Raw genomic sequence first — 1,153,433 nt, 5'->3', positions numbered from 1 at the left:
TATCTAGCCATATTGAAACAGGGTCCCACAAACCCAATCACTTACGTAGGTCAAAAATGAGCTTAATTGGTAATTTTTAATGTCCATAAAGTCTACTCCCCCCAATCTGTGAGGTAACTGCAGTTTGGCTAATTTAATGAGGGGCCGTTTACGGTGCCAGATAAAGGAGCTGAACCAACTGTTCAGTCTCCTGAGTGTTTGTTTATTGAAAATCAGGGGGAGCATCCGTATACGGTATAGCAAACGAGGGAGAATATTCATCTCAATAAGCGCTAGCCGACCCAACCATGAGACTGGAAGTGCCTCCCATCTTTGGAGATCTTGTTTAATTTTTTCAAATAATTGAGTAAAATTAGCTTTGAACAGCCAATCAAGAACTGGAGTAATGAATATGCCCAAATACACAAAACCCCCCTGTGACCACCTAAACGGGAATCTATAGTCACTCTCATGAGCCAACTCTTTCGTAAAACCACCCATAGGCATAGCCTCTGATTTAACAAAATTAATCTTATACCCTGAAAAAGCGCCAAACGTGCGAATGCATTGTATCAGGCAAGGCACTGAAACTGATGGATTTGTCAAGAAAATTAGAACATCATCTGCATACAGCGAGATTTTATGTAATTTTGACCCCACTTCTGGAACTGATATATTGAGATCCCCACGAATGGCCTCTGCCAATGGTTCAATCACCAACGTAAAAGGTAATGGTGAAAGGGGACAGCCCTGCCGGCTGCCCCTAGAAATATTAAAATTACTTGATCGTACCCCGTTGGTAATGACCACAGCGAGAGGTACACTGTAGAGAACCTTTACCCATCTTATGAAAACTTCGCCCAGACCAAACCGGTCTAGAGTATAGAAAAGGTACAACCACTCAACTCGGTCAAATGCCTTCTCTGCATCTAAAGAAATCACCAATCCCTGTATTGACTGCTGTTGGCGTGCTTGAATTACGTTAAGCAGTCTCCTAACGTTATTGGAGGATCTGCGACCCTTTATGAAGCCCGTCTGATCCTCTTTAATAATAGAAGGTAACACAGTCTCCAGCCTTAACGCAAGAGCCTTAGAAAGGATCTTAAAGTCCACATTTAAGAGCGAGATGGGCCTGTATGAAGCACATTCTTCCAGATCCTTCCCTTTTTTAAGGATAAGTGAAATATTGGCCTCTCTCAGAGATGGTGGGAGACAAACATGACTGTATGAATCATTAAACATATTCAGCGTCAGGCCTGACAGTATATTTATAAATTCCTTATAGAATTCACTGGGAAGTCCATCAGGACCGGGCGCCTTTCCATTCTGAAGCTGCCTCACAGCTTCCTGCGCTTCTTGCTCTGATAATGGGGTACTGAGAAAGGACTGTTGTTCGGGAGTCACACCCGGGAGCTTCAGATCTCTAAAAAAGGATTCCATTTTGGCCTGCCCCTCCTCACAATTCTCAGACTGATATAACTTAGAGTAGAATATCTGGAACGCCACATTAGTCTTTTTAGAATCACATGTTAGGTTCCCAGAACCTCCCCTAATCGCTGTAATGGTTTGTGGGGCACTTCTCTTTCTGGCAAGGTATGCTAAGTATTTGCCTGGCTTGTCACCATACTCGTATAACCTTTGCTTTGCAAAAGCCAGCTCCTTCTTTGCCATCTGCGTGAGCACGGAATTTAGTGCAGACCACAGTGCCGTAATCCTCTGTAGTTTGATCAACGAGGGTCTGTCAAAATAGGCCTTCTCGGCTGCCTTCAACCGTGCTTCAAGGAGACGTTGCTGCTCACCCTTCTGCCGCTTCCTACTTGTGGAATATGAAATAACTAACCCTCTGGCATAAGCTTTGGCGGTTTCCCAGGGAACAGATGAGCTATCAACCGAGCCTATGTTGATGTCTAGGAATGCCTGAAATTCCCTAGAGAAATACTCCACAAACTTGTTGTCCATGAGAATAAAGGGGTCCATTCGCCAGTACCTTGAATCCACTGTAACATCCTTAATTTTAACCATGAGGTACACTGGAGCATGATCAGAGATGGCAATATTACCAATTGCACAGGATGCCACCAGATCCAGGGTTACCACAGGGGTCAGAAAAAAATCAGTCCTCGTGTGACGTCTGTGCGGATTGGAGAAAAACGTGAAATCCCTACCTGTATGGTGGAGACATCTCCAGACGTCCACCAATCCTAATTCCCCACACAAACCCAACAACTGTTTAGTTTGTGCAGAGGGTATCGAGGGAGCTTTAGGCAACCTGTCTACTGTGGCATCCATGAGGCAGTTAAAATCTCCCCCTATAATGATGTGCCGAGACTTGAGACTTATCAGTTTAGAAAAAGCATCTACCAAGAATTTAAGAGGATGAGCTGGGGGACAATAAACATTCTTCCCCATTTATCAAGGCTTTAAGAATTACAAACCTCCCATATGTGTCTTTAACACATTCCAACAATTTAAATGAGAGATTTTTCCAAACCAATATAGCCACTCCCCTACTTCTGGTATTAAATGATGAAAAATAAACTTAGTCAAAGCCATTCTGCTATAATTTCAGATGCTCCTTGTGATCCAAATGTGTATCCTGTAACAAAGCAATATCCACCTTCTCCTTTCTAAGACTCAAGAGTACTTTCTTCCTCTTAATTGGTGAGTGACTTCCCTTGATATTCCAGGTACACCATTTATTCAAATCATTAGCCATAATCTTCTGCAATTATATTTAAATTCCTGAGAGGAGGAACCAGGACTACAAACTGCTGAGCCTTAGTGTTGCATGATCCACCAAATATAAAAACTACATAAATTAAAACCACTACATTTAACAAACATACAAAATTATTAAAAATAACAACAAAAACCAGAAAACAAATCAACATATAAAGCGCCAATACCGCTGAGTAGGGGAACTCACCCCCTGCCCAGAGGGGGCAAACTACCCGTCCCGAACGGCCCATAAATAGGCATCTAACCATCTCAACAACCTTCACTTCTCCCAGCTAGCATTGCAAGCACAAGCTAAAAAGAATAAACACCCCATAGAATATCAATATGAATTTTAAAAAATTCTTTTATTAAAAAAAAGGGAATAAATACCCCACCCATCCTTTGGTATGTCCTAACTTAGAAATTTAAAATGTACATCTTAACCACCGCCAGACATAGTTTGAACCAAATTATTATCAATAGAGGGAAAAAAAGGGGAAAAACAAAGCTCCAACCGGATTTCCTCCATTTCTTTTACAGAATGATAAACACATACCCAAGCAACGATATTTATACATACTACAATGGTTTAACTTAGGTTAGTTTGTTCAGAAAGTCTCTTGCCTTCTCCGATGTGTCAAAGAGATGCATGGATGCATGTAAGGTGATCCGAAGCACTGCCGGGTATCTCAGGGAATACTGAATCCCAAGCTCTTTCAATCTTCTCTTGATACCATCATATGATTTTCGTTTCTGGATCACCGCCGCTGAAAAGTCCTGAAAAAACATGATCTTAGACCCCTCGTAAATTAGGGCCTTTGGATCCTTCCCCTGGAGTCTGGAAGCCTCCATGACTCTCTCCTTATCCCGGTAATGATGGGAACCACACCAGGAAAGGACGAGGGTGTTGACCCAGACCCGACCTCCGCGCTGTGACCTGGTAAGCCCTCTCTATCTTCAATCCTCTCATGCCAGTCTCCAAGTCAAGGAATTTCGGAAGCCAATCTTCAACAAATTCCGCAGGCCGCTCACCTTCCTTACCCTCAGGCAGGCCGATGATCCAAATGTTTTTTCTCCTGCCCCTGTTTTCAAGATTATCCATTTGGTCACGCAAATTACGAACCTACGTCTTCAGGGCTTGGATCTCTTCCTTGAATGAACTGGCATCAGCTTCCACCGCTGTGACCCTGTGCTCCACCTCATCCGTCCTCTTCTCCAGGTCTCCCAGCTGCTGCTCATGCTTCTGCAGCATGAGAGAGACTGGAGCCAGCTTCCCTTCAATCTGTTTCCCCAACATCTCGCGAGATCTCGAGAGCTGGTTCACCAGGTCCTGGAGAGTAATCGGCTCTGAGGCTGCTGCAGGCTGAGCTGCAAACCCGGCCTCAGATGCTCCTCCTCCCTTTTTAGGCATTTTTTTAGACTTACAGTGTGGAAACAGGCCCTTCGGCCCAACAAGTCCACACCGACCCGCCGAAGCGCAACCCACCCATACCCTTACATTTTACCCCTTACCTAACACTACGGGCAATTTAGCTTGGCCAATTCACCTGACCCGCACATCTTTGGACTGTGGGAGGAAACCGGAGCACCCGGAGGAAACCCACGCAGACACGGGGAGAACGTGCAAACTCCACACAGTCAGTCGCCTGAGTCGGGAATTGAACCCGGGTCTACAGGCGCTGTGAGGCAGCAGTGCTAACCACTGTGCCACCGTGCCACCAGCTAGAAGCTGAAAATACAAGTAAGTTAATTTTTAAATGTTTCTTTATGGCTCCACAATCTTTCCAACGCCCCAAGAAATCCTGATGACCTGGGCTGGGTGGGTTAAAGGACCGTCCTGCTCCTGCTGCGATGCGAAGCTCTGCAGTGTGATCTTCTCAGATCGCCGCCATCTTAGATCGCCATGTTCACCTAGTTTGGACAACGTGCTTTTCCTTCCCCATCATCCAGACAACCCTCTGCCATACTATCTCCACTCCTCATTCCACAGCTCTAAACTCCCCCCCACTTCCCCAACACAATAAAGACAGAGTCCCCCTGGTCCTCACCTACCACCGCACCAGTCTCCACATCCAAAGTATCATTCTTAAACACTTCCGCCAACTCCAACTATACCCCACCATCAGAAACATCTTCCCCTCTCCACCCCTCTCTGCCTTCCACAAGGACTGTTCCCTTCCACAGCCCTTGGTTTGTTTCGCTCCCCCCCAGGGACTCCCAGGTACCTTCCCCTGCAACTGGAAAAGATGCAAAACCTGCCAGTACACCACTCTCCTCACTTCCATCCAGAGCCCCAAACAGTCCTTCCTGGTGAAACAGAGATTTCACCTGTTTCTTTCCCAATCTAGTTTTCTACATCAGGTGTTCCCGATGTGGCCTTCTCTACATCTGGGAGACCAAACGCAAACTTAGGGAACGGTTCACTGAGCATCACAGACAGGCCCAGCGGACTTCCCAGTCACTACCCATTTTTGTTCACCTTCCCACTCCCTTTCCAACATGACCATCCTTGGCCTCCTCCATTGCCACAACGAACCAAACCACAAACTGGAGGAACAACATCTCATTTTCCTCCTGGGGAACCTACAGCCTGGAGGACTCAACATTGAGTTGTCCATTTTCAAATAACTTCCCTTCCCATCCCCCACTTCCTTCCCAGCCCCTTCCCTTCCCCGTCCCTTCCACTGCTCCCTGCCACCATCTGGATTCATTCCTCTCATTGACCAACCAGGTTGTACCCTCCACCTGTCTGCACCTATCCCCAGTTCACCATCCACCACTCCCTTTATCTGCAGCTCCCCCTACACCCACCCCTCCAGTCCTGAAGAAGGGTTACACCCAAAATGTCAGCTTCTCCATCTCCTGATGCTGCCTGGCTTGCCATGTTCTTCCAGCCTCCTGCCTGAAAAGGCAGTGAGAACTGATTAAATAATAAATTTGCAAAGGGAAATGAGATAAAAATGAACAGGAGATGCTGAAGATACTCAGCAGGTCTGGTGGCATCTATGTTGACTGAAGAACAGGGTTAAGTTTTGAGGCCAATATGACTCTCATTTGGTTCTAGATGAATACTTGAAGGCAGAAACTGTAATAGAACTATGGAGAGAAAACAGATACATGGGAGTCATTGGATGGTTCTTTCAAAAAGCTGACAGTGTGATAGGCTGAATGGCGTTCTGTATCCTCCTGTGAACCTCTAATGTCCTTGGGCTTACTGTAATCTTCCTATTAATATCAGTTGCAAGGCTCTGGCTACAAGCCACTGATGGTTATGAAGAAGATAATGTGGACAAAGTGACAGATTTCACTTTAAATGTCACCTCCATTAAATATTGCTGACAGAATCTTTTGTTTCATCAGAACACGAAGCAGGGGGAAGCTCACTCTATACGATTGCTTACGCTGCAGTCCAGCTGATTGTTATTGCGGGGGGTGGGGAGGAGTGCTCAAATATGCCTACAAGATGTGTCAGCATCTTTTTAATCTAATCATGATTGTTTAAAATTTATTTACCAAGAAACTTAATTCATGAACAATTGATCAATGATGTCATTTGACCTATGGGTCAAAATAAGTTAAAAAGGCTCTAGTTAACCCTACATTTGCCAGGTCACAACCGGTTTCTCCATCTTTCTGATTCAGCCAATAAGACCTGCCATTATGCTTCTTGCAGAAAGGCAACATTTGACTGATATTATTTCATTAATCTTGATTAATTAGCAGTCCTTTATTTTATTTATTGTTTCCCCCTCTTTGCCACCTCTACGTTTGACAGAGCTTTTGACAAGAGGACTGGCATCCTGTCTGTCCATGGTCTTGACTTTCTCTATTATCTGTAATCTCTTTCAGGTCCATGACCCTCTGCTTATTCCAATAGTGGTCTTTTGTGTATCCCCAATATTTTCATCATTGCACCATTGGCAACTGTGCCTTACATTAGCTGCTGTCAAATATAAGGTACACCTGGGCCTGAACCTCTAGAATTCTCTCCCTAAACCATGGCGCCTCACTATCCTCTTTTAAAATCCTACTTAAAACATACATCTTTGACCACGTTCCTAATATCTCAGGGCCAAATTTTGAGTATGTTGCAGTGAGTATGTTAAAGGTAATACATCAGCAGGGAAGAAATGGCCATTTCTAGTTTGATTTATGCTTAGTCATCATTTTTAGAGCTTCTGATGAGGATTTTTAGATTAGACTTACAGTGTGGAAACAGGCCCTTCGGCCCAACAAGTCCACACCGACCCGCCGAAGCGCAACCCACCCATACCCGTACATTTACCCCTTACCTAACACTACGGACAATTTAGCTTCGCCAAATTGTATTCCACTGAGTTTAGAAGATTGAGCTGTAACCTGACTCAGGTGTTTAAGATGTTGAAATGATTGTATAAATTTGATGCAAAGAAATCACTTCCTTTGCTGTGGAAATCTAGAACAAAGGACATCAGTTGAGCTGCGACATCCAAAATCAAATATCAGACAGCACTTAGGTCATAAAATCTGGAGCTCTCTCGCCAAATTCCTGTGGATGCTGACACAATTAGAGCTTTCAAAACTGAGGCCAATTGTTCCCTCAATTCACTCTATTGCTGCTAGGGTGATAGATTAGGGATTATGTTAAGGATGCACTTACATTGCCCCATTTGAATTGATATACAGCCATTCTCAGGCATTACACAGAGGCCAAACTTGCTCCAGAGCCAGATCTAAGTCTACCCTCAAGAATTTGATGGTTTTGAACATTTCACTGGGGATCTGCAGGCACTGACTGGCACAGACACAGTAGGCTCTATAGCCTCTTTCTGTTTCGTAACTTTTCTTTTTCCACGAATAGAGACTGTGGAATAATTTGTCTCAACACAGGAAACCTTGCCTGACCTGCAGCAATTGCAGAGGTTTCAAGCTCGATACTTTCTTGGGCTTAGCGTAACCAGTCCCCCTAGAATTGGACTTGACATTCTCTACATTCTTTCCATTTGTCATGAAATCTAAATTTAAAGGCCATGAAGGCATTCCAATAGATCCCATAGGGACTTCAAGAGGAATGTCCTTATCTGTAGATGATGAGCGTATGAAACTCACTAGTACAGGAGGGAACTTCAGAATCAGAATTAGATTTATTGTCGCATGTACTCACGTGCAGAAGTGCAGGAGCACAGTGAAAACAACAAAATTACCATTCCTGGTGCCATCTTAGGTACAAAATAGAAAAACAAATAAGTTAAAAGTTCCACATTACAGTCCTTCTACAGGCGTGGGGCCACACTCACTTCACACTGGGGTTTCCCCACAAGAGTAAAAAATGAGGTCTGCAGATGCTGGAGATCACAGCTGCAAATGTGTTGCTGGTCAAAGCACAGCAGGCCAGGCAGCATCTCAGGAATAGAGAATTCGACGTTTCGAGCATAAGCCCTTCACAACTCCCCCCAACCCGCACTGGGCGGAGAGCCTCACTGCTCACTGCCATCCGGACTCACAGCCACTCCATTCCCAAACACCATCCGGACTCACAGCCACTCCATTCCCAAACACCATCCAGACTCACAGCCGCTCCATTCCCAAACACCACCCGGACTCACAGCCGCTCCATCCCCAAACACCATCCGGACTCACAGCCTCTCCATCCCCAAACACCATCCGGACTCACAGCCGCTCCATTCCCAAACACCACCCGGACTCACAGCCACTCCATTCCCAAACACCATCCGGACTCACAGCCGCTCCATTCCCAAACACCATGCGGACTCACAGCCGCTCCATCCCCAAACACCATCCGGACTCACAGCCGCTCCATCCCCAAACACCATCCGGACTCACAGCCGCTCCATCCCCAAACACCATCCGGACTCACAGCCGCTCCATCCCCAAACACCATCCGGACTCACAGCCGCTCCATCCCCAAACACCATCCGGACTCACAGCCGCTCCATCCCCAAACACCATCCGGATTCACAGCCGCTCCATCCCCAAACACCATCCGGACTCACAGCCGCTCCATCCCCAAACACCATCCGGACTCACAGCCGCTCCATTCCCAAACAACATCCGGACTCACAGCCGCTCCATTCCCAAACACCATCCGGACTCACAGCCGCTCCATTCCCAAACAACATCCGGACTCACAACCGCTCCATCCCCAAACACCGTCCGGACTCACAGCCGCTCCATCCCCAAACACCGTCCGGTCTCACAGCCGCTCCATTCCCAAACACCATCCGGACTCACAGCCGCTCCATCCCAAACACCATCCGGACTCACAGCCGCTCCATTCCCAAACACCATCCAGACTCAAAGCAACTCCATTCCCAAACACCATCCGGACTCACAGCCGCTCCATCCCAAACACCATCCGGACTCACAGCCGCTCCATTCCCAAACACCATCCAGACTCAAAGCAACTCCATTCCCAAACACCATCCGGACTCACAGCCGCTCCATTCCCAAACAACATCCGGACTCACAACCGCTCGATCCCCAAACACCATCCGGACTCACAGCCACTCCATCCCCAAACACCGTCCGGACTCACAGCCGCTCCATTCCCAAACACCATCCGGACTCACAGCCGCACCATCCCCAAACACCATCCAGACTCAAAGCAACTCCATCGCCAAACACCGTCAGGACTCACAGCCACTCCATTCCCAAACACCATCCGGACTCACAGCCGCCCCATCCCCAAACACCATCCGGACTCACAGCCACTCCATCCCCAAACAACATCCGGACTCACAGCCACTCCATCCCCAAACACCGTCCGGACTCACAGCCACTCCATTCCCAAACACCATCCGGACTCACAGCCGCCCCATCCCCAAACACCATCCGGACTCACAGCCACTCCATCCCCAAACAACATCCGGACTCACAGCCACTCCATCCCCAAACACCATCCGGACTCACAGCCGCTCCATCCCCAAACACCATCCGGACTCACAGCCGCTCCATTCCCAAACACCATCCGGACTCACAGCCGCTCCATTCCCAAACACCATCCGGACTCACAGCCGCTCCATCCCCAAACACCATCCGGACTCACAGCCGCTCCATTCCCAAACACCATCCGGACTCACAGCCACTCCATCCCCAAACACCGTCCGGACTCACAGCCGCTCAATCCCCAAACACCATCCGGACTCACAGCCGCTCCATCCCCAAACACCATCCGGACTCACAGCCGCTCCATCCCCAAACACCATCCGGACTCACAGCAACTCCATTCCCAAACACCATCCGGACGCACAGCCACTCCATCCCCAAACACCATCCGGACTCACAGCCGCTCCATCCCCAAACAACATCCGGACTCACAGCCGCTCCATCCCCAAACAACATCCGGACTCACAGCCACTCCATCCCCAAACACCATCCGGACTCACAGCCGCTCCATCCCCAAACAACATCCGGACTCACAGCCACTCCATCCCCAAACAACATCCAGACTCACAGCAACTCCATTCCCAAACACAATCCGGACTCACAGCTGCTCCATTCCCAAACACCATCCGGACTCACAGCCGCTCCATCCCCAAACACCATCCGGACTCACAGCCACTCCATCCCCAAACACCATCCAGACTCACAGCCGCTCCATTCCCAAACAACATCCGGACTCACAACCGCTCCATCCCCAAACACCGTCCGGACTCACAGCCGCTCCATCCCCAAACACCATCCGGTCTCACAGCCGCTCCATTCCCAAACACCATCCGGACTCACAGCCGCTCCATCCCAAACACCATCCGGACTCACAGCCGCTCCATTCCCAAACACCATCCAGACTCAAAGCAACTCCATTCCCAAACACCATCCGGACTCACAGCCGCTCCATCCCCAAACACCATCCGGACTCACAGCCGCTCCATCCCAAACACCATCCGGACTCACAGCCGCTCCATTCCCAAACACCATCCAGACTCAAAGCAACTCCATTCCCAAACACCATCCGGACTCACAGCCGCTCCATTCCCAAACAACATCCGGACTCACAACCGCTCGATCCCCAAACACCATCCGGACTCACAGCCACTCCATCCCCAAACACCGTCCGGACTCACAGCCGCTCCATTCCCAAACACCATCCGGACTCACAGCCGCTCCATCCCCAAACACCATCCAGACTCAAAGCAACTCCATCGCCAAACACCGTCAGGACTCACAGCAACTCCATTCCCAAACACCATCCGGACTCACAGCCGCCCCATCCCCAAACACCATCCGGACTCACAGCCACTCCATCCCCAAACAACATCCGGACTCACAGCCACTCCATCCCCAAACACCGTCCGGACTCACAGCCACTCCATTCCCAAACACCATCCGGACTCACAGCCGCCCCATCCCCAAACACCATCCGGACTCACAGCCACTCCATCCCCAAACAACATCCGGACTCACAGCCACTCCATCCCCAAACACCATCCGGACTCACAGCCGCTCCATTCCCAAACACCATCCGGACTCACAGCCGCTCCATTCCCAAACACCATCCGGACTCACAGCCGCTCAATCCCCAAACACCGTCCGGTCTCACAGCCGCTCCATTCCCAAACACCATCCGGACTCACAGCCGCTCCATCCCCAAACACCATCCGGACTCACAGCCGCTCCATCCCCAAACACCATCCGGACTCACAGCAACTCCATTCCCAAACACCATCCGGACTCACAGCCGCTCCATCCCCAAACACCATCCGGACTCACAGCCGCTCCATCCCCAAACACCATCCGGACTCACAGCCACTCCATCCCCAAACACCATCCGGACTCACAGCAACTCCATTCCCAAACACCATCCGGACGCACAGCCACTCCATCCCCAAACACCATCCGGACTCACAGCCGCTCCATCCCCAAACAACATCCGGACTCACAGCCGCTCCATCCCAAACACCACCCGGACTCACAGCCGCTCCATTCCCAAACAACATCCAGACTCACAGCAACTCCATTCCCAAACACAATCCGGACTCACAGCTGCTCCATTCCCAAACACCATCCGGACTCACAGCCGCTCCATCCCCAAACACCATCCGGACTCACAGCCGCTCCATTCCCAAACACCATCCGGACTCACAGCAACTCCATTCCCAAACACCATCCGGACTCACAGCAACTCCATTCCCAAACACATCCGGACTCACAGCCACTCCATTCCCAAACACCATCCGGACTCACAGCATCTCCATTCCCAAACACATCCGGACTCACAGCCGCTCCATTCCCAAATACCATCCGGACTCACAGCCACTCCATCCCCAAACACCATCCGGACTCACAGCCGCTCCATCCCCAAACACCATCTGGACTCACAGCAACTCCATTCCCAAACACATCCGCACTTAGAGCCGCTCCATTCCCAAATACCATCCGGACTCACAGCCACTCCATTCCCAAACACCATCCGGACTCACAGCAACTCCATTCCCAAACACATCCGGACTCACAGCCGCTCCATTCCCAAATACCATCCGGACTCACAGCCACTCCATCCCCAAACACCATCCGGACTCACAGCCGCTCCATCCCAAACACCATCCGGACTCACAGCAACTCCATCCCCAAACACCATCCGGACTCACAGCCGCTCCATCCCCAAACAACATCCGGACTCACAGCCGCTCCATCCCCAAACAACATCCGGACTCACAGCCGCTCCATCCCCAAACACCATCCGGACTCACAGCCGCTCCATCCCCAAACACCATCCGGACTCACAGCCGCTCCATCCCCAAACAACATCCGGACTCACAGCCGCTCCATCCCCAAACACCATCCGGACTCACAGCCATAAAATCTTAGAGTCATAGAGATGTACATCACGGAAGCAGACCCTTCGGTCCAACACGTCCATGCTGACCAGATATCCCAACCCAATCTAGTCCCACCTGCCAGCACCCAGCCCATATCCCTCCGAACCCTTTCTGTTCATATACCCGTCCAATGCCTTTTAAATGTTGCAATTGTACCAACCATTCATCACCGAATGCCATCGGGACTCATCTGCTGCTCCTCCACTGACTGTCAAAGTCCCATGGGCACCAGCTGTTGCCACACTCTGGACTCTGGACACCAATGCCATTGCTGCTGTTGTCTCCATGACTGATCAAATAATTGAGCCAATATTTGTTTAAATTCTATTGTAACCCACAAAGAATTGACACTGTGCAATTCCAATTGAACAACGTGATTTGGCTCAAAGTAATTCACTCTTTACTAAGGGCAAGGTAGAACAACCTATAGCTTCACACCAGTAACTGATCTACTTACATCCAATGCATAAATGAACTGGAGCCAGTTTTCACCTTGAGAATAACTTCTTCTTCTACACTCTGAGGGTTTGTTAAATGCACAATTATTCTCCTTTTTATTTCAATTACTTAAATTTAATTGATTCAGATTTTAAAATCCAGATATCCTCTTCCTGTAAGCTTGGCGTACCCTGACAGAGAGGAGAGACAGGCCTGTGTTAGCTACACTGGTCCATTACATTTTGAAGTACAAGGCTGTCAATCAAAATTGCCACCCTAAGGTGTGAGCCTGCCCTTTGATGTGCGACTGGGATATTTGCCAAGTTTCTGCCCAGCCAAGCCCCCTGCTGTGTAAATAGAGTAGAACAACTTCTACAGCATCAGCTGTCACAAAGAGTCATCTTCTCACAAAAGCACCAGATGTTTAAGATTATACATATCAACCCTTCTCAGAACAACTTATTAACATTTCAAATCGCTATAGTAACTGGCTGCCTTGCTGAGTACTGTGAAGTAATACTGCATGCAGACGTGACAGTTAACATTTTGCCACTGAATCTAATATTACAAGGGTAAAGTAAGTTAAAGTAATCCAATAATGATTCCAATTTATTGTATTTTTCATGTACAAGACTTCGAAGTGTTCCCTCATTCAGATTTTAATATCCAAATTAAGTCTTTAGCCACAGACCAGAGAGAGGAACCATCTTTGAGCTTTCTTGTCATCACATGTAGCACCAAAATTGGAGTCATCCATCATTGATAGACTTTCAATCGCCATTTGCTCATCTCTATTCACCAATGGATCCAGTTTACATGGTCTGAGCTTCTCCATCGCTACTTTCACCCTAATTAGAAATTTGCTCCCTGCTCTTGCACTCTGCGTTCTCAGTTTGTACAGCTGATTTTTATGTTCTTCCAAAACCCAGGACCTCAAACATGTTGCTTAGCTATGTAACAGCCGTCTATAAAGGCTCATTGGCTCAAATGTATCCAGTGACCTTATCTGGCTGATGAGCAAAGTCTTATTTGGAACGAATGTGGAAATGATTTTTTTGCCTGTGATGGGTCCTTTTGACTTACTATGCCCGTATTCCTAGATTTGGCAGAGAAAAGGTTAATTCTCGAAGCTGCACTCTGTATTGCTTCTCAATTGTAAGCCAGCAGCCTGGAACCAGTCCGGTTACTATAGTGATTTGAAGTGTTAATAAGTTATTCTGAGGGACGGCTTGATGAGTGGAGATGAAAAATAGTTGTAGAACTTTACAGTGCGAAGAAGGCCATTTACTAACATACAGTCATATTCATTAGGAGCAGGAGTAGATCACCCAGTCCCTTGAGCCTAATCCACCATTTAATAGGATCATGATTAATCTGATTACTCCACATTCCTGTCACCTCCCTCCTCCCTCATCTCCTCCCTCCCCCCCCCCCCCCCCACCCACTCCCCCCCGCCCTCCCCCGGCCAATAACCATTTACCCTCTTGCTTATCGGGAAGCTACCTACCTTACCTCTGCCTTGAATGGGAGACCCCCATGTTTAAACAGTGACCCCCAGTCCTAATTTCTGTCATAAAAGGAAATAGCTTTTCCATACATACCTTGTCCAAACCCCTCAGGCCCCCTAGCCTCTATCTTCTCTCTAAAAGAACTATCCATTTGTTTCCCATCCCCTGCCCAACACTGGGGTGCAGTGTGAAGGCTCTTTTGACATGCTAAATCAGGAAGGGAAATCACCTTCTCAGTTAGTGAAAATAAACACTTGGGGCTAGATATGTTTTGGCTGAGTTTCAGATTTCTCAAGTTTCATGAGGAGTTTCTCTCCACAAGCTTTCTCACTATATAACTGAGCTCATCTCATTAACTAACAACCCTGTTCCAATGGCACTCTTATCATCTGATTCTAGCCCCATTCTACCATTCACCATTCCTGGAGAATTTGCCATGGCCAGGAAATCATAAAACCGTCCAAGATTTGTATGCCAGCACCATCTTTAAATGACTGTTGTGTACCCACAGTACTGACCGTGTGGAGTTGCCCTGTATGGTTGTTGACATTTGGCCCCGGACATGGTAGGCAGGGGAAACTGGCATCCCACAATGCAGGCAGGATCTGGAGGTCCTGCTGGATGGAATGGTGAAGAGCCCGGATATCAGCTTATTCAAAGACTGGCAGAGGACTGCCAAAACACCAGACCATGCCAGCCTGCTGCGTGATTACTACCTTGGAGCAATGCCCAGTAATGTAGGAACAAGTTCAAATTACCTTCTCCACTTGCCCAGTGTTAGTGCCACCATCTTCTCTCTGACACCTCACAACTCTGTAACAACTCTATTCCCCTACTTTCGTCTGCTGGAATACCTGCTTGTCTCTCACTCTAAGAGGAAAGTAGCTCCCAAAAGGGCAGAAAGGGTCAAGGGAGATGATGAGTTGCTTGATGTTTAGTTCCTTACCCTTTACATGAAAATTGTTACTCCAACTGCCTCAAGCATGGACTAACCATGTCCAAGTCCCTGGACTCTTATCGGAGCCTGCACTTTACTTACTGTGCTGGGATCTCCTGACCAAAAGATATCTCTGTTGACTTAACTGAGGACTTCTGACAGCCTTCTTCCTGGTTTTGTGTCTGTGCTAAACAGAATGGCAATGCAACAGTACTGTAAGCATACTATCTTTGGCTGAGGGACAAGGTACTAAAAGCAAGGCATGGCAAGGTAAGGCCAAAGCAAGGCAGGGATGATGTGAGCATTCAAGTATTCTCAGAGTGAGTAGGCTTTACGAGAGCAAGCGAACAGGTCAGGGTACAGCATGGTCCAGGCTATGAACTGGTTGCTTGTCCATGAATGCATTGTGTACTTGCTGCAACATTCTGAAATAGGTGTGTGTTCCGATGTGCAGTGCAGAAGTGTGCTGTAAATGAGTCAGAGATGTGTCAGCAGAGTTTTTAGAGGCTGGCACGTGTTGGATGCCAATGTCTGTGGATGTGGGTTGCATGTGACTGGTGCCACCCCTGAGACATTGGTGCCTGGTGTCCAGCATTGAGTTCCCTGGGACCAAGTGGTGAGCTGAAGTCACCAGGTACCCGCTCTGACTTCTCTGTTGGGAATCCTTTGTGGCCAGTTCGCTTACCACAGGTGGTACACCAGACAGCTGCATACTAATGACATCCACATGATGAAGGAGCGGCGCTCCGAAAGCTAGTGTGCTTCCAATTAAACCTGTTGGACTATAACCTGGTGTTGTGTGATTTTTAACTTTGTACACTCCAGTCCAACACCACCATTTCCAAACCATGCATATTAATGAGGTTAGATCTGCAGTTAATAATCCCCCTTCAATGTCTAATTGCTGCTGCCTTGCATGAACCTTGCCTTTACACCCAGAACTTAGTTGGGAGATCGGCCTGACTGGACTCTCATATGATTTCCTGCACAGCCCACATTGTCCAAGCCCCTATAGATTCTACCCATATATTTTTTAAAAATTATTTTGTTTCCTGAAGATGTTCCAAAGGGCTTTAATGCCAATTAAGTATTTTTCAAGTATGGTCAATGTAATAATGAAGGAAATGCAGCAGTAAATTTGAACACAGCATAATAAAACAACTGTGAATGATGGAGAGCTGGAATGAAAACAGAAAATACTGAAGAAGCTCAGCAAGTCTGGCAGCATCTGGTGGAAAATAGAGTTAACGTTTAGAGTCTGGTGACTCTTCAGCTGAGGTTTTGCAGCAATTTCTGTTTTTTGTTTCAGAACACAGCAGAAATATCCACAAATAACAATGTGTTAATGACCAGTTCAGTTTTTCCATGCTGTTGGTTGATGGATAAATACTAATTAGGACAGCGGAAAGAGATCTCCTTTTCTGTGCTCTAGGATTATTTACATCCACGTGAGAGGACAGACAGAGTAAGGTCTTAATTTGCAGATTCAGCTGAAAAATGGTTCCACTAACCATGTAGCACTTCCTCAGTACTACACTGAATACCAGACTGGATTATATGCTCAAATCTCTGGAGAGGACTTTGAACACCCAATTGTCTGATCCAGATGTGGAAGTGCTACTGAATGGGCCACAAAATTACACAGGAAACTTTAAGCAATGGAAATGTGAAACATTTTCAGAAATGAGGTTGCAGATGAATTTGCAGATGACTCAGATCATTGCACAAATGAGGGTAATGTCATCCAGATCAATGACTAAAGTGGAATTCATCCTGATTTACAAATCACAGTTTAACAGACAGCTGTGCACTAACTTGTTAAACAGTCAATGATAACAGCAAATAATATTAATTAATAAACACAGGCTTTATCACTAACAAATACTGCTGTCAAACTTAAATTATGTAATCGGTTTGTGTAAACGTATGCTTTGAATAAAAGTTTTCTGTTGCAGTTTGTTTGGATGAAGTTGATAAATGAATGATTGCTTGGGTGGAGGAGAAAGAACAGCAACTTGGCTTTTTGTTTTTGGGAGCAAACAAGAAATTTTGATTTAATTCTAATTCTGAATAGTTAACAAATGACTAATTCTAATCCTGAATAGTTGACAAACAACTTGTAACATGATGGGAATTGGTTTGTTGTAGTAAAATAAAGTAAAAGAAAAAAGAGATTCAAGAAATTAAACCAGTTTAAACAAGGAAGCATGTATTTCTGACAAATGCCCATGGTTCAGTCTGGAGCTTGTTCATAACTGAGTCAGGCTGACATTGCAGTACAATACAGAGGGAGTGCTGCATTGTCAGAGATGTCTTTTAGATATGACTCTAAACCCCACACCCCCTCCTGCCATCGTCCAGATGTTCTGACCAATATTTATTCATGAGTGAACATCCCTAAAATAGTGGTGAGTGTGGCCGTATTCCAGAATATTCAGCAGTTCTCCTCTACAGCAACTTCTAAGTAATTAAAAACCCATTGCGTGGAGCCCAGTGCCAACCTAGATTCCCGATCCCTTCTTCCAAAGGCACAGCTAAGGGCCTCTGATGTTGGAGAGGCGAAAGAACATTGGCCACTAACTGCATGAGCTGAAGTAGTCAACAGTGAGACTACGCCCTTAATGATTCCCTTAAACCCTGCTCTGCATGGGATCCAGAGCAGAAACTACCTCTATGTTTCAAACTGCACCGTCACAATTATGAGGGTGAATAATGGAAAACATAATATCCAGTTACATCATAGGAGTAGGCCATTCAGCCCATCAGATCCATGCACATGTTTATGTCTCACTCAACCCTCCTCCTATCTAAGTTCAGTTCGTATAGTTGGCAAATTCTTCTACCTTTTACCCATATGTATTTATCCAACTTGGCCTTAATTGAGTTGAAGCCAGTCACCTCAAGTACTTCTGCAATATCAAGTAGCTTGTGATTTCAAATAAACCTGTTGGATTATAACCTGGAGTTGTGGGATTTTTAACTTTGTCCACCCCAGTCCAACATCAGCACCTCCACATCACAGCAGTACAGGAAGACAGCCCACCACCACCTCTGGTGACCCCTAATTTTAAAACTGGACCTCCAGTCTGGACTCCCCTCAAGAGGAAGCATTGTTTCCATGTCAACTTTGTGAAGAGCATTCAGAATTTTATACACTTCAATCCAGTCACCCCTTACTTTTCTAAAGCCCAGCCTGAGCAACTTTACCTCATAAGACAATCCACTCATCCCAAGCATCGATAAACCTCCTCTGAATTGCCTCTAATGCCTTTATACCCTCCTAAATAAATACAGCAAAGCTACACAGAATGTTTGAGCTGTGGTCTCACCGATGTCTGTTTAACTAAAACATAAAATCCTTACTTTGTTGTTTAATTCTTCTCACAATAAGGAATTGCATCCAATTAGTCTTCTTTATTCTGTGTTGTTCTACGTACTCTTTTTTTGTGCCTTTGAGCTTGGCATGTTTTAGACTTCTTTGGTTGTCTTCCATTTAGTTATACTCTGCTTTGTTGATTCGACCTGCCGAAGTTAACAACTTCACGGTTTCCTATATTACCACCATCTGCTGTGCATGTTACTCTTGGCTGTGGTCTAATCTGGTTTTATAAAGTGAAATAACTCCACACAGGCCTTGACACTGATCCAGATTCCTCAGAGCCAGCTCTCAGAGTAAACAGAACCTCTTCATATCTGTCAGCCTGGACTCCCTGTTTGAATGACATTATCAGCTCCAATCAGGGAATTCATATTCCATGAGATCCACCGAGATGACCTCATTACAATCACTATACAGGTCTCACAGGTTCATATTTTTCAGTTCTATCCATCTAGAAATGAACTGTGAAGTTTTGTTATTTTTATGACTTTTTTAACCTGCCTCCTTCCTTTTGATGATTTGTGTGTGTCTATTGCAGGAACACATGACTTCTCCGCTGTATTTACTTTCCCAGAGTATGTGGCCTCTTTGTTCTTACTACCAAAGTACACAACTGCTCTTATTTCTATATTGAAATTAATTTGTCAGCCATCCTGCAGTTTAGGAATATCTACTTGTGTTCCCCTCATCAATTTATGTATTGGAATTTAACTTGAATTTTGTTCATCACTCTGCTGATTACAGTGAAAATACTTATGAGCCACCTTGTGGTTCTCAGAGACACTGCAGGCAGACAGTGTTTGAAGGTTTCATCAGTGGACCCGAAAGGATCAAGCTCACATTCAGAGTGAGGTTTGAGAGTTCAGAGTTTGGACAGAAAAACCTGAAGTTATCGATTCCCAGATCATCCTACACGTCTTCATGAGAGCAGGTGTGTCAAATGTGTTTCTCCAGTTTTCCTGCTAATAGTTTGTTTGATTGACAACTGGGCTTGTCAACTGGGTGTAGCTGCAGGTCAAGGTCACAGGGAACAGGGGACTATGATTGCCTGGAGAGAAAGGAAAAGATTGCGGGGAGCAATCAATCGCAGCCAAGGGAGATGGTAGAGGCATATCAAGTAGGCAGGGATGAGTTTGTGGGGTGCTTTTAAGAGACACTCCCTCCTCCTGGTCACCAACAAATGCTGTCAAGGTATTTACCTCACAGTTCCAACTTCCTTTAACACAGCAGGTAAGAAGAAGTTCAGAAAACTCAACCAACTCGAAATAAATACTGGAAGATTGTTACGCAAGCTCTTTGAAAGGTTTAAATGACCAACCAAATGGCTCCTAGAGATGGGCTGTATATCTGTTCCCTCATCCCATATTCATTTGGACCGGAAGCAGTGGTTTCAGGTTTGTCCAATATTATGAAGCTTTTGACTTGCTTTTAATTTTCAAACCATTTCCGAGGTTAAAATGACTCCTAAATCAGCATCATCCAAACTCTTCAACACTAAGAAGGTGATAGATTACAGGGGAAAGATGGACAAAATTAACTGAATCTATAGAATCTATAGAAACATTGATAGAATTCATCTACCAGGCCCACTGTCAAGGAAAGGCCACCAGCAATCTCAAAGATCCATCCCACCCTGGCAATGTTTTTTTTACAACCTCTTACCATCAGGGAGAAGGTAAAGAAGCCTAAACACACACACCAGCCAGTTTCATAACAGTTTCTACCTTACTATTGTTAGAATACTGAATGGACTCACAAACTCTTAACATTCGCCTGTACCTGTGTTTTTGTTTTTGCTGCTGGTTACCTATTATTTACTTATCAATGCTACGTACCTATGTGATCTGCCTGTATTGCTCACATGACAAAGCTTTTCACTGTGCTCGGTACACGTGACAATAAATTCAATTCAATACAATTCAATTGAAGGTGTGACATTAGGAAGTATTCCCACTTCTCAGCCGCAAGATTATGCGTTCAAGTTCCACTCTAGAATATTAGAACACATAATATTGACTGACATTGCACTGCAGAACTGAGAAAGTGCTGCACTGTCAGTGGTGCTGTCCTTAGATGAGAGATTAAACCGAGACCTTATCTGCCCTCTGAGATGGGTGTAAAAGCACTATTTCAAAAAAAATAGCTGAAATACTCTCTATGGTGTCCTGCTGATAATTATCTTTTAACTGACATCATACATTAAAACTAATCACATATCTCATTACTGCTCATGGACTTGCCGTGTATAAATTTACTGCCACATTTCCTACATGATAACAGTGTCTACAATTCAAAATGACTTAACTATCTGCAAAGTATTTTGTGATGTCCAAAACGGTACTATATAAATGCAAATGATCTCTTCCATGTTCATTTCATTTCTTTTCCGCTGTCTGCACCAGTTATGGGCTTTTATTGTAACATAGCTGATTACTTGGAGGGCCAGAAGTGCCTTTCTCCTGTCCTGATGACATACTCCCTCTGCCTTTGACTCAGTTCCTAATTGATTGAGATTGCAGAGCCATGATGTGGGTAACTGATGCTACAAATCTTTTCCGCTCACTAGAATCCCACTGTACTGTCTTACTGTCCTGTTAAAATTGATGGACACCCCTTCCACCAAATTAAAAATTCATTTCTTTCACCACTGGTGGACTGTGGATATGAAATGCACCAACTAGAAGATGTTCTGTTGTAGCTTGCTAAGGCTTTACTGACTGCCCCTTCCAAACCTGCAGCCCCCTCTCCTTGGAAGAAAAAGGACAAAAAGGTGCTGCACCACCTCAGGTCACGATATTGATGTGGAAATAGACGTCTGTCTTTTAGTCATTGCTGGTCCCTAATTTTCAGCACCTGGACAACAGTAGTTCAGCTTTCTGAAGCACAGTTACATGGGAAATAAATGCTTGCCTTGACATCATTGAAAAGAAGTTTCAAATATGGGAAATTCCAAATCCAGGCCATGTATCTAAGAGAGTAACAAACGAATCCAATAAAAAAAAATCAGGAAGAAACTTTACTCAGAAATTCATTACCACAAAAAGTACTTGAGATGAATGGCATAGATTCATAGACAATACACAATAGACAATAGGTGCAGGAGTAGGCCATTCTGCCCTTCGAGTCTGCACCATCATTTATTATGATCATGGCTGATCATCCTCAATCAGTATCCTGTTCCTGCCTTATCTCCATAACCCTTGATTCCACTATCCTTGAGAGCTCTATCCAACTCTTTCCTAAACAAATCCAGAGACTGGGTCTCCACTGCTTTCTGGAGCAGAGCATGCCACACAGCCATCACTCTCTGGGTGAAGACATTTCTCCTCATCTCTGTTCTAAATGGCCTACCCCGTATTTTTAAGCTGTGTCCTCTGGTTTGGGACTCACCCATCAACGGAAACATGTTTCCTGCCTCCAATCCTTTAATAATCTTATACGTCTCAATCAGATCCCCTCTCAGTCTTCTAAACTCAAGGGTGTACAAGCCCAGTCTCTCCAATCTTTCAACATAAGATAGTCCTGCCATTCCGGGAATTGACCTCGTGAACCTATGCTGCACTCCCTCAATAGCCAGAATGTCTTTCCTCAAATTTGGAGACCAGAACTGCTAACAATATTCCAGGTGCGGTCTCACCAGGGCCCTGTACAGCTGCAGAAGAACCTCTTTGCTTCTATACTCAATCCCTCTTGTTATGAAGGCCACCATGCTATTAGCTTTCTTCACTACCTGCTGTACCTGCATGCTTGCCTTCATTGAGTGGTGAAAGTGAGGACTGCAGATGCTGGAGATCAGAGCTGAAAAATGTGTTGCTGGAAAAGCGCAGCAGGTCAGGCAGCATCCAAGGAGCAGGAGAATCGATGTTTCGGGTTTATGTCTAAAACGTTGATTCTTCATTGACTGGTGTGCAAGAACACCCAGATCTCTTTGTACTGCCCTCTTACCTAATTTGACTCCATTTAGGTAGTAATCTGCCTTTCTGTTCTTGCCACCAAAGTGGATAACCATACATTTATCCACATTAAACTGCATCTGCCATGCATCTGTCCACTCACCTAACCTGTCCAGGTCACCCTGTAATCTCCTAACATCCTCCTCACATTTCACCCTGCCACCCAGCTTTGTATCATCAGCAAATTTACTAATGTTACTATTAATACCATCTTCTATATCATTAATATATATTGTAAAAAGCTGCACTCCCAGCACTGATCCCTGCGGTACCCCCGCTGGTCATTGCCTGCCATTCCAAAAGGGAGCCGTTTATCACTACTCTTTGTTTCCTGTCAGCCAAACAATTTTCAATCCAAGTCAGTACTTTGCCCCCAATACCATGCACCCTAAACTAAATAAATACATGAGGAACAAAGGAATAGAAGGAATTATTGGTAGGGTTACATTAGTGAGTTGGAAGGAAATTCATGTAAATCATAAACCTCAAATGGTCTGTTTCTGGATAGTGAAATTCCATGATATGTTGTGCAGTGAAGGAATTTATTGTGTGTGCGTGCGCGAGAGAGCGAGTGTGCGCCCTGTATCTCTGTTTACTCTGTACTACGCTGTATCTAACCCCCGTGCTGTCACTGTCCTAGTGGCGTTTGATGGGTCATACTGAAACAGTGAAAACAATTAATTAAGTAACATCATTTCACCTTCCCAAACTGCATGTCATGCAGTTGTGTGTGGACCACCCTGAAAACAAGGAGAATATTGCGAAGAAAGAAAATTGCAGGAAAATAATAGTAGTTATTTTAAAAAACTAAACATCTGCCCAGAATGTGTGCTTTGTATAGAGGAGAATGTGTTACATGACATCACCTCAATCTCAACCCCAATAATGATTTGGAGATGCTGGTGTTGGACTGGGGTGTACAAGTTAAAAATCACACCAGGTTATAGTCCAACAGGTTTATTTGACAATAAACCTCCGAAAGCTAGTACTTCCAAATAAACCAGGTGTTGTGTGATTTTTCAGCTTGATACTGTTACTGAAATGCAAGGCAGCTTATGATTTATAAGCATTTTTACAGAGTGTTATTCTGTTTTTGGAGAAGCTGTTTTGTTACGCTGGAGAGCAAGACTAATGATAGATAACAACCATGAGCTTCTCTGCTCAAATCATTTACACTGAACCAAGTGCTGAGTAGTTTCTGTTTAGACTGCAGCAATTATAGATTTGTTTCATTGGCAGTTACAGTGCACACGAAACATTCTGACAGTTAAAATATAATTAAATCTACCTTTGCCATGAAACTCTTGTCTTATAAATGTACAGTAACATAATGACAAAGTCTTCGAGTAAAAAGTGAGGTCTGCAGATGCTGGAGATCAGAGCTGAAAATGTGTTGCTGGTTAAAGCACAGCAGGTCAGGCAGCATCCAAGGAGCAGGAAATTTGACGTTTCGGGCAAAAGCCCTTCATCAGGAGGGCTTTTGCCTGAAACGTTGAATTTCCTGTTCCTTGGATGCTGCCTGACCTGCTGCGCTTTAACCAGCAACACATTTTCAACATAATGACAAAGCCCTGTCAACCCTCTCAGGCCGGTGTAAAAGATTTTGAAAAATGGGATTGTTTTCTCTGGTGACCTGGATCAATATGGTACTCTTCAACTGATGTTACTCCAAATGGATTATTTGGTCATTATCTGATTGCTGGGAGCTTGCAGTGCACAAACTGTCTGTCACATTTTCCACAGTACGACAGTGACTAGGTTTCAAAACTATCTCAAGGACTGTCAAGGATTGTGCAACATCCTAAGGTTGTGAAAGGTGCTATATAAATGTAAGTATTTATTTTGCACAATGGTATTGATGAGCTGTACTATTCTTATTGAACTGCCCAGTGGTAGTAATTAAATGGGCTGAACTCAAAGGCTCTACCTGAAATATTAACACTTTCCTCTCTGTACAAATTCTGCTTCACTCGCCGAGTCTGAAACATTTTGTAAATTTCCATGACCATACAATCCTCCTTTACCAGAGATAAAAACATCAGAAGAAGACCTTGGGAGAATAGTTATTGTGACAATAATGCATTTTCTCTATTTGCAGAACAAACATTAACTAAGATGAAAAATATTTGCCAATAAACCTCTCACCATTAAGTTAAAAGCTAATTGCTGTATGATAAATACATTGCTTCAATGTACTTCAGAGTCCTTTACAGTGAATTGATTTTTACATTGAACTGACATCCTGGTAACACGTATTTTACAAGAGGCTCTAATTTGAGTGTTGCTAGTTGAGGGAGGAATCCTAGTTACAATTAATTGCTCTCGTTGAAATTTAGCCCTAGGATCACATCTACACAAACCACATTCTTGTTACCTCAAGAGTTGATGCTCTCTTAGCAGATCCCCCAGGTCTATCATCTGCAAACTTTACATGGAGCTCAGAAACAGATCCTTTGGTCCAACTCATCCCCGATCAGACATCACAATCTGATCGAGTTCCACTTGCCAGCATTTGACCCGTATCCTTCTAAATCCTTCCTATCTGCCAAAGCTCTGCTGCCCAAACTTGCACCAAAACACATTCATCCTTCACCCCATGCTAGCTGACCTACACTAGTTCCCAGTTCAGCAATGCCTCAGTTTTAAATTTTTATTTTCATCCTTCATTGCTTAGACCTGTGTCCAGTTCTGTTTGCCCTGCCATAGAAAGGATATTATTAAATTGGAGAGGTTTCAGAAAAGATTTACCAGGAATGAAGGATTTCAATTATATAAATAGGCTGGAACTTCTTTCACTGGATTTTTGGAGATTCAGAGGTGACCTTATAGAGGTTTATAAAATCATGAGGGGCATAGATAATGTCTTTTCCGCCAGGTGGGGGGTGTTCAAAACTAGAGGGCATACTTTTAATGTGAGAGGAGAAATTTTTAAAAGGGACGTGAGGGGCAACATTCTTACACAGAGAGTTATTTGTGTGTGGACTGAACTGCCAGAGGAAGTGGTGGATGTGGGTACAGTTACAACATTTAAAAGACATTTGGATAAGTTCATGAATAAGAAAGGTTTGGAAGGATATGAGCCAAATGCAGACAATTGGGACTAGTTTAGTTTGGGACCTAGATGGACCAAAGGGTCTGTTTCCATGCTGTATGACTCTGTGCAGATTCTTCTGTGGTCACACTCCTATCTTGGTGATTCCAACCTCCATGATTTCTGCACTCCTCTAAATTCTGGTTTCTTGAGCATCTTTAATCACTTCACCATCAAGAGACTGTGATCTGAGCTGCTTCTGCCCTAGACTCTGAACTCCCTTCCAGAAACATCTGTGTCTCTATACAGCCTTTTCCTCTTTTAAGATGCTCCTCAAAATCTACTATTTTATCCAAGCTTTTTGGCATCTGTCCTAATAGCTGTTTATGTGCCAAATTTGTTTGAGAATTGACCTCATGAAGTGCACTGGGGCATTTAACAATGCCAAAGGTGATAGATAAATGCAAGTTGGCATTGTGTTGGGAGATATTTGGTAGATAAATGTACTGAGTCATGGAAACCACATGTTGACATAATCTGAACTCACAGCAGCTGCATGAAGCACTCTGCCACTTTATTCTTTCTGCTCCTATGCACACATCTCCCACGGATTAAAGACTGAATCAAATACAAACTGATCAACAGATGGACAACCACAAACCTTTCAGCAGTTTAAACACCTTTGCTGGTTCTCACCCAGGAGCGCAGGATTTGAGAGCCTGCCTGGACTGATCATTTTGGACCTGCAGTTTCCTGGATATATTCCGAGATTTGTCTTAAACTTACATGCAGGGAATGTTGCAGACAATGGAATCATTGCTCAGGAACCAATCAAAGTGGGATTAATGCAGACACTAAAACTGGTTACAAAGGCCCAACAATGTCTCTTCTTCCTCAGGCAGCTGAGGAAATTTGGCATGATGGTGAACACCCTTACCAACTTTTATAGGTGCACCATCGAGAGCATTCTGCCTGGATGTACCACTACCTGGTATGGCAACTGTACCATTCAAGATCGGAGAAGGTTACAGAGAGAGTAGTGAACTCAGCCTGGACAATCACAAAGGCCACCCTCCCATCTATAGAATCCATCTACCAGGCCTGCTGTCAAGGAAAGGCTGCCAGCATTCTCAAAGATCCATCCCATCCTGGCAATGTTTTTCTACAACCTCTACCATCGGGGAGAAGGTACAGAAACCTGAACACACACGCACCAGCCGGTTTCAAAACAGTTTCTACCCTATTGTTGTTAGAAGACTGAATGGACTCACAAACTCTTAACATTCACCTGTACCTGTGTTTTTTGTTTTTGCTGCTGTTTACCTATTATTTACTTATCTATGCTACTTAATTCTGTGATCTGCCTGTATTGCTCACAAGATAAAGCTTTTCACTGTGCCTCGGTGCACGTGACAATAAATTCAATTCAATTCAATTACATGACCAATGCTTTTCCTTCCCTCCTCACCCCATCCAAAAAATGGAAGAGTCTCCATTGATAGAATTACATGGATAGTGTACAAACTTTCTCCCCTCTTCCAAGAGGCTGAATGAAGGGTGTCAGATTCTATGATCATGGAAGCCATCAGACAACACTGCTCACTTCTCTCACAATGTCCCAACAGGAATCGCCTGCTCCACAACCTAACATAGGGTTCGGGATCATACTGCTACGTAGTTTGAGAAAGAAAGAACTTGCATTTTTACATCACCCTCCATGACCTCAGAACATTTTAAATTTGCAGCCAAATTCAATACTGTACTTCTGAAATGTAATCTCTAATGTAATAACAGCCACCTTGCACAACAAGCTTCCATAGAAGTGATTATCATTAAGGGATGAGTATTGGCTGAGACATAAGAAAGGACCTCCCTGCTCTTTGAAAATTTCCATTGGATATTTTGTCTGCTCTCGAGAGCAAGGAGAGCCTCAGTTTTATGTCTCATCTGAAGCACTGCACCTTTGACAGTGCAGCACTGCCTCAGGACTGCATTGGATTGCCAACCTACAGTTTGTGCACAAATGTGGGTGTGGGATTTGGATCCATGACCTTTTAACTCAGGGGAAGCAGCATCACCCAATAAGACAATAAGACAGTAGCACATATGAATATCAGTTAGCTCATTCCAGAATAATTACTGGAAATTGGGAGCTTCTGGTCGTTTTGTCTCAGTATTGCAGTCGGTGGAGCTTCTAACTACGGACCTATTGGGAGGAGCAGGGATGTGAGGGCGCAGGTTGTTTTGTAGATTCTTCAGGATTAATCCCTTGGTAATTAAAATGATTTCCAAGCCAGAAGCACATGTCTTTGGGCACAAGAGATTCTGTAAAGCATCGGGGCCAGAGAATGGACACCGGGCAAAAGATGGAAAATTGAAAGCAGGTGATGATGTCGTCCTCTTGATCACTCAGACCTGGAACAAGAGAGAAAAAAAATTAACAAATAACTTACTTTTCCAACCCTGCACCATCTATCATCCAGAAGGACAACTCAGAGGAGAGCAAGCCCTTCTGGAGAAGCCCAGTCCAGCCTATCTGGAGACCCATGGTTAAAGGAGACTGTAATTCTTAATGTTTGTTCTACTTTATACTAAGAAGGGACCATGTTGTTTAACTTTCAACTTTTTTATTTTCTACTTTGCATCTCAGATTTTGTGTCCAGGTACCTTTGTAAATAAGGTGGTGCCAGGTATAGTGACTTGTTACACTTTTCACTGTACTCCTGTGTCCTTGTACTACTAAATTCTAAAACCTGAAACACATGGAAACACCACCACCTGCAAGTTGTCCTAACATCATAACCTGGACATACATTGCCTGTACAATCATTGTTGCTAGATCAAACTTGTACCAGAGTTATAATGGATTTTTCATTCTGTGAAAATGCCTTGCTTTTTTAAAGAAGGACAGAAAATTGTTTTCTGAACCGAGAGTTTAAAACAACCTTTTTGTGAAAGCCAATGGGTAGACAATTGCTGGGCGTTTTCCATGTGGACTTCTTACAACCTACACAAAAACAGATGGCCAGGGGCCACAAACAGGTCGAGTTCAGAAGAAAAAATCCATTCCAGCAGAAGGGCAGTTTTTAGTTTGTGTCTTCAGGCCATGAGAAAACATGGAAACAAGTTTAGTTTGAGCAATCTGAAAGTAGTCAGTCAGAGAAAAATCAGTGAATTTGCCTGTTTGGGTGTCTCCTGAAGAGACAGTGAGAGAGAAACTCACATCTGGTAATGTTCCATAAGTTGCCAAGAGGAAACACTTATGATCTTGTCAGTTGTGTGAAAAACTTGAGCTGGGGTCGAGTTTCTGTACAAGATATTACTGGAAAAAAGGGTCAACCCTTTTTATTGTTTATGACAAAATATTTTAAAATTGTAATATATATATATAGTTTTGGTTTTGATCGTTTGTGTAATGAATGTACATTATTTTGTTAAAGGTGCATTGACATTTTTTGTGTGATAATGTTCAGTGAGTATCCCCCACAATGCAAAAGTAAAACTTATGGTCTTCAAGCCATTTCACTCTGAAGGAGCTAATTGCTGCAGATGCTGGAAGCTGTACTGAAAACAACCGTGTAGGAAATCATAGTGTAGGTCAGGCAGCATTGTTGAAGAGAAAGCAAGCTAACGTTTCAAGTCTAGACTTCACATCAGTTCTGGTGAAGAGTCAGCTAGACTCAAAACATTGGCTTTCTCTCTCTTCATGGACGCTGCTTGACCTGCTGTGATTTCCAGCACCTTTTGTTTTCATTTCACTGTGAAATCTGACTTATGTGGTAACACCACCAGCTGGGATCATACCACCACTACCTTCTCAAGGGCATTGAGGTGGAGCAATAAATGTAGTCATAGCCAACAATGTCCAATTCAACCAGTGATTTATTTTCCTCATTCAGGACCTCAAATATTATTACCTTGTTTTTTAAAATGGGTCTTTAAATCTGTATTTTGGGTTTAAATCACACTATAGGTATTTAAAATCCCCACTGGCAATCTGCAGAGACTGAGCCAATGCACAATGATGACTTGGTTCATCAGGAGGTCCACAAAGTGAAACTTGCTCTCCTGCTTTCCCCACTCTGTATCATTATATCTCCCCTCAACTAACAATCATTGTTAATCAATCATTGACTTTACTTTTTATTCTCCCTAAATGGCTGGAAGTTTGTCTTCTGCAAAGGTATGATTAATCAGCTAAGTGCCAATAACGGAGCCCTTGGTGTGATTTGGCCACATTATTGCCTGTTATATGTATCTTAAATAAGCTTGGAACATCTTTACCTCATGCAAAAGAAAAAGTGGGAATTAGTCAGTGAGACGATTTCTTAGATCTTTCAGTCTTGGATAAGGATGCCTCCCACTTAATGAGGTGGACGTTTGTTTCAAATCTAATTGTGAATTCCTCTCCTGCTTTGATGGGACTGGGCTGGACCGACAGCAGCTTCTCAGTACTTGCACAAACACCTTGCGGAACTGTTTTGAGGTGATGTTGTAAAGAAGAGGGTTGATTGCAGAGCTGAGGTAATAGAAAGTGTTGGTAATGGGTTGCATGGTCTGATATGATCTGTAGTAATATTCTGTCCATTGGGTTTTGGATTTCATCACCGTCATTATGCGCCGGGCTTGGAATGGAAGCCAACAAATGGCCAAGGCTACAACGATACATCCTGCACAGAAAAGCGATATATTGTTACAGTAATTGCAGTCAAACCTAAATGACTCTTCTTCATTAAACCATCTTTTCTAACAGATTAGGTTTACACCCTGCAATCACTTCTTTTTAGTTTTGTACTTTTGCATTTTATTTCTGCTTTATTTTTGATTTAAAGAGCTTCTGTTTGAAACTTGCATTGAATTTTTAAAAGTTACTTTGTAGCCACTAATTCTGATTGTGCTCTGATTAAACCAACTCATGACTCAATTATATAAATGTGTTATAAATCAAAGAACAGTTATGCAGACTGTCAGTGTTCTGATGGGCTGTCTTATAGGGCCAGATAGTCAATATCTTTGGCACTTGAATCCTTACCCTTGTCTTAAGAATGTCCTATAGAAGTGCCCTAAAGGGGATCACAGATGTTTCTCTCAGCAGGCAAGGAAAGACCATTACCCAGTACCTCACTCGAGACTTCTCAGTGATCAGATCCAGACATGGCTGCCTGAGCTCCAAGCTTGGCTGACTTTGTGAAAACCCTGTTAGTGAGCTATGTCACTGGTTATGCAGCTCAAGCAGGAAGCTGCGTGTGCACTGAGCTAGAGTTGATGCCTTCATGCTTGGGTGCCAGATATGCCACCCACGCCATATGGTTTCTGGTGCCAGACAGAACTCATTATGAAACTGCACCTCACAATCAAAGCAGGATTATTTCTGCAGCAAAATGCAATGAGTGAAGGACAGTAACACAATAGAAATGTGGGTAAATGATCCCAGTCACAAATGCACATAACTGACATAGAAACTACTCAATCATACACTGTAAGACTATGAGACATAGGGACAGGGGCAGGCCATTCAGCCCCTTGAGCCTGTTCTGCCATTCAACAGGATCATGGCTGATCCAACATTCCTCCCATCCACTTTCCTGTAACTTTTGATTCCCCAACTGATCGAGAATCTATCTCCTCCTCCCCTCCTCCCTCCCCTTCCTAGACCATTCCATTTCTATCTCGGGCGACCGAATCAACACAGACATCTACTATAAACCGACTGACTCCCACAGCTACCTGGACTACACCTCCTCCCACCCTGCCCCCTGTAAAAACTCCATCCCATATTCCCAATTCCTTCGTCTCTGCCGCATCTGCTCCCAGGAGGACCAGTTCCAATACCGCACAGCCCAGATGGCCTCCTTCTTCAAGGACCGCAGATTCCCCCAGACGTGATCGACGATGTCCTCCACCGCATCTCCTCCACTTCCCGCTCCTCCGCCCTTGAGCCCCGCTCCTCCAACCGCCACCAGGACAGAACCCCACTGGTTCTCACCTCCCACCCCACCAACCTCCGTATACAGCGTATCATCCGCCGTCATTTCCGCCACCTCCAAACGGACCCCACCACCAGGGATATATTTCCCTCCCCTCCCCTATCAGCGTTCCGCAAAGACCACTCCCTTCGTGACTCCCTCGTCAGGTCCACACCCCCCACCAACCCAACCTCCACTCCTGGCACCTTCCCCTGCAACCGCAGGAAATGCTAAATTTGCACCCACACCTCCTCCCTTACCTCTCTCCAAGGCCCCAAGGGATCCTTCCTTATCTACCACAAATTCACCTGCACCTCCACACACATCATCTATTGCATCCGCTGCACCCGATGTGGCCTCCTCTATATTGGGGAGACGGGCCGCCTACTTGTGGAACGCTTCAGGGAACACCTCTGGGACGCACGGTCCAACCAACCCAACCACCCTGTGGCTCAACACTTTAACTCTCTCTCCCACTCCACCGAGGACATGCAGATCCTTAGACTCCTCCATCGCCAGAACATAACAACACAACGGTTGGAGGAAGAACGCCTCTTTTTCCGCCTGGGAACCCTCCAACCACAAGGGATGAACTTAGATTTCTCCAGTTTCCTCATTTCCCCTCCCCCCACCTTGTCTCAGTCGATTCCCCCGAACTCAGCACCACCCTCCTAACCTGCAATTTTCTTCCTGACCTCTCCGCCCCCACCCCACTCCGGCCTAACACCCTGACCTTGACCTCCTTCCACTTATCACATCTCCATCGCCCCTCCCCCAAATCCCTTCTCCCTACCTTTTATCTTAGCCTACCTGGCACACTCTCCTCATTCCTGAAGAAGGGCTTTTGCCCGAAACGTCGAATTTCCTGTTCCTTGGATGCTGCCTGACCTGCTGCGCTTTAACCAGCAACACATTTTCAGCTCCACCTTAAATATACACAAGGATTCTGCCCCACAGCTCTCTGTGGCAAGGAATTCCAAAGACTCACAAACCTCTGAGAGAAGAAATTCCTCCTCATCAGCCTTAAATTGGTGCCCCTTTATTCTGAGACTATGCCCTAAGGTCCTAGACTCTCCCATGAGGGAAACATCCTCTCAGCACTGACCCTGTCAAGCCCCTCAAGAATCCTGCATGTTTCAATAAGATCATCTCTCAGTTTTCTAGAGTCCAAACAGTCGAGTCCCAACCTGTTTAGCCTTTTGCTCAGAATCCCTCCATCCCATCATCTCCATCTGACTAAGATAGCGCTGTTGTTAATGTGCAGCCAGATTAAAACCGACTTAATCCTGCTATCAGACTTTCAGTACATTAAAGTCGATTGGCAGTATAGTACAGGCAGTGCCTGGGTTGTGAATGGGCTCCATTCTGGGTTGGCAAGGCGCTTTGTCAGCAAGATGGGAACACGTTTTAGATAATGTAAAGCAGCTGAAAACAACAAATGGTGGAGATCACAGTGGGCCAGACAGCATCCATGGAGATAGAGCAAGCTAGCATTTTGTGTCTGATGTCTCTTCATCAGAATGTAAAACAGCTGTTCGTAAGTACAGGAAACACTCATAGGTCGGTTCCATAAAATTATACCCTGTGTGGGATCGCTTTCGTAAATATGATTGTTTGTCAGTCGGATGTTGGTAAATCGGGGGTCCCTGTCACGGTAAATGCGCCAAATTAACATTTCTCCAGAAGATGGTGCTATTACCACAAAAGTAATCAGAATGCTTCTTATTCTCCAGATGTGGTACCTCAACCTCCCCTCATCTGTCACAACAAGTATTAATTATTCCATATAACTTAAACAACGACGTCGGAGGTGGCTAAACACTTAAAGTAAAACTTGTATTCCCATAGCGCTTTCGAAAGACTTTACAATCAGTGAATCAATTTTTAAATGTGATCGTTGCTGTGATATAAAAACTGTAGCAACCAATTTGTGCACAGCAAGATTCCACAAATAGCGATTGTATAAGCGATCAGATTTAGTGACATTTTAGTGATGTTGGTCCAGAGATATATACTGTTCAAGACATATATGCTCTTCCTTGTCCATCTCGTAGACCAGATGGCGCCTAGTTTGAAAAACAGTATCTCTGACAGTGCAGCATCTCTATCTCTTTCTCAGTCTTTAGAACACCCCTCAAAGTTTACTGTCCTTGGGTGGCTCAATATGAATTACTGTCTGATTACTCGCCAGCGAACAAGTATGGCACACTTTACCACAGTAAAGGCGCTTTGTAAATGCAAATTTCTGTTGTTAAATCGTTTGCCACAATTAATCTCGATATGCCAAATGTCCAAAGAATCAGTCAAAGTAGTTATTTACGTGACTACTTCCTGACTCCCCTCCGTTTTCTCAAGGCGTTCTGCTCCCTACCCTCCACAAGGATTTCCGAACATGAATTGCAAATTTCTCGACATAATACTCACCCACCAGCACCGCATTTTGCCTCCTGATCTCTTTAAACGTGGGCAGGAGTCTCCCTGTGGAGTTTATTCTGATAAGTGCAACAGGTACGGGTCGGTGTTTGAGGAGGGTTTTAATCATCTGTCTGCAGGTAAAGGCAACTAACAGGAGAACGAGGATGTAGAGAGAAAATGAGACATAAATCACCAGATCAAAGATGGCCTTTCGGCCAGAAATGTTGGTGCAGATGGACAAGGGCGGGAAGGGTTGGCTTCCAGATGTGAACGGCTTCCAAGCATCTTCAACACCAATTGCAAAAGCAGCAGGGAGCCCTGTGATAATAGCTATTCCCCAAACCATACCAATTAGCTTCTTGGTTCTTGATGTTGCCATGACCTTGGCTTGCACTGGGTGACAGATAGCCAGATAACGTTCCAAACTAAACGCCAAGACATTGAAGATGGTCGCGTAGCTGCATGTCTCCCAGAGGAAGTAGAAACCTTTGCAGCCAACGTTCCCAATGGGCCAGGGATACGGGCACCAGATGATGCTGTACAACTCAATGGGCAGGCCCAGGGTTAGGATGAGGAGGTCTGAGCAAGCCATGCTGACCATGTGGCACCTTAAACACCTCTGTATGCAGCCTTTACTCTTTAAGATCCCAATGACCCAGATCACCAGGAGGTTCCCGATCAGTCCCGAAAGTAAGATGGAGCCATATGTGGCCGAAGTCGCCACTTTAGCGGCGAAGCTCATCACAACGGGGCTCGGGCTCTCTGGACCCAGAGTGAGGTAGAGACCTCCTCCACCTCCTGTACTGTTCATGCCTCTCCCAGGCTGTAGACCAGCCTTGGCAGTGCCAATGGCAATCCTTTCAGTGCCAGTCTCGACTCGATGCCCCTTCGTGAAGTTCAGTTGCCCCTCACCGTCCGGGTTGCTCCGCCTCAGTTTGACTGAAATCTCGGGCTTTCTCTGATCTTTGCCCAGAGTGTGTTGCTGGAAAAGCGCAGCAGGTCGGGCAGCATCCGAGGAGCAGGAGAGTCGACGTTTCGGGCAAAGGCGGAGTTTCTCTGATCTTCCCCGATGCAGGCGGTTTCAGGCTCTCGGTGAAGTCGGGACACCAGATCCCTCTCTGCCGGGACACCAGATCCCTTCCTGCCGGGACACCAGATCCCTCTCTGTCGGGACACCAGATCCCTCTCTGCCGGGACACCAGATCCCTTCCTGCCGGGACACCAGATCCCTCTCTGTCGGGACACCAGATCCCTCTCTGCCGGGACACCAGATCCCTCTCTGCCGAGACACCAGATCCCTTCCTGCCGGGACACCAGATCCCTCTCTGCCGGGACACCAGATCCCTTCCTGCCGGGACACCAGATCCCTCTCTGTCGGGACACCAGATCCCTCTCTGCCGGGGGTTTCCCGCCCGTCCACACGGTCTCTGGGATCTTGGGGATCCCTCCCTCTGGGATTTTGGGGATCCCTCTCTCCCTCTTCGATCCCAACCGATCCCTCTGTCTTCAATCAGCGGATCCCCTGCCCCTCTGGATCTATCCTTGGGAATCTCTCCGCTATGTCCCAGTGGGTTCTGTGCGATCCCTCGATGTCACTGGGATCCACTGGGTCGGGAATTCTGAGGGAGGGGAGAGAGTTTGAGGGCGGAGCTGCCGGGACTGAATTTTCAGGAGGATTTTCAGTTCGCTTTCCTGCATAATCTCAAATGTTTGCAGGCTATAGTAACGACTCTTGATATTTTTGTTTTAATTGTGGGATTTATTGGCGCTTTCATTAATAAAAAAGAAACCATCGGAGTGAAAACCATCCTGAACATGTCCCCTGGGAGTTACGGTGTAACTCCACTCAATAATGGCAAAACAAGGGAAAGGGGGGGGGGGGGGGGGGGGGGGGGGGGGGGGGTCGAATTTCCCTTTTATCGGGGCCACTTTAATCAAGAGAATGCGACAAATATTTTGAAAGGAAGACCATTGCCGTAGCTCTGACAACAGGGGAGTGGGGTTGGTGCAGGTCTGACGGACTGAATGGCCTCCCTCCGTGCTGCATGTTTGGATGATGTTGTTCCATTCAGCCTCTTCCAATAGCGCCTATCTGAAACTCCTGTGAAGTTACTGTAACAGGTGGAACTCTCAGGCAGAGGACAGCAGCCCCTGAGCTGCCCGCTGGGAGTAAAAAAAAATCACCAATTTCTGGTCCCCTGGCCATTCTTTACTTCCCCCCCCCCCCCCCCCCCCAACACACACACACACATTAACATCACAAAAACATTTTATCTGGTCATCAGCAGATTGCTGTTTGTGGGAGCTTTCTGTTCACAGATTGGATCCTGCATTACTCCAGGGACGTGAGCAACTTTGAGGCATCTGCTCAAAACAAAGGCTCGGTTTAAATGCAAATATTTCCTTTTGTTTCCAAACTATAGGGTATGGGTCTACAGTGAGATGTTTATCTCTGAAGGTGAGATCCCCCTGTGCAGGATGACTGTGGGAGTCTCGGGGGGTGGGGGGCAGTCTGACATATCTCAGGCTGGAATTTCCATCTCTCATGCACCGTGTGATATAAATCCAGTGCAGTGTGAAGCCATCTAGATTACCTGGACGCTGAAAATGTGTTGCTGGAAAAGCGCAGCAGGTCAGGCAGCATCCAAAGAGCAGGAGAATCGACGTTTCGGGCATAAGCCCTTCTTCTACTGAAGATTCTCCTGCTCCTTGGATGCTGCCTGACCTGCTGCGCTTTTCTAGCAACACATTTTCAGCTCTGATCTCCAGCATCTGCAGTCCCTACTTTCTCCTTGAAGATTACCTGGACGCTTAATTTAAAACTAATGGACATCTCTCTAGTTCGCAAAGAGTCCGGGAGACTTGGCATCTCCTGAAATTGTCCTCCCCTCACACTCATGATTTTTGAGAAGTCTTTACTCTCAAAGTCTCACAGAGATATCCATCTGAGAACTCACCTACGTGAGTGGTGTGTTCTCAACTTGCCTCCTGTCAGAGAGAGTGGTCTGCAGTATAACTCCGGTTCATCTGGCTGTAAGTCAGTTGCATAGACAGCACTCTCTAGCCAGGATCAACATAAGCAGCGTCAGGAAATATTATCTCTCCACCCTGGAGGCTCCTAGCCTCATTCCTGATGAAGGGCTTTTGCCCGAAACGTCGATTTTCCTGCTCCTCGGATGCTGCCTGACCGGCTGTGCTTTTCCAGCACCACATTAATCTTGACTCAGGAAATATAAGCACTACTGCAGCTGGGCGGGGGTAATTAAAGTGTGGGGGGTAATAAACAAAATTCCCGCCTCAGGCGACTGACTGTGTGGAGTTTGCATGTTCTCCCCGTGTCTGTGTGGGTTTCCTCCGGGTGCTCCGGTTTCCTCCCACAGTCCAAACATGTGCAGCTTAGGTGAATTGGCCATGCTAAATTGCCCATAGTGTTAAGTAAGGGGTAAATGTAGGGGTATGGGTGGGTTGCACTTCGGTGGGTCGGTGTGAACTTGTTGGGCCGAATGGCCTGTTTCCACACTGTAAGTAATCTAAAAAAAAACAGGGGGCCAGCCATGCTGTTCATTCTGAGAGCAGGGTCTGAGGGAGTTGGGTCTGAGGGAGCTGGGTCTGAGGGAGCTGGGTCTGAAGGAGGTGGGTCTGAGGGAGCTGGGTCTGTGGGAGCTGGGTCTGAGGGAGGTGGGTCTGAGGGAGCTGGGCCTGAGGGAGGTGGGTCTGAGGGAGGTGGGTCTGAGGGAGCTGGGCCTGAGGGAGCTGGGTCTGAGGGAGTTGGGTCTGTGGGAGCTGAGTCTGAGGGAGGTGGGTCTGAGGGAGTTGGGTCTGTGGGAGCTGGGTCTGAGGGAGCTGGGTCTGTGGGAGCTGAGTCTGAGGGAGGTGGGTCTGAGGGAGTTGGGTCTGTGGGAGCTGGGTCTGAGGGAGGTGGGTCTGAGGGAGTTGGGTCTGTGGGAGCTGGGTCTGAGGGAGGTGGGTCTGAGGGATCTGGGCCTGAGGGAGCTGGGTCTGAGGGAGCTGGGTCTGTGGGAGCTGGGTCTGTGGGAGCTGGCTCTGAGGGAGCTGGGTCTGAGGGAGCTGGGTCTGTGGGAGCTGGGTCTGAGGGAGCTGGGTCTGAGGGAGCTGGGTCTGTGGGAGCTGGGTCTGTGGGAGCTGGCTCTGAGGGAGCTGGGTCTGTGGGAGCTGGGTCTGAGGGAGCTGGGTCTGTGGGAGCTGGGTCTGAGGGAGCTGGGTCTGTGGGAGCTGGCTCTGAGGGAGCTGGGTCTGAGGGAGTTGGGTCTGAGGGAGCTGGCTCTGAGGGAGCTGGGTCTGAGGGAGCTGGCTCTGAGGGAGCTGGGTCTGTGGGAGCTGGGTCAGTGGGAGCTGGGTCTGAGGGAGCTGGGTCTGTGGGAGCTGGGTCTGTGGGAGCTGGGTCTGAGGGAGGTGGGTCTGAGGGAGCTGGGCCTGAGGGAGGTGGATCTGAGGGAGCTGGGTCTGAGAGAGCAGGGTCTGTGGGAGCTGGCTCTGAGGGAGCTGGGTCTGTGGGAGCTGGGTCTGTGGGAGCTGGCTCTGAGGGAGCTGGGTCTGAGGGAGCTGGCTCTGAGGGAGCTGGGTCTGTGGGAGCTGGGTCTGTGGGAGCTGGGTCAGTGGGAGCTGGGTCTGAGGGAGTTGGGTCTGAGGGAGTTGGGTCTGTGGGAGCTGGGTCTGAGGGAGTTGGGTCTGAGGGAGTTGGGTCTGAGGGAGCTGGGTCTGAGGGAGCTGGGTCTGTGCGAGCTGGGTCTGAGGGAGCTGGGTCTGAGGGAGCTGGGTCTGTGGGAGCTGGGTCTGTGCGAGCTGGGTCTGAGGGAGCTGGGTCTGAGGGAGTTGGGTCTGTGGGAGCTGGGTCTGTGCGAGCTGGGTCTGAGGGAGCTGGCTCTGAGGGAGCTGGGTCTGAGGGAGCTGGATCTGAGGGAGCTGGGTCTGTGGGAGCTGGGTCTGTGGGAGCTGGGCCTGAGGGAGCTGGGCCTGAGGGAGCTGGGTCTGTGGGAGTTTGGTCAGTGTGAGTGAAGGACCCTGCTCTTTCAAAAACATAAGCTGCGTGGGGAGTAAACGAGGCATATGTGGCGCTAAAGGTTTTGTAACATCGCATATTGTCTGTTTTCAATCTATGACCTCGGAATAAACAAACAACTTCCAACATTTACAGATATTTTCCTGCATGTAGTCAGGCTAAAGCTAAAATCAAAACCCTAACTGTGGTGGACAGAAAGCAAGGCAGAATTGTACAACACATCAAAACACTGCTCTCTGTACAGAAGGTGGAGATAAAGATTTATATGCATTTATGCAGCGCCGGAGACATCTAGGATGACTGAAAAGGATTTTGTATCCAGTTAACTCCCTAAGAAGTATTGTCACTTTTTACGTACATCAATAATGCAGAGGAAGCAGTTACAAATGGAGGATGAGGTTAACATGCTATTTCAGCAGACACGGTGTGATTGATTGTAATGTCACCGGGAATGAATATTTCAGGCTGAGAGCTCAGTCTGTCGGTGATCATAGTCATAGAGATGTACAGCACGGAAACAGACCCTTCAGCCCAACTCATACATGCTGGCCAGATGTCTTAAATAAATCTGGTACTATTTGCCAGCATTTGGCCCATACCCCTCTAAACACTTCCTATTCATATATCCATCCAGATGGCTTTTAAATGTTGTAATTGAATTGAATTGAATTTATTGTCATGTGTACTGAGGCACAGTGAAAAGCTTTGTCTTGTGAGCAATACAGGCAGACCACAGAGTTAAGTAGCATAGATAAGTAAATAATAGGTAAACAGCAGCAAAAACAAAAACACAGGTACAGGTGAATGTTAGGAGTTTGTGAATCCATTCAGTATTCTAACATCAGTAGGGAAGAAACTGTTTCAAAATCAGCTGGTGTATGAGTTCAGGATTCTGTACCTTCTCCCCGATGGTAGAGGTTGTAGAAAAACATTGCCAGGGTGGGATGGATCCTTGAGAATGCTGGCGGCCTTTCCTTGGCAGCGGGCCTGGTAGATAGATTCTATAGTTGGGAGGTTGGTCTTTGTGATTGTCAGGCCAAGTACACCACTCTCTGTAACTGTCTCCGATCTTGAATGGTACAGTTGCCATCCCAGGGAACTATACATCCAGACAGAATGCTCTCGATGGTACACCTATAAAAGTTGGCAAGGGTATTCGCTGTCATGCCAAGGAGAGACGTTGTTGGGCCTTTGTAAACAGTGTGTCCACATGAAGCATATGTCTCTCCCTGACATATGCTTCCTTCTTTTTCATAACCAAAGCTGCAATTTCTCTTGTCATCCAGCATTCCCTACACCTACCTTTCACCCTAACAGGAATATGCTGTCTCTGGATCTCATCTCATTTCTGAAGGATTCCCATTTTCCAGCTATCCTTTTACCTGCAAACATCTGCCCCCAATCAGCTTTTGAAAGTTCTTGCCTAATACGTCAACATTGGCCTTTTTCCAAATTAGAACTTCAACTTTCAGATCTGGTCTATCCTTTTCCATCAATATTTTAAATCTAGTAGAATTATGGTCACTGGCCCCAAAGTGCTTCCCTACTGACACCTCAGTCACCTGCCCTACATTATTTCCCAAGAATAGATCATGTTTTACACCTTCTCTAGTAGGTACATCCACATACTGAATAAGAAAATTTTCATGTACACACTTAACAAATTTGCCTCTATCCAAACCCTTAACAATATGACTTGGAGCGGCGCTCCGAAAGCTAGTGCTTCCAAATAAACCTGTTGGACTATAACCTGGTGTTGTGTGATTTTCAACTTTAACAATATGGCTATCCCAGACTATTTTTGGAAAGTCAAAATCCCCTACCATAACCAGTCTATTATTCTTACAGATAATTGAGATCGCTTTACAATTGGCGGGGAGGGGGTGTGGCACAGGGGGCCTGCACACTTCAACTCCCTCTCTCACTCTGCCAAGGATTTGCAGATACTGAGCTTCCTCCATCGCCAAACCCTTCCCACCCAACATTTGGAGGAAGAATGCCTCATATTCCGCATTGGGACCCTCAACCATATGGGATCAATGTGGAGTTCAATAATTTCCTCATTTCCCATCCCCCCACATTATCCCAGTCCCAAGCCTCCAACTCAGCACTGTCTTCTTGGCCTGTCCATCAGCTTTCCCATCTATCCGCTCCACCCTCCTCTCCGACCTATGACCTTCTCCCCCACCTTCATCGACCTATCACATTCTCAGCTACTTTCCCCCTAACCCCACCCCTCTCCCATTTATCTCTCAGCCCCTGGCCCACAAGCTTCATTCCTGATGCAGGACTTATGCCTGAAACGTCGATTCTCCTGCTCATCGGATGCTGCCTGACCTGCTGTGCTTTACCAGGACCACACCCTCGACCCTCTATGAGATATCCTTGATCCTGGCATCAGTGAGGCAACATACCATTCTGATTTCTTGTTTACAGCCACAGAAACGTCCGTATGTGCCTCTGACTAGAGAGTTCCCTGTCACAGTCAATTGCTTGGAACCTGACAAACTCCTTGTTACATTACAGCCAGTCTTGATACCAGAAACCTGACTGTCAGTGCTTGATCTGATTGGGATGACCACTGTCACAATTTGAACTATTGTCCATCTTCCACTGACAGTAAAAGTGGCCACATTTTCTCTGGCACATCCCCAGTTGGTTGAGGATCTCCAGAATTCGCACATTAGGTTGAAACCTAGGATTTCACCATCAGTTTGTAAGTTGTGATGAGGCTGTGGGATTTCAGACAGTGGGGAGCATGGTTAATTTTTCAGGATTCTCTGTCTGTGGGAGTGCCTTGCCACCTGTCTGCTGGTAGTATTCTTTCAGGAGGATGTTTACCCTGTGCACGTTGTGCTGTTCGATTTGGGCCTGCACAGAATGCTAATTGACCAACGATTATCCCAACATTCAACATGAGATTCTTAAGACTTCCCAGAAGTGGTTATCTCCCATGTTTGAGTGTTGGCTCTTGGGCTAGGTGAATGGTCGTGCTCTGGTCACTGGCCCGTGTGGAAACATGACATCTGCTTGAAGCTCCACAAACAGTAATGAAATAAATTATCAGATGAACCTTTTTTTAAGTGATATTGGTTGAGGAAATAAAGGGCACTAAGGAGAATGCACCCATTCTTCAAGCAGAATCTGATGAAAATAAGTCCTCTCCTTTGATTCCCTAAACTCTGACTCCTGTTGAATAATCCTTGATCCTGTGAGGTCTCAGTGATTACTAACATTTCCAGCTTCAATTCATCAGTAATGTGTGCAAATCTCTCCCATTCAAATACACACAAGAAGTGTAAAACATTTAAATGGAATCTGAAATATGAATTAATTAGTTTTTCCATTTAGTCTGGTTATTTTCCCATGTGAAATAACTGTGTCAGTCAGTTCCACAAGATCTGGCTTGTGAATGTCTCAGTGAAGGTTAACAGGCTGCACATGTTGATACTAAAACATGAATCATTAAAAGCTCTGCCTTTCAGATTGGTTGGGAGCAGATACATCAGAGAGGAATGGTCTGACATTTTAACACAGTCAGTGACAAGAATACTCTTTAACAGTTCATGACACTGGGAGAATGATGGACTGTCTCACATGTTTTAGGTCTATATTAACCAACTTGACCTAGGATAAATAAAAAGCAGCACAAATACTAGTGTGGATTACTACATTCATGTATCAAAAATACCTTGAATGTGCTGCAAATTCTATAAATCAAATATGTAAAACTCTCATGTGGCTGTTTCTTCCACATCATATAATGCATTATTCATGTTGAATAGGAGGAGGCCCACCTACTCCCCTCTAATATTCTTTCAATTCCGTCTTGGCCAGTCACCCACCAGACTGAAATGGAAATGGCACAGCCCCTCTGTCAACAATTCCAAGGTAAAAGATGAGTTGGCTGGTTCATGGAGATTACAGCACAGATGGACGCCATTTGGCTGATTGTGAGCTAATGTTTTAGGAATGGATTCTTTATCACAATTCATCCAAAATGAGATCTGTTCCAGCAGATTTCTCTGGCGAGTGATTAGCAGCATAACTATAATTTCTGAGCCAATCAATACAAAAGCCAATTATTTATATAGAAGTTGCAATATTTTTCTAACTAGTCTGTGATTGTCTTCACCCTTCATTTGAGCAAATGGTGTTAATCACATTTATTGGCTCTGCTCCTATATTTCTTTATTCTCATTCCCTTCCTTCAACTATCCAAACTAACTATGAATGTTGACATGGTTTTTCCACTCAGTGGATTCAGTTGGAATCCCAATGTTGTGAGCTCAAGTCCCAATCTCAGCACAAAAATATAGGCTGACACTCCAGTGCAATACCGAGGGAGTGCTGCTCTTCTCATTTGCCCTCTCAGGTGAATGTGAAAGTTTCCAGGGCAGTATTTAAATAAGTTCTCCCCAATGTTCTGTCAAAATTTATCCTTCACTAAACATCACTAGATCAGATGATCCAGTCATTATCACATCGCTGTTTGTGGGAACTTGCTTTGCACAAAATTAGCCACCTCATTTCCACAAAACAAGAGGTCTATACTTCAAAAGTGTTTTGTTGGACTTAAAATGTTTTTATAGAAATCAAAGTCCTTTCTTCCTCATTTTCACTTTTGAGTTGAATATGACTTTCCTTTCAACCACTCGTCCTAACAAGAGTCATATTGGAGTTCATTAACTCTGTTTCTCTTGCCACAGACCTGCTGAGTTGATTTTTCCAGCATTTTCTGTATTTCTTATAGAATACAAATGAATTGACTTTTTACATTAACTCAATATTATTCCTGAAGCAACAACAAAAAGGATCACTTTCACTTTATATTTTAGTATGTTATGAGATAAAACTTAGAACCGCATCAATATCTTTCAATTATCTTATTAGCTCGTTGTTGTCCAGTGAATCAGTCCCCCAAGTCTATTCCCAGTCATATTGCTGTTTTTGTTTCAATATCGTACTGATGGACACTGAATGCCATCCATCATCTGTCAGCCCCATTCCTTCACCTTATTAATAACCCTTTGTTTCATCTGCTTCACCTCTAAGCCAGTGATCAGCAAACTTGTGAAATAGAAAGATCAAATCTCCATTCTCAATCTTCCTAATTTTTAGCTGGAGGAAGTTAAGACTCATTCAAACCTCTGTTAAAATGCCTCTGCCTTCCTCTCCTGGTTGTGTTGGCCCCTCACTAAGTCACACACTGGTCCAGGGAATCTGGTCATTGATTGGTGACCTAACCTGAGTGACCAAAATTGATCTGCCATTGTGGGGACTAACACAATCACCCCTCAACTGCAACATTCCACATTATATCATTCCAACTAAAGTTGAAGATAGGTACATGCAAGAAATTGCACAGTGTAGTTACCATTGAAACGTAAGCCTGTTGAAAATTTTTGGATAAGGTGATGAGTTTTCAAAGGACTAATGCTGGAGATTGCATTGAGCTTTACCTAATTTGATGATGTCATATAGTCCTAGGTGAAGAAACACAGAATCAAACTCTTACTTCTAGACGGGGTCAAGCATAGTCATCCCTGACTCCTGATGGTCATAGAATCATAGAGCTGTCCACCACGGAAATAGACCCTTCGGTCCAACTTATCCGTGCTGTTCAGATATCCTAAATGAATTCGGTTCCATTTGCCAGCATTTGGCCCACACCCTCTAAACCCTTACTAATCATATATCCATTAGGATGCCTTTTAAATATTGTAATCATACTAGCCTCCAGCACTTCCTCTGACAGCACATTCCATACACACACCACCCTCTGTGTGAAAAATATACCCCTTCAGTCCATTTTAAACCCTTCCCCTCTTCACCTTAAACCTATGCCCTCTAGTTTTGGATTCCCTGACCATGGGGAAAAGACCTTGACTATTCACCCTATCCATGCGCCTCATGATTTTATAAACTTGTATAGGGTCACCCCTCAGTCTTAGCAACTATATCTAACACTGTGTAATTTGTACATATTGTTCTCATGCAATAAACTACATCGTGTTATTAAGACAAATTCCTCTTCTTGCAAAGAACATTCAGTGACACATACTCTATCATTGCGAACCAAATAGGTCCTTTGACTTGACACAGAAAGAAGGATTAGTGACAGCAATATTCCCCAACCAAAACATGTCAGTTGTTGGTTCCACAACATACAACAAATATCTTCTGTTTTACAACCTCCAGACAAAGTCTCAGCATTCCATTTCTATTTTTACTGCCAACAATTGCCCCTGCTTCCAATCTAACATTCTTTTATCATACAGTCATAAAGCACAGAAACAGACTCTTCAGTCCAACTCGCTAGCAAATTTTTTCTATTTATTGCACTTGGCAGTTTGCAAATAGGAATTAAAAAAAAATTAAAACTTTCACACCTGATCATGGCTCATTTATGCCACAGATGATGTGTGTAAGAATCTTTCCCTATCAGGACACTAGGTCAACACCTTGTACTGATGTTGAGTTGAAGAAACTATGAGGTTTCAGTTTTAGTCTCAGGTTAGTTACCAGGCAGGAATCTCAGCTGGATCTGCTATAATAGACCTCTGTATCTCTTTCAGGAGTTAATTAGTAGCATTCACACCTCAAAGCAAAAGGCTGTGAATCTAGGTTCCAAACCAAAGACCTGAAAACGTAATCTAGGCCTACAGTCGCATTGCAATACCAGGTGAAGACTGTACTGTCATATGTGCCATCGTATAAATGAAATGTTAAACTAAGACTTAGTAAAGTAAATCTTAAAAGGACTTATACACTTAATGGTAAGGTCCTGGGGAGTGTTGCTGAACAAGGAGACGTTGGAATGCAGCTTCATAGTTCCTTGAAAGTGGAGTCGCAGGTAGATAGGATAGTGAAGAAGGCGTTTAGTATGCTTTCCTTTATTAGTCAGAGTATTGAGTACAGGAGTTGGAAGGTCATGTTGTGGCTGTACAGGACATTGGTTAGGCCACTGTTTGAATATTGCGTGTAATTCTGGTCTCCTTCCTATGGAAAGGATGTTGTGAAACTTGAAAGGGTTCAGAAAAGATTTACAAAGACGTTGCCAGGGTTGGAGGATTTGAGCTATAGGGAGAGGTTGAATAGGCTAGGGGTGTATTGCTTGGAGCATCGGAGGCTGAGGTGTGACCTTATAGAGGTTTATGAGGGGCATGGATAGGATAAATAGACAAGGCCTTTTCACTGGGATGGGGAAGTCCAGAACTAGAGGGCATAGGTTCAGGGTGAGAGGGGAAAGATATAAAAGAGACCTAAGGGGCAACTTTGTACACAGTGCGTGGTATGTGTGTGGAATGAGCTGCCAGGGGAAGTGGTGGAGGCTGGTAAAATTGCAACATTTAAAAGGCACCTGGATGGGTATATGAATAGGAAGGGTTTAGAGGGATATGGGCCAAGTTCTGGCAAATGGGACTAGATTAGGTTAGGACATCTGGTCAGCATGGGTGAGATGGACCAAAGGGTCTCTTTCCGTGCTGTACATCTCTATAACTCTATGACTAACTGTTTTCCAGTGAATGAGAAGATTTTCTGAAAGATTCCATTGCACTTTCTCAGAAGTAATTTCTCCTCAAAAACCTCTCAACCAACATAATTTAAAATCAGATTCCCTGGTTATTATCTTGTTAGTTTGCTGCTGTGTTAATCCTAACTTTAATTTTGTACATCAGAGGAAAAAGCTAAGCATCTCAGCCCATTTTTCTGATTTATCCAAGCCTCCACCCATCCCAACCCACCCCAACCCAATCTGGAATCTTGTCCAACACTAACCAGACAAGATATCTGTTTCTTCTTTAATTCTGGCCTATTAACCAACTCTGTTTTTCATATTTCCACCATTGCTAACCATGCCTTTAGCTTCCTGAGCTCTCATTTCTAAAATTTCCTCCTTAAACATCTTTTCAGTCTTTATGCTTCAAGATGCTACTTAAGACCTCCCATCATTTGACCTAATATTGGCAATGTGGTTTAGAATAAATTTTGTGTTACGCTTCTGTGAAACGCCTTCTGATGTTTTATGTTAAAAAAGCTGTAAGTTGCTGTTGTGCACAGCGATTAGCCCAGGTGTGGTCGGAAGGGTAAAAGCAATGGTCATTTTGAGAATCTTGAGGTGTCAGGTATATGGGTGTATCTCCAGCAGGTCCATTCCAGAACAGCGTATAAAATCATTTTATGTTTCCCTCTGTAAGCCGAGTATACACTTTGCATCATCACACTCTGCTGGATTGAATTAGCATTTTAAACATTGCTTTGGTTGCTCACACTCTGATTTTTGGTGTGACCTTGGTTATGTTGGCTGTTGAGTTTGGGTGACCTGAAAAATGAATGGAGAATTGAGGAGGGGAGGGGCAAGTTAGAACAAACAGCAAGAAACTATTCAGGTCTTCAGTACTGTTCCAAGATTCAAGGGTGAGATTTTGCAATCCCAATTCTTATTTTATCTTCATCACAAACAAGCCAAGGCAAACAAAACTCAGTTACCCCATTCACATTCCCATGGTGGTGATAAATTTGGTGTTCACCTTTGGAAAATAGTGAAAGGTTTTCCACCTTTATTCAGAGTAACCTCCAACACAACTAGTTTAAAGCTTGCCTAAAAAGGCTCTTTCTTACTTATTTTCATGTAGTGGGTTCCCACAACTATAGAAAAGATATTATTAAACTAGAAAGAGTGCAGAAAAGATTGACCTGGACTGAAAGTTTTGAGTTATTTGGAGATTAGATTACATTACTTACAGTGTGGAAACAGGCCCTTCAGCCCAACAAGTTCACACTGACCTGCCGAAGCACATACCACCCATACCCCTACATTTGCCCCTTACCTAAGGTAAGCATGGCCAATTCACCTGACCCACACATCTTTGGATTGTGGGAGGAAACCGGAGCACCCGGAGGAAACCCACGCAGACACGGGAAGAATGTGCAAACTCCACACAGTCAGTCGCCTGAGGCGGGAATTGAACCCGGGTCTCTGGCGCTGTGAGGCAGCAGTGCTAACCACTGTGCCACCGTGCCACCCACTAAAGTTTGCATAGAATGGGACTTTTATCACTGGAGTGTAGGTGACTGAGGGGGTGACATTATTAAGGTCTAGATAATCATGAGAAGCAAGATAAGGTAGATAGCCGACACATTTTCTCTATGTTAGGAGAGTCTAAAACTAAAGGGCATAGGTTGAAGGTGAGGAGGGGGTAAGGTACAAAAGAGTCCAGAGGGAATATTTTTCACAGAGGGTAATAAGTGTCTGGAATAGGCTGCCAGAAGTAGTGGTGAAAGCAAATCCAATTTTGTCATTTAAGAAACAATGAGACTGGTGCATGAATAGGATAGTTTTGGAGGAATATGGATCAAATGCAGGCAAATGGGAAAAGATTAAATTGTGAAAGCTTGGTGTCATGGGCATGTTGGGCTGTAGACTTGCATGACTCCATGATTCTAACTCATATGATGAATGAGATTGACTAACACCCACTGGATATATCTCAGAAATCAAAGACAACCCTTCACTCAACTGGATTAGAACAGGAACCAGCTTTGAATGAATATGGTTGTTAGTGTTGCTTTATGCTTCTATAGCTGTGTATGAATTGTGATACTTCCATAGACTTAAATCTGCGACATTGTCCCTTTATAGATTCAATCACCATGGATTTCCATCGGTATTGTGTGCCTATACTGTACAGATTGAGGCTGCTCTATATTGTTAGACTGCTCCTGCTCTGACTGCATCTGTGTCTTCCCTCTTTCATAGAGTAATCCTCCTTCACTCCTCAGTAAATCCTTTGAACTTTTAAGTTACATTATAATATACAGAACCCTAACTGCAACTCACTGTTTCAATTCTTCTTTTCTTCAAATCCTAACTGTCCATGTAAGCACAGCAACTCCATCATGAACATGATCTTCCCTTTTTCTACAGAACCTTCCAATATTGAGCCAAGGACTCATTAATGGTAATAAGATGATATTGATAAACTATTTAGTTTCTCTGTGGCCTGGCCTTTACTGAAAGAGCGTTACTGGTGAAGGTTTCAATTTATTTCACATATTGAAGTAAGAGGTGAGAAAAGAAAAAAAGGACATATACATTCCTTTAAATTTAGCAATGAAGAGACATAGAATTTTAGGACACTATTGAGCCACATTTCAAAGTCAGATTTGTAAGAAAAATTTGTACTTAGTCCCACTCTCTAGCCATTTCTTTCAACCAGCTACATTTGATTAAATTAATGAAAAATTTAGAACAAAGTTGGGTTTGTATTTGCCACTGTTTCTGTTCAGATCTTCTTTAAATTGTATGTGTAGTTTGGCCTCAAGTGATACTTCCTGTGGATGCTATTTTCACCTTAAGAATGAATGTATCGAATTTGTGAATTAGACTTCTGCCACTTGTCTATGCTTTAAGTCAAGCTGGAACTGATCCTGAGGTGAAAATCCATCTGGACTTCACAGAGACTCAAGAACAAGTTTAGTTCATTTTTTACTCATGCCATCTCTTTCAGACAGGACAGAGTCCAGTACTGGAATGTGGCAGGATTAACATCCTGGACTTTCTTTCCTCCAGCACTGTGTAAAGAGTATTCACACAAGAGTGGGTTAAGAAAGCGACTCCCCACCATTTCAACAGCAACTAGGGATAAGCAATGAGTGCTGACCTTACTGGTGAAATCCATCCAATTCAAGACAATTTAAATTAAAATATTAAGTTACATGGATCAGTGGCAATTAATGTTATATTACTTTATATATATTTGTTAAATTTTATATGTTAAACTTTATAACCCTGTCTGAATAATAACGTGAGGCAGAACGAGTAATCAGCAATGAGCTGGCAGAGGAAGTGGTGGAGGCTGATACAATTGCAACATTTAAAAGGCATCTGGATGGGAATATGAATAGGAAGGGTTTGGAGGGATATGGGCCAGGTGCTGGCAGGTGGGACTAGATTGGGTTGAGATATCTGGTTCGCATCGATGGGTTGGACCGAAGGATCTGTTTCCATGCTGTACATTTCTATGACTCTATAAATCCACATCTGTCTCTATTCAGCATTATTAGTGTTTTAGAAAAATGGACAAATAATTTTGTACTTGCAACTGTCCTGATGAAGGGCTTTTGCCTGAAACGTCGATTTTCCTGCTCTTCCAATGCTGCCTGACCTGCTGTGCTTTTCCAGCACCACTCTAATCTAGACTCTGATTTCCAGCATCTGCAGACCTCATTTTTGCCTAGTGTTTACAACTTGTCAAGGTAATTGCCTACTGGTATTATTGCTGGACTGTTAATCCAGAAAACCAGGCAACGTTTTGGGGATCTGGGTTCAAACCTGCTTTGGAAGATGGTGAAATGTGAACTCAATAAAGAATCCGGATTTAAGAGTCTATGATGACTATGAGTCCATTGTGAGTTGTTGGAAAAACCCATCTGGTTTGCTAATGTCCTTTAGAGAAGGAATCTGCCATCCTTACCTGGTCTGGCTTACATGTGACACCAAAACCACATCAACGTGATGACTCTTAACTGTCTCTGGGCAATTAGGGATGGGCAATAAATGTTGCCCAGCCAGTGATGCTCTTGTCCCATAAATGAGTAAAAAAGCACAGAATGTGGCTATTCAGTTGTATAGTCAAATCTACTCTCAGCCTACATCTCACCCCAGCAATATACCATTAGTAAGGGGATTGAGGAGGGGATTGAGGGAGAGGATGCGGTCGAGAAACTTATTAGCCATGATCAAATGGTGGAACAGACCCACTGGACCAAATGTTCTAATTCTGCTACTTATCCTATGACCTTATGGTCTTCACAATCTTTCTTCTTCATGTACTTATCTAGCTCCCACTTCAATGGATCTATTCCTCACCTCAATTTCTCCACATTCTCAACCCTCTCTGAATAAATAAGTTGCTCCAGAATTTCTGATTGGATTCAGCGATGCTTTTATAATTCTGCACTTTCTCTTCCCTTTCGTCTTGCAAATATATTTATAGGGAAGCTAAAAGTTTGGAAATCTGAAATAAAAAAGTCTACATTATCTGTGAGAAAAGACAGGATTGTTATAGATGTGAAATTTCTTCAACAGTTTTTTTTAGCAAAAATGTTAATAAGCCTGGTTCAGTGTCAGATTCTCAAGCTGCTGCCTCCCCCTGGTCCTCCACTTCAACAAGGAGCGGCAATGCTGCACTCCCAGCACAGAGGGCGCTCCAGCACCTGGTCCTCCTGATCCCATCAGGCTGTGGGAGTGCGAAGATGGCGGCGCCCATAGGAAGGCTGCTGCAGGCTGTGGAGCAGCCTCTGGGCAGGGGCCTGAGCGCCAACAGGCAGGTAGGGCGGCCTTGCAAACGCTCGGGTGGGCTAAAGGTGAAGCGAAGCCCCGCGGCCATCACCCTGGAGCTCGGTCAGCGGCAGCTATCAGTGATTACATTGTCCCTTTGCTCTCTCCTGGCTGGGGTTTACCCTCTGAATGACGGCCCGCTTTACAACTGCAAGGACCATCATCAGGCGAACCCGACCAGTAAGATGTAGGAGCAGAAGTAAGCCATTCGGTCCATTGACCCTGCTCCTCCATTCAATGATAATCTGATCTGATAATCATAGACATGTACAGCACAGAAACAGACCCTTCGGTCCAACTATTCCGTGCCAACCATATATCCTAACCTAATCTAGTCCTATTAGTCAGCACTTGGCCCATATTCCTCTAAACCCTTCCTATTCGTATACCCATCCAGATGCCTTTTACATGTTGTATTTGTACCAGCCTCTACCACACCTATCCCTATTGCATCCCCCCACCCCCTTATCTGCAGCTTCCTTTACACCCACCCCCAGCCCTGAAGAAGGGTTACACCAGAAACGTTGACTTCACCTCCTAATGCTGTCTGGCTTGCTGTGTTTAGATTAGATTAGACTTACAGTGTGGAAACAGGCCCTTTGGCCCAACAAGCCCACACCGACCCGCCGAAGCGCAACCCACCCATACTCCTACATTTACCCCTTACCTAACACTACGGGCAATTTAGCTTGACCAATTCACCTGACCCGCACATCTTTGTGACTGTGGGAGGAAACCGGAGCACCCGGAGGAAACCCACGTAGACACGGGGAGAACGTGCAAACTCCACACAGTCAGTCGCCTGAGTCGGGAATTGAACCCAGGTCTACAGGCGCTGTGAGGCAGCAGTGCTAACCACTGTGCCACCGTGCTGCCCACTTCTTCCAGCTCCTGCCTGTCTACCTTGGATTCCAGCATCTGCAGTTTTTTTTCGTCTCCACTACTTCCTCTGGCAGCTCATTCCTCTCGCACACCACTCTCCATGTGAAAAATGTGTCCCTTTTAAGTTTTTCCTCTCTCACCCTAAACCTATGTTTTCTAGTTCTGGACTCTCCCACCCCAGGGAAAAGACCTTGTCTATTAACTCCACTTTCCTAACTTTTCTCCATAAATCTTAATTCTCTTATTCATTAAAAATCCGTCTCAGCCTTGAATATATTTAATGATTATAGCCTCAACAGCACTTTTCTGTCAAGACTTCCACAGAATCCTTACCCTCAGAAAAATAAGTTCTTCCTCACAACTGTTTTAAATGGGAATCCCTTATTCTGAGATTATTGCCCATGTCCACATCTATTCTGTCAAATCTCCTAAGCATCTTGCACGTTTCAATAAGGTTGCCACTCGTTTTTCTAAACGTGAAATTTGTATCGTCCCAACATATTCAACCTCTCCTTTTAAAACAGTCCTTCCATACTTGGGATCAGCTTAACAGCCAAATGAACCTTCTCTGGATTACCTCCAGTATATATTTCCTGACATAAAGGTCCCACCCAAAACCGTTCACGTTATTCCAGCTATAGTCTAACTAGCACCTTGTATAGTTTTAGAACAGCTCCCTGTTTTTATATTCCATTGCCTTTGAAATAAAGGCCAACGTTCAATTTCACTTCACAATTACCCACTGAACTTATCTGCTAACATTTTTATGATTTATTTAATGAGGACTCCCACATTTACCTCTGCAATAGCTTTTATTACTCTTTCTAAATTTAAGTAATATTGAACTCCTCTATTTTTCCTGCCAAAGTACATAACCTCACATTTTTCTGCATTATATTTCATCTGCCAAATTTTGTACACTCAATTAACCTGTCTATATTCCTTCGCAGACTCTTTGTGTCATCTTCACCACTTGGCTTTTCAATTGTTTTTATGTCATCTATGAACTTGGCCATAATATATTTGCTTTCCTTATCCAAGTCATTAATATATATTGTAGGTAATTGTGTGGCTCCCAACATAATTCCTTTGTTGAACTTCACTCGTTACAGGCTGCTATCTTGAAAAATGCCCCACTTATCCCAATATTCTGTCTTCTGTTAGTTAATCCAATCCTCTACATGTTAAGCAGCAGCATATCGGTGGAAGAGGTTTAAGGAGTAGACTGCAGAGATTTGTAAACAGTGTTTCATTGAGTCAGTTAGTGAACTAATTGCAAATATAATGATAAGTCACAAAAGAATGTTTGTCTGCCTGACAGGTTTGCCAAGGCCTAGAAGCACTACTTAGTCCCGTAAAGCTGTGTGCCTCTGCTGCCATCATTACTGTGAGAACAAAGAAGAGACATTATGTTCCACCACGTAAACAGGACAGCTCCGTTGATCAGGAGAAAGCAGCTCGGGCTGCAGGACTGGTGATTCGGCAGCAATACATGGAACGACCCATCAACATTTCGTGTACAGGTAAAGGAGCTCTACGTTTAACAGCACAGAACATGCAATGCATGAAGTTTCAAAGGAAACCAAATAGTGTTGGAAGAGCGTAGTGAATGATTCCCATCCAAATCTGACAAAAGTATTTTTACTGTACACTTGGCCATTTTTTATTTTTGATGCAAAATCATCTTGTTTATCATGAGATTCTTTTTAAAAGGAAACATTTATATCATTTTACAGCGATTGATGCTGTCATGACAGTTTGGTTTTAGATTTTTTTTTAATTGGAGGAAGTGATGCAACTTTAACCTTTATTTCTTTCCTGCTCCTTGTCTCCCATCCAACAACATTAATCCTCACTATAGTAGAGTCCCACCAGTACTGGATACTCTTCAGTACCTTCCATGTAAGCGACCATTCTATGTACATGGCCTTATGCATTGTTTATTGAGAAATGACTGTCGAAGGGAACAGTCCTTGCGGAAAGCAGATAGACGTGGGTAGGGGAAGATATTCTTGGTGGTGGGGTCTAGTTGGTGTTTCCGCCAACTCCTTCCCCTACAACTGGAAAAGATGCAAAACCTGCTGGTACACCACCCACCTCACCTCCATCTAGAGCCCCAAGTAGTCTTTCCAGGTGAGACAGAGGTTCACCTGCCTCTCTTCCAACCTAGTTTACTGCAGCAGCTGCTCCCGGTGTGGTCTTCTCTACATTGGGGAGACCGAATGTAAACTAAGGGAAAGGTTCACCGAGCATCACAGCCGGGCCCACAGGGGCCGACCGGACCTCTCAGTCTCCACCCGTTTTTATTCCTTTCCCACTCCCTTTCTGACATGACCATCCTTGGCCTCCTCCATTGCAGCAATGAAGCACACTGCAAATTGAAGAAACAACACCTGATCTTCCACCTGGGCAGCCTACAGCCAGGATGACTCTGCATTGAGTTCTCCAATTTCAAATAACTTCCCTTCCCAGCCCCTTACTTCTCCCTACCACCAACTGGATTAATTCCTCCCATTGACCAACCAGGCCGTACCCTCCACCTGTCTTCACCTATCCCCACTTCACCACCCTACCCTCGCCACCTCCTTTATCTGCAGCTCCCCCTTAACCCACCCCCAGTCCTGAAGAAGGGTTACACTCAAAATGTCAACTTCTCCACCTACTGATTCTGTGTGGCTTACCGTGTTTTTCCAGCCTCCTGCCTGTCTATTTTGGATTCCAGCATTGTTTCTAACCAATTGTTCCTACTGGCAACGTGCATTTTTTTGATGCGAAAACATTGTGTTTGTCATGAGATCCGTTTTGAAAGGATAACGTTTATACAGTTTTAACACAAATTGCTGCCTGGTATGACAGATGCTGACTCTGCGTCCTGCCGTTAAGAAAGGACTAGTTTCTTACAGGGGCTGAGATCCTATCAAGCAAGATTCTTTACAGATAACATGTAATTAGTGTGCACTGGTTTTATCATCTGAGATGTATGATGAGACATTTTGCAGTGGATTTGTTTTTTGTCTTTCCCAGGAGATGACAAGACTGGTGTGAGACTAGAGGGAATTGGTACCCTGGCTGTTATAGTGTGGGCAGCTTGAATTGCCAACTGATGTCATCTTGCTATTTATCTTGGCTGTTAACCACATTGTTATGTCTTTTCTGTAGCTGGAATATTTGATCCATATATTCCACCTGAAGGGGATGCTCGCATGTCCTCCCTAACAAAGGCAGGATTTAAACAACGTTTAGAGCAGACCAAGCAAAGTGCAGCCTCACAGCTTGCGTAAGTTACCACTGTACAATCTGACTGAGTAACAAAGCACCGCTTCTCAAATGTTTTTGGGTTTTTTTAGTGCCTTTGAGAAAACAGATATCAATGAAATAGACATAGGCAAAAGTGAGCACTGCAGATGCTGGACACCAGAGTTTAGATCAGAATGTTGCTGGAAAAGCACAGCAGGTCAGGTAGCATCCGAGGAGCAGGAACATCGATGTTTCAGGCAAAAGCCCTTTATCAGGAATGATGATGGGCTTTTGCCTGAAATGTCGATTTCCCTGCTCCTCGGATGCTGTCTGACCTGCTGTGCTTTTCCAGCAACATTCTGATCAAATAAATGAAATATGTGCCTGCTTCTCACTGTCAAGTGTGTAGATCCTTTTGTGTGATGTTTCATCCATTCTGCAGCTGGCTCCAGGCCACTGCTTACTTTTAACCATGAATTCACCCTGACCACAGATCCATAGGCAATTGCTCACTTGTGTGTCCTGCCACATTTGCTAACCTTCTCATGCTGTTTTAGTCTTTAAGGCTCCTGGCAATGATTGAAGCCCGACATGAGAATTGAGTATTGTACCCTATAGCTAGAGGAGGGGAGACCCCAGTCAGAGGGTGACCTGCAGGATTTTTGTTTGCCACATGCTGCCTGCTGCTAGAAGTTGCGGATTTGAGGATTGGACCTGGCAGGAATGCGACCCATAGTTGGCACTCATTGCCTGTGTTTGTACATGAAGAGTGACTAATTGCAAGATATGAAGGGTGATTTATATCCAGGTAATTAATGAAATGTTGGTTAGTGAGGCTGCTGAAATTTGAATCGTGTACATTACAATATCTTCTAAAATTCCACAAATAAAAGAAAATGTGGAAACATTAGATGTTTCGGAGCATAGCATGTAGCTCCATCAATGGCACCCTGCTCTGAGTCAGAAGGTTGTGGAACATTTCCCAGTCCAGAGTCCTGAGCATTGAATCTGGTAATGAGGGAGTGTTGCACTTGCTGAGAGAGCCCCTCTTGGTCAATGTGATACCTCTTGGTTGTGAGTATAAGTCAAGCTCCCATCTGTGCTGTCAGCTGGGTGGGAAAGTTCCAGTGCACTAGTTCAAGCATGAGAAGTGCACTGTCGCTGATATCCTGGTAAACACTTCTCCCTCAATCCATGTTGGTGGCCAGTCATCCCACTCCTATGAGGGTGAATCTTGCCTTGTATAATTGTCTGTGAGGGGCTCTGCAACTATCTGAGTCCATAATTAATGCATGGTTTCCCACCTGAACAGTAGAGACCTGTAAAAGTTGAATTGTGCAGCATATAATAGTTTAGTTTTATCACTGAAAGTAGGGCATGAAAATGGGCCAAGTAGAACATGATAACGTCCCTTCCTTGGCTATTAATGTTCACCAGAAATAAGTTAAGGAAGATTGAATCCCCAGGGACCTGTCCCAGTTTCACAATTAATCAATGTTAATTTCAGAAACTCAATGTGAGGTAACTTGGTAAATTCCTGTAGTGAATAAGAATCTTGCGCTGATTCAGTGTCAGTGGTGAGAGGGAGCCTGCTTTCACCTGAACAATCATCAACCTGCTTGAATTGAATACAAAGTAAATGTCAGTTACACCCTCTGTGACTTAACTGGTTAAGTCTATGTTTACAAACATAAAAAGATGGAATTATTCATTGACTTATAGTGTCATAGACGTAGAATTGTACAGCATGGAGACAGACCCTTCAGTCCAACTTGTCCATGCTGATCAGATATCCTGAATTAATCCAGCCCCATTCGCCAACATTTGGCCCATATCCTGTAAACCCTTCCTATTCATGCACCCGTCCAGATGCCTTTTAAATGCTGTAATTGTACCAGCCTCTTTGAAGTTGCTGCATCAACACACATTGCCATGCCTTATTAAGCCAGAAAGAGAGACACTTTGTCTGTGTCTCCTCCCTTACCACCACTGTAACCAAAAGTTAGTACTGAGGAAACTGCTCTCGGTCATGGTGGTTGGATGATAGTGCTTCCAATTTTCCTCAATGTCCTTAGGTCAGGGAGAGGAGGCTCCTGCCAACATTCCTATTGACTGTGTGCGGCCTTCTCTTGGAGGTTGTGTGACTGCAGGAATGGCATTGAATGCGAGCTGCCCATGGACAGCACTGCATTGCACTGCACTGGACAAAGGGGCTGCACTCCGAAAGCTTTTGATTTCAAATGACCCTATTGGATTATAACCTGGTGTGGTGTGACTTCTGACTTTGTGCACCCCAGTCTAAAACTGCCACCTCAACATCATACTTGAAACAGATACTGGAGGATTATTGATCCCCATGAAATTCATGAGGTTGAAGCATCGTGGATAAAAGCAGGCAGGATAAGTCAATAGTGTGATGTGGTTGAGCTGTGGTTGAGGAGATTATTGGAATTTAACCTTTATTCCAGCTTAGTGTCTCTGTCCTCGGGCAACAAGGAAGTCAGTTCTCAGTAATGGTGACCAACAAACTCTCTTTTAACAGAATCCGAAAGGTGAAAGAACATGATCAAGAATTCCGCTCCAAGGACTTTGCGTCAAAGGCCCAAGATATTTATATAGAGGCACACAACTGCCTTGTGAAGTGAGTAACATTTCCAGTGAAGCTTCACACAAGTAACTGAGCATTTTCAAAACATTGATCTGTTTATTCTTGCTATGGTGGGTCAAGGGGTTCCATTAAGTAATTCAACGAGTCACTATCTCTGGCACATCCTCCATCTTGACTGTGCAGTCAGACCAGTACGTTATTCCAATCCTGGTCAGTCAAGCATCTCCTGATTTTTGCCATTGCATCTTGCTCTTCAGATATGTATGCCCTAAGTTAAGAAATTGCTTCTTCAAACTTGCTTGTCTCTCTTTGTTCTCCTTTTAAATTGGTCCTTAACATCTGCCAGTTTGGGTGATCTGCAGTAGCTTGGTGAATTGGTGTCAAATATTGGCTCTGTCAATTCCTGTGAATGGGAATGATGCTCCTGTGAAGGGTGTTGTAGCATTTGTCTACATTAAAGGCAACATACTTTGTTGTTGATGCCCCAGTCTTGATTGTGTAGCTGGGGAGGGTTTCTGCAGGGTAGTAGGAAGGGAGAAGAAATGTAAGAGCACTATTTTGTGTCTCTTAGTAACCAATTGCAAGGGCATTATGTTGGATAAAATGCTGAGTCATCCCAGCAGCTTTTCAACCGGGTGATCTGAGATGTGCTCCTTGGAACAGGAGACCTTAATTTGTGGGGGATTGTCATCTTAAGTTGCACTATTGTTGGCTTTCTCCTGAGTCTGAAAAGCAGGTTTTCTGGGCCACAGTACATTTGTTGTTGATGCTTCTAGGTTCTCAGTTATATGCCTCCAGAGGTGAAACTGCTTGTGATGTGTTCTTCCAAGTCTGTGCCAGACATGTGTTCAGTAAATTCAGTGGTCAATGTTTTGCAGTTTTCCTGCTCTGACTCCAAGCTCAGCAGATGTCTCTGTGCCACGCATAACACAAATGGGAACATCTGTGCGTCTGAGACAGAGACTGGAAGATTTAAGCCCAAACGTTGGACCGTTACTCTGTGTGTTACACATGGACCACTGCGTTGTGAGATCTATATTTCCAAGGCAGCAGTAAACTGAGGCCTCTCTCGGGCAAACAATTTCATGACCATGCTTCAAGTAAAAGCAGAGAGGTGCACCTCATTGTCTGGCCAATATTTATCCCGTCAGCAGTACCTCATCTGGTCTTTACATTACTGCAGTGTGTGGAAGCTTGCTGTGTGAAATTAGAGTGCACCATTTCCTACATTGCAATAGTGACTACACTTACAAGGCTTTAAGTTTGGTGTGAAGCATTTTGGGAAATTCCGAGATTGTATAAAAGCAAATTTTTAAAAATGATAAATGATGTATTTGACTCTGACTCTATGACTGGATACATGAAAACAAACATGCAATCTTTTATTGAATGTTACTTCTTCTACACAGACTAATTGATGATGATTCGAATGGCTGATGTTTCCAAACTTCTCTTCCTGTGGTTTCCTTTTGACCTCATCCTGCCTCAGAATTCGAAAAGTTTTGTAGTTTTATTTGAGTTCTGGTTTGTGGAATTTTTCCAGCTGGATCTCAAATACATTTTCTGATCTCCAAAGCTATTACTTGGAATATGTCAGAAGAGTATTTGCTGGGCTGGACGTGGGCTGGATGTATGCTGTGGCCAGTCCTTATGTGAGTGCTGACAATGAGCTCCAGCAGCTGATTCGAGTGCGTGAAGCAGAGACAGTTTGAACGCAATTGCAATAGGAAGTTACTGGATAGAGATTGGGGTAGACAACGGACCATTTGGCTAAAAGCCCCTCAGAATACCTCGCAGTTTATTACAGTGGCTTCCTGGGTTTTAGCGTGGGGTACTTTTTCAAGAGTTTGCTTTGCTAAAGCCTGGACACTCACCAAGTGTTGTAAAGATCTGTGTAGGTTCCACTTACTAAATTTCCACCAGGGAGTAAGGACCTCCGCTTTGTGAGACAATAGTGAAGCTAGGATTATTTCCCTTAGGGCAGAGGACATTTAGGGAAGATTTAATAGATGTGTTGAAATTGATGGAGACTTTTTAACAAAACAGTTAAGAAAATGATTCTTCAGACGGAGGGGGCAAAATAATGCAAACGGAGTTGAAAATTGTTTTAAGTAGAGACTATAAAAAGGTTGGTGGAAGCACATTCTAAATTAACTTTGAAAAGGAAGTTAGATAAATACCTGAAGAGGAACTGGATGAAGAATAGAGAAACGGACTCATTGGAAAGACCTTTCAAGAAACCAACAAAAGAGCAACGGGCTAAATAGCTGTGAGATTCATGATTCTAGCTTAATAATTCAATCAAAGGATGTGGACATCACAGACCAGGCCCGTGTTTATTGCCCATCCCTAATTAAGAGTCAAGCACATTGCTGTGGGTCTGCAGTCATATGTAGGCCAGACTGGGTAAGGATAGCAGTTTCATTCCCTAAAGGACTTTAGTGAGTCAGATGAATTTTTCCAATAATTGGCAGTGGTTTCATGGTCATCATTAGACTCAATAGACAATAGGTGTAGGAGTAGGTCATTCTGCCCTTCGAGCCATCAGTTTCAGACTTGAGTTTAAAGTCCACCATCTGCCATGGCAGGCGTTGAGCCCAGGTCCCCAGATCATTACCTGGGTCTTTGGATTAACCTCTAGGAGTGATAATACCACTAAGCCATCATCTCCCCTTAATTCTATTTCCTGCTGCATTGAACTGTAACTGATGGGAACTCAGTAATTTGTTTCCCCGAGAAATTAGAAACGTAAAATGATTTTTAAAAAAATTTATGTTTACAGTTTTGACAAAGTATCACTTCACAAGTTGGTAACCGAGCGCTGTTATCCGGTAAGTACATTTCTCATACTAATGATTTTATCCTTAAAGGTCTTTTTAAGATGTATTTATTTTAAAAAATAATAATTTTGCATTGGCTTGAGAAGATTGGTCCAAATTATTGGAAGGAGATCTTGGAGTAGCCTAGATTGACCTTCCCTCTTTCCATTGAGTAGCTAAAACAATTGTCACTGCTGTTCCCATCAGGATATGGTGCGTGGCAACAGGTACAAGACCATTCGTTGGAGGTTTCTGCAGTCGCTGGAAGCACCGAAGTTGGTGCATGTCCGATGTCCTGACATGGTCAGCAAAGGAAACCTCTACGGTCAGGTTACCGTAAGATTTCACACTCAGCAGGTATCATCACTCAGCTGTGTTCTGTATTGAATGTAGGAGAATCCAGTGAATGAGAAAATCCTAAAATAAAGATAAGGAGAAACTAGGGTTATTCTCCCTAGAAGCTGTGTTTAAAAATTGATTTGACAAGAGATGTTTAAAATCCCGAAGGGTTCAGTTGGTGTAAATCCACATAAACTGTTTCTGATAGCTGAGCTATTACAAGGGGGGATGGACCTCAAGACTGGGGCATACTTTTAAGGTGAGAGGAGAAAGATTTAAAAAAGAGATGAGGGAAAATTATTTTATACAGTGGTTTGGGTGTGGAAGTGGTGGATGTGGTACCGTTACAACGTTTGAAAGACATTTGGATAATCTCATGAAAAGAAATGTTTGGTAGGGCATAGACCAATCACAGGCAGGTGGGAGTAGTTTAGTTTGTGATTATATTCAGCATGGACTGGTTAGACTGGAGGGTCTATTTCTGTACTGGCTGATTCTGTGACTCCATAAGACACAGATTTTAGGGTGATAGACTAAAAACCAGAGATAATGAGAGCATTTAAAAAAATTTAAATTCATTGAATAGTTAGAATTTAGAACTCACTGATTGATACAGTGTTGGATGCAAATTCAGTGTTAGCTATCTAAAGAGTATGGGATGATTACTTGAAAGGGAAGAGCATTGCAGGGATATGGGGTAAGAGCTGAATGCTCTTTGAAAGAACCAGAAAAGACTCGATGGAGAGAATGGCCTTTTCCTGTGTTGTATTGTTCTATGATTTTATAGGATTAGCAGCTGAATGACTGTTGTGCAAAAAGAGAAATTTCCGTAACCTGTCCAGATGCGCTTATTAATGTTGATAGAACTTGCAGGACAGAAGCAGGCCATTCAGCCCAACTAGTCCATGTTGGTGTTTATGTTCTGCACAAGCCTTCTACCCTGCTTCATGTCTACCTATCACCATATCTTGTGTTCCTTTCTCTCTCATATATATATCTTGCTTTCCTTAGTTATAAATCACACAACACCAGGTTATAGTCCAACAGGTTTAATTGGAAGCACTAACTTTCAGAGTGCTGCTCCCTCCTCAGGTCACTGATGATACAACCACCTGATGAAGGAGCAGCGCTCCGAAAGCTCGTGCTTCCAAATAAGCCTGTTGGATTATAACCTGGTGTTGTGTGATTTTTAACTTTGTACACCCCAGTCCAACACCGGCATCTCCAAATCATTGCTTCCCTTAAATGCAGTGATACTAATCCCCTCAAACGCACCATGTATTAACAAGATCCACATTCTGGTTAAATACATTTTCTTGTGTTTATTATCAAAGTTATTGATGACTATGTTACATTAATGACTCTAAAGTTTTAGACTCATGATTCCATAAATCCAGCGCTCAAACATATCTTCACACACAAAAGTCTTGCATATGCTGGTTACTGCTTATTAAGATCACAGTCACATTCGAGACAAAGTTTCTGATATGATGCCATTGGTAGATTAGATCATTTGTTGATGCTCAGAGATGGAACCTTTGCTGTGACGAGTGGAATTTTCTAGCTAGTTTCTCCTCCTTTTCACTCCATTTCTAAATGATTTGAAGGCACCACCAAATGTCTGGGTCATTGGTCCGGACCGGAATTGAAGGAACCAAAGCATGTTAACATCCTACAAGTAAAAAGGGCTTCTGTTTTTGGTCAGCAGTAAATCCATTAAACTAAAGATGTTTTGAACTAACATGCAAAGAAATAGTGCCAGATGCCAATTGTGGTTTAAAGTTGTCACACCTAGAAACCATATATTTGCCTTCCACATCAAACAGTCCCTGCCTTTGTGTTTCCAGATGGTTAAATATTATTTTGCTGACTTGCAAACCTAATGCTTGCTAGGCAAAAATGTGAACAAACATTACAAATAATACATTTGATGTCTTACCATTTGCTCATCTTGCTGAAATGAACAGGACAGGACAGCACTGTCTCGAAGTCAGGATCTGTAAGAATCATGTTGCAACAAAGAATTAGGGACCTGAGCACATTGTGTCTGTGCTGGTTCTTTGAACGTTAGACCCTTTCCCTAAATACTTCTCTATCTGGTATTGTCCAGTTCTCTTCTGCAAATCATTTTTGAGTTTATTCCTTTAGGCAGTGTATTCCATATCATAACTAGCTGTGTGAAAAAACATCTCCTCACCTCCCTGCTTGGGTTCTAGTTTTTTGACCAATTACTTCAAATCTGTGCCCTTTGGTTCCTCACCCACCTGCCAATTTTTGCATTTCAGATCAAATGTGCATAAAAGAAAAAAATCATAAAGTTCCTATTTTTTTTCTTGGAGCAACTTAAGTGGGAGGGTGTTAAAATAGAAGATACTTTTGTTCTTGCTGAGGAACAGATTTTGTTTCCCTTCGGGAACTGCTTTGTCTCCAACTCCCCAAAGAAAGCTGAAATGGGTTCAGCCTGATTATTTGTTTCAATAACTGCTTATGAATCATTTCCAAAGTTCTAATGTTGTCCTGTTTATTACAACTGTAAACATTATTTGTCACAAACTATAATGTGGGTCTTCAGTTTTATACCTCTGTGTGTATAACAAATCCATTGGGTGCGGATCATGGCTGAATTTTAAATTAACATTATTTTCTCACTTTTCTCTGCCCTTGTTTTCAAATCCCTCCCAATCTCTCTAATGTCCTGTAGCTCCACAAATATCCAAATTATCTGAACTTGTACAATTCTAGTCTCTTCAATTTCACAATCTGAATCACTTCTCTACTGGTGGCCACGTCTTCAGTTGCCAAGGCCGTACATTCTGAAAGCAGCACTCCCCCCCCCCCCCCCCCCCCCCCACAACATCTTTCTTGCTTTTAAGCTGCTCTTTTAACTGAATGTTTGCCCGTCTGTCAATCTAGGTAGCTTGTTGTCAAGTTTGCTTCATAAATTGTACGCAGCTGTGAAGCATTGGGGATGGTTTGCAACATTAAAAGACTTTCTAAATACTAGTCATTGTTCTAGCCATCTGTATGTTCTATGTTTTGAAAATTTTTGAAAGGGTTATGTATCCCCTAAAGGAATGGAGTTGTGACAACCGTGATAGATTTCAGACATTATTTTCAGTTTCTCCTTATCCACTTGTTTCTGTTTTGTCATTAAATTGCCTTCACGTATCCATTCTTCAATAAGTTGAAAAGATCTGACATTGATAGGACATTAACCATCACAGTAGATAAACCATAAACTGCTATCTCTACCCTCAGACCTTGGCAATATATGATCGATTTGGTCGTCTGATGTATGGCAATGAAGATCTACCGAAAGATGTCCTGGAGTACGTGGTGTTTGAGAGACATTTAGTTAATCCCTATGGTTTGTGGAGAATGCATGGAAAGATAATACCTGCATGGGCTCCTCCCAAAGACCCAATCATTAAGGTAATTTGTGTGTTTTCATATGGCCTGATCTCTCTCCATTTGCTAATATAAAAGTTAGGATTGAGTGTCTAACCATAAACAGGCACCGAACTATATGCAGCTCTGTCTAATTATTCCTTGCCCTCTAGCACCACTTCACCTAATGGTTATTTATGCTTGACTCCTTCATGAGCTCTGTCCTAGGAAATCATTAGCTGATAATAGCCTCAGTGTTTAATTTCTGTGTTTGTGTTAGCCTCTGGAAAGCCTATATGTATTATGCTGAGCTCCGAATAACCTAATTTTTATTGCATCTGCTTCATTTGCTCCTGTATTTCTGGAAGGGAGGAGATTACTGTTTTTTTTTTATAACTTTAAATAAAGCTTTCAATTTATTGAGTTTCATGACAGGCAGAATGAAGTTTAATTCATCCTAATCATCATCATGAGAAGCAGTCATGAAGTTTCATCAATAATTCCGAATAGTGACAACAACTACAACATTGAACAGTACAGCACAGAGACAGACCCTTCAGCCCACAACGTTGTGCCGAACATGATGTTAAATTAAACTAATCCCTTTTACCTGCCCTTGATCCATATCCCTCCATTCCTGACGTATCCATGTGCTTATCTAAAAGTCTCTTAAACACCCTTATCGTATCTGTCTTCACTATCTCCCCAGCAGTGTGTTCCTACTCCTATCACTTCCTGTGTTAAAAAACTTACCCCTCACATCTCCTTTGAACTTGCCCCCTCTCACCTTAAATGCATGCCCCTTGGTATTGGACATTTCAACTCTAGGAAAAAGATTCTGATTGTCAACCCTATCTGTACATAGACTTCTCTCATCTCCCCTTAGCCTCTGCAACTCCAGAGAAAACAACCCAAGTTTTTCTAGCCTCTCCTTTTAGCTCATACCCTCTAACCTAGGCAGCATCCTGGTAAACCGCTTTTGCACTCTCTCCAAAGCCTCTAAACCTTCCATTAACATGGCAACCTGAGTTGAAATCAGTGCTCTAAATGTGGCCGAACCAAAGTCTTACAAAGCTGCAACACGACATCATGACTCTTGTACTCAATTCCCTGACCAATAAAGACATGCATGCCATATGCCTTCTTTACCACCCTATCTACTTGTGTGGCCATTTCAGGGAGAATGTGTTTGGAAAATGCACAATTTTGCCAACAGCAACAGAAAACTGTGGAATCTGAATAAAAAGGCTGCAAAATCATTCCCAAACTCGCAAGATTGGTGCATCCTTAGCACCCAGAAAGGAAAATGAGGTGCTGTCTGTTAAAACAGGAGAATGTTTTGTTAAAACTCTAAAAGAGAAATATCTGGCAATGTGACGAGGGTGAATTTCTTTTAAAAGCCTGGGCACGTTCATGTTAAATGTATCACTGAGTGTCCGTGTGTGTGGTGTTTGTGGCTGGACTTACTGATGAATCCTGTTTTTCAGTTGTACAGTATTCCAGCAAGAACGACTAACATTTTATTTAAAGAAATATTAAATGTGATTTATCTTTAAATTTCTAGACCATTATGATCCCTGCACCCAAACTCGAGCCATGGGAAGAGATTGAGGTGAAGAATATTGAAATCCCCAAACCTGAATCCGTACAATGGAGCAAGTGAGGAGCAGCGCAGTGTGTGAGAGGGACTGGAAATTGAGTTTGAGCTGTGCTGCTTTCCCTGGGGTTTCATGTTTCATTCAATACGGTGGACATGAGTTGAATTTTTACACACCACATTGTCCTTTGTTCATGAGCTTTAGTCTGCAAGGAAAACCTGGATAATGCAAATCCCCCTCCACTAAGAGTTAATGTATGTCAGAACACATCAGTTTTCCTTCAGCCCTAGGATCACTTAAACCTGGAATCAGTGCCAGAATTCCCTTTTCTCAGTCTAATTTCAGAGTGAGCTTCTTTCAGTTTTTATTATTCCAAGCATTTATTTCTGAGCAGTTGCTCCAACCTTGTACATTTCTGGCTACTGAAAGCTAGGTTTAACAGGAGACATACACACATTAGCTTTATTTTAAAATTGTAGTGAATACTGTTTTAACTTGTTTCTTATATAAAGACCTAGAGAAATCTTCTGGTTATTTATCACTGATACATTCAAACATCTATATAAGGAGAGAACAAAGAACATGGAATTTATCTTAAACAAAAACCAAAAGAACTGCAGATTGCAGTAAATCAGAAACAAAGGCAGAAATTGCTGGAAAAGCTCAGCAGGTCTGGCAGCATTTATGGAGAGAAATCTGAGTTAATGACCCGATCCGAAACGTTAACTCTGCTTTCTCTCCACAGATGCTGTCAGACCTGCTGAGCTTTGCCAGTAATTTCTGTTTTTGTTTGGAATCTATTCTCTAGTATTTAATTTTGATTTGGTTTTCACTTCTTCCAATGTAGAGTAATTAATACTCAGGATGAGTGCTGAAGTTGTAGCTTAATGGGCTAAGTTTAAAGGTGGGGAATTTCAAGGTTTTTATGGAGACCTTACGTGATCTAGGGAATAAGATAGACCTTCAGATCAGGTGTCAGTCTTGCAACTTATTCCCTAGGATTGACTTCCAGATTGCATGAAGGGTTCCAATTTGTAAATAATGGTAAAGAGCTCTGATTTGGAGTTCAAGATTTACTGTTTCTCTTTAATAATGAATAAAATCTTAAGTATATGTATTGTGTGTAAAAAGCACAAGATTTAATGCACGTGAGTGTCGACTGAAAGCTGTAAAGTGAAATGATGAGGCTTGGATTCAACCACTCATCTCTTGGTTCCTATGTGATGTTTCCAACCTGTCAATCAGAGACTTAGTGCTTCCTTATGGGGAAGGAAGGTGGGTGAGCCAGTAGTTGTTTGAGCAGATGCGTGGAGGACTTCATTACCATGTATTATGGGCACTAAACTGAAAGAAGAATGTGCACCTATCAAACGCCTTGGGCCAAAACAAACACATACTTTATTTCATTTGTTTACTGTTATAGAAATGCAGTTGCCAATTGTGTATCTGGCAGTGTTATAACAAATAGATAATTTGTTTTGTTGACTTCATTAAAGCTTCTCCTCAAAGTATAAATTAACAAAAATATAAGCCACATTACACAGAGAGCCTCCAGTTTCACACTGCCTTATTATCTCGTTATTCCCAGTCTCATTTGCTCTTTGTCAACAGTGCAGTAGCATATTTTACAGCTGAGAGGACAGATGCAACCTCATTTTAACATATCTTCTGAAAGATTGCACCTCCAAATGGTGTAGCAGTTCCTTGGTACTGACATGGCGCAGTCTGGCTGAAGGTGGGGAGAATTGCATTGTGATAGTAAATGTTTAATTATGTTGATAACTCCAAAATGTGAGGTTAGCATCGATATTTTGTGCGCAGCAATGTCAGTATTGCAAACTTTATTGCCCTGGGCTATATCAGTGCTGCTGTCATATTTGTATTGGGTATTTTGACCAATTTTGCATCTATTATTTGTAGATGCCTTTTCACAGACACTGAGATGGCCAGTACACATGTAACCAACTCCATAGTTGCAATATTTCTGCCCTTTACTATTAACAGGGAACTGACTTGTGACAACCCATCTTAATTGTTTCTTAGTGCTGAGTGAAGTTAGATTTGTCCTTCTGATGGAGTTTGAGATTGGAAACTCCATATTAATGCAGTTAATATTTTACTTTTTAGGAGAGATTTTTTACTCTTGAATGTTTGTGTACAAAGTGGAAATGTTTCATTTCCAGCATTTGTTTTCAACATGAATCATTCTCAGGTCGTATCACAAAAGCCAGATACTGAGTAAAGGGCTTCTAACGCAGTCATGTTAATTAATTCTCATCCCCAATAGTGAGGGTGAATTACATTCATTTTTTATATAAGGTATGAAACATTGCATTGTGAGCAGTTCAGAGCTGTTCACAAGGATATGGTTACTCTATAATTTTACAAACCCAAAATGAATACAAAAGGTTTGGAGTGATATGGGCCAGGAGGAGGTGGGTGAGACTAGTTTAGTTTTGGATTGTGTTTGGCATGGACTGATTGGACCAAAGGGTCTGTTTCCATGCTGTGTGACTCTGACAGAGGGAGATTCTGTGCATCACAGCATTCGGCTGGATTTCAGATCCAACATCTAGCAGAGCAAAGAGAGATACAGAGCTTTGTTCCTGTTCCCTCAGTTCTCTAGAGCGTTTTATAGGTGCCAGGTTATTTTGACGTGGTTACTGTTGTTTGTCATGAAGATCATAACCATAGCAAAGATTTATGCTAAACTAAATGTTATCCTTTACCTGTAAGATGATGCATCCTCCCTTAGCTCTGCACTAGATATTCTGTACTGATACAAGTTAGTTTGATGTATTTTGTGACACTCAGTCTCCAATATGTTTGAGATGGACTGCTATCAAACAAAAGAAAATACTGAGGCATATAACAGAAATGACCGAAAGCATGGTAACAGAGTTAGGTTTGTCGAGGAAAGAGTGGGTAGAAAGTTTAAGGAGGGAATTCAGATCTTGGGATATGGCAGCTGAAGGATTGGCTGCCAACAGAGGTGCAGTTAGAATTGGGCATGTGCAAAAGACTATGAACAAAGAGATCTCATAGCAGTTGGCTGAAGGAGACCACCAAGATAGGGAAGAACTAAACTGTGAAGGAATAGAGAACCATGATAAGAATTTTAAAATCAACGCATTAATGAGTCAGAAAACAATAGTGGTCAGAGGATATATAAGACTGTAAGACATAGGAGTGGAAGTAAGGCCATTTGGCCCATCGAGTCTACTCCGCCATTCCTGTGACATCAAGAATTTATCAATATCTGCCTTGAAGATATTTAGCGTCCCGGCCTCCACTGCACTCTGCGGCAATGAATTCCACAGGCCCACCACTCTCTGACTGAAGAAATGTCTCCGCATTTCTGTTCTGAATTGACCCCCTCTAATTCTAAGGCTGTGTTCACAGGTCCTAGTCTCCTCGCCTAACGGAAACAATTTCCTAGCGTCCACCCTTTCCAAGCCATGTATTATCTTGTAAGTTTCTATTAAATCTTCCCTTAATTTTCTAAACTCCAATGAATACAATCCCAGGATCCTCAGCCATTCCTCGTATGTTAGACCAATCATTCCAGGGATCATCTGTGTGAATCTCCACTGGACACGCTCCAGTACCAGTATGTCCTTCCTGAGGTGTGGGGACCAAAACTGGACACAGTACTCCAAATGGGGCCTAACCAGAGATTTATAAAGTCTCAGTAGCACAACGGTGCTTTTATATTCCAATCTTGCGATACATGACAACATTGCATTCGCTTTCTTAATCATGAACTCAACCTGCATGTTTACCTTTTAGAGAATCCTTGACTAGCGCTCCAAAATCCCTTTGTACTTTGGCTTTACGAATTTTCTCACCGTTTAGAAAGTAGTCTATGCTTTTATTCTTTTTTCCAAAATGCAAGACCTCGCATTTGCTCACGTTGAATTCCATGAGCCATTTTCTGGACCACTCTCCCAAACTGTCTAGATCCTTCTGCAGCCTCCCCACACTTCCTCAGTACTACCTGCCTGTCCACCTAACTTCATATCATCGGCAAACATCGCTAGAATGCCCCCAGTCCCTTCGTCCAGTTCATTAATATATAATGTGAACAGCTGTGGCCCCAACACTGAACCCTGCGGGACACTGCTTGTCACCGGCTGCCATTCCGATAAAGAACCTTTTATCCCAACTCTGCCTTCTGGGTGATGGTCAGTGAGACTTATTCTGAGTTTGGACGTGGAGAGCAGATGTTTTTGAATTTGTCGGGTGGAAAATTGGAGGCCAGTCAGGGACAAATTGGAATAATTAAATCCGGAAGTATGAAGAAAACCCTCTTGCTGAGTGTTTCAGCAGCATAAGACATGGGACCAGAAGAAGGCCATTCAACCCATTGACTCTGCTCCACCATTCAATGAGATCCTAGCTGTTCCAATTGTCCTTGACTCCATATTGAGCCTTTTCCCTGATTCTCTTACTCAGAGAATCTGTCTCAGTCTTGAATATACTTAATGACCCAGCCTCTATGGCCCTCTGGGAACAGAAATTCCACAGATTCACAACTCTCTGAAAAAAAATTCTCATCATTTATGCCTTAAAATTATAACCCCATATGTTGAGATTATCCTCTGGGGTTATCCTCGTCTTGCCCACAAGAGCAGACAGAGGTGGAGTCAGGTGATGTTATGGAATCCAAAGTGGGAAGTCTTGGCGATGTGGTCAGTATGTGGTCCAACACAGCATGTAATGTAAACCAATGGTTCAGCATCAGATAATTATCAGGATGTTATGACATAGTCTTCACCAAAGAAAATATTTTAAATAAATTGGCAAAGCCACTCAGGCTTGAGAAAGAGAGTGCAAATTAATAAGTGATCACCCTTGATATGGTTTGAATTAAGTTTTAAGTGTCACAGAGTACTGGCAACCAGTTAATCAAAGAAGCAACACTAAACATGGTGAATTATTCTCTTGAGTTGTTCTAGTAGCAAGATAAGTGAGATTTGCTAATGACAGGAGGTATATTGGAAAGAAACTGAAGCTAGCAAAGAAATATTTTTGATAATATTTTGTTTCCCTTTGGTCCAGTACCTATAGAATCTTGCAGAATCATGAGTTGTTTAATAACCATTTTAAACATTCAGTTCACTGGTTTAGAAGCATGAATTAGGATTTGCTCAGGCATGAAGAAATGTTTGTGATAAGATGGACAAGTCAACCAAAGGTTGTTGGTTCAAATCCTGCAATGGTAAGCTATGAAAATAAATTCCAACAAATTTGTTATGATTACATTTTTCTAGTTAGTTATCCAGATCGGAGAGCCAATAACAATAATAAAGGACACTATTTTCATATAAGCCACATGAGCTGATAGCATGCGTGGCTGATTCCTGTTACGTTAGCAAAGGAAATTTATCAAAACAATCTGTCTGAATGTGACTCCGTGTCCAAATTACATAACCACCTTTAAAGAAAACAATAGAGTTGACATGTTTAGTGCAACAAGAGCTAGGCAATCAATATAGTTTTGATAAATCCAAATACCGAGTCTTTTGAAGAAGTAATGAAGAGGATTGATGAGGGCTGAGTGGTGGATGTGATCTATATGGACTTCAATAAGGCATTCGACAAGGGTTCCCCCGGGAGACGGGTTAGCAAGGTTAGATCTCATTGGAATACAGGGAGAACTAGCCATTTGGATACACAACTGGCTCAAAGGTAGAAGACAGAGGGAAGTAGTGGAGGATTGTTTTTCAGACTGGAGGCCTGTGACCAGTGGAGTGCCACAAGTATCAGTGCTGGGTCCACTATTCATCATTTCTATAAATGATTTGGATGTGAGCATAAGAGGTATAGTTTGTAAGTTTGCAGATGACACCAAAACTGGAGGTGTAGTGGACAGCGAAGAAAGTTATCTTAGATTACAACAGGATCTTGCTCAGATGGACCAATGGGCTGAGAAGTGGCTGGTGGAGTTTAATTTAGGTAAATGCCGAGGTGCTGCATTTTGGGAAAGCAGTCTAAGCAGGACTTGCACACTTAATCGTAAAATCCTAGGGAGTGTTGGGAACAAAGAGACCTTGGAGTGCAGGTTCATAGCTCCTTGAAAGTGGAGCAGCAGGTAAGTAGGATAGTGAAGAAGGTGTTTGGTATGCTTTCCTTTATTGGTCAGAGTATTGAGTACAGGAGTTGGGAGATCATGTTGTGGCTGTACAAGACATTGGTTCAGCCACTGTTGGAATGTTGTGTGCAATTCTGATCTCCTTCCTACTGGAAGAACGTTGTGAAACTTGAAAGGGTTCAGAAAAGATTTTCAAGGATGTTGCCAGAGTTGGATGGTTTCAGCTATAGGGAGAGATTGAATAGGCTAGGGCTGTTTTCCCTGAAGTGTTGGAAGCTGAGGGGTGACCTTATAGAGGTTTATAAAATCATGAGAATAGGATAAGTAGACAAAGTCTTTTCCCTTGGGATGGGGAAGTCCAGGATTAGAGGGCATGGGTTTGGGGTGGGAGGGGTAAGATATAAAAGAGACCTAAGGGGCAATTTTTTCATGCAGAGGGTGGTCCGTGTATGGAATGAGCTGCCAGAGGAAGTGGTGGAGGCTAGTATGATTGCAACATTTAAAAGGCATCTGGATGGGAATATGAATAGGAAGGGTTTGGAGAGATATGGGGCTCGGTGCTGGCAGGTGGGACCAGATTGGGTTGGGATATCTGGTCGGCATGGACAGGTTGGACTGAAGGGTCCGTTTCCATGCTGTACATCTCTATGACCAAAATAAATACAAAATTAGCTGGGTCGCTGCCTGGAGTGCTATTATCAGCCTCTCTATACCTTGGCCAGAGATATATCAGCCAGGGATCTTCCACCAAATTACTGTCCTGGAGAAAGCATACATCCTTCTGTCAGATAAACTGAGATAAATTACCCTCATGTCAACAACTCAGTATGCTGGCTTTTATCTGTTCATGCAATGTGCTTTATATTTGGGAAGTGGGTTAGGTAAACAGATTAAACTGTATTACACGTGACCAATTGGAGCAGATACCCAGAGCATCTGTATTCATCAGGACAAAGAGCACGTTCTCCATCTAATCCCATGTGGAAGAAAATAAAAATAACCTGTCATCTCTAGTTTTCTCATTGAACATTGATTGAATTTGTGTGGGAATATCATAATAAAAGCATGATTAAAAATAGCAAAAACATGTATAGGAAGAAAAATGACCTTGTTTGTTTAAACAGAAGCATGTCTTCTATTGGTTTATCATCAATGAGATGTAATTTCACTTAAAAGTACCTTTTATATTAGTCCATATGTTCTCAAAGTTATCAGTAACACAATTTCTGGGAATTTTTGCATATTTTCTAGGGACGGGCAGTAAATGCTGGCCCAGCCAGCAATGCCTATGTTGCAGAAATGAGTATATATTATTTGAAATATATCTTTTCATGGCTGTGAGTATTTCTGATTAGACTAGCATTTCTTCCTCATCCCTAGTTGCCTTCAAATGGTCTCTCTTGAAATATTGTGGACCATTTGGTGTAGATAAACCCATAATGTCATTAAAGAGGGAGTTCCAGGATCTTAACCCAGCGCCACAAACCGTACTGTGATATATTTCCAGATCAGGATGATGAGTGATTTGAAGGGGAACTTGCAGGTGATGGTGTTCCTGTGTATCTGCTGCCCCTGCCCTTCCAACTGGAACTGATTGTGGATTTGGAAGGTATTGTCAAAGGAGCCTTGGTGAATTTCTGCAGTACATCTTGTAGATGGTGCACTACTGTCACTGAACATTGGTGAAATAACTGAATGTTTGTGGATGTAGTGCCAAGCAAATGGGATACTTCGACCTAGATGATGTCAAAACTTTTGAGTTTGTTGGAGCTGCACTCATCCAGATGTGGAGAGTATTCTATCATACTCTTGACTCCTGTTTAATCGATGGTGGTCAGGCAGTGGAGACTCAGGCTGTAAGTAACTTGCTGTCAGACTCCCAGCCTATGACCTGTTCTTGTAGCCACGGTATTAATATAGCGAGTGCAGTTCAGTTTCTGGTCAATGGTGTCAATATGAATTAAAGATTTATTGTCATGTGCATTTTACAGTGGAATACAATAAAATACCAATGAAAAGCCACAATCTGGTGCCATTTTGATAGGTTAAGAAGAAGAGAAAATGAAACGATATAGCTTAAGGAGAATTCTATCTGCATATGAGTTCTGAGCTGGCTTACACCCCCACTGCCTTGCCAGATCCAGTTGAAATTGCTGATCCTCAGGTGTCAGCTTTTGCCGCTGGGCCTTTTCACCTTTGCCACTGCTTGCACCGGGCTCACCAGTATTGGAGACAATTGCTGCAGTTGACATTGCCATTCAGTGATAGGAACACCAGTGAATGTCAAGCAGTGATGGTTAGATTCTGTTTTGTTTGGCATTGAGTGGCACACCTGTTGCTTGTTGGTTGCAAAGACTGTCTCTCTTTATTTTTGTGCTTTTTAAAAGCTGTGGACTAAAATGAGAAAGAACTGTTTTGAACCAAGGCATTACAAAGATGTCTATATGTGTTGAAAGTTAGGAATTTGATAGATTTTGTGAACCCTGTGTAGATAGTGGCTAGCAGCAATGTGCAGACGTATTAGAGTTGAGGGATAGGTTACAAATGAAGCTGATTAGTGTGGACGAGTGACCAGTTATGAATGACAAAGGTCCATTGCCTGACGACAAGGCTAGCTAAACAGCTTGGTCTGTGAGCAAGATAGAGAAGCTAAAAAAAACAAAAAACAGATGTTGCTAGAAAACCTCAGCAGGTCTGGCAGCACCCACAGAGAGAAAGCAGAACCAATGTTTCAGGTTCAGTGACCCTTCAGAACAGTTCTTAGAGAGATGCTAGTCAGATCAGACGAGAAACCAGCAGATATTTTACAGCCAAAAACACATTTTCAGTCCTCAGTCATAAGTCATTTTAGAATTATCTTTCTTTCAGCAGATACTGAAAGTTATGACTTTAAATTGGAGAAGTCAGAGACCTTTCAGCAGTGAATCCACTGCCCTATGCCTCTTGCAAACCAATGGAGGCTGCCGGAAAAAGGAAAGTCAAAGAGAAACCTGCAGAGGATGGAATAGTCGCACAGTGGTTACCACTGCTGCCTCATAGTGCCAGGGACCCGGGTTCAATTCCACTCTTGGGCAACTGTGCGGAGTTTGCACATTCTCCCTGTGTCTGCATGTGTTTCCGCTGGGGTGCTCCAGTTTCCTCCCATTGTCCAAACGTGCAGGTTAGGGTGGATTTGCAATGCTAAATTGCCCTTTTGTGTTCAGGGATGTGCAGGCTAGGTGGATTGGCCGTGGTAATGCAGGGCTGCAGGGATAAGCTATTGGGTCTGGGTAGGATGCTCTTCAGAGTGTTGGTGTGGACTTGATGGGTTGAATGGCCTGTTTTCACACTGTAGGGATTCAATGATTAATTTCTATGGCAATAAAACAATGTAATAGGTTATGTGAAGCAAGTCTAGAACTGTTTTCAGAATGTCGTTTTTGTTTTGTTGACTGATTATGTTTGTCTGTGTGTATAAGGGAGAGGTTTTAAGGGGGTTAAAGTTTTATTTTGTAGAGTTTACTTAATTTAGTTCAATTGTTGTCCATAAGTAGAATCCGATTGCCTGTAATAGATAGTGATTCTCGTTAAATACAGAAACTTGGTCTGTGCCTCTGTCAGCCTGGGTCTGAAATACGGGTAGTTTGGTGATTTGGGGATATTCATTTTAAAAACTTTGGTTTTTGTGATGACTCTGGATTGATTTCCAATCTGGTGGCCCAGTGCATCATGACACAAGCCCAAACCAGGTCTAACTGCATTTAGAGATGAACTGCTTCATGGACAGCAATTAGTATTGAACATTGTGCAATCATTGGCAAATATCCTCACTTCTGACATAATGATGGAGGGAAGGTCATTGATGAAGCAACTGAAGATGTTTGGACCTAGGACACTACCCTGAGGAACTCTTGCAGAGATGTCCTGAACCTGAAACAACTGACCTCCAACAACCGTAGCCATCTTCTTTTCTGCCATATGTAATTCCAACTGGCAGAAAATTTTCCCCATAATTTCCACAGACCCTCGGTTTGATAGGGTTCAAATGCAGTTTTTAAGTTAAGGACAGTTACTCTTACCTCACTTCATAATGCAGTATGAATAATCCTGCCTGAGATTACTCAATTATCGCAGTGGGTTGAATATTTAATTGAACACACGTTTCTTCAGCCACTTATTTTGGGAAGAAGGTGTTTATTACGTAGCACACTTTGTATTTACATCAGAAATCTGGCATCAATGAATTTTGTTTTATCCCATACATTGGAAAAGCTTTACATAAAAATATCACAGTCACTTCATCTTTAGCTTTGGCACCTCAAATGACTCATACTAAATGCACAGGACAGCTCACATTTGATTTGTTAACTTTTGCAGCATCTTTTGGTTTTTCAGCTTCTTTATTTTCATGTTGGTTTGTAGCTGTCATCTCAATGTCAGAAGGAGCAATTGAAGTAAAATTACTTTCAGGTTTTGTACCCATTTGGATTTCTCCTGTTGCTGATGGTTCTGTCTCCCAAAGACAAATATCTGGAACTTTAGATCTATCAATGGGCAGCGATAATCCCTCATTGCACCCAGAATCTTCAGTATCCCAGAGACAGTTACCTGAGACATTGGATTTATCAAAGGACAGTGATGGTTTCTTTTTCGCCCCATTATTTTCTGTATCTGAGGGATAGATAACTGTGATCTTCAACTTATCACCAGGCAATGTCTTTTGTTCACTGCCCACTACATTCTCTATATCCCAGGGATAGATATCTGTGACTTTTGATTTATCAGTGGATAGTGATGTTTCCTCTTTGTTCCCAGTGTCAGCTGTATCCCAGGGACAGATATCTGCGACCTTGGATTTATCAACGAATAGTGATGTTTCCTCTTTGTTCCCAATGTCAGCTGTATCCCAGGGACAGATATCTGCAACCTTGGATTTATCAATGGATAGTGATGTTTCCTCTTTGTTCCCAGTGTCAGCTGTATCCCAGGGACAGATATCTACGACCTTTGATTTATCATTGGATAGTGATGTTTCCTCTTTGTTCCCAGTGTCAGCTGTATCCCAGGGACAGATATCTGCAACCTTTGATTTATCAGTGGATAGTGATGTTTCCTCTTTGTTCCCTGTGTTTCCTGTATCCCAGGGACAGATATCTGCGACCTTGGATTTATCAATGGATAGTGATGTCTCCTCTTTGTTCCCAGTGTCAGCTGTATCCCAGGGACAGATATCTGCGACCTTTGATTTATCAATGGATAGTGATGTTTCCTCTTTGTTCCCAGTGTCAGCTGTATCCCAGGGACAGATATCTGCGACCTTTGATTTATCAGTGGATAGTGATGTTTCCTCTTTGTTCCCAGTGTCAGCTGTATCCCAGGGACAGATATCTGCGACCTTGGATTTATCAACAAATAGTGATGTTTCCTCTTTGTTCCCAATGTCAGCTGTATCCCAGGGACAGATATCTGCGACCTTGGATTTATCAATGGATAGTGATGTCTCCTCTTTGTTCCCAGTGTCAGCTGTATCCCAGGGACAGATATCTGCGACCTTTGATTTATCAATGGATAGTGATGTTTCCTCTTTGTTCCCAGTGTCAGCTGTATCCCAGGGACAGATATCTGCGACCTTTGATTTATCAGTGGATAGTGATGTTTCCTCTTTGTTCCCAGTGTCAGCTGTATCCCAGGGACAGATATCTGCAATCTTAGATTTATCAATGGACAGTGATTTTTCTTCACTTTTTTCTTTACCCCACATCTTTCCTGGTGCCATCATAAATTTGAGTGACAGTGCTAATTGTTGAGATTGCTGCAATGAATAATTTGCATCGTTGGTTTTCAAGGTGCCATGTACAATTGTTGCTGGAACATTAGCACCAAGCGATAAAGATCTTCCTTTCTTCTGATCTGCCTTATTGCCTGATGCCTCTTCTACGATGACATCCCATGGACAGACGATTGCAGCACTTGCTGATGCCTGTTTTAAGAGTGACACATATTTTTGCCGCTTATCTCCTGTGTCCACTTTGCACATTGGAGAGGCATCAGCCACTTCAGATTTAACAGTTGACTGTGATTTTTCTTCCTGGTTCTTGGACTCTTCTGTTTCCCAGGGACAAACAGCTGCAGCTGGAGATTTATCCAGAGAAGTCGCTGATTCTGTTTTCTTTTCTTTTTCCTTGTCTGTGCTGCTCTTGACTTTCTCACTTACTTTCCTCGACTTCTCTTTCTTGCTATCCTTCATTTTCCCTGGTGCCATTAGAAGTTTCAAAGAATGTCCAAAACCTTTGGGTTGTTTTGGTGGTTCATTGGTATCCTTTACTTTCAGGGAGCTGTGCATAAACTGTTCTGGAGAACCAACACAGACTGACAAAGACCTTCCCTTCTTTGGATCTATGGTAGAATCCATTGATGATGCATCATCTGCGATATTGTCCCAGGGACAAATGATTGAGCTATTGCTTGATGCTTGTTTCATGAGTGTCATATATTTTTCCCGCTTGTCTACTGTATCCACTTTGCGCAGTGGAGAGGCATCTACTGCTGATGATGTCTCAGTTGACTGTGATTTTTCTTCCTGGTTCTTGGTCTCTTCTGTTTCCCAGGGACAAACAGCTGCAGCTGTAGATTTATCCAGTGAAGTTGCTGACCCTGTTTTCTTTTCTTTTTCCTTGTCTGTACTGCTCTTGACTTTCTCACTTACTTTCCTTGACTTCTCTTTCTTGCTATCCTTCATTTTCCCTGGTGCCATTAGAAGTTTCAAAGAATGTCCAAAACCTTTATTATGCTTCACTTGATCACTTGCATCTTTTACTTTCAGGGAGCCATGCATAAGCTGCTCTGGGGAGCCAACACAGACTGACAAAGACCTTCCCTTCTTCGGATCGATACAAGAATCCATCGATGATGCATCATCTGCGATATTGTCCCAGGGACAAATGATTGAGCTGTTGCTCGATGCTTGTTTCATGAGTGTCATATATTTTTCCCGCTTGTTCTCACCTACAGGAGCATCTGTTTTCACTTGATCAATCTTTTCAGAAGATAATTGTATCTTGTCAGCCTTGGGTGACACAACACGGGGTGTTGGATTAATGCTGTCTTTTCTTGAATGTTCGACTGTTTTTCCAACTCTTGGCGATGAGTTGGCTCCAGGTTGCATGTCCGCAGTTTGGGATTGAGTGATTGATGTCTCCTTCCCATCCCAACTGATACTATCTTGATGCAAACTTCGATGCTTCCTGACCAAATCCATGAATATTCTTCTGTTCGCCTGCAGCTTTCCCAGTGAGCTATCAACACTGTTCCTCTTGTTTGGTGAGTAGGTGATTTGTTTGTTGACCTTGACCTCAGAAGGTGGAGGTTGCAGGTTCTGAAAGTCCCAGGGACAAACCAGAGGTTTATTGTGACCATCTTGTAACGCTGGCTTTGTTGTCCCTTGAGGGGCCTCACTGACTCCTTGTTGCGCTGAGTCAGATGGTTTATTTGTCTCGCCCTGTTGTGCTGGAGCTGTGGGAGGCTGTAACATAGTTGGTGTCTGCCTTGTTGATGGCTTCCTTTGAACTCGCTCTCCCAACTGATTTGAGTTCTCTTCTTTCTTTTTTGGGAGCATCAGTGACTTCCCTCTCGCACAGCTGACAACACTAAGAGATTTTTGCAGTGTTCCTCCCATGGTGGGATTTAATGGGCTCATATCCACGGTGAGGTTGTGTGCACTGGCGGACTTGCAGACTAAAGGAGCGTCATCTAACGAGTCGCCGTCTGATCTCTCGGAGACCTTCTTCGCCAACTTCTTCCTCATCAGTGAATCCAACAGGGAAGGGTCTCTGGAGGAATCGGCTCTGCTGACGTGGCCATCCCGGTGCTCTCTCACATGGTCGTAGGTGCTGTGAGATTTTCGAATTGAGAAGACACGATGTTTTATGGAGTCCTCTCTCACTTTCAAGCTAGAGCTGGCAGAATCGTGAAGCTTCTTCCTGTAGGAGCCCGCATAGCTGCTGCCAGCTATGGATCCATCACGGCTGCACTGCCTGCTCATTGACTCCGGAATTTCCGTTATCCGCTTAATGATGGAGCGACCTAGGGCTCTTCGGGAGCTCCTCTTTTTCTGCAGGTGTGGGTTGTTGGCTGTCATCTTCTTTGTCTTATGTACTTCCAGTTGAGCATAAAGCTTCTTCAGCTCGTCCTGCAGAAAGGAAACAACAATTAATGAAGCGTTAGTATTTTCCACAAGTTTCTTGAAGGAAGCACATGCTCTTTTGCAGCTTGATCCCTCACTTTTCTCCGAGTGTACCTTCTGTGGGAAAATGGGACTGAGTTCCTTTTGGAATTGCAATGGTGGGGTGGGGTGATAAAAAGCACCCCTTATGACCTCAATGCTCGTGTCACCAACCCTCTAGGCACCATTGAAATATTACCGTACAGAAAGAGACCATTCAGCCTGCCATGTCTGCTAACTAGGAAGGGGGAAGAAAACTTTAATGGCCCATTCTAGTTCCATTGTGCGGCACCTGATCCAAAGCCTTGTAGATTCTAACATTTCAGGTGCCAATCCAGGTACCTTTGAAGCGAGTGAAGGGTTTTCACATCAACCACCAAAGTGGGCAGTGAGTTCCAATGTTCATCACTCTCTGGATGGAAACAATTTTCATCATGTGATACAGGAGTGTCCAAGAAGTGAAGAATAATCCCGAGGACATCACTTAAATAAAGGAGAAAAAAATCACAATGCCCTTAAATTCAAAATTGTGAGGGTTTTTTTTCGCCTGCTCTTAGAACATTTCTATTTATTAAAAAACTATTGAAAATTCGAGGAAAAACAAAATTCATTTAACAGTCAAGTATCATAGAATTCCCTTAGTGCTGAAAGGGGCCATTTGGCCCATCATGTCTGCACTGACCCGCTGAACAGCATCTCACCCAGATCCAGATCCCACCCTATCCCTGTATAACCCCATATCTACCATGGCTAATCCAGCTAGCACTTGGATCCCTGCAAGCTATGGATAATTTAGCATGGCTAATCCACCTAATTTGCACATCTTTGGACTGTGGGAGGAAACTAAAGCATCCAGCAGAAACCCAAATGGACACAGGGAGAATGTGTAAACTCCACACAGTCACCCAAGGTTGGAATCGAACCTGGGTTCCTGGTACCATATGGAAGCAGTGTTAACCAATGAACCACCATGCTCCCTGTCCAAAGTATCTGACTGAGTAGCAAGGAGTTTTGTTTGTCTGTCAGTTGGCTGTGGGAAGATTGGACATTACGACTGTGAGTGAATTGGTAATCAATAGTTAGAGATCTGTAGTGAAGCATCCAGAAATACATTTAACCAAAGTTGATAACCAAGCACCTCCATCAGCATCTGATCCACAATTTTATTAGAGTTCAGGTTGGCTGCACCACTGCTAATGAAGAGTCATTAAAATCAAAATAAACTCTTCTTTCTTTCCACAGATGCTGAGTTTCTCCAGTGTATACTGGTTTCATTTTGATCTCCAGCATCTGCAAGTCTCACTAATGGTTGAAAGTTACTTGTTCCCAGGGGGCTAGAATGGCAAGTAAGTTTCTTTTTAAATCCTCCAGCCCTATTTGCAAAGGTGACCTACTTATCTTCTGCATTAAAGCAAACTAGTTTCAAAGCTTTTTCTCTTTGCTCACCCTGATATCATCTGGTTCCAGGCTGTGATCACTCCAGGCAGATGTTATACTGCTGTTGAGATAGGAGCCAGAGAAACGCATGTCAAGTTCATCCTCATATACCTCGGCTACGATGTCCTCCCTCAGGGGAGTTCCCACATGGAGAAACTGCAAGGAGAAAGGAGCTCAGAATCAACTAATTGGGAAAAAATTCTTAATAATTCCTTCGTCCAAAGTATTTTTCTGTTAAACAGCTCCAAAGGTTATATTTATCAGAAATATTGTACCTGTTTACTCAAAATGTCAAAAGACTGACCCTAACTTATACATTATATACTGCAGAGAAATGAGCCATTTTACCCAAATGTTCTACTCCTGGTGTTTATGCTCCATATGGACCTTCCTCATAACATCAGACCTTAGGTATTCAAACAGGATTTTCACTTCTATTTCTTCCTCATCTATTTATCTCGCCTGCAATTAAATACATTGTTCAACTCAAATACTCCACCGGGTAGCAATTGTGCAATTGAACTCCTTTCTGGGTCAGTATTCTATTGGAAATATTGTTGTTGCTGGACATATGTCCATTTTTATCAAAAGTTCATTTGAAGTTTTTTGTTTGGGTACAAACACTCATTATTTATCCCGGAACAAGGTCTTTGCAGTACCTTTCAACCCAGGGCTACCTTGGAATGTGGTGTGGCTACACACTCACACACACTAGCAGAACTGCTCCAAGTAAAAGTGGAAGCTGTGCTCACTAGGGCACAGCTCACACCCTGGAAATGTACAACTAGAAACTCATGCAACGTGACTCTATTTATTGGGGAACCTATTCTGCGTCTTGATGCAACTCAACAGAATTCAATCATCTATCCATGAAGTTAAAGTGCATTTTCATCTTCAGTACTTGAACAGATAAGCTTCTAGTGCTAAATCTTATCTCAATTCTCATTCCATTAAAACAGTCAGGTAGAATCATAGAACCCCCACAGCATGGAAGCAGATCATTTGGCCTATGTCAGCCCTCCAAAAATCCAAACTCCCAACCCACTCCTCCTGTATTTCCCATGGCTGATCCAACTAACCTACACATCCCTGGACATGTGGGCAATTTAGATTAGATTCCCTACAGTGTGGAAACAGGCTCTTTGGCCCAGCCAGCCCATACTGACCCTCTGAAGAGTAACACACCCAGACCCATTTCCCTCTGACTAGTGTACCTAGCACTATGGGCAATTTGGCATGGCCAATCTACCTAACCTGCACATCCTTGGACATGTGGGCAATGTAGCATGGCCAATCTACCTAACCTGCACATCTTTGGAGTAGGGGAGGAAGCCCACACAGACACAGGGAAAATGTGCAAGTTGCAGACAGTTGCCCAGGGGTGGAATTGAACCCAGGTCCCTCTTACTGTGAGGCAACAGTGCTAACTGCTTAGCCATTGTGCCCTCACCATTATGTGGTGAATTTAGCCTCATTATATATCTGTTTTCAAGAAAAGGTATTCATACCTTGGGGATGAAAAGCAGAATTAGTGTCATTGTGACCGTTAGGTGAGAGTGAGCAAAGAAGAGCAGTAACATCCAATCAGGGTGAAGAGTCGTTGCCATGGTGAACCTAGGGAAAGAAATGAACTTTATTTTAAAATCATCACAGATTAATGACAGAAACACTTTGGTAAATAGGAAAGATAGAACACCATCAAATGAAGGTTGGATTTTCATAAGATAACATTGGATTAAAAATAGATTGAATCCACTTGCAGAATACATGCAGGGGTGTGTGTGGACATTCAATGTAAGAGATGAAATAAAATGGGAGAGATTTACGGAAGTAATGAGGTTTGGAGAGGAAGGAGTGGAGATTCCTTCTCCTTTAAGATTTGGGCTGCACCGTTTTGATGATTGGGGGTTTGAGAGTGACACTGGGGATGTCAAGCCTTAAAGTGATAACAGAGTAGATCAGGATTTCTGCTGTTGGGGCAAGAGAGAGATGGGTAATGACCCTCTCCAGACCTTAAAAGGGAAGTTGTGAGTCAGAGCATTGGTTGCAGAGATTGGAGAGGGTTAGGATTGATTTCTTGAGACCTGATTGTGAAGGAGATGTGAACATTGCTGGATGAATGATAGGCTTGAGGTTGAAGGTGTGACATTAGACAGACAGAAACTAGGATAGGGTGGTAGATTGAGGTGTTAAACAATGACTATCATAAACATAATAACAGCCTAATGCTGGACGAAGGTAACATAGACACAAAGAGATACAATGTAGGAGCAGGAGTAGGCCCTTTAGCCTTTTGAGCCTGCTCTGCCAGTCAATATGATCATAGCTGAGCATCGAACTCAAATATCTTAAAGTCTTATATTCCCACTTGCTCCCCACATCTTCTGATTTCTTTAGTTCGAAGAGCTATATTTCCATCCTTCTTGAAAGTTTTCAATATTTTGGCATCAACAATTTCCTGTGGAAGTGGATTCCTCAAACTCAGCAGTCTCTGGGTGCAGACATTTCTCATCCTCGCTGTCCTACATGGCCTACCCTGTATCCTTAGACTGTGACCCTGGTTCGGGACTCCCTTGTCATCAGGAACATTCTTCCTGCATTTATCCTGTCTAATCCTGTTAGAAATGTATAGGTTTCTATAAGAGTCCCTCTCATTCTTCAATTAAGCTCCAATGAATACAGTCCTAACTGATCTCGTCTCCACCTGTTACTCAGCTCTGCCATCCCAGGAATCTGTGTCAAAAAGTGTGGTGCTGAAAAAGCACAGCCGGTCAGGCAGCATCCGAGGAGCAGGAGAGTCAATGTTTCAAGCATAAGCCCTTCATCAGGAAGGGGTGCGGAGGGGCCAAGAGGGCTTGTGCTCGAGCCTCTCCTTCTTTGCACTCCCTCCGTAGCCAGAACATCCTTCCTCAGATAAGGGGGCCGAGACTGCACACAATACTCCCAATACCCTGTACAGATGCAGCAAGCCATCCCTGCTCCTTTCTTCAATTCCTAGACAATGAGTTATAAAGAATTGGAAACCTGACCTGGAATTAGAAAAGGGAACACTGGGAATTTGAAGAATAGTGGCAGATAAAATTATCGCGCTGTTCATTTTAATCAGAAATACAATGAAATTCTGCTAGTTTGAGACAGAAGAGTGAATCGAATGTAGGGAGAGGAGCAGTTATCAATAGATGAGAGTGTTTGGAGTTGTTTCTGGTATATACTTGGAATTGAAATGCTTTTCACCAGGTAAAGATGGTGCTATTATAATCATTGAACTCAGCTGAATCATTATTAAAACCAGGTGACACAAATGTTAAGTATATTCATTGAGCATAAGACCATAAGATATAGGATCATTTGGCCTATTGGCTGTTCTCCATCCATTGATTTGCAATTACAGTAGTGATTGCTTTACCCGATAGAGAATTGCAAATGCTCTGAACGGGCAATGTGTGTCACAGGTCCAGGTGAGTGACAGAGAAAAACAACTGATATTTAGATCAGACTTTACAATCGATGCGTCAGTGACTGCTTTGAAAGGAGATGGGTTTTAACAGACTCTCTGTCAGAAAGCCTGAGGGCTTTGCTGTGAAACTTCCTCTTCACTGCACTTTCTGCTAAATCATTTGGAAATATTTCTCATGTAATTTTAAAAAAATCAATGAAGGCCAGGGGTCAAAAACAACAGAAGGAACTTCACTTTAACCTTTTAAGAACTGAAGGACCAAGTCAGCGTGAAGTACTCAGCACTCAAGAAGCTTGACACCATCCAGGATAAAGCAGCAAAAATGGAAGAAGCTGGAGAAACTCAGCAGGTCTGGCAGTATCTCCCTGGAGCGTCGGAGACTGAGGGGTGACCTTATAGAGATCTATAAAATCATGAGGAGCATGGATAGGGTAAATAGACAAAGTGTCTTCCCTGGGCTAGGGGAGTCCAGAACTAGAAGGCATAGGTTTAGGGTGAGAGGGGAAAGATATAAAAGAGACATATGGGGCAACTTTTTCATACAGAGGGTGGTATGTGTATGGAATGAGCTGCCAGAGGAGGTGGTGGAGCTAGTACGACTGCAACATTTAAAAGGCATCTGGATGGGTATATGAATAGGAAGGGTTTAGAGGGATATGGGCCGGGTGCTGGCAGATGGGAGTAGATTGGGTTGAGGTATCTGGTTAACATGGACAGGTTGGATCGAAGGGTCTGTTACCGTGCTGTACATCTCTATGACTCTATGAGTGTATCAGTATCTGGGGAGAGAGAAACAGAGGTGATGCTTCAAGACTGACAGGATTCTTCTTCAGAGAAGGAAAGAAGAACTCTTTCTTTAGAAGAGTCATATCATCCTCAAAACATGAACTCTGTTTTTCTCTCTCCACAGATGCTGAGTGTTTCCAGCATCTGCTGAATTTTGTTCTAGGATAAAGCAGCCGATTGACTGGCACCCCATTCACTCCCTTCACCACCTACGCACGTTAGCTGCAGTGTGTACCATCTACTATACAGTGCCTGGATCACCTTCTAAACCTTCCACCTCTATCACCTAGAAAAGACATGAGCAGAGACCCATGGAATCTTACAAAGCCCTTAATGAAGCGAGAAATCAGAAAGAATTGTGTAAAGTCCAATATGGCCTGTTTCATCACTGGGAGCAAGAGGTTGCATTTTCCAACAGAATTCCAGGTGTCAAGGTGAAATTCTTGCCAGATGTCTATTAACGGAGTTATTGCTTCTTATCACCTAATTAACCCCAAATCTCACCTCATGAATCCAAGGTTTCCTGCCATACTGCTCACAGACACTGAGAATTAGTGATGCAAAAGTCTGAGTGATACCTGGCAACCCCAACTCACTCACAATCAGCTCTGAAGAACGGTTACCAGATCTGAAACAATAACTCTGTTTCTCTCTCCTTAGATGCTGCCAGACCTGCTGAGTTTCTCCAGCAATTTCTACTTGCTTTAACGCCAGCTCCCTGCTTGCTCCATCAAAAGTGCCATCTTGGACACTGGGTACCAACACTTCCTGGGGCATTGGCATCATAGCACACTTCCAAACTATTTACAGGACTTCTCTCTGAATGCTCCTGCATCTTATGGTCTCTCACGTTGTAACCATAAATTTGAGGGCAACCTAATCGAGCTGCTAATATCTTACCTCACAGATAATCCCATTCCCCTATAAACCCTGTGTTCGCTGACCTGCTAATTTCACCTGTTCGAGTGGCACGTTGACTTTAAACTTTTCAACTGTCTTTTCAAATTCAAATTCCATGTGTACATATCCATGCAGCTGTGTAATCACGTCCAGCTTCACAACACTCCAACATATTGGTACTCATCGATGTTTGGATTCTTCTGCATCCCCAGTTTTAATCGCTCCATCATTGGTGTCTGTGTCTTCAGTTGCCAAGGCTCTATGTTTTGGAAATTCCTCCCCAAAGCCCTGTACCTCTCCACTTCCCTTACATCCTCTTTTCAAAACCCACAATTTTGAACAATTGTTTGGTCACCTGATTTCTTTTCTCATCACGTGGCTTGGCATTATACTTTGTTTCACATAATTCCTATGAAAGGCACTATAGAAATATAAAATGTTGTTGTTATGGTAGGTGAGAAAGTAGAGAAGTGGACGGGTTCAGAGATGGAAGTCTGGATGGACATGTCAGGTCCTCAGACTATGAGAGCCATCCCTTGCTTCATGTAAGATCCTCGGCAGCTAGCTATTCAACAGTGTGTTGAATAAAATCTGATTGAAGATTTGTAGCTCGGGTATCCGTTGTTGTGGTTCTGCTCGCCGAGCTGGAAGTTTTTGCTGCAAACGTTTCGTTCCCTGGCTAGGGAACATCATCAGTGCTGTTGGAGCCTTGTGTGAAGCGCTGCTTTGATGTTTCTTCCGGTATTTATATTGGTTTGTTCTTGCCGCTTCTGGGTGTCAGTTTCAGCTGCAGTGATTTGTATGTGGGGTCCAGGTCGATGTGTCTGTTGATGGAGTTTGGGGATGAATGCCATGCTTCTAGGAATTCTCTGGCTGTTCTCTGTCTGGCTTGTCCTATGATAGTGGTGTCAACAGACACATCGACCTGGACCCCACATACAAATCACTGCAGCTGAAACTGACACCCGGAAGCGGCAAGAACAAACCACTATAAATACCGGAAGAAACATCAAAGCAGCGCTTCACACGAGGCTCCAACAGCACTGATGATGGTCCCTAGCCAGGGAACGAAACGTTTGCAGCAAAAACTTCCAGCTCGGCGAGCAGAACCACAACAGTGTGTTGAATCACAGATGAGGCCTGTCATTGTTAGTGACAAGGAGCAGGAAGGAAGTAGCTGGTATTTTCTCTTTGATAACCCTCAATTAGTGAGTCAATTGTAGCAGAGCTGGCTAAGGTGAGCAAACGCCATGGAGATAGCTGGGACTTTTTGTTCAACACCTTCTGATGTTTAGGGCCTAATGCCAGAGACAGGGCTTCCTGCCTCAATTTCCTGGAGGCTTCACAAAGGCAGGTTTAGCAGAAAAGCTCCAGGGACAAAACGGTCAAGTTATTGCCCAAACCTGGTTTGTCATGTCTTGAGTTTAAAATAGAGGCATCGTGCCATTGAGGTCTACAGCACAGAAAGAAGCCATTTGGCCCATTAAATCTGTGCTGGTCAAAAATAATCTCCAGGTTATTCTAATCCCATTTTCCAGCATGTCGTTTGTAGCTTTTTATGTCTTGACATCACAACTGCATCAAATATTTCTTACAGGTTACAGGCAGTGGGATCTGGATTCCCTCCACACTCTTATTGGAAGGATGTTGTGAAACTTGAAAGGGTTCAGAAAAAATTTATGAGGATATTGTCAGGGTTGGAGGGTTTGAGCTATGGGGAGAGGCTGTATTGGCTGGGGCTGTTTTCCCTGGCGTGTCGGAGTTTATAGAGGTTTATAAAATCATAGGGGCATCGATAGGGTAAATAGACAAGGTCTTTTGTCTGGGGTGGGGGAGAACTAGAGGGCATAGGTTTAGGGTCAGAGGAGAAAAATTTAAAAGGGACCTAAGAGGCAACTTTTTCACACAGAGGGTGGTGCATATATGGAATGAGCTGCCAGAGGAAGTGGTGGAGGCTGGTACAATTACAACACAACCACCTGATGAAGGAGCACGGCTCCGAAAGCTGATGCTTCCAAATAAACCTGTTGGACTATAACCAGGGGTTGTGTGATTTTTAACATTTAAAAGGCATCTGGATGGGTATATGAATAGGAAGAGTTTAGAGGGATATGGATCAAGTGCTGGCAAATGGGACTAGATTAGGTTCGGATATCTGGTCTGCATGGATGAGTTTGACTCTATGACTCAGGGTGAAGAAATGTTTCCTCACACCCTCTCTAAACCTGCTGCCCCTTAGTTTAAATCCATTCCCCCTTTCATTGATCCTTCCACCAAGTTTCTTCTGTCTATGCCCCTCACACTTTATACATCTCAACCATATGTCCCTCAGCCTCCTCTGCTCCATGGAAAACAGCCTCAGTCTGTCCAGTCTTTCCTCATAACTAAACACTCCAGCCCAGGCAACATCCTGGTAAATCTCCCCTCCATCCTCTCCAACGCAATCACATCCCTCCTGGAACACGGATTTCACAACTGCACACAATACTCTAGGTTCATCAAAATTAGATGTTTAAGGAGGTTTCACTGGGTAAATTCATAGAAATTAGTTCCTCTGCTGATGGACCCAAACAGCAAAATACCAAGGTCTTTAAAATTAGAACGGGACCATTTAAGAAGCAGTTGGAAGTTGAAAGTTTTAAGGCAAAGATCAATTTTTCTGAGTAAGTGTATCGTGGAACAGAGCTGGATAAAATACACTTGAGATGAGCCATATCTGATTGAAAGAGGGAAATAGGAATGAGGGGCTGAATAGACATCGAAGGCTCCTCCCACCACTTCACTCTGCCATCCCCTTACTCACTACCCCTCACCCACTATCTCCCACGCCCTCACTCACTCACTACCCCCCACGCCCTCAATCACTCACTCACCCCACTCACTCACTACCTCAACGCCCTTACTCACGCCCCTCTACCCTCTCATACTGTCCCCCCACCTCTTCACTCACTACCCCCACCTCCTCACTCACTCACCCCCACCCCCTTACTCACTTCCTAACCTCCTCACTCACTACCCCCCTCCTCACTCACCTCACCCCTCCCCCACTCACCACACCCCTCCCCATCCAGGGTACCGCTTGCTGACTGCCATCCTTACAGAGTGTGGTACACAGAGCATTCAAGCAGGGCCTGGGGACTGAGCTTGACGGACGCACTGAGGGGTCTGGAGCGGGTGACCATGCGTTGGGAAGGGCTTAGTGAGCAAGGTCCAATCTCTGGATTAATTCTGAGAAAAGTGGAATCCTCCGTCATGGCAGAGAGAATATTTAAGACAAAGCCAGGTGGTCGTGCCGCTGCACCTTGTTCAAATTGCTTTGTTTTTCTGCTGTTCTTTGGTTCTGAAACTGCTGTTGTTGTAAAGACACAGGCACTGTCACTACATAAGCAGATAATGTGTTGGCTATAGCTTATAGTGACAGCAAAGGCAGCATTTATAGAGTGCCTATCACATCCTGAGGACTTTCCCACTTTATGTCTTTCCCAGTGTGGTTGTTCCTGTAATCCAGGAAATATGGCAGTCAAACCATTGCAGACAAGAGCTGGAAAGATATGATGATATTCTACACCATTAGTTAGGCTGGAGCACTGTGTGCATTCTGGTCCCCACACACTGTAGGGAGAGTGTGGATGCACTGGAGGAGGGGAAGAGGAGTTTCACCGGGATGTTACCTGGGATGGGGCCTTTTAGTGATGAAGAGAATCTGGATACACAGGAGGGTGGACCTGTTGGTGCAAAGCTCTGAGTGGCATAACTAGGGGAAATTGGGATAAGCCTTTCTCCTTAGTGAAGGGGACAGTTACCATAGGCATAGAATTAAAGAGCAGAAGATTTAGAGGAGATTGATGGAAAATTGTTTTCACCCAGAGGATGGTGGATATCTAGAATTCACTGCCTGAAAGGGCGATAGAGGTGGAACCTGGATATAGGTTTGCTCACTGAGCTGGAAGGTTCATTTCCAGATGTTTCATCACCCTACTAGGTAACACCTTCAGTGGGCCTCCGGGCAAAACACTGCTGATGATTCCTGTTTCTATTTATATAATTGGATTTCTTTGGGTTAGTGATGTCATTTCCTGTGGTGATGTCATTTCCTGTCCTTTTTCTCAAGGATGGTAGATGGGGTCTAACTTAATGTGTTTGTTGATAGAGCTCCGGTTCGAATACCATGCTTCTAGGAATTCTCATGCGTGTCTCACATGAGACATGAACAAGAATTCCTAGAAGCATGGCATTCCACCCGGAACTCTATCAACAAACACATCAAGTTAGACCCCATCTACCACCCTCTGAGAAAAAGAACAGGAAATGACATCATCACAGGAAATGACATCACCAAACCAAAGTAACCCAAACATATAAATAGAAAGCAGGAATCATCAGAAGTGCTTTGCCCGGAGGCCCACTGAAGATGTTACCTAGTATAGTGACGAAACGTCTAGAAATGAACCTTCCAGGTCAGCGAGAAAACCTACATCCAGATCCTCAACCTGAGCTACAAGTCTTCTCAAAACTTGCTAAGGTGGAACCTTTATAATGTGTTAGACGACTTTTGAGGAATCCTTGAAACATCATAGCATACCCAGGCTACAGGCCAAATGCTGGGAAATGGGATTAGAATAGATAGGTGCTCGATGACTGATGCAGACATAATGGGCCAAAGGGCCTCCTTCTGTGCTGTAACACTCTATAGCCCTATGACTGTGATTATCTCTGCACGGTTAGCTCATCCTAACAGTAATTAAGTAAACAACCTAGCCATCGACTGAGTAGTAAATATTATCCAGCATATGAGAAGAATTGTCCATCAGTGTTGTGGAGTATTTTATGTTCACATGAGAGAGCAGACAGGCCATTAGATTAATGCCTCATCTGGAGGACTTCACTTCGGAGAGTGGAGCCGGTCCTCAATGCAGCACTGGGATGGTCAGTGTGGGTGATGACTCCAGGCATCTGGATCTGGACTGCAGCATGAACTCTTCAGACTGCGTGCTACAAACTGGGTCACAACTGACTTCAGATAGCAATGGAATGGCTGACAAGAGGCAGTTAAGAGTGACAGCAGAACTGGGCATTACTGTACCTGACACCATAGAAGGCAGCAGACATCAGGATTTCGTTGTGAATGGCAAGACCCATGAAACGTGGCTCATGATAGGTGGATGGTACTGTTCGCACGGCATAGCAGAGATAGCTTCCCCAGCACAGCAAGAGGAACTCAGCTGCCAAGACAGAATAGAAAATACAGGAAGACATCAGTAGCCTATAGAAACTATAGGTTAAAGTTCAAAGAAAATGTTAGGGGAGATTTGAAGGAACAAAATAAAGGAGAAAGTAATAAGACGTATGAGCATAAGTTCACATGTTCGTAGGATATAGGAGCAGTATTAGGCCATTTGGCCCATCGGGTCTGCCCCACTATTCGATCATGGCGGATATGCTCCCCACTCCCTTTTTCCTGCCTTCTCTCCATAACCCTTTAACCCATTACCAATTAAGAATCTGTCTAACTCCTCCTTAAATTTACTCACTGTACCCGAATGCACCACACTTTGGGTAGCGAATTCCACAGATTCTCCTCAGCTTGGTTTTAAATTTGCCATCCCTTAGCCTATGATTATGACTCTTGTCCTAGAATGCCCCACAAAAGGAAGCATCCACTCCACGTCTATTTTATCCCTACCTTTTATCATCTTGAATACCTCAATTTGATCTCCTCTCATTCTTCTAAATTCCAGAGAGTATCAGCCTAAACTGTTCGTCCCATTGAGTTTGCTCCACTATTTGATCATGCCTGATACATTTCTCACCCCCATTCTCCTGCCTTCTCTCTATAATCCTGATCCCTTTACCAATCACGAACCTCTTAAAAAGCTTGCACAAGCACTTTGGGCAGATTGTCTTCCTTCCCAGTTGTAATATTGCAGAGGGGGTATTTGTTAGGAAACAAAGTCGAGGGGACTATGACTGCTAATTTAATAAATCTAAAAGGATCTATAGAAGGAGGCCATGACCAAATGTTACATCTTGTTCAGAATTGCATAGCCAGAGAATACAGCCTGCATTTATAGGGGGTAAATTACCTCATGGGAGAAGTGCTTTAATGTCTGAGTGGTCAAGCTGCAGAATAGAAGATGGCAGCAACATTTTGTACAGTAACATTCAAATGGAAATTGCAGGGCTCTTTCAGAAAATGATATTTTGGAATATAGAGGGCTGAATTTTCTATGGGTGGGGCAGATACTATTACAAGCTCTTGTCTGCATTACAAAAGCCAGTTCTGAATGGACCAACTTAAACAAGAAGATCCCCCAGCCCCACAGCAACAGTACGCTACGTTGGTTTGAACACTGTACCAGGCTATCAGAGTGCCCGGTGGTATTGCAAGCCCTTGAGACTAGGAAAAGTCGTGGACACATAAGATCGCATGGGATTGGGCACAAAGTTAGGTGGGGGGGGGGGGTTAAGGTGAGGGGGGTTTGGAAGGCAAACAGAGAAGCATAAAGTGGGGAGGAATATTCATCTTGGGAGTACACTCAATGTGCACGTCATCCCACCACCCCCTCCCGAAAGATATATGCAATTTTCTTCCCAGATTTTCACCCCAGACGATGAAATGTAGACTTGTTGATGAAGGCTGATTGAGGTGCTCAGTCAACAACTCCATGATTCTTCTATCAAAAGTCTCCAGGATGGCAGAAGGAACATTAGATAGACTTTGGTCTTTTCTCAGCTATCTACTCCTACCTCTGATCTAACAGGGTTAAGGATCTCTCAAGGTCCTGATGAAGGGCTTATGCCCGAAACGTCGACTTTCCTATTCCTTGGATGCTGCCTGACCTGCTGTGCTTTAACCAGCAATGCATTTTCAACTAAGGATCTCTCAATGCTACTAAACTTGAGTAAAAGGATCCACTAGGATTCTGGTATCTGAAATCGGTAATGAAATTACACTGTGCAAATATGGGACAGCCTTTCACACATTTGCAGGAAATTCCCATTTGCTATTTATTCTCATCCTCAGTCAACATCCCAGGTAATGCAGCACATAAAGGAACTTCATATAATTTCCTTCCACAACACAATCCAAACCTGTAATTTCTACCACCGAGAAGGACGTGCAGGGAAACATCAATGCTTTGTGCTTTGTGATTTTCTCTACGTTAGCAAATGTAACCTATATCAGAGAGAGCTGGATTCGTATTGAGTCATATATAAATTGCCAAAATATTGGTGGCTAGTTTTCGAAAGTGCTCTATTCTTGAGCAATGCCATCTGGTCAGTTAGCTCAGTTGGCTGGATGGCTGCTTTTCAATGCAAAGGGATGCCAGCAGTGTGGACTCAATTCCCAATCTGACTGAGGTTACCCTCCTTCTCAACCTCTCCCCTCATCTGAGTTGCAGTGACCCACATGTTAAGACACCACCATTCATCTCTCTCTAATAAGGGAGCAGTCTTATGGTCTGATAAGACAATGGTGACTTTACCTTTAACAATTATTGATGTACACGAATGTAACATCTCAGATGTTACATATGCAGTGTGAGTTACATATATACTCAGATTACTAGTCTGTCATGTACATAGTTGAGTAGCTAACTACCTGACTTGAAATCCTGGAACTCTCTTCCTGACAGCATTCCCCACATCCCCAGGACTACAGCGGTTCAAGAAGGCAGCTCACCACCACCTCTTCCAGAGTATTAAATACTGAAGTCACCAACAATATCCCACATAAAGTGAATGAATAAAAAACATGTTTTATATTGATAGGCAATATAATTTTAAGGCACTTAAAATCCAAGTTAAGAGACATATGGGGAAAAGAATAGGAGAGTGGTCCAACCATTCTGAAATATGATGGAATTAAAGCTTAATGGTACAGACACTCTGTATCTAACTGGGAAGGAACCTCGTGAAGATGCAGAAATACATCATTTTTACATTTTCTTTGAATTTGTTTTATTAGTTATGCACAACTGGAGTTCAGACATCATGTGACAGAGCCACCAGGAATATATCCGAATGGCAACCTCGGAATCAAATGTTACAAAATGTGGGAAGAGAAAAAGATGATGGAATTGGTGTTTGGATTTGTAAGGTCTTAAAAGCTACTCTTTAAAACTCATTCCCAGCCAATTCCTTGGGAACCAGGAGAGAGAGAGGAATGTTATTTTGGGAGGCTGTTGTTTGGGCAAATAAGGGGCAAAAGTGAAGTTGTAAATCAAAAATAAAATAGAATGAGAAAAGGGAGGGGCAGAACTTACCGAATTGCTTTAGTACAGCATCATGTTATTTCCCTAGAGTGTTGGAGGCTGAGGGGTGACCTTATAAAGGTTTATAAAATCATGACTGGCATAGATAGGGTGAATAGCCAAGGTATTTTCCCCAGGGTAGCAGAGTACAGAACTAGAGGGCATAGGTTGAAGGTGAGAGGGGAAAGATATAAAAGGGACCTAAGGGGCAACATTTTCACACAGAGGGTGGTGCGTTTATGGAATGAGCTGCCAAGGGAAGTGGTGGAGGCTGGTATAATTACAATATTTAAAAGACATCTGGATATGAATAGGATGGATTTAGAGGGATATGGGCCAAATGCTGGCAAATGGGACTAGAGTAATTTCAGATATCTGGTCAGCTTAGACGAGTTGGATGGAAGAGGTTGTTACCGGCCTGTACAGCTCTCCGACTCTATGACTCTACTCCAAAAGATCTCATTATGTTTCACAAGAAGTGAACTTTAATATTGTGACTTGTTTTGATAAATTGGACAATCTGTATGGAAAATTAGTTGTGCAGATTAATGTTCATAGTACTTAAATTGTAGCTATGACAGCGACTACACTCCAAATATAATGCATTACATGAATATTTTGATATGTTTCAACATTGTAAACTGCTGTATAAATGTTAGTGTTCCTTTCATCTGTTATGTTTGTGTCATGATAATTTGCAACAACATTAATATAAAATTAATGTAAGATTTAACCAAGTGGAATTTATCAGAGGGAAGGCCATGAAAATATATTCATTGTGACTCTGTGAGAGTGCATCCCAGGAAAATCTTCATGAAAACATTCTGGATGAGTCTATGCGATTCTAACGCAGGGTGTGAGGACATGATATGAAAAACTTTTTGAAGTTTGAGGGTGTTAAAGGCACTATATAAATGCAAGTCTTTCTTTGGGTGTGATCATATTGTTTACATTGACAACAAGGTTTAAAATGTTATGAATTTTGATTCACAATTAATTGAATAATCCCAGATTAATGAATGAGCAGATTCATCACATCAACCCTGTTTCATCAGTTCCTACTGACTCCACCCCAGAGCTTAATGCTGGTTGAAAATATTCATAGTGGAGACCCCTTATCCCAACCTTTCCGCCTATTTTATAATTAACAAACAAATTGTCAGAGCAAATGAAGGAATAAGAGGCATGTTTTTCTTAATCACACCAACAATTTTCCTCCAGAGTTGATCAGAACTTAAATCAAGCCAAAGGCAATCCTGCTGAAGGGTTGGTGACCTCCATTCCTTATAACTGGTCTGCTCTGCTTCGGATGCATGTTGAGAGCCTTTCTCACTGTAACATATGTCACATCATATTCCCTAATGGTCTTATTTCCCTTTCTGTTGCTGAGCAGGCCTTTCTCATTAAATTGAGTGGTTTAGACTTGGGGGCTATTACAAAGGAAGCACAGAACCGTCACAGAGCAAACTGCAGCTTTAATGAGAGTTGGTTAGATTGTTTATGCAGCAATACTTTGTTCCACATCAATGCTTCAAAAAGGGGCATCACTGAGCCTTTGACAGACAGCTGGAGATAGACAGGAGAGCTCCAAGCAATTTGCAGTGACTTCGGCTGCACCAGGATCAATTCATCATATCTTACAGCTTTTGTCATCAAACCTGGTCCCAGGTTATTTGTTACCAGCTGTCTGAAAAAAGGGAAGGCTAATGGAAAAACTATTTAAGGGATTTATAGGCAGTTTGTGCGAATCTTCTCTCTGGGGAGAGATGTGAATGTCACTGATGGGTTTACATCTGATTTCAATGCATGCATCATTAGATCAGATTGTGAGCTGGCTTTATTTTTATGAATTTATTTTTAACTCCTAAGGTCGGGGGACTTCACTGCAGGAGGTGGATTGTTGCAGTTACTCAGTGTCAGTGTCAGATCAGATATGACGTGGTTTGACACAGAGTAAAACCTCCTCTGCCTTGCTCAAATAACCTGTCCTAACCTCAAACTCTGAAGACGATCATTATGACATTTGACACTTGTTATTTGACACCTCTTTTTGGAATTTGGTGAATGCAATGAACAAATTAGAGATCTTTCCATCCTAGGAACCAGAGACTAACAATGAGAGATAGTGCACTGATTGGATATGAATGTACATGACAATGGTAAAAGTAACTTTACTACATTGAAATAGTGAGATCACATAACAACAGGCAATTTCCTTATTGCATGAAGGTCATAAATGAAAGTTAGAAGTAGAAAAGATTTTAAATAAATTACTGTCAATCATACTGCTGCACCCGACAGTAGTTAATAGAGTTGCAATATGAACAATTTTGTTTTAAATTGAAACTTGCACCTTTCTGAATTCAGGATCTCCCAAAATACTTTACAGCCAATTAAATACTATACTGTGTAAACTCTGTTGAAATGCAGGTGAAGGTTTAAAGAACAGAGCCTGGAACCTTAAGTGAACGGTGGGCCAATAGTCTCTCTTTCACCAATGAGATTTAAGGACAGAGAAAGAAACAGAGAAGTAGGATTATATTGGGACACATAATACAGAACCAGCTACTCAATCCAACCAATCCATGCCAGAGTTTATGTCCACTCAGTGAAGTGGATAAATTTGACTCAAATTAGATACAGAGAGAGAGAATAGAAATAAAGATTAGATTCGAGAAAAAAGAGAAAGGAAAAGTAGGCTTTACTATAATAAACATAACAATAAAAAGTCTTGAAATGCCTAGAAACAAGTTACTATCTATAGAATAAAAGCAAATTACTACGGATGCTGGAATCTGAAACCAAAAGAGAAAATGCTGGAAAATCTCTAGACCTGCTGAGATTTTCCAGCATTTTCTCTTTTATTATCTACAGAAATTGGATTCCATTGTTCCAATTGTTTCTTTTTGGAGTTGTAGAGTTTGTGTTATGGGAACATGAATCTTGTCATTAAAAAAGGTCCTTACATCGTTCAGTGCCAACCTTAACTTTATGGTGGTTCACTTTAACTGCATTCATGCAGAAGTCTTTTTTAAAATGTCGGCAACATTGAAAACCCACTGCTATTTTCATGATACTAACAATGCTGCAGTGTATATTATTGAATCAATTCTCAATTCATGCCATAACTCTTCCTTTCCATAAATTGCTGTACAATTTATAGTTTACTATTATCAAGCTTTCCACTATATTCCCAGTAAATTCTTGGTCACTGGACCCAAGATAAATCAATTGATATTTTCCAGATACATTTTTAACATGGCTATTGGATAGCACTTTGAAGTAAAATGTTTCTTTTGAACTACTGTGCCTAGAAATTGCCAAAAACACTCATAAACACAAGACAATAAAACAGTAAATGCTACCAATGGCCATCATGTAGTCCCACCGATCGAGTTGGCACATGTTAAAGAGCTGCCCATCTGGAGTTTGTGACTGAATGACCAGTGGGATCTTCCTGTCCATGTTCTCCCAGGCAGCCACCGTCCACGCAATGAGAAACCAACAGACCATTAGCACAATGACAGCCAACATTTTCAGTACCCTGCAGCATGTCATGTAGGGTACCCGCTGGGCAGTTCGGGATAGGAACACCTTCAATACTCTGGAATAAAACATCAGAGACAAAAAAAAGGAGGGTAAAGAGTGTAAAAGGGAGAGATTTAAAAAAATTAAAATAGAGTGATAGAAAGGGAGGAGGTAAAGATATAATTGGAGGGGACAGAAAAATAATCATTTATATAGAATCTTTAACATAGGAAACCAGCTCAAACTGTTTTCCAGCAATGGAAGTTAATTTATTCATAAGTTCAATATAAAGAAAGACTGTACTAAGTGAATTGGGGAAATGTTATTTAGCTCACAGTCATTAGTAGACCAGGTACGAGTAGCTCTATCAATATTCTCATCTTATTCTCATTCCTCATGGCAGACAGTTGTATTTTGTTCAATCAGGAATCCAAAATATTTTCTAGGTAACATTCCCCATTCTGAATAATGTGCCAGCTATTGCTGCTACAGCAAATTCTGTTGTCATATCCAAGTAGTTTTATTTATTTGGGTGGCACGGTGGCACAGTGGTTTAGCACTGCTGCCTCACAGCACCAGAGACCCGGGTTCAATTCCCGCCTCAGGTGACTGACTGTGTGGAGTTTGCACGTTCTCCCCGTGTCTGCGTGGGTTTCCTCCGGGTGCTCCGGTTTCCTCCCATAGTCCAAAGATGTGCGGGTCAGGTGAATTGGCCATGCTAAATTGCCTGTAGTGTTAGGTAAGGGGTAAATGTATGGGTGTGTTGCACTTTGGCGGGTCGGTGTGGACTTGTTGGGCCGAAGGGCCTGCTTCCACACTGTAAGTAATCTAATCTAAAAAAGTTTCAGTTGCATTCTGGAACTGATGGAGAACTCATTAACTCTCAGAATGTCGCATTGACGTTTGGCACTCCATTGAAATTGCAACACAGACACACACACACACACACACACAGACACACACACACACACACACACACAGACACACACAGACACACACAGACACACACACACACACACACACAGACACACACACACACACACAGACACACACAGACACACACACACACACACACACACAATCACACTTTTGGACTTCAAGTGAATCTTGATCCATATGGAGAATGATAGTTTAACACTAATCCTTCGAATTATTGATTTAATTGCAGAGAAACAGGCCATTTGGCTCAAATGGTTCATGCTGGTGTTCCAGCATGCTCCACACACATCTCCTCGTCCCACCTCTTTTCATCGAACCATATCAATGTATCTTTCTAGCCCTTTTTCTCTCCTATCTAGCTTCCCATGTGTGTAGCAATGCTACTCACCTCACCCACTCTCTGTGATGGTGAATTCCCTAGCCTGACTATTTCCTGGTTCAACATATTTCTCCCGTGTTCCTTATTCGATGTAACATTGATATTTATGTCCCTTAGTTTTGGACTTACGTGAAGTACCTCTATGACTATTGGAATGGGTCTGGCTGGGTTACAATTCAGAGGGTCATTGTGGACTTGTTGGGCCAAATGGCCTGCTACCACACACTGTAAGGATTCTATAAAAAAAAACCTTTTTCAACATCTATCAGCAACCCACCCTCTCCCACCTCCGTAACCTCCGCTTCCAGGGGAATGTTGACCTGATCCCAGACATTTTCTATGGTCGCCAGGAGATGGAAAGATAGACAACAAATATACAACAGATAGACAACAGACAGACAACAGACAAGACAACAGACAAGACAACAGATAAGACAACAGATAAGACAACAGATATACAGAGATAGACAACAGCTAGATGACAGATCGACAAGATAAAGAACAGATAACAGATAGATAACAGATAGACAACAGGTACACAACAGATCTGCAACAGACAGACAACAGACAGATGACATAGAGACACAGAAATACAACAGATTGGCAACAGATAGGCAACAGACAGACAACTTAAAGACACAGAAATACAATAGATATACAACAGATTTACAACAGATATACAACACATAGACAACAGATATACAACTGATAGACAACAGATAGACAACATAAAGACACAGAAATACAATAGGTATACAACTGATGGACAACTGACAGCAGATATGCAACAGATAGACAATGGATATACAATTGATAGACTACAGATAGACAACAGATATGCAACAGATAGACAACCGATGTACACCAGATACACAACAAGACAACCAATACACAACAGAGAGATTAACAGAAAATGTACAAGAACGTAAACTGATTGCACTTTGCGTAAATGATCATTGGTCATGTGAGCCTTGTTGATCGACTGTTTGGTTATGGTAGCCATTGCTGCATATTCATTCACTCACACCTGAGCTGGTGAGAAGAAACTTGCATGGTAGATAATGGGGGAGCCTGTTGGAAAAAGAAATCACACTAGGATTTCTAGAAGGCATTTAACAAGATGCCACATAAAATGTTATTGTGTAAAATAGGACCTCAAGATATAAAGGTAACGTACTAGCATGGGTTGAAAATTAACTGCTGGCAGTAAAGAGTAAGTTTGTGTAAATGGATCTTTTTTTGATTGACAATTATGAAAAGTGGGTTCTCACTAAGGTCTGTGCTGGAACCTCAACTTTTACCATTTATACCATGACTTCCATTGAGGGATGCAAATCCATGGTAGCTAAATTTTCAGATGACAAAAAGATACACAGGGATGTATGTTATGAAGAGGCCATAAGGAATTTGCAAACTGATATAGGTAGTAGAGTGAATAGGCAAAAACCTGGCAGATGGAGTAAAATGTGGTGAAACATGTACTTATTCCCTTTGGCAGGAAGAATTAATTAAATGGAGTGTGACTGCAGAATTTCAAGACTTACAAACAGTTTATACGGGTACAATGCATAATCAGAAATGTTAACGGGATGCTAACTTTTATTACAATTAGATTAGATTACTTACAGTGTGGAAACAGGCCCTTCAGCCCAACAAGTCCACACCGACCCGCCGAAGCGCAACCCACCCATACCCTTACATATCACTACGGGCAATTTAGCATGGCCAATTCACCTGACCTGCACATCTTTGGACCGTGGGAGGAAACCGGAGCACCCGGAGGAAACCCACGCAGACACGGGGAGAACATGCAAACTCCACACAGTCAGTCGCCTGAGGCAGGAATTGAACCCAGGTCCCTGGCGCTGTGAGGCAGCAGTGCTGACCACTGTGCCACCGTGCCGCCCACAAGAGCAACTGAATATTAAAGAAAGATGCTTCAATTAGACAGGGCATTGGTGAGACTGCAACTCAACAGCTAAAAGGAACACTGTACAAGTGTTGGGGGTGGTTCAGAGGAGGTTTACTAGGCTGATTCATGGATTGAGTGGGTCGTGTTAGGATAGATTAGACAGACTGGGCTTTAGGAAAGTAAAGGGTAACTCAACTGAAATTTATAAAGATCCAAATGATGTTATCAAGGTGAATATGGAAAGGATGTTTCCTCTTGTGGGTCTAGAGCTGAGTGGTTCAAGGAATGATGTCAGAAATTGGATCTTTACACAAGGCAGTATGAAATCTGGGCTCTCCTGCAAAAAATCTGTTAAGGTTCAGGGTCAATTGACAATTTCAAAACAGAAATTTCAAGAGTTTTGTTAAGAACTGTGTTTGGATTTGAGAAACCATTGTGAGCAGATGGAGTTAAGATACAAATCAGGCAAACTCTAATGGAATAACAGACTAGGATCGTGGGCTGAATGGCCTCCTTCTGTTCCTAATGGAAGGACAGAGAGACGATATGTGGCTTAAACTTGAAACTGGTCACGAGGAACCAGGTATTAAAATTTCTAAAAGTAGACAGCCTGCAAAACTCGGTTCTTCAAGTAAGCAAGCTGAGATTGGTTTCACAGAAATAGGCTAGAGATTATGTACATCACAGTTAGTTACAAATGTAACTCACAGGCTGATCGAAGCCCAGCACAGTTAAAAAGTAACATGATCTAACTGAAACTGTCCTCTTTTCAAAAGCCCTGGTAAAAGGCTCAGGTCTAAAGCAAATTGCTGTATAAATAATTAAACGGCACTAACTGAGGAATGACAACACTGCATTCTATTCCCAGATCTGAAACATACTTTCAGCCAATTGCAGTGAATTTGTTGCTTTTCTCCTGAATGGCCTTCAAGGACAAGTGCTGACAATCAGTTTCTCCTGATCCAAACAGAAATATAGATTTCAGAGAAATTACTTAAATGGTTTGGCTATAACCTAGGGCTAACCAGATCTCTGTTTAGGGAATACTAGCTACTTTTAGAGGTGGGAAAATAATTAGACCAGAAATAATAAACATAATACAACGTCTATTCTATAATGGGATCTTTAGCCCTTAATTTTATATTTCCATTATAAATTCCCATATCTATATTTATAATGGAAATTGCTTCTGTAAACTCATCATGTAAGTAAATTGTAATGAGACTCCAGCACTTTTGGCAGCAGTACATTACCTCTGCTGGTAGGAAGATGTGATTAAAGTGAATGTGGTTATTTATCATGGGAACAGTGATAGGAGCCTTGTGTAGCCAATGGTATTATCAGAGGAACCATTGTTTATTAATAGACTCAGCCTATGTTCTATTCTTCATATAACTTCTTCCAATGAAAGTACTCCCACACAGACTCATTTATAAATGGCAGATACTCAGATCCACTCCAAGGATGCAACATCTGTCCTACACGATGATCAGGTGATGAAACCTGACCAGTAAAGGAGAAGTGAACTTGGTGATTCCCAGTCACTCTGTGCCTAAGGTACCTGTAAATCTTCAATGTTACTGTTCCATAGATGATGGCAAATCCCAGTGTTCGCACCCATCGCAGGAGAACACATCGGAAAACACTGGGTTGAAAGTATAGGATAAATACCTGTTGGATGAACAAAGAGATAGGCAGACATTAACATTGATTCAATAATTGGGTAGATGCCCAGGTTTGTAGTGAGTCACTCACCTCCCAACTCCCTAAAGCCTGTCACTGGGTCAAAATCCTTCAAGTCCCTTCCTATTTGCATGTGGGTTTATCTACCCTCCCACCCTCACCCACTGAGCTGCTGACAGCAGCAGCAGCTCACCACCACCTTATCAAAGACAATTTAATTGGACAATAAATGCTGGTCTAGCCAATGACACCCAGATCCCTGAATGAATTAAACAAAAGGTTAACGAATTTCTGTTGAAGTGCTCATTAAATGCTAAGATCCTGTTCACTGCCCTTGGCATAAGAGGAAATGTACACTGACATTGAGATGGAACATTGCTTGTCTTCCAATCCTTCTTCTGTGCATTCTATAGCACCTCTTTTACAGTATTTTATACACAGCAAACGTCCACAATGTGTCATTAACAGTGCTATACTAGTGAAGGAGCAGCCAAGTCAATTCAATTAAATCCCAGGGAGTGTCCCTTCTCCCAATGTGGGAGATGTGCCTGTGAAGGGGCTGCACAGACAGGGAGCTTTTGTAGCTCTGTTCGGAGTCAGCAGCTTATACATAAGTTTTCATAGAATCCCTACAGTGTTGGGCCCTTTGGCCCAACAGGTGCACACTGACCCTCTGAAGAGTCACCCACCCAGACCCATTCCCTTACCCTTTAACTCTACATTTACCCCTGACTAATGCACCTAACTTACATATCCTGAACACTATAGGGCACATGGCCACAGCATCTAGGGAATTATTACTGCCCAACGGAGGAGTCTTCATGTTGATGAGGACAGAATCTACCTGTATGTGATCCTTCTCATCCCTGGTTGACTTATCCCATTTTTCACACATTTGTGTTTTCAATCACTGGTGTTTGGGGTTAGTGTTTCCACCAATTCTCCTCTCTAGTGTTTTTGACAAAACAGTCAATCAAATTAAACCAAATTAGAATTGACTAAAGAGCATCGCAACTAAAATGAAATAACAAATGAAACTTATCAAATGTATTTACAATATTATGTTTCTTGGGGGAGGGAAGGTGAAGCATCTCTAGCTCCTGTGGTGCCCCCAGTCATGGAAGGCCTGAAGTACACCAATGGGCAATGCATGCACCCTCACCAAGTGCAGGAGTAGCCACTGAAGAGATGCAAGCCATTGGCTGCACCAAGCCCCTCTACAGCCCACTGCCTGAGCTGTTAGTGACCACCTTGGCCAAATCCAGAGGCCAGAGCCATGACAGGGTCTCGGATCTTTCTACTCCTCCTCACACTGTGTTTCTCAGCATCAGAAACACAGAATCCTTCATAGAGATATTTTGAACCAATCTGTTCAGAAATGTTATGACACACCTCTGGAGCAGGTGGGCCATGAACTTGGGTCTCCTGGCTCAAAGGTAGGAACACTACCACGGTGCCACTATGCTGAATCTAAGGGCCTGACTAATTAGTGTTGGTAGAGGATAAACTACTATGGACCCTTAATGAGAAGATGCACTTGTCTTGCACAAGATATAGTTTATTTTAAAATTAGCCTTTTTCTAAGCAACCTACTCAGAAAGACTCAGGGGCAGGTTTGACTTGAACTCAGGTGTCTGACTCAGAGGTAAAAACACTATCGTACTGCCACTATCCTTCATATTATGCTGAATCTAAGGGCATGTCTAATTAGTATTGGTCCAGGAGAGTGAGTGTTCACAAGGAGAGGCACATGTAATACACAAGACATCGGTTCTTGCACAATAGCAATAAGTAGAAGTTAAATTGATTAATTAGGCAGAATTATAAAGACTATCAGGTGCCAGGTCTGTCTCCTCCTCCACCCAAAAAAATGTGATATCATTTGATTGAGATAGCACTAGATCCACCCAGTGTTCACTCTTTCAGAACAGTTGCATTTTATAACACCACCACTTTAGATTGGTCACTTGGATGCAGTAATGAAGGATGGCCTGAAGTGTACCCTTTAAAAATCAGCACCTTCCCAAGCTGAGGTGGGGTCTCAGGGTGTCCCTGGTGCTGTCTGTGCAGCAGGGACATTCAACAACAGCATGCACTTTCAAACAAAACTAGATCGAAAAGCTCACTTTTAATTATCCAACAAACAGTGGAAATATTTTCACTTTTGATTCATTTTAAATTCCTTCTATTTCCTTTGTTTAAGCTTCACATTAGAAACAGCTTCTGAATTTGTGCTGTATTGAGGAAATGGTCCTGACTGAAGTTGTAACTGGGGACGGGGGGAGGCAGAGGGTGGACATTGCAGTAGCACTTTCATTGCACAGCTCAGCAAGTTCCTGAGTTCAGTCCTACACCCCAGACTTAAGAACAGAATTGGAGCTGATGCCAGAGTGCTGCACAGTCACACAGGAGACTAAAGATTACTCTGAGGCTCCATCTGCTCTCACAGGTGGATGTACAAGTCCTCCAGTACTGTTGGGAAGAACAGATGAGTTTTTGCTTTCCTTGGTCAATAAAACCAATGTCAATAAAAACAAGTTATGATAGTAATTGTGTCGCTGTCTGTTGGACCTTGCTGCAGGTCAATTGGCTGCTCTGTTTCCTACATTATAACTGTGACAGCATTTCACTGGCCATAAAGTTACTTTCAGATATCCTGAGTTTGCAGAAGATGTTTAATGCATTTTTTTTCTTCTTTATTGGGATCCAAATTCTAGTCTGACAGATTAAACCCTCCTTTCCACTGTTGGACTTGCACAAATTTATAATTAGGGTGGCACGGTGACTCAGTGGTTAGCACTGCTGCCTCACAGCACCAGGAACCCGAGTTTGTTTCAGCCTCGGGTGACTGTGTGAAATTTGCACATTCTCCTCGTGTTTGCATGGATTCCTCTGGGCGCTCCGGTTTCCTCCCACAGTCCAAAGATGTGCAGGTTAGGTGGATTGGGCATGCTAAGTTGCCTTGTAATGTCGAGAGATGTGCAGATTGGGTGGATTAGCTGCAGGGAATGCAGGGTTATAGGGATAGGGTGGGACCTGAATCAGATTGTGATACTCTTTCGAGCATTGGCGCAGACTTGATAGGTCAAATGGCCTCTTTCTGCACTGTAGGGATTCTGTATAATGTTCTTGGTCTTGCTGTGCTGCTAATGCAATAATTACAAAGTCTGCTGAGGTAAGGAAACATGACGTCCATGTTTAAGAAACTTCTTAACCTGGCTTCATCTTGCTGTGAGGCTGTAAGAGAGAGCTGGTTCAATTGATGTCATTCCACTTCCTGTGATGATTGCTACACAGTGTCTCATTAACATACAACACAGTCAGATTTAAATTCTGAGCCACATGTCCCAAAGCTCTGACAATAGATTTTTTCTACAGAGCAAACTGAAGTGATGGGTCCACTCAAAAATGTACTCTCTGTTTCTTTTGAAGGAATTGGAAATTTGGGTCCTCCATGTGGAATTGTGGTTTCTGTTGGGTAGAATAACTGGAAGAAGACTTGAGTTCAATAATCAGAGCATCATCAAGATTTCTCAATGAACTCAGCATCTCCTTTCTGTTTGACTGTGTCAATATCTCCTTTGACTGTGTAAAAGGTTGTTTTGTGTGGAAGTTAATGACTATCTGTTGCATTGCCAAATTACCAATTTTAATTTGAGTGAGGCAGAACTGTAGAAATGGTGTGTGCTCAACTACTTAGGAACATGAAAGATCATGATGAAGCAGTGAAAGACTGTTTGAATGAACAATTTAAAGGTAAAATGAGGTGTATTGTCTATGATTGCTAAATTTACCAAGAGTCACAAGTATAACAGGAAAAAGCCTTGTGTTTACATTTGCTTAAAATAATCATATCATTATTGGGACAATATTGAGGCTGGTTTACTCTTCGTTGATGCAAATGTGTTGCTGGTCAAAGCACAGCAGGCCAGGCAGCATCTCAGGAATAGAGAATTCGACGTTTCGAGCATAAGCCCTTCATCAGGAAGGACTCAACTCTTCGTTGAGTCTATACTACACCTGACATGATAATGCTACATAATGGCATATGCCAATCATAACTTGAAGATCAAAATATTGTGCCCAGAAGAAGAACATAAATGAATTGGAAGAAAGGGAAAGAGATACAATTACCACTCAGCCCAACTTCCCATTATTTCAACATGAGGCAAATTCAACATGAACTGTTGGAATTACAGCTTTAATAGTTAAAAATAAAAATGACTAATCCTTGATCAGGAACGAGATGACAAAAGTGAGCAATTATCATTAGATGCGTCAAACATGTAAATTCACTTTCCAAATTTAGAATGAGCCATCTGTCATCCATCTACAAAGAAAAGCTCTCACAGAGGCACTGATTCACCAGCAGCATAATTGCTGGCTTCAATATTACACTGTCAATGCACTTTGATGAAATCTGCCTGTTTTTCAGGATCAAAAAATGGTCAATAACAGACTGGACCAGGGTCACTCAGAGTTCCTGCTGAAGAGACATCAGCCAGAGGTGGGAAAACAGGGCAACAGTTTGAATTTACAGGCTCATTTTCCTGCCTGTTTGCACTTTTGGTATGAGCGCGTGAAGATTGCAGGAATCTGATACATACTTGAACATTTGGAGGGCTACAGGGAAACTGTGGAGAGTGCATTAATTGGATGGTTCTTACGAAGTGCTTGCATACGTATGATGGGTTAAATGATCTCTTCTGCAGTACGATCCTATAATTAAAATTGGTGTTCTTGACCCCCTCAGAGTGCAGTGGAACACAAACACAGATGTATGGGATTTCCCCAGAATTTTAAGGTTGTGGGCAGAGGCAAGAGTAGAATTTGGGACAGGTGTTGCCCAGATGTGGGGGTATTTGAGATAATTGTTCAGTGTTTAGTATCTGTGACAGTTATTGTTAGTTCTGGGGTATCTAGGGCAGTGGTGAGGGGTATCTGGGATATTTGTTGTCAAGCATTGGGGTATCTGGGAGGGATGCTGGCCAGGGCTTGGGTATCTGGGACAGGTTTAGCCCAGTGGTTACGCCCCTTGGAAAGGTATTGCCCTGTGGTTAGGTACCTGGACAGGGTGCTGCTCAGTGTGGTGTACCTGGGACAGGGACTGTCCATACCTGAGTGGTGTGGATTCTTAAGTCTGTCTTCCCGACCAAGCAGCTAATTCAGTACTTACTGGAAAATACAGCAGAATGGATCCACCCAGAATGGTCTCCAACAGGAGCAATCCTGATGCTCTGATTCGCTGTGAAGGAAAAGTAAGGTTTACATTTTCTGACTAGATCAGGTCTCTTCAGCAGAGTGATATTGAGAAGTGGCTCTCACATTTCAAACAACAATTCTGCTCCTTTCCAATCCCTGCCCAACACATCCTCTAGACCAGTATCCACTGAGCTTAGAAAACCTACAAAACTACAACAAAAACTTAAAATGTACACGTCATTAGGGAAATAAAAGTGTGTAAATAAAACCATTGGAATATTTCACCACTTTCAATGGATTTACAAAGTAGATAACCAGTTTGTTGTGTAGTCAGTTTGCATTCTGTCTGTACAATACTATAAAATACTCAGAAAACTGATGGAAACTCATTTAGCCACATTCTGACTCTGTGCCCTATAGTCCTAATTTTGGAATGGTGCACTTTTTTCTCTAAATGTTTTATGGTAATGATCAGAACGAGATGTACAAACTGAACTGCGACTCTTCTAGGCTTATGAATGTGAAGAAACATTATCTTGTACTTAGATCTCACTTGGTGATCTCAGGTTGTCCCAAAGCACTTTCCAGCCAACGAAGTCCTCCTGAAGTGTACATGTTGTGGGCGCAGTTAATTTACACAAAGTAAGATCCCACAAACAAACAACCATGTGGTAATAGACAGATAACCTGTCTGCAGGAGTTGGATCTGGGATAAATATTGGGCAGGACTTGGGAAAGAACTTCTCTACTTTTCTTTGAAATAGTGCCTGGTTTGATAACTCATTCAAACCTCTGATGTTTCTGTTGAAGGTCCTGATGCCAATGTCTACACTTTGATGCTAAGCCTGTCACCATTGTTCAGTTCTCCTTCCCCTTCTAACACTGAGAATTCTCTGATGTTACTATCCTCAAAGGCATTCGTTACATACGAGTCTCATCAGTAAATGGCAGTAGGGTGACTTGATGACAGGGGAAGAGCAAGCACAGGAGGTGGAGAGTTAATCACAGACAAGATTAATTATCTTGTCACCCGGTGGATGCACACTTACCATCTCCAGTAGGAGTCATTGACTTGCAATCGTAAGCACAATCCTGACTGATTCTCTCCCACTGACACCAATTGTAGTCCAACTGAGGTTTAACTTCCCTCATGACTGAGATCACTTAATTTAACACAGAGCAGGATCAGTCTTGCATGAGAATCAGACACTTTCCTTTTTGAATGCTTTGATACATTTTCAAAGACTGACAACAATGGGTATAACCCTATTAGTAATAACTGCAGTATATGTTGCTGCTGGTGTCAGTCACACATTTGAGTCAATCATGGAGTCAGCTCTCACTCCAGAGATTTGGCAGGTTCTCCATCATCCAGGCAGCTGCTCGGTACAGGACTGCAGGAGTGCTGCACTCTAGGAAGTCCTGCCTTTCAAATTAGAATTTGAACCTGTCTGTTCCCTCAGGTACAAGATCCTAAAAACTATTCAGAGAAGTACAAGGGAATTCTTCCTGGTACTGAGGCCAACACCTATCATTTCCAACAGCTAGAAAACAGAGGATCTCATCAATATCACATTGCTGCTTGTGGGATCTTGCTGTGTGCAAGAGGTTTGGCTACAAGCCCCACCTGCTCCAGAGGTGTGCCATAACATTTCTGAACAGGTTTCCCTTTAAGTGGAGCTCGATTAACCAATAAGCTGCAGGGACTGGACTGTATTTCCTAACTGCTTATGTTGTTTGATTGTCAAAGCTAAACATTCAATGTCAGCCATCTGTGAGTTTGAGTATGGCTCCAGGATTTGATGGTGCAGTTCTATTTATACACAGCAGCTTATTGTGATCAGGTATGTGCTGCCTTGAAAAGCATTGAAAACAAATTCAAATGGTACATTTTGTTACACATTCTGCCCTCACTGCCCCATTGACAGCCTTGCCTTTAATTAATTATTTAGATCTTATGGTCAGAAATTCTTTCTCTAAGACTCTCTAGCTTCTACTCCTCAAAATGTATCCTTAAAGCTCATGACTTCAACCATTTAATATTTGCATTTTTTAAACAGCTTTTCGGGTATTTTCCACATTTTAAGTATGTATATTGGACTCATTTAATCCTGATGATGTTGTAGTACATATATATACCAGACACATAGACACACACAGACACACACAGATACACACACATGCACACAGACACACCCACACACCCACACACACACCCCTACACACACAGATATACACTCAAAAGTTTGCACACAGAGACATACACAGAGATATACACATATACTGAAGTGCACAGACAACTAGAGGTACACACACAGGCTTGCACAAATTCAAACACTTATAAATACATTCATGAACACACATGCATACCAACACACATACAAATGCTCTTAGCTGTGCAGACTCAAAAACATACACACTCATATAACACATGCATAAATCAGACTTACCTTGTTTTTTCTGAAGCGATAGACTATGACCATACTGATGAATACCAATAGCATGCAAAAAGCTTGGAAGATAAGAACAGCAAGTCTTAAATGACCATCCACCTGGGTGAGACATGGAGCATCACTAACACATGAGCCACAACCTTCCTTGCATGGCAGACACTGAAACAGTCTCTGGGGCTCCCCAGCAGCATAGCGACTGAAGTAGGATATGTGTTTATCATCTTGCCCTGAAATCATACCAAAAGGGGAAACTCTGAACCTTGCAGTACAGATTGGCCCTAATCCTTCTCCAGATACAAGGTATTTTAAAATAGACAGGATTAAATTAAATTGACACAATTCACAAATCATGAAAATATACAAACTCAGAAAGTTATTTTTAAATGCTCATCTTAATTTAAACGCACCTCACTCTCTCACAGTTTGCCAGACTGGGAGGGGGAATCACAGCTAACTATGGACCCATGTCCCAAACCCCATAATTAACTCAAGTCCATTGTTAATACCCAATTTTGATTACCTTACATTTATCTTTTGTAAATGGCTTAGTTTTAACAGATCCAAAAAGCCATTCAAGCTAGAGGTCAAAATGATTATGTTGACAAATCTTAACCAAGACGAGAGTTAGATTCCAATGTGAAAGAATGGGTGTGTCCGATAAACTCTCAGCAAAAGTAGTTAATATTGGATAGAACTTAAAACTGGACAATTCTTTCAGTAGGAATGTGATCAAGATTAGAAGAGTATTGTTTTCAATGGAATAATGTGAGCAAAAGGAAGCAGGCATCATTGAGATGTTGATTGAGATATTTGGTCAAAGATTTCATGTTCTTGAGTCTACCTGATTTATCTTTGGGGATTAAAAAGAAGCTTTGCAAAATATTCTCTCTGAACATTAAATGAGTTGGATCAAGGGCAGATTATACATGATCAATAAGTCATCTTGAGTCCTGGCTTTCTTATCTTCATAACTGTTTCTTGTGGAGGATTGGATACTTACTGCTGAAGCCGTTGGTTGAGATAAGGTTCGGGTTGTAATATCCTTCTTTACAGACACACTGATAGGCTCCCAGTTGAAACCCTTGTCCTTTGAGTGGAATGCACTGGAATTGAAAGAGATGTCAAGTGACTTTAATTTATCCTTTTATTCCAGTGGAGCTGGGGCTAGTTCCAGCAGCTCTGTGTGTCTGTATCGATTCACATCATTCCCTGTTTGTAAAAGGAAGCAACTCTAAAATTTAGGCAAACAACCACATTTTATTTCCCACAATTTTCAAACTCTTCTCCCCAGGTCCCTGTTGGTGTTTTGTGGTGGAGTTCTAAAGCTGTCTGGTTCTCTTGCGTGAATTCTGATGATCAACACTGATACACCCCTTGACCATCATGAGTCTGAAACTCTTAATCTCATGAGCCTCATATTGGGTGGTTTGTTTCTTAATGACATTCGTTGTTAAATTTATCATACAGACAGCACTGGCACTATTGGCCAAATGCCATCACACTCTGCCTTATCATTCGATGATTTTATGAAGATGATGGGTGGGGAATCTGACCTTCTCCAGCTTGACTGTGGCTCAGTTGGTAGTACAGATGTTTTGGAGTCAGAAGGGTGAGAGCCCCATGTCTTAAGCAGTCAAGTCTCGGCCAATAGCTTAGTTCAACACTGCACTCTCAATGATGTTGTCTTTCAAATGAAATATCAATCTAATGTCCTGTTTGCTCTCTCCAATGGACAATAATGATCTGATACCGTTCATTGGATCGGTAGGTGTCACTAAAACAGAAGACAATCATTTATTTCAATGTGGGATCTTGCTGAGTGAATTGTTTGATTGACTGTAAAGCAATTTGGGACATTCCAAAGATTTGAGGGACACATCAGAAATGCAGGACTTTACATTTTTGTTAATTAAGAACACATCAATTTCCAGTGGGGTCACGGGTTCTAGTCAAAAATGGAAAGATTGGCATATTACCCCCAAATTATCAGTACCCAACTCCCACTATACCACAGGGTGCTGAGGCTAGTTGCTATTGTCTTACTGGAGTGCTGTTAATTCATTGCAACCTGAGGATTGAACGTGGGTCTGTTTCTTCGGGCAGTATAATTCGCGGCTGCACAACCTGAACATAAGCAACAAGGAGATACAATAGTTTGCACCAGGATTTTGACAGATGTGTGAAAGCACATAGTTTTCAGCAGGATATGAGAAGCACTGCCCTCAGAAATATCAACTGAAATTTTCTCAGCAAGCCTGGAGGGATCAGAGCAGAAAGGTTAATGTATAAATATTAAATAGCTGAGAATGTCATCCCAGGGTTGATGCATCGAGTTCTTCAGAAATGTGCTATCCACAGCAGTGAGCTGATAGAGTCACGTTCAGTGACCTGCTTTATAGATAAACTCGCCATGATGTCGAAATTATTTGCAAGGTCACATTGTATTTAGACAAGAGAAAAGCTACTTTCTGTTAATCAACTCACGATTAATTAAAACCGGGATTGGGTGATGGTTTGTCACAATTATTTCTCTTTAATCTCTGTGCCAGATGTTGACAAGTCAGTTCCTCCCAGGCTGGAGGTTGTTGGAAATGCAGCTCATCGAGCTGTTCAAACCCTATCTCTAAAATAGCTTTATAAATGAGCTATTCTGTTTGTTAACCCTTTCCCTTTTGCTCTTGAAAGTTTGGATTGCTTGCTTTACAAGTATCTGTCACTGCCTCCACCCCATCCAGATATGGATTTGGTGTCTATTCATCTGTGGAGGGCATCGCAGTGGAGTTAAGCATATCTTCACTCTGTATTTATGATCTTTAAAAATTCTTTCTTGGAATGTGAGCATCATTGGCTAGGTCAGAATTTATTAATCATGTCTAACCATACTGGGGAAGGTGACGATGGGCTGTTTCCCTGAATTGCTGTTGTAGTCCTTGGGGATAGGGACACCCAGGGCAGTTATTGAGAGGCAGTTATTGAGAGGCAGCTCCAAGGTGATGACCCATCACAGTGAAGTAACAGCGATATATTTCAAAGTCAAGGGTCTTGTGTGACCTGGAGGGGATGTTGCAGACGGTGCTGTTCTGATATATCTGCTGTCTTTGTCCTTCTGGGTGGTGGGTTCGGAAGGTGCTGTTGAAGGGAGTCTTGGTGAATTACTATATCAGGTAGACAGTACACACTACTGTAATCAAAAGCAGCAACTACAACTAATTTTTCTTCCTCCTTTGCCCAGGGGTGTCAAAGCAAATTGTGATCTAGGTTGAGTTTGAGTTGACCTTGACCTTTGTCCAAAGGGTTTGAGTTCATGAATGTGATGGTGTGTAGAGGTCAGAGCCAATCATCAACTGAATCCCTGCAGAGAGATATGTTTTCTCTTTAATCACTCTGCTCTGAACTTGATGGAAGATTTTCTTTGTTAAAGTTGAACTTTGAAAGCTATTATCACTTAAAGAGATTATCGAAATCCCAGGATAAGTGACACAACCATTAGGAAATCAAAGTTAAACATGGGAAATCCTCCTTAAAACCTAAATGGACTGTAATGCTACCATTGTAAAATTTCCACTTCATTAAAATTGCCTCTGACTGGGATCAGTCTCAGTAATAGCTCTCCAAAGACTATTGCATTTACATGGCCATCTGCACAGCTCTCTCCCTCTCACTCACTCTGAGAGTCACCAATTCCCGGCACAACTTTCCAGCAACATGATCGTGCCTGCACTTGCTGTTGGTTCACCCCTCTCACTATCCCAAGGGTATCCACCACAACAGCAATCAGCTTCACTTGAGTAAAAGCTAGAAAGTGCAAGATTGGAAAATGTTACTTGATAGATTCAGCCTCAACATTAAAAGGCACAAGGTGGGTTCCAAATGCACTGTGAAGACATTTAGCTTCGGGGTCAAATGTAGACCTTCCTGAACCCCGTGACCTTGCCACCATTCTGAACAGGGCACACACGTACTTTATTTGAAATGTAGTAGTTAAATGAGGAGAAAGTATTTCCACTGACAGGAGGGTCAGTAAGCAGAGCACAAAACATAAGTGAAAGAACCAGAGCAGAGACAAAGTTGTTTTTATGCACAACTATTTATTATAATCCCAGAATGCACAGTCTGAAATGGTGGAGAATAAAGACTTTAAACTGGCAATTGGATAGAATTGTGAAAGTTAGAAATGTGCAGGAATGGAGGAAAAGAGCAGGGCACTGGGGCAAATTGAATAGTTCTCCCAAAGGGCTGGCACAGGCGAGCAATGGGCTGAATGGATTCTTTGGGTGGCAATAAGCTATTTCATGAGGTAAATTTTAAAAAAGCAAACTACATTTTAAATAAAACATTGCTTCAATTAACAGATTATGGTCCAACAGGTCTATTTGAAATCATAAGCTTTGGAACATAGCCTCTGAAGAAGGAGCAGCACTCTGAAAGCTTGTGATTTCAAGTAGACCTTTTGGACTAGAATGTGGTGTGTGAGTTCTGACTTTGTCCACCCCAGTCCAACACCGGCACCTCCACACCGTTTAACCGAGAACCAGATGGAAAGCTGATTTGGGAACAAGATCCTTATATTTGTGGATGGGAATAACTTCAGAATTGTAATGTCCGGAAAATCTTGAGATGAAAGGGTTAATTACTTTACTGCCAGCAGAAGTGAGGCTATTGTGACCGAGTGATTCAGCTGTTCGGGGACTGAACTGAGACATTACAAATGTTTCAGGGTGTGTTGGTTTACTGAATACTTGTCAATATGACACACTTAGAAATAAGCGAATGCAGAAACTATTTATAAGCTTCTGGAAAATCATGGCTGCACTGGCAACCGAAGCTGAAAGGGGTGTTGTCATGGTTACAAGGCAGTTAACTGTCTTTTATGTGGTGAAGGATTGAGTGATCCAGTTTGTGACGCTGGTCATGCCTGTTGCTAAACATTAATTATGTTTTAAAGTAGCTTTGAGCCGAAAACACAACACTGAAAACACGAGGAGTGATATTCAGTTCGGGCTTTACCTGTTAGTAAATTGCTTTTGCTGATGTTTTTGTGTTAAATGCTGGAAACACTCTCATTTCTACAGCACTAATGTTCCCATTCTCATAAGCGTTATAAATCAGATTCAGCAGCCAATTTGTGCTTCTGGGAGTGTCCTATGCAATTTTAATAAAACCAAACCACTCTCTTAGTAAAGGGATAATTCTCTCAGTTTGTCTTTGAGATAACACGGTGAGTTTGTTTTACATCCACCTGAGGGGATCTCAGATCATCATTTTGTTCTAAAGAAACATACAACAGTGTAGAACCTCCCATGTACATCGCTGGGTGGGATTTGAACTCATGACTTTCTGACTCAAAGCGCTATCAATTTACACATTCAAAGGCAAAATGGATCAGAACGAGTAAGAAAACATCCCAAAATCCTCCATAGCCTTCAAAACCTGATGCCAAATCACGGTGCTGTTAGAGTAAATGAGGGTTTTTAAATGATATATATATTCACGATGGAAAGTGAAGAAGCAGGGGGGAAGAGGGAGTGAATAAACTCAGCTGGAGGCACTCCCCCGAAATCAAGGATGTTCAAGAAACAAGAATAGAATACTGGTCTCTCAGAGAGCTTTGGGTTTCCAGACATTGACACAAACAGGGAGGGGCAAGGCTAAAGAGGCATTTGAAAACAAGGATGAGAAGTTTTAAATTGACATGTTGATTCATTGTTAGCCAGTAGAGCTCCGTGAGTATAGAGTTGATGGATGAAAGGGAATTGACCCAAGGTAGAATTACGATTGCAGCAGGGTTTTGGAAGATCCCAAATTTACTGAGGGTAGAATGTGGGAGCTTGGCTGGGAGAGTGTTGGAATTGTTCGGTTTGAAGGTCACAAAGGTGTGGATGAAGGAGTCGGCAGATGAATGAGACGACCATAGAGTTCAGTAACGCAATGGACGTGGAAGCAGACAGTATTAAATGATAATGTCAAAACTATGTCAGAAGGATCACAGCATCAGGTTATACTTATACTCCAAAAGGTTTATTTGAAATCCTGCTTGTGATTTCAAATAAACCTGTTGGACTATAACCTGATGTCATGTGACTTCTGCTCTTGTTAATCCCAGCCCAACACCAGCACCTCCACACAATGTCATATCTTGAACAAAATACAACCAGAATTTGTGGAACGATTCACTGACACGAGGTAGGAATAAAACAAAACAATAAATGTTAGTCCGTCTGGTAAATCTTCAGCAATAAGATTTTCTCAGATATAATTTAGTAAATGCCACATTCTATACTAATTCATTTTAATGGCCTTCATATTAACCTGCACTCAGGAAGAATTTAATTGAAAGGAAAGTCCCGATGCCATAATTCATAACTGGGAGAAATTAAATGAAATTAATGACTGCGATATTCTGCACCCAGCTATCTGTCTAACTCAGTGCCAGCAAACAGCAGCAACGAGAATGTAACAGAATGGTGGAGCACGGACACCAGCCTGAAACAGAAAATTAATCCCACTCCTCCGCTCTTCCGCAAATCCTGCAATTTTCCTCAAGCATCATCAATTGCCTCCATTGGAACTTCTCTCACTGGCCTTTCGGGCTGTACAATAGCAGATAGCTCCAGAGGAATAATCCCTAATTCACTCCTGTCCATTTCATTTTTCTGACCTCTTCCCAAGGACACTGCCTCTGGGTCCGAACAGCACTCAATGCCCTGTCTCAGTGTCAGCCTGGTGGGCGAGCTGATAAGACAATGAAGGGTACCAGATCTGAGCACCATTTTATTGGTTTAAAATAATCAATGTAACCATCACTAATAGAAATTGCTGGAAAAGCTCAGCAGGTCTGGCAGTATCTGGGGAGAGAAATCAGAGTTGATGTTTCGGCTCAAGCAATCCTTCCGCAGGATTTCACTCGATCTGAAACGTTAGATCTGATTTCTCTCTGCAGATGCTGCCAGACCTGCTGAGCTTTTCCAGCAATTTCTATGCTTTTCACTGATTTACAGTATCCGCATTTCTTTCAGTTTTATTCTTAAGCAGTCATCGCTGGTGACTATCGGGATAGTCAGTTTGACTGAAGCTTCTAGGAGAAAGTGAGGGCTGCAGATGCTGGAGATCAGAGCTGAAAATGTGTTGCTGGAAAAACGCAGCAGGTCAGGCAGCATCCAAGGAGCAGGAGAGTCGACGTTTCGGGCATAAGCCCTTCATCAGGGCTTCCTGATGAAGGGCTTATGCCCGAAACGTCGAATTTCCTATTCCTTGGATGCTGCCTGACCTACTGCGCTTTTCCAGCAACACATTTTCAGCTCGTGACTGAAGCTTCTCCCCTCCCATCTCAACAGCATCAAGAATAATTCTAGTTGGACTGAAACCTTGTGGACTGTGATGCAAAGGCAAAGATTCTCTTACACACAAAGTAGGACATTAATCTGCCAGGAAGTTTCTGTCCAATTTTCATCTGACTTCCTTATGGTTAACAAAGTGTTCGGAATCCATCTTATTTGTACTGTAATCCTGTACACCAACTTAAAACTTCATTTCTATGGAGCCTTTTAAAACTATAGGATGTCCTAAAGCATTTTGCAGCCAATGACAGACGGTCCTATCAAAGTGCAGTCCATTGCTGTAATATTGAATGCTTGCACACAGCAAGCTTCCACATGTGATGACTGGAGTCTCTTTATGATGAAAAATTGCCAGCAGACATTCCAGTCCTTTTAAAGTCATGTTCTGAGAGTTTTCACATACAACTAATTTGGGAAGATGCAGCCTCAGTTAATATCGCACCTAAATAACAGCACCTTCAAAAATCTAGCTTTATATCGATCCTGCATTAAAATATTAGCTTCATTCACATTTGGAGTGAAACTTGAACAAACCTGACCTAATTGGACCTGCTTCTGTGCTGTAAGTTCAACATAAATTACTTAGGAGTGAGATGAATCCAGTTTGATTAGATTAGATTAGATTACTTGCCGTGTGGAAACAGGCCCTTCGGCCCAACAAGTCCACACCGACCCGCCGAAGCGTAACCCACCCAGACCTATTACCCTACATTTACCCCTGCCCCTAACACTATGGGCAATTTATCATGGCCAATTCACCTGACCTGCACATTTTTAGACTGTGGGAGGAAACCGGAGCACCCGGAGGAAACCCACACAGACACGGGGAGAATGTGCAAACTCCACACATGAAGCAAGTTGTTTCTGAAACTGAATATAAAGAACTTCAACATGTACTTTATTTGACTCTTCAAACCCTGAATCAAACTGTCTCCAGCTTGGCGCTCCCTCATGGTTTAAAAATTGGTAAATAAGATGCTGGTTAGAATAAGGAACTATACAGAGAGGACAGTCTCATGTTCCTTGGTCATTTTGTGCTTTCTCCTCAAAGTGAAAGTAAATCTACTACAATTAGCTTCATCACCTTGAAGTGTAAATACGACTGAAGATCCTGATTACAAGTTGAGGGAGAGTTTTCTTGTTACTGAGGATTATGTCTGTGGTAAGTGTCTTTGGTTGCTAATCCTATCATATCGTATTGATCGGCTGGAGCGGCAGTTAGAGGCAATGAGGAATTTACAAGAGTTAGAGGCGGTGTGATGGATGCCACTTATGGGAAGGGAGAAAAGCCACAAATACAGTCAGGTGGATGGGTTAACTCCAGGAAAGGTAGGAGGGGTAGGCAGGTAGTCCAGGAGTCTTCTGTGGCTATCCCCACTTCAATCAAGTATGATATTTTGGAAAAAGTAGGGGGTGATGGATTCTCAGGGGAATGTAGCATGAACAGCCAAGTTTCTGGTATCGAGACAGGCTCTAATGTAATAAGGGGTACGTCACGTTCCAAACAATTGATCATGTGACAGGGGACTCTCTAGTCAGAGGCACAGACAGACATTTCTGTGGCCAGCAGTGAAAAATCAGAATGGTGCGTTGCCTTCCTGATGCCATGACCAAGGATATCTCAGAGAGGGTGCAGAATGTTCTCAAAGGGAGAGTGACCAGCAGGAGGTCATTGTACACATTGGAACTAATGACATAGGAAGGGAGAAGGTTGAGATTCTGAGGGGAGAATACAGAGAGTTAGGCAAGAATTTAAAAAGGAGGTCCTCGAGGACAGGAATATCTGGATTACTCCCGGTGCTATGAGACAGTGAAGATAGGAATAGGAGAATAGAGCAGATGAATGTGTGGCTGAGGAGCTGGTGTATGGAAGAAGGATTCACATTTTTGGATCATTGAAATCTCTTCTGGGGTAGAAGTGACCTGTACAAGAAGGACGGATTGGAAGGGGACTAATATACTGGCAGGGAGATTTGCTAGAGCTGCTCGAGAGGATTTAAACGAGTAAGGTGTGGAGAGATGGGATCCACGGAGATAGTGAGCAAAGAGACCAATCTAAGACTGGTACACTTGAGAAAAGGAGTGAGTCAAACAGTCAGGGAGGCAGGAACAAAGCAGACAACAAGGTAGGACTGATAAATTAAACTGCATTTACTTCATTGCAAGATGCCTAACAGGGAAGGCAGATGAGTTCAGGGCATAGAACATAGAACATAGAGCAATACAGCACAGAACAGGCCCTTCGGCCCACGATGTTGGGCCGAACATTTGTCCCTTAAGCACCTATCCATGTACCTATCCAATTGCCGCTTAAAGGTCACCAATGATTCTGACTCTGCCACTCCCACAGGCAGCACATTCCATGCCCCCACCACTCTCTGGGTAAAGAACCTACCTCTGACATCCCCCCTATACCTTCCACCCCTCACCTTGAATTTATGTCCCCTTGTAACACTCTGTTGTACCCAGGGAAAAAATCTCTGACTGTCTACTCTATCTATTCCCCTGATCATCTTATAAACCTCTATCAAGTCACCCCTCATTCTTCGCCGTTCCAATGAGAAAAGGCCTAGCACTCTCAACCTATCTTCGTATGGTTAGGCATGGTTAGGAACATGGGACTGGGATATCATAGCATTTACAGAAATGTGGCTCATGGATGGACAGAACTGGCAGCTTAATGTTCCAGGATACAAATGCTTCAGGAAGTACAGAAAGAGAGGCAAGAGAGAAGGGAGGGTAGCATTTTTGATAAGGGATAGCATTACATCTGCACTGAGGGAGGATATTCCTGGAAATATATCCAGGGAAGTTATTTGGGTGGAACTGAGAAATAAGAAAGGGAGGATCATCTTATTGGGATTGTACTATAGGCCCCTTAATTATCAGCAGGAAATTACGAAACAAATTTGAAAGGAAATTTCAGTTATCTGTAAGAATAGTATGGTGGTTATGGTGGGGGATTTTAACTTTCCAAACATAGATTGGTACTGCCATAATGTTCAAGGTCTGGATGGAGACGAATTTGCTAAATGCATGCAAGGAAATTTTCTGATTCAGTATGTGGATGTACCTCTTAGAGAAGGTGCAAAACTTGACCTACTCTCGGGAAATAAGGCAGGGCAGGTGACTGAGGTGTCAGTGGGGGAGCACTTTGGGGACAGTGACCATAATGCTATTAGTTCTAAAATAGTGATGGAAAAGGATAGACCAGATCTAAAAGTTAAAATTCTGAATTTCAAAAGGCAACTTGTGACGGTGTAAGGCAAGAACTTTCAAAAGCTAATTGGAGGCAGGTGTAAAGGGAAGTCTGGTAAATGGGAAGGCTTCAGAAATGAGATAACGAGAGTCCAGAGACAGTATGTTCCTGTTAGGGTGATAGGAAAGGCTGATAGGTGTAGGGAATGTGGATGGCCAGAGAAATTGAGGGTTTGGTTAAGAAAAAGAAGGAAGTATATGTTAGGGAGAGACAGCAGAGATCAAGCAATTCCTTAGAAGAGTATAAAGGCAGTAGGAGTATACGTAAGAGGGAAATCAGGAGGGCAAAAGTGGACATGAGATAATTTTGGCAAATTGGGTTAAGGAGAATGCAAAGGGTTTTTACAAATACATTCAGGACAAAAGGGTACTCAGGGAGAGAATAGGGCCCCTCAAAGATCAGCAAGGCAGCCTATGTGTGGAGTCACAGGAGATGATGGAGATACTAAACGAGTATTTTGCATCAGAGTTTACTGTGGAGAAGGACATGGAAGGTATAGGATGTAGGGAACTAGATGGTGACATCTTGAAAAATGTCCATTTTACAGAGGAGGAGGTGTTGGATGTCTTGAAGTGCATAAAAGTGGATAAATTCCCAGGACCTGATCAGGTGTACTCTAGAACTCTGTGGGAAGCTAGAGAAGTGATTGCTGGGCCTTTTGCTGAGATATTTGTATCATGGATAGTCACAGGTGAGGTGCTGGAAGACTGGAGGTTGGCTAACGTGGTGCCACTGTTTTAGAAGGGTGGTAAGGACAAGCCAGGGAACTATAGACCAGTGAACCTGACGTCGTTAGTGGGCAAGTTGTTGGTGTGAATCCTTAGGAAAGGATTTGTATGCATTTGGCAAGGCAAGGACTAATTAGGGATAGTCAACATGGCTTTGTGCGTGGGAAGTCATGTCTCACAAACTTGATTGAGGTTTTTGAAGAAGTAACAAAGAGGATTGACGTGGACATATTGCTGGATGTGACTATATGGATTTCAGTAAAGCATTTGACAAGGGTTCCCATGGGAGACTGGTGGGCAAAGTTAGATCTCATGGAATACAGGGAGAACTCACCATTGGGATACAGCACTGGCTCAAAAATAGAAGGCAGTGGATGGTGGTGGAGGGTTGTTTTTCAGACTGGAGGCCTGTGACCAATGAAGTGTCACAAGGATCAGTGCTAAGTCCACTTCTTTTCTTCATTCATATAAATGATTTGGATAAGAACATAAGAGGTGTAGTTAGTATGTTTGAAGGTGACACCAAAATTGGAGGTATAGTGGACAGCAAAAAAAGTTACCTCAGAATACAATGGCATCTTGATCAGATGGACCAAAGAGCTGAGAAGTGGCAGATGAATGTGAGGTGCTGCATTTTGGAAAGGCAAATCAGGGCAGGACCTATGCACTTAATAGAAAGGTCCCGTTGAGTGTTGCTGAACAAAGAGACCTTGGAGTGCAGGTTCACAGCTCCTTGAAAGTGGAGTCGTAGGTAGCTAGGATAATGAAGAAGGCGTTTCGTATGCTTTCCTTTATTGGTCAGAGTATTGAGTACAGGAGTTAGGAGATCATGTTGCGGCTGTACAGAACATTGGTTCGGCCACTTTTTGAATATTACATGCAATTCTGGTCTCCTTCCTATCGGAAATATATTGTGAGACTTGAAAGGATTCAGAAAAGATTTACAAGGATGTTGCCAGGGTTGGAGGATTTGAGCTATAGGGAGAGGCTAAATAGGCTGGGGCTGTTTTCGCTGGAGCATTGTAGGCTGAGGGGTGATCTTATGGAGGTTTATAAAATCATGAGGGGCACGGATAGGATAAATGGACAAGGTCTTTTCCCTGGGGTGGGTGAGTCCAAAGCTAGAGGACATACGTTTAAGGGTGAGAGGGGAAAGATATAAAAGGGACCCAAGGGGCAACATTTTCACATAGAGGATGGTGCAGTATGGAATGGGCTGCCAGAGGAACTGGTGGAGGCTGGTACAATTGCATCATTTAAAAGGCTTCTGGAGGGAATATGAATATGAAGGGTTTAGAGAAATATGGGTCAAGTGATGGCAAATGGGATTAGATTAGTTCGGATATCTGGTCGGCATGGAGGAGTTGGACCAAAGGGTCTGTTTCTGTGCTGTACATCTCTATGATTCTATGACAGCTCTGGGAAGTGTCAGCAATGGAGGTAATGAATAATCCTGCTCCTCACTGTCTATTCTCATGGATGAAGAAGAACCAAAAAATATTTTCTTGATGTGAAAGTGGAAAAAAATGCACTAGGAAAGGAGAAAAGGTGCAGAAACTGCCACCCAGGTAAATAGTGCTGTGAAGAAGGCATTTGGCGTACTGGGTATTTTTGGTCGAGGAATTGAGTTCCGGAGTCCTGAGGTCATGTTGCAGTTGTATAAGACTCTGGTGCGGCCACATCTGGAGTATTGTGTGCAGTTTTGGTCACCATACTATAGGGAGGATGTGGAGGCACTGGAACGGGTGCAGAGGAGGTTTACCAGGATGTTGCCTGGTATGGTGAAGGGCTCTGGCCCGAAACGTCGAATTTCCTGTTCCTTGGATGCTGCCTGACCTGCTGTGCTTTAACCAGCAACACATTTTCAGCTCTGATCTCCAGCATCTGCAGACCTCACTTTTTACTGGTATGGTAGGAAGATCGTATGAGGAAAGGCTGAGGCACTTGGGGCTGTTTTCATTGGAGAAAAGAAGGTTTAGGGGTGACTTGATGGAGGTGTACAAGATGATTAGGGGTTTAGATAGGGTTGACCATGAAAACCTTTTTCCACGTATGGAGTCAGCTATTACGAGGGGGCATAGCTTTAAATTAAGGGGTGGTAGGTATAGGACAGATGTTAGGGGTAGATTCTTTACTCAGTGAGTCGTGAGTTCATGGACTGCCCTGCCAGTAACAGTGGTGGATTCACCCTCTTTATGGGCATTTAAACGGGCATTGGATAGGTATATGGAGGATAGTGGGCTAGTGTAGGTTAGGTGGGCTTGGATCGGCGCAACATCGAGGGTTAAAGGGCCTGTACTGCGCTGTATTTTTCTATTCTATCTATAAAGCTATTTGAGATTTTACAGAAGAAAATCAGAATTTTTGAATGATTTCCTGAAAAACCAAAAACTAAATAATAAAAATTACAATCACCATAACCCAATGATTGTGGGAGGGAGTTGATAATATTCATGTAATTTCAGATTCACTCTCACTTGTAGCTAATTGAGAATTCAGTGTCCAAACCTACATTGTAAATGTAAGACAAGCCTTTGTAAGGACAGAGTCTGTCAAAGTGTTAGATAATCCCTGCCCTTTACCTCAGACAATAGTAACCAATGTGATTAAAAGAAACCCTATCCATTTCATTGTTACCCTCCTGTGCACTGCCAGTCTGGGAATCCCACTCTCAGTCAGTTGAAGAATGTGACAGACTATAACTCTGAGCATTTTGCATTCAATTGGATTCTTACCATCCCAAAATAGTGTTAAGGGTTAGGAGGTGCAGACAGGCAAGTGGAGCAGAGACCACACCCAGATCCCCCTGATCGTAATTGAATGACAAAACAGGTTCAAGGGCACAAACAGCCAATGCCTGGTCCTAAACCCTTTGTTCCTGGACTAAACAGCTTACTTCAAATGAAAACTCATTACAAAGTAGTTAGACTGCTAAAATAAAACAAAGAGCCATGCATGCAAGAAATCTGAAACAAAAACAGAAACTCAACAGATCTGGCAGCATCTGAGGAGAGAAAAACAGTTAATGCTTGGGGTCTAGTGTCCCTTTGTCAGCGGCAGTGAGTGCCTTTCTGAACTGCTGCATTATCAGGCTGCAGGGACACCTACAATGCTGAAGAAATGTGGAAATGTTTCCAAGTCAGGATGGTGAGTGGCTTGGAGGAGACGTTGCAGATGATGGTAATCTCCTGTATTTACTACATTTGTCCTTTTAATGGAAATGGTCATGGGTATGGAAGGCACTGTCTAATCATCTTTGGTGAATTTCTGCAGTGCATCTTGCAAATGGTACACACTATTACTACTGAGTATTGGTGGTGGAGGGAGTGGGTGTGGTGCTAACCAAGCAGGCTGCTTTGTTTTGCATGGCTTCAAGCTTCTTGAGTGTTATCGGAGCTGCATTCATCTAGGTGACAGAGGCATTACTCTCTCACACTCCTGATTTGTGTCTTGATGGTGAACAGGCTTTGGGGAGACAGGAAGTGAATTACTTGCTGCAGCATTCCAAGTCTCTGGCCTGCTCCTGTAACTATAGTATTTATTTCGCTAGTCCAGCACAGTTTCCAATCAATGGTAACCGTCAAGATGTTGATAGTGGGGGATTCAGTGACGGTGATACCATTGAATATCAAGGGATGATGGCTGGATTCCTTCCTGGGAGATGCCATTGTCGTTATTTATGTGGCATGAATGTCAATTGCTACCCCAAAACTGGCTATTGTCTAATCTTTCTGCATTTTGGCATGGACTGCATCAGCATTTGAAGGCACAACAGTCAGCACCGATCAATTCATATCCCTATTTCTGACCTGCTAGAGGGAAGGTCATTGATGAAGCAGCTGAAGATGGTTGGGCCTAGAACACTGTCCTGAGGAACTCCTGCAGCGATGTCCTGGAGCTGAGATGGCTGACCTCCAACAACCGTCTTCTGTTGTGCCAGAAATGACTCTAGCCATCGGCTGGAGTTTTCTCTGATTCCCATTGATTCCAGTTTTGCTCAGTGTGATGAAGCTGCTCCTTTAACAAGGTTATGTTGTCCTTGCCTTTTTTTTCCCCAGAGAGGTTGTAAAAGACACAGGTTCTGAAAAGTCTAAGTTTGAAGGGTTTGGGGCCAGTTTGATTATAGCTAACAGATACTGCCTCAACCAAAAGGCTTTTAGGTTTAAATAAAACAGTTGTATAATGAAAGGGGAGTGGTCAGTTCTCCCAGCTCAGTTTTTCTCTGGTTTGATTTGGTTAGCACAGTAGAATTGAAATAAAATCTGCTGGACCCCAGGAAGCAGATCCCTGCTGATCTCTTTCTGACTTCTCTCCTGGAAGACCCTGTGTTTGATTTTACCTTTTGTGCCAAGGGCTGTTTATGGGGATTGTTGTAAGTATTGGGAACAGCATCATTGAGTTGGGATAATCTGTTGGGTTTTCAGATAGGTTATGTTATTCTGTATTCTGTTCTCTGTTGTTGTGTTCTATTCGGTAATCTTGTAAATAAATCCTGTTTTGTTTGAAACTAAGTGTTGGACCAGCTGCATCGCACCTGGAATATCCACTCTACACCTGCTTAAAGCTACCAGCAAGGTTAGGGTCTGGGCTACTTTCTCGAAATGTGTGAGTGGTCAGGCCTGCTCCATAACAGGGATCCTAGATGTCACACATAGGCAAATCTAGCCTTAATGTAAAGGACAGCCAGATTCACCTCACTAATTGCAAAAACACTCACTGTATCCAGATGGACAATTGTCAACATTTCCTAACCAATCAAATGCCTTTCATTTTCCTACTAAATGGAATGCAAACTGACTATTACTTCGATTTAGTTTATGGTTTGCTGTACATTTGAATTGCAATGTTTCTCTGTGTCATAGTGCAAGTTGCTGTTGAAAAGAAACAATAGAATATTTCAAACAATACAGATAACAGCTTCCATTCACAAATATCTTTCAGAATCTGGAATGAAGTTGTCAATTATTTGATATATTACCATATAGTTATTGAAGGAACATCTGAAAATTCCATAGCGTTGCTATGACTTTCGTGCTGTATCCCATTGATGACATTCAAAGTATCAAATTAGGTCTGAACCTTAATTGAAATATTTACTCCCAAGCTCTCCAGTTCAAAAGACAATTAATGCACCTAAAATATTTCAGAGTGCTGTGGGACTGCCTTGAAATTGATTCCATCTTTTGAAAAACCATTCAATTTGCAGGATTCTTCTCTACTTGTAACTTGCTTGAAATGATTGGTTTTGTGGCACCAATTCTAGCAAAATAAAAGGTGTGAGAATGAGTTAGGAAATTGGTTTCATACTTTGTGCTATAAGTAGCTTTGTGGGCGGCACGGTGGCACAGTGGTTAGCACTGCTGCCTCACAGCGCCTGTAGACCCGGGTTCAATTCCCGACTCAGGCGACTGACTGTGTGGAGTTTGCACGTTCTCCCCGTGTCTGCGTGGGTTTCCTCCGGGTGCTCCGGTTTCCTCCCACAGTCACAAAGATGTGCGGGTCAGGTGAATTGGCCAAGCTAAATTGCCCATAGTGTTAGGTAAGGGGTAAATGTAGGGGTATGGGTGGGTTGCGCTTCGGCGGGTCGGTGTGGACTTGTTGGGCCGAAGGGCCTGTTTCCACACTGTAAGTCTAATCTAAAAAAAAAGTAATGAATAGAGTCAAACATAACTGGAAGAATTGGTTTTCACTGATGTACAATTCTACTGATCCTCATGAATGCAGTGCTCATATGCTCACTGAATGGGGAATTGGTTCTCTTGACAGCTGTGTTTGCATAGTCAGTGCATTAGACCTTGGAATTACTTATTGATGAAAATAATTCCTGAGTTTTGCTGTATTTGAGTTTCTTTGGGTCATATTTTCCTGAGGTAGGGAATGGTGAGAAATTTGGGAGAATTGTGTGAGAATTTGAATTCCAGATTTTGAGACAAGGTTCTTGTTCGAGAATCAAGAGTGTGGCGCTGAAAGAGCACAGCAGACCAGGCAGCATCCGAGGAGCAGGAGCTTGAGCCTCATTCCTGATGAAGGGCTTATGCCTGAAATGTCAATTCTCCTGCTCCTCGGATGCTGCCTGACCTGCTGAGCTTTTCCAGCATCACACTCATGACTCTGATCTCCAGCATCTGCAATCCTCACTTTCTCCTCTTGCTTGACAGTGGTGAGAGGCCTATTAACAGGGATCATCGTCCATTATTAATTAATCCTGCCTTGTTAATACGTAGTTTCCTATTCCATCACCTGCCAGGTAGCAACTAGATGGTGAAAATTCCTGACACTGCAGTCTGAGCGGGCGCCTGGTGCACCTTAGGTACTGAGCACCAAGATCTTAGGGCACAACCAACAAGCAATGACTGCACTGACATCTGCCTCTCTACACTATGATGGCACATCTCTGACCCACTCACAGCAGGTTTCTGCACTGTAATGCTGCACTGGAGGACACTGAAATCTTTCATTGCAATGCTGCTGCAAGGACATTGTGGCAGAGATAGACTCCCAGCTTATGGACTCAACCGGAGCATCTAAGGGCTGCTCCCTTACTTTCCTAGGGCTCACTCGCTTAGTGCCAACCCAGATATTCACAGCATCACTGCCTCGCTTTGCCTTTCAGTGTTTTCCCCCTCAGCCGCATTTTAAAGACGAAAAGTGCTCTGTCCTACCTCACTGTATGAAGCCAGGCAGTTTGTCATGGTGGGCAGTGATCAGTCAAGGGGTGGACGGGTAGCAGTAAGCCACAGTGTTGTGCCAATCTCATACTCACACCATGTGCTAACACCTTACACAGCAAACACACTGCATTGGGTTTCATCCAAATGGCCATGTTTCTCAGTGGAAGCAATGTAATCCTCCAGCATGTCAGGACCAGGGTGGGGGGATAATGTCCTATTGGGTTGGTCTGGGTCAGAGGATCCAGGAATGAGCCACCATCAGTCCTGCAGATCCAGCCAGTGGATTAGCAGATCATTAGGCAGGGAGATCCAAAGAGATTGTTCATGCATCTGGCCAGTCAGAGTTAATGGTGAGTGGTAGTGGGGGTGGCGTGGAACTCTGTAAGTCCTTGGGGATCACAGAGTCACTGAGACATAATAGCCCTCCATTCACAGCGACCAGACATCCCGATCTGACCTTGTCCCATTGGCCAGCATTTAGTCCATATCCCTCTAAACCCTTCCTATTCATATACCCACCCAGACACCTTTTAGATGTTGGAATTTTACAAGCCTCCAACACTTCCTCTGGCAGCTCATTCCATACACACATCATCCTCTGCGTGAAAAGATTACCCCTCAGGTCCTCAACAGAGTGAATGTCAAGGGCTTACAGTACAGATGTTTTTGATGTTTGTAAGTAAAGATTTGTTTTTATATGTGACTGAGGTCTTCCTGTGGGAGATGGTTCCACATTGAACAGTAATACAATACTGGGCTATTGTGGACACTGGGGGAAGAGAGACAGTGATTTCAAGAGGATTGCATGATGGGATGTGGCTAAGGACAGAGAAATGGTGTGGTCTGCTGCTGAAACAGTGATTGGTGTAGGAATATACATCTGTTTGTCTGAGGAAGTGGTAGCCGTGTGGACTTTTGGTTTGCAGCTGCTGTGCCAATAGGTTGGCAATGAGGTACCACTCCAGATTCCAATACTCAGTGGGCTGGGGTTTCAGGATGCCACCAGGAATGTTGGTAAGTCCCAGGGTATCCTGGCAGAGGTGGGAACTTCCAACTACAATGAGTCAGAGAAATGGGTTAGCATTGGACAAGGAGAATGCCACAGGGGTGGAGTAAGTAGTTAATGACGCAAGTGTGGGGACGATAGTGTGAGAAAACAGGTAGGCCTCAAGAAGACACCCCTTCTGTGAAACTCGCCAAAAAAACACTTGGTCAAAATTTGGTGTACCGTACCAGAGTTTCTCCCGGTTGAAGAGTTAGGGTTTGAGCCTCAGAGTTTGAAACAAGATTGTAATTAGAAGCTGTTTGGAAAACTTTTTAAAAATGCTACAAGATTCAAGGACACAGTCTGTCAGGCAACTAAAATACTGGCCCAGAATTCAGATTTCTTTCCTATTATCATATGTGTGCCTCCTGTTCACTCCATCTCTGCAGGTGATATCAGGCTGCCAGCTGTATTGTACCCAACCTGGGGAGGTTACACTATTAAAACTCTTCATGTAACTGCATGCTGCATTTTAATTTGTCTCCTGTTTCCCCGAGGACCTGGTGATGTGTCAAGCTGCCATGTTCGTCATCTTGTTATTAATGAGGTCCGCGACATCACTGAGACGTGTCCCAGCTCTCTCATTCCCTGCCCATTTACATTCTCCATCTTGAAACTAATGGCTGACAATTTGTGTTTCTGTAATTGCAACTATACCAGCTTCATACCGCAGTATTTAAACCACTGTTTTGGATCCCCACTAAGTTCCCATCCAGGTTTTACCGAAGGTGTTGACTCTTGCTGGGGCTGCATTGCCCTCAAGTAATGTATCATCATGTTTTACTCTCTGATAGTAAAAGTCAACCACTGAATGAAAGAGTTAGGACTATCAGATCCCTTTGAGGACGATGCAGTAGTTAGGGAACAGGAACAGGAAACCTGACTGATTTTATTTCCATCTTTTTCTGAGAGAAAGGATGGGGGCAACAAGTAATTTCTCAACCCTTTTCCCTACTCCCTGCAGTGGAGGAGTTGGTTCAATCCAGGGAGGGTTACAGAGCTTTGAGAATTGTCATTGTGTCTCTGGGTATGAAAGATTCCTCTTTCCAATTGACCACAGGTGGGTGATGTGTCCCTCACAAAAGGACCAATGGTAGGAGCTTCCAGGCAGAGCTGTTTGAAGCAATATGTCATATAATGAGACCTCCAGGATTGCACAGAAGCAGAGGTGGAAAACCCAGCCGAGAGAGTGTACATTGGGAATTTGCTGCTTTGGTATTTTTTGTCCATTAAATTTAGTTGGTTCAATATTGCCTGATCTTTTCCTAAACTGAAACTCTGAGCAAATTCCTGATTTCACACTCACTGTCGGAGGAGGCCCATATTCCCTGAATGAATAAAGATTCATTGTCATTTCACAGCTCAGAATGTATACGTATGAGACTGTGTCTTTGCAATGTTCCAGAATGTTCCCAATCTCAGGTTCTACCCGAAGCATTGCTGAATATAATGTTATAATGAGATGAGTAATGTTGAATAGACACAATTGCAATAGCAAATTATGCTAATTTTCTATGAGCTGGAGTGTGGACATGTTGAGTTTGTGAATAATTTCTGTTTATGAAAGGAATTTATTATGTTAGTCAAATGGAAAGACAGGGCAGGGGCGAAGGTGATGCTTTATTTCAAAACAGCTTCACCAGAGAAAATAATATTTCTATGAAAATTATCTTTGACAGTTAAAATAAAACTGCTTCAGAGTGAATTTTAAAACAGGGTTTTGTTTTATTCACAGGATTGAATTCCCTTTACTATCGCGGATTCTGACATTCAGTCAGAGAATATTAAACATCCCCTAGTATTGTTGCAGAATGATACAAGGGCACTCACACTGAACACCAAGAGATTGCATTTATATAGCACCTTTACATGTTGCAGAACATCTGACAGTGCCTCATTAGAAAGTTAGCATTTGACCAAGCCCAAATAAGGATATATTTGGTCAGGTGGCAAAAGTTAGATCAGACAGTTAGGCATGGATGAAGACAGAGCTGAAAATGTGTTGCTTGAAAAGTGCAGCAGGTCAGGCAACATCCAATGAGCATTAGAATCGACGTTTCGGGCATGAGCCCTTCTTCAGGAAGGAGGACAGTCTTAAGAAAGAGAGAGTCAGTGTGTTCCAAAGTTTAAGACTGAGAGAACGAAAGACATAGGCACCAATAGTTAGTCAAGGACAGCCAGGAATGCTTTCAACGTTCCACATGGAGGAACATCAAGTTCTCAGAGAGTTTGAGAATAGAGGAAGGCTATACAGGAATCTAAATGCAGAAGTGAGAATATTTAAGTTGAGACTGTCTGTAACCACATCAAATACAACAATCATTGAAGATATCTGTGCTCCACCCCATTGTGGCCTCTTGTACTTCAGGGGCTGTGGTAATGTTCTGTAGGCCTGGATTCAAACCCTGTCATGGCAGGTGATGGAATTTGAATTCAAGAAATATCTGGAGTTAGTGATCTAATGACAATGAAACCATTGTCAGGAAAAACTCATCTGGTTCACACATGTCCTTTAGGGGAGGAATCTGCCATCTTTACCTGGTCTGTCCTACATGTGACTCCAGTCCCACAGTAATGTAGTTGACACTTAACTGCCCTATGGGCAATAAATGCTGGCCCAGCTACATCCTGTGTATGAATTTTTAAAAAATCTTCCCTGATTTGAATCACTTCACAATCTTGAAAGTTTGGTCTTCATCCTTCTCCAGCTCTATATTACTCATATTTCCTTTTAAGATGTTCCTTAGAATCACTTTGACCAAAATTTAGTCAAACTAGACAAGTGAAACTAGACAACATGTGTTATCAATTAATCAGATCATACAGTGTTTCCCAGCGGCAATCGAGATACCATCTTCCCCCACAGAGGTGACCAGGAGCAAGAATCCCGTCTAATTCTTATTTTCTCCCTTTTTAGCACAGGAGACACAGAGGGTAATTGTATTTGGTCCATTGCTGTGTTGGCTGAAATCTGCTAATGCGACACAAATTGAAATTTGTACACAAGGTCAGAGGAAATTTGTTCCACAGAGAATGGTGCATTAACCAAATAAGCATTGAAACAAACTATTAATATACCACAACCTGTAAAATAATTTTAGTCTGTACAATGATGAACCTCATGTTTTAGAGTTTGCTTTTTTTTAAACCAATGGTCAGACTATCAACTGTTCTTCTGTATAGCCATAAAACCAGAAGGACTCCAAACTCAGCTGTCGACCAACCATCCCTACCTCCGTGCTGTTTACATCACACTGATGGGAATCTGCAAACCAACTGTCTTCAGTTGAGCACTGGTCAATATCCACACTCTGCAGGCTAACATCCATTCGGATCACTCCTCTGAAATAGAAAGCAACAAGTACAAATATAAAGGCAAACAGTTAAATTCCTGGTTAAAAACATTCACAGAATTGCTACATCACTGAAGGAGTCTACTCTGTTCACCTTTTCATTACCAGCTCTCTGACTGAATAGTTCAACTAAAATCATTCTCCTGCCTTTTCCTATGATTCGGTGCATTCTCCATTTTAAAGATAATAATCCAATTTCCACTGTCACTTGCATTGTCAAAGGAACGTGCCTCCATCTGACGCTCAGACAATGCATCTCAATCTTAATAATTTTCAGTTAATTTACCATTTGACGTTGTTTTGTCAGTTACCTTACAACTGTGCCTCCTTGTCCTGGATCCTTCCATCAATAAGATAGTTTCTCCATATTTAACAAAAAGACCAAAAACCTGCAGATGTTGGAAATCAGAAACAAAAACAGTCCTGAAGAAGGACCAGAAATATTAACTCTGCTTTCTCTCTACACTAGTCTGTTGAGTTTTCTCAGCAATTTCTGTTTTAATTTCTATGTATTTACTTTGACCAGAACACTCATGATTTCGACACTTCGATCAAATCTCCTCCAAATCTGCTAAGCCCCAATGAAAACAGTCATCCTGTTAATAGTACTGAAGCTGACTGAAGAGATAGAAACAGTGACCGTTGTTCTTTATATACAGTCAGTTCAGCTAAAACACTGTAGTTCCATTCTCGTGCAATCCTGTGTTATACAAAAATTGTGTAATAGCAGCACCATTTAAACTAATCTCTCATCTTTTAGAGTGGAGGTTGACTTGAGTGGGTTCGTGATCCCTATTCCTTTTGGGATTTTTCCAGCTTTCCTACATATGTGTAGAAACGTGATGTCTGTGTCGATAGGTGTGATCTTCTTGGAGATCCTCTCCACTTTGAGCCAGCAGTTAGTGGTGTAGATTGTAGTCATAATTTGGAGGGGCTGGTGTTGGACTGGGGTATACTTTTGATATAAGTTCTGTGTCCTGCGATCTAATAGCCCACTAACACCTGATGAAGGAGCGGCGCTCCGAAAGCTGGTGCTTCCAAATAAACCTGTTGGACTATCACCCGATGTTGTGTGATTTCTAACTTTGGACATCTCTGGAATCAATCTTGTGAGGATAGAAAAGGAATTAAAACATTTTCAGAGTTTTGAAAAAGTGGCACTGGACTCAAAACATGAATTCTTATTGCCTTCCCCACAAATGTTGCCAGACCTGCTGAGTTTCTCCAGTAATTTCTGTTTTTGCATCACTGAATGACAGATCATCTTGCTGCTGTTTGTGGCAGTTTGCTGTGCAAAACCAATTGCTCTTTCTCCTGACTGTGGCAGAGGATCGTTCATACACACTTGGAGGTCAGCTGTCTCATATAAAAGATTTTAATTTAAAAAAGTGTTAGTGCAGAATAACATGTGGCAACAGGAACATTCAGAGAAGATGCAAAATGATTGAAAACATTTAGAGACAAAAGGAACGAATAAAGGAGCAGAGAAATCAACACTTTATAAATTAAAAAAAGGATTTTCTACAGAGCCAATCATGGAAATGTGTTCCTGTTAAAAAGTAATTATTGATTTTCATAGGATTTTTAATGTGATGGACAATGTAAACAGATTAGAGATTGCAAAGGGATTTGAATTGCCTGGAGTTAATGTTGCAGAGAAGTAGGTAGATGTGATGAATAAGTACATGGATTGGAACAGAAAGACTGACAAGACATTGCGGCTGAAGCTAATGAAGAGTGAAATGGATTGTGATGAATATTTTACTCTGGCGAACATGGGCCAGTTGTAGCCAACAGGCATTTTTCTCTGGTATTTCTCTTTGATTCTCCACTGATGAGTTACTTCAATCTCTTGCAAATCCTATTTACAGCTTTGATCACTTATCTCAGACCTCTACCCTATTGATCCATTTTAGAAATTTGTACACAAGCTGTGGGTTTTGTTGGCTGGTCTAACATTTAAAACCCATCCCTAATTAGCTCTTCAGAAGGTGCTGGTGAGCTGCTGCAGTCACAGAATCGACAGCACAGAAAAGGCACTTTGGCCCATCCAGTCTGCAATGACAAAAAAATTACTCTCAGTCTACTCTAATCCCACTGTGCAGCACTTTGCCCAGAACGATAAATCTTTTGACATTTCAAGTTTTCATCCAACTACTTTTTAAAGGTTATGAGGTTTCCTGCCTCAACTATCCTTTAAGGCATTGCATTCCAGATTCTCACCACTCTCTGGGTAAAAAACTATTTCCTCAAATCACCCCCCCCCCCCCCAAACCTCCTGTCTTTCCCTTTAAAATGATGCCCCTTGTTACTGATTCTTCATCTAAAGGGTAACAGCTGCTCTCTATCCACCCTTTCCATGTCCCTCATAATTATACACATCTCAATCAGGCCCCTCTCTGCCTTTTATGTTCGAAAGAAAACAAACCAAACTTATCCAGCCTCCCTTCATAACTAAACAGCTCATCCCAGGCACCATCCTGGTGAATCTCCTCTACACCCTCTCCAATGCAATCACATCCTTCCTGTAATGAGGTGACCAGAACTGCACACAGTAGTCCAACTCTGGCCTCAGCGAAGTCCTGTATAGCTCCAGCATAACCGCCCTGCTCTTAGAATCTATGTCTCAACTGATAAAGGCAAGAGTCCCATACACCTTCTTAACCATCATATTTATCTGCCCTGAAGCCTTCAGGAACCTGTGGACAAAACTCCATGATCCCTCTGTTTCTGAGTTTCCTCGTGTTCTGCCATTCAGTGAGTATTCCTTTGTCTTGTTACTTCTTCCAAACAAGCAACACCTCACACTTATCAGGGTTAAATTCCACCCACCATTGATCTATCCATCCAACCAATCTGTTACTGAGACCTTGTTCCTCACTGTCAACCACCAGGCCAATCATCATGCCAGCCGAAGACTTACTTACCAACCCCCCCCCCCCCCACCGATGTGTGGCTTGGAGGGGAATCTTGCAGGTGGTGGTGTTCCTCTATATATGCTGTCCTTGCACTTCTAGAGGATAGAGGGCAGTGTTTGGAAGGTGTTGTCAAAGAGCTTCCACAATAACAACATTTTTGGCTCTGACCTGTCATCAAACCCACACATGTTGGGGCGGTTACTATGTTGATCATTGCCCTCCGGTAGGTCCTGGGGTGATGTTGGGTGTTTGGGAGAGAATGAGTCAAGAGTGAGGTACTGGAAAAGCATAGCAGGTCAGGCAGAATCCAAGGAGCAGGAAAGTCGACATTTCGGGCTGGGGCCTTCATCAGGAATAAGCCCTTCCTCATTCCTGAAGATTAGATTAAATTCCCTACAGTATTGAAACAGGCCCTTCGGCCCCATAAGTCCACACCAATCTCTGAAGAGAAACCCACCCACACCCATTCCCCTACTCTGTCTTTCCCTCTGACTAATGCACCTAACACTGTGGGCAATTTAGCATGGCCAATTCACCTGACCTGCACATCTTTGGATTGTGGGAGGAAACTGGAGAAAACCTGTGCAGACACGGGGAGAATGTGCAAACTCCACACAGACAGTCACCCTAGGCTGGAATTGAAGCCAGGTCCCTGGGCTGTGAGGCAGCAGTGCTAACCACTGAGCCACCACGCCACCCGACCTACTGTGCTTTTCCAGCACCACACTCTTGACTGATCTCCAGCATCTGCAGTCCTCACTTTCTCCGATTTGGGAGAGAATATCCTTTTCTCCTCCTTGTTCAAGTAACTAGCTGAGAAAATGAAATGTCTGTCATGTGTTTCCCCACCTGCATCACTCCTGCCAATCTGTGATCCCTTAATGACCTGTTAGAGTACAGTGGAATCTAAAGGATGGGTTGAGTCTGTGCAAATGCAGTCAGACCTCAGTCCTACAGGGACCAGTCTCTGGGCTCCTCACTGGGGATGGAGGACATCTTCACAGACTCATCAAATGGTGTCTTTCCTCCAAACAGCCTTTCCCATCCAGGAGATTCTCCCTCTCTGGAATCTCATTGTTTTTTTAAACATAAAATGTGTTCAACTAAAAAAAAGCCTTTTTTGAAGAATTTTATCTGACATTGACTTACAACAAAATGCAGGAACTTGTTCTTTAAATCCTGGAGGTTTCAGGATAATCTTGATGAGTACCTAATCACCATTAGCACACGTAAAGGAGGAGTGATGCCTGTTTTACTCAGTCCTCAGAGACCCCTAAATATCACTGGAACTAATAGGGGGGTCTTACATTTAGATTTACAAAAGGTGACACCATAAAATTCGAGAATTTGGAGTAATTCTAGCACAATTTCCAGCCCATTCACAAGAACGACTCATGCTGCCCTTTAGGAAACAACTGCAAGCCAGACGCTCCAACGGCTTTAATTAAAAATGGAATTTTAATTACACTATTAATTAGGAAACCAGTACAGGAATTTGTTTACAAATTTGACTGCATGTTATGAAAGTTGTCATCTAGAACGTGATTTATATAATTAATGTGAATCTAATAATGTACTAATTACATAGAAAACAAATGAACACTTTTGGCAGCGGACTCTGTGCTCTTTATAAATCTCCAGAAGCACATCTCTCTCACATCATTTACTGCTTCTCACCAAACTGTTTATTTATCTCTCCGTGTTGTCATTTTTGTTTCTGATTTTTGACAAATCAGTCCTGAAGGCTTTCATTTTTCTCAGTGTTTTGTTAATTGGGCACTGACAATACTCCCTGAATATATGTGTGACTTTGCAGTGAGTGACAGCAAGCTATTTAACATGAAGGGGCATCACGGCTGGGCCCTGCTGTGTTGTTACACATACAGTTTTCATTAGGTGTCACTGGAAAGAAGTGATCAGTACAAAACTGCTTGGAAACACCTCAAACCTTAGCCAGAGTCATTAAAAGAAAACAATATCATTTATATAGCCACGTTTATGAACACCAGACACTCCTTACAACATTATAATGTATGAGCTCACATACAGCTGTGTGTTAACGATGGAATAACCTCATATTTTTATAACTAAATAATCAATAAAAGGGGGAGACTCACTGTGTGTTAATGCCCCTATAATTATTGTCTTCAGTTTGCTCACTTGGCCCAGCAACGTCCTGGTGAGCAACCTTCAATTCCTGGAGACCTGAGGACAATCCCAGAGGAATTGCCAACTCCTACCTATCCAACCTGGGATGAATGCCCCATATTGACAGGGACCCTCTATCAAACAGTCTGCATAGACTTTCTATTTTGTTAATTCAACTCTTATCCATATTTTCACATCCTTTCAAGGCTATATTCTCCCTAACTCTGTAATCTTCTCCATCTGTAAAGACACCCTCTGAGATATGTGTGCTTCTCCAATTCTGTTGTTCTAGGAATTTATGATTTCTATTGGGCCACAATTGGTGTCCACGCCTTTACCTGTCTAAGTGTTAAACAACAGAATTCTGTCCCGAAAACTCTCCACTTGTCTCACCTCTCCTTGAGACATTGCTTTATAACCAAGCTTTTGGTCACCTGTCCTAATAACCCCCAAATCTTTGAGGAGGAAAATGGAAGACTTCAGTGGACATCGATGAGTTGGTGAAGTGGGAGATGGTTGGCTAATGAAGTTCAATGAGAAAGTGAGGTCTGCAGATGCTGGAGATCAGAGCTGAAAATGTGTTGCTGGAAAAGCGCATCAGGTCAGGCAGCATCCAAGGAACAGGAGAATCGACATTTCGAGCATAAGCCCTTCTTCAGGAATCTGAAGAAGGGCTTATGCCCGAAACGTCGAATCTCCTGTTCCTTGGATGCTGCCTGACCTAATGAAGTTCAATGCGGAGAAGAGTGCGGTGATACACTTTAGTGCAAACATCATGGAGAGACAGGGTAAAATAAAGGATGCTATTCTGTAAAGTAGTGCAGAGAGACCTGGGTGTCTCCATCTTGACTTGGAAATGTATTGGTATTCCTGCAGTGTCACTGGTTCAAATTCCTAATGGCTTTGTGGGTCTAGCCACAGCACATGGACTGCAGCTGTTCAAGAAGGCAGCTCACCCCCACCTTCTCAAGGCAACACGGGATGGGCAATAAATGCTCACCCCAGCCATTGAAGCCTATGTCCAATGAGTGAATTAAACAAAAATGTGCATGAGTCATTAAAGCTGGCAGGACAGACATAGCAAACTGTTAATAAAGTATTCAGTATTCTAGGCTTCATCATTAGCAACATAGAGTGCAAGAGAGGGAGGATATGCTGAACCTGTCTGAGTCACTAATTAGACCTCAGCTGGAGTAATTTGTACATTTTGGGTGCCACACTTTAGCACAAAATGTGAGAACACATTGGAGAGGGTTCAGAAAAGGATCCAGGGATGAAAAACTTGAGTAATGAGGAAATATTGAAGAAATGAAGGCTAAGAGAGATTTAATAGAACTTTTCAAGATCATGAATGGACTGGACAGAGTAGATCAGAAGAAACTGTTCTGGCTCATAAAAGGATCAAGAAAGAGGGCACGGATTTCAACTGTCTTACAGATTAGATTCTCTACAGAATGGAAATAGGCCCTTTGGCCCAACAAGTCACTAATTAGCTTTAGAACGAGTGCAGAGGAGGTTTACCAGGATGTTGCCTGGAATGGTAGGAAAATCTTATGAGGAAAGGCTGAGGCACTTGGGGCTGTTCTCATTGGAGAAGAGAAGGTTTAGGGGAGATCTGATAGAAGTGTATAAGATGATTAGGGGTTTAGATAGGGTAGATACTAAGAACCTTTTACCGCTAATGGAGTCAGGTGTTACTAGGGGACATAGCTTTAAATTAAGGGGTGGTAGGTATAGGACAGATGTTAGGGGTAGATTCTTCACACAGCGGGTTGTGAGTTCATGGAATGCCCTGCCCGTATCAGTGGTGAACTCTCCTTCTTTATGGTCATTTAAGCGGGCATTGGATAGGCATTTGGAAGTTATTGGGCTAGTATAGGTTAGGTAGGATTCGGTCGGCGCAACATCGAGGGCCGAAGGGCCTGTACTGCGCTGTATCCTTCTATGTTCTATGTTCTATGTATAAGTCCACACCGACCCTCCGAACAGTAACACACCCAGACCAATTCCCATACCCTATATTTACTCCTGACTCATGCACCTAACACTATGGGCAACTTAGCATGGCCAATTCACCTAACCTACAGGTCTTCGGATTGTGGAAGGAAGTCCACACAGGCACGGGCGAGTGTGCAAACTCGACACCAGGTTATAGTCCAACAGGTTTAATTGGAAGCACACTAGCTTTCGGAGCTAGTGTTGTGTGATTTTTAAATTTGTACACCTCAGTCCAACACCGGCATCTCTAAATCAAACTCCACACAGACAGTCACCCGAGGCAGGAATCAAACCTGGGTCCCTGGTGCTGTGAGGTAGCAGTGCTAACCACTGAGCCACCAAGCTGCCCCAAAAGAAACAAAGTGCAAAACACTTTATCAGAGTGTCTAGAATACACTGCCTAGGGATGTGGTGGAGGTAGGCTCAGTCGAGGCATTTAAGAGGGCATTGGCTGATTACTTAAATAGAAACAATGAGCAAGATTACGTCGAAAGAGCAGGAGATTGAGATTAAGTGAAAATATTCAGTGAGCTAGAGCTGAGTCAAATGGACACTTTCTGCATCGTAACATTTTTGTAGTTTTATGTTTTTGAGTCAAATTTTGTTTCAGAGCACTTCTGTGAAACACCTTGGTAAGTTTGTTCATGTTAGTGTTGCCAAATAAATACAAAATTGTTACTGTCAACAAGTTTAACTGCTGTGTCTTCTGCAGCTCATTTCCTAACCAACTGATCCTGGGCAAACTAATTGGAAGCCAGGCTGTCTTTCTTCATGTGAAAGTAAGATGCCACAGATGTTGGAAAACAGAAAATATTGGAAGCATTCAGCAGTTTTGGCACCATGTATGGAGAAAAACTGAATCAATATTTCAGGTCGATGTGATTCTGTTTCTCCCCACAGATGCTACCTGACCTACCGAGGTTAAAAAAAACTGCAGATGCTGGAATCCAAAGTAGACAAGCAGGAGGCTGGGGGAACACAGCAAGGCAGGCAGCATCAGGAGGGACAGGCAGGAGGCTGGGAGAACACAGCAAGGCAGGCAGCATCAGGAGGGACAGGCAGGAGGCTGGGGGAACACAGCAAGGCAGGCAGCATCAGGAGGTGGAGAAGTCAACATTTCGGGTATAATCCTTCTTCAGAACTGAAACATTGACTTCTCCACCTCCTGACGCTTACTGTGTTCCCTCAGCCTCCTGCTGGTCTACTTACACCTGACCCACATCTGTTTCTCCCTTTTTAAATACTTCTCTCACTGCACTATTGTGGCCTGTTAAATTGTGGTGAAATGATAATGCAAGGCTTATATATAGTTCAAATGTCAGGAGATCCACAAGATGATCAGCTATGACCATATTGAGGGTGGAGCAGGTTTTAAGGGCTGGATAAACTATTCCTGGTCCTATTTTCTACCGAGAGTGTTATGTGGAGTTTTGGTTTTCTTATCCAAGGAAGGATGTTCTGGTAATGGAGGGAATGCAGCAAAGGTTTACCGGACTGATTCCTAGGATGGCAGGACTGATTGATGAACATTGGTTAGAACTATATTCACTGGTGTTTAGAAAACTGAAGGGAATCTCATAGAAACCTGGAGTAGTCCACTGGAGTAGTGCCAGATGATTGGAGGGTGCCAAATGTTGTTCCCTTGTTCAAGAAAGGGAATAGGGATAATCCTGGGAATTACAGACCAGTTAGTCTTATGTCTATGGTTGGCAGATTATTGGAGAGGATTCTGAGGGACAGGATTTATGATTACTTGGATAACTAAAATTTGATTAGAGCTAGTCAGCATGACTTTGTGACAGGCAGGTCATGTCTCACAAGCCTTACTGAATTCTTTGAGGATGTGACAAAACATATTGATAAAGGTAGAGCAGTGAATGTGGTGTGTACGGATTTTAGCAAGTGGTTTGATAAGGTTCCCCATGGTAGGCTCATTCAGAACGTAAGGAGGCAGAGGATACAGGGAAATTTGGCCATCTGGATAAAGAATTGGCTGGCCCATAGAAAACAGAAGGTGTTAGTAGATGGAAAATATTAAGCCTGGATCTTGGTGACCAGTGGTATTCCGCAGGGATCTGTTCTTGGACCTCTTCTCTTTGTGATTTTTATAAATGACTTGGTTGAGGAAATGGAAGGGTGGATTAGTAATTTTGCCAATGACATGAAGGTTGGTGGAGTGGTGGATAGTGTGGAGGGCTGTTGTAGGTTGTAATGGGACATTGACAGAATGCAGAACTGGGCTGATAAGTGGCAGATGGAGTTCAACCTGGAAAAGTGTGAAGTGATCCTCTACGGAAGGTCAAATTTGAATACAGAATACAGGATTAGTACAGGATTCTTGGCAGTGTGGAGGAACAGAGGGATCTTGGGGCCTATGTCTATAGATCCCTCAAAGTTGCCACCCAAGTTGATAGGGTTGTTAAGAAGTCGTATGGCGTGTTAGCTTTCATTAGCAGGGGGATTGAGTTTAAGAACTGCGAGGTTATGCTGCAGTTCTATACAGCACTAGTTAGACCATACTTCGAATATGGTGTTCAGTTCTGGTCACCTCATTATAGGAAGGATGTGGAAGCTTTAGAGAGGGTGCAGAGGAGATTTACCAGGATGCTGCCTGGACTGGAGGGCATGTCTTATGAAGAAAGATTGAGGAGCTAGGGCTTTTCTCATTGGAACGAAGAAGGATGAGAGATGACATGATAGAGGTGTGCAAGATGATGAGAGGCATAGATAGAGTGGATAATCAGAGACTTTTTCCCAGGGTAGAAATGGTTGTCACAAGAGTGCATAATTTAAAGCTTAGGGGAGATGTCAGGGATAGTTTCTTTACACACAGAGTGGTGAGATCGTGGAATGCACTACCAGCAGTGGTAGTACAGTCAGATACAGTCAGGACATTTAAGTGACTCTTGGATAGGCACATGGATGATAGTAACATGAAGAGTAGGTAGGTTAGTTTGATTTTAGAGTAGGATAAAAGGTCGGCACAACATCGAGGGCTGAATGGCCTGTTTTGTGCTGTACTGGTCTACATTCTATACTTTATATTCTATAAGTGTAACAGATCTGAACAGGATCAATGCAAGAAGGATGGGGGTGACAGTCTCAGGATATGGGGCAAGCCATTTCAGACTGAGCTGAGGAGAAGTGTCTTCACCCAGAGAGTGGGGAGCCTGTGGGATTCTCTGCCACTGAAAGTGATTGAGGCTAAAATATTGAATGTTTTCAACAAGGAGTCAGGCATAGTTCTTCAGGGCAGAGGGATCCAAGGGTATGGGGAGAAAGCAGGAACAGGGCACTGAGTTGGATGATCAGCCGTGATCATCACGAATGGTAGTCTTGAAGGGCTGAATGTGGGAAGAGTGTGGCACTGGAAAAGCACAGCAGGTCCGGCAACATCCGAGGAGCAGGAGAGTTGACGTTTCTGGCAAAAGCCTCTCTCCTGCTCCTCAGATGCTGCCTGATCTTCTGTACTTTTGTAACACCACTATCGTCTCTGATCTCCAGCATCTGCAGTCATCACTTTCTCCTCGAAGGGCTGAAATGGCCTACTCCTGATTGGCTATTGTATGTTTCTATGTCAGTATCTCTCTTGCCACTGCACTATTGGTGTGATGATGTGCATCTGGAACCAGGGAGTTGGTGCCCATAGACACATTGATAGTCTATTCCTACTCCTCTCACTAGCTCCCTCAGCCAAGACCTCCAGCCTAACCACAGCAGCAAGTACAGTGCTGACTGGGACAGCGAGAAGATGCAAGTGTTTCTTTCTTCAATATTTGGAATGTAGAATTTTCATGACAAAACAGCGCAGCTTATACTCTGTGTTTACTTAATGAACAATCAGAGCGACTCACACTGTAAAAGCGTTGGCCATCCCTGAGTTAATGCAGCAAGCATTAATCTATGGGGTCACGAGCAGTAATTGTATGACTGATGGGTGGGAGCCGTGCACTTGTAGTCGCAACAAATGCAGCAGTTTTGAAAGATAGGCAACTGAGAGTAAGGCTGCATCATGTTGCAATTAAATTATGCAGACAGTTTCCTAATCAATCTGCTCAACAACATTACAACACGCGCCTGAAGCAGGTGCAATTGGAACACAGGCCTCCTAGCTGAGAGGCAGGGACACCATCACTGCACCACAAAAGCCCCTTGCAGTTGTAAGAGAGTGAAAATGAGAATCACTTCCTCAAAAGCAATGCAAATCTGCAAAAGCTGGCATTGCTAGCATCATTTAAATATTAAGATTGAGATCAATGGATGTTGTCAGGTAATGAGTTAAAGCAAAGATCAGATATGATCTGTAATCCACACAAAATACAGATGTAATACTCTCTGCATTTCAGTGATTTGAAATTATTCTTTGATCAATATTTCAAATAAAAGAATTAAACAAAAAATAATTTTGCTCCTCAAGTAATGCTGCATGTTAACACCTAACTTCATTAGAAGGGGTGAGCTGCGGATGTGTGGTGTGATGATTGAAAAACTATAATTACAAGTTAATACCTACCATCTTGTTACAATAACTGTGAAAGCAGTATGTAGAAAATCCATAATTAGATCCATAACAATACCACCGGGAAAGCATTGGGATGTCAATGATTATCACTCTCAGAGCCCTCTGACTTTCTCATTATAACATCCAGCAACAATTGAGGTGTGCAGTTAATGTTTTTCTTTCACTTTTGCAAAGATGTGCTCCCTTTTATCTTTATAAATTTATTGTTAATTCATTCAAAATAATCTCCATTTCTCTTCTCATCTTGGGACAATTTAAATGGTTCAGGATGATCCAACAATTGAGGTCACGAACTGGGCTATATAAATGAAAATCTTTTTTAACTCACAATCTAAGGCCTGCTGAGACAATGGTCTTTTAGCAACATTCACTCTAAGCTGTGTATGTCTGCCAAAACCTGGAATGTACTGCACATGTCTCCGTCCAAGTTGTCCATCACCCTGACGAAAGCAAGGAATTCCAAAAGCAGTTCACAACGAATCTGGAAAATCCCCACTCACCCAACTTAATTTCCGGAGAGTGGAATCAAATAAAGTCAGCTGGAATCGTCCCTTGCACCCAGAGCACTGGGTTTGAAGATGATCAACACCACAGCAAGGATTGATGGAAATGATCAACATGAGAGCTCCTGGAACAAAAGCCATCAGGCTCTCCCTTAGGTGACAACCCAAGATTACAAGCCATGGAGACAGAATTCCAACAATTCCAGGCCTCTGCCCAAAGACAGATCCGCAAGATAAAGGATAAGATAAAGATAAAGAGTAAGTGGTGGGAAGAGAAAGGTTAAGGGATCCAGCAGTATGATAATTAACACGGCATACAAGACTTTTATTGAAGCCACTGGGTCCATCTATAAACCAACTTCATCAAATAAACCAGATTTTCTTCACTCACAAAATGGTGCCTCTCTCCTTAATGATGTAATGCCCTCTGTCAATGCTGAAAAGTGCCTTTCCAACTATCATGATCACTCCCCAGGTAGCTCCTCAGTTTGATGTGGTTATAGACAGGATACACTAAATCAGTAAACTCCCAGCCGAGCTGAGAAGAACTGCTCCCCTTCTTTATTCACCTGTTTCTGTAGTTGATTGCAAAAAGGTTAATTTTTCCCCAAACCAATAAATTTATGTTTTAAAAAGAACTAATTTAACTAGACTTCATTGAGTTAATAAAAGACTGAAATTATTAGTTACTAAACATGAGAATAAATAATAAACAACACGTGCACATAGATGAATAATAAGTAGTGAGTCCAAAAACAAGATTAAGTTATAAAGATATATGTTTCAGTCTGTGAGTCATTCATGAAGGGTATAGCGTTCTATCTTGTGTCTGCTACAATGGGCCGTTGTGGTAGCATTGACATCAGTTACTGAACAATCAATCCTGGGATTCTTGGTTTTGCAGGTTGATTGAAATTCTTTTGTCCTCATTCTTCTTAACAGAGATTGGCTGATGGGACTTGGCGAAAGTGTTTTCCCTTCTCCACCTGTAGTGCCGGGGTAGTTAGTGGCTATTCTTGAAGCTATAATCTTAGACACCTGTTCACACTATTGGATAGCAGGCCACGGGCACACACAGACTAGGGCTGAATTTGTTTTAAACCACGTTTTTTTTTGCATTTGCCTGGAAAGGTACAACACAAACTTGTCTGAAAGTGTCCTGCTGCAGGTAAGAAATTGTCCTTCTCAATTGCAGCCTGACTGTGGCCCCTGACTGTGGCCCTTGACTGTAGTCCCTGCTTTGTCCTTTCTGTGTGTCATAAAATTTCAACTTGATCAATATTTCTTTCATTAACTCCTAAATAGTTTACCTTCTGACTTAACTGAAGTAACAGACTTTTTTGGAAATAATATTTGAACTCACTGTTCAAAATGACTGTTTGACCTTTGTTAAAAGAAATCAAGTCATCTGCACCGAAATGAAAACCATAATTTCCTTTTCCTTCACTTTTGAAGCCAAGTTCCCAAATAATTATAATGATAAGATGTTATAAACCTTTATCACAGTTGAAAGATAATTTGTTTTCTTGGTATATTTGGGCACTTCCTATCCCTCCCCAGCAGCCTCCATTCTGCATAGTAACAATGACTACACTCCAAAATGAATTAGTGTGAAAAGCCTTGATTCCTTTTTAAGTGACACAACAAGCACATATTTAAGTGCAAGTTATACTTGCTGTTTTCAAAGTAAGCGTTCTGAGAATGAATAATCTTTAAATCACAGGTATTAATGTGATCATTTTATGTCTATATCGAGCATATTTACACTGACTGATTTGATTAAATAGATAATTATTTCAGAAATACAATTACTCTAAAAGCCAGCTTTTCAATAATACAATTGCATATTGAAATTTCTGTGAAAAATCAATAACAATCAATGGCTTCAAAGAAAGATTTGCATTTCTATTGCATTTTTCATGACCTCAGTGCTTTACAGTTATTGAAGCATTTTTGCAATGTTGTAGTACATGGTATGTAATATGGACACAGCAAACTCCACACACTGCAACATAAATATGACCAGAAACTTTATTGCAGTGATGTTGGTTGAAGATCAGATATTGTCCAAGGTCACTGAAGGACTTCTGCTGTTCTTCTAACATTGTCATGAAAAACATTGCACCAACCTAACAGAGCAGATAGGACCCCAGTGAACACCTCAGGGATGTTGCGTTGAGGTTGTACAGGACATTGGTGAGGTGTCTTCCGGAGTACTGTGTATGGCTCTGGTTGCCCTATTATTGGAAGGATATTATTAAATTGGTGAAGGTTCAGACAAGAGTTACCAGGATGGTTCCATGAATGGAGGGTTTAAGATATAAAAATAGACAGGAAAAACTGGGACTTTTTCACTGGAGTGCAGGAGGCTGAGGAGTGACCTTATTGAGATTTATAAAATCATGAGGGGCATGGATAAATGGGAGAGTTCAAATCTAGGAGGCATACCTTTCAAGTGAGAGGAAAGGATTTAAAAAGGACATGAGAGACAACTTTTTTACACAGAGAGTGGTTCATATGTGGAATGAAATGCTAAAAAAAATGGTGGCTGCTAGTACAGTTACAATGTTTAAAAGATACTTGAATAAGTCCATGAATATGAAAGTTTTGGAGGGATATGGGCCAAGCACAAGCAGGTGGGACTAGTTTAGTTTGGGAACATGGTTGTTGTGGATTGGTTGAAAGGAAGGGTCTGGTCCCATGGTGTGTGGCTTTATGACTGTATCTTTAATATTGCAGCACTCCCTCAAGACTACACCAAGTGTGTCAGCCTTCATATTGTCCTCAAATCACTGGAGTGAGCCTTGAAACCAATGGTTTTGTACTCAGAAATACGTATGCTGCTGGCTGAGCTACAACTGATATGTCAAGCACCACAAACGGATGCTCCATTTGAATGAGTAAGACACAGTCAGACTCTATTACAATTGTGGTTTGAAATTCTCAATGGATGTGAGAAAAACATATGAGTTGGAGACATACTCTCTCAATATCCCCTGCCACTTCAGATCAGGAGACATAGATATTTGATTTGGGAGTGCAGAGTTGGTCAATGATACAGCGTGATTTTAAAAATTCATGAGTGGGACTTAGACATCACTAGCTGGGCCCGCATTTAGTGTCTCTCCCTAGTTGCTCTTGAGAAGGTGGTGGTGAGCTGCCTTAATGAACCACTACAGTCCATGTGCTGTGGGTAGACTCACAATGCTGTTTAAACCCACAATGATGTTCTGCTAACTTTGTTCATTGACTTGCGGAAACAGTGATAAGGAATATCACTGAAATGAATCTTTTCCCTAGGGCGGGGCAGTCCAGAACTAGAGGTTTAGGGTGAGAGGGGAAAAATTTAAAAGGGACCTAAGAGGTCATTTTTTCACGCAAAGGGTGGTGTGTATATGGAGTGAGCTGCCAGGGGAAGTGGTGGAGGCTGGTCAATTAGAACATTTAAAAGGCATCTGGATGGGTGTATGAATAGAAGGGTTTAGAGGGATAAGATCCAAGTGCTGGAAAATGGGACTAGATTAGGTTAGGATATCTGGTCAGCATCGACAAGTTGGACTGAAGGGTCTGTTTTCATGTTGTACATCTCTATGATTCTATAACTCTAAATAAAGTTCAAGTTGGATCTGTTGGCATTATCGAGGTCTGGAACTGGCTGCAGGGCAACTTTATTAGAGTGGTACAAGGATGAAGGACTCCAGTTATTGGAGAGAATGAAGAAATTGGGATTGTTCTCCTCAGACCAGAGATAGCTAAGGGGGGGTTTTAACAAAATTTATATAGAGCTTTGATGGAGTAAATCGGGAGAAACTGTTTTCCACTGAGAGTTGATAACCAGGGAAAAGAAATACGAGATTCTTAAGAAAACAACGCAAGGGGTGGTGAAGAGAATTATGTTTCCACATCAAGTTTGAGAATGTAATAAATTGCCTGGTGGCTCTGAGAGCAGATTTAATTATACCTTTTGAAAGGAATTTCAAATGTACTTCAGACGGATAAATTTGCCAAGCTATAGGAAAGTATTGAGGGATTAGGATTAATTGGAAAGCTATTTCAAAGAGCTGGCACAGGAGCAATGGGCTCCTTCTCTGCACTGTGATTGTATTCTACACTTGGGGCTGCTATAAAATAACTGCGAGTTCCAACTCCAATCAAGTGGACAGTTTCGCACCTCACAGATCGGTCAACTGAGAACTCAAGACCTCTTCTTTTCTCTGTGTATCAAACAGCATTTCAGCTGCTGTACTTGTGTTACAGCCCATTCCTGTTCATCAGCAACAAATTGATCCCATTTCAAGACAAATACATAAATCTCTAGGAACTAACAAAATATGAGAATAGATCTGCATACCATTTACAAGAGATCTCACTGTTGTGATTCACAAAGGTTCCTGAGGAACTACCTTCCAAGCCCATGACTACAATTATCTCGAAGGACACACAGAATGGAAACACATGCAACATCCCCTCCAAGTTACACACCACCCTGACAAGGAAATACAGGCCATTCTGCAAAACACTCCTTTTGTCAGCACAAATTGGCTATAACGCAATTGACAAATTGTGGATGTTGTTTGGATAATGCAAACTTTCTGCTGATCGAGTATAACGAATTTCTATTTGCGATCTTCTACAGTGCAATTTTCTACAGGGGTTTTCCATAGTGCGATTTTCTATACAACGAAGTTGCAGTGGAACACAACTGTCGCATTGTGGCAGAATGGCCTGTATATCACTGCCCCTCCACCGTCACTGGAACCCCCTCCCTAACTGCATTGTGGGTCTACCCACACTAAATGGACAGCAGTGGTTCCAGAAGGCAGCTCACCACCACCTACTCAACAACAATAGGCAATAAACAATGGTCCTGCCAGTAATTCACACTCACCATGAATCAATAAAACAAATGTGAAACAAAAATAGAAATTGCTGCAAAATCTCAACAGGTCTTGCAGCATTTGTGGATAGAAATCCGAGTTAATGTTTCGGGTCTGGTGACCTTTTCAAAAACAGTGAATATGGTATAACATGCATTGAATATAATGTAGTATTCTTCATTTGATACTTGTCACTTTTGTGTCAACCAAAGATATTTCAGGTTAATTTATTTCTTTTAAGGCTTTTATTGAGTTTGTCAGGGTGGAGAATAGACATGTTTCATTTCACCTGCCCAATGAGTACATCACTCAGTTCCAGGACCTGAATAACACTGTTCGATGCAGAGTGAAGCTCCCTCTACACTGTCAAAGCTATGCTTCAGCTACAGCTTTAATATGGTGTTTTCAAAAGTGTTCACTGCAACATTTTGCTTTTGCACCCCAGATTGCATTCATCAGTTGTGCCATTGTGGACAGTTATGCACTTCGAATGTTAGGAACTAAATTATGATATCAAAAAACACTTTAATCAGATCCTGACCAGCCACTGGCAAAGGGTAGAAACTCTCATCCCTAATTTGTATTATGTGCAGCGGTGAAAATTGCGAATAAATCTATTGATCCTGCCCCTTCTTTGAAATCAGCTGATTTCCTGGACGTAGATAAGACAACAATACACATTTATATAATTCCTTTAACATTGCAAAAAGTCCCAAGATTCATCACAGGAGTGTAATCAGAGAAAATATAAAACAGAAATTGCTGGAGAAACTCAGCAGGTCTGGCAGCATCTGGAGAGAGAAAAAAACAGAGGTAATGTTGTGATTCCCATGTCTCTCTTTCAAGACAGGAGCTCCAAAGGAGATTCATAACAGACTCGAAATGTATCTTTGTTTCTCTCTCCACTGCTGCTGCCAGACCTCTTGAGTTTCTCCAGCACTTTCTGTTTTTATTCCAGATCTTCAGCAACTGTTGTACTTGGTTAACATTTCAGTTCTGGTTCAAAGATGTGCAGGTTAGGTGAACTGGCCATGCTAAATTGTTCACAGTGGTCAGGGGTGTGTAGGTTAGGTGCATTAGTCAGGGGAAATGCAGAGTGATACGGTAGGAAATAGGTCTGGGTGGGTTACTCACTGTCAGGATTCTATAAAGTACAAAAAAAACAGACAAAAACTGATTGAACCAATGAGGAGACAATAGGACTCGTGAAGTAATGTCTAAAGAAAGTGTTAAAGAAAGAGAAATGGGGCTTTTCTGGAGAAGTGAAATGGATGTTGAAAATGTGTTGCTGGTTAAAGCACAGCAGGTTAGGCAGCATCCAAGGAACAGGAAATTCGACGTTTCGGGCATAAGCCCTTCATCAGGAATGAGGAGAGGGTGCCAGGCAGGTTAAGATAAAAGGTAGGGAGGAGGGACTTGGGGGAGGGGCGATGGAGATGTGATAGGTGGAAGGAGGTCAAGGTGAGGGTGATAGGCCGGAGTGGGGTGGGGGCGGAGAGGTCAGGAAGAAGATTGCAGGTTAGGAGGGCGGTGCTGAGTTGAGGGAACCGACTTTTTTTTAAGTGAAATGGATGGTCAGGTTCAGGTTCCATCTGCTACAGATGTGGGGGAATCTTAATCAGGTTGAAGAGAAAATATCTATAATACTCAGGTCTATGGTACACTTTTCATGCTGATAAATTGGAATTAACACTATTTCTTGAAAAACTATTTTATAAAAAGCAGACAGAGCTCTTTTGATGCAGCAGTACTGTCCCTTCCTCTGGGGCAGGAGGCCTGAGTTCAAGTCCCATGTGCACAAAAGGAGGGTAATAACATTTCTGAACGGGTGGATTAAAAAGTATCTAAAGAAGGAGAGGGCTTGGAGCAATTTACAGAGGGAATTCCAGAGGTTAAACTCGTGATGGCTGAAGTTATGGTCATAATGATGAGACAGAGTTCAATCAGAGAGGTAGCACCATGAGGTGACAGCCTAGTCATTATTGAGTCAGTCCTGTGAACCAGCCCACTTGATTTTAAACTCCACTTTGATCTTAATAGTTAACATTAATTTGTCAGATTGACAATGGTGGAAAGACATGGCAGTGAGCGCACATTTTGCCTGAATGCATCTGTTGACTCACTTCTCCCCGATATCTGTCTCTTTTGTTATCTTGTAGAATCAAATGATGATTACAACAATAGATATTTTCTACAGAGGAAGACAGCATTCCACCCATCATGCCAGGAGTATTTCCAAATGAGAAGGAAAGGGCTCAAATGTATTGAAGTCACTGAATTCTAATGCAATGAAGCATTTTATTGTAGAACCAGAAATTAGTAGGATGGGAGTTTGTATGAAATTCCATTTGCTATGTTCCTATTGCTGGTTGTACTATCAGGTGGTACAAGACCTCCCTCCCCACCACTCAGCCCTAACAAAATGATAGCCCCCTGCCTTGGCAGAAAGGATAATCAGAGGATGGGGCATTGATCTAGGCTATACCATGCTACAAAGAGCAGGAGAATCGACATTTCGGGCAAAAGCCCTTCTTCTCCTGAAGAAGGGCTTATGCCCGAAATGTCGATTCTCCTGCTCTTTGGATGCTGCCTGACCTGCTGTGCTTTTCCAGCAACACATTTTCAGCTCTGATCTCCAGCATCTGCAGTCCTCACTTTCTCCTCCTACACATTGGTAAAAACAGTGACACAGAATTCAGTGGAATTTTGCAAAACACCAACGAATTCAACTGGTCCATGCCAGTGTTAATGATGCACAGCACTATTCCCACACTTTACATTATCTCACCCAGTCAACATAACCCTTCCATTCCTTTCTCTCTCATGTACCTATCCAGCTTCATCTCAACTGGGGAACTCTGACTTTCCATGTCGTCTCTGTGTCATGTTGGTGAACATTTTGTGATTGGCATAAGAGTAAGTTGAGGCCCAGTATCCAGATGGGTAGAAGATGCAGAGGAGATTACTTTGGATCTATGCTTTACAAGAGATTTCTTCACATCTGGCTCTGTACTAGATCCATTGACAGAGATTGACTGCTGTGGTTAACCATACTGTAGAAAGCAAAACTAGAAGCATCTTGGGTGTTGCAGCATCTTACAATTCCTATGTTGCTTTCGCAGTGAAAACTGGGTAGTGGGCTATTACAACTGGAAGGAAAAATCAACCCAGACTGATTCTATTAATGGAGATCCAGTGATCTCTGCTAAATATTTGGATGTCAGCTGAGGGGGAATGGATTGGGCAGTGAGGCTTCCTTGACTGGGAGCTGGTTTGCCTGAAGGCTCTGTTAAAGGCTGAACCCTGCCTTGGGCTAGGTACCAGTCGATTACCTGTGACAGCCTGGGCTCTCAGGCTCGGGGAGAGTTTTGGTTTCGTTGTTGGATGAGAAGCCCAATGGTTGTGAGCATAAGCCCTGAACTTTCCCAGACCTTGTGCAACATGTTTGGAAATTGCGATTCAGGAATGATGGTGGGTGAAGGCTCAATGGGACAACTTTCTAACATTTTTTCATCGTCAGACATCAGCCGCGTGGAGGCAGGTAGCCGATTGTACACTCAATGCCTTTTGCCAGTGACAGAGCAGCCCATTGCCAGTTTAATGGAGTCATCCACTGAGCAACAGTCTGGAAACAGAGCCAGAATCCCATACCCTCAAAAATGGGGTTAGACACGTAGTCCACCCACGGTTTCTCTCCACTCTAATCGGACTGTCTGGTTGGCCCCATGAAGTTTTAGATTAAATCTATGCCTCCACATTGAGTCAGCCTGGCCATCTCTGACCTGTCTCAGCAATGCCCACCCCTCCCAGTGGGACTGCCCATGAGCTGGTAACCCCCTGATTGGCTTGGCAAAGGCAAGATTCTGCCCTCCTTCCTTAGTAGGTCAGCAAACACAGAATGGGCCAGTTAGGAAGAGGAAAGCTCTGCTGGTCTGGATCCCAGTAGCTGTGGCCCCCCCACAATTGTATTCTAGCATCAGGGTCTTGATGTCTGTGGGAAAAATCTTGCCCAAATGTCAACATAACCAATTGTCAAATTAAATTGGTTCACAAATGTCCTTCATGAAGGAACCTTATCATCCATTGCCAACATGTGCCTGTTGGTCTTTAATGCCCTCAGAGGTGAAATGCAAGTTCTTGGAACAAATATTGGAATAAAGATTAAGGAGGAGATGGGAGGAAGGAGTTCATAATTACACAGAATGACTGCCAGAGCTCCATCTGCCAGAGACCCCGAGGTATTGTCCATAAGATTTAAGCTGAAAGCAATGAAGAGGGACTTTTATTTTAGGAACAGACTCCCCTCCTCTCCCACGCCGAATAAAAAATCACAGGATTACCACCTTAAGGGACATGACGATGTATGCAAATATTACTCAACAAATATTAATCCCATCTCTGAAAATGAACTTGACAGCAATTAAAGCAAGTATGTTAATTCAATATAAAAATTATTTTGAAATGAGAGTGGATGATTCATCTGTTTATAGATAGGTTGATGCTTGGAGTGACAATTCAGCATCACACCCACATACAGATCTTAACATCTTGTCGATTACAGAACAGAAAAGGATCAGTGGTCACAACAGCTTTTCCAGGAGAAGAGAGCACACAAGACTGAATGTCATTAATGTGTAATTCTCATGGAGTTATAGAGTCATTATTGCACAGGAGGAGGCCATTCAGCCCAACAACTCCATGTCAGTTCTCAATAGAGCAATCCAGTCAGTCCAAGCATAAACTCTATACCCAGTAGCTGTACGAGTTTTTTTCCTTCAATCTTTCACCCCATTTCCAGTAGAAATCTTTGCTTGTAGAAAGTCTCCAAACCCTTGTGCCATCAGTTAATGAGAACAGTTATTTCTGTTAATTTATTTAAGCTTGTCTTGATTAACATCTCTATCAGATTACCCCCAGCCTCTTTTGCTACATGGGGACTAAGTGTAACTTCTCCCATTTAAACATCAGGGCATGTGGTGGTATAGCAGTGATGTCCCTGAGCTAATATCCCAGAATGCTCCAATCTAAGGGTCAGGGGTCACAGGTTCAAGTCTCATCATGGCAGTTGATCCAATTAGTGAAATCTGGAATTGAAAGCTATGATCAGGAATGGTCACAGTGAAGCTACCATTGATCCTTGTAAATCCCGTCTGGTTCACTGATGCTCATATACTCTGAGTGGCCAGCAAGCCACTCAGCACAAGGGAATGGGCAAGAAACTTTGACTTTTTCAGTATTGGCCCCTTACCACAAAATGAGACATTTATTTTTAAAAATTCAATTTCCTTGTATTATTTTTCAATGCTTCCATTTCTTTTTCTATCATAAGGCTCTTTTGTACAGGAAAGAGTTTAAACAGAAATTACTGGAATAACTCAGCAGATGCGAGGCAGCAGCTGTACAAAGAAGAAGATGGCGTTAATGTTTCAGCTGAGTGACCACGTATCCTTTGTGTTTCTGGGTTGTTACATTTATTTCTGATTTCCATCAGTGTCTGTGTTTCAGGGGACTTGAAATATTAAATATTGAAGACTAATTGAATAAACCTGGATTGTATTCTCTTGAATTTAACAGCTTGACGGGTGATCTTATTGAGCTGTTTAGGATATGAAAAAAATTAAAATGAGGAGCTATATCCTCCTGTGGGAGGAATCTGAAACAAGAAATGTTCTTAAAATCTCCTGAAACTCCCTACCTAAGGGTATTGTGGGTCTACCTACAGCACATGGACTGCAGCAGTTCAAGAAGGCAGCTCACCCCCACCTTCTCAAGGGGCAACTAGGGACGGGCAATAAATGCTGGCTCAGCTAGGGATGCCCATGTCCACAAGAGAATAGATAAAATGAAGCCTCGGCCTCGGGAATGAAGATTGAAGGCATTTTCATACCAAGAATGGGAGAAATTTGTTGTTTCTTTTACCAGTCATCTCTAACTCTCAACCCTTTTAACGACAAGAACAGTTTCTGCCTATATACACTGTCCAGGGTTCTCATGATTTTGAACACCTCTGTCAAATCCAGTGGCAGCAGCTCCTGCACATACAAACATGTTGATTAAAGTAATTATAAACACTCTGATGAATTTTTGCTAAACTCTCTCTACTAACTTTACATCCCTCCTAAAATTCAGTGCCTGGAACTGGAACTTGGATTGAAATCCAAGCCTTTTTACTGGATCCTTTACCTTGGAACACTCAGTGTTACTTCCACATGAATTTTGGAGGTCCACTGAAATGTTCAAAACTGTGATGACAGGTCTTTGTTGGGTAAGAGTGCTGAAGTATATGTCTCAAAAGCCGCCAATAGGTTAACCATGCTTTATTTCCTTGGGGGAGCAGACTCAATGTGATTGACCAGTCAATTCCTGTTCATATCTCCACACACACTATATTGCTCGCACGTTTTCTTTCATAAAGCAGCAACTCTTTCCAGGAGGACATAGCTGCAGAGAAAAAGTCTACATAATCTTTCACAGTGGTGTCATGATGTTGACCATGGTACACATCAAAACATATTGCCTTTTCTTTCACAGGCTTGTCAGAAGAGATTTTAGCAAATGAAAGCAAAATAATGTGGATGTTGAAAATCTCAAATCTAAACAGAAAATAATCAGGTCAGACAGCAGCTGTGGAGTGAAAACACAGATAGAATCCCGACAGGGTTGAAGTAGGCCATTCAGCCCATACTGAAATTCTGAACAGCATCCCTCTCAGACCCACCCCCTACTCTGTCCCTGTATTCCCCATGGCTGACCCATACATCCCTGGTCACCACGGACAATTTAGAACATAGAACATAGAAAAGTGCCTCCCAGAACAGGCCCTTTGGCCCACGATGTTGAGCCGAGGATTAATCCTAATGAAAAATAAAATTACTTAACCTACGCACCCCTCAATTCACTGCTATCCATGTTCACGTCCAGCAGTCGCTTAAATGTTCCCAACTCTGCTTCCACCACCACCGCTGGCAATGTGTTACATGCATTCATAACTCTCTGTGTAAAGAACCTACCTCTGACATCCCTCTATATCTTTCTCCTAATATTTTAAAACTATGATCCCTTCTGCCAGTCAACCCTGCCCTGGGGAAAAGTCTCTTGCTGTTGACTATATCTATTCCTCTCATTAATCCACCTAATCTGCACATGCTTACAGTGTGGGAGGAATCTACACAGACACAGTGAGAATGTGCAAACTCCAAACAGACAGTCACCCAAGGGTGAAATCAAACCCCAGTCCCTAGCATTGTGAGGCAGCAGTGCTAACCACTGAGCCACTGTGCCTGCACAGAACTGACAAGGTGAAACATTGACTCTGTTTCTCTCTCCAAAGAGGCTGCCAAACCTGCTGAATATTTCAAGCATTTCCTGTTTCGATCTCTTTACATATCCCAGGCAATGTGTTCAACATGGTTCCCTGTTTTAAGGAAGCAGAAACATATTCTGTTCTCTGTCTTAAGTCTGTTCTCTGAATGTCCAATAAATGTGCAGAATGAAGCAAGTTAAATAGGAAACCAGCTACACTCCTTTTTTTCAAAGATCATTTTACAGTAGAACATCAGCACCAGATGTGGTGATATAAATATACTATTCAGTAGACCTTTGTACTTTGTGAAGAGCTTAGATCTGAGGATGCAGCAACTTCCCCACACTTTATTTTAGCTCAGTATCTGCCTTTGGAGTACTGGAGTGAAAGTGGAAGATTCTCCATTTTGAGCGACAAGGTCAAATCGAATGGAAACAGTAGTTCACCACCTGGTTCATTCTTATAGATTTGAAGGAGTAACCAAAAAGTAGAAGGAAGGTGAGAGCTGGGGGGAAAAGCAATGCAGGAGGTGAAAGAAAAAAGAACAAGAGAGAGGTAGAGTTCAAACAAAAAAAAACACAAGTGAAAGGCAGAATTGGAATTAAAGCAGTCTGAACTCCAAATGGATTAGAATTTCTCGGAAACAAACATTAAATATTCCTAGTCAGACTTGAGTTTTTTTTTAACGATTCTTTTGCGATGAATAAAACACGCAGTTGTTTAGTTTGGAAGAAAGCAAATTAAAGAAATTTGTTAAACTTACTTAAACTCGGGACTGAGATCTGGCTTCAGTCCATAGAATGAAGAAGACAAACTCATCATCCACTTGGGGATGAATTTATAATCTTCGCAATCTAAGAACGGGCTGGACCACTGAATGTGGCCTCTGTCAGTCAGGTAGCTGTGCCCGAGCCCCCACTTCGGGCTGTCCAGTGTCCTCAGGTCATTGGTTAAGATCCTCTTGTTGAGATCCTCTGTCTTTTCATGTTTCATCGCGCTGAACCAACTGTTGTCCACAGTCTGGGTCTCCGGATCTCCTGGGATCGAGGAGAGTTCCCGCAGGTAGATCGCGTCCTGGCGCTTGGCAGCTTGGAGGACCAGCTGGGACTTGGAGGGGATGGTGGGCACATCCAGGATGAGCATTGCCTTGTCAATGTTGGCATCGGCTTCTACGATGCTCCTCACCAGGGCATGGTACCACTCCATCTCATCCTTTACGCTGGACTCCCGCAGGTCATTGGTCTGGAAGACCAGGTTGAGGAAGTTGGTGGCGTGCACCAAGGTGTCGATGGCCCCCTGGACCAGAGACTGGACCCTGGCACCTGGTAGCCCATTGCTGCCAGCCCGGATCTCCAGCCGCTGAGTGCAGTTCACCCGCAGCAGGGCGGCAGGGTCCCGGGAGAACAGGAAGGAGCTGGCCGCTTCTGTTGTCTCGGCAGGCGGCCTCCCACTGCCCCCGAGCCCCGGGCCGAGGCTGGCACACAGCCCGACCTGGGCGACCAGGAGCAGCAGCAGCGTAGCCCTGGTCAGCTCCATGTGACTCCTTCCCGCTGGCCAGCCCGAGTTGCAAGGGGCTTGCTCACGGACTTGGTGTGGGCTGGTCCCGCCTACTGGAGGGCTCGGCTTCCCGGGCCATTGTGACCCGGAGCGGAGGCTGGCCCGTTGCCCTGTCCCTCAGAGTAGGCGCCTCTCAAATGCAGCTGGCAGAGCTCGGAGTGGCGTGTCCCGTGCTGCTGCTGCTGCCTGGGTCAGGGGCTGGTGCCTCTGCCTTTTAATCCGGGCACGTTACAGCCGAATGACAAAAATAGCCCAGACATTAGAGAGAGAGAGAAAAAAAGTGGGAAAGACCATTTCAATAGGGGCCTGGGAGAAAAAAAACTCGACATTTTTCATTCTCAAATAGTGCATCCTCTCGGTGGTGAAAGCTGATCGCTCACCATGACAACGGGAGACAGGAGATGAGGGCGGAATGAACAGGGAGACTCTAGGAGAGTGTGAGAGTCTCAGTCAGACAGCACTGACTGGGGATGGGCTTGGCCCCACACTCCCCCAGTCTCCTGCTCGGCTCTAACACACCACTGCATGGTCAATCAGGGAGCACTCATCTCCTGTCACTTACTTGACTGTTTCAGGGCAACAACATTTCAGGATTCATCCTCTCTCTCTCTCTCTCCCCCCCACACACAAAGCCCCCAGCTCACACCTCCCCCTCCCAATGGAGATGGGACTCTGCATGTGCCAAAGCCTACTTTGCAGCTTTTTAAGCACCGTCTTCAGTCGAATAAGTGACCCATCCTTGTTTGTAAATCAAAGCAGACAATGCGCGCAGCGGAAAATGCACCAGCGCTGAGGCCAGGCACTTACCGATCGCCTCTGACGAGGTAAGAGGAGAAATGGTGTCAGGAGGAGCAGCCAGTGTGTGTGTTGTGAGGGCTTTAGGCTGAGGGTCGAGCCTCGGGCAGGGTCACAGCAGCGTATCCCGCCTTCATTCGGAGGAAAGGTCATTGGGGTGAAACCCGGAAACCTGGCTTTCTCGCCAGACCCTGCTCAGGTTCCCCAGGCTCTTTGTTAATCGTTCTTCTTTCGGATCTCCAACACCCCCACATTATTCCGTTGCTGTGGCCGATTGCTACAAAGTCCCGAGCACATGGACAGCACGGAGTTGTGCAGCAGGATTTGCTGGGGGTGGGTTCTGACTAGGAGCTCAGGTTTCCCCCCAGTCTGAGGCAAACCTTCCCGTTGTGTGAATATTTGTCTCTGGAAAGGAATGTGAGGATAAGAGGGTCCAGAATTCTTCCAGGGATGAGAGGTTTCAGATAACGAAGTCGGTTGGACAGTGTCCCTTGGAGAGGCTGTGGTGGGAACAGGAGGGGTGTGTGTGTGTGTTCCCCTGGGACTGTGAGCAGGGCCTATGCAGACTGTATGCCTGCAATGACACTGGATTCGATCTCATGGGGTAATCAGCGCTGCACAGCGGGTGGTTGGCTGGATTTTAGCATTTACAGTCCAGATGACAGGGAACATTTGGGGATCTGAAACAAAACCAGAAGTTGCTGGAGAAGCTCGGCAGCATCCGATGAGGGAGAAACTGAGATAACTTTTCATCAGGGTCACTGGACTCGAAGCATTATGGCATGGTGTCTCAGTGGGTTAGCACTCCTGCCTCAGGCACGGTCTGTGCGGAGTTGGCACATTGTGTATACGTGAGTTTCCCCCCACGATCCAACGAAATGCAGGTTCCATGGCCGTGGTGAACTTGTTCATAATGTCTCGGGATGTGAGGATTAGCCATGGGGAATGTAGGGCAAAGGGAATGGGTTTGGGTGAGATGCTCTTCGGAGGGTCGGTATGGACTCAATGGGCTGAATGGCCTGCCTCCACACTACAGGGATTCTATGATTTCCTCTGTGTGAGTCTCCCTCTGTCTCCACAGATGCTGCCAGACCTGTTGAGTTTCTGATCTCTAACATCAACATTTTTTTGTTTTATTAAGATATGGGGATGTTACTTTAAACTTATTTGTTTAAAGTGAGATTGTTCAATTAATATCAAGGAAATGCATTTTCAAACTATTAAAATTAAATTCAATCACAAAAAAGTTCAGAAGGAAGAATCTTTCTATTTGAATTTGGTCTCCCCTTGCTGTGTAAACTTAGAATCCCATCTGAAAGCTTCTTAGTTCAGGGACACAGTTTCTGTATCATTTAATGGAAGCTGTGATGGTTTTGGGTTGAGGAGAAGGGTGACTTGAGAATTCAAGAAGCTAAAAGCTGTTGTTTATACCTTTTCCTGTGCGCAGCCAATTGAAAAGGTGGGAATTTCCTGATGATGTGTTTTGACATATTTAAGGCATTAAAGAAAAATTACAAGATTTCAAAAGCAATTGAAGGCAAAGTCTGGATTTTTAGACAAAAGAATCCTTGTCCTCTGTAAGGTAACTGATGCAATCTCTGGATTGTCATATTTGTATATATTGTGAAACATGGTATGATCATAAGTCAGCTTTAATTTGTTTTCATATCACCACCGTTTGACAATTCCCCTTTCGAAGTAAGCCAGTTAATTTTGGGTGTATTGCTATTGATGGTTATAGCACTGAACTAATCATCCACAAACCCTAGAATAATAATCTAGCAAGAAGCAGAACTTTACCACTTTATGTGGGGGGAAATCAAATCAATGAATTAAATAAATCAGGAATTAAAAAGAAACAAAATCAGTATTGCTATCAGTATTGCAATACAAATCAATGACTATGAAGCTGGAAGATTATGATTAAAGAAAAAAGCTCCACCTGTTTCACTATTTGCTCTTATCGAAGGAAATGGACCATCTTTACTCAGTCCAGAATTCACAGCAAGGTGTTATGGTCCCAGCTGATAGAATTACTGGATCAGTCAGATCCCTGAGTGAATACTGGCTTGTTAGATCATAATTTTTTAATCTATTGTGTTTAACATGGTGGCTAGGCCCTGAAACATAGTCACATGAAACTGCAGAGTTTTTTCAACCAAAGAACAAAGTTTATTACACAAAGGTGAAAACAAACAAAAAGCTATTTGGATATAAAACACAGTTAGAAAGATTTTAAAACACACAGCAAAACAAACCTTTCAACATATGCCCCAATAATATCACTTTACAGAGATACAGATCCAGGGATATCACACTGTTTTAGCAAATCTTTAAATTCAACCTCATTCTCAATTTGGAGATGCTGGTGTTGGACTGGGGTGTACAAAGTTAAAAATCACACAACACCAGGTTATAGTCCAACAGGTTTAATTGGAAGTACACTAGCTTTCGGAGCGACGCTCCTACATCAGGTGGTGAAGGAATGGCACTCTGAAAGCCAGTGCTTCTAATTAAACCTGTTGGACTATAACCTGGTGTTGTGTGACCTTTAACCTCATTCTCCACTGTTTTGGTCCAGTGAACTGTAATACTTCTTACATAAGAACTCATAAAACAGAGTTTACTTTTTCTCAACGTTTAATAACCTGTTGGTCTGAAACCTGCACAAACTAAATACTTTTACTGTGGTAACTTATGCCTTGATTGACCTGAAAAAAAATCTTTCTAGGACAGGAACTAAACTTATTTTTCACCCTAGTCAGGTTTCCTCTGAACTAACCTAAAAATATTCAATCTCTAGCTTTTCTGAACGAAAATTAATACCTGATTATTCTGAAAAGAAACAAACTAATAGCCTTCATGTATTACTCTTCCTGTCATAAACACCACAGTATAATCACCTTACTCCATTAACACTCCAGGTTTTGAAGTTATCTGTTCTCTCTGGCACAAACTAGATTAGGTCAATGCTCTAGAAGAACTGTCTAGTTTGAGTTTTTCTTGTTAAACTAATGCCCATATGCCAGTATCCTGACAACTAAACTCTAAAAATTATGCCTATATATACAAATTGCTCACCTTTGATCAGATCTCACCCCAAAAAAGAGCAAAGCTTTGTCCTTAGATATTTTCATTTCCAATCAAAAGGTTCTTTTTAACATTATTTCTGTGTTACATTAATAGCAATACTGTATTGATATTTAACCTAGAGTCATAGAGATATACAGCACAGAAACAGACCCTTCAGTCCAAATCATCCAGGCAGACTAGATATCTTAATCTAATCTAATCCAATTTGCCAGTGCTTGGCCCATATCCCTCCAAACCCTTCCTACTCATATACCCCATCCAGGTGCCTTTTAAATGTTGTAATTATACCAATCTCCACCACTTCCTCTGGCAGCTCATTCCATACACATACCACACTCTGTGTGAAAAAGTTGACCCTTAGGTCCCTTTTAAATTTTTCCCCTCTCACCCGAAACCTTTTCCCTCTAGTTCTGGACTCCCCTACACCAGGGAAAAGACCTTGTCTATATACCCTATCCATGCTCCTCATGATTTTATAAACCTCTATAATGGTCACCCCTCAGCCTTTGAAGCTCCAACAAAAATAGACTCAGCCAATTCAGCCTCTCCCTATTGTTCAAATCCTCTAACCCTGGCAAGATCCTTGTAAATCTCTTCTGAATCCTTTGAAGTGTCACAACATCCTTCTGATGGGAAGGAGACCATAATTGCCTGCAATATTCCAAAAGTGGCCTAACCAATGTCCTGTACAGCTACAACATGACCTCCCAACTCCTACACTCAATGGTCTGACCAATAAAGGAAAGCATACCAAATGCCTTCTTCACTATCCTATCTACCAGTGACTCCACTTTCAAGGAGCCAAGAACCTGCACTCCAAGGTCTCTTCCTTCAGCAACACAGCCCAGGACCTTACCATTAAGTGTATAAGTCCTGCTCTGATTTGTCTTTCCAAAATGCAGCACCTCACACTTATCTAAATTAAACTCCATCTGCCACTTCTCAGTCCATTGGCCCATCTGATCAAGATCCCATTGTGCTCTGAGGTAACCTTCTTTGCTGTTCATTACAACTCCAATTTCGGTGTCATCTGCAAACTTACTAACTAAACCTTCTATATTCACACCCAAATCATTTATGTAAATGATGAAAAGCAGTGGACCCAACACCAATCGTTGTGGCACACCATTACCTCAGGCCTTCAGTCTGAGAAGCAACCCTCCACCATCATCCTTTGTCTTCTACCTTCAAGCCAGTTCTGTGTCCAAATGGCTAGTTGTCTCTGTATTTCATGAGATCTAACCTTGCTAACCAGTCTCCCATGGGGAACCTTGAAGAATGTCTCACTGAAATACATATAGATCATGTCCATCACTCTGCCCTCATCAATCTTCTTTGTTACTTCTTCAAAAAACTCTCAAGTTCGTAAGAGATGATTTCCCACACACAAAGCCACGCTGACTATCCCTAATCAGTTTTAGCCTTTCCAAAATCGTGTAAATCCTATCCCTCAGGATTACCTCCAACAAATGGCCCATCACTGATGACAGGCTCACCCGCCTATAATTCCCTGGCTTTTCCTTGCCACCTTTCTTAAATAATGGCACCACGTTAGCCAACGTCCAGTCTTCTGGTAGCTCACCTGTGATTATCAGTGATACAAATATCTCAGCAAGGAGCCCAGCAATCACTTCCCTAGCTTCCCACAGAGTTCTAGGGTTCACCTGATCAGGTCCTGAGAATTTACCCACTTTTATGCGTTTTAAGACGTCCAGCACCTCCTCCTCTGTAATATGGACATTTTTCAAGATGCCACCATCTATTTCCCACATTATCTTCCATGTCTTTTTCCACAGTAAACACTGATACAAAATACTCGTTTAGTATCTTCCCCATCTCTTGTAGTTCCACATGTAGGCTGCCTTGATGATCTTTGAGGGGTGGTATTCTCTCCTTAGTTACCCTCTTATCCTTAATATATTTATAAAATCCCTTTGGATTCTCCTTAACCCTTTTTACATATAATGCATTTTAATAACTTTGCTGTTTAATCACTGGAAAATTACTGGTGCATCTTTTATTCCAAATGGCATGATTTCACATCAATATAGTTCATCTAATGTTACAAAAGCTGATATTACTCTGGCTTTATCAGCAATTGTAATTTATGAATATTATTTTACCATTTCATAAAAGATAACAAAAATTGGACAGTATAGATGCAAAAAGGGGGCATAGGTTTCCTTGTCAATAAATCACTGCAGGCTAACGTGTAGGTACAGCAAGCTATGAGGAAGGCTAATGGAATGTTAGCCTTTATTGGAAGAGAATTTGTGTACAGGAGTAATAAGTCTAGCTTCAGTTGTATAAGAACTTGGTTAGACCACATCTGGAGTACTGTGTGAGATTTGTTTTTTTTTATCTCAGAATGATATTCTTGCCATAGAGTGAGTGCAATGTAAGTTCATCAGTCCTGTTCCCAGATGGAGGAACTGTCCTTTCAAGAGACATTGTGCTAAAATTATTCTCTAGAGTTTTGAAGAAAGAGGCGTGATCTCACTGAAACCTTCAAAATACTCAAAGGGAAAAACAGGGTAGATGCGGGTAAGATTTTTCCCCAGGCTCGGTCCAAATCTAGAGGAACAATTTAAAATTAAGGGGGATCCACTTAGGTCCAAGATGAGGAGATGTTATTTTACTCTATTACAGAGGGCTGAGGCAGCTCAGTCTTTGAAAATGTTTAAGGTAGCGGTTGGTAGATTTCTAGTTGCCAATGGCATGCATAGTTATGGGGAAGGGGGTGAGTAAAAGGCATTGAAGTGTTCAATCAACCATGATTGTATTGAATGTTGGGCAGGATCAATGGGCTGAATGGCCTATCCTGTTTCTATGTGCCTCAGTACATTTGGTGATGACATGTGCATGTTCAGTTTTTAAAATGTGATACTCCAATCTTGAAATTAGTAATGAGTCTGCTTTTGTTCTTGTGTTGACTTTGTGATAATCAATATAGAATCTTTGCAACCCATCCAGTTTCAGCAGCATCATAATAAGTGAGTTACATCCATTATGACTCTCTTCAATAATGTCATTGTCCATCATGAAATTAATCTGTTCCCTCACTTGAGATAATTTCTTTGGATTGAGTCTGTAAGGATTTTGTTTTATAGGTAACATATCACCACACCAACATAATGAACAACCAAAGATATTTTTGCTGGTTTATTCTCACAAATTGGTTTATGAGTCTGTAATAGTCATTGTAAGGCAGTTTTATTGTTTTCTGGAAGATATATTATCATGCTATCTAATATCTTAAGCCTCTCCACTTTGTCCAATCTGATTGCTGGAGGATCCCCTTTTGAATTTTCATTTCTTGATTCGCTGATTGCTTGATTTTAAAAATTCAATCCTTATTTCTTTCACTAATACAAGTATACTTCTTTCCTGACTATCCTTGCTGCATTAGATCTTTTTAAAGTAGTAACATGGTGGATTTGCTGATTTTTCCGATTGTTAAGAGCACTTTCAATTTCTTGTTGATTTGAAAAGGTCAGTGAACTTTATTTTGAATGATTTGTAGAAACAGGATAACAACATGAACAAATTATCCCCAACACAATAACTTTGAAGTCTGGCCTTCATATCTGATCTAGCTTTTGTTCCTTATTGAGCACTCTTTACTTGTTTTTGGTATAATCACATGCTTTGGTTAATTTTGGAAATTAAAAACGTTTCTGGAAGCATCGAGCTTAATTTTTGCCAAAGTCAGTCAAATGTCAATTTCTATGAAGTTCATGGAGGGCTACCGTCTGTGAGCTTTTGTGGTTTATCTCCGGCAATCCTCTACTGCTCAGTTCACCAAACATCTATGCTGCCACTCTTCTGTTATCGTGCATTCACAAGCGATGGAGGTACTTACTACTATCAGGACCTCCCAGAATTTCCACCATCAATGTCATAGTTAAAGTCTGACTGTGCACCAAGTCAATCAGTACCAGCGACGAACAGCCCATCACAGTGTACGTTGTAGGAGGGAAATAAAAAAGCACAGCTTTTGAGGACTTGTAGGTGGCATGGTTAACATTTCATAGAAGCTCATATTTATAAATGCATTGCTACTTTTCATCATTACCTGTCTGACTGTCATTGTAACTGCAAGATTACAACATTTAAGCAAAATAGGCTCTCATCCTTTGCAACATAATAAGTTGCTACCATGTCTGATGGCATGGTTCTCTTTCTCTCACACCCAGCATAGCATAACATCCTGTCATTGTTCAGTGTGAGAGTATCCCATGATAGAACACCTTCAAACTGTTGAAAATGTTAACTTCTCTTCATAGAATGACAGAATCCGTGGAAGCAGGCCATTTGTCTTATCAAATCCACACTGACCGTCTGAACAGCATTCCATCCAGACACACCTCCTGACCCTATCCCTGTAACTGTGCATTTCCCTTGGCTAATCCACACAGCCTGCACATCCCTGGACACTATGGGAAAATTTAGCATGGCCAATCCACCCTAACTTACATATCTTTGGACCGTAGGAGGAATCTGGAGCACACAGAAGAAACCCACACAGATGCAGTGAGAATATGAGACAGTTGCTAGAGGCTGGAATTGAACCCAGGTCCCTGGTGCTGTGAGGCAGCAGTGCTAACCACTGAGTCACTATGCTGCCCCTTCTATTGAACAACAGGAAAAGTGAACAAAGACAAACAAAAAAAAATTACATTTGTTTCAGCGAACAAACAAGGACTGCTGGCTGATAGAACAGCAGCAAATTTACAGTCAATGAATAATCATTTCACTGAAATCAGCTTCATTGGAATCGGGTGTCAATTATGTCCTATATCTGATCACTAGATTGCAGTGGTTCCAGTTCAAGGTTGCTTATTTCCAATTCTCTTTTCCTTTTCTTCACATTCTTTTCTGTGGCTCTATTCCTCTTTTTTTTTCATTATTTTCTCTTTCCCTTTCTTTTCTCTAACTGCCTTTTTAATTGGACTTAACCAATTCTTAAGCTTCTTTCCTATGAACTGTGTAGTCTTCTTAAATGCATTCGCACAAAGCTGAGAGCTTCGACTTTCTTAGCTTCAAGCTCCATATTTAAAAGCAAATGCTCTTGGTCTTGAATCTGTACAAATTAAGCTTTTCTACTGAGGTAACTAATTCACTTAACTGCCCTGAAAAACTCCCTTCTAGGAGAGAAACTGTACTTGCTTCTGACCCCAGTTATCCCCTCCAAACCGTTCTAAAACTGCTGACCCAGTTTTCTCAAGCAAAATGTTCACAACAGTAAATAACAACTATTTGCCACTATTTTGATATCCAAATTCAAAAGATTATGTTAATAAATACATAATTAACACATTGTTCATCACAGATGTTGGCTTCTGACTGCCTTCTGAAATGAATTTTTTTTCTGCACGTCCATATTAATAGCATCATTGACACTCTCTTATCGGCCTTTTAAATTACCTTGTCAAAAGATTCAATTAACTTAGATGTGATCTAACATTAACAGCAGCTTGTTGTGTACCTCTGATCAGTTCATAGTTGTTCATGTGCTCATTCAGTCTAATCATAATGATAGATGATGCTCATTTCTTCTTGATTCAGTTAATATAGGCCCGTGGTTACATAGTCTTATGATCTCATCCTTCTTTAGTAATGTACTGATTTACAAACTAAGAGTATAATTCCTATCAACAGGGCTTTGAAAGATTTCAAGATGTCTTTTGGTGTGCCATTATAACTTTTCATCACTCCACTATAGCTCTGAAGTCTCGACTGTGCTACAAAGGATTAATTTGGGAATTCTGTAATCAGCCATGTAAATAATAGATCTAGACCAATGCAAGTGAACCTTTCTGCCCAAGGTCACAATTTCACTTATATATTAGAACTCAAGGCTATCAGTGTTGGACTACCCTGTTTTGCTCTTTCGTTGGCTGTTTTAACTGAGGGAAGAATGGCGGTTAGGATACTTACAGTGCCTTGGGATAGGGTCATGTCCATTAGAATCACTAGCACACATATTTCATCTGAAGGATTGCACTTCTGACAATGTAACACTTCCTCAGTACAGTGATGAAATGTCAGCCTAGATTATGAGCTTAATTTCCTGGAGTGTTGTTTGAACTAGAAGTCCTATGACTCAGAAGCACTAGTGCCGCTAACTGAACAGAGCTGACAAGCCTCAAGGAAGCATTAGGGAAAACACAGCAATGCAAAAGAAAAAATGTGAACATTATCTGGGAGCGCTGGAATAGTATTTGCATACATTTTCACGTCTTTGTGACACCCAACAATTGTACTTGTCTACTCGGCAAACACAGAAAATCTCACAGGAAATGCAGTATCAAGGTGAAGATTTGGATTGTGTTCCTTTTTTTTAACACCTTAGGCAGTCGAGTGAGGAAATCTGCCAGGATTGTAAGCTCTGAGACTTATGTTAGTGACTGAAGAGAATACATTCTAAATGATTTGATGAATCCATTCTTTTTTACCAGACTTGTGAAATTTACTGTAAAATAATTTTGACAAAAATGAAACATCTTTGCTTATGCAAGCTTAACTTATTGCTGACCTCAGCACATACAAGACTAAGATTAACTATTCTGACAAATTGTAGAACACATTTATGTCCAAATCTTAGTTTCTATGGTTTTGTTCTTAAGTTTTTGACACCATCTGCTCAGGATCTGCACAATTTGGGAGAACAATTTCATTCAATGTAGTCAGTTTAACATTTCAACCACATACAACGTCAAGAATTTGCACTTACATAGACTTTAAGAGAGTGGTGGATGTGTGCATGACACACATTCCATTGTTCTAGATATTGGAGCTCAGCACCAAAGGCAAGGTGACAGGGGAATGAGGGTTCATGACCTCACTGTGATGCTCTTTTCACAAAAGAGTGGTGCCAATGGGGAAGAACCACCAGATGCCTCTTCCCAAGATACTCTGGAGATAGCTGGACCTTCCACTTCCACTCTGCCTACCACCTTTAGGCCTGTTGGAGGTCAAGCCCAGGAGTGCGCTCCTGCCTCTGGGCAGGACACTCTCAGTGTGTCTGGGTCCCCCTAGACATAAACACCGCCAGCTGTGGAACCCAGGACTGCACTGGGAACTAGTAGAAGGGATAGAAAGGAGACTTCCTGAGGCCACTGAGGTGTCATGGTGACACATCAATGGAAATCCGCTCTCATGTTTGTCAAGCGCCGTTCATCTTTCTCCATCAGCTATGTGAGTGAAGGTCTGTCCATTTGCAGCAGCAACATTGATGATACAGGGCTCAGCCACATTTAATGGCACATGGTGTTCGATGGGTCACAGAGTGAAGACAGCAGCTCCTGCACCATGTTCACACTCTGAGTAAATGGCAGATGCTGGTTACTTTGACAACTTGAGTCAATCTGCCCAAAGCATTACTATGTAGACAAGCAGGAGTTTGGAAGAACACAGCAAGCCCGGCAGCATCAGGAGGTGGAGAAGTGGATGTTTCAGGTATAACCGTTCTTAAGCATTACTATAGCAGCACAGCCATTAGTGGAATTGATTCATAATGGCACAAGATATAGTCACAGCTGGCTAATGCGAAGGTTCACATGCTGTGTGAGTTTTTCCTGTACTATATGGGCGTAAAGCCCTTGCTATTTACAGCACGATGAAGGAAACACCAGTCACTCCTCCAGCAATGAGTCTCAAGTTCAGCCTTTTGTTGAACCCTCAAATATAAATATTTCCTTATCAGTAACTCTCACTGTCAACAGCTTCAACTTTGAAGTTCCACAAGTCCTCATCCAACCATCTATTGGGATCTTCATCACCCACTTTACGTCCCTGAGTCCCAAGCATATTGTGTAAATACAGCAGTGCACCTCCCCCTCTAGCTGCTGCTGTCTGTAGATTGTTGCTCCTCCCTTATTACTCCATTCCCTTCCATGCTCTATCATCTCTCCAATACAGAGTTGCTATCTTAGTTATTGTAATTCCCTCTGCATCCCTGCATTCCAATCCCCACATTAATAAAACTGCATCCACATACCACTCATAAATACACCAAAGACTGCTTTGCAATTGAAAAACAACTTACAATATTTCCATTTGGGCTAATTATGGAAGATGTTATTGTGGTTGTTATTTTTATTGGAGCTCCTGTGGAATTTCCTAATTGCACCCAAACCAGCAGCATTCCCCATTGTTCATATCTCATTGCCTCAGTAATGTTGACTTAGTTCCATTCAGCATGTTGACTGGGTGACTATTCAATGTGTGAGAGCTGAGTGAATGGGGAGACAGTGCAGTCACTATAGCTACATTCAGCCTGAAGCCTGTCAATGACCAACAGATGAATCAGGTTAACGTTAAAATCAGGAACCATCAACAACATTTTCCTTCTTCACTGATCTGTGTTCAGTTCAGCATGGGGTTAAGACGACTTCATCCAAGAATCAAAGCCAGATGCACTGAATGAACTATGAGGAAGAAGCCTTCCATCTCTAAAATATCACCATCCCTTCCTGGCCTCAGTGTATTTACTGCTGAAAACCCCATTCACAGAAATACTGAGTTATTATGGTGCAGGAGGATGCAATTCAGCCCAATATTATTGCACTGGCTTGTTAAATGATCATCACAACCTCATGCCAATCTTTAGCTTCTTCCTCCATGCCTTTGCACATTGTTCCTTTCCAAATAATCATCCAATGTCCTCTTGAATTCTGCAATTGAACCTGCTTCCACCACATTCCCAAGCAGTGCATTCGATTCCCTACAGTATGGAAACAGGCCCTTCAGCCCAACACCCTATATTTACCCCTGACTAATGCACCTATCACTATGGGCAATGACCAGTTCACCTGGCCTGCACATCTTTGGATTGTGGGAGGAAACCAGAGCATACCCACGCAGACACGGGGAGAATGTGCAAACTCCACGCAGTCGCCCAAGGGGGGAATCGAACCTGGATCCCTGGCACTATGAAGCATTAGCATTAACCACTGAGCCACTGTGCCACCTCATTTGGTGAGTGCCGACTTTTAATGAGTGAAAGTGTTTTTTCCCACTTCACCCTCGTTTGTTTTGCAGATCACTTGGAATCTGCATCTTCATGTTCTTGTTCCTTTTATAATTGGAACAGTCTGTCTCATCTGTCTGTCCAGTCCACTCATGATTTTCTTTGGATCTCCTCTTAGCCTTCTTCTCTTCAAAGAGAACAGTCCTAACTTCTTCAATTTAGGCAAATAACTGAAGTTTCTCTTCCTTGGAACCATACATGTGCACTGCTTTCACAATCGCTCTTTTGTATTCACATCCTTCCTATAATGTAGTGCCCAGAACTGTACACAATACTCCAGTTGAGGTCCAATGAGTGCCTTGTACAAGTTCAATGTCACCTCATTCTGAAGAATTATCACTGGACTCGAAAGGTTAACTCTACTTTCTCTTCACAGATGCTGCCAGACCTACTGGGTTAGTCCAGTAATTTCTGATTTTGTTGCAGCATCACTCCCTCCTGTTGTATATGTCCCATTAATGAAGTATGCTTTATTTACTGGTCTCTCTACTGTCCTAACACTTTCAACCACCTGTGCACATATGCTTCTGGATGTCTCTGCTTCTGCACGCAACCCCCCCTTTAGAATTGTACCCCCTATTTTGTTTTGTTTTTCAATGTTATTATAGAGTCATGATAACAGATCCTTCAATCCAACCAGTCTATGCCAACCATAATCCTAATCTAAGATAGTCCCACCTGCCTACTTCTTCCTATTAAGGTCATCACCTCACACTTCTCTGCATCAGAACTTTATCTGCCACACATCTGCCAACTCTACCACCTTGTATCTACCTTTCAGTATCCATTCATACCTTTGTTATTCCTACAAACCCCCGGCTGATCTTATATCTTGCAGCCACAATAAACATGACTGCATCCAAAACTCTGCTGCTACTGTTTATGTTCTATATGTTCTTATATCATAACTTGCAAACATCAATCCTGTGACCTATTTTGGCTTTTGGTCCAGTAATTTTAAATTCTCATCCTTGTTTTTGAATTCTTTCATGGTCTTGTTCCTTCCTGAACTCCGTGTAACCTTCACTCACTTCACCAGTCTCTGCTTCTTCGATCCTAATCTTTTGCACATCTCAATTTTCATTGTTCCACCATTAGTTACTGTGGATTCAGCTGATGACATCCTAATCTCTGTAATCTTCTCACAATCTCTCTACTTCTTTAAAATCCAACACTTACAAATATAGAAGAACCTCGATTATCTGAATTTTGGATTATCTGGCAAGATTGCAAGGTCCTGATATTTGGCTAATTTGTGTTATCCGGATTTGATTATCCAAACAAAATACTCCCCGCACGTGTTATTCAGATAATCAAGGTTGTACTGTTCACCTGCTTCCTGCATGACATAGAATCAGATTGAATACTGTATTCAGTGAAGAGCCAAGGTTGGCAATGCTAAAGGTGTTGCAAAATTGCAGTTCTTTATAAACTTCGAGACAATGAATGTTTTTCTCCAAATTAATTGGAAGGGAAAGAATCCATTTTTAAAAGAAGTTGCATTTTAAAAGAAGGGCAGCACTGATGCCTCACCGCGCCAGGGTCCCAGGTTCAATTCCAGCCTCGGGCAACTGTCTGTGTGGAGATTGCACGTCCTCCCATGTCTGTGGGCGTTTCCTCCCGCAGTCCAAAGATGTGCGAGTCAGGTGAATTGGCCGTGCTAAATTGCCCATAGTGTTAGGTGCATTAGTCAGAGGGAAATGGGTCTGGGTGGGTTACTCTTCCGAGGGTCGGTGTAGACTGATTGGGCCGAAGGGCCTGTTTCCACACTACGGAATCTAATCTTTTCATATTTTGTTAAATGTAGATTGATCTTTGGTGAGTTGCATTTCCAGTTTGTGCCAGCAGAGGTGCCATAGAGGTACCATTTCCAGTGTGAGAAGGAGCTGGGATATATTGTCCTGCACAAACTGCTTTACATTTTCGAGGTGTGATCTGGTTAATTAATTAGCATTTGATGATTTTGAAAACAAACTCTACTATCCAAACTTGGTGAGTGTTGAATACCTCTGTTTAATTAGATGACTGAATCCTTCATTTTATTATTTTCTAGTTTTGTTCTGAGAAACAGCTAACAAATAAGATTATTTTTCTAGATCACCAAATTAAAAATTAGAACTAAATTTATTTGCAAATCTAAAACTAAACTGAGATTCACATTCAAGATAAAAGCTGAACTAAAATGAAAAATATTGCTCAAACTGAAAGTGTATTTCATAGCTTTCAGAGCCAATATTGCAAATTAAGTCAGGCAAAGGGGTAATTTTGAGAGCAATGAGCAGGAAATCATTGACAGTCATGCCTCAGATTTGTGATTTGGCATCAGGTGATGTTTCTGTCAGCCTGGACTGACAAAATTGCCTTCAAGTTTTCTCATTGCATTCTGAGCTGGTGTGCTTTATTTCTAACACTCCTAGGAGCCTGTTGGGATTCGTGGGATGGGAAATTTTGGAAACATAAAAAAGACTAGAATGAAACAATCTAGAAAAAATACATGCAACACAGATACCAAAAATGTTAAAACAATGTACGTTTTGCAACAGAATTTCTTTTAAACACTGTAAGTGAAGTTTTAGGTTGGTTTCCATTCTAAGTCACTTGTTAACTGCAAATAGGCACCTCTGAATAGTCTAGAGGACAGAACGGTCCAGGAGTGTTTGATGGGACAAGGTTGAAGGATCTTTCAGTTTAAATGAGTACAGGAAGCTTTACTCTGTACCTAACCCCCACTGTACCTGTCCTGGGAGTGACTGATGGGTATAGTGTCGAGAGTGCTTTACTTTTCATTTACTTATAGGTTATTAAACTAGAGGGCAGTACGGGTATGGAGTGTAGTTTAGGTTGCCATAGAGTCATAGAGCTGTACAGCACAGAAACAGGCACTTGAGTCCAACTCGTCCATGCTGACCAGATATCCTGATTTAATCTAATCTAATTTGCCAACATTTGGCTCATATCCCCAAAGCCCTTCCTATTCATATACCCATCCAGATGCTTTTTGAATTTTGTAATTGTACCAGACTCCACCACTTCCTGTGGCAGCTTATTCCATACATACACCACCTTCATGTGAAAAAGTTACCCTTTTGTCCCTTTAAAATCTTTCCTCTCTCATCTTAAACCTATGCCCTCTAGTTTTGGACTCCTCCCACCCTGGGAAAAAGACATTGGCTATTTACGCTATCCATACCCCTCATAATTTTGTAAACCTCTATAAGGTCACCCCTCATCTTCCGATGTCCCAGGGAAAACAGCCCCAGCCTATTCAACCTCTCCCTGTAGCTCAAATCCTCCAACCCTGACAACATCCTTGTAAATCCTTTCTGCACCCTTTCAAGTTTCACAACATCCTTCAGATAGGAGGGAGATCACAATTGAATGCAGTATTTCAAAAGTGGCCTAACTAATGTCCTGTACAGCTGCAACATGACCTCCCAACTCCTGTACTCAATGCTCTGACCAATAAAGGAAAGCATATCAAAATACCTTCTTCACTATCCTATCTACCTGCGACTCCATTTTCAAGGAGCTATGAACCTGCACTCCAAGGTCTCTTTGTTCAGCAACATTCCCCAGGACCTAATTATTAGGTTTGCCTGATTTGTCTTTCCAAAATGCAGCACATTTATCTGAATTAAACTCCATCTGATCAGGGTCCTGTTGTAATCTGAGATAACCTTCTTCATATCCACTACACCACCAATTTTGGTGTCATCTGCAAACTTACTAATTGTGTCTCCTAAGTTCACATACAAATCATTTACATAAATGATGAAAAGCAGTGGACCCAGCACCGATTCTTGTGGCAGACCGCAGGTCCATAAGACCATAAGATATAGGAGTGGAAGTAAGGCCATCCGGTCCATCGAGTCCACTCCGCCATTCAATCATGGCTGATGGGCATTTCAACTCCACTTACCAGCATTCTCCGCGTAGCCCTTAATTCCTTGTGACGTCAAGAATTTATCAATCTCTGCCTTGAAGACATTTAGCGTCCCGGCCTCCACTGCACTTCGTGGCAATGAATTCCACAGGCCTCCAGTCTGAAAAGCAACCCTCCACCATCACCCTCTGAGCCAGCTTTGTATCCAAATAGCTAGTTCTCCCTGTATTCCACATGAGCTAATCTTGCTAACCAGTCTCACATAAGGAACCTTGTCGAATGCCTTACTGAAGTCCATATATACAATGTCCACCGCTCTGCCCTCATCAACCCTATTTGTTACTTCATCAAAACACTTAAGTAAGTTAGTGAGACACAATTTCCTACACACAAGGCCATGGTGACTGTGCTTAATCAGTCCTTGCCTATCCTGCTTATGTTCCTGGATTTTCATTCTTTGACCCCTGCCTCCAAATGCTCCTCTTGGTAAAAGAGCCCGAAATGCCAATATTTCTGCAGTAAATAAATTAAAATGTTTGAAGCAATTGACAATAAGTTTTTAATGACTTTAAGCGTTTTCTCTTGAGTGTTGCTCACAGCAATTGTCTTCGTTAATTGTCAATCTCTGGATCCTGCATGTGAGCAAACAATGGTCAGGCAGCTGCAATAGCACATTGACATCTGAAGGAAGTGATGGAGTGAGCTGCAAACACCCATCAGGAATTATAACTGACATTTGCTGCAAATTTACTTTTTCAAGCTGAACTACAGATCTCAATTTTTTCTTTACTGTTGTGGTTCTGCTCGCCGAGCTGGAAGTTTTTGCTGCAAACGTTTCGTTCCCTGGCTAGGGAACATCATCAGTGCTGTTGGAGCCTCGTGTGAAGCGCTGCTTTGATGTTTCTTCCGGTATTTATATTGGTTTGTTCTTGCCGCTTCCGGGTGTCAGTTTCAGCTGCAGTGATTTGTATGTGGGGTCCAGGTCGATGTGTCTGTTGATGGATGTTCTTGCTGTTTCCGGGTGTCAGTTTCAGCTGTAGTGGTTTGTATATGGTGTCCAGGTCAATGTGTCTGTTGATGGAGTTTGGGGATGAATGCCATGCTTCTAGGAATTCTCTGGCTGTTCTCTGTCTGGCTTGTCCTATGATAGTGGTGTTTTCCCAGTCAAATTCATGTTGCTGGTCGTAACCACTCATTCAATTAGCTTAAATGAGTGTATGGCTACTAGAGATAGCTGGTCGTGTCGTTTTGTGGCTAGCTGATGTTCATGGACAGCCAGAGAATTCCTAGAAGCATGGCATTCATCCCCAAACTCCATCAACAGACACATTGACCTGGACACCATATACAAACCATTACAGCTGAAACTGACACCCGGAAACGGCAAGAACACCCATCAACAGACACATCGACCTGGACCCCACATACAAATCACTGCAGCTGAAACTGACACCCGGAAGCGGCAAGAACAAACCAATATAAATACCGGAAGAAACATCAAAGCGGCGCTTCACAGGAGGCTCCAACAGCACTGATGATGTTCCCTAGCCAGGGAACGAAACGTTTGCAGCAAAAACTTCCAGCTCGGCGAGCAGAACCACAACAACGGATACCCGAGCTACAAATCTTCAATCAGATTTTTTTTCTTTACTCCATTTGCATTATTTTCAATTGTGTCAGTAAAATGTTTCACAAAGTTATTGTAACACTTATCAAAACAGAATTACTAAACATAGAAATACTCAACAGAAAACTTTACAGTCTATAACAAAAATGACATATTTATATAGCACCTTTGAAATGGGAAGATGTCCCAAGGTGCTTCAAATTAATAGCAAGAAATCAATTAATGATTCTGAAGTAAAATGGGTTAAATTATGAAGATAGGTTGCATAGATTACAATTGTATTCCCTTGAGTATTGAGGATTAAGCAGTGAGATTTGGGTGCATTTAAGCTAATTGAATGAGTGGTTATGATCGAGTCATGAGGTCTTGAGATATAGTACGTTCCATCCCTGCCCCCAGAGCCAGAGGTTGCAAGTTCAAGTCCCCCCTCAGGACTTGATGGCAAGGATATAGCCAATCGGGTTAATAATCAAACTGTGTATCTTTTCAATCAGTGCCAATAGCAATTGGTAGGAGCAGGAAAGCTTCCTGAGCAGTCAAATGGATGGGAAGGAAATTGGTGCCGTGTCATTGCTGTTCATAGCCCAGTCTGCGGCAGCACGTAACGATGAATGTTTTGAGCAGTGTCAGGGAAAGCTGTTGGTTGGATGATTGGTGTGGATCAGATTGGTGGTAACAGCATGACGTTCAATCCCTGTCCTAGTTGGAGCACACCCAGGACCTGCCTCTTTCCCCGTGGCAGGACAGTGGATTGGATTTACTGAACAAGGAAAATCTTGGAGGTAACAGAAGCTGGTTCATGTGTAGAATGAGCTGCCGGAGGAAGTGGTAGATGCTGGTAAAGTTACAACATTTAAAAGACGTTTGAATGGATACGCCAATAAGAAATGCAGGAAGGTGGGATTAGTTTACTTTGGGAAACTTGGTCAGCACGGACACATTGGACTGAAAAAGGGTCTGTTTCTATGCTATGTGGCTCTATGACTCTATAAACTTTTAAACTTCCCTTTAGTGGGGAGCAGGGAACAAAAGGGTGTGTGGGCACAGGATGGTTTCAAGAAGCATATATTTTAAATAATTCATTCACAGGATGTGGGTGTCACTTATAATGTCAATGTTTATTGCCCATCCCTCATTGTTCAGAGGGCAGTTAAAAGACAACCACATTGCTGTAGGTCTAGAATTGCATGTTGGCCAGACCAGGTAGGGCTGGCGGATTTCCTTTCCTGAAGGACATTAAGGATCCAGATGGATCAATTGTCTCAATTAGACCAGCTTTTAACTCCAGGCATTATTGAGTTGAGATTTCACCATCTGCCGTCACCATCAAACCCATGTCCTACAGAATATTGACCTGGGGCTCTGGATTATTAGTTCAGTAACATAACTACTAAACCATTACCTTCCCTGAACCTCCTCAAAGGGTAGTGCAAATCTGGAACTCTTCCCTCCCCAAAAAACAATGGAGGCTGAGGGTTAATTTAACATTTCAAACCTGAAATGGATAGAATGTTAAGAGGCAAGGGAATGAATGATTTGGGAATAAAAACAATGAATTGAGGGTGTGGAAAATCTGAAATGAAAGGAGAAAGTACTTGGGAAGCTTGATGTCTGGCAGCATCGTTGGTGAATTAACATTTTGGATCCAGTGATCCTTTTAAACTCAAAACATTAACTCTATTTCTCTGTCTCCAGTCCCTGGAAGACTTGTTGAGTTTCTCCAGCTCTTTCCGCTTTTGGTAAAGGCTTTGAAACCAAGCTTGGTAAATACAGGCAAATTGCAGATCAACCATAATGTAATTTAATGGCCGAATAGGCACAGGGTGGGGCTGGCCTGAATAGGCTAATCCTCTGCTTAAATTAAAATAAAACAAAAAACTGCAGAGGCTGGAAATCTGAAATACAAAGAGAATTCGTTGGAGAACCTCAGCAGATCTGGCCGCATCTGTGGAGAGAAAACAGCGTTAATGTTTCAGGTTCAGTGATATTTCTTCAGAAGTCCCTGCTTTCTCTTCACAGATGCCTCATCCTAAGTTGCTACTTTTAGATACTGAAAATAAATATAGTCCTCAGATCAATTTGAAAGATAAAAGAGTGTTATAGAGGACAACAAGCATACGAAAATGTTGAGGAAACTAAAATGTAACAGAATGAAAGTCAAAGAAGAAGAACAGTTTTTACAGAAAGTGAGACAGAATACAGTGCCTTCGACCAGTAAATGGTTATTGTTTGTGTTAGGAAGAAGCTGACCAAGCAATTGGCTCTTTGCTAAAGTTAGAAATGGAATCAGTCTCTTGAGGAAAGCTCAGGCAAGTGAAAAGCTCTGTCACACTGAAGTACTGAATGGTGCAGAGTCAGCAGTGAGATTAAGGTGCTGCTGTCAAACCAGTCCCCAGTGCATTCAGGCAACTCTGCAACAAGCAGTGTATTTTAGCAGTATTTTATGGTACATGTTGGAACACAGGACACTGAAATCTGAACCAGAGTGAAATATATTTAGAACAGACATCAAGGATAAATGCTATAAACTCAAAGGTTGATAAATATTTGCAAAAATATCAGACAGGATGGTAGAAAAAAGTGTATGCCTATTTAAACATTGTTTAGAATTCTAAGATTTCCATAACACTTTATAACCAACGAAATACTTTTTGACATATGCCATGTGGAAATGACAGCAGTTAATTTGAACACTACAAGTTCCTAAAAACAATAAATGATAATAGACAATCACGGTAGAACCTTATAGGCTCCGATCTGCGTGGGGTATGGCAAGATTTGTAGGAGAATCAGACAAAAACACCAGCGCGGTCCAATAGACATTAGGAACACCTCGCTCCATCTTTTATGCTTTCCACAAGCAGCATGCTTCTCAATAGACAGCCATCAGCTGCCAATTAAAGGGGATTTTTGTTTGTTAAACATCTTGTTAACAGCCCAATTCACCTCATTAATATGAAGCTTCCTGTCTCACCAAAATTGCCAATCAAATTATACATCGAACATTTTTGCCATGGAAACCACAACAGGTACCTGGAAACTTCAGATTACCTCTTGCTCTGAAGGACCACCCTGTTGCTTGGGACCAAACAGTCTGATCCACAGGCACCACGCTAACGTAGCCCTCATCCATGGATGTTGGTATTGGGCATCTGCTAATCTAATGTAACCATCATGGCATCTCTCTGATCCACTTGCAGGTCATTCACAAAGCACAGACTTGTATTGTAGGGCACACCAATAGCTCAAATTGAAAGGCTTCTGCATGGTCACCGTGCGCACACGGACTGATGCCCAGCTCACGGATTGACCAGCCTGCATCTTGGGGCTTCTTACATGCTCTGTTAGTGCCCAGCGCATGCACAAAATATCCTTGCTTTGCCATGCTGTGCAGTGCCTGTTAGCAAATTTGGTGCTTCTGAGAGAATCAAAGGCTATCAGTTCAGTTGAATTGAAGTCCTTTTTAGTGCAGGCACATAGACAGGCTGCTTGTAAGTAGGGGATCTGTATGAAGTGGATGGACATCTTACTGCATGGCACACATTAGACATCAATCTAACACCTTCAGAATGTGCCAGCTGTCTGCTCGGTAAACACACTGAGCACTCATTCAGCCAAATGGCCATGTCGGAAACCAGTGTAGGCCAGGCCTCAGTCCCAAAAAGAGACGATCACTGTCAGTCTGGAGTTCCCAACAGCAACAGTCCAGTCTGCACACTGATTCAGAAGAAGGGTTACTGGACTTGAAACATTAACTCTGTTTTTCTCTCCAGTGATGCTGCCAGACCTGCTGAGGTTCACCAGCAATTTCTGTTTTTGCTTGTTTCAGATCTCCAGCATCTGCAATTCTTTGTTTTATGTCAGCCTCATGTGTCTCTTATGTGTTGCCTCCAGTGACAATATATTCTTTCTGAAATATGATGATGAAAACTGTGCACAGTACTCTAGGTTTGACCTCATCAACACACTGTACAGTTTTAACAAGACTCCCTTTTATAAACTCTGACCCTGAGCAATAAAAGCCAAAGTTTCATTGGTCTTCTTAATTCCTTGCTGCATGAGCACTCTAATGTTTTATGTTTGAAACACAAGCATTCCCAGATTCCCCTGAAATGCACCTTTTTGGAGTCTCTCTCCATTTAAACAGTTGCCTGACTTCTGATCAATGTGCATGACCTCACAATTCTCTTTATTAAACTCCTTCTAACAAAGCTGTGCCCAGTTACTCAAACCATTTATCTCCCATTGCAGATTCCTATGTCCTCTATGACTCATCACAACATCCCCATCCCTTATTTTTGTATGTTCTGGCCCCTCCTCCAAGTTATGAATATTGATGGTAAATAATTGATGCCCTAGGACTGATCCCTGTGGCTGATATCATTGAGATGTGGGTGACAGCAAAACCATCAATGTATGTTACAAAGTAAAACAAAAGAAGCATTTTAAGATGTTCAACCTGTCAAGATGGTAATAATATTACAATATATATTAAAATGTCAAGCAGTAACACTCCCCTGAAGTCTTTAGATACTTTATTTACAGTCATTACAGTCGAGGCAATCATTCCAAGTCAACATCAACTTAAGAACTTGTGTTAAGGACTTTAAATATGTTGTTCCTGTAGCTGTAAAAGATCACATGGTATAATTCGACAAAAAGAGGAGTTCTCTCAGGTGTTCTGGTCAATATTTATCGCTAAAAATTGCTTAAAACACATTATTTGGCCATTATGGCTTTTTTGCTTATGAACAATTTTTGCAGGCAAATCAGTTGCAACATTTTCTACATTATGGCTGTATTTAATTTGATTTGAAGAGCTTTGAGATGCTAATCCCCTTTTTTGTGATGTTGTGAAGAGAGGTTTCATTCCATTCCAACGTTTGGAAGGAACAGATGGATCTGTTTCAGCTCCCTAAAGGCAAAGTACTTCTGCCTGTCTAGATGTAGTTGCACTTATTGTTAATATGCTCTTCTTGCTAAATAAGAGCAATACTCCTTCTCTGTAGATACTCTACAATAGTGTATCCTCAACTACTAATCACTAGTTGGGTCCAAGACAGAGGAGGAGACAGCAGTGAACTACCTCAAACAACTCTTACTCGGCGCCACATGCTGGTGAAGGTGGGAAATACCACCCAAGTGCCAATGGTGGTCATCTGGGGAAATATGACAGTGATGTTCCCATGTGTCCGCTGCCTTTTACCTTCTTGGGGACAGAGTTTGCAGGTTTAGAAGGCGTTACCAAAAGAGAATTGCTGAGTTGCTGGCGAGTTAACAAAAGGTGGGCAGAGCCAGGGAGATGTAATTGAAAATTTTTCTCAGAACATTAAATGCCTTAGGTCATTCTAAACAATTAGAAATGCATTAACATTTTTGAAAAGGTCAGCAATATATTCCTGCGAATTATCTGCCCATATGATCGACATCAACAATACAACAAAAGTCTGAGAATCATTTAAAGAAAATTTGAAAACATAACAACAGTCGAAAAAATCATTCCAAGTCAACATCAACTTATGAACAGCAGGTTACTGTCTAACAAATTTAATGGAATACTTCTGAGGCTAGAATTGAATTGGAAGCATATAATGTTATTGTTATTTGATATCTGATCATCAGAATGCAATCAGATCAGAAAAGATCTGTCACAGGAAATTTATGACTAAAATGCAAGGAAGCTATCAATCTGGGTCCACATTGGGTAAATAACGAAAGAGAATTCAAAGCAATGGATAAGCTAATTGGTCGGGTTTTGACCATAAATTATGTAAGAAACTGCTCTAAGATCTCACTTGTTTACATTTTAATGAACGTAATTAAAAGTTCTGTGTTGAAACAAGAACGTTAGAAGATTTTCTGTTCTTCATTTTAATGAATGTAAAATAGTGGTGAGTGGCGCCTGTGATTTTTCTGCTATTTACTCTCAGTGAATGAGATTCCCCACAGGGATAATCATTTCTAAAATCCACACTCATCAATGAATCCATTCAAAATAATGATAAAAACATGGACCAAGTGCACTCCACAGTAAGAAAATGTTGGGAAATCAGTTTTATGATGTTACAACTTTTACCCCAAACCTGATTCCTCTTATGATCAATGTTTGCTGAGGACCGGTGGGTGTTGATTAGTGCCCAGACCCATTGATTTCCAATTCCAAACCTCAGAAATCTGTGTAGCAGCAGCAAAAATGAGAGGGAATGTGGGTTATCATCCCATCTGATGTTATTACTGGACAAGTAGATTTGGTGATATATTTCCAAGTCAGGATAGCCAATGACTTGGAGGGGAACTTGCAGGTGATGGTGTTCTCTTGTATTTGCTACCCTTGCCCTTCTTGATGTAGAGGTCAAGTGTTTGGAAGGCAGGCTGTACGGAGCCTTTGTGAATTTTTGTAGTCCATTTTGTAGATGGTACACACTGCTGCGACTGAGCATTGGTCGTAGAAGGAATGGATGTTTGTGGTGCTGATCAAATGGGTTGCTTTGTCCTGGATGGTGCCAAGCTTCTCGAGTGTTGCTGGAGTACACACAGCCAGACAAGTGAGGAATATTCCATCACACTCCCAACTAATGACTTGTAGATGGTGGACAGGCTTTGGGAGTTGGGAGGTGAGTTACGCGCTGTAGGATTCCTACCCCAGACCTGCTCTTGTAGCCACTGTATGTATATAGGCAGAAGTGAGGACTGTATGTGTGTGGCTAATTCAGCTCAGTTTCTGGTCAATAGTAATCCCAGGATGTTGATAGTGGGGATTCAGTGAAGGTAACGCTAATGAATATGAAGAGGTAATATTTAGATTCTCTCTTGTGGAGATAGCCATTGCCTAGTGTCCGTGTGGCATGAACGTTGCTTGCCACTTGTCAATCCAAGCCTGGATGTTGTCCACGTCTTGTTGGATTTGGATAGGGAACTACTTCAGTATCTGAGGACTCATGAATGATGCTGAAGACTTATAGTCATCAGCAAAAATCCCCAATTCTGACCCACTCCCTCCTGACTGTATATCAGTGTGCCTTCACCTTGACTGGTTCTGCCCTGATGGATGGTGATGGTGTAGTCTGGAACATTGGGTATAAGGTATGATTCTGTGAGTATGACTATGTCCTGCTGTTGGCATGACTAGTCTGTGATACTGCTCTCTTGGTTTTGGAGAAGGTGACTCTAACCAAACCCTAACTATCAGAGACCTGGAGGAAGGATGCCTCATCCTCCACCTTCCAACCCTCCCATCACACGAGATTAATGTGGATTTCACCTGTTTCCTCATTTCCCCTTCCCACTACCTTATCCCAGTTCCAACTTTCCAACTCAGCACCGTCCTCATGACCTGTCCATCTTTCTTCCCATCTATCCGCTCCACCCTCCTCTCTGACCTTTCACCATCACCCCCACCTTCATCTACCTATTGCACTCTCAGCTATCTTCCCCACAGCCTCACTCCGCCTCCCCCCACCCCCCATTTATCTCTTCACCCCCTCAGCTCAGAAGCCTCATTCCGATGCAGGGTTTATGCCTGAAACGTCGAATCTTCTGCTTCTCAGATGCTACCTGACCTGCTATGCTTTTTCAGCATCACACTCTCGACTCTCTCAGTTTTGGCATTAGTCCGTAGACGTTAGTAAGAAGGACTTTGGAGTGTTGACAGGGCTGTTTTTGTCATTGCTACTGCAAAGGTCAGTTCCAGGTGATTTTTCTGGTTTCATTCCTCTTTTGAGCTGCTTCAGTGGAGTGCATTTTGATGAAAGTATTATTTGTAAGTGTTCAGCAATTTTCAATGTGGAGTTGAGTGAACAATATGATTTTGCCTCTTATATCTGTGTTTGACTTTCAGTGTTTCTATTTGAACCCTTTGACTGGTGCCTGGAAAGCTCCAGTGTCTCTGGGATGATTGGATTTGTTTGTATTCAGCTCACATCATACAACAGAGAAATAAACAACATGATAATAAAAACCCATCTGACAAGGACCAGTGTTAGTTCTGTAATACTGGAGTATTGCTGCTGTTCTGAGAACACCTTGATTTTAAAATTAGAACTCAAGGTTTAAAATCCCTCTCTGGCATAACCTCTATAAAATCCTCCAGCCCCACTGCTACGAGAGTCCTGTTTGTTCCTCTAATTCTGAACTCTGCATGTCCCTAGTTTTAATCACTTCACCATAACAACCACACCTTCAGTTATCTGGCTCTAAGCTTCCTCCCTGAGTATGCTGTTTAAAACAAACTTTTTAATCAGGCCTTTGGTCACCAATCCTCCAATCTCCTTCTGTCGTCCCGGTGACTTATTTGGTTTGATAGAGTGAAATTTTCACAGCCTCTAAATGGCATGGTCAACGGCGAGAAAATACAGTGAGAATGAAAATAGAGAGAATCTCAACATCATGGGAGAAATTTTTGCTTAATTTTGAACAGGTAGATGAGATTCTAACTAGGGAATGGTGAAGGGCCAAGTTGCATGCACTAACATCTCAGTCTGACCTCATTTCTATTTTCCCAATCAGCAGGGAGAAACTAGACCGCACAAGTTTCTGATTTGAAAGTCTAAGTGGTTTCCTGGGATCCCCCTGTTGCCTTTCTCCGTTGTGACTAACATTCCCCAATATCTCAACATTGGCTCCCCAGTCTGTGACCACCTGGACCTTCTGTTCACGGAGGATGGCATGGGCCAAGTGCCAGCCTCATTATTATGGCACATCCTGTCTCAGTTATCATGCATGTCAGCAATTCAATACGGTGACTTGGGGTTCACCTATACCTTCTGTTGCAATGCTGCTGCCAGGTCCAGGGACAGACAATCACCTCATTCATTGGAACAGAACTTGCTCCATTTAATAACAATCTTAAACCAGGTTAAAGTATATGAAACAAATCTTGATGTGCATTGGGAACAGTAGATAAATCGTTATTGAGGCCATTTTAACGTGACCATGCAGGGCAGGTGATTAGAGTGGATGCTGGATCGATGGTAAACAAGGGAATATCAGAGGTCTTTTATCAGATTGTTCACAGATTAAGTTTGGACGTTGCAGACAGACTTTGGCATACATGGCAGAATTTAAATATGTTTAAACATTTAAACAAATCAGGATTTACAGCCAAAGAGCTGAAGAATCAATACACAAGAATCTGACGATGTACACAGTGAGACCAATAGTGGTGAACACATTTCATATTCAATCTTATGGGAAACTTTACTGTCATCACAGACACATACATTCCTGGAGAAACTCGGCAGATCTGGCAGCATCTACTGGGAGAAAGCAAAGTTAATATTTTGGGTTCCAGTTTTGTTAGGGCGTGGTGGGGGGGGTCGCAGAGAGGTTAAAGGAGTAAATGATAAGTGGAGATGGAACCCAGAGAAAGAACACAGCTGTTGGGTAGATGAACAAATGGATAAAGGTGACCCTGGGGAGAAAGAAAAGCTGCTAATAGGACCTTTAGTGGTGAAAATGGGTAGCCTGTGGTGAAAGGAGCCCATGTGATGACAGGGCCAGAGGTTTGAGGTTGGGTAAAGGATATGGAAGAAAGTGCTAAGGCCCGAAAATTATTGGACCTGATATTGAGTTCAAAAGACTGCAGGTCTTAGTAGGATGAGAGGGGATCTCACTGACACATAGAAAATTGTTATGGGATTAGACAAGATGGATAGTAATGAGATGTTTCCCCTACTGAGGAACCTGGAACAATGAGTCAAAGTCTTAGTTAAGGGGTATTATGGACCAGGCCAGACCCACTCATAGCATTTCGAGAAAGTAGCCCAGGCTCTAACTTTGCTCATTGTTTTAAGCAGATGTATCGCGGATATTCCAGGAGTGATGCAGCTGGTCAAACCATTCCGTTTTAAAGAAAACAGAATGTGTTTACAGGATTACTGAATGAAACACAAACAAAAGACAACAGAAACCTAACCTATCAGAAACCCAACAGATCATCCCAACTTGATGATGCTGTTCCACATACTCACAACAATCCCCATAAATACCTCTAGACACAAAAGGTAGAATCAAACCACGGTCTTACAGGAGAGGTGGCTGAGATCAGCCGGCTTCTTTTGGGGCCAGCGGCTTTTTTTTTCAACTGACTGGTGGCCAAACTAAACCAAATCAGGGAAAAGCTAAGCTGGGAGAACTGACCACTTCCCTTTCATTATACAAGTGTTTTTTTAATATAAAAACTTGAAAGCCTGTTGCCTGAGACAGTATCTGTTAGCTATTATCAAATTGGCCTTCAACCCCTTCAACTTAGACTTTTTGCAGTCTGTATCTTTTACGACCTTTCTGGAAAAGATACTAAGGACAACATAATCTTGTTAAAGGAGCAGCTTTGTCAGAGGTGTCAGCCACTGTGGGCTGAGATATGGACTCAGAGGGAAACTTTGCAAATCTTGACTGCAGGGGAGTATGGATGCTGTCATTGTTGATGTTCCAGACAGGGATTTCTGCAAACCAGGAGAATGGAAGTAGGGGTATGACAGTATGAAATAACATAACTGAATTGCTTAAGGGTCCACATAGCCTGCTCATGCTCCTTATTGTAATGAATGATCTTGACTGAGTGATGGAGCGGGCACTGCCTCCAGGGTAATAACGTCCCTGTATGACCTCACACCTTCAGGGAAGGAAGAAAGTGAGTAATTCTTCATTACAATATAAGTGAAACCAAATAACTCTGATTTTGAGGTTTATTTTTCCAGTTTGTTGTTGCTTTCCTGTGATATAAAATGCTTGGACTGAAATGTTGAGTTTTAGCCTCCAGGACTGGGTATTGATTGTGACATAATTTCCGTGCACAGTATGTTTTATTGTGTTATCTGCTTCTCTGGAGTTTGTTAGTTTGGGCATTTTTCCAACTTTTCACACTGCAATTTATGGTTTGCATTTTCACTAAAATTTCTCATTTCAGTTTATTATTTTATAACAAACAAAGAATATTGGAAATATCAAACCTCATAGATGTGAATTTCGTGAAAGTAGGACCATCTATTTATGAAACATACTCATCTTTACTTATTAAATGTGATAACCCTGAACACAAGCTTGATGTAATCTACAGATCCTGGTTAGATTTCTACGTCTCCTCTTACAGAATTTGATTTTGCTTAAACCTAACATATTTTTTCTTATAAAATTCCTCCTCCTCTCCCTATATTTCCCATCTTCCTCTCCCCTCACATTCTGTCTCCTCCCTATCCCTTCCTTCTCTTCCCATCCCATTCCCTATTTTTATCTTCCCCTTTCCACACCTTCCCCTATTCTCACTTCTTTGCTTTCACATTCTCCTAATTAAATGGTTGCTCATGGATTCACCATGATCTGATTGAGTGATGTAAAAGGCTCAAGGGGCTGAATGGCCTGCTGCTGCTATTCCTACGGCCCTCTCCCTCTCTCTTCTCTACCTTTCTCCTCATTTCTAACTCATGCTGGGTAAGGATTTGTTGGCAAATGCCACATTCACAATCTTCAACCCGTGTCTATTGTTCACAAGGGCAGTGAGGCAATAAAGATTAGATATTGCCCTTCATCACTGAGACTGAAGAACTCAAAAACCCTGGCTTTACACCCTGGATACAGGCTGCTTGCAATATTGTGGCCAATCAGTTTATCCTCACCTCAGTCAGGCTGCTAAATGTAAATAATCCATCTTTCATTGAACAATCTGAACGTTGTTCCTTTCATAATGTTGCTGTAATATTGGAACTATCAAGATGGCAGGGTTATGTTTCTGGGAAACAGGAATCTTTGATCCAGTTTTGAGCACTCTGTGACAGTGAGTTGGTGTGAATTAAGGGGCCTTTGTATGACAGGTAGAGAGACTGGTCACATAAAACATGAACTAATCCACACATATTACTGCCCGTATCTTAATTCACACCAACTCGCCTTTATCCCTCACTCCCTCTCCTGGTGAAACTATAAGGTCCCCAATGTAGCAACATCTCCATTTAAAAAAAATCTCTTTGTTATTTTCAATGTATTTCATAGTTTCACCTCCACAGCTCCATAACCTTCCATGGTCCTACAACCTAAGAGCTCTGAACTCCTCCATCCCGAGGCCCATGCAGATCCCCAATTTGCTTAACCCACCATCTACCAAAGTCCTTTAGCCACCTCAGACCTATAGTCTGGAATTCCTTCTTTAAACTTCCCACTTCTCTTTCTCTGCTTTTGAGAAGCTCCTTAAAACCTATGTCTTTGACCAAGTTTTAGAGTAAAAAATGAGGTCTGCAGATGCTGGAGATCACAGCTGCAAATGTGTTGCTGGTCAAAGCACAGCAGGTTAGGCAGCATCTCAGGAATAGAGAATTCGACGTTTCGAGCATAAGCCCTTCATCAGGAATAAGGGCTTATGCTCGAAACGTCGAATTCTCTATTCCTGAGATGCTGCCTAACCTGCTGTGCTTTGACCAGCTTTGACCAAGTTTTAGCCAACTGTTCTAATTGTTGTGTAAATGCTTTAGGACCCCTTACATGGAGCTGCTCCTCACTGAACATAAATATCACGTATGGGTAGAGTTAGGAGATAAGTATATGGAGACCAACACTGAAGCCAGGTTTCTCTGTTCCTGCACACCCTTTGTTTTATACTGTATCTCCAGGTTTTTTGTATAAAGGTGTATCACCTCACATTTCTTTGTATTTAACTTTATTTGTCACTTATTAGTGGGCAGCATGGTGGTACAGTGGTTAGCACTGCTGCCTCACAGCGCCAGAGACCCGGGTTCAATTCCTGACTCAGGTGACTGTCTGTGTGGAGTTTGCACATTCTCCCTGTGTCTGCATAGGTTTCCTCCAGGTGCTCCGGTTTCCTCCTACAGTTCAAAGATGTGCAGGCCAGGTGAATTGGCCATGCTAAATTGCCTGTAGTGTTAGGGTAAAAAGGGTAAATGTGGGGATATGGGTGGATTGCGCTTCGGCGGGTCGGTGTGGATTTGTTGGGCTGAAGGTCCTGCTTTCACACTGTAAGTAATCTAATCTAATTATCTGCCCACTCCACCAACTTGTTAATGTCCCTTAATAATTTGACACTGTTTTCCTCATGGTTTACAATGGTTCCAAGATTAGTCTCATCTACAAACTTGGAAATTGACCTCTCCATACTAAGGTCTAGATCATTAACATTTGTCAGTAAGAGTAAGCATCCCAAAACCAACCCTGGAGAATTCCATTACAGATCATCTTCTGGCTAGAAAAATATCCATTAACCACTACTTTATTACCTATCTCTCAGGCAATTTTGTATCCATGTTGTTACTGTCTCTTTTATTCTACGAGATGAAAGGTTTCTCACAAGTTTGTTGTGTGTTACAGTATCAAACACACCAGCAATGTTTAGACAGGGTATCTTACAGATCCAGGAAAAAAGGGAGCAATGCAGATGCTGGAGATCAGAGTCAAAAAGTGTGGTGCTGGAAAAGCACAGCTGATCAGGCAGCATCCGAGGAGCAGGAGAGTTGATGTTTCAGGCATAAGCCCTTCATCCGGAATATGGGCAGGGAAGAGGGCTGAAAAATGAATACGAGGGGAGTGGAGCTGGGGTGAGTGGAAGGTAGCTGGGAAGGCATTAAGTAGATGCAGGTATGGGGTGATGGTGATAGGTCAGAGGGTAGGATGGAGCTGAGGAAGATGAACGGGTAGGACAGTTCAAGAGGGTATTGCCGAGTTGGAGACTTGGATCTGGGGTGAGGTGTGGGGAGGAGAAATGAGAAAGCTGGTGAACTCCACATTGATACTGTGTGATTGGAGGGTTCCAAGACGGAAGATGAGGTGCTCTTCCTCCAGGCGTCGGGTGGGTTGAATTTGGTGATAGAGGAGGCTAGGACCTGCATGACCTTGGTGGAGTGGGACGGGAAGCTGAAGTGGTCGGCTACAGGGCGTTGGGGTTGTTTGGTGTGTGTGTCCCTGAGATGTTTCCTGAAACATTCCACAAGTTGGTGTCCTGTCTCCCCAGTGGAGAGGAGATCACAATGGGAGCAAAGGACCTAGTAGGTGAGGTGTTTGGATGTGCAGAAAAGTCTCTACCGGATGTGAAAAGATCCTGTGGGATCTTGGTCAGAGGTGAGGGGGGTGGTGTGGGCACAGGTTTTACACGTCTTGTGGATGCAAGGAAAGGTCTGAGAGTGGAGGGTGTGCTGGTGGGGGAGGGGAGAGGGGGGCTGTGGGGGTGGAAGGGAGGGCATGGACTTAATGAGGGAGGAAGGGGAGGGAATGGACTCTGCAGAATGCTGATAGGGGTGGGCAGGGAAATATATCTCTGCTGGTGGGATCTGACTGTAGGTGTCGGAACTGTCCTATAATTGTTTGTTCTGCATCCCATTTTAAATCTCTCCTGGATACTCCATTTGTCCCGTGTATCTCAGGGGAAACTGCTGGGATGCTCCTATTGCCTATGTCCCTTTTATATCTTCCCCTCTCTTCCTAAATCTATGCCCTCTAGTTCTGGACTCCCTCACACCAGGAAAAAGATCTTGTCTATTTATCCTGTCCATGTCCTCTATAAGGTCACCCCTCGGCCTCCAATGCCCCAGGGAAAACAGCCCCAGCCTGTTCAGCATCGCCATATAGCCCAAATCCTCCAACCCTGACAACATCCTTTGAAAGGAGTGAGGTGGGGAGGGGAGTGAGGAGTGGGGCGGGGGGGGAGGGGAGGGGAGTGAGGAGTGGGGCGGGGGGGGAGGGGAGGGGAGTGAGGAGTGGGGCGGGGGGGAGGGGAGGGGAGTGAGGAGTGGGGGGGAGGAGGGGAGGGGAGTGAGGAGTGGGGAGGGGAGGGGAGTGGGGAGTGGGGGGAGTGAGAGGGGAATGGGGAGTGGGGGGGAGAGTGGGGGAATGGGGAAGTGGGGAGTGGGGAGTGGGAGGAATGGGGTGGGGTGAAGGGGGACAGTGCCAGTGAGGGAGGGGAATGAGGAGGAGGGTGGGGAATGAAGAGTGAGGGGGGAGGAGAGTGAGTGAGCCAGTAAGGGGGGGGGGGGGGGAGTGAAGAGAGTGCCAGTGAGGGAGGAGTGAGTGAGTAAGGGAAGGGGAGGAGGTAAGAGAGTCAGTGTGGGATGGAAGAGAGGAAGGAAGGAAGGAAGGGGGAGTCAGCCAATGAGGGAGTGAGTGTGGAGGTGGAGCAGCAGGTACCGGGAGGAGGGTAAACAGTTAATGATCGCGCTGCCAGCCCCGGACACACACAGGGACAGGGACAGGGACAGGGAGAGAGACGGGGGGGAGAGGGAGAGCCGGAGCCCCGCTCCTGAAGGACATGAATCCTCCGGCTGCGGCTGATCTGGTTTTGCTGCATGTTCTCACCCCGACCCTGGAGGAAGGAGGCGGCCCCGGCCCCGGCGCCATCCCCATCCCCATCCCCGGCCCGGGCTCGGGCTCGGCCCCGGCCCCGCTCCTGAAGCCATTCCCCGGGAGAGGCGGCCCGCTGCTGCAGGATGCCGCCGCCGCCTGTCAGCTGCAGCCTTTCGGCTTCCCCGGAACAAAAGGGTCGCGGCCGCAGCTGATGGTTTTCCGGAACTTGGTCCGGCCGGAGGACGGGCTGCGGGGGCCCGGGAGCGGGACCGGGGGCGGCCGCGGGGACTGCTCCCGGGGTGAAGCCCGCTCTCCCCCGGGCTCCCCGGGAGCTGCGGGCCGGGGAGGCGGAGGTTGCTGCTGCCGCCGCCGCCGGGAGGAGCGGGTCTGCTTCGACCTGGCCCGGGACTTTGGCGGCTTCTCGGTGGCGGGCGCCGGGGGCGAGTGGCCCCCGCTGCCGGCCTGGGGGTGCTCGCAGGCGGCCGAGGGGGTGGCGGTGACCGGGGAGAGCTCCGGGACCCGTTCCCCGAGCGAGGAGGAGGAGGAGGAGCCGACCGAGACCAGCGACGCGCTGCTGGTGCTGGAGGGGATCGAGCTGGAAGCCGGAGGAGGAGGAGGGGGAGCGGACAGCGGCTCCCCCGGGGATGACCCTCCCTCTCCCGCCGCCCCTCCGCCTCCCTCCCCCGGTCTGACCGAGCCTGGGAGTCCGGGGGCTCTGCCCAAAGTCCGGCTGAGCCGCTGCTCCAGCTCCCCCAGCCCGTCGCTGCAGAGGGGCGCCGAGGATAAGCTGCTGGGTCGCCTGCCCGGCAAAAGCCGCAAGAGCTCCCTGAAAATCCGCCTCAGCAAACTCTTCCGCACCAAAAGCTGCAGCGACCCAGCAGCCAAGAGACATTCCGTGGAGCTGGACACATCGGCTGGCTGCCTGGTGGAGATCTCCCAGCTCCAGGAAGGTTACACCATCAGAAGGTACAAAGAAACCCTCGCTGCTGTTAACCCCACTCTCAGGGAGGGAGGGAGGGTGGGATTCTGTTCAACCAGAATCCAAAGGTGACATTATACCCCACAGGGAGAAAACTGAGGGACAGAGTCAGGGGCGAAATGTGTGTCTCTGGAGGGGGGAAACACACACATTATGCCCGAAACAGGACAACTGGAGATAGGGGAGGACACTTCAGGGTCAACCGTTGGCTATAATCTAGTGTGAGACCCGGGTCCAGTTCCCACCTCAGGCGACTGTCTGTGTGGAGTTTGCACATTCTCCCCGTGTCTGTGTGGGTTTCCTCCGGGTGCTCCGGTTTCCTCCCACAGTCCAAACATGTGCAGCTTAGGTGCAGGGGTAAATGTAGGGGAATGGATCGGTGTGGACTTGTTGGGCCGAAAGACCTGTTTCCACACTGTAAGTAATCTAATCTTAAAAAAAAACCTCGTCCACTCAACAGGACAACTGGGGATTGGGGTGAGGGGAGACTGAATCATTCCACATTTCAGTGTCATTGATGGAGGGAAATCCTTTCAGTTTTACTCTGTTGAATCTAGTTGCTGACCCACACTGTTCAGGGTAATTTGATGAGGAGGTGCCGGTGTTGGACAGGCGTGGACAAGGTCAGAAGTTGCACCATATCACATTATTGTCCAGCAGATTTATTTGAAATCACAAACTTTTGGAATGTAGCCTGTGATTTCAAATAAACCTGCTGGATTATAACCTGGTGTGGTGTGAGTTCTAATCTTGTCAACTCAACAGGACAACTGGAGAGGGGATTAGAGGAGGCTGAATCATTCCACCCTTCAGTGTTATTGATGGAGAGAAATCCTTTTAAGTTTTATTCTTGACTGAATTTTGTTGCAGACCTTAGGGTAATTTGAGGTCATGGATTATAAATCAGGTGTGGAGCTCCAGAATATTTCCCAATCATCCCCTCTTCCTGTAAGTGGAATTGTCCTCACCACTGTTTGACAGTCATGAAGGATTTTGGGAGAGAAATCAGCAATTCTATCAGCAAGAAGGTCATTTACCAGCAAAGTCAAGACTGAAGGTGGCTAAGGAGCAGCATCAGGAAAGCTGAGCTGAAATGCACTGCTTGAGAAAGTGGCGAAGGAAGTTCTCAGCAGTTGCATTCTAAAGGAAACTGCAAAATTAAAAGGGGGTGGAATATTAGGGCTGCAGGGTAAATGCAGGAGGGATTGAGTTATTGGAGAGATTGACCAAAAGTGTTAGTGCAGGCTGTGTGGGTCAGACGGCTGCCTCCTGTGTTGTATCAATTTTTGACGTATTTACTGCAGTGGTATGCTAACTGTTGGTGATTGTGTGCTGTTTCCTAGTTCACATGCAGGAATGTCAGAGACAGCACCTTGTCAAAATCTTGGATTGTACCCAACAGTTTTGACACACGAGGTCAGGAGAGTATTGCAACATCCCAGTTCTTAGAATTAAGCAGCAATTTTTTTTTCATGAAAGCTCAATGGATCTATTTTGAGTCTTCTCAACATCTTGCCCAATCTAATAGTAATATAGAAAAAATATAATTATAGGCCCCCTTCCCCACCAATTTTCTCCTAAAGGCAGTGTGTCACACTGAGATATTCTTCTTGTTCTCAGAGTCAAACCCCATGGTGTGGGTCTGGTGTCACATGGACCACAGCATCAGAGGTAGCCTGGTTTCCTTCCTGAAGGACGTTTGTTAATGCTGTTGGAATTTTTACTGCAGTCTTTCTGTGTTCATTTTCTGCAGTGCCAGCTCAAAGGCAGGTTTATGAAATTCAATTTCATACTTTGCCAGAGTAGGATGACTTTAATTTAAAAAGTATATCTGGAAGTTTTTAACACTTTTTCGCGAACCAGTGTCAGCAGTAAAAGCGACCCTCAGCCTGTCAATTTTTGCTGTATCTAAAAATCTTTTCAGAAATCAAATCTTTGCATCTTACCAAATCAGTCCTGCATGTGACTCCAGTCCCATAGCAATGTGGTTGACTCTTGACAAGCCACTCACTGATTGAAACTGAGACAAGCACTTCTCAACGGCAACTAAGAGTGGACAGTAATTTCAGCTGAGCTAACGATTTCAGCATCCTGCGAATCCAGACAGGAATTTGGATTCTCAGTCGATGATTGGTTGTCTGGTATCATAACTCAGCTACTGAGCTCTTTGGTATGATTTCACAGAGAATAACTATCCTCACTGAACTGGCCGTTCTATGCCAAAGTTGCGAATGCTGTACTGCAGTTTAATGATTGAGCAAATGAGACAAATTGCAGTTGAGCCCAGGAGCATCCTTACTTGCAGTATCCACACCTGCTTCTCTCAGCCGGGGTCACTGGCTGACTTTCCTGTTCGTTACTCTGGGGATGCTTAGCCCAATTGTATCAACCAGTTCCTTGGAGGAGTTAGCTTTACTTGTGGGTATCAAAGCCTTGACTCTCCTAACCTTGGAAGATGATTGTCACATTCATTCTTTAAGGAACAAAATGTACAGTATGCAACAGTGATAACAAAAATAACACAATGGACTATTCCAGATGTGATCTTTGGTCAGCTTGCAGGTATAGTTGCTCCAGCAGTGGTGACTGAGCCTGCAAGTGCCTAAGCCATTAGCTGTGGAATTTGTTCCATTACTGTTGGGCCTTGCTTCCTACTTTGGGACACACCTTACAAATTTCTTCATTGACCAAGCTGTTGGTGAACTGGCTTAATCTCCTTATGTGTCGAGATGTCATTCTTTATTTTGTAATTCTGTTATGAAGCTGTAAGTCACAAAACAACCATTTCACTATCCAGATTGAGTTGAGAGGCAGCTGCAGCTGAAATTGTTGAATTACTACGCAAGTGTTCATCATGAAGCAAGACAGAGGGTCACTGCTTTAGGGGCAGGATATTACACTTTAATATATTTACTAAATTATAGGTATGTTGCCTGAAAAGAGAAACAAGTCCCATTTACTCTGCACTTCTAAAATGGAAGATTTGTTTTACTTAAAGATCAAGTTGATTAAAATCTTGGTTTTGTGTGTGGAAAATTGATTTAAGGTATTGTAGATATTCTGGCTTCATTAGTAGAACATGGCACAGAAGTTTGCATTTGTAAATGTGTATGATGTCTTGATTGAGAATGTATTGCTGGAATGACTGCTCACTATGAGTGAGAGGCTGCTTTAAAATGATAAAACTATTACTTGATGGAAGGAGTGTTTCAGGAAATTTGTGTGACAATTATAGGAAGTACCTGTTTTATGCAAGATTCTTGATATGTTACAGGGAGGTGCTTTTTTTTTAAAAAAACTATTTGAATTTGCTGTGTTATTTTTCTGATGAACCTAGTGACAAAATCTTGTATTTTTGGGGGGCAGGTTGTAACATTGAGAACTGCAGTGATGAAGCAAAGTCCATGCAGTTTCAACATCAAAAGGTAAGAGAGACAGCGTTAACTGTGCCTCATAATGATGCCAAATTTGGATTTAAGAAAAAACTAGGTGGGTGATGAAGGCTGTGGAAAAATAAAGTTGATATTTGGAGATTCTGGAAAAGAATAATTGACAAGAAGGTGGTGATTACATTAATTTGAGTTTGTGGAGAACTGTGTGGGATGCAGTTAGGAGTTTGGGGTAATAGGATGAGGAAGTGTGGCAGAGCATTGACTATAGTGATACTGGTATCAATAAAGTTGAGAAAGCTAACAACAGGAAAAAAAAGCGTCATGATTTTGTCTGAACCTTGTAGTGGCACATTGTGTGGGGCTGTGTCAGTTCAGTGAAGATTGTACCTTATTCTTTGTCTTGTGGAATCCTGCCCACACTATTCTGCATTGCTGCATTCCTCATCAACTTCTTTGCATAATAAAATTTCATTGCAAATTATTTGTGGGAGGCAGGTTCTGAAGTGACAGCTGAGCTGGTATTTGGAAGTAAAACAGCATTCAGGTCTGGGTTTACGTCATCTACAGAAAACATTGAGTTAAGGAAGTCTTTGTGGAATAATGGGAATAGGTGAGTTGCTTGCTCTTGTATCTTGTGCCCAGAATCAATGGATCAAATTTCAGCCTCTGTGCTGTTTGCTTCTATGATTTTTTTAGTCATGGTTTGAAATGTGAAGTAATTTGGGATTCTTATTGTGTTAGGGCAATGATTTTTGTATTAGTGATGAAACAAAGTAGCAAAAGGGAAGATGAGTTGCAATTGTTAGATTTTAAATCAGAGGAGTGCATGAGCTATGCTAAATAATTTGCTGACAGGTTATGCTTGTGAAAGTTTAGGAAATTTTGGCAACATGATGTTTGGAAGAGTGAGCTGGATGGACTATTGGCGATTCACTGCACAAGACTTGCTGAATGCCTTTTATCTTATTTATCATTTCCACAACACCTTGAAATTTGGCAAAACATCCCATTTTACCTCATTACTTCTGTGACATGCCTGTCAATTTTAAGGTACTGATGGTAAGGGTTACTAAATGTTACTGGTAGTCAGTAACATAGCGGCAGGTGGATTGCAGGGTATAGAACGGCCCCAGGTTTGGGTTCTCGACACACATGAGAGAGGCAGTCAAAAATTGTGAAAGTCTACAAAATACGAGTCTAAAGAGAAGGGAAATGGCTCAAAGTACTGAGCTGCATGGAAGTTACCATTATGAAAATATGTATGCTGACCAAGAAGTCTGTGGTTCCACACATCACTAATTTGGCTACTGGCCAATTTAATTAGTGTGATGATCAAAAAAGCCCTGGACTCGGTGGGTCAGGAGATGGATAGAGTTTAATATAAAATCATGGGATTAGGTGAGGGGTGACAAAATGGATTAGATTTTAAATGAGGATGAGTTTCAGCCACTGAAACAGCAAAGAAAACTGGGTCTTTTGCTCGAAAGGTCATTTAAACTCATTGGTTCCATGTTTGTGGGTGACTGAAGAATGGTGATTTTGAATTTTAATCTGCTTGATGAAGCTTGATCTTGCAGTCTGTGTTCTGTCTAGTCCTTTATAACATAATAGTTATTGGAAGGAATCCAGAGGAGGTCTTATGGGGGCAATTTTGAAGAGTGATTGTTCACTTTAGAAATGGAGAGAGTCCCTGAAAGACTTTTTCAGGCATTTCACAGAATGGAACAAATAGATTCCATCCCCCATTTGTTTAAAATCAATCAAACTCTTTCACCTTCATTCACCAGTGTTTATTTTATCTGATGTGACAATAGTATGTAATCAGTTGTGATGTAAACTTTCTATGGATAATGTGTTATTGAAAGATTCAACAGATATTTATTACGACTCAATATATACAAACATTGCATTCTTCAGACACATCAGTATATTGGCTAAAGTTAAGATACTATTTACAACAGAAGAGCATGCATTCAACAGCATATCATGCTTCAGCTGATCTCCACTCAGGTGGCACCTGAGATGTATAAACCCTCCGATCACCCTGATATCAGCATATCTGCTCACAGTATACTGACCATGAGGCATACCACAATGCACCATAAATGCCTGTGCTTGGTGATCTATTTTATTTCCTTCAAGGTCCAGCAAGGCCTCACATTTAAAATATTGTAACAAGCATCCCCATCTCTTCAAGACCTCATTTTATTCTCCCTCTGTCACATTCTCCATTGCTCTGAATTCAGGGATTCTGGCCCGCTTTTGGATCCCATGCCCTTTTCCATCGCTCGTCTATTGAATGACTGCCCCACCAGCCATTTGGGTCCCAGTCTCTGGAAGATGCCTTCTAAGCATTTTCACTTTGCACTTGTTCTTTAAGGTAGCTGTGATGTGGAGGTGCCGGTGTTGGACTGGGGTGGACAAAGTTTAAAAATCGTACAGCACTAGGTTATTGTTCAACAGGTTTATTTGGAAGTACTCCAGTGTTGTATGATTTTAAACCTTGTCCTTTAAGTTTCTGCTAGAAACCTGTTTGTTTGATCAGGCATTTGGTTACACGCCCATTTCTCTCTCCTTTTTGATTTGATACTATTCTTTGATTGGTTACACAACAGCTGAAAATGTGTTGCTGGTTAAAGCACAGCAGGTCAGGCAGCATCCAAGGAACAGAAAATTCGACGTTTCGGGCCAGAGCCCTTCATCAGGAATGAACAGGAATTTCCTGTTCCTTGGATGCTGCCTGACCTGCTGTGCTTTAACCAGCAACACATTTTCAGCTCTGATCTCCAGCATCTGCAGACCTCACTTTTTACTTGGTTACACAACAGTGAATCTCCTTGATACATTTGACTACATTGAATGAGTTATATAAATGCAAGTTATTGCTGTTCTGTTGGTGACTGCAGGATTCAAGAATTTGCTGACAGGTTAAGCTTGTGAAAGTTTAGGAGATCTTGGCAACGTGATGTTTGGAAGAGTGAGCTGGATGGACTATTGGCGATTCACTGCTCAAGACTTGCTGAATGCCTTTTATCTTATTTATCATTTCCACAACACCTTGAAATTTGGCAAAACGTCCCATTTGATCATTACAGTATCTTTGTTGTGGAAACATTGGCTGCTGTGTTTCCTCCATTACAGCAGTGAGTATTTTAAAATGGCTGTGAAATGCTTTGGACAATCTTGAGTTGAAAAGGGTGTTAGGTTAAAGCCAGTTAGTCCTTTCAAAGTACCTGCTTGAGGAATAGGAGCAGAAGAAACTGTTCGCTTTCTAGTTAAGCGTAACTATGTCAAGTGCAGTGTCTCCTGCAGCAGAGTTATTGCAAAGGAAGGGAAATCTCAAGCCAGACGCAGTCAGGCAGAAATGAATTAGACCTGGAAGCTGCCAGTATTCGAAACAGAAAGGATAGGCTGACAATTTGGCAGGATCCTCAATTCTTTCTGAAGAAGAGACCCACCCAAATTCTTAATCATCATTTTCTTTCAAAGACTGACTGACCTGCAGTCAATCTCCAGACTTGTCAGATTTTTGCTTTTAAAACGAAACTAGTGGTTGTCGCAGCCAAGTGCCTTCTCAGCACGATCGAAGCAAATTCATTGTTGTTCTTACAGATGTGTCTCTGCAGGTTATGGAGTAGCTGTAATTTGGAACGAAAGGAGGGAGGGCCAGCAGGAAACCAGTTTCCTCAGAAGTCAATTGACAAAAGAACTGAGTGGGCGAGTTATAATCTGGAATGTGTTCCCTGGGAGGGTGATGCAAACAGAGTTAACAGGAACTTTCAAAGGGGAATTGGATAGATACTCAGAAGGAGTGTAAGTGGGCAAGTTTTTTTTTAAAAAAAAAGCAAGTACAGGCACAATGGGCTACTGGCTTTCCACAGAAACCGATTTGAAAAGGCAGGGAAAGTCCTGGTTCTGAGGTAGTAACAGTAATGTACTCTTGGGTATTTCGGTTTTTATTGTTGAAGACGAGAGAAGGAGGTTTCTTTTCACCTTCATGCAATTAAAGTGAGGTCCATAATTGAAGGATGCCAGCAAAAGCTTAATTAATCTAACTTTGGGGTGGCACAGTGGTTAGCGCCAGGGACCCAGATTCGATTCCAGCCTCTGGTGACTGTCTGTCTGTGTGGAGTTTGCACATTCTGCTAGTGTCTGTGGGTGCTCCAGTTTCCTCCCACAATCCAAAGATGTGCAGGTCAGGTGAATTGGCCACGCTAAATTGCCTGTAGTGTAAGGTGCATTAGTCAGGGGTAAATCTAGGGCAGGGGAATGAGTCTGAGTGGGTTACTCTTCAGTGGGTCGGTGTGGACTTGTTGGGCCAAATGGCCAGTTTCTATACTGTGGGGAATCTATTCTGTCTTTGTCCTCTCCATTAGGGGGTTTGTTAGGTCAGTTGGCGGGGCAGCCTGTGTGTGATGCAGAGTGACAGCAACAGTTTAGGTAAACCAAATCATCCGCCAACATTTCCACCACCTCCAAACAGACCCCTCCACCAGGGATATATTTCCCTCCCCACCCCTTTCCGCCTTCTGCAAAGACTATTCCCTCCGTGACTACCTGGTCAGGTCCATGCTGCCCTACAACCCACCTTCCCATCCTGGCACCTTCCTCTGCCACCGCAGGAATTGCAAAACCTGCGCCCACACCTCCTCCCTCACCTCCATCCAAGGCCCCAAAGTTTTACCTGCACATCCACTAATATCATTTATTGTATCCGTTGCTCCCGATGCAGTCTCCTCTACACTGGGGAGACTGGACACCTCCGAGCAGAGCACTTTAGGGAACATCTCCGAGACACCCGCACCAATCAACCCCACTGCCCTGTGGCCCAACATTTCAACTCCCCTTCCCACTCTGCCAAGGACATGGAGGTCCTAGGCCTCCTTCACCGCCGCTCCTTCACCACCAGACGCCTGGAGGAAGAACACCTCAACTTCTGCCTCGGAACATTTCAACCCAGGGCATCAATGTGGACTTCAACAGTTTCCTCATTTTCCACTTCTCCCACATCACCCTAGTTCCAAACATCCAGCTCAGCACTGCCCCTATGACTTGTCCTGCCCACCTATCCACTCCACTCTCCCCCGCCCCCCCCATCACCTTCATCCCCTCTCCCACTCACCTATTGTACTCTATGCTACTTTCTCCCCTCCCCCACCCTCCTCTCACTTATCTCTCCACCCTTCAGACTCTCTGCCTGTATTCCTGATGAAGGGCTTTTGCCTGAAACGTCGATTTTAACTGCTCCTCGGATGCTGCCTGAACTGCTGTGCTCTTCCAGCACCTCTAATCCAGAATCTGATTTCCAGCATCTGCAGTCATTGTTTTTACCTAGCAACAGTTTAGGTTCAGTTCCCATTTCAGCTGAGGTTACCAAGAACACCCCAAATTGTCAACCTCTCTCCTCACCTGAGGCATGGTGACTCTGAAATTAAAGCACCACCAGTCTCTGTCTGCCTCTGTCTTTCACATGGGACAACAGACCGATGGTCCTCTGGGACTTTAACTATCTCCTCCATTTGCTTGTTTAGCTTCCTCGTGTATGTATCAACTGTTATCTGGGAAGAATTATTACTGTTTTGGGTTTATCAGGAACTGATTGAGTGCCTTTCATTCACTATTTTGAGACATGTCAAAGTAACATTCTCACCACACAAGCTCCAGGCAGTGATTAACTATAATCACCTGTAGTGAGCCTAACCATCTCCTCATGATACACTATACGATCATTACTGGATTGTCCACCATCAACATCCTGGGGTTACCATTAACCAGGCATTGAACTCAATCAGCTGTGTAAATAATGTAGATACATAATTGCATTACAGATTGGGAATTCTGATGCGAGTAATTTTCCTGTTCACTCCCCAGTGCCTGTCCACCACCAGAATTGGTTACAAAAGTTTCAGGTAGTCTCTCCCAAAATGTGAGCCTGTCTTTAGAGACACTGACTGGGCCTGCTGTGTATTTTTAGGATTTACTGCTCTTTCTCTATCACTCATTTTCAAAAAAATACTTTGGAGGAAATGTAAAAGAGATGACCAAAGACCCCTCAGCGATGCAATTATTATCAGTGCAATGGAATCCACATCTGAGGAATAGTGGTGTAACGTTTTTTTGGTTATTGGGAAACTTGGACAAATTAAGTTAACCTCTTCTGGCAGGGCAGTGTCAAGTTTCTTTAAAATTGTGAGATGTAGGTATCATTGACAAGGAAATTGTGTACCTGACACTTTAGGCACGGACTGACCAATTGTGTACTTGAAACACATTGTGTTTTTATTCTGAAAGTTATATTTGATCATGTCAAGACATCCTAATTCTGGAGCCTGGGAATATTGTGGAATCTTGCAGCATAGAAAGCCACTTGATCCTTTCCGACATGCCAGCTCTTAGAGTGCCATCTAATTATTCCCAGTACTTGTTACTTCCCCGTAAGCTTGCAAAGTTTGCTTTTTGAATATATGTTGAGTTTGCTTCTACCACCATTTTGACCAGTGCATTCCAGATCATAAGAGCTCAGTGTACATTTCTTGCAATTATCTTAAATCTGTCACCTCTGGTTACTGAATGCCCCACCATGAGAAATTCTCTAATTTTGAAGATTTTTTTTTAAGAAATCTTAAGTGTCTCTGAGGAGAGCTACTGTAGTTACTCAGATGTTTCAAAATACCTGAACAATCTCATGGATTCTGGTCAATCTGCTTTGCATTTTCTGAGGCCTTTGACATCCTCTTTAAAACTTACAGCCGAAAATGTGAACACAGTATTCTGTGAGAACCTTAACAAGTGATTTATTATGGTTGACAGTAAGGTCCTTGTTTAATATACAGCGTAGCTCCTAATGTAACTGGACGTGGAAGATTTAAACTGATTGCTGAGAGTTCAACTTATTGTGCAGTGAAGTCTACTTACTCAGTGAACAGTTTCTATTTAAACCGCACCATGGTCTACAGAGTCTATTTCAAAAAGTGTCTTTATGGACCGCAGCAAACATAACTTCATGATAAGTTTTATTACTAGCAAAATGTGGTGAGTGGAGGATTGTACATACAAATGATGTCAAATAATGCCAGCCATTTACTGCAATGCAGTGTCCTGGTGGGATTGGCAGGGGAAATGACCCAATTATCTCTTGTCTGACCAGGAATACTGGTGTCACTCTCTGTCCATGTATTTTAGGCGACAGTGTGCCCGTGGGAAATGTGATGGACGACAAATGGCATCCTACACTAATGACCACTACTTGCTGCAGCAAAAGCTTGTCTGGAGATTTTAGAAGGAAGCATTGAGCTAATTGTAAATATTGCAGAGTATCTATCTGTGTTTGACATTTGAGTTGCTACTGGGATAAGTAAAATTTAATTGGGACAAGTGTATGCCTTGCAGTCTCTGTCTCTGGGGAACTTTATTGACACAATATTGTAGAGTTGGAGTTGAGGAAGGAACTGTGCAAACTCCTCTTGCATAGTAATTTTCTTATTTTCCAATATTAGCCTTTTTATTTGTCACGTTCCCAGTTTGCTCTGTGCTTTCAGGAGTATGCATGAATTCTAGTCCACCTGTGTTTCTTGACTGCAGTCAGGAGATTCATCACCGAGGAATTCCAGATAATCCTGATCTGTCACAATGTTCGTTCATGCAATGTGGAGTAGGACGGGGTGGGGGGTCCAACACTGGGGACCATAGAAATGAGAGAGCTGCTAATGCATCTAATGGGGAATTCCGGAAGCTGTGGATTGCCCGACTAATGGAGTGGTTGAGATGAAAAGGGAGATGCATTTAGGGAGAAATGAGATAAATGGGGGAAGGTGAAAAAGCTGGGCTCATGTGGAATATGAACATTATTGTAGGCTAGTGAGGCTGGATATCTCATCTTAGCATTTGAAAGTCCCTTGCCACTCCTTCTGAAATCCATCAGCTCAGTACTGACTAGAAGTTTGGGATCTGGTCTGTGTAGCTTTAGAAACTTGCATCCTTATCTCAAGGAAGCCAAATTTTTAATTTCTTAAAATGCATGCATTCTTATTCTAAATATTTTAAATATTCATTTATGGGATGTGGAGGTCGCTGGCAGGGCCAACATTTATTGTCCGTCCCTAGTTGCCCCTTGAGAAGGTTGGGGTGAGCTGCCTTGAACCACTGCCGTCCAACTGTTATGGGTTGACCCATAGCCTGCCTTAGGGAGGGAATTCCAGGACTTTGACCCAGCGGCAGTGAAAGAACAGCAATCTATTTCCAAGTCAGGGTGGTGAGTGGCTCAGAGGGAACGTGAAGGTGGTGGTGTTCCCATGTATCTGCTGTCCTTGACCTTCTAGATGGTAGTCATTGTGTGTTTGGAAGGTGTTGTCTGAGGATCTTTGTGTTTCTGTAACTCTTCATCCAGCTATTACAGGGTAATAGAGACTAGAGAATTGGGCCACTTTGCAGAGACACGTTTGTCCTTTTACTCCCTCCTTATGCCATTTATGGTGAATTCTGATTATAATTATTCACTGATTTTTAAAAAATAACTTCTATCACTGGAGGGTTTTTTTTGCCAATTATCTTAATCCCTGTTTTTTGTGACGGTTTCTGCTGCTATTAAAAACAGTTTCCCCGTATTGATTCGAGCAAAGCCCCCTCCTATAGCTCCGGGTCTATCTAGTCAATACTAAACCCAGACACTGGTCATACCATGTTTCTGTTGCCTTTTCCTGGGAACTGGGGTGTGTTGGGAAACCCAAGGACCTGGTTTTGAATGTGTCCCCTGTGACTCCCTGTGATGGGTTGGTCTCTGGCAAAGACTGATTGTTATAATGTAAACTTTTCATCACATGGTACACTGCTTGGCTTTAGAGACTGCAGGGGTTTCTGTGAATGAAGTGCTGTTCTCTGTTTGAGAGAATTAGGGTGGGGAAGTGCGTGCGCTGGCTGTGATCTAGAGGGAAAACCTCTCCCGTCAAAGCACTGCCAAAACTACTGTGTGATTGAGTGCATGCTTGTCTTTGTCACACTACAAGTCAGTGCAAGTCCATGGTGTGCTCCTGAATGGGGTGTGACTATCGAGGTATGGCACATGGTAGGTAATACGTTATTCCCTGATTCAGAAGGTTGTGTGGTCTAGTCTTAGTCTAGAGACTTCTGCCGACCCTTACCCTGACACTCCCAGTGAAGTACTGAGGAAAGGCTGCCTTCAAGTTAGTTACTAGACCCATGCCCCAACTGCCCTCAAATGGATGTCAAAGATCTCATACCACTATTGTGAAGAAAAGCAGGAGAATTGTGTGCAGACCAGCATTCATCCCTCAAGCAAGATCATAAGATGCAAACTGTAGGAGCAGAAGTAGGCCATTCAGCCCATTGAGTCAGCTCTGCCATTGAATGAAATCACAGCTGACCTTATAATCCTCATCTCCATTTTCCTGCCTTATCTCTATAACTCTTGATTCCCTTCCTGATTAAAAATTTGTGTCTCAGCATTGAATGCACTTAGCCTCCACAATTCTTTATGGTAAAGGATTCCACAGATTTACTAACCTAGGAAAGAAAAGTGCTCCTCAATTCTGTCTTAAATGGGTGACCCCTTATTCTGGAATGTGCCTCTGCTCTTGAATACTCGAACAGTGGGGAAGCAACCATTCCATCTCAACCCTGTCAAGGTTGCCTCTTATTCTTAAATCCCAATGAGTACAGGCCAAACCTACTTGACCTCTCCCCTGAGGACAGTCTCTCCACACCTGATATTAGCCTGATGAACCTTCTTTGGATTGCCTCCAATGGTGGTATATCTTTCTTTCGATAATGGACCCAAAATAGTTTGTGGTAAGCCAGCTATGGTCTGACTGGTGCCTTGCACAGTTTTAGCAAGACGTTCCTATTTTTATACTCTGTTCTCTTTGTAATACAGGCCAATGTTCCATTTGCTTTCCTTGTTACTCACCGAGTTTGGATGTTAGTGTTTTGTGATTCATGCACAAGGACTACCGAGTCCTCCTTTTCTTTAGCTTTTTGTAATTTTTCTCTATTCAAGTAACTTTCAGCTCCTCTATTCTGCCAACATGCATAACCTCACATTTTCCCACATTATATTCCATCTGCAAGTTTTTGCCCACTTTCTTCACCTGTCTATATTCCCTCTGCAGACTCTCTGCCTCATCCTCGCCTCTTGCCTTCCCATCAATTTTTAAGTCATCTGAAAACTTGGCTTTTGTACATTCACTTTCCTCAACCAAGTCATTAATGTTTATTGTGAATAATTGTGTAGCTCTAGCCCTGATTCCTGTGGCACTTCACTTGTTGAGTTGCCTTCTTGAAAATATACCCTTTATCCAAACTCTGTCTTATTAATTTACCAATTCTCTGTCTGTATTAATGTGCTACCTCCAACATCATGGCAATCTTATTCAATGCTCTGATGTGCGGTTAACCACCTCATGAAAGTCCAAATTAATTACATCCATTGCTTCCCCTTTATTTTCCTGCTTGTTACCATTTGTCAGGCATGATTTCTCTTTCATGAAGCTGTATTGACTCTACTTGGTGAACTGATATATTTCTAGCTGCCTTACATCCTTCAGCATTTCCCAATAATAGACCTTAAGATTACTGGCCTATAGTTGTCTTGCGTTTCTTTTGTCTCCTTCCCTCTTTAATTAGAGATGCTACATTGACACTTTGCCAGTCCTCTGGGACTTTCCAGAGTCTAAGGATACTTGGAAGAAGTATCCACTATCTCTGTAGCTATTTCCTCTGATATCCAAGGATGCATCCTATCAGATTTATTTGGTTGTTATCACATTGCTGTTTGGGGGAGTTGCTATGTTGTTTGAAATATATGTGCTGTCTTTCTTGTTCCCAATTCAGTCCAGACAAATGCAACTCCTGTGAGTTCTGTCTTCATTCAAAAGATTAGAGATGCAACACTCCTCCATCCTGTAGAAGCTGCTATTCTCTCCAAACTTGCTAAGAAATATTTGAGATCTTTCAGTAACACTGTGTCTCAGATTCATTAAAGGGAGACAAGTGTTCTTGTGGACAATTGGATATTCCTTTAAAAACACCACAAGCCTGTGGGATAACCAGTTGGGAAGTAACTAATAATGGAGGAGAAAGTGAGGTCTGCAGATGCTGGAGATCAGAGCTGAAAATGTGTTGCTGGAAAAGCGCAGCAGGTCAGGCAGCATCCAAGAAGCAGGAGAATCGACATTTGGGGCACGAGCCGATGAAGGGCTTGTGTCCGAAACGTCGATTCTCCTGTTCCTTGGATGCTGCCTGACCTGCTGCACTTTTCCAGCAACACATTTTCAGCAAGTAACTAATGATCCAAAGCTATATTGTTCCACTTCCTTCATTGACATGGTCTTGGTTATTTCGTTTCACAAGGTGACCACGAAAATATGTCAACACACATAATTTACACATTCTGCACTGTCAGCAAAATCTAAACAGCACTGTCAGCTAATTTGTGAGTTGACACATTAAACCTTAAAACATTGGGAATGAACAATTTTCAGCCATTTTTCTTGTCCCTGTTCAAGTCTACAAGCTATTCTGTAAGTTTAAAAAGCACAATCTTTAATCATCCATTTAAACCTTTGAACATAAGAATAGCCCTTCTTGCAGCCGTACAGTGCTTTGAGGTGTCCTGAGGGTGTGAGGAATGCTGTGTAATTGCAGGGGCAGGTCAAACCTTTGTCAGCCTTCTGCTTGGGTGAGTAATGTACCTTGGGGACTTGTGTCCAGCTTCTATTTCAAGTCCTTGAGAGCTGGACACATTAGAATAAAAGTGAAGTTCAGCAATGAAAGAGTTAAAAGGTTCTATTTCCATTTACCAGTAAGTTGCTAATGTCCCATTTTGCAGTCAGACCGAATCAGCAAGTAACATTGTAATAAGATTGCGTTTGCAGGCATTGTGTGCAAGATGAGCTGGGCCTTAGAGCTGTTACAAATTTAACTGCTTTAAAAATGGTTGTAACCTATATTCTCGTATTACTTTACATTGCCTATTTATTTCATTTACATCAGCAGTGAGATCTGAAAGCACTCTATGTTGCACAATGATCAAGTTTAAGCCTCTGACTACAATCTCTGAATATCTAACACACCCTAAGACCAGTGCAATCTGTATCGAAGTACTTAAATCTGAATTGAATATAACAAGGAAAAGAACAGTGCCAGAATTAGGTGTATTTTTGTGGGTGGTGTCGCAGACTGATTTTGAACGTTTTGAAGACATTTAAAAGATTGTATTTCCCCTGCTTTAATAAAATAGCATTCTCTGTCAGACCTGACTTGGGAAAATGGCTAAATTTTCAGAAGCTCTGCCACTATTACCTTCAGAACCAATTGAAATTAAATATTTGAGATTTTTTTCTCTTATTGTCTTGTTATTAGTGTGGTATCTTGGAATCATAATAACCCGAAAGATCATAGAAAAAAGCAAAGTAACTTCTGTGTATCATTGAACACGGAGTTGCCTCCAAGCCAATGTCACCTTTTGCAGCCTTATGGATATTTGTGGATCTATCTCTCATGCAATGCTGACACTCTCATCTCTTCAACAAGATTTGACCAGCTCCAGAGATTTGAATCCAAAATCTAGGCTGACATCTTACAGATGTTGGAGATCCAATGATGCAAGTTTTGAAAAACAACTTGGCGATTCTCCTCCGTGTTTAAATTCATGTTTCATGAACATTGTGATACGAGAAGTATTCTTTCATTCTAATGAAGACATTAATGATTTGTTAACAAAGCTCTGTAGCTGTACCCTAGTAAGGGGACACCTTAGCCAAAGTGGCCCATTTAGCTCTGGGAGCAATATATGTTACAGCTCATAAGAGATAACAAGTTTATATTTATCCCTCTAATTTTTTTTGAAAAAAATTGTATTGTCAGAATACAGGCCATGTAGTCGTCATCACCTTGCGGGAGCTTGCTGTTGCAAATTGGCTGCTGAATTTTCTACTTGGGGGAAAAAAAATTACTTTTCTAAAGTGGTTTGGGAAATCCAGAGATGGTGAAAGATGCGATATGGCAGTAACTCTTGCTGTCACTTATGAGATAAGAGCTAATAAGTGGGTCACCTTGGCTAAGGTGTTCCCTGTCTGGGGTCCAGATACAGAGCTTTGTTAACAAATCATTGATGTTTTTATTAATCTTGGAATACTTCTCATGTTACAGTGTTCATAAAACATCAATAAACAGTTGAGATAAGACTATATCACCATTTTTAAATGCTGGTGGTGGTTCAGCAGAGTTAAAATTGACCATCAAATGGCTCAAAGTGCCGATGATAGCTAGAAATTCGCATATAGGTGGTGGCATCTTGTACACTCTCCTTTCACCTTGCAGAAAATTGAACTCCTCCAACATTCACCATGCACTCCCAGTGCTCATTATCACTTCAGTTTTGAAACTCTCCTTGTTTTTGAATCCCTAATTGACCTTCAGAAGCTGGTGATAAGTCACTGTGTTGAACCACCGAAATGCAGCTGGTGTAGGGACGCACCAAGGTGACTCATTTCAGGATGGAGAGTGTGGTGCTGGGAATGCACAGGAGGTCAGTCTGCATCCGAGGAGCAGGAGAATCTTCATAGTAGAAGTGTCTTCCAAGGATGCCTACCTTTTGAGGAAGTTCCCCTCTCTCTACAAAGAGCTCATTGAGTGTGTTTCTCTCTCTCTCTCACTGCACCCCCCAGGTTATCTCTTCTGCCCTGAAGCTTTTCAGCCTCATTTCCCACCCCACCCCACCCATTATTCGAGTTCCAAGTCTCTAACTCGGCACCATCCTCATGACCCGCCCATCTTCCCTCCTACCTATCTGCTTCACCCTCCCCTCTGACCTATCACCTTCTCCTCCACCTCCATCTACCTATTGCATTCTCAGCCACCCTCTTCCCATTTATCTCTCAGGCCCCTGCCCACAAACCTCATTCCTGATGAAGGGCTTATGCCCGAAATGTTGATTCTCCTGCTCCTTGATATTGCCTGATCTGTGCTTTTTCAGCACCACACTCTCGACTCTGATCTCCAGCATCTGCAGTCCTCATTTTCTCCCCATTTCAGCATGGGGCAGCTGAGGTGACCCCTATATCATGCTATTTTCCTTTGAGCTGTTTTACTAAATAATATTAGATGGTTGTTATTGGCATCGGTTAGGAGTTGAATTCCTGGGGACTCCAGTGAGTAGCAGCAATATTCAGTGTTTTTGCTTGTGCCAGTCCAAGTCCCTTGAGCACAGCAGTGATGAGACTACATCACCAACATTTGTAACTGCACTCACTGCTGACATGAAGAGTTTCTGTTACTGACTGGGTGCATACTCAAATATTCTTAATAAACTTGCCTATGGCCTGAATTTTGCTTTGATTGGAGTTCTCTGACCTTAGTGGAAGTTTTTTTTAATGCAATTTAAAATTAATGAGAAATCTGTTCTCGGACAGTTAATTCAGATGTGTAATTATATGCAGCAATGAACAACTAGGTAATCTTATTGCAATTTATTCCTGGGATGTGGTTGTCACTGGCACAGCTGTGTATACTGCTGAGGTCTTGCTGATATTTGATCTTCTGCTTAAACCATTGCATCCTATCTGCTGATTGTTTCTGATTGCAAACTGCAGGAAAGCCTCAACATTCTGACCCAGTGGCCGTCACCTCAATTTCTGTGCTTGTTATTGTCTTGGGTAGAGAGTAGTTCTTTGTTAATAAGTTCCTGAATTATTCTTTCTCACACCTTTTCCCCATATCTCCAGATCGCTCTTCCTTCCATTGTAGAATCTTATGCAGAAAATCCTCGCTAAAAGTGGCCAATTGAATCCTAGGCAACGCACCTTGAAGCAAAATGACTTTGTACAGAATGTTTGGTCTGAGGCTGCTTGCTTCTCCAGCCTGCCTGCCTCACGCCCCCGTCAGGCCTGCCTGCCTCACACCCCTGTCAGGCCGGCCTACTCCAACCTTGCCTGAGATTTAAGACCCAGGCAAATCTCCGGCAAGGTTGGGAATTACACGGGAATGTCCAGGCATACAGGGGCATTAAGAAACAGCAACAACACAATGCAAATGCAGACGTTTAACTGGAGCACAATGTTGATGTGCAATGGTAGTGTACTTGATAATGTTAAATAAGAATTTCCAGTAAATGCCTTTCTTAAACATAAACTTGTTTAATGCTGTTCATGACCTTTGGTTGTAAGACGGTGAAGTTCTTTATGAAGTTGAAACTGCAAATGCTGGATGTATTTGACAGGTCAGATAGGGAGAGAAACAAGGTTCTGGGGCCCTTGCATCAGAACCCTTTTGAAGGATACAAACCACTGTGAAGTTGTGGGGAAAGACAGCAATTCCTGTGGGCACCACAAGGTCTCACAAACAACTGGGTTGGTGACTGAATTGTCTGCAGTGACGATCCAGTCTGATTGAGAATCTCTGTGTCTTCCTTTGGTGCCATGGTAATGTTTGTGTCCATCAGAGTTGGCATGTGGCAGGTGAAGATCAAGTTGGTTTCAAACAACCGGAATGTGCAGCACTTGCTCAGGATTGCATTGGCGTATCCACCTAAGGAATCTGTGGTGTAGAACTCAAATTCATAATTTGCGGAATAAGAGAGGCATTGCTATTTCTGGGGCTACAGCTTTCATCTCAGTGTTGAATAATGGAGGTGTTTTCTGAAATGACGTTGGCTTTTTTAAGGTTTATTTTATTCTAATGCAGTGCCTTCCTTTCACTAGGACAAATTCAACTGAGGATCACATGACCTTTCAGGATCCCATGGCATTGCTTGAGAAATAAGAGGAATACCTGGGTCACAGTTACCTTTCTCTCTCAAATAATATATGGAAAAAAACAGATTGAGCTGCCTCCTATTGGCTATTATGGAGTCTTGGTGTGTGTAAAATAGCTGCTATGTTTAAGGTTTGTGCGAAGATTTGTAGCTCGGGTGCTCGTTGTTGTGGTTCTGTTCGCCGAGCTGGAAGTTTTTGTTGCAAACGTTTTGTCCCCTGGCTAGGAGACATCATCAGTGCTCTGGAGCCTCCTTCGAAGCGCTTCTTTGATGTTTCTTCCAGTATTTATAGTGGTCTGTCCTTGCCGCTTCCGGGTGTCAGTTTCAGCTGTCCGCTGTAGTGGTTGGTATATTGGGTCCAGGTTGATGTGTTTGTTGATGGAGTTTGTGGATGAATACCATGCCTCTAGGAATTCCCTGGCTGTTCTCTGTCTGGCTTACCCTATGATAGTAGTGTTTTCCCAGTCGAATTCATGTTGCTTGTTGTCTGAGTGTGTGGCTACTAGGGATAGCTGGTCGTGTCGTTTCGTGGCTAGTTGATGTTCATGTATGCGGATTGTTAGCTGTCTTCCTGTTTGTCCTATATAGTGTTTTGTGCAGTCCTTGCATGGTATTTTATAAACTACATTAGTTTTGCTCATGTTGGGTATTGGCTCCTTTGTTCTAGTAAGTTGTTGTCTGAGCGTGGCTGTTGGTTTGTGTGCCGTTATGAGTCCTAAGGGTCGCAGTAGTCTGGCTGTCAGTTCTGAGACGCTCCTGACGTATGGTAGAGTGGCTAGTCCTTTTGGTTGTGGCATGTCCTCGTTCTGTGGTCTATCTCTTAAGCATCTGTTGATAAAGTTGCGCGGGTATCCGTTTTTGGCGAATACCTTGTATAGGTGCTCCTCTTCCTCTTTTCGCAGTTCTGGTGTACTGCAGTGTGTTGTAGCTCTTTTGAATAGTGTCCTGATGCAGCTTCGTGTGTGTGTGTGTTGGGGTGGTTACTTTCATAGTTTAGGACTTGGTCTGTGTATGTTGTTTTCCTGTGTACCCTTGTGGTGAATTCTCCGTTCGGTGTTCTCTGTACTATCACGTCTAGGAATGGGAGTTGGCTATCCTTTTCTTCTTCTCTCGTGAATCGGATGCCTGTGAGTGTGGCGTTGATGATCCGGTGTGTTTTTTTTCTATTTCCATGTTTTTGATGATTACAAACGTGTCATCGACATATCTGACCCAGAGTTTGGGTTGAATTTGTGGTAGGGCTGTTTGTTCTAACCTTTGCATAACTGCCTCTGCTATGAGTCCCGAGATTGGTGATCCCATGGGTGTTCCGTTGATTTGTTTGTATATCCGATTGTTGAATGTAAAGTGTAAAACACCATGCAAGGACTGCACAAAACACTATATAGGACAAACAGGAAGACAGCTAACAATCTGCATACATGAACATCAACTAGCCACGAAACGACACGACCAGCTATCCCTAGTAGCCACACACTCAGACAACAAGCAACATGAATTCGACTGGGAAAACACTACTATCATAGGACAAGCCAGACAGAGAACAGCCAGGGAATTCCTAGAGGCATGGCATTCATCCACAAACTCCATCAACAAACACATCGACCTGGACCCAATATACCAACCACTACAGCGGACAGATGAAACTGACACCCGGAAGCGGCAAGGACAGACCACTATAAATACTGGAAGAAACATCAAAGCAGCGCTTCGAAGGAGGCTCCAGAGCACTGATGATGTCTCCTAGCCAGGGGACGAAACGTTTGCAACAAAAACTTCCAGCTCGGCGAACAGAACCACAACAGCTGCTATGTTTGCCCAAGTGACCATTCTCCGTGTTGCAAAGTAACTCCATTGGAATCTATTTTCATTGAAACTGCCTGTCGTGTAATGGATGGGATCAGGCGCAATGTTACTTTTCCACTTAGTCCAATTTTACTTATTGTCTTTGAGCTCTTGGCTCTCCCACTCATGCTGCTGGGCTGAGGTTTCCCTGTGGAGAAAGTGAGGACTGCAGATGCTGGAGATTAGAGTCAAGAGTGTAGTGCTCTTGTGTTGCACATGAGGCAGTTTGGGTTGTTAGGTGATAATGACGCGCTTTAGAAACACCAGTTTCTTCTTCCTCTATGGTCTGACTGTTAGAGGCTTTGTCGTGTTCAAGAAGAGTGACAAACTTGTTGGTTATGAGAATGTTTGCCCGCCACATTGAACTAAGCTAATAATTGGTTTGATGGGGGAAGGATTAGGATTTGTGTCTAACTAATGGCCTGTCGTTGGGTAATATCTGATCAATATGAGATTGTGATTGTACAAGATATTTTTGTTTGGAGCTCCTCCAAGAAGGGGGCTCACTTCCGTCTTTTCTGGGTCAATTAGGCATCTGAAATAAATTCAGGCCTAGCCACTGATGCCCATACTTCCTAAATCATTTCTAAAATGTTGCTGAACCTTAGTGAAGGAGAAGGTACTCTGTGATTGCGATGGAACATATTTCAGAGGTAACCCTCCTAGTGCCTGTCCAGTCACTGGGCAGACAGGCCTGAATATGTGATCCCTCCACATGCTTCAACACTTAGTGGGACTGTTTGGTTTTGTCAATTATTTATAGACCTACTGAGTGTGCTGAGCTAATGCTTCCTGAAGTATCTGTACAATGAATCATCCGACCTGCACGTGATTCTTTCAGAGAAATTGCACATCACAGCACTTTTTACGCTGGATGAGGCAGAGTTATTTCAGGTAAGCTATTTATAAATTTGATTTTCTTTAGCTTTGAGTAGTGAGCCAGTTAATTCCTTCAGTGTAGGATCCCTGATAGTGATGGGTGTGCTACCCAGTCACGGGTAGTTGCAGCAGACTCCTTTCAGCTCAGATCATTAACCGTGTAGTGTAACACACATTCCGTTCTTCAAAGTGGCTCATTTTCCTTCTGCAGTTGTCAGGCATATCACTGGTATTTGCTCATTGTTCCTGACTTATCCCAGGATGTGCTCTGTGTCCCTGAGCCTGTTAGATGTTTTGAAACTAGAGGCAACACTGAGACCAACAGCACAGGAAACTGAGGTTGAAAAGAGTAAACAAAAAGTGGAGGTACATCAGGAGGTTGTAGTTTAAATTAAGTTTTGGCTTCCATGGTTTTTGTGGAATGTGGAGAATGGTAATGCATGAAATTGGGAGGTCCTGGGTTAGAGAAGATGGGAGAAGTCTCCTAATACTTCAGCGCAGTGAAGTTACAAGGAGAAAGTGGACTGAGGATTGGGCTGATCTGAGCTCCCACAGTCCCTGTAGCCCTTTGAATTAGACAGGGAAGGTGACCACCTGAGAATGTGGGAGTGGATGGGTGTAGGAAGGGTTGACATGACAAAGGAGAATCACTGAGGGAAAGACTGTAATATTCCCATTGTCCAATATGTATTGCATTAGATCTAATCCGGTGAGGAGGACATTAGTTTTCATAGAATATTGCAACACAGTGGGAGAGTGACCATTCAGCCCATTATGACAGTGCTGACCCCTTGGTAGAACTATCCAATTAATCCCTCTCTATTGTCTTTCTCCTAAACCCCTGTAAATCTTTTCATTTTAAAAACTTATTGGCTTCATTTACCATTTCCAGATATGAACAACTCATTGTGTGAAATCAATGAAAAGTTTGCATTTAAATAGGACCTTTTGCAACTTTGGGATATTCCAAACCAACTTAGTCATTGACGCACTTTAAAAGTTTTTCGCTGTTGTAATGCAGGAAATGTTGCAACCAATTTTCACACAGTAAATGTTCTCGTCCAACAACATGATAATGGTCAGATACCCAGCAAATAATTTCTCCCCATTGAGTGTGCTCTGCTGTTATTACATTGGGAGCAGTTTCCTCTCTACCAGTTTCTCCACATTTCCCCAGGTCTGAGGAATTGATTGTAAATGGAGATTGGACATCACACATGGTGAACAATTGACACTGGAACCTGCTGTTTGCTTCCAGACTGTTCCAAATTTCTAAATTTAAAATTTTTTCCTGTGGTTGACTGATGATCTAAATGAGAAATTCAGATTTGAAGGATTTGAATGAATTGATTAGTGCTTGGTGAAATGGATTGTAGCAGGTGCTATACAAATGCAATCTTAATTGTGTTATATGTAGATTTTTTTTTAAATAATGAGGGATTAGATTAGATTAGATTACTTACAGCGTGGAAACAGGCCCTTTGGCCCAACAAATCCACACCGACCCACCGAAGCGCAACCCACCCTACATTTACCCCTTACCTAACACTACGAGCAATTTAGCATGGCCAATTCACCTGACTCGCACATCTTTGGACTGTGGGAGGAAACCAGAGCACTCGGAGGAAACCCACACAGACACTGGGAGAACATGCAAACTCCACACAGTCAGTTGCCTGAGGCGGGAATTGAACCCAGGTCTCTGGCACTGTGAGGCAGCAGTGCTAACCACTGTGCCACCGTGCTGCCCATATGTAGAGCTTTACAGCCGGTTAAGTACTTGTTGTCATGTTGAAAATGGCAGCCAATGTACAAACAGCCATGTGATAATGACGACAAGGTCATTGAGCTGCTTCCTGGGATGTTGGCAGAGGGATAAATCTCAGCCAGGGCCCTGAGGGTGGGGTGATGAACAGCCACCTGCTCCTCTTTGACAGAGTGTCACTGGATCATTCATATCCACCTGAGGGAGAAGGTTGGGCAGCAGCTTAATGTCTTGTCCAAATATCAATGTGTCATGAAGTACCTCACTCTCTCTGAAAGCACGGCACTGGGAATGTGTGGCACTGTTGGATTCTGAACTCAGGACTTTGGAGTGGGACCAGGACCACACCTTCTGATTTGGAGATAGCATGACATTGGCTTAAATAATTATCATGATCGGGTAAAAGTATTTGTTAGGCCATTTTTGGAATATTGTGTGCAATTCTGGTCTCCCTCCTATAGGAAAGATGTTGTGAAACTTGAAAAGGTTTCGCAAAGATATTGCCAGGGTTGGAGGTTTTGTACTATAGGTAGAGGCTGAACAGGCTGGGGCTGTTTTTCTGGAGCGTCGGAGGCTGAGGGGTGACCTTGTGGAGTTTTATAAAATCATAAGGGGCATAGATAGAATAAATAACCAAGGTCTTTACCCAGCGATGGGGAGTCCAGAGCTAAAGAGCATGGGTTTAGGATGAGAGGGGAAAGACTTAAAAGGGACTTAACGGGCAATTTTCTCACACAGGGTGGTGCGTGTTTGGAATGAGCTGCCAGCGGAAGTGGTGGAGGCTGGTACAATTACACCATTTAAAAGGCATCTGGATGTATGTGAATAGGAAGAGCTTAGAGGGATGTGGTCAAGTGATGGCAAATGGGATTAGATTAGTTTAGGATGAATGATCGCATGGGTAGGTTGGACTGAAGGGTCGGTTTCTGTGCTATGACTCTGAGTCTAGATATGATAATTGAAGATCACCAGTAAATCCAGTCAGGAAATTCAGGTGGAACTGCTTTTCCCAGAGAATAGCGAGATTGTAGAACTCACTATCTCCAGGAGTAGGTGAGGCAAACAGCAGCGTGCCTTGAAGCAGGCACTAGATAAATACACAAGGAAGAGAGAAATAGAAGCATCAGCTGGGAGAGCAGGGAGCAGCCCTTAAAAAGCATATTTATTTTTAATCAGCCTGTTTTGAACATGAGATAACACAACTTTATGGGAGGTAGAAGTTGAACACAGGCACCTGTCTCAGAGGTAGTCGCTGCCAGTGCGCCTCAGAAGTTCTTCCTGCTATCTGTAGTGGGCCTGTTTCTGAGCTGCCAACTCTCGTAAAAAAAAAATTAAATTCTCATTTTGGGGTTGACCCTGTTGTGGGTTTCAAAGGTTTCAAGTGCATTCCAAATCTTCCAGTTAACATGAGGCACCTGTTTGTCTGGTAGTAGACATAACATCAGTACCCTTTAATATTCCAATAAAGCCAAGTGTGATTGCGCAGAAAGCCATCGGACCTGAAGAGCTGGTGGGAAGGTGGTTCAAGTTATAATTCTCAGGCACCACGATTTTCCCTGCTCTTATTTGAAATGCTTTTGTATAATCTTTCACACCCACTGGAAGAACATGGCAACTCCTGTTAAAAACATCTGATTTTTAAAAATTATCAGTATTTTACAAAAATACAGTACTCAGTATTTTTTTGTTACCTGTATTATTGTTTGGATATTGATTTGAATTTTTGCCAATCTTGCTTTCATTTCAAACTAGTGTGTGTGTTCAGGACGCATCAAATGATTGAAGGATTTGATAGGTGAGATTGAGAGGAACTGGTTTCTGAGAGCCTACAAGGGCAGAACCTTATGAGTCAGCATTTTCGAGGATGTTTTCAGCAAGGACTCTATCATCATACTGAATCCTGAAACTTTCAAAATCTGAGATTGGTATATAGTTGTTGGGCAGGGTGGGTGGGTGGAGATCAACCATGATCAAATGGAATGATTGTTAGAGAGGATTCAAGGGGCTAAATGACCTCCCTGACCTTTGCAATCAGAGGATCACATACAGGTAGGTGTTCGGAACATGTTGTGACCGTGAATTGAAAGGTGTACTCTCTGTGCTCTGTGGGTAGCAGTAACTATGCTGCTGAATCTAAGCATTGAAATCCTTTTTGGGAATAACTGGGCTCCAACTTCAACTTCCTGAGCAATGCTGGAGAAATATGAATGAGAAATGTCTTTATCTGGAACGTCTTTCCTTCCTGTCGAAGGCAACCAGGTCTAAAATCTGGTTGAAGATTTGTAGCTCGGGTATCCGTTGTTGTGGTTCTGTTCGCCGAGCTGGAAGTTTTTGCTGCAAACGTTTCGTTCCCTGGCTAGGGAACATCATCAGTGCTGTTGGAGCCTCGTGTGAAGCGCTGCTTTGATGTTTCTTCCGGTATTTATATTGGTTTGTTCTTGCCGCTTCTGGGTGTCAGTTTCAGCTGCAGTGATTTGTATGTGGGGTCCAGGTCGATGTGTCTGTTGATGGAGTTTGGGGATGAATGCCATGCTTCTAGGAATTCTCTGGCTGTTCTCTGTCTGGCTTGTCCTATGATGGTAGTGTTTTCCCAGTCAAATTCATGTTGCTGGTTGTCTGAGTGTATGGCTACTAGAGATAGTACAACGGAACACCCATGGGATCACCAGTCTCGGGACTCATAGCAGAGGCAGTTATGCAAAGGTTAGAACATACAGCCATACCACAAATCCAACCCAAACTCTGGATCGGATATGTGGATGACACCTTTGTAATCATCAAAAACACAGATATAGAAAAAACACACCGAATCATCAACGCCACACTCACAGGAATACGATTCACACGAGAAGAGGAAAAGGATAGCCAACTCCCATTCCTAGACGTGTTAGTAGAGAGAACACCCAACGGAGAATTCACCACAAGGGTACACAGGAAACCAACACACACAGACCAAGTCTTAAACTATGAAAGTAACCACCCCAACACACACACACACGAAGCTGCATCAGGACACTATTCAAAAGGGCCACAACACACTGCAGCACACCAGAACTGCAAAAAGAGGAAGAGGAACATCTATACAAGGTATTCGCCAAAAACGGATACCCACGCAACTTTATCACCAGATGCCTAAGAGATAGACCACGGAACGAGGACATGCCACAACCAAAAGGACTAGCCACTCTACCATACGTCAGGAGCGTCTCAGAACTGACAGCCAGACTACTGCGACCCTTAGGACTCATAACAGCACACAAGCCAACATCCACGCTCAGACAACAACTCACTAGAACAAAGGAGCCAATACCCAACACGAGCCAAACTAACGTAGTTTACAAAATACCATGCAAGGACTGCACAAAACACTATATAGGACAAACAGGAAGACAGCTAACAATCCGCATCCACGTACATCAGCTAGCCACAAAAAGACACGACCAGCTATCTCTAGTAGCCATACACTCAGACAACCAGCAACATGAATTTGACTGGGAAAACACCACTATCATAGGACAAGCCAGACAGAGAACAGCCAGAGAATTCCTAGAAGCATGGCATTCATCCCCAAACTCCATCAACAGACACATTGACCTGGACCCCAGATACAAATCACTGCAGCTGAAACTGACACCCGGAAGCGGCAAGAACAAACCAATATAAATACCGGAAGAAACATCAAAGCAGCGCTTCACACGAGGCTCCAACAGCACTGATGATGTTCCCTAGCCAGGGAACGAAACGTTTGCAGCAAACACTTCCAGCTCGGCGAGCAGAACCACAACAACCAGGTCTTATTTGACCAGACCGAGGACTGAAGTAAAAACAAAGTGCTGGGAAAAACCTGGCAGTTTGGGGTATAACTGTGGAGAGAGAAATAGTTAACTTTGAGTCTGACATGGGGCTGAGCTCCCCGTGGGGCAATTTGCTGGTGCTGTTGGAGAGAAGTTAGAGAATTAGGAGAGAAAGCTGCATAAAATGCTGAGAGAGGCAGATAGCATTACAATCGAGAATAGTAAGTTAACGTGTGTAGTCCGAGAAAGAAATGAAGTTTAGAGAAGCATTACACTGTGCTGTATGTGAAAGTGTGGAGTATGGTTGTATAATTAGTGAATTACAGGTGCAGATTGCCTTGTGAGATTATGGTATTGTGGCAATAATGAGACCTGGCTCCAGGAAGGGCAGATCTGCCCGTTCATTATTCCTCAGCACACGGTGTTCAGAAAAAGAGAGGAAAGAAACAAAAAGTGGCATTTTTTGGTTAAGGGGCACATTCCAGTACCAACATTCAAGGACAGAATCCGTTTGGTTTGAGCTAAGGAGAAACAAGGGTACGCTTCCATAACTCAGTGTAAAAGTGGGAAGGATGTAGAGGAATAAATCTGCAATGAAATTACAAACAAGTAAACATCATGAAGTAGTTATATTGGGAGGGCTTTAGTTACCCATGTATAGACTGGATAGTGACTTGTGGAAGGACAGGTGTTTCTGGATTGTTCAGGAGAATTTCAAACAGCATTGTGTCAAGTCCAACCTGAAAAGAGAAGCTGCTGGACCTGGTTTTTGGGAATGAGGTGAACAAAGTAGATCTCGTGATAGTGGGAACCATTTTGACAGTGTTGTTATATTATGAGGGTTAGGATGATGGTGGAATATGACAGTGAACAATGCAGAGTAAGAATAATTGACTCTCGGAGTCAATTTTAATCGGGGAAAGAACAGAGGGTGAAGGTTGCTGGGGAATAATGCTGGGCCACCTTGAAAGAGGAGATGGTTGGTCGCAGTGAAGGTATATTCTGTCAAAAGGGGAAAGGTCAGACAAACAAATTCACACCTCTCCGATGACAAAGTCATTAAGTTACAGAAGAAATGGTGAGCTTATGACTGATGCCAGGTAATGAATATAGTGGAGAACCAAGCAAAATACAGAAGGTTCAGAAGGGAGGTGTGAAAGCAAATACGAGAAGCAAACAGCTACTATGAAAAAAGACCGTCAGCTAACATAAAGTGAAATCCAAAATCTTTTATAAGCACGCTAAATGTAAAAGGGCAGTAATATGAGGAGTTGGACCAACTAGGGATCAAAAAGGGGTTTCACTCATGGAGACATGAGACATGTTAAATTAACACTTTTTTTCATCTCTCTAGTTCTGAAGCAGATGCTGCCCAGAACTCTGAACAAAGGAAGAATCTCAAAGTTAGGAGGGTTTAAAATAGATGTTTTGGATGAACTGTTGGTATTTAGTTGTTATGACACCAGAAATCATAGTGATACTGGCAATCATCTTTAACTCTTTCCTGGATTTGTGGGATGGTGACAGAGGACTGGAGAATTGTAAATATTATGTTCCTGTTCAAAAAAAAGGATTGTAAGAATCAGATCGGTACTTTAACTTTGGTGCTGAGGAAATCTCTGGAAAAAAATATTCAGATAGGATTCATAGTTACATGGAAAAACATGGGTTGATTAAAAAGAAAGTAATAGCTTTGTTAAGGGAAAATTGTGTGTTACGCACTTGCTGGGTTTGATTGTTTGAAGAGGTCACAGAAGGTTGATCAGGGCAATACTCCTCATGATGTACTTGGACTTCAAAAGGCATTGGATACAGTGTCACATAACAGACTTGAGAAAACTTTAAAGTTCATGGAATGAAAGGGGCACAACAAGTTTCCTTCTGCCGTCACGTCTTCAAGGAAAACAGTCCCAACTTCTCCAATCATTCCTCATAACGGGGCTTTCTCTGGATCCAATTTCATAAACTACTTCTGCGCACTCTCTCCAATGCATTCACCTCCTTCCTAAATGTGTGATACCCAGAACTATGCACTATACTTAAGCTAAGGTCTAACCAACATCAGTATAGATTCAATATAATGTCCCTGCTCTTGTATTCTAAGTCTCAATTTCAAAGCCTAGAATTCTGTGTATTTTGTTAACAGCTCTCTACCTTTACCTTTCCCGTCACATTGAACGACTGCATGCACATGTACAGCCAAGTTTGCTTGCTCCTGCACAGTCTTTAGAACAGCAGCCTTTGTTTCTCACATCCTCTCTGCGTTATTTATCCCAAAATATATCATCTCACACTTTCCACCACATTGAACTTCATCTGCCACAATCCACCCACTCCATCAACTTGGCATTGTATTTTTAAAGCACTAAATCATCCTCCTCACAATTTTAATTCTTCCAAGTTTTGTCTGCAAATTTTGGGGAATTGGTTGGAAACCAGGACGGTTGGTGGAAATTTTCAAACTGCTGCAAGGTTTCTAGTAAAGTTTGCCAGCGGTCAGAGTGGGTCTTTTCTTTTCCTGTTGTATATTACTGACCTAGCCCTTGAAGTGTATGGGGCAATTTTGAAATTTGCAGACACAAAACTTAGAAGAATTAAAGAATTATGAGGATGATGATTTAATGTTTTAAAAATACAATGACAAGTTGATGGAGTGGGCAGGTCGTGGCAGATGAAGCTCAGTGTGGTGGAAAGTGTGAGATGATATTATTTGGTATAAATAACATGAAGAGACCGTGTGAAACAAAGGCTGCTGTTCTAAAGACTGCAGGAGCAAGCAAACTTGGCTGTATATGTGCATGCAGTCATTCAATGTGACAGGAAAGGTAGAGAGCTGTTCACAAAATACACAGAATTCTAGGCTTAGATATTGAGGCATAGAATACAAGAGCAGGGACATAATGCTGAATCTATACTGATGTTGGTTAGACCTTAGCTGGAGTATTGTGTACAGTTCTGGGTACCATACACTTAGGAAGGAGATGAATTAATTGGAGAGGGTGCAGAAGTAGTTTATGAAAATGGATCCAGAGAAAGCTCCGTTATGAGGAATGATTGGAGAAGTTGGGACTGTTTTCCTTGAAGATGTGAACGCTGAGGGGACATTTGAAAGAAGTTACCAAAGTCACGGTGGGGGGAAGGGAGTGGTTGGACCGAGTAGCTGGGGGGAACCTCTCCAATTCATTCGTAAAAGGATTGAAAACTGTCTTTTGATCCTCAAGTGTTTTGCAAAAGCAGTACATGTGAGGTGAGAACAAACGTTTTCACATAACATGTGGTCTGGGAGTGGAGGCAATTTCAACTGAGGCATTGGATGGTTAATTAAATAGGAACAATGACCAGGGCCATATGGGAAAGGGAGGTTAGCATTACATCAAATACTGAGAGAGTGCAGACCTAACCTGAACCGAATTCTGTCATTCTCCTCTTGGGAAGTTCTGTCGTACCTACAAGTGAATGGGTGATGCTGTAAAGGAAAGTGCACAATAAGATCCCATAAACAGCAATGAAATAGACGATCAGTTAATCGGGAAATGGATGGGATCTGAGGGCTGTTTGCTGAGATTGGTGGGGGGGGGGGCGGGGGGGAGCTGTTTGCTGGAGGTGGGGTGGAGGGGCCTGTTCATTCGCAAAAGGAGGGGATGGGAAACTGCTGGTTGATGGATGCACCTGCTGCACTGTATTCACTTTGGACTGAGTTCCTTCTCGTGCTTTTGTAAGTGACCCCTATAAATGCCTCCAGCAGAGTTTTATACTTGTTAGTATTTGTGTCTGTTGAACTGGACAGATTGCTGTCAGTGTGTCCAATTAGTACAATTGCCAGCAGCATTTATGCTCTGATTCCATTGCTCCTAGATCACTGCTGTGGTCTCGGAATGAGCATTGAGGTGCCCAGCAGCCTACGCTGACCGAGTCACAGTGATAGGGTGAATCATGACAGCGCCATGTCAGTGGGACTCTGGGGGCACTGACAGGGCTGTGCCAGTTTACTCTATCGATTACATTGTTGGTTGTTTTTAAAATTTGCTGCACCAGATGTTCGTTATTTCCTCCCAAATTCAACGGCAAAAGATTCTCTAGAATCTGCTCGGACAAAAGGTACGGAGGCAGGAGGATTGTTCTTGGGCTGAGAGCCAGGGAGCCTTGTGCTCTTCCTGAAGGGTCACCGATCAGAAGTGGCAGCACTGGCTGTGTAACTGAACCTGCCAGGGAGGTTTGTGTTACTGCAGACTGCAAGGTGTTCGGGTTCATGCTTCCCTTTGAGGGAGAACAGTCAGGGGGAGGGGGTGGGGGGGGTGGTGGTGAGGAATGGGTCAGTTGCTGAATGTGGTATGAAATCAGATGGCCATCAGCGGCAGGTTTTAGGCCCCTGGGGATTTGGTCCTGTTGCAAACTGCTTATTTATTCTGAGACACTGAATCCACATACAAGCTTTGAAATGAGACAGTGTGAATATTTAAAAGCGTTGGTGACCAACAAGATGCTGGCCTCTGAATCTGGGGGAGTTTGACCGTTTTACTGAGGGTGGGGTGAATGTTTCTGCATTCACCAGTCTCGCTGTGTTTCTGTCAGGTTCTTGTCTGATGTTTCTGTTCTTTTTGTAGCAAGCCCAGGCTGACACGGACACAAAGTGCCTTCACTCCAGTGTCATTAGCATCACCTTTTACAGGTAAGAGATTTTTAATTTGCGTTGACTGACTCCTCTCTTGCACTTTCTTCACCTCTTTGTCCACTGTCTTTTCTTGCTCCACTACTTTCTCCTCCTCTTTATATCAGCCTCTCTCCTCCCTCCCTCCTCCTGTTCTTGTTAATATTCCAAGCTGAGAGAGGCAGTACTGCCCAGGCAGAGACCTGACATACCTTCTACTCCCGTAGAAACTTTGATTTGCTTCATCCTGAATAAATTTATTTAGATAACCATGCCAGAGACTGGGACCGTGACCGGTTCTGAGTGAATCATTTCCCCAGTTTGTGCAGTGAGAATATACTGATTCTGATGATTGTTCAGGGCTGTGCGCGTCATGGAGCAGGGAAGAGAGGGGAGATAAAGGTCTGGGCAGTAACACACTAAACATTTCAGAAGATCCAGTGGTGGGCAGCAATTCAAACTGTATGGAGAGAAGGAAAGCCTATATTGAGTAAGCATCTTTCACAGCATCCATAAGCACTCATCGATCAATGAGAACTCCTGTAATATAGGAAACGCAACCAGGTATTTGTGTGCAGCAATGTGATAATAACCATGGTTGAGGCATAAATGTTTTTCTAGGGTATTAGGTGGGCACACAAGTGCACATTCCTATCTTTATCCCTGAGGATATGGCAGACAAGCTTGCGAACTTCTTTTGAGGGAGGGAGGAACCCCTTTTCTTGATTTTTAAAAAAAACTTCTCATGTGCCAAGAAATCTCTGCCCTTTAAGCCCTCACTGCTTTTTGTGATCAGTTATTTGCTTTAATTATCCTCTTCCTTCAAACTCCTCAGTTTTAATTTGATGATTGCTGGTATGTTGTAACACCCTATAATTGCTCTTTGAAATAAGGAAACTGGGAACCTTGAATCTTATTTTATGTCTAGACTTAATTGTTCTAATACCCCTGGCACCTTGCAGCTTCTATGAACTTAATCTCTTCAAAATTTTGGTGTATGTTTCCTAACTTGAAGTAAATCTTGTCCACCCGTCTCCCCTGTGTTCACATCAGTTTCTGATCTGATGGACACTCCAATTTTTTAAAATCTTCTTCTTGTTCGAGTTCCTTCCCTAGCCTTGTCTCTCCCCACCTCTGTAATGTTTTCCTGCCTTAAAATGTTCTGTAATTGCTTTTATCATCTTGTCCTTCCATTTTTATTTTCACTCCGAGGTCATACCTACACTCCTCTACCTCTACGTCTGAATCCTCCTTTTGGATCTAATTATGTAGGACTGTGGTGAGACCACATTGAAACACTGCACCACTTCGGCCTCTTTACTTAAGGAAGGATGTAAATGTCTTGTTTCAGTGGGGGGCTTACTAGATTGATATCTGGGATGAGCAGATTGCCTTCGGAGATAACTGTTGGGCAGGCAGGGTTTGTTTCCAACAGAGTTTAGATAACTGAGGGGTGATTTGTTGAAATGTATACGATTGTGAATGCTGTTGATAATGTGGATGTAGAAAGGATGTTTCTGTTGTGGGTTGGTCTAGAAGTCAGGATGTCATTTTAGGGCAGTGATGAGAGAGACTTTTTTTTTCCCTGGAGAGTCGTGCAACTTTGGAACTCTGTCTCAGAAAGCACTGGAGGCTGGGCCAGTGAATATATTTAAGACTGAGGAAGATAAATTGTTAGCTGGGGGAATCTAAGGGAAAGTGACATTGCTGATCTCTAAGTTCCAAATGATCTGCTGGGGCATTGGACAAAGCACAAGGGTCTGAAGAGCCTGCTCCTGCTCTGAGTTTGTATGTTTTAACCTACTCTTTAAACAAAGAGTCTTAACAGCTCCTTACAATAGTCAGGTCCCAAATCTGCTTTCAGTTTTACTGTGAAGATCTTTCAGACTCATAAAAAAAATCTAGGTACACTTTTCTCTCTATAACAATATTGTTTGTTGTAAAGTGATCATTGAGAAATGTTCAAAAAAGTTTCTGTCACTGTCACTTCCCAATGTACCCACTCTCTGGCTATAAACTGATTGTAAAGGTCAGTGATACAGGTGCCCACGTGCTGGGAGTTAGTTTGGTGTGAGTTGAGACTACAGGGATTGGGAGGCGAGGTTGTGTGTGAGACTGTGAGGTTGTGTGCGAGATGGTGGTATTTCTCCCAGTTTAAAAAAAGGCCATTCCTGGAACTCGGCATGGAGCTGAATTTGGAAATGCCAGGTGAATGGGAATAATGGGCAGAGATCTTGGGTACACAACAACAGAAACCAAGGTGAGAAATAGAAGCTGGAATCTGAAAGCAATGTGTGGATGGCTAGTTGGATAGGAAAAAAATTTTTTCTGTTTTCATTGACTATCTTTTTCTGTCGTCTCTGATCAGGAGAAACTGTGTCACTGGTCGACCTGGACATCTCTCGTCGCGGGCCGCCCTCACCTCATCCACCGACTCCTCCACCCCCACCTCGCCGAAGCCTCAGCCTTCTCGGTACGGTGCTCAGTTACAGTTCCTGGTGATTGGTGCTTGGTTCCTGGGGCTCTGCTCAGTTCCCCGTACGGCTCTCCGTTATGGCACTCGGCTCCTGGTTATACTTTGCAGATTGCACCAAGTGTACACTCCGGGTCATGGCCTGGTATATTCAATAGCAGTCACTTGTTAATGACTTTTCCCTAACTACATCTTCCTTGTTTTCTGTGGGCTCCCTGACTAGTCCCCTCACTCTGTTTTGTTTTCACTTGAGGTTTGTGGGCCTTGCTGGCTGGGCCAGCATTTATCACCTGTCCCTAGTTGCCCTTTCAGGTGGTGGTGAGCTTCTTTCTTGAACCACTGCAGTTCATTGTATTTAGAAATCTCAGTGACCTTAGGGAGGAAATTCCAGGATTTTGATCCAGCGACAGTGATGGAACGGCGATACATTTCCAAGTCAGGATGGTGAATGACTTGGAGCAGAACTTGCGGGGGCTGGTGTTCGACAAAAATGTATCCTTCCACAACGAAGAGAGTTGCTTACCTGAGGACAATGAGACTTCATGATTGAGTTCCCGTTGTGTGTTTCTACATTACTTTCTCTATAGCGCAGCATTGCAAACTGCTGAGGGTGGTGTTCGGTGTCCCCATTCTACCAATTTCTCTTAAGTTCAGTGGTGAAGTCCCCTTCATAATCAGTGGGTCGTCTATACCCAGAGCAAGCACTTGGTGAGCTTATGATTGTATAAATGGCTGTAAATGCCAAGTCATAGACACACTGGATATTATCATGAAAAGGAAATATTGAGACATACCCTTTGAATCATAAGATATACAATGGTTTAATATCCCGCCCGCTCCTCCACTAGGTGGTCTAGCAAATGCATTCTTCAAAATCGACCATTTGTTCAGCTGTAGCACTTTATACAAAATAATCAATTTGTTTACACCAGCAAATTGTGAAACAGGAAGACCATTCAGCCGACCCCATCTGGGAAACTCCAACTTATCGCCAAACAGGTGTTTCTCAATCCAGTGGGATTTGCCTGATGAGTCTTCCAGGAACTCATGCAGTTGGTCACTCCTTGAATGACCAAGAATACCACAATATCCAAGCACTGTTTGTTCTTCCCCACTTGTTTCATACTGTGGGAATCCCTTTGACCTCAAATGAAATGCAGAATGGTTGATGTTGACTCAAACCCCAGCCTGTTTAAACCCCGCCCACCATTTCCACCACCAATGAAGTCCTGTTTACTGTCTTTCTATCCCACTGTCAAGGTCCATTTGGATGTTGTGAGTTTACGATCCTTACAGTTGTACAACTAATCCAGTGGAGAGAGACTTCTGATTTCTGAATAATTTATTTTGTAAGTTTGTAAAGGCTCCAGAAACTGCTGTAATAGGGTGCAGTTAATAACTGCATAAACACATTACATTTATATAATGCCATTAAAGCAGTCAAATATTAGATTCAATATCCAGAGATAAAACTTATCATTTGGATTATATAAAGTCAACAATCAAACAAGCCACATTGTGGAGTTGGTTGGTTTTGAGAGTTTGGGGATCTGTGCGCTCTATCTTGGGTGGGGATGGGAGAACAGTGATGTTGGAAATAGAGAGTTATTGCAATTTCTGCCATTAAATGTTGGGATGAGTATCTGCTGGAGAAGTGGCACCATGTCTCAGTTTTATTTCTGAAGGGGTTTGTGTTGTTTTTCAGATGATATTGTGGGGCAACAGACTCTGTCGTACCCAGTGAACCCGGCTGCTGCTTGCTTACAGTCACTGCCTCTACCACCACCTCCCCCACCTCACACTTCCATCCAGCTCAGTCTCAGCTTAAACGGTAAGATTCGGCTTCTATTCCTTAAGAGCAGACAGGAGAGGCCATTCAGCCTCTAGAACCTGGTCGATTGTTGATTATGATCTGAATGAATCATTTACTTCCGCTGTACTTCCCCCACATCATCCTCATTTCATTCGATTCCGTCAATTTCTTAATAAAAATTATCGACCTCTGTCACAAATAAACTCATCAGTTTCTGGATCAAAAATCCCAGGTTTCAAAACTCGTTGACTAAAGACGTTTCTCCGTCATCATAGGAGACAATTTATTAAAGTTATTAGAAATTGGGAAATGGAAGTCGTTTTAATTTTCTCCACACTTTTGACCCTAACTATAAGAGCCACTCAAGGAAATGTTGATCCACTGATTCCTCCAGGTTTCCTCGGTTTGTTCTGTCAATTTCATTTCAGCAGTCTCTGGCTGCCATTCAGTCCATCTACGTGGTAGCAGACATACTTGGCCCACAGGGAGCCATGAGAGTGTGTGTGTGTAGCTGCATAAACAAAGGCTGGTTAAACTTAGGAAGAAACTGGGAGAATGCCTTGTCCACAATAATCTTATCCTGCAAGCTGAGGAAATGAAAGGAAGGTTTAGTGGACTTGTGTGGAAACGTGAAGAAACATTTTGAAGGAATAGGAAGTGATCATTTTCTGTAGTTTGTCAAGAAATCAGGAGATTTGGGCAGTTCATCCAACAACTGGAGGAAAAGATTATGATGATCTGGAATCTGCTGCTTGGGAGGGTGGTTGTTGCTGATTTGGTAGTAATTTTTGAAAGGAAATTGGAGAAATAATTAAAGGAGAAGATTTACTGGGAAGTGGAACTAACTGGCTGGCCCTTTCAAAGGGCCAGTACAGCCTTGATGGATCACATAGCCTCCTTTTCAGCTCTCAGACTCGGATTCTAAGTGACCTAATAAACTGACCTGATTCTTGAGATTCGAACTTTCTGGTGTTGGTTTTGTTCTGATGCCAATGGGAGTATTTGATTATGGAAGAAAAGCTAAATACCCCGATCCTAAAAGGAGATATTTCACTTTTAGTTAAATCTCAGGATGTCTGACCATCACTGTATGACAGAGCTGGAGAAACAATCTGCAATATCTACAACAACTTTCATTTACGTAGCATCTCGAATGTGGTGGAATGTCCTGAGGCATTTTCGAGAGGCATTATCAGACAGAAGTTGAAAGTGAGCTAATGACGAGTAATTAAAATAGTCATCAAAAGTTTGGTCACTGCAGTAAGTCTTAGAGGAGAGCGAGAATTTCAGAACTTGGGGTCCAGGTAACTGAAGACTGGTGTGTCCTATGAGAATTTGACACAATTGATCTGACCTGGTAAACTGTAGATATCTCAGAGGATTGAGAGAGAGGAAGGACTGAGCTTAAACAACAATCTTCAAGCAAAGTGGGACGGAGCTTGGTTGTTCTTATGACATTGTTGGCTTCAGATCACTTGATTGTGCTCCTTGTCACCTCTCTCATGTGGAGATTTGTCTTTTTCAGACACTGGATTTCTTTTGCCTCTTGCAGACACCTTGCAGAGAAACTCGCCTCAAATTCGGCCGATGACCGTGCAACCTCCGAACTGCCTGCTCAACAGGAGGGACTCCAACACCTTTGCAGCCAGCTTACGGGAACTTGAAAAGGTACACACCTTCAGACATTGTGATGTTATTTTTAAAGCATTTGCAAGATGTTCACAGCCATCAATAATATGGAAGGGAGAAGCTGAGGGAATAAAGGAAATTGGTCTGGATAGCTGCATTGTGACGGAGTGGGTAACGCACTTGTCTCTGAGATAAAAGGTTGTGACAACCAGTTTCACCTGAGAGCAGCTAACCCAGACTGGCAATACCAGCTCAGCACTGAAGGAGCACTACACTGCCAGAGGTGCTGTCTTCCTGATGAATAGTTGAACTGAGACCCTGTTTGGTATCTTGGGTGAATGTAAAATATTTCCCATGGGACCGTTTCAGAAAAGAGCAAGGATGTTGTTCCCTGGGCAGTATTTATCTTTCAACAACCCTCACCGTACCAAACAAAACACAGATGATCTGGTTACTTATCACATTGCTGTTTGTGGGAGCCTGCTGACTCCACATTTCCTCCATTAGAACACTGACTATACCTTTAAAAGTAGCTGACTGTCATTGGTGAGTCTATTACAAAGGACGTAATAGCAGAGCGTTTAGAAATACATCATTATCATAGAGTTAAGGTGGCTTCATGAAGGGGAAATTTATTAGAATTGTTTGAGGACATAACAAGCAGGATAGATGAAGGGGAGCTGGTAGATGGAATACTTCGATTACCAAAAGGAGTTTTAAGGTACTGTGCCTGAGGCTACTTAAGATAAGAGCCCATGGTGACGGAGGTTGTACATTAACATGGACAGAATTAGCTGATTAGTAGAAGTTGGAGAGTTGGGATGGGGAGGAGGATTTTCATTTGGCGATTTCTGACTAATGGGGTACCATGGGATGGGTGGTGGGCCTGACAGGGTAGGTGCAGGGAGATTGCTTCCCATTGTGGAGACTTTAGGGTAGATAGCATGACCACAGAGTAATGGGTCTTTCAGTTAGAACAGAGGTGATGAATTTTTATTGAGGGTAGTGATTCTATGGAATTTCTTTACCGCACAGGGCTGTCAAGGTTGGGTTGTTAAGTATATTTGAGGCTGAAATGGACAGAGTTTTAATCGGGAATGGTATCAGAGAGAGTGGGGACAAGGTTTTCTAAGTCTGATGCCTGCTGTTCTATCTCCTGTAGTGTGGCTGGTATTGGGGCCCGATGAACTGGGATGATGCTGAAATGAAGTTGAAGGGTAAACCAGATGGTTCGTTCCTGGTAAGGGACAGTTCGGATCCACGTTACATCCTCAGCCTCAGCTTTCGCTCCCAAGGAATTACACACCACACCAGAATGGAACATTATCGAGGTGAGGATAACTACAATCTGAACTTACTTTTACTATCATACAGCCCCTTCATTGTTGCAAGAGGCCATTTGCCTCATTGAGTCCGTACCAGCCTCCAAAGGGCATCCTGCCCACACCCAGCCCCCTAACGTATTCCTTATCCTCGCATGGCCCACTGCCAGTCCGTATAACCTGCACATCTTTGGACTGTGTGGGGGAAACCAGAGCACCCGGGAGAATGTGCAAACTCCACACAGTCACTGGAGGCTGGAATTGCACTCAGGCCCCTGGTGCTGTGAGGCAGCAGTGCTAACTGCTGAGCCACTTGTCTGCTTTAGGTTCTGCTTTTAAACTTGTGAAACGTTTCAAATAGCTTCACTAGAGTGTAATCTGACACCAAGCCGCAAGGAAACCATGACATCAACAATGACTACACTTTAAGATCTAGTGAATCAGGTGGGTTGTCCTAAAGTTCTGAAAGGCATGACTTTTCAATAGAAGACCTGTTTAAACACAAAACGAAAGGGTGCATTAGTAAGTTTATAATTGTGAGTTTCAATGCTTAAAGACAGACCCATTCTCATTCCTAATGAATGTGCAGGTGGAGACTGCAATAAATGTTACTGTCAGGGAAATGGCGGGAGCTGACAGTGTTTGTTCTCTGGGCTTTTGATCAATTTTCTGCTGTTCTTTGTGGATCTTCTCTTTCACATTGGTTTTCCTTTTGGGGAAGTAGTGGAAGGAAGCAGTCTCTCCCCATGACAGGCTCAGAACTTCTAGCCCAGAGTTAGGGACACCACCAAGAGCTCACTGAGAGTGGAATGGTAATACTTTGATATAGGAGAAAGTGAGGTCTGCAGATGCTGGAGATCAGAGCTGAAAATGTATTTGCTGGAAAAACGCAGCAGGTCAGGCAGCATCCAAGGAACAGGAGATTCGACGTTTCGGGCATAAGCCCTTCTTCGAATCTCCTGTTCCTTGGATGCTGCCTGACCTGCTGCGCTTTTCCAGCAAAACATTTACAGCTAATGCTTTGATATAACTGAGTGGCCAATTCACAGTCAATGACACTGTTATGGAACTGTCATCTCACGTGTGCATGCACAACACACCTACCTAGACTGAGTAAGGATGTCTGGTCAACATGACACCAGTTGGATTATCTTGATTCTTTAGTACCTTCACAATTGCATCTACTGATTTTTTTTCTTCTTTAAACTAGGATTGTGAGATTTGGTCTCCCATCTGGATTATTAGTCAGATAACAAAACAATATTTCAGTATCTTGTACGTTTTATATTGAAAATGCTGTTGTCTTTCATAGACATTTTGTGATTCTCCTCATTAACCAGCTGGAAATTTGCCAATTCTATGCATAAAGAAACAATGGTGAAAAGTCAGGAGAATTTCACAGAAAATGACCTCTGCAGTCTAGGCTGAAGATTCATATAAGCAAGAGGAGGTTATTCAGCCCCTCGTCTGTCCTGCTATTCAGTTCATGATGCCTAATCTGCATCATGACTCCATCCACTTTTCATATCCTTACCTTGTAAAAAAAAATCTAGCAATCTTTGTTTTGATATTTTCAATCCATCCTTGGCTTTGGAGATTTCTGGGGAAGAGGAGCAGTTTTCCACTCCCCTCTATTTGAGGAAGTGCTTCTTGAAATCCCCTTGAAGGTCATGCTCCATGTTCTGGGCTATCCCCATGAGAGGAAATCATTTCTCCCTCCAACAACTCTTTTCTTTTTTACTTGTCTTGATATCAACCAGATACTGGAATTTTGTACCCGTGAAGGATCAGCACAAGATAGCCAGCAAGTTAATTAAATACCATGTCAAGCTGCCAACAAAACTTTCCATCAGCTGATGATTTGAAGATACTGTGATTGTTGTTTAAGGTTAATTCAAACTTACATGCTGTCTACTACAAACCTCACACTTGTACACTAGCTCATTGTTTAAGAACAGACTGTCATGTTGTTGCCTGCATGCTCTCACTTGTACACAGACACAGGAATCCTGGGTGTCTGACAGTGATTACAGGGTTCAAATCAAGTCGAAAACCACAAAAAGAATGATTCAGAGATTTAGTATGCTGAGCTTAGATTGCAATTTGCCTGCTAAATGTTGTTAATCTTGGCTCAAAGCTGAAATTTTTAGGAGGTGTACTACTTGTAAGTTACATAATCAATGGTGTGTGCTTGGTAATCAATACGTTGTGTATTTTATCAGTGCAATGTACATTGTATGTCTGAAGGTACAATATTTTATTTCCAACTTCTCAGTTTGATGTTTTGCCATTTTCACCGGGTGGTCGATATAACGAGAAATTTGTGTTCTTTAAGATGGCATCTGTTGTGATCTAAGATCAAGTAACAGTATGGCACCACATTGTCAGCATTCAGCTCGGATTCTTCATGATGAAACTGTGAGAATGTTGGCTTGTGGCTACCGAACTTATTGTTTGCACTTACTTTTTCTGAAACTCATTAATAAGATATAAGCTGTCGCAAGCACATTTTACTGCGTATTCCCAGAAACCAGGCTGATGCTACATTCTGCTCATGAGAAAACCCACAAGGGGATTGCTATTACTGAGCAGTGATCCACATTTGTACTTGTGCAGTTGAGGATAACCTTGTTTATTTTGATAATTAAGGGTGAGAACAGTAGTCCAGGACATCAATTTAAATTAAAGGGTAAATTTAAAACAGATATTTGAGGAGAGCTCCATTACTCTCAGAATGAAAGGATGGCGAGCGTTGTAAGATCAACTTGATCCTCTTAAATAACCAGGTCAATGGCAGAGACAAATTGTCAATAAATAGAAAGGTGATTATAAAACAGAATGAGCAGCTTGGGCACTGCCTCTGCCTAACAGTGAAACTGGGTTAGCAGATCTCCCAAAGCGTAATCCCAAATCCTAAATAACATCATAAGTGGTGTACAAGCTGTGGTCTCCACTCAGCTCCTGTTAGAGCTGAATCCATTGCTGTAGTACCATGAATATGCTGAGGCAGTAACTGACTTGAGATAAAAATCCTCGCTGACCATAGTTGCGTACCGAAAGATGTGGATATAAGAATACAGGCAGTCCCTGGGTTGGGAATGGGTTCCATTCTGGAGTCCATTCACAAGGTGATTTTCACGCAAGTCCAAACAAAATGCAGGACATTATAAAATAGCTGTAGATAAGTACAGTTAAAGTACATCGGTTGGGTTTTTAAAATTGCACCCCTGTATGGGATTGTGTTTGTAAACTGGGGAGCATCTGTACAAGGAATAGGGAGAAGTTGCTCAGCCCTTGAATAAAATCATGCCTGATCTGCTACCTCGACATCTCCTGTCTTATCACTTACTCCTTGATTTCTTTAGCTTTCAAAAACCTATTTGCAACTGTCTTTAAATATACTCGACAATCGAGCGTCCACTACCCTTGGGGTCTCAAATTCTAAATAAACCCAACAGTTGGAATAAAGAAATGTTTTTTGTCCTAAATGGTTGTGCCTTATTCTAAGACGACAGAATCTACTCCGAAATGCCCCAGCCACAGTGAGTTTTAGTTTGTCGTTTGTTCCTCTGGTTTCCATTCCTCCTCCTCCCCTCACTCAGACAGAAGTCATTCACTTCGTCAGCAATTTACAACGCACGTTTTTTTAAAAAAATGCATGAAATGAAATCCTTGTTATATTTAAGGCGGGAATGTTGCTGTAAATTGGTTTATCTCAAAATAAGCTTTTTATTCAGTGTCTAGGCTGTCACCTGTAAAAATGAACTTTTCTGATAAATAACTGAAAATGAAAAGGCTTTGGAATCTATAACCATTTATCCACCTTGAATTGTTCCAATCCAGTGGGTGTCAATACTATGTCGTTAGGATGAAGATTCCTGGATTTTGACCATAGTAAATGTGAAAAACTGTTTTTTCAGTGTCTACATTGGGACGATGTATGAGGGACCTGGAATGAGCAGACTTCCTAATGAGAAAAGGCTGGACAGGCAAGGCTTGTATCTGTTGGAGTATCCATTGTCACTTAATTGAAACATGTAAAATCCTGAGGGCACTTGACTGGGTGAATGTGAAAAGGATGTTTCATCTTGTGGGAGAACGTTCAACCAGGGGTCATAGTTTAAAAATAAAAGGTCGCCCATTTAAGACAGATGAGGAAAAATATTTCCTCCTGAAGATCTGTCTGAAATTCTCTACCTCAAAGCCAATAGATGCAGAATAGTTTAAGTAATTTTACACAGAAGTAGAGAGATTCTTGATGACCAAGGGGCTGAAAGATTATTGGGAATATGCAAGAATGTGGAATTGAGGTCAAATATTAGTGGACTCACGATCTTGTTGAATATTATTGATATCTTGTTTCTCAGTGTGTTTGCGTTGCAGGTAGTGCTGTTCCTATCAAGTTGTCCTGTCATTCTGGTGGGGGGATGGACAGGGGAGTGCCAATTTCTGGGGTATTCACTGAAGTTGATGTGAGTGAATTCAGCTGCAATTAAGAAGTGAGAGTTAGATTAGATTAGATTACTTAGTGTGGAAACAGGCCCTTCGGCCCAACAAATCCACACTGACCCGCCAAAGCACCACCCACCCATACCCCTACATTTACCCCTTACCTAACACTACGGGCAATTTAGCATGGCCGATTCACCTGACCCGCACATCTTTGGACTGTGGGAGGAAACCGGAGCACCTGGAGGAAACCCACGCAGACTCGGGGAGAACATGCAAACTCCACACAGTCAGTCGCCTGAGGTGGGAATTGAACCTGGGTCTCTGGCGCTGTGAGGCAGCAGTGCTAACCACTGTGCTGCCCACTGAAGTTCCGTGTTCTGATGTAATGTGCGCTCTGTTTCATGTGGGCTGAAGGTAGGTACACTCGACCATTGCATGGAAACCTGCATCAAAATATCCGTAGGTAAATGTTACTCAACTGAATCAGTGTTGGAGGCCCAATTATTCAATCCATTTCTCAGACAGTGCAGCACATACTCTGAGAGATTGGACATTTAAGGTGTACAGGCAGCCCCCACCTAAGGAGTATTACAGGTTAAGGAAACCTTCACCTGCTGTCCAGTGTCAGAGACTCCACACCCAGGAAGGATGTAAAATACTTCTGAATCATTCATAAATGACTGAAGAGTCAGTGAAATGAGTTCTTAATGGACGGTGTCCTAGATAAAGATTGTTTGGAGACACTGACCTATAAAGGAAAATAACAGTATGCAGAGTAAAGATTAATGCTACTGGAATCAGCAGTTGATATTTGGTGCTGATAAAATCCAGGACATTAGAAAATAATGTTTTTGTAGTGTTTGATCACATCTTAGTGAGAGAACGGTACAGTGCCTAAACACTCCTGGAGTAGAGAGGCTGCTGGTTAAAGCTGACAGTTTGATTTCATTGCTGTATCTTGCTGACTGACTGGGGGATGTGTTGGGAATGAACTGCCCTGTGTGCTTTTATTCTCACTTTTTTTTTCTTTTCCTTTCCTATCTCCCCATGTTGGTGTAACTGAGAGACGAGCAGCTTCTTTCTCACGAGCATTTCAGGTGCTATTCTGCCTTGCCCTGAATTGTGTTCACCCTCATCATGTCCTGTGCCTGCTGGCTTCTATTTATGCAAAATGACTTTTTTTTAAAAAACAGTTCTTATTCTTGTTTTGAAATCCCTCTATGGCTTTGCATCTCCATCTCTGTACCTTCTCCAGCTGTGTAACTCCGAGGTCTCTTTCTGAACTCTGTTGTCTTGTCTACCACCTGCTATATTTCTTGCTATGGCTGGCAGCTGTCCTGCCAATTTCCCAGGCTCTGAGCTCTGGAATTTCCTTCCTAAACCTCTCCACCTCTCCTTTAGAACTTCTCTTAAGGCCTACCTCCTTGATTAAGCCTTTGGTCTTCCATCTTGATGTCTCTTTGGTTCAGCGTGGAGAAACATTTTGGCACTTTAACACTGTTAAAGACACTGTTGAGTGCCATCAGTGAGATTTGCACAAATGCCAAACAATGCAACCTTCAACTTAGTTTCTAATAACATTATCAGCACTGAATCCTCCACTGTCAACGTCCTGGGAATTACCAGTGACCAGAAATGGAACTGAATTGGTTATGTAACTACTTTTGGTTACAAGAGCAGTTAGAGGTTAGAAATTTTACAGCAAGTAACTCCCCTGACTCCCCAAATCCTAGCCATTATCTATCTTCACATACCAACCTGACTTAGAGCTAGACTACTGTTCATTCACTGTCATTGGATCATCATTCTCACCACCATCTTGTTGAGGGTGACTAAGAAAAGGTTAAAAAAAAACAGCCAGGCCAGTGAATGAAGAGAACAATACATGCATGAAGTTGGTGGTGTTTCCCAGGAACTGAGTTAACCCATGCTTGGCTTCTGAGACTAGCTAACGGCTTGATGATTGCTGATCTATTTAAAAGCTGCCTGGAGATCCCTTTTCCCAAGTACAGGGTCGTTATTGGGATGTGCTTTCTTTCTCACCTCCCTTGTTGACAAATCAGAACCATCTTTAAGCTCAAATCCAGCACCAAGAAATGTTTTAATTGATTGCAACCTGGTGTAATTTGGTAATATCTGTCAGTGTGCTGATATTCTACCCTGCGAATAAATGACGAGGGTCAGATGCAGACCATACCAAGAACATATATCCAAACCTTATCCTGAAGTGAACTTAAACGGTGGGCTCTTTGGTAACTAATACTGTCGGCAAGCAGTAAATCTAGGCCTTGTCATTAAAGTTTAGTTTACTGATTTTTCTCACTGCCTGCTGCCTCAGGATGTCTGCTGGGGGTGTGCTGGATGTATTTGTTGCAGATTGAGTGTTTGTTCCTCCCTCGGCGTGTCCTGCAAGGGGAAACCCTGTGAACTTTGAGGGTTTGTGAACAATCAGTTTGGGGAAAAACAAAACGGTTGAGCATTCTGGAACGAGGTAATTCTTGCAAAATGTGCAAACCAAAATGAGCAAATTCAGTTGGTTGGTTTTCCTCAGCTAGCGTGGCCAGTATCACTTCTGCAAAAAAAAAGCCCTGACTCACACCTAATAGGTCAGAGGGTCATGAGATCAAAAAGATCATGAGACCCTGTTCCAGCAACTTGAGTCCATGAAGTAGGCTGATTCTGCCAGTGCTGCTGGGCAGTTATCATCCAGGTGAAAACAATGACTGCAGATGCTGGAAACCAGGTTCTGGATTAGCGGTGCTGGAAGAGCACAGCAGTTCAGGCAGCATCCAACGAGCAGCGAAATCAGCCAGCTTCCCACAGCGGGAGGTACCCAGAATGAATTCCCCAAAACTCACGACCCAACCCAAAGATCTGTTGTTGCTACTCATGAGACCAGCAGCTTAGGGTCTTATCCATGCTGAGAAATTAAAGAGATTTGTATTTAAATAGCATCTTTATAATCTGCACTTGTCCTGATACACTTTATGACCAATTAAGTACTTTTCAAAGTGTAGTCACTGCATTACAACTGAAGAAAGTTGAGCACAGGAAGCTGCAAATGCAGTTTGAGGAACAAATGATCTGTTTTATTTCTGTTTAGGTTGTGGGATAAATAGTGGGCAGTGTGCTATGGGGGAAGCCCACCTCATTTCTAAACAGTGCCATGGAAACTTGATGTCTATTTGAGAGATCAGTGTGACCTCAATTTAAATGTTTATTCCAAAAAGGGGACGCCTTTGACAGTGCAGAATTGCCTCCGTACTGACACGGAGAGAGTGGGCCTAAACTTCGGACTGCTCGAGTGCTATTTGAACTTCAGAAAAGTGTGTGAGCCACCACTGATACTGAGGGTGTTTCACTTACTCGATACAATCAACAAGAAAGAAAGAGTCATATCCGAGTCATATCCATGTCACTGTGATGTCAAACTATTCTTTTTAGTGAACACTGAGACTTGTAAAATTCTGCAATTAGCAACAAGTTATTATTCTTGGTCTGCTTGTCTTTGCTTCTGGCAGACTGACAGAAACAGGCCTACGCTTGAGGCTCAGAGAGCTTTGATTGGCTGACAGTGATCACTGGAGGTTACTTTAATCAGTTCAAATAAAGTGGTTAAACACCGAGGAGACCATTTTGACCATTGTTCCCGTGCTGGCTCTTTGGAGGTGCAGGCCAATGAGACCCACTTCAGGCAGTTTCCCATTGCACTGAAATTTTATTTGTCTTCAATTCTTTATCCAGTTTCCTTTTGAAACTTATTGTTGACTGGCAGTGTCAGGATGATGACAACTGAGAGATTGCCTCTCCTCCATCATCTCCGACTCTTTCATCATTTGCTTAATTCACTAACCTTTGGTTACCCTGTCCTGCTACAGGAAATATCTGATGTAATTTGTTGAAACAACGTATGATTCTGACCGAGTTCCAAATGTCCAGTACTCTTCCTCTGCTCTAAGAACAATTTTAGCTTCTCCATGAACCTGAACTGAAGTCTCCTTTCTTAAGAAGGAATAGAGTTATAAATGGAGTCTGACAAATGTTGATGTGACTAATCCTTTTGAGATTATTCAGTGAGGAGGGATTGAGTTGAGGGTCTATAATAGTGGTTAGGAAAGTTAGAGGTGACCTTATTGAACATTGAACTTTCTTGAGGAGTTTGACAGGATAAATGGTGAGAATATTAAGGAGCACAGACTCCAAATGAGGGCTGGTCTATTTATAGGAGCAAATTACTGCAGATGCTGGAATCTGAACTGAAAACAAAAAGCATGCTGGGACTTACAGTGGGGTCAGGCAGTATCCATGGAGAGAACACAAGCTAACGTTTCAAGTCTGAATGATTTTTCAACGCCTTATCTTCAGACTAGGCACTTTACAACCTTTAAGATGGAGTTCCACACCTTCAGATTGTGAACCCACACCCTTCCCTTTCCCTTTAGCTTTATTCCCTGTCACCATGTCTTCTCACTGCCCCCCCTCCCAAAAAAAGCAAAATGGGATCCTATTTCTTTTCTGTCTCAGTTAGACACCACATTGTTCTGTCATTCTTACACTCTGATCTCTTAATCTGAACTATTGATATCCTTTCTCCCCCAGCACCCCATAGCATAAATGCCGTCCCCTCCACACACACGTCAGCTCTGGTAAAGAGTCAACGTGACTCGAAAGGTTAGTTTGCTCTCTCTGAGTCAATCATAAGTATTTATTCTGTTGTCATCTTGAATGGATCTATAGATGGAGCTGGGGCAGGTCAGTGAGACACAGGTCCTGTTCATTGTTCGCTTTGTACCAATGGCTGACTGTGTTTGATTTTGTTTTACCAACAGGAACCTTCAGTCTCTGGTGTCATCCGAAATTTGAAGACCGTTGTCAGTCTGTTGTGGAGTTCATTGAAAGGGCCATCATGCATTCCAAAAATGGGAAATTTCTGTACTTTCTCCGCTCGCGTGTCCCTGGTAAGTTAGTCTCCTCACTGCCTTACTACTTTTGGATTGTATTAAGCTTGTGCTGACTTTCAAGGCCAGGTCATTTCTGCGTCTAGGACTGTACTGTTGACCAGAGCTAGACCAAGCCAGCCAGGAAATTCCCAGGATTCCTTCCCTACCTCCTCCATCTTTTGTTACTGGGATCTTGCTCTGTGGAAAGTGGTGATGTCTCAAAGTATAGTTTGATCTTTAACTGTGTGACACTGTGAAGCTGTAAGCGAGCATTAACTGTGAGATCAAGTCCTTGGCTCTGTAAGTGATTTTGAGTAAGGAAGTGAAAACTGTTTCTTCTTTGACCTGTTCTTATAAATTTAGATCAGGGCCAGAATCATAGAGCTCTGTCAGACTCTCTGCTTTATCATTTTAAAGGGCTTTGCCTTTCTCGGGACTGATACTGAGGGGCTGCATCCCCATTCCAGTGGATATTCTGCCTTTCGCAGTCGCTGATTTAGTGTTTGATACTCGTATCAAATTAGTAATTAGTATCAAATTCGACCCAAACTGATTGAATTTGGAGTCAGGAGTGAGGTACCCTCAAGAAAGCTGTTTGAACCTTCACTGGAGTTTTTAATTGAGCAGCTAAATGACCTGATGGTCAGTTACCATCATGATGAAGGAATACAGTCCACAGGTTAATGTCATTTGCCAATCAGGAGGTCACTCATCCCTGGAACCTGTTCTATTATTCAATTTGATCATGGTTGGATTTTTAATCTTGATTCATTAACAATTCATTCTCTATGCCATTTTGGATGTGAGATTGAGAAGTGTTTTTTTTAAACATTTTACTGAGAGTTGTGAACTTTGAAGTTCTCCATCCCAGAGGGCAGGGGAAGTTCAGACTTCTAATACTTTTCAGAATGTTTAAGATAGAGATTGATTTTCTGACTGGCAGTGGGATGAAACATTATGGAAATGGTGAGTTTTTTTATTCATTCGTGGATGAGAACAACACTGACTAGGTCAGCATTCATTCCCCATCCCGAATTGCCCAGAGGGCAGTTAAGAGTTAACTGCATTGCTGAGGGTCTGGAGTCACATATAGGCCAGACCAGGTAAGGATAGTGGCTTCCTTTCCTGAAGGACATTAGTGACCCAGATGGGCTTTTCTGAAAATCAACAATGGTTTCATGGTCATCATTAGACTTTTCATTCCAGACTTCTTCTATTGCGTTCAAATTCCACCATCTGCCGTGAATCGGGTCCCCAGAACACTATCTGGGGCTTTAGATTAATAGTCCATTATAATGCCACGAATCATTGCCTCTCCTCGAGTAAAATGTGTTCAAATGTCCAATCAACTATGAGTCTGTCCCACCATTGAGTGCTGAATGAGCTAAATGGCCCACTCTTCCTAAAGGTCCAGAAAATGTTAACCGTCAAATAAGTTAACCACCTCCTTTTGCTTGGATATCGTTCTGCTGATGCTGAGATGAATTACAGGCAGAAAGCAGCTACATCACTGGTCACTCACTACCTTATTTGTCCTGGGAGGGGACTGTAAGGTTTATGGAGGTTTTAAATGAGAGAAATAATAAACATATTGTTTGGAGCAGGTATTGTGAGATTATCAACTCCAGCGTGTTAAATTGACTTCAGTGTTAAGTATTTTTCTGATGCTCTCTTTCATCCAGGCTAGGTACTGTCTCTAAAACAGGGGCCACTTTCCCAGGCCTGTGAAAATACTATCCTCTACACAACTGAGCTTAGCCAAGAAATGGGTAGAAAAAAGAAAAGGTGAATTTTTGTAGCGCCTTTCAGAATCTTGGGGTGTGTAAAGTACTTCATAACCAGTGGGGAGTATCTTTGTGTAAGAAATGCAGCAACTGGTTTACACAGAGTAAGCTCAGAAACGTGATCATGAGCAGGTATTTACTGAGAGGTCAGTATTGCTCAGGACAGTGGGAGGGGCTTAATTGTGCTCCATGCCACTGGTCTCCATCCTTGGCCCAATCAGGAAGGCTTTCCATTCTTCACTGCGGCCCAGTGAGCGACACAATCATACGGCACGGAAACAGACCCTTTGGTCCGACTAGTCCATGCTGACTATGTTCCCAAACTAAACTAGCCCCACCTGCCTTCGTTTGACCCATATCCCTCCAAGCCTTTCTTATTCATGTACTTCTCCAAATATTATTTAAATACTGTAACTGTACCTGCATCCATCACTTCCACTGGAAGTTCATTCCACACAGTAATCGCTGTTTTAAAAAAAAAGTTGCCCCACGTCATTTTTAAGATCGTTCTCCTCTCATCTTAAAAAAAATATGTCCCCTACTTTTGAACTCTCTTCACTTTAAGGGAAATACTTTTTTCAGTTACCTTGTCTATCTCCGCCCCTGGAAAGTACACAGGCAGTTAGTGAGGTTTATATCCCTTTGTTCAGGGCCCTGCCATGTGCCACAGTGCATTGTCTGAGTTCAGGTGTAGAGGGATTGGAGCAGGTTTCTAACAGTTCCAGATGGGAATTGAAATCTTTCAGGGCATTTGGGAGAAATAAGGGAGAAAAAGGCCTCGTCTTTTTTTTAAAAAAAGATAAAAGACTACGCATGCTGGCTGCATATAGTGAAGTCTATAACCACAGAACTGCAGGAAGTTGCCACATTCTGTCGTCATTGAGTCAGAAATAACTGCACCTTCAAACTGAAATTTTAAACAGCTTTCATTGATCTTGTACTACTCAGTTTGATACCCAGTCTGATTCAATTCAGATTTTTCTTTTGAGTGCTCCTCTTGACACACTGCTCATTCAGGTACAATTTCCTCTGGCTCAATCTTGTTTCTGGGAACGATGTTAACTTTGAGAACTGAGATTCAATAAATTAGCTGGAGTCTTTCTAACCCTTACGTTGTTTGGTTTAGTTCTCACCTCCTACCTCTATATCCACCTCTCCGATATCTGCATTCTTAATCCTGGCCTCTTGAGCTTCTGTGGTTTTGTTTGCCCTACCATAGCAACTGTGTCTTCATCTGCCTGGGCCTAAAACTCCAAAATTCTCTCCCTACTCCTTTAAGAGAATCTGTAAAACTGATCTCTTGGATTGGGTCATGTTCTGACCTCTAGTGACATCCATCTCCCCAGTCATTCTGCTTCTGTAGATGGCAATATCTTCCAGGTGTGGAAGTGAATGTGTCGGCAGACAGTACGTCTCCGAGTGGAAAGGGGGAAATGATGTTTATTATGTGGCTTGAGGTGAAAGTTTATTTGATGTTCTCTGAAGTGAATTGGGCTGCAGTGTGTCCTATCCCAATCTTCACAGCCAAAAGGCGAACATGTAAATGCTGTTAATTGTTGTAAAACCACCTGTGGTGCGTTGCTTAGAGAAGGAGATCTGCCATTTTTACCTGTTCTGGCCTCTGGGTGACTGCAGACTAATGACACAGGGGCTGACTCATCTATACTCTGAAATGGGCCTCAGTTGCATAGAACCACTACAGAGTCTAAAGAAAGTCAATCCAGTTTTGTTCCTATCTGATATTGACCTAATCGTGGGAAATAAAGCCCTTTCTGAATCCCCCCTCCCCCCAGTTGGAGGATTGCAGCAGTTCAAGAAGTCATTTCGCCAGCATATTCTGAAGGACAATCAGGATGGGCAGTAAACACTGGCCTAGCCAGTCATACCCATATCTCATGAATGAACTGTTTTTTATTTAAAAGGACACTCTCTGCTTGCTTGGAGCATACTCGGGGAAGCGGAGGTGGAAGGGGACCTCACTGAGCAGTGAAGGAGGTGTTTTCATCTCCCACCCCCCCTGGACTTCACTAATTTTTCAGCCAGTGCTTTACAATTGTAGACCTGGCAGCTTCATTCCCCATCTTAGAAACCAGACTTAGTGACTATGTGGAGCCTTGAAATTACTCCTCCAATCAATTAGATTATGGCTGATCTGGAAGTAAAAACATTTGAACTGTCTAGTCACAGCATTTAATTATTTAGAGTTGAGGCCACAGTTGGTGTATAAATACTTGTAAGTAATTTCTCCCTTGTAATGAAGATTCCAACCTGGGGAATTCAGGGCAAATGTCTGAACATAAATTTCTACCTCTGGGTCTTTTTTGTTTTACAGATACTTGTGATTGATTGGAGAGATGCTAGTGAGGTGGTAATGTCACTGGATGAATACTCCAGAACCCCAGGCTAATATTCCTGGGACACCAGGTTCAAATCCCACCAAGAAATCCGAATTCGATAAAACCTGGAATAGTTAGTTCAATGGTGACCATGTAAACATGACTGACTTGTTTATAAAGGAGCTTATCAGGTTCATGAGTGTTGTTTTGAGAAGGAAATCTGCCATCCTTTCCTGGTTTGACCTACATGTGACTCCAGACCCACAGCAATGTGGTTAACTATTAATGAACCACTAAAATATCACACATGGTGGGAGAATGGCAATGCCAGTGGATGAGTAATCCAGAATCCCAGTGAGGCTCACACAACCAGTCGCAGCCTTGCCAATGATGCTACGTCCCACACAGGAACAAGTTTTGAAAAATTAAGTCTTAAACATTTGGTTGCAAAGTTTGACAGAGACCGTGGGTTGAATTTTGAATTGCTGCAACAGAGGGCTGACAGGTGTGAGAGACCTGTGTGTGTGAAATACAGAAGCTGTTACCAGGACACAGTTATAGTCATAGAGTCAGAAAGTCATAGAGATGTAAAGCACGGAAACAGATCCTTCGGTCCAACCTGTCCATGTCGAACAGATATTCCAACCTAATCTAGTCCCATTTGTCAGCACTTGGCCCATATCCCTCTAAACCCTTCCTATTCATCTACCTATCCAAATGCCTTTTAAATGCTGTAGTTGTACCAGCCTCCACCACTTCCTCTCCCAGCTTATTCCATATACTCACTACCCTCTGTGTGAAAAAGTTACCCCTTGTGTCCCTTTTATATCTTTTCCCCCCTCACCCTAAACCTATGCCCTCTAGTTCTGGACTCCCCCATGCCAGGGAAAATACCTTGTCTATTTATCCTATCCATGGCCCTCATAAATTTATAAACCTCTATAAGGTCACCCCTTAGCCTCTGCTCCAGGGAAAACAGCTCCAGCCTGTTCAACTTTTCCCTATAGCTCAAAACCATCCACCTTGGCAATATCCTTGTAAATCTTTTGTCAACCATTTCAACTTTATATTTAGTCTAACCACTCGCTGATGTTTATCCTTCTCTCATGTGCCAGTCCTTTCTCTAAATTAGTCACTGCAGTTAATAAATGTGCCTGCCTTTTGAAAGGAGTGCGCTGGTAATAAGAGCACTGAAATATTTAACTGGAGGAGGAGAAATCACAATCTCTGGAGATGGGCTGCCATGATTTGAATAAAAAATTGAACTCCGGATGGATTCCTAATTGTCCACATCTACATGGCCCTGGTTTTGGGCCCCGGGGTCAGTCAATGACTATATCGCCACCAGGTCAGTGGAACTTAAAAGCATCCTTTCTCACTGCACGTCCTGGGAGGGCGGCATAGCTGCTGTTCATTAAGAACTGACTGACCTTTACCTGCTTTCAGACAAGACCTATTTCTGTCAGATTACATCAGCTGGAGATGAGTTTGAGGATGTATCTTTCTGAGCGGAGAGTCTGTTATCTTGGAATAATGGGTCTGTGTGTGGGAGCTAAGCCAAAGCTGATTCCAGTGTTTAACTTTCGTTTGAGGTCAGGGTGAAGAAGAGGACTGAAATCTTTCAATACCTGAGTCAATCAGTTCACTCCCTTGGCTCAGACCCATTTCTCTGGAAACTGCAGCATCAGACCTGGGCAGTGTGGCACATTAATCTTACTCAGCATGCTTCCTTACACATGAGAATATTTGGTGACTGTGTTCCTCTCCCAATGTCAGGTCCTGTTTGAACAGGGTGAGAAGTGCACAGGGACAGGGTTAAGCTGCAGGATTGGAGTTTGGCTCATTCCTGAGGTCTGCAGGTGATTGGCCTGAGACACTAATTCTCTTCGAGTAAAAAATGAGGTCTGCAGATGCTGGAGATCACAGCTGCAAATGTGTTGCTGGTCAAAGCACAGCAGGTTAGGCAGCATCTCAGGAATAGAGAATTCGACGTTTCGAGCATAAGCCCTTCATCAGGAATAAGAGAGAGAGAGCCAAGCCGGCTGAGATAAAAGGTAGGGAGGAGGGACTAGGGGGAGGGGCGATGGAGGTGGGATAGGTGGAAGGAGGTCAAGGTGAGGGTGATAGGCCGGAGTGGGGTGGGGGCGGAGAGGTCAGGAAGAGGATTGCAGGTTAGGAGGGCGGTGCTGAGTTGAGGGAACCGACTGAGACAAGGTGGGGGGAGGGGAAATGAGGAAGCTGGAGAAATCTGAATTCATACCTTGTGGTTGGAGGGTTCCCAGGCGGAAGATGAGGCGCTCCTCCTCCAGCCGTCGTGTAGTTGTGTTCTGCCGGTGGAGGAGTCCAAGGACCTGCATGTCCTCGGTGGAGTGGGAGGGGGAGTTAAAGTGTTGAGCCACGGGGTGATTGGGTTGGCGCATACACCCACTGGTTCTCACCTACCACCCCACCAACCTGCGCATACAACGTATTATCCGCCGCCATTTCCGCCACCTCCAAACGGACCCCACCACCAAGGATATATTTCCCTCCCCTCCCCTATCAGCGTTCCGCAAGGACCACTCCCTTCGTGACTCCCTTGTCAGATCCACACCCCCCACCAACCCAACCTCCACCCCCGGCACCTTCCCCTGCAACCGCAGGAAATGTAAAACTTGCGCCCACACCTCCACACTCACTTCCCTCCAAGGCCCCAAGGGATCCTTCCATATCCGCCACAAGTTCACCTGTACCTCCACACACATCATCTATTGCATCCGCTGCACCCGATGTGGCCTCCTCTATATTGGTGAGACAGGCCGCTTACTTGCGGAACGCTTCAGAGAACACCTCTGGGCCGCCCGAACCAACCAACCCAATCACCCCGTGGCTCAACACTTTAACTCCCCCTCCCACTCCACCGAGGACATGCAGGTCCTTGGACTCCTCCACCGGCAGAACACAACTACACGACGGCTGGAGGAGGAGCGCCTCATCTTCCGCCTGGGAACCCTCCAACCACAAGGTATGAATTCAGATTTCTCCAGCTTCCTCATTTCCCCTCCCCCCACCTTGTCTCAGTCGGTTCCCTCAACTCAGCACCGCCCTCCTAACCTGCAATCCTCTTCCTGACCTCTCCGCCCCCACCCCACTCCGGCCTATCACCCTCACCTTGACCTCCTTCCACCTATCCCACCTCCATCGCCCCTCCCCCTAGTCCCTCCTCCCTACCTTTTATCTCAGCCGGCTTGGCTCTCTCTCTCTTATTCCTGATGAAGGGCTTATGCTCGAAACGTCGAATTCTCTATTCCTGAGATGCTGCCTAACCTGCTGTGCTTTGACCAGCAACACATTTGCAACACTAATTCTCTTGCCTTTTTCCTCCTCACTGCAACTTGAAGCGTACATTTTTATTAACCTGGCTTTTAGTTTTTTGACAAGCTTTTCCATCTATTCAGCTATCTTTAAGTGACTTGCTATTTAACAATACCTCCTGGGAAGCATTCTGGGCCATTTTATTTTCCTTTTTAAATAATTAATGCGATTGGCCATTGCTGACTAGATCAGCACTTATTGCCTCGAGGGAAGGCGTCGATGGGAGTGCGTGACTCGATCTGCTATTTCAGAGGCATTAAGAATCAGCCACATTGCTGTGGGTCTGGAGTCACCCACCAGTCAGACTGAGGGCAGCAAGTTTCTTTAAAGGACATCGATGAATCAAGCGGATTGTATGACAATCCAGTAATTTCATGCTCATCGTCACCAACACTTGCTTTTTATATCAGTTGAGGGTGGCACGGTGGCTCAGTGGTTAGCACTGCTGCCTCATAGCACCAAGGGCCCAGGTTTGACTCCAGTATCGGGCGACTGTCTGTCTGTGTGGGGTTTGCACATTCTCCCCGTGTCTGCATGGGTTTCCTCCCACAATCCAAAAATGTGCAGGTCAGGTGAATTGGCCATGCTAATTTGTCCCATAGTGTTAGATGTAGTAGTCAGGGGGAAATGGGTCTGGGTGGGTTATTTTTTGGAGGGTTGGTGTGGACTTGTTGGGCCGAAGGGTCTGTTTCCACACTGTAGGGAATTTAATCTTACCTGCAATCTAAATCTGAATCCTCAGCTACTGTGGTGGGATTTGAGCTCCTGTTCATTATTCATGTTTCTCAATGTAAGTTGTCGATCTTTGTGGCTCTCTGACCCTGCTTTCATGCAGTACACATTCTTGTTTTTTCAGGTTTACCGCCAACCCCAGTCCAGCTCCTGTACCCTGTCTCTCGCTTCAGCAACGTCAAGTCCCTGCAGCACCTCTGTCGCTTCCGAATCCGACAGCTTGTCAGGATAGATCACATTCCGGAACTCCCACTCCCAAAGTGAGTGAGCGGCGGTCAGCATTGGGAAGGGGGAATGGATACTTTGTTAGCTTGGACTATGTAGTGTTTACCTGGGGCTGGGGGTTTGTTGGGGTGGATGGATTGGTGATTTGCTGGTAGGGGTGTATTTAGAGCTGCACCCTCTTGGGGGGGGGGTGGGAGAAGACTGATGGGATGTGCGGAGTTTGGGGTGCATTGACTGAGAGATTAATTAAAAGATGTTGTGTGCGTAAATACACACCAAGACTGGCTTAACAAGAGCTGTTCGAGGTATTCCACTGCAGCCCAGATCTTGAATACTGTCTCAGGAAGTGGTAGAAAAAAATGGTAATCAGTTTTGAAAGGAACTTTGAGTACTTGATGGGGAAAAAGATATATAGGGGTTTGGTATAAAGAAGCGCATGTGGGACTAGGTCCTTCACACAGAGGGCAGGAATAATTGCATGTGAACAGTGAGATTTGTTGAACCGTCTTTGCTGACTGGCTTTGCATTCCTGATCTTTCTCAGACCTCTCATATCGTACCTACGGAAGTTTTACTATTATGATCCTGAGGAGGAGGCTTACCTTTCTCTCCAGGAAGCACGGCTCCGCATCACTCACGAACAGGACATGGACACCCAGACGTAGCTGTTGCAGAAATATCACTCGAACCATCTAAAACAAGTAAAGCTAGCCCCTCACTCTGTACCTGTTGCTGAGTTGTATTGTCTTGTTTTGTTTCCTTGGCTTTAACTGCTCCCACCCCTAGGTAATCTGGTGGGGGTTTTGAAACCTATTGGGCACAGACCTCTCCACCCAGTTCTAGTCCAGTAGATTAAGAATATCTTTGAAAATTGAAGCATTTGACCAATTTTCAGAAACAATTTATTTGCATTTGATGCTTTCATTTTGAAAATTTTCTGTGGTGTTATCTCAACAGACTCAGTTAGCAAATTTGGACACCGCAGTATGCAGAGTGCCTATTGGCTCCCTGTTGCCATGGAGTAAAAGACCATAAGTTTGTTGTTTTACTGTAAATCTTTCTGCTTGACTTGGGGGTAAATTCACATCCCCATTTTATGTGACATCTGTGTATGAACATAATTGAGTCCTTCCCTAGATTCTGTCCAAACAACAGGAATCTCTGGACCCCAGCTATGAATCTGAAACATGGTGAATGGAGGGGAGAGCAGAGAAATGAACAGAAGGTTATGCTGACATTGTTGAGATGAAGAGAGCTGGGAGGCTGCTCGTGTGGAGTATAAGCATTAGCATCGAGACAGGCCACTTAGCCCAACTATGTACAGACTTTCTGGGGAAATTAAACTAACTTCCTGTGGGACCACTGTATATTGACCTTGCATGCAGGAGCTGATTCTCAAATACTTTATCTTGAAAAAGTCATTTTAAATAAAGTTAGGACATTGTAGTCATATTATAGAAGTCATTAATCTCATTTTGAAATTGCTTACCATGCTAAATTACTCCAATTTAATTGAAAACTAGTTTTGTTTCTGCTGAGGTAGCTATAAAACTGCAGGACTGTGTTTGTGTGTGTGTTATTAGCTAATGAATGCTGTGCTTAATTGAATGTCACCAGGACTTCTCATTGCTGCTGTTGTGCTTTGTGGCAGATTGGAGGGTTACTGAGGACACTGGAAACGGTACAGTCTGACTGGATTGTTATGCCAGGAGCTGCTTATGACGGAGGGACGCTCGTCAATTTTCCTGAAATGCTCCTTATTCCCAAAGTTTATTTCGACCCGTTGCTCACGCTGGTGTAGTAGAGGGAGGGGAGGAGGACGTATTGGGAACGTGAGAGATTTCCTCCCGTAATACACCTGGATGGGACAGGACAATCGAACGATGGTTGATGGATTTGCACTTTCTACAGAGAAAGACTGGTGTTACTAACTTGCAGCTTTTTGCTGGGGAGGCAGATGTTCTCCTGAATCCAGAGACGTTCCAAGTGTTTCGTGCTGAGATGCCTAATGCTCAATGAATGCCTGGAAGGGGTTATATTGCACAAATTTTGTTTTTAGTTAATTTATGGATTAAACTACTGTTTATATTCACAGGCTGTTTAACATGTAGCTCTCAGAAACCACTTGCAGGTTACTATTAGATTAGTACGGCACAGAAAGAGACCATTCAGCCCTCTGTCTCTGCTGGCTCACTGCAGGTACACATCTGATGTTTTGGTTGTAGTCCTGCAATTTCTTTTCAGATAATTATACAATTTGCTTTTGAAAGCTGCAACTGAATCTCTGTGCCCAGACCCTCATGATTTTGAACATCTCTATCAAAATTCTTTTGGACTTTCTCCTCCAAGGAGAATGGTCACATATCTCCAGTCTCTCTACATCATTGACAGTCCTTGTCTTTGGAACCGTTCTTCGGAATCATTTCTGAACCCTGAATGCCTTTAAATCATTCCCAAAGTGTGATTCCCAGAACCGGACGCAGTGCTCCCACTGAGGCCAAACCAGCGTTTTCGTGCAGCTTTAGCTTGCTTGCTTCTGTACCTTCTCCCATTGATAAGGCCCTGAATGTCATATGCATTATTAACGACTTGACCTGCCCTGCCATCTACAATTATTTGTGCACACATGTCCAACAGATTTCTGTTTTTGCATCCCCTTTTGAATTGTGCTGTCTGTTTCATATTTTCTGTCCTTGCTTTTCCCTCCAAGAGTTGGCTCAGTGGTTAGCACTGTTGCCTCACAGCACCAGAGTCCCAGGTTCGATTCCAGCCTCGGGGGACTGTCTGTGTGGAGTTTGCGCATTCTCCCTGTGTCTGCATGGGTTTTCTCCCATAGTCCAAAGATGTGCCGGCCAGGTGAATTGGCCATGCTAAATTGTCCAAAGTGCATTAGTCAGAGGGAAATGGGTCTGGGTGGGTTACTCTTTGGAGGGTTGGTGTGGACTGGTTGGGCCAAAGGGCCTGTTTCCACACTGTAGGGAATCTAATCTAATCTTAACTGCTGGAAAAACCAGCATTGATTTAATGATTAATCCAGATTTATTCAAATAATTTATTGGCCAGTAGTTGTTTGAGTTAATCGTGCATTTTGTTTTTAGAATCGAGGTGCAACATTTACAGTTATTCAGCTCTTTGGCACCATCCCTATAACTGAGGAGAATTGGAAGATGATTGGAAATTACAGATATGCTGGCGTTGTTATTTTCCTCCATATCTTTGGATCACTTCATCCTGTCCTGGTTCTAATACCCCTTTCTCTTTTAATTATTCACCCTCTTCATGTCCCAACTTCTGCCTCTTTGACTGTGATATCATCTGCATTCTACAAGACTGTAATACTCTGCATGTCTCTGTTAACTAAATTGCTAACTTATTTCACAGAAATAAACTTAAGACTTAAATAAGAACTCAGCGCTCGTCACCAATCATCTGGTCCCTTGGACTGACATCTGTTTTATCGGGAGAGAAACGTGAATGCTTTTACTTAACACTTTATTGATTATACCTCCAATTTTAATTTACTGAAGAATTCAAAAATCTTTCCTGTTAATATCTTGTACTTCATTTGAAGTTTATCCCCTGATTGATTAATTGAATGCATTATAAATAAATGATCTAATTGACTTTTGTCTTATATTAATTGATCTAGTTTTAACTATCTGTTTATTAAATTAGAGATTTACAAGTAAGTTCATCCCACATGATTCCTTATTCCATGATGTTTCTTTGCACCTTCTCCCCGCTGTGTCCTTGGGTGTTTGATCTGGAAGGGTTTTATTTTAAACATTGATGGTTAGCATTCTCTTGTTTCTTTCTATATCACAGTCAGTCCCAAAGCTGCGGGTGTGTAATGAAACGCAGAGAAAAGGAGCAGAAGTTGTCTCTTTGATTTGGAGATGCTGAGCTCGCTTTGCCATTCATTAGGATCGTTGTCCGATCATCCAACTCACTGTTCTGTTCCTGCTTTTCCCCGATATCCTTTGATCTTTTTAGTCCTGAATGAATCACACCTCCAGACTTTATGCCGTTTCACCATGTCACTTTCATCTTTTGGGGAGATGATCAATCTCCCCTGTTGTACTTCTCAATGCAGTTAGTTCAGTACCAGTCTGGAAAGGGAATTCCAGAGTTTTGTGCTCTAACCAACTCTGGTTGACTGTGTTTCAGGTTTTATTTGGTTTAAACCAGCCCCCACATCTCCAGCAATGATCACACGTCACCCATTGCAATGCATGCTCTTCCCACAGCCAATCAGAAAGCAAAGCCATCTGTTCTATTGAGTGATTTTCAATTGGTCAGTCATAGCTGTTTATTTCTCATCACTAACATTTTCATAACTAACACACATTAAACATTTTTTCTTAACAAAAAACACTCTATTTGATATGCACTTTGAATTATCTTTTGGGCTGTGTGCAGGGCATCTTCAATTTTTGAGAGAACCTGATCCAGGAACATTGGTGGTGATGAACGGCTGGCAAAGTGGCTCAGTGGTTAGCACTGCTGCCTCACAGCACCAGGGTCCCAAGTTCGATTCCAGCCTCAGGCGACTGTCTGTGTGGAGTTTGCACAATCTCCCGTGTTTCTTCCGAGTGCTCTGGCTTCCTCCCACAGTCCAAAGATGTGCAGATCAGGTGAATTGGCCATGCTAAATTGCCCATAGTGTTAGTGCATTAGTCAGAGGGAAATGGATCTGGGTGGGTAACTCTTTGGAGGGTTGGTGTGGACTGGTTGGGCTGAAGGCCTGTTTCCACACTGTAGGGAATCTTAAAAAAACAAAAGAATTAAGTTCAATTCCTTCATTCCCCCACCACCTTGTCCCTCAACGAGTCTGTCAACTTTAGATCCAACCCATGCTAAAGAATCCCTGGGGAACATTGGAACAGGAAGCAGGTCTTTTAGTTCCTTTGCTGAATTTGGTAGGTTCTGTGGAACCAGTCTGCAGTTACCCACAACACCCATGTATTTCAAAAATGCTTTTTGATCTAGTTTCTAAATAATAGGATATAAAGTGTAAATGCAAAAAGAAGCCATATGCCCAACTCATCAGTTTTCCATAAGTCTTCTCCCACCCTATATCCTCTCAATCAAACAAAACATCCTTTAATTCTTTCCTTTTTCTAAACTCACGGTAGCTCAGAGGTTAGCCCTGTTGCCTCACTGCACCAGGATCCAGGTTTGATTCCTGTCTTGGGCGACTGTCTGTGTGGAGTTTGCACATTCTCCGTGTCTGTGTGTGTTTCCTCCCACCATCCAAAGATGTGCAGGTCAGATGAATTAGCCATGCTAAATTGCCCATAGTGTTAATGCATTAGTCAGAGGGAAATGGGTTTGGGTGGGTTACTCTTTGGAGGGTCAGTGTGGACTTGTTGGGCTGAATAGCCTGTTTCCACACTGTAGATAATATCTAATCTTATGTAGCTTTGCTATAAATGGATGCAGTATTGGTATCGAGCACATGTGTGCTGGTGAGTTCTGCGTTCTAACCTCTCCCTAAATGATGTTTCTCATGAATTTCCTGTTGCATTTATTGGTGATTATTTTGTGTTCGTGAAGCCTAATTTTGGACCCACTTGGACCCACCTGCACCCACACAAAAACAACATCTCTACCTCTACCTCATCAAACACCCTATAATCTTACAACCTCTGTCAGGTCACACCTTGACCTGTACTTGCTGAGAGTAAGGATTCCTTTTTGTATGCTTCCCATTCAGAGTCTCTTAAAGGTTCATATCTTATCACTCCCACTACTCCAGCCACTTAGAGACACAAGGGGTCAATTCTGTGTTCAGACATTTGCAATGTGTATTCATCCAGAGCAAGGGTCGAGGGTTGTCTGGGCCCAGTCTCCTGGCATTGTACAGCTCAGAATGGCCTGTGTCACAGGAGATAACCCACACTGGTAAAGAGCTAATGCTTTATACAGGATTGAACTGGGGAACCTGATGGCACTGCAAAATGTTGGATTCTTCCCCAGCTCCCTTGCCTTTCAAAACAAAAATCTGGGTTAACACACTTATTATTGTATCAAATCCAGGGAAGGGGGTTCTTCACCCGTCCAAGTTTTTGCTCTGGGTTCTCGACCTTCCAGGAAGTAAGGATTAATCTCTGGCCTTGGCATGCAACAGCCAGAAGAAAAATCATTGGCAAGGGTGGGATGGGGTGAGTACGCAAAGTGGAAGACAACTCTTCTTTTTTCCCCAATTTTTTGTTTGAACACCTTTTCCTATTAATATTGAAAATTACAGAAAAGGCTGTTTTCCTGAGCAAGATCGTCAGAGGGGATAGGTCAGTGATGAAATCTTATAGTAGCTGTCCAGCTAGAATCAACCGCCCCTCCCTTTCCAATTGGGTAAATCATGATGTGAAGTGAAAATGGAAAATCCTAATGATACTTATATTCCCTGTCTTGTGGAGTTGGAAAGAATGGGACACTGTTGACCAATAGCGATACAAGCTCTATCCTTGCAAAAGGCAAGTTTAATCTTTGCAGTCATCAAACTTTTGAGTTTACTAAATTTTGCAACTTGAATTTGTTTTGCAATAAAGCTCTCCATCTTTTATTAAATTACCTGCTGCATTGATTGGTTTCAACTTTGTAAACTTTATAAATAAGTAGTGCCATCTCTCTGAGCCTTTGACCGAGACGTTACCCCCTGGAGCAGCCCTATTGTCGAAGATCAGTGTTGAGAACATGCCCTTTTGTGATTTTGTTTGTTATAAGAGCATTGGGCAGGGTGGGATCACAAGCAAAAACAGAAGTTGCTGGAAAAGCTCAGCAGGTTTGGCAGTATCTGTGAAGAGACAGAGTTAACATTTCAGGTCCAGTAACCCTTCCTCAGAAGCGATGTGATGGATGGGATGATTGGATGAGGAAATGGGGGTCATGTGATTTAAAATCTCCAGGAATATGTCGAACTACAGCTCACAACCATAATCATACTGAGATACAATTTGGTTTTAAGTTCTATTGTGAAATATGTGAGGATGTTTTATTTAATTTTAAGTGTCAATTGTACATTTAAGTCTCTCGTGTGTAGTGACCATGTAATGTGGGAATGTGTGATACCCCATACTGGTCTCTTTCTCTCTCTCTGGGATTTGCATTCACAAAAGTGAAACTTTTGCTGGTAACATTATAATTTTGGGGGATAAGTTCACACACACTAAACTGAGATACAGCAGACGAGTTGTGAATTTCAAAAATGTTTTTTGTCTCAATGGATTCTAAACCATGATATCTTTGCGACTTGAGTATCAAACACTCCCGATTTGAGTATAGCGAGGGCTATCATACAGATTTGAAAGTGCAGTCCAGTTAGTTCATTTTCTCCATGTCCTATAAACGATCCCTGTTTACTAAAGTACTCTTATTCCACTGCCCTTTCAAATAGTACATTTCAGATTCCACCAACTCGCTGTGCAATTAAAAAAATACTTTTTTCCTCCACCTAATTATGTTTTACCTGTATTTTCTGGTTCGTTGCAGAGCAAAGCTTCCTCATAGAACTTCAAATTTAACCTTGAGACCTCTACCTGTGCCACATGTGGAGCCTTTTCCATTTTCCACATTAGTTCTTCAAGGCCATTTGGCCCTTTTCTCATCAGTGATGTCCCCATGCTGATCCTACTTTAGTGTGGGCTAGGTTTTTCTTGTTGTGTTTAGGCCCCCAGTAGCCTCTTTCAGACGTTGTGCAGGTTCATTTTAAAACAGACTTCTGTTATCCCTTTTTGGTTTGGGCAAAATAACACAAACCCCAGTTTCCATATCAAAAGACAAGTTCTTCCAAAATGTTTAAATTGGTTCAGTATCTGTGTGACCAGCTGAAGTTTTTCTTTTGTAAATATAGTCCTGGGCAAATCATAAAACAGAAAGCTATATCCTGTTACGAATGGCCTTGCCTGTTAAATCTAGATATATTTTGTGATTGATGCAAAATCAATGCAGACTGACTGTGACTCTCCAGTCTACTGATATTTTGTACATACTCTGTTAATAAGCATGAATGACCTCTCAATATATAGAGGACCTTGGAACAATCAGTGCTGATGTCAGAGGAGTTGAGTATAAATGTTTCAACCCTTGTTTTGTACATGTTGGAAAAAAAGGCAGTTGACTATGTATTGTGGATTTGTATTGAATTTCTATTCTTGAAGCTACTGACGTTTTAAAAAAAAGACTTGTACAGATTGGAGTTTGAGTAAAACTTATAAACTAATTGCTTAAAAATTGTACAATTGAGTGTTTGATTTTTTTTTGTGGGGAAGCCAAAATTAATCTTTGTTTGCAGGTTGTTGCACTTCACTGCCATTCTCTCTCGTATCAAGAAAAGAATTTATTACACATACAGCTCTTTGCTAGTGGTTATGGTCCACATGGGTCTTCTCCTGCCTGTTCCATTCTGCCTCCTGTTTCCTTTGAAAGACAATTATCACAAGGAATGGTTGAAATGAATATTATAACAATTCCCACTGGTTTCTTTGGATAAAGATGTTTCTCAGAATTCCCTGTTGGGTTTATTACTGTTTTTTTTCCACTGTCTTAGTTTGTAACTTCTAGCTTTTGGCCTATTCTGCAAGTGGAAACATCTACTCTACGTTCACCCAATCAAACCCCTTTTCATATTTATTCATGAGACAAGGACCTCATTGGCTAGACCAGCATTCATTGCTCATCCCTAATTGTTTTAGATTAGATTCCCTACAGTGTGGAAACAGGCCCCATCAGTCCCATAAGTCCACACCGACCCTCCAAAGAGCAACCCACTCAGATCCATTCCCCTACACTCACCCCTGACTGATGTATCTAACACTACGGCAATTTAGCATGGCCAATTCACCTAACCTGCACACCTTTGGACTGTGGGAGGAAACTGGAGCATCTGGAGGACCCACGCGGACACGAGAAAAATGTGCAAACTCCATGTAGTTGCCTGAGGCAGGAATCGAACCCAGGTCCCTGGCGCTGAGAGGCAGCAGTGCAAATTACTGTGCCACCGTGCTGCCCCTTTGTCCATATTCTTTTTTTTTAAAGATATTTTTATTAGAAATTTAATATTTTGACAGATTTACAAAAATAAACAGAACTTTCAAGCACAAACATTAATATAAAAATAGATCTTAAATATATAATCATCAAAATTCAAAGGAATGATACTAAAGAAGAAAGAAAAACAATGAAACTCAGTTAACTACTAATCTAATCCACAATTATCCAGAGTGTATAGTTGAGTCACTTACATCCTTCAAACAAGAGAAAATGTTCTCTAATACACTCATAACAGTATAATAAAAAGGAAACTATTTCCAAACAATAAGAACAAAAAAAACATGTTTGAATGGAGATCCTCCCCCTTGTCCCTTGTCCCTTGTTCTCAGGGGGCCTTACTTCCTTTCTAAAGGTCCACCATATCCTCTCCCAAACAGTGTCCCACCCTTGACCCGGGCGCTCCTTAATAGGATTTAGATATAATACCGAGCTAGAGTTAACAGTGAGCGCCCCACCCATACCTGAGTATATCTGATAGCATCAATGGCATGTACAAACACACATAACTATAAAATTACAACTCCAACAAATTACAGTTAAGTATAATAACATAAAATAGCAAGGGAAGACAACCCTGCTCCCAGAAGCAAAAGTAAAGTAGAGTAAAGTATCCATTTCTCCCCACGGAGTGTGGAAGAGGCAAGCCAACATAAATTGTCTCTTACGATTTATTTAAACGAGTCTAAAAGTTCCTTAGCCTCTTCTGGTGATCTAAAATTATACTCGGATCCTTCGTGGGTAAAGCATAACGTCGCTGGGTAGCGTAAGGTGTATTGAATATTTAAGTTCCTTAGACATTTCTTCACCTCATCAAACGCCTTCCTCCTTCGTGCCAAAGCCGGGGAGAAGTCCTGAAATAACATAATCTTGGATCCTTCATGAATCATAGCTTTAGGATCCTTTCCAAGCTTTCTGGAGGCGTCCAGGAGTATCTGCCTCTCCCTATAACTCTGCAGCCGGAACAGGACCGGGCGTGGGCGCTGGTTTGGGCCTGATCTGCGTACTGCGACCCGGTAGGCCCACTCCACCCTTACCCGGTCAGTTTCAGCCCCCAGGTTTAAAAGCTGGGGCAGCCATCGCTCCAGAAATACTGCTAACTGTCCCTTCTCTTCTTGTTCAGGGAGGCCCAGAAGACGGATATTCTTTCTCCGATTTCTATTATCCAGGTCATCCATGTAGATTTCAAAGGCCCGGACTCTCTGCTCAAGAGCTGGCACCTGTTCTGCAGCTATTTGTGCTGCAGCCTCGGAGGTCGTGGCCTTTAGCTCCGCCCCCTCCACTCGGCCCTGTAATTCCTCAATAGCCTGGCTGTGTTTCTGTAACTTTTCTTCGAATGAGTTCCATCTCTGTCTGGATTCTGCGATGAAATTGACGAGTGTCGTTTCCAGCCTGGCAATCATCTCTTCAAGGCCTGTTTTTACATCAGCTGCAGCCGGAGGAGGAGAGGAGGGTGGGGGAGGGGTCTTTGTTTTCTGAGAGCTGCGGGATCCCTTTGGTTTACTCGTTATCCACTTAATATTAAACTGCTTAAATATAATAGTAAGCAGCTAATTAAGGTTAGAAAATTTTTTTGGGTGGTTTGGTAAGTGTGGGGGGGGTGAGTAACTCACTTTACCCAGGTTTTGGGAAGAGCACTGTAAACTCAGACTTGCTGAGTCGCCACCATCTTGGATCTCCTTTGTCCATATTCAAGTGTGTCTGGAATCACTTAGGCCAGATCAGGTTCCTTCCCTGAAGGGCAGTAGTGAACCAGATGGGTTTTTCCAACAATTGGTAATTAATTCAGTCATCATTAGACCCTTAATTCCAGATTTTCTTCACTGAATTTAAATTCCACCACCTGCCATGGCAGAATTTGTACCAGATTCCCCAGATCATTACCCAGGACTCTGGATGAACAGTTCTCGTAATAATACCACTAGACCATTGCCTTTTTGATGGAGTCATATGTCGACCAGACCAGGTAAGGATGATAGTTTACTTCCCTAAAGCAGATTAGTGAATCAGATGGATTTTTCTAACAGTCGACAACATGTTCCTGGTCATTTTACTCTTAATTCCAGATTTTTATTTCAATCAAAATCAAATTCCACCCCCTGCCCACGGCAGGCTACAAACCCATTCATAGAGCCATGGAGATGTACAGCATGGAAACAGACCCTTTGGTCCAACTTGTCCATGCCGACCAGATATCCTAAACTGATCTAGTCCCATTTGCCAGCACTTGGTCTGTATCTCTCTGAACTGGTTCTGTTCATGTGTTCATCCAGATGCCTTTTAAATGTCATAATTGTACCCACCTCCATCACCATCTCTGGTAGATTGTTTTGTACATGCACCACCCTCTGTGTGGGGAAAAAGTTGCCCCTCCGGTCCCTTTTAAGTCTTTCCTCTCTCACCTTAAACCAATGTCCTCTCGTCTTGGACTCCTCTACCCTGGGAAAAAGACCTTAACTATTTACCCTATCTATGCCCCTCATGATTTTATAAACCCCTATTATGTCACCCCTCAGCCTCTGACTCTCTGAGGAAAACAGCTCCAGCCTGTTCAGCCCCTCCTTATAGCTCAAACCCTCCAACCCTGGCAACATTCTTGTACATCTTTTCTGAACCTTTTCAAGTTTCACAACATCTTTCCCATAGCAGGGAGGCCAGAATTGAATGCAATATTTTAAAAGTGGCCTAACCAATGTATTGTACAGTTGCAATATGATGTCCCACCTCCTGTACTCAACGTACTGACCGATAAAGGCAAGCATACCAAACGCCCTCTTCACCATCCTGTCTACCTATGACTACACCTTCAACAAACTATAAATCTGTTACCCAAGGTCCTTTTGTTCAGTAATACTCCCAGGGCCTGCCATTAAGTGTATATGAGCTGCCCTCATTTGCTTTACCAAAATGCTGCACCCCTCATTTATCTAAATTAAACTCCATCTGCCACTCCTTCGCCCATCTGAACAATATCTTGCTGTACTGAGATAATCTTTTTCACTATCAGCTAAACCAACAATTTTGGTGTCATCTGCAAACTTACTAATTTTGAACTTACTGGGAAATTCACCAGAGATCCTTCGACTGCACCGTCCAAACACACGACCATTTCCATCTTGAAGGACAAGGGCAGCAGATGCATGGATTGCCAACTGCAAGTTGACCTCCAAGTCATTCACCATCTTGACTTGGAAATATATCTGTAATCCTTTACTGTCACTAGGTCAAAATCCTGGAATTCCTTCCTGAACAGCATTGTGGGTTATCCCACAGCAGGTGGAATATGGTTCAAGCTCACCAACGTCTTGAGAACAACTAAAACAGGCAATAAATACGAGCCAGTCAGTGATGCTCACATCCCATGGGTGAATCAAATAAAACCATCAAGCTTGTGCTGGGTCTTTGAAGGATCCATTCCTCTACTTTCTACATAGTCCTGCAAATGTTTTCCTTTTCAGATAAAGATCAATTCCCTTTTAAAAAGCCTCAATTTCCATGACTTGTCCACAAGTTTAGAGGGTATATTCCAGATCTAAACATTTGCTACATGACTATGTTTTCCTCCCTATCATTATTTTTGCTTTTTCAAATGATCTTTGATCAGAGATTAGAGCGTAAGTGTGTGCAGAAGCAGGGCAAAGGGGAGAGGAGAGGATAGAAAAAATGTGAAGTTTGACATTTGTAGTATTTTGACTTTATTTAGTGCAGTGGATTACGGTTTGTGAGATTCATCATGTTTGCTTAATGGAAAACCTAAGTGTGAGATCTAGATGAGAGTGAGATCTAGGGTTTCAAAGGAAGAAATGGGAAATTCATGTCTGTCAGACCTGAACATCTATATGGTTTAGTAATTGCCCAAACTTCAGTGACTGCATAACTTGGAAAGATTGTAGGAGGGAAGCACAGCTGCAGACAAGCCATATCTCTTCACAGAATACCGGTACTGACAATGCTGTGGTTTGGGGCTAAAATTGCCACTTCCGCTTTCTAATTGCAGATACAATGGCAACAATAAAATATCATTCTGTTGATTTGCAGAACAAAGTGTTTGTTTAGTTAGTAAGCGAAGGTCACATTAATCACATTTGCAAATAACCCAGAAAGGACTAAAAGAGAGGGATTCCATTGGACATTATCAAACATTTAAATTTGTGTCAGGCTGTATGTTGCACATTGAGATTTTACAGTTGAATGTAAGTCTCGTCATCATATTGTTGGCTGTTACTCTTCTCTTAGATGTAAATGTACCAAGATTTGGTGAAAGAGTGACATGGATTATTTTCTGAAGATGAGACTATATACAGATTATGTTCCGTGAGAGTTCAGTATAGTACACCATAGCCCAATCATTGCTGCTACAGACTGCCTTCAGGTCAGAGGGTTAATATATCTCATACTGTGAAGGTAGATGATGATGGACAGCGATTCGAGATTAAAGGTGTATGTCGTCATCATAACACTAGCAAACTGTGGGCACAGGCAACTTGGCGGATCCATGAGGACAATAATGGGCCAATTACCTTCTTGGTAGCAGTAGCCAAGTAGACCCAGCTGGTGAAAGTTTGGATGGGATGTAAGCAGGAGAACAAAGTAGGTGTAATGAGTGGGCAATGTCCTTCAGGAATGCTGTGGTAATAAAAGAAAGAGCTTGCATTTATATAATGCCTTTCTCAACTTGATGGCATTCCAAAGTACTTTGCAGCAACAAAGTACCTAGGATGTGCAGTAACTTTTGTACTGGAGTCATTTTGCACACAGTAAGTTCCACAAAGAATGTGATAAAGACCAGATCACCATTTTTACAAATACCCGCACAATCACTAGCGCTTTGTATGAGATGTCAAAATTCAAATTGCACAAATAAAAATGAAATCAGACTGTCAGTGATCATTAACCAGTTCATTCGGGTCACATTGACTACTGTGTGGGCATCACACATGTAAACATAACCAGTTGGAGAAGAACCCACTTAGTTTTCCATGTTTGTGATGTAGTAAATAATGTATCAGCCTGGTGACTTCTGCCAGTTCTGTGAATTTAGGATGTACAAGTATTTGATTTTTGGATTTGCATGTTTAAGTAGCTTGGATTGGATGTTCTGTGTGGCTTATCCAGGAACTTTCTTTTACTGCTTAGTGTCTGGGGGGTGGTTAAGCATATTCAAGACAGAGATAGACAGTTTTTTTCAGTAAGGGAATGAAATGTTATGGGCAAAAGGCAGGAAAAAGAAGTTGAGGATAATCAGATCAGCCATGATCTCATTGCACGGTGGATAACACTCAATGGGCTGTATGGCATACTTCTGTTCCAGCTTATGTCTTATAGCACTATGAAATATCTGTCATGACATCAGATCTTTTCAGGAATAATCAGTGATAAGCAGGGAATACTGGTCTTGCTGATGGTGCCACATCTAATGAACAAATGAGTTATATTAATTCACAGAGTAGAGGGTTCAATACTGTTGTGAGGTGTTAATTGAGTTTGATCATGTTATATTATTTTGGGATGAATAATGAGATTCTGTATTCTATTGTAATGAATTGATAAATATTTCTTGAAAGCTTCACACTAATTTTTTTCCCTGTACATGTTTTTGCATATTAGAGAGATTATCACTTTAATCTCCACGGTTACAGCTGTTGCTGAAGGAAATTAGCTCAAAGCTCCTTTATGTCGTTGCCTTACAGCCAGTGGATTAAAGCAGAAGGCAGCAACACGTGGACAAATTTGACTTTATAATCTTTCTTCCTCAGAGATTTCACAGTAATTCATTTAGTGATGGGATTTTAGGCAACATGATAACATAAAGACTACATAACATTCAGACCATCAAGGCCATCATGTCATTTTGCTGATGAAGACTTTAGGATGATTCTCAGTTGTATATGAAATTAAAATTCCAGTTCTGATGAGGAAAGAATCAATGTTAAACTGATATTACTGAGGAGAAGCAGAAGCAACGACTCAAATAGAACATGGAGCATTTTGTTCACTCACACATTAGAGGGTAAATGGCAAAATAAATCAACGAATTTAATAAACATGTGAACAATCAAAGGCAATATCTGAATCTTTTGGTTGTAAATAAACAGAGAGAACAGAAGACGTATTTGTTATTTTAATGACCTACTCTAACTCCTTAATCTGCTCTGATGTTAGACATGATTTGAAGAGGCTGGTGTTGGATTGGGATGTACAAAGTTAAAAATCACACAGCACCAGATTATAGTCCAACAGGTTTATTTGGAAGCACTAGCTTTCGGAGCGCTGCTCCTTCATCAGGTGGTTGTGGAGAATAAGATTGTAAGACACAGAATTTATAGCAAATGTTTACAGCATGATGTACACCATACAACCCTGTCATGGTAGACACTGCAAGACATGTCAGAGTGTGGACATGGATACCACCATTACATGTGGGGACACCTCCCACCATGTACATGGCAGATACGCATGCGACTCAGCGAACATTGTCTATCTCATACATTGTAGGCAAGGATGCCCTGAGGCATGGTACATTGGCGAGACCGAACAGAGGCTATGGTAACGGATGAATGGGCACTGCACAACAATCAACAGACAGGAGTGTTCCGTCCCAGTTGGAGAACACTTCAGGGGCCCAGGACATTTGAACTTGGACCTTCGGGTGACCATCCACCAAGGTGGACTTTGGGACAGGCAACAACAAAAAGTGGCCAAGTAGAGGCTGATAGCCAAGTTCGGTACCCATGGAGATGGTCTTAACCAGGACTTTGGGTTCATGTCACACTACAGGTGATCCCATTGTACTATACACACACACATACACTCCCACACACACCCTTTCACAGACTTATATCTCTTTACACTCACACTCACACAAACACTCTCCCACACTCATAACCCCCCCTCCACACACATGCACACACGCACATACACATATAAGTTTGTGGGGTGAATTTGTACTTGCAGAATAACATTTTACTTTGCTCAAAAACCACATGAATCCATGTAAGATTCTGTAAATCTGTTTTTTAGATTGGAATCAGTCTGACCATTGTGACACAGACAGCCTCACACAGGGAAGCTCACACCTTCAATACATTATCTGGGCCAACATGACACCAATTGTTAAAGTTCACTTGAGAATGTAACTTTTAAAAAAAAGCTTTGCAATTTACATATGAAAGAACTGAAACCAACATGTTCATTCTAAAAGATGAAAGACTTAACAAACCATCCAGGTATTTTTCAATATATAATTTTAGTTACATCACACTTTAAACTGTTCCTATAAATGTGTCTTACAATCTTATTTTCCACAACCACCTGATGAAGGAGCAGAGCTCTGAAAGTTAATGCTTCCAAATAAACCTGTTGGACTATAACCTGGTGCTGTGTGATTTTTAACTGATGTTAGACATACCACAACATCAAACCACCATCATCCAACTGAATTCAGTATTGTTTCTTTAAAACAATGTTTGTAATTAATAGTTTATTAGAATAGTTATTTTCTGGCAAGTAATGAGCTCTTGAAGCAATTTCCAAGCCAGAGACTTTCAAAACCTAACTTTGAATTCCAACCTCTTTGTTTTAAGGCACTTGTGATCTGAAGGTTTCTTCCCGATGGTGAAGCTGACTCTGGATCAGAGGGCAGTGAGCTCAAGCTCCATGTTTGTAATTTAGGTCAAATTTCAGTGTAGTTTCCTAGGATTTCATGGATTATCCCTGTTAATACTTTCCTGGATTAAATTTTCTGGATTATCCCTGTTGCCATTCTTAAACAAAGAAACAACATTGGCTATTCTCGGGTCTTCTGGGACCTCTCCTCTGATTAAAAAAGATACAAAGATCTCTGTTGAGGCCCAACAATCTCCTTCCTGCCTTTCTTCAGTATCCTGGGACAGATCCCATCATGTCCGGAGGTCTTATCTACCTTAATGTTTTTCAAGACACCCAACACCTCCTCCTTCTTAATATTGACATGTCCAAGAATACCAACATACCTCTCCCTAATTTTACCATCATCCATGTTCTTCTGTTTGGTGAATACCAACCTGAAGTACTCGTTAAGGATCTCAGCCAATTTTCTGGCTCCAAGCATAAATTCCCTCCTTCGTCCTTGAGAAGAGTTACCATTTCCTTAGCTATCCACCCAACTTATCTCTTGACTAACATCACTAAATCAGATTATCCGGTCACTATTACATGGCTAATTTTGGGATCTTGCTGTGCACAGGTTGTCTTCCACTTTTGCATTACAATTATAATTACATTTTTAAAGGTACTCAATTGGCTAAAAAGGAGAACTGGTGCACCCTGAGGGCACGAAAGGCACTTTATATTTTTGGAGTTTGAAATCAAGAAGAAGAATGTTGAATTTCTCTGTGGGCCTTAAGAGGCCCTGGTGTGAGGAGAGGACAGGGTGATGCATTCTTAGGCTTGCGTATGAGTGAGGGATTGAGAGCTGGTAGGAATAAGGTAAACAGAGTGGCCATTTTGTGTGGATGAGGCTATTATTGAAATTTCTGAAGGACTGCATCGGTGAAGGCTATTAATTGGACAAGTGTGTTTCAACATAGTGAAGATGGTGACATCAGAGAGGGTGACGCAAACATGAGAGGCATACTCCAATGACAGGGCATTGATGTGGAGGAGAAAGCTGTGTGTGGTCTTGAGCAGGACACTGGGGTATTGTCCTGTTGGTCGATGATATCAAGGTCAAGTGTGGAGCCAAAAGGAATGGCCTTATTTTTGCTAACATTTAAGAGGAATGAATTATAGCCCTTTTACGTACTGATGTAGAAATAAAGAGGTAGAGAGGGCAAAAGACATTGATCAATGAATGATGTAAGGAGCTAGAATTAGTTTCTGACTCCAAACGTTCCTCCTAATGTTGGTAAGTGAGAACAAAGAACAGAAGACCAGAAATACACTCAAGAGCAAGTTATATGCAGCAAAAGCTGTTCACATTGCGGCACATAAATCCTGTACAAAGAGATGGAAAATAATTTGATTTGAGAATTGGAAACGACATACAGTGTTAATACTGCCATCTGTGGTGACATACTGTGGTGGCCAGTGATTTGGAGATGGGTTGAACCTGAGAATTTCCTATATCATTGCTTTGTTGTGGGTCTAACTCTGTTTAGAAAGAGACCATGGAACTTCTGCATGAGCACTTTTATTTAAAGCTTTACCTAATCATGCATTCTCTTCACAACCAGTTAGAGATTTTGCTCTTGTCCAGCTCATTCTACTTAATGATGTGTCTCTGATATCATTACTATATCACCATTATTACACTTGCTTCTTATCTAACTCTGTAAACACAACCCAATTGGTAATAAATAGTTTTTGAGGATTGTTTCTCTGTGCTCCAAACGTTAAAATCAGTTTCCAGTCAACTTTCTTTTCAAATAGTAACTCTTTGTTTTTGCTGTGTTTGCTGGTTAAAAAAATTAGAAGACCATCCTGTAACTTCATGGTCAAAACTAGAGCAAACAAAATCTCTTGACCAATGATGTAAATTTTCTCATCATCTCCATTCTGATCCTAACTTGTGACATCACTATGTGCTGCAACAAGGTGCCCAGAGTGTTACTTTTGCACAACACTGGATCTGTGACCTTGCTTTTGGCAGTTCCACTCACCACTGTCTTCCCATGTCCTGTTCCCCATATTTAGATTGCTTCCTCTCTTCTCACACAGCTGCTTTGCTTGTTCTGCATTTGGTTCACTTATTCAAGCTACAGTCATTTGTCAAAGTTCACTTTTTCCCATGTAGCTCATTAAAACATGACCACATTTCTTGGAGAATTTGAAACTGTCTCCAAGAGCAACCAAAACTCATTGACATGGTAGATATAAGTTGTGACAATTAAAGAAGGAAAGACTTGCACCTTTACAATCTCAACATGTCCCAAAGCATTTCATAGCCAATGAAGTTCTCTTTGAAATATACTCACTGTTATAGTGTAGGAATTGCAGCAGCCAGTTTTAACAAATGGATCTCTCACAAACACCAAAATAATAACCAGATTATCTGATCAGTTAAAATAAGTTGAGTGAAAAATATTTTCCCATTAGTTCCTGATTTTCTTCAAGATAATGGATCTTATACATACACCAGTGAGGTTGCACAGTACTTCAGTTTAACAACTCATTTAAAAGGCAGCATCTCTGATAGTCCACCACCCACCTGGTACTGCACTGGGAGTTTCAACTTTGGATATGAACTCAGGTCAGGAGAGTGAAAACTGAAGACACAACCTCCAGACTCAGAAGTGAGCATGTTATCAACTGAGGCATGGCTGATACCCAATAAAAAAGTGGATGTTTCTGTTGGAGGAATTGTCAACTTGAGTGACTGTAACTGATTGACACTTGTCTAAACTAGAGTCAAAAGAGTGTGGTGCTGGAAAAACACAGCAGGTCAGGCAGCATCCGAGAAGCAGGAAAATTGATGTTTCGGGCAAAAGCCCATCATCAGGAATCGGATTTTTGCCTGAAACATCCATTTTTCTGCTCCTCAGATACCGCCTGACTTGCTGTGCTTTTCAAGCATCACACTCTTGACTCTAAATCGCCAGCATCTGCAATACTCACTTTTGCCTACTTGTCTAAACTAGTTACAGGATGATAAGAAATGTCAGATTTCCCTATGGATATTTGATCCAATTGATGAATTTTTTTTATAGAGGCATTCGTGTACAATTATGGTCTCGTCACCTTCTAAGTCCAGGCTGTGATCAGTAGTCCACTGTGATCAATCCATCTAGCGATCCAATCTTGAGTTTGAACTTCTACCTTCCAATAGCTGCTCTCTGATTTAAAATAGATTTGGGTGGTGGGTTTTAAGCATTTTATATTGCAATTCTTTCCATGTAACCTGGGATCTAGGATTATAGTGGAGTCTTCAGGAAGTAAAGAAAAATTTCCAGGAAACACTGTAGTTGTGAGCAGCCATAGAGATAAATGTCACTGAGGCAATAAATAATTGTGTGTTGTTTTTAAAAGCCTTTGAACTTCTTTGGTGAATAATAATAAAGATATCTGGGGTTCAAAGCCATCAGGATGAACGAGTTGGATAATCAATGACAGAAATGTGAGGTGAAGTAGGACATCTCCAGAAATACTGAGCAATTTGTAGTAATGAAGTCTTAAGAAAGTTATTTTTGTGGCATTTTAATGAAATTACAGAGTAAAATCAATCATCTCAGCATGAAATGGATTGATTCTTTTTCAATCATGCCTAATGCTTGGTCATTATTGAAGTCAATGGGCAAAATCAAGTGCGATGGGAAAAACCGGCAGAGGCCTCACCTTCATTCCCCTACGCTCTTGGATTAACGAGTTCAACATGTGGCGAGACATCGAACAATTCTTCCGACGCCTTCACCTCTGTGTCTAGTTCTTCAACCAGGATTCTCGCCCACCCTCTGACGACCCCTTCTCCTGCCTCCAACACACCCCATCCACCTGGACACCCCGTGCTGGCCTCTTACCTGCCCTCGATCTCTTCATTGCCAACTGCCGCCGCGACATTAGCCGCCTCAACCTCTCCATCCCTCTCACCCACTCCAACCTCTCACCCTCGGAACGTGCAGCCCTCCAATCCCTCTGCTCCAACCCCAACCTCACTATCAAACCGGCAGACAAGGGAGGCGCGGTAGTAGTTTGGCGCACCGACCTTTACACCGCTGAGGTTAAATGCCAGCTCGCAGACACCTCCTCCTACCGCCTCCTTGACCATGACCCCACCTCACACCACCAAACCATCATCTCCCAGATCATCCATAACCCCATCACCTCAGGGGATCTCCCATCCACCGCTCCAACCTCATAGTCCCACAACCCCGCACCGCCCATTTCTACCTCCTGCCCAAAATCCACAAACCTGACTGCCCCGGCCGACCCATTGTCTCAGCCTTCTCCTGCCTCACCAAACTCATCTCTGCATAGCTCGACACGGTCCTGTCCCCCTTAGTCCAAGAACTCCCCACCTACGTTCGGGACACCATCCATGCCCTCCACCTCCTCCATGATTTTCGCTTCCCCGGCCCCCAACGCCTTATCTTCACCATGGACATCCAGTCCCTGTACACCTCCATCCCCCACCATGAAAGACTCAAAGCCCTCCGCTTCTTCCTTTCCCGACAATCCAACCAGTACTCTTCCACTGACACCCTTCTTCAACTGACTGAACTGGTCCTCACCCTGAACAACTTCTCTTTCCAATCCTCCCACTTCCTCCAAACCAAAGGAGTTGCCATGGGCACCTGCATGAGCCCCAGCTATGCCTGCCTCTTTGTAGGATATGTGGAACAGTCCATCTTCTGCAGCTACACTGGCATCAACCCCCACCTTTTCTTCCGCTACATCGATGACTGTATCGGTGCTGCTCGTGCTCCCATGAGGAGGTTGAACAGTTTATCCACTTTACCAACACCTTCCACCCCGACCTCAAATTTACTCCTCCCTCCCCTTCCTAGACCTCTCCATTTCTATCTCGGACGACCGAATCAACACGGACATTTACTATAAACCGACTGACTCCCACAGCTACCTGGACAACACCTCCTCCCACCCTGCCCCTTGTAAAAACTCCATCCCATATTTCCAATTCCTTCGTCTCCGCTGCATCTGCTCCCAGGAGGACCAGTTCCAACACCGCACAGCCCAGATGGCCTCCTTCTTCAAAGACCACAATTTCCCCCCAGACGTGATCGACGATGCTCTCCACCGCATCTCCTCCACTTCCCGCTCCTCTGCCCTTGAGCCCCGCCCCTCCAATCACCACCAGGACAGAACCCCACTGGTCCTCACCTACCACTCCACCAACCTCCATGTACATCGTATCATCCGTCGTCATTTCCGCCACCTCCAAACGGACCCCACCACCAGGGATATATTTCCCTCCCCTCCCCTATCAGCGTTCCGAAAAGACTACTCCCTCTGTGACTCCCTCGTCAGGTCCACACCCCCCACCAACCCAACCTCCACTCCCGGCACCTTCCCCTGCAACCGCAGGAAATGCAAAACTTGGGCCCACACCACCCCCCTTACTTCTCTCCAAGGCCCCAAGGGACCCTTCCATATCCGCCACAAATTCACCTGCACCTCCACACACATCATTCACTGCATCCGCTGCACCCAATGTGGCCTCCTCTATATTGGGGAGACAGGCCGTCTACTTGCGGAACGTTTCAGAGAACACCTCTTGGACACCCAGACCAACCAACCCAACCACCCCATGGCTCAACACTTCAACTCCCCCTCCCAATCCACCAAGGACAAGCAGGTCTTTGGACTCCTCCATTGCCAGACCATAGCAACACGACGGCTGGAGGAAAAGCACCTCATCTTTCACCTAGGAACCCTCCAACCACAAGGGATGAACTCAGATTTCTCGAGTTTCCTCATTTCCTCTCCCCCCACCTTGTCTCAGTCCCAACCCTCGAACTCAGCACCACCTTCCTAACCTGCAATCTTCTTCCTGACCTCTCTGTCCCCACCCCCACTCCAGCCTATCACCCTCACCTTAACCTCCTTCCACCTATCGCACTTCCAATGCCCCTCCCCCAAGTCCCTCCTCCCTACCTTTCATCTTAGTCTTCTTGGCACACCCTCCTCATTCCTGAAGAAGGGCTCATGCCCAAAATGTCGATTGTTCTGCTCCTTGAATGCTGCCTGACCTGCTGCGCTTTTCCAGCAACACATTTTCAGCAAAATCAAATGCAATACAAAGCAAGTTGCTAATTCATGACCAGCCTCTCTGAGTTAATTGAGTTTGCCCACGTTTCATTTCCAACAGTCTTAAACCTACCTCAAAACCAAGAAGAATGGATATGGGTAAAAGCTAGAATAGAAATAAAGAACTGCAGATGCTGGAAATCTGAAACAAAAACAGAAAATGCTGGAGAAACTCAGCAGGTCTGGTAGCATCTATTGAGAGAAAGACAGAGTTGAAATTTTGAGTCCAGTGATCATTAATCAGAATGTTCTGACCAAGAGTCACTGGACCTGAAACATTAACTATTTCTCTACCTATAGGTGCTGCCTGACTTGCTGAGTTTTCCCAGAACTTTCTGTTTTGGTTTCCAATTTCCAGCATCCCCAGCTCTTTGTGTTTTAGAATAGAATATCCTTTTTGTCATGTTCTTGTTTTTACCTGCATCCATTCTTTTAAAAGTAAACTAAGTCTGAGTAGATGGGCCAGGATTCAGTATAGGGTGGAAGGATAGACAGTTTGCCTGAATTGGAAACAAAGGGTTAAACAGTGTACAAAAAGGGAGAGTTGCTTTTCCAAACCATCTAACATGGCCACAGGGCATCCAAACCTGATTTATAGTCTTTCTGAAGCGCAATTACCATTGCAATGAATGAAGCCAGGCAGCCAATTTATACACAGCAGATTCCTATGATTAGAGCTGGTGTGACAACTGATAATATGGTGATATTGGGTCAGGTTAAACAATGACCAGGACAGTGAAGTTAGCTGTCCTGCAATTATTCCCAGCAATGTCAGCAGATCTTTTATCATTCCACCGAAGATGGGGCCTCTATTTAATCTCCCAGTGAAAGGATGTTAACTCCCTCAGTATCTGCACTAGGGAATGCCAGCCTGAATTATAAACGGATATAGGATTTGAACCCATTACCTTCTCGGATCAGAAACAGGAGTGTTGTTACTGAACTAATGAAGAGCAAATTTAGTGCAAAGCAGACTGTACATGAGCAAGTTAACTTCTATGCCGAACTCTCAACATTCAAAATTAAAACAGCTGAATAACATAAACGAAATACATGTGAATAATAATTAAATAAAACAAATGTAGTCACCATTTTTGATTATTTCAGCCTTAAAATGCGTCTTTTTTTATTCATTCATGCGACGAGGTCATCACTGGCTAGGCCAGCAATAATTGTTCATCCCAAGAGAAGGCAAACTAGAGCCTCAGGTAAATTTAACAGGAGGTGCCTGGTAATTTTGTTGGGTTTTATCACCTGTCCTTGCTGGCAGAGTTTCTATTGATATCAAAAGCAAACTGATTTTGAAGAACATCCCATTCAATAACTGGCAATAGCTGACCATTACAATGTTTTGTTAAAAATCAATTTTCAGTTTTGGTGATCAAACTCATTTTAACAGGTTCATAAGATGTGACAGTGAATCTTGTCTTTGATCTCCCTTTGGCTCAGTTGTCCTGTGAAACTGAACTATGCCTGCCACCTAGTGGAACATTTTAACCATTGCAACTGCAAAATCTAGTATAAGGAGTTAAAAATCACACAACACCAGATTATAGTCCAACAGGTTCAATTGGAAGCACACTAGCTTCTGGAGTGACTATCACCTGATGAAGGAGCATCGCTCCGAAAGCCAGTGTGCTTCCAATTAAACCTGTTGGACTATAACCTGGTGTTGTGTGATTTTTAACTTTGTACACCCCAGTCCAACATCGGCATCTCCAAATCATAGTACAAGGGATTCCTGAAGAAGGGCTTATGCCCAAAACATCGAATCTCCTGCTCCTTGGATGCTGCCTGACCCACTGCACTTTTCCAGCCACAAATTTTCGGTACAAGAAGGGATTACAAAACTTTACAAGAGCTTGTACCAACATCATGGCGAATCAGCATTGTGCCATGCTCATGTTTCGATTGGTGTAAAACTGATTGCCAATTATCTGTTAGCCATTACTCAATACCAAACCGACTCAGATGGAGCCCCAGTCATGCACTCAGATCCTGTGTGGACCAGCTGGCGGATGTATGCACAGGCATCTTTAACTGCTCCTTATTACAATCTGAAATCTCTATATCTGTTTCACAGATCCCACAGGGGTCAGTGCTGGGGCCACTGTTGGTTGTGATATACATAAATGATCCGAAAGAGGGCACTGTTAGTACGATCAGCAAGTTTGCACATGACACAAAGACTGCTGGAGTAGCAGGAAGTATAGGGAACTGTTAAAGAATACAGGAGGATATAAATAGACTGGAGAGTTGGGCAGAGAAGTGGCAGATGGAATTCAATCCATGCAAATGTGAGGTGATGCATTTTGGGAAGTCTAATTCTAGAGCGAACTATACTGTAAACGGAAGAGCCTTGGGAAAAGTTGATGAGCAGAGAGATCTGAGAGTACAGGTCCATTGTACCCTGAAGGCTGCTGCACAGGTGGATAGAGTGGTCAAGAAGGCATATGGTATGCTTACCTTCATCGGACGGAGTATTGAGTATAAGAGCTGGCAGGTCATCTTAAAATTTCACAAGACATTGGTTTGGCCGCATTTAGAATACTGTGTACAGTTGTGGTCGCCACATTACCAAAAGGATGTGGGCGCTTTGCAGAGGATGCAGAGAAGATTTACGAGGATGTTGCCTGTTACGGAAGGTGCTAGCTCTGAAGAGAGGTTGAGTAGGTTAGGATTGTTTTCATTAGCGAAAAGAAGATTGGAGGCGACCTGATTGTGGTCAACAAAATCATGAAGGGTATAGACAGAGTAGATAGAGAGAAGCTTTTTCCCAGGGTGAGGGATTCAATAATGAGAGGTCACACTTTCAAGGTGAGGTGTGAAAAGTTTAAGGGGGATACACACGACAAGTACTTTACACAGAGGGTGGTGGTTGCCTGGAATGTGTTGCCAATGAATGAGGTAGAGGCAGGCACAGTAGATTCATTTAAGATGCGACTGGACAGATGCATGAGTAGGTGGGGAGCAGAGGGATACAAATGCTTAGGAATAGGGCAACAGGTTTAGACAGTGGATTTGGATCGGCTCAGGCTTGGAGGGCTGAAGGGCTTGTTCCTGGGCTGTAAGTTTTCTTTGTTCTTTGTTTCAGGAAAACCACCATCGTCCCAGTGCCAAAGAAAGATCATGCAGCGTGCCTCAATGATTATCACCCGGTGGCTCTGACCCCCATAGTTATGCAGTGCTTCGAGAGGTTACTCATGGCTCATATCAACTCCAGCCTCCCAGATTGCCTTGATCCTTTGCAATTCGCCTATTGGCCTGTCCACGGCAGATATAATCTCTCTGATGATGTGGAGGGCATGTCCCATCTGCATCAATGGTGCTGAGGTGGAGATGGTCCAGAGCATCAAGTTCCTAGCAGTGATGATCACCAACGATTTGTACTGATCCACCCATATCGACACAATGGTCTAGAAAGCACAACAACTCTACTTCTTCAGGAGGCTAAGGAAATTCAGCATGTCCACAAGGACTCTCACCAATTTTATAGATGCACCATTGAAAGCATCCTATGCATCACAGCTTGGTGTGGAAACTGCTCTTCCCAAGACCGTGAGGACCTACAGAAATTGTGAACCCAGCCCAGTCCACCACACAAACTAGCCTACCATCCATTGACTCCACCTAAACTTTCCACTGCCTCAGGAAGGCATCCAACGCAATTAAAGACTCTCTTCCACCCTCTTACATTGGGAAGAAGATACAAAAGTTTGGAAACAAATAGATTCATGAACAGCTTCTTCTCCACTGTTATCAGTCTCTTGAATGGACCTCTCAAATATTAATCAACTAGGAGAAAGTGAGGACTGCAGATGCTGGAGATCAGAGTCGAGAGCATGTGGTGCTGGAAAAGCACAGCAGGACATGCAGCATCCGAGGAGCAGGAGAATTGACACTTCGGGCAGGAGCCCTTTATCAGGAATCGTGACCTGCTGTGCTTTTCCAGCACCACACACTCTCAACTCGCAAATGTTAATGTTGATTTCTCTGTCTGTCTCTCTCTCTCTGTACCTTCTCTGCTGCTGTAACACTGTATTCTACATTCTGTTCTGCTACTCTGATGTACTTTATATAGTACGATCTGCCTGTAGTGCCACAAAATGTTTCACTGTATTGCAGTATAGGACAACAATAAATCAATCAATTAATCAACACTCCTTTGTCAAAGTTCAAGCTGAATTCCAGGAACTTAACCAATAATCTCGGATGAATTTCTAGATAGTAATGACAACTACTACTCTGCATTGGTGGCGGAAGGACCATATGGTACCAATCAAGCAGGCTGCTTTATTCTGGATGGTGTGAAGCTACTTGAGTGTTATTGGAGCCACATCCAGCCAGGCAAAGGGACAGTATTCCATCACACTGTTGACTTAGAGACATAGAGATGTACAACACGGAAACAGACCCTTCGATCCAACCCATCCATGCTGACCAGATATCCCATCCCATCTCAATCTAGTCCCACCTGCCAGCACCCTGACCGAATCCCTCCAAACTCTTCCTATTCATATACCCATCCAGATACCTTTTAAATATTGCAGTTGTACCAGCCTCCACATTTCATCTGGCAGCTCATTCCATACACTCACCACCCTCTGTGTGAAAAAGTTGTACCTTAGGTCTCTTTTATATCTTTCCCCTCTCACCCTAAACCTATTCCCTCTGGTTCTGGTCTCCCCCACTCTAGGGAAAATACTTTCTCTATTCATCCTATTCATGCCCCTCATGATCTTATAAACCTCAAAAAGGTCACCCCTCAACCTCCGACGCTCCAGGGAAAACAGTCTCAGCCTATTCAGCCTCTCCCTATAGCTCAAATCCTCCAACCCTGGCAACATCCTTGTAAATCTTTTTTGAACCCTTTCAAGTTTCACAACATCTTTCCGATAGGAAGGAGACCAGAATTGCCCACAATATTCCAAAAGTGGCCTAACCAATGTCCTGTACAGCCGCAACATGACCTCCCATCTCCTGCACTTAATATGCTGACCAGTAAAGGAAAGCATACCAAACGCCTTCTTCACTATCCTATCTTCCTATGACTCTACTTTCAAAGAGCTAGAAACCTGCACTCAAACATCTATTTGTTCAGCAACACTCCCTAGGACCTTACCATTAAGTGTATAAGTCCTGCTAAGATTTGCTTTCCCAAATTGCAACACCTCACGTTTATCTAAATTAAACTCCATCTGCCACTCCTCAGCCCATTGGCCCACTTGATTAAGATTCCGTTGTAATCTGAGGTAACCTTCTTCATTGTCCACTACACCTCCAACTTTGGTGGCATCTGCAAACTTACTAACTATACCACTTATACTCACATCCAAATTATTTATGTAAATATGAAAAGTAGAGGACCCAGCACCGATCCTTGTGGCACTCCACTGGTCACAGGCCTCTAGTCTGAAAAACAACCCTCCACCACCACCCTATGTCTTCTGCCTTTGAGCCAGTTCTGTATCCAAATGGCTAGTTCTCCCTGTATTCCTTGAGATCTAATCTAGCTAACCAATCTTCCATGGGGAACCTTGTCGAACACCTTACTGAAGTCCATATAGATCACGTCCACCACTCTGCCCTCAACAATCCTCTATGTTACTTCTTCAGAAAACTCAATCAAGTTTGTGAGACATGATTTCCCACTCACAAAGCCATGTTGACTATCCCTAATAAGTCCTTGCATTTCCAAATACATGTACATCCTGTCCCTCAGGATTCTCTCCAACAACTTGCCCACCACCACCGAGGTCAGGCTCACTGGTCTATAGTTCCCTGGCTTGTCCATACCACCTTCCTTAAATAGTGGCACCACATTAGCCAAACTCCAGTATTTCAGCACCTCACCTGGGACTATCAATGATACAAATATCTCAGCAAGAGGCCCAGCAATCACTTCTCTAGCTTCCCACAGAGTTCTAGGGTACACCTGATCAGATCCTGGGGATTGCAGCACTTCCTCCTCTGTAATATGGACATTTTTCAAGCTGTCACCATCTATGTCCCCACATTCTATATTTTCCATGACCTTTTCCACAGTAAACACTGATGCAAAATACTCATTTAGTATCTCCCCCATCTCCTGTGACTCCACACAGAGGCTGCCTTGCTGATCTTTGAGAGGCCCTATTCTCTCCCTAGTCACGCTTTTGTCCAATGTATTTGTAAAAACCCTTGTGGTTGGTAGAAGGCAGAAAGGCTTTAGGGAGTGAAGAGGTGAGTAACTCACTGCACGATTCTTAGCCTCTGAGCTACTCTTGTAGCCAAAGCTGGTCCAGCTCTGTTTCTAGTCAATTGTAATCCCTAGGATGTTGATATTGTAGCATTCAGTGATATTAATGCCAAATGCCATTGAATATCACAGGGCAGTGGTTAGATTCTCTCTTAATGGAAATGGTCATTGCATAACATTTGTGTGGTGGGACTGCTACTTGCCGCTTGTCATCCCAAACCTATATATTGTCCAGGTCTTGCTGCATTTGGGCATTAACTGCTTCAGCATCTGAGGAGTTGCAAATGAACTGAGCTTTGTGCAATTATCAGCAAATATCCCTACTCCTGACTTTAGATGGATGGAAGGTCTTTAATGAAGGAACCGAAAATGGTTAGGCCAAGGCACTACTTGAGACATTCCTACAGAGATGTCCTGGAACTGACATGAATGATCTTCAACACTTATCTTCTTCTTTTGTGTTATGTAAGATTCCAACCAACAAAATTTTCTCCCCTTTGATTCTCAATGACTCCAGTTTTGTAAGGGCTCTGTAATGCGACAGTGGGCCAAATACAACTGTGATATCAAGAGCAGTCATTCTCATCTCAACATCTGGAATTCATGTTAGAACCAAGGTTGTAATGAAGTCAGGAGCTGAAAGGCCTTCAATGTTGAAAACCAATCGAGCATTAGTGAGCAGTTATCGCTAAGGGCTGCTTGATAGCACTGTTGAGAACATCTTCTATTATTTTACAGAAGAAAGTGATGGAGTGGTAATTGGCCAGGTTGGATTTGTCCCATTTTTTGCGCACAGAACATAAGTGAGAAACTTTCCACATTGTCGGCTAGATGCCAAGGTTGTAGCTGTACTTGAACAGCTCAGCTGGGGTCTGGCAAGTTTGAGAGCATATGTCTTCAGCACTATTGCTGGAATGTTGTCACGGCCCACTGCCTTTGCAGTATCCACTGTATCTAGCTATTTCTTGATATCACTTGGAGTGAATCAAATGAGCTGGGGAATGGCACCTGTGATTCTGGGAACCTGTGGAGGAGGCTGAGACGAATCTCCACTCTGGCTGAAAATTGTTGCAAATGCTTTAACCTTATTCTTTGCAGTGGGCTCCCCCATCATTGAGGATGGGGATAGTTGTGCAGTCTTGTCCTCCAATGACTTGGTTGCATCTCTCCCAATGCTGTCAAATATATTGAGCAGCTCTGATATTTTCTATTTATATTTCAGAAATGCAGCATTCATAATAGTTCTTTTCTCTTCTCCCATTTTTCTACCTGTCCTATATTTTTAATTTTCTGTGTAAAACAATCTGACTAATTTATATTTGGAAGTTAGTACTCAGTTTACAGAGCATGCAGGGCCAGAATGGAACCAGGCCAAGCCGACCTGGAGAGAAATGACTGGAACAGAAAGCAATTCTCGTTCTGGGCTCATGAAATTTGCAGAATACTTAGACTCTTTAAATGTCCCATGTAGATGTGGTTTGCAGAGATAACAGAATGTAGTGCTACGCTGTGCCTCTAGAGGCCATCATAATGCAAGTCTGCTAAATTTACTGAATATTGACATCTGGTGGCAGATCATGAACATTGCAGCATCTTTTATCTTTGATCCTGAATACAGCGTCAATCATTGGTCAGTTGATCACATTCTTTTCTTCTGAGTTAGGAAATTATGTGTTCAAAGATCTACTTCAAAGATTTGGAGTGCAAACATCAACACAGCTGCTCTGCAGATGCTCAGGACTTTCAGAGGTGTTGTTTTTCTCAGTTGAGTGTTGAGCTAAGGCCACCTTGTGTTCCCAGGTTGGTGTAAGAGATCACATGGCACTATTATGTTCTGTCACATTTCTGTTTGTGGGATCTTTCTGTTTACAGATTGGCTGACATGTTTCTTGCATTATAATTATGATTAGAGTTCAATAGTAGTGACTGTAAAATGCTTTAGAACACTCTGCTATTGTGAAAGGATCTCTAAATGCATATTTTTTTACAGGTGTCTAGGCAGAGCTTTGACTGTTCATAAATAGTTGGACATATATTATCTGACTGAACTCTGCGACAGTATCCAAGAACTTGATGCATTCTTGATAAAGTTTGCTAACTTTCTCATTTAAAAAAAAACTGCTTTGCCTTAGTCATGTCCAGCAAATAAGACTGTTTACAAATCATAAGTGTGCAAAGCTCCAGTGGTCAATACAGATGTTTTGAGTTCTATGACTGCCTCACAGGCCACAGGCATGACTTCAGATCTATGGAATTACAGCACAGAAACAGCCCATTATATTCAACTGGTCTATGCTGGTATTTAATATCAATATTGCTACTAAGAACAGGTAATAAATGATTTCTTTGCCAAAATGGCCACATCTTGTCAACAAAAACTAAAGAACATAATCCCCTCCCATCCTATGCCATCTAAGCCCATCAACATATCTGGCTGAAAACACAAAGAATTGTGGATGCTGGAAATTGCTGGAGAAACTCAGCAGGTCTGGCAGCATCTGTGAACGGAAAGCAAAGTCAACATTTTAGGTCCAGTGCACCTCCTTCAGAACTGACTGTAGATTATAGCTCTTTGTCAAGAGAAAGCAATGAGCCTTCTTCAGAACTGAATGTTAACTCTGCTTTATCTCCACAGATGCTGCTACACCTGCAAAGGTTTCCCCAGCAACTTTTGTTAGTGAACTCTTCACAGAGTTGTCCTCCTCCTCTTCTGGTCCATCCATCTGGAGATGATAGCATCCTGATGAGGTTTACATATTGATGTGCCCTATTTGTAGGAGCTGGCAGCTTAAGCTGTGTTAATTTCCCAGGGAAAATGACCCTGGGACAGCTACTAATGACACTGGGATGTCCATTTTCCTATTGTCCACCTCTCTTTATAGGTTAGTTGTCACTCCTTTCAAATCTAAAACATCCTATTCTCCCAAACAATGCACTGATGAAACGATAGTATAGGCGCAATAAAACTTTGAAGACCGTACAATGAAACATCATTACCTTGGTGATTCTTGTGACCTTTCCTTTGTTTATATGTGCCGGAGGTTTGTTTAATGCTTGTAGATGAATAATTACCACACAACCACAGTTAAATGAGGTCTCATGCTACACAGAAAATACTATATATGGAATAGTAAAAAAATTCAGATTGAAGGGAACCCAATTTCCTACAGTTGTGATATACCAATGGCTGGTGTGGGAATTGTGGGAAAGTTTCCTGGTCAGCCAAAATCATGTGATTGCTGCAGTCCAACAATCCCTCCATGTTAAAAGACTTCATGCAAGGGTCCTTGACACAAGAATTAGCCATCCTTGTTCGAAGGGACTACCAGTTACACATAGATCAGAAAGGTGATTCTCTTCATAGATGCTGCTTGATCTGCTGGGTATTTTCAATATTTGCTGTAGAGGAACAACACAGAAAAATAGGTAGGAGCATTTACTATATTAATCCAGAGGCCTTGGCCAATAATCCAGAGAACAGGAGTTCAGAACCAGATGCTGGAATTAAAATGCAAGCATCAGTAAACACTATCACACGTTAATTGGGTTGATCATTGCATTTTTAAGGATTTGCTGATGGCCTTTAGGAAAGGAAACCTACCATCCATAGCCCCTTCAGCAGATGTGTGACTTCAGTCCAGAGCAATGCAACTGACTGTCAACTTTTCTTTATTCATTCATGGGTTGAGGAAGTTGCTGTCTAGGCCAGCATTTATTGCCCAGAGGGCATTTAAGAGTCAACTAACTACATGGCTGTGGGTCTGGAGTCACACATAGGCCAGACCAGGGAAGGATGGCAGTTTCCTTCCCTGAAGGTCATTAGTGAACCAGATGGGCTTTTCCAACACTTGAAAATGGATTCATAGTCATAGTTAGATTCTTAATTCCAGATTTTTGTTGAATTCAAATTCCACCGTCTGCCGTGATGAGATTCAAACCCATGTCCCAAGAAGGTAACCTGGGTCTCTGGAGTAATAGTCCAGTGATAATACCATTAGGCCATTTCCTCACCTGAAAATACCAGAAAGAATATTGAAAGAGTAGATCCACATCAACATTTTCAGCCCAACTAGAGGATAGCCAATAAATGTCAGCTTTGCCAGTAATGTTCACATTCTGAAAAATTATTTGGGGATGAAGAAAGAAACAAAGAAAGATTAGAAATTAGAAGTAAAATGGGTGGCATAGTGGACAGTAAATAAGGTATTCTAAGAGCACAACGAGATCTTGATCAACTGGGTCAGTGGTCTGAGGAATGGTAGATAGAGTTTAATTTTGGTAAATGCAATGTGTTGCATTTTGGTAAGACAACCCAAGGCAGAACTTACACAGGTAATGGTAGGTTCTTGGGAAATGTTGTCAAACAGAGAGAGACATAGAGATGTAAATACATAGTTCCTTAAAAGTGTCGTTACGGGTAGACAGGGTAGTGAAGAAGGTGTTTGACACACTTAGCTTCATCAGTCAGACCGATGAGTACAGGAGTTGGGATACCGTGTTACAGCTGTTCAAGATATTGGTAAGGCCACATTTGGAGTACTCACACAATTCAGGTTGCCATACTACAGGAAAGATGTTATTAAACTGGGAAGTGTACAAAGAAGCTTTACAAGGATGTTACTAAGACCGGAGGTCTGAGTTATAAGGAGAGGTTGGATAGGCTAGGACTTTTTTCCCTGGAGCGTAGGAGACTGAGGAGCTTTATAAAAGATTATAAAATCATGACATGCATAGATGAGGTGAATAGCCAAGGTCTTTTCCCCAGGATGGGGAGTCCAAAAATAGAGGAAATAGGTTTAAGGTGAGAGGGGAAAGATTTAAATGGGGAAACTCTTTTTCACATAGAGAATGGTATGTATGTCGAATGAACCACCAGAGGAAGTGGTAGAGGCAGGTACAATTACAACGTTTAAAAGACATTTGAACAGATATGAAAGGGTGAAGGATATGGATCAAATGCAGGCAAATGGGACTAGTTAGTTTAGGAACCCTGATCGGAATGGATGAGTTGGGCCGATGGGTCTGTTTCTAAGCTGTATGACTCTGTCTCTAAGTGGAACAAAAGGAGACCCATCAGTTAGTATTTTTTCTTGTAGCCCAACCAGCCATGTGGACAGCGAAGGAAAGAGAAGTGTTTGGATGATTAAGAAATGGGAACTTCTTGGAAGGTCTTAGTGATGTCCAGGTTGAGAACAGGTACAATGAACAAAGAATATTGATAAATGAAGGAAGATTGAAGGTGGAAAAATCAACGATGGAGAAATCAAAGGGTAAAAGTGATACCTGTTGCTTAAAGTTTTCAGTGGCTAAGTTAAAAATACTGTGCTGCTATAAAATTGAAAGAAGTTTGCATTGTTCCATGAAGTGGATGCATGAATGATTCAGCTGCTGTAATGACTAACAATGGAAGCTGTAGGATTCACTCTGAAAGAACTTCATGAATGGATCATCAGAAGATGAGTAAATAGGATCAGATGGCACGCAAACAAAATCAATGGTATGATTTTGTCTGCTCACTGCACATACAGACTGATTTATATCTGCAGGAGCTGGTGATTTGATTTGATCTGCTTCAAACCATGAGGAATGAACTTAGTTTTCTAACCCGAGAAGGGTACATAAAGGTCAAAGATCATGATATCCAACAGTGACTTGCAAATGTGATATGGAATGTCCAAAGATAATGGTTGGAGAACACCAAGATTGGGGTTTGAAAGGTTATAGTTCATAAAAGGAAGATGGAAAACAAAAAGGTATGAATGTAAGAAACTAAGGCATGGGTAGATCATGTGCTCCATGAGCCTGGATCACAAGCAGGACACAGAAGGACTCAGAGACAATCATCAACATCTAAATGAGTGGGACAGAGGAGGACCCCAGCTTCTGAAGAGAGGGCGGGGACAGCAGCATCATCAAGAGTCAAAGAGAGAGTAGAGTAAGCGACTTCTTAAAAAACAGTGAAGAGCATGGAGAGAAGCTTCATAGAGAGAAAAAGCAGACCTGTCTGAGAAAGGCAGTGATTAAAAACTGGGGCAGAAATCCCCTTCAACCAGTTTCTAACTGTCAGAGCTGAAATGTGATATCACAAGAAAACTGGCAGGTATTTCTTCCATGTCTCCTTTGATTGGTCAAGTGGTTTAAATCAGGAGATGTTACTACAACTGAACAGCACAGTTAAGAAATTCACTTTTAAACTGTTTAACATCCAAATTAAGTAATTAGATAGAATAGAGCTGGCTGGGCAGGGGGTGTATTGCAGTTGTAGCATGTGGAGCTGATGGATGCAGTATATTCCATGGTGGCCACATGTGCAGCAAGTGTTGGCTGCTTGAGGAACCTGAATTCAGAGATGATGAGTTGGAATCTGAGCTGCAAACACAGCAATGCTTCAGGGAGAGGGAGAGGTATCTAGACCCTATGTTTCAGGAAACAGTCAATCTCTTGGATGACTAACATCAAACATGGTCCATGGTCAGAAAGAGGAGGAAATGATTGCAAGTGAGCCAGTCATGGGAATCAAAAATTTAGCTTTGGAGGAACCTTAGCCAGTGCCCTTTTCCAATAGATATGAGGTTCTTGCTCCCAGTGTCAATGAGGGCACAGACTGCAGGGAAAATGGGTGAACTGGTCCATAGTGCCACTTGAATAGGGGAGAAAAGAGAATGTAATAGGGAAACAATAGGGGACACCATAATCTGAGGAATAGATCACATTCTTTGCAGCAAAGCCAGACAGTGCTGATACCTGTGTTGCTTACCTAGTGCCAAGGTTTAGCTCTTCTGGGCTGGAGAGGAAGTTTGGAGTGGAAGGGGAAGGATCCAGTTGGCATGGTCCATGTAGGTCCCAATGACCTATACAGAACTAGGAAAGAAGTTCTGCTGGAGGATTACGAGCAGCTCAGGGTTAAATTAAAAAGCAAATCCACAATCTCTAATAACCTCTAGATTACTACCTGAGTTCAAATCAACTTAGGGCAAATAAGGTTAGAAAGTGAAATGTGTGGGAAAAATGGGCACTGGAGACTAATACGGGGAGTGGGGGAAGTGTTCAGTGGGTGGGGGGAGGGGGAGGTGGTGGTGAGGTCGGTGAAAGCTGTTCCATTGGATTGGATTCATTTGAACCATGATGGGGCCAGCAGTCTGGTGAATCATATAACTAGGTTTTACATCAAGATTTAAACTGATTATTTGGTGGAACAGTTTATTTGAAAGGCAATTTAATAAATCAAAAATAAATGAGAGATCAGAGAATGTGAAAAGGCAAACGGTAATCAAAGTCTGACAGGAAGAGGTAAAAATATATGCAGAAGCGTTCTGCAGAAATTAGAACCAGAGAAAGTACTAACTGTAAAAGGTAAAAGCTTAATCTGAATGCACACAGCATTTGTTACAAGATAGTTGAGTTGACAGTATCTCATTGATGGAAAAAGAAACAAATAGATACAACTTGATAGCTTTACAGAGATATGGTTGCAGGGTGACGAGGCCTGGGAACTCTTTGTAGGGTATTCTATATTCTGGAAGAATAGGGAAAAAGTAAAAGTAGATAGGGTAGATTTATTAATAAAAAAAAGTATCAGTATAGTTATGAGTACAGGTGCAGTTGGAACCCGTCTAGGGGGAAATAAGGTATAATAAAGGAAAGAAGTCACGGTGGAAATTGTCTATAGGCCTCCAAAGAATTGCTTCACTGTAGAACAAAATACAAATTGGGAAATATTGGAGGTGTGTAAGAAGAGTGCTGCATTGTCATATGTGGTTTTAAGCTTCATGGAAGTGCCACATGGAAGACAAATTTGTAGAATACATCAGGGATATTTTCTTGCAAGTGCATCATAGAACCCACCTGCAAGCAGGCTGTTTTAGATCTAGTAATGTGTAATGAGATAGGATTAATCATAGATTATGTAATTAAATATACTCTCAGGGTTAGAGATCACAACATGAAAGAGGTTCAAATTCAGTTTGAAGACAGCAACTTGTGCCTCAAACCAGTGTCCTCAAATAAAGGCAAATCATTGAATTATGAAGAAAGAGTTGGCTAAAGTGGTCTGGTAAAATAGACTAAGGGGGAAAGCACTGGATAATGAGTGGTAGACATTTAAGTGAAGATTTCATAATGCTCAGCAAAAATTGATTCTAATCAAAATGAAGGATTTGATGAGAAGAATGAATCACCAGTGGTTAACAAATGCAGTCAAGGCGAAAACAAAAACAAAGGCTTCCTAAGCAATGAAAGCTACTGGTAAGCCAGAGGACTGGGAACTTTTTAGGAAGCAGCAGTGGATGACTAAAAATTATTCAAGAGGGAGAAAATTGATTATGAAAGTAAATTGGCAAGAAATGTAAAAAATAAACAAAAAGAGTGGGTAACTGAAATTGCAGAAACTGGACCCGTGGGTACGGGGGTTGCTCTGATATAAAATGAGAGTGACTGAAGGAAGTGTAGGACCTTTGGGGGATGCAACTGAGGAATTATTAATGGGAAACAGTAAATAGCAGATATTTTAAAGTAATATTTTGTATTGTTCTTTATAGTGCAGCATACTATAAAGATCCTAAAGATAACAGATAAGAAAGATGATAATGGGAGGTAAAGTTTTGTAACAGTCTATCACAAGGGACAAAGTATTTGACAAACTAATGGGACTAAAGGCAGATAAGTCACCAGGAACTAATGGCCTATCTTCATGAACTCAAATAATGTGCCTGCAGGGATAAGGGATATTGGTTGAAATATTCTAGAACTCACTGGATTCTGGAGGTTTCCAGCAGATTGGAAAACTGTTAATGTGATCCCACCATTTAAGAAGGGAGGGGGACAGAAAAGAGTATTGGTCAGTTATTCTTATATCTGTTGCTGGGAAAGTGTAGGAGTTCATTATTAAGAAAAAAAAAGCAGGTCACTTAAGAAACTTAATGCAATTAAATAGAGTCATGTGGTTTTGTGAAAGGGAAATCATGCTTAACAATTTGCTAGAGATCTTTCAGGATACAACAAACAGAGTTGATAAAGAGAAACCAGTAGATGTGTATTTGGATTTCAGAAGGCATTTAATAGAGTATTACATAAAAGGTTATTGCAACGAAATAGGAGCTCATGGTATTTGGGACAATGTGTTTTGTGTGAATTGAAAAGACAGACAGTTGGGATTAATGGGTCTTTGTCATATTGGAAAAAACTAACTAATGAAACCACAATGCTCAGTCTGAGGGCCTTAATTATTTAATATGTCTTTATGGCTTGGAGGTGTGGGCAGTGTAATGTATCTACATTTGCTGACAATACAAAAATCAGTGAGAAGGCATGTTGTGATGAGGACATAAAGAATCTGCAATAGGTTAATGTAAAATCCTAACAGATGGAGTTTAATGTAGAGGTGTGAGATCATGCTCTTTGCGAGGAAGAATCAAAAGGTAGACTATGAATTAAATGGATAGAAATTCCAAAGAGTGCAGCACAGGAATCTGGGTGTTGTGCATGAAACAAAAAAAAATAGCATGTAGGTATAGCAAGTAGTTAAGAAAAAAATGCAATTTTAGCCTTTATTGCTCGGGGGCTGGAGTTTAAAAGTAGTAAGTATTGTTACAGCTGAACAGGGTATTGGCGAGGCTGTACCTGGAGTACTGTGTACAGTTTTAGTCCCTGTATTTACGGAAGGATGTTATGGCATTGGGTGCAGTTCAAAAGAAATTCACAAGACTGAATCCTGGGACGAAGGGGTCCACTTATCAAGAAAAGGTAAACAGGTTAGGTTCTTATTCATTAGTTTAGCAGAAAAAGGTTTGAACTTATTGAAACATACAACATAGATGTTGTTACTAGTGAGAGAATCTCCAACTAAGGGACATAAGAATCACTCATTTAAAACTGAGATTAGCAAAATAATTTCTTTTCCCAGAAGATACTGAATATCTTGAACTTGTGGAGAGTAGGCTATTGAATATATTTAAAGAGGAGGTAGACAGACTTTTGAAATATCAGGATTTGTGGTGTTATGACATGGGGTAAATCCTCCTGCTTAACTTAATCCAGAACACAGAAAAGATTTACCCCGTGCAGCAATCTGTGAAAATTCGATAGGCCAAGAACTAGTTAAAGTAAAAGTAACAACTTTATTTCTTAAAGTATAACAGAGAATAATTAACTAACAACTATTTACAACTCCTTTCTCTCACCTTTTACTTTCCCTTCTATAATACTAGTCTGATAACACCTCCCCCCACCCCCAATACCACTGATTAGGATTTACCAAAATTCAACTTCTCAAAAATCAGCCAGATGTCAAATCTTCTTTTCTTCTTCCCAGGAATTTCAGCTTCACAGGTTACTGATCGATAAAGGTATCTTTGAGAGAGCTATTTTTCAGACAGTCTTTTACATGCTGGTGGCTTGGCAGTTCTCCTCCTAATTGTTCAATTTTTCCCAGTGTTATATTCCCCAAAGCATTGGATTGTGTCAATAGCTTTTAAGATTGTCAACAGGACAAGTGTCTTTGAGGAGGTAATGAGCAAGTTAGACAAAGAAGAGCCAGTGGGTATGATTTATTTGCATTTCCAGAAGGCCTTTGACAAGGTAGCACAGAAGAGGCTGCTAAATAAGATGAGGTGCTGGGGCAAGATACAAGCATGGATAGAGGATTGGCTGACTGGTAGTTGGCAGAAACTGGGGATATAGGAAGGCTGCCAGTAACTCATGAAGTTCTGCAGGGGTTTGTGTTTGGACCACAACTCTTCATATTATGTATTTAAAATCTGCACAAAGGAACTGAATGCATTCTTGCAACTTTGCAGATAACTCAAAAATAGACGGCGAGACAGTATTGAGGAAGTGGGGATGCTGCAGGAGGACTTGAGTATAGGAGTTAGGAGGTCATGTTGTGGTTGCACAGGACTTTAGATTGGCCGCTTATGTAATATTGCATGCAATTCTGGTCTCCTTCCTATAGGAAGGATGTTGTGAAACTTGAAAGGGTTCAGAAATAATTTACAAGGATGTTGCCAGGATTGGAGGATTTGAAATACAGGGAGAGACTGAATAGGTTGGGGCTGTTTTCCCTGGAGTGTCGGAGGCTGAGGGGTGACCTTATTGAGGTTTATAAAATCATGAGGGGCACAGATAAGGTAAATAGACAAGGTCTTTTCTCTGGGGTGGGGGAAGTCCAGAATGAGAGGGCATAGGTTTAGAGTGAGAGGGGTAAAATTTAAAGGGGGCTAATTTTTCATGCAGAGGGTGGTGTTTGTATGGAATGAGCTGCCAGAGAAAGTTGTGGAGGCTGATACAATTACAACCTTTAAAAGGCATCTGGATGGGTATATAAATAGGAACAGTTCAGAGGGATATGGACCAAATGCTGGCAAATGGGACTATATTAGATCAGGATATCTGGTCGGTATGGGCGCATTGGACTGAAGGATCTGTTTCTGTGCTGTACATCTCTATGACTCTCTATGATTCGATATGCTAAATTCAAACTGGATTGAGTTTGGTATTTTTTGATTTAAACTGGTTGGCCTAATTTGAATCTGTTTTGTCATTTTCAGGCAACCAGTCACCCTAGCTATCCGAGTAGCTTGATCACATATTTACACTGTATCTTATTGAGAACACTTGGTGTTGTCACTGCTGGCTTTTAACTCTCTTAAAAGCACACTATACCCACATCTTCAGAACACCTCCCCCTTAAGAAAAAATGAACCATCATAATGAAAAAATGGCTTCATTTTATTCTCTACTTTTTAAACACATTACCCTAACATACAGATAACTTTAATATAAGTTCACCTTAACTTCTTTCCATATACCAATATAGATATAACATCAAATAAAGACAAATCTCATCTAAACTCTATCAGTTAAATCCATGATAATGCGTCTGCGATTAAAATCTTCCAACCTGCAGCGTGTATAATTTTTAAAAGTCCATAACATAATACTCCATGAGTCTCATATTCTTGTCTTTAAAGCATTCTAAGAATGTAAGTGGATTGTGTTTCGTGTACACTACTGTCTCCGACATGTTGTTCCTGACATACACATTAAAATGTTGAAAGGCCAGTACCAAACTCAATAGTTTTTTTTCAATTGTGGAGTATCTCCTCTGGTGGATGTTGATCTTCTTTGAAAAGTAACCAACTGGCAGTTCAATCCCATCTTCATCTTCTTGGAGCAGTACAGCTCCAACTCCTATGTCACTAGCATCGTTGGCGACTTTAAAAGGTTTGGTGTAGTTAAAACCGGCTTGGTGGTTAACATGGCTTTCAAATGGTCGAATGCCTCCTGACATTGTTTAACCACCGAAACTTTGTGTTCTTCTTCAGCAAACTGGTTAACGGTGCCACTACACTGCTGAAATTTGGAACAAATTTCCTATAGGATCCACTGAGTCCTAAGAATCGAAGCACTTCTTTCTTCAAGGTTGGTCATGGAAATTCCTCGATGGCCTTCATCTTTGCATTCCATTGGGTCAACCTTCCATGACCGATGTTATGTCCCAAGAATGTCACCTCTGCTTTTGCAAATTCAGTTTTATTCAAGTTTATCACTAGTTTTGTTTCCCGTAGTCATTCAAAGAGCTCTGCCAACTGTACCATGTGGTCCTTCCAGGACTTATGAAAGATCACTGCATCATCCAAATAGCCTGCACAGTTTGTTAGCTGAAAATGTGTTGCTGGAAAAGCGCAGCAGGTCAGGCAGCATCCAAAGAGCAGGAGAACCGACGTTTCGGGCATGAGCCCTTCTTCAGGAATGAGGCCTCATTCCTGAAGAAGGGCTCATGCCCGAAACGTCGATTCGCCTGCTCTTTGGATGCTGCCTGACCTGCTGCGCTTTTCCAGCAACACATTTTCAGCTCTGATCTCCAGCATCTGCAGTCCTCACTTTCTCCTGCACAGTTTGTTAACCCAGCCACAACTATGTTCATGAGTCTTTGGAATGTGGCGGATGCGTTCATTATTCCAAAGTGCATCACTTTAAACTGATATAGCCCATTTGGGGTTACAAATGCAAAAGTTTCTTTTGTCGTCTTTGATAAAGGTACCTGCCAGTAACTGCACATTCAGTCCAATTTGGTGATGTAACTGGCTTGTCTGACTCTCTCAATATAGTCCAATCTAGGAATTGCACATGAGTCCAATTTTGTAATGGTGTTGACCTTCCGATACTTCACACAGAATTGTTGAGTATGTCTGCTTTGGGAACTATGATGAATGGTGAACTCCACTCACTCTGGCTTGGTTCGATGATATCCTCGTTGAGCATGACCTCCACCCCCATCTGGACCTGTCTGGCTTTTAAAGGTTTAAGCCAATAGTGGTGTTGTTTTAACAGAGCAGTATTCCCTATGTCTGCTTCATGTACAATAGCATTAGTCCTCCCCATCTGATTCTTACATATGTCCTTATTCTGCAGTAACAAATCTTTCAACTGCATACTATGCTCCTAGGACAGATAGCTTACTAACCTATCCCATTCCTCAAGGACTTCTTCATTTTTTAACCTATTTTGAGGTACATCAAAATCCACATCATCTGGATTTGATTCCTCACCCTATGGGATAGTAGCTAACACCTGTTTCTCCAGTTCTTTCTCTCTCGTATAATACAGTTTCAACATGTCCACATGACATACTTGATTTTTTTAATATCTTGGATCTTTATTTGATAGTTCACCTGACTCAATTTTTTTTCTCAATTTGATAGAGACCACTAAACCGGGCTTTGAAGGGTTTTCCCATCACTGGTAATAGTATTAACATGTCATCCCCTCAGGAAAATGTATTGAGTCTCAGACTTTTTATCTGCCACCTGCTTCATTCTACACTGTGCCCTTTTTAGGTGTTGTTTAGCTAACTCACCTACTCGATTTAGTCTCCCCCCCATCTCCAACTTTGGTCCTGTCAATTTTTCTTGAATTAATTTCAAAGGGCTTCTCACTTCATGCCTGAATATTATCTCGTAGTCATTCAAAGAGTGCATATTCACTCATCTCTTACTCTCAGCGACTGGTTAGAGCCTGTGTCTCTCAAACCTATAACTTCTTGCCCTTCTTCCCCTGTTCTTTCTGAGTAAACTTTACCTACAGAGGCAAATTCTTTGTAGAAGTCAAGTACTAACTCCATACTGCACTCTTCTGCAGCTCCTCGGCTTTTTTTGCGGTCTCCTTTACTACTGTCACTATGTTACTGGCTTAGCTTCATTAACTACATCTTTTCCCACAGTACCTTTCTTTAACAACCAGCACTGTGACTTTACGTGTCCCACTTTCCCACAGTGGAAACATCTGAGGCCTTTCACCTCCTTTCCACCCTCTTGAGCTTCTTTTTTATCCTGTGGTAAATTCTTACCAGTGCTCTCTACTTTTGGTTTAGTAGTGTAGGGTCTCCCCTTCTCCCAACTTCTAACCCTCACAGGACGAAATTCTGGCCAGGAGCTTGTCTTATGCCCCAACATGTACTCACCTGCTAATTCTGCCTCCCTTCTCACTTCTTGAACTTTCTATTCCTTCATGTCAATTCTTACCATCTCTGGAAGTGAGTCGTTAAACTCCTCCAGCAGCAAAATCTCTCTTAGAGCCTCAAAAGTCTTATCTATATTCAAAGCATGCACCTATCGATCAAAATGACTATGTTTAATTCTTTCAAACTCAACATAAGTCTGACCTGGTTCCTTCTTTGTGTTTCTGAACCGCTGTCTATATGCTCCTGGTACTAATTCATAAGCACTTAAAATAGCCTGTTTAACCTCTCCATAATTTCCAGAGGGCTATGAGGTGGTGGCATTAAAGAGGAATTGAGGCCTGGGGCAGAAGTTGAAAAGCAGGGCAGAATGGCTTACTCCTGCTCTTTATGTTGTTATGTAATCATTGACCTCAAATCCACTTTCCTCTTTGATCCCTTTATTTGTTGATTCCCTTAGATTCCAAGAAACTATCAATCTTTACCTTGAATATATTTAATGGCTGAACATGCACCATTTTTTGAATTAGAGTATTACAAAGATTCAGAACTCTTTGAGTGAAGGCAAAGGAATGTCATCGTCTTGAATTCCTGAGAAAGAGTAACCAACTATAAATTTGATAGAAGGAAATTACAAGATTTTTTCCTCACTGGCTGTAATTAATAGGTAATATATAAGGCATTTTATAGCAGGGGATAGAAGGATGTTGTGCCTCTTGACAGCTGGTCTTTAGAACTGACTAATTGATAGTTAGCTTGCAGCAATTACTAATCTGTTTTAATTATTATACCAGCACCATTGTCAATAGAAGCTAGACAGCACAATATGAAAAGTAGCAACAAAAAAACTTCAATACAAAAACAGTCAAAATGTAATTATGCAGAGGTAATTATACCAAGAATTCCTCTTGCGCAGGAAATTAGTGATCTCCATTTTTAGCTTGAGATATTATTGATATAACCTCGAACAATGGGCTGTTTCCAAAAGGAATGATTTCTTCTGCTATTGTGAGTAGGTTGAGTTTGTATAGACAATGCAATGAAGCAAATGGTGACTCAAAACCCACACATTTTTAGTTTCCATCTTTTGTGCATGTGGAGACAAACCGAAAACTGAATTTTCTGATTATTCTTGAAAATGACAGGCAGGATATAGTTCTTAAATTGCCCCATTGGGAGAGGGGGAGGAAGGTTTGGCATTAATGACTCACAACTTATCATTAAGTGGAAGAAGATCAGTGCATTAGTGAAAGGATGTTTGCCTAGAAAAGCAAAAGCACGAGGGAATCATATCCCACACAGTAATCAATGTCATTGCTCACTTAAAACACTGCATGTGAACGATTACTTTGCACATATTTTTTAATGATATTAATTCAATGCTTCAGCTTTTCCAATTGGCAATGGCCATATTTAAACTATTGTGCAACAGTAGGTACCTGGTACATCTTTGTTAATTTATTTTTATTTCAATAAATTCATAGTCAGTATTTTCAATTAAAAAAAACTAAAACCGTATTCTTTTATTGAAAACAGTCAACAGCATGAGATGAGATTTATCAGTTTAAATCTCTGTTGAAGGGCCCATGTGGTAGAGTCTCTACCTTTGGACCAGAAGACACAGATTCAAGGACCATCTGCTCCACAGATGTATAATAACGTCTCTGAATGGGTTGACTAAATTTACATTTCAATTATTTTGTTGTACATTCTTGTAGTTATTTAAGGAACAAAATCAGAGCAATGTTTTGAAATAGATATTTTACTTGCTCTTCCTGATGTGGGTAAGTGTAGGCCACACATCTGTAACCAAACACAGGATGAGCAAAGATGTATAAAGTATAAAAACAGAGGGGAGTTACCCAATGTTATAATTTATGTTTCACGTCTTATAGCCATTGTTGGAACAGCTTTGATTTCACAGAATCACACAGAGTCTAGTGTACTGTAACCAGGCCACTTGTCCCAACTGAAGCATGCTGGGTGGATGCTCCACATGAGCTTCCTCCCACTGCTTCCATAAGGTCCTGTCAGCATATACCATTCTTACTCATTAACTTATTTAACTTACTGTAAATGCTTCTGTGTTATTCACCTAAACTATTCCTTGTTTTTCCTGTTCCACACTCTGGGATTCTCAAGAAGTTTCTCTTGAATTCCATATTGTATATATTAGTGACCACCTTAAGTTTATAATTCGTACTTCTGATTTTCTTCACAAGTGAAAACGTCAAAAGTTATTGTGGAAAATAAAAATGCATGGTGTGGGATGACATATTGATATGCATACAGGAATGGACAGCTAATAGAAACTAGAGTAGGAATAAATGAGTATTTTTCAGGCTGTTAGGATGTCACAACTGATGTGCCACAGGGTTCAGTGCTGGGGCCTCAAATATTTACAATTTATATAAATGATTTGGATGAAACAACTGAAAGGATGGTAGTTAAATTTGTGGATGATGCAAAGATAAGTGGGAAAGTGAGTTGTGAAGATGACATAAAGACACAATTTAAAGGTTTAGATACAAAATTGTATAGATAGACTAAGTGAGGGACAAAAATCTGGTAAACAGAGTATAATATGGGAAAGCGTGAAATTATCCATTACGCAGAAGAATAAACAAGAAGTATATTAATGAAATGATAAGAGGTTGCAGAGCTCTAATATTCAGAGAGATCCTAATGCATGTTTTGCAGAGCATTAGAATGCAGGTACAGTAGGTAATCAAGCAAGCTAAAATATTATGTTTTATTGCAGGGGGAATTGAACTGAGTAGGAAAGTTGTGCTTCAGTTTACAGGGCATTGGTGAGACTACATCTGCAATACTGTATACAGGATTGGTCACTGTATTTATGGAAGGATGTTAATGCATTGGAAGCAGTTCAGGGAAGGTTTACTCGACTAATTTCTGGAATGAGTGGATTACCTTAAAAGGAAAGGCTAGACAGGCTAGACTTGTATCCTCTGGAGTTTAGATGAGTCAGAGATAACTTAATTGAAACATATAAGATCCTGAGGAGACTTGACTGGGTGGATGTGGAAAGGATGTTCCCACATGTGCAAGAACTTAGAACTAGGGGGTAATAGTTTAAAAATAAGGTGTTGCCCATTTAAGATAGAGATGAGAAAAATGTTTACTCCAGAAAAGTCATGGCTGTTTGGAATTCCCTTCCTCAAAAGGCAGGGAATGGAGAACCTTTACATTTTTTTAAGACAGAGGTAGATAGATTAATGAGGTTAAGATCAGATCAGCTATGATCTTATTAAATGAAGGTAGTTGAGGGGCTGGGTGGCCTGTTCTTCTTCCTTGTTCAAATAATCTTGATATTATTCTTACAAATTTTACTTGCATCTTCTCAATTAGCTTCTTTCTACCTTTTATTCACCGTATGGAGCACATGAAGTGTGGTCTAACCAAGGTTCTACACCTGATTCAATGTAACATCTCTGCTTTCAATTCTACATCTCCAGAAATGTGTGGTCTTATTAACCTCCATTGCTATTTTGTGTTTATTTGTACCTCAAAATCCGTTTGCTCTTTTACCCCAATTGGATACAGAGGTCTCAAAAACAGATGACCATCCTTACATGTGATCTAGGCGAGGATGGATTTAAGTGTGTGAATATAGATTGAAGGAAGGAGCAAATTATTGAGTGTAACTGTTCATCTGGAACTAACAGACTTCAATTTCCTTGAGATTAGAACAAGATACACCAGACAGAGAAACACCGTGGATCTGTCAGTGGCACAATAACTATGTAATTAATTTATGTATCATTTCCAATGATTAATTTCATATCCTATTGTCCTTACTGGTTGAGTTTTAAAATTTTACCTCCTCCCTCCAGAAAAACATCCGTGGGAGAGTGAAGAAACATTCTTATGCAGGAAGTTCTTATGATTTGGAATGCACTAACTGAAATGTGGTGAAAGAAGATCCAATAGTCATTTTCAAAAACAAATTGGACAAATATTTGAAAAGTATGACTTTTGATTGTAGCACAAAGTTATAGAGCAGGGAGTGGAACTTATTGGACAGACCTTACAAAGAGCTGGGAAAGGCACAATGGGCCAAACGGTAGGACGGCATGGTGACTAGTGGTTAGCACTGCTACCTCAAGTGCTGGGGCCTGGGCTCATTACACCCTTGGGCGACTGTCTATGTGGAACTTGCACATTCTTCCTGTCTGCATAGGTTTGCTCCATGTCTCTAGTACTCTAGTTAGGAGGATTAGCCATGGTGAATTGTCCTATTATATGAGGTTATGGGGATAAGGTAGGGCAGCAGGTCTTGATGGGATTCTTTTCAGAGAGTTGGTGTGGACTTGATGGGCCTAGTAGACTGTTTCTGTACTGTAGGAATTCTATGAAATGGCCTCCATTTGTGTTGTGAGGTTGTGTGAATGTAAGAATTTTTTTTTAATTGCTAAAAAGACACGGGAAAGTGCTACAACCTAGAAATTAAGATAGTGAGAAAAATACATAATGCAATTCAAGCATGTTATTTAATTTGAACTTACAGTACAAAATTAGATGATGGAGTACCAAATTGAAATGCTCTTAATAGCATTTCAGATTAAAACGGGAACTTTAGCACTCCCCACCCCTCCACCCCAGCCATCGCCATCCAATTAAAAGCATATAGAATTGGATCCCAGCTGATTCTGTTCATGTGCATCAATTTAAAAAGTAGAGTAGGTGAATGCTTTATTAAGATAAGAACTAGACATGTAACTATGCATAACTTAATTTGCTTGAACTGCAATTGTAGTATGTCTCTAGGCAATCCTTGGGTTCCATTCTCTAGAAAACTGAATCTTCACATTAATGACATTGTATTTAAACACTTTTATACTTCCCAGCTTGAAGAAGAGCAATGGGAAAATACAAGATTTCCTGAGCAATATTGATTTGAATTTCTTGAGGAAGTGACTAAGTGTGTGAATGACAGTAGTGCAGTAGATGTAAATGGACTTCAATAATGCTGTTGACAAGATCTCGCATCGCAGATTGGTTATAAAGCTAAAGCCAATGGGATCCATGGTTTTCAGCTTCTCATATTTTATACCTGACAATAGAGTCATACAGTGCAGAAACAGATCCTTCTGTCCATATCATCTGCTCCAACCAGATATGCTAAACTGATCTAGTCCCAATTGCCAGCATTTGGCCCATATCCCTCAAAGCACCGCCTATGCCTTTTAAATGTTGTAATTGCACCAGCCTCCACCACTTCCTCTGGCAGCTCATTCCATACACACACCATCCTCTGTGTGGAAAAGTTGCCCCTTAGGTACTTTTCAAATTTTTCCCCTCTCACCTTAAACCATGCCTCTAGATTTGAATTCCCTCATCCTGGGAAAAGACCTTGGCTATACACCCTATCCATGTCTCTCTATTGTTTTAAACCTCAGCCTCCGACACTCCAGGGGAAATAGCCACAGATATTCAGCCTCTCCATACAGCTCAAACCCTCCAAACCCGGCAACATTCTTGTAAATATTTTTTGAACCCTTTCAAGTTTAACAACATCTTTTCTACAGTTGGGAGACCAGAATTAAACACAGTATTCCAAAATTGGCCTAACCAATGTCCTGTACAATTGCAACATGACTTTCCAACTCTTGTATTCAATGCGCTACCAATGAAAGCAATGTGCCAAATTCCTTCTTCACCACTCTTTCTACCTGCGATTCCACTTTCAAGGAACTATGCACCTTCATCCTTAGGTCTCTTTGTTTGGCAATACTCCTTAGGGCCATACTGTTAACTGTATATGTCCTGCCCCGATTTGCCTTACCAAAATGTAACACCTCACATTTATCTAAATTTAAATTTTCCTCTCTCACCTTGAACCTATGCTCTCTAGTTATGGACTCATCTGTCCCAGGAAAAAGACCTAGTCTATTTACCCTATCCATGACCCTCATGATTTTATAACCCTCTATAAGGTTATCCCTCAGCCTCCAACGTTCCAGGGAAAACAGCCCCAGACTATTCAGCCTCTCCCTATTGCTCAAACCCTCAATTCCTGGCAACATCCTTTTAAATCTTTTCTGAACCCTTTCACGTTTCACAACATTCTTCCGTTTGGAGAGAGACCAGAATTGCACACAATATTCCAAAAATGACCTTACCAATGTTCTGTACAGTCACAACATGATCTTCCAACTCCTACACTCGATGGTCTAACCTATAAAGGAAAGCATACCAAACACCTTCTTCACTACACTATGTACCTGCGACTCCACTTTCAAGGAACTATGAACCTGTACTCCAAGGTCTCTTTGTTCAGTAACATTCCCTAGGACCTTACCACTAAGTGTCTAAGTCTTGCCCTGATTTGCCTACCAAAATGCACCTCCTCACATTGATCTAAATTAAACACCGTCTGCCACTCCTCGGCCCATTGGCCCATCTGACCAAGATCCCGTTATACTCTGAGGTAACTTTCTTCATTGTCCATTACATCTCCTATCTTGGTGTCATCTGCAAACTTACTAACTGTACCTTGCATGTTCACATCCAAATAATTTATATAAATGATGAAAAGTAGAGGACCAAGCACCAATTCCTGTGGCACATCGCGAGTAACAGGATCCAGTCTGAAAGGCAATCCTCCACCTGCATCCTCTGTCTTCTACCTTAAAGCCTGTTCTGTATCACAATGGCTACTTTTTCCTATATTCCATGTGATGTAATCTTGCTAACTAGTCTACCAATGAGGAACCCTGTTGAATGCCTTACTGAAGTCCATATAGATCACATCCACCACTCTGCCCTCATCAATCCTCTTTGTAACTTCTTCAAAAAATTCAATTAAGTTAGTGAGACATGATTTCCCAAACACAAAGCCATGTTGACTATTCCTAATCAGTCCTTGCCTTTCCAAGTACACGTAAATCCTGTCCCTCAGAATTCACTCCAACAACTTGCCCACCACCAATGTCAGGATCACTGGTCTATAGTTTCCTGGCTTTTCCTTACCACCTTTCTTAAATAGTGGCACCACGTTAGCCAACCTCCAGTCTTCTGGTACTTCACCTGTGACTGCTGATGACACAAATATCTCAGCAAAGGACCCAGTAATAATTTCCCTAGCTCCCACAGAGTTCTAGAATACACCTGATCAGGTCCTGAGGATTTATCAACCTTGGTTCCACACATTAAACTCCATCTGCCACTCCTCACCCAGTGGCCCATCTGATCAAGGTCCTGTTGTACTCTAAGATAACCTTCTTCATTGTCCACTACACCATCAATTTTAGTGTCATCTGCAAAATTATTAATCATACCGCCTATATTTAAATTCAAATCATTTATATAAATGATAAAAAGCAGAATACCCAGCAGTGATCTTTGTGGCACAGCGCTGATCACGGGGCCCAGTTGGAAAACAAATCTTCCAACACCACCCTCTGTCTGCTATCTTCAAGCCAATTTTGTATCCAATTGGTTAGCTTCCCCTGGATTCCATGTGATCTAATTTCGGTAACCAGTCTACCACGTGAAAGCTTGTTGAATACTTTTGGTGAAGCCCATATAGACAACATCGATCGTTCCACCTTCTTCAAAAAGCTCAAGCAAGTTAGTGAGACATGATTTCCCACACACAAAGTCATATTGACTATTCCTAATCTACTTCTGAAACAATAAACAGCATGCTGCCAGTCTCAATTGTGAAGAATGGTCTTATGGTGTGATAGATGATAACTGACAATTGTTTTTCCACTAATTCTGAGTGTCTTGCTGAATGTTTCCAGCTTTTTAATTTTAGGATCAAGTAGGGCTATTAATACTAAACATCTAATTTTGACAGAGACTTCTGCTTTACATCTACTCTTATCAAATGTCAGATTCCTGTCACATTGCTTGTCTTGGAAAAGCTAATATACTTAAAAAATACATTATTAGCCAGAAAGGACATCTTCACATTATAGAAGATGCAACATAAATAATTTTAGCCAGTTAGGTTATAAAGGAGAAATATAAAAATATGGGAAAGGCCAAATAGATAAAAACAAATGCATATCTCTTTCAGGGAGCTAACACAAGGATAAGGCAAAATGTGTGGAATATCCTCTCTCAGTATTGCATAGCTCTACAATTTAACATCATGGCTGCTTATATCGCACTGGTTGACTGTTGCAACTTCTTTATTCTTCTGTTAAATAAAACACTTGTATTCATCTTCCCTACTTTGGTTGCTCTTGAAATATTGTTGGTATTGTTATTTGGGTAATCAGCCTCCGATTTGTATACCACAAAGCCCAATCAGTGCTGACCAGAACAATGGGAGAGTCCTCACTCTTATGGGTCAGACCAAACCCCACTAAAACATGACAAGGAGATAGCCTAGACCCTACCCTTTTCTTATTTTAAAGGCAAGTACCAGACATTGTGTTCCTGATGCAATTTAATTGGTCAAACTACAGGGCTTCAAGCAAAACACACTTTATTCTTTCATTATAGTTAAAACATAAACAAAACAAAGAAGGATTGGAATAACTTAACTCTACTGGAAAACTTAACAGAATGATAGATTATTTAACTACTAAACAGCAATTGTTCCAGGATAGTAACATTTCATAAACACTCCCTTGGCAAAGGAAAATTCAGTAAAATAGATTATCTCACATGCAATTCTCCAAATCAGGAGGAAAGAGTGTAAAGAGAAGGAACTCCAGCTTTCAGTTGCAGTAAAGAGAGAAAGATATAGCAGCTTTCACTACTCCAAAACTGAAAGCTAAACAAAGGTCCTGCTTCTGGGGAGCTTCATTCCATCCATTCAGGCTGCCTTTATTGTTTCAACTTCAAGAAAAAAACTCAAGGCCTCACGAGCTGATTACTTTACTGGCTTTGAGCAGACTGCTTGGTACCTCTGTCTCAACGTCTATTCATAATAAAAAGAAAAAAAACACCTTTTAAAGCTGTAGTAACATCACACCACCTCTTCTCCAACAGTTCTATTCAATCATCTATCTTCGTCTAAATAGCTTTGCTTTAATCATACATCTGAAGTCAGCACTCCTAGCACAGAACCATTCTAAACTGAAGTGTCAATTTATATTATATGGTCAGGTCATCCAGTGAGGCTTCATCCACAAAAAAAATTGTGGATGCTGGTAATGAGAAACAAAATCAGAAATTGCTGGAAAAACTCAATAGGTTTGGCAGCACCTGTGGGTAGAAAGCAGAGTTAACATAGCACTGATGAAGGGTCACTATATTCAAAACGATCCACACCCTGCTGACTCAGGGAATGCTACCATTGTGCCATGCTGTTACAACAATGTGCACTTACATATTGCTTCCAACATAGAAAATGCCTAAGGCACTCCACAGTAATATTATCAACAAAATGGAATTATTAATTGGCATGGTTAAACAACAGTTTGGTCCAAGTGATTTGGCTGTAACAATATCTTTAAAGGCCCAAGGAGATTGCTGGGGCTTGGTGGCATATAGTTGTATCACAGAAAGAGGCCACTTAGCCCATCGTGTTGCTGCCTGCTATCTTCAAGGACAAATCTGCTACGAACAGTCTTCTGTTCTCCTGTAGTCTTTTTTTTCTCTGCAGATAATTATCCAATTCTCTATTTAAAGCCATGATTAAATCTGTCTCCACCACAGTCTCAGGCAGGGCATTCCAGAGCCAAAGCAATTGCATTTGGGTGAGAGTTAAACGTTTTGCACAATAGATCTGTTGATTTGGGCATTCACATGGTCTAGAATTCCACATCGTCAAGAACGCACAGGTTCAGACAAGTACAGTCAGGGGGAAATTGATGAACTTATTTTCTTTGGAAGAGACATAGGAATACAGAAAATGTTGAAAGCTTTGCTTAATACATTAAATAATTTGGGTCAACTTCATAACTAAACATTCACCACATGCTCTCACTTACATTTAATACCCTTTTGTTGCTCTATGCTTTGTTTTGCGCCGAGAATTCAGCCCAACCCAATGAGCCAAGGCCTATTGGTCAAAATAAACGTCATTCAAATACCTTGTCACGCTAGAGCCCGCCTAAAACGGAACATTCCAATATGATTCGTTAATAAAAACGTCAATCAACCCTGAACGTCTTGTCGCTGGAACCCCTGTGGAGCAAGTTTCGAAAGGACAATTGTGCACCGTTTTATTTTAATAGCGCCTTTTATCATTCTTTCTTCAATTTATTTGAGGCGTCTGATTGATGATTGCATTTGATATCAGAACTCCTTACAAATCTTTTCCTTTTGCTGCAAGGTTTGGAGCAGCAAGCCGCCCAATCGCGGTGACGGATTGTTGAAGCCTCATGCACCGCCCCGTCGGTGCCCACTTTAAATTGCCATTGGCAAATCCCTCCGTCCATCATCCTTCTCCCGTTTGCATTGGTCGCTTCCTGGTGTCAAACAGCCGTGAGCTCGGGAGGCGCAATTTCAAGTGAGGGAGCTCGAGCGGCGGCGGTTGGGAGGGTGTCGGCGGCTGGTGAGAGATCGGGGGTCCATCCGGCACTTCTTCATATCTGGAATTTGGAGCTCTGTTTCTGACAGACGCTTGCACCCCGGCAGTAAATGTGAAGCAGCGAAGATTATCAGTAAATTGTGGGTTGGGCTGGGTGGAGAGTTTGTCCCAAGCCGTCGACCTTCCCTTTGACAGCTCGAGCGTTGCCTCTCGCACCCCCCCCCCTCCCCCACGCTACTCCTTTTGGGGAGAAAGGTAATTTGATCAATTGCATCTACAGCTTGAATATGTGCTTTCTTGTACAAATTTCCTTTTGCGAGGTGATTCGTGAGAAAAGTATTGCAGCCGGGGTTTGTGTGAATGACAGCTGCCAGGCGCCAAAACAAAAGCTGGAGGTGTCGGGGAGATGGTTCGGGGGGTGGGAGGAGAGGGCAAGTTGTCCGTCAGCCTGAGCCGCACATTCACTCTCCTGCAGCTAAACCCTGTCCAAATACTTTCACATTTTCAACTCGACATACTTTGTTCTGCATGCTGCGTCTGTTGTCGAATGTTCGTCGGATTCTGGTATTTCTTTTCCCTGGTATTTCATTCGTTTGGAGCTTTGGTCTTTTGGCTTGTGATTTCTATGCTCTTTCCGCAAGAAGTTACCAGAGACAATTCCTAACAAGAAGGGGCTTTTGTTGTATCCGCAAAACAACTGTTGACAGTTTTTAACATTTTGATAATTTGATGTTGTATGTTCGACCTCATTGTGATGGATAACTGAAACATCTTTTCTTATCCTCTAGAAATTATGGTTATATATGGAGAATGATGGTGCTGATTTCCAGTCTTCCATTCCATGCCATTCCACAGAAGATAGTGAAAATTGCAGATGAAGATTGATGCCCAGTAACGAATTGCTGTTTTTTTTGTCACAAACCATTGTTTCAAACAAAAATAATAACTTTTTAAAACTTGATTTCTCAAGATGAGCTTTGGTTGATGGTCCATTTTATGTGGATTCTTGTCATGCAAGTTGAGGATGATGGTGGGAAAAATTACACAAATTATGAGCTGATTTCAATTGAAAAATAATGGCTACTCAAACAGAACTATCATCAAAATTTTATCAAGCAGGAAGACAAAACCTGACTGGAACAGTTAACACGGTATGAGAAATCATCTGTGAATTGATGCTTTGCTTTCTATAAGGAGTTATAATTTCTTTGCTTTGTTGAAATCATGTTCGTGAGTTGAGGCTGGTCTGCTTCCTACATAACTTGATATAACTCTTGGGTGCTTTCACATAATGAAGAAAAATCTTTAATTTGCTTTATAGCCAATGATCACAGCTATTTTCCACATATTTAGTATTAATATTTGTTAATATCTGGAACTGTAAATATGGATTATTATGGATGTTTGCTTTGTACATGCCAGTGAAGAGCCTTGGGACTTTTAAAGTTATATAAATGCAAGTAGCTTGTCTTTTTTATGCTTTTTTTTTTAGAAGTTCTTCATTGAACATACAAACTTGATTTTAGAGTTCTAAGAAATTATTTCAGGAGTTGCTGTAATCGGTTGATCATAATTTTTTTTCACAGGCTACTTTTGTTAATACAGTGAACTTTTAATCTCTTAAAATGCTTCAGATTTAGTTAAGAGTGTAATAAACAAATACATTTAAAATCTGAACTAAAAATTATTAGATTCTATAAAATGAGTACACTGCATAAGACTACTGAGATCATTTTGCCAATTCATTATGGACTGTAAAAAAACACTTGTAAAGTTCATGTACAATTCAAAATGTCATGATGCAATTATATCAACAATAATAACCCTCATATATTGGAAATAACCTGAGACACTTCATAAGAACGTAAGTGGTTAGAAATTGACACTGAGGCAAAGATGAAAATATTAGGATAGGAGACTAAACTAAGAGGAGAGAGGCAGGGAGATTTATGGATCAGGAATTTATTTTAACTGACAGTTTATCTGATGTGAGAGTATAAACTAGTCCTCAAATGCTGTATGGCAGTTTTCTCTGCAAAGTAAATCTCTGGGTTATTCTGTGTTTGCTACTTGAAATAAGCCAGACTTCATTTTTCACATACTAAACATGTTTAGAGAATTTTCTGCTGACCTGAAGGCATTGACTTTGAAATCATATTCCCACAGAATGCTGGTTTCATTTCACTACCTGTCCAATGTGCAAGCTTAATTTTAATCTTAGTGGGAAGATATTTTAATTATTAAGTCATTGCACTAAAGCCAAATATGATGCTCAGCTGGTAGTCTGCAGCAGTTTCAGTAAGTTTACTGAACAATGTCATAGAGTTACACTGTACGGAAAAGTCCCTTTAGCTTATTGAGAATAAGCCAACCTATCTACACTAATCCTAGTTTCCAGCACTTGGCCCATAGCCTTGAATGTTATGACTTTGATCCATAGTTTTGAATCAGTGGCTGATTTTATTTTTAACATTGAGACAGTTAACCCATTCTAGTGTCCTTATCATTGAGATTGACTAACTTGGTTGGACTGGATGTAAAATCTTGAGTGTTCACACTTTGTATGCCTCATCAATTTACATGGGGCATTGGGATGCTGAGATAATATTTACTGGTACCTGAGATTCAGCAGTCTGTTTTATGCTGGGACATCATATTTATTAAATTCCTGATGAAGGGCTTATGCCCAAAATGTTGATTCTCCTGCTCCTCAGATGCTGTGCTTTTCCAGCACCACACTCTGGATTCTGGTCTCCAGCATCTGCAGTCTCCTCATTTATGAAATATCTGTATGACAAAGTTCTTCAACATTGACCGTTTGACTGTTAGCTTACAGTTTCACAGATTGCACTGGCAGAAGGTAGATTTTTCAGCTTGGACTTCTTGGTCTCCACTTGCTACACAGGTGGTAATGAGTGGAATTAAGTATCCTCCTGCAAGAACAAAGTGGAAGCTATTATAGAAACATAGAAAATAGGTGCAGGATTAGGCTATTCAGCCCTCCAAGTCTGCATCACCATTCAATATGATCAAGGCTGATCATGTAGTTCCAGTATCCCACTCCTGCTTTCTCTCCATACCCTTGATTCCTTTAGCTGGGAAGGCTACGTCCAGCTCCCTCACGAGTATATCTAATGAATTGGCCCCAACAGTTTTCTGTGGTAGAGAATTCCACAGGTTCGCAACTGAGTGAAGAAATTCTTTCTCGTCTCAGTCCAGAATGATTTATCCTTTATGCTTACGCTGTTACCCGTAGTTCTGGACTTCCCAACATCGGGAATATTCTTCCCACATCTTGCCTATTTAGTTCCATCAGGAATTTAAACGATTCTATGTGATCCTCCCTCATTCTTCTAACTTCAGTGAGTACAAGCCCAGTCAATCCAGTCTTTTTCTTCATATATCAGTCCTGCCATCCTGGGAATCAGTCTGGGAATCAATCACTGGATTCCCTCCATAGTAAGAATGTCCTTTCTCAGAGTAGGAGACCAAAACTGCACACAATATTCCAGGTATGGCCTCACCAAAGCCTTGTATAACTGCAGCAAGACATCCCTACTACTTTACTCAAATCTTCTCGCTATGAAGGCTAACGTCATTAGCTTTCTTCACTGCCTGCTGCATCTGCACGCCAACCTTCAATGACTGTTTCACCAACACCCAGGTCTCCTTGCACTTGACCTTTTCCTAAACTGCCACCATTCAGATAATAATCTGCCTTCCTGTTTTTGCCACCAAAGTGGGTAGCCTCACATTTATCTAGATTATATTGCATCTGTTAAGTATTTGCCCAGTCTGTCCAAGTCATGCTGCAGCCTCTTAGCATCCTCCTCACAGCACACACTGCCACCCAGTCTGAAAATTTGAATATGTTACATTCAATTCTTTCATCCAAATTGTGAATGTGTATTGTGAACAGCTGGGGCCCAGCACTGAACCCTCTGGCACAATACTTGTCCCTGCTTACCACTCTGAAAAAGACCCAATTATACCAAATTTCTGCTTCCTTGTCTGTCAACCAGTTCTCTATCCACATCAATCTATCTCTGATACCATGGGCTTCAATCTTACTTTCTAATCTCTTGTGTGAGACCTTGTCAAAAGCCTGTTGAAAGTCCAGATATATAACACCCACTGATACACCCTTGTCTACTCTACTGGTCACATCCTCAGTAAATTTCAGAAGATTTGTCAAGTATGATTTCCCTTGAGTGAACCCATGCTGACTTGGAGTGATCCTGTCACTGCTTACCAAATGCTCAGTTATTACCTTCTTAATAATTTACCCCAGCACTTTCCCCACCACCAATAGCAGACCAACCGGCCTGTTTTCCCTGTTTTCTTTCTCCTTTTTAAAAAAGTGGGGTCACATTAGCTACCTTCCAGTCCACTTGAATTCTTCCAGAGTCCATTGAATGCTGAAAATGATCACCAATGTATCCACTATTTCTGGGCCCACTTCCTTTAGTACTCTGGGATGCAAAGCATCAGACCCTGGGGGGGCTGATTGAATTTTAATCCTATCAATTTCCCCAATACCATTTCCTGATGAATAAGAATATCTTTCAGTTCCTCCTTCATGCTTGGCCCTCTGTCCCTAGCATTTCCAGGAGGGTATTTGTGTCCTCTGTAGTGTTCAAAATATTTGTTCAGCTGGTCTGCCATCTTTTTGCTGTCCATTATGAATTCACCTGAGTCTAACTATAAGGAACTTATATTTGTCTTCACATATCTATAGAAGCTTTTGCAGTCAGTTTTATTTTTCTGCAAGTTTACTCTTGGATTCTATTTTCCCTTTCCAAATTAAACCCTTTGTCCTCCTCTGTGGAATTTAAAATTTCTCCCAGTCCTCAGGTTTTTTGCTTTTAATGGCCTCCTGTTTGGCTTTCACACTATTCCTGATTTCCCTTGTTAGCCATAGTTAAGCCATCAATCATTTGACTGTTCTTGTGCAGTGTTTGTCAACTTGATGAATATTGCATCTGTTGTTCCTTTGAAAAAAAACCCTCTTCATTCCCTAAACCTGGTTTGCCAAAATCTCAACAAACCGAGACATTGACAAAACAATTTAAATTGGGATATGCACACTCACGCAATAATTATACTAAGATAATATTCCATATCAAGTTTTAAAAACTCTTGGCCTAAGTGGAGTTGAAATTGCAGTCAGTTTAGTTTGTAAATTTAGTAGTGAAGTTAAATACATCTAGCTTGGGACTAATTAGAAGATTGAAATAAGCCATGGAAAAACGGTTAAAATTTTACAGTGCTCGTCTAGATTGTTTAATTGTGGCTGCAAATGTAGTTTTAGCTTGGTAGCTGTTGTTTAATTTTCATTTTAAAAAGTCAATCCTGTGAAAGAATCATGGACTTTGTTTTTCAAAGCAGAATACTTACGATTTTGAAGTTGTCAGAAGATGCCAAGTTTTATTTCATACTGTAATTAATCCTATTCAGAAGGATATACCTTGTAAATACAACCCATACTCGCAGCATATTTAAGAAGGAAAAGGTGCTGGCTGTATACCATCACATAAAGCTAAATTATATCAAAATACGAGTGTGTGTGTGTGTGTGTGTGTGTGTGTGTAGGATATGTCTAGTTTTTTGATTGGGGAGGTTTACATTTTTGAATTGGATGCCAATCTCATTATTTGCATCCTGCAGTGATTAGATTAGATTACTTAGTGTGGAAACAGGCCCTTCGGCCCAACAAGTGCACACCGACCCGCCGAAGCGCAACCCACCCATACCCCTACATTTACCCCTTACCTAACACTACGGGCAATTTAGTATGGCCAATTCACCTGACCCGCACATCTTTGGACTGTGGGAGGAAACTGGAGCACCCGGAGGAAACCCACGCAGACATGGGGAGAACGTGCAAACTCCACACAGTCAGTCGCCTGAGTCGGGAAATGAACCCGGGTCACAGGCGCTGTGAGGCAGCAGTGCTAACCACTGTGCCACCGTGCTGCCCACATAATATTTTAGAATATTTAGCGTACTAATCTGTTCTTTATTTGAGCATTTAATATTTCACGTTTTGAATACTTAGATTCCTTTTATACTCTTATTTCCATTAATCTTCTACCAAAGTGTAGAAACAAAGGAAAAGAAAATTTATAATTGCAATGAAATGTTTAAGTTGTGCACTGCATTCTAAGTTGCTAAATCATAAGTCAAGACATATGTATCATGCTGTTTGCATCACTGTTAACATCAGGTACTTGGGATCCTTTGACCTCCTTGTGTAAACTTATGGCTTAAAAGAATTAACTTTAAAACCAACAATAGTGAGATTTCAGTATAAGCAACAATCTGTGTATGATTTGTCAGACCAATAGGATGTAAAGACTGAATTGCTGGAGACTAGGGAGAGGTTGATTTAGGTTCTCCCAGAAGAACTTCAATATGTTACATCTGTTTAATTGGATGACACAACAGAGAAAAGTTTTCTCACTTTGTTGCAATATTATTGTAAGTATTTTCAAAATGAAATACCTTTAAAACTGGATATTCTTTGTTTGCTTTTATTTTAAACTTGTGTTTGAATGTAAACCAAAAGTTTCAGTTTTGTTGTAAATCACCTGTCAATAACATTATTTAGCTCAATGAATTACTGCAGTGGATTGTTAAGGAACTATGACTATTTTTAAAATCAACCTGTTTGGACATGTTATAAAACACCTCCATTGCAGGTGGGACTTAAGCCTGGACATTCTGCAGTAGAGATCCAGACACTCTCATTGTTCCACAAGATCCCCATTCCTTAACTGAGAGAAAAATAGTTTGGTGATAATATTTGACTAAATATAGAGCAGTTTTCTGAGCTGAGGGAATTGCAGTCTTGAAGTATTTTAGGAAAATAGGTGTTGTGGTGTAGTGGAAAGTGTCCCAACCTCTAGACCAGTTTCAGTTCTGCACCAGGACTTATCCATGAAAGACACATTTGTAATATGGCCAAACAGATTGGTAACCAATCTGAAAATCCTTCCAAACAGGGCGTTCTGGTATAACGTAGTTTTCATCTTTGCAAACTGGCTATAACACAATTGATGAACTGTGGATGGTATTTCAATAATGTGAACTTACTACTAAACGGCAATAGTGATTTTTCTATAGCAGTTTTCCATGCCATGCTTTTCTATAGCGTGAAGGTGCAGACGAATGCAACTGTCATGTTACACAGATGGTCAGAAACAAGGCAGAAGGTAACGGCAAATGACTACATTACCGGCCCAGTCCAATAAAAGTCCAATTCCCAAACGATGGAAATGTGGACAGAAGAAAAGACAACAGTATTTGAGCTTGTTGCCTAAAATATATTTGTTGAATTTAATTAGTTGATTTGTTGTGTTGTGAAAATACAGATATGAGATGGGTCAAGGGAATATTTCCTCACTGTCTAGTCTCTTTTTAAAATAATAAAACCTTTTTTTGACAAGTGGAGAACAATATTCAAATTTAAATATTTGTCTTAAGTAAAGCATTTTTAATACAAACTGGACTTTTTCACTTTTGGAAACAGGTGACTAAATCTATCCTAAAGTTGGAACGAACTGTTAGGGTCTGTAATATATCTATAGTAAATGTACACAGTATTTTTGACTAAGATCCCATTTAATTTTACCAAGGTGTCTGAACCTTAGCTGAATGGAAGCTTCTGAGTGAAGAACATAAGAGAACAGACTGGAGTTTCTATCAAACTGTTGTGAAACATTAAAAGGGTGGGAATGTTTTGATTCTGGCTTAACCTCAGTACCAGCAAAAACACATATTGTTCAGAAATTGCTTTCAGCAACATTCCATTATAATGTTGACTCATATTCTATTGTTGATTACACCTATATGTAAACCTTTTTTTTAATAAAATGGACATGAAAAACAACAAACTGATCCACCGGATTAAGGTGCTTATCTGTAAGAAATCTGTCTTTCAGATCTGTATCTTTAGTAATTTTTTAGTGGCAGCAAAGTCTGGATAACTTGCATCTACCAAGAAAAAAGCTCAATAACTTGCACCTTTCATGCTTATAACACATCCTCAGCCTCACATGGACAAAAGTTATCAATGCAATAATTCAGGGCCAAATGTGCTGAGCATGCCTCGGCTAATATAGCACAGAAAGCTTTGCTGGCTTAGACAGATGCACTCAGTGGAAGATAGCTGCATTCCATGGATGTGCAGGAAGAGGAGTTAGCTTGTGACCTATTTTCAGAGCATGCAAAGCTGTGATTCAAGAATGCTATCAAAAGAGATGTGAAATTGTGACCAATGGGAAACTGCAGCTAATGATCACTAGGTGTGGACAGGAACTCACAACCCAAAGAACATTTAGTTTCAGAACTTCCAAAGAAGATCTATAAATAGATCTACCTATTGTCAGCAGGGCTTATCCTACAGTACTGGCAATAGACAACTTCATGTTGGCACTTGTGGCAGACTTTGTCTTTCTTGAATTGGATTGGCAGCAGGCAGGTGATCCAGTTTACCTCATCAAAGTTCAGCAATTGCATTTTCCTGTCTCGCAAATGGAAGAGTACCAATCAAAACACTTTTATTTTGTCATTTAGACCATTAAATGTTGTGGTGCAGAGGTGGGTTTGTGTGAATTGCAACAAATGTGCTGCTGTGAGCTCTAGAATACACTTCATAATCAGAATCTTCCCTTGTTGAAAATTATTGGCTGGTGGGGGAGATAATCAGGTGGCTCTACACTGAGGAGATGCTTTTGACCTAATTCTGCCACCAAAGGAATTAAGGTCTGGGCAGAAAGGCCCAAGCTTGACTTTTACGCCCCACTGTCCATTCGAAACCCATAAGTGGCCAATTAGCAATTGCTAAAGGGCTTCATCCTGCCTGGTGTACACTTACCCTGGCTTGAGATGGACAGGAATAAGTTAGCCTATGTGACTGGTAAACCAGTGCAGGTATACAGATTGGAGATTTCCCTCCTGGAAACACATTCCTAGTTTTTCGATTTAGTCTGAGAATTGGAACGTCCTGGCATCTGTGCTTTACTGATTGCATTTCTCTGGTCTGTTGAAGTCTAAATCGAGAAATTCATGCTTACTTGCAATGTCACTAAGGGATAAAAATGAAGTTAAGGACCATTACTCATTAAAATTATGAAGGTCAGTTCACCCCTGTTTATTTTTCACTCTTGGCAGATGTTAATAGCTTTAAAATGGAGTGAAAGCCTCTCCATTTTTCTAAACCAGTAACTCGCCAGGACTGATTTGAAACTGTCTACCTTAGGGAGCCTACACTTTCTGGATGTTTCAGTGCTTCTTTTTAAAATAGAAGTTGGGAGCCCACGATGTACTTAAGACATGATTGATTGTCATTTTAGGCCAGCTTTTGTTGTATATCAGCTGATTATGGTGATGTAGACTGAAGAATCATAGATTCCTTACAAATAGAGGGCAAGTAGAAGCTGTTTGGCCCACTGATGCATCCCACCCTATCCCTGTAACTCCACATTTACCATACTTAACCCACTTAGCCTGCACATCTCTGAACATATACCAAGCAAATTAACAGGTCCAATTTACCTAATCTGCACATCTTTGGATAGTGGGAAGGAAACCAAAGCACCTGGAGTAAATTGACACAGACGTGGAGAGAATGTGCAAACTCCAGACAGACAGTTGGCCAAGGCTGCAAACAAACGTGGGTCCCTGGCACTGTGAGGCAGCAGTGCTAACCACTGTTCCATCCAAGACGTCCCTTTCCTTCAAGGCTGATTATATCACCAGACTGATTTTAGGATGGCAGGACTGACATGTGAAGAGAGACTGGTTCAATTAGGACTATATTCACTGTATATGTATAGCGGAGGCCAAAACATTGACTGTTTTCAAGAATGTGTTAGATATAGTTCTTAGGGCTAAAGGGATCAAATGGTATGGGAAAAAAGTGGGACCAAGTTACTGAGTTGGATGATTAGCCATGATTACATTGAACGATGGAGCCGGCTCAAATATCTGAACAGCTTGTTCATACCTTCACTTTCTATGTTTCTCAGGACTTAGCTGATTTTCCTCTGGCAGCAGCTTTTACATAAACAAACCTATACACAATGGTACACTTCCAGAACCACTACAACACTCTGTTCCTGTTGTTTGTGTTAACATGGATCCACTAGAACTAAAGTTAACTTCGGACCTTATGGCTGATTTTAGACATTCAACCACTCAGTTTAAAAAAAATAGCAGTCACAAATCTATTCTTCAACCTCTGAAGACATTCCAGCTCTCTGATTCTGCTTGCTGACTGCCTCCACTCTAGCTCTTTTTCCATCTTTTGTCTTCCACATTGTCTCAACATTTTAACTTTTTTTTTGGTTCTAGGTCAAGGTTCACCAGGTTACAGGGACCTGTATGTATTACTGTCCGAGAAATATAATTGGTTCCTTTGCACATGAATCGAAGTTTTATAGATTCTTTTCAAATATTCTGAAAAAAGTGTAGGCTCCCAAACATTTTAAAGTAATCACAAATTTTCCTTACAGTTAATGCTTTCTAGGTCAAAGAGCTTTGCAGTTGTTACTGGTTCATTAAATAATGTCATGCTTGTAAGTGTGCACAGGAGAGAATTATACATTTGAGTAAAGTGTGATGCATTGACAGTGATGAGTGCAATACTTATATTATGATAGGTTTATATATAACATTACAATTTTTCACCATGAAAATTCAGACTTTAATCTGATGTTCCTTTTTTGTTCACATGACATTTTTATTCAGTAATTTTGTTAAATTTACAGCGTAATCATATCGAGTGTTGTGGTGGAGCATGAATTTAGGCAATAGTATATTCAGGTTGAATTTCTAATTGCTTTATGCTAATGTGGAAAGGAGTCAGAATTTAAGCACTTTCCTGCTGGAAGGTAGTAAGATTTGGACAGTGACTTCACTTGAAGCAGTTCATGATTTCTTGTGTTGGATATGAATTGGTATAAACAAAAAAAAAGTGAAGGTTGCCAGTTTGAACTGGATGTTTTATGATTTTGGAATAAAGGAACAAGTGATAAGAAAAATTCCCTTTTTAAATTCACCATAATTTGTTGTGTTTATTTTGCATCATATTTTGTTTAACCATTGAGGTACATTCACTGCTGTTCATCCTCTACTTGGAACAAGTGGTAATTTTGGCTTTTGTGGTTTGTGTGTGAAGAAGGCTTAAGATGGTAAAGAAGGCTTAAGATGGTACCCAGTTTTAGCTCCCACTCAAAGGAGAGCCGGGCCCACGGCTGTCCGTTACTCTTTTGAGTCAGATATATCAAAAACTTGTAGACTTCATTTTAGGCAATAGATAAATATTCTGTTTCATTCATCACATTGTAACAGCGATTTTCACTGATCGTTATGACCATAAGACTATATGATATATAGGAGCAGAAGTAGGCCATGCAGTTCATCATTTCTGCTCTACCATTCCATGAGAACATGGCTGATCTGATAATCCTCAACTCGACTTCTTTGCCTTTCCCCCCACAACTCACCATTCCCTTATTGATTAAAAATCTGTTTATTTTAGACTTGAATATACTTAATCACCTACCCTCTACCACCTTCAATGGTAAACAATTTCACAGATTCAGTATCCTCTGAGAGAAGAAATTCCTCCTAATCTTTGTTTTAAATGGACAACTTCTTAATTTGTGATTATGCTCTGGTCTTTGATCCTTCCACAAGGGGAAACAACCTCTGTGTCTCTACCCTGTCAAATCCCCCAAGAATCTTGTATTCTTCAATTAGGTTGCCTCTCGTTTTTCTAAAGCCCAATGGTCCAGACCTAACCTACTCAACCTCTCCTTCATAAGACTCAACTTCTCCATCTGTACCCAAGATCAGCCTAATTAACCTTTTCTGGAGTGCCTCCAATGCCAGTAATGCATCCTTAAATAAGGAGTCCAAAACTTTCATAGTGTTTGTAGTATTTCAGCTGTAGTTTGACCAGTGCCCTGTATAGTTTTAGTAAGAACTGCCTATTTTAATACTCCATTTCTTTTGAAATAAAGGCCAAAATTCCATTGCCTTCCCAATTACCTGTTGAACTTGTATGCGAGGTTTTTGGATTTATGCGTGAGGACTGCTAAATTGCTCTGTGTTGTAGCTTTCTGTAGTCTTTCTCCACTTAAATAAATGTGACTCCTCAGAATGCAGCAAGACTTGCACAATATCCAGGCTTCAGCTGACAAGTTCCACATGATAGGCTGTTCTGGACGGTTAGATCGTGTGGAATCCAGGGGCAGCTGGCAAATTGGATACACAATTAGCTTGATGGTAGGAAGCAGAGGGTAATATTAGAAGGATGCTTGTCGGACTGGAGGCCTGTGATTAGTGGAGTGCCTCAGAGGTTTGTGTTGGGCCCATTGCTGTTCGTTTTCTATTTCAGTAACTTGGATGAGAATGTACACGGCATGATTAGCATGTTTGCAGATGACGCTAAAATAGAAGGTTTCCTGGACAATGAGGAAGGTCCTCAGAACTTGCAGCAGGACCTTGATTAGCTGGGGAAATGGGCTGAGAAATGGCAAATAAGTTTAATAGATAAATTTGAGGTCTTTGCATTCTGGAATGTCAAATCAATGAAGGAGTTTCATGCTGAATGGTAGGGCCTTAAGGAGTGTATTGGAACAGAGGGATTTTGGAGTTCACGTGTACGGTTCTCTGAAAGTGGAGTCACAGGTAGACAGGCCAGTGAAGAAGACTTTTGGTACACTGGCCTTCATCGGTCAGGGTATTGAGTATAGAAGTTAGTAGGTTGTGTTGCAGTTGTGCAGGACATTGGTGAAGCTTTGTGTTCAGTTGTGGTCACTTTGCTATAGGAAGGATGTTATTAAACTGGAAAGAGTGGGCATGCACCTATTTGGGTCAAAGGGCCTGTTTCTGTGCTGGAGGACTCTTGACTCTAAATGACCACAAAGTTCCTGGCAATGAACATCTTGAACAAGAGCTGAATCTAATCATCACCCTTGATATTCAACAGCACGACCACTATTGACTTCCTCACTATGAACATCCTGGGAGTTACCATTGACTAGAAACTCAATTGGATTAGCCACATAAATACTGTGGCTGCAAGAGCAAGTCAGAGACTAGGAATTCTGCAGTGAGTAACTCATCTCTTTACTCCCCAAAGCCTGTCCTCCACCTACAGGACAACAATCAGTAGTGTTTTGGAGTACACCCCACTAGCCTGGTTGAATGCAGTTCCAACAATTTTCAAGAAGCTTATAGAAGATGAAGTGGCCCGCTTGATTGACACCACATCCACAAACATACCTTTCACTACCAATCCACTATATCAGCAATACACTGCAGAAATTTATTAGGTTTGTTCGTCAGCACCTTCTGAACTCTTGATTACTAACTTCTGGAAGTACAAGGGCAGCTGATAAATGGGAACCCCACCATCTAAAAATTTATTAGCATTTTCTATACAGGTATTTTATGTACACATAACAATGCAAACCTAAAAAAAGTTTATTTAGTGCTGGAAGCAATCATTTCAAAACAACAGAATCTGCAAATTACTACTATATTCAAAAGTAATTTTTGGTTATCAAAATCCTGGAAATCCCTCCCTAAAGATATTGTGGGTCAACTTAAAGTGCTGCACTTGGACTGCAGCACTTCAAGAATGCAGCTCAACACCTTGTTCTCAAGGACAATTAGGATGGGCAACAAATGCTGGCCAGCCAGTGACAAACACATCCCACGAGTGAATAAAAAAAGTAGAAAACAGGCAGTTCAGTTCTTCAGGAATCATTATTTCTTTCAAGACTGTTTTTTTTGCCACATGACGACAGAGCAGACATGCTATGGTCTCCTTGTGCTGTTTATGTACACATTACCTGCCCTAGGCAGAACGTATTTAGTTAGCTTTTCTGAAAGCAAAAACTGCTCCTATCACCACAGACACAATGATTTTTACCTGGTGACAGGTTATAGTTTTCCTATAATGTGTAAAACACATGCATATATGTGTAATTAAAATAGAAAAATTAGGAAAGCAGGTAACATTTAATTTTTTGTTAGGTTATAGATATGTAATTTGATTTGTGATTCAGGCAGCAGTGAGATTTCAGTGTCCTTATTTGTAATTTATGACTGTAGCAGTGAAAGTTATTTAGCATTGCTAATATTATATAGTTCTAAACAATCTGACAAAAATAATTTGCTTGTTTGCTTTCTTGGAACAATGAATCCAGAAACAACCTAGAGACTTTGGTGGCATTTTTACAATTCTCAAATAAGGAATAAGAGAAATGGAAGTGAGAGTGCCATGAAATAGCTTTCTAGAGTGAATATTCCTTCATAGCCTTGCAGTTAGCATAATTCTGGTTTCTAGTTGCTGATCAAAGTATAACATACATGATATTTTCTGAGTCACTCTGAAATGGAAGATTGAACTTGCTTTGCACCTAATTAGAAGTATTTCTGCTGAAAGATTTAAGAGCTGAATTTTACCAGAAATTGGCCAACTTTTAATTTTGGAGAGTTTAACTGGGGGGTTTCTCTTCTTAAGCCCTACGGATTTTTCTTGTGCTATTCTCTGCAGCTTGCCTCATTAGCTATGTACCACACTTCAATGACAATGCACTTATGCTATCTTCCATTCAGCAATGGCAGAAATGTTCATGAACAGCAGGATCTCCTGGGATTTCTTGGCACCAGTACCATTTTTAAAGTGCTGCTCTGCACTAAGTTAATTGGTGCCAGCCCTGAGTTAGGCTTCACGGTGCAGGTTGTGGGAGGAGAGCATTAAAAGAAAGGTCACATAGGTGACACAGATAACACTTAATTGCAGATACAAGTGCACATTGATAAATGTTTTGTTATTTGAGAACCAAGCTACACAGATCGTATCACTTAGCACATAGACCATGTTTTAGGATGGAATGATGTTAAATGAGTGTTACTCTTTTCCTAATATCCAGCGTTGTCTAACATCTTCTCATTGATCAATATGAGAGCATCATAAACTGGAGAATCTTCAAAAGGATGAGAACATTCACTTTTATTCAACAACAGCGAAAGGGAAGAAAAATATTTTTAAAAAAGCTGCATTAGCTTCTGGGACTAGAAGGGGTCCGCTTGTCTTTTGAGTGACAGGAGATAGAATCAGTGAATAATCATAGCCTTGTGACTGCAGTGATGACCCCAGCTAAGTCTTACTCATTGGAAAGTGACCAATGAATCACTTATGGGGAATATCAGAAACAGAATAGGTCCTTTAATAAAGTGGATCAGTGGTGCTGGAAGACCACAGCAGTTCAGGCAGCATCCAACGAGCATCGAAATCAACGTTTCGGGCAAAAGCCCTTCCTGATGAAGGGCTTTTGCCCGAAACGTCGATGATGCTGCCTGAACTGCTGTGTTCTTCCAGCACCACTGATCCAGAATCTGGTTTCCAGCATCTGCAGTCATTGTTTTTACCTTTAATAAAGTGAGCAGTCAGCATTCATATCGCAAACAAAATGATCGTTCAACATAGTCCTCCACAGAGGGGAATAGGGAAGACTTGACAAGGAGGGCCATAAAACGCCTCTGCATGGACCTTTGAAATAAGGCACTTTATTAGATTAGATGTTTTGGAAATACAGTTGGAGAATGAGGGTGATAGGATTACTGATAGATACCATGTCCCCCTGACCCCAACTCCCTACATCACACAAGACTGGCAGCTTTGCATATAAGAGCATGATTGCTGTGCCCTTGCATAGCTGTAAGATCTTGGATTTCTTCATGAATTCTGACTCTCTATAGAATCCCTACAGTGTGGAAACAAGCTCTTTGGCCCAACAAGTCCACACCGGTCCTCTTAAGAATCACCCACCCAGACCAATTCCCCAAAATATTATCCTATATTTATCCCTGACTAATGCACTTAACCTACACACCCTGAACACTATGGGCAATTTTGAATGGCCAGTTCACCTAAGCTGCACATCTTTGGATTGTGAGAAGAAACCAGAGCACCCAGAGGGAACCCACGCAGACACTGGGAGAATGTGCAAACTCCACACAGTCGCCCGAGGCTGGAATCGAACCTGGGTGCTTGGTGCTGTGAGGCAGCACTGCGAACCACTGAACCACCATACCACCATGTTTTCTTTTCATTCGTAGATGACTATGATCAATCCATAATGACCAGTAACACAGTCAATATTGCTTGTGACTAGGATTTGTATCACCCCAGACAGGGTATTATAATTGCAAATACCTCAGCCTTACTGTGTAAGAGTCTGATTAACGCATCTACCTTTGTAAGGGCTAGCATTGCTAACAAGTAGAGGTGCATTCTCTGACAAGAAAGAAAGTGACTACTGCTGTGTGGCAGCCATTTTCCACATCCATCATGCATTTAGAATTTGCATGAATATGGAAGACAGTGCAGGTTCTGCTTGGCACAGCAAATCAGTAGCTGCAAATGTGTTGCTGGTCAAAGCACAGCAGGTTAGGCAGCATCTCAGGAATAGAGAATTCGACGTTTCGAGCATAAGCCCTTCATCAGGAATAAGAGAGAGAGAGCCAAGCCGGCTGAGATAAAAGGTAGGGAGGAGGGACTAGGGGGAGGGGCGATGGAGGTGGGATAGGTGGAAGGAGGTCAAGGTGAGGGTGATAGGCCGGAGTGGGGTGGGGGCGGAGAGGTCAGGAAGAGGATTGCAGGTTAGGAGGGCGGTGCTGAGTTGAGGGAACCGACTGAGACAAGGTGGGGGGAGGGGAAATGAGGAAGCTGGAGAAATCTGAATTCATACCTTGTGGTTGGAGGGTTCCCAGGCGGAAGATGAGGCGCTCCTCCTCCAGCCGTCGTGTAGTTGTGTTCTGCCGGTGGAGGAGTCCAAGGACCTGCATGTCCTCGGTGGAGTGGGAGGGGGAGTTAAAGTGTTGAGCCACGGGGTGATTGGGTTGGTTGGTTCGGGCGGCCCAGAAGTGTTCTCTGAAGCGTTCCGCAAGTAAGCGGCCTGTCTCACCAATATAGAGGAGGCCACATCGGGTGCAGCGGATGCAATAGATGATGTGTGTGGAGGTACAGGTGAACTTGTGGCGGATATGGAAGGATCCCTTGGGGCCTTGGAGGGAAGTGAGTGTGGAGGTGTGGGCGCAAGTTTTACATTTCCTGCGGTTGCAGGGGAAGGTGCCGGGGGTGGAGGTTGGGTTGGTGGGGGGTGTGGATCTGACAAGGGAGTCACGAAGGGAGTGGTCCTTGCGGAACGCTGATAGGGGAGGGGAGGGAAATATATCCTTGGTGGTGGGGTCCGTTTGGAGGTGGCGGAAATGGCGGCGGATAATACGTTGTATGCGCAGGTTGGTGGGGTGGTAGGTGAGAACCAGTGGGGTTCTGTCTTGGTGGCGGTTGGAGGAGCGGGGCTCAAGGGCGGAGGAGCGGGAAGTGGAGGAGATGCGCCTCCACCGCATCTCCTCCACTTCCCGCTCCTCCGCCCTTGAGCCCCGCTCCTCCAACCGCCACCAAGACAGAACCCCACTGGTTCTCACCTACCACCCCACCAACCTGCGCATACAACGTATTATCCGCCGCCATTTCCGCCACCTCCAAACGGACCCCACCACCAAGGATATATTTCCCTCCCCTCCCCTATCAGCGTTCCGCAAGGACCACTCCCTTCGTGACTCCCTTGTCAGATCCACACCCCCCACCAACCCAACCTCCACCCCCGGCACCTTCCCCTGCAACCGCAGGAAATGTAAAACTTGCGCCCACACCTCCACACTCACTTCCCTCCAAGGCCCCAAGGGATCCTTCCATATCCGCCACAAGTTCACCTGTACCTCCACACACATCATCTATTGCATCCGCTGCACCCGATGTGGCCTCCTCTATATTGGTGAGACAGGCCGCTTACTTGCGGAACGCTTCAGAGAACACCTCTGGGCCGCCCGAACCAACCAACCCAATCACCCCGTGGCTCAACACTTTAACTCCCCCTCCCACTCCACCGAGGACATGCAGGTCCTTGGACTCCTCCACCGGCAGAACACAACTACACGACGGCTGGAGGAGGAGCGCCTCATCTTCCGCCTGGGAACCCTCCAACCACAAGGTATGAATTCAGATTTCTCCAGCTTCCTCATTTCCCCTCCCCCCACCTTGTCTCAGTCGGTTCCCTCAACTCAGCACCGCCCTCCTAACCTGCAATCCTCTTCCTGACCTCTCCGCCCCCACCCCACTCCCGCCTATCACCCTCACCTTGACCTCCTTCCACCTATCCCACCTCCATCGCCCCTCCCCCTAGTCCCTCCTCCCTACCTTTTATCTCAGCCGGCTTGGCTCTCTCTCTCTTATTCCTGATGAAGGGCTTATGCTCGAAACGTCGAATTCTCTATTCCTGAGATGCTGCCTAACCTGCTGTGCTTTGACCAGCAACACATTTGCAGCTGTGATCTCCAGCATCTGCAGACCTCATTTTTTACAGCAAATCAGTAGCTCAGCTGGAAATCAAGCCCTCCACCACCACCGCCACCAATTTAGTCAAGCTAAGCATCATCCTCATTGTTCCTCTTGTTGAAGCTAGTGTGGTTGTAACCATTGACCCTGACTGAATGCTGTCTCCCTAGACATGACCAAGTACTATTCCTCTCAAACTTTAAGATGGCCATTTGGTTGAAATGCATGTAGTGTGTTTGCTGTGTATAGATATAAAGATATTTTTATGATTCAATGTTTGTTTGTTTCTCCATATGTTATTGTACAGAACCAAACTGCTTTAGTGATTATATATGTATGTATATAAAAATATTTTTACAAATAAAATATATTTTAAAATTAAAAATGTTTGCTGTAAAAGCTGTTGGCACATGCTGTCAAGTGACATTGACGTAGCATGATGCTGCATAGCATCATGTCAACCTCCTTGACTGATTGTTACTGACAACCTTAACAAGCTGTCTGGCTTTGTATCTGCACTTAAAGACAGGCACCGTGAGACTTTCAGCTCTGGCTGAGTGGACAAAGCACAAAAAGCAAGGCAGAGATACTGCAAATATCTCAATAGGTACAAAATAAGTAAATGCTGTGAGAAAATGATCACTCTGGGATGCAGTATTGTAAACCAGAGAGACCTAGGGCTTCAGGTCAATAATTCTTTTGAAGTTTGCATCACATAAAGACAGGACGGGTAAAAAGTTGTTTAGCATTCTTTGCTCAGACCTTTGTGTATAGGAGTTGGGATGTAATGTTGAGGTTGTATAGAATATTGGTGAAGCCTCTTTTGGAGTACCGTGTCCAGTTTTGGCCTCCCTGTTATAGGAAGGATATTATTAAGATGCAAGAAGGATGTTGCTGGGAATGGAGGGTTTAAGTTATAACGAGATGCTGGATAGGCTGGGACTTTATTTTACTGCAGGGTAGGAGTTTGAGAGGTGGCCTTATAGAGGTTTATAAAATAATGAAGGATATAGATAAGGTGAATGACAGATATCTTTATCCTATGGTGGTGGATTTCAAGACAAGGGGGTATATTTTTTAAGGTGAGAGGAGAAAGCTTTAAATCGACAGAGGGGCTTTTTTTTTTATTTGCAGAGTTGTTCATGTGTGGAATGAATTTCCAGAGGGAGTGGTGATGTGGGTACAGTTACAACATATAAAAGGCATGAATAAGAAATATTTGGAGGAATATGGGCCAAATGTGGGTTTAGTTTTAATTTAGGATTATGGTAGGTATGGACTGGTTGGACTGGGGGGTCATTTTCCATGCTGTATGACTCTGACACTATTTAGTTTCTAACTAGATGAGAGAATGGAATATGCATGTCAATGACGTGAAATTAGGTACTAATGGCATCCAAATGATTGGAAATAGGTCTCTCACCACTCTCATCTCACTATTCAAAATCTGGTTGCAGAATTAGACTGGTTGTTTTCTCATTGCTAAGAATCTGATTGCTGCCAATCTCACCATATTTTCCCAACTGACTTTCATTGTTCAGGGTCTGGGAAGATTGAGCTCTTGTTGCCCAGAGGTGTTTTGGTTGTTCTCTAATCAAATGGTGTGCATCTTTCTTCATGTGTGTGCTTGTACCTCTTCCAGTTTTCATCCTGTTGGATGTGTCAAACTGTAAGTAAAAAGTGAGGTCTGCAGATGCTGGAGATCAGAGCGGAAAATGTGTTGCTGGTTAAAGCACAGCAGGTTAGGCAGCATCCAAGGAACAGGAAATTCGACGTTTCGGGCCAGAGCCCTTCATCAGGAATGAGGAGAATGTGCCAGGCAGGCTAAGATAAAAGGTAGGGAGGAGGGACTTGGGGGAGGGGCGATGGAGATGTGATAGGTGGAAGGAGGTCAAGGTGAGGGTGATAGGTTGGAGTGGGGTGGGGGCGGAGAGGTCAGGAAGAAGATTGCAGGTTAGGAGGGCGGTGCTGAGTTGAGGGAACCGACTGAGACAAGGTGGGGGGAGGGGAAATGAGGAAACTGGAGAAATCGGAGTTCATTCCTTGTGGTTGGAGGGTTCCCAGGCGGAAGATGAGGCGCTCCTCCTCCAGCCGTCGTGTTGTTATGTTCTACCGATGGAGGAGTCCAAGAACCTGCATGTCCTCGGTGGAGTGGGAGGGAGAGTTAAAGTGTTGAGCCACGGGGTGGTTGGGTTGGTTGGTCCAGGCGTCCCAGAGGTGTTCTCTGAAGCGTTCCGCAAGTAGGCGGCCCGTCTCCCCAATGTAGAGGAGGCCACATCGGGTGCAGCGGATGCAATAGATGATGTGTGTGGAGATGCAGGTGAACTTGTGGCGGATATGGAAGGATCCCTTGGGGCCTTGGAGGGAAGTGAGGGAGGAGGAGTGGGCGCAAGTTTTACATTTCCTGCGGTTGCAGGGGAAGGTGCCGGGAGTGGAGGTTGGGTTGGTGGGGGGTGTGGACCTGACGAGGGAGTCATGAAGGGAGTGGTCTTTGCGGAACGCTGATAGGGGAGGGGAGGGAAATATATCCCTGGTGGTGGGGTCCGTTTGGAGGTGGCGGAAATGACAGCAGATGATACGCTGTATGCGGAGGTTGGTGGGGTGGTAGGTGAAAACCAGTGGGGTTCTGTCTTGGTGGCGGTTGGAGGAGCGGGGCTCAAGGGCGGAGGAGCGGGAAGTGGAGGAGATGCGGTGGAGGGCATCGTCGATCACGTCTGGGGGGAATCTGCGGTCCTTGAAGAAGGAGGCCATCTGGGCTGTACGGTATTGGAACTGGTCCTCCTGGGAGCAGATGCGGCGGAGACGAAGGAATTGGGAATATGGGATGGAGTTTTTACAGGGGGCAGGGTGGGAGGAGGATGTGTCAAACTGTTTGTTGTACATAAAGGGATAATAATCCAGCCTTTTTTTTTGTATGTGTGCCCTGAAGCCTGGAGTATGTAAGATGCCATGAATCTCTAGTGAGCATACCAGTTGTAATCAAGTACTATTAGCTGGATACCCACATTGAAAACCAAATAAAACTAATTACTGTTGGTACTGGAGAACTGAAATATAAAGTCCTGTAAAAAATTAGCAAAACTAGCAGCATCTGAGGGTAGAAAAGCAAGAGTTAACATTTTTATCCCAATATGACTCTTCTTTGGAACCACTTTAAAGGAGCATCTTCAGTTTCATTGGCAGAATTCTGAAACATTTGTTGCCTAACTTCTGACCTTTGTGCATATCTCCTTCATTTGCAGACCTGAGAACCATTTTGGCACAATTTGCTGGTTTCCTTATCTAAAAGCCCCAAGGACAGTTTTTATTTACAAAATAAATTCTCAAACCTTCTCTTTTCAACCAAACTTTCGGTTTTCTAATTTTCTTTTCCCAGCAGTGTTTCTTTTGGAATGGGTGCTACTCTTTTTCTTCTGCATCTCTGGATAATGCTTACTTCACTGATCTCTCTGACTTTTAAATTCATTTGATACAGTGGAAGATAGAAAGCGATGTTTATCATTTTGGAGGGATTAAGAAGAGATTCCTGGCAGCGTATTTCAGCATGAGTGGTTGAGAGAATGTGCTTGTAGCTGGAAAGAAGCAACATATTTTTGGACTGTGTCTTGGAATGTTGTATGATCTGGAAGCATGCTCAGGGAAGATAGAATGTAGAACTACTTGATGGAATTAAAGTCTAGGACTTGGAAGGACCTTGTAGTTGGTTTGCTTTGTGCAGTAAATTTTGAATAAAGCCATCGAAAGGTGTAAAGACTTTAATAGTGAAGTCAGGGAAAATATGTAAGTGGGAAGATAACAGAAGGAAATTAGGTGCAAGTTAATTTAAGAAATGGATATTGAGAACAGACAGAGAACAGTGCTAAAACGAAGAAAGAGACTTGGGCTAATTACAGGATCTGTTTCTTGGAAATGAGATGGACCAAAAAAATCAAGTGTCAGTGGAGGAACATTAATGGGACAATGATTATAGGTTGGCTGTGAAAAGGAAAAAGAACTGATCCAAGTAAGAAGAATTAACTGGTTTGCCCCCCATCCCCTGCCCCCATGTTAAAGGGCAAGAATCAATTTGATAAGAGTAAACTGGCATAAAGGCTAATAGGCAAAACTGTCATCAAACAATTAATTGACTTTAAAAGTACAGTCAAGGTGTATTCCCTTAAAGGTTAAAGATAACAAACAAATCCAGAGCTCCTGGGGTAATAAGTGCATAGTGATTAAGATTAAGCAGAAACATTATGAGTGTGACAGATGTTGAATGGATAATACAGTTGAAAACCAGGTTGAATATAACACGTTTAGAGGGAAATTTAGAAAACAAATAAGGGAAATGTAGAGTATGAGAAGAGACAGGTATCTATCATAATTGAAAATCCAAAAGTCTTCTGTAAACATATAAATAGTTGAAAGGTAGAAAAAAGGAGTAGGACTGATTGGGGACTAAAATGGAGACATGCATATGGAGGAGGTACGGCTAAAACTTTGCATTTGTCTTTATCAAGAAATAAAACGCTGTCAGGTTAATCATGAAAGAGGGGCAAATCAGAAACTGAAAAATGTAAGCCCCTAAAAAGGTTTAAAATTGATGAGCGAGAGTTACTGATAGGCTGTCTATAGTTAAAGTGAACAAGGCACTGGATTGGTTTAAAGCCGTTGGAAGCTATTGAGTGAAGTAAGTAGACAAATTATTAAAGCACAGACCACAATTTTTCAATTTGCCTTAGTGTAGGGGATGGTAGTGGAAGATTGGAGCATTGCAAATTTTATATCTTTGTTCAGAAAAGGTGCAAAGATGAACTCAGCAGATATAGACCAGTCAATTTAATCCTGGTGGTAAGGAAGCTTTTAGAGATGATAATTTGTGACAAAATTGATGATCATTTGAGAAAATTGAGCTAAAATGAAAAAGGCCAAAAGGAATTTGTTAAGGCCAAATCGTGTTTCAACTTCCTTGAGTTCTTGATAAGGTAGCAGAGAGGGTTGATAATACACTGTTGTTGGTGTGTGTACATAGACTTTAAAAAGACAGTTGTGAGCAAAGTTATTCTCATGGAATAAAAGAGACAGGAGGAATATGCTTGTGAAATTTACTGAGTGAAAGGAAACAAGGTATAGTGGAGAACAGTTTTAGGACTGGAGAAAATTTATTGTGGCGTTCCCACAGATCAGTGTCATTATTGCCTGATATACATTATTGAGTTCTGTATGCAGTGTACAATTTCAGAATTTGGAATTGTTGTGGATCCCAGCTTGGGCTATTAGATTAGATTACTTAGTGTGGAAACAGGCCCTTCGGCCCAATAAGTCCACACCGATCCACCGAAGAGCAACCCACCCAGACCCATTCCCCTACATTTACCCCTTCACCTAACACTACGGGCAATTTAGCATGGCCAGTTCACCTATCCTGCACATTTTTGGACTGTGTGAGGAAACCGGAGCACCCGGAGGAAACCCGGGGAGAACGTGCAAACTCCACACAGACAGTTGCTTGAGGCTGGAATTGAACCCAGGTCTCTGGTGCTGCAAGGCAGCAGTGCTAACCACTGTACCACCATGCCACCCATAACTGGACAAGTCAGATCCCAGACTGGAATCTGGCTGAACACATTTCTTCTCTATTTAATAAAATGTTTTTTCCTGAAACAGAAGCATATAATGCAGCTGATTTGGTTTCAACAATTAAACTGAAGTTTACGATGCAAACAAAATGAAGATGGAGCATCGGATGCTGAAGGCTGACTTGATAGAGATTTGTAAAATCATGAGGGGCATGGAAAGTTAATAGACAAGGTCGTTTCCCAGGGCTAAGGGAGTCCAAAACTAGAGGGCATAGGTTTAGGGTGAGAGGGGAAAGATTTACAAGGGACCTAAGGGGTAACTTTTTCATTCAAAGAATGGTATGTGTGTGGAATCAGCTGCCAGAGGAAGTGCTGTGGATGGGTATATGAATAGAAAGAGTTTAGAGGGATATGGGCCAAGTACAAGCAAATGGGACGAGATTAATTGAGGATCTCTATTCAGCATGGTTAAGTTGGACCAAAGCTGTACATCTCTATGACTCTAAATAACCAAACCTTTTAACACAATTTGAAAGATTTCTAAACACATTGTAAATATACAATCCCATCTATCCCAATACCATGACTTCACAGTATTCAACAACAAATTTCTTTTATCACATCTATAGATTTGACCTAACTTTTTCTTTTAGTTTATAGCCTTAAGACTTTGAATGCTTCTTCTTTGAATATCCACACACCTGAACTTAGACGTTCTCAACTTTGAATAGCCCCATTAGGTTCTAAATAAACTCTTCCAATCTGGAACTTTCAAATTAAGACCCTTACACTGCAGTACTTACTTCCTAACTTTTAAGAATTAAACTCCTTTCTGTAAGAGAAACATTTTCATATGTGTAACTTCAACCAAGTTGATTTTGAACTGAAGCCAAAGGTGTTTCAGATTACTGTTTTTTCCTGTGAGCAAAAGAAAAATCCTGATTCTTCTAACTGAAAACAAGCTTAATGCTCTTCATTGTTCATTCACTTTATTTGTAAAACTCTCAGGCACATTCCCATTATTACTGCAGGAGTTCTGTCTCTCTCTCTCTTTCTCTCTGTGTGCTTTGAAAAAAAAATCATGGCTCCAGAAGTAATGACCAGTTAATCATACCCCTTCACAGACATGGACTAAAACCCACATGCCACTCATTCAAAATCCATACTCTGAGATGAATCATATTAAAATATGTATCAGTCACACACCTTATATTGTACCTTCCCCAAAAGAACAATGTATCTTTAGGAGGCATTTTTGTTGCCAGCAAGAACTGAATCAGTACCTACCCTTGGCTTCAGATAGCCTGCAATATGAACTTCAGTTACTGCTTGTTCAAACAGTTATTTACAGTGCTGCCACAGGTATTGTGTTACTTGCTTACAAAATGGCAGCTACTCTGCTTTTGAAATAGTATTTTTTTCTCATTTAAGACCACAGTGGTCCTCTTGCCTCCCATCCATATGAGATCAAAAAGACTAACTTGTGTAGACTCATTAAGAGTAGGAACAAAGGAATTTCTTTATCTGAATCATTAGGTCTTCTTGGAAATAAGCTCCTAATCATGATCTTCAAAGTTTGATGCCCTCTTTTCGACACAACTTGAGATTGTAGTTGATAAGAGGATGTAAAATGTTTTGTTCCTAAATTAACCATAATTTATTTTAAATATTTGGGACATGAACGATTATCAGCTATTGCAGAGAATCTGTGAGAATCATGTGAAGCTGGGCAAGGAGCTGGGGAAATGACATTTGGGAAAGGGAAACTATATATGTAGGAGGGGATATGGTAAAGCATGAATGGGAATGAGTTCATGCAAAGGGGCTTTTCAACCACGATAAGGATCAGTCTGTCTTCCAGGGGTGAGGGAACAATGTATTATCACATTTGATATGGTCAGCTCATACGCTAGGGGCTGGGAGTAACATGGGTTGGTGCAGTCTCATGTAGATGGGTTGAATTATGGACCCGAGGAGGCGTGAAGCTTATGGGATTGATGAGGAAGACTGCCTGAAGGGGATTTGGGTGTTCGGGGCCTCACTAACACATAAAGGTGTGTTGGTAAATTACTGTCTGATGAGTGCTTGCTGTTGCATTCCATGATCTTGGAAATTAAAGCTCCTCAGTCTGAAAGAAAATGGACATGACCACACCAGAGGTGCAGGGAAGGTACATACCTCAACCTGTGAGGGAAGGTCTGCAAAATCCTTCACGGGTGAGGCCCTTCAAGCAGCAACAAGACTACACATAGATCCATTTGCTGCAGAGGACACATACCTGTGAGCAGTCAATCTCACCTTTGACCACTGAGGCCTTGATGCAATAACATTATCAGTGAACCTGGAGCAATGATTCCTGTTTGCTGGAGCTCTTTTCAAATGCAGTATTCAGATTTAAAGTCTGGTTGAAGATTTGTAGCTCGGGTGTCCGTTGTTGTGGTTCTGTTCGCCGAGCTGGAAGTTTTTGCTGCAAACGTTTCGTTCCCTGGCTAGGGAACATCATCAGTGCTATTGGAGCCTCCTGTGAAGCGCTGCTTTGATGCTTCTTCCGGTATTTATAGTGGTTTGTTCTTGCCGCTTCCGGGTGTCCGTTTCAGCTGTAGTAGTTTGTATGTGGGGTCCAGGTCACTGTGTCTGTTGATGGATGTTCTTACCGCTTCTGGGTGTCAGTTTCAGCTGTAGTGGTTTGTATATGGGGTCCAGGTCCATGTGTCTGTTAATGGAGTTTGTGGATGAATGCCATGCCTCTAGGAATTCCCTGGCTGTTCTCTGTCTGGCTTGTCCTATAATGGTAGTGTTTTCCCAGTCAAATTCATGTTCCTGGTTGTTCTCATGTTCTGAGAACTGACAGCCGGACTACTGCGACCCTTAGGACTCATAACAGCACACAAGCCAACTTCCACACTCAGACAACAACTCACTAGAACATAGGACCCAATAGCCAGCACGAGCCAAACTAACGTAGTTTACAAAATACCATGCAAGGACTGCACAAAACACTATATAGGACAAACAGGAAGACAGCTAACAATCCGCATCCATGAACATCAGCTAGCCACAAAACGACATGACCAGCTATCCCTAGTAGCCATACACTCAGACAACCAGGAGCATGAATTTGACTGGGAAAACACTACCATCATAGGACAAGCCAGACAGAGAACAGCCAGGGAATTCCTAGAGGCATGGCATTCATCCACAAACTCCATTAACAGACACATGGACCTGGACCCCATATACAAACCACTACAGCTGAAACTGACACCCAGAAACGGTAAGAACATCCATCAACAGACACATCGACCTGGACCCCACATACAAACTACTACAGCTGAAACTGACACCCGGAAGCGGCAAGAACAAACCACTATAAATACCGGAAGAAACATCAAAGCAGCGCTTCGCAGGAGGCTCCAATAGCACTGATGATGTTCCCTAGCCAGGGAATGAAACGTTTGCAGCAAAAACCTCCAGCTCGGCGAACAGAACCACAACAGTATTCAGATTGCCGACATGTGGTGCAGCGTTCCTCAATTCAGGCATTGTCGCATGGAATATTATGTATACATATATTATGTAAACTAATGTTTAAACACACAGTATGACAGGTATATAGACTACATCAAGCCAATTTAGTAAAAAGAATCATAGAGGAGGAATCAGCAACAATCCCGTTGAGGTGAAATTTCTGGATTGTGTATGGGATGGCTTTCTGGATCAATATACTGAGGAACCAACTATTGAACAATCATCCTAACTGGATGTTGTATAATGAGGACTGAATGTTTGGCAGTCTAGTGGTGCAAGGCCCCTTGGTGAAGACCATAAGACCATAAGACATAGGAGTGGAAGTAAGGCCATTTGGCACATTGAGTCCGCTTGCCCTTTAATCATGGCTAATGGGCATTTCAACTCCACTTACCCGCACTCTCCCATAGCCCTTAATTCCTTGCCAGATCAAGAATTTATCAATCTCTGCCTTGAAGACATTTAATATCCTGGCCTCCACTGCGTTTCATAGCAATGAATTCCATTGGCTTACCGCTCTTTGGCTGAAGAAATGTCTCCTCATTTTCTGTTCTAAATTGACCCTCTCTAATCCTAAGGTTGTACACTCAGGTCCTAGTCTCCCCGCCTAACAGAAACAAATTCCCAGTGTCCACCCTTTCAAAGCCATGCATTATCTTGGAAGTTTCTGTTCGATCTCCCCTCAACCTTCTAAACTTTAATGAATACAATCCCAGGATTCTCAGTCGTTCAACGTATGTTAGGCCTAGCATTCCAGGGATCATCCGTGTGAATCTCCGCTGGGCACGTTCCAGTGCCAATATGTCCTTCCTGAGGTGTGGGCCAAAATTGGATACACAAAATGGGGCCTAACTAAAGCTTTATAAAGTCTCAGAAGCACATCACTGCTTTTATATTCCAACCCTCTTGAGATAAATGACAACATTAAGTTTGGTTTCTTAATCAGGGACTCAACCTGCAAGTCAACCTTTTGAGAATCCTGTATTAGCACTCCCAGATCACTTTGTACTTTGACTTTCTGAATTTTCTCACCATTTAGAAAATAATCCATGCCTGTATTCTTTTTTCCAACGTGTAAGACCTCGCATTTGCGTGAACAAATTATGATCAAATTCAACATTAAGTTAGAGAGTGATGTAGATTATTCTGAGACTAGGGTCCTGAGTCTAAATAAAAGAAGCTATGGTAGTATGAGATGTGAACTGGTTATGATAATTGGGGAATGTTAATTAAAGGGATGACAATGGAGAGGCAATGACGAACAATTAAAGAACGCATGGATGAACTGCAACAGTTGATAAATTGTGGTGCTGGAAAAAGCACAGCAGGTCAGGTAGTATCTGAGGAGCAAGAGAGTTGACATTTTGGGCATAATCCAATTGTTCAATCCTGTGTGACATAAAAATAAAATGGGAAAGGTTGCCTGACCATGGCTAACAAGGGAAATTAGGACAGTATTAGATCCAAGGAAGAGGCATACAAATTAGCTAAAAGAAGCAGTAAACATAAGGATTGAGAGCAGTTTAGAATGGAGCAAAGGAAGACAAAGGGATTGATTAGGAGGGGCGAAAATGGTATAGTCTGTTATAAAAGATGTAGTAGCAGAGCAATTGCAAAACAGTGACAGGATCAGACAGAGTTAGCACGGATTTACAAAAGGAAAATCACGCTGACAAATCATTAACATTTTTTGAGGATGCAACTAGTAGAGTTGAAAAGGGGAGCCAGTGGATGCCGTTTGCTTGGATTTTTAGATGGCTTTCGATCTGGTCCCATATTAGTAACTGACTTGTAAAATCAAATGGGTTTGGGATACTGGAATAAGTGTGCTGAAATGGGTGGAGAACTGATTGGCACACAGGAAGCAAAGTAGGAATAAATGGATCTTTCCCAACCTATTACCACCTATCTGCCTTCCTAATTTTGCGACCAGTCAATAATCTGAAAGGTAAGTATTGATTAGTGGGGTACAAAAGGATTCATGATTGGACCCCAGCTATTTACAACATATATTAGTGATAAGTGTAATAATCCCAAGTTTACAGATGCCACAAAGCTGGGTGGGAGAGTGAACTGTGGGGTGGATGTAGAGATGCTTCACTGTGACTTGGATAAGTTGAGTGAGTGAACAAGTGCATGGAAGATGAAGTATAGTGTGGATAAGTCCAAGGTTATTGACTTTTTGCAAAATCAGGAAGGCAGATAGGTGGTAATAGGTTGGGAAAGAGTGAGCTGCAATGAAACTGTGTTCTTGTCCACCAGTCACTGAAAGTAAGCGTGAATTTCAGCAGATAGTGAAGAAGGCAACTAGTATGTTGGCCTTCATAGCAAGAGGATTTGAGTCCAGGAGCAGAGATGTCTTGCTATAATTATTCAGGGCCTTGGTGAGACCACACTGTGCGCCGTTTTTGTCTCTTTACCTGAGGAAGGATGTTTTGTTATACAGGGAGTGCAACAAAATTTTAGCAACTAATTCTTAGAATGGTAGGAACTGATGTATGAAGAGAGACTGGATTGGTTATGACTATGTTTACAGGAGTTTAGAAGAATGAGAGGGGATCTTATAGAAACCTGTAAAATTCTAACAGGACCAGAAATGCAGGATGGATGACCTGGTGACCATAGAGTCTAGAACCAGGGTTGAAGAATACAAATTAGATCATTTAGGACTGAGATAAGGAGAATGTTACCACAAGAAGTCTACTGTTCAATGCTCTAAATGATTTTTTAAAATCTTTTTGTCTCTTAAAAAGAAATAACTATGAGTTTTTTCCGAGGAAGAAGAATCTGGACCAGTTTTTTGAGCACATGATTATTATGCTGTTTACACTAGTATATTCTCCAGAAAATTATGCTGCATTTTTGAAAGATAATAGTTTACAGGTGTACTGAAACAATTGTGCCTACCATCATGCAAGTATATAATCAGGCTAAGCAAACTACTTGATTGGAGTTCTGTTGACTTTCTGTTTTCCTATTGTTGTGTACTATATAAATTAAATTGCAGCTGGTACGTAACTTTCTCATTTCGAATGCAAACTCAAATAATGAATTTTTGACAATTTATTTATTTTTAACCTATGTTCCACTTGTTATTCATGTGCATCATGTGCATTTTGTAGTTAAAAAGATGTATAAGAGTCCTGTTCCTATGCATCCATTAATACCAGCTGATCATGAAAAGTTTGGAATGCTGACTGTGGAGGGAAAGCTTTCACTTTTTTTCTTTTTACTGTTCTTCAAATTTATTCCAAATTCCAATCTCCATGTTGGCTCTTCACTGAGGACAGCATGTGTGAGAAGTTGCTGCCACGGAATTACTGCTATTACTTTCATCCCCAGCAGGAGTATGACAAATAGGGTTGATTGTGCCAGCCAGTGGTTTGTAGGGATAGACTGCTAGGAACTGTTGTGGAAATGGCAAAATATTATTTGGCTTCACTTCATTTAAAAACAGTTTGAAAAGAGGAAACTGGTGTGGTGATGGATCAGGCTATCAAATATAGGGGGAGTTCTTTTTTGGAAAAGTCCAGAGATCTTGTTTCTTGAGTAAACCTTGGTAATTTGGCAGAAAATGGTGTATAATAATTTATGATGTACTGTGACACAATTTGCATTCGTATAGCACCTTTAACCAAATACATGCTTCACTGGAGTACTGCCTAATCACTGAGCTATCTAATGAGGTATTGGGCATCATGGTCAAGGGATTGGTCTTAGAATGTTTAAAAGGAGGAAATAATGACTGAAAAGTTTAGGCAGGTCATTTGGAGCTTGATGTCTTGTGGGGTGAAGACCTTACCATCAATGGTAAGATGTCCAAAATCAGATATATAAACAAGCTAAAATTGGTGGAGTACAGATAGGCAAGGTGTAGGGAAAGAAAGGTACATAGAAAAGGAGGATAAAGGCCTTAGAAGAATTTGAAATTAGGCATAAGAAGTTTAAAATTGAGCTATTGTTCACTGGGAGGCATCGTAGGTCAGTGAGTGCAGACATGTTGGATAAACCGGACTTGGTATGGGTTAGAATTTTGATTTGCTCAATTTATTATTGTCACATGTACCTAAGTACAGTGAAATGTTTTGTTTTGCGTGCAGTACAGGCAGATCATAACATACAAAGATCACAAAGGATTGAACAAATCAAGGAGTATAAAGTTACAGCTACAAAGAAAATATACAAAAAGCAAGTAGGAGAAAGTGAGGACTGCAGATGCTGGAGATCAGATGAAGGGCTTATGCCAATTCTGATGCTGCCTGACCTGCTGTGCTTTTCTAGCACTACACTCTCGGCAGAAAAAGCAAGATCAACATTAGGTTTGAAACTTAAGAGGTCCATTCAGAAGTCAGATAACAGCAGTGAAGAAGCTGTTCTTGAATCTGTTGATACATGTACTTAAGGTTTTGTATGGGCTGCCTGATGGAAGAGGTTTGAAGAGATTCTAACAGGGGTTGGGAGAGGTCTTTAATGATATTGGCTGCCTTTCTGAGACAGCGAGAAGTGTAGGTGGAATCAGTGGATGGAAGGTTGGCTTGTGTGATGTCTGAGCTGTGTTCACAACCTTCTGTAATTAATGGTTCTGGGCACAGCAGTTGCTGTACCAAGCTGTGATGCATCCAGATAGAATGCTTTTTGTAGTGCATCTATAAAAGTTGATGGGAATCCTTATGGATATGCTGAATTTTCTTAGCCTCCTGAGGAAAAAGAGGCGTTGTTGTGCCTTTTTGACCGTTGCATCAAGTTGAGTTGTTCAGGACAGATTGTTGGTGATCATTGCTCCTAGGAACTTGATGCTTTTAATGTATATTTTCAATGTAGTTTTGGACAGCATAAATTTATGGAGATTACTAATTGGAAGCTGGGCAGAAATGTATTGGCACATTCTACTCTGGAGATAACATAATCATGGATGAGGGTTTTAGTAAGCAGTTGAGCTGAGGCTGAGACATTATTGTGAAGGTGAAAGTAAGCAAGTATAGTGAGGCAAGTAAGGACAATTGGTAGCACATCTTAGAAATACTGTATTGAATACATGATGACTCAAGGATCAAAATTGAGAAAGGCAAAATAAATGCCAAAATGGAAACAAAATTCTAGAAATACTCAGCAAGGTACAGGCAGTATTTGTGGAGATTCAGGAGAATGACTGAACCCAAAATATTTACTTTATTTTTCTCCTTAGATTTCCTGAATCTGCAGGTATCTTTTTTTGTGAAAGAGAATTAACAGTTAGCTGGAGATCATGATGGATGAAAATAGTGAGTTTAAAACATTGAAGATCATTAGTTAAGGGAAGGCGGAGTTGAGACCTGAAACAACTCCACAGAAGCTGATTTCCTGTCACCACGTCATCCTTCATTTATATGTGGAGAGTCTTTGACACTGATGCAGCTCCCTCAGAGCCAGCTATTAGAATGAACAGAATTTCTGACATTCCTGCTTATTTTTTTCTAGAGGGAACAGAACCACTGGCACTTTTGTTGTTTTTTTCTTTTTTTTTCTTTGTCCCTAGCACAAATGTTACATGTGTGCAGGTGTCGGACACAGTGAAAAACAACAAGTGTACAAAACTTTATTCATTTCCCATCACCAAGAAGAAAGGAAACACCAGAGTGGCCAGTGATAAGCAGGGCCTTCTCATCAAAAGGCAATGCTATGTGATCAAAAAATGAAGGGGAGAGCAGGAATTAAATCAAAATAGAGTGACACTCCTGCTTATATCTGTCAGCCAAGAGTCTCTGGTTGGACCAGGTTAACACCCCAATCAGTGAACTCATTCTAAAAGGTCCTCCTGGATGACATAGTTACAATCACCACATCCCTCTCCCTCTGAGTCTGAGGACATAGGGCAGTTATTTACTTTTTGTAACTGTGCCTGGGACGTTTTAGCACTGGGTCAGGTTTCTCGAACTCTGCCTTTGATAATGGCAGTGTGTTACCCACAGTAGCTTGCCTCTTGTGCCCAGAGGTCTTGGAAGAAATTCATTCACTCCTTCAGGTGGCAAAGGCGTCCAGGTGGCGAAATCTGCTATGTCCATCACAGAGTTTGAAGTATCTTCAACACTTGATGGAAAAGAAGAACCTACAGGTTCTAGAACAGTTGGAAAGACAGTCAAGGTGCCGGATACGTTTTGCTCCCGCACCGTTTCCAAATTTGCAGCTTTTGTGTGGTCCACATGTTTGTTTAGGATTGTCTGAATTATAGAATTTTATAGGTAAAAACAAGGACTGCAGATGCTGGAAACCAGAGTCTAGATTAGAGTGGTGCTGGAAAAGCACAGCCGGTCAGGCAGCATCCGAGGAGCAGGAAAATCAATGTTTCGGGCAAAAGCCTTTCATCAGGAATAGGTTTTTGCCCACAACGTCGATTTTCCTGCTCCTCGGATGCTGCCTGACCTGCTGTGCTTTTCCAGCACCACTCTAATCCAGACTTATAGAATTTTATACATCACTGGACCTGACCTCACATTGACCATGCCCCTTACTCATGAAGGGCCATTCTCGTGGTTCCTACACTAAACTTTGTCCCCTGTAGTAAACTGTCTCTTTCGCTTAATGGAGTATTGCGTCTGGCTTAGTGTTCCTGATTCCGTTTCACCCTCATTGCCCAGGTCATAGAAAAGCCGATTCCTTCTCCCCATTCAGAACTCTGGTGGAGCTTCTCTGTAGTTGCATAAGGGATTATCCAATAATCATGTCGGAATCGGGACATTTTGGTATCTAGTGAACCTGTAGGCTGTTACTTTAAGCCTGCCTTCAAAGTTTGAACTGCATTTTCTGCCAAACTATTGGATGATGGATCATATGAGACTGTCCTTATATGATGAATACCATTCAACTTTAGGAAATACTCAAATTCACTGCTGGTAAACGATGGCCTGCTTTCTGTGACCAACACCTCCAAGAGTCTGTGTATTGCAAAAGATACTCATAGCTTTTCTATTGTCATCCGTATCTCAAATGAACGAACTCTGCCTACATCCAGCCATTGTGAATGGGCGTCCACAATGACTAATAAGATTGAGCTCATGAAGGGATCTGCATAGTTGATGTGTAACCTGAGTCCAGGGTTACCCAGCCATTTCTATGAATGTGGGGGAGTTGCCGGTAATAACTTTCATCCTTATTAGCATTCTGTGCACGGCCCAGCAACACAGCTAGGTCTGCATCCAACCCTGGACACCTGACATAATTTTTCGCCAACATTTTCATTTTGGAGACCTTAGATGACCCTTGTTGAATTCAGGAGAAGGTGAAGACTGCAGATGCTGGAGATCAGAGTCCTGATGAAAGGCTTATGCCTGAAATGTTGATTCTCCTGGTCCTCGGATGCTGCCTGACCTGCTGTGCTTTTCCAGCGCCACAATGCTTGTCGACCTTGTTGTGTTCAGTCAGTACCTTTGCTTGGGACAGTCACTCATCCTCCCCATATTAATATGTCATCCTACACTGTGATCTGATCTCTCCAAGTCCAGAAACAATTCAGTTCTGGTTGTGATGGTCCTTTGGTTTCCTCATCAGCACCAGCTGTTTCAGTTTTGCCAGGACCAGATCTTCCTGCATCCAAAGTCTGATATTGTCAGCTGTGACTGTAAGTGTGTCCAGAAAATTTAAAACCAGAACGGAATGTTCCAGGGGCGCACCACCAATTGTATATCTCCCAGTGGGAGGCGGCTCAATGCATCGGCATCTGCTACTTGGCCTCCTGGATGTGCTCCAACTTGTAATTATACATACTTAATATGAGAGCCCACTGCTGAATTCAGCTTGAAGCAATGGGTGGCAGTGCCTTGTCCTCTTTGAGTATGTCTAGCAGGAGTTGTGGTCTGTTACTATTACAAGTTTATGTCCAGAAAGGTATTGGAACTTCCTGACTCCAAATTGACCGCCAAACTTTCTTTCTCTATCTGTATTAACACTCTGCATTAGCCAGAGGCCTGTCTGCATATGCTATGGGGGTGTTCTCCTTGAGCTACCGATAAGATAATACGGGAAAACATCACATGTTGATATCAGATCCTGCTTGGGATCTTAATGTGCCAGCACCTTTGAGGATGAGAGCTGTTTCGTCACTTCCCTGAAAGTGGTGGTATGGTGGCTCAGCGGTTAGCACTGTTGCCTCACAGCGACAGGGACCTAGGTTCGATTCCAAGCTAAATTAGTTAGGGATAGATTAGTTCGGGGAAAAAAAATTGGTAGGGGAATGAGTCTGGGTGGGTTACTTTTCGGAGGGTTGGTGTGGACTTGTTGTGCCAAATGCCTGTTTCCACACTGTAAGGATTCTATGAAAGCTATGGCTTGGCTTTACGACCATTTCCAAGGCTGACCCTTTCAGACTTGATGAGAAGATGCCGGGCTGTGTATGAACTTCCGTAATAATTCACCAGCCCAAGAAAAGATTTCAGCTCTGGTATAGCCAAAGCACCTTCAATCACCCTTGCTTTATCTTCCAATGGCCTTGTTGACTCTCTAGCCAAAGAAGGTCACTTGGGGTGCTTGGAACACACATTTTTCCCTTCTACGTCGTATGCCTGCCTGGACGAAATATCTAAGGCTTATGTCCAAGTTTCCAAAGTGCTCCTTATTGGTCTTCCCAGTTATTAGAATGTTATTTAGATAAATGGCTTCCTGGGGTAGACCTTGTAAAATGTTCTCCATCGTCTGCCGAAAAATTGCACAGGCTGGCAGTACCCCAAATGACAGTCTTGTATATTGGTACAAACCCTTATTAATATTAACTGGAGCATACATCTGGAAACCACATCTAACTGCAATTGCAAATATGCATGGCTCATGTTCAGCTTCATGAAGGACAGTCCCCTGCCAAGCTTTGCATATAAACCCTCTATGTGGGGGATTTGATATTTATCCAGTTGCAAAAGGCGATTTACCGCTTGTTAAAAATCCCCGCAAAAGCAAACCGATCCATTGGGCTTCAGAATCAGTGCAACTGGTCTGCGCATTCTGCAAACTGGACTGGTATGATGATTCCTTCACTTTCCAGCCTTCTGATTTCTTCCTTTACTGTAAGGCAAAAGGCACTGGTGGGCCTTGCAGATTGTGGATTTGCTTCCTGGTTAACATGCAAGGTGGCCTAGGCTCCTTTGATAATATCTAGACCTTCCTGAAAAACCTCTGGGTATTTAATTAGGACTTCACTCAGGAAACCATTTTCTCATCAAGAAATGTTGAGCCAATCAAGCTGAATCTTTCCCGATCAATTTCGTCCTAACAAGCTTTTGCCCAAACCTTTTACTACAATCAGTGGTAACTGAACCAGCTGCTTCTCTTAAGAAAGTGGAATCAAAGTTGTATTCTTAATCCGTAAAGGCTCCCCAGTATCGGTTCTCAGTCTTGCCGAGGTCTTGCGCAAACTTAAAGGTTGGAGTCCAGATCGAATTTTGTGAAAGACTGATTCTACGATCACTGAAACGGCTGCACCGGTATCGACCTCCATTAGAATCCGGTGACCATTTAACCAGATGTTTATTTTGATTGGTTTGATTTGGATGTTGCTAAGCAATTTAACTGTTCCAAACTAGATGTAAGTTGAGTTTTGGGATGTGCACTCTCCTGTATACCAGCCTATGAGTTCTCTTAGTCAGTTTGGGTTGGGTGGGACTCTTTTGCTGTCTCGAGTCTGCATACTGGCAGCAACTACAATGGCTTGCCAGACCGGATCCTGAGGAAAATTTTAAACATTTGTCCAAGGCTTGGTTTTGCTGTAAGCTCACCTAGATTCCTCTGTTCAGGATATACCCGAGGTGAGACTATGCCATTACCTTCACTCAAGTGGTGTTGTTCAAGCTCAGTCAGACTGGCGAGGGTGTCCACTCCCATCGGAGTACCCTGCATTTTGTATGCTCCATTTGCCACATTTTACAATGATAAAGCTAGTTATAGTGCCTGTTTGAAGTCCATTTGGGCTTCGGTTCATAAACACTTCTGCATGGTTACATAGAACATAGAACGGTACTGCACAGTGAGGCCATTCGGCCCTCAGTGTTATGCCTGCCTTTATCCTACTCTAAGATAAGACTAACCTACATAACTTTTATTGTAATAACTTCCATGTGCATTTCCAATCGCTTATATGTCCCTAATGTATCTGTCTCTACTACAACACTAGCAGTGCATTCCACACACCCACTACTCTCTTGAGTAAAGAACCTACATCTGACATCTCACCAAAACCTTCCTTCAATTACTTTAAAATTATGCCACCTTGTGATACACATTTCCGTCATGGGAAAAATTCTCTGTCTATCCATTCTAACTATGCCTCACAATATCTTGTACCCTGCTATCAAGTCACCTCTCATTATTCTTCATTCCAATGAGAAAAACCCTGGTTCCCTCAACCTTTCTTCATAAGACATGCCCTCCAGTCCAGGTAAATCTCCTCTGTACCCTCTGTAAAGCTTCCATATAATAAGGTGACCAGAATTGAACACAATATTCCAAGGGCTGTAGACAGCTGCGGCATAACCTTGCGGCTCTTAAACTCAATCCTTTCTTCACAACCCTATCACCTTGGGTGGCACCTTTGAGGGATCTATGGGCATAGACCCCCAAGATCCCTCTGTTTCTCCACATGGCCAAAAATCCTGCTTTTAACCCTGTATTCTGCATTCAGATTTGACCTTCCAAAGTGAATGACTTCACACTTTTCCAGGTTGAATTCCATCTGCCACTTAGCAATCCATTTCTGCATCCTGTCAATGTCTCGTTGCAACCTACAACAGCCCTCCACACTATCCACAGTTCCACCAACCTTCAAATGATCGGCACCCTTCCATTTCCTCATCCAAGTCATTTATTAAATCACAAAGAACAGCGGTCCCAGAACTGATTGTTGTGGTATACCATTGGTCACTGAGCTCCAAGCTGAATACTTTCCATCTACCACCACCCTCTGTTTTCTATGGGCCAGCCAATTCTGTATCCAGACAGACAGGTTTCCCTGTATCCCATGCCTTCTTACTTTCTGAATGAGCCTACCATAGGGAACATTATCAAACGCTTTGCTAAAATCCAATTATACCACATCCAGTGCTCTACCTTCATCAACATGTTTTGTCATATTCTCAAAGAATTCAATAAGGTTTGTGAGGCATGACCTGTCCCTCACAAAGCTGTGCTGACTATCTCTAATCAGACTATGGTTTTTCCAAGTATCGTAAATTCTTTCTCTTAAAATCCTCTCCACTACTTTGCCCACCACTGATGTAAAAATGACTGGCCTGTAATTTCCAGGATTATCCCTATTCCCTATCTGGAACAAGGGAATAACATTTGCCACCCTCAAGTTATCTGATACCACTCCATTGGACAGAGAGGATGCAGAAATCATCGCCATAAGTGCAGCATTCTCTTCCTTCGCTTCCTGTAGTAACCTAGGGTATATATCCCATCCAGCCCAGGGGATTGATCTACCCTTATATTGTTCAAAATTTTCAGCACATCCTCCTTCCTGACATCAATCTGTCCTAGCATATCCCTGATCAGCCCTACCATCACTCTGGTCAACCTCTTGTTCCTCACCTAAGTGTGGAACACTTTAGGGTTTTCCTTAATCCTACCCGCTGAAGATTTTTCATGCCCCCTTGTAGTTTTCCTAAGTCCATTCTTCAGTTCTACAATGACACTGATCCAGCTCCCTCAGCTAGTGAACAGAACCTCTGACACTCTTGCTTTTTTTGTTTTGCATGTGTAGGACACAGTGAAGAACAACAAGTGTGTAAATCTTTATTGATATTCCACCACCAGGAAGAAAGGAAACATCCGAGTGGCCAATGACAAGCAGTGCCCATCTCATCAAAAGGCAATGCTCTGTGATCAAATAGTGAAGGGGATGGTAGGGATTAAATCAAAATAGAGTTGGAGGGAGGAATAATACATTCCACTCCCTGTCTGTCCCTGAAAACCTCGAGAGTGTTCGTGGACAGTGCGTGCTCCTTCTCCAGGGACACCCAGGCTCTGCCATAACTGCGGAAGGGGTCAGGCAATTGGCCCTGACAACCCCCTCCATGGTCCACTGCCTGGACCTGTTTATGGCCAGTTCGGCCAGGCCCAGGCGCAGACCCACAAGGAGGACACTACTTTTTTTTTATTACCCCCACACTACCGCCTAACTGCGGTAGTGCTTACTTTTCCCCATCACCTATGTTGTGTGTGTGCAGGTGTGAGACACAGTGAAAGACACAAGGTGCACAAATCTTTATTCAGTTTCCAACACCAGGTAGAAAGGAAACACCCAAGTGGCCAGTGACAAGCAGTGCCCTTTTCATCAAAGCTGTGTGATCAAACAGTGAAGGGGAGGGCAGGGGTTAAATCAAAAAAGAATTGGACAGGGAAATAATCCACTCCACTCCCTGTGGTGCCCACCTCTCCCTGAACAACTCCAGGGTGTTGCTGAAAACCGCATGCTCCTTCTCCAGAGACACTTTGTCTCTAACGTAAGAGAGGGGCAGGCAGTCGGCCCTAACGTCCCCCTCCACGGCCCGCTTCCTGGACAAGTTTATGGCCAGTTTGGCCAGGCCCAGGAGCAGACCCACAAGAAGGACACTCCTGCTGTTTTTTTTCTTTTTTTTATTTTACCCCCACACTACCGCCTAACTGTGGTAGTGCTTCTTTTTTTCCTCCAGCACCCATTTTGTGTGTGTGCAGGTGTGAGACACAATGAAAGACACAAGGTGCACAAATTTTTATTCAATTTCTACCACCAGTAAGAAAGGAAACACCCAAGGAGCCAATGACAAGCAGTGCCCTTCACATCAAAGGGCAATGCTGCGTGATCAAACAGTGAAGGGGAGGGCAGGGATTAAATCAAAATAGAATTGGACGGGGAAATAATGCACTCCACTCCCTGCGGTGTCCCACCTTTCCCTGAACAACTTCAGGGTGTTGGTGGACACTGCGTGCTCCTTCTCCAGAGACACCCGGGCTCTAACATAACTGCGGAAGAGGGGCAGGCAATCAGCCCTAATGACCCCCTCCACAGCCTGCTGACTGGACCAGATTATGGCCAGTTTGGCCAGGTTCAGGAGCAGGCCCACAAGAAGGACACTCCTGCTTATACATGTCGGCCAGGACTGCCTGATTGAAGCAGGTGAACAGTCTCAATTAGGAAACTTATATTCTATGAGGTCCACCTAGCTGATCTTGTTACAATCACTACAACACCTTTTTATGGAGGTAGAATATTTTCTGGTGGACAGTGGTATTAGCAATCATCAAAAGAACTGACGTCTTTAATGTACTTAAGAAACAACATTGCAGGATGTTTTTTCTGGAAATGTGGTGTCATTGCTGAAGTAGGTCAGTGAACTTGTTTGCTTTGAACACACTTCATTTTTGAACTTATTCTGTTATTTATGTTATTAATGCAGACATCAGAGTATGGCAACTTAAACACATTTGTATTTTCTGTAATTACTATTCTGTTTCCAATTATATTTTGATTCCTGCGCTTTTTTGTGGGTAGTGTATTATGCTTATGCAGTAGCTGAATTTAGTTCTGATGTATTGTCTGCTTACTTCTTCAGATTTGGACTAGCACAACCTATTCATTTGCTCATCCTAGGAGATACCAGTATATTAACACACGTTTGGATATGTCGTAGATGTCTCATTGTCACTTGTTTGGCAGTAATACCATTTGAGACCTAATTTTACTTTCCTCATAAAACTTATTGAACAATCTAAAAGTGTTACTGCAAGTGAATCAGTGCTGTTTCATGTCTAAAGAAGTCCCAGTTTTTTATGTGTAGTTCATTATTTGCATATTTTCAAATCTTAGTGTTGTGTGCAGTCTTGGCCCAGTACTCTTTACGTGTTTGTTTCTCTGCATTAATGATCAATAGATGAAGATAGAAAAAAGCACTAATTAACTGAATACAACTGAAATCAATTCATCCTTGAGGCGTAATGGTTGTGTCCCTGCTCCTGGATCAGTAGGCCTGGGTTGAAGTCCCACCTACTCCATTGGTATGTAATAATATCATGAAACGGATTGATTAGAAAAATTGGTCATGAAAAGGCTTTTGTGGTGCAATGCTAGTGTCCCTATTTCTGGACCAGGTGGTCTAGGTTAAAGTCTTACCTGCTCTAGGTAATAACATCTCTGAACAGGTTGATTAGGAAGTAATCAGGACATTTTTTGACTTTACATCTTCATGATAGGCAATTTGAATGTTGGACCCAATATGTCAGAGCAAGGTTAGAGGAAAGGGAAGTTATATGAAACCTAGAAATTTGTCTATTTCAGTAACAGGGGGAGCAGTGGTGGTGCAGTGGTAATATTACTGAGCTAGTAATCCAGATTATTAACTTGGGGACATTGGTTCGAAACTCATCATAGCAGATGGTGAAATTTGAATTCACTAAAATTCTGGAATGAAAAGCTAGTCTAATGGAGACCACAATCTATTGTTGTAAAAAAAAATCTGTTTCACTAATGTCCTTAGGCCAACCTACATGTAACTCCAGATCCACATGAATGTGGTTGACTCATAATGGTCCACTGGATAATTAGAGATGGGCAGTCTTAGCCAGCAATGCCCACATCCCATTAAAAAGCACAAATCTTGGAAGAAATTTGGACAGAGTAGGTAGAATCAGACTGATTGCATTATTCACGAGATAGAGAATAAAAAGACAAGTTTAAGATAAAGAGCAGGATGAATTTTTCTTTGTGTTACATGCTCCACAGCCCTCTGTCAAAGTTGGTCAGTGCAGCTATGTCAATATTGAAGTAAGATTAGTTATGTGATTGAACAAAAGGGGAATAAAGGCATTAAGTACAAGGTGGGCACTTGGGGTCAGTGCTGCTGTTCAGGTGAAGGTTCACAATCCACACAAGCTGGTTTTGGGGATGTGAATTTCAGTAGCTAGACTAACATTTATTTGCCAGCCCTAGTTATCCTTGAAAAGTGGTGAGCAGGCTTCTTGAACCTCTCCATTCCATTTGGTGTAGGTAGACCCACATGCCTTAAAGGTGAAAGTTGCAGGACTTTGACCCACAGACAAAGCTTTTCACTGTACTTAGATTCACATGACAATAAAGAAATTAAATCAAATGAAGTTGCAGATTATGATAGAGTACAATTCTGTTATTGCTATTGGCCCAAAGTGTCTCATGGATGTTTAAAAGAATCTGTTCAAAGTCTGTTCCATTTGATAGGCCAGACAACATGATTGAAGGCATATATTAGAGTGGTGCTGGAAAAGCACAGCAATTCAGGCAGCATCTGAGAAGTAGGAAAATTGATGTTTCGGGCAAAAGCCCTTCATCATGGTTGAAGGTATTCTCATTATGAAGATAGGACTTCATCTCTATAAGGATGTGTGTTGGTCAGTCCTACCAATACTGTCATGGATGGATGCATTTTTTGCAGACACATTGTAAGGATGATTAATATGACTTTCCCCCTTGTTGTTCCCTCACAATATGTGTTACAAAAGGAAGAGGAAAATTGTTTCTTCCTCCTGTTTGCTGATATGCGGTCAACATGACACAGAGGAGTTTAACCTCAACTCAAAGTGGAAGGTTTTCTTGCTCATGTTTAGTCTGATGCCATGAGAGTTCACAGGATTCTGGGTCAACATTGAAAACTCCCAGGGCAACTCCCTCCTGACTGAATACTTCTATGCCACCATCTCTGCTGGGTCGGTCCTGTTGGATGGTGATGATGCTGTTTGGGACATTGTAAGGTATGATGCTTTGAGTATGACTATATCTGGCTGTTGCTTGACTAGTCCATTAGACAGCTTCCTTAAATTTGATACAAACCTCCAAAGGAAGTCTTTGCAAAGTCAACAGGGCAGTATTTTCTGTTGCCCTTTAAGTGCTTTAGTCAGTGTGGTTAATCTGATTTTGTTCCTTTTTGAGACTTTCTATGGTCAGTACAACTAAGTGGCTTGCTGGGCTATTTGAAAGGGTTTTAAAGAGTAAACCACATTAGCTCTGGAGTCATACGTAGGCTAGACCAGGTAAAAACAGCAGTTTTCTTTAGTGAACCAGATGGGTTTTCACGACAATCAACAAAGGTTTCATGGGCATCATTAGACTTTAATTCCAGATTGTCATTGAATTCAAATTCCACCATCTGCTGTGGATTGGAATTCAGGTCCCTAGTACATTACCTGGGTGTCTGGATTACTAATCCAGTGACAATACCACTAGGCCATCACCTCCCTCATTAATTAATACGTATTAAAATTGATATATGATGCCTGAGCTTATGATCTGAGAAAATCTCTTTGGGTTGCCTCCTAATTAATCTTGTCTACAGTTATTTCTCCCTCTAACACCTACATAGCTGGAATCACCTCGTAGTTCTTCTGGAGGAAAATGCTGCTCTTTCCATTTCCAACTTTAACTTGCTGATAATCTAAAATCAGTAAACCTGGTTGTGGAGAAGGGTCACTGGACTCGAGATGTGAACAATGTTTTATTTCCACAGCTGCTACCATACCTGCTGAGTTTCTCCAGCAATTTCTATTTTTGTTATAAACCTTTTACAAAAATAGGTCACTTAGCATAATTAAAATCTAAAAATAGCTGCTGAAAGAAAAGCTGATAGTCTTAGCCTGGATTTTTGCAAGAGGTGGGTGGTTTTAGTGCCCTATTTTCCATGCTAGAGAAAACCACTATGCACTTGACATTGTTAATAATGCTTTAGTTTTGTTTGTGTAACAATGAAATTAAGAAGAAAGGAAGGACAAATTTGTGGCTTGCTTCTGCATGACCACCTGTGGTCAACATGCCAACCATGATTTTTAACATTGACTCAAAGTTGATTCAGAGACATGCATTTATGATTGATCACTAACTACTCATGTGAGTGATATTTCAAAATAATGGCATGTCATTAGTGTTCTATAATATCTTCACCAAAGAGGAAAGCACAAGTAGACAAGCTAAGTTGTACATGCTGTAGCCAGAGTTGTCCTCTCTGATGGTTCACTCTCATTTGTGAATGTCTTGCTTGTTATGGAGTTTCACTGAGTGTTTAATGTCCAATTCTACCGAGTTAGCTGATTTCTGCAAAGTTATTGCCAGAGGCACGTATAAGTGACTAAAATATCAGAGCAGAATACTTAGAGAAATGGTTAACGCTGCCCACACCAGATTCCGTAAATAAGCTTTACTCACTAACGCGCACACAAAACATCAAGCCAGAGACATTAGACAGTAACAAACACAGAAGACAAAAAAACTAGACCTGCAGAAAAAACGAGACAAACTCATACAAAATAACAACATAAACAACACAGAAGCATGGGTAAAAAACATATCTGACCGATCCTTAACAGATACTGAATAAGCTGTTTTAGTAAGAGGATTAAATTACATCTTCTGGGATGTGGACAAGCAAGATTTCTTGACAAATGTGATGCTGGATAAACACAGCAGGTCAGGCAGCATCCGAGGAACAGGAGAATCGACGTTTCGGGCATAAGCCCTTCTTCAGGAATGCCCGAAATGTCGATTCTCCTGCTCCTCGGATGCTGCCTGGCCTGCTGTGTTTTTTCCAGCACCACATTTGTCAACTCTGGTCTCCAGCATCTGCAGTCCTCACTTTCTCCAAGCAAGATTTCTTAGCAGCATTAGAAACAACACTGAAAGACAACGAACTCACAGAAGAAATTCTTGAAACCATCAGACAGACAGTCGCTTTAACATTAATCAGGGAAACGGAAGGAAACACATGCAAAACACAAGAAAGGAAAGCACTAGAAGGACTCAAAAAAGATAAAAGCATTGTTACCCTACCTACAGACAAAGGAAGCTTGACAATCATTTTAAACCGAATAGACTACATCGAGAAAGCAAATGCACTACTTGCAGATACCAACATGTATCAACAGGTGGCATTAGACCCAACCCCACAACTAGAGAACCGAATCACAGCCTTATTCAAAAAACTTCGGAAATCTGGAGAATTAAACAAGACAAAAAATGAAACCAGATGGAGCCAACACACCATGCTTCTATGGATTACCTAAAATTCACAAACCAGGAGCCATGGTCTCACTACCTGGAACACCAATGTACAGGTTAGCCAAGGAACTCACTAAAGACTAAAACGCTTAGTAGAAGACTCATACCACTCCATGCACTCCACCCAAGAATTCCTGAATACCATCAAAGACACCAAGATAAAAAAGGATGAAATAATGGTCTTCTTTGATGTAACTGCCCTGTTCACATCCATCAACATCAACCTTGCCATAGAAACACTGACTACATTTTTAGAAGAACCAAAGATGTATACACTAAACACTACCAACTTCATCAGCAAGGACAACATTGTCAAGCTAGTGGACCTATGCCTGACTATCCACTTCTCTTCCAATAACAAAACCTACAGACAAACCAACGGAACAACCGTGGGATCTCTGATATCAGAGTTCTTAGCAGAGGCAGTAATGCAGAGAGACTTGAACAAACAGCTCTGTCAACTATCCAACTCAAACTTTGGGTCCGCGACGTGGATGTTACCTTTGTCATCACTAAATGAAACAAATTAGAGGAGATGTTCAAGACCATCAATAAACCCCTAAGTGGCATAAACATCACAAAAGAGGAGGAAAGCCACAACAAACTGCCATTCCTAGGTGTCACAGTGGAGCTAACAACCAGTGGAGAACTTCAAACCAGCATCTACAGGAAAACAACACATACTGACCAAATACTGAAGTATGGAAGCAATCATCCCAACATCCACAAACGGAGCTGAATTAGAAAATTATTTCAATGAGCCACCACACACTGCAGCACTGAAGAACTGTAAACAGCAGAAGAAAATCACCTATACAACATATTCAAAAAGAATGGGTACCCAATGAACACAGTCCGTCGATTTCTCAGCAACAAACCCAAACAAACAGATATAAAGCACCCAGAAACCCTTGCCCTCTCCCCTCCATCAAAGACACCTCTGAAATGACTGCCGGACTATTCAGACCTCTTGGCATCATGGTAACCCACAAACCCACCAACACACTAAAACAGCAGCTAATGAACTTAAAAGACCCTATGCAGACAAGCAAAATGAACGTCATTTACAAAATACTTTGCAGGAACAGTAACTAACATCACATTGGACAACCAGGTAGAAGACTAGCCACCAGGATACATGAACCACAAAAAGGAAATGCCACCTATTGATAACCACAAAAAGGCATGACCCATTCTCACTAGTATCCTTACATATAGATGAGGAAGGACACCACTTTGACTGAGACAACACATCCATGCTAGGACAAGCCAAACAGACACGCACAAGAATTCCTAGAAGCATGTCATTTCAACCAGAACTCTTATCAACAAACACATCAATTTAGATCCCATCTAGCAACAGCTGAGAAAAAGAAGAGGAAATGACATCACCAACACAGGAAATAATATCACCACAGGAAATGACATCACCAACCCAAGGAAACCTAAACACATAAATAGAAAGCAGGCCATAACATCAGTGCTTCACTGGAGGCCAACTGATGATGTTACCTCGTATGGTGACAAAACATCTGAAAGTGAACCTTTCAGCTCAGTGAGCAAACTTACATGCACAATCTCAACCTGAGCTACAAATCTTCTCCAAATTCACTAATAACTTTCCTTTTGATTAGGATTACTGGTTCTGATCATTATTCACTAAATATGGATAGAAGCAAGATTCAACATGATTTAGATGACCTCATGATGTTTTCATGTGTTGATACATGTAGCCAGACCAACTTGCAGAAATGATTAGAGGGGCTATTGTTAACAGATTTATACTTCAGCCTAGCACCTTCAAATTTGAGAGAAAATCGAGGATGTGTTAGTCATTTAATTGAACTGAGATTTCAGGATTGATTAGTGAATTTGTGTTCAATCATTCCTTTAAAACATCAGGGTGTGATCAACATTTGAAAAAAAAAACAAAAGAATGACGATTTAGACGGAAAGGTCTGCTTCCATGCTATATAACTCAATGACTTGATAACTTCAGATGCTGGAAATCACTTTTGAAATGTGTTATGTCTGTAGAATGTAGTTCTAGGAATTAGACATAGGTGGTGATGTGATATTACTGTGCTGGATGTGTAATGCAACTTCCCCAGCAGTAGGACAAATAGTTGTTAATTTTTGTTATACATTAGTTCTGTAACCTTGAATTGTATTTCCGTAAGTTTAAAAGATTAAGATGTGATCTGATTAAGATATCTAAAATATTCAAAGGATTCATTGGGATAGATCGAGAAGTGGTTTGTTCTGTTGGAGGAACCAGGAAATAGAGTGCATAATCTTAAATTAGTGGTAGACGTGTAAAGACAGTGTCTTTTTATTGTTCTGTATTTTTGATTGAGGACTAAAATGTTCATGTAGGGGTGGGGACCGGGGGAGTTTTGTTTAAAAAAAAACAAGGATTTGTACACAGAGATATAAAATAACCTGACACTTAATTGTAAGTACTGTCGAGACAGGCTGATGACTCAGGCAGTGGCAAATTGTTTGCAAATGAATTGGAGTCATAAGCGGTGTAAAATGGCAAAAAGATCTAATAAAAACCAAAAGAACTGTGAATGTTGTAAATCAAAAGTTGCTGGAAAAGCTTAGCAAGTCTGGCAGTATCTGTGAAGAGAAATCAGAGTTGACGTCTTGGGTCTGGTGGCCCTTCTTCTGAGGAAGATATTTTGCAGTTAAGATATTTTGTCCACACCCCCCACATTGGGGAAGTCTGGAACTGGAGGTGCCATGTTAAAAATAAGGTGATGTCCAGAGAGGTTAGAGACAAGGGAAAATGATTTGATTAGGGTTGAGGGTGGGTGGACAGGATTGGGTAAATCTATGGGATCCTCCCCCCACGGTGGCTGTGCAGTTTTAGTTTCTGAGGATGCTGGTGGGAGAGATGGACATATTTTCGTTTCCTCATGGTGTACAGGAGTCATGGGGAACGAGCTGGATCAAAGGCTTCAAAGAGTTCAAACAGCCATCCAAGTGCTGACTGGTGAGCAGGGCTCAATGGACAGAATAGCCTCTTCCTATCCCTCCACTCCCCCCAGTTGTGAACAGATTCAGGAATGAGAACGGGACAGCTGCCCATTGAATGGCATTGGCCGTGACTTTGAAGCCAGTGCAAATTTGGTGAAGGGTCAGAAGGGTGAAGCTAGATTGGGTAAGGAATGGAACAAGAGAAATAAGTGTGACTTGATTCATCATTGTTACATGTACTGGGACACAGTGAAGATTGTTTTGCGTACTGACCAGACAAATTATACCTTACGTAAGTACATCAGGGTAATAGAACAGGATGCAGTGTGGCAGTGTGTGATTGTGTGCACGTGAGAGAGGGAGATGGGTTGAGTGTGAGCGAGAGAGAGGAATTCTCTGCCATGGAAAGGGGCTAAGACCAAAACATTGAATGTCATTCAGGAAGGAGTTGGGTAGAGTTCAAACAAATACAGTATGCACTGGAGAAGCTAAATAGGTCTTGCAGCATCTGTGTGGGGAGAGAGTAAGAGAGAGAGAGAGAAACATTTCAAGTCCAGTGACCCTTCTTCAGAACTGAGAGACAAAACTTGAATCATCAAATTGGCATTCGGCCCATCATGATCTTGGGGCTAAAAGATCAAAAGGACAGAAAGTTAGGGAAAGGAACTGAGTTGGATGATCAGCCATGATCCCATTGAATGCGGAGAAGCAGGCTGGAAGGGCCTAGTTGCGACATTTCTATAATTTGTTGTAAAGTCCCATCCACCACAGACTGATTAGCGCACCCCCCCAATGCTATCAAGTTAACTCGTAGTTTTGGATATGTTCGTTGAACTGAGAAGTTGATTTGCAGATGTTTTGTCCCCTGCCTAGGTGACATCTTCAGTGCTTTAGAGCCTCCAGTGAACCACTGCTGTACTGTGTCTTCTGAAATTTATTTGGTTCTGTTCCTGCTGTGTCCATTTGTTGGTTCCAGTTGTTTGTTGTAGTGGTCAGTATATTGGATCTAGGTCACTATGTTTATTGATGGAGTCCATGGACGAATATCATATCTAGAAATTCTCTGGCTGTCCTCTGTTTAGCTTGTCCTATTATTGTTGTGTTGTCCTGAATTTGTGGTCCTTGTCATCTGTGTGTATGGCGTTTAATGGCTAGTTGGTATTCATGGATGCAGATTGCTAGTTGTCTGATTCTTTGTTCTGAATTGGGATTCATAACAGCTGCACTCAGACAACAACTCACCAGAACAAAAGACCTAATACTCATCATGTGCAAGACAAATGTAGTTTACAAGATTCCATGCAAAGACTACATGAAACATGGTCAGACAAACAGGCAGACAACTAGCAATCCACATCCATGAACACCAAGTAGCCACTAAATGCCATGCCCAGCTGTCCTTGGTAGCCATACACACAGATGACAAGGACCACAAGTCCGACTGGGTCAACACAACGATAATAGGATATGCTAAACAGAGGACAGCTAGCCAATTTATCGAAGCATGGCACTCATCCACCATCTCCATCAATAAACACATTGACCTAGATCCAATATACTGACCACTGCAACAAACAACTGGAACCAGCAACGTGAAGCAGCAGGAACAGAACCAAATAAATTCCAGAAGACACTGTACAGCAGTGCTTCATAAGAGGCTCCGAAGCACTGAAGATGTCACCTAGACAGAGGACAAAACACCTGCAAATCAACTTCCCAGCTTGATGAACATACCCACAACTACGGCAACTGACACCCAAGCTACAAATCTTTACGCAAACCTTGAACACTATGGGTGATACAAGTTAAACCGTGGCTGGGGACCACGTTGATGATATTAACTACTATCATTTCCACACCGATCTGCCTCACATCACACGGTACCATTAGAGTTCAGCTTCGCCCAGCTGTCAGTCAAATATCTTGCAGCAGGTGGGTTACTGTTTGAGGGGAGCTCACCCAGTTGGATTGAAGCAGAGATCAATCAGTCAAAATTGTACTGTCACTCGAAACAGTTGGCACAGAGGTGATGGGCTGAACATCCTTTTCTGTGCTCTCCATCTCTATCGCTCCAAAGGCCACATCCTTAGAAATCCTGAGACTGTGGCTGCCAACTCAACTCAACTTCGTTCTTGGGAGGTGGGTGTCACTGACTGGACCAACATTTATCGCCCTCATTCCTAATGCCCCAGAGAGCAGTTAAGAGTCCATGGCAGGGAGTTGTAGAGATCTGCAGTGCAGAAAAAGGCCCATCGGCCCATTTAGTCTGTGCTGATCAAAAGCAACCACCTCACTATTCTCTCATCCCATTTCCCCAGCGCTTGGCCCGTATCCTTGGCATCGCAAGTGCACATCTAAATCCTTCTTCAATGTGATGAAGGGTTCCCCTCACCCTTTGGGTGAAAATGTTTTTCCACACATTCCCTCTAAATCTCATGCCCCTTTCCTTTAGTCACTTGCTCTTTCACACATACTCTCACACACAAGGTTGGTAGAATAGTGGACAGTGAAGAAGGTTATCTGGGAGTGCTGTGAGATGTTGATGAACTGGGCCAGTGGGCTGAGGAATGGCAGTTTTAGTTTAGTTTAGATAAATGCAAGATATTGCATTTTGGTAAGGTAAACCAGGGCATAACTTACACTATTAATGGTAGAGCCCTGGAGGAAGTTATAAAGAGATCTAGGGGCGCAGGTTCATAGCTCCTTGAAAATGGAGTCACAGGTAGACAGGGTGGTGAGTAAGGCTTTCGGATGCTTGATTTCATTTGTTAGAGCATTGACTACAGGAGCTGGGACGTCTTGTTGCAGTTGTACAAGACATTAGTGAGGCCACATGTGGAGTACTGCGTGTGGTTCTGGTCACTACCTGGACTGGAAGGAGAGATTGGAGAGGTTGGATAGGCTCCCTAGAGCACAGGAGACTGAGTGGTCACCTTATAGAGGTCTATAAAATCATGCAACACCAGGTTTTTAGTCCAACAGGTTTAATTTGAAGCACACTAGCTTTCGGAGTGACGTTCCTTCATCAGGTGGTAGACCTCTATGATTCTATAATAAATATTAATTCTTATTCAGAACAGAAACCTGTCTGTACTTCCTGTTAACATGGATTTAAAAGCTAGATAAATTGGGAAAGTATGCACTTTTCTTTCGAATCTTGAACTTTTGTGATGACTCTGGGAATCACAGGGTTTGAATTTCTGAGCACTACTCCAATAGATGTAGCAGTAGTTCCAAGCTAATGTTACTGTCAGACAAGTCAGATTCCAAATTGAAATTTGGTTTGGTAGATTATTAAAAATATATAATGTGTCAGCTTTTCATTGAAATGTAAGCTGCCAGGCAGCAGATTTAGAATAAAACAGAAATTTGTTGAGCAAAATAAAGCAAAACAAACATAAAATTCTATTTCAAAGATTTTGAACATCCAGCAAAACAAATTCTCACTTACTCTGCAACATGATTATTTTACAGTTAATGAAAATCCATATAAATTCTCCTTCACTGTTCAATCTGTATGTTTGACATATGTTTTTTTCCTCCATATCTGTTCTGTGGGATTCAATGTTTTTTTCCTTGCATTCTCAGACAGATGAGATATTTGAATTTTCCTGAATTTTTAATAATCTACAAATAATCTACAGAGTTCCAACCAAACAATTTCGATCTAAAAGTTTTCATAAACTGCAACCCTTACATTGAGGTAGCTTATTCACCTAACTGCTTTGCAAAATCTCCTTTTCTGTGAGAGACTGTTCTTGCACCTGATCCCCCGTCACATCTTTGAACAGATTTCAAAAGCTTTTAACTAATTCAAAAAAAACTTTCTTACTTTCTTAGATATCTGAAAGTTGCCACCCAGGTAAATAGTGCTGTGAAGAAGGCATATGGTGTACTGGGCTTTATTGGTAGAGGAATTGAGTTCCAGAGTCCTGAGGTCATGTTGCAGTTGTATAAGACTCTGGTGCGGCCTCATCTGGAGTATTGTGTGCAGTTTTGGTCGCCATACTATAGGAAGGATGTGGAGGCACTGGAACGAGTGCAGAAGAGGTTTACCAGGATGTTGCCTGGCATGGTAGGAAGATCATATGAGGAAAGGCTGAGGCACTTGGGGCTGTTCTCATTGGAGAAAAGAAGGTTTAGGGGAGATTTGATAGAGGTGTACAAGATGATTAGGGGTTTAGATAGGGTTGACAGTGAGAACCTTTTTCCGCTAATGGAGTCAGCTGTTACTAGGGGACACAGCTTTAAATTAAGGGGTGGTAGGTATAGGACAGATGTTAGGGGTAGATTCTTTACTCAGCGGGTTGTGAGTTCATGGAATGCCCTGCCAGTAGCAGTGGTGAACTCTCCCTCTTTATGGTCATTTAAGCGGGCATTGGATAAGCATATGGAGTTTATTGGGCTAGTGTAGGTTAGGTAGACTTTGGTCGGTGCAACATCGAGGGCCGAAGGGCCTGTACTGCGCTGTATTTTTCTATGTTCTATGTTCTATGTTTACTCTAGTTGCTGCTAAGCTAATCACTTTTTTGTCCCTGTCATAAAATTCCACTGTATAACCTACCATTAACACTCCAGGATGTCTTTGAATATTTGTTCTCTGATGCATACTGGTTTAAATTCATGGTTTCAAAGAGACTGATATAGTTAAGTACTAATTGCTTTCACACAAATAGATTAAACCGATGTTTAAAATCCAAGCTCTCAAAAAATCATATCACACACCTTTCTACATTTGGAAAAGAAATTGGAAAGCATTTTCCTAGCATGCTACAGTTGAAATCTTGATCTCTGTTCCCAAATTGTGTGGATGCTTGTCAGATGTCAAGACTGAGTTTAGTAGATTTTCGTTAGATCGTAGCAAGAGTCATGGAAATAAGGAGAGTAAATGAAGTTGAGATGAAGAGCATTCATGAGGTAATTGAATGGCAGATATGCTTGAGCTGAATAGCCTACTGTTGGTCTTATGTAAGACAATAGGACACAATTTCATCCCTTTTTAATTTTCTTCATGTGCCTATCTAATCATACATTATGTCATGGGTGTAGTAAGGTGTCAGGCAATAGAATGAATGATAATGTGAAAAGTTAAGCATTGGATTCGCTTGTTAGTTCAGACTGAGATTGAAGATTCAGGAACTGTTTGTCTTCCCACTAGAGGTGGTAAATAATTTGGACTGATCAGGGAAAAGGAAAGAGTAATTTTTTTGAGAGAGAGCTCTGTTGTAGAATTCAAACAAAATATGGATAAGAAGAAGTTACTTTCTTCAAATTTGGTGAAATTAATCAGAATTCAAACAAAATTATATATATGAAGTTATTTTCAAATTTGGTGAAATTAATCAGAAGTTTATGTTGTGTAATCAAAATAAAAATGAACATGAAATAAATTCTGTATTCTGGTTGTTGTTCCTGCTATGAGTGGCAATTGAATGATATAATGATGTTGTACAGCATGGTGTAAGATTCAAATTCCATTTTCTATTAAATATTAATCAATGTTGGTGTTCTCCTTGTGTTGGATGCGATATGTGATACCACTGATCCAGTCTAGCGCACTCTTTGAATAAAAACAAAATTCTTTGACAAGTTAAGTCTTGTTTTGGCTGAAGGTAGCTGCACATTATAAACTGACACACCTTTTATGATTTGTTTGACTTATTAAATATGACTTATTTACTTTTCATTTCTGTTCAACTTTGCGCTGAATTTTTTACAGGTAGGTGAGTGGAATAATGTCCCTATTTTTGCTCATGGGAAACAGTTCATATCACCAAGCAGCTGTAAGGATTGTTTAGTTTTGATGAGATTAATCACTGTAATCATAATTGTATAATTGGGCACAAAGGCTAACCTTTGCAGTGGAATGACTATCAATTGTTATATGTTCAGAACCTCTAGTATGAAACATTCCCATGTATTGACTCAGTCAAGATCTATTGAAACCTTCATCAGATATATGGCTGTTAAACTTTGGTATTTTGTAATTTTAGATTAGATTAGATTACTTACATTGTGGAAACAGGCCCTTCGGCCCAACAAGTCCACACCGACCCGCCAAAGCGCAACCCACCCATACCCCTACATTTGCCCCTTACCTAACACTGCAAATAAGGTGTTTTTGTAAGAAAAGTGGCAGTCAAGTTAGTTGGGGGATAAATAATGGCCAGGACACCAGAAAGAGAACTTCCTTCTTGTTTTAAGGAGCATATAAAATCTAATGCACCTAGGTGAGACAATAATAAAAAATTAATTTAACATTTCACCTGAGGTATGACACCTTTCTACAACATTGAAGTATCAGCCTAGATTTTGTGTTTCATGTTTCGACTAGGATTTGAACTCATTGCTGGATCAAAGGTGACAGTGCTGCCACTTGGTTATAAATGGTACATAAACATAAAGAACTTAATCATTTTATTTGGGTACCAGATTATAATATTGGACCTAAATGTAAACACTTCATGATTAGCCACCCTTGTATATGAATTTGCTTACTTTGGCAGTGGAGTTTAATTTAGCCTGAAATATCAACATTCGACTCCTGATTTATTCTTAATCTTCTGATTTTAGGTAATTGCAGTCTTTTACTTACCATTATATCTGTGCATCCCTTAATGTCAGTCAACTGCTTTGTTGATTTCTAGACTTCACCCCTTCATTGACTGAAGGAGAACATATGATTCCATGAAGAAAAGTTGCTGAAAATGAGAAAAATATATTTGTATGGTGGTTTCAACATTGGAATTTTCCATCATCAGCCAGTCAAGACTTTCACTGGCTGAGATGTAAAGTTTTTATGTTCAGCATCACTTCTCTGTGTTGGGAAGGGAAATGCTGCATTTTGGCTGCCATTAGTTGGTTCATTTCACTGCAATTGCTCACACAAAGGCCAGATTCCTTAATTTGCAGTGGGTATCCATCAAAGGATGACCAAGATCTATTTTTTTGAGCAGAAACATGATTCTAGGCTTGGGGTTGTGGGTATAATGAGGTCAGAAGTTAGGTCAGGGTGCGCTGAGTCCCAGTGACCATCCCATATCTAGCCCATGGTTGTACAAAACTTAGTATGGATTGAATGGATTCCCCCCCCCGCCTAACCACCTTCATGTTTTCACCTGTCAACCAGTCTGCAATGGTTTAATAATCAGCTGAGTGAATTTTATTGTCCATTCTTGAGCTGTGATAATTGCAGCCCAGGTGTGAACAACCCTTACTTTGTCCTGAGTGATCATTAATTGACAATTTAACAGATTTCATTTGGTGGTAGAGTGGGAAGTTTGAGTTCAATGATTCCTGGACAAAACTTATTTTAGGAATGTAATCAAGGTGGGATGGTAGAGAATATTTTAGGACAGTATCACTGTCTAATTAAGTTGCCTTCCAGCATTGAGAATTGCTGTTGCATGGAAGATTCTGTCTGAATATTTAGTTTTCCTCTGCTTAGCTGACATGTAGCGCTCTTCAAGTCGCGCTTGAATCTTACATTTTTGCATCTCCAACTGTGGAAAGGTGCATGAAAGTATGCTATTTTTATTTTCTGAATCGTCTGGAAGAATTGGAAGAAAACAAATGAAAATTGTTTTGGGAGAAATTAATTGTGTTTGCATGCTATATTTGGGACAGTAATCATCTCAGAGTGTTAATGGAGAGTGATACTATAAGCAAGATTGCCATTGGTGAAGTAATAAAATTCAGGGATATGGAAGAAGGCAGATTTGTTTCTACGAAGTAAAGTCTTGCTTAACTGCTTTGTTTACATCAGATTTTAGCCAGACCATTGAGCTCTTCGTTCCATTCTTAAGCTTTAATCTCTATTTTACTGAGTTGCACCTTTTTAAATACTTCTTTTAGAAAAGAAACAGATAATAGTTTAATTGTGACCTCTAGTTAAAAGAATTTGGGTGTTAAATGACACAGTTTAACCTTGATTGACGCTAGAGATGCTTTGTTGAAAATGGAAAACATATTTTTAACTGAAAATGCTTTCGTTATTGAAATTCAAGAATTATTAAAAATGCTGTACATTCTCACATATTGGCCATTACTTTTGAAAGTAGACTCTTGAGCTGACTTTTATAATAAAGCCAATATAGAATAGTCTGGTTTACTTATTGTACAATTAAATTCTTATTAGATTTGGATTTTCCAGCACTTTAACCTATTTTGTAGAAAATCTTCCAAGCTTCAGTTTCTGTATTTCCCTAATTATCATATGTTTTCTGTATGCTGCTATGTCACCTCAGGAAGCCAATCAACCTGATTGTCCAAACGTGTCCCTTTTTTTCCATGGGGACTTGCTTCTTTTGATACACTTAGAAATCCATTAAAATAGAAATGAGATTGTCCTAGTTCTTGTTTGACTTTTACTTGTAGTTCATTTATGTGTGTCTGTCTCTGTTTGTGTGACTTATATTCTTTGATATCTAACCTTTCAATTTCTATATGTCAAAGAAGCAGTTCCCAATTTGACCTTGATTATCTCATTTTAAAAAAAATGAAATCAGACAACTTCCAACGTTTGTCATCATAATTTCAGTATAGAAGGAGAATATTTGGCCCATCAAGTAACATCTGCTTTTCTGGGAAAGTACTTGCCTTGAGCTTGTGGTTGTCACACAATTCCAGTTTTGTAAAGGAAAATCTAGTTACATTGGAAATAATAGTTGCTAATATGTATACTATCAATCTTTTGGTGTCGTTATGTCATCAGTACATTGTACTGCTTACTGCAATGAGATGATTAACAAACTTGGTAGGAGAGTTCTAAGAAAGGAGTAAGGGAAAAGATGAGAAAGTATAGGCCGATTAGCTTGACCTTGGTTATTGGTAAGATTTTGGAGTCCATTGTGAAGGATGAGATTTCTCAATACTTGGAAGTGCGTGGTAAAATAGGGCAGAATCAGTATAGTTTCATAAAGAGGAGGTCATGCCTTACAAACCTGTTAGAATTCTTTGATGAGGTAACAAGCAGATTTAGATCAAGAGGGGCCAATGGGTGGTATCTATCTGGACTGCCAGATGGCCTTTGATAAAGTGCTGCACAGAAATCTGCTGAGTAAGATAAGGGCCCATGCTGTGAGAGGCAAGGTACCAACATGGATAGAAAATTGGTTGTCTGGCAGAAGGCAAAGAGTAGGGATAAAAGGGTCCTTCTCAGGATGGAAGGTAGTGACTAGTGGTGTTCTAAAGGGTCTGTGTTGGGATCACAACTTTTTTCACTTTATACATTAATGATCTGGATGAAGGAACTGACAGTATTCTGGCAACATTTGCAGATGGTGCAAAGATAGGTGGACGGGCAGGTAGTTTTGAGGAGGTGGGGAGGCTGCAAAAGATTTGGACAGGTTAGGAGAGTGGGCAAAGAAGTGGCAGATGGAATACAATGCGAGAACGTGTGAGGTCATGTATTTTGAAAGGAAGAATAGGAGCCTTAGTCCAGGTTTCTCTTCAGATAAACTTGCAAGTTGAGTTGGTAGTTAGGATGGCACATATAATGTTGTCATTCATCTTGAGAAAACTAGAATTAAAGAAAGCAGGGATGTACTTCTGAGGCTTTATAAAGCTGTTATCAGATCACATTTAGAGTATTTTGAGTAATTTTGGTTCCCACTCCTCAGGAAGGTTAAACTGACCCTGGAGCTGGTGCAGAGGTTCACGAGAATGATCGCAGGAATTAAAGGCCTAATATATGAGGAACATTTGAGGGCTCTGGGACTAAACTTGATGGAGTTTAGAAGGATGATTGTGTGTGTGGGGGTGGGGGGATGCGGGGATCTAATTGGAACTTACAGAATACTGAATGGCCTGGACAGAGTATATGCTGGGAAGATGTTTACATTTGCAGGAGAGACTGGTGTTATGAATCGGGCCAGATCCCCTCGAAACATTTCAAGAAGGGAGCCCAGACACTACCATTTCTAGTTGTTTTAGGCAAATGTTAAGGTGGATATCCCAGGAGTGATGCAGCTGGTGAAACCACTTGCCTTCAAGTAAACAGGACTTGTTTACATCCCACCAAATGAAACACAAACAGAAGAAAACAGAATTTAGACAAACAACGATTTGAGAACCTGACCGACACAATCTAACTTAACAAAGAGCTGTTCCAACTTCCTCAATATCCCATAAACACACTCCTTGACAAAAAAGTAAATTCATACACAGGTTCTTACAGGAGAGAGAGAGGGGGGGAGAGAGAGAGAGAGAGAGAGAGAGAGAGAATCAGCCAAAGAACATCTGAAACATGGAACTTTTTTTTTCCCCAACTAAAACTAAACCAAATTAGAAAAATCCCTGAACTGGAAGAACTGGTCACTCACCTTTCATTGTACAAGTGTTTTTTAAATAAAAAAACCCTAAAGGCCTCCTCTGATTGTTCACTTAGGCAGAATCTGTTAGCCATCATTAAAGTAGCCATTCAGATAAAACAGCACCTCTGCTTTTACAGACTCCTTCAGAAATAAAGGGCAAAATAACCTTGTTAAAGGGGCAGCATCATCACATTACGACCTGAGGGCACAAACCTGAGAGTGAAGGGAAGACCCTTTAGAATGGCGATTAGGAGAATCTTCAGCCAGGGAGTGGTGAATCTGTGGAAATTATAGCCACTGAAGGCTGTGGTGGCCAGGTCATTAAGTATATTTAAAACAGAGGTAGATAGGTTTTTCATTGTCAAGGGGACCAAATGTTATGGGGGAAAGCTGGAGAATGGGGTTGAGGAACTTATCAGCTATGATTGAATGGCAGACTCAATGGACTGAATGACTTAATTTCCGCTCCTATGTCTTATGGTCTTATTTTCTCCAGATGTGCTATGTTTTGTGGTGAATTAAAATTTCATTTGTACGGTGTATGTCCTTTTTTGATTATGTTAATTTGGGCTATTGACTTGTAGCTTCTGGATGAATTTAATACATCTGAGAACATTGGGTGGATGGTGCTTGATTAATGAAGTTGCCTTACTGCTGTATCTGTTCAGATGACAGCTTTTGCCACACCAGAATTGTATAGGTTTCCTTAATCATTTATCTGTTAGTTTTAGAGAATAGAACCTTTATCATAAAATCTCAACAGTGTGGAAACAGGCCATTTGGCCCAACACTGACTGACCCACCCCCCTACCCTATTAATGTACATTTTCCCCTGACCTACACATCCCTGAACACTATGGCAATTTAGCAAGGCCAAATAAACTAACCTGCACATCTTTGGATTACAAGATTACAGGAGGAAACCCACGCAGGCATGGAGACATAGTCAGTCACCTGAGGCTGGAATTGAACCTGGGTCCCTCGTGCTGCAAAGTAGCAGTGCTAACCACTGAGCCACTATGCTGTCCCAGTTTCAATCCACACTACCTGTTTTCTATGACCTTGACTTGGTTTTAAATTGACAGATTAGTTAATGTTACAAGAAAATTTAAAAAGCTTTTAAAATAGAAACTTGCGGTTAAAAAATGTTTCATGTAGCTGCTGAATGTTATAAGTTTTGTAGGACAGTCTGTGAGAAGCCTTGGCAAAAGGATTTTACAACTTTAAGATTGTATATGCTGTCTCAAATATTCAAACACTTCTGATGGTTCATAACAAAATTTTCAGAAAGCCTTTTTAATCTGCAACCATGGTGGTATACATGTGGATTAAGTTGTCTTGCTATTCAGTTTTTCTAATTTGAAATGGAATGTTAATTTCAATTACAAATTTCAATTCAATAAATTTAATGTTGCAAAATACTGTAAATATTGGAAATATGAAACAAACACAGTACTGGAGAAACACAGTCTGGCAGCATCTGTGAAGAGAGAAACCGAATTAATGTTTTGAATCCAGAATGACTCTTCACAAGCCTAATATTAATCTTGCTTGCAGTGTAGGAATAGGAGCAAATCATAATCTTGAGAAATAATTTATAATCTGGGCAAAACAGAAATGGGTATGGATAGAATATGGTTTTGATTGTATTATTTAAGAATATATATTACGTGCACAGCTGTTCAAGCTGTTTCTTTTTAGTAGTCGCCATACTCTGACAATTGTCTTTTCCCTTGTAAGTGTGATGTTGAACACCATGCATTCTAATGAACATCATCTAATGGTTGAAATTCTCTTCTTCCAGGTTGATTAGAAATTCTATATCATTAAATAAAGTGATAAACTGTAGCTTTGAGTTTGTGATAAAACCTATTTATTATGGGCTGCAACACAACAGTGAAGCAGGGCAGGCCTATGACATGTGATATAAAAGATTTCTTAGCAATAGGCTTTGATATAGTTGCCACTTTTTTTTTGTACTTACTCTATCATTCGCATTGTGCATTTTGTAGATCGATTTTTCTTGATCCTTTCCCTAAAGGATCGGTTTGGTGTTGTGTGCTGGTTTAATCTTGCTAGCTGACAAATTTAAGTATCGTTTTGATTTAATATAATCCTTATATCTATTGTTCATTTGAACATTTGTTTGGTGAAATTACCCATGACTGTGCTTCATATGCAGTACATTTTAAGAGTTTAGTGGATTATTACAAAAGTGCTTGAATGGTTTCATCACAAATGTGAAGAAGTCACATGATTAGATTCCCTACAGCGTGGAAACAGGCCCTTCGGCCCAACCAGTCCACACCGACCCTCCGAAGAGTTACACACCAGACCCATTTCCCTCTGACTAATACACAGAACATTATGGGTAATTTAGCCTGGCAAATCTACCTGACCTGCATATCTTTGGACTGTGGGAGGAAACCCACACAGACACAGAGAATGTGCAAACTCCACACAGTCACCTGAGGTTGGAATTGAACCTGGACACTGGTGCTGTGAGGCAGCAGTGCTAACCACTGAACCACCGTGCCACCTGTGACTTGAGAGTTTACTCAAATGTGTTATAAACCAAATCTTGTGATTGCTGTTTTTCCTGCAGAAATTAACGTTCTTTATTTCTGGGTAACAGTTGGTGTTGTTAACTTACTTGTGAAATTATTGCAACTGTTTCTATGTTTTGCTTTCTGAGCATTATTGCTTTTTCTGTGTTTGCTTCTACAGTTTTATAATTAACTTTATTCGAGTTTGTCATTGAACATCAGAATAGTAACATGAATTGGCCTGCTTTTATAGGTAAAGCTAACGTGGCTGCAGTTTCTTTTGGTGATGGAAAATCATTTTTACTATACTGCATCCCATGTCATGTCCCTGACCTTGTCAACAGGAACCTGGGAAGTCTACAGGGGTGTAGAAGCCTCATCCTTTGCAATTGTCCAGCGGGGTTTAAGTTCTTTCAGGTGGATAAGCTAACTGACCTAGTGATACAAGAAACCATTTGAGTGGGGGAAGCAAAAAGGAAGGTAGTGTGGTATGGGAGAGAGTAGCGAGATGTAATGACACTGTTCTCTGTAGCAAAGAATTAGAGTCTTGAAGGCTGTGTTGTCTACTCAGCGACAGGGTTCAGGACATCTGCACAAGGCTGGAAAAGTGGGTGAAAAGGGATCCAGTCATGTAGGTATCAATTACATAGGCAGGACAAGGAAAGAGGTTCTGCATAAGTCAGTGTGAGGAATTAGGCACCAAATTTAAAATTAAAACTTCAGAGGTGATCTTTAGTTTATCCTTCATCCATGATCAAATTGGCATGAGGTAAATAAAATTAGGAAAATGAATGAATGTGTGGATTAAAAGGCTGCATGGGGGGTTTTAGTTCCTGGGGCATTGGCTTTAGTACTGAGGAAAGTGAGATCTGTGCTGTAGGAACAGTATACACTTGAGACGTGCTGAGTTTGGTGTTTTGGTGAGCTACATAATTAAGAAAGTAGAATCTTGTAAACAATAAATGTTTTAGTCATCCTGTTTGGACATGTTATGACATATCTCCCGAACAGATGTGATTTGAACAGTAACCTTCTGGCTCAAATGTAGGGACACTAACACACCATTGCATCAAATGAGCTCTGCTTTTAAGCGAGGTACTGGGAGCAAGAGATCAAATTTGTAAATATGGTAAATCAAAGAGGAAAGGCAGGATACAATGGGAAATGATAAACAGACAATGACCAGAAGGGACAGAGAAACTAATCCAGCAATGAATCAAAAGGTAAGGCTAGAAGTTATAAACATAAATACAAAACTGAAGGTTTTTGAATGTGGATGCACATAGCATTCAAACCAAAACATTAACCGATAGCATAAATGGAAATAAATAGGTATGATGACAGATTGGTAGTACCTGAATATTGAGGCAACTGGAAGGTAAGAAAAAGTAGAGAACTTGCTCTGTTAACTAATGATGATTTTAACACCATAGAGAGAGATGACCTAAGTTCAGGAAACCACTATGCAGAAGCAGTTTTGGGTAGAAATCTGAAATGATTGAGACAAGAAGTCATTTCTGTGAGAAGTGAACAGGCCCTCTAACAGTACCGCACAGAGCTTGTCAGAAAGGGGTATTTTGATCTACATATAAACTGGAAAAAAAATCAGATGGGCAATGTTGTGCAAGAATCATTCAATGTTCTATAAAAATGACCAGGAGATGCAGAAAATCCTTCACAAAATTAAACTTCAATCTTGCAAAATCAAAGCGGTGGGAGCCAGCAAAATGCTTTCCCTGACTTCCCCCAAGCTCTTTGTGCCCCTCTAGTTTATACAGTTTGTTGGTCCTGCGCTTGTCGGATAACATTAGCATAGCCAATTGTGCTGGCTTGCTTTGTCTTTCTAATCATCATCTGTCACACTGGTTCCCTCCCTCACACTTACCTACTACATTACAACTCCATCATCTTCAGCATTAGCTCATCTCCCAGTGATTTAACTAACCTATCACAATGCACTACTATTTTCTGTTACTAGAGCACTGTAACATGATCCCAGGCATTCACTGTAACACCAAGTTAACTACATAACTGCCAGAATAACTTCCAAAGCAAAAGGTAACCTAGATCAGTCAAAGAATGTTTTTCAGAGAGTTTCTTAGAACAGTGCATTCTGGAGCTCACCAGAAAACAGGCCATACAAGACCTGGTAATAACATAGGATTAATTAATGACTTTGTGGCGAAGGTGACCCTAGGTATTAGTGACAATGATATGATTCAGTTTGAAGAAGGGAGCAGTGGATCCAGGAATATTAAACTAAATAAAGGCAATCAAAAGATCATGAAAACAGACTTGTCTAAAGTGAACTGACAAGTTTAAGGGATAGTTCAAAACAATTAGAATGGCAGACATTAAGGGGATATTTCATAAGACAGGAGTAGAAATTAGACCATTCAACCCATCATGTCTGCGCTACTGATAAGTTTCTCAACCCAATGTTCCCACTTTCTCCCAATAACTCTTGATCCCCTTGATACTCAAGAACCTGTCTATCTCAGTCTTAAATATACTCAGTGACCTGGCCTCCCCCATCTGTGGCAATGAAATCCATAGATTCACCACTCTCTGGCTGAAGAAGTGTTTCCTTTTCTCCATTCTAAAATATCTTCCCTTTACTCTAAGACTATGCACTCGACTATATTCCATACTTATTTGAGAATACCTTTCAACAAGGAAATAAAATTATAAGGGGAATACCCATCATCTGTTTTTAACTAAAAAAGTTAAAAATAGTATCAAACTTAAAACAAAACCTTTAATTGTACAAAGATGAATGGCAGGTCAAAAAATTGGGCAGAGTGCACAAAAACAGCAAACATGAACTACAATCAGAAAGCTAGCTAGAAATATAGCCATAAAAAGTTTTATAGACATTTTAAAAATGTTAACAAATTGAGCATTATTCAAAAAGAAAGTGAGTTTGGAAATGTAAACAAGGAATCAGCAATTGAATCAAACACATTAGAATGGGTCTTCACCTATGGTGGTTACTAATAACATCCTAGAAAGAGCTATAAATTAGCAAATGGAAGGAGTGGAAGAACTGGAGCAAATTACAACTCAATGCAGTGGGACTGAGCAAATTGCTGGAGCTGTGGACGGATAAGTCCCCAGCTCCTGAAGTACTCCACCCGGAGTCTTCAAAGAAGCTGCTAATGAGATAGTTGATACATTGGTTCTAATTTTCCAAAATTCCCTTGATTTGGGGAATGTTCTTTATAGGTGGGAAGGTACTCCTTTCATTCAAAAAGGGAGGAAGAAAACTGGAAACTATCATCCAATTAGCGTAGCATTTGTCACAAGGAAGATGTTAGAAGCTGTTATTGAATACAATATAACTATAACTAGGCTCATCAAGATAATCAGGCAGAGTCAACATGATTTAGTGAAAGGGAAATTGATTTATCAAGTTAACCAACTTGTAAGAAGTGGCATGTGCGCTGGGTAAAGAGGAACCAGTTGATGTGCTGTATTCTGACTTCCAGAACGTATTTGATAAGGTGCCACATTGAAGGTTTTGTAGAAAATAAGACTTCATGGTGCAGTTGTAACATATTGGCATAGATAGAAGATTGGCTAGTTAGCAGGAAACAGAGCAAGCAAAAACCAATCAGTTTTTGGTTGTCAAGGTGTAACAAGTTTGTCCCACAGGAATCAATGCTGGGGCCTCAACATATAAATAACTTGGATGAAGCGACCAAGTATGGTTGCTAAATTTGCTGACACAAATCTGGGTAGGAAATTGTGAGTGAGCAAAGATCACGGGCGGCACGGTGGCACAGTGGTTAGCACTGCTGCCTCACAGCGCCTGTAGACCCGGGTTCAATTCCCGACTCAGGCGACTGACTGTGTGGAGTTTGCACGTTCTCCCCGTGTCTGCGTGGGTTTCCTCCGGGTGCTCCGGTTTCCTCCCACAGTCACAAAGATGTGCGGGTCAGGTGAATTGGCCAAGCTAAATTGCCCGTAGTGTTAGGTAAGGGGTAAATGTAGGGGTATGGGTGGGTTGCGCTTCGGCGGGTCGGTGTGGACTTGTTGGGCCGAAGGGCCTGTTTCCACACTGTAAGTCTAATCTAATCTAATCTGACACTTGGAGTACAATGTAGAAGCTGTGAAATTGTCCATTTGGCAGGAAGAAGAAAAACAATTATTTTATCTAAAGAGTGAAGGATTGTAAAGCTCTGGGATGCAGAGAAATGTGTGTCCTAATGTATGAATCACAGAAGGTCAAAATGCAGGCATAGTAAATAATTAGGAATGCTGATAGAATGTCGTTATTTATTACAAGGGGAATTGAATACGAAAGTAGTGAGATTATGCTTCAACTATATAGGACATTGAAGATGCTACAACTGGAATTTTGTGTAATATAAGGAAGGATGTAAAATCATTGAAGGTAATTCTGAGAAGGTTTACTGGAATAATAGATGGGATGGTTAAGTTTTTATAACACTGGACAAACTAGGTTTGTATCAGCTAGAGTTTGGAGGTGTAAGAGGTGACTTGATTGAAATATACAGTATGTTGAGGGATCTTGACACGATGCATATGGAGAAAAGTTTCCTCATGGCAGATGTTAGAGATAGAGGTTAACATTTTAAAAAAAGCAGATCACCTTTTTAAGAAACATGTAAACAAAAATGTTTTCTCACAACAAGTCAGGAATCTTTTGAAATTTGCTTCCTCAAAAAGCAGTGGAGCAGAGTCTTTGATTCTCCTTTAAAGCCAGAGGTTGACAGATTCTTGATAAGCAAGGGGGTAAAAGTTCATCATTGATCGAAAGGAATGTGGAGTGATCCAAGTAATCATTCTTTTGTGGCATCGTGGAGCAAGCACGAGGTGCCAAGTGACCTGTTCCTTCTCCTAATTCGTATACAGTTTCTTGCATGTTATTGGTTAGTTGTTTGCCACCCCAATCATGTGAAGGATGTCATTGGATGTGGTAAAGTTCTTGGGAGATGGACCTCCTTGATGTTCAATTCCATTAAGAGTGGCAAGGAAATTACACAGACAGTGTCCTCACCTGGTGGATGGTCATTTTGGGGATATTGGTTGAGAGACCATGTCAGGGATGTATGTGCAGGGTTGTTTTGCTCAATTCCACTTCTCTGCAGGGACCAATTGCAGTTGCATGTGTAGGATAGAGAAGAGGCACATTGAGCTTATTTACTTTTAGATGGAGCTCTGAGGCAGCAGCTTGAAGGTGCCAAGGAGTCAGCAATGGTTTGATTATTTCATTGAGTTTCCAATTCACAGGGCTAGTTTTCATAGGTAAATGTTCCAATCAGACAACAAGGAGAGAAAAAGTATAAAGACCAGCACTTGTGCACAGCTGCAGCTAATACTTAAGCAATTGCTGTAATCTATCAGTACTTGTAACCAACATAGTAGTTGAATGTGGTGGGCATTTTATTGGTTCTGCTCTGATCCGCTTATTTGTGTGGTGGACCCATCCCTAGACCAAGGAATGTACTGATCAGGGTAAATATCTCCTCTTCTGACAGGTAATGAAGGTCTGTTCCTGATGCAGAATTAAACCCACTTCTGCCTCTTTAGAGAAAACTTGGTCCTTCATCTTTAAATGCTTCTGAGGCCCTTTGAAATCTCATCCAACATTCTGTTGCTCTCGACCTTCCAACTTTGGTCTTTGTATGTTCTCTATGCTGCAACATCGGTTGTCAGATTTTCAGCCCCTCAATCCTACTGAATAATTAAACTGTTCCCATGTCTCCTCACCCTGTGTTTTTCTGTAAAAACCCTCAAATCCATCTTTTAGTTGCACTTCTTAATTACTCTTCCTGTATCCCTATCTAGTTTTAAAAAAAACTTTGCCTTAAATGTAAAAACAGTTTCATTCATAGATGCTATGAGTGTACTTCATCAAAATTTGATAAAATAAAGCTGGTTCAAACTTTAAGTATAAAGCAGGGTTGTTTGAATGGCAGCTATATATTTTGAGCTTGGTATTCAGACTTTTGCCTGTTGTCTCATCAGCATCCACTTGCCAAATGCTAAGCTGACTTTTGTGATTCTGTTGATGCTTTCATATTGATATAGACTTTGTTAGGCAGGGTGCTGCCTAAATAGGTGAATCTGACTACAGCTTCAAGTGTATGATTGCTGATTATGAAGCTGGGCAAATGTATTCCTTGACTGTTTAGTTTTGAGAAATATACAGAAGTGGGTATTACAGATGCTGGAAATCAGTGAGTGACAGTAATTGTATGCAAACAATTGCAAGTTTTCTTTCTCTCTAGTATTTGGCTAAAAGAATGGCAACTATGAACTTGCATTTCTCCACTCCACAAGCTTATTTAAAACCTAATTGGTGACTTTGCTACTCATATTTGCATTATTAATGGAATGTTGCAAGTGAAAAGTTAAAGATTTTCCTTGCTTCAAAAAAAAGTGCAGAGGTGAAAAATACTAAGTAACAATCAATACTGTGCACTGCTTATAGATGCTGCATAAAATGATGCAAAAGTTACCCATGTCTATGTATCTTTCATTGTAAAGTTAAAACAATTTGTCAAGAGTTGAGACCTGAATTCAAACTTAGTTTTGTCCTTTGTGCCTCTTTATGTGGAGGCTTTCAGTGTTTGAAAGAATTACATTGCCATGACTTCACATGCACTTACTGGAAGCTAGATGGTGCAACTGAATGTACTTGGAACAGCTGAGTATGCACATTACATGTACACATGTGAAATCTACTCATGCAAAATCCTCTCCTTCAATGATTTGCACCATATCCATCCCCTCCGCCACCAATGCTCAGCAGCAGCATTTTGTACTAACTTCAAGCTGCACTGCAGAAATTCGAAGATCCTCAGACGCCTTCCAAACCCATGACCATTTTCATCTGGAAGGACAAGGGCAGTAGTATGTGGGAACAACACCACCTGCAAGTGTCTCCCCTCCGTCAGACACCCCCCCCCCCCCCTTCTGAATGCCATTGAGAGTTAACCCATAACAGGTGAACTGCATTGTTCAAGAAGGCAGTTCGCCACTCCCTTCTCAAGGGCAACTACGGATGGGCAAGAAATGCTGGCCAGCCAGCAATACCCACATCCCACAAATGAATAATAAAAACAATCCTTTCTGTACGCTAAGTTTAATAACATCCTTCCTATAAAAGGGAGACCAGAATCATATGAAGTTGTTTAAAAGTGACCTCAGTAATTTTCTGTACAGCCACAACATGATGTCCCAACTCCTATATTCAATGTACTAACCAATGAAGGCAAGCATGCCAAACATTGCCTTCACTACCCTGTCTCCCTGCGATTCCACTTTCAAGGAACTATGCACCTGCACCCCCAGGTATCTTTGTTTTGGCAACACTCCCCACGGACCTATCATTTAGTGTATAAGTCCTGCCCTGGTTTGCCTTACCAAAATGCAACACCTCATTTATGCAAATTAAATTCCATCTGCTACTCCTCAGCCTGTTGTACTTTGAAATAATCTTCACTGACCACTACACCACCTCTTTTGGTGTTGTCTGCAAACTTAGTAACCATATCTCTTTTATTCACATCCAAATAATTTCTATAAATGATGAAAAGCAGTTAATCCAGCACCGATTCTTGTGACGCACTGCTGGTCACAAGGCTCCAGTCAGAAAAGCAACTTTCTATAACTGCTCTATGCCTCCTACCTTCAAGCTAATTTTTTTAATCCAATTGGCTAGCTCCCCCTGGATCCAATGTGATCTAACCTTACTAACCAGTCTACCATGCAGAACCTTATTGAAGGCTGCTGAAATCCATGTAGACAATGTCTACCATTCTGCCTTTATCAATCTCCTTTGCCACCTCTTCAAAGGAACTCAATTAAATTATGCACCTCTAATCACACATGGTATACAGTCAGGAACAATTTTGCCCAAGAGTCCTCAGTATTGACTTTAAACCCCATGAAATGATCTAGCATCATGTCAAATACGGCAAGGAAACATTGTTTGATTTTCAACTACCAGGCCCACCCCCACTTTGACTGATGTATCGTACTCTTGCATGCTGAATGCTGCTTAGAGACAACACTCGAACGGCAAGTGCACGTACTGTTCTCTGGGCAGGAGACTTCAATGTCTAACACCAAGGTTGGCTTAGTGGTATTGTGGTTGAGTCCTGAAGGATGTAGCACCTAGGTTGGCTCTACAGTAAGTGGTGAGGAAAACACTTTCTTGATTTCTGCCTCGCCAGTCAACCTGTTGCTGATGCATCTGCCCATCATAGTATTGATAGAAATGACCAACTGTCAGTCCTTGTGCGGATGAAGTCTCTTCTTCACATTGAGCACTTTCAAATTGCATTCTTTTTACCACTCAAGCACAGTTGCAGCTTTGTGTACCTTTTTTACAAGAAGCATATACAGTAAGATACCAAGACTTTGGTGACAGTCCATCCTAGAAGTGGGCACATCATACTATTTCCCTCTAAAGGTGCACACCATCTCGACTTGGGATAAGATTGCTGTTCCTTCACTGTCACTCCAATCAAAACTCTTAAAAATCCTTTTAACTGTGCTGTGGGTGGACCCTCACCAATAGGCGAAAGTGAGGACTGCAGATGCTGGAGATGAGAGTCGAAAGTATGATGCTGGAAAAGCACAGCAGGTCAGGCAACATTCGAGGAGCAGGAAGATTGATGTTTCAGGCGAAAACCCTTCATCAGGCCCTCCACCAATTGACGGCAGCTCTCCATCACTTTCTCTAGGGCCAATAAGGATCAACAATAAATGCTGGTCCAGCTAATGATGCCCATTTCCTTTGAATGTATCTTAAAAATCATAATCAGCTTTTAGTTTGTTAAAATGTGTTAAGGTACTTCACAGGAGTATAATCGGTTACTGACTTGAAGCCAAAGAAAGAGATATTAAGTAGCTGGATCAAAGTTTGGTTAAAGAGAGACATTGAGGAAAGATTGCAGAATGGAATTTCGGAAGGAAAAGTTAGGGTCTAAATCACAGAAGCCAAGATGGCTGATTCGTGAATGCACAAGTTGATAAGGAATGCATATCTTTTGAGGGATTTGTAATGCTGAGAGAAGTTAGATATAGGAAGGAGTGACACTATTGAGGATTTTGAGCATCAGGGATGAGAATTCAAAAATCAAGGTGTTGGTTGATGTGGAGCCAATGCCGGTCAATGAGTATGCATGTAAAAGTGACATTGAGAGGCTGGGAAAGAGTGCAGGATGGAAAAGGCAAGATAGGAGATCATTAAGATAGTTGACTGTAGAAGTGACAGAATTGAGCTTGACTGATCTAACAATTGGGCATATATGGATGATGTTGTGGACATGGAGGTAGGTGACCTTTTTATGTTAGAGGAATTGTAGCTGGATTTTTTTTTTAATATCCAGAAGTGTTATTACACACAACTGAATGACTTTTTACCAGTAGCAGTTTCCTCATGATTCTTTTCATCTATTATCCACTACCATTATACCATGTGTTTGCAAATTAATCAAATTAAGTGCACTGCATGGCAAAGTCAGACAGTTTATGGTTAATTAGAGCTGTGACTATGAGCAATCTGGTTTAATCTGAAATGGTAATCAAGCTATTAAGGGGCATGCAGAGAAAGTGGGAATATGGCCTAGTGATAGAGAATCAGCCATGATCATATTGTATGGTGATGCAGCCTCAAAGGGGCCGAATGGACTACTGTTGCTCCTAGTTTCTAACATAATCATGAATGGGAGTAGAATTGGTAATTTGCAGAATGAAGCTGATGATAAAATGTTTTAAATATTTACTTGCAGAGGTTTTAGTCAGCCAGGATTGAATACTAGGCAAATGGTCAACAACAAAGAGTGATTGGGTTGAAGGATGCAGTGTTTAGGTATTGTCATCAGTCAACAGGTGAAATCTGACATGTCAATGCTAGTAAGTGGCAGCATGTAGATGAGAAAAAGTAGAAACAAGGATTGATCCTTAGGGCAGAGCAAAGAGAAGCCAATATTTGGGGGAAAGATATGATCTAGGTTGATGCAGACTGATATTAGAAATAGTTAAAAGAATAAACCTGTCTGTTTTATTCGAGAATGATTTTTCGCCTTGCCATGTCCTTCAAAGTTTATACTCCCCCAAATTCTGTATTGCTCAACACAAGGGTATAGTGTTGCTTTAAATATTTTCTGGCTGTACAGAAGTAGGCTGCTATGTGTGGCATGCAGTGCAGTTGGCAACAATGCTGAGCCCTGGTATATCATGAAGATAGACTTAGAGAAGCTGGTTCATCTAATGTACTTGATGATAAAGGACATGGAGTAGATAAAAGTAACTTAACACAAAGCAAAGTTGGAATTCTTGGTCATAGAATGAGCTAAAAATGACCTCAGAATACCAGTCACTTCAGGAGCGATGGGAATTTTATGATTACCAGTTTGAATGCTGGAATTCTTTTGTAAAAGCATATTCTGATAAAGCGAGCAATTATGTAGATGGTCATTCTAGATTGCTAAATAATATCAGGTGTAGCCAAATTGGAAACACTTTTTTGGACAGGCTGTTGGAGGCAAGTGTGACCTTACCTTTTTTTTTAGGCCATTTTCAATATTTACAGCTTGTGTTACACTTGTTGATATTGGTGCTATTATGGGTTTTAGTTTAGATTTATTGCTATAAGCTTCATTGAATTTAAAACAAAATACTTTGTATAAGCAAAAGTAATATTCTGCAAAAACTCTTCAAAATATGTCCCACAGGAAAGCGTTTGGATGTTTCTTGCATAATGAAGATTAAACTTCACCAAACGAGCTATGTGGTGTTCTCTGAAATGTCACTTGTAAGAGTCAGCCTCATAACTTTTTTTAATGATTTAAAAAAAGATTAAGCCAACAAGTAAAAGTTGGCAATTTTTAAATTAAAATAGCACATGGTATCCTAGTTTTGCCATTTGCTGTGTAGCCAGTCCCACCTTTTTAAATAAGTTCTTCTTTTATCACTTGTCATAAATATAAACTCATCTTAACTTTCAAACTGTGATGTGACTGAATCATTATTTAAAGAGATTTTTTTTCATCAAAATGAAAATATTTTAGCATGTATGAGGGTTTAGGTACTTCTAAGCTGTTTTTAGTGCATTAATACATCAAGAAAATTGCAGCTGTAATTTGATAAACATGGGTCATTTTCAACTGTTGAGTTTGCATGAAAAATGAGTGAGGTAACAGTTTAATTTCTGGGGAACCTTGTGCATCCACTTACATGTCTGATTCTTTTTCATGCAGGTTTTTTAATGAGCAGTTTTCTACCTGAAAGCTTTGTTGTGGAAATGAAAATTGGCAGACATATGAAGGGCCACAAATAAATGTTGCCTGTCCACACCGTTATCTGTGTGGTAAAGAATCTGCAGATAATTAATGTGAACATCTGACGACTTGATAATGTTACAGAAAAATGACCATTTATGCCAAAGTACTGTGTACCCACTTTCTCTTAGTATATTTTAGTTCATGCAGTTCAGCTGGCATTCTGTCTAGCATCAGTAGATATTAATAGATATATAGTTTTAGTTTTAAGCTTTTCAGTTTGTACTCGTACAACTTTTCTGTGCCTCCTCCTTAATTTAAATGCTGTCAAAGAAATGATATAAGTTTGGTTGTTGTGCATTGGTGAGGAGTATGATCTTTTGGAAGCAGATTTCTTTTTTAAAGTTCAACTTTTGTTGCAGTAAGTCAGCCTTCAGTTTAATTTTACTTGATAATATGATGCTTTTCCACTCTGTAACAAAAGGAACACTGTAAACTATGCAGTTAATAAATGCAGATTCTTGCTTTATAGTGAATACTTGTATTTAACTCAATTGCTCTGCCTCATGAAATGAAATCCCTCCTGTGAGGAAAACAAGCGTTCTACACAGTACTTGGAATTCCACACGGTACCCTTGTACTTGGCTCAAAATTCTTGTTTTTAAAGGAACACATTCATATGATCATAAGTTTTGGTCTGGAATGTCTTTACTGGCTTGTGGGAACCCTTTGTTGGAGTGGTCAAGGCAGCACAAAGCTGGGAGCCTGCTGAGTTCAAAAGTGAAAAATTGGACCACAGTAAAATGATTGTTCGGTATGAATCTGGATGAAAGTGTTGATTAGGTTGGAGGTAGCAATTTTTTTGCTCCCAGTAAGCTGTAACCACTACTCGGCATGATGATTATGAACTGAGCAGTTTCTAATATTCCTTATTATGAAGACCAGACAATATTTGTCCTTTCTGCTTAGTGAGGGTATGATTGGTGAAAGTTAGCCAAGAATGTTGTTGCATAATCTATTGGAAGCTAAATAGCTTTGTCAGTTTTTCAGGTTGGGAATAAGTGTTGGAAATATCCTCTACCAGGATAAATGCTTTATATTTGGGCTGAGCTGGTCTTTGATGAAATACTTCTCATTGAACTTTGCCAACTATTTGTGTCACTGTATTGACTTGATTAATCAAACCTTTGAGTTGTTACATTATGTGAAATGTTCATATAGTAGTTTGCATGTACTTGGTGACGTTTTCCCTGTGTTCCTTACTCAGTGAATTTACATATGTGGTTTTATGATCGTCTTACTAAGTAAGTTGGTCCCCACAGTATTCTTAATATTTGGAAAATAAATGGCCTTGGTTTATTTGTAATACTTCCTGACTTGTATTTTGCCTATAGCTTTATCTCCAGTCTTTTTGACTTGCTTTCTGTCTGACTCTTTGCCTTTTTTGGGGCTTGGTGTTTGTCTTCATCTGTGTGGTCTTCCACCTCCGCAAACCTCTGAATATTACTTCATTGATCTATTCAGTTAGTATATATTTACTTCCTTTGCCAAGGAAGAAGTGGATTAGATCTCTGCTTGAAAACGTGAATCTTTATATCATAATTTGTGAATGATCATGGAAAAACCCTTCAGTTTTATTTTCCCCTTTCCTTTCAACATGAACACTTGTAACCATTTTTCAAAAATGATTGACGATACAGCTAACGATGGATGGAATGTAGTCTGACTTTGTTTTTGACCTCTTATCCAATTTGGTTTGAGCATAAGATGAGAACCTTAGTTACAATTGGAAGACTTTTGTAATCAGGAGATGCCTTTTCTTGTATTAAGCCTTTTATCAGCAGGGAAGAGATTGTAAACCCAGAACTCTGCTCAGATTTGAGAGAGAGGCAGATCTGAGGAAGGAAAATTTTATTTGGGTTGGCTTACTTTTATCATGGATTATACATTTTGTGGATTTAATATCACTTTTTACTTCTAGCATGGTAAAATTAAGTCATCAGTTTAAAATATCTCAATTTGGGAATATTTTTATTGGTCACTGTTGGTTGTTGCTTCCAGATTCTTCAGTGGCTGTTTTCTACTTTTTTTTTTGACTGTAAGTATTAGCATAAAAGTCGAAAGCTGACCCTGACTTTTGACAAAACAAACCCCAACCTCAAATTCTACTCGCAGCCAGTGTGGAGAAATGCAGTTTGTCCCCTTCATGTACTGGCTGGCTTATCTTGGTCATGTGACCTGCATATCTGATGTAAGTTGCCTTTTGTGCACTCTAGGAATCGTTAAATCACATCACTTGTGACATTGTGAGAGCGGTATAGCTGAATATGTTGGTATTTGGTATTCTAAAAGAGTCAGCTACTGAAAGAATGGAATGAGTAAATGAAAATCTGCAATTTTGAATGACCGGGAAAGTCAAAATGGTTGTGAATTTTCCACTCCTTGCTGTTATGAAAATGAAGGGAGATCTGAGACAAATATGGGAATTTTTCTACCTTCTACAGCAAAATAATTGATAGAATACAGAATTGATTTTTAAAGAAACTGAGTGAATTGGGTTAAAAATCACATAACACCAGGTTATAGTCCAACAGGTTTAATTGGAAACACTAGCTTTTGGAGGGCAGCTCCATCTGATGAAGGAGTGGTGCTCTGAAAGCTAGAGCTTCCAATTAGACCTGTTGGACTATAACCTGGTGTTGTGAATTTTAACTTTGTACACCCCAGTCCAACACTGGCATTTCCAAATCATGAGTGAATTGGGGCTGAAAGTGTGTTGCTGGTTAAAGCGCAGCAGGTCAACAGGAAATTCGACGTTTCGGGCATAAGCCCTTCATCAGGAATGAAGCCTGATGAAGGGCTTATGCCCGAAATGTCGAATTTCCTGTTCCTTGGATGCTGCCTGACCTGCTGCGCTTTAACCAGCAACACATTTTCAACTCTGATCTCCAGCATCTGCAGACCTCACTTTTTACTCCATGAGTGAATTGGGTCAGTGATCTAGATATCAGTGCTGGGTAAAGGGTACTGAAACTTGAATTTTGTTTGGATTTTACTAAGGAGCACCAAAACCAGAAAGAAATTTTAAAAGTTTGGAGACATTCTTTTAAACTCCATATTTAACTTTATATACGAATGTTATGTGCTCAACATTAGGTCTTGGGTAAAGAAGGAAGCTATTTAAGTTTGGACTTTTGAATTTGAGCTTGAAAGATCAGCTCAGCAGAGAATTGTTTTAGGCATTCGTGATTCTGCTGTGAAAGGACCTCTATTGAGAGAGGAGGAACTTGCTTTCAAGAAAGCTATTGACATGTGCAGAAGCATGGAAGTTGTCAATCATCATCTGGGGTATATTGATCTGAGATCAGGTGAGGTATTACCATAAGATGTAGGAGAAGAAATAGGCCATTCAGCCCATCAGGTTCACTGTGCCGTTCACTCAGATCATGGCTGATCTGATAATCCTCAACTCCCACTTTCCTGCCTTTTCCCCATAACCCTTGATTTCCTTAATGATTGACAAATTTTTGTTCTCAGCTTTGAATATACGTAACCCAGTCTCTACAGCCTAGCAGAAAATGAAACTCATGATGAAACCAAATGAACTTTAATGGTCACAGAGTTTTAATCCTATGATGGGTCTGTTTAACTGTGCTGTACTTCAACTGTATATGGAACAGATTGATTGATTTATATTCACCTCGTAGTGAGGATTGATGTATGGTTAATGGAAGTGTAAACTTATAACTTGCTTTTAGGTTGGATGATGACAACACATTGAGATCACTAAATAGAGTTGTCATTCCACATTATATCAGTATTGATCTAGTCTCTAGTGAGATACCTTTTGCAGTAGAGTAAAACTTCTATGCAAAATAAAAGGAAAAAAACTTGACATTAAGCATGATAAGGCAATTAGTTATGGAAATTCAGTGAATCAGGATATGATTGATCTCCTTAACATGATATTTCTCTTCAGAATATTAGCTACATATTAATGGCATCAGATGCGCATCAGAGGGAATAAGCAAATTATCTTAAAGTAACTGAGACAATTTTACTCACCCTACTTGTCAGAGGTTAACACTTTCAGAAAGGATTCTGGTGCATTCTGAGAATGACACTGAGGATTAAACAGAAATATGAAATCTGTTTGTAAAAAATGTTATCAATGAATAGTGTTAGACTTTTTTCCATTAGCGCATGACTTTAATGAGATTGTTGAACTGAAAGATAGATGACAGAATTTTTTCTGTCTACATTTTCTAGTTTATTAACTGCATTTTAGTATTTCTACAATAATTAAGAACAAAAGGGTGATTTTAGGCAACATCATGGGGAAATAGATTGGACTTGAGGCACCAGTTATGTGGAAAATTCCCCTCATTCTGAAAATGTCAAGAAATGTTTTTTAGCCGAGTGTGGTGCTGGAAAAGTACAGCAGGTCGGGGAGAATCGGCAGGGGCTTTTCATCAGGAATGAGATTGGGAGCCTCTGGGGTGGAGAGATAAATGGGAGGTGGGCGGGGCTGGGGAGAAGGTAGCTGAGAGTTGTTTTTTGTCATGTGGCATCATATACCTAGCTTGCACTATGTAGATGCTCACTGTTTCAGGCTTCATTTTGTCAAAGCACACTCCAGAAAAGATACTAGCTTTAATATGATAACGTACATGTGCAGGTAGGCCAGAATGACCATTACATGACTGAAGGCTGTGTTCACTCTGCATTTAGCAACCTAGGCCCAGGATGTGCCTACTGATTACTCTATAATACATATGTGGGTGAGATCGACAGCAAAAGGGGTCACGACAAGGGTAGCGGTAGAGGCTTGAAGACTAAGGGCACCAGATATAACTAATCTAGAAGTTTGCAGTAAAGAAAACAGAAGAAAATAAGATTTATTCTTTAAACGGTGAGTATTTAACCTCATTCCACTTATTGTATTTCCAACGCCCATCCCCAAGTCCCTCCTCCCTACCTTTTTATCTTAGCCTCATTCCTGAAGAAGGGCTTATGCCCGAAATGTCGATTTCTCCTGTTCCTTTGATGCTGCCTGATGTGCTGTGCTTTTCCAGCAACACATTTTTAAGCTCTGATCTCAAGCATCTGCAGTCCTCACTTTCTCCTAGTATTTCCTATGAGCTAGTTAAGTCCCTGCAGCCAGCCAGTTGAGTCAGGGTTGCATTTTTTAAGATTTTTGAGGGTGTTGATGCCAATCCTACACAGATCAAAAAATTCAAACCAAAGAAAAACAGAATGGTTGCAATTGAGAACAGAGCACAATCCACAGAATAATGTCCAAACAGAAAATAGAAAAATCCTTCTTAACAGCAGTGCTGAAGGTGCACGCACAGCTGACAGAATGGAGAGCACAGAAAATACATTGCTGTAGGAACTCGCAGGAGTATAATGCTAATAGCAAAGCTACTACAAATCCCTCCATTTCCAAAGTGCTTAGAAAAGGCAAAAGCATTTCTGAAGGATAGATACCTATTCCTGCAGAATGAACTAGAAGACCAGGGAACTCCCTGTTTGAGTTAAACATTTTTAAAACAAAGAATGCATGTATGTTTCATAAACCAAGTAGTTGCAGAATCAAAGTTTGGGAGAAGATTTGTAGCTCGGGTGCTCGTTGTTGTGGTTCTGTTCGCCGAGCTGGGAATTTGTGTTGCAGACATTTCGTCCACTGTCTAGGTGACATCCTCAGTGCTTGGGAACCTCCTGTAAAGCACTTCTGTGATGTTTCCTCCGGCATTTGTAGCGGTTTGAATCTGCCGCTTCCGGTTGTCAGTTCCAGCTGTCCGTTGCAGTGGCCGGTATACTGGGTCCAGGTCGATGTGCTTTATTGACTGAATCTGTGAATGAGTGCCATGCCTCTAGGAATTCCCTGGCTGTTCTCTGTTTGGCTTGTCCTATAATAGTAGTGTTGTCCCAGTCGAATTCCTGTTGCTTGTCATCTGCGTGTATGGCTACTAAGGGTAGCTGGTCGTGTCGTCTCGTGGCTAGTTGGTGTTCATGGATGCAGATCATTAGCTGTCTTCCTGTTTGTCCTTTTTAGTGTTTTGTGCAGTCCTTGCATGGGACTTTGTACACTACATTGGTTTTGCTCCTGCTGGGTATCGGGTCCTTCGTCCTGGTGAGTTGTTATCCGAGAGTGGCTGTTGGTTTGTATGCTGTTATGAGTCCTCGTGGTCGCAATAGTCTGGCTGTCAGTTCGGAAATGCTCTTGATGTATGGTAGTGTGGCTAGTCCTTTGGGTTGTGGCATGTCCTCGTTCCATTGTCTTTCCCTTAGGCATCTGTTGATAAAATTGTGCGGGTATCCGTTTTTGGCAAATACATTGTATAGGTGTTTAGATTAGATTAGATTAGACTTACGGTGTGGAAACAGGCCCTTCGGCCCAACAAGTCCACACCGAACCGCCGAAGCGCAACCCACCCATACCCCTACATTTACCCCTTACCTAACACTACGGGCAATTTAGCTTGGCCAATTCACCTGACCCGCACATCTTTGGACTGTGGGAGGAAACCGTTCTTCTTCCTCTTTTTTATTTTTGCAGTTCTGGTATACTGCAGTGTGTTGTGGTCCTTTTGAACAGCGTCTTGATGCAACTTCTTTTGTGTGTGTTGGGATGGTTGCTTTCGTAGATCAGGACTTGGTCTGTGTGTGTGGCTTTCCTGTATATCTTTGTAGTGAACTCTCCATTAGGTGTGCTCTGTACCATCACATCTAGGAATGGGAGTTGGTTGTCCTTTTCTTCCTCTCTAGTGAATCGGATTCCTGTGAATGTGGCGTTTGATGATCTGGTGTGTGTTCTCTCTTTGTAATCATTAAAAACACAAAGGTATCATCTGCATATCTGACCCAGTGTTTGGGTTGATTTTGCGGTAAGACTGTTTGTTCTAATCTTTGCATTACCACTTCTGCTATGAGCCAGAGATGGGTGAGCCCATGGATGTGCCGTTGATTTGTTCATATATATTTGGTTGTTGAATGTGAAGTGTGTTGTGAGGCACAGGTCCAGTAGTTTAAGTATGCCGTCTTTGTTGATGGTTCAACGTCCTGTTGTCTACTTTATCTTCGTGGATATTGCCAGACCTGCTGACATTCTCCAGTAATTTCTTTCATTCTTTTTTGTTTCTGATTTCCAGCATGTGCAGTTCTTTGTTTTTTGGCAAGTTTATTTTAGTCACCAATTACTTCTCCACATTTCCAATGAATAAAGAACACTTCAAATTGCATCTGAACAGACAATGTCATATCGAGGCTTGTTTTTGTTTGATGCACCTGAAATCTTTTTTGACAATGATCTGCACTATACAGGCAGACTTTCAAATTAAACAGTCTCGCCAAGCGATTAGTTTGCATCATTGCCATTTCTCCTGAAGTAGAGAACAATGAAATGGGATTTACATGTTACCATATTAAACTTCAGGTACACATTATTGTCACCTACAATGATCATGTTCAAAAGCCAAGTGAGAATGATCTTCCTCAACTACCAAATTCTCCAACGTGCGTGTCACACTTCTCAGCATGCAAGGGAGGATGAAGATGATGCATGACTGATGTACACATGCAGAACTACTTCAACTATGCGTGGAACAAAATCGCTCACCTTACAATGAGAACCTGGTTACCTACAAATTTACCCAAAGTGTGCATTGAGTCTAGGTCTTGGAAAATCTTGACACCTGTGATTCCAACTGATGACAATACTAGACAAGTCAGATTCCAGAATGAAACCTTGCTTGATTAAACAAAAATATTTATTTTAATAATTTGCTTACGGTGGTGAACAGTCACTGAATGTATGCAGAAGAGGCTGCCAGTGTTCTTTTTGTTTAATGTTCATTAATGATTATTACACAAAACTATTTTCCACTTTTTAAGAACAAATATCAGAAACAATGATTTTCATCCTTTGTATAGATGCTCAAACCTCAGTGAAGTGTCATTATTTCTGCTGTAATGTTCAATTAGTATATTATACTTGGTTTCTTTCCACCAAACTTGACGTTTACATTTCTCTATTTCTATTTCTCTAGTCCGTGCCTCTTCCTGAGATGCTTAAGTGAATTGCTGCCACAGCTCACTTATTTCTTAATATAGATTCCTTAAACTCTACTTTCACAGCCTTCTGTTTTTGATTTTTTTTCAGCCACTCAGCACTGTTTTAGCCCACTGGTTTTGAAGGCTGCTAAGCTAACAGCACTTTTGCTGCATAGAACTGTTATCTCTGATAGAAACTTGCACACTGCCCATTCACTAAGTTTCTGGATGATTTTCTGTTTCTAAAAGAAAATTTGCTTCTCTGTCACTTTGTTAGGCATCAGCTATTTTTTCCCTCCCTCTCTTGTTTCCGGAAACACTGAATTGTTGGTCTTGGACATTTCTAAAAAGCCTAATACCATTCAGAATTCTATGAAACTAAATCAGTATCTTTCCCTTAACCCATGCAACATTGAAATACAAAATAAACTTAAGTGGATCGAATCATTAGGACTCAAGTTTCCAAATAATAGTAATATATCATGAACCTTCATAAAGCATCCAGTGTAGCAACATTGATGAGCAGAAGGCAGCTAACAAATGTGTGCAATAAGCTAATTGCACACAGTAACATGAAATAACTCCATTCATCAGTGATGGTCTGGCAGAAAGCTATAACGATCAAAGCACCAATTTGCAAATCAAGAACAGCAAAGAGTGAAATTCTTATTCTACATATTATGCCATAACAAGATCGGATACAGCTGTCAGCCATCAAAAAGATACATAGTCTCTTAAACTTCTGCAATTTTACAGACACACTGGTTGTAAAGCTTATGATTTTGTTCTGAATTAATTTTTACATAGTTTTACTTTAGTATAAAACATTTATTTTTGGAAGAATGGGAATGTTGTATTACCTGCTTTCTGAGCACAATCAGCAGATGGGCTAAGGGCCAGAATGTCATCACTTGACCAGAGGCCAATGTCACTCTGTATTGCAACACAGCAGGCCAAGCATATATTTACAGATTATTGTCTAATTTATCCTATAGTTTTAGATGTAAGTAAAATAACACCTTTTTTGTTTGTGTTAATATAGTAAAATAGTCAGGTAAACTGAATGTGTACCTCACCTTTGTTATAAGCACATTGGAATCACCACTTATCTATTGACTTTGTATTAGGATGGCTGGCTTTTGTGTTGTAATCTAGAGAAGTCACACATCTTGGGATGGTTAGGTTAAACTCCAGGTTCATTTTTATTAAAGTGGTCCTGGATGCCATTGAAAAACACTTTTTGGAGGAGGCAAGGGGCTGTATTTGAAGTTCTAAAAATTAAATATGATTTACCATCACTTGTTTTGCAGCCAGACAAAATTATTGGAAACCTAACTGTTAAATATTAAATAATTGTTAACTCTTAAATATTGGCATTTTTTTTCTTGATAGTTCTCAGAATGTAGACCTATAGTTAGCAACATCTATGCATTGTTGACTGACTTTGCTAATCAACAAAAATCAGCAAGCACAATACAGTTCTATTTCCCTTGAATATAATGTTAACAGAAACTCCTGAACTGAGGCTGAAAAGCTTTTCAGTACTACAGTTAATTTTGAGCATGATATTGGGTATTCTTTGCTTATGAAGCTATAGGTGGTTGACTTAGTTAGCAAACTCACTAATTACATATCAAAGAGTAAATATTCCATTTTCTGTGCTTCTTCAGCTTTGTAAAGATTCCTTCCATTGCTTTTTAAAACACTCAGACTTTTGTTTATTTTCCTGACTCAAATTACTTAAAGAAGGTCCTGGCTGACTGCAAAACAGTGGGGGCTGCCTGAGGCAGTTACCAAAGGTGTTGTGAGACTCCAGGAGGAACCAAAGAAAACTTCACAACGCAGTAAGATGTTATTTCTTTTCGGTGATGTGCCTCCTCTGTATTGTTGTGGTTCTGTTCGCCGAGCTGGGAGTTCTTCTTGCAAACGTTTCGTCCCCTTTCTAGGTGACCTCTTCAGTGCTTGGGAGCCTCCTGTGAAGTGCTTCTGTGCTGATTCCTCCGGCATTTATACTGGTTTGAATCTGCCGCTTCCGGTTGTCAGTTGCTGTCCGCTGCAGTAGCCGGTATATAGGGTCTAGGTCGATATGTCTGTTAGAATTTGTGGATGAGTGCCATGCCTCTAGGAATTCCCTGGCTGTTCTCTGTTTGGCCTGCCCTATAATAGTGGTGTTGTCCCAATCGAATTCGTGTTGTTTGTCATCTGAGTGTATGGCTACTAGGGATAGCTGGTCGTGTCGTTTCGTGGCTAGTTGGTGTTCATGGATGCGGGTTGTTAGCTGTCTTCCTGTTTGTCCTATGTAGTGTTTTGTGCAGTCCTTGCATGGTTTCTCTCCTCTATTATTAGACTTCTATGTGGAACTTTTCAGATTTTAAATTTGAATGTTGATCGCGCTTTTTGTGTACCTTTCTGCAGCCACAACGTTCTATTCCTTGCTATGTTCTATTACCTTTGTGTTTTGTATGGTACGATCTGTCTGTATTGCATGCAAATAAAACTTTTCACTGTGTACCCAAGTACATGTGACAGTAATCAACCCATTCAAATCTTCAGGTCTTAAATTTAAAAATGTTTGACTTTGACCAAGGCCACAGGAAGTCTGCTAGTAATGGAGAACTTGTTATTTTTGAGGCATGGCTGAGCTTTGCTTTCACTGATCGCTGATTTTAGGATGATGAAACCAACTGGAGATCACAGTGGGTCAGGCAGCATCCATGGCGAGAGAGCTGATGAAGAGTCATGTAGACTCTGTTAGCTTGCTCTCCATGGATGTTGCCTGACCTGCTGTGATCTCTTGCATTTGTTGTTTTTCAGTGAAGATTTCAGCATCTGCAGTAATTTTGGTCCTACTGACTTTAGATGTCTGCCTGTTTAGTATGAATTGAATGTCTGCTATTTGCTGTTCAAAACCTTCTCTCCTTTTTTACCATTTGTCTCTCTTCTGGTGTTACTAATTTTTTTTTAAACAAATCGGCGAAGTCTGTATCTCCGTGCTGACTTTTCAATAATGGTTTAAGCATTAAACTATTATGAAATTATAAACTTTGAACCTGCTCAGCCGGTATAAAACTGTTCTGTTCACTAATTTGCTTTAAAAGACCAATATTGAATTTGGATATTTGTTTTAAAAAAAACATGCTTTTTAAATCAGTTCTGTGGTTATCTGGTAATTATTTCAGGAGTTTTTAATGTTTTTTTTGAAGAATAGTTTTTTATTTTATTGTCATGTGTACTTTACAGTAAGGATACAATAAACTACAATGTAAAACTTTCATTTGTCACAATGATATGATGCCATTTAGAATAATTTAACAGTAAGAGAAAAAAAGTAGCTCTGAGGGTATATCAAAGGTGAATTAAAGGGGGTCTTAAATGTTGGATACATCTAATTTCTTTGCATGCAGCCCCACAAATACATGTGGGGCAGTTTACGCTTTATTTGTTTGTAGACATTAGGCAAAACCAACTGTTACCAACATGGAGATGAATGCACAGCCAAAAATAAATACAGTTTGTTCTGCGATAACGCAATAGATGAATCTAAAGTGCAAACTTTTAAAACTTGTTGACTGTAACTTGATTACATTCCAACACTTTAAGTGCTGTTTCTAAAGCACAATTTTTCTATAACATGGGGTTGCACAAAAATGCAACCATCGCATTATTGAAGATCTACCTGTAGTGCCATTCTCTTTGTAGCTGAAATGTAGTCCCAGCAAGGTTGAGGCTCTTTCTCGCTTGTGATTTGCTGTATCATTTCCTAGAAACATTAATGCACTGAACTTTAGTTAGGAGTTTTAATTTCTGACCAAATACTGACTGATTTTAAGTTTAACTTTTCCTCTTTGTCTTCTAATTCCAGACCAGTGGCCATGTTTGTAATACAGCATACAATTCTGGTCTCCTTGCTACAAGAAAGATGTTGTGAAACTAGAAAGGATTTACAAGGATATTGCGAGGGTTGGAGGATTTGAGCTACAGGGAGAGTCTGAACAGGCTGGAGCTATTTTCCCTGAAGCTTTAGAGGCTGAGGGATGACCTTTATAGAAGTTTATAAAATCATGAGGGGCATGGATAGGTGGAATAGCCAATGCCTTTTCCCCAGAGGGCATAAGTTTAAGATGAGAGGAGAAAGAGATTTAAAAGGGACCTAAGAGGCAACATTTTCATGAAGAGTGTGGTATGTGTATGGAATGAGCTGCCAGAGGAAGTGGTGGCGACTAGTACAATTACAACATTTTAAAAGGCATTTGGATGGGTATATGAATAAGAAGGGTTTAGAGGTATATGAGCTAAATGCTGGCAAATGGGACTAGATTCATTTAGGTTATCTGGTTGGCATGGACGAGTTGGACCGAAGGGTCTGTTTCCATGCTATTCAGTTCTATGCCTATGGCAAGTGATTTGTTGCTAAAGGTTTCTAACTGCTATTCTGAATTAGATCTGATGATGTGAAGATTGAACTTTCTTAAATTTCAGTGACCAAAGCAGTTTAAAAAGATTATTCACGTAAGGGATTTTTTGGATAAAATTTCTAGGGGTGCAGTTAGTATAGAGCGCTTGTGCTTACAAATTGACTTCCGTATACCTGGCCTGGATTTTGCAATTAATGGTTTGCCACTGACCATGAAATAAATCTAGTGATCTCTCCCCTCTCTCCCTCTGCAAATTTCACCTCTAGTGCCCTGCAACTAATTGCAGTGTTGATACTTAAATCAGCTTGTTCAGGCTTGTTATGCTACATGTCTGGGTAGACACAACCTGAACCCAGACCTTCTGGCCCAGATACAGGGACACTACCACTGCACTACAAGAACCCTTCTGCAGTGTTGTATACAGAGGAACCTTGATTATCTGAATATTGGATTATCCGAATAAGATTTCAAGGTCCCACAAAAACATTATATCATAGAGGTAAGTGTAATTGATTTATTGAAGAATATGTGAAAGTGCTGGCAAAAACAATCAGGTCAAGCCTCAGCAACTTGTAGGTAAGGATTGTTACACAGCATTTTGCAAAAGTAAGTGTTTTATAGCACAGGGTATTCTCATCACTTTAACAGGTCATTTATTTAAAAAAACACTGAGAACATAAATGCACGTGCGAGGCGGTGCTTCTGTCTTTCTGTTGCGAGACTGAATTCCTGAAAACTGACATGCTCTTGTGATTGTAGAAGCTGTTCAGGACTTCGTATATCAAATCCCAGCAATAAACAATATTTATGTGATAAATCCTTCTCATTTTAACCTGTAATTTGCAAACTTCAAGGATTAGTTTGTTTAAATGACAGACTCATTAACATTATAAATTTCAACAAATTCTCCACTAGAGCACAGTGTTAGATCAGTATGGCTTCACTTGTTTAAGGTAAAATCAGTTATCCGAATAATTGGTTTTCCAAAGAAATAGGGTCTGCCCATCTTGTTTGGATAATCGAGATTCCTCTGTACATAGCATCCGGAGTGGAGCAGCAGGGTTGTGATCAATCTATCCAAGGAGGCATACAAGTAGGGAAAAAAGAACCAAGAAAATAAACTGAGTTGAGCAAATTAAGGATTGCATGGTGGTGAATGTGGAAGCTAAAATATTCTGAAATCTTTTGAAGAGAAGTTACGAAAGATATAGCATATATATGCTAATTAATTTTAACTGAACTCCATGAATATGGATTTTTTTCAGGAAAATGGCTGCTGTTCCTCACACTTTATGAATAGTGGTCTCTTATTTGAAAGTCCAGTTGTATCTTATTAAGCTAGGTATAACCATATAGAGTGAAAACAATATATTTTGACAAGGCTATTCAGTGAGGGAAAGGAAGAGATAAGATGAAGAAATTTAAGATGGTAGTTCCTAAACTGGGAATAATACCTGTAAGTGTAGTTGAATGTTGAAGTATTAATGAAGAGCAAATTGTTTGGTGCCAAAAGCAGAGGGATCCATGACCAAGGAAGAGGTATATTTGGGTAAATCAAGGTTGTTAATGTGCAAAGCAAAGATTTTGAAACTGATGTGAGGATTACAAAAAGTCTTGCAAGATCTGGGGAGATGGAATTATGGGGCTTTGAATGGATAAGGATGCAGGCATTGAAGCAGATCCTGATGCTTTTGCAATTTATAGAGGGTACACTATCCCCACTCTCCCTCCTTTTCTCCTCCTTTTGTCTATTTATAACTTGGTTGCCCATCAAAAAAGTTAATCCTATACAGTACAATAACTCTTTTTAGGCATAGATGTAGGCAAAGATAAGAAACTAATATCCTAAAAACTGAGAATGTTTGTTGAAAATGTTTTCTTCCTACAAGTTATAGTAGGAGTTATGTTGCTATCTAGTCAGCTACCAAAACATATGAATAATGCTTGTCCAAGTGTTCTATTTCTGTCATTCTCTGTTCATGACGCAGATGCACTTGTGGCTGCTTATTTGAGCCTCCAAATGGCTACACTTTGGAATCTCTAGGAAGAGGAAATCAAGTCAGTGTTAGTACCTAATGTGCAGGACTGAATATTTGCACTTAAGTTGGTGATCAGTCCATAAAACCTTTGTATATTGATGGAGTTGTGTTTTGAAACCGATTTTAAGCAAGTAAATAGTTGAAGATGCTTCGCCATCTTTCTTTGTGAGCATCATCAATAAATTTCCTTTGCAACACTTAATTTCAAAGCATCTGTACAAATATTAGAGTTTATTTTTGTATAAAAGATTGCAGTAGTGGTGTATGTGAAATAGGAGAATATCTGAAGGGAATTAAAAGACATTTCAATCTCTGAATTTTGTTGAAGCAAATAAACTAGCTGATAGTTCTCTGGTTTATGGCTTGATTTCATTATTACATTGTAATCTTTTTATGTCCTGCGCTGTATTTATTAGCTGAAACAAAATCAATGTTTGCAGATTTGCCAAAGTCTCCATTCTCACTTACAGGAAGTGATATGGATTTTCAATTGTACTTGTTCAGTGCTTCAGCATCTCAAGAAATTCTTAGAGCTGAAATCATGATGCAATACGAACAAATTTCTGTTTTAAATTCCCTTGCTGTTTTAGTAAGATAGTGAAGTAAATGTGAAATGATATTTTCTGATTTGAGAATTCTAGTTAAGGTTAGCTTAAATCTCATGCGTACTGTATTAAAGTTATAATGCTTAGCTGTGTTTTTAAACTTTGAAACATACATTTACCTAAACTTTCACAAATTCATTGATACAAAAATGAATGAAAACCCTCACTTGAATTTCAGGAATGGAACTGAAACTTGTGACTTTAAGTTAAACAATTTTATGTGAATTATGTCTTTCCATTTAAGTCACAGTTAGATTTTGTACAATGTTGTTGATCAGAAAAAAAATCATAGCATCCCTACAGAGGCCACTTGGCCCATCGAGTTTGCAGTGACCCTTCAAACAGCATCCTACCCAGATGCGGCCCCATTTTACCATGACTAATCTACCCTATCTAATGTCCCTGGACACTCTGGGGCAATTTAGCATGGCCAATCCACATATACATTGACACATATTATACATTATATTTAAGCTGAAATATTTTGCACTGAATTCCTAAATTGGTAACGATTTTAAAAAAGGAGCTTAAGAGAGATGACAGTTTTCTACCTATGGTATTTTATTTTCACTGCAGTTCACTAAACATGCTCACTAAACATACAACGTTAAACAATTTCTTTCTCACTGAATTACTATCTTGTCAATCCAGAAACTTGACCTCTTAAGCCACCTTTTTGTTTGCTGCCCATCCTCTGGACTTATGGCCTTTCTCTCTCCCTAACCCTTCCGCTCACTACCAATTCTCTGTGCTTGCAGCCACTCTCATAACTAACCATACGTTTGCTCCTTTCTCTCCCTTTAGCCTTCCACTTTCTGACTCTCTCCCATACGATGCTTCCCTCTCCTGAATTCTCACTGAATATGCCATCTGGAGATTAATAACAAAAGGCAGCAAGAGCAGCATTAATATGCAAGAAACAAGTTATTTTTAAAGTGAATAGCTTCACTCCTTTGTGATCAAGTCTCTCTTTCTATCCCTGTGTGTGTTTTAAAGCCACCAAGAACAGGTTCAGCATCCATTAGTGTAGGTGGAAGCAGAGTAAGCAAGGCTAATAAGCTGGTTTTACAGTGGTGGAGAAGAATTGTGTTTTAAACCTAACCTGCTCAACTTATTGATGAGTAAATGGGATCTATTACAAGAAGAGAGCACTGATCACAAAAGGGTAAAGCTGATCTTAAGCTCATATAAAGAGAACTTGCCTCCTTCAAGTTGAGCGGATCCCTTATTGTATTTGTCATTAGATTTTATTAACTTTTCAGTACTGCAGTTGGTGGGGTTGCAAATTTTTTTTCTTGGGCCAAAATAAATTTAAAGTGTAATGGACGATTAGAATGTGCTTCTGATCAAATGTCTTGTCTTGTCTTGTCTGTCAAAACCAAAAAAAAACTGCAATTGGACTTTTTGTTGTTTTGAATAATGCTAAGATTGCCAATCTCTCAAATGGTAACTTAGCGAGGTCAACATTCTTTTATCTTCTTTATTTGACACAGTTAACAACTGGACAGTTGTAAGTCTTTGGAGAAGGCACAGAGTTTACAATTACAACACCAGGAGTGTAGAATTCTTTCAACAAATTGTTACTAATTTGTGACAATTTTTATCTCAACACACTCTTATCATGAAAATGATGTATGAGTATTTTTGTGTCATTGGATGTATCTAAATTGCATCACATAGTTTGGGGAGCAAAACTGAGTATACTTGGCACTGTTAAGAATGCATTTTTAAAGGTTTGCCTTTTGATTGACCTGTTGTTATTAATTTTATTAAGTCAAGACTTGGATGAAAAGTTTATTGAGCAGGTTGCTTAGGATTTATTTTGGGCAATTTGTAATTTTGTCAGAGACGTCAAAGCCCAGTAATTTAGGAGGAGCTGCAAAGATAATTTTCTGAACTTTTCCAATGGGTGCAATCTTACTAGGCTATAAATGGCATGGGCTGTGGTGAGATGTTGTTTCAACTTCTAGATCACTATGTCACAATTCTTCTACACAGCCTCACACTCCTTGCATCAAGCAGCGTGGTGAGATTCTTGCCTGAGAGCTGAGTTCCCAAAGTTTTTTTTTAAACTCACTCTGACTTGGGCATTGCTAGCTGGCCAGCATTTATTATCCTTCACTAGTTGCCCTTAAGATGGTGCTGAGCTGACTACTTTGAACAGCTGTAGTCCATATGCTGTGGGATGACCCACAACATTCTTAGGGAGGGAATTCCAGGATTTTGACCCAACAACACTGAAAGAATAGTGTTATTTCCAAATCAGGATAGTGAGTGGTTTGGAAGAGAAGATGCAGGTTGTGATATTTGCATGTATCTACTGTCCTTGTCCTTCTAGATTGAAATTGTCCTGGGTTTGGAAGGTGCTGTTTAAGGATCTTTGGTAAATTTCTGTAGTACACCTTTTTATAGATAGTACACACTGCCATTACTGAGCATCAGTAATGGAGGGTGTGGATGTGGTGCTAATCAAACGGGTTGCTTTGTCCTGGCTGGTGTCAAGCTTTGTTTTTGGAGTTTAACACATCCATGCAAGTGGGGAGTATTTCATCACGCTCCTGACTTGAATTGCAGATAATGATCTAGGTTTGTGGATCAGGAGGTGAGTTACTTGCCACAGCATTTCTGGCATAATTTATTCACTTGTGGGACCGGAGTTTCACTGGCTAGTCAACATTTGTTATTTGTCCAAGGTGCGTGTGTGTGTGTGTGTGTGGAACCTTGATTATCCGAAGGACACAGATGGGAAATACTCTGTTAATTGATGCCAGATAACATAGTAAGCCATGCATTGGGACCTGATAATTCGAAATTCGGTTCATTTGAATGCTGGATAATTGGTTCCTTATATGTAATACATATATACATATACATATACATATACATATACATATACATCTGGACCAGGTGAGGGTTGCAGATTTTCTCCCCTGAAGGACATTAGTGAGCCAGATTGGTTTTTTTTTCTCTGATAATTGGCAACAGTTTCCTGGTTATCAATAGATTCTTAATGTGAGATTTTGTTTCTTTTAAATATTGAATTCAAATTCTACTATCTGCTGTGGTGGGATTCCAGCCCATTTTCCAGAATGTTAACTGAGTTTCTGGATTAATATTAGAGTGTTGGCTATCACCTCCCCTTACGTGGTGAGTGCAGTTGAGTTTCTGGTCAGTGGTAACCCCAAGATATTGATGTGGTTGAATTCGGTGATGGTAACATTACTGAATTTCAGGGGCTGTATTGCAGGGTGTGTTTAGAGTGTCACTACCTGGTGTTACTGTGTCATGAATGCTACTTGTCAGTCCAAGAGTGGATATACTCGAGATCCTGTTTGATTTTGAGCATAGACTGTTTCAATATCTGAGGAATTGCACATGGTGCTGAATATTGTGTAATCATCAGCAAACATTCCCATTTCTGACTTGCATGATGGAGGGAAAGTCATTGATGAAGCAGCCAAAGATGTTTGGGCCTAGGACACTATCCTGAGGAACTCATGCAGAGATGTCCTTGATGCTCTTTATTATTACTTAACAGACCTATTCCATGTGGGTTTCATTCTTACCAAACTTGCCATGCAAACTAGCTGTTGGGAAAACTTGATGTGTGCACCCGAGTCAGTTCTTGACAGGATCACTGCTATGCTTACTGCAGGAGATCACTGGCAGAGTAGAAGGCATGACAATTTTGCCACCAACACCAGCTGCAAGCATTCTTCACAGTGGGCATTATCTTCCTGAAAACAGAGTGCCATCGTAACATCTGACATTCTGCCAATACACTAGTATTGTACCCGATAACTGGTCTTCGAAGGTATACTGGCAGGCAACAGCATATGTCTGCATTGGGTACCGGCATCATACAGGGAAAGGAACCCTTTATCCGGCTATCTACCAGGATTGCTCCTTTGCTTTCTCAACATTCATCCCCTCGTGCCTTTTGGCATGCCTTATCCTGCCATGTCTTGCCTTGCATTAACAATTTGCACAGTGAGTCAACTGACAGGTGGCCATGCTGTACAGTCCTCAGTAAAGGGCATTTATATCTTGATGTCTGTCATTGTCCATGTCACTCTAGCACCTGTACCCTGTGGCTTCTTTGCACCAAAGACACATCATCTGCAGCAAGCACTGCAACTTCAGTGGAAGTCTTAGGAGCAATAGTGTGCAACACGGTTCATGGGGATACCTGGCAGTCAGGGGTGCCCAGCATAACTAGTCAATGGCAGTCTCCTGTATCAGTCTGAGACTTTGGCTACAATCAGGCATCTGGTCAGGGTGGTATTTCACAGATGGACTGTTTCTCTGTGCTGCAGGCAGCAGTCATGGTCAGTTCTTATCTTTGTGTGTGTCCCTGTAAGATATCTGGGACACTTCACTTGTGTGTAATGACATATAGAGGCTAACTGAGCAAAAGGCCAGTGGGTGGCACATATGTTAGGGCTGGTGCATGTGGACACAAGATGTTTCAAACCAGTGCGGAGATCATGCAGGGTTAGTGGTGCGGGAAAATAGAGGGTATAGGGAGCGATTTTGAGGAAAGGTATTGCATGCAACAGACAGGGTGCCTGAGTATAAGTATTGGTAGCTGATGGGGGCAGTGGATGAATAAGTATGAAACAGCAGGGAGCAGAGGATTGCACTTAGTCTGACAGAATAGTGAGGATCATTTGACCTCCTTTGTGCACTTCTTTCTCACTTTTTGGAGATGGCACTGAGTTGGGTAGTGATCTCTGATCAGGCTGGCACGATATGATGACATGTTATCATTTGTTAGTCCTCTGGGAAGAGGATTTCTCTTGCCTCCACTCTCCCATCCATTGGAACCTGCAGGCACCATCTCTGAAAAGTGTGGTGCTGGCTTCCCTCTCTCTATCTCTCCTGACCCCTAACACAGCTGAGCCTCACAGCTTGCAGATAGCAGTACTCCTGCAGAGGGCTTTGAAAGATGGTTTGGCCTCCAAAGATGTTATGGAGGAACCCTGCTGAGTGGCAAGTTCCTTCGTGAACAACAGCTGTCGGAGAAATCGGACATGGTTCTTGCTGCGAAGGCTAAAACAGCAATTAAAATGCCAAGGTTTGTAAGTTATGGAGAGAACCTGGCTTGGCCTGATGATACAAATCAGTCCACTAAACTGGATGCAATTTGCTCTGAGCCAAAAAAAATTGAGGTTCCGTAACATCTATTAATCTTAAGGAAAAATTCAAAGCACTTTGTATTTTTTTTCTTCATTAACAACTGCAATCCTACCTTTGTAGGATAAATTTGGCCAATAAGGTCCTAATGATCATTTTCTGCACTATGAATAGGAATTTGGGGCAATCTAAGGATCCTCAAATTTGTTGAATCACGTAATAAATGAATCCTGCTTTCATAGAATGATCTATTGCCTTGTAGTGAGCATATCTTTTTGCACATTTCGCTTGATGAAAAGCATAAAAGGACTTCCTGCTAGAAGAACTGAGTTGTTAGTATCAAGCATGAATGTGGTAACCCAGAAATGAGTGCATAATCTGAGACTGCAACCTGTTACTTATGTGGAATGATTTGTAAATTAAAATGTAACTCTGCACTGGTAATTTTCAGGTAACAAGTTCTTAAACTTTAGTTTTCTCACTCCAGTTTGTCTTGACTAGATTAAGATGTTGAGTGCATTGCTAGAGGTTCTATGGGGGTTTGAATAAAATTAAAGTGGTTGTAGCATGCAGAAAAGCTGACACTAAGTTGACAGAGCAATGTTTGGTGAAGCCTGATACTGAGATGACACTTACAACAGAAAATACTGGAAGTATTCGTTATGTGTGGAATCATCTATTTTCTCATCGACACTCTCTTGTTGGATTCTGAAGATCATAAAACATAGAACAGTTACAGCATAGTACTCTGTGTGTACACACAGAACAGAAAAGGTTTATACCGACCTTTTATCCTACTTGAAGATCAGGCTAACCTACATACCCTTCATTGTACTAACTTCCACGTGCCTATCCAAGAGTCACTTAAATGTCTCAAGTGTCTGACTATATTACCACCACTAGCAATGAATTCCACACATCCATCACTCTCTGTAAAGAACCCATCTCTAACATTGCCCTTAAACCTTCCTCCAATTGCTTTAAAATTATGCCCCCTTGTGATAGTCATTTCTGTCCTGTGAAAAAGTCACTATATTTATGCCTCTCATCATTTTGTACAGCTCTATCAAGTCACCTCTCACCCTCCTTTTCTCCAATGAGAAAAGCCTTAGCTCCCTTAACATTTCTTCATGAGACATAGTCTCCAGCCCAGGCAGCATCCTGGTAATTCGACCATAAGACATAGGAGTGGAAGTAAGGCCATTCGGCCCATCGAATCCACTCCGCCATTCAATCATGGCTGATGGGCATTTCAACTCCATTTACCCGCATTCTCTCCGTAGCCCTTAATTCTTGATGTCACAAGGAATTATCAGTCTCTGCCTTGAAGACATTTAATGTCCCAGCTTCCACTGCACTCTGCGGCAATGAATTCCACAGGCCCACCCTCTGGCTGAAGAAATGTCTCCGCATTTCTGTTCTGAATTTACCCCCTCTATTTCTAAGGCTGTGTCCACGGGTTCTAATCTCCTCGCCTAACAGAAACCATTTCCTAGTGTCTACTCTTTCCAAGCCATGTATTATCTTGTAAGTTTCTATTAGATCTCCCCTTAATCTTCTAAACTCCAATGAATACAATCCCAGGATCCTCAGCCGTTCATTGTATGTTAGACCTACCATTCCAGGGATCATCTGTGTGAATCTCTGCTGGACACTCTCCAGTGCCAGTATGTCCTTGCTGAGGTGTGGGGACCAAAACTGGGTACAGTACTTCAAATGGGGCCTAACCAGAGCTTTATAAAGTCTCAGTAGCACATCACTGCTTTTATATTCCAACCCTCTTGAGATAAATGACAACATTGCATTCGCTTTCTTAATCACGGACTCAACCTGCATGGTTACCTTTTTAGAGAATCCTCGACTAGCACTCCCAGATCCCTTTGTACTTTGGCTTTACGAATTTTCTCACCGTTTAGAAAGTAGTCCATGCTTGTATTCTTTTTTCCAAAATGCAAGACCTGGCATTTGCTCACATTGAATTCCATCAACCATTTCCTGGACCACTCTCCCAAACTGTCTAGATCCTTCTGCAGCCTCCCCACTTCCTCAGTACTACCTGCCTGTCCACCTAACTTTGTATCATCGGCAAACTTTGCTAGAATGCCCCCAGTCCCTTCATCCAGATCATTAATATTATAATGTGAACAGCAGCGGCCCCAACACTGAACCCTGCGGGACACTGCTTGTCACCAGCTGCCATTCCGAAAAAGAACCTTTTTATCCCAACTCTCTGCCTTCTGTCAGACAGCCAATCCTCAGTCCATACCTGTAGCTCACCTCAAACACCATGGGCCCTCACCTTGCTCAGCAGCCTCCCGTGTGGCACCTTTATCAAAGGCCTTTTGGAAGTCTAGATAGACCACATCCACTGGGTTTCTCTGGTCTAACCTACTTGTCACCTCTTCAAAGAATTCCAACAGGTTTGTCAGGCACGACCACCCCTTACTAAATCCATGTTGACTTGTTCTAATCCGACTCTGCTCTTCCAAGAATTTAGAAACCTCATCCTTTATGATGGATTCTATAATTTTACCAACAACCGAGGTTAGGCTAATTGGCCTATAATTTTCCTGTAATTCTTCTCTGCAGACTCTATAAAGCTTCCACATCCTTCTACTAGTGAGGCACCTCCCCAGAACAGAATACGATATTCCAAGTGTGATATAACCTGGGCTTAATAGAGCTACAGCATAACCTTGCAGCCCGTAAACCCAATCCCCCTGTTAATTAAAGCCAACTCTCCATATGCCTCCTTATTAACAGTATCAACTTTGGCAACTTAGAGGGATATATGGATGTGGACCCCAAGATCCCTCTGCTCCATACTGTCAAGGATCCTACCTTAACCCTGTATTCTGCATTCAAATTCGACCTTCCAAAATGAATGACTTCACACTTTTACAAGTTGAACTCCATCTGCCACCTCTCAGCCCAGTTCTGCATCCTGTCAATGTCCCATTGCAACCTACAACAGCCCTCCACACTATCCACAATTCTTCCAACCTTTTGTGTCATCAGCAAACTTACAAATCCACCCTTCCATTTCCTCATCCAAGTAATTTATAAAAAATCGCAGAGCAGAGGTCCCAGAACTGATGGTATGAGAGGATTAGAAAACTGCTAATGTGATACCCCTATTCAGAAAGGGATGAAGGCAGAAAGTGGATAACTGAAGGCTCATTAGCCTAATATCTATTGTTGGAAAGTATTGGAATTACCTGTAAGGAAGTAAAGAGACAGGCATACCTGGGGCCCATATGGGTGCCCATGGCTACCCAACCTTAACAATTTCTCCTTCAAATCCTCCCACTTTCTCCAGATCAAAGGGGTAGCCATAGGCACCTGTATGGGCCCCAGGTATGCCAGTCTCTTTGGCTATGTAGAACAGTCCATCTTCCATAATTACACCGGCACCACTCCCCACCTATTCCTCCGCTACATTGACTGCATTGGCGCCACCTCGTGCTCCCGCAAGGAGGTTGAGCAATTCGTCAACTTCATCAACACATTCCACCCTGATCTTTAAATTTACCTGGACCATCTCTGACACCTCCCTCCCCTTCCTGGACTTCTCCATCTCCATTAATGACGACTGACTTGACACCGACATGTTTTACAGACCCTCTGACTCCCACAACTACCTGGATTACATGTCTTCCCACCCCACCTCCTGTAAAAATGTCATCCCGTATTCCCAGTTCCTCCGCCGTATTTGCTCCCAGGAGGACCAGTTCCACCACAGAACACACCAGACGGCCTCCTTCTTTTAGAGACTGCAATTTCCCTTCCCACGTGGTTAAAGATGCTTTCCAATGCATCTCGTCCACATCCCACACCTCTGCCCTCAGACCCCACCCCTCCAATCTTAACAAGGACAGAACCCCCCCCCCCCCGGTGCTCACCTTCCACCCTACCAACTTTTGCATAAACCAAATCATCCGTCGACGTTTTCGCCACCTCCAAACTGACCCCACCACCAGGGATATATTTCCCCTTCCGCAAAGACCGTTCCCTCCATGACTACCCAGTCCGGTCCACGCCCCGATACAACACACCCTCCCGTCCTGGCATCTTCCCCTGCCACTGCAGGAATTGCAAAACCTGCACCCACACCTCCTCCCTCACTTCCATCCAAGGCCCTAAAGGAGCCTTCCACATTCATCAAAAGTTTTACCTGCACATCCCCCAATATCACTTATTGTATCCGTTGCTCCCGATGCAGTCTCCTCTCCATTGGGGAGACAGGACACCTCCTAGCAGAGCACTTTAGAGAACATCTCTGGGACACCCACACCAATCAACCACACCGCCCTGTGGCCCAACATTTCAACTCCCCCTCCCACTCTGCTGAGGACATAGAGGTCCTGGGCCTCCTTCACCGCCACTCCCTCACCACCCAACTCTTGGAGGAAGAATGCCTCATCCTCCGCCTCAGTGACCCATGATCAGTGATATTTCACAGGAATAACTGCTGGAACTACAATTATTTACATTATGCATTATAATGACTTGATGTAAAAAAAAAGTGAAAGTACTGCAACCAAATTTGCAGATGACACAAAAATAGATGGAAAGATCGATGTGTTTGTTGATGGAGTTTGTGGATGAATGCCATGGAAGATTTGTAGCTCGGGTGCTCGTTGTGGTTCTGTTCGCCGAGCTGGAAGTTTTTGTTGCAAGCGTTTCGTCCCCTGGCTAGGCGACATCATCAGAAACTCCATCAACAAACACATCGACCTGGACCCAATATACCAACCACTACAGCGGACAGCTGAAACTGACACCCGGAAGCGGCAAGGACAGACCACTATAAATACTGGAAGAAACATCAAAGAAGCGCTTCGCAGGAGGCTCCAGAGCACTGATGATGTCGCCTAGCCATGAGACGAAACGTTTGCAACAAAAACTTCCAGCTCGGCGAACAGAACCACAACAACGAGCACCCAAGCTACAAATCTTCGCACAAACCTTGAACTAAGATGAATGATAGAGCAAAGTGTGCAGAATACACAGTCTGCAGAGGGATAGAGATTGAGTGAGCAAGGGTCTGGCAGATGGGGTTCCATGTTGGTAAATGTGAGGTCATCCACTTTGATAAGAATAACAGCAAAATGGACTATTATTTAAATGGTGAATTTATTGTAGCATGCTGTTGTGCAGAGGTACCTAGGTGCCTTTGTGCATGAATCACAAAATGTTAGTTTGCAAGTGCAGCAGGTAATTTAAGGCGGCAAATGGAATATTGTCCCTCATTGCTAGAGAGATGGAGTTTAAAACCTGAAACTTATGCTACAGCTGTATAGGGTGCTGGTGAGGCCACATCTGGAGTTCTGTGTACATTTTTGATCTCTTTACTTAGGAAAGTTTGTACTGGCACTGGAAGGGGTGCAGAGAAGGTTTGCTAGGTTAATTCGAGTTGAGGGGGGTTGGCTTATGAGGAGAGATTGAGTGGACTGGCACTATACTCATTGGAATTTAGAAGAATGAGGGGGATCTTATAGAAACATAAAATTATGAAAGGAATTGATAAGATAGAAGCAGGGAGGTTGTTTCCACTGGTGGGTGAAACTAGAACTATGGAACATAGCCTCAAAATAAGGGGGTGTAGATTTAAGACCGGGTTGAGGAGGAATTTCTTCACCTAAAAGGTTGTGAATCTGTGGAATTCCCTGCCTCGTGAAGCAAGTGAGGCCAACTTAGAGTCATAGAGATGTACAGCACGGAAACAGACCCTTCGGTTTGTTGAATATTTTTAAGACAATATTAATTTTTGAACAGTAAAGGAATTGAAGATTACAGAGAGTGGGCAGGTAAGTCTGAGTCCACTAAAAGATCAGCCATGATCTTACTGAATGCTGGAGCAGGCGCAAAGATCTAGATGGCCTACCCTGCACTATTTTTTTTTAATGTTCTTATAGCTCCTTGAAGATGGAGTTGTAGGTAGGCATGGAACTGAAGGCGGCAGTTGGTCTGCTTGCCTGTACTAGTCAGTGCATTGAGTATAAGAGTTGGGATGTCACATTGCAGCTGTACAGGACATTGATTAGGCCGCTTTTGGAATACTTTGTTCAGTTCTGGCTGCCCTGCTGTAGGCAAGATGTGGTTAAACCTGAAAGGATACAGACGAGATTTACAAAGATGTTGCAACAATTGGAAGGTTTGAGCTGTAGGGAGTGTCTGAATAGGCTGGGGCTATTTTGTCTGGAGCATTGGAGGCTGAGGGATGACCTTTCATAGAAGTTTATAAAATCATGAGGGTCATGGATAGGGCGAATAGCCAAGATCTTTTCCCCAGGGTAGGGGAGTCCAAACTTAGAGGGCATAGGTTCGAGAGGTGAAATATTTAAAAGGGACCAAAGGGGCAACATGCAAAAGGGTGTTGTGTTTGAAATGAGGTGGTCGAGGCTGGTACAGTTACAATATTTAAAAGCTATCTGAATAGGTATATGAATGGGAAGGGTTTAGAGGATATGGGCCAAATACTGGCAAATGGGATCAGATTTAGTTTAGGATATCTGGTCCGCATGGACGTGTTGGACCGAAGGGTCTGTTTCTAAGCTTACAACTCTGACTTTATGAATACCCTTCAAATACAGGTTCCTGAATATAACTTTTTTTTTTAATTGTCCATTCTATGTATTGTTCTGGAATTCTAAAAGTTTGTCACCGTTTTAATTGTAATAGATTAAACTGACCCGTCCACAAAGTTGTTCTATCAATAAATGAAGGCTTCCCAATTATGATGTGCTGAGCTTGGTTACCCTCCTTCCTCAGGTTGCTTCCAATGACATATTCTTAAATTTAAAGGCAAAATTTGTAACGCTGTGCATAAATCTTTATATCAAATTTCTTAACATTCTTTAAACTATAGCATTAAAAGAATATATGAAAACATGACTAAAAAAGGATTTAACTTTGAAAATTTTAAAATAATGCACATTTCTGCTTTGTGGGAAGGTGCACTTTAATTTTGTCTGCTCCGTTTAATTGAAAGGAATAAAGTTCTTGTTTGATTGCATGCCTTAAAGTACAAAAAAGAATTTGTGTTGGCATTAACATTGTATGTCTGATAATTTCTTGATTCTAAAACGTAAATGCAAAGTTAATTATCAATTTGCTCTTCCAATTGCCTGAATCAAACATATAAATCAGGTGTGATTATCTCTTGTATCTTCAGAATTTTTTAATCCTTCAGGCGGCACGGTGGCACAGTGGTTAGCACTGCTGCCTCACAGCGCCTGAGACCCGGGTTCATTTCCCGACTCAGGCGACTGACTGTGTGGAGTTTGCATGTTCTCCCCGTGTCTGCGTGGGTTTCCTCCGGGTGCTCCGGTTTCCTTCCACAGTCCAAAGATGTGCGGGTCAGGTGAATTGGCCATGCTAAATTGCCCATAGTGTTAGGTAAGGGGTAAATGTAGGGGTATGGGTGGGTTGCGCTTCGGCGGGTCGGTGTGGACTTGTTGGGCCGAAGGGCCTGTTTCCACACTGTAAGTAATCTAATCTAAAAAAAAACTTTATTTTAGGAAACAAATAACAGATAACAAAAGGTAAGCTTGTGGAGATTTGAAAAGCTGATGTATTTCTGTCGATAGATTTTGGCGAATACCTTAACTGCTGGTAAGAAAAGTTGTAAACCGATATGCTGTGTATCATTCCTATTTGTATCTTTTACTAGAGCCCTGGGGGCTACATATTAACCCTTTCTTTTCCTCTTTTGCTCCACAGACATCGTTATATTGCGTTCTTGGCGTTTTCCTTTGCCATGGCCACATGACTACTCAGTGAGGCCAATTTGTTTTAAGTTAATCAGTCATATAGTCTCTGAATAGAGTAGATAGCCTTAACTACTCTGTCAATGTTTGAAGTGTTCAAATGGATCTGCCAATTTCAGGCACATAAATGCTTTTAAGACAGCAATCTGGATTTTATGATGCAAAAGAATACTGAGTACTAATTTAGGTGAGCATTGCTTGTAACATACACTGTTTAGCTTTGAGAAGCTTCAGCAAAAGGAAGTCTCGAATTGTGATCTTCCTGCCCGTGAACATAATCTGCATATTTGCTGCACACCATTTGTGATCTTTTCCCACTCCTGCCAAGCCTATGTTTTGAATAGAAAATTGAGAAAGGTATCGGTCATCACTAGGTTCACAATTGTTGAATTTTGCAATATGCTCTTTCCTGTGTGATGGCTGTCATTTTTTGACCTTGAGAGAAGACTATCCTGCAAATGTTGGATTTTGTCCATTTAACCTCTCCCATTGATAGCCTAATGACTTCAAACAAGGTTCACATATCATCACGATCAACATATTGATTCTTTTGGACGTTCTCTTTTCATCACTCGCATCTTTTTGACTTCTGGGTTAAGTCTGAGCATAAGCCGTTGGAATGTTGCCTTCTTGGATTGTTCTGCTAGACAGTGAAGGCTTCTGACGTTTGTTCCTGGATGCCACATTTAATCATTATTTTGTTGAAGCAGTCCTGGTGATGGTGATGCTTGAATGCTATGTTCTGGACATAGATCTAGTACGTTAACTTTATTTGATCCCTATTTTTCCAGAATCAAGTTGAATGTATTTAAAGTTTTCCAGATTGGTTGTTATCTGTGTTAGAATTTGTTCGGGTTATTTTTAAAGATGATCTCTTTACTGTTGGACATTTGAGCCTTATGATGTCTTCGTGTTAGCTGAATGTTCTTTCCAGATTGGACAAGTTACTGATCTGTGCAGCAGACATCAATCCACTGAATGGATTGAGTGCAAGCATCATTTTTTTTTCTTTTTGAAAGCTCTTGATACTTTCTGTCCCTTCTTGATTTCTTCACTACCTCCACCCTGGATTTGTACCCTACATTTCTCAGTGGTTCCATTTAAGGACACAGGACAATTGGCCCATTAATTGTTCAGTCTTTCAGTCAATGGTTAGAGGCAGCTGTTTACAGCAAATGGCAGGAGAAAAAGGCCAGCTCTGTTTCAGTTATTGGTTACTTCACTGCAGAGGGAGAGGAAAAAAAAACAACAGTCTTTTGCTGTCAGGAGGCTTTCTGCCTCTGTACAGTTCACACATGCTGTCCACCCACCCAAGAGTCATTTAAGTGTCGGCCCTGGCATTAAATCCTCGAGCGGTATGATTTTGTTTTCTTCTGGGATGACTGTGAGGAGTTCACAAGCTGAGGAGAATTTTTTTTTAACACTTATCAGTGGAATCAAGGGGCTGGGATGGATATGAGCACTAGTGACCTTGACATTAGTTATGGCTGAACCTTGGATGAAATTTTAAACAATTGGAGAGATTGGCAATGCTTCTAAGAATCTCATATAGTGTTCACAACAGCAACTCCTGTAAAGATCACGATTTAAAAATGTTTGACGTCCAAAATGAGGAAATGGAATTGCTTTAGACCAGGAGTGGAAGGAAAATTTAAGAAACACATTTGAGCTCATTGTGAGTTATGCTTACATCTTCACTTTGCTCAAGCAGTGGGGGAGGTGATTGAGAATAAACAGCACTGTGGGTGTGTTCTCTGGGCACCCCCCCCAACCGAGACAGAATATGTTGATTGAAAAACCAATTAGGACCATTTCTGTAGGTCAGATGTCATCAGCATGACAACCCTCTGGCTCTTGGGTGGGTGGACAGTGTCTGTGTGAACTGTACAGAGGTGGAAAGCCTCCAGACAGCAAAAGACTTTCTTTTTTCCTCTCCCTCTGCAGTGAAGTAACCAATAACTGAAACAGAACTAGCTGTTTTCTCCTGCCATTTGCTGTAAACAGCTGCCTCTAACCATTAACTGAAAGACTGAACAATTAATGGGCCAATTGTCCTGTGTCATTAGTGGAGAAAGTGGGAATTGAACCCAGTGCCTTCTGGTCCAAGGATAAGGACACTACCACAAAACTAGAAGAGGGTCCAATACCTATTGACAATGGTGGGATTCGAATCCGCTCTGCCAAAGAGACTGGAGCCTTGATTCTGTGCTTAGACCACTTGGACACGCTACTATCGGCCACAAAAAGCAGGACAGATCCGACTTGGCCAGTTACCACCATTCTCAATTATCGGTAAAGTGATGGAATGGGCACTTGGCAGCCCTAGCAACAGTAGTTACTTAACACAACATCTCAATGATGACCAGTTTCAGTTCTGTCAGGGCCACTCAGGTCCTGACCTCATCACAGCCTTTTGTTTAAACTTGGTTTAAAGAGCTGAATTCCAGAGGTGAGGTAAGAATGACAGTCCTTTATGTTAAGGCTGCATTTGACCAGGTGTGGCATCAAGGAACCCGAGCAAAACTGGAATCAATGGAAATTGGTAGGGGAAGGAGTGTGGGGAGCTCTCTGTTGGTGAGTCGTACCTGGCAATAGGAAGATGGTTGCAGTTGTTGGAGATCAGTTATCTTGGCTCCAGGGCATATCTGCAGGAGTTCTTTAGGTTAGTGTCCTAAGTCCAATCAACATCTGCTGTTTTATCCATGATCTTCCATCTATCGTAATGTCAGAAGAGGGGGTGTTTGCTAATGATGATGTGATGCTTAGCACCATTCACGGCTCGTTAGATCCATGTTTAAATGCAACACACTCTGGACAATATCCAGTCTTGGGCAAGAAAGAAGATTTATGAGGATGTTGCTGGGACTAGTAGGCCAGAGTTATAGGGAGAGGTTGGCCAGCATAGGACTCTATTCTAGGAACGTAGGAGAATGAAAGGTGACCTTTATTGGAATGTATAAAATCATTTGGAGCAGAGATAGGATCAATGTATTTGGTCTTTTTTTCAGGGATGGGGAATTGAAAACTAGAGGGTGCAGATTTAAGGTGAGATGAGAAAGATTTAAGAAGGACTTGAGGGGCAACTTCATGTAGAGAGTGGTGTATATATTGAATGAGCTGCCAGAGAAAGTGTTGAGGCAGGTATAGCAGCAACATTTAAAAAGCATTTGGATAGGTACATAGATGGGAGGGGTTTATAGGGGATATGAACTAAATATGGACAATTGGAACTAGCTGAGTGGGCACCATAATCACATGAACCAGATTGGGCTGAGGAGCCTGTTTCTAAGCTGTATTACTGTGTGACTCTAGCAGCAAATAACAATTGTGCCACATAAATGCCAGGCAATTAACATTTCCATTAAGAGATAATGTAACCATCGCCCTTGACATTCAATGGTATTAACATCACTGAAACCCCACAATCAACATCCTGGAGGTTACCATTGGACTCATCAGGTAAATACTGTGGTTACAGGAACAGGTCAGAACTAGGAATACTGCAGTGCGTAACTTACCACCAGTTTGCCCAAAGCCTGTCCACTGTCTGCAAGGCACAAGTTAGGAGTGTGAGGGAATACTCCCTGTTTACCTGACTGGGTGCAGTTTCAATAACACTCAAGAAGCTTGATGCCATTGTGATACTGTGGCTTTAAGAGGTATATTTTTGTCCTTGTCTTTTGAAATGAGATTTTCAGACTGAGGTGGCAAGCGGTCTGTAAACAGCATGTGAGGCCTTGGGTTTTTTTAAAGTTAGAATAACAGAAATAAGGTGAGGTCAAGCTCCCGTAGAGGCAGGATTTTTCGTTTTAGTTTTTCAGTAGCAATTGCTGGGGTCTTGAATCTTAGTTTGGAAGCTGCAGTACATCTCTCCCTGCTAGTGAGGTTTCTCTTGATGTTTTTCCTCCTGGACTGGAGAATTGCCTGTGAGACAAGGTATTTTATCAAATTTTGCCTTTTTGCCATTGGTGCGATAATGGGATGTTCCGACAATGGAACAGTTAATTAGGAGTAATGAATTTTTTTTGTTAAATTTGCAGTTAAGCCAATTCTTTTCCTGTATTTTAGTTTTATTTTGCATTTTAACTATAGTGTAAAAAATAGTATGTTTTGCTTAACGCCAAGTAGTTTGACCAATTGAACTGCATCTGCAACGCAACATCTTCCACTTGCCTTTAAAACAAGGAAAAGTTTGGTTCTAGATTATCTTCTGAATATATTTTGAGGGGAATTCATCTGGTGTCCAACATCATCCAGGTCAAAAAAGCCCGCTTGATTGGCACCACAATCACAAGCATCCATTCTGTCCACCAGTGATGCTAGATTGCAGCAGTATGTGTGGTGTATAAGATGCACTGCAAAAATTTGCCAAAGATCCTTTGAATCCTTTCGCATCTTCCAAACCCATGACCATTTCCTCCTAGAAGGGCAGGGGCAGCAGATACTTGGGAACACTATTACCTGCAATTTTTGCTTCAGCTACACTCCATCCTGATGCGGAAGTTTGAGTTTGATTTATTGTTGTCACAGTCATGGAGATGTACAGCATGAAAACAGACCTTTCGATCCAACCCGTCCATGCTGAACAGATATCCCAACCCAAATTAGTCCCACCTGCCAGCACCCGGCCCATATCCTTCCAAACCCTTCCTATTCATATACCTATCCAGATGCTTCTTGAATGTTGCAATTGTACCAGCCTCCACCACTTCCTCTGGCAGCTCATTCCATACACGTACCACCCTCTGTGTGAAAAAGTTGCCCTGTAGGTCTCTTTTATGTCTTTCCCCTCTCACCCTAAATCTATGCCCTCTAGTTCTGGACTCCCCCACCCCAGGGAAAAAAACTTTGCCTATTTACCCAATCCATGCCTCTCATAATTTTGTAAACCTCTATCGGGTCACCCACTAGTCTCCGACTCTTCAGGGAAAACAGCCCCAGCCTGTTCAGCCTCTCCCTCCAATCCGCTCAAATCCTCCAAGCTTGTAAATCTTTTCTAAACCCTTTCAAGTTTCACAACATCTATCCGATAGGAAGGAGACCAGAATTGCACGCAATATTCCAACAGTGACTTAACCAGTGTCCTGTACAGCTGCAACATGACCTCCCAACTCCTGTACTCAATACTCTGACGAATAAAGGAAAGCATACCAGACGCCTTCTTCACTATCCTATCTACCTGCGACTCCACTTTCAAGGAGCTATGAACCTGAACTCCAAGGTCTCTTTGTTCAGCAACACTTTCTAGGACCTTACCATTAAGTGTATAAATCCTGCTAAGGTTTGCTTTCCCAAAATGCAGCACATTGTATTTATCTGAATTAAACTCCATTTGCCACTTCTCAGCCATTAGCTGATCTGGTCCAGATCCTGTTGTAATCTGAGGTAACCCTCTTTGCTGTCCACTACACCTTCAATTTTGGTGTCATCTGCAAACTTAGTAACTGTACCTCTTATGCTCGCATCTAAATAATTTATGTAAATGACAAAAAGAAGAGGACCCAGCACTGATCCTTGTGGCACTCCTCTGGTCACAGGCCTCCTGTCTGAAAAACAACCCTCCACCACCACCCTCTGTCTTCTACCTTTTGAGCCAGTTCTGTATCCAAATGATTAGTTCTCCCTGTATTCTGTGAAATCTTACCTTGCTAATTAGTCTCCCATGGGGAACCTTGTCTAACACCTGACTGAAGTCCGTATAGATTCTTGATATCTCGAGGAATTAAGGGCTACGGGGAGAATGCAGGTAAGTGGAGTTGAAATGCCCATCGGCCATGATTGAATGGCAGAGTGGACTCGATGGGCCGAATGGCCTTACTTCCATTCTTATGTCTTATGGTCTTATCTACTCCTCTGCCCTAATCAATCCTCTTTGTTACTTCAAAAAAACTCAATCAAGTTTGTGAGACATGATTTCCCACGCACAAAGCCAAGTAGACTATCCCTAATCAGTCCTTGCCTTTCCCGCAGGATTCCCTCCAACAACTTGCCCCCACCACCGACATCAGACTCACTGGTCTATAGTTCCCTGGCTTGTCCTTACCACTCTTCTTAAACAGTGGCACCACGTTTGCCAACCTCCAGTCTTCTGGCACCTCACCTGTGACTATCGATGATACAAATATCTCAGCAAGAGGCCCAGCAATCACTTCTCCAGCTTCCTACAGAGTTCACGGGTACACCTGATCAGGTCCTGAGGATGTATCCACCATTATGCGTTTCAAGACATCCAGCACTTTCTCCTCTGTAATCTGGACATTTTGCAAGATGTCACCATCTATTTCCCTACAGTCTACATCTTCCATATCCTTTTTCCCCAGTAAAAACTGATGCCAAATACTCATTTAGTATCTCTCCCATTTTCTGTGGCTCCACACAAAGGCTGCCTTGCTGATCTTTGAGGGGCCCTATTCTCGCCCTAGTTACCCTTTTTGTCCTTAATGTATTTGTAAAAACTCTTTTGGATTCTCCTTAATTCTATTTTCTAAAGCTATCTCATGTCCACTTTTTGCCCTCCTGATTTCCCACTTAAGTACACTCCTACTTCCTACTAAGGATTCACGCGATCTATCCTGTCTATACCTTACACATGCTTCCTTCTTTATTCTTAACCAAACCCTCAATTTCTTTAGTCTTCCAGCATTCCCTTTACCTACCAGCCTTCCCTTTCACCCTGACAGGAATATACTTTTTCTCTGGATTCTCATTATTTCATTTCTGAAGGCTTCCCATTTTCCAGCCGTCCCTTTACCTGCGAACATCTGCCTCCAATCAGCTTTCGAAAGTTCATGCCTAATACCATCAAAATTGTTTTTTCTCCAATTTAGAACTTCAACTTTTAGATCTGGTCTATCCTTTTCCATCATTATTTTAAATCCAATAGAATTATGGTCACTGGCCCCAAAGTGTTCCCCCACTGACACCTCAGTCACCTGCTCTGCCTTATTTCCAAAGAGTAAGTCAAGTTTTGCACCTTCTCTAGGTACATCCACATACTGAATCAGAAAATTGTCTTGTACATACTTAACAAATTCCTCTCCATCTAAACCCTTAACATTATGGCAGTCCCAGTCTGTTTGGAAAGTTAAAATCTCCTACCATAACCACCCTACTTTTCTTACAGGTAATTGAGATGTCCTTACAAATCTGTTTCTCAATTTCCCTCTGACTATTAGGAGGTCTACAATACAATCCCAATAAGGTGATCATCCCTTTCTTATTTCTCAGTTCCGCCCAAATAACTTCCCTGGATGTATTTCCAGGAGTATCCCCTCCGCACAGCTGTAATGCTATCCCTTATCAAAAATGCCACCCGCGCCCCCCATTCTCTTTCCCCCACTCTTCTCTTGCCTCCCTTTCTATCCTTCCTAAAGCATTTGTATCTTGGAACATTTATGCTGCCAGTCCTGCCCATCCCTGAGCCGTGTTTCTGTAACACAACACAAGGTGGTGAGCAAGTCCATAACCAGGGTAGTCGGGTTGTTGATTTCATCGGTTGTTTTCCTGAAGCAGCAGGAAGCATAGATGGAGTCAGTGGATGAAAGGATGATGTGTGTGATGGAATGGGCTGAGTTCCTGACTCTAGTTTCTTGTGGTCCCGGGAAGAGCAGTTGTCACACCACGCTGTGATGCGTTCACATTGAATGCTTTCAGTAAGAGTCTTTGCATACATGCCAAATGTCCTTATCCTCCCAAGAAAGTTAGAGGCATTGTTGTGCTTTCTTGACCATCACATCAATCTGCGTGGACGAGGACAGATTGTCACCATTCCTTGATTGTTGCTCTGCTAAAATCCTGGAATTCCCTCCCGAAATGCATATTGCTGTATCTACAGCACATGGACTCCAGGAGTTCAAGAAGGCAGTTCACCACTACATCTCAAAATTTAACTTGGAACAAGGTCAACAAGGAATGAGCACTAATTGTTGGCCTTGATGTTAGCCTGTGATGCCCATGTGCCAAATTGAATATAAAAAAAAGAGGAAAATTAATTTTATTTTTAATAGTAGAGGTTTGTGTAAAGTACAGAAACCTGGTTCTTGCATTTAGCTAATTTGAATCCATCAGACAAATCATTTGGGGAGTTTGAGGAATTTGAATTAAAGTTTTAAATTAGTAGTATCCGAGGATTACTGATGCTCGAATATCAACACACGTTCACAAGTGGGTTGTGACAAGAGATTGGAAATTGTGTGTAATTTTTCTGGCATAGCCATCGAGACTTGGGTAAGGAGTTACTAATGGATAAAAGTTTTCTTTTTAAAAGAACCAGGTTCTGTACTGGAATAAAAAAAGTGGCATTGGAAACTGCTAAAGACTTCCTGTGGGTATCAGTTGTTTTTTATGATTTTAAGAGATCATAAGAATAATATTAATTAAATTGGAAACTAATTTATAAGTAGAATTGCCTGTTGTTGTTGATCAGGTTTTGGGAAATTGACATTTTTTAAAAATAAAACTAGGTAGATGCATGTTAGTTCCTAGAGCATATAGACCAGAAGATACGGGAGCAGAATTATATCATTTGCCCCATCGAGTATGCTCTGACTTTCAATCATGGCTGATACATTTCTCAAGCCATTCTGCTGCCTTCTCCTGGAACCCCTTACTAATTTAGGAACCTATCTGTCTTAAATACATTCAATGTTTTGGCCTCCACAGCCTTCCTTCTGTGGCAATGAATTCCACAGACTCCCCATCCTCTGGCTGAAGAAATCCCTCCTCTTCTCAGTTCTAAAGGGTCAGTCTTTCACTGTGAGGCTGTGCTCTCTGGTCCTAGTCACTTGTTTTAGTAGAATCATTTTCTCCTTGTCAACTGTCAGTATTTTGAAAGATCAGTGAGGTCTTCCTCGAACCCTCAATCCTTCTAAACTCCTTGTATAGATCCAGAGTCCTCAATTGCTCCTCATATGGCAAGTCCTTCAATGTCAGGATGACTCTTGTGGATCCTTTGGACCCTGTCCAACTTCAGCAAATCGTTAGATACAAGGCCCAAAACTGCTCACAGTTTTTTAAATGTGCTTTGACCAGAGTCTCAGCAGTACATTCCTGTTCTTGTATTCTAGCCATTTCAAAAGGACTGCTTACGTTGCATTTGCCTTCCCGACTGCCAATTGAACCTTCATGTTAACAGTAAGAGTATCCTGAACTAGGACTCCTAAGTCCTTTCTATGCTTCAGATTTTTGAAGCCCTTCCCCCATTTAGAAAATAATCTATGCCCCCTGTTTTTCTTACCGAAGTGTATAACCTCCATACTTTCCCACATTGTATTCCATCTGCGAATTCTTTGTCCACTCTAACCTATCCAAGTCCATCTGTAGCCCCCTGCCTCCCCATCACTACCTGTCCCTCCACCTGTCTGTGTCATCTGCAAACATAGCAACAATGCTCTCAATTTCTTCATCCTCAGGTAGCTAATGTATGACATGAATAACTGTGGTCCTCCCACTAATCCCTGTGGTGCTCCACTAGTCACCAGCTGTCATTCTGAAAAAGACCCCTTTTTCCCCACACTCTGCCTTCTGCCAGTCCACCAATCCTCTATTTATGCCAGTACTTCACCCCTAAAACCATGGATTCTTATCTTATTTAACAGCATCCTGTGCAGCACCTTGTCAGAATCCCTCTGGAAATCCAAATCGATCAGGTCTACCGGCTTTCCTTTGTCTAACTTGTTTTTTTGCCTTCTCAAAGAATTCCAAAAGATTTGTTAAGCATGACCTCCTCTTGATGAATTCATGCTGACTCAGTCCTACTTGTCTGTGTTTCCAAGTACTCTGCAGTCTCATCCTTCATGGACTCTGGAATCCTTACCTGTGAGGTCAGGCTAACTTGCCTATAATTTCTGTTTTCTGCATCCCTCCCTTCTTAAACAGGGATGTTGCAATAGCCAGCTTTCAGTCCTCTGGGAGCCTCCCGGACTCCAGTGATTCCTGAAAGATCACCACTACCAATGCCTCCACAATCTTCTCTGCTACCTCCTTCAGAACTCTGCACTTTAGTCCACCTAGTCTAGGTGGTTTGTCCACCTTTAGACCTTTCAACTTCCCCAGCAGCTTCACCTTTCGTGGTGGCCACTACGCACGCTCCTGCCCCCGACACTCTCTCTTGAACTTCTGGTGCGCACACTGATGATGTACCTATTCAGTTCTTCTGCCATTTTTTTACTCATTGCTACTTCTCCAGCCTCACTTTCAAATGGCCGAATGACCACTCTTACCACACACACTTAACTGCAACAACTTTTTTTTAGTTAAAAAGTTTTTATTTTACTAGTTAGCTTACCCTCCTATTTGGTCTCACTCCCCTCATCCATGTTGGTTGTTAAAGGCTTCCCAATCTTCTGTCTTCCCGCTTCTCCACATTGTATGCTTTTCATTTTGCTTGTATGCTTGCCCTGACTTCCCTTGTCGGCCATGGTTGCCTCTTCCTCCCTGTAGTATGTTTCTTCTTCCTCTGCTGTGCCTCTGGAATTGCCAGAGGGCACTGAGACACAGTTCATTTACATTCTGGAAGTGGACTTCACAGTGTGGTAGTGAAAGACTTTGTGGAAGAATCTGGCGTTAAGGAACAGTCGGTCACAAACATTACTTCTGTTGTGTTTCTATCACTCCTCTCTCTACTAACCCAAAAGGAAAGGGGAGGGAAGCATCAGAGGAGAGGAGATAGAACATTGTGAAAGGAAGGTAGGCGGTGACAATTCCAGCAGGTAAAGGAGTGAGGACCTAAACAGTTTCTGGAAACTGTTGGTGAGCCACAGATAAGCTTTCAGAAATTATCTAAGCAGAGAGCACCAGCAGTTTCAATTTAGCATTAAAAGTATTTGACATTGTAAAGACTAGTTAAGGTAAAGGGGTAAGACATGGCAGGAAAGCTCTAAGTCGTATTCTACTGCTCTTGCTCGATGTGGGAAGCCAGGCACATTTCCAGTGCCTGGGACCTGCATGTATGCAAGCCGTGGCTGCAGATGCAGTTTCTGGAAGCCCGGGTTTGAGTTGGATCAACCTCTGGTTTCACTGTGGAGCATTTGCGAAGTGGAGAGTATGGTGGATAGCACATATAGAGAGGTGATCATACTGCAGACTCTGACTCCACGGGCAGGAACGGAACGCGTGACCACCAGCGAGAGCAGGAGAGCTAAGCAGGCAGTGCAGGAGTCTCCTGTGGTTATTCCCCTCAAAACACATACTATTTTGGATATTGTTGAGGAGAATGGCCTCTCTGGATAACATCTGCAGCCAAATTTGACCTACTACATTGTACTTACACCTGAATTAACCTATCACCACTTCACCATTCCACCCAAACCCATCTCCCTTTATTTGCAACTCTCCCTTCCACACCTCCATCCTTGAAGAAGTTATATCCAAAATTTCTCTGCTACCTGGCTTGCTGTGCTCTTCCAGCCGCCTGCTTGTCTCCTTTAGTTTCCAGCATCTGCAGCTTTGACAAAGGGTCGGTTAGGCTCGAATTGTCAGCTCTTTTCTCTCCTTACAAATGCTGCCAGACCTGCAGAGATTTTCCAGCATTTTCTCTTTTGGTTTCAGATTCCAGCATCCGCAGTTATTTGCTTTTATTTCTGCAGTTTGTTTTTGTCTCTAACACAGCAAATTCAGAGGAGCGAAAATTAGAATCTCCTTTAACAATAGTATTTCTATCATAAAGGAATAGATAGATGTTTCTGTGGTCGCAACCGAGAGTCCAGAATGGTGTGTTGCCTCCGGGTGTTAGAGTCCTGGAATTCTGAGTGTTTGCAGGACATTCTGGAGGGGGAGGATGAATCTGGCGTGGTACTCAGTGGGGGGTGGGGGGTACTTGGTAGAATGGTTGGGGAGGGTGTGAAATAGTGCAGTGCAGTGCAGTAGGGGATGAGAACTAGAGCAGGGCAGTAGATGCTGAAATTGAGGGAGAGGTGGAAACCAAGGCAAACATGACTAAGAACAATAACAGACAGGCAAATACTACTGAACAGCAGGGGAAGTGGTCTGAAATGCATACATTTCAATGTGAGATGTATAATGGGCAAGTTAGATGAACTTAGAGCTTTAGTTTGTACTTGGAATTATAACATCACTGCTGTTACAGTGACTTGGCTGAAAGAGACAGGACTGGCAGCTGAATGTCCTAAGAACTTAGATGATTCAAGTGTGATAGAAAGGGCTGTAAAAGTAGTGGGGGAGTTGCAACTCTGGTAGAGGAGTATCTCACAGCTGTTTTGAGGGAGCATACATCAGCGGACTCCTGCATCGAGGCAATATGGATAGAACTCAGGAGTAGGAACGGTGAAATCACTGTGCTGGGGTATAGTACAGGCCTCCCAACAGCCAGCAGGAGGTAGAGGAGAGAATATATGGACAGATTTTGGAAAGATATAAATACAGGACTGTTGTGATTTTACCTTCCCCTGTATTGACTGGGATTCTCTTGGTGCTAGGGGCTTGGATGGAACAGAATTTGTAAGGACCATTTAGGAGGATTTCTTGACACAGTATGCAAAACATTCCAACCAGGAAAGGGGTTACATTGGCCTTGGCTCTGGGAAATAAGCCTGACCAGGTGAGTGAAGTTTCAGTGGGGAGCATTTTGGGAGGAGTGACCATAATAATGTAAGCTTTAAGATGCTTGTGGATAGGGATAATAGCAGTTCTTGGATGAAAGTGTTAAACTGGGGCAAAGGCGAACTACAACGATGTTAGGCAGGAACAGGAGAATTTTGATTTGCATGTGGCTGTTTGAGGGTAAATCCACATAGAACATGTGAGAGTATTTCATTTGGCAGTTGATAAGACTTCAGGAGCAGGAAAGGTATGGCATGTTAAGGTCTAGGAGGGTGGGAACTGACTAAGCCTTCCAAGTATATAAGGAAAGTAGGAAGGAACTTAAACAATGAATTAGAAGGGCGATAAGGGGTCATGGAAAAGTCATCAGCAAACAGAATTAAGGCGAATCCCAAGGCTTTTTATACATATGTAAAAAGCAATAGGTTAGGCAGGGAAAGGATTGGCCCACTCAAGGACAATTAAGGGAAGCTATATGTGGAGCCAGAAGTGATAGGTGAGGTCCTAAATGAATACTTTGTGTCAATATTCACCAGAGAGAGAGAATTTGTGGAGGATGATCTCTGGTGAGTGTCAAATTTCTAAGTCAAAATACTACTAAAAAGGAAGAGGTGTTGAGTGTCTTGAAGTTCCTGGGTCCTGATAGGATATTGAGGGAGGCAAGGAAACCAATTGCTGGAACATTGACTGACATCTTTGTATCCTCTTTGGCCACAAGTGAGGTCCCATCGGACTGGAGAAGAGTCAATGTAGTAAAGCAAATTACAATACAACTACTGTTTACTAACGACTAACCTACCATATAAAACAAAACAAAACTAAACACTTATGCAAAACAACACCTATAAATGACTTAAATAAAAGAACACACAAGAACACAAAATAACAATGCTCAGTGCAGAGCTCTGAAACAAAAAAACTGGAGCATTGTATATGTTAACTTGGGAGACCCCCATCCAGGGCCCACAGCTCAGCAAACTTAACCATCCTGGTGAAACGAATGTCTAGTTAGGATAGCGGACAAATCTGTGTCCCAATAATTCAAAGAGCTGCCATGACTTATATCTAAAAAAAAGGTCTGTTGTGTGGTGCACCATATCTGTGAAAGGAAAATCCAAGGGAATGTGCTCCATAGTTTTTTGCTTTTAGAACAAGCCCGGTGGGTTCTCAGACATCCAGTTCATCAGAATGTTCTTCTGTGCACAGTAAGTAAGAATATTGAACAGTTTTGATAAGACTTCAGGAGCAGGAAAGGTATGGCATGTTAAGGTCTAGGAGGGTGGGAACTGACTAAGCCTTCCAAGTATATAAGGAAAGTAGGAAGGAACTTAAACAATGAATTAGAAGGGCGATAAGGGGTCATGGAAAAGTCATCAGCAAACAGAATTAAGGCGAATCTTAAAACTATATTGAATAGTGGGCGGCACGGTGGTATGTGGGCGGCACGGTGGTACAGTGGTTAGCACTGCTGCCTCACAGCGCCTGAGACCCGGGTTCAATTCCCGACTCAGGCGACTGACTGTGTGGAGTTTGCACGTTCTCCCCGTGTCTGCGTGGGTTTCCTCTGGGTGCTCCAGTTTCCTCCCACAGTCCAAAGATGTGCGGGTCAGGTGAATTGGCCATGCTAAATTGCCCGTAGTGTTAGGTAAAGGGGTAATGTAGGGGTATGGGTGGGTTGCGCTTCGGCGGGTCGGTGTGGACTTGTTGGGCCGAAGGGCCTGTTTCCACACTGTAAGTAATCTAACCTAATCTAATCTAAAAAAAAATTTCTTCTGATGCCTGTCTAAAGATAAATTTGTTATACCTAGAAGGGTTTTCTTTAACCGTCCTCCATACTCTCCCTAACTAGGCAAAAGTGAGGACTGCAGATGCTGGAAATCGGAGTCGAGATTAGAGTGGTGCTGGAAAAGCACAGCAGGTCAGGCAGCATCCGAGGAGCAGGAAAATTGACGTTTCGGGCAAAGCCCACTCTTCCTATCTCTCCTGCCACAGCGCTCCAGTAAACACTGAGCCTGTGGCATGTCTAGAAGCAATGGGTAAGAGTACCTAAACTTTATTTTACATTTGGGGCACGTCAGAGATGCCTTTTTTTAAACTTTGCCAGATAGTCCGGTGCCAAATGAACCCTGTGCAGAACCTTTAACTGCATAACATACGTCCTGTTCCAGATTGAGATCTTTTGCGTGTTCTCCCATACCTCCCCCCACGTTTCAGAAGAGATCTCCGCTCCTAGCTCTCACTCCCACACTTCATATAACCGGGTAATATCCAGGCCCGACCACTCACCAGGCAATAGAGGGCACTAACTGAATGCTTGTGGCACATAGCAACAACCTCTTGTGTCGGGCTTATAGAGCTTAGTATGAAGCAGAGTCATCTTGTGGATGAAATCCTTCATCTGAAAAAAAACCAGAAAAGATCTCTGGGGCAGCCCGTATTTGTGGCTCAATTGCTCGAAAGGCATCCTAACCTCCCCCTCAAGCACATCTGCACAAACTAGAACCTCCTCTTGCTGCCTATAGCTTGAATCCTGAGTACATCAGTCCTGGTTGGAACCCCAGCATACCAACTATGGGAGTGAGTGGCGCAATCTAGGATAAGCAACCTTCAATCTGATGCATTGCCTTCCGTGCCTTGACCGTATTAATAACAATAGGTTCCGGCAGTGGTTTATAACTGTTCTCATCCATGAACAACAGGTTAATGAGAGGGCACTTTGCCTGGGAAGACTCAATATCCAGCCATGTTACGTCTGGATCATTACTTTCCCAATCGTGCACAAAGGACTCTATTGATACCTCTTGATGTCTGAGAAATCAATTCATCCCTATCCTTGAGGCAACTGCAATTTCGTAAGTTTGATGAGGGGCCACCCAGGTCGCCAAATGAAAGATCTGAACCAACCCATAAGTTTCCCCATAGTTGACCTGGGAAACATTACAGGGAGCATAGGCATGGGATAAAGCAAACTAAGAAGGACATTCATCTTAAGGGCTATTTGGCCCAACCACTAAATTGCAAGAGCCTCCTAACTCCAGAGATCCTGCCTAATATTGTCGAGCAGGTGAACAAGGTTAGTCCGAAATAACCGATCAAACATGGGATTAATAAAAATACCAAGGTATCGGAAACCTGTCTGTGACCACTTAAAGGGGAACCTCGGGCCACTCTTAACCTCTGGCACGTCCTTAAGGTGCCCCAAAGGCATAGCCTCTGACTTTGCAAAGTTGATCATATATCCTGGAAATAGCCCCAAACGAATTGATACATTGTTATCAGGTGGTGTACGGAGGTCACTGTGTCCGATTTAAAAACAGAAGGACGTCATCCGCATATAGTGTAATCTTGTGTGTCCTCGATCCTACTGAACGGTTATGTGGACGTTTTGATGAATGGCCTCTGCCGGTGGCCAAATCACCAACAAAAACAACAACTGTGAGAGGGGACAGCTTTGGTGACTACCCCTACCAATTCTAAAGTTCCCAGACTTCTCTCCTTTGTTGTGGCCAGAGGGTGGTGATATAAAACCTCCACCCACCTAGCAAAGACCTAGCCCAAACTGCTCTAAGATATAAGCGATGGCCATTCCACCCAGTCAAATGCTTTCTCTGCATCTAAGGAAATCACCAACCGCTGGATTGATTGTTGCTGACATACTTGGCCATATTCAGCAACCTTCTAATATTATTAGAGGACCTATGGCTCCTTATAAAACCAGTCTGCTCTGCTTTGACAATATAGGGCAACACCTTCTCCAATCACAGCCCCAAAATCTTAAACAGAATCTTAAAATCTGTATTTAATACAGATGGGCCTGTATGAGGCACAATCCTCAGGAACCTTCCCCCTTAAGAATGAGGGAAATATTAGTTTCTGTCAAAGATTGTGGTAGGTGTTCATGCATATAGGAATGATTGTACAGAATCCCTATAAACTCCTTTATAAAACTCACCTGGGAGACCATCAGGGCCAGATGCTTTCCCACTTTGAATTTACCTAACTGCCTCCTGTATTTCCTGAACTGTCAAGGGGGCATTGAGGAGAGAGGCCTGTTCCAAGGTTACCCCCGGGAGGTTCAGGCTCTTAAAGGTTTCCATCTTGGCCCACCCATCCTTGCAACCTTCAGACCGATACAATTCAGAATAAAAACTCTGAAAAGCCTCATTTAATCCTTTTGGCATCATATGTAAGGACCCTGGCGCTCCCTCCAACTGCAGTAATGGATTAGGGAGCATGCTTTGTTCTAGTCAGATACATTAAGTACTTCCCTGGCCTATCCCCATATTTGAACAGCCTTATTCTAGCAAAAACAAGTTTTTTGCGGCTTGTGTAAGCACTAAATTCAGGGCAGCCCAGAGGGCCATGATCTGCTGTAGCTCGGTCACCGAAGGCTTCGCAAAATGTGCCGCTGCATCTCAAGTAGATGCTGCTGTCCCCCCTTCTATCGTTTCTGGTTAACCGAATAGGAAGTAGCTAATCCCCTAGCAAAAGGCCTTCATGGTCTCCCATAGCATAGATGGACTACTAGCTGTGCCTGAGTTGATAATCAAAAACTCCCGAAACTTCCTCAAAAAGTATTCCACAGATTTGGAACCCTTGAGGAGAAAAAGATCCAGCCGCCAATGCCATGAACCTAATCCCTCAAATTTAGCAGTATATTTGGAGGTAAAGGTCATGTGATCAGAAATAGCTATGTTCCCAATTTTGCAACCCATAATCGAATCCAGCAGGGGTGAGGGAACCAGAAAAAGATCAATCCTCGTGTGACATTTACACGGGTTTGTAAAAAAGGTGAAGTTCCTGCCGGTAAGATGAAGACATCTCCAAATGTCCACCAGCCCCAACTACTCACATGAGTCAGTCACCTGCTTGGCCTGCAAAGGTATAGTTGGGAGCCCTCTAGGCATCCTGTCCACTGTCTGATCCAAAAGGCAATTGAAATCCGCCGCCCCCCACTGCCACCACCACTCTGCTGAAATGATCCTTAAATCAACAAAAGAAGACCAAGTCAGGAGAAGTGCTCTGCCCATTCCTGGCTCCATGTCACCCCCAATTATGACTAAAAGAGGAAAACAACAATGGGCACCTATAAAATTTCCAATGATAAAATCCAGTTATAAAAATGTAATAGGAACAACATTATTCCAAGATCTCTAAAAAACTTATTAGAGGAAAAAAAAAGAAAAAACACAGGGAAAGAAGGAAAAGAGGACAAACATGAACCATATTCTTTCGATCAGTTGGACTGTTTTAAAACATCCCCAAAGTTCTCGGCTCTATCCGCTGTCAAACATATAAACTGAGTCCTCGTGGTTGATGCGAAGCACTGCCAGATACCTCATGGAGTACTGGATGCCCAGGTTCCTTAGCCTCTTAACTTCATCAAAGGACTTCCTCTTACGAATTACAGCTGCTGGGAAATCTTGAAAAAACATAATTTTTGACCCCTTGTTCAACAGTGCCTGTGGATCTTTCCCCAGTGATCTGGAGACTTCTATCACTTTTTGCTTGTCCCTGCATGTATGGAAGTGAACTAGGGCCGGGTGGGGCACTGTACTGTCCTGGACCTGCGTACTGCCACCTCATCGGCCCTTTCAATGTGTAACCGGCCAGACTCTATTTGAAGGCCCAAAAGTTTTGGCAGCCAGTGTTCAAAAAAGTTGCCCACCTTCTTCACCCACCGGAAGACCGACAATTCATAGTTTCATTCTCTGACCTCTCAACTTGAGGTTGTCAACCTGATCCCGTAAGGCCTATACTTGCTGTTCCAGGGTCTGGATCTGTCTGGACGAGGACTCAACCACTGCTTCACAGGCTATGGTTTAACCCTCCACCTCTATTCGTGCCCCGAGGCCCTGGAGCTCCCCTTCATGCTTTTGAATCATGGACACGATGGGTTGGAACTGGGCATGGATCTCCTCAATTGCAGCCTCAATGTTTGCTGTAAGTCTCACCATCGATGCTGCCAATTCCTGCGAGTCTGTTAAGTCCCATGAGGATTTGGGAGAGGCTGCTTCTGTAGCCTCTGGTGTGCCCAGTGCTGCAGGGGAATATCTCCCTGCTGCTGTTTGCTCACTCCCTTTCCCTTTGGCATCCTTCCCACTCCCAAATGTTAACAAATATGCATTCCCAAAACTTTAAATGAAGAATTCTCTCCATAGGTGTTAACCAAGGATGGCAAAAAACACCATTATGCCATGGCTATTAGGCAGAGCCGTCCATGGTAGTTCTACTAAATTGCTGCCATCTTGCTGAATCTAATCCTGTTGTTTAAGAAGATAGCAGGGATAATCCAGGAAATTACAGACCTGTGAGCCTCATGTCAGTGTTTGGGAAATTATCGGAAAAGATTCTCCGGGGCAAGATCTGTGTATTTCAAAGCAATAGCGATAGTCATGATGGGAGGTTGTGTGTCACTAATTTGATCACGTTTTTTGAGGTGGTGCCAGAGATGATTGAGGGAAAAGCAGTTGATGATGTCTACATGGACTTCAGTAAAGCCTTTGACGAGGTCTCTCATGTCAGATTGATACAAAAGGTGAAGTCACATGGTATCGGGGTGAGCTGGCCAGATGGATATGGAATGGGCTTAGTCATAGGAGACAGAGGGATGGATAGAAGGATGTTTTTTGGAATGAAGGGTTGTGACTAGTGTGTTTCACAGTGATCAGTGCTGGGACCTCTCCTGTTCATGGTCTATATAAATGAATTAGAATTTCTATAGTGTGGTAACTGGCCCTTCGGCCCAACAAATCCACACCAACCTTCCAAAGTGGAACCCACCCAGACCCATTCCCCTACCCTATACTTACTCCTGACTATTGTACCTAACCTACACATCCCTGGACGCTATTGGCAATTTAGCATGACCGATTCACCTAACCTGCATATCATTTGGACTGTGGGAGGAAACTGGAGCACCTTGGAGGAAACCCACACAGACACTGGGGGAATGTGCAAACTCCACACAGACAGTTGCCCAAGGCAGGAATCAAACCTTGGTCCCTGGTGCTCTGAGGCAGAAATCTTTCCAAAATCCGTTTGGAGGAAAACGTAGCTGGTCTAATTTGCAAGTTTATAGACAATACAAAGATTGGTGGAGTTGCAGAGAATTGTCAGTGGATACAGCAGGATATAGATCAGTTGGAGGCATGGGCAGAAAACTGGCAAATAGAGTTTAACCCAGGCAAATGTGAGGTGATGCCTGTTGGAAGGTCAAGTATAGGTAGAAATTATACAGTGAATGGCAGAACCCTTAAGAAAATTGATGTGCATAGGGATCTGGATGTGCAGGTCCACAGATCACCTGAAGGTGGCAATGCAGGTAGGTACGGTAGTTTTAAAAAAAGGCCTAAGGCATGCTTGCCTTCATTGGATGGGGCTTTACTTATAAGGATAGACCAGTTATACTGCAAGTTTATAGAACTTAAGTTAGGCCATACTTGGAATATTGTGTACAGTTCTGATCACCACACTACCAGAAGGATGTGATTGCATTGGTGAGGATACAGAAAGGGTTTACCAGGATGTTGCTGGCAAATACTGATAAATCTTTTGTGAACCCTCTCTAATTTAATAATAGCCTTCTTATTAGAAGGGTGACCAGAACTGTGTTTGGTACTCCAAAAGTGGCTTCACCAGCGTAGTGTACAACTACAACATGATGTCCTAACTCCTGTACTCAATTGTCTGAGTAATGAAGGAAAGCATGCTAAATGCCTTCTTAACCACACTGTCTACCTGTGATGCAATTTTCAAAGAACCATGTATCTGAACACCTAGGAGTGTGTTTGACAACACTACCCGGGGCCCTACCATTAACTGTATAAGTCCTGCCCTTGTTTGTTTTAACAAAATTCAATACCTCTCATTTATCCAAATTAAGTCATCTGCTGCTCTTCAACCCATTGGCCCAATTAATCAAGATTGCTTTCTTCTTCACTATCCACTAGACCCCCAATTTTGGTGTCCTCTGCAAACTTATTAACTATGCCTTCTTAATTCTAATCCAAACTGTTTTATATAAATTACAAACAACAGTGAACCTAGCATTGATCGCTGTGGAATACCGCTGGCCACAAGTCTGTAGTCAGAGAAACAACCCTCTACCATCACCTTCTGTTTCCTACTGTCAAGCCAATTTTATATTCAATTGGCAAGCTATCCCAGAGTCTCATGTGATCTAACTTTTTACTATTTGATTTATCATGCAGAATCTTGCCAAAGGCTCTACTAAAGTCCATGGAGACAATGTCATCCACTCTGCCCTCAACAATCCTTTTGGTTACATCCTCTGAAAACTCAAGCAAGCTTGTGAGACATGACTTCCCATACACAAAACCATGGCTTACTATCCCTTATCAGTCCTGCCTCTCCCAATGCATATAAAACCTATCACTTAAAATTCCCTCCAACAACTGTCCCACCGCTGACATCACATGCACAAGTCTATAGTTCCTAGGCTTCTCTTTAAAGTCTTTTTTAAATGCACAGCATTAGCAGTCTTCTGACCCCTCATTCTGGTTGTAGATGATACGGATATCTCTGCTAGGGCCGTCCAATTTTTTTTTTCCTAACTTTCCACAGTATCCTAGGATACACTTGTTTAGGTTCCAAAGATTTATCCACCTTCTGTTTTTTTAAGACCTCCAGTTCTTCCTCTTCTGAAACATGGACTGATTATAAGACATCAATATTTATTTCCTGGGTTTCCTAATCTCCATTTCTTTCTTCACTGACTTTTTTCCCCAATAATTTCAGTTATTGTTTCAGATTTAATTGCCACAGAAGGCTGTGGGGTCCAGGTCATTGAATATATTTATGACTGAGAGGGGTTCTTGAGGATCAAAGGTTATAGGGAGAAAATGGGAGAATGGGGATGAGAAATGTATCAGCCATGACTGAAAGGTAGAGCAGACTCAATGGGCTGACTGGCCTAATTTCTGCTCCTATGTCTTATGGTCGTATTTCCAGCATCGTTTGTTTTATTTATATTCTTCAATCTCTTTTGTCTGGGCTCTTTCACTTCACAGAAGGCATGGGGGAAATGATACACAAACTAAGTCTCATACTGATTAAAAGCAACAACTTACAACTGATGGGAGGAAATAACTGGCATTCTTCAGGCTTCAAGTATTTTTATTACTGAGAGAAATAAGGTTGAACTTCTGCATTTTGTACACCCACAAGTTGTTCAACTAACCAGGTACCAATTAGTCATCCGGCTGATTATCTTTGCATCCTTGATAAGTCGCAATTCCACAGACACGTCAGTTATTTACTGCTGATGGTCTGAAGAGGAGTCACTAGACCTGAAACTTTACATCTGCTTTCTTTTCACAGATGCTGCCAGATTTGCTGAGTTTTTCCAGTAATTTGTTTGTGCAAGTCACTTGTAAGCTTGTTGCTAGTCAAACCTCATTCAGCACACCTCCCATGTCATGTATAAACATCTGACCCACTGGTTGAATAAAGCAGTAATGTAAACAAGTTTCAGTAACTTGTATTTAAAGGTGCAACAATTTCTTCCACAGCTCTTGGTTATAAAATAGTCAATTTTTTAAGTCTGCAATCAGAAAGGAAAAATCAAAATTTAAAATTCACCTGTCTTTCCAGCATTCTCGTGAACAATGGTGAAATTCAAAATCTATCTTTAGAACATAGAACAACACAGTGCAGAACAGGCTCTTCGGCCCTCGATGTTGCGCCCACCTGTGAACTAATCTCAGCCCATCCCCTGACACTATCCCATCAACATCCACATGCTTATCCAAGGAATGTTTAAATGCTTCTAATATGGCTGTTAACTACATTGGCAGGGAGGGCATTCCCGTCCTTACCACACTGCGTAAGACATCCGTCTTAAATCTTTCTTTCTACAAAATTACTCTGTTTGTGTCCTTCAGTGTTCTGATTCCTTTTTGTCAGTTTCTTTCAACTGTATCTTCTGTGTTCTACTATCTAGAATGTAGAGTATTTACAGCTTGTTATTTCAAAAGGTTCTTTCAACTATTTTGTTTGAGCATGCACTTGTATATCTTAATTTAAAATGGTTTGATTGTATTTTATTTCATTATTATTCTTTTAAGTTCTGTGCTCAAAAGGCAGGTCTAATGCAGGAATAGGGTAAGGAGGCAGGCACGAATCTACCCCAGCCAGGACAGGATTAAGCCAAATGCTGTTGGCACCAATTTGATGCATCAGCCAACTAATTGAACTGGCTGTAGGCGTCATAGTTTCTCTGGCGACATGCATCATTTATGCACAGTCCATCTGGTTATATGGTTAAATATGATATAAAGAAATTGAAGTCTTTATCTCACAGTTGACCAGCAATCTATCCTTTCCATATAGCCTGTCATTGGCATGTGTTGAAAGGATGTAGAATTTAATGCTTACCTATTTATCAGCATCATGAGTGCACTTGGCCATTGAATTGTGGAATGAAACCTGAATTTGGAGTTTCTAGCTTAGAGGCAGGGACACTACCCTCTGCCACAAGAACTCATCATTTTCTTATGCTGTATAAATTCGAGCTACTTTGGTCACAGTTGAACTTTTTAAATACCAGTAGTTTGTGTTTAATGCTAAGATTTCCACACTGTAGGGAATCTAATCTAACCTAAAGTCCATGGTTGTTGCTCAGCTTCACCATAATTTTAGTTTATTTAATTTTGAACACTAAATGATTTAGTATCTTTTTTTTATAGTTGAGCTAAACTTGACATACATCAACTGGGACTGCCATAGTGTTAAAGGTTTAGATGGAGAGGAATTTCTTAAGTGTTTATAAGACAATTTTCTTATTCAGTATGTGGATGTACCTACTAGAGAAGGTGCAAAACTTGACCTACTCTTGGGAAATAAGGTAGGGAGTGAAGTGTCAGTGGGGGAGCACTTTGGGGCCAGTGGCCATAATTCTATTTGTTTTAAAATCGTGATGGAAAAGGGTAGGCCACATCTAAAAGTTGAAGTTCTAAATTGGAGAAAGGCCAATTTTGACGGTATTAGGCAAGAACTTTTGAAAGCTGATTGGGAACAGATGTTCACAAGTAAAGGGACGGCTGGAAAATGGGAAGCCTTCAGAAATGAGATAACGAGAATCCAGAGAAAGTATATTCCTGTCAGGGTGAAATGGAAGGCTGGTAGGTACAGGGAATGCTGGATGACTAATGAACTTGAGGATTTGGTTTAAAAAAAAGAAGGAAGCATGTGTAAGGTGTAGACAGGATAGATTGAGTGAATCCTGAGAAGAGTATAAAGGAAGTATGAGTATACTTAAGAGGGAAATCAGGAGGGCAAAAAGGGGACATGAGATAAAATCGAAAAATAGAATTAAGGATAATCCAAAGTGTTTTTACAAATACATTAAGGACAGAAGGATAACTAGGGAGAGAATAGGGCCCCTCAAAGATCAGCAAGGCAGCCTTTGTGTGGAGCCATAGAAAATGGGGAAGATACTAAATGAATGTTTTGCATCCGTATTTACTGTGGAAAAGGATATGGAAGATATAGACTGTAGGTAAATAAATGGTGACATCTTGCAAAATGTCCAGATTACAGAGGAGGAAGTGCTTGAGACGGTTAAAGGCGGATAAATCCCCAGGACCTGATCAGGTACCCGAGAACTCTGTGGGAAGCTGGGGAAGTGATTGCTGGGCCTCTTGCAGAGATATTTGTATCATCGATAGTCACTGGTGAGGTGCCAGAAGACTGGAGGTTGGCAAACGTGGTGCCACTGTTTAAGAAGGGCAGTAAAGACAAGCCAGGGAACTATAGACTGGAGAGCCTGACCTCAGTGGTGGGCAAGTTGTTAGAGGGAATCCTGAGATACAGGATGTACATGTATTTGGAAAGTCAAGGACTGATTAGGGATAGTCAACGTGGCTTTGTGCATGGGAAATCATGTCTCACAAACTTGATTGAGTTTTTTTTTGAAGAAGTAACAAAGAAGATTGATGAGGGCAGAGCGGTAGATGTGATCCATATGGACTTCAGTATGGTGTTTGACAAGGTTCCCCATGGGAGACTGATTAGCAAGGTTAGATCTCATGGAATAAAGGGAGAACTAGCCATTTGGATACAGAACTGGCTGAAAGGTAGAAGGGAGAGGGTGGTGGTGGAGGGTTGGTTTACAGACTGGAGGCCTATGACCAGTGGAGTGCCACAAGGATCGGTGCTGGGTACTCTACTTTTTGTCATTTACATAAATGATTTGGATGCGAGCATAAGAGGTACAGTTAGTGAGTTTGCAGATGACACCAAAATTGAAGGTGTAGTGGACAGTGAAGAAGGTTACCTCAGATTACAACAGGATCTGGACCAGATGGGCCAATGGGCTGAGAAGTGGCAGATGGAGTTTAATTCAGATAAATACGATGTGCTGCATTTTGGGAAAGCAAATCTTAGCAGGACTTACACACTTATTGATAAGGTCCTAGGGAGTGTTGCTGAACAAAGAGACCTTGGAGTTCAGGTTCATAGCTCCTTGAAAGTGGAGTCGCAGGTAGATAGGATAGTGAAGGTGGCGTTTGATATGCTTTCCTTTATTGGTCAGAGTATTGAGTATAGGAGTTGGGGGGTCATGTTGCAGATGTACAGGACATTGGTTAAGTCACTATTGGAATATTGCGTGCAATTCTGGTCTCCTTCCTATCAGAAAGATGTTGTGAAACATGAAAGGGTTCAGAAAAGATTTACGAGGATGTTGCCAGGGTTGGAGGATTTGAGCAGATTGAGGGAGAGGCTGAACAGGCTGGGGCTGTTTTCCCTGGAGCATCGGAGGCTGATGGGTGACCTTAGAGGTTTACAAAATTGAGGGGCATGGATAGGTGGGATGCGGGAGTCCAGAACTAGAGGGCATAGGTTTAGGGTGAGAGGGGAAAGATATAAAAGAGACCTACGGGGCAACTTTTTCACGCAGAGGGTGGTAGTGTATGGAATGAGCTGCCAGAGGAAGTGTTGGAGGCTGGTACAATTGCAATATTTAAGAGGCATTTGGATGGGTAAACGAATAGGATGGGATTGGAGGGATATGGGCCAGGTGCTGGCAGGTGGGACTAGGTTGGGTTGGGATATCTGGTCGGCATAGATGGGTTGGACTGAAGGGTCTGTTTCCCTGCTCTATGACTCTACGACTCTACCATTGGGTCCGTTGTAGAATTATTAATATACTAAGCTGAGGAAAATATTTGCATTTGTAATATCATCATTGTAAAGATTGGATGTATAAAAACGTTTTTGTTCACTTGTTGTGTTTGCTGCTGTACAGTGTTACATTTTTGATAACAATCACAAATGGCTAACCCTTTAAGGTCATATTACGAATATACTTTTCAAAACAGTAACAAAGAAACCATTTGTTTTTAGTGTGCACACTCATTTAGTTACAAGAAGTATTGCCATCTTCTGAACATCCTGTAATGTTTTGGGCAAACGCTTTTGGGTACATTGATAACCAGCATATGTGTTGAACCTGTGAATGTATTGTGAAACAAAAGAATTTCCTTGGGGTTATTGGTGTTTTATAGGGTTAAATTTGTACAACCTAAAACTGCCAGGGATTGGAGAGAAGAAATAGTTCATAAGAAAGGAATTTTAGATTTTCATGACTTTTATCGTATTTTATTCTGAAAGAACGTATTTTGGCAAAACATACACACACCAAATAAATCTCTGGAAGAACTTGCCACGCAGCAGTTAAAGGACCTTTTGCGTTCCTACAGAAACAGCTGTCATGGTTTAGAAATGATGGGCATTATCACATGACCTTTTTTTTTACACAACTGGGGGAAGGGCGGGGGTGGATGGAACAGCAAATGATTTCAAAAAGCTTCTGAGCCATGCATTTGTTGAAGTGCCCAAGAAAGGGAATCCCATAGAGTCTGTGATTGTATTTTTCAGACTGTTGCAAGTTAAAAGGTATTAATGATGGGACATTAGAGGTGGAACCTGAGTGAACAGGATGGCACATGTAAGTGATACTTATCATCTTTGTTTTTTTTTAGAATAGTGAAATGTATTAAGTTATTGCATTGCTATTGGATGTGGTCTTTGTAAGGCATGTTACACAAAACTGATTCTAAATGTGTATTCAAAGTGTATGTACATTTATATGGATTCAAAGTTTTTTTTTGTTAATGTGATTTTCTTTTTAAAAAAAAATAAACTTTGTTGATAATAATGTGACCATTTAAAAAGCACCAAGTTCTATTTCATTTAGAAGACATTCCCAAAAGAACAAAACTAGAGCATCCACTACCAGACTGGAAGAACCTCATTAAACTGGTCTGATTTTTTTTTCAGTGAAACTTTCTTCTTTAGATTAAATGTGCTTGCAAATGTATACTTTGAAGGAATAGTTTTCAGTGGCAGCCTTTAAAACTGGATACTGGCTTAAAGTAAATTCTTACGTTAACCTCCTCTAGAGTAAGCTGTATTAGGTCAACCTTTTTAAGTGCGGCATCTTTGTTTGACAGATGAGGTGTAATATTGATATTAAATAGTTGAATGCAATTGTGAACAATCATTTATGTTTCAGAAGTAGATTGCTACTTGTAACATGATGGCGGTTGACGCTATGAACTGTCAATAGATGTAATGAAATGTAACTCCATGAAAAGCATCTGAATTCAAATGAATTTAAGCACTAATTATTGGTGCTATACACAAATTACATAAATGATTTGATGTAAGTTTGTTCTGTTGTAGCAGTTCCTGTTTTTTGGTGCTCTGTTAGCTTTTGAGGGTTGAAGACAATGAAAAAACAAAATTAAAATGTTTTGTTGAATGTTCATATTCAAGATATCTTGGGATAAAAAGATTAACCTCATCCTTTTAATACATCTCCCACCGAGTATTTTAAAGATTTAAATTTATCTATAAATAATTTTTTTTTGTTTATCTGATCCTTTAAATTTCTTTATACTATTCACTGCTATCTAGCCAGAATTATGCACTGATGTCCTCCCAAAGTTAACATTTTTCCAAAATTGTGAATGGTCAAGATTTGTTAGCTATGGTCTGTTCCATTTTAATTGAACAGAGCAGCATTGTAAGTTCCTTTTTTATTTTCCCCCCCACTGAATTGCATGTTTTAGTGATTTTAGGTACATAGAAAGGTAACTCTTTGTTAGTAATATTACTCTGTGCATCAACAAATTAATTTGATTTTGCATATTTGTACATGAAATTTAGCTCCAATAAATTGTAGAGTTATGACCACCTTCAAATTTGCGCGACAAGGTAAGTATGCAGAAGCCAAGTTTGTATTGCTGCATCAAATGATCTTGTGTTATGTAATGGTGCAATGTCCATAGTTTTGGGCCATATTTTTGAATTTGGTGTATAACTTCACATTGAATTAATAAAACCTTGATTTGCTTAATTAAATTTAATTTTGCTATTTGGTAATTAAGTTGAAAAGCATTAGTAATTTTTTTTTAACATGGTAATATAGATGATTTAAGCATTATAGTTGAATTCTGACCTCCATCATAGAACGCCTACAGTGTGGAAAAAGGCCATTTGGCCCAAGAAGTCCACACCGATCCTCTGAAGATTAACCCACCCAGGCCCATTTGCCTACCCTATATAATTCTACACTTACCCTGACTAATGCATCTAATCTACATGACCCTGAACGCGTTGGGCAATTTAGCATGGTCAGTTCATCTAATCTCATCTGAGGCAAAAAGTTGTGGAGCAGGGCGGTTTCAAGTTCTACTGCAGGACATCAATGCGTAATTTAAACTGACAGTGCAGAGTGATATTTAAAGGATATTGCACTGTTTTGAAGTGTTGTCTTTTGCATTCAATGTTTAAAACAAAACCCAGTCTTCCCTATTGGCAAAATAAAATCCTAAGACACTGTCCAAAGGATATCAGCCAACCTCTTCCTGGCTAATATTTATCCATTATTATTACATGGTTATTTTTGAAATTTTGTGCAAATGTTGGCTGACATATCTCCCACATTAAAATGGACCACTGTAATGGGATGTACTTTTTAAAAATTTGTTTTGTCCTGCCCCCCCTTGAAGAGGGGTGCTACCAATTTCGTGATATGGTGTCTTCTCCATGGAAAGTAGGGTAAATAGCTTTATTTTTTTCTAAACGTAGACAAAGGAAGCATGAGTGGGTCGAGTCAGGCTCATATAGTCCCAAGATTTTAGTTTTGCTTTCAGTTGTTGAAGTTGAGGTTTTGGAGTTGAAACTGCTAGATACAGCTCTCTCTGCTACTACAAAGCCTGAAGTTCTCTCTGTGCTGCTAGGTTCATTCTTTTAGGGTTTCCTTCCTCCTGGACTGGAGGAGATAGCAAGTAAAGGAAATCTGTTTTGCTGAATTGGCCTTTGCCAAGGGTGTTTTTATGGGATGCTGCTGTACTATAACAGTTGAGTCATAGTTAAATAGTATATTAACTTTCATTATTTTAACAGTCAAAAGTTGGACCAGTTCTTTTTGTTTGTGTTTTAACTGTAGTGTAGGAACAAAATGACTGTGTGGAGTTTGCACGTTCTTCCCATGTCTGTGTGGGTTTCCTCCGGGTGCTCCGGTTTCCTCCCACAGTCCAAAGATGTGCGGGTCATGTGAATTGGCCATGCTAAATTGCCCATAGTGTTAGGTAAGGGGTAAATGTAGGGGTATTGGGTGGGTTGCGCTTCGGTGGGTCGGTGTGGACTTGTTGGGCCGAAGGGCCTATTTCCACACTGTAAGTAATCTAATCTAAAAAAAAGTGTGTTTCGTTTAGAGCAAAAAAGTGTGAATAATTGAATTACATCTGAAACACTGTGCCTTATACTTACGTTTAAATAAGGTAAAAGTTATGGTGTAGGATTTCTCCTTGATATAATTTTGAGGAGGTTGGATCTGGGATCACACCATGGACCAGATCAAAGCATTTAGGGGAGGTCTTGAGGTTATCAAACACACTAATTTAAAAAAAAAACTCCAGCTTTTTAAATGAAAATATTTTAGCAATTTATAGTAGCTCGAATCTCATGGGGAATGATGTGATAAATTATGAAATCAGAATTGGGGATATTTGCTGCTGATAGCGCAGTGTTCAGTACCTTTTTTAAGATGCCTCAGATGCTAAAGCAATCTGTGCCTGTATGCAGCAAAACCTGGATAGCATCTAGGTTAGCTTGATAAATGTAGATTAACATTGTGTGACACAAAGTGACAACCACAATACATGTGGCTGCCCAGAAATAGCAGAAACTTGCCCAGGGGTGCTTTATCCAGATTTGATGAATCCAGTCTGGCTAGTTACTATTCCATTAGTGTACTCTTAATTAGCAAGGTGCCATTAACAGTGCTGTCAAGCAGCCTTAAGCAGCTTTCTGCTCACTGCTCAATTTGGACCCTGCCTCAGCTACTTGCCTCCAGAACCTATTTCAGCCTCTGTCCAAGTGCGGTTAAAAGAGCTGAGTTCTAGAGGTGAGGTGCGAGTCCTTGACATCAAGACAACATTTGACCTTTTGCTGGAAATTCTGAATTTGAGGGCTGCTCAGCATCTGGAGGTTGGTACTGGTCCTGAGTTTGCAGATGCATATGCTTCTCACCAATTTCTCTGGATGCTCATAGTTTGTGTAGTTCTCTAACAGTTGCTGTGTTTGGAGCCATTAGAACCATGACAATGAGTTATAGGAAACAGTAATGTGTTCACTCAGCAGTCACTGCATGCACAAATAATAGTTTAACGTAGTAATCCATACGTTGGGACATGGAGGCTTCCACTGAGGGTGATGGAATGCCTCTGCATGGATCTTTTAACATGGTCGACCTTCTTCTAATGCATGTTGCACAAGCTTTTGCTGCATGCATAAAATAGGGGATTATAAGTGTGGTAGGCAGAATTAAACCTTCTCCATCACCTCCATCCCCATTTTACCAGAGAGAGGCATCATTGCATATAAGATCATCTTGTGAAATACTTACAGTTCACTTGTGAGCAAAACAGTTCCACATCTTTTGCTAGCCTGTGGGACTTTGGAATGTCTTTGAAATGTGGAAAGCAGGTCACACTCAGGTTACTTTTGATTCTTGTGCTTCATAGAATCTACAAGTATTAACTTTGTGATGATCAGAGCCATAGTCAAGATTGCTTGTGCCCAGGACTTTGAATCAAAAAGTTGGTCACTGCATGACCTATACGTGGCGAATGCTGTGACGACAGATGTCTCTAACCTGTACTGTGTAGGTGCTTGCCTAATGCAGTTGCCACTTGAAGAGCCTCACATTGCTCACAAGTGGAATCTGTTCCCTTGGACAAAAGAAACATTTACTCCATTCACTCCAGGTGCACTTACTGCTATTTTTCAGTTCCATTGTGTACAGGTGATTTGAGTGAACATGGAAAAAATACAGATAGCACTTCTGCTTGTCAATCTAGGTGACCAACATTTCATGTTTTCTCCTGCCTTGTGTTCCCTGCCAACCCCATCAGATTTGAGTATTCCTACATTTCCAGCCAAGGCTCTTTTGTTTCATTTAACTCCTCATCTCCCATCTGAGAAACAGGCCTCTACTGCTCAGTTATGCCAAACATGGTCAGGCACCACATGGCCTGGCAGCAACATCACAGTATAAAGTGTCAATAAGTTTTCAAATGCAGTATCAAAGTGCTGAGCAGTATTGTACATGAGACAGGGATATGTCCCAATGGTATGATGAAGCTGGTGCTTTTACCTTGTCACCTTCTCTGGATGGCAGGTGCAGGCATTTGCTGAGATGTTCGGGGAATGCTGGCCAAAATAATTTCCAGGAGAAGATGGCAGCAATTTGCAGCTGCCAGATAACTAGTCTGACTTTTGTTTCGGGGATTTGCATGTTCTTGTTTCTCTTTGCTGACTGGGAAAATAGCAATGATGAAACGTAAGATTAGGTAGTAATAAGATGTTACTTCATGCTCTGGGTTGCTCACTAAGATTCTCATTTAGCCGTGGAAACCTTATCAGAAACTGGACCTTTTTTTGTTTTTGCTTTCTTGCTGTTGAGAATTTAATTTTTCCATTTGAGCTGTGTATACTCAACTTTTTCCCATTTATTCAAGGGCAGAGAGCATTCCACCATTAATTTCCTTAGACATTGCAAGTGTTGGTTTCCACTTTTTGACTTCTCTCTTTGATTAGAGTCTGCCAGAAATAAATGCAAGCTATGAAGTTTCCATCAGAATAAATCTCTTCAGCATACCTGAGTAAGATGTCAGCAGCTCTTTTTATTAATCACATTTTTCCAGTCTGGAAGGAACAAATTGTCAGTGCTCCACTAAAAAATCTATTTTTTGACTCCAAGATCACAGCCACAGTTACCATTTTGAATATTAGCTTCGTGATTATTTTATCTTAGAATTATTTAGAGATAAGATAAATGTTTTTACTTCACTTTTTTCTGACTTCTTAGAATTATGTTTCTCACCTGTGTCCATAACTTTATTTTGATTAAACTATGTGCAGTTTATGTATCCATCTGACAAAATAATGAGACTGCCTACCTTCATTTGTATGACAGAGTCTTCTGAAACTATATTGCTTCATTGCAGCTAGTAATTTGTAGACCTACTTTGAGAAAATAGCTTTTATGACATGCAGTATTGTACTCGAAACAAAAACAGCAAGTTGCTAGAAAAGCTTAGCAGATATGGCAGCATCTGTGCAGAGAAATCAAAGTTAATGGCCTCAATTCTGTGGAAGGGTCACTGGACCTGAAATGTTTACTTTGATTTCTCTGCTCAGATGTTACCAGACCTGCTGAGCTTTTCCAGCAACTTCTGTTTTGTTTTTGATTTACAGCATCTGCAGTTCTTTTTTTATTTAGCATTTTATTTGAAGTTGTTTAGATTAAAATTATACTTTAGGATTAAAATGAAGGATTGTCGCATGATTAGCTGCACATTCTCAACTAAAAGATTTAAATACTTAAAAGTCTTTTTATTGGTAGGATTGTTTCTGTATTATTTCAAAAGAGCCCTTTTGAGTTGTTATTGATCTTGCTCATGGTGCATTTAATTAATGTTAATTTTAATATGAGGATTATATGCTTTTCTCATTTAAACAGTGTTTTCTTAAAAAAAAACAAATTTAAGTTTTTTAAAATTTCTTTTTAGCAATTTTCTCACTCTAAGCTTTCACGGGAGATGTGGCGGTGTAGTTGTAATTTCACTAATGTCAATAATTATGCTATGGGGAAAATAAGTTCAAAATTAAAATACAATTAATAAATTTAAAACTAAAAGCTAATTGCATGTTATTACAGATTTTAATTTGTTGTCAAGATGCATCTAGTTCTTTGATGTCCATTAAGAAAGGAAATCTGTCATTATCTGGTTTGGTGTGCATGTAACTCCAGACCTACAGTATGGTGGTTGACTTTTACTTGCGCTCTGAACTGGCTTAGCAGGCTACTCATTTCAAAGTTAATTAGGTACAGAGAACAAATACTTGCCTTATGAATTATGCTTACAGGCAATGAAAGAATAAATTCATTTGCATAGACTTTATATTCAATTGTCCTTATGATATTTCCAAGCTCATCTCATCTATGAGGTCTACCTCCAGCTCGCTTGATCCCTTTTGCAGTGAAATGCTGACAACTTAAATTTCTTTCCTGGTTCCATGCTAACTGAAATAGTAATGGTTGCGCTTTCTAATTGTTGCCTCTGTTATGATCCCAGCTGATCATATTATTGAATAAATCAGATCCCTGGCTGAAATGTGGTAGATCACATTTAAAAAGAAAATAAGCTGGTCTTGGAATGGATCGCAAATATACAATGCATATTTTCGTTTTAACAATGAAACACATGTTTATTATTTTAAAGGAATGGAGAAAATGGAATAAACAAAACTATTTTCATATAATACAAAGTGAAAGATTTTGAAACAAACAGTAAATAACAATCCCATTCATCGCAACAGCACCCTTTTTATATAAAAAAAACCCATCTTGGTGTAACCTAAGGAAATGTTCTGATTGTATAACTGCTATAATTTTGATACCTGTATCCTTTCCTGATGCTACCTTTCTTATGATTCCTTAGACGTTCCTGCTATTCCAATCTCACTCCCATTTAACTTTCTGCAATTGACTTTTTGTCTAGTCTAATTACAGTAGAGGCATGTTAATTTCTTTATCATACTTATTGGTTCTTGCCTTTCTGTATTCTGTAATTTCATAATATCTTTGGATGTTTTTAAAAATTCCATCTCTGTTTTTCCTTTGCCTCACTTTCTATTTCAAGTTTTCTTAGCTCTGTTCTTTTTTCATTGATCTGTGTTTCTCCATCCTTCAACTTGTTTTTTCATTTCACCTTCTCTTTCCATGTTCAGTTTTGTTTTTACATTTCTAGCATTATCTTGGCTAATTCCAACTGTGTGACAACTCACTTTCTTCCAATTGAAAATGTTGGATAATCACTTGAAGCATCTTATCCTATTAAGATTCTGCTTTTACTTCTTTCTTCAATGTTTCTGCAAGTTCTCTCGGTTTAGCTTTAGTCAAAGATTAAATCTTCCATTTCCACAGAATACTTAATAGTTTTCAAAATCCATGCAGTAACCTTCACTGCAACACAGCTGTTTTACATCCAGGATCATCACTTAGCTATTACCTTGAAAAGAAAGGCACAAATCATTCTCCAATCCAGTGAATTAAAATCCCACAAGAGCCCCCAGTGGCTGTTATCCCAGAAAATGTGATTATTGGACAAATCTGACTGAAATCTGGCTTGATATAGAACCATTCATTAGAACACAAGCACATAATGCAGCAGATTTGGTTTTAACAATAAAATTGCCCCCGCAGAAATCCACTAAAGATTTTTCATCAGTACCTTTCAAACACTTGAGTACTACTATTTTTAGAAAGACAGCAGATACATGGGAATGCCACATAATGTAAGTTCTCCAAGTTACACACAATCCTGACTCAGAAATGTATCACTGTTCCTTGAGTCTTATTGGGTCAAAGTCCTTGAATTCCGTCCAAGATTATTGTGGTTGTATCTACAGCAAATGGACTGCATGATCAAGAAAGCAGCTCAACCGTCACTTTCTCAGAAGTAACCAGGGACAGACAATAAACGCTGCATTGGTGAAAAAATTTGGGAAAATCCCTTGAGACTAGCAGTGAGGAGCTTCTTTGCATTGAGAGCAAAGAAATCTCCATTTTTGAATCAAGGGTTGAACGGCACAATGAAATCCTTGATACTGAGTGGCGTGGGGCCTAACTGCATGCATTTTCATGCATTAACATCTTATTATTCATTACACTGGCAGACAGGACCATAGGAACCTACACCTTGACCTTTTCCTTACATAAAAGTCAAAGCGGTTACCTGCAACTTCTGCTTGCTCCTCAGGACATCCTTCATGGGTGTCAGTTGCTAACATCTCCAGACACACGCTGCATGGGCAACAACCAGATTGACCCCTGTCCATGGACCTTGGCACCTGTCATGAGCCAGCCACACTGCAGCTTTGTGGCACTTATGATTCATTCAAGACATTTCTGTCTGGGACTTGAGTGTACAGTCTTTGATTATAAGTGTTATTGTCAGGATACTTTTGCACAGGGACAGGTCCACCTCATAATTGGACCAGGCTGCATCTCTATAGTCCTCATTTACTGGTTTGGTGCTTGCTTGTTTTTTGTTCCAGCTTGGATACATACTGCCATGCCTTTTTGTACTTTGCACTCTCAGCCATAGCTATTGTCTCTTAGTACTCCGTCTTGATGTATTTTTGAGCACAGATATAGCTTGTCATATTTGTTAGTATTTGTTAGTCAAGAATGTGGATATAGATTCACAGTTTCATACAGTGCAGAAATCGAGTCTGTACTGACAACTTACCGCTAAAGGTCCGCTGATCCCAATTTTCTGCACTTGTCCCGCATCCTTGATGTTGCCATATGGCACAGTGCTATGTTGATCTCTCACTTGCAAACACTACATGGGCATCAAATAGTTTGTCTAAAAGTCTGAGGAGTAGCCTTCAGTTGCCAAGGGAGATACCCATCAGTCAGGGGTCCTGACAAGGTAAATAAATGGCAACCTCTGATTTTAGCCCAAGGGCTTGGACATAGTTATTTAGCCACTTGGGGTGGTCAGGGCCAATGCTTACATATCTTTTACAGTCTGGGATGAACCACGGATAACTTTGGGGATCCAGTGAAACCAGTATGTGGAGTCATTCAAAGTCAGTTCTGCAGTTGCATGTGGATCAGTTCGATGTGGTCAGTCATCAGTCAGCTTTGTCTGTCCAAGTAGGTTGAATGGGTAGGCTGGGGTTAGTCCTTGGAGAAAGGTCCATTAAAAATCAAGGAGGTGTTTATCGGGAGCTAGTGCTGTGTGAATGAAGATAGTATGCTGTCTTCAAACCCTGAGATGCAGAGGAGATGATGATTGTGAAGGGGGCAACACAATATATAGCCAGGAGACAATAGTTTGGGAGTGAAATGCCAGATGGTGGGAGGTCATCTGCATTCAGCATCACCCCAGTTTTGAGGTGGAGAAAGACAGTACATTAATATATCTAGCATGATGACTTGATGTGCCTTGGAATTGGGGTTAAAGTCAAAACGTAAGCATTTAAATAAATGGGTTGGGTGGGAATGTGGAAAAGTTCAAATTTGATGGAGTTGATGGGCTTAATATGAAGGGAATGTTTAGGTTTGTGGTTTATCCATGGTAAGAGGTTGAAGTTTTGATTCACTGAAAAATACAACTTCTGTTTCCTTTCACAGTCTTAGTCAGGGAGTCATAGTTATGCAGCACGGAAACAGGTCCATGCCAACCAGGTATCCTAAATTGATTTAGTCCCATTTGCCAACACTTGATCCATAACATATTCAACCCTTCCTAATCACATATCCATCCAGATGCCTTTCAAATGTTGTAATTTGTACCCATCTCCCCCATCACCTCTAGCAGCTCACTCCATGCATGGACCACTCTCTGCATGAAAAGGTTCCCCTCCGATACATTTTAAAAATGCCCCTTTCACTTAAACCTGTGCCCTCTAGTTTTGGACTCTCCTACTCTGTGAAAAAAGACCTTGGTTAATCACCCTATGTGCCCCTCATGATTTTTATAAACCTCTATAATATTGTCCCTTAGCCTCCGATGCTCCATGGAAAAATGGCCCAGCCTATTCAGCCTCTCCTTAGAACTCAAACCCCCAATCCTGACAATGTTCTTGTAAAGCTTTTCTGGACTCTTTCACATTTTACAACATATTTCCTATAGCACAAAGACCAGAAGTGAACATTGTATTCAAAAAATGGCCTCAATGTCCTGTACAGCCACAGCATGATGTCCCAACTCCTCTACTCCATGCACTGACCAATGAAGGCAAGCGTGCCAAAAGGTTACTTAAATGCACACTGAAAATGTATCCCTAACCCCCATGTGTGTATCTCATCCTGATTTTAAAATGCCCATTTTTGCCTATCGTTTGGCCACTCCTTTTAATATTTCTTTCTTTTGTACCCCTGTATGACATGGGTCCATTTTCTACATTTTAAGCTCTTGTGTAACTTTTGTAGAATTTCTTGCTTTGGCAATTGAGAAAAATAATTAAAAATTAACTCCAATTTCCTCCTCTCTCTTCTTAAAAAGGAATTGATGCTTGCAAAAATGTTGGACAGAGGAGAATTATCATTCAATCGATATGTGAACTTGATAGCTTATGTTTGAAAAAAATTCAACAAATTGTTAGTATCATAACTGCAATTTCTAGTAATGTTCTTTACATTACTCTACTCTATTCAGTCTCTGTTTATTCTGGCAATTGAGGCCATTTATATTTCAGACAGATTTAATGCAAATTATGGTAGCTGATAAAGTCAGTTTTGTCACTGATCAATATAACTACCCACATAGGTTTTACAGCTAATGGAACAAACATAATAAAATCCAGCTTTCGTATGAATATGGATAATTTTATCTATTTTATAACCAAAACAAATGTTGCCATAAAGTGTGATTATGTGAAGATCCACCCAGTGAAGTACAACTAATCTAGTTTGAAAATAACTGTATCAGATACAATCCAGCATTGTTTGCTGTGTCTTAAGGTATTAGAATAGAATTTAATTGAAGAGCAGAGAAAATAAATTTACATACAGTACTGAAAAATGAACTTTGTAAAAATTCACCACATTGTATATTGCAAGCATTCCCTTGTAATTATTTCATTGCTTCTATCATGGACATTAGGAGGAGCCATTTCACATAATGGTAGAATCTGGATGGAAAGCAACCAATTCTGTTGTAGAGGTGGTTAGCTCAGTTGGCTGGTTTGCAACGTAGTGATGCCAACAAAGTGGGTTCAGTTATACACCGGCTGAAGTCAGTGGGCGTGTTCTGCCTTAACAACCTCATCATCACTTGAGGTGTGGTAACTCTCAGATTAAACTCATTACTGGTTGTGTCTTTCTAATGGCAGCAAAGTCAGTATGTTTAGTTTGAGTTCTGTGGGTTGGAGGGAATGGACTGAAATGTGCCAGAGATAAGAGCAGAGGTTAGTTTTTTAGCAGTGGGCCCCTTGCCCTAATCCCAGCTGTCAATTGGTTTCACATTGAGTAAAATTGAACACAACTACCAATTCAGCAGACAGGCTGCCTGGCCACTTTTCCCAGCCTACTGGGAAGGTAGGTGGTTAGGCTTGAGGTCAGTTGAAGCCCTTGTGGCCAATTATTTATCATTTAGGACCTTATTTGATGCCAAGGCAGGCATGTCTTCAATGGACGTTCCTGTCTAGCTGTTAAGATGCTTGGGTGGTGAGAAAGGGATGCGTATCTCTCCTGGGCCACTATACAAAATTATTTCCTCTTCTTGCCACCTTGCTCCTTACCTCCAAGAGGGGAACCTGGAATGTTTTTGCATAGATCACTGAAGGTGGCAGGACAGGCAGAAGGAGCAGTTAATGAAAGCATGCATTATCATGTCCTTTGTTAAATAAGTACATGGTATACAAGAGCAAGATTGTTATGCTGAACTTCCACAAGATTTTTATACACTTTAGCTTGAGGACTGTATATAGTTCTGGGTGCTAAATTATATGAAAGATGTGAACACTTTGGAGAGAGTAAGGAGATCTACCAAAATGGTTCCAGAGATGAGAACCTTCTGTTAAGAGGACAGATTGGAGTAGGGATCTGATTTTTTTAAAAATCGCAATTGAGGGGCCTTGCTAAAGTAGATAGGAAGAAATTGATCCCCCTCAAAAGGATCAAAAACCAGAGGGTACAGATTTAAATGGATTTGTAAATATAGCAAGTGTGATGAGAGAGAAATATTTTTGTGATTCTGGTCTGGAATGCACTGTCTAGAAGTGGGGAGACATAGAATATTAAAATATTAGAAAATTATGTACAGGAGGATGGCTCTGAATCATAATGCCCATTGTGCCTGCAGCTGCTCCCCAATGTGCTGAATAGTCCTTGCTTAATTACGTTTGGAACAATTCCATGATCTGTGATTCTGATTTCTTTTGTTACTAACCTTTCACAGTTCTGAGAATAGGTCATTTGACCTGAGATTTGAATTATCTTTTTCTCTGCACAGATATTGCCGTAAAGAGTATTTCCAGTGTTTCCTAATTGGAAAATGTACTTTGTGTTTGGTCTGAATCCATTGGGCTAGACTAATACAATTTAAAAGAATATTTGTTTGAAGCTTGGGTAGGTTCTACATTAGGTGCTCATTATAATGATGGAAACTAAGTTTATGTCCTGTCAGTCTTGCAATATATATCGTACGCTTATTACATGGCTATGCAAGCAAGATGGTTCATAGGATATTAAGCTTGGTAAAAACAAAAAAAAACTGAAGTGATCAAGGATAAGTGATTGGGATAGTTTTTTGTTTCAAACGTGTGACAGGAAAGGTTTTTCTAATTTATGCATAGGATGTGGGCATCTCTGGCTAGGCCAGCATTCATTTCTTATTCCTAATTGTCCTGAGGGCTGTTAAGAGTCAACTGCATTCCCTTCATGGGTCCGGAGTCGCATGTAGGGCAGACCAGGATGGCAGTTTCCTTCTCTTAAGGAACCAGATGGGTTTTTCTGACAATTGACACTAACACTGATTCCATGGACATCAATGGACCTTTAATTCCAGACTCTTTACTGAATTAAAGTTCCACTACAGTCCATTCTTCATCTAAATACCTTTAATTTACCTCTCTTAAATGGTCTAAATACAGCAGTTTGAACCTGCCTTTACATGATGTTAAGGTAAAATCATACCCAGAGGCTATCTGGATCATTGTATTTGTGACAGCTCTTTTAGTAGATCCACCTCAGTTCCCCACCTCTTGGCTCAAAAGAAATACTTTTTTTTGTTTTATGTAGACTCAATGGATAACACCGAATCCAAAGGGAACATTGGCCTTTATTTCAAAGGGAATGGAGTATAAATATTGGAAGGTCTTGCTAAAACTGTACAAGGCAGCCTACAGCATGAATAGTGTAAACAGTGTGGACCCTGTATGTAAGGAAAGATATTGGACACAGTCTAGAGAAGGTTGGTTAATTTGATGCCAAGTATGGAGGGATTTTCTTAAATGGAGAGGTTGAGTAGGTGTGCTTGTACTCATTGGAGTTTAAAAGAATAAGAGATACCCTTATTGACATGTAAAATATTCATTGGAGGTTTGACAGGTTTGATGCAGGGAGGTTGATTCTCTATTGTGGGAGAGCCTAGGACTAGGCAGCATAATCTCATAAGAGATCATTCAATTAAGACAGAAATGAGGAGGGATTTCCTCTGGGGGGTAGTGAATCTGTGGAATATTTTTAATCTTTCTGGTCATATTATACATCTGTTCCGGGGGGCAACTTGAATCTAGGCTTTCTGGTCCAGAGGTAGGGACACTATCACTCTGTCCCAGCAGCCCTAAAAATGAAAGCTTTAATGTAGAGTGTTATCTAGGCTATGTTATTAAGCATGTTCAAGCCTGAAATGGACGAATGTTTAATCAGCAAGGGCATTGAGGATTATAGGTAGAAGGCAGGAAAGTGGAGATTATCAGATCAGTTATGATCTCATTGAATGGGAGAGTACACAGTGGACTGAATGGCCTATTTCTGCTCCTGCTTATGTTCCTATGGTCTTGCCTTTGGTTTTTCTGCTATTTAACTCCAATCTCTATCCTTTGATTCTTGAGCCTTTCCTTGCCTGGAATTTTTTTTGCTTATTTATCAGTCTAGTAACTCTTTTTTTTTAAACGCTCTGTCTGTCCTCCCTTCTTTTAAGGTACACTGCCCAGAAAATAATCCAAGGAATATTCTACGTTGCATGTTTGGGTACATAGCATAGAATTGCTGGATAATGAACATAGAGGAAGAACCAGAGTATAGGATTTTGTAAGCAATGAGATTGGTTGTAAAAGACTTAGAACAAGAACCGATTGCTGACTAGACTGTTGCAATTGTAATTGGACATAGAACTGTGATGAGATGTGTTTCAGGATGTAATGCTTGTGGAAGGCTTGATGAACAGGGCATTACACTTAAATGTTAAGATACTAAAGAGTATAGAATAACAGACACCCTTTTTGTTTCAATTGCACATCCTCCTGAAAGTTCAAGTATAGCAATTAAAGCCATAGCACATTGGTGCACTTTATTATGCAGGGATTTTTTTCTTTTAAAATGACCAGTGGCTGAATCTGGTGGCTTTTCTGGCTGTTTGGGGAGTTGTGTTGGGATTTTTGGTAGATCTTTGATGCAAGGCCTTGAGTTTTCTTGCTGTATTACTGACCAGGCCCTTCTGCATCGCTTCTGTCTGATTGTAGCTCCATCTTGTCACATGCCATTCTTAGAATAGCTCAGCACATAGTGAGTTTCCTGGTGTTCACTAGCATTCCTTGAGTTCACTTTGTCTTTCAAAGCATGTTGTGCACCTGCAGAAGCACTCAGTCCAGAGCTGCTCTGTATGGTTCCAGACATTTGCCCTGGACTTGACAGACGGGGGAGATTGATGTCTCTCTTTTCCGACAGGATCCTGGATTTCCCACTAGAATTGTTCTTCTCTCTTCCCTCTTCCCCGACCAGCGATGAATGTCACGGCACTAGCAGCCTGGTCTGAAATGGACACACAGGCGAAAGTAGTCTCAGTCATCTAGAGGAATGCACAACATTGTAGGATAAAGGTCAATGATCTTCTCTACTCTGCTTGCACAAGTGCCACCATCTTCTCTCTGACATCTTGCAATCACTCTATCTCTGTTATTGGACCTATCACCCAACAAGGCTTATGCTCTATTGCTTTCACTATTGCGGACAATATGTTCCCTCCCTTGCTGTCACATGCCACAACACCACTAACCCTGCATGCCATCTACACTGCCTACTTCCTTGCTCAATACACCCCCCAACCTGCTCCAAAAGTAGCAGCTGTGCCACTTATTTTCATCTCCCTGCATACCTGCCCCTCTCTTATTCCAATTGGAAAACAGTCCATAATAGGACAAAGCCTGAAAATGGGAATTGGATTGCCCAACATTTGGCTCCTTGCCTCGTTATGGAGAGGATTCTGATTCTTAACAGCCCTGAGAAGACTGGATTGATATTGGATACTTCTCTCACTGGACAGGACCCCCTGAAAAAAGGCCATCCCTCTTGACTTGACTGAGGCCTGCAAACAACATGGCAAGCTTCTTTCCTTGTCTGTGCTAAGTGGCAAGGTAAGACAGAAGTAATATGAGCCTGATATCTCTTTGACTGAGGGGGCAAAGCACAAAAAGTCAGTATAAGGAAGGGATACTGTGAGCATCTAGATAATGCTCAGCTATTCTGAACTTGTGAATGATTATGATGTGGAAGGCTTCACACAGACATGGTTGTAGGGGGTTCAGGACTGGCAGTTAAACATCCAAGGATTTACAACTTATCGAAAAGACAGGGAGGTGGGCAGAGGGGCCGGGGTGGCCCTGTTAGTTAAGAACAAAAGTAAATCCAAATGGCCCTGAATGACACAGGGTCGGAGGGTGTGGAGTCTGTGTGGGTGGAATTGAGGAACCACAAAGGCAAAAAACCATAATGGGAGTTATGTACAGACCTCCTAACAGTGGTCAGGATCAGAGGCACAACATGTACTGGGAAATAGAAAAGGCATGTCAGAAAGGCAAGGTCACGGTGATCATGGGGGACTTCAATATGCAGGTGGACTGGGTAAATAATGTTGCCACAGGATCCAAAGAAAGGGAATTCATGGAATGCTTACAGGATGGCTTTTTGGAGCAGCTTATGATGGAGCCCACAAGGTAGCAGGCTATTTTGGACTTAGTGCTATGTAATGAACCAGACTTTGTAAAAGATCTTAAAGTAAGGGAACACTTAGGAAGCGGCAATCATAATATGGTAGAGTTCAGTCTGCAGTTTGAAAGATAGAAGGCAAAATCGGATGTAATGGTGTTACAGTTAAACAAAGGTAATTATGAGGGCGTGAGAGAGGAACTGACAAAAATAGACTGGAAGCAGAGCTTAGCAGGGAAGACAGTAGAGCAAAAATGGCAGGAGTTTGTGGGTATAATTGAGAACATTGTACAGAGGTTCATCCCCAAGAAAAGAAAGATTATCTGGGGAGGGATTAGACCGCCATGGCTAACAAAGGAAGTCAGGAAATGTATTAAAGATAAAGAGAGATCCTATAAAGTGGCCGAGAGCAGTGGGAAATCAGAAGATTGGGAAGGCTACAAAAACAAACAGAGGATAACAAAGAGAAATAAGGAAAGACAGGATCAAATATGAAGGTAGGCTAGCCAGTAATATTAGAAATGATAGTAAAAGTTTCTTTCAATACATAAACAAACGACAGGCAAAAGTAGACATTGGGCCACTTCAAACTGATGCTGGAAGGCTAGTGATGGGAGATAAGGAATTAGCTGGAGAACTTAATAAGTACTTTGCGTCAGTCTTCACAGTGGAAGACATGAGTAATATCCCAACAATTAAAGGGAGTCGGGGGCTGAGTTGAGTATGGTTGCCATTACAAAAGAGAGAGTGTTAGAAAAGCTAAAAGATCTTAAAATTGACAAATCTCCTGGCCCCGATGGGCTACATCCTAGAGTTCTGAGGGAGGTGGCTGAGAAAATAGCGGAGGCATTGGTTGAGATCTTTCAAAAATTATTGGAGTCAGGGAAAGATCCAGATGATTGGATGACTGCTGTTGTAACCCCATTGTTCAAGAAAGGATCAAGACAAAAGATGGAAAATAATAGGCCAATTAGCCTAACCTCGGTTGTTGGTAAAATTCTAGAATCCATCGTTAAGGATGAGGTTTCTAAATTCTTTGAAGAGCAGGGTCGGATTAAAACAAGTCAACATAGATTTAGTAAGGGGAGGTTGTACCTGACAAACCTGTTGGAATTCTTTGAAGAGGTGACAAGTAGGTTAGACCAGGGAAACCCAGTGGATGTGGTCTATCTAGACTTCCAAAAGGCCCTTGATAAGGTGCCACATAGGAGGCTGCTGAGTAAGGTGAGGGCCCATGGTGTTCGAGGTGAGCTACTGACATGGATTTGAGGATTGGCTGTCTGACAGAAGGCAGAGAGTTGGGATAAGAGATTCTTTTTCGGAATGGCAGCCAGTGACCAGCGGTGTCCCACAGGGTTCAGTGTTGGGGCCGCTGCTGTTCACATTATATATTAATGATCTGGATGAAGGGACTGGGGGCATTCTAGCGAAGTTTGCCGATGATACAAAGTTAGGTGGACAGGCAGGTAGTACTGAGGAAGTGGGGAGGCTGCAGAAGGATCTAGACCGTTTGGGAGAGTGGTCCAGGAAATGGCTGATGGAATTCAATGTGAGCAAATGCCAGGTCTTGCACTTTGGAAAAAAGAATACAAGCATGGACTACTTTCTAAACGGTGAGAAAATTCGTAAAGCCAAAGTACAAAGGGATCTGGGAGTGCTAGTCAAGGATTCTCTAAAGGTAACCATGCAGGTTGAGTCCGTGATTAAGAAAGCGAATGCAATGTTATCATTTATCTCAAGAGGGTTGGAATATAAAAGCAGTGATGTGCTACTGAGACTTTATAAAGCTCTGGTTAGGCCCCATTTGGAATACTGTACCCAGTTTTGGTCCCCACACCTCAGCAAGGACATACTGGCACTGGAACGTGTCCAGCGGAGATTCACACGGATGATCCCTGGAATGGTAGATCTAACATATGAGGAACGGCTGAGGATCCTGGGATTGTACTCATTGGAGTTTAGAAGGTTAAGGGGAGATCTAATAGAGACGTACAAGATAATACATGGCTTGGAAAGGGTGGGCACTAAGAAATTTTTTCCGTTAGGCGGGGAGACTATGACCCATGGGCACAGCCTTAATATTAGAGGGGGTCAATTCAGAACTGAAATGCGGAGACATTTCTTCAGCCAGAGGGTGGGTCTGTGGAATTCATTGCCACGGAGTGCAGTGGAGGCCGGGATGCTAAATGTCTTCAAGGCAGAGATTGATAAATTCTTGATGTCACAAGGAATTAAGGGCTACAGGGAGAATGCGGGTAAGTGGAGTTGAAATGCCCATCAGCCATGATTAAACGGCAGAGTGGACTCGATGGGCCAAATGGCCTTACTTCCACTCCTATGTCTTATGGTCTTGTGACAGTAAGTGACAATGATGCAACCTGGTCCAGTTCATGAGCAGGGTGCATATTCCTGAGTGCAGTGTGCTTGCAGCATTCTAATAATAATCATGAGTCCAGCCCAAAACGCAACATTGAAATCTGGAAGCATTCTGTAATGATCCAATGAGGATGGCTGTGACATGCATGTGACTAGTGACCATGGAGTGTGCCCTGTTTCCCACTCACCGACATGAAACTCCTTCAGAGCAAGTGGCAAATTAAATCTGCTGTGGACACACACTCTGGTTTCTATGCCACAATTTCTTGACATTTTGTTTAGTGAATTTAAGATTGATATTCAGCTCTGAGGCAAGTTGTACTATCAACAAGAAATTTAAAACCAACAATCTGTCTGACTTGGCAACTGCCACTACCAAGTGAGACACTTGCTATACTTAGGAAAAATATTTGAAGATGGTAGGAAGTGCTCATTTATTTTGAGATCAGCCTCATTGGACTTCTCATCTGATTCTGTCACGCATCTTGTATTGCCATGTTACTCTATCCACCTGGGACTCACCTGTTTTGGACCCCTGTAATAGAGTATCAGCTTGAGAGTATTGTATTCGTCATGGGGACGATGTGCCCAGCCCATTGCTGCTAATAAGGGTTCTGGGGAAGGTGGGACTATTTAAAAATTGGATGGTCTACACCTATTACTGTTGTTGGGGAGGTTTTAAACTAATGTAGCAGGGGGCTGAGAACCAGAAGAGAACACGAGTAGATAGTGAGTTGGAAATTAGAGACTGTAAGGATTATGAAGTTAACATTAGGCAGAGAGCAGATGATTGCAAAAGATCTGGCAGCCTGAAGTGCGTTTACTTTAATGCAATAAGTAAAGTGGGTAAAGCAGATGAACTTAGGGCTTGGATTGGTACATGGGAGAATGAAGTTATTGCAATCACAGAAACTTGGTTGAAGTAAGGGCATGATTGGCAACTAAATGTCCCAGGATGTAGATGATTCAGACAGGACAGGGAGGGAAGTAAAAGTGGGGAAGGAGTTGCATTGCTGGTCAAGGATATCACAGCTGTGCTAAAGGAGGACACTATATAGAGGGCTTGAGCAGTGAGGCATTACGGGTCGAGCTGAGAAATAAGGGTGCAGTTACGTTGTTGGGGCTGTACTACAGGCCTCCCAACAGTGAGTGTGAGATAGAAGAACAAATAGGTAAGCGGATTATAGAAAGATGTAGAGGCAATAAGGTGGTGGCAATGGGAGATTTTAATTTTCTCAATATTGACTGGGATACACTTAGTATCAGAGGTTTGATGGGGCAGATTTTGTAAGGAGCATCCAGGAACATTTTCTAGAGCAGTACATCAATAATCCGATGAGGGGAGGGGCAATATTGGACTTGGTGTTAGGGAATGATCCAGGCCAGGTGGTAGAAGTTGCAGTGGGAGATTTTTTTGTGGGAATAGTGACCACAATTCTAAGTGTCTACGAGTATTCTAAAAAAGACGAGAGTGGCCCTTAGGGAAGAGTAGTGAACTGGGCCAAGGTCAATTATATCAAAATTTGGCAGGAGCTGGGAAATGTGGATTGGGAACAGCTATTTGAAGGGAAGTCCACATTTGGTATGTGGGAGGCTTTCAAAGATAGTTGAAGGTAGTGCAGGGTAGGCATGTCCCTTTTAAAAAAAAACAAGGGGTAGTAAAGGCAAGATTCGTGAACAGTGGGTGTCAGAAGAAGTTGTGCATCTAGTCAAGAGGAAAAGTGTACATAAGATCCAGGCAGCTAAGAACAGAATGTGCCTTGGAGGAATAATGGGAGAGTAGGACCAATCTTACATGGGGAATCAAGCTGGCTAAGAGGGGTCGGGAAATAACTTTAGTGAGCAGAATTAAGAAGAATCCCAAGGCCTTTTATTCATATGTAAGAAGCAAGTGGGTATCTAGAGAAAGGGTTGGTCCACTAAAAGATAAGGAGGAAAGGTTGCGTGTCGAACCTGAGAAAATGGGCGAGATTATCGATGATTTCTTTGCATCAGTGTTCACTGTGGAGAGGGACATGATGAATGTTGAGATTAGAGAAAGAAGTTTGTTTACTGGGGACATCTCATTGGCACATAATTTAGACTGAAGGGTCTGTTTTTGTGCTGTATGACTCCATCATCGCCCCAAACTTTTTAATTCCTGCTCAGTAACTGTTTAGACACTCAAGTGTTTAGGATTTTTTATCTTAGAATTCCAAGTGATATTGGCATCTCTGATGGTAGGAATTGTTGCTCGTTCTTAATTACCTTTGAGAAGATGGTGGTTAGCTGACTTTATAAAACACTAAAATCTTTCTGATGCACATTTTAATGTGGCTGGGCGGCAACAGTGAAGGAATGGGGATTTTCTTTTGAGGTCAAGATGGTGTATGGCTTAGAGGTGGCAGTTTTATCATGTGTCACTGCCCTTCTGTGTTTCTGTTCTATTGGCTAAACTGAGCAAATTCATGTTTTGTCATTATAGTTTATCTGCCAAATATTAGCCCAATCACTTAACTCATCTATGTCACTTTGCAGATATCCGATGTCCTTTTTACAGTATACACTAACTTAACTTGCTGTATTTGGTAATGATACAAAGATTTGAGAAGATTTGTAACTCGAGGTTTTGGATGTAGGTTTGCTCGCTGAGCTGCAAAGTTCATTTCCAGACGTTTCGTTACCCTACTAGGTAACAGCTTCAGTGGGCCTTAGACGAATTAATGCTGATCACCAACCCAAAGAAACCCAAACATATAAATAGAAAGCAGGAATCTTCAGCATTGCTTCGCCTGAGGCCTACTGAAGACGTTACCTGGTAGGGTAATGAAACGTTTGGAAATGAACCTTGCAACTCTGCGAGCAAGCCTACATTGAAATACAATAATTGTATTTGGTCCCTTAATTCAAGTAATTGGCACAAATGGTAAATAATTGAGGCCTCCATCTCAATATATCTTTCCAGCCTAAATTATCCATTTATGCTCACTGTTGTTTCCTGTTAGTGAACCAATCCTTTATTCATGCTAACATGTAACCCCATATCAAAGTTAGTGCTGGAAAAGCACAGCAGGTCAGGCAGCATCCAAGGAGCAGGAGAGTCAATGTTTTGGGCATAAGCCCTTTATCAAGAATGTCTTGAAGGGCTTATGTCTGAAACGTCAATTCTCCTGCACCTCGGATGCTGCCTGACCTGCTGTGCTTTTTCAGCGCCACACTTTTCAACTCTGATCTCCGGCATCTGCAGTCCTCACTTTCTCCAAGTCTATGTAACCCCATGCACTCTGAATATATGTCTTATGTAGTAACTTTTGCTGTGACATCTTGCAAATGAAAATCCAAGTACACCACATCTACAGATTCCTCTTGATTCATGTTGCTTGTTACTCTAATACTTTATTCAAATATGATTTTTCCCTTTCAAAAAACCATATTGACTCTTCTTGTTCATCATTGAGATTTTCCAGCTGCCCTGCTATAACAGTCTTCATAATAAGTTCCAGCAATTTTCATACAAAAGATAGTCCATATATTACCAACTTGCAGTTGTAACACATTATCCACCCTGCTACCTTTACAGAATGGAATTAATTATTTTACTGATGACATTTTGATTTGTCATTATTCCTGCCAATGCTCAGATTCATGTGACTTTAATAAATATTCTACCTATCAAGATTAAAATTCCCTAATTAAGGTAAATAGGAAATAGTCACTGGCCAGTCATCTACCTGTTTTCCTATGATGTCACACCTTGTGTTTTTTGTGTTTTTTTTTGAATGGGGTCTTCCTTGGTCTGCCCATCCACACTGTTCATTGAAACATTGATACCCCAGCTTGATGATAACCCTGCAGTGAGGGGTATGCTAGACTGTGAAGTTGAGATCATGGTTGAATATAGTTCATCGGCTGTTGCTGATGGTCCATAACACCTCATGGTTGCCCATTTTGAATTCCTAGATTTGTTGTGAATTTAACCCATTCAGCATTGTTGTAGTGCCAGAGATTGGAAGGTGTTTTCAGTGTGAAGATGTTGTTATTGGCAATCACTCGCTTATGAGTATGATTGGACACCTAGGAAATTCCTTGTCACTGGTCATGGATTCTGTTGTTCCTTGGTGGGTGATGTGTCTGATTCTAAAGCTGCAACTCCGACCACACACTTGACAGATGGAACAACTTAGATCATTGTGATAACTTAGATCCAACAACTTAGTCTTAAGATCATTGGCATTCCTTTCTCTGGTTCCTTTTCCTGCTTCCTCTTGCTGACAGGTGTTCTTGAAGAATAGTGTTTGTTCATACAGCACTTTCCGCCAAGTTGGTTTCTTCTGCATGAGGGTCTCCCTTGCTTTGACATCTATGTTGCATTTCTTGAGGGAAACCTTTATGGAATCTTTAAAACGCTTCCTTTGTCCACTTCTCATTTTTAAATTTCTTTGTTGATCTAGGCAAAGAAGATTTGCTTTAACAGTCTGAACTCTGGCATCCTAAGGATGTGGCCAGCTCAGCAAAGTTGGTTTTGGATAATTGTGACCTTGACTTTCGTGCTTTAAGGACACCTGATGTTCCAATTCCTCTCCTCCCATTTGATGCAGAGAAACCATCTCAGAAGTCTTGAGGGACACATTTGGGAGTCGTGTAGAAGAGTTGGAAGGATGACTCCCTTAAAGTAAAGACTGCATAAGACACATTTAAATGTCATTAACTATAATAAATGTTTTTAGATGAATTTCACTTTTTTCAATTTGACAGTTTAGAAAACCCAAATGAGATATGTAATGGATTTGTTTTGCATCTAGAATTTGTTTATAGGGAGTTGCATGGCGTCAGTGCTATTTTGAATTTTCCGTAAATGTGACAGACAAGAAGGCTCAAGGACGCTTGCTCTTCCTCCGGCAGCTCATGAAATTTGGCATGTTCATAAGAATTTTCACCAACGTTTGCAGATGCATCATTGTCGAGCATACTGTCTGGGTGCATAATGACCTCATTTGGCAACTGCTCTGCACAGGACCGTAAGAAACTATAGAAGGTGGGGTGCATAGCCAAGACCATCATGGAAGCCAGCCTTCCTTCCATGGATTCCACTTACGTGGCTCACTGCTGTGGAAAGGCTGCCAACATCATCAAAGACTCTGACACTCTGGTTGTGATCTCCTACAACCTCTTCCGTCAGGCAAAAGATGCAGAAGCTTGGATATACACACCTGCAAGTTCAGGAACAGCTTTTGCCTGGCTGTTATTAGACAGAGTGCACTCTAGCTTTAAATAATGCTGATCTTGGTAATGCTGATCTTGGTAACACTAATCTTGCCTAGCTCACGCCCTGTGCAATTTAACCTGTGTGCCTCTGTCTAAGTCTTTTTGATCTGTACATTCCTTATTACTATGATTTGCTTATACTGCTTGTAAATAAAGCTTTTCGCTGTATTTTGGTACATGTGACAATCAATCAATCAAGAATCTGAGAATGGGTGCAGCCAAAAGGAAGTCTAAGTGTAGTGCAGGAAAAGCACAGCTGGTCAGGCAGCATCCGAGGAGCAGGGGAGTTGATGTTTCGAGCATAAGCTCTTCATCAAGAATGTGGGTGGGGTGGGGAATTGCAAGGGGACTTGTGCTCAAAACATTGACTCTCCTGCTCCTCGGATGCTGCCTGACTGGCTGTGCTTTTCCAGTGCCACACTTCTTGACTCTGATCTCCAGCATCTGCAGCTCTCACTTTCTCCCTGCAGCCAAAAGGGCGCTATTTGGTCTATTCATATCCATGCTAGCTGAAAGAGCAACTTACTTAACCGCCTCCAACCATTTTACTATATTCCCATGTGACTGTTGCTTCTTTTGTCAATCAGCTTAAATCTGTGACCTCTGAGTACTCGATACTGTTGTTAATGGAAATAATTTCTTCTTATTTACTCTGTCCAGACACCTTAACAATTTTACACGTCTCTAGTATGTATTCTGTTTAGGCCATAGGATATAGGAGCAGAAACGGGCCATTCGGCCCAGTGAATCTGCTTCACTATTCGATCATGGTTGATACGTTTCTTAACCCTGTTCTTTTGCCTTCTCTGCGAACCCTTGATATCCTTACTCATTAACAGCCTCTCTATCTCTGACATAAATACATTCAATCTTCTGTGGCCTTCTGCAGTCTGAGTAGTACATCTTTGTTCTTGTATTCTAGACCTCCTGAAATGAATGCTAACATTGCATTTGCATTCCTAACTCCTGAATGATCATGGATGTTAACCATAAGAGAATCTTAAACTAGGACTCCTAAAACCTTTTTGTGATTCAGATTTCTGAAGACTTTTTCCATTTAGGAAATAGTCTGCACCTCTAGTGTGTTATGGACAAGACTAAACCCCTTGAAATATACTAAGGAAATAGCCTAGACTCTTAACTTTTTATTTTTTAAAGGCATGTATAAGATGTTGTTTTCCAGATGTGATTTGGTCCACCATCTGTTTGAAGTAAAACACATTTTATTCTCACAACACAGTTAAAATACAAACAACAACAAATTGGCATGACTTTTAATTTGTTTGAAATGCTTAATGAAATAATATTATTTAACTACTAATCATCAACTGTTCTAATATAGCAGCATCCCATAGATACATCCTTGGCAAAGGCAAATACAGCAAAACAGATTTTCCTCAAGTGCTATCTTCCTTCCAGTCCAGGAGAAAGGAAGATTGAAAGAAATGTTCTTTCAGCAGAGAGGACTTGAGTTCCTTGCTGCAGCAGAGAGAAGCTGTGTGTATCTATCAGTTTCAACAGCCAACTCCAAACTCCTACTGAAAGCAAAACTGAAACTGAGTCTGGTGGGCCTGACTCTAGCCACTCATGCTGCTTTTGTCTAATTTCAGAAAACCACTCTGGGAGCTCAAAACTCTTTACCCAATGCTTCTGAAGCAGATATTCTGGGACCACTGTGGCAACACCTCTCCGCAAGAGAAACCGCTCAGAACATATCTCTGTTAAAGGCACAGAACCATCACAATTCTTCCATTCAAAGTACATAACCCTACACTTTCTCACACTGCATTCCATCTGCCATCCTTTGTCTACTTTCCTGGCCTATCTAATCCCTTCTGCACCATCCCCACTTCCTCAACGCTACCTATCCGTCCACCTATCTTTGTGTCATGTGCAAACGTAGCAACAATGCCCTTAGTTCCTTGACTTATCTCTATAGCTAAGAATAGCCTCAACTGGTCATTAGTTTCTGATAACCATTGTTAGTTGTTAAAGCATACTTATAAAGTTCTGAAAAGATTTCTACCTATACATATGTCTAACAGGTGAGTCAATGGATGGACTTTGACTTTTGAATGTCCTCAGGTTGACTACCCAGTCTGATGGAGAAGAGGTGCTGAGCATTTTGAAGCTCTGGCCTTACTTACATTCAGGCAAACAAGTTACATAATGCTGAAAGATGTCCTTGTGCAGCTCCCTGATTAAAGCCTGAAAATGTTATTTTCTGCAAAGCATGGTTAAAATTCTGAGTATTTTTGCATTTTCTTCATTTTCATCTCCTATAATTGGCATTTAAAACAAACAAGTTTGACGTCCAAAAGCAATGGTTAGATTGTTCTTGGATTGAGTTTTTGTTAAAAAGTGACTATTATTTTCATGATGAAATCTAGTCTATGGTGCTTTTAAATACTGAACAGCAATGACTGTTGACGGTTAGTTAGCATAATTGTACTTGGGAAGACTGGGCAAAGCAGTATTGTAATCCCAGGCAGCAGAACTGGTGAGAAGGGAAATACAGGAGTGATCACAAGGCTGCAACTGATATTAGTGAGCTTTTTCACTAAGGTTGTAAGGTTAATTCTTTAATAGTACAGGCAAGGTGGATTTTTCTGTAGCTTCACTGAAGCCTTGGTCATTTTAGAAGAACAAATCTGAAGTGCAGGTGATATAGTTCAGTGGAATCATTTGGAGAATTCTTTTTGCTCAGTTAAACATTTTAATAGCTCAGTAAAGTTTGGGAGGGTTAGCAGAAGAATAAAGTCAGGAAGTAAGAAACTCAGCAAAGCTATTTCCTTAACTTCTGCAGCCAGCAAACAGAGGAAGGCAGTGTAACCTGTTGCATATGGAAAAAAAGTTGCTTTATTACAGTAAAATGTGGTTGGAAATGACCAGTTTAGAGAGAAACTGTCAAAATGCAGAGCTATTTTAAGATGCTGCCATGCAGTTTTCAAAACAAGCAGATCTTGTATGGAAATGAATGCAGCAAATGGCTGTTAGTTGAAACCCCATTTTTTTTCCCTGAGGTTATTCTTGAATGTCTTTCCTTGCAGCACTGCAAGAGCTAAAATATTTAGTCATACAATAATACTTGAACCATTTTCAACATCCTGTTTTCTTTAGTCAACACCCCCACCCCTCCCAAACATGAATATTTCACTATTTATACAAAATAAACTACCTTGAACAGTTTTTACTAGCCTAAGGAGAAAAAAGTACTTAGGAAATTGTAGTGATTCCAAAGTTTTCCCAGATATGAATAAGCGTAATCATCTGGATAGGAATTCCTGTTTTCATTTTGTGTAGATGAATAAGTTAATGAATATTTCTTCGGCCTGGAATTTGTGCCAAACTGAAAGAGGGCTTTAAATAAATTTTGGGTAAAAATATTGAACAGAGAAAATCTTTTTAATCTTGTTTATGCTGATTTAGTTTAGAGCATCAAAGCAACACAATTATGCCTTTCCTCTATTGTCATAATAAACAAGTAGAGCTGTGTTTTGAAACCTTATGATCAACTTTCAGTTTTTGCCTTGATATGAGCATTGTTGAATGCAACAAATAAATATCGACCTGAAACAACAAGTTGAAAATTCAATAGCCCATATTGGGTTTTGGCTTAATATTTTAATTTTCTTGCTGTAGAGGAAAGAAGAGGGGGTGTTTGCTAATGATGGTGTGATGCTCAGCACCATTCACGGCTCGTTAGATCCATGTTCAAATGCAACAAACTCTGGACAATATCCAGTTTTGGGATAGAAAGAAGATTTATGAGGATATTGCTGGGACTAGTAGGTCTGAGTTATAGGGAGAGGTTGGCCAGCATAGGACTTTATTCCTTGGAACGTAGGAGAATGAAAGGTGACCTTTATTGAAATGTATAAAATCATGTGGAGCAGAGATAGGATCAATGTATTTGGTCTTCTTTTTCAGGGATGGGGATTTGAAAATTAGAGGGTGCAGGTTTAAGGTGAGACGAGAAAGATTTAAGAAGGACTTGAGGGGCAACTTCATGCAGAGAGTGGTGTGTATATATTGAATGAGCTGCCAGAGAAAGTGGTTGAGGCAGGTACAGCAACAACATTTAAAAAGCATTTGGATAGGTACATAGATGGGAGGGATTTAGAGGGGATATGAACTAAATATGGGCAGTTGAAACTAGCTAAGTGGGTAGCACGGACCAGTTTGGGCTAAAGGGCCTGTTTCCATGCTGTATTTCTCCATGTCTTGAAGAACAAGAAAGAGATGATACTTATGTGTGGGTGACAGGAATTGTTTGAGTAAGCTAAATGAAATTAACCTTGATCCAGCCTGCTTCCTTTAATATTTATTTCTGGTAGCATAGATTTTTTTTTCCCCATTTAAATCTAGCCTGTTAAAGGGTTTCTAGTCTCTATCAGTTAGAGAAAAGGGATGTGATGTTTTCAATTTCTAGTCTCCTTTTTAAGTAGAAATTCTGGAATGTTGGAATCATGCATGTGGCACATTGTGCAAATAGAAATAAAAATATTAAAAACATATCACATCACAATTCTATGAAAGTCGGTTTTAAGACTAAATACAAGGAATGCCAGGAATGGCATCATTTGGAGGCTATTAGCTTTTTTGCTCTGCCTAATTGTATTTGTGCATCTGCGATAGGGATTTTTACATGCATAGATACTAAAGAGCATGGAACTCTAGCATTTTGTTTATTCAACATAATTTGTAACAATGGGATTGCCGAGTTCATAACCAGTTGTTTCAAATTTATTTTTCTTTCAGTCTCTGGTGGCTGCATCAAGGACCAAATTTATTGGTCTGCAGTAAACACTTCTAATCTAGTTGCTTGATTGAAAGTAATTGTATATTTAGAAAACTTGAACATTAATTTTTGGCAACCGGTAAAGGGTCTTGGGAAAGGCTGTCATCTTATGAAAATATAAAATCGCTAATGCAAATACTTGACTTGCCCAGATGTAAAATAAATGAGTTGAGGAAAGATTTAAAATAGCAAGACTGGGTTTCTATAGAGAGAAAACATTGAGGTGGCATTCATTTTGATAATGTAAAATTATTCAATATTTAACATAGGAAAGTAATTTAATTTCTCACATTTTCGGGGTAATTTGCCATGCAAGGTAAAAGTGACAAAACATTTGAGGCTTTCTGAGCTGCAGTGGGTTGCTGGTTGGAAACACTTTGACCTTTATTGGGCCCAAGCCCTTCCATCATCCTATAGTTTCTTCATATTCTTGTGGTTTTGAATCATAGAATAGTTACACCGCAGAGGGAGACCATTCACTCCGTGTTATCTGTGCCAACTCTGTGCAAAGTTACTCAGCTAGTCCCAGCCTATATGTTTTTCTTGATAGCCTGACAATATCTTTTCTTTTCAGGTGCTCATCCAATTCCTTTTTTTTTGCTCATTTTGTGAAAGGCACGATTGAACCTATTTCACCTCATGCTCCAAGCATTTCCGATCCTACCTTATTGTTATGTAAGCAAACCTTTTACTCATGCCACCTCTACTATGTCAATAGAAGTGATTATTGAAGCTTTTGGTTTTTATAAATCTAGCTAGTTTACTGATGTCCCTTTTAAGGAAGGAAATCTCGATTCAAGTACACACCAATATGAATCTGAAGTGATCAAGCAAGCTGAATCAAACTACCACAAAAAACAAGGAACATTGTCACCATCTCCACCATGCTGATTTTAGTGTTTCAAGAAGGTTGATTTTAAAGCTACTAGGGAAGGGTGATTGTTATTTAACAAATTATTTCTTTTGTCAAGTCTGTAAATTATTTAGTGGTTCAGCTTCTGAAAATTAATTAAAAACTTTTTAATATGTATTTGTGGTATTGTTGCATAATATCTATACAACACTTGAATTTAAATCATGAACGTAACAGGGAATAATTAACCTGCAATATCTGGCATTTCTAAAGACAATGAAACAGTGAATAAAATTTTCCAGAAAATCTCTCAATGCCAATAGAGGAAAAAGTTTGTATACCAATTAGCGTAAAATGCCTGAAATATTTAATCAAGATTTCTGGAAATCTTATCTAAAACGCCTTTTGCAATTCAATTTTTTAAGTCAAAAATATTCAACAGTGCGGATTTGTTAAGCAGCACAGATAGGGCAGGGACAGGAATGGTTGTTTCTGGTTCTGGGGTTAAGATATTTCAGCACGAACATAAGATTTTAAGAGGGAGAGGTGTGGCTTTGTTAGTGATGGACAATATTACTGTAGCTGAAAGGACATTTGAGGACTTGTCTGTTGAGGTAGTATGGGCTGAGTTTAGAAACAAGAAATGAGAGGGCACTCTGTTGAGAGTTTTCTATAGGCCTCTGAATAGTTCCAGAGATGTAGAGGAAAGGATAGCAAACATTAATTCTGGGTAGAAGCAAGAGTAACAGGGTAGTTGTTATGGGATCTTTAACTTTCCAAATTTTAACTGGAAACACTATAGTTTGAGTACTTTAAATGGGTCAGTTTTTTGTCCAATGTGTGCAGAATGGTTTCCTGACACAGTATGTAGATAGGCCACCAAGGGGCGAGGCCACATTGAATTTGGTCTTGGTAATGAACTTGGCCAGGTGTTAAATTTGGAGGTGGTTAACACTTCAGTGATAGTGACCATAATTCGGTTACATTTACTTTAGCAATGGAGAGGGATAGGCATGTAATGCAGGGAAAGAGATATTGCTGGGGGAACAGCAATTATGATGCGATTAGGCAAGATTTAGGATCCATAGGATGGGGAAGGAAACTGCAGGGGATGGGCACAATTGAAATGTGAAACTTATTCAAGGAACAGCTACTGTGTGTCCTTGATAAGTATGTACCTGGCAGGGAGGATGTGATCGAGCAAGGGAGCTGTGGTTTACTAAAGAAGCTGAATTTCTTGTCAAGAGGAAGAAGGCTTACATTAGGATGAGCTGTGGAGACTCCATCAGGGCACTTGAGAGTTGCAAGGTGGCCAGGAAAGACCAAAAGAGAGAGACATGAGAAGACATTGGCTGATAGGATCAAGGAAAATCCTGAAGCTTTCTACAGGTATATCAGGAATAAAAGAATGACTAGAGAAAGATTATGCCAAACAAGGATAATAGTGGGGAGTTGTGCATGGAGGGGAAACGTTAAATGAGTTTTTTTTGTCAGTATTCACACTGGAAAAAGACAATATTGTTGAGGAAATACTGAGATACAGGGTACTAGACTAGACATGATTGAGGTTCACAAGGAGGAGGTGTTAGCATTTCTGGAAAGCATGAAAATAGATAAGTCCCTTGAGCCAGATGGGATTTATTCTAGGATTCTCTGGGAAGCCAGAGAGGAGACTGCAGAGCTTTCGGCTTTGACCTTTGTCATCATTGTCTGCAGGAATAGTGCCAGAAGACTGAAGGATAGCAAATATTGTCTGCTTCAAGAAGGGGAGTAGAGACAACCTTGGTAATTATAGACCAGTAAAGTGTTGGAAAAGGTTATAAGAGATAGGATTTATGATCATCTAGAGATGAATTAGTTGATTAGGGATAGTCAACACGGTTTTGTGAAGTTTGGGTCATGCCTCATAAACCTTTATTGGGTTCTTTTGAGATAGTGACCAAACAGGTGGATGAGGATAAAGTGGTTAATGTGGTGTATATGGTTTTCACTAAGGCATTTGATGAGGTTCCCCACATTTGGCTATTGTAGAAAATAGAGAGGCATGGGAGTGAGGATGATTTAGCGGTTTTGATCAGAAATTGGCTAGCTGAAAGAAGAGAGGGTGGTGGTTGATGGGAAATGTTCATCCTGGAGTTCCATTACTAATGGTGTCCCGCAAGGATCTGTTTTGGGGCCACTGCTGTTTGTCATTTTAATGACCTGGATGAGGGTGTAGAAAGATGGGTTAGTAAATTTGTGGATGACCCGAAGGTTGGTGGAGTTGTGGACAGGTGTGGAAGGGTGTTGCAGCTTACAGAGGTACGTTGATAAGCTGCAGAGCTGGGCTAAGAAGTGGAAAATGGAGTTTAATGAAAAAAAGTGAGGTGATTCACTTTGGAAGGAGCAATAAGAATAAAGGAACACCTGGGCTAATGGCAAGATTCTTGATAGTGCGGATGAGCAGAGAGATCTTTGTGTCCATTTACATAGATCCCTGAAAGTTGCCACCCAGGTTGATAGTTGTTAAGGTGTACGGTGAGTGTGATTTTATTGGTAGAAGAATTGAGATTCAGAGCCACAAGGTCATCCTGCAGGTGTACAAAACTCTGGAGCAGGCGCACTTGGAGTATTGTGTACAGTTCTGGTCACTGCATTATAGGAAAGATGTGGAAGCTTTGGAAAGGTTTCAGAGGAGATTCATTAGTGTGTTGCCTGGTATGGAGAGAAGGTCTTATGAGGAAAGGTTGAGGGATATGAAGCCGTTTTCGTAAGAGAGAAGAAGGTTGAGAGGTGATTTAGACTAGATGATCAGAAGGTTAGATCAGGTGGACAGTGAGAACCTTTTCCTTGGATGGGTATGACTGGCATGATGGGACATAGCTTTAAATTGAGGGATAAAAGATGTAGGACAGATGTCTGAGGTAGTTTCTTTACTCATCAGTAGGGGCATGGAACGCACTGCCTAAAACAGTAGTAGAGTCACCAACATTAAAGGCATTTAAATGGTCATTGAATAAACATATGGGTGAAAATGGAATAGTGTACGATAGATGGGCTTCAGGTTGGTGCAACATCAAGGGCTGAAGGGTCTGTACTGCGCAGTGTCTTTGTGTTCTATGTTGTATAACAAAAACTGGGTGTGCTTATGTGCTTGGATGTGAGAGCACTGGCCAAAGGATTTGGAGCAACACTTCTGCTTCCAAAGTGATACTTTATCTAGAATTTAAACTTGGAAATTGTGGCAGCCTCTGAAGAATCTTGGGCGAGTAGACCTGGCACCTGCTGAGCTCCGTAGAAGCCAATTACCACTAGGAGGCCAACATAGTCTCTCTTTTTACAATGTTTGTAGGTCAAAACTTCTGAGGCAGTCATAATTATTCACAGGAGAACGGAGCATCGGAGAGAAATGCAGTACTGAAGAGGAATAGTGTATTTTTGACATTAGCTGATCCTTTCAAATGGAAGTGGTGCATTTTGTTTAAAGACTGAGGAAAGGCTGAAATAAAACAAATTGGTCACATTTTATGATTTAGAGAAAGTATAGATGAAATAGTGGTAAATGCCAAATACATCTGTCTTTGGACTAACTATTTCTTGTATGTTATTATGGTTAGAGCACGGGATGAAACTTGACAGGTAATAGAACCGAACCAGACTCTGAACCGAACTAAAAAGTGAGCTACATTTTTAAATTTGGACAGGCTTCAAATAACCTTGTTTAAAAGAAACACTAACTTAAAACATGTGTACTGCAGCCTTGAAGTTCTGACAAGCATACACAGAAGACTTCAATGTATTCAGTCAGTCAGCTGGTTGGAATTAACTGCAATGGTCTGATTCGGTAATTTCAGGTAAACAATGGCTCTTAGCAAGATCAGCTTCAGTTGGCATGTATTTGCTCTGTAAATCCTTGTTGATGGGAATACTAGTTTTAATGAACAAGAAGTGATGTTCATTTTAGGTCCAAGCAGCTAATTACTGCATTTTTGTGTACAGTTACATAGAAAATAGGTGCAGGAATAGCCCATTCATCTGTTTTGAGTCTGCACCACCATGCAATCTCAGTATCCCATTCCCGCCCTCCCCATACCCCTTGATCCCTTTAGATGCAGGAGCCATGTCCAGCTCCCTCTTTGAATATATCTAATGAACTGGTTCCAACAGCTTTCAGTGGCAGTGATTTCCACAGGTTCAGAACTTTTGAAGAAAGTTTTCCTTTGTGCTTCCCTCCCTCTGATCATTTGTCAACCCCTTTGTCATATGACTGTCTTGTATAAATGAAAAGTTTCCATTTGTGGTCATTCCTAACAGCTGGCTACCTCTGGACCATTCCTACATGTGACTAACTCAAAGGCTTGGTTTCCCCATTTACCTTGCTCTAAATGGCTGAATATATCTGTTCAGGTCTGCTATACCAACTCCATCAGAAGCTCCACCAGGTACATTTCATACGCAAGGATTTCTTTGAGTTTGTTGCTCAAAGGCATTGGTCTGAAGCTTGTGGTCACTGGATAAGTGATGATGCTTAGTGCTGATCTCTAAGGAAACCCCAAAGCAATCAAATGATTTGTGGTGATTTTTAAATCTTTTCATGTGTAATTGATTTTCAGTAAGTAATTTTTAATGTGGATTCCTAGTGTCAAACTGCAGTGATGTTATCAAGTAGCCAGTTACACTAAAGAATTCTTGCAACCAACTAAAACCTTTGGAAAAAAAACATAATAATCCTATCTCTCAAAAATGTTGAGATTCAGTTCTACATATGGAGTTAAAAAATATGAAATATCATGAAAATGTGTAAATTTTAATGTCTAGTTTGGAGTGCTATCTTAATTGTTAATGAAAGAGACATTTTCAGGGACAGAACTTTATTCAGCAGCATTGCTGTTTATAAACAGTTACGCTTCAGTAAGCAAGCCTTATATTTTTGAGGGGTTTCTAACAGCAATATGGGAGTAGTAAAGGTCTATATTTTTTTTCCAAATCAGTCTTTTTGGACATGTTATGACACAGCTCTTTGGAAGGTGGAACTTGAACTCAGACTTTCTGACCTAGAGGTAGGGACACTACGACCGCACCACCAGCCTCTTTCAAGAAAGACTGAGAGTGGATCTGTTTGTGCAAAGTAAGCAGTCCATAGTCTTAACTAATTTTGCCAGATCATCTAATTTCAGCAAATACTGCCTATTGGTATTGGGAAAGGGCAAAGTGCAGCCTCTGGTGGAGCAATGAGTGACAGACTGGAAGTTCAGAAATTGTTAATCAATGCCTGTGATAACCTATGAAGTTAGTCAAATTTAGAGGGCTAAAAACAGTTTGCAGTCAAAATCGAACTAAATCCGAGCTATTCTGTTACTTCTTCCAAATTCAGCTCCTCTTGTGCAATTTTCAAACTCCCCTCTTTCTGAATTTTTAGTACAAAATTCCACTACTTGGCTGACTGCCAGACTTTGTTTCCTTCTTCTTTCCTACATTCTCTCACTGCAGCTCATAGGCCTTCTCTAATATACTGCCCACAATTAATTACTGCATACCTGTTCACTCTTTATGACCCCCAGGTTTATTGCCTAAATTTTTATTAACCACCCTCCATACTACTTGCTTATTCTCAACTTCCTTTCACTTCTTAATATCCATTCTCCTCTCAAATATGATTCACTTCCATTTTTATTTCTTCTTGATACTCCAAAAATCTATTTCCAAAACCTTCCAACCTTCTCTCAAGTTTCAGAAATCCTTTGCATCAAGCTGAGCTACTTAAATCTCAACAAACCCGAGAATATTTCTACCATACACCGTCAAGATACTGCCACACCTCAATATCCCTTTCCATCACTGTTCTTTCACTTTTTAGTATCCCTGTCCTCATTGCTGCTGTTACTCACTGCTCCTAATTTCTGAACCACCATTCCATCATTATCACCACCTCGCAATGAAATTCATGTGTTACCAGTCTAGTTGATCCAATACCCTGATGCACTGAACAAGCTTATTCCACAAAACTTTCAGACCCTGCCTCCTTCATCCTGTCACCCTATAGTATCCGTGTCTATTTCTGATTACTGCTCAGGCTTCTCCTGGAATCTCCTTTTCCTTGTCCTGACATTCAAGGTAGGATAAAAGCATTTATAACAGTACATGCACAGAATCTGGCATTTTGGTTTTAGTCTTCCACAAAATAAGGTGAATAGCCAAGGTCTTTTCCCCAGAGTAGAGGGCCAAAACTAGAAGGCAAATGAATAAGATGATAGGGGGAGGATTTAAAAGGGACTGAAGGGGCAACTTCTTTCACAGACATAGTGATGTGTGTATGGAATAAACTGCTGGAAGAAGTGGTAGAGGCAGGTACAAATGCAACATTTTAAAAGACATTTGGACACTTAGATGGATAAGAAAGGTTGGGAGAGATGTGGGCCAAAGGCAGGAAAATGGGACGAGTTCCATGTTGGAAATCCAGTCGGCATGGACTAGCTGGGCTGAAGGGCCTGTTTCCGTGCTATATGGCTCTATATAGAAACAATGGGTGTAGTATTTCTCGGCACTGAATTATGTGGCAAATAACAAAACAGTTAACAAAATATGGGAAGAATGGAAAAATGAGATTTGTAAGAATAGAGAACAAAAGTCCAATTTTATGCTTAAGTTATTAATGGTTAGATGAGAATCTCACTAGTGAGTGGAAAGGAGTCTATTTGCATATATTAACATCTCATTACAAAACTCAAAGAACTGTGAATGCTGGAAATCAGAAACAAAAATGGAAATTGCTGGAGAAACTCAGCAGATCTGGCAGCATCTTTGGAAAAGAAGCAGAATTAATGTTTGTATCCAGCTATTGTTTTTCAGGATGCCCCCTTTCTGCCCCCCCAGCCTATTCCTTTTTGAGACATCTAAAACTTGGAACATCCAACAATCATTTCTGACCCTGTGATTATCCAAGTCTCCACAATATCATAGTAATGGCCACAACATCATAGTTCCAAGTACTGATCCATTCTGTAAGTTCATCACTTTTAATCCTGATACTAATTACATTAAAGTAGGCAGATTGCAACCCATCATGCTGACTGCACCTTCACTCCACTTGCTCTCGGACTGTGTCTGCATGCTGTGTCTGGTTATTCACTACCTACTCCATCATTTGATCTGTTGCTCTGGTTACCCCGCCGAAAGAGCTTTTGAAAACCACGCGCCCAGGATATTGATGCCCCTCCAGTTCAAGGGGAAACCTGTGCCTCTTGTACAGGTTCCACCTTCCCCAGAAGTATCTCAACTATCCACATATTTGAAACACTCCCTCCTACACCTGCCCTGCAGCCATGTGTTAATCTGCACTCATTCTCTATTTCTAGCCTGACTAGCATGTGGCACTGTTAGCAATCCTGAGATTACTACTCTGCTCGTTCTGCCTTCTAGCTTCCAACCTATTGAAGTGATAAACTGCATAAAAAGCGAGCAGTGCCATAATGATACTCTAAGATTGCTGCTTGGCTGATGCCAATCTGCACAGACAGAGGGTGCAGACGATCAAGCATACCCTGAAATGTTAAGGAATGCTAGCAAAATAGATTTCCGGACAGGATGTTGGCAAGCTGCATCCACCAGTAACTCTACTGATTTTTTTAATGTCAGGAATGTTGCTATTTAGTTTCTCTCTGCTGCCTGGGAAAACCACAATCTGCATTGATTTGAGGTGGGATTAATTAATAATGAAACAAGAATAGAAATTGCTTTGGAAACTCAGCAGGTCTAACAACACTGCAGAGAGAAATCAGTTAACCTTTGAAGTCTGGTGATCTTTCCTCAGAACCCATCAATTATGGGGTTGAAAGGCAACATTCAGGGATGCGAAGCAGGCAATAATCTGGTAAATGGGGACCAACTCAGCATAAGAGTGGGACAAAATAGTGTGTCAATACTTAGTGACAGTCGGTGATTCTTTCTGGCTTCCAATGTGAGAGGGCAGGGCAGTGTACAATGATGTTTGGTAAAACTAATCTGTAATCCTGAGCTCGGGATAAAGCGAGAAGATGAAATGTTACAATTTAACTGGAAAGAGTGTGCTGATAATTGTTCTCCACTGTTTTACAAGCTGTCATTTATAAAATTTCAATTGGTCCACCAAGGTGATCAATTTACCTGACTGACTGCTAATTAAGACAAAAATAACACACACCAGGCATTGTTATTAACAGAAAATAACTATTTTATTGTACAAACGTACATTTAACAAATGGCAGAAATAGGAAAGGGTTTCTCACCACCTACTATGTAACTTAAACTGTACCCTGTAAAATAGCCAAGATCATTTTGATCATTACATTTGATGATATGAAAATTGGTGTGGTCGTAAGTAGTGAGGAGGATGGCCTTGGTTTACATGAGTGTATACGCAGACTCGTTGGATGGACTGATCAGTGGCAAATGGAATTAAATCTGGGTAAGTGTGAGGTAATGCATTTGGGCAGGCCAAGCAAAGCATGTATGGTAGGACCTGAGGAAGCATTGAGAATCAGAAGAACCTTTGTGTGCATGTCCCTTAAGACAGTAGGGCAGATAGTGGTTAAAAAAGCAAGCTATGCCTTTTATTAGCTGAGGCATAGAATTTAACAGCAGGGAAGCAATGCTGAAACTGTATAAAAATTGGTCAGGCAAAGCTATGGTATTATCTGCTGTTCAGGTATCCACACTATAGGAGGAATGTGATTGCACTGAAGAGGATGCAGAGGAAATTTGTCAGGATTTTGCCTGGGCTGGAGAGTTTTTAGTTATTAAGGAGATGAGATAGAGTGGAGTTTTCTTTTGGAGCGGAGGGCACTGAGGGGACATGACCAAGATGTGTAAAATTGAGGGTAGTAAGCAGAATAGACAGGAAGAAACTTTTTTCCCCCTTTTGGTGGAAGGATCGGTGATTGGGGGCATAGATTGAAGGTGGTTTAAAGGGGATGTGGGGAAATACTTTTCACCCAGATGGTGAGAATTTGGAACTCTCGGCCTGTAAGGGTGGTAAAGGCAGAACCCCTAATAACATTTCAGGAATGTTTAGGTGTCCATTTGCAATGCCAAGGCATTCCAGGCCATGTGCCAAGTGCTTTTTTTTAAAAAAAAGGATTAAAATAATTTGGTGGCTGTTCCTGTTCAGTACAGACGCTGGTCTTTTTTCTATGCTTTAAACCTCTGACTCAGTGACACTCAGTCATATTTAAGACAGATGGTGAGACACAGGATGGAGGGAAAAGAAAACAAGATTCTGAATATAAAGAAGTCCTAATCACAAGGTGGGTTAAATGATCTCTCTCAATTCGTTTTGATTTCACTAATGATGACACTCAGTCTATAAATTCAGGTCCAGAGGAGGTTTAAAAAATGATCCTGGAGATGAAGGGCTTGTCATATGAGGAATCTGGGGCTATATAAAAATGGTGTTTGGAAGGATGAAGGAGATCTCATTGAACCTTACACAATATTGAGAAGCCTGGATAAAGTGGACATGGAGAAGATGTTTCACTGCAGAGTGAATGAATTACCCTTTAACTGGTGAGGAGGAATTTCTTCAGCCAGAGGGTGGTGAATCCTATGCAATTCATTGGCACAGAAAGTTGTGGAGGCCAAGTCATTGAGTGTATTTACGGCCGAGATAGGATAAATGGTTATTGGGAAAAATCAGAACAATGGGGCTGTGAAACATATTAGACATGTTTGCGTGACATAGCAGAGTTGATGGTCTGGAAGACTTAATTCCGCTCCTATATCTTATGGTGACCAACTATGTTAACTGATACAATCTTGATCTTGTCATTGATCATCAAAATAAATCCTGGTAATGAGCAATGCGCAGAAGTAAGGTCTGTTGAGCTGTAAAGTTTAATCAATTTTCCACAATTAACAGTTACATTCTGTGGTGTCTTAGTCAAATGACATCCAGGAGCTACTTACCTCACACCTGGAACCATAAGCTGAATGCAGCATTATATTGTGCCTTTTTGAGGTAATGTGGAGACAGGATGAGAAGGTCCCATTCTTTATACTACACTTAAATATGTGCCACATGGCTTGTGCAGCATACCTCTGAAAGGATTACTATGCAAAAGATCCATGCAGAGGCACCTCATTGTCCTCTTTGCTGGAGGGTTCCATGCTCCAGTGCTTGGCTGATAATAGTTAAATGTCATTTGTTTGTGCTGTGACTGCTGACTGATCACATTACTGAGGAACTGCTTTGTTTCTGCTGTTCCTCACGTAGGCTCATTGGATCCAACAACAAGGAACCCAGATGCAGAGTCAGTGTTGCTCAATGTTTGCTATGTTACAAGCATTGTCCACACAAATTGATGAGGAACACTTGCATCAGGAATTCTAGGGCCAGCAGATGTGGAGTGGCTTCCTAATGCAGAGGTACTTTTTCAAGCAAAAGATGCTCTCATGGTGTAAAACGCAAAAGTCATTTACCTTCAATCGAATAGCCTCCAGATGAGCAAGCTGCCAAATGAGGATGTCCTGTGATGATTTGTCAAAACGCTGCAGCATTCCAGGTACAAGATGCTCTCGTTTTTATGGAAGAATGGTCATAACACCATGTAATGAGGCCCAGCATGTATGCAAAGCAACATCTGTTCCACCAGTGACGTCGAGGACCATGCAATGTTTCCTCAACATGAGAATCCCATTCTTGCTAAGGTCTGGGGACCATTGTCGTTCAGTACAGGCAGAATGTGTTGCATAATTTTTGCATCTATATTCTGGATGACTGGAGAATGCATCAAGTTCTGTGATGAATGATGAGGATAGCTCAGAATTGCAGCATTGTACTGATTAGGAAAATGAGGACATTCATCAGAAAAAAAATCCCCTTCATATCCTAAAGTGCAGCATCTTCAGTTGCAATAATTCATGCAGGACTTCTTTGGCAACTGTATTCCATGGAACTGTGTTAGGTGAAGCCATCATTCATTCACTGTTCATATGGAGGGAAGCAACCTGTTTTAATGCCAACTGCAACTACAGATTACTGGTTTGTTTGTTCTTTTTCTTGCTTTGTCTCCTGCTTAATAAAAGTTAATAATAAAAGTTGTTGGAGATCTTCACGTCATCTCCCTCATTCAATAATGACAACAGTTTATGCTCGTATGGGAACTCTGAAAAGAACCATCTAACATGGTTATAACATTGTGTGGCAATAAGGACAGCTGATCTCTCTATCTTCCTCCTCGCAGCTGCATCTACGGGGGTAGTTGATCACTCAGATGAAGTAAAGTGAACATATATTTGCAATGAAATTTCACTTGTGCCACCTGTATGCCCATGTGTGTTTTCTTCCTTCGTTTTGCTGTCCTGAGGTCTATAGATGGAGTGGAGGGAGTTCACCCCATCGTGTAGTCGGTTGGTCACTGAGTTTTGAATGGATGATCTTGAAACATTTGTGGCTACATGACTCAGAAATGATGTGTGTGTCCTGACCAGATGCTGCCTCCCCATCCTTGATCTGAATTTCTACAGAGTTTAGGATTACAGACAAGGTAGAAGTAGAGCACTCTGGCATCTCTGGAGTGACTTGAGGGGAAAAATTCATCTATGTGGAAAGAAACTTGCCATGTCCTATCTGGCTCAACCTTTTAGTCTTATTCCAAGGTGGTAATTAACAGGAAATTATGTATGTGGTTCCTCCTCTGGCTGGCACCATCCTGTCGCCTTGCAAGTGACCACCAATGGCTGAAGTAATAGAGTACTACCTGCATGTATATGCAGCAGCCAATGAAAATTCTGCTGGACCTGATTCTCCATGGCAGCTGCCACCCTGTCTGTAGAAACAGCCAGATGTATCTGTGCTGGAGCAGTATGGTACAGATGGTGTTAGTAGACATCCTGAAAATTTTAATCCAGTTTCCGGAATGTCTCCAGAAAATTTGTCTGCTGCTTTTGCTTTAGTGTGTGCATTTTGATGAAGTTATTATTGATGGAGGCCATGGGATTCTCTTCTGACTGGTGTTGACCATGTGCCTAATGTTTGTATTTCTCTAGTACAGGACAGCTGAGGCCTTTCTTTCTTGACCAGCTGAAGAGACGTGCCTGTATTGTGCTCAACAGATTGTGCTCCTGGGACTAACCTACATAACATATCCAGGGTGTCAGTATCTGAGCTGATGAAGCGTACTTGCTATAATCTTGCCAGTGCATCTTCTGAGAGGTCTGTGATTGCTTCCACGGGTAGAGGAGTAAATGAGGTCTGGAGAGGCTGGCCTCTTTGGGGCAGAGGCTGCAGAAGCCAAGAGAGGATAAATTACCAAGTAGGGGGTTATAGATTCATAGAGCTATACAGCATAGAAACAACTCCTTTGGTCCAACTTGTCCATGCTGACTAAGTTTCCCAAATTAAAGTAGTTCCGTTTTCCTATGTTGGGCCCATATCCCTCTGAACCTTTGCTATTCATGTTTGTGTCCAAATGCCTTTTAAGTGTTGTAACTGTACCAGCATCTAACACTTCCTCTGGCAGCTCATTCCACATACAAACCACCGTCCATGGGAAAATGTTACCCTTCTGGACCCTTTTAAATCTTTCTCCTCTCATGTTAAAAATATGCTCCTAGTTTTGAACTCCCCAACCGTAGGGAAAAGACCTTTGCTATTCACATTCTGAGCCCTTCATGATCTTAAGCCTCTACAAAGTCATCCGTGAACCCGTACATGCCAGTGAAAAAGATCCCAGCCTATCCTTAATAACTTAAACCATACAGTCTCTGGTAAATCTTTTCTGAACCCTCTTCAGTTTAGTAAATCCTTCCTATAGCATGACAACCACAACTGTGCACAGTTCTCTAAAAGAGGCCTCACCAATGTCGTGTACAACCTCCACATGTCTGAGCAATGAAGACAAGCATGCCAAACACCACGTTTAACAACCCTATCTACCTGTGATGCAACTTTCAAAGAACAATGCATTTGAATCCCTTGATCTCTGTTCAATAACACTACCATTAAATGTATAAGTCCTGCCCTTGTTTATTTTACCAAATGCAGTAACTCACATTTATCCAAATTAAACCCCATCTGCCACTTCTCAACTCATTGGCCCAATTAATCAAAATCCATTTAAAATCTTAGATAACCTTCACTGTCAACTATGCCTCCTAAATTCTCAAAGAACTTTGGAGGAAAAAGAAGTAAATACAACAGCACTTTTAAAAGGGAGAGGGCAGACAAAAGCAGCACATGGTGAGGTCAGTGCAGGAGAAAGAAAGAGATAAAGAAACCCATACTGCTAACTGACACAGTAGTGAACCTGCACAGTTACTGCCTTTGCTGTTTGAATTCATGTATTGCTGGACATTGGAGTGTGTCTGGGAAAATTAACAAAAAATGAAATTCAAAACTAATCTTGGAGGGACCTTTTGGGAGAGGGCACAGCACAGAAACCGATAAGTGGCCTTACAGAAAGTCTGCAGTAGTGAGTAGAGTGGGTTCGTTCTTGATTATGTTTTATTGAGATATGTCTCTTGATTAAACTTAAAAATATAAGCCACAAGTATTAAGTTAGTTTGGAGCAGTGTTTTGTAGAGGAATAAGACAGTGCTATTTTCTGGGTTTATAGATTGGAAGAAGCAAAAATGGCCTTCAGTCGATTGATATGCTCTTCTTGTCTGATATGGGAGTTCATGGAGAGTTTGTGTTACTGAGGATTATATCTGCAATAAATGCTGTTGGTTGCGAATCCTATCAGATCGAATGGATCAGTTGGAGAGACCGACAGAGGCATTGAGGAATTTACAAGAGCAAGGGGGTCTGATGGCTGTTATAGGAAGGGAGAAAAGTTGCAGATACCTTTTCTGGAGTTAACCTGTCTACATGACTGTAAGAGAGGTAGGCAGGTAGTGCAGGAGTCTTCCGTGGTTATCTCCATTTCAAACAAGTATGTGGTTTTGGAAAATGTAAAGGGTGATGGATTCTTGGGAATGTAGCAAGAACAGCCAAGTTTCTAGTATCGAGATTGGCTCTCATGCAATGAGGGGTACATCGGGTTCCAAGAGATCAGTTGTGTCAGGGGATCTCTAGTCAGAGGCATAGATGGACATTTGTGGCCAGCAGTGAAAAATCAGAATGGTTTGTTGCCTCCCTGGTGCCAGGATCAAGGATACCTCAGAGAGGGTGCAGAATGTTCTCAAGGGGGAGAGGGCCCAGCAGGAGGTCATTGTCCACATTGGAACCAATGACATAGGAAGGGAAAAGGATGAGATTCTGAAGGGAGAATATAGAGAGTCAGGCAGGAATTTAAAAAGGAGATCCTCGAGTAGTACTATCTAGATTGCCCCTGGTGCTGCAAGCTAGTGAAGGTAGGAATAGGAGGATAGAGCAGATGAAAGCATGGCTGAGGAGCAAGTGTATGGGAGAAGGATTCACAGTTTTGGATCATTGGAATCTTTTCTGGTGTAGAAGTGACCTGTACAAGGAGGATGGGTTGCACCTGATTTGGAAGGGGACTAATATTCTGACAAGGAGATTTGCTAGAGCTGCTTGGGAAGATTTAAACTAGTAAGGTGGGGTGGGACCCAGGGAGATGGTGGGGAAAGAGATCAATTGGAGACTGGTACAGTTGAGAAAAGAAGCGAGCCAAACCATCAGGGTAGGCACGGACAGAGCAGGCAACGCGGTAGGACTGATCAATTAAACTGTGTTTATTTCAATGCAAGAGGCCTAGCAGGGAATGCAGATGAACTCCAGGCATGGTTAGGAACATGGGACTGGATTTCATAGCAATTACAGAAACGTGACTCAGTGATGGACAGGACTGGCAGCTTAATGTTTCAGGATACAAATGCTTCAGGAAGTACAAAAAGAGGCCAGTGAGGAGGAAGAGTGGTGTTTTTGATAAGGGATAGTTTTACAGCTGTACTGAGGGAGGATATTCCTGGAAATACATCCAGAAAAGTTGTTTGGGTTGAACTGAGAAATAAGAAAGGGATGATCACCTTATTGGGATTGTATTATAGACCTCCTAATAGTCAGTAGGAAATTCAGAAACAGATTTGTAAGGACATTTCAGTTATCTGCAAGAGTAATATGGTGGTTATGGTCGTGGATTTTAACTTTCCGAACATCGACTAGGACTGCTATAGTGTTAAGGATTCAGATGGAGAAGAATTTAAGTGTGTACAAGAAAATTTTCGATTCAGTATGTGGATGTACCTACTAGAGAAGGTGCAAAACTTGACCTACATCTTGGGAAATAAGGCAGGGCAGGTGACTGAGGTGTCAGTGAGGGAGCACGTTGGGGCCAGCGACCATACTGCTATTAGTTTTAAAATAGTGATGAAAAGGATAGACCAGATCTAAAAGTTGAAGTTTTAAATGAAAGAAAAGCTACTTTTGATGGTATTAGGCAAGAACTTTCAAAAGCTAATTGGGGACAGATGGTCGCAGGTAAAGGGATGGCTAGAAAATGGGAAGCCTTCAGAAATTAGATAACCAGAGTCCAGAGACAGTATATTCCTGTTTGGGTGAAAGGAAAGGCTGGTAGGTAATAGGAAATGCTGGATGACTAAAGAAATTGAGGGTTTGTTTAAGGAGGAAACATATGTCCGGTATGGACAAGATAGATCAAATGAATCGTTAGAGTATAAAGGCAGTAGGAGTATGCTTAAGAGGGAAGTCAGAAGGGCAAAAAGGGCACATGAAATAGCTTTGACAAATAGATGTAAGGAGAATCCAGAGGGTTTTTAAAAATACATTAAGGACAAAAGGGTAACTAGGGAGAAAATAGGGCCTCTCAAAGATCAGCAAGGTGACCTTTGTGTGATGGGGAAGATACTAAAATAGTATTTTGCATCAGCGTTAACTATGGAAAAAGACAAGGAAGGTATCGAATGTCAGAAATAGATGGTGACAGCTTGAAAAATGTCCATATTACAGAGGAGGAAGTGCTGGATGTCTTGAAATACATAAAAGTAGATAAATCCCCAGGATCTGATCAGGTGTACCCTAGACCTCTGTGGGAAGCTAGAGAAGTGATTGCTGGGCCTCTTGCTGAGATATTTGTATCATCGATAGTCACAAGTGAGGTACCGGAAGACTGGAGGTTGGCAAATATGGTGCCACTGTTTAAGAAGGGTGGTATGGACAAGCCAGGGAGCAGTAGACCAGTGAACCTGATGTCAGTGGTGGACAAGTTATTGGAGGGAAGGAATCCTGAGGGACAGGATGTAAATGTATTTGGAAAGGCAAGGATTGATTAGGGATAGTCAACATGGCTTTGTGAGTGGGAAATCATGTCTCACAAATTTGATTGAGTTATTTGAAGAAGTAACAAAGAAGATTGATGAGGACAGAGTAGTGGATGTGACTTAAATGGGAGACTGGTTAGTGAGGTTCGATGCAGGGAGAGCTAGCCATTTGGATACAGATCGGGCTCGAAGGTAGAAAACATAGGGTGGTGGTAGAAGGTTGCTTTTCAGTCTGGAGGCCTGTGACCAGTGGAATGCCACAAGTTGGTCCACTACTCCTCTTCATTTATGTAAATGCTTTGGATGTGAGCATAAGAGGTATAGTTAGCAAGTTTGCAGATGACACCAAAATTGGTGGTGTAGTGGATAGCAAAGAAGGTTACCTCAGATTACACAGCATTTTGATCAGATGGGCCAATGGGGGGCTGAGAAGTGGTAGATGGAGTTTAATTCGGATAAAGTGAAGTGCTGCATTTAGGGAAAGCAAATCTGGGCAGGCTTTATACACTTATTGGTAAGGTCCCAGGGAGTGTTGCTGAACAAAGAGACCTTGGAGTGCAGGTTCATAATTCCTTGAAAGTGGAGTTACTGGTAGATAGGATAGTGAAGAAGGCGTTTGGTACGCTTTCATTCATTGGTCAGAGTATTGAGTACAGGAGTTGGGAGGTCATGTTGCGGCTGTACAGGACATTGATTAAGCCACTTTTGGAATATTGCAGGCAATTCTGGTCTGCTTCCTATTGGAAGGATGTTGTGAAACTTGAAAGGGTTCAGAAATGATTTACAAGGATGTTGCCAGGGTTGGCGGTTTTGAGCTATAGGGAGAGGTTGAATAGGCTAGGGCTGTTTTCCCTGGAGCGTCGGAGACTGAGAGGTGATGTTATAGATGTTTATAAAGTCATGAGGTGCATGGATAGGATAAATAGGCAAAGTCTCTTCCCTGGGGTCGGGGAGTCCAGAACTAGAGGCCTTGGGTTTAGAGTGAGAGGGGAAAGACATAAGAGACCTACGGGGCAACGTTTTCATGCAGAGGGTGGTTTGTGTATGGAATGAGCTGCTAGGGGAAGTGGTTGAGGCTAGTATGATTGCAATATTTAAAAGGAATCTGGATGGGTATATGAATAGGAAGAATTTGGAGGGATATGGGCTGGGTGGGTCTAGATTGGGTTGGGAGACCTAATTGGCATGGACGAGTTAGACCGAAGGGTCTGTTTCCGTGTTATACATCTCTGACCCTATGGCTCTAAATGTTAAACAACTGCTGGATCTAACACCGATCCCTGCAGAACACTACTGGCCACAGGCCTCCAGTCTGAAAAACAACCCTCCACCATCACCCTCTGCCACCTACCATCAAGCCAATTTTGTATCCAATTGGCAAGCTGTCCCAGAATGTGAGTTGGCTTTACTGATCAGTCTACCGTGTGGAACTTTGTCACATGTTTTACTGAAGTCCATATAAACAACGACTGCCCTCATCTATCTTTTTGGTTATGTCCCTGAAAAATTCAATTAAGTCTGTGAGATGCGCGCACACAAAGCTATGCTGACCATCTGTAATCAGCCCTTGCCTCTCCAAATGCATGTAAATCCTATCTTTGAGAATCCCTTTTAATAGCTTGCTTGGTGATAGGAGAGCAGTGCAGCATTTGTTAGTGAATCTTCCTCAATTGCCTGTGGAGGTCTTAGTATCACAAAATGGGCAGTCATGGTCTTCTCCCAGTGTGGCAATTATCCTCTTCCTACTGGGGTGAGCAGATAAATTTTGGTCACCCACCATCCATCCTGGACTTTCCTGCCATACTGTTGGCTGGAATGAGATGAAACTGGCTAGCAGAGCTGTTAGCATTGATGCATATGGGAGGATTGTGGGGTAAGGTGGCCCAGTGAGTGAACAGGAGAGTGCAGAGTGCAGGAAGATTCAGTAGTATGGGGAGATTGGAAGTAATTGGGGACAGATGCTGCATGTCATAGTGTGAGTGGTAGTTTAAAAGCCTTGAAAGGAGATAACAGCACTGGCAGTGTGTGAGGTAGCAGAGACAAGATGGTGGCAGTTACCCTTGCAGAGTTCAAAGGGAGATTAACCTTCATGCATTGTTGGACACTGCACTGTCCAGGTGGCAACATTAAACCATGCTGGCAGAATCTAGTGCTATGGTCTCCACTGTTGGTCCTGAGGAAAGAGGATTGTCCTCCAGGTGCTTATCGTCAGTATCCCCAGGTGCTTATCAGCAAAGAGGAGTAGAAACTTAACTCTGCTAGCATCTTTAGGGCAGTTCATCACATGCTGAACTGTTAAGGGCTTTTACTGGTTGGCTGCATTTGAAATGATGCAAAACTGGGCTTTAAATGTGACACTGGCAGCAGGAAATCTGGAGGCCGTGTTGAGTACTTATGTTGAGGGCAAGATGGTGAGAAAGTGTGCATAATTAATGAGGTGAGTAGTGCTGCAAGTAAACTCACTAGATCTCACCATGGACCCTCCATTAAATGCCCTGAAGTTGAAACATATTTTGTTTATACATATATTTTTAAAAAAACTTTTATGCTCATTTTCTCCTAATAATTACAACTTCTCTTTTCCAGTATCAACTTTATCCTTGTACATTTATCCTTGTGCAATATGGAAACCAGAACAGTGTGCAGTATTCAAAGTATGATCTAACAGAAGTTCTACATAAAATTGACTTGTATAAAATCAAGAGCATAAACTGGCAATCAGAATAAAGCTCAACTCGATTATTACTCTTTCCAGCCAGTTTCCCTCAAGTCACTAGAGTTTAGTATTATTTCAAGAAAATCAGAAAGCCATACTGACTAAAGTCACAGCTCTCTGAATTATATTAGATTTAAATTTATGAACACTGGGATTTCAACTTTAAGGAAATATTTAATTTGAATTGTGCTTTGCTGTACTTGTGTTTTGTTTATTTTGAAAGAGCTATTTTTGTAATGAAGGGTGTTTTTGTTTTGTTTCATTTTTAAAGAAAAAACTGCCTTAACTTTCTGTATAAGGTAGTTGTAACTTAATTGGATGTGTGAAAATTTATAAATCCTTATAGATATTATGGGGATATGGGGACTCCTACTTGGTTGCTTCAGCTGCAATCCAACATCAGTGATGCCAAAATAGGTTTTTGCCAGATAAATTGAGTGTCCCCAGATAATTTAGTCCATGGAAAATTCCCAAGTTTGAAGAACAGGAATTTCAATCTGATTTCCTTTCTCAACAATTGCTACTCCCATTTTAATTTAATTTTGTAAAACTGATCGTAGAAAAGCCAGGTCATTTTGTGATGAAGGCTGTAATTTTCCAAAGAATAAAAGGCAAGATAGTAAATATTTTCATGACTTAGATCTTGTGCCAGTTGTGATGTTTTAAATCTGAAGCTTTTAATTGGGTGTGCTAACATTTCAAACTTGCTGAGCAACTCCAAGGAAATGGCTGCTCTAGGGAGGAAGCTGGCAGTTTAGAGGAAAATTGGTGCAGAGAAGCACCTTGAAATGGGCTTAAAGTGGCAATTCGAACTGTGCTTTTAAGATTGACTGAAAGGACTAGTTTGGTCTGACAAGATCAGACTTGTTTTTATTTTGATAAGATGGTTATGATTGGAATTAACGTTTATCTGTTGCATCCACTTCTCCAAAATTTAAAAAAAAAATTGCATCTTTCCGTGTTGGTGTTTCCATTAATTTATAGTGGCGTCACCTCATGCCAACAAATTCTCTGCTATATTATCTATTCCTTCAAACTGCTGTAATTGAGCCTTGAATCCTGCTACTTTTCCCTGTTTTGTCTATCCTCCAACTTTTTGACTGCAAGGGAATATTCACATAGATGCAGACAGGATACCTGAAAATCAAACTGTCAAGGTTGCTCAGGGACTGACAAGGGGATGTCCTTTGTTCAGAGACATTCAGCACCTGATTGAGGGATTTGCCATTGGCTTGGGCATAAGCCATTGATGGCCAAATCCTTCCTCATCCATGATGGGCCCTGCGTGACTCTTGGGTGAATGCAATACCACCAGCAACCATCATCTGATCAAGTAAGATCTGCTGGTCTCTGATTGGCCAGCAGCTCTTGACATGTGAGTGAGGGTATGTGTGGAATTTCTGTGCTCTCAGGCTGTCTAAAAGGTGTCAGTAGAAAATACATGGTGAGAACTTTCTAAAATCTTTAGTTTCATTTTTAGAATGAATCATCAGTATTTAATTATTATATTTATGTCACTATTATGGATGCTCTGCAAATTCTTGTGTTTGTTTCATGAATTTTGACTTTAAGTAATTGTGATATGAAATTAGAAGATCAGCATCTTCGTATCCTTGCTATTTTGGTCCATTTTCTGTCTAACCTATTTGATGAATTAAGAGAATTTGAGTGTTAGGAACGGAAGGTGAGCAGAAATTCCAGTCTGCTGGCTTGATGAATCCTGTTGGACTGCAACAAAGAATAGTAAAATAGATACTTTAATTTTTCTTAATGAATAAAACTAAGGTGCGGTGAATTTACCTAAATTCTGTATACTTCTATAATATGTCTTACAATGGTACTTAATAGGAAATAATACTTCTAAGAATACTAAAGAGTACTATATATTCAAAATGTTAGTATTGGGTTTAAAGTTCTGTTTCTGTGAATTAGAATGACCGTTGCACACTATTCAAAACAAACCATTAGCTTGTGGGATTGGGTCTTTTGTCAATTGAGGCCTAGTTGAATTTTGTTATATTAATTCACAATATATGATTTCTGAAGCAGATAAGTTCTAACTAAAACAAACTGTTAATTCTTTTTGGAATGTTTGAATCCCAGTGGTGTCTTTTAGAACTTTTTCAAGGTTAATTTTGATCATTAATGCATATATACAAATACAGCATAAACATGATTTTTGTTTAACTCTTTGGCATAGACTAATCTGAAAATCAATTAAACCAACATAGTTTTTAATGATATTTTAGTCAGGGTGTAAGTAACATTATGGTTTGCAACATGATTCACTGATAGGTTGGTGTGTAAGGTTGCTGCAGGCCCAGCGGACCCTGACGCTACTTTTTCATTGGTGAGAGATGACTAGTGGTGGTTTAACCTGAAGGTCGTCATACCTTAGGTGAGGATATTTCCCAAGGTAGCGGGAAGTATACATGAAATCATTGGATGGTAGGCTGGTTTGAGTGATGGACTGGGCTGTGTTCGTGATCCTGTAGTTTCCTGCAGTCTTGGAAAGAACAGTTGCTCTACTATGCTGTGATGCATCCAGATAGGAGCTTTCTATGGTGCATCTCTAAAAATTGTTTAGAGTCCTTGTGGACATGCTGGATTTTCTGAACCACCTGAGGAAGTAGAGACGTTGTTGTGTTTTCTTGACCATTGTGTTGACATGGGTGACCAGGACAGATTGTTGGTGATCATCATTCCTGGGAACGTGATGCTGTGGACCATCTCTACCTCAGCACCATTGATGAAGGCAGGGGTGTGCCTTCCACTCTGGTGCCTGAAGTCACTGATCAGCTACTTTATTTTGCTGATGATGTTGGAAAGACTGCTGTCTTTACACCATGCTACTAAGCACTCAGTCTTTCTTCCCATACTCTGTCTTGTCATTGTTTGAAATCTGACCTACAACGGTGGTGTCATCAGCAAACTTTTAATGTTGTTTGGAGCTGGAGTGGAATTTGGCCTCAGTCATGAGTGCTTAAGGTGTACAGTAGGGGGTTGAGTACAAAGCCTTAGAGCACCAGTGTTGAGGAATAATTTTGGGCAGGATTTGTCATCTATTCTTACTGATTTCAGTCTATCGGTGAGGCAGTCATTGATTCAGTTAAAGGGGGTGAGGGAAGGCCCAAGTCTTGGAGGTTGGAGATGAGTTTGTTTGGAATTATGCTGAAGGCAGAGCTGTAGTCAATAAATAGGCACCTGATATAAATATCCTTGTTATCCAAATGTTCCAGGGCTGGGTGGAGGGCCAAGGAGATGACATCTGATGTGGACCTGTTTTGCTGGTAGGCAAATTGCAAGGTTTCAAGATAATCTGGGAGGCTGTAGTTGATGTGATCCATGAATAACCTCTCTAAGCCCTACATAACTATGGAAGTCAGAGCCACCGGGTGGTAATCATTGAGGCATGCTGCATGAGTTTTCTTTGGCACTGAGATAATGGTGGTCTTGAAATCAGATCGAAGTAAGAAGAGGTCAGAAATGTCAGCGAATACTCCTGCAGCTGGTCCACACAGGATCTGAGTGCACAGTTGGGCCAGTCATTTTCTTTGGGTTGGAGATGGTGAGGACCTCAGATGCCGGAAAGTCAGTCGATAAAATGTGGTGCTGGAAAAAGCACAACAGGTCAAGAGGAGCAGAAGAGTTGATGTTTTGGTAGGATCCTTCATCTGGAATAGGGAAGGGGGCTGAGAAATAAATAGAGGGAGGGGGATGGGGCTGGGGAAAGATAGGTAGGAGAGCAATAGGTGGATGCAGGTAGAAAGTCATTGTGATTTGACCAATGGGAAGGGTGGAGCTGATAAGTGGGAAGGAATTTCGACAGACCTCCTACCTGCATTCACCTATCACTATCCCACCTTCCTTCCCCCACCCTCACCCATCTATTAATTTCTTAGCTCCCTTCTTCCTCCCCAGTCCTGGTAAGGGTCCTGCCTGGAATGTTGAATCTCGTCGTCCTCATCGTTGTCTTGCTGTGCTGTTTTCAGCTCCACATTGTTTTGATTTTCTGTGGGTTTGCTCTCAAGAAGGCCAATCAAATGTCTATGGCAGTGACCATGGACACAGGTGCATCCAAGGCTGTTAGGACAGGTGACATCATTTCACTGATCTTCTATTTAATGCGGACAAGCAGGAAGCTGGAAGAACACAAGCAAGCCAGGCAGCATCAGGAGGTGGAGAAGTTGGTGATGTAACCTGAAATGTTGACTACTTCACTTCCTGATGCTGCCTGGCTTGCTTTGTTCTTCCAGCCTCCTCCTTCCCTATCTGGATCCCAGCATCTGCAATTTTTTTTCTCTTCTATTCAAAGCGAGCATAGAATGCATTGAGCTCATTGGGTAGGGATGTATTGTTGCCTGTAATTCTATTCAGTGTCACTTTGTAGCACTATGTGTAATCCTTGCCCCACATGGTCAGTGTCTGTGTGGTTAGTTTGGATCTCCAAGCTAAGTTTGGTTTTGCCTTTTGGCATCATTGATGGCTTTGTGAAGGTTGTACCTGGATTTTCTGTATATGTATGGTTGCCCGACTTGAACAACTCTGATCTGGACTTCAGTAAGGAATGGATCTCCAAGTTATTCAATGATTTTCTGTTGATGACCATTTTGGATTAATTTTTTTTGGCATGCACTTTTTTTATAGTTTTACTGATGTCTGTAATGGTAGAGTAATATAATTTTGTTATATTTTGTGACACAGTTCTAGAAATTAAATTGTGTGTTTGGGCCATGCATTTTGCAATGTCAGGGACATCGACTAATGCAGTATCGCTTGGTTTTGCCTTGGCCTGTCCAAAATTGTTGGGCAGAACTCATTTGGGGAGGAAAGGGAATTTGTAAGCTTGGCTCATATGGTTTGAATTCTTGAGGTTGAGGGCGAAAAAGATCGTTGAAAATTAGCAGCTTTGAAAAGGTGTGGATAGTATCTATCTAAAATCAAAGATTTACAGTTATATTATACTGATGTAGTTCATGTTAGCATCTTGTAAGAGGACTAGTGAAAGAATGTGGATGATTAGTAATCTCACAGATGCAATAAATGTAGTGGTAAGTTAAGACTGTTTCTCATTTGGTGCCAGGGACATATGAAGCCTGGGATAGGGCTTGACTCAGATTTCTGAAGGAGAAGAAGCAACAACTGAATGGATAGGTCAATGTTCGAGGCCAAGCTAAAAGTGTCATTTTTAGGGAGTGTAGGGGTAATTTACTGCAGATGCTGAAATTGAACTGGAAACAAAAAAAGTGCTGAAAATCACAGTGGGCCAGTGTTACGTAACTGAGCAAACCCTCCTGCTTAATTTAAAACCAGCAACACAAGATTTATCCCATGCAGTAATCTGTAAAAACTCGAATGGCTAGGAATTTAAAGTAAAAATGAACAACTTTATTTTTAAAAGTATAATAGAGAATAATTAACTAGCACCTATTTAAATTCATTCCTCTAACCTATCTTTTACTTTCCCTTCTATAATACTAGTCCGATAAAACTCCCAATTAAGATTTACAGGGCAGTTCAAATTTTTAAACCAGTCAGTGGTTGAATCATCTCTTTATTTCTGTTGGTAGATTGACTCTCCAGGTCAATGTTGAGATTTTTCTTTTGCAAACTTCTTCTCTAGATAGGTACCTCTGAGTTCTGACTAGCAATCTACAGCTGTTGGTTTGGTAGCAGTTCTCCTCCTAACTGTTCAATTTTCCCTAGTCTTATATCCCAAAACATTGGATTGTATCATTGTCTTTTAAGATTGTAATTATACTCAATTCAAACATGATTGGAATTTGATCTTTTTTTTGAGGTATAATTTAAACAATTGCCCGAATTCGAATCTGTTGTCATTTCCAGGCAGCCAGCTATACCAGTAGCTGAAGCACATGTTCCATTGTGTCTTACTGTAAACACTTGGCGCTGTCACTGCTAGCTTTTAATCTCTTGAAGGTATATTACAACCACATCTTCATAACAGTCAGGCAGCATCCATGGAGCGAGAGAGCAAACTAATGTTTCGAGTCTAGATGACTCTTCATCAGAGCTGATGTGAAGTATGGAGGGGGCAGCATATAAGCAGTGTTGGGGGAGAAAGTGCTGATAGTTCGGATTAAGTGATCAGAATATGAGATGACAGATTAATGGTGTGTCTAACTGCTAAACTAGAAAGCACAGAGTCCCACTGGGAGAGTGGTGGGGGGTGTGGGGAAAGGTGGAGGACATAGTGATAGAGTGACAATTAAAGCTAAAAGAAAGGGAAGGAGTGGGTGTGGGTTCTCAATCTGAAGTGTGGAACTCAGTATTAAATTCAGAAGGTTGTAAAGTCTGCAGTCTGAAGATGAGATGTTGTTTATTCAATTTGCTTTGTGATTCGCTGGAATTGATTGAGTACAGTAAGAGGTCAGAGGATGGGTCCAAGTGGAGTGTGAATACTGAAGGCGGGTGAAGGATTCAGTAGAATGTAGAGAATGGTGGAATAAAGACGACTGTGGGTGCTGTCAGAGCATCTGAAGAGAGGCCTAGACTTACCAAGGTTCCCAGGACAGATGTGATCAGTTTTTGCTGTCTTACATACTCTGCAATGCATAGCTGTGTATTAACAAAAATAATCTTGCATAGACTGCTTTAAATTCATGGTTTGTGACATTATGACTATCATGCAGCACAAAAGATTAATATCTCAGCTGTAGCTGAGGTGAGTTTTATTTTGAAAGGCCTATCCAATTAGTTTCATGCTGCTAATCATCTGCCATAGTTCTGCAAAATTTTTCCTTTCAGATATTAACCTATTTCTCTTTTGAAAATTACTATACATTGTGTAGGGTATTAGAAGTCTGGCTACTTTTATAAGCATACAGTGTTTACCTTAAATGACTTGGTTAGATTTTGGTTCACCTTGTCATGTGAAGGGCAGTTGGCAGCACGACTCTGCCACTGTCCCTGGTCCATTGCAGTTATTTTCACCCCAGCCCAAGTGGTGTGCCACTCTGAAGATCCTCCTAAAAGTGTATTGTGCCAGGTCATTTTTTAGCCTCTAGCCTCCTCTCCTTTCTCCATCTGGTTGTGTCCATTCTATTACGTCATTGCTTTAAATCACAATAAAACATTCTGCAAATTGTCAGGTAGCAGATTTGGCTTGATTCACTTGCAAGGTAAAGACTTTTGTTGCCGTAGACCAAAACAGGGAGGTGCTGTTATGCAGGTCTACTCCTTCAAAGAGTAGGTACCACATGGTTGATACTGCACTTTAAGCGGTAAAAACATTGACTGCATATGCTGGATAGTGGTGCTGGAAGAGCACAGCAGTTCAGGCAGCCTCCAAGGTGCAGCAAAATCGATGTTTCGGGCAAAAGCCCTTCATCATTTTAAGCATCTGTGATTCTAAATATCTGTATCCATTGGTAACCATCCTATCGAAAATAGAAATTTCCCATTATTGACCATCAAAATCAAGAAATTTTAAACTACTTTTATTTATTATCTCCTTATTCTATGAAGGAGATCTATCCCAGGTGCTCTTGCCTCTGCACGTGACTGAAGTTCCCTAACCCTGGTAGCATTTTTTTAACTCTCCTTTGCATCTTTTTCTAAGGCCTTGCTGTTATTAAGTTTGGTGCCCAAGCTAAGACACTACTGAAGCTTAGGCCTATTCAGTGATTTTTGAAGGGATACTGTCCATAACATCAGTACTTCTGTTTTATTTATGAAGCCACGATACTGATATGTTTTTATTTAAGAATTGTCAAATTTTCCTACTCCCTCCAATTTTTTCAAACAGATGGAAATATTATTTTTATTGAATCAATTCTATTTAAGTTGACAGAACAACATCTTCATATCTTACTGTAATTAAAATGTCCACATAGTATCTTGCGTCTTGTGTTTATTTGCTAATTGAGGATTCATTTACTGTAAGAACAGTTTGAAGTATGATTCAAAATCTGTCTGTGCTGCAACTTGGGAGGAACACCCAATGAGTAATGCAACAGAGCAAAACCAGGAATTTATATGTTTCAAGAAATAAAAAATGAATGGGGTGAATATAAAATTGTTTTATGTATGGAAGATATGCATTTTATGATTATTTACGATACTTGGTGCTTTGTATCTGGATTATCTATTTAAAAATAGGTTTATAGTTTGTAGAATGTGATTCTCAGGCAGATGGAACTGCACTGATATCATTGTGTGATTTAAGGAGGGTTTGACCTATTTTTATTCAGTATGCTGCTCACCAGAGTTCTATCTATTTTTGTCCCTTATTGCAAATACAGTTTGGTCTTAATGTAATGAAGCTTTTTGTTGCCATTTGAATTGTATTTATGTAAACTGACTAATGTTCACTGGTCTATGCAAGTGAAAACATTTAGTGGGGGCAAAATGTTAAATGCTAACAGCAGTTTACATAAATTACATAAAATATAAATGAAGGGTTTGTAGAGCTTTTATTTCAGATACTGATTTTTATTTCACTCGATTAACAAAATTTCTAAAATATAGAGAAAAATCTGTGAATCAGATTTGTAATGGTATAAATACCAATACTTAATTGGTATTTCTTAACCCAAAAATTGATAGATTGTATGGAAGCCAATGAAAGAACTAGGGAGCCTTATTTATAAAGTCCATGCCAACCGTATTCTCAAATAAAATTAGTCTCATCTGGAGAAGGCTTGACATATTTGTTGCTCGTTGGCACTAAGTGCCCAAGCTCAAGGGTCCTGGGGGTGGAATTCCTGTCCCAAGAACTGCCAGCCAATCAGAGGATCCATTGCAGATAATGCCACCTGGGGAACAGTAGTACTGCTGGATAACCAAGCCAGATTGCGGGCCAGATAAGACATTGGTAGGGATTTACCAGCAGTATTAAGGGGTAGGTCTCTGTGGGCCATTCCTCCCCTGTGCTGGGTCATTCAGGTACAGCTTCTTTAAACAAGAAACCTCACCCCGTCTCCTGGATCCCACATGCAAACTGAATAGATTTGCTTTTCAGGCTTCCCACATATTGACAGTCCCATGCTCCACTACCTGAATCCCACTAAAGCAGGGTAGGATCCTTGAGTCATCAGTAACTACCTGGGGGAAGACTGTCTGAGAGTCTTCCCATCCTGGATTAACTTGAGGCAGAGAATAAAAGTGGTAAGGTGCCAATATGGTGCCCTCCCAACTCTAAATTTTCCTCAGGAGAGCATTAAATTCAGCCCCTTGTAAGAAAATTACACTTAGGTTCTGAAGCAGACTACTTTAAGTTGAAATTGAATACCATTATAGTTACAACTGGAATATTGCACAAGCATTTTGGTTATTTATTTACTCCTAACCAATTTAAAAACATTGTAGTTTAATGATGTGCGTGTGTAACTTCAGTGAACGTTTGCTGCCGTTTGGCAATGGACTTATGCCAGGCATTGGGGAGGTAGGGCATTAGAATGTGCTGGTAATGTTTGGTTGTTACTTGTTGTCTGGCAATAAACATAACTGAGTCACTTGACTTTTTTGATTTAGCCTTCTTTAATGGTTCATCTAGAAACATTTTTGGGTGATCAGTCAAAGGCCTATCACTGCTTTGTGCAAGTGATGGATAACTTGTTACACATAGTGGAGCTCATCAGGTTCCCCATCAATCAGGCCAGTTAGATTCAGAGTGATGGCAGAATTCCCTCGAGGCAATGCTGCCTGCAAATGGATATCAAACTGCACAATCAAAGCAGTTTGTTAACAGGAAGACGACTCTGCAATGGATCCTACAGCCTGGAATAATCCCAGGTGCCTGAATTCTTCATTTCGACTTTTTGTTGTAGATCTTAGGTGTCAGGGAAGTATCCACCAAAGAGATGGCAGCTTAAATTTATGCAGAGTTCCAGTACAGAAGCAGAAGCAGACTTCATATAATTGCATCTAATATGTAGTTGGGCTTCTGAAAACCTGGTATTAGATATTGGAGAAATCTGCAATAGACCCAACAAAGATGCACCCATATCATGGTGGTCTGCTGTGCTGTATGGTGTCTACATTATATAGACCATCATGCCATCCATGAAACATGTTGGGAGTATTGGGGCTCAGTTACTCAGTATCTGAATGATAGTACATCTCCAGGTGCCAGTGATCACAGCAATTGGTATGTATACAAGAATGAATACCTCATCTGCACATAATTGGCCTGATGCAAAGACAATCACAAAATAAATTTCACTTAAGTGACAGCAACTAGATTTCTTCATGTTAAAGCTTCTAGATTATGCCTATGTTGTGTCCACCTGATACCTGTAACTAATGTGGCTGTAGGCTGTTGCCTTTGCTGGTGCTTGAAATGTGATCTGAATATGGTTGAGCATAGGCTGTGCCGTGTGCATTTCTGCAGGTGTAGCCTCTATCCTTGCGGTGTTTGTGTTACTCTCAAAGGGACTGAGGCCCTTGTCAATGCAAGTGGTACATGGGAAAGAGCCTTCATCCAGTATTTAACACTTTAAGTATGTGTCTACACTGTGTGGAGGCTGGCACATAGTTCTTGCATCTGTTTGCTGGACTACTCATTATGGATCTGCGTGAGGATCACCATTCTCATAATGTAGGAAGCAGTGCTTTCATATACCATTCGTGGAATTGATAGATGACTTCATGCACATGTGCTAGCAAACATACTTTGGAAATTTTGACAGATTTCCCCATATTTCACACTGTTGCTCCATTACCTCTTGCTTCCATAATAACTTCTGAGTCTTGGAAACTGCGAAGTTCTGCAATGTTGGATGAGTCTCCAATCCTCTAGAGGCGTCTGTCTGGCTGAAGCTGTCTCTGTCACCTGCTGATGCACATTTGTGTGCTTGCCAGCTAATTCCAGCCATTCGTAATGTCTTTAAGGTTCACCAAATGAGTGTCTGATGGCTATTGTGCTGGATTAACACAATCCTGTCTCCTTGGATGTTGGTTGCTCCTCTGAGGTTTGATGATATCAATGCCATTGGCCTCATATATCCACTACTGATTTTGCACGAATGTTGTTAATATCTTCTGCATCCATCCAAACCCTCCTTTCAGCCCTTGATCTTGAGATTCCTGTGGTCATCAAGCCTCAGAGACAGCAATGTAAATCCGCTTCAGTCATAGGTTTTGGGTACATATCACTGTTGTTCTGTCTCTGTCTCTCTTATGTCCCTTGCCTTTGCAACAAGCTGGCCTGCTACAGCCCATCCAGTCTCAATTGCACCCTCCTCATCTGTGTGACTACAGCAGTAAAATGGATGGCACCTCCTGAGTTTTGACACTACCTAAGGATGTAAATGGGCTTCTTTAGTGATAGAAATACAGAATGTCATATTTACCTTATGGTTAATGTTCATCAGACTGTTCTAATTTAAACACCAATCATCCTACCAATTTGAGGCTAGCTGTAAGTGACCATTCACCTTGTCATTTTTACTAACCATGGTTCTCTAAAGTAAGGCTACTTTGCAGCTTACTGTCTTGGTCTTTCCCTACACCTGTTTCAGCATTTTGTCTCATATCCCAGGTGACCAGCACAGTCATGTTTCTTCCTTTCTTTATAAAGCATTTCAGTTCATAAAAAGGTTTGGGGTTAACAATCAGATAATGCAAGTTAGAATTATATGGTGGTAAATATGGACCTTTATAACCCACTGAAACCATGTTGGTATGATAACCCTGCAGTTTGACTTTCTTGGCCACTTGTAACTGCCTCTTCCTTCAGCCTTGCTGGCCTTCTAGTAAAAGAATCCCTCTTCATTTGGTCACTTCTCTTGCCCTTCCTCTGCCTTCTATTGCAGCTCCTATGAAGACTAGTCTTTAAGTACTGTGCCAGCAAACTACCTGAGAATACTGTTTTGTCCTCCCACCCATTATTGGCTGATTGCCCTGGCAGCCATCACCTAATTGGCTACATATTTGAGGGTTCCTGCTAACTGACTGCATGCTATGTAATCTGTAATGACTCCACTGACCAAATAACAACTAGCTTAGTAAAATTCAGCTCAATATATCACAAATGTTTCTTAAAATTAACTCAGAGTTTTTCTTTATAACTTCTGTGCTTCTTCAGTATTAAAGGCAATTTTTGGCAACTTTTCTTCTCACTCCCAGCTTGAATTACTTCCAGTAGTAAACTTTCATCACAGACAAATTCAGCAGTTTTATACTCCAGGTCTGAATATGAACTTTTTGAAGTGACATGATTTTATATTTATTTTCTGTTGGGCTGTCTGCATCCTATTTAGTACTGTGCAGACAGGATTTGGGTGCAGTGTCTGTAGTCCATGTGCTGTTCCAGCGTTTCCGTCACATGTTTCCCCTGTCAGTAGGAATGTTTACTGGCAGGGAGCCTCCCCCCTTCCCATTTTAGACGGCTGTTTAAATCGTAGCTGTAATGTTATTAGTCTGATTTTGTAAGCAAAGAAGAGATCCAATGAACACTATATCTTTATGTAAAGAAAAAAAGCCTAATGGGGACAAGCGTGTAACATGAAACACTACACATTTGTTATATTTGTCTAATATATTAGATGTTTTTTCTGTGTCCACTGTACTGCTCTGACAGATTCCCTGGTGCAGAGTACTGGAAGTTGATTCTCCTTTTCCCCTTTGGCTGTGGACAGGATGATAATTAGAGGACCAATGCATGCTCTTCCGCAGAGCAGATAGGCGGTGTTAACCTGGGGAGGGGGCAGGCTGCTAACTGCAAATTAAAAGCTGGCTGGGATATAGATTAGTGAGGCTTTTTAGTACATTCTGAAAACTCCGAGGCACAACATCTCACAGATGAATGGCGTGGCTTTCTGTCTCGTTGGCATTCCACCCTATGTGGAGGCACATGTAAGTAATAAGTATAGAACACTGACCTCACAGAGCTGTCTGGATTGTCTGAACTGAGGCTGCAGTATTTCCTTTTTAATTATAATGCATTTGTGACTAAGAGGATTAATATACAGGAACACAAGGCCTTTTGATGTAGAATGTGAACAGGAGAACTCAGGACAAATTGATTTGAGACCATGACACAACATTACATGGGATATCAGCATGATGTCGGAAGTTTTGATGAGAAAGTCTTGTTTTACTTTCAAATTTTATCATTTAGTAATTGCATTCTCCTTTTAAAAATCTGCTGTTGTGTATTACTTTGTTCTGTTGCAATGGCTTGAATGAGTATTGGTATGATAGTGATATTTTCTGGTTGTGAGTGGGAGCAAACACAACCATGTGAAGTTGCTTGAAATCACCAGTGCCTTTCTTTTAGAACAATGATGCTTTGTAATTTGCACTAGATTGTAGTTGAAGCATTTTCTTGTTCCCTTTTCCATTTATATTCAGAGTTAAAAGAGCAGAAAACAAAACCACGTGTTTTGACAGGGATCAGCAATTGCCACATCTTAGGCACATTAATTCAGCAATAGATTTTATTTCAAATTGCTGAAATGAGTGACAATTAAAAATTCTTTCTCACATATATGGGTGTTATCACTGATTAAAGTGACCAGTCAAAAAAGAAATAAGCTAGCTGTAAGTGTTTTTTAATCTTCAAAATTGTTTAGCCAAATGCAACACTTTGGTAGTTCGCTGTTTTAGATAATCGCGGAATGTGTTTTGACCAGTGTATTTTGACACCATGTGATCATTTATCGTTTTCAGGTATGTTTTATTTTTCAAAAGCTTTTGATTTATCAAGGACAATTTTGTTTGACTTATGCAACTATATTGTCTTCTAACATAAATTATTTTGCCTCTTGAATCTAAGGGTACACTATTTGTATTTACAATAAATTTAACCATTTATTGTGGGATAAAGTACCATTTGCCTCAGTCAAATGGTACAAAGTAAACAAGAGCTATTGTCAAAAGTTGAATAATGGCAGATACATGAACTGCAAGTCATCTTTGTTAGTTTGGATAATTCTTTAAATTTATATGATTACTTAGGAGAGTTTTCTGATGTATTGCTCTTTTAACTTCTGTTAATATTTCTTAAATAGAGTGCATGGTGTTTTCCCCAGATAATTAACATTTGGATCCTTAAATTTCCTGTAATTGTGAATTTCTTTGTCTTTTGAGGACTCTTCACTTACTGCACTCAACATTTATGAACAAATGGCCAGATGTATTCACATACAGCAAATTTTGCTGATTTGAATTGGTTTCTGTGAGGTGTGCAAAAGTAGCTAGCATATCACATTTATCTTTTTTTTTCTCTCCTGATGGCAATTTGGTTTAGTGTCTTGCTTCCCCCTCATTCACTTCAGTACGCAGTCTAAGGTTAGGAAATTAACATTTTTTTAGGAACTATTCCATTTTTTACCGTAGTATGTTGGTTACGGCAATTTGCTACAGCACTTGCACCACTACAATGATGAATTGTTGTTTCATTGTGCTCGTAATCTGTGATACTGTATGCCAGCCTGTTTTCTTCTGTAGAGAAACATCCCATGTAAATGCTAAATGCAGAAGAGTAAAATGCCAAATGTTTAGATGAGAGCTGTCTGCAAAAGATGCATATATCCTGCAGACGTAATCAGTTCCATAATGAAACATCTCCATTTTAAATAGATGCTGGCATGTTATGTTGGTTTTGAAGCGATTTAAAATTATGTGCTTATGTACAGACATTATGGTTTGTTATAAACTGTGCATGGATGTAGATAATGTTTAAAGATGGTTTCATTTCTCAAGGCTTTGAAGTTCCAATGGTTTGTCTGGCCAATGTTCCCATATGGTAAAAATTATTCTTAAATGAACTCCATTAGAGAGGTGTCTGAGTTTGCTAACATCCAGTATTAATTGGGCACAGATGAAAGTTTCAACAGAATTTGTGTTAAATATTTTTATTTGTCAGAAAACATTTTGTATTTTGTACACATATTTTTGACATTCTGTGTCTTGGGGGCTCATTGAACATCTTGATCGCTAACATTTATTAAAGTCTACTTTAGGGCCCAACATTGTTAATATTCTGAGCCCAATTATTTTTTTTCTGGGCATCCTCTTGAGATTTCTCGAAGGAAATTTTTTGATTTTCAGAGGTGACTTTTTGATTTTCAGGAGCTTTTTACCCCCAGTCTCGCTAGCTTCTTCATTTGGTAATGCATTCACTTAGTGATAATACCTTCTGTATTTGTGCTTAAATGTGAGGAACTTGGACTCCTATAGAAGCAGAATTAGAAGAATTTGAAGATATGCTCAATCATCATGCTCCAATAAACTTAAAGCCACAATACTCAGTGCTCACTTCCTGTACGTGACAGAATTTAGAAAGACAATTTGCTGAAGTTAGCAAAAAATGCTCTATTTTTAAAAGAAAATCTGATGGGCCTTTTGTGTATAAAAGAACATCAACCTAAGCAGAGTTTTCACAGACTTGAAAAGGCAAAGATAAACAGATGTAAGTTTTAGCTCCAACAGAGTCACTGCACCCTGAATAGTTCATAATCCGTATAATGCTTTTAAATATGATAATACAAATGTAAATCCTAATGAAATAAAACTGTTCAATTTTAAATTATACAGTTGACGCAGCATTCACTATAATAATCCTTTCATCCCCTTAATTATCAATCATTTATTTATGTCTGTCTTGAAACGATTTAAAGATTCTTCATCCACTGTCTTTTGAGGAAAACACTAAACCCTCAGAAAAAATGTTTCCTTGTCTTTATCTTGAATGGGAAACCTCTCATTTTCAAAGTATGGTTCCCTTCTTCTAGATGCTCTCATGAGAGAAAATATCCTTTGACGTCCACCCGATCAAGTGCCTTCAGGAAGTTGTTTCAGTTGTCACCTCTGACTCTCTCCTAAACTCCACCGTGTCTACCCTCACCTCCATAAGGCAGTCTGCTCATTCCAGGTTTTTCCTATTCAACCTATCAGACTTTATTACACCATCTGGAGTATGTGGCACTTTAACCGAGCCTTTCTGGCTCTGAGGTACACTGTGCCACGTGAGCCCCGTAGGGGTATTAATCCTGCAAACCTTCTCTGAACTGCCTCCAATGCATTAGCATACTAATGTAAGGATGATGAGCAGTATTGTACCCATGACTCCAGATGAATCTCGCCAATACAGTACACAACAGAAGCATAACATCTCTACTCTTGCATTCAATTTCTCTTGCAATAACCTTACAATACTGTATAACCCCACCCCCCCCAGCCCCGCTAATTTAAACCTGCAACACAGAAATGATTTAACCCATTCAGTAATCTGTTAAAATTCGAGAGACCAAGAACTATCCCAAAGATCACTATTTAAAGTAAAACTTAATAACTTTTTAAACAACAAAGTCTAAAAGAGAATAATTAACGAACAACTATTTACAACACCTTTCTCTAACCTACCTTTTACTTTCTCTTCTATAAAACTGGTCTGATAAACCCAACCCCCTACCCCCCCCAACCCCACCCAATTAAGATTAACCAAAAAATTCAAATCTCAAATCCAGCCAGCTGTTGAATCTTCACTTTGTAGCTTCCTCTATAGTCTTTTCTTCTTAGATTTTCTGTTTTACAGATTGTTGATTAATAGATAAAGGTACCTTTTTAAGAGAGCTGTTCTACGGACAGTCTGTACGTGTTGGTGGCTTAGCAGTTCTCCCCCAACTGTTCAATTTTTCCTGGTCTCATACTCCAAGGTATCTGATCGTTTCATTGGTTTTAATAGTGTAAAAACACCAAATTCAAACATGATTAGAGTTTATCATCTTGGGGCATAATTTAAACTGTCTGAACTTGAATTTGTTTTGTCTCATAGCAACTCAGGTACTGCTAGCTGCTGGACCAAATGTTACATTGTAAATTCTACAGCACTCTGCTTGCTAAGTCCTTCCACTCTTTTAAAGGTTCAGTATCTCTCTACACCTTCATAACAATAAACATAACATTCTGTTAGCTTTCTTGATTACTTGCTTTACCAGCATGCTAATGTTCTGCAATTCCTGCACAAGGACTTATAGATCTCCCTGCATCTCCAAGCTCTGCAACCTTTCCCCATTTAGATTATATGCCTTTTTATTCATTCTGGCAAAAAAACAATTTTGTACTTTGTACTCAATTTCCAGGTCTTTGTCCACTCACTCAACCTATTCCTCACGTAGGCTCCTCATGTTATACTCGCAACTCACATTCCTACCTATCTTGGTCATCAGCAAATTTAGCTACCATACATTTGGTCCCTTCATACAAATTATTTGTGTAAATTGTAAAGAATTGGGATCCGAACACATCATTTGATCATGACCACTTACCAGCCTGAAAAAGATCCTCTGTTTCTATTCTCTGCTTTCTGTTAGCCAGTTAATCTTTTCTCCACGTCAACATGTTATCCCCTACATCATGAGCTTTTATTTTTTGCAGTAACTTTTGATGTAGCATCTTATACTTTCTGGAAACCTAAGTACAATACATCCACAGTTTACCCTTTACCCACAGCATAAGTTACTACTTTAAACAACTCCAATAAATTAGTTAAATATAATTTCCCTTTGACAAAATTGGGTTGGCTCTACCTGATTACCGCAGCACACTTAGACAAGTTTAAGATAATGTCTTTATTAACAGACTAATATTTTCCTTATGACAAATGTTAAGCTAATTGGCCTTTCATCTCCTGTTTTCTGCTTCACTTCCTTCCTTTTTGAATAAAGGAGTCACATTAGTTACTTTCCCAATCTAAGGAACCTTCCTTGAATCTATTGAAAATTAAAAGCAGTGCATCAGTTAACTCACTAGTTAGTTCTTTTAAGACCTTAGGATAAAATTTGTCAGGATCTAGTTACTTGTCAATTCACAGATTCAGCAATTTACTCGATTGATACTTCCCTGATTATAATTTTCTTGTTCCTCCTTCCCTTTCCTGATTCGCAGCTATTTCTGGGATGTTACTTGTATCGTCTTTAACAAAGACCGACATGATATTTCAATTTGTTTGTCCTTTTGTTTATGCTCTGTTAATAATTCTGCAGACTTCTGTTTTTTTAGGACCAACATCTACTTTTTAAACGCTTCTTAAATATTGAGGGTGGCACAGTGGTTAGCACTGCTGTCTCACAGCGCCAGAGACCCGGGTTCAATTCCTGCCTCAGGAGACTGAATGTGTCGAATTTGCACATTGTCCCCGTATCTGCGTGCGTTTCCTCCCACATTCCAAAAATGTGCAGGTTAGGTGAATTGGCAATGCTAAATTGCCTGTAGTGTTAGGTGTAGGGGAATGGGTCTGGGTGGGTTGCGCTTTGGGGGGTTGATGTGGACTTGTTGGGCTGTTTCCACACTAAGTAATCTAGTCTAAATATTTGAAGAAGTTTTTCCTATCTGTTTTTAGATTTTTGGCTAACTTTCTCTTGCATTCTAATATTCTGTTCCTAATTAATTTAGTATTTTGCTTTTCTAAAATATTCTGTGCAACTTTCTGACCTTCCACCTATCTTTGCTGAATTATATATTTTCTTTGATTATGGTATTATCTCTAACTCTTTTAGTTGGTTTCAACACTAGGAGAAAGTGAGGACTGCAGATGCTGAAGGTTAGAGTCAAAAAATCTGGTGCTAGAAAAGCAGATCCTGATAAAGGTTTTATGCCCAAAATGTCAATTCTTCTGATCCTTGGATGCTGCCTGACCACCTGTCCTTTTCCAGCACCACACTTTTCGACATTAATCACATCAATAATCCATTACTTACATTCAAAAACAAAAAGGAAAATTCTATCTGTTCTAAGCTTATATGGAATATCTCCTTTTTAAGTGTTTGCCCTGACATCTGTATTTGCTGAACCCTTAACATAAATTGCCAGTTCATTTTTGCTGGCTTTGGTTTCATGCTCTGACAATTGACCTTGTTTCAATTAAAAATTCATACTTCTTTCCCTTAAACTTTATGTAAAATTCAATCACTAAGATTAATTATTAATCCTATTTCATTCGTGAAAACCAATAGTTTGCCTGTTCTCTTTTGGTACCATGACGTGTTGGTCTAAGAAATTGTCCTGAAAGCATTAAATGAATTTCTCATTTGGTCCTTTTCCCCATCTGATTTTTTTAACGCCTGAATGTAAATTAACATCCCAAATGTCAAAAGGGTACAGCATACAGTCATACAGCATGGAAATAGATCCTTTGGTCCAACTCATTCATGTTGACCATGTTTCCTAAACTGAACTAGTCCCATTTACCTACATTTGGCCCATTTCCCTCTAAACATTTCCTATTCATATACTTGTCCAAATATCTTTAAAATGTTATAATTGCATCTACCACTTCCTCTTGCAGTTCATTTCACATATCAAACGTCCTAGGTGTAAAAAAAAAAGTTGCCCCTCTGCTCCCTTCTAAATCTTTCTTGTCCCACCTAAAATTAATGCCCTCTGGCTTTGAACACTCCTATCTTAGGGAAAAGGCCTTCTGGTATTCACCTTGCCTATCCTCCTCTTGATTTTATAAATCTCTATAAGATCACCCTTCAACTTCCTGCAGTTAACAAGTTCCCATTATTTTTTTTCTCTTGATACCTACCTTACCATATGGTTACTGTTAGGGGAATTGTCTACAACACCCACAAGTGACATCTTACCTTTATCTTAACGCAGCTTTACCCAGACTGCTTCTGTATCCTGCTTTCCTGAATTTAGGTTATCCTTCTCTGTTGTGCTAATATCTTCAATTAACAGCCACTCCTCCACTCTTTCTTTCCTACCTTCCTGTTCCCCCCTCAATGTCAAATACTCTTAAGTTTTCATATCCCAATCTAGGTCATCCTGCAGCCATGTCTCCATTATGACCACTTTCAGGTGATTTGGGAATTTCAGGGTGAATTTACCCATTGATTCCTATGTATTTTGAGTGTCACCAATATCGTTTGTGAATCAAATGCAGGGTTTTAACTGCATAGGTTTATGGATTTTGCTCATGAAATGCATTCATCTGTTTGTATAAATGTTGCCTCCACCTTACCCTCACTGCTGTCTTTCTATCTACCTACCTTTTATCTCTTGACATGTGGTTTCTGTTTTGTAACTTATTTATTTTTGTGTTTTCACTATTCATAAGTACCTCTTTCACAACATCTGTAAATTTACGTTCTGGTGCTTGCTATATTATAGCATCTTTGTTGACTTTTTAAAGGTATTTGTCAAAAATTTATGGTCCTTTTATACCTGCTTATTCTGATTTATTTTATCCAGTTTGTAAAAATTGTTCTGAACAGGAGTCTGCAGTTCTGAAGAAAAGTCCTATTGAATTTGAAACATTTCTGTCTCTACAGGTGCTGACAGACCTTCTGAGTTTCTCCATCTTACATTCATTTCAGTTTTTCAACATTTATAGATTTTGCTTTTATTTAAAGGATTCTTTCGTTCTAAGTTTTAGAAGGTAATGCAATTCAAAAGAAAACCGGACAAAATAATTTTGTTATCTTGCAAGGCCAAGAATCTCAATCAGTTACTCAACTATCAACATTCTATTTTGTTCTTGAAATTGACTGCTCAACTCTCAATGTTCCACTGTTTATTCGGCACAAAAGCAGGCTGATCTACATAACTTTTAATTTTTTTTTTCTGAACTCCTCTCTCATTTTGCTTCTGTGTGTACGTGTATTGGTTTTTTTTTTCACAACCAATAAGCTCACTCATTAACTCAAGAAACCTTGGTTAACTTGATTGTTTTTTAGCATCTAAATTTATGAAGATGGTATCAGCAATAACATTAGCAAATTTGCTGATGATACAAAGCTGGGTGGCAGGGTGAAATGTGATGAGGATGTTAGGTTACAGGGTGACCTGGACAAGTTAGGTGAGTGGGCAGATACATGGCAGATGCAGTTTAATGTGGATAAATGTATGGTTATCCACTTTGGTGGCAAGAACAGGAAGGCGGATTACTACCTCAATGGAATTAATTTAGGTAAAGGGGCAGTACAGAGAGATGTGGGTGTTCTTGTACACCAGTCAATGAAGGCAAGCATGCAGGTATAGCAGGTAATGAAGAAGGCTAATAGCATGCTGGCCTTCATAACAAGAGGAATTGAGTATAGAAGCAAAGAGGTGCTTCTGCAGCTGTACAGGGCCCTGGTGAGACCACACCTGGAGTACTGTGTGCAGTTCTGGTCTCCAAATTTGAGGAAAGACATTCTGGCTATTGAAGGAGTGCAGCGTAGGTTCAAGAGGTCAATTCCTGGAATGGAGGGATTACCTTACACTGAAAGACTGAAGCGACTGGGCTTGTATACCCTTGAGTTTAGAAGACTGAGAGGGGATCTGATTGAGACATATAAGATTATGAAAGGATTGGACACTCTGGCAGCAGGAAACATGTTTCCGCTGATGGGTGAGTCCCAAACCAGAGGACCCAGCTTAAAAATACGGGGTAGATCATTTAAGACCAAGATGAGGAGAAACTTCTTCACCCAGAGAGTGGTGGCTGTGTGGAATTGCTCTGCCCCAGAGGACAGTGGAGGCCCAGTCTCTGGGTTCATTTAAGAAAGAGTTGGATAGAGCTCTCAAAGATAGTGGAATCAAGGGTTATGGAGATAAGGCAGGAAGCGGATACTGATTAGGAATAATCAGCCATGATCACATTGAATGGCGGTGCAGGCTCGAAGGGCTGAATGGCCTATTCATGCACCTATTGTCTATTGTCTATTATTTCGGCCTGTGTGAAAAGGGACTAACAAAAGAAGGAAACCCTTTTTAAAATTAACCTTGTGACCAGTTCAAGGGGCAAGTGAATAAAAAAAAAGAGGAGCCAGTTCAGCCCTCCTTACCTCGAAACTTAATCATTTGAACTATCCCATAGAGTTATAGAGATGTACAGCATGGAATCAGACCCTTTGGTCCAACTTATCCATGTGGACCAGATATCCCAACTCAATGTAGTCCCGTTTGCCAGCACTTGGCCCATATCCTTCTAAACCCTTCCTATTCATATACCCATCCAGATGCCTTTTAAATAATGCAATGGTACCAGCCTCCACCACTTCCTCTGACAGCTCATACCTTACACGCACCACCCTCAGAGTGAAAACGTTGCCCCTTTCGTCCCTTTTATATCTTTCCCCTCTCACCCTCAACCTATGCTCTCTAGTTCTCGACTCCCCCCGAGAGAAAAGACTTTGTCTATCCAAGCCCCTCATGATTTTATAAACCTTCTGAGGTCACCCCTCAACCTCTGATGCTCCAGGGTAAACAGTTACAGCCTATTCAGCCTCTCCCTATAGCTCAAATCCTCCAACCCAGGCAACATCCTTGCAAATCTTCTCTGAACCCTTTCAAGTTTCACAACATCCTTCTGATAGAAAGGAGACCAGAATTGCATGCAATATTCCAACAGTGACCTGGACAGCCACAACATGACCTCCCAACTCCTGTACTCAATGCTCTGACCAGTAAAGGAAAGCATACCAAACGCTGCCGTCACTATCCTATCTACCTGCGACTCCACAATCAAGGAGTCTGGAGCAGTTTTGGAAAAAGAAAACTGGAGCACTGCATCAGGAAGTGGTCATAATGCTCTGAATTGGAAGGTTTAATCAATTTTGCTTCAATTTCCATTCTTCTCCCTCTTTCATATTGTTCATCTCTGATTCATCTCTTTTTTTTTTGACGACTTAACCTATCCATTCAATTGGAGGCAATTAATGAACACACTGGAAATACAAGAACTCCCATAGCCAACTCAACAATGCCCCCTCACATCTAGCACTTCTGATATGTCTCCCAATTTCCTCAACCTAAGTTTTAACCCGTCGCTATGCTTGACTGGGTCCTCCACTTTCTCTTTTTTTTTACGGCACCACTCTTCTCAATCTTTTTCTTCCCTCTGAGATCCATGGTACAGTTTTGCATCTCTCTTCAAACAGCCTGTGTATTTGAAGGAGTATTCTCTGGTATTTCTGCTATCTCTTGGTGGGATGCCACCAGCAAAAATTCTTTTCCTCTTCTCCCATTTCAGAATTTTGAAGATACCGTTCCCTCCATGACATGCTGTTCCACTTCTTGATTACAACTATCACTGCCTCCCCTTCACAACTCAGCTTTCCATACAAGCGTGGAAGAAGCTACAACTATCTTTTATCTCCTCACCTCAATCAAACATTCATTTCAGATGAAATAGCAATTTATGTGTACTACTTTCACTTTAGTATATTGTGTTCACTGTTAACAATGTAGTCTTCTGAAGCTTGGGAAGACCAAATTGGTGACACAATCACCAGTTGTAAAATATCTTACTTCAGTCTGCAAGCATAATTCTAAGCTTCTGGTTGCTAGTCATTTAAATGCGCCATCTTCCTCTCACTCTTACCTCTCTGTCCTTGGCCTTCTGCAGTTTTTCAATTAGGTTCACTTTATAAGCTCAAATAACAGCACCTCGCCTTTCAATTAGGCACTTTCGGCCTTGGCTCAGTAACATGTGTTGTTACTTCTGTTCCATTTTGTTTTCTTCTTCCCTTTCTTGATTTTTTTTTTACACTTTGTTTTTGCCAAAGATCATCGATCTTTCATTTATACCTCTAGATGCATCTTTTGTTTCATCCCATTATCAATACCTTTGACCCTGCACCATCAGTTTTTTTTGTTATTTAATCTCATCTGTTTTCGACCACATCAGAGGCCTTCCACATTATTGTTTTCACATTTTAATCCCCTCCACTTCCTTAATCTATTATTGTATACCTCTAATTTTTCTCAATTCTGATGAAAGGATATTGGCCTGGAATATTAATTCTGTTTTCCAGAGATGCTTTGAGACTGGCTAAGAACGAGTGGAATTGTCCATGTTTTATTTCTGTTTTCCAGCATCCACCATTCTTTGTTTTTGTAATACTCCAATCACACATTTAATGTTGATGCAGGCACATCCACTCAAGACTAGATCTACTAGATAACTGACATATTCATAACCCATTAGCCTTCCCCAGCATCGGTCCCACATCTGTTTATTTTGGGAACTTCTAAAGATATTTTGTGAATGTATAATATTGACCACTTCTTCACCAAGAAACAGAGCAGTGGAAAGGTAGAAAGATTAGGTGATAAAAGTTGCAAGTCAAACATGAAAGGCAGGAACTGAGATGACTGAACCAGTTCAAGCTAGAGTTGAACAGTTCGGTGAGATCAGAAAGGTGCTTTGATGTGCTAATACAAAATGTTACAAATGAAAAATGAAATTGGGAAATTTCTGGCATGGGACCTGCAGGTATAATCCTAGAACAGGTTTATGACCACAATTAAAAATGCTGTAGATAGACTAGCCTTAAACCTAAAGTATGATCCACAAATGGTTTTCTGACATCTGTATCTTAACCTATACATTGGAGTTCCAAGTTGCTAATTTAGATAATATGCCAAAACTAATCAATGAATCCTGATCCCTACAGGACTATCCCAGCTGAATTATTCAGAGTTCTGATTTCTGAACTGAGTGCCATATTTATATTTATATATTTTACTAAAAGAAAATCAGGATTCCATCTGACCATGCTATAGATCAGTAATTCTAGTTGATACTGATAATATTTGTGTCAGGCAAACAGGCGTTGTTATTTTGTGTTGTACTTTTCCAGTACCACAACAGGTCAGGCAGCATTTGAGGAGTAGGAGAATCGATGTTTTGGGTAAAAATCCTTCAATAGGAATGAAGCCCATTTCGGATGAAGGGTTTTTGCCCAAAACGTCAATTCTCTTGCTCCTCAGATACTGCCTGACGTGCTGTGCTTTTCCAGCACCACACTCTTGACTCTGATCTCCAGCATCTGCAGTCCTCACTTTCTCCTTTGTTATTTTGTAGGCAACACTAGGTAATTCTCATTGTGGTGTACTACTGGCATAACAGCATCTTGCTTCCTTTAAAACAGAAGGTATTTGATTATTATTAGACAATGACTTAGGAGCAGGAAGTTCAAGGAATAACTGGCCTGATCTTTGGTAATGTATTCAAGAAGTTAAATTCAGTTCTCCTGATCTGTCATGTGCAATAGTGACATCAGCTCCCTTGCATTTCTCCCTCAAAAGAGGGTCCCAATCAAATGCCTATTCAGCTGTCCTATTTACTATGGCCAAAGATCCTCTACCTGTAAGCATAGAGTGAATTCAGTGATTTTTGCTGAATAGAGGCATTAGGAGCCAAACACAATTTATCAAAATGTTGACCACATCCTACATTAATTACTAACTTTTAAATAAGCAAGACATGCTGCTTATTCCAAAGATGCAGGTCGAACTATTGCAAAACTAAGGTCATGTTTTACCCCAAGACAATGATGCCTCCTTTTTTGATGTGGTTCCAATTAGGGTATTGAACTGTAGCCCTAAACCTTTACGACTTTGATTCTTGCATTTATGATTAGGCATGAAACTGCAATTTTGCCCAGAAGCCCAAACGTGAAGACATACTCAGTTTTTCCATTCTTTTCGGTTTTTATTATTACTGGGTTCTCAATTCTGCAGAATTATGGTCTTAAATGTAGCTGCCAACCTTGCTGGATTTTAAAAAATGTCTACGTAACATGTATTTGTTTTGCCCCAGATAAAGGCCAACATATGACTAAAACCATTCTATTTTAGTAACAATGCTATTGACCTAGAAAGAAGTCTCTGTCTCAGTCATTAAGGACGTATCACTGGTGCCAAGGAGAATTTCTGTACACATTCATCATGATTGATTGAATTCAGCTGAGCTCAAAAAATACTTAATCAGGTTAACTCCATAATCAAAGGCTGAAGTTTTCTTTGCCAAAAAACCAGCATAACAAATCGTATCATCCTAAATATAATTATTCATAAAATTTGTGAACAAAAGCATTACAGAAATGAATTTTTCAAGACTTGCAAGAAATTTCAACTTGTATTGAATGGAACATGACATGGGACAGTTGTAACAGTCTCCATATTTATCAAACATTTTCCTAGTCAGGTATGCAGTAAATGGAAAAACGTTTCAATTAGAGTGTGATAAATTTTGACATGGCTATGGATTGTAATGCCAGATTACTTCAGGACATGTTGAGAGTTCAGTGGCAGCATGTATTTTTTGATAGTGTATACATAGCCAAAACATGATTACAGATGTAAGTTCAGTGATTGTATGGCAAAGCCTTGAGAGAAGCTGTTGATTTTCATACGTAAAGGTGTCAAAGAAACATTGAACGAAAACCTTTCAGAGGGAGATATGCAATTGAATAAAAGATGGACTGTGACCTCCTGTGGCTACCAAGAAACTGAGCAGCTGAAGCAGAAAGCCACCTCCTGATTATGTTCTAAATTGCAGATGCAATTGTGTTTTACCATTCCAGAAATATACAAAACAATGTTAAAACCAACTGCAATTCTTGGCCTGCAGAAATTGGTGGGCTAATGTGCTAGTGTTAATTTAGTGTGTTGTGAAGGCCACTGCTTGAGGATAATCATTAGGCACAGATAAAGAAAGACTGTTGAAGTGCTAGAAACCAGGCAAGACAGTGAAGTCACCGTAGAAAAGGGAACAGGACCTGAGCTTGTCAGCCAACTTGTCACGCCAAGAATCTCAATCAACCGCTTCACTATCAATATCAACATTACTAATATCATGCAAATTAATAGCTATGATGTACCATTATCTTCTCTTCTCAGAATCCAGAGACCTGATTCGTATATCTTTTTAACCATTAACTCTTCTCTTTAAAAGTTATATTTCCTTTATGGATCTGGCCGTACTTCAGAGAGCAAGCTCCATATGAAGTTGATCTCCAACCCATTACTTTTTCCCATTATTTGTATTTGCCTACAGTTTCAAAAGTCTGAATAAGTCTGGCTATTCAAGAACAGTGGAGGAATGGAAGCACTTGTACCTTGCCTACATATACAGTTTGCATTCATCTGCCCTCACTTGTAATTTATGACAAAGTTCAGATTTTTTCAGGTTATCGACCCATGACTAGAAAGTGAAGTATGTTTAAGCCAAACTGTTTTCATGCTAAAATACATTTGTACATGTTACTTTTTGGATAAAGTGGGAAATCCACTTCCTATGAAGCCAAAGGGGACAGGTTCAGGTCAGACAACCCAGACCTATATAGAAAATCCAGATATGACCTTCCCAAAGCCAAAGGAGTTACTAAGAGGCAGTACTGGACCAAGTTAGAGGCCCAAACCAACCAAATGGAATCCCGCCACCTGTGGCAAGGCCTAAACAAGAAAATGTGACACAAAATGAAGCAGAGCAAGATAGCAGTCAAAGACCCATCCCTCACTAGTGCGCCCAGTGCTTTCTATGCTTACTTTGGGCAGAATGGCAGTGGCGCAGTGTCACTTGCCCCAATAGCCCAGAGTGCACTTGTTCTCTCCGTCACTGCTGCAGACATCACATCAGTCTTCCTGGGTGTCAACACAAGGAAAGCGACGGGTCCAGATGGAGTCCGCAGCCATGCACTTAGATTCTGTGCTGACCAGCTGGTGGAGGTATTCAGTGACATCTTCAACTTCTTCCTACAAGCCGTAGTCCCCACATGCTTCAAGAAGACCATCATCATCCCAGTACCTAAGAAAGCACTTGCAACTTGCCTTAATGACAACTGCCCAGTGACTCTGACCTCCATAATCATGAAGTGCTTTGAGAGGCTGGTCATAGCCCAAATCAACTGTATTCTCCCAGCCTGCCTCAATCCCCTGCAATTTGCCTACTGACGTACCAGCTCTACAGCAGACACCATTTCCCTAGTCTTGCACTTATCTCTTGAACATTTCGAAAAGCTACATCAGACTCCTGCTCATCGACTACAGCTCCACCTTCCATATCATTATCTCTTCCAGACTGATCTCAAAACTCCAAGACCTGCAAAACTCAGCAACTGGATTCAAAGTTTGGGAGAAGATTTGTAGCTCGGGTGCTCGTTGTTGTGGTTCTGTTCGCCGGGCTGGGAATTTGTGTTGCAAACGTTTCGTCCCCTATATAGGTGACATCCTCAGTGCTTGGGAGCCTCCTGTGAAGCGCTTCTGTGATGTTTCCTCTGGCGTTTATAGTGGTTTGTCTCTGCCGCTTCTGGTTGTCAGTTGAAGCTGTCTGCTGCAGTGGCCAGTATATTGAGTCCAGGTCGATGTGTTTGTTGATAGAATCTGTGGATGAGTGCCAAGCCTCTAGGAATTCCCTGGCTGTTCTCTGTTTGACTTGCCCTATAATAGTAGTGTTGTCTCAGTTGAATTCATGTTGTTTGTCATCTGCGTGTGTGGCTACTAAGGATAGCTGGTCGTGTCGTTTCGTGGCTAGTTGGTGTTCATGGATGCGGATCATTAGCTGTCTTCCTGTGTTTTGTGCAGTCCTTGCATGGGATTTTGTACACTACATTGGTTTTGCTCATGCTGGGTATTGGGTCATTTGTTCTGGTGAGTTGTTGTCTGAGAGTGGTGTTGGTTTGTGTGCTGTTATGAGACCTAGTGGTCGCAGTAGTCTGGCTGTCAGTTCAGAAATGCTTTTGATGTATGGTAGTGTGGCTAGTCCTTTGGGTTGTGGCATGTCCTCGTTCCGTTGTTTTTCCCTTAGGCATCTGTTGATGAAATTGTGCGCGTATCCGTTTTTGGCGAATACATTGTATAGGTGTTCTTCTTCCTCTTTTTTTTGCAGTTCTGGTGTACTGCAGTGTGTTGTGGTCCTTTTGAATAGTGTCATGATGCCGCTTCTTTTGTGTGTGTTGGGGCGGTTGCTTTCATTGTTCAGGACTTGGTCTGTGTGTGTGGCTTTCGTGTATACCTTTGTAGTGAACTCTCCATTAGGTGTCCTCTGTACCATCACGTCTAGGAATGGGAGTTGGTTGTCCTTTTCTTCGTCTTTAGTGGATCGGATTCCTGTGAGTGTGGCGTTGATGATCTGGTGTGTGTTCTCTATTTTTGTGTTTTTAATGATTACAAAGGTGTCATCCACATATCTGACCCAGAGTTTGGGCTGAATTTGCGATAAGACTGTTTGTTCTAACCTTTGCATTACTGCTTCTGCTATGAGTCCAGAGATGGGTGAGCCCATGGGAGTTCCGTTGACTTGTTCGTATATCTGGTTGTTGAATACGAAGTCTGTTGCGAGGCACAGGTCCAGTCGTTTAAGTATGCCGACTTTGTTGATAGGTTGTCCTGTTATCTGTTATGTATGTCCAGCAGGTTGGCTATTGTCTTTCTGGCTAGGGTTTTGTCGATCGAGGTGAACAGTGCAGTTACATCAATGAGACCGTGGTTTCTTCCTTGTCTATATGTATATTTCTGATGATGTCCAAGAATTCCTGTGTTGATTGTATAGGGTATGGGACAACCAACTCCCATTCCTGGACGTGATGGTACAGAGAACACCGAACGGAGAATTCAGCACAAAGGTTTACATGAAAGCCACACACACAGACCAAGCCACGAAATGACATAACCAGCTATTATTCCCTTGGGATGGATGTTTCACTGGCTGAGCCAGCATTTATTGCCTGACCCTAATCGCCTTTGAGACGTAGTAGTGAGCTTCCTATTTAAACCACTGGAGTTTACTTAATGCAGGTATATCTATAATGCTTTCAGGGAGAAATTTCAGGATTTTGACTCAGCAATAGTGAAGAAATAGTAATATATTTCCATGGTCAGGTTGGCGATTGGCTTAGAGGGGAACTTATAGGTGGTGATGTTTCTATGTATCTTTCTAGATAACACCCTTCTGGATGTTAGTGGGTTTTGAGGGCACTGTCCAAGAGGCTTGATGAATTTCTGTACCAAGAAGGTTTGAACTTGAGAATGAACTTTTACTAGGAGAAAGTGAGGACTGCAGATGCTGGAGGTCAGAGCTGAAAGATGTGTTGCTGGAAAAGCGCAGCAGGTCAGGCAGCATCAAAGGAACAGGAAAATCGACGTTTGGGGCATAAGCCCTTCTTCAGGAATGAGGAGGGTGTGCTAAGCAGGCTAAGATAAAAGGTAGGGAGGAGGGACTTGGAAGGGACGTTGGGAATGCGATAGGTGGAAGGAGGTTAAGGTGAGGGTGATGGGGCGGAGAGGTCGGGAAGAAGATTGCAGGTCAAGAAGGCGGTGCTGAGTTTGAGGGTTGGGGCTGAGATAAGGTGGGGGGAGGGGAAATGAGGAAGCTGGAGAAATCTACATTCATCCCTTGTGGTTGGAGAGTTCCTAGGCGGAAGGTGAGGCGCTCTTCCTCCAGGCGTCGTGTTGCCATGGTCTGGCGATGGAGGAGGCCAAGGACCTGCATGTCCTTGGCGGAGTGGGAGGGGGAGTTAACCGCCCAGTAGCTGAACACTTTAACTCCCCCTCCCACTCTGCCAAGGACATGCAGGTCCTTGGCTGCCTCCATCGCCAGAGTATGGCAACACAACGCCTGGAGGAAGAGTGCCTCACCTTCCGCCTAGGAACTCTCCAACCACAAGGGATGAATGCAGATTTCTCCAGCTTCCTCATCACCGCCCCCCCCCCCCCCCCGCCCGCCACCTATCTCAGTCCCAACCCTCGGACTCAGCACCGCCTTCTTGACCTGTAATCATCTTCCCGACCTCTCCGGCCTATCCCCCTCACCTTAACCACCTCCCACCTATCGCATTCCCAACGCCCTTCCCCAAGTCCCTCCTCCCTACCTTTTATCTTAGCCTGCTTGGCACACCCTTCTCATTCCTGAAGAAGGACCTATGCCCAAAACGTCGATTCTCCTGCTCCTTGGATGCTGCCTGACCTGCTGCACTTTTCCAGCAACATATTTTTCAGCAATGAATTTTTACTACCTACCAAAGCTGTTCTCACTGTGTGAGACTGAATGTGGACCTCAAAATTTAAATAACCTTCAAATGCTTACTATTTAATATCTATGTGCACATTTCCAATGAGTTGTTCAACACTGTTAATTACAACCAGAAACCTTTATTCCAACTTCCATGCTGTAGATGTGTCCAAGTCAATAACTGTACCTTTACTACATCCTCAACTGATATTAGTTAATTTAGCAGAGACAGAAATCTAGGCCAATGTGAGGACTGACACGTTTTGATGTTTTTTTTTTGTTTAGAATACTAAAATGTGAAAAATAATAGAGAACTTAGAACACCCTGTCTGTAACTTAGTTTTGTTCATGTTGAATATATGCTTCACAGATTCTCAAAATTGTTACAACATAGAAGGCCATTGGCCCATCAAGTCTACACCTGCTTTCCAATGAGCATTATGGTAATAAGCCAGTAGGACATCCTTCAATCTATACGTGGATATCTTTCCCTATTCATTATGGAACTTCACATTTATTATATTTACATATTACTTTAAACCTGTGTGCACACATTGTCAATCCTTTGACTGGGATCAGTTTCTCCCTATCTAATCTGTCTGACCTCATGATTTTGAATACTTCTATCAAATGTCCTGATAGTCGTCTTCGCTCCAAGGAGAATGGTTGCACTATCTCTAGACTGACCTCATAACTAAAGCTTCTCCTTGGAACAAATTTGTAAATCTCTTCTGACTCTTTCCAATGCATTTGCATTTTTCCTATAGTGTCCAGAACTGGATATAATACTCTAGCTCTGATCTAACAAATATTGTGTATAAATTCAATGTAACCTCCTTGTACTTTATGCCCCCATTAACGAAGCTGAGGATACCATATATTTTATGAACTGTTCTCGCCACCTGTTCTGCCATCTTCAATGATGTATGCACATTTACAACCAGGTCCCTCTGCTTCTAACCCTTTGTCTGTGTCCTTTTGGGTTTTTACACTTTGCTCATCACAGTTTACAATGCTTTGAAATTGTCCCATGTACTCCAAGATCCATACATTTGGTATTTTTCTGTGTATATCAGGATCTAATTGTTGCTATCCACATTAATACCAATGACACTGAAAGGACTAGAAAGGAGGTTCTGCTGAAAGCTTCTAACTGTTCAAAATCTAAATTACAAAGCAGAATCTCTCTCTGAGAAAAAAATCTCTGGATTACTGCCTGAGCTGTGGGTAAACTGGCATATGGTAAATAAAGTCAAATCCATGGCTCAGAAATAGGTGTAAATGAATGTGTTTCAGTTTGTGCAGCACTGGCACCAGTACTAGGATCGAAGGAAACTATTCTACTTCTCTTGAGCTTTGCTGGGACCAGTGTCCTGGTGAGTTGAAGCACTAGAGTTGTTAAGCTGGCTTTTAACTAATTACAAAGAGGGGAAATGCAGGTTTACAAAGCAAGAGGGCATGGCAGCATTACAGGGTAGCTCTTTGGATAAAATTTAATGAAAGATGTCAGTGTAAAATATACCTGAGAAAATAGGGGCAATGACATGGTAGAATTTAGCATTCAATTTGAGAGTGAGTAACTTTGGTCAGAAACAAATATGCTCAGTTTAAAAAATAATTATAAAGGAATAGAGGCAGAGCTGACTGGAATAGTCTTGGAAAAGAGTTTAAGAGCAAAGATGGTTGAGGAACAATGGCAGATGTTTAAGAAAATGATTCATATTGCGTTACAAAAATTGGATACCAGTGAGAAAGAAGGATTCTAGGAAGGGAAAGGCCAACCACAGTTCATCAGGAAATTTAAGGATAACCTCAAAATAAAAGGAAAAAACATGCAATGTGGCAAAGATTATTGGGTAACACGGAGGATTGGGAAAGTTTTAAAAAACAGCAAACTGACAAAAAATATTAAAGGTGAAGATAAACTTTGAGGGAACTTGCAAGTAATATCAAGATGGACAGCAACAGCTTCTTTTAACCTATAAAATGAAAACCAATCAAAATTAGCAAAAGTCTCCTAGAGGATGAGGCTGAGGAAGTAATGATGGTAAAACAGGAAATAGAGAAGTTGAATAAATAGTTTTTTTTCCAAAACAACATTCAGCCATTCTTTCTTTATAATTGCTATTTACATGCTTTGAGTGTTAAATAACTGTGGAATTTTAAAAAGAATTTTTTCAAGTTTTTTTTCATGCTTTCCTTTTTCAGATGGATGTCAGAAGTGTAGGCACATAATTTCCTGATTATTTGTTTAAATGTTTGGAAAACTGTACGTGTGAAATTGCAAATGATCCTCTTTGTGGGCAATGTACATCACAGGAACTGTAAACTTGAAAATTTCCCCTTACAATGTCATTATATCTTGGCTGTATCAATCAATTAAACTGTAGTACAAATACAGATGGTAGTTGTACACAACTAAGTAAAAGCAAATTACTGCAAATGGTGGAAATCTGAAAGGAACAGGAAATGCTGGAGAAACTCAGCATGTCTGGCAACACCTGTGGAGAGAGAAACAGAGTTGACATTTCAAGACCAATATGAGTGTTCTTCAGAGTTCTGAGGAAGTCATATCTGACTTGAAACATTAACTCTGTTTCTCTGTCCAAAGATGCTGCCAAACCTGGTGATTTTCTCCAACATTTTCTGTGGTTTGTTTCAGCAACAAAGTAATATTGTTACAGGAAATATTTGTTTCAGCGGTCACCAAAATATCAGACTTGGCATCATCCAAAATTTTAAATGTGGAACATTTCCAATAGAATTTTTTCATCCATTTCTACCTATCCCTTCCTCCCGTTCTCCCCATGTCCCCAGGGAGTGATTGCAGCTGTTGACCTCGCATCATTTCCTGAGGAACTGATGACACACAGTAGAATGTATGAAATTTGACTTATTTTCAACCTTCAGTTTTCTTGCAGTATTCAATATCGTATTTCTGTCCAGTAAATGCATCTCACCATGTTATTGTGAACATATTTTGTCATCACTATGGTTTTGCCAGCTTTGTAGCAAAATTATCAACAAAATATAAACTGAAAATTCAGCAGTATTTCTTTGGTATTAATAATTATCAAAGACTTCTATTTCATTAAGTAATTACCCTGTTATATTTATTACACAATATTTTTTTTTAAATAGCAGTGGTAAAGATGCATGCAAACTTTATTTCACTTAGGACATTAGATCCTATTTGGTTCCATTATCAACACACCTTGCACTGCTGTCATGTCCATGAGTGGGATTTGAATCCTGAGCCTGTGGCTTGCAGTCAGGGATATTACCACAGAACAAGATCTGAGTAAACTACATGTTTTGAAATGTGGAACTGTAAAGTTAAATTAAATGGGATATTGAGAATGTTATGTTGAATGTGCAAAACTATTTGACTTGGAGTGTTAGCACAGTTGCCTACTCTGACAACTTTTTGATATGTAAGACTTAATGACGAAAGCCAGTGACGTACTGGAAGGTCACTGATAAATCATGGAATTGAATCTCATCGGGTTTTGGAGAGGATATCTAATTCTGAGGTTGGGGTGAGAACGTGCAACTCCTATGCACCCAAAGAAAGTCAAGGATGTCAGAATGCTAGCTTGTTGAAAATATCCAAATGGAAACCGAAAATTGGATGCAGGAATAGTTCAATCTTTTTTCAGTACAATCTCCAAATATGTTAAAAATAGAGATTTTAAAATCGCCATTAAAAAACCACAGGTTTTTGTTTAGTTAAATTATTGAAGTTTGCTGGTAAGGCTTTTAAAAATACAGCTATAATTGTAACCATTTTGAAGTTCCAGAGCCAAAATATAGAATTTCTTATAACAAATCTGAGTTAGAACAGTAATAGTACTAATTTGCCATCAAAAGTTTTGCTCAGTTATTTTGAAATTTTACTAAATAATTTTTGTTGATATGAGTAAGATCTTTTGTTGCTCTGAAAATAATTAATCTTTGTGTGAACCACCTGATTTGAGAAACTACTGGTGAAACATTGAAAGGTAGCTGTACACGATTGCTGTTTGGTTTTAGGAGTAATTCTAATCAAACCTGCCTGCCAGACAACTGGAAATCAAGATGTCCTGTTGTTTGACAGCCACCTGATTTTATGGAAATTCAAAAAAAGTAAACTTTAAATTCATCAAGGTGTGAAATGGTTGGAGTGTTGGATTCTATCAGTCCGCTGCCGGGTTGGACAGTTTAAGTTACGTTAACTGGCAAACTAAATGCTAGATTTTATTTCTATTGCAGATAAATGACTGAATCACTGTTTAATATTTATTCAGTGCTAGTTGTGGGAAAGAGTGTCCAAATGCTTTACAAGGTGAGGACAGGAGTTATCAGTGGGAAATGAAGAATTTAATAGGAGAATTATGAAAGCACACAGTGGTAGAGTTTAGGAAGCGTTGCAGTGCAAAATGTTTGTTAACAAGGCAGTGGTTTTAGGAAAGTGTTCCCGAGACACGAGTATGTTTTGTTTGGATCAGACAGCTTATGGACAGATAGGAAAACTGTGTCAAAAGAATAGTGTGCTGTTGAGAAGATTTTGCAGAAGAGAAGAGGAAGGACCATGGAAGAACATATAGCTATATAAGTATTGTGCTGTATTGGCAATTGGCTTTCAGTTGTTCTTTTCAACCTGTTCAGATGTTTATGACACATGTTTGGAGCAGGTGGAACTTGATCCTAGGCCTTCTGGCTTAGAGGTAGGGACACTACCAAATCGCTACAATTGTAACTCATTGAGGCAAAATCTAAAGCATAAGACATAGGAGTGGGAGTAAGGCCATTTGGCTAATTGAGTTCAAACAATTATGATTTATACTTTCATTCAGGCTGTGCTATACTTTGTGTTAGACTTTTTGGGTGATTTTTCGCTAGTCTGCCCCAACCCCGCTTTTCCCAGAGGCTCCATTATTTATATCAAGCAATTTTCTATTAAGCAAGGTTTTGCTAGAATACAACTACAGCGTTGTAGGAGAACTGCTTGTAAACTAAACTACATTGGACTGCTTAGTCACCTCAGAACCTGCAATTCTGTCTTAATGGACTGCATAAGATATTAGAGAAAAGAGTTTTCACTCCTCCCTTAATTTCCTAATGCAATAGAAGACCCAATGCTGCATTTATATTGCATTGTTCATAGTTACACAGTCTTAAGTTTGAAGTTCAACATCCCAACGTTATCTGAATCCCTTCTGCCAAGGGGAATGTTCTAGTGTCATTTTGAAATAAAATCCACTTCTCAATTATTTTAACGTTAATTGAGTGAACTCCCTTATGTAAAGTTTCCTCCTGTGGTGCTGTTGTTTCTAAATTTCATAATTTTTATTTCCTCAAATATGGGTTCAATCTCATCCGGCCATTCGTTTTTTTGATTAACCTCAAAACAGTCATCCTCCTCACCCTTCATTCTGATTTCCTCATAGTCTGCAGCAATGAGCCAAGCTGCCTCTTCCTTTCTGTAGAATTGTTAAAACAAGCACTTGATTTAGAATAAGTATTGACCTGGTCCTCTTCCTGTTCCAAGGGCAACCAAGTCACATGGGCTTTTCACTAGGCAGAATTCAGAACATCGTCCTGCATTCCAGTTTTTACAGTTTTACCTTTTTAAATTAAGGTGACAGTTTAAAATAAAGTCTAGAGGATCATAACTTGCTTTGGAGCATTAGTGAATAATGTGTTTTTTGTATGTTTACATTCAAAAATGTATAGATGCCAAATTACCTGGGTGAAAAAAAAACCTACCGTCTTTTTAAAAAATGAAAAGCTATGAAAATTTAAACTATATTAGTCCACTTAGGAATTATTAAATATAAAACAGCATTACATCATTAGCTGTTTTGGCAAGTTGGAAATTCAGAATTTTTTGTTTGAATCCTCTTCGATTAGAATCAGGATTTATTACGATTAATCTGAAATTTCATCAGGGACAGTTTTCCTAGTTTGGTAATTTTTGTAACTGTGTTTCTGAAGCTGATATAATTTGTTCAGTAGGAGTCATTTTGGAGATCCATGTATCTGTGCTGCTTCTATGATGACCACTAGATGGTAAGCCTTGCCCCAACAAATAAGTTCTCAGGTTCTTTTCTAAGGTGACTTAATTGTCTCAAGCACTGCTGGGAGGAAAATGTTTAGCCAGGGGCTGTTCCTCTGAATTCAAAGCATAGGGATTAGGTGAGATTTGAATGTGAGACTTAGATTCTGTTGTAACCTGTGAGCTCATTGTTTTTGCTCCCCTTTGTGGAGCAGGTTAGATTGAGATGGTATAATTTCAGACTAAAGGATGGCAGATTTAAACCAGAACAGGAGAAATTACTTCTGAGTCGTGAATCTTTGGAATTCACTACCCCTGAGTATCATGGGATACTGAATAAATTTGAGGAGAGAGGTTTCATTGAGCTAAGGGGTTGTGAGAAATGGGCAGCAAAGTTGCAGTTGAGGCTGAAATGAAACCAGGAATAATCATGTTAAATGTCACAGCAGGCTTGAGGGGCTGAGTTACCTACTTATTGTAGGTAATACCTTGTCCCTATGTTCTTTACAGTCTGACTCCCTGGCCTGTATCTACTTCATTTTCTTGAACTTCGCTTTACCAAACTTTATTCCCAGCCTCTCCTTGGCCTTTGTCCTTGCTATCTCCAGCCATAGAGCCATATCTTCCTCTTGCCCCACTAACTCGAGCCACAATAGTTTTGCTCCCTCATTGACAGGTTAACTTTGCACTTATGATTTTGATCAATTCCTCGATGCTTGGAATAAGTTACAGCCGTGGAGCTACATTTATCTTGTTATATTAGAAAACACGCATGAACTACCTTATTTCAAACATTCTTTGAGAAACATTGAAAGCCATTCAAGTCAAACATCTATTTTAAAAACATAGAAATTAGGAGTAAGCTATTTGGCCCTTCAAACCTCCTTAGACGGCCGATATGATAATAGGTGATTTCTCTATCTCGACAGTTAAATTCTTAAAAATTTGAATTTTTTTTGCAGTATGCTAATAAAATTACTATCTCCAACAATTTAAACTCTTACTTGCTCTCTTTTTTATATGATCTATAAGTTTCTTGGTGACCTAGCTAATTTTCCTTTGCAAACTGATTACTGGGTTAGCCCTGTTTTGTACCATTTTTGATTGGAGGTGCAAAGCAAATGTATAAATAGTGACTGCTGCCTGATTTTGCTGCCTCTTACCTGAGTATAGGAAAATAATAATGATATTTGGATTTATTAGGGCTATCTTTTGAAGGAATGCAATGCAGAACTACCTTTTCAAGATCCCTCACTACTTGTTTTGCTTTCAGAAATAAATCCTCAGTGTTAATTGTTACTAGATAGGGCTTCCATTTGGCTTCTGGCTAAATGGAGGAATTGTAGGAAAAGGACTGTGGTTATTACAATTAAGTAAACTCTGGGTTTTCTGAACTCATTCTTGATTGTCACCAAAAGTAACCACATTTATACAAGAATTGAAAAACCTATAAGAGGCTGAAAAAGTAGTGATTTATCATCTTGGATTATATGATTCTCATTTGCAATGTAAGACTTGCAGATGAACCACAAAGTTAGAAAAATAGTATTCCAGTGCTATTAACTGCTGCTTGTTAACTGTTCCACCACCTTGCCCCTAATTCCCAGCAAACAGCTGGACTCTCTGCAGACAAAACTGTGATTTTAATTCAGTGACTGGGAATTTAGGATTATATTTACAGGAGCCTCTAAAAGATGTAATTGGTAGCACTGAGTACTGAAAAAAATTATGTTGTCTAGGAAGTATGTCATCAGTGGAATGATTTTCTGCTGTTCTTGAATTCTTATCTTATATCATGGGCTTGTTCTTCCATGCAGGAGCAGCAACACGTATGGAAAGTTTTCTTCATGATGTACAACAGGAAAATATCATCTGGTTCAAGGTTATATTGTATTTATAACTGGTGTTTCCCAATCATAGTCACTTTTCCTGTAAACTATGCATTCTTTTCCTGTACCTTTTGTGATATCAGCATTTGGAATGATTAGGAGTGATCATTATGAATGTAAAGAATAACAAAAGATCGCATATCTGTTAAATGGGAGGGACAGTGTCATTAACGAATCCAAAAGTGATGCACTATAGAGTGCTTGTTTTATTTTAAAATGTGTCATAGTGGCACTTATTGTACAGTATATTCTTAGCTACCTAGACATAGTGCTCCTGTAGTGTTCAGTGAATAATTTCAACTCTAACAATGAATGAATTGGTTATATTTGTCCATGTCAAACACACATGAATTAGTGAATAGGTAGAAGCGATTACACTTTTGTGCTTTTGTTACTGTTTCAAGATAGCAGTCACAAAATTGAGAAATGCTGTTGAACTAAGGAGATATTTATTTCAAACACCATATTCTGGCAATTGAAAGAGTGGATGATTTATACTTTCAAAGATTGGTTGAGGTGGGTGGAGCTTATTGACATGGTTATTGTGAATGATTACCCAGGGCAAAATAACCTTTTTACAGTGACTGCATAGTCACATATTTCGTAGATTAGATTCCCTATAGTATGGAAATAGAGCGTTCGGTCCAGCAAGTCCACACTGACCCTCCGAAGAGTAACCCACCCAGACCCATTCCCCTACCCTATATTTACACCTGACTAACGCACCTAACACTATGGGCAATTTAGCATGGCCAATTCACCTAACCTGCACATCTTTAGATTGTGGGAGGAAACTGGAGCATCCGGAGGAAACCCATGTAGACACTGGGAGAATGTGCAACCTCCACACAGATGGATAGTTGCCCGAGGTGGGACTCGAACCTGGTTCCTGGATCCCTACAGTAGGAGAGTTGTCCCTGGTGTCTTGTACCATCATTAATGTCATTAAAAAATCATATTATTAGTGTCACTTTGCTGTTTGTGGGATTTTACTGTGCACTACTGGGTGATTGCACTTTTCGTCTGTAAAGTGTTTTGACCTAGTGGCGATTGTGTATATAAATGCAAGTCTTTCTTTTTATGCCAGGCAATTGTGAAAAAGAGTAGTGGTCCTAATAATGAGTTGATATCCTTGTTTTGTAAAAATAATATAGCATTTGGAACACTCCAGTCCCTCAACAGCACTGGTTAGAGTCTCTGCTATCTCCTAATTTACTATTTTGTCGCGACCTAGATTTCACCCCATCCAGGCCAGGTGATTTTCTTCGACCTCGAACAACCGTTTAAAGTATGCCCTCTTAATCTGAATTTATATCCGTTTTTTTATACTCCTGTCCTCACTTTATTGTGACGTTGCATTGATCTTCACTAGGCGAATGCTGACAAATGCAGTGCATAGGAGAGTATAAATGTAATTATATTATAGATAAAATACCTTGCATACCAAGTTAATATTGACTTGGTTAACCAAAATATGTTATTTGTTGAAATTGGTATGTTCTTGCATCAAAAGTATTAAAGTTGTTTGTAAAACAGACAAATTATTTTGCTTTATTGTCATAAACTTTGAATGATTAGTCAAACACATTTCAGTAATAATTGAACTATTGTTCCAACGATCAGATTTTGCATTTTACCCAGTTAACTGAACAAGTTTTCCTGCAGCTGAAGCATGAATTCCCATTCCTGTCCTGCACAAACCTCCAAGTTTAGAATCCTCTTCTAATTGGACAGATATTTTACTAACAAAGGGTGGAATTTTATTAAGGTGTTGAGTGTTACATGCCAGCTGGAGGGCTGGCGGGTCACTTGCATTGTCTTTTCTAGGAAAGGCCCTTCAAACCACACACCAGTCAGCAGTGGCAAGGTCACTGACCAGCCTTCCCTGGAATGTCAGTCCTGCTCAGTTAGATTGGCTAGCAGCTGTTGTGCTCAGCAGCATCATGGAGGCTACAGCTGTTACTGGAAGGGCACTTCTGGAGTCTCAAGGATGGCAGGTGATCCAAGACAAATGTCAATGACATGGGAGTTGGGTAGATTCTGGGACTGGGGAAAGTAGCAAGCTGGAATTTATCTTTGATCAAGTAGTGATTGACCATGATCAAGAAAACAAAAAACCTTTTCTGATTCCTCCAAAGGTGACAAATTGCCTGCTAGGTAACAGCTGCTGTGTTATCATGTGGTGAGAGGCCTGCTTGCAAGCCAGGCTGATTCTAGTGGAGGAGGGCTGAGATTTATCCTTAATTGCCCACTTGAAGGTCTCTGTTGGCAATGGAGGTACAAACGTCAGTAATTCTGCCCTGGAGTTAATTTAGGAGAGTTAGAATGGCAGTCCAGTTGGATTTGACATAATTATGTTCAAGCTTGCTACCTCCAGAAGCAAATACTTCTGCCCAAGGGGGTTGCTGAGAAAACCAGTATATTAAATGTGCACTATACGAATGTGTTTACATTGAAGAAATGGATGCAATGTGTTATCTTTTGCTGTAAATAAATTCTGAAGTCCAGTTGATAGCAACAGAGGGTATGATCTACCACTTTGATTTGCTGATATAAAGATGTAATTTTGCAGCAATCAGCTGGCTAGGGAGAACTAGTGTGACAGTGAAATTCAATTTTACAAATTGAACTCTTAGGTTTGCACCTTAATAAAGTTGCAGCAAATGATATGGTCCCAACATGCTGGGATTCAGCTATATCATTCAATTCTAAGAATTATTCAGTGCTCACTGAAGAATTACCATCTTTCGCATAAATCTGAAATATTTGAGAATGTTTTCTTTCATGCTAGCTTAAAATTTAGGAGATGTAGTTTTTAACCATGAAGTTCATGCACATGGTTTCATTGACAGCAGTAACTCAGATGGGATTTCCAAGGTATAAGTTATAGCTTAATAATCCAATGATTAGGAGCTTGTTTGCCTTTAATAAAGTAAAATAATTCTCAAATGAATTATTCTCTTCATTAACAGTCTTTTTCTTAACATACTTATTACTTTTTTCTGTTGAAATGTGAATCACATTGTAACTGTTCCTTCATTCTTTTGTCCCATTAATAAAGAGATGATTACATATGAAACTGCAGTGCAAGTTCACGTTCTGCTATTCCATGGTACTGCAAGTGCATTCAATATCAGTAAGCTGCTGCACCACAGTGAAAGTAAGGTCCATAATGGTTCACACCAGGGATGTTGACATATATCAAACCATAGTATGTACTGGCTTAAAATTACATATTATAGGTTGGTGTTTCACAAACCTTTTCTGACCATGATCCCATTTTGAGGCTTGAACGTTGTCATGACTATTTGGGGAGTGGTTGAGATGGGGAGTTTAAGAGAAGATCTCTATGATCAGGGTTGACCATTGCTGTTTTGGAGCTAGTGCCCTCCCTGCCCAATTTGGGATTCTGACTCAGACTTTGGGAAATCCTGTTGTAGAGAAATTACAGTTGAGAACACTTATATATCTTCTGTGTATTTGTGATTTGTTGTTTTGAAAATAATGATTGTGGTGCCAGTCCTGAACAAATAAAATATTGGTATTCTGGACTTTAAGGAGAAAGTGAGGTCTGCAGATGCTGGAGATCAGAGTTGAAAATGTGTTACTGGAAAAGCGCAGCAGGTCAGGCAGCATCCAAGGAACAGGAGATTCAACGTTTCGGACATAAGCCCTTCTTCAGGAATGAGAAGGGCTTATGCCCGAAACGTCGAATCTCCTGTTCCTTGAACGCTGCCTGACCTGCTGCGCTTTTCCAGCAACACATTTTCAATTCTGTACTTTAATGCTCATTCAGCACATAATGCTTAAACCGATCCTGTGAAGGACCTTTCCGTAAACCCATGCCATTTTTTATTTTTAATATTATTTTTCAAATATCTATGCACTACCTATAAAACAGTTTTGATTCTGCTTCTATCATCCTTTCTGATAAGGCATCAGTACCCTAATGATCCCCTCAGCATATTTGAGAAAAAAACTCCCAATCTTTCTTTCGATTCAAACTGAAGTCACTGACTCAGACTGGTGGAGGTGGCTTTGTAACCTTTTGTGCTCAAATGAAAAATGATCCAGTTTCATGAAACCTCATATCCATGTAATCACCTTGATAAAATTCTTTGTATCTTTAGTATTGGCTGGATAGTGTTCAGAAATGGATGCAGTCTTCTAACTGTAGCCTAACCAATAGTGTACTAATTCAATTTCCAAGTAAATGAATGAGGAGATTTCATAGTATAGCACTTCTACCCAGCTGTAATTTGTGACATTTAAAGTCCATGAGACACATGCTTTGTGTCCAATGATACTTCACTTGTAACAAGTTTGTTTTTCTCAGTGTACTGTACTTTTGGAGAAATTTCTTCAAAGTATGAAAATAACAATGTTGATTTTCTGTTTAGCTTTAGTGAATTGCAGTGTTGTGACACTTGTTATCAATACATGGTTCTATTGTATAGCAAGATTTAGGATAAATCTATGATTTAAACAGATCCATTTTTACAAATTGTGATACTTTGTTTTAATGTCTTTTGTAACAGGTCTAGGACAAGTATTTAAGTTTCTACTGGAACAACTTCAGGATGCGTAGGTAGTTTTAATCAGTCTGTTTGCAATATAAGAACAGAAGTAGGCCATTCAGCCTTTGAAGCCAGTTCTATTATTCAATAAGATCATGGCTGATCTGTTGCCTACTTCCATATGTCTTTGTCCCATATCTGTTAATGCATTTGCTTAACAAAAATAAATCCATCTCTGATTTAAAATTAATAATTGATCTGGCATCAACTGCCATTTGCAAAAGAGAGTTCCAATCATTGACCATCCTTAGTGTGTGGAGGTGCATCCTAACATCTCTCCTGAATGGTCCAGCCCTCATTCTCAGACTATGCCCCAGTTCTAGAATCCCCAACCAGTGGGAATAGTTTATTTTTATCTTCACTTTTCCTAAAGATTTTGATCAAAGATCAAAGAATGCTAAAGGTTTAATGTTCTAAATTCTAGAGAAAGCAAGCTTAAATTGTTAAATCTTGCCTCATAACTTAACCCTGCAATTCTAGGAATCATTCTTGTAAACCTGTGTTGTACTTCCTCCAAGGCCAATACTAAGGTGTGGTGCCCAGATCTACTCTCAACAATTCAAATGTGGTCTAACAGGAGTTTTCTATAACTGCAGAATAACTTCTGTACCTTGTACTTTAGTCCACTAGATACAAAGGCCAGCATTCCATTAGTTTTCTTGATTATTTTCTTGACCTGTTTGTGACATTTTAAAGATCCAGGCTCCTGATCCACGAAATCTCATCAGTCATCCACTGTATTTAACATCATACCATCTAGAAATATTCTGGGTCTAAAATGGATAGCCTCTAATTTAGTTATATTGAACTCCATATGCCACCGTTTTGTCCGTTTATTTAGTTTATCTATATCCTTTGTATTTTAATGCTATCATCAATATTGCCTACGATGCTGCCTAACTTTGTGTCGTCAGCAATTTTGGATATATACAACTGTGTTAATAAATCATTACTAAATATTGAGAATAATTTTGAGTATCTACCTATTATCCCTACTCAATCAATTTCCACATGTCCATTATTTAACCTCAATTCCATGGGCTTCTACCTTAGTTAACAGTCTGTTATGTGGGAATTTATCAATGCCTTTTGGGAGTCCGTATAAACAACATCCATAGACATTGTCCCGTACACTGTCTTAGTCATCTGTTCAAAAAATGTAGATGTTTGTCAGGCATAATCTACTGTCATGAACCCATGCTGGCTCTCCCTGAATAACTGAAAAAATTCAAGGTGTTCAGTTACCCCATCCTTGATTATGGACTCCAACAATTTCCCCACCACTGATATTAGGCTAACTGATCTGTAATTCTGATTTTCCTCTTTGCTGTTCTTAAAAAGCAGTGGGATGTGTACAGTTTTCCAATCCAGAAAGATGACTTCTGTATGTAGGGAACGCTTAAGGATAATTGTTAGGGTGTCTACAATGTGCTCCCTTACTTATTTTAATCCCCTTGGATGGAAACAGGTCCTGGGAATTTGTCACTCTTCAGTTCCATTACTTTCCTCATTATCAATGTTTTACCCGGGTTAATTTTATTCGGTCCTTCTCCCGATCCACCATTAATTTCCTTGGGACTTCTGGCAAGCTATCATCCTTTTCTGTACTGTAAATATTGTAATGATCCCCCTACCCAGCTTAATTTAAACCAGCAATACAAAAAATGTATTCCATGCAATAATCTGCGAAAATTTGCGAGGTCAAGAACTATCCCAAAATAATTATATAAAGTAAAAATTAAGTGCTTAAAGTCTAACAGCAAATAATTAACTAACAACTATTTACAGCTCCTTCCTTGAACCTTCTTTTACCTTCCCTTCTACAATACTAGTCTGATAAAATCTGCGATTAAGACTTAACAAAAAGTCAAATGTCAAAACCAGCCAGCTGTCGAATCTTCTCTTTGTATCTTCCTCTGCTCTTCTTAGAGATTATGTTTCACAGGTCACTGATTGATAAAGGTACCTTTTAAGAGAGCTATTCTATGGGCAGTCTGTGTGTGTTGGTGGCTTGGTAGTTTTCCCCCAATTGTTCAATTTTGTTTTGGTTTTATACCCTCAAAGCATTGGATTGTGTCATTGGCTTTTAAGATTGTCAATATACTAAGTTCAAACTTGATTGGAGTTTGGTATTTTGGGGTATAATGTAAACTGGCCAAATTTGAATTTGTTTTGTCATTTGCAGGCAACCTAGCTAATCTAGCCGTTGAACCAAATATTACATTGTTAGTTTATTCAGAACACTTGGTGCTGTGTCAGATAGTTCTGCTAGCATTTAACTCTCTTAAAGGTACTGTACACCCTTAGACCTTCATAACAATATCGAGGCAAAATAACTATTCAATATGTCTGCCATTTCCCCATAGTCATTGACAATATTGCCCTTTTCAGTCTTTGGATGGTTATTATTCTCGATCATCCTCTTTCCTTTTTTGTAACTGTAAAATTTCTAGTTATTGATTTTGATGTCCCTGGCAAGTTTCCTTTCCGAATCCTCATCTCTCAACCATCATCTTGTGAACTCTCATGCTTAGTTGCTGAGCTTTGATGGGTGCTAGTTCCATCAAGATTGCAACTTCCAGTACTTCCTTTAAGTTCATGTTTCATTCCATCTGTAACCTCTTCTGGCTTTCAATGTCGCTTTTGAAAGCGAAAAGCATGAATCAACTACTAGAGTTTTAGATTTAGGTAAGGCCAAGTTTGACAAGATGAGGCACAGATTGTCCACAGTTAACAAGGAAAATCTGCTAATGGGTAAACAACTGAAGAACAGTAGAGAATGTTTAAAGAAACATTTAATGCATTGTCAAACTAGTTTATACTCCTGAGAGAGAAAAGCTCCACTCACAAAAATAAAACTGCCAATTAAAAAGGTAAGGGACAGCATAAAATGAAAAGAAAAGACTTATAAAAATGTTTAAAAAAACAGCACAGGTCCGGCTGAATGGAAAAAGTTACGAAGACCTGTAAAGAGCCAAAAAATAAAAGTAACTTAAAAGAAACTGCATAATCAGGTTTTCCAATGAGAGAATAAGGCCAAATGATGCATTTTCCAAAAGCTCATGAAGTGTTGGTGAGGAATTACAACACTGGCGTGAAGTACAGAATCGATTGGTTTCCTGACGAGAGACAATGCTGTATGGAGGAAATCAACTCTGGGCAACTGGAATGAATGTACCAAAGACAATATTAATCCGAGATCTGCAAATAACTGTACCAAATAGAGACCTGGATATATCCAAGGACAGAACAATAACTATCACTTGAGAACAGAATAATAGCTGGATCAAAAAGTGTGGTGCTAGAAAAGCACAGCCGGTCAGGCAGCATCTGAGGAACAGGAGAGTCAATGTTTCGAGCATAAGCTCTTCGTCAGGAATGCCTGATGAAGTGCTTATGCTTGAAATGTCGACTCTCCTCCTCAGATGCTGCCTGACCGGCTGTGCTTTTCTAGCGCCACACTTTTTGACTCTGATCTGCAGTCCTCACTTTCTCGCATAATAACTGGATCACTTGAGTGAGACAGTACTTTAGTGGAGACGGTCACTACATTGTGTGAATCTCCAAATTTTCAGTTGTCTCAAGAAGAGACAATGCCAGCTATTATTCCTACTTCACCTAAACACTAGAGGTTAAAACCAGTGGGGGAAAAAAAAACAGATGCCTGAAGTGTGCTGACACAGATATTGGTATTCTCTGGAACATTTTGCTGACTGACTGTTGTATATGTGTTTGTAAATATTGTAAATATTTTCATTGCAGGAACACCTGATGTAAAGGGAGAGGGATGTTGTATATTTGTACAAGTATGGTGGTATGTAACTTTGAGTCAGATTTACGAGATGTAATGATGTGAGAAACCGCTTAGATTAATCTTGCTGTTTTTAGAGGTAAACATCTCCCTCAAGACTGTTTAATGTTTCAGCCTCCTGGTCCTTCTGGGAACTTAATAGTAATCGATTAGGAATAAAAATAATATGATTTTGTGAACTCTTTAGTGTCACTTATTTGAAACACTGACTGCAATCATCAGGGAATGATTGGCATATTTTCTTTGAGTTTGTAGTTATTCTTTCAAAGGATCCAACATCTAATATTTGACATAAATGAACCATTTTTGGTGTGTTCACATGACAAAATACGTTTTTAATTGTAAGAATTAAAAGTAAGAATACAGGTTTCTGAAACACTTTCATTTTTTTTCCTTTTGAGATCCTCATTCCTATACATCTTATGGCCAAACTTTTGGTCGTCTCAAAAAACATCTGTGCTTTTGGTTATGCTTCTGAAGTGTTTCTGAACATGTTATAGTATTAATGGTGTCATGTAAATGCAATTGATTGCTGTTAGTGGCAGTTTAAAATAATTTCTGTCACAGAACTGTTTCATTTAAATTTTGTATACCGAGCTGGTTAGTGGAGTATTGGAGCCCTCTATAGGCAACTTGACAGGTCACAAACTTTGAAGTGAGGAACCCAAATGAGATTGAGCTGAAATTTTAGGGTCATAGGTTCTGAGGCAACAATGGCTGTTGTGAAGAGCTGACTAAATTATAACAGATGTATAGCTGTCATCTTATTTTCAATTCCCACTGAGGGCTTGCAATAATATTCATTCTCAAAATGGGGTCACAAAGAGAAGAAATTTGGGAAGCACTGTATTAAAGGCAAGAAACAATTTGTTTCAGTCAGAAAAGAAGAGTACAGTTCATTTATTTGAAACACATAGGTCTTGAGAACAAGGTTAAGCCATACAACCCTTTGAATCTACTCTGCCATTCAAAAGATTGTGATTGATCTGATTGTGGTCTCAACTTCATTTTCCTGTCAGCTCTGAAACACCTAAAACACTTTTTCTATCTCCAGAAGTATTATCACACACAACCAAACATTGTTTCCCCACCACCCAATCACCCTAACTTTATAAACTTGTAGCTGCCATTGGTAAGTCGCCTGTGTAGCTAATTAGATATTTATGAGCAAAGCCTATTACGGGAATGCAAACTGTCAAAAGTGAGGGAGGGCGAGGGAGAGTGTGAAGGGGCTAAATCAAAATGGAGTTGGAGAGGGAGAAAATAGCATGGTATTCCTGTGGTTCCAACTGCTCTTTAAAAGCATTGAGAGCATTGGACACTATATGCTCCCCTCCAAAAACACCTAGGCAACTGTTAACTCTCTTATCTAGCAAACATTTATCTAATTAAGTGTTGAATAAAATTAATGGGTGAAATCTTCCCAGACCTGAAAGATGTGGGCATTGGTGAGTCAGTTTCAAAAGTAAGGCAACTTCAGCCAAAATGCTACCTTTTACATTTAAGGAGAAAACAAAATCTGATTCTCCAATCATCTTTTGGCCTAATTTTGTCCATTTGCATATATTAACATTCCATTATTACTTCATTTTGCCTCATTTAATATGCAATTTCCCATTCTCACCCCACTGGATTGAAATGAGAGCACAGTAATTTTTGATATGAAAGTCAGAGCCAATACCTGGCGAATCCATCTTGTCACTTGCTTCGCCGGGTCTCCATCTTGGACAGTACCTGGAATGTTGGTGACTACTATCTCCCCTTTCATGGATGTTGGCATCAGACAGGTATCAGCCTCATTGCATCCTCGTGGCCTATACCCCATCTACCTTGAACATGGTTCTGCACTTCAGTGTTGCATTTTGGAGTGCGCTGGTGTCTTCGTATTTTAATGCTGCTGCCAGGACACTTTGTACATAGGGACAGGTTACCCAACTCATGGATTCGACCAAACTGTATCTTGGGGCTCCTTGTTCGCTGTCATAGCACTCATTCACTTGTGTTTACTTCAATGCTTACAGAATCCCTGTGTTGCTTTGCCACACCTTTTTGCACTTTATCCTTGCAGGGTGAGCTTAAACACTCACAGTTTGCCTTACTGTTTAACACAGTCAGAAAGCCAAACAAGCTTGTCGTGATAGTCAGCAATTATCAGTCAGTGGAATTGACATTTTCCTGTACAGCACCATGCTATGCCGCTATCACATCTGCACCATGTACCTTGAGTACACGCATCAAACACATTGCATGTGCATCAACCAAATGGCCATATTTCAGATTCTAAGCGGAGTAGTTTTCAGTCAAGCCAAGGGAAACAGCATTCAGTCAATGGGTCCAAGCACAGTAAATCAAGGACATTGTCTGATCAATCCAGGGACTTGGGGTTGGCCAGTTAGCTGCTTGGGGTGATCAGGGAATCCATATCACTACAGTTTACTAATTGATTTATGGTCAGATCTGTAGGCCTAGAGCAGCAGCTTTGAGATTTGCAGTAAGTCAGTTGTGGAGCTACATAAATATCATGCAGGGGTCTGGGTCAACCATCGATCAGGTTATCATTCAAGTCGACCATGGGGCATTAGTCATGGTTAGTCCTGGGAGTCCGTTCAGTGAAAGTCAAGGGGTTAATCAGGGTCCACTGCTGTGGTAGGGAATTTGGGAAATTAGTTCTGTGGATTAGAGGCAGCAAGCTTGGAATCTCGAGGGGAAAATATTTGTTAAGGGAGGGAAGCTCAGCATATGAGATGGGAGAAGGGCTCCTGTGGTACAGTTGTAGTGTGCCTACTTCTGGATCAGAAGGTTTGGGTTCAAGTCCCACCTGCTCCAAGTCTGTGTCATAATCTGTCTGAACAGGTTGATCATTGAAAATTTATACAAACACTATTGCTTCCCACAGTTTATTAGAGGAAAACAAAACAAATTACTGGAGAAACTCAGCTAGTCTGGCAGCATTTGTGGAGAGAAAGCAGAGTTACCTTTAACTGATTTCTGAAGAAGGGTCTCATGGAGTCAAACCCTTTGCGCTGTTTTCTCTGCAGATGCTGCCAGACCTGCTGAGTTTCTCCATCAATTTTTGGGTCTTTTTTCAGATCTGTAGACTGACTGTGTGGAGTTTGCACGTTCTCCCTGTGTCTGCGTGGGTTTCCTCCGGGTGCTTCGGTTTCCTCCCACAGTCCAAAGATGTGCAGGTCAGGTGAACTGGCCATGCTAAATTGCCCGTAGTGTTGGGTATGGGTGGGTTGCGCTTCGGTGGGTCAGTGTGGACTTGTTGGGCCGAAGGGCCTGTTTCCACACTGTAAGTAATCTAATCTAATCTAATCTGCAGTTCTTTGTTTTAGTGCATTGGAGAACAAGTGGGGTGTTATCAATGGTTACAACTAACCTGGTATTGGTGTGGGGTGAGGCGAGGGTGTTAGTGTGGCACAGTGGTTGGTATGATTAAACTGTAGGGCTGGAATTCTGGTTGGAGTGGATTTTGGAAAACTGTCATAATCCAAAGTGATATATAAAGTTAGAGTTATAGCGATGTACAGCATGGAAATAGACCCTTTGGTCCGACTCATCATGCTGACCAGATATCCTGATGAGGTCAGGAGCTGAGAGGTCCTAGCAGAAGACATAAGAAGTAGGAATGGGAGTAGGCTATTCAGCTCCTTGAGCCTGCTCCACCATTCAGTAGCCAAACTAAGCATCAAAGTGTGTTATTCTCATGCAGATGCTGTTTGATAGCTTTCAATGACCCATTCCATTGTTTTTGCTCAGATTAAAGGTAGACTGAGTTTGATTATGAGCCAGATTAGATTTGTCCTGCTTTTTGTGTAAAGGATATACTCGAGCAATTTTACACCTTTTTGGCTAAGTGTCAGTGTTATCACTATACAGGAACAGAGCTGAAAATGTGTTGCTGGAAAGGCGCAGGTCAGGCAGCATCCAAGGAACAGGAGATTCGATGTTTTGGGCATAAGCCCTTCTTCAGGAAGGCTTCCTGAAGAAGGGCTTATGCCCGAAACGTCGAATCTCCTGTTCCTTGGATGCTGCCTGACCTGCTGCGCCTTTCCAGCAACACATTTTCAGCTCTGATCTCCAGCATCTGCAGACCTCACTTTCTCCACTATACAGGAACAACTTGGCTACGCCCATGATTAGTTCTGGAACACAAGTCTTCAGTACTATTGCTGCAATGTTATCAGGGCTCGTAGCCTTTGCAGTATCTATTGTCTTCAGCCATTTTTTGCTATCACGTGGAACTGATTGAGTTGGTTAAAGTCTAGGATCTGCGATGCCATGATCCAAGGAGGAGGCTGAGATGGATTTTTCCACTCATATCTGGCTGAAGTTAAATGCATATACTTCAGCCGTGTACCTTTGTACTTCTGTGATGGCCTCTTGCGAGGTAGATTGATGAGGATGAAGTCATGTATGTTTTCCCCTTTTTGTTTGGTTTCCTTGCTAGCTGCCACTGGCCTAGCCCATGCCACCTTTGTGAGTAATTATGCTATTGAGCCATTCTTTGGGCATTCACACTTCTCACACAGAATACGTTTTGTGCCTTTGTTACCCTTCCTGTATCCTCAGCCAAAGGTGAGAACGGTTGTGAAGTTTGGAGTAAATGCAGAAGACTCTTAAAGCAAATTCCTCTTCTTTATATCATTGTGTTGCTGCTTTTAGTGAGTCTCTTTTCTTGAGATTGGACATTAGATTAGTTTTTAATTTCAGATTTATTTTATTCAAATGTTACTTTCTGCCCATTTACCCATATCATTGGTATCACACACTGAAATACTATTTTTTTTTACAGATGGTGCCACACCTGCTGAGTTTCTCCAGCACTTTGTTTTTATCTCCAGATCGTCAGTTTAGTGATAGTATTGCTGTCTCCCCACAGACTATTGCATTTTATTATTTTTTACTTGCACTCCTGCCAGTGAGTTAAGGGTAAATATTTCTAAATTTATCTGCAATAATTTTAATAATAACTCTAAATTGACTGTTGACTTTCAGTGAATGGTCAAGAGACACAGTCCTCTGCCTCCTTTCATAATTGCTAGTGGATTCATATTTATTATATATACATTTCCTACTAAAATGTACACAAGGCTACATTAGTGTGTGTGTATATGAAAGCTCAACTGCAATTCTTAGCACATCTGTTTTCTTTACAACAATAACATTCTTTCGTGTTTCCCTTGATTGAGCTTTAACTTATTTGTTTATAAATTTAATGAATTGTGTGCACTTTAAAGATTGTGTAAAACACATTCATCTTTTATTTTTACACATTGTAGAGTCATCGAGTAATACAGCATGCAGACAGACCATTCAGTCCAACTTGTTTATGTCATGAACTACCCTCTGTGTGAAAAAGTAGTTCCACTAGTCACTTGTAAATCTTTCTCCTCTCACCTTAAAAATGTACCCCTAATTGAATTGAATTTATTGTCATATGTACTGAGGCATAGTGAAAAGCTTTGTCTTGTGAGCAATACAGGCAGATCACATTGTTTACCATCTATGCTTCTTAACTATGTCAAAAACAAAAACACAGGTATGGGTGAATGCTAAGAGTTTGAGTCCACTCAGTATTCTAACAACAGTAGGGTAGAAACTGTTGTGAAACCAGCTGGTGCATGTGTTCAGGCTTCCGTACCTTCTCCTCGATGGTAGAGGTTGTTGAAAAACATTGCCAAGGTGGGATGGATCTTTGAGAATGCTGGCAGCATTTCCTTGACAGCGGGCCTGGTAGATGGATTCTATAGATGGGTGTTGGCCTTTGTGATTGTCCAGGCTGAGTTCACCACTCTCTGTAACCGTCTCCAATCTTGATTGGTGCAGTTGCCATACCAGGAAGTGATACATCCAGGCAGAACGCTCTCGATGGCACACGTATAAAAGTTGGTAAGGGTATTCACCGTCATGCCAAATTTCCTCAGCTGCCTGAGGAAGAAGAGACATTGTTGGGCCTTTGTAACCAATATGTCCACATGAAGACTCCAAGAAAGCTTGTTGTGGATGACTATTCCCAGGAGCTTGACACTTTCCACTTGTTCTACCTCTGCTGTTAATGTGTAGGGTGGCAAGAGTAACATCCCGCTGAAAAGCAATAATGAGTTCCTTTGTTTTGCTGGCATTGAGAGCTAGGTTGTTCTCAGTGCACCATTCTTCCAGGTCTTCCACCTGTCTGTAGTCTGTTTCATCACCATGTGAGATTCGACTGACTATGGTGGTGTCCTCAGCGAACTTGTAAATGGGCTTAGTCTGGTATTTGGCAACGCAGTCATGGGTATACAGTGAGTACAGTAGGGCATTGAGTACGCACCGGGGGGGGGGGGGGTTGGCCCAGTGTTGAGTGTTAGTGAGGATGAAATATTGTCCGCGACCTTCACTGATTGCGGCCTGTGGGTCAGGAAACTTAGAGTTGCAGAGAACGGGGCTTAGTCAGAGATCACTGAGTTTAGTAATCAGTCTTGAGGGAACAAGACCTTTGTTGTTCTCCTTATCTATGTCCCTCAGGATTTTAGAAACCTCTAAGGTCATCCCTCAACCTCCTATTCTCCAGTGAAAGAAGTCCCAGCCTATCCTTATAACTCAAACCCTCCAGTCTTGGCAAAATGCTAATAGTTATTTTCCGAACACAGACTAATTTAATAATATTCTCCCTCTGGGGAGGGTGACCTGAACTATACACACTTTTTTCCAAAAGTGGCCTCATAACATCCTGTACAACCTCAACATGATGTCCCAACTCCTATACTCAGTGGTCTGAGTAATGAAGGCAAGTGTGCTAAATGCTGCCTTAATCACCCTGTCTCCCTATGATGCAACTTTCAAAGAACAATGTAATTTATCAGGACAAAAAGGAAATTCAAGGGACATGCACTGTTCGACAAAATAATTATCTTATGACACTTATCTTCATTTCATCATGCTCATTCACTTTACCCTTACTTGGAGGCTGCTAACCTATGTGAACTGAGTTGCTTTCTAGCACATGGAGGAGGCAGTAACTTATCATGGAATACTGAACAGATAAGGAAGTGGACATGTTGGTGTATTGCACTGTACTACATCGATGGCACATCCATAGAATATGCTAGTAATTTGCAAGAGGAACCTCAATTATCTGAGGGACATGGGTGGGAAGTATTTCGTTCGGGTAATTGAATGCTGGATAATGTTGTTTAGCCAAGCATCGGGACCTTGCAAGCTTTACGGATAATCTGAAATTCAGATAATCGAATTCTGGATAATCAAGGTTCCTCTGTACGTAGCAGATACATAGATATTTGTAAGGAGAGCTCAGTTATTTGTAAGAATAGTAGGGAGTTAATGTTAGGGGATTTTTAACTTTCCAAACAGACTGAGGCTGCCACAGTGTGAAGAGAGTGGATGGAGAAGAACTAGTTCAGCTACAAGAAAAACTTTCTTCTTCAGTATGTGGATGCACTTAGTAGAGAAGGAACAAAACTTGACCTTCTCTTGGGAAGTAAGACGGGGAAGTGATTGACTTGTCAATGGGGGAGCACTTTGGGGGAAGTGATCATAATTCTTTCAGTTTTAAAATAGTTGTGGAAAAGGATAGACCTGATCTAAAAGTGAAAGTCTGAAATTAAAGGAAGGCCAATTTTGATATATTCGGCAAGAACTCTCTAAAGTTGATTGGGGGTGGATATTCGCAGGTAAAAGAATGGCTGGAAAATGGGAAGCCTGGGAGTGTTGCCAAACAAAGAGACCTTGGAGTGCAGATTCATAGTTTCCTGAAAATGGAGTCACAGGTAGACAGGCTACTGAAGAAGGTATTTGGTACGCTTGTCTTTATTGATCAGTGCATTGAGTATCAGAGTTGGGAGGTAGTGTTTTGGCTATACAGGGCATGGGTGAGGCCATGTTTGGAATACTGCATTCAATTCTAGTCTCCCTGCAATAGGAAAGATATTGTAATTTTTTTCAAATTTACCAGGGATGTCGCCAGGATTGAAGGGTTTGAGCTATAGGGAGAGGCTGGAACATCGGAGGCGGAGGGATGACTTTCAGTTTATAAAGTCGTGAGCATGGACAGGGAGAATAGTCAAGGTTTTTTCCCCAGGGTAGTAGAGTTCAAAACTAGAGGGCGCAGATTTAAGGGGTGAGAGGAGTGATTTAAGAGAGACTGAAGGGACAAGTTTTTCATGCAGAGAGAATAAACTGCCATAGGAAGTGGTGGAGGCTAGTACAATTACGACATTTAAAAGGCATCTAGGTGGCTATATGAACAGGAAGGGTTTAGAAGGATCTAGGAGAAAGTGAGGACTGCAGATGCTGGAGAATCAGAGTAACAAAGGTGGTGCTGGCACAGATCAGTCAGCATCTGAGGAGCAGGAGAATTGACATTTCAGGCATTCAGGAATGTGGAGGTGAAAGGGGATGATGGGGTGGAACTGGGGGAAGGTAGATGGGAAGGCGATTGGTGGATGCAGGTTGGGGGAGTGGTTATTGTGATAGGTCAATGGGGAGGGTGGAATGAGTAGGAAAAACAGAGGGCAAGATGATGTAACAATTTGACAGATGAATCATTGAGTGAACATGATATACTTAATTGTAGTCCATGATTCTTGGTGAATTGACTGTGCACTGGCAGATTTAGAGTGAGTGGTGGCTGTGTGAATGTGATTAGCAGAGAGAAGAGCAGAGTGCAGAAGTAACCTTTAGGAATAAGAAGATCATTGACCTTCTGTGTTGTTGCATATTGAATTTCACTTGGAGAATTGCACTGATCTGGGCTGCTATCTTGGTCTGGTCTGGCTGAGGCTGGCAGTGTGGCCTCCTTTGCTGAATTGTAGAAAAGGACACTGCTTTCATGTCCACCATCTTATCCATCAGGACATCAAGGTCCTTGTCAAGGAACCAAGGAGCTAACTTGCCTTTCTGGCCATTTTCATTGGGATTCTCTGACAGAACCAGTGTGAAGGGACTTCTTGCCTGCAGTGTACAGCAATGTGCATCTGTGATTTAAATATGATGCCAGCAGAGCGAGTGTCATAAAGTCCAGGCAGCTGTGAGCACTTCCATGTGACCTGCCATATGGTTCCATGTGACAGACACTAAAAGTCTTGTGACATAATTAATTAGACAAAGTATTGAAGACTGAAATGGGGGAAAAAGGAATTGTTTTAAAAAGCCAAGTTTGCTGCCCTTCTATTTTCAAAGCTCCTCGTTCATGTGATGGCAGAAGGTTTGCATTTGATATAGAGCTGAAGTATCTGTACATATGGAGATTCAGCTGACAACAAGTAGCTGATTGGTCTGTGAATAAATGATTAGTTATTGATGACAGAGTTTCTGCCTGCCAACAGCAATGTGAGTAGTTTCCAGGTAGATGAACAGCTTGGGTCTGTGGATGAGAGAACCCATCAGGTCTCTGCAAGCTCAGGATCTGTCTCTGCTGTTCTCTGCAGCAAAACTACATGAAGCCTGTAGAAAAAGTTTACTTTTCGTTCAGTAGTTTCTTTAAGCTGTGACATCTTATGTAAAAATTCAGAGACCTTTTAAATATGAACCTGTCACTCTGTGCCTCCTACAAACAAGTCAAAGTACCGGGAGAGAAAAATGAGAAGCAGCAGTCTGATCAGAAAAGTCATCTCAGCAAATCCTGTGAACAAGAACCTCTGAAGTGCTTTCCCAATCTTTTCCTCCTCGTATAATATCCATCTATTTTTCTGTTCCTACTCTCTATGTATACACAGGAGGAAATTTAAAAAGGGATTAGAATTTTAACTGGTAAAGTTATATGCCAATAGTTCACAATTGTTTATGCATAATTACAGTCTATTTATTTGTAATAAATGGCAATTGTTTACAAATAGCTAGACTGCATTTCTGTCAACTTGGGTTTACAGTCAGGTAAGTTGGGAAATTCTGCTTGTTTTTTTGATCAACATGATGTCCATCACACTATCCCAGTGAAAATGGGAAAGTGTGGGGACTTATCCGGGATTGCGTTGCAACAGGGGCAACAAAAATTTGGCTGTAATGTTACTAAATAAAACTGTACTGCATTGAAGACTTTGCACTGGAAAGGCAAAGGATTTTATATAAGTGGCAAAGTTGTCCCTGACAAGTCTTAAGGTAGCTTTCAAAGACTAGGTTGATGGACTTAGAAATAACCTGGAGGTAACATTGCCTGATAAAGCTTGAACGACTGATTGATACTAGCATGGCATGTAGATTTAGAGGAGATATAACAGGGATTAGCTATTCCAGGTAATGAAATATTGGAATTAAATGGTATTCAGTTACAGTTGAAACCGTTTAAGCGTAAGTAAATTAAGCAACTGTAGATGGTGGAAAAATAAAAGTATTTGGATGGGTCTATAAATAAGGAAGATTTATAGGGATATGAGCCAGACTCTGGCAAATGGGGCTACTTTAGTTGGGAAACCTGCTTGTCGTGGATGAGTTGAACTCTGTTTCTGTGCTGTGTAATTCTATGACTATGTAAAGACAAAACCCTCATGTAGTTAAAACAGTGATAAGAAAATTTGGTAACCAATCACAGTGTACAAGGAAGCTGAAAATAAATTTGGAAAATGTTGTAAATACAGAGTGGCCCATCAGCATTAAAAAGTAAATAAGTAAATTGATATTTCACATGTAAACTGAGATTCTGCAGTGTTATAGCCTAACGTTTCACTCAAAATATTAATGCTGATGAACCTAAATATATATTTTAGGCCTTTTTCTGTTTTTCTTAGAAACTCCTTCAAATTTCCAGCATAGCATTTACATTTTTTCTTCTGATCTACTCAGAAGCTTACAAGTGAGATCAATTTTAGCTTCTTGATGCAATAAATCAGATTCAATTATTCCCTGAGTGCACTAAACCAATTTTTATTTCAAAAATATACTTTATTCATAAAATATCTTTACATTCATATAGTCACTAAAGCAGTTTGGTTTTGATACAGTAGCACATGAAGAAACAAACATTGGCGTTTGCAAACACACCAAAGACATTTCACACTTGTATAAGATTACATTTACGTGCATTTGATGCACGAGTGGGGGTGGGGGGGGCGGGGGTGGTGTCTGATAATTGAAAGGATGCCTGCTATGCTATGGCAGAAAGATCTTAGACAGTGGTCTATCCCCACTGTACCTTGGTGGCAGCTGCCCCAAGCTTTAGTGCGTCACTCAACACATCACCATGGACCTTGGAATGTGCTAGTCCGTAACCCTCTGTCGGGGTCAACTTCTTGCTCTGGAAATACAGAAAGTTGTTAAAACACGAAAGAATGTCTTTCACTAATTTGATGGTCTTAGTGTGTGTGGCAGGGAACAGATCGTTGAACAGAGTGTGCATCGTGGAGCTGCTTAGGGTGAATCTCGACAAAATCCATTGCATGTTGCTCCAGACTTTCTTTGCAAAGGCACATTTCAGAAAGAGATGTGTGACAGTCTCTACCCACATGCAGTGATGCAGACAGTTTGGGTGTACATGAAGGATTTCACAGGTAGTGCTCTTCTGACCGCCAGCCAAGCGATGTCTTGATGCTTGTTGGAAAGTTCTGGTGATGAGGCATTCTTCCAAATGCTTTTACAGTCTGCTCAGGGAACAACCAAACAGGAAATACCATCGCTTTTTCCTGCAAAGTCATGAGAATACTACATGCTGACCAGTTTCTGATGGACTTGTCATCAAAAGTGTTTTTCTTTGCAAATTTCTTCGCGAAGGACAGGTGATATGAAATGGTCCAACTACTCTGATCTGCAATGAGGCTAGACCCATCCTTCACGGCATCGGGGACAGGTATTACCTCAATACGTAATGAGTCTTTGTGTTTGTGTACTGAGGGTCTACACACAGCTTGCTGCAGCCACACAAAAATGGCCATTAGGTAGCACCTCCAGGTAAGTTGTGCTGACTGTGAAGGAAGTAAAGGATTGATTGGCCCATTTCCCAAAGAACGTGGTCTTACTCTTGCCTTGATTTACCTTCGCTCCTGAGGCCTGTTCAAATTGGTCACAGATGCTTATAAGTCTGTGCAATAATGATGGATCCATGCAGAAAACAGTGAGGTCATCCATGTGTCAAGAGGCTTTGACCTGCACACCTCTGCTGCCTGGAATAGTCACTCCTCTCAGGCTTGCATCCTTCCTGAGGGACACAGCACCAGGCCATACACAACATACATAAAGGCAGGAGAGAATGGGCAGCTCTGCCTGACTCTGGATCTGATTGGGAAGTTTTGATTCCAGCTCATTGATTAAGACTGCACTGCTGATGTTGGCGTAGAGCAGATGGATCCAATTGTGGATTAAACTGATAGTCTCGAAAAAATAAAAACTAAAAAAGAAAGGCCTTGTTTACTCACACCAGACAAATGATGTCTCAGAAACAATGTGTTTTTTCTTGTTTTGAACTTCAAAAGCTGATGCCTGCCATGGCATATCCTGAGTAAAATCTATTCCGTGATGTCACACCTGGAAACATTGGAATGTTACAGAAAGATTATCTTATGTAGTAACTTCCAAACAACATAATTTTGTTCCTTTTTTTCTTTTTTTGGCTCATTTCATTTTTAATCTAGAAGATTATAATTTTTAAGAAGGTGATTAATCTAACTATTGAGAAATTAAATTCCAGTTTGGGTATTGAAATTATTACAGGTAGAAGATCCTTTATCCGAAATGCTTGGGACCAGCTGTTTTTCGGAATTTGGAACTTTTGGTTTTCAGAATGTGACAAGGTTAATGGTGAAATTTTTAAAAATCTTACGGGAGAAGTAGACTTCTAATTAAGAACGTGCTTGGCTATGCCCGCCACATCGCACCTGAGTGACACACATCGAGTGGGTGTCGACTTGTGGGCGTTCACAGAGAAACCTCAGGCCTGTCGGTGCTTGGCCACGCCACCCCATGTCGCATCTGAGTGATACACATCGAGTGGGTGTCGACTTGGGTTAACTGTCTGCTCTCCAAGCAACCTTGTTAATGAGAAAAAAACTTTTAAAATCTTCGGATTTTGGAGATTTTCGGATTTTGAATGTTCAGATAAAGAATCTTGTACCTGTATTTCATTTATTTGTCTAGAAAGTTGGTTTTAAAATCTTCATGACTTACTGCTGCCATTGACATTCTTAGTGCACCAGCTAGACCTGCAGTGAATTTAGTATTAACGGTCTGTTGCTTTTAGTGAGCTAGTGTGGATTGTTTATTATCAGCATACATCAAATCTTTGCGGAAATAGTTGCATGCTAAATATCTGTGGTATTTCAATGTATGAACTGAAATGTACAGCGTGATTTCATGGGGAGTCCATTTTGGGAGAAAAACACTTTTTGATATAAAATATTACAAATTGGTATGGCACATTTGGTTCCAGCAATGACTAAATGAATCAACAAGGCCATTTTGCCTAAGGTGAGGGAGTGAGGTATTTGCCGCATTTGTGTGCGACCTGGGGTTGTGAGGAATACATTAACAGAAAAGAGCAATTATCTCAGTCACTGAGTTCTGTTGGAAATTTCCTGAAGAAGTCAGGATTGAATGCAGCCATGACATTCTTCGTGGTAAATGGGCTGCAAACACTTCACATGGAAATGGCTGCTTGGGCACAATACAATAATCTGTGCAACTGTACCAACCTTGGAGTTCATTCATGCAGTTAAATGAGAAAATGGGCAGAAATAAATACCTACACCTGTTTATAATCAGCATACAAATAAACAGGAGAGCTCTTGAGGCACAGTGGTGACATCCCTACCTTTAGAACTAGAAGACCTGGGTTCATGTTTCGTATGCTACCGAAATGTGTCATTAACACATCTGAACAGATTTATTAAAAACTTACAGATAAATAAGGAAGACTGTTGTGGCGCAGTGATAGTGTCCCTAGCTATGCATTAGAAGGCCCGGGACACTGTCATTGTACCACAAGAGCTCCTGCAATTGCAGTATTTTTAATCAGCCTGTTCAGGGATATAATTACGTATCTTTTGAAGTAGGTGGGGCTTGAACTCTTGCTTCCAGTCTCAGGTGGGGACACCGCCACTGTGGCACAAGAGCCCCCAAACTACAGTTATGCCATTATTGAGATGAGCTTTCAATTCCAGAGTCCTTAATTTAAATTCCTTTAATTTAAATTCCACCAGTGGCAATTACAGGATTTGAACTTCCGCCCAGGATTAATCTGCACCTCTGAATTACCAGTCTCGTGATGTTAACCACTGCACCACCCTCTCCCTCTGTCTTAAGCTAAGTTGCAGTTCTACATATCTGGAACTCAATTCCTGGTTGTTCTCAGGTCCTGACTCACCAGCTCTTTTGTAAAATATAAGTCATTCAAAATTCTGTAGATCACACTCACTCTCATCGCACAGAATTATGTGATCTCATTACTCTGGTTATTTCGAAGTTACATTACCGTTCCAGCAAATTCACTTGCAATTATGCAATTTTAAAAATATACTACTAGGTAATCTACCCTACTCCATAATTATTGAAGGTTCATTTAGATTGTATACCAAACCCTGAAGAATTCCTTTCTGAGATGGGTATTTCTCAATTTCCTCTTTTAAAACCATTTTAAACACCCAATACTTCACCTTTGTCCTCAACATCCTTTACATGAAGAATGCTTTATTAATTAATTTATTTTGTCCATGTACCTTTTGCTTTTATAGCACAGCATTGTAAGTAAGGTGCAATATAAGTACAACTGCATAGTTAAGAATAAGACTTTTTAATATGTCAGTCATTTCTATCACACACAAACCTTGCATATAAGCCTGTTCTTAACATTTAAATTTGTGCATTATCTGCGAAATTGTATGGAGCAGCTATTTTGAGAAATAATGCAAATGTTCCTTTAAGGCAATACTGGGGTTACTTCAATTACTAACTGTTAATGAAAAGTGTTTTGGAGGCACAATTTGGGTCTGCTTGTGCACCAATTAGCTCATCTTAGCTCTTGAAAAGGAACTTTATGTACAGGAGAGTGACATAATGTGTTTATCTAAAAGACAACAGCCGAACCCACAAGATTTTTATTAAGGTGGGAGGGGCAAGTGTAACAAATTTGTTTGACCGCTTGTTTATTCAGTATGCTCTGACATGTGACAGAATTTTCAGCAATGTGTAACTTCCAATAGTTTACTGTGAGCGTCAGCTAGCAAGTGGGGTCAGAGGTCAGTGGTTGGGGCCAACAACCCAGTACAGCTGCTTGTTCACAGTGTGCAGTGTACTGGGAAGTGTACAGGACTGTTGAGTGAGTTTTCAGTTTACATTTGAATGTCTGACATTCTAGCTAAACAGATTGAGCCTGGCAGTCAGCAGTATGCCCTGTAGCATAACTGTTAACCATCTTTGGAATATATTTAGGATCATTGTTGATGAATGATCGGAATGAGGAAGAATAAAGCATGCTGGATCCTGCATTGTTCTAATTACCAGATGAACATTTCATTGTGATATATGTTGTGTAGTTTGTTTCGTTGCAGATGGAAATCTGAAAAAAACAGCCAATCTCAAACTTGTGATAACCATTTCTGAAAAGATCGCTTGCCTATGAGTTGAAAGTTTTTTTTTCAGTTGGATTAAAGTGAACTAAGGAACAGATGCAGATTTATCTGTGAAACTATGTCCAATATTGGAAAATCTGCCTGCAACCCAGGCTTGATCTACCAGCACTGGAACTGGGAAAGGTCAGTGGGGATTGACTGCAGTTCTCCGGAGCCCTGCTGCATTTGGTTAGCTGCACTAAGGAATGCTACCTCTGAGGTAAATTCCAGGAAGAAGAGAGACAGTGATATCTCAACTGTCAAAAGAAAGCACAGCTTTCCTGTTTGGAAGGAGGAGGAGTTGCTGGTAAGGTTTTTTTGGTTTGAACGCTATGAAATATTTGTATCAAAGTGTACTATGTAGAGGAAAAGGAGGATGCAGCCACATTTAGTTTCCTAGATCCGTTTTGCCTCAGGAAATCTTAAATAGAATGCAAGTGCAGACAGTCTTTTGTCTGTGCAAACATGTACCACAAGTGTCTGCCTAACAAGACCCCTTTATGGCCTGTCACTATAATCGCTCTTTGTGCTACTGATAGCCCCATTAAACTGTGTTGAGATGATGCATTCATGGAAGATTTCTGTAAAATTCTTATGCTAATGATTAAAATTTATTTAACTAGCTTCAAATCAGCTACTTAGGCCTTGCTGGGCAAAAAAGCAGAAATCTTTTTTGTGACATGGACTGACCAAAGAAGCCCAGTTTTTTTGGAAAGAAATCTTTATAAATATTATTGTTAATCAGTGACCTATGCATACAACAGTAATAGCACGATCCTTTTAAATATGTGCCGGTGCCTCCGCATATTTGAAAGTTGAATCCCACTACACTTTGGAATCCTTTAGACTGCTTTATGTAACAGTTGTTAAAGATCTTTTACTCTAGAGTAAAGATAGTATTTGAAGCAGAACTCTAAGTCATCCAGAAAAAAATAACAGTTGCAGTGAAGACATTCATATTTTCACAATCAGAAACTGTTTCATACACAGGATACTTCTATATGTGCACTGCGGACCACCACTACTTCTGCTATCGTTGACAAAAATCCAGAGCTGTAGGATGGAGTTGGTGGTATGAGTATAACTCCTATTCCTGAACAATTAATAGGAGATTTGAAGCCTTCATAGTCTCTACTACTGAAAAACATGAGTTAATGGACATATTTCTATTCAACATATATATCTGAAATGTCTATTCTGTAGTTCTTTCTGGATAAATAGTGTAACAGGTTATGTTGGATTTATAATCTATTGAATAAGAGTTCAAAGCTTGCCATGGCAGAGTAGTAGTTCTGAAAAAAGACCAAATTATTTCTGCATTGGCATGAGGTGAAGATGAATCTGTCAGATTATACGAAGAAGCCCTGGTTCATTGCCTTTCTATATGGCAAGAAACATATTGTATTTCTACCTGCTGGCTGATTTAGGGCCCACACCACTGTTGTGCCCTTTTAATTAATAGCCATTTAATCATGGCAAATTAGTATGAAGACAGCTGCATTGGTTCCAAGAGAATTTTTCTCAACACAAAACAGTATATAGAACATAGAACAATACATCGCAGAACAGGCCCTTCGGCCCTCGATGATGCGCCGACCTGTGAACTATTCTCAGCTCGTCCCCCTACACTATCTCAAAATCATCTATGTGCTTATCTAAAGATTGTTTAAATCTCCCTAATGTGGTTGAGTTGACTACATTAGCAGGTAGGGCATTCCACGCCCTTACCACTCTCTGCGTAAATAACCTGCCTCTGACATCTGTCTTAAATCTATCACCCCTCAATTTGTAATTATGCCCTCTCGTACAAGCTGACGTCATCATCCTAGGAAAAGACTTCCACTGTCTACCTTATCTAATTTTCTGATCATCTTGTATGTCTCTATCAAATCCCCTCTTAGCCTCCTTCTTTCCAATGAGAACAGACCCAAGTGTCTCAGCCTTTCCTCATAAGACCTTCCCTCCAGACCAGGCAACATTTGGGTAAATCTCCTTTGCACCTTTTCCAATGCTTCCACATCCTTCCCGAAATATGGGGACCAGAACTCTACACAATATTCCAAGTGTGGCTGCACCAGCGTTTTGTATAGTTGCAGCATGATATTGCGGCTCTGGAACTCAATCCCTCTACGAATGAAACCTAACACACCGTATGCCTTCTTAACAGCACTATCCACCTGGGTGGCAACTTTCAGGGATCTATGTACATGGACTCCAAGATCCCTCTGCACATCCACACTACCAAGAATCTTTCCATTGACCCAGTATTCTGCCTTCCTGTTATTCTTCCCAAAGGTCATCACCTCCTATTTAGGTGCATTGAACTGCATTTGCCACCTCTCAGCCCAATTCTGCAGTTTATCCAAGTCCCCCTGCAACCTGTAACATTCTTCCACACTGTCCTCTACTCCACCGACTTTGTGGTCTGCAAATTTACTAATCCATCCACCTATACCTGCGTCTTAAGTCATTTATAAAAATGACAAACAGCAATGGTCCCAAAACAAATCCTTGTGGCACACCACTACTAACCGGACTCCAGGCTGAATATTTTCCATTAACCACCACTCGCTGCCTTCTTTCAGAAAGCCAGTTTCTAATCCAAACTGCTAAATCACCCTCAATTCCATGCCTCTACATTTTTTCCAATAGCCTACCATGTAGAACCTCATCAAAGGCTTTACTAAAGTCCATGTATACCACATCAACTGCCCTACCCTCATCTACATGCTTGGTCACCTTCTCAAAAAAACTCAATAAGGTTTGTGAGACACGACCTGCTCTTGACGAAACCATGTTGACTCTCTAAATCAAATTGTTGCTTGCTAGATGATTATAAATCTTATCTCTTATAATCCTTTCCAAAACCTTTCCTACAACAGCAATAAGGCTCACTGGTCTATAATTACCATCTCTACTACCCTTCTTGAACAAGGGCACAACATTTACAATCCTCCAGTCCTCTGGTTCTAAGCCTGTAGACAATGACAACTCGAATATCAAAGCCAAAGGCTGTGTCATCTGCTCCCTAGCTTCCCAGAGAATCCTCTGATAAACCTCATCTGGCCCAGGGGACTTGTCTACTTTCACTGCTCCTAGCATTGATAACACCTGCTCATAACTAACCTCGATCCTTTCTAGTCTAATATCTTGTACCTCATTCTTCTCCTCCACAATTTTCTCCTTTTCCTGAGTGAAAACCGATGAGAAATGTTCGTTTTGCATCTCTTCGATCTCCGCAGGGTCTACACTCAACTTTCCACTTCTGTCTTTGACTGGCCCTATTCCTACCCTAATCATCTATTTATTCCTCACATACCTATAGAAAGCTTTAGGATTCTCCTTTATTCTATTTGCTAAAGACTGCTCTTGTCTTCTCTTTGCTCTTCTTAACTAGAGTCATAGAGATGTACGCTGGTCAAAGCACAGCAGGCCAGGCAGCATCTCAGGAATAGAGAATTCGACGTTTCGAGCATAAGCCCTTCATCAGGAAGGGCTTATGCTCGAAACGTCGAATTCTCTATTCCTGAGATGCTGCCTGGCCTGCTGTGCTTTGACCAGCAACACATTTGCAGCTGTGATCTCCAGCATCTGCAGACCTCATTTTTTACTCATAGAGATGTACAGCATGGAAACAGACCCTTCGGTCCAACCCGTCCATGCTGACCAGATATCCCAACCCAATCTAGTCCCACCTGCCAGCACCTGGCCCATATCCCTCCAAACCCTTCCTATTCATACACCCATCCAAATGCCTCTTAAATGTTGCAATTGTACCAGCTTCCACCACTTCCTCTGGCAGCTCATTCCATACACTTACCGCCCTCTGAGTGAAAAAGTTGCCCCTTAGGTCTCTTTTATACCTTTCCCCTCTCACCCTAAACCTATGCCCTCAATTCTGGACTCCCTGACCCCAGGGAAAAGACTTTGCCTATTTACCCTTTCCTCCCTCTTTAAATCCTTCCTAGCTGATCTGTAACACTCCATCGCCTCATCTGAACCATCTTACCTCATCAACACATAAGTCTCCTTCTTCTTCTTAACGAGATGCAATTTCTGTAGTAAACTACTGTTCCCTTACCGTTACCACTTCCTTATGTGACCTGACCTCCATTCTGGCACCCTTCCATTTGCTGCTGAAAAAGGGTCAGTTTTGAAAATGGTCTTGTAGCCAAGATGCAGCCTATAGGGAAGTAAAGAAGCAGCTATCAACTTCTAAGATGTTGGCATACTACCATCCCAAGTGAGATGTGGTACTGACATGCAATGCCTCCTGTATTGTATTGGGTTGGTGTTAGCTCACCAGTGGCCCAGCAAAGAGGAATGCCAAATTGTATATGCTTCCCAGACTTCAGCTGATGCAAATGAAGATACGCCCAAATACAGAAGGAAGATTTGGTGGTCATCTTTGGTGTGGGAAAGTCCCACTGAGATATTTATGGATGTAAATTTGTAATAGTAATGGGCTATTTAAAGATTGTGCCTTCCATAGCTTCAGGTTGAATTCAGCAGGAGGCTCTTATTCCGAGAGTGTACAATTACAAGTTGGAACACCGTCTGGGAGGCCAAGTGGCAAATGTGAATGCCTTGAACTGCCTCCCATTAGCAGATACACCACCAGTGGTGCCGCCACTGGAAAAGATACTGTCCTGGCAAAACTAAAACAGCTGGTGATATTGGGGTAAACAAGTGTCGTCATAAGCAGAATTGAAATCCTTCTGGCCCCGGCAAAACCAGACCACCGTAGAGGGCAGCATGTTATCGGGAGCAAGAATGATTGACCCGAGCAAATGTCGCCTCCAGATACTGACTGAACTCTACCAGGCTTATCCAGGGGTTTTCAAAATGAAGATTCTTCATGTCTAGTGGCTAGGATTGGATGTCAACATGGCTGTGTAGGTGGGGCAGTGCCCAGAGTGCCAACAAGAACAAATTACCACCAACAGCTCCCCCACATTCATGAGAATGCCCGGTTAAACCCTGGATTCAGTGGTACATCAATTATGCTGGTCCTTTTTTCGGCTCTGCTTTTAGTGACTGTGGATATCCATTCAAAGTGGTTGGATATGCGTAGAGTTCATTCATCAAACACCAGAATGATGTTTAAATCATTGCGAGCATCTTTTGCAATTCATAACACGTGGAGGTGTTGGTCACAGTCAACAGGCCATCATTTACCAGCAGGGAATTTGAGTATTTCTGAAAGTCAAATGGCATTTGGCATGTAAGGTCAATTCAGTGCTATCTATTGTTCAATGGTCTGGTGGAAAAAGCAGTCCAAACTTTGAAGGCAGGCTGAAAGAAATGGCCTACAGATCCACTCTATACCAAACCGTCCTGGTTCGTGTTTGGTTATTGGACTACCCCTCATGCAACTACAGAGACTGCACCAGCAGAGTTGCTAATGGGTAGTAGACATTGTATCAGATTAAATCAGATCTTCCTGGCCCGGGGCTGGACGGTAAAATGAAATCGATGCTGGATGCAAGACATTTCTAAGTGAGAGAGACAGTTCACTTCAGGGATTAAGATTTGTGTAGTAACCACCAGGATATACAAAGTTCTGGTTGCTGTAAGAACCTGTGGGTTCTCACCCTCCACCTAGCATCAAAGAAATCTCTGAGGGTGAGATGGACAGAGCAGATGTTGCAGACTTGATGTCATTACCTCCTGAAGAAGCAGAGAAGTTTTGGCTGAAATACTCCAGTCGCAAGACACCGGCTACGATCCAGTGCGAGTATCCAAGGTTGAATTGGAGGAACTGGATCGGGTGCAAAAATGGCCTAGGAGCAGCTACAGGAAAATCATTGGGCCTACGTCCCAGGACAGGATGTAGTGTTTGGAGTGATGTCAACCAGGTGGATCTCCAAGAATGAGTTCTGTGATTGGGGCTGTTAATGTGGTGCAATCGGGGAGTCCTGACTGATAGATAAAAACAAGAGTGTGTCTGTGGCCATACTAGTCTGAAAATACACAATCTCATCCGATCTCAAGTTGAGCAGACTCAGGTCGAGTTAGTACTTGGATGAGAGTCTGCCTGGGAAAACCAGGTGCAGCAGGCCCAGACAGAGTTTCATGTTGGCCCAGCGATTCCGTACTTGTCCCTGTGTCCAACAACCTGAGCCACCTCAAGCATATGTAGTATGTCTTTAGGAAATGCAAAATGGTGGGCCCTTTACAGACTGATACTGCATGACATCCATCTCTTCTTTATCCACTGCCTGGACGTGACTTGGCATGCCTATTTACCACTGGGTGGTGGGGATCACTAGTGGAGGGCTTTTTATGTGGGAGTCCTCCTTCTTTCTCTCAGGTTTCTGAGGGTAGAGGGCATTGCATGCAGCAGTCCCTTGCAACTGTAGACTGTGGTGGTTTACAGACTCCCAACCCAACTGTTTGTTTTTATAGAGCGGTGGAGTCCATGGGCCATGTGTATATTGGTTTTGGGTGTTTGCACTCCCTTTTTAGTTATCTGAAGGACCTTCTTCTTAGCGTCATACTCATGATTTTGGGCACTCAGTGTGGAGGGATGTGGGCAGATTGGAGGATCTCCTAATGGGTCTGCTTTTATACCTGGCCAGGCTGGTTGTAAATAGGTCTAGGCAACAGGCTATGGAGGTTATCATTTCAGCCGATTGCCTGCCCCTCTTCCACGGTTATGTTCGGTCTGACGTGCCCTTGGAAAGGGAACGCATGGTGTCCACCAAAGCTCTCGCCTTTAGGGCACTATGGGGTGGAAGGGTGGAATGCTTTATTTTCCCTTCCAATTCTATTTTGCTTTGAATCCCTACCATTCCCCCTCCCCTCCCCCCACCTCTGTCACTCTCGCACTCGCTCTCGCTCTCTCATGCACACTTTCACACACACCACTACTGTTGTATAGCATTTGTGTGGGGGTTAATATATTTTCAAAAATCAAAGGGAAAAAAAACAAAAAATATATGCAACCAAACAGGAATTCTGTTCACTCGAGGAGCTGGCGCTGAGCTAGCTGGATCAGTGAAATGTACTGTGCATGTGTGAATAAAGGGTGACTTGGTGACTGGATACTGGCCTTTGTGGAGTTATTTCAGCTATCAGTTTCAACATTGGTCTTCATCCAATTTAATGGCCACATTATTCCACCATTTTAATTTTTACAGATCCCAGAGACTTAGAACATTTTTTTCATTATTATTTGTTTACCTGATTCATATTTCTAATTTGTCATTTTTTATCTATTCTCTCATTTAGTAGTTTAAGAAACTGAAGAAAGCCTGATTAATTTGGCTCCTTTTAAAGCATCAATACATTTGGATTGGTAAAGGATCCTTCTTAAATTAATCTTATGACCAAGTGAAAGAGGAGTCAGTTTAAGGAGGGAAGTTAGTTCCTTACTCTTCATTCAGGAGCATAACCATTTTGGAGTATCTTATTTGGAATCAATAGTTGGGGATCTCTGCTGAGTGTCTGGTCATTACTCATGGATAGCAAAATCTTTTTTGTTTGTCGGCAGTTTGTAGCCTCTTACCATTTAGAAAATTTTCGGATTTGACTGCTAAGGTTCAGATATGGTGCAGACTCTGAATTAACCATATAGACAGACAAAGTGAAGAACCACAGACCTGTAATGTGATGAAAATTTTGTGAAGATATTGCAATAACTCCCAATTGATCTGTTGGTCAATTAACTGCCTCCGAGTTACATTTATCATGAAGATTGCTGATACTGTTGGTTTTACATAAAACAAGAAAAGCCATTTATTACTTATGAAAAGTAGTTTACAACATTCTAGGAATGAGAATAATAGAAACTCTTAAAACCATTAATTAACTGCCCTGACAATTAGCCCAAAATCTCTCCCTTCTCCCCCCCACCCCAAAAGCCTGCTTTTAAACCTGACAGACAAGACAAAAGGCTAGTAGTGGAGGTCAGGTATTAGGTTAAAGATAGAAAGAGAGAATGTTGGTAAGCTATATGCTGCACTCAGAATATTTGAATCTCAGGCTAGCAGTTTCAACTTGCAAATATGCTAAACTCCTCTGAGCAGTTCTGCAAGTTTGTTGAGGAAAGAACTGAAACCTTTGAAAGAGTTACTCAGTTGAGTTGGTTCTTCTGAACAGTCCCCCACCTGGTACCCAACCACTTGGACATTTGTGATATGACTCCCTCGCTGAAAACAGTCTTTCACTCACCTTTTACTGCTCGAGTCAGTTATTTGTTCTTTGCTTCAAGCAGACACTCATGGTACTCCTGACCAGGAATCATTCTTTCTTAGATGTCGTTGCTCAAATTCTAGCTGTTGCCTAACTGCATAAAGCTGCAGTATTTTACTTTAGACTCTGGCTCCTCATTTTTCCCTCCAGATTGTAACAGTTTTTAATTGATCATTTTTGACCCTGTTACAAGGTCGTAAGGTTAACTTTGCTCTGACCTTTGGTTGGCTTTCTGCAGTTGTCTCCAGAGTTGATTTCCTAACCAGACAGGTTGCTGACTGAATCATGAACCTTACACAGAATTCCAGTCTTCCTGACAAAAATCTTTTTCTAAAAGTTTAATGTTAAAAGTTAATTGTAGGAGGAAAACGTTCGAATGAATGGATAGGGATATGACATATTACCCCATTAAAAGGAATGAAACACATTCCAGGGTACTTCATTACAGCTTAATTATGTGCAACAAACTCAACTTCATATCCCTTCTGAGAAAGCTTTACAATCTTGAACCCGTATCTTACTCTAACAACAACAGTATACATTCTTAATTATTATGTATTTACACAGATAATTCAGACTTGTTTACACTCTCATCAAGGCATCCTCTGTTCCATTATCCATACCCTTGATATATAGCCATATACCACAGAAACAAGCCCTTTTCAGCCCAGCTAGTCCATGCTGACTGGACTTCCAACATGGAACTCCTCCTGTTTTCCTGCCTTTGGCCCACATCTCTCCCAACCTTTCTTATCCATCTAAGTGTCCAAATGTCTTTTAAAATGTTTCATTTGTACCTGCCTCTACCACTTCCTCCAGCAGCTTATTCCATATACTCACCACTATTTCAGTGAAAGAAGTGGCCCCTTCAGTCCCTTTTAAATCCTTCCCCTATCATCTTAATCATTTGCCCTCTAGTTTTGGCTATCCCTACTCTGGGGAAAAAACCTTGGCTATTCACCTTATTTTGTGGAAGACTGTGGCATAACTTAGTATAAAAATGGTTAAGTAACAAGCCCCACTGGAACAATTGTGGTATTTTATGTTCAAATCTCTCAATAAAAATTCATGGGTCGTAGTCTGTAAGTACCATGATGTACATACACTTTGAATTCCTGAAGGCCCTCCAATACTGCCAGTCTCCCTTCTTAATGGTGGAGTGTTTTCTTTGATGAAAATTTAGCTTTGTTTCTTCGAAAAGTAGCCCACCAGCTTCTTGATTGTTTGTGAGTTATCGTATAACATCTTAGCCACTTTCCCGCATTTCCCCAATACTTTTAGTATCAAATAATTACTGTTTGATATGCTGCATTTATAAATTTCCTTATTAAAAACTTTGAGAACCAAATTGCAAAATGGCAATTCTTTACATGTGCACAATATTGGATTCTGTAGTTACACCAAGCATCATTAGCCAAAACAATTTCAAGTAGGGGAAAAAAATTGTATTTCTCAATTTGTAACTATGAAGCTAACTTTATTGTAAACTTGCTAATAAAATCAATTGGGACATAAATACATAGATCCTCATCTAAAATCTCCATTTACTTTATGCCTATTTCGTACTAAATAGGTAGCAAATTCAGTTGTGTGTCAGAATTAGGACCAGAATTGCATTTTGCTGCACTTCATTTGGTCTTTTGTTCTGTTTGCATGGATATAATATTTGTGTCTTAGAAGATAAAATGTGATCCTGCAGGGAGTCAATGGTCCGTACTGCCCAGTTTCAAAATCTGTCAATGGTAATCAGTAGGGAACAGGTTTTATATAGGAAAATAAAGACAGACTTTTAGCCCTTAACATTACTCCCTTAACAGATCCCATGCCCCTATATGCACCGCATGGCCTTTCATACACTTTCTACCAACCTATGCCCTTGTAGCCAGCATGATGGCTGCTCATACCATTTTGTGAAAATTACAAGCCCATTCACCCACTATGCATTCTATACAAAACCACCAAACATCATAGAACATTACAGCATAGTACATGCCCTTTGGTCCTTGATGTTACACCGACTAGTGAAATCAATCCGAAGCCCATCTAACATACACTATTCCATTACCATCCATATGCTGATCCAATGACCATTTAAATGCCCTTAAAATTGGCGAGTTTACTGCTGCTGCAGGCAGGGTGTTCCATGTCCTTAACTACTTTCTGAGCAAAGAACCTACCTCTGACATCTGTCCTATACCTATCACCCTTCAATTTAAAGCTATGTCCTCTTGCGCTAGCCATCACCAAAGGAATAAGGCTCTCACTGTCTACCCTATCTAATCAATCTTGTATGTCTCTTAAGTCACCTCTCAACCTTCTCTCTAACGAAAACTGCCTCCTGTCCCTCAGACCTCCCTCATAAGACCTTCCCTCCATACCAGGTAACATCCTGGTAAACCACCTCTGCATCCTTTCCAAAGCTTTCACATCCTTCTGATAATACTCTAATACTCAAAATGTGGCTGCATGAGAGATTAGTACAGCTGCAACATGATCTTATGGCTCGGAAGCTCAATCCCTCCACCAGTAAAACCTAACACACCATACACTGCCTTAACAACGCCATTAACCTGGGTGGTAACTTTCAGAGATCTATGCACATGGACACACAGATCTCTCTGCTCATTCACACTATCAGGCACCTTACCATTAGTGCAGTACTCTGTATTCCTGTTACTCCTTCCAAAGTGAATCACCTCACTTTTCAGCATTAAATTCCATTTGCCATCTCTCAGCACGTTTCTGCAGCTTATCTATGCCCCTCTGTAACCTGCAACACCCTTCCATACTGTCTTCAACTCCACCGACCTTAGTGTCATCAGGAAATTGACTAACCCATCCTTCTACGCCCTAATCCAGGTCATTTATAAAAATGACAAACAGCCCCAAAACAGATCTTTGTGGTACACCAACAGTAATTGAACTCCAGGACGAACAATTCCCATTAACCACCACTTTCTGTCTTCTTACACCTCGCTAGTTTATCATCCAAACGGCTAAATCAGCCTCAATCCCATGCCTCCGTACTTTGTGCACTAGCCTACTATGGAGAACCTTATCAAAAGCTTTACTGAAACCCATATACACCTCATCAACCACTTTACCTTCATCCACCCGTTTGGTCACCATCTCAAAGAATGCAATAAGTTTTGTGAGGCAGGTCCTACCCTTCACAAAACAGTGTTGACGATCCCCAATCAACTTATTCCTTTCTAGATGATCATAAATCCTATCTCTTATAATCATTCCAACACTTTACCCACAACTTAAGTAAGGCTCATTGGTCTGTAATTCTGAGGGTTGTCTCTACTCCCCTTCTTAAACAAGGGGACAAAATTTGCAGTCCTCCAGTCATTGGTACTTTCCCTGTAGACAATTACAACATGAAGATCAAGCCAAAGGCTCTGCAATCTCCTCCTTGGCTTCCCAGAGAATCCTAGGATAAATCCCATCTGGCCCAGGGGACTTAACTATTTTCATGCCTTCCAGAATTGGTAACACCACATCCTATGAATCTCAGTCCTATCTCATCTTATAGCCTGTGTCTCTGCATTCTCCTCGACAACATTGTTTTTTTCCTGTGTGAATACTAATGAAAAACATTCATTTAGTACCCCTCCTACCTCCTCGGACTTCATGCACAACTTCCCACTACTGTCCTTGACTGGCCGTAACCTTATTCTAGTCATTCTTTTATTCCTAATCTACCTATAGAAAGCTTTAGTGTTTTCCTTGGTCCTACCTGCCAAAGGCTTCTCATGTCCCCTCCTGGTTCTTTTTAGCTCTCTTTAGTTCCTTCCTGGCTAATTTCTAACTCTTAACTGCCGTAATGGAGTCTTCACGTCTCATCTTTACATAAGCCTCATTCTTTGTCTTGACAAAAGATTCAACTTCATTAGTAAACCACGGTTCCCTTGCTCGAATACTTCCTGCTTCCCTTTCAGGTACATACACGTCAAGGACACACAATAGCTGTTCATGGAATAAGCTTCACATCTCAATTGTGCCCATCCCCTGCAGTTTTCTTCCCCATCCTATGCATCCTAAATTTTGCCTAATCTCATTATAATTACCTTTCCCCCAGCTATAACACTTGTATGTACTATCCCTTTCCATCATGAAAGTAAACGTAACCAAATTGTGGTCACTATCACCCAAGTGCTCACCTACCTCTAAATCTAACATCTGGCCTAATTCATTACGCAGTATCAAATCCAAGGTGGCTTCGCCTCTTCGCCTCTACATACTGTGTCAGGAAACTCTCCTGTACACATTGGACAAAAACTGACCCATCTAAAGTACTCAAACTGTAGCATTACCAGTCAATATTTGAAAAGTTCAAGTCCCCAATAAGACTATCCATAATCATCTTTGCAATCCTTTCATCTACATCTATGGAACCTTTTGGAGGCCTGTAGAAAACTCCCAACAGGGTGACCTCTTCTTTCCTGTTTCTAACTTCAGCCCATACTACCTTAGTGGATGAATCCTCACCAAATGTCCTTTCTGCCACTGTAATACAGTCCTAGGTTAACAGTGCCACGCCTTCTCTTTTACCAGCTTCCCTGTTCTTAGTGAAACGTCTAAACTCTGGAACCTGCAACAACCATTTCTATCCCATCTCTATCCATGTCTCCTAAATGGCCACAACATCGAAGTCCCAGGTACCAACCCATGCTGCACATTCACCCACCCTATTCTGGATGCTGTTGGCGTTGAAGTAGACACACTTCAAACCACCTTCTTGCCTGCTGCTACACTCTTGTGAAACCTTATTCATGACTTCACTACTCAACTTCCTGTACACTGGAGCTACAATTCAGGTTCCCATCCCCTGGCTGAATTAGTTTAAACCCTCCCAAAGAGCATTAGTAAATTTCCCCTCTGGTTCAGGTGCAGACCATTCCATTTGTAGAGGTCCCACCTATCCTAGAATGAGCCCCAATTATCCAGGTATCTGAATCTCTCCCTCATACACCATCCCTGTAGCCGCATATTCAACTGCTCCCTCTCCCTATTCCTTGCCTTGCTTGCATGTGGCACAGGTAACAAACCAGAGATAACAATTGTTTGTTCTAGCTGTAAGCTTCCACCCTAGCTCCTTGAATTTTTGCCTTACATCCCCATCCCTTTTCCTACCTGTGCGGACCACAACTTGGGGCATGACTTAGTAACAATAATGTGCATGATAAAGCTTAAAAGAAGCAAGTTTCTGCTTTCTTAAAACAAACTTGCTTTATAAACTTCGCAAAGTGTCAAATTATTCAGATGTTTTAAAATGTCAATCGTGGAAACTACGATTGAAACCTTTTTATCTAGTGGTATGACCCTGGTTGGAGGTAATACTAAACAAGTCAATTGCCAGGGTGAAAAAAGACTTCATAGCCCTTGAATATTTATTTTTGTAATTCTTTGTGATGGAGGGCAGTCACCTACCTATTCACAAGAGTCTACCAATGTTTTATACCAAAATAATTTTGAAGTTTATCCCACAAGGAGCTGCGAAAGTTAAGGGGAGACTTGAAAGAAGAGTATAAGATTATGAGAGGCATGGTCAAGGTGAATAAAAATAGTTGTTTCCCTAGGCAGTTTGTCAATAACAATGGGGCATAATTTTAAAACCAGAGGCAGGAGATTTGAAGTAAAACATTTTCACTCGGGAGGGTGGGGATCTGGAATGCACTGCATAGGAGGATGGTTGAGGTGGGAAACCTTATGACCTTTAAATAAAACTTGTATGAGGACTTGAAGTGTCCTAACATTCAAGGCTATGGGACTAGTGTAGGTAGTTGTACATTTTTGGTAGTACGTAGTTGATAAACTGAAGGCTCTGTTCTGTACTGTATGATTCTGTGACAATAAAATAAAAAAGCATGAGTTATTTTACAAGCTACAAGAGTTAGTTGAAATAATCCTATTGTAAGATTAGTAAGCCATTCAGTTGATTCAATTTTCTGTAAAGTCTCAAAAAGCAATAAAACTAGACAGATCATGTGACATTGTCATTTTCAGTGCCTATTTCAATGTCGAGCTGAATCCTGTTAACCCGGCAAGGTCCTCCATGCCAATATCTTGTGTATGAGTGCTAGAATTGAAGCAATAATGTGGTATAGTCAAACCCATGAAATCAAACTTTAGACCCCATCCAAGATGGTATCCCAGTGGAGATGGTGGCAGTGGTATATAATCAGGAGAAGTTAACTTGGGAATCCTTAAAATTTTCTGTGGACCTAGTGGAGTCTGATGCCCTCAGATTATGCATGTGTATGGAAAGTCCTGTTTCTCTATCTCTCTCACTCTTCTGTCTATACACATAGACAAGGAAGAAACCATGGTCTCATTTGATGTAATGGCACTGTTCACTTCTATTGACAAAACCCTAGCCAGAGAAACAATATCCAACCTGCTGGACATACATAACAGACAACAGGACGCTGAACCTATTAACAAAGACGGCATACTTAAACTACTGGACCTGTGCCTCACAACACACTTCACATTCAACAACCAGATATATGAACAAGTCAACGGAACACCCTTGGGCTCACCGATCTCCGCACTCATAGCAGAAGCAGTAATGCAAAGGTGAGAAAAAACAGTTTTAATGCAATTACAACCCAAACTATGGGTCAGATACGTGGACGACACCTTTTGTAATCATTAAAAACACAGAAATAGAGAACACACACCGGATCATCAACGCCACACTCGCAGGAATCTGATTCACGAGAGAGGAAGAAAAGGACAACCAGCTCCCATTCCTGGACGTGACGGTACAAAGAACACCAAATGGAGAATTCACCACGAAGGTATACAGAAAAGCCACACACACAGACCAAGTCCTGAACTATGAAAGCAATCACCCCAACACACACAAACGAAGTTGCATCAGGACATTACTCAAAAGGGCCACAACACACTGCAGCACACCCGAACTACAAAAAGAGGAAGAAGAACACCTATACAAGGTATTCAACAAAAACGGATACACGCGCAATTTCATCAACAGATGCCGCAGGGAAAGACAACGAAATGAGGACATGCCACAACCCAAAGGACTGGCCACACTCCCATACATCAGGAGCATTTCTGAACTGACAGCCAGACTGCTGCGACCACTAGGACTCATAACAGCACACAAACCAACAGCCACTCTCAGACAACCACTCACCAGGACAAAGGACCCGATACCCAGCATGAGCAAAACCAACATAGTGTACAAAATCCCATGCAAGGACTGCACAAAACACTACATAGGACAAACAGGAAGAAAGCTAACAACCCGCATCCACGAACATCAACTAGCCACAAAACGACACGACCAGCTATTCCCTAGTAGCCACACTCTGATGACAAACAACGTGAATTCGATTGGGACAACACCACTATTATAGTGCAGGCCAAACAGAGAACAGCCAGGAAACTCCTAGAAGCATGGCGCTCATCCAAGAATTCTATTAACAGACACATCGACCTAGACCCTATATACCGGCCACTGCAATGGACAGCAACTGACAACCGGAAGCGGCAGATTCAAACCAGTATAAATGCCGGAGGAATCTGTACAGAAGCGCTCCACAGGAGGCTCCCAAGCACTGAAGATGTCACCTAGAAAGGGGACAAAACGTTTGCAAGAAAAACTCCCAGCTCGGCGAACAGAACCACAACAACGAGCACCCGAGCTACAAATCTTCTCACAAACTCTGTCTTTTGGTGTCTGTCCCTCCATCCCTCTCATTGTTCTCCCTTCAAGGTCTTAGCAGAACTACACAAAACAAAGTAGAACTGAAACAAACTACCCTCCCTTGAGATATGGATCTTTTCCTTAAGCTAAAGAAAACCTAATTCTAGAAATTACTAACAGACCTTTTAAGGCATAATGGTTTACTTTGCTCAGTTGTAAAATCTTAAATTAAACAAATACATTAAGCTGCCAAAGTAGTCCTCATAAATTATTTTTAAAGAAATCATTGTGGCTACAGAAGTGCTGTAAATGATTTATTAACTTGATATACATGGAAAATCTATTTTGTTTTTAAAATTCTGAACAAATATCAGTACCATCTTGAATTTGGAATGTGTTGACTTAGAGAATGATGTCTTGGGCAAATGTTAGGCAGGGACTGTGCAGGATAGCTGTGCACTAATGTTCCTTGTCAGGGTGTACGTTGACATTTAAATATAGCGCAGGTGCCAGAACAGCATGTGATGAGATGGCAATAGGACTGGACGTGAGAAACACCATAGAGCTGGGCATGTAATTAATGAGATGCATTTGGTAAGACATGGTGAGAAATCTCAAGTGGCTTGTGAGAAATCCTCAAAAAATAACTAGATGCAACTTGCATCAAAACACTTGAGATTCAACCATCTGAGTCGAAGAGAAGCTTTTGTTGGGATTGAGGTAGTCTGACTACAATTTGATAGTAGAGGTGTGTTTGTGATTTTTTGAAAAGGTTTGTCAATCAATTTGAGGTTCAGGTTGTTAGATTGCTCGCTGAGCTGGTAGATTTGTTGCAGCTGTTTTGTCACCATGCTAGGTAACATCATCGGGGAGCCTCCAGTGAAATGCTGGTATTCTGTCCTGCTTTCTATTGATATGTCTTGGTTTGTTAATGTGGATAATATCATTTCTGGATCTTTTTCTCAGAGGTTGGTAAATGGGGTACAAATTGATGTGTTTATTGATGGGGTTTTGGTTTGAATGCCAGGCCTCTAGGAATTCCTGTGCATGTCTCTGTTTAGCCTGTCCTAGGATGGATGTGTTGCCCCAGTCCAAGTGGGGTCTTTCTTTGTTTGTGTAATCTACTGATGATAGCTGGTCATGTCTTTTGGTGGCTAGTTGGTGCTCGTGTATCCCGGTGGCTGGTTTTCTGTCTGTCTGTCTGATGTAGTGTTTAAAACCATAAGACATAGGAGTGGAAGGCCATTTGGCCCATCGAGTCCACTCTGCCATTTAATCATGGCTGATGGGCATTTCAACTCCACTTACCCACATTCTCCCTGTAGCCCTTAATTAGCCCTTAATTCCTTGTGACATCACGAATTTATCAATCTCTGCCTTGAAGACATTTAGCGTCCCGGCCTCCACTGCACTCCGCGGCAATGAATTCCACAGGCCCACCACTCTCTGGCTGAAGAAATGTCTCTGCATTTCTGTTCTGAATTGACCCCCTCTAATTTTAAGGCTGTGCCCACGGGTCCTAGCCTAACGGAAACAATTTCTTAGCGCCCACCCTTTCCAAGCCAGTCCTTGCAGTGTGTTTTGTATATGACATCTAATTTGCTGATTGTTAGTATAGGGTCTTTTCGGTTTATCAATAGCTGTTTGTGTGTTGGTAGTTTTGTGGGCTACCATGATGCCAGTGATGTAAAGATGTGTAGTAAGACAGGCCAGACCATTAAAATTGACTATACTTGGATGAGGACAGCATAGCAATTCTTGATAACCATGACATGTTTCCAGGCTTTGTGTCTCCGTTAAAGGGTAAGACAAGACATAAGAACAGTCGGTTCTGCTATAATGCCATTTTCTTCAACACAAATTGGTGATTGGAGAATTTAGACCATTGTTTGTAGAATGCAATCTTTCCTTACCTGTATTGGCTATAATGCGATTCTGGCCCCATTAATTTAATGGCGATGCTATTGAGTGATTTTCTTATCACACGAGAATGGAAATATCAGAATCGACTGTAATAAAAACCTAGTAGATGGAGGGGGTGAAGTGCAAAAAGGCAATGTGATGCATGTTTGAGCATCCAGGTAGGATCAGAGTGAGTGAGTGCTCGGACAGCAAGTGAACTGGTCCAGTTCTTGATTTGGGTGTGCTCCTGAGTATAATAATTGCTTGCGCTAAGATCAAAATAATAGATGTCAGTGCAGCACTGAACTACAGGAGTATACAGTAAATGGATCAGAAATGTGCCATGAGAGTTCCTAGAGACTGGCATGTCAGATGCTAATGCCTGTTGACATGGGTTTGGTGTTCATGAAGCCTGCCCGGAGATATTGGTGCCTGGTGTCCAATATGGAGGTCCTTTGGAGCCACCACCAAGCTGAAGTCACCAGGTACCTGCTATAAACATCTATGTTAAGAATTCATCGCATCTGGCAGATATGGGAAGATAAGCTAAATATTAATAAGGCAAATCACACCATAAATGAGGTGTTTATAAAGTGATTGGCAACTTGCCACTGTCAAGCAAGAAACTCAACTTTACCACTGGGCAAATTAATAAGCTAGGAGAAAGTGAGGACTACAGATGCTGGAGATCAGAGTCGAAAGTGTAGTGCTGGAAAAGCACAGCAGGTCAGGCAGCATCTAGGAAGCAGGAGAATCGACGTTTTGGGCATAAACCCTTCATCAGGAATTCCAAAACGTCGATTCAAAAAGTTAATCCTGATGTCGCGAAAGACATCAGACACACAGAAAACCCATATTTAACTAACTCAAAGTTCAAAACCTAAACATAAAAGAAATTGTGTTAAAAATACATATAAATCAGACAGTTTATATTACATATTCTACTAATTTGTTCAAGGATTCATTTAGATTAAATTAGATTCTCTACAGTTTAGAAACAGGCCCTTGGCCCACCAGTCCACACCGACCCTCCGAAGAGTAACCCACACAGACTCATTTTCCTCTGACTAATGCACCTAACACTGTGGGCAATTTAGCATGGTCAAATCACCTAACCACATTTAAAATTAGTCCATGTTAGTTAATTGCCTCATTTGCTGCTTGATGAGCTTTAAAGGATTATTATTCAGGATGGTTTTGATCTGTGCCTTTTTTCATTGGCTTTTGTCACCTTTTCAGAAATTATTTTACAACTAATACTCTGAGTTATTATTGGTTAACTATTAATTTACATGAAAAAGTTGATCATTTAATGAGCAGGTTATCTGAGCCAAATGTTTTAGATTGTACAAATTGAAATAAGTGACCTATTGGTTAGGGAGCTTTAAGCAACTCTTGAAGATTTGTAGGGGCAGTTGAATGATTACAGCACTGAAGGAACTTAAAGAAAGGATAGTTTACTACAGCATGAACTTTGATCTTCATTTGACCTAGAAACATTGATTTTATTTTTCATATCCCATTTTAATAGCGGCGTAGCACCAGAGTTTTGGGGGTTTTCTGTCTCTGCAAATTATAGTTTGCTATCTTGAGGCTTATAGTTAAAGCATAGATAAACTGGATGGAGTTTTGTTTTCTGTTTCTCTTTGGAAACACCACTGTCATCTTTTGTGCTTTTTTTGAGGGGTAAATTAAGTCATATTAATCCTTACACAATCTGTGTGTTATGTGGAGGTTGGAGCTGGTGCAGGGAATGATGCAGAGACGTCTTCTCTCAATCAGTAAAAATGGATGCAGTTTATAGTCTTGGGAGCTGATCCGTAAGCCAGAAGTCAAGCTGTAGAAGTCAAGTGGAAATACTTAGGGTAAAGTTTAATGTCCCTCAACTCCACTTGGAGGCAAGGTCGGTATTGGGTCACTTAAGGGGTTCATCCTGCTGCCGCTGGTAGTCAACCTTAAGCCTACAGGGGGCTCGTTGTTTAACAGTGCTAACAGCAAGCACATATTTGCCAGCTGCGTTCTGAAGAGGGAAGGAGTTTCTCTCAATCATATACATTTTGTGCTTGGTCAAGGGACCCAGAATAGAAGACACTCTTTGCTCTTTGTTCTCAACCACTGCCTTTCCCCTTCAACAGTGAACTATTCCCACACTCTCGAACAAAAAAAGAATTTGCTAGTACAGCTCCTCCTAACCCACGCAACATGCCTTATTATCACATAGTCTGCTATTACACACTACCTATTGTTAGTCACTAACCGTCTCCATTAACGGCCATTCACCCTCCTATCCAGATCGTTACCCACTTCTGTCTGTCTGTTCTCCTCTCTCTTTGGGCTCTACCCTCACCTATCGTTTACTCCTTACCCCCTTCCCCCACCTTACCTTCTGCATATAAACATATTCCTAGCTACCATCAATTCTGAGGAAGGGTCACAAGACCTGAAACGTTAACTCTGATTTCTCTTCACAGATGCTGCCAGACCTGCTGTGCTTTTCCAGCACCTTCTGTTTTTGTTTCTGCTTTACAGCACCTACAGTTCTTTCAGTTTTTATTCCTACACTCAACTTGGTGATTTGAGAGACAATCAATGTGAAGGTAACGCTAAAATTTAAACAATGGCCACGATGCCTAGGACTTCTGGTACCAGAGAACTGTTGACCTCTGCTCACAAGTAGCCCTTAGCAGCATTTCCCCCATACTTGGGACTTAATCCAATGGCATGATTACCTCAGAAAAACATTGGAATTATCAACCTACACCCCCATCACACAACAGTCAAATCCTCTCGAGAAAGAATAGTGAAAAAAAATCTATTATTCCTGAAAGCTATTAAGCAAACTTTTGGGGACTAGTGACTGATATTATTGGTCTAAGTTTACCCACTTACCCTCAAATGATATCTTCCCCCAGCAGAAACTCATTCAACTTCCTTCTTGAAGGCCTTTAAAAATGTAACTTATTCTGGCGGTGAGCGAATTGTAAAATGTAGCTTTGAATGGCATCTACTTTAACTGTTCCGGTGAACTTTGCTAATTTCACTTTGTCTATCCCGTACCTTGTCCAGCTCAAATAGTGCAGCTACATGCACAGAAACAATTCTCCTGCGGCCTTCATAACCTCAAATACCAAAGCTTATTCTGATAATTATCTTTTCTAAGGGTTCAGTAATCTCTCACTATCAGAATGGATCAAAACAGACACCATATCCTTGAAGTGTGTGAACCATGGCCCTAATATTTCATTGTTCTAAATATATCTCTCAACTTATTCACTTCTGCCAGCCTTGCACACTGGTAGTTCACCTTTTTTGACATTTCGTTAACTCCCAAGGTCCTCCTTTTACTTCATCTCTGTTAGTGGTAACTAACCATGGAGAGTGTATACATGCTTAGAATTATTTTGATGAAAATGCATTATTTGCACTTGAAATACATGTGTCAATACAGTTTTACTTTCCTAGTGTCTGGATCTGCCTCCTTATCTGAGGCCCTAATTGCTGAACCCATCTTTTTGATCATCAGAAAATAGGTGGACTATTACCTAGGGCTTTAATCTAGGTCATTTAGCTTAGGATGGTGAAAAGCAAAGGATCAAACAAGAATCCCTAGTGACGTAAGTGACAGGCCCGACATACAGCCTCTAGTATTAAAATCACCCTCTGCTTACACAGACACAAACAAGTCTAGCTTGAAGCTAAAAGCTGCTGCAAAACTCACAATGCAATTTTTACTTAGTCTTTTGTGCAGCACTATTCCAAAACCACTTTGAAAATGGTCTGTTTGACTTCCTTTACCTTCTAATTTTGTAATTTCCTCAATAACTTCCATTAGTTGGTGAGACAAAGCTTGGTACTAACTACTGCTCTTTGTTGATTATCAGACAACATATAATGCATTCCAATGACCTTCCTGTCAAAGGAACGTACCTTAATGGATCTGTAGTTTTGAGAAGCCTTTCCCACATGCAGTGATGGAATGTACAAGCAGGCAGAGTGGCAGAGGTGAAAATCTTGGATTCATTTTTAAAACTCTGTTGCGTTTATGATCATCATGAATAGATAAATCATATAGACTTTATCTGTAAGTTTTATGGTCATTGAATCTTTACAGTTCATCCCCCAAAATGAACAAGACTGAAGGTTTTAGTTAAAAAAAATTTGCTAACAAGACCAGGACAGATTTGGAGTCGCCGGTCTTGAACTGGGGTGTACAAAGTTAAAAATCACACAACCCCAGGTTATATAGTCCAACAGGCTTATTTGGAAGCACTAGCTTTCAGGTGGTTGTGGCAAATAAGATTGTAAGGCACAGAATTTATAGCAAAAGTTTCCAGTGCGATGTAACTGAAGTTATATATTGAAAAAGACCGAGAATGTTTGTTAAGATTAGATTAGGTTAGATTAGATTAGATTACTTACAGTGTGGTAACAGGCCCTTCGGCCCAACAAGTCCACACCGACCCGACGAAGCGCAACTCCCCCAGATCCATTCCCCTACATTTACTTCTTCACCTAACACTACGAGCAATTTAGCGTGGCCAATTCACCTAATCTGCACATTTTTTGGATTGTGGGAGGAAACCGGAGCACCCAGAGGAAACCCAAGCAGACACAGGGAGAATGTGCAAACTCCACACAGAGAGTCGCCTGAGGCGAATTGAATCCGGGTCTCTGGCGCTGTGAGGCAGCAGTGCTAACCACTGTGCCACCCACCAAGTCTCTCATCTTTTAGAATGACCATGTTGGTTTCAGTTCTTTCATATGTAAATCATAAAACTTTTTAAAAAAAAGTTACACTCTCAAGTGCACTTTAACAATTGGTATCATGTCAGCCCAGATAAGCTATTGAAGGTGTTAACTCCCTGTGAGGCTGTCTGTGCCACAATGGTCATACTGATTCTAATGAAACAAACAGATTTACAGAATCTTATATAGATTCATGCAGTTTTTGAGCAATATAAAATGTAAATTCTGCAAGTACAAGCAGTCACAAATAGGAGAGATTAGTTTTACAAGTTGCTTTTTGTATAATGTATATTGAACAATTCTGAAAACAGCTCTCTCCACTTTAAAGCAAAGTTCTTTCTCATTTGGTTAGCAATCTAAGAGGCACTAAATCATAAGCTAGAAGGATTTGTAAAGCTTGTTTATGCTAGCAAGAAAGGAATAACAGTGAAAAGATATTATCTGGCAACAACAACCAGGTTATCCTTTTCTACTAAATTCAAAACAGCAGTTGTTGTGGAAAAAATATACAGAACCACCAGGAGACGCAGAGAATTCTTCATGAAGTAGGTCTTTTATTTGCAAGCAAAAAACCGTGACATTAAGAAAGCAGATTCTCGAATGCCCACGAACCTCAGGGTCTGTGGATTTGTATATTTTTTTTTATCATGTTTCTGTTAGCTTATCAGCATGTCCAACTATATTAATCAAAGTACTTCACTAGCTACACAATAAACCAGTGATGTTAGTTCCCATTATCTCTTTAGTTGTACGTTCTACTTAATGTTATTCTAATGTCACAGTTAGATATTTATTGCTAATTCTGCTACAATGGTCGTTCATTCCAGACCCTACTTGATATTTTCCTAATGTAATGATTAGATATTTATTATCATTTCAGTGATCTTCCATTGCAGACTAACCTATCATGATAGATATTTAGCTATTCTGTCTATTACAATAGTCTCCTGTCTCAAGCTGACTCTACTAACTATTAATTAGATATTTTAATGTCATGAGCCAAATATTTTATGGTCCCAATCCTGTCATATTAACACTTAACAGAGAAACTTGCTTTATTACTTGTGTTATCTCATCACGCCATAGTGACCTTTCAGCCTTAACATTACTCTGGTAATTGGTGTAAAAATGTTCCACTATGGTTATCCCATCCTGCCTTCCACAGAACACAGATTGCCAGTGGCCTTCATGCTTTAACCCTTCCCATGCTTTCATGTTCTTTATTTTTCATACAGTTAGGCTAGATATTTTTGAATTTCTACATTTTGTATTTGTATATTTCAAATGCTTTGAAATGTTTTCTTCTTTATTCTTTTGGCAGATAAATTAGCATGGTGCAACATTCATTAGTAGACATGCAACCTTTTCTATCAATAAGCATTAGTAGATGTGTAATCACAAAATTCTTCTATATTCCTACTTTTCATTGCAGGGAAACTCTTGCTGGGAGTTTACAGGTGTGAGATTCTTGTCGAATGAACATGAGTTTAGATAAAATTCAATAACCTTTCCTTATGAGTTTGTGGTAATGAAATGAAAACAAATACTGTGGATAATGGGAGTCAAAAGTGAAAGCAGTAAGAAAGAAAGTCAGCAGGTCTAGCAGTATCTGCGGAAAGAGTTAATTCTAGTGGCATGTGACTTTTGTTTGGAGTTTATAGCACTATGACTTGCAATTTGTAATAAATTTTAATTTGTATTTTAAATCTACTTTCAAATAATTTGAGGCAGTTGACTTGTGATGTCTGAATTTCACTTTTGAGGTGCAGGGATGTTAGCTAATACATAACAGTTGGAGTATAGTATACCTCAAACCTTTTAGACAAATGTTGAAATGACAAAGGTTGAACCGACTGCGAACTTTCTCTAGATCAGCAGTTTCCACATCTCTTAAAAGACCAATGAAGTCTTATGGTTGTTAGAATGAGAATACTGTAAGGTAGAGCCAGTGTCGACATTGTGATATCCAATGCTTCCTGCACAACCTACGTGTTTCTCTGAGATTCACTCTAATGCAGAAGGTTTGGCCTGCCCTTAATGGTACACACAGCAACCGATAATACCAATTCTGAAGAGTTGACAACTATATTGAAAAGATATGACTGACTTGACACCGACATTTTTTAACAAACCCACTGACTCCCACAGCTACCTGGATTACACCTCTTCCCACCCTACCTCCTGCAAAAATGCCATCCTGTATTCCCAATTCCTCCACTTCCGCCGTATCTGCTCCCAGGAGAACCAGATGTACCACAGAACACACAAGATGGCCTCCTCTTTTAGAGACCGCAATTTCCCTTCCCACGTGTTAAAGATGCCCTCCAATGCATCTTGTCCACATCCCGTACCTCTGCCCTCAGACCCCAACCCTCCAACTGTAACAAGGACAGAACGCCCTGGTGCTCACCTTCCACCCTACCAACCTTCACATAAACCGAGGACATGGAGGTCCTGGGCCTCCTTCACTGTCGCTCCCTCACCACCAGACGCCTGGAGGAAGAACGCCTCATCTTCCGCCTCAGAACACTTCAACCCCAGGGCATCAATGTGGACTTCAACAGTTTCTTCATTTTCCCCTTCTCCCACATCACCCTAGTTCTAAACTTTCAGCTCAGCACTGTCCCCATGACTTGTACTACCTGCCTATCTTCTTTTCCACCTATCCACTCCACCCCCCTCCGACCTATCACTTTCATCCCCTCCCCCACTCACCTATTTGTACTCTATGCTACTTTCTCCCCATCCCCATCCTCCTCTCACTTATCTCTCCATCCTTCAGGCTCTCTGCCTGTATTATGATGAAGGGCTTTTGCCCAAAACGTCAATTTTACCGCTCCTCGGATGCTGCCTGAACTGCTATGCTTTTCCAGCGCCACTCTTATCTAAACTATATTGAAAAGCAAATTATTGTGCCCTGTACATTGAGTTTACTGTGAACTTCAAAATGGGAATTTGGAACTTAATTACAGTTGGGCGTCTTTTTGCTGAAGTTTCCTTGGGAACTTCCTTTTCCCTGTATATTTACAAAAGTCATGAAGGGGATGGAACACCTTCAGAGTATAAATAGTGACGTTGGTTTAACATAACTTCCTGGCTTTTGTGTCCAGTGTAAAATCCTAGTTCAGCCTCAGCTGAAGCAATTCTGGGTTTACGTTTTAGGTAGGACATGAAGACTTTGGAAGCAGTACAGAAGAGATTTACTAAAACATTTCCAGAGTTGAGGAATTATTATTATATGGATAAATTGAGAGAAACTAGCATGTTCTAAGCAGAGAAGACTGCAAGGAGATTTGATAAGGATATTTAAAATCAAGAAGTTTAGATAAAGTAAACAAAGGTAAATTATTTTTATTTGAGGAAAATTAATACCTAAAGGCTCCAGGTCAGCTAAAGGCCAAAGGTGGCAGCAGGAAAAACCTTTTTACGCAACAAGTGGAGAAGATTTGGAATACTGTGCCAAATAGAGTTGTATAAATTTAAGAGTGATTTCAAAAGCATACTGGAGAGGTATTTGCAAAAGAAAAAAGTTGCAGTCCATGGGGCTAACTGGTTTTTTTCCCCCAGAGTTGGCACAGACTCCTTATATATAGAGTCAGAGTCAGAGTCAGACAGCGTGGAAACAGACCCTTCAAACCAAATCCCTGCCAACCACGTATCCCAATCTGACCCAGTCCCATTTAGACTCATACAGCACGGAAACAGAGCCTTTGGCCCAACGACTCTGCACTGACCACATATCCCATCTGCCAGCATTTGGCCCAAATCCCTCTAAACCCTTCCTAGTCATAAATCAACCCAGATACCTTTTTAAAGTTAAAATTGTACCAAGCTTCACCACTTCCATTGGCATCTCATTCCATACATGAACCACCCTGTGTGTGAAAAAGTTATCCTTGGTCCTTTTTTTAATCTTTCCCCTCTGCAAATGTGTTGCTGGTCAAAGCACAGCAGGTTAGGCAGCATCTCAGGAATAGAGAATTCGACGTTTCGAGCATAAGCCCTTCATCAGGAATAAGAGAGAGAGAGCCAAGCAGGCTGAGATAAAAGGTAGGGAGGAGGGACTAGGGGGAGGGGCGATGGAGGTGGGATAGGTGGAAGGAGGTCAAGGTGAGGGTGATAGGCCGGAGTGGGGTGGGGGCGGAGAGGTCAGGAAGAGGATTGCAGGTTAGGAGGGCGGTGCTGAGTTGAGGGAACCGACTGAGACAAGGTGGGGGGAGGGGAAATGAGGAAGCTGGAGAAATCTGAATTCATACCTTGTGGTTGGAGGGTTCCCAGGCGGAAGATGAGGCGCTCCTCCTCCAGCCGTCGTGTAGTTGTGTTCTGCCGGTGGAGGAGTCCAAGGACCTGCATGTCCTCGGTGGAGTGGGAGGGGGAGTTAAAGTGTTGAGCCACGGGGTGATTGGGTTGGTTGGTTCGGGCGGCCCAGAGGTGTTCTCTGAAGCGTTCCGCAAGTAAGCGGCCTGTCTCACCAATATAGAGGAGGCCACATCGGGTGCAGCGGATGCAATAGATGATGTGTGTGGAGGTACAGGTGAACTTGTGGCGGATATGGAAGGATCCCTTGGGGCCTTGGAGGGAAGTGAGTGTGGAGGTGTGGGTGCAAGGCCCCAAGGGATCCTTCCATATCCGCCACAAGTTCACCTGTACCTCCACACACATCATCTATTGCATCCGCTGCACCCGATGTGGCCTCCTCTATATTGGTGAGACAGGCCGCTTACTTGCGGAACACTTCAGAGAACACCTCTGGGCCGCCCGAACCAACCAACCCAATCACCCCGTGGCTCAACACTTTAACTCCCCCTCCCACTCCACCGAGGACATGCAGGTCCTTGGACTCCTCCACCGGCAGAACACAACTACACGACGGCTGGAGGAGGAGCGCCTCATCTTCCGCCTGGGAACCCTCCAACCACAAGGTATGAATTCAGATTTCTCCAGCTTCCTCATTTCCCCTCCCCCCACCTTGTCTCAGTCGGTTCCCTCAACTCAGCACCGCCCTCCTAACCTGCAATCCTCTTCCTGACCTCTCCGCCCCCACCCCACTCCGGCCTATCACCCTCACCTTGACCTCCTTCCACCTATCCCACCTCCATCGCCCCTCCCCCTAGTCCCTCCTCCCTACCTTTTATCTCAGCCTGCTTGGCTCTCTCTCTCTTATTCCTGATGAAGGGCTTATGCTCGAAACGTCGAATTCTCTATTCCTGAGATGCTGCCTAACCTGCTGTGCTTTGACCAGCAACACATTTGCAGCTGTGATCTCCAGCATCTGCAGACCTCATTTTTTACTACTACTTAATCTTTCCCCTCCCAACTTAAACCTAAGCTGTCGGGTTTTGGACTCCTGCACCCTAGGAAAGAGACCTTGCCTATTCACTCTATCCATGCCCTTTCTGATTTTATAAACTTCTATAACATCACACCTCAGCCTCTGACATTCCAGAGAATAAAGCCCTAGCCTTTTCAGCCTGTCCCAATAGCTCAAACTCTCCAAACCTGTCAACATCCTTGTAAGTCTATTCTGCATTCTCATGTTTAACAACATAGAGTCATAGAGATTTACAGCATGGAAATAGACCCTTTGGTCCAACTTGTCCATGCCAACCAGATATCCCAACCTGATCTAGTCCCACCTGCCAGACCGTATCCCTCCAAACCCTTCCTATTCATATACCCATCCAAATGCCTCTTAAATGTTGCAATTGTACCATCTCCTCTGTCAGCCCATTCCACACACGCACCACCCTCTGTGTGAAAACGTTGACCCATAGGTCTCTCTTATATCTTTTCCCTCTCACCCAAAACCTATGCTCTCTGGACTCCCCTGCCCCAGGGGAAAGACGCAGAGCATCTCTAAAAGACACGCGCATCAATCAACCCCACCGCCCTGTGGCCAAACACTTCAATTCCCCCTCCCACTCTGCCGAGGGCATGCAAGTCCTGGGCCTCCTCCATTGCCACTTACTTACCATCTGGAGGAAGAACGTCTCATCTTCTGCCTCGGGAGCCTCCAACCCCATGTTATCAATGTGGAATTCACCAGTTTTCTCATTTCCCCATCCCCCACCTTACCCCAGTTCCAACCTTTCAGCTCAGCACCATCTTGATGCCCTGTCCCATCTGTCAATCTTCCATCCCACCTATCTGCACCACCCTCCCCTCTGACCTACCACCTTTAGCTCAACTTCCATCCACCTATTGCACTCTCAGCTACCTTCCCCCAGCCCCAAACCCTCCCATTTATCTCTCCACCCCCGAGGCTTCCAGCCTCATTCCTGATCAAGGGATTTTGACTGAAACATTGATTTTCCTGCTCCTCGGATGCTGCCTGACCTGCTGTGCATTTCCAGCACCACACTTTTGACTCTAATCTCCAGCATCTGCAGTACTCACTTTCACCTTACTTATTTACACTATCCATGCCCCTCATGATCTTACAAACCTTTATAAGGTCACCCTTCAGCCTCCGACGCTCCAGGGAAAACAGCCCTTGCCTATTCAAACCTCTCCCTACAGCTCAAATCCTCCAACCTGGTAATATCCTTGTAAATCTTTTCTGAACCCTTTCATGTTTTATAACATCCTTCCAATAGGAAGGGGACCAAAATTGCCTGCAATATTCCAAATGTGGCCTAACCAATATCCTGTACAGTCACATTTGACCTTCCAACTCCTGTACTCAATATTCTGACAAAGTAAAGCATACCAAGTACCGCCTTCACTAGTCTATCCAACTGTGACTCAGCTTTCAAGAAGCTATGAATCTGGAATCCAAGGTCTCTTTGTTCAGCAACACTCCCTAGGACCTTACCATTAAGTGTATAAGTCCTGCTAAGATTTGCTTTGCCAAAATGCAGCACCTCACGTTTATCTAAATTAAACTCCATCTGCCACTCCTCAGCCCATTGACTCACTTGATCAAGATCCTGTTGTAATCAGAGGTAACCTTCTTCACTGTCTATTTCACCTCCAATTTTAGTGTCACCTGCAAACTTACTAACTATACCTGTTAAGCTCCCATCCAAATCATTTATATAAATGACGAAAAGCAGTGGACCCAGCACCGATCCTTGTGGCACTCCACTGCTCACAGGCCTCCAATCTGAAAAACAACAGTGGGCACCATGGTGGCACAGTGGTTAGCACTGCTGCTTAACAACGCTAGTGACCCGGGTTCAATTCTCGCCTCAGGCAACTCTCTATGTGGAGTTTGCACATTCTCCCCTTGTCTGTGTGGGTTTAGATTAGACTTACAGTGTGGAAACAGGCCCTTCGGCCCAACAAGTCCACACCGACCCGCCGAAGCGCAACCCACCCATACCCCTACATTTACCCCCTACCTAACACTACGGGCAATTTAGCTTGGCCAATTCACCTGACCCGCACATCTTTGGACTGTGGGAGGAAACCGGAGCACCCGGAGGAAACCCACGCAGACACGGGGAGAACGTGCAAACTCCACACAGTCAGTCGCCTGAGTCGGGAATTGAACCCGGGTCTACAGGCGCTGTGAGGCAGCAGTGCTAACCACTGTGCCACCGTTTCCTTTGAGAAATCCAAAAATGTGCAGGTTAGGTGAATTGGCCATGCTAAATTTCCCGTAGTGTTAGGGGAATGGGTTTGGGTGGGTTGCGCATCGGCGGTCGGTGTGGACTCGTTGTGTCGAAGGGCCTGTTTCCACACTGTAAGTAATCTAATCTAATCTAAAAACAGTCCAATACCATCCTGTGTCTTCTATCCTTGAGCCAGTTCTGTATCCAAATGGCTAGTTCTCCCTGAAGTCCATGAGATGTAACCTTGCTAACCAGTCTTCCATGGGGAACCTTGTTGAATGTCTTACTGAAGTCCATATAGATCATGTCCACCGCTCTGCCCTCATCAATCCTCTTTGTTACTTCAAAAAACTCAATAAAGTTTGTGAGATATGATTTCCCACGCATAAAGCCATGTTGAGTATCCCTAAACAGTCCTTGCCTTTCCAAATACATGTACATCCTGTCCCTCAGGATTTCCTCCAACTTGCCCACCACTGATGTCAGGCGCACTGAACTATAGTTCCCTGGTTTCTCCTTATCATCCTTCTTAAATAGTGGCACTACGTTAGCCAACCCCCAGTCTTCCAGCACCTCACCCGGAACTATTGATGGTACAACTATCTCAGCAAGAGACCCAGCAATCATTTCGATAGTTTCCCACAGAGTTCAAGGTTACACCTGATCAGATCCTGGGGATTTATCCACTTTTATGCATTTCAAGACATCCAGCACTTGCTCCTCTGTAATATGGACATTTTTCGAGATGTCACCATTTATTTCCTTCCATTCTATACCTTCCATGTCTTTTTCCACAGTAAACACTGATGCAAAATACTTGCTTAGTATGTCCCATCTCCTGCGGCTCCACACAAAGGCCACCTTGCTGATCTTTGAAGGGCCCTATTCTCTCCCTAATTTCCCTTTTGTTCTTAATGTATTTGTAAAATCCTTTAGATTCTGCTTAGCTTTGGCAAATGGAGTTATCTCATGTCTCCTTTTCGCCCTCCTGATTTCCCTCTTACATATACTCCTACAGCCTTTATGCTTTTCTAAGGAGTCACTCAATCTCTCCTTTCTATACCTGACATATGCTTCCTTCTTTTTCTTACCTAAACCCTCAATTTCTCTCGTCATCCAGCATTCTTTATACCTACCAGCCTTTCCTTTCACCCTAACATATACTGTCTCTGGACTCGAGTTAACTCATGTCTGAAGGCTTCTCATTTAACTTGTCCGTAGAAGGGCAACCAGAATTGAACACACAGTATTGTAAATGTTGCCTCACCAATGTCCTGTTCAGTCGTATCATGACATTCCTATGGTGTTCTGACCAATGAAGGCAAGCATGCCAAATGCTTCTTCACCATCCTGTCTCCCTGTGACTCCACTTTCAAAGATCTATGCACCCGCATCCCTAGGTCTTTGTTTGGCAACATTCCCCAGGGACCTACCATTTAACTATATAATTCCTGTCCTGGTCTGCCTTACCAAAATGCAGTGCCTCACATTTAACTAAATTAAACTCTGTCTGCCACTTGTCGGCCCATTTATTCACCTGATCAAGGTTCTGTTGTACCCATTTTGATGTCATCTGCAAATTTACTAATCATACCTCCTATATTCACATCTAAATCATTTCTATAAATGATGAAAAGAACATGATTTTACAACTCTTTTGTGACATAAGATTATAATTAATTGAAATGTGCACAGTTTTTTTTACTGTACATGAGACGTGGATGTCAAGCTCCATCCTAAATCTCCTGGTGAATTTGGGATAAACTGCCTTTTGAGCCTTTGCAGTCCATGGGGTGCACGGCACCGAAGGTGATGTTAACAAGGCAGCTCCAGGATTTTTACCCTGTGACAGTGAACAAATGGTGAAATCATGCCAAATCAGGACAGTGTGTGGTTTGGACGGAAATTTGCAGGTGATAGTATTCCCATGTATCTGCTGCCTTTGTCCTTCCAGGTGGTAGATGTTAAAGGTTTGGAAGGTGCTGCTGAAGGTGACTAGCCTATGGGGTCACTCCCTCAATTTTTGCACAAGCCCCAGAAATGGTAAGAAGGAACCGGCAAGCTTGGCAGTTCTAGTTTGCTGTCGTTATTTCCAATGTCTTAAGTTGTCCATCTGGTTTATTTCCTTTTTGTAGACTTAATAATGCTTTTTGATATAACTGAGTGGTGTACTAGACTATTTCAAAGAGTGGCTAAGAGCCAACCATATTGTTGTTTATCTATAGCGACATGTAGGCCAGACCAGTTAAGGTGACAGATTTTCCTCAAAAGGCATTTGTGAACAAGATGAATGTTTTATTAAATTCAGATGTCACCATATGCAATGTTGGTTTGAAACTCATGTTCCCAGAACATAAACTTGGCGCTGTAGATTATTAATGCGCTCATTTTACATAAGAATCTTTTGCACTTCAAAGAAAAATGTAATCCTAAATATTATTACGTTATTATTCACTTACTATTATGTCACTTTGGGTGCTATAGAAGTCTCTTGTCAAGTATGTTATTTGAACAACCTGCGTAATCTTATCAAGTGGTGCAGGAGGGAAAATAACACTTCAAGATTGCTTTATGCCAAAAAGTTTGCCATTTTATAATTGCAACTTGAGATGTAAAGTTTGTGATTTTTAAAACTAATTTCTATAGAAATATGTATAAATATTTCATTATTTTGTATATTTCAATATTATTTATTTTAGAGTTTGAAATTTGAATTAGTCATATATGAATTCTGGTCTGTATCTATGAAGGGTTTTAAAGATATACCTGTCGAGCTTTTGGGCGGCGTGGTTTCTTTGCAAAAGAGTTAGTTCCTGGTGTGCAAATGTGAATTTGTTTGCATTGAGAGAGTTTTTACAAACAGAGTAAACAATGAAATGCGTAAGGTTTCCAGTTCAAAGGATTTGGAATTTTGTTTTTGACTTTAAGTCGACATCCATAGGTTGGAAAGCCTTCTGGTTTCAGTTTGCAGATGTCCTGGAGGAAGCCAGATGCATAAAACAATCTCCCCTGAAGGAAGGAGACAATTTTCAATTGTTAGGAAATAGGTTATTTCAATGGAAGGAGTTTAGTTTGGAAGTTCCAGACCAGAAGTTGTTTGTTCCAATCCTAAAGGAGTTATTTGAAGCAGCAGATGTCTAAGTTCATTCGTGTGAATACTCAAAGATGCTATCAAACATTCAAGACCAGGAAATGAAAGCCACGGTTAAGCCAAATTCTATAGATGTGATGAAGAAGGGAATTTCCTGTGGTGTTTGAGTTCTGTGAAGGAGTGCAGTTGGGATACATGGAATATAGTTTTTTACCATGTTTTTGAAATCTTTCATATCATATTGGTTGTAAATAGCTTGGCCTATTCTATTTTATATACCCGTTTTACATAATGAACTAATGTTTATTGTTAAAATCAAGTCTGCAACTTTGCATGCTTATATTTCAATGAAATACCACCTCATTAAATAAACTAAACTAGTCGGATTTCAATCTGGGATTTGATTTGTGAAGAAATCACATCAGCTGGGATTACAATAAACTGTATACATTTTTAAACTTGATTTGAGATTTTAATCACTTTTCTTCATTTTTGGCTACAGACTAAAACTCAACGAGATGAAAAAAATCCCAACGAAAATGCTAACATGGTGCAGAATGAAATATTTTCATGGCCTGGCCCAAAGACTCTGCTGCTACAGAAGAACTCTCAAGGTTTTGGATTTACGCTGAGGCACTTCATTGTCTACCCTCCAGAGTCAACTTTGCATCCGAGCTTTAAGGTAGAAGTGGCATTTATTGTATGCAATACTAAATACTAAATTATGTTTCACACTTTGACAGAATATTTCCACAATAGGATTGTACTCATGGGTGGCTCAGTGGTTAGCACTGCTGTCTCACAGCGCCAAGGTCCCAGGTTCAAATCCAGACTTGGGCAACCGTCTGTGTGAAGTTTGCTCATTCTCCCCATATCTACATGGGTTTCCTCTGAGTGTTCTGGTTTCCTCCCATCCTCCACAGATGTGCAGGATGGTTGGATTGGCCATGCTAAATTGCCCAGTGTCCAGGGATGTGCATGCTAGGTGGATTAGCGGGGGGAAATGCAAGGTTACAGGGATGGGGTAGAGGGTGGGTCTGGGTGGGATGCTGTTTGGAAGATTGGTGTGGATTCAAAGGTTTGAATGGCCAGCTTCCATAGTCTAAAGATTCTAGGACTTGTGTAGACTATAGCAGTGAATTATAAACAGATCCAATGAGAGAGTCATTTCTTCAATTTAGAGGCCGAAAAGGTTTTCTGATTAAAACATGCAAACATCTGAGTTTGGAATAGGAGTATGCCGCCCTGCCCCTCAATCCAGCTCCTCCATTCAGTAAGATAAGAAATGATCTGGTTACTCCACATTCCTGCCTACCAATGATAAACTTTCATTCCTTTCTTAATCAAGAATTTATCTATTTCTGCCTTAAAAAAGATTAAAAGATTCTGCTTCCACTGTCTTGTGAAGAAAAAATTCTAAAGCCTGTTGTTGTAATGGGTGACTTTAACTTTCCCAATATTGATTGGAACCTCCTTCGAGCAGATGGTTTAGAAGGAGGGTGTGTTCAGGAAGGTTTCCCAACTCAGTACGTTGACAGGCTGACGAGGGGAGAGGCCATTTTGGAATTGGTGCTCGGCAATGAGCTGGGGCAGGTGTCGATCTTGCGATGGGAGAGCATTTTGGTGATAGTGACCACAACTGCCTCACATTCTACATAGCTATGGAAAAGGAGAGAAGCAGGCACATGGGAGGATATTTAATTGGGGAAAAGGAAACTATGATGCTATCAGACGTGAGTTGGGAAGCATGGACTGGGAGTAATTGTTCCATGGAAAGGGCACTATAGACATGTGGAGACTGTTTAAGGAACAGTTGTTGCGAGTGTGTTCCTCTGAAACGGGCAAGAAGGGGTAAGATAAAGGAACCTTGGATGACGAGAGCGGAGGAGCTTCTCGTCAAAAGAAAGAAGGCAGCTTATGTAAGATGGAGGAAGCTAGGGTCTTGCTCACCTCTAGAGGATTACAGGCAGGCGAGGAAGGAGCTCAAAAATGGTCTGAGGAGAGCCAGGAGGAGGCACGAAAAAGTCTTGGCAGGAAGGATTAGGGAGAATCCAAAGGCATTTTACACGTATGTGAGGAGTAAGAGAATGATCAAAGAAAGAGTAGGGCCGATCAGGGATAGCATAGGGAACTTGTGTATGGAGTCTGAGGAGGTAGGAAAAGTGCTAACTGAGTTTTTTGCTTCTATCTTTACTAAAGAAAAGGACCTTATAATGAATGAAACCATTGGGGAGCAGGTAAGCATGCTGGAATGGATAGAGATTGAGGAAGCTGATGTGCTGAAAATTTTGACAAACATTAAGATTGACAAGTCACCAGGGCCAGATTATATTTGTCCTCGGCTGCTTCAGGAAGCGAGAAATGAAATTGCTTTACCGTTTGCGAAGATCTTTGTATCCTTGCTCTCCACCGGAGTCGTACCTGAGGACTGGAGGGAGGCAAATGTAATTCCTCTCTCCAAGAAAGGAAACAGGGAAATCCCCGGCAATTACAGACCAGTCAGTCTCACATCTGTCGTCTGCAAGGTGTTAGAAAGGATTCTGAGGGATGGGATTTATGACCATCTGGAAGAGCATGGCTTGATTAAATGTAGTCAGCACAGCTTTGTGAGGGGCAGGTCATGCCTCACGAATCTTATTTCGTTCTTTGAGGATGTTACTAGACAAGTTGATGAGAGTCAAGTGGTGGATGTGATGTATATGGACTTCAGCAAGGCATTTGATAAGGTTCCCCATGGTAGGCTCGTTTAGAAGGTCAGGAGGAATGGGATACAGGGAAATTTAGCTGTCTGGATACAGAATTGGCTGGTCGTCAGAAGACAGCAAGTGGTAGTGGAAGGAAAATATTCTGCCTGGAAGTCAGTGGTGGGTGGTATTCCACAGGGCTCTGTTCTTGGGCCTCTACTCTATGTAATTTTTATTAATGACTTGGATGAGGAGATTGAAGGATGGGTTAGCAAGTTAGCAGACGACACAAAGGTTGGAGGTGTCGTTGACAGTATAGAGGGCTGTTGTAGGCTGCAGCATGACATTGACAGGATGCAGAGATGGGCTGAGAGGTGGCAGATGGAGTTCAACCTGGATAAATGTGAAGTGATGCATTTTGGAAGGTCAAACTTGAAAGTTGAGTACAGGATTAAAGACAGGATTCTTGACGTTGTGGAGGAACAGCAGGATCTTGGTGTGCAGGTACATAGATCCCTTAAAATTGCCACCCAAGTGGACAGGGTTGTTAAGAAAGCATATGGTGTTTTGGCTTTCATTAACAAGGGGATTGAGTTTAAGAGCCGTGAGGCCTTGTTGCAGCTCTATAAAACTTTGGTTAGACCGCACTTGGAATACTGTGTCCAGTTCTGGGGTTGCCCTATTATAGGAAAGATGTGGATGCTTTGGAGAGGGTTCAGAGGAGGCTTACCAGGATGCTGCCTGGAATAGAGGGCTTATTTTATGAAGAGAGGTTGACTGAGCTTGGACTTTTTTCATTGGAAAAAAGAAGGAAGAGAGGGGACTTAATTGAGATGTACAAGATAATGAGAGGCATAGATAGAGTTGATAGCCAGAGACTTTTTCCCAGGGCAGAAATTGTTAACACGAGGGGTCATAGTTTTAAGCCGTTTGGCGGAAAATGTAGAGGGGATGTCAGAGGTGGGTTCTTTATGCAGAGAGTTGTGGGAGCATGGAATGCGTTGCCAGCAGCAGTTGTGGAAACAAGGTCATTGGGGATATTTAAGAGACTACTGGACATGCATATGGTCTCAGAAATTTGAGGGTTCATACATTAGGTTTACCTTACAGGAGGATCAATGGTCAGCACAACATTTTGGGCTGAAGGGCCTGTTCTGTTCTGTGCTGTACTGTTCTATGTTCTAAAATGCTTCTCCTTATCTCTACCTTTAAATGGATGAACCTTTATTTTTAAACAGTGACCCGCAAGAGGAAACATTCTTTCTGTATGCATTCTGATAAATGTGTAATGTAGCCAACTGACAGCATATGATGTATAATCTAGACTAAAAGTCAAGAATTTCTACATAAAAATATTAACATGGTCCTGAATCTAGTGGATGTAACTGAATTTTGTTTTTTGATCTCTTAGCTGTTCAGTAGAACAGACTGTAGCTAAATATGTTCTATATTTTTGTTGCAAAGACTCCAATTTCTTTTGATCAAATAAGAAACAAAAATTATTTGCAAACATAAGGAAAAAAAAGCTTAAATCTTAGCAGAAATTAGCTGAGTGTCATTTCTCATTGGTTTCATGGAGGGCTTCTATCTGTGGGTCCTAGCGAATTTTCTCATGCTATCCACCAAAACTTTCCTCATTTACCGATACATACCTCATACATCTATGACCATGTTCGTCATATCCTCCCACTTGCTGCAAGTGAAAATGTTGACCCTAGTGTGACTTATCTGAAATCAGCTACTGCAGCCAGGTTTGAATCTGTGCACATGGTCAAACAATGGCAGTCTACAGCTGTCCTGTACAGTTCCTATCAATTGTCCCAGACATGTCAAGCAGAAATGAATTACCGCCATGCTTTGCTGGTGAGACCAGGAGGTCCTGATGGATTAGTGGTGTGCATGGGTTGCTGTCCATGGAGTTTGCTGTAATTTGTTGATGACTGATGGAGGGCTGAAGGAACAAGTAGTGCGCTGGAGTCATCAGATTAACCACTCTGACTTTCATGTCAGTAATTAGTACAGTCTGGTTTCTATCAAGTTGGTGGGAGATTGAGAAATTGCATGTTAATGAGGCAAGATGAAATCATTATGAGGATGTTAATGCTTGCTAATTTGTTCAGATTGGCTTCTCACTTTTTCACTAGTAGAAGTTTTGTCCCATTATCCAACTGTTGGCAGGAAAACAGGACATTTTTCTCTCATCACGTGACACTACCAACTTTCAAGGTTTGTGCGAAGATTTGTAGCTCGGGTGCTTGTTGTTGTGGTTCTGTTCGCCGAGCTGGAAGTTTTTGTTGCAAACGTGTCATCCCCTGGCTAGGCGACATCATCAGTGCTCTGGAGCCTCCTGCAAAGCCTCAGGCTTCACAGGAGGCTCCAGAGCACTGATGATGTCGCCTAGCCAGGGGATGAAACGTTTGCAACAAAAACTTCCAGCTCGGCGAACAGAACCACAACAACTACCAACTTTCTCATTTTACTTGTCATGAATGGCTACGCAAATTCCATCTGTCATGATGTTCCTCATTCAACTGTCTTAACTATAAATCTGAAATCTTTGTGTTGACCTAACATGAAGAAACGCAATAAACAAGACAACTGCTTTTAGCTCTGCGATTTGCTCCCTTACTTTCCTCAGCAATTTATGATGCATCCCAATCCTGCCTGATGACTCCTCTACCTGGAGTGCTACTAGCCTTTTTAGTACTACTTCTTCATCTGTCACGATATTGCTCAATTGCTCAACATCCACATTTTCAACTGGGCATCTTTTAATTTGGTAAAGACAGAAGCAAAGTATTCATTTATTACCTCTGCCATATCCTTCACTTCAGTGAGCAGTTTACCCTTTTACCCTGCTTCTTTTAGTGAAGTCTGCCATCCTTTCTTAATCGAGACTGTGGTGCTGGAAAAGCGCAGCAGATCAGGTAGCATCTGAGGAGCAGGAAATTTGACGATTCAGGCAAACGCCCTTCATCAGGAACCCTTCATCACCATTCCTGTTGAAGGACTTTTGCCCAAATGTCGACTCTTCTACTCCTCAGATGCTGCCCGACCAGCTGTGCTTTTCCAGCACCACACTCTCGACTCTGTTCTCCAGCATCTGCAGTTCTCACTTTCATCCTTTTCGAGTGTTTCGTCTTAGCCTTCCTAATTTGACCTTAAGCCCCTCTTCTGCATTAAGTACTCTTTCTCATTTATACTGCTATTATTATTCTTTGTCTTCCATATTTTCTCACCAATGCCCTTAGTCATCCATGATATCCTACCTTTTGGATGTCCTATATTTATTTCTCATGGTTGCTTCCTTTTCTCATTGCTTCCTCACTGTTGTTAGTATATAAACTATTCTGAAAGTATATTTCCAATACAGTAATCAAAATACTTTTAATTTCCCATGTCAACTTTCAATATGCAAACTTATTTATTGCTCTGCAGGTGCAAGCAGTTTACTTTTTGTCCTAAATATGGTAGTGGGAGTAAAAACAGGCAGCATGCCCCCTCCAATACCATGAACAGGAAAGCTCACTGGATAATGTGCTTCTCAGATACTTAGTTGATCACCTGATGGGCTTTCCATTGGAACGATATCTCAGCACAGTGATTTTCTACTCTGCCTGAAGCCACCAGCCAGTCAGAGTCTAGAAGCCACAATGAGCTGCAGTTCAGTATCAGAGGCCATGGCTACTGAAGGCATGGTGACCTAGAAGTTCAGGTTTGGAGGCACTGGGGTGTACAAAGTTAAAAATCACACAACACCAGGTTGTAACCAACAGGTTTATTTGGCAGCACGAGCTATCGGAGTGCTGCTCCTTCATCAGGTGATCAATCGCCTGATAAACGAGCAGTGCTCTGAAAGCTAGTGTGTCCAAATAAACATGTTGATTACAACCTGGTATTGTGACTTTTAACTTAGAAGTTCAGGAGCATTGGGCATTGTGAGGTACCTGTTTGGGTAATACCATGGGGTGGGATCGTGAGGAGGGTTGTGGGTTTTGGAAACCAGGATGGGTGGTGGCTATCAGCAGAAGCTAACTATCAATTATTGCATCTATTTGTGTGTATGTGTACATGGTGGTATGATAACATTTTTTTTTAGATTTGTATTTTTCTAATTCACTAGGTAATTGTAAAGTCGCCATTTCCCCACAAGACCATAGGGCTGCTCTCTCACGAGAGAGAAATAACTGGTGGTGAGTTTACCTTGAGGGTCACCATGGCTCAGGCGAGGTTGAGAAGGTGGGATCTTCATGGTAATGTCAGCGGTGTAGGAGTTGAATCTGTGTTGTTGGTCACTCTGCATCACAAACCAGCCGCCCAGCCAATTGAGCTAACTGGCTCCCAAAATGATTAACTATAATTTGCATGAATCGTGAAAAAAACTTTTTCCAGATTTTAAGGAATGAATCCACTCTGACACTTGGTAAATATTTGTCTGTTTCTGTCCAAACTGCCAGATACAATACTCCTTTGACTACAGAACAATGCTTCCTCTAACTTGCTGTGAAATGTATTCTAAGATCAATTGCTATGTAAAAGCACATTCCATAAAGTGATTTCTTGACACAACTGCATGTTTTCCAATTCACTGAGTACCAGGAGATGTGCTACTTCACTTAAAGGTATATTGAAAACAAACAGTTTTTGAACAGCTATAAGTAATCAAATACAGCTGACAATGCTTGGCAATCAAAACCTGATTAAGTGGAGAACAATGAGTAATTGAAACAATTGCCTTTTCCACTTTAAAGCCTTTGTACTGCCAAATGTTTGCATAGATATGCAATTGCAACAGGATCATTGTATCTTTTACTATTTTCAAACACAATGATGTGCACAAATTGGGCCAGTACTTGTTTCAAGCTGACAATTGAACTAAGAGTTAACAGTCCGATTTTTTTTCTACTCTTCCACTCTTACTTAACCTAAAGATATTATTGTTGATACGGTTGGAGACAATGAAATTGTTGATTAAGCACCATTTGCTCAGTACTGAATTTTATGTCCATGTAATGCATGTTTGACCATAATTTAATAGCTTTTCCTGGTGGGACCTTATTTATGGAATCTAATTTGGCTAATTAAATTCTGAGTTGGTATTGATGATTGTAAATCAGACTGATAATTGAAAGATTTGCTGCTTTGCTGCCTATTTTGAGTGTGTATTAGGTATCAGTCTTTTTGGTTTTGTTGTTCAGAGAAAGTGTTGCTGAAATTCTGGCTTGTAGTTGAGGATTCAAAATCTGTGGTGATATTGTAATGTTGCTAATATACTGTTTGAACCACTTAACTGACAGTTGGACTCTGGACTTGAAACAAAGCAGGAAATATTCAAGTCCAGCTATTTCAGGGTTCTTCCCCTTCTGCAATCGAGTGTGCATTTTCAACAGATAAATTAATAGTTTCTAGCTAAGTCATTTAACTAATGTTATACTGCAGTAGTAAGCACAGCAATCCTTTCTGACTCTTAAGTGTAAATGTCAGTTGAACACTTCTCAAATGTGTCAGCTAATCAGTCATAGAGTCGTAAAGAAGTTCAGCATGGAAACAAACCCTTTAGTCCAACTTGTCCATGCTGACTAGATGTCCCAACCTAATCTAGTCCCATTTGCCAGCAATTGGCTCATATCTGTCTTAACCCTTCTTATTCATATACCTATCCAGATGCCTTTTAAATATTGCAATTGAACCAGCCTCCACCACTACTTCTGGCAGCTCATTCCATACATGCATTCCCCTATGCTTGAAAATGTTGCCCCTTAGGTCTCTTTTATATCTTTCCCATCTCACCCTCAACCTATGGCCCTCTAGTTCTGGACTCCCCCACCCTAGGGAAAAGATTTTATCTATTTATCCTATCCATGTCCCTCATGATTTTATAAACCTCCATAAGGCCATCCCTCAGCCTCTGAGACTGCAGGAAAAACAGCCCCAGCCTAATCAACCTCTCCCTATAGCTTAAATCCTCCAACCCTGGCAACATCCTTGTAAATCTTTTCTGGACCCTTTCAAGTTTCACAACATCTTTCTGATAGGAAGGAGACCAGAATTGCACGCAATATTCCAACAGTGGCCTAACCATTGTCCTGAACAGCCGCAACATGACCTCACAACTCCTGTACTCAATACTCTGACCAATATAGGAAAGCATACCAAACGCTGCCTTCACTATCCTATCTACCTGCGACTCCACTTTCAAGGAGCTATGAACCTGCACTCCAAGGTCTCTTTGTTCAGCAACACTCGCGAGGACCTTACCATTAAGTGAATAAGTCCTGCTAAGGTTTGCTTTGCCAAAATGCAGCACCTTGCATTTATTTAAATTAAGCTCCATCTGCCACTCCACAACCCATTGACCCATCTGATCAAGATCCCGTTGTAATCGGAGGTAATCTTTGCTGTCCACTACACCTCCAATTTTGGTGTCATCTCCAAACATACTAACTATACATCCTATGTTCATATCCAGTCTTTACATAAATGATGAAAAGCAGTGGACCCACCGATCCTTGTGGCACTCCACTGGTCACAGGCCTCCAGTCTGGAAAACAATCTCCAGCACCGCCCTCTGTCTTCTACCCTTGAGCTAGTTCTGTATCCAAATGGCTAGTTCTCCCTAAATTCCATGAGATCTAACCTTGCTAACCAGTCTTCCATGGGGAACCTTGTCGAACACCTTATTGAAGTCCATATGGATCACGTCCAATGCTCTGCCCTCATCAATCCCCTTTGTTATTTCTTCAAAAAACTCAATCAAGTTTGTGAGACATGATTTCCCACACACAAAGCCATGTTGACTATCACTAATTAATCCTTGCCTTTCCAAATACATGTACATCCTCTCCCTCAGGATTCCCTCCAACAACTTGCCCACCACTGATGTCAGGCTCACTGGTCTATAGTTCCCTTGATTGTCCTTACCACTTTTCTGAAATGGTACCATGTTAGCCAACCTCCAGTCTTCTGGCACCTCACCTGTGTCTATTGATGATACAAATATCTCAGCAATCACTTCCCTAGCTTCTCACAGAGTTCTTTCAGGTACACCTGATCAGATCCCGGGAATTTATCCATTTTTGTGTTTCAAGACATCCAGCCCTACCTCCTCTGTATTATGGACATTTTTCAAGATGTCACCATCTATTTTCCTCCCTTCTATATCTTCCAAGTCCTCCACAGTAAACACTGATGCAAAATACTCGTTTAGTATCTCCCAAATCTCCTGCTCCACACAACCGTTGCCTTGCTGATCTTTGAGGGGCCCTATTCTCTTCCTAGTTACCTTTTTGTCCTTAATGTATTTGTAAAAACCCTTTGGATTTTTCTTAACCCTATTTGCTAAATCATGATCCCCTTTTGCCCTCCTGATTTCTCTCTTAAGTATACTCACTCCTACTGCATTTATGCTCTTTGAAGGATTCACTAGATCTCTGCTGCCTATACCTGACATATGCATCCTTCTTTTTCTTAACCAAAACCTCAATTTCTCTAGTTATCTAGCATTCCCTATACCGACCAGCCCTTCCTTTCACCCTAACAGGAGTATACTGTCTCTGGAGTCTCATTATCTCATTTCTGAAGGTTTCCCATTTTGCAGCCGTCCCTTTACCTGTGAACATCTGTCCCCAATCAGCTTTTGAAAGTTCTTGCCTAATACTGTCGAAGTTGGCCTTCCTCCAATTCAGAACTTCAACTTTTAGATCTGGTCTATCCTTTTCCATCACTATTTTAAAACAAATCCATTTTGTCATCCTGCAGTTGGTGGCATATTCCTAGCTGGTGTGCAGAGCAGTCCCCCAAAATATTTCGATTTAATCCATTTGCCTCCTTGTACAGATTGATAGTTGTCATGTCATGGAGGCATGTCTCATCCTCCCATCTCTTCATTTCTCAGCTTTCGAAGTGTATCAGTATGAGGAGGCAATGGCCTAGCAGTATTATTGCTGGATTGTTAATCCAGAGAGTTAGGTAACATTCTGGGGACCCGGGTTTGAATCCCACCACAGCAGATGGTGGAATTTAAATTCAATAAATATCTGGAATTAAGAGTCTAATGATGACTTTGAATCCATTGTCGATTGTCAGAAAAACCCATCTGGTTCACTAATGTCCTTTAGGGAAAGAAACTGCCATCCTTTCTTGGTCTAGACGACATATGACTGCAGACCCATGGCAATGTGGTTGACTCTTAACTGTCCTCTGGGAAATTATGGATGGGCAGTGAATGCTGAATGACCAGAGTAAAAGTATAATTTATTCTGGTCATCAAGTTCCCCGTATCGTGAAGGGAACTGTAATTTCTCGTACCTGCTTACTGTTGTCGTGTTGCCTTAGAGACTAATTGTACATAAAGAAGGATAGCATGTGAGGGAGAAGGGAATAGGAATATTGAAATATAAAATGCCAATTCATGCCATTGAGCCTACTCTGCCATTAAGTTGGATAATTGCTGATCATATGTCAATAGCAACGAGAGAAAAGCGTGCTTCTGAAGAAATTCACATGCAACAGTTGTTTAAAGTCTGGTTGAAGATTTGTAGCTCGGGTGTCCGTTGTTGTGGTTCTGTTTGTCGAGCTGGAAGTTTTTGCTGCAAACGTTTCGTTCCCTGGCTAGGGAACATCATCAGTGCTATTGGAGCCTCCTGTGAAGCGCTGCTTTGATGTTTCTTCCGATATTTATAGTGGTTTGTTCTTGCTGCTTCCGGGTGTCAGTTTCAGCTGTAGTAGTTTGTATGTGGGGTCCAGGTTGATGTGTCTGATGTAACTACTGACACCCGGAAGCGGCAAGAACAAACCACTATAAATACCGGAAGAAACATCAAAGCAGCGCTTCACAGGAGGCTCCAATAGCACTGATGATGTTCCCTAGCCAGGGAACGAAACGTTTGCAACAAAAACTTCCAGCTCGGCGAACAGAACTGCAACAGTTGTCTTTGAGTTGGGGTAAGCAGTTCTGGCATCATGCTGTTATTTGGTAAGCTTGACCCATCGATTTTGCTATCGAAGACTGGGCCCAGAATCTGGAAAGAATGTTATTTTTCCAGGCAAATTACATTGGAACAGATGAAAATCTATGCGCAATTCTCCTGACAGTTTGTGGACCTGGAGCTTTGTTGGATTATTAGGAGCCTTACTTTCCCTGAGGCACCAGATGCTTAAAACCTTTCAAGAGTGGACTGACTTAGTTAAGGAAAATTACAACCCCAAGCTACCTCTAATTCTGAGAAGCTATCGATTTTACTGAGCACTTTGAGAAGCAGGCAAATCTGTTTTGAGATTTTTGACTAAGCTAAGATGACTGGTAGAGGCATGTGACTTTGGTTTAACCCTTAATGAGATGATGAGAGACAATTTGTAGGATTAATGATGTAACCAAGCAAAAGTTCCTACTAGCTGAAGCCCAATTGCGCTTCAGACAGACATCACAGCTGGTCTTATGATTGGAAAATATGGCATGTGGAGCATACGAATAGCAGTGTATTCCAGTGGAAGTGGACACCTTCACCAGGTCTCCTGAGCTTTGGGTACACCACTTGAGTAAAGGCAATTGCACTGCCTCACTCAGAACAAAGGGACTCCAGGTCAGTCCAGAGCGAAGCCTGAAAACAAAACCAAGCTTTGGCCAAGTGGTTCAAATTTTCTTCAGGATTTGGGTTGGCAAGCCATTGCAGTTGCTACTGGAATGCAGACTTGAGACAGCAAAAAAGTTCCACGAGACTTAAAATGAGTAAGAGAACTCATAGGCCAGTATCCAAGAGAGTGGCTTGGAACAGTTCAATTGCTATGCAACATCCAAATCAAAACCAAACAAAATAAACATCTGGTTAAATAGTTACCCGGCTCTAATGGATGTTGATACCAATGTGACCGTTTCCGTGATCGCAGAACCAGTTTTCACAAAATTTCCTGTGGATTCCAACTTTTAAGTCTGCATTACTCCTCGGCTAGACTGAGAATGTATACCGGGGATCCTTTACAGATTAAAGAAGCAACTTCAGTTGTGGTCTCCTATGAGGTGGACCTGGTTCAGTTGCTACTGGTTATAGTAAAAGGCTCTGACCCAAGCTTGATGAGGCGAATTTGGTTGAGAAAGATTGGCTCAACATTTTTCAATTAGAAAATGGTTGCCTGAGTGAAGTTTTTCAGGGGAGTTTAGGAACTATCAAGGAGCCAAGGCCACCTTGCATGTTGAATGTTGACCAGGAAGCTTTCCATGATTCTACAGGCAAAAGCAGAGGCAGAAATCAGAAGGCTGAAAAGCGAAGGAATCATCAAACCAGTCCAGTTTGTGGAATTGTCAGCACCACTCATACTTATTGTAAAGCTTGACTGTTCTGTTCACCTTCATGAGGATTTTAAATGAATACTAAATTGCTTTTCGCAGCTGGATAAATACCCCTTGCATAGAAGATTTATATGCAAAGCTGGCAGGAGACTGTCCTTCACAAAGCTGAATATGAGCCATGTGTACTTGTAATTGCAATTTAATGAGGATTCCCAGAAGTATGCTACAACTAATACCAATATGAGACTGTCATTTGGGGTACCAACAGCCTGTACAATTTTTCAGTGGACAATGGAAAATATTTTACAAGGTCTACCCCAGGTAGCCACTTATCTAGATGACATGCTAATAATAAAGAAGGCAAATAAAAGTACTTGGAGAACTTGAACATAATCCTTATATGTTTCCCTCAGGCAGGTGTGTGCCTGAGAAGGAAAAAATGTGTGTTCCAAGCACCTCAAGTGACCTACTTGGGCTGCAGAGTTAACAACACTGGGTTACACACATTGGAAATTAAAGTGGAATGACTAAAGATGCCCCAGCTCCCATGTCAGTTTTGGAGCTTATGTCTTTCCTTGGGCTGGTGAACTATTATGGAAAGTTCATACGTAACTTAGCCTCCATCCTGGGACCTTTTGCATCAACTTTTTAAAAAAGGGTCAGCCTTGGAAATGGTTGTGTAGCCAAACCACATCCTTTAGGCGAGCGAAGAAATACAACTATCATTGTCTAAGGTTTTGGCACACTATGATTGCAAACGAGATCTGGTATTGGTATGCAATACCTCCCTATATGGCATCCAGATAGTACTAGAGGAACGCCCATTAGCGTATGTATCTGGGATTTTGGCTAATGCAGAGCACAAAATATGCTCAGATAGAGAAGGAATATTTGGCCATCGCATTTGGAGTCAGGAAGTTCCATCAATACTTTACGAAAGTATATTTGTAATAATGAACCATAAACTCCTCCTGGTCTACCCAAAGAGAACAAGGCAGTGGTGGGCTGTAATACGAAGGTGTATGATTACTGGTTGGAACACCCTCCAGGAAGCCAAGTAACAAATGCAGATGCATTGTGCTGTTTCCTGCTGGCAGATACACTACCATTGGTCCTGCCACTGAAAGAATCTATAATGAATTTAAATTTTATGGACTCACTTCCAGTCACAGCTGACAATATCAGACTTTGGATGCAGAAAGATTTGGCCCTGGCAAAACTGAAGCAGCTGATGCTGATGGGGGAACTACATAGGGCTGTCACAACTAGAATTGAAATCTTTTTGGAACCAGCGAGACCAGATCACCGTAGAGGATGACATTATTATGGGGAGCAAGTGTGGTTGTCCCAAGCAATGTTTGTCACCCGATACTAGCTGAACTCCACAGAGTCATCCAGGAATTTCTAAATTAAAGATATTGGTCAGAAGTTATGTCTGATGGCCAGGATTGGATGAAGTTGTAGCTGTGTTGGTGGGGCAGTGCCCAGAGTGCCAAAAAGGACAAAGATTACTGCCAACAGCTGCCCTACTTCATGGGAGTGGTCAGGTAAACCTTGGACTTGGTTACATGTCAACTGTCCAGGTCCATTTATTGGCTCAATGTGCTGATTCATTGTGGATGTCCGTTCACAATGGCTGGATGTGCATAGAGTTCATTTGTTAAAACACTGGATGATGATAGAAAAACAATGCACATCTTTGCAGTATGTGGACTTCCTGATGTGTTAATCACAAATAATGGGCCATCATTTTGAGTCTTTCCTCAAGTCGAATAGTTGCCTAGTCTGGAGGGAAAGTCTTATGAGGAAAGGCTGAGAGACTTGGGTTTGTTTTCATTGGTAAGAAGGAGGCTAAGAGGGGATTTGATAGAGATATACAAGAAGATCAGAGGATTAGATAGGGTAGACAGTGAAAGTCTTTTTCCTAGGATGATGACGTCAGCTTGTATGAGAGGGCATAATTACAAATTGAGGGGTGATAGATATAAGACAGATGTCAGAGGCAGGTTATTTACACAGAGAGTGGTAAGGGCGTGGAATGCCCTACTTGCTAATGTAGTCAACTCAACCACATTACGGAGATTTAAGCAATCCTTAGGTAAGCACATGGATGGTTTTGGGTTAGTGTAGGGGGACGAGCTGAGAATAGTTCACAGGTCGGCGCAACATCGAGGACCGAAGGGCCTGTTCTGTGCTGTATTGTTCTATGTTCTATTTCTCTCAGCGCAGGAAAAAAATAACCCATATTAGGGCAAAGGAAGCAAAGAAAAATAATGGAGTGCCCAAAAACCACATCCTACACAACTAGGGTACTGATCCTAACTGCCTTAAGTGGCTCCCTGAGCATTCCCATGCCCAAGCCTGTGAACTAATATTAGAAGCTTGACTTTTATGCTGGAACCCCCATATGTGACTCAGCTCCTTCCCAACTTTGAGTACATGCAGTATATTTCCCTTGTATGCTGCTATTACAAAGTACAAGGGTAGCATAGAAAACAAAAAAATGCTGGAAATCACAACGGGTCAGGTAGCATCTGTGGACCAAGCATACTAGTGTTTCTAGTCTAGTTGACTCTTCATTAAAGCTGTTATGAATTGGAGGGGGCAGTGTGAATGCAATAATGAGGGGGGGAATAAATGCTGTGGGAGAAAGGGTGCTGATAGTACAGTTAAGTGTTCCAAATGTGAGAATGGCAGAACAGTGCACTGTCTAACTGCCAAACTGGCAAGAACAGATGGTCCTACTGGTGTGGTGGGAGGGCAGAGAGGACATGGTGACTAAGAATACAATAAGTAAAGCTAAAAGAAAGTGAGAAGAAATGGGAATGAGTTCATAATCTGAAGGTGTTGAACTCAATATTAATCCAGAATGTGTGTAAAATGCCTTGTCTGAAGATGAGATGTTGTTCTTCCAGTTTGCTTTTTGAATTATTTGGAGCATTCTAGCATGCCAAGAACAGAAAAGTGGGCATGCTTTGTAAAAATGACTGGCTACGGGAAGGTCGATATAATGCGTGCGCATGGACAAGTGGTGTTCTGCAAAGTGGTCTGTGTCTCCAATGTAGATTAGGCCACATTAAGTACAGTGAATGCATTTAACCAAATTGTAGGAGGTGAAATACTGCTTCACCTGGAAAGACTATTTAGATCTTTCGATGGTGAGCAGGGACAAGGTGAAAGGGCAGGCTTTGTACCTTTTGCATTTACATGGCAAGGTGCTGTGGGAAGGGAAGGGTGGTGTTGGTAGCCGAAGAGTGGACCAGGGTTTCCTGGAGGGAACGGTCCCTGTGAAATGAAGACAGGGAGTGAGAAGACCATGTGTTTGGGTTGCCGTTCTCTGAAATGATGGAAAATGATTCTTTGCGAAGGCTGATGGTATGAAAAGTGAGGACAAGGGGGACCCGATCATGCTGTTGTGAATGATGGGAAGGGGCAAGGGTGGATGTACAGTTGATAGCCTGAATGCGATTGAGGGCCTTGTTAACTACAGTGGGCTGGAAATTACAAGGGTAGCACTGATGTAGTCACAATCTGGTCTGGTGATTAGTGACAGTCCTAGCGTGCTGCATGGCTTTGTGTCTGCACTAAAAGATAAATCATGACAGAGCAAGGCAGAGATGCTATGAGCATTGAAGGAGGCGCACAGTTGAGTGAGCAGTAGGAGAATGAATGATGAGGTGCATCCTTGTCCAATCACAGACAGTTCCTGCACACAGTGTCCTTGCAGCAGCATCGTGATGAGAGGTGCTGGTGCACTGCAAAGTGCAGCATTAACAGTATGGAAGGTTATTGTAAGTGGATCAGAGATGTGCCATGATGGCGCTCAGAGGGCGTTAAGTGTCAGATGCCAAGGTGCAGGAATATAGGATGTAGGATGTGTGTAACCAATGCCTGTAGACCATACACTGAGCCATTGGTGCTGAGTATCTAAGATGGAGGTCAGGGGGAGCTAGAATGACCAGATACCTGTTTTAATTTTCATGCCTGGAATTCTTGGCATCTGGTCTATCTGGTGCAATAGGAACCTACATAATAAGGGTGATAATGAGCGCAAATCCTGTCAATAAGCATCTCACTGCTCCAAAGTGAGAATCTTATCACAATGCCCAAGAGATTGCTGGAAATTGCTATTTGTTGCTTCCAATATTGGGAAAGGCCATGCTGGACACATTATGCAGTTCTCCCAGATTTCTAGCCGTAGTCCATGTCACTCAGGACTGTAAGGTTCTGCCATAGACGTTAAAAAGATATCAAAAAAACAAAATTAAAGGCTCTGTGTCATATATCCATGACAGTTCTGGTAAGAGTAACAACCACGCAGTCCTTGTGGAGACAAAGTTCTGCCTTCACATTGAGAATGCCATCTATTGTGTTGTGTGGCATTATCACAGTGCTAAATAGGATAAACTTTGAACAGACCTGGAAAGTCAAGACTGGGCATCATGAGGTTCTATGGGCCATCAACAGCAGCAGGATTATACTCTAGCATGACATGCAACTTCAGCCTGACGTATCTCCCACTCGACTATTGCCATTAACCCTGGTTCGATGGGAAGTGCAGGAAGGCATGCCAGGAGTAACACCCTGGTGAAATTATCAACCTACTTGCATGCCAAACAGCATAAGCAACAAGTGATAGGCAGAGTTAAGCAACCCCATGTCCAACGGATTAGATTTAAGCTGTGCAGTCCTGCCATATCCAGTTGTGAATTGTGATGGATAATTAACAACTTACTGATGGAGGAGGCTCCAGAAATATCCCCATCCTCAATGATGGAAGACATCAACACATTAATGCAAAAGATACGGCTGAAGCATTGGCAGCAATCCTCAGCCAGAAGTGCCAAGGGGATGATTCATCTTGACCTTCTCCAGTGGCTCCCAGCATCACAGATGCCAGTCTTCAACCGACTGGATTCACTCAATGTGATATGAAGAAGTGGTTGGAAGTGCAGGATACTGCAAAGGCTTTGGACCCTGACAACATTCTGGCAATAGTTCTGAAGACCTCTGCTCCAGTGGGCTGCACGGTGGCACAGCGGTTAGCACTGCTGCCTCACGGCGCCTGAGACCCGGGTTCAATTCCTGACTCAGGCGACTGACTGTGTGGAGTTTGCACATTCTCCCCGTGTCTGCGTGGGTTTCCTCCGGGTGCTCCGGTTTCCTCCCACAGTCCAAAGGATGTGCGGGTCAGGTGAATTGGCCATGCTAAAATTGTCCGTAGTGTTAGGTAAGGGGTAAATGTGGGGTATGGGTGGGTTGCGCTTCGGCGGGTCGGTGTGGACTTGTTGGGCCGAAGGGCCTGTTTCCACACTGTGTAAGTAATCTAAATCTAAATCTAAACTTACTCCTCTACTCAAGCTGTTCTAGTATACCCAAAAACTGGCCTCTGCCTGACAAAATGTGGAAGATTTCCCAGGTCAGTGATAGAGATCAGAGAGAAAATTTTAAACCTCTGAATAAGTCAGCTACTCGTTTTTATGAAAGGGAGAAAATGTGGTTGTTTTCAGTTGCAACTTAAATTGTAGAACAATTTCCATTCTGAAAATGTGTTGCTGGAAAAGCGCAGCAGGTCAGGCAGCGTCCAAGGAACAGGAAAGTCGATGTTTTGGGCATGACCCCTTCAGGAAGAAACGCCGACTCTCCTGCTCCTTGGGTGCTGCCTGACCTGCTGCGCTTTTCCAGCAACATACTTTCAGCTCTGATCTCCAGCATCTGCAGTCCTCACTTTCTCCTAGAACAATTTCTATTCCCAAACCTTGACATATCTTTATAGATATTGCATAATCTGAAGTGCATTTCCAGCATTTCATTTCTTCTGAAAAATTTGAAATAAGTTTAATTTGACTGTACTTTCTGTAATTTTCAATTTGAAATGATTTGCCCTCAAATTATATGGTTGATATTGAATGGATATGTAAATATTCAGAGCATCGCAATTGCATTCTGATGTCCAAGAATAGAACAAGCTGTGCAGAGACGAGTTGAATTTTATTATACTTGCTGCAAGTTTCAAGTTGAAATGTTTTGTAATGTTATGAACTGTACACAAAAACAGCACAAATCCAAACCAGCCAATTATCTTCCCATTCGTCTATGTTCAATCAGTAATGTGATGGAAACTGCTATTGTCAACAATGCTATCAAGCTGCATCTGCTCAACAATATCCTGCTCGCTGTTGCCCAGTTTGGGTTCCATCAGGACCATTCAGCTCCTTACCTCAATTCAGCCATGATTCAAGCATGGACAAAAGATATGAATTCCAAAGCAGTGAGATTGATGGCCTTTGACAACTAGGTTACGTTCGAGCGATTCAGTTGAAAGATTTATTTGAGTTATCAGATCAAAAGTCACAGCTTACACAACTACTCTCAGGGAAGGTAATTTGTTTGTTCAGGTTTAAACTTGAATTTTTAATTCAGAGCAGGCACTTTCTAGAATGGGAGAAGATGTTCATATTTGAAATTTGATACCTAGCCCTGGACATGATGCTTTATTCATGCTTCCTGCACTGAATTGTTTTCTCAAAATGAAAAATGAATGACCTATTTCCGTAAATGCTGTCATTTGTATGATTGAGCTAATTTAAGTCTGGAGTACTAGGATGACTGTATCCTCCTGGAAGTTATATAACATTCAAAGATTAGGATTATCTTCAGGTTTCAAGCTGAAAAAACATGCTAACCTTTCGCATTAAATTAAATTTAAGACTGTCTGAAACCAAAAGTGTCAATGCAGTGTAAGCCCTTTCAAGCTTGGATGGAATTAGATTTTGTTGTATCAAAGTGTTCTCATTTTACTGTTTATTTGTCCATAGTTGTTTGCGTTTCACTTGAAATAAGCAAGTTGAGAGTCACATCAAAAGTTGAGTCGAAGATTTGGACTTTGCCTGTTTTACATTTTAGTACAAAAGTGAATCTTCAATCCATTTTACACTTCACCATTTTGTTAAAAGAGGCTTTCGCTGTTATATTTAACGCACTAAGTCAAACCATCCTAACGACTTTCAAAAATAAACTTTTGACAGGCTTGAAATTTCATAGCTTCTACTTAATCTGCAAATAATAGTATACAGAGAAAACCTATTGGTTAAATGTGACTGGAAACACAAAAATGCTGGATGATTATCATTGGAACATTAGGGTTCCTGTCTTGTTCAAAATAGTTATTCGCTTTAAAGGGATGGTATTACTGAATCCAACCAGTTCAGCTTTTGGAAGCTAAAAATATACAAAGCCATTATTTCATGCTGCATGTCTCTGTTTCTACTTGTGTTAGTGCACTTGTATAATTGCAGCAGCAAGCCTTTGAATTAATTACTCTGTATAGCATAAAAACCCTTCAAGGGTTACCAGACCCAAAACATTAACTTTGATTTCTCTTCACAGATGCTGCCAGATCTCCTGAGTTTTTCAGCAATTTCTGTTTTTATTTCTGTTCACAGCATCTATAACTCTTTCGGTTTTGTTTTGTGTAAGAGATAGGGGTTGTCTTTCTTGTGCCAGTTATGGAGGCATGCAGTTCACATTATAACAGTAACTATATTGGACAACCTTTTTGACTGCAAAAATGTAATAAAGTAAAATAGCCACTCATCTTTTTCAGAAACAGATGCCATGTGTTTAATTGTTGAGCCTCACTTGTAGTTTGAGTCACATGGGTAGATGTAGAAATAGTTGACACTTGTGTATTGTGTGTGCATAGAAGTGTATGTGATTGGAAGTGAGTATGTAAGTTATTTATGTGTGGAAATGTATATGCAAACAAAAGTGAGACAATTAGGCTAAGTCAAAGTTAGAAGTTTTAGAAACATTTTTAAGAATGCTCACTGTTATGTATATTAGTTTCAGCCTCACATCTTGTAATAAAATTGATAGAAAATATTTGTCACTGAATGCTTTGATCACTGAAAGATCGTGACTAAGGTTGCGAATATTTGCTGATGAAATAGGGGTTTAGATTAAACTGGAGATCCCAAAGTGCTGGCCAAGCAGGACACAGGGTGAAACAGAGTGCTGAGCAGGCTGTTCACTCCCAGTGTTCACAATAGTCACAGCTTTGTGAATTCAGGAAAAATGAATTGGTTCTGTCAGTTGAGTTAAGAGCTTATTCATTTCAATTGAAACATTTTTCCTCAATTTTGGTATTGTTGCCTAGTTTTTGACCTTTCAGTCATTGCAATGTTTCTACAGCTGTCAAAAAGTATGGTGCTAGAAAAGCACAGCAGGTCAGACAGCATCTGAGAAGCAGGAGAGTCGATATTTCAGGCATAAACCCTTTAGGATGAAATGCCTGACTTGCTGTGTTTTTTTCTAGCACCGCACATTTTGACTCTGATCTCCCTCTGCAGTCCTCAGTTTCTCCTAATATTTTGACATTGTTAATCTGTTCAAGCATTGGCTATTCTTCATATTTTTGAAGCCTTGGTTCCCAATAAAACTCTCTCTCTCCCTTGCCCAAGCTGTACCCTTCAGCATGTCCCTAACTTCCTTAGATGTACTGGTAATGCTTAACCTCTAACAACCATAAATAGTTAAAAATCATACAACGCCAGGTTATAGTCCAACAAATTTAGTTGGAAGCACTAGCTTTCAGAGCGCCACTCCTTCATCAGGTAGACAACCACCTGATGAAGGAGCAGCGCTCCAAAAGCTAGTGCTTCCAATTAAACCTGTTTTACTACAACCTGGTGTTGTGTGATTTTTAACTTTTGTACACCCCAGTTCAACACCGGCATCTCCAAATCACAACCATACATAGTTCACCTTTATCACTGAGATAATTGTGTCATTATCCTGCCTGAAGAGTCCTGCCTCAACCGTGTTACGATCCAAGCTGATGGCATTACTAGACAAGTCGGAACCAAGAATGATAGCTGGCTTGCTCAACTTGTTTTCAGTTAGTGTGGCGACCAGTCCCTGAATGATAGTTATACAAGGCTGCAGAGTTCCTTTAACGATAGAACAAAAGTTTATTAGACAAAAGTAGAAGCTCATTTTAAAAAGCTATCTAAATATAGAACACCGTTAGAAAGATCTTAACACACTAAGGGCTGTGTCTTTTGTAAAAAAAAATTGTGGACTACAATGAGAAAGAATTGGTTTTTAAAAACAGGGATCCAACAAAATGACTGCACAGTTCCAAAGCAAAGAATTTTATGCTTATTATGTACTCTGTTTTTGTGACTGCCTGTACTTTTCAGGAATCCAATCAGGAAACTTGGAGTTTTTTTTAAAAAGTGAAGCTGATTGGTTCTTGGCTATCTTAGCACGTGTAACTGGAAACAAGTAACTAAGACACAGAGAGAGAGAGAGAGAGAGAGAAAGACCAGAGTGTGTACAGTTGTTCTTGTTTGCTTAAGCTGCCAGTTCTCTGCAAAAGGAAGGAACTAAGAGTAAACTTCAAGAAAAACGTTTTTTAAAATTCTCTTGAGCTGAGGGTTGGCTAGTTGGCATTTTTTTTTTACCTGCTCCTTAATGCTATTTAGAAGATAGCCATAGAGATGTACAACACGGAAACAGACCATTCGCTCCAACTTGTCCATGCCAACCAGATATCCTAAGGGGAGAAAGTGAGGACTGCAGGTTCTGGAGATCAGAGCTGAAAATGTATTGCTGGAAAAGCGCAACCGGTTAGGCAGCATCCAAGGAGCAGAAGAATCGACGTTTCGGGCCTGAGCCCTTCTTCAGGAATGAGGAAAGTGTGTCCAGCAGGCTAAGATAAAAGGTAGGGAGGAGGGACTTGGGGGAGGGGCTTTGGAAATGTGATAGATGGAAGGATGTTAAAGTGAGGGTGATAGGCCTGAGTGGGGGTGGGGGCGGAGAGGTCAGGAAGAAGATTGCAGGTTAGGAAGGCGGTGCTGAGTTCGAGGGATTTGACTGAGACAAGGTGGGGGGAGGGGAAATGAGGAAACTGGAGAGATCTGAGTTCATCCCTTGTGGTTGGAGGGTTCCCAGGCGGAAGATGAGGTGCTCTTCCTCTAGCTGTCATGTTGCTATGGTCTGGCGATGGAGGAGTCCAAGGATCTGCATATCCTTGGTGGAGTGGGAGGGGGAGTTGAAGTGTTGAGCCACAGGGTGGTTGGGTTGGTTGGTCCGGGCGTTCCAGAGGTGTTCTCTGAAACGTTCCGCAAGTAGGTGGCCTGTCTCCCCAATAAAGAGGAGGCCACATCGGGTGCAGCGGATGCAGTAAATGATGTATGTGGAGGTGCAGGTGAATTTGTGGCGGATATGGAAGGATCCCTTGGGGCCTTGGAGAGAAGTAAGGGAGGAGGTGTGGGCGCAAGTTTTCCATTTCTTGAGGTTTCAGGGGAAGGTGCCGGGAGTGGAGATTGGGTTGGTGGGGGGTGTGGACCTGACGAGGGAGTCTCTGAGGGAGTGGTCTTTTCAGAATGCTGATGGGGGAGGGGCGGGAAATATACCTCTGGTGGTGGGGTCCGTTTGGAGGTAGCGGAAATGACGACGGATGATACGATGCATATGGAGGTTGGTGGAGTGGTAGGTGAGGACCAGTGGGGTCTGTCCTGGTGGCGATTGGAAGGGCGGGGCTCCAGGGCGGAGGAGCAGGAAGTGGAGGATATCCTAACCCAATCTAGTCCCACCTGCCAGCACCCAGCCCAAATCCCTCCAAACCCTTCCTATTCGTATACCTGTGCAGATGCCTTTTAAATGTTGCAATCGTACTGGCCTCCACCACTTCCTCTAGTAGCTCATTCCATACACGTATCACGCTCTGCATGAAAAAGTTGTTCCTTAGGTCTCTTCTTTTTTTATATCTTTTCCCTCCCCCAAAACCTATTCCCTCTAGTTCTGGACTCCCCCACCCCAGGGAGGAGACTGTCTATTTATTTTTTAAACCTCTATAAGGTTACCCCTCAGCCTCCAATGCTCCAGGTAAAATGGCCCCAGCCTATTCAATCTCTCCCTATTGCTCAAATACTCCAACCCTGGCAACATCCTTATAAATCCTTTCTGAAATCTTTCAAGTTTCACAACATCCTTCCAATTCTGGTCTCCTTCCTATCAGAAGGATTCGATTCCCTATAGTATGGAAACAGGCCCTTCGGCCCAACATGTCCACACCAACACTCCGAAGAGTAACCCACCCAGAACCATTCCTCTACCCTATGTTTACCCCTAACTAATGCCCCTAACACTATGGGCAGTTTAGCATTACCAATTCACTTGACCTTCACTCTTTGGATTGTGGAAGGAAACCCACGCAGACACGGGGAGAATGTGCAAACTCCACACAGACAGTTGCCAAAGCTGTTGTGAAACTTCATAAGCTGCCTTCTTTAGCCACTGCCATAAGTGTGCTGGAGGTGAGTCTCAATACCATTTGAGAGCGAATTCTAGCATTTTGACTCGATGGCTCTGAAGGAAGGGCAACATTTTCATGCCAGGATGGTAATTGGCTAGGAAGGGAACTTGCGGATGGTGGTGATCCCATGTATCTGCTGCAGTTGTCCTTCCAGATGGAAGCCGTTGTGGGTTTGGAAGGTACTGTTTAAAGATCTTTGGTGAATTTCTGTAGTACAGCGTGTAGATGGTACTTACTTTTACTGAGCTTTGGTGGGGGAGAGAGTGGATATGGTGCCAGTCAAGTAGACTGCTTTGTCCTGGATGGTGTCAGGCTTCTTGAATGTTTTTAGAAGTGTACTCCACCTGACAAATGGGGAGTATTCCATCACAATCCTGACTTATGCCTTGTACATGGTGGACAGGCTTTGGGTATTCAGGTGGAGAGTTATTTGTTGTTAGTTTCCTAGCTTATAACCTCTTGTAGCCACAGTATTTATATGATGACTCTAGTATTGGTCAATGGTAGCCTGCTGGAATTTGACAGTGGGGGATGGTAATGCTATTGAATATGAAGGGGGGATGATAGTGAAATATTAGAGGAAATTAATGTAGAGAGAAGTTACTGGTGATTTTAACAGATTTACAAGTGTCTGAATTCATAGGCCCAGATGAGATATATCCCAGATTGTTGAAGGAAGCTATCAGGAGATATCAGGACACTGATGCTAATTTTCAAATGGGACTAGATTAATTTAGAATATCTATAAAACATAACAGTTGGACCAAAGGGTCTGTTTCTGTGTTGTACAAGTCTATGACCATTCCCATAGCAGGGTGACCAGAATTGTGCACGTACTCCAAAAGTGGCCTCACCAATGTCATGTTCAACCTCAACATGATGGCCCAACTCCATTAATCATTGGTCTGAACACTGAAGGCAAATGTGTTAAGCACCTTCTTAATCACTGTCTCCCTGTGATGCAACTTTCAAACAACGACGTGCCTTAACCCCTTAGTCCCTCTGTTCAACAATACTATCCAGGCCTACCATTAACTGTATAAGTCCTGCACTTGTTTGTTATACCCAAACGCAATGCCTCACATTTATCAAAATTAAACTCCATCTGCCAGTCCTCAGCCCATTGGCCCAATTGGTCAAAATCCCTTTGAAATCTTAAATAACCACCTTCGCTATCAATGACACCATCAATTTTGCAAACTTATTAACCCTGCTGCCTAAATCCTCACCCGAATCATATATAAATTACAAATAAAAGTGAACCCAGCCCCGATCCCTGCAGGACACCGCAGGCCACGGGCTGCAAATCTGACAAACAACCCTCCATGACCACTGTGTTTTCTATTGTCAAGTATCCAATTAGCAAACTCTCCCTGAATCCCATGTGATCTAACTTTACTAATTGGTCTACCATGCGGAGCCTACTTAAAGGCTTTATAAAGTCCATGTAGACGATGTCTATCACTCTGCCCTCATCAATCGTTTTGGTCATTTCTTCAAAAAATTCAATCATGTTTGTGAGACATGATTTCCTATACACCAAGCCATGCTGACTATCCCTAATCATGTACCTATCCCTACCTCCAAATGCAAGTAAATGCTATCTCTCAGGATCCCCTCCAGCAACTTCTCATCACTGGTGTCAGGCTCAGGTACACAGATAGTCACAGGGGATCATAGGGCTGACCTGTCATTAGAGAGATGACTTGTGGTGAGTATTAGCTGAGTCCTTCCAGGTGAGGGGTGAGGTTGAGAAGGTGAAACTATCATGGTAATCTCAGCTGGTGTGGGAATTGAACCGGCGCTATTGGTAGCGCTCGGCACTGCAAACCAACTATCCAGCCATCTGAGCTAACCAACCCTCAATAATGCTCTTGAGGGGGGCTAACAAGGCAAAGATCTACACTATGAATGGTAGCACCTTGGAAAGTAGTGATTTTTAGTGGTATCTTGTAGTCCATATCCACAGATCCCTGAAGGTAGCAGGTCAGGTAGATGTGGCAGGTTGAGAAGGCATTTTGAATACTTGTCTTTATTAGCCAAGACATAGAACACAAGAGCGGGGAGGTTGTGTTGGAACTGTACAGTATACTGGTTAAACTGCAAATGATGTGCTGTGTGCAGTTCTGGTCACCACATTAAAGAAAGGATGTGATTTCACTATAGTTGGTGCAGAAGAGATCAGAGTTGAGAGTGTGGTGCGAGAAAAGTACAGCAGGTCAGGCAGCATCCGAGGAGCAGGAGAGTTGAAGTTTCGGGCATAAGCCCTTCGTTAGGAATGAGCCTTATTCCTGAAGAAGGGCTTATGCCTGAAACGTTGTTTGTCCTGCTCCTCAGCTGCTACCTGATCTGCTGTGCTTTTCCAGCACCACTCTAAATAAACTCTGGTTTCCAGCATCTGCACTCCTCACTTTTGCCTGGCTAAGAGGATAATTAAAATTTCTTTTCACTGAGGTTGTTGGGACTCACTGTTTGAAAGAGTAGTTGAGACAAAATTCTCCAAAGTTTAAGCAGTATTTACATATTCACTTGCATTGCCATAGTTGCCAGGGCTGTGGCCAAGAACCGGGTATTGGAATTACTGTGGTCATATCTTTGTTGACTGGCATGGACATGATAGGCCAAGTGGCCTCCTTCTGCACTACAATCAACTATTTATATATGGAGAATTTTATGGAGGCATGAGTAATGTGGGATACAGCAAGATTTGTGACACATTCAGGCAAGACGTTCATTGACACCTATTTCTACTTCAGTGTATTTTGCTGCATCTTTAATGCATTTGTCATGTAATGAAGCCGGTTTCTTACTCGACGGTCGTAAGTTGCCAATTAAAGGGGATTACAGGACAGTCCCTGATTTACGAACATCTGACTTAACCAATGTTCATTCTTAACACAATTACATACAGGGGTGTAATTTTAAAGACTGGATGTAACAAACATTTCCTGTACTTAGCTGCTCACATTGTCCTGCATTGTGTTACTACTTGTGTACAAATCAACTCGCGAACAGGTGCCTGAACTGAACCTATTTGCAATGCAGGGACTGTCTGTAGTGCTTGATAAATGCCTTATTAATGACTTATATTGTTTCATTAATGGCTTCCTATCTTATTCAATGTACTGAGCAAGCTAGACAACAAAAAATTGAGTATCTGGCAACTTCAGCTTGCTATTAGCCCTAAAGGACCTCCATGTTGGACACTGGAAGCAAATATCTCAGGACACACTCCATGGGGACCAGCCCCACACACTCATGTCTAAAAGATATGGATTCTGCCTTGTGCCAGCTTCTAGAAACCCTCATGCCATACCTTTCATCCACTTGCAGTGCACTTCTGCACTTCAGTGTTGGACTTTGCACTGCACTACCAATTTTCATTGTAATGCTGCAACAAGGAAACAGGCAATACTGAAGTGCATGCACCCATCTCGTGGACTGAACCAGACAAGATTAGCATTGTTGGGATTGATGTTGGGGTGGGTGAGAGCAAGTGGGAAAGTTGTTGCAGGCAATATTAAGGGCATGAGCTTTTGTGAGAGATGGGTGCAGTACCAAAGTGAGTAAAAAGTATTTGTGGGAAGCCAGTGGCACGTTCGCTGTTTGAAATAGGGGGCATTCCTGCATAGACTAAAACTGCACTGACCTAGGTGGTAACCTCAGGCCAGCTGGCAAGGTCTGGTGTGCACTTCTTTGCTGATCCTGGTGGATGAGGATATCTTGCATCTGCATTACACCTACAACTTACCAATCATAAAGTTAGATGTCCATTTTCTCTTGTCTCTCATATCTGGAGCAAATGTCAGGAAACATGCAGGACAGTCCTGGACTAATAGTGCTTGTCCTGGTGCAGAATGGACTTTCAAAGATGTCTTGAGCACAAAGAATGCCATGGTTAGATGGGATGGAATTGGGCGAGAAGGATGCCACAAGAGATTGGTGGGAAGGCAGTGAGGTGAGTTTGGTCATTTACAGTGAGAAATCTCACTAAGCATCGTGGCGAGCATCCCTCTGAAAAACCAAATGTCACTTGCATCAGAAATAATAAGATTCAGCCTTGTAAGTCTGAGAAGCCATTGCTGGGAATAATGTAGTCAGACTACAATTTGATAATAAAGATCAGAAGTCCAAGAGGCTAGTCCCACGAAATGGATGACTACTGTTGTGTGTAAATCATCACAAATTATCTTTAATTTGGCTACTTAGTAAAAGGATTTTAGACAATTAAGTATTGAAGCAACGATTTAAACTTTATTGTATGTGGCAACCAAACTAAGATCCCTTGAGCAAGTTAAATCTCTTAACTCAACTTGGCTATTACCTGATTAATAGTGGACTTTAGCTACAATTCCAATCAGCACTGTCTCTGAAGAGCCAGGGTTTGATTTGTGTGCAGTGTTGTTCTTTGAAGTTCTGGTGTTGGATTCTTATACAGTTTTTTTTTGTCCTTAATGATGTTATTGATGATTCCTTAGATTCCTTCATCCAAAAGATTCACTTCGTCTCTGAAACCACATCTATAGTTTGCCATCTTATTCAGAAGTAGCTTCTCTGTTCCTTCCATTTAGCATCTACTATTTGTTTGAAGGCGGTTTTCCTGCAATTGACTTCTTAAATTCTTCTGCAGGGCAGTCAGTTATTCTTGTAGCATAAAGCAGTCAGTTATCAAACAGATATCAAAACCATTTTGTCCATGTAGCTTCAACTACTCCTCCCAGGCATGGCTAATTGCTTTCAATTCCTGTCTAAGTTTGCCTTTATCCCTTTGCTGGATTTGGAAGCCTAATGTGCAAGAAACACAATGTTTTAGGAAAGAGAGCCATTGTTTTCAAGGGACATATTTTTCCATGTTCTAAATTGCAACAACCTGATTTGTTACTCCTGTGCTTGCTGATTTCTTTGTGTTTAAATTCATTTCTTGGCTCTTCCATATTGTTAATTATTTCAACCATATATCCCAGGATTGACGTCTGTGTTCTTCTAGCTGGCTTCTTGCATTTGCTGACAGGCAGCTGTCCCTTCAATCATCTAGAATCTTTATCTTGGAGTTTTATATTTTAATTCCTCTGCCCTGCCATCTGTTTCCTTTGGCTTCCTCAAAACTCATCTATTTGACCAAGTTTTTGCTCACTCTTCCTAAATCTACTTCTTTGGATAGGAATCTGTTGATATCCATTGAAGTTCTTTGAATTGCTTTTTCTGTGATGCTGCTTTATCAATCCAAATTATTGTAGATTTGCTTTGTCAGATCAATCATTACAAAGAAATACTTCGTTCACAAGCATTGAGTAGTATTCTGTATCTCTGCTGACATGTTGGAATGGAACTGGAATCTTAACGTTTAGCAGGTCCCTCATAGTTTCAAGTACATTAAGTAGTGCCAATTGTATTCACTGTTTGCTGCCGTTGAAATAAAAAAAAGCAAATGTTGGAGAAACTCAGCAGGTCTGGTAGCTTCTATGGAGAGAGAAACAAAAACTACTGGAATTTTGTCTTTTTCACTAATAATTAAAGCATTCCAATATTTTAAATTTGATAAGTTCTGGGTATAAATTGTAAACGCTAAATTATTTGAATCTCACGGTGGGATTCTGATTTATCAACACTATAACATTTAACTAACATGGTTGGTGATTAGATGAAGAAACTGGGCTCATGGGGCCACCTAATGGCCAGAGTTGCAATTACATGATGTAGCAAAATTGGTCCTAAATGGTTCCTTTCAGTGAGGTGGAACATGGAAGATGTGTAAGGGAGGAGAAAGTACCAGTGGAGAAAGGGGACAGACTAAGACTTGACTGGGTAATAAGAGTCATGCCATCACTGTAAAGTCTAGTTCAGCCAAATTGTGGAAAGGAATAGTCTGGGTGATTTCATTCATCCCTTCAGCAAGGAACAGGGAATTTTAACAGCAAACCAGAACTTAAAATTGAAAGCAAGAGGAGGTAAAGTTTGTGAACTGCCAGTGTATACCTTAACCGATGGCTTTACTTTATAGTTACGCTTCTACTTGGAGGTAAAGCAAAATAATAATTTGGAAATTATTTAAATGCAATTCATTATTTTTGACTTGTTTATATTTAATATTCTCGTGAATGCACCATTTTCGTTGGACCTAAATTGAACATTACATTTTAGGGTTCACAACACTTTTCCCCTTTGATGTGTGTAACAGACTCCTCACAAGCGAAGCATTCCCCTCCAACTGTGTAGATTTGAGTTGCAATACTCAGAGTTAACAAATTGTCTGTCATAATGTTACAAATTGAAATTTACATAGAATTACTAAAATATCTTGATTCTATTTGAATGTGACAAAATTACACATATAGCAGACTGTTATAGACTGAAATGACTTTTACCATAACATAATGAACTTTAGCAGATACGCAGTATTGCAAGCACAAGTAAATAGTGTGATATGTATAAATGCAAGTAAGGCTATTTTAAAATCATTGAATGCTTACACCAGAGAAGGAAGCTGTTTGGCCCATCATGCTGGTTGTCTGGTTTTTCATTTTGGATAATTATCCAATTCTGTCTTGCAAGCCACATTTGAAGCAGACACCATACACAGTCAGGAAATGTGTGCAAGATCCTAACCAGTTTGGAAGAAACAACGCATTTTCTTTTTGGAATATAAACTGGGAAATAAAAAGTTAACATTGCTGTGTAGCTAAAGGGCTGCAAGAGGTGTATGAACGTAGGAAAAGGAATAGACAATTCAACATTTCAAGCTCACCCTGCAGTTTAATATGATCGTGGTTGATCGAACACTTTTAAGACATAGGAGTGGAGGTAAGGTCATTCGTCTCATTGAGTCCATTCCACCATTTAATCATGGCTGATGGGCATTTCAGCTCCCCTTACCCACACTCTCCCTGTAGCCCTTAATTCCTTACCAGATCAAGAATTTATCAGTCTCTGTCTTGAAGACATTTAACATCCCGGCCTCCACTGTGTTTCATAGCAATTAATTCCACAGGGTTACCACTCTCTGGCTGATGAAATGTCTCCTCATCTCCATTCTAAATTGACTCACTCTATTTCTAAGGATGTGCCTACGGGTCCTAGTCTCCCGGCCTAATGGAAACAACTTTTCAGTTTTCAACCTTTCTAAGCCAGGCATTATCTTGTAAGTTTTATTAGATGTCCCCTCAACCTTCTAAACTCCAATGAATACAATCCTAGGATCCTCAGCCATTCATCGTATGTTAGGTCTACCATTCCAGGGATCATCTGAATGAATCTCCATTGGACACGCTCCAGTGCCAGTATGTCCTTCCCTGAAGTGTGGGGCCTAAACTTGGATACAGTATTCTAAATGGGGCTTAACTAGAGCTTTATAAAGTGTCAGAAGCACATCGCTGCTTTTATATTCCAACCCTCTTGAGATAAACGACAACATTACATTTGCTTTCTTAATCACGGACTCAACCTTTAGAGAATCCTGGAATAGCTCACCCAGATCCTTTTGTACTTTGGCTTTATGAATTTTCTCACCATTTCAAAAATAGTCCATGCCTGTATTTTTTTCCAAAAGAATCTGCTCATGTTAAATTTCATGAGCCATTTCCTGGACCACTCTTCTAAACTTTCTGCTGCCTCCCCACCTCAATAGTACCTGCCTGTCCATCTAACTTTGTATCATTGGTGAACATCGCCAGAATGCCCCCAGTCCCTTCATCCAGATCATTAATTATTAAAGTGAACAGCTGCGGCCCCAACACCGAACCCTGCAGGACCCCACTTGTCACCAGCTGCCATTCCAAAAAAGAACCTTTTATCCCCACTCTCGGCCTTCTGTCAGACAGCCAATCCTCAAATCTATGCCAGTAGCTCACCTTGAACACCATCAGCCCTCACCTTACTCAGAAGCCTCCCGTGAGGCACCCTATCAAAGGTCTTTTGGAAGTCTAGATAGATAACATCCACTAGGTTTCCCTGGTCTAACCTACTTGTTACTACTTCAAAGAGTTCTAGCAGGTTTGTCAGGTATGTTCTCCCTTTACTAAATCCATGCTGACTTGCTCTAATCTGACCATGCACGTCCAAGAATTTAGAAATCTCATCCTTAACAATAGATTCTAGAATTTTACCATCAACTGAGGTTAGGCTATCAACCTAATACTTTCCATCTTTTGTCTTGATCTTTTATCTAACCTATTCTCATATCTCTTTATGTCATCAGTAATCAAAAATCTGTTAATCTATACTTTAAATGAAAACTCTGCTTCCATACTCCATTTGAGTAGAGAACTGCAAAGATTTACGACCCTCTGAGTAAAACAATTTATTTTCATTTCAATCACAAATAGCATCCCCATTATTTTTAAATTGAGCCCTGATTGTGGACTCCCCAATGGGTAAAACATCTTACCTACATTCACCTCATATATCTTTCTCAGTATTTTGTAAGTTTCAATGAGAGCATCTCTCATTCTTTGAAGCTCTAGAGAATACAGGCCATGTTTGCCCAACCTGTCTCCATAGCACAATGCTGCCAACTTGGGATCAAGTCTGGTGAATATTCATTGCAATTCCTTGAAGGAATAACCTCTTTCATGAGGTAAGAAGACCAAAGTGGCACACAGCACTCCATGTAAGGTCTGACTAAGCTTCTGTTGAATCTAACTGAGAGAAGACGTCACAATTTCTGCACTCAAATTCTCTTATGATAACAGCTAACATACCACTAATATTCCTAATGGATTGCTTCATCAGTGACTTTACATCTTGGTACCTCCCGAGAGTGACTGCCCTTGACGTCAAGGCAGCATTTGACCAGGCAACATTTATCAAGATGATCCTGGTTTTATGGAGGTTGATCATCTCAGCTCCAGGTTATCACTACAGCCGTAGATTTTTTAAATCAACTTGTCCAGATGTGTTATGACTCATGTCTGGGGCAGGTGGGACTTGAACCCAGAACATTACCACTGTGCCACAGAAGCTCCATCATTACAGGAGTAGTGTTCTAGGCCTGCCATTTTTAGCTACCTCATAAATGCTTTAGTTCCCCCACTGATTGGAAGGTCAGAGTGGGGATGTTCACTGATGATTACACAATTTTCAGCATCATTCGTGACTTCCTAGATGCTGAAGCAACGTGTATCCATATGTGGCAAAACCTAGACAATATTCAGGCTTGGGCTGATGTGGAAAATAGCATTTGAGCCACAAAAGTGCCAGGCAACAGTCATCTCCAATGAGAGGGAACCTTGCTCTGTTCAAGTGATGTTCAATGGCGTTATCATCATAGAACACAAAGGGTGGTAGTGGATGGAAAGTAATCAGCTTGGAGTTTGGGGACCAGTTTTGTTCTGCAGGGATCGGTTCTGGGACTTCTGTTAGTGATTTTTATAAATTACTTGGATGAGAAAGTAGAAGGGTGGGTTAGTAAGTTTGCCGATGATGCAAAGTTTGGTGGAGTTGTGGAAAATGTGGAGGGCTGTTGTAGGTTGCATCGGAACATTGACGGGATGTAGAGCTGAGCTGAGAAGTAGCAGATGGCGTTCAACCTGGAAAAGTGTGAAGTCATTCATTTAAGAAGGTTGAATTTGAATGCAGATTACAGGGTTAGAGGCAGGATTGTTGGCAGTGTGGAGGAACAGAGGAATCTTGGGATCCATGTCTGTAGATCTCTCAAAGTTGCGATCTAAGTTGATAGAGTTGTTTAGAAGGTGTATGGTGTGTTGGCTTTCATTAGCATGAGATTGAGTTTAAGAGCCATGAGATTATGCTGCAGCTATATAAAGCCCTAGTTATACCACACTTGGAATATTATGTTCTGTTTTGGTCACCTCTTTATAGGAAGGATGTGGAAAATTGTAGGCCAATTAGCCTAACCTTAATTGTTGGTAAAATTCTAGAATCCATTGTTAAGGATGAGATTTCTAAATTCTTGGAAGTGCAGGGTCAGATTAGAGCAAGTCAGCATAGATTTAGTAAGGGGAGATCGTGCCTGACAAACTTGTTAGAATTCTTTTGAAGAAGTAACAAGTCAATTAGATCAGAGAGACCCAGTGGATGTTATCTATCTAGACTTCCAAAAGACCTTTGATAAGGTGCCTCACGGGAGGCACCTGAGTAAGGTGAGAGCCCATGATGTTCAAGGTGAGCTGCTGGCATGGATTTGAGGATTGGCTGTCTGACAGAAGGCCGAGAGTGGGGATAAAAGGTTCTTTTTTGGAATGGCAGCTGGTGACAAGTAGGGTCTTGCAGGGTTCAGTGTTGGGACCGCATCTGCTCACGTTGTATATTCATGATCTGGATGAAAGGACTGAGGGCATTCTGGCGATGTTCGCTGATGATACGAAAATTCGGCTGACAGGCAGGTATTATTGAGGAGGTGGGGAAACTGCAGAAAGCTTTAGACAGTTTAGGAGAGTGCTCCAGAAATGGCTCATGAAATTCGACATGAGCAAGTGCGAAGTGTTGCACTTTGGAAAAAAGAATACAAGCATGGGCTATTTTTTAAACGGTGAGAAAATTCATAAAGTCAAAGTACAAAGGTAACTGGAAGTGCTAGTCCAGGATTCTGTGAGGGTTGATTTGCAAGGTGAGTCCATGATTAAGAAAACAAATGTAATGTTGTCATTTATACCAAGAGGGTTGGAATATAAAAGCAGTGACTTGTTTCTGAGACTTTATAAAGCTCTAGTTAGACCCCATTTAAAATACTGTGTCCAATTTTGGGCCCCCCACTTCAGGAAGGACATATGCACTGGAGTGTGTCCAGTGGACAGTCCATTCAGATGATCCCTGGAATGGTAGGCCTAAAATATGATGAATGGCTGAGGATCCTGGGATTGTATTCATTGGAGTTTAGAAGATTGAGGGGAGATCTAATAGCAACTTACAAGATAATGCATGGCTTAGAAAGGGTGGACACTGGGAGGTTATTTCTGTTAGGTGGGGACACTAGGATCTGTGGGCATAGCCTTAAAATTAAAGGTGGTTAATTTAGAACAGAAATGAGACATTTCTTCAGCCAGAGAGCGGGAGGCCTGTGGAATTTATTGCCACGGAGTCCTGTGGAGGCCGGAACGTTGGATGTCTTCAAGGTAGAGATTGATAAATTCTTGATCTGGCAAGGAATTAAGGGCTACAGCGAGAATGCGGCTGAGTGGAATTGAAACACCCATCAGGCATGCTTAAATGGTAGAGTGGACTCGGTGGGCCGAATGGCCTTGCTTCCACTCCTATGTCTTACGGTCTTATGTGAAACCCTTAGAGTGTGGAGAAGAGATTTGCCAAGATGCTGCCTGGACTGGGGGACATGACTTATGAAGAAAGGTTGAGGGAACTAGGGCTTTTCTCATTGGAGCAAAGAAGGATGAGAGGTGACTTGATAGAGATGTACAAGACGATGAGAGGCATAGATGGAGTGGATGGCTAAAGACTTTTTCCCAGAGCAAAAATGGCTATCACAAAGGAGCATAATTTCAAGGTGATTGGATCAAGGTTTAGAGGAGATGTCAGAGGTAGGTTCTTTATGCAGAGAGAGTGATAAGTGTGTGGGATGCACTGCCAGCAGTGGTAGTAGAGTCAGATACATTAGGGACATTTAAGCAACTTTTGGATAGGCACATGGACGATTATAACATGTAGGGTTACGTAGGTCAGTTTCATCTTAGGGTAGGATAAAAGGTAGGTACAACATTGAGGGCCGAAGAGCTTGTATTGTGCTGTACTGCTCTATGTTCCAAAGTCCTGGATCTTCCTTCCTGACTGTACTGTAGGTGTACTTTGCACCCAAAGAAATACAGGCATTCAAGAAGGCAGTTCACCATCAGCTTCTTGTGGCAAATTAGGAATGGAAAAAAATGCTAATTCAGTTAGTGATGTCCACATCCTTTGAACAAACTTTGTTTATAAAAATATAGGACAGCTTCAAGTTGGTTTCTCCTGATACAGTTTGTGCAGATTTAGGCAGATGAAGTCACCTCCACTTCGACCTTATTCATTGCTCTTTGAACACTTATGCTCAGAATGTATATTTTTCTTACTGCTGAAATTACTGTTAACATCAACGCTTGGAGCTATCCACTTCAATTATTTTTCATTGTTTTCATACTCTCATTGTATGCTAGCTAACTGTCGAAACCTGGAGTATCTTTTTAGTCCTTAGTGCCATTATTTTGAAATCATATGCAGAATTCCACCTATACTTATTTTTTTACAAAATAATTTATATTTACTGTTACATGTATCCTATTTGCTGGACATGCCTCAAGTTCCTTGAATTTTTTTCTGTTGCATCATTTATTGCACAAATTTTGTTCATTATGCTTTGTTAAAGCCAGCCCCATCCCAACATGTACATATTTCCTCATTTGATACATCAATAGTCATAGAGTGCTTTTGTATTAGATACAGGAAGTACATTAGCAGTATAATCGGACTACCTTTCCCTTGTTACAGACTGGCTAGTGGAATTGAAGATATATTATGATAAAAACTTTTTAACAATCTTAGTTTGCTATTAAAATCTGTCTGTGCTTTTCTGAGGCTTTGCTTGCGATGCCTTCGTTGCAGTTTATTTGCATTCTTGAAAGCAATAAATTGTCTAGAATGCTACCCAGTAGTGGAACTTGTATATTGGGAGTTACTTTTCTTTGAGGTTTGTTTTGATCACATCATTAAATGAAATAAGTTATATTAAATTCCGAATGAATTATTTTTCCATCAAGACTTTGAAAATACTTGGTTGTTCTTATTACACTTCTGAATATAAGTTTTCGCCATTGTTCTTAGTTCCACCCATAGAGGGTCATTACATTTATCTGGAAAATATAAACTGTACTTGGTGATTTTATAGACAGTCTCAGGTCTTATCGCTAATATACAGCACAGTAACTTCATGCCTCTGAAACCAAATTTAGAATAGCATAGAAATAAAAAAACTATAACACTTAGACAATTCGCTAAATTCATTGTTATATCTTAGAAATGAAACAAGTTGGTTAAAATTTATCAAAGATTTCAGTGCTGATTTATATGAATGTTTACTGCCTAAAATATTTTTTGAAATACTAGTTCTTTAGTGGTTTAATTTGTTTATTAACAATAGCGTATAGTATTCAATAGCTGTTACATATTTTAATTCCCATAGTCCACTATTGGTACATACCCAATAATTAACCAAATGTAGAAGTTAAAGGAGAATTTCTCAGAAATCCAGCATCATTTAGTAAAGAGGCAAAGTTTTAATGAACGGCTTTTTTTAAAAACATCGAGCTGCAAAAGTGTTATTGGAAATTTTGTTTTAAAATTCGTATTTCTGATGATACTGAATGTTGAAGGAATGAAAAAACACTCTAGATTATAGTATAATCTTTAACTGATTTACCATTAGTCATGAATACCTTCAGGGATGGTATTGCCTTTATTAGAATTCATAGTTTTTGCTTCACTTGCTTTCAATTAGTATTATGTGTTTTTTATCCTTTATCTGAATGAGAAACTAGGAGAAGCATGGAAGCCTACATGCCTATTTATATCTCTCTGTTGCTAAAGTGTCAGACGTAAATTATATCTAGTAAAGATTTATAAATTTCTACTTCATTTTCCAAGTAAACCCCTGGTCAACAAGCACCCCAATTAAAGTTTAGTCAACATGATACATGAATAACAAATACTAGCTGTCTGAGATAACATTATCAAGAGCGGTTAGGAGTTAGTGTTAGTGTTGCCGGCAGTGCCAAATTCCAGAAATAAGACATGTTATTCACTTCTGGAATTGTTTTTATAGATCATTAGTAAAGTCGAAACTGTTACACATCAAATGATTGATCTTTCATAAGCAGTGGAGCAAAATTGTGTTATCAAGTATCAACCTGTTTGCTTGTAAGTGTAATTTAGCTGAAGTGAGATATGAGTTCTTCTGAGATGTAACTTTCTGATTACTATGCCATTCTTGGAATTCATTACACACATGCTAAAAACATATCAGCAATGTGGTTAACTATAGCTACCAAAGGAATTCAACGGTTAATCCTTCCCTTGCCCCCGCAAGTCCTCCCAAGCAGTTGTTTTCAAAAAAATTTAAATCACGAAGCTTATAATTGCAGAGAAATAGCAAAATGAAGAATGGGCAAAATAAGATGAATATGAGGCATAATCTTTGACAGACAAAAATACATGCAAAAGAAAGGAGTGTCATAGAATTTTACAGGCAGGAGAAAGGAAGGTGCTAGAAACATATTATAAAAAGTTCTAGCTGAGGGACCAAATACACTGATTATTTAAAGGGACACTACTGTCACAAGATAGTTTTTTTTTCTGTGGAATATATACAGATTGTGTGGCATTGACAGTTTTACCTTTATCACCATCCTGTTGTTTGAATGTTTTTATGACACCATGTAGAATACATTCTGTCCAACCACTGAGGAAATACTCTGATCTGATTTACATTGAACCTTAAGCATTCTACATTTTATCATTCCAAATCTGATTCAAACTGATTTGGTGTTATTTAAAATTGAGCTCTGGTATCTGTTATGTTTATTCGGAGAAGAAAAAAACTGAGTGTTAAAGGAAAAATATGATTTGTGAAGTTCTTTTGTTTCCTGGTTTTAGTGTAAGGTCACCTTATGTGTAGCATTTTGATTTTCCTCCGGACACTTGAATTGTTGTCACTATCATCTAGGCAAAAACGATGATCAAGCTACTGAGAAAATCCAACAAAGAGCAATTAGGTAAACATAGAACCATAGAAAATAGGAGCAGAGGTAGGCCCATCGAGCCTGCTCTGCTGTTCAAAATGGTCATGGCTGGTTCATGCAACTCACTGCCCTGCTTCCACTTTGATCTCTTTAGTCCTAACATCTGTATCTAAATATTTCTTGAAAACATTTAATATTTGATTTCACTGCTTTCTGAGCCAGAAAATTCTATAGGCTCACCACTCTCTGGGTGAATAAATTTATCTTCTGTGCTGCTGTGGCTCTTGTACATCCAGTAGTGAGAACGTATCATTGTTCTTACCTGTTGATTGATATTTTCAGTAAAGTAAGCTGGTAGTTTGAATTTAAAATACTCCAATGTGAAGACCATATCTTTTTGTTTTTCTGAACTTTTGAATGTGGACTGAGAAGGGGGGAAAAGAATTGCTATAAAACCCAAGGATTGTTAGGGGATGGCTGTACTGTTTTGTAAAGCACGTAACCTGATATTCATTGTAAGTGATGTTTATACAGCTGCTGCTTCTTCAGGCAGTAGTGGAATGTTTGCAGACAAGCTGGAACCAAGGGCCGTCTATAAATGGAAATTCAGTCGGCAATGCTGGTTTCTCTGTAGACAGGTGATCGATGACTAAGGACGTCTGCCTGCCAATATTGTGTGATTGGTTCCTAGGTAGCTGAACAGCTTGGGGTTGTGAACAAGATATTGAGAAACATCAGGTCTTGCAAGTTCAGGAGTTGTCTCTGTTCTGTGCAGTTAAACCACTTTAAGCCTGAAGAAAACCAGATTATTTTTTTTTCAGCAGTTGTTCTAAGCTGTGATTTTTATTAATAAGTCCAAAGCATTTAACAAATGAAAACTGTTTATCATGTGCCTCCTGCAAACAACTGAAAGTATTAAGTGAGGGAGGTACACACAGCAGCATTCTGATCAGCTAAAGAATTATCTTAGCAAACCCTGTGGAGAAGGACCACTGAACTGCCTTCCCACTCTTTCCTTCCATGCATAATACCCATGTATATTTCCTGTCTGTGTCTGAATGTGTGTGTAGAGAGTGGATCTATAAATGGATTTGGGTTTTAACTAGTAGAGCAGTAATGTGATGGTTCATAAATGTTTACCTGTAGTTAGAGTCCATTTATTTATAGTAAATGTGAATTGTTAAGTACAGTAACTTTGTCCATGCTTGCTGTCGACCTGCATCTGAAAATCAGCTAAATAGGACAATTCTGTATACTTACTAAAATCTTTTAACTTCTGTGATGCCTCAACAATAGTAGGGCTTGACTGAAGCATAACACCAAATGTTACAATAATGTAACATTTTAGTGTGATTTTTTTGGGGACAAGTGAGGTCTTAATCTTAGTTTGCTTCTTGGCATTATAAAGCTCAAATTTACCATTGGCTGTGTTATTCTTTTGTATGTTTGACTATTTGTTTATGTATGAGTAGTCTGCATGTAAAAGCAGGCCAATAGAGTTGTTCAGTTAACTATTCCATATATGAAGGGGACCAGAACAAAATGTGTGAAACCAGTAATATTTCTGATAATGTAATTTATTTTTTGAAGAAGGCACCAATGGTAAGATCCATTTAGTTAATAAGCTGATTGAATTTTGAGGGATTTTTTTTCAACAGTTGATGAGCTAAATTGTAAAATTCACTTTGACAGTATTTACTCATTGTAAAAAAAATTCATGTTTGTAAATAATCTTGTTTGTGTAGTATTACCACACAGAGACAGACAGCCAATTCAAATCAGCCTCCGTATCTCTGTATTCGCAACATTGTAAAATTAAAACCTCCAAGGATCCTTAAAATTGACCCCAGTAGTTTCTAAATTGACTTTTTGAATAGCTAGTACCATACTTTGGAAATAACTAACACCAAACTCTTTGAATAACAAATACTAGACACCAAGTTTATACTGTAAAAAAATTAATAATGCAGTAGCTTTAACAGGGCAAAGTTAAACCACAAAGCAATCTAATTAATGTCTAAGGTTTAAACCTAGTCCTCTTTAATTCTAGCCCCCATTCTTTCTCTAAGACAACAAACAAGATAGATAAATCGAGAGGAAAAAATAAATGAGATGTAGCTGGCCAGTTCACTTTTGTCACCTCCACAATCTATGTAATCACTGGCATATGGGATTATATCTTATTAGGTTTGTGACAACTCCAATGCATGTAGATACTCTCCAGACTCTCAAGAACATTTATTCCATTTAATTCTTACAACAGATTCTGTTCCTGAATTTTCAATAAGTTGATCATGAGAGGACAACCGGGGAGCAATCAAACCTCTGCCTTGTAGCTTTTAAAAGCACAATCCTTTTGATCTAAAGACCGTCCAAAAACAAGTTCAAAATCTGACACCTCCCTGCCACACTGACTATTTCCCCATGAGGGCCTAGTTAATGTTCAACATCTGCCATCTGCTTGAGCATACAGTTGAAGCATCTATAGAGCATTTTTATAAGAGTCGAGCTGTAATTAACTTTGTGTTCTCCATTTTTAAAACAAGCTGCTGCTCATAGTGCAAAGATCATCTTCAGCTTTCAACTCTCAGTTCGTAGCTCCAAACGAAAAATGATTTTAAAAAAACTGAAAAATCAGCAAGGGCTCTAGCAGTAACACTATTTACATCTAATAAGGCACTTCTGTAATGTAGTCACTGGTAATGTAGGAAATGAGACTTCGAATTTGTACACAGAACATTCCTTCAAACAGCAAAATGACAATGACCCAGCAGTCTGTTCAAATGATATTTATTGCCGACAAGTTGTAAGTTAACAGCAGGTTACTTTGCTTTGTTACTTACTCATTTTTGAGAGCTTAGCATTTTGTGCTTCCATTATGCCCTTGCTCGAGATATTCATTGCTCTGAACTTGCATAGCTGAATGTTCAACCATATGGTGATTAGTTTATCAGAATAATTTGTTGTGATGTTAATATTGGTTGTGTTGTTCAGATAAGCCTTTTTAAAGGTTATCAAAGAAAATTAGAATATTTAATTATCCTATGTTCAAGCAGTGGAATTGATGGAATGCATGATAATAACTTCAAACAGACTAATACTAGTGGTTTGAATCCAATAAGTTAAGCCTTTAATTGTTCATTACTGTGTTGTATGTATAAATGAGTTGTCAAATATATTTGTCGTAATGATAAAACTATCAGCATCTTAATTGCAACTAACATTTGAAGATAATTGAAACCAAATCAATTGCCTGTTAAACAGATGGGATTGTTTACTTTGCTTTTGGTAAAGCATGAAAACATTAACAGCCTAATTACAGCTATAATGTCAAACACAAATCTAGAGAAGAAATAGTTTTTAATTGTCTTTGACAAATTCTGCTCAATCATGTGTTATGAACAATGCTTCAAGGTTCAGATGAGAGACTCTTTTCACAGGAACACTAATTCTTATCAGTCTGAACAGAGCTGCAATACAGAAGAAGGGTCAGTAGATCTGAAATATTAACTCTGATTTCTCTCCACAAACGCTGCCAGGCTTGCTGACCTTTTTCAGCAATTTCTGTTTCTGTTGCTTTTTAATTCTTGTGAACCTGAATATTTTTACATTCAGTTATGAAACAAAATATTTGCAGAAATGAATCATGAAGAAACAATGCCAGTTGACTTTATTTTCATCCAATGAATTGGCAAAAACGGCAGAATATGACAAGGAGACAGATTATGGAACTCAATTTTCTCCGTTCATGTTTAAGCAAAGCATTTTCATAGTGTAGTCTTATGGACTTTTCTTTGAGTCTCCTTAATATACATGATCCCTTAAGAGATAGAAAGTTATATTTTAAAATGAAATTAACATATCCAGTGATGTTTTTGTGTATCTTTGAGCTTTTTAAATTTGAGGTGCCAGTGTGATGTGGAAGAACACTTTTTTCCATTTTGGGATTCCAACAGAAAGTGTAGTTAAATAATGTCTTAGAAGAACAAAGTGAAATAACTCTTTAGAGGCCAGTATCCTGTCACCAAGTTACCCTTCATTCACATGTGGCAAGTTGTTAATGCTGATCCAGCTCCCTCAGAGCCAGCTGTCAAGAGTGAACCGAACCTCTGATACTCCTGTTCATATGTCAGCCAGGGCTCCCTAATTGTGGATGTTAGACTGGCCCAATCAGGGGACTCATTCTATGATGTCCATCTGGCTGTTCTCATTGTAATCACTACACAAAGCAATCTCAACTCTGACCCAACAATATACACCACTGCAAAAGAGCAATTCTGGTCTCCCTGCTATAGGAAATATATTAAACTTGAAATGGTTTAAAAAATGGTTCCAAGGATGTTGCCAGCATTGGAGTGTTTGTACTATAGGGAGAGGCTGACTAGGCTGGGGGTGTTTTCGCCGGAGTGGGGGTGGGGGGCTGAGGGGGCTCTCATAGAGATTTATAAAGTGAATAGTCAAAATCTTTAGCCCAGGGTAGGGGAGTCCAAGCCAGAGGGCAAGCTTTAAGGTGCCAGGGGAAAGATTTAAAAGGTATCTGAGGGTCAGCTTTTTCATGCAGAGGGTGGTACATGTATGGACTGAGCTGCCAGAGAAAGTGGTAGATGCAGATACAATCACAATATTTGAAAGCATCTGGATGGGTACATCCTATCCGAAATGGAACGATTTGGAGGGATATGGGCCAAATGCTGGCAAATGAGACTAGATTAATATAGAATATCTAGTTGGCATGGATGAGTTGATCCAAAGGGTCTGTTTCTGTGCTGTGCAACTGTATGTTGCATGGAATTAATCTTTCCACTTCTACCACTCATGATTCTGATTATTGTAGGAAAAACGTATTCTGAAATGTTTTGACGATTGCAGGTGCAAATTGTCAATGATGCAGCAAGGTCAGTCAGACATCTGGAACTTCAGTGAACAACTGGACCAACAATAAGTATCTTTAAACTATTAAATATAAAGATTAAGGCAGTAACAGCAGAACGACGGAGAAAAAAAGTCATGTGAATTTGAGTCAAATCCAACGGCTGGCCAAACCAAAAGAAACATTTTTTAAGCTAATTATTAAAATAACTGTAGGAAATATTTCCTTGTGCAATGAGGAAGATTTGGAGGCAGCTTCAATGATAGCTTTCAAAACGGAATTGGATGTATTGTATACACAAAAGAAAAAAACAGGGAAGTTGGTCTAACTGAGTTGCTCTTTGAAAGATGGTGCAAACATTATAGGCTAATTGCTCACCATCTATGATGCACTTTTTCCCTGAAAGGAATTGGATTAGGACAGAGGGAGTTGTGAATCTGTGGCATTCTTTATGACAGAGGCTATAGAGTCTGGGTTGTCAAGTATATTCAAGACAGAGGTAAATAGATTTTTAATCTGTAAGGGACTCAAGGGTTAGGGAGAAAAAGAGAACAATGTGAATATGAAAGTTATCAGATTAGCCATCATCTCATTGGTGGAATGATCCAGTAGATTGAATGGCCAACTTCTTTTGCAGCTTATAGTCTGATATAATTTTAAAAACAAGAAAACAATTAAAACAAAATTTGAATTTAAAAACATCAGAGCAATTTTATACTTGCAGAAATGATTTTCAGTCATTTCATTTTATGGCAAGAGGGATGTATGAGATTGCAAAATGTAATTCTAGTCATTAAAAAGAATCGTGCATCAAATACATCTCCTAACTTTCTGCCATGAGTCTCAGAAATGACTGCCAGCCTACTTAGACCCCTTGGCATCATGGTAGCCTATGAACCCACCAACACATTAAAACAGCAGCTAAACATGAAAGACCCTATACAGACAAGCAAAACTAAGGTTATTTAGAAAATACCTTGCAGGGACTGTAACAAACACTACATTGGACAAACAGGCTGAAAACTAGCCACCAGCATGCATGAACATCAACTAGCCACAAAACGACATGACCCTCTCTCAGTAGTATCATTACATACAGATGAGGAAGGGCACCACTTCGACTGGGACAACACATTCATTCTAGGATAAGCCAAACAGAGACATGCACGAGAATTCTAGAAGCATGGCATTCCAACCAGAACTCTATCAACAAACACATTGAGTTAGACACCATCTACCATCCCCTGAGAAATGGTAGAACAGGAAATGATGTCACCATAGGAAATGACATCACCAACCCAAAGAAACCCAAACACATAAAAAGAAAGCAGGAATTATCAGTAGTGCTTTGCCTGGAGGCCCACTGAAGATGTTACCTAGTAGGGTGACGAAGCATCTGGAAATGAACCTTCCAGCTTAGCAAGCAAACCTATATCCAGAACTCTGTATAATCTGCTAGAAGAGCCTGAACAAGAGGATCATTTATACAATTTGTTTCTCATAACACAGGAATGGGGGTTTTATCTAAGAGATATTTACAGTGGCAGTCCAGTACTTGTAATGAATATTTGCAGACAGCAAAATCAAAACTGTCTAATTATACTTGAATATCTGAAGGAACGTCGGCACATAATGCATGGATACCCTGGGTTAATGAACAGAGCTACACAGGCCAATCTTACTTTAAAATGAAGTCAGTCTGTTCACCCAAATGGATGGTGAGACTCCTGTTTATATATCTGTCAGTCAGGGCTCCATTACTGGCCCAGATGAACAAGCCCAATCAGGGAACTCATACTCAATGCAGTCCACCTGGCCAACCTTGTTCCTTTCGCTTAATTCCCTTCACTAAGTCCAGGATATAGGCCTATAATTTTTCTTATAGCTTTTCCTGGGATGTTTTCATCCAGTCGCAGTTCCTCCCCTTGACCTGGACATGGGCAGCGCATAATTAACTGCAGCCGTCTTTTGGGCCTGGAGGTTCTCAGGAGAAATTCCTCCTCCTCTCCAGGTGGTAATGGAATCAAGGCTGCAATATCAGCTGCGTTCATCTTGGAACCTGAGTTTCTTTGACACTAGACTGAAGAGTGCTGGTTTCTGACAGCCTTTTTGACTGTTCTGAGAGGCTAGGTATGTTTTTCTCCTGCCTTATGTGCAAGGTAGCAGTTTTCCTGTGATCCACATGTTTGTTCAGGAACGCCTCATCTAACAAACTTTTATATAGTCTGGGATTGGACCTTGCATCACCTTGTACCCATGCAGGGCCACTTCATTGGTTTCAACACCAAACCTTATCAGCGAAGTAAACTGTCTCTCTCGCTTAGAGGAAGCATGTGACATTGATGCTGTTTCCCCCCCCCTCCCCCAGGTCCGCGAATATCAAGTTGCATGTGGGATGGTCCTATAATCAAATAGGAATTGAGACAGTTTAGTATAAAGTGAAGCTGTAGGCTGTTTCTTTAAGCCTGTCTTTAACCTTTGGCTTGCTCTCTCAGCCAGATTGTTTGAAATGAATGATGTGGAGCTGTCTAAACGCTGAATGTCATTTAACTATAAGAAATACTTCAAATCCCTGCTGGTAAATGATGTCCCATTGTCCGTGACCAATACTTTGGGGAGTCTACATGAATGATGCTCGCAGTCTTTCAGTCGTCATCCCTGAGTTTGACAAATTAACTCTATGCATATCCAGCCACTTTGAATGGTGTCCTCGATGAGCCCATGAAAGGACTGACATGATAAAGTATAACCAAGTCCAGGTTTGCCCAGCCATTCGCATGAATATGGGGAAGATACTAGCGGTAATTTTTGTCCTTGTTGGCTCTCTGGACACTGCCCCACCAGTGCAGTTATGTTGGCATCCAGTCCTAGTCACCAGACATAACATCTTGCCAACATTTTCATTTTGGAATTTCCTAGATGATTCTGGTGGAGTTCAGCCATATCTGGTGGTAGGCTTTCCTCTGGACAATTACTCTCCCTTCCCATAATATACCATCCTGTATGGTAACCCTCTCACTGGGTCCAGAAAGGTTTAAGTTCTGGCTATGATGGCTGTTTTGTTTCCTTCATCAACACAGCTGTTTCAATTTTGCCAGGTCAGGATCTTTTTGAGCCCACAGTCAGATATTGTCAGCGGTGACCAGAAGGGTGTCCATAAAGTTTAAGATCAGAGTGGACACTTCCAGAGGAAGCACTACCAGTGGTGTATGAGACCAAAACATCGACATTTGCCACTTGGCCTCCTGGACAGTGTTCTAACTTTTAATTATATACACTGAGAATACGGGCCCACCGCTGAATTCGACCAGAAGCTATCGGCGATACAGCCTTGTCGTCTTTAAGTACCCCTAGCAGGGGTTTGCTGTCATTTACTATTACAAATTTACACCTGTAAAGCTAGTGGTGGAACTTCCTCGCATCAAAGATGACTTTATCTATTTGAGCATATTTGCATTCAGCATCAGCTAAAGTCCGGTGTTCCACTCAGTTGGGCCACCGGTAAGCCAACACTACTCTGATACCGCATGGGGAAGCATCTTGCTTAGGATCATAGTGGACCAACACCCGAGATGATGATAGCAGTTTTTTCATTTCCCTAAATGCTACCTCTTGGCTACATGACCATTTCCTGTACTGACCTTTTTTCAATAACAGGTAGAAAGGTGTTAAGACAGAAGCCAGATTATGTATGAATTTTCTGTAATATTCAACCCTAACCCAAGGAAAGACCTAAATTCTGGTACACACATGGGAGCCAGGGCATCTTTGATCACCATCATGTTATCTTCCAACAGGTGTAGAGCCAACAAGACAGGGCTGTCTCAAGTAAGTCACTCAGTGTCTGGAACACACACACTTCCCTTCTGAGGCGTACACGCAGCTGAGAGAAACAGTTAAGCAATATGTCTAGGTTTTCGAAGTGCTCTTTATTGGTCTCTTTTATATTTTAAGTTCATCAAAAAGTCCCGATATGAATTCCCCTGGTTCATGGACTGCCAAATAAAACTGATAGCATCTCAGATTTAGTGGAGGTTTGGGATTATAATATTCCTTAAGTACTTCCATCAACTCTTGAAAGGTTTTAGTATCTGACGACTCAGGGAAAATTAGGCTCCTAAGAACTGAAAATGCTGCGGGTCTGCAGGCAGTCAGAAGAATTACTTGTTGCTTTTCCTCTGCCACAGTGTTATTTGCTCGAAAAAATAATTGTCTTAGCCTTTAGCAGGATTAAATGAGTCAAGCTTTGCAAATAAAGGCATGAAGCCAGAAATATTTACCCCCAACTCAAAGATGACTTTTGCAAGCGGATTGTCTTCAGGTGTGTACTGTTTTTCTATTATTGCCATTGAAATAACTGCATAGGGGCAAGTATTCCATCACTAAGTCACCCTTTTTTACACCCTTTGTGATTTTTATAAATGACTTGGATGGAAAAGTGAAAGGGTGGGTTAATAAGTTTGCTGATGACGTGAAGCTTGGTGGAGTGATAGGTAGTGGGGAGGGCTGTTATGGGTTGTAATGGGGCATTGACAGGATGCAGCGTTGGGCTGAGAAGTGACAAATGAGTTCAACCTGGAAAAGTGTGATGTGATTCATTTTGGAAGGTCGAATTTGAATACAGAATAGAGGGTTAAAGGCTGGATTCTTGGCAGTGTGGAGGAACAGCGGGATCTTGGAATCCATGCCCGTATATCCCTCAGTGATAGAGTTGACAGGGTTGTTAACAAGGCATATGGTTAGTACGTAGGTTAGTTTTATCTTAGAGTAGGATAAAAGGTCAGCACAACATCAAGGGCCGAAGGGCCTGTTCTGTGTACACGAACACAGTAGATGGAGTCTGACTAGTTAGCTCAGAGCCAGGTCCCTGGAGTGAGAAGACTCCTGTTTATACCTATTAGCAAGGGCTCCCTAATTGGGCTATCAATCTGGGCCAATCATGAATCTCGTACTCTGAGATCCACCTGGCCAACCTTGTTCCAATCACTGCACACACTAACAATGCGATTTTGGAGAAGATTTGTACCTCAGATTGTGGATCAGTTTGTAAGTTTGCTCGCTGAGCTGGTAGATTTGTTCTCAGATGTTTTGTTACCTTGCTAGGTAACATCATCAGTGAGCCTTTGATGAAACGCTGGTGTTCTGTCCCACTAGTGCTATCACCCTTCTGGTTCTTTTTCTAAGCGGTTCGTGAATGGGTCCAAATCTATATGTTTGTTAATGGAGTTCTGATTTGAATACCAAGCCTCTAGGAATTCCCATGCGTGTCTTTGTTTAGCCTGTCCCAAGATAGATATATTGTCCTAGCTGAAATGATGTCCCTCTTCGCCTGCGTGTGTGGACACTTATGATAGTTGGTCATGTCTTTTGGTGGCTAGTTGGTGCTGATTTATCCTGGTGGTTGGTTTCCTGCCCGTCCATCCAATGTAATGTTTGTTGCAGTCCTTGCAGGATATTTTGTATATGACATTTCGTTCTGCTGGCTTTTGGTACTGGGTCCTTTAAATTCATCAGGAGCTGTTTCAGTATGTTGGTAGGTTTATGGGCTACCGTGATACATATGGGCCGGAGTAATCTGGTTGCCATCTCAAAGATATCTTTAGTGTGTGGCAGGTTGTGTTGTCTTATTTAGGTCTGTTGTGTAGGAATCGGCGGATTGCGCTTATTGGGTGCCCGTTGTTCCTGAATATGTTGTGTATGTTTTTTTTCCTCAGTTTCTCGTAGTTCCTGGATGCTGTAGTGTGTTGTGGCGTACATTAAATAATGCCCTGATGCAGCTCCACTTGTGACTGTTGTGATGATTGTTCCTCCAGTCGAGTATCTGGTCAGCGTGTGTGGCTTTCCTGTAAACGCTGGTTTGCAGCTCTCCATTGGATTTTGTTCTACTGTGACATGTAGGAAGGGGAGTCTGTTGTAGTTCTCTTCCTCCTTTTTGGTGAACTTTATACCAGTAATGATGATGTTTATGTGTTTGTGGGTTTCTTCTAATTTGTTGCGTTTCATGATGACAAAAGTGTCATCCTCATAGCGTACCCAAAGCTTGGGCTGGATCGTGGGGAGGGCTGTTCATTCTAACCTCTGCATCACTGCTTCTGCTAAGAGTCCTGATATTGGTGATCCCATAGGCATCCCGTTGACTTATTTATAGATCTTGGACTACTAGTTTGAGGATGCTGTCATTGCTGATGGAGTAGATGATGTCAGGTGTTTGGTGTTTGGGTCATTGGGTAAAAAATGAGGTCTGCAGATGCTGGAGATCACAGCTGAAAATGTGTTGCTGGTTAAAGCACAGCAGGTTAGGCAGCATCCAAGGAACAGGAAATTCGACGTTTCGGGCATAAGCCCTTCATCATTGGTTCATCCAGCAATGAGGCCAGTGATTCTTTGACTAGGGTGATGATTATTGATGTGAATAGGGCCTTCATGTCGAAGGAAACCATGACCTCGTCGTCCTCGACCTTGGTGCCTTTGATATTAAGGAATTCCTGGGTGGAGTGGATGGAGTGGCTTAAATGTTGGTAATCTGGAGAAACTGGGTGTGTTGGATCCTTCAGGTTTCATTCTCTAGAGGTCTGCCTTGCTAGTTTCACCTGTCTTGTGAAGTTTCCTGTGGGCTTCTGTAATACTGTTTTCTGGCAGTTTCGACATTTCTACGGATTACCAAAGATACATAAACAAGGGCCCCCCCCCCCCCCCCGCCCCCAAAAGACCCATAGTCTCAGATGTTAGAACGAACAGCCCTCCCCACGATCCAGCCCAAGCTTTGGGTCCGCTATGTGGTATAAAGTTCACCAAAGAGGAAGGGAGCACAACAGACTCCCCTTCCTACATGTTATAGTAGAATGAAAAGCCAATCGACCAGCTGCAGACCAGCATTTACAGGAATGTCATATGCACTGCCAGATAGTCAACCTCAGCATTGATCATCCCAATACCCACAAACGGAGCCACACAAGGACAATATTTAAACAATCCACAACACACTGCAGCACCCAGAAACTATGGGAAGCTGAGGAAAAACATATATACAATGTATTCAGGAACAACGGGTACCCAATAAGCGCAGTCTGCTGATTTCTACACAACAGACCTTTAGGAAGACACAACATGCCCAGAGACTTTAGCCACCCTGCCATACATTAAAGATATCCCTGAGATCATGACCAGACTACTCCAGCTCATAGGCATGATGGTAGCCTACAAACCGACCACTATCAAGAAATAGCTCCTGATGAATTTAAATGGACCCTGTACCAAACACCAGCAGAATGAACATCATATCCAAAATACCTTGCAAGGACTGCAACTAACATTACATTGGGCAGGTGGGTAGGAAATTACCCACCAGGATGCATCAGCACCAACTAGCCACCAAAAGACATGGCCAACTATCACTAGTATCCATACACACAGAGGTAGAGGACACCACTTTGATGAGGAAAATACATGCATCCGGGACAGGATAAGCAAAGACACACATGGAACTTCCTAGAGGCCTGGCCTTAAAACTGGAATGCCATTAACGAATATAGATCTGGACCCCATTTACCAACCTCTCAGAAAAGGAGCTGGAAGTGATACCACCAAGTCAGATAAATAGTAAGCTGGACAGAACACCAGCACTTCGGAGGCTCACTGATGATGTTACCTAGCATAGTGATGAAACATCTGAGAACAAATCTGCCAGCTCACTGAGCAAACTTACAACCTGATACAGTAATAATAACAAGCTGCATTTTGCTGTTATTTGTTTATTGACATCTGGCAAGATTATTTGCTAAGTATTTCATGAATGACATCAAACCTCAAAGATTGTAGTTATTTTTTAAAGTCAGGTATTGAAGAGGACATTGAACGGCTGATTGGTTCAAGTTCTTAAGCTGTATGGAAATTCTCCATTGTGAAAGAAGCACACCTTGAAGCTGAAATCATCTGTTTTGTTTTTAGAAAGAGATCTTGCAGTTTTCCATTTTTGTGTTAATTGTATTTTGAACAGTATTTCCCAACATCATTTGAATGATTTTTCCTCTTCTTTCCTCGTGACCTTTCGAATACTCATACAAGATGTAAAGATTTGTCAAGTGAACGGTTTTCTTAAGATCAGAGAATTGCTTGTCTATCAGTGAGGAAGTTTTGAGCTTGTGTAAAACGACATAAGTCTATTGTTTTCCGATGCGAGTTCTTACAGTAGGAAGGATGTCACAGTCAGATCCATTATGATTGGACAGTAATTCATCTATTCAATTGAAGTATTTCTGACAGTCTTCAACTATGCTAATGTCAACATAGAATAAATCTTTCATAAAAGTATTGAGATATCTTGACTACAGTTTTGTAAATAATTCTAAAGATTAGCAATTTAATCAATAGAAACTGTTCAGTAGATGAACTGGTTTGTGAAGTAGCATCTCTCCACCTCATTTGTGCTGTGAGATTTATGGGGATAAAACTCTTCCTGGTCTTTATTCTTGTTTTCTTGTTAAAATTGAGTGTTGGGGCAAGTGGGAGTCTTAAATAATGAATCACCAAACTCTGAATGTTTTGATTTTGTTTCAGTCATGCTGGTGTGAGATGCAGATTCTGTCCTTTTTAGGATTGGGATAACATTTATGAGTAGTCCACCAGACCACTGAATGTACAAATGGAGAAAATAGAGGCAGGCAGGCAATAGTGCACAATCGAAGTTAATGACCATCACATTCTTCTTAACCTCCTACTACCCCAAAAAGATGTTTGAACATCACTCCAGTGGACATTTGGAACGATTTGTGAGGCAAACATTTGAAAAAACTTTGGGCAGAATCCCTGGCTTGCTGGTGATAGGTTTAGAGGCCAAAAGGGCTTTTAATTACCTGGCATAATAGTGTCCTTAAATTTGACCACCTCTAACCCATCTCTACTTGAGTTAACAGGAAGGCCTGTGGTAGACCTTGTAAGACCATAAGACATACAAGTGGAAGTAAGGCCATTCGGCCCATCGAGTCCACTCTGCCATTCAATCGTGGCTGATGATCATTTTAACTCCACTTACCGTAGCCCTTAATTCTCTCCGTAGCCCTTAATTCCTCATGACATCAAGAATCTATCCATCTCTGCCTTGAAGACATTTAGCGTCCTGGCCTCCACTGCACTCTGCGGCAATGAATTCCACAGGCCCACCACTCTCTGGCTGAAGAAATGTCTCTGCATTTCTGTGGTTGGAGGCTCCCAAAGTAGAAGGTGAGGCATTCTACTTGTGGGGTGCTTCAGAGAGCATCTCCGGGACACGCATGAAACAACCCCACCAACCTGTGTCCGAACACTTTTTAACTCCCCTAAGGACATGCAGGTCCTGGGTTGCCTCCATCGTCAAACCCTTTCTTCCTCCAGGCGTCCGGTGGTAAGGGTTTGGTGATGGAGGAGACCCAGGACCTGCATGTCCATGGGGGAGAGGGAGGGGGGTGTTAAATTGTTCGGCCATGGGCTGGTGGGATTGTTTCATGCACGTCCTAGAGATGCTCTCTGAAGCAGTCCACAAGTAGAACGCCTCATCGTCCACCTTGGGATCCTCCAACCACATAAGGTCAATGTGGATTTCACCAGTTTCTTCATTACCTCTCTCCCCACCTTTTCCCAGATCCAACCTTCCAACCCAGTGCTGCCCGATTTGATCTGTCCTACCTGTTCATCTTCCTTCCCATCTATCCGCTCCACCCTCCTCTCAGACCTCTCATCTTCACCCCCACTTTCATCTACCTATCACATTTCCAGCTACCTTCTCTTACTATTCACCACCACCACCACCAAGCCACACCCTCCTTCCCATTTATTTCTCAGCCCCCTTGGCCCACAGCCCTCATTGCTGATGAAGAGCTTATGCTCAAAATATTGATTGTCCTGCTTGTCGGACGCTGCCTGACTGGTTGTGTTTCCAGCACCACACTCTCGACTCTGATCTCTAGCATCTGTTATCCTCGCTTTCTTTTAGTTGTTTTAGCCAAGACCCAAGTGACATTGATTTTGTTTTTGGAGGGTTTCTCACAATGACACAGTGAGTTTTCTCACTATATCCTACCAAATTCACCTCACTAATTACCATGACCTACACTTATAGTATTCTATTATGCCCATCTTCTGCACCATATTAACATTTACCATTCCTGGAAAATAAATGAATGAAAGATTTATTGTCACACATCTTGTTGATAGAGTGGAAAGTGTTTCGTTGCCATAATCTGGTGCCACTTTGCTTTATAGTAAGGATAAAAAGAAATTGCTTAAATAAGAATTTGTTTTCTATTCATATTGCCTTCTCAAGCACAGCTTAAGTCTTCAAGGCCTTTGCAGGGTGTCCCAGTCTTCAAGGAGTCCCAATCAGGAAATAGCAACAATGTTGCCTCAGAATCCAGACTCCAGGCTTACTACCTCGAGGAGTCCCCAGGAAGATATTTGGAATTCAGTGGCATTTCTTGTATCATTATCATGTGTAAAATATTTGTGCACCAGGACAAGCACGGTCATTCCAGATTAATCTTGAATGGCTGTTGACACTTTCCCTGGACATAGCAAATGGGGAAATCAGTACTCCAGTTTGTGGGCAGGATCCTGGAAGTTCTGTGGATGGCATGGTGCTAAGGCAGATCTTCCTCTTCTCTAGGCCCAGCAATGGAGGACACAACACCAGACTATGCTGGTCTGGACCAAGATTAGCCCAGAGAAGTTGTACCCATCTCAGTGCTCAGCACTGTAGGAAGAAAGTCAATGTCCTTCTCAACTCTGCCAGTGTAAGTGCCACACATTTTGTCTCCGATACCTCTCACTCATTTTTCTCTGCTTCTATGCCTATCTCCCACCAAGACTCACACTCCATGGCTTTCACTATTGACTGCAACATCTTCCCCAATCATGCTCACCCATCCCAACCCCAGACATTACAAACCCTGCATACACTATCTGCTCACTCATGTAGGATACCTCCACCCTGTAGAATCTCCCATATACCTGTTTCATATTCCATTAATTAAACAGTCCACAATAGCATAGAAAGAGTCAAAACGGATGATGTGCGCCTCACCCCTTATGAGCAGAGGATCCTGATTCTGACTGATCTGAGTTGAAAAATGTGGTGCTGGAAAAACACAGCAGGCCAGGCAGCATCCGAGGAGCAGGAGAATCGACGTTTCGGGCATAAGGCCTTCTTCAGGAATCCTGAAACGTTGATTCTCCTGCTCCTCGGATGCTGCCTGGCCTGCTGTGTTTTTCCAGCACCACATTTTTCAATTCTGGTACTCTAGCATCTGCAGTCCTCACTTTCTCCTTCTGACTGACCTGCGTAGGATATCAATGGCTGCCCTTGACTTACTGTTCTGGGAACCCCTAAATTAAAGTTATCCCCTTTGACTTGACTGAGACCTGCTGACAGCTGTGAAAAACTTCCTTAGAGACAGATGCTGGAATCCAAAGTAGACAGGGGGCTGGAAGAACACAGCAAGCCAGGAAGCATCAGGACGTGCAGAAGTCGATGTTTCGGGTGTAACACTTCTTCAAGACTGGGCAAACTTCCTGACTTTCTTGGAGCATTCTTTGTAAGAGATCCCGCCTGTAGTGAGGCACAGCCCAAATGAGTGTATTTCTGGGATTTTGGAGTGTGGGAATTGAGTTGGATAAATTGTTTCGCAGGATTAGGGCCTACTACAAAGCAAAGAGGGATATTGCAGGAAAGTCAATTGTTTGTTAGTTGGAAATAGCTGTTAATTTTACTGTCTGTTGTAAGTTGCCATCAGAATGAAGGTGAATAGAAATATTTTACAAACTAGAAACAAAAAAAAATAGGAAATTTACAAAAATCAACTTAAGTAAATGAATTAAGTAGAAGTACAGGAAATATGTTGCATGTATATCATCTGGGAGTTGATGGACCACATTGAGGTTCTTAGTGACCAGACCTGTAGCAAGTGTTCATTGTTTGAGGAACTCCAACTCAGAGTTGATGAGCTGGTCTGAGCCTTGAAAACTGTAACACATCAGGGCCTCAGAATTATTCTGGACACTGTGTTTCAGGAGGTTATCACACCCGTCAGATTAACTACCTCCAATTTGGTCCGTGGTCAGGGACAGGAGGGTGTGACTATGAGTTAGGCAAATAGAGAGATCCACAAGATAGTGCTGAAGAATCTCTAATGGGTTTGAGATTCTTGCTCCTGGTTTGGGTGAGAGTGAACTACAGGAAAGTTGAGTGAGCTACCATAGCACCATGGTACAGGGAGCTATTCAAGATGGGGGGAGAAAAGAACTGTAATTGTAATCAGTGATATTATACTCAAGACAGTTGACAGTGTTCTCTGTGGCTAGGATCAAGAATCCCAAAAGATGTTGTGTCTGCCTGGTGTCTGGTTTCAGGATACCTTATCTAGCCTGCAGAGAAACTTGGAGTGGGAGGGGAAAGATTGTTGTTGTGGTCCATGTAGGTCCCAACAATACAAGTAGCAGGAGGAAAAAGGTTCTACTGAGAGAATATGAGCAGCTTGGGGCTAAAATGAAAAAGCAGAACCAAAAGGAGAGGTTAAATATGTGGCTCAAAGATTGGTGTGGGAGAAATGGGCTCGAATTCATGGGACATTAGCACGAATATCATGGAAGAAGCGAGTTCTTGAAGGGGACAAGCTCCACTTGAATCAAGTGGGACCAGAATCCTGACAAATTGCGTAAATAGGGCTTTAGATATGGTTCTAAATTAAATAAGAGGAGGGACGGGTTTGTAGCGTAAAAAGTCAAAGTTAAAGGAAAAGTCAGAGTGCAGATTAGTGACAAGTCTGATTGTTACCTGAAAAGAGAAGGATGGGACAGAATGTGTGAACATCATATTCCACCAAGGAATTATCCAAGAACAGGGAAATTTGATAATAGAACATATTTAAAGGTTTTTGATTTGAATGCACAAAAATCAAAATGAACTTAATGAATTAACAGTGCAAATAGAGACAAATAGGAATGATTTGATGATGATTACTCTGGCATGGTTACAGAGAGAACAAGTTTGGGAATTAAATATCCAAAAGTACTTCCTTTTGGAAGGAGGGGAAAGGGTTAGGAGGAAAAGGAGGTGCTGTAGCTTTTGTTGATAAAGGAAAAGATCAGTGCAGTAATGATAAATATCAGAACTGGAGATAAGCTATAGAATCAGTCTGGTTTAAAAATGAGCAATAACAAGGGAAGAAGTCCCTGGTGGGAGAAATCCATAGGTTCCCAAATTGTAGTCCCATAGTGGTTTAAAGTATAAACCAGTGAATACTGGTAAGAAAGGTATATGCATGAAGGCTGGATAAATAAAATTGACAAGGTTATAAGTAGAATTCATTGAATGCATTAGAGGTTGTTTCTAATGCATTCAATATCTTGCAGAGTCAACTAGGAAGCTGGCTAATCGGGATTTAGTGTTGTATAATGAGGTGGAATTAATTATTAACTTCATAGTAAAGGATCCTCTAGGGAAGAGTGATCATAACATGCTGGAATTTCAAATTCAGTTGAAGGGAGTCCCACACTGGTGTTTTGATGTTAAACAAATGTAATTACATAGGCATGAGGAGAATACTGGCCCTGGTAGACTGGGCAGAAAGACTAAAAGGTACAAGTTCACGAGCAGTGACAGATGTTTAAGGAGTTATTCAATTGCTCCAAACTGAAATATATTCCAAAAAGGAAGAAAAATTGGAAGAAGAGAAAAATACATCCATGACTGAGTAAGGAAGATGAAGCTAATGTAAAGACAAAAACTAAGGCATACCAAATTGAAAAGGGGAGTGGCAGGCTGGAAGATCAGCAAAGGCCTATTAATATCATAAAAGAGCAAAGTTAAATTATGAAAGAAAACTAGTTTAAAATATAAAAATAGATAGCACGAGCTTTTGTAAGGACATAAAAAGGAATAGTAATTCAAGTTGCTGTTGGTCCCTTGGAGGATGAGACTTGGAAGTTAATAGGGAGAGGGAACACTGAAATGGAAGAATTATTAAAACAATATTTTGCTTCAGCTTTCAAGGTGGAGGATACAAGTACCATTACAGTAGCAACATGGAATGCCGAGGTTACAGAAAAAGGAGGAACTTCGAATAATCATCATCATTAGGGAAAAAGTACTGAGCAAACTATTGTGATTGAAGGTAGACAGGATCTTCAAGAAAGTGGTAGGAGAACTAGTGGATCCATTGGTTATTGTATGCCATGATTTCCTGGGTGTGGGAAAGGGATTGGAAAAATGCCAACATAACATCTTTATTCAAACAGGGAGGGAGACAGAAAGTAGGCAACCACAGACCAGTTAGTTTAACATATTGGGAAATTGTTAGAATCCATTTTAAAAGAAGTAATAACAGGACATTTTGAAAGTCAAACTACAGTCCGTCAGAATCAGCATGGTTTTGTGAGGGATAAATCCTATTTAACTAACTTGCTATAAATCTTTGAAAATATAACAATATGAATAATGAGGGTCCTGTAGATGATATAACTGGATTTCTAGAAGGCATTTGATAAACTACTGAAGATCTCAACCCCGGGATGGGTGTCTCTGTTCCACGATCGGGCAAAAACACTAGCAATCAGTCTGGTTCTTTAAGACTTCACACTTTCTTTCTTATGGCCGGGCACAGATCTCCCAGAAACAGAGGTTAAACTCTTCCATGTTCCTCAGAGGAACTGCGTAAGTGGCTTAAAACAAAGACATTTTTATACTTTTCTTAAGGAGAGGTACGGGCCATAATCTTACAGTGCATTCAAACAATTGCCAACCAATTTAACGAGATGGTGTTATTGACAGCAACTTAGCCCAATGATATTTCCTGGGAGCCAACTTTGTTTTCCAACATCCAAGCTACTCTTATCTCATGAGCCTAGTCTCTGCACCTGCAGTTGAAGGTCAGTTAGGATGGCTAGTAGTGTCTTATCTAATTTTGTTATTTGTATGTGGTAAAGGAAGTTTTGTCTGCTAATCTCTGTAGAGGCAGACTGTAATCAAGTCAATTATGTAGCTTTTGGTAGGGTTTTATGCAGCTTTAAGCAGAATTGTCAATTTGCAGGCTAGAAGCCATTTTGTCATGTTATTTGCATTAAGAAGCCATTTTATTGCCACCTAAGTTAGTAGGAGCATGTATTAAGTGGTTGTCTCTGACAATAACTAGTTACCTAAGCCTGTATTCAGGTTTCAGATCCTCACTACCACATAAACAGTTAATACACAACGTAACACAAGGGGCAGGGGTAGTTTATTAGCTTAAATAGAGGATTGGTAATCAAAAGAAAGCAGAGAATCCAGATCTTTTTCTGGTTGACAAAATGTAACTATTAGGGTGCCATAGGTTTGGGTCCTTGGATGCAGGGATAGAACGTATAGTAGCCAAATTTGCAGGTGATGCTGAAATAAAGAAATTAAAAATTTACAAATGGACATAAATATGCTGGGTGAATGGGTCAAAATTTGACATACAAAGTTTAACATAAATGACTGGGAGGTTATCTATTTTGGTCAAAAGAATAGAAAGACAACTTGTTACTTAAATGGAGAAAAGCTTTGGAAGGCAGAGGGATCTCAATGATCTCATACATGAATTGCAGAAAGCCAATGTGCAGATATAGCAAGTTATATGAAAGGCAAATAAAATTTAGACATTTATTGCTAAAGGAATAAAATATAAAAGTAGGGAAGTGTTTCTGCACCTGTATCAGGCATTAGTGAAAACAAAACTGAAGCATTGCATATAATTTCCATCTTCTTACTTAAGGAGGGGTGTAGAGTTTTACTGGAAGCAGTTCAGAGGAAGTCCTCTAGATAGATTCCAGAAATGTGGGGATTGTCTAATAAAGATAAATTGGGCAGTTTAGGCTATACTACTTGGTGTTTAGAAGAATAAGGAGATCTAATTGAGGTATGGAAGATGCTAAAGGGAATTGACAAGGTCAACATAGAAAGGATGCTTCCCTTTATGAGGCAATCTAGAATGTATGGTCACAGTCTTAGGATAGCACATTTAAAATAGATGAGGAGAAATTACTTTCCTAAAAAGGTTTTGTATATGTGGGATTCAGTACACCAGACTGCTAGGACATTGAGTAGCTTTTGAGGAGGAGATAGACATTTTAATGAGGAATGAGTTGAAGGATTACAGAGAGCAATCAGGAAAGTGGAGTTGAGGCTGAGATGGGATCAGCAATGATCATACCTAATGGTAGAACACCATTTGAGGGGCTGAATTTCCTTCTCCTGCTCTGAGTTCTTATGGTCTTTATTCCAGGCTCTGACTCTGCAAAATGGGATGTCAAGATGACAGTAATGTGAGCCTGGTATATCTTTAGCTTAAGGGACAATGTGCAAAATGGCAAGGCATTGCAAAACAGGGATGTTTTAAGCATCCAGGTAGGATTCGAGTGTGACATAGCTATGAAAGCAAAGGAGCACACAGATAATGCAACCTAGTCTAGTTTGTGAGGTGGGTTCGTGTCACTGAGCACGCAGTGTCCTTGCAGCAAAATTACAATGAAAGTTGCAAGTGTAGCTTTGAAGGGAGAAGCATCATGTAAATGGGTTGGAGATGTTCTTAGTAGATGGTATATGTCAGATGCTAGTCTCTTGAGATGTGAGGGCACATGTAGTCAGTGCTCATGGAGTGTACTCTATTTCCAACACAGATGTCATTCAGAGCAAGCGATGAGACGACTCCGCCAGGTTCTTGTCCTGGTTTCCTTGTCAATTTTCCCCAACATCTAGCTTTTTTGGCTAGTTTAGTAATATGAGTGTCAAAATATTAATAAGATAAGTTGTGCTGTTAACTTGATTTTTAGAAAGCATTAAACCCATCAATTAGGATTTCATCGCTGCATAGCGAGGATCTTGTAGTGACACGAATGAAAAATATGAAAGACTAGAAGCATATTGCTCCCGATCGCGAGATGAACATCGCCACACTTGTTTCCCAATTCTACTGTATATTCTTCCATAGCCTATGTTGTTCAGACACCTATAGTGTTCTGTCATGTAGATCTAATTGTTCTTAACAGTGCAATTTGGTTTGGAATAATGATGCCAAGTGCAGTAGTGTAGAACATGACCCTGAATGTGTTGCTTTTTCATGTCAGAACTAGTAGTTAAATATAAACCTACAATACAATCTGGCAATGTTTTCTTTGAGTAGTACACCATGGTGTAGTGCGATGTCAGTTCACACTTGTCTGCCCTGAAAGTTTGCAGGTCAGTCAGATATTGTGTGAAATGGCATGGTGCTTCAGTGGTTAGCACTGTGGTCTCACAGCGCAAAGGACCTGGGTTCAATTCCAGCCTCAGGTGACTGTGTGGAGTTTGCACGTTTTCTCCCTGTGTCTGCATGGGTTTCCTCCCGGGTGTTCCAGTTTCCCCCCTCATTCCAAAGATATGCAAGTTTGGTGGGTTGGCCATGCTAAATAGTCTCAAGGGGTGTGGTGATCAGAGTGTGAAATGCAGAGTTACACTGATAGGGTGGGGGGATGATTCTGGGTGGGATGCTGTTCGGAGAGTCGGTGTAGACCTGTTGGGTCAAATGGCCTGTTTCCCCACGATAGGTATGAAAGACACTGAACAAGAACTAACCATCCAACAGGGAGAAATTATCAGCGTTAAATCAACATTATGTAATTTACAAACATCTTGTGGGAAATCATACTTTAATAAGATTGTAAAATATTGTTCAAAGTTTTGATTGTTAAAAGTTTTACCTTGGAAATTTTATGGGAATGAGTTTCATGTGGCTCTTCAGTTTAAAAGTATTAAAGGGGCTTGCACTGTGTTTAATTCGGGGAATAATTAAGAATATTGTCAAAGTACACAGGGGAGATGCTGAAAAAGATCAAGGACTGACAGCAAATGTAACATTAAACCAGCCTTGCTGAAGCTGTACTGTGATATGAACAGGCTACAAATAGTGTAATCAGTTCTGGTCACATGACTAATTCCAAACCTGAAAATGTTCAGACAAATGCCATGACATTTGTCAAAGAAGATAGAGATTGAAGGTTGAGGATCCAATTTTAAATTCTGAATTGACTTTGGCGCAAATCAATAATTAGCAAAGTGAGATGGACCTTTTTTAATACCACTGCCCAGTACAACAGGCCCTGGTGACTCTCTGATAGTGAAGTATCTGGTCAAATTGAGCTATCTGCCTACCATGCATACTGTGGGGGGATTTCTCATAAGACATTAGGTATGTTGTGAGTGATGCATTTGCGATACAGTTGGGCCAGTAAGACCTATCAACCAACTTCGAAAACTTCAAGAATTTGCATGTATTGCCCTAACAATGGGTGTCTCTCCTTCAGTCTGTGTTGGTTTAAATTTTCCATTTTATTATGTGTGATGTCTATAGTGAATTCAGGAGCATTCAAGATCATCTGTTAAAGGTAGTTAAAATAAGGAATTATTAAAATCATTACAATCAAAGATTCATAAGTTATATTTAACTAAATTTATTTGGATTCTTTTGTAGGATGAAGAAAATGGAAATGGAAAAGGTGAGTTTTGCTTGAATTATTTTTCCAAATTATGCCTACATGAAATTAGCTGCTACTGTATAGATGAAGATGCTTAGTAACTTTTGCCAGGGGAAGTTGTCAATGGACTGTATGACAGGTGTGAATTTTAAGTTGTTTCCAACCCTGTAGAAGGCATTGATTAACATCATCTATTTGATCATAATGCATTCCAAAAACAAAAACTTTCAGTAAAATTAAACAGATTCCAAGCACTCTACGGGTTATGAATGGCTTTCGTTCTTGAGTATGTTCGTAATTCAATTTGTACACAAGTCAGAACGCAATACAAATAACTGTTCATAAGTAGAAGAGAATGAGTGTTGGATCTTTAAAATGAATAGTGTTATGCAGTCTCATTTGTAAGTGCAAGTGTTCATATGTTAGAGCTCCTTTGTAATGGTTACTTCCAGAATGTTGCTGTCCATTGGTGCCTCGCGTTTGTGATGACTAAACTTGGATTAAAATAATTTACTGTTTGGCATTAAACTGTTTAGAAGAAAACTGACCCCATTACAGTTTACTTCCTGGATGGAAATCTGTTGGAACCAATGAACCCCTGTGTTCTATGTTTTTGTAAAGGCCATTTGACATCATAATCATTTTTTTGTTCAAAACTTGCTAAGGCCTATCTCAAATTTTCCTTCTCTTTTCTTGCCCCATTCGTCAAACCTCTCCCATTGTTCTACATTTATAGTGTTAGTGGAATCAATCTTCAATACACCTCTTTTCATATCTAAAGCTTAGGTTAGACCACAATTACAGTATTACAGTAGTCACTTCACTTACTTCGGATGTGATGAAGGTCCTTGAGAAGGTACCCAAAAGATTTACTTGAATGGTTCCAGGAATGAGGAATTTCAGCCACAGGGTTAGGTTGGAGACACTGGCATTGTTCTTCTTGGAGCGAAGGAGATTGAGAGGACATTGGAAGCGTTTAATATGATATCGAATTTGAATGAAGCAAGCAAAGAAAATTTGTACCTTTTTTTATTCATGACACAAGAATTATGGGTCACAGGTTTAAGAATTTGGGTAAGTGATGCAGAAGAATATGAGACTTTTTTTTTAAAAATGCAGTGAGTTGTTGTAACGTGGAACACTCTACCTACGAGTGTTCCAGGTTAGCAGGAAATTGGGTGGACACTTGAGACAAAAAGAAGAAAATATGTATGGCTACAGGGATAGAATAGAGAAAAGCCTCTAGTGTACAAACCAGTTTCCCTGGTTTGGTGAATAAGGTGTGAATCTCGTGCCATGTCTGCATTTTAAAAACTTGTCAACGCTTTGGCCTGGATTTTGTGCTCAGTGGAGAAGTAGGGTTTTTTCAAATTCAATAATGGAGTTTCAGCTTCAGTGGTTAGGCCAGCATTTATTACCTATCAATCCCTAATTGCCGTTGAGAGATGGTGGTGTCTTTGTGAATAGCTGCATTGTATGGGGAGTTGGGTACTTTCAGGGTGCTGTTAGAAAGGGAGTTCTGGATTATAACTCAAAGTATTTGCCATTAATGAAAAGCACTAAAATTAATTTGAGTCATTTTTAAAGTTTTGGTGCTAAATAAGCATCAGGAGATATACACTTGGGATAAAGATAAAGCTAAAATATCAAGAAATAAATAACTGTTTTTGAAAGATAAAATCTAGTGATTAATTATATGGTGTGTGTTCCAAACATACAGCACTATTAAAGATGGCTGCTGGAAACAGCTTCTATGAAGGTATCCCATGACTGGAATTTCTGTTGTCAGTACTCCTCTGCACATATGCAAATGATGTAATGTGCAATCAGGAGTTTGCTGACATTCAACGTTAAAGTCCGCTTTCAAACAAGAGTCTGAACGCCAAATAAGTCAGCTTCAAATTTAAACTCAGGCCTCATAGCTACGAAAAACCTGCCTACTCCAGTATTTGCTTCATGGGAAGGCAGAGCATTTTCAATGTGATTTTCATGTTCATGATCAGATGAATTAACTTTGCCAGAGACCATTAAGATGAAGTCGCAGAATTAAGACATTTGGCCCATCAAGTCTGTGCCGTCATTTGAACTTGGCTGATGCATTTCTTGAGCCACACTGCTGCTTTCTCCCCAGAACCTTTGATCCCCTTACTAATCAAGACTCTACCTATCTCTGTCTTAAACGGCCAATGACTTGGCCCCCACAGCCTCTGTACCTATGAGTTTTGCACATCCACCATCGTCTGGCTGAAGAAATTCCTCCTCCATCTTAGTCTAAATGATCTTCCCTTCACTCTGAGACTCTGCCCTCAGGTTCTAGTTTGTCCTACCAGTGGAAACATCTTATCTATGTTCTATGTATTAAGACCTCTTAGAATTCTGTAAAGTTCAATGAAACCCCCACTCATCCTTCTAAATTCAAAGTACAAACCCAGAGTCCTTAACCCATACTCACATGACAGGCCTTCATTCCTAGGGAAGTTCTTCTAAACATCTTCTGTACCTCTTCCAAGGCCAGCACATCCATCCTTTGATACGGAGCCCAAAACTATTTGCAATATTTCAAATAGAGTCTGACCAGACCCTTATACGGCCTCAGCAATATATCCCTGCTCTTATATTCTAGCCCTATTTCTATTCTTGAAATGAATGCAAATGTTACATATGCCATCCTAACTACCACTGAACCTGCATGTTAATCTTACGAGAATCCTGAATTAGAATGCCTAAGTCCCTTTTGTGCTTCAAACGATTTCTAAAGCATTCCCCATTTAGAAAGTAGCTTTCACCTCTACACTCCCTGCTTCACGTTTTTTCACATTATAATCCATTTGCCGCTTCTCTGCCCACTTCGGGTTCTCAGTTTCCCCAGCTGCTCAAAACTACCTGCCCCTTCACCTATCTTTGTGTCACCTGCAAATTTAGCAACAATCCCCTCAGTTCCTTTGTCCATCATTAATGTGTAATATGATTAATTGTGGTCACGACACCAATCCCTGCAGAACTCCACTAGTTATTGGCTGCCATTCTGAAAAAGACCCCTTTATCCCCATTTTGCATTCTCCTGCTCAGCCAATCTTCTATCCATATCACTACCTCGTACCTAACACCATGGGTTCTTATCTAGCTTCCTCCAGCATGGTACCTTTCAAAGGCCTTCTGGAAATCCAAATAGATAACGTCCATCGGCACTCCCTTGTCTAATTTACTCATTACTTTTTCAAAGAATTCAATCAGATTTGTCGAGCAAGACTTCCCCTTGGCAAAGCTGTGTTTACACAGCCCTATTTTATCATGCATTTCTAAGTACTCCACAATACCATCCTTAATAATGGTCCCTCAAATTTTATCACAGACTGAAGTCAGGCTAACTGGCCTATAATTTCTCATCTTCTGTCTCCCTTATTTCTTACATAATATGTTTCATTAGCCATTTTCCAGTCCTCTGGCACCCTCTTTGATTCCATGTTTCTTGAAAGACCACCACCAGTGCCTCCACGATCTTCACCGCTATCTCCTTCAGAACACTGGAATGTAGCCTACCTGGTCTGAGTGATTTATCTCTTCCAGACTTTTCACCTTCCCCAGCAGAATCTCCTAAGTGATGGTCACTACACCACCTACCCCCCCCCCCCCCCCCCCCCCCCCCCCCGGCCCCTGACTGTCTTGAAGTTTTGGTATGCTTCTGGTGACTTCCGCTGTGAAGACTGATGCAAAAGATCTATTCGGTTCCTTTGCCATTTCACTGTTCCTCATTGCTATTTCTCCAGCCTCATTTTCAAATGATCCGATGTCCACTCTTTCCTGTCTCTCTTACTTTTTATACATCTTTAAAAACAACTTTTGCCATCTTCTTTATATTACTATCTAGCTTACCCTCATACTTCATCATTTTCCACTTGTTGCATTTCTGGTTGTCCTTTGCTGGTTTTTAAAAGCTTCCCAACCCTAATCTTCCCATTAATCTTCACCACATTGTATGTTTTCTCTTTTGCTTCAATGCTGTCCCTGACTTTCTTGTCAGCCATGGTTTTCTCATCCGAACTGAAAACACAAAATGCTGGAGATCATAGCAGGTCAGGCAGCATCCAGGAGAGAAAGCAAGCTAACGTTTCGAGTCTAGATTACATCATCAGATCTGAAGTGAAGTGTGGAGGGGCAGCATTTATGCAGCTGTGTGGGGGGTGGGTTGGGGTTGAAGTATTAAAGGAGAAAGGATGTTGATAATTCACATTAAATGATCGGGATGTGAGACTGACAGATCAGTGGTGTGTCTAACTGCCGGACTGAAAAGAACAGACAGTCCCACTGGAATAGGGGTGCGGGAGGGGAGGGGGAAAGAGAATGTAACAAGTAAGGCTAAAAGAAAGAAGAAATTAGCTCACAATTTGAAGGTGAACTTAATATTGAGCCAAGAAGGTTGTAAAGTGCCTAGTTTGAAGATGAGATGTTGCTCCTTGAGTTTTTGCTGTGATTCGCTGAAGCATTGCAGCATGCCAAGGTCAGACAAGTGGGCATGCGAACAGGATGCTTTGTTAAAAATACCGGCTGCAGGAAGGTCAGGGTATTGTTTGTGCACGGGCCAGAGGTATTCAGCAAAGTGGTCACCCAGTCTGTGATTTGGTTTCTCCAGTGTAGAGTAGGCCACACTGGATGCAGCGAATACAATACACAAGATTGGAGGTGGTACAGGTGAAATGTTGCTTCACCTGGAAAGGCTGTTTAAGCCCTTGGATGGTATGCAGGAAGGTGCTGAAGGGGCTTTATAATCATGCATACAACATTCAGTTGGTATAATGTTCTAGATGATATTGATTTCCTTTGTGGCTGTTGGTGAGCATTAATACATTTCTCCTTAGCTGTGGTGGAATATGACACTCACTCACTTCTCTGTTGGAGGCATCCTGCATGTATGGACAATTTATCTTCCATGTGATATGTGGTTTCAGTTCTGGGGCTGTTGCTGTGATCCTGCCAAAAAATGCCACATTCTTCACCTTTGATGGTTATAGATCATTTCCAGTGTGTTTCTTAACTTGTCCTGCCACTCCAGGAGTGTTCTGTACTTGTTTAAAATAGACAATTTCGACATAAGAACAGTTGTTGGTCGACTCATTTGACAAAAGTAATCAAGAGAACCCATCAGTATCCACATATAAGTTGATTGGCAATACTTAATTGTATAAATGTGAGTTGATCAGAGCAGCCCCTATGACTTGCTTGAAAAAGTATCCTTGTATACAGTCTAAATATTGTGGTTTGAGGTTTGCTGGTAGGGTAAACTACTGGCAGGTCAGGTAGCATCTGAGGAGCTGGAGAATCAATGTTTTGAACCTAAGCCCTTTATCAGGAAGGGCTGAGTAAGGACATGCCCGAAACGTCGATTCTTCTACTCCTCAGATGTTGCCTGACCTGCTGTGCTTTCCCAGTGCCACACTTCTGACTCTGATCTCCAGCATCTGCAGTCTCCACTTTCTCCTAACCTACTGGCAGCAAAGGTGGGGTGGAGTCATATGCCAATAATTGATCCTGAGAGCTGCTTTTACTCGCTGTGTATAGTTCATTACTCCTTTATCTAATGATTTTGAAGCAAAAGCTATTGGCTTCCCTTCACCATTGGGTAATATGTGAGAAATGATTGCCCCTACTCCGTACAGAGATGGATCACATGTTAGTTGCAATGTTAACTTTTGGGCCAGACTATTGACATTAATAAAGCCTCTTTGGCTTGTGCAAAGGCTCTGACACATTCATTTTCTCATTTCCAGTTATTTCCGCAAAATAAATTATGCAACAGCTTGAGAATGGTTGCAAGGTTTTGGACAAAACTGCATAATAATAGACTAAAATATCATTGAGTTAACATTGGACTTCTTGCAATCCATATTAAATCTATTCCATGGCACATTGGAATAATGCAGTTGTAAATGTGATTTCAAATATGAGTATCTTTGATATGAATATTCTTTTGTGTTACAATCATCAAGTATTTCTGTGACTCAGAATCCACATACATTGGAAAATAGGCTTGACTAAGGTCAATTTTACTGAAACATTGACCTCCAGCTAGTCCACTGATTGGACTAAAGAATGAGAAAAAAAAATCAATTGGAATCAGGTCTTGTTTTTCCTTGACACCTGAAAGCTTAGCTGAAGATATACTCCAGACAAAAAATTGGTTGCTGTTGTAAATGTAATGATATTATGAGTTCCCGGATTGGGACTGTTAACCTGGTCCAGTCAGGGAGTCCTGGCTGACCGATATAAACGAGAACGTAAGGGATTCTGTTCACTCAGAGTTGACTTGGTACCAGGTTATCGGCCTCTGCTGAGTTATTTCAATTGCTGTGTCATTTTTGCATGGAGTCCTTATGAACTGTTAGCTTAATAGTACAATTTTATGAACTCGTCTTGCTTTACTTCACAGGTCATCAGAAAAGTCGAACAGAACCTATGGATACCATCTTTGTTAAAAGCGTAAAGGAAGGGGGAGCAGCATATCATGCTGGTTTGTGTACAGGTAATATGAGCTCATAAGGAATAGCAAATTTTAATTTCACTCTGTAGGATTAAGCCAATGTCAACAAAAAGTATGCTTCTAATTTACAAGAATGGGTCTAATTCTGATTGGCAGGATGTGATGAGTGGAAGCATGTAGCTTCCAGTCTAATATGGCTTATCATCATCCTCTAAATGGCAAGGGGGGGGGGGGAATGGTGGTGAGAATGCTCCTTTTCTGTTTCTCATGAAAAATTGCTTAATTTGCTCCTCCTTAACTTAAGAGTGCAGAGATTAAGTTATTCAGCTTATTTTCATTAGTTATTTGGGTATTTCTGATATTTGGTGGCCCTAATGTCTCTGTAATCCCTATATTCCATTTGTATGAGTAACATCTCATGAACTAAATTATTTGTTTCACATCTTCACAGCAAAATGATATTAATTCATTGTTTGACACAACCCTCTCAACTGATAATCACTTGCATTTAAGATTGTTTAATATATCTGAATTAATGCAACCACACTGAAAACTAAAATAATGCATGTGGCAATTCTTTAATTATTTTAATACGAAATCCTTTAAATGCATTTAACTTGTGTCAAAAGTAGTCACCATAGTTTTACTAGACCTTAAAGCTGGTGTCTCATTGGAGAGAAATGACTGGTGGTGGTTTAACCTGAAGGCCACCAGGTCTCAAGTGATGAACGAGGTTGAGAAGGAGAATCCTTCATGATAACCTCAATCAACCGGGAATTGAATCCATGCTGTTGGCATCACACACTGCATCATAAACTAGCTGTGCAATCAACTTAGCTAAGCTGACCTCCTTTATTTATGAAAATGTGTGTTTACTAATAAAAATTTACACCACATACTAAGAACCTGCCTTTATTTTGAAAAGAAGATGTAGGAACAGGAGTAGGCTGTTGAGCTCCTTGAGCCAGTTCTACCATTTATTAAGATCATGGCTGATCTGTGGCTTTCTTATACTTGCTGTTGACCCATATCCCTTAATACTTTTACTGAACAAAAATCTCAGCTTTAAAGCTAACATGATTTAGCATCAACTGCCATTTATGAAAGAGAGTTCTAAAACTCTGCCAACCTTTGTGTGTAGAAGTGCTTTCTAACATCTCTCATGCGCGGTCTAGCCCTAATTCTCAGACTATACCCCCTATTGCCAGAATCTCCAACCAATGGGAAATGTTTATCACCATCTTTTCCTGTTAATATTTTGAAGACTTCGATCAGAAGAGGTGAGAGGGTTATAGGCCAAATGCTAGCCAATGGAACTAGATCAGTTTAGGATAACTGGTCGACATGGAAGAACTGGACCAAAGGCTCTGTTTCCATGGAGTGTAAACTTCTAAATTCAAGATAAAACAGGCCTACTTTGCATAATCTCTCCACATAATGTAGCCCCTGCAATCCAGGTATCTTTCTTACAAATCTATTATACTTCCTCCAAGGCCAATGTATCCTTCTGAAGATCCTAACATCTTAGCCCAAATTTACTCTCAGTATTCCAAGTGCGATCTAACCCAGGATTTGTGTGGCTCCTCAACAACTTCTGCATCTTCATACTTCTGTCCTCTTGATATAAAGACCAGCATTCCATTAGCCACATTGATTATTTTTTAGCACCTGTTTGTTGCGTTTTAAACATCTATACACCTGAACCCTCAAGTCTTTGGACATCCACTATATTTATAGAACATAGAACACAGAACAATACAGTGTAGAATAGGCCCTTCAGCCCTCAAAGTTGTGCCGACCTGTGAACTAATCGAAGCCTATCACCCGCCACTATCCCATCGTCATCCATTTAGAGTCATTGAGATGTACATCACAGAAACAGACCCTTTGGTCCAACTCGGTCCATGTTGACCATATATTCCAACCTAATCTTCTCCCACTTGCCAACACCTGGCCCATATCCTTCTAAACCCTTCCTATTCAAATACCCATCCAGATGATTTTTAAATGTTGCAATTGTACCAGCCTCAACCTCTTCAAGGAGCTGTGAACCTACACTCCAATGCCTCCTTTTTCAGCAACATTCCCCAGGACCTTACCATTTAGTGTATAAGTCCTGCTAAGATTTGCTTTCCCAAAATGCAGCACCTTTCATTTATCTAAATTAAACTCCATTTGCCCCTCCTCAGCTCATTGGCCCATCTGATCAATATCCTGTTGTAAACTGAGGTAACCTTCTTCGCTGTCCACCACACCTCCAATTTTGGTGTTGTCATCTGCAAATGTATTAACTATATCCCTTATGTTCACATCCAAATCATTTCTTTAAATAACTTCATGCAATCAAGAAAATATGTGGATCTGGCCTTTTTGGCCCAAAATTGATAATCTCATACTTGCTTACATTGAACTCCATCTGCCACAGTTTTGCCCGTTCATTTAGTCTGTCAATATTTCTTTGTAATTTTATGCTATCATCTACACTGTCTACAATGATGCTTACATTTGTCATCAGCAAGTTTGGACATATGGCTATTATGCCATTACAAATTACTGGTCACATCTTGCCAATCATCCCCCCCCCGATTAACCCTACCTTCTGTCACCGACCACTCAATCAATTTCCCAGTTACGTAAGTAATTTGGCCTCTATTCCATGGGTGTCTACCTAAGTTAATAATCTCTTATGTGGGACTTTATCAAGGACTTTATCAAATGCCTTTTGGATGTCCATATAAATATCATTCATGGACATTCCTCTGTCCACTACTTTAGTCACCTCTTCAAAAAAAATAAATGAGTTATGTCGGTATGATCTACCTGTCATGAACCCATGCTGGCTCTACTTGATTAATTGAAAATTTTCAAGTTTCTCCATCCTTGATTATAGACTCCAGCAATTTCTCTACCACAGATATTAGGCTATCTGGTCTGTAATTCCCTGATTTTTCTCTTTAGTCCTTCTTAAAAGGCACAGTGATCTATGCAATTTTCCCGACCAAAGGGTCGGGTCCTGTGTCTAGGGAGTTTTGAAAGATTATCGTTCGGACATCAACCACTTGCTCCCCTACTTCTTTTAACACCCTTGAATGGAACCTTTCAGATCCTAGGGATTTGTAATTCTTTCATGTTATTCATTTAGTGTTTTGTTTTAATTGGTTTTGTTCAGTCCCTTATCCCGATCCACTATTAATTTCGTTAGGATTTCCAATGGGCTGTCCTACTTTGCTCTAGTAAATACTGAGGCAAAATAATTATTCGAGATTTACAGGGATGTTGCCAGGATTGGAGAATTTAAGAGTAAAAAATGAGGTCTGCAGATGCTGGAGATCACAGCTGCAAATGTGTTGCTGGTCAAAGCACAGCAGGCCAGGCAGCATCTCAGGAATAGAGAATTCGACGTTTCGAGCATAAGCCCTTCATCAGGAATAAGAGAGAGAGCCAAGCAGGCTAAGATAAAAGGTAGGGAGGAGGGACTAGGGGGAGGGGCGATGGAGGTGGGATAGGTGGAAGGATGTCAAGGTGAGGGTGATAGGCCGGAGTGGGGTGGGGGCGGAGAGGTCAGGAAGAGGATTGCAGGTTAGGAGGGCGGTGCTGAGTTGAGGGAACCGACTGAGACAAGGTAGGGGGAGGGGAAATGAGGAAACTGGAGAAATCTGAATTCATACCTTGTGGTTGGAGGGTTCCCAGGCGGAAGATGAGGCGCTCCTCCTCCAGCCGTCGTGTTGTTGTGTTCTGCCGGTGGAGGAGTCCAAGGACCTGCATGTCCTCGGTGGAGTGGGAGGGAGAGTTAAAGTGTTGAGCCACGGGGTGATTGGGTTGGTTGGTTCGGGCGGCCCGGAGGTGTTCTCTGAAGCGTTCCGCAAGTAAGCGGCCTGTCTCACCAATATAGAGGAGGCCACATCGGGTGCAGCGGATGCAATAGATGATGTGTGTGGAGGTACAGGTGAACTTGTGGCGGATATGGAAGGATCCCTTGGGGCCTTGGAGGGAAGTGAGTGTGGAGGTGTGGGCACAAGTTTTACATTTCCTGCGGTTGCAGGGGAAGGTGCCGGGGGTGGAGGTTGGGTTGGTGGGGGGTGTGGATCTGACGAGGGAGTCACGAAGGGAGTGGTCCTTGCGGAACGTTGGAGAATTTAAGGTATAGGGAGAGATTGAATAGGCTAGGGCTGTTATCCCTGGCACCGGAGGCGGAGGGGTGACTTTATAGAGGTTTATAACATCATGAGGGGCATGGATAGGATAAATAGACAAAGTCTTTTCCCTGGGATGGGGGAGTGCAGAACTAGAGGGCATAGGTTTAGGGTGAGATGGGAAAGATATAAAAGAGACCTAGGTGGCAACTATTTCATGCAGATGGTAGTACATGTACGGAATGAGCTGCCAGAGGAAGTGATGGAGATGAATACGACTGCAACATTTAAAAGTCATCTGGATGAGTATATGAATAGAATGGGTTTGGAGGGATATAGGCTAGGGGCTGGCAGGTGGGACTAGATTGGGTTGGGATATCTGGTCAGCATGGAAGAGTTGAACCGAAGGGTCTGTGTACATTTCTATGACTCTGTCTGCCGTTTCCTCATAATCATTGCCAGTATCCCCACATTCATATTTAGGGGACCAGTATTGCTCCTGACTACACGCTTTCCTTTTATATAACTATAAAATTTCATATTATTGATTTTGATGTCTCTTGAAAGTTTCCTTTTATAATCCCTTTTAGTAGCTCTTCTAAGCTGCTTTGTGGCTCTTTGCTAGTCTTTATAATTTTCCCATTTGGCAGGATCTATGCTTCCCCCCCCCCCCATTTTTGTAAGCCCTTTCTTTTTGTTTTATGCTGTCCTGTTAGTTTGAGTTGTCCTATGCTGTTCTTTTCTGTGAAGTGGAGCTTTGGTATAAACAAGTCCTCTATGCTACAATATGATATTTAGAAATGAAAATGTACTACTACTACTACTTAGACATATGCATTGGTGCTTTAATCAACATATTTATACTAATGGTATAATTGGTGGAGTAGTGGGGTTTGAGTATTAGAACATTTTTCCTGTGAAAGTCACAACAACATAATACTGTAAAATACAGAGAAAGATGCTCTGGATTTGACCTTCATGCACATTATTTTGCTGATCTTAATTTTGATTAGGATTGACAAAGGCTACAAGTGGTTTCATATCCTCAGGATAATGGCAGTGGTGAGTGAGGGCAGGAAATAGAGAGCAGTTGGCTAAGGTCCAGTGATCCTTAGAAGTGGTGATTGGTAAACGATTGAACTGTTGTGATGTCTCTCTCATGATTATTTAGCTTGGTCACGTTTATTGAGCTTGTATATTAAAGAGTGGTCAGCTATGCCAAGACGTGAAAGGCTGGCTGCATCCAGTTAAGTTGAGGAGAACTGAGAAGAAGAAAACCAATACTCTTTTTGAAGAACTGCATGCTTGTACAGCTTTAGCATATTTATTGATTTTGCCCAGTGCTGGCAAAGAAAAATTCATCTATTTTCTTCAGGGCTATGTGACAGCAGGTCAGGCAGCTTCGGAGGAGCAGGAGAATCGCCATTTCAGGCATAAGCCCTTCATCAGGAATGAGGCTTGTAAACTAAGAGGGTAGAGACAAATAAGAGGGGGTTGGGGCTGGGATGAAGGTAGCTGAGAGTGCAATGGGTAGATGAAGGTGGGAGTAATGGTGATAGATTGGAGAGGAGAGTGGAGCGGATAGGTGGGAAGGAAAATGGACAGGTCAAGAGGGCAGTGCTGAGCTAGTAGGTTGGATCTGGGATAAGGTGGAAGGAGGGGAAATGAGGAAACTGGTGAAATCGACATTAATCAAGTGTGGTTGGAGGTTCCCCAAAACGGAAGATGAGGCATTCCAATCATCTATTAATCCTTGTGCATGTCATTAATGTCTGCTTTGTGCATGCTTATTCCTTCTCTTATTCTCCTGCGTAACTCTACCTAAATCTCTATAGCACATCTAGTGGAAGGTCGCAGATTCTTGGCAGCGCAGCCTTGGAAGACAGTCTCAAGCAGCTATGGACCTAAATTACCCTGCTATAGATGCTTTCTTTTTAGGGGCAAATATACTTGTATAGCGTATCATCTTGATAATTACCTGCTATTTATCATTTATGCATGTTTCAGTGACTCCAGTATTTCACGGTTGCTCTATTTATGTTTTGTTAAAATAACAAATGAGATTCCAGTGCATAAAGTTGATCAGTTTTATATACTGCACACATTGCCATTTCTCCTTGTTTACAAGTTGACAATAGATATGCAATGCCTGTTCTCTACTTTTCTGTGGCCCCAATCATTGTAATATGTACATGGGTGATGGAGGAAGGGAGAGATAAAGCAATTAATGAGCTTCAGAATAGTTTAATGTAATGTTTCTGTAGTGGTTGGAATGAGGGCCAGGTAGGTCTCATTAAGGATGAGATCCTTGATATGGATTGTCAATCTGGGCCAATCTGGTTGCCCGAACTGACAAATATAGACATGAAATTCAGAGTCTCCTCATTCTCGGAATTGACTCTGAGCTGGCTGGCCAGAGTCCATATGCTGTACACATGTTCTGAAAAGCAGTTTAGTGCTGAACAACATGGAGGCTCCTTGCAGTTAGCTACCAGTTGAAGTTGCCAGGAACCCATTCTCACTTCCACGTTGAGAATTTTCAACATCTATTTTGTTTGATGCATTTAGTAAGATATATAGCTGAATATTATTGAGATGTGATGCTAATATGCTTGTTAATACAGGGTTTAATAAGCTATAATCCCCCTTAATTGGCAACTCACCACAGTACAAGAAATGTACTTAACCACCTTGCAGATGTGTAAAATATACAGCAAACTGCTCCTAGTATTGAGACAGGCCTCACTGGCTTTCTTATGCACTTCCATAAGGAATCATCATTTAGACCCCTATAAGATTCCACCCATTGTATATTTGTACATTTTAATGAAGTAACTTCTTGGGATATTAGAAAATGCTGATGGATTCATTCAGTGTAGGAGTTTATAGGAGTTGGGATGTCATGTTGTGCTGGTCAGGACATTAAGGCCACTTCTGAATTACTATGTACAATTCTAGTCGTCTTCTACAGAAAGGATGTTGTTATACTTGAGAAGGTGTAGAAAAGATTTACAAAGATGCTGCAGGGACTGAAGGTTTGTGCTATAGGGAGAGGCTGAATAGGAGTGGCCTTTTTCCCTGAAGCGTCGAGTGGTGACCTTATGGAGGTCTATAAAATCATGAGGGGCATGGATAGTGTGAATAGGAACATCTTTTTCCTTGTGTAGGGGAGTCCAAAACTAGAGGGCATAGGTTTAAGGTGAGAGGGGAAAGATTTAGAAAAGAAACTGAGGGGCACCTTTTTCACAGAGGGTGGTGTGTGTTTGGAACAAGCTGCCAGAAAAAATGGTGGAGGTGGGTACAATTAGAACATTTAAAAGGCATCTGAATAGAAAGGATTTAGAGGGATATGGGCAAATGCTGGCAGATAGGGCCAGGTCAGATTGCAATGTCTTGGCATGGCCGAGTTGGACTGAAGCGTCCGATTTCGTGCTGTATAACTCCAAGACACACTCTATATAATGTGCTTTTTAGGGGGATATAACTGCACCTGTATGGTACAGTAAAGTTTTAGACATACAAATAAAAGAGTCTTTATAATAGTTAATGCAATTTTTTTGAAATTAATTTCGTACTGTTTCCCTTGAATTTATTTTGCAAATAATTTCCTTAAACAGAAAATTGTATCTTCAAGGCACGTTTTAAACTTCACTGTTTGAAATCAGGACTTTTATTTTGCAGGGGATCGTATTGTGAAGGTGAATGCAGAAAGTGTAATTGGCAAAACATATTCTCAAGTAATATCCCTAATTCAGAACAGGTATGTTAACATAGTGAAATATTAACATATTTGGTTTCCAATGCATTAGTGGTCACTGCCATGCAGCTACCTTTACCCAGAAAATATTGTGGGAATATATGCAAACTGCTTAATGTAATACAATTGGCCATCGACAAGAGATGTCATCATGCAGGCAATGTAGGGCCTTTCCTCTCTGCTTTTATTATTTGCATAATGGCTGCTGCAATTGCAGTTTGGTGAGAAATCCTAGTTTCAGTTTTCTTGGAATTCTTGATGTATCTAATATACAGTTTGCAGGTTCTCAGCAGCCTTCCTAACAGTGAGCCACTTTTGGTGTGCTTTGGGCGTGCTAGTCTCTCATTTGAGCATCTGATAACTCGGGATGTCATTGCATTAGCTGTGGAACATTTGATTCTCTCAGCTGCAGTTATCACAATATCTTGACAATTCCCTCAACCAATGTTAGGCTATTACGTTTGGGCAGTTAATTGGTATATTGTCAATTGCTTTTACTACACCTTTCTTCAAATGTCATTGTTGGTAGTAAAGAATTTATTTGGGTTATTGTTGTGTTTTCCTTTTTAGGCATCCTTTATCTCAGTGATTTAAGTTTTATGGCAGTTCTATAGGCTCAAATATAAAAGGTATGAAACTAAGCCATTGTTTAGATTTTATGAACCATATTTTTCTGTCCTCTATTTAGTGAGGATGTATTGGAACTTTCAGTTATGCCCAAAGATGAAGACATTTTGCAGGTGGTAAGTTATTCAGCTTTATTTTTTTCTTCTCTCCTTATATTCAGTCAGTTATTGTGAATAAGTTCTAACTCAAGTGCAACAAAGGATATCTTGATCTCCAGATTCAGGGTTATGGCAGAAATACTGTTGCATTTGTGATAGTAGATTCTTTATAAAAATTGAAATAAAATAGTTATCTGGATGAGGTGTAAAATTCCATTGAGATTATTGTAAAGATCATATAAGGAATTACTGCATCTTTTTGAAATTAATATTTTAGGTTATGTAACAATTTGATGATCTACTCTCTTTTCGTTGGCTTTGCATGCAGGTACTTCAAGCAATTAGGAAAGCAAATGCTCCTCCTCATGTGTTCTCTATTCTTATACTTTAATCCAATTGTAAAACATCTTGCTGCTATTGTAGAAGGCTTTGGTGAGGCCACGCTTAGAGCATTCTGTGCAATGTTGGTCTTGATTTTTAAGGAAGGATGTACTTGCATTGGAGGCAGATTGTTCCCCGGGGTGAGACTGGTGTCCTGTGATGAGAGACTGAACTTGTTGAAATTGTGTATGTTCTCTGCTGAGATGTGATCTCATTGAAACATTGAATATTAAGAAGGTGCTTCACAAAATCACAGGATTGTTATGGTGCACAATGAGGCCATTCAGCACATTTTGTCTGCATCAGCTTTGGGCAATTTCTGTTCTCACTTGCTTCAGTATCCTTGGATGCATCTTAACTATTTTTGGTATCCTATCATCTTTAAGTACCAATTGTTTATGCAATACTATCAATGAACATCTTATCAATTGTAAACCCATTTATGATTGAGTTTCCTCCTCCAAGTCCATGGCGGGAATCTGCCTCATAGGTAAAAACAGATGCATTTAACACCTTTCCTTGCTTCCTTGTAAAAATCCGCTTTCAGGTTCCTGAGTGGCCTTGCTCATTGTTTTACCATTTATTCCTTTTACAGTTTATTTATTTTTATTCATTCATGGAAAGAGAACGTCACTGGCTAGGCCAGCATTTATTGCTATTCCTAATTACCTAGAGGGCAGTTAAGAGTCAACATTGCTGTGAGTCTATCGTCAAATGTAGACCAGATCAGGTACGAATGGTTTCCCTCCAAAAGGGTATCAGTGAACCAGATCAACTTTTCCGACAATCGACAATGGATCCATGGTCATCGTTAGACTCTTAATTCCAAATATTTTATTGAATCCAAATTCCACCATCTGATGTGGTGGGACTTTAACGCGGGTCCCCAAAATGTTACCTGCATCTCTGCATTAACAGTCCAGCATTAATCCTAATAGGCCATTGCCTCCCCTAATTTGTGTGGCTATAGAAGACATTGAGATTTCCCATCTAGAATCACTCCAAGTTAATATGTATTAAAGTGCTATATTTTTGTGCAGTACTTCATTCTATGTAACACTTATTTTCATACACCCGAAGTGATTTAATTGTTCTTTAATCTTTTTTCTTTTGTTATGGCATCTTTGTGATCTATGGGCAGCACGGTGGCTCAGTGGTTAGCACTGTTGTCTCTCAGGTCCTGGGTTTGATTCCCGCCTGTCTGTGTGGAGTTTGCATATTCTCCCTGTGTCTGCGTGGGTTTCCTCCCACAATCCAAAGATGTGCATGCAGGTCAGATGAATTGGCCGTGCTAAATTGCCCAGAGTGTTAGGTGCGTTAGTCAGGGGTAAATACAGGGTAGGGGAATGGGTTTGGGTGGGTTTCTCTTCGGAGGGGCGGTGTGGACTTGTTGGGCTGAAAGGCCTGTTTCCACATTGTAGAGAATCTAATCTAATCTAATCTCCTGACACATGCAGCTGACCTTGAGCAAGTCTTTTGCTACTTTTCTGGCTTCCTTCAGTTGACTGAAAAATTCAATGGTCTAGAGGGCTCTGATGAAGGGCTTATGCCCGAAACGTCGAATTTCCTATTCCTTGGATGCTGCCTAACCTGCTGTGCTTTAACCAGCAACACATTTTCAGCTGTGATCTCCAGCCTCTGCAGACCTCATTTTTTACCTCCAGACTGCATGGGGCCAACCTTCTTAGCCTGACATGACTGAGGCAATGGGATAACTGACAAAGGGAAGTTGAGAGAGGCAGGATGCCTCTGGAGTGACCTGGTATGCCATTTCCTAGATGCCTGCTGTTACTTCTCCTCATTATTGATGTTCAATGAAATTTCCCTCATCACCTGAAGTTATTTGCGCCTGGAGAGAGAGGTCAAAGGCCTTTAACCCCTTTTCACCTGTGCATTGAATGAATGTATCCATGGCTCAAGTGTTGGAGTTAAGATCTCTGTGCATTTTTAGCTAGCGCTGATCGTTCTGCTGGGCCTGGCTCTTAATGGTAGCAGCCATCTGTTGCATGGAGGCAGCCATGTGTTGGAGTCCCAAAGAGAAAACATCAGTTGTGTGCTGGTACCTCAAAGAGGCATTATGCCAGGCTTCTCACCCTTCAAAATAGTCTACACATGATCTCCGGCAGCTCATCCAGGTGTTCCCCCTGCTTGCTAATTCCTCTTCAGCTTGTTTATGGTCGGGTCGAGAGTTTAAATAATATGTCTTTTTATTTTTAGGCTTTTTAAATATTACGATCTACAATGAAAAATAACTGTTTTGAAACCAGTATTATAAAGGATTGCTGCATGTTTTGAAAAGCAGGTAACCTGACACTTAAGGCAAGCATTATGTTAAGAGTTTAAGCAAGCAGTAAATGAACTGTTTGAAACAAATTGGAGCCTCGGAGTTCTGTGCTGCCTAGCTAGACCTGTACATCAAGAAGTTGGTTGGTCAATGGACTAGTGACTAGTTATTAGTAACAAAAGCCTTTTGCACCAACAACTGTGAGATTAGTTCACAGATAATTGACCAACTGGGAGCTGGGAACAAGACATGAAAGTGTTTTGGTCTCCTCCAGCCGAGAGCTGTCTCTGTGTACTTTGTAGTCAAAACCCAATTTAAACCTGAAGAAAACCAGTGTGTTGTTATAAGTGGTGACTTTTAAAAGGCTATCAGTTAAAATTAGGCACCTCGTGTCTCTTGTGAACCAGTGGAACCATGTGAAAAAAGACGACCAAAAAAGCAACACTCTGACCAGCATAATAAGAATCAAGGTCATCTCAGCAACCCATGTACAGAAACCATTGAACTCCCAGTTTTGTTCTATATATATAAAACATGCATTCCCCTTTCTCTTTTCTTGTGTCTGCGCGTGTACTTTTAAGGGGAAACTTAAAAGGGGATTAGAGTTTAATTTGCATTATTATATGCTGACAGTTCATTTACCTGTAGATAGTGTCTAATTACTTAGAATAAATAGTAACTTTTTTGTTCAGTACAGAAACCTAATGCTTCCTTTCTATCAACCTGCACCTGAAAATTGAGGAATTTTATGTTCTTACTTTAAAATCTGTACCTTTAGCACTGACTCCAGAAATAATGGGGCTTGATTTCCAGCATGCTACCCAGGTAATTCATGATAAGAGACTCATCATCTCTAGTGGGCTCAGCCTGTGGCCTGTTCTCCAGCAGTCCTGTAAGTATCAGAGACTTCAGCTCAGACTTCATTTGCCAGCAGTAGTCTCGCATCAGCGCTGAGCTCACAAATCCTGCACTTACTCTGGATAGGTTACTCACTCAGGAGCAAGTTGCTGTGCTGTGCAGGATGAAGGGGAATGCCTTGCTAGTGCATCTTCTGATCGTTCTGACTCTTCTTTCTCACTGGTAGTACTGAAGGTGCTGGTGGAGGTGGGCCTGGCAGAAGGCGCTTTTTTTCCCTTGAGTTGGAGAGTGAGATTATATAGAAGAACATAACCATTTCTTAGGCAAAAGTGAGGACTGCAGATGCTGGAGATCAGAGTCTAGCTTAGAATGGTGCTGGAAAAGCATAGCAGGTCAGGCAGCATCCGAGGAGCAGAAAAATAACCATTTCTAAGTCTGGCAAACTACCACCTTTACTCAGGACTTGCTGCTTCATGTGCAGTTAGGGGTTGCAGAGTAGAGACTTTCTTACTGGATAGCTGTACCAGTTCAGTCTCCTGTTCAGGACAGGTTCGGTCCATTGCTTTTCTGTCAGCTGTGCAAGCATACCTTCCTACCCTGGCTGGGCATGTTCACACTTCTTGAACCCATTCTTTTCCTGTGGACATAGAGAAGCATTGGGAGACGTGGGTTCATTCATGTGCTCTTACCCTGAAGTGCTAGCTGCAGATTCTGCTGGTAGTCCCCAGAGCTGTTCAGTGTGTACTTTGTTTAAAAGAAGAATGTGGTATTTGGCACCCGAACTTGTGAATAAATTAAGCTTAGCATTGTAATTTCTATGTTACTAAGATATCTTTGAGCTGTTAGGACTGAAGCTGCCTTTGTGGTTGTGCCCTTGTCCCATTCAGCCTTTTGCTGAAAACCTATCAGATGTCAAAGTTCTCCTCGTTGTGAAGGGTCAGCTGATGTATTACCTGCTGAGTGTTGTAGTTAATTATGTGTTTTTGCTGTGAGCCCTGGCACGTGTGGGAGCCGTTACCAGTTTTGTGCAGAAGTGCAACATTGTATGTCACTTAACTATAGATTCCAATCAGCGCACATGAAGCATGGTGGCTCAGTGGTTAGCACAGCTGCCTTGCAGCACCAGGGTCCCAGGTTCAATTTCAGCCTTGGGCGACTGTCTGTGAGGAGTTTGCACATTCTCCCCTGTCTGCATGGGCCTCCCTCTGGGTGCTCCGGTTTCCTCCCACAGTCACAAAGATGTGCAGGTTAGGTGAATTGGCCATGCTAAATTGCCCATAGTGTTAGGTGCATTAGTCAGAGGGAAATGGGAATGGGTGGGTTACTCTTCGGAGGGTCGGTGTGGACTTGTTGGGCTGAAGGGCCTGTTTCCACGCTGTAGGGAATCTTTTTTTTAAAAAAAAAGCATCTTATGGAGATGTCTGTCACCCAACTGCCTATGTTGCAGTCCTCTTCGATTCTAAACTTACAATGTTTCATGACCATTTAATTGTGTTTTCAATTGAGTGGCACACGGCGTGATTGAGGGCAGCAGCTGATTATTTGACACTTGAACCAGATAGTCACTGCAAATTGGCACTGATCTCCAGTGCTACCATCATATAGTCATTTGGGATGGCCTCCTGTTGCCATTTCAGGTGAAAAACATTGTTCTTTCCTGAACAGCCACTGAGGCATTGCTGAACTGTGAGGTCAATTTCAGTCTCATGTCAGACATTTCCAAGAATGGTTAGAGGCAACTGATGCAGATTGGTAATGCTCCTTGCTTGCAGAGAATAGAGTGCTATCTGGCATGCCTTTTAATTATGGTAGTCATGATATGGAGGTGTTGGTGTTGGACTGGAGTGGGCAAAGTTAAAAATCTCACAACACCAGGTTATAGTCCAACTGGTTTATTTGAAATCACTGACTTTAGGAGCGCTTCTTCTTCATCAGGTGGTTGTGGAGCAGAATCATAAGACGCAGACTTTATAGCAAAAGGATTGCAGTATATGGAACACAAAACACAAAGTTACTGCCCAGTGCAGGCCCTTCGGCCCTCGATGTTGCGCCGATCTGTAGAACCAACCTGAAGCCCATTTGTCATATACGATTCCATTTTCACCCATATGTTTATTCAATGACCATTTAAATGCCCTTAATGTTGGCGAGTCTACTACTGTTGCAGGCAGTGTGTTTCATGCCCCTACTGCTGAGTGAAGAAACTACCTCGAACATCTGTCCTATATCTTATCACCTCTCAATTTAAAGCTATGTCCTCTCATGACAGTCATCACCAGCCAAGGAAAAAGGCTCTCACTGTCCACCCAATCTAATCCTCTGATCATCTTGTCTGTCTTTATTAAGTCACCTCTCAACCTTCTTCTCTCTAACAAAAACTGCTTCGTGTCCCTCAGCCTTTCCACATAAGACCTTCCCTCCATACCAGGCAACATCTTAGTAAATCTCCTCTGAACCCTTTCCAAAGCTTCCACGTCCTTCCTATAATGCAGTGACCAGAACAGTATGCAATGCTCCCAAGTGCGGCCGCACCAGAGTTTTGTACAGCTGCAGCATGACATTGTGGCTTTAAAACTCAATCCCTTTGCCAATAAAACCGAACACACCGTACACCTTAACAACTCTATCAACCTGGGTGGCAACTTTCAGGGATCTATGTAAATGGACACAAAGATCTCTCTGCTCATCTGCACTATCAAGAATCTAGCCATTAGCCCAGGTTTTCCTTTATTCCTGTTGCTCCTTCCAAAGTGAATCACCTCACTTTTTCTCATTAAACTCCATTTTCCACTTCTCAGCAGCTCTGCAGCTTATCTATGTCCCTCTGTAAGCTGCAACACACTTCCGCACCTGTCCACAACTCTACCAACCTTAGGGTCATCCACAAATTTACTAACCCATCTTTCTACACCCTCATCCAGGTCACTTATAAAAATGACAAACAGCACTGGCCCCAAAACAGATCCTTGTAGTATACCACTAGTAACTGAACTCCGGGATGAACATTTCTCATCACTCACCACCCTCTCTTCTTTCAGCTAGCCAATTTCTGATCCAAACCACTAAATCGCCCTCAATCCCATGCCTCTATATTTTCTACAACAGCCAAACATGGGGAACCTTATCAAACGCCTTACTGAAATCCATATATACCACATCAACCGCTTTACCCTCATCCACCTGTTTGGTCACCTTCTCAAAGAACTCAATAAGGTTCTTGAGGCACGACCTACACTTCTCAAAACCGTGTTGACTATTCTCAATCAATTTATTCATCTCTAGATGATTATAAATCCTATCTCTTATAACCTTTTCCAACACTTTACCCACAACCGAAGTCAGGCTCACTGGTCTATAATTACCAGGGTTGTTTCTACTCCCCTTCTTGAACAAGCAGACAACATTTGCTGTCCTCCAGTATTCTGGCACTATTCCTGTAGACAACGACGACAAAGATCAAATCCGAAGGCTCTGCAATCTCCTCCCTAGCTTCCCCTATCACCTCGGACTCCATGCACAACTTCCCACTACTATCCTTATTGGCCCTAATCTTTCTCTAGTCATTCTTTTATTCCTGATATACCCATAGAAAACTTCAGGGTTTTCCTTGATCCTATCTGCCAACGTTTTCTCATGTCTCCTCTTGGCTCTTAATTCTGCCTTTAGGTCTTTCCTGGCCACGTTGTAACTTTCAAATGCTCTAATAGAGTCTTCACATCTCAACCTAACATAAGCCGCCTTCTTCCTCTTGACAAGTGATTCAGCTTCTTTAGTAAACCACAGCTCCCTTGCTCGATCCCTTCCTCCCTGCCAGGCACATACTTATCAAGGACACACTAGCTGTTCCTTGAATAAGTTTCACATTTCAATTGTGCCCATCCCCTGCAGTTTCCTTCCCCATCCTATGCATCCTAAATCTTGCCAAATCGCATCATAATTGCCGCTCCCCCAACAATATCTCTTTCCCTGCTTGGAATGTAATATTAAATAAATTTAGCTTAAGTCTTTCACCTTGTAGAATGATCATGTTAGTTTTGGTTCCTTCATATGTAAATCCCAGAACTTTTTTAAAGTTATATTCTCAAGATAGCTTTTAACAGTAGATGTCTTCGGAGCTTGGATAATGCATTGAAGGTGAGAAGTTAAAGTCTGTGTCCCAGTGTTAGGTCAGACTGATTCTATGATTCTATTTCTAAAGTGCAAGTTACAGTATCTTGCATGGATGTATGCAGTTTTTGAGCAAAATAAAATATAATTCTGCAAGTACAAATTCACCCCACAAGAGTGTGCATGTACGCGCGTTTGTGAGAGTGACTGTTTGTGAGTATAATGGGGTGCGTGTCTGTGAGAGGGTGCGTGTGGGGGTGGTTTTTTGTGTGTGTGTGTGTGTGTGTGTGTGTGAGAGAGAGGGTCTATGTGAGTGTGTATAGTGTAGTGGGGTCACCTGTTGTGTGACATGAACCCAAGGTCCCAGTTGAGGCCATCCTTAGTATTCATTCATTCTCTCTCTCTCTCTCTCTCTCTCTCTCTCTCTCTCGCTGTCTCTTTCTGTCCCTCTTTCTCTCTCTCTTTCTCTCTCTCTCTCACTCACCCTCTGCCCCCCCATCTCCCCCTCTCATTGTCCCCCGCATATCTTCCCCTCCCTCGAGTCCTACCTGCCTTCTCCCTCCTCCCCCTCTTCTCCCCTCCCCTAACATTGGGATGCAGACAGACTTTAACTTAACACTTCCAATGCATTACCTGAGCTCAGAAGACATCTATGGTTAAAAGCTATCTTGAGAATGTAACTTTTTTAAAAAGTTCTAGAATTACTTATGCAGGAACCAAAACTAACATGATCATTCTAAAAGATGAAATACTTAAGCTAAATTTGTTTAATATTAAATTCCATGACATTACAATCCTGTTGCTGTAAAGCCTGTGTCTTATGATTGTACTCCACAACCTCCTGATGAAAAAGCAGCGCTTTAAAAGCTAGTGATTCCAAATGAACTCGTTGGTTGATATCCTGGTGTGTGATTTTTAACTTTTAAATATGGTGCCTGAAAATTCGATCCTGTAATTCCTGGTAAGGATAAGAACTGAGCCATTGACCACCTGGACCAAAATGCCTATTTTACTGGTGCTGCCAGTCAAAGGGCAGCCAACCAGGTTCCCTGTCCAGTTGAAGCTTGGTAATACTTAAAATCTGATTGAAGATTTGTAGCTCGGGTATCCGTTGTTGTGGTTCTGCTCGCCGAGCTGGAAGTTTTTGCTGCAAACGTTTCGTTCCCTGGCTAGGGAACATCATCAGTGCGGTGGGAGCCTCGTGTGAAGCGCTGCTTTGATGTTTCTTCCGGTATTTATATTGGTTTGTTCTTGCCGCTTCCGGGTGTCAGTTTCAGCTGCAGTGATTTGTATCTGGGGTCCAGGTCGATGTGTCTGTTGATGGATGTTCTTGCCGTTTCCGGGTGTCAGTTTCAGCTGTAGTGGTTTGTATATGGTGTCCAGGTCAATGTGTCTATTCACACGAGAAGAAGAAAAGGATAGCCAACTCCCATTCCTAGACGTGTTAGTAGAGAGAACACCCAACGGAGAATTCACCACAAGGATACACAGGAAACCAACACACACAGACCAAGTCTTAAACTATGAAAGTAACCACCCCAACACACACAAACGAAGCTGCATCAGGACACTATTCAAAAGGGCCACAACACACTGCAGTACACCAGAACTGCGAAAAGAGGAAGAGGAACATCTATACAAGGTATTCGCCAAAAACGGATACCCACGCAACTTTATCACCAGATGCCTAAGAGATAGACCACGGAACGAGGACATGCCACAACCAAAAGGACTAGCCACTCTACCATACGTCAGGAGTGTCTCAGAACTGACAGCCAGACTACTGCGACCCTTAGGACTCATAACAGCACACAAGCCAACATCCACGCTCAGACAACAACTCACTAGAACAAAGGACCCAATACCCAGCATGAGCCAAACTAACGTAGTTTACAAAATACCATGCAAGGACTGCACAAAACACTATATAGGACAAACAGGAAGACAGCTAACAATCCGCATCCACGAACATCAGCTAGCCACAAAACGACACGACCAGCTATCTCTAGTAGCCATACACTCAGACAACCAGCAACATGAATTTGACTGGGAAAACACCACTATCATAGGACAAGCCAGACAGAGAACAGCCAGAGAATTCCTAGAAGCATGGCATTCATCCCCAAACTCCATCAATAGACACATTGACCTGGACACCATATACAAACCACTACAGCTGAAACTGACACCCGGAAACGGCAAGAACATCCATCAACAGACACATCGACCTGGACCCCAGATACAAATCACTGCAGCTGAAACTGACACCCGGAAGCGGCAAGAACAAACCAATATAAATACCGGAAGAAACATCAAAGCAGCGCTTCACACGAGGCTCCCACCGCACTGATGATCTTGGTAATACTGCTTATTTTTACTCAGATGGTGTCTGAACTGTTAGTTCTAGCATTTCCTATTTGAATAATTGAAAATACAAGAGTTATGAGTATCTCAATTTTTTTCGTCTTGATAGGCATAATTTTGCAGACAGTCCACAAATAAGGAGCAAAGAAAATATAAATGAGTACTGTAAAAACTGAATTGCTCAAAAAGGAAGAGAAAAGTGTGGAATAAAATGGCATTGTTTTTATTCAGGTTTGTTGGTCAGGATTGCGTTTAACAATTCTGTGGTTTTTGATGATCAAGGTAGGTAAGTGTAAACCAATGGATATGCTATATTAGCATTTTCAGAAATTATTCAGTAAGGTGTCAGTAAGGGCCTGTTACTCAAGGTTGGAGTGTATAACACTGAGTTAAAGTCTGGCTATTAGACTAAAATTAGAGCCATGCTGTAACTGATGGAGTGCCACAAGAAGCATTCTTTGTGCATCAACTATTTATAATATGTCATTAACTCTCACTCGGTCTCCTTATTTAAAATGCTTAGATTTACTTACATGAAGGGACTGCAAAGAGGCGGAGACTAGTTCATTGATTGGACAGGAAAGTGCCTGAGGATTATAATATCGGGAAGTTGGAAATTATAGTTTAGTGGGAAGATAGAAAAATAGATTTTTTAAAAGATCGAAGACTTGTAAGTACTTCTGAGTACTTTGGGTTTTGTATGTTAGTCACAAAGTTAATATGCAGGTGGCAGTTACGAAGACAGATGTTCCAATAGGCTTTATAGCAAAGGGGTTAGCGTATAAGAAACTCTTGTTACAATTGTACAGGACTTTTTGAGTCCACTACAGGAGTACAGTGCTATAATTGCTTTAGAGTGTTGCAGTAAATGTTTAGCAAATTGATGCCTGGCTGAGAGAGCTACCCCCAGGAGGCATGATGAAGCAGAATGAGTCTATATTCTCTGAGGTTTAGCAAGCTAAGAGATGATTGTAAAGTAGAAAATTCTTGGATAGCTTGACAGAATAACTTGTTTGTTTTTCCTTGACTGGAGAGTTTAGAACTAAAGGCTGATCATTTTCAACAGGGATGAGAATTCCTTTTGCTGAAAGGGTTGAGTTTTTGGAATTTCTCCCCTAGATGGTTATTGATGCTCAGTTAATGAGTCAATTGAAGACAGAAATCAGTAGATTTTTGACCACTCGTTCAATTGAAAGATGTGCATCAAGGTGGAAAAGTGTACAAGAACAATTTTGAAATTATTGAACTGTGGAGAATGTACAAGGGATGTGGCCCACTGATGCTTTTTTAAAATACACAATGATCCAGTAGTACAGTTACTAGAATGTTGCTGTGAAGACACTTTTTATATCTAATGCTCTTAAGGAATGAAAAAACCCTCCTCGACACATCAATGCCGTAAGATTAATACCCATTGATGTCATTTATAGTATGTCATCTTGTAACTTTATTTTAATCTCAATTCTGTCTATTAATAAAATTGCAAACTTTTAATGGTTCAGACTGTTGGAGGTTGTATAATATTTAAGCAGATATTCCACCTATAGGTAATAATTTGTGATTTGAAAAAAAGTTGGAGAAAAGTCACGTTCCACACTGTTTAGAAGCAATGGTATTCTTAAAGTAAAATCAAAATTTGGATGTTTTAATATGTTTAACATGGGAATATATTGACTTATTCAGCAATTGTATGCTTAGAAAATTAAAGGTCAGAAGGAGCGAATTATTGAACTGTGGAGAATGTACAAGGAAACTTGCCCCTGTACAGTATAAAACTTTCATATTGACTTTTGCGGTGCTACTACGTTTTTGAAGACTCCAGCCATTCTTTTCAAATTAATCTCTATGCTTCCTTTGCCAAGTCTGGGTGTAGCTACATTCCTGTGGTCTTAGGTGAATTGCCAACAAAGTGCGTATATGGATATAGGCAAAATTACCCAGCTCTGACATCACTGAGATGTCGCAGGAAGGCCCTGATAGGCGAATCATTAGGGAAACTGCTGCTGCTGTTCATAGTCCCAGACACTTAACAGAAAAACTGGTGATTGATTTATCTGCATGCTAAATTGTGAAACCAAAGTAGAAGTGGTTTTCTAAGAACTGGTTCAGTTAAGAAGAATTATTTTATTGGAAAATTCTACTTGCAATGAAGATAAGTTAAACAAGGTAATGAAAAGTTTAGTGGTATTATTTTGTTACCATTTTTGTGTTGGCGTTCAGTCGGTAGTCTCTTGGTTATGCAACATGTTTGCAAACCTGCCTGTGCTATTAGAAGATATGTTTGGCAGCCGAGGGGCTATCACAGAGGGAAGAAAATCAGAAAGCTTGTCTTTGCTTGCTGTTTTCGTGTGCTTATTAACTGCCGCTTTAGGAGAGCTGTCAACAAGAACCAGGGGTTATCAACAACCGGAGATTTTTTGGAGAAAATTCTGAAGAAATTATTTTATAAAATTATAGTTTGTATAGTTAGTTTATATTCTTTCACTATGAATATTATCTACCCATTTCAGATGATGTAGATGTATTACACGAACATTTGCTACTTTATATAGCATTTAAATTCTGCATGTCGTTTATAAAATAGTGTTTTTACAGTTAGTATAAGTTAGTGTGCTTCTGATTAATTGTGGGGAAAATATTGGTAATGTTTTATTTTATGAATATCACAGTTTGATTAATTTTGAAAAAAAGACCTAGAGTACTTGAAAGGAAAATGTGCTTCACAGTACACACAATTCATCAGATATAGAGGTTTATTTTAACCCATCACATTTGTATGAAGTCTTTGTTAACTGTGAAAAAAATTATGGAAACAGATTTTTTAAATCCTACCCTTAAGCAGCCATTAAGTGCCAAGGGAGAAGAGGTTGAGTTAATAAGACTCCTGATATCTTTGTGCGGCAAACTACCTAGCTCCTTGTGTTGGGAATGAAAGTGGATCACATATTTAGGATCAAGGATTTCAAATTTGCTTCAAACCTGCAGAACTTCCAATAAAAAAAACTCTGCAGTTACACCACAGTCATTTTGTAACACTGCAGAAGTTTTACTTGCGGTACAAACTGTTTTTCTTTATAGGTATGAAATCTGTTGGTACATCAACAAAGTGTTTAATTGAGAGATAAAGTGGCCATAGTAAATGGCAGGAAACTTGTGTTAATGACATAATGTGTTTTTACTTCCCATTGCCAGTGGAACTGAGTGAAGGGATATGTTATAAGCAAAAACTCAGCAGGTCTGGCAGCATCTGTGGAGAGAAAGTAGAGCTACTGTTTGAGTTCCAGTAACTTCTCTTCAGGTTACTGGACCCAAAATATTAACTATGCTTTTTCTCCACAGATGCTGCCAGACCTGCTGAGTTTTTCCAGCAAGTCCTGTTTTTGTTCCTGATTCCCAGCACTTACAATTCTTTTGTTTTGAAGGGATATGTTACACTTTTTACTGTTCTGATGATTTAACATGCTTCAGTCTATAAAGCTGAATGGTCATCTGTCCTTAAATTCAAACAAAATTTTAACTTTTCATTGTTTGACTGTAGGACATGTAAGTGTACAGCCCAGCACCTGTCGACCATTTCAGATTTTTATTTTTCAATGGTTGTGGGTGTCATTGGCAGAGCTACGATTCATTGCTCTATCCTAATTTCTCAAGAGGAATGAAGAGTTGGCCACACTAATGTAAATCTAGATTTATATATAACACCTCCATAAATAAACTTCAATTTTTCTTCAAAATCCTATGTGACCCTTTCTTGTTTTGATTGAGTCGTTCTGAAATCCCAACCTGTGTGTGTTGATATGGCATGAACTGGGCTTGCAGAATGCCAAGCAACATTTCAATGTTACTTTACTATTTTTGATTTGTTTTGAAACATGGATAATAAATAGAAAACACTGCAGAATACATATCTTCTCTTAGAAGGTTTTATTGAGTAAGAGCCACTTTCTATCAACGGGTGTTTTCTTATCCATTTTTTGTTGGTTTTGTTTGAACAAAACACACATAATCATTTAACAATAAGTCATTTTGACATTGAGGGAATTGTTTCAGACATTGAACCCTTAAAGTGCTATTATGTGGGCAAAAGGTTTGGAGGAATTACTGAAACTATATATATGGAAGCATAAGGAGTGGTATGGTGGCTCAGTGGTTCGCATTGCTGCCTCACAGCACGAGGAACCTGGGTTTGATTCCATCCTCAGGCAACTGTAGAGATTGCACATTCTCCCTGTCTCTGTGGGTTTCCTCCCACAGTACAAATATGTGCAGGTTAGGTGGACTGGCCATGCTAAAATTGTCTATAGATTCTCGGGATGTGTAGGCTAGCTGGATTACCCATGGTAAATGCAGGGTTACAGGGATAGGATGGGGGCATGGATTTGGGTTGAATGCTGTTCAGAGGGTCAGTGTGGACTTGATGGGCTGAATGGCCTGCATCCATACTGTAGGCATTCTATGATTCATAAGCACATAGAGATCATACATATTCCTGCAATGTTATTGAGCTGTTCTACTTATTTATTCTTGGTTTCAAATTCAGCCAGGTTCTCTACTGATGCCACCAGAGTTTCTAAAGAAAGAAGAATATTCTAACATATACCAATTATATATTCATGCTTTCTCTGATTTGTCGGAGATTGCTTCTCTTAAAATTATGATACATCTTTCAAAGAGCTTAACTTTAGTTTGTTTTCCTTTTGCTAATAATGCAATATCAACTCCTAGCTTTGTCTCACCATTTCATACAGCTCTAGGGAAATTTGTCTTTTCAGGGTACTCTTTAACTGTTTCCCATTGTTTTCTCCTAATTCTTACTTCTATGCAGCCTCCTTCAGTTGGGAGGGCAGGCGAGCAAGCTGAGTACTTCTGCCTGACTTCAGCATCAATGCCATCCCATGCTCATCTGACAGTAGATACCTGTGAGGTGAGATCACCTAAGATAGCCTTTAATCTGAGCCAAACCTTTCCCACCTTATCTCTTTGCTGTCATAGGTTTCTCTGCCATCCCCTTTCCAACCAAGTGGCTTGTCCTACAACTAAGGAACCTTATTACTCTGAGCTGTTGTTCATTACTAATTGTTACAGAGTCAATTAACAAAAAAAACCATGCCTTCAGTAAAATAACAGTGGCTGGTACTTTAACAGGTAATATTTATCATGGAGTGATTAGCACATTTATGGCAACATTTTCATCTTTTCCAATGCTTAAGGCACACACAACATTGATGATATGTGTTTTGTTTCTATTCTGCTATGGTTACTTAGCACAATGGTTAAGGTGGAGTGGAGTGGAAGTTTGAGAAAACAGAATAGGTGATATTAAATATTGATAGAAACTCAGTAAATAGCAAATGTTCTGATAAAATGGGTTCCAAGATTTTATGGTATTTATTTCTTTGTAACACAGTTTGCATGAAAATTAAGTATGAAAATTGTTTTGTTGTTGCAATCTAATAATCAGTGGTTTATTCAATGTTCCCAATGGGTTTGCTTGTATCTATAGTAAATGCAGTTTCTTACCTCTTTCATTGAAATTTTCAGTTCAAAGAAGTCAAAATCAAATAAAAGAAAAATGTTAGATGTTAGGCAGAAGATCAGTCAGCAATAGTGAAAAGATAAAATGAAATTCTTTGTGTATGTGTTTGCCCTTCCTAAAAACTGAAAGTAAAATTGTAGAATTGCAGTACAGTCTGAGCCTTTCTTAGTGTACTGTAACTGTTTTGGGAATTCGCTCTGCTGTGGTGATTGGTGATAGATTAGTTTTCTCTATCTCCGTCTACAATAATACTGCCTGGTAGATGTGTGAATGGCTAACACAATACAGAATCTCAAAAGTTCTTGTGCAATAGCTTAACTGCTAACATGATTAAAACAACCTGCTGAAGTGTTGAAAATTAACTTTACTTCGAGTTAGCTAACTAATGTAATTCAGTGATTTTTGTCTGCCAGATCTTCAATTTGCAGAGAACTTGGGATTATCTGTTGGCAGTTATGTAATCAGTAATTTCTTTAAGTATATTAATCTTTGCTTTCTTCAATTTTACAGGCCTACTCACAAGATGCTTATCTGAAAGGCAATGATCCATATTCTGGTAGCGCTCAGCACATACCAGAGCCACCACCTATATGTTATCCTCGACATTTGGCCATGACCCAAACTGCAGAGCCTTTATGGACAGAGTCTTCGCGAAGCCGACAGGTGGACAATGCAATTTACAACACTGGCTCAGGTTCTGATAGGGGCTTCTACTCCAACCCATCCTCACCTCCTGATAGTGTTACCACAACTAGTAGTATATGGTGTGAAAGACGGGCAAAAGCACGATCGTCAGATATTTTGGCTGAGATTGGAGTAGCTCATTCAAGTCATATGCACCATGTGGAGGAGTTACAGTATGGGATGAAACAGAGATCAGTAGGAGTGAGTGGTGTACCTATTTCCTCCTCTTCAAATGCTGCCCATGGTAGCTCTGTTACACAGGGCCCAATGAGCAGTAAATATGGTTCCAGTATGATTGCGGTGCAAGATAGATATGGGGGACATCTCAAAAATATTCCTCTTTCATCAGTTTCAAACCACAGCATTTATTCCATTCCAAAGAATAACATAGATCAGAGGAGTCGCATCAGTTCTGAGGGCAAAATGAAAAATGACTGTTTTCATTCTGACATTAGGAAGTCATGGGAACGACTTGGCAGCCCAAAAACAACCAATCAACAATACAACCTGCCCAGTTGGCGATCAGCACAATTACCACGTCGAAGCTCCTCCGAAGATCGCTGCTACTCTGCTATGCCTCCAAAATACAGAAGTTTCTCCCAGGATAGACTTGAGGAGACTTCATTGCACAAACATTGGCTTCACAGTGCTTCCCAGGACACTTTACTTTCCCCCATGAATGAATCATGGAGTTTGCGGTCTCGATCAGAAGATTATTTGGGAAAATGTGACAGATCTTTAGATAATTTGACTTGTGATGCCTTTACAGCAGCTGGGGATAGGTTGTTATGGACGCATTCAAGGACTGGAACAACAAATGATGGGATTTCTAGGTCTGGTAGACAAGAACAAATCTTTTCGCAACAATATAGACCAGCAGGGCATTCATCAGGAAATGCTGCAATGCATGGCCAGAAGATTTTATCCCAACAGACCTCTAGCAAAACGAATGCATATTACAATGATAGGAACTCTAGAGTGACTATTCCTCCTCAACAACAATGCAAGAACTCAAGTGGTAATGCTCAATCTGTAAAGAGGACAGACGTGCTTGTAGATTATCTGCCTGTCAGTATTTCTCAAAACAAAACATCTCAGCTTTTAAATAGGGCAGCATTTGGTTCAGCTGTGACTGCTCATGCAACTAAGACTGACCGTTGTGCACCCTGTCAAGTACAGAGAATTGATGTTCCTGTGTTTCATGACCAAAGATTGACCAATCATGATCGGCAGGATGGTCTGTATCCAAAATCATCAAACAAGCATTCAAACAAGGGTGCAGCGCTTCAACATGCGATCCAACCATTTACTGTTACAAAGCCAGGAACATCGCAAATCTCTGTATGTGTCAGTGATATTCCTCAGGGAATTGTACAGAAGGAACAGGAAACATCACAAACTAACGAAACTGTAATTTTAAGGCAAAAACCTCCAACGGGCCGTAGGATACCACATCCTGTCAGGCACCCAGCGTACATAGTAGCTGTGGATTTACCAGAACTGCCACCTGCAAATTTGATGCCAGCTGACAAATCTGAAAATGCATCTTTGGAGCAGACAAATGGAAAGCTGGTAAGAAGAGTTGCAAAGTCGTCAGAAGATTCCTTGGCCTCAATTCCATACATAGGTATGTATAAGAAATGATGAATGGAATGGTAGAATGAATAAGTTGTGTTAATTACATTTAGAAAATTTAAATGATCGTTTCTATTCAGAAATAAAACAGAATCCGTTGTAGAAATTCAGCATCTGTGGACAGAGAAACAGTTAACATTTCGAGTCTGAGATGACACTTTAGAACTGAAGAGAGAGGTGCAAAAATTAGGAGTTTTAAACTGTAGTAAAAGGTGGGGAGGCCCAAGGAACAAAAGGTCAAGGAATATTAAAGGAGATTAGATATCACAGATGATAAAGGGAGTGGTTGACAAGGGATTGGCTCAGAGTGGGTATTAGTAGCAGCATATAGGTCAGCTCTGCTAAAAGCAAAAGCATGAAAACCAGATATGGGCTATGGAGGAAGGAGGTTGAAGTTCATTGCCTGAAGATGCTCAACTAAATGTTGAATCCAAAAGGTACAATTCCTGCAGTTTGCCATTAGGAGTATTGGAACACTGTAGCAGACCTAGGGCACAAATGTGAGTACAAGAACAAGTTGGCTTATAGAAATACTGTGACCAGAAGGTCAAGGCCTTGCTTGTCAACTAAGCATAGGGCCTCTGCAAAGCCATCATCCAGTCTATGTTTGACCTTTTTTTTAGTGTAAAGGAGAGTGCATTGTGAGCAGTGAGTATAGTAGAATGGAGTGAAAGAAGTACAAGTAAATACTGATTCACCTGGAAGAAATGTTTGGAGCCTTGAACAGTGAAGATGGAGGATTAAAAAAAGGCAAGTGCCGTACCAGCTGCAATTGCATGGGGAAGTGTCAGAAAGGGGATAATGTGTATAGGATGATAGAGGAGTAGACCAAGGTGTCATGGAGAGAATGCACCCCTCAGAATGCTGATGGGAGGGGAAGGGAAAATGTGCTTTGAGGTATTCGAAATAGCAGATGATAACCTTTGAATATGGTTTCTGTTGAAGTGGAAAGCACTGAAATAGGAACTCTATTAAAGTCCTGGGAGGGAGGGAAGGGATGAAGGCAAAAATTTGTGACATGGATCAGACATGTTTGAGGGCATTGACCACTACAGTGTGGAGAATTCCTCAGTTGACAATAAAGAACAGTATAGCACAGAAATCAGCCCTTTGACCCACCAAGCTTACACCGATAAAAGAAGAAATATTGTAGACATCATCGTGAAAGATAGCATCGTGGGAACAGATGCAACAGAGATGGAGATACTGGGAGACGAGAGTACTTACAAGAAGTATTTGTGAGGAAGTGTAATTGAGGTAGCTGTAGGAATTGGTGAGTTTGTCAAGAATAGAGTCTGCAGTGACCCTCTGAAGACCATCCCACCCAGATTCATCCTCCCCAATCCTGCATTTACTATAGTAAATCCACCTAATCAGCACATCTTTGGATACTAACAGGGCCATTCAGCATGGCCAATCCACCTAACTTACACATTTTTAGACTGTGGGAGGAAACTGGATACAATGGTGGAAAACCACCCAGTCGTGGGGAGAATGTGAAAATTCCACACCGCCATCACCTGAAGGTAGGAGTGAACCCAGGTCCCTTGTGCTGTGTGGCAGCATTGCTAATCACTGTAGCACTGTGCTGCCTGTAAGTAAACTCCAAATATGTACAAACTGCACTTGCACAAAGATACACAATTTCCTCCAGAAGGTGTAAGTGACAACTATAATACAAAGACTGATTCATACTGTAAGTGAGATGAGCATTGAATTCTGGTAATTTCACTGGACTAGCAATCGAGAAACCTAGGCTAATACTCTGGGGCATGTATTCAAATCCCCCACACTTTATATTGATTCACTATAAAGTGAATCAATTTATAGTCACTTAATGAAAATTTGAAGTTGAAACTAGGGTAAAATTTAATCCTTTCCTCCAAGTGACAAGGAGGCATTTTGTTGGGATGGTGACCTGGTGGCGAACCTGCCTCTGAGGGAATGAAGTGATTAAGTCGATTAAAATTAAAAATAAAATACTATAGATGTTGGAGATCTAAAACAAAGACACAAAATGCTGGGGAAATTCAGTAATGCAAGCAATGTTTGTGAGAAGATATTAAGTCTAGTATGACTCTTTAGAACTGAAAGGAGTTGGAGCATGATGTTTTTAATGCTGTGATAGAGGAGGAGCAAGCGGAGTAGATGATGGAGACCCGATGCTAAATACAAAGAGATTGCTAATTGTGCTAAAATGGAAAAAGATGTATAATATATTTAAATTAAGGTGTGAAATGGGAAAAATGGGTCCTTGTAGCTGAGAGCAAAATAACCATGACAGAGTATATTGGGAAAGGGAATGTGAGGACAGATGTCACGTTGTCAGACTCTGAAGTTATAGAATTCAGTAATGAATTCTAAATGCTATAAAGTGCCTAAGCAAAAAAAGTGTGGTGTTTTTCCTTGACTTTATGATGTGCTTTGTTGGAACTTTGCAGTGGGCCCCGGAATGAAATATTGGCATGACAGCAAGGTTGTTTATTAAAATACCAAGCAACCAGAAGTTGGGGGTTATTCATATGGAGAGCGTGCATGTGTTATGCAAAGTGGTCACCCAGTTTGCCTTTGGTCTGAGAGACCACATTGTGAGCAGTGAATATTACAGACCAGACAGAAAAGTAAAATACTGCCTCACCTGGAAAATGAGTTTGGGCCATGGCCAGTGAGAAATGGTCCATGCAGGATGCTGATAGTAAAGGGGAAGAAGAGATATGCTTGTGGTTGTGGCATCCTGCTTGAGCTGGCAAAAATGGTGAATGACAATGTGACGACTAGTGGGATAGAAATTGAGAACAAATGGAAAGTTATCATTCTGGGAAGGACGGAAAAGGATGAAGGCAGAAATATGGGAGATAGTCAGGTGTGGCTAAGGTCCACAGTGGAGGAGACAGGGGATTCCTTGTTTTAGGGAAAAATAGAGGTTGTGTAGGAGGCACACCAGTGGAATTTGGCAACATAGGAACAGATGTGGTGGAGATGAAAGTGGGAGAACAGAATTGAATCTTTGCAGGAAGTAAGATGCAAGGAAGTGTAGTCGTGATAACTATGGGAATCAGTGGGCTAGTAATAGATATAGAACATAGAACATTACAGTGCAGTACAGGCCCTTCAGTCTTAGATGTTGCACTGCCCTGTGAAACCAATCTAACCTACACTCTTCCATTTTGTCCATATACCTATCCATTGACCATTTAAAAGCCCGTAAAGTTGGCGAGTCCACAGCTGTTGCAGACAGTGCGTTCCACGCCCCTACTACTCTCTAAATATAGGTGGACAACCTGTCCTCAGAAAGGAAAGCCAATCAGTCAAGGAAGGGAAGGGGAATTTCGATACGGACCAGGTGGAGCTGAGAGAAGGATGGAAATTGAAAGTAAAACTGATGAACTTTTCCAATTCCAGACAAGAGCAGAGAGCAGTACCAATGCCATCATGGATGTATCGAGAAAGAATTATTGATGAGGATCTGAGCAGGACTGGAGCAGGTGGCGTGCGAAGTACTGCAAATTTTCTCCAGCCTTTGTAGTGCTTCCAATCCATTTGTTAGACTTGTTTCAGCTGAAATGAGTGGATTTTGCTTCATAACCACTGTCTGGAATTCCAGATCTTCATTCTTCCCATTGCACTGGATTCTGTGCTTCATTTGACCTCATGGTATGAGTGTCATTCTAGGCTGAAGCTTAGTTTCAAGGTTTTGTTTTTGGGTCACTATTTTGAGTCCCTTCAAACATGTCTGTAAATTTCACAATGCTGTATAGTGTCAGTCTGATACTTGTTTATCTGATGTTCTCCCCTTGCAGTCATCATTATAACAGTCACAAACTATTTATCACATTTAGACCTGATAATATGAATCTGGTGTAGAATAATTTATCCGAATCTTGGCTATATCCCTCCAATGGCCAACACACTGACTGGCTTGGCAAATCAAGGCGTGGACGCTATAAGCGTGGTGACAGGTGCTAAGACCGCAAGTGAGCAGCTGAGAGATAGAAGAAAGCGAGGACTGCAAATGCTGGAGATCAGAGCTGAAAATGTGTTGCTGGAAAAGCGCAGCAGGTCAGGCAGCATCCAAGGGGGAGAAGAGAGCTTCTTCAAGGAAGGCATCCTTGTAAGAGGATTTGTAGTAGGTTTAAAATCTTCTAGGAGGAAGTGAGGATTGCAGACTGAAGAAGGGCTCATGCCCGAAACATTGATTCTCCTGCTCCTTGGATGCTGCCTGACCTGCTGTGTTTTCCAGCAACACATTTTCAGCTGAGAGATAGAGCCTAGTCCAATCTGTGAACTGAATGCCTGTCTTTGCAGCAACCTTTTAATGTTAGTTGCTAGTGTATCCTGCAATGCAAGTAGATGTTTCCTAATTAGACTGCAAATAAATTGGAAAGGTGTATGATGGCTCTGAGAGGGTAGAAAATGTCATATACCAATGTCCAATGAGGGTTGTATGCTGCTGGTGTTCATAGCTCATGGCCAGTGGCGAGCTGAAGTCATCAGGTACCCACTTTGACTTCCACGTCAGGAATTCTGAACTTCTAGCTTATTCAGAGTGCTTGGTAAATTAAGAAACTCAATGTTAATGAGGTGATTTGTAGCAATCTATAATTATCCCCCTTTAACTGGCAAGTCACAACCCCTCAGCAAACTTTTAAACAATGTAGCTGGAGTTGCTATGGATATTGAGATAGGCCTCAGTGCACTTTTCATACAATCCTGCCACAAAACTCACCATAGTCCAAGTCACTCTGGTTCCTATAAGATTCTGTCCATAAAATTTATGTTCCATAGAACAGACCATTCAATCTAACTGATCTGTGTTTGTCCTGCACACAGTCTTCCGCAGGCCCTTATTCATCTTGCTTTGTCAACATATCCTTCTTTTTTTTTCTCCCTTGTGTACTTTACAGCTTCTCTTTAAATGCATCAATACAACTCACCTCAATTGCTTTCCAAATTCATTCCCATTAACACTAGGTTATGGAAATAAGGTCATAAGATGTTGCTGCCAAAGTAGGTCATTCAGCCCATCAAGTCTGTACCTCCGTTCATTGAGATCATGATTGATCCATTATTCTCAACTGTACTTTCCTGCCTTTTCCCTATAACCCTTGTTTTACCTTACTGACTAAAACACTGTCTCAATCTTGAAGGTACATAATGGCCCAGCCTCTACAGCCCTTTGTGGTACAGAATTTTACATATGCACTACCCTCAGATTCACTACTGAGAGAAGACATTTCTGTTTTAAATGAGTGACCCCATATCATGAGATTATGTCCTCTGGTCCTAGACTCTCCCACAGCAGGAAACAATCTTTCCACATTTACCCTGTCAAGTCCCCTCAATACGCTGTTTGTTTCAATAACATTTCCTCTCATCCTTCTAAACTGCAAGGAATACAGGCCTACCACACCCAGTCTCACCTCATAAGATGATTGAATTTTCTCTGGACTGCTTCCAATGTCGGTATATTTTTCCTTAGTTAAGGGAGCCCAAAACAGATCATAGTGTTCCTGCTGTAGTCTGATCTGTGCCTTGTATAGTTTTAGTAAGACCTCCCTATTTTAATAGATTAGATTACCTACAGTGTGGAAACAGGCCCTTCGGCCCAACAAGTCCACACCGACCCGCCGAAGCGTAACCCACCCATACCCCTACATTTACCCCTTACCTAACACTACGGGCAATTTAGCATGGCCAATTCACCTGACCCGCACATCTTTGTGATTGTGGGAGGAAACCGGAGCACCCGGAGGAAACCCACGCAGACACGGGGAGAACGTGCAAACTCCACACAGTCAGTCGCCTGAGGCGGAAATGAACCCGGGTCTCAGGCGCTGTGAGGCAGCAGTGCTAACCACTGTGCCACCGTACCGCCCGTAAGAACCCAATCCCATAAACGGAAACGCAACAGGAAACATGCGCCGTAAAGCTCACAAGACCCCCGAGCCAGGTAGGACTCGAACCTATAGTCTTCTGATCCGAAGTCAGACGCGTTATCCATTACGCCACTGGCCCAAACCCCAAATACTCCATTCCCTTTGAAATAAAGGCCAATTTGCCACCCTTAAGACCTGTTGAATGTGGTTGCTGGCTTTTTGTGATGTATGCACAAGGACTTCCAAATCCCTTTTGTGCTAAAGCTTTGTGTAATCTTTCTCCATTTCAATAATATTCAACTCGTCTTCTACCAAATGCATAATTTCCTATTTTCCCACGTATTCCATCTGCCAAGTTTTTGTCCACTTGCCTGACCTGTCTATCCCTTGCAGACTTTTGAGGCATACTCCCCATTTGCTTTCCCGCCTATTTTTGTCTCATCCACAAATATGGCTATAGTGCATTATTTCCTCATCCAAGTTTTTAATATATATTGTAAATAATTGTGCCCACAACACTAATCCCTGTGGCATTTCTTGAGTTAAAGCTTGCCATCTTGAATACATGCCTCCCCCCATCCCAACTCAGTCTTCTATCAATTAGCCAGTTTTCCATCCATGTCTATTACTACCAACATTACAAATTCTTATTAAATAGTCTAACATGTGGTACCTTATCAAACTCGTTCCGAAAATCTAAATTACATCCACTGCTTCCTGTTTTTTGAATTTGCTTGCTGCCTCCTCAATGCATTATAATAAATTTGTCAGGCATGATTTCCTCTTTTGAAAGCCTTGTTAACTCTGCTTGATTGTATCATGTATTTCTGCTATTGTATCCTTTTGATGAAACTTTAACATTCTTTCAATAAGATATGTTCAGGTATTGGCCTATTGCTACCTGTTTTTCTGTCTCCTTCCTTATTCGAATAAAGGTGTTACATGGGCAGCTTTCCTGTCTGCATTCAGCTTTGTAGAATCTAATGATTCGTGAAAGACCACTAGCAGTGGCTAGTCTTTGTAGCTGTTTCTCTTGATGCCTAGGATGAATCCTATCAGGTTTAGGGCACTTATTGGTCTTTAGCTCCATTAATCTCCCTAGCATGTTTTCTCTCATAATAGTTATTGTATTTCTTTCCTTTTGTGCTTTTGCCCCTTGATTATTTAGTTTGCTTGAATTGCTATTAGTGTCTTCTGTTGTGAAGATTGAAGCAAAATATTTATTCAGCTCCTTTGCCATTTTCTTAATTTCTCCAGTCAATTTTTATTGGATTGGCCATTATTACTTACATCATAGAGAGTTACCCTCCTTCTAAAATATGTTAAAAGCACAATTAAGAATTTCAAGCGGGCATGTTGAACATCATATGAAGTATCTCAGTAGGTCTGGAAGCATCTGTGGAGAGAAACCAGAGTTAACATTTCAGGTTGAACTGTTCTGAGGAAGGGCCACTTGACTTGAAATGCTAACTCTGATCTCTCTCCGCAGATGCTGCTCGACCTGCTGAACTTTTCCAGCAATTTCTGTTTTTGTTTCTGATTTATAACATCCGCAGTTCTTTCGATTTTTACCATATGGGGTATGCACTTTGCCATAAGGATACAGAGAAGCAACATTATGGGAACCAACAACTTTAAGGTCCTTTCTGTTTCACATGCCATCCTTCAATGTTGCTGGAACTATGTTCTGATATTCAATAACTAATATCATTGTGAGGTAGCTTGGAATGCCCTAAAACCACGCTACGTATTTTGTTTTATTTTTCTTTTGGATGTGAATGTTGCTAGTAAGGCCAGTATTTGTCAAGTGCAAATTGCCTTTGAAAATGTGGTAGCATAACACCTTTGTGAACTGCTGCAGAGCACATTAAGTTTAGGTGCACCCAAAATATTGTTAAGAAGGAAATTTCAGGATTTTGACCTGTTAGTGAACAAACAGCAAAATAGATCCAGGTCAGGATAAAATGTGAATTGGAGAAGAACTTTAAAGTGGTGCTGTTCCAATGCTTATCTGTTATCTTTTTTTCTTCCCTATACAGGTCTAAGGTTTGGAAAGTTCTGTCAAAAAAAAGTTAGTAAATATTTCCTTTCAATTGAAATTTCAACATCACCACCAATAAACGTAGAATCATTGAAAGTTTACAATACAGAGCAAGGCCATGTGAACCATTGTCCCTGTGACAGCCAAAATACAGTTCATAGCTCTGTAGGATATGCATGTTGGAGATGCATGTTTAGGCACTTTTAAAATGTGTTCTGGGTTTCTGTCTCTCTTTTCAGACAGTTACCCTGAACACCATCTGGGTGAAAGTGTTTCCTAATTTCCCCTCTAATCTTTCTACCAATCACTTTAAATTTGTGCCCCCAGTCACTGACTTCTCGGCTAAGGTAAATAAGTCCTTCCCAGCCCCTCTCCACACTCTTATACATCTCAATCTAACTGCTGCTCTGTTCCAAAGAGAACGACCCCTGCCTATCCAATCTTTCCCATCTCTGCAATTTTCCAGTCCTGGCAACAATGTCCTCTGCACCCACACAACTGCAGTTTCCTACTTTCTGTAAAGTGGTGCCCAGAATTGCGCACACTAAAGATGTGGCCGAACTAATGATTTCTGTTGGTCCAGCCAAACCTCACTACTATTCTATCCCTAGCTAATAACCGTAAGTATTCCATATGCCGCCTTAACCATCCTCAACCACCTGACCGCTACCTTTAGGAATCTGTGTGCATCCACTCTAAGGTCCATCACTGTCTCTATACCTCAGTATTCTTCCATTTATTTTCCTCTTGTTTGCCTTTTTGACCTACTTAAATGCATCAACTCACACCTAGTTGAATTCCATTTGCAACTTGTCTGCCAGCATGACCAGTCCGTAGATTTTGTTTTTGCAATCTACAGCTATCCTTTTCATTGTCAACAGTTTTTGTGTCATCTGCAAACTTTTTAACCATGTCCAATACATTCATGTCTAAATAGTTAATATATTGTCACAAAAAGCAAAGGATTTCATGCCTTTCCCTGTAGAATCCCATTGAAAACCACCTTCAAATTGCAAAAGCACATCAGTAATTACCCTTTGTTTCCTGCACTGAGCCAGTTTTATATTCCGCTTTCTACACTCCACTGAATTCAAATTTTAAAAATCTAGAATTAAAAATCTGCTGATGGCCATGAAACCATTGTTGATTGTCAGAAAAAAGCCATCTGGTTCATTAATGTCCTTCCTTCAGGGAAGGAAATCTACCATCCTCGCCATGTCTGGCCTACATGTGACTCCAGAGCCACAGCTATTTGGTTTACTCTTGACTGCCTTTCAAAAAGCCCTCGCAAGCCACTCAGTTGTATTAATCACTATGAAGTCCCAACCAAAGAAATCAACTGTAGACAGACCACCAGGCATTGACCTAAGTGCCATAAAAGACAATGGCAGAATCAGATCTGTTGACCTTGCAGACTCCTTTTACTAACACCTGGGGGCTGGTGCCAAAAGTGGGAAAGCTGTCTCATACTAGTCAAACAACAGCCTGACACAGTCATACTTAAGTGAATCATACCTTGTAGACAATGCCCCAGAAATCACTATTCTTGGATATGTCCTATCCTAGTGACAGGACAACCTACAGAGCTGTCAATGCAGTTGCGTACACTTGGCAGAAAATTGCCCTGCGAGTTCTCAATATTGACTCTGGAACCCATGATGTCTCATGGCTTCAGGTTAAACATGGGCAAGGAAATCACTTTCTGATTACCAAGTACCATTCTCCCTTGACTGATAAATCAGTACTCCTCCTTGTTGAACAACACTTGAAGGAAGCGCTGAGGGTGGCAAATTCCCACCGAGGTACTCTAGGTAAGAATTTCAATGTCCACCACCAAGAGTGGCATGGCAGCAGCACTACCAATTGGGCTGGTCAGGTCCTAAAGGACATAACTGGGTCAATAGATGGTGAGGGAACCAACAAGAACAAAAAAAACAGACTTAATCTCATCCTTGTGAACCTGCAGATGTATATGTCCATGATAGCATCAGTAAGTGACCCATACAATTGGTGTTGAAATGAAGTACCCAAATAACCATGCTAAACGGAATAGACTTTGAACCGATCTAGTATCTCGTGACTGAGCGTCAATGAAGTGCTATGGGCATCAACAGCAGCAGAGCTGTACTTCAGTACAATCCGTGACCTGCATATCACCCACACTGTCATTACCAAGCCAGAAGTTTAATACTGGCTCAATAGGGAGGGAAGGAGGGCATATCAGGAGCAGCATCAGGCATACTAAAAATGAGGTGTCAACCTGGTGAAGCTACCCAACAGGACTACTTATATGACAAACAGCATAAGCAACAAGTTTAAAATCTGGTTGAAGATTTGTAGCTCGGGTATCCGTTGTTGTGGTTCTGCTCGCCGAGCTGGAAGTTTTTGCTGCAAACGTTTCGTTCCCTGGCTAGGGAACATCATCAGTGCGGTGGGAGCCTCGTGTGAAGCGCTGCTTTGATGTTTCTTCCGGTATTTATATTGGTTTGTTCTTGCCGCTTCCGGGTGTCAGTTTCAGCTGCAGTGATTTGTATCTGAAACGGAGAATTCACCACAAGGATACACAGGAAACCAACACACACAGACCAAGTCTTAAACTATGAAAGTAACCACCCCAACACACACAAACGAAGCTGCATCAGGACACTATTCAAAAGGGCCACAACACACTGCAGTACACCAGAACTGCGAAAAGAGGAAGAGGAACATCTATACAAGGTATTCGCCAAAAACGGATACCCACGCAACTTTATCACCAGATGCCTAAGAGATAGACCACGGAACGAGGACATGCCACAACCAAAAGGACTAGCCACTCTACCATACGTCAGGAGTGTCTCAGAACTGACAGCCAGACTACTGCGACCCTTAGGACTCATAACAGCACACAAGCCAACATCCACGCTCAGACAACAACTCACTAGAACAAAGGACCCAATACCCAGCATGAGCCAAACTAACGTAGTTTACAAAATACCATGCAAGGACTGCACAAAACACTATATAGGACAAACAGGAAGACAGCTAACAATCCGCATCCACGAACATCAGCTAGCCACAAAACGACACGACCAGCTATCTCTAGTAGCCATACACTCAGACAACCAGCAACATGAATTTGACTGGGAAAACACCACTATCATAGGACAAGCCAGACAGAGAACAGCCAGAGAATTCCTAGAAGCATGGCATTCATCCCCAAACTCCATCAATAGACACATTGACCTGGACACCATATACAAACCACTACAGCTGAAACTGACACCCGGAAACGGCAAGAACATCCATCAACAGACACATCGACCTGGACCCCAGATACAAATCACTGCAGCTGAAACTGACACCTGGAAGCGGCAAGAACAAACCAATATAAATACCGGAAGAAACATCAAAGCAGCGCTTCACATGAGGCTCCCACCGCACTGATGATGTTCCCTAGCCAGGGAACGAAACGTTTGCAGCAAAAACTTCCAGCTCGGCGAGCAGAACCACAACAATAAGCAACAAGTGATAAACAGCTAAGTGATCCCACAACCAACAGATCAATTTAAGCTGTGCAAACCTGCCACATTTAGTTAGGAGTGGTGGTAGATAATTAAACAACTCACTGGAGGATGGAAGAGCCCAACCAATCAGTGCAAAAGGTAAGGCTGAAGCATTGGCAGCAGTCTTCAGCCAAAAGTGCCAGTGGATGATCCATTTTGGCCTCCTCCAGCGGTCCCCAGAATCAGAGATGTCAGTCTGCAGACAATTTGATTCACTCCACATGATATCAAGAAACAGTTGGAGGCACTGGATACTGCAAAGGCTATGGGTCTTGACCACATTCTAGTAATAGAACTGAAAGCTTGTAATCCAGAACTTACTACTTCCCTAGCCAAGCTGTTCCAGTACAGTTACTACACTGGGATCTACCTGACAATGTGGAAAATTGTCCAAGTATGTTCTGTACAGAAAAACCAGAACAAATCCAACCCAGCCAATTACCGCCTCATCAGTCTACTCCCAATCATCATTAAAGTAGTGAAGGTGTCACCAGCAGTTTTATTAAGCAATACCTGCTAAGCAATAACCTCCTTATTTACCCTGGTTTGGGTTTTGCCAGGGCCACTCGGCTACTGACCTCATTATAGCCTCGGTTCAAAAATGGACAAAAATGCTGAATTCTAAAGGTGAGGTGAGAATGACAGCCCCTGACATCAAGGCTGCATTCAACCAAGTGTGGCATCAAGGAGCTGTAGCAAAACTGGAATCAGTGAGTATCGGGGTTACAGTCTCTGCTTGTTGGAGTTATACCTGGCATGTAGCAAGATAGTAGTGTTTGTTGGAGCTAAGTCATCTCAGCTGGAGGTCACCTCTGCAGGAGTCCCTTAGGATGTAGTGGCTTGGGTGCAACCATTTTCAGCTGCTTCATCAGTGACCTTCCGCCCATTATAAGATTAGAAGTAGGGTTGTTCACTGATAATTGCACAATATTCAAAAGCATTTGTGACTCTTCAGTGAAACAGACCATGGACACTATCCAGGCTTGGGCTGATAAGTGGCAAGTAACATTTGCATCACAAATATCAGGCGATGACTGGTGGCTGTAAGCGCAAGTCAGAGATTGGAAATACTGCAGCAAGCACCTCACCTCATGCCTCCCCAAAGCCTGTCCATCACCTACAAGGCACAAGTCAGGAGTGTGATGGAATGCTTCCCACCTGAGTGGGTGCAGCTCCAACTGCATTCAATAAGCTTGACTCCATCCAAAACAAAACAGCCCACTTGATTGGCACCACATCCACAAGCATCTACTCCCTCCACGACTGATGCTTGGGTAGCAGCAGTGTATACCATCTACAAGATGCACTGTAGATGTTCATCAAAGGTCCCTAGACGGCGCCTACCAAACACACGATCATCTTGAGGACAAGGCCAGCAGATAGATGGGAACACCACTCACAATTCTGACTTGAAAATATATTGTCGTTCCTTCAGTGCGCTGGGGCAAAATCCTGAGTTTCTTTCTTTAACAGCATTGTGGGTAACCAGATAGCATATAGACTGCAGCAGTTCAAGAAGGCAGCCAATCACCACCTTCTCGAAGGTAATTAGGGCTGGGCAATAAATGCTGGCCCAGCTAGCAACACCCACCTCCCACGAGTGAATAAAAGGTGGAGGTCACGGAGTTTGGAAGGTGCTGTTGAAGGAAAGTTGTCAAGATGTGGCAGTGCATCTTATTTATGATAACCCTTGCTGCCTTTTTGTGTTGTGTTGGAGGGAGTTAATGTTGAAGGTGGTGGATCAATTGCTGATCAAATGGGCTGCTTTATCCTGATGCTGTGTTACTGTTTTTGGAGCTATATTCATAACAGTTGGGAGGATATACAGTATACCCTGACTTGTGCTTTTTAGATGATGGATAGACTTTGGGCAGTAAAAGTGAATTATCATAAACTTTCCAGTCTGATCTACTTTGAGACAAAATATTTCCTGGCTACAGATTAAAGCTCGGAATATATTCCTGGATCAGTGCCGTAATGTCAGGGACAATAGGACAAGCAGTGAGAAAAATATTTACAGAAGCATTTTTGATTGAAGAGATCAGAGAAAGAGTATTATGTTGCTGTGACAGATTTCTTCTTATCAATGACTGGGTATGATAATTTTGAAGTTGGCTTCAAAAGTTGAGACAAAGAAATACAGAAGCTGACAGATGGACATTTTGTCTTATCCATACTTTTGCTATCTTTAGGCTTGGCTATTCCAATGCACTTTTGATCAGTCTCCCACTCTCTCCCCGTCACAAACTTGAGATTATTCAAACTTCTGCATATATCTTAATTTACAACAAGTCCTAACTCTTAACACTTGCATTGTCTTTTGGTTAAGCAACACCTTGATTTTAAAATATTCCTTGTATTTAAAATCCATCAAAGTTTTGACCATTCTTATGGCAGTTTTCTGGTAGGTGAGTATTTTTCTATTAATCTTACCCAGTTTGAAATTCCCTAGTTAAGTAAGAAATGTACTGAAATGATAAGAATGTAAGCACAGACAATGTAGTGATCATAACAAGATCAGACAGGTGGTCTTCAATAGAATATAAGTTCCCTGAAGAAAACTGAGCCCAGTATGTGGAAAAAATGTGTTATTATTTTCTAGGCAAATGACACTGGGACAGGTGAAAACCAATGTGTAATTCTCCTGTAAACTTGTGGACCCGCAGTTTTTTCAGTTATTAGGAGCTTAATGTTTCCTTCAGCACCAGATGCTAAAACCTTTCAAGAGTTGATAGATTTTGGAAGGAAAATTATAAGCCCAAGACACTTCTAATTCTGAGATGCTGTCAATTTTACTCAAAAGTTCAAGACCCTAGGGGCCACAAAGCAAATGCGGATACCTTAAGCCACCTCCCGCTGGCAGATACGTCACTGTTGGTGCCACCACTGAAAGAGCCTTAAAGTAAGAGAACATCTAGGAGACAGTGATCACAATATGGTAGAGTTCAGTCTGTAGTTTGAAAGAGAGAAAGCAAAATCGGATGTAATGGTGTTACAGTTAAATAAAGGTAATTACAGGGGCATGAGAGAGGAACTGATGAAAATCAACTGGAAGCAGAGCCTAGCGGAGAAGACAGTAGAGCAACAATGGCAGGAATTTCTGGGTATAATTCAGGACACAGTACAGAGGTTCATCCCAAAGAAAAGAAAGATTATCCGGGAAGGGGTTGGGGATTAGACAGCCATGGCTGACGAAGGAAGTCAGGAAATGTATCAAAGGAAAACCGAGAGCCTATAAAGTGGCCAAGAGCACTGGGAAATCAGAAGATTAGGAAGACTACAAAAACAAACAGAGGATAACAGAAAAATAAGGAAGGAGAGGATCAAATATGAAGGTAGGCTAGCCAATAATATTAGAAATGATAGTAAAAGTTTCTTTCAATACATAAGAAACAAATGAGAGGCAAAAGTAGACATTGGGCTGCTCCAAATTGATGCAAGAAAGCTATCGCTGGGAGATAAGGAAATAGCTGAACATCTTAATAAGAACTTTGTCTCAATCTTCACAGTGGTAGACATGAGTAATATCCCAAAAATTAAAGGGCAGTCAGGCGGCAGAGTTGAGTATATAGCCATTACAAAACAGAAAGTGCTAGAAAAGCTAAAAGGTCTAAAAATCGATAAATCTCCTGGCCCAGATGGGCTATATCCTAGAGTTCTGAGGGAGGTGGCTGAGGAAATAGCAGAGACATTGGTTGTGATCTTTCAAAAATCACTGGAGTCGGAAAGTCCCAGATGATTGGAAAATCACTGTTGTAACCCCCTTGTTTAGGAAAGGATCAAGACAAAAGATGGAAAATTATAGGCTGATTAGGCAAACCTCGGTTGTAGATAAAATTCTAGAATCCATTGTTAAGGATGAGATTTCTAAATTCTTGGAAGTGCAGGATCGGATTAGAACAAGTCAGCATGGATTTAGTAAGGGGAGCTTGACAAACCTGTTAGAATTCTTTGAAGAGGTAACAAGTAGGTTAGACCAGGGAAACCTAGTGGATGTTATCTATCTAGACTTCCAGAAGGCCTTTGATAAGATGTCTCACGGGAAGCTGCCGAGTGAGGTGAGGGCCCGTGGTGTTCGAGGTGAGCTACTGGCATGGATTGAGGATTGGCTGTCTGACAGAAGGCAGAGTCGCAATAAAAGGTTCTTTGTCGGAATGGCAGCTGGTGACAAGTGGTGTGCCACAGGGTTCAGTGATGGGGCCACAGCTGTTCACATTATATATTAATGATCTGGATGAAGGGATTGGGGGCATTCTGGCAAAGTTTTCCAGTGTTGGGTAGTTATGTGGACAACCAGGTAGTACTGAGGTGGTAGGGAGGCTGCAGAAAGATTTAGACAGTTTAGGAGAGTGGTCCAGGAAATGGCTGATGAAATTTGACATGAGCAAGTGCGAGGTCTTGCACTTTGGAAAAAAGAATACAGGCATGGACTATTTTCTCACAGGCATGGTGAGAAAATTCATAAAGCCACAGTACAAAAGGATTTGGGAGTGCTAGTCCAGGATTCTCTAAAGGTTAACTTGCAGGTTGAGTCCATGATTAAGAAAGCAAATATGTGTTGTCATTTATCTCAAGAGGATTGGAATATAAAAGCAACGATGTGCTTCTGACACTTTATAAAGCTCTAGTTAGGCCCTATTTAGAATACTGTATCCAAGTTTAGGCCCAAACCTCAGTAAGAACATACAGGCACTGGAGCGTGTCCAGTGGATATTCACACAGATGATCCCTGGAATGGTAGGCCTAACATACGATGAACCGCTGAGGATCCCGGGATTGTATTCATTGGAGTTTAGAAGGTTGAAGTGAGATCTAATAGAAACTTACAAGATAATGCATGGTTTAGAAAGGGTGGACACTGGGAAGTTGTTTCCATTACGTGAGGAAACTAGGACCCTTAGAATTAGAGGGGGTCCATTTAGAATGGAAGTGAGGAGATGCTTCTTCAGCCAGAGAGTGGTGGGCCTATGGAATTCATTGCCATGGAGCTCAGTGAGGCTGGGACATTAAATGCCTTCAAGGCAAGAGATTGATAAATTCTTGATCTGGCAAGGAATTAAGGGCTACGAAGAGAGTGCGGGTAAGTGGAATTCAAATGCCCATCATCCATGATTAACTGGCAGAGTTGATCCAATGGGTCGATTGGCCTTCCTTCCACTCCTTTGTCTTATGGTCTGTTCTAGACCCCATGAGACCCGTTCACTGTAGGGAATTGCATTTTGATGTGGAAAGCAAGAATGATTGTCCCGAGCAAAGGTCATAGCCAGATACTGGCTGAAGTCCACCAAGGTATCCAGGGGTGTCCAAAATGAAGATGTTGGTGAGAAGGTATTTCTTGTGGCCAGGGACTGTATGCAGACACAGCCACGTTGGTGGGGCAATGCCCAAACTGTCAAGAAGGACAAAATGTATAGTCAGCAGCTCCCTCACATTCGTGGGAATGGCTGGGTAAACTCTGGACTCGATTACATGTCGGTATGCCAGCACTTTAATGGGCTCAATGGTTTTAATCATCGTAGACACCCACTCAAAGTGGTTGGATATGCAAAGAGTTAATTCATGAAACATTAGGGCAACGATAGAAAAGCTGTAGTGTCATTTACAAAATACCTTGCAAGAACTGTAACAAACACTACATTGGACAAACAAGCAAAAAACTAGCCACCAAGATGCATGAACATCAACTAGCCACAAAAACACATACCTACTCTCACTAGTATCCTTACATACAGATGAGGAAGAACACCGCCTCGACTGGGACAACACATCCATCCTAAGACAAGCCAAACAGAGACATGCATGAGAATTCCTAGAAGCATAGCATTCCAACTGGAACTCTATCAACAAACACATTGACTGGAATCCCATTTATCACCCCCTGAGAAAAAGAGCAGCAAATGACATCACCAACCCAAAGAAACCTAAACACACAAATAGAAAGTGGGCCATGCCACCAGTGCTTCACCTGGAGGCTCACTGACGTTACCGCCTACAGTGATGAAATGTCTATAAACGAGCCTTCTAGCTCAGTGAGCAAACCTACATCCAGAACCTCAACCTGAGCTACAAATCTCAAAATTAGCTAAGAGCTTCTATTGGTATGCAAAAAAGATTTTCAAACAAATATGGACCCACTGGCGGGAAACACAAATGAATTCTTAATCATATCCTCATTGGCAGCTCCTCACACATGAGGATGACTCTCTTCCACTCTCAGGATGAGCCAGCAGGTGGTTGTACAGTCCGATGCAACTTCCGGAGGCTCTGCTACACTTTGGGCATAAAGTGGTTGCTGGAAGTGGTGGGTGGGGTGTTAGCGTAGTAGACCACTCCTTACGCTGTTTTCATCTGGCTTCGATTTTTTTTCCCAGATGACAAGTCTCAAAGTGCTTAATGCCTTCCCAAATACTCTTTCTCCATTTTGAATGATCTTGGGTCAGTGATTCCCAGGTATCTGTGGGAATGTTGCACTCTGTCAGTATTATTGAAGCGCTTATCTGTCCACCTGGGGCTCGCCTGCTAATTTGAAGCTGGGAGTAAGGGACCTGCTGGGGGAATCTTCAGTTGGTCATGTAGCCAATGTGTCCAGCCCACTGTAGCTGATCAAGGGTGGTCGGTGCCTCGATTGTGGGGATGTTGGCCTGGTTGAGGAGGTTGGTGTTGGTGCATCTTTCTTCCCAGCGTATTTGCAGGATCTTGCGCAGGCTGCAGGTGATACTCCTCCAGTGCCTTAAGGTGTCTGCTCCTCAGAGCTGCATAGGAGGGTGGGAACCACCAGAGCTCTAAATCATGATATTAGTATCAGATCTGATGTCCTCAAACATCCTTTTTAGGTGGACAAACTCTGTGCTGTCACTTTGGAGACCATGCTGGATCTCTTCATCAATAGCCGCTTTAACCATCAGGACATTCCTGAGGTGTTGGAAGTGATCAAAGTTTTCTAAGGCTTCCCTATGAACCTTGATAATCAAAGGTTTGTTGCATAATGCTGAACCAGGTTGGACCTTCAATTTGCAGATATTCAGGTTGAGACCCATGCTCTCACATGCCTCTGTCAAGGTGCTGACAATGGTCAGGATATATCCCTTGAGATTGCACAAAGGCAAGCATCATTTGTGTACTGCAGCTGATACACTGGTCGGAGTGGCTTTGGTTCTGGCTTGAAGGCGGCAGATGTTGAATAATTTCCTGCTGGTTCTGTAAGTTAGCTAACTCTAGTGGCAAGCTTGTTGGAAATAAGGTGAAGCATTGCAGTGAGGTAGATCGAGAACAATGTTAGGGCGATGATGCAGCCCTGCTTGACGTTGGTCTGAACAGGGAATGGGTCAGTGGTGGAGCCCTTTGTCATTACCACAACGTCCATGTTGTCGTGGAGCAGGTGAAGGATGGTGACAAACTTCATGGTGCATTCAAAGCAGAGAAGGATGCTCCGTAATGCTTCCTGGTTGATGGCATCAAAGGCCTTTGTAGGGCAGAAGGGAGTAAATAATAGGGAATAAACAAATGACAGAGAAACAAAAATACTTGTTTTTTTTTCATGAGAAAGATATAGAAATTAAAACTCTCGGGGGAAAAAAAAGAAAACCAAAGGAAAAGTGAGAATGAGGAACTGAAAGAAATTAGTGAAAAAAGTAGAGGTGGAAAAATTAATGAGACTGAAAGTTGATAAATCTCTTCGACCTGATGATCTACTTTCTGTGTGTTTAAAGATGTGGCTGTAGAGCTAATGGTTTGGTTCTTTAGCAGCCATCTTCCAAATCAGTTCCTGCAGATTGGAAAGTGAAAAATGTAACCCTACAATTTAAGAGTGGATGGAGTGGGATCTTGGGAAAGTATAGAGCTGTTCACCCGACATTGGCAGTTGTATAAATGCTATAATCTATGAAAAAGAATGTAATAATGGACATTTAGAAAATATTGGGTTGTTGGGCAGGGTCAGTGAATTCTATGAGAATGAAGTTATGTTTAACAGACCCATTAAGAATTCTTTGAGGATGTAGCTAACACAATAAATAAGGGGATTTAGTATATTTGGATTTTCAGGTGGCCTTGACAAGGTCCTTCAAGAGAAGGTTAGGAAACAAAATTAGAGCACTTACTGGCATGGATTGAAATTTGTTTAATGGACAGAAAACGGAGAATAGGCATAAATGGGTCATTCTCAGTTATGGCAGGCAATGACTAATTGAATACTGCAAGAATTAGTGCTGAGCCACAGCTGCTCATAATCTAGATCAGTAATTTGGATTTGTGGCTGATGAGACCAAATCAGGTGAGAATGTGAGGAGAATACAAAGCAGCAGAGAGAGAGACTTATTGAGTGGGAAAGAACGTGACAGATGGAATATAATGTGGAAAGATATAACATCCTCCACATTTGTTGGAGGAAGGGAGGTGCAGAGTATTTCTTAAATAGTGAGAGATTAGGAAGTGTTGCTGTCAATCTCTTACTCATAAGCCACTGATAACATGCAGGCGAAACAATAAGAAAGGTAAAGGTACATTTGCCTTTTGTGCAAAAAGATTTGAGTCCAGGAGTAAAAATGGCTTGCTGAAATTCTACCGAACCTTAGTAAGATTATATACCTGGAGTATAGTTTTGTCTCCTCCTCAAGAAATTACATACTTGCCATAAAGGAAATATAAAAAAGGTTCACCAAACTGATACCTGGGATGGTGAAATTTTTCTGTGAAGAGAGATTGAGGAGACTGGATCTATATTCTCTAGAATTTGAAAGAATGAACGGTGTTTTCATTGAAGCAATCAAAATTCTTGCAGGGATCAACAAGATAGATGCAGAAAGGATATTTCCCCTGGCTTGGGTACCTAGAACGTCAGGACACTGTCTCAGAATAAGCGATAGCTCATCACTTGTGATGTGGTGGCCCATCTTCACTTATGGAGGCTGAGTCACTGAACACCTTCAAGAGAAAGATTAATTGATTTCTAGATGTTAAAGGTATCATGAGATGGAAAGGCATTGAGGTGGAGGCCATGATTTTGTTGAGCAGCCAGTGACTTACTGCTATTCACTGTGTTTTCCTGTCTTTGCAGTCTCTTTCTGTCCTACAACTTTGAAATATCTGCAGCCCTTCAATTCTGGCCACATGTGCATCTACAATTTAAGCACAGGATCTACTGGAAGCTGCTGAGGACCTCAACTCTGAAATTTTCTCTCTAGTTCTCTCTTTCCCTTTCCTTTAAGATTCTTCTTATAATCTCTTTCCTTCCAGGTATATTTTCGGCTCATCACTTGGATACTACAGGAAAGTTTCTTTCAATTTTAAGCAAAATGACAATGAGTCAGCAAAAGAAAAAAAAGTGAATTTCTTGAAGTATATTTTGTGAAATAATAGGAAGAGGGTTGGTATTTGGGTTTGGGTAGAACATGGAATGAACAGCTCAGTCTCTGGAACCTAAAATAACAGTTATTAAAAAATGATCTCAGTGGAAAAATATAGTTTGAGTAATGTCCTTAACATTGAATAAGAGCCAAGCATGTGTTTTGCATTTGCTTAGTTAGTTTCTCAAGAAACTGATCCATGCAGTGTGATGTAAAATTAAAGTTGGCTGTTTGTAGCTAAAATAAGGGCAATTATGTGAATGGATGTTTAAAATTGCCTGGGAGATTTAGTCATAGATTGCCACTCCCTACCAAAGATCTTCAATCCAAACCAGCAGGGTCTTTCTTTAAATAAGCAGTTTAGGCTGTAATTATGTCATTGGGGCCTGAGTGCTATTTTAAATGGTGAGCTGATCTGGGAATCTATTACAGCTTTTCTGCCCCATAAAACTGGCAGGAACATGGATCAAAATAACAATAAGTATAGAATATATGGCTTTGAAATGAGGTTTGAATTATATCTATATGTTCAACCAATCTAGTCCCATTTAACTTTGAGTACATTTTGGCTCCCTACGTGCATTACAAGTGCTTGACTGGAGTTCCAAAATTTCCGTCTTTTCATATGATATTTTAGCTAGACCAAGTTATCATTAAATGTTTAAATAATTGCATCTGTGTTTGATAGGATTCCCTTTTTTTGTCTTAAGCAAATGTGAACACAGTTAATATGCAAGTCTGCAGAGTGCCAGACAAAAGCTCATTATAATTGCTATTGAGAGAGGCGCTGGGTCCAAGCCTTTTCAGCTGGTGAATAATTCACAAAGTTGTTTACTGAAGTCCATAACCTGTGAAAGAAAAGATGTTGATTGAAAAAGTCTTGAGCATTTCTTCAAACACATTTGCCAAGAGAAACAGTTTTGCTTTGTTATTGAGCTGCCAAATGTTACATATCAGACAGAGATTATAGAACATAGAACAGTACAGGTCTTTCGGCCCTCTATGTTGTGACGACCTTTTATCCTAAGATCAAACTAACCTACATTGTACTATCATCCATGTGCCTATCCAAGAGTGGCTTAATTGTCCCGAGAGTATCTGACTCTACTACCAGTGTTGGCAGTGCATTCCATACATCCACCACTCTCCGTGTAAAGAACCTACCTCTGACATCTCCACACACCTTCCTCAAATCATCTTAAAATTATGCCCTCTCATGATAGCTATTCCTGCCCTGGGAAACCGTCTCTGGCTATCCACTCTATCTATGCATCTCATCATTTTGTAAACATCTATCAAGTCACCTCTCATCCTTCTTTGCTCTAACGAGAAAAGCCCTTTCTTCATAAGACATGCTCTCCAGTCCAGGCAGCATCCTGGTAAACCTCCTCTGCATCCTCTCTAAAGCTTCCACAACCTTCCTATAATGAGGTGACCAGAACTGGACACAACATTCCAAGTGCGGTCTAACGCCGGCTTTATAGAGCTGCAGCATAACACGCAGCTCTTAAACTCAATTCCTCCTGCTAATGAAAGCCAACACGCTATACAACACCTTTACATATCAACTTGGGTGGCAACTTTGAGGGATCTATGGACGTGAACCCTAAGATCCCTCTTCTTCCACACTGCCAAGAATCCTGCCTTTAAGTCTGTAATCTGCATTCAAATTGGACCTTCCAAAATGAATCACTTCACATTTTTCCAGGTTGAACTTCATCTGCCACTTCTCAGCCAAGGTCTGCATCCTGTAAGTGTTCCGTTGCAACCTACAACAACCCCTCCAGACTATCCACAACTCCTCCAGCCTTCATGTCATCGGCAAGCTTACTAACCCATCTTCCATTTTCTCATATAAGTCATTTATAAAAATCACAAAGAGCAGAGGTCCCAGAACAAATCCATGTGGAACATCACTGGTCACCGAGCTCCAGGCTGAATGCTTTCTGTCAACTACCACCCTCGGTCTTCAGTGGGCCAGCCAATTCTGTATCCAGACAGCCAAATTTACTTGTATCCCATGCCTCCTTAATTTCTAAATGAGCCTACCATGGGAACCTTATCAAATGCCTTGCTAAAATCTATGGACCCCACATCGACTGCTCTACATTCATCAATGTGTTGTGTCACATCCTCAAAACTTCAATTGGGCTTGTAAGGCATAACCTGCCCCTCTCAAAGATATGCTGACTCTCTCTAATCAAGCTATGTTTTTTCCAAATAATTAAAAATCCTATCTCTCAGAATCGTCTCCAATAATTTGCCCACCACTAATGTAAGACTGACTGATTGGTCTGTAATTCCCACGGTTATCTCTATTCCCTTTCTTGAAATTCTTATTAGTTTTAAAATAGTGATGGAAAAGGATAGGCCAGATATAAAAGTTGAAGTTCTAAATAGGAGAAAGGCTAATTTTGACAGTATTAGGCCAGAACTTTCAAAAGCTGATTGATGCAGATGTTTGCTGGTAAAGGGACAGCTGGAAAATGGGAAGCCTTCAGAAATGAGATAATGAGAGTCTAGAGACAGTATATTCCTGTTAGGGTGAAAGGAAAGGCTGGTAGGTGTAGGGAATGCTGGATAACTAAAGAAATTGAGGGTTTTGTTAAGAAAAAGAAGGAAGCATACATCAGGTATAGACAGAATAGATCAAGTGAATCCTTAGAGTATAAAGGCATGAGGAGTATACTTAAGAGAGAAATTAGGAGGGCAAAAAAGGGACATGAGATAGCTTTGGCAAATAGAGTTTAGGAGAATTCAAAAGGTTTTTACAAATACATTATGGACAAAAGGATAACCAAGGAGAGAATAGGGCCCCCCAAAGATCAGGAAAATCGCTCTAGCCTAAAATGGTGATTTTCCTGCTCCTCAGATGCTGCCTGACTTACTGTGCTTTTCCAGCAGCATATTCTCAACTCTGATCTCCAGCATCTGCAGACTTCACTGTCTCCTCAAAGATCAGCAAGATTGGCCTTTGTGTGGAGGCACAGGAGTTGGGGGACATGCTAAATGAGTGTTTTGCATCGGTGTTTACTGTGGAAAAGGACATGGAAGATATAGCATGTAAGGAAATAGATAGTGACATCTTTAAATATTTTCATATTACACAGGAGGAAGTGCTGGATGTCTTGAAATGCATAAAAGTGGATAAATCCCCAGGACCTGATCAGGTGTAACCCAGAACACTCTGGGAAGCTATGAATTGCTGGGTCTCTTGCTGGGATATTTGTATCATCGATAGTCACAGGTGAGGTGCTGAAAGACTGGAGGTTGGTTAACGTGGTGCCACTATTTAGGAAAAGTGGTAAGGACGAGCCAGGGAACCATAGACTGGTGAGCCTGATGTCTGTGATGGGCAAGTTGAAGGCGGGAATCCTGAGGAACAGGATGTACATGTATTTGGAAAGGCATGGACTGATAGCCAACATGGCTTTGTGCATGGGAAATCATGTCTCACAAACTTTATTGAGTCTTTTGAGGAAGTAACAAAGAGAATTGATGAGGGCAGAGCAGTAGGTGTGATCTATACGGACTTCAGTCAAGCGTTAGACAAGGTTCCCCATGGGAGACTGATTAGCAAGGTAAGATTTCACAGAATACAGGGAGAACTAGCCATTTAGATGCAGAATTGGCTCAAAGGTTGAAGACAGAGGGAGGTGGTTGAGGGTTGTTTTTCAGACTGGAGGCCTGTGACCATTGGAGTGCCACAAGGATCGGTGCTAGGTCCACAACTTTTCATCATTTATGTCAGTGATTTGGATGTGAGCATAAGAGGTACAGTTAGTAAGTTTGCAGGTGACACCAAAATTGAACGTGTAGTAGACAGTGAAGAAGGTTACCTTAGATTACAACGGGATCTTGATCAGATGGACCAATGGGCTGAGGTGCAGCAGATGGAGTTTAATTTAGATAAATGCGAGATGCTGCATTTTGGGAAAGCAAATCTTAGCAGGACGTATGCACTTAATGGTAAGGTCCTGTGGAAGTGTTGCTGAACAAAGAGACCCTTAGAGTGCAGGTTCATAGCTGCTTGAAAGTAGAGTCCCAGGTAGATAGGATAGTGAAGAAGGCATTTGATATGCTTTCCTTTATTGGTCAGAGTATTGAGTACAAGAGTTGGGAGGTCATATTGCGGCTGTACAGGACATTGGTTAGGCCAATGTTGTGAGACTTGAAAGGGTTCAGATAAGATTTACAAGGATGTTTCCAGGATTTGAGCTATAAGGAGAGGTTGAATAGGCTAGGGCTGTTTTCCTGGAGAGTCAGAGGCTGAGAGGTGACCTTATAGAGGTTTATGAAATTATGAGGGACATGGATAAGGTAAATACACAAGGTCTTTCCCCTGGGGTGGGGATTCCAGAACTAGAGGGCATAGGTTTAGGGTGAGAGGGGAAAGATATAAACAAGACCTAAGGAGCAACTTTTTCACACAGAGGATAGTGAATGTGTGGAATGAGCTGCCAGAGGAAGTGATGGAGGCTGGTACAATTGCAACATTTAAGAGGTATCTGGCTGGGTATATGAATAGGAAGGGTTTGGAGGGATATGGGCTGGATGCTGGCAAGTGGGACTAGATAGGGATGGGATATCTGGTCAGCATGGACGAGTTGGACAGAAGGGTCTGTTTCCATGCTGTACATCTCTATGACTCTATTTGCCATCCTCCAGTCATTTGGTACTACTCCAGTGGACAGTGATGATTGCCAAAGTTGTAGCAATCTTTTCCGTCACTTCCTATAGTAACCTTGGATATATCCCCTCTGGCCCAGGGGACTTACCTATCCTCATATTTTTCCAAAATTCCAGCACATCCTCCTTCACACCTATTTCAAGCTATCCTCACAAACAAAATGTCTCTCAATAGTGAATACCTGAAGCAAAGTATTCATTAAGGACCTGCCCGAACTCAGACTGCAGACACATGAAAATAGAATGCCTTGGGGGTTTTCCCTAATCCTACCCATCAAGATACTATGGAGTTGGCCAAACCACTCAAAACATTCTTAAGCAGACCATAACTTTGCAATTTGTTTGGGTAATTTTCACTGCACATTTACCAAGAGTGAGGTAGCTAGGTTGACTACCAGGTTTTAAAACAAACATTTATTCACAAGATTACCCATGAATCACTAAGAACAGAATAAAGAACCCCTACAGAACTCAGTCTATCCAAACTAGAGTTAATTATGCTGTCCCAAATACATACAACAGTCCTAATAAGCAAACCCTCTTGAAGCACAGTTAAAAAATGGAACAGATGTTCAGAGGTTGATGTTAGAAGGGCAGAAAGAGAGAAAGTTCCACACACCTCATTGTTGAATTCCCAACCAGTTCTGGACCGAACTAAATTGCTCAGCTAGAGACCTGACCACTCCCCTTTTATTATACAGGTCACTTCTACAATATGACCACTTTCGCCTGAAGTCTCACCTGTTTACATATGAACAAAAAGGTCTTTGAATACCCTTAATCTCTATACCGAACCAGTCTAATTAGCATAGACAGCAGTTTATTTACCCCTCTGATAAAAACCAAGGACATAGTATCCTTGAGAAAAGAAACGGCTTTTAGAGAAAAGAAACCAGCTTTGTGACCAAGGCTTTTTCATGCACCCTTCTAGCTCTCATAAATCCATTCTTTAGTTGCTTCCTGACTATCTTGTAACCCTCTGGAGCCCTGTCTGATCCTTGCTTCCTCATCCACATGTAAGCTTCCTTCTTCCTTTTGACTAGATGTTCCACAAATCTTGTCATCCAAAGTTCCCTCACCCTACCATTCCATCCTTGCCTCAGTGGGACAAACCTATTGAGCACTCTCAGCAACTGCTCCCAAAACAATCTCCACATTTCTGTCAGGCATTTCCATGAGAATATCTGCTCCCAATTTATGCTTCACAGTTCCTGCCTAATTACATTATAATCCCCCCTCCCCCAATTAAATACTTTCCCATACCATCTGCTCTTATCCCACTCCATGGCTATCGTAAAGGTCAGGGAGATGTGATTAGTATCACCAAAATGCTCTCCCACCGAGAGATCTGACACCTGACCTGGTTTGTTGCCAAGCACCAAATCCAATATGGCCTCCCCTCTAGTCGGCCTATCTACATAATGAGTCAGGAATCCTTCCTGGACACACCTGACAAAATCTGCTCCATCCAAACTATTTGCACTAAGGAATTTCCAATCAGTATTAGGATAGGTGAAGTCTCCCATGAAAACAACCCTGTTACTTCAACGCCTTTCCAAAATCTATCTCCCAATCCACTCCGTGTCTCTGTTGCTACTGTGGGGTCTATGGAAAACACTCAAAGTAAATTAGAGTCCTAAAGGTGTACAGCACAGAAACAGACCCTTCGGTCCAACTCGTCCATGCTGACCAGATATCCCAACCCAATCTAGTCCCGCCTGCCAGCACCCAGCCCATATCCCTCCAAAAGCTTCCTATTCATATACCCATCCAAATGACTTTTAAATGTTGCAATTGTGCTAGCCTCCACCACTTTCTCTACCAGCTCACTCCAAACACACACCACCTTCTACGTGAAAAAACTGCCCCTTTGGTCTCTTTTATATCTTTTCCCTCTTACCCTAAACCTCTAGTTCTGGACTCCCCTACCCCAGGGAAAATACTTTGTCTCTTTATCCTATCCATGCCCCTCATGATTTTATAAACCTCTATATGGTCAACCCTCAGCCTCCGACGCTCCAGGTAAAAACAGCTCCAGTCTATTCAACTTCTCCCTATAGCTCAAATCCTCCAACCCTGGCAACATTCTTGTAAATCTTTTCTGCACCCTTTCAAGTTTCACAACATCCTAACTATACCTCTTTTGCTCACATCCAAATCATTTATATAAATAACAAAAAGTGGTGGACCCAGCAGCAATCCTTGTGGCACTCCACTGGTCACAGGCCTTCAGTCTGAAAAACAACTCTCTACTACTATTATCTGTCTTCTACCTTTGAGCCAGTTCTGTATCCAAATGGCTAGTTCTTCCTGTATTAAAGTGACTGCTCCTTTCTTGTTTCTGACTTCCACATGTACTGACTCCAGTCGACAAGCCCTCCTCGATGATCTCCCTTTCTGCAACTGTGATACTATCCCTGATTAGCAATTCCACTGCCCCACTTCTTTTACCTCCCTCTGTTCCTTTTGAAACATCTAAATGTCAGAGCATCCAACAACCATTCGTGCCACTGTGCTATCCAAGTCTCTGTAATGGCCACAACATGGTAATTCCAAGTACTGATCAATGCTCTTAAGTTCATCACCCCATATAAGTCATTATGATCATTGTACTTAGTAGAGCTGTATTTCCAGGTAACTACTCTGAAGAAGGCACATCTTATGAAAATTCTTCAACTGATTCAGTAAAAGAATTCTAAACATTTGGTGATGATTTCATCTGAATTAGCCTGATAGAAAACTGATGGAATTGGATTGGCTATTTGCTTTACATCCTTCTCATTTTACTTGTTAATGAAATCAGGTGAACTGTTTTAAAATGAATCCTTGCTCATTTGCTTTCATAAAATGACTTAGTTTGTCACAGAAATCCTGGATTGCTTTTCTTAAACCTGATGATTCTAGGAAAAAGACAGGTGTCCTGATGTCATGGATGGTTGGTGGTAGCAGTAGCAGTGGGAGGCAAAAATAACTCTAGAGAAACTGTGAGATAGTCTGCTAATGCATGTTAATGCTGTGGTAATTGTACCTGTTTTGAATGCAAAAGAAGCATCAGAATTTCTCCTTTAACTTCCCCTTGCTTCTCCATGTATTTCTTTTCTTAGTGCCTTTAACTTAAACAGAATGACCTGTGCAGTTTTCTCATCTGTCAAAGATCAAAAGTGAACATTGTGTGATATAATTTTATTTTCAGCATGAACCCAATGTTATATAAAACAAAAGTTGCTAATTCTGGTGTAATCTTAAGCCTGAAGTGGCAGAATAAGTAACAATTTGTCAGAAGCTTCTGTTTGTGTATGGAATTTGTTCTTGAATGTAATTATGAATAATGAGTGTTAGGAAAAGCACAAATAGGATCTAATAGTACAACTGGCACTAGACCTGTACAAAATGGACAGTTGAGATAGTTCATGAATCACATTCCTGGTGTGCCCTCCATAAAAGCACTATTGTTGTATACTACATGGTATACAGAAATCCCAGAAGGTCCCTCACAATGACTTGTAGGGCAATGGCGAATAAGCACTATCATTACCAGCTCCACCCACAACCCATGAATAATTTTTGATAATGCACATGCTATGGTACCTTTTATTATGCAGAAACATATTAGTCTGAATCCTGTTTCAGACCCCCAGATACCTGTATGAAACACGAGTCAAATTTACATTACAGGAGCTTTATTCTGCATCGAACAATGTTTTTTAACAGTGTTCTATAATTTTAACTTTAGGTGAGTATGCTCCTAATGCACCAAAGTAGCATTTTCACATTTCACATCCCAGCAATTCTACAGCATCTTAAAAGAAATTCATTAGTTATGAGTTTTATTGTGCAACAAGCTTAACCCGAAAGCAGTTGAAGATATTAAAACTTATTTCACACAGGATTCAAACAATAAATAGACAGTGAAAAAGTTGGTTATCTAAACTGGTCACTGCTCACTGATGGTGACTTTTAATTCTGCACTCACCACTCAACTCAGCTTGTATCAAATCATTAAACAAATGAGCTGAATTCCAGACGTTAGGCATTTGACCAAGTGTGGGATCAAGCTGCTCTGGCAAAAACTGAAGTTATTGGAAATGGTGGTGTAAAAAAAGTTGTTCAAATCTAGCAGCAAGGAAGATGTACGTTTTTATTGGAGCACAATCATCTGAGACTCAGAACATTTAAGCAATCATATGTAACATCCTAGGCCCAGCCTCCTTCATCTGTTTCATTCATGACATTCCATCTGTCATAATTAGAAATATTGGCTGATGATTCAGGACTATTCACAGCTCTTCTTGTACTGAAGCAATCTGTATGCATATGCAGCAAGAGTTAGCCGATGTTCAAATTTGGGCTTGCGTGAAGCAAAACGTTTCATGATACACATTGGCAGGCAAAGAACCACAACAGTGAATCTATGCCCCTTTGATACTCGGTGGCACTACAATAAGTCAATCTTTCACCATCCACATTATAAGAATTACCAAAGACCAGACTGTTAACTCAGCCAGCCACATAAATAGTGTAATTGCAAGATAAATCAGACACTAGATTTCTCCAGCGATTAGCAAATGTCTTGACTTCACAAATCCTGTGCATCATCTGCGAGATATAACCTAGGAGTGTGTTAGAATACTCTCCACCTGCTTAGATGAATGCATTTTCAACAAAGCTCAAGAAGCTAGACGAGATACAGGACAAAGCTGTTCACTAGAATTTGGCGACCAGTTTACCACTTCAAACAGTCACTCTCTCCACCATGGCAAATATTGGCATCTGCAAGGTGCACTGAAGCAACTTCATCAAAGCTCCTTCAACTGCAATTTCCAAACCCATGGCCTACACCTTTAGAAAAACAAGGACAACTGGCATATAGAAATCCCACCAGTTACAAGTTCAGTTCCAAGCCACACATTAGCCTAACTTGGAACTTTATCATCATTGCTTCACTGTCACTGTGACAAAACCTACAGATAGAATGCAATTATTTAAGAGGGCACCATTCTTCATTCTCAAGGGCGATTAAGGATTGACAATGAATGCTGTGTTTCCAGAACTCGCATATCCGACGAAAAATCAAAACTTTGTCATCTTTATCTGCAAGCAGCCTGGGAATGTCTAAATAAATCTCTCAGCTCAGGAAGTTTTGAAAGCAAAACTACTGTGATAAGATTCACTTTTATGTGCCTTTCAAAGTGATCCACTAGGATTATCACTTATGTTATGATTACTTGAGTTCACTAATAATATGCGTTTGCACAGTTTCTTTAATGTACAACATGCCCACCAGCACCACTTGGGGGAACACAGACAAGAAGTTTAAAAAAAAGTGTTGCCTATAAGTGTGATTTGAAGCCTTTGGAGATTTAGTGGCAGCTTTTTCAATGGCTTGGGGGAAAGCAACAAGGACATCAAGTCTTGGAAAGGAATGGAAAGAATTGAACTGAGAAAACTATAAACCATGCCAGAAATGGAGAGGTTCTGAGGTGGGGAATGGGATGCATGACCGCAGGAGCAGTGGTTTTTCCCCAGAAGGATCTATAGCACAGAACTAGAAAATTTGGTTCATTTGCTTCTCTCCTTCATTTGTTCATAGAATGTAGGTGTCACTGCCTAGGTCAATACTTATTGTTTTAACATTTGTTTCGGTTTTCTTAATTAATCTTTTTGAACATGTAATGACACAGCTCCAGGGCAGATAAGATTTGAAATGAACTTTCCAGCCCAAAGTTAGGGACACTACCACTGCACCACAAGACCCCTGGTCAACACTTAGGCCCTATCTCTAATTACCTTGCAGAAGATCATAGTAAACTGCTTTCTTGAATCTTTGCAGCTCTTAGGTTGTAGATATACCAACAGTGTTGTTAGGAAAGGTAATCAGGATTTTGACAGTGAAAGAATGATGATATAGTTGCAAATCAGGATAAATATGTAACTTGGGGCGATCTTACAGGTTAATCATGTGCATCTGCTGCCCTTATCCTTCCAGACAATAGCAGTTACAGATTTGAAAGATGCTGTTAGTGGAGCCTTGGCAAGTTACTACAGTGCATCTTGTTGATATGATATATTGCTGTCACTGTGTGTTAATAGTGAAGAAAGTGAATGTTGCAGGTGGAGAATGGGGTGCCAATTAAGGGGGCTACTTTGACCCAGATGGGTCAAGCTTCTTGAGTTTTGTAGGAGCTGCACTAATTCAGGCAAGTGGAGAGTACTCTATCTCACACTTGACTTATGGCTTGTAGATGCTGGATTGGCATAAGAAGTAGGAGCAGGGTTAGGCTATCTGATGGGGTGGCTGGTGGCGATGTGTCATGGGATGATGAATAGGGAAAGAATGAAAAATTGGTAAATCCAGAACAGGTATAAGTGGCCTAGACATTTGATAGAAGAAAAATGAATGGAACATTGAGGATGCAGATCATTCTACTGGAAATATGTTTCGTTGGAGGCTGTTGTAAGATGTCTTCAAAGTATTTGACATTACAATGGGTTCTGCTACAGCATGTGTTTCTTCAACGCGAATTGGCTTTAACACAATTGAAGAATATAGACCGTTATTTGTAGGACACGCACTTTCCTTACCCATATTAGGTATAACGCGATTCTGACCCTATTAGTTTGAATGGTGCAGCTGTCACATGATTTTCTTACAATGGGAGATTACACAAGAATGGAAGTTCTCAGTTCTATCAGACCAACTGTATAAGGGTTAGTTAGCTTAATTAACTTAAAGGGGTAGGACATGACAGGAGAGCTCCAAGTTGTAGTCTGATCCTTTTGCTCAATGTGGGAAGCCAGGCACATTTCCAATGCTTGGGACCTGCATGTATGCAAAAAGTGTCTCCAGCTGCAGCTCCTAGAAGCCCGATGGATACTGGTGTATTCACGAGGCAGAGTGTGTCATGAATAACACGTGTAGAGAGGTGATCTCACCGCAGACTCAGACTCCACAGGCAGGAAGGGAGTGTGTTTCCAGGTAGAGGAGGAGGGCTCAGCAGGCAGTTCAGGAATCTCCTGTGGCTATTCCCCTGTAAAATAGATATACCATTTTGGATATTGTTGAGTGGAATGGCCTCTTGGGGTAACAGCAGCTGCCAAATTTGCTGCAGAGGGAAGGAGAAATAGGCGTAGAAATGCTATAGTTATAGGGGATTCAATCATAGGGGGATTACATAGGCGTTTCTGTGGCACAAATGAGAGTCCAGGATGGTGTGTTACCTCCCTTGTGCTGGAGTCCTGGATGTCTTGAAGCGGTTGAAGGACATCCTGGAGGGGGAGGGCAAATAGCCGCTGGTTGTGGTACACATTGGTATGAATGACAGAGGTTTCAAAAAAAAGGATCAGGTCATAAAAGCAGAATACAGAGAACGAGGAAAATAGTTGAAATGTAGGACCTCGAAAGTAGCTAGTCAGAGTAGAAACAGCAAAATATATAGGATGAACACATAGCAAAAAAGATGGTATAAGGGGGAGTGTTTCCGATTCGTGGGGTATTAGGACTGGTTGTAGGAGATGTGAGACCTATACAAACTGGACAGGTTACACCTGGGCAGGACCGAGACTAATATCCTTGGGTGATACTTAGTAGAGTGGTTGAGGAGGTTTTAAACTAGTGTGGCTGAGGGATGGAAACCGGAGGAGTCAGGCAGTAGATGCAGAAAGTGAAGGAGAGGTCGAAACCATGGCAGACATGAACAGGCAAGGAAATGCTGCTAAACAGAGCAGGGGCGGTGGTCTGAAATGCAAGTATTTTAGTGCGAGAATTGTAATAGGTAAGATAGATGAACTTCTTTGGTTCAGTACTTTGAACAGTGACATTATTGCTATTATGGAGACTTGGTTGAAAGAGGAAAAGGACTGGCAGCTGGATGACCCAGGATTCCAGTGTTTCAGGTGTGATAGAAAGGTGTGTAAAAGGGTTGAGGGAATTGCCTCAGGAGTAAAGGAGAATCTCATAGCCATACTGAGGGAAGCTACATTAGAGGACTCATGCAGCGAGGTAGTACGGTCATTAGGGGTAGCATGATGGCTCAGTGGTTAGCACTGCTGCTTCACAGCGCCAAGGACCCAGGTTCGATTCCAGCCTCGGGCAACTTCTGTGTGGAGTTTGAACATTCTCTGTGTCTGCGTGGGTTTCCTCCAATTGCACGGGTTTCCTCTCACAGTTCAAGGATGTGCACGTTAGGTGAATTGGCTGTGCTAAATTGTCCATAGTGTTCAGGGATATGTAGGTTAGGTGCATTTATCAGGGGGTAAATGTAGAGTAATGGGGAATGGGTTTGGGTGGGTTCTCTTCAGAGGGTCGGTGTGAACTTGTTTGGTGGAAGGGCCTGTTTTCATACTGTAGGGATTCGATTAAAAAAAATCTAAAAAACTCAGGAATAGAAAAGGTGAAGTTACAATGCTGGGGGTAAAATACAGACGTCTCAACAGCCAATAGGAGTTAGAGGAGGGAATATATAGACAGATTTTGGAAAGGTGTAAAAACAGCAGGGTTGTTTCCCTTATATTGATTTGTGCTCACTTCGTGCTAGGGGCTTGGATGGAATAGAATTTAAGGATCATTCAGGAGGACTTCTTGACACAGTATGTAAAACATTCCAACCAGGGAAGGGGTGATACTGGACCTGGCTTTGGGAAATGAGCCCATCCAGATGAGTGAAGTTTTGGTGGAGGAGCATTTGGGAGTAGTGACCTTATACTGAGAGGTGTAAGATCCTCATAGGGATAACAGCAGTCCTTGGGTGAAGGTGTGGAACTGGGGAAGGCAAACTGCAACAGTGTTAGGCAGGAACTGGAGAAATTTGATTGGATGCCGCTGTTTGAAGGCAAATCCACATTGGACATATGGAAGTATTTCAGGCAGCAGTTGATAAGAGTTCCAGAGTGGCACGTTCATGTACGAATATAGGACAGATATGGGAAGTTACGTGAATCTTGGATGACCTGATATGTTATGACCTTGATCAAAAAAGAAGTGTATGTAAGGTCTAGGAGGATGGGAACTGACAAAGTATAAAAGGAAAGTAGGAAAGAACTTAAACAAGGAATTAGAAGGGTGATAAGTGGTCATGAAAAGTCATCTGCAAACAGGCTTAAGAAGAATCCAAAGACTTTTTATACATAGATAGAAAGCAAGAGGGTAGGCAAAGGTTTAGTCTACTCAAGGAGAGTTAAGGAAATCTATGTGTGGAGCCAGAAGAGGCAGGTGGGGTCCTAAATGACTACTTTGTGTCAGTATTCACCAAACAGAGAATTTGTGGAGGATGATCTCAGGGAAGGGAGTGCCAACTTTCTAACCCAAGTTGCCGTTGAAAAAGAAGAGGTGTGTGTCTTAAAACTTATTAAGGTAGATAAGTTCCTGTGTCCTGATGGGATCTATTCCAGAACATTGAAGGAATTGAGAATAAATTGCTGGAACAGTGATAGACATCTTTGTATCCTTTTTGGCCACAAGTGAGGTCCTAGAGAACTGGAGAATAGCCAATGTTGTCTCATTGTTTAAGAAGAGTTGCAGTGATAACCCAGGAAATTGCAGGCCTGTAAGCCTCACATCAGTGGGGGGAAATTATTGGAAAAGATTCTCTGGGACAAGATCTGTATACATTTAGAAGCAAATGGGCTTATTAGTAATACAGAGCATGGTTTCGTGTGACAGAGATCATGCCTCACTAACTTGATTTGAGTTTTTGATGAGTAACAAAGATGATTGATGAGGAAACAGTGTTTGTTGTCTACATGGACTTGAAGTAAAGCCTTTGGCAAGGTTCCTTATGGCAGACTGGCACAAAAGGTGAAGTCACCTGGTATCGGGGTAAACTGACAAGATGGATACATAACTGGCTTAGTCATAGGAGACCAAAAGTAGTGGTGGAAGGATGCTTTTCTGGATGGAGAGTTGTGACTAGTGATGTTCCACAGGGATCAGTGCTGAGACCTTTTCTGCTCATGGTCTACATAAAGATTTGGAGGAAAATGTAGCTGGTCTAATTAGTAAGTTTCTGGAGGTACAAAGGTTAATGGAGAATTGTCATTGGATACAGCAGTTGGAGACATGGGCAGAAAACTGGCAAATAGTTTAATCCAGACAGATATGAGGTGATGCATTTTGGAAGGTCAAGTACAGGTGAAAATTATACAGTGAATGACAGAACTCTTAGGACATTGATGTGCAGAGGGATCTGGATGTGCAGGACTACAGATCACTGAAGATGGCAGTGCAGATAGATAAGGTAGTAAAGTAGGACTATGGCATGCTTGCCTTCATAGGAAGGGGCATTGAATATAAAGATAAATTAGTTATGCTGCAGTTTTAAAGAACTTTTGTTAGGGCACGCTTGGAATATTGTGTACAGATCTGGTCACCCCACCTCCAGAAAGATGTGAATGCTTTGGTGACGATACAGAAAAGATTTATCAGGATGCTGCCAGGTATGGGAGATTTTAGCTATGAAGCAAGGTTGGATAGAATACGTCTGTATTTGTTCATTTACTGTCTGAACTATTGTGACCAATTACACCATTGTTTCAAGACTATGATATACAGTAGCTTCCATTGTGTCTGAAATAATGTTGAATTTCAGCACAAAAAGATCATGTGGTAAAGCACTTCACATTCTTCTTTGATTAATTACATTTATTACAGATAACATAAATACAATTTCTTCACTCCATCACTTGTTACAGACTCTTAAGACATACCAAAACAGTCCCACATTTTCTTGATAATCAATTATGCTTTGCTTTATCTTATGCTATTTTTAAAACGCATGTTTTCTTTGCCTTCCTAACTCTTCTGATAATTCCTGTCTGGGATCTTACCCATTCATAATATTAATATTCTTATGTTGCTATTAAGCATGACAAGTTAGCAAACAGTAGGGAAGTAATAGCGCCTGTATTTATTTTGTTACTCACATTTCACCATTCAAAGCAATGACTTAATGGGTGCAAAATTAGTGGATCTATCTGGAACTGTTCACAATATGACTGGATTATGTGGATTTCTGGTCCATTAAGTTCTATCATAAATCCCCCAAGATGGTTGGGAGGGATATGAGCCAGAAGCAGGCAGATGGGGTTCTGTTCGGTATGGACTAGTTGGACCAAAGGGTCAGTTTCTGAGCTGTATGAATCTACAACTGTAAGTAAGGATGAGAAGATGATTTAGCTTTCTAAACAAATGTACATTCTGCAAATACTTTCTTGCTTAGGACTAGAAGAGATCATGCAGAATGGTTGAATATCTCCCATACTAGGTTGTTTGGCAGCTCACCAATAAAAACTAGATGCTGTACTGGCCTTTTACAATCAAGGCACTAGTTTTCTTTGAGTAAAAGGTGAGGTCTGCAGATGCTGAAGATCAGAGCTGAAAATGTGTTGCTGGTTAAAGCGCAGCAGGTCAGGCAGCATCCAAGGAACAGGAAATTCTTTGGGCAAAACTTCTGAATCATCTGGGAGGAGGTCCAACCCTAGAGTCCCAGCCAGTTTGAATAATGGCCAGCTTTAGGATTACAGCCTGAACTTGGAAAAAGAGGACATAATAGATAAGAACAGGAGTAGGCCATTCCTCCCTTCGCGCCTACTGCACCGGTCAGTATGATCATTATGAATCTTCCAACTTAGTAACTGGTTCCTGTTTTCGCCCCATACCTATGATCCCTTTAAATCCTGAGAACAATATCTATCTATCTCCTTGAAAATATTCAATGTTTTAGCCTCAACCACTTTCTGTGGCAGAGAATTCCACAGCTCACCACTTTGGATGAAAATTTATTTTCCTTATTTCAATCCTAAATGGCCTATCCTGTATTCTTGTACTGTGATCCCTGATTCTGGATTGCCTGTTGATCAGGAACATCCTTTCTGTATTTATCATGTCTAGTCCTGTTAGAATTGTATGAGTTTCTACAAGATTCCCTATTATCTTTCTTAACTCCAGTGAATGTAGTCCTAACCCATCCAGTCTCTGTTTCTCCATCTGTCCTGCCATTCCAGGAGTCAGTCTGGTAAACCTTGGTTGCACTCTCACCATAGTTAGAACATCCTTCCTCCTTTTAAGGGGACCAAACTGTACACATTATTAGAGGTGTAGTCTTACAAAATTGCATTTTGCACAATTACAGTAAGACATCTGTGGCCCTGTACTGAAATCATCTTGCTGTGAAGGTCAACTTACTATTTGCCTTCTGCCCCACCTGCTACAGGTGTATGCTTACTTTCAACAACTGGTGCTCAAGGACACCCAGGACCCATTCTAGCTCTCTTTCCCAATCTATTGTCATTCAAATTTGGTTTTTGCTACCAAAGCAGATAACCTCACATTTATCCACATTGTACTTCATCCATTATGTATTTGCTGACTCACTCAACTTGTACAAATTGTACTAAAATATTTCTGCATCGTCCTCGCAGTTCGCCCTCCCTTCCAGATTTGTGTCATCTATTAATTTGGTGATATTACATGTAGTTCCCTTCTCTAAATCACATATATGCATGTGATTATCTGGGGTTCAAACACTCTTCCTTGCAGTAATCCACTAACCACTGGCTGCCACTCGGAAAATGACTTGCTCTTTGTTTGTTGTCTGCCAACCAGTTCTCTGCTGGATTATGTGGATTTCTGGCCCATTTAAGTTTTGCCATAACTTCTCCTAGAAGTGAGGGTGAGTGGATTATGTATCTTGCTTGACAGATGTATAACTATGCAAATGTTGCTTGGGACTAGAAGATATAATGGAAGCTGGACTAAAGGCAAGTCCAGTGTATCAAAACAGCGTTGAGGCTGCACTGACTCATCAAAAGATAAATCCCAATAGTCCCATTATCCTGTTGATTCTTCTAATCCCCTCAATTTTCCCTTCCAAGCATTTAGCCATTTCCCTTTTGAAGATTACCATTGAATCTGCAACCACTACCCCATATTGAATTATTTGATGCATAAAGAAGTTTTTCTTCATGCTATTTATTTTGTTTTTAATTACATTGAATATTTGTTCCCCAATGGTTGAACTGTTGGTGATCAGTATCTCTTTATTTGCTCTACGCAAACCTTTCATAATTTGAAACACCTCTGTCGTTTCCTCTTAATCGTCTCTGCTCCAAGGAAAATAGCCTGAAATTCTCCTATTTATCCATGTAAGCTATTATTCCTTATTCTCAAAAACATTCAAGCACATATCTTCTGTACCACACCAAAGCCTACTTTCAAATGTGCATTGTATAAGAAAAGATATGTTACACAAGCAACTAAATTAAGCGTATACAGTAGTACCTCATTAACACTGGGTTGCTGCCTTTCACTGTAAAACAGAATCTACTTATGGAATTTTTACTACAGCCTAGCTTCAAAAAAGTCTCTTGTGTTAATTTCAGAATTGTGAAATTATCCTGAAATAAACAGGATAGTTACAAAATTAACTTCCTGAAGAGATTCTCTGCTTGGAAGAGAAAACAAACAACAGAAGGCCACAAAAAGAACACCTGAAACACATTCTCTCTTTAATTTAGAAGTGTTTCATATTCTATGATATAAAATGTCACCCTTATGTCACTGAATTATATCCAACAGAAAACATGAAGCTGAACGGTTTTGGAGTTTATACCTAACAAAAGGGCTCAAAGTTTCTGGAACAGTTGTAATTCCTAGCAGATAGCACTGCTTCTCTGAGAAATCTGCTAGCTTCCTCCAGCAGGGGATTGGGAGAACTCCACAGGTATTCAGGGCTCTAGTCTCTGGATGAGAAGAAACAATGTCCTCAACCCTGGAGTTTTCTTTGTAATTGTTGTTCAGTAAAAGCAGGATTAGGACATTTGACTGTTAAGCCTGCCCTACCATATGATATGATCATGGCTGATCAAACACTTCAATGCCTTTTACTTACCTTATTCCCAAAATGCTGTACACCACTGGCAATCAGAAATCCATCAATATCTTAAATATATTTATAAGACTGAGCTTCAACAGCTTTCACTCTATTGATCACAACCCTCTGAGTTGAAAAAAAAGTTCCACTCCTCTTCAACCTAAATTGCAACTGTCTTTAAATTGTGCCTCTTGGTTCTATATTCCCCAACCAAGGGAAAAATCTTAACTGCATCCACTCTGAATCTATTGAAATACTTAGAGATAAACAATGAGATTACCTTAAATTCTTCAAAACTTAGAGAATTCCAATATTTTAAAATTAAATTGGACCTTTGTTTTATTAGAATGTTTATACTTTCTTTTGGCAGAACTATACCTATACCCAGAAAGGAATATGTAACTCCAGGTGCCATATGTATAATGTCTATTTCCAGTTGCCTTATTATTTTTTAAATCTGCAGCGTTATTAATCTTTAGTTAAGATTCTGCTACTATTTGAACTGGAACAGAGAAAGTTAAGCGAATATGTAAAAGAGCTTTTAAAGTAATAAGGTATGTTGATAGAATAATTAGTGAAAGGCTATTTGCTCTGATAGAGAATCAGTGAATGGGAAAAATCAGTTGAAAAATTGCAATGAAAATGAAGCAAGGTTAATATTATGCACGTGTTTGTTCTAATATGGAAGATTTTTGCACAAGAAATTATTTGAAACATAAGACTGTTGTTTTAATTCATTCGCGGGATGTGGGCATCACTGGCCAGGCCAGCATTTATTAGTCATCCCTAATTGTCCAGAAAGCAGTTGAGTGTCAACCTCATTGCTGTGTGTTTGCAGTCGCGTATAGGGCCAGACCAGGTAAGGATGGCAGTTTCCTCCCCGAAAGGACATCAATGAATTGCATTTCTTGACAGAATGTTGGATAAATATGTGATACCAATGAATGTACAAAGCTATGGGAAGTTTTATTTAAGATTGCTTCTTTCTGTACTGAGAAATTTGGTACTTTATTCTTTTGTGGGAGTAACTATGAACTTACTCTGTACATAATCTCTGCTCAATGAGGTGTTTATGATTACCAATTTCAATCAGTTTTTTGTTCTGTTAATTTTCTATGTAAATCTGATCAGGATGAGAAAAATTCTTTCTTGTGTGGGTACAACACACAGCATAAGAAAGCAATGCTTCAGCTACCTGTGTTGTAATGCTGTTTTATGTGAGGAAATGGCAAAAATGTTGATACACAAATTTAAGCAGATGGTTGCCAGGCATATTATTTTGGCTGATAAATGTTTCAAAGCGTCAGAAAAAATGAACAAATTGATTTGCAGTTTTATTCATGCAATAATGTATTAAATAATTGCATTGTTTCAAATTGGCAGAGGCCTTGATTAAAAACAGCCATTGGTTCCACAAATTATTTTGGAGTGTAAATTGACTTTGGCCAAAAACTCTTTAAATTCTACTGCTTTGTAGGTTACACAACTAAGTTTGGTAAACCCATTTATTCAGTTTACACCAGAAATATTTTAGTTTTATTGATCAGTTTCAAATTTTACCATAATATTGGAAGTGCATAGTAATGGATATTTGTATGGATAATAATTGCCTTGAGTGGGGTTTGATTTGATCAGAGTTGATTTTAAATGAGTTACACTGCATATAACTGTATGAACTTCACTGACTGTAAAGCACTTTCACTCATGATGTTCTGAAAATGATTATAGAAATGTAAGCCAATATTTAGTGTATAAAACCAGTCAATAATATTCTTATTCCTATCTTTTCAGAAATATTATGAAATATTTCATTATGCAATGCAGTTGATGGTTAATTGTTTTATGCCTCCATCTCTTTCTCTCCACAGATGAGCCAACAAGCCCAAGTATTGACCTGACAGCAGGTCATATCCCTGCTTCATCTGTTGTTTCAAGTGGTCAGGATTTTGCTCCAACAATCATCACTAGTCCTGCTTCTCCAACTTTCACCTTTCCTCCTGTTCACTCACGTCATTTCTCTCAGGATTGCAGTGAGTTTTTATATGTACTAATTTTGCTAATGTTTTACAGAAGACAATGAATCAGCATGATATAGTATTTTAACAAACTGTTTCTCAGTGGATAAAGAACTATCAGACAATAGGACATTTTAAGTATATAATAGTCTGAGTGTAAAATGCTTGCCTTCTCTCTTTCAAAAAAAGTTTGTATAAAAACTGTATTAAATAAAGTCCAAATGTGGGAGGGACCTGTGAAAATTTAAAAGATTTTTGGTACATGATGGTCTGACTCAATTTTGCATCAGAAGATTGATTTTTTTTCATTTAGTTTTTCCCTGACTCCCCTGTTGCGATGAATCTGATTTTTGAAAGCTTCAATCACATCTCCTCTTAGCCTTATTCTCCAAGGAAAACAGTCCTAATATCTCCATTCTATCGCCACACCTGAACTTTCTCATCCCTGGAAGCATTCTCATAAATCTCTTCTATTCTTTCTCCAAAGTATTTCACCTAGAACTGAACACATTGCTCAAGCTAAAGATCTGTCTTATGTAGGATCAGTATAAACCCCCTGTTCTTATATTCAATGACATTATTTTAAAAACCTATGCTTTAATAACCACACTCTCCACCTGTCCTGTCTCTCAGCTCTTGCACAGCTTTTAGTATAGTACCTTTATTTACACACTCTCCATACACGTTTTATCAAACTGTATCACCTCACATTTCTCCACATTGCACTTCATAATCTGTCACCTATCCACCAACTGTCCAAACACGTCAATGTATTTTGAGGTTTTACATTGTCCTCCTCGTAGTACACAAAGCTTTCAAATTTTCTGTTATCTGCAAATTTTGACATTGTTCCATACACCTCAAGGACTAGATCATTAATATATATATGGAAAAGAAAGAGATCCAATACTGATCCTGAGGGATCTCCACTGCAAGCCTTGCTCCAGTTTGAAAATACCTATCAATCATCACTGTTTCTGACCAATTTTGTATCCATGTTATGTCCCTTTTATTCCATGAGCTACAACTTCCCTCAAGACTGTGTGCGGCACTGTATCAAATGCCTTATGCGCATCAACAGTGTTGCCTTCACCAACTTTCTCTGCAACTTCAAGAAATATTCCAGCAATTTAGTTAACAAATCCATTAACAGATCCATGCTTTCTCTTCTGAATTAACTGGCATTTGTCTACATGACTATTAATTCTGTATCATGTTATTGCTTCTAGATGTTTCCCCACTACTGAGTTAAGCTGCCAGGTCCATATTTGCTGGGCTTAATCTTAGAACATTTTTTTGAGTAAGGGCATAACATAACACAACATAACTCTTATTTTCTTCAATATCCTTGGATGAGTCCCATCTGCTCCCAGTGCATTACCAGTCTTTAAATACCAATCGCTTATTCAATACAGGCACAGTGGTTAGTACTGCACCTCACAATGCCAGGGATCTGGGTTTAATTCCACCCTTCGGTGACTGTCTGTGGGAATTTGCATATCCCGGTGTCTGCATGGGCTTTTCTCCCACAGTCCAAAGATGTACAGTTTGGGTGGATTAGCCATTCTAAGAATTGCTCCATAGTGTCCAGGGGCGTGCGGTTTAGGTGGGTTAGCATGGTGAAAAAATAAATAAAACCCACGGGTCCAAGAATAGCCAAAAATTGGTTTTGACTGGTATAACTGTTTGACAATCAGTATTACACTTTTTGAAGTTTTCTATGACACTGCAACCCAATGTCTATCGCCAAGAATGAGCAGGTTCGTAGCAAATGCCTATGTGCATACAATACTAGTAATTGCGCTTCATCAATGGCATTCAAGTAATGACAGACAAGCTAGCATTTCATGCTGTAAACATTCTTCTGGGTTCATAATGTTTTTTTTTAGTTACCTAACATATTAGATGTACTATAAACCAAGTTTAAGATAACAAAAGTAAGTTGCAGTGAAGAAGTAAGAAATTTATAAATGGATAAGGCTAGTTATGTGAATGGACCAAAATTTAGCAGATGGAGCTTAACATAAATAAGAATGAGGTTATCCATTTTGGTCTGAAGAATGAAAGGAAACTTATTATCTAAATGGAGAGAAACTTCAAAATGCTTCAATGCTGAGGGATCTGGATGTCCTTGTGCATGAGTTACAGAAAGCTAGCAGTGCAGGTACAGCTGGTAATAAGGAGACCAAATGGAATTTTGGCATTTATTGCTGAAGGAATGGAGAGTAAAAATAGGGAAGTGTTGTTGCAATTGTGCAGGGCATTGGTAATACTGCATAGTTTTAGTTAGATGTAATTGCATTGAAGGCAGTTCAGAGAAGGTTCACAAGATTAATTTCAGAGATGAAATGTTTGGCTTATGAGAAGAGATTGAGCAGTTTAGGCCGATACTTGAGTTTAGAGTGATGAGAAGAGATCTAATTGTGGCGTATAAAAAGCTAAAAGGGATTGACAGAGTAGACATAAGAGTGGCTGTTCCCCCTTGTGGGGTAATTGAGAATGAGAAGTTATTGTTTTAGGCTAAAGAATGGCAGATATAAAACTGAGATAATGAAGAAAGACAGCAAACTTTGTTTTAGCTAGCACATTATGAACTGGCATTCTCTGTAAACTGCCAAAAATTACATGATGCAAATAATGCAAAGTTTGCTGCATTATTGTGACCAGCTATCAACAGTTGATTCAGTTTTGTGTCAGTTTCTCCTCAAGTGCTGCAATTTACTGAGATATCTGAGTAGTCAGTTGAGGGCGTGAGTGAGAATTTAAGACAAAGTTGCATTACTATTTCAGTGCTTTATGTTATAAATAAGGTATAATAGTAACGTGTATACTCCTATGCATTACGTTTCTGTTATTTAGTGACTGTTCTACATTGATTATATGGACCTCTTGGTTATCCAGAACGTTTGATCACTTGGCACATGTTTGCTGTAGAGTTGTGAATCTGTAGAATTTACTACCCCAGAGTGAGGTGGAAGCTAGGGCACTGAATAAGTTTAAGGGGGAGATGTACAGATTTTTAATTAATAATGAGTTACATGGTTATGTAGTGGGCAAGAAAATGGAGTTGAGGTCAAGGTGAGATCAGCTATGATTAAACTGCAGAGCAGGTTTGAGGGGCTTAATGGCCTATTCCCACTCATAGTTCCTATTTTCTAATGTTCATAATTACTGCTTCTAGGCAACATGAAAGCCAGTCGACGGTCGTCCTATCTTCTTGCCATAACAACAGAAAGGTCAAAGTCTTGCGATGAAGGACTGAATACGTATCGGGATGAAGGAAAAGTGTACTCGTAAGCTTTCTCTTTTGTGGCTAGGTTCTTGAATTTATGCATAAAATTATTTTTAAGGAATTCATTCTTAATATAATTAGATTCATAGCATCTTGAACCAATGCTGACAAAGTACATATTTTGTTGTATAAGGAGTGTCTGGGTCATTTAGAAAATAAAGTAACAAACATGATATAAAAATACATCAGACAAATTATTTCTTTCTTTTATAAATTTGCATGATGGTAGTGATTATTAATGAGGCCCTTTAAAGGGAAATTCTTATGTGGAGAAAGGGTGCCCCTGGAACAAGAGGAAAATCAGCAATTGTTTATATTCCAAGTAAGTGAATTTAGTAACTGCAAACTCTCATTAAAGAAACAAACCTGAACACTGAAACTTAATATTTAAAGTTTCTTATCTATTTTGTACAGGCTATCTGGCTCGATGATGTTTTAGTTGCTGGGTACAACTAAAGTACTCCTGAACTGCATGTACAGTGGTCGTTTTGCAATTCAATAGGATAATGGCTGATCCAACATTCTTTCAATCCATTTTCCTACCTTTTCCCCATAAACTTGATTTCACTACTGATCAAGAGTCTATCTCAGCCTTAAATATATGTAAGGACTCTGCCCCCACAGATTTCTATGGCAAGGAGTTCCAAAGACATTCAACCCTCAGAGAAGAAATTCCTCCTCATTGGTGGTTCAGTGGTTAACACTGCTGCCTCACAGCGCTAGAGACCCGGGTTCAATTCCCATCTCAGGCGATTGACTGTGTGGAGCTTTCACATTCTCCCCGTGTCTGTGTGGGTTTCGTCCAGGTGCTCCGGTTTCCTCCCACAATCCAAAGATGTGCAGGTCAGGTGAATTGGCCATGCTAAATTGCCCGTAGTATTTGGTGAAGGGGTAAATGTATGGGTGGGTTGCGCTTCGGCGTGTCGGTCTGGACTTGTTGGGCCGAAGGGCCTGTTTCCACATTGTAAGTAATCTAATCTAATATAATGGGCGGCATGGTGGCACAGTGGTTAGCACTGCTGCCTCACAGTGCCAGAGACCCGGGTTCAATTCCCACCTCAGTCTGTGTGGAGTTTGCGCATTCTCCCAGTGTCTGCGCGGGGTTACTCCGGGTGCTCTGGTTTCCTCCCACAATCCAAAAATGTGCAGTTTAGGTGACTTGACCATGTTAAACTGCCAGTAGTGTTAAGTGAAGGGGTAAATATAGGGGAATGGGTATGGGTGGGTTGCTCTTCGGAGGGTCAGTGTGGACTTGTTGGGCCGAAGGGCCTGTTTCCACACTGTAAGAATCTAATCTAATCATCTCAGTCTTAAATTGACACTCCTTTATGCAGAGTCTACGCCCTCTAGTCCTAGACTCTCCCATGAGGGAAACCACCTCCTAGCATTTACCCTGTCAAGGCCGTTAGGAATCCTATATACTTCAATGAGCTCACCACTCATTCTTCTAAACCAGCGTGAGTAGAGTTTCAACTTTTTACTCATAAGACAATCCCTCCAAACCAGGGATGATCCCCGAGCACCTTTTCTGAAGTGTCTCCAGTGAAAATATATCTTTCCCTAAATAAGAAACCCTAGGACAAAAACGTTAATGCTCACCTTTCACACTAGATCTCACCACTAAATCCTGTGTGTAAGCGTATCTTGAATATTTTTGTGAGCTCCAAAATATTTTATTTGATTACAATGTATACCTATTTTAAAACAGCAATCAAAAATAGACTTAATCATAGTTTTAAATCATAATCATATTCTATGATTATTGGATGCAGATCTGATATATTATGATCCGAGTCAAGATCTTGTTCATTTTTAATAGGAAATTGCCGAAAAGGGTTCCTAGTCTGAAGCTGCTGAGGAGCTTTTTCACGGATGGGGTAAGAGTCGACTTTAGAAATGAGAATGAAGAAAAATGAGTGACTCACTCTATTTACCAATAATATCAATATTAATAATATTCCATACTAATGAAGTACAAAAGGACCTGTTCAGGCTTGTCCAACAAGCAGTTTGCAAGCCACAACAGCTACTGAAGGGTCCTATTTGACCCATCAAACATTGTTCAAAATGCAATTAAATGTAACTATAAGATCTTGCTGGTCCTGTCCCACATTTGCTTCTGATCTTCTGATATCCATGACAATTGCACGAGAGAAGTAGTCCATGATTGGAGTCTAGCAAAAATCTCAACATGATACATTTGACTCAACTTAAGACCCGGAGCCTCGAGAATGTCATTGGGAGACTCTGGCTTGAGGGGAAGGTGTATGATAACAGGCCTGTTGAGCATGGAAGGGGAAAACCCCTTTTGGGGAAGGGAGAGAGTTGATTGGCAGAAATGATGTGAGTCAGATTTGGAGATGGGAGGAGAAAGTCTAGCTGGCTGTCAGGTGAGAGAAGAGAATTGGCAGACTGTCAGGATTAGGGAGTGCAGGGTAGATAGTGATTGAGAGATAAGTCAGAACGGCTTGGGTGGGTGAGGTGAGTGAGGGATTGACTGGCTGACAGGGAAGATGGTTAAGTAAGGGAGTGACTGATTATGGATGGGGGCTGGTGTTGGCTGGGTGAGTGAGTGAGGGACTGCCTAGGGAACTGGTTACCTGGTTGAATGAGGAATTAACTCATTCAGAGCTTGTGTATGTGAGTGAGGAATGGATTGTCTAGGAGGTTGTGTAAGTGACTGAAAGACTGACTACTGACCGTGCTGGCTGACCAACTGGGTGGCAAACTGGCTAGGTTAGTGATGGACTCACTGACTGCGGGACATGTTGGGTGGAAAAAGAACCAACTAACTAACTGATGAGCTGCCTGATTCAGCAGTGAACGTCAAAGCATGTGGCTGACTGACCCTTATGAAGTTCCAATTAAGCATCACCCTTGTGAGGTAATGGTGGGGCTTCAGCTCAAGGTAGCATTCTTCAATGTAAGCCTTGCATTTTGTAGCTGTTCTTTTATTTTGGAAGGAATTCAAAGTACGTTTCAGTTGTGATTAAACAATGTAAACATCATTTCTGAGGGGGTGCCACAATGTACCTATTAATCGTTGCCCCCTAGTCTGAGGCTAATAGGTGATGTCTCTTTAATGGATCCATATCATGATTATGGATTAGTGGTGCTGGAAGACCACAGCAGTTCAGGCAGCGCCCGAGGAGCAGTAAAATCGACATTTCAGGCAAAAGCCCTTCATCAGGGCTTTTGTCCGAAATGTCGATTTTACTGCTCCTGATGAAGGGCTTTTGCCGAAACGTCGATTTTACTGCTCCTCGGATGCTGCCTGAACTGCTGTGCTCTTCCAGCACCAATAATCCAGAATCTGGTTTCCAGCATCTGCAGTCATTGTTTTTACCCAATATCATGATTATGCCAACTATTTTCTCCTTCTACATCCTTTAAACTAGAGAAGGAAACCCACCACCCTTAAGTGGTTATGATTCCAAACCCAGAACAATATGATTGAGTTTAACTGCACTTTCAAATCACCAAGCAAGTCACTTGATTCAAGGGTAAAAAGTTCTGCAAGTGCTGCCATGTCCCATGAAAAAAAAATTCAAACAGTTTATGGTTCATTTTATTTCTGAGGTTAATTATTGACTTCTATCAAGAAGAAAAACAGATTTTGAAACTCGCCATCTGGTCGCTAAGCATCTGAAAGATGTTAATGGGTTAACTTTTCTGGTCAGGGTTTTTACCAGTCCAGTTGGTCGCCACCAGAATTTTGGCCTCTGTCCTCATTTTGATGCTGATTAGTTATAATACTAGCATTTGCTTATTTATTTCACATTATGAGCATTCAAGTAGTATATATTTAGAATACCACAATTAAAATTCTTGCAGATTGTGCTTTCAACAGTGAGATTTTAAGCATATTTCTGGCTAGGAACGTTGTTAAATCTATGGCAACAATGAATCAATTTTTAATGTGCAGTAAAGTGATTAAAAATAACCATTGTCTTATTTAGATAAAGTAAAGTTTAATTTCAACATTAATGAGTAAGAAAAAAACATAGCATGTCGTAATGCAAAGGTGACATAAATTTCCAATTTGTATGGATTGCGTGTTATTTTCCAGAGAGCTGTATGGTGCCATGTTAGCAAAATTGTCATTATCTTTCAAGCAATATTTTGGAATAGTTCTTTGATATTCTTGATGAAGGGCTTTTGCCCAAAACATTGATTTTCCTGCTCCTCGAATGCTGCCTGACCTGCTGTGCTTTTCCAGCACCACACTAATCTAGACTTTGATCTAGATACTCAATCGTAGAGATTTTAAGCTGTGAATCCTCAAGTCCTGTCATTTACATAGGTGCAGCAGGTCAGACAGCAGTAGCAGAATTAGGAAGATAATGGGCTAATTTCCCCATTTTGTAGCTATGTGATATTTTCCAGGATTTCATGGCAGACTACCCACAAAGGCATGTGGCGACTTTTCTCTCTCAAACTTCTACTGCTCGCATTGTTGATTGTGCTTTTGGGCTCTGCAGTGCCCTCGTTTAATAATGTGACACCAGATGCAGAAGTGTTCGTTGCTGCCAGAAATGTTGCACTGTTGACATTCTTGACTCCACATTTAAACTTTAGTTTTGTACCACTTCAAATGCTGCAAGCTAGGAACTGCTAAAGGAATAGTTTGCTGCACCATTATTTTTGTCAATGAGATGCTGCAGAAAAGGAAGTTAACACCATGTTTTGGAGAAAAGATCCTGCAGGTGCTGGTGAATGAGTTAGTGGAGAGGAGGTTTATTATTTTTTATTGTGGATCGTCAAAGGAGCCAATAGAATCCGACACAGTCAACCTGGACCAAGATAGTGACCAGTTTCAATGGGGTTTTGCACACCAAAAGAACTCTCCAGCATTGCTGGAAGACAGTTAATGATTTTCTGTGCTCTGCAAATGTAAGTACCATCATCATCTGACTGCTTCCTCACATTCATTCCAACTCTGCCACTGCTTAGTAACATCAGTTAGACTACAGCTGTCACCATTTCATACTGCACCTCCAATCAACAACTGTCACCCACCTCATTCTTCTTAATTAATAAATCACTGTTCTCTCCAGGCACCTTACTAGCTCTGCTGTTCCTGCACCACCGCTGGTAATTATTTCTTCCGTTTACGTCTCGCTCATTCCTACTTTTGTCTCATTGCAGGAAAAAACCTATCATGAGCAGAGATGGCCAAGATGGGAGCTGCAGTGGCTAACATTCTGCTCCTCTGCTCCTCCATCTCTGAGGATTCCTCAGAGTGTACTGGCAAAACTTTCTCCTGCACCCTTCAGCAGTTTAGAGTCTTTCATCTTGGTGGGTTCTCTATCTAGATTAGATTCAGGAACACATTCTGGTGAGCACATCACTGGCTCTGCAGATGGTTGAGGCAGAAATGCCCAAATTTGCTAGCATTCAGAGGACTGCTGAAGACCAAGCATCTGCTCAGCCCCAGGCAGAAGATGACATCATATTGTCAACTATTAATTACTTAGTCTGTGCATTTATACTATCATTGGAACAGCAGGCAGGTTTGGTAGAGACATTCAGTGAACAGAGTAGAACATTGGTGAATTTCTCCAATGTTGTTAATACCATGGCTACAGCAGACATACATATGAACATGTATATCTCCATGGACATGTTAGTGGCTACCAGAGAAAGCCAGGTCCTGCAGAATGCACAGTGGCTACCATAAATGCAGACATCACTTTGGTAATTACTTCCAGCATCAATGGAGAAATAAGAGAATGAGGAGAATGAGCCTGCATAGATGATAAGATATCAAAAAGATAAAATTAAAGGCTCTGTATAATATGTCCATGGTAAGAGTGACCACCACACTGTCCTTATGCAGAACACCCTCCATTATATTGTTTGGCACTATTATTGTGCTAAATGGGACAGACTTCAATCTATCGTAGCGTGGCTACAGGGATGGTGCAGGAGGGAGGGATTCCGGTTTCTGGACAACTGGGGTTCTTTCTGGGGAAGGTGGGACCTCTATAAAAAGGATGGTCTACACCTGAACCTGAGGGGCACCAGTATCCTTGGGGGGAGGTTTGCTAGTGCTCTTTGGGAGGGTTTAAACTAACTCCGCCGGGGCATGGGAACCTGGACTGTAGCTTTAGGGTACAGGACCTTGAGTGTAGGGAGGTTATGAATAATGCAGCGATCTCGAAGGAGGGTGCCTGTAAACAGAAGGGTGGATTGAAGTGTGTATACTTCAATGCCAGAAGTATAAGAAATAAGGTAGGTGAACTTGCAGCGTGGGTTGGTACCTGGGACTTCGATGTTGTGGCCATTACAGAGACGTGGGTAGAACAGGGACAAGAATGGCTGTTGCAGGTTCCAGGGTTTAAATGTTTTAGTAGGATCAGACATGGGGGTAAAAAAGGGGGAGGTGTGGCATTACTTGTCAAAGATAGTATTACAGCAGTGGAATGGACGATGGAAGAGGACTTGCCATCTGAGGTAGTTTGGGCTGAGGTTAGAAATAGGAAAGGTGAGGTCACCCTGTTAGGTGTTTTCTACAGGCCTCCTAATAGTCCTAGAGAAGTAGAGGATAATATTGCGAGGATGATTCAGGAAAAGAGTGAAGGTAGCAGGGTGGTTGTTATGGGGGACTTTAACTTCCCAGATATTGACTGGGAGAGCTATAGCTCGAGTTCATTAGATGGGTCGGTGTTTGTCCAATGTGTGCAGGAGGGTTTCCTGACACAATATGTAGACAGGCCAACAAGAGGTGAGGCTATACTGGATTTGGTTCTAGGTAATGAACCAGGCCAGGTGTTAGACTTGGAGGTAGGTGAGCACTTCGGGGACAGTGACCACAACTCGGTGACTTTTACTTTAGTGATGGAGAGGGATAAGTGTGCGCCGCAGGGGAAGAGTTATAGCTGGGGGCAGGGAAATTATGATGCAGTGAGGCATGACTTAGGATGTGTGGATTGGAAAAACAGGCTTCAAGAGAAGAACACTAATGAGATGTGGGGATTGTTCAAGGAGCAGCTACTACGTGTCCTTGATAAGTATGTACCAGTCAGGCATGGTGTAAAGGGCCTTGTGAGGCAGCCGTGGTTTAGTAAGGAATTGGAATCCCTTGTGAAAGGGAAGAAGGCGGCATATGTAAAGATGAGGCGTGAAGGTTCAGTTGGGGCGATAGAGAGTTATAAGGTAGCCAGGAAGGATCTAAAGAGAGAGCTAAGAGAAGCGAGAAGGGGACATGAAAAGTCTTTAGCTGGTAGGATTAGGGAAAACCCAAAGGCTTTCTATAGGTATGTCAGGAATAAAAGGATGACTAGGGTAGGTATCGGTCCAGTCAAGGATAGTAGTGGGAAGTTGTGTGTGGAGGCGGAGGAGATTGGAGAGACACTAAATCAATACTTTTCATCAGTATTCACTCAGGAACAGGACACTGTTGCTGATGTGAATATGGAGTCACAAATGATTAGAATGGATGCCCTGGAAATATGCAGGGAAGAGGTTCTGGGAATATTGGAAAGGATGAAAATAGATAAGTCTCCTGGGCCTGATGGCATTTACCCTAGGATCCTATGGGAAGCTAGGGAGGAGATAGCAGAGCCATTGGCCTGGATTTTTATGTCGTCATTGTCAACGGGAATAGTACCAGAGGACTGGAGGATAGCGAATGTGGTCCCCTTGTTCAAGAAAGGGAGTAGGGATAGCCCTAGTAACTATAGGCCAGTGAGTCTGACTTCAGTGGTGGGCAAAGTCTTAGAGAGAATGGTAAGGGATAAGATTTATGAACATCTGGATAGGAATAACGTGATCAAGGATAGCCAGCATGGTTTTGTGAAGGGCAGGTCGTGCCTCACAAACCTTATTGAGTTCTTTGAGAAGGTGACTAAGGAAGTGGACGAGGGTAAAGCAGTAGATGTTGTGTATATGGATTTTAGTAAGGCGTTCGATAAGGTTCCCCATGGTAGGCTAATGCTAAAACTACGGAGGTATGGCATTGAGGATACATTAGAGGTTTGGATTAGGAATTGGCTGGCTGGAAGGAGACAGAGGGTAGTAGTTGATGGACTATGTTCATCTTGGAGTGCAGTTACTAGCGGTGTACCACAAGGATCTGTTTTGGGACCATTGCTTTTTGTTATCTTTATAAATGATCTAGAGGAAGGGCTTGAAAACTGGGTAAGCAAGTTTGCGGATGACACAAAAGTCGGTGGAGTTGTGGATAGTGAGGAAGGAAGTGGTAGGTTACAGCGGGATATAGATAAGTTGCAGAGCTGGGCAGAAATGTGGCAAATGGAATTCAATGTAGCTAAGTGTGAAGTCATTCACTTTGGTAGGAGTAACAAGAAGATGGATTACTGGGCTAATGGTAGGCTACTTGGTAGTGTGGATGAGCAGAGGGATCTTGGTGTCCATGTATACAGATCTCTGAAAGTTGCCACGCAGGTAAATAGTGCTGTGAGGAAGGCATATGGTGTACTGGGCTTTATTGGTAGAGGAATTGAGTTCCGGAGTCCTGAGGTCATGTTGCAACTGTATAATGACTCTGGTGCGGCCTCATCTGGAGTATTGTGTGCAGTTTTGGTCGCCATACTATAGGAAGGATGTGGAGGCATTGGAACGAGTGCAGAGGAGGTTTACCAGGATGTTGCCTGGAATGGTAGGAAAATCTTATGAGGAAAGGCTGAGGCACTTGGGGCTGTTCTCATTGGAGAAGAGAAGGTTTAGGGGAGATTTGATAGAGGTGTATAAGATGATTAGGGGTTTAGATAGGGTCGACACTGAGAACCTTTTACCGCTAATGGAGTCAGGTGTTACTAGGGGACACAGCTTTAAATTAAGGGGTGGAAGGTATAGGACAGATGTTAGGGGTAGATTCTTTACACAGCGGGTTGTGAGTTCATGGAATGCCCTGCCAGTAGCAGTGGTGAACTCTCCTTCTTTATGGTCATTTAAGCGGGCATTGGATAGGCATTTGGAAGTTATTGGGCTAGTGTAGGTTAGGTAGGATTCGGTCGGCGCAACATCGAGGGCTGAAGGGCCTGTACTGCGCTGTATCTTTCTATGTTCTATGTTCTAAATCTAGCAATTCAAAACTGGGCACTCATTGGCCATCAACAGCAGCAGAATTGTACTCCAACACAATCAACAACCTCAAGGCACAGTATATCCCCCACTCTATTATTGCAAATGTAGCCAGAGGGTCAACCCTGGTTCAATGGAGAATGCAGGAGGACATGCTAGGAACAGCACCAAGCATACCTAAAAATGTGGTGGCAACCTGCTGAAGCTATCAAACAGGACTGTTTCTGTGTGAAATAACATAAGCGGCAAGTGATAGACTGAGCAAATCAATCTGACAAGTGGATCAAGCTCTGAACTCTGCAGTCCTCCCACAGCTGGTGGTGAATGATGGTAAGCAACTCATTGGAGGAGGCTCCATAAGTATCCCCATCCTTAGAGATGGGAGAGTCCAACACAACAATGCAAAAGGTAAGGCTGAAGAATTGGCAGCTATCTTCAGCCAGAAGTGTCAAATGGATGATCCATTGCAGCTTCTTTCAGTGGTCCCAAGCAGCACAGATACCAGTTTTCAGCCATTTCGGTTGACTTTATGTGATACCAAGAAACAGCTAGAAGATCTGCAAAGAATATGGGTCCTGATAATATTTCAGCAATAGTATCGATGGATCTATTGTTTCCCCCAAGATGTTTTAGTTGAACCAGGACAGGATATTTTGTGTCCACAGTCCGATATTATCATTGGTGACTGGAAGGATGTCCAGAAGCTTTAAAATCAGAACAGACTGAGAATAAGGACCCAGAAGCTATGGGTGGCATGGCCTTTTCTTTAAATAGCTCTTGGAGGAGTTTGTGGTCTGTTACTATGACAAATTTACATCTGTAAGAATATTGGTGGTACTTCGTTGCACCAAACATGGCCGGCAAAACTTTCTTCTCGATCTGGTCATATTTGCATTTGGCATCATCCAAAGTCTGAGAAGCATATGTTATCAGGCATTGCTCTCTGCTGGCCCACCAGTAAGCCAACACGACCCTGTTACCGTATGGGGAGACATCACATATCAGCACCACACTTCTCTTGGGATCATAGTGTGCCAACATCTTAGATGGTGGTAGCTGCATTTTCACTTCCCTGAAGGCTACATTTTGGCTACATGACCATTGCCAAGGCTGACCCTTTCTCAATAGCAGGTGGAAGGGTACCAAGGCAGAGACCAGGTTACATATGGGCTTTCCGTAATAATTCACCAATCCAACAAAAAACCTAAGCTCTGATACAGAGTGGGAACCAAGGCATCTTTGATCGCCCTCCTTTTATCTTCCAATGGCTGTAATGGGGGTCTTGTCAACTCTAGAACAAGTAGGTCACTTGAGGTGCCTGGAACATACTTTTTTTTCCCTTCTCAGGCACATGCCCACCTTGGAGAAATGTTTAAGCTGTATGCTCAAGGTCTTCAAATGCTCTTTATTGATCTTCCTGGTTAATAGCATGTCATCCAGATAAATGGTGCTCTGGAGTATATCTTGTAAAATGTTCTCCATTATGCACTGGAAAAGGGCACAGGCTGATACTCCAAATGGCAGCCTTGTATATTAATACAAATCTTATGGGTATTAATTGTAACATACTTCTGGAATGACTCCTCTAGTTGCAATTGCAGTTATGCATGGCTCACGTCCAGCTTCGTGAAGGATAGCCTCTCATCCAGTTTTGCATACAAGCCCCTTGTGCTTGGATTGGGTATTTAACCAACTGTGAGGAGTGGTTTACCATTTGCATAAAATCCCAAAAAAGTGAACTGCATCGTCAGGCTTCCTAGTCAGTATAATCGGTACTGCCGATTTTGCAAAATGTACTGGCTTAATGATTCATTCACTTTCCATCCACCTGATTTCTGCTGCTACTTTTGCACACACAATGACAAATTGCACTGGACGGACTTTGCAGAATCGAGAATTGATTAGATTCCCTACAGTGTGGAAACAGGCCCTTCGGCCCAGCCAGTCCACTCCAACCCTCCGGAGTGTAACCCAACCAGACCAATTTCCTTCTGACTAATGAACCTAACAATATCGGCAATTTAGCATGGCCAATTCATCTAACTGCACATCTTTGGACTGTGGGAGGAAACCCAGAAGAAACCCATGCAGACACAGGGAGAATGTGCAAACGCCACACAGATAGTTGCCCGAGGCTGGAATCAAAGCTAGGACACTGGTGCTGTGAGGCAACAGTGCTAACCACTGAGCCAACGTGCTGCCCATAATTGCTTCCTGGCCAACATAAAATAAGGTGGCCTTAGCTCCTTTAATAGTCAGAATGGTCATCTGAATATTTAATTATGACTTCACTCACGCAGCCAATTTGTAATTGAAAAATGTTCAGCCAATCAAGGTGAATCTTTCGCAACCATTTCCAAAACTTGGGCCCAAGCCTTATATTACTGTCAGTAGTAACTGCATAAACTGCTTCTCATACGAGACTGGAATTGAAGATGTATCTTTAATCTATAATGGTTCCCAGTACACGTTCTCAGTCTGGCTGAGGTCTTGCGCAGATTTGAAGTTTGGAGTCCAGAGTGAATCTTGTTGAAGACTGACTCTGCAACCACAGGAACAGCTGCATTGGTGTCTTCCTCCATGCACAGTGGTTAGCACTGCTGCCTCACAGCGCCTGTAGACCCGGGGTCAATTCCCGACTCAGGCGACTGACTGTGTGGAGTTTGCACGTTCTCCCCGTGTCTGCGTGGGTTTCCTCCGGGTGCTCCGGTTTCCTCCCACAGTCCAAAGATGTGCGGGTCAGGTGAATTGGCCAAGCTAAATTGCCCATAGTGTTAGGTAAGGGGTAAATGTAGGGGTATGGGTGGGTTGCGCTTCGGCGGGTCGGTGTGGACTTGTTGGGCCGAAGGGCCTGTTTCCACACTGTAAGTCTAATCTAATCAAAGTGGATGACTATTTAACCAGCTATTTATTCTAATTTGGATGTGGCTAAGCAATTTAACAATCCAAACCAAATGTGGGTAGACTTTCCATGGTGTGTACTCTCCTAGGTACCTGCCTCTGAGCTGGCTTATTGAAGTCAAGCCTTGTAGGACTCCTTTGCTGTCACAAGTCTGCATATTGGCAGCAACTACAATGGCTTACCAGCCCAAATCATGAAGAACATTTCAGCATTTGACCAAGGCTCCGCTTTGTTTTGAGGTTTTGCTATGGCTGACCTAGGGTCCATATGCTCAGGACATGTCCTGCATGAGGCTCTGCGATTACCTGTTCTCAAAAGGTATGCTCCAAGCTCAGTCAGACAGGTGAGGATGTCCACTTCTTTTGGGATGCCCTGTAGTTCCCATGCTGCACTTGCTGCATTTTCTAATGACAAGGCCAGCTCCAGTGCCTGTTTGAAATTCAGTTGGGATTCAGGTATTAGCTGCTTTTGCATTGTTACATCATTAATCCATGTACCGAATGGTGTCTCAGCATCTCATTCACGGTTAACCCAAAATCACATGCCTCTGCCAGTCATCTTAACCTCATCAAAAATTCTGGTACGGATTTCCTTGGTTCCTGGACTGCTGAATAAAACCGATAACATCTCAGAATTAGAGGAGGCTTGGGGTCGTAATGTTCCTTCACTAAATTCGTCAACTCTTAGATTAGATTAGATGAAAGGTTTTAGTATCTAGTACCTCAGGGAAAGTTAGGCTCCTAATAATCAAAAATGCTGCAAGTCTGCAAGCAGTCAAAAGAATTACTTGTTGCTTTTCCTCTGTCACAGTGTCATTTGCCCAAAAAAAAATGCATTCTTTTGACATACTGAGCCCAGTCTTCAACAGGATCATATGAGTCAAGCTTCCCGAATAAAGGCATGATGCCAGAAATGCTTACCCCTACTCAAAGACAACTATTATGAGTGAACTCCAAAAGCATACTGTTTTCTCTCACCACCATTGAAATAACTGTCCAGAGGCAGGTATCCTGTCACCAAGTCACTCTTTGTTTATCAGCTCGCTCAGAGCCAATCCCTTGAATGAGGAGACTTTCTGAGACTGCTGTTTGTTTTTTTTTCTTCCCATGGTGTGTGTGTGCAGGTGTGAGACACAGTGAGGGACACAAGGTGCACGAATCTTTATTCAATTTCCACCACCAGGAAGATAGGAAAACACCCGTGTGGCCAGTGACAAGCAGTGCTCTTCACAAAAGGCAATGCTGTGTGAGAGACTGCTGTTTGTATCTGTCAACCCCAGGGCTCCCTGATTGGGTCCAGTAACCTGGCCCATACTCAATGAGATCCACCTGACCAACCTCGTTCCGATCATTACAATGGACAAAAGAACTGAATTCCAGAGGTGAGATCAGAGTGACAGCCCTTGACATCAAGGCTGCATTTGACTGAGTGTGACTATAGGAACCCTTACAGAATTGGAATCCATACATATCAGTTGGTTGGAGTCATACCTGGAGTACAGGAACATGGTTGTGATTGATGGGGGTCAGTCATCTCAGCTCCAGAACATCTCTGCAGGGGTTTGTCAGGTAGCTTGCTTGGCCCAACCAGCTTCATTTTCACCAATGACCTTCCCTCCATCTTAAGGTCAGAAGTGGAGATGTTCACCAAGGATTGGACAGTGTTCAGCACCATTTGCAACTCCTTAGATACTGAAGCAGTCCATGTTCAAATGCAACAAGATCTGGATAATATCCAGGCTTGAGTTGACAAGTGGCAAGTAATATTTGTGCCACACAAATGCCAAGTTATGAGCATCTCCAATAAGAGGTCATTTAACACCTCTACTTCCTCAGAAGGTGAAGGAAATTTGGCATTGTCCACAAACACACTTAGCAATTCTTATAATGCACTGTAGAAAACACCCTATCCAAATGCATCATAGCTTGCTATGGCAACTATTCAGCTCAAGACCGCAAGAAATTATAGCGAGTTGTGAATGCAGCCCAGTCCATCACAAAAATCAGCCTTCCTTCCATTGACTCTTCTATATTTCTTGCTGCCTTGGGAAAGCAGCCAAAATAATCAAAGGCCCCTTCGACCCCAATTGTACTCTCTTCCATCCTCTTCCATCAGGCAGAAGATATAAAAGTTTGATAGTATGTATCAATAGATTCAAGAACTGCTTATTTCCTGCTGTTATCAGACTTATGAACAGGTCTCTTATATATTAGGGTTGATCTTTCTCTGTAGCAGTAACATTATGTTCTGCACTGATGTACTTATGTAAGGTATGATTTGACTGGATAACATGCAAAACAATATTTTTCACTTGGTACGTGACAATAATAAATCAAATCCAATCAAACCACCCCATAATATTAGATGGTGTTACCATCACTGAATCTCCCACTATCAATATCCTTGGAGGTGCCATTGACCAAAAACTCAACTGGGCATGCCACACAAACACAGTGGCTACAACATCAGGTTGGAGGCTAGGAATCATGCAACGAGTAGCTTACCTCCTGACTCCCCAAAGCCTGTCCACCATCTACAAGGCGCGAGTCAAGACTGAGATTGAGTATTTCCCACTTTCCTGGACAGGTGCAGCCCCAACTCCATGAAAAACCTTGACACTATCTAGAAAAAAGCAGCCCACTTGATTGGCACTACATCCACAGACATCCATTCTCTCCATTAATGAGGCTCAATAGCAGCAGGGCCATCAACAAGATACACTGCAGAAATTTGCCAAAGGTTCTTAGATTGCACCTTCAAACCCACATCCACTTCCATCTAGAAGGGCAAGGGCAGCCTATAGATGGAAGCATCACCATCTGCAAGTTCCCTTCTAAGCCACTCATCATCCTAAATTTGAAACTTATCGCTGTTCCTTTACTGTTGCTGAGTCAGAACCCTGGAATTCCCTCCCAAAAGCATTGTAGGTCTACCTATAGGGTATGGACTGCAACATTTCAAGAAAGAGCTCATCATCTTCTTAACGGGAACAAGGGATGGGCAATAAATGCTGGCCAGCCAGTGATGCCCATGTCCTACGAATTAATGAAAAATAAAATTGTAGTATTTTGTCCAATTCTGGGTACTGCACCTTTGGAAGAATATGAAAACTTCAGAGATGGTGCAGGAAAAGTGATTAGAAATTTTCTAAGGATGAAGAGCTGTAGGTGTGTGACAATTGGAGACATAGTTGTTTTCCTTTAAAGTCGAGATGTTAGGTATTCAAAATCCTTAAATATTTAAAAGAGTAGATAAATGCTTTTCCCAAGGTGGAGGATACCAATTTAAAATGATTAGTAAAAGAACCAAATACCTTTCTTATGCAGTAAAAACACCCCAAATAACCCTGGATGCTCGCATTCAGAAACAAAAGCAGAAGTTGATGGAAATACCAGCAGGACTGACAGCATCTGTGAAGAGAAAGCAGAGCTAACATTTCTGATCCAGCGACCTTTCTTCTGAACTTTCGTAGATAGCAAGTAGTTAGGATCTAAATGCACTGCCTGAGGTTGTAATGGAGGCTGATTCAATTCTACTTTTTGAAAGGGAATTGCATTAGCACTATAGTGATTGCACTTGAATTAAATACTAACAAATGTATGTAACATCAAAGATTAATTAATTATCAATTGAGCATCATGTAATCCATAGGATTTGAATCTTGTTTAAATACATTTTCTGACAGCAGTATGAAATGTCACATCCACCGTTTGCAAAGGAGAAATAATTTTTTAATGCATTTGTGAACAGGGTATCTTAATGTGCTGAAACATAAAAGTAAAACTTTCGTAAAAAGTATAAGATTTACTTGTGCACTAGTATTTTCCTGGGATATTACATGGGTGATTGGATGTTAAAAATACAATTTAATTGTAATTAAACCTTTTAATTTTAAGAAAATCTTTTATTGACTTTAATCTCTGCTTGTGAGTGATGAATTCACTGGTTATTGAATCACTATTTGAATTCAACTTGATCCCTGGACTGATCTGCAACATTAGCTAGTACAGCAGCAGGAGAAATAAGTTTGCTTCATTTCTTTTGGGTGGTTAAATCATCCATTATTTCCACTAGATCAATATTAGTGATCACTGCTGTAAGATGTGTATTTTCATTGACAATGGGATTCAACTTGGCTTTCTGCCTCATTTCAAAAAGTCTGATAGCCTTCTGATTGATACTGTCGAGTCCAGAGTAAATAGTAACCATTTGCCAAGCTATTGAAGGTTGATAATGGCCAGAAGTAATGTGCTTCTCTCATGAAAGTAGAAACTAAACACTCCGATAATTCATGCATTCGCATGAAATTTCACAGAATTCATTTTCAGATTACTGAGGCCTAAAACTAATGGGAGTGAACTAAATTTGATCAGCAGTGAGATACATTAGTGGGACACTCCTCATTGCTTACTGACCTCAAAACGTATAAATAATGTTCAAAGAAAATTGTAATAATACAATAAAACAAGAAAAGTTCTATTATTTATCAGAATGGACAATCTTAAGATCCAGTATCTCAGCTATGATTAATAAGGTCTCAGTAGGTTGGACGGCTAGTTTGTTAGGCAGCATCTCAGGAATAGAGAATTCGACGTTTCGAGCATAAGCCCTTCATCAGGAATAAGAGAGAGAGCCAAGCAGGCTGAGATAAAAGGTAGGGAGGAGGGACTAGGGGGAGGGGCGATGGAGGTGGGATAGGTGGAAGGAGGTCAAGGTGAGGGTGATAGGCCGGAGTGGGGTGGGGGCGGAGAGGTCAGGACGAGGATTGCAGGTTAGGAGGGCGGTGCTGAGTTGAGGGAACCGACTGAGACAAGGTGGGGGGAGGGGAAATGAGGAAGCTGGAGAAATCTGAATTCATACCTTGTGGTTGGAGGGTTCCCAGGCGGAAGATGAGGCGCTCCTCCTCCAGCCGTCGTGTAGTTGTGTTCTGCCGGTGGAGGAGTCCAAGGACCTGCATGTCTTCGGTGGAGTGGGAGGGGGAGTTAAAGTGTTGAGCCACGGGGTGATTGGGTTGGTTGGTTCGGGCGGCCCAGAGGTGTTCTCTGAAGCGTTCCGCAAGTAAGCGGCCTGTCTCACCAATATAGAGGAGGCCACATCGGGTGCAGCGGATGCAATAGATGATGTGTGTGGAGGTACAGGTGAACTTGTGGCGGATATGGAAGGATCCCTTGGGGCCTTGGAGGGAAGTGAGTGTGGAGGTGTGGGCGCAAGTTTTACATTTCCTGCGGTTGCAGGGGAAGGTGCCGGGGGTGGAGGTTGGGTTGGTGGGGGGTGTGGATCTGACAAGGGAGTCACGAAGGGAGTGGTCCTTGCGGAACGCTGATAGGGGAGGGGAGGGAAATATATCCTTGGTGGTGGGGTCCGTTTGGAGGTGGCGGAAATGGCGGCGGATAATACGTTGTATGCGCAGGTTGGTGGGGTGGTAGGTGAGAACCAGTGGGGTTCTGTCTTGGTGGCGGTTGGAGGAGCGGGGCTCAAGGGCGGAGGAGCGGGAAGTGGAGGAGATGCGGTGGAGGGCATCGTCGATCACGTCTGGGGGGAATCTGCGGTCCTTGAAGAAGGAGGCCATCTGGGCTGTGCGGTGTTGGAATTGGTTCTCCTGGGAGCAGATGCGGCGGAGACGAAGGAATTGGGAATATGGGATGGCGTTTTTACAGGGGGCAGGGTGGGAGGAGGTGTAGTCCAGGTAGCTGTGGGAGTCAGTCGGTTTATAATAGATGTCTGTGTTGAGTCGGTCGCCCGAGATAGAAATGGAAAGGTCTAGGAAGGGGAGGGAGGAGTCTGAGACAGTCCAGGTGAATTTCAGGTCGGGATGGAAGGTGTTAGTAAAGTTGATGAACTGTTCAACCTCCTCGTGGGAGCACGAGGCAGCGCCGATACAGTTCATCAACTTTACTAACACCTTCCATCCCGACCTGAAATTCACCTGGACTGTCTCAGACTCCTCCCTCCCCTTCCTAGACCTTTCCATTTCTATCTCGGGCGACCGACTCAACACAGACATCTATTATAAACCGACTGACTCCCACAGCTACCTGGACTACACCTCCTCCCACCCTGCCCCCTGTAAAAACGCCATCCCATATTCCCAATTCCTTCGTCTCCGCCGCATCTGCTCCCAGGAGAACCAATTCCAACACCGCACAGCCCAGATGGCCTCCTTCTTCAAGGACCGCAGATTCCCCCCAGACATGATCGACGATGCCCTCCACCGCATCTCCTCCACTTCCCGCTCCTCCGCCCTTGAGCCCCGCTCCTCCAACCGCCACCAAGACAGAACCCCACTGGTTCTCACCTACCACCCCACCAACCTGCGCATACAACGTATTATCCGCCGCCATTTCCGCCACCTCCAAACGGACCCCACCACCAAGGATATATTTCCCTCCCCTCCCCTATCAGCGTTCCGCAAGGACCACTCCCTTCGTGACTCCCTTGTCAGATCCACACCCCCCACCAACCCAACCTCCACCCCCGGCACCTTCCCCTGCAACCGCAGGAAATGTAAAACTTGCGCCCACACCTCCACACTCACTTCCCTCCAAGGCCCCAAGGGATCCTTCCATATCCGCCACAAGTTCACCTGTACCTCCACACACATCATCTATTGCATCCGCTGCACCCGATGTGGCCTCCTCTATATTGGTGAGACAGGCCGCTTACTTGCGGAACGCTTCAGAGAACACCTCTGGGCCGCCCGAACCAACCAACCCAATCACCCCGTGGCTCAACACTTTAACTCCCCCTCCCACTCCACCGAAGACATGCAGGTCCTTGGACTCCTCCACCGGCAGAACACAACTACACGACGGCTGGAGGAGGAGCGCCTCATCTTCCGCCTGGGAACCCTCCAACCACAAGGTATGAATTCAGATTTCTCCAGCTTCCTCATTTCCCCTCCCCCCACCTTGTCTCAGTCGGTTCCCTCAACTCAGCACCGCCCTCCTAACCTGCAATCCTCTTCCTGACCTCTCCGCCCCCACCCCACTCCGGCCTATCACCCTCACCTTGACCTCCTTCCACCTATCCCACCTCCATCGCCCCTCCCCCTAGTCCCTCCTCCCTACCTTTTATCTCAGCCTGCTTGGCTCTCTCTCTTATTCCTGATGAAGGGCTTATGCTCGAAACGTCGAATTCTCTATTCCTGAGATGCTGCCTAACCTGCTGTGCTTTGACCAGCAACACATTTGCAGCTGTGATCTCCAGCATCTGCAGACCTCATTTTTTACTGGACGGCTAGTTTGCAATGCAGAGTAATGCCTACAGCCTGAATTCAATTCCCACAACGGCTGAGGTACCACGAAGAGCTCTCCTTTTTAGCCTCTCCACTCTGCTGAGGTGAGGCTTAAAATTTTCAGTATCTAAATAATATGTATGAATTTTGTATTGTTAAACCAAAATGGTTCATACTTATTGGGTGGAAGGTTGATCTTCTGGACAAGAATGCAGCTGTCTATCTGGGAGCAATAAGAAGAAATGCAGATAAATTTATAATCTTGCCCTCATTAACATGCCAGTAGTTAGATTCGGAAGTGAAAAATCAGAAAGTCAGTGAAAGATAGCAAGAAGTCTGGGTTACTTGCTAGGCTCAAGGTAGGATAGTTGAGAGTTAGCATCTAAGCAAGAGAATCCTATAGTTCTCAAGGTACCAGAAAAGCACTCCTCCTCCTCCTCCTGGCCTCCACTTGCTTTACAATGCCTCTTCAGTGGTCTGACCAGATGCTCGCTGTTTGAATGCCTCCCTCACCGCCTTCCAGATTAGGATTCCATACTGATCTCATTGTTGTAGTAGGATTCTGATCTGCATGAATGACTTTCTAGGAGAAAGTGAGGACTGCAGATGCTGGAGATCAGAGCTTAAAAATGTGTTGCTGGAAAAGCGCAGCAGGTCAGGCAGCATCAAAGGAGCAGGAGAATTGACGTTTCGGGCATAAGCCCTTCTGTCTGACTCTGGCCAGTGTCTCTCACATCTGCAAGTGAACATTTTGAATATGAGAAATGAAGAAGGTACTAAAAATTCTGTTTTTCATTATTTTTAGGTATAATTATTTGCAATGTTATTATTTACTTTTTAGTCCTTAGATAACTTGGAAGATACTGAAAACAGGAGGTCTAAGCGACATTCCACATCAGAACTCTGTGACGTGACCTTCAGTGATGTTAGAAACGAAGGATGGTTGTATTTTCGACAGCTTGTCACAGAGAAGGGAAAGGCAAGTCTTAACTCTGCTTCAGCTTCAAAGGTTTTGTTAAGCAGGTCATTTACTCATTTAGACATAACTTACATTTATGCAATGTTGCTTTTATTCAACTATTAGAGCAGAAGTAGGCCATTTAGTCTGTTGGGTTCACTCTGCCATTCAGTGAGCGCATGGCTGATCTGATGATCCTCAACTCCCAACTTGCTGCCCTATCCCCGTAACTCTTGATTCACTTACTGATTACAAATCACTCGCAGCCTTGGATGTCCCCAACAAACTAGCCTCTATAAGAACTTAGGAAATAGGAGCAGGAGTAGGCTATCTGGCCATTTGAACCTGCTCCACCATTCAATAAGATCAGGGCTGATCTTTTCATGGGCTCAACTCCACTTACCTGCCCGCTCACCATAAATCTTAGATTTTTGAACAGTAAAAAAATTATCTATCCTTGCCTTGAAAACATTCAATGAGTTAGCCTCAACTGCTTCAGAAATTGGAATTTCACAGGTTCCACAACCATTTGAGTGAAGAAGTTCCTCCTCCACTCTGCCCTAAATCTGCTACCCTTATTTTGAGGCTATACCCCCTAGTTCTAGTTTTACCTGTCAGTGGAAACAACCCCCTCCCCCCCGCTTCTACTTTTTTCACTCTCTTCATAATTTTATATGTTTCTATAAGATCCCTTTCATTCTTCTAAATTCCAGTAAATATAGTCCCGATCTACTCAATCTCTCCTCATAACATAACTCTCTCAACTGCAGAAGGAACATTATGAACCTCCTCTGCATCCCCTGTAGTGCTAGTATATCCTTTCTCAAGTAAGGAAATCAAAACTGTACATCGTATTCAAGGTGTGGCTTCAGCAGCACCTATACAGCTGTATAATAACCTCCCTATTTTAAACTCCATCCCTCCAGCAATGAAGGACAATATTCCATTTGCCGCCTTAATTACCTGCTGCACCTACAAACCAACATTTTGTGAGTCGTGCACAAGGAATGCTGCAATGTTTCACCAATTAAATAATGATCTGTTTGTTGTTATTTTGACCAAAATGGATTACCTCACTTTTACAGACATTGTACTCCATCTGCCAGACCCTTTCCCACTCACTTAATTTATCTATATCCCTCTGTAGACTGTAACCTCTACACCAAAGAATGCAGTTTTGTGTCATCTGTGAACCTTGACACACTACATTTGGTTCCCAACTCTAAATCATCTGTGTAAATTATAAACCGTTGAGGTACCAACACTGATCCCTGAGGCACACCTCTAGATACTGATTGCCAACAAGAAAAGCACCCACTTATCCCTACTCATTGCTTTCTGTCAGTTAACCAATCTTCAATACTTGCTAATACATTACCCATGATGCTGTGCACTTTTGTTATGCAGCAGCCTTTTGTGTGGCATCTTTTTGAATGCCTACTGGAATGCCAAGTACACCATATCCACTGGCTCCCCATTGCCCACCATGCTCATAATTTCCTCAAAGAATTTGAGTAAGTTAGTTGAACATGACCTGCCTTTCAGGAGCCCGATGGGACAATTTCTATCCAGATGTCTTGCTATTTCTTTCTTAATTATAGATCCAAGCATTTTCCACACTACTGAAGTTAAGCTAACAGGCCTATGATTACCCGCCTTTTGTCCACCTTTTATAAACAGTAGTGTCATATTTGCTGTTTTCCAATGTGCTAGAACCACTCTAGAGTCCAGTGAATTTTGGTATATTAACACAGGCGCATTTGCTATTTCTCCTGCCAACTCTCTTAGTACCCTGGGATACATTCCATCAGGGCCAGGAGATGTCTACCGTTATGTTATTTGTGTCTTCCACTGTGAAGACAGACACAAAATATCTGTGCTTAAAAAATTCCACAATTTGTCAGCCTCTGAGAGAAAATTTTCCTCCATATCTCTTCCTAAATGACAACTTCTCGGTCTAAGATTATGCCCTCTGGCTCTAAGTTCTCCTTCAAGGGGAAACTATTCTCCATATCCACCCTGTGAAGCCCAATCAGAATCTTCCATTTTTCAACAAGGTCTCCTCATTTTTCTAAATGTCAATGAGTACAGGCCCAATCTAACAACATAAAGCATTTTATATATTTGAGGTTTAGCTACTGTTGTACTGTAAGGAAACTTTCATTTGCAGTTATGTATTGGTTAATCTCTTACAGAATTGCAGAAGGAAAGGCAGTGGCAGAGTGATAATGTCAGTGGGCTAGTAATCCAAGATTCCAGAATAATGTTTGAATCCTGTTGTGGCACCTGGTGAAGGTTGAATTCAATAAAAATCTGTAATTAAAATGCTGGTCTAATGATGATCATTAAAAAAAACCCATCTGGTTCACAAATGCCCTTACCTGGTCTGGCCTGCATGTAACTCAAGATCTTCAATAATGTGGTTTACTCTTACCTGCCGTCTGAGGGAGCCAGTTAGCTTAAAGGCAATGAGAGGGAAAAAAAATTGTTGGCCTTGTACCAATATTCACATTTCACATAAACTTCAAAAGAAGGAAGAAACAAGGCACAGGGACGATGTCTTCAAGTGAAGCTGTCCAAGATGCACACTCAATTTGGTCTCCATTTTAACACTAAATTCTGTCTTTATTTTAATGAAAAATAGATGATCTAATTATGAAAGTGGAGATGTAGAGTTGAGTTGATTTATTATGAGTCCTCTTTGTTGCAGACTGACATGTTTTAAAAGATTTTGCATGACCTGATTTTTTTTTTACAGCCAATTAAGTATTGTTGTTATTTAGTAAATATGACAGCCAGTTTGCAAACCGCAAGGTCCCACAGCAACACTGAAACACATGACCAAGTCATGTTGATTAAGAGATATATATTGGACAAGAAAAGTTCTGCATTCATCTTTTTAATATTGTTTACTCTCTCTTTGAGAAGGAAGACATGGAAACAGTCCAGGCTAACTGGAGAAGGTGAAACAGCCAGAATGTTTAGTTGTGGGTATCTACTCCAGGAGTCCAAGTGATGCTCCTGGCTTACAAGTAATGAATGCTTGTCCAGGTGGCCAGTAAATCTGGTGGCGAGATGATCGACTCCTTAAGATATCATCAGGGGCATCATCACCTTGCCTAGCTCTGCCATAAGGTTTGCCATGCTCGTCGTGCATGCATACGGAATAAGCTGCGAACCACATATTGCTCAAGCAACGCCAAATGGCCCCAAATGAAAATGATGTTCATTTCCATCCTCTCCACTGAACCTGGACTGCATAACAGAAGATTCTGTCCACAAATGTTTTTATTATGCCTATTTTTCACATAGGAAGTCAGTTTAATTTGTTCCATAAATGAGATGTAAGCAAGGGACAAGTCGCAACTCAAAGGCAATTGTAATTCATGTATACATTTTGCATCTAATAGAACCACATAATGTGTAAGAAACAGCAATTAATTGAAATTTTCTTAAGTTTTCCTTTCTGCAAAAAAAGCCTCCCTTACTCCAGAAGCCAGGATTAGTGAGTAAACTTTCCTGTCATTCCATTATTAACCAGCTCTATTTTTATGAAAAAAAAACAAATTCTGGACTGATGTCAGGAAGTTGTTCTTACAGGAAGTGAACAGCACATAGGATATTAAAACAGACACCCTGGAATTGTTTCACAAAATTACCTACACTACTCTTTCTGTTTCATTCAGTCTTACATTGCTTTTAAATACTAACTCAGCGCTACTGCTTTTCCCAAAGTATTATTAACTTATTCAACATACTGCTGTGATCATTCTGTTATTTCTCTTCATTTTATACCAGTTCTATTTTGTTGAAAAAAAAGGTTAACTGCTAACAATTTACCTTTTATGATGTGTTGTATGATCTTGAACCTAGGGTCAACACTGAATAATGAATAAATAATAATTAAACTCTGTTGATACATCATATGAAGTCGTTCAATATTGAGGAATCATAATAGGGTGGCACGGTGGCTCAGTGGTTAGCACTCTGCCTCACAGAGCCAGGGACCCGGGTTTGATTCCAGCCTCAGGCAACCATATGTGTGGAATTTGCACATTCTCTCCGTGTGTGTGTGTGTGTGGGTTTCCACCAGGTGCTCCAGTTTCTGTCCATAGTCCAAAGATGTGTAGGTTACGTGGATTGGCTGTGCTAAATTGACCGTAGTGTTCAGGCATACCTAGGTTAGGTGCATTATTCAGGGGTAAATATAGGATAGGGGAATGGGTCTGGGTGGGTTACTCTTCAGAGGGTTGGGGTGGACTTGTTGGCCCAAAGGGCCTGTTTTCTCACTGTAGGGATTCTATTTAAAAAATGATTCTGTAATATCCTGATCCAAGCATCTAAATATTTTATATAACCATAAAGTGGTTTAAGTATGAACACTTAGTGTGAGTCTGTGTAGGATGTGGTTTCGTTTGTCAGCATCCAGCAATTTTAAGCGCAACACACAATTATAACTCTATGCTTATAAATGTGTGACAAGGGAGTAAAGCAGGCAGATTTTGTTGTTGTTTATGAAATCACACATAAAAGGTTGCAATTTGTTAGCTTTAAAGTTCTGTGATTAAGTAAAAATGTCGTTAATGATATTTAAGTATATTCTTTGTTTGTGCAACATAATATTGATTTCACTCATGCTGCTCGTCATTTAAAAATCTGGAATGCAAATTACAAAACCAGTAACTGATCAGTAAATAATCATTAATGTGCATTTTAACAATAGAGAATTAATTTGGTTTAGAATACTTTGTCTTCCATTCGCATCTTAAGCACATAATCTAATTAGCAAATAAATCCAAAAATATTCATAAACTCAGCAAGTCAGTCAGAGCCTTAAAGAGAAAGGTAGATATACTTATGAGTTGACAGCCTTTATCAAGTATTCTGTAGAGTAGCTTCCAAAAACAGCACCCTGTTTTCTGCTATTTATCTTCAGCACTCATCTTTTTGACGTCTGGGGAATTTTTTATTTGTTTACAAGCCACCTTATAAATGGTTGGTAAACCCCATGCCTTCTATTGCAGCATGCATACAGAGCTCATGTTTCACCATCATAGTACTAACTGTAGGAACTTGTAATATAACTATCATGCGGAAGAAAGGAAAACTAAAGTTAGTGCAGTTATTTGTCTTGAGTACTGATGCCCATTTATGATGAAGTGTTGTGCATGTTATCCTTGAATACTACCATCGTATCCTCAGATCAATGTAGTATCAATAATGGGCTAGAAATCTAGGGGAAGGTTTTTTCAGTGGTGCAGAAGGATGGTAGTATTTTCAATATGAAAAATCCCACACAAATATAAGGTAGCTGTTGAATTATGGTGTTGATCTCTTATAAACATGAATGGTAATTGCAGTGCTGTATTGGTTAAGAAGAATACTGCTTTTCTGCACAATCAAAAATGAATGAATGACAGTTACTATTGGCTATGAGTAAATGAATTGGGGTAAAAGGATATTACAGTTTAATGTGATCTGCTGATTTATATTATTATGTTAAGCTGTCTGTTGTGAAATTTGGCTGTCTGGATACAGAATTGGCTGGCCCTTAGAAGACAAAAGATGGTAGTAGGTGGAAAGTATTCAGCCTGGAGCTCGGTGACCAGTGGTATTCCGCAGGAGTCGGTTCTGTGATTTTTATAAATGACTTGGATGAGGAAGTGGAAGGATGGGTTAGTAAGTTTGCCAATGACACAAAGTTGGTGGATAGTGTGGAGGGCTGTTGCAAGTTGCAACGGGACATTGACAGGATGAGGAGCTGGGCTAAGAAGTTGAAGATGCAGTTCAACCTGGAAAAATGTGAAGTCATTCATTTTGGAAGGCCAAATTAGAAAGCAGAATACGGGGTTAAAGGCATGATTCTTGGCATTGTGGAGGAACATCGGGATCTTGGAGTCCATGTCCGTAGGTGCCACTCAAGTTGGTAGGGTTATTAAGAAGGCGTATGGAGTGTTGGCTTCCATTAGCAGGGAGATTCAGTTTGAGCCGTGAGGTTATGCTGCAGCTCTATAGATCCCTAGTTAGACCACACTGGGAATATTCAGTGTTCAGTTCTCGTTTCCTCATTTTTGGAAGGACATGGGAGCTTTAGAAAGGGTGCAGAGGCAATTTACCAAGATGCTGCCTGGACTGGAAGATATGAGTTATGAAGAAAAGTTGAGGGAGCTAATGCTTTTCTCATTGGAATGAAGAAGGATGAGAGGCGACTTGATAGAGATATAAAAAATGATGAGAGGTGCGAATAGTCAGACTTTTTTCCAGGGCAGAAATGGCTATCACAAGGAGGCATAATTTTAAGGTGATTGGAGGAAGGTTTAGGGGAGATATCAGAGGTAGGTTCTTTACACAGTGGTGGGTGTGTGGAATTTACTGCCAGCAGTGGTGGTAGAGTCGGACACATTAGGGACATTTTAGTGACTCTTGGATAGGCGCATGGATGATAGTAAAATGAAAAGTATGTATATTAGTTTGATCTTAGAGTAGGATAAAAGATTGGCATAACAACAATGGCTGAAGAACCTGTACTGTGCTGTGCAGTACTATTCTATGCTTTACTTATTTACTCAGTTTATTTGATTTTCTAATGATTTATTCATCTGTTTCTTTACTTGTCCATTAGTTCTGCTCATTATTTGATGGCCCACTGATTTTTCAGTTATTCGATTATTCATGTGTCACTCCCAAAACCTTCGCTTTCCATAAATTAGGAAACTTATTTCTTTTAGTTATGCTACTTTTCATTTTATCCATACATGGTGACTAAACATACTTATTTGTAAAATATTAAAATAAATGTCATTCTGTTATTAACCAATTCGGTCATTTAAAACTAATCATTGTTCAATTTCTTTTAACAGAGAGTTGTGAGCAGCATTCGTTCTTGGAAAAAGATGTACGCAGTCCTGAGATCACATTCCCTATACCTGTACAAGGATAAAAGAGATGCAATGACTTATGATTGTGAGGATGAACAGCCCATTTGTATTAAGGCCTGTTTGATTGATATTTCATACAGTGAGACTAAAAGGAAGAACGTTTTCAGGTTGACTACATCTGATTTCTATGAATATCTATTCCAAGCTGAAGATCGAGACGATATGTTGAACTGGATTAAAATTATCCAAGAGAATAGTAAAACAGAGGGAGAAGTAAGTATGATACAAATTACTTATTTTTAATTCTAGGAGTTAAGGGTGTCACCTACAACACAAGCTCCACCTTCAGAAACCATCAGGTTTCACATCCCACTGAGTACAAAAGCAACTTGAATTTCCAATCTAATACTTCAAAGCTGAATACCTGATGTTTTAATATTTCTAGTAGAAGGACACACAAACCTACGATTATAATTCATAATGATGGCACAGCAAAGATTAAAAGTTAGTGGCCTTGACATTCATATAAACTAGGTCCTTTGAACCTGTTCTGCCATTCAGTATGACCATGGCTGATCCTATAACTTAGCCCCATATTACTGCTTTCTGTCAATACCCTTGATGTCTTTAACATCTTTTTAAAAATTGTCAATCTCGTTCTTAAATAAACTCAGTGACCCAGCCTCCACAGCCTTCTGTGGTAGCAAATTCCACAGGTTGACCACCTTCTGAATGAAAAAATGTTTCTTCATCTCAGTCCTAAATGGCCTACCATATATACTGAGACTGTGACCCTTGTTTTACACCCGCGACTAGAGCAAACATTCTTCCTGCATCTAGTCTGCCTAGCCCCATTAGAATTTTACTCTTTTTAATATATTCTCTTTCATTACAGGTAGTTCTTCTATGATATGGTGGTGCCATTCTTGTGCAAACCTGTATTATAGAAAAATCATGCTTTACAGATGTTGGCAATGTAATTAAGTTAGAGCCAACACGTGTTTTAAAAGTTTGCGCTTTGGAAACTGTCCCCAATTCGTCAGTCACGTTACAGTGAATTTGCGTTAATGAAATGCGCCTTGTAGCAGAATGATCTGTGTTCTAAACACCAGTTTTCAGGCACTGTTGAACCAATCTCTCATCACAAGACTCTCCTACCATCCCTGGTGTCAGCCTAGTGAACCTTTACTGTACTCCCTCAATGGCAAGTATGACCTTCATTTGATAGCAAGACCAAAACTGCACGTAATCCTTCAAGTGTGATCTTACCAATGGCCTATAAAACTCGCGTCTTCTGAAGAACTGTGGAATACTATTCCCATCCAGCTCATAATCTGCTGATTTTACTGTAGCATTATAGCAATACTTGCCATTGACCCATTTTCCAAAGGAAGGAAATTCCATTACGTATCCATTACTCTATTTAAATAAGACATTTTGTACAATTTGCAGTCTCATTGAAATTTAATAGTTGCTGATGATGCTCCCTCAGACTTAGGATACATTGGAGCGAAATGACAACAGTACTGCTGATTTCCGAAGTAAAGTGTTTTATATTGTCAGAAGTCGTGGGCGGCACGGTGGCACAGTGGTTAGCACTGCTGCCTCACAGCGCCTGAGACCCGGGTTCAATTCCCGACTCAGGCGACTGACTGTGTGGAGTTTGCACGTTCTCCCCGTGTCTGCGTGGGTTTCCTCCAGGTGTTCCGGTTTCCTCCCACAGTCCAAAGATGTGCGGGTCAGGTGAATTGGCCATGCTAAATTGCCCGTAGTTAGGTTAGGGGTATGGGTGGGTTTCACTTCGGCGGGTCGGTGTGGACTTGTTGGGCCGAAGGGCCTGTTTCCACACTGTAAGTCTAAGTCTAAGTCAGGTGACACCGGGTTATAGTCCAACAAGTTTATTTGAAATCACAAGCTTTTGGTGCATTGCCCTTCGTCAGGTAAAGTGAGAGAGAAGCACACAGACACAGAATTTACGGGCAGAGAGATCAAAAGATCATACTAATGGTGTGAGTAGAGTGTCAACAGGCTGATTAATAGGTCTCCGCAGATGATCAAAAATGTTAGATGGTGTGGGTAAAGTGTCAACAGCTGAAACACAACCAAAGGGATGACCTATAATCTGATTAACTGGGGCAGAGACATAATTTTAAAAAATAAAAATAAGGTGGTTTTGGAGGCAAACCAAATGACTGGAATAGCATAATAGGTATAAGAGTTGCATGCCAAGGGTCGAACCAAAGTAATAAGTAATCCAAAACTGAACAAACTAATTAAGGTAGAGAAATCATAACCATTTATCAAGGTGATGGTGTCACAACAGGATGGTAAGAAAGATTTTACAGATACAGAAGTGTGGTCGGGTTATGTAGCACAATATGAACCCAAGATCCTGGTTGAGGTCATCTTCATTGGTATGGAATAGTCGTCAGACAGGGATGTTCCCTCCCAGTCGGGGAACACTTAAGCAGTTCAGGACGTTCAGCCTCCAGTCTTTAGGTAAGCATTCTCCAAGGTGGCCATTGAGATACACAACAACGCAGAATCGCCGAGCAGAAACTGATTGCCAAATTCTATACATTTCCATGTCTCCCTGTGTATATCAGATCCATTATATGGAGAATTATGGAATAAGTGATGCTAACCAAAGATTTCAGAATGGTTGTTCATCCTTTCTTCTTGATTACATATTGGTGCTAAGAGATTACTTTTTTTATATTTGTTATTCATTATTAGGACATAAGTTCAAGACTGATCGAAGTTAAATTAAAGGAATACAGAAACCAGAGGTAATGAATCAGCTATATATTGAATTATTTGATATTGTCTTGCTCATGAAACAACTGATCAGAATTTTTCATCATTTGCTACTGAGTTAATGAATATCTTCCTCCCAGTCTGCTTGTGCACTGAAACCTTTACCCTTGTTAGCCAAGGACGTTTCAGAAATGGTAAATGCTCTGAAGGGAACGAATAGTACTCTAAATCAGTTTTCCTAACTGATATTTTTATTTTTGGGTCAGTGGTGAATATGATACTGTTTCAAGTGTCCTTTTAAATGTTGATTTCAATTGAACTGCTAATTGTCCTGCTGAAAAGAAATGAATTTCTTTATAGTGTTCAAATTCCATATATCTTTCTCTTGAAACTTGATTGCTATCAGTATTTATGTGTGCAAAATAACCACATATAAAGTGTTACTGGTGGTGCTATTGTGGTTCTGTGTGATGACTGTCATTTTGTTACTATTTTAAAAAGGAGAAATTCCAAAAGGAAATATTTTGAATATTTACCAGAATTTGGCAAAGTTCCTTTGGTATTCAAACATTATACAGTACTATATTTGGTCTAACAGTGCAAGTTGTATTAGAACTAATACTAGTGCCAAAATATTGGGAGGTAAAGAACTCTGTGCCCTCATTAAAAAAAAGTTAAAATTTCTAAAAAAGGCTTGTTTCTGTATATCATCAGTGGATGTTGAGATTGTACAGCATGTTGGTGAGGCCACGTTTAGAGTACTGTGGATAGTTTTGCTACAGGAAGGATATTATTAAATTGAAGTGGGTTCAAAAAAGATTTACCAGGATGTTGCCAGGACTGAAGGGTTTGAGTTAAAACGATAGGCTGGGACTTTTTTCACTGGAGCATAGGAGCTTGAGGAATAACCTAGTAGAGGTTTATAAAATCATAAGAGAAATAGATAAAGTGAATAGCAATAGTCTTGTCCCTAGGATGGGAGAGTTCAAAACTAAGGGACATCATTTTGAGGTGAGAAGCGAAAGATTAATAGGGACCTAAGGAGCAACTTTTTCTCACACACGCTAGTTCATATGTGGAATGAACTGCCAGAGGAAGTGATAGATGCAGGTATATTTATAACATTTAAAAGACATTTGGATAGATACGTGAATAGGAAAGGTTTAGAGGCTTATGGGCCAAATGCAGGCAAGTAAGACTAGTTTAATTTGGGAAGCATGGTTGGTAGGATAAGTAAGACCAAAGGGTTTGTTTCCATGCTATATGACTCTATACGTGAAGTTTTACAGAAGCACAGTGACCTTATTTTGTTCTTTTGACCTTCCTAGACTAAGGTGTTAATTACCTTAACCAGATAAGCTACCCAAGAGCCTGTCATATCCTAATTCTTTTAGAAACCTTAAGTAGTAACTTTGTTTACAAACTATTGTTTAATTTTACTTGATGGAACTTACAGTCACACTATTTTGATTAGGGATGTTTATTTGCTGCATAATGGGCAATATTTAAGTCTATTTTGGCATCCAGGCTCAGATTATTGTCTGCTTATTATTATATGCTGCAAATGTGACCTTGCTGAACCCAAATTCAGTGTTGTGTTTTCTACAATTTTCAACAATAGGTACTATTACAACCAAGACTAGAGGAATGTTGCATTGCTCTGGTCCCTCAATTCCATGGGTTGCATCATCAAAAAAATATATTTTTCCAATTACCGAGATGACCAATTAGATGCCACTATGTTGGTTTTTTAAAACAAAAAGGCCTTTCAACCAGTGTGGGTTGTTTTGGAGTCTGTTGCTTTGATGGGCTGGCACATATCAAGTCACTAATTATGCACATTTATCTTTGAAGTCTTCTAGACACAGTTTGCTCAGAAAACATCGTTTTGGAATTCTTTCAATCACGCTTTCAAATAGATTTTACCCTGAACTTGTGTGGAGAATTTTCTTCTCAGTAACAGAAGAGATCAGCTGGTTTAAAGCAGGCTTCCCTCCAATTCAGAAACAAAAACAGACATTGTTGGAAAAATTCAGCAGGTTTGGCAGCATCTGTAGAGAGAGCTGATTTAATGTTTTAGGTCTAGTGACTCTCCTTCAGAACAGACCCTTCTACCTTCCAATTCAGCATGTTCTCAGCAAGCCTCCCTCCAACTCGAACTTGTTTTTGGCAGGATTTCTTCTAATAGAGATAGATAAAGCAAGAACATCCGAGTTAGTCACTGTTCAGAAAATCCTACTGCGAACCAAGCAGTTATCACCAGTCTTATGATTTCTAGATAGTCTTATGATTTGTAAAGAAAAATCTCAATGTTTACATTGAAGTTTCAGAGGCCTCATTTAAAGCAAATACTCCACGTTTGTCTGCAAAATTTGAAATAAATTCCTTTTTTTCACAAAACTTAAAACTTCAAAATATAAATCCTCCAAACTAAATTAAGTGTTAAGTGTCTTTACAGCAGCATTTCTTAAATATGGACTGTAAGGATGTCGCAAGACTTTATTTAGTTTTTCTTTTTCCTTCTTTCCTTTTTTCCCCAATCTACATTCACTTCTCTGAGCTTTCTGCATTTGCACAGTGAAAGAGAACGTTTTATTACTTGTACGTGATGTGATCTGTTGAAGGATTTTTTTATTTGCCAATCCAGATAATTATCATTTTGTTCATTGTGGCGTTTGCTTTTTATGTCCTCACTCAAAACAGATACAAAATGCTCAATTGATACCTTAAATGTTTACCTGCGTTGCCCCTATTAATGTTTTATGTACACATACATCCAGGTCCCTCTGTCATGTACCCCTTTAGAGTTACACCATTTATTTAGATTCTTTCTCCATGTTTTTCCTACCAAAGTTCTGTGTATTGAACTCAATCTGGCACAAACCCACTCATTCCAACAACTTATTAATCATCTTCTCAAGTTCTGCTGTATTTTCCTCACTGTTTACAATGGTTCCACATTTCGTATCATCTCCAAATATTGAAATTAGGTCCTGTAACCCAAGGTCTAGATTGTTAATGCATAATTGGGAAAAGCAAGGGTCTTAACACTGATCCCTGGAGAACTCTATTGGAAAGCTATGTTAATGACTACTGTTGTTTTCACCTGGCAAATTTTGCAACCATGTTGCTGCTGTTTCTTTTATTCATGAGCTCTAGTTTTATTCAAATGTTTGTAGTGTGGCACTGTATTAAATGTGTTATGGAAGCCCAAAGTATTCTCTTGATCAACTGTTAGCTCTTGGGGGAAAAAATAACTCTAGCAAGTTAGTTAAAATTAATTTTCCATTAGGAAATTTATACTGGCTGTACTTAAATATTTGTCTCTGGTACTACTATGTTGTCCCAAATTATTGATTCTTGAAGTTTCAACCACCATAATTAAGCTGACTGGTCTGCAGTTGCTTGACCTATTCTTGTATCCTTTTTTGTAATAAGACCATAATGTTTGCAGTTTGTAGTGTTGGTGTGGAATTGATGGGCCAAGTGACTTGGTTCCACACTGGAGGAATACTGTGATTCTATGATCCCTCTGAACCTTCTTTATTTACTCTTGTTTTGATTAGATTACTTAGTGTGGAAACAGGCCCTTCGGCCCAACAAGTCCACACCGACCCGCCGAAGTGCAACCCACCCATACCCCTACATTTACCCCTTACCTAACACTACAGGCAATTTAGCATGGCCAGTTCACCTGACCTGCACATCGTTGGACTGTGGGAGGAAACCGGAGCACCCGGAGGAAACCCACGCTGACACGGGGAGAACGTGCAAACTCCACAGTCAGTTGCCTGAGGCGGGAATTGAACCCGGGTCTCTGGCGCTGTGAGGCAGCAGTGCTAACCACTGTGCCTCCGTGCTGCCCGTTTTGAGTTATATTTTCTACCTGATATCTGTCATAAGCGCATTTTTTTGCTTTTGAATCATACCTTTTACCTCTTTTGTCATCCAAATAACTCTGAATTTGTTTTCCTTACTTTCCCAATTAAGGAATCAACCTTAACTGTGTTTTATTTTGTTGACCAGTGATTAAGAATGCTTTTCTTGGTGGAATTTTTTTATAGCTCAAATTACAAGAATATGATCAGTCTTTGGCTAGGAGGGGCAAGTCAAAGGATATTTTACTGTAGAACTAGTTTCTGCTCATATTGACTTTCTCAATGGTAAAGAGAAGAGATAGCTGAAGTTACCATGAAGGTCTTACCTTCTCAATCTTATGTGAGGCATGGTGACCCTCAGTTAAAATTCACCACCTGCCTTTGGCTTTCTGAGACTATGGCAACATACTAAGGCAGCATATTAAGCACTCACTGGAGGTGGAATGACCACAGTATCCTCTTTTTCAACCATAGTGAAGCAGAGCACATCAGTGCAAAAACAAAGGCTTCACAACAATCTCTAGCAGAAGTGCCAAGTAGCTAATCTATCTTGGCCTCCTTTGAGGTTCTCAGCATCACAGATGCCAGTCATCAGCCAGTTCAGTTTTCTCTATGTGATATCAAGAAATGGCTGGAGACACTAGTTATTGCAAAGGCTATATTCCAACAACAATATTGAAGACTGGGGCTCTAGAAATTGCTGCAGCCCTAGCCAAGCTGTCCCAGCTGTATCCCCTGCAGGCCAAGTTCAAGCAGGCCAATTATGGCCCCATTAATCTTTTCTCAATTATCAATAAAATGATTGCCGGTGTGATCAATTGTGCTATCAAGAAGCACATGAGAACACCACCTGCAAGATGCCCACTTGCTGAAGCCAAGCACCACGTACACCTGGAAATGTATACCATTCCAACATTGTCATTGGATCAAGGTCCTGAAACTCCCCCATTAATAGAATTGGGTGCACTTCTCCCAAATGGACTGCAACAGTTCAGGACCGGAGTTCACACCATCATCTCAAGGCAATTCGGGATGGACAGAAAGTATTGGCCCAGCCAGCAGAGCCCACCCCCACTGCATGAACAAAAAAAGAATAAAAGATGGGTTACTATCAAATTGACTGAATGAAATTGTGTATTGTAGCTAAATCAGCAAAATAATTTAACCGGGGACAGTGAGGTCTGCAGATGCTGGAGATCAGAGTTGAGTGTGTGTTGCTGGAAAAGCACAGCAAGTCAGGCAGCATCCTGTCAGGAGCAGGAAATTCGAAGTTTCAGGCCAGAGCCCTTCATCAGGAATGAGGCTGGGAGCCTCGCAGTTGGAGAGATAAATGGGAGGGAGGTGGGGCTGGGAAGAAGGTAGCTGAGACTGCAGTAGGTGGATGGAGGTGAGGATGACGGTGATAGATCGGAAAGAAGGGTGGAGGGGAATGGTGGGAAGGAAGATTGACAGGACACGTCATGAGGATGGTGCTGAGCAGGAAGGTTGGAACTGGGGTAAGGTGGGGAGAGGGGAAATGAACCTGGTGAAGTCCACATTGATGCCCTGGGGTTGAAGTGTTCCAAGGGGAAGATGAGGCATTCTTCCTCCAGGCGTCAGGTGATGAGGGAGCGGTGGTGGAGGAGGCCCGGGACCTGCATGTCTTCTGCAGAGTGAGAGGGGAGTTGAAATGTTGAGCCACAGGGTGGTGGGATTGGTTGGTGCGGGTGTCTCTAAAGCGATCTGCAAAAAGGCATCCAGTCTCCCAGTGTAGAGGAGACCACATCTGGAGCAATAAACTTCACCAGTTTCCTCATTTCCCCTCCCCCCACTTTACCCCAGTTCCAATCTTCTTGCTCGGCACTGCCTTCATGACCTGTCAATCTTCCTTCCCACCTATCCGCTCCACCCTCCTCTCCGACCTTTCACCATCACCCCCACCTCCAACCACTTATTACACTCTTAGCTACCTTCTCCCCAGCCCCACTCGCCTCCCATTTATCTTTCCACCCTCAAGGCCCTCAGCCTCATTCCTGATGAAGGGCTCCTACCTGAAACGTCAAATTTCCTGCTCCTCGGATGCTGCCTGATCTGTGCTTTTCCAGCAACTCTCAAAAATAATTTACCTGCCTATATCGAAAGGTTTGCTAGTGAATTGGTCAGATAGCCTTAAATTCAATCCTGGAAATTTCTGAATTATTTGGACATAGCAATGTGTCAAAACACAGGTAAATAATTACTGCACTGCTACTTTAGTTCTAGCTTCTTCCTTAACTGATAGTGTATCTGTGTTGCCTTGCAGCCCCGCAAATAATAAATCTGATTCTTCGCCAAAGGGATCTCGTCATCATGTCAGTCGGCGTCCACGATCTCCCAGGCAAGATAATGTGAACAAAGGTAATGCAGCTCAACATCTTGTACTATCATTACCTACCACAGGCATAATACCCATTTAGTGCTACAACTCTCATAATTTTCCACTCATTTCAATGATTCACATTGCAACTAAATCTCCATTTATTATTAGTTAAAACAAAGTTTAAAGTTACTTTGCAATGATTGTGCTATCTTTACTTAAGAAATGAGATTAACTCAGATATGACAAACTGAAAGATTTTAATGTAAGGAAGATTATTTTCCCCAGTTTTGGAGTCAACCATGTGTAATTTAAAGTTCAAGTAAGATAATGAAAGGAAAGCTTGTCAAAAATTTCTCTTAGACAGTTGTTTTGCCACATTGCTGCCCTGGCAGGAACATTGCATGTTATTTTTGTTGGAAATTGTTGTTGTTGAGAAATTTAGTTGAAGAATTATGGTTCATGGAAGATATCACGGGTCAGGAGAGAAGACTATGTAAATATTACTTAGTTAATATAAAGAATAATATTTGAGAGTGTACAGATTATGGAAAGTGACCAAAGGAAGTGAGAGGTTTTGTGGAAATTGAGAGGTTCATGCAAAGGTTTGAGAAACAGACATATGCTTTTTAAATCCTATAGAGCTTCATTGTTCTAGTGTTATTCAGTAGGAATGTGGTACTGTTACATTTCCACAGCAGAACTACCAATGGGATGAATTGCCAATAGAACTGTTTCCCTCAGCAACCTAAAGATGTGTAAATAAAACACTTGCTTGACTGTATCTGCAAGAGTTAACTAATGCACCAGAGGGCACTCTTGTTCCAAGCACTGTAGTGTCTTCATGCTTCACAGACCTCCACAGAGAGGGAAGAAAAATGGAAGAGTATTGCTTCAGCTGAGGACATTGCTGCACAAAGACTTGTCAGCAGGTAACTTCCCGACCCAGCTGAAAAAGATTTGAGTTACCTTGGAAACAAAGAATATTTTTTTTAAAAAAAGCAGATGTAATTCAGCCTATGGCATACTCCTTTTCTTAATATCCATTAGATCCAAATATTCCTTTCAAATTCTGAGAAGGGATGACCTTGTTAGTAGTTGGGATGCCTCTCATTCACATCCAAACTGCATAGTCTAAATCTTACAGAAATCTGTAAAATGTCAAATAGATTGCAAAACTATGTTTGTGATGCTCTCTTCCTCAATTCTCATCAGTATGTACTAATGCAGAAGTATCAGTAGTTAAATTTTAGGTGAATTTTCATTATAACCAAACCATGGAATTAACCTCTTCGCCCAACTTTAAGAGTTACTATCTAATCAGTTGTTGTGCTTTCCAGCCAAGTATGCTACTGGGAATGCAGTTGAGCAATACTAGAGAAGCAGTGCCTATCATAGAATTCAATATGACCTTCTCTTTGTTACTTCTGAGAGTTTGCCTGTGGCAAAGATCACTAACTACATTTTGCTTGTATTACAAAACTGAGGATCTTTGTATGAATAGAAAATAAATAAAAGTTTTTAAGTTTTTTATTGAGAATAACAATTAAAGAAATATGCCCATTGTATATTTGATATTGCTAACATGCTACAATCAGAAGAAATCTCAAACATAAACAAAATTACTAGAGCAATCCAGCAGGTCTGGCAGCATCTGTGGAGAGTAAACAGAGTCAACATTTTGGGTCCGGTGACTCTACTTCAAAAGAAATCTCACCTCACTTCCCTTAGTAAATGATCACATATCACCATAATAGCAGACTGCAGAACACTGCTTTTGTTTTTAAAATGATGATATTCATTCTTTTTAGTATTTGAATTTAATTAGAAAATTACTTAGCTTACAAATATACAAATGTCCTTGAGGAAAGGAGACTGCCATCCTTAATCTACAGCAATGTGGTTGATTCTTTACTTTCCCTCTGAAATGGCCTAGCTGAAAATGTGTTGCTGGAAAAGCGCAGCAGGTCAGGCTGCATCCAAGGAGCAGGAGAATCGATGTTTCGGGCACGAGCCCTTCTTCAGGAAGGGCTCATGAAGAAGGCTCCTTCCTGAAGAAGGGCACATGCCCGAAACGTCGATTCTTCTGCTCCTTGAATGCTGCCTGACCTGCTGCGCTTTTCCAGCAACACATTTTCAGTTCTGATCTCCAGCATCTGCAGTCCTCACTTCCTCCTCTGAAATGGCCTAGTAAGCCATTCAGTTGTCTCAATTGCTAGAAAGGAAATAAAATGAAATCAGACTGACAACCTGACATTGACTAATGCATCAGAAACACAGTCCTGTCGATCAACAATGTCCTCCTTGCGAGTATCTAGGGGGTGAGCGCCCTGATTTGGGTGAGCTATCTCACAGATTACTTATGCCTGACAGTCATGTTCTTAGATTCACCCTTAATACACAACATCCCAGACAATACCCACCAGAAGGACAGACCCAACATGGATAGCAATACAGTGTGATACAGTGAGGAAGGTGTGTTCCAGTTTTCCTTACCGTGGACCGTAGACCCCACAAAGCCTTATAGCACCTGATTAGTCAGTACTCCCACATGTTAAATATCACCTGGAAGAAGCAACGACGCTACAATTACTGACTGAACCTTCCCCATAAAGTTATCTGGCTTAGGTTTCACATTTGGCTGCCTGTTTATTTTTCCAGATGAAAGTAGTCTTTCGAAGGACAAGAGTTCTTGGTTGAACATAATGAAGAAAGCCAAGAAAACAGTTTCAGGAGCAGCTTTTGGTGTTCGATTAGAAGAGTGTCAACCTGGTATAAATAACAAGGTAATTAGCTGTGTTTTACTAGGCTGTGAGTATTCACACTTTAACACCTTGACATAGATACCTGATTAGTATTTTAATTGGGGTTTTATTTCTGCTGTAGTTTTCTCTCCCTAAGTCGCTCCATCACTCAATCTAATTCTCCTGTAAGACACTCTGAAACTAAACTCTTTGAACAAGTTTTGGATCTCTAGTCCTACTACCTTGTTAGTAGTTTGCCTTGGTACCAAATTTTGTTTGATTGCTGTGAGTACCATAGCATGTTTTACTACGTCATGAGCATTAGTGACTAGGGGCTTATAGCATTGTTGCAATGTTACTGAACTAATTGTCTCGAGACATGGAATAAGCTCTGGAGGCATAAGTTCAAATCCTTCCTTGGAACTTAGAAAAATCTGAGATTGATTAACAAATCTGGAATGAAATGTTAGTTTAATTTATTAATGACCCTGAAATGATTACCATAAATATTCATGCGGTGCATTAATATCCTTTGGAATGGTATTCTACCTTTCTGGACATCCACAGCAATTAATTGACTCTTAACTGTCCTCTGAAACAGCTACCAAGCCACTCACTTGTTTCAGGCCTCTACAGGAAATATGTTTGTGGGTACATCAGCCATTGAAACAGATAACTTAGTACCATCTTCTTAAAGTTAGTCAGTGATGAGCAAGAAATTCTGGCCTTGCTAGTGATGCACAGATCCCAAGGTCAAGTGAAAAATATAAATGTAAGTCCCTTGTTTAAATTTGTTTTGGTGGTGATGGATATAATTTCATCTATTATTTGTTTCCATTTTAGACTTCGTGAAGCTATCACACTGCAATATTTAACCATGTTGTTCAAGTATTTGTGTGTTTGTGTTTGTTCTTTCAGTTTATACCACTGATAGTGGAGGTATGTTGCAAGTTGGTGGAGGAGAAAGGTTTGGAGTACACAGGGATCTATAGGGTACCAGGGAACAATGCCATGGTCTCCAGCCTACAAGAACAACTGAATAAGGGAATGACTGATCTAAATACCTCAGAAGAAGTAAGCTTCTGATTCTTCTACAAGCACATTACTACCCCTTTTTCTTGTTTTGTACATTTATCAGTAATTTAGAGGTATATTTGAAGGAAATTAGCTAAGAACCGTAAACAGTTTGCTCACATTTCTGATAGGACTGTACAAAGTGCTCTCTGTTGAATATCAGCCTCTAACCACAATCTGTAGCTGTGGTGACCACGAGTAAAAGCTAAACATCATTTAGTACTGTTCATTTAGATAGATAGAAGAAACTTCAAATTTGAATCATGCCTTCAATGAGGGGTCTGTGATGCGTAGTGGCAATTTTCTACTGTAGTTTCTATATTCCACAAAAGAATGGTTAACAGTGTGATTTATATTTGAGTAGTGTCTAATGGCACATAATGGCTGTCTGTATTGAGTAATTTTATCTTTGCAGAAATGGCAAGACTTGAACGTGATTAGTAGTTTGCTTAAACTGTTCTTCCGAAAGCTTCCTGAGCCTCTCTTCACAGATGGTGAGTAAATCATTAATACTGTATTGTTTTCAGTTAGGTAACAGTCATTATACTAAAGTTAGAGCAATAAATGTCTTTTTAAGGAAGTTGAAACCTGTAGTTGTAAAGTTGTTTAAAATGATCCATTAAGTTTCACATTTTAAAAAATGATTTTCAGTTATTTTGTGCATTTTCACATTTGACCAATGTGCCAAAATGTTTCTGAAATAACTCCAAGGAGCCAGGCATCTTGTGTCCAAGTCACCCTTTATTTACATGTATACAGTGCATAGACGCTGACCAGCCAGCTTAAAGTCAGTCTCTAGAAATGAAGAGATGCTCTGCCTCCCCTTCCCCCCCCCCCCCCAAACACCCCAGAAAGGTCCAGAGGTAGTTGCTCAGGAATCCGCACCTCCGTGCTCGCGAGTTCGAATGGCTGTCGGAGGGGAGGGCCGTGACGGCGAGGGTGACCAGGGTTGGGGACGTGCTGGGTGCCGAAGGCCTGGGCTGGACGCTGCCTCAGGACATAGCGAGCAGGGCAGCGGTAGACGTCCGGTACGTGGCCACGGCCATCCGACGCCTTAAAACGGAGGTGCTCGGACCCAACGTAGTGCACCAGTTGGAGGACGCTCACGTGTGCGGTGGGATCCCGTCCACGCTTACCCCAGCCTGGACGGAATTTCACATTGGCCCCAAGGTCCCGTACTTCCCGCGGGAGCCTGTGCCCCACAACCAGAGCCGCCTCCGGAATTTTAATTTTGTTCCCTTTCAGGGGGTAAAAAGGTGGGCCCTGTATAGACTGCTGCTGCACACCGTCCACCTCTTCTCCCTCATCCACCGTCCGGACACGCCTTGGCGTGCACATTTGCCACCAGGCGATAGTTACGCGGTAGTTTTTAAAAAAAAGGGAAAAAAAATAAACAGGAGATTCAGAGAGTCTGTTTGTTTCAAGGGCTGGTCAGAGCCTGTCCATTATGCACTTATAAATGAAGGATAACTTGGTGATGAGATACCTGCCTCTATAATAATTTCAGGAGCAACAAGAGAAGACAGTATGCTCCTAAAAACAATTAGCTCGCAACAGTTGTCTTTGAGTTGGGGTAAGCGTGTCTGGCGTTATGTCTTTATTCAGGAAGCTTGATCCATTCAATCCTGACAAACACTGGGCCCAATATATGGAAAAGAAATGGCTATTTATTCCAGGCAAATGCCATTGGGGCAGATGAAAAGCACAAGTAATTCTTACTGCTTGCGGACTGCAGCATTTTCAGTTATTAGCAACCTAACTTTCCTCCAGCACCAAGCGCTAAAACCTGCCAAGAGTTGATGGATTTAGAAAAGGAATATTAGAGCCCCTAATTCTGAGACACTATTGGTTTTATTTGGCAGTTTCAGAACCAGGGGAATTCATATTCAGATTTTTGATGAGATTAAGATGACTTGCAGAGGCATATGATTTTGGATTAACCCTGAATGAGATCCTGATACATTGTTCAGCTGAAGCCCAACTGAACTAAACAAAGCACTGCAACCGGCTTTGTCATTAGAAAATGTAGCAAGTGGAGCATGTGAGCTACAGTGCATCTCAAAGGACACTCTCACTTATCCGAATGAGCTTGGAGAATACCACTTGAATATAGGCAATCGTGGATACTCATGCAGGGCATACGTTGAGCAAAGGGACCGTAGGTCAGCCCAGAGCAAACTCCAAAACAAAACAAAACAAAACTGAGCCTCGACCAAATGTCTAAAATGTTTCTTGGATCCGGGCTGAAAAGCCATTGTAGTCGCTGCCAGTATGCAGACTCACGACAACAAAGGAGGCTTTAAGAGGCCTGACGTGAGTCAGAGCCAGTTGTAAGACCAAACGGTGTCTCAGCATCTCATTCAGGGTTAGTATATGTACAGGTTCTTTTAGTCTACAAAGAGCAAAGCCCAGTGTTATTAATAATATGTAGTTACCAGTACATGGAAGTGTGGCATAATTTTTCATATTCTCAGAACTACTTCCCAAATATTGCCTAATCATGACATCACATCTAATGTCAGACATCATGTTGTGAGATTTACAAGCGCAGACTGGCTTGTAAGGTTAGATGATCAGAATTTGTTTTGATAACATTTGCAAAATTATGAATGAGTTTAAATTTGTCACTGTTTGGTTCTGAGAAGTTCTCAATTACTACAGATTATTCCAAAAAGATAAGGTATCAGAAATTATTTAGCAACAAGTGAAACCAGCTGTTTCTCAGTGCTACTATGGATTAGCAACACAAGTTGCTACAAACTGCCACAAACAGGATGCTGTTATCAACTAAAAAGAGACTGTGCCAATTACACAAATAATTAATCTTCTACATATGCACCTGATGTGTGTGATACTAAGTATGTAGACCATATGCCCCAAAGACTGGCAGATCATACCGAATAACATTTCCCAATGGTTGTTTGCAATAACCAGCTTACTGACTGAGTTTTTATCAGCAATACTCAAATTTATAAGTTATTTGATAACACACATTATGGATACACCGTTAACTCTTTCTGTTGCAAACTCCCACCCCACATTCTTTTGTTTTCTCAAGTTTTTGAATGTCTTGTTGAGTCCCAGAATCTATCTTGTCCTTCCGTATTTGAACCTTTCTTATCAGGTTTCAACTGTATTAGAGGACTGGAATGTCCATAGTTAAGCCTGGTGGGAAGGGGTGGCATAGTGTTAAGTCATAGGGCTAGAAATGCAGGCTAATGCACCAGACATATGACTTTTAATACCACCATGACAAATGGTGAAATTTAGATTGAATAAAAGTCTGGAATACAAAAAAATGGTATCTTAATTGCAATTATTTTGTAATAGCCCATCTTGTTCACTCAGCGTCACTTTTAGCAAATAAATCCACCATCCGTACCTGTTCTGGCCTACATGTGACTCTGGATCCACAGCACTGTGACTGATTCTTAACTGCCCTATAAGCAATTAGGGATAGGCAATAAATGCTGGCCTATCCAGCAATACCTGCACCCCTTTAAAGAATTTTTAAAATATTAAATTATACCTTTGTGACTTGTTACCAAAAGTGCACCATTCCTCCTCAACCATCTTGATTTGTTTACAGTCTTTGACAAGATTAACCAATCCATTGTCCTCCAAATTTTCTTTAATCTCCAGTTGAATGAAATTGTCCTTGACTGGCTACCTACATTACAACTATGAAAAATGTAAACAAGTACAGTAGACCCCCGTACCCGCGGAGGATACGTTCCAGGACCTACCGTGGAAGCCCAAAACCACGGACCATCATTTAAATGGGAAGCGTACCTTCGCAGCAGCCTCCTGGTCCTTGGTTCCGGAACGTTCCCTATAATATGTTCCAGCCACGGGACCCGTGGATACAGGGTTTCCCTGTACTTCATTCGCTATAAATGCTTAGGATGTTCTGAGGTTATGAAAGGTGCTTTGTAAATGCAGGTAGTTTTGCACATTCTTGAGCATCCAGATAATAGCCTGCAATGGCTTCTCTTCCTCACCATGCACCCTTGTCTATGAAGTCCCCAAACGATCCAGCCTTGAACTCCTCCTGTATCTTATCTACAAACTAGCCCTTGATGATATCATCCAAAGATAAAGCTTTGTGTATGCTGAAGACATCACACTGTACCTAATAACCACGTCTTTTGACATATTCTATGTCTGTGTTGTCAGACAGCTTATTTGGCATTGAGGTCTCTAAGTATGCAATAGGAAAATTGAAACTATTACTTCAGCGTTAATCATAAATACCATTCCCCAGTTACCAATTCTATTCTTCCACCTAGACACCAGTCAGCCTGAACCAACATCAGAACTGAACCCAGTCACATCCCATTTGACCTTGAGAGAAACTTCAGTATTTCCATATTATCTCCATCAACAGGCCTAGTTTACTTCCTCTTGTGCATTGATTTAATCACAAAATCTTCGTGTTTTGCTTTCTGCAATGTTCTTCAGGCTGACCTCCCGTTTACACCCGTTGTAGTTTGAAATCAGCCAAAAGTGTGCTTCTGACCCAGATGTGATGGCAATACCAGCAGAACCAAGTTGCTAAATGGCTAACTATATATTGATGTCCCTGTACTTTACAGATAAATACAATGATTTCATTGAAACCAACAGACTGGAGGATGCGGCAGAAAGACTTCAAAGATTTAAGAAACTGGTAAATCCGATAGATTACATATCCTCACTATAGCTCCTCGAGTATATTCTAATTCTAGTTAACTATACGTGTACTTGTATTTGCAATTAACAGCGAAAATTAACACAGTTTCTATTGGAATCTCATCATTTAAATCCTTTCCTAAAATTAACTACAAACTCCTTTCTTCTAAGAAGATCAGTCCCAACTTCTGTAGTTTTTCCATATAACTGAGTTACTTCATTTCAGATACCTCTCCAAGACTGGTTAAAGTGCAGTGCTGAGAATTAAACAGTGTTCCCATTAATTACTCCACATTTTGTCATCGATTCCATCTAATTACTCCATGCTTTGACATATCTATGATAACTTCTTATGCCCTGATTATCAGGAATCTATCTATCTGTGCTTTAAAACTCGAAGATTCTATTTTGGCTGCCGACTGAAAGTTCCAAAGACTCATAACCATCTGTAAGAAACAATTCAACAGCATATTTCAAACAGTGAGTTCTTGATTCTCCTACAAGAGAAAACATATTTTCACACGATCCTGTCAAAACCTCAAAGAATTATACATTTCAATCAACTTGCCACTGACTCTTTCTAAACTTCAATGGATTCAAGCCTAGCCTAATCAACCTTTCCTTAAATGTTAACTTGCCCAAACCAAGTTTCTTCTAGAAAATCTTCTCTGAACTGTTTCCAATATTTAGAATTTCATTTCTTTTAAATTTGGAATTTTTAAAACAAAAAATGAACCTAAAGCAATGGTGTAACTGCCATTGATCATTACAAAACCCCATCTGGTTTACTCATGTCCTTGGGAGGAATAAATAAGCCATTCTTACCCGGTCTGGCCTAGATGTGACTCCAGACCAATAACAATGTGGTGGATTCTTAACTGTCTTCTAGGCAATTAGGCTTGGGAAATATTGATTGTTTAGCCAGTGACGACCACGTCCCATGAATGAATGAGAACAACAAATATGATCTCACCAATGCCATGTATAACTCGAGCATAATCTTAACTACTTTATATTCAATTCCCTTCCTAATAAATAATATCAATAGAGTAATAGAGCTCTGGAGCACAGGAAAAAAGGGCCATTAGCCCATCAAGTCTGCACCAGTCAAAAACTTGCTCCTAACTATTCTAATCACATGTTCCAGCACTTGGCCGGTAGCCATGTATGCCTTGGCATTGCAAATGTACATTTAAATACTTCTTAACCCCTTCCCCGGCGACTTTTTTTTGAGAAAACGTTTCATTTTCAAACAAATTTTTGTATTGCTTTATTTTATAGTATTTTTAATGCTTGCACTCTCATCTGATGTATCCAAGTTTCTAATAGAAGGTTCATACTCATTGTCATCTTCTGAGCTCGATATCTGGGCGTAATTTGTTTAAAAAAAACAGAAAAAAACCGAATGGCAGTGTGTGTCCAAAAGCGGTGCTTCGACGCTTCTTGCAATGCCTGAGGCGGAAGAGACACAGCTACCAAACGTATGAGTCACTGAGTATACTTGTTTCTAGCTGAGAAGGGCCCAGAAATGCCGAGAATTGACGTATAAACTCGTCTGTGGCTGTTTTTGAAGTTATATGTTTTGGCCGAGTTTACTCGTCTCACTCTGAAAAAGACACATTGGGTGAGAACAAGTTAACTCGTCTTTGCCGGGTAAGGGGTTAAACATTGAGGGTTTCTGTCTCTACCACCTTTACAGGCACTGAGCTCTAGATTCCCACCAGCCTTTGGATTAAAACATTTTTCCTCATATCCCCTCTAAACCCCCTGCCTTATTCCATGCGCCCTAGTCATTGATCCCTGCACCAAAGGGAAATGTTTCTTCGTGTCTACCTTGTCTATATCACTTATAATTTTATACATCTCAATCGTGTTCCCCACTCAGTTTCCTGTGCCCCAGTCTATCTCATCTCTCCATAAAACTCTCCAGCCCAGGCAATATCATGGTAAATCTCCTCTGCATCCTCTCTAGTACAGTTGTATGCCTCCTATATTGTGGGTTCCAGAACTGCACACAACACGGTAGCTGATGTTCCAGTATCACCTTCCTGCCCTTAAACTCTGTGCCTTGGCTAATAAAGGCAAGTATCCCATATGCCTTCTGATCCACTTTATCTACCTGTTCTGCTACCTTAAGGGGACCAGGTGTGCATACTCACTGAGGTTCCTTTGGTACTTGGTGCTCCCCATGGCCCTACTGTTCATCCTTGTTTTGTTTTGTCTTGCCAAAGTGCATCACCTCACAATACTCTGAATTTCATTTGCCACAGTCCATCCAACCAGCCTGTCTATATCCTCCTGTAATCTCAGACTTTCTCTTCACTATTTACCACCCCAACAGTTTTCATATTATTTGCAAACTTATTAATCAACTCTTGTATATTCCAATTTAAATGATTTATATATACCACAAGCAGCAAGAGCCCCAACAGTGATCCCTGTAGAACCCCAATTGATTCATCTTGACAAATGGAAAATGGCCCATTTATACCTACTCCTGGTTCCCTGCTAGCTGGCAAATCTCCTATCCACACCAGAAGATTATCCCCTACACCATGAGTTTTTAATGTCTACAATAACCATTGATCTGTCACCTTATCCAATGCCTGCTACTTCCTTCAACTTTTATATTTCTGCAGAGGCGAGAAACTTAAATGAAACACTTATGTTTTAGGTTTTAGACTCATTAGAATTTGTAGTAATGGAGTGTATTATTGAGTAATTATAAGACTTATGTTATTTCAGCTTCGAAATTTACCGGAAAATTATTTTGAAACCCTGAAGTTCCTCACAGGACACCTGAAGACCGTAGCAGATCACTCTGAAAAGAACAAGGTATCCTGAGCCCTGTGAATTATAATCTTCACAGTTTGACTGTTGTTTGAGTACCAACGTTAATATTGCCATTCCCACAGTATTTTGTGCATACATTGTGAATTATTGAATCCAATATCAGCTTACAGTGCCAAACAGTAATGTGGAACATATTTGGAGATTGCTAGACTTGTTGTAAATGAATAGTTAGGTGGATTATTTTGAAAGAGAAAAGAAAGATTGTAAGTTTTGGAAAGAATTTGTACATTAGTTTCCCATGCTGTTTGAATCTGTGTCCTCACACATAGTGCACATGTATGAATTAGTTTCCTGTGTTGTTATTCTTTTGCCCCATGCTCAGCATCAAGGGCAGAATTTTTCCATTTATGTTTTGGTAAATGAGATCATTGGCACCTGGATTGCCATGGCCCAGAGTGACTTTTCTCATGCAATCTTCCACCACTCACCCTACCACAATTATATAATTGAGTTCTTGGCCACCCCTCTTGGGAATTGTGTGGCTGGAGAAGCAAAAGTGCTCATCATCACCAGGATCTTCAGCTTTCACACCTCAAGTATCATTTTTAAAGCCTAGCTGCATGTATTTCAGACATCTTCACACTATAGTGCTCAAGTGTAAACATCTCAGAAGAAGTAACAAGTCAAGGGAGTACTCACTGAATGGCAGGTCGCTAAGAGCAACAGAGGGATTTTAAGTGATTTTTCACAGGTCCTTCAAGGTGGCAGAATAGATTTTTTGAATAGTTAAAAAGGCATGTGGAACACATGCCTTTATCAGCTGTGGCTTAGGTTATAAGACCAGAGAGGTTAAAGTGGAGCTGTACAAAGTCTTGGATAGGCCACAGCTGGAGTGCTATGTGCAGTTCTGGTCACTACACTACAGATTGAATGTGATTGCATTACAGGGGTCCAGTGGAGATTGACCAGGTTTTGCCTGGGTTGGAGCAGTTTAGCAATGAAGAGAGGCTGGATAAACTTGGACGTTTTTCTTTAGAGCAGAGAAGGTTGTGAGGGGACCTGATTGAAGTGCATGAGACAGTGAAGGACATAAACAAAGCAGCTGTTCATTTAATTGAAAGGTCAATGATGGGGGCATGATTTTACGGTGAAACACAGGAGGTTTTCAGAGGATTTGAGCAAAACATTTTTCACCCAGAGTGTGGTGGGAATCTGAAACACTTCCTGGGAGGGTAGTTGAGACAGGAAACCTCACAATGCTTAAAATGTATTTGGATGAGCACTTGAAAATGTCATGATGTTCAAGGCTATGGGTCAAGAGCTGGAAAGTAAGGTTAGTACAGATTTAGAGTAGCTTAGTTGGTGCACAGTGCCGAAGGGTCTATTCTGTACTGTATGATTCTGACAGGTTTAGGACAAAAGCTCAAGAAAATCCACTGAACTTTGCTGAGAGGAATCCTCCTTAAAATTCGACGAAAGTGATTTCTGATAAGATTTGGCCCCTAGTGTTTCTTTCTTGTCAATGTTGTCTCTAGGTTCTTTTGAGAGCCAGAAAGAAAAGAGCCTTTTTTAGTTCGTTACAGTTTTGCATATCTGTTGCACTTTTCAAAAATAAATTGAAATACCAGCTTTTTGTTTCTGTCAGTGCTACTTCATCCCTAACTTGTGAAAAAAATCCTGATCATAGGGTAAATGGGGTGGGTCCTTGACTACTTTCATGTTTTGTTGCCTCTGAATAATATAAATTGCAGCTCAGCTGTCTCTTATCTAATCCACATTGGTTTCCTGAAACTTGGTCAGTTGTGTGGTCACAAGTTTCCTGTTGGCGTATTAAGCTATACAGTAGAATTATTTCAGTCTATGAAAGTCCCAAGTATCAAATCAAATAATGGGATCAAAAAATCAATTGTTCATGTGTTATGTTGTGACACCATGTAATTATCTTTTAGTAAGAGTAACTGTATCAAATTGAGTCTTGTCACGAGTCACTCTGCTCATGCACTGGAAATCAAGCCCCACTTTTCCTAGAGTTGTCACAACTGTGAAAATTTAATCAAACTATCCAAAGGGTTTACCTGACTGCCATACCCAGGTAAAAGGAGACAAACACCAGGTTTCTGTCCTTAAAAATAATACAGCTATTGCAGATATATTGTTTTTAACCAAAGGCAGAAAGAATGAAATATTACTAAATTCTGTATAAACTCTACCCCTGTTGGAAAACAAAATCCCTTATGTAAACAAATAGACATACAAAGAGATAAGTTCACAAATGTTACAGATGGGGAATAAACAAAGATAGGTCAATCAAACACAGTTCTGCCACTTGCCAGGATTACAGGGGTTGATCAGGTGTTTTTGTTTAGTTCCCTTTTAGTTTTTTTTAACACTTTGAGGAGGACTGAATTTGTGGACAGACTAATTCTCAATCTTTCGTTAACTGTTTGAGGATTCACCCTTTTATTGTCTATGAATATGGTTTTTCCCTTTCTCCTTTCAAGAAGGGAATTTGCAGTGAGAGAGTGAGCGAGCATGGCTATCTGCATGCAATAATGTTTTACTTCTTCACTCATAGAAGGGAGAGAGGCAGTGATATTTCTGCCCTCAGAGGCTGGATGTTTCTGCTCAAAAATGCAAGAACTAAATACGACATTTTGCCACGTTGTGTTCTCCTGAAAACCTGCAACTGGTCGTGGTTGAAAAGCAAATCAAAAGTCTTGTCACTGGGCAAAAATGCCCATGGAGCCAAGATGTCTGGCATCACTGTCACTAGTTGAAGGAAGTAAGCTTGCAGACAAACATGTAATGAGTTATAGTAACTCACCGTTTTGAAAAACAGCATATGTGTTCTTCCACAGTCCCTTGGTTTTAAACAGTATCTTTTCCCATATTAATTTCTAATTTAAAAAAAAAGTAGTCACTGCATAGTTTCACATTTTTAATATGCCCATGATTATTCTTAACAGAAATTTGTACCCCAATCTGATATTGTATTTTCATTTTTTGCTTTCTCAGATGGAACCACGGAATTTAGCATTGGTATTTGGTCCTACGCTAGTCAGAACATCTGAAGACAAAATGATTGACATGGTGACGCACATGCAAGATCGGTACAAAATAATTGAAACCTTAATACAGCATGTAAGTTTTTAACCTTTCTGTTGATGGTTGAATTATTTTTGAGGGGAATTAAGAAAGAGTGCTTCAAATGACAGAATCTTACTGGAATAATGATATTATTACTCTGGATGACTGCATATATTGAGCCAAATGGTGTTTTCTCACGCCAGACCTCCTAAATGGTGATATGAAGATTATACCTGCGTTATTCTCAAGGCAGTCTGATGTTAGTAGCCTGAATTGCTAGGTCAGCATGTTATAAAGTAGATAGGCTAGTGCCTACACAGGAAAGACTGGATTGCTGATCATATTTATCAACTTTTCATAGAGCTGCAGTAACGTACTTAGAGATCATGTTTAACCCAGGCTTTAAGAATAAATTAAGGGGTGTGTGTGTGTATGTATGTATATATATATATATATATATATATATATAGATCACTTTTAATAAATGTTCATAATTGAGACTTTGAGATATCATGACTCCAGCAAATATAAAGGAAAATTTCAAATTCTGTTACAAACACTTACTTTCACATTTTTATTTCATTATTTCCATTTTGATTAGTCTGGTTATAACTAATCTTCTTTATTGTTTATCTTGAGTTTTAAAGCAGTTCAGTTTACTGATTTATCCACATTTTCTGAATTCTCCCAAGGCCATACTCTCATTGTTCATTTTCCAGTGTGAGAAAATGTTTTGAACTGAAGTAATTTCAACAATTCAGCTGTGTATATTCGTTGAATATAGTAGGAGGAAAGAAATTAACAAAAGCATAAGGCACTTAGTTTAGCATAAGTTTATGACTGACAAACTTTACGGAGATTAAATATATAATGTGTGAATGAAAGAGCTGTGATTTGGTATGTTCAATGCTATCAATATCTATTAAATCTTTAGAATTTGGTTTTTTTTGTAATAGTCATACTTCAGTTAAATTTGATAAAATAATTAATGAATTTATAAGCAGATTATTGATTGAACTAATTTAGATGTGTTGTTGTACCTGTCCTAGTTTCTCAATTGTTAATGTTGATAATACTGTAAACATTTCTCTGCTTATATATAGTAAATCATAAAATGGCTCAGTCAGTTTTGCGGCCTTCTGTTTTCTAGGTTACTACACCATTTGTAGATAGGCCAGCTGATATTAGAGCTTAATTTGATAATGGTCAACCTTCCCACCAGTGACAAGTTCCAAATTTTGTATGAAAATCTGATTAATGCTTTTAAACACACAAATTCTCAGATGATAGGACTGCACGTGTAACCTCTGTGTCACAGATGGCTTGATGCGCAGTTAACCAAATGCCCCTTTCCTTTAGAATAATTAATTCCCATCAATTTAGTTTGAGTATAAAGTGTGAAAAGAGCATCATTTTCTGATTTTGAACTTTCTTTGAAAACTTTTCCCTAAAAACAATCAACTGTACACGATACCTCAAACTTAGTTAGCCTTGTTTTTCTATATTCTTGATGTTGGGCTACAAATGTTTGTGCTTAAAGCAAAAAAAAATTGAAAGCAATAATTCAGTTGTGAGATTTTTGCTGAGAATATTTTCACAATCTAGCATACTGTTCTTTTATTTCTTAATGTAATCAGTTTGTTTGCATTTTTTCCAGTATGATTGGTTTTTTAACGAAGACAGGGATGTGGATGAAAAGGTAAGAGCTCTTCAATCTAATTTTCAAGCACTTAACAAGACAAATTAATACGATGCATGAACTATGGGCTAGAAGAGAATAATTAAGGATTTACTAGAATTTTAAAAATCCTCTAACTGAAACTAATTTAATGATTAATGTCTTGCTGCTTAATAAATAAAACATTCGAAAAATAAATGGAAGGATTTCCATATTACCAGAAGAAAAGTGTTGTCAGTAGAGACTGAACTCAGTTTGGATAATCTAAGCAACTTCTGCATACGAGCCTAAATAGCTTCAGAGAAATTAACCATAATCACGAAATGACTTTTTTAATTAAAAAAAACTAAAAATAAACTCTTCAAACTTTGGAGGTGTCACATACGCAGCATTTTAATGACAAAGGACCATAGAGGCTTATTGCACAGAAGGATGCCATCCAAACAATTATTTGTGCTGTAGCTTATTACAGCAATCTAAAACTAGGCCTTCTGCCCATAACCATGGATGGAATCTAATCCAGCCTGTCATGATGGGAAACATAATTGCAAGAAAGGTGCATCCATCGTCTTGCGGGAGGAGACTTCCCTGCCCCACCATCAAATTGGAGCTAGGAATGGGCAATGCAAGAAACATGTTCGCTCGCAGTAGAATGTCACTTAAGCTAATTTAAGACATATTAATATACTGTACTGTGCATGAAATAACTGCACAGAGGCCCATATCCCATCACTAAGTCACCCTTTATTTACTTGTGCACAATACATTCCTCCGGACTGGTCGCCCTGCGTACTGACTGAACCACCCCTGGGCAGCTTTCCTATGAACTAGTTGTCGGCCTTCTGGTCTCCGGCCACGCTGCTAATTGACTGACCCTCCCCAGTCCCATCTTTCTTCCAGGCCAGTCATCAACCTCCTGACTCCCAGCCTCCCTGACTGGTCCTCTCCTGAACTGAGGAGATTCTAAATCTCCTCATATTTTATCAAACTCTACAAAATACAAACAAGCAGTCAACGATGAACAATAAGCAGCAGTTTGCAATAAACAGCAATTAACAATGGAAAGGGGCGGCAAGGCCAAACCCCACTGTACATCAATTTGCAGAGGTATGCAGACAAACCCCAAATCCTAATCTTACCTCACCAAAAAGCAAACAATAGACACAAGCACATACAAAACAGTGGGATCAACCAACCAATAAAACTGTGCATATTACGTAGACACCCTTAGTAAACCAACAAATGACCCCCCCGCCCCACCACCAGACTTTCGAGCCATTTAAAGGCAGCCTGCCCCACGCTCCTTCTGGCTCTCGGGGCCACCTTGACACTTTTCTGGTCACATCAAGGACAGCCTGTCCCTATACCTCCCTGGGACGACGGCAATCGTGATGGCCCGTACGCCTTTTGGCCCTGCACTGCCCCATGGCACCTTCTGGCCGCCTCTAGGACAGGCTGTTCAGCTCCTTCCTCAGCACGATGGTACTCAGGACCACCTACACACCTTCCGGCTCCTCGGGACAACCTACTAACCTTCCAGTTCATAGGATGGCCTACCCACCCTCTGGGTCTCGTGACAGCTTTCAGGACGACCTATGAACCTTCTAACTCTCAGTAAGGCCTGCCAGATCCAGGGACACACAAGACATTGCAGGTGATAAAACCAACCAGCAAAAAAACAGAGTCCATTACCAAAAATGAAGTCCACACCCGAAGGCAGAGTCCACTCCTGAGGGCAGTAAATGCATGCCCCACAACACACACACAGGTGTTCAGCTTCCACAGAGGCCCAGGTCCACTCACAGGGATACAGTTAATTGTGAAGGTGCAGTTAACTCTCAGGGGCTCAGTCCAAGCACCAAAAAGTGAAAACACACACAAAAAAAGGAAAGACACTTCAAACCAGAGTGCAAGGGCTAAGCTCTGCCACAAAATCTGCATAGACCTTGCTCAAAAGAAAATTTTAAAAAGTAACACACAGGTTGCAACCAGCCAGTGAAATAACAGTTCCCCAGTGAGAACTGAAATACAGCAGTAACACAGACTGTGTAGATCAGCCAGCTCAGAAATCAGTCTTCAAAAGGAATGCCAGGAACAAACTGGCTGTTGCGATTAGCCAGTTCAGGAACCAAAACAAAACTAACAGCAACACACTGGCTGTGGCCAGCCAGCTTGGAGTCAGTCCCCTGAACTGAGGAGATTCTTAGATTAGATTAGATTAGATTACTTACAGTATGGAAACAGGCCCTTCGGCCCAACAAGTCCACACCGACCAGCCAAAGCGCAACCCACCCAGACCCATTCCCCTACATTTTACCCCTTCACCTAACACCATGGGCAACCTAACATGGCAATTCACCTGACCTGCACATCTTTGGACTGTGGGAGGAAACCGGAGCAGCCCTGCGTACTGACTGAACCACCCCGGGCAGCTTTCCTATGAACTAGTTGTCGGCCTTCTGGTCTCCGGCCACGCTGCTAATTGACTGACCCTCCCCAGTCCCATCTTTCTTCCAGGCCAGTCATCAACCTCCTGACTCCCAGCCTCCCTGACTGGTCCTCCCCTGGTGGGCCTTCCTACAGGCTGACATCTGCCGCTTGGCTCAGCCTTTCCGCATACTGACTGGCCTCCCCAATACATGCATGCTATCAGTTGCCTGGCACCCTCAGCCCGTGTACTGAGTGGCCCTCCCAGCCCGCTTTCCTCCAGGTCAGTCATTGACCCTCCAGCCCCCTTCCGGCCCGCATAATGGCTGACCCTCCCCTGGCCAGCTCTCCAATGAGCACACTGTCTGCTGTTTTATGGTAGAACCTGTGGCTTCTGACAGGCCTTCTGGCTATTCTGAGGGGCCAGGTATGCTTTGCTCCCACTCCATTTGCAAGGTGACGGTTTTCAGATGATCCATGCGTTTGTTCAGGACTGTATCACCTACCTGAACTATGTAAGTCACTGGACTTAACCTTACGCCAACTTCACCCATATAGGACCTTTCCTGTGGTTCCAGCACCAAACTTCATGCCCTGAATTAAATAGGCTCTTTCGCTTGCAGGAGGCATTGGTTGGCATTGACATTCCTTCCGCTGTTTCACTCCCACATCCACTTCCCCTCCACAGTCCAGGAGGATCAGATTTAACCTGGTGCAGAGTCATCTCCCCATCAGCAACTCTGCTGGAGCTAGCCCTGTTGTTACATGTAGGATGGACCTATAATTGAACAGGAACAGGGACAGTTTTAGTACCAAGTGATGCTGAAGGCTGCTGCTTTAAATCTGCCTTCAACATTTGGACTGCTCTTTCTGCTAGATTATTAGACGATGGATGGGATTCTGTGGAGATGTCTTTGTGTGCCAAATGCCATTTGACTTGAGAAATATTTGAATTCCCTGCTGGTAAATGACGTCCCATTGTCTGTGACCAATACTTTGGGAGTCGGTGCATTGCCAATGATGCTTGCAGCTTCTCAGTCGTCATCTCTTGAGTTTGCCGAATGAACTTTATACACATCCAACCACTTTAGGTGGGTATACACAATGACCAGGAACACTGAGTCCATGAAAGGACCAGCATCGTCAACGTGCACCCAAGTCCAAGGTTTACCTGGCTGTTTCATGAATGTGGGGGCACTGCTGGTGGCAATTTTTGTCCTTGTTGGCACTGCCGCACCAACACAGCTATGTTGGCATCCTACTCTGACCACCAGATATATCTTTTTACCAGCATATTCATCTTGGAAACCCCTAAATGACCCTGGTGGTGTTCAGCCAGTATTTGGCGGTGACCTTTACTTGGGACAATCACCCTTGCTCCCCGTGGGAGTATGCCATCCTCTGTGGTGATCTGGTCTTTTCAATCCTGGTTGCAATGGTCCTTCTGTTCCGCCCATCGCCACAAGCTGTTTTAATTTTGCTAGGACAGGATCTTTTTGTGTCCACTGTCAGATATTGTCAGCAGTGACCAGAAGGGTCAAAACCAAAATGGCCTCTTCCAGGGGAGGCAGCACCAATGAAATATCTGCCATGGGGAGGCAGCTCAAGGCATCCGAATTAGCAACTTGGCTTCCTGGATGGTGTTCTAACTTGTATACACTGAGAATAAGGGCCCAACGTTCAATTCTGCTGGAAGCTATGCGCGGCATCACCTTGTCTTCCTTTAGTAGCCCCTGTAGGGGTTTGTGATCTGTTACTATGACAAATTCCCATCCATAAAGGTACTGGTGGAACTTCCTCACACCAAAGGTGACCGTCAAGCCTTCCTTCTCTGTCTGGGGATCAGTCAAAATCTAGGGAAACATATGCTATCGAACATTCCTCTCTGGACCATCGGTGGGCCAACACTACCCCAATAACATATGGGGAGACACCACATGTCGGCACTACCTTTCACTTCAGATTGTAATGGGCTGACACCTTAAACGGCAATAGCTGCTATTTTTCCCCTAAAGGCTACTTCTTGGGTACGCAATCATTTCCAAGGCTGACTCTTTTTGAATAGCAGGTGTGAGTATGAATTTTCCACAATGATTCACCCAAGAAAAGGCGCACATTCCTGTGTGGACATGGGAGTCAGGGCTCCTTTGATTGCCCTCACTTCATCTTCCAACTGGTGTAACCCACTTTGTCGACTCTATAAGCCAAGTACGTCACTTGGAGCACCAGAAACACATTTTTCCCCTTCTAAGGTGTACGCCTGCCTGGAAGAAACATTTAAGCACTCTGTCCAAATTCTCCAAGTGCTCTTTATTGGTCTTCGCTGTTATTAGTACGTCATCCAGATAAATGGCAACCTGGCGTAGTCTTATAAAATGTTCTCCATGATCCATTGGTAAAGGACACAGGCTGATGACACTCCAAAAGGCAGTCTCATATATTGGCACAAACCCTGATGGGTATTAATTGTAGCATATCTCTGTGAATCATCATTTAATCGCAGTTGCAGGTATGCATGGCTCATGTTCAGCTTTAAAGTATAGCCCCCTGCCAACTTTGCGAGGAATTGGGTATTTTTCGATCTGTGAAAATCAGTGTACCATTTGCTTAAAATCCCCACAAAGGCCAACTGAACCATCAGGCTTCACAGTCGATAGAACTGGTGCTGCCCATACTGGAAACTGTACTGGTTTGATTCCTTCACTCTCCAGCCTCCTGATTTTCACCTGTACTTTTGCCCACAATGCAAATGGCACTGGGCAGGCCTTGCAAAATCTCTGAATTGCTTCCTGGTCAACGTGTAAAGTGGCTTTGGCTTCTTCCTGAAAAACTCCTGGGTATCTCACTAGGACTTCACTCAGGCAGCCATTTTCTAATCGAAAAATGTTGAGTCAACCTACCTCAACCCATTCTATCTCAACAGCCTTGGGCCCGGTCATTTTACTACCATCAGTGTTAACTGCACCAATTGCTCCTCATGGGAGACCGGAACCGAAGTTGTGTTCTTAATCTGCAATGTTCCCCAGTTCAAAGTTTGGGAGAGGATTTGTAGCTCGGGTGCTCGTTGTTGTGGTTCTGTTCGCTGAGCTGGGAATTTGAGTTGCAGACATTTCATCCCCTGTCTAGGTGACATCCTCAGTGCTTGGGAGTCTCCTGTGAAGCGCTTCTGTGATGTTTCCTCCGGCATTTATAGTGATTTGTATCTGCCACTTCCGGTTGTCAGTTCCAGCTGTCCACTGCAGTAGCCGGTATATTGGGTCCAGGTCGATGTGCTTATTGATTGAATCTGTGGATGAGTGCCATGCCTCTAGGAATTCCCTGGCTGTTCTCTGTTTAGCTTGTCCATAATAGTAATGTTGTCCCAGTCGAACTCATGTTGCTTGTCATCTGAGTGTGTGGCTACTAAGGCTAGCTGGTCATGTTGTTTCGTGGCTAGTTGGTGTTCATGGATGCGGATCGTTAGCTGTCTTCCTGTTTGTCCTATGTAGTGTTTTGTGCAGTTCTTGCATGGGATTTTGTACACTACATTGGTTTTGCTCCTGCTGGGCTGGGTATCGGGTCCTTCGTCCTGGAGAGTTGTTGTCTGAGAGTGGCTGTTGGTTTGTGTGCTGTTATGAATCCTAGTGGTCGCAGTAGTCTGGCTGTCAGTTCAGAAATGTTTTTGATGTATGATAGTGTGGCTAGTCCTTTGGGTTGTGGCTTGTCCTCATTCCATTGTCTTTCCCTTAGGCATCTGTTGATGAAATTGAGGGGGTATCTGTTTTTGGCGAATACCTTGTAAAAGTGTTCTTCTTCCTCTTTTTGCAGTTCTGGTGTACTGCAGTGTGTTGTGGCCCTTTTGAACAGCGTCTTGATGCAACTTCTTTTGTGTGTGTTGGGGTGGTTGCTTTCGTAGTTCAGGATTTGGTCTGTGTGTGTGGCTTTCCTGTATACCTTTGTGGTGAATTCCCCGTTAGGTGTTCTCTGTACCATCACGTCCAGGAATGGGCGTTGGTTGTCCTTTTCTTCCTCTCTCGTGAATCAGATTCCTGTGAGTGTGGCATTGATGATCTGGTGTGTATTCTCTATTTCTGTGTTTTTAATGATTACAAAGGTATCATCTACATATCTGACCCAGAGTTTGGGTTGAATTTGCGATAAGACTGTTTGTTCTAACCTTTGCATTACCGCTTCTGCTATGAGTCCCAAGATGGGTGAGCCCATGGATGTGCCGTTGATTTGTTCATATATTTGGTTGTTGAATGTGAAGTGTGTTGTGAGGCACGGGTCCAGTAGTTTGAGTATGCAGTCTTCGTTGATAGGTTCCCCGTCTTGATGTCTGTTCTGTATGTCCAGCAGGTTGGCTTTTGTTTTTCTGGCTAGGGTTTTGTCGATAGAGGTGAACAGTGCCGTTACATCGAATGAGACCATAGTTTCTTCCTTGTCTATGTGTATATTTCTGATGATGTCCAAGAATTCCTGTGTTGATTGTATAGAGTGTCTGGATCCGCTGATCAGGTGTTTCAGTTTCTGCTGTAGTTCTTTAGCCAGTTTGTGTGATGATGTCCCTGGGAGTGATACTATGGGTCTGAGTGGGATGTCTGGTTTGTGCACTTTAGGTAGTCCATGGAATCTGGGGGTGTCGTTGCTTTGAGGATTCATTCTCTGTAGGTCAAACCTGGTTATCTGTCCATTTTTTTGTAGGTTCCTCAGTGTGTTGTTTATCCTATTAGTGAGCTGTGGGGTGAGACTCCTAGACTCCTAAACAGAGAACAGCCAGGGAATTCCTAGAGGCATGGCACTCATCCATAGATTCAATCAATAAGCACATCGACCTGGAACCAATATACCGGCCACTGCAGTGGACAGCTGGAACTGACAACCGGAAGCGGCAGATACAAACCACTATAAATGCCGGAGGAAACATCACAGAAGCGCTTCACAGGAGGCTCCCAAGCACTGAGGATGTCACCTAGACAGGGGACGAAACATCTGCAACTCAAATTCCCAGCTCAGCGAACAGAACCACAACACGTTCCCAGTGAATGTACTCAGTCTGGCTGAGATCTTGTGCAAACTTAAGAGTTGGAGTCCTGAATAAATCTTGTTAAAGACAGATTCTGCATCTGCAGATACAGCTGCACCGATATCAATCTCCATAGAAACTGGGTGGCCATTTAATCAAACATTCATTTTAATCGGTTTCAATTTGGATGTCACTCAGCAATTTAATTGTTCCAACCCACGTTTAGGGGGACTTTCCAAGGTCTGCACTCTTCTGGGAACCAGCCCAGGAGTTTTCTTACTGAAATTGGGCATTTTAGGACTACTTTGCTGTCTTGAGTCCGCATACCAGCAGCAATTACAATGGCTTACTGGCCCAGATACTGAAGAACTTGTGTGCCACTTGGTCACAGCTCGGCCTTGTGGCATTCTGTGATGGGCTGGCTTAGGGTCCCTCTGCTGAAAATATGCCCTGCAATTGGCAACACACAGATGGTGTTCCCCAAACTCACTCAGGCTGGTCAGGATGTCCACTTCCATTGGAATGTCCTGTAGCTCCCATGCTCCACTTGTTGCATTTTCTAATGACAAAGCTAGTTGTAGTGTCTGTTTGAAGTCCAGTCAGGCGTCAGGAGGTAGGCACTTCTGCATGTTACAACATTAATCCCTCATACCAAACTAGTTTCTCAGCTTCTCGTTCAGGATTAACCCAAAATCACGCACCTCTGCCAGTTGTCTCAACCTCATCAAAAATCCTGGTACGGATTCCCCTGGTTCTCGAACAACCGAACAAAACCTATAGCATCTCAGGGGATTTTGGGTCAGAATTTTCCTTTACCGACTCCATCGACTCTTGGAAGGTTTTAGTGTCAGGTGTCTCTGGGAAAGCGAAGCCCTTTATAACCGAAAATGCAGCGAGTCCACAAGTGGTCAGAAGGATTGTTCTTTTTTCTACATCTGCCCCAATGTCATTTGCCCAGAAAAGTAATGCATTCTTTCCATATACCGGGCCCAATCTTTGACAACAGGATCAAATAGGTCAAGCTTCCCAAATAGAGGCATGATGCCAGAAATGCTTACCCAACTTCAAAATGACTGTTGCAAGCAAATGTTCTTCAGGCACGTACTGTTGTCTCCCATTGCTACTGAAATAACTGCACAGAGACCAGTATCCCGCCATGGAGTCATCCTTTTTTAACTTGTGCAGAATACAGTGGCTGTGACCAGCCAGCTCAGAGTCAATCACCTGGATTGAGGAGATTCCAAATCTCCTAGTTATATTATTTTTTTTCCACATTTTTAAGAACCAAGCTTATTAAAGATTCCTTCAAATGTATGGCATTTAAAACTATAAATGACAACTTAAGTAAATTAGCTTAACTAAATCTGGTTACTAAAACTTTGTAACTCTTTTCAACCATCCCCCACATTTTGCCCCAAACAGTGCCAACCCTCACATGAATAAATTTCAAAATCTATAACAGCACAGTGTATCACCTGGTTATATTGGTCAGCCAAGCCTTTCATCTTTGGCCCAGGTTAACAACCCCAATCAAGGACCTCCTAGTCAATGAAGTCCACCTGGTTCCAACCACTAAAGTACAGCAGCCTAGCAAGCCCAATTGGGTTTTCCAAAGTAGACAGGCTGGAAGAGCACAGCAAGCTAGGCAGCATCAGGAGTGGAGAAGTCGACGTTTTGGGTGTAACCCTTCGGGACTGGAGGTGAGTGTAGGGGATGCTGCAGATGAAGCGGGTGGCAGGGGCAGGGTGGAGAAGTGGGGATAGTTGAAGACAAGAAAGGGTTACAAACTGGTTGGTCAATGGGAGGATGAATCCGGTTGGTGGTTGGGAGCAGTGGAAGGAGGGGGTGGGGGTGAGTGTGTGGGTGGGGAAAGCTGGGAAGGGAATCCAGGAATGGGAAGGGAGGTTATTTGAAATTGGAGAACTCCATGTTGAGCCCGCCAGGCTGTAGGCTGTTCAGGCGGAAGATGAGGTATTGTTTCTTTAATTTGTGGTTTGGTTCGTTGTAGCAATGGAGGAGGCCAAAGATGGTCATGTCAGAAAGGGAGTGGGCAGGGAAATAAAAATGGGCGGTGACTGGGAGGTCCAGTCAGCCCCTGTGGGCCTGACTCTGATGCTCGCAACTGTTCCCTAAGATTAAGTTTGGTATCCCAGATGTAGAGAAGACCACACCAGGAGCACCTGACGCAGTAAACTGTAGAGGCAAGTGAACCTCTTTCTCACCAGGAAGGACTGTTTGGGGCCCTGGATGGAGGTGAGGAGGGTTGGTGTGCTGGCAGGTTTGCATCTTTTCTGGGGAAGGTATCTGGGATTTGGGGGTGGGTGGGGCGGGGGGCGGCTGAGCAGTGGAGCAAACCAAGGACTGTCAAAGGGAGCAGTCTTTGTGGAAGGCAGAGAGGGTGGGGAGGGGAAGATATTCCCGGTAGTGGAGTCTAGTTGGAGGTGGTGGAAGTGTTTAAGGGTGATGTGTTGGATGCTGACACTGGTGAGCTGTTAGGTGAGAACAAAGGGAAAGCTGTCTTTATTGCATGGGGAGAGGGATTTAGGGCACTGGAATGGGAAATGGTGGTGGTGCAAAAAGCATGTTGTTCAAAATAGGTGGACATCTGTGATGCTGGGAAGTGGAATGTCGTCTCATCCAAGCAGATGAGGCAAAGGAATTGGGAGAATGGGATGGAGTTCTTGCAGGATACTGGGTGGGAGGAGGTGTAGTCCTGGTAGTTATGGAAATCTGTGGGTTTGTAGTAAACATATGTCTGGAGACTGTCGCCAGAGATGGAAATGGGGAAGTCAAGACAGGAGAGGAAGGTGTCAGAGATAGACCAAGTGAACTTAAGGGTGGGGTGGAAGTTATGGGCAAAATCGATGAACTGCTCCAGTTCAGCACGGGTGCAGGACACTGCATGGATGCAGCCATCGATGTAATGGCAGAAGAGTTGAGGCACAGTTCATGTCTAAATGCTGAAGAGGGACTGTTCAACATAGCCAACAATGGACCTGTTTAAGGACTTCATGTCCATAGTAAGATAAAGCGCTGGGGGCCAGAGAACTGGAAGTTACTGAAGTGTTGGAGGGCGTTGTTGGTGTAGGTGGGAAGTGCCTGAACCAAGGGGTTGAGTTTGGACAAGGTGGGTTTGGTGGGGCAGGATCATGCTGAGACGATGGGTCGACCTGTGTAGTTGGGTTTGTGGACATTGCGGAGCAGGTAGAACCGGCAGTGCAGGGCTGGGGAACTGAGTTTGGAGGCAGTTAGAGATGGAGGGGGAGATAACTGGAGGCAATGAAGGCACGGAGAGTGCGGGTGATTTTGGCTTAATGGTTTGCGGCGGGGTCGTGGCCAAGGAGGAAGTATGACAGGATGTTGGAGAATTAGCATTCAGCCTCTGCGATGTCGAGATCCATTCTCCAACCTACCACTGCCCCACCATTATCAGCGGGTTTGATGGTGAACCAGGGGTTGTTACGGAGAGAGTGAAGCATTGCACGTTTGGAGGGGGTGAGAGGTGTGGAGAAATTGAGGTGGCCACTTTCACGTCGGCAGTCTGCAATAAAGAGGTCGAGGGCAGGTAAAAGGCTGGCAGGGTGTGACCAAGTGGAGCAAGAAAGTTGGAGGTGGGAGGTGTCCTCAGAGGGAGGTTGGGAGTTTTTGTCAAAGGTGGCAACACAGGTGGAGGTAGCAGAAGAGCACCACATCCTGGTGGGCCTGGGGACAGAGGAGTACGAACATGAGCCCTTTCCTGAGTGCAGACAGTTTGGTTTCAGAGTTCAAGATCGGGGGAGAATAGTGAATGTGTGGCAAGGCTTGAGGGTGGGGTTTTGGGGGAGTCTCATAGTGGCTGATGGAGGGGACGGCATAAGGGTGATTCCTCTTCCCACTCCATCCCCAGTATGACCATCCTTGGTCTCCTTCATTGCCACAACGAACCGAGCTACAAATTGGAGGAACAACATCTCATCTTCCACCTGGGCAGCCTACAGTCTTCCAATTTCAAATAACCTCCCTTCCCATCCCCCAATTCCTTTTCCAGCCCCTTCCCCTCCCTTCCACTCCTCCCTGCCATCAACTGGATTCATTCCTTCCATTGACTAACCAGGTCGTACCCTCTATCTGTCTTCATTTATCCCCACGTCACCACACTGCCCCTGCCACCCCCTTTATCTGCAGCTCCCCCTACACCCACCCCCAGTCCTGAAGAAGGGTTACACCCAAAACGTCGACTTCTGCACCTCCTGATGCTGCCTGGCTTGCTATGTTCTTCCAGCCTCTGCCTGTCTACTTTGGATCCCAGCATCTGCAATTTTTTTGCCTCTAACCCAGTTGGGTTTTCTAGTAGTCTTCCCGAGAAGTGGGGATTTCTGGATCTGTCATTGTCAGGAGTTCTAGTCATGCAACCCAGCATTAGTAAGGAGTCTGCTGAAAGCCATCCCCTGCCCTTGCCATCGACTTCATGCACCACATCCCAAACCTTTCTCCCTATCCCCCTCCCACAACTTCAATCCCATTCTGATTCACTTGTGTCCAGGGTCCAATGATGAAATCATTGAAGCATTACTGGCAGCAATGGAGAGTTGCCAACCTGTATTATTTGTGTAGGTAGTTTCATCAACAATTTAATAGCAGGTATATCTTAGAGGCTGATAAGTTTCAGTTCAAGTTAAATCAGAGCAGTATTCTCTCCTGAGGATCATCCATGATTTGTGAACTACTGTGTAGCCAATATTGCAGTGTAGGAAATGCATTTCTGAGACAAAATTAGTTTTAAACTTTATTTTGCCGTTCCAGGCTCCAGTTGACTATGTAGGTAATACAGAATTACAGCCAGTACCAAACATAGACCACCTGCTGTCAAACATTGGGAGAACTGGAGGAGCACCAGGGGATATCTCAGGTAGCAGAAAATTTTCACTACTGTCTAATCCTGATTGTTTTAAACTGATATGTCAAACTGTAACACGGAAGGGATCAGATATTAGATTTGTGTATATCCTGTAAATATTTCACAATAGTTTCAAGATATTTCTTTTTAAACTTTTATTTTCTTGATTGTATAAACATTAGCTCATTAAGAAGATTTGAAATGAATTGTTTAACATAATGAAAAATTGTTTGAGTTAGATATCAGTGTGCATTTTTGGAATGGCACCTCATTGTTTGAGCTGAAGTGTAGGAATTAAATTTCATTGTGTTTGAGCTGTGCTCTTAAAATCCAGTGTCAGGATCTGTTTCCATTCACGACTGATCTGATTTTGTATTCAAATAATCCAGTTAGGCTAACAAGATATTTAAAGTGAATCTAATAAGACAGGAGCACACATTTTTGCTTAACTATGTTTTTCATGTGATGTGTCGTAGCACCTTGTAACGCATCTTGCAAAATTCTACACAATCTGTCTCAAGTGACTTGCTGTCCCCATACAGGTTTTATATAAAACAATCTCTGACAGTGAAAATGCCAGTTCCTAAGCAAATCTGACATCAGTTACACTATTCATTAAGTGAATAGTTGTTCTGAAGAATAGTCACTGGATTTGAAAAGTTAACTCTGCTTTCTCTCTACAGATGCCACCAGAACTGCTGAGTTTCTCCAGCAATTTCTGTTTTTGTTTCAGATGCTGAAGATCTGAAGTTCTTTGTGTTATTTTAGTGTTTCTAACAAGCTGTTTCAATGAAGTAAGACTTTAATATACTGCACGCTATTAAAATGATCACATGCCATCTTAAATTATTTCCTGAAATCTTGAGAGTGAATTATGTAATCAATATTTAAGGTGACTTAGCAATATATGCCTGATATCTACAATTAGTTCCCAGGCTTTTGGGAGAGCTGCTCCACCGACTAATCAAACAGCAACCTGGCATAGTCTTACTCTTGAATTATTATATATATCTTATAGTTCTGCTTTGCCATCCTTGGATGTACGTCTTGCTCCACCAGCGGACTAACTCACGAGAGGCAGCATAGGTTTGGAATTCCCAAACATAGACTCTGGACGGCATGAGGCCTCAACACTGGTTCACTTACTGGCAAGGAAACCTCCTGCTGTTTATTGTCCATTGTCTTCCCTCAGTGGATGAATAGTGCTCTTTCATGTTGAATACCATTTGGAAGAAACACTGCAAGTTACAATAGTCCAGAATCACCATCACCTAGAGTGACTCAGTGGATTACCTGAGTAAATTAACTGAGCAGGGAAAGACATACCTTCCAGACTGAACTTGTGATTTTAGTGATTGTTCCCTCTTGTTGGATCTATTTACTTAATCTTGACCTCACAATCTACCTGTCAAAAATGCATTTATTCATGGTAGAAATGACCACAATGTTGCCCTGTCTGAATGGGATAGATTCAGAACAGATCTATCAAAATTCATATCCATAAGATGTCTGTGGGCTATTAGCAGTAGAAAATTGTATTTGACTACAGTCTGGAGTTAACATCAAGTCAGGAGCTAACCTTTGTACAATGGGGAGTGTAGAAGTGCCTGGCCAGGCAGGCTGAAAAATTCCATGTCAATTTAGTGAAGCTAAGCACAGAGGTTGCATGCAGGCAAAATAATCCACAACCAAAAGCTCTGCTGTCCTGCCATATACAGTGATGCATTGTAATGGGTACTTAAACAAACTGAAGGAGGAAGCTGCACAAGCATTGCCATCCTCACTGATGCGGAGCTAGCACTTGAATGCAGAAGGCAAGGCTGAAAAGATGGTCGTCATCTTCAGTCAACAGTCTTAAATGAACAATCCATCTTGGTCTGGTCTTGAGGTCCCCAGCACCATAGATATCAGTCTTCAGTTAATTCAATTCACTCGATGTTAAAAACAAAAGCTGAAAAATGAGCTCTGACCTGATCCTGACTATGGTACTGAAGGCTAGTTTTCCAGAACCAACTGCACCCCTAACCCAGTACACTACAACAGCAGCATCCACACGTCAATGAGGAAAATTGCCCAAGTTGTGTTCTATAATACAAAAACTAGGATAAATCTAATCCGGCCAATTATTGCTCCTGTCAATGTGGAAAGTGATAGAAGGTGACATTGTCAATGTTATGAAGTGCCACTTACCTCTAATCTGCTTAGCAGCACTCCATTTCGATCTTACTAGGGCCACTGGACTCCAAATCACATGACAGTAGAGTCAAACATGGACAGAAGGTGAGGTGAGAGTGGCTGCCTTTGACATCAGACAGACGTTTCCCAGTGTGCTACCTCGGAGTCTTTGAAAGCCTGTAGTCAATGGGAATAAGGGAAAAACTTTGCATTGCTTTGAGTCATATCAAACACAGAGATGTAGTTGTGATTGTTGTAGTCCGATCATCTTGGCCCAGGAGGATATCACTGCTGAGGTTCCTTGTGTAGTATCATTAGTTCAGCCATCTTCAGGTGCTTCATCAAGCACCTTCAAACCAACAAAGTTTAGACTGAGGATGTTCATTGATAATTCCAGATTTCAGTACCATTTGCACTTCCTCTGATGCGGAACCATGGTTCATATGCAGCAAAACCTGAATAACATTTAGTTAGGCTGACAATTGTGAGACAATGCCCTCCAACAAAAGAGAATGTAACCATTGCCCCTTGACTTTCAATAGCCATACCTTCACTTAATCCACATTATCAACATCCTGGAGGGACCACCATTGACTAGAAACCTAATTGGACCAGCTACATAAATATAGGGTGTCACTTAGCTCAGTGGCTGGGAGGCTGGTTTGTGGCAGTGATTCCAGTAGCCACATTCAATTTCCATACCAGATGTAGTCACCACGAATGTCCCATCTTCCAAACCTCACCACTTGTCTGAGGCATAGTAGCATTTAAGTTAAGCCACCACTAGTCACCTCTCCCGAATGAGAATGCTTCCCTATGGTCCTCTTGGACTGTAGTGACTTTACCTTTTATCTTTATAAATACTTGTGGCTACAAGAGCAAATCAGAAGCAGAGAATTCTGCAGCAAATATCCACCTCCTGTTTCTGAAAGCCTGTCTACCATGTGCAAAGTCGACTGGGATGAAATACTTTCCACAGGTCTGGATGAGTGTAACTTCAGCTGTGCTAAAGGAGCTCAACACCATTCAGGACAAAAGAAGCTTATATGATCTATACCCCTTCATTAGTTCAAACGCTTGCTTCCTTCATCACTGGTACAATACCTCCAAAATTCTTTCTGACAACAGACCAAGGCTCCTCTGACATGACGTGACAAAGCTGTGAGTTCTACCACCTAGAGGAAAGATACATCAAAAAAATACTGCCACCACCACTTGCAAGTTTCCCTCCAAGTCAGACGCCATCCTAACTTGAAACTAACTTTAACCTTTCACTGTTGCTGGGTCAAAATTCTGGAAATCCCTCCTTGAAAGCACTGTGAATGTATGTGTACCAAATAGAATGCAATATCCTCTCAAGGGCAATTATGGATGGGCAATTGTTGTCCTTTGCAGTGATCCTCAAGTCCCACAGATTAACTAAAACAAAAAAATTATGGTGTATCTGTTTTTATCTACATTATTAGCAAGGTCTCTGAGTCAAAAACCTTTTTTTGTTTACCTTTCAGTAATATAATTACTTGAGGAAACTGAGAAGCACAAACAATCTTTCATCATTTGCCTGGTATTGATATAAGCTGGTGCCAGGCAGTAACATCCATTTGATAAATCACTTTGCACACAGTAATCATCATTGCTGTTCTCAACTGATTGTTCCAACTTTCAGCTGAAAGTCATTTGTGATTTGACATTTTTTAACCATTGATGTACATGTAATAATTAAAACTTTATTATGTATATGTACTACAAACGTGCATAGCTGTCAAAACTACCTTGCTTGATTTTTAAAGAAATTAAACCCACTTCTCCCCATGTATCAGTGGACTGAAACAGCCAAGCTTAAACTCTAACTTTGCATGACTTTTGTAGTTGAGCCTCCGTCAAATAAACTGTTGTTTACAACCCGGAGAGATAAGTGAATTGCAAAGCAAATTGTCGTGAAATCACTTGAATGGTGCTTCAGCCACCAGCAGATTCACAGGTGTCCTCACTGACTGAGCCACTTATCAGCCAGAGTTCAAGGCATACTGCTACTGCTACTATAGACTGGTGAGCCTGATGTCGGTGGGCAGGTTGTTGGAGGGAATCCTGAGGGACAGGATTTACGTGTATTTGGAAAGGCAAGGACTGATTAGGGATAGTCAACATGGCTTTGTGTGTGAGAAATTATGTCTTACAAACTTGACTGTTATTTCTTCAAAAAACTCAGAGGATTGATGAAGACAGAGCGGCGGATGTAATCGAAAAATGTTCAGCCAATCAAGGTGAATCTTTCGCAATTATTTCCATCCCATCAAGCCTTTTATCACCATGTGAGACTGGTTAGCAAGGTTAGATCTCATGGAACACAGGGAGAACTAGCTATTTGGATACAGAACTGGCTCGAAGGTAGAAGACAGAAGGTGGTGGTAGAGAGTTGCTTTTCAGACTAGAAACCTGTGACCAGTGGAATACCGCAAGGATCGGTGCTGGGTCCACCACTTTTCATCATTTATATAAATGATTTGGGTGTGAGCATAAGAGGTATAGTTAGTAAGTTTGCAGATGACACCAAAATTGGAGATGTAGTGGACAGTGAAGAAGGTTACCTCCGATTACAACGCGATCTTGATCAGTTGAGCCAATGGACTGAGGAGTGGCAGATGGAGTTTAATTCAGATAAATGTGAGTGCTGCATTTTGGGAAAGCAATTCTTAGCAGGACTTGTACACTAAATGGTAAGGTCCTAGGGAGTGTTGCTGAACAAAGAGACCTTGAAGTGTAGGTTCATAGCCCCTTGAAAGTGGAGTCACAGGTAGATAGGATAGTGAAGAAGATATGATTTGAAATGCTTTCCTTTATTGGTCAGAATATTGAGTACAGGGGTTGGGAGGTTGTATTGCGGCTGTACAGGACTTTGGTTCGGCCAGTTTTGGAATATTGCATGCAATTCTGGTCTCCTTCCTATCAGGATGTTGTGAAACTTGAAAGTGTTCAGAAAAGATTTACAAGGATGTTGCCAGGTTTGGAGGATTTGAGATATAGGGATACATTGAATAGATTACGGCTGTATTCCCTGGAGTGTCGGAGGCTGAAGGATGACCTTATAGAATTTTATAAAATCATGAGGGGCATGAAAAGGATAAATAGACAAAGTCTTTTCCCTGGGCTGGGAGAGTCCAGAACTCAAGGGCGTAGGTTTAAGGTGTGAGGGGAAAGATATAAAAGCGACCTAAGGGACAACTTTTTCACGCAGAGGGTGATGTGTGTATGGAATGTGCTGCCAGAGTAGGTGGTGGAGGCTAGTACAATTGTAACATTTAAAAGGCATCTGGGTGGGTATATGATTAGGAAGGGTTTAGAGGGAAAAGGACCGGGGACTGGCGGTGCGACTAGATTGTGTTGGGATATTTGGTCAGCATGAACGAGTTGGATCAAAGTTTCTGTTTCCGTGTTGTACATCTCTGACTCTAAATCTTCTGAAGACCTGAAGAATATTGTTGTCAGGTGATTTTATAATTCATGAAGTAAAAGTTATGATTCATGGTCCTTGCTGTGTTTAGGATCCAGTCTGCCTATGATTTGAAAATAATTTTTGTCAGAGAAAACTTGAATTGTCTAGTAATTCAAAGTAAAGATTTTCAATAACACAGCACAGGGTTTTCAGAGTTTAAAGACAGAGTTTTAGTGGGCGGCACGGTGGCACAGTGGTTAGCACTGCTGCCTCACAGCGCCTGAGACCTGGGTTCAATTCCCAACTCAGGCGACTGACTGTGTGGAGTTTGCACGTTCTCCCCGTGTCTGCGTGGGTTTCCTCCGGGTGCTCCGGTTTCCTCCCATAGTCCAAAGATGTGCGGGTCAGGTGAATTGGCCATGCTAAATTGCCCGTACTGTCAGGTAAGGGGTAAATGTAGGGGTATGGGTGGGTTTCGCTTCGGTGGATCGGTGTGGACTTGTTGGGCCGAAGGGCCTGTTTCCACACTGTAAGTCTAATTTAATCTAAACCTCTAAACATTGGCTCAGCTAGTGATTTGAAATATTTTATTCAGTCATGGGATTTGGATGTTGCTGGCATTTGTTGTCCTTTCGCTGCACTTTAAAGGTGGTGATGAACTTTTATTCTTGAAAGGCTGCAGTCCATTTGGTATAGGTAGACCTACAATGCTGTTCGGGAGGGAGTTCCAGGATCTTGATCACAGCTATACTGAAGGAACAACAATATATTTCCAAGTTTGTGTGGTCTGGAGGGGAACATGCAGTTGGTGGTCTTCCCATGCATGCTCATTACCTGGCATCTGTGTGGCATGAATACTACTTTGGTGTATTTCTGCAGTACATTTTGTAAATGGTACACACTACTGCCACTGAGCTTTGGAGCTGGAGGGTGTGGATGTGGTGTCAATCAAGCAAGTTGCATTGTCTAGCATGGTGTCAAGCTGCTTGGCTGTTGTTGGAGCTGCACTCATCCAGGTGACTGGGGAGCATTTCTCACTTCAAGTTTCTGAGTCTCTGATACACCTTTGTACCTACAATATTTATATGGGTAGTCCAATTCAGTTTCAGGTTAATGGTAACTCCGAGGATGTTGATAATAGGAGATTCAAGAATGTCCAGGGACAACTACTAGATTCTTGTTAGAGATGGTCATTGCTTGTGATTTGTGCGCCATGAATGTTGCTTGTCAGTTCACAGTCCAAGCTTGGGTATTATCCAGGTCTTGCTCGATTGAACATGGACTGCTTCAGTATCTAAGAAATCACAAATGGCACTGAAAACTGTGCAATCATGAGCAAACATCCACCCTTCTGAATTGAATTCAATTTGTTGTCACGTGTACTGAGGTACACTGAAAAGCTTTGTCTTGTGAGCAGTACAGACAGATCACATCGTTAAATAGCTTAGATAAATAAAAGTTAAACAGCAAAAACTATAACGCAGGTTTAGGCGAATGCTAAGAGTTTAAGTCCATTCGGTACTCTAACAACAGTAGGGTAGAAACTGTTTCGAAACCGGCTGGTGCGTGTGTTCAGGCTTCTGTACCTTCTCCCCAGTGGTAGAGGTTGTAGAAAAGCATTATCAGGGTGGGATGGATCTTTGAGAATGCTGGCGGCCTTTCCTTGACAGCGGGCCTGGTAGATGGATTCAATAGATGGGCGGTTGGCCTTTGTGATTGTCCAGGCCAAGTTCACCATTCTCTAATCGTTCTGATGAAGGGAAAGTCATTGTTGAAGTAGCTGAAGAGGTTTGACCCTAGGCATTACTCCAGAGAATTTCTGTAGAAATCTCTTGGAGCTGAGATGATTGACCTCCAACAACAACCATCTTCCTTTTTGCCAAGAATGACTCCAACAGAGTGTTTTCCCATTTTTCCAATGACTAGTTCTCCTAGGGCTCCTTGAGGCCACACAGACTCATTGCCAGCTGTCTTGATGTTTAGGACAATCAGTCTTTCCTCACCTCTGGAATTCATCTTTTGTGTCCATGTTTCAGTCGAGGCTTGAAGAGATCAGAAGCTGAGTGACCTCAGCAAAATCCATACTGAGCGTCAGTGAGCAGATTATCCTTCATTCCATCACTTATGATTGAGAGTAGACTGATGGAGGTAAATGGTTGGGTTGAATTTGTCCTCATTTTTTGTGCATGTGACATATTAGGCATTTTCCACATTGTGAGGTGCTAGTATTGCAGCTGAACTAGAAAGGCTTGGCTAGGGGTGCGACAAGTTCTGGAGCACAGTTCTTCAGTACTATTGTCTGAATGTTGCGAGAACCCATAGCCTTTGCAGTACACCATGCCACCAGCCATTTTTTTGATATCACATGGAGTAAATTAACTTGTCTTAAGGCTGGCATCTGTGACACCCGAGACCTCTGGAGGAGACCGAGATGAATCATTCTCTTGGAGCTTCTGACTGAAAATCGCTGCAAATCCTTAAGCTTTATCATTTTGCACTTATGTGCTGGGCTCCCTCATTATTGAGGATGGGAATACTTCTCTTAGAGTTGGTAATTATCCTCCACCATTCATGACAAGACTGCAGAGCTTAGATCTGATCCATTGATTATGAAATTGTTTATTTATATCACTGCACATGCTCTTTGGCATGCATACAGTACTTACTTTTTAACCTCATGTTTACGAATGCTTCGCGCTCCTCCCGCACACCTCATTGACCTAGGGTTGATCTCCTGACTTGATGGTAATGATAGAGTGGAGGATACAGCAGGCCATGTGTCACAGTACAAATCTGCTGTTGTCCCACAGTGGGTCATGAATGCCCGTTCTTGAGCTGCAAGGTCTGTTCAAAATCTACCCCATTTGGCACGGTGATAGTGCCACACGACACACTGGAGGGTATTCTCAAAGTAAAGATGAGGTTCATCTCCACAAAGACTGTTCAGTAGTCATTCTTTTGCCAGTACTGTCACGGGTGAGTTCTGTTGAAAATGAAACGTTAACTCGACTATCTCCCCACGGATACTGACAGACCTACACAGTTGTGGCAGAAATTTCTGTTTTCTTTCATTTTTGGCTATTTCCCTTCCAATATTAAATAAATTCATATCTGAATGTTTCTATTGAATCTATTACTGTCATTTTCCAGTAGTGGATTTCAGGTAATCATTTACTACTTTACAACATCTCCTTACCCCCTCATTTAGTTCTGGAAAATATTCAATTTATTCTTATACTTTCATTTTACACCTGATATAAACTTATACAATCCCCTCTTAAAGTGCTGAAGGTGTAGTTTGTCGTTGCTATGATAGAAGCAGGAATCATGTGACAGCTTTCAGTGAATTTTCAAAAACAGTAATGAGACAATCTATATGCCTGTGGTGTTCTTCAAATAGTACCACAAGATCAGAAAAAAATATTTAAGACAACAAACAAACTCTCAGGTTAAATTTTCATTTGAAAACTGCTCCTCCACTGCACCTGGGCAACAGCTGCCCCAAACTTTAGTGTGTCACTCAACATGTAGTCCTGGACTTTGGAATGTGCCAGTTTGTCACACTCAGTTGAGGTCACCTCTTTACCCTGGAAAACCAACATATTTCGGCAGACCGAAGAGCAGCTTTCACTGAGTTGATGTTCTTCCAGGTATAATCAATATTTGTCTCTGTGTGCATCCTAGGAACAGACTTTTTTATTTCAAAAATGTACTTTATTCATACCAGGAACAGACTGTAGAGTACAGTGTCCTACGTAATGGAGCTGCTTGGGATGAAGTTGTATATAAAACCGCAGGTGCAGGCCTCTCAAAAACCCTTCACAGTTGTAACAAGACTTTCCTATTTTTAAATTCCAACATCTAGAAATAAAAATCAAAATTCCACTTGCCACTAAATTATATGCCTATTTTAATATATATGTATTTATATGCTAATGTTTTTATTTTATGCACAAGCATACCTAAATTACTATGTGCTGCACAATGTTTGGAGTCTCTCCCTATTTAAATACCTTTTAATTCATCCTACCACAGTGCATGTCCTCATAAAACAAAGAACTGCAGATGCTGCGGCTCTGAAACAAAAACAGAAATTACTGGTGAAATGCAGCAGGCCATGCAGCATCTGTGGAGAGAAAGCAGAGTTAATATTTCAGTCTGGTCATTGTTTATCAAAACTGATAGTGGATAGAAATAAGACGAGGTTTGGCATGGGGAGAGCTGAGTGGATCAGTGCAGACAAAGCTCAGAGAAAGAGAGATATAAAGGGTTACTCTGAACGTTTACTTTCTTCAGATCAAAGGTGTTGCCATGAGTACCCGCCTGGGCCCCAGCTTTGACTGATTATTTGTGCGGTCCGAAGAACATTTCTTGTTCCAGAACTACTGGGGGCCCTCTTTACAACTCTTTCTCCAGTATGCCGATGTCATCAGTGCTGCTTCCCTCTTGTTCAGAACTGGAAAGGTTTAACAATATTGCTTCCAACTTCCACCATTGTGTCACCTTCACCTGGTCCATCTCAAACTCTTTTCTTCCCTTCCTTGGCATCTGTTTCCATTTCTGGGTGGCCACCGATTTCCACTATAAACCCACCAACTTCCATAGTTACCTCGGCTACATATTCTCTCACCCTGCTTCCTGTAAGGACTCCATCCCATTTTCCCAGTTTCTCTGTCTCTGTTGCATCTGTTCTGATGATGCCACCTTTCGCAGAGGGCCTCAGAAATTTCATCTTCCTCGACCAAGGACTCCATGCCACCACGTTTGAGAGGGATCTGAGTCATGTCTGACCCATCTCCCACAACATTATCCTTTCGCTTCCCTCCCATAACAACAGTGGGTCTCCTGGTCCTCACTTACCATCCCACCAGCCTTCACATTCAAAGCATCATCATTTTCAGCGAGATGCCATGACCAGACACACATTCCCCTCCACTCCTTTGTCAGCATTCTGCAGGGACTATTCCCTTCGGACACTGATCCCCTCCGCCTCATTCCCAACACCTCACCCTCATAGTATCTTCCCATGCAATTATAGAAGGTATAACACTTGTCCATTTACTTTCTCCCTCTTCACTATCCAAGGCTCCAGAGACACCATCCAGGTGAAGCAGCGATTTACCTGCATTTCATTTTTGAGCTCTCTCTCTCTCTCTCTCTCTCTCTCTCTGTCTCTTTCTCTCACTCTCGGCTCCACCTCAAGCTATCTGTTTACCTCTCCCCTCACCCCCAACATCATCATCAGCATAAATACTATGTTTTCCTAACTACTATTTGTTCAGATGAAATGTCAACAGGCTCAAAAGGTTAATTCTGCTTTCTCCCCACAGATGCTGCTAGACCTGCAGAGTTTTGCCAGCGATTTCTGTTTTTATTCCACAACCTTATACTTTCCTACATTTAAATCCACTTGTCAATTTTTTTTCCACTCACTTAACCTATCTATGTCCCCTTTCTGTGCTCTCCCACCTATTTTTGTATCATAAGCAAATTTGGATACACTACTCTCTGCCTCTTCCAAATCATTTATATACTGGATGTAGGTTTGCTCGCTGAGCTGTGAAGGTTCATTTTCAGACGTTTCGTCACCATACTAAGTAACATCTTCAGTGAGCCTCCAAATGAAGCACTGGTGGTGTAGCCCACTTTCTGTTTATATGTTTGTTTCCTAAGGTCAGTGATGTCATTTCCCGTGGTGACATCATTCCCTATGGTGATGCCATTTCCTGGGGTGGTAAATGAGATCCAAGTCAATGTGTTTGTTGATAGAGTTCTGGTTGGAATGCCAGGCTTCTAGGAATTCTCGTGCGTATCTCTGTTTGGCTTGTCCCAGGATGGATGTGTTGTCCCAGTCGAAGTGGTGTCCTTCCTTATCTGTATGTAAGGATACTAGTGAGAGAGGGTCATGTTGGTTTGTGGCTAGTTGATGTTCATGTATCCTGGTATGTATCCACAAACCGACCCGACCCAACCCATTCTCACTAGTATCCTTACATACGGATGAGGAAGGACACCACTTCAACTGGGACAACACATCCATATACCCCCAGTTATTGATACCTCCATCCAGGAGAAAAGTTTTTCTTGTCTACTCTATCTAAATTCTTCATAATTTTATATTTTTCACCAATTATTGAAATGCTATATTTACCTTGACATTGTTTTATGTCTTGCATATTTTAAGTTGCTTTCAACTGATAGGCTCTCTAGACCATTTTGCAAAGTAGTTAAAAGTCAACCACATTGCTATGGGTCTGGTGTCTCACGCATGGATGGCAGATTTCCTTCCCTAAAGGGAAATAGTGAACCAGACAGGTTTTTCTATAATAATTGACTATGGTTGAACCCATTGGGCTCTTGAATTCCAGCTCAGTGACATTACCACCATTCCACCGCTTCACCCTCAAATCCATTAACCTGGGGTGAGTGCAGTACATAATAATTAGCAGCAGGTTTCCTTTTCCAGATTTAACCTGTTGCTATGAGACCTCAGAGTCTCATGTTGAGGACTGCCATGGTAATTCCCACTCAGCTGCATACACGTGCTGCCATTTCTGCTGTTGTGCCAGTGAGACAGAACATAACCAGGGATGGTGGTGATGTTGCTGGGACGTTGGGTGTAAGATATGATTCCATGATAATGACTATGTCCGGTTGTTGCTTGAAACATCTGAGAGAAAATTTGGCACTACCTCCCAGATGTTTATAAGGAGAACTGTCAGGTCCACAGGGCTATATTGACCATTTCCGGTGCCTTAGTTGACGCCAAGTGAACTATACAGTTTTGTTCCTTTTTTGAGATTTTCTAGTAGTAGGTATGACTGAATAACTTGCTGTACCTTTTTAGAAGGCAATTAAGAGTCAACTATTTTGCTATGGGTTGGAGTCACATGTAGAACACACCAGGTGGGACAGCAATTCTCCTTCCCTTATGGACATTAGTGAACCAGATGAGCTTTTACAATAGTTGATAATGGTTTCATACTCATCATTAGATTTCTAATTCTAATTTTTTTAATTGAATGCAAATTCTGCCATTTGTCGTGGAAGGATTCAAACCTTGGTCCCTAGTATGTTACCTGGGTCTCTAAATTACTGGTGATAACAGTGATAAACTGAATGGCTTGCTCAGCTGTATCGGGGTACAGTAAAGACCAGTATTAGATTAATATGGAGCTACATATAGGACAACTGGGAACAGACACCGGGTTTCCCTCCCTAAAGAACATTAGCTAAATAGCTGGGTTTTTATGACAATTAGACAGCTTCATGGCCACTTTCCAGTATTTTATTAAATTGAATGCAAATTTTAAAATTGTCATGGTAGAATTCAGCTTGCTGTTTTGGAATATAAATCCAGAGACTAGTAGTATAGTAATATGGCCACCACAGATAACGCACCATTTTTCTATCCATTTATTAAAAAGTATTTAATTTTTTTTTGGAATCACCAAATCTTTGTAATTTTTATCAAAGAATACATAGGATGACCAGATAAAAGAAGGAAACCATATTACCAAACAGTGTGTAGTTGCAAGCACAGTGCGGAAGCAGGTGTAATTGATGGGCATTTGGTATAGAAATAAGGAAAAGGCAGAGGTAAGTCAAACAGAAATCCTCCCCCGCACTCCTTCCCCTTTAAACATTGCAGGTATGTATTGGTTCAGGGCTCCCCTCCCCAGCTGTTATGTATCTTCCAGAACATAAGTGTGGATTATTCAGGCAACCTTCCAACAAACTATGAATAATTTGTGTAAAGGCATCTTGACAGGGCATTTAGCTCATTATATTCGAGAGTGCAGGAGCATTAACTTCAAATGGCACAAACTTGATAAGGAGTTACAGGTTAAAAAGCCCTGTTTTCAGAACAATTTTCCAATTTCCTCTCTGTGTTGGCTGTTTTGTTAAAATCTTTTCTGCTGTCTCTTATTCCTAAAGCAGACGTCATGGAGAAATAAACCGGGTATGATTTGGCTCCTCTGTTGCATTGTTGAGTTATAAAGAAACGCTTGTTTATGTTGGGAGTGTGCCTTAGACGTGAGTTTATGCGTGATAAGCAACATTTGTGTGCAATGCCAGTTAACACATTAATAAAGAGCATCCATTGACAGGTCCTTAACATTGTAATTTTCGTCTTACTTTAATTCATACAGATTTATTTTCACCAGAGTTTGCTACATAATGAGTGATTTTACCAAGTTTATGCCTCAGCAAGTATATTTCTCCATTATACATTCATCTAAAATTCAAAATGTTGACCTGATTAAGCTTTGACTCAAATAGAAACTTTGTCCTGAGTCTGTAGTGTATTAAGATAAACTTGTATGGTGGACATGAATACAAATGTGATTCAAGAAATGCACAAGTTTCTAAATTCACATTATCCAAAAACAAACTATAATCAATAGAAAAGTAAAACATGTCATTGACCACATAACTCGGGCCTTGATTCCAACCAACAAATGATATTGCTTTGAATTTCAATTTTCATTTGTGGTGGCAGGAAATGAAATGTCACAACTCTCTGGCTGCTTTGCTTGCACCATTTACTAAAGAACAAATTGCACCACATATGCTTTTTAAATGTTTCTGTGTTTCATGCATGCAGTTTCACAATTGTCCACTATAATATCTGACAGTATTATCCATTATCATTATCAAAATTCAGATAATTGGATCAATCTTACTAGTGTCTTTATAGTGCAAGTTATTGTTGACGCATCAGATTGTATTCCAGAACACGCGTCATTTCCCACTCTTCCGTATGACTAAAGCTACAGTTGCATTTCATGCAGGGTGTAAACTATACCAGTAGACTTGTAGGATTATTTATTATTGAATTGTCCATAAAATCAGAACAGGAGAATACATGCTATGTTAAGGTTATCAGAGTCCAGGTAGTTGCAGTGAAAGGTTTGTGTAGCTACACATGCCTTGTGATATACTTGCTGCTTTGGCTAATAAGATCCTCATAATTGATATCATGAATCATATTAAGATGGTGTTTGAAATCAATGAGGTGTAGACACAGTGAGATTCTACCCAAGTGGATACTTTTGGGAACACTTCTGAAAGGAGTCTCTACTCTTGATGCTTTGGTCGTGTTGAGAAGTGCATTTCCTTCCATGTCCAAGGTTGGGAAGTTCTATTGAATTGTAGAAGAACTAAAGACTTCTCCTTGTCCTTGATGTTTGCTTCATAATGAATTGTGCTCCTTAGATTTTCCTGAGGTACAAAATTAAATTGGACATTTTTCATTGGGAGAAACTTAAAAAAGGTTTTGAACCTCTGCTCCAACATCTCTGCAATAGTTTCCAAGAGTGATAATTGGGCAATTCACTCATGAATTTAGGGCTGGCAAATCTTGCTGCAGTGTGTTGCGGACTTCTGAGCACTCAGCCCAAAATCACTACATTAGTTGCTAACATGGAAATAGCTGGTAAAGCATATTTTGCCAGATTGATTTGAAAGGATAGATTTTAATTCATATCTCTTAAACAAATTTTTGTTAAGCAAAGATATTATCTCAGATTTTAAATTAACTCCTGACCCAGCATCCACTGTCACTTTGGAAGAGAGTACCAAACACACATTCCATCCTTAGTGTGTAGAAATGCTTTTGAACATGTCTCCTGAACATTATGGCCATAATTCTAGAATCCCCAACCAGTGGGAATGTTGTATATTTTCCTGTTAATATCTTGAAGATATTAATCAGATCACCTGTTAACCATCTAAACTCTAGAGAAATAATGCCTAATTTGTGTAATCTCTCCTCATAACTTTTTATGTGGCATTTTTGTAAACATACATTATACTCCATCCAAGGACAATACATTCTTGTTGAGGTGTGGTGCCCAGATCTGCTCAAGTGGGGTCTAACAAAAAGATATTGTATATCTGCAACATAACTTCTGCATCTTTGCACTCCAGTAGTCTAGAAATCAAGGCCTGCATTCCATTAGCTTTCTTGATTAGTATCTGCCCTGTACTTGACATTTTAAAGATCGATACAAGTGAACCCCCAAATCTCTTTGGAATCCACTGTATTTAACTTCATGTCATCCAGAAGGTACCCTTATCTATCTTTTTGTTTGGTCCAAAATGGATCACCTTGCACTGAACTCCATCTGCCATAGTTTTATCTATTCACGTAGTCTGTCAGTAGCCCTTTGTAATTTTATGCTATCATCTACACTGTCTACTTTGTGTAATCAGCAAATTTGGATATATGACCTTCCATGCCATTATTCAGGTTGTTGATAAATAATGTGAATAATTGAGGCCCTAACCCATTATCATGGGATGTCACCGGTCATATCCTGCCAATTTGAGTACCATGGAGAAAGTGAGGACCGCAGATGCTGGAGATCAGAGCTGAAATGTGTTACTGGAAAAGTGCAGCAGGTCAGGCAGCATCCAAGGAGCAGGAGAGTCGACGTTTCGGGCATGACCTCAATTTGAGTACCAACCCATTCTCCCTACCTTCTGTCACTTGCCATTCAACTAATTTCCCAGCCATGTCAGTAACGTGTCCTCATTTCCAAGGCTTTCTACCTGAGTTAACAGTCTCTTATGTGGGACATTATCAGCATCCGTAGACATTCCCCTGTCCATTAACCTAGTCATCACTTCAAAAGATTTAATGAGATTTTTCAGGCATGACCTACTTGTTTTGAATCCATGTTGGTTCTCCCTGATTAACTGAAAATTTTCAAGGTGTTCAATTACCTCAACCTTTATTTATCGACTCCAATAATTTCCCCAGCACAGATGTTAGGCCAACTAGCCGCTAATTTCCTGGTTCTCTTCTTTCACCTTCTTGAAAAGTGGAGTGGTATGTCCAGTTCTCCAATACTGTAGCTAGAGTACTTGAAAGATTATACTTAAGGTACCCACAATGTGCTCCCCTACTTTCTTTAACGCCCTCAGATGGAAACAATGAGGACCTGGGATTTGTCACTCTTCTTTCCATTAATTTCCTCATTAGTGATGTTTTACTTCAGTTGATTTTATTCAACTCTTGTTCCCAATCCTCAAATAATTTCTTCAGGGCTTCTGGCAAGCTATCCTCCTGTAGTAGGATTGTTTTGCATCGGAGTGTTCGGCCTCTTATATCTGTTCTTATTCAATATAACAAACAAGCAGTTAAGGAAAAGGAAAGATATTGAGAGCAGAATGTTTCACTCTGCTTTTGGTGTGTGATCAAGTGTAATTTGTTGTATTTGTATTAATTTGGTGTCCTAGACACTGCCATCATCATCCCTGGGAATATCCTGTCCCACCAGCAGGACAGACATACTGTCTTCCCGCAGATGATGATTCATTATTCCTCCATGTTGAGCAACCCTTGGAGGATGTCCTAAGAATGGCAGTAGGACAAAATATACTCCAGTTGGGGATTCCAATGTCCACTACCAGGAGTGGTTGGGTCCAAAAGGGCATAGCTGCTAGGCTGGGTCTGCGGCAGATGATGAGAGAACCAATGAGAGAGCAAAACATACTTGACCTCATCTTTTATCAGTCTGCGAGCTGCAGATGCATCTGCCCATGACAGTGTCAGTAAGAGTAACCGTTACACAGCCCTTGTGAAGATGAAGTCACACCTTCACATTGAGAATTAGCTTCATCATGTTGTGTGGCATTATCACTGTGCTAAATGGGACAAAGTTAAAAACCATACAACACCAGGTTATAGTCCAACAGGTTTAATTGGAAGCACACTAGCTTTAGGAGCAACGCTCCTTCATCAGGTGACTGTGGAGGGCTCAATCGTAACACAGTTAGAATACAGTATTCTAACAGATGAAAGGCTTAACAGACTATCAGTTTTTCAATGTATAATTTCAGTTACATCACACTGCAAATTTTTGCTGTAAATTCTGTGTTACAATCAAGCCCTCCACAATCACCTGATGAAGGAGCATCGCTCCGAAAGCTTGTGCTTCCAAGTAAACCTGTTCGACTGTAACCTGCTGTTGTGTGACTTTTTAACTTTGTACACCCCAGTCCAACACCAGCATCTCCAAATCATGACTAAATGGGACAGACTTCAAACAGATCTAGCAACTCAAAACTGGGCATCTATGAGGAGCTGTGGGCTATCAATAGCAGCAGAATTGTACTCCAGGGATCAATCCTGGTTCAAATGTCAGTGCAGAGCAGCTCAGGCATATCTGAAGATGAGTTGGCAACCTGGTGAAGCTCTTTGAGTAAAAAGTGAGGTCTGCAGATGCTGGAGATCAGAGCTGAAAATGTGTTGCTGGTTAAAGCACAGCAGCTTAGGCAGCATCCAAGGAACAGGAAATTCGACGTTTCGGGCCAGAGCCCTTCAGGAATGAGGAGAGGGTGCCAGGCAGACTAAGATAAAAGGTAGGGAGAAGGGACTTGCGGGAGGGGCGATGGAGATGTGATAGGTGGAAGGAGGTCAAGGTGAGGGTGATAGGCCGGAGTGGGGTGGGGGCGGAGAGGTTAGGAAGAAGATTGCAGGTTAGGAGGGCGGTGCTGAGTTGAGGGAACCGACTGAGACAAGGTGGGGGGAGGGGAAATGAGGAAACTGGAGAAATCGGAGTTCATTCCTTGTGGTTGGAAGGTTCCCAGGCGAAAGATGAGGCGCTCTTCCTCCAACCGTCATGTTGTTATGTTCTGCCGATGGAGGAGTCCAAGGACCTGCATGTCCTCGGTGGAGTGGGAGGGAGAGTTAAAGTGTTGAGCCACGGGGTGGTTGGGTTGGTTGGTCCGGGCGTCCCAGAGGTGTTCCCTGAAGCGTTCCGCAAGTAGGCGGCCCGTCTCCCCAATATAGAGGAGGCCACATCGGGTGCAGCGAATGCAATAGATGATGTGTGTGGAGGTGCAGGTGAATTTGTGGCGGATATGGAAGGATCCCTTGGGGCCTTGGAGAGAAGTAAGGGAGGAGGTGTGGGCGCAAGTTTTACATTTCCTGCGGTTGCAGGGGAAGGTGCCGGGAGTGGAGGTTGGGTTGGTGGGGGGTGTGGACTTGACGAGGGAGTCATGGAGGGAGTGGTCTTTGCGGAACGCTGATAGGGGAGGGAAATATATCCCTGGTGGTGGGGTCCGTTTGGAGGTGGCGGAAATGACGGTGGATGATACGCTGTATACGGAGGTTGGTGGGGTGGTAGGTGAGAACCAGTGGGGTTCTGTCTTGGTGGCGGTTGGAGGAGTGGGGCTCAAGGGCGGAGGAGCGGGAAGTGGAGGAGATGTGTTGGAGGGCATCGTCGATCACATCTGGGGGGAATCTGCGGTCCTTGAAGAAGGAGGCCAGCTGGGCTGTACGGTATTGGAACTGGTCCTTGAAGAAGGAGGCCATCGAATTTCCTGTTCCTTGGATGCTGCCTAACCTTCTGTGCTTTAACCAGCAACACATTTTCAAACCTGGTGAAGCTACCAAAAAGGACTACTTGCATGCCAAACAACATAAGCAGGAGCAAATGTTAGATATAGCTAAGCAATCCCACAACCAATGGATCAGATCAAAGCTCTGCAGTTCTGCCACATCCAGTCATGAATGGTGGTGGACGATTAAACAACTCACTGGAGGGGGAAGCTCAACAAAAATGATGGAAAAGACAAGGCTGAAACTTTTGCAGCAGTATTAAGCCAGAATTGCTGAATGGATGATCCACCTTGGCCTTCTCCTTTTCGTCTCCAGCATTACCGCTAATGGAGTCAGGTGTTACTAGGGGACATAGCTTTAAATTAAGGGGTGGTAGGTATAGGACAGATGTTAGGGGTAGATTCTTCACACAGCGGGTTGTGAGTTCATGGAATGCCCTGCCCGTATCAGTGGTGAACTCTCCTTCTTTATGGTCATTTAAGCGGGCATTGGATAGGCATTTGGAAGTTATTGGGCTAGTATAGGTTAGGTAGGATTCGGTCGGCGCAACATCGAGGGCCGAAGGGCCTGTACTGCGCTGTATCCTTCTATGTTCTATGTTCTATATTACGTAGACCAGTCTTCAGCCAATTCACTTTACTCCATGTGATATCAAGAAACGGTTGGAGACTTGCAAATGCAAACACTACGGGTCTTGACAACATTTTGGCTATAGTATTGAAGACTTGTGCTCCAGAACTTGCCGCTCCAAGCTGTTCTAGTTAGGTTACAATGCTAACATTTACCCAACAATGGAAAATTCTTCAAGTACGTCCTGTATGTAAAAAGCAGGACAGATTCAACCCAGCCAATTACTGTCCCATCAATCTACTCTCGGTCATCAGTAAAGTGATGGAAGGTGACATCAACAGCCCTATCAAGTGGCACCTGCTCAGCAACACTCTCTGCTGAGTGATGCCCAGTTTGAGTTCCGCCAAGACCATTCAGCTCCAGACCTCATTACAGCTTTGGTTCAAACATGGAGCTGAATTCCAGAGATGAGGTTGAGAGTAACAATCCTTGATATCAAGGTTACACTTGACTTGAGTGTGTTATCAAGGACCCCTAACAAAACCGGAATGAATTGAAATCCGAGGGCAAACTGTTTGGTGGTTAGGGTCATCCCTGACGTATATGAAGATGGTCGTGATTATTGGAGGTCAGTCATCTCAGGTCCAGGGCACCTCTGCAGGCGTTACTGGCCCAACCATCCTCTGCTGCTTCATCAGAGACCTTCCCTCCATCACGAGGTCAAAGGTGGGGATTGTGCAATCATCTGCAAACCTGTTCACAACCACTCACAACTCCTCGGATGCTGAAGCAGTCCGTGTCCAAATGCAACAAGATCTGGACAATATCAAGGCTTGGGCTGACAGATGGCAAGTTGTATTTACACCAAGCAAATGCCAGGCTATGACCATCACCAATTCAAGACAATCAAACCACTACTTCTAGACATTTAGAGGTGTTGCCAATATTGATTCCCACACTATCAACATCCTGGAGTTTATCATTGACCAGAAACACAACTGGACTCACCATATAAACACAACAGCAACAAGAGCAGATCAGAAACGAGGATTACTGCGGCAAGTAACTGACCATGTGACTCCCCATTATCTAGAAGGCAAAAGTCAGGAGTGTGATGGTACATTTCCCACTTACCTGGATGACTGCAGCCCCAACAACACTCAATAGCTTGGCACTACTTAGGATAAAGCAGCCCACTTGATTGGCACTACATACACAAATGTCCAGTCCCTCCACCACCAGCGGTGTACCATCTACAAAATGCATTGCTACAGAAATTCACGAAAGATCCTTAGCACCTTCCAAACCCACGACCATCTGGAAGGACAAGGGCAGCAGATATATTGGAATACCACCACCTTCAAGGTCTCCTCCAAGCCACTCACCATCCTTTCTTGGAAGTATATCACCATTCCTTCACTGTTACTGGGTCAAAATCCTGGAATTCCGTCCCTAAGGGTACTCTGGGTCAACCTATTGCAGGTGGACTGCAGCAATTCAAGAAGGCAGCTCACCTCTACTTTCTCAAGGGAAACTAAGGAAGGGCAATAAATTCTGGCCAGCCAGTGATGCCTGCATTCCACAAAAATGAATAAATTAAAAGGAAAAATTGACTACATGGAGCAATCTTTTGAAAGAGACAATCATAGATTTAAACTACTTGTAGAATTTTAGTTTTGGATTCTGAAGAAAAATAGTTTACACTCTGCCATAATTCTGTAATTTTCTCCACATTTCATACTTGCTGTGTGAAATCTTGATGTTAACACTTTTTCATTCTGTCAGCAGCTTTGCTTTCTATGCCCCAGCATTTCATTGCCTGACTTTGAATCCTCAAACGTTGAAACAAAATTTGGGTAAACTAATAAATCAATAAATACTTAAGAAAGCAAGTTGGATTCTTCAGTAAAAAAGAAACCTTAAACTGTGGTACAGTAAGAATTTCAATGGTTACAGTAGATACCTGATCTTGGTTAGTTTGTTCAGGGAAGTCTCCGGAAAGGACCATATGCTTTCCAAATTTCATCTAACAAACGAAGCTGGTTAGTTAAATTACCCTACTTTCTTTTACAGTATCCAGACTATAGCCCCAAAGTGACAAAAATAATTTGAAATACATTGTTATAACATTTCTATTAGTTTAACTTGTGCATAGAGAAACTAAAAGATGCATTTAAAAACAGAGGATATATACAGAATCTTGTGTCCAAAAAGAACATGTTTTATACCTGTAGGATCTGTGGAATATATTAAAATACTTCTAGCCATTTTCAGGACTGCTCATGTGCTCATTACCTACTGAGACTTCATACTTGCAGAAATACATCAATATTTCCAATAACTTCCAAAATACCAAAGAAACCTGAATACTATGGCTCTGAAAAAAATTCCTTTGAACAAATTTCTCTTCTATCCATGCAGTAGCATAACAAACTCAGTCAAATTTCTTACAACTTCATGCAATAATTAGAACGAATTTCTGTATTTATAAAGTATACACACTTTTAAGAAATTGCTAGGCTGGATTTTATTAGTTTATTGAAGGCTGAGAATTAGTAAGGTTTGTTCTGAGGTAAATATCTTCAAGTAGTGCTGTGAAGTTGTAATTTTAACTTTGATAGGAAATCGAATGTGCTAGTTAAATGTATGTTGATATTAAACCTGGGAACTGGGTGGTGGTTAATTAAGATATCAGTGTTTTTCCCAGAATCTGAGTTAGATTGTTGGAGCCTTACAATAAGAAAATAATTTAATTCTAATGTGAAAGGAGTTTTGAACAATTACAATCCAGTTCCTGATTGGAATGGACCCACTATGCAAAACTGCATAAATCTGGACTAAATTGATAGTCTCGTTTGAAGAGGCTACAAGATGTCTGATCTGGAAAATGGAAAGTGACATATTAGCTCATTATGTTCTCTTCCGGCTTATGTACAGCTAGAGCTAAGGATTATCTATTCTCTGTTGAACTCTTAAGATATAGCTTGTGTTTGAGGTTAACACTTGGTGTATGCAATTAGAAGGGATTTAGCTGTTCTGGTACATGAGTCATAAATGTTAGTTTGCAGGTACAGCTTATATATCAAGAAGGCTCATAGGATATTCTCCTTTACTGCAAGAGAAATTAAACATAAAAGTAAGGATGTTATGCTTCAGTTATATAGGGCATTGATGAGACCACTTCTGAAATACAATGTACAGTTCTGGTTTCCTTATTTAAGGAAGGATGTAAACACTTTGAAACCGTTCAGAGGAGGTTTAGTATGTTGATACCTAGAATGAGTGGGTTCTCCTATCTGGATAGTTTGCACAGGCTGGACTTGTTTCTACTGGAGTTCAGAACAGCGATGGCTGTTAGCATCTAAATTCCTGAATGGTCTTGACAAGGTGGACGTGGAAAGGATGTTTCCTCTTATGGGTCAATCAGAACTCAGAAGCACTGTTTTAAAATGAACTCTTAGGACAGAGTTGAGGAGAAATCGGAATGTCTGCCTCAGAAGTTCATGGAGATAAAGTCATTGAATATTTTTAACAGGTGGGTAGATTCTTGTTGGACAGTGGAATAAGGGATTATCAGAAGTAGATGGATACATGGAATTTGAAAGACAAACAGTTCATCGTGATCTTATTCAGTGGCAGAGTAGGCTCAATGGGCCAGTTGGTCTACTTCTATTTCTTATATTTGTAGAGGTGTTCCATTATCCAGTACAAAACTAAGTGTGTTCTTTATTTTCTGAATGAGCAGTTCACCCCCTTATTGATGCAGTCACTGGGTGTTTTAATGGGTAGTATATTCTGATTTTTAGTGAACCTACAGGATATGTGGCATTAAACAATGTACTACCAGATGGTTTGGGCTAGCACAATGCAGTGAATGGTACTAGCACTTGTTGCTGCCCTTCGTCTTTCATGATTCAATTGAGGCTTCAGAGAAAATAGGCCATTGATGTCAATAGAGAGATTTGGCTCCATGAAGACTGTAATTCAGCAACAGATCAACAGCATGAGTATTTATTTACCTTTAAAAAAAAATCTGAATGACATAATTATATTGCATGTTGTGATCTTAAATAAACTGCAGTTATTGTGGTATCTCAGGTGAATGGGAAACTAGCAGCTGGTGTCTGACTTAGTTTATCTAGTGAATAAAATTGTACCTTATTTTAAAATTGGAAGATCTTAGGCTCAAGAGAAAATTTACATAACTTTGCAGGAAGCTTTGGATTACAGGATTGGATATTGCATTGAAAGTCTAACTCATTTAATAACCAAATTGGAGGATGTAAATTTAATACTTTTTATGGAAAGCCTCAGATTTAATCCCACATGGTGATGTTTTGGGGCCATATGGAGAAGTGAAATTTCCCCACAGACAAAACAAAAGAACAAAGTTGAAAGTGAGTTCAACACAGCTATATCTCCTTTTAACCAACATGAGTAACATTGGTTGAACTTTGGACAAGATTGCTTGTTTACCTTAGTGTCCAGAGATTAATGAATATCAGAAGACACAAAGAAAAGAATATTTCTAACAATGGCTATTATAGATCACGAGGGATCACCACTACCCCTTAACTCATCCAAATAGTTCTGTGCTGCCTATAATTAGAAGTCGCATGCTCTACAGGTGTCCGTCACCTTCAACATATGGTATTCCAGCAAATTTCTCCTTGACAAAGTCACCAAATGAGAAATATCTAATAATTAACAATGGTTAATTCTCAGTGGGCTTGTTTGATGTTTGTTTGTGTTGGAGTTCATAATACAATGCTTGCTGAACAAAGTTACTTATGTATAATCAGAGATTTGCATTTTCATATTTTCTTGCTTTGGCTGAAGTGTCTTTTAGAAATAGCTATTGGGTATTGTGGAAGAAAATGGCTGTATTCATATTTCTTGCAGGAACTCTTTCTTTAAAACACAGGTGTAGCAACTGATTTCATCTTTTCCCCGGTGACTTAAATTGCATATTATTTTTGATTCTGATAATTAACTGATATCCTTAATGTTAACCAGTTATTTCTTGCACTTTGACCTCCAATTTTAAGGAGAAAACCCTCAATTGTATTGTCAAAGCAAAAAAAACTGAAAATGCAAATAATTACTCGTAATGTTTAATTTACTTCTGAAGTCCATTGCCATATGACAGCATTCCGCTTTATTTGTGGCCCATTGACACTATTGTTTTGTCTTGTGATCCTAACCTTTGCCATTAACCCATGTTAGTTGTACTGATAACTAGTATGCTGAGCAGCCCTTAATGTACATTTGTTTCTGTTAAACTTACAGATTCAACTACAAGTGATTCAGCAAAGTCTAAGGTAAGGACTAAAATATTTGGAGACTTTAGTTATTCATCTGTTCTGCCAGCAACTGCAGCTACTGTTGCTAAACATTCTTCTTTTGCTAAGATTTAAATGTGCCCACTGACTAACTTGCTATAGCCTCTCCATGCATCTTAACTGTATTTAAATCAAGACAAATCTTCCTGCCTCTAACATACTCTTCCAGAAAGGTCAAAACTGAAAAGTCTTCATCTTTCTATAATCTTCAGATGCTGAAAATCTTATGTATAACCTAGTTGGTGTAACTTAACCACCACTTTTTGAGCGATCTCCATAATTTTCATTAGCCTTGATAGTACTGTATCTTCTTTCTCTGAATTTCTTAAGAAGTAGGTACAACTAAATTACATAATTGTAATTAAAACACACATTATAGTTGCATTCAGTAAGACTCAATTGCTAGTCATAGAGTCATACAGCATGAAAACAGATCTTTCATGCCGCCCATAATCCCAAACTAACCTCGTCCCATCTGCCTGCACTTGGCCCATATCTCTCCAAATATTTCTTATTCATGTACTTATCTAAATGTCTTCTAAATGTTGTAATTTGAATCTGCATCCACCACTTCCTCTGGAAGTTCATTCCACACACGAACCATTAACCATCCTCTGTGTTTAAAATAAAAGTTGCCCCCTTGTGGCTTCTTTAAATCTTTCTCCTCTCAGCGTGACTAAGGGGAAGAGTAGGCAGGAAGTGGCAGATGAACGCAGAGGGACTGATGGTCTGAGGTGCGTTTGTTTTAATGCAAGAAGTATAATAGGTAAAGCAGATGATTAGTGCTTGGATTAGTACCTGGGAATATGATGTTATTGCTATTACTGATACTTGGTTGAGGGAAGGGCATGATTGGCAACTAAAAGTCCCAGGATATCAATGCCTAAGGTAGGATAGAGAGGGAGGTAAAAGGGATGGAGGAGTTGCATCACTGCTCAAAGAAGATATCACAGCTGTACTAAAGGAGGGCACTATGGAAGACTCAATCAGTGAGGCAATTTAGGCAGAGCTCAGAAATAGGAAGGCTGTGGTAACAATGTTGGGGCTATACTACAGGCCTCCCAACAGCAAATATGAGATAGAGGCACAAATATGAAGAGAGGTCATAGAAAGACGTAGGAGCAACAGGGTAGTGGTGATAGAAGATTTTAATTTTCCCAACATTGACTGGGATTCACTTAGTGTTAGAGGATTGGATGGAGCAGAATTTGTAAGGAGCATCCAGGAGGGTTTTCTACAGCAGTGTGTAAGTAGTCCAACTCATGAAGGGGCCATACTGAACCTAGTATTAGGAAATGAGCCCGGCCAGGTGGTTGAAGTTTCAGTGGGGGATTACTTTGGGAATAGTGATCACTATTACATATGCTTTGGGTTACTCATGGACAAAGACAAGAGTGGTCCTAAAGGAACTGTGCTAAATTGGGGGAAGGCCAACTATACCAAAATTCGGCAGGAGCTGGGGAATGTAGATTGGGAACAACTATTTGAAGGGAAATCCACATTTGATATGTGGGAGGCTTTTAAAGAGAGATTGATTAGAGTTCAGGAGCGATATGTTTCTGTGAAAATGAGGGATAGAAATGGCAAGATTAGGGCACCATGGATGACATTGTGAGACTAGCAAAGAAGAAAAAGGATGCATACATATAGTCTAAGTGACTGAAGTCAGATGAAGCTTTGGAAGAATATTGGGAATGTAGGATCAATGTGAAACGAGGAATTAAGAGGGCTAAGAGAGGTCATGAGATATCCTTAGTGAGCAGCGCTAAGGAAAACCTCAAAACCTTTTTCTCATATATAAGGAGTAAGAGGGTAATGAGGGAAAGGGTTGACTCACTCAAGGACAAAGGAGGAAAGATATGCATGGAGTCAGAGAAAATGGGTGAGATTCTTAATGAATACTTTGCATCAGTATTCACCGAGGAGAGGGACATGGTGGTTGCTGAGTTTAGAGATAGATCTTTGATTACTCTAGGTCAAGTCGGCATAAGGAGGAAGGACATGCTGTGTATCCTAAAAGGCATTAAAGTGGACAAATCCCCAGGACCAGATGGGGTCTATCCCAGGTTACTGAGGGGAGAGAGGAACTAGCCGGAGCTTTAACAGATATCTTTGCAACATCCTTAAACATGGGGGAGGTCCCAGAGGATTGGAGAATTGTTGTCCCCTTATTTTAAGAAGGGTAACAGGGATAATCCAGGTAATTAAAAACCTGTGAGCCTGACATCAGTGTTAGGGAAGCTACTGGAGAAGATACTGAGGGATAGGATATGTACCCATTTGGAAGAAAATGGGTAAATATCCTATGTGATAAACAGCATGGTTTTGTGCAGGGAAGGTCATGCCTTACAAACCAAATAGAATTCTTTGAAGAGGTGATAAAGTTGATTGATGAGGGAAAGGATGTAGATGTCATATACATGACTTTAGTAAAGCGTTTGATAAGGTTTCCCATAGTAGGCTGATAAAGAAGGTGTAGTTGCATGGGGTCCAGGGTGTTCTTGCTGGATGGATAGAGAACTGGTTGGGCAACAAGAGACAGAAGTAGTGGAAGAGAGCTTCTCTAATGGAGACCTGTGACCAGTGGTGTCCCACAGGGATCCGTGCTGGGACCACTGATGTTTGTGATGTATATAAATGATTTGGAGGAGGTTATAGGTTGCCTCAGCAAGTTTGCAGTTGACACCAAGATTGGTGGATTAGCAGATAGTCAAGGGGACTGTTGGAGAATACAGCAGGATATAGATAAATTGGAGACCTGGGCAGAGAAATGGTAGATGGAGTTCAATCCGGACAAATGCGAGAAGAGGAATTTTGGAAGATGTAGTTCCAGAGTGAAGTGTACAGTAAATTGAAAAGTCCTGTGGAAAATTGATGTACAGAGAGATCTGGGTGTTCAGGTCCATAGGTCCATTGTGCCATGAAGGTCAGTAGAGTGATCAAAAAGGCAAATGGCATGCTTTCCTTCATCATCGGATGGGGTATTGAGTACAAGAGTTGGCAGGTCATGTTACAATTGTATGAGACTTTGGTTTGGCCACATCTGGAATACTGCATACAGTTCTGGTCGCCACATTACCAAAAGGATGTGGATGCATTGGAGAGGGTGCAGAGGAGGTTCACCAGGATGTTGCCTGTAATGGAGGGGGCTAGCTACGAGGAGAGGTTGAGTAGATTAGGATTATTTTCATTGGAAAGAAGGCAGTTGAGGGGGTGTCATGATTGAGGGCTACAAAATTGTGAGAGGTGTAGGCAGGATGGATGGCAAGAAACTTTTTCCCTGAGTGGAGGACTTACTTACTAAGGGTCATGAGTTCAAAGTGAGAGGGGAAAAGTTTAGGAGAGATATGCATGGAAAGTTCTTCACGCAGATGCTGGTGGGTGCCTGGAAAGCGTTACCAGTGGAGGTGGTACAGGTAGCAACTTTAGAGTAATTTAAGATGTATCTGAGTATATACGTGAATGGGCAGGGAGCAAAGGGATGCAGATCCTTAGAAAATAGACAGCAGATTTAGATAGAGGATATGGATTGACGCAGGCTTGAGGGCTTTAAAAATATGCCTCCTATTCTTGAAATCCCTTGCAGTAGGGAAAAGACACCTGCCATTCACCTTATCTAAACCCCTCTTGATTTTATAAGCCTCTATAAGGTCACCCCTCAACCTCCTACATTCTAGTGGGAAAAGGTCCCAGCCTATCCAGCCTCTCCTTATAATTTAATTCCTCTGTTCATGGTAACATCTGGGTAAATCTCCTCTGAACTCTCTCCAGCTTAATAATATCCTTCCTAAAACAGGTAACCAGAACTGGACACTGCTCCAGAATGGGCCTCACCAATGTCTTGCACAGCAGCAACAAAATGTCCTATACTCAAATGTCTGAGCACTGAAGGCAAGTGAGCTAAATGCCTTCTTACCATCATATCAATATGCGAGGCAAACTTCAAGGGATTATGTACCTGAACCCCTAGGTCTCTTTGTTCTACAACACTACCCAAGGCCCTACTTTTAATTGTACAAGTCCTTGTTTGTTTTACCAAAATACAATATCTTGCATCTATCCAAATTAAACTCCAACTGCAAGTCTACAGCCCATTGATCCAATTAATCAAGATCTCTTTGTAATCTTAGATAACCTTCTTCACTGTCCACTGTGTCACCAATTTTGCTCAATCAAATTTATGAGACATGGTTTTTCTCGCACAAAACCATGTTGACCATCCCTAATCATTGTTTTACCTCTCCAAATGTGCACAAATCCTATCTTTCAGAATCCCTTCCAACAATTTACTCACCACTGAACTCGAACTCACTAGTCTATAGTTCCCAGGCTCTGCTTACAGCCTTTCTTAAACAAAGGCTCAACATTAGCCATGCTTTAATCATCCAGCACCCCTCCCACACAGTTATAGATGGTATAATTGTTTCTGCAAGAGGCCCCACAATTCGCGTTAATCAAATGTCATTTAATAAGATTAATACTACTGTCATTCTGTTTAGTGAAGTTGATTTTGATTGAAGAGATGCCCTGAGATGGCTTGATTTAGGTAGGATGACAAATTTTACATAGCTCCTGCCATAGCATCAGCAACTCAAGAGTTTCATATTAATAATCCAATATAGCAAATCAACATGCACTCAGAATAAATTAAACTTTTTTTAAATGCTTTTTTAATCCATGGAGAATTTTGAACCATGCCCTTCAAGGTCAAAAGATGACAATAAATTGTAAGGTAATTGCAAAGAAAGGAAGGTGTTCATCATTTAGTATATCCATCCATATATGAACTGAAGATGCTGTAAGTCAGAAACAAAAGCAGAATTTGCTGGCAAAGCTGAGCAGTTCTGCCAGCATCTGTGTATACAAATCAGAGTTAGCATTTCAGGTCCAGTGACCCATTCTCAGAACTGTTGGCAGCTAGGAAATGTCAGTTTAAATGCAGTAGATGGGGGGGGGGGGGGGGTGGGAAGAAGGGGAGCGGGTTTGGGTTAAGGAGTAAACGATAAATGGGGATAGAGCCCAAAGAGACAGAAGAACATTTGGACAGAGAAAGGAGTGGATAATGATCCAACTAGGAGGGTGAACAGCTATTACTGGGTCTATTGGTGCTAACAATGGGTTGTGTGGAATAGCAGACTGTGATAACAAGGCCCGGAGTGTGGGGGTTGGGGAAGGATATGAGAGAACTCAAGTCCTAAAGTGGTTGAATTCAACAGTGAATCCAGAAGATGGGCGGCACAGTGGTTAGCACTGCTGCCTCACAGCGCCCGTAGACCTGGGTTCAATTCCCGACTCAGGCGACTGACTGTGTGGAGTTTGCACGTTCTCCCTGTGTCTGCGTGGGTTTCCTCCGGGTGCTCCGGTTTCCTCCCACAGTCCAAAGATGTGCGGGTCAGGTGAATTGGCCAAGCTAAATTGCCCGTAGTGTTAGGTAAGGGGTAAATGTAGGGGTATGGGTGGGTTGCGCTTCGGCGGGTCGGTGTGGACTTGTTGGGCCGAAGGGCCTGTTTCCACACTGTAAGTCTAATCTAAAAATGTTGCATTCCCTAGCAGAAAATTAGGTGCTGTTCTTCCAGCTTATGCTGAATTTCACTGGAGCACTGCAGCAAGCCTGAGACAGAAATGTTGCCAGGGAATGGGGTGGTATGTTGAAGTTACAGGCAACTGGAAACTCTGGATCTTCTTTGCAGACAGAACATAGATGTTCTGCGAAGCAGTCACCCAGTCTATGTTTTGTTTCCCCAATGTAGAAAAGAGTGGACCAGGTGTCTTGGAGGAAATGGTCCTTGCAGAAGGCTGACAAGGGAGGGAAGGGGAATATGTGTCTCATAGTAATATCCCACTGGAACTGGCAGCTAATGATCCTCTAGATATGAATGTTAGTGGGATGGTAGGTAAGGACAAGGGGATTCATATTTCTATTGCAGGAGGGAAGAGAGGGGATGAGAGCCAAAGTGAGGAAAATGGGTCAGACCCAGCTGAGGGCGCTGTCAACAGTGGTGCTGAGGAAGAAGGTGGACATTTCAGAGGCTCCCTTGTCGAAGTTGGCATCATTGGAATTGATACGACAGAGACAAAGGAACTAGGAGAATGGAATAAAAGCAAATTACTGCGGATGCTGGAATCTGAAACCAAAAGAGAAAATACTGGAAAATCTCAGCAGGTCTGGCAGCATCTGTAAGGAGAGAAAAGAGCTGACGTTTCAAGTCTAACTGACCCTTTGACAAAGCTTTAAAAAAAGGGAGAAATAAGGAGGTACTTATACGAGGCTGAGAGAAGGTGAGTCACGGCTCCAGAAGCAAAGGTAGCAATAAAGAGGTGATAATGACAGTGCATAGAGAGGTTATAGGGAGATTAGGAGCTGTGAATGACCAAGGCTGAAGCCAGTGTTATGTGACAAAATAGGTGGGGGATGGGGGCGGGAGGGGGACATGGGTGAAGCAGAGGCAAAATGGAAAACAGGGGAGAAGGGTAGTAAAGGGCGAAGAGGAGGAGAAAAAGGTGATGATAGAGTGGGGAGCGAGAGAAAGAGACAGTCAAGAAATAGAAGGTGCAGAACAATGAAAAAAAAATTAAAATAATAAATACAATAAATGAAATAAAATTACGGAGCCGAATGAAAACAGAGGGGTGAAGATGGGATAATCATCTGAAGTTGTTGAATTCAGTGTTGAGACCGGCAGGCTTCAACATGCCTAATTAGAAGATGAGATGCTATTCCTCCAGTTTGTGTTGAGCTTCACTGGAACATTGCAGCAGGCCAAGGACAGACATGTGGACATGGGAGCAGGATTGTGTTGAAGTGACAAGCCCCAGGAAGGTCCGGGCCCTGATTGTGTCCTGTTTTCATTCTGCTCCGTAATTTTATTTCATTTATTTTGTTTTTTTAATTTTTTTTTTCACTGTTGTATACCTCCTATTTCTTGATTCTCTTGCTCCCCACTCTAACATCACCTTTTTCCTCTCCTCTTTCCTCCTTTGCTACCCTTCTCCCTGTTTTCCATTTTGCCTCTGCTTCACCAGTCCCCCATCCCCCACCTATTTTGTCACATAGCACTGGCTTCAGCCTTGGTCATTCACAGCTCCTAATCTCTCTATAACCTATCTATGCACTGTCATTATCACCTCTTTATTGCTATCTTTGCTTCTGGAGCCATGACTCACCTTCTCTTAGCCTAGTCTAAATACCTCCCTATTTCTCCCTTGTTTTTAGTTTTGACAAAGAGTCCGTTAAACGCGAAACGCCAGCTCTTTTCTCTCCTTACAGATGCTGCCCGACCTGCTGAGATTTTTCAGTATTTTCTCTTTTGGTAGGAGAATAGAATAGTGTCTTTACAGGAAGCACAGTGTGAGGATGTATAATCAAGATATCTGTGGGACTTGGAGGGTTTTCATCTAAATAATTTATATAAATGACATCAAAAATGGGCCCAGTACCAATCCCTATGGAACACAGCTTTCAGTCCAAAAAAACAACCTTGAACTGTCATTTTTTGTCTCGTGCCATGAAGCCAATTTTTTGTCCAATTGGCATGCTCACCCTGAAGTGAAGTGAAGGGCTCCATCCCCACCTGTCATTTACTCCTCACCCTCCCACGTGGTACCTGCTGTCCCTCTTGTTTTAAAGTACTGTTTTGATCTTTTTTTCCCGAAGTTCCAAAACAACATAACAGCTTAGAAAATAAAAATTACTGCCCCAAGAAACCAAGGAAATAAGACTCCAACACTGAAAAAGCTCCAAAAAAGGAACAGCTCTTTACAGCCACAATTTTCCATCTTATTTAAGAAAGGTGGTAAGGAAAATCCAGAGTACTATAGACTGGTGAGCCTGACCTGTGTTGTGGGCAAGTTGTCGGAGGGGATTCTGAGAGACAGGATTTACATGCATTTGAAAAGCCAAGGACTGAATAAGGATAGTCAACATGGCTTTCTACTTTATGCCTCATTAACTTGACTGGGTTTTGTTTGAAGAAATAATGAAGAGGATTGATGAAGGATGTTGTCTGTATGGGCTTCAATAAGGCGTTTGACAAGGTTCCACATGATAGACTGGTTAATAAGGTTAGATCACATAGAATACAGGGAGAACTAGCCATTTGGATACAAAATTTGCTCGAACATAGGAAACAGAGGGGGGTGGTGGAAGGTTGCTTTTCGGCTAGAGGCCTGTGACCGGTGGTATGCCACAATAATCAGTGCTGGGTCCATTGCTTTTTATCATATAAATGATTTGAATGTGAATATAGGAGAATGGTTAGTAAGTTTGCAAATAACACCAAAATTGGTGGTGTAGTGGACAGCAAAAAAGGTTACCTCAGAGTTAACTGGATCTTGATCAGATGGGCCAAGGAGTGGCAGATGGGGTTTAATTTAGGTAAATGTGAGGTGCTGCATTTTGGAAAGGCAAATCAGAGCAGGCCTTTCTACGTTTAATTATAAAAATGTAATACAATAATAATTCATGAAGCAGTTATTCTAAAATTTGGTGATTTACAATAGTAAATTTACAGTGGCATCATTTATTTGAAGAATGAAATTCCCTCTAAATCGATGTCCAAGACATATCAGTTAATTTGAACAAGCAAAGACTAGCTGCTAAGGGGAAAAGGGCTCAACCCTATAACTGATGTATCCCTGATGACTCTCAACATTGTTCTGGAAACAAAGTTGTGATCCAAATGAGATTAATACCTAAAATGGAACTCCTAGTGGGTCTTCTGTGTAACATTAAGCTGCCTTCCTCATTTCAGACACTGAAAGGTCTGCTGTGCATTTCCACAATATTCTGTTCTTCCTTTGAATTGTGTAAATGTCAACAATCCTTCTGGCCAAGAGGAAAAAGGCAGCATACATGAGGTCCAGACAGCTAAGAACAGAATGGGCCCTGGAGGAATATCAGAAGAGTAGGACCAGTCTTAAACGAGGAATCAAGCAGGCTAAAAGGGGTCATGAAATAGCTTTAGCGAATAGAATTAAGGAGAATCCCAAGCATTTTATTCTTATGTAAGAAGCAAGTGGGTAACTAAAGAAAGGATTGGTCCACTAAAGGATAATGAAGGAAGGCTGTGTGTCAAACCTGAGAGAATGGGTGAGATTCTGAATGATTACTTTGCATCAGTGTTCACTGAGGAGAGGAACATGAATGGTAAGATTAGAGATAGAAGTTTGATTAGTCTGGATCACTTTGACATAAGTAGGGAAGATGTGTTGGGTCAGCTAGAGGTTATTAAGGTGGACAAATCCCCAGGATCGGATGGGATCAATCCCAGGTTGCTGAGGGAGGTGAGAGAGAAAATAGCTGAGGCACTGGCAGATATCTTTGTGGCATCCGTAAACACCGGTGAGGTGCCGGATGACTGGAAGGTTGCTCATGTTGTCCCCCTGTACAAGAAGGGTAGTAGGAATATTCTGGGTAACTACAGACCAGTGAGCCTGACCTCCGTGATGGGAAAGTTGTTGGAGAAGGTACTGAGGGATAGAATCTATTTATATTTAGAAAAGAATGGGCTTTTCACTTACCTGCACTCTTCCCATAGCCCTTAATTCCTTGTGTGATCGATAATTTATCAGTAGCCTTGAAGACATTTAATGACCTGGCCTCCACTGCGCTCCATGGCAATGAATTCCACAAGCAGCATGGTGGCTCAGCAGTTAACACTGCTGCTTCACAGCACCAGGGTCCCAGGTTTGATTCCAGCCTTGGGCTGTGTGGAGTTTGCACATTCTCCCTGTGTCTGCATGGGTTTCCTCTGGGTGCTCCGGTTTCCTCCCATTGTCCAAAGATGTACAGGTTAGGTGAATTGGCCATGCTAAATTGCCCATAGTGCTCAGTGCATCACTCAGAGGGGAATAGGTCTGGGTGGGTTACTCTTCAGAGGATTGGGGTGGACTGGTTGGGCCGAAGGGCCTGTTTCCGCACTGTAGGGAATCTAATCTAATTTAAGCCCACCACTCTCCTGTGTGGGACCCAAAATTGGTCACAGTATTCTAAATGGGGCCTAACTAGAGCTTTATAAAGTCTCAGAAGCACATCACTGCTTTTATATTCCAACTATCTTGAGATAAATGAAAGTATTACGTTTGCTTTCTTAACCACTGACTCAGCCTTCAGGTTAACCTTTTGAGAATCCTGTACTAGCACTCCCAGATCCCCTTGTACTTTGGCTTTACGAATTTTCTCACTGTTTAGAAAATAGTCCATGCCTGTATTCTTTTTTTCTAAAGTGCAAGACCTCCCATTTGCTCACGTCGACTTTCATCAGCCATTTCCTGGACCACTCTCCTAAACTGTCTAAATTTTGCTGCAGCCTTCCCATCTCCTCAGTACGACCTGCCTGTCCACCTAACTTCCTATCATTGGAAAACTTTGCCAGAATGCTCCAGTCCCTTCATCAAGATCATTTATATATAAAGTGAATAGCTGCCCCTACACTGATCCTGCGGGACAACACGTCACCGGCTGCCATTCTGAGAAATAAATGTTTTATTCCAACACTCTGCCTTCTGTCAGAGAGCCAATCCCCAATCCATGCTGGTAGCTCATCTCGAACACCGTGGGCCCTCACTTTACTCAGCAGCCTCCTTATCAAACGCCTTTTGGAAGTCTAGATAGATAATATCCACTAGGTTTCCCTGGTCTAACCTACTTGTTACCTCTTCAAATAATTGTAACAGGTTTTTCAGGCATAACCTCCCCTTACTAAATCCATGATGACTTGTTCTAATCTGGGGCGGCACGGTGGCACAGTGGTTAGCACTGCTGCCTCACAGTGCCAGGGACCTGGGTTCAATTCCCGCCTCAGGCGACTGACTGTGTGGAGTTTGCACGTTCTCCCCGTGTCTGCGTGGGTTTCCACCGGGTTCTCCGGTTTCCTCCCACAGTCCAAAGATGTGCGGGTCAGGTGAATTGGCCATGCTAAATTCCCCGTAGTGTTAGGCAAGGGGTATATGTAGAGGTATGGGTGGGTTGCGCTTCGGCGGGTCGGTGTGGACTTGTTGGGCCGAAGGGCCTGTTTCCACACTGTAAGTAATCTAATCTAAAAGTAATCTAATCTAATAACGACCCTGCACTTCCAAGAATTTAGAAATCTCATCCTTAACAATGGATTCTAGAATTTTACCTACAATTGAAGTTCGTCTAATCGGTCTATAATTTTCCATCTTTTGTCTTGATCCTTTCTTTAACAAGGGGGTTGCAACAGCAATTTTCCAATCATCTGGGACTTTCCCTGACTCCAGTGACTTTTGAAAGATCTCAACCAACGCCTCTGCTATTTCCTCAGCCACCTCCCTTAGAACTCTAAGATATAGCCCATCGGGGCCAGGAGATTTATCGATTTTTAGACCTTTAGCTTTTCTAGCCCTTCCTCTTTTGTAATGGATACATACACAACTCTGCTCCCTGACTGCCCTTTAATTACTCATGTCTTCCACTGTGAAGACTGACACAAATTAGGTTCTTCAACTATTTCCTTATCTCCCAGCACGAGCCTTCCTGCATCAATTTGGAGTGGCCCAATTTCCATTTTTGCCTCTCATTTGTTTCTTATGTATTGAAAGAAACTTTTACTATCATTTCTAATATTATTGGCAAGCCTACCTTCATATTCGATCCTCTCCTTCCTTATTTGTCTCTTTGTTATCCTCTGTTTGTTTTTGTAGTCTTCCCAATCTTCTGATTTCCCAGTGCTATTGGCCACGTTATAGGCTCTCTATTTTCCTTTGATACATTTCCTGAGTTCCTTTGTCAGTCATAGCTGTCTAATCCCCACCCCCTCCTCTGATAATCTTTCTTTTCTTTGGGATGAACCTCTGTACTGTGTCCTGCATTATACCCAGAAACTCCTGCCATTGTTGCTCTACCGTCTTCCCCACTAGGCTCTGCTTCCAGTTGATTTTCATCAGTTCCTCTCTCATGATCTTTAATTAACTTATTTAACTTGATCACCATTATATCTGAATTTGCTTACTCTTTTTCAAACTGCAGACTGAACTCTACCATATTATGATCACTGACTCCTAAGTGTCCCCTTACTTTAAAGATCTTTTATAAAGTCTGGCTCATTACATAACACTAAGCCCAGAATAGCCTGGTCCCAAATGGGCTCCATCACAAGCTGTTCCAAAGAGCCATCCTGTAAGCATTCCATGAATTCCTTTTCTTTGGATCCACTGGCAACATTATTCACCCAGTCCACCTGCATATTGAAGTCCCCCATGATCACAGTGACCTTGCCTTTCTGACATGCCCTATCTGTTTCCTGGTACATCCTGCGCCCCTGGTCCTGACCACTGCTGGGAGGTCTGTACATAACTTCCATTAGGGTTGTTTTTGTCTTTGTGGTTCCTCAACTCCACCCACAGTCTCCACATCATCTGACCCTATGTCATTCAGTGCCATAGATTTAATTTCATTCTCAACCAACAAGGCAACCCCGACCTTTTTGCCCACCTTCCTGTCTTTTTGATAAGTTGTAAATCCTTGGATGTTTAATTACGAGTCCTGAAGCCCTTGCAACCACGTCTCTGTGATGCCTACCACATCATAATCATTCACGATGATTTGTGCCGTTAATTCATCTACCTTTTTACGAATACTACGAGCATTCAGGTAAAGCGCCTTAATGCTAATTTTCTTATCCTCATGACTTCCAACATCTCTGGTAATATATCCTAAGTTATCGACTTCCTTTTTGCTTCAATCCTAGTCTGCCTTGAACTTAAACCCTGCACACAAGCTAACTTGCTGCTTATCTTTCTACTTGACTCCATACTCGCTGTTGCTTTCCCTTTCCCTTTCCCCTGACTCACAAGCATTGGTTTCAGATCGGTTCTGGTGGAGACTGTCCCATTGGTACAGATCACCCCCCCCCGGGCAAGGTTCCAAAACATATGCCAATTCCCATGAAATGGAATCCCTCTTTCTCATACCAATCTCTTAGCCACATGTTTACTTCCCTAATTTTCTTATGCCTATGCCAATTAGCATGTGGCTCGGGCAGAAATCCAGAGATTATGACCCTTGTGGACCTGTTCTTCAATTTCCTTCTGAGTGCTTGATAATCCCCAAACAGGCCCTCCTTCCTAGCCTTGCCTATGTTGTTCATGCCAATGTGGACCACAACAACTGGATCCTCTCCCTCCGGCTCCAATATCTTTTCAAACCAGTCAGAAATGTCCTGCACCCTGGCATTGGGCAGGCAACACACCTTGCCAGAGTCCTGATCCGGCTCGCAAAGGATACTATCTGTCCCCCTAATTATAGAATCCCCAATAACAACTACTTGTCTTTTTGTTCCCCACTCTTGAATGGCCTTCTGCACCATGGTGCCGTGGTCAGCTGTCTCACCCTGTCCTTGGCCCTTTTCCTCATCCATACAGGGAGCAAACATTTAATATCTGTTGGACAAGGTCAAGGGCTGAGACTCCTCCACTCCTGAACTCAGAATTTCCCTACCTGTCTCACTTACAATCACACCCTGTTGTCCCTGATCACTAACTTAATTTGAATTACTTAACCTACCAGGTGTGACTACATCCTGAAACAAAGCATCCGGGTAACTCTCTCTCTCCCAGATGTGCTGCACTGTTTGAAGCTCAGATTCCAGATTTCTTCCAGCAACCAACACTTGCTGCAGATGTGGTCACTGCTGTTCACAATGGGATCAGCCAGTTCCTACATCATACAGCTACAGCACATCACCTGTCCAGCCAACAGGTTAATCCTTATATGTCCTCTGTGTTTCTGCTTCATTAGCAGGGGTTCAGTTAGCTTAGTTGGCTGGTCAGTTCGTTTGTGATGCAGAATGATGCCAGCAGCTTGTACTGGTTGAGGTTACCATAAAGGTCCTTCCTCTCAACCTGTCCCCTCGCCTGAGATGTAGCGACCCTCAGGTTAAACTCACCAGCAGTTGTCTCTCTAATGAGAGAGCAGCCCTATGGTTTTGTGGAATTATGGCGACTTTACTTGCTTACACAAAAGCAAACAGACTTTATAATTAAACACCAATAAGATAAAGTCAGAAATACGAAAAACATGCAGATAATAAATCAGGTGAAAGGCCAGTTAACATTTTGAGTACAAACCCTTCAGTAGAACTGAGTTAAGGTGAAGAATCTTTCCTCAAAATGTAACTTCTTTTACTATAATATATTCTTATTCAGTAACATTTAAATAATATTAAGGGAACTAATTTTTGTTCTGCATAATTACAGGGATCATGGGGATCCAGAAAGGATCTGTACAACAGGGAGTTGATGATGTCAATCTTTGCAGCGGCCAACCGTAAGAGAAAAAAACAAAAAGAGGCAAAGGTGCTTGAAAGTAGCACAGATGATGATTCAGAACATGAACCTACTAAGGCTATTAACAAGGAAGGATCAGTAGACAAAACAGGAGCCGATAGACAGAAAGATGCAACTGAACAAAAGGAGAAACAGTTGGCAAATACTAGGAACAGAAATGTACAAAAAATATATCAACCTATTGCTAATAAAGAACTTCAAAAAATGTCAGGAGAATCTGATAATTCCAAGCAGGACCACATTCAAAGATCCCAATGGGAGATTGTTGATGAACCCTCTCTGAACTCTTCATCTCCACAATGTACACCATCCTCTGTTGGCCTTCAATGTTCATTTAAGGAAGGAACTTCCCTCAAATTATTGGATTCAGAAAGAAGAAACAGTACAGATAATCAGACAACCATTACAAGTCCTCAGTCTCATTGTAATAGTGAAATGTTTTCCAGAAATTCCAAGCTGAAGATGTGGCAGGTGGAGCACAGAGAGACAGTTCCCACTGATGCTAGCTCTGTTGTTTCAGGATATTCGACGATTTCGTCCACAGTAACAACCCTAGATCACAACTTCAGTTCTGAGGTACAATCGATTGCTGAAAGCAGGGGTGATGAAGCTGATGATGAAAGGAGTGAGCTTATCAGTGAGTGCGGAGGTCCTATCGAAACAGACAATGAAAGTATCTATCTAATACGGACTCTACCAGGCAAGATCTCATGCTCACAGCAGGAAAGAAGCAGGTTTTGTCGCCGTGAGTCAGACAGCAACACAAGCTCTGACAAAGAAGGGATTCCAGTACACAAGCTCAACAGTAGACCGTCTTTTAATTCTCGCAAATTAATTCAGTGTGATACATTGGCTAGAAAGAAGTTGACTAAGCCAAAAACAGAACATGACTTTAATGCAAAAATCAGTGAAGACAATGAGCCCCCAATGGCTGACAATTTGTTGGATAATTTGAATTATCCCAATCCCACCAGCAAGCACAATGTCCTTAAGTGTGATCCTGACAAAAATGATGTAACCAAAACATCAAAACGAGCACTGACTGATCACACGAAACTGCGATTGAAAACTTCAGCAGATGATATGTTTGGGGTGGGGCTGAGAAAACAGAACTCTCCAGAGACCAGGAGAAAGAAGAACATTAGGAGGAGACATACAGTAGTGGTGCAGAATGACTTATCAGAATTTCACTTTAGAGAATGCAAGGATAAACCACTGGAAAGCAAAGACAGTGGCCACAGGTTGGGCAAACTATGCACCATGCATCAGTTTGAGCAAAATGTTGATTCAAAGGAAACTTCAGATACTGGAGGAAATATACAACCAGTAGATTTAGAATCAAAAAATTGTTTGTTTCACCAGACTGGTAGTTTAGAACCTCAACAACCAGGACCCAATAATAAGCATTCAAATAGCAATAACAATTCAGAATGTCAGCACCCTACATCACTGTCTTCCCCATCAACAGGCTTGACATCAGGCCAAGCTAGAGACAGTGACTCAAATTCTGCCAAGTCTGAAACCGGCACGAAGGCTCAGAAATATGCACCCTCCTCTCGATTCCATCAGTACCTCTGATTGAAATTAGTTTGGGCTAAAACATTCAGGAGCTAGGCCAATTTACAGGTTTGTTCTTTTCCCCAATTAACTAGTTTTAGAACAGAAGTGTTCTCCTTTAGAGATAAGCTACACAATAAAACCTAGTATTCCAAGTTAAGAATAACAGTAATTACTGCTCTTTTACTGTCTTCCCTCACTCAAACAGTCTCCACGTTGTGAAATATTGACTATGTTACTTTGAATTTTTCTAATTTTCACTCTTCTCTTCTGAGGAAGTATGCTAAAGATACATTCAAAATATTCCTCTTTTAAAAAGTGATAGCATTTTTTTTGCAAATAACAGGTAATTATTTTAAAATGACTTCAACAAAAAATTATTGTTCATTAAGAATACTTGCTGCAGAGCCTTGAATGATCTCTTGCTGTAACTGAAACAAACGCCATTAGAACTCCTGAAAATGGTCTTTTCAGCTCCCTACACAGTTTCTTTGCAGATTTTACTGGTCTCCTTCCAAAGGCATACAGAGCAAGAGTTTCTACTTGGCAGTTAAGAATCTTGGTACAGTTCTTTCTGCAGGCAATGACCCTTACAAACATCAAGGAAATACAAACTGAAAATATAGGCCGTTCTCCAACCAAGTCAGAAGCCACATGACACCAGGTTATAGTCTAACAGGTTTATTTGAAATCTCAAGCTTTTAGAGCACTGTTCCTTTGTCAGATGAAGTCAGATTCACTTGTTGGACTACAACTTGGTGTTGTGTGACTTCTGACTTTGTCCATCCCAGTGCAACACCAGCACCTCCACATCATGTACTCCAACTATATAGCAGATCTCAACAAATTAAATTAGAGAACCATAAATTAACTATTCTGTTGCAGGACCTTTACCCAAATATTAATCTATATTTGCTTTTCAGGTGTTAACACAACTATGGGCTAAGTAGCGGAGCAGTTTGGGGATTGTTTAGAAGCTAACATTTTGTTCATGCTTTTATAGTTAGTATGAAAGAAACTTTTTTTATTTGCTCCTCCTGCTATTATTAGTAGGTTTTAATTTTACAAGTCTCTATTTGGCTGCTCAATTTAACATGGTTGGCCTGGAATTCACTGCAGTTGTCTTATTTGAGTGTTTCCTGATCTATAGAAAATATGTTTTGCATCTTTCGTATGTAGAACTTGTCATCTCTCTGTTTCGGTTAGGAAAAGAAAAGAATTGAGAGTCATGGTTAAACTTCTATCTAGCAAAAAACATCTAATTAATGAAATAACATTACTTAACAATTATAGGCAAATATAACTGTTTCATTTTACTGAATTGTAGAAGCATATAGCTATCTCACAGTGAAATCTTTGTTATACTGTCCTGTAATTCCTATTCTTTTTGGATTTGACTTTAAAGTTAGCACTTATCAGATTTGCTGTAATTGAATTGTTGGGTGGGGCACAAGTCCAAGTGTTGTTTCACTGAATTTAAATATTGATAGAATTTGATATTTATTTGCCAAATATTTTACCATTTTTCCCACTTCACTTTCTTGCATTTTGCCCTTTTTGGACACCATCCTTGACTGAAAACTGATGAAGATAGCCACATTACAGCCTTGTACTGATCTGTAAATGTTTGTTGTGAGGACTGTAAGAACAACCAAGATGTGTTTAATAATCTTAGGCATAGGACGAGTCTGTTCAATGGCTCGATGACACCAATTGCTGGATTTCCATTGATGAAGATTATCTCTGAATTTGACAGCATGTAGATTGAAGAAGCAATCAGAATAAAACCATGTTTGACTGGCTTAAATGTCCCTCCTCCAATAACCAATTGTGTTAGAAAGTCATCCTTAATTAAATAGTTCAACCAGAAATCAATATAATGTGCAACCATCAGAGCTCTGCAAAAATATCAACAGTAGGTGATTTTAGTGCTTGAGGCTGAAAGTAAATGGTTACCGGGATGTTAAATGAAGTGAAGCACTAGGCCAGGAAATTCCTTGCAGCTGTATCCACTCTGCTGTCATAACTTCTCTAGAAATGTGGTGTAAACTCTATTCATTTCCAAAATGGGGGTTTTGCTGCACTTCCACAGGAATAACAGGGTCAAACAAGCACAGCCAAGGGGGCATTCCAAATCCATGTATAATTTTGAAGATAAGGTTCATGACAATTGAAGTTGTCCATTCCTCCTTTTTAATCTTTGACCATCAGAAAGTGAATGAATTGGTGGTGGTGGACAGATCGGATAGTTGACAGTGCTTGAATTTGTTTTAAATTTTGCTACAGAATTCAGTAATGGAACTCTCATCAGAGGGTAGTTAATTAGAGTTTTCTAACCTATAAAAGAATAAGTTCTGCTTATTTCAATTTAACTTTATACTATTCCAAAACAGATTTGATTTATATTTAGTTATTAAGAAATCAATTTGTAAAAAGGTTAAACCTATTCTCTTAAAACAAATAACTAAATTTTTTCTACAACTAATGCACTAATCACTGAATTATTTATAATTTGTATTTATTTATTAACTTAAAGATTTGATTCCCAATCTAACAAGAAAACATAACATTTTGTTACTTAATTAAAATATCACTTTTGCGGATGCTGTCTCTATGTTAAAATATCTGGTAAATTGTCTTTATTAGTGAGAGAAGTATTTCATGAATTGTGCATCTTTTTAATCATGATAATAGGATGGTCCCAGTGTGTGATATAGAATTTTGATGTAAATATAATTTGAAACAGAGTTTAAAACATTTGCCAAATAATCTTTCATAGAGTCAATGCTGATTTAATATAGATTTTTATTGGCATTTTACTATTTGATATGTAAAACGTATAGTATGAATTTGAACATAAATTTGATATTAATCACAATGCAATAGTACTTAATGTCCAGTACTCTCTGCACCTTTAAAGGGGCAGTGTAGTATCATGGAGTTCACATCTTTTTTACATGCTGTCTGTAGTCGCAATAGAGTTCAAAAGTATCCTCAGATATTCTCCAATTGGTTGGCCCCACGACTGGTTTTGGTAAGAAAGGTCTCGGGCTTGATCCTGGTCTTTATCCCTGGCTTTGCTGAGCTAATTGATCTCAACCAGGTACAGAAATGCCAGTTAACATTGGCTTTGCACACCAAAAATGACTACAAACCACATCTGCTGGTCCATTGGAAAATCTATACTTCAAAACTGGTCTGTCCTTTCTGGAACATTGGTCACACGATTGAAGTGCGGCTGGGCGGTTTTGGTGGACCAGATGGTGTAATAAAGAAATAAAAAATAATTTTGTTAAGGGACCTATGTGGAAAAAAAAGATTAATTTGGAAATTTATTTCCATAGAATTCTTTTACATTTTTCACCCATTTTGTTTTCCAGCATAAACATTCCACTTCTTTTCTCCTCTTCAAGTTCGAAATAACATTTAATTAACTTGTGCTTACGAATTTGTTATCTTGGTCACTTGTCATGCTAATAGCACCTTTACATTTCACAGGATCACATGAATATACTAATAATTGCACTAATTCACACATGAGATTGGGATGGGTTTATGCTTTGGAGACGTTTTCAGTTGAACATCATGCAAGTTCATAAACCAGTGGTAAACTGAACAGCTATCTCAAGTTGCTTATAGGAGCAGGTCTTGGCATTTTGAGATTTATTCACTAATGAGTAACTGATAAGATCAGATTCTTTTAAACTTGCATCACAGAAAATTCAAACAGGTCAAATAATTAGTCCAAAACAAAAGGGTAATTTTACCCCTGGTTTCATGGGATGGCCTGTCTGTTTCCTATCAATTATAGGTTGGATAGCCTGGTTGAACACAACACAATTAAGTTGTATATTCTGCACCATGCTAAATAAACTGTTATGGTATTAGAATGGCAATGTGGTTAATAACTCCGTTAAAAGAAGATAACTTAAACTAATTCCAAATTTCTGCCAAAATAGCATGTTTCCATGACTCAGGCAATTAGCAACTGCACAAAGTGAACGCTACCTTTTTCACAAGCTGCCCAGTACTTTTGAAACAAATGGCACAGGCTCTGTATTGTGTCCCTGACTTGAATGTTCTTATTGTATGAAAACAATCCCTTTAATTCTCTAAACCCATACACACCATCAGTCAGCGAAAAGTGACAAGGACACATGTTTAACTTGAAACTTCACCCAGTTGTGTTCATGCGCTTCACTCTCAAGATCGATGAAACATTCAGTCCATTTGAGTACATACTGTCAGGAGAATCTGCAGTTCCTCATGCTCTTTGATCCCCACCCACTGCAACGTAGAATAGGTCTGTTGTAAAATGCTAATTGCGAGATTATGGATTCAAGCTCCTTTACAGGACCTTTCAGTGCTGCATTGATTGTTATACCAATTTCCCAAGTCCATCACTTAGTTTGTAAAGGGAACACACCTCAACAAGATTAATATCCTTTGACTCTTCGCAAGTGCATGAGAGGTTTGTATCAAGGCCTCACCAGTTCGGATTAGCTGAGAGAGAGCCCAGACTTGTCCTGAACCTGACACAAAAACTAAAATTGGCGAAACTCAGTAAGTGTGGCAGCATCTGTGAAGAGAGAAACAGTGTTAATGTTTCAAGCCCAGTGACCCTTCTTTAGAACTACAGTTAACTCTGCTTTCTGTCCACAAATGCTTCCAGATCTGCTGAATTTCTCCAGCAAATTTTTTTTTAAAAATCTACAGTATTCACAGTTGTTATTTTGTTTTGTTATACTGAACCTAGTTTAGTTAGGCCAACAGTCTGCCATTTCAAATGTTGCACTTAATTGGTCAACTACTTGTTCTTTTGTTTGTAAACCACATTAACCATTTACTATTTGTAAATCTAGCAATTCTCCCCTTTCCTGATTTTACCTTTTGAAAGCTTTTCCATTCGGGGGGAAAGGGATGAATAGTTCATGTAGACCTGCATTTATTTTAGATTTCTGATGTCTTGAGTTTGGCTTGAAAAATTCCAGCCTTTTTTTCACGCCTTGACGACATCTACATTTAAATTGTTTTGCTGTTACAACTTAGCATGATGCAACTACACTAAATTTCTAAGAGTGTAAGAGATAGGAGTAGGCCATATGGCCCCTCAAGATAGCTCCATCTTTGCTTAAAATCATGGCTGATACTGTATATCATAAACATTAATGGCAGCATTGCAGTCATTGCTAAAGTTGGCAGTTAGTTGGGGAGAAATAACAAACTATTATGTAAACTGGCTCCTGATGCTTTTAGCTTATTACAATTGAGGCTAAATGAATTTGTATGGTTTTTATTGAATATTGATCATTTAACCTATATGTATATATATAAAACATATATAATATATTTTTGTTTGCATTGTTTACATTAGTGCTTTTGTGCACATTTTTGTTTCTACTGTTACTTGAATTTTTAATTTTCGATACTATTGCTCTACGGCTTGCTCAGGTCGAATTAAAAACTCAGTAACAATCCTTAAAATGCATTTTTAAAAAACATTTCTAACTAGAGCCAGAAGTGAACTCACTTTAATGTCATGTTTCTGCATTAAAAGTCACTAAATTACAAACAGATACTTTGCTCGAGGGCTATGAAATGTCATCACATAATAACTCAGGTGCTTAGCGTTGAAAGATATGCAACAATGGATAAGCAGGGGCTCTTATGTAGTATCCCTCTGAGCCTGGAGGCCCATGTTCAAGTCTCTCCTGCTTCAGAGGGTTTTAATAACTTTTGATTACATTGATTAGAAAATATAAAGGATGAGCAGATAGATAAATTGTGGTTTTGGAGATAGCGTAATGGGTATTTTTAATAAGAGTAATGGTAACCACATATTCTACTTCTCAGTGAGTTTCCAGAGTATTGATTAACAGTATTCAGTCACACCTCTTTGATTTGACAAAATGACAACTTTAACTGGATTCGAACTCAACTTTACGGAGTAAACCAGCCTAAATAGTATGATTCCCCTTGTCTCCTGTACCTCAGTAATGAAAAATACATGTTATTTCATTAGTTATGTGAAATAAGATTGAGTTCAATGCGATCTGAAATAGCTGTATTATGTAATTTGGTGCTTTTGCAAACATGGTGCATTAAGTTGACAAATATACTGTTTTGATACTGAACATTTTATGGGTACTGCATTCAGAAATTCCTCGGATAATAGATGGTATTTCTCCCTAAGTATTAAATCAGTGCTGTTTAGATTATGGCCCATTCCTGTAGAAACATGGCTTTAAATGAAGATCTCATCTTTAACCAACAGTGTCGGATTTAAAAACATTATGCTGAACTCTTGCTTCATAACAGTTTATTCTAAAATATTCATCAAGATCCACTTCCAAAATGATCAAGGTTTGCCAAAAACTATCTTAATAAATATTTCTCTCATGACATCATCTTAAAAATACCTTGTGTATATTTGAGGGTTTGTGAAAATATTTTCTGCATAATGTCTATGAAATTGAACATTACCCCATGATGTGCAAATGCACCTTAAACAGTCATTTCAATATGGTTTTAAGTTTGAGTTGTAATCTCTAATTGTAGGTAACTCTTTTTGTTTTATTTACTTTTCCCTGGAAAGTGCCTCATGTTTTCAAGTCATTTCTTAACAATGGTCTGTTTTCAGACTCCATGGGGTTTATGTTAATATAACTTGTTAATTTTTAAAAAAATATATAAATGTTTCCTAGCTGCAGTTTTTTTCTATGTAGTTCTAAATAAATTGCATTTTGCTTTCCATGAATAATGCTGGAATAACTCTGGACAGAACTGTGTGGTACACCTGTTACGCAGTTTGCTTGTTGTATACATTTGTGCCAATGACTGATTGCATTGTCCTAACATAGGCTCCAAATGGTCCAAAATCCAGTATCAAATTCAACCACCTTGATCCTGAGCAACTGGATTGAAACCACAGGAAGGAGAGGAGGAGGGGGCAATGGGAAAGGATAGGATTGAGTAAGAGTAGCTATGAGGCAGAGAATAAACTACTGATTACCCAACCCTTGGTTAAAGGAGCAACAGCTATATTGTCAAAAGAAACATTATACCACTCCAAGAAGGAAATTAATAAGACCTAATGCCTAAAGGGAAATGTTTTAGCTGAACTTTTCCAGCTTGTATTATTATTATTTGTTTTATGTTGCTGTTTACCTGCAGTATTGAGATTGTTTGACAGGCAAACATTTCAAAGCTTCCATTTTAAACAAAAAAATCAGGCATTCCAATGGAAGGTTGAACAAAGCTGTCAACATGACCTTTCTCCATATACAACGTGCAGTTTATTGAATTATGCAAACTTGCTGTAAAGTTAACTGCTTATTTTGTAAATATGTTCTAGAATGTCAACTCTGACAAAAGCCATGTAACATAGATATATAAATTGATATTCCTCTTTGCCAACTGGCCATAAAAGAACAATGTGATATTGTTAGATTCTGCATGAACTTCTGAGTTTACAACTGTAAATGTACATTGAAAAGAAGATGCTTTAAATAATGCATCATCCTGTTTTTAAAAAATGGAAATAAACTGACTTCCCCTCTAAAAGGTTTTGTGTGGATTTTTATTTTTATTATTTGCTAATTATATAATAAGTTGAATAAAAATACTGTTAATATTTGGTCACGACTATAATTCTGTGAAGATAGAACTGTGTCCCTGTGACACAAAGTCTCATTGATATGGCATAGGTCAGTTGTGATTTGTTAGATTGGGGAACTGTACAGATTTGAATGTTCTTGTTCACTTTTCTTTCTGAGTTGCCCAGAAAGTATTTTTCCACTTTACGAAGGCATATGAAAATACATTTTCCCAAGCATAGTTTCCAAACTCACTGTGCATGCTGACTATCTGCATGAGCATATGTCTCACCCAAACAGGCTTTGGATAGGGTGAAAAAACTTGGTTTGATCCAGTGTTATGGGGTAGGGTCCTGTGGTGTTAGTCAAAGAGTGTGATGCTGGAAAAGCACAGCTGGTCAAGCAGCATCCGAGGAGCAGAAGAATTGACGTTACAAACGTTGATTCTCCTGCTCCTCGGATGCTGCCTGACCAGATGTGCTTTTCCAGCACCACACTCTTAAACTCTGATATCCAGCATCTACTGTGCTCACTTTCTTCCTGTGGTGTTAGGCTTTTCAATACTAAAAGGTGGGTTGTTGTATTGTGAAAATAGTTTATATTGACAAAGACCCCCTAGCAGAGGTCAAACATCAACTTTTCTGATGGACAAATGAGCCACAAGTGTTTAATTTGGATTCAAGACACCGCCCCCCCCCCCCCCCCCCCCCCGTCACTTCTAAAGGTCAGCCCATGCCCCCTCAGAGTGGCCCTAAAGTAAGACAAACTCAGAGATGGGGCTCTTGTTTTTGCACCACAAGAGTTCCTTTTAACACTTTTTCTTAGTTATGAAATTATTAGAGATGGGGAAAAAGAGTGACAATGGTAAGGGGCCAGTTATATAATGAAACAGTCAATGAAACTACCAAGAATATATCTGACAAGAATTAGCAGTCTATGATTGAGAAAATAAGTCATAGTCAAAGCTCCTGTGTTATATCCCAGTTTGGAGATGCCGGTGTTAGACTGGGGTGTACGAAGTTAAAAATCACACAACGCCAGGTTATAGTCCAACAGGTTTAATTGGAAGCATACTAGTGTTATATCCCAAATGTCATAATGGTCATTGATGTTTTCCCATTGCCCATGATGGCAAAATATCATCTGTTCATGTGTTTTTACCCCTAAAAAAACTCAAAAAGGGTGCTCAGCACACAAGTAGAATATTCATAGCTGGCAAAACAGTACATGGGCAGGTTTTAAATGTGAACCTCTAGCCTTAATACCTCAAGTCCCATCCAAGAACATTTCCATTATATCAAGTGAGGGTGGAGAGTCCAGTTAAAAGTGCTGAAGTGGTGGTAGGAATAGTAGAGAAATTCTCAGTTCCAGAATTTTTGGTAATGAGATAGCTGGAGATCACAAGTGGGAGTGATACCTACTGTGATTGAAAACCTAGTGGAAAATCAGACAACTGAGGTGTTATTAAAAAGTATATCCTGGGATTTTTCCTGACTGTAGTAAAAGCCACAGAAATAGGAGGAGAAATCAAAGAATAAAACTATGGAAGTTGAAATTAAATTATCCAAGACTATGTTTTTTTTTCTCAACCATTTGATCACACAAAAACAGATGTTCAAAGAAATTGGCTGAATTGCAATGCAAAGATGAAAAACTAAAGCAATTTCTACAGGTATTTGGAAAGGAAAGGATTTAGTAAAGTGAGTTTTGGTCATCTGGAGAGTGATGAAGAATTACTAGTCAATGTAAGAAATAGGCAGATGAAATGGTCAAATATTTTACTTCTGTATTTTCCACAGAGGATACAAAAGACATTCCAATAACAAGTATATGAAGAGGAAGTACTTGGTGTAATTATAATCACTAGGGACGTAGTACTGAGCAAACTGATGGAGCTGACAAATGAAGGTCTCCTGCCCGAAATGTCGATTTTCCTGCTCCTCGGATGCTGCCTGACCTGCTGTGCTTTTCCAGCACCACTGTAATCTTGACTCTGATCTCCAGGATTTGCAGTCCTCACTTTTGCCCAGTCGGTTTTGAAGCCAACTCTCAGATGTGGTCCCAAAACTGCACAAGAACAAAAGAACTTTCACTACCATTCACCATACCATTCACTGACGAGGGTGAAATAAACTCACTGGACAAACACTACCCTGACTATACAGGGTAGTCTTGACTAGTGACAAAAGTGGGACATATGAGGAGCTTTGCAACATCACCAGAACAAAGGTACACTTGACAATAACACAACCTCAAAATACTCGTACAAAAATGCAATCCCTTTATTTCATCTCTTCACACAAACCACATTAATTACAGATTGTCATGGCATCAACTTTCAGTACACATCTCACTAACTCTACAAATGGAAGATCCCAGTTTACAAAACTCTGTAGATATGTTCAATACAATAACCAATTACAGCTCTTACTGACCAAACAGTAAAGCCCCATGCAGCGGAAAAAAAAATACACAGTCTAACAAAAAGTGTTCCTATTGTATCCAGATTTTCACAAATTCTTTATATTAAGATTCACATACAGACATTGATCTAGATGCATCGTGCAATTTCCTAGCATATACATGCATAATTGAAATCCTTTATTATTTAAAGCAGGAATAAGATGAAGTTCATGTTTTCTATGATTACTGACACATCCTTCAGGAGACTATGAAAAATGTCACATTTATGTTAAAAAAAGCTTAAAAAAGGCATTCGGTATGTTTTCACATACATTTTGTTTAAATAGAACTTTGTAAATGTTTTCTTCTAAACGCACACATTTGATACATCTCAAAACGATCACTGCCTTTTAACCAAATTGGAAAAGACCAAAATTTAGAACAGACATTCCCGCATATTCTGGTTGAAATCAAAAGTAATTCATTTTCAACAATAATTTTGAAAGCAATGTTTGGTGCTGTTACAGTTTGTTGGCTGTAATCTTCTCAGTCGATGAAACTCTTAAGATTTGCGTTTTTTTTTCCTATTTCCATGAGAGATGAGGTGAATCTTGTGAGAATACTCAATGATATAATTACTGACTGGTTTTTCATTGCATTTGAATGATTAACTGAATCATTTTAAGTAAAATATTAACAGTTCACAATTTTTGAAATAGGAAGTGTTCTCTTGGAGTGGGAGGGGAGGTGGATTGGGAAGGGGTGGGGAGGTGAATCTGTTGCATCACGTTGAAAGTGTTACTGCTGGAAAATGGTATACTTCATCTACATTTGCATCCAACCTCAATATAAAATCAAGTTTGTTCAGAGAGAGACACCTTGCTTCTGCCGCCCTTCACCTTCCTGAGCCACACAATCAACCATTAGCCAAAGGGAAGTTCTTGATACCCTGGATGGAATTAGCATAGCTCTGTGGGAGGGATATTAGCGGAATAAAGCGAAAGATAACTTCTGACGGGAAAGCATCACTTCTGGTGTTTCTAACTGATACGGGAGGAGGGAATGGAAAGTATCCCTTCACTTGACCAAACATTTCTTTTCTGTTGATCATAGAAAGGCCATTTCCCAGTGTAAACAGAGACATGCACGGAAATTCCTAGAAGCATAGCATTCCAACCGGAACTCTATCAACAACATATTGACTTGGACACCGTTTACTACCATCTGAGAAAAAAAACAGGAAATGACATCATCACAGGAGATGACACCAGCAACCCAAGGAAATCTCTAAACACATAAATAAAAAGTGGGGCATAACACCAGTGCTTCACCGGAGGCTCACAGATGATGTTAGGGTGTACAGTGACGAAACATCTAAAAAAAAGATCCTTCCAGCTCAGTGAGCAATCTTACATTCAGAACCTCAACCTGAGCTACAAATCTTCTCAAAACTCGCTAATACTGTGAACACTTTCAGTTCCTTCAGGAAAGAAAATGAAATTATTTAAACCTCTCCCCTCCATGTCACACCTCACCCTAGCCAATTCTTTTCTTAGTTGCAGAAACACTACTGGACCAATACCAAAATCTAGTCCTTACTGGCTAACCGCAGGTCTGTATGGATGTATCCGTTCAAAGCACACTTGGAACACTGATGCTTCAACCACCCCAGGTAGGCTGTCATTTTCTAGAGTGGAAATTTGGAATAATTTGCTGAAGAAAATAAATCCGTAAGAAATGAGGCCACTGTATTCCTCTCTCTCCCCAAACAAACAGGATTTATTATGAAATGATTTAAAATGGTGGATCATTATTCTTTGACGTCCTGTTGCACAGTAAATTCAGTTTGGTCTGTGCACCTCTCACAAACAAGACTTAACACATTTGGAAGGGAGTTAATGCACAGCAAGAAGAAATTTTTTTTGCATTAATTTCCATTAAGATAGTGAGCAGGACTTCATTATTACCGCTCACTGGGACAGTGGTGGGGGGGATTGATTGATTGACAGGCCTTCCACAAAATTAAACAAATAAACACATTTTTAAAAGCTTCTCCCCACTCATGCCTTCAGTGTAAGTCTGCACCTTGTGATCGAGTGCAGATTGACCATCAACAGCGAACAAAACACCAGGACTCCAAAACAAAACTCCACCCACCTGACTTTTTGAAACAATATAAGCAGTTTTACTAAACAGAAAAATCTTTCCCGTTTTTGCCGGCGGGGGGAGAAAGGTTTTAAATGGAATCAGGAGGAAGCCTTTGTAACAAGCAGAGCTGAACTCCCACATCAAGAAAACGCTGGAGATTATATTAAGGAAGTGTGATTGAGAGTGGGCTCAATTATAAAGTGGGAGTTTATCAGGTCCAAACCAAACTCGCCCTCTTGGATCACATTCAAACACTAATAATCATACATCAAAGGAGTCAATACTCACATAAACTTAATACAAAGTGTTAAAAGACTTCACTTAAAATGTAAAGAAACTTCCTGCAATTCCAATTAATTGCTTCATGAATACTATTCTTTGTACAAAAAACTGTTTAAGACAATATACAAAAAGAATAAGTGAACATTGATTCTGCCAATGATATCTGCAGCTCTAGATATCGATTTAACAGAAATAAATCATTCTTCATATTCTCTATTTTCAAATCCTGTGCTTTCATAAATATCATTTCTTCTCTTGGATTTAATTTTATCTATTTTAAAGTAAAGTTTTTCAATTCATGGTGTTTCACCCACTGAGCAAGCCTGGGCCATTCTGTAGGCTAGTAGTCAAATCAACATCAAGTACAAACTGTGTTTCAGAGCTGTACTGTGTTAAAGCAACTGAGTGAGTATTCAGGTCAGAGGAAGTGAGCAGAGAAAGTGAGTGGGGAGCAAAAGTAACTGAGAGACACAGCAAGAGAGGAATGGGTAGAAGGCTGGATGGTGTAAGAAAATGGCAGCTGAGTCTCATAATCACATTTGCACTCTACATAGCATGACTGTTTGTCAGAGTTGACCTTTATTTGATCATAATATTGTGCTCATACTTAATTTTGAAAATTGAACTTTTAAAAATCTTGAGAAGAATAGGGTGATCACCTTTAAAATGAAAACTTAGACCAAGGACTGGTGGAAGAAGTTAGCTCAGTCGCAGCTTATGGATGCAGTTGGTGAGTACGGTGCTGACCCCCTCACCTCCATGGGAATGGGAGGCCCTTGGGGCAGTAAAATAAGATCGTACCAAAACATTTGGAGAGCACAGGTGAAGGGACATTCTGCCCCTCCTTACAAGGGGATCGACATTCCGAGAATCAGTGCAAACTTCAAACTGCCAACATTCCACCCAGCTCAGAGCATTCGATGTAATAAATGAGGCAATTGGTTTGCAATGTACGAACCACTGATTGCATGGCATTACAGGAATGAAACAGTCGCTCAGTGCTGACCTGTGTAATTGAGATCGTGGGCCTGAATTCATGTGATAAAGTGTAAAAGAAGATATAGAGACTAAATTTAGAAAGAGAGGAACAGGATGAGAATTTTTTTTGGTTTTCATTTTTTACAAAATATTTCATAATTTTCACATCTATTCTACTGTGATATATCCATCAATCACTTGTGCTGTTTCCACTATTAATATACAAACTGACACACTACAGCTTGGACACCAGTTTGTATTCTGGATCAAAGCAGGTGACGGATTAGCAGATAGTGATTGAGAGCAGAAGCATTGGAGCTCCACGATGAACACTCTCCATGGTCCTCTTCTCAAATCCCCTCGACTGGACACAGAGTGAGGAAGGGAGGGAGAGGGGAGGAAGAAATGGGGGTGGGAGGATGGGGGGGGGGGGGGGGGGGGGGAAGACTAGGAAAGGGAGTGGTGACTGCAGAAGATCGCGTTGCTTAAAGCTGATGAAATGGAAGCTCTTTAAAGACTCTAAAGCCACAGGGAACCAGCACAAGTGGCAGCAGCAGCAGAAACAAAGCAAGACATTTTGGGATGACTGGGAAGGGGCTGGGGTGGAGAGTTTGTTGGGACTCATTAGCATCAACGAGTGTGCGTTGTACTGGCTTCAAGTACGAAAGCAAGCAATAGCAGGGAGGCTGGAGGCTGGGCAGGAATGGTTCTGGGATAAGGAACATATTTTTTAACAGAGGTGAGTTAAAGTAATGGGAAAACTGGCTGAAACAGGAAGGGGACCTAGATCAGAAACTGGAAGCAGGACAAGGTCCCTTAGCAGCAGTATCTCCAAAGAAGAACATTCGTTTAATAGCCCCACCAGCAGAGACCCTCCGTAGAGTCTCGGACACCGATTTCTAGAGGCATTCTGGTCAGAGTGGGGAAGGCCTGCCAAGCCTTTGGCCCTGACAACAGAAAAGTCCCGAAACTGTTACAGGACGGGAAAACTGAAGAGGTGAGCACTGGGCATTACTGGGCCAGGCAGAGAGAGTCCAAAACACAGAATGGAAAGACAGCAAAGCATAGCGGATATAGCAAGGATAAGGAGGGAAAGAGACAAGAAATTAGCATTAGCATCTTCATACATGGAATACTCAATAGATCAGAAGTGACAAAGATAGTTAACACATAATTGACTAAGGACAACAGCTGAACAGGTATCATAGGGACATGAACATACAAATACAAAGTGGGATAGACACCTCTACCATTTAATAGTCAGGACTGAGCCTGAGCTGGGGTTTTAAATCCACTTTCCCACCTGTTCCCATCGTCCCTGGATTCTCAGAAATCAAAAGTCTAACAATCTCAGCCCTGACCTGACCCAATGATGGAACGTCTGTAACCCGCTGGGGGATGTGGAATGTCTGTAACCCGCTGGGGGATGTGGAATATCTGTAAACCGCTGGGGGATGTGGAGTGTCTGTAACCCGCTGGGGGATGTGGAATATCTGTAAACCGCTGGGGGATGTGGAACGTCTGTAACCCGCTGGGGGATGTGGAACGTCTGTAACCCGCTGAGGGATGTGGAACGTCTGTAACCTGGTGGGGGAGAGATTTCCAAGGATTCACAAATCTCGGAGTCAAGATGTTTCTCCTCCTCTCAATCCTGAATGTCTGGTTCCTCACTCTGTGACGATGCATCCCCACCTCTCCGTGTTCCTGATTCTGCAGCTGAGGGGGTCTACCTCCCAGAATCTACCCCATCTTCTCAATCTTTGAAACTGTCAAGAGTAATAACCTGGTTCTTGATCTGGCTGATCTATACAGCCAGTTTGTTTAAAACATATATAAATGGGGAATATCTACACTGTTTTACTGTTTGGTTCATTGGACTGTCTGTATGTGATTGTGTTTACTATTTCCTTTTTGAGGAATTTGGGATTGGAGGTTTGTCCTGGTTTCCCTGTGACCTGGTTTGGGGAATGGGTGGACGGGGTCTAGCTTTTTTGCTCCTTTCTGGATCAGTGGTGCTGGAAGAGCACAACAGTTCAGGCAGCATCCAAAGTGCAGCGAAATCAACGTTTCGGGCAGAAGCCCTTCATCAGGAATAAAGGCAGTGAGCCTGAAGCGTGGAGAGATAAGCTAGAGGATGGGGGTGGGGGTGGGGGTGGGGGTGGGGAGGGGAGAAAGTAGCAAGAGTACAATGGGTGAGTGGCTCCTTTCCCCAGTACATTGCTGTTCATTGTTAACTGTTTGTAATTTGTGCTGGTTAATAAAATAAAAAAAAACAAGTGATTCAGAATCTCAATTCAGTCAACGGACTCTGAGCTGACTGGCCACACTGCTGCTGGGTTCTGGGTTTTTTGGGGGAAACCTGATTCCTGAACTGGCTGGTCTACGCAGTCAGTTTGTTAACTGGTATTCCTTTTTTTAATATTGAGGACTGATTTCTAAACTGACTGACATACATCAGTTAGAGTGTAACTATTGTATTTCAGTTCTCACTAGGGAATTGTTGTTTCTCTGGTTGGTTGGAGCCTATGGGTTACTCGTTTTCTCTTTGAGAAAAGGACCATGCTGATTTTGTGGCAGGGCTTGCACTCTGGCTTCTTTCTTTTTTGCATGTGTTTTCACTTTTGCTGGTGTTTGGAACTGGGCCCTTCGAGTCATCTGTTCCTGCGGGTAGGCCTGGTCCTTTGTGGGTGACTCAGCCTCTGTAAAGACTGAACACCTGTGTGTGCTTGGAGGTGAGCATTTGCTGTGTCCTGGAGTGGACTCTGCCTGCAGGAGTTAACTGCATCTTTTTATAATGAATTGATTCCTATGAGTGGGCCTGGTCCTCTGTGGATGGACCAGGCTTCTGGAGACTGAACACCTGTGTGCTGCGAGATATGTATTTGCTACCTTCTGGATTTGACTCTGTTCCCGGGAATGGACTCAGTGTGTACCAGAAGGGACTCTGTTTGTTGTGATAAACTCAACAAGACAGAGTCAATCACCTGCACTGCCTTGCTGTGAGCTTGGAGGTTCATAGGTCATCCCAAATGCTGGAGGGTGGGTGGGCCGTCCTGATGCTGGTCGCCCTGAGAGCCAGAAGATGGGTAGGCCATTCTGAGCGCTGTCGTCCCGAGAAGATGTAATTGCGATGGTTTGTCCTAGATGTGGTTGGAAGGTGTGTCAGAAGGAGTGTGGGTGAAGGCCAAATTCCGGAAGGCTTGTGGGCTAGCCTGCACACTGTCATCCCAGGGAAGGGGCTGGGCTGTCCCAGAGGTGGCTGGAAGATGTGTCAGGGCAGACCACAGGCCGGACGGCGCATCAGGGTGGGCGAGAGCACGTAGGGGCAGACTGAGAGTCGGATGGTGGGTAGGCCATCCTCAGCGCTGTCACCCCAGGCAGGTAGGGGGAGGGTGTTGGGGAATCAGGACGGGCTGTCCTAGAGTGGTCAGAAGGTGTATCAGGGTAGACCAAGAACTGGAAGGGGCATGGGGTGGACCGAGAGTTAGAAGGTGCATAGGGGTGGGCTGCCTTAGAGTTACCGGAAGGTGGTAGGGATGGGTGGTTTGCTGGGTCGCCAGGGTGTCTGTAATATATGCACTGTTTTACTGTTGGGTTTATCGGGCTCTCTGTGATTGTTTACTGTTTCATTTTTGCTAATAAGGTGGGATTCAAGGTTCAATCTCGTTTCCCTCACAACTGTTTGGGCGGTGGGGTTTGTGATCTGGCTCGCTGCCCCTTTCCCCAGTAAATTGCTGTTTCTTGTATACAGTTTGTTCTTTGTTAGCTGTTTGTTGGTAACTTGTACTGTTTAATAAAATTTATAAAAACAGGGAATTCAGAATCTCCTCAGTCCAGGTGATTGACTCTGAGCTGGCTGGCTACAGCCGCGCACTGTGCACAAGTAAAGAATGGGTGATTTGGTGACGGGATACCAGCCTCGGGACAGTGATTTCACAGCCTAACTTCCTGAGCTGCCTCCATCATGGCTGCTCCTGATGGTTGCAATTTCAGCACTGGCCACAGCTCCCACTGGTGCTAAGATTGTTGGCTCTCCAATCAGCTGTCACCTCTTGGCAAGGAGCAGACCCTGTCTTGGAAAAGGTAGGAACCGCGAGGGCAGGCAGTTTACATGCAACATCAGCTAGGGGGCGAGAGTGTGCTGTCTCTGACTCTCTGGCTGGTGGACACGGCTTCCCCATAACATTCCAGTCCAAATACACTCTTGACCAAGTCTCATACAATTGTAACAAGGCTGCCTTACTGCTGTGTTCCAGTCCCCTGGAATGGATGAAAACTGCAAACAACTTGCAATGTTCCTTATATGAATATACCCAGACTCTCTGAACATCTACCAGAGCCACACAGAATGGGACAGACAAGGTGTTGGGTTAATTACAGGAATCTGTGTCTGCAGGGTAGGATTCTGAGGGAGGTAGTGACAGAGTGGTCACATTTACTGGTTGGACATGTTCCTGGAGGCTTGATCGAGTGATATTGCCTCCGGTTAGTGAAGTATGTAATCTTAATCAATGTGGGTGTGTCCTTGTATTTCCTCCAGATGGGAGGGAGAGCCCAGTGAACTGGACCAGGAAAGGTCAATGTGACTTTGGGGAGGGAGTGAGAGGTGGGGAAGGAAAGGGGAGAGAATGCAATGGTATTGGTAAAGGAATGAGGGACATCAGAGTAGATTTCCTCAGTGTGTTTATTTAAGACCAATAGTTCTCTCCAGAACCTTCCTTTGGTGTAAAAGAAATTCTAGGGTTAAAGAGAATGTGATGTTAGTAAGAGAGAAACAAAACTATTTCTTTAGAAGATCTTTTAACACAAAATAAAGATGTCTTGGCCATGGGATGGTTGTCAAGTGCTGTGCTGCCATCTTGTGGCAAGAATGATCAATTACTGCAGGTCCCTGTGGGAGACCAATCAGCGCACTGTGTTGGTGGAGTTATCCCAGTAGTTCCTTCTACCCCACTGGTGTGCAACTCTTTTCATCTTAATAACTTTCTTTTTAACATGTTCCACTGAGTCTGCTTTCTCCAAGGCAGGGAACCTCTGATTAACACAGTGAGCTGTTACAAACACACACTGCCCCCTCCATTAATCAGCAGCTTTCCTGCTTTACCAACTGCCAATTAATTATCTTTTTACACACCGGGGGGGAGGGAGTGAGGGATGGAGAGAGGGGAACAAGTGTAAGGGAGAGAGTTGAGAGTGAAAGGGGAGGGAGGGGTGAGGGCAAAGGGTGCAGGGACAGGACGGGAAGAGTGAGGTGCAAGGCTGGGGAGAGGGTGAGGGGGAAGGGTGACGGAGAGGGGAGAGGGGGAGGGGAGATTGCAGATGCACTGGTGCAGGAGGTGCAGCAGGGTCACCATCAATGAGTGTGAAGCCAGCTTTGATCAAAATGCTCACTTTGTTGTCTAGAAGTAAACTACCTGCTGGCTGCCTTGTTGGCTCTGTAGTCTTAGATACTCTTCTCGCTGTTTGTTATGTTTCAGTTTCTCGCTGCTGTGCGGTTGCTTGAGTTTTGGAGAAGCTGGAATTGTAATGCGGCTTTGCAGTGAGGGATTGCTCCCAGTCTAGAGCCAAGAGAAAACAGAATAAACAGACAGTCAGCACAGGACCACCTTGACTCCAGCCAGCTTTATGGCTCCTTCATTCCTTCTTCAAGACCATCTCCCAAGCCCCTTTCCAAACTCTGCGCGTCTCCCCCCGCCCCCCCCCCACTCCCTGCAACCTGAGCTCTCCCTTGACATAAACAAAGTCGTAGAGTCTTACAGTACAGAAACAGACCCTTCAGCCCAACTCATCCATGCTGGCTATATTCCCAAACTAGAGTCCCATTGGCCAGCATCTGGCCCTTCCTGTCCAGATGCCTTTTAAACATTGTAATTGTACCAGCCTCCACCACTTCCTCTGGCAGCTTGTTTCATACACACACCACCCTCTGGGTGAAACAGTTGCAACACCAAGGATACAAGCAAGAGGTCTGGAGGAAGGGAGGGGGTCAGAGAGTCTCGATGATTCCAGGTCCTACCCCAACACTGCGAGAGTCTGGGTGTGGGGCAAGGAACACTTCAGCTACTGCCTTCTTACTAATACTCCCCATATCCCCAGCAGCTCACCAACCCCACCCCACCCCCACACAACTCTGGTCTCCCCTAAATTCCCTATTCCACCATCACCCACATCACCATCTCCCCAATTACCCACCAGCACCCATCCCACCATCTCTCCCCATCTCCCTGAAATCTTCCATTGTCCTCATTCCCCTGATATCCCCCTTTACCCCACCCTGATACCCACCAGAGGCCCCTCCTCCACCCTCACCTCCCTCTGTGTACACAGGGAGCTGTGTATTTCAAGCACTTGGAAGTTTTGTTTTAAATCTGTGCCGAATTATTCTTCGAGTTTGGGAAAATGGGAGCCCTGTGCCTGGAACTTTAGACCCCCCCCCCCAGTCTCAGTATCTGACAGAGGGAGGTGATGACAGACCAGCGTCTGCACTGACATTGAGGGGCTGCATTCCCATAAACTCCTCAGGGTGTTGCCCTCAGACAGTTCTGGGTTTTCAAAGTGCAGTCACTGCAGAGCAAGATCCCACAAACCCCTGTGGGGTGACTCGCTGACTGGGCCGCTTACAGTGACAAGGGGTGAGGGGAGGAGACGTTTAGCCAGTGTTGGACTGGGGGAATGGACAAAGTCATACTTCACACAGAACCAGGTTATAGTCCAACAGGTTCATTTGAAATCTTTACCCGATGAAGGTAAATAAACCTGTTGGACTATAACCTAGCGATTTGTGATTTCTGAAATAGTGGACTGGAGCAACTGGGGGATTCAGCTGAAAATGCTGTCGGGTGTTTTGATTACTGGGACCTGAAGGAGAATACTTGTGACAGTGTAGTGATCACTGGGATCAGCGATCAGCTGTGTAGCCCAGGGCTCAGTCATTCCCCTGAGACTCCAGGGAAATGCCTACAGGACCCTGTGCCTGTGGTACACTGCCCCTCTCAGTGGACAGAACAGGTCCTGGAGGAGAGGAAGTCTCCCAGGTCCCTGGCCTAATATTTTATTTCTCAAACAAAAAGAGCTCTTTCTTTCTGCATGAGTCTTTTCAGGAGAAGCATCAAAATAAGAGAGCATGGTGCATTTTTTAACTTGTTCAGGGAATATGGGCTAGGCCAACATTTATTACCCATCTCAAATTGCCCCTTGAACTGGTTGGATTGGCAAAACCATTTCAGGTGTGGTTGTGAGGGTCTGTAATCACATGTAGGCCAGACTAGGTAAGGAAGGCAGATTTTCTTTTGTTTTAACGGCAACACTATTAAGAATAGCTTTTCATTCCAGATTTTCATTGATTCTAGGAAAGATACTGTTAAACTTGAAAGAGTTCAGAAAAGATTTACAAGGATGTTGCCAGGGCTGGAGGCTTTGAGCTGTAGGGAGAGGCTGCACAGGCTGGGGCTGTTTTCCCTGGATCGTCAGAGGCTGAGGGATAACCTTTTGAAAGTTTATAAAATCATGAGGGACATGATAGGGTAAATAGACAAAGTCTTTTCCTCATGGTAGGGGGAGTCCAAAACTAGAGGGCATTGGTTTAGGGTGAGGGAGGAAAAGTCCGGAGGGGCAAATTTTTCACACAGGGTGGTGCATGTATGGAATGAGCTGGTAGAGGAAGTGCTAGAGGCTGGTACAATTACAACATTTAAAAGGCATCTGGGTGGGCATATGAATAGGAAGGGTTTAGAGGGATATGGGCCAAGTGTAGGCAAATGGGACTAGATTAGGTTAGGATATCTGGATGAGTGGAAGGGTCTTGTTTCCGTGCTGTATCACTGAGTGAAAATTTACCATCTGCCCTGGAGGGATTTGAACCCATATCCGTAGCACATTAATATGGACTTTGTATTGTTAATCCAGTGATACAACCACCCCCTAAGTTGAGGTCATTGAAATCCCCCTAAGGGGAAAGGAATCTATTCCTGACCCTTGTCACCCAAAGTCCAAAACCCAAACTGGTCGGGAACTGTGACACTTTATATTTGATCCAACATGAGGGAGTGTACATGGAGTTCCACAGCGGCCTGAAATAACAACAGTAGCAGTTTCAAAAATCCTTCAGCCATCACACATAAAAATATTACTAGCTCCGAATTGACAGACACACAGAGACACACAGAGACACACAGAGACACACAGAGACACACAGAGACACACAGAGACACACAGAGACACACAGAGACACACAGAGACACACAGAGGCAAATACTGGAATTAGAATCTGAATTGTCTAGAAAAAGACCCCAGACCCAGACCAAAGGAATGAGAGAATCTGGTTTCTCATTGGATACCGAGCACCAAGATGTCCCACTCCTCACCATCACCCAAGATTAAACATAGGGTTATCTAGTTATCGACAAGTTACTTTTCAAATGGCTGTTTAAGAGATTGATCTAACAAGTTCTAATCTCGCAAGTCAAAGCCTACACATGCCTTTGAAGAACAGACTGTAATTAATCTCTCAAAGACCAAAGGGTTGAGAAAAATCAGAAAATAATTGTACATCAAGACACATTTTCTTCCAATCAGAGGGAGTGGATGCAGAAATGACATAGGAATGACATGCAGCAATTCTTCCCTTTGAGATTTAATAAAGACCCAAAACAGCAGTCACAAACAGCACCTCCGTTAGCAGCTGGAACCTGGGAATGTTTAGTCATTTCTGCATTATTGTCTCTGTCCTGCTGCAGTTTTCAGTGTTAAAGGGGCATTGCCTCCATTGTTTCTGACATTGTTAGGATCTATAACCCAAACTTGCAACAACATCTCATTGTCTTATCCCAGATGTAAATGATGATGCTTATTTCAACACCCTCCCTCAAAAAGACGTAATCGATTCGATCCTTCCCCAGAAAGGCAAAGCCCCTTTCAACTGCAGCAAGAATAAACTGCCAGACCAGGAGAGCACTCAATTCAGAGACCCTGAGAAATGCAACTTTAAAAAGATTAGCAGCACCCAAGAAGACACTTTTAATCAGCCTTACAAAAGCATCAGTGACAGTGAACAGATTCAGACAGATCTAGGATTAAGCGAGGAATCAGTTTAATGATCATCATCACCCCATGACACATACAGGATTCTGAAGGAATCAGACAGAAAATAAATCTAAATTGAGAAAAAGAAAGTCATTTGAGTTTCGCAGGCAGAGCAGACAGTGTAAGAAATGTGAGCAGTGGATCACAGTAGGATTCACAGTGAAGTGAATGACCGTGTGCATGGGTCAAACAGCCAGGAGCCAACAGGAGGAGATCGAGCTAAGGGTGAGGCCTAGAGGAAGCAGTGGGCAAAGTCTGCAAGGTAAAGATACAAAAATGGAACCTTTGCTTCTGTTGGTGGGAGCTGGGGCTTTGGGAGTAGGGCTGGCTTGACTTTCAAACTCAGAGACGGGCTCCTTAGTGAGCTGGACGTTTGGTCCATCAGGATTGGCACATCATCTTCCTTTTCAACATCAGGCTGGCAAGCAGCAGGACACTGCTCTTCACCAGATTCATTCACCTGGTCTCCACCAGACTCATCCACCTGCTCTCCACCGGGCTCGTCCACCTGCTCTCCACCGGGCTCGTCCACCTGCTCTCCACCGGGCTCACTGACGTCGGGGACAGTGAAACATTCTTTGGAAAATGTGAACTCACTGCTTGGGTGTTGGCTGATTTGGGTGATGGTGGATTCCAATTCTCTGATGGTCTCCTCCAGACTGTCCATTGTTTTGTACGTGCTGTTCTTGATTTCCTCTGACCTGGAATAGCCTGTGCTGGTGTTTTGTGTTTTCGAAGTCCTGCCCTGGTTCTGCTCGATCTGGTTGAGTTTGTATTTTTTCACCTCCATTTGTCTTTCACCTGTTACTTTGTTTATCTTCTCCTCCTCTTCATAAACAACTACTTGCAAGGTTTTCCGTCCAGTTTTTGATCCTGACTCAATGGCTTTTGTCAATGCGTTCAGCCGTTGCTTGGGAAACCGAATCTTAACATTCTTTGAGTTGTCATTTCCAGTTTCTGGGGATGTAACATTTGGAATGGAATGCAAAGCTTTCTCATCTGAAGCTGTGTCATCACCCTGTTTCAGATCTCCTTCTGACTCACTCACTGATGTGCAGTCGATTGACTCTTCCTTGGAAGGCTCATTGACTCCCTCAGAAACAGCAGACAACATCAACGTTGCCATTTGCTCTTCAACTGGGATTGAAGATGTTTGTGCTTGTTGACTGGAGGCTTTTTCACCCAACATTGTTTGAAATTCTTCATCATACTCTTCGAATACGGTTGACAATCTCTTGTAAGCTGTTTTGATGTCCATGGGTTCTTCAAATATGACAACAACTGGTTTACTGTCCAAAGAGACAAGGGGGCCTTTTCCGTTGGATAGACCTTCTGAGGGATTGAGAGAGGGATTTCCGGAGATGTCTTCCTTCACTGAGGAAACACTCCAGGTGTGTATATCCTCACCTTTCTCACTAACAATTTCCTGGACTTCCCTTCGGGATAAGGCCTGGATTTGGTTTTCTGTTATCATAAAAGCCACATTTTCTGCAGCATCTCCAATGCAAGGTGCTTCCCCAGTGGAAATCTCGGCTGCAGGGTTTTTGGGAATCTCTTCCAGGATTTCTTTTGCCTTGGGGTTTTCCTGGTCGGGAGGAGGGGACTGGGATCGAGTCTGGTCAGACTGCCTTAGAGCAGCTTCAATCATCATGAACTCTTCCAACACGATCCCAGACGGCACAAACTGTGCCCAGGCCTCGGAGCTGGGCACAGTAAGTTGACCCTGCAGTGAGACAGAGCCCAGGCCCCTTCCAGCTGTCTCTCCATTCTCCATGTTGCTGTCGTGAGTGGCAGTTGGTGCAGTTCCCTCTTGCTCCATGACTTCAACAGTAGGAGGACAAGACCCAGATGTCAGCTCAGTAAACACAATCTGAGGGAGCTGTGATGGACTTGGGGAACATGGGACATCTATTTCCTACAGATGCAAATGTGGATAACACACAAAGAAATAAATGAATAGTGAATCATTAATTCCAAGTAATTATCCTCAGCTTCTGCACTCACAGCTGTGATGGTATACATTGCTAGCCCCATTAACAACCTATAGTGGAAGGATGATTAATTGAAATCTGCAGGTAATCAGATCTCAAATATCTCCAAATGAACGGCACAAAAATCTGATATACAACAAACAGAGAAAGAAATGCACAAACCATAAGAAAATCCAGTGAAATTAACTGGGTGAAAGTGTGGAATAATGTAGCAAAATCTCTTTAACAATTCCAAATTGGTAATTGGAAGGCAGATAAATCAGCTGACGTGGTAGTGAAAGGGATTTAGATTTCCTCCTTCTCTTGCTTTTTCCTTCCCTATAAAATGTCCTGATGGATAATGTTGAACTGATCGGAGCAGAGTCTGGTATCGAGGGAGAGGAGGATTGCTACATGGATTAAACATTGTTCCCAGAGGTCCAAGGAAGGGGGCTCCCTGACGTTGTGCAGGAGCTGAGTGGGATCCGCAGAAAGTTATTCTTCACAAGCTGGGCTCGATTTCTCCCTTGAAGGGTTTTCTCGAGGTTTGGGAACTACAGTCTGCAGGGATTAAACACCAAACTCGACCTAAAATGGAGGCTCAACTTCAAAGCCACCCTCCCCCTGGAGAGCTCCTGTTTTCTGGCTTACCTCTGTTTAAACTAGAGTGGGCAGCTTGGAGGTTGAGTTATTGATTCTGAACTCCAATCTCAATGTCTGGTTTTGTGGGGTACAGGTCATCACTGCTTTCCCCAGTTCTCTGCCCTCTATTCCATAACCTTTGTGCACCTCCCCAATTCTGGCCTCTCTTTCTGCAGTGGCTGTGCCTTCAGCTGCCGGATCTCGAATTCTGGGATTTTCTTTCTAAACCTCTCCGTCTCTTTACCCCTCTTTCTCTTTCTAAGATGTCCCTTTAAAACCTGGCCAATTGATCAAGTTTTCGGCCAATTAACCTTTAACTCCTTTTGGGAATTTGGTATTGCATTTTGCTCTCGGGAAGCACCTAAGGAATGCTCTGCCAAGGTGCTACATGAATGCAAATCATTGTTATTTTCTGAGAATTTCACGATAGATTTGAAATGCTTCCTAACTGCTTATCTGGAAATGTGTCAGAAGTTTACATAAGACACATGTAGCATCAGAGGATTTTAAGGAAATCTGCAAATGTTTCTCTTGTTACTGGCAATCCAGAGGATGCATTGGGTTATGGAAGTAGATGCCACCCATAAAGTGAGTTACAGGGAAGGGGAGTGTGACCCTTAAGGGAAATACACGTTTCACATAACACTATCATTATCATTGACAAATGCAAATAGAGAAAACCAGGTGAGATTAAACCAAGTCAGTGCAGACTTGATGGGCCGAAGGGCTGCATGATTCTAACAATGGATTGGACTGAAGATTGTGAAGGATTCTCAACGTTAATTTTAATTTTTCCAATTGGAATAATGAGCAAGTTAAATTGTTTCTGCGATGTGAATTGATTTTCAAAGTAGATGACAGGGTTAGAATTACAGACATAATGGCCTGAATGGCCACCTTCCAGGCTGGAACAATTCTCTACGCTTTGAAACAATTTATATTCATCACAACAGGTTGAAAATATTCTAATGGGGGATATCTCACAATCCAATGATTATTTGGTTGAACAGGAAGTGCTGGAGGGCAATTCTTTGAGTCAAAACATGAATCCAGTCGCTTTTGGACAGAGGTTCGGATCTGAAATGGTGATCTGCTGTATTCAGAAAGATACCTTGGCTCTTTCCTGAAACAGTGTGTGGAGTCATGTGCACTGGGCACATCGCACCAATGCATTCCCCAGACACATGGACCTGTCTGCTGCACATGACAAGATCTCAGTGTTTTGGTATAATGGCCTCTCTGTTGGGGAGGTGTGATTAAAGTTGCCAGCTGTTTGCAGTTGCAGCCTGTCTTGGTCTAGCTCAGTGGAGGTTGGTTTAGCTTGGTTGGATGGAGTGCTGTGATGCAGATACAACAGCGGAGTTTCAATTCGTGCACCAGCTGTGGTTACCATGATGGACACTTCCCCTGTCCCAAGGTGTAGTGACCCTCAGGTTAAACCACCCACCAATAATCTCTGTCTCTAATGAGAGAACAACCCTAGGGAAACTTTAGTCTGACTCAACACAATTCACAGCTGATCCATGGACTAACACCTAAATCTACTCAATATCCCAAACCATTAGTACATGCCACATCCACACCCATCCCCAGGTCCGAAACAGTTTGATTATTCTGAATGCAAGTTTTATTGGACACGTTGACCGAACTTTTTTTTGGAATTTAATGGCCTGTAATTACAGATTTCTATTCTCCAGTATTTTTAAATTTTCTCTTGTAGTTTGTGCCTAAAACTGCCCACAATCCAATTCTCCAACATTAATGTTGCTCAAACCTAACAATCGGCCATTTCACAGCTGGAGTGATTATTTCAAAACAAAGATAGCTGCCTCTCTCTTGCTTAACCAGTCCGACTGGGAAACACTCCCACCCATCGGCAACGCTTCCTCATTACTTACCCACTCTGTAGCCAGGTTACCAGGAAGGACATCCTCTGAGGCTTCAGTTTCTTCTGGATATGGGATGCCACCTGAATCCTGATGGGACATGTTTACAGGATTATTGCCTTCAGATTGAACACTGCCTGCTGACTGTGAGGAGAATCTGCTGGGAGTCCTGCACACTCCAGGAGCAGACTCCCAGATGGTTCAGCCCTGCCTCTAGCCCAGAGCAACTCCATCCTGGGGATCTTGTGGGGGTTAGACAGTGAACTTCAAAACAGGGGAGAGGAGGTGGCATTTCAGTTGGATTTTGCCTTAGGAGGGACGCAAAGATTTATCGCCAGGTTTGAGGAGCTGATAATTTCAGATTCTGCCATTTTCCCAGATCCCTCCTGCACTTACCAACACAAAGCAGCACTCAGGACAGCAATTTGACTCAATGTTTAAAATTATTGCTCTTGTTTTCAAATCATAGGAACATGGGAAATGGAAGCAGGAGTAGGCCATTCGGCCCCTTGAGCCTACGCTCCTGTTCATGGCTGACCTTCTACCTTGAACTATATTTTTGCACTGACTTATCCTATTCCTTGCCATCATAACTATTTACAAATCAATTCTAAACATCCGCAGTGGATAAGCCTTCACAACTGCTGGGGTTAGGCAACCCCAAAGATTCAAGTCCTTCTGAATGAAGAAACTTCTCCTCGTCTCGGTTTTAAATAGTTTACCCCTAATTCTGAAACTATGCACCTCCTCCCATCCAATCAACGGGAAACATTCTTCCTGCATCTCTACTGTTGAACTCCAGTGCAATGCTTCCATGTGGATCACCACTTATTCTCCTAACCTCTAGAGAATACAGGTGGAGTCTCCTCGATCACTTCTCATTAGAGAAATGCCCGCAACTCAAATTGTTGCTGCATTCCCAGTATGGTAGATATATTATAGAAACAGGCCCTTCGGTCCAACTCGTCCATGCCAACCAGATATCCCAACCCAAACTTGTCCCACCTGCCAGCACCCGGCCCATGTTCCTCCAAACCCTTCCTATTCATATACTCATCCAGATGCCTTTTAAATGTTGTAATTGTACCAGCCTCCACCACTTCCTCTGGCAGCTCATTCCATACACGTACCACCCTCTGTGTGAAAACGTTGCAACTCAAGTCCCTTTTAAAATTTTCCACTCTCACCCTAAACCTCTCGTACTGGACTCCCCCAACCCAGGGAAAAGACCTTGTCTATTGACAATATCCACGCCCCTCATGATGTTATAAACCTTTACTCACTCCTGGCGATGGGACCAAACTGTACACAGTATGCCAGGTGCTGTCTCGGAGTCTCTATACTTTTGCAGTGAGATACCTTTTCTCTTGTACTCCAATCCATCTGTAATAGAGGCCAACAGACCATCTGCCTTCCCCACTGTTATTGCAGCTAATTGTTAGCTTTTAGTGACTCAGAACAGAGACACCCAAGTCCTTTAGCATTAATAATTCCCAATCTCGCACCATTTAGGAAATACTCTTTCCGACAAAAGTCATGTTTTTCCGTCTTGCTGCCCACCAAAGGAGCCCATGTACATCTGTCATGTTCTTTTTCACTCACTCACTCGGTCTAAATCCTCTTGAATGTTCTCTGTGCATCTCCTCACAACTCACATTCCCATCTACTTTTGTGTCATCCACAAACTTGAAAGAACATTGTATTTAAAATGTTTCATCCAGATTGTCGGTGTAGAGGGAGAGCAGCTGGGTCCAGGCACTGACCCCTGAGGCAGCCCAGCAGTCACAGCCTGACCCCCAGTTATTCCTGCTCTTATTAATCTGTCTATTAATTAATCCTCACTGCAGGACCGTGTTGTGTTAGATCAAATCTTGCCAAGGCTTCACCCCCTCCTCATCCTTGTAAAATACTCAAGTTCTCCACATGAATCAATGCCAAATTGCTCTCCTGGAAGGCACTGTGGGGTGGTTTACTCCAGTAGGACAATGACAGCCGAAGTGCCATTATTTAGCTCACATCCCTCTGTGCCAGCAAACGTCACAACTCGACTGGACATTTGAAGGATTAGACTGATGCATGTAACTGTGCTAGAATGGGGTGTTCTTATGCTGTATATTCATGGAAATGAACATGAGAAAAAGCTATCCAGTTCTCAATGAATTAGTCACTAACAAAATCAACAACCCTTACAACTTTCAGAAAATAACGGTAAACGTTTCAAACTATTTTCTGAAGTTCTCGATTTTAAGTGCAGTGAATATTGACACTGTGTTGGACAATAATCTACAGCTGGAGATGTGAATTGCTTGTTGAATTCACAGTCTGAACTCCCAACTGAATCTGCAGCAGGGTCTCCTGATAACAGTGGCATTATTCCTTTAGCACTGGCTGGAGGGTGTGTAATATCAATCCCAGTCAGTCAGTTATAGCAGTGCAGTCTCTGGGTGTACAGTAATTGGTGAAAGAGGTTCCCTAACAGCTCCATACTAGTCAGCTGGGGGTCACTGGACTGAAGTTAATGCTAGCAGTGTACACTCCACAGGACAAACCTACCCAGGGCTGTTTATAGGGACCCCTAATCTGTTCTATGCTCACCAGGCTATTAGTGGCCAGGTGTTGGGACCCCAATTTCTAACAAGGCACCAATCCTGCATCCAACCTGACCAAGTGCAATTTGTTGGGGGTTGGGGGGGGGGGGTTGGAGTTGTCACCAGCTGCTGGAGATGCAGCCAGACAGAGGCACCATCGGGAGAACAGACCTCGGATTGAAAGTAGGGAGAAGTGGGGTGGGCGGGGGGGGGGGGGGGGGGGGGGGGGGGGGTGTTTCCATTCACTGGGACCCATCGGGCAGATAAGGTGTAGGGATTGGCGACAGTGAGGGGGTGCTCCCCCATCATTATTACACCCACAGTCTGCTTCCAAAGTTGCAAAGTTGGGTTCACAGTGGATTAGAAACATTGACCTGCCCCCAGCGAGTCCAGGAGTTAGACTGACAAGTGATCAAACCCAATTCCCTCCCCGGGAGAAACGCACGTTCACTCAACATGGTCAGGTATTAATCCCTCCCCCGTTACAGATTGGACATTCGAGTTGATTAAAAGCCCAACCAAGAGAAACCGAGAGGGAGACTCCATTGATCAAACTATTGTGATTGGCCGAAGTGACTGATGATGTTTGTGAAGCCAAGCTTCTCTTGGTAACGATTGTCACGGGAACCACTTCACATAAACTTCAGTTCCACTGAACCACCTCCAGTGGAGCTGCTCTTAATTCTAAGCCAAGCAAGTGTTACATAACCTCGACATCTATTAACAGCGATTAGTGTGTGGACAGAGCACACACATCAAATACAGACAGAACAGGTTTATACCAGAGCCTTGGGAATAAAGGAAAAGGCTAGTGAAAGATTGTTGGATGTAGTGAAAAGGTAGCAGAGGTACAGTCAGAGAGGGCAAGAAAACAAAACAAGGTGATGGGAAACATCTCCATTTAGAATCCGATGGTATGGGATTGTGGTGCCATATTGGCATGGCAACATGCTGTGCCATCAAGTGGGCAGGCTCATGCCCCTCCCAGTTTTACACGTTGCTGATTAGTTCCAGAGGACAGGATGGGGAGGAAGCCCAATCAGGCAGTTTCCAGCCTGACTGAAGGAGATGTTGAGCTGCTGCTGGGACTGTAGCAGAAATGTTAACTTAACAGGGAGCAGAGTGAAGGAAAGAAGTGATCAAAATAAATGACTTTAAAATAGCAAAGTATTCCTGGGGTTTGATGGTGAAAGAGTTGGCTTTTGTGAAGTTCTGAACTTAGAATGCAGAACTTTAGTTTGTAAATCTCTTCCTGCCCAAGACTAACTGGCACTGACCGTATTGGAGCCAGAGACATCAGTCTGGTTCATCCTGAGATAGCAGTGCTGTTGGCTGAGAGTGTAGCCAGCCCTAAAGGGAAGGAGTTAATGTTTTTAGGATCCAGTGAGATCAGAATCCAGACAGATTCGACCAAGGGCTCGCCTCCAGAGTGCAATGGAAGCTAAAGGACACTGACACCACGACAAGAGAGACTGGAAAATGCAGACAGGTTGAGGGGCTGAATCACTGACTATTCTCCAACTTTCTCCACAGAATGGATTGGAGATTTAACTTTGTAACATAGTGGAATCAGAGTCATTTGGCTGCAAGAGTACAGAGAGTGCAGCTGCTGAGCGACACATGACTAAGCGGCTCCACGAGGGAGCTGGGCATGTAGGTGACTGCTCCACAGACACAAGTGCAGCTGCTTCGGAAGATTTCAGGCTATAAGGCTGCTTCAGAAGCAAGGTGCTAATCTTCAGGCACACACAGGCATCTCTCAGCTGCTTGATAACATGCTGCAGCAATTAATAAACAGGCAGAGCCTCAGTCAACACAAATTCCATGCTGCCAGGGTGACTGACCAGCTGTTGGGTTGGTGCCAACTCTACATTCCAAGTGCTCGGTTGGCATCGAAGGTTTGGTGAGAAGGTTCATAGTGAAGAGGCAAAAGAGTAAAGTAAGTGAGCGGGAGGTGCGAGCAGCAGTGGTTAGTCAGGGAGGTGGAAGCAGGCTAGTTAGAGAAGTGCTCAGAAGAATTTTGAAGCCACAAGGCTTTACCTTTAGTCGTCTGCTTGGTAGGGAAACCCTGCAAGGTCTAGGATCTGGAGTGGGGAAAGCAGCCATCCCCTGGTCGTTTGAGCCTGTGAAAGGCACAGAGTTTCTCTGAAAAACCTAATGGGACCAGAAATTGGGAAGAAAGATAAAAGACATTGCGTAAAGTACAAGTTTTCTCTTCTCTGAAAGACCACCAACGAATAGATTATTTAAGGTCAAAATAAGGACAATCTGCAAATTGAAAACTGGGAGATTTGTAAATGTAATGGGTTACACTACAGAACCACACAGAGTGAATGTGTGTGGAATCCACGGGAACCCAGTGGATGTGTAAGTGGACTCATTGTGGACCCTGGAGGATTTGGGAGGAATGAGCTGTAGGTCCAACTGAACTAAAACATGAGGAGTATAACAAAACGTCACCCCGGGCCTGGTCTATCAGAACCGTTTTGCCAGTCATGTGTAATATTCACGTGAGCAACAAGTCGAGAAGTATCAGAGCCCTGGGAATTCCATCAGGGTCCATGTGCCCAGTCACATTGCCGAGCTGAGCTGAGCTGGGCCGAGCTGGGCTGAGCCGAGTTGAACTGGGCCGAGCTGGGCTGAGCTGGGCCGAGCTGGGCTGAGCTGAGCTGGGCTGGGCCGAGCTGGGCTGAGCTGATGTCACAGTGCGGCTGGAAACACACCGAGCTCAAACCAAGCGTTCGTCACAAGTGAATGACAAACAGTTGCAGATGTATTCAGTGAGGAACACTGCTTCTGAAGCCAGTTAAGTGATCAAACATCAATATCATTTAATAGTCAGTCACTTGCCTGTTCATTAATTTGGAGTAAGTGCCAACTTGTAATCAACAAACAATTGAAGCGATGACCTAACTTCCAGCACACATTGGACTTTGCTGCGTCACCCAACATTTGAGGAAATAAATTGCTCCCAAGACAAGCTTCAGTGATCGCACTCCCTCTGCCCTGAAGTAATAGCAGAATTAATCCAAAACACAAACCTCCAGTTCAGCCATGATCCTATTCTCTTCATCTTCATCATCACGAACAGCTGATGCTACAATCGGTGGTGGTGTTGACGGAGGCTTGGCCTCAGACATGGTCCTTCGCAGCTTGACATGTGGTCTTGGTGCATCAGTTTCATCAGAGTCAGCTTTCTGGGAAAGGCAGGAAAGGGAGCCTTTACTGACAGTATTTCCTCCATTATACACAAGCACAGTCCCTGGTGAAATGAGCTTCTCCAGGGGGCATTACATTTTTCTTCTGAGGAGCTTGCATTTATTTTTCAATTGAAAGAAACATCCCAAGGTGCATCACGGGAATGTAACCAAATAATAATTACAACATCGACCGTGCTTCAAAAGTATTATATTGGCTGCACAGCATTTTGGGACATACTGAAGTGATGAAAGGTGCTAGATAAATTCAAGTTTGTTCTTTATTGAGGGTCACATCAGATTTCACATGGATGATGATGCTAACAGTCTAAACTTGCTAATACTCAAGGAGGAGTTGTAGACGTTTATTCTTTAACATTAATTTGCAGAAGCTCCAGGGGCAAGCAGTCACCTCTCTGTTTGCTGAGTTTAAGATGATCAGTTGCTACTTCATCAGTAAAGAAGACAGTCATCAGCAACATGCAGCATTGTCTGTGTCCTTCCATAACTACACTAGGGGTTATGGAATCCCTCACTGTGTAGACTCCATGCCTTGTTCTGTTTAACAGAGAGCACTCTTGTCAAGGGAGATCAAATCCCACCAGTCAACAGACAGGGTTCGTCACAAAATATTTGTCAGTGATTCCTGTGTCTCCCATTCTTGGGTCTCCTGGTGAATTCTGCAGCTTTAGGGGACACTAAACTGGAAGGCAGGCAGGAAGTGGTTTGAACAGGCCAAAGAGTGAGCAGCAGTGTCTAGTGTTTCACTATTTAGGAGGCGTTAGTTATTTGGTGGGTTGGTAATCCACTGGAACTTGGCAATACAGTAAGCAATTCAGTGCTGTCTCTCTCAATCCCTAACTAGAAAAAGGGTAAAGTCATCACAGTCTTGGAATACCATTGGGCTGCTCTGTCATTACAAAGAGATAACCGGAGGGTCACTGTGCCTCAGGCGAGGGGAGAGGTTGAGAAAGAGGCTCCTTCATGGTGACCTCAGCTGGTGGGGGTGGGGGGAGGGGGAGGTGGGGGGTGGGGGTGGGGGGGGTGGAGTGGGATAGTTGAACCCAAATGCTGTTGGCACAACACTGCTGTCCAGCAGACTGAGCTAAACAACCTGCTGTTTTTACAGTCCACCTGAAGCCAGCCTCTGAAACAGGGCAGGGGATTCTGAGGATTATATAACCAGAAATACAGCTGGGTATTTGTATTAATGATCTCAAAGAAATAGGTTGAAATCCCACCACAGCAACTGGGGAGTTTAAATACAGCTGTGAATAACAATGGATTTTAAAAAAGAACTTTCTAACATTCATAATGGAAACCATTGCTTTATTGTCAATAACAACCTTTTTTTAAATTAATTCTGGGAATGTAGATGTCACTGGCTGGGCCCAGCATTTAGTGCCTGTCCGTAGTTGCCCCTTGAGAAGGTGGGGGTGAGCTGCCTTCTTGAACCACTGCAGTCCATGTGCTGTAGGTAGACTCACAATGCCCTCAGGAGGGAATTCCAGGATTTTGACCCAGTGACAGTGAAGGAACGGTGATATATTTCCAAGTCAGGATGGTGAGGGGCTCAGAGGGGAACTTGCAGGAGGTGGTGTTCCCCAGTATCTGTTGCTTCAACGCCCTTACTGTATCCTGTAAAGCCTAATAGTGACTCCAAACCCCCAGTGATGTGATTGGCTTTGAATGACCCACTGACACAGCCATTTATATCAGGATAGGCGAGACAGGTTAGTCCAGCCTGTGACACTGCTTCCTAAATACTCAGCTCAAAGCAAATTAGAAATATTGCTTTTCTGGGAAATCTTCCAGGAAGCAGCAATATTCCTGCTCCCACACACATGGTCAAATTGTGCTGACCCACAGACACAGCACAAACCTTCACTTGGCTCTTGGTTACAAGGACAGGGGTGAAGGGAGAGTCTCAGGGCAAACAGGAATCGCACCGAATGGTCCAGCTCAAACTGAAGGGGCTCATTACATTTCAGAACCTCAACAAGAGCCAAGGGAGGTTATTCAGAGTAACTTTCGCTAATGGAGACGAGACTCAATGAAGGGCTCACTGAGCAGGAACAACATCGAGTAACCACAAAGCAGATTCCAGGCTAGCTCCTATTCACTGGGGAGGCTTTTAACTCCAGAGTCAGATACAGCTCCAATCACAGCGATGCCCTTTCAGGCAACAGCAGTCACCTGTAGTACATCAGCAAGGTTAAAAACAAGGACTGCAGATGCTGGAAACCAGAGTCTAGATTAGAGTGGTGCTGGAAAAGCACAGCAGGTCAGGTAGCATCCGAGGAGCAGGAAAATCAACATTCCTGATGAAGGTCTTTTGCCTGAAACATCGATCCTCCTGCTCCTCAGATGCTACCTGACCTGCTGTGCTTTTCCAGCACCACTCTAATCTCAACTATAGTACAGCAGCAGACCATTCAGCACAAAGTGTGTGTACTAACCTTCATACCCCACAGGAGATGCCACATGTTCCAGTTCCTTTATCCTAGCCTCTCAATCTCTTTTCCTTTCCCTTTCCCTTGTCCATGTTACCTAATTCCTTTCCAAAGTAGACTTTGTCTCAGCCACTCCCCCTGGTAGTGAGCTTCACTCTCCGAATAAAGAAGTTTTTCCTGATTTCTAGATTAGATTTATTGCCACTTGTTGTTTATAAATCCTTGTTTTGTTTTAAGATTAGATTCTCTACAGTATGGAAACAGGCCCTTCGGCCCAGCCAGTCCACACTGACCCTCCGAAGAGTAACCCACCCAGACCCATTCCCCTACCCTATATTTACCCCTGACTAATGCACCAAACACTACAGAGCAATTTAGCATGGCCAATTCACCTAACCTGCACATCTTTGTGATTGTGCAATGAAACACACACAGACTCGGGGAGAATGTGCAAACTCCACACAGATACACACCCGAGGCTGGAATTGAACCCGGGTTCCTGGTGCTGTGAGGCAGCAGTGCTAACCACTGAGCTACCGGTGCTGTCCAAAGGTGCATTAGTAGGGGGTAAATAAAGGGTGGAGGCAGTGGATCTGGGTGGGTTGCTGTTCAGAGGGTCAGTGTGGACTTGTTGGGCTGAAGGGAAATTATTTTTGAAATAAATAGCCACTGAGCCACCGTGCCGCCCCATGTTAAAGGGACACTCACATCATGAAAACTGTTTATCAAACACCTTTTCCCTCTGAGGCCTTTCTCCCTTTGAGACTTACTTTGAGGGTTGATTCTTTTTTGTTTGTGACGATGACCTCCCCCGTTCTTCCTGTGGTCAGTCCATGAGACGATGGGAAACTGCGTCGGGGAGGAGGTGGAGGTGGCGATTTGGAGGGTTTCTCTGTTCGATATTTGTGGACTGTCAACTCCTCTGTAAAACAAACTGGCCTGTTAACTGGTTAATATGAGGCACGAATTTATCCTCCATCCACCCCAGCGCCCACTCACCATGGACAAGAGTCAATAGGAATTTCACTCTAAGCTGATTGAGGAATAACTGGCTTTCCACAACAATCCAAGAGATCAATTGTGTTAAGGGACTCTCTACAGACAGACGTTTCTGTGGCCAGCAGCGAAAAAGCAGAATGGTGTGTTGTTTCCCTGGTGCCAGGATCAAGGATGTCTCAGAGAGGGTGCAGAATGTTCTCACGGGGGAGAGAGGCCAGCAAGAGGTCATTGTCCACATTGGAACCAATGACATAGGAAGGGAAAAGGTTGAGACTCTGAAGGGAGATTACAGAGAGTTAGGCAGAAATTTAAAAAGGAGGTCCTTGAGAGTAATAATATCTGGATTACTCCCAGTGCTCCGAGCTACTGAGGGGGCAGGAATAGCAGGATAGAGCAGATGAATGCATGGCTGAGGAGCTGGTGTAGAACATAGAACATAGAACAATACAGCACAGAACAGGCCCTTCGGCCCACGATGTTGTGCCGAACATTTGTCCTAGCTTAAGCACCTATCCATGTACCTAACCAATGATTCTGACTCTGCCACTCCCACAGGCAGCACATTCCATGCCCCACCACTCTCTGGGTAAAGAACCTACCTCTGACATCCCCCCTATACCTTCCACCCTTCACCTTAAATTTATGTCCCATTGTAACACTCTGTTGTACCCGGGGAAAAAGTCTCTGATTGTCTACTCTATCTACTCCCCTGATCATCTTATAAACCTCTGTCAAGTCACCCCTCATCCTTCGCCATTCCAATGAGAAAAGGCCGAGAACTCTCAACCTATCCTCATACGACCTATTCTCCATTCTAGGCAACATCCTGGTAAATCTCCTCTGCACCCTCTCCAAAGCTTCCACATCTTTCCTAAAATGAGGCGACCAGAAATGCACACAGCACTCCAAATATGGCCTTACCAAGGTCCTGTACAGCTGCAACATCACCTCATGACTCTTGAATTCAATCCCTCTGCTAATGAACGCAAATACACCATAGGCCTTCTTACAAGCTCTATTCACTTGAGTGGCAACTTTCAAAGAGCTATGAACATAGACCCCAAGATCCCTCTGCTCCTCCACCTTACTAAGAGCACTACTGTTGACCCTGTATTCCGCATTCTTATTTGTCCTTCCAAAATGGACAACCTCACACTTGACAGGGTTGAACTCCATCTGCCACTCCTCAGCCCAGCTCTGCATCATATCTAAGTCCCTTTGCAGCCAACAACAGCCCTCCTCACTATCCACAACTCCACCAATCTTCGTATCGTCCGCAAATTTACTGACCCACCCTTCGACTCCCTCTTCCAAGTCATTAATAAAAATTACAAACAGCAGAGGACCCAGAAGTGATCCCTGCGGAACTCCACTTGTAACTGGGCTCCAGGCTGAATATTTACCATCTACCTCCACTCTGACTTCGACCGGTTAACTAGTTCTATATCCGACTGGCTAAATTTCCCACTATCCCATGCCTCCTGACTTTCCCATAAGCCTACCATGACGAACCTTATCATATGCCTTACTAAAATCCATGTACACTGCATCCACTGCTCTACCCTCATCCACATGCTTGGTCACCTCCTCAAAGAATTCAATAAGACCTGTAAGGCAAGACCTACCCCTCACAAATCCATGTTGGCTGTCCCTATTCAAGCAGTGTCTTTCCAGATACTCATAAATCCTATCCCTCAGTACCCTTTCCATTACTTTGCCTACCACCGAATTAAGACTAACTGACCTGTCATTCCCAGGGTTATCCCTATTCCCTTTTTTGAATAGGGACACAACATTCGCCACTCTCCATTCCCCTGGTACCACCCCATTGACAGTGAAGACGAAATTATCATTGCCAACCGCTCGGCAATTTCCTCTCTTGCTTCCCACATAATCCTAGGATATATCCTGTCAGGGCTGAAAATGTGCTGCTGGTTAAAGAACAGCAGGTCAGGCAGCATCCAAGGAACAGGAAATTCGATGTTTCGGGCCAGAGCCCTTCATCAGGAATGAGGAGAGGGTGCCAGGCAGACTAAGATAAAAGGTAGGGAGGAGGGACTTGGGGGAGGGGCGATGGAGATGTGATAAGTGGAAGGAGGTCAAGGTGAGGGTGATAGGCCAGATTGGGGTGGGGCAGAGAGGTCAGGAAGAGGATTGCAGGTTAGGAAGGCGGTGCTGAGTTCAAGGGAATCGACTGAGACAAGGTGGGGGGAGGGGAAATGAGGAAACTGGAGAAATCTGAGTTCGTCCCTTGTGGTTGGAGGGTTCCCAGGCGGAAGATGAGGCGCTCCTCCTCCAACCGTCGTGTTGTTATGTTCTGGTGATGGAGGAGTCCAAGGACCTGCATGTCTTCGGTGGAGTGGGAGGGAGAGTTAAAGTGTTGAGCCACGGGGTGGTTGGGTTGGTTGGTCAGGCCCGGGGGACTTGTCTATCCTCAAGTTTTTCAAAATGCCCAACACATCTTCCTTCCTAACAAGTATCTCCTCTAGCTTACCAGTCCGTTTCATACTCTCCTCTCCAACAATACGGTCCCTCTTATTTGTAAATACTATGGTGTATGGAAGAAGGATTCACATTTTTGGATCATTGGAATCTCTTTTGGGGTAGAAGTGACCTGTACAAGAAGGACAGATTGCACCTAAATTGGAAGGGGACTAATATACTGGCAGGGAGATTTGCTAGAGCTGCTCGGGAGGATTTAAACTAGTAAGATGGGCGGGGGGGGGGGGGAACCCAGGGAGTTAGTGAGGAAAGAGATCGATCTGAGATGGGTACAGCTGAGAACAGAAGTGAGTCAAACAGTCAGGGCAGGCAGGGACAAGGTAGGACTAATAAATTAAACTGCATTCATTTCAATGCAAGGGGCCTAACAGGGAAGGCAGATGAACTCAGGGCATGGTTAGCAACATGGGACTGGGATATCATAGCAATTACGGAAACATGGCTCAGGGATGGGCAGGACTGGCAGGTTAATGTTCCAGGATACAAATGCTCCAGGAAGGATAGAAAGGGAGGCAAGAGAGGAGAGGGAGTGTCATTTTTGATAAGGGATAGCATTACAGCTGTGCTGAGGGAAATACATCCAGGGAAGTTATTTGGGTGGAACTGAGAAATAAGGAAGGAATGATAACCTTATTGGGACTGTATTATAGACCTCCTAATAGAGGGAAATTGAGAAACAAACTTGTAAGGATATCTCAGCTATCTGTAAGAATAATAGGTAGGGGATTTTAACTTTCCAAACAGACTGGGACTGCCATAATGTTAAGGGTTTAGATGGAGAGGAATTTGTTAAGTGTGTACAAGACAATTTTCTGATTCAGTATGTGGATGTACCTACTAGAGAAGGTGCAAAACTTGACCTACTCTCGGGAAATAAGGCAGGGCAGGTGACTGAGGTGTCAGTGGGGGAGCACTTTGGGGCCAGCGACCATAATTCTATTAGATTTAAAATAATGATGGAAAAGGAAGGCCAGATCTAAAAGTTGAAGTTCTAAATTGGAGAAAGGCCAATTTTGACAGTATTAGGCAAGAACTTTCGAAAGCTGATTGGAGGCAGATGTTCGCAGGTAAAGGGACGGCTGGAAAATGGGAAGCCTTCAGAAATGAGATAATGAGAATCCAGAGAAAGTATATTCCTGTCAGGGTGAAAGGGAAGGCTGGTAGATATAGGGAATGCTGCATGACTAAAGAAATTGAGGGTTTGGTTAAGAAAAAGAAGGAAGCATGTGTAAGGTGTAGACAGGATAGATTAAGTGAATCCTTAGAAGAGTATAAAAGAAGTAGGAATGTACTTAAGAGGGAAGTCAGAGGGGCAAAAAGGGGACATGAGATAGCTTTGGCAAATAGAATTAAGGAGAATCCAAAGAGCTTTTACAAATACATTAAGGCCAAAAGGATAACTAAGGAGAGAAGAGGGCCCCTCAAAGATCAGCAAGGCGGCCTTTGTGTGGAGCCATAGAAAATGAGGGAGATACTAAATGCGTATTTTGCATCAGTTTTTACTGTGGAAAAGGATATGGAAGATATAGACTGTATGGAAATAGATGGTGACATCTTGCAAAATGCCCATATTACAGAGGAGGAAATGTTGGATGTATTGAAACAGGTAAAGGTGGATAAATCTCCAGGACCTGATCAGGTGTACCCGAGAACTCTGTGGGAAGCTAGGCCTCTTGCTGAGTTATTTGTATCATCGATAGTCACAGGTGAGGTGCCAGAAGGCTGGAGGTTGGCAAACGTGGTGCCACTGTTTAAGAAGGGTAGCAAGGACAAGCCAGGGAACTATAGACCAGTGAGCCTGACCTCAGTGGTGGGCAAGTTGTTGGAGGGAATCCTGAGGACAAGATGTACATGTATTTGGAAAGGCAAGGACTGATTCACGATAGTCAACATTGCTTTGTGCGTGGGAAATCATGTCTCACAAACTTGATTGAGTTTTTGAGGAAGTAACAAAGAGGATTGATGACGGCAGAGTGGTAGATGTGATCTATGTGGACTTCAGTAAGGTGTTCGACAAGGTTCCCATGGGAGACTGATTAACAAGGTTAGATCTCACGGAATACAGGGAGAACTCGCCATTTGGATACAGAACTGGCTCAAAGGCAGAAGACAGAAGGTGGTGGTAGAGGGTTGTTTTTCAGACTGGAGGCCTGTGACCAGTGGAATCCCACAAGGATCGGTGCTGGGTCCTCTACTTTTTGTCATTTATATAAATGATTTGGATGTGAGCATAAGAGATACAGTTAGTAAGTTTGCAGATGACACCAAAATTGGAGGTGTAGTGGACAGCGAAGAAGATTACCTCAGATTACAACAGGATCTGGACCAGGTGGGCCAATGGGCTGAGAAGTGGCAGATAGAGTTTAATTCAGATAAAAGCGAGGTGCTGCATTTTGGGAAAGCAAATCTTAGCAGGACTTATACACTTAATGGTAAGGTCCTAGGGAGTGTTGCTGAACAAAGAGACCTTGAAGTGCAGGTTCATAGCTCCTTAAAAGTACAGTTGCAGGTAGATAGGTTAGTGAAGAAGGCGTTTGGTATGCTTTCCTTTATTGGTCAGAGTATTGAGTACAGGAGGTGGGAGGTCATGTTGCGACTGTACAGGACATTGGTTAGACCACGGTTGGAATATTGCGTGCAATTCTGGTCTCCTTCCTATTGGAAAGACGTTGTGAAACTTGAAAGGATTCAGAAAAGATTTACAAGGATGTTGCCAGGGTTGGAGGATATGAGCTATAGGGAGAGGCTGAACAGGCTGGGGCTGCTTTCCCTGGAGTGTCAGCGGCTGAGGGATGACCTTATAGAAGTTTACAAAATTATGAGGGGCATGGATAGGGTAAATAGACAAAGTCTTTTCCCTGGAGTCGGGGAGTCCAGAACTAGAGGGCATAAGTTTAGGGTGAGAGGGGAAGATATAAAAGAGACCTACGGGGCAACTTTTTCACACAGAGGGTGGTACGTGTATGGAACGAGCTGCCAGAGGCAGTGGTGGAGGCTGGTACAATTGCAACATTTAAGAGGCTTTTGGATGGGTATATGAATAGGAAGGGTTTGGATGGATACGGGTCAGGTGCTGGCAGGTGGGACTAGATTGGGTTGGAATATCTGGTCGGCATGGATGGGTTGGACCGAAGGGTCTGTTTCCATGTTGCACATCTCTATGACTCTAATAAAGCAGTAGGAGGCCATTTGGCCCATCAGGACTGTGCCGGCTGTCTGCAAGATCAACTCAGTTCACTCCCATTCTTTTGTCCTTTCATCTGAGCCTTGCAAATTTTATTTTTTCAGATAATTCTCCAATTCCATTCAGAAAGATAGAACAGAATCCACCTTCACCAACAGGGAGGAACTGTTCCCAGATGGGGGAAACAGTTAAAGAGCAGAAAGCCATGGTGTGAATGAATGACAGAGTCTGGTCACTCTGTAATTGAAGAAGACTCTGCTGTATCACAGCTTTTCAGGGACTGACTGTCAATCTCGTCTTGGAGTTCGAGACCAGCGCAGGCACTCCAGTAAAATCTCTGATACTCCAAGTGCTGCTCGGCTCAACTCTGAGGGAGCGCGCACTGTCGGAGGGTCAGTGCTGAGGGAATGCGCACTGTCGGAGGGTCAGTGCTGAGGGAGTGCGCACTGTCGGAGGGTCAGTGCTGAGGGAATGGGCACTGTCTGAGGGTCAGTGCTGAGGGAACGCCGCACTGTTGGAGGTTTTTGTCAGCTGATGGCCTGATGGTTACAAACGTTCCTAGAGCAATATTCCAAAGATTAGGAATTAATGTTTATTGCATAACAGATGCTCTAAATAATCAGACTATCCGGAGGCCCTATTTTTAGATTCAAAATCAAAGCCATCGAATCCCAGATGTGTACAACACCAAAGGGGACCATTGTGCCCATTGAGCTTATGCTGGATGTTGGACTGAACAGTCCTCTGTTTTTTCTCTATTACTCAGTGATGCACCTCTGCTCCCTGTGTAAACCTCCGCCCAGTCACCAGTTAGGGGTAACATTCAAGAAAACCTCCTCTTAACCTTTCTGAGCCCTTTAAAGATTTCCTGAAATGCAGTGCCTAGAGCTATCCACAGTACACCTGCTGAGGCTAATACAGAAAGTCACAGAGAATGGAAAGTGGTTCCAGTTGAGGTTTATGGAGAATGGTGGGAATCTACCCACCTGAGTGTCTTCGTCCATTGGGGTCCATCTTGGTCACTGTTTTCTGTGCATGCTGAGGTTTTGTCTGTTTCGACTCAGCTGTCAGCATAACAATTGTTTTTGGTTTGTTGGCAAATCCTAGATCAGGAATTGCTTTCATCAGTTCCACTTGCGTCTCTTCCAGGAGACGGTTAATATCTTTGTTACTGAACTGAGTCAAACTGGCTCGTTTCTCCTCCCAGTCCCTCTCTGCTGCCTGAACACAGGAAGAACACATTAATGAACTGCGTGCTTTTGTACAATCCTCACACTCACTTACACCCTCACATACACGGAAACATATACTCTCACACACACCCTTACACACACAGAGCAACACACCCACACACACACAAACACATACCCATACCATTACACACCCACACACACACACACAGAAACACATACCCATACCATTACACACGTACATCCTCACACACGGTACAGAGAACTCAATATCACTTTCATTAGCAAAATCAAAATTGATCTGTGTGCTGTCAGTTCGATCCCAGGAGCAAGCCCTGATTGGCCCAGCGACGGAATTCCTGCCTCTCCATCAGCAAGCCACCATTGCAATTTTGGGAGTGAACTTTATCTCCGGTCACCAGGTAACATTCCAGGTGAAGATCCCACCTCCTGCAGCTGAGACCAATTGACCAATCAAAGGACTGGCAGCTCCCAATCTCAGCACTGCCAATGGGAGTGGTGGTCACTGCTGGTACTGCAAGAGTGTATGGGGAAGGCTGGGTTTCGGGGCAGGGCACCACTGGGATCTGTCAGGACAGCCCTGATGAGGTTCAGTGGGGGAAAGGGGGAGGGGGGGTCCTCCCATGACAATGTTTCTCACCACCAGCAATGCGCTCAGTGCTGAAATTGGAGCCCCACCTCACCCTACCCCACCCCACTGCACCTCCCCAACTCCCCAACAACAGCAGACTCTGTTCCTGACAGAATACTGACAGCCTGGGCCTCCGTGGCCTCAAAGGTGAAGAGACCGACCTCCATATTTCTCCACAGAATCCAGGTCAGAGTTAGGGAACATGATGGGATCTCACATTTCATGTCTCCAAATAATAGCAAAAACACGAATAGATTTTCCTCATTTCTGGAAAACAGATCCTCGTATGAAAGGCCATTGTGAAGATCATTTCTCATTCGTTCATCGCAAGTGGATTTTGCTGGTGGGCAAACATTCATTATCCAGGTGTCCCATGACCCAAAGAAACCACAACCAGCATCCTGTGGTAACCAAGAGGATGCCAGAACTTCTAAGTTCTTAAATGTTAATATCTTACTTCCACAGAGATGGTTTGGTCCATGTTCCTCTTGCTTGGTGTTATTGGAGCCTCCTCCAAGGAGTTGCTGTGGGTTACGATCCCCTGGCCCATTCCAGATGGATTCTGGGAAGCAGCAGCATGAGCTGGGGAATTCTGGGTAAGCTGTGCCATGGCGGGATTGTGGTTCTGCCAGATTTTCACCCCAGTCGTGTTCTGTTCCTGGAAGTTCAAGGGTGGGCTGGTAGGGATTTCAAATTCGGAATTCCGTGAGTATGATTCAGTGCTTGAGTGCTTTGGTGATTGGGCAGTCACTTCCTCAATTCCCCTCATCGGGGTCTCATTTGTGGGTCTGTGGAATAAACCGAAAATCAACTTAAACATGAATTCCCAACAGAGGACAGACTTCCTCCTCCTAACTGCATACACAGATTTCCATCTTTTAGTCCTTTTTGTATCTACATTGACCAGGTCCTGATCCAAGGTGACCTTCCCAGCACCGGTACTGACAGAGTGCTGCACTATTAGAGGGGCCATCTTGGATGAAATTACAAACCAAAGGGCCCACCTTCCCTCTCAGTGATGAAATGAATCTGTTGCTATTTCTAAGAGGAGAAAGAGGGTTCCATCTGGAATCCTAGTCAACATTCATCCCTCAGACAACTCACCCAAACCTCCCACATCATCTCCAGTTCTATTCATGGGAGCTTGCTGCATGCAAATTGGCTCCTGTGTTTCCAACGTTACTCTTTTCAGAATGACATCACTGATTATAACAATGTCTTCAGCTTATGAAAGGGGCTATATAAATGCAAACCTTTCTTTCTTCAGAGAGAGTGCCTTGGCTGAAGGATTTACATTCTGACCTGATGCATCTTAAAAAATAAATTTAACAAAGGGAACCGTTTGCGGCAGTGGTGGGTTCTTAAGGGGTAGCAGGTGGGGTAAAATATCAGAACAGGATAACTACAGCTGGAACACACGGCAAAAACCATCACAGGAACTCAGGGTGTGAGTGCGAGGAGGAGGCAACAGACCTCCCCAGGGTGAGAAGGTAAAAACAGGCACATTTACCTGCTGGAACGTCTTGGGCAGGTACCTGTGGAACAGGCTGAGTTGGAGGGCGAACAGCTGAATAAGAGAAAGAAACAGTAAAAAGAGATCACCAAAATTGGGTGATGGAGTGGACAGCAAAGAAGCACAACGGGACCTTGGATCAGATGGGCCAATAGGCTGAGGAGTGGCAGCTAAAGTTTCATTCAGCTAAATGCACTTTGGTAAGGCAAATCAGGGCAGGACTTAGATAGTTAAAGGTTGGGCCCTGGGGAGTGTTGTCAAAGGGACCAAGGGGGTGAAAGTACACAGTTCCTTAAAAGTGGAGTTCCAGGTAGACAGGACAATGAAGAAGGTGTTTGGTATGTTTGCCTCCATTGATCAGAGCATCAAGTATAAGAGTTGGGAGGTCATGTTGCAGTTGGACAGGACATTGGTAAGGCCACTTTTAGAATACTGCATTCATTTCTGGTCTCCCTGCTGTAGGAAAGATGTTGTTAAATTTGAGAGAGTTCAGAAAAGATTGAGAAGGATATTTCCAGGATTGGAGGCTTTGAGCTATAGGGAGAGGCTGAATAGGCTGGAGCTGTTTTCTCTGGTGCTTCGGAGGTTGAGGGGTGACCTTATAGAGACTTACAAAATTATGATTGAATAGCCAAGGTCTTTATTCCCAGGGTGGGAGAGTCCTAAACCAGAGGGCATAGGTTTAAGGAGACATGGGAAAGATATAAAAGACACCTAAGGGGCATTTTTATCACATAGAGAGTGGTGCGTGTTAGGAATGAGCTGCCAAAGGGAGCGGTGGAGGTTGGTACAATTACAACATTTAAAAGGCATCTGGATTGGTGTATGACTAGGAAGGGTTTAGCGGGATATAACATCCCAGAGTCACCACAGCCCTGAGGTGGAACAGCCTGTCTCTGCAGCCGGTGGGGCGGGTGCTTTGTGCTGGGACACTGCTCATTGACATGTTGCTGGGCCAGCCTTCGAATCATTCGCCCATTCAATGGAAAATGGTCACAATTCGCCCAATCCCCAATCCAACAAATTCCAGTAATGGGGCCACTTTGAAGGAAATGCTGTTCACTTCACAGCATCGGGGGTTGTACATACATTTCTGAATTCCAACTGAAAGCTGCTGCTTCTATAACAGACACCAGGGTCGGTTCCATTACCTTCTCAACGTGGCAAGGGCGTCTGTGACAGTCTTACATCGTTTCAGCAGAATATCCAACCTGTGAGGCTCCTCCTTCAGGAACTTCACTGCTTCCACTTCGACGCGGAGAATGACTCGCATTTTACTCTGCAGGCTGGGGAACTGAGCTACAGAAACAGGCACAAACCAAGTCAGTTCAACACACACCTGTGCAATACCAACTCAGTCCCTCATTCCCCATGTCGAAACAGGTGGACATCTGGGATGCTTGGGAGTGGAATGTCTCCTCGTCCGAGCAGATGCAGCGGAGGAATTGGGAGAATGGGATGGAGTTCTTGTGGGATACTGGGTGGGAGGAGGTGTAGTCCGGGTAGCTATGGGAGTCTGGGGTTTGTAGAAAACATCCGCCTGGAGATTGTCGCCGGAGCTGGAAACGGAGAAGTCAAGAAAGGTCCGAGGGGAATGTCCGAGATGGACCAAGTGAATTTAAGGGTGGGGTGGAAGTTGTGGGCAAAGTCGATGAACTGCTCCAGTTCAGCCCAGGTGCAGAATACTGCACGGATGCAGTCATTGATGTAATGGCAAAAGGGTTGGGGCAGGTACTGAAGAGGGACTGTTCGACATAGCCGACAAAGGGGTAGGCATAACTGGGGCCCATCCGGGTGCCCATGGCCGCCCCCTGGATTTGGAGGAAATGGGAGGAGTTAATAGAAAAGTTCTTGAGGGTGAGGACCAGTTCAGTGAGGTGGAGGAGGATATTGGTGGAGAGGGACTGGATAGATCTGTTGGAGAGGAAGAAACAGAGGGCCTGGAGGCCATCCTTGTGGGATATGGATCTGTATAGGGACTACACGTCTATGGTGTAGTTAAAGAGCTGGAGACCGGGGAATTGGAAGTTACTGAAGTGTTGGAGGACATGGTTTGTGTCGTGGATGTAGGTGGGAAGTGCCTGAACCAAGGGGGAGAGGATGGAATTGAAGTAGGATGGGATGAGTTCAATGGGGCAGGAGCATTCCAAGATGATGGGTCAACCAGGGTAGTTGGCTTGTGGATCTTGGGGCGCAAGTAGAACTGGGCAGTGTGGGGCTGGGGGGCTATGAGTTTGGAGGCAGTGAGAAGGAGGTCACCGGAGGCAATGAGAGCACGGACAGTGCGGGTGGTCTCCCCAGAGCCTCCCCAGAGGGTATACGGACCCAAGAATCAGGTCTGTGCTAAACTCCTGTGGGTGTGGTCACAGCAAATATCCTAAAGGTGACCAGAGTCCTTGGATCAACACCACATGGACGGAGTGACAGAGGACAGACGGTACCTGCCCAATACCCCCCTTTGGGTCAGCTAACAGTGACCCTTCCTCCCCTACCCCCTCTCGGTCAGCTGACAGTGACCCTTCCTCCCCTACCCCCCTCTGGGTCAGCTGACAGTGACCTTTCCTCCCCTACCCCCCTCTGGGTCAGTTGACAGTGTCCCTGCCCCTTACCCTTCAGTTCAGTGAGGGTCTCTCCCAACTGACGTAAGACCAGCGCCTTGTCCTCCAGTTCCTGCACAGTGATCAGCTTCTGATTCAGGTTCGAGTCTCGCTGTAAATCATCCACGGCCTTCTCCAAGTCACTGTCAACAAGAAGACAAATTAAACACCAAGCTCCTTCAGAGAAACAAGAACTGAAGTTAAAACCATCAAGTGATTTGTCAATCTCTGGTGAATGCAGTTGTCGGAACAAAGCCCCTGTTATCTGCCTGGTTGCAATCAAGAATATTGAGCTTGACATGTTGCTTTATCACTTCATCGATAAATGCTCTCGTCGTTTGTACGATGAATTATGTTTGGAATCCAGTCATTGCTATTAGGTTAAAAAGATGTTTGTCATTATTCTGAAATGAAGAGAACACTTGTTCCCTTCTTCGTCTGACCGAGACATCACTCCAACATAACTGACTCTTAACCACCCTCCAAATATCCGACAGTTAATCCCCGGGGGTGTAGGGATGGGCACTAAGTGTGACCCTGATTAGTCCCTGCCTAAGTTCTGTCTGGAAGCTTGCCTTCTTCATAGAAGTACCTCATTCAGCCAGTGAGAGGCAGTAGAGCTTCACACATGTAACTGGCACACCGGAGAAACTTTATCCCTTTACCTTCACTTGAACCAGGCAGTCATTTCAAGGTGAAACTTCACTGTTCATTGAGTCCTAAAGCAGAACCGATTAAAACAAATGGTTGTCATGTTCAGGGTAGTTATGTCGAAGGGTAATCAGGACAAAGTAAAAATCTGGGTTAGCGCAACCAGTTACAGTCCAGAAGAGCCTTTGTTAACGCAAGTTGCTGCAAATAATTATAGGGTCATAGAGATGTACAGCATGAAAACAGACCCTTCGGTCCAAACCGTCCATGCCGACCAGATATCCCAACCCAATCTAGTCCCACCTGCCAGCACCCGGCTCATATCCCTCCAAACCCTTCCTATTCATATACCCATCCAAATGCCTTTTAAATGTTGCAATTGTACCGGCCTCCACCACATCCTCTGGCAGCTCATTCCACACACATACCACCCTCTGTGTGAAAAAGTTGCCCCTTAGGTCTCTTCTTTATCTTTCCCCTCTCACCCTAAACCTATGTCCTCTAGTTCTCGACTCCCCATCCCAGGGAAAAACTTTGTCTATTTATCCTATCCATGCCCCTCATAATTTTGTAAACCTCTATAAGGTCACCCCTCAGCCTCCGACGTTCCAGGGAAAACAACCCCAGCCTGTTCAGCCTCTCCCTATAGCTCAAATCCTCTAAACCTGTCAACATCCTTGTAAATCTTTTCTGAACCCTTTCAAGTTTCACAACATCCTTCTGATAGGAGGGAGACCAGATTTGCATGCAATATTCCAACAGTGGCCTAACCAATGTCCTGTACAGCCGCAACATTTTCAATGTATAATTTCAGTTACACCACACTGTAAATTTTTACTATAAATTCTGTGCCTTACAATTGTGTCCTCCACAATCACCTGATGAAGGAGCAGCACTCCAAAAGCGAGTGAGCTTCCAATTAAACCTGTTGGACTATAATCTGGTGTTGTGTGATTTTTAACTTTGTGCACGCTAGTCCAACACAGGCATCTCCAAATCATCCCAACTCCTGTACTCAATACTCTGACCAAGAAAGGGAAGCATACCAAACACCTTCTTCACTATCCTATCTCCCTGTGACTCCACTTTCAAGGAGCTATGAACCTGCACTCCAAGGTCTCTTTGTCCAACAACACTCTCTAGGACCTTACCATTAAGTGTATAAGTCCTTCTAAGATTTGCTTTCCCAAAATGCAGCACTTCACATTTATCTGAATTAAACTCTCTCTGCTACTTCTCAGTCCATTGGCCCATCTGCTCAAGATCCTGTTGTAATCTGAGGTAACCTTCTTCGCTGTCCATTACACTTCCAATTATGGTGTCACCTGCAAACGTACTAACTATACCTCTTATGCTCACATCCAAATCGTTTATATAAATGATGACTGGGAACTTGAATTTAAATGTCCCTCTAATATCCTGAGGATTTGAATTCAGTTTTTAAAAATATGCTATCAGTGCAAGTGACCATGGATTTGTTGGTGAGCAGTCTGTAGTGAATGAGGATTTTCAATCTTCCTCAGTCCAGCTCCCATCTAACTCCATCTGACATCTCTGAGTTAGACCCTGCAATGAGGGTAGGAAAAGTATCAAAGCAGAGTATTATTCAACTGGACAGGCACTGCAGAGGGCTTACGCCTGATGAAGGGCTTATGCCCGAAACATCAAATTTCCTGTTCCTTGGATGCTGCCTGACCTGCTGCGCTTTTCCAGCAACACATTTTCAGCTCAGGCACTGCAGAGGGACCTAGGTGATCTACATGAATTGCAAAAACTGAGCATGCAGATCCATCAAGGAAGGCAAATGTAACATTGGACTTTATTGTGAGGAGTAGGGGAGGGAAGGTTGTCTTTAATAGCATAGAACATTGGTGAGTCACAGCCAGATACTGTGTTTGAATTTAACGGGGTGTACACTTGCATTGGAGGCAATTCAGAGATAGTCCATGAGGTTGATTCTTGGGGGTGAAGAGATTTTCTAATGAGGAAAGGTTGAGCTAGCTGGGTAACACTGCCTGCAGCTCAGAAGAATGAGAAGTGATTGTGATAAAAATGTCAACTTCTGAAGAGCATCTAGAGCTAAGTAATCAGTTTCAGAGTAAGGGATCTGAGAGTTAAGAGATGGTCCCCACAGCAGCCAATCATTGAGCCTGTGTCACAGAATATATTCACAGGAGATACTCCTGAACCACAAAGGAATCAAGGTTTATGGAGGTTAGGCAGAAAATCATCGAATCTCTACAATGTGGAAGCAGGCCATTCAGCCCACTGGATCCACACCAACCCTCTGAAGAGATTCCACACAGACCTCCCCCCCACCCCACCCCCAATTCTCTGAATTCCCCATGGCTAACCCATCTTGCCTTCACACTATGGGGCAATTTAGCATGGTCAATCCAACTAACCTACACATCTTTGGAACGTGGGAGGAAACCAAAGCACCCAGAGGTAAACATGCAGGCACGGGGAGAATATGTAAACTCCACGGAGACAGTCACCTGAGGTTGGAATTGAACCTGGGTACCTGGCACAATGAGGCAGCAGTGCTAACCACTGAGCCACCGTGTCACCCAAGTGGAGTTACACTCACAATCAGATCCAGGCTGATACATCCCTGTGTTCTTATATTCAAAACTGGTATCAAAGAATTGACCATTAATGTAAGCTTTGCTAACAATGCCCACCTCCCAAGAATTAGCAAAGAAGGGTACAAGCCATAACTTAACACTGAAAACATGAAATCACCCAAACTCTCCCAAATAACACAAACATTGTCAACCCTTGTATTTCCCTTTCTGCACAATCTGCCTGGCTCCAGCACTGCAGCATGATTTATCACTGAAGGAGATCTTCACATACGTAGCTCACTCACTGGGCCATTGTGTCCTCCTCAACAGGAAACTCGGGACCTCAGTTTAATCTTCCACCAGCAGCAGTGCAGCACTCCCTCAATACTGCACTGAGAGTGCCAGCTGAGATAGTGCACTGACTGGAATCCACAACATTGTGACTCAGAGCACAGAGTGACGAACACCCAGCGGGCCTTCACGTGGTCAATATTTCTGTTGTAAAACATTTGTTTACCTTTTATCGAGTTCAATGTGAAAAAAACTTTCCGGCAGTAATTCCCAATGGCTATTCAAGCCTCAAGGTGTGCAGGAGCAAAAAGACCTGGATGTTTATGTTAATAAATTGCTAAAGAATCATGACAGACAGAGCAAGCAGTTAATAAAGGACACAGCATCCTAGACTTTATTAAAATGAGAACAGAGTACAGGAGCAGGGAGGTTATGTCAAATGTGTACAAGAAACTAGTTAGATCTCAACTAAAGTATTGTGTATAGTTCTGGACACAACAGCCTGTGAGGATGTGAACATATTGGAGACAGTCCAGTGCAGGTTTATGAATAGTTCCAGTTATGAAGAATTTGGGATGCCTTTTCTGAGAAAAGGCTAAGGGATTTGATAAAATTTTCCAAAATCATGAGTCAGCTGGATAGACCAGAGAATGTGTTTTCCAAGAATGAGATCAAGATGATGCAAACATAAGGCAATTTGCAAAAGCAGCAAATGCCAAGCAAGGAAAAGCTTTTTGACCCAGCGAGTGGGAGGGTTCTGCAACCCTGCCTGAACGTGAGGTGGAGGCAGGTTCAATTCAGACATTCAAAGGGGCATTAGACAATACTCTTTTGCTTTATTCTTTTATTCCTGTTCTCTCTGCCAAAATATATCAACTTTCAACTCTATGTTTTGAACCTTACCTCCCAACTAGCTGCCCACTGCATCAGCTTGTCAACAACAGCTGTCCCCAATAATTTTCCAAGTTTTGTATCATCTGCAAACTTGGAAATTGTTCACTTGATAGACACATCAGGAAAAGCAAGTGTTCCAAAATCAACACCTGGGAAACTCCATTACACACTACACCATCCCAAAAAATTCCATTAACCATTCCTCCTTCATAGCCCTCAACCAATCCTTCAACAACAGGAATAAGCTGAGTAACTTTCAAAAATATCACAGAAGTACAAGCCCATCACTCTCCTCCCCATAGGAAAAGGTGAGGATTGCAGATGCTGGAGATTAGAGTGTGGCGCTGGAAAAGCACAGCGGGTCAGGCAGCATCCCGGGAGCAGGCGCATCGCGCTCTGGGCATAAGCTCTTCTCTTCCCGATGTCAAACACACAAGCAGTACACAATCTATTACACGGTGAGCTTTACCTAAAACCTTCCATCTTTCAAAAGACATAAGCCATATTATTTTGTGTTCTTCCTTCAATTATCCATTGTACCAGGATTCTGAAACAGATTCACCATTGCTCTGTATCCCTGGCTCAGTCAACAACAAAAAAGTTTGATTGGATCATATAAAACCCAATCCGATTACAATGAATTTGCTTTGCTTCACTTTGTAAACGGATTAGTTTCTGATTAATGCAATGAGTTGTTGGATGTCTTAGAGATGTGCAATGGAGCACTTGCTGTTGCTTAGTAACAGGATACTGCTGACAGGTGTGCAGTGTACTTGCCCATCTGAGAGAATGATAAAAACAGCCAGCCTGCAGACTTGCTGTGATGGAAGGTGCATGGTATGTATGGATTATATTTTTTGGATTTGGATTTTGTAAGGAAAGTGGCAGATGGATCTGGGTCAGTTCTGTAAAGGCATTTTTTGTTAGACCAGGTCAGGAAAGCATTTGGAACTGGGGCCTAAGTGCATCAATTCCAAGAAAAAAATGTGATTAAGTGTCTGGCGGAATGCCTGGAGTATTCATGGATGGAATGTTTATCCTGCTGAGTTTACAATCGACCAGAAAGGCAGGAATTATTATTTTAAATTTCAGAACAGAAGGTTCATGGTCCCAGTTCAGACGAATCAGGTGTTCAGTTTGGAAGGGAATTCCTAGCATAATAATTAATCTTGTAACTCTGGGCACCCTCTAAAACCAAGAGTTTTAAAATGTGGAGTTTCTAAACCAGGAAGGCTTGGGCAGAAATCTTAAAGTTATTGGAGCTGAAAAAGAGTAGGCCATCAGAATTGTCAAAGGTTCATGACAATGGATTTGGAAAAGAATGATAAAATATCTCTGCAGTCCAACAGAAAGAATCTCAATAGAGTCAATTTAGTAAAAACTTGTGAATTGGCATAGAAGTGAAATTTGTTTCGTATTGAGCATCTGTAAAAAGATAGTGATGGAGAACCGGCTAAAACTTTGGTTTACTAGTTATATTAAGATATTTCTAACTGTTACACATATATAGCTTTGTTAGTTTTGCTTTTGAGTAAGAAGTCTACATTCTATAGTTAAAGAACATCTGCAGCCTCACCCAAGTAAGTTTCAGTGACTCATGACCAAGATAACCAATTGCAACAATTAAACTGTGATCTATCAAACCAGATTCCCCCGGGGATCTGCCTTATCCAGTATCTGCATTATCTCAGATCATAATATTTGGGGGCTCATCTAGGATTGATATTCAATGAATTTAAGAGGCATCTGAGTCTCTTTTAAACACAGGAATGTGTGAAGGTTTTGAATATAAAAGAAAAGTTTTGTGGCAAAATTTGTTGCATGGATTGGAATTTCAACTTGGCCTTGAATGTTGCTAAGATGTTCTCTGAGAGTAGAAATCATTAACAGTGGGTTATTTGAAATCTTGGCTTCAGGTGAAGCTGATGGGGTCGGCAGTAGAAATAAAAGCAGGATCCCGTAAGGATGGGATAATTAAATTAACGATCAAGTATTTAGATTTAACAGGAAAATCTGCAGTTGATGTGTCATTGCTATAATTAATAAGATTCAAACAAAAGTGAAAATAAAACTTGAGACAGAAAGAGACATTTAAAAATCAGAATTGGAAAAGAAGAAGAGAAAAACAAAAGAAGAAAGAATGAAAAATTAAATTGGAATTGAAAATCTCGAGTTGAAGAGTGAGGAGAAAGATAAGCAAATAAAATTGAAAGAGAGAAAAAAGAAAAAACAGAGGAGAATAGGAAGATGGAATGTTAAACCTTGAACTCCAAAGAGATCAGGGATTCAGACAAGAGAACTGGGAGAGAGGCATTGTAGCTTAGAATAATGAATCAGGGATTTTGATTTAACTAAAAATAAATATTAGTGCCAACATTTACAAAGTGGAAAGATATTCCACCTCATATGCAAAGGACCTGGACAAATGAAGTGGCTAAAAAACATTTGGACCTGTAGCTGGAAGAGTGTTGGGACCTTTAGCTGGGAGAGTATTTGGACCTTTAGCTGGGAGAGTGTTGGGACCTTTGGCTGGGAGAGTGTTGGGGCCTTGAGCTGGAGAGTGTTGGGACAGATGTAGCTGTGAATGTGCACACCAGCTTGTCAAAAAGGCTACTATGAAACTGTCAAAATGTAATACACAAAGCTTATTATGAAGCTTAATTAATTAAAGTATGAGATTTTAAGACAGCCTAATCAGACATTTACAAATTTTGTAAGAGACAAAAAAAATTTGGATTTGTTGTTGGAATCACTGGATCTAAACAAATCAAAAAGAAACTCAGTGATGTGCGTCACATGGCGATTCCGCCAGACAGGAGCAAATGTCACTGGATGTGGCTTATTAAAGTGTTAAAGAGAGGTTATGACAGAGAGGATCGTCACTAGAAAAGAGTGTTAACAATACTGAAACTAATAGCAAGTGAAATAAAAGTGTCAGACTAGTTGGAGATACTTAAAAGAAAAAAATGGAGGCGAATAGGAAGATGGAATGTTAAACCTTGAACTCCAAAATTGGTTAAAATATTACGCTATTATCCGAAAACTATCAAAGTGAATCACAGAAGTTGTATAGAGTCAGAGAACAATTTGGTTGAATAAGCCAATAAAAGCTCATTGGCTATATATAATGTTAATGTTGGGGAAGTGTTACCAATAGAACAATATTCTTATAGACACAATCTAAAGTGTTAAGGAAGCTCCATAAATGCAAGTTGTTTGTATTTCAAATTGGGCTTCATCACACCAAGAATTTTTCCAAGAGTTTAATTTAAATTATCTCCTTCTGTTTGCATTAGGAATCCTTCCAAATTCATGGTCGAAATGTAAAAGCAAAGACTCGAGAGACAATCCTTTGTATTTAGCAGCAGTTAGCAGCCATTCAGAATCTCCTCCTATTTACTTACAGCCATGATCACCAGATGGCATTGGTTGTCAGTGAGTCAGACTGTGCAATGTTTCTCTCCTCTGCCCCTCTTCAGATCCAAGTGTTATTGAGCTCAGCTGATGTTATTCATGGACAAGTCAGAATAAAACCTGGCTTGATAGATCATATGATCATTTTGTTGTTGAGTTGTTTAACATGGTCAGTCACTGAAACATATCCACATGAAGCTGCAGACTTTCCTCATTGATTACACAGACAAAGAAAATGACAAAACTAAGCCATATAACTACAGATGATTGTTAAATTATCTTAAAACACACAACAAAACAAAGTCACAACCTGTTTCCCAACACTATCCATGACAGAGACACAAGTCCAGTGAGATTGCACTGTAATCTCAACTCTTTGAGTTGCTCCTTAACTGCTTCCAGTTTGTGTGCCGTGGACTGCAGAGAAAATGAGTTCTTCCTGCTGACATGTGTTTATTCACAAATTTGAGGGCTTATAAACTCGACAGTTCTAATAATCTACAGTTTCTGAGTAGACTAAACCCTTTGATTGGGGTGATTGGTCAACTGAAACTGCACTCAATTCCTTCCAGGAGAGAAACTAAACATACTTCTGAAGTCAACTCTGATGCTCTCTGAAGTGAATTTAAAAAAAAACATTTGCTCAATCTCAGATTATGCTGAACTGAATATAACTTTAATGGCCCTAAATCCTTACCCTATCTGTTGTAAACCAAACGTACAACCACTGGGCTCTGCATTCACTTGCTTTTTGACAAATGCTGAATTTAAGACACTCTTTCAGAAGAAGTGTCCACAGAAGTAACCTACGCCCATTCGCCTCTATTTTGAAATTAAAAATCCGGAATATATTTAAGTTTTATACCTTTCATCACACTGTTTTGACTGTATTACAATTTAAACAGTGTCAGTGTCAGTGTCTACCCAGCTAATTCTAACCCAGAACCTCAAACTTTATTAAAATCCTCAGCTTTTCCTTGACATTCTTATCGAGATTTCTACCTGAAAGCACGCATCAGAAATTCGGGTCAGGCTGTCAGGTGAGACACTCAGAAGCTGTCACCCGCCTGGAGGGATGATCCTGTGGGTCTCCCGGACCTGCCTGACTGAATTCTGAACAACGTCGACCTTGCTATGTGAGAATTGGTGGCTGAGGCAGGAATCGTTAGCCAATCCTAACTGCCTTTGAGAGGCAGCAGTGATCTGTCTTCTGTATTAAAACAGTAAGGGTTTCATCGGCCATTTCAGAGAGCAGCTAAAACCTTTCTTTCATGGGATGTGGGAGTCACTGGTTATGCCAGCATTTACTGTCTTGTGTGTAATTAGCCACGAGAAGGTGAGGGTGAAAAACTTCTTGAACTTTGCCATCTATGTGGTAATACTCTTTGTGGTTAAGGATCAACCAGTCTGGAATCACAGTTAGGGTCAGATATTTAGGGTAAGGATGGCAGATTTCCTTCTCTGAAGGAGATTAGCGAATCAAGTCACAATCCAGTCATGTTAATATTATTGTAGTGTCACTGAGCTCAATGCTCTGCCCTTTCAAGTTATGATTCATATGATCTGCTGTCAGTCCATTTGGCTTTGTAAATAACTTCCAACTTACTTCAGCTGCTGCACAATCATCTCTTCATCATTCAGATACTTCTGTCTCTCCTCTTCTACCAGAGCACGCTGGCGATGGAGAGGGTCTTCCTGCTTCCTTAGAGTTTCTGTCACCCTGATACTTATCTCTGACTCCAAGCGCTTCATCATGTTCTTCATGGTGTCCTGGCTTTGGACCTGTTAGAGAAGGTAATGAACAATACATCAAAACCTGAACTGCAGGATCAAACAGACAGTGAGTATCTCCTTTGGGAATGATAAGGCTGAGGACTCTATAGAGGATAACAAATCCAATCAGCAGCCCTGTTTTAGTGTCTGGATAGATAATCACACTGTTAAGTTTGTTAATATCTTTATTTAAGACGTAGGAGAAACTGCAGTAGCTATTAAGTATCTGAGTATGACCACACATACACAGGCTATGTATATGTCAATATCTCTGAGCTAGGAGAGCCAGGTTAAAGTCTCATCTGCTCCAGAGGTATGTCAATAACATCTTTGAACAGGTTGGTTGGAAAAATACTAAAGTACACATATATAGGGAGTATCTATAACAGTGGGCGGGGGGAGGGGTGTGGTGGTTTTGAAAGGAGTTGTAAGATTGAGTAGTAAATAAACTCTATCCACAAAGGAAGGTTTCTCAGTTTCTTGAATAAAATCAAAATCCTGTGGATGCTGGAAATCTGAAATAAATACAGAGAATGTTGGAGAAACTCAGTAGGTCTGGCAGCATCTGTGGAGAGAGAAACAGAGTTAACATTTCCAGTCAAGTATGACTCTTCCTCAGAACTGAACATCCCCAATGAGGGGTCATATCCCAGGCAGGTATACCACGCTCTCTGCCTGTCCAAGTATAATGCAGCCAAAGTAGAGGTATTATCCATTCCCACAATCCCTCAATCCCCCACTTACACTGCTGGCCTGGCTTCTAGCTCTGCTCTTATTTAAAGTTTTAAACCATTGGTTGAGAGACAGAGTGGTGGTAGAGGGTTGTTTCTTGGACTAGAGGCCTGTGACCAAAGATGTTCCACAGGGACAGGTGCTGGGTCCACTCGTTTGTCATTTATATAAATAATTTGGATGAGAATTTCGGAGGCATGGTAAGTAAGTTTGTGGATGACACCAAAATTGTTTGTATAGTGGACAGTGAAGAGGGTTATCTAAGATTACAAAGGGATCTTGATCAATGAGACCAATGGGCTGAGGAGTGGCAGATGGAGTTGAATTTGGATAAATGTGAGGTGTTGCATTTTGGGAAAACAAACAAGGGCAAGACTTATACAATTGATGGTAGGGCCCTGGGTAGTGTTGTAGAACAGAGAGACCTAAGGGTTCAGGTACATAATTCCTTGAAAGATGCATCACAAGAGATAGGATGGTTAAGAAGGCATCTAGCATGCTTGCCTTCATTGCTCAGAACATTAAGTATACGGTCGGGATCTCATGTTGCAGTTGTATAGGCCATTGGTGAGGCTACTTTTGGAGTACTAGGTATAGTTCTGGGCACCCTGCTATAGTTTGGACATTACTAAGTTGGAGAGGGTTCAGATAAGAGTGACAAGGATGTTGCCAGAACTGGAGGGTTTGAGATATAAGGAGAGGCTGGATAGGTTGGAACTTTTTACACTGGAGCGTAGCTGAGGGATGACTTTATAGAGATTTATAAAATCATGAAGGGCATAGATAAGGTGAATAGCAAAGATTTTTTTCTCTAGGGTAGGAGATTTCAAAACTAGAGGATATATTTCTGAGGTGAGAGGAGAAAGATTTAAAAGGGACCTGAGGGGCAACTTTATCACACAGAGGGTGGTTGGTGTGTGAAATGAACTACCAGGGGAAGTGGGTAGATGCAGGTACAGTTACAACATTTAAAAAACATTGGACAGGTACATAAATAGGAAAGGTTTCGAGGAATATGGGCCAAATGCAGGCAAATGGGATTAGTTTGGAAAATTGGGAAAACTTGGTACGCATGGACGAGTTGGACTGAAGGATTTGTTTCCGTGCTGTTTGACTCTGTGAACTGAAGTTGGATCCATTTTCTAATACCCTCCACTGCATGCAACTGAACCTCACACCCAAGTGCAAGGCTCCTAATGAACTTACCCATCCCCTTCAGACAGTGCCAGTGTGAAAACCCCAAAAGGTGACTGTTTTACCTGGGAGCACACTCAAGATCCAGAAACAATCCTGATTTCCATCTCCCAGCCCAAGAATCAAGGCAGCAACAATTCCAGGGTTCTGTGCAACCATCCCAAGATTTGGAATAATTCCCCAGCCATTCCATTAAGGAAATTAGACAAAAAGAAATTGAAAATGATATATACTGGGACAATCCCTTGGATGGTTTCAATCTCTTATTGCATTGTTTCAGTGCTAATGTTAACACGACACACAGGTTAATGTCCAGCACCAAGGCAGACGTTTCGATAAGTCAACACCAAGCCTCCAAAATGATAATTCCTTTAACGGAACAAGAAACCCCAGTCTCAGACATTCAAAATCTCAGATAAAATCTAAAGTCATGGTGGAGCGAGTAATTTGGATAGAGTGAGGACTGCAGATGCTGGAGAGTCAGAGTCGATAAAGTGTGGCACTGGAAAAGCACAGCCGGTCAGGCAGCTTCCGAGGAGCAGGAGAGTTGATGCTTTGAGCATAAGCCCTTCATCAGGACTGGCCGAAACGTCAACTCTCCTGCTCCTTGTTTGCTGCCTGACCTGTTGTGCTTCTTCCAGCACCACACTTTATCAACTCAGAGTGAGTAACTTATCTCCTGTCTCTACATGACACAAGTCAGGAGTGTGATGGAAAATTGCTCATTTTCCTGGATGACGTAGCTCCAAAAACACTCAAGAAGCTTTCACCAGGATAACGTAGCCTGCTTGATTGGCACCAGCTTGAAGTTAAACTCCCTCCACAACCGATGCATAATGCTGACAGTGTGTACCATGTATGAGATGCATTACAGAAACTCAGTAACACTCCTTTGACAACACTTTGCAAATCCACAGCCTCTACCATTGAGAAGGACAAGGGCAGCAGATACATGATACACCTATACCACCACCTACAAGTTTCCTGAGAAGATACTCACCATCCTACTTGGAAATAGATCACTGCTCCTTCAGCATTGCTGGATTAATATCTTAGAACTGCATTCTGGGTTCGTCTACCTAGGGCAAATGGTCAGCAGTGGTTCAGGAAGGCAGCTCACCGCCACTTTCCTGGTGATTAGGGATGGGCAATACACTAGTCAGGGATGCTCACATTCTACTAATGAATACAAATAAAAACCACACACCAGCAGCCCGTGGGCTAAGATCATTTCACAGACAGCTGACCTCTTCACCTCTCTCTCAGGTAACAGCAATCAATCCCGAACACCAGCTGAGCAGAGGAACAGGAGAATTCTCTTTGTTTCCGAGATGGGAACAATTGTTTCAAATAGCTCAAAAACAACACCTGAGGGCAACTTCAGATCAAATAAGAAGTGAGAGGGGTTTAAAACTCTGTTCCAAACTCTGTGCTTTCTGCTGTGAAATGGACCTCATGTTAAACTGAGACTCCTCCTGCCAGCTCGAGAGGGACAAGATCCTGTGACACTATTTCACAGAAGAGTAGGGGAGCTCCAAATGAACAAGCGAGTCATTTGGCCCTTCAAGTTTTGCTCTGCCATCCAACAGGATCATGGCTGATCTGGTTTTTAATCTCAGCTCTACATTCCTGCATAGCCTTGAGAGGAAGGGAACTCCAAATACTCTCAACCCTCATGGAGAAACCCCTTAATTATAAACTGTGACCCTCGAGTTCTAGATTCTCCCACAAGAGGAAACATCCTTTCCACATACATCTGGACAAGTCCTTTCAAGATTCTATGTTCTATGTTCTATCTTAAGTTTCAATTAAGCTACCTCTGACTTTTCTAAACTCCAAGGATTCGGGACTAACCTGCCAAGCCTTTCCTCATTGGGCAATATGCTCAGTCCAGGGATTAATTTAGGTGTCAGTCTCATAAACTGACTTCAGTTATCATCTGGCCAATATTTATCCCTTGATCTAATCCCAAAAGGAACAGCTGAGCTCATCATTATCACACTGTTGTTGGAGCTCGCTGTGCGTTTACTGACCTTTCCACTTCCTATATTCCAGAATGTGCCGACTGTAATCCATTGCTATAAATACTGTGTCTTAAGGGCCTGCTCCACAACCACCTGATGAAGGAGCAGTGCTGCAAAAGCTAGTGCTTCCAAATAAACCAGTTGGACTATAACCTGGTGTTGTGTGATTTTTAACTACATTACAGAGGTGACAGCAGTTCAAATTATTTCATTGGCTGTAACACACTTGAAATGTCCCTGGGTTGTGAAAAGTGGTTTAGAAAAGCAAGTGCTTTGTGTTGTTGTCTGTGCGGAAGGCACTGGGATACCTGGAGTTTACGCAGCTGCTGGAGTTGATTGCGGAGGTCACTGGCGTTTTGCTGGAGGTCGTGGAGATGGAGCTGCATCTGGAGCCTGGTAATGGCCGTGGGGTGGCTGATAGATGTTGTTGGTGCTGCTGGTGCTGCTGCCGTGCTGTTCACCGTGCTCCGCACAGAGGGGCTCAGAGCTGACAGGGACAGAAACAAAGAAAGATGTGTACAATGCAAGAGAACTCTCAATCACAGGCAAAACCCCCAAACCCGCCGGGAGAGGACCGCAAATAGAGGACAGTGCAGGAAGAGAGGTGCAAGGGAGATCTGAGCCACGCAATGGGTGTGAAATGGCAGGCGTTTCAACTGGCAGGTCACCCCCATCCATCAGCTTAGCTTTCATCACCAGGTACATTGTGGAAACATCACTTGCATATTCTGCTGTCGTCTGGGTCAACAGCAACACGGGGACAGAGGGAACAGAGATAGGGATTCCAGCAAGATAACTAAATCCCATCGCAACTCCTGAGATCAGAGCGAGACCACTGCAAATTCATTTTGCTTAGACTTGATTGCTATAAATCGGTTTAGCTCAGTTGGCTGGATTGTTGATTTACAGAGCAGTGTAATTAAATTCCCATCACCAGTTTGTGGTTACCATGAAGGACTCTCCTTCTCAACCTCCTCCTCAGGTTAAATCATCACCAGTCGCTTCTCTCTAATGAGAGAGCAGCCCCTATGGTTTGGTAAGATTATGGCAACAAAACTTAGAATATAACAGAGGTGCAAATGTTTAATTACTAGGTAGGGATTTACAACCATGTTTGCATAAAGTGTGGGAAGGTGGAGTGTCCTACTGACATTGTATGTGAATGATATGGGTGGGCCCGTATATACAACAGTGCAAACATTAATATATTCTGAGTAAATTCTTTGGCCTCACAGATAAATCATTTGCTTGATCCAAACTTGTTCTAATTCATTCTCGAGTTGCTGGCTAACATTTACTGGTTGGCCTTTAGCTGTCCAGAGAAGATGGTGGTGAGCTCCTCTTGAATCTCAGCACTTGTTCTTGAGAATCTGTGAGAACCGAATGGCTTTCTTGGGCACTTCAGAGATCACCCACGTTGGTATAAGTGGGGTCATGTGGGGGTCACATCAGGGAAGCTTTCCTGTCAGTAGGAATGTGAATGAACCAGTTGGGTTTTATTTCCTGATTCTGATGCAAACCGTTGCCATGGGAATTGAAATCCCTCCATGGGATTATTCACCCGGGAATCTGGGTTGGATCAATGACCCAGCCACTATCCTGCTGCAGGCCTTTTACACCAGGAACATAACTTCCCAGGTTTCAGGTTCAGAGACTGTTCAGGAGAGTCCGGAATCCGTGTGCTTGTTGTGCACTAATCACTCAGGGCTGCATCAGCTGATTGCACTCCGTGTGTCCATTTGGTCCATCTTTCCTGCTGTCCCCATTTGCGAAAGTGGCCTTCCCATGAATTGGGCCACACTTTCGGGAAAGCTACTGCTCTGGTTTGTGACCCTTCCTGATGGGCGGCTGATTGGGTGACTCTCCCCCTTTCACCACCTGCCAACAGGTGTGTCGGAAGGATTTACAAGTGGATAATTGACCTATGACAGAACTTTCATACAAACATATAACTTGTAGCACAGTGGTAGAGTGCCTATCTTTGAGCAAGGAGACCTGGGTTCAAATCCCATCTGCTCCAGAGGTGTGTAATAACATTGATTGAGAAAATATCTAAAACTACAAGCCCCTGGTGGAGAACTCAAAGCCAGAGGTTCTGACTCAGAAGGAGAGATGCCATCCAAATGTGTCACACAGCGTATCCCTGCGTCCACTGGGGTGGGGAAAATATATCTTAATAAAACTAATCAAGGGTCCTGGCATCTTCCATAATGGAAAGTACAGATAGCTTGCTCGGCTATGAAGCACATTAAGGTGAAATATCTTGCCAGTACTCAGTCAGTGTCCAGTTCACATGAAGACTGACATTGTGATCTCTCAGCCATGCTCCTCACTAAAGCTTGTGGCTGGGCTTCAACACAAACATCAAGGCTGACTCTCGAGTACGTGCAGGGGGAGTGCGGCACTGTTAGAGGTGCCATCTTTCAAGTGAGACTCTTAACTAAACATCTGTCTGTCTAGGAAGAATGGGGAGAAAATTCAGAAACCTGAAGCACAAAGAGACTTGGGAGTTCTAGTTCAGGATTCTCTCAAGGTAAACTTGCAGGTCGAGTCAGCAGTTAGGAAGGCAAATGCAATGATGGCAATTATTTTAACAGGACTTGAATATTAAAGCAGAGATGTACTTCTGAGGCTCTATAAGGCTCTGGTCAGACCACATGTGGAGCATTGTGTGCAGTTTTGGGCCCCATATCTCAGGAAGGATGTACTGGCCCTGAAGCGTGTTCAGAGGAGGTTCATGAGAATGGTCCCAGGAATGAAAAGCTTAACATGTGAGGAATGTGTGAGAACTCTGAGTTTACACTTGATGGAGATTAGAAGGATGATGGGGGATCTAACTGAAACATACAGAATCCTGAATGGCCTGGACAGAGTGGATTTTGGGAAGATGTTTCCATTGGTAGGAGAGACTAGGACCCAAGGGCACAGCCTTAGAGTCAAGGGAAGGCATTTTAAAATGGAGATAATGAGAAACTTCTTCAGCCAGAGAGTGGTGAGTCTATTGAATTCATTGCCACAGAAAGCAGTGGAGGCCAGGTCATTGAGTATATTTAAGATTTAGATCGATAGGTTCTTGAGTATCAAGGGGAGCAAGGATTATGAGGAGAAAGCGGGAGAATGGGATTGAGAAACTTGTTAGCTATGATTGAATGGTGGAGCAGATTTGATGGGCTGAATGGCCTAATTTCTGCTCCTATGTCTTATGGTCTAATCCCACAGAATTTGAAAAAGAGAGGAACGCGATGCATTTGGAATCTTGTGAACATTTTTTGCATTGAAAGTCAGCATTCCATGAAAACGGCTTCAGAGGAGGAGGGAGAACACTGGGACAAAGAACCAAATAACAACGTCCATATAATCATTTCATTATGTGGTTAGCGAGATCGATTATTTAATTCCAGAGACACTGGCAATACCTTTCCCAGTGTGTATTAGAGTATGAGGATGTCACCTTTAACTGGAAGACCAGGAAAATTGCTGAGGAGGGACTAGCCTGGGGAGATGGGAATGGGAAAAATGGCATGGACATAGGAAGTGTCTGGAAACCTTTGGCTGTCTAGGTGGTGGGTGGAGGTGGCGTTGGGGCAATAACAGATGACCATGGAAGGAGCAGACAGGACTGCTGAAGGAGATACTGAAGGAACTACCTGGGACCAACATGGCCATTTCTTTCTATATGGTTAAGAATGGGCCAATCAGGAAGAGGGATTTGGTGATGCTTAGATTAATTCATAGAGACACTGGGACGTATCGACGAGGAATCATCACAAAGCTCTTCATCGTTCCTTCACTAGTTTTGTCACACGAGAGCAGAGGTGAATTTACAGATAGGAAATAGTTCAACATTTACTCACTTCCGGTGCCTGAGCTCCCGTTTATTGATTCAGATTTATCGCTGTGAGAAAAACAAAAATGTTACAATTAAGAAAAGCCATTAAAATCTGAAGCTAGCTGTGTGAAATGGAACTGAACACACAATCTCTTGTCAATGTTGAACAACTATAACACTCTGTATAGTGCCTGCCCAATATTATCAATCAAAATTCAACACTTTCTGTGTTTGGGTTCTGCCCATTCTCCCCACTTCAAAAGGTCTGCAGTGTCTTCTCAGTTCCACAGTAATCTGATCTCTAGTCTCACCCAAACATCTTCTCTCCCCAATTGTACCAAATCATAATCGCAAAGACTCTATTCAGTCATCCCTGAGACTGCTCTTTTCTGGATAACGGAGTGCCAGACTGTTCCATCTTTCAAACAGATAGAACCTCTCAGTTCTGGTATCAACCTAATTCTCCTGTGGGGTGGTTTACTAAATCTAGGGTTGCTGAAAAAATGATACATATTGGCAAAGCTTTTCATCTTACATTCATCAGGTCAGATTTGCAAGAATGCCAAATCTCAAAGGGAATAACAATTCATACAGCGTCAGAGCTGGGGACTGACAGAGAGGCAAGTGGCTCAAAGCTCCAACACGATCGCTGTCTTTTTCATCAACACTCAGGTTCTGTGCTACCAAGTGACTACTGAGATCTCGGATGCTCTATGGATGCACATTGTTCTTTACAGGAACAAGGGAGTATTCTGATACAGCAAAAAAAGAAAAGACTGGGACTCTTTACCTGGCAGGTTCCCCTTCACTCCCTCGTAAAAGTGCGTTCTGTACAAGTCCTGTCAAACTGGCAATCTGCTTCTCCATGGCTTCCATCCGTTCTCTGTGTCGAGAAATAAAGCCAACAACATGGAGTCAACGTCATCGCGAACCCTGACAGGGGTCTACATCCAATGCCTATATATCTATATTCACAGCCAGAATGGGGTAACTGGGGAACTCCCTTGTGTGAATGACTGGGATTAAGTTCACATACAAATTGTATCTAGTTACAATCCTCCTTTCACTGCAGTTTGTTGGTGAAGTTGTTCGGTTTTTACCAGGGAACTCTGCCATTGGAGCTCCCTGCTCTAACTCATTCAGAGTCTGCTTTCAGAGAGGCTGCTTTCTGTGGTGAAGGCTTCACAAGATTTTGTTTCCTGACTAATTAGATTCTGGTTGTGGTAAAATAGATTGTTTTCTGTAAGTCCTGTCTTGCCTCCAATTGATTATCTGAGACAGTGGTGTAATTTGGATGTTCTGTTTCATGTTTATATGCACTGCTGTTAGCTCCAGTCCCTTCTGGTGTATTTTTAACAGAGGCTTTTACTAGATATTTGGCTGCACTTCAGTCCCGCATTCCTGATGATTGTCCACCCAGTGTGGAGAGGGTTTAAGCAGATCGGAGTACCCCACATGGGTGTGCCCGTGGGCCTGAGCATGAACAAGTCCAGGCTGCAGGCTGTGGAGGCAGTTCCTGCCTGTCTCTCTTCAGTGATGATGTCCACACCCGGTCCCTGTACAGGGACAACACAGTGCTGACTGATGAACTTCCAGGGTTTCTGCAATCAGTGGGCACTGTGGGGGGGGAGCTGGTGGTGGTGGTGGTGGTTAGGGGTTTGGCAATGCATCATCCTCCAACAAAACAGTGTTTTAATCTGAATTTGTAAATTTCCTTTTCGATTCCATTTTTGTCACAGTGCTTCTTAGCACTCATTTGATCTAATTTTGTTTGATTTGTTTAATTTAGTCCAGTAGATACTGGCGTGAAGTGGGTCTGGCAGAGCAGTGGGTGAGGCATTGATCACACGTTTTCCAAGGAAGGATGTACTGGCATTGGAGGCAGATCAGAGAAGATTCAGAGGCACCTCACGAACAGTGAGTTTTCTCGAGTCAAGATGGGCTATTCTGTGACCACATTGGGCAGTGCATTGGTGGAAATATCAGGGTTTGACATGACAAAGTTCGGAAATCACAAAAGACTTGAGACTGAGAGGTCCCCAGATAGTATGAACCCTGAGATGCCTATAGCAGCAACTAGGGAGTACCATTTATCCAATGCTACTGGAAGAAGATACATTCACTAGCATTCCTTCCTATGCCATTTTGATGCACTATTTAGAGCCTTTAGTTGGTTTTACCTGTAAATAGCTGTTTTGATTCACTTCCCTGAATATCATGATACGACTTCCCTTTATGCAGAAGGCTGAGGTGCCAGCCATGGCCCTGTTAGTAGCACTCACTTCTGAATCAGAAGGTTCTACACCAGGGATGAAGTACAAAGATTAGGCTGACACCCCGGCACTGAGGGAGGGTGCCATTGTCAGAGGTTCAGTATTTCAGATGAAATGTTCAAATAAGGTCCCCTTGTTGTATGGATATAAAAGATCCTGTGTTACGATTCTGAAAAAGAATTATTCCTGACATGGAAAAATAATCCAATCACTGTTTTAGGAGCTTGTGGTGACCAAATTGGGTAAGAGAAAGTGAGGACAGCAGATGCTGGAGATCAGAGTCGAAAAGTGTGGCGCTGGAAAAGCACAGCTGGTCAGGTGGGGGTGGGGGATGGGAGCTGGGAATGTGATTGGTAGGTGTGGTGGGGTGTGATGGTGATCAGTCGGAGAGGAGGGTGGAGCGGATAGATGGGATGGAAGATGGACAGGTAGGACTGTTCAAGAGGGCAGTGCCAAGTTGGAGGCTTGGATCTGGGATGAGATGGGGTGGGGAGGGGAAATGAGGCAACTGGTGCAATCCACATTGATGCCGTGGGGTTGGAGGATCTCAAAGCAGAAGATGAGGTGTTCTTCCTCCAGGCATCAAGTGGGTAGAGTCTGGCAGTGGAAGAGGCCCAGGACTTGCATATCCTTGGGTGACTGGGAGGCGGAATTAAAGTGTTCGACCACAGAGTAGTGGGGTTGTTTAGTACGTGTCCCAGAAATGTTCTCTGAAACATTCCGCAAGTTACCATCCTATCTCCCCAGTGTAGAGGGGACCACATCGATGGCATGTGTGGAAGTACAGTAAATTTCTGTCACATGTGGAAGGATCCCTTGGGGCCTTGGACAAAGGTGAGGGGGTTGGTATGGGCACAGGTGTCCTGCATTGTAACCATGACTACACTGCATTATCTAAACACAATATCAATGTTTATCATTTTCGTCCCCCAGTTTTGCATTGGATCCCTACACTGTGGAAGGTAGCCATTCAGCCCATCAAGTTCTCAGTGACCCTCTGCAGTGTTCCACCCAGACCCAGACCTCCTACCCAATCCCTGTAACCCCTTCCGTTAGCCATGGGCGGAACATCTTTGGACTGTGGGAGGAAACCGGAGCAAACCCGCACAGACATGGGGTGAATGTGCATACTCCGCACAGACAGTCACCCGAGGTTGGAATCGAACCGGGGTCCCCGGCACTGGGAGGCAGCGCTGCTAACCACCGAGCCACCGTGCTGCCTCTTTTGGGAAGTTTGACCATCTTCAACGTATGCCTGTCAGCAACAGTACAGTTGTCTGGTTTCAAAACCCATTGGGTTCTTGAAACGTAACACATTACCAGCAGCAATGCAAGGAATAGTCAGTCCTGAGCATAAGTTACAAACATGTGGGAGACATGAACAGTCCAAATAAATCTCTTATCTCTCATGGGAAACCGGGTAACTATCAAAATCTAAATATGCAGAAACTAACACAAAACAGGAGAGGGATCTCTGGAACTGCTGGGGCTTGAACTTGGGTTTCCTAGGTCAGAGTAGGGACATTATCACTGCTGCACAACCGGCCTACAGAGAAACTGAAAACTGCAATGTCTGACTCAACTGGGAATGATTATGAAATGGAAAACTCTGCTTAAGAATATGTACATGTTTAGAGAGAGAGAGGGATATGCTTCATCTTAACTTTGTACAATTGGCAGGGTTTAGAATGGGTTAAAATCACTGATTAATGTGTGCTCAGGACAGGCATTGCTGCCGGGCTGTGTTTGCTTCGAGGAATTTGGTGACTTTTGCAGTTAGAAATGGCACTACTGCTGAGAAGCATGCCCTGAAAATTAAAAATGGACTAAACACTCCAAGATTGGGTCGGAAGATCAAGAATTGTACTCATACTGTGTTTGCGAAACAGAGATTGGGAGAGATAGTATGTGGATCTGGGAGAAAGGGTTAGTGTGACCAATAGTCCCAGGCAGTTAGACAGACAGCGATTGAATGAGAGACAAAGAAATTAACAGAGATGGGCAAAGACAGAGATTGAAAGAGTGAGATACAATGTGAGGCAGAGATTAAGTGGGACAGAGAACAAAGTTTGGAAGAGTGATTGGCTGAGGAACAGAATGAGAGGGAGGAACAGAGAGAGATTGAAAATACGATATTGAATGAGACAGACAGGCAGAGTGAGAGAGCATCAGAGTAAGACTGAAAGAGAAAGAAAAGGTTAAGTAAGAGACAGAATTAAGTGAGAGAGGTGCAGGGGCTCAGCGCAGACACACTGAGTTGAGAGATCAGTCAGAGGGAGTGAAACCTGACTGAATAAGACAGACAAAAATTACTCAGAGAAGAAACGTTGACAGGCTGAGGGAGAGGGAGAGAAAGATGTAGACGCGTGAGATGGTGGATTGAGAAAGTGTATCTCTGTTACAGCCGAATGTTGCATCAGAGAGAGAGAATAAAGGGAAGGAAGTGCAATTGAGGCTAAACCAAACAAACACAATGCCAATCTGCTTGATAGCTGGAAATGTCCGGTCTCAGGTCATTTTTATTGTAGCCTTTGGGAATGCTAATAATCCTGGAATACAGAGAACAGCTCAAAGCAAGAAGCTGCCTTTAATTCCAGCCTATCACTAGTGATCAGTAATGGAAATTAATGCTGCAGAGCTCAGTCCTCCAACTGAATCAAAAGTTCCAAGTCTCAATTCTGATGATGATTAATCTGACGGTGCTCATGATTAAGGATGTCTTTCACATTTCTAACACTGTGATTATATCCTTCTATGTACAAGTAAGGTGCAACGTTTCCCCTCTCTCTCCTGAGGAACTCGATGGTGCAAATGGGTCATTGAAATGCAGTCAAAGGAAGGAGAGGGAAGATGAAATGGCAGGCACTTCAAATAACCGAGCCCCTGTTTCTTTAAAGTGAAATGGTCTGGGACAATTGGTCACATTAACACTTTCAGCACCATGTACATTAACGGGTGGGTATTAGTGCTTAAGAGACAATTCGTAAAATGGCCTAAAAACACACTCTCTGGGCACATTTTGAGCTTGTTAACACTTTGCTAAAAATCAACAAAATTCAGCAGATGTTCTCTTACACAAGCACTAGAAGTTGCATAAGCCATGAAATCTTGTGCAATGGCTCACCACCTGATTCCCCAAATCCTTTGCACCATTTACATGGCACAAGGTCAGCAGTGTGTGAGAAAACACAACAGCATTCAAGAAGTTTTGTACTAGCCAGGACTAAGCAACCTCCTTGATTGGCACCCCATCTACTACCTTCACTTGCTTCACCACTGGTGCACCCTTCCAACAGGGTGTACCAACTGGAAGACACACCGTGTTGATGTGTTAAGACTTTTGAAAACATCTCCCCAACCCACAACCTCTATCATTCAGAAGGACAAGGGCAGCAGATGCATGGGAGCACAACTACCTCCAAGTTCCCCTCCATGTCACACACCATCCTGACATGGAAGCATATCGCCATTCCTTCAGAGTCATTGAATCAAAATCCTGGAATTCTCTCCTGAATAGCAGATTTACCACATAGCCCGGGGGGGGGGCGGTTTAAAAAGACAGCTCATCACCAGCTTCTCAGCTGAGGATGGTGATAGAGGGTGGGACCCTGACTTAGGAGGTTGATGGAATGCATCTTGTAGATGGCACTCACTGTCATGTCTCATGGTCACTTTATTGCCTCCTGTGGAGCCACCCATTAAAAACTGTATCACTATCAGCTCCACAGGACATTGCGCGATTGGAAACCAATGATCACCAGTAGGCCATACAGGGCCAAACTAGTTGACCATAACTGAACTCTGAAAACTAAATAAGGACCACAGGTTGGGGGTGGCTGCATTGAGTGAAAGTGGCTCATTGCTTTACCTTGTTTCTGGGTCGTTGACGGCCAGTGGGGAGCTGTACCCTGATGCTGGCCTCTCACTTGCCCCTGTCCTTTCACCAGGCCCTGGAAGAGCTTCCGTTGCGGCAGTGGAATTGGCATTCCTGGACTTTGTCACCATGCTCTCCATCACGACGGCAGAACCTGGCTCCTTGCGGAAGGGTTGCCGTACCGGGGATGACCTGCTGGGTGGCCCCGAGTATGGGCTGTGTGGACTCTGTCCTTGCTGGATGTCTGCCATTCTGCTGTCGGCCATTTTCTGAGGGGATGAAGGAGCCATGCGGTAGCCCAGGCCAGTGCCATAACTATCGCCATAGATCTGGGCGCTCGGTTTGTAAAAAGCGTCCTCCAGGTCAGCCTGCAGCCCGGCTGCTGAGTAGGTGCTGAGTGACCTCATGGAGCCTCGGCGGTAAAGACCTCCTGGGAAAGAGAAAGGGTCCTGCATTCCCGCCAGAGACTGCGTTGACGCGATGCTGAGGCGCCCGTCTGCCATCATGGCGTAGGGATCAGCGTACAAGCCCTCGTTCTTCATCAGCACCACGTTTTTGTTGCTCATGTCTTCATCTGGCTTCACGTCTCTCCGCTCCAAGATGGCGCTCGGGCTGGGAGAGATGGACTGCGAAGGTGGCATACTGCCCAGGCGCTCAGGGTGGTGGACCGGGCTCCCAGTGTAGGATGGTGGACGGCCGCCACTGTACGACATCCGGGAACGGGAAGGGGATGAGGAGGGCAGGCCTGGGCCTGGGGAGCCCGGCACCAGGTGGGGAGAACCAGCGGCCACGCTGCTCAGGCGGCGGGAGGGTGACGATTCCCTCGATGTGTAAACCATCTCCCTCTGTTTTAATGGAAAGAACAAACTGTCATTACAAAGGCCCCAACAGAGGGAAGTTTTCTGGAGTCTGGAGCTGAGATGGTCCAAAATATTCAGATGGAGATGGACATTTGTTGATCATCTCCACCCATTCTGAAAGTTCCCACATCACACAATTCAACTGCTTGCTCAAACCTCCCAATGAGATGTGGTGCTAACATCAAAGGACACAGGTCTGGGGCTAATGTTCATTGTAGATGGTGAAATTTGAATTTAATTAAAATTTGGCCTGTTGAGTACGCAAGGAACTGCCAGAGGAAGTGGTGGAAACAGGCATAATTACAACATTTAAAAGACATTTGGATAGGTACATGAATAGGAAAGGTTTAGAGGAGTATGGACCAAATGCTGACACGTGGGACTGGTTCAGTTTAGGAACCCTGGTCAGTATGGCTGTGTTGGGCTGAAGGGCCTGTTTCCATGCCTCTATAATGATGACTACATAATCATTGTCATTTATTGTAAAAACCCATCTAATTCACTACGGCCTTGAGTGAAGGAAAGCTACCATCCTTACCTGGTCTGGCCCACATGTGACTCCAGAGCCTCAGTAAATGGTTATCTCATAAATGCCCTCTGGGCAATTCAGGACGAGCAATAAATGCTGACCTAGCCAGTGACAGCTACAGTCCTTGCACAAAACTTAGCAAAAACCCAGGGATGTTTGGTCTCTGCTGTACTAGCTGGAAGTCCCTTCAATGCGGAGATGATTCTGATTTATTAAATAAATTTCTGGCACTAGTCTGTATCTTACCTTGACTTGTTTGAACCTTTGGCCCCCTGACGTTGCCGATGTACCTGTCCTGTATTGTTGAGCACACCCAGAACCAGTTAAGGTCATCTCCAGTCAATATTGGAAAGCCCATATCTCTTTAACTTGGTCTTGACTGTGCGATGATTAATAGCCTATGCTTCTGAATCATTGGATTATTAATCTGAGATTTCGGTCCACTGGACTCTTTGTTGGAGTCTCTGGATCACTGATTTATTAAACTGGGACTGGATTATTATTCTGTGTCTCTAGATCCCCAATCTACTACAATAGCAGTTCACCAACAAGTGGTTCATGTAAAAATGAAGACTTTTTTCAGATAAATAAACTTAGTGTATCCCATAGGGTGAAAGAAACAAAGGAAGTGGGTAATAGAAAATGGAAGACATCAAGCATCATCTGTGAGTCAGATTTATTTGCAGTAAGATCAACTTCAAGAATCCAGAAACTGTTTCCTTCGACAACAGCCTTACTGCACTGATTAACTCTCTTCAGCAATTACCAACACTTCCATATGCAAATAGTAACCTTTGCTGTCAGATCCCTCCGATGCATTGTCGATGACAATGTGATGAAGTGTTGCTGTAGAACGGCAGTGAGTGGGGCATCATTAGTATTCACTTCCCAAGCATCTCGTTAGTAATCAACCTTTATTCATTAGTTTGTTTTCCTGCCTTTTGACAGCATCATTCTCCCTTGTCACATCAGTTTACTACATCTTGAAGCTTAACCTGTTTTCATTCATGATGGAATTCAGCTTTTTATTTGGTAAAGGACTGGGCAATGGAAATAGAAATCCTGGGGTGGTTAAAAATACCCTCCACTGTTGGGATAGAAGAATGAGAAAACCTTGAGATAGGATTCGATGGACTAAATGGCCTTTAACCCTTCATTGGCTTTTCTTATACACTTCTGTGAGAGATTGCCTAAAGTTTGACAAAAATAGTTTACAATGTCTTACTCTCAGATCTCCATTGGCGATATGGGAAGCATGGGAAGGATATGGTGCATAGACAGGATCTTTCCTGAAAATTTTTATTATACTTCGTTCTTGGATATCCCTGGAAGAAAAGAAAAGTGTGGTGAGATATCGACGGCGATATACCTAACAGTTAGACATATTGACCCGAAACTGAAGAGCCACAGTCACAGAAAGGTTAGGCTTTTAATTCTGAGCCTACGAGATGTAGGATTCCGACTGCTTAGAACAAGTTGAATAAGTTCAGTGATGGGAACACAACTGTGTTCCTCCTCCCAGAGTTACTACAGAGTACATCGAGGTGCTGCATCCCATATTGTTCAAATCTGAGACTTGGTCCCAGTACATGAGGAGTCAGATCTAGTCCAAACAAAGGAAGATTTGATATGGGTCTTTCACTGGAACCCCAAAAACATGGCCTTTTCCTCTCCTGCCTCCATCCTCTCACCCATAGCCACTTCCCTCTTGAGACATCAAATGGTTTAACCTTGCTTTTCCCAGGTGATGTGTTTCTGAAAAGTCACAAACACAGAGACATTCATCTTACAGCAACTGACATTTCAGTCTGTACCAGCCATCCCAACCCAGCCCTGCAAATCTTTCCTTTGCGGGTATTTGTCCAATTTCCTTTTGAAAATCACCCTTTAAAGCAGTGAACCAGTAAACGCAGGTTCCCAGCTCATTGCTCCCAGCCTCACAGTCTTGCACATTTTCTTTTACTGCTTATAGGAGCTTTCTACTTTCAATTTTAATGAGTAATATAACTAAAGCAAAGAATACAGTGATCTCACTTTGCCTTAATGTGTGCTTAAAGGAAACATAAGTCCTGTTCCTGAAGGATCCTTCACCTGTAATCAGCCAATTTCATTTAGAGATACTAACTCTTCCAACATTACCAGGGAAAATGTGCTGGTTCAAAGCCTTGGGCATAGGACCCTTACCTGGGCCTGGGCATCTAACAAAAATACCTTGCAAGAACTGTAACAAAGACTACAGACCAACAGGCAGAAGACTAGCCACCAGGATACATGAGCATCAACTAGCCACAAAAAGACATGACCCTCTCTCACTAGTATCCCTTACGTACAGATAAGGAAGGACACCACTTCGACTGGGACAACACATCCATCCGAGGACAAGCCAAACAGAGATACCCACGGGAATTCCTAGAAGCATAGCATTCCAATTGGAACTCTATCAATAAACACATTGATTTGGATCCTGTCTACCAACCTATGAGAAAAAGAATCGGAAATGACATTACCAACACAGGACATGAAATCACACCCAAAGAAACCTAAACACATAAATAGAAAGCGGGACATAACACCAGCGTTTCACCAGAGGCTCATGATGATGTTACCTAGTACAGTGACAAAACATCTGAAAACAAACCTTCCAGCTCAGCGAGCAAACCTACATAGCTGTTTGGAAATATTACCTGTGATAGGGTTAGCATTAGGGCTGAATCATTGGCTGACCTGAACACAGGGCAGATGTGCTACCATGGAACAGGTTGGATCTGTATTTTAAATAAATTACTAGGCATTTGATAAATTTCTCAAGCTATCAGTCAAAGGCACTACTTTGATGGAACCTGCTTTTTGTACCTTACATCTTCCAGTTCGTAAAAGACATTTCTTGTCTCATCCTTGATGAGGATTGCAGTATTAGGTGACTTTAGCATTCCCATTGTGAGTTTCTGAGGGAACATGTGAACAATCAGAGCATGCAGGGTGTCCAGGCTGCTGATTTCATGAGTGACATGGACACGTCTGGTTTCATCACCGAACTGCAAGAACAAAACCCCTGTGGGATAAGAAAACATTGACGTCAGTCAGAAACATATCCTTCACAGAACCACAATCATAAATCACACTCTGGGCACAGGCTCTGCTTTATACATGAGTTTACTTTACACCTTGCTGATGGTTTTCTCTTCGTCCCCTCTGAAGGTGCTGATTCCCACTGGAAATGCTGCCTTGGGTTTACCACACCATTCACTTGTGGCTTCATTTCATGTGCAAAGTGAGACAGGCCATATTGATTCATTACCTCCACTATCAGGGATTAAAGTCTAACCTGATTTCATCCTTATCTGATGTTGGGCTCACTTGCCTTATAGAATCCCTCCAGTGTTGGAAGCAGGCCATTTGGCCCATCAAATCCACACCGAAACTCCCATAACATACATTTTCCCCATGGCTAATCCACCTAACCTAGGCACCCTTTACATTATGGGCAATTTAATATGACCAATTCACAGAAACTACACATCTTTGGACTGTGAGGAAAAAGCCAGAGGAAACCCACACAGACACGGGGAGAATGTGCAAACCCCACAGTCGCCTGAGGCTGGAATTGAACCCATGTGAACCTGCTGAGTTCTCATTGAAGATTATCATTGGTTCAATTCCCAAGAATGACTATTACTGGTTTTAATTTGTTGCGTTTCTGTCAAAGATTGGTTAGATCTGGTTTTCTCTTTCTTTTCCTCAAGATATTTCCTTTTCCGTTGGCAGATGATGGGAGCCCTGCTCCCAAGCCAGTATACCTTCACAAGCAGCAGTTAAAAGCCTCCAACTGCAGCAGGGGCTATTTTCATTTTCAGTTCTTCTCTGGCAAATCCTTCTTGTGTTCTCCAAAAACCCTCTCACTAACAATAGCTGTGATCACTGATGTATTATTCCAAAGGTCCCAGAAAGAGAGTGTACCTTTAAGACAGCATGACAACTAATGTTCCAGTCTAACAAGCCACTCCCCACCATCAGAGTACAGCAGCACAGTGCAATGGAGTTAGTGCAGGGAGTAGACAGTGCAGAAAATGTGTTGCTGGAAAAGTGCAGCAGGTCAGGCAGCATCCGAGGAACAAGAGAATCGACATTTTGGGCATAAGCCCTTCTTCAGGAACGTCGGTTCTCCTGTTCCTCGGATGCTGCCTGACCTGCTGCGCTTTTCCAGCAACACATTTTCAGCTCTGATCTACAGCATCTGCAGTCCTCACTTTCTCCTAGTAGACAGTGCAGTCTGCTTTGTGTAGTTATACAATTGTGTCAGGTAGCTGTAACATCATAAGAGTTATCGAGCTGTACAGAATGGAAACAGACCCTTCGGTCAAACTTGTCCATGCCAACCAGATAGTTTTACCTCCCAATGCTCAGTCCTATTGATGTAAATAAAGTAAAATGCAGTCTTACTTGGAAATGAACTTTTTGTATTGAAATATATTTTGAAATGTGTATGATGAGACAGACCAGGTATTATCCAGTGAACGTGTCATTTCCCGGTTTTAATGTGTTTATATTTTAGGATAATGTTAGAAGCAGGAGGAGTTGTTGCTTGTCCTTGAGGCTGCTCCAACATGCAATGTGCTCTGCATTCCTTTCCACACTGTAGCTGCACATCCCTCACACAAAAAAAAATCCTTGCTCCAAAAGTTCAAACTAACGTCAAACTGTTCAAAGATTGTTTTGGAGGGAAAAACACGTATTTCTACTGCTTTTCCTGTGAAAAGGTGTTTCTGGCTCCATTCCTGAGTGCCTGAACTTCTGTTTTAAGTTGATATCCCCTTAAGTAAATTCTATTTTTCTGTCCTATTGAATCCTTTACATGTTTTAAGAATCTCAACCAGATCACTACTCAATCTTCTGAAGTTAAAGGAATACAGGCCATGATTATACACCCTTACCTCATTAATCCTTTATACCCTGGCAAATTCATTCTGCTGAGTTTGTTCTGCACAGACTTCAATACCAACATGACCTCCTAAAGTCCAGTACACTACACTGAATAACATCACTGTGTAAACTTGTGCTTTAAGCCAATACTCCTACCTGCAGATATACTGTACCTGCAGCTAGTGCTTTTTCCTTATCACTAGATAAGATACTCAAACTCCTTATGACCTCTAACACTTGCTTCTTACACTTGTATTTACTAGGGTCTCACACATCGCTGTCTAGTACAGTATCTAGGTGCTCTCTCTTCACATGCTCATTCTAGAATGGTGTCTTCTCTCTAACTGATATCAGAATCATATAGTTACATTAACATGATTTACATTAATCTCATTAAACCATGCCAAAAATCACACAACACCAGGTTATAGTCCAACCTAGTGTTGCGTAACCTGGTGTTGCGTGATTTTTAACTTTGTCCAGCCCAGTCCAACACCGGCACCTCCGCATCATTATACCACGACTACTAGAGTCACAATATAGATCAAAGTTCTGTACAAGAACATGATAAACAAAAATTTGCATTCACAAAAATGAACTAAATAAGCAAACAGTGAGGCGGTGGCACAGTGATAATGTCACGGGGACAGTAATCCAGAATCCCAGGTGTCCCAAAGCTGGTCCTGTTTGTTCAAAAAGCTGTTCTTCTTCTCAAGGAAGCTGTGTCCTTGCATTTTTTCAGAGGAGTCATAAAATAGCCCAGGCTCCGAATCGGCTGGGTTGGTACACGGATGAAAAGGGTGTTAGGAGGCCTTCTTTTGTTTATACGTAAACAAATGAATCATCAGACCAAAAGCTTGAAAGCTCTTTTGATAACTGGGATAGTGACGGGGGCAAGGCCAGCTCTGTTCAGCAGTTGTGTGTGGGAGTTGAGACTGGAACTTCTCTCTCTCCTTCTGTCCTTCTAACTTCAACCTGGAAGCCTCTGTTTCAGTTTTACTCTGTGTTTAAGGGGTTTGTTTATTGAGACTGTTGTCCATATTCAAAACAGCATAATTAAGTCTTGTTTGGATAGACTGAGTTCTGTGGGTATCCCATATTCTGTTCTTAGTGTTTCATTCAGTAATTTTGTAAATACATTTTTGACTGTTTTAAAACCTGGTACTGAACCTAGCTAACTTACTCTGGATAATTTTCACTGCACACTTACTGAAATAACTAGCAAAGTTGCAGCCTGGGCTGCCTGCTTAAGGATGTTTTGGGTGGTGTGGCCTAGTCCATAACACAGGCCAACACTCTGGGATCATTGGTTCAAATCCAACTGTGGCACATAGTGAAACTTGTCTTGAATAAAAAGTCAGGCTAATGGCAACTCATTGTCAATTGTTGTAAAAACCCACCTGGTTCACTAATGTCTTTTAGGGAGAGAAATCTTCCATCCTTACCTGGTCTGGCCTACATGTGACTTCAGACTCACAGCAAAGTGGTTGACTCATAACTGGCCTCTGGGCAATTGGAGATGGAGCAATAAACACTGGTCCAGCCAGCAACACCCTCATCCCATGAACGGATTTTTTAAAAACTACCACAAGGGGCTTCAGAGGAATGTGATCAGATAAAACACAACACACCTTGAAGCCAAGCACCTACTGAGTTACCATTACAGGGAGTTAACCTTTACAACTGAACAAATGTAAGACCTTGCAGATGAAAGCCTGAAATAACAACAGAAAATGCTACTCAGCAGGTCCAGCAGCATCTGTGAACAGAGAAACAGAGTAAGCGTTTCAGTGCAGCGACTTTTCATCACAGCAATTTAAATATTACCTTCACAGTAAGGGGCAGGTGAAATTGCCAGCTTGACATTCTCATTAACCTGAGCATGTCCCGCGAGATGGATAAAGTGTTGGTGTCTCATAATTAAAGTGAGCAGAAGGGTGGAGACTGCAAATGTGTTGCTGGTCAAAGCACAGCAGGTTAGGCAGCATCTCAGGAATAGAGAATTCGACGTTTCGAGCATAAGCCCTTCATCATCTGCAGACCTCATTTTTTACCAGAAGGGTGGAGACCACACCACTCAGTCTCAGCAGCAACTGGCCTACCTGGTGAGCGAAGTTTGGTCTGACTCGTGGACCTAGACAGGGGCAGGCTCTGTCTGAAACGGTTGGACCGGGTAAAACCGAGCGGGACTTCAGCCTCGGACATGGTTTCCAAGGACTCCGCTGATGCGAATGGTAACTTGGCTGCTTGGTCCGCCAGTCCAGACTGCTGGCTCTGGGAATGTCTGGGACTCCGAGTCTGTGAGGAAGCAAATAGGAGAGAGAGAGAGAGAACATTAACTCAGCATGACCACACTCCCTGACCCAGGCACTGCCCTCTGTTAGTCAGAATTTGATCCAATTTCGAGGGAGCTTTGTGTGACCATCATGTTCCTGCTTTTCTGCTTGGACTGATGAGCTAATCTCATATTCTTTAGGCAGAGGTTGGTGGTGCCTAGAACACATTGCTAGTGGAGGTGGAAGAGGAGGGCATGATAGCATCATTTAAGATGAATCTAGACAGATACATGAATGGGCAAGGAGCACAGGGATACAGATCCTTAGAAAATAAGCGATAGGTTTAGATAGAGGATCTGGATCAGTGCAGGCTTGGAGGGCCGAAGGGCCTGTTCCTGTGCTGTAATTTTCTTGTTCTTTGTTCTTGTTTTTTGTATGATGGGATCCTCAGTGCCACCGTGATAAGGGAACCATGTTGTTGTTTGTTGCAGAGACCGTGGGAAACTGGACTGGACAAGACATATTAATGCTATGGCAATAGCTACAGGTCAGAGGCTAGGAATGCTGCACTCCCCAAAGCCTGTCCACCATCTGCAAGACACAAGTCAAGAGTGTGATGGATTTCCATCTGCCTGAGTGCAGCTCCATCAGCCTTTAAGAAGCACAATACCATCCAGTCCACTTAACTGGCACCCTATCCACTACTTTAAGCATTCACTGCTTCCACTACTATGCACAGTAAATGCAGTGTGTACTATGTACAAGGTGCACTATAGCAACTCACCAAAGATCCTCAAACAGCACCTTCCAAACCCATGATCACTTCCGTCTGGAAGGACAAGGGCAGCAGATACATGGAAACACTACCACCTCCAAATTTCCCTCCAACCAGACATCATCCTGACTGGGAAATACATCATCAATCCATCAATGTCGCTGGGTCAAAATCCTGGAATTCCCTCCCTAACTGCATTGTGGGTCTACCTACAGCAGATGCATGGCAGCAGTTCAGGGAGGCAGCTCACCCCCACCTTCTCAAGGGCAACTAGGGACAGGCAATAAATGCTGAGCCCAGTTAATGATGCTCACAACACAAAAGCGAATAAAAAAACAGGTGCAGTTTTAGTGAACCTGACGACCAGGAAATCTATGTGATCAAGCAGAAAATGTAGTTTTAAACCCTCATGTAATCCTGATGTCCTGTGAGTTTAATAATGGTGAGTAACACTGGAGGAGGGTGGGAGTTAATCCGATATTGTATCCAATCCTGTCAGTTTCCAGGTCGATGGTTAGGTTGAAATGATTCTGTTTGTTTCCTCTTGGTCAGTAGCACTGGTCACACCCCCAACTCCTTTTAAACAAAGCCAGATCACCAGGAAAAGTATTACCCCCCAGCCTCCCTGGGAGATGTTCAGAATAGCTGAGTAAAGTATGCCACACAACTGAAACAGCTTCCCAGGGCTGTTCAATCATTATCCAGAAGTAAACACTTGAGTATGAATAATGAAGGAAACAGAAAACCAATCTTCGTCCAGACAAAAGCAGATTCCTTACAATCGCTATCTCTTTCATTCCACCCTTTCCCAGCCGTTTATGCACTGACTGGAGGGATCATTTTTCATGCAATCTTTTTAAAAATAACTTCACAAATTTGATCAGTAGCTCTCTCTGCCACAGTGTGCTCCCATCCCTCCTGACGACACAGATTAGTACCAGTTATATTTAGAACCTTCAGATGATCTGATCTAGACTTGATATCTGCTGGCTAACTGGTTCAGTAATGCTTCTAATTGACACTATCAGTTCTAATCCTGACAATGCAGTTCATGCATTAGAAAGTTTACTATACTCTTCCATCATTGTTTGAAGACTCTCTGAGGACTACAAGCAAATTATTTTGCTGCATAGGCAACAATGAGAACTGTCTGTTGGTGTATCTGACTAGGATACTGGCCAATCTCTGTCCTCTGAGACTGGATTGCTACTCGTCTTCAACAGCAGAGCTTAATCCTTCACTGACAACTCTTCAAATCCTCTCCAACTTCTCCTCCAAATCACCTTTCCTGCTCCCTTGCATCTCTTACCTCCCCCAAAACAGAACTTTTCAATCATTCCATTCTTGCTCCATTACCTCCCTCGTTTTCCTGAGCAGTATTTAGTTCCACCGTGAGACTTTCCGGAAAATTTTTGTTAGACGAGGTTGAAGGAAGAGACCTGGGAAAAAGGGAAGTAGAGGGCAAGGACGAGGCCAAGAGTCAGGCTTGGGGGGGGGATTGTTCAGGGAGAAGGGGCAGGAGGATGATGGGATTGAGACTGAGGGTAGGAGTAAGTGCAAGGAGGACAGAGGGGAAAGGTGAGGGAAGGGAGAATGAAAGAGAAAGCGAAAGTAAGATGAAAGTGAGAATGAGAGAAACAGGGTGAGAGTGAGCTGAGAAGAGTTAGGGTGAGGAAGTTAGCAAGAGCAATGGAGAGAGCAAGGCAAAGTGTGGGCAGTACTGGGTAAACAGAAACTGTTTACTTCAGAACTCTGTTAATTAGATGCTTTTTTTTAAAAAAAACTAGCGGTGAAAGCTATTCTGAGTGTGAACCACAATCCCATTTTAATTTAAACCAACTGGCGCCAACCGTTCATTTCTGTATCTTAACATTTAGCAGCTGAAGCAGACCAACTAAGAGATTTTAACCAGGCATTTGCTGCTTTCATTTCTGTATCTCTGTACTAGCTCATAAAGCCCTCCCAGGATAGGGACAGCACGGGGTTAGATATATAGTAAAGCTCTCTCTACACAGTCTCCCCATCAAACACTCCCAGGACAGAGACAGCACATGGTTAGATACAGAATAAATCTCCCTCTACACAGTCCCCCCATCAAACACTCCCGGAACAGATACAACATGGGGTTAGATACAGAGTAAAGCTCTCTCTACACTGTCCCCCCATCAAACACTCCCAGGACAGAGACAGCACGGGGTTAGATACAGAGTCAAGCTCCCTCTGCACTGTCCCCCATCAAACACTCCCAGGACAGAGACAGCACAGGGTTAGATACAGAGTAAAGCTCTCTCTACATTGTCCCCTCATCAAACACTCCCAGGACAGGGACAGCACGGGTTTAGATACAGAGTAAATTTCCCTCTGCACTGTCCTCCATCAAATACTCCGAGGATAAGGACATCACGGGGTCAGATACAGAGTAAAGCTCACTCTACACAGTCCCCCCATCAAACACTCCCAGGACAGGGACAGCATGAGGTTAGATACAGAGGAAAGCTTCCTCTGCACTGTCCCCCATCAAACACTCCCAGGACAGGAACAGCACAGGGTTATGGATACAGAGTAAAGCGCCGTTTACACAGTCCCCATCAAACACTCCCAGGACAGGTACTGGATTGACTCTGAGATTTCTAAGAGTCAATCACTGAAAAATATATCAAAGTATACAGTAAAAGGTGTCATCATATTCATGATGAGCCAGTTTTCATTACTGGGAAAGAAAGTTAATGAAGTGTTGGCAGTGAAAGGCACATCATGCAGTACTTCAAACAGCATTTCTAAAATTTTTCTGACCATTAAGGATTAAATGGAAGAAGGGAGTGAGTCAGTTCCACGTCATTGAGGTTGAGATTGATGACATTTTATATGTTTCTGGCTAGTGTAGAGTAGATGGATAACTGAACAAGATAAAACTAGCTAAGGCTGTGCGTCGATGTATACAGATTGGCTGTAGACTCCTGTCATAGGGTGCATGCAACTTAAATCCCTTTTGTAGAACTGCATTTCATGGAGCCACTCTGGCGAACATGTTTTTTTTATTGATATCTCAAATCAGTGATATAGTTCTAACAGAAGGATCTGTCTTTCCCCCTCCTGTAATCTTGTTACATAACTCAACACCCAACCAAACACCATGCGAGTGTGGTCTCTGAATAAAGTTGGCATGTACATGGGCAGGCAATCTGACTGTCTTCTAAGATTTCTTTCAGGCATCTCCCTCTGCATTCAAAGATAATCATAACCACACAGCTCTTGTCCCTGCATGTCTGTCAAATTGCAGTCAGTTGCCTACACTCAGCTTTTTTTTAACTGTGTCACCCATCTCCCTCAGCACTGAATCTCCTCTCTTACCTGGGACTTCTGCCACTCACATTAATTCCGTTTTATCTGCCTTCCTCTCTCATGTTCCCCCACTTCCCTCAGGTCCTTTTTTACCTTCTTGACATCTTCCTTTGCTCCTCTCTCTATTTTTCCTACTCCTCACCCTGTTCTCCACAACGTTCCTGCCCCGCTCTCCCTATGGGATTCTCAGTCACTCAGCCTCACCCAATTCCATTCACTAGCCTTTCCAGCCTCAGCTACTTTTGAGGTGCAGTATCTTGTTGTATAGATAGCCATTTAAGTACAGCATGATCCTGCAATTAGGAAAACAAATGCTATTTTTTATGCTGTTTGTGGTCCTTCCTCAAAATGTACCCATTTTTGGGGTGTGGTCAGGATCCTTTACATCCCCCTGAGAGGGCAGTTGCACATCTCCACTGAGAAATGGATAAGTCTGACAGTGCAGTGCTGCCTCAGTGCCTGCACCAGTGGATCACCCTGGGTTGTATGCTCACGCTGCTGCAGTAGGAGATGAACCACAACTTTCTGATTGGGAGGTAAGAGTATTTCCCAATGACCCGCTTTAAACAAGCAAACATGCACCACATACACACAAAAACATATCACTGAAAAATATATCAAAGTATACAGCAAAGGTGTCAACATATTCATGATGAACCAGTTTTCATTACTGGGAAAGAAAGTTAATGAAGTGTTGGCAGTGAAAGGCACATCATGCAGCACTTCAAACAGCAAGTCATTGGTACGTGCAATACTTGTACTAAAGGAGAACTATTTTTGGTTTCCTTGTCAAATCAGATCTTGCTCAGTTTTTCTGCTTTCGTATTAACTCCTTCAGAACTGAATTTGAGGGGATTACTTTTCTCATTTCATAAAATCAAAAGGACATTTGCATTTCTGTAGCATCTTTCACCTTGTCAGGACATTGCAATGCAAGTCACAGCCAAGGAAGTACTTTGCAAAATGTAGTCACTGTTGTGATGTTGGCAATGCAGACTGCAAAAGCTGAGAGATCACTGAATGTGGCAGGACCAGTAACAGAACATGCACTATCATGGGTTTTGTCAATAAGGACATCGTGTGCAAAGACTGAACTTCCACAAGCTGCTTATACACTTTTTAGCTGGAACTTTGCACATAGTTCCAGGTTTAAAGTCTGGTTGAAGATTTGTAGCTCGGGTGTCCGTTGTTGTGGTTCTGTTCGCCGAGCTGGAAGTTTTTGCTGCAAACGTTTCGTTCCCTGGCTAGGGAACATCATCAGTGCTATTGGAGCCTCCTGTGAAGCGCTGCTTTGATGTTTCTTCCGGTATTTATAGTGGTTTGTTCTTGCCGCTTCCGGGTGTCAGTTTCAGCTGCAGTGATTTGTATGTGGGGTCCAGGTCGATGTGTCTGTTGATGGATGTTCTTGCCGCTTCCAGGTGTCAGTTTCAGCTGTAGTGGTTTGTATATTGGGTCCAGGTCGATGTGTCTGTTAATGGAGTTTGTGGATGAATGCCAAGCCTCTAGGAATTCCCTGGCTGTTCTCTGTCTGGCTTGTCCTATGATGGTAGTGTTTTCCCAGTCAAATTCTTGTTCCTGGTTGTCTGAGTGTATGGCTACTAGGGATAGCTGGTCGTGTCATTTTGTGGCTAGCTGATGTTCATGGATGCGGATTGTTAGCTGTCTTCCTGTTTGTCCTATATAGTGTTTTGTGCAGTCCTTGCATGGTATTTTGTAAACTACGTTAGTTTGGCTCGTGCTGGCTATTGGGTCCTTTGTTCTAGTGAGTTGTTGTCTGAGTGTGGAAGTTGGCTTGTGTGCTGTTATGAGTCCTAAGGGTCGCAGTAGTCTGGCTGTCAGTTCTGAGATGCTCCTGACGTGTGGTAGTGTGGCTAGTCCTTTTGGTTGTGGCATGTCCTCGTTCCGTGGTCTATCTCTTAGGCATCTGGTGATAAAGTTGCGTGGGTATCCGTTTTTGGCGAATACCTTGTATAGGTGTTCCTCTTCCTCTTTTCGCAGTTCTGGTGTACTGCAGTGTGTTGTGGCTCTTTTGAATAGTGTCCTGATGCAGCTTCGTTTGTGTGTGTTGGGGTGGTTACTTTCATAGTTTAGGACTTGGTCTGTGTGTGTTGGTTTCCTGTGTACCCTTGTCGTGAATTCTCCGTTGGGTGTTCTCTCTACTAACACGTCTAGGAATGGGAGTTGGCTATCCTTTTCCTCTTCTCTCGTGAATCGTATTCCTGTGAGTGTGGCGTTGATGATTCGGTGTGTTTTTTCTATTTCTGTGTTTTTGATGATTACAAAGGTGTCATCGACGTATCTGATCCAGAGTTTGGGTTGGATTTGTGGTAGGGCTGTATGTTCTAACCTTTGCATAACTGCCTCTGCTATGAGTCCCGAGATTGGTGATCCCATGGGTGTTCCGTTGATTTGTTCGTATATCTGATTGTTGAATGTAAAGTGTGTGGTGAGGCACAGGTCCAGTAGTTTAAGTATGCCGTCCTTGTTGATAGGTTCGGCCTCCTGTGTTCTGTTATGTATGTCCAGTAGGTTGGCTATTGTTTCTCTGGCTAGGGTTTTGTCAATTGATGTGAACAGTGCCGTCACGTCGCATGATACCATGGTTTCTTCTTTGTCTATGTGTGTATTCCTGATGATGTCCAAGAATTCCTGTGTTGATTGTATGGAGTGTTTGGATCCGCTGACTAGGTGTTTCAGTTTTTGTTGTAGTTCTTTGGCCAGTTTGTATGCTGGTGTCCCTGGTAGTGATACTATGGGTCTGAGTGGGATGTCTGGTTTGTGTACTTTGGGTAGTCCATAGAATCTGGGGGTGTTGTTGCTTTCAGGTTTCATTCTTTGCTGGTCCGCTTTGGTTATGTGTCCGTTTTTTTGTAGATTCCTTAGTGTGTTGATTATTCTATTGGTGAGTTGTGGTGTGGGGTCGGAATCCTTCCTTTGGTAGGTGTTGGTGTCTGCGAGTAGTTGTTGTGCTTTATTGAGGTAGTCTGATTTATCTAAGATGACCGTCATTCTGCCTTTATCTGCCGGTAGTATGATTATGTTCTTGTCATTTTTCAGTGCTTTCAGTGCTTCCCTCTCCTTGGTGTTGAGGTTATGTGCATGTCGTTTTCTTATCATCATAGGTACGATCGTTTGTCTCACCGTTTGTTGTGTCTCTTCTGTCAGTCCATTGTTCCTGAGTGTGCATTCTACTGCTGCTAGGAAGTCTGCTGTGTTGGCATCCCTGTAGTTGTATTTGAGTCCCTTGGCCAGTATAGTTCTTTCCATGTCTGTGAGCTGTCTGTGGGAGAGGTTTTTAACCCAGGTGTGTGTTGTAGTGTCCTCCTGTTTGTGGGTTAGTTTGTCCATTTTTTCTTTTAGTGCCGTTTTTTTGCGAAGTGTTGTCCTGTTCTGTCCTATAGTGATAGCCTGTTCTATGGTGCGGGTCCATTCCTGATTAGTGGTTTTTAAAATTAACGACTTTTGGCGCGCAATTTCTTGCTTGTATTTGTGCAGTCGGTTGTGAGCGTCTGTGATCATTACCTGGACCATCCTGAATCCGTTCTTCTTGGCTGTTTCCCTGGCTTGTGGATTATTTACTGGAGGTCTGTACTTGACACATTGTGGCAGGATTTGATTTTCTCGGCATTTGTGGAGGAACCGGAGTTGTTCATGTGTTGCGCTTAGGCGGTTAGCGCAGGATTCCCATCTCCTGGCTTGTCTCAGCGTTTCTCGCCCGTAAGTGTTTAAAGTCTGGTCGAAGATTGTTCCAGGTGCCACGCTGTGTGAGGGATGTGAATGCTTTGGAGAGAGTGCAGGAGAGATCCAGGGATGAGAAACTTTGTTGTGTTGAGAAAAGATTGTGACTATTCTCCATGGAGAGAAGGAGGCCAAGAGGAGATCTGACAGAAGTTTTCAAAATTATGAGGGGTCTGGATAGAGTAGATAAGAGGGAATTGATCCCACTCATAAAATGCTCAAGAACTACAGGGCACAGATTTAAATGGATTTGCAATTGTAGCAAATGTGGTGGGAAAAAGAATCTGTTTCCCGCAGAGTGATTTGGGTCTGGAAGTGTGTTGGAGACAATGAAGTTTTTAGAGCCATTCGATAACTATTTAAACAGGGTAGTGTCCTAGGCCCGACCATTGCCAGCTGCTTCATCAATGACCTAGCCGCCATCATGAGGTCAGATGTGGGGATGCTCGCTGATGATTGCACAATGTTCAGCACCATTCATGACACCTCAAATACTGAAGCAGTCCATGTTCAAATGCAACAAGATCTGGACAATATCCGGGCTTCGATTGACAAGTGGCAAGCAACATTCGCACCAAACAAATGCCAGGCTATGACCATCACCAATAACAAACACTCTAACCACTGTTTCCCTTGACATTCAATGGTGTTAACATCACTGAAACGTCCACTGTCAACATCCTGGGGGCTATAATTGACCAGAAACTCAACTAGACTCACTATGTAAACACAGTGGCTACAAGAGCAAGTCAGAGGTCAGGAATATTGTGGTGAGAAACTCACCTTCTGACTCCCCAAAGCCTGTCCATTGTCCACAAGGCACAGGTCAGGAGTGTGGTGGAATACTCCCCATTTGTCTGGTTGGGTGCAACTCCAACAACACTCAAGAAGCTCGATGCCATCTAGGACAAAACAGCCCGCTTGATTGGCATCACATCCACAAACATCCACTCCATCCATCACCAATACTCAGGAGCAGCAGTGTGTACCATCTAGAAGATGCACTGCAGAAATTCACCAAAGATCCTCAGACTTCCAAACCCATGATCACTTCCATCTAGAAGGACAAGGGCAGCAGATACAAGGGAACACCACGCCCTGCAAGTTCCCCTCTGAGTCACTCACCACCCTGACTTGGAAATATATCACCGTTCCTTCACTGTCACTGGGTCAAAACCCTGGAATTCCCTCCCTACTGGCATTGTGGGTCAACCCATAGCAGGAGGAATACAGCTGTTCAAGAAGGCATAGAACATGGTACATAGAACATTACAGCGCAGTACAAGCCCTTCGGCCCTCAATGTTGTGCCAACCTGTCATACCAATCTGAAGCCCTACACTATTCCATGTACGTCCATATGCTTGTCCAATGACAACTTAAATGTACTTAAAGTTGGTGAATCTACTACCGTTGCAGGCAAAGCATTCCATACCCTTACTACTCTCTGAGTAAAGAAACTACCTCTGACACCTGTCCTATATCTATTACTTCTCAATTTAAAGCTATGTCCCCCCATGCTCGCTGTCACCATACTTGGAAAAAGGCTCTCCCTGTCCACCCTATCTAATCCTTTGATTATCTTATCTGTCTCTATTAAGTCACCTCTCAAACTTCTTCTCTCTGACAAAAACAGCCTCCAGTCCCTCAGCCTTTCCTCATAAGACCTTCCCTCCATACCAGGCAACATCCTAGTAAACTTCCTCTGCACCCTTTCCAAATTTTCCACATCCTTCTTATAATGCGGTGACCAGAACTGTACACAATACTCCAAGTGCGGCCGCACCAAAGTTTTGTACAGCGGCAGCGTAACCTCATGGTTCCGAAACTCTACTAATAAAAGCTAAAACACTATATGCCTTCTTAACAACCCTGTCAACCTGAGTGGCAACTTTCAAGGATCTGTGTACATTGTCACCGAGATCTCTCTGCTCATCTACACTACCAAGAATCTTACCATTAGCCCAGTACTTTGTGTTCCGGTTACTCCAACCAAAGTGAATCACCTCACACTTGTCCGCATTAAACTCCATTTGCCACCTCTCAGCCCAGCTCTGCAGCTTATCTATGTCTCTCTGTAACCTACAACATCCTTCGTCACTATCCACAACTCCACCAACCTTAGTGTCGTCTGCAAATTTACTAACCCACCCTTCTACACCCTCATCCAGGTCGTTTATAAAAATGACGAACAGCAGTGGACCCAACATCGACCCTTGCGGTGCACCACTAGTAACTGGACTCCAGGATGAACATTTCCCATCAACCACCACCCTCTGTCTTCTTTCAGCAAGCCAATTACTGATCCAAACTGCTATATCTCCCACAATCCCATTTTGTACAATAGCCTACTGTGGGGAACCTTATCAAACGCCTTGCTGAAATCCATATACACCACATCAATCAGTTTACTCTCATCTACCTGTTTGGTCACCTTCTCAAAGAACTCAATAAGATTTGTGAGGCACAACCTACCCTTCACAAAACCGTGCTGACTATCCCTAATCAAATTATTCTTTTCTAGATGATTATAAATCCTATCTCTTGTAACCTTTTCCAACACTTTACCAACAACTGAAGTAAGGCTCACTGGTCTATAATTACCAGGGTTTTCACTATTCCCCTTCTTGAACAGGGGAACCACATTTGCTATCCTCCAGTCTTCTGGCACTGTTCCTGTAGACAATGACGCTTTAAAGATCAATGCCAAAGGCTCGGCAATCTCCTCCCTGGCTTCCCAGAGGATCCGAGGATAAATCCCATCCAGCCCAGGAGACTTATCTATTTTCACACTCTGCAGGATTTCTAATACCTCTTCCTTGTGAACCTCATCCTGAGATGCTGCCTGGCCTGCTGTGCTTTGACCAGCAACACATTTGCAGCTCAATCCCACCTAGTCCAGTAGCCTGTATCTCAGTATTCTCCAATGCAACATTGTCATTTTCTAGAGTGAATACTGTCGAAAAATATTCATTTAGTGCTACCCCTATCTCCTCTGACTCCACACACAACTTCCCACTACTATCCTTGACTGGCCCTAATCTTACTCTCGATATTCTTTTATTCCTTAAATACCTATAGAAAGCCTTAGGGTTTACCCTGATCCTATCCGCCAACAACTTCTCATGTCTCCTCCTGGCTCTTCTGAGCTCTCTCTTTAGGTCTTTCCTGGTTACCTTGTAACCCTCAAGTGCCCTAACTGAGCCATCACATCTCATCCTAACATAAGCCTTCTTTGTCCTCTTGACCAGAGATTCCACTTCCTTCGTAAACCATGGCTCCCGCGGTTCCTCCCTGCCTGACAGGTACATACTTATCTAGGACACACATGAACTTTTCCTTGAATAAGCTCCACATTTCTAATGTGCCCATCCCCTGCAGTTTCCTTCCCCATCCTATGCTTCCTAAATCTTGCCTAATCACATCATAATTGCCTTTCCCCAGTGGCATACACCTAACCCTTTCTATCACTAAAGAAAACATAACAGAGTTATGATCACTATCACCAAAGTGCTCACCTACTTCCAAGTCTAACACCTGCCCGGGCTCATTACCCAGTACCAAATCTAATGTGGCTTCGCCCCTTGTTGGCCTGTCTACATACTGTGTCAGGAAGCCCTCCTGCACAAACTGGACAAAAACTGACCCATCTATAGCACTCGTACTATAGTGTTCCCAGTCAATATTTGGAAAGTTGAAGTCCCCCATGACAACTACCCTGTCTCTCTTGCTCCTATCGAGAATCATCTTTGCTATCCTTTCCTCTCCATCTTTGGAACTATTCGGAGGCCTACAGAAAACTCCCAACAGGGTGACCTCTCCTTTCCTGTTTCTAACCTCAGCCCATACTACCTCAGCTGACGAGTCACAAATATCCTTTCTGCAACTGTAATGCTGTCCTTCACCAACAATGCCACACCTCACCCTCTTTTACCATCTTCTCTGTTCTTACTGAAACATCTAAATCCTGGAACCTGCAACAACCATTCCTGTCCCTGCTCTATCCATGTCTCCGAAATGGCCACAACATCGAAGTCCCCGATACCAACCCATGCTGCAAGTTCACACATCTTATTCCGGATGCTCCTGGCGTTGAAGTAGACACACTTCAAACCAACTTCTTGCTTGCTGGTGCCATCTTGCGTCCCTGAAACTTGACTACGGACCTCCCTACTCTCAACCTTTTCTTTACCCGAGCTACAGTTTTGGTTCCCATCCCCCTGCTGGATTAGTTTAAACCCACCCCAATAGCCTTAGAGAATATCCCCCCCCAGGATATTGGTGCCCCTCTGGTTCAGATAAAGACCATCCTGCTTGTAGAGGTCCCACCTACCCCAGAAAGAGCCCCAATTATCCAAGAATCCAAAACCCTCCCTCCTGCACCATTCCTGTAGCCACGTGTTCAATTCCTCTCTCTCCCTCTTCCTCGCATCATTAGTACGTGGCACAGGCAACAAACCAGAGACAACAAATCTGTTCGTCCTAGCTCTAAGCTTCCATTCTAGCTCCCTGAATTTCTGCCTGAAATCCCCATCTCTCTTCCTACCTATGTCATTGGTGCCTATGTGGACCATGACTTATGGCTGCTCCCCCTCCCCCTTAAGGATCCCAAAAACATGCTCAGAGAGATCACGAACCCTGGCACCTGGGAGGCAACACACCAACCGTGAGTCTCTCTCATTCCCACAGAACCTCCTATCTGTCCCCCTAACTATGGAGTCCCCAATGACTACTGCTCTGCTCCTTTTCCCCCTTCCCTTCTGAGTAACAGGGACAGACTCTCTGCCAGAGCCCTTTGCCCCACTGCTTTCCCCTGGTAAGTTGTCCCCCCCAACAGTAACCAAAACGGTATACTTATTGTTGAGGGGAATGGCCACAGGGATCCCTGCACTACCTGCCAGTTCCCTTTCCGTCCCTTGACTGTAACCCAATTGCCTTTTTCAAAATGGGGGCAGCTCACCCCCACCTTCTTAAGGGGCAACTGGGGACGGGCAGAAAATGCTGGCCAGCCAGCCACACCCACGTCTCACAAATGAATAAACAAAAGCAACATTGAAAAGTGTATGGGGGAAAGGCAGGAGAAAGGCACTAAGTTATAATGCTCATTGTTGAGTCACTGCAGACATGATGGATTATATGGCCTTCTTCTGCATAGTAACAATTCAATAAGCCCCTGAAAATAGCACCACAGTAAGTACCAGAACATGACGGAGGGATAAAAATGGGGCTCAGGACACATAAGATAAAACTCATCTGCTCTTCAAAATCCTGTCACAAGGTCTGTTAAATGCACTCAGGAGCTAGGGCTGGCAAGGCTACAGTGCAACATGTCATCTGAAAGAAGGTATGTCAGATTGTACAACATGCTGCAAGACTGAACCCTGAACACACTGTGAGTCAGCTCAGTCCCAGCTGGCTCTCCCTGCACCAATGATCAATGACTACAAGCGCACAAGTTCCAACCATGTGATCTATCTGTTGTCTATCTTGCCTGTCTCAGAAATTTAGGAATGTGAACAGTTTGAGCAGATAGAGTGACTCATTACATTCTGAGTCTGAGGAGGCAAGTCTGTTTCCCAAATTCACTGCAGACATGCAACTCAACACAACGCACACCATCACAGAACGGGGCAATCACCATTTCTTTTATCGCCAATTCTGACTCAGGATGGGGGGAGCAGCACATATTTCAGCAGCAGAGATGTACTGGAGGGACTGTCCACTGCTATCAGAGGGGCCCAATGTAAGGAGGTCCTCCTCCTCCTTGAGCCATTAGGATGTCAATATAAAGCAATCAAGGTCAGGAATTGGACTCTTGATTGCCTCAATGATGCCACAGAGGATCACGTTATTGACGAAATGCCATGACAGCAAGAGGATATCAGATTCCCCGTCCAGTGCCCTCCCTCACCATATTGCTAACCCATCCCCTGGGCAGCACATTTCCAAAAGGTTGGGCTAATTCTGTTCAGAGGCACTCTCTGCCTCTATCTCTGTGTCTCTCTCTGTGAGTAAAAAATGAGGTCTGCAGATGCTGGAGATCACAGCTGCAAATGTGTTGCTGGTCAAAGCACAGCAGGTTAGGCAGCATCTCAGGAATAGAGAATTCGACGTTTCGAGCATGAGCCCTTCATCAGGAATAAGCCTGATTATTCTTATTGGTGCCCCTCCTTATTCCTGATGAAGGGCTCATGCTCGAAACGTCGAATTCTCTATTCCTGAGATGCTGCCTAACCTGCTGTGCTTTGACCAGCAACACATTTGCAGCAGTCTCTCTCTGTGACACACACACACACACACACACACACACACACACACAAATTACTCGTATTTCTTGTCAGGACTGTTTCACAGTTACTTTAATGGTCAGATTCTCTCGGTATGAAGGCCTCACAGATGAGGGGTTGATTAAACATTCTTCACACACACTGGTCAAAGTACAAAACTCCACTGAAAGTCAAGGTCAGGGAGATTAAACACAATGATAGGGAACTAATGCGTGACAAGACTAATGTCACCCTTCGCAGTTCCTCACAGATAAGCCTGTCTGTGCCAAGTAAGCAGAATTCAATTTGTAAACTTGGAGAAATTTTCATTCCGGGAACATGGTGTCCTGTATTTCATTGTGAAGTAGGAGATCTCAGCATTTCCTTTGATCAGTGATGGGTACCTTTGCTCATGTGAGACCAGCCAAGCTCTTTAAATAAAACTTTTGTGTTTGAGCACTCGATGAACAGTCAGTCAAGCAATCCTCTGAAGATCACATAATGCAGGTCTTGTTTGAAGTGTAGAAATTTCAATAACATTAAATACTGCAACAACTAAAATGACAGCTGAGAGTACAATAGATCCATCAGATTGGAGACCATCTTAAAAAGGAATCTCCAAGGTGGACAGTGGAGAAAAAGGTCACAGTAAACAACTTGTTTTGATCTTAGAATCCTTTTTTCTCTGGGCTCTCAGACCTTTGAGAGGGATGAACATCAGGAGTATTCACCAAGCATATAGATGTACAATATCTTTCAGTTTAATGGGTTAGAAAGTCTCCACTTAGCCAAAGATGAGAGCCAACCATTGTATTCATGTTGGCTTTTTGGAAGATCTACCTAATTAGTCTCATTCCCCCGGCCTTTCCTCATTGCGCTGCAACTGTTCATATTCTCCTGAATTCCTGGAGTGAGGGCATTATTTGATGAGGAAAGGTTGGGTAGGCCAGGGCTGTATCCACTACAGTTTAGATGAATGAGAGAGAATCTTATTGAAACTTACAAAGATCCTGAGGGAACGTGCCAGGGTGGATGCTGAATGGATGTTTTGTCTTGTGGGAGAGACTAGGACCGGGGTCTCCTATTCAAATAAAGATGAAGAGGGACTTTTGTCTCTCAAAGGATCCTGTGTGTTTGGAACTCAGCTCCCCAGAGAGCGATGGAGGTGATGGTCATTCAATACTTTTAAGGAGGATGCTTGCTCAATGAGGGACTCCAAGGTTATTGAGGAAAGGTCAGACTGAGGGAATATTAGGTTCAGGCAGGGCCCCATCGAATGGTAAAGCAACTTGAGGGGCCAGAAGTCAGATGTTTCCTCCTGGTTTTATTATCCACCTTTATCTAGGTTCTTACGTGTCCATTTTTTAAAAGAAATTGTGACTGTGTCAGCTTCCACCATTTCAGACAGGGCTTCGGCAGAATACATGTTGCATGAACAAATAACTTCTCCTTATCTCCCCTCTGGTTCTTGTGTCAATTCCTGTAAATCTGTATCCTATGGTTAACAAGCTACCAGTCCCCGTGAAAACGGCACTCCTGATCTGCTCTCCGATCTTCTGATAAGTTCGAACCTCATTATTAAATCTCCCCCTTTGCTGCTGGAAAGGTGAGCAATGGAGCACCTCCTTGCCAATGTATTTGCAATGTTGTTGAAATGGTCTATCAGTGAGGAACAGTAAAGTTTCATAAAATTACACAGTGACTTTAACACATTCTCGGAGGAATATCTTTAAGCACACAGCACATTACTTTGCTTATAATGCCTATATTTATACAAGCAAATATAAAGCTTGTTTCATATCCCAATGACGAGTTCAATGAACAGTTAAACTGATCCTTGTGGTATTGAATGAGGCAAGAACATTCACCAGAACAACTCTCCCTGTTCCTCTTTAAATCATTTGGCTCAGTGGCCTGTTTCTGTGCTGTAAATTCTATTACCGCAAATGGACTATGATTACAATGGAAACTGGATAGAATTCAATGGAATGGGGGGAATCAAATGGGATAAAATGGGATCTCATTCATGCTTTATTATCTCCAGTCTCAACTCAATGCACACCTGGCTGATCTCCCACATTTTACGCTTTGCAAACTTTAAAGTTCACATTCTGTTACGCTCCACAAATATAAAATCAAACTCCACTATTCCCAGAGTTGTCATAAGAGTTAAACATTTTATAAAGTACAGCAAATTCCCCAATGTACCTGCCTTCTAAACCAAGGTTGTCAGAAAGCACAAACCAAGTTTTTGTAATGAATAAGAATTAATTTTTCTTACAAGTAGATAGATTCCAGCTACAGGTAAACAATTATATACCATCATCATTTAATTTAACCAGTTAACATTCTAACCTCTTGCTGACTCTGCGTCCACACACACAAACAGACACAAACAGGATACAAAAATCATGGGAGTTATGACAGAGGGAGACTGGGCAAGCAGTCCAATAGCTCCTGTTCACAGGATCTGCTGAGATGATTGTTGCTTCTCTATCTTCCTTCTCTAGATCTTTTCACTAGTTTGAAGAAGGCACAGGGTGGCTGGTTCATACTTATGAAAGGTCTCTGTTAAAGCCATAGCTTACAGCAACTGTTGAAGGAAAGATGGGCGGCACAGTGGCACAGTGGTTAGCACTGCTGTCTCACAGCGCCTGAGACCCGGGTTCAATTCCCGACTCAGGCGACTGACTGTGTGGAGTTTGCATGTTCTCCCTGTGTCTGCGTGGGTTTCCTCTGGGTGCTCCGGTTTCCTCCCACGGTCCAAAGATGTGCGGGTCAGGTGAATTGGCCATGCTAAATTGTCCGTAGTGTTAGGTAAGGGGTAAATGTGGGGTATGGGTGGGTTGCGCTTCGGCGGGTTGGTGTGGACTTGTTGGGCCGAAGGGCCTGTTTCCACACTGTAAGTAATCAAATCTAATGGACTGGTTTTCTCCAGGCTTTTGCCAGATCAGAAAGAAAGATCCTGAGCTGGTGGAACTCTGATGGCTTCTCTCTATCTTTTCCAAATACCACAAAAACCAACCTCAGCATTGGCAGGCTAAGGCCTTTGTCATCATTAACTGGTCACTAGCCCACAAACCAATCAGCGACCTGTTGTCAGCTGACAGCCCATTTGTGCATACTCCTTAGTTCCAGCTCATCTGCAAACTACATGGCAAGCAGCTGTGTAAACTATGCAGACAATGATGGTCTTGCTTTCAAAAAACATTCAGGAATTCTTGAGCAATCTTTGGTTTTTAAAACAATTCTTTTCCCATTTCAGTCCATAGTCAAATCAAAAATGAAAAGATGCAGTCTTTATAATCCCATGTCTTAAATCATGCCAAATTCCATATCACCCCTGTGCTTACTGATTCACACTGGATCCCAGTCACGCAAATCTGTGGTTTTCAAATTCTTAGCCTTGGTTTCAGCTTGCTGTATGGCCTCAGCAGTAACCACCTGAGTTCTCCATGCTGCTCTGAACCTGGCCTCTTCAATGTCCCTGGTTTTAATCACTCCCCCGTTGACAGCTGTCCCTCAATTAGCAAGGGCCCTCCTGAATCTTCTCCACTTCTCTGTCTTGTTTCCCTCCTTGTAGACTCACCTTAAAAACCTACATTTTGGGCCAAGTTTTTAATCATCTGACTTAATATCTCCGTGGTGTCAGGTTGTGTTTATAATGTTCCTGTGAAACACCATGAGATGTTTCATTACGTTAAAGGGTCAATTTAGAACTGAACTTTCCTAGTATTTGTGGTGTGGAATGAAATTTCATTTAACACCTGCTACAGCAGTAACCAACTTCCCAAATTTCTAGTACATGATAACAAAACAAAAGGTTACAAGATTCACTGAGATCAAGCTCCCTCATTGAACTACTGCCATGTGTACTCTCTGATCAACGCATTCATTGTTCGGGGAAATAAAATGAGTTTGTCCTCAGAGTGAATGGTGAACAAACCCTTGGATGAAGGAGGGTAAAGGGGTAACTGTCATTTTGGCATCGCGACTAGCTGCCCATGGTCTTTGGCTGAGAGGGTTAAGACAGGTGATTAACCTAGCAGCAATTGAGGGCATTTGTTTAGCTCAGTTGGGTGGACAGCTGGTTTATGACAGAGTGACACCAACAGTGTGGGTTCAATTCCCAGACTGGCTGAGATTACGTAGAATCCCTGCAGTGTGGGAGAGGCCATTCGGCCCATCAAGTCCACACAGACCCTCCAAACAGCATCTCAAACAGACAGATTCCCCTACCCTGTAACTCTGTATTTCTCATGGACAATCCACCTAGCATGCACATCTTTGGACTGTGGAAGGAAACCAGAATACCTGGAAGAAATCCATACTGACATCGGGAGAACATGCAAACTCCACACAGACAGTCGCCTGAAGGTGCAATCAAACCCGGATCCCTGGCGCTGTGAGGCAGCAGTGCTAACCACTGAGCCACCATGCCACCTTCTACCATAAAGGATTCTCCTCTTCAACCTCCCTCCTCCGTTTAAATGAACAATCACCTCACTCTAATTAGACAGCAAATCTTGGGCAATAGCAACTTTACCTTGTCAGCCTCCAAGACAAGGCATATCAACCAAGGTAGGTGAGTGAGTGAGTGAGAAAGAGAGAGAAAGAAGATCCAGTGGAAAGAGCCACCATCTTCTTTGAAGAAGACCAAGAATTCCCCTACATCAACTTGAGGGAAGAACAGAGACTGCTACCACCAAAGACATCAGGAAGGAATGCTCCATTTCCCCCCAAATCCACCACCTGTGCTCCCCTTCTGGAATCAGTGAAACATTCTCATGTCTCATGGTTGTCTGTTTACATTTTTTTGACCAATTGAATAGAGAATCAGACCTAAGCAGTTGCTTCTTAACAACCTAAATACCATTCTGAACATTGTGTCCACAATAAATTGCCTATATTAGGAAACAATGATGCTATACAGATGTAAATTGCTTTGTTGCTATAAATATACAGAAAAGCAAGAATACTAAAGCTAAGAAAAAAATGTGAAAAACTGCAGGAAAGAAATTATTCTAAGTTACAGGGAACCAGAAAACGCTAATTACCTAAAATTTGACTGACAAAAGATAGATATCAAATGTTAAAACCCTCAGTACATTTTGCTTCAGGATTAGAGTGGTAATAAATGGATCAATAGAGGGATATTTTCTCCTTTGGTGCTCTCAGATCTTCTAACACAGCTTCACATGTCCCCAGTATGTACTAGGAAGCTTCATCTTTTGACATCAAATTAATTAAATTGTCCAAAACTATGTTGCTTTAATCAGAGTTTGAAAGCCATTCCTGATAGAAGTGTGGAGCTGCGATCAGTGCATAACAGTCAGTGAGGGTTGGGTCATCGGTGCATGAGCAGAGAATCACAAAAAACAGAAAATGAAAATGGTTAAGCTTATGGGCAGCTGCAGACCTGACCACGTTCATCGATATTCCTTCACTGAAGTGTGGGTGTCACTGGCTAGTTCAGCATTTATTGCCCATCCCTAATTACCCAGAGGGCAGTTAAGACATTGCTGTGGGTCTGGAGTCACCTTGACACCAGACTAGGTAAGGATGGCAAATTTCCTTCCCTCAAGGACATTTGTGAACTAAGGTGGTTTCACTCCACAATAGATTCACAGTCACCATAAGACTAGCTTTTAATTCCAAGGTCATTTTAAGGAATTCAAATTTCACCATCTGTCACATGGGATTTAAACCCATTGCCCAGTTCTGGATTACTAGCCCAGAGACATTATCATGACACAAACACTCCCTCCACCGTAATGCCTGTGGACTCTAGTTTAGAATTTGACAAGACCCATGGATAACTAAACACATTCAGAGAGTAGGACGAAGCAGCTCATTGGTACAAAAACTTGCATTGTTATAACGCCTTTAACATACTAAAAACATAATCTAGATTAGAGTGGTGCTGGAAAAGCACAGCAGTTCAGGCAGCATCCGAGGAGCAGGAAAATCGATGTTTCGGGCAAAAGCCCTTCATCAGGAATAAAGGCAGAGAGCCTGAAGGGTGGAGAGATACTAAAAACATAGCAAGGTCCTTCACAGAAACATAAAATCAAACTAAAGTTTGACTCAGGGAACAAAAAGAGAGAAATTAAGACACGTGACCAAACGTTTGGTCAAGAACGTAGGTTTTAAGGAGTGATTTAAAGGAGGTGGAAAGGTTTAAAGATTGAGGCCAAAGTGGCTGAACAGTGAAAGTGAATTGGGTCAGATTTCAATTGGTGGAGATACCTCGGAGGGTGTGAGACTGGAGGAGGTTCCAGAGACAGCAACGATCCAGACCATGGAGTGATTCAGAAACATCAATCAGGCATTTCTGAATGGGGGCCAATGTAGATCAGTGAGTGCCAGGGGTGATGGGTGAACAGGACTTGGTGCAGGTTAGAAGGCACGTAGCAGAGCCGGGCATGAACTGAGGCTTAAGGAGGTTCAGAAATGCCAATTTACACACTGCTGACTTGAGGAACCTGGATACAAGTGAGCAGGATCTCCCTGTCCCCAATGGGCAGCCTGGGGATTGAGGGGGGGGGGGGAGCTCTGGGAAAAGAGGAGGAAGTCTCTAAGCCTTCCCAGGAGAGCTTCCACAGACAGTCCCACCATCAGAGACCTTTCCCAGCAGTGGGAGCTGATGAAGAGAGGCTGCCCATTGAATAGGAGCGTGCAGCCAATTCAACTACCCAAGGATCCACCGAAAGTCAATGCTTAGGGACAGCAATAGAGTGGCTCTAATTGGTTCCGATAATAGAACATTGACGTAAAACTGTAGACCAGCCCCACTGCCCACATGTGCATGGATCAGGACTCATACATTGTCCCAATGCTGAGATTGTCTGTGGAAATACCCACCCAATATGATGCTTAAACAGCAGCTCACAGTCATCCAATGACCACATCTAAACCCTGAATGCCAATTGATACATTGGAAATTTATTCATCAGGAAAACACTCCAAACTCAGAAACAATTTGTAGCAGAATGAATCTGCCACTTGATACGGTCCTGAACTACAAAATGAACAATAGAAAATCTCGGATTTGTACCCTGATCTCTCCTGATTAGTTGACCCCCCCAGTGTAACGGATGGCACAGATCCCTATCTGGAGAAGACGTTCCGGCTGGAAATAGTCCATCCCATTCCTACCCAATCCCTCAGGAAGTGGCAGCGTGTGGATCAGACTGGTCTCAGATATGATGCATGGCCAATGTTCTGCCAACTAAGACCCTCAGGCACTTCTGGAGCTGGGCAACAATATGGGAATGAAGGGGTCACAAACATAAGCAAAGAGGAGGAAACATGGCAGGGAAGCGTCTCCCAAAAGGAATGACAACATGGGAAGGACAAAGTCTACACGGTGAAAGTGACATTTTAAGGGAGTTGACCTTTACATTCGTCTATTACACATTTGAACACAAACAGAAACTCTGTATCATTATCTCATTACTACCCTGTGAACAATGTCAGAAAGCTTGCTTAATAGAAGTGATAATATACAAAAAAAAGAAATAAAATAGAAGCGGTAATGCTTTCCCACATCGCAGTGTCAGACACCTTCAATGCATTTCTGCAAGAACCTCTCACCTCCCTGGAAAAGGCAAGTCACTGAGCACTGGGGAGGGTTCCATTTCTCTGGTCGGTGTTAATGTCCAGATCAAGAGTGACTACAGCAGCAACAACAACCCTGCCTGACACAGCCAGTGAATTCGTACAAAAAAAACTCTGCATTTATATCATCCTTTTTACAACCTCAATGGCACTTCAGTGCACTTTAATATCCAATGAAGTACTTTGGAAGTGATGTCACTGTTGTAATGTAGGAAATATAGCAATTCCTGTGCAGCAACCTCCCACCAGCAGAAATGAGATAATGACCAGATAATTTGCTGACTGTAGGATAAATATTGACCCGTGACACTGGGCTGAACTCCCCTGCTCTTCTACAAATGTCATGGAATATTTTCCATTCAGCTTGTGGGCAGATTGAAAGTAGGCACCTCCCCCAGCTCTGCACTGGCTATGTCAGCCTCACAGTGTCCATGTTCAATGGTGACTTGTTCTATTGGTCAGAGTAAGAGGAAGACATTTCACAATGAATGACTGGTGATGTTCACCTTTCCAGGTTGGTTTTGGCTTCAGCATCTGTTCATGTTGAGAACCAGTGGTTTTGTGTAGTAAAACAGTGAGAGAAAATCACGGGACCAATTTGTCCCAAACCAGACACCACCGAAAGAAAGGACTTGCATTTACATAGTGCCTTTTCCAACCTCAGCACCCATCTGACTGTTTCAGACCCATTAGGATTCCATTTAGAAGAGAAAATCTCAGGTGCAAATCTGTTCAGGGCAGACATAATCTTTCCCACTTCCCTCCTGTCAGGAATGGTTTGGGAATTGATGGATCAAAGAGAGATGTTGATTTTTAACTCTTTTGATGCTTTTTATGTAAATCTGGATTCGGCATTAACAGGAGTGGGGAGTACAACAGTGAAAAAGAAACAATAAACTACAGTTGAAACTTGTTTAACAAACTCTATTCCCTGAGCTGTGCACTGTAGCTTAAACCAATTGTCTAATTGGAAAACTGTCAGACACTGAGTCTGTTGGGAGTGCAGGACAGAAATCCCAACTGTCTACAATTCTGCACAAACACTGAAGCTGCTTCGATACACTTCTGATCTTACACAAATGTTAACCCTTTTATTCCATGTCTGCTGTGCAGGAACACAATAATATTTGATTGAACTTATTAAGCTTAGATTCCCTACAGTGTGGAAACAGGCCCCTCGGTCCAACAGGTGCACACCAACCCTTCGAAGAGTAAACTACCCCTCTCTGACAAATGCACCTAACACTATGGGCAAGTTAGCATGGCCAATTCACCTGACCTGCATATTTTTGGACTGTGGGAGGAAACCAGAGCACCCGGAGGAAACCCACACACACACGGGGAGAATGCGCAAACTCCACACAGACAATCACCCGAGGCTGGAATTGAACCTGGGACCCTGGTGCTGTGAGGTAGCAGTGCTAACCACTGAGCCACCATGCGCCAGACTACCACTGCACCCCCTTTATCCGCCTCAATCTGTCTACCCCCTCCCCGACTCCAATCTCTCACCCTCACAACGCGCAGCCCTCCAATCCCTCTGCTCCAATCCCAACCTCACCATCAAGCCAGCGGATAAAGGGGCGCAGTGGTTGTCTGGCGCACTGACCTCTACAGTGCTGAAGCCAAACGCCAACTCGAGGACACCTCTTCCTACCGGCCCTTGACCATGGCCCCACCTCCCCCCATCACCAAACCATCATCTCCCAGACCATACAGAATCTCATCACCTCAGGAGATCTCCCGCCCACAGCTTCCAACCTCATAGTCTGGTTCTACCTCCTTCCCAAGATCCACAAGCCTGACCACCCTGGCTGACCCATTGTCTCAGCATGGTCCTGCCCCACTGAACTCATCTCTACCTGCCTCGACACTGTCCTATCCCTCCTAGTCCAGGAACTCCCCACATACGTTCAAGACACCATCCACGGCCTCCACCTCCTCCAAGACTTCCGTTTCCCCTGCCCCCAATGCCTCATCTTCACCATAGATATCCAATCCCTCTACACCTCCATCCGCCATGACCAGGGCCTCCAAGCCCTCCGTTTTTTCCTCTCCAGACGTCCCCAACAGTCCCCTTCCACCGACACTCTCATTCGTTTGGCCGAACTGGTCCTCACCCTTAACAATTTCTCCTTTGAATCCTCCCACTTCCTCCAGACCAAAGGGGTAGCCACGGGCACACGTATGGGCCCCAGCTAGGCCTGTCTCTTTGTTGGCTACGTAGAACAGTTGATCTTCCGTAATTACACCGGCATCTCTCCCCACCTCTTCCTCCGCTACATTGATGACTGCATTGCCGCCACCTCGTGCTCCTGCGAGGAGGTTGAGATATTCATCAACTTCACCAACACATTCCACCCTGACCTTAAATTTACGTGGATCATCTCTGACACCTCCCTCCCCTTCCTGGACCTCTCCATCTCCATTAATGACGACCAACTTGACACTGACAATTTTTACAAACCCACCGACTCTCACAGCTACCTAGATTACACCTCTTCCCACCATACCTCTTGCAAAAATGCCACCCTATATTCCCAATTCCTCCGCCTCCACCGTATCTGCTCCCAGGAGGACCAATTCCACCACAGAACACACCAGATGGCCTCCTTCTTTAGAGACCGCAATTTCCCTTCCCACATGGTTAAAGATGCCCTCCAACGCATCTCGTCCACATTCCGCACCTCCGCCCTCAGACCCCACCTCTCCAACCGTAACAAGGACAGAACGCCCCTGGTGCTCACTTTCCACTCTCCAAACCTTCGCATAAACCAAATCATCCACTGACATTTCCGCCACCTCCAAAAAGACCCCACCACCAGGGATATATTTCCCTCCTCACCCCTTTCCGCCTTCCGCAAAGACCGTTCCCTCCGTGACTACCTGGTCAAGTCCACGCCCCCCCTACAACCCACCCTCCCATCCTGGCACTTTCCCCTGCCACCGCAGGAACTGTAAAACCTGTGCCCACCCCTCCTCCCTCACCTCTATCCAAGGCCCTAAAGGAGCCTTTCATATCCAACAAAGTTTTACCTGTACATCCACCAATATCATTTATTGCATCCATTGCTCCTGATGCGGTCTCCTCTACATTTGGGGAGACTGGGCGCCTCCTAGCAGAGCGCTTTAGGGAACATCTCCGGGACACCCGCACCAATCGACCACACTGCCCCGTGGCCTAACATTTCAACTCCCCCTCCCACTCTGCCAAGGACATGGATGTCCTGGGCCTCCTTCACCGCCGCTCCTTCATCACCAGATGCCTGGAGGAAGAATGCCTCATCTTCCGTCTCGAAACACTTCAACCCCAGGGCATCAATGTGGACTTCAACAGTTTCCTCATTTCCCCTTCCCCCACCTCACCCCAGTTCCAAGCTTCCAGCTCAGCACTGTCCCCATAACTTGTCCGGACTTGTCCTACCTGCCTATCTCCTTTTCCACCTATCCACTCCACCCTCTCCTCCCTGACCTATCACTTTCATCCCCTCCCCCACTCACCCATTGTACTCTATGCTACTTTCTCTAGCTTATCTCTCCACGCTTCAGGCTCACTGCCTTTATTCCTGATGAAGGGCTTTTGCCCGAAACATCGATTTCGGTGCTCCTTGGATACTGCCTGAACTGCTGTGCTCTTCCAGCACCGCTAATACAGAAGGAAATCAGCCCATTCAGCCTGAGTTAAAATCTTTCTCCAGAACTCTATTGATCATCTTTCGAAATATATTACAGAATATTAGCCTAAATTATGAGCCCAAACTTAGCACATCTTTTGGTAGCACAATGCTACCAGACGTGGTTGGTGCTGTTGTTGGAAGAGGCCCATGCCAACATTTCTAAAGCATCCCATAGCATTATATCAAAGGAGAAGGGTATCTATGAACAATGCTCCAGTCATTACCAAGGAGTTATGACAATAAGAAATGGAAACCGAAATTGCTGGAAAATCCCAGCAGGTCTGGCAGGTCTGTGGACAGAAAACAGAGCCCCAGTGACCCTTCCTCAGAACAATTCTGCCATTCCTGCTGAGTTTTTCCAGCAATTTCTCATTTCCAGCATCAACAGCTCTTGGGTTTATTTTGTACTGTAGGACAGGTGGATTTATCAAATTTTAACTCGATTTGATAACATAATCTGACAATAATTTGATTGGTATATCGGAGTCCTTTTGTGGACTTAAATAGTTTTAAGAAGTGGGCACATACAGACTTAACATGATTGCCTGGCTGGAACAATCCTGTACCAGTTACGTCACTAAAAATCAATGACCTGATCATTGTTGTTGGTGGGATCTCACTCTTTGTGAATTGTCTGCTGCAGTTGCAACAATTCAAAAGTGGCTACACTTCATTAGTTGTAGAGCACTCTGGGATTTCCTGAGATTATGAAAGGTACTATATAAATGTAAATGCATTCGTTATCAGTTTAAAACAGCTGTATCAAACTCAACGGCAATAATGTAGTAACAGGAAATATGCATCAACAGAATATAGCTGGGGTTTGGTTCTTGTAACCATTTGATTGAAGGAGACGTTAATGGGGAGGCTCTTTTCTCTTGTGGAAGGGTCCAGGACTGAGGGACATAATTTCACAGCAAAGGGTCACATATTTAAAACAGAGACAAGGATTTTTTAAATTTCTCACAGGGTTCTGATTCCTGTAGAATTCTTTACCAAAGAAAGCTGTCAAGGCTGAGTTGTTAAGAATACTGAAGGCTGAGACAGAAAGACTTTTAATCAGGAAGGGAATCAAGGATTCTGGGGATAAGGCAGGAAAGTGGAGTTGAGGATTATCATACCAGCCTTGATCTCATTAAATGACCGAGCGGGCATGATGGGTCGAATGGCCCTACTTCTATGCCAATGTCCTAGGAAGGTATTGTGAAACAGCTAAAAGACAATAACCCCTCATCAGCTCTACCCCTCCCATAGACTGTTACAATCAACTCTATTCTGTACTGAACCTCATTCAGTTCAACTTCAAAGGCAAAATTCTGACAAGTTTTACCCCACCCTGCTCAAGGTGAATGCACCACATTCAGGGTTTAACTTCTCATCGTAACGAGCAGTTTCCTGCCAGAACCATCTCAGTCTTCATGATATTGGAAGTCTGCTAAATATATGTTCACACAAACGAGGAGCAGGAGTAGGCCATTCAGCCCCTCCAGCCTCTCTGCCATCCTATACGATCATAGCTTATCTGTCTGAACTTGAAATTCCACACCGATTCCCGCGCCTATCCAACTCCAGCTTAGAAATATTCAGTGACCCTGCCTCCACTACCTTCTGAGGCAGGGCGTTCCAAAATCTTAGAGAGAAAAAAAATATATCTCCTTATCTTTGTCCTAAAAGGGCCATCTCCAATTTGAAGGATTTCCTACTAGTTCTTGGCTCACCCACAAAAGGACACATACTTTCCATGTCCACTCTGTCAAGACCGCTCAGGATCCGGTACACTTCAATCACGTCACCCTTCAGTCTTCTCAACTCCAGGGGAAACCGGCCCAGCCCGTCCAATCGCTCTTCACAAGGCCATGCACTCACTCCAGATATCAATCCAATAAACCTCTGAACCATCCATCTCGTTTGGGTTAAAATGCCAGAAACTCCCTAAGGGAGGAACTAACTTACTATGTCTCCAAACGTTGCTGGCATCATCACAACAAGCTGAAAGGCATCTTTCTGCACTACACTGTTCTATGACGATGGAGATATGAAGGGGTTAAATCAGCTGGGAGAGAAGAAAACATGCAGGGACAATAAAATGCAAAGAATGAATAATACAATAATGCAGCATTCCTTTAGTAAATACAAAAATATACTTTATAAAGATAGGATTATCTGAAAGCTTTTAATTCAATTTTTGCTTCATTCTGGATTAATGTAGATCAGCCAACACAGGACATGGAATTTTAATCAGATGTCAAGTGCATTTTGAAAGCACTTGTAATGCAATTAATGCATTCCACCAATTAAAGAAATATTCATTGCTGCAAGTCAATGCTTCTTCTAGGCACCCAATCATTTCCAAGTTCATAAATTAACTGAACAACACTGGCCTCATTACTGCAGACTCTCTTATTCCATAGAACCGTCCTTCTTCACTCAGGATACAATGTCTTGCTTCATGTACATACAAAGATTAGTACTTGCATAGTCAAACGTGAAGACACCATGATGCTTATCTGCCGAGTCCAGCATTATTAGTAAGATGGAATAGTACAGTACAGGCCATTTGGTCCATCCAGTCTGTGCTGGTTCTTTTCAAGAACTGTCCAATTTATCCCTTCCTGCTCTTTCTCCATATTCATACGTTTTTTTTTTGCTTCTGCAAGTTTTAATCCAATCCTTTTTTTAAAGCTAGCAATCTTTTCCCTGGGGTGGGAGAGTCCAGAACTAAAAGGCATAGGTTAAAGGCAAGAAGGGAAAGATTTAAAAGGGATCTAAGGGGCAAGTGTTTCAGACAAGGGGTGATGCGTGTATGGAATGAGCTGCCAGAGGAAGGCTGGTACAATTACAACATTTAAAAGGCATCTGAATGGGTATATGAATAGGAAGGGTTTAGTGGGATATGGGCCAAATGCTGACAAATTAGACTGGATTAGGTTAGGCCATCTGGTCAGCATGGATGAGTTGGACTAAAAGGTCTGTTTCCGTCCTATACGTCTCTATGACTCTAATCAATCAATGCTGTAACTTCAAACATATGGCTCCCACGCCATTACTAATGGAATTACAGAATTTTGATACAACATTCCAAATTCAAATTAACTTAATGTCATCATAAGCTCTGAAACTCATAAATAACTCCATCTGCTGAAAATCTACGATGTGTGTTGGGTCAGTTTAGCTACTCACTGTCCCGGGATATTCCTCTGCTTTGCCTTATTTTTCACAGCAGGAACTTGGCTTGAGAAACACGATCAAACTCCAAAACAGCTCAAAACCTTTCTCCAGAGGCTGCACTGTTCATTTAGCATTAAGACACTAATACCAGCAAGACAGCGTCAGCGTCCATTTGACCCAGTCAGTCTTTATAGAAAATTGGACTCAGTCATTCATTCACTCTGCCAATGTACAATCAGCATTTTCAATAATGAAGCCTCAGTAGATCAGCTCCTGGGGTTGGACCACACTGCAACAGAAAAGACTCAGCCCCTTCCTCACGCCAGTTAACTACCTTGTCTTTATGTCCCTTAATGTCATGGGCTAGTGAAAATCTAATGGGAAATCTCATTACAGCAGGACAGGGTGTTGGTGAGGCTGTACCTGGAATACTGTGTCCAGTTTTGGGCCCTGTATTTACAGAGGATGTTATGGCATTGGAGGCAGTTCGAGAGAGATTCACAAGGCTGAATCCTGGGATAGAGGGGTTGACTTATAAAGCATTGGTGAACAGGTTAGTCCCTTATTCATTAGGGTTTATAAGAATGAGGGGTGAACTTATTGAAACTTATAGATTTTGAGTAGATGTTGTGAAGATATTTCCACTAGTGGCCATTCAGTCCCTCAAGCCTGTTCACCATTCAATATGATCATGACTGATCTGTGGCCTAACTTCATATACCTGCCTTTAGCTCATCTCCATTCATACTTCCTCTCAACAAAAAAAAAACTTTGCAGATTTAAAATTAACAACTGATGCAGCACCCATTCCCATTTGTGGAAGAGAGTTCCAAACCTCTCCCACCCTTTGTGTGTAGAATTGCTTCCTAACATCTCTCCTGAGTGGTCTGGCCCTAGTTATCAGACTGTGCCCCTAGTTCTAGAATCCCCAACCAGTGGATATGGTTTATCATTATCTACCCTGTTTTTTCCTGTTAATTTGATGACTTTGATTAGACCACCCTTCAACCTTCTAAATTCTACAGAAGGCGGGTCCAATTTGCATTGTCTCTCCTCATAACTTAACGACTGAAGTTCAGGTCTCAGAAACCTTAGTCTTGAACTAGGGAATTTAATAAGGGATTGGACCAGATTCATTAAAACTGTTGTGCCAAGAACAAGTTAGACCACCTGCAGCAAATGACTCCCTTGACACCTCAAAGCCTACCCAGACACAAGAGCAGGAATGCCCGTTATGTACCTGGATGTCCAGTGCTCCAATAGCACTCAAGAAACCATGCACCACCTTCTCAAGGGCAATTCAGGATGGGCAATAAATTCTGGACAAACCAGAAATACCTGCAATTCATAACCAAATTCAAACCAAGATGGAGGACAGCAGAGGGAGTGAAGAGGTGAGGTAAAGGGGGTGGGGAGGTGAGGTGGAAGGGGTATGGAGGTGAGGTGGAGGGGGTGGGGGCTGAGGTGGAGGGGGTAGGGAGGTGAGGTGGAGGGGATATGGAGGTGAATGGAGGGGGTGGGGAGGCGAGGTGGAGGGGTGGGGTGAGGTGGAGGGGGTATGGAGGTGAGGTGGAGGAGGTATGGAGGTGAGGTGGAGGGGTGGGGAGGTGAGGTGGAAGGAGTATGGAGGTGAGGTGAAGGGGGTGAGGAGGTGAGGTGGAAGGGGTGGGGGGGTGAGATGGATGGGGTGGGGAGGAGAGGTGGAGGCGGTGAGGAGGTGAGGTGGAGGGGGTGAGGTGAGGTGGAGGTAGCGGGGGTAATAGGTGAGGTGGAGGGGTTGGGGAGGTCAGGTGGAGGGGGTATGGAGGTGAGGTGGAGGGGGTGGGGAGGTGAGTTGGAGGGGGTGAGGAGGTGAGGTGGAGTGGGTGGGGGGGTGAAGTGTAGGGGGTATGGAGGTGAGATGGAGGGGATGGGGAGATGAGGTGGAGGGGGTGGGGAGGTGAGGTGGAGGGGTGAGGAGGTGAGGTGGAGCAGGTGAGGAGGTGAGGTGGAGTGGGTGGGGGGGTGAAGTGTAGGGGTATGGAGGTGAGATGGAGGGGATGGGGAGATGAGGTGGAGGGGGTGGGGGCTGAGGTGGAGGGGGTAGGGAGGTGAGGTGGAGGGGATATGGAGGTGAGGTGGAGGGGGTGGGGAGGCGAGGTGGAGGGGTGGGGTGAGGTGGAAGGGGTATGGAGGTGAGGTGGAGGGGTGGGGAGGTGAGGTGGAAGGAGTATGGAGGTGAGGTGGAGGGGGTGAGGAGGTGAGGTGGAAGGGGTGGGGAGGTGAGGCGGAGGGGTGAGGAGGTGAGGTGGAGCAGGTGAGGAGGTGAGGTGGAGAGAGTATGGAGGTGAGGTGGAGGGGGTATGGAGGTGAGGTGGAGGGGGTGGGGAGGTGAGTTGGAGGGGGTGAGGAGGTGAGGTGGAGTGGGTGGGGGGGTGAAGTGTAGGGGGTATGGAGGTGAGATGGAGGGGATGGGGAGATGAGGTGGAGGGGGTATGGAGATGAGGTGGAGGGAGTGGGCAGGTGAGGTGGAGGAGGTGAGGTGGAGGGGGTGAGGAGGTGAGGTGGAGGGGGTATGCAGATGAGGTGGAGGGGGTGGGCAGGTGAGGTGGAGGGGGTGAGGAGGTGAGGTGGAGGGGGTGGGAAGGTGAGGTGGAGGGGGTATGGAGGTGAGATGGAGGGGGTAGGGAGATGAGGTGGAGGGCTGTGGAGGTGAGGTGGAGGGGGTATGGAGGTGAGATGGAGGGAGTGGGGAGGAGCAGTGGAGGTGAGGTGGAGGGGGTGGAGGGTGAGGTGGAAGATACAGAGGACATGGGTAGAGCCATTAAGAGGTTGTGGGAGGGGCAGGGACAAGGCAACGGGAGGGGCAGGAAGAGGGCGAGAGGTGATGCAGGGAGAGGGCGAGGGGAGGGGCAGGAAGAGGGTGAGGGGAGGGGCAGGGAGAGGGTGTGGGGAGGGTCAGGAAGATGGACAGGACCGATATGAAAGGGGTTGGAGGGGCTGGGCCTGATTGCCTATTGTATAGATGGCCATGCCCTGTCTGTGAGCTGATTGGCTGAATCCTGGCCCGTGCTGCTCAGCAACCACACAATGGACCATCCACTGGGTCGTCTCATTTCCTTTGATAGACTGTACCAACAGATGCTGTATTAATTATTCATCACAACAGATGTAAAGCACTTCTCATTATTTATAAAATGAAGTCAGCTTAAGAGCTGCAGGAACCTGATCTCCAGGGATCACCACCTCAGATAAACCTTCCCTGTTCAGGTGAAGGTGAGGGACTCCATCAACCAGACAGTTTGATGACGAGGCCAGGCTTAAAGGAGCAGAGTAGGCCATTAAACCAGTTAGCACCAAAAATAAACCTGCTCGATTGTACAGTCACACAAGTACAGTGTCACAATGCCCTTCAGAGAAGCCAGCAGGATAGAAGGAGGATTACAGAGAGAAAGAGAGAGAGAGACAGAGAGAAAGAGAGCAGGAGAGACAAACAGAAGCAGATAGTGAGACAGAGAGAAAACCAGACGGGTAAAGGAAGCCGAAAACAGGAGTTGAGAAAGGAGAGAGATGCGAGTGTAGGTCAGATCACTGAGCAGTACATTTTTGAAGAGGGCACAGCACTGCCCTCCACACCTCAGTGCATTCACAATCCACCAGCCCATCCACAACACTGTATTTCCATTCAGATTCCTTTCTCTGTGCTGATGCTCAACATCAAGGTGAAAGAAAGATTCACATTTCTCTAACACTTGCACAACCTCGGGACATTCCAAAGTGCTTCCCAGCAAACAAAGTACTTGTGAAACACAGTCACTGAGGTAATGGTGGGACTCCATGGGAGCAACTTGTGCATAGCAAGATCCCATAACAGTTACGTGATCATTTGTTTTACAGTGATGTTGGTTGAAGGGTGAATATTGGTCATGAAAGTGGACAAGCTCCCTTCTGATATGGGACCTTTTATGTTTGCCCACAAGAGAGCAGTTAGGACCTTAACACTTTATCTTAAACACGGTAGCTCTGACCGTGTAGCACTCTCTCAGCACAGTGTCAGCACAAGACAGGAACTTACACATAAGGCAAGAGCTGATCCTGTCACAGAGACAGAGTGCACACTGGAAAGTAGCCAGAACCAAAATGACATTATTTCATTGAAGAGTGAGCACAGCTCACAGCCTCTGGCAATATTGTTCCAGATGAGATGAAATAATTTGTGGCCCATGCCATTTATTTAGCAATCAGATTTACAGGATTAACTAGGTGAAGTAATTCACTCCACAATGGACCTCGAGCCTATCCTCTGTTAGCAGCTTGCTTGTGTTGTATTTAACTGCCTCCTCTATAGTTATTAACTTCTGAACTCGTCTCTACTGTTCAGCCTCAATACCAAGTTGACTGTCCTCCCTCTGTTGAAATCCAGCAATCTTCACCCATCTCTTCTATTTGCTATCTCAGACCTAACCTTCATTAAACTCCTTCACTGTCAACCTTTGAAACCCAAACTCACCCAACTCCACCCAACCCATTATTCTTTGTCTTCTCTTACGGCTGCCCTCCATTGTGGACCTTCCTCCTCACTAAAGGGAGTGATGAAGCTCACGGATTTTAGGTTTTGGATCAGTTTAGTTTTAAGCCATCAGCATCTTCTGAAGAGCACCGGCCTGCTTCCTCAGCCTGGGATAGGCTCCAGACTAAGTTCCTCAGAGAAACGAAATGAGGAAATTAAAGAGCTGCTATTACTGCAAAGTGGTTAAATTAATTGGTTTGCTGTGAACTCATTAATCTTAGCAACAGGGTAGGACATAATACTTTGACATCCAATCCAGGCTGATTTAACATTTATTTTTAAACCCTTTTCAAGCTGTGAACCATTCCTGGTTTTGATCCTGACAGTTGGGCCATATTTTATCACTACCTCTGACAGTGAACTTTTTGTTAGAAATGTTTTTCTTCCTGCCCTGAAGATGTCATTGAGTGGTGCAGCAGACTTGATGGGCTGAATGGCCTTATGGTCTTATATTCTTATTTCAAAATTTTAGATTGAAATCTGCTGAACTCTGTCTCCTCCTCTATATGATGTCAGCATTAGCGTTAGGAAATTCATTATAAGCTATTAATATATAGTTGAAGTAACAATTTTCAATGCTATTATTCTTTTTGCTGAATTTATTTCACTTGACAAAAGAACTATAAAAATGTTTGATGACCTTTTATTATTTGGAAGATTCATGAATGTTTAAATTTTCAATCATTCCTGCAAGATTACATCTGGAAGTGAATGTGTTTCAAGGAAAAAGTGGTGAGAAACGAAGGGGAAGGATACTGAAAATGATCATTTCTCCATTGCTGAGATTCTGAAGTGTTTTTGGGAGAATTGCCTTTGCGTTTTGTAGTCCCTTGAATTCAATGATCAATGTGGGGCGAAACTGAAAAATCAGCACAAGAGAGTAGGTCTGGCTGATAGAACTGAATTGGAAGCTCAGAAATGCGATATTGTGTTGTATTGGGCTCAATGCTGACCAGAACGCACTCTGTGCAAAGGAGCTCAGAGCTAAAACTCAGCCTGAAATCCTAAACAACTGTCGCTGGGTCAAAATCCTGGAATTTCCTCCCTAAGGCAATTGTGGGTCAACCTACATGGACTGCAGCAGATCAAGAAGGCAGCTCATCACATTCCCAGCAAACAAAGTACTTGTGAAACACGGTCACTGAGGTAATGGTGGGACTCCATGGGAGCAACTTGTGCACAGCAAGATCCCATAACAGTTACGTGATCATTTGTTTTACAGTGATGTTGGTTGAAGGGTAAATATTGGTCATGAAAATGGACAAACTCCCTTCTGATATGGGACCTTTTATGTTTCCCCACAAAAGAGCAGATTCTCAAGGGGCAACTAGGGACAGGCAATAAATGCTTGCCCAACCAGAATTGCCCGTGCACCACAAATAAACATTTAAAAAAATAGATTCCACTATAGTTTGGCACCAATTCCCTTCAAAAGAACTTCAAGGTGAAAGAAAATGTTTCTTGAATGTTGCGCATTAACCTTTTGAACTGCCATCTTGATTTTCTGTTCACACTTTCAGTACTTTACATACTTGGCTAATACTCCAACTTTAAACTGCTGCTTCCGTGTCCTTCGGCAAACAGTCATGTCTTCAGTAAACCAAGGACATTATCAGGCCACTGTCTTCTGTCAAAGTGGGGGCTCAGGGCCCCAATTGCAGTCACAGGTAATTTTGAGGCTCTGACGTAGGAATAGCTGATGTGTAACTGCTCCCCAGTTCGCCCGCACTCTGACAGACCTTCTATCCCTGGACCCTACTCTCAGGGGCTTTCCTGACTCCTAGCCTTCTCCAACACTGCCTCAGTTCTCACTGATGGGTAGCGACAATCTTCAATTCTCAAAACTGGGTCAAGGTGGGAGAAAGTTAGAGAAGTACTGCCTTATATCTTCCAGCATTTTTTTCTTAACAGAATTACTTTGCATTCTGTATGTCTGCGAAGTATGAGCCGTTTGTGATGTGGGATTGAATGTCATGTCAATGTCAGTACTTCCCTGGTGGGTACACTCCCTTTCACTAAACCGCTGTCCGTCAGCTCAACGGTGTCAACAGTGATGTCTGATCATGTCCCAACTGCGGAGAGTCTGGAACTGGACGGGCATCCTCAGTCATTCCTATGACAAGTCATTTTGACATTGTCAATCCAACACTTCCCTCTACATCCTCATCATTCTTGTTCCATCTATTTCAAGGACCTAGTTATAATTTAACATCAGAAATAGGAGCAGGCCATTCAGCTCCATGAGACCAATCCACCAAGCTTCCACATCAACATTGTTTTCCTGCACTATCCCAGCATTGCTTGCTATTTTTAATATGTAGAAATCTCAAACTTGAACACACATAACAACTGAGGTTCCATAGCCCTCTAGGACAGAGGTTCCATAGATTTACCATCCTCTGAGTGCACAAATTCCTCCTCATCTCAGTCTGAAATAGTCAGCATTGTATTCTGAGACTACATCCTTCAGTTCTATATCCCCCAGCCACGGAAAAACGCTTCCCTGGCCAATCCCTGTCAGAATTTTGGACATTTCACTGAAGTCACCTCAGTCTCAGAAACTCCAGAGGATTAAGATCTCGGCCTGAATTTTACTTTCTTTGGCCAATTGACAGTTGTGTTGCATTTTTTTGGAAGGTTTTGTTTTTCCGGGAGGCCTTGCAGGTTTACTCACTTCATCTTATGAAACCCACCTAGTTAACTACCCACTCTGCCCCTACTGCACCACCCTGCCATATTTTATCCCCATCTCACAGTGCGCCATTCCTGCATCAACTCACCACTGCTGAGATATCCCAGAATTCACCGGTGCTTCAACACCATCTTAAGACAACCATTTTGCACCTGACATGTTCAGCAGGAGGTGCCCTGCTTGGTTTCTGATATTTTTACCACAGGAAAGGGAAATGTGTCACTCCACATTGTGGACAGGGGGCCTGGGGATCCTGCTGGATGGGGTGGTTCAGAGCTGGGACCTGACCTTCATCCAGAACTGATGCGGTGGAGGGCATCGTCGATCACGTCTGGGGGGAAATTGCGGTCTTTAAAGAATGGCTCTCCACCGCATCCTCTCCACTTCCCCCTCCTCCGCCCTGGAGCCCCGCCCCTCCAATTGCCACCAGGACAGACCCCACTGGTCCTCACCTCCCACCCCACCAACCTCCATATACATCGTATCATCCATCGTCATTTCTGCCACCTCCAAACGGACCCCACCACCAGGGATATATTTCCCTCCCCTCCCCTATCAGCATTCCGAAAAGACCACTCCCTCTGTGACTCCCTCGTCAGGTCCACACCCCCCCCCACCAACCCAACCTCCACTCCCGGCACCTTCCCCTGCAACCGCAAGAATTGCAAAACTTATGCCCACACCTCCCCCCTTACTTCCCTCCAAGACCCCAAGGGATCCTTCCATATCCACCACAAATTCACCTGCACTTCCACACACATCATTTACTGCATCCGCTGCACCCGATGTGGCCTCCTCTATGTTGGGGAGACAGGTTGCCTACTTGCGGAACGTTTCAGAGAACACCTCTGGGACACTCGGACCAACCAACCCAACCACCCCGTAGCTCAACACTTCAACTCCCCCTCCCACTCCACCAAGGACATGCAGATCCTTGGACTCCTCCACCGCCAGACCATAGCAACACGACAGCTGGAGTAAGAGCACTTCATCTTCCGCCTAGGAACCCTCCAACTACAAGGGATGAACTCAGATTTCTCCAGTTTCCTCATTTCCCCTCCCCCCACCTTGTCTCAGTCTCAACCCTCGAACTCAGCACCGCCCTCCTAACCTGCAATCTTCTTCCTGACCTCTCTGTCCCCACCCCCTCTCCGGCCTATCACCCTCACCTTAACCTCCTTCCACCTATCGCATTTCCAACGCCCCTCCCCCAAGTCCCTCCTCCCTACCTTTTATCTTAGCCTGCCTGGCACACCCTCCTCATTCCTGAAGAAGGGCTCATGCCCAAAACATTGATTCTCCTGCTCCTTGGATGCTGCCTGACCTGCTGCGCTTTTCCAGCAACACATTTTCAGCTCTGATTTCTCTATATCGACCCTGTCAACTCCTTTCGCTTCCCAAATACTTTAATTAGATCCTGCCCTCAGTCTTAATATCGAAGGGATGAGGTTGGAATCTCAAGGTATATTAGGCCACATTCATAGTGAAAAGTGAGGATCCAATATTACACAGAAGCACAGAATCGTACAGCATAGAATGAGGCCACTAGGCACATCATGAATAACTCCATAGAGGCTGGTATCCCATCACCAAGACCCCCTTTAATTATACATGACCAATTATAGAGATATACAGCACAGAAACAAACCCTTTGGTCTAACTCATCCACGACGATCAGATATCCCAACCCAACCTAGTCCCACCTGCCAGCACCTGGCCCATATCCCTCCAAACCCTTCCTATTCATATACCCATCCGGATGCCTCTTAAATGTTGCAATTGTAACAGCCTCCACCACTTCCTCTGGCCCTTAACTTTAGTACTGCCTCATTCAGAGTGTCAGTACCTCTGACAGTCCCTTTTTAGCTGTCAGCCAGGGCTCCCCAATTGGACGGATTAACAGCCCCAATCAGGGAACTCATATTCTCTGAGGCCTAGCTGTCTAACCTTGTTACAATCACTACAACTGCCATTGGTGATAACCCTAATCTTTCCTCCACACTTTTCTCCTTCAATTCTTTATCCAATTCCTTTTGGGAAGTTATGATTGAATTTGCTTTTGCCACAGCCATATTCTCTCATCTATTTGGTCGCAGTGATTTGATTGAGCAGTCATGAATGCTCCACCCATCAGGGAGTGTGTACCTGGTTTAACCTGTGCAATGACCCAATTGTGAGGCTGTTAACTCAGATGCTCCCCCAGACAAATAGAAACTTTTATTCTTCAATGAATCATTGAAAAGTAGCAGTGTGAGAGAGGGCACAGCTGGCTTTTTATTCATTCTGACTGGTCTTTTGGATACCGGGGAACAAAGAATGAAACACTGAGGGTTGGGTGAGGGTTGGGGTTAGTAGGACCAGAGCTCAACAGGGGACAGAATGTGAGTGAGTGGAGGCCGGAGTAAGAGAGTGACCAAAACCCAGAGTGAGATGTGGTTTGCGAGGATCAGAGGGTGACTGAGGGTCAACAGAGGAGGTTGGCCACCAAAGGAATCTGATAAAGTAATGATGACCCCAGACCTGACCTTCAACTCAAGCTCCCATCGCCACATAGCAACACTGTGTTATTCAACCTTCTCACTTCAATCATATATTTTGTTGAGCGTCCAGCATCATAGGAACCAGCTACACATTTCCATGTCAACCAAGCAACACACCTTCCCCCCAATTCTTCCTATAATTGTCAGAAGCATATTCAACAAAGGAGGGCATCACATGTGAGCCCGGCTACATAAATCAAACCGAGGATCGACAGTAAGCAGCTCACTGTCGCTCCCTGTTTGGTTCTGTTTTAGGTTTGTCAGTATCACAGATAAATATCCATTTCTGCCAACGTTTATACAGATAGCATTAGCCAACTTGTTGTGGGCTGGCAGTCAAATATTTGCCATTAATTCACCATTAGGTGAAATTAATCAGTTAAAAATGACCGAGCATGGAAGTTCAGCTTAAAGTAATGACATCCTGAAATATAAAGTGAAGTAATTATTCAGGTAATGATACTGCAATATTTTTACTAAAACATTCGGATCGATTGTTAACTTTAAATTGTGCCTTGCACCTTTATTTGAAATAAACCTGCTGGACGGGCTATTGACTTTCTGCTGGCTGGGCCTCTACACATATTGAGAGATAATTTCTCATCTGTACAATGGACAGCTAAACACTCAACCACTGAAAGCTGGTGCTCCAAGCCAGAAATTCATATCGCTGCATGAGATGTGCACTTTACTCTGCAGCCTCTGGTGCTTATGAATTTGTGTGTTTATGTTGAGGACAGACAACAGAATAATAAAAAAAAATCCCTATGCTCCAGGAACCTTGTGCTAAAGACAGAGTTAGAATGAGTGTTGAGGATGATTTTCTCTGTGGACTGTAGAATCAGATTAATACTCTTTCATAAATGTCTTTTTTTTAATTCACAACACACTGTGCCTGCAGATGCCTTGCTGTTATAGATAGTGCAATCCTCTCAATTCAAGTGGCCAGCACAATCACACCAGTGATTCAGTGCCTGGGAGGGGCCTTTCTTCTTGGCCAGAAGGTCAAGGTTCAATACCCAACATCTCCCCCCTCCACCAGAGGAATGTCAGAATATGTCCAAACAGATTGGTTACCAATAGCTACACATTGCCCTTCACAATTCAGTGACAAACATTCCGTCATATATCTGTGGCAGAAGTCTAAGAACAAAAGCTGGACCCAAAAACTCACTGTTGTAAGTGAATTTCTGTTGTAAGAGAGCGCGGGTTGTAGGGTGGGGGATAGTTTGGGGTTGGGCTGGGACAGCATGGGGAAGGTGCAGGATGCAGGGCCTGGTTTGATGAGTTCATCACTCCCAACAACACAAACCGATCAGAGTTGGCTGCCAGGTTAGTAACTGTTAGACCATATGGCCCATCCCACATGTCCTAAAACCACCCTTCAATCTTATGACACTGGTGGCATATTGAGTTTAGAATAGCTTGAAGAGGCAGGTAAAAATTACGTATTGATTTGTCAGGGCCAGTGCTTTATTAGATTAGATTACTTACAGTGTGGAAACAGGCCCTTCGGCCCAACAGGTCCACACCGACCCGCCGAAGCGCAACCCACCCATACCCCTACATTTACCCCTTACCTAACACTAGCATTGGCAATTTAGCATGGCCAATCCACCTGACCCGCACATCTTTGGACTGTGGGAGGAAACCGGAGCACCCGGAGGAAACCCACACAGACACAGGGAGAACGTGCAAACTCCACACAGTCAGTTGGCTGAGGCGGGAATTGAACCCGGGTCTCTGGCGCTGTGAGGAAGCAGTGCTAACCACTGTACCACCGTGCGGCCCACTATTCTTATTTATTCTTATTCCCAGCCCTGTAGACCTGTTAGAGACAGATGGCAACCAAATTAACGTCCTTTCTTGGCGAGCCCGCTCCTATTTTCTACAAAACAAAAATGAGTAGCAGAGCTGAAAATGATTCTTTTTGCACAATTGACTGTCGATCTTACATTGGTGGTGCTGCTGCTCTGTGTGTGGTTCACAAGTGAAATCATGCTAATTAACATTGGCAGGTTTATTGAATGGAAACATCTGACAGAAAATGATTCATTCTCCTGTGAAGATTAACTACAATGTGAAGAGTTATATGGGCTCAGAGCTAAACTCACAATCACCCCAGCAAGGCTTAACCAAAACAACCACCCAGTACTCAGTACTGTCCCCAACCCCAAGGCAGTCATCTTGATTTCTTCGCCCATCCGACTGGAGAGCAGCAAACGTGACCGCTTTGTTTGAGGAGAATGTCACAGAACAAGATGCCACCCAGGCCATGGCAAAGGAGAGAGAAATCCAGTTATTATAAAGGCTTACAGCTGATAAGGAGGAGCTATGGGACTTGAAGTTAAACAAGGAAGCAGGACGAGATGAGATACATCCAAGGAAAAGCAATCACTTTTCAGAAGACGGGAAAATTGCAAATATTACATTCTTGTTCAAATGTAGTGCAAGGGCAAACCTAGCAACTGCAGAGCAGTGAGTTTCACTTTGATTGTTGGGAAACTTGCAGACACAATAGTTTGGGACAAAATTAACAGCCACATGGAAAAATATGTGTTTATTGAAGAGAACTAGGGAGCTAGGTTGGAAGCTCAGAGTTAGAACAAACAGAGTTGTAGTCTCTGGTTTGTTACCCGTGCCACGTGATAGAGAGTCGAGGAACAGGGAGAGAGAGCAGTTAAATGCGTGGCTACAGGGATGGTGCAGGAGGGAGGGATTCCGGTTTCTGGACAACTGGGGTCCTTTCTGGGGAAGGTGGGACCTCTATAAAAAGGATGGTCTACACTTGAACCTGAGGGGCACCAGTATCCTTGGGGGGAGGTTTGCTAGTGCTCTTTGGGAGGGTTTAAACTAACTCCGCGGGGGCATGGGAACCAGGACTGTAGCTTTAGGGTACAGGACCTTGAGTGTAGGGAGGTTAGGAATAATGCAGCGATCTCTAAGGAGGGTGCCTGTAACCAGAAAGGTGGATTGAAGTGTGTATACTTCAATGCCAGAAGTATAAGGAATAAGGTAGGTGAACTTGCAGCGTGGGTTGGTACCTGGGACTTCGATGTTGTGGCCATTACAGAGACGTGGGTAGAACAGGGACAAGAATGGCTGTTGCACGTTCCAGGGTTCAAATGTTTTAGTAGGATCAGACATGGGGGTAAAAAAGGGGGAGGCGTGGCATTACTTGTCAAAGACAGTATCACAGCAGTGGAATGGACGATGGAAGAGGACTTGCCATCTGAGGTAGTTTGGGCTGAGGTTAGAAATAGGAAAGGTGAGGTCACCCTGTTAGGTGTTTTCTACAGGCCTCCTAATAGTCCTAGAGAAGTAGAGGATAATATTGCGAGGATGATTCAGGAAAAGAGTGAAGGTAGCAGGGTGGTTGTTATGGGGGACTTTAACTTCCCAGATATTGACTGGGAGAGCTATAGCTCGAGTTCATTAGATGGGTCGGTGTTTGTACAATGTGTGCAGGATGGTTTCCTGACACAATATGTCGACAGGCCAACAAGAGGGGAGGCTATATTGGATTTGGTTCTAGGTAATGAACCAGGCTAGGTGTTAGACTTGGAGGTAGGTGAGCACTTCGGGGACAGTGACCACAACTCGGTGACTTTTACTTTAGTGATGGAGAGGGATAATCGTGCGCCGCAGGGCAAGAGCTATAGCTGGGGGCAGGGAAATTATGATGCAGTGAGGCATGACTTAGGATGTGTGGATTGGAAAAACAGGCTTCAAGAGAAGAACACTAATGAGATGTGGGGAGTGTTCAAGGAGCAGCTACTGCGTGTCCTCGATAGGTATGTACCAGTCAGGCATGGTGTAAAGGGCCTTGTGAGGCAGCCGTGGTTTAGTAAGGAATTGGAGTCCCTTGTGAAAGGGAAGAAGGCGGCATATGTAAAGATGAGGCGTGAAGGTTCAGTAGGGGCGATTGAGAGTTATAAGGTAGCCAGGAAGGAGCTAAAGAGGGAGCTAAGAGAAGCGAGAAGGGGACATGAAAAGTCTTTAGCTGGTAGGATTAGGGAAAACCCAAAGGCTTTCTATAGGTATGTCAAGAATAAAAGGATGACTAGGGTAGGTATCGGTCCAGTCAAGGATAGTAGTGGGAAGTTGTGTGTGGAGGCGGAGGAGATTGGAGAGACATTAAATCAGTACTTTTCATCAGTATTCACTCAGGAACAGGACACTGTTGCTGATGTGAATATGGAATCACAAATGATTAGAATGGATGCCCTGGAAATATGCAGGGAAGAGGTTTTGGGAATATTGGAAAGGATGAATATAGATAAGTCTCCTGGGCCTGATGGCATTTACCCCAGGATCCTATGGGAAGCTAGGAAGGAGATAGCAGAGCCATTGGCCTGGATTTTTATGTCGTCGTTGTCAACGGGAATAGTACCAGAGGACTGGAGGATAGCGAATGTGGTCCCATTGTTCAAGAAAGGGAGTAGGGATAGCCCTAGTAACTATAGGCCAGTGAGTCTGACTTCAGTGGTGGGCAAAGTCTTAGAGAGAATGGTAAGGGATAAGATTTATGAACATCTGGGTAGGAATAACGTGATCAGGGATAGCCAGCATGGTTTTGTGAAGGGCAGGTCGTGCCTCACAAACCTTATTGAGTTCTTTGAGAAGGTGACCAAGGAAGTGGATGAGGGTAAAGCAGTAGATGTTGTGTATATGGATTTTAGTAAGGCGTTCGATAAGGTTCCCCATGGTAGGCTAATGCTAAAACTTCGGAGGTATGGCATTGAGGATACATTAGAGGTTTGGATTAGGAATTGGCTGGCTGGAAGGAGACAGAGGGTAGTAGTTGATGGATTATGTTCATCTTGGAGCGCAGTTACTAGCGGTGTACCACAAGGATCTGTTTTGGGACCATTGCTTTTTGTTATCTTTATAAATGATCTAGAGGAAGGACTTGAAAGCTGGGTAAGCAAGTTTGCGGATGACACAAAAGTCGGTGGAGTTGTGGATAGTGAGGAAGGAAGTGGTAGGTTACAGCGGGATATAGATAAGTTGCAGAGCTGGGCGGAAATGTGGCAAATGGAATTCAATGTAGCTAAGTGCGAAGTCGTTCACTTTGGTAGGAATAACAAGATGATGGATTACTGGGCTAATGGTAGGCTACTTGGTAGTGTGGATGAGCAGAGGGATCGGTGATTATCGGTGTGTCAGTGTGATTATCGCTGTGTCAGTGTGATTATCGCTGTGCCAGTGTGATTATTGGTGTGTCAGTGTGATTATCGATGTGTTAATGTGATTATCGATGTGTCAATGTGATTATCGGTGTGTCAGTGTGATTACCGGAGTGTCAATGTGATTATTGGTGTGTCAGTGTGATTATCGGTGTGTCAGTGTGATTATCGATGTGTCAGTGTGATTATCAGTGTGTCAATGTGATTATCGGTATGTCAATGTGATTAGCGGTGTGTCAGTGTGATTATCGGTGTGTCAGTGTGATTATCGGTGTGTCAATGCGATTATAGGTGTGTCAGTGTGATTATGAGTGGGTCAATGTGATTAGCGGTGTGCCAGTGTGATTATCAGTGTGCCAATGTGATTATCAGTGTGTCAATGTGATTATCGGTGTGTCAGTGTGATTATCGGTGTGTCAATGTGATTATCGCTGTGTCAGTGTGATTATTGGTGTGTCAGTGTGGTTATCGGTGTGTCAGTGTGATTATCAGTGTGTCAATGTGGTTAACGCTGTGCCAGTGTGATTATCGGTGCATAAGTGTGATTATCGGTGTGTCAGTGTGATTATCGCTGTGCCAGTGTGATTATTGGTGTGTCAGTGTGATTATCGGTGTGTTAATGTGATTATCGATGTGTCAGTGTGATTATCGGTGTGTCAGTGTGATTATCAGTGTGTCAGTGTGATTATCGATGTGTCAGTGTGATTATCGGTGTGTCAGTGTGATTATCGATGTGTCAATGTGATTATCAGTGTGCCAATGTGATTATCAGTGTGTCAATGTGATTATTGGTGTGTCAATGTGACTATCAGTGTGCCAATGTGATTAGCGGTGTGCCAGTGTGATTATCGGTGTGTCAATGCGATTATCGGTGTGTAAGTGTGATTATTAGTGTATCAATGTGATTAGCGGTGTGCCAGTGTGATTATCAGTGTGCCAATGTGATTATCAGTGTGTCAATGTGATTACCGATGTATCAATGTGATTATCGGTGTGTCAGTGTGATTATCGGTGTGTCAATGTGATTATCGGTGTGTCAGTGTGATTATCGGTGTGTAAGTGTGATTATCAGTGTTCAATGTGATTATCGGTGTGTCAGTGTGATTATCAGTGTTCAATGTGATTATCGGTGTGTCAGTGCGATTATTGGTGTGTCAATGTGATTATCGGTGTGTCAATATGATTATTGGTGTGTCAGAGTGATTATTAGTCTGTCAATGTGATTATCAGTGTGTCAGTGTGATTATCGGTGTGTCAGTGTGATTACCGGTGTGTCAGTGTGATTACCGGTGTGTCAATGTGTCAACGCGATTATCGGTGTGCCAATGAGATTATCGGTGTGTCAGTGTGACTATCATTGTGTCAATGTGATTAACGGTGTGTCAATGTGATTATCGATGTGTCAATGTGACTATCGGTGTGTCAATGTGATTATTGGTGTGCCAGTGCGATTATCGATGTGTCAATGTGATTAACGATGTGTCAATGTGACTATCGGTGTGTCAATGTGATTACCGATGTATCAATGTGATTATCAGTGTGTCAGTGTGAATATCGGTGTGTCAATGTGATTATCGATGTGTCAGTGTGATTATCGGTGTATCAACGTGATTATCAGTGTGTCAGTGTGAATATCGGTGTGTCAATGTGATTATCGATGTGTCAATGTGACTATCGGTGTGTCAATGTGATTATTGGTGTGTCAGTGTGATTGTCGTTGTGCCAATGTGATTATCAGTGTGTCAGTGTGATTAACGATGTGTCAATGTGATTAACGATGTGTCAATGTGACTATCGGTGTGTCAATGTGATTACCGATGTATCAATGTGATTATCAGTGTGTCAGTGTGAATATCGGTGTGTCAATGTGATTATCGATGTGTCAGTGTGATTATCAGTGTGTCAGTGTGAATATCGGTGTGTCAATGTGATTATTGATGTGTCAATGTGATTATCGGTGTATCAATGTGATTATCAGTGTGCCAGTGCGATTTTCGATGTGTCAATGTGATTAACGATGTGTCAATGTGACTATCGGTGTGTCAATGTGATTATCGATGTGTCAATGTGATTATCGTGTGTCAATGTGATTATCAGTGTTGAAAATGTGTTGCTGGAAATGCGCAGCAGGTCAGGCAGCATCAAAGAAGCAGGAGAATCGATGTTTCGGGCATAGGCCCTTCTTCAGGAATGGTGATTATCAGTGTGTCAATGTGATTATTGGTGTGTCAGTGTGATTATCGGTGTGTCAATGTGATTATCGATGTGTCAATGTGATTATCAATGTGTCAGTGTGATTATCAGTGTGTCAATGTGATTATCAGTGTGTCAATGTGATTATTGGTGTGTCAGTGTGATTATCAGTAGTGTCAATGTGATTATCGATGTGTCAGTGAGATTATCAGTGTGTCAATGTGATTATCGGTGTGTCAGTGCGATTATTGGTGTATCAATGTGATTATCAGTGTGTTGGTGCGATTATCGGTGTGCCAGTGTGATTATCGGTGTGTCAGTTTGATTAGCGGTGTGCCAATGTGATTAACGGTGTGTCATGTGATTATAGGTGTGCCAATGTGATTATAGGTGTGTCAATGTGATTAGCGGTGTGCCAATGTGATTAACGGTGTGCCAGTATGATTAGCGGTGTGCCAGTGTGATTATCGGTGTGTCATGTGATTATAGGTGTGCCAGTGTGATTATCGGTGAGCCTATGAGATTATCGGTGTGCCAATGTGATTATCGGTGTGTCAGTGTGATTATCGGTGTGTCAATGTGATTAGCGGTGTGCCAGTGTGATTATTGGTGTGCCAATGTGATTGAAGGTGTGCGAATGCCAGTTGCACATGTGGTACATTTGAGTAGCTGCACGTGTCCACAGTGTAGAGGCAACATTGATCTTAACAGCCCTCTAACATGGCATCAGCAGACACTCAGCTCGAGGTGGCTTGGGGATAAATTTGAGCTTTGCCAGCAATGCTCATACCCAGGAATGAATTTTAAAAATGTTAATACCAGTGCCAATCAAGATTCTATGTTCTTTAACCTTTGAAAAAGGGTCAGTTAGACTTGAAACGTCAGCTCTTTGCTCCCCTTACAGATGTTGCCAGATTTTCCAGCATTTTCTCTTTTGGTTTCTATGTTCTTTAACACTGGTTTAAAACACATTATCCTAAAAGGAAGCAACATCCATTAAAAAAAGTCATACCCCATGAGACTGAATTAAATTTGGTTCTATTTTGGAAGTAATTCACAATCTGACTGTAAATTAGACTCAGAATCATTTTCACTCAGACTCGTTTGGATAATCACAAACATAACATGACATAATGTAATGAAGCATAAAACCTAGCATTGAGGTCTCTCACATTGTCTCAGTGACAGTGTTTATCATATCAATATAACATTTCCCTCAAGGTTTCAGTGATGGTCTTTATCACACAAATGTATTAGTTACTTGATTGCGAGCATGTAACATACGAATCTTGTTTAGGACAACAACCTGTTCTCTTTAGACACCAGTCAGTTCTCCTCAACCAAACCAGACCTAGCAGATCCCAACCAGAAGCAAGGATGGTGACAGGAGATCTCCCAGGTGGAACGTACACCATGAGAACCTGTGGTGAGGATTCATCTTAGAACATTTAGAACAAAATATTTGATAGTTACAAATATTATCATGAGAAGTCAATCAATTAGCCATAGTTCACCCATCACGTTCCATTCGATTGTCAGGTTACAAAGGGACATGAGGATCACTCGTAAAAGCTTCACTTCACAGCAGCTCTGACTCAGGGATCACATTCTGCTCTTTGCTCAACAACCTATTACTCTGGTCAGTCTGCAACCTCAGCCCTGATCATCTCAAAATGGCTCTGCCAATGCAAGGTGAAGCTGGGACAACAAAGAGAAATATCTGTGATTGAGAATATCAGTTAATAATCTTCAACGATGTATCCTGGACAAACTGAGCTGCAAACATGATGTGACAAACTGATGGAAGAGAAATTAATGCTAGAGTTTTCAGCTCAGTTTACTGGAGATGTCAAATTAGATTTCCAAAAGCTTTGATGACACAACTCCAACACTGGATGACAAATGCTAGGAAAATGTCCTGTATTTGCTGTTTACTCACGGGAGTCATGTTAACTAAGAAAGATTACCTCTAACCTGTAGCTTTAGTTTGTAGCACTGTTGTATCTAAAGTTAGAAAGTGTGGGCCCACCTTTCTGCTTCAACTGCAGTCCAAAGACTTTGAGCAAAAGACTGACCCTACCAGTGCAAAATTGAAAGAATGCGACGTTGTTAAAGTTCATGAGCTCGCACAATATGGGAGCCTATGCCTTAAGACCATCACTTTTGCCCTGAAATGTCTGCCTCAGACTACCCTGGAATGTATCTTAAATCTTTGAGCAACAGATGAAGCTAGCTGTTTCATACTGCTACAAGCTATAATGACACAAGTGGTGTTTGCCACTGACCAGGATATTAAGCCAATAAGATGTTCTTCCTATCATACAAATGAGCGGTATGGTCAATGAATTTCAGTGCCAATGTGATGCCTCCTGTGTGGGCTGGCTGTCCCAAAGACTGGTAGATTATTGGAAATAGCAGATTTTTTTGGCTGTTCACGACACACAAGACACTGACTTAACTCAGCCCGAGATTGCAAAACTCACAACCACGGGGTTCAACATTAGTCCCTGGTTGGATAACATTTTGCTAAACAATTCAGAGTCTGTGAAGAATTATTCTGCCAACCAATTCTGGATTGTCTGTCAGGCTCACACTATACACGGTGGCACAGTGGTTAGCACTGCTGCCTCACAGCGCCAGAGACCCAGGTTCAATTCCCGCCTCAGGTGACTGACTGTGTGGAATTTGTACATTCTCCCTGTGTCTGTGTGGGTTTCCTCCGGGTGCTCCGCTTTCCTCCCACAGTCCAAAAATGTGCAGGTTAGGTGAACTGGCCATGCTAAATCGCCCATAGTGTTAGGGGCAGGGGTAAATGTAGGGGAATGGGTCTGGGTGGGTTGCGCTTCGGCGGGTTGGTGTGGACTTGTTGGGCTGAAGGGCCTGTTTCCACTCTGTAAGTAATCTCTACCACAATTGTATGTACTGGAAGCGAGGTGTATGATCACACAGGGCGCTGTTCTTTACAGACTGAAAGAACATCTACATACACTGCACTGTTTCAATCAACTAGATCAATGTAAACCATTCTGTCCCTCAGGGCAATGCCTTGACCAATCTGAGTCACCCTGCCTGATTTAAGTTTTAAATAAAGATTTGCAGTTAACTGTCAGTCATCATTAACCAATGTATTTTATCAATCAGATTTAATTTGCCAACTAATTTGCAGGCTTCTCTCAAAACGCTGTTTTCCCTTTACTCCAATGTTTCTTGTGAATTGTCATGGTGAGTGCAAGATGCAAAGCCTCAACAAAACATAAGTCTTTTCAGAATATTTCCAAAATGTGTCACTGGCTGCAGAGTGCTTTGGGGTTATGTGAAGGGTCCTATTTAATTACGACTATTTCTTATTTGTTCAGTCACAGAGTATCCAAGAGCTACTTGAAGACTGCAAAGAAAAGCCATTTCTTGCTCCTTGCCTGACAAGTGGAAAGGCAGGAGGAGTGGAAGCTGAGTGGAGTGGCTTCATCATTATCCGAATCCAGCCTCTGCACTATAGGATGAGAAACAACTGTAGGGTTCTGGGGCAGAGCAGGGGTGTAGGTCTAATTGGAAAGCTCTTTCAAAGAGCCATCAGCACAGAATGATGTGCTTTCCATGTAGTTTTATGATTGTATCATTGGGAAGCAGGGTAGTTAGTGAAAGAGTATCAGAAACCAGAATCTGATGAGCAATCTTGTCAGCAGATGTTGGAGTCACTGATGACAGATGATTGCCCCACAGTGCTCTCACTGGGATGTTAGAGTTGATAAATGTGTACTGCTGTCACAGCACCCAGGATAATGGTGGCTATTATCAGAATCCACAGCCTATGGAATTGAAAAGATTCCATTTCCAGTCATTGCAGCATCTAAAGCTGGCAAATGATACAGTTCCCCTCATCAGCCCCCATCTCAATCACATGGCAGTAGGAAGGTCACCAACTGCAGTAAATGGTGCTTCTACTCACGAGAGTGGGATAAGCTGAGTAGCTCTCAAGGAGAGCTCGGTCAGATTCGAAGGGCTGAATGGCCAACCCCTGTGCTGTAACCATTCGACATCTCTAATGGTGTAACACCTTTCTCCCGAGATCATTCACTCTTGCTGGGATATGGTTTCAGGTACAAGGGAACACTGCAATAGTTTATCTTATCAGTTTCTCTCTATACGTGACTCCAGGTAGCCAGCAGAGTCTATGCTTGTGATGATGATGGCTGCACAGGCTGTTTCTCTCATACAAAACCCAAATGCACTCACTTTCCAGGACAGCTGGTTGGAAGTAATTCACTGATCATGTATTCCCCCTCCCTGGGGAGGTCAGGCTCCCTCAGGGATAACACTGAGAGATGTGAGTGAGGCTTTGTATTTCGCAGCCTCAGCATTGAGTCGCAGACTTGTGGGTCAAGCCCCACACTAGGGTTTGACCACAACTCCAGAGGGAGTCCTGCCCTGTTGGACATGCTGTGCTTCAGATGAAACCAGGGCCTCACCTGCTCCAATCGGGTGGATGTGGCACCATTGGAAGAAGCGCAGTGGGGTTATCCCAGGTGTCCTGGCCAGTATTTATCCTTCAAACAACATCAATGAAATAATCTGGTCATTATCAGAGTTGTTTGTGAGAGCTTTCTGTGCACAAACGGACTGAAATGCTTCATGAAGGGTTTGGCTATAAAACCCTTTGCGAAATGTTGAAGTAGTCAAAGGCACTGTGGAAATTGAGACCTTCCCTCTTCCTGCTCTGTCTCTCAGTATTGCACCAATCACTCACATGCCTATTTTGAATTAGACAGGAAATGCAAATATATATATTAAAATATCATGACAGACATTGGTGATGTCACACTGCATCATCCCATTGAGAGATCTCTCTCCTTATGTCGGGACTTGACCTGAGGGAATAATAAATATTGGCTGCATTTGAACATGGTTGAAGCAAAGCATTGCCCCCTTGGAGCGGCTAAAGTGACCTCAACTCTGTTGTAATGTTCAGCAGAAATGCAGCCTCCATCACTTCAGGGACCCAAGGGCTGATCGATTGATATTTGGCAAATTAGCATTTTTGTATTCACAGGGAGTTATGGAGATGACAGATGCCTGGTTCAGAGAAGGCAGTGAGCAGTTTATGTGGGTGGTAGGTGCGTTAATCTCTGTTGAAGACATTATTCGTCTGTTTAGCTTTTCTTTTGAGTAGGACAACAATGGAAACCAAGACAGCCAACTTTTGTTAATCCCCTCTGTATAATAATATAAGCTGCGGAGGATTCTCAAGGAATCTTCGAATGCTGTTCTCAACAAAAAAAACATCAACTTTACAGGCTTTTTAGATGCTGAGGTGCTGGAGAGCAAATGCCCTCACGTTCATCAATTGCCCAGCCCTGCTGATGGGGACATCCCCAATTTCAAGGTAAAAGGAAAGCGTCTATTTTTGAACTTGATAGAAAATTTTCCAACTTTTACGCCAGCAATAGTCATCAAGATTTATCAAAAAAAAATGACCAAGCATATTCAGGCTTCATTTATTAGGACTCTGCTGAATAAGGGATGATCGCATTGCAATTGCAACATGATTCCGAGGGAGCTTCAGAGGGTAAATCTTGAGAAGACATTCTCATTCATGAGGAAATCTTAAATGAAGGAGCATCGTTTACAGAATAAAGGGGCATTTATTTAAAATAGAGATCATATGAATTTCTTCTGTCAGAGGGTAGAGAATGTCTGTAGCTCCCTGTTCCAGGGAATTGCGGAGGCTTGGTCACTATTTAAAGTGGAGCAAGAGTTTTGAAACATTGCAAAGTTGAGGAACTGGCACAAAAGGGATATCAAGGCCTAGGGCAGATCAGCCAAGATCTTAAAGAATGGCAGTTCAGGCTTGATGGGCTGAATAGCCTCCAATACTCCTATTTTTTCTGTTCTTGTGCATTCCAAACATTATAGCAGTGACAGCACGACAAAACTGCTTGTAGAGCACTTTGAGAATATGGAAAGTTGTGAGAGGTGATATATAAATGCAAGTCTTTTTCTACACGTGGTTTTCAGAATTCCTGTTTTTAAACAGGAGGTTTTAACCACTAGACCCCTCTCAAGATTTCTTTCCAAATTGTATCATTTACTCACAAAGGTTTGAGAATGTATCTAGCATGTTAGTATCTCTGATTGATAACAGGTTTATAGAACAGTGGTGTGCTTGTGCGTTTCGGTGTATGTGTACATGTGAGTTTGTGTGTATGTGAGAGTTTGTGTATGTGTGTGTTTGTGTGTACGTGTGAGTTTATGTGTGTGTTTGTGTGTACGTGTGAGTTTATGTGTGTGTTTGTGTGAGTGAGCATGAAGGTTTGTATGTGAGTGTGTGTGTCTGTATGTTAGTGTGAGTTTGTATGTGAATGTATGTGTGAGTGTATATGTGTGTGTTTGTGTGTGTGTGTACAAGTTTGTGTTTGTGTGTGAGAGTTTGTGTCTGTGAGAGTTTGTGTCTGTGGGTGTTTGTGTCTGTGGGTGTTTGTGTTTGTGTGTGTTTGTGTTTGCGTGTGAGTGTTTGTGTCTGTGAGTGTTTGTGTCTGTGTGTGTTTGTGTCTGTGTGTGCTTGTGTGAATGTGTGAGTTTGTACGTGAATGTGTGTGTCTGTGTGTGTGAGTGAAGCAATGACACAAAGCAGCTCAGTCGTTTGAATATTTCTGCCGTTTCTATCATTCTCTCAGCAGGCAGATCAACACTGTAACTACATCCTCACATACTCAGAATTTTCACGTTAATTAAACGTGCCTGTGGAGAAGAAATACAGAAAAGACATCAAAGGCTGAAATCACACAGTAGTTCCAAGAATATCTCAAAGCCAAATGGAAAGCTTAATACTTCAGGTAGAATCCTATACTATATGTGTATTTTCTGTTTCAGGCACTGACTAACCTGCTGTGAATTTTTGCTACAGCTTCTCTCCTGGATCGAGACTGATTTTAAATCTCTGCTGATTCAATTTAAATTGAATTTGAATAAAATTTCCCTGACAGCTATTGGGGAAGGGGCAAGGGTGGGGTCAGGACTGGGGTTAGGGGCAGGGGTGGGGTAGTGGTTTGTGGGGCATGAGTCGGGGCAGGGGCGGGATGTGGGGGCAGGGAGGGGGTGGGGGTTAGAACATGTTTTAGAATAAGGGACTAATCAAAGGGACTGAAGTGTGGAGGAATTTCCTGGTTGAGAGAGGGATGAAGCTTTTGGAATTCTCTGCCCCAGAGGACACTGCAAGCTCCCTTATTGACTATTTTCAATTCCTGGATGTTAAGGGTAGTGGGACAATTTGGGAAAAGTGATTGAAGGTTCACCATGAACTACTTGGGATTCAAGGGGCCAAATAGCCTACACCTGCCGCTATTTCCTACAATCCTACGTATTGGAACATCTGCTGTGTAGTTCCTGCTACAGAACAAATTCTATCTTTGTTTTAACCTACTAATGGCACTTCTAAATCATCCTGTGCTTTCCTTTCAGCTTGAACTCAAGAGCCCGGTTACCTTGGAGCTTCAGATGGTGCGGGATCTTTGAAATTCTCTACCCAATAGACTATGGAAGGTCAGTCAATGCTTATATTCAAGACAGGGACTGAGAGATATGCTTTTGAACCAAAGAGATCAAGGGATATGGAAGACAGAGCAAGGGGCCTACTCCATGTCAGACCAAGTTTAAAGGGCCAAATGGCCTATTTTTGTTCCTGCTTCTTACGTTCCATCTATGGCTGTGGTCCTCCTGGGTGGCTGCTGGATGAATTCCAACAGCAACTCCTATTCCTCCAACTGACCTGCATTGGCTCCTGGTTAAGCAACGCCTCATCCTTGTTTCCATACCCCTCCATGGCCTCACCCTCCCTATCCTTGTCACTTCTTCCAGCCCCACAACCCTCTCCAACTCTGGCCTCTTACATATCCCAAATTAAAATCTCCAGCATTGGTGGTTATGTTTTGAACCATCCTGGACTTAAGTTCGACAATTCCCTCCTAAAGCTTTCTGTTTCTAACCCTTCCCCGCCTTCTTCCAACCTATCCCCTTGAATTGAGGGTGATACTAGTACGGTGATAATATCAGCAGTCTCCTCACCCACAGGCCGAGGCTAACTCTTCGGGGAGACAGGTCAAGCCTACTTTGCCAGGTGATGGAATTGAAATACAACTAATTAATCTGAAGGATAATGAGTGAGTCAGTAAGAGTGAACACCCAGTCATCTTAGATGTGGTTAAAAGCCCATCTGGTGGATTAATGCCCTTTACAGAAATAAATCTTCCATCCTTCTCTGGTTTACATGTCACTCCAAACCCACAACAACATGGCTGACTCTCAGCTGTCCTCTGAAAAGACCTTGCAAGCCACTTGGATTTTTAAGATCTAAAAGCAATGAAAACTTGCTTCCCAATAACAATGTAGTTGTGCCTCCAGCACATGCACTGCAGTGCTTCATGAAGGCGGCTCATCGCCTGCAAACGCTGACCTAGAGGAATGTACCCACATCCAATGAATGAGTAAAATCAGCAGCTTCTTAGCCAATTCTGCCAATATCTCCTCATGTGGTTTGGTGTCATACATTGTCTGAGTGACCCGCCTCATGACATTTACTATATTAAGGTGCTACATAACTGCAATTTGACGTCTTGCATTTGCAAATTATGCAGCTGTACAATTTCTGTATAAACATAAATCCCTTTCAGGAGTTCATGATGCAGCATTCTGCAGACATATTGACTTTAACTCATGGAAGGAATTAAACATTTTGGCTTTCGAACATATTGGTGCTTTGCATTAATTTTGTGAAATTATTAGTGATGCATCAAAATTTATATATTCAGAGATATCCCTTCACTCTGGGAAACAAACATTAAACATGACAGAAGTGTCGGTGGGAGCGTTCTCCTCCTGAGGTGGACGTTTGAGGAGGTTCAGGCCTTACTCATGTAATGCAGACTGACACTTCAATGTAGTGCTGAGAGGAACTGTACATTTGGATATTTCATCTTTCAGACGAGATGTTAAATCCAGGCCCTGCCTATCTGCTGGGAATTCACTTAACATTTACCCTCAATCACCAAACCTGGCTGCCAACATTTCAAAAGCAATTATTCATTGAGAAGTTTTTTTTTAATATATTCTGTGGATATATGATATAAATGCAATCTCTTTTTGCTGTGACGAACATAGCTATCTGCTCAGAAATGCAGGTTAATTCTCAGCTAGGTGTCATTGGGACAGGTACAGGTACAAATGAGTAGATCCTTGCACCATCTATTCCCCAGTTTGCATCACCCTCTTCAGTACAATCCTCCCAGCAAAACCGTGACTGCTATCACTCAGGACAGGATGTCCCAGAGTGCTTCAGGACCCAGCTGGGGTTAGGGCCGACATTTTGGGGGTTGTGGGCTCTGATGTAGCTCTGATGTAGCAATGACTGACTCACTCCTCCGGCTCTAATAGAATGCCTGCCCCCCTCCCCCACTCCCAACTGCCTACCGGGGGGTTTCGATAGATTTCAAGCCTTGAAATGGGGTCACAGTGGGATAAAACTTGGGAAGCAGCACTGGTTAGAAAAGCATGGTGGGAAAGGCAGTGGATACCAACAACTGCAGGTTTCTCCCAAGCCACTCACCATCTTGACCCTGGGAATCCATCACCACTCACTCACTGTCGCTGGGTTAAAACACTGTACTATGGGTTTATACACAGCAGACAGACTGCTGGGGATTACCATCACCTTCTCGGGGCAATTAGGGACAGACAATAAACACTGGCCCATCTAGCAGAACCCACATTGTGTAAATGAATAAAAGACATTCAATCCTGAAAGTATCATAAGAATTGCAGGAAGCCATTCAGCTCTTCCAGACTGTTCTGCTGTTGTGTTAAAGTCTGATCTGATTTGGATAAAGGGTTTGGTAACATTTCCCAGTTTTTAAATTCACAATGAATGGGGGCGGTGCAATTTTCTGGGGATTAAGAGGATGATCTCAAACTGGAAATGATATCTTTGCCCTTTGGACATTAACTATTTTCTTCATATTTAAAATCAGCTTCATTATGCAACATATAATCCATGACTGAGAGAATTTGTTTAATTACTTACTAGCAATGGAGGATTCCAAACAATCCCAGTCAAATTTATGGACAGCATATTATGTAAGATCTGGTAAATGCTACTCTCATCAGCATTCTACATCCTATCCCCTCCCAATATTCCCATTGACAGTCCGTCCGTCCCTCAACCCCCTCACAATATTACAATTTGCTGCTGCTATTTTATCCCATCTATCCATCTATCTGCTGCCATTTTATCCCATCGATCCAAATTACCTCTCGTCTCCTGCTCCAGTTCATGTTGAAATTCTCTTCTCCCTGCTCTTTCCCTCCATTGTCACTATCATCGTTAACTCTGTCCAATCAATAATGGGCATTCCAACTCCCATACCATCAGTTCCAATCCTGGTCTCTCCCTACCCTTCCTCTCAATTTCACCATTAATGTCCTCCATTCCGAGGCCTTTACCTAGTTTCATCTCCCTTCTCTGGGGAGCCAACGGCCTTGTGGTATTATCACTCAATTATTAATCTGGCGACCCAGGTCATATTCTGGAGAGCCAGGCCATATTCTGGAGGGCCAGGCCATATTCTGGAGATCTGGGCTTGAATCCTGGCAGATGGTGGCATTTGAATTCAATAAACATCTGAAACCATGAGTCTAATGATAGACATTGTTGACTGTTGGGGAAAATCCCATCTGGTTCATTCACTTCATTTAGAGAAGGGAATGTCTGGCCTATGAGTGAATCCAGACCCACAGCAATGTGGAAAACTCTTAACTACACTCTAAAATGGCCAAACAAGCCATTCTGTTGTATAAGGCACCGGAAAGGCTTTTCCCAGATTCTCCCCTCTAACTCTAAGACCCAGAATCTTCCCATGTGTTTCCTCTTTCCCTCCATGGCCAACATTCTCACCAGTATCTCTGGCCCCTTCTCCAACTCTCCTTCTGATTTCTCTCTTCTAACATAATCTAGGAGCTCAGTAAGCACAGGGCTGATGGTACGCACAGATGTAGATGGTGTAGGCTCAGATGAACTCAGGTTTACAGTGTTATGAAGATGGAGGTGTACTGTACCTTTAAAAGAGTTAAAAGCTAGCATTAGTTTTTTAACTTGGTAACAAAGATTACAATGTAATTCTGCTCGCCAAGCTGGAAGTTTTTGCTGCAAATGTTTCGTTCCCTAGCTAGGGAACATCATCAGTGCTGTTGGAGCCTCGTGTGAAGCGCTGCTTTGATGTTTCTTCCGGTATTTATATTGGTTTGTTCTTGCCGCTTCCGGGTGTCAGTTTCAGCTGCAGTGATTTGTATGTGGGGTCCAGGTCGATGTGTCTGTTGATGGACGTTCTTGCCGTTTCCGGGTGTCAGTTTCAGCTGTAGTGGTTTGTATATGGTGTCCAGACAACAACTCACTAGAACAAAGGACCCAATACCCAGCATGAGCCAAACTAACGTAGTTTACAAAATACCATGCAAGGACTGCACAAAACACTATATAGGACAAACAGGAAAACAGCTAACAATCCGCATCCATGAACATCAGCTAGCCACAAAACGACACGACCAGCTATCTCTAGTAGCCATACACTCAGACAACCAGCAACATGAATTTGACTGGGAAAACACCACTATCATAGGACAAGCCAGACAGAGAACAGCCAGAGAATTCCTAGAAGCGTGGCATTCATCCCCAAACTCCATCAACAGACACATTGACCTGGACACCATATACAAACCACTACAGCTGAAACTGACACCCGGAAGCGGCAAGAACAAACCAATATAAATACCGGAAGAAACATCAAAGCAGCGCTTCACACGAGGCTCCAACAGCACTGATGATGTTCCCTAGCCAGGGAACGAAACGTTTGCAGCAAAAACTTCCAGCTCGGCGAGCAGAACCACAACAACGGATACCCGAGCTACAAATCTTCAATCAGATTTTTAATTACAATGTAAACATATGGTCCAGCTACTGGGGCAGCTAGGGTAGCTGGTTGCCTGGAGACAAAAACAGATTCAAATTAGGCCAATCAGTTTAAATTATACAGCCCCAAAAAACCAAACTCCAACCCAGTTTGAATTGAATATATTGACAATCTTAAAAGCCAATGACATAATCTAATGATTCGGGGGTATAAGACCAGGGAAAATTGGTCAGTTGAGAGGAGAACTGCCAAGCCAGGATCTGCAAACTGCCCAGAGAATATCTCTCTTATAGGTACCTTTATTGAATAGTAACCCGTGAAGCAGAATCCCCAAGAAGAAGTAAAGAAAATAGGAATACAGAGAAGAACTGAAAGCTGCCTGGTTTTGAGATAAGAAGTTTTGTTTTGTCAATCTTAATCGGGAGTTTATCGGACTAATATTATAGAAGGGAAGGTAAAAGATAGGTTAGATGAATGAGTTGTAAATAATTGTTAGTTAATTATTCTCTGTTATACTTTAAGAAATAAAGTTGTTAAGTTTTAATTTAAATAGTTCTTGACCTCTAGAATTTTCACAGATTACCGCATGGGATAAATCTTTTCTGTGTTGCGGGTTTTAAATGAGCAGGGGGGTTTACCCCGTGTTGTAACAACAGAGAGTGGTGTCTGGACTCCCCCTGGAGCTGTGCGGTTATCATTGGGCTGGGCAGTCTCTGAGCTTCTGCCCAGTCTTGACTCTCAAACACCACGTTCCACAATTGGGTTCCTCATTGGCTGATCCCTGCATGGCACTGTGAAGGCAAAAGGCTGTTCAGGCAATTGATTGGGTGCTTTGTCTGTGGGTCATAGGTTGGGACTTCACCTGAAGAAGGGACAATGCTCTGTGATTTCAAATAAACTTTCTAACCACAACCTGATGTCGGGTGACTTCTGACTATGTCCACCCCAGTCCAGCATCGGCACCTCCACATCATAGACTGGGTACAAGCAATAGGAAGGTGGTGGCTGATAATATGCACGTTTGGATAAATCACCATGTTGTGGAAAAATGGACAAACATGAAATGGTGTTGTTTGACTGACCTCACCCGCACTATCATTTCCATTGCTTCCTGCACGGAGCTGACCTCAGACACACACTGCTGTTTGAAGGTGGAGAATGCAAGTAATTTAGAAAAACATAGGCTGGTGTAATTAAACCTGTCAGTTCGAAAACAGCATAGAGCAATTACCAGCATTTCTCACAACAGGGTGATTGACAAAAACAGATTCTATTTAAACTTCAGAATTGGATTGAAGCAATTTTATATTTGAACTAAAATCTGACAGTGTGCATTCTTGCTTTGGACAGGCCCCTAATCATAGTCCTCAGATAACACCAGGTGGGAAAATTCACAATCTAGAATTACGCTGGGGCCAACAATATACCATGCTGTATTTTATATGCTATGAGGTGAGTGGAAAGTATATTGCATTTACGTCCATCAAGGGGTTTTGATATCAGTAACCCTGAGATTAAATGACATGTTTGTTTCCCATAACATCGTCAGGATTTATCAAGTCTTTCACACATAGAGAATTATTTTTTTGAACTGCATTCACTCTTGTTCACTAGCCAAATGCAACAGCCAATTTACACATAGCGAGGCAGCAAATAGGATGAATTAATCTGTTTTTAATGCTGTTGTATTTTATCCTGTGCTTTAAGCCAATACTGCTACCCACACATTAAGATACAGATCTGGAATATTTTGGATTGTGAGTGTCTGCAGAGTCTGTCCCTATAGCTGCTTGCTCCTTTATCACATAGGAAGGTTCCTCAACACTTAATGTACCGTAACATTCCTTTTGCCCGAAACGTCGATTTTCCTGTTCCTCGGATGGTGCCTTACCTGCTGTGCTTTTCCAGCACCACTCTAATCTAGACTTTCAAATACAGTGTTCTAGTGTAGAGTATCAGAGAGGTGGCATGGTGGTTAGCACTGCTGCTGCACAGGGATCCCGGTTCAATTCCACCCTCAGGAAGTGGAGTTTACACATTCTCCCCGTGTCTGCGTGGGTTTACACTGAGTGCTCTGGTTTCCTCCCACTGTCCAAAGCTGTGCAGATCAGGTGGATTGGCCGTGCTGTATTGCCCTGTAGTGTGTAGGGGGTAGGCAGATTAGCCATGGTAAATAAAGGGTTATGGGAATAGGGTGGGTGCTGGGTCTGGGTGGGAGGGTTGGTACAGACTTGATGGGTCAAATAACCTCTTTCTGCACTGCAAGGGTTCGATCTTGCGATATGCTATACCTCTCACTCCATATACTCACTCTAGACAGGGATGTTTCTCTCTGACTGATGTCAGTGCCATGTGATCAGTTACATCAACAAGATGTACATTAATCGAATTGGGGATTGTAACTGTTTGAACTCTATGTTACAATTGACACTGGATGCTAGATCAGCCATTATTAGCTCTAAATCCGAGAAGGATATGTTTTGTTAAGTTGAGATATTAAGGGACATGGGCCAAAGGCAGGTATCTGGACTTCCGACTATTGATCAGCCATGATCTCATTGAGTGGTGGAATAGGCTTGAGGGGCTGAATGGCCTACTCCAGTTCCTAAGTCACAATTGCTTGAGGAAGAAGAGCTGGTCTCCATGGTCTCTTTTGGACCTTTAGCATCAAGCTGAAGGATGGCAATTGGGAAGCACATTCTCGATAAAGTTCTACTCAAGGATTTAGTGGAACAGTAGCCCACAGCTTTCTGACTGAAAAGATCATCTTTACAATCAGTACTGGTGCTCAGCTAACAATTAATAATCCAGAAACAAGATAGCTTGTAATTCAGCTGACAGTCCCTTACACTTCTTGCTGTTTGTCCTGTCATCGCTCAGATAAGAACAGCACCAGAGAAATGAATGCACACAAAGTGTTTTAGGCTGTTTGAGTGATGCTACAATGTCCTTGTAAGAATTAAGGTGGGACAGTAGTAGTTTCCATGCCTCTCAGCCAGGAGGCCCAGGTTAAGTCCCACCTGCTTCAAGGGTGTGCAATAATATCTCTGAAGAGCTCGGGCTTGTGTTGTTGTGGCTCATTTGACGATTCTCCCACCTCCCAGCTCCAACATTGTGGGTTTCAGTGCCATGCAAAGTTTCAGGATGTCAGCCCAGGCTGAGCCCACATCAGTGCTGCACTGTAATCCTCTGGGTGCACTGTCAAACCGAGGAGAGGTCTATCCTCTCAGGTAGAGGTGGTATGGTGAAGTAAAACAGGCTGTTCTCATTGAGTTGTGAAGAAGAGCTACAGGGAGAGGCTGAATAGGCCGGGGCTATTTTCCCTGGAGAGTTGGAGGCTGAGGGGTGGTCTTATAGAGGTTTATAAAATCATGAGGGGGCATGGATAGGGCAAATAGCCAAGGTCTTTTCCCCAGGGGTAGGGGAGTCCAGAACTAGAGGGTATAGGTTTAAGGTGAGAGGGATGGTACGTGTGTGGAATGAGCTGCCCGAGGAGGTGATGGAGGCTGGTACAATCACAACATTTAATAGGCATCTGGATGGGTATATGAATAGGAAGGGTTTAGAGTGGTATGGGTTAAATGCTGGAAAATGGGATTAGATTAGATTAGATATCTGGTCGGCATGGACAAGTTGGACCGAAGGGTCTGTTTCTGTGCTGTACACCTCTGTGACTCTATGATTCTTAGAGTCATATCAGAGTTGATATGGTTAGAATGTTTAGAATCCCCATAATGTGGAAAGAGGCCATTTGGCTGAACAAGTCCAGATGTACTCTCCGGAGAGTATCCCACCCAGCATCACACCCTACTCTATCCCTGTAACCCTACATTTCCCATGGCTAATCCACCGAACCTGCACACCCTTGTACTGTGAAATGTTAACTCTGTTTCTCTCTCCACAAATGCCAGCAGATTTGCTGGGTTTCTCCAGCACTTTCTGTTTGTAATTTTCCCTCAGGTCTTGCATTTAATATTTAACCATCTGAACATTTGATAACCTGGTCATTGTATTGCTGTTTGTGGGATTATAACAACCACAGCCTGCTGGAGACCTGTGGGTACAATGGAGCAGCCAAAAAAATGATGGAAATGTCCAGAGCTCCTAGTTTGAGCTTTTATCTACACTGCTTCTGGATTGCCTTACAGCTCACATCACATACAGTTGATATTAATGAGAAGAATTTCGGCAATTAGAGAAAGAGTGTACAGTTTGAGGACATTTTGTTATTTGAGACATATGAAAGCAGCCGTCAGCTGTCAGACTTTAAATGGAGAAACAGGAGCAGGAACACAGTGAGGCTCTCCCATCTCTTTTTCTCATCCTTCAAGAGATTTTTTTGTAAAACCTTTTTGCTCAAATGTCAGTGTCAATTTCTGTCCAATGACACTATCGCTGATGCACTCTGGGATATCGTGCTGCATCAAAGCTGTTACATAAATGTTAGTTGTTGTTGTTGCAATGCCCTATTTTTGGGTGGAATGCAGTTCAGATATTACAAGCCCCTTTCGGGTGGCTTGCTCTTGAAGGAGTTTCCTTAAAATGATGAATAATAATTCAGTTCTGAGGAAGGGTCACTCGGCCTGAGCTGTTAACTCTGATTTCTCTCCACAAATGCTGCCAGAGCTGCTGAGTTTTTCCACCAACTTCAGTTTTTGTCCCTAAAATGATGCTGAGAGATTAGAGGCTTTACACAAAGGAGATACTAGTGAGTTTTGAAAAGATTTGTAACTTAGGTTGAGGTTCTGGATGTAGGTTTGCTCACTGAGCTGGAAGGTTCATTTTCAGACGTTTCGTCACCATACTAGGTAACATCTTCAGTGGGCTCTGTATGAAGTATCGCTGATAATTCCTGCTTTCTATTTATATGTTTGGGTTTCTTTGGGTTGGTGATGTTATTTCCAGCGGTGATGTCATTTCCAACGGCGAAATCACTTCCTGTTGTTTTTCTCAGGAGGTGGTAGATGGGTCTAACTCAATGTGTTGTTGATAGAGTTCTGGTTGGAATGCCATGCTTCTAGGAATTCTCATGTGTGTCTTTATTTGGTTTGTCCTTGGATGGATGTGTTGTCTCAACTGAAGTGATGTCTTTCCTTATGTGTATGTAAGGATAGGTAAGAAAGGGTCATGTCATCTTGTAGCTAGTTGATGTTCATGTATCCTGCTGGCTAGTTTTCTGCCTGTTTGTCCAGTGTAGTGTTTGTTACAGTCCCTGCACGGCATTCTGTAAATGACATTAGTTTTGCTTGTTGAGGTTCACTGAAGATGTTACCTAGTATGGTGACGAAACATCTGAAAATGAACCTTCCAGCTCAGCGAGCAAACCTACATCCAGAACAAAGGAGATACCCAATACACTTCTCTATGTTAAAGCAGAGAAAAGCAAGAGCTCAGCCATTCTGTAGAATATTGGCAGGGTATTTCAGCTTCCTAGGCAAAAGTAAGGTCTGCAGATGCTAGAGATTAGAGTCAAGATTAGAATAATGATGAAGGGGGTATACCCGAAATGTCAATTTTCCTGTTCCTCAGATACTGCCTGACCTGCTGTGCTTTTCCAGCGCCACACAATTGACTATTTCAGGTTCCTGCACTTTGTGCTTTCAACAGAACGGGCATATTAAATAGGTTTGATCCTCAATCCACCAGTGCTCCCAGCACCCCCCGAAATACAGAAGGTTGGGTGCATGCTGAAATCAGCAGCCTGACCATAATACTGTCCATGCACTGACAAAAAAAAAGCTCAATTGAGTTTGTTTAAGAAAATAAAATTTAGTATTAGGCAACTCAGTATCTACAGTGGTCTATTTCAGATAAAAATAAACTTTTAAGCATTGAGTAATTGGGTGATCGAGTTACTCTCCTCCAGGAATAGAATCGAAAATCCCGAGAAAGAGTTGTCAACTTTTGCTGGATTTATTCTGAGGTTTCATCACATGACTTTCTATCATCAGCCACCCCAAGCCACTGCCATTGATTCCCCAACTTAATATCCTTTTCGCGTTTTCCTTTCAGAAGCCAATTAAGAAGCAAACATTTCTCTTTCTTGCTTGAATAGAACCAGCCTTCTTCACTGTCACTGATAGCTCTGTACTTAATATTGCAAGTGTTCAACACAAATAGTCAACAACACCTAATGCCCCTGTGATTTTTATTTTGACTTGTTCCATATTTTGTCCAGGAGATTAATTTCCAATTCTGGGACAATTCTAGCAACATCAAATCCACGATGAGTTCTACAAAGATATAACAACACTTGAGATATTCAGGCAACATGAGTCATAGAGTCATACAACACAAAAACAAACCCTAGTCCATACCGAACATAATCCCAAACTAAACTAATTCCTCCTGTCTGCTCCTGACCCATATTCCTCCAAACCTTTATTTATATTATGTATTCAAATGTCTTTTAAACATTGTAATTGTATTCAAATCCAGCACTTCCTCAGGAAGTTCATTCCACACATGAACAACCCTCTGCATAAAAACTTTGCCCCTCACATCTTTTTTAAATCTCTTTCTTAAAATGTTAAAAATGCACCTTTGAACTCAGATCCTCAGGGAAATACATCTACCATTAACCCTATATATATACTCCTCATGATTTTATAAACTTCTGTAAGGTCACCTCTCAACCTCCAATGAAAAAGATTCCAGTCTATCCAGCCTTTCTTTATTATTCAAACTTTCCATCTCCAGCCATCTCCTCGTAAATCTCTTCGGCAGAGCAGATAGGGTGGTGAGTTATTAGATTAGATTACTTACAGTGTGGAAACAGGCCCTTCGGCCCAACAAGTCCACACTGACCCGCCGAAACGCAACCCACCCATACCCCTACATTTACCCCTTACCTAACACCACGGGTAATTTAGCATGGCCAATTCACCTGACCCGCACATCTTTGGACTGTGGGAGGAAACCGGAGCACCCAGAGGAAACCCACGCAGACACGGGGAGAACGTGCAAACTCCACATAGTCAGTCACCTGAGTCGGGAATTGAACCCGGGTCTCAGGCGCTGTGAGGCAGCAGTGCGAACCACTGTGCCACCGTGCAGCCCATGTTGATAAACCAACAGATCATAAGGCAGAGGAAATCATGGCTACCCATGTCATGGTGCAGCGGAGCCATGCATTTAGCACTTTTCCCAGTTTAGTTGCCAGGACATAAGAGTGACAAATGGTGAAGTCAGTGCAGACAAGAGGAATGAAGCTGAACTCAGGCACCAGGAGGAAATAATGAAAAGGAACTTGGATAACAGCAACATACTGCAGATGTTGGAGATCTGAGATAAAAAAGAGAAACTGCTGGAGAAACTCAGCAGGTCGGCTGACATCTGTGGAGAGAGGGACTGATTTAACATATTCCCAAAGTTGGGGAGGTCCAGAACGAGGGGTCACAGTGTAAGAATAAGGGGTAAGCCATTCAGGACCGAGATGAGGAAGAATTTCTTCACTCAGGGAGTTGTGAACCTGTGGAATTCTCTCCCACGGGAAGCTATTGGGGCCAGTTCCTTCGGATACTGGGATTGTCTAATGAGGAGAGGATGTGAAAACTGAGTCTTTATTCCCTCGACTTACGAAGAATGAGAGGTGACCCCATGAAAACCTATTAAATGCTTAGATTGTCTGATTCATCTTGAACAAATGTACATGATCTCAGGATGAGGATTGGACCTTTAAGGATTGACATTGAGATGAGAAGGAATTCTTCACTCAAGGCGGGGCGAATCTTTGGAATTCTCTACCGCAGAGGGCAGTGGGAGTTCAGTCATTGCAGAGGTTTATGACAGAAGTCAACAGGTTTCTGCAAATTAATGACATAAAGGGGTGTGGAGATAGTGCAGGTAATAGGTGTCATATAGGACACAAACCATTGGTGTGTGACACTTATTACCTGCACTTTTGGTCAGAAAGATTTACTGCCATTAATCCCTCTTTCTGAGTGTAATGGCCTGGCCAAGTATCAGTGAGAATTCACTCGAGAATCTTAGCAAGAAGAGGAGTTTGTTGAAAATAACACAGTGCAGTTTCTTGTATGATAGCAATAGGTAGAATTGATATGAAACAGTTACGCATAATTACAATTTACAGGAGCCAGGATGATGTCTCCATCGGGACTTCATGCTCGACTGTCTGATTCGAAACCCAAACACTGTTACATTTTAAGTTTGGTGAAGCTAATTCAGCTTCAAGGTAAACCCTTTCAGAACCATTACCTTATGCAACAATGATCAGCCATGATCTAACTGATTGGCAGAACAGGCATCATGGGCTGAAAGGTTTATTGTTGCATCTATATTTCGGAGTCTCCTATATACCATCAGCTCTTCTATAATGCAATCGTTGCATTCTTGCGCAGCGCCACATTATAGGAAAATCAGGCTGTAGAAACAGCACTTAAATTGTTGGCAAATGTACATCTCAGGATTACAGCCAGCGCACGGGTTTGAAACTTGTGTGTTAGAGACAGCATCCCCAGTTTGTCAATCACGTTATAGGAGGTTTGTGCTATTGAAATGCGCATTATAACAGGATGATCTGTATTAGAGAATTTACAATATGGACCCAAACTAGAGAGGAAGCTGTGTACATAATACATTGGTTACACTCCCAGGATATAAAGCATCTTCCAGTTGAGCCACTCAGTTCAGCCTTTGCTGAAATTCCATCGGCAACAATCCCAGACGATGGCTACACATGACATTTCACACAAAACCAACAGAAAGAAAGAACTGGAAGCCATTCAGTCCCTCGATTTTATTCCACGATTCATTAGACTATGGCCCATCTCTATCTTAACTCCATCCTTGTGCTCAGATAGCTTAACTATCCCTCACAAACAAAAAAGTCTAGCAATCAGATTTGACATTGCCAGATAACCTCCCAACTAAGGGGGTTTTCAGGAGAGAGAGAGTTCCAGATTTCCACTCCCCTTTCAGTGAAGGAACGCTTCTTATCTTCAGCCTTGAATAGCCTTGCTGTAATTCCCTTTGTTCTGGAGTCCCCCCAGCCTCTTCCCCCAACAGCAAACAGCTCCCCCCAGCCTCTCCCCCCAACAGCAGAATCAGCTCCCCCTGCCTTTCCCCCAACAGCAAACAGCTCCCCCCAGCCTCTCCCCCCAACAGCAGAATCAGCTCCCCCAGCCTCTCCCCCCAACAGCAAACAGCTCCCCAGCCTCTCCCCCCAACAGCAACAGCTCCCCCCAACAGCAAACAGCTCCCCCAGCCTCTCCCCCCAACAGCAAACAGCTCCCCCCAGCCTCTCCCCCCAACAGCAGAATCAGCTCCCCCAGCCTCTCCCCCCAACAGCAAACAGCTCCCCCAGCCTCTCCCCCCAACAGCAACAGCACCCCCCAGCCTCTCCCCCAACAGCAAACAGCTCCCCCAGCCTCTCCCCCCAACAGCAAACAGCTCCCCCCAGCCTCTCCCCCCAACAGCAGAATCAGCTCCCCCAGCCTCTCCCCCAACAGCAAACAGCTCCCCCAGCCTCTCCCCCCAACAGCAAACAGCTCCCCCCAGCCTCTCCCCCCAACAGCAGAATCAGCTCCCCCAGCCTCTCCCCACAACAGCAAACAGCTCCCCCAGCCTCTCCCCCCAACAGCAAACAGCACCCCCCAGCCTCTCCCCCAACAGCAAACAGCTCCCCCCAGCCTCTCCCCCCAACAGCAGAAACAGCTCCCCAGCCTCTCCCCCAACAGCAAACAGCTCAATAGACAATAAACAATAGGTGCAGGAGTAGGCCATTCTGCCCTTCGAGCCGGCACCACCATTCAACATGATCATGGCTGATCATCCTTAATCAGTATCCTGTTCCTGCCTTATCTCCATAACCCTTGATTCCATAATCATTGAGAGCTCTATCCAACTCTTTCTGAAATAAATCCAGAGACTGGGCCTCCACTGCCCTCTGGGGCAGAGCATTCCACACAGCCACCACTCTCTGGGTGAAGAAGTTTCTCCTCATCTCTGTCCTAAATGGTCTACCCCGTATATTTAAGCTGTGTCCTCTGGTTCGGCACTCACCCATCAGCGGAAACATGTTTCCTGCCTCCAGAGTGTCCAATCCTTTAATAATCTTATATGTCTCAATCAGATCCCCTCTCAGTCTTCTAAACTCAAGGGTATACAAGCCCAGTCGCTCCAGTCTTTCAGTGTAAGGTAATCCCACCATTCCAGGAATTAACCTCGTGAACCTATGCTGCACTCCCTCAATAGCCAGAATGTCTTTCCTCAAATTTGGAGACCAGAACTGCACACAGTACTCCAGGTATGGTCTCACCAGGGCCCTGTACAGCTGCAGAAGAACCTCTTTGCTTCTATACTCAATCCCTCTTGTTATGAAGGCCAGCATGCTATTAGCCTTCTTCACTACCTGCTGTACCTGCATGCTTACCTGCATTGACTGGTGTACAAGAACACCCAGATCTCTCTGTACTGCCCCTTTACCTAAATTGATTCCATTTAGGTAGTAATCTGCCTTCCTATTCTTGCCACCAAAGTGGATAACTATACATTTATCCACATTAAACTGCATCTGCCATGCATCTGTCCACTCACCTAACCTGTCCAGGTCACCCTGTAATCTCCTAACTTCCTCATCACATTTCACCCTGCCATCCAGCTTAGTATCATCAGCAAATTTGCTTATGTTATTACTAATACCATCTTCTATATCATTAACATATATTGTAAAAAGCTGCGGTCCCAGTACTGATCCCTGCGGTACCCCACTGGTCACTGCCTGCCATTCCAAAATGGAGCCGTTTATCACTACTCTTTGTTTCCCGTCAGCCAACCAACTTTCAATCCAAGTTAGTAATTTTCCCCCAATACCATGCGCCCTAATTTTGCCCACTAACCTCCTATGTGGGACTTTATCAAAAGCTTTCTGAAAGTCCAGGTACACTACATCTACTGGATCACCCTTGTCCATCTTCAGAGTTACATCCTCAAAAAATTCCAAAAGATTAGTCAAGCATGATTTCCCCTTCATAAATCCATGCTGACTCTGACCTATCCTGTTACTACTATCCAGATGTGTCATAATTTCATCCTTTATAATAGACTCCAGCATCTTTCCCACCACTGAGGTCAGACTAACTGGTCTATAATTTCCTGCTTTCTCTCTCCCACTTTTCTTAAAAAGTGGTACAATATTAGCCACCCTCTAATCCGCAGGAACTGATCCCGAATCTATCAAACTCTGGAAAATAATCACCAACGCATCCACAATTTCTTGAGCCACCTCCTTCAGTACCCTGGGATGTAGACCATCAGGTCCTGGGACTTAGCAACCTTCAGACCTAACAGTGTCTCCAACACCAATTCCTGGCAAATATAAATTCCCTTAAGTTCAGGTCCTTCAGCCACTGTTACCTCAGGGAGATTGCTTGTGTCTTCCCCAGTGAACACAGATCTGAAGTACCAATTCAATTCTTCTGCCATTTCTTTATTCCCCGTAATATATTCCCCTGTTTCTGTCTTCAAGGGCCCAATTTTAGTCTTAACCATTTTTTTGCCTTTCACATACCTAAAAAAACTTTTACTATCCTCCTTTATATTATTGGCCAGTTTACCTTCATACCTCATTTTTCTGTGCGTATTTCCTTCTTAGTAATCCTCTGTTGTTCTTTAAAAGCTTCCCAGTCCTCCGTTTTCCCACTTATGTTTGCTATGTTATACTTTTTCTCTTTTAACATATATGCTTCTCCTAGACCTTTCCATTTCTATCTCGGGCGACCGACTCAACACAGACATCTATTATAAACCGACTGACTCCCACAGCTACCTGGACTACACCTCCTCCCACCCTGCCCCCTGTAAAAACGCCATCCCATATTCCCAATTCCTTCGTCTCCGCCGCATCTGCTCCCAGGAGGACCAATTCCAACACCGCACAACCCAGATGGCCTCCTTCTTCAAGGACCGCAGATTCCCCCCAGACGTGATCGACGATGCCCTCCACCGCATCTCCTCCACTTCCCGCTCCTCCGCCCTTGAGCCCCGCTCCTCCAACCGCCACCAAGACAGAACCCCACTGGTTCTCACCTACCACCCCACCAACCTGCGCATACAACGTATTATCCGCCGCCATTTCCGCCACCTCCAAACGGACCCCACCACCAAGGATATATTTCCCTCCCCTCCCCTATCAGCGTTCCGCAAGGACCACTCCCTTCGTGACTCCCTTGTCAGATCCACACCCCCCACCAACCCAACCTCCACCCCCGGCACCTTCCCCTGCAACCGCAGGAAATGTAAAACTTGCGCCCACACCTCCACACTCACTTCCCTCCAAGGCCCCAAGGGATCCTTCCATATCCGCCACAAGTTCACCTGTACCTCCACACACATCATCTATTGCATCCGCTGCACCCGATGTGGCCTCCTCTATATTGGTGAGACAGGCCGCTTACTTGCGGAACGCTTCAGAGAACACCTCTGGGCCGCCCGAACCAACCAACCCAATCACCCCGTGGCTCAACACTTTAACTCCCCCTCCCACTCCACCGAAGACATGCAGGTCCTTGGACTCCTCCACCGGCAGAACACAACTACACGACGGCTGGAGGAGGAGCGCCTCATCTTCCGCCTGGGAACCCTCCAACCACAAGGTATGAATTCAGATTTCTCCAGCTTCCTCATTTCCCCTCCCCCCACCTTGTCTCAGTCGGTTCCCTCAACTCAGCACCGCCCTCCTAACCTGCAATCCTCTTCCTGACCTCTCCGCCCCCACCCCACTCCGGCCTATCACCCTCACCTTGACCTCCTTCCACCTATCCCACCTCCATCGCCCCTCCCCCTAGTCCCTCCTCCCTACCTTTTATCTCAGCCTGCTTGGCTCTCTCTCTCTTATTCCTGATGAAGGGCTTATGCTCGAAACGTCGAATTCTCTATTCCTGAGATGCTGCCTAACCTGCTGTGCTTTGACCAGCAACACATTTGCAGCTGTGATCTCCAGCATCTGCAGACCTCATTTTTTACTCTTAACTTCCCTCGTCAGCCATGGCCACCCATGCCTCCTCCTAGGAACTTTCTTCCTTATTGGAATGAACTGATCCTGCAACTTCTGTATTATACACAGAAATATCCGCCATTGTTCCTCCACTACCATCCTTGCTAAGGTATTGCATCATTGAACTTTGGCCAGCTCCTCCCTCATAGCTCCATGGTTCCCTTTATTCAACAGAAATATTGTCACTTCCAATTGTACCCTCTCCCTCTCAAATTGCAGATTGAAGCTTATTGTATTATGGTCACTACTTCCCAATGGCTCCTTCACTTCGAGGTCCCTGACCAATTCTGGTTCGTTGCACAATACTAGATCTAGAATTGCCTTCTCCCTGGTTGGCTCCAGCACCAGCTGTTCTAAGAATCCATCTCTGAGGCACTCCACAAAGTCTCTTTCTTGAGGTCCAATACCATCCTGATTCTCCCAGTCTACCTGCATGTTGAAATCCCCCATAACAACTGTAGTAACATCGTTGCGATAGGCCAATTTCAGCTCCTGATTTAATTTATATCCGACATCCAGACTACTGTTTGGGGGCCTGTAGATAACTCACAAGAGGGTCTTTTTACCCTTAGTACTTCTCAGCTCTATCCACACTGACTCTAAATCCCCTGATTCTAGGACCCCTGCACAAGGAACTGAATATCATCCCTTACCAACATGGCCACCCCACCCCCTCTGCCCGTCAGTCTGTCCTTACGATAGCACGTGTAGCCTTGAATATTCATTTCCCAGGCCCTGTCCACTTGAAGCCACGTCTCAGTTATCCCCACAATATCGTATCTGCCAATTTCCAAAAGAGCCTCAAGCTCATCCATCTTATTTCTAATGCTTTGTGCATTCATGTATAGTATTTTTAATTTGTTACTGCCCTCAGCCTTCCCATCAACTCCTATTTCACTCAACCTTACAGCATGATCCCTTTCTGAGTTTTCTGCCTCATTGATACCATTGTCTTTCTTGACTTCCCTTGTTCTAACTTTCCCTTCAACTTCCTTCTTAAACATCCAGTTTGTCCCCTCCCCCCCCCCCCCGCTACTTAGTTTAAACGTAGCGGTGTTGCAGTAGCAAACCTGCCTGTCAGAATGCTGGTCCCTACTCTATTAAGGTGCAAACCGTCTCTCTTGTAGAATTTATGCTGACCACAAAACATAGCCCAGTGATCCAAGAATTTAAATCCTTGCTTCCTGCACCAGTTGCCCAGCCACACATTCAAGTCCATTATCTCCCAGTTTCTGGCCTCACCAACCCGAAGAACTGGAAGCAACTCTACTCAACAGCAGAAACAGCCCCCCAGCCTCTCCCCTCAACAGCAGAAACAGCCCCCCCAACGTCTCCCCCAACAGCAGAAACAGACCCCCAGCCTCTCCCCTCAACAGCAGAAACAGCCCCCCCAGCCTCTTCCCCCAACAGCAGAAACAGCCCCCCCAGCCTCTCCCCCCAACAGCAGAAACAGCCCCCCCAGCCTCTCCCCCCAACAGCAGAAACAGCTCTCCTAGCCTCTCCCCCCCAACAGCAGAAACAGCTCCCCAGAGCCTCTCCCCCCCAACAGCAAACAGTTCCCTCAGCGTCTCCCCCCAACATCAGAAACAGCTCCCCCAGCGTCTCCCCCCAACATCAGAAACAGCTCCCCCAGCCTCTCCCCCCAACAGCAGAAACAGCTCTCCCAGCCTCTCCCCCCAACAGCAGAAACAGCCCCCCACAGCCTCTCCTCCCAACAGCAAACAGTTCCCCCAGCGTCTCCCCCCAACATCAGAAACAGCCCCCACAGCCTCTCCCGCCAACAGCAGAAACAGCCCCCCCCAGCCTCTCCCCCAACAGCAAACAGCTCCCCCACCCTCTCCCCCCAACATCAGAAACAGCTCCCCCAGCCTCTCCCCCAACAGCAGAAACAGCTTCCCTTCACTGACCCTATCCAAACACTGATCATCAGAAACACCTCTGATCGAACACCAACTCAGTCACTATTTTTAAGGAAATGTGAACCCAATTTACAAAACCTGCCCTCACAATGTCATCATTTCAGCCTCAGGATCATTCTGTTGCGAATGGGGACAAAGGAAATACCAGTTTAAAAAGAAATGTTGCGGTTGTGTTTTCTTGTAATAGCAATTGTTCCTCTTTTCCTTTCTCCATTGATGACGGAGTGGTATAAAATACACAGAGGTAATGGATCTTTTATATGTTTCCTACAACATGAAAGGTACATGAAAGGTGTGTAGCATCTCATTTTTACTCAGGCATCTCCTTTTCTGCAGAAGACAACACCCCTTTCATGTCCGGCCTGGGTTCTGTGAACATTGGCTGGACTCTTGTGACTGCCTTTGACATCTGGGGCTTTTTTCTCAATAAAATGAGGTTAGAAACCTGAGCAGGGAAGCAGCAACAACCAGAAGTTCTCACACACCTCATTGTGGGCTGCTCACTCAATGCCATCCAACAATCATTAAATCTCCAGCCGCCTGTCTCACTGATCTGTTTCTTGGGTTATCTACCAGGAAGCTCATTGACTGTGGCAGTGGGAGGTTCACTGTTAATTAGAAGCTGACTCTGTCCCTGTGTGAGACTATTACTGTGCGCAGTGCACAGACATCCAACTGTAGCTGAATCCTCGCCTCAACCTCTGCACAACTGTCACACATCCATCACTTCACAGGATCCTGACTGCTCTCCCTAACGTTGATTAGTAACCCATTTAATTACGCTCCATTTTAACACTCTCATATCCATAAAATAGGATCATTCCAGCCTTCCACACACCCCTCTCCTCCCCCTCCCCCACCAAACAAGGAATCAAAGGCAGTTCCGGTGAGTTTTGTGGTGAAAACATTCCCAGTGAGTGCCTGAACACAGGTTCAGTTATCAATCACAATGACAGCTACCCTACCCTGCAGACTGATTCTCCTCCTCTTCTCCTGGTCTAAGGATATCAATGTAATCTGTTTCTTGACATCTTGTTGTAACTAAATTAACACGATTCCATTCAATTCTATGAGTAAGTAATAATGATTCATGCAATTCAGTGGGATTGTAATCTCACTCTAACAGATCCATTCTGATTAATGGGATCATAATCTCACTAACACAGCTGCATTCATTGGAACAGCTTTGAAATCTTACTGTAACATATCTTCATTCAATTTACACAGAAGCAAAATAGTCATAGAGTCACAGAGATCTACAGGACAGAAAAAGGCTCTTCCAGTCTGTTCCAGTCAAAACCAAGCACCAACTGTTCTAATCCTACTTTCCAGCACTTGCCTCATAGCCTTGTATGACCTGGCATCACAAATGCACACATCAAAATAACTCAAATACTCTGCTTTCACCACCTTTACAGGCAGTGAGCTCCAAGTTCCCACCATCTGGGTGAAAACTCATTTCCCTCATATCCCCCCAAAACCTCTAGCCTTTCACCTTAAGTCTGTGACCCCTGGTCAGTGAGCCTTCCCCCAAGGAGGATAAATTACTTCCTGTCTATGTGCCACATAACCTTACCCAGTTAAAAAATCACACAACACCAGGTTTTTAACTTTGTACACCCCAGTCCAACACCAGCATCACTAAATCATGATAACTTCACACAGTCTTCTGTGCTCCAAGGAGAACAACCCCAGTCTGTCTAATCTTTCCTCGTAACTAAAATTCTCCAGCCAGACAACATCCTGGTAAGTCTGACTCTGCACCCTCTGCAGTGTTATCATGTCCCTCCTACAATGTGGGGGATTCTAGAACACTCTAACCACCATTAGTACAGAAATCAGAAATAAAAGTAGAAAATACTCAGCAAATCTAGCAGTATCTTCAGAGAGAGAAAAACAGTTAACGTTTCAGATCAAAGAGCTTTCATAGTACCTTTGACAAGCCATTGACCTGAGAGGTTTCTCTGTCTACAGATGCTGATTGATCCATTGAGTATTTCCAGCATATTATTTTATTGTTTATTTTCCATTTGCTGCCTGTAAACAGCTCACTGTAATCCCACCACATGCACACAAAAGGTTTTGTAGTTTTGAAAAATCGCTGAAATCAGTGGGATGCGCTAACCCCCTTCACAGGCAACAACAACAAAGGGGGCGAGCAGAGGGTGAGAGCCTGGTTCAGTACCCATGGGAAGGGCCTCAACTGGGACCTTGGGTTCACGTCACACTATAGGTGACCCCACGGCACCACACACACACACACACACACACACACATTCCTACATACATGGACACACACACATACTCACACACACACACACACACACACACACACACACACACACACACACACACACACACACACACACACACTCCTACAACCCATACACTCACGCAGACCCTCTCTCATATACAAACTCTCGTACATTCACTCCCATACTCACATATGCACCTTCTCATAGACTTATACCCCTTTACACTCACACACATATACATACACACCCTCTCTCACACTCACTCATACATTTCCCTGCCACCCACCTCCACACCCACATGCACACATACACATATAAGTCTGTGGGGTGAATTTGTACTTGCAGAATTACGCTTTATTTTGCTCAAAAACTACATGAATCCATATAAGATTCTGTAAATCCCTTTTTTAGATTAGAATCAGTCTGACCTTTGGAGCACAGACAGTCTCACACAGTGCACCTCACACCTTCAATGCATGATCTGGGCCAACAGGGTACCTATTATTAAAGTTCCCTTGAGAATGTAACTTTAACAAAGTTCTGGATGAAAGAACTGAAACCATCTTCCCCATTCTAAAAGATGAGAGACTTAATAAATAATCCAGGCCTTTTTCAATATATAATTTCAGTTACATCACACTGTAAACTTTTGCTATAATTCTGTGTCCCACGACCTTATACTCCACAACCACCTGATGAAGGAACATTGCTCCGAAAGCTAGTGCTTCCAACTAAACCTGTTGGATGTTGTGTGATTTGTCCAACCCCAGTCCAACTCCAGCACCTCCACATCATCACCCTGAACTCCAACATAATTACAATCTGTCACATTATAATCAATACAATGGATTGTAATCCCTCAACACATACTCAACAAAACAGTGAAGGCAGAAATATTTGATAAGGTGACTCGAAGTATGAAAATGATATATTCCTAATATTAAAAAATGTATTAATTATTGAATGAGAAGGTAAATGAATTGGAATCACTGGAAGCTGAATGCTGTGTTGGGTGCTATCAAATATCTCCACAAACACCTCGACAAACATAACCCCACCGACCCCATCCACCAGCACACCCCCACTGACCCCATCCACCAGCACACCCCCCACTGACCCCATCAACCAGCACACCGCTCTGACCCCATCCACCAGCACACCCTCCACCAACCCCATCCACCAGCACACCCTCCACCAACCCCATCCACCAGCACACCTCCACTGACCCCATCCACCAGCACACCCCCACTGACCCCATCAACCAGCACACCACTCTGACCCCATCCACCAGCACACCCTCCACCAACCCCATCCACCAGCACACCTCCACTGACCCCATCCACCAGCACACACCCCAACGACCCCATCCACCAGCACACCCCCACTGACCCCATCCACCAGCACACCCCCCACTGACCCCATCAACCAGCACACCGCTCTGACCCCATCCACCAGCACACACTCCACCAACCCCATCCACCAGCACACCCTCCACCAACCCCATCCACCAGCACACCCCCACTGACCTCATCCACCAGCACACACCCCAACGACTCCTTCCACCAGCACACACCCCACCGACCCCATCCACCAGCACAACCCCCACTGACCCGATCCACCAGCACACCCCCATTGATCCCATCCAGCAGCACACCCCCACTGACCCCATCCACCAGCAAACCTCCACTGACCTGTCCACCAGCACACTCCACACTGACTCCATCCACCAGCACACCACCCACTGACCCCATCCACCAGTACAGCCCCACTGACCCCATCGACCAACACACCCCGCACTGACCCCTTCCACCAACACACACCCCACTGACCCCATCCACCAGCACACTACCCACTGACCCTATTCAACAACACACCCCCCACTGACCCCATCCACCAGCACACCACCGACCCCATCCACCAACACACCCCCCCACTGACTCCATCCACCAACACACACTCCACTGACCCCATCCACTAGCACACCCCCACTGACCCCATTCATCAGCACACCCCACTGACCCCATCCACCAGTACACACCCACTGACCCCATCCACCAGCACACACCCCCACTGACCCCATCCACCAACACAGCCCCACTGACCCCATCCACAGCACACCCCCATTGACCCCATCCACCAGCACACCACCACTGACCCCATCCACCAACACAGCCCCACTGACCCCATCCACCAGCATACCCCCCACTGACCCCATCCATCAGCACACCTCCACTGACCCGATCCACCAACACATCCCCGCTGACCCCATCCACCAGCACAGCCCCACTGGCCCCATCCACCAATACACCCCCACTGACCCCATCCACCAGCACACCACCGACCCCATCCACCAACACACCCCCCCACTGACTCCATCCACCAACACACACTCCACTGACCCCATCCACTAGCACACCCCCACTGACCCCATTCATCAGCACACCCCACTGACCCCATCCACCAGTACACACCCACTGACCCCATCCACCAGCACACCCCCCACTGACTCCATCCACCAACACACACTCCACTGACCCCATCCACTAGCACACCCCCACTGACCCCATTCATCAGCACACCCCACTGACCCCATCCACCAGTACATCCCCCCACTGACCCCATCCACCAACACAGCCCCACTGACCCCATCCACAGCACACCCCCATTGACCCCATCCACCAGCACACCACCACTGACCCCATCCACCAACACAGCCCCCACTGACCCCATCCACCAGCACACCCCCTACTGACCCCATCCATCAGCACACCTCCACTGACCCCATCCACCAACACCCCCGCTGACCCCATCCACCAGCACAGCCCCACTGACTCCACCCACCGATACAACCCCCACTGACCCCATCCATCAGCACACCTCCACTGAGTCCATCCATCAACACACCCCCCACTGACCCTATCCACCAGCACAGCCCCGCTGACCCCATCCACCAGCACACACCCCCACTGACCCTATCCACCAGCACACCCTCCACTGACCCCATATGCCAGCACAGCCGCACTGACCCCATCCACCAACACACCCTCCACTGACCCCATATGCCAGCACAGCCGCACTGACCCCATCCATCAACACAACCCACACTGACCCCATCTACCAACACCCCCCCCCACTGACCCCATCTACCAACACCCCCCCCCCACTGACCCCATCTACCAGCACACACCTCCACTGACCCCATCCACCAGCACGCCCCACTGACCCCATTCACCAGTACACCCCCACCGTCCCCATGGTGTCTAACTTTAAATTTGTGAGATCACATTGATATGAAAATGTAATATCTGGATCACTTACTCCAGCTGGGAACACTTTAAGTTTTTCTTCTATGATGGAATATTTTTCCACATTGACTTCTTTGTGTGAGTAGCTGTTGAATATTTTGTTTTTGTCTGAGACTGCCCTCATTCTACATATGAAGGGCTTATGCCCGAAACGTCGAATTTCCTGTTCCTTGGATGCTGCCTGACCTGCTGCGCTTTAACCAGCAACACATTTTCAGCTCTGATCTCCAGCATCTGCAGACCTCACTTTTTACTCATTCTACATATGCTGAACTAGCCAAAGATACCCACATCAAATGAATGAATAAAAACAAAGAACTGAATAGACTTTGCTGATCTCCTCTGCCAAGGTTGATCTTTTTCTCTTGGTTTTATTCTGTGATGCTTCCAAACTTCCCTCCATTCTCCACCTGAATGGCCCTTTCTAGAGTTAGGTCTTCTTTAGATTGTTATAAATCTGATAGAGACTCATTAGCAATTCTAACAACTAATCTTGCTCTTATGAATTCTGACTGTAAATCAACATAGTTCAGATTTCCATGAATCTGTAAAAGTATTTGATGAAATCATCAATGAATTCCTATGGATAGTGAACTCTTCTCTTGAATCTTGATCTTTCAAGAATTTGGTTCTGAGATTGAAGTAATTATCAATATTTCTTCAGTAGTATCTGTTACTTTTTTCATGTCTTGATCATCTAAACCATCATAAACAATATTCACAGTTAGATTTAGAATTAACTTGTTCAACTTTTGATTTAGTATCTAGTTTGGAAGTAGTTCTATATTTTTAGCATTGTTTTCTCCAAGATGTCCAATTATGTGTTCTATTCAGTGCATCTCCAAAATTAAATATTCATGTGAATAATATTTCTGATTAGTTCATCTAATGTGATAATTTATTTTCTCGCTTAAAAAGTTATTCCTTCATCTTGTGAACAAAATGGATGATCACCTTTTTTTTAATGGCTTCACAGGATGAATCCTGCTATTCACAGCCACAATAAATGCCTCCTGCTTACCAATGGCTTTTCTAGATGAATCCCGCTAGTTTCCACTTTAATATAAAAAATGCTCACTTTAACAACAATTTTACTAAATGAATCTGACTACTCGCAGATTTAAGAGATGAATCTCACTTCTTTGATGGTTTCTGATAGCTGATTCCCAATGTCGATAACTCTAATAATGATCACCATTGTTTCATGATTTTCTTCTTCCCTGGGTGATTCCAGTTTAAATAAATTCTTACATGTTTTAACCTTCACCATGGCCTTAATAAAATCTTCAAATTTTCTTTTTTCACTGGACTGGGCTGATTTCTGTACCCATACCTGCCCTCCCACCTCATTCATAATTTTACCAGCTGCAGACCTTTCTTCCAATTAAGCTAACTACTCTCCCCCTGAGGACTTCCTGCACCCCCTGGCCTCTACGATATAACCAGTGGTGGAGGGGAATGGCCAATGGAAGGGATGCCTTGGTCTCAGACTTCCTGTGCCCACTTGATGCACCCTTGCAAGATAATTACCACCACTCGGATGTTCCCTCTCTCTCCCTGCACTCAGCACTCGCTCCCCAGTTTCCAGTGCCTGTCCATCTTGCCCCAGTAAGGTCCCAGGCTTATGTCTATGGCTCCAAAGGTTGAGAGGACTGGATGCAGTCCTGGGAGTGGCCAGCACTCCCAATGGCTGCTGCAACAAGACAGGACTTCCTCCCAGATGAACACAGAAAATGTATACAAGCCACTCAATGATCTGACAGCATAAGAATCAGCCAAAAGCAGTAAGTAGATGCTTAAAGTCTATCGCACTCCCCATGTATTGGTGCACTGCCCCCTTCTGGTTGGATGATTTGAAACTATGCCCCCCCGAATACAGCATTCAGCCAATGTTTCTGTTCTATCCCATTCAATACAGCTCATGACCAAATCATATGTTCACAGAATTCCACATTAATGTGATTAACAACAGCATTTAAACCAAATCTAAATGATCTCAAGGAGTAATAATCTACCTGAGTTGATGCAATCCTCTCTCGTTCACCTTGAATTAAACTACTTCTTCAATTTCCACTGTCAATGTTTAGTACCACTTGCTCCAGTGCACACTGTCATCCATATTCTCCTTCTGTGCACATGGTCACTCATCCTTGGAGTTTGAACTTGTACATTGTTATTGAAAATGCTCCAATCTGCAGCAAGGCAGACTTCAAAATAAGTTACACTGAAGATTAGGTTAGAAATGATTCTCTGATTGTATCATCTCAAACTGAAACGTTGTTTAGCCTCCCACACATTACACTGTACACCCTGGCAGAACCAGCTCCTTCTAGGTCAAAGTTCTGACAAAATTTCTGTTCCATTATTTTAAGTTTCTTAAACTGATTGTATCTACCCTCAGCCAAGACAGCGATAGTCAGGTACGACCATCAGAGACCTTACTCTTCAGGCTGGCTAATGCACCTAATTGTGGATTCATTGATGCTGCATTTAGAATCAGTGCAGCAGCTCCAGCACATTTTTCAGTCTATTTAACACTGTCACCTTTTCAGTGATCGTCATCATTTTCTGAGGTCATTTAATGCTTGGTTGTAATCCTCTCATTTTTTAGAACACTAAGACCTAATAATGCCCTGTACTGTACTGACTGATGCTAACAGTGCTGGTAATGAACAGCATTGTACAGCTTTACTGTGTGGATGCAAATAATGTCACCCATTACAGCCCTGCAGTACATATCAATGCAACACAGCAGCTGCAACATCTGCATTGGCTCAAGATGCAGCACACGACAGATCAATGGCTCTGTATGATAGGTCTTTCCCAGGGCTTCTGACATATATTCTTACCACTTTCCATTGTATTTGTCTCCCAGAACCACAGATAATCGATGCTGCAGGAGGCAATATGGTGCACGGAATGCAAAGTCCGAGAAAGTGAATTTGTGAAGGTTGGAACTACTGGTCTTTCCATTTTATTTCCCAGTTTTCCAGCACGGTCAGCACAACAGGCCCCCTCCCATTTATCTCTCCACCCCGGAGGCTCCCTGCCTCATTTCTGATGATGGGCTTTTGTCTGAAACGTCGATTCTCCTGCTCCTCGGATGCTGGCTGACCTGCTGTGCTTTTCAAGCGCTACTCTAATCACAAAAGGCCATTCAGCCCACCAATTTTAGACCAAGGGTCCACTTCCCTGTGAGCTGCCCATGCTCCCACTCGCTTGTCGAATTCATTCCATGTCCCTTTTTCACTCATGAACTTTGCAGCGAAGAATTCCACATTCTGAATATTTCTGAGCAGATGGAGCTGGTGGATGTATTTCAGATCGGACTGTAACGGGAGTCCAGTGGGACAGCAGGAAGGCCCATTGGCTGAACCAGGCCAGTGAGTGAAGGAACTTGCAGGTTCATAAGAAGAATATTATTATTGCTATTTATATTATATATTCTACATTGCTATAGGAAGGATATTATTAAACTGGAGAGGGTTCAGAAAAGATTTACCAGAATGTTGCTGGGAATGGAAGTTTGAGTCATAAGGAGAGGTTAGATGGGCTAGGATGTTTTCCCCTGGAGCACAGGAGGTTGAGAGGTGACCTTATAGAGGTTTATAAAATCATAAGGGGTACAGATAGAGTGAATGGCAGGTGGGTGGGGGATTTCAAGACTAAGGGTCATATTTTTAAGGTGAGAGAAGAAAGATTTTTAAAAGGACATGAGGGGCAACTTTTTTTACCCAGAGAGTGGTTCCTTTGTGGAATGAACGTCCAGAGGAAGGAGTGGATGAGGCTTCAGTTATAATGTTTAAAAAACATTTGGATAAATTCATGAATAAGAAATGTTTGGAGGGATATGGGCCAAACACAGGCAGGTGGGGACTAGTTTGATTTGGGATTATGGTCAGCATGGATTGGTTGGGCCGAAGGGTCTGTTTCTATGCTGGATGACGCCATGACCCTAAGTTCTGGGTATTCCTCTAAGGAGATGTCACAGGTCACAGACAGACAGGAGGAAGCAGTGAAATCAAAGCTAAAGAATTGATATGGAAGTATAATTTCTTGGGATTTAAAATGCTGTAAATTTATGATGCTGGGGAATAAATTAGACTTTCTTTGTTGTGTTCTAAGATATTTCAAAATGTATCTACACTTAGTTAGCTTGGCCTGCTTTCTCTTCATGTAATAAACTTGTTTTATTGTTAAAGAAACTGTGCAACCTTGTGTTCCTATATTGTAATGAATGGTTATGGAGGGGGCAGGAAAGTGACATTGAGACCAAGAGGAGATCAGCCACGATCCTATTAAATGATGGGGCAGGTGCGAGGCGCTGGTTGGCCTACTCCTACTCCTAGTTCTAATGTTCTTATCAAATGAGATTTCATCAGCTGGGATTCGAACGCTCAAGTTCCATCTGTTTTCAGCAGGAGAGTTCTAAAGAAGAACAACACTTTGTGAGAATGAGTTTCTCACGGGGAAAAAAATAAACATTTCTCTTTACCTTTCCTCCGAAACTGGCCTCTCACCAGTCCCCACTTCTGAATCACCTTTACTAATACATTTCTACATTGCTTGGTATCAAAGTGTGCCCATCAATATCCCTGTGAAGTATAGTTTACTATGTCAAAGGTCTATATAAATAAAGTTATCATTACAGATTATATGTAGAATTTGCAATATGTAAATAAGCCAGTCAGCATAGCTAATCTTTACAGAAAGAGGTGGGGAAATATTGGAACGCTTTTGACCCTTGGCACTGTCCGGTAAATACCTATCCAGCTGAATCACACTTGTTCCTGGACCCTTCTGCTCCCTCAAGCCTCATCACCTTAAACTTAGTTCAGAGTCGAGAGTGTGGTGCTGGAAAAGCACAGCAGGTCAGGGCAGCATCCGAGGAGCAGGAGAATCAATGTTTCAGACTAGATTAGATTAGATTACTTACAGTGTGGAAATAGGCCCTTCGGCCCAACAAGTCCACACCGAAGCGCAACCCACCCATACCCCTACATTTACCCCTTACCTAACACTACGGGTAATTTAGCATGGCCAATTCACCTCACCTGCACATCTTTGGACTGTGGGAGGAAACTGGAGCACCCGGAGGAAACCCACACAGACACGGGGAGAACGTGCAAACTCCACACAGTCAGTCGCCTGAGGCGAGAATTGAACCCGGGTCTCTGGCGCTGTGAGGCAGCAGTGCTAACCACCGTGCCACTGTGCCGACATAAGCCCTTCATCAGAATGCTTGAAAATCGATTCTCCTGCTCCTCGGATGCTGCCTGACCTGCTGTGCTTTCCCAGCACCACACTCTCGACCCTGATCTCCAGCATCTGCAGTCCTCACTTTCTCCTTACACCTAGTTCAGTTGGACAAGCTCCCACAACATCTATAAAATAGTCATGGAGTCAGAAATAGGGCAAGGCATTCTGCAGAGAGAGCTCTGCAGTAGTTCAAATGATATCTGTTAATAGGTTTCTGGCTGCATTAAGATATAAGCAAACCTGATTTAACAGGGATTGTTGTTTGTTTGTAGAAGGGAGTAGCAAGTCAAGCTTGCAATTCGACAGCAGCACAACATAGGTTTCTAGAAATGCATAGCCAGACCTATTTCCAAGCTAGGCGCTAAAGAAAGATTTGCATTTATATAGCACCTTTCATCACCTCAGGACATGCCAAAGCACTTTACAGTCAATGAATTACTTTGTGAAATATAGCTCCATGGAACCGAAGATGGGCTGTCAGTTGCTGTTTGGAGAGGATAAGCTGCAGTTATTCACTCAGTGAATGTATGTCAATATTATACACTGCACCAGGAGAAAGCTCAGCAAATTCACTGCAGATGGGAGGCATCTGTAAACAAAACAGCAGTTTGTCAGGTGAGAACACGTCCTTACTAGTACAAGGCACTGTGAAGACTGGTCTGCTCTGACTAACCTATGCAGGAATCAATCTTCCCTGACTGATTGATCAACACCTCCACTGAACACAACAATGTTCCTTAAAAATGATTCAAGTTACAATGCTCACACCTGCTACTTTGTGAAGTCAGTCAGGGCATCAGCATCATATGTAAAACAAAGACTGAAATTGCTGGAGAAGCTCAGCAGGTCTGTGGATAGAAAGCAGAGTTAACGTGTCGGGCACAGTGACTTTCTTCAGAGGCCCTTCTGAAGCTCTTCTCCAGCAATTTCAGTCTTTGTTTCAGATGGTCAGCATCTGCAATTCTATGTTTTATTTTAACATCACCTGTGGATTGGATCCAAAGTCTATTTACAGACAGGTATCTGTCATGTTCAGGGTTGGCAATGAATGTCAGAAACACCTACGTCCCAACAATGAACTTCTAAAAATTTTAAACTTGCAACTTGAAACAGGCCATTCCAAATCTTGGAGGTTAGTTACTCTTGCCCTTTACTCCTCTTCCTATTTAGTTTAAGTTCTTACACATATTGAGGACAGGCATCTAATGAAGCTGAGAAGACAGCGCTTCAAAGGGTGGCATGGTGGCTCAGTGGTTAGCACTGCTGCCTCACAGTGCTAGGGTTCCAGGTTCAAGTTCCATCTTGAGTGACTGTCTGTGTGGAGTTTGCACATTCTTCCCGTGTCTGTGTGGGCCCCCTCTGGGTGCTCCGGTTTCCTCCCACAGTCCAAAGATGTGCAGGTCAGCGTGAATTGGCCGTGCTAAATTGCCCATAATGTTAGGTGCGTTAATCAGACTAAATATAGGAGAGGGGAATGGGTCTGGGTGGGTTACTCTTCAATGGGTTGGTGTGGACTTGTTGGGCCAAAGGGCCTGTTTCCACACTGCAGGGAATCTGACCTAACCCCCACGGAATTGGCTGATGTGCTATTTCTCCTACTGGGCAGTTCTGGGGGGTTGTGGGTGCAGCTGTGTGGAATGGAGTTTCAGAGGAGTAGGGCCCACTTTCTTGCCTCCTGTTGACAGGGTAGAATTGTCACTCTTTATTCAGAAAACTGAGGGTTCAAACTCCACTCCAGATAATAAAAAACAAGGCTGGTGCTGGCCTACAAGACCAAATCCCTGTCTGCCCTCTCAGGTCATTCTATTGCATGATTTCAAAGAGGAGCAGTTCCGAGTTCTCTGATGTCCTGGGCAATATTGATCCCTCAGGCAACATCATCTCAACAGATTACCAGCTCATTATTAAGTTCCTGCTTGTGGTAACTTGCTGGACAGAGATTGGTTCCCAATGTTTGTACCTCAGCGAGTGCCTCGCCTTCAGAAACACTTTATTTTTCAGAAGCCATTCCAGGCCATGAGATGGCACTATTTAAATGCAAGTTTTCCATTTCATTCTTTCTTCATATAACCTTTGTTGAAAGGTCAAACAATCTGCTATGTGATAATGTGTTCCACAACAAGCAGCCCTAGTCTCTGCGAGTTCTATTTTTGAACTTCTGAAAATGAGAAATGATAAATCATGCTTTTGTAATGTTATTGTTTATGATCAGAGCCACAATGGAAAACAACCAGCACAAAGCATTAGGCTGCCTTTGGGGGAAGCTCTTCCTGTACTAAGTAATTCTAAACATCTTTTCTCATACAAACAGTGGAATCTTGAATTACTTTTTCCAAAAAGGCTGCTGACACAGCAGGGAGTCCATTGGAACTTTTAAAATGATCGATAGATATTGTGCTGAATACCTTGGAGGCTTGCCACTCAAGCCCTCAAGTCTGTTCCACTTGTAACGAATCTGAGGTACAATCATTGGGAACCAATCTCTGTACAGCAAGTTACCACAAGCAGGAATGTAATAATGAGCGGGTAATCTGTTGAGGTGATGTTGCCTGAGGGATAAATATTGCCCAGGACATCAGAGAGCTCGGAACTGCTCCTCTTTGAAATCATGCAATAGGATGATCTGAGAGGGCAGACAGGGATTTGCAAAGTGGGGGTTGGGGGGTGGGGGAGCGACATGGAGTTGAGGTGCAAATCAACTTTGACTGAATTGAATTGTGGACTGCGACATTAGGGGCTGAATGGCCCAAATCTGGCCATGGAGCAGGGCTTGATGGGCTGAATGGTCTAATCCTCTTCCTTTGTTTCTGAAACAGAAATGCTGTGACTACAATGCATAGGGAGCCAAAGCTTTTAACATTTATGGAGTTCTTAAGCAGAGGTTTGGAGGCAGAGTTCTGTGTATTGTGCTAGTCCTGTGGGCTGGCAGCCCTGAGTACTGTAACCCCATGACCCTGCGTGTTCACTCTGCCTGACTGATTTCTCTGGAGTGATTTGGAAGCCTCATCTCTGATCCTGTCAATGCTTCTCTGTCATGGTCTGTTCACCAGGAAAGTACAACATGTCAAAACATGCTGCATCAATAAGCACACGAATGCACAATACTTTGAGGTATGACTTACTATATGTCTTCTGTTGACGATTTTGAGTATACTTGGTGAAGGATCATATAAAAGTTGAAAAGCACTGGAAAGAACAGAGGATTTTAAATCCAAACCCAAGACGGTCGGCACAGACAGGTAACTTGGAAGATGCACTACATGCTGGATGAGCTGTTAGCTTCTTTAAATAAAGGCAAAGGGTTTGGAAATGAGGAATGTATAATATTTCTTTGCACTCATTTCTTAATCCTTGCCGGAGTAGTGCCTTCAATGTTCAATATCAGACTCTAACCAAAGATGCTTAAGGACATAGTGAGTGCATGGAGAATGTTTGGATAGCAGGGATGCTGAGAAACCTGGATTGTTCTCCTCAAACTGAGATGGCTCCGTGATCATTTACAATTTTGAGAGATTTTGACATGAAGTGAGTGAAGCTGTTACACTGGAAGCAAGGTCAGTCCCACAGCACACAGGTTCAAGACCATAATCAAAGGATCTGATCAGAGATACAGGGTGTTGCCATGAAAATGCACTGCCTGAGTAGACACCGGAAGCAAATTCTGTCCTAATTTTCATACGCAATTGTCTATACACAAAAAGAAAATATTTGCAGAACATTTTTCTCTTCATCCTTTTAAGGCAGAAATAATTGACTTTTTAAAAAAGGCTTGGAGTCACTTTACATTTTGTTACATTGGACACATGGTACAGGCACAAGATGTTCAGCTCAGTGTGCGTGTTCCACATGAGCCTCCAAATAGCTGTCCTCATTTACATCTGTCGTCAGATCCCCCTGTTCCATGGTGCCCTCAAAAATGTTTATCAAGTTTCCCCCAAAGGCATCTAAAGTCATTACTTCAACCACTCCGTGTTGTATAGAGTACTCACCACTCACTGGGGAAAGACCTCCCTTCTGAATTCCTTTATTGATTTGTTGAGACTATCTACATCGGTGACCTATCACTCCAACCTCCCCTGTCAGTGACAAAGCTCTGTATCCATGCCATCCGAACCCTTTCTCAATTTATAAACCTCTATTAGTCAGCTTGTAGGCAGGCAATGGTATTATCACTAGACTATTAATGTAGTGACCCAGCTAAGTTCAGGAGGTCCTGGGTTCAAATCCCACCACAGCAGATGATGGAATTTGAATTCAATAAAGAATCTGGAATTAAAAGTCTAATGATGACTCTGGAAGCCATTGTTGGAAAAACCCATCTGGTTCACGAATGCCCTTGAAGGAAGGAAACGGCCATCCTTACCCGGTCTGGCCTACATGTAACTCCAAACCCACAGCCATGTGGTTGACTCTTAACTGCCCACTGGATGGGCAATAAATGCTGGCCCAGCCAGTGATGACCATATTCCATAAGTGAATATTAAAAAAAAGCTAGCCTTTGTTTTCTAGGAGAGAAGAAATACTGCCTTATTAATATTAATATTATGCTTTCATCTTTGTAAGTCCTGTGCACACCCTCTCCAAATCCTCTGCATCCTATTTGTCTGACAATCAGAATCGCACACAGTTATTCAACTCTTTCATTTCTCAAGCGGGTAAATGGTGGCTCTTCTCAGAGACACAGAGGTGAAGAGAGGGACCCTAGGGGCTGGAGACGGTCAGTGTTTAAGATGGGGTTTGAATTATATCTGCTGTGGGCTATTTGCAGACCAGTAGCTATGGTTACCATGGTAAACGTCATGACATGATACCAATGCTTCAGCCATACTGATTGGCAGATCCAAAGCGGTAAATTAGAGTGGTGTTGGAAAAGCACAGCAGGTCAGGCAGCGTCCGAGGAGCAGAAAACTCGATGTTTTGGGCAAAAGCCCTTCATCAGGAATGGAGGCAGGAAGCCTTAGGGTGGGGATGGAGGCGGGGGGGTGGGGGGGGGGCGGCTGGGGAGAAGGTAACAAAGAGTACAATGGGTGGATGGAGGTGGGGATGAAGGTGATAGGTCAGAGGGGAGAGTGGAGCGATTAGGTGGGAAGGGAGATTGGCAGGTAGGACAGGTCATGGGGACAGTGCTGCACTGGAAGATTGGAACTGGGGTAAGGTGAGGGAAGGGGAAATGAGGAAACTGGTGAAGTCCACATTGATGCCCTGGGGTTGAAGTGTTACGAGGCAAAAGATGAGGTGTTCTTCCTCCAGGCGTCTGGTGGTGAGGGAACGGCGGTGAAGGAGGCCCAGGACCTCCATGTCCCCGGCAGAGTGGGAGGGGGAGTTGAAATGTTCGGCCACAGGGCGGTGGGGTTGATTGGTGCAGGTGTCCCGGAGATGTTCCCTAAAACGCTCTGCGAGGAGGCGTCCAGTCTGCCCAATGTGGAGGAGACCGCATCGGGCGTAATGGATATCCCAGCCCCACACCCCCATTTATCTCTCCACCTTGGAGGCTCCCTGCCTCCATTCCTGATGAAGGGCTTTTGCCCGAAACATCGAGTTTCCTGCTCCTTGGATGCTGCCTGACCTGCTGTGCTTTTCCAGCACCACTCCAATCTAGACTCTGGTTTCCAGCATTTGTAGTCCCTACTTTTGCCTAAATCCAAAGCAGTAGCAAATGATCAAGTTAGGGGACTAAAGTAAATGGAATTGAAAAAAAAACAGAAGTAAGATGGATCTGTGAACAGAAGCTACAGGCTCACTTCTCATTAACAGCTCAGTCACACTGATTTGCTGCTGAAATTTCAACAGTTTGTGAATTCAGCCTCACTGTCAAAAATGCCCAACCCATCGGAAAAATAACACCTGGAACGCCTGAGCTCTGAATCCCCCCGCATTCGCACCCGTGTTCCGGCAGGTAGGTTTTCAAAGGATTAACTCTGTTACTGTTCCAAACGCCATTTGGAGTTATCATTGAGGCCGCCAGATCCTCAGCCCAGCAGGCCAGCAGATGGAGCCACTGTGTGGGTTTCTAGCTCAGAGCAGCTTGGATCAGCATCAGGCAAACAGCTGGACTGCAACAACAAAGAAAGACTGGGCCAGTCACTCAATCCGGCCAATCCTACAAGCTCTCACATTACCCTGCACTATGGACACTTCACCAAATGGCCTGTTGGGAAATGCAAGAGGCTGCAAAAAAAGCAAATAGACTTGAACCTCCTCAAATAGAGAAAGTTACTGGATTACAACAAATTCTACTGGAACAGATATTAAGGGGACAGGCTAACAGGCTAAGCGCTGAAAAGATGTTTGCCCTTCTGGGAGGGACTCGAAGTAGGGGACACTATTTAAAAACAAAAGTCTTCATATTTAAAAGTTGAAAATTACACAACACCAGGTTATATCCAACCGGTTTATTTGGAAGCACTAACTTTCAGAGCATTCCAAGAGCTAGTGCTTCCAAATAAACCTGTTGGGTTATAACCTGGTGTTGTATGACTTTTAACTGTGTACACCCCAGTCCAACACCGGCTCCTCCACATCATGACTTCCCATTTAAGACAGAGATAGAGCTTTACAGCTAATGACGTACATTCAGGATATAATTCCCGTTGTGATGTAGGAAATGTAGCTGTCACCTGATACACAGTAGGCTCCCACAAACAGCATTAGTAGCCGGGGTACGCAGTTTCTATGTGTGATGTTGACAGTGAAATGAGTATTGGTCAGGATACCAGGGGGCATTTCCTCTGCTGGTCCATGGGATTTTTCACATTCACTCACGTAGACAGGATTTCATTCCGACATCACTCTCCTCCCCAGGCAATGGTAGTGTCAGCCCATCAATGCAGTACAGGTACAAGGTCCTTTATCCAAACCTCCAAAAACTGAAAAGCTCCAAAATCCAAAGTTTTTTTTGTGAAGTTTTTTTCTCATTAACAAGGTTGTTTGGCGTGTAAACAGTTAACCCAAGTCGACACCCACTCGATGTGTGTCACTCAGATGTGACATGGAGGGTGTGGCCAAGCACCCACTTTCCCAATCTATCACCATCCAAATAATAAGCTGCCTCGGTGGTTTTGCTATCAAAATGGATAACCTCACATTTAAGCACATTATACTGCATCTGCCATGCAGTTTCTCAAGATGAGGTAGAGAGATTTTTGGAACATCTGGGAGGTGAGGGCCATGACGAGCTGACATGAAAGTCAAGTTGAGGCCAAAGGCAGATAAGCTGTAATGTTGTTGATTGATGAGACAGGTTTGAGGGGCAGAATGGTCTAATCCTGCTCCCATTCATACAGTCCCTACAGTGTGGGAGCAGGCCATTTGACCCGCTGAATCCACACCAACTCTCTGAAGAGCCTCCAACTCCCTACCCCACCACTGTAACCCTACATTTCCCATGGCTAATCCACTTAGCTGCACACAATGGCCAACCCAACTAATCTGCACATCTTTGTGACTGTGGGAGGAAACCGGAGCACACAGAGGGAACCCACACAAACACGGGGAGAATGTACAAACTCTAAACAGACAGTCATCTGAGGGTGGAATTGAACCTGGGTCCCTAGTGATGTGAGGCAGCAATGCTAATCACTGAGCCACTGTGCCACCAACGTCCTCCGTTCAGATGTTCAACGTCCCCCACAATCAGTCAGCTCTGGTCCCCCTGAGACCATAATTGGAGCTTCAGTCATTGCATGTTGTGCTGGAACGGTCTGTCTACACTCTGCATCTCTCAGCACTACTGAGCTATCGGGGGAAAATTGGTCTTCTCAAGCTGTCAAGGCAGAAATGGTCCTTGAGGTGCCTGCTTTTGATAACAAAATTCATTTTAACTGCTTCCTGCTAAAATATTTCTCTTTCTCAACATGACATCCCAATGCCTCCCCCAACACCCCCCCCCCAAGATGCTGATGATCAAAACCAACCCTCCTGCAAGAAAAGAGATTGCTGACTCCCAGCCCCTCACAGCCACTTGTGGTACTTGCTATTTGTTGGGCATGATGGAGGGGGAGAGGGCTAAGGTAAAGAGGAGGAATGGAGGCACAGAGAGGGTTGGGGATAGAGTGCAAGAATGGGAATGAGGTGGGTAGCTGTAGGAGGAAGGAAGGGAATAGGGGAAGGTCTGTGGAGGGTGGGAGTGGGGAGACATTAACAAAAAGTAGGAGAGAAAGAGAATGAAAAGGGGTGGGGAGAAAGAAAAGGAAAAAGGAGGACGAGGGAGGAGGAGGTCAAGTGAATGTGAAGATAGGGGAGTAGGAGTGGGGTTAACTGAAGGAAGGGGGAGGCTGGGAGAGAAAGGTCAAGGATAAGTGGGGCAGGTGAAGGGGAATTGAGGATGGGGAATGATTGAGGAGGGAAGGGAGTGGAGAAAGGAAGGGGACAGGAACTGGTAGAGGGATGGAAAAAGGAGGAGAGTGGGGGAAGAGATTGTGAATGTTGACATGAGGCAGAACAGAGTTCCGACAGAGCCCATCTGCCTTCTGCACCCATTCGTGATTCACTCACCTCACACTGGACTTTACTCTGCTTCACAATCAGCTGCTGTTCAGACACAAGTCTGGAGCAAGTAAGACTTGAACCCAGCTCTCCTAGCCCAACGATAGGGACATTACCACTGTAGCACGCGAGACCCTCATCCTGCTGCTGTGCTTCCCCCGTTTTGGATTTTTAAAGCTCTTCACGGATTGGCAGCAGCTCTCGGAGGTTCTGAGAGATGGGACAAGGGGCTCTGTAAATGCAGATCCTTCTATTTCTTTAGCAGACGGGAAAGTGCAGCTGTGTTATGATAAACCTTTTCAGTTGGTTCCCTAGCACCAGCCAAAAATGCAGTTTGAAATTAATTATTTTCACAAAAAAATCCATGAAATGGAATCAACAGCTGCTGGCTGGTTTGGTGCTGAGGTGAAAACTGGAACTTGTGTTCCATCATGGAATGGAAACCAGGATTGGTCCTTTCAGTTCTGTACTTCCCCAGGCCCTGGCCAGCCTCAGGTTTATCCCCCATCAGTGTCAATAATGAATTACTTTTGCAACGTCAGTTTTGTTGCAATATAATGTGCGCACCTTAAGTGACTGCTGAATATTTTGATTTATACCAAGTAAGGGTGAACACTTTGTCAGCAGGGGTGTTACAAGACAGCCACACTGCTGTGGGTCTGGAGTCATGTACAGGCAGACTGGGTAAGGTTAGCAGATTTCCTCCCTGAAAGGATTAGTGGTCTAAATGGATTTTTTGACAATCAGGTCTTTACCTAACTGCCAACACAGTTGTGAGATTTTGTTTTCTAGATTTATTTAACCACATAAATTGAAGTTCCCCAGCAGGGGGTGGGATTTGAACTCCTAACTCTCAACCATTGATCCAGGCCTATGAATTAGTAATCCAGTAACATTAGGGACTCTAATCCAATCTACTCAGGCATCTGTCCAGTCACATCTTAAACAAATCTACCATGCCTGCCTCTTCTACCTCTGCTGGTAACGTGTTCCAGACACCTACCACCCTCTGTGTGAAGTACTTGCCACGTGTATCCCCCTTAAACTTTTCACCTTTCACCTTGAAAGTATGACCTCTCATTATTGAATCCCTCACCCTAGGAAAAAGCTTCTCTCTAACTACCCTATCTATGCCCTTCATGGTTTTGTAGACCTCAATCAGGTCCCCCCCAATCTCCTTTTTTCTAATGAAAACAATCCTAACCTACTCAACCTCTCTTCATAGCTAGCACCTTCCATACCAGGCAACATCCTCATAAACCTTCTCTGCACCCTCTCCAAAGCGTCCACATCCTTTTGCTAATGTGGCGACCAGAACTGTACACAGAATTCTAAATGCGGCCGAACCAATGTCTTGTACAATTTTAACATGACTTGCCAGCTCTTATACTCAATGCCCTGTCCACTCTATGCCTTCTTGACCACTCTATCCACCTGTGCAGCAACCTTCAGGGTACAATGGACCGATACTCCCAGATCTCTCTGCCCATCAACTTTTCCCAAGACTCTTCCGTTCATTGTATAATTGGTTCTAGAATTAGACTCGTCTAAATGCATCACCTCACATTTGTCTGGATTGAACTCCATCTGCCTCTTTTACACCTAACTCTCCAATCTATCTATATCCTCCTGTATTCTCTGACAGTCCCTTATGCTTTCTGCTACTCCCCCAATCTTTGTGTCATCTTAAACTTGCTGATCATACCAACAGTGCCCTCTTCCAGACCATTTATGTATGTCACAAACAACAGTGGCCCCAACACTGACCCCTGTGGAACACCACTGGTCACCTTTCTCCATTTTGAGAGTCTCCCTTCAACTACTACTCTCTGTCTCCTGTTGCTCAACCAGTTCTTTATCCACCTAGCTAGAACACCCTGCACACCATGTGACTTCACTTTCTCTATTAGTTTACCATGGGAAACCTTATCAAACACTTACCAAAAGTCCATGTATATGACATCTACAGCCCTTCCTTCATCTATCAACTTGCTCACTTCCTCAAAGAATTCTATTAAGTTGGTATGGCACGATCTCCCCACGCACAAAACCATGTTGCTTATCACTGATAAGCCCATTCTTTTCTAAATATAAATAGATTCTATCCCTCAGTACCTTCTCCAGCAACTTTCCCATCACTGACGTCAGGCTCACTGGTCTGTAATTACTCGGAATATCCCTACTACTCTTCTTGTCCATGGGGACAACATGAGAAACCTTCCAGTCCTCCGGCACCTCACTTGTGTTTAAGGATGCCACAAAGATATCTGTCAGGGCCTCAGCTATTTCCTCTCTCACCTCCCTCAGCAACCTGGGATTGATCCCATCCGATCCTGGGGATTTGTCCACCTTAATAACCTCTAGCCTACCCAACACATCTTCGCTACTTATGTCAACTTTTCCCTATCATACTTTTGCCCATTGACCTACAGTGTCTCCCAAACTAGAAATCCCTTATTAATAAAAATTCTCACATCTACCCATGGCTCTCACCCCCTCCTCATCGCTGTGGCCTCCTCCAACTCTACCACCCCCTGAGATCGCTGCATTCCTCGGAATCTGGCCTCAGGGACATCCCAGATTTTAATTGCTGTGCAGTTTGATACGCTGGCGATGTCACTGCACTCATTATCCTGAGGCCATGATGATACCCTGAGAACACAAGTTCAAATCTCACAACTGCTGGAATTGAAAAATTCCATTTCTATATCTGGAACTGAAAGCTAGTTTCGGCAATGGTACCGATCAAAGTGTCACTGATTGTTGCAAAAGCACAAATGATTCACGAAGGAGCTTTAGGGAAGGAAGCTACTATCCTTACCCAGTTTGGCCTCCATGTCACTCCAGACCCACAGCAATGTGGTTGACTCTGAACTGCCCTCTGAAATGGACAAGTGAGCCATTCAGTTGGAAGGCAATTGTGATGAGTAACAAATATTGGCCTTGTCAGCAATGCTCACAATCCAGGAAATCTAAAACATTTGGCAGAGTAGAAAGTTCAGTAGGATGATAGAGGGATCGTCTTATAAGTAAAAGCTAAACAGGTTGGGACTCTACTCACTGGAGTTTCGAAGAATGAGAGGTGACCTCATCCAAACACATCGAGTTCTCAAGAGGCTTGACAGGGTCAATGCTGAGAGGATGTTTCCCCTCAAGGGAGAGTCTAGGAGCAGAGGATATAGTCTCAGAATAAAGGGACACCAATTTAAGACTGAGATGAGAAGGAATTTCTTCTCTCAGAGAGTCTATGGAATGCCTTGCCACAGACAGAATCCTTGTATCCATTAAAAGCTGAGATAGATAGATTCTTGATCAATCAGGGTATCAAGGGTCACAGTGAAAGGGCAAGAAAGCAGACATGAGGAATGCCAGATCAGTCATGATCCCATTGAATCACAGGATAGGTCACGGGGTCAAATGGCTTACACTTGTTCCTCTTTCCTATGCTCTAATATTTGTGGTTTCCTTGTACAATATGTTTGACTCACTGAATGAGCTTCTGAGAAAACATTCCATGTGGTAATGAGAGGCCCCAGTGGAACAATAGGTTGGCTGAAGACTGATAATGTCACTCTGTTGCAGCTATAGTTAGTCTGGACAGGGCATAGCTCGGAGGGAGGAGACTCCCAGAGACTGCGGGATAGTCACCCAAGCCCCTCCAGTACACACACAGCAGAAGCACACTGCGCATCACTGTAAGCAGCAGCCTTTAGCAACCGCCCCCAGTCCCTCCCTCAAACAGGATCACTGAGATCAGAAATGTCACCTGTGGAGGGTGAGCACCTTTGGTAAACGATCCGACAGCGAATGAACCCTACACATTCTGTCATCTGTGGCTTCACCACAGATGTAATAGTAACACCCGTGTCATCCCCTTTAAGACACAGTTGTGACATGGCCACATTTAATGGGCCCTCCCTCTCTTACTCAGCTAAACAGCTACAATCCCTGTAGAGACATCTTTGGCTGCACTGCAGTCACATCATTGGCAGAGTAGACATCTACCATCTTTGGGCTGGGTTGCTAGGAGACCAATGAGCAGGTCTCCTAGCAACCAGTTTGACTTAGCCCAGAGCGGTCATTGGGAATTTGGGAGAAATGTCTTCATCCAGGGAATGGTGGGAAAATGGAACTCTGTCCCACAGGGAGTGGCTGAAACAAACGTTAAAGTAAGGGGCAGTGAACATGAGAGAGAAAACAACAAAGTAAAATAGATGAGAATGTTGTTGGGATGAGATTGAGAGCGATGTGAGGAAGTTCCTGTGGATCAGAAACACTGGCACGTGCTATTTTCTTATCTAGGTGCAGATTTTTGTAATTTTTGGTAAAATAAAGTACTTTTTGATAGACCTGAGCAACAGATGTCAGCAAAACAATTGTCACCTACACATCAACACACCAAAGAACAGGGCTTTCAAAGGATCAATCTGTCTCAAAGATCACATACTCACAATGAAGGCAATACCCCTGCATTGCAGCGGCAAATTCATTTTAATATTCAAAGGGACAGTGTTATTTTCACAATTACTCAGTAGCTACTTAATGCCAATTCTTCAAAGAACAGTGAAAATAACCTGAGTGTCTTTAACAAGGCCCTGAGGTTTCACTGAATGCAAACTATTTGTTGATTGTTTTCAGTAAATGAGTTATTATCCAAATGAAATGCTGTCATTTATTCGATGACCATTAGTGTTAATTTGCCCATCCCCTGCAGAGCAATTCAATGCACTGAGTTGTCATTTAACGGCACTGCTAACAGGGTCTAACATTTATTTAAACTTAAGTAAGGGTTTTTTTTCAACCTCCCTGCAGCCTCTTCTGAACTTGCTGAGTGTCCTCAGATTCCCTGTCAGTGAGTCATTCTTCAGATGGGAACTGAAGCACTGCGTGTGATAGAGCTCGAACATTATAGGCCCTTCTCACCTCGTCACAAGAAGTTCCCATGGATCATATACACTGACATCAACCTTTTATCTCCTCTGTGTGCATACTTTTGTAATTGTGTTTAAAATAAAATATTCCAGCCAAGGGATGATGTCGTGATTGGGACCAGGTGAATCTTGTTGACTATGAGATCCTTGATTGGGCTTGTTAACCTGGACCAGTCAGGAAGCTGACCAATAGAAGCCAAGGATTTAGAATCTCCTTGGTTCAGGGTCTGACTCTACAGTCAGTGTACTGTGCACAAGCAACATAACAGGACACTGGCCTCTGGGCAGTTAATTCAGATGGAAAGTGGAACTACTGTTGATTGAGTAGACTTTTGTTGGTCCAGACTTGTTCAGCCTAATGGCCTTTTCTGTACTGTATGTCTCTGTGATTCTAGAAGAACATGCTAACAGATAGAAAGAAAAGTTGAAGTCTTGATTTCAAAGTTCTCCTCCTGGTTTTCAAATCCCTGAACAGCCTCACTGCTCCCCATTGTTGTAATCACCTTGAGTCTCCCAACTCTCAGAGGTCTCAGTCCTCCTGGAATGCTGGCTGTGGGGATCTGTTCAGTTGCAGAAATCCTGGGATTGCCTCCATGTCACTGCCTCGCAACATCAAATTCCCCCTTTAAGACATTCCTTTGAAACAGCCTCCTTGTTCAAGTTTTTCAATGGTCTGACCCAACATCCTGCTGATGTTTTACCATGTTAAAGGTGCCTTCAAAATTGAAGTTGTTGTTGGAGCTTGATCTGTTCAATGGAATATGTAACTTCAGACACCAAGAAATCCAGGTGAATAATCTCTGACATATTCCAGCACATGCCCTCCGTGAACTCTGCATACTCAGTAAAATGGATAACAGGGTCCAGAAACCCGTTATCGAGCTGTTGCAGGTTCGAAGCTATCTGCAAACTTCAAAATGAAGACATTCCACATTCCCAGCCTGCTTGGGGTTGTCAGGGCAGATTCTGATCTCAGTGCTACTTCCCTGAGATGGTGCTGAGGTACACAGAGCGATAAAATACAAACTTCATTGGTATGAGCTAGGTTAGGGATCAGTGCATAAGGATGAAGACTGACTTTATGGAAATACTGTGCATTCTGCTTCCTAGCTACTCTTTCACAGGCTGTACTGTCAATGCCTGTAATTCAGCCATCACATGAAACCATACTAGCTCCTGATATCATCCCCAGTGTCAATTTTGCTTAAAACACGCAGAAGTCTCTCGCAGGGTCTGTTACCGTGACAGCAAACTATCTACCTGATAATAGGATCTGTGCCTGTGCCTGTGTTTGAGCACAAGGTTCCTTTTGCAGCCCATTTGACATAGGAGCACAAATAGGCCATTCAGCCCGTTGAGTCTATGCTGCCATTCGATGAGCTCATGGCTGATTAAGCCTCAGCTCCAGTTTTCTGCTTTTTCCCACAGCCAGCTGTCGAGGTTGGGTAGTTAAGTATATTTGAGGTTGAGCTAGACAGATTTTTAATCTGGACGGAAATCAAGGTCCCAGGGAAATCACCTACGTCTGCTCCGATGTTATATGGTCTTAGAAAGGAATGCAGTGCTCAAACATAGAGACTGACACAGAGTTGTGAATCCTGTAAGAATCAGTAATCACACCCTGGCCAACTGAGGGACTGAGTGGGCTGTAGGGATGGAGCAAACTCCAGCAGAAATGCCAGCAACAGCATCATGATTCCCAGTTATTTGCACGGTAAACATTCCCCAAGCCACCAGTGATTGCTTATAACTAACCTTCACATCCCAGACACTGCAGCTGTGCAGCAGGAAATCAATGAAGAATTAATTCGGAATTAATAAGGAAAAGTTAAAATTTATTCTATTGATTTATCTGCATAAACATGGTTTTCTTTTCCAGGTCAGATAACATATTGAGCAATAGAAGTCTCCGGAAAGAACACTCAATTCTAACCTCTTGAAAGAAGCACACCACAAAATCACCCTTTTGGATTTATTGGCAATTTTCAATTTACAACCTGTCAGAGAGAGATTGTACAATTCACACTAATCAGAGGTGATTAGTGTGTTGTTGTAGCTTTGCAGGAACCATGTACTGGAGTGAAATTGTTCGAAGATATTTGTCATTAACGACTGTGCGACTGAAATCACAAGCCTACGGAAAAGATTTAAAACGAAATGCTGGTGGGGACAAGACTGGATCGCACACGACCCCGTCTCCAACTGAGAATGTCAAATATAGCCAGAAGATTAGTTTGACATAATGTCGGGTCAATGTGAACTCAAGAAAGAATGAGAAAGCGCAGAGCTACTCGCAAACTCAGGACATCTCAAAGTGCCCTACAGACGAATTATTATTGCAAGAAATGTGACAACCAATTTACGCACAGCCAGCTCAAAAAAACAACAAAATAATATTGGCCAGATAAACAATGTTATCGAGAGGTAAATATTGGCCAGGGCACTGAGAGATGTTCATTTGTTCTTTGAAATAGTTGCATCGTATGGTTTGTGTGCACCTATACCTCGAGCAACACAACATGCACCATCGCCAGAAACCAGCTTTTATTTGGTGTTCAAATGTCTAGGGTGGGACATAAATTGATGACATGTACACTCAGGAGAGATTGTTACCCACTGAGGAAAACAGACCCACAATGTCCCGAAATAGGGAAGGGAACCGTCGAGGGAGGGCAGTAGGGACTCAACAGAATAACACACGACAGCATCAAAGATGATGAGGCAAGTCTCACCTTCCCACAGACCTGACTGCTGAGTCCTTCCGTGTCACCACCACGTTTGCTCGGGTTCTGCCTGTTGGGCAACATCGCACAAATCTTGCTCAAATCTATCAAATGCATCAATGAGCAATGCAACAGCTGGCAACATTAGTATGCTGCATATTTCAAAGTTGGGCACCAATCCATGTCCCTGTTCCACCAGTTACAGACTGGCAAACTAGGCTCAGAAATCAAACATCTGTCTTTTCGTTTGGATTCCCACTAAATTGATGGATAACACCACTTTCCCGTAAATCAGAGGTTAGCACCGGGAGTAATAAGACGCCAACAATTAAAACAAAAACTGTTTGCTTTCCCAGCCACAGGAGATTTTAATGCACTTTTATAGATGATGGTGTTCAGTTACTGTTGTGCTGTGAGAAATGCAGGATTTATTTTGCACAAATCAAACTCTGACAAAACAGAAATAAAGCTAATTTGATTAATATGATAGAGAGTTGACTATCATTATTCCCCAATGTTTTCAAGGTAGCGTCACTCGATGTCTCACATCCGATTGTGATGAACTCTTCACTTTGTTACCTGTATTTTATACTGTCACTACCAGCAACTGGTGAATATTGTAACATTCATGGAACAGGCAGGTTTGTGAAGTTGCTACATCCGGGTTCCTCCTGCTGGTTGTTACGTTTGGTTGTGTCTTGCAATGCGGGGGGGGCATTTAGGGACAAGAGTGTGACCAACTGAGTCAAAGCAAACATTTCTTATAGTTTGGGTCCTTAAATTTGGACTCCTGCCAGTGAAATATCTTGACAATCAAATCCCTTTATTATTTGAAAATTCTTCATTAAATCACTTTTCAAACCTGTTTTTTCTAAGCAATGATCCCAGCCTGTTCAGTCTTTCTCTACTAAAAGAAATTGAAACAGAAAAAAACAGCAGACGAGGGTTACTTATGAACATAAATTGACTGGCACTTAGTGGGATGGTCCTAGGTAAGTGTCTCCTTTGAAACAGCCAAGTAACAGCAGGGTGTATCTATAATAGACACTTCAAGGAATGCAGCTGCACCTCTCCTGCTATATCCAACAATAAAATAATAACTTAAGCAAAGGATATGAAGATTCAGAGGAGATATCATCAAAGCCATTTAAAAATCAAAAGGAGAAAGTAAGTTAGCCCCTGTGGAGAATAAGTACCACTGCTCAGCAACAGAATTAAATCACCTGTTTCTGTACTGTGGAATTAATACCAAATAACGCTGGCAAAAACATTGGCTAAATAATTCCAGGGAGCTGGTAGCGCCGTGCTGGTGTTAGCCTTGCTGGATAGATGTGAGATTCCCTGTTTATAAGGGGCAGAATCAGCCTCATGATCTATATATTACACAGTCACTCAGGGGCTACTGTTACACGGTAGCATTGTCGCTGAGCATTGATATCAGAAAGATTTCAATATTGGAGTACCTCATGTGTAGCATACAATAGTCATACAGTCGTACAGCACAAAAGAGGCCCATTGGCCCATCTAATCCGTGCTGATATATCTACACTAATCCCACTTTCCAGCACTTGGCCCATAGTTTGAATGTTATGATATTTCAAGTGCTCAGCCACATCCTTTTTAAAGGTTGTGAGGTTTTCCACCTCAGCTCCCCTTCCAGGCAGTACATTCCATATTCCCACCACCATCTCAGTGAAAACAATTTTCCTCAAATCCCCTCGAAACCTCCTGCTGTCTACCTTAATATTATGTCTCTTTGTTATTGACTCTGTAATTAAAGAGAACAACTGCTCTCTGACAATGCCTCTCATAATCATCTGCACCACTATCAGGTCCCCACTCAGCCTTACCTCCTTGAAGAAAGCAATTCAAGCCTATCCAGCCTCTGTGCTATGGGGCATATAATGTACATATATTTTAAACAAGTTTACTTTAGAATTTGGATATTGCACTAGTGGCATGTGGGCTTTGGTCTGTGCATATGGGGGTGGGGAAGGATTTTTAATGATTAACTTGTCAGTCTTTCAGGAGCTGTATTTTTGTTTTAAACTAATAGGAGTGGCCACAATCCTGGATGATAATGGAAATTTGTTTGCATTGGCAAAGTTTCACTGGTAAAGATTGAAGGGCATTAGCTGCTTTAAGTTAGAATGATCAAGAGGGGTTTCTTTTGCCTATGACATACCCATAGCTTGGGAAGCTTTTGATTTTTAATTCACAAAGGTCCTGGTGGACTTTAGATGAAGAAAGGAAATAGTTTAGAAATGTCAGGAAATAGATTTATTCAATGTCAGGGTTTTACTGTAAACGATTCAAACCAGAAGTATTTCATCAGACCCTAGAATGGGTTATTTGAAGCTGAGAAAGTCTAAGCTTGGTTGTGTGAATACTTGAAGGAGACACTGTGAAGACAGGGAATTGAAACAACAAGTCAGGTTAAAGTGATTGAGAAACAAACTCTCTCTTATGTTTGAATACGGTCATCAAATTAATGTTAAGAGAGCTGGAATTGGATTCTGAATTTTTCTTTTCTTCTCCCTAATACATATTTGCAAAGGTGACGCGCCCTGTGGGTTACACTGGTATCACACTGACAGTGGGCTGAAGGTGAGGGTTGCAGTGAAATGGCAAATGGGACTTGCAGCCACATGGGATTCTTGCAAGGGTGCTCCATGTCTTTCCCACGAGGGACAGATTCCTTCCTCATGGGGTGGTCTGGCAGGTGGGGGTGAGGAGCCTGATGTCAGGCTCCCTCCACCCATCATGGTTCTTCCCGCCTTGTTATTGGCTGGTTCATCATGGACTGAGAGAAAGGGAGGGGTTAAGTGAGATGAAAGTGGGTGGCACGTTTGTGCTGGTATGGCTGGGTGAGTGAGGAGACAGCACAGAGGCCAAGCAGGGGTTAGTGGCATGTGTGTGTGCGCACGTGCGTGTGTTTGGGGGGTGGGAGGGGTGCAGGGGGGCAGTGGTGGAGTGGGTTGAGGTGGGTGAGGGTGAGTGAGGGACGATATTGAGTGAGGAATAGTGAGAGTGGCACAGGATGTGCCTTGGTGGCAGGTGGGTACAGAGCGTGAGGCAGAGTGTGAGATAGCAGTGTGAGGTAAGGAGTGAGGTAGAGCCTGAGGTACCGGAGTGAGGCAGTGTGAGGTACATTGTGTGGTAGAGAATGTGAGGTAGGGAGTAATGGAAAATGTGAGATACAGAGTGTGAGGTGGTAGAGTGAGGTATGGAGTGAGGGAGAGTGTGAGGTACAAAATGTGAAGTGGCAGAGTGAGGTATGGAGTGAGGGAGAGTGTGAAGTGGCAGAGTGAGGGAGGATGTGAGATATGGCACTCACACTGGCAGAGTAGCGAAGGACAGTGATGTTCCTGTGGCACTGCAGCCCATTCCTCTGGAATGTGGAAGGGGTGAGGATCTTACACCAGGCTGCTAGGGTCTGGGGGCATGGGGTCCTCTGCCAGAGCACTTGGAGAAGGAAGCCCCCTCCTGTGCACCAGCCTGTCTACCAGGTAAGGCGTGAGCTGTCTCCTCACTCACCCAGCCATACCAGGACCAGGACCAGGACCAGGTCCCTGTTGGATAACTGTGGTGTCATTTTCCTCTTCTCCAACACCTTCACACAGAACGTCTGTCACCCAGCTTTGGAATGCCAGCAGTACACAGCCTTTTGATGTTGGCATGGGCGCCAGGGATGATGGTTTTTCAGTAGATATCTGACAATTAGCTAATTCTTCCAGGAACAGTGTATGGTGAGCTGGGGCTAGAATCGAACAAGAGGGGCAGCACGGGCAGGCTAGGTCACTCATGAGGTGAGAAAAGTGTGATGTTAGAAAAGCACATCCCGAACCACATTCCTGATGAAGAGCTCATGCTCACAACATAGACTCTCCTGCTCTTCGGATGCTGCCTGACCGGCTGTGCTTTTCCAGCACAACACTAGGCAAGTTCTGTATCCTAGTGATGGTTAAACAGGTTAAGGGTAACTTGGTAATTAACAACATTGGTTACAGTTGAACATCTTCCTGAGTAACTCGGGTTGGAATCTAACCAACAATTCCACAGGACGGATTCCAGATTGTTGGTAGCTTGGCACTTTTCCACAAATTGTACTTTTTTTTGAATATATAAATTTTCTGAATATTTTAAAGGCCTCACTGGACATCTGCAAACATCTCTGTTAAAACTACAGTAATTAAATCCCTTGCTCCATGCCCATCAACAGCTTTCAACTGCAAGTCTCTAAATTCCCTTTCCAAATTATTAATTCAACAGTAGTGGTGCTCTGGAAGGTAGTACAGAGACTCAAAGTAACAGATCTCTGTAACAACTGATCAGTTGATCTGTCTGAGGAATCCCAGTGGTTGAATTGTCCTCTGACTAAGCAAGGTCTAGAGTTAGGGAGATTTCAGCAATATAGATAGGGAAAGAAAATCAGTTTCAGTGATGCCTGATGAATGTAGCAATCTTGTATTTAACATCTGACATGGGTAAGATCCAAACCTCAGCTACAGGCAGAGGCTGAACAGGCTGGAGTTATTTTCCCTGGCGTGTTGGAGGCTGAGGGGTGATCTTATAGAGGATTATAAAATCATGAGGGGCATGGAAAAGGTGAATTGGCCAAGGTCTTTTTTCCAGAGTAGGGGAGTCCAAAACTAGAGAGCATAGGTTAAAGGTGAGAGGGGAAAGATTTAAAACGGACCTAAGGAGCAACTTTGCCACACAGAGGGTGGTACGTGTTGGAATGAGCTGCCAGAGGAAGTGGTGGAGACTGGTACAATCGCAACGTTGAAAAGGCATCTGGAAGAGTATATGAATAGGAAGGGTTTGGAGGGATATGGGCCAAGCGCTAGCAAATGGGACTAGTTTAATTTAGGATATCTGGTCAGCATGGATGAGCTGGACTGAAGGGTCTGTTTCCGTGCTGTGCATCTCTATGACTCTGTTACTCAGTAAAAGTAGCAACCTTATCCAATGGGACTTAGTAAAGGGTCTACACCAGAGAATCTCAAGTGGTTCACCTTTGAAGAGAAACAAACAGAAGGGTGTCTTATTCATATTTACAAAGTACCGAGGTTCATTTAGTATTTCAAATTAAAGCATGACTTCAGCAGAAGGAGGAGCTACAAAACACTAAAAGTAAATTCAGGACTGGGATCAGGAAGCTTTGGGGAAATATCATCAGGAACAGAAGTGTAATGAAAAATTTTGGTCACTGATAAAGCATTAGTTTGAAGCAATGGTGTGGGACCAATGACTATTTGATGGGCTGGATGGCTTTTGTGCACATGCCTTTTCAAAGCTTTAGTCCATTAGCAAAATTAAGTTTATTTAAGTAGATAGCTAATCATCAATTAATTGTTGATCCCTTAAATGCTAGACGATTAATGAGATTGGCTATGAAGACTCATACGGCAATGGTCACGTTCAGTATTCTCAGACACTGTATTTGCCAGATTCTATAGATGTGTGTGTGTGTGTGTATTTCTGTGTGTGTCTGTGCGTGTGTGCGTGTGTGTGTCTGTGTCTCTGTGTGTGCGTATGTGAGAGTGTATGTCTATCACTCTGTGTGTGCGTGTGTGTCTGTGTGTGAGATGGAGATTTTCCTTCCTTTAATGGCCTGTGCTCACAGGCATTATGTCTGGCAAACGTTTCCATTTCTCTCCTGTTTAGCAAGGAACCTGTGGTTACACTTCCTAGCAGACGTTATTCTCAGCCTTGGTGACAAGTTTGGGTTGGTCAGTGACAGTATGCAATCTACATGGGAAAGAGCACACACACAGAGGATAGAAACTGACTGATACCAAAATAAGAGCAAAGGTGAGTTTATCAATGTCCATTCCCCATTGTCTCAGACATCTGCCTGGCCCATACCTTAAACTCATCTCAGACTTGTCCTGAAGAACATATCAGTGAGGAATTAGCAGAAACAGTTGTCATATGTAGGCTGAAAGGGTTAAATGATGAGCGCTGCCCAGATCAGGCTTGTATTTCTTTCTTGATCATAACAGATTATGAAGATATAATGAAAGAATTTGGTGGTGGAGATAGAGAGAAACATTCTCCACTGGTGGGAAAAGTTTAAAACAAGGGAAACAGCTTTAAAATTACAGTTAGGTCATTCAGGAGTGACATCAGGAAACACTGACTGACACAAAGTATAGTGGAAATGTGAAGTGTCTCACCAACCCTTCCCAAATGGGAGAATCCTGAGTCCAAGGGAAACTTTCAAAACTGAGAGATTTTGATTTGATAAACATTTTACTGGTTATGGAACCAGGGGTGAAATTAAATTCAGATATAGATCATTGAAAATGTAATTCAACAGCAGAACAGGTCTGAGAGTCTGAATGACTGACTCTTTTTCCAATATTTCTATCAGGGATTCAATGAAACTGTGGTAGTGGAGAGTAGATATTAATGGAAGCAGCCATTCTGTGATGAACAACATGCTCTCCACAGTACTCAGTCTCTCTTCTCTTGATTATTGTTTTATTAAAGATGCAATAGTTTCCTGTGGGATAACATTGAGGGAATTAAAACTAGCTGTGGTTGGAAGATAAAGCTTGGCAAGAGACTGAGGGAGAATTGGACAAGGGGGTGCAGATGCGATTTATTTTAAAATAAAACCTTTTGTTTCTATTTTTATATTTCTATTTTAAATTCTGCTCTGCATCTATTTAGGAGAGGAGAACACAATTATAGCATAAGTGGTTCACAGACACCAGCATCATTATAAATATGGATATAGTGTTGACAGAAACTGTGTGAAAACATGTCAGGCTGAACACTGGATTACCCAGCAGCAAGGGGCAAAAGCTCAATGCCCAAGATGCCCGATGAAGACTCCTAGAGTGATTCAAAGTTCCCAGAAAGCTCACTACCACCTGTTCAAGGGCAACTAGGGATTGTTAATAAATGCCGACCCAGCCAGTGACGCCCATATCCAATGAATGAGTTAAAGAAGCCTTATACGGTAATACTGACCTGGGAGAAACGTGAACTCAGGATGAGGATGAATGAACTGGATTTGATAGACTTTGATGAGATTCTCAAAATGGCGAGTCACAGGCAGGTCAAGTCGTCAGGACAGACACACAAGATGTTTTTGTGTCATTACAGAGTTTGCTGTTGCAGGTTACTGCTCCAAATGGTAAGGAAGGGAGGATGAGACTATGAACAGTTGCAGTGACATCACATTATGTAACCTAGGGACTGAGAGTCATCGAGTTAAACAGCGTGGAAACAGACCCTTCGGTCCAACCCGTTGGTGCCAGCCAGACATCCCAATCTGACCAAGTCTCATTTGGCCCATATCTCTCTAAACCCTTTCTGTTCATGGAGCCATCCTGATGCCTTTTACATTTTGCAACGTACCCACCTTCACCACCTCCTCTGGCAACTCATCCCATACCCTCTGTGTGAAAAGGTGTCCCTAGGTCCTTTCCAAATCTTTCCACTCTCACCTTAAACCTATGCAGTTTACTTTTGGACTCCGAAATCTAGGTAAAAGAGTTTGGCTATTCATTCTATCTATGCCCTTCATGATTTTATCAATCCCTCAGCCTCCAATGCTCCAAGTAAACTAGCCCCAGCCGATTCAGCCTCTCCCCAGAGCTCAAACCCTCCAGACCCAGAAGCATCCTTATAAATCTTTTCTGCACCCTATCAAGTTTAACAACATCCTTCCTATAGAAGGACAACAGAATTGAACGCAGTATTCTAAAAGAGGCCTCACCAGTGTCTTGTACAGCTCCAACTCTTACATCTCAACTCTTACACTCAATGCACTGACTAATGCGTCCCAAATGCCTTCTTTACCACTCTGCCTATTGGCAGTTTGTTTTTAAGGAACTATACACCGCACCCCAGGTCTCGTTTGCAACATTCCCAGGGCCCGACATTAACTGCATTAGTCCTGCCCTGGTTTGCCTTAACTAACTTGAATTTCCAATGATGTTTTCAGGGTCTTTCCTCTCCCAGGCTATTATTAATAATGCCTGTGCAGGAATGTGGTCATTATGGGCTACAAGGATGCAATGAATCAAAGCTATGGATCAGTGGGTAGCAATCTTGTCTCTCCATTAGAAGTATCAAATCCCATTCCAGAAGTGTGAGGATTACATCCAAATGGACACTTCAAGTACAATACTGAGGGAGTGCTGCACTGTCAGAGGATGAAATCCTGAACCAGAGTGCTGTCTGCCTTCTTGGATACATTTGAAAGTCCCACTGGTCCCAGTTTGAAGTTGAGCAGGGGAGTTCTCCCTGGAGTCCTGGCCAATATTTATACCCTGACCAAATCACAATATCATACTGCTGTTTGTGCAAAGCTTTCTGTATGTAAATTAACTGGAGTAACTGACTTCAGCATTTGCAAACCCTAAGCTTACGAGATGTGTGATATAAAGAAAATCTTTCATATTTAATGTCACAAAATCTCTGGGTACACTGTCCGAGATTTTTGCCAACAGAGAAAGCCTCGCTATCGCAGTGAATTAATGCAGTACAATTGATTTCAGAAGATACATTGTCACAGCATTGTGCCTTCCATCTCTCAATTTGACGGACAATAAGAAGTGACTTTGAACTCTTTGATGTGGGAATGTGTTGTACTTGAAAGAAATGTAAAGGAAGCTTCACTGAAATGAAGGAATTTAAATGTAGCAATTGTATTTTTATTTCTGAGGTTGTAGGGATTTGGTTAGCTCAGTTGGTTGGATGGCTGGTTTGACACAGAGTGCTGCCACCAGTAGGGGTTCACTTCTGAGGTTACTGTGAAGGACTCTCTTTCTCAACCTCTTCCCACACCTGAGGCTCAGTGACCCTCTGGTTAAACCACCCCCAGCTCTCTCTTTCTAATTGGAGACCAGTCTTCTGGTCCGATGACAACTTTACCTTTTTAGTGAGGGCATTTTTCACAATATAGTAAACTTTGCAGCGCACTTCTTTTATTTAACAGAAGATTATTTCTTTCTCATCTGTACATGTGTGCTGAGGTCAGTCCATGGTGAATAGTAGATGAGTTGACATGATAGGTGAAAGGGCAAAGGGCAAAGCTTCATGGGATGGGTACCTAGGTTGACATGAGGCAGCACTACATCGGTACAGGGTTTATAAAGGGCTGGAGAGTGGGTAGTTAGTTTTAGAAAGAGGGGAAGTCACCATGGTTCCTTTTCCTAATCCCTAATTCCTGTTGGGATGTGAAGATGTGCCAACACCTCAAGGACAGCCTCAAAATTAGCTTGCAATGACACCACATCATCTTCTCATCATCAAATGTTTCCAAATCTCTCCCCATCTCTGTAATCTCCTCCAGCCCTACAACTCTCTGGCATCACAGGATTGTAACAGTGCAGGAAGAGACCATGCAGCCAATTGTGTCTGTACTAGCTCTCTCAGCATTTAACTTGGTGCCAATCTCCTCCCTTTCCCCACAACCCTACACTTGGTTTCTTTTTAAATAATCATCCCAGACCCTCAGGAAAGCGTGGATTGAACCTTGCATCTCCACCCTTTCAGGCTGTGCATTTCAGTTCCTAACAACCCACAGAGTAGGAAAAAAATACTTTTCCTTTACCTCACATTTACTCTTTCCCAAAACACTGTAAATCTGTGCCTCTAGTTCTTAATCCTTTTATTAGTGGGAAAAGGTTTTCCCCATTTGTTCTGAACAAACTCCTCATGATTTTGAAAAAATTTATCAAAAGTTTTAGCCCTCTGCTCTCCAAGGAGAAGTCCCAATTTTTCCAATCTTTCTCCAATCTGATGCTTTTCATCCCTGGAACTGTTCTTATAAGCCTCTCTCACACTCGCTCAAATGCACTGACATCTTTCCGATAGAGTGGCACCCAGAACTGGACACAATAGTTATGTTGAGTTCTAACCAGTGTCCTATAGGTTCAACATAACCTCCCTGCTCCTATGCTCCATGCACATAGTTGTGAATCTTAGAATACTGAGTGTTTTACTAAAGCTCTCTCCACCTGTCCCCTCACCTTTAATGACCTGTGAACATATGCACCCGGGTCTCTCTAATCCTTCACATCTTTCGAACAGTATCTTTTATTTTATTCTGTCTCCATGATCCTTGTAGCAAAATGCATCACCTCACACTTCTCCCCATTGACCTTCACCTACCACCTATCGCCTACGTCACCAACTTGTCAATGTCCACTTGTCAAGTTCTGCACTGTGCTCCTCAGCATTTAGAATTCTCTCAAATTCTATGTCATCCACAAACTCTGAGATTGTCCTCTGCACACCAAGATCCAAGTCATTTGTATGTACCAGGAAAGGCAAAGATCCCAATAATGAACACTGGGGGACTCTACTACAAACTTTCTTCCAGGCTGAAAAATACCTGCTATTACTCTCGGTTTCTTATTCCACAGTCCATTCTGTGACTTCGATAATCCTCCAATTCCAGCCACTTATATGCTCCCGATTTTAACCGCTCCTCCAGGGACAGCTTGGGACACTTGCCCCAAGTTCTAAGCTTTGGAGTGACTTTCCTCAATCTCTCTGTCTCTCGAAATAAAACTGCGGATGCTGTCAGTTGGAAACGAAAACAGAAATTGCTGGAAAAGCTCAGCAGGCCTGGCAGCATCTGTGGAGAGAAATCAGAGTTAACGTTTCGGGTCGAGTGACCCTTCTTTTGATTTCTCTCCACAGATGTTGCCAGACTAGATTAGATTACTTACAGTGTGGAAACAGGCCCTTCGGCCCAATAAGTCCACACCGACCCGCCAAAGTGCAACCCACCCATACCCCTACATTTACCCCTGCACTACGGACAATTTAGCATGGCCAATTCACCTGACCCGCACATCTTTGGATTGTGGGAGGAAACCGGAGCACCCGGAGGAAACCCATGCAGACACGGGGAGAATGTGCAAACTCCACACAGTCAATCGCCTGAGGCGGGAATTGAACCCGGGTCTCTGGCGCTGTGAGGCAGCAGTGCTAACCACTGTGCTACAGTGCCGCCCAGCTCAGACCTGCTGAGCTTTTCCAGCAATTTCGGTTTCTGTCCTCTCTGCCTCAGTTTTTCCCTTGAAAGTGCTCAGTATGATCAACCTCACTGACCACGCTCTCAGCCATTTGACAGAACCATCTCCTCAGGTGGATCAGTGTCATATGTTGGTTGATAATGATCGTGTGAGTCAGCTTGGGTTATTTCTTTATTCTCCATGCACTGTATAAAGAAGTATTGTATCCTGCCTAGAATTGTCTTTTGGTAACAAACTGCAGGAGGAACAAATCCCCTGAATGGGGAAAGAATTGAACAGAAATACAGGGAAGAAATTATAAAAGTCTCATCAATACTCATTGTGTGAGACAAGGTTGACTCTCCATTTAATGCAGAACACACCAGCAGACAGTATTCGCAGCATGGTAGGAAATCCTCCACAGAAACAAGCAGCAGGATTTTCCAAGAGAAAGTTTCCTGTTTTTCAAACCACTCCTGGATTTTCCATTTTCTGTTTGGGTTGTGAGATTGTTTCCTTACGATAAGATGCAAAATTCTTTCTTTTCAAGTGACCATCTTTTTATTTGCTCGTGGGATGTGGGTGTTGCTGGCTGAGCCAGTATTTCTTGTTGATCTCCAGCTGCCCCTCGGGTAGGTGGTGCCTCTCGAACCACTGCAGAGCATGGGTGTGGGGTACCCACAAGGTAAACAGCAAGGGCATTCCAGGGTTTTCACACAGCAACCTGCACTGGTTGTGTTGGTGGGAAGTGATTGGTGATGTAAAGGAGTAAAAGAGGTATAATGTGATTCTGGGAGAGATGCATTAATGTTTAATAATGATGCGGTTCTGACATCTGAAAATTATCTGGAGGGTATGAGCTTGGACATGAGACCGTCAATGGGTCTAGAAAATGGCCATTCACCTTTTGTACCATGGACTGGACTAATGTATGTTCAAGGCCTTAATACCTCCTCTTCACTAATGGTCAGAGAAAGGTCACCCATGGATGCTGTGTGTGAGGCTATATATGTCACTAGAATGTTTGAGGCTGGGATTGTTATACAGAGCAAAGCCTTATATTACAGAGGTGTGGAAGTAATGCAACAGCTTCATAGAAGTCCAATTGGATCCCATTTCATGTACTGTGCTTAGTTCTCAGCAAAGCTTTATTGGTTTGGAGAGGATACACTACAGAATGGGGCCAGAGGGTTAAACCGTGGAAATAAGTTGCAAAAACTCAACTTGAATTCTCTCAGGAATAGACAACTCAGGGAGGGATTGTCATTGATGTAGGTCGCAGTTTTCTCTGTGGAATAGTTCAGAACAAAGGTCAAAATCTTAAAATGAAAGAGGGGCCATTCAGGGATGGTGTAAAGCTGCACTTTAGCACACAAAGGCAAAACGGAAAATCTCACCTGCAAAAAACTGTGAGAACCTGTGGGCCAAATGAGAACTTCAGAACTAAAACTGATCGAGTTTTCTTTGATGTGGACATTAAAGCTGAGGGAACCAGGATAGTAGATAATGTTATCAAACAGGTCAGCCAGCATTGAATGGTTGAACCAGGCTGAATGGCCTCCTCTCATCAGGTTTCTCAGCAGAATGGCATTAGGCTGTAATTGTCTGAGGGAAGTCTCTCTCTGGGGGGGCCAATTCCTGGAATGCCATTGATCAGTGTCTCTGCCCCACTCTTCCAAGTCTTGCCCCATCTTCATGAGGATTGCTTTCTCATTAATTGCATTATGACACGGGAATGGACAATGCTAAAGCAACAAGTGCATTGAGGGAACTGTCAGTCTTGGACATCCACTGAGCCCTACTTCAATATACAGCTAGGGACACCTGGAGAGACCATGCAATGACTAACACGGTGGCACGTGGCACAGTGGTTAGCACTGCTGCCTCACAGCGCCTGAGACCCGGGTTCAATTCCCACCTCAGGTGACTGACTGTGTGGAGTTTGCACGTTCTCCCCGTGTCTGCGTGGGTTTCCTCCGGGTGCTCCGGTTTCCTCCCACAGTCCAAAGATGTGCGGGTCAGGTGAATTGGCCATGCTAAAATTGCCCGTAGTGTTAGGTAAGGGGTAAATGTAGGGGTATGGGTGGGTTGCACTTTGGCGGGTCGGTGTAGACTTGTTGGGCCAAAAGGCCTGTTTCCACACTGTAAGTAATCTAATCTAAGTAACACTGCAGCTGATATGAAATAATGGGAACAGGTTAAAGCAATCAGGTCGGGTACCTCAGGGATGATATCCTTGCAAGTAAGCCAGTTACATCCAGGGGGAGGTGTTGGCACAGTGGTACTGTCACTGGACTAGTGATTCAGAAATTGCTGGAGAACATTAGCAGGTGTGACAGCATCTGTGGACACAGAAAGCAGCATTAATGTCTTCAGTCCATTGACCCTTCTTCGGAGTCTGGGGAGAAGGGCAAATGGACTCCAAATGTTAATGTTGCTTTGTCTCTTCCCACGTACTGTCAGACCTGCCAAGTTTCTTCAGCAATTTCTGTTTCTGAGTCAGACTCCCAGCATCCACAATTCATGTTTTTGTTTAGTAATCCAGGACCCCAGACTAATGTTCCGGGACAAGAGGTAGAATCCCACCCTGGCAGATGGTGACATGAATTCAGTGAAAATCTGGAATAAAAAGTCAGCAATGTGGGGACCATGTAACCATTGTCGCTTGCTGTAAAGCCTCGCCTCGTTCACTAATGCCCTTTCGGGAAGGAAATCTGCCATCATTACCTGATCTTCCTTACAGGTGACTCCAAACCACAGCATCATGGTTGACTCCTAACCATTGTCTGGGCAAATAGGGATGGGCAATATATGCTGGGCCTAGCCAGAGAAACCCCAGGTACAAATAAAGTAAGCTCTGGTGGAAGGTGCAGGAGTATGTGTGCAATTCGGTGGAAGCAGTAATGACAGAGTGCAGACTATTCAAAATAAACCATTTCTAGATTGTGAGCTAAAAAAGCAAAGATGTTTTCTTCAGTGGTTTTCAAATTTGTACAAACATTCCTGTGATGACAGGGATGGGAGGTAGATTGAAAGGAGTAAAGAGGAACTCCCATCCATCACACCACGCTGCTTGGAACAGTCTGGTTTCAGCTCTGCTGATCACGAGCTACACATGAAGGACAGATCATTCAAATCGTTTGCCAAAGGGAAACAACAGCACTGGGTAAAAGTGGAACAGACATTTACTGCAAACACAACACTGGATTTGCTATATCCACGATGAACACACCTTCCAGATATCCCCGGTAGTTTGGGGAAGGTCCCCATTCTAGCAGCTGTACTCTCCACTACAGTCTTCCCTAAACAGCACAGCTCAGACTTGGAGGGAGAGATGAAGTGCACAGACGGACAGGACAGATGGTGTTGAGATGTCCTCACAGCAATACCTTGGCACCATCCACCATCTCAACTTGTGGCGGTTCCTCTCTCTTCCTCTCTATTGCTTCCAGTGTCGACATCAATCACTCTCAGATCTAGGAACAAGTGTTAGCAAAAGGAAGAACAGGCTACCCAGGGGGCAAACCCACAGTGTGCACGACTCACTGATTTTCAACCCTCATCTTTTACACTCATGCATAAACAATAACCTAAATGTAACTGCAAAACCATTACGAGTAAACACTGCAGACTTGTGAAGCTGAAACTGCTGTCAAGTCACTCCATGGAAGACCTTTACAAAGGGTGGAGTGGATTAGGACTGGATCCAAACCCAAGTGATCAAGATGAAAGTGATATTGCTAACCCATTGCACCACTCAGGCCCCTGAACACAGAATGATTTACAGGCAGTTTCCCTGACCTTTAGCAGTTCTAATGCAAGCTGAAGAATGTATTTGTTGTTTTAATTTCTTTTTTGGGGTGAGATGGAGGTGATGTTGTATAACTCCACATTGTTGCTAAAAGGAGGCTACGTGGAGAGGCAGGGTCATTGACAGAGTGTAGTTGGAGCCTGTGTGGTGCATGCTAAAGAGTGTATCCATGTACTGTATGTCCCTCCGTAGTTTGCTTTGTACAGGGAGATGTCTGACCTTGAGTGATGTCACTCTGTACATTGAGAGAGCTCACAGTGTGACTCTACAGTGTTGACAGATACATGGTGGGACAGTGCAAGGCTTCACTGTGTAAACTGCTGCTCTGCACAATGTGACTGTGTGTGTACTGTAACCCTGTGTGAGCTGACTGTTCATGATGTGACTCTGTGCAGTAAAACTCTCCATGGTGTGGCTATGCACACTATAACTCAGTGTGATGGGACTATGCTGATTTTGACCATGTGTAGTGAAACTTGGGTGTGCTGTAACTGACTACAAGCAACAGACTGTGTGGGATGACTATGTGACTGTGTTTATTGACCAATAAGTATTTCTACAAATGATGCGTTATGAACTTAGAATCCCTACAGTGTGGAAACAGGCCCTTCAGCCCAATACGTCCACAACAACCCTCCGAAAAGTAACCCACCCAGACCCATTCCCCAACCCTGTTACTCTACATTTACCCCTGAGTAATGCACCTAACCTACCCCTGAACACTAAGGGCAATTGTATATGACCAATCCACCCTAACCTGCACATTTTTGGATTGTGGGAGGAAACATGAGAACCTGGAGGAAACCCACGCAGACATGGGAGAACATGCAAACTCCGCACAGTCACCTGAGGCTAGAATCGAACCCGGGACCCTTGCGCTGTTAGGCAGCAGTGCTAACCACTGAGCCACTGTGCCACCCACGTGATCTGGTGACTATAACATTTTGTCAAGTTATTGCTTTGATAATACACCCACTTTCCCTCAATAAAATTTTCTGCAGTTTACTGGTTAAAGGTTTCCTGGTACTGTTTGTTTTAAAGACATAAGCAGCACACACAGATGCACATGAGCCATAATTATGTAGGGACATGCCTGCAGTTACTCAGACCCACATGAGATGCTCAACCTGACAGCTGAAGAAGAAAATGAACTGTTTAATGATTAACAGAGTGTCCAGTTCTCAGTGGGTATAGTTGGGAGAGATGGCATATTCATCGACAGAACTGTTTGAGCAATGCAGTTATTTTTTAGAAATATGCCATTTATAGAGTTATAGAGTCATATAGCATGAAAACAGACCCTTTGGTCCAACCAGTCCCTGCCAAATATAATACCAAACTAAATTCGTCCTGTCTGCCTGCTCCTAGCCCATAACCCTCCAAACCCTTCCTACTCATGTACTTATCCAAATGTCTCTTAAACATTGTAACTGTGCTTGCATCCACACTTCCTCAGGGAATTTATTCCATATGCAAACCACCCTCTGTGTAAAATATGTGTCCCCCATATTTCTCCAAAATCTCTCTCTTCTCACCTGAAAAGTGTTTCCTCAAGTCCTGAAATCTCCCATCCTAGGGAAAAGACAACTACTATTAACTCTAACTATGCCCCTCATTATTTCATTGGTTGTAAACAGGAACAATCCTAAACAATAACGAATCTAAGATTTATTGGCGCAGTGTTCTGTCAGATGAAATAGCTATCTGAGAGTCATCGGGAGTATCAGTCACGTGCTATATAGTTTCGTTCCTGTATGCCCAAGAAATATTAATGTTTGAGTCCCTCATTCTTCCTAAAGAGAATGGTCTCAAATGATCTCAAAAAAGATCGAACCTTCTCTCTTTATCCCTATGTCTTTTCTCCTAATATTTCTTCCATTCAATAACTGTCCTTTCTCTAATTCACGCACAATTTTTCTGACTTCCCTCCAAACTCAAACTTTCCCCAACAGGTATTTGAATGTTCTTCCACAGTGACTTACAGGCCTTGGTTCACTCTCTTAATAAAACCATTTTCCTTGGGCTCACTCTTTTGTACCTACATTCCTGAAGCAGTTTACAAGTTTGTGATTGTGTTCGGGAAAGGGGGAGGTTCTTAATACATTTCATAAGTTCCCCAAGAGTAGCTAACGGTTTCTGACACAATGTGGTGAACTCCCTATTTGAACAGTCTGCATCACAGGAACATTTAAGGGACTGCTATGTCAATCTTAAAAATTTTCCAGTTCCTCAGTCACTTCATGTTCCCCCCAAGTGTCAATTTAATAACAGTACTTTAAGCAATTTGCTTGTGTTACTTTCTGTCATTATGTGGAGAGAGTGTTCACTTGCAGCACTTTCCAGGCTGACCACTAAAAGCATGCTCTTAATTATTCTAGTACTTTCCTGGTTGTCCATCACTCACCTTCCAGAAACCCTACTGTCTGCATTCTCACTTGCACCAAGTCACTTTCACCCACCAACCCTGTCACTGACCTGCATTAACTCTCAGTCCAGCACTATTATCATTTAAGCGTTTTATTCTCCCTTGATGGTCTTGCTCTCCATGTTTCTGTCACCTCCGAGAGTTGTGCACTCCTCCACCCTGACCTCTTACACCTCCCCACTGTCAGCCGCTCTACCGCTGGAGGCTGTTCCTTGCTTTGAACAGGTGTCAAGGTCCCTAAAGCTCCTCTGTTCCCCCCCTCACATTGCTTCCCCCCCCACCCCACCCCCACTCCCCACATTTCTCTGTCTCAGGCTTTCCCAAAACATTTGACCAAGCTTTGGCTCACCTGTCCAGATTTTGTGAGATAATGCTCAAGTGCTGGGGGAGTCTCATCACATTCTTACTGCGTGAAAGGCGCTATATAAATGCAAGTTGCTGATGCAATGGGTCAATGGCTGTTCTCAAGGACCCAGTGCGTTTTGCAGACTCTCACCTCCCTTTCTGCCTCAGGGATCCACCCAGGCAACCGCTTTGTTGGCAGGTCATATCAAAGGACAGCTATAACCCTCAGCACCTCGATCACACACCACAGGAACGGGGTCGCTGTCCCCATTCTCACCCGAGGACAAGGCATTGCGATTCAGACATCTTTTGGAGAAGGTTTACTCACCTTTGCTTGTTTTTCTGGGTTGATGAGCTGGAAGTCTCCTCTCCTTGTTGGCTGTAAGGGGTGTAGGGACACAGAGTAAGCTTGGGTGTGGACACCCAATACTGTCCGTCAGACACAGAGAAAAGAAACTGCAAAATGATGGAGACCTGACAGGAGCACAATGAGACGTACAGCTAAGGTTGGGGGGGTTTCAGGTACATTGATAGGATGCAGAAAGGGGAATTTTGAATTATCGAATCTATGGCACACATGGAGGCCATTCAGTCTATCAGTCCTGTAATGGCTCTTTTAAAGAACCAACTAATGTGTCCTATTCCACTGCTCCTTCTCCATAGCTGTACAATTTTCGCCCTTTTCAAATACTTCAATTTCTTTTCCCCAGTTACTACTGAACCTGCCTGGCCCATTCCATCAGGCAGCAGATTCCAGACCACAACAGCACACCGTGTGAAAAGAAAATCCACCACGTCTCTCCCGGAGACCCTGTCCACAATATTGACCATTTATTAAAATATTCAATGGTTCATAGGCCTCAGGAATGCTGCAAACTGCTGAAATTGCAGGTGGGAATAAAAAAAATTCTGTGTCATTCTGGGAGAGGCCATTTGGGGTTTGGAAGACCAGACATGTTGAACTTGAAATGTTAACTCTGCTTCTCTCTCCACAACTACTGCCAGACCTCCAGCATGCTCGGTTTTGTTGTTTATAAAGTGGGCCCTATTGTTCCACTACAGGAAAGGTTTCTGACCAAAGTGGGATAAGGTCCTTAAACAGCCATTAGCTCTATCTAATAAAACAAATAGTCTTTTTTTTAAGCAGTCTACTCTCTCTGCTTTGCAGAGTTGGTTAATGTTGGGGAGACGTTCTGTTTTGTTTGACAGTTCTGCAGTCAAAAGCTGGGTATTCAAAAAAAACTGTCATTCATTTCTATTAAGTGTGCAGACTTGTCCTTTCATTCTTCCTTCTCTTATGTGCTACCTGCCTTGTCCTCTTCTCCCTCTCTCACTCACAAAGGAAGACTCTTTCAGGTACAGGCTGAAAAATCTCCAGGGTCCTCGAAGGGATCCACTAGATCCTAGCCAAGAGAAATTAGAGCTTGTGCACTGGTTCTCAAATGCTTTTTGTTGCAGGACCCATTTCCATGGGATTACTAATGGTGCCGCAATGGCAGAGTCCCTAGACTATAATTCAGCAGGGTGAAAGTGGGGACTGTAGATGCTGGAGATTAGAGCCGAGAGAGTGGTGCTGGAAAAGCACAGCAGGTCGGACATCATCCGAGGAGCTGGAGAGTAAACATTACGGGCAAAAGTCCTTCATCAGGAATCATGTCAACAGTAATCCAACAGAGCCAAGTGAATGCTTGACAATTCCTGGTGGAATTTAAGTTCAATTCCTAAAACCTGAAAGTGAAATCTAGGGTGGCACGGTAGCTCAGTGGTTAGTTCTGCTGCCTCGCAATGCCAGGGACCCAGGTTCAATTCCAGCCTTGGGTGACTCTGTGTGCAATTTGCACATTCTCCCCGTGGGTTTACTCTAGGTGCTCCAGTTTCCTCCCACAGTCCAAAGATGTGCAGGCTAGGTGAATTGGCCATGCTAAATTGCCTATAGTGTTAGGTGCATTAATCAGAGGGAAATGGATCTGGGGTGGTTTACTGTTCAAAGAGTCAGTGTGGACTTGTTGGGCTGAAGGGCCTGTTTCCACACTGTAGGAAATCTAATCTAAAGAAACGGGCCTTTGTAATGGTGACCATGAAACAATTGGTGGTTGGCATTAAAATCCATCCACTGTCCTTTACAAAGAGGGGAAAACTCAGTAATGTATGGAACCCTTATTTTAAGTTCCCTTTTAAAACATGTTTTCAATTTAGAGTTGTTTATTTTAAAGTCCTCACTCCTCATTAGAACTGCCATCTCTTATTTTAGCATCTTTGACTTTCTGGTCATACCTCACGTTATGGAGCCAATCACACCAGTGCCTGAGGCACATAATCAATAAAACCCTATTAACTGCCCTCCAAATGTTGGGGTTATTGTGACTACACACTGCAATCAAAGATCATCTCATTATGTTGCTCAGGTATTGAAGGGAATCTTTTCTGAATTTTTGCTCTTTAAATTTGTCAGTGGACTATACAGCACAAGTAGAGGTACACTTCTGGATATAGTTCTTTAAAAGTATTCTCTGCAGTACTGAGCTCCATGGTGAGACGTTGGTTAGCTCAGTTGGTTGGACAACTGGCTTCCGATGCAGAGTGATGCCAACAGCATTGACTCAACTGTCACACTGGCTGAGTTTACCATGACGTACTCTCCTTCTCAAGGACTCCCCTCACCTGAGGCATGGTGACCCTCAGGTTAAACTATCACCAGTCATCTCTCTCCAATAAGAGAGCATCTTATGGCCCAGTAAAACCTTTTACTCCATAGTACAAGAATAATAGTTGAGGAACTTGTACTGGCATATCAGAGCTTTAGAGACCATCTGATCCAACCTGATCCATGCCAATCAGACATCCTAACCTAATCTAGTCCCATTTGCCAGCATTTGGCCTATACCCCTCTAAACCCTTCCTATTCATATACCCATCCAGATGCCTTTTCAATCCTGTAATTGTACCAGTCTCCACCACTTCCTCTGGCAGCTCGTTCCATACACGCACCCCTCTCTGTGTGAAAAACTTGCCCCTTAGGTCCCTCTTGTATCTTTCCCCTCTCACCCTAAACCTGTGCCCTCTAGTTCTGGACTCCCCCACCGCAGGGAAAAGACCCTATCCATTTACCCTATCCATGCCCCTCAGGATTTTATAAATCTCTATAAGGTCACCTCTCAGCCTCCGACGGTCCAGGGAAAACAATCCCAGCCTATTCAGCCTCTCCCTATAGCTCAAATCCTCCAACCCTGGCAGCATCCTTGTAAATCTTTTCTGAACCTTTCAATTTCACAACATCCTTCCGATAGGAGGGAGACCTGAATTGCACACAATATTCAAAAGTGGCCTAACCAATGTCCTGTACAGCTGTAACATGACCTCCCAACTCCTACGTTCAATGCTCTGACGAATAAAGGAAAGCATACCAAACGCCTTCTTCACTATCTTATCTACCTGCGACTCCACTTTCAAGGAACCATGAACCTGCACTCCAAGGTCTCTTTCTACAGCAACACTCCCCAAGACTTTATCATGAAGTATATAAGGCGTGCTAAGATTTCTTTCGCAAAACACAGCATCTAGCATTTATCTGAATTAAACTCCATCTGCCACTCCTCAGCCCATTGGCCCATCTGATCAAGATCCTGTTGTAATCTGAGGTAACCTTCTTCACTGTCCACTACATCTCCAATTTTGGTGTCACCTGCAAACTTACTAACTATACCTTCTATGTTCACATCCAAATCATTTATATCAATGACAAAAAGCAGTGGACCCAGCACTTTTCTCTAAAGAATTTCCTGCAAGCAAAAAGCCTGTTTTTCTCATTGAAGTTTTTGTTTTGCAAGTTATTTCAGTGAATACATGCTGCACAGTTATGACACAGTGTTCCAACTTTTTCATTTACTTTTCCCCATATAGTTGTCCTCAGGAACCTAATTCTGGTTTTAACGTTGATTCCTATGGGAAACCATACTTCTCTGAAAGTTGTAAATTTCAGGAAAGCAAATCCAACTTTAAGGGAGGACACCGTGGATTTGAAAATGGTCGTGCTGGAGCTCCATTTTAAAGTGTACAGATGAATCAGACCAGTGTCTGTCATCCAACAGTCTAGATGGGGAAGGACATCTACCATCCTTACCTCATCTCTAACCTACATGTGATGTCAGGATCGTGGTTAATTCTTTCTACCTGCTGTTATGGGCAATTAGGAATGGGCAACAAATGCTGGCCATAAGGGTAGCACGGTGGCTCAGTGATTAGCACTGCTGCCTCACAGAGACCAGGTTCAATTCCAGCCTCGGGCGATTGTCTGTGTGGAGTTTGCACATGTGCCCAATGTCTACATGGGTTTCCAATGGGTGCTCTGGTTTCCTCCCACAATCCAAAGATGTGCAGATTAGGGTGATTTGGCCAGGCAAAATTGCCCATATTGTTCGGGGATGTGTAGGTTAGGTGCATTAATCAGGGATAAGTGCAGAGTAATTGGGTAGGGGAATGGGTTTGGGTGGGATATTCTTTGGAGAGTTGATATGGATTGTTGGGCCTGTTTCCATACTGTCAGGGTTCTATGATTAGATTACTTACAGTGTGGAAACAGGCCCTTCAGCCCAACAAGTCCACACCGACCCGCCGAAGCGCAACCCACCCATACCCCTACATATACCCCTTACCTAACACTACAGGCAATTTAGCATGGCCAATTCACCTGGCCCGCACATCTTTGGACTGTGGGAGGAAACTGGAGCACCCGGAGGAAACCCACGCAGACACGGGGAGAATGTGCAAACTCCACACAGTCAGTCGCCTGAGGCGGGAATTGAACCCAGGTCCCTGGCGCTGTGAGGCAGCAGTGCTAACCACTGTGCCACCGTGCTGCCCACTAGTGATACTAGTGAATGATAAAACAAATTACCAATACCTATTCTCTCCATCAAAATTATAAAATTACTTATTTGATCAACTGATATATAGGATCTCAGAAATAATTACCAGAGGTAACATGAAAAAGAAAGTGCTTTACAAAGAAAATTCTGATACCAACCAATAAGGAGCTATTAGGACAGGTGAACAAAAGTGGTGGTTTTTAAGGAATGACCCAAAGGAGGAGGGAGAGTGAGAGGAGCAGAATTAAGCAGAAAATTCCAAAGTTTAGGGCTGAGGCAGCTGAAGGTCCAGCACTATTGGTGAAAGAATGGAAATCAGGATTAAAAATTAAAGCAGAATTGGATGACAGATGGAGAAATCCCGGAGGGTTCTGGAGCTGACTGAAGTAACGCTACATCATGAGACAATGAAAACAAGGATGAGAATTCAAAACCGAGGTAATTCTTGACCAGGAACCAATGTATGTCACTGAGCTGAGAGGTGACGGGCTGAACATGACTGGCTGTGAGTGAAGCTGGGCTGCAGAGGTTTCAATCAAGTTTCTGAAATGTAGAAAATGGCGGGGGGTTAATAAGGCCCAGTACATTTCTGGCCTGCCCAATGTACCCTGACCAAAGTTTAACAGCAGGTCACTGTGGGCCTGTGTTCTGCTCTGAAACAATGTTAAGGCAGCACTGAACCAGGCAGAAAGGAAACCATTCCAGTTAACACCGGAACATTGGGCTCTGTTCTACCTGCCTTTAGGGTCTCACTTTAATCAACAGGGAGAGAGGAATCCAGACAATCAGTGTACCATGTGTCATAGACTCCCCGAGAGAGGTTCTCTAAGACAGACAGTGTCATATCGGAGTAAACCAACTGCATCTGTCTGTTAAACATTGCACTATCCACCTACCTTTCAGTTCCAGCTCACTCAATACAGATTATTGTGGTTATGAGTGAGTAATAAGTCTACGCACTGTCTGAGGTCTAATGAATAAATGCAAATGACAAATGAGTAGTATACGAAGATCTCAACCCCTTGATTATATTTTCTAATATGCATTCTGCAGTGTAATCAAACTAACTGAGTACTAATCACAAGAGAGGAAGGCAAATGAACTGATTGATATCTGTCAGACTATCGTTATAGCACAGTTGCGTAAAGATGACTGGCAGATGACTCCTGGGAGGATGTAATGAGCAAGTGTTGCATCTCACATGCAAAATTAAAGGATAATTAAGAGCCTTGTTACAAAGTGCTATTTCATCTCTTCTTCCAACATTGCATTTGAGATACACCTCCCTGGAATCATGTGAGTTAAGTTACAAGTGGCTAGATGAAGCTAAGCCAGAAATCAAGCAAGGCTACACTGAAAGGCAGAACAAACTAGAAGGGCTGAGTGGCCACTTCCTAATGACTGCAAAAGCTATTCCACTTCATTTAAATTCCCTCAATCTACCTCAACACTCAGTCAAACTGCTAGCCTGTCACCTATCATCTGTTATCTCAATTAATATTTTTAGTCATGCAATAAATTGCCTCTCAATTTCTTTAATTTCTCAGAAAAGGGCCTGTAATTTTTAATGAACAGGTGATTATAGTAGCAAGTCTGTACAGACAGGCTATGTCCTAGTTTACAGAAATCCCCGACAGCATTACCTGTTCAATACCTTGCCAGTTTTGTTGTTTTTTTTCACAAACACGTCCTGTCACAGCAGACAAATTATTTCCGCATCAATATCGTGCATCTCTTTTGCTTTTCATTTTGCTGATGCCTGGGGTACCTCAGGGAGAGGTGGCGGCTTCCCCCCAGCCCCTCAGGTAAACAACCCAATCAACACCCTCAGTGGATGCTGGGGGAAACTTAACTGCAGAGGCATCATGAGCCAGACACAACATGCAACATCCAATAAGAACTACCTATAACTGGGAGCCCAATCATTGTTCTGGGAAGGAGGAGGAAGCGTGATGGCAAACTTGGAAGAAGGAGCAACACTCCGAAAGCTAGTGCCACCCAATTAACCAGTTGTTGTGTGATTTTTAACTAAGTAAGAACTCCTTCTAGTTGGGAATCAAGAGCAGAAACGTCACACTGTTTTCTTGTTGGGACCTTGAAACTGATTGTCTCACTGGTAGAGAATGAGTAACCAACAGGGCTTGATGCCAATAAATGAATTATCTCACCAGTCAGTATACTGTGGAGCATTAACCCATTAGGGAATTCATTTACAGAATGTTAATGGATATTATCAGCTTGCTCCTAGTGAGCTCCAACTTAATTCACAATGGATACACTTCAGTCTTCTGAAAAGATTAAACAAATGGTTTACTCTCTGAACACAGTTGTGGACCCTGGCTGACACCAGGATTATACAGGCCCTCAACAAACATATTAACATTGGTGGAGAAATCAGAAAAAAAAAACTTTCAGCGGCTGAAATCCAATATCCCGCATGTAGGTTGATCACTTTACAAAAACTTAATTCGGAGAAAATCCATTGCAGACCTTACCTGAGTGCTGTTGTTTAAAAACCAACTACACTTCGACTATCAGCACGTTCCAAAGTCAGTGTTCCTCCCCAACACACTCTGTACCTGTCAGTAAGATCACTTGAACCCTTAAGGCCTAAGTGGGAGACTGATTGCAAACACTGACCATCACATATAAAAAAGAATGCAGCCCATGTTTAAATCTTCCCCCAGAAATAGACACACACTTGTCCCTGATCCCAGAAAATGCTATGAATGGGAGAGCCACTGCAGTTGCCTGGAGTGAATCACTTTGTCAAACAAACCCTTGTAAAGCGAAATTCCTGGCAAGTTCTCAAAGGGGAGGAGAGACGCTCTCCGAGGAGATTACTGCTTCCACCGAGCAGGGAGGGACAGGAACAAATCAAACTGAGGGAGGAGACAGGGTGGGAGAGAGTAAGGGAGCATGAGGGAGAGGCAAGAGCAAGATAATATCTCCAGGGTGTAATGAGAGAGAGTGGGGGTGAATGTGAGGGAGTGGGGAGAGAGTGTGGGGGGGGGGGGGGGGGGGAGAGGGAGTGGGGAGAGTGAGAGGGAGTGGAGGAGAGTGAGAGATAGTGGGGGAGAGTTGAGAGGGAGTGGGGGGGAGAATGTGTGGGAGTGGGGGGAGAGTGTGAGAGGGAGTGGGGGGAGAGTGAGAGGGAGTGGGGGGAGAATATGAAGAGTAGGGGAGAGTGTGACGATGAGGAGAGAGTGAGTGAGATGGGGAAATGTGAGGGGGTCAGATTGAGGGACAGTGAATGGGAATGGAGGGAATGGGTGTGATGGGGAAGATTGAGACTGTGGTATAGAATCAGCGTGGTGTGGGAGAGTGGGGAGGACTGAGAGAGGAGAATGAGAGAAGGTGGGTAGGGAGAGCATGTGAGGAGGAAGGGAGATGGAGATGATACTGAGCGTGTGGGGGGAGGATGAGAGGATGGGTAGAGAAGAGAGTAAAGGGTTGGGGGAACGGATGAGGGGTGAGGGAGGATGCGGGGGTGGGAAGTGGAAGGGAGTGAGGGTGAGGGAGGATGTGGGGTGGGGAGGGGGAGGGTATGAGGGGGTGGGGAGGGAGTGAGATGCTGAGGGAGAATGTGGGGTGGGGAGGGGGAGGGAGTGAAGGGCTGTGGGAGGATGTGGGGTGGGGAGGGGGAGTGAGTGAAGGGCTGAGGGGGGAATGTGGGGTAGGGAGGTGGAGGGAGTGAAGGGATGAGGGAGGATGTGGTGTGGGGAGGGGGAGGGAGTGAGGAGATGAGGGGGGATGTGGGGTGGGGAGGGGGAGGGAGGGAGGATGTGGTGTGGGGAGGGGGAGGGAGTGAGGGGATGAGGGGGGATGTGGGGTGGGGAGGGGGAGGGAGTGAGGGGATGAGGGGGGATGTGGGGTGGGGAGGGGGAGGGAGTGAGGGGATGAGGGGGGATGTGGGGTGGGAGGAGGAGGGAGCGAAGGGCTAAGGGAGGATGTGGGTGGGGAGGGGGAGGGAGTGAGGAGATTGCTGGCAACTTCCAGATGAACAATGTCCTGTTAGGAAGCTGGGAACATCACTGTTTACATCAGGGACCAAAACAAACAGATAGGAAACACTTGCTGCTGTGATTCCTGACTCGGATTTTACTTTCAATAAATACACACTTGATAATTACAGGATGTGCTCCCCTGGGAAAATCAACGTGGTGACACATTTGATTGACCTCTTTCAGGCTCCAGTGTCCAGGGAACATTTAGCAGCCTTTGCTCAGTTGCAAATATTCCAATGTGCTTTTGTTTTTCCTTATTCCCTCCTCTACTGGAGGGACTGCTGTTTTCTGGAATATTTTTGCATATCTGTAACATGTGTCCCTCATCTGTCTGATGCCAAAACTTTAATCCACATCTTAATCACCCTAAGGACTCAAACATTCTGCCTGCATCTCTCGTTTGATCTATTCCTTCTAGTGACAATCTGCCTTAGACACCAACTTGAATGGAGAAACAGACTCATATACATTGGCAAAAAATGAACAGAAATACAAAACATTGATGCACTGTTCTCTTTAACTCAGAGGGTCATCTTATCAATTCTGACTCCCCAACTGTCAGCTGATTGATTCCAAGAGTCTCACTCTCCTTTTCAAGTTTATCTGTGGTTTTTACCTCTCATTTGCTGAGCCAGTTTTATCAACTGTTTTCCGATCCTGCCACTCCCCCCAATCTCCTTCTCCTCCATGGGAGACTTAGTCTTCAGTCAATGAAGCCCTTTCTCCGACAAGAGTCTCCTAAAATCTGCTACTACTTGCTCTGAACTGTTGGGGGAACGCTACATTCCTTGTTGTAAAACAACCTTAGAGATGGACCAAGAAAATGGCTCAGTGGTATGAGTGAAGAATGTTCAGCGCTCCAGACCAACGTTCGTTCACGCCTTGTTCCAACACAGCTGTAAGCCTCTTATTAATACGGTTTAACGCCTGCATTTAAATAGCAGAGAAAAGCCATGGCAATAGGTATGGCATTTGACAGCTGATGCTGCCAATCACTTTGATGCCTGAGCTCCTCAGAAGATTTCCAAGGATGTTGCCAGGGCTGGCCCATTTGAGCGATAGGGAGAGGCTGAATAGGCTGGGGCTGGTTCCCCTGGAGCGTCGGAGGCTGAGGGTTTATACAGGTTTATAAAATCACGAGGGGCACAGATAGGATAAATAGACAAGGTCTTTTCCCTGGGATGGGGGAGTCCAGACCAAGAGGGCGTAGGTTTGGGGTGAGAGGGGCAAGATATAAAAGGGGCCTAATGACAGCTTTTTCACCCAGAGGGTGGTCCGTGTATGGAATGAGCTGCCAGTGGGAGTGGTGGAGGCTGGTACAATTACAACATTCAAAAGGCATCTGGATGGGTATAAGAATGGGAAGGGTTTAGAGGAATATGGGCCAGGTGCTGGCAGGTGGGACTAGACTAATTTAGGATATGTAATTGGCAAAGTTGAGTTGAACCGAAGGGTCTGTTTCCATGCTGTACATCTCTGTGACTGTGCAGAATTAAGGACGTGATGTTGAATGACATGAGATTTGAGCACTGCTTTGAAACAAAATGGTCTCTGGTATCACGGTGCAATCCATGGCACTGAGGAAACATGGTGGCTCAGTTTTGGTAAAATAGAGATGTTTACATCAAACTTGAGGCAGGTTTTTTGGAAACTCTTTCTAACCGATTTGTCCTGAATGAAGCACAGCTGCAGAAATGAAAACAAAATCAAAATCGGAAACACACCCAGAAAGTAAGCATGATCTACTGCAAGACATTCCTGGAGAAGGACATGTCAAACATACTGAAGTGACCTGGTTAGACGCTCTGACAACTAAACACTCAAACGCAGCTGGAAGCAATTAAGCTGGGATCAGAGTCCTACTTTAAATATTATGTTTGGATCAACAACACCACAAACAGGGATGGACGTGTCCTGGCTCACCACAATGCCGCAAGGATTGGGAGAATGACAGGGAACGTGGCCAAGTATTGAGATCTAAACACTGGATGGGGAAAGGAGCCACCCCACTGAGCTCTCAATATTGTGAGGGTGAAACTGCCCCTTTGGGAATTGATAACTGGGAATGTCTGGTGTGAGCTCTTGGATTAATAGCCACAATGATGAGCTGTAAAAGTGCTTCACACATTGGGGTAAATGGAATTTCATGCATTGGGTTTGTATGTTGGAGTGAGATTATACTGAGGTTCAGGAAGGTATTGATCAGCTGTTTGGGAATGAGGTCAGAAGTGACACAAAACCAGGTTATAGCTCAACAGGTTTTTTTAAATCACAAGCTTTCGGAGCATCGTTGTGGGACTATAACCTGGTGTCAAGTGACTTCTGACCTTGTCTACCCCAGTCCAACACTGGCACCTCCACATCATATTAGCGAATGATACAGGTAATGCTGTTAGCTTATCTCCAATGCTGTACTCCAGCCTACACTGAGAGCCTCCAGTTACTCTGAAAATTACGTCCCTCCTACAGCAACTGAAATATTTATCTAAAGTGTATTGACCCAGATTACCCTGAACTAGAAGAATCTAATATTCCTGCTCAACATTTTCTTTAACCAGATTGTTTATGGTGCCTTTTGCCTCACGTTAAATTACATTCTGCTCCAAGTCAGATAGATCCTAATGTGATATGATTCACCGCCAAAACTAGCAAGCTAAAATTAAGCAAAGCAATTAAGCAATTGATGAGTTCTTAGTGCTGAGGTTAAACGTACAGTTATGTTTTGCTGCAGAGTTGCGATGCTTTAATACAAACTCAGTTGACTTTTTTTTCAAAAGCAACAATCATTTTTGTGACAAACCCATTATGTACTTAAGGCTGAGGCTTTCACAGTTCTAGACTGTTGAATGGTTACTGAAAAGCTCTGGCTTTTCAATACAAGCTCATTAACAAAGAGGAATGAACTACCCCTGTTGATACCTGCACTGACCACATTGTTAAATTGACAGTCATCTGTTAATGTAACATCTCATGAAATACATTGGAAACATCTCAGAAATACTTCAACTAAATTTACTCCTGAAGTACAGTCGTTTTTTTTCTCAGAATCCCTACAGTGCGAAACAGGCCCTTCAGCCCAACAAGGCCATACCAACCCACCGAAGAGTAACCCACCCAATCCCATTCCCCTACCCTACTCCTCTCCACTGACCCCTGACTAGTGCACTTAATCTATGCATTCCTGAACACTATAGGCAATTTAGCATTGTCAGTTCACCTAACCGGCACATCTTTGGATTGTGGGAGTCACCTGAGGCTGGAATTGAACCCAGGTCCCTAGCACTGTGAGGTAGCAGTGTTAACCACTAAGCCACCATGTTGGGGTCATAACTTTAACAGCCAAGCAGTACACAACAAGATCCCAGAAACAGCAATGAGATGTAAGAGCGCTTTGGTTGCTGCTGATTGGTGGACGAATGCCACCCAAGTTATTCACAGAGCTCGCTGTTCTTTGTAAAGCTCTGTGGGATCCTTACTGGCCATGGACAGGGAGGATCAGGCCCAGTTTTCTTTCATTGAAGGCTAACAACTCAGACAATGCCTAACCATGGCTAGCCTACACTGGATTGAAGATTGAAGTGTAATCTAACCCAGGAGTTTAATTTAATGAAAGGCATTTATAAAGCTAGAGCAACTATTTTCTCTGATGGCAGAAATGGAGGCTTGGGGAGGAGACTAAATAAAAGAGGCAAAACCTTAAAATTAGAGGGAGGACTCAGAGTGGGAGTTAATGGCCTATTGGACTGTTAATCCAGAAATTTAGGTAATGTTCTGGGACCGGTGTTCAAATCCTGGAATTTGAATTCAATAAAAACCTGTGTAGAAGAGTCTAATGATGACCATAAATCCAATGTTGATTGTTGGAAAAACCCATGTGGTTCACAATCCATGCTGTATGACTATGACTAAATACCCTCTAGAGAAGGAAACTTCCATCCCTACGTGGTCTGGCCTACATGTGACTCCAGGCCACAAAGGCATGTGGTTGACTCTTAACTACCCTCTGGACAGTTAGGGGTGGCCAATAAATGGTGACCTGGCCAAGCAATCCTCTGAATGATTAAAAGGACATTAGGAACACTCTCCCCAGAAAAGCCTGTGGAGCTGGGTCAGTAGAAAATTTGGAAACTGAATGATAGGTTTTTTTATGGGTAAGTATTTAAAATAGATAAAGTCAGTGCAGCTAAATGGGGTTGAGGTAAGCATCTAACATGATGGAATAGATTTGCACAGTCTCAGAGGCGTGTGGACTGGACTGAGAAGGAATAGTGAAAATGTTGGGATACCAGACCTAGAAACAGGAATAGACCAATCAGCTCTTTGAGTCTAAGACACAGTTTCAGACCATAGTGGTAGTTTAGGCTATTTCTTTGCTCCAGGTGGATGAGAAATGATCAGCCAAAAGACCTTGCTTATCCACATCCATCTAGTGATCCTATAAACCAAAATGTTCATTCTGACAACACGTTTCTCTCTCCATTCCTGGCCAATACCAAGAAGTACATTCAGGTAGCTGACCTGAGAGAGGTGTTCAACATTGCACACGGGATTGATAGCTACATTGCACTTGTAGGGAAGACAGATGCAAGGAGCGCTAGACCTTGGGTAGTTGCTAATAAATCCAAACGAGATTTGAGGAGTAACAAGGGCACCTCAGTCCTAGTCTGAGCTGAGGCTGAACAGGAATATGATGGTCACATTGACATAAGAGGCAATGGCCATCTCCAATAAGTGATTATTGATCATTGCTGGACATCCAGTGGCATTGCTATCACTGAATCCCCCTCTCTCAACATCTTTAGAGTTACCACTGACCATACAATGAACTGGACTTGCCATATAAACACTGGCTACAAGATCAGGTCTGAAGCTAGGAATACCAAAGCAACTAAGTCACCTCCTGACTCCCCAAAGCACGTCCATCATCTACAAGGCACAAGTCAGGAGTGTGACGGAATACTGCCCATTTGCCTGGATGGCTGCAGCTCCAACAACACTCAAGAAGCTTGAAACCATCCAGAACAAAGCAGCACACACAACAAATGCCTGTCCCCTCCCCCACCGATGCTCAGTGTGTACTATCTACAAGATGCACTGCAGAAAACCATCAAAGTTCTTTAGATGGCATTTTCCCAAGTATTAACTACTACCATCTAGAAGGACACAGACAGCAGATACATGGGAACACCACTCTCTGCAAGTTCCCCTCTGAGCCCCTCACCATCCCGACTTGGAAATATATCACAGTTCCTTCAACATCGCTGGGTCAACATCCTGGAATTCCCCTCCGAAAGGGCACCATGTGTCTCCATACATTAGGGAAGCCTACATACAGCAGCTGAGTCTCCATACAGCATTTGGGCATATATACAGCCGCTGGGCCTACATCCATCAGGTGGGTCTACATACAGCAGGTGGGCCTACATACAGCAGGTGGGCCTACATACAGGTGGGACCACATACAGCAGGTGGGACCACATACAGCAGGTGGGCCTACATACAGCAGGTGGGCCCACGTACAGCAGGTGGGCCCACGTACAGCAGGTGGGTCTACATACAGCAGGTGGGCTTATATGCAGCAGGTGGGCCCACATACAGCAGGTGGGTCTACATACAGCAGGTGGGCCCACATACAGCAGGTGGGCCCACATACAGCAGGTGGGCCCACATACAGCAGGTGGGCCCACATACAGCAGGTGGGTCTACATACAGCAGGTGGGCCTATATACAGCAGATGGGTCTAAATACAGCATGTGGATCTACATACAGCAGGTGGGCCCACATACAGCAGGTGGGTCTACATACAGCAGGTGGGCCTACATACAGCAGGTGGGTCTACATACAGTAGGTGGGCCTATATATAGGAGGTGGGCCCACATACAGCAGGTGAGTCTACATACAGGAAGGGGGGGGAGGTGCTGCAGTAAATCAAGAAGCTCACTACCACCTTCTCAAATGCAACTACGGATGGGCAATAAATGCCAGCCCAGCCAGTGACACCCACATCCTATGAATCATTTAAAAAAGATACAAACCATCCAGGCTTTCAGAATTATTAGTTCATCTGAATCCTTGAGTTACATTGAATGGACAACACAGAATCTGATCATTCAGAACAACTAGTCCATAACAGTGTTTATGCTCCACAAGACAGTCTTTCCCAAACCTTTTACATCTCACCCTGTCAACATACCTCTCTATTCATTCATTCCTTCTAAACTTCCCATTACATGTGTCTGTGCTCTTTGCCTCAAATACTCAATGCTGTAGCAGCATCCACATTTTAACCACTCTCAGGATCTAGGTTTTGTCCTGTACCACTCAATCCCCGTGGTAATAGGCTGTTCTGGGACAAGATCTCTGTTACTTGACAATAGGTTGACTGTCAGACTGCTGTCTAACCAGAGCTGATGCTTTCCCTAGCTGGTGAATTGAGATGAGGGCAGCTGTTTATGGATTTTGCCTGAGGGCAATAATTAACCAGAGTCGAGCTGTTATGAAAAGGCATTGGGAGTCTGGAATGATTACACTAGAAAAATACTTTTTAATCAAGGTCTTGCAATCACATGCAAATTCACTCTCTGGCTGTTAAAAGTAATATTTTACAGCTCAGAATCCAACAACTGGACTGAACTTTAAACACATGGACTGTATTTAATTCAAAATTAATGGGCCGCACTGCAGAAATATATTTAGAAGCTAACCAGTCAAGTAGAATATCCCATTGCTGACGAGGTGTGAGACAGTGTCTCAGCATTATGACATTAATGCCCATAATGTTCTTTAACTCAGGGCCATTGTGTGTGTTTTGTTCTGTGATTGTCAAAGTGAAAATGTAATCAAGATCCTTGGATTCATAAATAAAGTATAAAAGCAAGAAAGCTACTGGTACATCTTATGGAGGAGGCCATAGGAAGGTATGGTGGCCAATTACAAGCACCACACTCCAGGAAGGAAGTGAAGGTCTTGGGTATGAAGGTGAAAAATCACACAATACCAGGTTATACTCCAACAGGTTTATTTGGAAGCACTAGCTTTTGGAGCGCTTCTCTTTCAACAAGTGGTTGTGGAGAATAAGATCATGCTCACAGAATTTACAGCCAAAGGAATTCAGTGTCATGGAGATGTGATACAGTAAACAAACTGAGATTAAAACTTTCATTTTGATATGGAGCACTCTATCACGTGCACTCACACCCGCACACACACACTCAATCTGTTGCTCTTGCATACGCACACATACAAATTTATGGGGTTGAATTTGTTTTTGCAGAATTACACACATTTTATTTTGCTCAAAAACTGCATGAATCCATGTAAAACTCTGTAAAACTGTCCAGAGGGTTTGTCAGTCTGACATAGCACTGGGACACAGACAGACTTCATTCCTATTGGTTAAAAAACTGAGCTATCTTGAGAATGTAATTCAAAAGAAGTTTTGGGATTTACATCTCAAAGAACAGAAATCAGCATATCCCATTCAAAAAGGTGAAACGTTTAACCTCAGTTTGTTTACTGTATCACATCTCCATGAAACTGGATTCCTTTTGCTATACATTTTGTGAGCATGACCTTAAACGTCCACAACCACCTGATGAAGGAGCAGCGCTCTGAAAGCTAGTGCTTCCAAATAAACCTGTTGGACTATAACCTGGTGTTGTGTGATTTATAACTTTTTACACCCTAGTCCAACACCGGCATCTCCAAATCTTGGGTATGAAAGGGTTAATTTGTGTACTAAGCTAAAGCCCTGCCCATTCTGGGTGGAACATTGGACAGATTAGCAGCGGCAGCAACAGATGGAGTAATTTGTTGTTGGATGCAGTTGACTGTGGGAGACAAAGAGAAATTCTTTTAAAATGTATTTTGAGGAAGAGGACATCATGGGCAAGGAATGATGTGGAGGTGCAGATGTTGGACTGGAGTGGACCAAGTGAAAAATCACACACCAGGGTCATCGTCCAACAGGTTAACTTGGAAGCTCCTTCATCGGGTAACTAGCTACTTGAAAACGGACAGCACTCCGAAAGCTTGGAGTTCCAAATAAACCTGTTGGATTATAACCTGGTGTTGTGTGATTTTTAATCATTGGCTAGAGAAGCATTCATTACACATTCCCAATTACTCAGAGGGAAGTTCAGACTCAACCACATTGCTGTAGGTCTGCAGTCACATGTGGGGCCAGACTGGATAAAGATGGCAGATTTCTTTCCCCAAAGGATATACTGAACCAGATGGGGTTTTACAACACTCGACAGCAGTTACATGGTTACTATTAAAGAGGCATGTTTTTAAGGTGAGAGGAGAAAGACTTAAAACAGAGGCAACATTTTCACAGAGGATGGTTTGAGTGTGGAATGAACTGCCAGAGGAAGTGGTAGATGCAGCTGCAGTTACACCATTTAAAAGGCATTTGGACAGGTACCTGAATAGGAAAGCTATGGGTCAAACACAGGCAAGTGGGACTAGTTTCGTTTGGAAAATTGGTCGGTGTGGACAAGTTGCCTAGAGGGTCTGTTTCAGTGTTGTCTGACTCTCAGACTTTATTAGGTCAGCTTGATATTTCAGATGACCCCAGATCATGAGCCAGGCATCATGGATTATTCAGAAGACTGTTCTGAGGAAGGGTCACAAGACACAAGACTGTGATTTCTCTCCACTGATGCTGTCAGACCTGCTGAGCTTTCCCAGCAATTTTTGTTTTTAATTCTCAACTACTATCCCTTCACCATCACTTCCTCTGAGAGTCTAACTATCTCAATGAGTCATTGTTAACATGCCTTTGAGTAATTGTGACCTGAATGGTGTTACCGTTATACACAAAACCTCAGCTTGTAATGAAAGGCAACTGAGATTTATTAGTGGTCCATCCTCGACCAGGGATTACTGAACAGACCTCAGGCTTACAGAGGGGGAAGGATCGGTGGCAGCATGTGAACCTAATCAGTGATTGGTACCCAAAGCATCACATCATATTTTAACCCAATATCAATCAAATCCTTTCACTGTCACATGTACTCCATTGTAGGAGCGCAGTGAAAAACTTTTACAATATCTGCCTTCTTATGGTGACATCTTAGGTGTAAGTAGCTCAGTTCAGTTCTTGGATACAACAGAGGAATAAAAGTGGTTGCATTACTTACAGAGTTCGGAGAAAGTGAGGATTGCAGATGCTCGAGAGTCAGAATTGAGAAGTGTGGCGCTGGAAAAGCACAGCAAGTCAGGCAGCATCCGAGAAGCCCAAAGAGATTATACCTGAAATGCTGACTGTCGTGGTCCCTGGATGCTGCCTGACCTGCCGTGCTTTTCCAGCACCACACTTTTTGACTCTTAGAGTTGAAAAATAAGTTAAAAATAGGACAACATGTTACAATAAGGAAGGAAATAGACATTACAGTGTAGCAGCACAGCATGAGGCCTCCATACGTGGTCTGACTACCTGCGCCAGACTCCAGTCCAACAGCCCCAGACCACTCCGCAGAGACAGAGAGGGGCCAGGGAATAGACATTTCAGTTTTGTGGAAAGATGGAGAAGCTTTGACTATTCTCCTTACGGGAGATTGGAAGAAAGTGTGCAAAATTAGGAAGCGACTCCAGGATACTCTGGAAGGTTGGTGACCCTTACTGCTAAGCGGGAAAGCCAAAAGTCTCATTATTTTGCCATCATTAGTGTTGGCATATCTGGAATCTAGGAACTGTTCAGAAACTTGAATTTTGCACAATCATGTTATCAATGGCAGCAGACAGAAATGGATCGCAAGTAAATATTTGCAGGAATGAAATCTTCTGTATTAACAGAGCGATCTCCTTGGGGAAAACAGTAGGAGTTATGCCAACCAGTTAATTGTACACCCATGGCTGGTATCCCTCAGCAGCATAGTGTCAAATTACAATGAACGGATAACCCACAGCATCATTTATAAAGACACAGTGAGTACAGCTTTAGAAACAGAATTCATCAAAATAAAACTAGGCCATTGACATATGCAATTTGTAACAGTCACGGATATAGAGAGAAAGAAGCAAATAAACGGGTTTGTAAGGTGTGCTGAGGGTACTGTTGTGGTCTCTGTTGTAACAGATTGTCCTGTATTGTTCTACCTCTTCTTTCTTGATGTCTCCCAACAGCACACTGTGAGGTAAAAAGCTACAGAATGTCTTTTCGTCTTTCTGGCCTGGGGCAGTCATACAGTCATACATTCTGCACCAGTATATCAGGACAGTTTCTTATGTTCGAAAGCAGAGAAGGGGAATGGGATTAGTTGGGTCACTCTTTTCAAGAGTGGACATTGGCATCATGGCTCCAACGGCCTCCTTCAGTACTCTACCATTCATTGATTCCAAGAGATAACTTATCAACTCATTCCTAGACACATTGCGGTGCTTCTAAGACAGAGAGGTGTGGCACATAAGTACAAGCTCCTTTCAGAACGTCCCTCTTCAGTTCAACCCTAATGTGAGGGACCAAAGTCCCAGTCCTTGCCTCCTGTGACTGAGATGAAGGAAATGGACCTTGACCATCTTATACCAATTTATAACATTTGTCCATGAATTATCCAGAGCTAGAGGAGGAAAATGAAGGAGCCAGAGACTAAACACAACAAGGGAGATGGAGACAGTGCAGGAAAGTGAAAATGAAGCCCATACCCAGTTGTGATCTAACTGATTTTGATGGGCTGAATGGCTTTTCCTCCTCCTATACATAAACGGTTCATATCCAGAAGCTGAAATACACAACTATTGTTATACTATCTAGGCAACAAAATGACCTTTGAGCTTTGTGGAAAGCGAACATTTGATCTTTAGAAGATATCCATGAAATTATGGAGAACCGAGCTTGGGACAATTTCAAACTAGGTTTCAATTTAATCGCCATTGCACTTACAACACAGAAACAGGCCATCCAGCCCAACTGGTCCATTCCAGTATTTAAACTTCACATAAGTCACATAAGTCTCCTTCCAATTCACTTCATCTCATTCTATTAGCATAGCCTTCCATTCGTCTCTCCCTCTTGCTTCCCTTTATCAGTGCTCTTCACCCAAACCACTCAATATGCTGGTGAGTTCCACATTCTCACCAGTCTCTGGGTCAAAAGATTTTTCCCAAATTCCCAGTTGGGTTCAGTAGTGACTACCTTTCACTCATGCTCCTCTAGTGTGGGTCCGAAGGTGGAAGATGAGGTATTCAGCCACAGGGTAATGGGGTTGGTTGGTGCAGGTGTCTGAGCGATGTTCTCTGAAACAGTCCACAAGTTGACATCCTGTCTCCCCAGTGCAGAGGAGGTGTGACATTCAGACCATGTGTTTGACACACAGGAGGTCTTAAACCACCCAAGCCCAGGCCTGAAGTGTTCAGACCTTGAATAAAGTTAAATAAAGTGATTTAAATCTGGTAATAACATCGAGTGACACGTGTCCTTCCAGTCTGAGAAGTGGCAGTTATATTGGTAGCGTTGGGTTGCATAGTCCAATTGTCAAGCCCCCTCCTCACCAATCAAAAGGCACCGTTCTCTCCCCCCCTCCCATTGTCAATGTTTACATAGAGTATGAGCAAAAGTGTTGGGAAAAAAACACTTCATAGATCAATCTTCACTCCTCTTTATCCCTTCATAAATCTAGAAGCCACCAGAAAGTCACCCCACAGTCTTCTCTTTTAAGAATCTCAGAATGTTCAATCTTTCCCCGCAGTTATAGCCTCATTAGTCTGCTATCCTCATTGTAAATCTCTTCATGCATCTTCTCTCATGCCTCCTGTTGCTATAGCTGTGGTCATGCAGGGATTCTGTTCACTGAGGCTCCTCAGATACACTCAGTTTGGTTTATCCACTGGGTGCCATGCCATGGAGACAGCTACGATGGCTGGCACACACTGTCAGTATAAAACTTCATTAAACTTTACGTCTCTCTGTGATGAATGAGAAAGTCGCTACAACATTAGCGTCACTCAGCTCAAAGTTACATGATTCAAATGATCTAATCCTTCATTTATGAAGCATTAAATTCTGTTAGTTTTAATTGGCTTCATTTCAGCACAACTGAGAAATGTCCTTGATCACTCCTCATGCCAGAGTTGCTGGGCATGCCCTGTGATACTGAGGCTGTGATAAAACTGTGTCCCAACCTGAGTGCATTCCTCCATACTCTAAAGGGCTGGCACAGTGATGGGTTTGAACAGAGTGGGTCTCACGGTGATTCACGGCCAGGTTTGGCGAATAGAGCCTGTCAGCTCGGTTTTTCTCTCTATGTGAGAGACACACCATCCTGCAAGCCATCCAGACTCCTCCGACATCTCCAGGAACTAGAGACTGATTGGTTCCTCTCAGCACCATCTCAGCAACCCAAGAGAAATATTACATTCAGATATTTTTTAAAAAGTGACTTTTTTTTTCCCAACACTTTTGCTCATACTCTATGTAAACATTGACAGTTGGGGGGTGGGGGGGAGGTGGAGAATGGTGCCTTTTGATTGGTGAGGAGGGGGCTTGACAATTTGACTATGCAACCCAGCGTTACCAATACAACTACCCACTCCTCAGGCTGAAAGGACACCTGTCACTCTATGTTATTACCAGATTTAAATCACTTTATTTAACTTTATTCAAGGTCTGAACACTTCAGGCCTGGGCTTCGGTGGTTTAAGACCTCCTGTGTGTCAAACACATGGTCTGAATGTCACACCTCCTCTGCACTGGGGAGACAGGATGCCAACTTGTGGACTGTTTCAGTGAACATCGCTCAGACACCTGCACCAACCAATCCCATCGCCCTGTGGCTGAATAACTCATCTTCCACCTTGGGACCCTCCAACCGCACGGGATCAATATGGATTTCACCAGTTTCCTCATTTCCCCTTCCCACCTTATCCCAGATCCAACCTTCCAACTTAGCACTGCCCCCTTGACCTGTCCTACCTGTCCATCTTCCTTCCTTCCTTCCTATCTGCTCCACTCTCCTCTCTGACCTATCACCTTCTCCCCCACCTTCATCTACCTATCGCATTCCCAGCTACCTTCCCCCGAGCCCCACCCCCTCCCATTTATCGCTCAGCCCCAGCCCACAAGCTTCATTCCTGATGAAGGGCTTATGCCCAAAACGTCAATTCTCCTACTTCTTGAATGCTGCCTTGTGCTGTGCTTTTCCAGCACCACACTCTCGACACTGTCTGAATGAACTTAGACTGCAAAAAGGAGGAGGTAAGGCTGTGATCTGCATTACATTCAGACAACTCCCCCATTGCTAACTACCATGATGCACACAAGTGTCTCATTCACATTGTTTAACTCTCCATAGCACTGGTTCACTGGACTGATGTTGAAAGCCCCATGCTGGGCTTAGAAGGAAACAGTGTAGAAGGAAACCATCCACCCCACTGTCTGGGTCACCTCTTTGCCTGTGCTACACAATTAATTGCACTCTCCTGCCCCTAACCACAATGGCATAGTGGTTAGCACTGCTGCCTCACATTACCAGAGGCCCGGGTTCAATTCCCTCCTCAGGCAACTGTCTGTGTGGAGTTTGCACATTCTCCCAGTGTCTGCGTGGGTTTCCTCTGGGTACTCCGGTTTCCTCCCACAGTCCAAACATGTGCAGGTCAGGTGAATTGGCCATGCTAAATTGCCCATAGTGTTAGGTGAAGGGGTAAATATAGGGGAATAGGTCTGGGTGGGTTACTCTTCGGAGGGTTGGTGTGGACTTGTTGGGCTGAAGGGCCTACTTCCACACAGTAAGTAATGTAATCTAGTCTGACAGCACCTGTTCTGACCAAGGGTCACTGATGAAGGGCTCATCCCGAAATGTCAATTCTCATGCTCCTTGGACGCTGCCTGACCTGCTGTGTTTGTCCAGCACCACACTCTCGGCTCTGATCTCCAGCATCTGCAGTCCTCACTTTTTCCCAAGGGTCACTGGACCCAAAGCATTAACTCTGATTTCTTTCCTCAGATGCTGCCAGACCTGCTGAGCTTTTCCAGCAATTTCTGTTTTTGTTCCCTTAAACTCTGTTTCCTTTTCAAGTGTTTATCCCATCCCCTTTGAAAGTTACAATTGAATGTGCTTCCCCATCCTCTTATGCAGCACATTACAGATCACAATAACTCGCTAGGTAAATTAATATTTCTCACTCCATCCTGAGTTTGTTTGTAAATCACCTTTCATCAGCGTCTGCTGATTATTCATTGGAAACTGTTCCACCTCCTTCTAGTCCTTAACATGCAAACTCAGCTTCACTTTGTGTCAGACAAAGGAATTAGCAAATCCCCCTCCCCAGGATTGCCTGGAGTCTCCAGGAATGATGGAGGATTAATCTCCAGGACATGCATGTGTGTAAACACAGGAGAACAAAGGCTGAATGTATATACACTGACACACACACACACACACACAGTCACACACAGCCACAGTCTCACACACACATACACACACACAGACACACAGTCTGACACACACAGACACACACACAGTCTTGACACGCACACACAGCTACAGTCTCACACATACACAGTCTGACACACACACACACACACACACACACACACACACACACACACTTATGGGCCTACAGTAGCAGATTGCTGCAGGCAGGGAACACTTGAATAAGAGTAAAGCTTTATTGCAGTACCATTACAGTGAGACATAATAAATGGCACAGTAAATGTCGGTAATCCTTTTAACAATTGTCAAGGCAGTAATTAACCTGGTAGTTTTCTGAGCTTTGGACAGTTCTGTAGATAAGGGGAACAAGTGGATATTTCTCATTACTGAAAATATGTAAACTGGCAATCAACAAAGAATGTCTGTTGCTTGGAATGATGCAACTCCCAATATATCAAGATTCAAATGATGTCACAGAAATGGTTTGCTCAATGCTTCAATTGGCTCATATGGCTTCCCATCAAATTGTTCATGAGGTTTGGTAAGGGGAGTATTTATTCCCCATCCCTAATTGCCCCTGAGCGGGCGGTGGTGAACTGTGATCTTAAGCCCTGCAGTCCTTGGAGTGTATGGTGATTTTTGGAAGGGAGTTTATGTTTTTTCTCCCATGGACAGGAAAGGAATGGCACCATGGTTTCGAGTCAGGGCTGTGTGTTACTTGGGAGGGAACTCGGAGGTGGTGATGTAGCCATGTATCTGCTGTGCATGTACTTCCAGATGACAGAGTTTGGAAGGGCTGGGTTTGGAAGGTGCTGTCAAAGGAGCCATCATGGTTTACTGCAGCACACCTTGAAAACGGTCCATCCTGCTTCACCACAGCATTGGTGGTGAAGGGAGGGAGGGTTGAAGGTGGTGAATGTGGTGTCACAGGCTAGCGGGCTGCTTTGTCTTGGATGGTGTCAAGATTCTTAAGTGATGTTGGGGCTGTACCCATCCAGACAAATTGAGACTATTGTATTTCACTCCTGACTTGTACCTTGTAGATGTTGGAAGGCTTTGAAGAGACAAAAGATGAGGTTATTTTCTACCAGTGGTGGTAATGCTATTGAAAATTAGGGGGAAATGCTACAATTGTTTCTTGTTTGGAGAAGCTCGTTGCTTGGCACTTGTGTAATGCAAGTTTTATTTCTCACTATCAGTCTGAGGCTGGCTGATGGTCTGCTGTGTTTAGACAAGGGCTGCTTCAGTAGCATAGAACATAGAACAGTTCGGCACAGTACAGGCCCTTCGGCCCTCAATGTTGTGCCGGTCTTTTATCCTACTCTAAGACCAGACCAACCAACATACCCTTCATTGCACTATCTTCCATGTGCCTATCCAAGAGTTGCTTAAATGTCCCTAATGTGTCTGACTCTACCATCACTGCTGGCAGTGCATTCACTATACCCACCACTCTCTGAGTATAGAACCTATCTCTGACATCTCCCCTAAACTTCCCTCCTATCAGCTTAAAATCATGCCCCCTTGTAATAGACATTTTCGCTCTGGGAAAATGTCTCTGATTATCCACTTTATCTATGCCTCTCATCATCTTGTACACCTCTATCAAGTCACCTCTCATCCTTCTTCACTCCAATGAGAAGAGCCCTAGCTCCCTCAAACTTCCTTCAGAAGACATGCCCTCCAGTCCAGGCAGCATCCTGGTAAACCTCCTCTGCACCCTCTCTGAAGCTTCCACATCCTTCCAATAATAAGGTGACCAGAACTGAACACCATATTCTAAGTGTGGTCTAACCAGGGCTCTATAGAACTGCAGCATAACCTCGCGGCTCTTAACTTCAATCCCCCTGCTGATGAAAGCGAACACACCATACGACCTCTTAACAGCCCTATCAACTTGGGTGGCACCTTTGAGGAACCTATGGACCCCAAGATCCCCCTGTTCCTCCACACTGCCAAGAATCCTACCTTTAACCCTGTATTCTGCATTCAAATTCGACCTTTGGACTTTTTCGGAATGAACTCCATCTATCACTTATCAGACCAGCTCTGCATCCTGTCAATGTCCTGTTGCAACTTGCAACAGCTCTCCACACTTTCCATAACTCCACCAACCTTTATGTCATCAGCAAACTTACTAACTCTTCCTTCAAGTTCCTCATCCAAGTCATTTATAAAAATCACAAAAAGCAGCGGTCCCAGAACTGACCCCTGTGGAATACCATTGATCACTGAGCTACACACCGAATACTTTCCATCTACCACCACCCTCTGTTTTCTATGGGCCAGCCAATTCTGTATCCAGACAGACAGGTTTCCCTGTATCCCATGTCTCCTTACTTTCTGAATGAGCCTACCATAGGGAACATTATCAAACGCTTTGCTAAAATCCAATTACGCCACATCCAGTGCTCTACCTTCATTAACATGTTTTGTCATATTCTCAAAGAATTCAATAAGGTTTGTGAGGCATGACCTGTCTCTCACAAAGTTGTGCTGACTATCTCTAATCAGACTATGGTTTTTCCAAGTATCGTAAATTCTGTCTCTTAAAATCCTCTCCACTACTTTGCCCACCACTGATGTAAAAATGACTGGCCTGTAATTTCCAGGATTATCCCTATTCCCTATCTGGAACAAGGGAATAACATTTGCCACCCTCAAATCATCTGATACCATTCCATTGGACAGAGAGGATGCAGAAATCATCGCCAAAAGCGCAGCATTCTCTTCCCTTGCTTCCTGTAGTAACCTAGGGTATATATCCCATCCATCCCAGGGGATTGATCTACCCGGCCCAGGAGATTGATCTGTCCTAGCATATCAGTCTGTTTCACGCTGTCCTCATAAAAGCCAAGGCCCCTTTCAGTAGTGAATACTGAAGGAAAGTATTCATTAAAGACCTCTCCTACTTCCTTCAACTTGAGGCGCAAGTTCCCTCCACGATCCCTGATCAGCCTTATCTTCACTCTGGTCATCCTCTTGTTCCTCACCTAAGTGTAGAACACTTTAGAGTTTTCCTTAATCCTACCCGCTAAAGCTTTCTCATGCCCCCTTCTAGCTCTCCTAAGTCCATTCTTCCGTTTCTTCCTGGCTACCTTGTAACCCTCTAGAGCCCTGTCTGATCCTTGCTTCCTCAACCTTAAGTAAGCTTCCTTCTTTCTCCTGACTAGATGTTCCACATCCCTTGTCACCAAAAGTTCCCAATTTAGGTGCCCCAGTTCCTGCCTCATAGCATTGTAATTCCCCCTCTCCCAATTAAGTATTTTCCCATACCGTCTGCTCTTATCACTCTCCATGAGTTTAGTAAAGGTCAGGGAGTTGTGATCACTAACATCAAAGTGCTCTCCCACCAAGAGATCTGACACTTGGCATGGTTCATTGTCAAGCACCAAATCCAATATGGCCTCCCCTCTAGTCATCCTATCTACATATTGCATCAGGAACCCTTCCTGGACATACCTGACAAATCTGCTCTATCCAAACTATTAGGAAGTTAAAGTCACCCATGACAACAATCCTGTTATTTTTGCATTTTTCCAAAATCTGCCTCCCAATCTGTTCCTCCAATCTCTGTTGCTATTGGGGGCCTGTAGAAAACTCCCAATAAAGTGACCACTCCTTTCCTGTTTCTGACTTCCACCCATAATGACTCTGTAGACAAACCCTCCTTGACAATCTCTCTTTCTGCAGCTCTGACACTATCCCTGATTAGTAATGCCACTCCCCCACCTCTTTTACCTCCCCTCCTATTCCTTTTGAAACTTCTAAACATCCAACAACCATTCTTACCCTTGAGATATCAAAGTCTCTGTAATGGCCACAACATTGTAGTTCCAAGTACTGATCCATGCTCTGAGTTCATCACCCTTGTTCGTGACCTAGTATCGGAGACGTCATGAGTCTAGGACATGATCCTGAGGAATCCTGCAATGATGGCTGAGTTGATCATCCTGCAACCACCACACTATCTTCCTTTCTGGTAGTTATGATTCCTATCAGTAGAGTTTTCCTGAAGACGGAGTTGGGGGCAATGTTGGATGGGGTTGGGGGTGGGCAGGGGGTGGTATTGAACGGGGTTGGGAGGTGGGGAGCAGCAGTTTTGGGCGGAGTTGGGGGTTGAGCAGGGGCCGATGTTGGACAGAGTTGGGGGATGGGCAGGGGCCGGTGTTGGCTGGGATTGGGGAGTGGGCAGGGAGTGATGTTGGACAGGGGTGGGGGGTGGGGAGCAGCAGTGTTGGACGGGGTTGGGGGGTGGGTATGGGCTGGTGTTGGACAGAGTTGGATGGTGGTAAAAACAATGACTGCAGATGCTGGAAACCAGATTCTGGATTAGTGGTGCTGGAAGAGCACAGCAGTTCAGGCAGCTTCCGAGGAGCAGTAAAATTGACATTTCAGGCAAAAGCCCTTCATTATTCCTGATGAAAGGCTTTTACCCGAAATGTTGATTTTGCTGCTCCTTGGATGCTGCCTGAACTGCTGTGCTCTTCCAGCACCACTAAATCCAAGAGTTGGGGGGTGGGCAGGGGCTGGTGTTGGACAGGGTTGAGGGGGTGGGCAGGGGCTGGTGTTGGACGGGGTTGGGGGATGGGCAGGGGCCGGTATTGGACAGGGTTGAGGGGGTGGGCAGGGGCTGGTGTTGGACAGGGTTGGGGGATGGGCAGGGCTGGTGTTGGACAGAGTTGGGGGGTGGGGAGCAGCAGTGTTGGACGGGGTTGGGGGGTGGGCAGGGGCCGGTGTTGGACAGAGTTGGGGGGGCGGTGTTGGACAGTGGCAGGGTGGGGGGGGGGGGCGGTGCTGGATGGGGGTGGGGGTGGGGGTGGTGTTGGATGGGGTAGGGGGTGGGGAGCAGCAGTGTTGGACGGAGTTGGGGGGTGAGCAGGGGGCGGTGTTGGATGGCGGCAGGGTGGGGGGCGGTACTGGATGGGAGTGGGGGCCAGTGTTGACAGGGGCAGGGATGTGGTGGCTCACGCACTGTGTGCTATTGCCTCGACTCCTGACCGAGGAGCAGACTTAAAAAACACCGAGCCCCAGAGGAAAGGCATTTAATCAATTAACCGAATAATTGATTATCCGAATGAAATAGTGCCCGCCCATCTCTTTCAGATAATAGAGGTTCCTCTGTACACCACTTCACTCTCATCCACCTGTTTGATCACCTTTTCAAAGAACTGAACAAGGTTTGTGAGGCACTACCTACCCTTCAGAAAACCATGTTGACTATCCCTAATCAAATTATTCTTTTTAAGATGATCATAAATCCTATCCCTTATAACCCTTTCCAATACTTTACCCACAACCGAAGTAAGGCTCATTGGTCTATAATTTCTCGGGTTGTTTCTACTCCCCTTCTTGAACAAAAGGACAACATTTGCTATCCTCCAGTCTTCCGGCACCATTCCTGTCGACAATGATGATATACAGATTTCCTGATGAGTCTGACTGCCATCCACTGGGACAGTAGAGAGTGATGGGTGCCTCCTTTACTGTATGATTTTAAAAACACCGTCTCACTCACCCTCTCACAACGGTGAGTCCCAATACAGAAGCAAACTGAACTGCTCAAATGGTGTCATTGATTGCAAGAAGTAACAAATTGGGCTTTTGTTTTGCAATTAAATCCTTAGGAGAGAATTTAAATTCCAAGTGATTCAGAGGTTATCCTCCTGTTGCACAAGGAGTCCTTCCACAAGTGTCTCCTTCAATCCCGCTTTTGACCACTTGTCAGTTGAAAGTTGAACCAGCCTCTTTTGGCCACTGTGTCTCCTCCTGGCTCAGAGTGCAAACTACAGCCTCACTGCCACCCCACTCAATCAAGGAAACAACCCCAATGAACACGGGTGTGGAGAAAAGGAATTGGTCCAACCACAGTCCCTTCCCAGGGCATGGTGAGACTGAAAGGGGACAACAGGTAGAGACAGCATGGCAAATGAACTGTGTCCTTTGTAACTGTCTTGAGTACAGAAGAGGTTGCAGTCACAGTCCAAGGGAGAAGGTCATAAAGAAATTGGATCGGATAGATCAGTGATGAAGCATTGTCAAAGCTGGCAATGTTCAGGGTGAAATGCTGGAAGATCTGGAAATCTGGATGGAATGCAACTCAGCTGCTGAAGGAATGAAGCTTTAGACAATGGAGATTCTGGCCACACTATTCCATTCCTTCTTCAGAATGCACGTGGGTGCCAGGGAGCAGCTGAAGTGCAAAATGTCAGAACAGAATTCCAAATGAGGAGGGAGAGAGAGACAATTGCAACAACTATAGAAGTGAGACCATCAATCTTCCGACAGAAGAACAATCCTGGAGAAAACAAATTATCATTTGGGTAAAAACCGAGGGCAATGACAATCTGCATAGATTTGCTAAAGGCACGTCATTTTACTACCTGGACTATATTTGTTGATGTAAGGCTGGAAGGGATTGCTGAGGCTACCTGTGGCTGATGGAGACATGAGCTCTTAAAATCCATTGGATAAGGTACCACATAATAGATGTGTAAAACCAAGGAATTAAAGGGATTGTGGATTGTAATTCATAATCGACCCAAGACAGAAAACAGATCACCGCAGTTGGTTTTCAGATCGAGGTACAAGTGTTGCCTGGGGTCATTTCGATACACATGCTCCTTTTGATAACCATTTGTGACCTGGGGGATATTTGCGTGTGCAGGACATAAATACAACGTTAGCAGATGGCACAAGATGGAAAAATATTATGAGGAGGGTAGTGTCAGAAGTAACCAACAGGCTGGTGAAATGGGCAGATACAAAACAGGCCTCATTTAAAGCAGAACCAAGTAGAAGATCGGAAAGATGTTGTGAAACTTGAAAGGGTTCAGAAAAGATTAACAAGGATGTTGCCAGGGGTGGAGGGTTTGAGCTATAGGGAGAGGCTGAAAAGGCTGGGGCTGTTTTCGCTGGAAGGTCAGAGGCTGAGGGGTGACCTTACAAAATCATGGGGGGCATTGATAGGGTAAATAGGCAAAGTCTTTTCCCTGGGGTTGGGGAGTCCAGAACTAGAGGGCATAGGTTTAGGGTGAGAGAGGAAAGATATAAAAGAGACATATGGGGCAACTTTTTCACACAGAGGATGGTACGTGTATGGAATGAGCTACCAGAGGAAGTGGTGGAGGCTGGTACAATTGCAACACTTAAGAGGCATGTGGATGGGTATATGAATAGGAAGGGTTTGGAGGGATAAGGGCTGGGTGCTGGCAGGTGGGACTAGATTGGGTTGGGATATCTGGTTGGAATGGGCAGATTGGACTGAAGGGTCTGTTTCCATCCTGTACATCTCTATGACTCTAAGTGATTCACATTCAGTAGGGAGGAATGAGCCAAGGCAACAGATAAGATAATGTAATCTTCGCAGTGACCCAGGAACAAAGGGACCTCGAGTATTTGTGCACCAACCTTTGAAGGACAGATTGGGAACACTTCTAAAAACAAAACACATGGGTTCCTTGACTTGGAGAGTGATTGGATATAAGGAAATGATGGTAAATTTTATACGTCATTGGTTCCAACCCAGTTTGATTATTGCATCCAATTCTGTGTATGCTTCTTTCGGAAAGATCATGAGATGTTGGAAGGGGACTTTTAAAAATTCTTGCAACGTGGGCACCAGTGGGAAGGCCAGTGTTTGTTTCCCACCCCTCTCAGCCATTTCAGAGTTGGGGGGGGGGGTGGGGTTAAGAGTTAACCTCATTGCTGTGGGTCTGGAGTCACATGTAAAGGACGGGAGATTTCCTCCCCTACAGGACATGAGTGAACCATTACATTTTCTTTATGATGATTGATGGTGGCTTTCATGGTCATCATTACAGTCAGTTCCACTATAACGCTGTCATTCCGTTCTGTGTAATAAGAAAATCGTGTAATAGCAACACCATTTAAACTAATGGGGCCAGAATCGCTTTATAACCAATACAAGCTTTAAAACTCCATGCTTGAGAAGCAATGTCCCCAATTTGTCCATTGTGTTATAGTGAATTTGTGTTAATAAAACATGAATGACCTGAGATTAGATTTCATATCCACATTTGATAACTGAATTGAAATTGCACCAGCTGTTACTGTGGTGCGGGGATTTCAGGGCACATCCCCACAGCAGTCAGATTGGGCTCGAAGCATTAACTCTCTCCACAGATCCTACCAGACCTGCTGCATCATTTTCTGTTTTCACTTTCCCAAAGCATTGTCCTGATCCTGTGGATAACTATTCCAATCACATTACCACTGTGATTGCATCGTCTCCCCATAGCACAGAGAAAACTTACGAGGATATTAGCAAAGAGGCAGGACTTCAGTAAAGTGAAGAGAAATTAAACACTGCTATCAGGAAGTTGAAGCTTTTTGTCTTGCACTCATCAGAACAGGGATACAAGAAATAGACTTGGGAAAGATTGAGAGAGACCGTTGCCATGGCATCCTCTTTCGGCCAAGTTCTCACTAACATCTTTGTTGGTTCCCAGGAGAAGTATGCCTTTGATAGAAAGACCATTAACCTCCTACCCCTTGCATACTTCCATCATGCAAAGAATGTCTGAAATATTTCAACATTACGTTACAAATAATTTCTTTGCACATCTGAATAGACTACAAAGTGCACTCGAAGTTAACACTGAAATACAGCAATCAACAAGCTTCCCCTCCATAAGGTTTTCAGTGAGAAATCAATAAACGACCTGTCAACCACTACGGAAACTTACGCTCACCGCTACGTACATATGGTGGGATTCCTAAAGTCCCACATGCTGTAAGATCAATCTTATTGGCCATCTCATGAGTTGGCCCTTGCCATTTGCTTGCTGTATAAACATGACACGACAACAGGCTACATCAAAACTGTCCTGTGTGATAATGGATACACTGGTCAAATCCTCACTCATTGGGCATCGCAGACACTCAATAAATGGGTCTACATGTTTCTTCATGGCCCTGAACCGTGCCCAGTCTACTTCAGGTTACCCTGAAAGAGGTATGTATCTCTTGTGCTGTTGTTGTGTAGTAAATCCCCAAGTGTTTTTCCCCATTAATAGGATACTGCTGTCAAGCCAAAAAGACATTTGCCTACCGCACAGATATGTAATGTTCTCTGTCAGTTTTAGTGCCAGTGTGCTGTCAGGTATGTCGGGCATATAGCCCAATGACTGGCAGAGTGTATCAAACTATATATTCATAGCAGGCAGCATAACACTCAGGTTCAACTCACACATATCTGCATGCCTTAGAAAAGTACATCCACCATTAGGAATGATGATGGCATTGGAAACCATTTGTTAAGTAATCTCAAATGTGCTGTGAGATGCATCAGAAACCAATTTAAGAACATCAGTTCGGCTCACATTTGCAAGTGCTGGAAGTTCATATGTAAGTACACAAGGCCCTGTTTTATGTGGACAAAAGGAATTTGTACGTATATCGCATTGCTTTCAATCAATGGAATCATGGAGACAGCCAAACCCTGTGGCATCTCCGTGGCAATGCCATAATCAATCAGAATTACTTGCCTGGTTTGAGAATGAAGATTGACAGTTCACTGTTCTTGCCACATCTCCATACCATCGACAGTCCAACCAACCAGCATCCCCTCCTCATTCCCCACAAACTGCTGTTCCCTTCTTTGAGTGTGTTTCTTGTGTCCTGGTTCTGGTGAGGGTAGACATCAGCTTCAATTTCTAATCTTTTAGCAAAATGGAGAGATTGGAGAAACTGAGGGCCTCCATTAAAAGTAGAAAGTTCAGGGAGATGCAATAGAGGTGCTCAACATCATATAGGGTTTTGTTTGAGTACATAAAGAGCAAATGGCCAATGATCGGAGGACATAAGTTTACTTTAATTTGCTAAAGAACCAAGACTGAAAGGAGAAGAGATTGTTTTTAGACAAGAAGTTATGATGGTCTGGAATGCTCTCCCTGAAGAGCAGGAGCAAGTTCAATACCAATATTCAGAAGGGAATTGGGTAAATTCTTGAAGCGGAAAACTTTATAGATTTATTGGGCTGAGCTGAAGGGCTATGAATCTATGACTAATTGGATAACTCATTCAAGGAGCACGATGAGTATTTTTAATCATTCCATGAGCTCAGCAAGAGGTTAGTGATTCAGAAGCCAAGAGAGGCAACTGCAGACAAATTAAAACAGGATTTAATACACCCCACCCTTCCTCATTCCAAGTTCAAGGTTTGATGATTTGATGATGATGATAAGTTTGATGATTGGAGATGATCTGTCTTCTACTGACAGATTCTTCCAATAATCAACAGGTAACACCAGAAGTTTATGGAATAATTACTCAGATGGATATATTAGTATCGGACAAGTGTTCATGAGAAGGGGGACAGCGACTTTCAGTGATAGACTGCTGCATTAGTTCCTCATAAGCTCCCCAGTAATAATCAGGTACAGGCCAGAATTAAAATTCTACAAACCCATGTCATCACTTTTTCCCTCAGAAGAGAAGAAACTCACCTCAAATAAACAACAGACTGAATGGTCAATCTAATTTAAAGACCAAAATCACACGCATGGTCTCTTCGTGAATGATCCCGAAAAACTTGCATTTTTGTAATGCCCTTCAGGAGAATAGGGGGATCCAAAACCACTTTACTGCCAATACAGCCACTGCTGTAGGAATTGTGACAGTTGACTTACATACAGCAAGCGCCCACCAAGAGAAATATAATAATGATCCAATAAAAATCTAGATTTCACTGCGAGTAGCACATAAATGTCTTATCTCCTTCACTTCACTTCGCATACATTCCCGCAAATGTCTCATGGGATTGTCAGCAAAGATTTATACTTCTCGTCACCTATTACACTGGGTCTGTGACATTAAGAGAAGGATAAAACAATGGTGCAGGGGGTGGGGGGACAGATTGAAAATTCTTCACTGAGACATGCAGTTGACAACAGTAGAAGGGAGAAACAGAAAATATGAATAAGTAAATCTTCAAAAAGGAAAGTAATACATGTTAGGGAATGCTGGGATTATGGGAGACATGGAAGAGAAAACTTGAAAGGCTAAAAAAAAAGTTTCATTTTACAAATCTGTTACATTTAATTTCTTCAGTGGAAATGAAGTTTCATATTCACAAAATGAACTGTTCGTGGCCAGAGATATTGCTTATCATTAATGATCACTTTTTACAACAGGGTATACAAGCCTTAACTTTATCATCAGTGCCTGGTATCAGGCTAATGGAAAAGGATCACCTGTTTACATCATTACAGCAAAAAAAAAGCTCTGCAGATTTCATTGGTGAAGTCTACAACAAGATATCACTAACATCAACACCTGGGTTTCTATCTTCAACTGCATATACAATAGATGCTTGATTTTGCTGTCAGTTTTATCCAATACTAACAGCAACTATTGACAAAATCACCATTACTCATAAAAAAAATGCCTTTACTCAGCACACCTAAGAGAACAATCCTGGCTGACTGACAGTGCAGCATTCCCTCAGTCTGTACTGGACTGTGAATGTCAGCAAACATCAGGGGTTTTTGGCCTTGAGCAAGATTTGATCTTTTAACCCAGCGTATGTACACTAGTAATGGACATGTCGTTCACACCATTTTGATACCGTGACACTATGTGGAATGGAGTCACCTTCCCTAAATTAAAGGTTAACCCGCATTCAAGTCCGTTGGCTTTGTGTGCAAAACTGCTGTTACATGTGACTAATTTGCTCTTATACCAATTTACAAGGAAAATCAACAGAATGTATCTAATTGCCAGTAAAACTGATCTTTTTGAAGCCAATGCCCATTAGGTGTAATGGTGCAGGACCCTATCAAACAGTTTTCCCTCAGTACTTTCTAGGATCACATACTCAATTCCTTGCCTTGTGGCGTGAATTAGGTTCTGACTTGGAGGCGAGTGTGCTGCTCACTAACCCATTGCCATCACCAGGTTAGACACCACAACTGCAGCTACAATCTGCCGTGTACCCTGAGGTGCCCTTGGCTTGTGGGCTTGGATCCACCTTGTCAAGGAAGGGTCAACAAAGGTTCCATTTGCAGAACTGTCACTTTTCAGCATGTTCGGGTCTCACTCTCGAGTCTACAACATAGTGTTTAGATTAGCAATTCACTCCAGTCTTAGAGATGCCTTTGTGCAAAATGAATGATGATACTATACCATCCAGGGAGAATTTCTCTGGCGACCATCCATGGACCAGCTGATTTCCTGGAATCAAGTCATTTCATTCATTGCACTCGTAAGCTAATTACATCCGAAATCCCCTAGTGTCCTTGAAATGTTAAATGCATGAAAAACTTACAGACGTCTCTCTCAGGGGCTGTTCTCAGATACAATTGATAGTTAAGTCAGAAGTAATACAAAGCCCATCAGAATTATGTTGTTCATATCTGTCTGAATGGCACACTTAATAAATAAAATGCCTCTCTGCCTGGAGATAAAGAGTTGATTTTTATTTCTCGGGTTAATGGCATTTAATTCAAAGAAAGTCAGGAATTATATCCAAGCACTGGTCCCAAGATGTTCAATTTGCTGTTTGCCTGCAGGTTTCCATACCATGGCAGTGGGAGAGGCTCTTTAGATTTGAATTACCCATCCAACTTTAATCAAAGACACTTAGAAGATCCTACAAAAGACACCAATGTTGGAGGGCTCTTATTTCTCAACCCCCTTCCAATCCTTCATCCTCCGCATTCAGTTTACCGAGGCAACCAGCATCCCCTCCATTAATCTCTCTGATATCCTCAAGGTTTTGGACCTTTCATTTGAGGGATAAAAACAAGAGTTCCCTTCCTAACAGCGCTATGAGTGGACCCATAGCACCTGGATTGCAACATTCAGGGCAGAAGATCACCAGTGCTATCTCAAAGGAGATTAGGGATTGGTAATCAATGCCAGTATTACCCACATTCCATGAAAAGAATGCTTATACTAAAAGATAAGGGAGCCAATCAGCCCCTTTCATTTCTTCTACTATTCAGTCAGGTCACCCCATGTCCCCTGGAAGGGATTTCCATGTCCCTTGATAATCTTACCGAAGAAAAATCTATTAATATCAGCCTTTAAAATGTCAACTGACCCCAAGCAGCTACTTGATTAGATTACTCAGTGTGAAAACAGGCCCTTCGGCCCAACCAGTCCACACCGACCCATTTGTCTCTGACTAATGCACTTAACACTATGGGCAATTTAGCATGACCAATTCACCTGACCTGCACACCTTTGGACTGTGGGAGGAAACCCTCGCAGACACGGGGAGAATGTGCAAACTCCACACAGCCCAAGGCTGGAATCAAACCTGGGATCCTGGTGGTCTGAGGCAACAGTGCTAACCAATGAGCCACCATGCTACCCTTTCAGAGACAGAATTTCATACTTTGACTGCCTCTTGCAACAAAATATGCTTCCTGATTGAATGCTAAAATATCTTGCACTAATTTTTGTTCAGTTTCTCTATTTAAAGTTCTATAGCAGCCAATTGTTTTCTAATTGTCTGTTATGTTTGTTTGCTTCTTTGTAATTGTATGTCTTACAAATAAATCCAATTACTAGGTCTAGACTGATGAGCATTACACCTCAGTCCAACACTGGCATCTCCAAATTATGATATGAAATGTTTTCTGCATTTCAGACTGGGGAAACTCCCACAAACTTCCATGCATAAGAATGCAATAATAAAATTATTAGCTCTTCAATTAGCTATTCCTCTTCAGTGGATGTACAAGTTGTAAACTTCAGATTGTGAGCAATTCCCTCCATAAATCTCTCTGATATCCTCAAGGTTTTGGACCTTTCATTTAGAGGTATAAAAATATCTTGCACTAATTTTTATATTGTATCTGCTGATGCAAAACATTATTTTCTCTGATCACGATTAGTAAACATTGGGAAGAGTGTAAATTGTAATTGAAATTACATAGTGATCTTTGATCGCAATCTGGCTGCATTTTTAAAGCTCCCCTCTAATTTAAGGTCACTTATAATCTCTCAAATATCCACGATCAATGGTGAGGGAATTAAGAATTCAAAATTAGCTTGGGAAAGAAAATATCAACTAAAAGTAGAAAAGAACTGTTGAAGAATGCTCATCTGTTTGGATTAGAGATGCTATCTTGTTGATGAATGAGACAGCAACAATTTTCTGTTCATGTGGTGAATCGAGTGGTTTGAAGATTTCAAGTGATCGTACTGTTCACACTGTGAGTGGTTTCAGTTTGAGAAGCAAAATGACACTTGTGCATAAGATGGGACCTGAGTTTGAGGAGCTGAACCAAAGATGGGTTTCAAGTCAGGTTAGACTTGAATTCATTGGTTTCTTAGACAAAATAAATCTAACAAATACCAGCCATCAGCTGGTAAACACATTGCTAAATCAGTATGGTGTTAACCAGCTTCGGGGGGGGATGTTGTTCTATCATGTTTCATCATGGTCTCTGATCTTTTCCAAACTGGACTCTCACTCATCCTTCGTTTCCTTTATAAGGTGTAACCTTCGGATTGTGAGAGGTTTGTATCTGCTGTCACTCCATAATTGAGAGGCGTGACCCCATTACAAAGTCAGTAACTCAGAAACTCCCTCCCTGAATTTCTCCACTTCTTCATTCACATTCCCTTCAAAGTTATTCTTTGGCCAAGCGTTTGGACAGGTGCACTGACATCGCTCGTGTCTCAGTGTGAAATTACACCTGGCAATGGTCCTTGGAAATCCTGCCACATCAAGTTGTAAATGGTGATGGATAATTAAACAACTAGGAGCAGATGGAGGCTCTTCAACTTTCCACATCCTTAATGAAGGGACAACCCAACACAACCCAACACACACAAGGTAAGACTGAAACATTTGCATCTATCTTAAGCCAGAAGAATCAAATAGATAATCAATCTTGGCCCCCTCTAGAGGTTCCCAAAACCACCAAACATCACCAGTCTTCAGCCAATTCAAATCATTTCACATGATATCAGGAAATATCTGAAAGACTGGAAATTGCAAAGACTGGAGTCCTGATAGCATTCTGGCTGTACTACAGAAGACATGATCCAGAACTTACTATACCTCTAGCCAAGTTTTTCCAGTTCAGTTACAACACTAGCCTCCATATGACAATATGAAAAACTGCCCCAAGTTATGTCCTGTACACAAAAAGCAGAGCTCTTGAATATCAGTAACATAATGGAAGCAATCATCAACAGTACTATCCAGTGGCACTAGCGAAGCAATAGCCTGCTTGTTGATGCTCAGTTTGGTTTCCACCATGACCATTCAGCACCTGGCCTCATTACAGCTTTGGATCAAACATCGTCAAAAGAGCTGAATTCCAATGACTGCCCTTGACATCAAGGGTACATTCAAGAGTATGGTCCATGCAATATTACCATTCCCACACTTACACTCACTCATCATCAACAGTTCATTTGCGATCTGAAGTTTCCGAACAACCATGCTCATTTCTGGACCTCCACCCATTCACAGGGGGTTGGCACTCTATCCTGGCATATCATGTCATTATCAATACTGGTCCCTGATAATGCCAATTCCCCAAAATTCATCGCAAGCAACCCATCAGATCATAATTTTCGTTTTGAACAATTACTGAAATTTTACTTGAAGTGCTTCACAGGGTTTCACTCCTGGTGGAATATTTTCACTTAAACATCTCGTCTTTCTTTGTTACACAAGCTGTATTGAACATGAACTGCGCATCAAACGTTGTTCTGGAGACAGTGCTTTTTAAACAGATCAAGGGAAGGGAGTGGGTGGGGTGGGGGAGGGTGTCAGACAATCTCATAAAGGGAAGCAGACCAGCGGATATGCAGACAGTGCCACAACATCTCAAAAGTAAAATGAAAGCCCTCGCCTTTATCCCTTAAGCCCCAGTTAAATGAAGACACAGCACAGATAATGGTGGTTTCAGTAGCTGAGCGGACTGACACTGTACATGCAGAGCACATGCAGAAATGGCTGCATAGAAGGTGGTACTGACCTTGAAACTCCAATAGTTTGACTGCAATGGGTAAAATTAATAGATGAGTTATTGGTTAGATTTATTCAGTAAATGTATCAAGCTACGAATATCTGAAATGAATCCCATTAAAAGATCAAGAGGTTATGAAAGGGAGGAAAAAGCTATTTGGTTGCTTCTTTCTCCCTCCAATTGTTTTACATTTCTATCTGCCATGGATGACTAAAGGCATTTACTATTGTTGAGCAACACATCACGAGCACCAGCAGCAATCCCAGACTTTAGGCAGTGATTGGAAATGGAGAGGCAATTCAACCATGGGGGCAATCACAGTTGAGCCGACTCTTGTCTCTCCCCACATCCCAAAACATGTCGGAGGTGATCAGGTTCAAATGGGTATTTTGCCTTCCCCCCCCCTCCATAGCCCAGAGGGAGTGAGGTCAGAGTATAATTTACTGAGCAAGGTCTGAGGTAGACTAAATTGGCTGCTTATTGGGAGACTGAACCATGCACATCACAACTGCATTAACCCTTGGTCCCACACACTGCTACACCACAAGTTGCATTTCAGGGTGATATATAGCACTGCACTAAAATTATTAAATATTTTTACATAAAGGTATATACCTTTATGTAAAGTTCCTTAATGTCCTCGTTCTTGACAGCTTTAGCTGAGATTCTGTTATGATGGAAAGCTGGCCCAGGATGGACAAGGCAGAACTAAACTTCTGTCACTTTTCCATGAGCAGGAAACAAAGCACAAGCAACATTTGGCAAATCATTTCCCTCCTCCCTGAGAATTGTTCATATTTGAAACTTTCCTTGTTTTAAAGCTTGCCCTTGATGGATCAAATTTTGTTTAACTTAAGGATTTTCTCATCCTTCCCAATATCTTAACAAAGAATTAATGCTGGAGACCAGGAAGGTGAGAGAGAAAGGGATTCTAGTTCAAGGTCTCCCGTAAACAGAAAGCTATTTTTAAGAAGGTGGGGGAGGGGAATTTGGACTCATGAACCCAAACATTGTTATCTGCCACACATCCTGTCTCTCAAGAAGGCTCATTAAACAATGCTCCCCATTGTCAACATTGGAACACCAGAACCATCCAACTGCTGCCTCACAGCGCCTGAGACCCGGGTTCAATTCCCAACTCAGACGACTGACTGTGTGGAGTTTGCACGTTCTCCCCGTGTCTGCGTGGGTTTCCTCCGGGTGCTCCGGTTTCCTCCCACAGTCCAAAGATGTGCAACTGGCCATGCTAAATTGCCCGTAGTGTTAGGTAAGGGGTAAATGTAGGGGTATGGGTGGGTTGCGCTTCGGCGGGTTGGTGTGGACTTGTTGGGCCAAAGGGCCTGTTTCCACACTGTAAGTAATCTAATCTAATCTCATTGCTTCTCAGATTGTTGACTAACAGAACCCTCCTTCCCTGTTTTGCATAATTTATTCAGTCTTAAATAATTTACGCTGACGGAGCTGTGTGCTTTTGTGAATTCATGAATGAATGAATGAATGAATGAATGAATACAGAATTCCTGCTTCTGCTGCTTCTTGTTAAAAAGAAAAATCAATTCCATTCAGAACGCTGGCTGTGGCTGATGGAATCATAGATTCCGAAATGGCTAACACTCTCATGTCAAAGTCAGAAACTCAAGTCCACTCCAGAACCTTGGGTCCACCACCCAATCTGAGCTAAGGGAAATGGAAGTATAACAGTTAGCTTACTGAACCAACAATAGAAAGCACCAAACGTCGAAAGGCAGTCATTCAAACATTGAGTTTGTAAAATATGTGACTCCTCACCCATGGCAACGTGGCTGGCCCCTTACAGACTTTAGAAATGGCCAAACAGGCTGTTCCTTTGTATTCAAGACCCAACGCCTCCATCTCAAGGACAATTTGACATGGACAATAAGTACCAGAATGGCCGCATTCCCTGGATGAATAATAAAATCAACGAAGAGAATCTCCAATGGTGGCTTTCGAAGGAGAATTGGACAATGACTCAAAGAGAAAGAAATTGCAGGAAAAGGCAATGAAGTCTGAAAGCTGTCGCGCACTGATGGAGGGCCAGTGAGAACATAAGAGGCATAATAGTCTCCCTCTATGCTCTGACCATTCTTATAATTCTACAGCCAACATGAGGGTCTTTCACGGCATTACTTATGGGCTGGGTGGGGGCGGGCTCAATTCTCAGGACTTCACAACCTCTGGCCTGACTCCCACACTCTCAGGCAAAAGATCATTTTGGAGTATAATTGAGAGGCAGTCTATTTCTCAAACACTTACTTTGTTCCATTGGGAAAAGTGCTGTTTGGTACTTAACAGTTAAGATCTTCGGGACCATGATTGGTACACAGTAGCCTGTCCACACTTGGGTTGCGGTGGGAGGGGGCGGGGTGTAGCTGGAGTGGAATATTGTATCCAATTCCGGGCGTCCCTTTAGAAATGATAGCAAGGCCTTGCAGAAAAGATGTATTGGAATGGGAACGGGTGAGGGGTTTAAATTCAGTGACACTTCAAAAAGTTGGGATTGTTTTCATGAGAGCTGAGAAGCATAGAAACAAGGACACAAGGAGAAGGAGGAGGCCATTCGACCCTTTGAGCCTGACCTACCATTCGGCTTGATCATGACTGATCCTCTATCTCTGCACCACTTTCCCCCATTCTCTCCACACCCCTTAATTTCTTTAATATCTAAATGTTACCATCCTTGGTCTTGCTTATACTCAGTGACCCAGCCTCGACAGCCTTGGGTGGCAGCAAATTCCACAGTTTGACCACCCTCTGATGTTTCCTCATCTCAGTCCAACATGGTCTACCCCGTATCCTGAGACTGTGTCCCCTGGTCCTGGACTGTCAACCAGGGGAAACATCCTCACTGCCTCTAATCTAACCAGCCCGGTCAGGATTTTACACATTATAATGAGGTCGCTTCTCATTCTTGGAAACTCTAGTCATAGCAAAGTTACTGTAGTCCCACAGAACCATGAGTCTGCTCTCTCATTACCAGGAGGTGACTGGTGTTGGTTTAACCTGAGGGTCATCATGCCTCAGGCCAAGGGAGAGGTTGAGGAGAAGCGTTCTTCATGGAAATCTCAACCAGTGTGAGATTTGAACCCAGGCTGTTGATGTCATTCTGCATTCCAAACCAACCAACTCAGCTTTTATCTAGTGAGTACAGACACAGTCAAACTAATCTCCTCTCACACAACATTAAAATTAAAGGAGGGGTTTAATAGGATGGTCAGAATAACAAAGGGGCTTGATTGAGCAGATTTGGCAGGACAGTTGGTTGGGATACAGACTTCAGTCAATTGTTAAAATAAGGCGGAGCAAAATTAATAGAATCTTTTTTACATCACAAGTTTTACATCACAAGTCACAGAGGTGGAACGAGTGGAGACTGTCAAACTCCTGGGAGTGGTCATCCACAACCAGCTTTCTTGGACTCTTCATGTGGACGTATTGGTTACAAAGGCCCAACAATGTCTCTTCTTCCTCAGGCAGCTGAGGAAATTTGGCATGACGGTGAATACCTTTGCCAACTTTTATAGGTGTGCCATCGAGAGCATTCTGTCTGGAGTGTACCACTACCTGGTATGGCAACTGTACCATTCAAGATCGGAGACGGTTACAGAGAGTGGCGAATTCAGCCCAGACAATCACAAAGGCCAACCTCCCGTCTCTAGGATCCATCTACCAGGCCCGCTGTCAAAAAAAGGCCGGCAGCATTCTCAAAGATCCATCCCACCCTGGCAATGTTTTTCTACAACCTCTACCGTCGGGGAGAAGGTACAGAAGCCTGAACACACTCACCAGCCGGTTTCAAAACAGTTTCTACCCGACTGTTGTTAGAATACTGAACAAACTCAGAAACTGAGTATTTGCCTGTACCTGTGTTTTTGTTTTTGCCACTCTTACCTATTATTTACTTATCTATGCTATTTAACTCTGTGATCTGCCTGTATTGCTCGCAAGACAAAGCTTTTCACTGTGCCTCGGTACACGTGACAATAAATTCAATTCAGTTCATTCAGTTATCGGGAATGCACTGCCTGGATTTGCTGTGAAAGCAGGTTCAATAAAAACTTTGAAGAAAATCCGGAAAATTCTTGAAAGGAGGGAAGATGTTCAGGTAAGTGTAGTATGTAAACAGAGAGAACGTGTTTCCAGAGCGTGGTCTCACCTCATTATTTTTTGGAATGGGCAATTGGATATAGTGATGGATCAAACTTCCCCAACTGTTTCTTCATCAATCACGCTCCTTCATGTGTACAGGACATTGTGGAATACTGTGTACAATTCTGTTTGCCCTTCTATAGGAAGGATGTTGTGAAACTTGAGAGAGTGTAGAAAAGAGTAACGAGGATGTTGCCAATATTGGAAGGCTTGAGTTACAGGACGAGGTGGTATAGGCTAGGGCTTTTTTCCCTGGATCATCAGAGGCTGAGGGGTGACCTTACAAAGATTTATAAAATCATGAAGGGCATGTTTGGGGTGAGTAGCCAAGGACTTTTTCTGAGGGTAGGGGAGTCCAAAACTAGAGGACATGGGTTTAAGATGAGAGGGGAAAGATTGACAAAGGTCCTGAGAGGTGACGTTATCACGCAGAAAGTGGTACGTGTACGGAATGAGCTCCAGAGGAAATGGTAAGGCTGGTACAATAACAACATTTAAAAGGCATCTGGATGTGTATATGAATAGGAAGGGATTAGAGGGATATGGGCCGGGTGCTGGCAGATGGGACTATGTCTGATTGCAATGTCTGATCAGAGCAAATGGGTTGGACCAAAAGGTCTGTTTCCATGCTGTATAACTCTATTCAGAGCTGGGTCACAGTCCTTGAAACACAATGAATTATTGTTTGAAACAATCTCCTCCAGTCAACATAAACCTCTAAGGTCAATGTTTCACCAATCCTCGCCTTTTACACTGCCCTGATTTTAATGGCTCACCATTGGAAAGCTGTGACTTAATCTATTGAAGCCCCTGGAATTCCATCCCGAAACCTGTTTCTCCTTTTTACTCACCCTTAGAATCCAACACTTTGACCAAACTCTCTCTTATCACATGTCTTAGAGTTACATTGTATCTGAACACACACACACCAATGAAGCAGTCCATCATTGTAAAGGCAATATATTAAGTACACATTGCTTCTGAACAATTTGACCACATCCTCTCTACATAGAAAAACATAGAACATAGAAAAATACAGCGCAGTACAGGCTCTTTGGCCCTCGATGTTGCGCCGATCCAAGCCCACCTAACCTACACTAGCCCACTATCCTCCATATGCCTATCCAATGCCCGTTTAAATGCCCATAAAGAGGGAGAGTCCACCACTGCTACGACTCGCTGAGTAAAGAATCTACCCCTAACATCTGTCCTATACCTACCACCCCTTAATTCAAAGCTATGCCCCCTCGTAATAGCTGACTCCATACGTGGAAAAAGGTTCTCATGGTCAACCCTATCTAAACACCTAATCATCTAGTGTTTTGTCATCAAAAAGAGATGCAATGTGACAACTTTACTCAACATCAGTGCATTTGGTATCCAAGTCCCTTTAGCATGCTTTACTGCCATTCAGAGATTTGAATGACTTACTGCCAAACTTTCCCTAACTGTGATAAAATTTTGAGAAGGTTCTTGCTTTAACAAAAAATAATAAAACTGTTGGGAGTAATTAGCTGGCAATGATTACTGTTGTCAGTTCAACCAAAACAATTCATGTGTTATTTCACTCATTTGAATTTCCGAGCCCATGATTTTAACTGGTAATTGAGGATGACCATTTTCCATGGATCCATGGGATTTTTTTAGCTGGAGGGGTAAAGTAGATGTTGCCTTCTGATGTGGCAATGCTCATATTATTCATCTGTAACATGAGAAACTAGAACATGCATGAAGTGGTATTAAAAAATCTGACAAATTTTCATTACAGTTCACTAATCTCTACAAATATTACATTGACAGGCACTTCAAGTGTTTGGGCTCACATTCAGTTATTTTGTTACAAGGAGTAGTGTGCTTGTATTGGCATGTCATGCTTCAAGTGACCCTGGTGAAGATAGAGTCTGAAACATTTTTTACCCTCCAGTCATGCTCTGTGAGACAGCAATGATATCATGAGTATGTCTCTTAGAGCTAGACCACACCCCTGCACGTACAACAAGGGGAGCCATGTGTTGGCTCTTTGAGAAGATCTGTTTTCCACTCACTCTGCAGAAACTTTCCTGAAAATCCTTATCAAGGTCGAATTCAGCTTGACCAACATAAGGAAATGAGAAGAGTTGTTTCTTGCTGTTTCCCTGGTACAGCTTGTACTTCAAGCAATCTCTGAACAAAAGGGCTTTGAGAGTGCGAGCTGCTGTTACTCTCAACAAAATGTTGCATGGAAACAGGGCAGGCAGGAGTATAGTCTGCTCGATGTGAGCTGTGGGTCACAGTGACCTGACTGAAACCAATGCTGAGTAAGAGCAGTTTCCTGCCAGAGATTGGAGTCAGGGTCAGGATTCACATTCCACAAAACTAGATCCATTGCTTATGCACTGAAGGAAGAGTTGCTGTTATCTGCCTTTACATCATTAAAATCACCAGACCACATAAAGAATAGTTGCTGTAACCTTTTTGCGACCACAGGACACTCCTCCACACGTTACAGCCCAATTAAATTGTTTTGAAATGTAGTCACTCTTATAACCTACACAGACTCCAAGATAGATGAATGAGCTGGGAGGGAAGGTTACCTGTGATTCTGTTCCCAGTTTTCTGAGGAATCTTTCCTTCTATTCATGCACCACAGCTGTGGGGTTTCTCCTTCCCACAATATGTTGAAGATGCTCATGAACAATTCAGGGACCCAGCATTGATCCTTTTGGTTCACCACTGGACACTAGCCCTTCAGTCACACAAACAGCCTTTTACCAACACCCTCTGTCTCCTGTCACAAAGCCAATTTTTGATCTAACTTGCCAAGTTACCCTGGATCCCAGGTGTTCTTATCATCTTTATCAGTGTCCCATGTGGGACCTCGTGAAAGGCATTGCTAAAATCCATACAAACTACATGAACTACATTACCCTTATCAACACACCCAGTGTTAGAAAAATACAATCTTATTTGTTAGGCATGACATCCCTCTGACTAAACCCATGCCATGTGCACCCGATCAAACCTCACCTCTCTAAGTGGAGATTAATTCTCTCCTTCAGAATTTTCTTCGGCAGTTTCCCTACCACTGACATGAGACTCACCGGTCTGTAATTCCCTGACTTATGTCTACCCATCCCTCTTGAACTGTGGGACCACATTCATTGTCCTCCAGTACATGGGCTCCTCCCCTGTAGCCAGAAGGGAATTAAAAATGTGACTCAGAGCCCCTGTGATTTCCCCTCTCGTCTCCCACAACAGCATGGGATACAGTTGAAGCCATTCTGGGCTGAGTCCACTTTTAAAACTAACAAAATGTGCAAGACCTCCTCACTCCCTGTGTCAAGCTGCTCAAGAACCTCACAGTGGAGAAAGTGAGGACTGCAGATGCTGGAGATCAGAGCTGAAAATGTGTTGCTGGAAAAGCGCAGCAGGTCAGGCAGCATCCAAGGAACAGGAGATTCGACGTTTCGGGCATAAGCCTGAAAGAAGGGCTTATGCCCGAAACGTCGAATCTCCTGTTCTTTGGATGCTGCCTGACCTGCCGCGCTTTTCCAGCAACACATTTTCAGCCAAGAACCTCACAGTGCCTCACCCCAAATTCTGAACCTACATTCTCCTTCTCCAAAATGAAGACTGATGTGAATTACATATTTAATACCATGCCAATGTCCTTTTGCCCCTCACATAGATTGCCCCCTTGGTCCCTAATGGACTCTACTCGTTCTCTGGTTGTCTTCTTCCTTGATACACTTGTAAAATATCTTGAGATTCTTCCTAACCTGATCCACCAGTGATATCCCAAACACCACCAAATCATGTTTCCATATTAGGTGCTGAATTAGCTTAACCTGGGCACACAGTCATTGCCTTTTAGACAAGATAATGAACCTTTGCAGTGGCCTAGCTATGAGTTGGAATGGCGTCATTGTCAGTTTTTTTCAGGTGAGTTAGAAAGCTATTCACACCTCGAGGGAAAACTATCGTCAAGGAGTTTCTGTTTATGTTTTGGAAGTTGAATCCCAAAAGTCATGTGTGATTTCTTTTTGAGATACATACAGTCTAATCCCAGTATCAGTATCCTCAAGGATAAACATGTGTTTTCTGTAAGCCATCTTCTTTATCCATTTTAAAGACACTTTGGCTTTCTTTAAAAATGTGCAGCATGATGGTTACACTGTTAGGACAGGCCCAGTCCTGCAATACTGAAGAAAAACAGGAACAGTCTCTGAGACTGAAGAAATGTTTAGCCTCAAACACAAACACTCAAACAGATTATCTGGTTGGTATTTCACAGCTGGTGTAATCTTCATACACTCACCTTTCTTACTTTCTACATTACAATACTAACTCTCCCTACCTGCCTCAGTAAAATAGGTTAATAAGCTTTTTTTATTGGAGTCATGTATCTATCTCCATTTTGAAATTTTCAATTGACAGCAAAAGCCTCAACAGTTTTAACTGGGCTTTCCCAGCATTTGTTTAGTTTTGTGGAAATCATTAACCCGCTCCGCATTTTCTCTCCAATAATTGTCCAAACTTTGCTGAGCTTCAGTTTCACACCAATCCAACATCACCCAGTCAATGATAAGACACAATGGGGACATCAGGGAGCTCAAATCTGATTCTACCTTCCCACTCACATCCAAAAGAGCCAATTACACATTTGGAAAAGAAAACTTTGTGAAATGATTCACCGATCTTTATCGCCTCCTCTCCACAGCCCATCTCTTTGTATTGCTGAAGGGTAGCAATGGGGTAGGGATATTTTCCCAAGTGTACTCCAGGATTTCAGGACAATAGTTAAATGGAAGCTGGAGTCAAGAACATTTTGATGAAAACAGATGGGAAAACAAATTTGGTATAAATCAGAAAAAGAAATGATTTCCAATCTGTAAAGAGATTAAAGCCCAACAGAGAATTCTTAAAATAATTTGGAATTCGAGCAGAGAGTAATGTTCTAATCTTTTATTTAAGTTAATTCTTATATTGGATTTCACGTATTCATTTTTCAACATAAGTGTCATTTTTATAGAAAAAATAAATTTGTTGTGTTTTGTAATTAAATTTAAACAAGAATTAGCTCTGATATAAGATTAATGCTGTGTTATCTGTGCAGCTAACAGAGTCAGGAATTGTTCTGGGGAATTTTACTTCATGAACTATGTGGTCTTCTCATTCTGTATACACACACACACTCTCACACATACACACATACATAAACAACACACACACTCACAAGCAACACACAACCACACACAACACACACTCACACACAACACCCACTCACACACAACCACACACAACACCCACTCACACACAACCACACACACCACCCACTCACACACAACCACACACACCACCCACTCACACACAACACACACACCACCCACTCACACACAACCACACACACCACCCACTCACACACAACCACACACACACCACCCACTCACAAACAACCACACACACACCACCCACTCACAAACAACCACACACACACCACCCACTCACAAACAACCACACACACACCACCCACTCACAAACAACCACACACACACCACCCACTCACAAACAACCACACACACACCACCCACTCACAAACAACCACACACACACCACCCACTCACAAACAACAACACACACACCACCCACTCACAAACAACACACACCACCCACTCACAAACAACCACACACACACCACCCACTCACAAACAACCACACACACACCACCCACTCACAAACAACCACACACACACCACCCACTCACAAACAACAACACACACACCACCCACTCACAAACAACACACACCACCCACTCACAAACAACACACACCACCCACTCACAACCACACACACCACCCACTCACAACCACACACACCACCCACTCACAAACAACACACACCACCCACTCACAACACACACACACAACCACACACAACACCCACTCACAAACAACACACACACAACCACACACAACACCCACTCACAAACAACACACACACAACCACACTCACAAACACCACACTCACAAACAACATACACACAACCACACTCACAAACAACATACACACAACCACACTCACAAACAACATACACACATAACCACACTCACAAACAACATACACACATAACCACACTCACAAACAACATACACACATAACCACACTCACAAACAACATACACACATACAACCACACACAACCACACATACAACTACACACAAAACAGCCACTCAGAAACAACACATGCACAACCACACACAAACCACCCACTCAGAAACAACATACACACAGACACACACACATAAACACACCAACCACACACACACACCAACACAAAAATCCCAGCCCACACCCAAACCCCATTCTTTAAACCAATTGATGCTGATATAAACTGTCCATCTTTCCCATTGCTATGTTGCAGTGTGCTTACCCCAGGCAAGGTGAAAGGCTAAAGCAATGCCTTTCACTGTCTATGTAGCTCAGCATCACAAAATAAATATGTAGTTCCTACTGTAGGCTGCCATTTCTCCCTCACAAGAGTCTCCTCCCAACACCGAGTTGCCCTTTATTTACCTTGGCATTGTAGTTGACACTGGCCCAGCTCCCTCAGAGCCGGCTCTCAGAGTGAACAGAACCTCTGACACTCTTGTTTATGTCTGTCAGCCAGGGCTCCCTGACTGGACCAGATTAACAGCCCCAATCAGGGAACTCAGATTCTAGGAGATCCATCTGGCTGACCCTGTTACAATCACTGCCCTGGCCCTCTTCATCTTATCTGCATTTCCTATTTTTCTCCCTTCTGTATCAATCTAGTTTCCCTTTCCACCGGCGTGTGGCAATACCAGGTACAGGTATTGATGGAGGTTCTAGTTGGTTACGATTGGGATGTCCCCCCGTTTCAGGATACAATGATCTCTCCAACCACAAAGTCAGCCCTACTTACTTAACTCCCTATCATTTTCCAATCCTGGATTCTCACTACCCACCAATTGAAAAATGCAGTTCCTTCAGCTATTTACTTTCAAATTCCCAACTCCTCCTCCTTTAGGTTTCCCTCTGACCCCCCTCAATCTTACCACATTACATCCCTCCTCTCACTCCGATATTCATGCTGTACAGTTCCATACAGTCTCTTGCTTGTCCACCTTGGATTCAAGCATCTGCAGTTTGATCATCTCTGTACAGTTCCTGTCCACTAGATTTAGAGCTAGTAACAGCAGTGATGTGGTGAACAGCTTATCTCATCTTCGTTGTTCGATTTGGTTCCATCCCACCCAGCGATTCTTTGTTTATTTTTCCTGAACCAACATTCCTTACTCCAGGATTATTCTCTCAGGCAAGGATCTCCTGAAGCTCCTTCTCCCCACAATTAGCTACCACTATCTGTTACCCTCAACCCTCACTTCTACCAGCAACCACCTGGAACCTGTGGACTCTGTGTGCCAAAGGTTCCAGATCCTCCACATCAGCTCTTCCAGTATTTTCCCAATTTCTGCTCCCTGTTTTACACATGCACAGTCTTCCCCTAAATGTCCATCACTCTACAATTTATCATCCTTCTCCCTCTTGGGCCAACCCTTCCATCAGGACCTGTTCGCTTTGATCTCCACCTCACTCTTTTCCTGAGCACTCACTCACAGCCCCAGAGAGTGAGTTTTACTCAGGAGCAAGCTGGTGGTAGATGGACATGACTCAGTCATACATCCATCAGCATGGGTGGCATGAAATACACAAACCAAGAACTTATGTGAAGAGCACCCTCTTCAGATTCCAAAACCATGAGACTGGCTTTCTGATATGAGCCAGAAAACACAAGCAATGCTCCATTTTCATTGGTCAATTCTTCACCTTTGTGGACCCTTTCTTGAGAAGCCCAGCATTCCTGGCAGAGAGAGCAGTTTGGGGGAGCAGCCAGTGACAGGATTAACAATCAAACTTACTAACAACAGATTAGCTGATGGCTATCACATTGCTACCCCTGTAAACACAAACTGGCCAGAGTGCTTCCTACATCACTGCAGATGTACTGCACTGGCAATAACCTGCTTTGGGATTTACTGAGGACGTGACGAGTGTTAGCAAGATATGCGTTTTTTTTTGATCAACTAACTAAAGCTGCAACGTAAAATTGAGAGAGTAATATTTTCAAGCATATGCTCTATTTTTTGAGCGGGGAGCACTGACTAACCCTGGGTGCTGGTGTTGTAGAGTTTGTTCAGGGGGTCCAAGTTACTCCAGCGACAGACACCTGTTTTCTACCTTTGTGGTGCAGACTGGAGCTGTGAATGGTGATGATGGAGGCTGATTCCTGGGAATGATTGGACCAACATACAGGGAGGGGGTTAGGATTATACATACTGGAGTTCCATAGCATAAGGGGGAGTGATCTTAAAGAAACCTGTCCACTTCTGAAAGGATAAGACAGGGTATACAGAGGAAGAGGGTCCCGAATGAGGGGGTCACAGTCTAAGGATACTGGATAAGCCATTTCGGATTGAGATGAGGAGAAATTCCTTCACCCAGAGAGTGGTGAGCCTGTGGAATTTGTAATCACAAAAAACAGTACAGGCCAAAACTTTATGTTACTTCTAGAAGGAGTTGGAGGCAGCGCTTGGCATTGAAAAGATCAAAGGATTGGAGGGGGGGGGGAGCAGATACAGGAGACTGTGTTGGATGACCAGCCATGGTGACAGGCTTAAAGGATCTACTCCTGCTCTTATTATTTATTATTTCTCCAATGTTCTTTCCATCACCTGGCTGACCAGGAATCACTTCTGTTCTGATTGCCTCCCTTTGGCATGTACAGAAAGGATTGAGAGATTGTTTGGCTATATTCTGAACACACCTTTCCCTGACCATCAAATCCTGGAGTGGGACTTGACCCCAGAGTATCTAACACAGAGGCAGGAACATTACCCACTATGCCACAAGACCTCCAAATACCAAAGCGTTTGAAAAAGGTTTTCAATTAGTTTCTTGTTTAACAAAGGTGCTTCTGTGATCATAAGAAAGGCAGTGAAAGTTATCGGAACAAGATATGGTTGGCGGAGTGAAGCAGATAGCCCTAATGGCTACACCATGGTTCTCTGATTGACTGTGGAGCTCTAGTTCTATGATCTGTAGACAACAGGAATCTCCAATGACAGGGTTGGCATCAGAATATCTCCTGAAATATTCTGAGAAACAAAACAACAAAGATAGATTTCAGATGCTATCTCTGCCTGGAGCCACAGTGAACTGGAATGGAGCACAATCTGGCTTGAATTTGTTTAACTCCTTCCTGGACAGGCCATGTTCCTTTACAGTCAAGAGTGTGGTGCTAGAAGAGCACAGCAGGTCAGGCAGCATCCAAGAAGCAGAAGAATCGATGCTTCAGGCATAAGCCCTGCATCAGAAATGCCCAAAACATCGATTTTCCTGCTCCTCGGATGCTGCCTGACCTGCTGTGCTTTTCCAGCACCACACTCTCAACTCTGATCTCCAGCATCTGCAGTCCTCACTTTCTCCCATGATCCTTTAGTGGTCAGATTTCGATTCCAATTCCCACACTCATATTTTGAGGCTATTCTCTTCCTCGGTATCACACTCCTGCCCTCTTCCCCCACCAACTGGAATCTAATTTCCAGCCAAATAGCTGAGTGGAAGATTCATTGCCACGTCGGCATCACCATAACCTGGCTGTTAGGAAATAGAAAGGATATGGTTAAGCTGGAGAGGGCTCAGAAAAGATTAACCAGGATGTTGCCAGGATTGGAAAGTTTGAGTTTTAGGGACATGCTGGGACATCTTTCACTGGAGCGTAGGAGGTTCAGGGGCAACCTTACAGAGGTTGATAAAATCATGAGGTGTATAGATAAGGTGTCTTTTTAGATAAGACAGGTGGCTTTTCCCTAGGGCGGGGGATTTCAAGACTGGGAGACATTTTTTAAGGTGGAAGGAGAGAGATTTAAAAAAAAACACGAGGGGCAACCTATTTGCACAGAGAATGGACTTCCAGAAGAAGTCGTGGATATGGAGACAATAGCAACATTTAAAAGACATTTGGATAAGTACATGAATAAGAAATGTTTGGAGGGACATGGGCCAAGTGCAAGCAGGTGGGACTCAGTTTGTTTGGGATTAGGATCGGCATGGACTGGTTGGACTGTTTCTGTGCTGTCTGACTCTAGGACTCTATGATTTAATGAAAGGTTGCCATTGAGATTTCCTTAGGAAATTGTTGGAGGTTATTCAGCCTCTTGAGGCAGCTTTCCTTCCATTAGATTATGACTGCTGTTATCTTTAGTCACATAATCCCCCGGGTCTTGTAATCCTGAATATCCCTGCACGTTCTGTCAGACACAACCTGAATGTTGATCTTAAGCACCCAAAGTCCTTCTTGGGAAAGATTCCAGACTACCCTTTGTCTAAAGATATGTCCTGACAGCAATCCTAAAATATTTCATCCATTCATGGGATGGAGTCATCACTGGCAGTGTCGGCATTTCTTGTCCATCTTGAACTGTCCTTGAACAGAGTGGCTTGCTCACCCATTTCAGAGGGTTGTTAAGATTCAACCACATTGTCGTGGGCCTGGAGTCACACACATGCCTGGTAAGGATATTGGTGACCCAGATGGGTGTTTACAACAATTGACAACTGTTGTCCATGGTCACCATTACTGAGACTAGCTTTCAATTCCAGATTCATACATTGAATTTAAAATTCTAGCAGCAGCTTAATTAGGTTTTGACCCATGTTCCCAGAACATTAGCCTGGGCCTCTGGATGACGAGTCTAATGACATTAACACAACACCACCATTTCCTCACCAAAATGGTACATTTATAGTTTTAGACGTAAGTCTCCTCACCTCATCATTCCGCTCACCCCTCACCTGAGACAATTGGATCGAACCTAACTCCTCCTGAATTCCATCACACTAGGGAGCACAAAATGAGGCTGTGCAACCTCACCTCATCATTATGCCCTCGAGCTCATTGAATTGGAGTCTGTCCTTGTCAAATGCTTACTGTCTCACTCACTGATTGACACACAATCCCTTTACCATGGTCTCTCCTCCCATCTGTATCACATCCATTAGGCGCTCTGCTGCGTATGTTTCTGTTCTATTGTCCTTATTGGGGTGTATACACACACACACACACACACACACACACAATTAGGAAAAGGCAGGCACAGAGGTTCCTTAGTAACATCAGACTCAGCATCAACACCGTGTCAGTCTAGAACTTCCACTAATCATCAGCGCCTTTGTGTCTTCACTTGAACTCAAGTAATTACAGGGGCAGACATTGCAACAATAGATCGACATAGAAAAATATTTGGAAAAGATCCTTCGGAACTGTCCTTTCTTCAGAAGCACTTTGTTGCTATGGGAACAGGTAATGCTACCCTCATTACTGTGAAGTCTTAACTAAGACTTGAAGAGATTGGGCTAACCTCGTCTTCAGAGCTTACCATCGAAAGCTTTCCTTTTGAAATAAAAACCTATTTGAATCATTTTGTACAACAGCAACAGAGTAAAGCAAGAACATTCTAAGTGATTTCGAAGTACATTCCAAAGAGGCCAGACCAAGTATTTAGTGAAAAAAATGCGAGATATGAAGAGAATCAGATTTGTGTCACTCAGCGATGTTTAGTTAATGTTAGTGGATTTGATTCTCTTATTCCCATTTTCTATTCCACTCCAGGGTTGCCAATCCTTTATGATTCACATGAAGATTCCTGGGATTGAAGATTAATCTCCAGGACACTGCTGCAACGAGAACGAGGAAGAAAAATTATTGATGCTTTCAACAACACATTGTCTTCTTTTTCTTTGAAATCTTTCATCTACAGAAATTTAAATATAGGAGAACAATGAAAGGTGGTTGCACTATCAAGATTAACCCAATTGGATACCAAAGAGCTTTTTCCAAAGGCTGTGTAAAGGTAAGACATTCAAAGGATGGACCAATGAGGGACGAATGGGGATGTATTAGACGTCATGAAGACTACTTCAGGAATAGACCTGAGTCAATTGGCACCCTCGCTGCCCAGGAGCAACCCTCCTGCCATTTAGCCTCCACAATCTGCAAACTTGTCTTTATCACTCTTGTTGCAGTAATTGGGCAGGGAGGGGGGTGGGGGAGAGACTCTGGCTGTTTCTTGACAGGAAACATGCTGAGCGTAAAAACCAAAGGGATTGACATCCACAGCCCTGGCTCAGCTTGGAGCAGATTCATCCTTCTCTCAGTAGCTTTTCCAAATCATCATTGTTAAAACCAGGTAAGAAAGAGTAAACTGGCTCCTATCTTTTCATCACTCAACATCAACGTTACAACTAAGATCACGTTTCTTTTTAACATACCTTTAACAACTACAGTAAAATGTAGTTAAACAACTTTTCTGTAAATAAGGAGACAATCACCAAGATGAAAGAAAACACAATGCATGCAGTCTTCATGCAGACATATGACACAGACACAGACAGACAGACACACACACGTACACAGACACACACACACACACAAAAGGTACACAGACACACACATGCACACACACAAACACACACACACACAAAGGTACACAGACACACACATGCACACAGGCATGCACACAAACACACACACACAGAAACACACACAGGCACACACCAAAAACAGACACACACACACACACACACAGACACACACACACGCGTGCGCACTGGGTAGTATAAGGTTTTAACCTGAGAACACGGTTAGTTAGATGCTTCTTTTGACCATCGACCATATTTCAATTCTCTTTTACGTTCTGGTGTTTCTTTCCAATCAAGAATCTCACTAACTACTTCTCTTCTAGACACACAGAGACAGACCTCTCCAGCCTGTGTTCAATTCTGCAGCTAAAATCCATCTGTTCTCTTCTGCCAAACAGAAAGCTCCTTAAAACAGCAGTTTGTATATAGTTTGTTTGTGAAAGATCTATTTTTCAGGACTGATAATTCTAGATGTCTCATCTCCACCAGGTGAATGTTCTCTTAACAATGCAAATCAAATAGGAGAGGAGGACCTTTTTAAGTGGGGTCCTATCAGATTGATTGCATTGGCATTGGGTAAAATGTTAATTTCATCTCAGGTTTCTTTTGTTACAGTCAGATTGGTTTCATGAAGCTTAGGCAAACTCAGAGGGTCCGATGACCCTGTGGCCATTTCTCGTTCCACATTGTGGTCCAGTGTCAGCCCATGCAAATCCCAGTGGTTACATTGGCAAATTGAATCCAAAGATCATGAGTCCATTCCTTATAATCACCATGACATAATCCAGAAATATGAACTCAGAAATCGAGACTGACATTGGAGCTGAGATTAGAATGGTGCTGGGAAAGCACAGCAGGTCAGGCAACATCTGAGGAGCAGGAAAAACCCTTCAGTCTACTGAGGGTGCACTGTCAAAGGTTTCTGTAGGGGTTTGGTCAACAGATTAAACCATTCCTGCTCCTTCTGGTTGGGATAAAACACCCCAAAGAAGAGCAGGAGTGTTATCCTCAGCCTCCTGGATAATATTTATCCCCAAATTAGAAAAATCATCTCATTAAGGATCACATTGCAGCTTGTGCAAACTTGCTGTACACACCTTGCTTGCTACATTTCTGCATGACTTTTCCTAAAACAGTACTTCACTGGCTGCACAGAACTTTGATATGTCTTTTCATGCAAATTTGGTGAATCTGTTTGGGATTGGGCAACACCACACAACATCAAGAAACACACTGTGATGTGATGTGTGGTGGACCAGTCATAACTCAGAGCAATAGGAGCCGGATAACCTAGGTGTGTTGCCTCTGGACACCAGGGCAGTAGTGAACCCTGATAAATAAAATGACTGCGTCTCTGTGTTTTACACTGCCATGGCAGGAGAAATCAGCACTAACTAGCACAAAAAAGCGATTAATTTATTGATTTCTATTAATGTCATGGTGAATTAAAAATATAAAGCTTGATCCAAACCAAACATCTTGTATTTATACAGCACTATTTCCATTGCAAACTATCCAAAGGTACTTCACATGAGGACTAGACGTTGGCAACAAATGTTAGAACAGGTGACCACAACCTCAGAAAATGGGTTTGCTTTATAAAACAGCTTAAAGTAGGAATGGAGGAGACACAGAAGTTTTAAGGAGCAGGTTGCAGAGGATACAGCTGTCAGCCTCATTCCAAAACTGAATAGAGTGGGTGTGGAGAAGCTGTTTCCACTAGTGGGAGAGACTAGAACTGGAGGAAACAGCCTCCGAGTGAAGGAGGTATGGAGGAATGTCTTCAACCAGAGGATGGTGAACGTAAGAAATCATTGCTTCAGAAGGCTGTGGAGGCCAAGTCATTGAGTCTATTCAAGACCGAGATAGATAGGTTCTTGAGTAACAGGGAGACCAAGGATTGTCGGGACAAGGTAGGAGAATGGGGTTGAGAATCATATCAGCTATGATAGTATGGCAGAGCAGACTCAATGGGCTGAATGGCCTGATTCTGCTCCCATATGTTATTGCCTCATGGCATGACTGCCAGCCTTCGAACAATGAGAGCAGGGAAATACGCAAAAGGCTAACAGTGAAGGAGGACAGACCTCTCAGAGGTGGCCTCAGAGACAGGGTGACAGGGTGAGGTCAGAGAAACCAATGTAAAGTTCCAAAATGCACTGTTCATTCAGTGGTGACATAAAGGAACACAAGAAGGACTAAAGAAATAGTAAAAGGTCAACCCTCATTCAGAGAATGTTGTTGTAAATTCAAGAACACAACACAAAGAGAAAAGTTTACATGTTGATCTATTACCATGATGGAGACTTCGCCTACTTTCTCAACCTCTCCCCTCATTGGAGACATGTTCACCCTCAGGTTAAACTCACCACCTGTCCTCTCACCCTCTCCCTCGCTCTCTCTCTCTCTAATGAGAGTGGTCCTCTGGGACCATGATGACTTTAGGTCCCTTAACATAAGAACTGGACATGGGTAATATTGCACTGCCACATTCACTAGAGGTTAATTTGAGCTCCTGGTGTCACAGTCACAGGCATTCCTGTGCCTGGGTTAGTATTACGCTGGGAGAAAGTGAGGACTGCACATGCTGGAGATCAGAGACGAGAGTGTGATGCTGGAAAAGCACAGCTGGTCAGGCAGCATCCAAGGAGCAGGAAAATCAACGTCTCAGGCATAAGCCCTTTATCAGGAATGATGCTTGGGGGGGGGAGGGAGGGTGGTAAGAGTTAAATGAGAAGGTGGTGGGGCTGGTGGTAGGTAGCTGAGAGTGTGATAGGTGGACGGAGGTGGAGGAGAAGGTGATTGGTCAGGGAGGAAGGAGGAGCGGATAAATGGGAAGGATGAAGGACAGCTCAAGAGGCCGGTGCTGAGTTGGAGGCTTGGGGCTGGGATAAGATGGGGGGAGGGGAAATGAGGAAACTGGTGAAATCCACATTGATCCCATGTAGTTACCGTCAGCTACCCTCTTGCACCAGCATTGTCAGGCTTCAAGTGGCCCCCGTTAGGTTAGAGTTTGAGACTTTTCTATCCTCAGGTCATATGCTATGATACAGTGATTTTATCATGAGCATGCCTCTGAGAGGTACACTGCTTGGGAACTGTGAGACAGAATCCAACGCATTGCTGCACAAAATGCAAACAGGCCACAAAGAGATAAGCGTATGACAGACATATGCAAACTATGAGGCAACGTGGCTCTAATGGGCAGCAGGTAAAGAATGCTGAGTGTTTACATAACGTAGTTTTACTCAGCGTTAATGCAGCAAAATTCCCTACAGAAACATATCTGGACAAAAAATTAAGAGTGAATCTCATTAGGGGACATTGAGGCAGAAACAACAAAAAGTTTGGATATATTTTGGGAGTGTCTTAATTTGGGGGAGAGACGTTTAAGGAGGGTCTATGGATCTTGGAGACAGGACAATTTCCAACAGTGGGGCAAAGAAACTTGGGGGAGGGGAGGGGATGTGAGAGACGCCAGTGTTGGATGAATATAGAGTTCTCAGAGGCTTGTATGATATTTTGGAGCAGAATTAAGCAAACCCTCTCTCTGCTGGAGGCAATGCTCACTAATGAGCAGTGATGAATTTGTTGTAGTATTTTGGCAGTGCAGACAAAGAGATTAATCTGAAAACAATTCCTGCTAATTCAAGTACACGGGGCTTTGTTTCCACAGACGTCTGTGACATGTACCTCTGAGAGTGAGCCTCACCTCGTTTCTAACCTAGCAGGAAGGTGAAGGCAGTGTTCCGTGACTGTACTGAGCACTGTGGAGTTTAATTACTCAATAGCTCTTACAAACTATATCTAGTTACCATGCCGACAACTCATGAAACACAGACTTTAGCATGAAGTGTGGGGATTCTCTGGCTCAATTCCTGTCCTCTATAGGATGTGAACAAAGCAGCTGCAGCAGTTTGCGATTGGGGTTTTTCTACCTTGTCTGGCTCGATCAGAATATTGCTTTAACTGGGCACAATAAGGATCATTGGTTAGCTCAGTTGGCTGGATGGATGGTTTGTGATGCAGAGTGATGCCAACAGTGTAGGTTCAAGTCCTGTGTAGTTTGAGGACAGTATGAGGTCGCTGGAAGTTCGGTGGCCCTCAGGTTAAACCCACCTCCAGTCGCGTCTGTCTCATGAGGGACAACAGTGACTTTGCCTTTATTTGAGAACAGAGTGCATTGTGACTACAGCCAGAGGGGACCAACAGATACTGGGGAAATCCACAGAGGAAGTCTAGAAGCTGGGAGATAATGTGTTCTAGTTCCAAAGTCTGCAGCTAATTTGAGAAAGTTTGTGACTTGGTGAGACAGAACCTGAGGAGCACCTACAAAAGAAAATCAACACCAAACGCTGTTTCCTTTTGTTTTGAAGGTAACATGGCTCCATTGAAATGAATTTGATCTCCCAACATAACACTCTGTGAGCTCTAGCTAATGTGTGAATACCCTTTGAGAAGGTGTAATCACAGCACAATACAAACCGTGAGAATTGTTTACTCAGACAGTATATTCCCAGTTTGTGGATAGTCCCTGTACCTTCAGTGGATTTATATCAGGCCCATTCTGTTAGAAACTGGGAACGAAGGTCACAGGGCAAAATAAGAAAGTGGACTTTCTGCTATTGTGGCTGAAAATGTGTTGCTGGTCAAAGCACAGCAGGCCAGGCAGCATCTCAGGAATAGGGAATTCGACGTTTCGAGCATAAGCCCTTCATCAGGAATGAGACAGAGTAGCCAAGCAGGCTAAGATAAAAGGTAGGGAGGAGAGGAGATGACCTGGGGGGTGCAGTGAGAGAGAGACTCACTGAAATCCTTGTAGAGGGAGGAAGAGAGCTTCTTCAAGGAAGGCATCCTTGCAAGAGGATTCGCAGTAGGTTAAAATCTTCGAGTAAAAATGAGGTCTGCAGATGCTGGAGATCACAGCTGAAAATGTGTTGCTGGTCAAAGCACAGCAGGCCAGGCAGCATCTCAGGAATAGGGAATTCGCTTGGCTACTCTCTCTCATTCCTGATGAAGGGCTTATGCTCGAAACGTCGAATTCCCTATTCCTGAGATGCTGCCTGGCCTGCTGTGCTTTGACCAGCAACACATTTTCAGCTGTGATCTCCAGCATCTGCAGACCTCATTTTTCACTTTCTGCTATTGTGGACTTCTTGCCTGACAGAGTGTAGGTGTGTGACTGAAGGTACATACCTTCCAGGAGCTCAGTGTCAATGTGACCTCTAAAGGCAAAGTTGAAAATCACACAACACCAAGTTATAGTCCAACAGGTTTGTTTGGAAGTACAGGCAGAGCTCTGAAAGCTAGTGCTTCCAAATAAACCTGTTGGACTATAACTGGTGTTGTGTTATTTTTAACTTGGTTTACCCCAGTCCAACACCAGCACCTCCACATCATTGTCAAAGGCAAAGGCAGTGACCAACTCAAAACAGCCATGACTACAGGTATGATAACAGGTAGATGAAAGAAAACACTTGTCGTCAGAAATGTGAAATCCCTGATCTCAGGATGTCCTGAAGACCTGAACCAAGGCAGTATTTCTGAGGTGCAGTCACTGGTTGCAAAGCAGGAAACTTGGCGACCGTCTGGACAGAATAAACTATTGCAAACAGCAAAATCACAAATGGCCAGCTATCTGCTTAGGAGAAATTGGGGGGAGGGAGAACGGGCAGTCAAGAGACTGGGAATAACTCTCTGATGTAAGGAATCTGTGGGATATCTTATGTCTATCAGAGTAATCTGATGTCCACGTGTGAAGCTCAATGCAGTCTCAGGAGAAGAGATTGTGCAGCCAGGAGGTGTGCACATATTCACAATGGCAAGGCTGAGGAGCTGGGACCATGCCTTGTCTAAACATTGGAGTATAGCCTGACCAAAATAATGGGATACACACAGTCTCAGGTAAACGCTCCTAGGCCTGGGATTTCTGGGATATGCAGTGAAGCTAGTAGAAAACTAAAATTAGTTGGATATTTGTGAGAAATTTTAAAAATTATGAGGAATTAGGTCTCAGAAGAAGAAATTGATGTACCAGGATGTGGACAGTCACTGAGGCAAACCAAGTCAGGGCAACGTTTGAGGAAATTTAGAAGCTACACCTTTGAAAGTTTTCTATTCCTTGTGAAGGGGGAAAAGTTTTAATGAGGTTTGACACCCCACTGTGGGTGGATTCCTGTAATATCCAATAACATCTGCCATTGACTGCAAGGGTGTTCGAACAAGTTTTTCTGTTACCCACATTTGCCTCATGTTAATTCTGGATATTAGAGTAGGATGTTTCCCATTGCATGTACGATTCAGGCAGTGGTCAGAAACTCTGCTAAAGGAATCCAACGACATTGTTAATGCTGACTTTTTAAATGTATCCATGAAATGTTGTTGCTGCAGGCAATGTTTACTTCCCATCCTTCAGAATGTCAGGACAAATATCTTTCAAGAGTCAATTTGAATGTAAGCTCCTTCGCATTGCTGTTAAGCTGGAGTCACGTGTAGGCCAGACCAGGTAAAGATGGCTGATTCCCTTCCCCAAGCGGACATCGCTGACCACATGGGGATTTTTTTTTAACCATAATCCTCTGATTGGCCAATAACTCTCAACAGCTGGGCCTTCTGCCTGAGGGGTTCTCGATGCTGATTGGCACATGACGCTATGAGCTTTCCTGCTCTGGCCAGCCTTCTCTCCATGTCCTAGATCCCCAAGAACTCCAACAAGAACCTGGCAACTGTCCTTGGCTTCAACCCGGACATAGTTCCAGCTCAAACCCTCCAGGAATTCCAGCAGATCTCCCAGGAATTGGGCAATCTGATTGGATCGAAAGGAAAAAGTGATTCCCAATTTTGTTATGTTGAGTGTGGAAAACATCCACCAGGCAGCAATATGAGGTCCTGGCACTAAATACAAGCCTGCTCCTGTTCAACCTGGGGGCTGTGGAAAACCAACAAATCGGGAACAAAATTGCAAAGGAACCCAAATTTTTCCAGCACTCCCTGTGTATTCGTAAAGCTTCATTGCCATGAACTCGATACAAGATAAATATTATGTCACTGGGTTGAGGAAGTTCAGTCTACACCAATTCAAACGCATCCAAATGTGTTGAACAGCTTTGTTTACCAAGTGCCCTTTGTCAAGTTAAAAAATAAGAATAGTCTTCACTAGTACAAAGCCAAGCCTGTGAATTCGTGAACTCACAAGGGACTTACACCTGTCGGTTTGTGAGATCACCAGCAGCTTATGGCCAATGCCCCCCTGAAAAATATCACTGTCATGTGTGGCCACTTTGTTTTCCTGCACATGAGCTATTGATGGTTTCTCTTCTGTGTGTCCATCCTACGTCGGACCCAGAACAGGGCATGCAATGTTCTTGCAAAGCCAGACATGTGTGCAACTGAGCGGCACCATGACCTGTGACTAATGCCAGGCCACGTCTAACACCCTCAACTCATGCCAGTCTCTGAGGGATGCAAGTCTGTGTCAGCCTGTGACTAAGGCCAGCGCGAACACAGTTCAAATCCCAGCTGAAAACCAATATCAGTGTGGGGCTAGCTTCAGTTTCCCAGCACATAGGCTGGCAATACTACAGTTTACCTTCCTGAATAACGTTGCAGCAGTTAGTGTTGCCAGTCTGGCAGGTTTATAACCCATTTATAGTTTTGGGCTTTTTATTGCCTTTCCGTGTAAAGAATTCTCTGTCAGGGATGGCTGTGCCTTTTGCTCAATGGGAAAGTCCACTTTCCCAAAATCTTTTCCAAAAGTAAGTTGACAAAGTCCAGGGCTCCACTGGAACACAACATACAGTGTTCAAACCAAACTGGCCACTGGAGCGGGACTACAGTTATACTGTAAGCAATGATTGTAATGAGGTCAGCCAGATGGACCCATATAACGAGTTCCCTGATTGGGTCAGGTTAACAGCCCCAATCAGGGAGCCCTGGCTGACAGGTATAAACAGGAGTGTCAGGGGTTGTGTTTGCTCTAAGAGCTGGCTCTGAGCTAGCTGGGTTGGCATCATGTGTTTTGCATGTTTAAATAAAGGGTGACTTGGTGATGGGATACCGGCCTTTGTGGAGATATTCCATTGTACATGACATCAAGTCCAAGTGAGCCAGTCCCCTTCAAAGTGTTTCTCATTACAATGATTTGCAGTGATCACTTCACAACCCAATGTGAGGACAATCATTTTCCAAACCATTCACTTCCTTGTTTTACAGTTCAGAGAAGAACAGTTACTAGCTTCATTAGTGACTTTCAAAAGGAATTGGATTCTACACTTGAACAGGAAACTACGAGGGCTCTGGGGAGAGAGTGGGGGAGTGGGACTAATTGGACAGTCCTTTCAGAGGAAGTATGGGGTTTGACCTCAACGCTGCTGCCATGGTTTAGAATTGTTGACAGCACCTCTGCAGCTCCGCGTTCCATCTGTCTCACTGATTGTCCTGCCTGTACCACCAGCTACCATGAGTGTTGAGGCTCTGAGGTTTGAACTTGTAATGGAGAGGGAGAGAGGGAGAGAGGGAGAGAGAGACTGCTCCCTTTAGACTATAATTGTCTCCACACTGTGCTGCCTCCCTCTGTTTTATCAAGAGTGGCTATACTGTGACACTCAAGAGTTTGAAGAAACTCTTTTATTTACACATGAATAGTAATTTACCCTCATCTTTGGAACACATGCTCTTCCATTCTGTCTTCTCAAAACCTCTGAGATTGTTGATGTAAGCATCAGAGTATTAGCGTGTGTTCTCATTACATACTGGGGCACATTTCTAATGTCCTGCACGGCCACTTTCTCTCCTGTATTGTTCTCTGAGCCTCAGTGACCATGCAATGCCCAGGGGTACAGTCTCAATGGGACACTGTCCAGGTTAAAATAGGACTCCCTGAAGACAGAAAATCATACTCATCTTTCAAAGAGCGATTTGTGCTTAAAGTTGGGCAGCACAGACAAGCCACTTTGCAGAGTTGAAATACATGGTATTTTGTTAAGGGAAGAGGATTATTGATCACTCTCCTGAGCAAGTGCAGGAGCAGAGATTGCTCAACAACAGACGTACACAGACAGAATTAAAGACTGAAGCTTTCTGCGATATAATGAGATGTGTGTCTGCAGATTCTCCAATCCTCCATGGGTTGCAGTAGCCTTTCTGCAATAAAACTAAAACAGTCATTTTCACTCTCAGAATCCTCTTTGCCCCATGTTTAATTAATAAAACATCCTTTTGTGTATTTTTGGATAAACTTCCGAGATCAGCAGTGTCAGGGGTATTGTAACCCGGTCTGGTAATGCAGACTGGTGATATTAGCTAATGCTTAGTTTCAATCCTATTTAAGTTTTTAACAAGATTGTTAATCTACTTTGTCTCAGCTGATTAATATTGTGGGTGGTGTAACTCCGCACTGCAGGAAGTTTGCCACATGTGGTACCTGAGGGTGACAGGGTAAGGTGGCCACAATGACCTCAGCTTGACTGTGCCAACAAATCCAAGTCCTGGTTAATGGTCCAAGTCTGACCAATTCACCCACATGCGGTCCAGGTACATACTCAAGAGATGTTTGATGGTAGATTAGGGTGAACACCTGGCATTCCCTGTGAATGTTAATGAGCCCTGGAACTGAATCTCCAAAAACTTGAAATTCCAACAGGGTTCCAAAAACAAAGCCATCGAATCCCTTCCCATTGACCCCAGACTCATCGAGTCCCTTCCTATCGGGGCCTATCTGTAAGACTGAACCATTCCAGTGTCTGACCCAAAGCTGTGGCACTCAAAATGAGTCATCAGCAACAAATCAGGAAACAATAACAGGACTCTGATTAAGAGTCATCTAGACTTGAAACGTTAGCTGGCTCTGTCTCCATGGATGCCTGACCCACTGTGATCTCCAGCATCTTTTATTTTCAGTACAGATTCCAGCATCTGTCGTAAGTTGCTCCTACAGCAGTAATAGCTACCATTACATTTCTAAAGCCTTGGAGCTACTGATACAGATGGGAGCCCAAGTTCATTACAGCATCTTAAATCAGTGTGTCCTTTCTTCATCCCCTGGAAGTATTCCATATATGTGTGCATGTATCTGTATGGGTGTGTATCTGCGTGTGTGTGTGTATATCTGTGTGTGCACATGCGTGTTTGCCCGTGTGTGTGCCTCTATGTGTCTGTGTCTGGGTGAATATGAATGCACAATACTAAATGCATGATTGCACCTTCTGTACACAACATCACAATTAAACTCATGATAGAAGAACAGGAATTTGTACTTGTTAGGCGTGCTTGTAATCCAAAGATGATTGAGTGATTTCCAGAGGATGAAAAGATCATTAAGCAGATTCTCCCACAATCCAAAGATGTGCAAGTCAGATGAATTGGCCATGCTAAACTGACCATGCTGTTCAGGTATGTGTAGTTAGTGGCATTAGTCAGGGGTAAATGTTGAGTAATAGGGTAGGGAGAATGAGTTTGGACTTGTTGGGCCAAATGGCCTGTTTCCACACTGTAGGGATTCTATGATTCTATATTTTTTGGGAAGTGAAGGAATGACACATTCCTTTCAGATGGACCTGGGAGTGTGGACCATCAGCAGCTCCAAGCTGTCTGAAAGCTAACAAGACATCTTGGTGCTGACATTATTTCCTGACTGGGAGGAGGCCAAAGGTACCACTGGAGGTAATCGTTTTTAAAGGGTTGATTAGAAAGCAAGGAGTTAATAAAGGTAAAACTTGCAAAGCAAATTGCAAAAGCAGAGGTGGGAGATTGTGGGGAGTGGGAGGGTGGGAGGGGTTTGCAGGAAGTTGGAATCAAATATTTTCACTTGGTTCACAGGAAAACTGCACATGCAAAACACCCTGTCCCTTCTGATCCAAATCAGAGTAAAGAAAATCCCACAGGACACCGCATTCCTCTTCCTCTTCATGTCTCTGAGTTGGGATCCAGTAACAGCTGTTTGACATGCCCTGCACTCAGAAGGTCAGGCAATCGTTCCAACTGGGAATAGCACAGAACCTGCTCCTCCAGACCACTCCCAGAGGTCATGGAGTCATAAAACATAGAAGAAACGCTTTGGCCCATTGGATCTGCACCAGTTTATCTATACTAGCCCCACTTTCCAGCACTTGGTCCAATGATCAATGGTTCCAGCTGTAGTTGGCCCTCATTGACCCACAGTACAACTTGATGCAGTACGAAATATCTAATGTACAATTCATTTGTCTTAATATTGAGTTGTGTTCTGCCAGGGAGTCCATCCAACAGTTATTAACTCTGGGGAATATTTTTCAATGCTGCTTTCCAATCTCAATTACCTTAATAATGAGACTGATTAATGATTATTGATAAAGATGTGACAGAATGACAACACATTAGTCCCAACGTCTAGGGCCAAAAACGAACCTTGCCAACAGCTTATTGCATGATTGTGGAACTAACAGTCTTTACAGCTTTCAAAACGGTAATTTTACCCTCCACTGCAATTCATCCCAAAATTGCACAAGGGTCAGGGGTCACTTGTAACAGACAGAAAGCTGCTGTAGAACACCGCTGGAAGTGCCATCAACAGAAATGCACTGTGCAGGTACTGGATCAATACCAGAGCGAGTCAGTAACCCAGTGACGACAGTCTGCGTCACATAGAATATTGACATTAAAGGGCAAGGTTTCATTTAAGCTAGAAAGATTCCATTTTAAAAAGAAATAATAAGACTTCACCCATTTACATTTCGAATATTAATAGAGCTCAACTCTTACAAGTCAACAAAGCCTTCTGTACTTCAATCCATTGAATTCTCTATGGTAAATAATCTCAGTCAAGGTTAAGACCATAAGACATAGGAGTGGAAGTAAGGCCATTCGGCCCATCGAGTCCAATCCGCCATTCAATCATGGCTGATGGGCATTTCAACTCCACTTACCAGCGTTCTCCCCGTAGCCCTTAATTCCTCGAGACAACAAGAATCTATCAACCTCTGCCTTGAAGACATTTAGCGTCCCGGCCTCCACTGCACTCCGTGGCAATGAATTCCACAGGCCCACCACCCTCTGGCTGAAGAAATGTCTCCACATTTCTGTTCTGAATTGACCCCCTCTAATTCTAAGGCTGTGTCCACAGGTCCTAGTCTCCTCGCCTAATGGAAACAATTTCCTACCATCCACTCTTTCCAAGCCATGTATTATCTTGTACGTCTCTATTAAGTCTCCCCTTAATCTTCTAAACTCCAATGAATACAATCCCAGGATCCTCAGCTGTTTCCTCAAAGCTAACTATTGTCAATGCTGGAGATTCAACATTCAGAGACGCTCTCTAATGTCTCGAATTGTTTGGCGTCAACAGGCCAGACCTATTTGGGAACTGGTCATTGTGTACCACTCTCCCTCTAGAATTCTTCCAGCCCCCTTCACATCGAGAAATAGATGTCACAACTTGTTGCGAGTGTGAGCTGTGAGCTTTGGAACGGCCCATGACACAGTGAGAGCAACAGGGCATCAGGGCACCTTGTGAATAGTAGGACCAGGAGTCTGTCTGGTTCAAATGATGTGACTTCAACAAGATGAGTCATGTCAATCAGGTCAAGAAAGAAATAAAGGGAGGTTTAAAAAAAAAGCAAGCAAAAAGGAAGAACAAAAGTAAATATTATTCCGAATATTTTAAGTCGCGAAGAGTTCACCACCTGCAGGATTGAGGTTTGTCCTTTTTAACAAGTTACCTTTTTGCCAGGAAAAGTTGATTGGCAGACATTGTTAATTAACTCGTCGTGATGATTATAACTGTGCAGTTATGTACTAACTTTCAGCAGTGAGTTTAATGGGTAATTAATCTACAAATCCAGCAGATTGTTAAAAATAATGAGGAGGATGAGATGCTGCCTGTCTGGTGGCAAACAGCAGCGAGGTAAATTAACCAGTCACAACCCACAGTGTACCTCTTTATCAATAACAATACCCTACATTCATATATCACCTTTCACATAATGAAGCATTCCAAGAATCTTCACTGCAGTGTTGTGAAATAAAACATGCTATAAGGAAATAATTAAATCGGATGACCGGTGGGTAAGAGATAGCAGAGTATCATTATCGTTGGATTGCTAATCCAGAGAACCAGGTAATGTTCTGGGGAAAACCAAAAGACCTGTGGCTGTTATAAATCATGACATTAAAAATGACACAACTCCAGGTTATAGTCCAACAGGTTTATTTGGAAGCTTTAGCTTTTGGAGCGTCACTCCTGTTGACAGCTACCTGATGAAGGAGCAGCACTCCGAAAGCTAGTGCTTCCAAATAAACCTGTTGGACTATAACCTGGTGTTGTCATTTTTAAATTTGTTCACACCAGTCCTACACCGGCTCCTCCACATCATAAACCATATCTCTGTTTCTATTTCTGGAGAAAGACTGGCCACTAGTATCCACTATAAACCCACCAACCCCCACAGCTACCTGCACTATACATCCTCGCACCCTGCTTCCTGTAAGAACTCCATTCCATTCTCCCATTCCTCCTGTTCTGTCACACATTTTCTAACATTGCCAACTTCAATAGGGAGCCTCTGAAATTTCCACCTTCTTCCTCAACCATGGGTACCCCAGCGCCATTGTCGACAGGGCTCTTAACCGGGTCAGACCCATACCCCACACTTCCATCTTCACCCCTTCTCTTCCCTCCCACAAAAGCACTGGGCTCCCCTTGTCCTTACCTACCGTCCCACCAGCATCCACATCCAGTTCATCAGCTGCCATTTCTGCTACATCCAGAGAGATACTACCACCAGACACATATTCCCCGCTCCTTCCTTGACCACCTTTTGCAGTGATTGTTGCCTCTGGGACAACCTAGTTCACTCTTCCCTCACTCCCAACACCCACCCACAGCCCCATGGCGCTTTCCCCTGCCAGTTTACATCCTCCCTCCAAGGGCCCAAACACACCTTCCCAGTAAAGCAGCACTTTACCTGCATTTCCCACAATCCACTGCATTCACTGCTCACCGTGTGGTCTCCTCTACATTGGGGAAACAAAGTGTAAACTGGGTGACCTTCCTGTTGCCTGCCACTTTCACACCCCAGTCGAGAGTGTAGTGCTGGAAAAGCACAGCAGGTCGGGCAGCATCTGAGGAGCAGGAGAGACGATGTTTCGAGCAAAAGCCCTTCATCAGGAATCACTTTAGTACCACACCCTGTTCCCTGGCCAACACCTCTGCCTCAGGCTTACTGCAGTGCTCCAGTGAAACTCAGTGCAGGCTGGAAGAACATCATCTCATTTTCCACTTGGGTCAGCTGCAGCCCTCCAGACTCAATATTGAATTCAATAATTTTAGGGCTTGAATTCCCCCATGTACTAGCCCTCTACTGTACACACCAGGCCTTGTTATCACATTGTCTGCTATTACACACAATTCATTGTTAGCCACTAACAGCCTCCATTAACAGCTATCACCCTCCCAGCCAGATCATTATCCACTCCTTTCTCTGTCCAGCTGTTCTCCTCTCTCTTTGGTCTCTACCCTCAGTATCATTTACTCCTTAACCCCTACCCCCACCTTATCTTCTGCATGTAAACCAACGTTTTCCTGGCTACCCTCAGTTCTGAGGAAGGGTCACCGTACCCGAAACACTAACTTTGATTTTTCTTCATCGATGCTGCCAGACCTGCTGAGCTATTCCAGCAACATCAGTTTTTGTTAATGTTCTGGGGTCCCAGGTTCAAATCCCAGCACGGTAATCAGCGGAATTTGAATTCAGTGAAAATCTGGAATTAAGAGTCAAATGATGACCTAATGAAAAGCCCATCTGCTTCACTAATACCCTTTGGGGAAGGACATTGCTGTCCCTACCCGGTCAGGCCAGACCCACAGCAATGTGGTTGACATTTAACTGCCCTCTGGGCAATTAGAGTTGGGCAATAAATACTGACCCAGCCATCCTCAACACGACGGTTGGAGGAGGAGCGCCTCATCTTCCGCCTGGGAACCCTCCAACCACAAGGGATGAACTCAGATTTCTCCAGTTTCCTCATTTCCCCTCCCCCCACCTTGTCTCAGTCGAATCCCTCGAACTCAGCACCGCCTTCCTAACCTGCAATCTTCTTCCTGACCTCTCCGCCCCCACCCCACTCCGGCCTATCACCCTCACCTTGATCTCCTTCCACCGATCACATCTCCATCGCCCCTCCCCCAAGTCCCTCCTCCCTACCTTTTATCTTAGCCTGCTGGACACACTTTCCTCATCCCTGATGAAGGGCTTATACCCGAAACGTCGGATTTCCTGTTCCTTGGATGCTGCCTGACCTGCTGCGCTTTTCCAGCAGCACATTTTCAGCTCTGATCTCCAGCATCTGCGAACCTCACTTTCTCCTCCAGCCAGTGATGCCCTCATCCTGTGAATAAATGTATTTTAAGGAGTGGCTGAAAAGAGGAAAGTGAGCTGGAGATGTGACGAGGTTAAGGGAGGGAATATCAGAGTTTGTGGTTTTGATAAAAAGGCAAATCCACCAAACGTGCAGTAATTAAAGCTGCAATGTTTAGACACTCAGAATGAGGTGCGCACGGATATCGGAGCGTTGTGCAATGAGAGGAGGTAGCAGAGAGCAGAGGGAGTGATCCATTGGAGCAAACTGAAAACATTGATGAGCATTTTAAAATTAAGACATTGTCAGGCCGGAAGCCAATGCGGGTGACCGAGCACAAGGGTGGTAAAACAATAAGATTTGGTGGGATTTAAAACACCGGAGGCAGTATTCTGAATGACCTCAAGTCTCTGGAATGGGGTACTGCCACCAAGTGATAACATTTGATTGGCGTTGGAAGTGGGAGGACAGCTGGGAGCGAGTTTGAATCCTCAGCAATTCTTGAAATATAATGGCTGATTTTCAAATTAATAATAAAGTGCTTGCACAACGAGTAACACAGTATTATGGTTCCTTATTTAAGGAAGGATGCGGATGTGTTGCAGGCAGAGCAGAGGAGGTTTACTTGGTGACATGGAAACAGAAATTATTGGAGTAACGCAGCCCAGTGATCCATCCGCAGAGCTTGAAACATTAACCCTGTTTCTCTCTGTACAGATGCAGCCAGACCTGCTGAGCTTCTCCAGCGATTTCTGTTTCTATTTCAGATCTCCAGTTCTTTGCTTTTTTAATAAATTAATATCTGGAATAAGCAGATTGGCTGATGAGAAAAGATTGGAGTTTAGAGGACTGAGGGGTGACTTGGTTTACAAAGTTTAAAAATCCCACCGCCAGGTTATAGCCCAACAGGTTTATTTGGAAGCACGAGCTTTCGGAGCGACGCTCCTTCATCAGACAGCTACCTGATGAAGGAGCGTCGCTCCGAAAGCTAGTGATTCCAAATAAACCTGTTGAACTATAACCTGGCGGTGGGATTTTTAAACTTTGTCCACCCCAGTTCAACACCGGCACCTCCACATTTTGAGTTACATTGAGGAGATTGTGGACTGTCTTGACAAGATGGAGATGGAAAGGATATTTCCTATTGAGGGCAAGTCCAAAACAAGGGGGCACAGTTCAAAACTCAGGGGCTGCCCTTTTAGGGCAGAGATAGGCAGGAACTTTTTCTCTCAGTAGGTTGTGTAACTTTGGGACTCTGCCTCAGCGAAACTCTCTGTGTTTGAATGTTTTTTTAAGGCAGAGGTGGATAGATTCTCATTAGTTAGAGAACCAAGGGTAGATGAGAATGTGGAATCTAAAACAGTAACAGATCAGCCATGACCTTACTGAATGGCGGAGCAGGCTCCAAGGGGCTGAATGGTCAACTCCTGTTTAAAAGTCATACGCTCATGTGTTTTGGGAAGGCAATGGGATAGTAATAACGTCACTGGATGGGTCGCCCAAAACCTGGCAACCTGGGACTGATTCCCGCAAAGGCAGGTGGTGGGATTCAAATTCAATGAAATCTGGAATTAAAATCTAGCCTCATAAAGACCATGTGCTAATTGTTATAAAACCCCATCAGGTTCCCGAATGACCTTTAGGGAAGGAAATCTGCCATCCTTGTCCAGTCTGACCTACATGTGACTCCAAACTAACAGCAATGTAGTTGGACTCTTAACTGTCCTCTGCAATAATGACAAGGCACACAGTTCAAGAGCAGTTAGAGATGGGAACCAAATGCTGACCTTGTCAGTGACCCCAGGTCCCATGAAAGAATAAAAACAGAAAGCTGGGCTAATGCTGCGATGAAGTAATTAGCATTTTTCAGGTTGGAGGCAACTTCCACTTGACAGTTTTTGGCAACAGCTGAGATATCATCACTAGGGTAGTAAACAACTGAACACGAAACTTCTTAAAACCACATAATAAGATCAGCTCATGCTGAACAATAACTAATCCCAGCTATAACATAATAGAACATTAGTGAGCGAGTTATGTTGCTGGACAACTCAGACAGCATGACAGGAGAGAAAACCTGATACCAGATAATAACTCACAGCTAACCCATTGGACCTTCACCAGAGCACAGCTCAATAACAGAAACCAGACACCAGCACCAAACTCTATTCTCACAATCACCGCTTACTCTCACACAGTGCCACTGGTGGAAAACCATCCCCAGAGGTTCATGGTAATGTAATTTGACAAAACAAAAAGGTAATTCTGAACTAACGGAGGAGAGAAGAGGAGAGGTACAAATGCAGTTAAAGAAGGAAGCTTGGAGAAAAGGAGAGCAAGGCAGAGAGATTTACTGAAGGAATTATACAGCAGAGGAACATCGCAGCTGAGCACATTCAGTTTAGACTCCAAGTCCATGACTATTCAATATTCAGAATGTTTCCATATGTGGATATGGAGGGGAAAGGCGTGTGTAGCCATGTGGCCCAGGCTCCTGGTCCCTGGTGTCCTGGCCAATAGTTATCCTTTGACCAACATTCATGGCAAACAGATCCTCTGGTTATCATATCTCTGATTGTGGGAGCTTGCAGTGCACAAACTGGTGTCATTTTTACAATATTACAACAATGACTACACTTAACATAGCACCCCATTGGCTGTAAAGCATTTAGAAACATTCTGTGGTCATGAGAGAGGAAGAGAGAGACGGATAGGCAGAGATACAGAGAGAGAGAGAGAGAGAGACAGAGACAGAAAGAGAGAGAGAAAGAGAGAGACAGAGAGATACAAAGAGAGCGAGAGAGAGACAGAGACAGAGACAGTGAGAGACAGAGAGAGAGACCAAGAGGCAGAGAGAGAGAGAGACCAAGAGGCAGAGAGAAAGAGAGACAGAGAGATACAGAAAGAGACAGAGAGAGAGAGAGAGACGGTGAGAGAAACAGAGAGAGAAATGGAGAGAGAGAATTGGTTATGTATGACATTCTGCAAGGACGGCAAGGGGAGGAGGTAACACTCCAGTATCTCAGCTTGCACAAGGACTGAACCAATGCCATTGGCCTCAAGCTAAGCCAACTAATCCCATAGATGGTTATGAAAGGCCCAACATAAATGCAAATCCTTCTTATTTTGTTTGTGAAAAAAATCACAAGGTGAATGGATACACATGTGAAAAGCATGGCTCAACAATCTGAACTGATCGTCTAAACTGTCCTTACAGCCGCTATCAACTTTCCTATGATTCTTCCTTCCTCTGACCTACCGAAATGGCACAGTCCACAAGATGTAAACACTGTCCCAGTAACTGGAAATCAGTCACTTCCTCATGCTGAGAGATTCTGGAACTTTTTAAGCCTAGTTTACCTATCAATGTACTAAACCTTCCACTAAAAAAACACTTTTGAATATCAGAGATAGAGGCTGGTTGTATTGTCGGGAGATGTACAATGATTCTAACAACGGCAATAAAAGCTGCTCTTCAATAGTTAACCATAAAGGTGACCATTCAGCCCATCTTCATTGATTCATCTCAAAATTCCTGACATTCCCCTTTGCAGCATCCAATTGGTTTTTCGAATGATTCCATGGTTTCCACATGTGCTACTATATCAGGAAATCCACTCTGTGTGAACGAGGATTCACTGAATTCAGGCTTCAGTTCACCTATTGTCAATTTCAAATTGCATTTCGCTTTATCTTTCCAATGTAATTACAGTAATATTTCAGATTCTGGAGAAAGTGAGGACTGCAGATGCTGGAGATCAGAGGCAGGAGTGTGGTGCTGGAAAAGCGCAGCAGGTCAGGCAGCATCTGAGGAGCAGGAGAATCTGACATTCCTGATGAAGGGCTTATGCCCGAAACATCGATTCTCCTGCTCCTCGGATGCTGCCTGACCTGCTGTGCTTTTCCACTGCCACACTTCTCAAAAATATTTCAGATATACCCATTTCACTCCTTATTCTCACTTAACTCTTTAATATTACCTCACAGGTAACTTCCTGCAATGTAGAAGTGCTCCTGTCTTTTGACATAATTCAGATTAACACTTTAGCACGGCATACAAGATGTGATTTTCAGAAGCAGGATATTTCCATTTCAGCGCTAAAGGGTTCTGGTAGTGCAGTGGTAGTGGTCTTCTCTCTAAGCCAGGAGATATGGGTTCAAGCTCTACCTGCTCCAGATCTGTCATAACATTTCCGAACAGGTTATTTGGAAAATATCTGGAAGACATGATCTGATCAAGGCCCTGTACGGGTTTGTTCCAATCTTTTCTAGCTTTCATTACAAAGAATACAACATTTAAGAGGCATTTGGATGGGTATATATGAATAGGAAGGGTTTGGAGGGATATGGGCCGGGTGCTGGCAGGTGGGACTAGATTGGGTTGGGATATCTGGTTGACAGGGACGGGTTGGACCGAAGGGTCTGTTTCCATGCTGTACATTTCTATGACTCTATAATACAACAAATGAGAATGTGGGTGGGTTGTTTGGGCCCTCCGCCCTGCTCTGTTATTCCATAAAATTACAAACAACATTTCTCAGCTCAACATTCCTGTCTTATTCCTGAATCCTTCACCTTGTTGATCTCAGTCTTTATTGTATTCAATGACTCATCATCCTCCATGTTGCACAATGCAGTGAATACCTGAAAGTCTTAACTGATACGGGCGGCATGGTGGCTCAGTGGTGCCTCACAGTGCCAGGGACCTGGGTTCGATTCCAGCCTTGGGCTGGGCAACTGTCTATGTAGAGTTTGCACATTCTCTGTGTCTGTGTGGATTTTGTCTGGGTGCTCCAGTTTCCTCCCACAATCCAAAACGATGTGCAGGTCAGGTGAATTGATCATGCTAAATTGCCCATAGTATTAGGTGTGTAAGTCAGGGGTAAATATAGGGTAGGGGAATGGGTCTGGGTGGGTTACTTTTCAGAGGTGGGTGCGGACTTGTTGGGCCCAAGAACATGTTTCCACACTGTGGGGAATCTAATGGGTGGCACGGTGGCACAGTGGCTAGCACTGCTGCCTCACAGCGCCAGAGACCTGGGTTCAATTCCCGCCCTAGGTGATTGACTGTGTAGAGTTTGCACGTTCTCCCTGTGTCTGCGTGGGTTTCCTCCGGGTGCTCCGGTTTCCTCCCACAGTCCAAAGATGTGCAGGTCATGTGAATTGGCCATACTAAATTGCCCGTCGTGTTCGGTAGGGGTATGGGTGGGTTACGCTTCAGCGGGTCGGTGTGGACTTATTGGGCCGAAGGGCCTGTTTCCACACTGTAATGTAATCTAATCTAGAATATCAGAAGGCAAGTGAATCAGTTTCCGGGATGCAGTTCTTCCTGTTAACAGCATGTAAAGTCATAATATGTACATCTTCTCAAGTTGCGCTTGATGTCCCATGGAGATGACAATTGTATATTTTAGATGAAGGAAAATAGCTACTAGACACAAACCCAGAATTACACGCAAAACACTACAAATGCTGGAAAATGGAAATAAACAGACTGTGTTGCAGAAACTCAGCAAGTCTGGCAGCATCTGTGGAGAGAGAATCAGAGCTAATGTTTCACGTCGATTGTGGCTCTTCTTCAGAATTGTTGAAATTTGGTCCGTTCTGCTAACCCACAGTTCTGAGGAAGAGTCAGACTAGACTGAGACGTTTCTTTCTCTCCACAGTCACTGCCAGAGCTGCTGTATTTCTGCAACATTCTCTATGCTTGTTTGGAATACACGTGTTTCATTGAGATGGAGCCTGTCTTCTGTCTAAGATGTGGTGGAGGTATCCTTCCCAATAAGTAGCCGAGGGTCTTGCCAGCAAGAGGCTCTGGCGATGGTGAACCTCCCAATGCATCCCAGATGATGTTAGCAGAAACCAACATTTATAATATTCTGGGGTAGACAATTTTAAAGATTCACAAGCCTCTGCAAAAACACTTCTCATCTCAAAATGGTCAATCTCTTGTCCTGAGACTGTGACTCCAGATTCCGGACACTGCCAGCCCCAGAAACATCCTCTGAACATTGCCCTGTCAAGACCCTGAAGAGGAAAAATTTATTTGTCCAATAAATTCTTCATCAAGATTACCGAAGGGCACCTCACCAGGTGGTGACCTGTACACTATCTGCCTGGGGAATTGATGGAGGTTTGTGTCGTGCCACTGGGAACAGTTCTATACCAATATGCATTTCAATGAGACCATCTCCCATCTTCCCAATGCTAGGAGATACAGATCTAGCCCAGTCAGCCTCCCCACATGGGATAATCCCCTTATTCCACAGCATTGTTCTGCCAAATTTAAAGAAATATTTGGAAGGCACAGAGTTTCCTATCCAGCCAAACCTCATTCTGGAATCTGTGTTGCGTTCTCCAGGACAGTTTAGGCAGGCTGCTTTTCAGAAGATGGAGGAGTCCAAGGACCTGCATGTCCTCGGTGGAGTGGGAGGGAGAGTTAAAGTGTTGAGCCACGGGGTGGTTGGGCTGGTTGGTCCGGGCGTCCCAGAGGTGTTCCCTGAAGCGTTCTGCAAGTAGGCGGCCCGTCTCCCCAATATAGAGGAGGCCACATCGGGTGCAGCGGATGCAATAGATGATGTGTGTGGAGGTGCAGGTGAAGTTGTGGCGGATATGGAAGGATCCCTTGGGGCCTTGGAGAGAAGTAAGGAAGGAGGTGTGGGCGCAAGTTTTACATTTCCTGCGGTTGCAGGGGAAGGTGCCGGGAGTGGAGGTTGGGTTGGTGGGGGGTGTGGACCTGACAAGGGAGTCACGAAGGGAGTGGTCTTTGCGGAATGCTGATAGGGGAGGGGAGGGAAATATATCCCTGCTGGTGGGGTCCGTTTGGAGTTGGCAGAAATGACAGCAGATGATACGCTGTATACGGAGGTTGGTGGGGTGGTAGGTGAGAACCAGTGGGGTTCTGTCTTGGTGGCGTACCCTTCCACTGACACCCTCCTTCGACTGACTGAACTGGTCCTCACCCTGAATAACTTCTCTTTCCAATCCTCCCACTTCCTCCAAACTAAAGGAGTTGCCATGGGCACCCGCATGGGCCCCAGCTATGCCTGTCTCTTTGTAGGATATGTGGAACAGTCCATCTTCCGCAACTACACTGGCACCACCCCCAACCTTTTCCTCCGCTACATCGATGACTGTATCGGCGCTGCCTCGTGCTCCCACGAGGAGGTTGAACAGTTCATCAACTTTACCAACACCTCCATCCCGACCTCAAATTCAATTGGACTGTCTCAGATTCCTCCCTCCCCTTCCTAGACCTTTCCATTTCTATCTCGGGCGACCGACTCAACACAGACATCTACTATAAACCGACTGACTCCCACAGCTACCTGGACTACACCTCCTCCCACCCTGCCCCCTGTAAAAACTCCATCCCATATTCCCAATTCCTTCGTCTCCACCGCATCTGCTCCCAGGAGGACCAGTTCCAACACCGCACAGCCCAGATGGCCTCCTTCTTCAAGGACTGCAGATTCCCCCCAGACATGATCGACGATGCCCTCCACCGTATCTCCTCCACTTCCTGCTCCTCCGCCCTTGATCCCCGTCCCTCCAACCGCCACCAAGACAGAACCCCACTGGTTCTCACCTACCACCTCACCAACCTCCATATACAGCATATCATCCGCCGTCATTTCCGCCAACTCCAAACGGACCCCACCACCAGGGATATGACCACTCCCTTCGTGACTCCCTTGTCAGGTCCACACCCCCCACCAACCCAACCTCCACTCCCGGCACCTTCCCCTGCAACCGCAGGAAATGCAAAACTTACGCCCACACCTCCTCCCTTACTTCTCTCCAAGGCCCCAAGGGATCCTTCCATATCCGCCACAAATTCACCTGCACCTCCACACACATCATCTATTGCATCCGCTGCACCCGATGTGGCCTCCTCTATATTAGGGAGACAGACCGCCTACTTGCAGAACGCTTCAGGGAACACCTCTGGGACGCCTGGACCAACCAACCCAACCACCCCGTGGCTCAACACTTTAACTCTCCCTCCCACTCCACCGAAGACATGCAGGTCCTTGGACTCCTCCAATGCCAGACCATAATAACACGACGGTTGGAGGAAGAGCACCTCATCTTCCGCCTGGGAACCCTCCAACCACAAGGGATGAACTCAGATTTCTCCAATTTCCTCATTTCCCCTCCCCCCACCTTGTCTCAGTCGATTCCCTTGAACTCAGCACCGCCCTCCTAACCTGCAATCCTCTTCCTGACCTCTCCGCCCCCACCCCACTCCGGCCTATCACCCTCACCTTGACCTCCTTCCACCCATCACATCTCCATCGCTCCTCCCCCAAGTCCCTCCTCCCTACCTTTTATCTTAGCCTGCCTGGCACCCTCTCCTCATTCCTGATAAAGGACTCTGGCCCGAAACGTCGAATTTCCTGTTCCTTGGATGCTGCCTGACCTGCTGTGCTTTAACCAGCAACACATTTTCAGCTCTGATCTCCAGCATCTGCAGACCTCACTTTTTACTGCTTTTCAGAAGTCCCACTTTTGTTCACGATTGCTTCGTACAAACCTTCAGCAGAGCTCAGATTAGACTCACAGCATGAGAACAGCACACATCCCCCTAAAACAAATCCTCATTCTTCTGATAAGCAACAATCCTAAATAATGGGGTGGCGCAGTGGTTAGCACTACCGCCTCACAGCGCCAGAGACCCGGGTTCAATTCCCGCCTCAGGTGACTCTCTGTGTGGAGTTTGCACGTACTCCCCGTGTCTGTGTGGGTTTCCTCCCACAATCCAAAAATGTGTGCAGGTTAGGTGGATTGGCCACGCTGAATTGCTCATAGTTTTAGGTGAAGGGGTAAATGTAGGGGAATGGGTCTGGGTAGGGTGCGCTTCGGAGGGTCAGTGAGGACTTGTTGGGCTGAAGGGCCTGTTTCCACACTGTAAGTAATCTAATCTAATAGGATTGATTCTTTAAAAAGGTAATTAAGCCGAGGTCTCTCTTAGAAGCAACAGAAATGGACAATGATTCCCAGCACACCCTCATGACAATGGCCCTTCCTTCCAATCCATAATCTAATTTAGGACTTCTGTCATAAACTTCCCATTGAATGAGACAATTAGGTAGAGTTAGTGATTATTACCTTTTCCCTAGGAAAAGAGGATTTCAAGACTAGGGGGCACATTTTTAAGGTGAGAGCAGAGAGATTTTAAAAATACACAATAGGCAAATATTTTACACAGAGGGTGGCTTGTGTGTGGAATGAACTTCCTGAGAAAGTGGTGGATGTGGGTACGGTTACAACTCTTAAAATACATTTGAATAGATACATGAACAGAAAAGGTTTGGAGGGATGAGGGGGAAAAAGCAGACTGGTGGGACTAGTTTCATTTGGGATTATGTTCGGCATGGGCTGGTTGAACCCAAGGGTCTGTTTCTGTGCTGTATGACTCTATGTGACAAGTTCTGCCACACCTTTAACACTTGCACACAAAAAGACATTTTATTTTCTAAAGTATTCCCTGGAGAAAGCAACTGCCAAGTTCTGGAAACAATAGGTGGTACTGTATATAAATTATACCAGGCAAGGTGACAAAAACAGCAGGAGGAAGCTCAAACATGGTAATTATTTTACTTAAAGGCTGCAGAGACACAGGTTCTCATCGCTGTTTGTCTCACAGACATGTTGGCATCCCTGGCAAGTTCATTCTCAGCAAGTGTGGAGGTGGTAGGTTGGGAATTATGAAACATGTGTAAACTACTACTATTGCCTGGCAGGAAGGTTATGGGGAGGAGGACATTAAAGGGTCAGATTGTGGTCATGTCATTGGATTAGTAATCCAAAGGACAAGGCTAATATCTGGGGTCATGGGTTCAGGTGCCTCCCTCCCCATCCCCTGACTCCCTTCCCAGCCCCTCCCCCTTCCTTTCCACTCCTCTCAGCCACCAACCAGATTCATTCCTCCCATTGACCAACCAGGTAGAAGTGGGTACTGCAGATGCTGGAGATTAGAATCAAGATTAGACTGGTGCTGGAAAAGCAGGTCAGGCAGCATCCAAGGACAAAAGCCCTTCGTCAGGAATGTACAACCAGGTCATACCCCCCCACGTGTCTTCACCTATTCCCACTTCATCAACCTGCTCCCGCTACCCCCTTTATCTGCAGCTCCCTCTATACCACCCCCAGTCCTGAAGAAGAGTTATAGCCAAAACATCGACTTCCCCACCTCCTGATGCTGCCTGACTTGCTGTGTTTTTCCAGCCTCCTGCCTGTCCACACTGTTGCCATGATGGCAGTGGGTGAAATTTGAATTCACTGAATAAACCTGACCATGAAACTATCATGAATTGATGTGAAAACCCATCCATCAGGTTTGAGAATTCCCTTGAGGGGAGCAATCTGCCATCATTACCTGATCTGGCCTACATATGACTCCAAACTCACAGCAATGACTCTTTGCTGCCTGCTAAAATAATTGCGCTAGTTTAGGAGTAATTAGAGATTGCCCATAAATGCTGGTCTTGGTCACATGCTCCAGAACAGACTAAAGAAACCTACAAACAGAACTTACATCTGCACTGTGCTCACTGCCTTAGTTACGCCAACTGATATGAAGATACACCAGGAACCTGCCCTGGCCCTTCCTTAACATATTCATCACCAGATTCCCAACTCATGATCAGAAACACGAGATCTCCATGAGGTTAGTGGATGTTACACCATCCCTTCCACTCCAGGAACAACAGGACTGTTCCTCTCTCCCTCCTCAATAAAGACTTTGACTTTCACACAGCCCCATTTTTAGCTTCCACCTCCACCACAGGCACCCCCCCCCCACCAGAGTTTAACTCCAGATTTGAGTCCCCACCACCTCCAGCCTTCTCCCTCACAACCCTGAACTCCAGTAGACATAAGATCATAAAAACAGAAGGCCATTGAGCCCCTCTAGCCTGTTCCATCATTCAATAAGTTCACGGATGTTCCAACATTCATCACATCCATTTTCTCGAACTGATTAAGACTCTATCTGCCTCAGCCTTAAACATAGACAAAGACTCTGGCCCACGGCTCTCTATGGCAAGGAGCTCCAAAGAATTAGAATCTACCGTGTGGAAACAAGCCATTTGGCCCAACAAGTCCACACCAACCCAGACCAATTTCCCTCCCCTATTACCCTACATTTCCCCTGACTAATCTACACCCCTGAACACTATGGGCAATTTAGCTTGGCCGATTCACCTAACCTGCACATCTTTGGATTGTGGGAAGAAACCAGAACAGCCAGAGGAAACCCATACAGTCCACAGGGAGAATGTGCAAACTCCACACCCACACAGACAGTCGCCTGAGATTGGAATCAAACCTGGGTCCCTGGTGCTGTGAGGCAGCAGTGCTAACCACTGAGCCACCGTGCTGCCAGACTCTCAGCCCTCTGAGAGAAGAAATTTCTCCTCACCTCAGTCTTTAATTGGAGCTGCTTTATCCTGTGACTGTACCCTCTGGTCCTAGACTCTCCGAAGAGGGAGAAACATCCGCTCAGCATTGACCCTGAGAAGCTCCTTAAGAATTCTATATGTTTCAATGAGATCACCTCTCATTCTTCTAAACTCCTGTTCAGTCTTTGCTCAGAAGACAATCCTTCCATTCTGGAGATCATCCAAGTCAACCTTCTCTGAACTGCCTTCAATTAAATGGTGGTCTTTCCTGAAATAATGGGACAGACATCGTTCACAGCACTCCAGGTGTGGTCTCACCAGCACCTTGCACAGATGAGCAAAACCTCCCTTCTCTTACACTCCAACCCCTAAAACTAAGGGCCATTCTCCCATGACCCTTCCTGATTACCTACTGCCCCTGTGTGCTGGCTTTCTGTGTTTTGTACAAATCCCTTCGTGGTGCAGCTTTCTGCCATTTGTCTTCATTTAAATATTACTCTGATCTTTTGTTCTCTTTTCCAAAATGAACAACTTCACTTTTTCCTACTTTGTACTCCTTTTGATAACATTTTCCACCTACCTAAGATCACCCCAAACTCCATGCTCCTTCCCCCAGCCGTGGTGTATAGAGTACACCCCCATCTCCCCAGCACAGTGGTCCCAATCACTGCTCACTCCTCAGTCCTGACTGGAGTGGACTGTCCTGCAGGAAGCCTTAGCTGTGCCTAGCTGCCTTTTGCACTCCCCTCTTCCTCTGGCTGATCAGATCGTCCACTTGTCCATGTGTTGAGTGGGAAATGGAACAAAACAATATTCATTAGGGAAATGTTTGTTACTTCTGTGAAATCAAAAAGAGATTCTTCTCTCCAAACCCATTGTAAATAGTTACATTGAGGCTTTATGTCCACTGACTGGGGGAGTGAGTCTACAGACTGGTGTCTCCCACACCCTCACTAAGTCTCCAGGCTGATGTTAGGAGAAAGTGAGGATTGCAGATGCTGGAGATCAGAGCTGAAAAATATTTGCTGGAAAAACGCAGCAGGTCAGGCAGCATCCAAGGACCAGGAGAATCGACGAGAAAAGACCGCAATTTCCCCTCAGACGTGGTTGACGATGCTCTCCACCGCATCTCCTCCACTTCCCGTTCCTCCGCCCTTGAACTCTGCCCCTCCAATCACCACCAGGACAGAACCCCACTGGTCCTTACCTACCATCCCACCAACCTCCAGATACATCATATCATCCTTCGCCACCTCCAAAGAGACCCAACCACCAAGGATATATTTCCCTCCCCTCCCCTATCAGCGTTCCTGAAAGTCCACTCCCTCCACGACTCCCTCGTCAGGTCCACACCCCCCACCAACCCAACCTCCACTCCCGGCACCTTCCCCTGCAACTGCAAGAAATGCAAAACTTGCGCTCACACCTTCTCCTTCACTTCCCTCCAAAGCCCCAAGGGATCCTTCCATATCCGTCACAAATTCACCTGCACCTCAACACACATCATTTACTGCATCCACTGCACCCGATGTGGCCTCCTCTATATTGGGGAGACAGGCCGCCTACTTGCAGAACGTTTCAGAGAACACCTCTGGGACACCCGCACCAACCAACCCAACCGCCCCATGGCTGAACACCTTAACTCCTCCTCCCACTCCTTGGCCTCCTCCATCGCCAGACCATGGCAACACGACGTCTGGAGGAAGAGCACCTCATCTTCCGCCTAGGAACCCTCCAACCACAAGGGATGAATGCAGATTTCTCCAGCTTCCTCATTTCCCCTCCCCCCACCTTATCCCAGCTCCAACCCTCGGACTCAGCATTGCCTTCTTGACCTGCAATCTTCTTCTCGACCTCTCCGCCCCCACTCCCACCCCGGCCTATCACCCTCACCTTAATCTCCTTCCACCTATCGCATTCGCAACGCCCCTCCCTCAAGTCCCTCCTCCCTACCTTTTATCTTAGCCTGCTTGGCACACCTTCCTCATTCCTGAAGAAGGGCTTATGCCCGAAACGTTGATTCTCCTGCTCCTTGGTGGTGCCTGACCTGCTGCGCTTTTCCAGCAACACATTTTTCAGGCTGATGTGAGCAATAGTCAGGTTCACTCTGAAGCTGATCGATGTGGCTGGCTGTAATAATATCATGTAAGCATAAAAACAGGCATTGCAGGGTGTGTATAGAATATTTAAATCTAAAGGTTCCATACGCTATCTCCTCGTTTGTAACTCTTTGAACTCAACTTTGCACCTCATCACCTTGGATCTCAACGAACCATTCGAACAGTACATACAGACTCCAACCTGTAACTCACTTTATACATAAACACTCTGAACTTTGGCAATTTGATTCCAACTTGTGACTCACTTTCAACATTCCAGTTTTCCACTTCAAGAAAGAAACACCTTGGATTCCATTATGTTTATTGCTGACTGCCTGTTACCTGCTGACCTGAGCTGCAAAAGAAGTTTAAGGTCTCTGACTGCAACAGAAGATGGTCAGAACTTTCTTTGTACTGTCCCACCAACTAAATAGTCTCACAGAACTCAACAGGCTGCTGGCAACAATATTTTAATGATCGTTAATAATGATTGCACACTTTTAAAATCAACAGATGGCAGTCACAGCACCATAAAAAAGTAATAAGAACAGGAATAGTCCATTCGGGCCCTCAAACCTGCTCCACCATCCAGTACGATCACTGCTGGACAGACGTTCCTCACATCCATAAACAGCCCTTGAGACCCCAAACCTAACTCAGCCTTAAATATACACAAGGACTGTACCCCCACAACTCTCTGAGGCACGGAGTTCTAAAGACTCACAGCTGAGAGCAGAAACTCCCCCTCATCTCAGTCTTACGTTGGTCTCACTTTATTCTGAGGTTAAGCCACTCTAGCCCGAGACAACCATGCAGGAGGACAGACGATTCCTCGCTCCAGTTTCAAAAGAACAGTGAGTGCACTAGATATGTCAGTCCGCACACAGTTGCAATCAGACAGGACAGGCCAAAGTTGACTGGTGTAACATACAAGTGAAGTTCAGCCTCGCTCTTACCTGCACAACAAGCGATGTTGTGTTCAAACAGAAATCCTCAGCCACCTGCAAGGATCCATCACAGTGACAGTGGGCACCCAAACATTCTCCCTGTCACACCGTTCGGAAAGAACTGTTTACCTTTTACAGTCTCACAGACAGTGGGTGTGATTTATTTCAGCTCAACAGCACACCCAGGAAGTCAGCACTAATATCTTTCACAACACTGACCTTTGCAATGTGATCTCACTGCATTCCTGACAAAAAAAAATAGCATTTGCTATGGTTCATACTCCTCCACCTGGCTGTCTTTCACACAGACACTAGCTCCAGCGTTTGCTCGCTCTGCACAGCGTTTAACTGCAGTGCTTCCTTCTGCAGCACAACCTCCCCTTTACCTCTCTCTGCAAACCCAGAGCGTCCACTCCCGGCTACACTCAGACCTCCTGCTCCTTTTGCTCATTCACTTGGAATCGAATTATTGAGCAACTTCTCTCGGTTTTCCCTCTCCATTGGCCCTTTCCTGCGGGTTTGCCCTGGGTTGGTAATGACTGGTGAATCCCGCTGGCGTCATGGATGGGCAGGATCGGGTGTAGGAGGGAGGGAGGGACTGAGATTTCTCACTCCGTGAAACCGCTGATGGATCAATCAGCTGATCCCGGCACAAAATCACTGCCCCACGGGCAGCCAATCCACTCAGGGCTGCCAGCTCGCTCATCTCTGCTCACTCTACCTTCCCCCACCTGGCTCTCCCCTCCCTGTCTTCCTCCCCCCCCCCCCCCACTTTCACTGTATCTCCCCTCCCCGTCTCCCCCCGACACTCCCCTCCCCGTCTCCCCCCGACACTCCCCTCCCCGTCTCCCCCGACACTCCCCTCCCCGTCTCCCCCCGACACTCCCCTCCCCGTCTCCCCCGACACTCCCCTCCCCGTCTCCCCCCGACACTCCCCTCCCCGTCTCCCCCCGACACTCCCCTCCCCGTCTCCCCCCGACACTCCCCTCCCTGTCTCCCCCCGACACTCCCCTCCTGTCTCCCCCCCGACACTCCCCTCCCTGTCTCCCCCACGACTCCCCCCTCCCTGTCTCCCCCCCGACACTCCCCTCCCTGTCTCCCCCCGACACTCCCCTCCCTGTCTCCCCCGACACTCCCCTCCCTGTCTCCCCCCGACACTCCCCTCCCTGTCTCCCCCCGACACTCCCCTCCCTGTCTCCCCCTTCTCAAACTCTGCACTCTCTCCTCTCTCTCCCTGACACTCCCCTCCCTGTCTCCCCCTTTCCGTGACTCTCCCCCCTTTCAGTGACTCTCCCCTCCCAGTATTCCCCTTCTCCCTAATTCTCCCCTCCCTGTCTCCCCCCGACACTCCCCTCGACACTCCCCTCCCAGTTTCCCCCTTCTCTAACTCTGCACTCTCTCCTCTCTCTCCCTGACACTCCCCTCCCTGTCTCCCCTCTCTCCCTAATTCTCCCCTCCGTCTCCTCCCTTTCCGTGACTCTCCCCTCCTAGTATCTCCCCTCCCCCTAATTCTCCCCTCCCTGTCTCCCCCCCCACTGATTCTCCCCTTCCTATCTCTTCCCCCGACCCTGCCTGTCTCTTGCTCTGACTTACCCACCACCCTCTCACTCTTGCTCCACCCTCTCACTCTCCCTCCTTGTCTCCCCTCCCCCAGACTCTCCCCAGCGTTTGGACTCGCTCCTTTTCTCTGTCTCGGCTCCCCCTCCCCCTCACTTTGTTTTCCCCCATTTCCCTCTCCCTCTGTCTTCCCCTTACTGTCTCCCCCTCATCCTCTGTCTTCCCCCCCAACCATGCTTCTTTCTACCCCCTCCCTCCATGTCCCCCTCCCTCCATGTCCACCCCATTCACCCCCTCCTTCCTTCCTTCTCTTTGTCTTACTCTCCGTCTCCCACCCCCTCATTCTGTCTGTCCATGCCTCTCCCTCCTTCTCACTCTTCATCTTCCCACCCCCTCTCCATCCCACTCTCTAATCTCTTCTTCCTCTCTATTTTCTCTGTCTCCCCCTCACACATTGTTGTCCCCAACTCCTCTTTTCATCGTCCTCTTGCTTCCTCTCGTCTTCCCCTTCCCTCCATCTCTTCCCTTTCTCCCTCTCTGTCTCTCCTCTTTCTCTCCCTCTCTGTCTCCTCCCCTTGCTCCCTGCACTCCACCCCTTCTGGTGTTATCAACACCAATTGCTCCTGGTAACCCATGTGTTCAGCCCGAGACACTGAAACCAGCTCCTGCTCAGCATCCTCCAGGACTGTCCCAGGAGTCTCTCAAGTTCAAAGATTAATCTCTGAGGTGCTGTGGTGAGTAACCCCCAGGCGAAAAATCAGAGGTGATGGGAGTGAAGAAAAATCATTGGGTCTTTTAAAGAGGAAGAGCATTTTTATAGCAGCTGGAGTTATGTCAGCAACACAGAATCACAAAAAGGATTCCAGTGTCCCTTTGGATTGAGTAATTGTCAAATCCTTCAGGGCACCAACATCAGTGACTCACCTCGGACACATCAGGTGAAGATGGTGGTCCTGGTGTGGGCGGCACGGTGGCACAGTGGTTAGCACTGCTGCCTCACAGCGCCTGAGACCCGGGTTCAATTCCCGCCTCAGGCGACTGACTGTGTGGAGTTTGCACGTTCTCCCCGTGTCTGCATGGGTTGCCTCCGGGTGCTCCGGTTTCCTCCCACAGTCACAAAGATGTGCAGGTCAGGTGAATTGGCCATGCTAAATTGCCCATAGTGTTAGGTAAGGGGTAAATGTAGGGGTATGGGTGGGTTGCGCTTCGGCGGGTCGGTGTGGACTTGTTGGGCCGAAGGGCCTGTTTCCACACTGTAAGTAATCTAATCTAATCTAATCTAATTTCATTTTCTAAATTTTTGATTGTAAAGATAAAATGAAATGACTCTTCTTAAAACCAAAGGAAGGAATTGCTACATTTTTAAAAACAAGTTTCTGACAGTCTTGGTGTGTGACAGTGGGGCAGGTATGGATAGACAACATGGGAGCAGGGTGTGTGCGGAGTCAGACTTAGCTGGCAACAGGTAGCTGTTTGGTCTATCTGCATATGAATGCCAATGGTCATCAGCCTGACAACAAATCTCTGATTGGTTCCTGGCAGCCAAACAACTTTTGGATGTGGATGACAAAGGGTGGACCCTTTGGAATGGCGGAGAGGCAGGTAGGTAGTCTCTCTGTGCAGTAATAATCCCTGAAGCCTGAAGAAAGCCAGTTATTTTCTCCCTGCAGTTGCTGTAAGCTGTTGCCTTTAACCAGGATCGAAGGGACTTTGTTGTTAGTGTACCAATTGCCCTGTGCCTTCCTGTGAAGAAGTGAAAAAAGCTGGAAAAGGAAGAGTGAAGAACAGAAAGTTCTGGCAAGCTGAGGAAACATCTCATGGAACTCTGGGAACTGGTGCTATGTAAATGTATTTCCCAGTTTTATCCCTCAACTCGTAAAGCCAGTTTTGTTGTGGTTTGCCTGTGTCTGTCTGTTTATTTGTGGGAGAAAGTGAGGACTGCAGATGCTGGAGATCAGAGTCGCGAGTGTGGTGCTGGAAAAGCGCAGCAGGTCAGGCAGCATCTGAGGAGCAGGAGAATCGATGTTTTGGGTGTAAGCCCTTCATCAGGAATGCCCGAAACGTCAATTCTCCTGCTCCTTGGATGCTGCCTGACCTGCTGTGCTTTTCCAGCACTACACTCTAGACTGTTTATTTGTGCACTGGTTTTAAAAGGGGATTAAAATTTGATCTGGTAGAGGCCACATGTTGATAGCTTGTGATGATTTACTTGTGTTTAGAATTTGCTTACTGATAGAGTCAGAGAGTCAAACAGCACAGAAACAGACCCTTTGTTCATGTTGACCAGGTGCCCTAAACTGAGCTTGCTCTATTTGCCTACATTTGGCCAATGTCTCTAAAGCTTTCCTACTCCTATACCTGTCCAAATGTTTTACAGCCACTAACAGTGAGGTAAAGGCAAAAGAGGGCTGAGTTTGACAGTCACAGAGATCTCAGAGGGAGGTAGGGCTGGGAAAAGTGGCAGAGGTAAGGAGGACCAAGGCTATGGATGTGACTGTGCAATACTCCATGCATTGTCCTCTCAATCACCTGCTGCTAGGCTAGGAAACCCATGCTGTACCAAACATTCTTTATAAACTTGTGAGATCTCATTGTTCAGAAAGCAGAGTTCTCAGGAAAGGTCGAGAACTTTGGAGGTACAATAATGCCTTTGGTTGAAAATGGAAAATGATTAATTGTATTGATTGTTATTTTTTTAATGGGGAGTGGTAATGACACCAAAGGGAATCTGGACCCAGAGGGTTCCTGGTACAAAATAGCTGACATGATATCCCCAGAGAAACATGAGGTCAGGGCAGTTATGTAACAATCAACTATAACTGTTTCAGTTAAATTGAGGAGAATGCAGATTGGCAGAGTTATTTAAAATTGCAAAGGGATAAGACATTGGAGTTAGAATGATATTGCTTCCAGGAGTTGCATTTCTCAGAAGAAGCTGAGATAAAAGTTTAAATGTAAGAGATTCATGAGAGAGAGGCAGCAACTTTATTTTACGTTGAGGTTATGGAATGTACAATTGGAGTCAATGACTATGGGCTGGATAAATTGTTCTGGATCAAGGACAGGCAAAAAAATATTGCAGAGAACTTTGAATTCTCAGTGTTTGGATGTTTCTCCAATTTATTTTGTCTCTGGGCTTTGATCTTCCTGAGACAGCAGAGAGATACAGACAGAGTGGTCTCTAGTTCCAGACACAATCCATCTCCTCAGCTCTACCAAAGCAGTTATTTAAAATACAGCTCACTCGTGTTCTCCTGTGTCTGGATTTATTGTCTCCAATCTGTAGAGCTGCTGGTGATGTATTTTATCTTCAACTTTTCAGAAAGGTTTAAATTTAATTGGAGAGAGATATATTCTTCACACCTAGTTGGTTTCAATCTCTCCTGATAAGAATACGAATTTTGTTTCAGATTGGTTCTTGTTTATTGATTGTCCGTGTTGAGATGGCACCTATTGTGAGAAAAGCTGAAGCTATCTTGTGAAAGTAACATAAAAGGAGTTCTGGGGTTTACACATTAAAGAACCTAAACTAGTATCTCCCATTCTAAAAGATTAATTACTTAATCTAAATTTGCTTCATATATAATTACAGCTCCATGACACTGTAACTCTTTTGTATAAATTCTGTGTCTTATGGTCCTGTTCCACAACCACCTGATGAAGAAGCAGCACTCTGAAGGCTAGTGCTTCCAAATAAACCTGTTGGAATACAACCTGATGTTGTGTGATTTTTAACTTTGTCCACCTCAGTCCAACACCGGCATCTCCAAATCTTGTTTATTGATCTTTTCATGAAGCCTGGCTCAATCCATGGTCAGATGATTACTGCAGCCATTTTTAAGTCAATTAATTTTCCTTTTCAAAACAATTTCAAACCTTGGTACGAAAATCAGAAAAATTGATAGTGCGTATTTTATCACTATCCTGACAATAGCAAGACCTGCCCTTCAAGCTTCTTTTGACAATTGTCTTCCATATTGTAAGTGGTATTTCTGACAACTTCTACAGCATCATTGAACTTCCTTTGACTCCATCTTAAAATGGAGGAAAAGTTGACTAGATTCAGAAACAGAAGAATTCAGAGAGGACAGTGTTAGGTATCAACCCTGCTTCTGGAAGCAGAACTGATCAAGTAGAAAGAATTCTGAAAAAAGAGAGAGGAACCTAAAGGGGGAATTTACAAAACTTTAACCTGATACAATTGGGTTCCTCGTATTCAGTCTTCATTTGCACACTACAATGCATACTTTACAGATGGGTGGCACGGTGGTTAGCACTGTTGCCTCACAGCGCCAGAGTTCAGTTCCCGCCTCAGGCGACACTCTGTGTGGAGTTTGCACATTCTCCCCGTGTCTGCGTGGGTTTCCTCCGGGTGCTCTGGTTTCCTCCCACAGTCCAAAAATGTGCGGGTTAGGCAAATTGGCTGTGCTAAAGTGCCTGTAGTGTTAGGTGAAGGGGTAAATGTAGGGGAATGGATCTGGGTGGGTTACGGGTCGGTGTGGACTTGTTGGGCCGAAGGGCCTGTTTCCATACTGTAAGTAATCTTAAAAAAAAGCACAAAGGTACTTCGTACTGTTACTAATAAGTTTTGTCCATTTTAGGAGCTTCACTTTGTAATAGAGTCATAGAGATGTACAGCATGGAAACAGACCCTTCAGTCCAACCCGTCCATGCCAACCAGATATCCCAACTCAATGTAGTCCCCCTGCCAGCACCCAGCCCATATCCCTCCAAACCCTTCCTATTCATATACCCATCCAAATGCCTCTTAAATGTTGCAATTGTACCAGCCTCCACTACTTCCTCTGGCAGCTCATTCCATATTCGTACCACCTTCTGCATGAAAAAGTTGCCCCATAGATCTCTTTTATATCTTTCCCCTCTCACCCTAAACCTATGCCCTCTAGTTCTGGACTCCCTGACCCCAGGGAAAAGACTTTGCCTATTTATCCTATCCATGCCCTCATAATTTTGTAAACCTCTATAAGGTCACCCCTCAGCCTCTGACGCTCCAGGGAAAACAGCCCCAGCCTGTTCAGCCTCTCCCTATAGCTCAAATCCTCCAACCCTGGCAACATCCTTGTAAATCTTTTCTGAACCCTTTCAAGTTTCACAACATCTTTCCGTTAGGAAGGAGACCAGAATTGCACACAATATTCCAACAGTGGCCTAACCAATGTCCTGTACAGCCTCAACATGACCTCCCAACTCCTGTACTCAATACTCTGACCAATAAAGGAAAGCATACAAAACGCAGCCTTCACTATCCTATCTACCTGCGACTCCACTTTCAAGGAGCTATGAACCTGCACTCCAAGGTCTCTTTGTTCAGTAACACTCCCCAAGACCTTACCATTTAGTGTATATGTCCTGCTAAGATTTGCTTTCCCAAAATGCAGCACCTCGCATTTATCTGAATTAAACTCCATCTGCCACTTCTCAGTCCATTGGCCCATCTGGTCAAGATCCTGTTGTAATCTGAGGTAACCCTCTTTGCTGTCCACTATAACTCCAACTTTGGCGTCATCTGCAAACTTACTAACTGTGCCTCTTATGCTCGCACCCAAATCATTTATGTAAATGACAAAAAGAAGAGGACCCATCACCGATCCTTGTGGCATTCCACTGGTCACAGGGCTCCAGTCTGAAAAACAACCCTCCACCTTCTGCCTTTGAGCCAATTCTGTATCCAAATGGCTAGTTCTCCCAGTATTCTGTGAGATCTAACCTTGCTAATCAGTCTCCCATGGGGAACCTTGTCGAACGCCTTACTGAAGTCCATATAGATCACATCCACCACTCTGCTCTCATCGATCCTCTTTGTTACTTCTTCAAAAAACTCAATCAAGTTTCTGAGACATGATTTCCCATGCACAAAGCCATGTTGACTATCCTGAATCATTCCTTGCCTTTTCAAATACATGTACATCCTGTCCCTCAGGATTCCCTCCGACAACTTGCCCCCCACCGAGGTCAGGATCACTGGTCTATAGTTCCCTGGTTTGTCCTTAACACCCTTCTTAAACAGTGACACCATGTTAGCCAACCTCCAGTCTTCTGGCACCTCACCTGTGACTATCAGTGATACAAATATCTCAATAAGAGGCTCAGCAATCACTTCTCTAGCTTCCCACAGAGTTCTAGGATACACCTGATCAGGTCCTGAGGATTTATCCACTTTTATGTGTTTCAGACATCCAGCACTTCCTCCTCTGTAATCGGGACATTTTGCAAGATGTCACCATCTATTTCCCTACAGTGTATATCTTCCATATCCTTTTCCACAGTAAATACTGATGCAAAATATTCATTTAATATCTCCCCCATTTTCTGCAGCTCCACACAAAGGCCTCCTTGCTGATCTTTGAGGGGCCCTATTCTCTCCCTGGTTACCCTTTTGTCCTTCATGTATTTCTAAAATCCCTTTGGATTCTCCTTAATTCTATTTACCAAAGCTATCCCATGTCCCCTTTTTGCCCTTCTGATTTCCCTCTTAAGTACATTCAGGTTAGAATTTGCCCTTGCTAATCTCTGAACTAAATGAAAAAAAAGAACAAAACAAGAGCAGGCGAGAGATTGATGAATTGTTCAATTCTCATCCCATCAAATTCCTCCACCATCTGCAAGGCCTCAAGCCGAGACTCTGATGCAACATTCAGGGTGGGCAGGTTTGCAACAGCACACCAGAAGTTTGGCACAAGACTCAACAGTTTTCTTGGTTGCTGCCGTTGAACTCAAAATACTTCGATTACTTACAGTGTGGAAACAGGCCCTTCGGCCCAACAAGTCCACACCGACCCACCGAAGCGCAATCCACCCAGACCTATTCCCCTACCTTTACCCTTCACCTAACACTACGGGCAATTTAGCATGGCCAATTCACCTAACCTGCACATTTTTGGATTGTGGGAGGAAACCGGAGCACCCGGAGGAAACCCACGCAGACACGGGAAGAATGTGCAAACTCCACACCAAGTCGCCTGAGGCGGGAATTGAACCCAGGTCTCTGGCACTGTGAGGCAACAGTGCTTGCCACCGTGCCACCCATAAACTATCCATTATAGTGAACTGGAGTTGGCAATGCTCTTCATGAAGCAACTGCATCATCTCATCGAGATTACTTCAAGAAAACCTCCCTACCCTCTGATATCTCCAAGGGTAAGAGCAGCAACATTTGGGGAACACCATCTCTGGGACTGCTGGGGATCTAGAGAAAGCTCAGAACAACCACTATTCCAGCATAAGTGATCTTGAGCAATAAAATTACCTTGCCGCATCCCGCATTCAATAATAAAGCCCTGAAGTTCTTTTGTTAACAAAGTCCAGAGCAGTTCCCCTTTTTATTTGGATCAAATATCGTTTAGTGGGAGACATAATACCAACTTACCACACTGCAACACCCCCCAGACACACGGCAAAAAATAACTTTTACAAAAGATTCCAAATTTGAGGAGGGTCACCCCATCTCTGAGAAAGTCTGGTCAACAATGAAATGTTACAGTGTGACTGTGTAAGCTGGGCTTTACCTCAGAATAAATATAATTTGAAGATTCAAATTCTTCTTCATTGAATGTCTTTACATGGTGTCAGGGTCTGGTTAGCTCAGCTGGCTTATGTGTGGTTCAAAACAACCTGGGATGACAGTGGTTCAGCGGTTAGCACTGCTGCCTCACAGCACCAGGGTCCCAGATTTGATTCCAGCCTAGGGTGACTGCGTGTATGGAGTTTGCACATTGTCCCTGTGTCTGCGTGGGTTTCCTCCGAGTGTTCCGGTTTCCTCCCACAGTCCAAAGATGTGCAGGTTAGGTGAATTGGCCATGCTAAATTGCCTGTAGTGTTAGGTGCATTAGTGAGAGGGAAATGGGTGGGTTACTATTTGGAGGGTCAGTGTCGACTGGTTGGGCAGAAGGGCCTGTTTCCACACTGTAAGGAATCTAAAATCTAAATCGGTTCCTGCTCTGGCTGACATAGATATGGGACACGTCTCCTTGCCTGTCCACAGCTGAATGCAGAGCAGTGCTCCTCATGTTACACAACCTATTGTCTCTTTCTGTTTATGATCCCTTGCAGTCTATGGTTAAGGACCTCCCTTCATGATACTCAACTGTCTTGATTACTTAACTAATTCCACAGATTTTCAACATTAAGGTTTGGTTATGAAAGCAGAACATTGCTGATATTTTACTTCAAAAACACTGGTTACACTTCTGGAATTTACACATCTGGACTTCATGATGCATTCCCAATTTTCTGTCTCACTTCCTATGGCTCCCATTTTGATCATATTTTCTGGTGCAGATGTTACTACCTCCACCACCCCAAACGCTACATCCAACTACCGGTTTAGGTTTTCCCGTTAATCCCCATTTTTTTGCACAGTAATCTCACTTACCTTAGCCTCAATCTTGTTCCCTCCATCTCTGAACTCGCAGGCGCTCCAAGCTTCAAAGCCCTGCTGTAAGAAATATCCAAAGCTTTGAAGTAGAAAAGATCAAGTTTCATTGCAACTACAACGATTTGAACACATTGCATCACGTTCGGCCGAGTTCAAAGACTAAACTCATTTACGTCACCTGCTATTATCCAAAAAGTAAGTCTTGGGAACAGAAGTTTGATATTTGTAGCAACACCTCATTTTGCCCCTTTCCTTGTACAAAGTTCAAACATCCAGTGTGCCAGTGGAAATGATCAATTGCTCAATTTCCAACAGCCCATTATTGTGACTCGCTGTGCCTCAGGAACATCTGGGTGTCAGTGTCTGAGCGGGGTGACTGACCAATGGACATTTCCCTGACTGTTCCCATGAACAACTCCAATATTATCACTGCTCTCCACTTCCCAGAAAAAATCCTGAAGAATCCTTCAGCGTTTTACAACATTCAGTCCAGCAATGCTTCGAGATGAAGCATCAATCCTCAGGGGCCAGGCAATAAGTTTAAATCAATATTCCCATTGACCTGCAGATATTTCAAATGGCTAGTACCAGGGTCCTGATTTTGCACTGAGGCATAAGCAATACAGAAGCGGCCTCTCCAAACCTCCAGCTCCTAAAAATTCAAAATAATAATTTTCTAGTCTTGAAGGAAAATGAAATGGAATGGTGGCATTTAGGGATTTGGAAATGACATTTCCAGGTTGGTCATGCAGGTCCAGTAGATCAGCTATCTCTGGAATAGAAACTATACTCCCAATGTCTTTGTGGTTTCTTACAGTCTGAACACAGGATCCTTTCTTGCTTCTCAAGCATTTATATAATGTCTTGAACATAAGCCTGGAGTCACAGGTAGAGAGGGTAATGAAGAAGGCATTTGATATTTTAGCCTTTATTAGTCAGTGCATTGAGTATAGGAGTTGGGAGGACATATTGTAGCTGTACAGGACAATGGTTAGGCCACTTTTTGAATGCTGCACGCAGTTCTGGTCTCCCTGCTACAGGAAAAATGTTGTTAAACTTGAAAGGGTGCAGAAAAGATTTACAAGGATGTTGCCAGGGTTGGAGAATTTGAGCTATAGGGAGAGGCTAAATAGATTGGGTCTGTTTTCCCTGGAGTGTTGGAGGCTGAGGGGTGACTTTATAGAGGTTTATAAAATCATGAGGGGCATGGTTAGGGTGAATAGACAAGGTCTTTTTCCCAGTGTAGAGGAGTCCATAGGTTTGAAGTGAGAGGAGTGGATATAAAAGGGATCAAAGGGACAACATTTTTATGCAAAGGGGGTGCTTGTATGGAATGAACTGCCAGAGGAAGTGGTGGAGGCTGGTACAATTGCAACATTTAAAAGGCACCTGAATGGGTTTATGAATAGAATCCTACAGTGTGGAAACAAGCCCTTCATCCCAACAAGTCCACACTGATCCTCCAAAGAGTTACCCACCCAAACCTATTCCACATTACTCTACATTTACCCTTGACTAATGCACGTAACCTACACATCCCTGAACACTATGGACAATTTAGCACAGCCAATCCACTCTAACCTGCACATCTTTGGATTGTGAGAGGAAACCAGAGCACCCAGAGGAAACCCACGCAGACATGGGGAGAATGTGCAAACTCCACACAGACAGTCCTCCGAGGCTGGAATCAAACCCAGGTCCTTAGTGATGTGAGGCAGCTGTGCTAACCACTGAGCCATCGTGCTGCCACATGGAAAAGGAAGGGTTTAGAGGGATACTGGCCAAATGCTGGCAAAGGGGACGAGATTAATTTAGGGTATCTGGTTGGTATGGACGAGTTTAATCTGGTCTGGTCTGTTTCTGTGCTGTTTACCTCCATGACTATATGACTCTCATGCCCTGAGATATTTTCCAGGAGTTTGAGTAGACATTGAGCCACTTAAGGAGAAACTGGAACAGATAATCAAAGAGATAGGCTTTATGAAGTGAGTTAGTGGCTCAGTGGTTAGCACTGCTGCCTCACAGCGCCAGGGACCTGGGGTAAAATCCGGGCTTGATTAACTGCCTGTGTGGAGTTTGCACATTCTCGCCGTGTCTGCGTGGGTTTCCTTTGGGTGCTCCGGTTTCCTCCCACAGTCCAAACATGTGCAGGTTTGGTGAATTGGCCAGGCTAAATTGCCCACAGTGTTCAGTGATGTGTGGGTTAGGTGCATTAGTTAGGGGTCAATGTCGAGTAATAGGGAGGGGAATGGATCTGAGTGAGTCACTCTTCGGAAGGTCAGTGTTGGGCCGAATGGCCTGTTTCCACACAATGGAGATTCTATAAAATGTTTAGGCAGACTACTCTGTTAGACAGTTGAAGGTATCCACCAATTGTAGAGCAATAAAACAAGAGGCCAGGATTGGAGCAGTGCAGAGATCCTAAAGGGTTACAGGGTGAGGGTATGTCATGGAGGTGAGGAGTGCACAAGGCCAGGGAGGGATTTTAACAAGCAGCAACAAACTATAAGATACACAACACGGCTCCATCTGACCACAAACATCATTGGAGGTTCTCCATCAAACTGCAATCAGTGGGTTCATCAAAAAGCTTCTAGTAATTGAAAAGCTTACTGCATCTGGTCTGTCTGCCAATTTTCTCTTTTCCCTTTTCCTCAAATTAACCCGAGCAAAACGGAAAACTTTCCCAGGAAGAAAATCATGTGCACGAACCATGTAGTAAAATGTCAGGTTGCTGTATGTGTGAGATTTCAGTTTGATTATTCCAATGTGCTCCCCATCCATGATCCCTGCCCTCAGTAAACAGTCAATAATTCCAACACAGCCCTGCCCAAGGTGAGGAGAAAGTGAGCACTGCAGAAGCTGGAGAGGCAGAGTCGAAAAGCACGGTGCTGGAAAAGCACAGCAGGTCAGGCAACATCCGAGGAGCAGGACAGTCAATGTTTCAGGCATAAGCCCTTCTTCAGGAAGTGATGAAGGGCTTGTACCTGAAACATCAATTCTCCTGCTCCACGGATGCTGCCTAACCTGTGCTTTTTCAGCACTGCGCTTTTCGATTCTGCCCCATGTTGAGTATGACTCAACCCTGTCTCCATCCTTTCATAACTATGGCTGGTTTCTGCCTTCTCCAACCTGAAATTTAATTCCATATTTTAGTCCTCAAAGCTAAGGAGACCATCTAGTTACAACTGGACTCTGAAGCCCTCCCCGCACACCAGTACATACACACACGCACACAAACACAAACACAGGCACACACACACACACACACAAATACATACACAGGTACACAGACAGATACACACACACAGACACGCACATGCACACACACACAGACACAGACACACAGAAAAGCACATGCACACACAGACACATGCACATACACACACACACAGACACATAGACACACACAGACACATGCACAGACAGACACACACACACACACACACACACACACACACACACACACACACATTACAATGCTTTTCCCTTGACCTCAGCACTGAAGTCTGTCCCTTTAGCTGCCGTGACCTCAGTCTCTCTACATTCCTCCTACTCTTTCCTCTTTTAATAGTATGGTATTGCTGTTCTTGTGTTACTGAGCAAATGACCTGGAGGCAAGAGCTTTTTTTTAAGTCCACATTATTTGACTTGTTCAAATCTGATGGAATTTAATTTCAGCTCTTTTTTATTCATTCGGGGAATGTGGCTTTTCCTGGGTGAGGGGCATTTTTTTTAATCAATTCCGAGTTAATTAAATAAATCTAGACAAAGCAGCCAGTGTTGGCAAGAAAATGAAATGACTGGATTGTGAAGAAACCCCACACAGATCACAAATGTCCTTTCGAGAAGGTCATCCTGGAGAGTCTGACCTCCATGTGACTCCAGACCCATATCAACGTAGCTGACCATTCAATGCCTTCTGCAATGGCGTTAGTTGTTAAAGAGAATCTCCCTGTGAGGGGGCCTTTACCAGGAGAGCAGCAGCAGTTCAAGAAGGTGGCATTAGTGAAACAGGCTCAACCAGGTGGACCTCATAGAATATGATGAACAGCTCCAATCAGGGAGCCCTGGCTGACAGATATAAAGAGGAGTGTCAGACATCCTGCTGACTCTGAGAGCTGGCTCTGAGGGAGCTGGGTCAGTGTCAGGGACTTGAGGATGGGATACCGGCCTCTGTGTAGCTACCTCAGCCACCAACTTCTCAAGGTCAATTCTGGATCAGCCTATTACACTCCCGAGGGGCTGAATGGCCTGCTCTGTGATATAACACTTCTGTAATTGAATTGCTCGGAGCCCTGCCACCTATGCTCAAATCCTGAGAATGCAGTTTAAAAATCAATCTTTCATTCTACGACTTTCAGTCCACGGGCTGATCTGCTGAATGTAAACATTGTGTTATTGGAAACTGGTATCGTTTTGACCAGAGAGTGAAAATATACATCTCAATGAAATCTACCCTCCACACTTCGCCAAGGAGACACCATGTCAATGGAAAACCCATAACATGCCTTTTATTAGTTCATGCTGGATATGTGATATCCTTCAGGTACTGAGTGAGTAAAGACAATGCCACATTTTACACCTTGCCTCAAACCCCCTGGACATTAAACTCTCAAAGTCAGCTTCAGGGCACCGCCCTCAGCCATTTGTCCCTCTCTAAACCAAGATCAACACGGAGAAATATTCTAGCCACAGGATCCTTCATAGAGGAACAGCCTGGCCTCTGTACAGCTTTCTAAGCTGAACATCCCCTTAGCGCTGCCAACGCTTCTACATCCCGTAGTTTTTGTTCATTCATTCAACTCTCTCTTCCTCTTCACAGTCTCCATCCTTTCTCTCTTCCTAACATTTTCACCTCACGGACCTTTATCCCTCTTCCTGTTCCCCAACCACAGTCTCACTCCATCTCCCATTCCCCAGTTTCACCTCTTCATTGAATTTCCCGATGATCTGGGAACAGGAGGAGGCTGTACATCTCTTTGAGCTCCTTCCTCTATTTAATTAGACGGTGGCTGATGTAAACATGATATCTTCATCTACTTGAAGTACAAGCACAATGGGCCAAATGGTCTCTTACTACCCCATAGCGATTCTGAGAGACTTGCTTCAGTTTCATAACCATTATTTTCTTCACATAAAATCCATTCAGATTTTTTAAAAAGTTCAATTGACCCTTTTGTCTCAATAGCTTTCGATGTGTCAGAGTTGGAGGTTTTTACTATCTCTTGTAGTCGTAGAGTCGTTTCCTGAGATCACACTGAACAGCCTAGGAGCAGGGCTGGCCCCTTCAGGTTTTCAATGTCTGAGCTCCATCTTCCTGTCTTTGTTCCATCCCAACCCAATTAAAAACCTGCCCATCCCAGTCACAAACTCTCAAACTGGTTTAGCATTCAGTTTCTGGGGGTAGAAAGATCTAGATTTCCACCTGAAAAACTGCTTTCTGATTTCACTCTGAGGTAAAATCATGTCCTTTATTCTTAACCCAACCCCTCCAGTGAAAATGGTCTTCTCCAGATGAAGCCGATTAAATCCCTTCAACACTCTGCAGATTTCCTCAGGTAATTCACTCCTCAATCTGCTACATTCAAAAGAAATACAAGCCAGAGCAACCTGCCTTCGTAATATACCCCTTCAAACCCTTCTACCCTCATCGCCCACCCCATCTGGCTGACCTTAATAATGCCCTAGGATTTGATTCCTCATGTACAACACCACTGAAGACTGGTTTGCATTAAAATAATTCCCATTACTTTTGATAAATGAGAGGTTTTCGCAAATCTCCAAAGCCCCTTCCTGACACAGTTTGGCCCTTGGGTTCGTGTTGCTGGCATATCAACAATCCATTTAGCATCTAAATAAACATCACTGTGATCGACAAGATATAGATAGGTTGGGAGTCCTTGACATTCAAGCTTTTGTACAGATCTATTCAATAGCCTATGCCCTATTTTTACCCTGTTGTCTGATGGACTATCTCTGCAGGATCAAGACAACCAAAGAAATCTGGTCTCCATGCCCATCTTTTATGAACACGTGCTTTTCTCAAACAAGATGTGGAGGTGCCAGTGTTGGACTGGGGTGGACAAAGTTAAAAATCGCACGATACCAGGTTATAGTCCAACAGGTTGGAGTATAACCTGTCGTTGTGTGATTTTTTTTAACTTTCTCAAACAGGGGGGAGTTTTTGCTACTGCTGTTGGGGAGGTTTTAAACTAATGTGGCAGGAGGCTGGGAACCAGAAGAGAAAACAAGTAGACAGCGAGGTGGAAACTGGAGACTGTAAGAATCATGAAGATAGCATTAATAAGGGGAAGAGTAGGCAGAGAGCAGATGGACGCAAAAGAACTGTTGGCCTGAAATGCATCTACTTTAATGCAAGGAGTATAGTGTGTAAGGCAGATGAACTTAGGGCTGGTATTGGTGCCTGGGAGAATGAAGTTATTGCGATCACAGAAACCTGATTGAAGGAAGGGCATGATTGGCAACTGAATGTTTGAGGAAATAGATGATTCAGAAGAACAGGGAGGGAAGTAAAAGAGGGGGTGGAGTTGCATTGCTGATCAGGGATGATGTCATGGCTGTGCTAAAGGAGGATACTATGGAGGCCTTGTGTAGTGAGGTATTATGGGTGGAGCTGAGAAATAGGAAGGGTGCAGTTACATTGTTGGGCTACATTATAGGCCTCCGAACAGTGAGCGTGAGGTAGAAAAACAATTAGGTAAACAGATTATGGAAAGATGTAGAGCAATAGGGTAATGGTGATGGGAGATTTTAATTTTCCCAGTACTGACTGGGATACACTGAGCGTCAGAGGTCTGGATGGGATAGAATTTATAAACAGCATCCGGGAGAGTTATCTAGAGCAGTATGTCAATAGTCCGACGAGGGAAGGGGCCATTTTGGACCTGGTACTGGGGAATAGGCCAGGACAAGTGGAAGAAGTTGCAGTGGGGGATTTCTTTGGGAACAGTGACCACAATTCAGTAAGTTTTAGACTACTCGTAGATAAAGATGAGCGTGGTCCTAAGGGAAGAGTACTAAACAGGGCCAAGGTCAATTGTATCAAAATTAGGCAGGAGCTGGGAAATGTGGATTGGGCACAGCTATTTGAAGGGAAGTCCACATTTGAGATGTGGGAGGCTTTCAAAGATAGGTTAACGGCAGTGCAGGATAGGCATGTCCTGTTGAAGGCAAAGGATAGGAAGGGCAAGATTTGTGAACTGTGGATGACAGGAGAAATTATACGACTAGCCAAGAGGAAAAGGGAAGCGTACATAAGGTCTAGGCAGCTGAGGATAGAACGGGCCCTGGAGGAATATTGGAAGAGTAGGACCAGTCTTAAACAAGGATTCAAGCAGGTTAAAAGGCGTCGTGAAATAGCTTTAGTGAGCAATATTAAGGAGAATCCCAAGCATTTTATTCTTATATAATAAGCAAGTGGGTAACTAGAGAAAGGATTGGTTCACCAAAGGATAATGAACGAAGGCTGTGTGTCGAACCTGAGAGAATGGGTGAGATTCTGAATGATTATTTTGCATCAGTGTTCACTGAGGAGAGGAACATGATGAATGTTGAGATTAGAGATAGAAGTTTGATTAGTCTGGATCACATTGGCATAAGTATGGAAGATGTGTTGGGTAGGCTAGAGGTTATTAAGGTGGACAAATCCCCAGGATCGGATGGGATCTATCCCAGGTGCTGAGGAAGGCGAGAGAGGAAATAGCTGAGGCCCTGACAGATATCTTTGTGGCATCCTTAAACACAGGTGAGGTGCTGGAGGACTGGAAGGTTGCTCATGTTGTCCCCCTGTACAAGCGTAGTAGGGATATTCCGGGTAACTACAGACCAGTGAGCCGGACGTCAGTAGTGGGAAAGTTGCTGGAGAAGGTACTGAGGGATAGGATCTATTTATATTTAGAAAAGAATGGGCTTATCAGTGATAGGCAACAAGGTTTTGTGTGGGGGAGATTGTGCCATGCCAACTTCATAGAGTTCTTCGAGGAAGTGAGCAAGTTGATAGACGAAGGAAGGGCTGTAGATGTCATATACATGGACTTTAGTAAGGTGTTTGATAAGGTTCTCCATGGTAAACTCATAGAAAAAGTGGTGTGCAGGGTGTTCTAGCTAGATGGATAAAGAACTGGCTGAGCAACAGGAGACAGAGAGTAGGAGTTGAAGGGAGTTTCTCGAAATGGAGAAAGGTGACCAGTGGGTGTTCCACAGGGGTCAGTGTTGGGGCCACTGTTGTTTGTGATTTACATAAATGATCTGGAAGAGGGCACTGCTGGTATAATCTTCGGGTAAAAAATGAGGTCTGCAGATGCTGGAGATCACAGCTGAAAATGTGTTGCTGGTTAAAGCACAGCAGGTCAGGCAGCATCCAAGGAACAGGAAATTCGACGTTTCGGGCATAAGCCCTTCATCACGAATGAGGAGAGTGTGCCAAGCAGGCTAAGATAAAAGGTAGGGAGGAGGGACTTGGGGGAGGGGCGATGGAGATGTGATAGGTGGAAGGAGGTCAAGGTGAGGGTGATAGGCTGGAGTGGGGTGGGGGCGGAGAGGTCAGGAAGAAGATTGCAGGTTAGGAGGGCGGTGCTGAGTTGAGGGAACCGACTGAGACAAGGTGGGGGGAGGGGAAATGAGGAAACTGGAGAAATCGGAGTTCATTCCTTGTGGTTGGAGGGTTCCCAGGCAGAAGATGAGGCGCTCCTACTCCAGCCGTCGTGTTGTTATGTTCTGCCGATGGAGGAGTCCAAGGACCTGCATGTCCTCGGTGGAGTGGGAGGGAGAGTTAAAGTGTTGAGCCACGGGGTGATTGGGTTGGTTGGTCCGGGCGTCCCAGCGGTGTTCTCTGAAGCGTTCCGCAAGTAAGCGGCCTGTCTCCCCAATATAGAGGAGGCCACATCGGGTGCAGCGGATGCAATAGATGATGTGTGTGGAGGTACAGGTGAACTTGTGGCGGATATGGAAGGATCCCTTGGGGCCTTGGAGGGAAGTGAGGGAGGAGGTGTGGGCGCAAGTTTTACATTTCCTGCGGTTGCAGGGGAAGGTGCCGGGAGTGGAGGTTGGGTTGGTGGGGGTGTGGACCTGACAAGGGAGTCACGAAGGGAGTGGTCTTTGCGGAACGCTGATAGGGGAGGGGAGGGAAATATATCCCTGGTGGTGGGGTCTGTTTGGAGGTGGCGGAAATGACGGCGGATGATACGTTGTATACGGAGGTTGGTGGGGTGGTAGGTGAGAACCAGTGGGGTTCTGTCTTGGTGGCGGTTGGAGGGGCGGGGCTCAAGGGCGGAGAAGCGGGAAGTGGAGGAGATGCGGTGGAGGGCATCGTCGATCACATCTGGGGGGAATCTGCGGTCCTTGAAGAAGGAGGCCATCTGGGCTGTGCGGTATTGGAACTGGTCCTCCTGGGAGCAGATGCGGTGGAGACGAAGGAATTGGGAATATGGGATGGAGTTTTTACAGGGGGCAGGGTGGGAGGAGGTGTAGTCCAGGTAGCTGTGGGAGTCAGTTGGTTTATAGTAGCAAGTTTGCAGATGACACGAAGATTGGTGGTGTAGCAGAAAGCATAAGGGACTGTCAGAGAATTCAGGAGAATATAGATAGATGGAGAGTTGGGTGGAAAAGTGGCAGATGGAGTTCAAACCAGACAAATGTGAGGTGATGCATTTAGGCAAGGCTAATTCTAGAATGAATTATACAATGAACAGAAGAACCTTGGGGAAAGTTGATGGGCAGAGAGATCTGGGAGTACAGGTCCATTGTACCCTGAAGGTTGCTGCACAGGTGGATAGAGTGGTCAAGAAGACATATAGTATGCTTGCCTTCATTGGACGGGGTATTGCGTATAAGAGCTGGTAGGTCATGTTAAAATTGTACAAGACATTGGTTCGGCCGCATTTAGAATACTGTGTACAGTTCTAGTCGCCACATTACCAAAAGGATGTGGACGCTTTGGAGAGAGTGCAGAGAAGGTTTATGAGGATGTTGCCTGGTATGGAAGGTGCTAGCTATGAAGAGAGGTTGAGTAGGTTAGGATTGTTTTCATCAGAGAAAATGAGATTGAGTTCTACAAAATCATGAAGGGTATAGACAGGGTGGACAGAGATAAGCTTTTTCCCAGGGTGAGGGATTCAATAACGAGAGGTCACGCTTTCAAGGTGAGAGGTGAAAAGTTTAAGGGGGATACACGCGGCAAGTACTTTACACAGAGGGTGGTAGGTGCCTGGAACGCACTGCCAGCAGAGGAGCTAGAGGCTGGCACGGTAGATTCATTTAAGATACATCTGGACAGATGCATGAGTAGGTGGGGAGTAGCAGGATACAGATACTTAGGAGTTGGGCGACAGGTTTAGACAGTAGATTTGGATCGGCTCAGGCTTGGACGGTCAAAGGGCCTGTTCCTGGGCTGTACATTTTCTTTGTTCAAGGTCCTGTTTTAGGGGATCTCGGACATTGAAACCGTACTCTCTGGAAAGCTACAGAGGCTGTGTTGAGAATCAGTTCCCTCGATGGACAGACACTGATTCTGTGCAGATATTCCTGACTGTAACAACTCACATGGCCCATTTCTGATGACAGCTTACACTAATGAGACTTCTATCCCTGGAGTGTGTAAAGTTAGGAGATGATCTAATTGAGGCATTTAAGATGATTTAAAATGTTGACAGACCAGACAGTGAGAAAGTATTTCCTTTGTAAATCCAGGATATGGGGCACAGCCTTTGAGTCTAACGTGGACAGTTATAGCAGTTATAGGGTGATGGTAAGGAGTATTTCCTTACACAAAGGGAAGTCTGGAACTCACTCTGAGCTAAATTACTGTTGGGTGGGGGAGAGTCCACTTTAATTCCACTTTAATTCCAAACTGGGATTAATAGATTTTTGTTAAGGCAATTACATTGAAGGTTACAGAACCAAAGTAATATAGTGAAACACAATGATTTGAGTCTAGATGACTCATTAGCTTGCTCTCTCTCAGCCTGACCCACTGTAGTTTCCAGCACCTTTTGTTTTCAGTTCAGATTCCGGAATCTGCAGTAATTTGCTCAAAGACAAACTACATCTGAGTCACATTCCAATTTAATGCCTGCTCCTATCAGTGACTTAACGCAAAATATCCCAGGATATCAAAGCTGTAAATCCTGGGTTAATGACAACCTCCAATGAGGCAAGAGACAGGTTGTTGTTTGGCTCTGGTCTATGGAGCAAAGGTCAGCAAATGATTGGCAGCATTGGCTCAAAGGGCTGAATGGCCTCCACCTCTCTCTCTTACTGCCCCAACAAGGGGGGGTGTTAAGGGGAAATGGGGAGAGTTTGGTCACATCGTTCCATCTCGGTAACATTATAATCAGAGCAGGAAGATATGTTCTGATTGTTTAAAGCAAAATTGTCAAACTGTTCTCACATAAATATCCATACTGTGCTTCCAGCTTCATAAAGGCAGATACAGTAGAAAACCATCATCCCCCCACTCTCTGCTCCCATCCCCATACTCCTCCCTCACCCCGGGAAGCACTGAGGGTCAGAGGGACCCTGGTGTAGACGAGTTCCTTAAGACAGCAGGACATGTGATAAAGTTGTTACAAAGGCATATGGGATACTTGCCTTTATTAGCCGAGGAACAGAGTTTGAGAGCAGGGAGTTTATGCTGGAACTGTAGGAAACTGTAGCAGTTCTAACAGATCAACAACCACATACAGATGTGACCTCTGCGACCGGGACTGTCACTCCAGCATTGGTCTCTTCAGTCACAAGCGACATTGCTTCAGGGAAGCAGGAAGCTAGAACAACGAGGATGCAACCCATGGTCAGCCATGACCGAAAAGGGGCCTCTCGTTGGAAACGTAAGTTAGCCCACAGCTATTGTAGAGTATTGTGTATAGTTCAGGAATCCTCATTATACAAGAATGTGTTAGCATTGGAGAGAGTCAGAGGAAATTTACTAGGATGTTGCTAGACTGGACAGTTTCGGTTATGAAGAGAGGTTACCTCGACTGGGGGTGATCTCCTTGCAGCAGAGGAGATTGAGAAGGGGACATGTATAGAATTACGAGGGGCACAGATAGGGGTAGACAGGAAGAAACGTCTCCCCTTGATGGTGGAATCAATGACCAAAGGGCATAGATTTAAAGGAAGGGGCGGGAGGTTTCGAAAGGTTTAAAGGGGTTGTGAGATTAGATTAGATTAGATTAATTACAATGTGGAAACAGGCCCTTCAGCCCAACAAGTCCACACCGACCCGCCGAAGCGTAACCCACCCATACCCCTACATTTACCCCTTACCTAAAGAAAATCGTTTTCATCCAGAGGGTAGCGGGAAGCTGAAACTCACTACCTGTCAGGACGCCAGAGGTAGACACCCTCATAATGTTTATGAGGATGTGCGCTTGTGATGCCAAGGCATAAGCCAAGTGGTGGAAAATGGGATAGAATAGTTAGGGCAGGGGTGGGGAACCTGCAGCCCTCTAGGCCATTGTGTGTGGCCTTTTGAATGAATCCAAATTTTGCAGAACAAAATCTTATTTTTTTATTAATATGTTTTTAATCTTAAAATGAATGTATTTAAAATACTAGAGAGTAAAAGAAAATTCAACAAAATAATCCCCACTTATTGCTGTGAATCTACATTCTCCCACTTAATCAAAACCAAGATACCCTTAAGGTCACAAATGAGGGATACCCATCTCGAGGATCAGCTAAAACTGCAGACCTCCCTGCTGCAACCAGATATTCAAATGGTTTCCTACAATTAGCAGTCACAACAAAGTCATTAAAAGGTTAGTTAACTTTAAAATTAACATTGTTTTTTTTTAGTTAGTTATTACACAATAGTTAGATTTTTACAAAATAATTTGAATTTTGAAGAATATATAATTGAAGTTTCTTGGATGCGGCCTTATTAGATTACAGCTAACATAATGCAGCTTCCAACATGAAAAGGATCCCCACCTCTGAGTTAGGGGTTGTTTTTGACTGGCAAAGACTTAATGGGCCAAAGGCCTTTCTCAGTGCTGTAGACCTCCTAGACTCTCAAGTATCTGACCCATATAAGGCCACAAACTGGGGTTCCTCCTATCCCACACATTCCACTCTCAGCTTCAGGGACGTTATTCTCATCTAGCTCATGCAGAGTCCATAATAACCAAACAAATGAGTGACAGGAAAATAAAACCTAAAGGGTTATTGTAAAAGAGCAAGGGAATGGCATTACTTGGATAACAAGTTGTAAGTTCGTTCACTGAGCTGGAAGGTTTGTTTTCAGACGTTTCGTCACCATGCTGGGTAACATCATCAATGAGCCCTCAATTGAGCGCTGGTGTTCTATCCCACTTTCTATTTATGTGTCTTGATCTCTTATGGTGGGTGATATCATTTCTGGTTCTTTTTCTCAGAGGTTGGTAAATGGGGTCCAAGTCGATGTGTTTGTTGATGGAGTTCTGGTCAGAATGCCAGGCCTTTAGAAATTGCCGTGCATGTTTCTGTTTAGCCTGTCCCAGGATGGGTGTGTTGTCCCAGTCAAAGTGGTGTCCTTCTTCATTCGTGCGTAAGGGATACTAGTGAGAGTGGGTCATGTCTTTTTATGGCTAGTTGGTATCAAAAATTGCAATTGGATAACAGTCCCAAACACACCAGCACGAGGGCCAGTGGGCTGAATGGCCTCCTTCTCTTATGCTGCATAGTGGAGTTATTCTTATATTTGATATCAGGTCTTCAGCGTACAGCACATGATTTTCACGTCTCCTCCCCCGCTTTCCCTTTCACGCTCAGCAGGGAGGGCAGCTTCTAACTTCACACTGCAAATGACAGCCCGAAACCTGACTGTGACCACGTCATCATGAACTGCTTACAGCCACCGTGCACCAGTGGGAACTCTGCATCTGTTTGCAAGGGCTGAGACTGTCTGCTCGCTGAATATATCCCCCACCTGGCAGCTGAGAGATCTCCTTTACCAATCCCACTGGAGGGGGTGGGGGGGGAAGGGGATCCAGGAATCACACCTGTGCGGCACAGATGCCAGGTGAAGATACGTGAGGCCGCATTTTATTCTCGGAGTCAGGCACACACACATTTCGCACGGGGTGCTGTGTGATAATCACATCGCTCGGCACTCACTATACAAGGTACTCAAATACCATCAACAGGGTGAAAGGAGTTGCCAATATTTCAATGTCACATGAAGTGGTACATAGGTTCTTGTCTTCTGTGCCAATTTATACCATTTGCTTCAGTATCATCTCTAGTAACACTCAAATAAAACCTGTCTGCCTTGGCTCACTTGGCAGCCTCTGACTCAACAGATTGTCAGTTGACTGAAGGGACCAAGCCCACCCTCTGGGTGTAGGACTGAGGAAGTGCTGCTCTGTCAGAGTTACTGCTTTTTTCAAATGAGATGTTAAATCCAGGTTTCTGCCTTCCTTTCTAGGAAGATCCCAGCGTATTGATTTGCTGGTGTTTTGTGCAATAATTATCTCCCAACCCAAAAGCAGTCTGGTCACCATCGGATTGCCATGTATGGGATATTGCTGTGTGCAAATTGGTTCCTCAGTTCTATGTTACAACAGTGACTATCCTTCAAAAGGTATTCCCATTGGTTGGAGAGTTTTCTGGAACATCCAAAGGCCAGGAAAATTGCTCTATCAACACTTGGCGTGTGCCTCAGCCTCTGTGTAACCTGGGGATAGGAGACTGCTGTTGAGCATGAGAAATGGGGGCTTGTTCCAGAGAGAGAGGGAGGACAGGGAAAGAAAGAAAAGTTCAGCATTTTGGAAATTGTTTAAATGGCAGGGTATTTACAAACCAAACATTGAACTTCTCATGAGTTTATTGTCTGCAGAAATAATCATGGGCCACAACCACCAACCTCACACAAAGATTTTAAGAATCATAGAATCTCTATAGATTAGATTATCTACATTAGATTAGATTACCTACAGTATGGAAACAGGCCCTTCGGCCCAACAAGTACACACCAACCCTCTGAAGAGTAACCCACCCAGGACCATTCCCTGTGACTAATGCACCTAACACTATGGACAATTTAGCACGGCCAATTCACCTAACCTGCACATCTTTGGACTGTGGGAGGAAACCGGAGCACCCGGAGGGAACCCACGCAGTCACGGGGAGAGTGTGCAAACTCAACACAGACAGTCACACGAGGCTGGAAGCAGGTCATTCGGCCCATCCACATTGACCCTTCAAAGAGCATCCCACCCAGACCCCATTCCTGTTGCCATGCATTTCCCATGGCTAACCCATCTAGCCCGCACATCCCTAGACTGTGGGAGGAAACCGGAGCAGTCGGAGGAATCCCACACAAACACAGGAAAAATGTCTATGTAGAGTTTGCACAGTCACTGGAGGCTGGAATTGAACCCTGAGTCCCAAGCGCTGTGAGGCAGCAGTGCTAATCCCTGAGCTACGTTTAAGGGACCTTACAGCTGTCGGCATACAGTCCAAACAGTATGGGTTATTGCTGCTTCAGGACTTGTCACTCCAACATCGCATTTCATGGCCTACAATTTGGGAAGCTCTGAACTGTATAAAGGAAGTTAGTTCTTTCTTTTAACTTAAAGCATGCTCAAATCTCACTTTGTTTCTTAAGTACTTCAATGAGTGGGGTTATGTGGGATGAGAGGTGAGAACAATTCTGGCTTCACCCATGACCCACAAGAACAGAGAACCCAGTCGATATCACTCGATGGTCTTGCAGGACATGAATGAACCCTACCATCTGCAGTGTTAGGGTTAGTACTCAGCTAGGACAAAGGGAGCACTGCAGATGCAGGAGCTCAGAGTCCAGAGTGGGGTGTTGGAAAAGCACAGCAGGTCAGGCAGCATCTGAGGAGCAGGAGAATCGACTTTTCAGGCATTGCTGATGAAGAGCTTACACCCGAAACGTCGATTCTCTTGCTCATTGGATACTGCCTGACCTGCTGTGCTTTTCCAGCACTACACTCGCGACTCAGTACTCAGCTATTTCACTCTTACCTCCAGTTAGCTAAAGTCAGCCAAGTGATGTTAGAATAGGATAAAAGGTCAGCACAACATGGAGGGCTGAAAGGCCTGTACTGTGCTGTACTGGTCTATGTTCTATGTTATCATGGGCTGAATATGGCTGTTCCCCAGTTGATAGGTAAGGCAGGTAAAGGACAGCATGAACCCACCAGTGAAAGAACTAATATTCTCTTTAAAGAAAGATCTTCAAAGCAAAAGCCACCACATGCAGGGTCGATAGCCAGAGACTTTTCCCCAGGGCAGGATTGACTGGTACGAGGGGTCACAGTTGTAAGGTATTAGGAGAAAGATATAGAGGAGATGTCAGAGGTAGGTTCTTTACGCGGAGAGTTGTGAATGCATGTAACGCATTGCCAGCGGTGGTGGTGGAAGCAGAGTCATTGGGAACATTTAAGCGACTGCTGGACATGCACATGGATAGCAGTGAGTTGAGGGGTGCGTAGGTTGGATTATTTTACTTTACATTAGGATTAATCCTTGGCACAACATCATGGGCCAAACGTCCTGCTATGTGCTGTACTTTTCTATGTTCTATGTAGTGTCACTGAGAGAGGAAATGTCAAGCTGCATGCTATCTTCTCACATTAGATCAAATGTTAATAATGAACCTGCTGGAAGATGCCATTCAGGTCTGTTGCCATTGACGCTAAAAATGGCAGCATCTCAAAAAAAATTATATACGTTTGTATAGCACCATTGGGATGTTTCAAAGCACAATGCAGCCACTGAAATGCTGATGAAATGCAATCACCATGTTAATGCAAGAAGCACAGCAAGCAGCTACAAACATGGTCACCTTCTCTCAGTGCTGTTGGTTAAGAAATAAATATTGAGCAGGACAGTGGGGAGAGCTCCCTGCCTTTTAAATTCATTCAGTGGATGTGAATGTTGCTGGTTGCATTGTTTGCCTGTCCCTGGTTGTCCTTGAGAAGGTGGGGGTGAGCTGCCTTCTTGAACTTCTGCATGTAGACCCACAATGCCTTTGGGGGTGTTCCAGGATTTTGACCTAGCGACACTGAAGGAACGATGATAAATTTCCAAGGATTGAGGGGACCATGCAGATCGTGGTGTTCCCATGTAGCTGCTGCCCTTGTCATTCTCAATGATAGTGGTTATGGGTTTGGAAGGTACTGTCTAAGGAGTTCTGGTGAATTTCTACAGTACATCTTGTGGAAGGTACATGTTATTGCTACTGAGTACATGGTGGAAGGACTGAATGTCTGGGGATGCTGTGTCAATCAAGCTGCTTTGCCCTGAATAGTATGAAGCTTCTCAAGTGTTGTTGGGGCTGCCCCCATCCAGGCAAGTGGGCAGTATTCCATCACACTCCGGACTTGTGTCTTGTAGATGGTGGACAGGCTTTGGGGAGTCAGAAGGTGAGTTACTCACTATACGGTTCCTAGCCTCTGACCTGCTGTTGTAGCCACAGTGTTTATATGGTGAGTTCAGCTGAGTTTCTCATCAATAGTATTACCCAGGATATTGATAGCCAGGAATAGGCAATGATGATGCCATTGACTATCAAAGGGTGGTGATGAGATTGTCTCTTCTTGGAGATAGTCATATGTTACTTGCCACTTGTCAGCCCAAACCTGGATATTGTCCAGATCTTACTGCATTTGAACATGGGCTGCTTCAAGATCTGAGGAGTCAGGAATGGTGCAGTCATCAGTGAACATCCTCACTTCTGACCTTACAATGGAGTTAAGGTCATTGACCAAAAGGCAGAAGATGTTTGGGTCTAGGACACTCCCCTGAGGAACTCCTGAAGAGATGACCTCGAGCTGAGATGATTGACGTCCAACAACCACACCTATCTTGCTCGGTGCCAGGTCTGACTCCAACCAGAGGAGAGATTTCCCTGATTCCAATTGAATCTATTGTATCTTCGATGCCCTACTGGTCAAATGGACCTTGACGTTAAGGACAGTCACTCTCTTGTTTGAAACTTTGCCTAGCAATCTTTTATATCAAGCTTGCAGAGGAAATGGGGTCTCAGGTATTATCTCAGCAGTATCCTCCCCCAAGATTTGAGGGTGACAAAGCCAGCACTTGCTGGAGAGACACCATTGACATGATGGAGTCATAGCAATGTACAGCACAGATACAGACCCTTCATTTCAATTTGCCCATGCTGACCTAACCTAATCTGGTCCTACTTGCCTGCATTTTGCCCAAATCCCTCTAAACCTTTCATGTACCCATCAAGGTGCCTTTTCAGTGTTGTAATTGTACCAGTCTCCACCACTTCCTCTGGCAGCTCATTCCATATATATATGATGTTCTAATTTCGCTGCTAATGAGATCCTCAAGGACAGGACTGGCCTTGACATTCCTAGGAAACTGCTGTCACTATTGAGTGCTGTGTCTCAGTATCTTTAGAGGAGGTTACAGTAAGGTGGCCCCTTTTGTAAAAATAAAGCTTGTATTGATAGAGCAGCGTTACTATGGTAAAGCAGTTCACAGGGTGGGATCGAGATTGTGGTTCCTTCACCGTCACTGAGTCGAAATTCAGGAACTGCCTCCCGAACAGCACAGTCAGTGTCCCTACACCCCATGGACTGCAGCTGTTCAAGAAGGCAACTCTCCACCATCACCTTCCCCAGGGCATGGAGACAGGGCAGCACGGTGGCTCAGTGGTTAGCACTGCCGCTTCACAGCACCAGGGACCCTGGTTCAATTCCAGCCTTGGGTGACTGTCTTGGTGGAGTTTGCACATTCTCCCCATATCTGTGTGGGTGTCCTCTGGTTTCTTCCCACAGTCCAAAGATGTGCAGATTAGGGTGAATTGGCCATGTTAAATTGCTGCTGAAAATGTGTTGCTAGAAAAGAGCAGCAGGTCAGGCAGCATCCAAGGAACAGGAAATTCGATGTTTCGGGCATAAGCCATTCATCAGGAATGGTTATGAAGGGCTTATGCCCGATGAAGGGCTTATGCCCGAAACGTCGAATTTCCTGCTCCTTGGATGCTGTCTGACCTGCTGCGCTTTAACCAGCAACACATTTTCAGCTCTGATCTCCAGCATCTGCAGACCTCACTTTTTCCTCCATGTTAAACTGCCCACAGTATCACAGGGATGTGTGGGCTAGGTGCATTAGTCAAGGGTAAATGAGAGTAATAGGGGAGGGGATCTGGGTGGGATACTCTTTGGAGGGCCAGTGTGGACTTGTTGGGCCGAAGGGCCTGTTTCCACACTGTAGGGATTCTATGGTAGGAATAATAAAAGCAGACCTAGCCAGTGGCACCCATATCCTGTGAATGAATTTAAGAAAAGGAATACAATTCAGCACAATTTGAGCCTAAGCCATTAAAGACCACAGCTCAGTCAGAGTGGTAAATTTCAAGGGGGAAAGAGAGGTAGAGGACGGTGGGATTTAGACAGAGTTGCAGAGCTCAGGGCTGGTTGAAACATATGAAATCCTGAAGATTCCTGACAGGGTGAGGTGTGAGATAATCTAAAACATTTGGAGCAACGTTTGAAAATCAGGGTTGCTCATTTGAAACAGAAATTAGTTAAAAAAATTTTTCTCCCAATGAGTCTTGAATCTTTGGAACTATCTTTCTGTAAAGATGGTGGATGCAGAATCTTTGAATAGTTTTGTCAGTGAGTGGTTGCCGGCTGATCAGAGATGTGTGGCAGTATGGAGTTTTGGCCATGATCTTAATCAATGGCAGCAAGGGATAGAGGGGCTGAATGGCTTGTTTCTGCTTGAAATGTTTGTACATACAGCTGAAGACATGACCGCCCGTGGTGGAGTGATTAAGGAGATGAACAAGAGGCTAGAATTGCAGATATCTCGAGGGCTGTGGAACTGAAGGGGTTTGAGGCTGAGGGAGGGGTGAGGTCAGGAGTGGATTCAGGAACATCGATGAGGATGTTACTGCGAAGGTTGATGACATCACTCATGGAAAAGGACACAAGCGCGAGAAACGTCACAAACCCTCACATTGATTACCACTTTGTTACGTGGACTATGTCAACTAATCAGTTAGGCAATCGAGATGAAACAAGATTAAGTTTGTGTGTAAAGTTCAATGTTTGTAAAATGAATGCTCTGATAGAAACTGAGAAAATAGGGGCAGGAGTAGGCCATTCAGCCCATCAAGCCTGCTCTAGCATTCAGTACAATCATGGCTGATCCCCGATCTCACTGCCATACTCCCATCGTCTCTCCATACCCTTTCATGCTTTTAGTATTTATATCTATTTAATGTCTGATTTAATCAAAATATTCTGAGTGGGCTCTTACCTGTATCAGATTGAAGATGGTGGTAGAACTGAAGATTTCTTAAGGTGCCTCCATGACCTTGCCCCCATTGACTTTGTAAATTATTTCCTCATCTCCTGACCCCACATTGTCAATTATCAAACTCCAAGTCTCTTACAATTCTCAATCTGCGCTATCCAGTCACTACCCAGATCTCCAGCCTGGATACTGTTGTTGAACAAAGAGACTAGGGGTTCAGATATATCATTGTTTGAAGTTTGCGACACATATAGACAGGGTGGGTAAGAAGGTGTTTAGCATGCTTGTCTTCATTGCTCAGTCCTTTGAATATAAGAGTTGGGAAGTCACGTTGAGGCTATAAAGGACATTAGTGAGGCCTCTTCTGGAATACTGTGTCCAGTTTTGGTCTCCCTGTTATAGGAAGGATAATATTAAGCGGGAGAAGGTTCAGAAGAGATTTACCAGGATGTTGCCAGGAATGGAAGATCTGAGTTATAAGGAGAGGCTGGTAGACTGGGACTTTTTTCACTGGAGTGTAGTAGGTTGAGAGTTGACCTTATTGAAGTTTATGAAATCATGAGGGTTATAAGTAAGGTGAATGGCAGGTGTCTTTTCTCTAGGGTGGCAAATTTCAAGGCAAGGAGGGGTATTTTTAAAGTGAGAGGAGAAAGATTTAAAAAGACAGGGGGTAACTTTGTTACACAGAGTGTTTCATGTGCGGAATAACTTCCAGAGGGAGTGGTGGATGCAGACACAGTTACAAACTTTAAAAGACATTTGTATAAATACATGAATAGGAAAGGTTTGGAGAAATAAGAGACTGACAAATGAGGAAAGATTGGATTGACTGGGCTTGTATTTGCTGGAATTTAGAAGAATCAAGGGGGAGTCTCATAGAAACCTATAAAATCCTGATGGGACTGGACAGGCTAGATGTGCGAAGAATGTTCCTGATGTTGGGGAAGACGAGAACTAGAGGGTCACAGTGTAGGCATAAGGGGTGAGCCATTCAGGACTGAGATGAGGAAGAATTTCTCCACTCGGAGAGTTGGGAATCTGTGGAATTCTCTCACACAGGAAGCTGCTGGTGCCAGTTCATTATATAGATTCAAGAGAGAGCTGGACATGGCCCTTACAGCTAAAGGGGTCAAGGGATATGGAGAGAAAGCGGGAGTGGGGTACTGAGATTGCATGATCAAATTGAATGGTGGTGCAGGTTCGATGGGCCAAATGGCCTACTCCTGCACCTATTTTCTATGTAACTGGGACTAGTTTAGTTTGGGATTATGGTAAGCATGGAGTGTTTGGACCGAACGGTCTATTTCCATGTTGTATGATTCTATGGCTCTTGTAGTTGATTCTTACCTGCCCTCTGGGCAATTAGGGATGGGCAATAAACACTGGCCCAGCCAGCGATGCCCACATCTTGTGAATGAATTTTTTAAAATCTCCAATCCTATCACAGCTCCAGATTTGAATCAGTGGAGTCGGTTTTTCAGACCCTGCCCACTGCTATGGCCCTCATCCAAGTCACCCATGTGACCACCATCACCCTCCAACATCTCTCCTTCATTATCCAGTACAGTGTGACTGCTCTCACCTGGGTCCCACTCTTAGCCAATCAGAGCCAAAACAGTGGCTTCTCTTCCAATCCCTCCCTCATTACCTCTGGAGCTCCCAACCGTTTACCCTTGGCCTATTCCACTTTCTTATATATGTAACCGCCACCTCCCTACTTCAGCAACACATCAATAGCACCCGGCTCTCACCAACCAACCTCGCTCCCAGACATACCATCACCTGACATTTCATCTTGGATGAGCTGTTCCATCCGGTAAAACATTGAAAAGGCCAAAACCATAGTCCTCAGCCTCTGACTCAAACTCTGTACCTTCACCACCAATTCTAGCACATCTCCAAGTAATGTCTCTGACCTCTGTTTGGCTCCAGACTAGTACCGTCAACAAATCAAAATCTGCTACATAACACGGTCTTTTCTGAACCCCCTCAGCTCAGCTCATCTGGAAACCCTTGTCCGTATAGCTCTAACTTGAATTCTCCCCTGGTCAACTTTCTCTGTAAACCCTAGCTCGCTGAGACCTCTGATGCCCATATCCTATCCTGTACCCATCAGTGCTGTCCTTTCTGAACTACATTGGTTTTACTAAACTGAAATTTAAAATTTCAATCCTCATGTGTAACTCTCCTCCAACACCTGACTGACCCTGAAAACTCTCCAGAACTCTTCCATCCATCACCTCTAGCCTTCATGCATCAAATATTGCCAACAGTGACCGTGCTTTCAGCCAGAGCCTGGGACTCTCTCTCCCCTTGCCCCTCCTTTCCCTCTTGATCAATCTTTTAGCATTGCCATCAGAGACAATAGCTGAATCCTTCATTAAAATGATGGGCATGTAATAAACCCATTGGTATTGGGGATACTTTCATTCAGAGGAAGTTTGCTGATGGTTAAGAAGAGCAAACCATAAGAGGTCGGTTTGATGACAAGAATTGAGCAATTATCATTACAGAGCCTTGCAGTCACCCTTATGCATATCCCCTTGGCTCTGTCGTATCAAGTCAGGCCTATCGTTTGCACTTGGTAAAGTTTCTCGATGTTGGATGCTTGAGAATTTTTATTTTTGTCTGTAAAAAGGACTTTAGCACATAAAGCCTGATCCACAAGCAGCTCTGACTTAGCATCAACAGGATTATACAGTCTGATCCAACAATGGATCCTGATATGTTCAACAAGGCCTGATTTCACCAACTTGCTAATGAGTGAGGAATTAGCACCCAGCTGTTTAGCATTTTTGTGTTATGAGGTCATGGGTACAATGAACCAGCTCACTCTTTGCTGAAGACTTTTCAGATCGAGCTCTAACAATATGAGGCAGAGAGAGCAGCGCTTATCCCTTAAGTCTGAGTTAAATGTAAATTCCAGATGAAAGGAACAGAGTGTTAATTTGTCGGAGCTACCCTGGCTTAAAATGCACTCAAAGCCAGTTCTGAAGATCAATCACCTGACCCAAAATGCTAACCCTGATTTCTCTCCACTTTTGCTGCCAGAGTTTGCTGAGCCTTTCCAGCAATTGCTGCCTTTGTTTCCAATGCAGCAGTCTGCCTTTGAGTCACAACATTCTGTTTTGCTTCACTTCTTAAATTGGCTGCACACGACCTCTGGGAATTCAATATGAGATGTTGGGTTTTACACAATGGGGAATGAGTATTGGTGTTGTACCTGTTCGCGAAGACGTTCCTGCTGCCCACGGATGGCTGTGGCGTGGTGAGGATATTTGTGCTTCAAGTGGTCCAGGAAAGCTTCCCTCTTCCTCTCCATGTCCGACTTCTGCATGCCGGTGAGAGCCTCCAGGCTTTGTGCCGCGATTACCGTGTGCCGCCTCTCCGAGGTATGAACCAGGCCCACATTGGAAAAGCGTCGGGTTCCATTCCCCAGGGTCCTGTACTCCCTGGGGTATTCCGCATCATCTGCAGAGATCATGTGTGAGCTGGATTTATCTGAATCTAGAGGAGAGTAAGAGGACAGGTGTAAGTAAGGCTCACATTGTCACCCTCATCTCACTCAACCTCAGCTGAAGGATCATGTCTGTGTCTGGTCACCAGACGGTAGGTGGGAGGTTAGTGAAGGTTCAGGAGACAGTGTGGAGGCATCGACAGGAAAGGATGTCACGGTGGCTCAGTGGTTAGCACTGCTGCCTCACAGCACCAGGGTCCCAGGTTCAATTCCAGCCTTAGGAGACTGTCTGTATGGATTTGAGCATTCTCCCTGTCTGCATGGGTTTCCTCCCACAGTGCAAGGATGTGCAGGTGAGGTGGATTGGCTGTGCCATAGTGTCTAGGTTAGGTAGGTTAGCCATGGGAAAGGGATGGATGAGAAGAGAATAGTGTAGGTAAGATGGGCTTCAAATTGGTTCCACAGGCCGGCGCAACATTGAGGGCTGAAGGGCCTGTATTGCACTGTCAGGTTCTGTGAAATGCAGGGCTGGGGGAATGAGTCTGGGTGGGATACCCTTCGGAGGATTGCTGTGGACTTTTTCCACACTGTAGGGATTCTATGTACTGGGACGGAGGGACTTCAATGATATGGGAAGCAGCTGGGATTGTTCTCCTTTGAGTGGAGATGGAGAGGGTGTTCATCAAGGTGCTGGAAACTGTATTGGTGTATACAAGTAGGAACTGTTTGCACTGGTTGGACAGGTGGGAATCTGATGACACGGATTTAAGCCGATTGGCAAAATTAGTCACAGTTGGGGGTGGGGGTCAAGATTGGGAGGAATTTTTATTTAAACAAGAACTGGAATGTCCTGCCTGAGCGGACAGTGAAAGCAGATTAAACATGAAGGAATTCGATTAATATGTAAATAAGAAGTTGTCGCACGATTAGGGAAAGAGCAAGGAAATAGAGCAGGGAAACGGGGCTCATTGGAGAGTCCTGCCAAAGAAATACGATGGGCTGAATGGCCGCTATCAGAGCTGTGTGATCACGTTGCAGCAGCCATTCATTGCGAGTCATAGAGTCACACGGGATGGAAACAGACCCTTCAGCCCAACTCGTCCATGCTGACCAGATTTCCCAAGCGTTTCCTGTCCCTGACCCTGACAGTGGGATGCTCTGAGGTGTGTTGGAGATGGACACCCGGCTTCTGGCTGAGGTCAGTCTGCCCCTCCCTTCCTCTGGAGGGACTTTGATCTTGTGGTGGGGGGGGAGGGGTGGGGTTGGTGTGTAATGGACTGACCGATGGGCTGCTGTAAGGGTCACTGCCCTCGCAGAGAATGTGCTGATTGTGAAAGAAAGTTTTTAGTTTGAGGCAGAGAGCCAAGAGAATGTTCTTCAAACAAGATATCCTTTATCTATCTGGGGCAGAAGTAACAATTTCAGCAGATTGGAGAATGTAACCTCTCCTTCTTCCAGAAGCTAACTCCTGCCATCCCGTGAATTGTAGGAAATCCTCATGGCCCACACAGACAGACAGCCCCCGGTCCTAGCCCCAAAGTCATGTTTAAAGACTGCCTTCATTATCCAGAATCTATTTCTTGCTGATATTTGCCTCAGGCTCAGTCAGGTTTCTTACTTTTTTGTGTAAGTTGTGGTTGTAAATTGCTGACTAAATATAGCTCTGATAGACACACTCTCAAGCCTCATGTGACACCATTTACTGCTGCATCTCTCTCTCTCAGCTTCCCCTACTGTCTCCACTCCCAGTCTAATATTAAACTAGCCACACTCTCACATAGCTCTTCTGCTTTATAATTCTGTCACGTGAAATCCTCGCCCTCTCTACGATGTGCTATTAGAGGCTAAAGCTCTGAGATTTATACAATTTCCCTGGTGTAAAAGGTCTGCTGTGAACTGGATACATTCACAATCCCTTCGGGAAATCAAACCATGTTTCAGCCCAGCTTCACTTGTAAGGCTGAGGTAAAGTTTCCCTTATACTGAGCTGGCCTGTGTTAGTCTATTCGTGAGAACTGGATAAGGAGAACAGACACAAAGACGGAAAGCACCCTCTTAAAGAAAGTTCTGGAAATGAATGACATCCGAATAAGTGTTTAACATAGAAGCATTTCCTCAGAACCTGCCAAGGGGATCCGCTGCCTGAATGTTAACACTGCCTTTCAGAATCTGTGGGACGGTCTGTCATTTGGCCGTTTGTATCGATTCAGAACTGAAAATATTGGAAATGCACAGCACCTCAGGCTGCAGCAGTGAGAAAGGAGCAAAGGGCAGGGGAGTGACGGTGGGGGAGAACTCAGCAGTTTGGCATTGGAGGGATACCCACTAGCCTTCTCACTCCCACAGGGACTGAGCACTCGTTAGTAAGGCCCCAAGTCAGCTTCCCCAGCCTGCACTCAATTTGAGGCCCTTGAGAGCTCAAGTGACAACTACAAAAGGGCCTTCTCCTTCCCTCAGGCCTGTAATGACTTTAGCTCCTGGTCAGTGAGGAAGACTCACCCTGATCCTGCCCTAATCGACCCTAATCTGTGCAAGATCAGAGGATTGGTCCTGGAGGACAGGGTAGCTCCTGAGAGTCAACCCTCACTTTGAAACATCCTACCTCCCCACCCCCCTCACTGTGACCTCCATACACAGAAACCCATCCCTCAGAGGTTACGGGAAGAAAGTGGGAGAATGGGGTTGAGAAACTTATCAGCCCTAAAAGAATGGCCGGGCAGACTCGATGGGCTGAATGGCCTAATTTCTTCTCCAATGTCCTCTGGTTTTAACACTGCCTTTCCTGGCAGTGATCCCCTACTGGAGGGTCAGAGTGGATCTGCTGCAGTGCTGACTCTGATTGGCTAACAATTCCAGGACAGGGTCCTAATTTCGATGGAGGGCTCAGCAGCAGCCAGGCAGGAATGGGAATGCCGGAAGATTTAGCAGACCTTCTTACCTCTGTAGTCTCCAAGTTTCCCTCACGGAGGGACTCCAGTTCTCAGACTAAACCCCTGGTCAGAATCAACATTGCAGACCAATGACGTTCTAATGAAAGGCCATTGACCAAACACTTTGAGCTGAATGCTACATTTTGCGGCTCTGTCCAGATGGCTTTGAGATGTTTGGAGCGAGTTGCACTGTGAGGCCTACTGTGTTTTCTCGCCATGTCCTTCCAAACTTGACCTCGTTAACTTTCTGTCCTGCCCACGGCATCGCTCCTCCAATTCCCGCTTTGTCTCAACACGGGCCATTCCCAGAATGACTCAGCACTCAGCGGATGTCCCAGAATTTCCTGGCATCCTTCATGTCAGTGCCATCTTTAAAAGCACGTTGTGCATCCAGGCGGGCACTGCGTGGATCCTGCACTCCATCTGGAGCTCCTCTGCGTGGATCCTGACATCTGCCCTGGGCATGGCCGCCCGGAGGAAGGCAGCATCCAATTGGTCAGCGGGGGCCTGGGGGTCCTGCTGGATGGGATATGCAGACCTGGGACCTGACCTTCTCCCAGTGCTGGTAGTGGAGGCCATGACACCAGACTGTGCCAGGAGAAAGTGAGGACTGCAGATGCTGGAGATCAGAGCTGAAAAATGTGTTGCTGGAAAAGCGCAGCAGGTCAGGCAGCATCCAAAGAGCAGGAGAATCGATGTTTCGGGCATGAGCCCAAAGAAGGGCTGAAGAAGGGCTCATGCCTGAAACGTCGATTCTCCTGCTCTTTGGATGCTGCCTGACTTACCAGACCGTGCCAGCCTGGGCTGAGGTACCACCCGGGTCAGTGCAGTCTCAGTGTCTGGAGTGATGCCCAGCAATGCAGGAAGGACCTTCTCCACTCTGCCAGTGTAAGTGCCCCCATCCTCTCTCCGAGACCTCACCCTCACCACATCTCAGCTACTGCACCCACCTGCCACCAAGGCTCATGTTCTATCACTCTCACTACTGGCTGAACCACCTTCCTTCCCTCACACTCACGCACCCCGTCAGCACTAACCCTGCCTGCTACCTCACTCAGGGCACACACCCCTCCGCTGTAAGGACCATGTGACCTGCTTTCATCTCCTAACAGCTTCCTTTCTCCCACTCCTGTTCCTTGGACTGGTATCAGAGCTGTCCTCGACTTAGTGAGGTTGGACCCTGCCCACTCCACCCCGGGTATAGGTTCTTCCCATTGACGGGACTGAAACCTGCTGACAGTGGTGACGAGGTGTCTGTGCTAAACAGCAGTGCAGAGGGCAGCAATCCTGGGAACCTGGCAGCCCAGCCTGAGGGGGTAAAGTGCAGAATGGCAAGGTAAGGGGGGGGCACAGTGTCCTTAACTCAGCATTCCAATGAGAGTTAGTGAGTTCTAGAAGCATCCTTTAAGGGGATTATTTTAAGAATCCATTAATGGGATGAGGGTATCGCTGGCTGGGCCAGCATTCCTTGTCCACCCCTGATTGCCCAAAGGGCAGTTAAGAGTCTGGAGTTAAGGTCTGGAGTTACATGGAGGCCAGACCAGGTTTTGATAAATGGCAATTTCCTCCTCTGAAGGACTTTAGTGAACCAGATGGGTTTTTCCCGACAATTGACAATGGATTCCTGATCATCATTGACTCTTAATTCCAGATATTTATTGAATTCCAATCCCACTATCTGCTGTGGCAGCATTCGAATCCAGGAATGCCATGAGGGTTCTTAGATGCTGGCACATGTTGGATGCCAATATCTGTGGTAAGAGCGTTCATGTGACCAGTGCCCATGGTGCAGTGGCTATTGTCCAAAATGGAGGTCATTTGGGGTAATTGGCGAGCTGAGATCACTAGGTACCTGCCTCTGGTTTCCTTGCTGTGTGTCCTTTACGACTAACTTGTTGGAGTTTGGTGAGATAGCAAACTGAGTATTAATGGGATGAGTTGTATTTAATAAACAGCAATCTCTTTTACTTGGTCATTCTTAGCTGCTTCGTGAGGAATTTGCTATTGATCAAAACCATAAACAATGGAGGAAAATGGTTCCCAAAATTGAGATATGTCTCCTTGGATATTTTGTCAAATTCTGTCACAAATCTCACCATAGCCCACACCGCCTTTAAGATTCTGATCATTAATTCTGTTTCCTTTCTACAGGAGCTGATGAACCAGCAGAATATTCCTTGGGTCTTGTTTCGTTTCAGATTTCCAGCATTTGCAGTACTTAACTTGTCAATTTCCAAAGAACCAGTTCATCCCAGTCCTTTCATCTCAGTCCTTTGATTTGGTTAATACATTCACCTGACAAATCCAGGCCATGAGATCCTTGAGTCAGACAGCCATTCCAGTGAACACAAGTCCATTATGCAGAACCAAACCATGGTTCTCTCAGTCCAGAATGTATTTATTTTGACTAATGTAGCAGTATTTCACAGTGCTGTGTGCATTCAGAAGATCTCTCTCTTCACACAGGAGTGATTTGGCATACAAATAATTGAAGTTGAGGCTGGAGGGTAGGAAAGATATTAAGGATTATGAACTAGAGAGGAGTAGGCAGCAAAGGCTGACACAGCAGGCAGACTGTGGACATGTTGAGAATAAGAGAATTGATTTATGTTAAACGGGTGAAGAGAAACACATTACTCTCAAGTGACTTAAGGTACAATAGTTTTCATTTCTCTGGCTTCCAGAGAAACTGGTGAGTATTTTACAACATATCTCTTCTGTTATTCTCCAATGGGATGTGGGCATCAGTGGTAAAGCCAGTGTTTGTTGTCCATCTGTAATTGTCCCTGAACCAGGTGGCATGCTTGGCCATTTCAGAGGGCAGATAAAGGTCAATGACATTGCAGTGGGTCCAAAGCCACACGTAGGCCAGACCAGGTAAGGATGGCAGTTTCCCTCCCTGAAGGACATTAGTGAACCAGATGGGGTTTTTTGAGAATTGATGATAATGATTGCAACCCAGTTATTATGTGAATGTGTCACTCAGTCTAGAGAGGACAGCGGGAACTAACAGGAGGTTGGTTTTGGACCTGTTTAAAAACAGAATGGGGGTTTGTCAGAGTGGGGGTTCAGGGATGGGAGAGGGGGTATGGGTGAATCCATGGGTGAAGGTGACAGGCCTGGGGAACAGCCACCCTGGTGTTGGACTGATTGCTGGCTGATGTGAAGGTTCGGGCTGTGGGAATTGAGTGCAGGAGGATCTGGGAGTTGCTTCCCAGTCAGTCATAGAATCATCCAGCATGGAAACAGACCCTTCGGCCCAACCAGTCCATTGCTGACCATAATCCCAAACTAAACTAGTCCCACCTGCCTGTGTTTGGCTTAAATTACTCCAAACATTTCTTATTTGTGAACTTATCCAAATAAATGTTGTAACTGTACCTGCATCCATTACTTTCTCTGGCAGTTTGTTCCACACATGAACCAGTCTCTATGTAAAAAAGATTGCCCATCACGTCCTTTTTAAACATTTCTCCTCTCACCTTGAAAATATGGTCCCAGTTTTGGAATCTGCCACCCGAGGACAAAGACACCTGCCAATCATCTTACCTATACCTCATATAATTTTAAAAATCTCTATAAGGAAACCCCTCTACCTCATACTCTCCAATGGAAAAAGGTCTCAGCCTATCCAGCTTCTCCCTAAAACTCAAACCTTCCATTCCTGGGAAATCTTTGCCGAATCCTCTCCAGTTTAACGATATCCTTCCTTTAACAGGGTGACTAGAACTGCACACGGTACTCCAGAAGGGGCCTCACCCTGTTCTACCTCAACATAGCACCCCAACTCTGATACTCTAAACTCTGAGCAACGAAGGCATGTATCCTAATCACCTTGTTAACCACCCTGTCTCTCTGTCCTTTATCATTCATTCACACACCGGGCAGTGACGATTGCAACCTCTTTCCTGGAGTTGTCAGCTCAACGATTTTGTTCCTGCAGCCTCCTGATCTCCTTCCATTCGCCAGCCCTGAGTTCCCACACCAATTGCAGAGTGAATACATTCCCATTACCCGATTCACTGGCCCGCGTCCCCCTGTCTGATAGTTTCATCGTTAATAAACAGATAGGTTCTGAGAAAATTTGTAGCAAGGTGATTTCTGAAGGGGCCTCTGATCTCTTCCTTGGGTTATTGAGGAGACGTGAATTCAATCCCTGAGGACAATCGCGCAGAGGTAGCCCCTCTTGAATGTACAATCAGAGAATAGCAGCTGGTAATTATTGTGTGTTGTAGAAATAATACTGAATTCATGAAATAATGTTCTTTTTCCTGTGTTTTAATTGATCTACCACAATGACATTGACTCATCTCACTCTCAGCCTGGCTGTAGAGGGAGTGCAACAATAGTTTACCAGCCTGATTCCTGTGATGGGTGAGACAGACATATGAGCAGAAAGCCAAATCGATTACGACTGTATTCACAGGAGTATAGAAAAGGGGAATCTCATAGAAATCTATAAAATACTAACAGGGCCAGACCCAGGGTAAATACAGGAAGTTTGTTCCTGATGACCAGGAAGTCCACAACCAGGGGTCACAGTCTAAGGATAATAGGGTGGGTGGGCTATTTGGGGCTGAGCTGAGGAGAAATGTCTTCACCCAGAGAATGGGGAGCCTGTGGGATTCTCTGACACTGAAAGTGGTTAAGACTAAAACAATTTGCTGGGGGTGAGGGGTGTTGGTGTTGCAGAGGTGGTTGGGCCCGGAGTGGGAGGAGGGGACAATGGGGGAGGGGAGCAGGGTGGAGAGAGTCCAACTCTCAGGGGTAAGGTGGGGGTGGGGCATATGGTGAGGGTGGGAGTTGGATCCGGAGCTGAGGAAGGATTGGGTTGGGGGAGGATGGGTTGTTGGATGCTTGAGGTAAATATGAGCAAGGGAAGGTGTGTTCAGTTAAACAGCGACTCAGGAGAAGGCAATGTATTTAATAGTCTGACCTTTCCTGAGTAACTATGATGGGAATTCCCCCTGTATAACTCACATTATCACTGCAGTAACAACTCTCTGACCATTGGAAACCCTGGACCGTGGATCATTCCATTAGCTTGACGTTGCTTCACCATTGATGAAACTCACTGCCTGCTGATGCAAATGGACAGTGAGGGTCTAAACAGCAGCTTATCACACGCTGTCTGGGGCAGTTAGGGATGGACAATAAATTCTGCCCCAGCCAGATGGTGCCCACATCTTGTGCATGTGTAACTAGAAAGCTCAGCTCCATCTGCTGGATAGAAATATAATTACACAATACTGTATTAAACCAAAACATGTTACTTGGATAGCACAAAAGAGAAAATGCTGGAAAATCTCAGCAAGTCTGGCAGCATCTGTAAGGAGAGAAAAGAGCTGCCGTTTCATTGCTAACTGACCCTTTGTCAAAGCTAGGATTACTGCGATTTTCCAGCATTTTCTCTTTCTTGGTTTCAGATTCCAGCATCTGCAGTAACTTGCTTTTATCCAGTGTCACTTGGACAGTATTTATAACACAAAGGGCAGGCTATTTGGCCTAAATGATTCAAACTGGCACCATGCTTTATACAATTATCCTCCCACCCTTATTCATTTCATCATATTAACTTCTGTCCCTCTATACCTTTCTCAATCTTGGGCTTTAGCTAGCTTCCCCTTAAAAGCATTGACTTTTTTTAGTCTGACCTGTTACTGACAGCAGCTAATTCCTCATTGTCAGGACTCTTCAGGTGAAGTGAATTCTCCCAAACAATAAACCAAAAAACTGCGGATGCTGGAAAATCATACAAACACAAATTGCTGGAAAAACTCAGCTGGTCTGGCAGCATCCGTGGACAGAAATCAGAGTTAACGAGTTGGGTTCAGTGACTCTTGTTTAGATCTGGATTCTCTGATTTTTCTCCACAGATGCTGCCAGACCTGCTGAGTTTTCCCAGCAATTTCTGATTTCTCCTGAGATGACTTTCTGAAGCTTTTATGAACTTTTTGCCTGTAACGCCTCTCCCCCGAACGAGTGGAAATATGTCTATCTGAGCAAATCTTTTTAAAGTCTCCCATTGGGTCATTATCCAAACCTTTCTCAGGAGAAATGGGCCAGTCTGTTCATTTTTCTATTCCCTAATAATGTACTGAGGTCAAACTAGATAAGGGAATTCCAAATAAATCGGTGCAAACTGCAAAGTCTACACTCTGTCAGTTTTCCACATGGCTGCTGGAAAGCATTGCACCTGGAGGATGAGTTAAGGGCAGGCATATGGAAACTTATTGAGGGTCCCTCCCAGGGAATGCATCCAACTGGTAACACGAAACCAAGCTGTCAAGTAGAGAGAAGGACAAGCAAGTCAACAACAGGACTACATTTGTCTGTCTGTATCCTCCCATTTAATTAGTTGCAAATAACTCAGGTCACACCTTGAACATTTACTCACCGCACAGCTCAAAAATAATATAGATTCTTGAGGAAATAAGGATAACATTCTTTACAGATCCCTGGTTAAGGCTTCACATGAGTGTTCTGGGCATTACACTTGAAGAACATTTTAGAAAGGGTACATGACACACTTACCCAGGATGATCCCAGTGCTGAGACACTACTGTTCTGTTCAGAGACCGAAGAGGCAGGAATTTGGAGGACTGCAAATAGTTTTGGTCCCTGTACTTGAGGAGGAATGGAACTGCATTGGAGGCAGTTCAGAAAAGGTCCACAGAGGAATACCTGAGATGAAATGCTTGTCTTATGAGGACAGATTGAGGAGTATAGACCTGTACGCAGACAAGATTCGAACAATAAGAGGAGATCTAATTGAGATAGATAAGGGGATCGACAAAGTAGACAGAGAGAGGATGTTTCCCCTTGTAAAGCAAGTGAGAATGAGCAGGCATAGATTGAGGCTAAGAGCTGGCACTATTAAAACAGAAGAGGAGGAATTATTTCTCTCAAAGGGTCATGAATCTGTGGGATTCCCTACCCCAGAGTGCTGTGGAAGCTGGGTTACTGAATACTTTGAAGGAGGAGATAGCCAGATTTTTAATCAGTAATGGGTTGAAGGGTTATGGGGAGAAGGCAGCAAAGTGGAGTTGAAACTGAGATAAGGTCATGATCGCATTAAATAGCAGAGGGAACTCTAGGGGCTGAATTGGCTCCTTCTGCTCTGCGTTCTGATGAGAAAGAAAATTGAGTTAATGTAAGACCTAACAGTAATATACGAAATGATGCAGGGGTTTCAACATGGTGGGCAGAGAGATATTGATTCCTCAAGTAAAGGGTCACCAACCAAAGGTCGAAATAATTCGCTAAAGATGAAATCATGAGAATTGTTCTCACCTAGGTAGTAATGATTTAAAATGCACTGAAGAGTGCTGGAAGTGGATTCAAACTCTTTCTAAAAATAATTGGTTATGCATTTGGCACTTTGCAGGAAGATGGGGAGAAAGCTTGAGGAAGGGAGTGTAATCAGCTCTTTTGTCCAGGGTGGGCTGGATGGCCTCTTTCTGTGCTGGTGGATTCTCTCCTTTGTATGAGGAACCAAGATAAGCTGCTCCCGCTGGACGGTGATAAGGTGCAGACTGAGAATCTGGAATCCTACTTGACTGACAGCATCCCCAATACAGCTCTAACTGTCACTGATACAGGTCTGTAGATAAGTGTGAGAAAGAGCGACACTGAGATGTGAACATGGTTTTGTTTAAGCTGTTCTGCTTTCCTGTACACTGCTGCAACATTTCGTTGAGACTAAGTTCCATTAAGCATTACATCAAACTATTTCTCTCTTGGTACCGTTCAGTGTTAATGCTTTCAGATTCATAAACTACTTCTGCAGTGAACTTAAAACATTGAGTCATAGAGTCATACAGCACGGAAACAGACCCTTCGGTCCAACAAGTCCATACCGAACATAACTATAGAGGAAGCAGCGATAGGATCCTGCCTACAACAGCTAATTCTTAACAATAATTGAGCATTACCGAATCCGACCAACCCATTCCTCGGATTTTTGATCACATGATATCCAGCCTCAAACTGCTCAAAAGGTTCAAATAGAATTTTCCTCTATATTCAATACTTTAACCACTAGCAAACAACACAACTGAATTACGATGAGTCAGTATTGGACATGGTTGGGGTGACTGGGGATGCAAGGAGCACGTTTTTGTTAGTTATTGTCCTTTATCTAGATTGTCTTCAGCTTGATGCCCTTGGCTTCTTATTTTCTGTCCCAGTCTCGTTATTGAAGCTGAGGGAGCACCCAAAGCATGATGGGAAAATAGAAGGTTCAATCACATGCAAAGTTGTTCCCATTCACTGTAACACAATGTTCTTGAACTGATTGTTCTCTGCGCAATGTTTATCATTGGTCGATGATCTTGAAAGAAAAGCTTTGTTGGAGAATATTCCGGTTCTTTGTTGAACATTCACCAAACCTTCAAAGACAACTCAATTTTGCATCTCGTTAGTGCTGGAGTTGAGAGTTCATCTCACAGCCTCTCATATATTGTTTTTAAACAGAATTGAAAAGGAAGTAATTTGTGGGGCCATGAGGAAACAGCAAGAATAGACTTTGTCAAAATAAGCGACACAAAGATGACGAGTCAAAAACGTGTTATCTGTAACCAAATATTTTAACTGATAGAGTCATAGATTCAGAGAGATGTACAGCATGGAAACAGACCCTTCGGTCCAACTCGTCCATGCTGACCAGATATCCCAACCCAATCTAGTCCCACCTGCCAGCACCTGGCCCATATCCATTAAACCCTTCCTATTCATATACCCATCAAAATGCCTCTTAAATGTTGCAATTGTACCAGCCTCCACCACATCCTCTAGCAGCTCATTCCATACACGCACCACCTTCTGCATGAAAAAGTTGCCCCTTAGGTCCCTTTTATATCTTTCCCCTCTCACCGTAAACCTAGGCCCTCTAGTTCTGGACTCCCGACCTCAGGGAAACAACTTTACCTATTTACCCTATCCATGCTCCTCATAATTTTGTAAACCTCTATAAAGTCACCCCTCAGCCTCCGACGCTCAAGGGAAAACAGCCCCAGCCTGTTCAGCCTCTCCCTATAGCTCAAACCCTCCAACCCTGGCAACATCCTTGTAAATCTTTGCTGAACCCTTTCAAGTTTCACATCGTTCCGATAGGAAGGAGACCAGAATTGCATGCAATATTCCAACAGTAGCCTAACCAATGTCCTGTACAGCTGCAACATGACTTCCCAACTCCTATAAAGGAAAGCATACCAAACACTTTCAAGGTGCTATGAACCTGCAGTCGAAGATCTCTTTGTTCAGCAACACTCACCAAGACCTTACCATTAAGTGTATAAGTCCTGCTAAGATTTGCTTTCCCAAAATGCAGCACCTCAAATTTATCTGAATTAAACTCCATCTGCCACTTCTCAGCCCATTGGCCCATCTGATCAAGATTCCGTTATAATCTGAGGTAGCCTTCTTTGCTGTCCACTACACCTCCAATTTTGGTGTCACCTACAAACTTACTAACCATATCTCTTATGTTCACATCCAAATCATTTACATAAACGATGAAAAGCAGTGGACCCAGCACTGATCCACTGGTCACAGGCCTCCAGTCTGAAAAACAACCCTCCACCACCACCCTGTCTTCTAGCTTCGAGCCAGTTCTGTATACAAGTGGTTAGTTCTCCCTTTATTCCATGAGATCTAATCTTGCTAACCAGTCTACCATGAAGAATCCTACCGAACACCTTACTGAAGTCAATACAGATCACGTTCATCATTCTGCCCTCATCAACTCTCTTTGTTACTTCTTCAAATAACTCAATCAATTTTGTGAGACATGATTTCCCACACACAAAGCCATGTTGACTATCCCGAATCAGTCCTTGCCTTTCCAAATACATGTAAATCTGGTCCTTCAGGATTCCCTCCAACAACCTGTCCACCACCGACATCAGGCTCACCAGTCACTGGCTTTTCCTTATGACCCTTCTTAAATAGTGGCACAACCTTAGCTAACCTCTAGTCTTCTGGCACCTCACCTGTGACAATCCATGATACAAATATCTCAGCAAAAGGCCCAGCAATCACTTCCCCAGCTTCCCACAGAGTTCACGGTACACCTGGCTTTGATGACCTTCACAGTGCATAAAGTTGGGTTGGTACGTTCCAACCATGCAGCACCATGGAATCACAGAATTGTTACAGTGCAGCAGGAGGCCATTCAGCCCATCACACCCATCCCATTACCTATTGCTAATCTCCAGCCTTTTCCCCATATCGCAGCACACCATTTCTCTCCAAGTAACCATCCAAAGCCGCTCCTGAATGCCTCACTTGAACCTGCACTATGCTGTGCCATCCACTCACTGAGTCAAAAGACGTTTTCTCACATCACCCTAGCTTTGTTTGCTCGTCCTTTTAAATCTTGTTCTTTTTCTCTTTGACATGGGGTCGCGACACCTCCCTGTTTACTCTGTCCAGCCTGCTGCTGCAGCTTATCAATTAGTTTCTACTTTTCATGTCAGCAATCAGTGAGAACAGAGGAAATCATGGAAACAGAAAAGACCACTCTGCCCCTCAATCCCATGTACACTCTGCTACACCCATCCATCCATCTACTCTCCCCTGTTGGGCTGGTTCTGTCTGATTCCCAAAGATAATCCAATGAAATTGCAGGAATTTTTCCAACCTCCAGTGTCCTCTGCAGGGAATCATATCCTGTCTGCTTCAAGTGCCCAGTGTGCATGGAGAAGTTCATCCCTTTAATACACCAGGAAGGTGAGCAATCACAGCTATCTCAGTCTCCGTCCATCAGTCAGCTATTTCCATCAGAAAGATTCCAGATTATCCAAACAGCTGGCATCATGCTCCATGAAGAAAGAGAGGAGTGCAGATGCAGGCGATCAGGATCGAGAAATGTGATGCTGGAAAAGCACATTTGTTCATGCAGCCTCCGAGGAGCAGGAAAGTTGACATTTTCGGCATAAGCTCTTCATCAGCCATTCCTGATTAAGGGCTCCGGCCCAAAACATCGACTCTCCTGCTCCTCGGAAGCGGCCCGATCTGCTGTGCTTTTCCAGCGCCACACTTTTCGATCATGCTCCATGAAACCATTGACCAAGGAGCTCGCCATCGACTTGACATCATCATTTTCACCAGGAATAAGTCAAGAAGAGGGTTTGCTCTCTGAGTCTCTGTGGCCAACAGAACTCGGCAAAATAGCCTGAAGCTCAGAACGCTGAGCCCAGAGCTGCTATCTCCTCTGGAGGAAGGATGTTCTGGCTCTGCAGGCAGAATTACCAGGCTGTTTCCTGTGAGGGGAGGACTGATGTATGAAGAGAGATGGGATTTTTTTTAATTCACTGATGGGATGAGGCCATTGCTGGCTAGGCCAGTGTTTATTGCTCATTCTTCATTGCCCAGAGGGTAGTTAAGAGTCAACCACGTTGCTGTGGGTCTGGAGTCACATGTAGGCCAGACCAGGTAAGGATGGCAGATTTCTTTTCCTAAAGCAGGAGACTAGAAGAACTCAGCAAGCCAGGCGGCATCAGGAGGTGGAGAAGGCAATGTTTTGGGTATGACCCTTCCTCAGGACTGGGCATGTGGGTAAGGGGAGCTGCAGATAAGGAGGGTGGGGGGCTGGGGGATGGTTTGTGTGGGGAGAAGTTGAGGTAGTGATAGGTGAACACAGGGAGAGGGTATGGCCTGATGGGTCGATGGGAGGAATGAATCAGGTTGGTAACTGGAAGGAAGGGTTGGTCAGAGGAATGGAAGGTCAGAGAGGAAGAGCCAACCAGATGGGATTTCCTGATAATTGAGGCTTCGTGCTCATCATTAGACCCTGAATTCCAGATTCCTTATTGAGTTCAAACTCCATGGCGAGATCTGAACCTAGGTCCCCAGAACATGAGCTGAGTTTCAGGATTAGCAGTTTAGTGATAATACCACGAGGTTATTGCCTTGCCAATGGGTAGGACTATATGCACTGGAGTTACACAGACTGTTAGTGGGGGTGAGGGAGGGGCAGTCTCAGTCCTTCAACTGCATTTGTTCAGAAATATCATTATCCTCTTCTTCATTTTGTGATGTTCAGATGTACGAAACAACACAATTATGTCCTTGTGATCAACCTAAAGCAAAC

At 42.6% G+C, this 1,153,433-nt stretch overlaps 6 protein-coding genes and 1 non-coding gene across 10 annotated transcripts; 3 read left to right on the top strand and 4 right to left on the bottom strand.

The window, feature by feature from the left end:
* Positions 1-28,170: 28,170 nt before the first annotated feature.
* LOC132830954 (G-protein coupled receptor 39-like) lies at positions 28,171-34,953 on the bottom strand. The gene is made up of 3 exons (XM_060848917.1): positions 34,152-34,953; positions 30,217-30,431; positions 28,171-28,176 (listed from the first exon to the last, which is right to left on the bottom strand). Exons 1-3 carry the CDS (start codon positions 34,951-34,953, stop codon positions 28,171-28,173), a joined length of 1,023 nt encoding a protein of 340 aa, XP_060704900.1.
* Positions 34,954-51,406: 16,453 nt separating this feature from the next.
* On the top strand, positions 51,407-67,525 carry mrpl45 (mitochondrial ribosomal protein L45). The gene is made up of 8 exons (XM_060848702.1): positions 51,407-51,498; positions 53,712-53,913; positions 55,550-55,667; positions 58,170-58,268; positions 61,018-61,066; positions 61,262-61,411; positions 64,652-64,825; positions 66,345-67,525. Exons 1-8 carry the CDS (start codon positions 51,424-51,426, stop codon positions 66,441-66,443), a joined length of 966 nt encoding a protein of 321 aa, XP_060704685.1. The 5' UTR covers positions 51,407-51,423; the 3' UTR covers positions 66,444-67,525.
* Positions 67,526-75,406: 7,881 nt separating this feature from the next.
* gpr179 (G protein-coupled receptor 179) lies at positions 75,407-159,801 on the bottom strand. Its single transcript, XM_060848916.1, has 12 exons — positions 159,029-159,801; positions 133,877-133,985; positions 112,604-112,706; positions 111,601-111,830; positions 109,125-109,193; positions 103,827-103,936; positions 98,873-99,111; positions 92,336-92,474; positions 83,618-83,723; positions 82,119-82,265; positions 77,060-80,639; positions 75,407-75,432 (listed from the first exon to the last, which is right to left on the bottom strand). Exons 1-12 carry the CDS (start codon positions 159,799-159,801, stop codon positions 75,407-75,409), a joined length of 5,631 nt encoding a protein of 1,876 aa, XP_060704899.1.
* Positions 159,802-193,407: 33,606 nt separating this feature from the next.
* socs7 (suppressor of cytokine signaling 7) lies at positions 193,408-255,276 on the top strand. 2 transcript variants are annotated; one of them, XM_060848675.1, is made up of 10 exons: positions 193,408-194,496; positions 226,555-226,619; positions 228,967-229,071; positions 230,777-230,902; positions 232,437-232,552; positions 233,676-233,844; positions 243,117-243,245; positions 251,558-251,693; positions 252,202-252,358; positions 253,309-255,276. In XM_060848675.1, exons 1-9 carry the CDS (start codon positions 193,496-193,498, stop codon positions 252,320-252,322), a joined length of 1,968 nt encoding a protein of 655 aa, XP_060704658.1. In that variant the 5' UTR covers positions 193,408-193,495; the 3' UTR covers positions 252,323-252,358; positions 253,309-255,276. The 2 variants fall into 2 exon arrangements, with proteins under 2 accessions (XP_060704658.1, XP_060704657.1); XM_060848674.1 differs by having other exon boundaries at positions 232,410-232,552.
* Positions 255,277-305,495: 50,219 nt separating this feature from the next.
* Positions 305,496-822,200, top strand: LOC132831055 (rho GTPase-activating protein 23-like). Of its 3 annotated transcripts, none has more exons than XM_060849107.1 (25): positions 305,496-305,849; positions 306,383-306,745; positions 577,464-577,643; positions 639,290-639,314; positions 645,718-645,810; positions 653,583-653,661; positions 654,347-654,401; positions 670,424-672,224; positions 713,461-713,622; positions 716,789-716,900; positions 718,719-718,776; positions 736,925-737,062; positions 743,902-744,192; positions 746,656-746,708; positions 752,836-752,930; positions 755,551-755,675; positions 756,552-756,707; positions 757,123-757,201; positions 761,303-761,376; positions 764,124-764,213; positions 767,187-767,312; positions 768,916-768,957; positions 781,151-781,256; positions 806,066-806,097; positions 820,333-822,200. In XM_060849107.1, exons 2-25 carry the CDS (start codon positions 306,671-306,673, stop codon positions 821,998-822,000), a joined length of 5,715 nt encoding a protein of 1,904 aa, XP_060705090.1. In that variant the 5' UTR covers positions 305,496-305,849; positions 306,383-306,670; the 3' UTR covers positions 822,001-822,200. The 3 variants fall into 3 exon arrangements, with proteins under 3 accessions (XP_060705090.1, XP_060705091.1, XP_060705092.1); XM_060849108.1 differs by lacking the exon at positions 305,496-305,849 and adding an exon at positions 432,699-432,768 and having other exon boundaries at positions 306,664-306,745; XM_060849109.1 differs by lacking the exons at positions 305,496-305,849; positions 306,383-306,745 and adding an exon at positions 543,995-544,093.
* Positions 678,175-678,247, bottom strand: trnar-ucg (transfer RNA arginine (anticodon UCG)). The gene has a single exon. It is a non-coding gene; the product is annotated as a tRNA-Arg (tRNA).
* Positions 822,201-831,420: 9,220 nt separating the features above from the next.
* On the bottom strand, positions 831,421-1,145,393 carry LOC132830952 (SRC kinase signaling inhibitor 1-like). The gene is made up of 24 exons (XM_060848915.1): positions 1,145,354-1,145,393; positions 1,138,176-1,138,459; positions 1,114,679-1,114,741; positions 1,104,739-1,104,831; positions 901,767-901,962; positions 897,598-897,796; positions 895,970-896,069; positions 893,350-894,200; positions 887,999-888,091; positions 887,234-887,274; positions 883,688-883,866; positions 879,263-879,438; positions 869,852-869,982; positions 868,394-868,541; positions 867,240-867,296; positions 866,187-866,517; positions 864,874-865,108; positions 857,973-858,124; positions 854,594-854,749; positions 853,593-853,706; positions 848,977-849,054; positions 844,750-846,381; positions 840,800-840,943; positions 831,421-831,641 (listed from the first exon to the last, which is right to left on the bottom strand). The coding sequence occupies exons 1-24, from the start codon at positions 1,145,391-1,145,393 to the stop codon at positions 831,624-831,626; spliced, it is 5,511 nt and encodes a 1,836-aa protein (XP_060704898.1). The 3' UTR covers positions 831,421-831,623.
* Between the last annotated feature and the right edge of the window lie 8,040 nt (positions 1,145,394-1,153,433).

The sequence above is a fragment of the Hemiscyllium ocellatum genome, chromosome 32 (genome assembly GCF_020745735.1).
Source record: "Hemiscyllium ocellatum isolate sHemOce1 chromosome 32, sHemOce1.pat.X.cur, whole genome shotgun sequence".
NCBI classification, from domain to species: domain Eukaryota; kingdom Metazoa; phylum Chordata; class Chondrichthyes; order Orectolobiformes; family Hemiscylliidae; genus Hemiscyllium; species Hemiscyllium ocellatum.
Note: the sequence above shows the minus strand (reverse complement) of the source record. Positions and strands in the feature narration are given on the sequence as shown.

Coding starts and splice junctions, on each gene's coding strand:
- LOC132830954 (XM_060848917.1), bottom strand. CDS start 34,953: ATGAACAGTACAGGAGGTGGAGGAGGTCTCTACCTCACTCTGGGTCCA. Junction 30,432..34,151: donor GCAAAATGCGGTGCTGGTGG/GTGAGTATTATG, acceptor TTTTCTGTGCAG/GATGTATCGTTGTAGCCTTG.
- mrpl45 (XM_060848702.1), top strand. CDS start 51,424: ATGGCGGCGCCCATAGGAAGGCTGCTGCAGGCTGTGGAGCAGCCTCTG. Junction 53,914..55,549: donor CATCAACATTTCGTGTACAG/GTAAAGGAGCTC, acceptor TCTTTTCTGTAG/CTGGAATATTTGATCCATAT. Junction 55,668..58,169: donor AGTGCAGCCTCACAGCTTGC/GTAAGTTACCAC, acceptor CTCTTTTAACAG/AATCCGAAAGGTGAAAGAAC.
- gpr179 (XM_060848916.1), bottom strand. CDS start 159,801: ATGGAGCTGACCAGGGCTACGCTGCTGCTGCTCCTGGTCGCCCAGGTC. Junction 99,112..103,826: donor GTAACATTGAAGATTTACAG/GTACCTTAGGCA, acceptor GTTTTATTCCAG/AGTATTGAAGGTGTTCCTAT. Junction 82,266..83,617: donor TTCTGCTTTTCATCCCCAAG/GTATGAATACCT, acceptor TTCTCCTTGCAG/TTTCTCCATGTGGGAACTCC.
- socs7 (XM_060848674.1), top strand. CDS start 193,496: ATGAATCCTCCGGCTGCGGCTGATCTGGTTTTGCTGCATGTTCTCACC. Junction 230,903..232,409: donor GCTCAGTCTCAGCTTAAACG/GTAAGATTCGGC, acceptor TGTCTTTTTCAG/ACACTGGATTTCTTTTGCCT. Junction 232,553..233,675: donor GCTTACGGGAACTTGAAAAG/GTACACACCTTC, acceptor TATCTCCTGTAG/TGTGGCTGGTATTGGGGCCC.
- LOC132831055 (XM_060849107.1), top strand. CDS start 306,671: ATGGCTACTCAAACAGAACTATCATCAAAATTTTATCAAGCAGGAAGA. Junction 653,662..654,346: donor ATATCCCTAATTCAGAACAG/GTATGTTAACAT, acceptor TCCTCTATTTAG/TGAGGATGTATTGGAACTTT. Junction 713,623..716,788: donor TCATTTCTCTCAGGATTGCA/GTGAGTTTTTAT, acceptor TACTGCTTCTAG/GCAACATGAAAGCCAGTCGA.
- LOC132830952 (XM_060848915.1), bottom strand. CDS start 1,145,393: ATGAAACTATCAGACAGGGGGACGCGGGCCAGTGAATCGG. Junction 854,750..857,972: donor AAAAAGAATCAACCCTCAAA/GTAAGTCTCAAA, acceptor TGCCTTTCCCAG/AAAGCTGACTCTGATGAAAC. Junction 853,707..854,593: donor GGATCATGGCTGAACTGGAG/GTTTGTGTTTTG, acceptor TGGTCCCATTAG/GTTTTTCAGAGAAACTCTGT.